General features: G+C 47.3%; 2 protein-coding genes and 1 long non-coding RNA gene across 8 annotated transcripts; 2 read left to right on the top strand and 1 right to left on the bottom strand.

Annotated features, from left to right (window-relative positions):
* Positions 1-25,609: 25,609 nt before the first annotated feature.
* dnah6 (dynein, axonemal, heavy chain 6) lies at positions 25,610-547,812 on the bottom strand. The gene is made up of 77 exons (XM_072517256.1): positions 547,672-547,812; positions 512,475-512,723; positions 502,709-502,903; positions 475,820-476,079; positions 462,754-463,021; positions 461,869-462,003; positions 447,373-447,496; positions 446,897-447,014; positions 445,832-446,006; positions 442,878-443,057; positions 438,960-439,160; positions 431,089-431,209; positions 425,081-425,232; positions 417,715-417,867; positions 417,044-417,295; positions 413,190-413,318; positions 409,189-409,302; positions 406,273-406,416; positions 401,891-402,103; positions 397,659-397,751; positions 395,002-395,121; positions 393,231-393,411; positions 387,682-387,778; positions 384,855-385,068; positions 384,111-384,275; positions 372,302-372,412; positions 368,060-368,185; positions 364,560-364,715; positions 363,418-363,579; positions 362,855-362,992; positions 361,329-361,496; positions 359,220-359,368; positions 342,926-343,033; positions 341,841-342,396; positions 340,161-340,283; positions 329,252-329,434; positions 320,661-320,804; positions 319,512-319,733; positions 317,344-317,491; positions 309,945-310,102; positions 292,503-292,634; positions 291,673-291,844; positions 289,479-289,625; positions 281,893-281,966; positions 280,231-280,385; positions 278,116-278,347; positions 274,223-274,375; positions 261,684-261,824; positions 259,045-259,287; positions 239,025-239,192; positions 231,796-232,031; positions 226,901-227,162; positions 221,560-221,683; positions 215,859-216,055; positions 208,730-208,933; positions 193,960-194,085; positions 184,570-184,734; positions 181,602-181,669; positions 174,452-174,632; positions 172,650-172,829; positions 171,943-172,176; positions 167,845-167,980; positions 166,662-166,846; positions 165,042-165,232; positions 157,486-157,646; positions 147,760-147,848; positions 145,401-145,547; positions 144,174-144,312; positions 140,010-140,129; positions 127,973-128,094; positions 125,553-125,682; positions 113,171-113,298; positions 75,557-75,742; positions 66,764-66,836; positions 55,851-56,002; positions 37,436-37,658; positions 25,610-26,226 (listed from the first exon to the last, which is right to left on the bottom strand). The coding sequence occupies exons 1-77, from the start codon at positions 547,693-547,695 to the stop codon at positions 26,123-26,125; spliced, it is 12,609 nt and encodes a 4,202-aa protein (XP_072373357.1). The 5' UTR covers positions 547,696-547,812; the 3' UTR covers positions 25,610-26,122.
* LOC140429809 (uncharacterized) lies at positions 426,767-512,481 on the top strand. Of its 2 annotated transcripts, none has more exons than XR_011949209.1 (3): positions 426,767-426,871; positions 499,789-499,932; positions 505,671-512,481. It is a non-coding gene; the product is annotated as an uncharacterized lncRNA (long non-coding RNA). The 2 variants fall into 2 exon arrangements; XR_011949210.1 differs by lacking the exon at positions 426,767-426,871 and adding an exon at positions 433,300-433,318.
* Positions 547,813-620,452: 72,640 nt separating the features above from the next.
* LOC140429806 (tyrosine-protein kinase JAK2-like) lies at positions 620,453-917,842 on the top strand. Of its 5 annotated transcripts, XM_072517251.1 has the most exons (25): positions 620,453-620,904; positions 701,189-701,244; positions 765,400-765,647; positions 801,308-801,431; positions 806,019-806,136; positions 810,390-810,535; positions 819,743-820,064; positions 856,176-856,295; positions 857,844-858,001; positions 866,715-866,826; positions 868,024-868,210; positions 873,785-873,909; positions 878,543-878,677; positions 881,245-881,332; positions 882,800-882,927; positions 895,679-895,817; positions 896,706-896,857; positions 897,416-897,566; positions 898,030-898,166; positions 898,655-898,844; positions 901,453-901,577; positions 906,102-906,274; positions 907,854-907,971; positions 908,507-908,620; positions 910,261-917,842. In XM_072517251.1, exons 3-25 carry the CDS (start codon positions 765,431-765,433, stop codon positions 910,366-910,368), a joined length of 3,387 nt encoding a protein of 1,128 aa, XP_072373352.1. In that variant the 5' UTR covers positions 620,453-620,904; positions 701,189-701,244; positions 765,400-765,430; the 3' UTR covers positions 910,369-917,842. The 5 variants fall into 5 exon arrangements, with proteins under 5 accessions (XP_072373352.1, XP_072373354.1, XP_072373356.1 ...); XM_072517253.1 differs by lacking the exon at positions 701,189-701,244; XM_072517255.1 differs by lacking the exon at positions 765,400-765,647.
* The last annotated feature ends 1,230 nt before the right edge of the window (positions 917,843-919,072 follow it).

Genomic DNA, 919,072 nt, shown 5'->3' with positions numbered 1-919,072 from the left:
CAGGCCAGACCAGGTGAGGATGGCAGATTCCCTTCCCAAAAGTACATTAGTGAACCAGATGGGGTGTTATGACATTCAATGACAGTTTCGCATGCACCATTACTGAGACCAGCTTTCAATTTCAGATTCTTTTTTAATGAGTCCCTGGGGAATATCTTTGTTTTATTAGACACCAGGCACAAAATGACAATTTTTTCTTGATTTTATGAGATGGAGAGATAGCACGGTAGTAGCACAGTGGCACGGTAGCACAGTGGTTAGCACTGTTGCTTCACAGCACCAGAAACCTGAATTCAATTCCTGGCTTGAGTCACTGTCTGTGCGGAGTCTGCACGTTCTCCTCATGTCTGAGTGGGTTTCCTCCGGGTGCTTCGTTTTCCTCCCACAAGTCCGGAAAGATGTGCAGGTTAGGTGAATTGGACATTCTGAATTCTCCGTCTGTGCACCCGAACAGGTGCTGGAGTGTGGAACTAGGGGATTTTCACAGTAACTTCATTGTCGTGTTAATGTAAGCCTACTTATGACACTGATAAAGATTATTATAAAAAAGAAAGAGAGTTGAAGAGAGTTCCACTAAATACCATTTCTTATGAGCTCTAATGTCTCTGAAAGAAATAGACATGCACATAGAAATCTTTTGGAAGTCTTCACATACATGTGTGTTGAATTTTGGAATCTTCCAGCTGCACAATTTATGGACCTTGTCAATGCTGATGGTCCACAGGTAAGATCCACAGGCCGTTCTAGTGTTACATTAACACATAGTTATCTGCAAAGAATGAACTCCAACATTTTTAATTTACCAAAATTCACTAGACTATGGGGTGATCCCGGCGGATTGGAAATTAGCAAACCTGAAACCGCTGTTTAAAAATTGAGGCAGGCAGACAGCAGGTAATTATAGGCCAGTTAGCTTAACTTCGGTAGTAGGGAAGATGCTGGAATCCATCATCAAGGAAGAAATAGCGAGGCATCTAGATGGAAATTGTCCCATTGAACAGATGCAGCATGGGTTCATAAAGGGCAGGGCATTCCTAACTAATGTAGTGGAATTTTTTGAGGACATTAGCGGTGCGGTAGACAACGGGGAGCCAATGGATGTGGTATATCTGGATTTCCAGAAAGCTTTTGACAAGGTGCCACACAAAAGGTTGTTGTATAAGATAAAGATGCATGGCGTTAAGGGTAAAGTAGTAGCATGGATCGAGGATTGGTTAATTCATAGAAAGCAAAGAGTGGGGGTTAATGGGTGTTTCTCTGGTTGGCAATCAGTAGCTAGTGGTGTCCCTCAGGGATCAGTGTTGGGCCCACAATTGTTCTCAATTTACATAGGTGATTTGGAGTTGGGGACCAAGGGCAATGTGTCCAAGTTTGCAGACAACACTAAGATAAATGGCAAAGCAAAAAGTGCAGAGGATACTGGAAGTCTGCAGAGGGATTTGGATAGTTTCTGGCAGGTGGAATACAATGTTGACAAATGTGAGGTTATCCATTTTGGTAGGAATAACAGCAAAAGGGATTATTATTTACATGATAAAATATTAAAACATTCTGCTGTGCAGAGAGACCTGGGTGCCCTACTGCATGAGTTGCAAAAAGTTGGTTTACAGGTGCAACAGATGATTAAGAAGGAAAATGGAGTTTTCTGCTTCATTGCCAGAGGGATGGAATTTAATACTAGGGAGGTTATGCTGCAACTGTATAAGGTGCATTCAAAATTTGCATGGCAAGAGATAGTGAATCACCTCTGGGCTCCGCTCCCTGCGCGAGCTTAAATCAGAGGCGATTTATCTCTCGTGGGAGAACAACAAATGCAGAATCCAACCCCAGAACTCCAGGACCTAAGCCATTAGACAGATTCAGTTTGCTGAATCTAACACATATATTACTACAACATCTCCACAACACACATCAATATTTCCTTCATTTTGCATTTGTCATAGGCTTGCCACCCTCCCATTGATTCTGTCTACATCTCCCACTGTCTCAGGAAGGCAGACAGCATTGCCAGTGACACCTCACACCCAGCCTTTGCCCTCTTCCAGACACTTCCATCAGCAGAAGATACAGAAGTATGAAGACCCACACATCCAGACATAGGAACAGCTCCTTCCCCACAGCTACTAGACTCCTCAACGACTCTCCCTTGGACTGATCTGTTCCCTGTAAGAACACTATTCACGATGCCCTATGCTGCTCTTGCTCATGTATTTGCTTTGTTTGGCCCTTGTTCCGCGCTATAATCAATCACTGTTTGTTCATGTACTCTGTCGATTATTCTTTTTGTCTACTGTGTACATACTGTGTACGTTCCCTTGGCCATAGAAAAATACTTTTCACTGTACTTCGGTAAATGTGACAATAAATCAATCGAGTAAAATACTTGGAGCCATATTTGCAGTTGTAGATAATACAATGATTCAGCACAGAAGGAAGCCATTTGTCCCATTAAGTCCATGTCGACTCTCTGGAGAGCAATCCATCAGTCCGATTCGCTGCTCTAACCCTTTTGTCCTGCAAGTTTATTTCCAACAAGTGTCCATTCAATTTTCTTTTGAAATCATTCATTATCTTCATTTCCACACTTCTTGGGGGCCGTGAGTTCCAGGTCATTACCACTTTTACCAGTTCTTTCTCACATCCTGCCTGCCCAATCTGTGCCTCCTAGCTATTGTACAATCAGCTAATGGAAACTGCTTTTCTTTATCAACCCTACCTTCTTCTTGAGTTCTCTGCCCAAAGCAAGGTCCAGCCCATAGTGCCACAATCATGCAAAGTCCCACAATCTACCCCAGCTGGAATGGGGATTGAACCCCTGACTGTAGGCACCAATCTGATCCCCCCTCCCCACACGAGTCTACGTTGCCCTGGCACTTTTATACGCATGATTTAGCGTGGAGCTATGTACAGTGATAGCAGAGACTTACATTTCTTTCCACCACATGGATGTGAAATCCATGTCACATCCTGGTCACCAGGCTGACCAAGAATCTCTCCCACTCTTACTGTTGGCCTGTGGCATGTTTTGGAAGGATTTGCAAGTTGATCGCCAACCTGTTTGGCCATGTTACAAACTCACCTTCCTTGGCCATCGAGTCCTGGAATGGGATTTGAGCCCAGAGCTTCTGGCTCAAAGGCAGGGATATTACTTTGCCCCTTCAACAGAAGTCTCCTTCTACCCTATCTGAACCTGTCATAATTTTGTATACCTCCATCAAATGTCCCTTCAACCTCCTTTCCTTCAAGAACAACAACCTCGGAATCTCTAATCCAACTTTGTGATTAAAATCCCTCATCCTTGGAACCACTCTGGGAAATCTCCACATCTTCTCGAAGACTTTCACCCACTAATATATATCCTGTTGCTCTGACTTTGGTTAAATGTAGGCAGTAATGATTGTCAAATGTATGAGGACCTGCTGCATGTGGCAGTCTTCCATGTTATGTCATTGGGAACTTAATGGAGAGGTGATTTTGAAGCAGGCTTTCCTACAGGTTACGGTCTGAGGCACACCTCACTGTCCATTCAGCAGGTTGCTGTTTGAGTCATCAATCTACCTTGGGTCCATGCAGCAAAGGAAATGAAAAATTGTCCAGATTGCTGAAATTGTACTCAGCCAAACCCTCGAGGTAAAAATTCCACTTCTGTTCTCACTCGCACAAGCTGGAAGCTCGAATCACAATTGTGCACACATCTAATCATTTTAACAAATGGAAGCCTATTGACTGGGTTTATACCTTTTCAGCTTGCAAGTTTATTGCGAAGCATGTTTTCAGTCATTTACACCTCATTTCATGTGAAGTGAGGCATCATTGCTGAAAGCAGAAATATAACTCATCATAAAAGGGGCATAAAACAAAATGTCAAAGAAGATAAGCAACAAATGCACAAATCTGTAGACTTGGCAAAATCAGAGAGAGAGAAACGTCTCAATCAACCCCTTATTTGCTGGTCATGAATAGGTTTCTATTTATTTCATAGTATTCAAATGTTACCTTCAGCTATATTAACACAGTTTGCATACAATGTTTTGAAGTGATGTATTAACAAAGAAAATCCATTCTTTTGTAGGACAATTGTCCAACAAGAACCATTTGGCACAGTTTGTTCGCTTTTGCTTACAAACCCATTACTACGTGATCATAAGTTATAGTGATTCCAAGTCTCGATCATACATAGACACAAACACACACAGAAATTATCAGTGGTAGTTCGCTAATAACATCTTCTGTAGGTGACTGTTGTTCTGCGTCTTTCCTCATCCTTCTCAATCTGTCTACTGTCTTTGACACTATTGATCATTAATCCTCTTCCAAGGTTCTCTTCAGCAGTGGTGCTGGTTCCATCTATACTTATCCCAAATGATAACATTACCTACCTTTCATTGGCTTTTCCTCCGATGGTCATCACCGATGAAATCTAGTTTCATCTTTGTTCCCAGCTGTTCACGAGAATGATCCCACGAATGAAGAGCTTGTCATGTGAGGAACAGTTGAGGTCTCTGGGTCTGCTATAGGTGGAGTTTCGAAAGATGAGGGGAGAATCTCAATTGAAACTTACAGAATACTGAGAAGTTTAGATAGAGGGGATGTGGAGAAGATGTTTCTACTAGTACGAGACACACAAACCCCAAGGCACAGCCTCAGACTGAAGGGACGATCCTTTAAAATTGAGATAAGGACGAATTTCTTCAGCCAGCGGATGGTGAATCTCTGGAACCCCTTGCCACAGAAGGCTGTGGAGGCCAAATCATTGAGTATCTTTAAGTCAGAGATTGATTAGTAAGGGGATCAGGGGTTACAGGGAGAAGGAAGGAGAATAACAATGAGAAATAAATCAGCCATGGTCGAAGGGTTGAGCAGACATGATGGGCTGAATGGCCTAATTCTGCTCCTATATCTTATGGTCTTATGTTCATTGTCCAGAAGAACAGGATCAGATTACATATATACACCACTGAGAGCCAGCTGTACCTTCCAAACTATGTTTAGATTCCAACGCCATTGCTTCACTCTCTACTCTTTACTCAAGTCTTGAGTTAATTAAATTTAGAATTTAGTTTTCTTCCCTATGTGTTGTCATGAAGATTTATTTCTTTTAACTTCAAAATAGCACCAGCTTCTATCTCTAGCAGCCACCCAGTGCTGTTGGTATTCTAATTCATACCTTTACGGGGGACCTGTTCACAGACGGAACTTTTCCCAGCTTGAAAGTGCTGGAGGAGAAATTTAATTTGCCCCCTGGAAATACCTTCAGATACCTTCAGGTACGCGCCTTTCTTAAAAAACAGGTGGTGACATTTCCGTTGCTACCCCCGCGTAGGATACAAGATTGGGTGGTCTCGGCACCTGGGTAGGGGAGGGGAAGGTGTTGGACATCTACCAAGAACTACAGGAGGTGGAGGAAGCCCCAGTGGTGGAACTTAAGGGCAAGTGGGAGGAGGAGCTAGGCAGGGAGCTGGATGCGGGCCTGTGGGCAGATGCCCTAAACAGGGTTAATTCCTCTTCATCATGTGCCAGGCTTAGCTTAATCCAGTTTAAGGTGGTCCACCGGGCACACATGACGGCAACGAGAATGAGCAAGTTCTTTGGGGTTGAGGATAGATGTGCGAGGTGTGCGGGAAGCCCAGCGAACCATGTCCATATGTTCTGGGCATGTCCGGCTCTTAAAGGATTCTGGCAGGGATTCGCGAAGGCAATGTCCAAGATCCTAGACACGCGGGTGGTGCCGAGTCCAGAGATAGCGATCTTTGGTGTGTCAGATGATCCGGGAGTTCAGGGGGCAAAAGAGGCCGAGGTCTTGGCCTTTGCCTCCCTGGTAACCCGGAGACGGATCCTTTTAATGTGGAGGGACTTGAAACGCCCGAGTGTGGAGACTTGGATTGGTGACATGGCTGGGTTTCACAGTCTCGAGAAAATAAAGTTCGCCTTGAGAGGGTCCATGACGGGGTTCTCTCCAAGGTGGCAGCCGTTCCTCGACTTTCTAGGAGAGCACTAAAACGTCAGCAGCAGCAATCGGGAGGGGGGGGGGGGGGGAATGTTGCGTATTCTTGTTCTTTTTCTTTATATAATGTTAACGTTCACCTTGTTTTGTTAAATGTTATTGATGGCTATGCAAAAATTATGTTTTCATAAAAATCTGAATAAAAATAATTTAAAAAAGAAAATTCATTCCTTCACCACTCTGACAGACAAGTTCTCCAATGTTTCCTTAGCAAGCCTTCTAGCTTTCACGCTGCATAAATTGCAACTCTTTCATAATGCTGGCATTTCAATTCAGAACTTTAATTGACAGCCTTCACTCCATTTCTCACCAATCTGCACTGCCGCTCTTCCTGTGCCTCTTGGTATCCATTGTAAATCCCTCCCTCTGTGACCTTACACCATCCTTTGTTTTGCTTTCCTTCTGCTTCACTGATTTGCAGGAAGGATAAAGATGGAAATTGTCACTGAGGCCATCCAGTTCTGATAGTGAATTAAGATACTTGAACTACTTTTTTGGTGATGCATGCTATCAAACCAAACCCTCTATTCTTGCATGTTTACTTTCCAGCTGGAATCACTGGACAACATCCCATAAGAAATAGGAGCAGGAGTTGTCCATTCAACCTGTTGTAGACAGAGGCAAAAACGTCATAAGAGGCCCAGCTGACAGGATGTAACTCACTTTATTCTCACACAAGATACAGCAATCACTTCTCTGTACACCCCGCAGGTTCATCATCCCCGAACTGCTCCCAGGTCGGGATTTATATCCTGTGGTGAGGACCTCCAATTAGGAGGAAGCTCTGCCCCCTAGTCACCTGGATAGCTCGCACTCTGAGGTGTAGGAGGGAAATCAGATGCAGTTCTGTTCCCGTAGGGGATCATAACCCGCCCCCCCCCCCCCCCCCCCCACCCCAAGTCCAGAGAAATGTCCATGTCCTCAGGTGGAGGGTCTTGTGGCTGCTTGGGTTGTGGGTAGAGGTCCAGGGTTGGTACTGCCAGCCTGGGAGGTGTGTAGCGCACCAGTGATCGCCACTTCCGCGAGGATCATCATAGCTCGCACGGCTCAGCCCCCAAGACTGTCGGTACAATCGGTACCGGCGTATCATCGCTGGGCGGTCCAATATCTATCTCAGAATCTGCGTTGCTGTCTATGCCATTGCTGGCTGGATCCACGGACGCCTCAGGTCCCCCGGCGCCCTGACATTCAACAGGAGGCGGAACGGGCGAGTGGGGCCATGGTTCCCCTCTGGCATCAGGGCTCCTCTTCGTCCATATGGGGGATGGAATCTGAGTCCTGCGCGGGTGGTTCCTGGTTCCGTCGTATGTAACGGTGTGTTTCTGCGCCCTGTACCTGGACCGCATAAGAGACTGGTCCCATCGAATGGGTAACTGCGCCAAGAGTCCCCAAGTTTCTCACATAAACCGTGTCACCTGTCGTGATGGTGCACACTTGTGGGCGTCAGGGAGAGTCTGTCTCCGGACAGTCCTGGCTCTGGTGCACCCGCGACACGGAGCCGGGAGGCTGAGACGTGACCGGAATCGTTGCCCCATGAGCAACTCTGCCGGCCGGACCTCGGTTATGGTGTGAGGCGTTGTACAGTAACTAAAGAACAATCGTGCTAACCGCATCTCCCAAGACCCCAAGATTATCTTCGTCATGGCCCGCTTGAATGTTTGTGCCGCCCTTTCGGCCAGTCCGTTGGAGGCTGGGTGGTACGGCGCTGTCCGAACGTGCCTGACGCCATTCATGGCCATGATTGATGCAAACTCCTGCCTTAGAAATGCCGCCCCATTGTCGGACACCAGGGGCGAAATTCTCCTACCCGCCCCGCCACATTTCTGCCCCGACCGGCCGGCAGGAGTCTCCGTAACACCGGCCGGTCAATGGGGTTTCCCATTGTGGGGCAGCCCCACGCCGTCGGGAAACCCCCGGGTGCCGGCAAAACGGAGACTCCCGCCGGCGGAGAATGACGCCCCAGGACTTTGGGCAGACCGTGAGTGCTAAAAAGGTCTGTCCATGGTTGCTCATGTGGTCACCATGAGGACGCTGTATACTTCAAGCCACTTCGAATGGGCGTCCACTATTGTGAGGAATGTGGGGCCTGAAACGAGCCTGAAAAGTTGATGTGTTTGTGGGACCATGGCTTCCTGGGCCAGTCCCAGGAGCGCATCGGGGCCGCCGGTGGGGCTTTCTGGTGTTGCTCTGGTCCTTTGTACTTCCTAACCTCCTACATTCATTGTATATTCCCTTGCCTTGTTCGTTCTGCCAAAATGCATCACGTCACACATTTCAGGACTAAATTCCATTTGACAGTTCTGCCCATCTGACCAGCCCGTCTATACCATCCTGTGATCTAAGGCTTTCCTCTTCACTATTTACCACATTGATGCAACCATCAATTCACATGAGACAAAGAGTTGAAGTGAACAGTGGCTTTAATCAACTAGAACAGTGTCTGCCTGCGACTGCTCTGCAGTGAGAGCCGCCTACAGGGCAGCTGCTCTATCTACCTCCCCTCAATGGGCGGAGCCAGGGACGGAGCCCACCAAGGGCACCAACATGATACAAGCAGTGTAATACAGTACAATGGTCCATCGGTAGAGCCCACAAGGGCACAACATAGAACAATCCAATACAGTGGTGAATGGTTAAAACAATACGTTCACCACATTCACCTCCTGTTAAAAAATTGAAGTCCGGCAGGGGTAAAGGGCTCACAGGTTGAGTCGGTCTGGTGCCCTGATCGTGCGCTGTGATCGCCTGAGCTCTGGTTTCGCAGCGGGCATGGGTGTCAAACTCGTTGGAGTGGGCATGGGTGTTGAACTCGTCGACGCGGGCACAGGTGTGGATTCCGGGAGCGTGTCTTCTGGAGCTTCGGCCCTGTAGGCCGGCGATGGGGGGAGGGAGTATAGGAGGGAGTGTGGAGGCCATGTAGGGGCGGGGGCGCTGTGCGGTGTAGGTTGGGGGTGGTCGTAGGAGATCCTGCGGGTGCCAGGTCCCGGAGGGAGACCATATCTTGTCGGGGTGCGCCACATATGCATACTGGGGGTTGGTGTGAAGGAGCTGGACCCTCTCGACCAGGGGGTCAGACTTATGGCTCCTCATGTGTTTCCGGAGGAGAATGGGTCCCGGGGTCTTCAGCCAGACTGAGACCCCGGAGGTGGATTTCCTAGGAAACCAAATAGGCGGTCATGAGGGGTCTCCTTCGTGGCCGTGCAAAGAAGTGACCTAATGGAGTGAAGCACGTCAGGGAGGACCTCCTGCCAATGGGAAACTGGGCGATTTCTCTCTCTCCACCTTTCCGTTTCCCCGGGGGTTGTAACTGGTAGTCCTGCTCGAAGCGATGCCCTTACCGAGCAGGTACTGATGCAGCTCATCGCTCATAAACGAAGAGCCCTGGTCACTGTGGACATAAGTGGGGAAACTGAACAGGGTGAAGATACTATGTAGGGCCTTAATGACAGTGGCCACGGTCATGTTGGGGCAAGGGATTGCAAAGGGGAAACGGGAGTACTCGTCAACGACTTTGAGGAAATATGCCTTGCGGCTGGTAGAGCGGAGGGGCCCTTTGAAGTCGATACTGAAGCGCTCAAAGGGCCGGGATGCCTTCACCAGTTGGGCCTTATCCAGTCGATAGAAGTGCGGCTCACACTCCGCGCAGATTTGGCAGTCCCTGGTCATGGCCCTGACCTCCTCGGTGGAGTAGGGCAGGTTACGGGCCTTGGTGTAGTGGGTAGGCCGGGTGACCCCGGGTGGCAGAGGTCATTGTGGATGGCCTAGAGTCGGTCATCTTGCGAGCTGCCGCATGTGCCGTGGGATAGGACATCTGGGGGCTCGTTGAGCTTCCCAGGACGATACACTATATCGTAATTATAGGTGGAGAGTTCGATCCTCCACCTCAAGATTTTATCGTTCTTGATCTTTCCCCGCTGTGTATTGTCGAACATGAAGGCTACCGACGGTTGGTCGGTGATGAGGTAAAACCTCCTACCAGCGAGGTAGTGCCTTCAGTGCCGTACAGCTTCCACGATGGCTTGAGCTTCTTTTTCGACTGAGGAGTGTCGAATCTCGGAGGCGTTGAGGGTTCGGGAGAAAAATGCTCCGGGCCTACCTGCCTGGTTAAGGGTAGCGGCGAGGGCGACCTCAGACACGTCGCACTCCACCTGGAAGGGGATGGACTCGTCTACTGCGCGCATCGCGGCTTTGGCAATAACCGCCTTGATGCGGCTGAAGACCTGGCGGGTCTCAGCTGCCAGTGGGAAGATGGTAGCTTTGATCAGTGGGCAGGCCTTGTCCGCATAGTTGGGGACACACTGGGCATAATAGGAAAAGAACCCAAGGCATCTTTTCAGGGCCTTGGGGCAGTGAGGGAGGGGGCGCATAAAGTCGGGGAAGGGCCCTAGGACACCGTTTTCCACGACATAGCCAAGGATAGCCAGTCGGGTTGTGCGGAAAACGCATTTCTCCTTGTTATAAGTGAGGTTGAGGGCTTGGGCGGTTTGGAGAAACTTCTGAAGATTGGTGTCGTGGTCCTGCTGGTCGTGGCCGCAAATGGTGACGTTGTCCAAGTACGGAAACGTGGCCCGCAGCACGTACTGGTCCACCATTCGGTCCATCGTTCTTTGGAAGACCGAGACCCCGTTGGTGACGCCGAAGGGGACCCGGAGGAAGTGGAAGAGGCGGCCGTCTGCCTCAAAAGCCATGTAGTGGTGGTCCTCCGGGCGGATTGGGAGCTGGTGGTATGCGGACTTCAGATCCACCGTGGAGAACACCCGGTAGCGTGCGATCTGATTTACCATGTCCGCTATCCGGGGGAGGGGGTACGCATCGAGGTGCATCTACCGGTTTATGGTTTGGCTGTAGTCTACAACTATCCGGTTCTTTTCCCCGGTCCTGACGACCACCACCTGAGCTCTCCAGGGGCTATTACTGGCCTCGATGATCCCTTCCCGCAAGAGTTGTTGGACCTCGGACCTGATAAAAGTCCTGTCCTGGATACTGTACAGTCTGCTCCTGGTGGCGATGGGTTTACAGTCGGCAGTGAGATTTGCGAATAACGAGGGAGGGTCGACCTTCAGGGTCATGAGGCTACAAACGGTGAGGAGGGGCGGGGGGGTAGGGGCCCGCCGAACTTCAGGGTCAGACTCCTGAGGTTGCACTGGTCCCAACAGGAGAGGAGCGCAGAGATCGGGGAGGACATTCGGTTTAAAATTGGTATACTCGGCGCCCTGTATTGCGAGGTTCGCGACAGTGTACCCCCGGATCTGCACTGAGTGCGATCCGGAAGCGAGGGAGATTGTTTGGGATGCGGGGGAAACTCGGAGAGAACAGCGCCTTACCGTGTCTGGGTGGACGAAGCTCTCCGTGCTCCCGGAGTCAAACAGGCAAGGTGTTTCGTGCCCATTGACCCGGTCGTCATCATGGAGTTCCGGAGGTACTTTGGGTGTGTCTGGTCGAGGGTGACTGCGTCGAGTTGCGGGTAGCCAGCGTGGTCGGAGGTAGCGGGGTGGTCGCATGTGTCGGGCGGCGTTGAAGATGGCGGGCAAGATGGCGGCCCCTGTCGGTCGCACGTGTCGGGCGGCGATGAAGATGGCGGGCAAGATGGCGGCCCCCATGAGTTGCACATGGCGGGCCACGTGGGAGACGCCGGCCAAGATGGTGGCCCCTGTGAGTCGCTGGATATCTTTCCTTATGTAAAGAGATCAAAACTGCAGTAAGGCACCTTAACTCCAATACCCAACTCCTTTAGTAATAAAAGCTAAAGTACCATTTGTCTTTTTAATTGCTGGCTGTGCCTGCATGTTTGTTTTCAGTGACTCATAAACAAGGACACCAATGTCCTTTTGAAGTTCACCACATTCCAGCTACTTGTCATGTAAGAAGTACTCTGTACTTCTATTTTCCCCATCAAGTGGATAACTTCACATTTCTTCACCTAGCATTCCATCTGCCAAATCTTTGCCCAATCACTCATCCTCTCCAAATGCCCCTGAAGTGTCTTTGCATCCTCCTCACAACTCACACTTTCATCTAGTTTTGTGTCATCGTCAAACTTGGAAATATTATATTTCATCCCCACATCCAAATAATTGATATAGAACGTGAATAGTTGGGACCCATGCACTGATCCGTGCAGTACCCCACTAGTCACTGACTACCAACCTGACTATTATCCGTTAATTTCTCAATCCGTGCCAGCAAATTCCTCCCAATCCCATGTGCTCTAATTTTGCTTGCTAACCTCTCCTGTGGAACCTTATCAAAAGCTTTCTGAAAATCTAAATGTGCCTCATCGACCTTATCTATTCTCCTAGTTACATCCTCAAACTTACATCTCCAAAAACTCTTTGCAGGTTTGCCAAATATGATTTCCCTTTCTTACATCCATGTTGACTCTTTCCAACCCTCCCAGTATTTTCTAAGTGCCCTGTTGTCACACCCCTTTTTATAGACTCCGGCATTTTCCCTTTGGGCGGCACGGTAGCACAGTGGTTAGCACTCTTGCTTTACAGCACCAGGGACCCGGGTTCGATTCCTGGCTTGGGTTACTGTCTGTGCGGAGTCTGCATGTTCTCCCCGTGTCTGCATGGGTTTCCTCCGGTTTCCTCCCACAAGTCCCGAAAGATGTGCTTGTTAGGTGAACTGGACATTCTCTTGTGTGGAATTTTCCGTCAGTGTACCCGAACGGGAGCAGGGGTGTGGCGACTAGGGGATTTTCACATTAACTTCATTGCAGTGTTATTATAAGCCTCCATATGATAAAGATTATTATTATTACAACTAATGTTAACAATGATCAGGAGCAGAAGCCATGAATATATTTTCATTTCCCCTTTCTCAGAGTGCTAATATCATGAAAACAATTGAAGTAAGTAATCATTATAAATTTGCTGCTTGTGTGAGTTTACTATGTGCAAATTGGCAGCTGCATTTCCTATATCCCAACAGTGATTGGACCTCAAAAGGTATTTAATTGACTGTAAAGCACGTGTGCGTGTACTGTGGTCAGGAAAGGCATTATATCAATGCATTTTTTTTTCTTTTTGATACCTGATGTGTTGGGTGTTCTGGATCACAAACAGGTCACCAACACTGGAAGTGGTGCAACTCTATTTTATTATAAGGTTAACTATATTAACATACTTGAACTGTGGGTAAATACAATACCAGCTTTAACTGTTGACCCTTGCCTAGTCCTAACCTGGTGATGCACTCAGCACATGGTGAATGTCTGTGTTGCAGGCTGTGAGCTCTGTGCTCCGAGCTGGCTGCTACTTGAATGAGCGGGAACTCTCCTGTCCCCTGTCTTTATAGTGCGTGCGCTCTCACTGGTGATTGGCTGCGGTGTTGTGTCTGCTGATTGGTCCCACTGCATGTCCATATGTGATTGTGTGTGTGTCTGCACCATAATATACTAGATCATAGATCATAGAATTTACAGTGCAGAAGGAGGCCATTCGGCCCATCGAGTCTGCACCAGCTCTTGGAACGAGCACCCTACCCAAGGTCAACACCCCCACCCTATCCCCATAACCCAGTAACCCCACCCAACACTAAGGGCAATTTTGGACACTAAGGGCAATTTATCATGGCCAATCCACCTAACCTGCACATCTTTGGACTGTGGGAGGAAACCGGAGCACCCGGAGGAAACCCACGCACACACGGGGAGGATATGCAGACTTCGCACAGACAGTGACCCAAGCCGGAATCGAACCTGGGACCCTGGAGCTGTGAAGCAGTTGTGCTATCCACAATGCTACCCTGGTGCCTTGGTAATATACTGGTGTATATTATGACATCCCCCCTTTTATATAAAGAACTTGTGCCTGCTTGACAATACATATCATGTAGTGAATGTACCTGACTATGTGTATGCGTGTTATTTACATGACTATGTACATGAGGCTAATCTATTTACACGGGAAGGTGCCTGGTGCCGAGAAATAGGGTGTATCACCAAGAATGAAATGAACATTATATACAAACTACTGGAACGATGAAACAGGATAACAGAACAGATCAAAGAGTCCAACATTGTAAAACTCATAAGTCAAGTCTCTGAGGTGGGCGACGAATTCTGGTTGACCGCCTCAAGGATGGGTCAGGAGCCACCGGCTGAGGAACGGGCTGGGCCACGGCAGAGTGAGGAGGATGCAGAGTATTCGGAATCTTCACATAGTCCAGGTTGGGGACAACAGGAGGGTGTGGCACCGGTGGAGGATCACGTAGCGAGCGTGGAGCGAGACGAAGGGCACGCCGATTGCGGTAGCGAATGGAACCATCTGGCAGACGAACCAGGAACGAGCGGGGAGACACCTGCCGAAGAATCACAGCAGTTGCAGACCAGCCACCCTCCGGAAGATGGATGCGGATGTTGTCATCCGGAGCCAGAGCAGGGAGATCAGTCACCCGAGCGTCATGCGCCGCCTTGTGTTGTGCACGAGACTGTTGCATCCGCTGAAGGACCGGAACGTGGTCGAGGTCTGGGACATGAATCGACGGCACCGTGATCCTGAGGGTGCGACCCATGAGCATCTGGACTGGCGACAGGCCCGTGGAGAGTGGGGCCGAACGATAGGCTAACAAGGCGAGGTAGAAATCGGAGCCAGCATCGGCAGCCTTGCAGAGGAGCCGTTTGACGATGTGGACGCCCTTTTCCGCTTTGCCATTGGATTGGGGTTGCAGGGGACTGGATGTCACATGCACAAAGTTGTACCTGCTGGCAAAGTTGAACCATTCCTGGCTCGCGAAGCAGGGGCCATTGTCCGACATCACAGTGAGTGGGATGCCGTGACGAGCAAAGGTTTCCTTGCAGGCACGGATGACCTCCAATGATGTGATGTCGTGCAGGCGTACGACCTCCAGGTATTTCGAAAAATAGTCTACAATCAGAACATAGTCCCTGCCGAACGCATGGAACAGGTCAACGCCTACCTTCGACCAAACAGGACGTGACCAACCCATGGGGCTGTAGGGTCTCACGTGGTTGGGCTGGCTGGAACCGCTGACAGGTGAGGCAGTTGAGCACTGTGTGTTGGTGATGTCCGCATTGATGCCGGGCCAGTACACAGCCTCTCGGGCCCTCCGTCGGCATTTCTCCACGCTAAGATGGCCCTCATGTAGCTGTTCCAAAACGATCTGGCGCATGCTGTGCGGGATCACGATGCGGTCCAGCTTCAGGAGGACACCATCGACTACTGCCAGATTGTCTCTGATATTGTAGAACTGCGGGCATTGTCCTTGAGCCACCCGTCCGTCATGTGGCGCATGGCACGCTGTAGTAGGGGGTCAGCCGCAGTCTCGCGGCGAATGTGGATAAGGCGTTCATCCGTGGCTGGCAGATTGGAGGCCGTGAAGGCCACATGGGCGTCAATCTGGCAGACGAACCCCTCTGGGTCACACAGGGTGTTGACTGCCCTGGACAGAGCGTCGACTATGATCAGGTCCTTGCCCGGGGTGTATAAGAGCTGGAAATCGTACCGCTGGAGTTTAAGCAGAATGCGCTGGAGGCGAGGGGTCATATCATTCAGGTCTTTTTGTATAATGTTGACCAGCGGGCGATGGTCGGTCTCGACCGTGAATTGGGGAGGCCGTACATGTAATCATGAAATTTGTCAACCCTAGTCAACAGGCCCAGGCACTCCTATTCGATCTGCGCGTAGCGCTGTTCCGTGGGGGTCATGGCACGTGACGCATATGCAATGGGGCCCATGATGAGGCCTCATCGCGTTGCAGGAGCACCGCCCCAATGCCGGATTGGCCGGCATCCGTTGAAATTTTTGTTTCCTTCATGGGATCAAAAAATGCCAATACCGGGGCTGTGGTAAGCTTGGTTTTAAGCTCCTCCCATTTGCGCTCGTGGACGGGAAGCCATTGGAAGTCTGTCGTCTTCCTGACCAGGTTCCGGAGAGCTGTGGTATGGGCGGCGAGGTTGGGGATGAACTTCCCCAGGACGTTGACCATGCCCAGAAATCGGAGGACCGCCTTCTTATCCGCTGGCTTCTGCATGGGCGTGATGGCTGCCACCTTGACCGCATCCGGCCGCACACCCAACCGGGAGATGTGGTCCCCTAGGAACTTGAGTTCCGTCTGGCCGAAGGAACATTTGGCTCTGTTGAGGCGAAGGCCTTGGTCCCGTATTAGTTTGAAAACGCGCTGGAGGCGACTGATATGCTCTTGCGGTGGACCAAATGATGATGTCGTCAACATAGATGCGCACACCCTCAATGCCCTCCATCATTTGCTCCATGATCCGGTGGAATACTTCTGATGCCGATATAATCCCAAACGGCATCCTGTTGTAGCAGTATCTGCCAAACGGGGTATTAAAGGTACACAACTTTCTGCTGGACCTGTCTAGTTGAATTTGCCAGAATCCTTTCGAGGCATCAAGTTTGGTGAAGATGTTGGCCCGAGCCATCTCGCACTTGATCTCCTCGCGCTTGGGGATAAGGTAATGCTCCCTCATTATGTTGCGATTCAGATCCTTTGGGTCAATGCAGATCCGGAGTTCGCCGGAAGGTTTCTTTACGCACACCATGGAACTGACCCAGTCGGTTGGTTCCGTCACTCTGGAGAGCACTCCTTGGTCCTGGAGGTCCTGCAGCTGCTGCTTGAGGCGGTCCTTGAGGGGTGCTGGGACTCTGCGAGGTGCATGAACCACAGGGGTGGCGTCTTGTTTGAGCAGGATTTTGTAAGTGTATGGAAGCGTGCCCATGCCTTCGAAAACGTCGCGGTGCTGGTCGATTATGGCATTGAGTTGCGCCCTGAAGTCCGCATCCTGGAAGGCAGACGTGTCCTCCGGAGAGAGAGAGTGTACTCATTGAACGAGTTTTAGGAGTTTGCACGCCTGTGCGCCTAGCAGAGAGTCCTTCGGGGAGCCCACGATCTCGAAGGGAAGGATGGCTTTTCGCGAGTTGTGCGTCACTTCGAGTTGGCATGAACCGGTAGCAGGAATGACGTTGCCATTGTAGTCCACTAGTTGGCAGGTCGACGGAAGAATGGTTGGTTTAACCCCAAGGGTCTGAAGGTCTGACCACGCTAGGAGATTAGCGGAAGAACCAGTGTCCAGGCGGAATTGTATCTGGGGTCGGTTGACCGTCAGGGTGGCACACCACTCGTCGTCTGGATCAATGCTGTGCACCGACAGCGGCTGGTGGTTTTGATTCGGGGACAGCCTGTTCTTTGTTATAACAGCGACTCGAAAAGGCTCCCTCTGGTCCTCGGTGTCATTGATCAGCGGGAAGTCGGAATCGGACTCGGTGAACGTGGGTTGAATTGCCCGAACGTTCCTGCAAGGCTGGCTGAAGCGAGGCTAATTGGCAGGCTGAGCTGCTCGACAGCAGGCAGCATAGTGGCCACGTCTGCCACATCGTAGGCATTGTCACGATTTTGCAGGACATTGCTGCTTTAAATGGGCGGAGCCACAGTTGCCACACGTCGTGACGTCAGTATGCTTGTTGCGCCACCGCACATGCGCGGTGCGGTCCTGCATGGTGCGCGGGGCCGCACGTTCCTCCACATCACCGTCCCCTCGTTTGGCGCGTACGAGCGCGGGAGGCCGCGAAAAGCGCGCAAAATGGCCGCCCTCGTCCAGGTTGCAGCCTTGGAGGTGTTCAATTGTTTGGACCTGTCCCGCCTCGTGGGGACCTTGCCACGCCGTTTCAGCCGCCTGTATGTGGGAGCACCGGCTGGTGGCATTTTCATGCAGGACACAGGTCTCGATGGCAGTCGCTAGGGTGAGTTGCTTAATTCTGAGGAGCTGCTGACGCAGGGGGTCCGACAGAACACCAAATACGATCTGGTCGCGTATCATGGAGCCAAAGGTGGGCCCGTAGCCACAGGACTGCACAAGGATGCGGAGGTGTATTAAAAAGGATTGGAAAGGTTCGTCCTTACCCTGCAAGCGCTGCCGGAACAGGTATTTTTCGAAGCTTTCATTGACCTCTATGCTGAACTGGGTATCGAATTTGAGGAGAACCGTCTTGTACTTTGTCTTGTCCTCGCCGTCTGCGAATGTGAGGGAGTTGAAGATGTGGATGGCGTGTTGCCCGGCCGTGGAGAGGAGCAGAGCAATCTTCCTGGTGTCCGAGGCGTTCTCCCTGTCTGTGGATTCGAGGAAGAGCTGGAAGCGCTGTTTAAAAATCTTCCAATTGACCCCGAGATTGCCGGCGATGCGGAGCGGCGGCGGGTTGATGTTCTCCATACTTCAGGATGCCGGAATGCTGATTAGTTGCAGGGGGGTCTCAGAAGTGCTAGTATGCAACCACTCCTTGTACCATGATGTGTTGGGTGTTCTGGATCACAAACAGGTCACCAACACTGGAAGTGGTGCAACTCTATTTTATTATAAGGTTAACTATATTAACATACTTGAACTGTGGGTAAATGCAATACCAGCTTTAACTGTTGCCCCTTGCCTAGGCCTAACGAGGTGATGCACTCAGCACATGGTGAATGTCTATGTTGCAGGCTGTGAGCTCTATGCACCGAGCTGGTTGCTACTAGAATGAGCGGGAACTCTCCTGTCCCGTCTTTATAGTGCGTGTGCTCTCACTGGTGATTGGCTGTGGTGTTGTGTCTGCTGATTGGTCCCACTTCATGTCCATCAGTGTGTGTGTGTGTGTCTGGTGTATATTATAACAATACCAATGTATCACAGAGCATAAATTCAACCTCCAAGCAGGTCCGCATTTGTTTGTTCAACCAGAGTCCACAGTAGCTCCCCAAATCATTTATTCATCCAGATTACTGGAAACACATTGAAAAATAAGATCCAGTTCTTTGGTACACCGGTTTAAGTATTGACCCTCCTGATATTCTCTCTTAATATTTTTTAGCCTTTGATAGCGTACGTTTGTGAAAGAATAATGAGGCCACCCTCACCAGTGTAACATCCTGTACCCACTGCATTTTCTTCCTAGTCACTTTTAGTTAGTTACTTTTAAGGGCAATGTCATTTTTAAGTAGATTATTTGAGTGAAATGAAATCTGCAGCTGGTTTCAAGTGCTTAAGTAGAAGCTTAACAAATACGGAGACAGGACTGACAGCTGTTACGCAACCAATTTAATATTCTGTTAAAAAATAGCTATGCGATGCCAGTATGTGTGACCTGCAATTATTTTGTGTCCACGGATGGCCTAGTGAGAATTTGATAAATGTGTTGTAACTAATTTGCTGTGAAATGTTCTGCTTGGATTAAAATTGTCCTCAGATGGCAATTTCTATAAAATGAAGAAAATGTGGAGTGGTACATTAAAATGTCATGCTTGTGGAGGAATGATGCTCAGTCACATAAGGTCCGCATTTATCTGGACTCCACTGTACAGCCCAGTGCAACAGACAGGTCTGTTTCCAAAATGGCTGGTGAATGTTAAATTGTGGGGGAAAAAATTGTTTGTGTTACTGTTTCAGGGCAGTCAGAACATTGTAAGAAGACTGCTTCCAAGATGCTCTGGGGTAGACCCACCCGGACTGTTGCTATGTCCTGGTGCTACCAGAGGCAGCGGTAGGAATGCAAAAGTGGAAAGATATGGTGGAACGTACAGGTCGGCCAGTACAGGTGACCAGGACAGTCAGAAATGTGTAAGTTGAAATGTTTCCTGTTGCTGTAACCTCAATGGGATGAATTCTACAGATAGCTAAAGTATAAATGATTTGGAAGAAAATGCAGCTGGTCTGACTGGTAAGTTCGCAGCCAACACAAAAATTGATGGAGTTGCGGATAGTGAAGAGGGGTGCGATTCTCCGACCCCCCCACCGGGTCGGAGAATCGCCAGGGGCTGGCGTGAATCCCGCCCCCGCCGTGTCCCGAATTCTCCGCCACCGGAGATTCGGCGGGGCCGGGAATCGCGCCGCGCCAGTCGCCAGAAATCGCGTCGGTCGGCGGGCCCACCCCCGGCGATCCTCCGGTGCGCGATGGGCCGTAGTCCCGCCGCTGTCAACCCACGCCAGCCGGCGTAGATTGAACCACCTTTCGAACGGCGGGACAAAGCGGCACGGGCGGGCTCCGGGGTCCTGGGGGGGACGCGGGGCAATCTGGCCCCGGGGGGTGGCCCCACGGTGGCCTGGCCCGCGATCGGGGCCCACCGATCCACGGGCGGGCCTGTGCCGTGGGGGCACTCTTTTCCTTCCGCCTTCGCCATGGTCTTCACTATGGCGGAGGCGGAAGAGACCCCCTCCACTGCGCATGTGCGGAGATGCCGTGAGCGGCCGCTGACGCTCCCGCGCATGCGTTGCACGGCAAAGTTTTTTCCGCGCCAGCTGGCGGGGCGCCAAAGGCCTTTCCCGTCAGCCGGCAGGGCGGAAATCAGTCCGGCGCGGGCCAACCCCTCAAGGTGAGGGCTCGGCCCCTCAAGATGCGGAGAATTCCGCACCTTTGGGGCGGCGCGATGCCGGACTGATTCGCGTCATTTTTGGCACCTGTCGGCGGACATCGCGCTGATTGCGGAAAATCCCACCTCAGGATTCTCAGAGGATACAGCAGGATATAAACTGGTTGGAGTCTTGGGCGGAGAAATGGCAGATGGAGTTTAATCAGGACAAGTGTGAGGTAATGCACTTTGGAAGGTCAAATACATGTAGGAATTGCTCAATAAATGGTAGAACTCTTGCGCGTATTGACAGGCAGTGATCTGGGCGTGCATGTCCACCGATCAATGAAAGTGGCAACGCATGTGGATATGGTAGTCAAGAAGGCATAAGGCATACTGGCCTTCAATGGTGGGTGCATTGAATATAAAAATTGGCAAGTCATGTTGCATTTGTACAGGATATTAGTTAGGCCTCATTTGGAATATGGTGTACAATTTTGGTCGCCACACTACCGGAAGGATGTGGATGCTTTGGAGAGGGTTCAGAAGCGGTTTAATAGGATGTTGCCTGGTATGGAGGGCATTAGCTATGAGGAGAGGTTAGATAAACTCGGTCTGTTCTCACTGGAACGACGGTGGTTGAGAGGCGACCTGATAGAGGCCTACAAGATTATGAGTGGTAGGGACGAGGGGCCAGTCAGATACTCTTTCCTAGGATAGGAGAGTCAAGTACTAGGGGACATAAGTTTAAAGTGCGTGGGGAAAAGTTTAGAACAGATGTGTAAGTTAAATCTTTTACACAGAGGGTGGTAAATATATGGAATGTGCTGCCTGGGGAAGTGGTGGGAGCAGGTACGATAGTGGCATTTAAGGGACATCTAGACAAATATTTGAATAGGGTGGGAATGGAAGGATACGGACTCCGTAAGTGCATACGGCTTTAGTTTAGGCAGGTACCATGGTCGACGCAGGCTTGGAGGGCCGAAGGGACTGTTCCTGTGCTGTATTGTTCTTTGTTCTCTGTTCTTTGTTATCAGGGAAACACAGACACATTTTAAGATTAAATGTTCGTTCAAAGGATGGTGACTTGATCAAAAAATGAATAAGATTGACAAAGTGAGCAGGAGAGAGATGACACTGACGAGTAAAATAGATAGAATTATGGAAGCTTACTCACAGAGTTGAGGCCTATACTGGCTCTTTAAAATAGCTACTGAATTAGCTCCTCTCCTTTTCTCTTTCCCCACAGACCTGCAATTGTCTCCTCTTTTCAAGTATTTATCCAATACTTAAATGTGAGACTGGGCCCACCCTTATCAACATGGGTGGATGAGGAACAGAGAGCGGTTCTCACATGCGGGGCACAGGGATGGGAAATTACCACGAGCAGTGGGAGGAGGGGGCTACTGCCCAATTTTCTCAATTTAAGTTGCTAGCCTGTGGTATACTGGAAGAAAGTCTCGTCTGTCATCTCTTTGTGTCACATTAGACACTGATTACCAACCCACAAAAGAAAATTGCGAGGATTTTATCGAATTCAGCGAGAAGTGTTCCATTAAACCCCAGGAGGAAGGAATCAAATTGTTATATTTAATGGAAGGTTATTTAACAAATACGTAAAATGGAGTGGTGTTCTGCAATGCAGCAAGATTCACAACACTCTAGAATCTTGCCTCTTTTACATTGCCAATGGATTTCACTGCACCAGAAGCTCCATTGAATCCACCAAGTAGTCATGGCTGCACAGCTAACTCTCTGGAATTGGGCTGGACCAAGAATTGAGGAAAATGCATTGCAAGCCAGTTTTGCAAAAATATCGGGCAAGGTGGACATTCAGCTATGATGACTAGAAAAATGTCACCCTGCTCTCGCAGTGGCATACAATGATATTTAACTCTAGTGGAGTTTTGCCTCTGTTTGACAAAGGGGGAATGACTGTTTTAGATGCCACTCCATACCTTGGGGGTGCTGGAACTTCCTCTTAAATAATACGTGGCTATTGCTTGGGGAAAAGTGGTTCAGCCAGCACGCAGTAATATAACTGCGGTATCAATTCAAATGCAACTTTTTGAGGCAGTCCTTCATTTGCTCGAAGGGCTGGTCTTGAGGTTTATCATTTGCATTTCAATAAGGACAATAGTTCCTCGACCTGAAACATGGGCGGATGTTCTCCAGGCCAGGGGAAGCAGGATTATGCATGCGGGGAGCTAAATCCCCTGAAATTGATGTTGGTTTGGGATCTCAGAATCATCTGCCCTCTTTGGGGTTTCTGAGGGGCGGGATTGAAGGCAAATGAGGAATCTCCTCGGATCTTTCAACTACTAAGGTAGTTAAGAAGCAAATTAAGAACCCTTAATCCTGGATTACCCAGCCAGGGGAGCGATTTTCCAACTTGTCAGCAAATCGTCAGGGTTACCAAAGGTAAATATTCTACAAAAAGAGCTTCATCGATGAAACAGACAAGCTAGGAAGGCTTTGACCAGTTACAATGAAGAGTATAGCCATGTGAGAGGCTTCTGTTTGAAGTATATCTTCTCTAAGGGAGTGTGATTTCACTGCCTGACAGGTGATTGACAACATCTGGGAAGGCATTTTACCTGTCTAGCACTTCACACACTTTCAATTGCACTCACCTACTGCTAGCATTCACCTTGGCCGGGGAGTAGCTTATGCAGCTCCAGCTTACACCTCTGATGGGGGACAAGGGCAGAAGCAAGATCACCAGCATCAGCAGCAGAAGAATTCACTAGCACCAGCCAGCCACCTTCTCCTCAGCTGCACACCTTTCCACGGGGCTGTGGGGATGGTTATTGAGATCCAGCTGTGAGGAGACATAAGGGGTTCTGGTCTCTCCAGATGTCTAAGCAGCAGTGCCTCAGCCTCTCACGGCAGGAGACTGCTGACGGCAGCCTCCTGGAACAAGACCTCCCTCCTGGTGGAACAGCCAGGAACGCATTACCAGTGGCTGATCTGGAGGGTCAATCTCCACCCTCTGTCACCCCACCCCCTCTGCCGTATCACCTTTCAATGCACACTATCCCCTCCAACCATCCTACCCCCGCCCCCCCCCCCCCCCTCCTCAGCACATGTCTCCACCTCCCACTAAGTTATGCACTCTTCTTTCCTGCAAGGGTACGAGAAGCATGGGTGTGAAAGGGCAATAGTATGAAGGTGAGTGCCAATGTTGGCTGCTCAGAAGGGGATGTGAGGTACCTGCAGAGATGGGAATGAGGGGAACTGCAACAATGTTGTGAAAGTCAGTATCTGGGCCACGGCACTCACAAGGTCCTGGATTCTCTTAGTGCACTTTCTCCAGTTTTGATGGGCTATACTTCCATTGCTGACTTTCTTGGCCATTTTCATCCATGCCTGCTTGTTTGGAGAGACTATCCTCTTCCGCTGACCTTGGGAGAGCTCACCTCACTGCAGATCTTCAGGTGCCACAGCAGGGCCTCCAGATACAAGTGGGAGTTCTGGGGGCCAGTCTTTCCCTCCTCCGCAGTTCTACCTCTCAATTCCTGTGTTTGCTAAAGCCTCAAAAATCCAAGTAGCAGTGAACCATTGTAACCCATATCCATGGCTCTTTCAATTAGAAATGCTTCCTTTCATGTCAACCTCCTGACCTCACTCATTGGCCAAGGAATCCAGTGGTGGGGAATGTTAACGCCAAAGCTCAAGGGAAGAGCCTCAGCAAAGTTTCCCAATTAGTTCCTGAGCCGCAAACGGTCCTGCCGCTGCAATGGGAACAAAGTGCGGAAGATTATGTCTGTTAGTTCCTTTTTTCTGTCCACAGATGTTGCCAGGCCCTGCCGGATCCGGCATTTTTGCTTTTGTTTCCTGCTTCTGAAAGGCATTGTATTGAAGGTTGAGTTTTGTTTCACAATTGGTGCTATTCATCATTATTAATTACGATAAAAGCAAATTACTGCGGATGCTGGAATCTGAAACAGAAACATAAAATACTGGACAATTGCAGCAGGTCCGACAGCATCTGAAGAGAGAGGAGGGAGGTAATGTTTCTAGTCTGGACAACTCTTTGCCAAAGCTGGAGGGGACTGGAAATAGATTAATGTTGTTGTGGGAGGGGGAATGGAGCAGTGGGGCTGAAAAGAGGGCCAGTGATAGGTGGAGTTTGACAATGATTCATCGACAGAAAGACAAAGGGGATGTAAATGGGATGATTAAGGCTAAGATGGGAGCTGACAGTGACGCATAAAGAGATTAGAATGTGTGAATGGCAGAGCAAAGGTGAGCAGTGTGGCGGGACAATGGTGAGGGAAAAACAGATCGATGGAAGAAATGAAAATAAATACAAATGGAGTAAAGGTGGAGGAGAGAGTTCACGGTCTGAAGCTGTTGAACTCAATGTTAGTCCAGAAGGCTGTAACATGCCTAATCGGAAGACGAGGTGCTGTTCCTCCAGTTTGCACTGGGCGTCACTGGAATATTGCAGCAGGCCAAGGACACACATGTGGATATGCAGGATGGTGGGTTGAAATGGCAAGCATCAGGAAGGCCAGGTCCTGCTTGCGGGCAGACCGAAGGTGCTCTGCAAAGCGGTCACCCAGTCTGCATTCAGTCTCTCCAATGTCGAGTAGACCACATTGGGAGCATCAAAGGCAATAGACCAAATTGAAGGAGGGGCACGTGTAGCACTCCCTTGCTTGAAAAGAGTGTTTAGGCCCTGGGATGGTGAGCAGGGAGGAGGCAAAGGGGCAGGTGTTACACCTTTAGCGATCGCATGGGAAGGTGCTGCGGGAAGAGGGTGAGGTATTGCGGGTGATGGAGCAGGGTATACTGGAGGGAACAGTCCCTGCAGAATGCTGACAGGGGTAAGGAGGGGAATATATGTTTGGTGGTGGCATTATGCTGGACTTGGCGGAACTGGCAGAGGATGGTTCTTTGAATGCGGAGGCTGATGGGGGTGAAAAGTGAGGACAAGGGGGACCTTATCCTGGTTCTGGGAGGGAGGGGAAGGGGTGACAGCAGAGGTGTGGGAGATCGGTTCTGATGAAGAGCAGCAGGAAAGAGTCTGAGGGACTCCCAGTCCAAGCAGCCAACTTTTAGAAAATTGAGGGCAAACAGTCCTTGCTACTTGCTGTCTGCAGTGATAAAATCTGTGTATGACAGCTGGCAAGGTAGTGGAAACCTCAAAAACAATCCAGCAGATCTCCAGAAGGCAGATATCTTAAGGCAATTCATAATGAAATAGGCTAATTAGTGAGCCTTTCAAATTACAGTGAACGGGAGTACGTGAATCTACTCCAAATCAGGCTACAATTCATGAAATGGATAATATTGGGAGAAGGGGACAACATAAACATATTTTATTTGAAATAAAATAGAAAATCTAGGTGCAATTTTACATTTCAACAAAGTCTGTTTAAAATGAAACATCTTGATCAAAATCATTTATTTGTTTATTGAAATTTCATGAATAAGGCACAATCAGATTATTGAAGTATTTGGCCTCATATTTTTAACCAAAGAAAAATGTATTTCAGGAAATTATACTAATATTCATATAGCAAATTAAAAGTTTAGATAATTGAACTAATATTCAGGTACAAAGATGTAATGATAAATTTAAAAAAATAAATCAGTCACATATGAAAACTCAAGTAGGTACATTTGAAGTAGATGAATAAAAGTAAAATAGAAGCTTAGGTTTATGCAAAAGTTTATCCAAAATAATGATGCAGTTCAAAATTCAGTCAAAGACTCCAGTCCCTCAGCTTCTTTGCCATTTTTCAGACTTCTGTACACGGAAATAAATCCTCAAATAAGTGACGTGGCCTGCACAAATTGCGGCACGATTTACTCGTTCAGTTGGCAAAGCAGAGCAGCTCCTTTCGAGATCCAATAGTCGCTATCTCTTTTTGACGGCAATAGCATTGTCACGACAAAATTTGTAGAATGGCCTGCAATCACATAAGCAGGAATACTTGTTTTGTTAGATTGATTTGCAATCAGCCAAACTCTTGCCAGCTCAGGATGTAGAAAATATTGTAGTTCTGCCAGTGATTTCAAGAATGTAATCTAATCTGACAGTCAGCCACACGAGCTGAAAAACACTTTCAAATTGTCAACTACAAGTAGATTACATTTTTAAAAGCACCTTTGAAGAACAGCATGCAAAATTGGGAACAGAAAGTGAAAAATGCTGGAAATCTTGAAATAAAAATGTTTGGCTAATGTTCCAGTTTGATGGCCTTTCATCAGAGCTGGTTGGGGTTACAAATGAGCATTTTATAAGGACCAGAGCCAGAAGAAAAATGATTAGGAGAACAAATGAATGCTTTGCGATTGAGTGGAGAACAGGAGATGATTCCACGGTGCAAAAGAGGAAGGCGCTACTGAGAGATATTAGAGGAAAATAAGATGCATCGGAGAACCAGAGTTGTCCTCAAATGTGGGATGGGTGGAAAAAATGCAAATATCCCAAAACTTCAATAACCACATTCCCGTGATTAAACCAAGCTCTAGCTGGTTTAACATTCAATGGTATCTGCCAGTGTTGACCCTGATGGAGTTTCCAAGGTCAGTAAGAGGGCAGCTCATCTACACAGGGCGGGTGGGAACCCATCCCACAGCAGTCACCACACTGACCCCTGCTCAGGCAGCCAGAAGATCTTACCTTCCACTGGGGAAGGCTCTGTGTTGCTGCCACCACTGGGTGCCCAACCCCAACCCCACCGCAATTCTGTCCAGATTGAATACCCAAGGTGAGGTGAGAGTGATTTCCCTCAACATCAAGACAGCGTTTGAACAAGTATGACATCAAGAACCTCGAGTTAAACATAGGAGCAGGAGTAGGCCATTCAGCCCCTCGAGCCTGCTCTGCCATTAAATGAGATAATGGTTGACCTGTGGCTTAATGCCATATACCTACCTGCCTTTGGCCCATATCCCTTAATACCTTTGCTGAACAAAATTTGGAATCAATGAGAATGGGGGGGAAATCTCTCAGATGGTCGAATTCATACCTCGCATCGGGGTAGGTGGCTGGTGGTTGTTGGAGATCAATCATCTCAGTTCCAGGACATCACTGCAGATGTTCCTCAAGATAGTGTCCCAGGTAGTGTCCTGGGCCCAACCATCTTCAACAGCTTCATCATAATGTCAGAAGTGGGTTTGTGCGCTGATGATTACATAATGTTTGTGACTCATCAGATGCTAAAGCAGTCCCATGTCCCAATACGGCAAGACCTGCACAATATCCAGGCTTGGGTTGGCAAGTGGCAAGTAACATTCAGGTCACACAAGTGCCAGGCAATGACCATCTCCAATAAAGGAGAATTTAACCATTACTCCTTGACATTCAATGGCATTAACAATGCTGAATTCCCCCACTATCAACATCCTGGGGGTTACCACTGACCAGAAACTGAACTGGATGAGCAATATATATTTTCTGGCTATAAGAGCAGGTCAGAGGCTAGGAATTCTGTGGCAGGTAACTCACCTCCTGACTCCCCCAAAGCCTGTCCATCAGCTACAAGGCACAAATCATTTGTGTGGTGTAATACTCTCGAGCTGTCTGGATGAGTGCAGCTACAACAACACTCAGGAAGCTTAACAGCATCCAAGACAAAGCAGCCTGCTTGATTGTCACCCCTTCCACAAACATTCATTCCCTTCACCACCGATGCACAGTGGCAGTAGTGTGCACCATCTCCAAGATGCACTGCAAGAACTCACCAAGCCTCCTTCAAAAGCACCTTCCAAACCCATGCCCTCCTCTCAAAAGACAAAGGCAGCAGACACATGATAGCACAGTGGTTAGCACTGTTGCTTCACAGCGCTTGGGTCCTGGGTTCAATTCCTGCTTGGGTCACTGTCTGTGCGGAGTCTGCACATTCTCCCAGTGACTGCATGGGGTTCCTCCGGGTGTTCCGGTTTCCTCCCACAAGTCCCGAAAGATGTGCTTGTTAGGTGAATTGGACATTCCCAATTCTCCCTCTGTGTACCTGAATAGGCGCCGGAATGTGGCGACCAGGAGATTTTCACAGTAATCTCATTGCAATGTTAATGTAAGCCTATTTGTGACACTAATAAAGATTATTATTATTACTTGGGAACACCACCATCTGCAAGTTCCCTTCCAATACCTACGAGTAATATCTACTTGTCCCTAAACTCACCTTTACCCATGGTGTCTCGATAATTATTTCACCTTACTAACCACACCGTTACATCTAGGTGTCTCTCCAGGATCCACAGCTGAGGTTGAGGTGGCCTTGAGGGATCCCTGATGCCATGGGGCGTTTAAAGCTACGTGAGCACAGTCAATCGTCCCCTGTACCTGTAACAACCAACTATGGTCCTCTCGTTCTGCTGTTCTTGGTCCAGGTCGAAATGGATGAAGTCCGAGGCCCTTGCATAGAGTGCATCTGTGACCCCAGAAGCATTTATGAGCGAATGATTGCTAAATGCCACATAGGCCACCCGTGGAGCCCTGGAACGAACCTGTCGCGTAGATGTTGAGGGCTGCCATGACCTTCACAACCACAGAGAGGGGGTGCCCTCCGCCTCCACATGACAGCAAGTTGGACAGAATGAGGCACAGGTGCCTCACTGTCTCCCTGGTGAGGCAAAGCCTCCTATGGTACATATTGTCTGACAGCTCCATGAAGGGCATCTGGGTCCTGTTTAGCCTCAGTCTACTTCTTCACCTTCATGTCCCCATTCGGCTGTTGCTGCTTCCGGCCCTCGTGTCTGCTCTGTGGCCCCCTGTTCTCCTGGCACTGGTTGTAACCTGGGTGCTGTTGCTTGTTTCTGCTGCTCCAGCATTGTAACCAGCAGAGCTGTCAGCTCCAATGGCTCCATATTGATCTCAATCAGTAAACTTTGTGATGAATTTGATAAATCGTAATTTTATATTTTTTGCAGAATGTTATTAAAACCATGATTAAGATCCATACCACAGTATGACTGCTAGAGCAGTGATTAAGATGCCATAAAAGTGAGGTAATCATTGATTTTCAGGTGAAGTGTTCTGCTAATAGATCTTGAGATCCATTTACTTGTTTGGAAATAGCTAGCTGATGGAATATTGTTTCGGCTTGAAGAACCTTTTTCTGCTAAATGTGGTTCCATCTCTATTGCTTGACTGACCCCGGTCAATGCCCTCACCCCTTCAGAGTTGCATCAGGCCTTCTGTCTGGTTGTCCCTTCCTTTAATCTCTACATCACTGGGGGTTCTGACAGGACATTTCAATGGTGACCCATACCTCATGGGCAGGGTCAACTGGGCGGTTGTGTCCACCTCGAGGGCTAGGGATCCTCAATAGCAGGTGCTGGGGTCTGGCACCTTGTTTCACTCGATCCCATGCCGCCAAGAATTTATCCTTGAATCATGAGCTATCACCTCTCTCCTTGAGAATGTGGACAGCTGCATTGTTAAGTGATAACTCATGAAGGCCAATTAGTTTGATTAGAATGAGTCTCAGAAATGTTGGATGGCACAATTAATTTTTGCACAAGGGATAGGCAGGACTAATAGGCACTCTTCTTACTCAGGCTGCATCATCCCAAGAAGTTCATTGTTGTCAGGCCTTTACAAGTAAGACTACTGGGGAGCCACTCCATTAATTTTTGATGATTGCCACCCCCCACCACCCCAAGGCTGGGCACAGTCTTACCTTCTCCTTCGGGGTCTCATCTACTCAGCCCGTTAGGTCCACCTTCTTCAGTGTCATCACACCCTTCCCCCTACCTCATGAGCCCTGCACACACAGGCGCCACATACTCCCATGCCACTAACAGCTAACTAGCTCAACACTCGTTAAGCTTCACTTACAACACGGGCAGGAGACTGACACAATGCTCTAAACAATGTTTAACCAATGCAGGCAGCAGGTTTCTGGGCTACACACTCAATCTGCAACCCCACCCTGGTCACCGCCGGCCTCCACACCCCCCATCCAAGCCCTCCCTCCCCCCAACACCCTTGAGCTGCCCCTCCCTTCTGGAGCTGGGCAGCTGGCTCTGTCCCCTTGGGCCTCCTGGTTCTAAGTAGAGAGTGGTGCTCATCGCCTTCCTCCGTCTCGGAGGTCATGGCGCCTGCTTCCCATTTTTAAAAAGCAGCAGTAATTCACGCCCACATGACATCATGCCTGGTGGGTGGGAAGATTCAATGAGGTCTGAAGTTAACTAATTCGACTGTACATTATAATGCATTCAAACTGATGCAAATTAGGTTTGCACCCTTCCCGAAGATGAACTTGATCACATCATTGGAAAGGGCCCGGGAAGATTGTGATCGGAAATCCCGTCGGTGCAAATCCCGTTTTTGTCCTTGTAGCGCACAAAGACTCCGAGCGACGAATAGAGTGAAGTCGATGAGGCTTTATTAAGCATGACTGTTCCCCCGCAGTTCAGTAGTAGACTGCCTGCGGGGGAGGACTCCTGGTTCTTATACTCCGCCTTCAGGGCGGAGCTAGAGGTCAACGGCCAACCAGGACCCGGGATCTGTCAGCCAATGACATCACGGCTTCACAGTCCCACATGACCCCTAATGCATAGTACCACATTCACCCCTTGTTAAAAATGAACCCGGCGGGGTGATGCTTCGCATGGTGGTAAGGGTTTACAAGGCTGGTCCTGGGAGGAAAACTTTCGCATGTTATTACAGTATGTACAAGGTTTTTTTTTGTTTCGAACTATTTACAGTAATCGTCAGGAGAAAAAGACAAAATGTTCTCGTTAAAAGTCCACATATTGTAGTGTTAGATCGACGCCACGAGTCGGTCAGGCGGTCTGGTCATCTGTGTCGATCGCCTCGGCCCCGGTGGTGGTGGTGGTGCTTGTTCCGGTGTTGTCGTCTCCGGGAGCCTTACGGTTTCAGTTTGGGCTTCACTCCTGGTCGGGCCTGGGAGGTGGACCGATCCTCCTGGGAAGGGGGCGGTCGCGGGGTGCGGCGGTGGCAGGAAGGGGGTGATTGGTGTCGGGAGGGTGTGTGTGTTGCCGGCGGGCGCCAGATCTCGCAGGGAGACCGTGTCCTGTCGGCCGTCGGGGTACTCCACGTAAGCGTACTGCGGGTTCGCGTGAAGGAGGTGAACCCTTTCGACCAACGGGTCCGACTTGTGCGCCCGCACATGTTTTCGGAGCAAGATGGGTCCTGGGGCCGCCAGCCAGGTCGGCAGCGACGTTCCAGAGGAGGACTTCCTGGGGAAGACAAGGAGGCGCTCATGAGGCGTTTGGTTAGTGCTAGTACACAGTAGTGACCGGATGGAGTGGAGGGCGTCCGGGAGGACCTCCTGCCACCGTGAAACCGGGAGGTCCCTGGACCGTACGGCCAGTAGGAAGGTCTTCCAGACCGTGCCGTTCTCCCTCTCTACTTGCCCGTTCCCCCGGGGGTTGTAGCTGGTCGTCCTGCTCGAGGCTATACCGTTGCTGAGCAGGAACTGGCGCAGCTCGTCACTCATGAAGGAGGACCCCCTGTCGCTGTGGACGTATGCGGGGCAACCGAACAGTGTGAATATGGTGTTCAGGGCTTTAATGACTGTGGCCGCGGTTATGTCAGGGCAGGGGATGGCGAATGGGAAGCGGGAGTACTCGTCCACCACATTAAGGAAGTATGTGTTGCGGTCGGTGGAGGGGAGAGGTCCTTTGAAATCCAGACTAAGGCGTTCAAAGGGGCGGGAAGCCTTAATCAGGTGCGCACCATCCGGCCTGAAAAAATGCAGTTTGCACTCTGCGCAGATGTGGCAGTTCCTTGTGACTGTACGGACCTCCTCCAAAGAGTATGGGAGGTTGCGGGACTTAATAAAGTGGTAGAACCGAGTGACCCCCGGGTGGCAGAGGTCCTCGTGGAGGGTTTGGAGGCGGTTAATTTGTGCGTTGGCACATGTGCCGCGGGATAGGGCATCGGACGGCTCGTTCAGCTTTCCGGGACAATACAGGATCTCGTAGTTGAAGGTGGAGAGCTTGATACTCCACCTTAAGATCTTGTCGTTTTTGATTTTGCCCCGCTGTGCATTATCGAACATGAAGGCTACCGACTGTTGGTCCGTGAGGAGAGTGAATCTCCTGCCGGCCAGGTAATGCCTCCAATGTCGCACCGCTTCCACTATGGCTTGGGCTTCCTTTTCCACTGAGGAGTGGCGGATTTCTGAAGCGTGGAGGGTTCGGGAGAAAAAGGCCACGGGTCTGCCCGCTTGATTAAGGGTGGCCGCTAGAGCTACGTCGGAGGCGTCGCTCTCGACCTGGAAGGGGAGGGACTCGTCGATGGCGCGCATCGTGGCCTTTGCGATATCCGCTTTGATGCGGCTGAAGGCCTGGCAAGCCTCTGTCGACAGAGGGAAGGTCGTGGTCTGTATTAGGGGGCGGGCCTTGTCTGCATACTGGGGGACCCACTGGGCGTAGTATGAAAAGTACCCCAGGCAGCGTTTTAGGGCTTTTGAGCAGTGCGGGAGGGGAAATTCCATGAGGGAGCGCATACGTTCGGGGTCGGGGCCTATTATCCCATTGCGCACTACGTAGCCCAAGATGGCTAGCCGGTTGGTGCTAAAAACGCACTTGTCCTCGTTGTACGTGAGGTTCAAGGCTTTAGCGGTCTGGAGGAATTTTTGGAGGTTGACGTCGTGGTCCTGCTGATCGTGGCCGCAGATGGTTACATTGTCGAGATACGGGAACGTGGCCCGCAACCCGTGTTGATCAACCATTCGGTCCATCTCTCGTTGGAAGACCGAGACCCCGTTTGTGACGCCAAATGGGACCCTTAGGAAACGGTATAATCGCCCGTCTGCCTCGAAGGCTGTGTACTTGCGGTCACTTGGGCGGATGGGGAGCTGATGGTAGGCGGACTTGAGGTCCACGGTGGAGAAGACCTTACATTGGGCAATCCGATTGACCATGTTGGATATGCGGGGGAGAGGGTACGCGTCTAGTTGTGTGTACCTGTTGATGGTCTGGCTATAGTCTATGACCATCCTTTGCTTCTCCCCTGTCTTTACTACTAACACCTGTGCTCTCCAGGGACTATTGCTGGCCTGGATTATGCCTTCCTTCAGTAGCCGCTGGACTTCCGTCTGAATGAAGGTCCGGTCCTGGGCGCTGTATCGTCTGCTCCTAGTGGCGACGGGTTTGCAATCCGGGGTGAGGTTTGCAAACAAGGATGGGGGCTGAACCTTGAGGGTTGCGAGGCCGCAGATAGTGAGTGGGGGTATTGGGCCGCCAAATTTGAAGGTTAGGCTCTGTAGATTGCACTGGAAGTCTAATCCCAGTAATGTGGGGGCGCAGAGTTGGGGAAGGACGTAGAGCCTGTAGTTTTTGAACTCCCTCCCTTGCACCGTTAGGGTAACTATGCAGAAGCCTTTGATCTGTACGGAGTGGGATCCTGCAGCTAGGGAAATCTTTTGTGCGCTGGGACGGATGGTCAAAGAACAGCGTCTTACCGGGTCAGGGTGGATAAAGCTCTCCGTGCTCCCGGAGTCGACCAGGCATGGTGCCTCGTGCCCGTTTATCAGCACCGTTGTCGTCGTCGTCTGGAGCGTCTGGGGCCGTGCTTGGTCCAGCGTCATTGAAGCCAGCCGTGGTTGTAATGGTTGAGCGTCTTCTTCGAACCCGTGGAGCCGTCGACACTGGGGTCCGTTGTTGCCGTCCAAGATGGCGTCGGGGGTGAACAAGATGGCTGCCCCCATGCATCGCACATGGCTGGGGGGTCACAAGATGGCGGCGGGGGTGGACCAAATGGCTGCCCCCATGCGTCGTACAGGTCCGGGGTGGTCCAAGATGGCGGCCCCAGCGGGTCGCACATGGGGCGCTGGGGGGGCTGGGGAGCGTTAGGAACACGCAGGACTCCCTCTTCTCTGGGGACAGCGGTGGCCGGGACCCAAAGTGGTAGCGCCGGCGGGTCATACATGGGGCGCGGGGGGGGGGGGGGGGGGGGGGGGGTTGGGGAGCGTAAAAGGCGTGCAGGGCTCCCTGTTCTCCGGGGAGAGCGGTGGTCGGGACCCAAGGTGGTTGCGCCTGCGGGTCGTACATGGGGCGCTGGGGGGGTTGGGGAGCGTAAAAGGCGTGCAGGGCTCCCTGTTCTCCTGGGACCGCGGCGGCCTCCCGGGACCGGCACACAGCCGCGAAATGGCCCTTTTTCCCGCAGCTCTTACAGATCGCTGCGCGGGCCGGGCAGCGCTGCCGGGGGTGTTTCGCCTGGCCGCAGAAATAGCAGCGGGCTCCCCCGGTGCAACTTGGCGTTTGAACCGCGCAAGCCTGTGGGGTGTCCGGGGGGGGGGGGGTTTGTCGCGACGGGTGCGTACGGAGCCCAATGGGCTGCCATGCGGTCGGGGCCGTAGGCGCGGGTGTTTTGCGCGGCCACGTCTAGGGAGGCTGCTAGGGCCCGTGCCTCTGAGAGTCCTAGCGACTCTTTTACTAAACGTCTTTGGCGGATTTGGGAGGAGTTCATACCTGCCACAAAAGCATCACGCATTAACATGTCCGTGTGTTCATTTGCGTTCACCGGCGGGCAGCTGCAGGCACGTCCCAAAATTAGTAGCGCGGCGTAGAATTCATCTATCGATTCTCCGGGACTTTGCCGTCTCGTTGCGAGTTGATAGCGAGCATAGATCTGGTTTACTGGACGAACATAGAGACTTTTTAGTGCTGCGAACGCCGTCTGGAAATCCTCTGCGTCTTCGATGAGAGAGAAAATCTCCGTGCTTAACCTCGAGTGCAGGACCTGTAGTTTTTGGTCTTCTGTGACCCGGCCGGGGGCCGTTCTGAGGTAGGCCTCGAAACAAGTCTGCCAGTGCATGAAAGCTGCTGCTGCGTTCACTGCGTGGGGGCTGATCCTCAGGCATTCCGGGATGATCCTGAGCTCCATAGTCCTTTAGTCACGCTTAATAAATTGTAGCGCACAAAGACTCCGAGAGACGAATAGAGTGAAGTTGATGAGGCTTTATTAAGCGTGACTGTTCCCCCGCAGTTCAGTAGTAGACTGCCTGCGGGGGAAGACTCCTGGTTCTTATACTCCGCCTTCAGGGCGGAGCTAGATGTCAACGGCCAACCAGGACCCGGGATCTGTCAGCCAATGACATCACGGCTTCACAGTCCCACATGACCCCTAATGCATACTACCACAGTCCTCTGGTGGCATTTTGCGGTCACGGCCGGATTTGCGCCCAGGGCTAACGGGCCCCCTAAATTCACAGCCAATGACTTTGGAGGGGTATTGATTTTTTTTTAAAGTAGCAAAAGCAAAAAAAAGAATATCAAAGAAACCTGGCAATAAATGATTCAGTTTTCAATACCAAACTGAGCAAATTTCGATCAGCACATTTTCCCTGTCATTACACATAATGATGCAAAAGCCAACTTTTTTCCACCTTTCCACATCATCCAATAAGAACAGCCAGATCATGCATGGCACTCTGAGATAGACAGTGGAGTTCCTTTTAACACATTGTTATTGGCATATTTTAATTATCCCCACAGAAACTATCCCATTAGTCCTCCAGATGCGGTTGTCAATTTAATGTAACATTGGGTATAGTTTAGCCCGATCAGTACAAGCCCACCAACATTTCCCCAAAATTGTTTCATTCAATAGACACTGATCTGGATTGGATTAAAACTCACAGGATACTACGAGGCCTGGATAGAGTGGAGGTGGTGAGGACGTTTCCTCTGGTAGGATAAACTAGAACCCGAGGGCACAATCTCAAACCTTTAAAACAGAAATGAGGGGGAATTTCTTCAGCCAGAGGCTGATGAATCTGTGGAACTCATTGCCGCAAGAAGGCTGTAAAGGCTAATTCACTGAGTGTCTTTAAGAGAGTGAATGATCGGTTCTTCATTAATAAGGGGTTCAGGGGTTATGGGGAGAAGGCAGGAGATTGGAGATGAAAAACATATCCGCCATGATTGAATGGCAGAGCAGACCCGATGGGCCAAATAGCCTAATTATGTTCCTCCATCTTATAGACTTATGAATTTAAGATGAAAGGCCTTTGTGCTGCTTGACCCGATCTGTCATCCAGTTCCCTAGCAATTAGGGTTAAAACAGACGTACGTGGCCAGATTTCAAAGCAGAGTCAGCAACGCAACAGCTGGATGACTCCTGGATCCTTACCCCCTTTCCCCAACTGTGTTGTGCTCACAACATTATTTTTGAATGTCGATACTCTAATTGGCATCCAATTGGACGGGTCAAGTGCCTCCAGGAAGCAGGAGCCACTCGCCTATCACCAGAAGCAAAGGCAGTGGTAGCCCTGTTGAGGGCTACCACTGCCTTGCTGAGGACAGAAAAGACCAGTGGAACTTGAGATGGGGAAAAATGGCCATGAACTCAACCTAAAAGGTGCAGCAATGGTCCTAGTGCCCCTGAAGCTTCTCTTCTCCACAAATGAAAATAAACATTTTGATGTCCAATGAACCCAACAGCTATGCACTGTGGTGATATGCACATGTGCATATCTGTATATAACTGTTTATAAATGTTCAAATGTATAAAGCTTATCATTAGTACATGTGCTGGCAGTTATGACCTCCTGCCAGTAGGTGGAACCAGATATACATGGAGCCAGCTATACATCGGGTGACTGATGAGACACCTCAGTTGGTAGCAGGATGGAGAACAGGTCAGTCGCATCTCACAGTAGCTCAAGCAACTTAATTATCATCGTCTGTACATAATAAATACTTATTATAGGTAAACACACATGTTCTATGCGTGTCTTCATGATCGGGAAGCCATAGAACACAACATGCATGTGTGTTTTGGTTCAGCGAGTAAAGATTTAAAAATTGAAATCCTGATTATGCTGGGCCCTAACAGGCTCCTAATTTACAGCGTCATGGTTCCTATTCCCTCTCCCAACACCAGCCCTTTAAAAATTAGATCAAGGCCCAGAGGCATCGGAAGAACCTGACTTCGGGGACTGCGATTTTGAAATCATGTATGCACTGACCCCCAGGCATTTGGAAATCCAGTTCCTCGGGAGAGAAGCTTTGTTCACATAATGTGGCTTCTAGCAATGCGGTACAGAATTACCTCAATTCCCTCAGGTAAGGCAACGTTGCCAGCTACTATTTGCGCAGTCCCTGTGACATTCCTCGTTGATATCATATGCTCAACAAATTTCTCCCCCTTGATGTTTATTTCCCTTTGAGCTAACTTGAGTACAATACCTGTTGTTGATAGGGTTCCTGCTCGGGCCGATGTTTTGTAAAGCGGTGCGTGATACAGCGTTGGACTTGGTTCATAGTTCTGTGCAGGCTCAAAGTGCACAACCGGTAAAACAGAATTCATCACTTTGGGAATGGCATCTTCCAGCACCCTTTCCTTATTATCCCAGCGACAAGCATCCATAAACATTCCATGGACCAGTACACCATCTCGAGGGGAAGGTAACTGGTGGAAAGAGAAAACAGAAATGCACAATGAATAAATGATTAGAGAGAACATGCAGAGAAATCAACAAATATTTTAGATGCAGTTATGTTTCTTTGTCACAAAATAGGGCTTTTTCATCAAATTCTGCTTTTTAAAAAAAATCACAGATTATATTTATAGATATGGAGAAAACTTCCTGAGTTTTTTTTGCATTGTGGGCTATTCTCCAATGAATAAATCGTTATAGTTGCTTTGCAAGGAAACATGTAACGAACTTTACAATGTCACCATTGTACTCGGTCTCACAAGAGATTTTACGATGCTTGTGAGTGGAGAAGCAATGTCATCACTGTGTTAGCAACAAGCTTAATCTGCTGTTAATTTGAAACAAAAAATGCAAAGTGAAAATGTAGTAATTTCATTTTTATAAAACTTTCCACAAACAGACTCTTCTGCAGGATGACAAACAATGTTACATTCTACAAACAGCCATGAGTTGCTTGACCAACTAATATTTTGGTAATTTTAGTTAAGAGAGGACCATTGGTAGGATATCGGGAAATAGTCACTCTTCTTCAAAAAAACATGATGGGATCATTAGTGTCCACCTAGGCTCGCCACTTTATAAGAAAATCAGGATTTAGGTCCAATGTTTCATTCAAAGGATAGTGTAGCTACCTAAAGTGGCCAACTCCCGATTTAAAATGGCAAACAGCAAAGGCTGATGGGAAAGTCAGCCAACAAGACAAAAACCAGCAACTGCAGGTTTGCTGTGTATTTACCTCTGCAAAACCCAGACAACATCGATACTAGCGACCATTAGCATAACAAAGTAAACAGCCATCGGCATACTGATGAGCAATCCCCGAGAACAATAAGTAACATTTTGACACACAAAGCAAAGCCAGACTCCTTGGCACCAGCAGGAGCCAAAACAAAGGAGGTGAACGAGCACCTCAAGACCGCCCATCGATCAGGGAACTGCTCCAGTATTGGAGAAAATCGAAGGGGTGTGAGCACGGGAGCAATAGGTCAGAAGGTGAGAGCATTGAGGGAGAACTAGGGAATAGGGACAGTGTGGCTCTGAGGCAGAGCAGACAGGGAGAAGTTGGTGAACACAGCGGGTCTGGTGGCCTGAAGCGCATATGTTTTAATGCAAGAAGTATTACGGGTAAGGCAGATGAACTTAGAGCTTGGATTAGTACTTGGAACTATGATGTTGTTGCCATTACAGAGACCTGGTTGAGGGAAGGGCAGATTGGCAGCTAAACGTTCCAGGATTTAGATGTTTCAGGCAGGATAGAGGGGGATGTAAAAGGGGAGGCGGAGTTGCGCTACTGGTTCGGGAGAATATCACAGCTGTACTGTGGGAGGACACCTCAGAGGGCAGTGAGGCTATATGGGTAGAGATCAGGAATAAGAAGGTTGCAGTCACAATGTTGGGGGTTTACTACAGGCCTCCCAACAGCCAGCGGGAGATAGAGGAGCAGATAGGTAGACAGATTTTGGAAAAGAGTAAAAACAACAGGGTTGTGGTGATGGGAGACTTCAACTTCCCCAATATTGACTGGGACTCACTTAGTGCCAGGGGCTTAGACGGGGCGGAGTTTGTAAGGAGCACCCAGGAGGGCTTCTTAAAACAATATGTAGACAGTCCAACGAGGGAAGGGGCGGTACTGGACCTGGTATTGGGGAATGAGCCCGGCCAGGTGGTAGATGTTTCAGTAGGGGAGCATTTCGGTAACAGTGACCACAATTCAGTAAGTTTTAAAGTACTGGTGGACAAGGATAAGAGTGGTCCTAGGATGAATGTGCTAAATTGGGGGAAGGCTAATTATAACAACATTAGGCGGGAACTGAAGAACATAGATTGGGGGCGGATGTTTGAGGGCAAATCAACATCTGACATGTGGGACGCTTTCAAGTGGCAGTTGAAAGGAATTCAGGACCGGCATGTTCCTGTGAGGAAGAAGGATAAATACGGCAATTTTCGGGGACCTTGGATGACGAGAGATATTGTAGGCCTCGTCAAAAAGAAAAAGGAGGCATTTGTCAGGGCTAAAAGGCTGGGAACAGACGAGGCCTGCGTGGAATATAAGGAAAGTAGGAAGGAACTTAAGCAAGGAGTCAGGAGGGCTAGAAGGGGTCACATAAAGTCATTGGCAAATAGGGTTAAGGAAAATCTCAAGGCTTTTTACACGTACATAAAAAGCAAGAGGGTAGCCAGGGAAAGGGTTGGCCCACTGAAGGATAGGCAAGGGAATCTATGTGTGGAGCCAGAGGAAATGGGTGAGGTACTAAATGAATACTTTGCATCAGTATTCACCAAAGAGAAGAAATTGGTAGATGTTGAGTCTGGAGAAGGGTGTGTAGATAGCCTGGGTCACATTGAGATCCAAAAAGACGAGGTGTTGGGTGTCTTAAAAAATATTAAGGTAGATAAGTCCCCAGGGCCTGATGGGATCTACCCCAGAATACTGAAGGAGGCTGGAGAGGAAATTGCTGAGGCCTTGACAGAAATCTTTGGATCCTCGCTGTCTTCAGGGGATCTCCCGGAGGACTGGAGAATAGCCAATGTTGTTCCTCTGTTTAAGAAGGGTAGCAAGGATAATCCCGGGAACTACAGGCCGGTGAGCCTTACTTCAGTGGTAGGGAAATTACTGGAGAGAATTCTTCGAGACAGGATCTACTCCCATTTGGAAGCAAATGGACGTATCAGTGAGAGGCAGCACGGTTTTGTGATGGGAAGGTCGTGTCTCACTAACTTGATAGAGTTTTTCGAGGAGGTCACTAAGATGATTGATGCAGGTAGGGCAGTGGATGTTGTCTATATGGACTTCAGTAAGGCCTTTGACAAGGTCCCTCATGGTAGACTAGTACAAAAGGTGAAGTCACACGGGATCAGGGGTGAGCTGGCAAGGTGGATACAGAACTGGCGAGGCCATAGAAGGCAGAGAGTAGCAATGGAAGGATGCTTTTCTAATTGGAGGGCTGTGACCAGTGGTGTTCCACAGGGATCAGTGCTGCGACCTTTGCTCTTTGTAGTATATATAAATGATTTGGAGGAAAATGTAACTGGTCTGATTAGTAAGTTTGCAGACGACACAAAGGTTGGTGGAATTGCGGATAGCGATGAGGACTGTCGGAGGATACAGCAGGATTTAGATTGTTTGGAGACTTGGGCAGAGAGATGGCAGATGGAGTTTAATCCGGACAAATGTGAGGTAATGCATTTTGGAAGGTCTAATGCAGGTAGGGAATATACAGTGAATGGTAGAACCCTCAAGAGTATTGAAAGTCAAAGAGATCTAGGAGTACAGGTCCACAGGTCATTGAAAGGGGCAACACAGGTGGAGAAGGTAGTCAAGAAGGCATACGGCATGCTTGCCTTCATTGGCCGGGGCATTGAGTATAAGAATTGGCAAGTCATGTTGCAGCTGTATAGAACCTTAGTTAGGCCGCACTTGGAGTATGGTGTTCAATTCTGGTCGCCACACTACCAGAAGGATGTGGAGGCTTTAGAGAGGGTGCAGAAGAGATTCACCAGAATGTTGCCTGGTATGGAAGGCATTAGCTATGAGGAGCGGTTGAATAAACTCGGTTTGTTCTCACTGGAACGAAGTAGGTTGAGGGGAGACCTGATAGATGTATACAAAATTATGAGGGGCATAGACAGAGTGGATAGTCAGAGGCTTTTCCCCAGGGTAGAGGGGTCAATTACTAGGGGGCATAGGTTTAAGGTGAGAGGGGCAAGGTTTAGAGTAGATGTACGAGGCAAGTTTTTTACGCAGAGGGTAGTGGGTGCCTGGAACTCGCTACCGGAGGAGGTGGTGGAAGCAGGGACGATAGTGACATTTAAGGGGCATCTTGACAAATACATGAATAGGATGGGAATAGAGGGATACGGACCCAGGAAGTGTAGAAGATTGTAGTTTAGTTGGGCAGCATGGTCGGCACGGGCTTGGAGGGCCGAAGGGCCTGTTCCTGTGCTGTACATTTCTTTGTTCTTTGTTCTTTAAACCAAGTGATTGGGACAAAGTACAATCACTTGGGATCAGGTATAGGGTCCGCCCTGAAAGGCGGGAAGCCCCTGGGGACTATAAGAGTTGAGCCCCAAGTTCAAATCGCTCTCTCTTCACCGCTCTCTTCTTCCTGCCCGGGTCACCCAGCAAAAAGGAACCAGCATTGACCGTGAATGGCGCAGTGACTCCAGTGATCATCGAAATCGTAAGTCTTAATTCAACGCTTGCGATGAGATAGGCGCTCCTAGCTACCAATCCGTACCAACTTCGAATCCCACAGACTCAGAACCCGAACGAAAGGCCATTTGTTCCCCTGACCTGGTGGGCCAGTCCAAAGTTAAGTATAGGCCTGTTAGTTGTAGAAGTAGCTTAGACGTAGAATTTGTGCATGAGCAGCGATTACTGTGTATAATAAATGTGCTTTGATTTCAATCTTACTAATCGGTGTATTTGATTATTGATCATTACTCGGACTCGAACCTCGTGGCGGTATCATAAAGATACCTGGTGACTCGAGAGCAAAGGTAATAAAACAGAGCAATTGAACCAAGGAGAAAATTAGCAACATTATTTGGCGACTCCGCCGGGACCCGATCTAGAAGTGGAAAACCACTCCAGGAAAACCCAGAATTTGAATTAGAGATCCAATCGGAAACAGAAAACCACAAGTGTTTAAGCAGTTCTGGTCAATACTCATAAATTCGGAAGTGTGTGTATGCATGCGTAACTAACAGGGCGATCAGGTAAAACTGATAGATTTTTTTGTTGCGACAAAACTGTCGGAAGTTTGTATATTGGAAAGTAGCGAAAGCCGTACCTGTATTTACAGCACCGCCTTAATACCCCTGTCCCAAATTTGAAGAGCAGCATTCGGATTAATACCCCTGTCTCAAAATTTGAAGAGCAGCATTCGGATAGGAAAGATGGCAATGCAGGCAATGCAGCGCCTCATGAACCCAGAGGAATTTGCGGTCGCAGCGACCAGCAGCAGTAGAGTAGGACAATGTCCCATTTGGGAGGGAGAGATCAGGAAATATCTCAAAGGGAAAGGATGGCTCCTTTGGAATGGATTCTGTGACAACGAGGAATAAGGTCCCAGGAGTATAGGACATACTTGGTGGGAGAACCTGAGCGAGATTTACAAAAAGAGCGTAGGGGAAGCTCGCAAGCCGATGGCAATCGTGTCCTGCTTGGCACAATTGCGAGGCACAGAGGAGGTTGTTAGGACGCTCCGGAAGGAAGTTGAGGGCATACACCGAATGAGTAAGGTCGATGTAAGCGAGGTAGAAAAGGAGAATTTGGAATTGAGAAGGAAGTTGGCAGCAAAAGATGGAGAGGTGGAGGGTGCCAAAAGGGCACACCAGTCTTGTCTTAAGCAGCTTCCAGTCTCAATATGAAAAGGCCTATCAGGACACGCAGCATGCAGTCCTGGTATGTGAAGAAACAGAAAAGCAGGTAGAAGCATTACAGAGGCAGTATAGTGATCTAAAGGCAGCATTAAGAGCACTCCATGCTGCCACCACAGAACAAAGACAAAGCACGCTAGATCACGCAAAGTGCCGGAAGCAGATTGCAGAGCTGCAATCGCTGCTTTCAGTTCAGAAAGGCTTCCAGGAAACCTTTGGAACGAAATTAGATCAGGAAGATGGCCCTGATTGGGAAGAATTGAATGAAACAGCGCAGAGATATGTTTAGGGAACATGTGCGCAGGGAAACCCACAAAAAAGGAAAGCGCCCCAACCCCCCACAGAGCAGATAGTTCACGCTCTAATGAACCCAGTCACCACCTGCCGCACAGCCATAGTGGACGCGCTTATCTTCCATGCCACAGAAACAGGACAGAAAGCCTGTGCGAGTTATGATCCCTCAGAGGAGGCCCATAACGAGAAGTGGGTAGTGAAAAGATTGTCCCGCACTTGGGAGCAATCTATACAAAGTAAACCCGCAGTCAAAAATCCCGAGGAAAAGCAGGCAGGAGCAGATATGCAGGCAGTAAAAACACACCAGAACCCCGCATGGGTGAATGAAGGAAAGAATAGCCCCCCACCCAAGTCACAGGAGTGTTACAACTGCGGACAGTTGGGACACTTCGCAAGAGAGTGCAATGCCCCTAAAAAGCCACAGAGAGCCCAGCAGACGGGCACTCTGAGTAAGAAAAAGACAGAGCCCATTCATAGTGTTAGCGCCCGTTCAGGTCAGACGGACTTGACCGGAATGGACTGTCCCAGAATGGTGTACGGGATCCCCCAGTTGGGTCTGCGACACCCTTTGGGATAGGTCCAGACGACCGGTAGTGGCAGCGAAAATTCGGGGACAGCCCATCAAATTTCTCTGGGACACAGGAGGGTCCCGCACCATGATTAATTCCTCCACCCTGTTTCAAAAAGACACGTGGCCCATTACAGCCACTATCACCCTCAGCGGCTTTACATGCCACTCACAGCAGAGACACATCACAGCCTCTGTCCCCATTCAAATCGGCACCATCACCACCAAGCACCCCGTAGTTTTAGTTGACCTGCTCCACACAGCAGAACACATTCTGGGAATCGATTTCATGAATTCCCATAACCTTTCATTCGATCCAGTCAACCAGTGTGTCTGGAAGATGGCAAAATCCGCAAGAGCCCCCGCAACGCTCAACATAGGAGAGTACGCGAACAAAATTAGCGCAGTAGGCGAATTTTGGTTCAACCCGACCACGCTTAGGACGGACAAGCAGGTTAGGGCAGTCCTGCAAAAGAACAGGGCAGCATTCACGACCCACAAGCATGACTATGGACGGATGACTGGCTCCGTACAAATAACAGGACCTGACCCTAGACCCCTAAAACAGTATGGATTTCCCCAAGAGGCAGAGGGAGAAATCTCAAAGGTAATAGAAAGCTTATTAGAGCAGGGCGTACTTAGATCAGTAGCCTCCACTAATAATGCCCCGATTTGGCCAGTGAGAAAGCCCGATGGATCATGGCGACTGACCATTGATTACCGGGAACTCAACAAAGTCACCCCTGCAGCAGCCCCCACAGTAGCAACAAGTATCGAGACCATGCTCAAGCAGGGACTCAATTCCCGATTCTTTACAGTTTTGGATGTCAGTAATGGATTCTCGTCCATTCCATTGGCAAAGGCGTGCCAGTACAAATTTGCCTTCACCTTTAAAGCACAGCATTACACGTGGACATGCCTTCCACAAGGCTTCCACAACTCCCTCTCCATTTTCCACCGACAGCTGGCAAATGGTTTAGCCAAATTCTCTCGCCCCGAATGTCTGGTTCAGTACGTAGACGACCTACTACTGCAGACAGACACCAAAGAAGAGCACATTGAGCTTCTGTCTGAACTCCTGGAAATCTTACAATCAATCGGTTGTAAAGTCAAAAAAGGCCCAGATTTTGGAAGAAAAGGTGATATATTTGGGATCAATGGTAAACGCGAGATCGAGCATAAAAGGATTGACTCGATTGTCAAATTGCCTCTTCCCCAGAACGTTTCAGCCCTCCGGTCATTTTCAGGACTGGTTGGCTACTGCCGAAACTACATTGACGGTTTCGCCAGCAAGGCAGCAACCCTCTCAGACCTCCTAAAGAAAGGAACCCCTGGGAATGGCTTCCGCAGCATACGGATGCTGTGGACTCTTTAAAACAGGCACTCATAGCAGCCCCCGCACTACAAGTTCCAGACCCGCTTTCCCCTTACGCCATACAGGTAGCGACCACAGACCCTTTCAGCCGTGCTCCTCCAGGAACGGCACGACCAATTAAGGCCCGTAGCTTACGCCTCTAGAGATTTAGATGCTGTGGCGCAGGGATTTTCAGCCTGTGAGAGGCAGCTGCTCGCAGTATTTTGGGCAGTACAGTATTTTGCATATATTACCGGACTGAACCCCATTACAATTCTCACCGGACACACCCCCACCCAACTTTTACTGGACGGACGACTCAAGGACGGTACAGTAAGCCTGATTAGAGCAGCTAGATGGACCCTTCTCTTGCAGGGACGGGACATCACTGTTAAAAGGACAAAGACGCACACCTTTTTAGCCGACAACGTACAGTACCCCGGAACCCCCCATGAATGTGAGATTATCTCTCCACACCACGACAATAACACCCCCCAGAAAGATAGGTAGTTCAACCCAGAGCCCCCAGCACACAGACACGTGTGAGCCCATAAAGATCTATGTGGATGGATCTTCCACAATCTTGGATGGGAAGCGCATTACAAGTTGCGGTATATTTGTCGAGGATGCGCAGGGACGCGCCCTCGAGGAAATATTGTTAAATCTTCCAGGCCACTTAGGCGCGCAGGCAGCAGAGCTCACGGCCATCGCATATATAGTGGACCACCCAGATTCCTTCCCCAGCCCAGCAGACATATACTTGGACAGCCTCTGTGTCTGCAACAGCCTCACGGAATTCCTGCCCCTGTGGAAAGCAAGAGGATTTGTTTCCGCAGACGGGAAACCCCTCCCCTCAGCCCCATTTCTCCGTCACATTTTAGAGAGAGCCCAGACAAGGACTTTTGGGATAATCAAAGTTCGCAGTCACCATCGTTCCTCCCCCCCTGGAAATGTGAAAGCCGACGCACTGGCTAAAGCAGGTTCCAGACATGGATACCTTTGGACACCCCCCGAAAGCGCACCAGTGAGTGCAGTTCAGGTCTCACAGACAAAGATCGAGGATCTAGTGGAGGCCCAGAAGCAGGACAGCAATCTCAGGGAGATTGTAAAAGGAAAATATCCAGCTCCCTATGAGAGGTTTAAAAATGCACTGACCACACATGACGGTGTGGTGTTAAAAGACACCCTTTGTGGTTCCTGAACAGGACAGGATTCAACGGATTTGTTTGTTCCATGACGGTCATGGACATCAGGGAATCGATCCCACTACAGCCCATCTCAAGCACCTTTGTTGGTGGCCGAATTTAAAGGATGATTTAAATCACTACATCGAGAATTGTCTTATCTGTGCCCAGAATAATCCGGACAGATATGCCAAAAAGGCTCAAGTCAGCCACACCCGACCCGTTAATGGCCCCTGGACTAACCTCCAGATTGATTTCATAGGACCATTGCCCCCTTGCAGGAATGGCTATAAATATGTACTTGTGGTAATTGACACATTTACGAAATGGGTGGAAGCATTCCCAGCCCGCACAAACACTGCAAGAACCACAGCCAAGATTTTGACCCACCACATCTTTACAAGATGGGGACTCCCCCGCAGCATTGAATCTGACCAAGGTTCCCATTTTACGGGACGTGTCATGCAGAACGTCCTCACGATATTTGGCATCACCCAAAAATTCCACATGGCATACCACCCACAGTCGAGTGGTATCGTGGAGCGCATGAATCGGACCCTAAAATCCACCCTCAGGAAAATGGTCCAGCAGAACAACACCACTTGGGACTCAGTCCTCCCTTTCGCGCTGATGTTTTTGCATAATACAATTTCTACTTCCACAGGTTACACCCCACACACCCTCATGACCGGACGCCCCATGAAAGGCACAGAATATTTATTAGGTTTAGACTTGACCAGCCCCGAGGTGACGGCCCTCACACACAAGAAAGCAGTACAGCAATTAGTTGAAAATGTTAAAACGGCTCAGCTAGCAGCCGCAGTAAAATTGGGCACCAGAAAGAAACAGAGCAAGGCTTGTTTCGACAAGACAGTGCATGCGACTGAGTACAGTATAGGACAGCAAGTCATGCTCTCCGTATATAACCCCAGCACATTCCTGTCACCAAAATACTCGGGTCCGTACTCCATTGCGGACAAAGTAAGCCCTTCTGTATATAAAATAAAGTATCCCAACGGTAAGACTGCGTGGTTCCATATCAACCAGCTGAAGGCATATGGAACACAGTCTAACCACACACACCACGTCATGCTCAACGCAGCACACCATGCCCCGCCCACAGCCAACGTAACCCTACCATCCCCCAACACTTCCAGCCCAGCCACGGACTCGACCTCGACTCCACCCCCGAAATATACACTCCGCCCCGGAACGCCCACAGACTGCAGCAGCAGAGACAATGACTGTGACTCGGACAATAGCCACAGCACGCCTCCCTACTATCCCCATGCAACAGGACCCACACCCAGCGAATCCGACTACGATCCGAGTGATCCCTTCATGATCACTTTCCTGAACAAACCCCACCACCGACCACCGAACCACAGTGATGACCCCGATTCTGTCCCCACACAACTAGACACCAACTATTGGCACCGAGATAACTCGTTCCAACCCGTCCGCAACGACGAGAGCGACCCCACCTCACATCATGCAGCTCTTTCAGCCCTGATACACTCAAGAATTTGGCACCCGGGAGAAGATGACGACCTTGGGTCTGAATCCCATACCGAGAACCCCTTTGCGACCCTGTTCGCAACCGAGAACTGAGGTGTCCAGATGATGTTTTAAAAGGAATCGCTTGGGAGAAGTGGTGTCCTTTCTGATGGAACCTGCAGCATGTTTTATGTTGTTTGTAGTGTTTTGTTAAATGTTGTATGTCAGACAGGAAATTTTTTTTTCACGGCCCCACGCCTTTTCGGCTGAAACCTCTGAGGACTTGCCCACAGAGACTCACTATTGCCAGACACTAGTTCAGCGGAACTAGCTTGTCTGCAGAGACTTGTTAAGGTCCCAGACGCCAGTTCAGTGGAACTCGTCTGTCGACGGAAACCCAGACCCCCGTTCGTAACTGCTCTTCTGGTTCAAGGAAAGAACCACTACGGTAGCCCCACCACGATGACTACATTTCTTGCCCGTTCTTGTCGGTTGCTCAGGCAGTGGAGAAACGGCTTGGGACCCGCCCTGCCTGGGAACCCCCCCTCTGGTCAACTACGCTCGGGTAGGAGAGACACGGCATTGGTAGCCGTCCTACCCGGGGACTCCATCCAACTCTTACCCGTCGCGGCCCGTACGCACCTCATTTTGGAAATTTTAGTTCAAAACGTTTTGTTTTGTTTCAGGTTGCCAAACACATGCTATTTACATCCTGAAACATTTGGATGGTAAATTGCACAGTCTGTGAGACGGCTCGCACTGGTTCAGTACTTGAAAGTGTGTCTTGTCCTAAAACTCGATTTTTGAAAAGAAAATGAGGGAGTCACACATGGTGACCAATTATAAAGGGAGTAATTGGCACTACAGGACAGACAGACTATCGTACGAGATGTTAAACCAAGATAGTTACAGACACCATGCTTGTTCCCGCAGAACTCCAAAAGCTCCAGGACCGGAAAAGAGAAGAAAGAAAAGGAAAGAGAAGAGCCATGAAGACTTCCTTCACATGGATCAGCATCATATTTATGGACATTTGGTTGCGCGCGAACGCGAACCCCATGACCTCAAGCCTCCCAGCCGTTAATGTTTCACTTCCCCACAGTACCCAGAGCCCAGTCACCAGCGACACCACACCATCTTCGTGTGCCAGGTTTATAACCTAGTACTCTGTCATATGTAATAGAAACCTTACTAGTATTAGCGATACTCTGCTGCATCGTGCAGACTATGCGTCTAAGGAAATGGAGAAGGAGAGCCTACCGCGTTCGAACCCCGGTATATAGGATCAGATCCCCTATTTTCGTGTACGACCAGACCCCGACCCCCGCAATCTATAATAAAGAGCATTCACTTGTGGTTTTATTGTAAATAAAATGTAAAGAACTGTTAATGAGCAAATTGTATGATTCTGAGCTTGACTGCCAAGCCAGGAAAAATGTGTATAAACTGCTATGATTTAGTTTGTATGGTTGAGGAAGGTACAATGATGAAATGTTTAAGTCAGTGTAGTGTATTAAGAATAGTTAGAGGTTCCCAGTTTATTGTTTTGTAATGCATGTCCCTGTTTGACATAGCGCCCCTTAGAACTGTCAGATAAACATTTTTTGCATAGTTATGGTCAGTGTAGAGGCCATGAAGGAAGTGCCCCCCCAGGTCAGGGAATGGAAAGCAACATAGTTATGTGATCCTTCACGCTTCGCGTTAGGATCACAAGGAGGGTCTGTAGCCACCTAAAGTGGCCAACTCCCGATTTAAAATGGCGAACGGCAAAGGGAAAGTCAGCCAACAAGACAAAGACCAGCAGCTGCAGGTTTGCAGTGTATTTACCTCTGCAAAACCCAGACAACATCGATACCAGTGACCATCAGCATAACAAAGTAAACAGCCATCTGCATACTGATGAGCAATCCCCGGGAACAATAAGTAACATTTTGACACACAAAGTAAAGCCAGACTCCTCGGCGCCAGCAGGAGCCAAAAAAAAGGAGGTGAACGAGCCCCTCAAGACCGCCCATCGATCAGAGAACCGCTCCAGTATTGGAGAAAATCGAACCAAGCGATTGGGACAAAGTCCAATCACTTGGGATCAGGTACAGGGTCCGCCCAGAAAGGCGGGAAGCCCCTGGGGACTATAAGAGTTGAGCCCTAAGTTCAAATCGCTCTCTCTTCACCGCTCTCTTCTTCCTGCCCGGGTCACCCAACAGAAAGGAACCAACATTGACCGTGACCGGCGCAGTGACTCCAGTGATCATCGAAATCGTAAGTCTTAATTCAACGCTCGCTACGAGATAGGCACTCCTAGCTACCAATCCGTACCAACTTCGAATCCCACAGACTCAGAATCCGAACGAAAGGCCATTTGTTCCCCTGACCTGGTGGGCCAGTCCAAGGTTAAGTATAGGCCTGTTAGTTGTAGAAGTAGCTTAGACGTAGAATTTGTGCATGAGCGGCGATTACTGTGTATAATAAATGTGCTTTGATTTAAATCTTACTAATCGGTGTATTGGATTATTGATCATTACTCGGACTTGAACCTCGTGAAGGTATCATAAAGATACCTGGCAACTCGAGAGCAAAGGTAATAAAACAGAGCAATTGAACCAAGGAGAAAATTAGCAACAATAGCATCTCTGACACAATAGCACTCCGTCAGAATTGTATGGGAGAGGCAGCTAAGGTGAAGTGGTCACGTTCTGCTGTGGCCCTCAATCGTGTAATTTCTCCAGAAACTGACCTTTTATGGAAACTCCATAATGTGACAAAAGCTTCTTTAAGCTCCCTGAAAAGGATGCCATTTTATTTGCATGATGCAAAATATTTCTGCATTCTGGTACAGACTCAATTTTTTCCACAAGTTTTAAATTTAAATTAATATTTATACATTTCTAAAATTGGCCTCTATATTATGACTTTCTATTGATCTTTTTAACTTGCTATTACAAATTTGCTTTTGGAAATAGAGAAGAAGGTCTGACAGAAACGGGTCCTGTCCGATAAGTGCAACAGACGTGCTGCATATGGGGGTAATCCACAAACGGCGGAGTGGGCAGTCAGAATGTGAACCAAGGCACTGTGGAGCAGAAGGCAGAGTAAGGAGGGGGAAGAGCAGAATAAAAAGGTAACAATCGCGACTGTTTCAATAATTAGTCCAATATATAACATTATCTGCAGTCACAAGAAAGAGTACGGAGTGTGTGTTGCCCATCTGGTGCAAAGGTAAAAGATATCTCGGAAAACCTTGGGAAGGGGAAGATTTAGTTGTTGTGATCGATGTTGGGAAAAAGGACAGAGGGAAGAAAATTAGAGGATGACCTACTAAGGGAATATCACAAACTAAATTACAAAGCAGGGCATCAAAGATATGCAGGTTAGGTGGAGCTGTGAGTATAAGGTGGGGGAGTGGACCTGGGTTGGGTGCTCTTTCAGACGGTCAGTGTAGACTCGATGGGTCAAATGGTCTCCTTCTGCACTGTAGGGATTCTATGGATTCTGTGGACCTCACTGGATTATTATCCAAACCATGTGCTAACTGGCAGATCAGGGCGGTGAACATGTGGCTGAAACAGGTGTCGGAAGGAGGGCCTCCATTTCAAGGAAATCTGGCACCATACTGGCACAGGAAGGAGCTGTGCAACTGCGGCAGACTCACATATTGCTGTTCAGTGGGATTGGCATCCATGGGAGAGGGATCTGGTGAAAATAATGCAAATCTAAAGGTAAAAGAAATAGGAAAACATAATTCTTGATGGGGTAAGACCGTACACTGTGGGCATGATCCAACGGCCTCACTGTGTCTGAAAGGCAGATTACCGCAGCGTGGCCGTTGAAAGCTGGGATACCCCGCTCCCGTAATCTACCTGGCACGCCAAACTTTGCAAGATGCAATGTGATCTTGCGAGACATTGTGATGTGAATCCCGTTCACAATTGGCGGGATCACTTTTTGGCAAATTTGCATATTAGAGCAAGGCAGTAAGCCTCACCCTAATGTGCAGATACTCGAGGCACATGAGGCTTTGGGATTCCATCCTATACCTTGGAGACCTCAGGTGAGTGCTGTTCAGCACTAGTTCCCACTAACGGGGAACAGGCAGAACGGCACGCGTGGGCGTCTGTCAGGGGGTCAGAGGCCCCCAGATGCATACCCTGGGTGCCAGCCTGGCACTGCAAAGGAGCCCAAATAGCACTGCCAGCTGACATGGACACTGCCAACATGCCAAGCTGCCATTTTATGCGCACACGTGATCGGGCTGGGGTTGCTCGGTGTGGGTGTTGGGAGGGTGTAGGGTGTGGGTGGGGAGGGGGCTCCCAAAGTGCATTCAGACTGGGGGGTGGTCGTGGATTGCTTCGGGGGCCTCTGAGATCGGGACGCCATTTAAAAATGACGTCCCAGTCTCTTGTTACAACGGGGAGTTCTGGCAAGCGGAGCTCCCCACTGTACAAAACGGGATATTCAGGCTCCTTATTCAATGCAAGTCGTGTTGAATAGTCATGTATTTCTCGGCACTGCAAGTGCCAGGAAATAGAGGGCTAAATAAACTCGTTAGGGGACTTGGTTCCCTTTTGGGAGAATCCACCCTATATATTTTCTCCTGGCCTATTTATTTTTTGAATAATGAATAAAGACACTTTTTAAATGCTAAAGCTATGCCTGTTTGTGGCCCTGAACAAAAGGGCTTATTTCAGAGTGTCAAAGAGGTTTGCACCCTGTTATCTCTGAAGAGACCCTAATAACCCCACTGAGGCCTGCAGAGACCAAATTCAAAGAGAGCTATACAAAGGACATCTATGTTCCATAAGGGAGGCCTGACCAACTAAAGCTCATGGGCACGATTCTCTGAGCCCCACGTTGGGCTGGAGAAGCGCCGCAACCACGCCATGCCGCCCCGACGGCGGCGCGCGATTCTCCGAGGTGCGGAGAATCGGTGCCATTTGCGCCAGTGCATTGACGCAGCGCCGCTCGCGGGCTGCTGTATGCGGTGGGGCCACCGATTCTCCGGCCCGGATGGGCCGAGCGGCCGCGCGGGAAAAGCGGAGACCCGCCGGCTCCGTCCACACCTGGTTGCTGCCGACGGGATCTGCGCGAAGGGTCGGGGGCTGCCTATGGGGGGGGGGGGAAGAGAGGGTCTCTGTCCCCGGGAGGGGGGCCTCCAATGGGGTCTGGCCCACCATCGGGGCCCACCGATCGGCGGGCCGGCCTCCCCCCCCCCCCCCCGGGTCTACTTTGTTGCACGGCCGGCCCCTGAACCCCCACGCCATGTTGCGTCAGGGCCAGCGCCCCTGCGCATGCGCGGGTTGGCGCGGCCTAACTGCGCATGTGCAGGTTGGCGCCGGGAAGGGAGGCTGGAGCGGCGTAAACCGCTCCAGCGCTGTGCTGGCCCTGTGAGTGCCAGAATCGGTAGTCCCCATGACCGTTTTGTGCCGTCGTGAAACGCGACGGCGTTCACAACGGCGCGAACACTGTCTCCATTTCGGAGAATTGCACCCCCTTGTCTGCTTGGCCAAATGATCCCACAGCCTCCCTTTAAAATACAGTGGTTGGAACATTAGCAACCCAGGGACCCAGACAAAAGGATACACATCCTTTTTATAATGCCAGGAGTGGAAAAGTGGGAGTGATGTTACATGAACCATCCCTTCCACCACCCCCACCCCCCCACCCCCTGTCTAGCGTAACCAATAACACTGTCTTCCCAAGTGCTTTACAGAAGTGTTACCAAACAAAATTAATCACTGAACCATATAAGGAGCTACTAAGCCAGGTGACTAATAGTTTCTTCAGAAAGATTGGTTTTTAAGAGCATCTTAAAGGAGGACAGAGAGACTCGAAATATGGAGAAGGAATTCCAGGCCGCAGGTCCATGGCAGCCAGAGGACCCAGCAGTGGATCTGTTAAACCTGGAAATGCTAAAAAAAAAGGGACAGAATTTGAAGCAAAGGTATCTTTCAAGGTTCAAGGCTGAAGGAGATCACAGATTCATTCAGGGGAGCAGGACACAGAGGGATTTGAAAACAAAGATGAGAATTGTAAAATTGAGGCATTGCTAAACCAGGAGCCAATTCAGGTCAGACAGCACGGGGAAGATGGGAGAGAGGGACTTGGAGCGAGTTACAAAATGGGCAGTTTGTAATGACCTCAAGTTCGTGACGTGTCAAATAAGGGAGATTATCCAGTAGTGTGTTGGCACAGTCAAGTCTAATGGTAACAAAGGCATGGCTGATGGTTTCAGCAGGTGCTGCAACAGTGGTGGAAATAGATCTTCTTGCTTCTGGTGTGAATACACCTTGGGTACAAATATAACACCAAGGTTATTAACAGTCTGCTTCAGCTTCATAATGTTGTCAGGGAGAGGATGGAGTCAGTGCGAGGGAACAGAGTTTGTGAAGACGACCTAAATCTTTCCAATGTGTAATTGAAGGACATTTTTGCTCATCCAATACTGGATGTCAGACTATCCGACTGACAATTTAGAGACAATGGGCAGTCGAGGGATGGTGAAGTAATGAGGTGGAACTGGATGCCATCACCATACATGCAGAAACTGCTTACATTGCTGAGGAGCAGTACATAGATGCCAAAAAAGGAGGTGGCCAACGATAGATACTTGGGGACAACGGAGGTAAAGGTGCAGGATCTGGAAGAGAAGCCTTTGCAGATGATTCTCCGGCTGTGAATGGATCAATAAAGTGAATACAATCCCACACAGCCGGATTACCAGAAAGGGGATTGAGCAGAATTTCAAGCTCAAGTGTAGCAACGACTGCAGACAGATTGAGAAGGATGGAGAGAGATAGTTTGCCTTTGTCTAGGCCTACTGGAATGTCATATCGATGCAGATAAGTACAAGGTTGTACATTTCAGTACGAAGTATATGGCGGTCACATATTCCTTGGAAAATAAGTATCGAAAAGAGGTGGAGAGCAGAAAACATTTTTAAAAGACTGTGAGTGCGATTTAACGAAATGGGAGCAAAGTCCCAAAGCGGGCGCGAGAAACGTTCACCCATAGTCAGCGCAGAGAAACACAAGGCTAGAAAACACGACTCGTATTTGATAAGGGCCCCCAACGGGGAATGACCAGCCGCACATAGCCCCCTTTTGTATACTGAAGAGGTCCGCTCTCCAGAACTCCTGTGTAGTGAGGCTCCCAGAGCGACCCCCAACCTCCCCTAACACCCACGAGGGGCACCTCCAACCTGATCGCATCCACACAAAAATGTCAGGTTGGTACCTTGGCAGTGCCACCTGGACACCTTGGCAGTGCCACTACCAACTGGCAGTGCCACCTGGACACCTTGGCAGTGCCAGGCTGGCACCCAGGTATTGATTCTATTAAACCTGCAGGTGAGGCTGTGCTGCCGGTGGGAAAAGAGAATCCCAAGAGCTGGAGAATTCCGGCCATGAATACTTTACAGGACTAGTTCAATGAGGTTGCAATAACTGACACAGATGGAAAAGGAAGTGGAAGATGTAGCTTTGATTAATTATTATCCTTGGTGTGGAAACATTAACTGTTGAGGTTATTAAGCTTCCTCATGATTTTTTTGTCACCAGCATCTCAGAACCTATTTCATCATAATCCCATCCCTAACATAACCCACATCTAATTCTGATTTTGGCAAGATGTAATAATCCAGAATCCTATCAATTCTACTTTTTTTTGGTGATACTTATTACTGTAATTTAATAGATTTTAAAAATATATTTTTCTTGATGACCCAACTCCATATAATTCTAAAAGATTTAAGTTTTATTTTTATTGCTAGCTGCCAACAAGAGATTGAACAGCAATATCACATCAGTGATCTGGAGGAGCTGCCCTCTGTTATTCGATAGGTTCAATGATACAAGGCTGAAACATTTTTAGACTGAGAAGCTGAAATTACCAAACTATCCATCGGGAGAACTTCCCCATGTTTCAAGGCTTTCATAGCTTCTGCTATTTCCGTTGCATTCCGATACACAGGAATAATATTATAACGAAATTGAAGTTCATCAATTGGTAGGTTGTATTTCCTGGCGTGGTTCTGGAGTGTGCCTGAAAGAGAGAATGAAAGAAGCTGTAACAATTGGGTGGGGGTTGAAAGTCGGCAGCCTGCAGCTCCTCAAGGGGAGTTTACTTCTGTGATGAGTGAATAAATAATTTATGTGGAATGAGGCAGAATGACAACTTCCAAGACATCTCACTTTTCCAATAAAATCCCCATCATTTATTGCTGGCTTGTTCGTGCAAAGGTTATTTTCTTTTTGTACCAAAGGCCAGAATAATGGCCAAAGGAATTTCTCTCCTGCTCCCTGTAGCTAATTGCCCGCAGCATTGGTCTTCTTTCAAACTTGTTAGTTTACTATTTTTTTATCAGGACACATCGAGTCACTTGTAGTTGTGGAAGCTTTATACTAACGCCTGATCCATTCCCACTGAAGATGCGTGAAGTTAGGAAACGGTGGGGAGATTGTTACAGAGAGAAAGGGAGCTATCTTTTGCCATTGTGCTGGCGATTTTGATACATCAGTCTATTTATCCACTACCTCTTTCTTTATGAAATAAAAGCTTATGGATACTGGAGGAACAGAAATTGGAACAACCCTTGCAGAAACAAGCTGTGGCTTTTTCAGCGCCAATGACTGGTAGCATAGAATCAGAAGGAAATTGGGATTTAGATCAGGATGCAATACTCTGAAGTATGCCAAATTGATAAAGAAGCTTAATGAGACAAACACTAGTGTGCATTCCAGCCATTTCTGCTCAAAATAAAGAGAATACTTAAAATTCTATTTTGAGCAACTTTGAAATTGGCATTAATGCAAGTGGAAGTCATTTTGGGGGTGAATTTATGAAAAAACATTTGAGATGTGGGCATGTATGGAAGCTCAGGGATGAGGAGGCAGTGACATAGTGGCATTGTCATTGGACTGGTAATGCAGACACCCAGGGTAATGCTCTGGGCACCTGGGTTGGAATCCCACCATGGCAGATGGTGGAAATTTGATTCAATAAAAAAAGCAAAAACTGGAATTAAATAAGTCTATTGATGACCATGAAACCACTGTTGGAAAAACCGGATTCATTAAATCTGCTGTCCTTATCTGGCTTGTGTGTGACTCATGATTCCAGGTGTGGCTGACTCTTAATTAGCCTTGTGTCATGGATTTGCCTAGTAGCAGCAGTAACATGGATTTAACAAAGAAATAATGGGATGCGATATGCCCAGCAACAGGTAAAAATCTGCCAAGCGACAGCAATGGCCAGCCTACAAAAGGCAGGATGAGCTTTGTATTTCCCAGTCACTAAATTAGCAGATCAAACCAGGTGTGAGTAGAAACATGTTTTCTGTAGAAACATACGATCTAGTCGATTAGAAAATCAGTGAGACACTTCCGGGTGCGGCGATGACCAGCTGAGTCGCACGTTTCGGCAGCTCCCTGTGAAACGGACTTTTGGGCTCTTGATAGGAGCCCCAACGGCAATTTTGACGGCTAAAAACACTGTGCGGTAAACCAGAAGGGAATCCCCCCTGGATACGGATGGAAAAAGGAGGAGAGAGTGGCCAGATTGCAGTGGATCCTTTAGAACAGCGGCAAGGAAGGCAAGCAAAAACCAAGATGGCGTCGGAAGGTGGCAGTTTAACATGGGGCCCTGAACAACAAGAGTTCTTGAAATGCTGTGTGGAAGAGATCAAAAAGAAAATGAAGAAAGAGCTGTTGGCCCCGATACTACAGGCGATCGAAGGGCTAAAGGAGGAACAAAAGACCCAGGAGCGGGAGCTTCGGGTCGTGAAGGCAAAGGCAGCCGAGAATGAGGACGATATACAGGGCCTGGTGGTGAAGACAGAGACGCAGGAGGCACATCAGAAACGATGTGTGGAAAGGTTGGAGGCACTGGAAAACAACGCAAGGAGGAACAACCTGAGGATTCTTGGTCTTCCTGAAGGTGTGGAGGTAGCGGACGTCGGGGCAGATATGAGCACGATGCTGCACTCGTTAATGGGAGCGGAGGCCCCGGCGGGTCCGTTGGAGGTGGAGGGAGCATACCGAGTGATGGCGCGAGGACCGAGAGCAGGAGAAATTCCCAGAGCCATAGTGGTGAGATTCCTCCGTTTTAAGGATAGAGAAATGGTCCTTAGATGGGCGAAGAAAACTCGGAGCAGTAAATGGGAGAACGCGGTGATCCGCGTTTATCAAGACTGGAGTGCGGAGGTGGCGAGAAGGAGGGCGAGCTTTAATCGGGCCAAGGCGGTGCTTCATAAAAAGAAGATAAAATTTGGAATGCTGCAACCGGCAAGACTGTGGGTCACATATCGAGGGAGGCACCACTACTTTGAGACGGAGGATGAAGCGTGGACTTTTATTGTGGAAGAAAAACTGTAATGAGCGGGTTATTAAAAAGAACGTTCGAACAAAGTGGTGGGGCGAATGTGGGGGGCAAAGAGGGGTTTTATGTACTAATACTGCGATGTGGTAACTTTTCTCTCTCCCACAGGTGGTGATGGGGGGAGGAGGGGAGGTGGAGGAGATGGGGCGTTGGCCATTGGGGGCGGGGCCAAGGGAGAAGCGCGGGCTTGGTTCCCGCGCTATGATAATCATGGCGGGAATAGAGAAGCAGGAAGGAGGGGGCGTCGCACGGTGTGAGCCGAGGTCACGGGGGGAAGCCGAGGTCAGCCAGAGTTTGCTGACTTCTGGGAGCAACGTGGGGGGAGTAATTACGCTAGCGGGGGATCTAGCGGGGGGGGGTGGGAGGGGGGAATTACTGGGTTGCTGCTGCTGGGGAGAGAGGGGAGCTGGTATGGGAGAGGATGGGCGGGGGGGCACCGCCTGGGGGAGATACAGCTGCGTGGGAACCGGGTGAGGAGCTGGAAAAAGGTGATGGCTAATCGACAAGGGGGGGGGGGTAGGAAGCCCCCCAACTCGGCTGATCACGTGGAACGTGAGAGGGCTGAACGGGCCGATAAAGAGGGCACGGGTACTCGCACACCTTAAGAAACTTAAGGCAGATGTGGTTATGTTACAGGAAACGCACCTGAAACTGATAAACCAGGTTAGGCTACGCAAAGGATGGGTGGGGCAGGTGTTCCATTCGGGGCTAGATGCGAAAAACAGGGGGGTGGCTATATTAGTGGGGAAGCGGGTAATGTTCGAGGCAAAGACTATAGTGGCGGATAACGGGGGCAGATACGTGATGGTGAGTGGCAAACTACAGGGGGAGATGGTGGTTTTGGTAAACGTATATGCCCCGAACTGGGATGATGCCAATTTTATGAGGCGGATGCTAGGACGCATTCCGGACCTAGAGATGGGAAAGCTGATAATGGGGGGAGATTTTAATACGGTGTTGGAACCAGGGCTGGATAGGTCGAAGTCCAGGACTGGAAGGAGGCCGGCAGCAGCCAAGGTACTTAAAGATTTTATGGAGCAGATGGGAGGTGTAGACCCGTGGAGATTTAGCAGACCTAGGAGTAAGGAGTTCTCGTTTTTCTCCTATGTCCATAAAGTCTACTCGCGAATAGACTTTTTTGTGCTGGGTAGGGCATTGATCCCGAAGGTGAGGGGAACGGAGTATACGGCTATAGCCATTTCGGATCACGCTCCACACTGGGTGGACTTGGAGATAGGGGAGGAAACAGGAGGGCGCCCACCCTGGAGAATGGACATGGGACTAATGGCAGATGAGGGGGTGTGTCTAAGGGTGAGGGGGTGCATTGAAAAGTACTTGGAACTCAATGATAATGGGGAGGTCCAGGTGGGAGTGGTCTGGGAGGCGTTGAAGGCGGTGGTTAGAGGGGAGCTGATATCAATAAGGGCACATAAAGGGAAGCAGGAGAGTAAGGAACGGGAGCGGTTGCTGCAAGAACTTTTGAGGGTGGACAGACAATATGCGGAAGCACCGGAGGAGGGACTGTACAGGGAAAGGCAAAGGCTACATGTAGAATTTGACTTGCTGACTACAGGCACTGCAGAGGCACAATGGAGGAAGGCACAGGGTGTACAGTACGAATATGGGGAGAAGGCGAGCAGGTTGCTGGCACACCAATTGAGGAAAAAGGGAGCAGCGAGGGAAATAGGGGGAGTGAGGGATGAGGAAGGAGAGATGGAGCAGGGAGCGGAGAGAGTGAATGGAGTGTTCAAGACATTTTATAAAAAATTATATGAAGCTCCCGGATGGGAGGGAGAGAATGATGGGCTTCTTGGATCGGCTGGAATTTCCCAAGGTGGAAGAGCAGGAAAGAGTGGGACTGGGAGCACAGATCGAGGTAGAAGAAGTGGTGAAAGGAATTAGGAGCATGCAGGCGGGAAAGGCCCCGGGACCAGATGGATTCCCAGTCGAATTCTACAGAAAATATGTGGACTTGCTCGCCCCGGTACTGACGAGGACCTTTAATGAGGCAAAGGAAAGGGGACAACTGCCCCCGACTATGTCTGAAGCAACGATATCGCTTCTCTTAAAGAAGGAAAAGGACCCGCTACAATGCGGGTCCTATAGACCTATTTCCCTCCTAAATGTAGATGCCAAGGTCCTGGCCAAGGTAATGGCAATGAGAATAGAGGAATGTGTCCCGGGGGTGGTCCACGAGGACCAAACTGGGTTTGTGAAGGGGAGACAGCTGAACACGAATATACGGAGGTTGTTAGGGGTAATGATGATGGCCCCACCAGAGGGAGAAACGGAGATAGTAGTGGCGATGGATGCCGAGAAAGCATTTGATAGAGTGGAGTGGGATTATTTGTGGGAGGTGTTGAGGAGATTTGGTTTTGGAGAGGGGTATGTTAGATGGGTGCAGCTGTTGTATAGGGCCCCGGTGGCGAGCGTGGTCACGAATGGACGGGGATCTGCATATTTTCGGCTCCATAGAGGGACAAGGCAGGGATGCCCTCTGTCCCCATTATTGTTTGCACTGGCGATTGAGCCCCTGGCGATAGCGTTGAGGGGTTCCAAGAAGTGGAGGGGAGTACTTAGGGAGGAGAAGAGCACCGGGTATCTTTGTATGCGGACGATTTGCTACTATACGTGGCGGACCCGGCGGAGGGGATGCCAGAAATAATGCGGATACTTGGGGAGTTTGGGGATTTTTCAGGGTATAAATTGAACATGGGGAAAAGTGAGTTGTTTGTGGTGCATCCAGGGGAGCAGAGTAGAGAAATAGAGGACCTACCGTTGAGGAAGGTAACAAGGGACTTTCGTTACCTGGGGATCCAGATAGCTAAGAATTGGGGCACATTGCATAGGTTAAATTTAACGCGGTTGGTGGAACAGATGGAGGAGGATTTCAAGAGATGGGATATGGTATCCCTGTCAATGGCAGGGAGGGTGCAGGCGGTTAAGATGGTGGTCCTCCCGAGATTCCTCTTTGTGTTTCAGTGCCTCCCGGTGGTGATCACGAAGGCTTTTTTAAAAAGGATTGAAAAGAGCATCATGGGTTTTGTGTGGGCCGGGAAGACCCCGAGAGTGAGGAAGGGATTCTTACAGCGTAGCAGGGATAGGGGGGGGCTGGCACTACCGAGCCTAAGTGAGTATTATTGGGCCGCTAATATTTCAATGGTGAGTAAGTGGATGGGAGAGGAGGAGGGAGCGGCGTGGAAGAGATTAGAGAGGGCGTCCTGTAGGGGGACTAGCCTACAGGCTATGGTGACAGCCCCATTGCCGTTCTCACCGAGGAACTACACCACAAGCCCGGTGGTGGTGGCTATACTGAAGATTTGGGGACAGTGGAGACGGCATAGGGGAAAGACTGGAGCCTTGGGGGGGTCCCCGATAAGAAATAATCATAGGTTTGCCCCGGGGGGAATGGATGGGGGATATGGAATGTGGCAAAGAGCAGGAATAACGCAACTGAAAGATCTGTTTGTGGATGGGAAGTTCGCGAGTCTGGGAGCGCTGACCGAGAAATATGGGTTGCCCCAAGGGAATGCATTCAGGTATATGCAACTGAGGGCTTTTGCGAGGCAACAGGTGAGGGAATTCCCGCAGCTCCCGACACAAGAGGTGCAGGACAGAGTGATCTCAAAGACATGGGTGGGGGATGGTAAGGTGTCAGATATATATAGGGAAATGAGGGACGAAGGGGAGACTATGGTAGGTGAACTAAAAGGGAAATGGGAAGAAAAGCTAGGGGAGGAGATCGAGGAGGGGCTGTGGGCAGATGCCCTAAGCAGGGTAAACTCGTCGTCCTCGTGTGCCAGGCTAAGCTTGATTCAGTTTAAGGTATTACACAGGGCACATATGACTGGAGCACGGCTCAGTAATTTTTTTGGGGTGGAGGATAGGTGTGCGAGGTGCTCGAGAAGCCCAGCGAATCATACCCATATGTTTTGGTCATGCCCGGCACTACAGAGGTTTTGGATGGGGGTGACAAAGGTGCTTTCAAAAGTAGTAGGAGTCCGGGTCGAACCAAGCTGGGGGTTGGCTATATTTGGGGTTGCACAAGAGCCGGGAGTGCAGGAGGCGAGAGAGGCCGATGTTTTGGCCTTTGCGTCCCTAGTAGCCCGGCGCAGGATATTGCTAATGTGGAAAGAAGCCAAGCCCCCGGGGGTGGAGACCTGGATAAATGACATGGCGGGGTTTATAAAGCTAGAGCGGATTAAGTTCGTCCTAAGGGGGTCGGCTCAAGGGTTCACCAGGCGGTGGCAACCGTTCGTCGAATACCTCGCAGAAAGATAGACGGAATGGGAAAAAGAAGGCAGCAGCAGCAGCCCAGGATCGGGGGGGGGGGGGGGGAGGGGGGGGTGGGGGGGGGGGGAGGAGGAACCAGAAGGACTCTCAGGGTTGTTAATATATACTGTATAGTATGTATAGGTCGTTGCTACAGATAATTATATATTGGACTGTTAAATTATATTTTTGGAGAGTGTTACTTGTGACAAGGCAGTTGCCAATTAGGGCTAGTTTTCATTTTTGTTATTTATTATTTACTCATTTTTTGTTTATAAAATAGGTCATTGTTATTTGTGTTGTTATAATATTGTGTAAAGGATGCACAATGTACTGTGTTGGTTGACCAAAAATTTTCAATAAAATATTTAATAAAAAAAAAAGAAAATCAGTGAGACATACACATGCTAATTTATGGAGTCAAGGAATTTGAGGGAGGCAGCCACCAAATATACAGAACGCAGAATCAAAGGGAAATAATTGCCAGGACCCTCAGAAGCAAGGGAGGTTTACAGTTTACATCTAACAGCTGCAGAAGCAGAGAAGCCAGTTTCCATCTAGCACCCTAGATTTCCACATCTAACAGTTCCTATGTCTTAGAGCTAAGGCGGTGCAGAAATCATCATAAAGAGAGTTTAAATATCTTCACTGGACCATTCTTGATCATCAGCCCTGTATTGTGTGGTAATTGTAAGGTGGATTTAACTGACAGATCTATTTAATATGAATGTTGTTTGGGGGACAACGGAAATCTTAAGGAGTTCAGGAATCATATATATATTTTGGAACAAGGGATACATTCTACGTAAAGTGTGGGTGTTTAATGGTTTATATACTTAATGTCTTAGAGTAGTGTAGTCCTGTTTGTGTATATTTGTCCTTAATTTAATCAATAATCCTTAATAATTTTTACACAATGACTGGATCGCTTATTCTCATTGGCGTTTCACTTGATTCCTCACATCATTCTAAAAACAAATGTATACTCCCCCACAAACTGGTGTTTCAAGTTGGGATACATTCGCAGGTAACATCAGCGTGATTCATGGCACTAGCATGCACTCAGTTGTATCAAACCGCTAAAAGGTCAATTTAAAAAATGAAAACAGCACTATGGGTGTGACTACACCATAGGTACTGCAGCGGTTCAAAAAGGTAACTCACCAGCACCCTTATCAAGTGCAATTAGGGATGGGCAACAAATGCTGGCCTAGCCAGCGACTCCTACATTCTGTAAATGAATAAAAACAAGTCCAGGAAGGAAACTTCTCTCTCCTATGGATGAGAAATAGGTGACAAGTCACATCTGTCAACAGGCAAAGAAAACAATGGCTGTTGATCACCTCAAGGATAGAATGGTTGCGGTACCCACAAAGACCATGCAGTGTCACTCCTACGGGTGTATCTGTGAAAGGGAGATTGGTGAGAACCAATTTAAATTGCTTAATGTTATGTCTCTTACTACCTGCTGCAAGTCCGATCTGACAGCTGTGCCTTCGGGTCTTGCTCAGAGTTGGTAGTGTCAACTCTTCATGATGGACATTGAGGTCCCCTACCTCGATGATATCCTGTGCCCTAATTATCCTCAGTGCTTCTTTCAAGTGTGTTTCACATGGTGAAATACTAGTTCATTAGTTGAGAGAGAACGGAGGCAGCAATTAGCCTGCAGTTTCCTTTCCCATCTTTGATCTGAAGCCACATAAACTTTTGGGTTTCAGAGTCAGAAACGTTTGGGTTTCAGAATATCAAAGGCCACCCCGCCCTCTGCTGACTCTCCCCTTTCCCTGACCACCCTTCCCCCTTCTTCCAGTTGCTGACTGGTGGGTTTCTCCTCCTGTGATAGAATACTCTCTCCAGTTGCCTGGAAGCGTATAGTTATAACAACATTTGCGAAACACAACATGATCCAGAACAAAGCAGCCAACCTGATTAGCATCTCATCCACTCACCCAACTCTTCACCATCAATTTTCCAGTACTATCTCCAGAATTCTTCCCAGCAATTTTCCAAGGCTTCTTCCACAGCACTTCCCAAACCTGTGACTTCCACTACCTAGCCAAGCATGGGCAGCAGATTCAGGGGACTGCCAAGCCCCACATCATTCAGACTTGGGTATATGTCACCGCCCCTTCAATATAACCTGGAACTCCCGACCCAGCAGCATTGTGGAATTACCAACAACACATGGATTACAATGATGCGAGAAGGCAGGTCACCATCATCTTCTCAGGACAACTGGGGATGTGGAATAAACATAGTCCTTGCCAGTGATACCCACAACCCAATAATTAACTTTTAAAAAGGCAGACTAAAGTCGATACAGTGAACCAGCAATAGTTTCCAGCAGGTTGAGAATGGGTTAGTTAGTTTCGGTTGAGCCAGTCCATGTGAAGAAGGCTTTTTGAATCATACGGAGCTCTCAAGGCTTTACTTAGTATATACTAAGGAGTACAGACATCATCTCCGCTCCCGTGCCGGTTTGGAGAATCGGCTGGGTCGCCAAATTTTCCCGCGACGCCGGTCCGACGCCCTCCCGCGATTCACGGAAGCGGCCAGATCGGCACAATCGCGTTTTGTGCGGCGCGGTCCAGTGAATCGCCCAAGACAGCCAAAATGGCGATTCACCGGTACCCCCGCGATTCTCAGTGCCGGATGGGCCGAGCAGCCTGCCTAAATCGGCAGGTTCCCCCCGCCGCCGTCCACACCTGGTCGCTGCCGGCGGGAACAGCACGGGAAAGCTGGGGGGGGTCGGCCTGCGGGGGGTTGAGGGGAGATCCTGCACCGGGGGGGGGGGGGCCTCAAATGGGGTCTGGCCCGCGATCGGTGCCCAGTGATCGTCGGGCAGTCCTCTCTGAAGGAGGACCTCCTTTCTTCCACAGCCCCGCAAGATCCGTCTGACATCTTCTTGCGGGCGGACTCGGGGAGGACGGCAACCACGCATGCGCGGGTTGACGCTGGCCAACCCGCGCATGCACGGGTGATGCCAGTTATGCGGCACTGGCCGCGTCATGTATGCAGATCCGCCTTTACGCAGCGCCAAGGCCTGGCGCGCGTAAATGACGCGGCGCCACTCCTAGACCATTTTCGGGCCCTGAATCGGTCGGGATAGGGGCCGTTTCGCGCCGTCGTGAACTTCGACGACGTTCACGACGGCGCGAACACTCTGTTTCCATTTCAGAGAATCACGCCCCAGATTCAATGGCCAACTTGAACCCTAGGCCCCTGACAAAGATTCAGCTTCTTAGACCAAGTCTTAATGGATACACGTCAAACACAAGTTGGGAAGTTTTATGGGTAAATGAAAAAATAATCCAAATCATTTATCTTGTGACATTTCTGTAGCATAAATTGCATTTTTACCCTATGTGTATTCAGCTGCAAAAAAAAGAGCAATTTGATGGATTGTTCTGTTATACTTTCAACTACAACAGAATTACAAAGTCTAATTAATAACTGCTAAGTAAAACACTAGGTGAGGTCACAATTTCATTACTCTTCAGGTTGAAGAGCTTAACATTTTTCCTTTTGTTTGAAAGTATGAAACAGGAATATGTCGTGTGCCAAATGGAAAATGTCATCTTCTTTATCAATATTTTAAAAAGCATAGAGCCTATTTCTCTTGATTAACAAATCAAATTATTTATCTGAACTTGGATTATTTGATTCAACACCATTCTGCAATATTTCCTTCAAACGTGGGGGGGGGAAGGGATGACGATAGCACAGTGGTTAGCACCGTGGCTTCACAGGTCCAGGGTCCCAGGTTTGTTTCCCAGCTAGGGTCACTGTCTGTGTGGAGTCTGCACGTTCTTCCACGTGTCTGCGTGGGTTTCCTCTGTACGCTCTGGTTTCCTCCCACAATCCAAAGATTTGCAGGTTAGGTGGATTGGCCATGCTAAATTGCCCTTAGTGTTCGAAAGGTTAGGTGGGGTTACTGGGTTATGGGAATAGGGTGGAGGTGTGAGCTTAGGTAGGGTGCTCTTTAAAAGGGCCGGTGCAGACTCGATGTGCCAAATGGCCTCCTTCTGCACTGTAAATTCTATGATTCTATGAACAGCCCAAGAATGGTCACTGGGTGATAAACATGGAACCGAGTTCAAAGTTAACATATATGCTAAGTAAAATTATTTTCAATAAATTCTATCTGATGATTACCAGTCAGAAATCCCTGAGGAAAGAAGAATCCAGAAATCCAGAAAGACTTTGGTTGGCCTCCTTTGATCCAGGACTAAAATTGAAACAAAGAAAATCAGTACTGAACAATCATTTCTGTACATTATAAAACTTGACAACCCACATTAACCCACTTAACTGAATATATAAATCCATAATATTATTTTTTTAATACTACCAGTTAGTCAATCCAATTTGAAACTTCTGTATGTTGTGTTTCTATTTTTAATAATTAAAGAAGAATGCTTTTAACGTTGCCTGGCATGTTAAAAAACGGGGTTAGTTTAGTACAGGGCTAAATTGCTGGCTTTGAAAGCAGACCAAGGCAGGCCAGCAGCACGGTTCATTTCCCGTACCAGCCTCCCCAAACAGGTGCTGGAATGTGGCGACTGGGGGCTTTTCACAGTAACTTAATTTGATGCCTACTTGTGACAATAAGCGATTTTCTTTTTTTTTTCAAATGAAATTGGGGCAAATATTTATTTATAGTTGTTCCTCTAGACCAATCCAGATCAACCGAATAGGCAAATAACCTGTCCCTAACGTTTTGTACAGGCCATGTTTTTCGCCAACTGCTCTGAGGTGACCAGGATGGTATGTCTCTCAAATAACAGAATGACAGGGAGTGGGATAGCTTGATCTTGGTTTCGGACAATGCTCGGCACAACATCGAGGGCCGAAGGGCCGGTTCTGTGCTGTACTGTTCTATGTTCTATTATTCTACCTCCTTTTAGCATGGTGCATGTTTTGAAATGCTATCATTCAATGCCTTGTCAGCAAACATATTTGAGTTGAGACATGTTCTTTGGCACTCAGTTGTACTTGTAGCAGGTAATCCTCAGACTGAATTATAAGGTAGACTTGAATAATTTGACGTCTGACTGGCATTTTCAAATCACGCCCCAATCTCTGAACCCCCCCACCACCACCACCATAGCCTCAGGACTCACCCAATGCCACAACCTACTAATGAGGGGGTCCTCAAGCACCCCCCCCCCCGCATCCCATCCTCATAACAGTAGGGCACACCCAGGCCCGAACCCCAGCATGGGTAACATGCCAACCAGAAAAAGACCCACTTATCCTGAATCTGTCTTCTGTCTGTCAGCCAGTCTTTTATCGAAGCTAATAAATTACTCCTATATCCTTGAGATCTAACCTTGTGAATTAACCTTTTGTGCAGAACCTTTTTAAACGCCTTCCGGAAGTCCAGATATTTGGATTTAATTTGGATTGGATTTGATTTATTTCCGAGTGTACTGAGGTACAGTGAAAAGTATTGGTCTGTGTACAGTCCAGACAGATCGTTACATACATGAAAAAACATAGGTAAAAAAACATAGGACATACGATAAATACACAATGTAAATACATAGACAGAGACATCGAGTGAAGCATACGGAGTGTAGTGCTACTCAGTACAGAAGATGCATGGAGAGATCAGTTCAGTCCATAAGAGGGTCATTCAGGAGTCTAGAAACAGAGGGATAGAAGCTGTTTTTGAATCTGTTAGTGCTTGTTCTCAGACTTTTATATCTCCTGCCCGATGGAGGAGGTTTCAAGAGAGAATAACTCGGATCGGAGGGGTCGTTCATTATGCTACCGCTTTCCCAAGGCAGCGGGAGGTGTAGATGGAGTCAATGGATGGGAGGTGGGTTCGTGTGATGGAATGGGTTGTGTTCACAACTCTCTGTAGTTTCTTACGGTCCTGGGCTGAGCAGTTGCCATACCAGGCTGTGATGCAGACAGATAGGATGCTTTCTATGGTGCATCTGTAAAAATTGGTCAGAGTCAATGTGGACATGCCGAATATTCTTAGTTTCCTGAGGAAGTATAGGCGCTGTTGTGCTTTCTTGGTCATAGCATCGACATGGGTGGACTATGACAGATTGTTGGTGACGTGCACATCTAAGAATTTGAAGATGAAACCATCTCCACCCCAGCACCATTGATGCAGACAGGGGGGTGTATGATTCTCCGCTTCCTGAAGTCAATGACCAGCTCCTTAGTTTTACTGACATTGAGGGATAGATTGTTGTTGTTACACCACTCCATTGGGTTCTCTATCTCGCTCTTGTACTCTGACTCATCGTTGTTCGAGATCTGACCCACTACTGTCATGTCATCAGCAAACGTGGAGATGGAGTTGGAGCCAAATTTTGCCACACAGACGTGTGTATAAGAAATATAGTAGGGGTCTAAGTACTACATCTACTGGATCCCCATTATCCACTTTGCTTGTTACATCTTCGAAGAACTCTAGCCAATTAGTCAAACATGATTTGCCTTTCATAAAACAATATTGACTCTGATGGATTGCTTTTTGACTTTCCAAATGACCTGATAAGTAATTGATTCCTTAGTAATTGATTCTAACAATTTCTTGACAACAGATGTTGAACTAATTGGTCTGTAATTTCCCACATTCTGCCTCCATCTCTTTTTGAATAAGGGTGTTACGTTAGCATTTTTCCAATCCACTGGAACCTTTCCCAGGCCCAGGGAATCTTGGAATATAATAACCAATGGATCCACTGTCTCCACTGCCACTTCCTTCAACACTCTAGGATGTAGACCAGCAAGCCCAGTGAATTTGTTTTTCCTCACTTCCAAAAGTTTATTGAGTACCTTTTCCCTATTGATGTTGATTGTTCTCAGTTCCTCCCTTCCTATTACCTCTGAATTGCCCGTTCCTATAGGAATGGTACTAGTGTCCTCCACTGGGAAAACTGAGGCAAAGTATAGAAGCTTTTGCGATCCTTTTTGATATTTTGGGCTGGTTTTCTAGTGTAATTTATGTTAGCTCTTTTGTTACTCTTTTAGTGTCCCTTTGTTTATGTTTGAAAGTTTCCCAATCTTCCAGCCTTCCACTGGCTTTTGCAATATGACGTACCGTAGATTTTGTCTTTATATTGTCTTTGAACTCCTTGTTTAGCCATGAATATCTTTTACCCCTCTTCCCATCTTTCTTCCTCACTGGGATATATTTTAGTTGTGAGGAATTGAGGATCTCCTGAAACAACTGCTACTGCTCATCAGCTGTCCTACCTTTTAGCCTTCCTGCCCAGTCTATACGGGCCAAATGTGTCCTCAAGCCTTTGTTTAAATCCAGAACGCAAGTGGGACTCCACTTCGCCTCCAAACTGAATTTTGAATTCTACCATGCTATGGTCACTATTCCCAAGAGGATCCTTAACTTTAAGGTAATTAATTAATCCCTCCTCATTTCAGAATACCAAATCCAGAGTAGCCTGCTCTCTGGTTGGTTCCCCAACATACTGTTCCAAGAATGTATATGGCCCGTTAAATTACATAAGAACACAAGAACTAGGAGCAGGAGCAGGCAATTCATTCCTCGAGCCCACTCTGTCATTCAATACGATCATGGCTGATCTCCTCTTGGCCACAACTCCATTTTCCAGCCCATTCTCCATAACCCTTCAACCCATTGCTAATTAAAAATCTGTCCATCTCTGATGTGTTAGGCAGGTTGGTTCGATGTGGACTGCACTCGATGCAGGGAAGTTAGAAACAGACGTCTAGCACAGGAGAAGATCTAACACTGTTTTATTCAACGAGATGAACTGCTGTACATATTCAGCTGTGGGTCGACACTATGCTGATCTGACTAGTGACCTTGTAGTAGCCTGACCAGACTTACTAGCTACCGCATGGTGTTTGTGCTTGCTAGCTCGTGGACTCTGACTGTCTCAGTAGCTGGGTCCCGAGAGAGCGGGAAACCTAGTGCCCTCTGGCTTTATAGTGGTAGTGTCCTGTCTGGTGATTGGCTGTGCTGTGTTGTATGCTTACTGGTCATCCTATGTGTCAATCACTGCCTGTCTGCATCTCATTATATACATGAATGGATATTATGACAATCTCTTCCTTAAATCTCAATGTCCTGACATCCGCCACACTCTGGGGTAGTGATTTCACAGCCGTTTGAGAGAAATAATTTCTCCTCATATCTGTTTTAAATCTGTTCCACCTTGTCCTAAAACTGTGACGTCTCGTTCTAGATTGCCCCACAAGAGGAAGCATCTGCTCTACGTCTACTTTGTCAATACCTTTTATCATCTTATATACATCAATTAGATCTCCTCTCATTCTTCTAAACTCGAGAGAGTATTGGCCTAAGCTGCTCAATTTCTCTTCATACGACAAAGCCCTCATCTCTGGAATCAATCTAGTCTCTGAAATGCCTCTACTGCAATTACATCCTTCCTCAAATAAGGGGATCAAAACTGTGCACAATACTCCAGGTGCGGTCTCGCCAATGCCTTGTACAGTCGCAGCAACACTTCCCTACTTTTATACATTATTCCTTTAGCTATAAAAGCCAAAATTCCATTTGCCTTCCTTATTACCTGCTGTACCTGCATATTAGCTTTCTGCGTTTCATGCACAAGGACACCCATGTCGCTCTGCACCAAAGCAATCTTAAGTTTCTCTTATTATTTAGATAATGGGCACGATTTAATTAAATAGGAACAAAGTCTCATAACGAGCAGGTTTAGCGCTCGCAACACCAAGAAACACAACGCTATTAAACGGCACTCACGTTTGATAGGGGGCCTGAGTGGGGAACGCGTAGCCATGGCCGCATATAGCCCATTTTCTGCACTGAGGAGCTCTACTGTGTCCTGATCTGTGATGCCTCCGACGCGACCCCCAAATCCCAATGCACTATGGGAGGGTCCCCCCACTACCCCCCACCCCGTCCAACACCCGCATAGGGTAGCCCTGGCCTGATCGCTACGGCGCAAAAAATGCCAATTTGGCACCTCGACAGTGCCAGCCTGGTACCTTGGCAGTGCCCCTGCCAGCTGGAAGTGCCACCCTAGCACTTTGACAGTGCCAGGCTAGCACCAAGGTGGCACTGCCAGTCTGCTAGTGTCAGGGTCCCTGGGTGGCACCAGCAGTGTGAGACCTCCAAGAGTGCCGTTCCAGGTGGTCCCCGTTTGTGGAGACCAGTACTGAAGCCCGCTCGCCCGAGGTCTCTGAGGCAAAAGGGATAGATCCTAACGCCTTGAGTACCTCAGAAAACTGCATATTAAATTGAGACTAGCGCTCTTGCTTTAATATGTAGATTTGCTAAAAGGTGATCCTGCCCACAATGGGTGGGATTTACATCGCAATATCTCGAGAGATCGCATTCGATCTTGCGAGGGGTTGCGAGCGAGGTAGATCCCGGGAGCGGGGTCTCTCGCTTCCATCGGCCATGCTGCCCCGAAAAGCAGCTCACCTCGGCCCTGTGTAGCTGCTCGATCACACCCAATAAGTTGCCTTTCCATTTTTCTGACCAAAATGGATAACCTCACACTCATCCACTCACCTTACCCATCCATATCCATTTGTAAATTTCTTCTTTCCTCACTGCAAATTAACCTACCTATTTTAGTGTCATCTGCAACTTTGGCTAGAGTACCTCCTACCCTACATCCATGTCATTAGTATATATTTTAAATAGTTTAAGCCCAAGGATTAGTGACACTCCATTAGTTACACCGAATCACAGAATTCCTACAGTGCAGAAGGAGACCATTCAGGGCTGGTTTAGCACAGGGCTAAATAGCTGGCTTTTAAAGCAGACCAAGGCAAGCCAGCAGCACGGTTCAATTCCCGTACCAGCCTCCCCGAACAGGCGCCGGAATGTGGCGACTAGGGGCTTTTCACAGTAACTTCATTTGAAGCCTACTTGTGACAATAAGCGATTTTCATTTCATTTTTTCATTTCATCAAGTCTGCACCGACCCTCTGAAAGAGCACTCCATCCAAGCCCACTTCCCTGCCCTATCCCAAAAGCCACTTAATCTAACCTGCACATCCCTGGACACTAAGGGGCAATTTAGTATAGCCAATCCCCCTAACCTGCACATCTTTGGACTGTGGGAGGAAACTGGAGCACCTGGAGGAAACCCACACAGCCACAGGGAGAAAGTGCAAACTTTAAGGACATTCAAATGGTCATTGGATAGACATATGGACGATAAGGGAATAGTGTAGATGGGCTTTAGAGTGGTTTCACAGGTCGGCGCAACATCGAGGGCCGAAGGGCCTGGACTGCGCCGTAATGTTCTATGTTCTATGTACACACAGTCACCCAAGGCTGGAATTGAACCCGGGTCCCTGAAGCTGTGAGGCCATGTTAATGACCCATTTATCCTGACTCTCTGCCTTCTGTCAGTTAGCCAGTCTTCTGTCGAAGCTAATTATTTACCTCTAATTCCATGTGATCTAACCTTGTGTTTTAACCTTTTGTGCAGCACCTTATCAATTGCCTTCTGGACGTTCAGATATATTACATCTACAGGATGCTCATTATTCACTTGGCTCGTTACATCTTCAAAGAACTATAGCAAATTAGTCAAACATGATTTGTCCTTCATAAAACCATGCTCTGATGGATTGCATTTTGACTTTCTAAATGTCCTGTTATTACTCCCTTAATAATGGATTCTAACAACTTCCCAATGACAGATGTCAAACTAACCAGTCTATAGTTTCCGACTTTCTGCTTCCTTCCCTTTTTGAACAAAGGTGCTACATTAGCATTTTTCCAATCCACTACAAGCTTTCCCATATCCAAAAAAAACACTTTGGAATATTATAACCAATGGATCCACTATTTCTGCTGCCACCTCCTTTCAGTCCCTAGGATGTCGGCTATCAGGCCCTTGGGACTTGTCAGCATTCAACCCCACTAGTTTGTTAAGTATTTTTCCCCATTGATGATTGTTCTAGGTTTCTCCCTTTCTAGTACCTCTATAATATAATGATATAATAATCTTTATTGTCACAAGTCGGCTTCATTAACAGTGCAATGAAGTTACTGTGAAAAGCCCCTACTCACCACATTCCAGCACCTGTTCGGGGACACAGAGGGAGAATTCAGAATGTACAAATAACCTAACAGCACGTCTTTCAGGACTTGTGGGAGGAAACCGGAGCACCCAGCGGAAACCCACGCAGACACGGGCAGACTGTGCAGACTCCCCACAAACAGTGTCCCAAGCCGGGAATTGAACCTGAGACCCTGGCGCTGTGAAGCAACAGTGCTAACCACTGTGCTACCGTGCTGCCTGTTATATTGGGATGTTACCCGTTACTGTGCCACCTGTTACTATTGGGATGGTACTAGTGTCTTCCACCGTAATAACAGGCAAAGCATTTCTGCTTTCTGTGTTCCCCACTATTAACTAACCGGTCTCATCCGCCAAGGTACCAACATTCACTTTAGCTACTCTCTTCCCTTTTACATACTTATAGAAGCTTTGGCCTTCCTATTACATACTTATACAAGCTTTTGCCATCCTTTTTTATTTTTTGTGCTGGTTTTCTTTCAGAATTTACCTTTGTTCTCTTTATTACATTTTTAGTAACCCTTTGTTCATCTTTAAACATTTCCCAATTTTCCAGCTTGCCACTGGCCTTTGCAATGTGGTATGTCTTAGTTTTTGTCTTTATGTTATTTTTTACTTCTTTATTTAGCCATAGATGTCCCCCCCCCCCCACCCCCCTTACAATCTTTCTTCCTCCCTGCAATACATTTCAGTGTGAACTCCCTGGAGTTTATCACTGAGGCTTTTTTGGACATTGAGAAGTTTGCCTTGGCTAACTCTTTTGTGGGTGGAAAATGTAATTGTCATATGAACTCCTTGATGGATAAACTCCGAGTTATTAGAAATCCCCCTACTCTGCAGGATAGAGCGTTGACCTTGGTGTGTGAGGAAATGACATATCTGGACATGTGGAGGACCTTGCATTCTGGAGATTGGGATTTTTTTTCTTTTTCTCGGGACCTCACCAATGTCACACTAGAATCAACTATTTCTTTGTGCCTAGGACTATCCTAAAATTCATGTCCTCTTGCCCTATGGGAAGCATTGCAATACCCGACGATACTCCTGTCTTTCTGGAATTTTTACTTGAGGGTTCTCCACCCCAGTTTAGGTCATGTCACTTTGACACCTCCCTGCTTAGGTCGTTGTCAAATATTTTATTATATTTTAAGAAGGAGTTTGAGTTTTTTTGCTTGTCAATTCCGTTCCTAATGTCACCCCTTCCACTTTGTGGTAGCCTGAAAGGACTTCCCCTAGGGGGTTGGTTATTTCTTGCACAACTAATAAAAGGCGGGGAATACTGGAGAGCCAGCACCGATCGGACATTTGTTTGGCTAAGGTAGAGGAGAAGTACCGAACAAACAATTGCTGTGAGAGGTTAACGTAGCCAGGGTGGCTCTTGATTATTTATTGGTGCAGTATTAGGGTTTAAGTACCTGGGTATTACAATTACCCTTTCTTTTAGGCAGGTATATCGGGATAATCTGGTGTCCCGGAGTCATTTTGTGTGACCGCGCCTTTTGAAAGTCATTTTGAAAGACACAATTCCACAGAAGCTTGGATCCAAGTCAAGTTCTTGTGCCATTCTTTGTGTCCAAGTATCTCAACTGTATAGTGAGTACAAACACTCAAGTGAAGGGCAGAGAAACGTAATAAAATGTGATAATGTTGACACCAATACTTTCAATGCGTAAGTTAATTATCCACATGCAAAGTCAAATATATTTCATGATGAGAAAAATTGACGCAAGTGCCTAATTATCACAGAATGTGAAAGAAAATGCAGCATATTGCTCTCATTTCCATAGCCTAGTAAGTTCTCGGAGGTTCCAGATATCAGCCACCATATGGACACAAGCTATAAATTGTGCCTGATATTCAAAACCATTAGGATAGCGAGTTGTTTCAGGATTCATGTTCTAATTTGCCTCACCGCAATAAACTCCGTTCTCAATATGAAGTCTTTCACCCATGCTCCCAGGGGCTTGAGTGATGGATAAGCTGCATCGGCCCAAATAGTTGGAACCTGGTTGTTTAAGAAACTGGTGTATGTCTTTTCCACCTCCTCAGACATTACCACAAGTCCAGCAATGGCCTTATCCAGTGTCGTTAAAGAATCCTGCACAGATAGGAAAATAAAAGGTCAAACATTTTTTTAAATGTTCCAATCAGAATTGTGTCGATTACTTTGAAGACAATATTGTTAAAAATATACTGGCACAGATATTGAAGATGATATTGTTAAAAATATACTGGCACAGATATTGAAGATGATATTGTTAAAAATATACTGGCACAGATCTTTCGTTGCCTGGGTTCAGGAAAGGTGGAGTGCATCAGAAGTATGGTCCACAATATGCGCCCGTGTTTGGTGGATGGACATTAGCATGGCCAGGATGTGCCCAAGTGCAGGAGAAATTTTGAAAATGGCCACCGTAACCAGCTACAATATCAAATCAGCAAAAAGTGATGAATGTAGTGAAATCAGGATAACATAAGCTACCAAACTGATTTGTTATTGTTTCTCTTCCAGCACTTAGTGGTCACAGGGCTGACTTTCGTCTGACTCCAGGGCTAGCTTTTTCCTGGATCAAGATGTTAATCTATCGCCAGATGCTTATAACTTGAAAGGTATCACACCACATCAAGCATGGTTGACGAGGAGTTGATCCCTCTCTTACTGCCTGCCACTGGCATGTGTTGGAAAGATTTTGAAGGTTTATACTCCACCTGTTTGGCCATCAAGTTCTGGGGTGGGACTCAAACACAGAGCTTCTAGCTCAGAGGCAGCAATGCTGTGCACTCTGACATAAGATCACCTAAACAAACATATTTACTGCTCCCTAATTTTCCCAGTCACAACTTTAACATTAATACTTTTCTTTATAGTTCCTTCTTTTTTTTCCCCACGTTTACTGGTATAAAATGCAATGTTTTGGGTGAAAAAAAAATGTACATTATTATTCTTTACAAAAATACTTATTGTCAATTGTATCAAATAGCCAGACTGTGCTTTTTGAAATAAAGACTAAATAGAATCAAACTAAAGAAATCATACATTAGTATTTTTCTTTCTTTCTCCAAAAGCCCTGCTGAAAACTTGTGTTTAGAAAAACGTCTTTTTAAAGTTTAGAATTTCTATTGAGATCTTGCCTCGACACTTGAATAATGGCAATCTTTGACAAAAATTGCCATTCTGCCATTGTTACATTATCTCAGAGAAACAAAAGAAGAACAATTGTTCCAAACGTTTAGAATACACAGGAAATCATCGACCAAATTTCCATTGTCAAACTTTGAAAGGAACGTAATTTGTCACACTTGTAATGTGCTGCATTTTCTGAGAGCAAAAAACAGTTTCAATATAACAATTTATATTAAATTACTAGGAAACTTACTTAAGATCCAATGTCAGAGTTGTTTTTAATGTTTTGTCAATGGTTTTATGCAAAAACAAATTATGCGACCATGACTTCTGATAGCGATTTTTATCCAGATTGATATTGCAGAGGTCATCTATGATAGTAGGTTAGTTGTACCTGAAGCATAAGAACTCGGCGCTGTGATGGCTTTGACTGTCACTAAGGCTTCCAATAGTGGAGCCTATTTGTAAGTCAGCTTCACAAATACAATATGACCCTGTCACTGTCTCCCAAGTTAAACCCAGCTTATGAAGACAGATTTCTTCAGATGTTTCTGAGTTAATACACATTGCTCTGTTCGTAATGATAGGTGGAGACAGGTTATCCCTGGTACAATCACACTAGCCTTCAACCCCTTTTTTATCCACTTTTCCTCTTCCTACTAACACCAGTTTAGGGGAATTCACATCTCCAGCATGTTGATCAAAGCATTGATAAATCTTGCAGGCAGAAGTGCAGAGCAACATCTTAAGCAAAATTCCAAAGAGAATATTAATTTAACAATCCAGCTGTTCCAAACCCAAACCCAAATATCAAACCACTTTGATATATTCACCAACTCAGCTCCAGCTTCATGCAGAGACTTTGTATTCCTAGAGCATGTCTGACTGTGTTTGTCTATTTTGTATGGATGGTCTGAATGCACAAAACATGAGAGCACTGGGAAATCGTGCCTGTCCTCACTTTAACATAGTTTGTATGGATTGTAGTATTAATGTGGCTACCTTGTCTTTCATAGGGCATGCATCGCTGCTATCTTCTGGGAGGGCACCTGAGAGGTAGCCATCATACCCACCAGAAATACATATTCAAGGAATGATTTTAGCCTTGTACTCTCAGTAGAAACCAGGCAGCCAGTTAAAATTGCTATTGGAACTCATTCATGACTACCCCACAGCATCCCGCAGGCTAGGATTTTAACCTACTCCTCTGAGCAAGAATGTAGGACACCAAGGGCTGGAATTTCAAAATGAGATTAGTAACATGTCATCCAGGAGAATTCCGGATTTCAACAATGTTATTCAACTGTGCGAATCACGTGATGCTGATTTTCAATGCAAGATCCCTAATTGAACAGGAGGCGAGCTTGGTGCCTATTCCGTGGCATAGGCACCTCCAGGGGGTGGGAGCCGCCTGCCTGGATGCTAGAGGCAAGGGCAGGAGGCAGCCACAACGGGGCCTGCTGCTGGCTTAATGAAAGAGTAAGCAGCTCCTCAGAGGTCCAGCAGTTTAAAGCCACACAATTAATTGAGACTGGACAAAGCTGATGTATTCTGCATGTTAAGGTGCAGAATACACAAGGCCCCTGGAATTGTGAGCGTTTTACTTTTTAAATGTCAATTTATTGGAATTTTCAATTTTTTAACAAAGAAATCACGTGAAACAAACAAAACCAACAAGGTAACTATAGGTGTTTATACACAGCAGATACAGCACAAAACACTAATAATTACATAGTTGGGAACAAATATGACCAGATGAATCAAGGACAAAATCCCCAACATGGTCCTTCCACGAATAAAATACTCTGTCTGCACACAAACAGGATACAGGAAGCATTTAGACCTACATCCGCCCAGAGTTTCAAGACAAAATGACAGAAGAAGAACACAATACCCAAAGAACCCCAGTGCTAAGGGGAATACCAGCAACCCCTAGAGGCAATTTGAATTCTTTCCAGATCCAGGCAGGAATGGCAGCCATCCTATACCTTCGAGATGGCAAAAAACACTGATGAAGACAAAGAGAGGACCGGGCACACAAACTTTTCTTTTCAGCCCAGGGTCTCCCACAGAATATGTAAAAAAGAGAGCAAGAGCCAAGAGCAAGAATCCAATGCTCCACAACCCAAGGCCAGCCTCAGATCAAAGGATAAAACAGATCATCAAACTATCAACACCAGCCCCGCTGTCAAAAGGACAACAGGATACCAAGAACAAAAAGGAATTTTGTCCGGTCCCAGTCCAAAAAATAAAGGGAAAACCCACGCCAGGACAGGAGTGCCATCAGAATGACACCTAGACTGGAAAACACCCTAGGAGGGAGGGAGGCCGCCCCATTCCCCCCACCCCGGCCTAACTCCCCATCCCCCCCCAATTGTGGGACCACATCCCACTGAAAATCAATACGTTCAAAAGGAGAGAGGATTAGGCACCCAAAAGCCAACATAGTCTGTATCAGTTTGTCCATGTTTCCAAAACCACCACCGCTAGCCCTCAAGGGCACCCAGACCAAGAGAAGTAAAAGCAATGCCCCTAACATCTCTCAATGTCAAAAGAAGAGTGACGAAAAGGGCAAGAACTATCAGAACTAACCACTCGGATCCACAAACCGCCTCCTAAGAAACTGAAACTAGATGAGAACCGGCCAACCAACTGCCAAGTGGGCCCCATCCAGCTTCCAAGAGGAAAAGACCAAGGATAATTGCTGGACACTACCTTTGGAACATCCCCTAATCCTCACTTCTCGAGATGTGGATCCACCCACGTCAGGCTCTCCTACGGCACCCCCAAGGGAGATGCCACTGTCCAAGGAGCAACAGGAGACTGACCACGATGGGGGTGTGTGGCCTAGCCCAGCACCGCCACAAGGAAAATAGAAAGATCAGAGAACTGGCACCAAGGGTTATCATGACACCCCTATTCTTACGCCCCTTTGAAGCTGAGCCAGTTCAGTCCCGTACAGGACATGACACCTAAAGAAACCATCCTGAGAGGGACCAACCCACCAGACAAACCACCCACCACCAAATATAAAGTATACTTAGACCATCCTCACTCACAGAAGCTTTGACAGCAACCAGACCAGCCAAAGAGGGAGACGCGCATCAGAGAAAATGACTTAACTCCCGCCTTAATCGGGAGCCCAACAAACCCCAGTCCTCTACAGGAATATACACAGTCCGCCTGAAGAAAAAAAAGGCGTAGCCAAAAAATAAATATTACGGAGGACTTTCTTCGAACAGAGCAAGGACAGAACTAACCTTACCACCCACACCCTCCAGCCTCACCCCTTTCTGGCTCTGTTCATCCGCCCCCCCCCCCCAAGGATATATTAGGATAAAGTAACTGTGCACAAATCCCGCAATTAAAATTCAATCTCACATGATAAAACCTTATTAAATCAGATTAACCAATGTTGAAGGACATCAGGGGCAAAATTCTCCGACCCCCCGCCGGGTCGGAGAATCGCCGGGGGCTGGCGTGAATCCTGCCCCCGCCGGTTGCCGAAGTCTCCGGCACCGGATATTCGGCGGGGGCGGGAATCGCGCCGCACCGGTTGGCGGGCCCCCCCGCTCGATTCTCCGGCCCGGATGGGCCGAAGTCCCGCCGCTAAAATGCCTGTCCCGCCGGCGTAAATTAAACCACCTACCTTACCAGCGGGACAAGGCGGCGCGGGTGGGCTCCGGGGTCCTGGGGGGGGGCGCGGGGCGATCTGGCCCCGGGGGCGTGCCCCCACGGTGGCCTGGCCCGCGATCGGGGGGGCACTCTTTCCCTTCCGCCTCCGCCACGGTCTCCACCATGGCAGAGGCAGAAGAGACTCCCTCCACTGCGCATGCGCGGGAATGCCGTCAGCGGCCGCTAACGCTCCCGCGCATGCGCCGCCCGGAGATGTCATTTCCGCGCCAGCTGGCGGGGCACCAAAGGCCTTTCCTGCCAGCTGGCGGGGCGGAAATTCGTCCGGCGCCGACCTAGCCCCTTAAGGTTGGGGCTCGGCCCCCAAAGATACGGAGCATTCCGCACCTTTGGGGCGGCGCGATGCCCGTCAGATTTGCGCCGTTTTGGGCGCCAGTCGGCGGACATCGCGCCGTTTCCGGAGAATATCGCCCCAGACCTGAAATATTTACTTCACTGCAACCAGATCATTGACAACATCACAGACAACAACATAATTATCAGGGAATAAAGTCCAGGATGAGAACTTAGGAGTGAGGTAGCCATCAGGATAAAGACCACTCCACTGGCGCACTAAGAATGTAGACATCGAGGACAAAGCAAGATTTGAAAACGTGAGCACTCCTCAGGATCTTCTAAGGATTTCAGCGATTGTTTGAACATGAACCTCATCACATTCAACATGCTGGCTCGACTGAGCCCAGGTGGTTAACTGTCTACCCTCCAGCGGGGGAGTGGGCGACTCCACAACCCCAACCCCTCCTGACTGACATCAGGAAAAGGACCACACAGAGCCAGAGGTTGGAAGGCCAAACCAACCCCAAGCCTTGGAGATAGGATTAAATGTGCTCCATCGAAATTGAGCTGCCAGGTCGAGATTCCTAAAACATGGCAGCCAGTTCTCAAACTCATCAGAGACAACAGACTCAGCAGGGCTCCTCACCGGTTCCTCTCATCCTCACCTGAACTCCCCAAGATGGACGACAGGCCATGCAAAAGGAATTCAACTATGTGGAGGTGGGCTTCTGCCAGAGACGGTGCTCTCTCTGCTACAAGAACCTCCTCATGCACCACTGCCACCTCCATAAATATGCCTTGCAACGCTTGCAATTGGGCTTTAACATCTTGCACCGCAGAGCCATGACTATCAGATGGATTAACTTCATCACTAGCAGCATCATCCGCCAACGAGTACTGTACCATCAGGGTAGTGCTGGAGTCCTGGGCCAGACTCTAAACTGGCATTTGAAAATCCGTCTCCCAAAAGTCAGCTCATTATTCTCAGTCCTGTTTAGTGGGGTTTTATGGTCTAAAAGCCTATTGCAAAATCCTAGAAATTTGGCAAAATGTTTCATCAGAACAGTTTGGGAGGGGAATGCTGCTAGATTCTAAATCCCATATGGTATATCCACTCCTACATTTGTCATGACACACTGAATATACCACCCACAAAGGGAGAGTGAAAACAGCGTGAGAGGAGAGACAGCCGGGACATTGAAAACAGCGCGAGAGGAGTGACAGCCAGGACATTGAAAACAACGCGAGAGGAGAGATAGCCGGGACAGTGAAAACAGCGCGAGAGGAGAGACAGCCGGGACATTGAAAACAGCGCGAGAGGAGAGATAGCCGGGACATTGAAAACAGCGCGAGAGGAGAGACAGCCAGTGTCGTGTTGGGTGTCCTGATACACAAATAAGCCAACACGGCTGTAGATGGTACAACTTGATTTTATTATGTTAACTAACAGATGCAACTAACTATAGACTAGGGTACGTTCGCTACCAGCTAACCTATGGACCTAGCCCTATCACTAATGTTGGTGAGGCACTCAGCACATGGTCTATGTCTGAGTGTCACGCTGCAAGCTCTGTGTCCCGAGCTGTCTCCGACCAGAATGAGCGGGACCTCTCGTGTTCCCCCTTTAAAAGTGTGTGTGCTCTCACTAGTGATTGGCTGCGATGTTGTATGTGTGCTGGTTGGTCCAAATGCCTGTCCATCAGTGTGTGTGTGATTGCACCATGATATGCTGATCTGGATATCATGACAGCCGGGACATTGAAAACAGCGCGAGATGAGAGACAGCCGGGACATTGAAAAGCGGGAGAGGAGGTGATGATTTAAAAGTGCGGGACAGGAGCCAGTGATTTAAAAGCAGGAGAGGAGCCAGAGAGTTAAAAGCGCAGGAGAGGAGCCAGAGAGTTAAAAGCGCAGGAGAGGAGCCGGAGATTTAAAAGCAGGAGAGGAGCCGGAGATGTAAAAGCGGGAGAGGAGCCGGAGATTTAAAAGTGCGGGAGAGGAGCCGGAGATTTAAAAGCAGGAGAGGGGCCGGAGATTTAAAACGTGGGAGAGGAGCCGGAGATTTAAAAGCACGGGAAAGGAGCGGAGATTTTAAAGCGGGAGAGGAGCCAGGGATTTAAAAGCGTGGGATAGGAGCCCGAGATTTAAAAGCGGGAGAAGAGCCGGGGATTTAAAAGCGTGGGAGAGGAGCGGAGATTTAAAAGCAGGAGAGGGGCCGGAGATTTAAAACGTGGGAGAGGAGCCGGAGATTTAAAAGCGGGAGAGGAGCCGGAGATTTAAAAGTGCGGGAGAGGAGCCGGAGATTTAAAAGCAGGAGAGGGGCCGGAGATTTAAAACGTGGGAGAGGAGCCGGAGATTTAAAAGCACGGGAAAGGAGCGGAGATTTTAAAGCGGGAGAGGAGCCAGGGATTTAAAAGCGTGGGATAGGAGCCCGAGATTTAAAAGCGGGAGAAGAGCCGGGGATTTAAAAGCGTGGGAGAGGAGCGGAGATTTAAAAGCAGGAGAGGGGCCGGAGATTTAAAACGTGGGAGAGGAGCCGGAGATTTAAAAGCACGGGAAAGGAGCGGAGATTTTAAAGCGGGAGAGGAGCCAGGGATTTAAAAGCGTGGGATAGGAGCCCGAGATTTAAAAGCGGGAGAAGAGCCGGGGATTTAAAAGCGTGGGAGAGGAGCGGAGATTTAAAAGCGGGAGAGGTGCCGGGGATTTAAAAGCATGGGAGAGGAGCCGGAGATTTAAAAGCGCAGCAGAGGAGCCACCTCCTCTAACCTAAGGGGTTGAGTGAATATCAGGTTAGCTCTTTCTTTCTTTCTTTCGTTTTCTTGTTTTATCCATAAGTTATCCAGAGGGGATGGCAGGGAAGGCAGTGTAATGTTCCTCCTGCAGAATGTTTGAGGTGAGGGACGCTGTCAGTGTCCCTGCTGATTTTACATGTGGGAAGTGCACCCATCTCCAGCTCCTCAAAAACCGCGTTACGTAACTGGAGCTGGAGCTGGATGAACTTCGGATCATTCGGGACGCAGAGGTGGTCATAGATAGAAGCTTCAGGGATGTAGTTCTGCCTAAGAATGAAGATAGATGGGTGACAGTGAGAGGGGCTGTGAGGAAGCAGTCGGTACAGGGGTCCTCTGTGGTCGTTCCCCTTAGTAACAAGTATACCGCTTTGGATACTGGTGGATGGGGGACTTACCAGGGGTAAGCCATGGGGTACAGGTCTCTGGCACAGAGTCTGTCCCTGTTGCTCAGAAGGGAAGGGGGGAGAGGAGTAGAGCATTAGTCATTGGGGACTCCATAGTTAGGGGGATAGATGGGAGATTCTGTGGGAACGAGAGAGACTCGCGGTTGGTGTGTTGCCTCCCAGGTGCCAGGGTCCGTGATGTCTCGGATCGTGTTTTTGAGATCCTTAAGGGAGAGGGGGAGCAGCCCCAAGTCATGGTCCACATAGGCACCAACGACATAGGTAGGAAAAGGGATGGGGATGTAAGGCAGGTATTCACGGAGCTAGGGTGGAATCTTAGAGCTAGAACAAACAGAGTTATTATCTCTGGGTTGTTACCCGTGCCACGTGTTAGTGAGACGAGGAATAGGGAGAGACAACAGTTGAACACGTGGCTATAGGGATGGTGCAGGAGGCTGGGATTCAGATACCTGGATAATTGGGGCTCATTCTGGGGTAGGTGGGACCTCTACAAACGGGATGGTCTCCACCTGAACCAGAGGGGTAGCAATATCCTGGGGGGGAAATTTGCCAATGCTCTTCGGGAGGATTTAAACTAATTCAGCAGGGGGATGGGAACCTGAATTGTAGCTCCAGTGTACAGGAGGTTGAGAGTAGTGAGGCCATGAGTAAGGTTTCAAGGTCGCAGGAGTGTACCGGCAGGCAGGAAGGTGGTTTGAAGTGTGTCTACTTCAACGCCAGGAGCATCCGGAATAAGGTGGGTGAACTTGCAGCATGGGTTGGTACCTGGGACTTCGATGTTGTGGCCATTTCGGAAACATGGATAGAGCAGGGACAGGAATGGTCGTTGCAGGTTCCGGGGTTTAGATGTTTCAGTAAGCTCAGGGAAGGTGGTAAAAGAGGGGGAGGTGCGACGTTGTTAGTCAAGGACAGTATTACGGTGGCAGAAAGGACGTTTGATGAGGACTCGTCTACTGAGGTAGTATGGGCTGAGGTTAGAAATAGGAAAGGAGAGGTCACCCTGTTAGGGGTTTTCTATAGGCCTCCGAAAAGTTCCAGAGATGTAGAGGAAAGGATTGCAAAGATGATTCTGGATAGGAGCGAAAGTAACAGGGTAGTTGTTATGGGGGACTTTAACTTTCCAAATATTGACTGGAAACGCTATAGTTCAAGTAATTTAGATGGGTCCGTTTTTGTCCAATGTGTGCAGGAGGGTTTCCTGACACAGTATGTAGATAGGCCAACAAGAGGCGAGCCACATTGGATTTAGTACTGGGTAATGAACCAGGCCAGGTGTTAGATTTGGAGGTAGGTGAGCACTTTGGTGATAGTGACCACAATTCGGTTACGTTTACTTCAGCGATGGAAAGGGATAGGTATATACCGCAAGGCAAGAGTTATAGCTGGGGGAAAGGCAATTATGATGTGATTAGGCAAGATGTAGGATGCATAGGATGGGGAAGGAAACTGCAGGGGATTGGCACAATTGAAATGTGGAGCTTGTTCAAGGAACAGCTACTGCGTGTCCTTGATAAGTATGTACCTGTCAGGCAGGGAGGAAGTGGTCGGGCGAGGGTCGAGTTCTGGTCGCCGCATTATAGGAAGGATGTGGAAGCATTGGAAAGGGTGCAGAGGAGATATACCAGGATGTTGCCTGGTTTGGAGGGAAGATCTTATGAGGAAAGGCTGAGGGACGTGAGGCTGTTTTCGTTAGAGAGAAGGTTAAGAGGTGACTTAATAGAGGCATACAAGATGATCAGAAGATTAGATAGGGTGGAGTGTGAGAGCCTTTTTCCTCGGATGGTGATGGCTAGCACGAGGGGACATAGCTTTAAATTGAGGGGAGATAGATATAGGACAGATGTCAGAGGTAGGTTCTTTACTCAGAGAGTAGTAACGGCATGGAAAGCCCTGCCTTCAACAGTAGTGGACTCGCCAACACTAAGGGCATTTAAATGGTCCATTGGATAAACATATGGATGATAATGGAATAGTGTAGATGGGCTTTAGATTGGTTTCACAGGTCGGCGCAACATCGAGGGCTGAAGGGCCTGTACTGCGCTGTAATGTTCTCTTGTTCTATACCACCTGTCAGCATTCTGTCCTCCTCTTTACAGGTGGGCAGCTGCATGTCAGCTACACAGAGTAAAGGAAACAATGATGCATTTTTAAACTGAACATGGAGCTCGATATTCTACAATGAAACATTTATAAGCGCCAGTCAAAACTTTCAATCAATGTCTTTTAACCTTCAGATTACCATTTTAACAAGTCCGCATTTTTTTTTTACAAATCCATTGTTCTATAAAAATAATTGCTTTCCCTGTTGATTTTATTTCTAAATTGCCCAAAGCTGCTTCCCCACGATCCTAACCATCATCCTGCAGTGTACGATGATTCTTTTCAATGTCATGAGATATTGTTAGACTGGTATATTGTCTCCGAGGGACTTCAGTATTTTCTCTGACAAATGTCAGCTTGAAATCAATCCAAATATTCGTATCGACAGATCATTCCCTCCAGCAAATACTGAGCCTAATAAGATAGAATTTTAAAAAAGATTAAAGAAGCAAGCAAATCAAAATAATTCCTGTTGAATGTTGCGGGTTCCTTAAAACACTGACATCAAGAACTTCAAACAAAGGTAATGTATTCCTAAGCTCAACAGCTATATACGATACTTGTGCTCTGCCCGAGATCCCGGAGATAACTCCCATATGTAGCCGCGTCATCACGTTCTCACCTGATCGCGTGATCTACGTCGTCCCCATTTAGTTGAGACACCTGGTAGCTTGAGACGTAGCAGTGTGCGCCATCAGAAACTAAGTACAGGTTATGTGCCTCACACAATTAAACAATCTGATAATGCATAACTATCGACATATGTATTGTGGTGATCCACTGTAATAGGAGATGTAAGGTAGGACCTGCACTACAGGTTCGCCGGTAGCTCCTGCCGGCTGGCTCCGCCCAGGGAGAGCTGTATAAATATGCATGACCTCCAGTGCCCTGCCATTTCGCCAGCTGCAGCAGGAGGCCTCGCATCTGACTGTAATAAAGCCACAGTTGTACACTGATGCACGATCAATTACACTCAAGACGAAGTGAGTTCATAACTGAAGGCTTTAATCGACTAGAACTTGTTCCCCAGCAGCTTCGGTACAGAAAGTGAAGGCTGCTGGGATGGCACCGGTTCTTATACTTCGCCTGTCAGGGTGGAGCTACGTATCAACAGCCAATGGTAAACTCCTAGGTTTAACCAATGGTCATCAGCCTCTTAGGTACAGCAATACCTGATAATACCACATTCACCCCCTGTTAAAAAAAGAGTTTGGCGGGGCCAGTGGTAACAGTCGCCTTTAACATGGTATGATCAGATATGGAGGTACCGTGATACCACCTTACAGGGCTGTCGAGAATATTTACAAAGTGTTCGTTCACGGTGAAAGTCACAGCGAAGCAATCAGTGAATCGGGTGGCCTGGTCGTCCTTCTGGATCGTCTGGGCTTTGGTGGTGATTCTGGTGGGGGTCCAGGTGGTTGCGACTCCGGGAGCGTGGTTTCGGCCTCCCTGGCAGCTTCGCCACCCCTAGGCGGCGCTGTTGGGGCAAACGGTTGACACGGGGGGGGGGGGGGCGCCTGTAGGGGGCATCGGTGGGTGGGCGGGCCTAGGCAGGAGCGGCGGGAGTACTGACCCTCCAGTGAGGTGCTGTGGGGGGCTGGGGGTGGGGGTAATGGTTCGGGTGCGCATGGGGTTCCGGCGGGCGCCAGGTCCCGAAGGGAGACTGTATCTTGCCGGCCGTCAGGGAACGCCACGTAGGCGTACTGGGGGTTAGCGTGCAGCAGGTGGATCCTCTCGACCAACGGGCCCGACTTGTGCGCCCGCACATGCTTCCGAGCAGGATGGGTCCGGGTGTCGCTAGCCAGGTTGGGAGCGAGTCCCGGAGGAGGACTTCCTGGGGAAAACAAGGAGATGTTCATGAGGTGTCTGATTGGTAGTTGTACAGAGCAGCAAACAGATGGCGTGGAGGGCCTCCAGGAGGACTTCTTGCCAGCGAGAGACTGGGAGATTCCTGGACCGTAGGGGCAGTGGAACAATCTTCCAGACTGTTCCGTTCTTCCTCTCCACCTGTCCGTTTCCCCGGGGGTTGTAACTGGTCGTTCTGCTTGAGGCATTGCCCCTGCTGAGCAGGAATTGACGCAGTTCGTCGCTCATAAAGGAGGACCCCCTATCACTGTGTATGTATGCGGGGAAACCGAACAATGTAAAGACACCCTGGAGGGCCTTGATGACGGTGGTTGCGGTCATGTCGGTGCAGGGGATGGCGAATGGGAACTGGGAGTACTCGTCAATCACGTTCAGAAAATACGTGTTGCGGCCCGTGGAGGGGAGGGGGCCTTTGAAATCCATGCTGAGGCGTTCAAAGGGACGGGAAGCCTTTATCAGGTGCACCCTCTCTGGTCGGTAGAAGTGCGGTTTGCACTCTGTGCAGATTTGGCAGTCCCTGGTGACTGTCCTGACATCCTCGATGGAGTAGGGCAGGTTGCGGGTCTTGATGAAGTGGAAGAAACGAGTGACTCCCGGGTGGCAGAGGTCCTCGTGGAGGGCTCGGAGGCGGTCCACTTGTGCAGTGGCACAAGTGCTGCGGGACAGTGCACCAGGACGCTCGTTTAGCTTCCCCGGATGGTACAAGATCTCGTAGTTGAAGGTGGAGAGTTCTATCCTCCACCGCAGGATCTTGTTGTTTTTAATCTTGCCCCGCTGTGCATTATAGAACATGAAAGCAACCGACCGTTGGTCCGTGAGGAGAGTGAATCTCCTGCCGGCCAGGTAATGCCTCCAATGTCTCACAGCTTCAACTATGGCTTGTGCCTCTTTTTCGACCAAGGAATGGCGAATTTCGGAAGCATGGAGGGTACGGGAGAAGAAGGCCACGGGCCTGCCCACTTGGTTGAGGGTAGCTGCCAGAGCTACGACGGACGCATCGCTCTCGATCTGGAAGGGGAGGGACTCGTCGATGGCGCGCATCGTGGCCTTTGCAATGTCTGCTTTGATGTGGCTGAAGGCCTGGCAGGCGTCCGTCGACAGGGGGAAGGCTGTGGACTGGATTGGGTTGGGCTTTGTCTGCGTAGTTAGGGACCCACTGGACGTAGTAACTGAAAAACCTTAGGCAGCGCTTCAGGGCCTTGGGGCAGTGAGGGAGGGGGAACTCCATAAGGGAGCGCATGCGCTCAGGGTTGGGGCCTATAACTCCATTTCGCACTACATAGCCTAGAATGGCTAGACGGTCGGTGCTAAATACGCATTTATCCTTATTGTACGTTAAGTTAAGGATTTTCGCGGTCTGGAGAAATTTGCGGAAATTTGTGGAGGTTGGTCCTGCTGGTCCTGGCCGCAGATGGTGACATTATCCAGATACGGGAACGTTGCGCGTAAGCCGTACCGGTCAACCATTCGGTCCATCTCTCGCTGGAAGACCGAGACCCCATTAGTAACACCAAAGGGAACTCTTAAAAATTGATAGAGCCGCCCATCTGCTTCGAAGGCAGTGTACTTGCGGTCACTATTACGGAGGGGTAGCTGGTGGTAGGCGGACTTGAGATCCACCGTGGAGAAGACCTTGTATTCCGCGATCCTGTTTACCAGGTCGGCTATATGGGGGAGAGGGTACGCGTCCAGCTGCGTAAACCTGTTGATGGTCTGACTGTAGTCAATGACCATCCTCTGTTTCTCCCCGGTCTTTACCACCACTACTTGAGCTCTCCAGGGACTGTTGCTCGCTTCGATGACCCCTTCCCTCAGCAGCCTTTGGACCTCTGACCTGACGAAGTTCCGGTCCTGGGCACTGTACCGTCTGCTCCTGGTGGCGATGGGTTTGCAATCCGGGGTGAGGTTCGCAAACAGGGAGGGCGGGTCAACCTTAAGGGTCGCGAGGCCGCAGACAATAAGGGGGGGATATAGGGCCGCCGAATTTAAAGGTCAGGCTTTGCAAGTTACATTGGAAGTCCAACCCCAGGAGTGTAGCCGCGCAGAGGTGCGGCAGGACATAAAGGCGGAAATTGTTGAATCTCCTGCCTTGGACAGTGAGGTTCGCTAGGCAGAACCCCTTTATCTCCACCGAGTGTGACCCGGAGGCCAGGGAGATCCTTTGGTTTATAGGGTGGGTAACAAGTGAACAGCGCCTTACCGTGTCGGGGTGAACAAAGCTTTCCGTGCCCCCAGAGTCAATCAGGCAAGACGTCTCGTGGCCGTTGATGAAGACCGTCGTTGTTGCTGTAGCGAGGTCGACTTTGGTCCAGTGTCACCGAGGCCAGATGAAGCAGATGCGAGTTCTGATTGGGCAGTGTGTAGTCGGCCGTGCTGGGGGCCTGGGGCCCCATCCAAGATGGCGTCTCCCATGGGTCGCACATAGTGGCCGGGGATGGACAGGATGGTGGCGGGGATGGACAAAATGGCGGCGCCCACCCGTCCAGCGTGGTGTCCGGGGGGCAAGTGACCACGCCCGCGGGTCGCACGGGGCCCTAGGATAGGGGGGGTGGCGGTGAGCGCTGGCCGGTCGGGGCCTGAAGGGGGGGTTGCCGCGGCGGTCCGGAGTTGCTGGAGACCGCGGCCACGGCGCGGGCCTGGCAGACCCCCACAAAGTGGCCCTTCTTGCCGCACCCTTTGAAGGTGGCGGTGCGGGCCGGGCAGCGCGGGGGGGGATGATTCGCCTGCCCGCAGAAGAAACAGCAGGGCCCGGCGGCGTTAGCGTGCCGTCTCGCAGTGCAGGCCTGCGGGGTCAGGGGGAAGGTCTGTGGAGCTGCCGCTGCGGGGTGCCACGCAGCCCAGGGGGCCGCCGCGTGGTCGGGCGCATAGGACTGTGCGTTTTGGGAGGCTATGTCCACGAACCCTGCCAGGGCCCGTGCCTCTCTAAGACCCAGGGTGTCCTTTTTTAGGAGTCTTTAGCAGATCTCTGAGGAGCTCATACCTGCTACGAAGGCATGCAAGCAGGTGACGTGCGTAGACCTGATTTACAGGGCGGATATAAGACCATAAGACCATAAGACATAGGAGCGGAAGTAAGGCCATTCGGCCCATCGAGTCCACTCCACCATTCAATTATGGCTAATTTCAACTCCATTTACCCGCTCTCTCTCCATAGCCCTTAATTCCTCGAGAAATCAAGAATTTATCAACTTCTGTCTGAAAGACACTCAACGTCCCAGCCTCCACCGCCCTCTGTGGCAATGAATTCCACAGACCCACCACTCTCTGGCTGAAGAAATTTCTCCTCAACTCTGTTCTAAAGTGACTCCCTGTTATTCTAAGGCTGTGCCCCCGGGTCCTAGTCTCCCCTGCTAATGGAAACAACTTCCCTTCGTCCACCCTATCTAAGCCATTCATTATCTTGTAAGTTTCTATTAGATCTCCCCTCAACCTCCTAAACTCCAATGAATATAATCCCAGGATCCTCAGACGTTCATCGTATGTTAGGCCTACCATTCCTGGGATCATCCGTGTGAATCTCCGCTGGACCCGCTCCAGTGCCAGTATGTCCTTCCTGAGGTGTGGGGCGCAAAATTGCTCACAGTATTCTAAATGGGGCCTAACTAATGCTTTATAAAGCTTCAGAAGTACATCCCTGCTTTTATATTCCAAGCCTCTTGAGATAAATGACAACATTGCATTTACTTTCTTAATTACGGACTCAACCTGCAAGTTTACCTTTAGAGAATCCTGGACTAGGACTCCCAAGTCTCTTTGCACTTCAGCATTATGAATTTTGTCACCGTTTAGAAAATAGTCCATGCCTCTATTCTTTTTTCCAAAGTGCAAGACCTCGCACTTGCCCACGTTGAATTTCATCATTCATTTCTTGGACCACTCTCCAAAACTGTCTAAATCTTTCTGCAGCCTCCCCACCTCCTCCATACTACCTGCCCCATCACCTACCTTTGTATCATCGGCAAACTTAGCCAGAATGCCCCCAGTCCCGTCATCTAGATCGTTAATATATAAAGAGAACAGCTGTGGCCCCAACACTGAACCCTGCGGGACACCACTCGTCACCTGTTGCAATTCCGAAAAAGAACCTTTTATCCCAACTCTCTGCCTTCTGCCTGACAGCCAATCATCAATCCATGTTTGTACCTTGCCTCGAATACCATGGGCCCTTATTTTACTCAGCAGTCTCCCGTGAGGCACCTTATCAAAGGCCTTTTGGAATTCAAGATAGATAACATCCATTGGCTCTCCTTGGTCTAACCTATTGGTTATCTCTTCAAAGAACTCTAACAGGTTTGTCAGGCACGACCTCCCCTTACTAAATCCATGCTGACTTGTCCTAATCCAACCCTGCACTTCCAAGAATTTAGAAATCTCATCCTTAACAATGGATTCTAGAATCTTGCCAACAACCGAGGTTAGGCTAATTGGCCTATAATTTTCCATCTTTTTCCTTGTTCCCTTCTTGAACAGGGGGGTTACAACAGCGATTTTCCAATCCTCTGGGACTTTCCCTGACTCCAGTTACTTTTGAAAGATCACAACTAACGCCTCCACTATTTCTTCAGCTATCTCCTTTAGAACTTTAGGATGTAGCCCATCTGGGCCCGGAGATTTATCAATTTTTAGACCTCTTAGTTTCTCTAGCACTTTCTCCTTTGTGATGGCTACCATATTCAACTCTGCCCCCTGACTTTCCTGAATTGTTGGGATATTACTCATGTCTTCTACTGTGAAGACTGACACAAAGTACTTATTTAGTTCCTCAGCTATTTCCTTGTCTCCCATCACTAGATTACCAGCGTCATTTTGGAGCGGCCCAATGTCTACTTTTGCCTCCCGTTTGTTTTTAATGTATTTAAAGAAACTTTTACTATCATCCCTCATGTCACTGGCTAGCCTACCTTCATATTTGATCCTCTCTTTCCTTATTTCTCTCTTTGTTATCCTCTGTTTGTTTTTGTAGCCTTCCCAATCTTCTGACTTCCCACTACTCTTTGCCACATTATAGGCTTTCTCTTTTGCTTTGATGCATTCCCTAACTTCCTTTGTCAGCCATGGCTGCCTAATCCCCCCTCTGATAACCTTTATTTTCTTTGGGATGAACCTCTGTACTGTGTCCTCAATTACTCCCAGAAACTCCTGCCATTGCTGTTCTACTATCTTTCCCACTAGGCTCTGCTCCCAGTCGATTTTCATCAGTTCCTCCCTCATGCCCCTGTAGTTACCTTTATTTAACTGTAACACCTATACATCTGATTCTACCTTCTTTCTTTCAAGTTGGAGATTGAATTCTACCATATTATGATCACTGCCTCCTAAGTGTTCCCTTACTTTAAGATCTTTAATCAAGTCTGGCTCATTACATAACACTAAGTCCAGAATAGCCTGTTCCCTCGTGGGCTCCATCACAAGCTGTTCCAAAAAGCCCTTCTGTAAACATTCAATGAATTCCCTTTCCTTGGGTCCACTGGCAGCATTATTTACCCAGTCCATCTGCATATTAAAGTCCCCCATGATCACTGTGACCTTGCCTTTCTGACATGCACTTTCTATTTCGTGGTGCATTTTGTGCCCCTGGTCCTGACCACTGTTAGGAGGCCTGTGCATAACTCCCATTATGTTTTTTTTGCCTTTGTGGTTCCTCAACTCTACCCACACAGACTCCACATCATCTGACCCTATGCCGTTTAGTGTGATTGATTTAATTTCATTCCAAATTAACAAGGCAACCCCCCCCACTCTGCCCACCTCTCTGTCTTTTGATAGGTTGTGAATCCCTGTATGTTTAAATGCCAGTCCTGAACCCCCTGCAACCACGTCTCTGTGATGCCTACCACATCATACCTGCCAGTCACAATCTGGGCCACAAGCTCATCTCCCTTGTTCCGTACACTGCGCGCATTTAAATATAGCACCTTTAATTCTCTATTGACCGTCCCTTTTTCTTTTCTTAGTGTGGTGGCCCTTGGTTTACTGAGCCTTTCCTTTTAATGTCCTTTTAACAGTTTGATCGCGGCATCATAGTCCTCCGCCTCCGCGGTAAGGGTGTAGATCCCAGGGCTGACCCTTGAGCGCAGGAAATGCATTTTCTATCCTTCTGAGGGGGCCCCTCCGGCCGTCTCGAGGTAGCCTTTAAAGCACGCCAGCCAGTGTTTAAATATTGCAGCCGAGTTCTCCGCATGGGGGCTGAGGTGTAGGCACTCCGGTTTGATTCGGAGATCCATCCTTCCAGCTTAAGTCTAGTCGATTAAATTGATGCACGATCAATTACACTCAAGACAAAGTGATTTCATAACTGAAGGCTTTAATCGACCAGAACTTGTTCCCCAGCAGCTTCGGTACAGAAAGTGAAGGCTGCTGGGATGGCACTGGTTCTTATACTCCGCCTGTCAGGGTGGAGCAACGTATCAACAGCCAATGGTAAACTCCTAGGTTCAACCAATGGTCATCAGCCTCTTAGGTACAGCAATACCTGATCATACCACATACGCAACTTTAGTCTTTGTGCAATTGATCGTGTATCAATTTAGTACAGTCAGATTTTCCACAGAATGGATATCTGAATTAAACCCGATCGCCTACAGTTGGATCCTCACTCGCCCGACGCCAGGAAAGACTTTACTCACTGGCTAGCATGTTTCGAGGCCTACATCAAGGCTGCGGACCCCGCGCCAATGGAGGCTCAGAAGATAAACGTCCTGTACTCCAGACTGAGCTCCAGCATATTCCCGTTGATCCAAGACGCCACGAATTACACAAAAGCGATGGAACTCCTCAAAGAACACTACACATAGAAGGCGAACACGCTCTTCGCCAGGCATGTACTTGCCACCCGCTCGCAGTTACCTGGTGAGTCCATCGAAGACTTCAGGCGGGCCCTAATTCCACTTGTCCGGGACTGTGACTGTCAGGCCGTTATGGCTGCCGGACACGCGAATCTCCTCATGCGCGATGCCTTCGTGACGAGGATTGCGTCGGACCGCATCCGAGAACGATTGCTGGAAGGGGCCACGCTCAAACTGGTGGAGACGAAAACCTTGGCGCTCTCCATGACGGTCGCATCCCGTAATGTACAATCATACCTCTCCCGCCGCGCTGCCCACCCTTCTACCCCTTCCTACCCCTCCTGGACCCCGCCGACGACCTCCTCAGCCGGGGCCCTGCCTTCACAATATGCCTGCGCCGCACACCGATCCGCGCACCGCGGGGGTCCCCTCTGCTACTTCTGTGGTCAGCAGAAGCACCCCCGCCAACACTGCCCGGCCCGCACTGCAGTTTGTAAAGCCTGCACTAAAAAGGGCCACTTCACGGCTGTGTGCCAGGCCCGCGCAGTCGCTGCAATCGTGCCTGCTATCGCCCCCTCCCCCACGCCAGACGCACAATGGGAGCCGCCATCTTCTCCTCCCATGTACATGTGCGACCAATGGGCACGGCCATCTTGGCCCGACCCCGCAATGTGCGCACCATGGGCGCCGCCATCTTGTTCCCCACAGTGTCCCCGGACATTGCGACATCGGAACCGCACCCGCTCGCCACCCGAAGCATTCGATGGCTACCCGCAGCTCGCTTTGATGACGCTGGACCAATCTCGCCAGCACAACCTGGCCACCGCGTCGACGACGGTTAAAATCAACGGCCACGCGACCTCGTGCCTGCTGGACTCCGGGAGCACTGAAAGCTTCGTTCACCCAGATAAGGTAAGGCACTGCTCCCTCGCGGTCCACTCCGCCAATCAAAGGATCTCCCTAGCCTCCGGCTCCCACTCCGTCCCGATCCGAGGCTTTTGTACAGTCACCCTCATGGTCCAGGGCGTAGAATTTAGTAACTTCCGCCTCGATGTCCTTCCTAATCTCTGCGCTGCACTCCTGTTGGGCCTGGACTTCCAGTGCAACCTCCAGAGCCTCACCCTCATATTCGGCGGGACCTTACCCCCCCCCTTACCGTTTGCGGCCTCGCAACCCTCAAGGTCGATCCCCCCTCCCTTTTTGCCAATCTAACTGCGGAGTGCAAGCCCATTGCCACTAGGAGCAGACGGTACAGCACCCAGAACAAGACCTTCATCCGGTCCGAAGTCCAGCGGCTGCTTAAGGAGGGTATTATTGAGGCCAGCAACAGCCCCTGGAGAGCCCAAGTGGTAGTGGTTAAAACTGGGGAGAAACACAGGATGGCCGTGGACTACAGCCAGACCATCAATCGGTACACGCAGCTCGACGCGAACCCCCTCCCACGCATATCTGATATGGTAAATCAGATTGCGGAGTACCGGGTCTTCCCAACAATTGACCTGAAATCCGCCTACCACCAGCTCCCCATCCGGAAGTCGGACCAGCCACAGACTGTCTTCGAGGCGGACGGTCGCCTCTACCACTTCCTTAGGGTCCCTTTCGGTGCACAAATGGGGTCTCGATCTTCCAAAGAGAGATGGACCGAATGCTCGACCAGTACGGTTTACGGGCCACCTTTCCGTACTTATATAATGTCACCATCTGCGGCCATGACCAGCAGGACCATGATGCCAACTTCGATAAATTCCTCCGCACTGCCACCCTTCTCAACCTGACCTACAACAAAGAGAAGTGTGTGTTCAGCACGGCCCAGTTAGCCATTCTCGGCTATGTAATCCAAAATGGTCTTCGCAGGTCTGACCCCGAGCGCATGCGCCCCCTCATGGAACTTCACAACCCCCACTGCCCCAAGGCCCTTAAACGCTGCCAGGGGTTCTTTTCCTACTACGCTCAGTGGGTCCCAAACTATGTGGACAAGGCCCGCCCACTCATTCAGTCCACCCAATTCCCCCTTGCGGCCGAGGCACAACATGCTTTCGCCCGCATCAGAGCAGATATCGCCAAGGCTGGGATGCGCGCAGTGGACGAATCACTGCCTTTCCAAGTAGAAAGTGATGCGTCAGACGTCGCCCTTGCCGCCACCCTAAACCAGGCAGGCAGACCCGTGGCATTCTTTTCCCGCACCCTTCATGCCTCTGAAATTCAACACTTATCCGTCGAGAAGGAGGCTCAAGCTATCGTTGAAGCTGTGCGACAGTGGAGGCATTACCTGGCCGGTAAGAGATTCACTCTCCTTACGGACCAATGGTCGGTAGCCTTCATGTTCAATAACACACAGCGCGGCAAGATCAAAAATGATAAAATCTTGTGGTGGAGAATCGAGCTCTCCACCTATACCACCTATAATTATGAGATCTTGTATCACCCCGGTAAACTCAACGAGCCCCCAGACGCCCTCTCCCGAGGTACATGTGCCAGCGCACAAGTGGACCAACTCCGGGCCCTACACGACAGCCTTTGTCACCCGATTGTACCATCTGGTCAAAGCTCGCAATCTGCCCTACTCCGTCGAGGAAGTAAGGACAGTCACCAGGGACTGCCAGGTCTGTGCAGAGTGCAAGCCGCACTTCTACCGGCCAGACCGTGTGCGCCGGGTGAAGGCTTCCCACCCCTTTGAACGCCTCAGCGTGGATTTCAAAGGGCCCCTCCCCTCCACCAACCGTAACACGTATATTCTGAGTGTGGTCGATGAGTGCTCCAGATTCCCCTTCGCCATCCCCCGATATGACGTCTGCCACCGTCATCAAGGCCCTCAGTACCATCTTCGCTCTGTTCGGTTTCTCCGCCTACATCCACAGTGACAGGGGATCCTCATTCATGAGCGATGCGCTGCGTCAGTTTCTGCTCAGCAGGGGTATAGCCTCCAGCAGGACGACCAGCTACAACCCCCGGGGAAACGGGCAAGTAGAACGGGAGAATGGGACGGTTTGGAGGGCCATCCAGCTGGCCCTACGGTCCAGGACCCTCCCAGCCTCTCGCTGGCAGTCGGTCCTCCCTGACGCTCTGCACTCCATTTGGTCACTATTGTGCACCACCACTAATAACGCACCCCATGAACGTGTTTTTACCTTCCCCAGGAAGTCCACATCCGGTGTGTCACTCCCGACTTGGCTCGCTGCTCCAGGACCGGTCCTTCTCCATAGGCACGTCTGACTCCACAAGGCGGACCGCTTGGTGGACAGGGTTCACCTGCTCCACGCCAACCCCCAATATGCCTACGTTGAGTCCCCCGATGGCCGCCAAGATACGGTCTCACTCAGAGACCTGGCACCGTCAGGTTCCACCCCAACACACCCCCCCACCAATGCGCCCCCCCCCCCCACCTCCCACCGCGCCGCCAATATTGACCCCACCAGACCACCCTCCCTCCCCTTTTCCACACAAGAGGACGAAGAGGGCTTTTGCACGCTCCCGGAGTTCCCCGATGACTGGCCAGCATCAGCACCACCACCGCCGCCACCTCCACCACCGCCAGCACCGACTTCGCCGCCACCGTTACGCCGATCCCAACAAAGCACCAAAGCACCGGACCGGCTGAACCTTTGACGGACTCCGGACCGTCAACATGGACTTTTCTTTCCCTACCACTGTACATAATTCCACTAATTGTATTGAGTTTCACGTCACCCCCGCCGGACTCATTTTTAACAGGGGGTGAATGTGGCGATCCACTGTAATAGGAGATGTAAGGTAGGACCTGCACTACAGGTTCGCCGGTAGCTCCTGCCGGCTGGCTCCACCCAGGGAGAACTGTATAAATATGCATGACCTCCAGTGCCCTGCCATTTCACCAGCTGCAGCAGGAGGCCTCGCATCTGACTGTAATAAAGCCACAGTTGTACCCAACTTTAGTCTTTGTGCAATTGATCGTGCATCATGTATATTGATGCACGGATTAGGCTGTAGTAGCTGGTGTATAGCCCATCACATCTCTCCACCCCACTAATCCGTTGGAAATAAAGCTGAGCTTCAAAAGTCAGTTCTATGCTAAATGGTAATAAAGTCCAGGAATCTTGTGTTCGGCCTGCTCAGGTACCCTAAGCACATGATTACACTGGTTGGTGGTGTTGTAGTCTTTCTGTGACCAGTTGAGAACGTTTCTCAAGACCACTGGTAGCAAGATGGGACATTTCATCTATATGTTCATCAGGTGCAGGATTGGTTGCGCCGGCTGCTGTGGGAGTCTCCATGTCTGCTGGTGCAGGCGCCTCGTGCAATTAGTGGATGATTGAAGTGGTGTGTTAACTGTGGGTGCTGGTTCTGTTACATGCAGAAGGTGACAGCGAATGCACACACACTGGCCACTGTCTGAGGTTACCATGTAGCTGTTTGGTTCAGGCCATTACTGTGTACCACCGGCAGCTAGTCCTGGCCATGTGCCATCTGAATCTTGAGCATCTGACCTGGTGCTAGAGGGCTGGGCCTGTGGGCACCTCGTCCATAGGGCATTTTGTTTTTCAATCAGCGTTGCACGAGGGCCTCATTCAAGTTGGTTTCAAGTTTAGGATCTAGCTGAACTATGGCAGCAAGAATCATGGTCCTGTTGTGCCTGGAGAAAGGTTATTGTGCTGACGAGGATACACCCTGCCGTGATAGATTTTGCAGGCTAAGGAACGCAGCAGCGTTGTCTATGCGATCCCGTGAACATTTCTCAAAACGATGATTGACTGAGTGGATCGCCTGTTCTGCCAAACCCTTGGACTGTGGATTTGGGGGACTGCTCGTCATATGCTCGAAGTTCCGTGTGCATGCAAAGTTGCAAAATTCAGCAAAGAAGAATTGGTGGCCATTGTCTGTCATGAGCCTCTGTAGGATGCCGTGTGTTGCAAGGTGTCTCTTAAGCTTGTTGGTTACAGTTTTACTTGTCATGTTTGACAGGTAGTCGAGTTCAAACCACCCGGGATATGAATGAACGCAGACTAAGGGGGAATTTTCTGGCTGTTCTCACCAGTGGGATCTTCCTGTCCCTCCACTGTCGAACCCCCACCTGGTGGTGGAGTGTGGATTCGATGGGAAATCCCATTGACAGCGGTGGAACCAGAATATCCTGCTGCCAGCCTATGGCAAGCCATCTCCTGCCACCCAGAAACACACTGAGGGGGGCATGGGAAATTCCACCATTTTAAGATGTCAGCCACTGTGAATGATCGTGGGAGTTCCGGGACCTTACGTAAATGCAACAGTTCCTTTCCTTGATGCAGCTTGAGTCCATTGCAAGCGCCCCCAACGGGAATGCGAAGCTCATGCAATTCAGTCCCGGCGTCAACAGTTAGTCTCTCAAATGGAGAACCCCATCCGTCCTCTGTTTCTTGCTCCACAGATGCTGCCAGAGTTTATCAAGCATTTTCTGTTTTTATTATAAACAATAATTTGATGGTTCTGCCAATTATATTAAATTAGGCACTTCTTCCAACATGTTTGAGAGAGAGACTTTTCTCTGACCTCTTTCCACCCTGCATGGTTGACTTGCCATTATACCCTTCCCTGCTCCTGGTATTGAGCTGCAAAAAGCAGTAGGCAGCAATATTGGACAGAGTAACTTCCTCAGGGTGGCAACCTCTGGTGGATTGTTACTCGTGACAGACTTAACCCACGCTGGTATCCCAAAGCGCCTGTTTTGCCCATAGATCCACATTCAGGGTGACTGAGACAGGAACAGCTAAGTACTCCCCCTTGCTGCATCAGCGAGGAGAAACTAGAGCAAAGAGAGATAAGAAATGCCCCCTTTTTATGGTACTAGCTACTGTAAAGCAGGTGTTTAGAGGGACATAGAACATACAGTGCAGAAGGAGGCCATTCGGCCCACCGAGTCTGCACCGACCCACTTAAGCCCTCACTTCCACCCGATTCCCATAACCCAATAACCCCTCCTAACCTTTTTGGTCACGAAGGGCAATTTATCATGGCCAATCCACCTGACCTGCACGTCTTTGGACTGTGGGAGGAAACCGGAGCACCCGGAGGAAACCCACGCAGACATGGGCAGACTCCGCACAGACAGTCACCCAGCGGGGACAATTAAAAGGTATGTGGTCCCAGAATTGTGGAGGGGGGGGGGGGGGGTGGCAGGGGCGGGAGAGGGGAGATCGGGCAGGAACGGAGAGGGGCGGTCAGTCGGGGGGGGGGGGGGGGGGAGAGTGGAGAGAGGGGGTCAATCAGGAGCTCAAAAAGTCACATATTGATTCATTGAAATTCAAATCAACTATACTCGTGGAGAAATTAAATTCTCTGTTACAGCTCTGTTCAGCTGTTACAAAGTTCACTGTCTGGACTGCATTCTTCAATTTTAATTGTGATTAAAAGTTGTGGTAAAATTAATTAAAATGCCACAAGGCACAAACTAATTTGATAAAAACTGTGTCTGGACAAAAGTAATTTCCAGCATGTACTTAAAGTCATAAAAACGTCTAAGCCAAGACATTCAACAACAGGTACAACATGGGAACCAAAGCGTCCAATATGGTGGGGTGTTTGCGCATGCACATTCTGCACCACACTACCCACCAGCTCAGTATGGGTATCAAAAGAGGTGTCGAGGATCCACTCCAAATGCAGGCAGTATTCCCTTTGCATACTAAAGTAAGCAACCTACCACTTGTTTGATGGCCCATTTAACAAATTCCTTTTCCCTGAAAGTTGATGGCACTGTATCGACTGCGTTAAGAAGATCTGGGTCCACATGCAACCTAAACAACGATCCTTAAAAGGATCACCCCAGGCTGCCATCAAGGTAGGTTTTTCAAAAAAAAGAATACACCTCAATGTGAAGCTGAGATCACAAAGAATTTGAAAACTAGCTTCTCTGGAAATGTGACATTTTACATGTTGTCTTTTAAAGGCCTTGGGTTCAAAATTCTGATCAGACATCATGACAAAAACAGAAGTGTCACCAGGGAATCATTTTACTTCAAAGGCCTCAGATGCTATCAATTCAATATCTTTTCTAGTCTTTTGAAAAACTCAAGAGACTGCTTTTGTAGAAGATATGATGTGAAGTTCAGAAACTAAAAGTTTTCCTCAGTTAGAATAATGGAGGTGCCAACATGTATGAATGTCATGTGTGAAGGTTGAACCATACCCCCCAAAATGACTTAACTATATTATATTCTAATTTTCTTTTAAATCTTCAGTCATCGTCCCTCTCCTGGGAACGGAAGGTCTGATGTTGGCCATTTAAGTGCTTGATGGGATCTTAATTCTCGTGGACCATCTGCAACAAAAGTGACACAGAACTCCCATCAGTTCTCTAGCCAGTGGGAGAGACTAGCGTTGCGAACCTTAACTATGCCCACAGTGTCTGCTTTCATGTGTGCAGTGAGAATACTCTGCTCCACCTCACTTCTGCCTTTAATCCTCCACCATTGTTAAATTATCCAACTATGTATCCAACTATGTATCCACTATCCAGTACTCAATAAGCAAAAATATCCTCCAGTTAAATATTGGGAAGACCAAAAACATTGGCCGAGATTTTCCTGCAAATCGGCAAAGGCTAATGATGGGCGGAAGAGCATTGAAGCAGTCAGCAGCAGTGGATGTAAAGTCCAGCACTTTGGAAAAAAAAAAGTTCAAGGAGCAGGGGCGGGATTCTCCGCCGGGTCGGAGAATCACCGGGGGCTGGCGTGAATCCCGCTCCCGCCGGTTGCCGAATTCTCTGGCACTGGATATTCGGCAGGGGCGGGAATCGCACCGCGCCGGTAGGCGAGCCCCCCCCCCCCGGCGATTTTCCGGCCCGCGATGGGCCGAAGTCCCGCTGCTGGAATGCCTATCCCGCCGGCGAGGATCAAACCACCACTCTTCCCGGCGGGACTAGGCAGCGCGGGCGCACTCTGGGGTCCTGGGGGGGGAGCGCGGGGCGATCTGGCCCCGGGAGGGTGTCCCCACGGTGGCCTGGCCCGCGATCGGGGCCCACCAATCCGCGGGCGGGCCTGTGCCGTGGGCGCATTTATTTCCCTCCGCCTCAGCCACAGTCTTCACCATGGCCGACGCGGAAGAGACACCCGTCCCTGCGCATGCGCGGGGATTACGCCAGCAGCCGCTGACACTCCGACGCATGCGCGGACTTCTGCCGGCCTGCGAAGTCCTTTCGGCCCCGGCTGGTGTGGCGCCAAAGGCCTTTCCCGCCGGCTGGCGGCGCGCCAACCACTCCGGTGCGGGGCTAGCCCCTCAAGGTGAGGGCTTGGCCCCTAAAGGTGCGGACCCGACGCCGGAGTGGTTCACGCCACTCCATCCCGCCGGGACCCCCCGCCCCGCCGGGTAGGGGTGAATCCCGCCCCAGGTATTCAAATAAGGTTCCTAACATTGAACTTTGCGAAATGCGCTCTGTCACTGTCGAGGAAGTGGACAATTGCATCATGCCTTTACGCTGATGTAAAAGGCAACTTTGCTGTTATTGCAATAATTTGTGTTCCTCTTGGCGAACCCGCTCGACGCAAAGGGGAGTGGAAAATCTGGCCATTGTCTTCATTGTCTGCCTAAGACCTCACTGAATGTTTTTAAGGCAAAGATAGATAGACTTTTGGACAGTAAAGGAATTAAGGGTTATGGTGAGCAGGTGGGTACGTGGAGCTGAGTCCACAAAAAGATCAGCCATGATTTCACTGAATGGCGGAGCAGGCTCGAGGGGCCAGCTGGCATAGTCCTGCTCCTAGTTCTTATGTCAGGGTCCTTCCTGTTTGTTCTTGCTTATTCCCTGTTTTTATTTTTGCCGTTACATTTTTGATCCATGAATGTTTAATAGACCTGTGACTTTAAGGCAAAGCAGCACATAAGCAGCCTTTAATTTAAAAAAAACAGATTCCCATAGGCTGTGCTGTTTTAGATAGGTGATTGTCGATTGGTTGGCCTCATTGATGACTCAGTTTGATTGAGTGGCTGGTGGCCAATGAATTGGCCCAAAAGGTTGTGCTCTATCTCGCAACAGGTGGCGATTGGATGTTATCCAACTGGAGCCATGAGGTTTATCTTAGTTTCACCTCTGGTTCTGGCAGTGGCGGGAAAGATCCAGCAAAATCCTGTCCAGAAAATGGCTGCTAAACCTCTCCAAAAAAGATCCAGTTGACACCCTCTCTCTCTCTCCAATAAGCCTGTGAATGTTGGATTCCTGAAAACAGGAGCTGAAGGCAGGCCACGAGCGAAGAGCAAAGCCTGATGACACAGGGACTCTGTCTCACCAGGAAAACTGTGAGTATGGGCTGCAAAACAAGGTTCTGTGATTCCCAAGCCTGCAAGGACCCATGAATGAAGCAAAGACTCTTTTCTCATTCATCCTTATTACTTTCACCCCCCCCCCCACCCTCTGTTTTTGTCTGTCCTGTGGTGTGAATAGAGGGTGGGACAGTTAAAGGGGGGTAGTAGGTTAGCTTGGTTGTTATCCAAGTGTATTTCCTGCAGAATTTATCTATATTATTGTTGTAAACAAACAGCAGCTATGTTTCAACTTACAAACCTGGTGACTGTAATAATTGGACCGCCGAACGGCAAAAAGAGTTCAGGAATCTTTATAAGAATTATTGATTAAGTCACGTGTGTTGTGACTCCGGGGCATGTGAGGCTGGAATTGACCGGGCACTTGCCCAAGGTGGCGTAACACCACAAACTCAGTGTCCCAGCCAAATGGTTGCTGGGGAATGTCTGAGGCTCAATCAGACCAATCATTGGCTTGATGTCATATTTGATGAATTTTGGATTACAAAACCATGCCTTTATTAAAACTGCCGAAGGCTTTAAGGTTTAGTATCCCAAATTTAAATACTGTACACATCATTAAAAAAATCTCTTTTGAATTTAAGCCGGCATATAAATAGCAGTCTAAATTTTCATTATACCCTAAAGTATACATAATTCTAATGACATGCTGCATTAATGTATCAGAGGTTTGAGAATGTTGACCCCGTCAAAATAAATGTGAGAAACTAAAATCCTCGAGTAGTGCAAAACCGGGTGTTGACTCACTATCACCTGCATTATTACTCTTGTAAAGTTTGGGAATGAAATCCTTATTGCTTAAAGGAAAGGTTTATAAATGTATATTCCATTCTAGGTTCACCCCATCCTGCACCATTCTGTTTAAAAACTAGCAGAATGTGGTCACACTGAGTAACAATCATTTATCTGTGTGGAGGATTCACAATCATCCAATTTAAATTTAGAAAAAAATCCATTGAAATCCCAGAGAGGGTTTCTTTTTTACCATAAAGGGCCTTTATAGAAACCCAATCCTCTGGCTGAAGTGCTTCCAGAAATGATTTCTCTCGGGATTCTGCTGCCGCAGGTTTTTCTTTGTGGTTGGAGTTTCTTTTTATTAGCTACATTTTTCCCCTGTTTCTCTCACATTTCAACCAACTTTAAAATTTTAAAAAGCTACGAGTTACACATTTATACAGTACAAACATAATACAATATCAAATCAAACCTGAAGGGGTAAGCTGTATAGAACAAAGAACAAAGAAAAGTACAGCACAGGAACAGGCCCTTCAGCCCTCCAAGCCTGCGCCGACCATGCTGCCCATCTAAACTAAAACCTTCTCCACTTCCGGGGTCCGTATCCCTCTATTCCTATCTTAGTCATGTAGTTGTCAAGACACCCCTTAAGCGTCACTGTCTTCCCTGCTTCCACCACCTCCTCTGGCAGCGAGTTCCAGACACCCACTACCCTCTGTGTAAAAAAACTTGCCTTGTACATCTCCTCTAAACCTTGCCCCTCGCACCTAAAACCTATGCCCCCTAGTAATTGACCCCTCTACACTAGGAAAAAGTCTCTGACTATCCACCCCGTCTATGTCCCTCATAATTTTGTAGATCTCTATCAGGTTGCCCCTCAACCTCTGTCGTTCCAGTGAGAACAAACCAAATTTATTCAACCTCTCCTTATAGCTAATGCCCTCCATACCAGGCAACATCCTGGTAAATCTCTTCTGCACCCTCTCACACCCTTCTTGTAGTATGGCGAACAGAATTGAACATTATACTCCAACTATGGCCTCACTAAGGTTCTAGACAGCTGCAACATGGCTTGCCAATTTTTATACTCAAATATAAAATGTATATTCACAGTGTACAACACAATTGCGACAGTTACTGCCGGAAGGGAAAACAATTTGGTTCTTGCGTTAAGGCAGCACCAAATTTTTATGCAATATATAATTTGTCTCTGAAAAATTCAGATCAATAATTCAATATACATTTTTCCTCAATTTCTGGGACATGAAAGATTGACAAATCATGGGGACAGTGTTATTAGCGTAAAAAGAAGACACCCTTTATTATATATTGTACAAAGTTAAATTGTTTTGTAAATATAGTCATTTCTTTGTAGCCATTTTCCTAACATCAGTTGAGTGCTCTGTGATTAATTATCCTTAAGAGTGTCAGCACTGGTCCTCCCTTTGCATCATTGTTACAGTCAATCTGCCTAATGCATGCTGGTCTAATTAGAGAACCACAAAACCTTAATTTATACAGCACCTTTCACAATGTCCCAGCTCGCTTCACAACCAATTACGTCCTGAGGAGTTAGTTGTGACTAGTATAATGTTGGCAATGCCATCAAATGGTGGAGCAGGCTTTAGGGGCTGAATAGCTTACTCATACACCTGATGCATATATTCATATGATATTCCAGATGGATCAGATGAGTTGGGCTCAATGGCCATTGTCATCCATAATTATCTTGCCAACAGAGGCTGGAGTACCGTTCATTCAGCTGTTCATGGAATTTCACTGTGAGCAGGCTTTATGGGGGATAATTACCAGGACAGGAGTTCTTAATGGGCATACAATGAATCAGGAACCTGTTTTACACTACACACAACACTTATGGGTTTTTACCATTAACATCAATCTTGTTCTTTTGTATACTTACCTATTATCCCACTAAATCTTCATGCTTTTATGACTTTTTGAGGTATTGAAATATTGTGATAAGGCGGTCTTGCATTGTAGATATTGAAAATATATTGTAGTGAGCATCAGCAATCAACAGAGTCGTCAGACTTGCTGATAAAGAAAACATAGATGCAGTTGTGAACCATTCTGTTTTTGGACTCTGGCCTCTTAAAATGCGTGTCGCACAGAGATACCCGAGGGCACCAATGCTTCTCACTGATAGTGAAGACCTGTATTGTTTAATAGTTTAACTTTGATGTTTAGGAGTCATTTAATCTACTTTGTGAGATTACAGACAAAATAAAAACCAATGACATCCCTTGTACAAAATAATTATATTAAATAAGACCATGGTCTTCTGCTGCTGCTATAGAATTGAAAGGATTGAAAAGAAATTGTGCAATTTATCTGGGTTGCAAGTATTGAATCCTTCCCAAAAATATATTTGTGTCCACATGGTGCAATGTGTAAAAGCCATTAATAGTGACTGAGACAGTCACTCTAAGCTTTGCCATCATTGACACAATGTTATAAATAACTACTGGAATATTTTCCTGTCAAATTAACAGTGGGAGTGATTATGAGCCCTCATCAGCTGTCAGTGAGTAAGCTCAAAATACAGCAGGCTCAAAATTCAGACACTGTTTTTCAATTCTCTCTGGCGTGATTGGGACTGGCAATTTGTATCTCCCCCCCGCAGTGGAGTAATGGGAATTACACTGCGGGAGCCCTTGAACCTCATTTAATACACTAGCATGTCATTAGTGAACACTCACTCTGGACCATCCCCCCCCACCAATGGAATAAATATTCACCAGGCGCCAATTCATCACCTCTGCATAAACGTGAACCCGGTGACCTTACCTCCGAGGGGGAATACGGAGGTGAGCGCTCAGGCAGCCATGATTCTCCAGGGTCTTCAATGCTCAGGGTGCACTTGACAGGATGTGGGGAACACAGATAAGTTCAACTTGGGGCCAAGGTTGGAGGCCAGTCTCTCAATCGTGGGGGAGGGATCGCTGGCAGGCCTTCCCTTGCCTTCACTTGAGGACACCCTTGCTTTAAGGAGGTCTGAAGGCTGGCATACAGGCATCGCATCCTTTGCCCTCTTTGCTGTGCTTGTGTTCAAATCGCCACTGAGGGAGTGCCCGTCCTTTGTGAGAGATTCAAAGTTGGAACTGGGCGAATACAGAGGTTCAGCACTGGGTGCAGCTATGAGGTTCTTCAGTGGGGCTCGATAAGAGGCCAGGTTGCAACGGCAGGATGGGACTCAGAAATGGGCTGCATCCCTGCCTCATAAGGAAAGAAGACCCTCTCACTTGGGGAAGCACAAGTGCCGTATGAGTAGAACCCCACCCTCAGGCAGCTCTGTGAGGACAAATGGGTTAAGCTGTATGAATTTCAATTCCACTTCTCTGGGAAGTTTTACTTTCAGGAATTAGTGTGTTGGGCTGTGAAGTGGGAGAATGAGGGTGCCATCTAGGTATGTGCTTGTCATGTTGATTGCAGGCTTTACTCTAATCAGCCATGCCTCGTCTACCACAAGAGGCTGTGATTTTCCTGATATGCTACCTCACCGTTCATTGACTAGTCAATTGTGCCATTGAAATCTGAAGAGCTAAACAGCAGTGCCACTGATTAGAGTCCCACGCATTCAACTCTAAGGCTCATACAAGAGTTAGCCTCACACAGATCACAATGACGTGTTCTGAAAGTGCAAGGTTTCATGTTTAAGTCTATCCTCACTCACCCTGTACTAGGTCATGATGAGAGATGTCATGAGAGGCCCCAAGGGGAGGCAGAGACTTGCCTCCACTCAACTGCCCTTTCACCTAACACAAGGTTTGGAGGAGGGGGTGGGGTTGGGGAAATGTGCCTCTGAGACTCTCAGGTGCCTAATCCTGGTGCATTTGAGAGGGACAGCTGTAGGGATTTTCCAGGGTGAGTGGATGGGGTGTGGTGGAGATGCACTTACTAACAGGGAAGCCCATGGGTGGAAGTCCCAGAAGAGTGGAGGGATGAGGGGGGGCTCTATCAGGAATACTCACCGCTGGGGCAGCACGGTGGCACAGTGGTTAGCATTGCTGCCTCATGGTGCCGAGGTCCCAGGTTCGATCCCGGCTCTGGGTCACTGTCCGTGTGGAGTTTGCACATTCTCCCCGTGTTTGCGTGGGATTCACCCCGACAACCCAAAAGATGTGCAGGCTAGGTGGATTGGCCACGCTAAATTGCCCTTAATTGGAAACAATGAATTGGGTACGCTAAATTTATTTTATAAAAGGAATACTCACCACTCACTTTGGTGTTCTTCTCTTTTCAGTGCTTGATTCTGCAGAATCATGGAACCTGTCGAGTTGGCTTTTCTGCTAATAGCAATTGAACATCAGCAGAGACACAGACATGTCACTGCACACGGCCAAGACCAGTGCCCTGCAGAGGGCAGGGGAAGCTGGGCCCATAGCCGATCTGGGAGTAGCACCACAGAGAGTGGAGCCCCTTAGGAGACATTACTGGAAAAAGATTTTCCGACTTCGGACATTCTACCAACAGGTGTTAGAGCTGCAGTGCCGGAGAAGACTGCGCCTGTTCCGGAGGACGGTGGACCACCTTTGCCCTATCCTGCAAGAACTGGCACCACATGGAATGCGAGAACACCCACTGCCCACGATCCTTAAAGTAATCGTTGTTCTGAACTTCTATGCAAACAGCTCATTTCTGGGCAGGACCAGGGATGTGTGCTATCTCCTAGTCAGCCACATACACATGCATTAGGGTGGTAACAGGTGCCCTTCATGAGAGGGCCCACATGTATTTAAACTTGGACTGGGAGCTGCAGAGCCCAGGTGCAAGGGCCATGGGCTCCGCCTGCTCAGCAGGGATACCGCATGTGCAAGGTGTGATAGACCGCACCCATGTGGCCCTGCGGTCTACATTATGTCATGCAGCACCATTCATGAATGACAAGGGATCCCACTCCCTCACTACACGATGTGACTACATGATGTGAACCCTACAGGTGTGCACCCACTTCCCGGGGAGCGTCCATGATAGTTACATCTTAGGGCACTTTCAGATCCCTGAAATTCCTGAAGAACAGCAGTAGCTGGAGGGATGACTCCTCGAGGAGAGCGGGTATTCAATAGGAGGTGGCTGATGACACCACTGCAGAGGTTAAATACCTGCAGAGACACTCTATCACGAGTCTCATGCTTTAACGCGAGTGCTGGATGAGAAGGCAATTGAACTGCTCAAGGTGCGATTCCGGTGCCTGGATCAGTCGGGGGGAGCCCTCCAATACAGCCCGCAAAGAATGTCCCATATAATTTTGGTCTTCTACATCCTCCACAACTTGCTTCTGCAGAGGGGAGACAAGCTGGACCAGGAGGAGATGGTGGAGTGCATAATTATGGGGCGAGGGTTAAAGGAGGCACAATAATGGGCCCAGAAACAGGAGAAGCACCAATTGCTTTGGTGCCCCCTAAAGCCTATCTGTTTAACCAAGCTTTTGGTCATTATTCCCTTATATAGCTTGTTGTTAAATTTTGTTTGAAAACATTCCTGTCTTGGGACATTTTACGATGTTACGACCCCCTGGGATGGCGATAGTCAATTCCAACCCTCCTTGACCCGGAAATTGAAATTAATAAATAATTCTTAGAAAAACAACCAAAGTCTTTGACCCTGAGCTTTCCTTTGTCCCAAGAACTACAGTCACCAAGTTTGTAAAGTAAACATAATTAATGTTATGAATAAAAGTAACTATAATTAAGTATGCAGCAAATACAACAGGTTACCTAATATCTAATTCCTAACCCCCACTCTAGAAATCATCCCACTCAGGCAGGATCCAATCACCACCTGTTACTGGGCAAAATATGGTCTTCTAGCTAATTAAGTGGCCACCAGCCACCCTGTCGAACCCCATCTCTCGGGTGCCACAAAGCCTGAGTCTCGCTGTTCATAAACTAGCACCATATACTGCATTGAAAATATTGAATTCCTCATTGTCTCTGCTGCTTGACTTAAAAATTGAGATCCATTGATCGAAATGATAACGGCAAAAAATAAAGAGGAAATAAGGGAATCACGCAAGAACATTACAACCATATTAAAGCTACTATATAAAAAGAGGTTTTTGTTGCTGTAACCTTTGTTGAATATTTCTACTCATCCAAGGAACTCCATTATTTGCTGTTTATACTTTTCTCAATGTTCAACCTCTGTCCTGCCAATTATTATTTCAATTGATCCAGCCAAGTCCCTTTTCATTTCACAGAAAGCATCAGCTCATTGTACCAATAAACTTTTAATGAGAAGAATATTTTGAAAGGCCCTTTTTCAGATTTGATTTCGAAGCTTCAAGCCACAAAAGTAAGGTTATGTTACTTGCGTTTTTGGTCCCCACATTACTTTTTTCTCGGTACTGCAATGACGTGCTTAAGGAAGTAGGTTGAAGATGTAATAAAACGACCCACTATTCACCTGTGAACTTTTACTTTCTTTCATACAACCAACACAACAAACTTTGAACTAATCTTTAGGCACTAATGCAGTGCTGCTTTTAGAAATAAGTTCGTATTTCAGACTGCTAAGCATTTGCAAGTGTTAGCAGCAATCATTTATTATCATTTTTATCATAAAATATGCAGACTAGAAATACTCTAGAAAATTTAAATGCAAAACATTAGTCAGGCAAAAGGATAGATAGACCACATTAAATATTAATCAATGATATTCACAGATTAAAATTAAAATCGTAACTGATTGATATTTTATGATCAGTTACACATTGAACTATGTTACAGCCTTAACAAGGTTGAAACGATTGGTGAAGATAAAATCAAATCTAATTTGAACCAGTTATGATGACTGAATCAATTTTGGCAAGCAATTTTCTCTGATGACAATACAGGTAACAAAATTACACATTTCAAAGAAAGGAGAGCACAGTAAGAAGTCTTACAACACCAGGTTAAAGTCCAACAGGTTTGTTTCGATGTCACTAGCTTTCGGAGCACTGCTCCTTCCTCAGGTGAATGAAGAGGTATGTTCCAGAAACATATATATATATAGACAGATTCAAAGATGCCAGACAATGCTTGGAATGCGAGCATTAGCAGGTGATTAAATCTTTACAGATCTTTACAGATTTTAATCACCTGCTAATGCTCGTATTCCAAGCATTGTCTGGCATCTTTGAATCTGTCTATATATATGTTTCTGGAACATACCTCTTCATTCACCTGAGGAAGGAGCAGCGCTCCGAAAGCTAGTGACATCTAAACAAACCTGTTGGACTTTAACCTGGTGTTGTAAGACCTCTTACTGTGCTCAGCCCAGTCCAACGCCGGCATCTCCACATCAAAGAAAGGAGAGGAATAGGATTTTTTTAAAGAAAGGTAGGGATATTTAGATACTACTTAAATGAGATGGGAGTGCCATTATAACACATCCCTTTTGATTTTTTGCAAAGAATACAGGCCCTCCCAAAAACCACTATGGACTTTACATTATCCTATTCAAAAGGAGTCCGCAAGAGAGGTAAAGCAAATGCAATTAAAATCTGGAGGAACAGTTAATGTAGGGCTATGGGCAAACTCCCATGTTCTGCTTTCAAATAATGCCACAGGATGTTTTACTCTACGAGGACAGACATGACTGGTTTAATGTCTCACCTGAAAGACAGCATATCCACTGGTGGAGCATTCCCTCAGTGTTGCACACAAGTGTCAGTCTGGATTATGTGCTCAGGATTCCGGAGTGACCTATTACCCCTGACTCATAGAAGGGTTGTACCACCGCCTAATTGGTGTCCTACAGGTTGCTCCTGCCCAAAATGTTTTGTACCTATTTTTGCACTGGCAAAGAAGATGCCAAAGCTGTTGAAAAGGGCTCTTGGAAGTGGTAACTCGGCACCCACCAATTTCAGGTGAGCATATCAGATGGCTAACAAAAAATCCTATCCAGAATAATTAAGGGCACTAAATATGGCATGAGAGATCATGACCCAACCTTCATTGCCACAATGCTCATTTTATTAGATTTAAATATACATTCCCAAGCTAAATTTTGCTCTCTTATAACCTTACTTAGAGGTCATTGCAGCAGATTATCTCATTGATTCTGGAGGTGAGCTTGATAGTCTTTGCTTATCTTTTTTTTTCATATGGCAATATGTCTCTGAATATCATGACTAACATGCTAAATACAATTTAAAAAATAAGAGTACAGCAGAATTGTCGCAGTAAATACCACTTTCATGCATTTTTGATGTGCAAATAAATGTTTCCCATGCAATGCTAGAGAATAATAGCAATTACTTACCTTTGGGAAATACGTAAGGCTGATTACAAATTTTTTAATTTGTAAAATTAATGGACACAATGAACTCAAGTTAGGAAAGCAAAAAAAAAACGAATAAATTAATCCAGTCTTCAGTTAAATGCGAGAAGGGCCGCAATTGACCATCGCGTGCTGTTTTGTCATTGAAAATGTGAGAACAGTACTGTTTGAATTATTATTTATAAATCTGTTACTTACTTTTAGCACGACCAGGAGACCATTAAAACGGTCAACCTCTTGACCAAGTACGGTGGTTAACGAATTCAAGCGTCCTTTCCTGTCTCTAACAAATAGGGTTTCGATTGCAACCTCAAGGTCAAGTTTTTCTGAAATAATATTTGAAAAACTATTGAGCACGTTCTTTCCACAGTCTCACATTGAAATAATAGTACGGAGGAATTACTTTTTTAGGGGTTGCATTCAGCAATTAGGTTTTTGCAGGCATCTAGGGTTTCCAGTTTTTCCAGACTGTTCTGAAGTCTACAAATTGAAGACTGATCTCTTGGACATGGTTGTGGGCAAGATGAGGAACCAGGGAGAAAAATCGCTCAACCAGTTCATTGATGCATTCAGTGTTGGTCATGCGAGCATGACCAATGGCAACACTAGCCTCAAGTCAGCCTGATTGACATTACAATAGCAATCAAACCAACCAAACCTACATTTGACTTGCAGCTTTTTGCAATAATATGGTTTCAATGATAAATCTCAAAGACTTCTTAAAACGTAAAATTTGACTGCTCCTGTTTTCAGACACGGGTGTTCATGACTCATGATTAGCTTGCACCCGGTCCCCTTGAGGCAGGCAGCAAGCACATGTTGTCCTTTTTCCTCATTTCAACGATTTCAAGATGCAATCCAGTCCCACTTCTGGCTGGTTGCATGTTAATCAGCGGCCCCGGCTGCCTGCATGGTTAGCATGTGTTTCAGATAACCTGCCCTTCTTAAAGGAAGCCTTCCAATCTTAAAGGGAAGCTGCACAGATTATTCAGAAGCTGCTGCTGACTGTGTAGAAAGTAGCTAGAAAGGAGTAAGAGAGGACTCCCTGGCTTTACGATACAGTTCTAGAGGTTTCCATACAAGAAGTAGAAAGGAGGAGAAAAACAATGGGTTGGATTCCATGGAGAGGGTGGACATTCCACGGCCAGAGCCAGAAGTGGGATTATGATCTGGTTTTGGCAGACAAAGGGACCCAGGGCAGCATTTTGCTGACGATGGACAATTAAATGTCTGTCGCCGATACCTCCATCCAATTAAAGACGATGGCCTACATACAAGAGCTGCTGGTCCAATCAGAGGACTGGCATCTCAGCAGCCTAATAGAACATACAGTGCAGAAGGAGGCAACTCGGCCCATCGAGTCTGCATCAACCCCATTTAAGCACTCATTTCCACCCTCCCCCTGTAATCCAATAACCCCATCTAACCTTTTTGGACACTAATTTAGCACGGCCAATCCACCTAACCTGCATGTCTTTGGACTGTGGGAGGAAACCGGAGCACCCGGCGGAAACCCAAGCAGACATTGGAAGAATGTGCAGACTCTACACAGACAGTGACCCAGTGGGGAATCGAACCTGGGACCCTGGCGCTGTGAAGCCACTGCGCTATAGTGCTGCCTCAGCAGCATCAATGACAGTGGTGCCCATTACTGAGGCCACAGCTGTAAGGGGAGAGCACCTCAATAGCTGATCACCCTCAAAGACAGGTAAGTGAGGTTGTTCAGGACCCCCCCACCTCCATTACCATTTATATAAAAGGGATTCCATTAAACTTGCAGATCCACATGTTCAGATGCGAGTGATTCGGAGAGGGGCATTAACTTGATACGAGTGACCCGGACTGATGGAACAAACGAGGAATCCGTCTGACTGGTTGTCAGTGTCACAATCTGGATCTTGACGTGGAAACAATGAATAGGCAGAGATATAATTCCAACTCAGGGTAGTGGGTGAACTGGAGGAAATGGTTGCAGGTGGTGGCAGTCCCACATGTCTGTTGCCCTTGTCCTTCTAGATGGTGAACGTCACAAGTTTGGAAGGGATGAACAAAGGAGTCTTGGCAAGTTGCAGCGGTGCGTCTAGTGTATGGTGCTCTTTGTTGTCACTGTGTGCCCGTGGTGGAATGAGTGCTTGTTTAAGATTGTGGATGGGGTGCCAATTTTTTGGGATAGCAGTATGGTTCTTGAATGTTGTTGAAGCTGCACTCATCCAGGCGAATGAAGAATATTCCATCACTGCTGGCTTGTGCCTTGTTGATAGTCAACAAGTCTGAAGGGCCGAATGGCCTCCTCTTGCTCTTATTTTCTGTCAAGCTTTGGGAAGGCACGAGGTGAATTACGTAGCTAGCTCTGGCTTGCTCTTGGAGCCACAGTATTTATTTGGCTGGTCCAGTTAGTTTTCTGGTCAATAGTAACCAACATGTTAAAGACGGGGGGGAGGGGGGGGGGGGAATTCAGCATTGGTAATGCTATAGAACACCATGAGAAGTTCCCCTTTTTTTTGGAGATGGTCATCGCCTGGCACTTGCGTGGTGTGAATGTTACTTGCCACTTATCAGTTCAAACCTGAATGCTATCCAGGTCTTGTTGTGGGAATGTCTTAAATAAGGAAGAGGTCCCCATCTATAACAAACACAGGTTCACACTGGCGAGGGTAGCTACCACATTTGGGATGTGGAGGGAGAACAGAGGGGCACTGAGAGTGACGGACATGTATATGGACAATAGACTGGCAACCCTGGGGGAACTCTCAGAGACGATCCAACGCCTGAAAGGGAACAAACTCAGACTTTCTCCGCAAGGAAACATAAATGTTCCCTCAGAGGCCCAGACATACATTTCTGATCACAATGGTAGGGCTGGACTGATTAGGGAGCAACAAATGTGGCGACATCGACGGACGGCTCATAGAAAAAGTCAGGACTCCGCTAGACGAGACTAGACGGAAATGGGAGGAGAAGCTGGACATGGAGGTAGGGAGAGGACTCTGGATTGAGGCACTGCACAGGATTAACTCCACCTTTTCTTGTGTCGGCTAAGCCTGACGCAGCTCAAGGTGGTGCATAGAATGCAGCTTACTAAAACACGCATGTGCGAGTTCTTCCCAGATGTGGAGGATAAGTGTGAGCCGTGTCATAAGAACATAAGAACTGGGAGCAGGAGTAGGCCATCTGGCCCCTCGAGCCTGCTCCGCCATTCAATGAGATCATGGCTGATCTTTTGTGGACTCAACTCCACTTTCCGGCCCGAACACCAGACCCCTTAATCCCTTTATTCTTCAAAAAACTATCTATCTTTATCTTAAAAACATTTAATGAAGGAACCTCAACTGCTTCACTGAGCAAGGAATTCCATAGATTCACAACTCTTTGGGTGAAGAAGTTCCTCCTAAGCTCAGTCCTAAATCTACTTCCCCTTATTTTGAGGCTATGCCCCTTAGTCCTGCTTTCGCCCGCTAGTGGAAACAACCTGCCCGCATCTATCCTATCTATTCCCTTCATAATTTTATATGTTTCTATAAGATCCCCACTCATCCTTCTAAATTCCAACAAGGACAGTCCCAGTCTACTCAACCTCTCCTCGTAATCCAACCCCTTCAGCTCTGGGATTAACGTGGTGAATCTCCTCTGCACACCCTCCAGCGCCAGTACGTCCTTTCTCAGGTAAGGAGACCAAAACTGAACACAATACTCCAGGTGTGGCCTCATTAAGACCTTATGCAATTGCAGCATAACCTCCCTAGTCTTAAACTCCATCCCTCCAGCAATGAAGGACAAAACTCCATTTGCCTCCTTAATCACCTGTTGCATCTGTAAACCAACTTTTTGAGACTCATGCACTAGCACACCCAGGTCTCCCTGCACAGCAGCATGTTTTAATATTTTATCATTTAAATAATAATTCCTTTTGCTGTTATTCCTACCACAATGGATAACCTCACATTTGTCAACATTGTATTCCATCTGCCAGACCCTAGCCCATTCACTTAACCTATCCAAATCCCTCTGCAGACTTCCGGTATCCTCTGCACTTTTTGCTTTACCACTCATCTTTGTGTCGTCTGCAAACCTGGACACATTGCACTTGGTCCCCAACTCTAAATCATCTGTGTAAATTGTGAACAATTGTGGGCCCAACACTGATCCCTGAGGGACACCACTAGCTATTGATTGCCAACCAGAGAAACACCCATTAATCCCCACTCTTTGCTTTCTATTAATTAACTAATCCTCTATCCATGCTACTACTTTACCCTTAATGCCATGCATCTTTATCTTATGCAGCAACCTTTTGTGTGGCACCTTGTCAAAAGCTTTCTGGAAATCCAGATATACCACACCCATTGGCTCCCCGTTATCTACCGTACTGGTAATCTCCTCAAAAAAATTCCACTAAATTAGTTAGGCATGACCTGCCCTTTATGAATCCATGCTGCGTCTGCCCAATGGGACAATTTCCATCCAGATGCCTCGCTATTTCTTCCTTGTTGATAGATTCCAGCACCTTCCCTACCACTGTCCGGGTGGCCCAGCCAACTACACCCACATGTTCTGGTCCTGCCCCAGACTCAGGGAGTTCTGGATGCCTGTTTTCGAGGCTACGTCCAGGGTTGTAGGGGATCGCGATGGAGCCGGCCCACCTGTGGCGGTCTTTGGGGTGTCAGAGCATTCAGTGCTCTGGACAGGGCAAGGGCCGGATGTCCTGGCCTTCACATCACTGACCGTCAGGGAGAGACTTCTGCTAGGCTGGAAGTCGGCAGCCCCACCAAAGGCCTCGGAGTGGCTCTCAGACTTGGCCAAGTTCCTGAAACTTGAAAAAAATAAAATTCTCGATAAGGGGGTCTGAGGAGAGATTCCACAACACGTGGAAGAAGTTCACAAACCTCTTCACAGACCTGTCCGCAACCAGTAACTAACTGGGGCTGGGGGTGTGGGTGGTGGTGGGGGCGCAAATAGGAAAAAGGGAGGGTGGGGGGAGGGATAGGAGTGGGGGGGGGGGTAGGATGTGGGAGCTCGTGTACAGCAGAGAAGAAATGGGGAGGAAGACAACTCGCAGGAGTGGACACGGATCCCCCCACACCTGTCAAACTGGGGAGGCGGACCATCCTAACCTCCCTCAAGAACTCAAGGAGGGTGGAATCAGGACCACCCCCAGAAAAACAAAAGTAGTCATAAACAACATAAAGAGTCCTGACAGTAACTGTGAATGTGTGTGTAAAATCCTGGCTAATTCTTATTATTAAACGTTAAAAGTTCCAATAGGAACACCTTTAAAAAAACTGGATAATAAACACTAATGAAATAATACTGGAAATGATAGTACTGGGACTAATGTCACAGACACGGTGGCAGTGTGTGATACCTGTGTTGGTTGTGTTATTGTTTTGGTTACTATTATTGTTTTTATATTGTTCTGCAAAGTTTTGATATTAAATGCAAAATTCCAATAAAAATATTTTCCCAAAAAATTAAATACAGAAGAGAAGTAGTCAGGATAAATGGTTGAGGGAGAGGATTCCAGAACGTAAGGTCTGAGCAGCTGAAGGTGCAGAAGCCAATGCTGGAATGATTATTTTCAGGTAACGTAAGAGATCAAAATTGAGGGAATGCGAGACTTCCGGTGGTGGCTATGAAGGAGTAAGTCACACATTTGGTGGCTCCCGCTTGGGTCGGACTTTTGGACTTTCTCCCCCAATTTTTTACCGGACTTGAACTGTAAAACTGATGACAGAGGCAATTGTGTACTGAACTCCCACATCAGTGCATGGAGAGAATCACTAGAAGTGCTCGTAAAGGCAGAAATAGAAAGACAGAGAAGGCTTGGGTTGAAGCTGCAGCAGGAGACAGCATGGTGGAGGACCGGACCTCTGGTTTGTCGACCCAGCAGTCAACGGAGCAGCTGATGCATGTCATTCAGGAAGGCTTTGCTAAGCAGAAACGTGACTGCTTGGACCCGATAAAAGAGTCGATTGAGTGGCTGGAGCTTAGATTGGACGCCCAAGATCGAGCGATCCAGAAGGTGGAGAAGGCGCTGGCTGAGCAGGAGGAACATCAAACTACGGTGGAGTTGGAGGTGGGGATGCTGAGAGACCAGCAGAAGAAGCTCCTGGAGAAGGTGAAGGACCTAGACAATAGGTCCCGCTGGCAGAACTTGAGAATCGTTGGGCTCCCGGAGGGGTCCGAAGCAGTGGACGCTGGGGTATACATCCCAGATATGTTTCAGAAGCTGCTGGGGGATGGGGCATTCTCCCGATCCTTGGAGGTGGACAGGGCTCACAGAGCACTCGCGAGGAAGCCGCGAACGGGAGACACCCCCCCCCCCCCCCCCCCCCGACTGCAATGGTGGTGAGATTCCACAGGTAATCAGATAAGGAGCACATTCTACAGTGGGCCAAGAAGTCACAGAGCTGTAAGTGGGACAATAGTACCCTGTGGGTCTATCAGGACCTGAGTGTAGAGGTGGCCAGGAGAAAATGAAATGAAATAAAAATTGCTTATTGTCACAAGTAGGCTTCAAATGAAGTTACTGTGAAACGCTCCTAGTCGCCACATTCCGGCGCATGTTCGGGGAGGCTGGTACGGGAATTGAACCGTGCTGCTGGCCTGCCTTGGTCTGCTTTCAAAGCCAGCAATTTAGCCCTGTGCTAAACCAGCCCCTCGAGAAGAGCAGGCTTCAACCAGATTAGGTTGATCCTTTTTAAGAAAAAGGTGAAGTTCGGACTGTTGTATCCGGACCGTCTCTGGGTCACGTACGGGGAACAGTACTTTTACTTCGAGTCACCTGAGGAAGCGCTGCTTCATGCAAGGGGGGGCGTTGGGGAAACAGTTTGGGGGCGTTGGTAACTACGCCTCTGCCGTTTCCGCCGGCACAGTACTCGACCAGCCCCGTGGTGGTGGCGGCCCTGAGAGTCTGGGGGCAATGGAGGAGACATGTAGGAGCAGAGGGAGCATCGGTCTGGTCCCCAATCTGTAATAATCACCGGTTTGCCCCGCGAAGTATGGATGGGGGGTTCTGGATATGGCGGAGAGCAGTGATTGAGAGGCTGGGGGATATGTTTATAGAGGGGAGCTTTCCGAGTACGAGGGCTCTGGAGGAGAAGTTTGGGTTGGCGTGGGGAAACAAATTCAGGTATCTGCCGATGCGGGACTTCCTGCATAAAGAGGTGTCAACCTTCCCACTCCTACCGCTAAGGGGAATTCAGGACAAGGTAGTTTCCAGAGGGTGGGTAGGAGAAGGGAGCGTCTCGGACATTTACAAGAACTTATGGGGTCAGAGGAGACGCATACCGAGGAGCTGAAGCGCAAGTGGGAGGAGGAGCTGGGAGGAGAGATAGAGGATAGTCTATGGGCGGACGCGTTGAGTAGAGTCAACGCGCCCGCAACCTGTGCCAGGCTCAGCCTTATACAATTTAAGGTCGTTCACCGGGCTCACATGACAGTGGCCCGGATGAGCAGATTCTTTGGGGTGGAAGACAGGTGTGCAAAATGTGTGGGAGGGGCAGCGAACCATGACCACATGTTCTGGGCATGTCTGAAGCTTAGGGGATTTTGGCAGAAGTTTGCAGATGTCATGTCCACGGTGTTAAAAACAAGGGTGGCGCTGAGTCAAGAGGTGGCGATTTTCGGGGTGTGGAGGACCCAGGAATCCAGGAGGAGAAAGAGGCAGACGTTCTGGCCTTTGCTTCCCTGGTAGCCCGGAGACGGATATTATTAGCTTGGAGGGACTCAAAGCCCAGGTTGGAGACCTGGCTATCGGACATGGCTAGCTTTCTCTGTTTGGAGAAAGTCGCTCGCCTTGAGAGGGTCACTGTTAGGGTACGCCCGAAGGTGGCAACCGTTCGTCGACTTCTTCGTGGAAACTTAATCGTCAGCAGAAAGGGGGGGGGGGGTTAGTTTAGCTTAGAGTAGGGGGTTAATAAAGATGGGACCTGTAAGGGAGGGAGACGGCTTTTGCGCTATGTTTATATTTTCATGTACATTGTATATTGTGTTGTTGTTATGATACCAAAAAATACCTCAATAAAATGTTTATTTTTTTTTTAAATTGGAGGAATGCAGACATCCTGGAGGGTTGTAGGGCTGGAAAATATTACACAGACCTGGCTGGAGAGACCATTGTGGAATCTGAAAACAAGGGTGAGAACTTTAAAATCAAAATATATTTCAATCAGGGGCCAATGCAAGTTAGCGAGCGTAGAGGTGATGGGTGAATGTGATTTAATCAGTTAGGACAGCTTGGATGACCTCAGGTTTACAGAGTGTGAATGATGGAAGGCACGGTGGCACAGTGGTTAGAACTCATAGTTATCATAGAATTTACAGTGCAGAAGGAGGCCATTCGGCCCATCGAGTCTGCACCGGCTCTTGGAAAGAGCACCCTACCCAAGGTCAACACCGCCACCCTATCCCCACAACCCAGTAACCCCACCCAACACTAAGGGCAATTTTGGACACTAAGGGCAATTTATCATGGCCAATCCACCTAACCCGCACATCTTTGGACTGTGGGAGGAAACCGGAGCACCCGGAGGAAACCCACGCACACACGGGGAGGATGTGCAGACTCCGCACAGACAGTGACCCAAGCCGGAATCGAACCTGGGACCCTGGAGCTGTGAAGCAATTGTGCTATCCACAAGGCTACCGTGCTGCCTCAGGGCCAGGGACCCGACTTCAATTCCGGCCTTGGATCACTGTCCTCTCCTTGTGTCTGCATGGGTTTCCTCCGGGTGTTCTGGTTTCCTCCCACAGTCCAAAGATGTAAGGTTGGTGGATTGGCTGTGACTGCCCCTTAGTGTCCAGGATTGTGCAGGTTAGGTTATAGGGTTGCAAGGATAGGGCAGGGTGTGCCGGGTAGACACGGGTGGAATGCTCATTTGAAGGGGCGGTGCAGACTCGATGGGCCGAATGACCTCCTTCTGCACTGTAGGGATTCTATTCTTTTTTTTTAAAAAAAATTTAGAGTACCGAATTAATTTTTTCCAATTAAGGGGCAATTTAGCGTGGCCAATCCACCTATCCTGCACATCTTTGGGTTGTGGGGGTGAAACCCACGCAAACACGGGGAGAACGTGCAAACTCCACACAGACAGTGACGCAGAGCCGGGATCGAACCTGGGACCTCGGCGCCGTGAGGCAGTAGTGCTGACCACTGTGCCACCGTGCTGTCCAAGGATTCTATTCTATTCTATTCTAGCCAGGTGCATAGTGAAATAGGCAAGTCGGGGGATCAGAAAAACATGGATGAGGGTTTCAGCAGCAGGTCAGGTCTTAGAGATGGCATGGCTATGTGGTCCTCTCAGGGTCAAACAAGCCACCAAGACTGAGGCACTTACCAGGGAGATGGGTGGAATCAATGGCTAAGCAACAGAGTTACAGATGAGGACCAAAACACCAAAGGTTCTAATTTTTCTAATATTTAGGTGGAGGAAATTTCTACTCATCCAGCACCAGATGCCAGAGATCAGTCAGACAACTGAGAGATAGTGGAGGGCTGAGAAAGGTATTGGTCAATTAGAGCTGGGTGTCATCGGTGTACAAATGGAAAGTGATGCTGTGTTTCAGATGTTTCAAGGTGTGAATCACTTTTATACATGATTTAAATCATTCAACCAATTGCAGGGATGTATTTTGCCCACAAGGATTCATGAACTGGCAATTGATGATAATGTGGAACAAACATTGGATACCACCAGTCAGTTTTAAATGTAAAACATTCATTCAACAAGATGAAAAGACCTCATTAATTTAAGATTAATTTTTTAACATAGAAATTACACTTAAAACCATTCGCCATTACATGTAACATTGGTGGATACAATAGGCCACAGGAGCAAATAGCCATTTGAAAACCAACCCATAACTTTCCATCTATAAATTTTGAGCATGCAATTAAAAATATGCCTTAATCAAAATTACTGCAATTTTAGTTGTTAAATGAGCTGTTGCTCCTCAACGAGAGAAATAATATTTCAGTTAATTTGGCACAAAAAAACTATTTAGCTTCCAATATAATATAGTGTATTTAGTTGAGTTCACTGGGGGGGGCTAGATTACTGAGGATATGAATACAGCCCAGGCTATACCCAGGACTGCAAACAATTTTGGGGATTACTTGATGAGTTTTATGCCTGACAAGGTACTGTTATGCATAATGGGAAAATATGAAATAAAGGTAAAATAAAAATTGGGATTGATGTCGAATGGGATGCCCAATTCACTCTCACCTTCTTACACTATTTCACAATCAGAAATATGCCCAATGTATTTTCCATCTTGCATAATGCAAACTCATGACATAACGTGAGAGTGAAGTTGCCGAACTGATGGTGCACCGTACTTAGAAGATGATGTGAGGCCACCTGGACGGAGGTGCATCATAATGCTTCCAACTTTTTAGTGGCTGTAGTGAAACTACAACCAATGTGAAGCAAACTACAAGAAGTGTCCAGCAACCCAACCTTTCAATGTACTTTTTTGAGTTACCAACTGTTGGCAAAGAGCAAATGCATCTTTCGGCGCATTGCTAAGAGAACAGTGCATGTGTGCAAGTGCATATGCACAGATTGCTGCTTTTTGATTAGAGAGTGGTGCACATGGAAGAATATAATGCAGCAGTGTTACCCCTACTGATTAAGGGAAAATCTCAAACAACACCTTCAGTATAATAATGCCATAAAGGTGAAAGTATCTGTGTGTGCGTGTATAATATCCAAAGCGCTTCAGAAAATAGTTATCAAACAAAATTACGAGTAGAGATTATGCAATTTAGGGTTGTATTCCCTGGAATTTAGAAGGTTAACGGATGATATGATCAACGTTTCAAAGATATAAAGGGGAACAGATAGGGCAGAGTCGAGGAGTAAGGGATAGAGCATAAAATTTAGAACCAGACCTTTTAAGTGTGAAATTGGGAAAGACAAAGGGTGGTAGAAATTTGGAATTTACTTGACACCAGATCAGTTATTAGCTTTAAATCACTGTTAAGTAAAGATATTAAGAGATATGGGACCACACCGGGTTTATGGAGTTAGATCACAGATCAATCATGATAAAATTGAATGGCAGAACAGGTACATGGGGTTAAATGGCCTACTTCTATTCCAACGTTCCTGAAATCTGACACTGGGCCACAGAGAGGCATTAGCTGGACAGGATTTGGTAGAGTGGTGGAATTTAAGGGGGGTCTTAAAAGAGGAGAGAGAAAGATAAGGAAGGCAGTAATGTGGTGGTATTGTCACTGGATTAGTAATCCAACGGCCTTGGGCAAGAACTGGGAGGGGCTGGTTTAGCACACTGGGCTAAATCGCTGGCTTTTAAAGCAGACCAAGGCAGGCCAGCAGCACGGTTCGATTCCCGTACCAGCCTCCCAGAACAGGTGCCGGAATGTGGTGACTAGGGGCTTTTCACAGTAACTTCATTTGTAGCCTACTTGTGACAATAAGCGATTTTCATTTCATTTCAAATCTTACCGTGGCAGATGGTGAGATTTGAATTTTTTTAAAAATCCAACATTATCCATGAAACCATTGTTGATTGTCGTAAAGACCCATCTGGTTCACTAATGTCCTATAGGCAAGGAAATCTGCCACCCTTACCTGGTCTGGCCTACATGTGACTCCAATGCATTTGACTTTCAAATGCCCTCTGAAATGGAGGCCAGTTGAGATGAGCAATAATTGCTGGCCTGGCCAGCGACACCTACAGCCCACAAATCAATTTTTAAAAAGATACAGAGTTGAGAAGGGATTTCCAGGGCTTAGCGCCTAGGGAGCTGAAGGCATAGTCATCAGAGTTGGAGTGTGAAAGAAAAAACAAATTGGGGTTGGGCAGGAGACCAGAAATGGAGGAACACATTTTTCTTTCAGGATTGTACGGTTGGAGGAGATTACAAAAATATGGAGGAGCGAGGTCGTGAATGGATTTGAAAAGATGAATGAGCAATAAAATGCATGCAAAGGTCCCTTTTCACAATTCAACATTATTTTAAAATAATGTTAGAGAATTCTAATTGCCCCTCGGGGTGTAAGAACTTTACAGAAATTACTATTTACCATGTCGCATTTCTTCCACAAACCTATTGGATTAGATAGGATATTGTGGTGGAAGCTATTCGCTTGTATATTATTTCTTTTCTTTTAAAGACAGTTAGTTGGTAGATTTCATCAAAGATGCTTTTGAACGGGTGGCATGGTAGCACAGTGGTTAGCACTGCTGCCTCATGGCACCAAGGACCCAGGTTCGATCCGGGCCCCAGGTCACTGTCCGTGTGGAGTTTGCATGTTCTCCCTGTGTCTGCGTGAGTTTTGCCCTCAAACCCAAAGATGTGCAGGTTAGGCAGATTGGCCACGCTAAATTGCCCCTTAATTGGGGGGAAAAAAATTGGATACTCTAAATTATATTTTAAAAAATAGATGCTTTTGAAGTTATTCTGAGTGAAAAGTTATTTACAAAACGCAAACACATTGTTAAGTCCATTCAAAACCATCTTCGAAAGTTAGGGCATCAGCTAACAGTTTCAGGAGAAAAAGTTACTTTCCGTGGCTGATGCACGAGTTTGAGCAAATATTTGTGCATTTACCTGGAATTTTCAAGAGGATGGAATCTGCTAATTCCTTTACAATTTCGTCACTGCTTTTGCCAGTTCCACGTGCCATAATATTGGGCTGTACTACAAGGACTGTCCCTATCATGGTGTTGGTTTCTTTCCTCTATAATAAGGAGTGATGAATTAATATATTGTACATCATTTCAGATATTTACATTCAGAAAAGAGCTTTATTGCACTTTATTGTATCGTGAAGTAAATTTGAAGGCATCCAGCATGAACTGCTCTAAATGATAATCATAAATTTCACCACTATTTAACATTCTCTCCCAGTAATAACTCCACCACCTATTCCAATCTTACCAACTTTCTGTGCCCTTTTCTCTTTTCTCCTCAATTGTTTATTTACGTCCTTCTTGAATAAGATTGCTGGCTCAGCTTCGAAAGCTATTTATAGTAATGCAGTCCCTATTTTAATAACCATTCACTGAAGTGACTTTTCTAACCCTTTTCTCTATTTATGCTTTTAATATTATTCCTAAATTTATACACCTAAGTTACCAATTTTCTGACTGGTTAAGATCACCACTTATCTTTGCAAATTCTATTGAAACTTTACACAGTCCAATTAAACCTCTGCAACCTATCTCTAATGAATAGGTTTTCCAAGTCATCTCAGGTCCTCTCACCCTCATAGCATTTTAGGATATCTATACTGCAATTTTTCCAAATTATTTCTTCTGAATGGGGTGCCAAATCAGTACTCAATGCTCAAATTGCAGCCAAACTAATCTCGTATCTATTTAACATTGCCTTCTTTGTATTGAGCCCCTATATAAAACACAGGATTGTATTTTTATGACATAACATAAGAATAACATAAGAACTAGGAGCAGGAATAGGCAATTCAGTCCCTCGAACCATCTCCGCCATTCAATATGATCATGGCTGATCTCACCTCAGCCTCAACTCCATTTTCCCACCCGTTCTCCATAACCCTTCAACCCATTACTAATTAAAAATCTGTCTATCTCCTCCTGAAATTTACTAAATGTCCTGGCATCCACCACATTCTGGGGCAGTAAATTCCAGAGATTCACGACCCTTTGAGAGAAGTAATTTCTCTTCATCTCTGTTTTAAATTTGCTACCCCTTATCCCCAAACTATAACCTCTCATTTGAGATTGCCTCACAAGAGGAAGCATCTGCTCTATGTCTACCTCCAACTCCAACCTTTTTTCAAAGGTCTGTGTAACCAAACCCCTAAACTTGCTTCTTCTAGTCCAAATTTACAATTTAAGTTAATTTCCATTCTCTGTCTTTTGCCCCCCAAAATGTACATGCCTTTATCAAGATAACAGCAAAGACATGTTCTAAGAAGATGTGTCTTATTGCACTTTCAACTGCTTCTGATTTTACACTTCCACTGATAATAGTTTTGTTAATCTTGGCCAGTTTTCTTCCTTCCCGCACGGTGGTAGTTCCAAAGGTTTTGAAACCTCTTTGCTTATTCCTCATACATGGAGTGAGTGCTGTCAGGGTGACACCTGTAAATAACCTTTATCTCACCCAACACTTCCCCATGCACGTTTTCAGCTAATGATCAGAAAAAGCTCAACTTTCTGCAGATTCGGTGGATTGGCCATGATAAAATTACCCCTTTGTGTCCAGGGACGTGCAGGTTAGGTCCTGGGATAACCTGGCTGGGGTGGACAAGGGAATGTAAATGGGTAGAGTGTAGATACGATGGGCTAAATGGCCTCATGCACTGGAGGGATTCTGTGTTCTGTTCCTTCAACCACGTGCCAATCAGGTAGTGGTGTGAAACCGAGAATCCAGGGTGGTAGTCTCGCCTACCGAGAGCTGCCGGCCAGTCAGAATCCGGCGGCTATTATGCTCAGCAGAACTTCTGGGGAGGTCATGTCTTCTGCCAGAGGGACTGGACATAAGAGTATGCAGAGAGACCTAAAGTTCAATGACACAAACATAGTTTATGAAATATAAATGATTGATTAATCATATTTTGTTGATTAGTCGCAGGCTAAAATGTATAAATCTTATGAGATTAGTGGTCTTTGTTAAGAATTTTAATTTAATTATGGTGTTTGATTTTAGAGACCACATCCATCCATAAGATCTGAAACAAATGCTTCCGAGTACCTCTCCAACACTTGTCAGTTTGGATAGTGCAAGTGCTCACTTTGTAACTTTGTAATAAGTTGTGCAAAAATAAATAATGGACCCAAAAATTGCTGAAGGATTTCATCAATCGTGTCAGCAAAAAATCTATCTTCATTAAACTGACAACATATTATAGTGACTATGATAATTGGCCTATGACTTGGCAGCATTATATCACATTGACAAACATATCATCATTTCACACAACATCAACTTTTCATTAGGAAAGAGTACTGAGATTATCTCATTAGCACAACGCACTAAATACAAACCTGGAAAGCTAAATTGGCATTTTCATGCATCCCGAATATTTCTGGGTCATCAACCAGGGGAAGACTTTCAATGTACTCTTTGTATGCCAACAGGCTGTCTGCCTCAGGACTGAAGTAGATTCCTGAAATGCAGAACATTGGATCATTGCATTACAACAGAAATAGTTAATCTCATCATTGCGCAGGTTTAAATACTTGATTTCTCCAATAATCATAAAACTTATATACATCATGAAATCAGGCATTATGTAAATCAAAGAAATGCCCTATAACACAAAAGATAACAGATGCTGGAAATCTGTGTAAAAACAGAAATGCTGGAAAGACTTAGCAGATCAGGCAGCAACTGTGGAGAGAAAATATCAGCTCTCGTTTCACGTCTGTAATTTCTACTTTTACGGTTTACAGTTTGCATAGAAGGGGGTTTGCCTGCTCCTAGTTTGGCCTCAGATGAAGTATTGCATCCAGTTCTGGGCGCTACACTTGAGGAAAGATGTGGAGGCATTGGAAAGAATACAGAAAAGATTCACAAGAAATTTTCCAGGGATGCGGAACTTCCGTTATGAAGATGATTTGGAGAACCTGGGGCCATTTTCCTTGGAGAAGTGAACATGGAAAGGAGATCTGATAGAGGTGTTCAAAAACTTGACAGCCCTGGACAGCATGGATGGGGAGAAACATTCATAAAAGGATAGACAACACGAGGATTGGCAAAAGAAGCAAAAGTGATATGAGGAAAAACATTTTAATGCAGCGACTGGTTAAGATCTGGAATGCACTGCCTCAGAGTGTGGTGGAGGCAGGGTCAATTGAGGCATTCCACAGGGAATTAAATTGCGAATTGAAAATGGGGGTTAACTATTCATTCGGAGAGCCGGAGCAGGCACACTGGGCCGAATGGCCTCCCCATTCTCTGCCTGCTTCCTCTCTCCTGTAAAGTGTTGCTTTATTTTACTGCCCAAGCAGAAGAATTGAGCAATTGTTAAGATGGCAGATATTAAGCAAAAGTAGCAAAATGCACTCAATGACAAACATGATGGCTTGTGCATAAAACATTGAGGTGAATGGAATAACAATGTTCTTTCAGGCTGAACGGCTGTGACTGGAGAAATACTTGTCGATGAAGGTTTGGTACTCCAAATGCATCCCCCTACAACCATTTCAAGGTGTGAAAGTAGTTTATAACATTGTGAGAGGGCTAACTCTAAGAATGGATGTTTATGGTGGGTTCTCCTATCCTGGTTGATATGGTATGAATTTAAACTCGTGGTACTTCTGAAGACACTGGGCAGGATTTTACATTGCGCTGTGGTTCCTTCAATCCTCGTGAAAAAGTTGATGGCGAGCCTGCCCCTGCTCCAGCAGGTTTCCCGACTGCCATTTAATGCTTGGCGGGGCATTAATTGCCTCAGATAGAGATTTTGTCCCCATCTTGGGAAGAAGTCTCATTTTTGAGAGCTGTCCGACAATCAAATGACCAGCAGCTCTCTGGTCTTCAGTGCACCATTGGGTACTATGGTCAGTGCAGCCAACTGGAAAAGGGAGGTAATGGGGCTGGTTTAGCACAGTGGGCTAAACAGCTGGCTTGTAATGCAGAACAAGGCCAGCAGCGCGGGTTCAATTCCTGTACCGGCCTCCCCGAACAGGCGCCGGAATGTGGTGACTAGGGGCTTTTCACAGTAACATCATTGAAGCCTACTCGTGACAATAAGCAATTATTGTTATTATTATTATTAGTTGGTGGGAGATTCTGCATGGCCAGCTTAGGTGGCTCCAGCGAACGGAGCGAGGTTGGTTAGGGCTGGAGGTTGGGGGGGGGGAGTTGATGAGAACCAGATGGGGACCAGGCCTCGAGGGAAGGAATCTCTGATGGAACCAGGGGACCGTGAAGGAATGAACCCAGAATCTCCCTCACTTTCCCTCTAATAGTCTGAGGAATCGACTGGTGATCTTCAAACTTGGCTGTGGTCACTCTGGAGGTAAAAAGTGCTGCGGGGCATGAAGCCCTTACTTGCTAAATAATTGGCCACTTAAGCACCTCAATTAGTCGAAGGATGGAAGGGCAATCCAATGCCTCTTCCATCACACATAAAATTGTGTTGGGGTTTAGAGCAGGCACCCAAGACATCCCATCTAATTTTACATCCCCGCCTGCCTGCCAATCCACCCTTGAGTGAGTGTAAAACTTTGCCCACTGTTTGTTGGACATCACACATGTTCTCATTCTCCATGGCTTGCTTTGTTTGTGAAGCTGCTGAGCTCATCTCTCCGCATCTCCTTTCCAGCAGAATGTCTGCATTTCCATCTTTACCTTCATTTCAGACACCTTTTCTTGCACCAAGTTTGCTGACTTGCAAATTTCAAAAATCTTGACGCCTGCTTATCAGATAATGGTCTGACCCAATATTGGGTTGAGCATCTTGTCACCTTCCATTAGTTCCCGAAATTGCATCTATTCCATTGGTTTCAAAGAAAACTAAAACGTATTCAGCCATGGACTGCCAATCACATTGGGGTAGAACTGGATGGCATTGCTCCCACTTCAGAGATGCAGGCCAATTTCTGTGGGACCAATGTCCCACATTCAAAAGGCAATTATACGACAGCCAACCTAATATGTCCGTATGTATGTAAATGATTAGTTATGAGCTTAATACTGATATTGCAGAGCCAATTAGACTCCAGTCAAATTTGTATGATATTTAGAGAAGTTCAAAACAGGTACCAATGCCATTGGTTTAACTATTATGTGATATTCTATGGTTACTTTGTCGAGCAACTCGCCAAGGCTCCTCCACCAACACCATTCAAACGGATGACAGTCACCTAGCAGGACAAGAATTAGGTAAGATTAAGGTGGGAGATTCTGCAGGACCAGCTTTGGTGAGACACACGTGAATCCCTCCACCGACAACTTTCATTACAAGTCATTCAAAAACCTAGAATTGCCTTTCTAACAGTACTCTGGGTGTGCTGCCTCGGTTCAAGAAGGCGACTCATCGCCCTCTTCTTGAGGACAATTAGAGATGGACAAAAAAAGCTGGCCTTGCCAGCAACACTCACAATCCAACACAATAGGAAGTAAATCCCAAAGTGCTACTAATCTCAAGAGAGAAAAGTTTTGTTTAGGTCACAGCATTTTAAATAGTTATGTTTATAATCTGGTAAATGCATAACTTAATAATATATTGGGCCTATGATCACAGAGTCATAACAGCAATGGAGGCTGCCATTCAGCCCACCAGGTCAATGCCGATTCTCTGTTGAGCAATTCCAGCCACATTTTTTCAAATTCATTTTTACCGTACACAGGCTTCACTGGCGATGTTGCCCATCACCAATTGCCCCTGACAAGGTGGTGGCGAGTTCCATTCTTGAACCGCTGCAGTCCATGAGGTGTAGGTACACCCACAGCGCTATTGGGAGGGAGTGTCAGGATTGTGACCCAGCGACAGTGAAGGAACGGCAATATATTTCCAAGTCAGGGTGGTGAGTAACTTGAAGGGGAATTTTCTTATGGTGGTGTTCCCATGTATCTGCTGCCCTTATCCTTCTAGATAGTACTGGTCGTGGGTGTGAAGGTGCTGCCTACGGAACATTAGAAAATTCCTGCAGTTTATTTTGTAGATGGCACACAATGTTGCTACTGTGCATCGGTGATGGAGGAGTGAATGTTTTTGGAAGGGATGCCAATCAAGCGAGCTGCTTTGCCCTGGATGGCATCCAGCTTCTTGAATATTGTTGGAGCTGCAGTCATCCAGGTAAGTGAGGAGTATTTCACCACACTCCTGACTTGTGCCTTGTAGATGGTGGACAGGCTTTGGGGAGTCAGGAGGTGAGTTACTCACTGCAGGATTCCTAGACTTTGATCTGCTCTGGGAGTCCCACTAGTATATGGTGAGTCCAGCTCAGTTTCTGTTCAATGGTAACCCCCAGGATGTTGACTGTGAGGATTCAGTAATCGTAATGTCACTGGATGTCAAGGGGCAATGGTTTGATTCTCTCTTATTGGAGATGCCGCTTGTGTGGCGTGAATGTTACTTTCCATTTGTCACCCCAAGCCTGGATATTGTCCAGGTCTTGCTCCATTTGCAGGTGGACTGCTTCAGTGCCTGAGGAACCGTGAATGATGCCGAACATTGTGCAATCATCATTGAACGTCCCCACATCTGACCTTGGAATGTCATTAATAAAGCATCTGAAGATGGTTGGGCCTAGTACGATACCCTGAGGAACTCCTGCAGTGATGACCCGGGACTGAGATGGCTGGATTACTAACCTCCAACCACCACAACCATCTTCCTTTGTGCTAGGTATGACTCCAACCAGTGGAGAGCTTTCCTCTGATTCCCACTGACTCCAGTTTTGCTAAGGCTGCTTGATGCCATACTCAATCAAAAGCTACCTTGATGCCAAGGACAGTCACTCTCATCCCACCTCTGGAGTTAAGTTCTTTTGCCCATATTTGACCCAAGGCCGTAATGAGGTCAGGAGCTGAGTGACTCTGACGGAATCCAAACAGAACGGCAGTCAGAAAGTTATTGCTAAGTAAGTGCTACTTGATAGCACTGTTGATAATCCATTCCATCTCTTTACTGATGATTGAGAGTAGACCAGGGCGATAATCAGTCAGTTTGGATTTGTCCTGTTTGTGTGTACAGGGCATACCAGGGCAATTTTCCACTTTGCCAGGTAGATACCAGCATTGTAGCTGCATAAGAAGTTTGGCTAGGGGGTGCGTGGCAAGTTCTGGAGCACCAGTCTTCAATACTATTGCAGGAATATTGTCAGGGCCCATAGCCTTTGCAGTATCCAGTGCCTTTAGCTGTTTCTTGATATCATGTGGAGTGAATCAAATTGGCTGAAAACTTGCATCTGTGATGCTGCGGACTTCTGGAAGAGAACAAGACTTGGCGCTTCTGGCTGAAGATTGTTGCGAATGCTTCAGCCTTGTCTTTTGCACGGATGTGCTGGGCTCCTCCATCATTGAGGATGCGGATATTTGTGGAGCCTCCACTCTCGTGAGTTGTTTATTTATCTACCACGGCTGGATGTGGCAGGACTGCAGAGTTTAGATCTGACCTGTTGGCTGTGGGATCGCTTAGCTCTGTCTATTATTTGCTGCTTATGTTGTTTGGCATGCAAGTAGTCCTCTGTTGTAGCCTCCCTAGTGTGGCCATCTGGGATGGCCACTTCCAGAGTACAAAATGGATGCACGCAATGAATGTAGGGAACTATGGACAATGCTAAGAAAGCAAGCAGGCACAGAGCCTGTATGCATATTGAAGAAACATTTACTGGCGATATCTGACGGGACTCGACCTAGGAGTGGTCTGATCAAATCTCCAAGATTCGGATGTGTGTTATTTGCATGCATACAAACAGGGATATAAGGTAAACCTGAGGGATTTTGTTTGATTAAAACTGTCTGGGGTTTTGTAGGCTGGAAATTAGCGTAAGCCGTACCCGTGTTTACATCACCACTTTATCACCCCCTGTTCCCAATTTGTTAGAGACCCCGGAGATAGTGAGAAAAATGGCAATAAAGGCAATGGAATGCCTTATGAACCCCCAAGAATTCATACAGTGTCCAGTATGGGAAGAGGAGATCAGAAAGTACCTCAAAGGGAAAGGTTGGCCCCTTTGGAGTGAATTCTGCGCGAATGATGAAACAGGTCCTGGAAGTATAGGCCATACTTGGTGGGAGAACCTGACAGAGATCCATAGGAAGAGCTTAGGGAAACCTCGCAAGCCGATGGCAATCGTGTCCTGCTTGGCACAATTGCGAGCCACAGAGGAGGTCGTTAGAACGCTCCGTAGGGAGATTGAGGAGAGAGACAAGAGTAGCGAAGGAGATGTGAGTAGATATGAGAGAGAGAACAGGGAACTGAGAGAGCAGTTAGCGGCGAGGGACAAGGAGATGGCGGATGCCAAGCGGGCACACCAATCTTATCTCGCTCTTTTGAGCAGCTTTCAGTCCCAATATGACAAAGCCTACCAAGACATGCAACGAACGGTGTTGGTAAGACAGGAAACAGAACAACAAGTTGAGCAGTTGCAGAAACAGTGTAACGACTTAAAAGCAGCCCTACGAGCACGCCACACTTCCACGACGGAACAAAGGCAGAGCTCGGTAGATCACACAAAGTGCCAGAAGCAAATTGCAGAATTGCAATCTCTGCTTTCTGTTCAGAATGGGTTTCAGAGCATGTTTGGACCCAATTAGACCAAGAAAATGGCCCTGATTGGCAGGAGTTAAATGAGACTGCCCACAGATATGTGCATGGCACATGCACACAGGACAGATCCCAACCCCCGACTGCACAGGCAGAACACACCCCTATGAACCCTGTAACCACACAGCGCAGGACCAGAGCAGAAGGAGACCCAGATTTCCTATACACTACCCCGTTAACCGTCACCCAATTACGGGCCGTGTGTGATAAAATAACACCGTTCCTACCCACATCGGACCCCCACCAGTTCTTTGCAAGGGTAAAACAGCAGGCGACCATGTACGGCCTGGATGAAAAGGAGCAAGTGAAGCTCACAGTTTTGAGCCTCGACCCTTCAGTCGTGGCAGCCCTTCCCGACCCACAAAATGTAGGAGGAGGCACACTCCAAGAAATGCTTACAGCGATCCTAGATGCGATCGGCTATAACAAAGAAGATCCCGTAGAGGGCCTAAACAAGTGTAGGCAAAAGAAGACAGAGAACCTCACAGCGTTTGCTGGACGCTTGTGGATACATTTTACAGCGGTGTTTGGAGAGTTAGCCCGCGTCTATTTGTCCCCAGCTAATATGGCCAAATGGACCCGCATCCTAGTCTCTCATGCAACAGAGGCAGGACAGAGAGCTTGCGCAAATTACGACCCCTCAGACGAGGCCCACAACGAGAAATGGGTTTTGAAAAGATTGTCCCGCTCTTGGGAACAGTCCATTCAAGGTACAACAGCTTATGGTAAAGCGGAGGAAGAGCAGGTAGACATGCATCCATTTAGGACGCTCCAGAACCCCACATGAGTAAATTAGGGAAGAAACAGCCCACGGCAGCCTATATCCCAAGAATGTTAGAATTGCGGACAATTAGGACATTACGCCCGAGAATGTCAAGCGCCCCCGAACCAGCAACGACACCAACAGCCCAACCCCCACCCAGGGAACCATACCCAAGGAAACAATGCACCAGAGAGCCTGCTCCACCTTACGTGCCCCAGGGGTCATGTTACAACTGTGGGCAGTCAGGACACTTTGCCCGAGATTGCAGGAGACCCCCACCACCAGCCAGAATAGCCCCCAGATATGAAGGAGAACACCACTCACAGCAGCTGCAAGGTCCCAGCTGCCCCATGCAAACTGTGAGCGCTTACCCACCACTTCTCATGGCAGGGACACCTCAGCAATGCTACTTCATTTTTGTTTCTCTCCTCCTTCCACTCTTCTTCGGTCACACTACACTGATTCCATAAGCTAGTTACACCCCAAGCCAAATGTGATTTACGGTATCCTTCTTTCTGATGGAACCTGCATGATTTTTGTTATGTTTGTGTGTTACGTGAAATGTTTGTTACTGTAAATGTTGAATGTTGTTTGTCCACTTCAAGTTTTTCATGGCCCCACGCCACCATTCTTTTAACGCCCACTGGCAGTTAAAGGAACTAGTTTGCCCGCAGACAACCGATCATAGCTACCCTTGTGTTTTGAAGGTAGCCACAAAAGTCAACCCCCACGACAATCACAAATTCTTACCGTTCTTGCCCGGTCACTCAGGCAGTGGAGTAACGGCACTAATCCCCGCCCTGCCTGAGGACCCCCATCTGTTCAGCTACGCTCGGGTAGAGCACAAATGGCACTGGTCACCGTCCTACCCGGGGATTCCACCCATTCTTGCCCCGCCACAGCCCATACGCGCCCCATTTGGCACTTTTAGTTCAAAACTTATCTGTTTGTTTACGGCGACCCTTAGGTTGCTTCCAAATGCTATTTACATCCTCAAACACTGGGATGCTAGATTGCACAGGCTGCGAGATGGCTCGCGCTGTGTCAGTATTTTTCTCGGATGTCTTGTCCCAAATATTTGGTTTTTAAAAAAAAAATGAGGGAGTCACAGATGGTGACCAATTATAATGGGTCATTGGTAATAAAGGACAGACAGATATATGAGATCTTAAACAAGATAACAGAAATTATGCTTGTGTCCATAGAACTCCGGAACCACAGAAGCCTCAAGAAGACGAAAGAAGAAGAAAAGATGAAGACAACCATCATGCTCTACAGTTGGATCTTAGCGGGATCCCTCCAGTTGCGCACGGATGCTAACCCCCTGACCCCTACCACACAGGCCGTGAATGTTTCCCACCCCATCCATACACTACACCCTGAGATAGTAACCGATACACAGACCTAGTGTGATAAGTTCATAACTTGGTATTCCCTGTCCTATGTTGTGGAAGCACTATTTGTAATTGCGATACTCTGCAGTGTCGTTCAGACCCTAAGACTCAGGAAATGGCGGAGGAAAGCCTCCCGCACTCCGGTATACACATTCAGATCCCCTATTTTCGGACTTCAACAAACCCTCAACCCCTTTAAGTGAATTAAAGTACATCCGTTTTCTTGTGTGTTTGTTGTTCTCATAAAAGAAATGTAAAACTCTGTGCTTGACTGCCAAGCCAGAGAAACCTGTGTTGCTCCTATTGTAAAGTTTAAAATGTTGTAAATTCTTTTGATCGATTAAGGATAGTTTAGTTAAGGACAGTTAGAGGTTCCAGTTTTTTTATTTTGTAATGCATGCCTGAATGTCATTGCACCCCATAGAATTTTATAATGATGTGTGTACATAAAGTAATTTAGGTAAAAGTTTCAATCCATAGGACAGAGTAGTGTAGTGCCTGTCCTTGCTTATGGGTGCCCGACTTAGGAGAAGAACAAAGAAGATGCAGTAATTTGATCCTTCACTCTTCACATTGAGGATCACAAGGAGGGAGTGTGGCCATCTGGGATGGCCACTTCCAGAGTACAAAATGGATGCTCGCAATGAATGTAGGGAACTATGGACAATGCTAAGAAAGCAAGCAGGCACAGAGCCTGTATGCATATTGAAGAAACAGCTCCCAGACGGGACAGAAATTGTAGGTCAATTAGCATATTGATGGCCCATCTCTGGGAACAAAGGAAAGACATTCAAGCAACCGATCTAGCTCCAGACATTGCGGCGCCAGTTCCCCAAGCCGAAAGTGTAAACAAAGCAAGGCCAACAGCCACATAGGACCCGCCCAGCCATCAGGGCACCCACCCCTTTATTGGTCAAGATCAATACGAGTGACCAAGATACGGCCCAATTAATTGGGGCCAAGTTCAAGGTCCGCCCAAAAGCGCGCAAAACCCCTTAGGGTATAAGAAGAAGGCCCCGAGAGAGAATCGCTCTCTTGGACTCGGCTCTCAAGGCGGAGAGACCCATCCACCAGCTGCATCAGAGGCAGGTGGGTCCAGGGTCAATGCTCGCCACCAGACGGACGACCTTGGCTGTTCTCCTGTACCTCTTCGAACCCAACAACCTCAGATCCGAACAACGGCCATTGTTCCTCTGACTGAGTGGGCACCCGAAGCTAAGTCTAGGCGTTAGCGTTAGAGATAGTTTAGTCTGTAGTATTTTGCGCATGTGTAGATCTTACTGTGTGTGTACATAAATAGTATTGACTTTGAATTAACTAACTGGTGTATTGGCTCTTTGATCAGTTAGCGGGTTTGAACCTTGTGGCGGTATTGAGAGATACCTGGCGACTCTAAAGCAAACATAATTAGGATTAAAGAAGGCGACCATATTGACCACCATATTTAGAACCAAATAAAGATAGCAACATTAGGTTGACAGTTGATTATTTTTGTATGCCTGATGCTGCTCCAACACTCTTCATTGAACCAGTGTTGAATCCTTGGCATGGTGGTGATGGTAGAGTGGGAGATATGATGGGTCATGAGGTTACAGATTGTGACCAAGTACAATTTTGCTGCTGCTGATGACCCACAACGCCTCATGGATGCCCATTCTTGAGTTGCTGGATCTGTTCTGAATCTATCCCATTTAGCACGGTGGTACTGCCACATAACACGATGGAGGGTATCCTCAATGTGAAGACGGGTCTTCGTCTCCACATGGACTGTGCGGCGGTCACTCCTGCCGATACCATCATGGAAATGCATCTGCAGCAGGCAGGTTGGTGAGGATGAGGTCTAGTATGTTTTTCCCTATTGTTGGTTCCTCACCACCTGTCGCAGGCCTAGTATAGCAGCTATGTCCTTTAAAACTTGGCCAGCTCGGTCAATAGTGATGCTACTGAGCCACTCTTGGTGATGGACATTGAAGTCTCCTATCCAAAATGCATTCTGTGCCCTTGTCCCACTCAGTGCTTCTTCCAAATGGTGTTCAACATGGAAGACTACAGATTCATCAGCTGATGGTGGCTGGTACGTGCTAATTATCAGGAGGTTTCCTTGCCATGTTTAACCTGAAGGGTCCGGAGTTGATGCTGAGGACTCCCAGGGCAACTCCCTCCTGACTGTATATCACTGTGCCACCACCTCTGCTGGGTCTGCTCTGCCAGTGGGACAGGACATACTCAGGGTTGGTGACAGTGGTGTCTGGGACATTATGTTTCTAAGAGAATGATTGTGTCAGGCTGTTGCTTGACCAATCTATGAGACAGCTCTCCCAATTCTGGCACAAGCCCCCAAATGTTAGTCAGGAGGACTTTGCCGGGATGACAGGGCTGAGGTTTGCCGTTGTTATTTCCAGTGACTCGGCCAATGCTAGCTGATTCTCTGATTCCTTTCCTTCTTATTGACTTTGTAGCGGTTTTGATACAATCTTTGTGAGTCAACCACATTGTTGTGGATCTGGAGTCACATGTCGGCCAGAACAGGACATTATGGACATTAGTGAACCATTTATTTTTCAACGACAATCGGCAATGCTTTCATTGTTATCCATGTTCATTGTTATCGTTCAACTTTTATTTCCAGATATTTATTGGATTCAATTTCCATAATGTGCCCTGGTGGGATTCGAACCCGGTACCCAGAGTATTACCTTGGGTCTCTGGATCACCAGTCAAGTGACAAAGAGCGCATTTTAATGACCTTGTCACTCCAGATTTGGTGACGTGTCAAGGCTGATGAATCTTGGGAGAGGCCTCGCGCGAGATTTGCGATGCTCGAAATGCCTTGCGAGATTTTACAAGACCTGCAAGGCGTTGCAAACTGGATGTCGCCCATGTTGGGTGAGATCCAGGTTAAGATATTTAAGCGCGCCATTAGGCTCATTAAAATATGTCTGCACTGGATTCTCCTGGCGCACGGGAATTAACGGCCTTGCCTGGGAGACCTCATCATGACACAGTTTTTAGAAGTGGTTTCCAAAAACGTGGACCAGGCGGTAACAGCACCCCAGGGGGAGGGGCCTGGGGGGGGGGGGTCTCCCAGACCTTTAGTGACCCACGGGTGGTTTGGCTCTGGGTATGGTGGGACCCTGGCACTCCAGGACACCTTGGTACATCCAGCTTGGCACCTTGGCACTTCCACCCAAGCACCCTTGGCACTTTCACCCTAGCACTAAGTTGGGTATAGTGGGGGGGGGGTCCAGAGGCAGGCAGCATGGTGGCTGAGGGGGTCGAAGGAAAGATGCCCCGATCCACGAATATTCTTCCTGCATTGGCGAGTTGAGCTCGCTAGTACAGGAAATGAAGTAAGTGTGGCCTCAGTGGGCCGTTCCTCGCCAAGGCTAAAAAAAAAAGCAAAATCCCGTTCAACAGCGGTGTCATTCTCTGCAGCAGGTGTAGAAAGAGGCCCCTAAATGTTCCCAAAACTGGACTCTGTTTTTGTCCAGTTAAATTGCGCCCAATACCCCGACTACCTTGATCAATAATTTTTTTAAAGCTGACTAAGCAGATTTTGTGAAAAATAAATGGTTAAAAATAAATGTTTCCAGAAAACTGTTAAAAATGAAGAATCTGCATCATTAGAATGAATCTTCACTTGCCTGATGCTGAAAACTTATATCCATCTGCCAAGATACCAGGTGAGAAGAATCGCTTTAAGATGGTGCGAAGACATCTTTGGTCCCAAGCATCTGTAACTCGACCTCCATAGGTGATCTCACCTATACAGTATAATTAAAGCAAATAAATGTTATGACCATGCATTCACTCCAAATAAAGCTCAAAAAATGAGTGTACCCTATCATAATCCATCGCTGTGTGTTCCAGATTCCTTGGAGTGCTGCAGGATGTAACAACTGGGGCGAATAGAAATGAACTAGTAGATATGGTGTGTTTGTATCCCCAAAAGGCATTGGAGGCAGTTCAGAGGAGGTACAAGAGGCTGATTCCTGGGATGAAGGGCTGTCTTTGAGCAGCTTTGCCCTGCATTCACTGGAGTTTGGACAAATAAAATTTGATGTTATTGAAACATATGGGTGGTACAGTGGCACAGTGGTTAGCACTCTGCCTCACAGCTTTCAGGGACCCGGGTTCAATTCCAGCCTCAGATGACTGTCTGTGAGGAGTTTGCACTTTCTCCTCATCTCTGCGTGGGTTTTCTCCGGGTGCTCAGGTTTCCTCCCACAGTCCAAAGGTGGGCAGGTTAGGTGGATTGGCCATGCTAAAATTGCCCCTTCGTGTCCAAAAGGTTAGGTTACTGGGTTAGGGTAGAGGGGTGGGCTAAAGTAGGGAGTTCTTTCCAAGGACTGGTGCAGACCCACTGTAAATTCTATGATTCGAAATGGAATTCTCAGAGGACTTGACAAGATAGATGCTGAGAAAACGTTTCCCTCCATAGGGGAATCTAGAACCGGGGGCACAGTTTAAAATAAGGGGTTTCCCATTTAGAACAAAGATGAGAGAGGATTTCTTCTCTCACACGGTTAATAATCTTGGGAATTCTCCACCCCAATGAACAGTGGACGTTGGATCACCGAATATATTCAAGATTGAATGAGAGATTTTTGCGCAACAAGGGAGTCAAGGGTCATGGGAGCAGAGAGGGAAGTGTAGTTGAAGCCACAATCAGAGCAACCATAATGCTATTGATGGTGGTGCAGGTTGGATGGGCTTAAAGGTCTTTGTTGCTCCTATTTCTTATGTCCCTATATTCTAACGCAGAGAAACAACTGTCACCGTTGCATATCAAACAGCATTTAAATATATGTGGCAATATTTTCTCCATTGCCTTCATGCTGTTGACAACAGTGAGTTAAAAGATACTCAGAAAAAATTGCCTCAACATTCTTTCATATTCTTCTTTTAAAAAAGGACAGAAAGTTCTGATAGCAACACTCAGTGACTAAGATTCAAATGGATGATTGGATGAATATCAACAAAACAAATTTAGCTTAACGGATAATGATGTCTGTTTGTTATCCAGGAAATAGTAGTGCAATTTGAAGGTCAGTAAAAGAGCTTGACAGAACTTTATTCTGCTCCAATCAACCAACCACAAAAATTGAGCATTAACCAAAGTATTATTGTATAAGTATTGGGGAACTGTGTTAGACCCAGAATGTATGGGTGGAATTTTAGGCTCCCAGCACAGTGGTAGCTAGGCCGGAAAATGCACCTGTATGAAATGAAATGAAATGAAATGAAAATCGCTTATTGTCACATGTAGGCTTCAAATGTGAAGAGCCCTGTGAAAAGCCCCTAGTCGCCACATTCCGGCGCCTGTTCGGGGAGGCTGTTACGGGAATCGAACCGTGCGGCTGGCCTGCCTCGGTCTGCTTTCAAAGCCAGCGATTTAGCCTTGTGCTAAACAGCCCGAGTATTGCACTATGATCTAAGAAAGTGTATACAAACTGGAGTGCTCATAAAACAAACAATTACTGCTTCGATCATTACATTCGGATCCTTTCTGAGGAAGCGAGTCTGACTCTCATCGGAGGCAAACAGTGTACTGTAAAACACTAGAACAAAACCATAATATCATCATTTGTTTTTTTCATTCATTTATAGGATGTTAACGTCAGTGGCAAGGACAGTTTTTGTGGCTGATCCCTAACCCCATCAGAGAATGGTTGTGACCTGCTTCATGAGCTGCTACAGACCATGTGCTGTAGGTACTGACGCACAGTGCTGTTTGGAAGGAAGTTCCAGTCTTTTGACCCAGCAATAGTCAAGGAGCGGTATCGCTCCAAGTCAGAACGGCATCGAGGTCAGAGGGGAATTTTCAGGCGGTGGTGTTCCGGTGTGCATGATGTCTTTGTCTTTCTCGCAAGTTTAGAAGGTGCTGTCGAAGGAGCATTGATCAGTTGCTGCAGTTCACCTTGGAAATGGTATACAGTCCTGTGCCACTGGTGGAGCAAATAGCCATTTGGAGTGGTAGATGGGGTGCCGGTCAAGTGGCTTGCTTTGTCATAGATGATATCGAGCTGCTTGAATACTGTTGGAGCTGCATTCATCCAGGCAAATGGAGAGAATTCCATCATACTATTGACTTGTGCCTTATAGATGGTGAACAGGCTTTGGGGAGTCAAGAGGTGAGTCACTTGCTGCAGAATTCACAGTCTTTGACCTGCTCTTGTTGCTACAGTATTTATATGGCTGGTCCAGTTCAGGTTCTAGTTAATGGTAAACCCCCAAGATGTTGATATTGGGGATTCAGTGATAGTATTATTGTTGAAAGTCAAGGAGAGATGGTCAGATTCCCTCTTGCTTGATACTTGTTTGGCACAAATGTTACTTCTCCTTCAGTATCTGAAGAGTTACGAATGGTGCTGAGCACTGTGCAATCACAGCAAGCATTCTCACTTCTGACCTTATGTTGGAGGAAAGGTCATTATAGAAGCAACTGCAAATGGCTGGACCTAGGACAAGACCTTGATGAACTCCTATAGCACTGGAGTTCAGATGAGTGCCGTCCAACAGTGACAACCACCTTGCTTTTTGCCAGATATGGCTCCAACCAGTGGAGAGCTTTCCTTTTGAATCCCACTGGTTTTAATCTTGCTGGTCTCCTTGATGCTACACTTGGTCAAATGCTGCATTGATGTCAAGTGCGGTCACTTTCACCTCAGCACTTTTGTCCATGTTTAGACATAGGCGAGGTCTGGAGCAGAGTTGCCTTGACGGACTCCAAACTGATTGGTGAGCAGCTTATTGCTAACTAAGTGCCACTTGATAAAACTGATGATCACATCTTGCACCATTTTGCTGATGATTGGGTGCTAATAATTGGCCAGACTGGATTTGCCCTGCCTTTTGTGGACAGGACATACTTGGGAAATATTTCCCATTGTTGATTGGATGCCAATGTGGCAGCTGAATTGCTGGAAATCTGAAATAGAAACATAAAATGATGGACCACACTCAGCAGGCCAGATAGCACCTTTGTAGAGAGAAACAGAATTAACCTTTCAGGTTGATGATCCCTCATCAGAACCCTTCAATCCATTCTGTTGAAGGGTCATCACACCATGGAATTCTTAGGGAAAATCAAAAGAAATAGATTTACTAAAAGGCATTGTAACTAACATCCCAGACTGAGACACCACTAGTTGAATGCTTACGTGGACAGGAAAACTTACACCAGTGAACCTTTACACCCCAGGGGTCTATATCAATAGGATGAGTTGCCTAATGAACCTTATGTTCCTTGAGGGCCTGAATGGCAGAAAGACAAGCATTGAGTCAAAACAGATCAGAACAGCAGGAGGACACACATGGAGTCAGAACAGATTAAGTTAGCCTCTGGGAGATGAGGGAAAATATCAATAACGTCCAGTTGAGTGGATTCTGTACCTGGAAAAAGGAGATCCGATTAATGTAAACCTGTATGTAGACACAATTAAAATGTTCTGTATATGTGATAGATAGTGTATAAATATAGTGGAAATCTGAGGCTTGACAGAGTGCTGTTTCGGAGGTCTCTCAGAGATAGTCTTCCTGCATGCTGGAAGAATAAAATGATCCTAACCTGTTCCTAAGTCTCCTGTGTTCAGTTCATAGAACATCACCACAATAGAATAATAACTGTTTCTCTCTCCACAGATGCTGTCCGTGCTGCTGAGTGTTTCACAGTGTTTTCTGTTTTTCTTTCTATTGTTAAGTACCATGAATAACTCTATGCATATGGTAAAAATACATTTCAATCTTTGCACAATGCTTATTTTAAGCTCATATTCACACAACAAAAGTAAAGTATGGGGGCTTACCAGTAATGTAAACTAAAGCATCCCATGGAACATTTCCTGCTTGACAGTAGAGGTTCAAATTGAGAAGAGCACATTCTCGATCACTATCACTGAACTCATAACAGATGTTCCAACCCAGTGGACCAAACTTCTTCCTTTCCTGAAGTAACACATCACAACTTCACACCACGCACAAAGAGGCATCTTATTAACAGAGTATTCAAACTATTCTTCAATCATATTTTGCCACAAAGTTTAAACCAGGTCATAATAGCAAGCATAAACATCGAACCGTTCTTATTGAATAACTTCAATGTAAAATAATCTTGCTTTTGAAATGTGGGTAAAGGTGTTTTTGTTTAGCTTGTAAACAAAAGTGGCTGAAAGACAGTTGTTGGGCATGTGAACCCATTGGTCATATTTGTACAGCATATGAATGTGTACTTGTTAATCTTTTTATACGTTTGTTGATAAAATGGGAAGATGGAAAAGTCAAGAGCTTTTGCTTATCAAGCTTTACATTCTGAATGGCTGCTTATTGCATAAATGGTCTCTAACATGGTGAAACCTCGAAAACACCAGCAATATTTTACAGGGAGGTAATTTGCGATCTGTTTGACCAGTTGGAATACCAGTGCGAGTTCCTATTTGCCTGAACTAACAGAAGGCTGACAGATTATCAGCAGTTGGTAAAGCATGTTTACATTTGGAGACCCCTGATGCCTCCTGTGCAGAGCCTCCAATACTAAATGCTTATTGTCACTGAAATTCTAGGTCCCTCGTGTTGGGGCAGAGCAGAGAGGTTTCTGGTGCTGTCAGATGGGGTGGCAGGACAACTGGCAACTTGCATCAATGTATGTGGTCTCCGGCAGAAGCAAGATGTAACTCTCTTTCCTCACCGTTCATACAATGATTTTAAGGTCTTCACCGACTCCACAAACTTTGGTTGTGTAAGCATTAGATTTCCCAGGCAGGTACATCCCAATACTTACTCCTGAGTGCACCCTTGGTGGATTGCTGACCTCAAAATTGCTTTGTCTATGTTTAAGTGAAGAGAATCTTCAGTATTTTTATGTGTTCCCAATAATATTCCAGGTATGAAGAAAACTGATTTTTCGCTTCTCAACCCATTCACCACCATTCAACAGGAGCAGTGCAACCAACGAGTTTTGCACAAGTTCAGGACGAGGAATGCTGATTCTTGGAGCGTACATTCCAGTTACTGCTTGTCAATTAAACTCGGCTTACCTGAATCACGGCATGGAAGAAACAAACGCCAAAGATTAGCTTCCTCCACTTCCTGCCCAAGGCATTCTCCTCAAAGAAAGAGGGTGTAATCTCTGTGAAAGCTCGTCGGATATTTGCACGGAGTCCCTTTGGAGGTTCATTGGTGACCTGAAGGAGAATATTTTCTACTCATTTTTTTGCTTCATTCTACAGAAATCATGAATGCCCGCTTGAAATACATTTAAAATTCTGTGAACCAAGCTATTTCTCTGCAGAAAATACAATATATATATTTTTTTAAATTTGGTTCCCTTCCTGTCCACCAGATCAACTATTACTGTTAATGGTTCTCTCACCTCAGGTACCATCCACTTCTCCTTCAATTCAATCATCATCACTGCCCTCCTCAAAGAAATCAACCCCTGAACCGCTCCATCTTTGCAAATTACCACCGCATTTCCAACCTCCCATTGCTCTGCAAAGCCCAACAACATATTGTTGCTTCCATCCCAATCTTTTCAGGAAGACAATGTTTGAATCCACCCCTATCCCTCCCCTGCACACGCACACACACACAAAACAAAATCACAGTACCAAAATAGCTCTTACCAAAGTTACAAATGACAACTCATTTGTTGTCTGCAGCCTTTGACAAAGTTGATCAACCATCCTCCTCTAACACCTCTTTAACTTCGTCCAGCAAGGTGGGGCTGCATTGGACTGGTTTGGTCCTTATCTATCCAGTTGTGGTCAGAGGATCACCTGCAATGGTGGTTTCTCTTCTCATCCTAACACTGTTATCTCTGGTGTTCTCCAGGATCTATCCTTGCTTTTCATCTGCACGATGTCCTTCAGCAACATCATCCAGAAACATGTCTGTTTCTACCTCACTAATACCTCTTTCAACCCCTCCACTGTCCCTAAACTGTTGCACTGGTTGTCTGACTTCCAGTATAGGACGAGTAGAAATCTCCTCCAAGGAAACATTTGGAAGACTAAAGCCATCGCCTTCAGTCCTTGCAAAATACTCCATTCCTGAACCATCGACTCCATCCTTCTCCCGAGTGACAGTGTCGGGTTGAACCAGCCTTGGTGTCAAGGCGACGTTCCAACCAGATATCTGCAGCATCAAAAAGATTGCCTATTTGCCCCGTTATAACATTACCTACCTCCGCACACACCAGCCACAGCTTAATTTCTGCTGAAAACCTCATCCATGCCTTTAGTCTCAGCTCGACTATTCCAGTGTACTTCTTCCCAGCCTCCCACTTTCTACCCTCGATAATCTTAAAGTCATCCAAAATTATTTGTCCGTTGCCTTACTCACATCAAGTTCTGTTCACCTGTGCTCTCTGACCGATACTGGTTCTTGGTTAGGCAATGTCTCCTCTTTAAATTATTGTTTCTTTTTTCTAATCTGGCCATGAGGCCTCGTCCCTCCCTTCTGCTGTATTCTTCTCTCGCCATACAACTCTGAGATGGTCCAATGATCCTATATCTGTGGTCCTCTATTGCTGGCCTCTTGAGTACCTCAGTTTAGTCGCACCAGCACTGGGGGGGCTGTGCCTTTGCCTGACATGACCCTATGGTCTGAAATTCCCTTCCTAAACCTCTCCAACTCTCTGTCACTCCTTCCTCCTTTAGGACATTCCAAAAAACCTATTTCTTTAATCACTCTTTTGGTCATCTTTCCAAATCTCTCCTGTTGTGGCTTGGTGTCAACCATCTTCAAAAACAATCCTGTGAAGCGACTTGAGATATTTTGCAATACTGAAGGCACTACATAAAAACAATTTGTTATTACTGTTGTGAATTCTACATGGGGATCCATACTATTTTTATATTTTATTTGTGGTGAGATGCCCCACCTAGTGGTCCAAAAACAACCAGCGAAATGCTGACCAATTCACTGGGAATTATAACCTTAAGCTTAATGCAACAGTAATTTTCCTTTATTGCCACAGCAAATAAAATGTCAGGTAACAGATAAGTGCCTGTGGATGTGAAAAGTGGCTCTATTACCAGAACAGCATTTAATAATCCAAACCTGCTCTAATCTATGCATTTATATTTTCCACTATAATATGCCGTGTGCAGATGTGGAATGAAATACAGTGAGTGATCTGAAATACGCTGCCTGAGATTGTGGTGAAGGCAGATTCAATCATGGCTTTCAAATGGGATATGGATAAAGGCCTGAACTGGGAATATTTACCGAACCACAGGGAGAAGGCGCGTGATTGGGATGTGGTGAATTGTTCTTCCGCGAGAGTTGGCAGAGACGCAATGGGACAAATGGCTTCCTTCTGGACTGTAACCATTCTATAATTCTAAGACTCCATAAAACAGTACAGGTCCTGGAAATTTCTGACAGCATTACCTTGACGGAGTTTTGCAAAACTGTCACAGGAAAGGTGTTGGCCGGCATGGAGCTCAGGAACAGTCTGAAGTTCTCATGAATAATAGCATCTAGGGAAACACATTTTTCAATCATGGGCTAAGTTCTATCTTTGCAAACAGTAAGAAATAAAACATTGTGCATGTTGGCTTCTAAAAACACTGCAATTGCCAAAGCAGTGGAGGATACCTTCATCCTTTTTGTCATGGGCTAATTTTTGACTTTTGCAAATTGTTCTTCTTATACAGGAAGACATAAAGGAAAAATAATAGCTAAACCTGAGAAAACACATCACTGCAAATAGTGCCAAACTTCAAGGCTCTGCCCCGGTGTTTGCAAAACACAGGTGTCACTGTGTAATTCTATTAAACGCTTCATCCCAGCCCCCCATGTTGGTAAATTAGTGGACCCTGCTTCCCCAGAGATGCCTGCTTCATAATAATAACACTAATCTTTATTGTCACAAGTAGTCTTACATTAACACTGCAATGAAGTTACTGTGAAAATCCCCTCGTCGCCACACTTCGTCCGGCAACTGTTCGGCTACACTGAGGGAGAATTAAGAATGTTCAATTCACCTAACAAGCACGTCTTTCGGAACTTGTGGGAGGAAACTGGAGCACCCAGAGGAAACCCATGCAGGGGAGAATGTGCAGACTCCGCACAGCCCATGATCCAAGCTGGGAATCAAACCCGGGTCCATGGTGCTGTGAAGTAACCGACCGTGCCAGCCATTGTGCTACCATGCTGTCCAGGAAATGCATTGTAAATTAATGGGCTTCATGTTATTACACTGAGGCACAAATTATCTTCGGCAGTTGTACTAACCAGGTGGTGTAACAACAGTTGCCCAGCATATGCCTCTCTTCGTAATATCAGACCATAAGACATAGGAGCAGAATTAGGCCACTCGGCCCATCGAGTCCGCTCTGCCATTCAATCATGGCTGATATTTTTCTCATCCCCATTCTCCTGCCTTCTCCCCATAATCCCTGATCCCCTTATTACTCAGGAACCTATCTATCCTTGTCTCAAAGACACTCAGTGAATTGGCCTCCACAGCCTTCTGCGGCAAAGAGTTCCACAGATTCACCACCCTCTGGCTGAAGAAATTCCTCCTCATCTTTGTTTTAAAGGAGCGTCCCTTTAGTCTGAGATGGTGTCCTCTAGTTCTAGTTTTTCCTACAAGTCGAAACATCCTCTCCACATCCACTCTATCCAGGCCTGGCAATATCCTGTAAGTTTCATTAAGATCCCCCTCATCCTTCTAAACTCCAACAAGTACAGACCCAGAGTCCTCAACTGTTATTCATACGACATATTGAAGTAATAGAAATAAATATCAATGGGGGCAGGATGGGGTGTTGTATAACTGGCAGTTGATTCATTTCAGACATGGGCAAATGCATCTGAGAGTTGAGCAGCATAAAAGATGACTCCAGAGCCCTGTGAACACTGAGCCCACAGTCCTGAATTTTAGCAGTACTTTACAGTGGACGGGTGTCCTTGGGTTTAGCAGCGCTCCAAAACCAGGACCGGATTTTGGCCACCAAGATAGGCAAGTTCGAGCTGGAAAATTTCCCAACTCACTGGACCCACCTTGATAATAAGAATGCTGATATGTGTGGCTTTTGCTTCAAAGAGTTGGGTATGGATTGGAGTGAGGCCTACCTTCCCCAGAAGCAGAGTGAGGTCAAGGCTGGCTGGTTAAAAAATTCAGACTTGGTTCTCTGGGATTTTGATCCAACTGTTGCAGAAACACACAGGCCCTCAAACCCTCACTCTTCATGATCCGAGACCACTAGCCGCCCCACACCACGCCCCCCCATTCATTTCTCATGGCCCCTCATATCCTCTATATCACCTCTATCACCACTCTCATAGTATTCACTATGGATAGATCTCAAGAGCCATGTGAAGATCATGTTTCAAAAATCTAACACACCTCTCACTCTTACCCACTTGGTAGTGAAACAACACCCAAACATCAAACCCATTCAAAGCTTTAAAATCTCCTCAAGTGGTTAATCTGTTATGAAAACACACACCAATTCACTTGCTACATCAAAGACAGTTAATCATTTAATAGCCTCTTTAAACTGTCAATCAAACTCTGAGCTCAGAAATCTCCTGCTGAGATGGGGTACTCCTACTAATAGCTATAGTTTGTGTTTTTTAAGTTTAAAGAGCAGGACATTAAAAAAAACTTCAGATCATGACAGTAATGCAGACTTTGTCCACTCCTCAAGAACATTTAGATCTACCCCATCAATTTGTGACTCCCATACTGCATATTAATATTTTGCAAAAGTCAAAATGGTGTCTGTTTCAACTTAGCCTTAAATTCAAATATCCCTGCTGAATTTTGGTTTCCCTCCTGTGTGAATAACGGCCCACCCCCATTGGATCTATTGGAAATTGGGGCAAGACTAATGCATCTTGGTCGCGCCGTCATTTAAAAAACTTTAATTTAAAGGATCTTTGAGTCTTGGCAACTCTGTGAAAATCTGTCCCGTTGTGTTTACCAGAACTGTAAGTGGAGTGTGGAATGGGATTTGGCACTGTCGGGAATGATTTTGCTGCATTTAGCGGCAAAGAGGCGGGTTTCAATAAAGGCTGTGTCCAAGGTGAGGTTTTATAGTCTTGGAGCACTGCAGAGGTCTTAGGAAGCAGTTGATTGTCATTTTAACACCAATATGTTAGTCAAAAAATGTTACTTTCTGCTAGGTGTTTCATAAGATCATAAGACATAGGAGCAAAATTAGGCCATTCAGCCCACTGAGTCTACTCCGCCATTCAATCATGGCCGATTTGTTTCTTATCCTCATTTTCCTGCCTTCTCCCCATAACCCCTGGTTCCCTTATTGATCAGGAACCTTGGTCTTAAAGACACTCAGTGATTTGGCCTCCACAGCCTTCTGCAGTTAGATATCTAATTTGATAAATGTTTCTATAGACAACACTCGACTCTCTGGTGTGCAACTTTGTCCTTGGAAACCCTAACTGCGAAAATCCTTCAAAATTGATCTTGCACCATTTTTAAATCATTAAAAGAAGAAACTGATACTCAATAAGAAATGAAAAACCTTTTAAACTTAAACAAAGTAAATTTGCTGCAAACAATCATTCCTGTCAAACACTAAGGGCCGGATCTTCGTTCCCAAGGTGGGTAGCTTGAGTCAGGAAATTCCCCAACTCGCACCAGGCTCAGTAAAAAGTCACCCGAATCGTGCAATTTTCTCACCTGCTGGCATGGCTGCAGGCTGGAGTCGGACCCGCTTACCCTGGAAGCAGTGAGTCAGCGTTCATGGAGGTGGGCGAGTGCCCGGAGTTAGCTGGCTAACAGGCCTGCCTGGTTTTCTGGGACTTGGCCGTGATTGTTTCAGAAACTGTTAGACCCTATAGCCCTTACCCCTCACATCCCCTCCACACACCCTTCCATCCCACGCGCCTCATACCCTCCATGCCAAATCATGCCCCTCGCTATGGCTATGGCCGCAGTGTGGCTCTTCATATTTTCTCAGTGACAGCTGCAGCCTGTTTTTTTTAGTTTACAGAGCAGGAGATATTAGAAAAAACTTCAGGTCATAACACAAACAGATCTTAACTGCCCTTCAAGAGCATTTGCATCTCCTCTGATGTGTTAAGCGAGTTGGTTCAACGTTGACTGCAACTGGATGCAGTGAAACTAGAAACAGGCTTCTGACACAGGAGATGGTCCAATACTGTTTTATTGAACTTGCTGATTGCTGTACATAATCTGCTGTGGGTTGACACTCTATTAATCTAACTGATAACCTCCTACTGGCTTGACCAGACTAGCTCTCTACCACATGGTGAAAGTGCTCACTGGCTTGTGCACTCTTACTATCTCAGTAGCTGTGTCCTGTGAGAGAGCGAGAGTCTTAATGCCCTGTGGGCTTTCTAGTAGTGGTGTCCTGTCTGGTGATTGGTTGTTCTGTGTCTTGTGTGTTCATTGGTTATCCTGTGTGTCAATCACTGCCTGTCTGCATCTCATTATATACATGAGTGGATATTATGACATCTACCCTTTTTAAAATAAATTTTGGAACGCGGCGGTATATACATGCATGACTATGTACAAGTGGTGAATGAATGGACATATGTACATGGGAAGGTGTCTATCGTGCAGATACAGAGCAAACTGAACAAAATTTACAAGATTTAAGTCTATAGATTCAGTCTTTGTGGCGGGCGATGAATTCTTGTCGATCGCCTCAGAGGTGGAGGGGGGGACGCCGGCACCTGGACAGGCGGGACTGTTGCCATTTCGGTGGACAGGCGGGATCGCTGCCAGATCGGTGGCCACGTGGGGCGAGATGTCCTGAGGCGGCATGATGACATGCGGAGAAGTGCGGTCAGGTGGTGGGCAGGGAACTTTGCGCAGTGCCCTCCTGTTGCGCCGTAGAATGGAGCCATCAGCCATTTGAACAATGAAAGACCTGGGGGCAGCCTGCCTGACGGCAATAGCTGGGGCTGACCAACCTCCCTCAGGCAACTGGACGCGAACAACATCTTCAGGAGCCAGCACAGGCAGATCCGTGGCATGAGCATCATACGTGATCTTCTGCTGGTCCCTGGATCGCTGCACTTTCTGCAGCACCATGAGGTGGTCAAGATCTGGAACATGGATGGCTGGAACAGTCGTCCTCAGGTTGCGGTTCATGAACAGCTGCGCCAGAGACAAACCAGTTGACAGAGGGGTTGCCCTGTATGCCAACAGCGCCATGTTGAAATCTGAGGCTGAGTCTGCAGCCTTGCACAGCAACCGCTTGACAATATGGACCTCTTTTTCGGCCTTCCCGTTTGATTGCGGGTAATGGGGACTGGATGTGATAAGCCTGAAGTGGTAGGATCGTGCAAAGTCGGACCACTCTTGGCTGAAGAAACAGGGACCGCTGTCACTCATTACTGTGAGTGGTATCCCGTGCCTGGCAAACATCTCTTTGCAGGCTTTGATGACTGACTTGGACGTGAGGTCTGACAGTTTCACCACTTCCGGGTAGCTGGAGAAGTAGTCGACCAAGAGCACGTAATCACGCCCATTTGCGTGAAAGAGGTCTATCCCCACCTTGGACCACGGAGAAGTCACAATCCCGTGCTGTTGCAGTGTCTCCTTGGGCTGAGCTGGTTGAAATTTCTGGCATGTTCTGCAGTTGAGGACCGTGTTAGCAATGTCCTGGCTGATGCCAGGCCAGTAAACTGCCTGCCGAGCTCTGCGTCGACATTTCCCGACCCCAAGGTGACCCTCATGGATCTGTCTGAGCACCATGGTTTGCATGCTTTGGGGAATGACAATTCTATCTAGTTTAAGAAGGATCCCCTCAACAACTGTTAACTCATCCTTAACGTTGAAGAACTGGGGGCACTGCCCCTTTTGCCAGCCATGGGCGAGGTGTTGCATCACACGCTGCAGTAGAGGTTCTTTGGCAGTTTCTTCGCGCATCTGGACAACTCGTTGATCAGTGGCTGGGAGGTTGCTGGCACACAACTACACCTGTGCCTCAATGTCTCGAATGAAGTCGCCCTGTTCACACGGCGTGGTGATGGATCGGGATAGGGCATCCGCGATGATCAGCTCCTTACCCGGTGTGTAGATGAGTTTGAAGTGATATCGGCGGAGACGAAAAAGAATTCACTGCAGCCGAGGTGTCATGTCATTTAAATCCTTCTGGATTATGTGGACTAAAGGCCTGTGGTCTGTTTCCACCGTGAACTTTTGGTCATGAAACTTGACTATTCCTGTCAGGAGACCCAAGCATTCCTTTTCGATCTGGGCATACCGTTGTTCGGTCGGAGTCATGGCCCTGGATGCATATGCCACTGGAGCCCAGGACGAGGAATCATCTCTCTGGAGGAGCACCGCCCCAATACCATCCTGGCTTGAGTCTGTGGATATCTGGTATCCTTGGTTGGGTCAAAGAACACCAGTACTGGGGCTGTGATGAGCTTCGCCTTCAGCTCAAGCCACTCCGCTTGATGTGCGGGAAGCCACTGGAACACTGTCGACTTTTTAACGAGATGCCAGAGGGCCGTGGTGTGGGATGCCATGTTGGGAATGAATTTTCCGAGAAAATTTACCATCCCGAGGAAACGGAGGACCGCCTTTTTGTCCTCTGGGGTCTTCATGGCATTGGTTGGCAGCACCTTATCAGCGTCAGGTTGCACACCCGGCTGTGAAATGTGGTCACCCAGAAACTTGATAGCGAACCGACCAAATGAGCATTTGGCCCTGTTGAGCTGGAGGCCATTTTCATGAATCCTCTGGAAGACCTGTTTGAGGGGAGCGATGTGATCCTCGGGCGTCGTGGACCAGGTGATCAAGTCATCCACATAGACTCGCACCCCCTCGATGCCCTCCATCATTTGCTCCATTATGCTATGAAATACTTCGGAAGCTGAGATGATACCAAAAGGCATGCGGTTGTAGCAATACCTGCTGAACAGAGTTTTAAACGTGCACAGCTTCCGACTGGACTCGTCCAGCTGTATCTGCCAGAAATCGCGGGAGGCGCCCAGCTTGGTAAAGAATTTGGCGTGAGCCATCTCACAGGTTAATTCTTCACGCTTCGGGATCGGGTAGTGCTCTCGCATTATGTTGCAATTCAGGTCTTTGGGATCGATGCAAATGCGGAGTTCACCAGAGGGATCCTTGACGCAGACCATGGAGCTGACCCAGTCTGTTGGTTCCATGATCTTTGAGATGATGCCCTGGTCTTGGAGCTCTCGTAGCTACATTTTAAGATGATTCTTGAGGGGAGCCGGCACCCGGCGTGGTGCATGGATGACTGGGGTGGCATTCGGCTTGAGCAATATCTTGTAGCGATATGGGAGCGTGCCCATCACATCAAACACATTGTGGTATTGCAGGAAAATGTTGTCTATCTCAGCCTGGAAATTCGCATTGGACGAGGCAGTCGCCGGTGTCGAGGACATGGCATGGACTCGCTGGACCAGATTTAGGAGTTTGCATGCGCGAGCACCGAGCAGGGATGACTTGTCAGGCCGGACGATCTCGAATCCTAACATCGCCTTGATTGCCTTGTGAGAGACACCTAGCTGACACAACCCACTGGCAGCTATGGTATTACCAGTGTAGTCAAGGAGCTGGCAGGCTGGTGGAAGAATGCTAAGTTGGTCTCGGATGCTGTCGAGGTCCGACTGTGATATGAGGTTTGCAGACACGCAAGTGTCCAATTTAAATCGGATGCGAGACTGGTTGACCGTGATGACAGCACACCACTTGTCGTCAGGATCCACACTCAGGATTGAAAAGCGGTTTGCAGGCGCGGTGGAGACCAACTCGCGTGTGGTGATGATGCCCACCCGATATGGAGACTCAAGGCAGTCAGCATTGGGTCCGTTGGGCTGTCGGGATCAGAATCCTGCATGCCTTGTTGTATGCAGCGGACACGTCTGCGCTGCAGCTGGGATCGCTGGCTGTTGCTCGGTGGAGCAGACATGGAGAAGGCCGCGTAATGCCCAGGCTTTCCACACTGTAGACATCGCCTTCCTTTGGCTGGACATTGCCGCTTTAAATGGGCGGAGCCACAATTTGAACACGTCATGACGCTGATGTCAGCGCGTTCTGTGCGCCATCGCGCATGCACAGTGCGGTCGGCTGACGTTCGCAAATACACATTAGGGTCTTCGGCCTCATCGTCCACCCGGTCGTGGCGCGCATGTGTAGGGACCCGGGAAAAGCACGCGAAACGGCCACTCACCTGGATGCTCAGGCCTTGCATTTTTGCGATGGCCTGCACCCTTTATGCCTCGTGGGAGGCCAGTTTTGCAGTTTCTGCCGCCCTGATGCGGGAGTAACGATTTCTGGCATGCTCATGGACAACGCACGTTTCGATGGTGACGGAGAGGGTCAACTGTTTGATTTTGAGGAGCTGCTCCCGCAGGGAGTCGGACTGAACCCCGTAAACGATCTGATCCTGGATCATGGAATCAGCCGTCAGTCGAGTCATAATTACATGACTGCGCTATGATGCGGAGATGGGTCAAGAAGGACTGAAAAGGTTCATCCTTACCCTGAAGCCTCTGATGGAAGACTTACCGTTCAAAGCTCTCATTCATCTCAATTTCGCAGTGGCTGTCGAATTTCAGTAGAACTGTCTTGAACTTCGTCTTGTCTTCGCCATCGGCAAACGTGCGCGAGTTATAGATTTGGATGGCTTGATCCCCCACAGTCGACAGGAACAGCGTGAGCTTTCTGGCATCCGATGCTGCCTCAAGGTTGTAGGCCTCGATATACAGGAGGAACTTCTGTTTGAAGACTTTCCAATTGGCGCCGAGGTTGCCGGAGATCCGGAGTTGCGGAGGAGGCAGGATCTTTTCCATACCGCTGGATGGCTGCTTGCTGATCGTTGCAGATTCACTCGATGTAGGTTCATTAGAATTATTAGCTCCCTGGTACCATGATGTGTTAAATGAGTTGGTTCAATGTTGACTGCAACTGGATGCAGTGAAACTAGAAACAGGCTTCCGACACAGGAGATGGCCCAACACTGTTTTATTGAACTTGCTGATTGCTATACATAATCTGCTGTGGGTTGAAACTCTATTAATCTAACTGATAACCTCCTACTGGCTTGACCAGTCTAGCTCTCTACCACATGTAGATGGTGCTCACTGGCTTGTGCACGCTAACTATCTCAGTAGCTATGTCCTGTGAGAGAGCAAGAGTCTTAATGCCTTGTGGGCTTTATAGTGGTGGTGTCCTGTCTGGTGATTGGTTGTTCTGTGTCGTGTGTGTTCACTGATTATTCTGTGTGTCAATCACTGCCTGTCTGCATCTCATTATATAATGAGTGGATATCATGCCATCCTCCATCAATTTGTGACTCCCACACTGTGCAATAGGTTTCCTGCCCATGTGAATCAGACCCTGCCATTTTTCCCCTACTGGCAAAAAATATCTATTGGAAAAGGGTCTTACACATCCATATCCCAGCCGCCATTTTCAAAGGTACAGTTTACATGACTCCACAAAAGTTTGGCTCCAAGTATTTTTCAAGGAACAATAATTGCTCTAAATGGTATTTATGAAAATAACACAGGCCCTGTTTGTCGTGTACTTTAAGTGCCTATCAAACTCTTCCTCAAAGTTACAATGAACTTGTGTGAAACATTTACCTCATAAAGAGTTTAAAAAGTCCAAATTTTCTAGCAATCATTTTCAGTGACAAACAGAAAAATACGCAGATAAATTTGATGCGTGGAGTTGGACTTTGTGAATCAAACAAATGTATTCCGCAATATTCCCCTCTTTCCCTGTTTTCAGACAATCACATTCTGTGAATTGCAAACACCGTTCTAACAACTTTCCTTTTAAAAAGAATTCCCATATCAAAGGAGCAGGAATGCTCAGAACTTGGCTAAACACAGCCCATAAATCCACAGAGCTTATTCTACAATACTTCATCACTCTTTACTTCATTACCCATGTCTACTTTTTTATAAATAGTAACTCAGAAGAATAATTGGGCTGCTGGATAACAGCCTTGAACACATAAATAAATGATGATCTAGTAACAATAAGTAATTTGGCCATATGTTGAAATTCAAGGAAAGTGGACAAGCAATCTGAAACAAAATCCTTTAGCTGGTACACTTCCTAATATAACCTACGTTCCTGCCAATGGATTTCACACATAAGGATAATTTAATACTTGCACATACTTGGCTCAGTGAAGGACTTAACTAATTCCTCCATTGTTAACATCCAAGAAACTGCAAGATGACAATTTTGAAGAAAAATCCAGTTTCCTGTCTTCAGAGCTTCTTTAATCAGTTTTTCAGCGATGGGCCCTTGCCCTTGCCCCAAGGAAATGGATAATACCCTGCATTATGAAAGCAAGTAAGAGTGAATACGAGTTAGTCAGAAGGAATAACATTGATCTAGACAGGAATACAGTGAAAATTAGGATATGTTAAACTGACATCAGATAAAACATCAGTGATCCATGACATCATATCACGTGGTGAATGAACATTTTCTGATGTTCACCAACAATGAAACTGAACTGCCCCAAGTAGCTCTGTTTTTATGTGTCGGGAAGATGAATAAAGATTCATGGTGTCTGATGCAAGAAAATAACAAAGTACATCTGAACTTCTGAGCAAGTGAAAAACGCTGCCATTCCTGCTTCTATTGGTCCACAAGGAAATGGAGAACCATTTGACATATTTTTGTGGGACACTTCTTGCCCCTTTGCCGCTTGCCGCCAACTTCCACTGGCTGCGCTATCATGGATGTCAACAGTTAAAATTGTGCTGTGGTTCAAGTAATGCCATTAGACACTGACATTTAAATGGTAGCAAGACACTGACCTGTTTATACAGACCTGACACTGTCAAAAGTCTGCAGTTAACCTGCAATTAAAATAGCAGTGAGTGTGAGCATAGTGAGAAACCCCTGACTATTATTTTGACCACCTCTGCTGACAGTATTAAAATTGACCCTTCTGTATGTCCACCGCTTTTACAAAACTTACTTGTGTATGTCTACTTTTAGGAAATAGTAGGAATTTGCAACTCACTTACTCCGCCATGAGGGCTGTTAAGTAATGGGTATTGCAATTAGTTGTCTCATTTATGTTAAGTATCCATTAATTGACACTGATATGTAAAGCGGCTTCAGGTGGCCTCTGAGAGGTGATGTGTAGTTAGAGTTTTGTGCAAAGTCTGTTGGAATGAAATAAATGTGTGTTGGTGAAAAAGGAACAGAACTTTAGACTCTTCATATCTCAGCAACTAAAATGTCTAACAATTGGTAGCAGAGGATGGTTGCTGTGTAAATGTGAAGGGTTGAAAGATACAACTTTTCCAGGTCAAACGAAGGAGTGAGTGAGAAAAGAAAAAAAGGGATATATGGCTGAACGGAGGATAAAGATGGCTGGATATGACTATCCTCCCATATTTTCTGAAAGGGAATCGGAGAAGTGCAGTAGTTATGTGGACTAAGAGAAATTATTTGGGAAAGAGAAAACAGGGTATGGCATTGGCTCTTTCTCTACCATATGGCAGTAAAATCCGAAATAAAGTGCTTTCTGAGCTGGAATTGGAAGTGTTAGACTCAGAAGAAGGTCTGGAGGCTTTATTACATTATATGGATAAGATTTATAAGAAAGATGGCTTGTTAAGTGCATATGAAACATGGTCGGATTTTGATACGTTCCGGAAAATGGAGGATATCTCCATGGAAGACTGTATAATGGAATTTGGCAGACTATATAAAAGGTTGCAGAAACACAACCTGGAATTTCCACAGTCTGTGTTGGCCTTTAAATTACTTGACTGTGCTAGAGTGAGCAACATGGATAGGCTCCTGGTTTTTACAGGAGTTCAGTTTACTGATAAGGATACCTTATTCGAACAGATAACAAAGCTTTACAAAAGTTTCTGGGAAAACATTCGATTCCAATGGCTCTGATGACCCAAATAGGTCAGCCTGCAATAAAGCAGAATATGGAAGATACACTACTAACAGGATGGTGAAATTGTATGGCTACGAACAGGGCTCAAGACTATAGAAGGAGACCGAGACAAGGAAATTATGAAGACAGAAACCCAGTTAGAACCTACAATAAGAAGATGAACCCCAGAAATGCACGGGGCATGATAAATCGATGTTTTCGATGTGACTCTCAATACCATTATGCTTTCAACTGTCCAACTCGTTATGATAGAGTGTTTGAAGCGACACATGACATGGAAGAGTCAGAAGAGGAAAAAGATAGTGACCACAAAGAAGGCATTGTCCTATTGACAAGCAGTTTTACGCCAGTAATGAGGGTGTAGGTTGCAGAATCCTTCAACTGTGCTGTATTGGACAATGGCTGCACATCTACTGTGTGTTGAATTGACTGGTTAAAATGTTATCTGGACTCCTTGAATGCTGAAAATCGTAACAAGATTAAGGAATTTGAAAGTTCCACAAGTTTCAGGTTTGGGGATGATAATACTCTGAAGTCGCTGAAAAGAGTGGTGATCCCTTGCAATATTGCCAGAGTGAATCATTTCATTAGCACGGATGTTGTATCAAATGAAATACCTTTGCTTCTGAGCAGAACGTCGATGAAGAAAGCACACATGAAACTGGATGTGGAACAGGATAAGGCAACAGTTTTTGGAAAGATGGTGGATTTACAATTTACACAGTCGGGACACTATTGTATTCCATTACTGACAAATAATATTTCAAGTAGAGTAGTTAAGGATGTGTTAATGGCAGTTTAAAATGGGACTTTAGCTGATAAAAAAGCTTCTGGTATTAAAACTGCATAGGCAATTTGCACATCCGTCTCCTCGGAGGCTGAAAAATGTATTAAAGGATGCAGGGGTAAGGGATGACGATTATACTAAACTGATAGAACAGGTTAGTGGCCGCTGTGAAGTTTGTAGGAAGTACAGAAGGACACCAGCACAACCCTACCATTGGCCAGGGATTTTAACAACATTGTGGCCATGGACCTTAAGATCTAGGATAAAGCAAATAATATATTTATTTTGCATTTTGTAGATTTAGCAACAAGATTTAGTCAATCAACATTTGTACGAAGTAATGAAAAGAGAGCAATTCTGGGTCAAATCATGGAAAAATGGATAGGGACAGGAATGGGTCCACCGGCAAAATTCCTTACAGACAATGTGGGAGAATTTGCTAATGATGAGTTTAGGGATATGTGTGAAAACGTGAATATCAGTTATGAATACGGCTGCAGAAAGCCCATTTAGTAATGGTGTCTGTGAAAGAAATCATGCTGTCATCGATGACATGCTTCGGAAAATTTTGGCGGATCGACCAAATTGCAGGCTAAATTCAGCTTTAGCATGGGCGGTGCATGCAAAGAATTCATTGCAGATGGTTGGGGGCAATAGTCCTTATCAATTAGTGTTTGGTAGAAATCCTAAAATTCCGTCCATTTTGGATGACCAGCCTCCAGCTTGGGAGGGGACTACAGTTAGCTCTGGTTTTGCTGAACATTTAAATGCATTACATAGCAGTAGAAAAGCTTTTTTGGAAGCAGAAGTCTCTGAAAGAATTTGCAGAGCTTTATGACATAACGTACGGCCATCAGATGCCGTTTTTCAGCAAGGAGGTATGATATACTATATGAGAGACAATTCTAATGAATGGAAAGGCCCAGGGAAGATCATAGGCATAGATGGCAAAACAATTATTTTGCAACATGGTAATCAAACTGTTAGGGTACATTCATCAAGGATAATGGGTACAGATTACAAATTTTCAAATTTAGACAGAGCAGACAGACATGAGGAACCAGAGTCATCCGGTACGCATGTGTTACAGAACTGTGGACCATTTAACTGATATAGACAGGGTTTCTGTGGAGGAACACAACACTTCTGATGAATTAGAACAGGCCATTTTTCCGAAGGGACAACTGCCAAAAGTGGGTACAAAAGTGACATACTTGCCTGAAGGGTCTAGTCAATGGAAGGATGCAACTGTTATTAGTAGAGCAGGGAAGGCCACTGGAAAGTATAAACATTGGTTGAATGTACAGCATTCAGGGGAAGGAGTCAAAACAATGGATTTGGAAAACGAAGTTCAAAAATGGAGGGCACAGAAATTCAGTGCCAGTTCAGATTGTACATCAGATAGTGAACAGGTCCGCAGGAAAAGGTCAAGAACTATTGAAAGGACATCCCACAGCAGAAGGGAAAGATCAAGCAGTAGCAGTACAGAACGAGATACCAGGCGGGAGAGGGGACGTAGTTTATCAAGATCTCGGAACATGAGTAAGACTACGAATACTAATAGGAGTAGAAGCCCACATGCACGTGAGATTTTGGTGGCTTCAAATAAATTAGGTGAAAAAGTTATCAAAGATGCTAAACAGCAAGAATTGCACAGTTGAAGTCAATTTGGGGTATACACGGAAGTACCGGATAGGGGACAAAGAGCTCTATCCCACAGATGGATTTGCACGGAAAAGGTTTTTCCGGATGGAACTTATAAGGCAAAGGCTTGGCTTGTGGCCAGGGGATTTGAAGAAAACTTAGAAGATCAGGATTTAAGGGTAGATTCACCTACAGCAGGAAAGGTTATTTTAAAGATCTTCTTGGCTCTATTAGCCACAATGGCATGGGAATGCAAATCTATAGATATAAAAGCTGCCTTTTTGCAGGGGCATCAGCTCCAGAGAGACATTTTTCTCCATCCTCCTAAAGAAGCAGCTAACACAGAAGGGGTACTCTGGAAGTTGAACAAATGTGTATATGGATTAAATGATGCATCTAGAGTCTGGTATTTTTCGGTCAGGTCAGTTTTGTTAAAGTTAGGCTGTTGCCAGTTGAAAGCAGATCCTGCAATGTTTTACTGGCACTATAAAGGAAATCTTTCTGGCATCTTTATGATGCATGTCGATTACTTTTTGTGGGGTGGGACTAGTGATTTTGAAGCTATTGTAATCTCTGGTTTGAGGAAAGAGTTGGAAGTCAGGCTTCCGGTGCATTTAAATATATTGGACTGGAAATTGGACAGACTAAGTTAGGAGCAACTTTACGTCAGCAATCTTATTTGTAAAGCATCAACCCAATAGCAATTAGCCGTGGCCGAGTTTCACAAAAAGATGCAATGGTTTCAAAGATAGAAAAAGAGCAGCTGCGATGTTTAATTGGGCAACTGAAGTGGTTAGGTAGACAGACTAGATCGGACGTGAGTTTTGATGTCTTAAGAGTTGAGTACAAAAATGAATGATCCCAAAGTGGAAGACATAATAAGAGCAAATAAAGCGTTGGCCAAACTAAAAATGCAGGAGTGTGTTTTGAAGTTCCTGGTTTTAGGTGACCTTAGGCACTTGAAACTCATAGTTTATAGTGATGCCTCCTACGCAAATTTATGTGATGGGGTTTCAAGCACAGGAGGTTTTATAATTTTCCTTTTGGGGAACAACGGTAAATGTTGCCCGATTGTGTGGGAAACAAAGAAAATAAGGAGAGTGGTAAAAAGCACTTTGGCCGCTGAGACATTAAGCCTTGTAGTTTGTAGCCTTTGTAGGTGGATATGGCCTTTTATATACGTCAGATATTGACACAAATTTTGGGATTAAGGGATTTGGGTAATATACCTATTGACTGTCACATTGACAATAAATCCCTGTGGGAAAATATGCACTCTACAAAAGGTGTCAATGAAAAGAGGTTACGGATAGGCATCGCAAATTTGAAGCAGATGTTGGACAGAGGGGAAATAACAAAAATTAAATGGGTCGACAGTAGCTATCAACTGTCAGACTGTTTTACGAAAAGAGGGGCGAGTTCACAGAAACTTTTGGATATTGTTAATGAAGGGCGCTTGTTTCTGTGACAGTTTTTTTTTTCTTTCTCGTACAAACAACAAAAAAAACCTGGAAAAAAAGGAGGGGGGGAATCATGTGTGTGTTTGAGTTTCTTGAAATTTTGTCTTCACCTAATTATTTTTTTTCTCCAAGGAAGGGGAGACTGTTAAGTAATGGGTTAAGAGACATTGCAATTAGTTGTCCCATTTATGTTAAGTATCCATTAATTGACACTGATATGTAAAGGGACTTCAGGTGGCCTCTGAGAGGTGATGTGTAGTTAGAGTTCTGTGCAAAGTCTGTTGGAATGAAATAAATGTGTGTTGGTGAAAAAGGAACAGAACTTTAGACTCTTCATATCACAGCAACTAAAACGTCTAACAAGGGCCACCACTTTGACCGTTTAAAGCCAGCCCAAAAACATAGCTTGCTCTTGAAGCACAGAGTGCATCCCACAGCTGCTACGTTGGTTTACCATGTCAATGTTTTGGGCCGACATGAATTGGAACCTAGAGACAAGGCGTGCAGTGGTGAAATGTGATGTAAGGCATGCTGGAAAAGTTCCTTAAATGAAATAGAAGTCTACACTTCCTGGGACTGATTTGGTGCTACATCTCACAGGAAGAGTACTGCGACCACATTATCCTGTAGAAGCCACTAAATCTTTCTGGCTGATCACATTCTCACACAATCACATTGGCAACCATGCAGGTCTGAAGTGGTGATAGGTCAATGAGGTTGAACACCTCACGATGTGGAAATCTGGAAACCAAAAGCCCCTGAAAATAAGAACATTTTTGGCTAAAATATGGGCTAATGTCTACGCAGGAGACAGAAGGAGAGATCGCTGGGTTTTAGGAGACAATGCCAGACAGATCAAGGGAATTCTTGTTGCAACAGCATGCCAGAATATGCCAGGGATGTACTTCAGAGGCGATATAAGGCTCTGGTCAGACCCCATTTGGAGTATTGTGAGCAGTTTTGGGCCCCGTATCGAAGGAAGGATGTGCTGGCCTTCGAAAGGGTCCAGAAGAGGTTGACAAGAATGATCGCTGGAATGAAGAGCTTGTCATATGAGGAACAGTTGAGGACTCTGAGTCTGTTCTCGTTGGAGTTTAGAAGGATGAGGGGGGATCTTATTGAAACTTACAGGATACTGCGAGGCCTGGATATAGTGGACGTGGAGAGGATGTTTCCACTTGTAGGAAAAACTTAGAAGCAGAGGACAGAATCTCAGACTAAAGGGGCAATCCTTTAAAACAGAAATGAGGAGGAATTTCTTCAGCCAGAGGGTGGTGAATCTATGGAACCCTTTGCCGCAGAAGGCTGTGGAGGCCAACTCACTGAGTGTCTTTAAGACAGAGATAGATAAGTTCTTGATTAATAAAGGGGTCAGGGGTTATGGGGAGAAGGCAGCAGAATGGGGATGAGAAAAATATCAGCCTTGGTTGAATGGCGGAGCAGACTCGATGGACCGAGTAGACTAATGCTGCTTCTATGTCTTATGGTCTTACGGTCCAAAACACGGCCAGAGGTATGAGTGCCTCGGCGCCTCATGCAAAGCTCTCTTTCACTAATCCTTCAAACTGGACCACCATGATTGCGACCCACAATTATTCTAAATCATTTCCTTTACCAGCAAGTGTTGGTTAGTTGTAGAAAAAGGGTGTGGTAAACACCACTAGTAACACATTGCATGTATTATGGTACTGCCCATGTATTGCAGGTACCATGGTAAATCCCAGCCTGCTGGCTCCGCCATATAAAAGTATGTGCTTTCCTGCACTGCTCCCATTCTGGTTCCAGCTGCAGGAGGCACAACATCTTGTGCAATAAGGCCTCGATTGTTTCACCATTCTCGTTTTGTGGTAATTGACGGTACAACAAAGGGCATTTGTAATACCTCAGCCAAGTGAACATGGAGCTCACCTTTCAATGTAGTCCTTTTCTTTTGCAAATCTTAGGAAGGCTCCCATAGGATCTGAACCAGTACTTAATATGAAGATGAGGGGAACGTTATTTGACATATCCTGATAAAGTGTAGCTAGATCCACAGGAGGGTTCTCCACAAACTCCTTCCCAAGAGTTTCAATGACAAAATCTGTGATTGCAAAGACTACCTGGAAATAGAGAGAAAAAAATCGAATTATCAAAATGTCTTACAATCTATTTCTTGCCTTTGTGAAATGTTTTCCGACTTTGCCGACTTTTGAAACAATGGGGTAGAAATTGCTCTGAGTAGGTTTTCATGGGATGGCAGGGAGATTTTCGAGCAGGTTGCAGCTATGAATGGAAGAGTGCGGCAATGTAAGGAATATTGCCCCCCCCCCCCCCCCCCCCCACCCCCCGGACAATGAAATGAAATGAAAATTGCTTATTGTCACAAGTTGGCTTCAAATGAAGCTACTGTGAAAAGCCCCTAGTCGCCACATCCCGGAGCCAGTTCGGGGAGGCTGGTATGGGAATTGAACCAGCGCTGCTGGCCTTGTTCTGCTTTACAAGCCAGCTGTTTAGCCCACTGTGCAAAACCAGCCCCTTGTAACGGAGTTGTCTCATTACTTTAGATTTGCACCAACTGTTGCTCCAGCATCGTGAGTAGTGAATAGAGTATGTTAAATATGAAGAAATCTGAGCACTCACTGTTTCACCCAGAAGGGGAGATGCCAGCCCTCCACAGTGGGAAGGAAAGAGGTGAAAGGTCAGGTGTTGAAACAACGACTTACAAACTTAGATTGGGTGATAGCTTTGTTGAATAGCCCTGCTCAATTTTCCCTAAGGCTAACCCTAAGCCTCCAGTCAAGTGCAACTTTAATTCTCCATCAAACCCACACTCTAATTACTCAGCATCCCGCACTGTGCCAATGATGCTCAATACAAGCTCAAGCAAAAGCTTTCTTCAAGGCACTTTATGGTCTTCCAGCTGTAACAATGAGTTTAATCACATTAGATCTTAATCACTGCTCCAATTACCTCTGTAACCATTTAAAGGTAAAATCGCCATAGTTCCAAATGATCATAGGTGGCTTTCCCCTTTAATAATTTCTAATCTTCATTATATTATGGAGCTTCCCTTTCATTTTTTTCACCCACCTCCTATCCCTTTTCCCTACCTCTGTATTTGCTTAAAATGTGTTCATCACCAACATCTTCCACTCCTGATGAAAGGTCATCGGCTTAAAATGTAGGCCGGACTTTTACCGGCATATTAGCGAAGGGTTGGTCACCAAACCAAAAATAGAAGCTGATTGCTCCCATGAAGCTGGTGGCCTCCCCACAGAGATGGCTCACTGCCATCAGCAAAATCCCAAATTTAATAGCCCCTCCATTGAGCGGGCTGCTGATTTGCCATGGCACCAAGCTGTCCCAACACTGCTCTCTGCAATTTTACTGCAACCTGCACCCCCACTCCCTCACCCCCCACCCCCACCCGACATTAGCCCAGCACTACCTGGAAGCTGGTAAAATTTTAACCAGCAATTTACTGGATCACAACTAAACATTGTTCAGGTATACCTTTGGTTAAACAACCAGATGAAATTAATAACGTACCTTTTCTTCCATAAAACTTTTAATTAAAATGAGTTTCTGAAACAAGCTCAACCTCTCATCCCAGTGGCCTGTGATAACATATGCCTGGTCTTCAGCTTCAGTGTCTGGTGGCTTTGGTGAATATGGTGGCAAATCTGTCAAATATCCTTCATACGATGGTGGGTTGATGCCAAGGTCAAGACGTCCTGAAAGAATGGTTGAGAAAGATTATCAAAATTTCTGGCCCCACGCCTTGATCAGGAACTCTTCATAGGATTTACAGTGCCGAAGGAGGCCATTCGGCCCATCGAGTCTGCACCGGCTCTAGGAAAGAGCACCCTATCCAAGCCCACACCTCCACCCTACCCCCATAACCCAGCAACCCGACCCAACACTAAGGGAAATTTTTGGACACTACGGGCAATTTAGCATGGCCAATCCACCTAACCTGCACATCTTTGGACTGTGGGAGAAAACCGGAGCACCCGGAGGAAACCCACGCACACACGGGGAGTACGTGCAGACTCCGCACAGACAGTGACCCAAGCCGGGAATCGAACTTGGGACCCTGGAGCTGTGAAGCAATTGTGCTAACCACTATGCTGCCGTGCTGCTTCAGTTACCTTCACCTGCTAACAAAACTACCAAGCTTCTGTGCTATGAAAGCTCCAGATTGCTTCTCAATCTCCCACCTCTGAATTAGGATGGCCTGATGAATAGGCAGTTCAAAATTCAAGTCATTGAAAACAAAACGAACAATATGTTTAAAACAGCGACAGTAAAGGCATAGTTTACTGTCAAAACCAGATGCACAATGGCATTAAATCCTGGAACTTTCCAGCACCGCAGCCCCAGGCAATGGTTAAGCAACTTGGCACCTCCAGAGAGTCACAACAGTTTCCGGCAGATGAGCACATGGGGGAGGGTAATGAGACCTTGAATGGAAGAAATGCCATCAAATGTTGGATGATGTACTCCTTGAATGAGCCAACAGGATCCACACTCTGCAAGGTGTGATGCAGCTTCAGTTTATGACAAGTGACTGAAAGCACCATGACAGACAGTCTGACACATGACATCAGAGTTTAAGTTCCGAACTTAAAGTGGAGGTTAGATTCAGGATCTCTGATGAGAGTCGACAATTGATGTTGGGGGAAGTGTTGAGAAAATGCGGGAAATAAAAATTAATGCATTTGAGATTTACCTAATTTGATCTTTATGTGAGTTGCAGCGATTTCCTCTGAAATGCCCTTGAAGCATGGCAAATGGTCTTCAAGGTTACAGCATGTATCCCACATTGTAATTCTCAACCAACTGATTGGAGGTTTTGGAGGACGTTCCTGTGTGAAGGAAAAACTAGAAGTCAGCATCATATCTGCCATTTCAATTAAACAGCCCATCGCTGAGAATTAGTTTTGCGTGTTAGAGAGAAAAGACATTGAAAATCCTAAGGTACAGTATTTGCCATCTACTTTCCCGCTTTCCCTCCTCCTTATCTGGAGGTGGGGGCTATGTCTGTCTTTCATTCTATGGGCCAGACAACAGCTATCTTGTCTAAATGGCCACAGGTGAATCTAGACTATGTCAGTAAGTTACTTAATCTAAAGAGGAGAATGGACATTGCAGTTATGGTATATAATACTATCTGTAGCGGCAGCACGGTGGCACAGTGGATAGCACTGCTGCCTCACGGCGTTGAGGTCCCAGGTTCGATCCCGGCCCTGGGTCACTGTCCGTGTGGAGTTTGCACATTCTCCCCGTGTTTGCGTGGGTTTTGTTCCCACAACCCAAAAGATGAGCAGGGTGGGTGGATTGGCCACGCTAAATTGACCCTTAATTGTAAAAAATGAATTGGGTACTCTAAATTTATAAAGAAAAAATAATACTATCTGTAGCTACATGATTTAGCAAATTGTTTGGAAGAGTTTAGTTGAAATTGAATGGTACTTAATGTTAGTAGAAATAACAGGATGGTTGAGTTTTCATAAAAGATTATTCCCTTTCAATGGTCTCCCATTAGTTTTCTTTAGGGAGCTTTATCCTTTATGACCTACAAAAGGTGCCTTCTCTATTTTGTGTCCTTGGGGAGATGAGGATTAGCAAGATTGGCAGTGGCTCTACTTGCAGTCACTTGATCATTGGATTTAACATCTACTTCCTGCAAAAACTTCAAACCTCCTTCAAAACGATGGGTATAATTTGTGAGAAAATTAATTATATGAAGCTCCTAGATTCAATAACGTCAAGGTACCTGGTATAGTGAATGCACAAAACTATCGGAATTGAATTATATATTAGTACATGAATAGAAAGCAATTGCAAGCTATCTTAAGCCTGAGGGAAACAAAAGTCATTTCAGGCACACCCAAATCAACTACTGCATCAGTAAAATGAAACAGATAGATCGCTCTCGGCTATGAGCAATAGGCATTGAACCAGGACATGACAAAGGCACAAAGTGCCCCGCTGACCTTTTAAAGTCCTCCTCATCAACATCGGGAGACCTCTGCAAAAATTGGAAGAGCTGTCTCACAAACTAGTCAATGCAATCATACTCACAGAATGATACCTATTAGCCAACACCCTAAATCCTCCAGCAGCATTCTGAGGTATGCCATAAATCAGCAGGACAGACTCGCTAAAGGGTCAGCTTTCAATGTTAGACAATTGGAAGGAAGTGGCTCATGGAGTCCTGAACACTGACTTTGCTCCCTCCCTCCCCCCATGTAAGTCCAAGGGTTTCAGGTCAATTACAGATAAGGAACTATCCTATTGATCACCACCTACCTCCTTCCCTCCGCTGATGAATCGGCGTTCCACCTCTTTGATTAGCAAGGGCAAGGTATGGACTTCAAACAGGGTCTTTAACACTAAAGGTGCAGCTCCAAAATACAACCATTGACTCAACTGGCTGAATCTTAAATCCCAAATGACACAACTGCCAGAAAAGCTTTGCGATAAGTGTTGAGTTAACCAACACAAAGGGACAACCATCTTGACCTCATCCACACTAATCAAACTGCCGCAGATTTGTCTTGCCATGACAGTAATGACAGCAAGTATTACCATCATGTCCTTATGGAGACCGAGTCCCCGTGTTCACCAGGAGTACCCCTCCATTGTGTCATGTGCTACTGCCACCAAGCTAAGTGGGATAGATTAAGAACAGAGCTTACTGCTGAAAACTTGGCAGCCATGAGGCACTGCAAGCTGTAAGCAGCGGAACTGTATTCCACCACAATCTGTGACCCCCATGTCCTATTGCCATCAAGCCAATGTCAAATCTGATTCAGCGAAGAAATAGAAGAGGATTCCAAAAGCAATAGTAGGCAAGCCTGAAAATGAGCACCAACATGAAGTTCTATCAAGGGGGCGTTGCATTTAAACAGCTTCACAGCACTTGACTTCAGTCATTCCAGGAGAATGGCAGCAAAGAAGGCAGCTCCCCACTTCGTGTCCTCCTCCATCTGTCGGATGCCGTGGAGGAGGGAAGGGCACAAATCTACCCGGAGGATAGCAGGAGACCCTCCAGCGAGGTCACAAACCCAGGTGGGAGACGGTAGCCGCGCTAAGTGCCAGCATTCGCCACAAGAGGATGGGGTTGCAATGCCGCAAAATGATTAATGATCTCCTTCGTACTGCCAGGGTAAGTACTTCCTGTCTCTCCCCACTCCCCCTTTCAGTCACCCCTTCCCATGCTACTTGGATCCAACATACTGCCACTTAGCAGGTCACCACCACCACCCGATCTTCCACAAGAGTCGCCTATCCCCTGATACACCCCTCCTCACAACTCATCCCTGCTCACACACAGTGCCCACACATGCCAGGTATCATCGCCATCTGACCGGGCAGGCGGCCTGTTCACATCACCCCCATTTGTCTTCCCGAAGGATAAGCTCGCTCCAACAACTGTGAGTGAGCAAAGACAGGCGGTGGCATGTTGGAGCGGCGGATCCTGACTCCTTTTGAGGAGCGAGCCCTGGAGCTCACAGTGGAGGAGAAGGGGTCTGGTTGTGCAGAGGGCGAGGTTGGCCTGACAGAGAAAAGTTAGGAGCCTCTGTAGACGATGCACGGTGCCTTGTGAATGACAAAGCTGATGGATACATTCTGAAGGGTAACCGGCCATCCTCTTTGTTCCCTTCAGACTGAAATTGCTCCCTCACACACTCTGTGTGTTAAAGTGGTATTGCTTTGAGCAGCCGTTCATCTCTTTCCGCTACCCACTTGTCGCTAACAACTCTTGTTCCCTCACTTGCCAGGTCCCATCAGGAGTATAGGGCCCAGATATAGGAGAGGAAGGGCAGAACAGCTCTCCAGAGCATGCACCATCACACGACTTTACCCTTGCAGGCACCTGCTGCTATATACGAATTCTGCGCAGTTTAGAGGTTTACTTAAATAGTGTAAAAGTGATTTAATTGTTACACTTGCTGCTGAAGTGCATGTGAAGCACCTTAATGGAGTGGTGCAGAGAAAGCAAGGGGCTCAGGATATCTGTTGGTGCCAGAAAGGTCATTTGGGTGTGGACTTTGAGATCAAAGGCATCGAGAGTGCAATGCACTGTTGATCAGTATGGCAGGGGTCCACAGGACAGCCAATGGATCCCTGCTGAGACTCACATCATTTTCAATTTTGGTACAGTTGGAAAACTGGCGATTGTGGATTAACCTGAATTGCCAGATTTGGCCCACACTTAAAACAGAAAGCGATCCTAAGTCTTTCCACGCACGGATCTGGTTGCTGCATCTAAAACCGAGGGTAGTTTTTCTGCAAACAGGATGCCTTTGCACCCTTTGTGCTTTTATGCTGTCTCATCCAATCCTTCCATAACCATAATGTACCACGTCACTGTATCTGTATTTCAATCTTTTGTGTGTGCTTCAAAATCTTGCCCATCATTGACGACAGCTGCAGTCCGAAGTTGAATATCCATTTATGACTTTACCCCATGTAAAATGTTCATGGTTTGCCTTAAATCAGATTGTCTTTGAAATTCCCATCCCATTAAACTTTGTAAATCCATTTGTGCAGAGTTAGGAATACTCAGGGAACATGGACAACATTTCAGTACCTGTACCCACGTCTAATTTCTTGCTAGAATTAGTAAAAATAATAAAATTCTCAGCATCAAATGGAAACCTTATTAAATATTAATAACAAAATTACTGCACTGTAATAACTGGTCATATGTCAAAAGGTTTAAATACTTAAGATAATGCTTTGACCGAACATTTGCCTTCGCCAACATTCCAAATTACACGATCTGCTTTGTATTTGGATCCATGAAGCTGAAACATACCTGATCCAAGACTACAGCCCCCCTGAGGAAGAAATTCCATTCAGCATCTGAGATTTCTTCATTCTGCCGCAGAATCTCAGTACAGAGCAAGAAACTGTAAACAAGTTTGTGTTGTTCGAAGAGACCTCGGGAAACATTGGTGTATACAGCAAATAGCGTCGTATTTAACAGAATTTTCAGACGCTTCTGCAGATTATAAGTCTTGTCAGATGTTTCAATGGTTTGATTAAAGAGCTATCAAAAGAAAAATTGAGCACTGAATAATGATTCCTTAACAATTGTGCATATTTCACATTTCTTTCAAAGCAGATACCATTTAACGTTAAAGAGTGAGGCTTAAAAAATGGGTGACAAACACATCTACACTGTAACCTCTCAAGTCCAGAATGCTTAAGACCAAGTCATTTCTGGATATTGGAATTTTCTGGTTTATAGAGTGATGTTAGAATACCCAACCTCAAGTGCGTGAACTGGAATACACCGTAATATAGATAAGTACCTGAAACATGGGACAGTGCTGAAACAATATAAAGCATTAATAAAAATCGTTTTACTTATCCAAATATCTTCCATGTTCCCGCTCACAAAGTACTGGACTAAAATTATTCCGGGATAATTTCTGGACAATGGTAATTCCAAATAGTAGATTTCTCGACTGGAGAGGTCACAGTGTAATTTGTGCATGTTACGTATTAAAAATGTCAAACCTGTTTGAAGTATTTTAAAGAAAATTGGTACATTGGGTCTATTTCAGACAAACTAGCAACAACAAAGTACATAACGGATCCACGAGTAGCCACAGGGCGATATTTCTCACGAGCAGAATTAATTTTCTGTTCTGTGGCCTCAGCTTCTTCTAACCGGACTTTGATAGCACCCGAGGTAACCTGTATGAAAGCAAAATTAAATGAATATCCTGGAATAATAATGCACAATAATTTAAATTATATTGCTATTTCCTTTGGAGTCCCTGATACTGTAAAAGGAAGGGATAATTTTCCGAGTCCACACGGCTCGTGATCTAATTAGTCATCATCTAACTGAATCATAGAGAAAGCTATTCCTAATGCTTCTATATTCCTGTGGGGCACCCACCTGCCAGCAGTACATATCAGAAAATTAGCCTGTAGTTTTCAGACTAATAAAATGAATGCTGTTATCAATTTAACAGTTTCTGATATAAGCTTCCAGTGGGTGTAGGTCCCCACTAGCAGGACAAATTCATAAGTTTCCTTCTAATTGCCAGATCATCATAATATCTAAGATCAAAGCTGCCTTATGACTTCCCTGATTACTCTTCCCCCAACTTGCACCAATACTTCTAAATATATTGGCCTCGGATTCTGCCTCTGTCCCTTTGATTATTAATTTCTTGGCATATTTTGGTGGGTACAGATGCAAAGCAAAACATCCACTCGTTGGGAAGAAGCAATATGTCCATGCTTCATGATAAAATAGCCTTGTATATATGGTCCTTCTAGCGCATTAAGGGGGATTTTCTTCTGCCTCTGACAGTGCCATGACAGAGAAAAAGTGTCAGTGACTAATTTCATCAGGTCTCTGCCCCAGAATTTCCCATGAGACAAAATGGAGCCTGTCTATCCAGTACAAATGTTTTTAAGTGGTAGAAGGTTGCATTCCAAGGGTCCTGTCACTTTTTATTTTCAATTGTCCATTGAGTGTTGCAGTACAGAAGCCCCTCAAAGAAGCTTGTCTACCATAGAATCATACTGATCGAGGGTCAGCATAAATCCTAGGAGCAGGACAATGAAACAAAGGTAAATATTCTGACCATCAACCCAAAACGTTAATTCTGTCACTCTTGCCACAGAGGCTCCCAGACCTGCTGAGTAATTCAAGAACTTCCTATTCGTATTTCAGATTGGCAGCATCTCTGATATTTTGCTTTTGTATTGATCTTTATTGTTAGCCACCATCCACACCCACAACCCTGCCAGGGTGATTTAAGCCACAGCTCAAGGTCTTTAAATTGTTTAGGTGCAAGGTCCAAGGAAGGACTGTTCTGCATCTGGAGTTTATTAAATTATATTTGGGGTGAATGGTGGAGAGCTGTTTTTTTCCTAGCTGCTGTCATCCTGACCTAATTCCATTTCAAGCCAAGTCTCCTTGCACTCTATCTCCTTTGACATGAAGTAATCGACAAAGAGAGCAATGAGGAGGTTGAGTCTATTCCTTGATCAGCTGATCAGCCCTATGACACTCAAAACTCTCATTTCCTTTGGTACAGATCAACAGTGGAAAACCATGATTTTCGGGAAGGGGAATCACTTAATAATAGGGAATCCTTAAGATCACAGACGCGTGCACAAGGTGAAGCAAGTCATATTCTCACTGTGAGCACAAATCACTGGAATGTGGAGGTATCGGCATAACTGAGATCCAGGGAGTCAATATTTTTGGGAAGTGCCCCAGTTTTTTCTTTCACTTTTATGAGAATTCTTGGACATTTTTCATCAGCTAACAAAACATACCGTATATGTCAAATTACCTTCGACTGTTGAAGAGTATTTATTAATTCTTCATTATCCAAAATGTTGCCTTCTGAAGTAAAAAGCAGCTTCAAGATTCGATCTTCAATGGCTTTCAGTTGATTTTTGTCTGCATTGATTTGAACAATCAACTGATTTCTTTGTTCCTCAAGTTCAGGTTTCTCAATTCTCACAACATCACTGTAAAGGATCACACCGTCACAACTAAACAACAGCATACTCTCTTTGCACCACAGCGCTGTTTAAATGAAATGGACCAGCTTGTTTGTGAAGTGTCATCAGACTGACGGGGCTATACTTGTCGTAAGCTATTTGTCATAAACCCCGCATGAGAGAGATAACTACTTGACATCTCTACAACGAGGAAAGGGGCAGTTCACAAGAAATAATGGACATAATTGCGCTGGAGAAAAGTACAGAAGAGGCTTACAAGAATGTTGCCAGGGCTTGAGAATTGAGTTCTGAGGAACGGTTGGATGGACTGGGTTATTTTCCTTAGAAGAGGAGGCTGAGGGGTGACCTAATCGAGGTGTACAAAATTACTAGATAGGGTAGACAGGAAAGACCTGTTTCCACGAGCTACGGGATCAATTACCAGTGGGCATAGATTTAATGATGATTGGTAGATGGATTTGAGGAGATATGAGGGAAACCTTTTTCATCCAGGTAGTGGCAGCTTGGAATTCACTGTCTGAATTGGTGGCTGAGGTTGTAATGCTCATCTCATTTAAAAGGTAGCTGGGTCTGCATCTGAAGTGCTGTAACCTGCAATGGCTAGTTTCTTTTCTTCTCTTTTTTGGCTGGCACAGTCACAATGGGCTGAGTAGCCTTGTTCTGCACTGTAATCTTTCCATGGTTCTAATATTAACAAGTTCTCCTTCCTAACACTAATTTTCCTTCTCAATATAATTACTGAAAATACAGTCCATCAAGAGTGGCATAAGTCAACATGGCACAAAGTTGTTTCTTTAATACTTAGTTTTAAACAATTAAGAATTGTTTCCATAAAATCGCTCTCATTGAAAGCCGCAGTCCCTTAATTTGATGCTGAAAGGGATTATACAAAGTTGAGACATCATACTCAAATCTCTAGATCTGCTCTTTACATAATAATCTTCCCTGGGAGGTGGTGGCAAAGTGGTGTCATCATTGGACTAGTAATCCAGAGACCCAGATTAATGCTCTAGGGCTCCCAGGTTCAAATCCTGCCACTGCAGATGATGACATTTGAATTCACTAAAAATCTGGAATTAAAAGACTAATGATGACCATGAAACCATGGGCAATTTTTGTAAAAACCCATTTGCTTCACGAATGTCCTTTAGGGAAGGGAATCAGCTGTCATACCTGGCCTGCCCTACATGTGACTCCAGAACCACAGCAATGTGGTTGATTCTTAACTGTCCCTTCAGGGCAATTAGGGATGAGCACTAAATGCTCAGCCAACGAAACCCATGTCCCACAAACCAATTTTTTTTAAAATAGGAAAACAGGATTTCCATAAAGCTTTTCTCTATTATTCCTATTTGTTCAACCCGGCAAAAAGATAGCAGCAAATGTTCACAACTGTTCTCTCAGAAGGGGAAATATTTTGGGTTACTATGAATCTTTAAAGCTTTGTCTCTCCCCAACTCCTTGAAAATTACAGCAAAGTCTGGGAGCAAACATAATATGCTTAAAAGATGAAAAATTCATATCCCTCAACATTAGAGCTCAATAATAGCTTGGTGCATCACAGCTCTGGGACATACAAACTGGATGAACAGTATATTAAAATTTATTTGATGTTTTGTTAACTGAGAAATTTAAGGACAAAGTCTTCATTTCAGGACAAGGAACCCCTGCACACGTGTTCCTCTAACCACACTTGTCACGTTCCATAAGGCAAATAACATTTGAGGGGAAAACATAAAACTGACTTGACAGTGCCTTCAGTATCACAGTATAGTTATGATCTCATAGAACTAGACAATCCGCTGGCATGTAGCTTAAAGCAATTGAAAGAATGCCACAAACGATATTCATCATCCCAGACCGCAGGGAAATATTATGGAAGAAATCAGGAGTGATTAAAAAACCTGACATCTCACAACCTGTCATTTCAGATTTGCCAATTTTCAAAATAAAATCCTAAAAGTAGCATGCTAATCTTCTAATAAGAGGAAATATTCTTAATTTTGTACAATTTAACTAGATAAACGACTAACGATGACAACTAAGTGCATTTGCTCTGCTTTGCAACCAGCAGCTTCCAAAGAGGAATCAGACCACAGCAATTTTGTAACTAAGTACTGTGCAGGGGAACGTTTTGCCTGCGTCCTGTTTTCGGTCTACAATCAGTATTGTGCAAGCAGCATCTAATATTACATTGCTCAAGGCTTGTTCAGGTACACTGAGGGAGAATTCAGAATGTCCAATTCACCTAACAGCACATCTTTCAGGATTTGTCGGAGGAAACTGGAGCACCCGGAGGAAACCCACGCAGACACGGGGAGAACATGAAGACTCCACACACAGTGACCCAAGCCGGGAATCGTACCCGTGTCCCTGGCGTTGTGAGGCAACAGTGCTAACCAATCTGCTACCGTGCCGCCCATGTGCAGGGTAGGTGAATTGGCCATGCTAAATTTACCCTTAATTGGAAAAATAATTAATCCTCTGAGGAGCATTAATTGACTAGAGGTGAGTCTTCTGACCTTCACTCAGGCAGAAGTGCTGCCTCAGAGCTGTTGGCCAATCTGATTGGCTGGCAGTTCTGCCATCTCACTGCCAACTGGAGTGATTGTGACTCCCAGGACTACAAGTCACCCCTCACCAATCAACGTGCCAGAGTCCCCGGATGGCAGTAGGGAGAAGAAGGGAGACTTGTGGAGGTGGGGAGACAGGGGTGGGGCTCATGATTTGATGTCCAGGTGGGGGGAGAACAGGTGCTCCCCACCTTGGGCATAGGTTGCATGATTGACAAAGTAATGGAAACTTCCTCTACTGTCCCCCTTTTCTACCCGAGAAGGATCACATGCTGGACTATGTCCCCTTCCCTGAACACATTTTGTCGGCCTCAAAATTACAGAGAGGGCAAGAAATGGCCCTTAAGTGGCCATTATTTAGTAATCTAAAGGCTTCAATTAGGGCAAAGGCAGATGGGCTGCATTATGCATGCTTGGCTGAGCTCCAAGCTTCATTAATGGATTAGCTCAGTAGGGGTCTGTATACTCAGGTTGAAGTGGGATGTTACCATTGATTTATTGACATCTTTGTGATGTAATAATAAGTTATTCTTTCTTTTATCAGTTTTTTTTTCAATGTCTGCATGTTATATGGACATGATTGAGAGTCAGCTAAAGTTTCTGTTATTGAAGTTATGAATGACACTTATGAATGAAGTTTCTGAGTGACACTTTATAAGATTGTAAGTGCAGCATTTTTTTTCAAAACAGATTTCTGATTGGGCAATTTCTTCATGAGCATTTCAAGACTTACCATTGTTATTATATGCCCCATTGGTTCTATACGCAGAGCATAGTACATGCGTGGCCATGGAAGGAGCATAGGAGAATGAAGGTGGCTTGGGGTGCATGGAGAGAGCGTGGTGAGTGGGTGCGTGGGTTAGGGGATGTGAGGTCAGGATGCCTATCAGCCTTTAATACAACAGGGGCAATGTTCCAGAAAATAGAGGTGGGCGTTCTAACCAACCCGCCTTAGTACTCATCGAACTCTGTGGCCTCATCCGAACTGCTTCTATGTTGGTGGTCCTGAAATGATCCTGCCTCCCCACAGCAAAAATAATGCCTGAGGGGGCCGTTTATGTGGAGACGGGTCTGCCAAGTCAGGATATTTCCTGGCTAAAACATGCTGCCTTGTTAATGAAAATCTAGCCTGTCAAAATACAGCTGCAGCCTCCGCTATTTTGGATAATCATAGAATTTACAGAGCAGAAGGAGGCCATTCGGCCCATCGAGTCTGCACCGGCTCTTGGAAAGAGCTCCCTACCCAAGGTCAACACCGCCACCCTATCCCCATAACCCCGTAACCCAGTAACCCCACTAAGGGCAATTTTGGACACTAAGGGCAATTTATCACGGCCAATCCACCTAACCTGCACATCTTTTGACTGTGGGAGGAAACCGGAGCACTCGGAGGAAACCCACGCACACACGGGGAGGATGTGCAGACTCCGCACAGACAGTGACCCAAGCCAGAATCGAACCTGGGACCCTGGAGCTGTGGAGCAATTGTGCTATCCACAAGGCTACCGTGCTGCCCTAAATGTGATAAATGTGAGGTTATCCACTTTGGTGACAGAAATGGAAGGCATATTATCTGAACACCCATAAATTAGGAGAGGGGAATGTGTAACGCGACCTGGTGTCCTCATAAACCAGTCGCTGAAGATAAACATGCAGGTGCAGCAGCAAGGAAGGCAAATTATATGTTGGCCTTCATAGCGAGAGGATTATAGTACAGGAGCAGGGAGGTCTTGCTGCAATTATACAGAGCCTCGATGAAGCCACACCTGGAATATTGTGTGTGGTTTTGGTCTCCTTATCTCAGAAGAATGTTTTTGCTCTAGAGCGAATGCAGAGAGTGTTTACCAGATTGATTCCTCAGATGACGGGACTGACGTATGAGGAGAGCTTGAGTTTGTTAGGATTGTACTCGCTGGAGTTCAGAAGAATGAATGGATCTCAGAGAAACTTGGAAAATTCTAACAGGTCTAGACAGGATAGATGCAGGAAGGATGTTCTCGATGGTCATGGTGTCCAGAACCAGGCGTCACAGTCTGAGGGGTAGACCGTTTAGGACAGAGATGAGGAGAAATATCTTCACCCAGAGAGCATTGAGCCTGTTGAACCCAAAACGTTGTCTGTTTCCAAGAAGCAGTTCGATATCGCGTTTGGGGCAAAGGGGATCAAAGAATATGAAGAGAAGGCTGGATCAGGCTATTGAGTTAGACTATCAGACATGATCATAATGAATGGCGGAGCTGGCTCCAAGAGCCTCCTGCTCATATTTCCTATGTTTCTATGTTTTTGATCCTTTTATTTCTGGTAACCATCCATCACTTCGCTAACCTGCACTCCTACCTCCTCCTTTAATTTTAGTTCTCTCATTTTTCCTGCAACTGAACCTCCGCTTAGTTTGAAGCCCTGTCTACAGTCCTAGTTATGCGATTTGCCAGGACTCTGGGCCCAGCATGGTTCAGACGAAGACTGTCCCATCGGAACAGGTCCTTCCTTCCCTCGTACTGGTACCATTGTCCATCAATTCAAACCCAGGTATTGGATGTGTTGCTTCAACATTCAACAAGAATTTAACTGGAAGCATAAGCCTCATTATTTTCTGGACTATTGTCAGTGGAAGGAGACTTATCTCTAGTCTAGCCCCCATCCACCCTTCTTACCTGCTTTGTCCAATTTTTTGGCACCATTAACTATTTCAAGATCAAAGAGTCAAGGTGACTGTGACATTTTATTTGGCATCATTATATTCAACCACTCCTGCACATTGGTCAAATTAAATTCAAGTCAGTTTATACACACCATTAAATGGATTTTTGGTGTCTTAATGGTAAGATGCATATCATCATTGAGGGCCTATATTTATTAAAATAAATCTTGGAGAATTTCCGGGTCCTTTCCAATTGTTCCCTCCTTTCCATTGGTAAAGTGACAAATGTATTGGTTCTGGCAGATAAGGCTGAAGTGACCTCTTTTGTGTATCAATGTACAGATGACTGACCCTGAGGATATAAGCCAGTAGCATAAAAGTGCAATTCAGTGATAACTAACTGTAACAGACAAAACTGACCCGTAGTTGGATGTTGTCTGAAAGTCAGCAAATGGCACAACTTCTCTACCGAGCGGACAATGGCAAAGACAACGGTTTTCCGACATGCCCGAAAAGTCTGTCTGAGCCACATAATGTAATTCTTGGCTCCTCGTGTGGGTGCAAACCACCAACTGTGGAAACACAGTAGCCTCTTCTCCTTCTGCAAGAATTCCTTTTCTTCCTTTGAAATCTAGGACACACCCTCCCCATCTCACTGTTACACCAGCAGTGGCAGAAGGCGGCCCTTAAATGGCCATTAATTGACCACTTAAGGGCATCAATTGTCTCAAGGGCAGGTAGGCCATCTGAAATCTCACCCTGCTCCTGGTATAGTTCCAGCGGAGGAGGGAAGGCAATATGGACATGGTATCACAGTCATTAGCACTGCTACAGGGTCCCAGGTTCGATTCCGGCTTGGGTCACTGTGCGGAGTCCGCACGTTCTCCCCGTGTCTGCGTGGGTTTCCTCCAGGTGCTCCAGATTCCTCCCACAGTGCAAAAATGTGCAGATTAGGTGGATTGGCTATGCCAAATTGTCCCTTACTGTCCAAAGGTTACTGGGTTACGGGGATGGGGTGGAGGCTTGGGCTTAATTAGAGTATTCTTTTCAAGGGCTGGTGCAGACTCGATGGGCCAAAAGCCCCCCTTCTGCACTGTGAATGATTCTATGATCCAATGCTACGTGATCGCGTAATGTTGCACAGCACACTTGTATCACAAGTCCACTTCCAAGTGTAAAAGTATTGAAGGTGTAAATTGATATTTTTAAAATTGAAAACTCTTTAAAGAATGTTGACCTAGGGGCTAGTCATAACTTTTTGGAGCAATGCCTATCTACATTTTATGAGAAACTATAGATACATGATACACAGGAGTGAATTATATTGATACATTACTTTGTATTATTGGAATACGAAGTAATATTTTTTCAGGTAATGTTTCTCAACAGGGCACTCTAAATCACTTTACACAATGAAATCTGCTTTCATAATTCACCCTCTGCTTGCAATCAATTTTTGCTCTAACGCTGCTAAAATTAATCCAAAATTCTTAAAAGGCCAAATGCAGCTCACAGTCAAATACGCCTTTCTGAAAATCATCCTGCCAGCTTCTAATATTACTTTATTCATACAACACAGTATGAGTTTTATATTACAGTGCACACTTCATTGTGAACTCAGTCAGTGAAAGAATTGGAAAGCATACCAGCTATTGATGATTGAAAGGTACATTACAATAAAATGATTCAGGTGCATTCCAATGATGGAAAATATGTGTAGGATAGAAAAGTGTTGGATCACAAAAAAACAAGAAACCTTACCTTAACACCTGATCTTCCAGGCCAGATTTGGTCACAGTGAAGTTGATAATGGTAACCTTTATACATACCTGATGAAAAATGATGATATTATATGATAAATTATAAAATATCAGAACATATTTTCAACAAATAGGGCACGATCCAATGGTCACGCTGCACCGGAAGCTCGCTGCGGCGCCACACAGCCGATAAAAGTCGGGAGACCATGCTCCCCGGATCTACCTGGCTCGCAACACCTCACAGGATCCAATTCGATCTCGCAAGTCATGTGATCACGTTTTGGCAAATCTGCATATTAGAACGAGACAGCTATTCTGACTCTCATGTGCAAATTCCCGAGGCTTTGTGATTCATCCCCTTCACCTCAGAGACCTCGGATGAGCGCCATTCAGCACTGCTATGCAAAAACTAGGGGCCAGATGGAACAACATTTGTATGGGTCTGCCAGGGGCTCAGAGGCCCTCAGCCGCATGCTCTTTGGGCATGATGCTGCACTGGCTCTGCTGGTGCCATCTGGACACTTTGGCAGTGATAACTGGGTGCCAGCCTGGCACTGCCAAGGTGCCCAAATGGCACTTCCAGCTAGCAGTGCCAAGCTGGCACTTTTCCATGCGCACAATCGGGACAAGGGGTGCCCTGCGTGGGTATTGGTGGGGTGTAGGAAGTCAGGGATTGTTTTAGGGGTCTCGGAGATCGGGACGCCATTTAAAAACGGCGTCCCAATCTCTCGGCTGCACTGGGGAGTTCCAATGAACAGAGCTTCCCGCTGTACAAAACAGTGCTATGTGTGACCTTGGCCGTGCGATCCCCATTCAGGCCCCTTATACAATGTGAGTTGAGTAGAATATCCATGTGTTTCTTGGCACTGCGAGTGCCGGGAAACAGGCAGCTAAACATGATCGCTATGGGACTTTGTTCGCTTTTGGGCAAATCGCACCCATAGACTCCAGAATGAAAGATTCCAGTCTAACAGAATGAAAGATTCCTGTCTAACAGAATGAAAGATTCCTGTCTAACAGAATGAAAGATTCCAGTCTAACAGAATGAAAGATTCCCGTCTAACAGAATGAAAGATTCCTGTCTAACAGAATGAAAGATTCCAGTCTAAGTTCGGTGGTGGGAGCAGAACTCAGGGTGATTTCCGCTGGGGAATGAAATGGCTAACCACATGTGAGCTAGCGCTGGTCAGCTTATTACTTCTGCATTCACTGCAGTGAACATTGTGGTGGGGATTTGCTGGAAGTCACTGACTCTGCTGTTACCTCATGGGGTTGGAGGCCCGGTGGGAACCTGGGCAGCTGACACTAAACCTTCTGCCTTTGTGCAGCCACTACTCTGCCCTTCCCACGAACCTCCCTTCATTGCTCACTCACCACACAACTTTCACTCCCACCATCTGGTCTCAAGCATCGGCTGGCATTTACAGACACTCCCTAAAGAGATCAGTGCAGTGGTAACTCACCATTAATCATGGAAGAAGTGTACCTTGCCAGTTGCATGACACTTATGTACCGTTATAAAAATTAACTTTCTCATTTTCCACTGGCAGGGAACATAATTTGGTGGGGGAACCTAATTCTGGCAAGGTGGCCTTTTAAAAAGAATGTATGACCGGCTAATGCATGCAAACAAGCTGCCTGACATTGTCCGTCAACTTGCTTGAGGACTTTCATGTGGCAAGAACATAATTGCTGAAGTTCATCTTGCCGCAGGAGACTGATTTTTGGCCTCATGCCAAATTAAGATCCCCCATCGGCCAAAGTTCCTTCTGCTGCAGAACCGGAATGTTCCACCAAAATGTAGGCTTTTCATTTTCCCTCACTTCAGAAAATTGTGACATGTATTCCTTGAGTTTATGAAATGTCTGAAAGATGTTTGTATAGAAAATCAACAAGTGATTATCTGTGATAAGAACAGATTTACAGCAATAGATATTAATTATATCCAATCATGTACACCAAGCAAACTGTCGCTTCCGAGAATGCAACCTTATCTAAAATTATAGTCAATCCTCAATAGGAACGAATCCACAATCCAAGGCTCTCGAGAAGCATAACTCGGATATCACAGACATAAAGCTCATGATCTTTTTGTCCATTCATTTTAATGGGCAGAAAATCATGGCAGTACATCAGCGATTTCACCAGATGTGCTGCCTGCAATGGCCTGAATTGTGGAATCATCCCAAGTATTCTAAAATCTTGTGAAGAGGTATAAGAGAGTGACTGAGTCTCTGTAAATTTATTTGCACACACAAAACGATAATTTACCTATTGGAGCTATGGTATTAAATTCAATTTTCTCAGACAGTATGATATTTCCAGTACAAATCGAGAGAAAATATTTAAGGACACCACCTTAAAGCGCAAGCTGTGCAAACTCAGATGGCCAACCCCCTTCTGCTGTATTTGAAAACAGACCATGCTTTGCAATCTGAATTTTTAAAATAGAGCAGAAATTGGTGGTAGAATACAAATATTACAGGTGTGTGGAAGGAAAGAATATAACTCCTGGCAAATAAATGCAAATCACAGGTTAAGCCAAAACGGTCTTAAAAGGACCTCTTCCCATGTTGGTCCAAGAGGAGATCATTACATAAGTACAAAGAACTTGACCTTATAATCCAGGTGTTATTACTCAATTCACTATTATCTGTTTTGTAGTAGTTTTGCCTAATGGCTTATAATCAAGTTACCATGACACCTGCCATCGGTAATCCTTGCTGAAAAGGATGAGCACTTGACGTGGACAGGGTCAGGGTTAGCCGAATGGTGTCTTTTCGGGGCAAATACCTATCAATGCACATTGTCTGGCTTCACCTGTGAAGATTAGGCGCTTGAGTAAAAATCCAGAGGCCTACGAATGCTCAAAACCATACTTTCAAATGATAACAGCAACTTTGCGTATGCCAGAAGTAAAAGTGGGGGATGATGGAACAAAAGTTAAAAAATAAAACTATCAGAAATACCTCTGGTAGATAGTGCGGATTGGACATTTTGGTTGTCATGTAAAATTTGAAGTTTTTGTCGTAATCAATGTCTGTATCTCCCAGCCGCATGAGCAATCTGCCACCTGCCAAAAATGTCTGATTGAGAAGAATAGGCTCCAGGGATGGATCCAAGCTCTCCCTCAGCTATAATTTAAAAGCAAAATATTGAGTCAACATAACAAATGATGGTTGTTTTAGTGTGAAGATAGAAAAGCACAAGACAGTAGCAGGTATACAAAGGTCTTCCTCACAGTGAGTTGGAAGATGTGCTATTTTATCATAACAGAACTATTTAACAATTTAGACCAACTTCCAGCCTGAAATAGATGTAAAATGGGTACAATGTGATTTGATTTCTACCCGCAATAATAATGTAGTAATTCTCATGAAGTATTCCTCACATGCAGAGTATTGCATATCACTTCTAACTACCTCAGTGTTCTCTCACTGTTTTTGTCTCAGTCTTCCCTTCTCTCTCTTTCTATTTATCGATATGTCTCCAATAGGCTGGATTCTCCATCTGGAGACGAAGTGCTCCCACCGGAATATAATCGCTTCTGGTCTCCACACGACACCGGGCGATGGCCTCTCCTTTCTCATGTAAATTTATGCACGGAGGAGAGCTCGCAGGATTCTGTCGGAATCCCAGTATTGGACTGCCATTTTGAGTGGGTAGCCCGGTACAGAGGTCTGGCAGCATGCCCCCCTCCCCCCGACAATGCAAATCCTGCACCTCCCATCCCCTCCGCTGACAAGCAGGGGCGTTCTTCCCCACCCTCCAGCCCCTACCACCACCATGAAAATACCTGGTCACGGGGTGGCACGTGGCGCAGTGGTTAGCACTTCAAATCCCGGACCTGGGTCACTGTCCGTGTGGAGTTTGCACATTCTCCCCATGTCTGCGTGGGTTTCACTCCCATAACCCAAAGATTGCAGGTTCGGTGGATTGACCACACTAAATTGCCCCTTAATTGGAAAACAAAATAATTGGGTACTCTAAATGTATTTAAAAAAAGAAATAACAGGTCACCCCCTATAGCACATACGCATGAGAGTGATCTGAACCCCCCACTGACCCCCCCCCCCCCCCCAATCAGACCCCCCCAACAGAGACCATCCCATCAGGCCCCCATCAGAGATGCCCCATCAGAGATCCCTGTCTGCAGTCGAGGAAGTAGGGTGAAAAACCACTTACCCTTTCCTAACATCTGCTACCTCAGATAAAAGTGTTTAAAGCGGCAGCTGCTCGAAGTGTCAGAGGCTTTCTCGAAAGCCATGTACACTTCAAAAAGCTTTAAATGCCTTTGACAGCATTTGAAATTCAGATCTTCCATTTAATTTCCCACAGCAATACATTCATTAGCCAGTAACTGACAAGTTTTATTACTCCAGAGACTGCTGCTTGGTGTTTTAATCACAGGTGGGGGCAGGGAGAGAGATAAGTAGCAGAGGCTCACTGTTTTATATTGGAAATAGCGGCTCATAGAATCATAGATTTATGCAAAAAGAGGCGGTTCCAGTCCATCGAGTCTGCATATTCAAAAGACCACCTTACCTGAGCCCAATCCCCCTCCTGTAACCCCAGCCTAAGGGGTAATTTAGAACAAAGAACAAAGAAAAGTGCAGCACAGGAACAGGCCCTTCGGCCCTCCAAGCCCATGCCGACCATGCTGCCGGTCTAAACTAAAATTCCGTATCCCTCTATTCCCATCCTATTCATGTATTTGTCAAGATGCCCCTTAAATGTCACTCATCTGGCCGTCTAGTATGGGGCCCTGACCAACAAGAGTTCCTGCGGCGCTGTGTGGAAGAACTTAAAAAGGAGATGAAGAAGGAGCTGCTGGCCCCGATATTACAGGCGATTGAAGAGCTAAAGGAGGAGCAAAAGACCCAGGAGCAGGAGCTTCGGGTCGTGAAGGCAAAGGCCGCTGAAAATGAAGACGAAATACAGGGCTTGGTGGTGAAGACAGAGATGCACGAGGCACAACACAAAAAGGTGTGTGGTAAGGCTGGAGGTGCTGGAGAATAATGCGAGGAGGAAGAATTTAAGGATTCTTGGTCTTCCCGAAGGTGCAGAAGGGGCGGACGTCAGGGCATATGTGAGCACGATGCTTCACTCGTTAATGGGATCGGAGGCCCCGATGGGCCCGTTGGAGGTGGAGGGAGCTTATCGAGTTATGACGCGAAGACCGAGGGCTGGAGAAATACCTCGAGCCATAGTGGTGAGATTTCTCCGATATAATGACAGAGAGATGGTCCTCAGATGGGCGAAGAAAACTCGGAACAGTAGGTGGGAGAACGCGGTGATCCGCGTATATCAAGATTGGAGTGCGGAGGTGGCGAGAAGGAGGGCAAGTTTTAATCGGGCCAAGGCGGTGCTTCACAAAAGGAAGGTCAAATTTGGAATGTTGCAACCGGCAAGACTGTGGGTCACACACCAAGGAAGCACCACTACTTTGAGACGGCAGAAGAGGCATGGACATTCATTGTGGGGGAGCAGCTGGAATAGGCGGGCCAGAAAAAGAACGTTTGGGACAAAGTGGTGGGGTGATTACGTGGGGTGAAGGGGGGGAAAAAGGGGGAAGGGATGATCTCTCAAGTTGTTAATCTTGCGACCCTGTAACTTTTCTCTCTTCCCCATGTCGTGCGGAGCGGGGGGGGGGGGGGAGGGAGGATGAGGAATTGTGGGCGTCGGCCATTAGGGGTGGGGCCAAGTGGGAAACGCGGGCTTTGTTCCCGCGCTATGGTAATCATGGCGGGAACAGGGAAGCAGGAAGGAGGGGGCCTCGCACAGTGGGGGCCGAGGTCACGGGGGGAAGCCGAGGTCAGCCAGAGTTTGCTGACTTCTGGGAGCAACATGGGGGGTGCAATTACGCTAGAAAAGGATCTAGCGGGGGGGGGGGGGGGGGTTAACTGGGTTGCTGCTGCTGGGGAGAAGGGGGAGCTGGTACGGGGTGGGGTGGTCGAGGCGGGAGGGCGCCGTCGGGGGGAGATACGGCTACGTGGGAACCGGGTGAGGAGCTGGATTAAAAAAGGGGATGGCTAGTCGACAAGGGGGTGGGGGGTAAAGAGCCCCCCAACCAGGCTGATCACGTGGAATGTGAGAGGGCTGAACGGGCCGATTAAAAGGGCACGGGTACTCGCACACCTAAAGAAATTAAAGGCAGATGTGGTTATGTTGCAGGAGACGCATCTGAAACTGATAGACCAGGTCAGACTACGCAAAGGATGGGTGGGGCAGGTGTTTCATTCGGGGTTAGGCGCAAAGAACAGGGGGGTGGCTATATTAGTGGGGAAACGGGTACTGTTTGAGGCAAAGACCATAGTGGCGGATAGTGGGGGTAGATATGTGATGGTGAGTGGCAGATTGCAATGGGAGGCGGTGGTTCTAGTGAACGTACATGCCCCGAACTGGGATGATGCCAATTTTATGAGGCGTATGTTGGGACGTATCCCGGACCTAGAGGCGGGAAAGTTGGTAATGGGGGGAGACTTCAATACGGTGCTGGACCCTGGGCTGGACAGATCGAGGTCCAGGACCGGGAGGAGGCCGGCTGCAGCTAGGGTGCTCAAGGACTTTATGGAGCAGATGGGAGGAGTAGACCCCTGGAGATTTAGCAGGCCTAGGAGTAAGGAGTTCTCGTTTTTCTCCTATGTCCATAAAGTATATTCACGGATAGACTTTTTTGTTTTGGGTAGGGCGCTGATCCCGAAGGTGACAGGGACGGAGTACACGGCTATAGCTATCTCGGACCACGCTCCACATTGGGTGGACCTCGAGATAGGGGAGGAAAAAGAACAGCACCCGCCCTGGAGAATGGACATGGGACTATTGGCAGATGAGGGGGTATGTTTAAGGGTGAGGGGGTGTATTGAAAGGTACTTGGAGTTTAATGACAATGGGGAGGTTCAGGTGGGAGTGGTCTGGGAGGCGTTGAAGGCAGTGGTTAGAGGGGAGCTGATATCTATCAGGGCACATAAAGGAAAGCAGGAGGGTAGGGAAAGGGAGCGGTTGTTGAAAGAACTTCTGAGGGTGGACAGACAATATGCGGAGGCACCGGAGGAGGGACTAGACAGGGAAAGGCAAAGGCTACATGTAGAATTTGACTTGTTGACTACGGGTAATGCAGAGGCACAATGGAGGAAGGCACAAGGTGTACAGTATGAATATGGGGAGAAGGCGAGCCGGTTGCTGGCCCACCAACTGAGGAAGAGGAGAGCAGCGAGGGAGATGGGGGGGTGAGAGACGAGGAGGGAGAGATGGAGCGGGGAGCGGAGAGAGTGAATGGGGTGTTCAAGGCATTCTACGAAAGATTATATAAAGCTCAGCCCCCGGAAGGGAAGGAGAGAATGATGTGCTTTCTGGATTCAGCTGGAATTCCGTAAGGTGGAGGAGCAGGAGAGGGCGGGACTGGGAGCACAGATTGAGATGGAGGAGGTAGTGAAAGGGATTGGGAACATGCAGGCGGGGAAGGCCCTGGGACCAGACGGATTCCCAGTGGAATTTTATAGGAAGTATATGGACTTGCTGGCCCCGCTTCTGACGAGAACCTTTAATGAGGCTAGGGAAAGGGGGCAGTTGTCCCCGACTATGTCAGAGGCAACGATATCGCTCCTCCTAAAGAAGGAAAAAGACCCGCTGCAATGCGGGTCCTACAGGCCCATTTCTCTTTTAAATGTGGATGCTAAGATTCTGGCCAAGGTAATGGCGACGAGGATAGAGGACTGTGTCCCGGGGGTGGTTCATGAGGACCAAACTGGGTTTGTGAAGGGGAAACAGCTGAACACGAACATACGGAGGTTGCTAGGGGTAATGATGATGCCCCCGCCAAAGGGGGAAGTGGAGATAGTGGTGGCGATGGATGCCGAGAAAGCATTTGATAGAGTGGAGTGGGATTATCTGTGGGAGGTGCTGAGGAGATTTGCCTTTGGAGCTGGGTATATTGGATGGGTACAGTTGCTGCATAGGGCACCGATGGCGAGTGTGGTTACGAATGGACGGGGGTCTGATTATTTCCGGCTTTACAGAGGGACGAGGCAGGGGTGTCCCCTGTCTCCGTTATTGTTTGCACTGGCGATTGAGCACCTGGCCATGGCACTGAGGGGTTCCAGGAAGTGGAGGGGAGTGTTTAGGGGAGGAGAAGAACACCGGGTATCTTTGTATGCGGATGATTTGTTGTTGTATGTGGCGGACCCGGTGGAGGGGATGCCAGAGATAATGCGGATACTTGGGGAGTTTGGGGATTTTTCGGGGTATAAATTGAACATGGGGAAAAGTGAGTTGTTTGTGGTGCATCCGGGGGAGCAGAGCAGGGAAATAGAGGATTTACTGCTGAGGAAGGTAACAAGAGACTTCCGGTACTTGGGGATTCAGATAGCCAAGAATTGGGGAACCTTACACCGGCTTAATTTAACACGATTGGTGGAACAGATGGAGGAGGACTTCAAGAGATGGGACATGGTGTCCCTGTCACTGGCGGGTAGGGTGCAGGCGGTTAAAATGGTGGTTTTCCCGAGATTCCTCTTTGTGTTTCAGTGCCTCCCGGTGATGGTCACGAAGGCTTTTTTTAAGAGAATCGAGAAAAGCATTATGAGTTTTGTGTGGGCCGGGAAGACCCCGAGAGTGAGGAGGGGGTTCTTGCAGCGTAGTAGGGATAGGGGGGGGGGTTGGCACTACCGAGCCTAAATGATTATTACTGGGCCGCCAATATTTCAATGGTGTGTAAGTGGATGGGAGAAGGGGAGGGAGCGGCGTGGAAGAGATTGGAGAGGGCGTCCTGCAAGGGGACCAGCTTACACGCAATGGTGACGGCACCGTTGCCGTTCTCACCGAAGAAATATACTACAAGCCCGGTGGTGGTGGCAACATTAAAAATTTGGGGGCAGTGGAGACGGCATGGGGGAAGGACGAGAGCCTCGGTGCGGTCCCCGATAAGAAATAACCATAGGTTTGTTCCGGAGAGAATGGATGGGGGATTTGGAGCATGGCAAAGAGCTGGGGTAGTACAATTGAGAGATCTGTTCGTAGATGGGACATTTGCGAGTCTGGGAGCGCTGACGGAGAAATATGGGTTGCCCCAAGGGAATGCATTTCGGTATATGCAACTGAGGGCTTTTGTGAGGCAACAGGTGAGGGAATTCCCGCAGCTCCCGACGCAGGAGGTGCAGGATAGAGTGATCTCAGAGACATGGGTGGGGGATGGTAAGGTGTCGGACATATATAGAGAAATGAGGGACGAGGGGGAGATCATGGTAGATGAGCTGAAAGGGAAATGGGAAGAAGAGCTGGGGGAGGAGATTGAGGAGGGGCTGTGGGCTGATGCCCTACGTAGGGTAAACTCGTCGTCCTCGTGTGCCAGGCTAAGCCTGATACAATTCAAGGTTCTACACAGGGCGCATATGACTGGAGCACGGCTCAGTACATTTTTCGGGGTAGAGGATAGGTGTGGGAGATGCTCAAGAAGCCCAGCGAATCACACCCACATGTTCTGGTCATGCCCGGCACTACAGGGGTTCTGGGTGGGGGTGGCAAAGGTGCTTTCGAAGGTGGTGGGGGTCCGGGTCGAGCCAGGCTGGGGGTTGGCTATATTCGGGGTTGCAGAAGAGCCGGGAGTGCAGGAGGCGAGAGAGGCTGATGTTTTGGCCTTTGCGTCCCTAGTAGCCCGGCGCAGGATATTGCTTATGTGGAAGGAAGCCAAACCCCCGGGCGTGGAGACCTGGATAAACGACATGGCAGGGTTTATAAAGTTAGAACGGATCAAGTTCGTATAAAGGGGTTCGGCTAAAGGGTTCACCAGGCAGTGGCAACCGTTTGTCAACTACCTCACAGAACGATAGAGGGAATGAAAAAGAAGGAAAACAACAGCAGCAACCCAGGGGGGAGGGGGGGAGGGGGGCGGGGGGAGGATCCGGGCGGGCTCTTAGGGATGTCATTGTCTATGTATAGACATCTGTTATAGGTAATGTATATTGGACTGTTGGATTGTATCTTTGGAGAGTAACTATTTTTGACAAGGCAGTTGCCATTTAGTTTTGTTTTTGTTTCTGTTTATATATTATTTATTTACTTGTTTAAAACTGGCCACTGTTATTTATATTGCTTTATTGTTGTTTAAAAGAAAAACTATGTACTGTTATGTTTGGCCAAAAAATCTTGAATAAAATATATATATTTTTTTTAAATGTCACTCATCGTCCCTGCTTCCACCACCTCTTCCGGTAGCGAGTTCCAGGCACCCACTACCCTCTGTGTAAAAAAACTTGCCTCGTACATCTCCTCTAAACCTTGCCCCTCACACCTTAAACCTATGCCCCCTAGTAATTGACCCCTTTACCCTGGGGAAAAGCCTCTGACTATCCACTCTGTCTATGCTCTGCATAATTTTGTAGAGCTCAACCTCCGTCGTTCCAGTGAGAACAAACCAAATTTATTCAACCGCTCCTCATAGCTAATGGCCTCCATACCAGGCAACATCCTGGTAAATCCCTTCTGCACCCTCTCTAAACCCTCCACATCCTTCTGGTAGTGTGGCGACCAGAATTGAACACTATACTCCAGGTGTGGCCTAAATAAGGTTCTATACGACTGCAACATGACTTGCCAATTCTTATACTCAATGCCCCGGCCAATGAAGGCAAGCATGCCGTATGTCTTCTTGACTACCTTCTCCACCTGTGTTGCCCCTTTCAGTGACCTGTGGACCTGTACACCTAGATCTCTCTGACTTTCAATACTCTTGAGGGTTCTACCATTCACTGTATATTCCCTACCTGCATTAGACCTTCCAAAATGCATTACCTCAATTTAGCATGGTCGATCCACTTAACCTGCACATCTTTAAACTGTGGGAGGAAACCAAAGCATCTGGAGAAAACTAATGCAGACATGGGCAGAATGTGCAAACTCCACACAGACTGTCACCCAAGTTTGGCATCGGACCCGGATCCCTGGCACGGAGGCAGCAGTGCTAACCCTATGCCGCCGTGCTGCTCCACATTCACATTTTCTTAAACCTTGCTTTTCGGTGGGAGTCCTTTCATGGGCCCTTTAAGGACTACCAAATAGACCAGATGTCAAAACTCATTCTCTTGAATGCAGCTGGCACAGAACTCTTCTAGCAGGTGTTAAGCATCTATTTGCGTATACAGAGGGTCTAACATGCACGCTAGATGCCCATTTCTTGTCTATACAACTCTGGCAACTGGTGTGCTTCCTACTCATCATATTGGAAGCTTTGGTATCCATTTAGCATTTGGAGGCTATGTGCAGCACCATTAATGTTGAAGTCTGATAGATGCACCTTTCTCGTGTATGAGTATTTATAATTAAATGGTATATTAATAAATATACAGATATAAATAAATAGAAACAGCTAGTTATATGTAAGTATGTTAATATGGATGCCCAATGGCCTTGCTCAAGCTAAGTAGGATCATGCACTCTTTGTAAGGTTGGAAGTGTGGTCTCATGTAAAACATGGTCTTTTAGTTCATAAATTAGTGTGTTTGTATCTCCTTAAGGCTATAACATATTAATTTTATGCGATCAGAACCTCAGATCAATTGCTATAAATTTTCTTCGTTGAGAGAAATTTGCAAATTGCAAAATGTTTGTTCGGGTTCAGATTTGAGGTCAGATGACAATCTTGCGAACGTAGATTGGCCAGAAGCTCCTTTTTCTGACTCTGAATAAACTACGCTGAACAGTCTCCTTGGCTCTGGCACAACTGAAGACGAATTCTAAACCTCTGCTCTAGCTCAGTCTTTGGTTTGCTGTACTTTTTAACTATATTGCACGTTGTTTGCTGTTGATTCTCTTTCCACCCCTAGTGGAGTACAAGGCAGCTTCCATCTGTTCCCTCAGCTAGTTTTCAGCTGGAGCAGATCGCTAGCCTGTCACCAGGGGCTTATAGTTTGAGGAGCACAACTCAACATCAAGCATGGCTGGCCAAGAGTTTTTCCCCCTCTTACCACTCGCCACTGGCATGTTGAAAGGAGTTTTCAGGCTCACACTTAAACCGTTTAGCCACATTTTAAAGGCCATCCAGTCCCAGGGAGTGCCTGGAACCTGGAGCTTCTGGCTCAGAGGAAGGGATGCTACCCACTGGGCCATGAGACACCCTAAATTACGCACATATCTCCTTGTAGATGTAAGCATGTAACTTCTTACTGTTGATTTGCATCTACAAAGTGTGGTGTCTGATGGGTGAAATCTGAAGTACAATAACCAAATATCTTTAGTCATTTTTACATGGGTTTACGATGCATGCTTTAGCGATCGTATACTTGGTGACATGACTTGAATAATGCTTGGCTGCTGAGTTATTTATTTGGGTGAGATTAAAAACACATTGAGCAGAATATATTTACCTCTTCCAACAGTATCGGCATGCCAAGCCGAATACCATTTTCTAATGTGCGTAAGAAGCCAGTGTCTGTGAGCTTAATTATTTTCAAGCCATTTTTAGTTTCCATGTTTCTTATCCAGCGATTTGCCTATGTAGAAAAATCATAATAGTGAATGCATTATCAAAGATTTGACATAAAATGTAAACATAAATATTTTTTAAAACAAATGTGTTGAGGTTTGCTACTCTTTCACTAGCAATTATTCCCAATTGGAGTTTGATTTTCAAAGAATAGTGTGTAGAATCAGAGCCCGCACAGATTGATAGTTTGAGAATTATCACTTGGATTTCACTAACATCCATAAGGTTACCATCACAATGTATTTTGCGGCTGATCAATTTTTACACCCGGCCAGCAGGAAGCCACTGTTTGCATCACTGCATCAGTTAATCAGATGCACTTTAATATCTGCCTCAACATGAGAGCTGACGAATTGTCAGAAAAGACTGTTGCGTTGTTTGAAAGGGGAAGAAAAGACAGGAATATGTTTTTCCTACGTGCGGTTCCATTGACCATGTGAAAAAATAATATGTATAAATATGTATGCTATCTAACAAATAAATAAATAAACATGTGCCTGTCCAATAGTGTCCATTTATTTTCTATACCCTTTCTTCCAGAGCCAGTCTAGTGCGCTCAGTGGGAAATACATCCAAATCTGATAATGGTACAGTGAATCATAAAAGGAATAGAAATTTGCAGTACGACGAGACAAACAAAATATGAGATAGTCCAAATTGTAAGAATGACGAAGAGTCCAATCTAAAGAGGAACGCATTATGAGGGTGGATAAATGGAGATGAGATGTTAGTGAGTCATTAAAAGCTAGCTCATCGATACAGAAGACGATTAAACATGGTATTACGATCCCTGTGGAGCAATGTTAAACCAGACTTTACCAAACAACTCTCAAATGAAGAAATTAACAACAGTGTTTCACTTTTTTCAATCATTTAGAACCAATACAAATTAAACATGAATTACCATACAAATTGTACTTCAAATAAAAAGGTAGATTTCACTCCAGAGTCAAGACAACAAAGACACATTTTCCACAACCATGAGCATCTGCACAGAATTGTGACATCACACATTCCAAAGATCACCACTTGGGCTTCATGTACATGAGCTCACTGTCACACTCAATCGATTTGGCCCTCAGTTTGCATTCACCAGCAGCTGTACTCCAGGTGAGGTTCCCAGAGAGGATTGTCACCGGAATGGCATATTCCCGCAAGACTTCTGTCACTAGTTTCATGACAGTCTTGATGACACATTCCCCGCTGCATGGGATGGACATTCCCAATTCACCGGAATGGACATTCTCAATGCCTGGGGATGGACATTCTCAATGCAAAGAGAATGGACATTCTCAATGCACGGGGAACGGACATTCTCAATGCACGGGGAAACATAGAATTTACAGTGCAGAAGGAGGCCATTTGGCCCATCGAGTCTGCATCGGCTCTTGGAAAGAGCACCCTACCCAAGGTCAACACCTGCACCCTATCCCCATAACCCAGTGAACCCCACACAACACTAAGGGCAAATTTGGACACTAAGGGCAATTTATCGTGGCCAATCCACCTAATCTGCACATCTTTGGACTGTGGGAGGAAACCGGAGCATCCGGAGGAAACCCACGCACACACGAGGAGGATGTGCAGACTCCGCACAGACAGTGACCCAAGCCGGAATTTAACCTGGGACCCTGGAGCTGTGAAGCAATTGTGCTATCCACAATGCTACCGTGCTGCCCACTATGGGCATTCTCAATGCACGGGGAATGGACATTGTTAATGCACGGGGAATGGACATTTTCAATGCACGGGGATGGACATTCTCAATGCACGGGGATGCACATTCTCAATGCACGGGAAATGGACATTTTCAATGCATGGGGAATGGACATTCTCAATGCACGGGGATGGACATTCTCAATGCACGGGGATGGACATTCTCAATGCACAGGGAATGGACATTCTCAATGCACGGGGAATGGATATTCTCAATGCACGGGGATGGACATTTTCAATGCACGGGGAATAGACATTCTCAATTCACATTGATGGACATTCTCAATGCACATGGATTGACATTCTCAATGCACGGAGATTGACATTCTCAATGCACGGGATGGACATTCTCAATGCACGGAGATGAACATTCTCAATGCATGTGGATGGACATTCTCAATGCACGGGGAATGGACATTCTCAATCCACGGGGAATGGTCATTTTCAATGCATGGGGATGGACAATCTCAATGCACGGGGAATGGACATTCTCAATGAACGGGGAATGGACATTTTCAATGCACGTGGATGGACATTCTCAATGCACGGAGATGGACATTCTCAATGGACGTGAATGGGAATTCTCAATGCACAGGCAATGGACATTCTCAATGCACGGGGAATGCACATTCTCAATGCACAGGGATAGACATTCTCAATGCATGGGGATTGACATTCTCAATGCACGGGATTGGACATTCACAATGCACGGAGAATGGACATTCTCAATGCACGGGGATGGACATTCTCAATGCAAGGGGAATGAACATTCTCAATTCACGGGGATGGACATTCTCAATGCACCTGGATGAACATTCTCAATGCACCTGAATGGGCATCCTCAATGCACAGGGAATGGACATTCTCAATGCACGGGGAATGGACATTTTCAATGCACGGGGATGCACATTCTCAATGCACGGGAAATGGACATTTTCAATGCATGGGGAATGGACAGTCACAATGCAAGGGGATGGACATTCTCAATGCACGGGGATGGACGTTCTCAATGCACAGGGAATGGACATTCTCAATGCACAGGGAATGGACATTCTCAATGCACGGGGAAGGACATTTTCAATGCACAGGGAATGGACATTCTCAATTCATGTTGATGGACATTCTCAATGCACGGGGATTGACATTCTCGATACACGGGAATGGACATTCTCAATTCACGTTGATGGACATTCTCAATGCACGGAGATTGGCATTCTCAATGCACGGGATGGACATTCTCAATGCACGGAGAATGGACATTCTCAATGCAAGGGGAATGAACATTCTCAATCCACGGGGAATGGCCATTTTCAATGCACGGGGATGGACAATCAAAATGCATGGGGAATGGACATTCTCAATGCACGGAGATGGACATTCTTAATGCACCAGGATGAACATTCTCAATGCACGTGAATAGGCATTCTCAATGCACAGGGAATGGACATTCTCAATGCACGGGGAATGCACATTCTCAATGCACGGGGATGGACATTCTCAATGCACGGGGATTGACATTCTCAATGCACGGGATTGGTCATTCACAATGCACGGAGAATGGACATTCTCAATGCACGGGGATGGACATTCTCAATGCAAGGGGAATGAACATTCTCAATTCACGGGGATGGACATTCTCAATGCACCTGGATGAACATTCTCAATGCACCTGAATGGGCATTCTCAATGCACGGGAAATGCACGTTCTCAATGCACGGGGATGGACATTCTCAATGCACGGGAATGGACATTCTCAATTCACAGTGATGGACATTCTCAATGCACGGGGAATGCACATTCTCAATTCACGGAGATGGACATTCTCAATGCACGGGGATTGACATTCTCAATGCAGGGGATTGGACATTCACAATGCACGAAGAATGGACATTCTCAATGCACGGGGATGGACATTCTCAATGCACGGGGATGGACATTCTCAATGCAGGGGAATGGACATTCTCAATGCACGGGAATGGACATTTTCACTGTACAGAGGATGGACATTCTCAATGCTCGGGGAATGGACATTCTCAGTGCACGGGCATGGACATTCTCAATGCACGGGAAATGGACATTCTCAATGCACGGGGATGACATTTTCAATGCACGGGCATGGACATTCTCAATGCACGGAGAATGGACATTCTCAATGCACGGGGATGGACATTTTCAATACACAGGGAATGGACATTCTCAATGCACTGGGATGGACATTCTCAAATCACGGAAAATGGAAATTCTCAATGCAGGGGCAATGGACATTTTCAATGCACGGGAATGGACATTCTCAATGCACGGGGAATGGACATTCTCAATGCACGGAGAATGGACATTCTCAATGCATGGTGATGGACATTCTCAATGCACGGGGATGGACATTCTCAATGCACGGAGAATGGACATTCTCAATGCACAGGGATGGACATTCTCAATTCACAGGGATTGGAAATTCTCAATGCACGGGAAGTGGACATTCTCAATGCATGGGGATTGGACATTCTCAATGCACGGGTATGCACATTCTCAATGCAAGGGGATTGAACATTCTCAATTCACGGGGATGGACATTCTCAATGCACCTGGATGAACATTCTCAATGCACCTGAATGGGCATCCTCAATGCACAGGGAATGGACATTCTCAATGCACGGGGAATGGACATTTTCAATGCACGGGGATGCACATTCTCAATGCACGGGAAATGGACATTTTCAATGCATGGGGAATGGACAGTCACAATGCAAGGGGATGGACATTCTCAATGCACGGGGATGGACGTTCTCAATGCACAGGGAATGGACATTCTCAATGCACAGGGAATGGACATTCTCAATGCACGGGGAAGGACATTTTCAATGCACAGGGAATGGACATTCTCAATTCACGTTGATGGACATTCTCAATGCACGGGGATTGACATTCTCGATACACGGGAATGGACATTCTCAATTCACGTTGATGGACATTCTCAATGCACGGAGATTGGCATTCTCAATGCACGGGATGGACATTCTCAATGCATGGAGATGAACATTCTAAATGCATGTGGATGGACGTTATCAATGCACGGGGAATGGACATTCTCAATCCACGGGGAATGGCCATTTTCAATGCACGGGGATGGACAATCAAAATGCATGGGGAATGGACATTCTCAATGCACGGAGATGGACATTCTTAATGCACCAGGATGAACATTCTCAATGCACGTGAATAGGCATTCTCAATGCACAGGGAATGGACATTCTCAATGCACGGGGAATGCACATTCTCAATGCACGGGGATGGACATTCTCAATGCACGGGGATTGACATTCTCAATGCACGGGATTGGACATTCACAATGCACGGAGAATGGACATTCTTAATGCACGGGGATGGACATTCTCAATGCAAGGGGAATGAACATTCTCAATTCACGGGGATGGACATTCTCAATGCACCTGGATGAACATTCTCAATGCACCTGAATGGGCATTCTCAATGCACGGGAAATGCACGTTCTCAATGCACGGGGATGGACATTCTCAATGCACGGGAATGGACATTCTCAATTCACAGTGATGGACATTCTCAATGCACGGGGAATGCACATTCTCAATTCACGGAGATGGACATTCTCAATGCACGGGGATTGACATTCTCAATGCAGGGGATTGGACATTCACAATGCACGAAGAATGGACATTCTCAATGCACGGGGATGGACATTCTCAATGCACGGGGATGGACATTCTCAATGCAGGGGAATGGACATTCTCAATGCACGGGAATGGACATTTTCACTGTACAGAGGATGGACATTCTCAATGCTCGGGGAATGGACATTCTCAGTGCACGGGCATGGACATTCTCAATGCACGGGAAATGGACATTCTCAATGCACGGGGATGACATTTTCAATGCACGGGCATGGACATTCTCAATGCACGGAGAATGGACATTCTCAATGCACGGGGATGGACATTTTCAATACACAGGGAATGGACATTCTCAATGCACTGGGATGGACATTCTCAAATCACGGAAAATGGAAATTCTCAATGCAGGGGCAATGGACATTTTCAATGCACGGGAATGGACATTCTCAATGCACGGGGAATGGACATTCTCAATGCACGGAGAATGGACATTCTCAATGCATGGTGATGGACATTCTCAATGCACGGGGATGGACATTCTCAATGCACGGAGAATGGACATTCTCAATGCACAGGGATGGACATTCTCAATTCACAGGGATTGGAAATTCTCAATGCACGGGAAGTGGACATTCTCAATGCATGGGGATTGGACATTCTCAATGCACGGGTATGCACATTCTCAATGCAAGGGGATTGAACATTCTCAATTCACGGGGATGGACATTCTCAATGCACCTGGATGAACATTCTCAATGCACCTGAATGGGCATCCTCAATGCACAGGGAATGGACATTCTCAATGCACGGGGAATGGACATTTTCAATGCACGGGGATGCACATTCTCAATGCACGGGAAATGGACATTTTCAATGCATGGGGAATGGACAGTCACAATGCAAGGGGATGGACATTCTCAATGCACGGGGATGGACGTTCTCAATGCACAGGGAATGGACATTCTCAATGCACAGGGAATGGACATTCTCAATGCACGGGGAAGGACATTTTCAATGCACAGGGAATGGACATTCTCAATTCACGTTGATGGACATTCTCAATGCACGGGGATTGACATTCTCGATACACGGGAATGGACATTCTCAATTCACGTTGATGGACATTCTCAATGCACGGAGATTGGCATTCTCAATGCACGGGATGGACATTCTCAATGCATGGAGATGAACATTCTAAATGCATGTGGATGGACGTTATCAATGCACGGGGAATGGACATTCTCAATCCACGGGGAATGGCCATTTTCAATGCACGGGGATGGACAATCAAAATGCATGGGGAATGGACATTCTCAATGCACGGAGATGGACATTCTTAATGCACCAGGATGAACATTCTCAATGCACGTGAATAGGCATTCTCAATGCACAGGGAATGGACATTCTCAATGCACGGGGAATGCACATTCTCAATGCACGGGGATGGACATTCTCAATGCACGGGGATTGACATTCTCAATGCACGGGATTGGACATTCACAATGCACGGAGAATGGACATTCTTAATGCACGGGGATGGACATTCTCAATGCAAGGGGAATGAACATTCTCAATTCACGGGGATGGACATTCTCAATGCACCTGGATGAACATTCTCAATGCACCTGAATGGGCATTCTCAATGCACGGGAAATGCACGTTCTCAATGCACGGGGAATGCACATTCTCAATGCACGAGAATGGACATTCTCAATGCACGGGGATTGACATTCTCAATGCAGGGGATTGGACATTCACAATGCACGAAGAATGGACATTCTCAATGCACGGGGATGGACATTCTCAATGCACGGGGAATGAACATTCTCAATTCACGGGGAATGAACATTCTCAATTCACGGGGATGGACATTCTCACTGTACAGAGAATGGACATTCTCAATGCAGGGGAATGGACATTGTCAATGCACGGGAATGGACATTTTCACTGTACAGAGGATGGACATTCTCAATGCTCGGGGAATGGACATTCTCAGTGCACGGGCATGGACATTCTCAATGCACGGGGAATGGACATTCACAATGCACGGGGATGACATTTTCAATGCACGGGCATGGACATTCTCAATGCACGGAGAATGGACATTCTCAATGCACGGGGATGGACATTTTCAATACACAGGGAATGGACATTCTCAATGCACTGGGATGGACATTCACAAATCACGGAAAATGGACATTCTCAATGCAGGGGCAATGGACATTTTCAATGCACGGGAATGGACATTCTCACTGTACAGGCAATGGACATTCTCAATGCACGGAGAATGGACATTCTCAATGCACGGGGATGGACATTCTCAATGCACGGAGAATGGACATTCTCAATGCACAGGGATGGACATTCTCAATGCACATGGAATGCACATTCTCAATGCACGGGGATGAGCATTTCACTGCACAGGGATGGACATTCTCAAATCACGGAGATGGACATTCTCAATTCAGAGGGATTGGAAATTCTCAATGCACGGGAAATGGACATTCTCAATGCACGGGGAATGGACATTCTCAATGCACGGGGAATGCACGTTCTCAATGCCAGGGGGTGCACATTCTCAATGCACGGGGAATGGACATTCTCAATGCACGGGGACTGGACATTCTCAATGCATGGGGGTGGATATTCTCAATGCATGGGGAATGGACAGTCTCATTGCACGGGGATGGGCATTCTTAATGCACTGGGATGGGCATTCTCAATGCACGGGATTGACATTCTCAATGCACGGGGAATGGACATTCTCAATCCACAGGGAATGGACATTCTCAATGCACGGGGAATGGACATTCTCAATGCACGGGGATGGACATTCTCAATGCATGGAGAATGGACATTCTCAATGCACGGGAAAGGACATTTTCAATGCTCGGGGATGGACATTCTCAATGCACGGAGAATGGACATTCTCAATGCACTGGGATGGACATTTTCAATACACAGGGAATAGACATTCTCAATGCACGGGGATGGACATTCTCAATGCACGGAAAATGGACATTCTCAATGCACGGGATTGGACATTCTCAATGCACGGGGTATGGACATTCTCAATGCACGGAGAATGGACATTCTCAATTCAGAGGGATTGGAAATTCTCAATGCACGGGAAATGGACATTCTCAATGCACGGGGAATGCACGTTCTCAATGCACGGGAATTGGACATTCTCAATGCATGGAGAATGGACATTCTCAATGCACGGGGATGGACATTTTCAATGCACAGGGATGGACATTCTCAATGCATGGAGAATGGACATTCTCAATGCACGGTGATGGCCATTCTCAATGCACGGGGAATGGACATTCTCAATGCACAGGGAATGGACATTCTCAATGCACGGGGACTGGACATTCTCAATGCATGGGATGGATATTCTCAATGCACGGGGAATGGACAGTCTCATTGCACGGGGATGGACATTCTCAATGCACTGGGATGGGCATTCTCAATGCACGGGGATGGACATTCTCAATGCACGGGATTGACATTCTCAATGCACGGGGAATGGACATTCTCAATCCACAGGGAATGGACATTCTCAATGCATGGGGAATGGACATTCTCAATGCACGGGGATGGACATTCTCAATGCATGGGGAATGGACATTCTCAATGCACGGGAAAGGACATTTTCAATGCTCGGGGATGGACATTCTCAATGCACGGAGAATGGACATTCTCAATGCACTGGGATGGACATTTTCAATACACAGGGAATGGACATTCTCAATGCACGGGGATGGACATTCTCAATGCACGGGGAATGGACATTCTCAATGCACGGAGAATGGACATTCTCAATGCACAGGGATGGACATTCTCAATGCACGGGGAATGGACATTCTCAATGCACAGGGAATGGACATTCTCAATGCACGGGAAATGGACATTCTCAATGCACGTGGATGGACATTCTCAATGCACGGTGATGGACATTCTCAATACAGAGGGAATGGACATTCTCAATGCATGGGGATGGACATTCTCAATGCACGGGGAATGGACATTCTCAATGCACAGTGAATGGACATTCTCAATGCACGGGGATGGACATTCTCAATGCACGGGGATGGATATTCTCAATGCACAGGGATGGACATTCTCAATGCACAGAGATGGACATTTTCAATACACAGGGAATGGACATTCTCAATGCACAGTGAATGGACATTCTCAATGCACGGGGATGGACATTCTCAATGCACGGAGAATGGACATTCTCAATGCACAGAGATGGATATTCTCAATGCACAGAGATGGACATTTTCAATACACAGGGAATGGACATTCTCAATGCACAGTGAATGGACATTCTCAATGCACGGAGAATGGACATTCTCAATGCACGGGGATGGACATTCTCGATACACAGGGAATGGACATTCTCAATGCACAGGGAATGGACATTCTCTTTTTTTAAATTATTTTTTGAAAATAATTTTTATTAAAGTTTTCACAAAATATCAACAACAAAATATAAAAGGAACCCAACAGAATTAAATACCAAACAAATCAAAACAACCCAGTGCCCCCTCCCCCTATACATAAATAATAAATTAACTCCCGCCGAAACACACAGCAAACATAGCAAATATCTACGCCCCCTCAGATCCCCCAGTATAGACAAACAAAAATAAAATGCCCAGAACCTATGGATGTGGTTTGCTGGGCTCCCTGAGCACCTAACACACCTGTCCTCATCCCCCAAAAAACGGATCATCCTTGTCCCGGTCATGTGTGCCCTGTGCAGCACCTTAAACTGTATGAGGCTGAGCCTCGCGCACAAAGAGCCAGAGTTCACCGTCCCTAGGGCATCTGTCCACGTCCCCTCCTCGATCTCCTCCCCCAACTCCTCCTCCCACTTACCTTTCAGCTCCTCCACCGAGGCCTCCACCTCCTCCTGCATCAACTGGTATGTTGCCGAGATCTTCCCCTTTCCAACCCACACCCCCCGAGAGCACCCTGTCCTGCACCATGCGTGGCGGCAGCCGCAGGAATTCCACCACTTGCCGCAAGGCAAACGCCCTTTCCTGTAGACACCTAAAGGTGTTTCCTGGGGGGATCCCGTACTCCTCCAGCTCACCCAGGCTCGTGAACTTCCCATCCACAAACAGGTCCCCCAACCTTCTTATCCCTGCCCTGTGCCATCCCGAAAACCCTCCATCTATTCTCCCCGGCACAAACCGGTGGTTCCCCCGTATCGGGTTCCACACCGAGGCCCCCACTTCCCCCCTGTGCCGCCTCCATTGCCCCCACATTTTGAGGGTAGCTGCCACCACCGGGCTCGTCATATACCTCATTTGGGGGGAGCGGCAGGGATGGACATTCTCAATGCACGTGGATGGACATTCTCAATGCACGGAGATAGAGATTTTCAATGCACTGGATGGGAATTCTCAATGCAGAGGGAATGGACATTCTCTATGCACAGGGAATGGACATTTTCAATGCACAGGAATGGACATTCTCAATGCACATGGATGGACATTCTCAATGCACAGGGATGGACATTCTCAATTCACGGGGATGGACATTCTCAATTCACGGGGATGGACACTCTCAATGCACGGAGATGGACATTCTCAATGCACGGAGATGGACATTCTCAATGCACTGGATGGGAATTCTCAATGCAGAGGGAATGGACATTCTCTATGCACGGGGAATGGACATTCACTATGCACGGGGAATTGACATTCTCAGTGCACAGTGATGGACATTCTCAATGCACGGGGTTGGACATCCTCAATGCACGGGGATGGACATTCTCAATGCACGGGGATGGACATACTCAATGCACAGAGATGGACATTCTCAATGCACGGGGATGGACATTCCCAATGCACGGGGATGGACATTCTCAATGCACGGGGATGGACATTCTCAATGCACGGGGAATGGGCATTCGCAATGCACGAGGATGGACGTTCCAAAACACGGGAATGGACTTTCTCGATACCACACAGTGCCAGAAATCCGGGGACCAATTCCGGCCTTGGGTAACTGCCTGCGCGGAATGGGCATTTTCTACCCATGTCTTTGTGGGTTTCTCCGACAGTCCAAGATGTGCAATTTAGGTGGATTGGTCATGCTAAATTGCCTCTTAGTGTCCATGGATGTGCAAGTCAAGTTAAGTTATCGGGTTATAGGGATATGGTGTGGTGGATGGGGGTATACATGGATAGGATGGGGGAGTGGGCCTAGGTAGAGTGCCATTTTGGAGGGGTGCTCCAGATTCAATGGGCCAAATGGCCTCTGTAAGGATTCTATGGATTTTGTGGATTCTAAGTGTCCAATTAATGGCCATTTTAGGGCTTCATCCCACCCCAGCCTGTACCTGACTCGAGGTGAGAGGGGCTTAGCCATACAGGAAGCCCACAGTTCTAGCTCTTCAGGCTAATGTTGGGCAAGGAGGATGGAAAACCTTCTTTGGGGCTCCGTGGGCACGTTAGAGTTCCTCTCCCCCGAACAAAATGTCCAACCTTGCACACTTCTGGGTCTCCTTGGTGTGGTAGGACTGACTGTTCCAGCAGTGGCCACTTTTCCCAGCTGGCACTGCTGCGATTGCAGAGCGACTGGCCATCGATTGGCCTGCGGCTCTCTCAGTCAGGATTTCCTTGCAAGAACGGAGCAGAAGTATCGCCTTAAAACAATCAACAATGCTCCCAGTGTTGAATGGTTGTCAGACAGCCGTCAGCATAGTAGGTGGGATCCCCAATGACCTCCTTTTATCCAAGGGAGGTGGTGTGGGGGAAACTGCAGCATCCTGCAAAATCCAGCCCTCTGTCTTTTCCAGGAAGGTCTTCTGCCTCCGACCTCAGATCAATACATCTTACAAGCCCAGTCATTCCTCTCCCTGCAAACACGTTCACAAATCCATCTGGACATCCAACACTCACATTCAAGAGGCAGCTGGATACAGCACTTGGGGAGAATGGGATCAAAGGCTATGGGAAGAAAGCAAGATTAGGCTATTGAGTTAGATGATCAGCCATGATCGTGATGCATGGCGGAGCAGTCTCGAAGGGCCAAAAGGCCTCCTCCTGCTCCTATATTCTATGTATCTATGTATTGATCCTCAGTCTAGTCCCTTCTTGGACCCATACCTCACAGTCACAGTCCACAAATGGTTTCCTTTCCTCCCCTCCATAGAATCTATCACAAACACTTTCTCTGCTTTCTCTCAACACAGTAGAGTGCACACGGCTAGGTGAAAGGTCAACCCTGGAAAAGCAGGGTGGAGGTGGAAGGTCAAATAAAGTGGGGTCGTTTTCCAGTTACTGACACCTTGACAACCACTGGCATCTTGTCCACTTGGAGGGAGGACTTGTTCCAGGAGGCTGCAGATGTCAGCAACAACCTACCATGAAAACTTTACCTTCCTGAGGTGTTGCTACTTGGATATGTCCAGAGAGTCGGTCCCCTGCCTGTGTTGAGGGGCTCACCATTTTCCAACTGGACCTTAGTGTCCATCCCCCCTGCCCTGTGTAGAAGCATGCAAGGAGGAGAAAGCGGCTGGTACTGCTGGAGCAGCGCAGTTGCTGCTCTTAACCATTACGAGAAGTGCAATGTTTTGTTGCATGAGCTGCTCCCATGGTATGGTGAAGACTTGGGCCAGGAAAGTGGAATTGAAGGTGTGTGAAGCTAGACAGGTAAAGTGCCTTCCAATAAGTTGATAATCACCTTGCAAACAGAGAAAGCACTCTCTGGGAGAAGAGGTGCATTGGACTGCAGTCTCACAATGGATATGGCTAAAGCTCTTTAGTGCTATTGACTAAAGCTTTCCCTGCATGTCAGTTTTGCTGAAGACGCTCTCAGTGCTGGGCACTCACCTTTTCCCCGCACCCCTGCACATTGTTTCTATTTTAATGCCCCCTTGAATGCTTCGATTCCACCACACTTCCAGGCAGTGCATTCAACACCTGAACCACTCGGTGTGTGAATTTATTTTTCTCACATCACATTTGCTTCTCTGTTAAATCACTTTTAATCTATGTCCTCTCGTTCTTAATCCTTTTATGAGCAGGGACAGTTTCTCCCCATCTACTTTGTCCAAGCCCCTCATGATTTTGAACATCTCATAAATTTTGCTCTTAGCCTTCTCCTCTCCAAGTAAAACAGTGCCAACGTCTCCAAATTATCCTCATAACTGAAGTTTCTCATCCCTGGAACCATTCTTATAAATCTCTTCTGCACTCTCTCCAATGTATTCACACCCTTCCTAAAGCATGATACCCACAATTTTCCAGCTGAGGTCTAACTAGTGTCTTGTATAATTCAGCATAACCTCCTTGCTCTTGTACTCTATGCCCCTATAAAGGCCAAGATACAATATGCTTTATGAACTGCTCTCTCACCTATGACCTCTGCACATTTACACCCTGGTCTCTCTGCTCCTGCACACTTTTTAAGTATTTTGCCCCTTATTTTATATTGTCTCTCCAAGTTCTTCCTACCAAAATGTATCACCTCACATTTCTCCACATTGAACTGCATCTGCCACCTGTCTGCCCACGCCACCAACTTTGTCAAAAACAGAATACTCAGACAGAACACTTTTTTTTCAAGCTTTTCTGTTGGAGAAATGTCCAAAATGGTCCAATCCCATTAACAGTACACATCTGCTGTTATGATAGTTGGGGTGGTCTTTGACAAAGTGTCATCCAGACTCGGAACGTTAGCTCCCTTCTCCCTCCACAGGTGCTGTCAGACCTGCTGAGACTGTCCAGTATTTTCTGCTTTTGTCTGCGACAATTAGCCTGTTCTTCACTTGCTGATTCCGACTGTATTTTCAGCATTCACACAAATGAATGTGTTCGTGAAAGTTTATTTGAAAGTTACATCACATTACAGATTCCCGGCCCGCGTGGCATTGCGAACACAATCACATCTTTTTTGCAGCTGAAGAGAGCGGCTAGACAATTTATAGAATTGATACTCCGCTACATGTGCCCCTCAATAGTTAGAGCAGGTTGAATGAGAAAACATTATTAAATCTTTCTACAATCCACTAAGTTGCCTGTACATTTCATTGAAAACAATAATGAAAATAAAAGAATACACTAAATTTATACAAATTTATAAAAATATAAAGTTATACAATGCAATCAAGTTATGATTTTAGCTACAAGTATTCACTATCGATGACTTTAAAAAGGGACATTTTGAAAACTGCTTTTGAAAAGTAATTCTATGGTGAGCGATGTACCAAACCCTGAATGGGATGCCATTTGTTACCACAAGTTTTTTAAGCTGTATAGTTACCTGATCCTGTGGATCGATCATCAAGGGCCACCTATGGCCTCGCTTCACAAGGATGCCATTCTCAGTGGAAACATTATCACGGGGCAGACCGTCAGTGTTCCACTGCCGAATCTCAAATGCGTCACCTAAGATGTTGATGAGACTGAAGTCTCCGCTGATAGGAATTCCCAGTTCTGTGCAACCTTCAATCCAGTCATCTATTAACTGTTTGTTTTTTTTTTAAAAATCAACAACGGTAATTGATAATTGTAAAGTGCACGCACAATTTGTTTTAGTTTTACAATGAAGGCAGATATATTCTACTTATTCAACAACAATAAAAGTGAAAAATAAAATGCAACAGGATTAAATTCATAAAGTGCTTCATTGACCTCTTTAGTGTAACAAAAGTCAGTTTAGAATATGGAGTCTGTGAATTACACAGTGAGCAAACCGTAAAATCTGAATATAAGATGAAAACATGTAAGTTGTCCAGTATGTATCTACATGTTAAATAGAATTACAAGAGACAGGTGATGTGGCTCATTCATGCTGCATCCTGGACTTCTCCTAATTAACTGAATACAACTATTACAGCTGGAGGAGAGAGAGAGACAGACTGAAATCCTCTGGGCAGAATCGTCTTCAATATTGGCAAAGTCCGATCTTGGGCACAAAAAGCGGCCTCTGGGCAGCACAGTAGCACAAGTGGCTAGCACTGTGGCTTCACAGCGTCAGGGACCCAGGTTCGATTTCCCGCTGGGTCACTGTCTGTGCGAAGTGCAAACTCCCCACAGACAGTCACCCAAGGCCGGAATTGAACCCGGGCCCCTGGAGCTTTGAGGCAGTAGTGCTAACCAATGTGCCACTGTGACACAGGAAAGGTGCAGCGAATGAAATAAGTTTCACTTTTTTTAAATATTAAAGCTCAAACAGAATAGTTAAGTCGATCTGTTTGTAGTCGAGTCTGGGGCGTTTTTCAACTCAGGAGCTGCAGTTCAGATGAGTTTTGAAACTCGGGGTCCATTGGAAACACCTTTAAAGAAGGCTTTGAAACTTCAACCTTTATGGCTTGATAGAAGGCTAGGTGTTACAGCTTGATTCTGCTGCTACTCCTGCATTCCAAGTCTGCTGCGAAAAGCAAGCAGGGCTTATAATACAAGGCTTTTAAAAATCAAAGAATTTCAGTCATGCAACAACTTGCCATTTGTACATAAGAAAATAAGAACCAGGAGAAGGCGTCGGCCATCTGGTCCCTCGAGCCTGCTCCGCCATTCAATAAAATCATGGTTGATCTTTTTGTGGACTCAGCTCCACTTATCCGCCCACTCACCATAACCCTTAATTACTTTACTGTTCAAAAATCTATCCAGCTTTGCCTTAAAAACATCCAATGAGGTAGCCTCAACTACTTCACTGGGCAGGGAGTTCCACAGATTTACAACTCTTTGGGTGAAGAAGTTCCTCCTCAACTCAGTCCTAAATCTACTCCCCCCTATTTTGAGGCTATGCCCTCTAGTTCTAGTTTAACCTGCCAGTGGAAACAAATCTTCTGCTTCTATCTTAATTATTTCCTTTATAATTTTATATATTTCTATGAGATCCCCCCTCATTCTTCTAAATTCCAATGAACATAGTCCCAGTCTACTCAGTCGTTCATCATAAGCCAATCCTCTCAACTCTAGAATCAACCTTGTGAATCTCCTCTGCATCCCTCCAGTGCCAGTACATCCTCTCTCAAGTAAGGAGACCAAAACTGTACATCGTACTCCAGGTGTGGCCTCACCAGCATCCTATACAGCTGCACCATAACCTCCCTGTTTTTAAACTCCACCCCTCGAGCAATGAAGGACAATATTCGATTTGCCTTCTTAATTATCTGTTGCACCTGCAAACCAACTTTTTGTGATTCATGCACAAGGACACGCAGGTCCCTCTGCACAGCAGAATGCTGCAATTTTTTACCATTTAAATAACAGTCCATTTCACTGTTATGCCTACCAAAATGGATGACCTCACATTTACCAACATTATACTCCATCTGCCAGACCCTTGCCCACTCACTTAAACTATCTATATGCCTCTGCAAACTTTCAGTGTCCTCTGCACATTTTACGCTACGACTCATCTTAGTGTCATCTGCGAACTTTGACACATTACACTTGGTCTCCAAATCTAAATCAGCTATGTAAATTGTAAACAATTGCGGTCCCAAAACTGATTCCTGAGGCACACCAGTAGCCATGGATCACCAACCAGAAAAACACCCACTTATCCCCACTCTTTGCTTTATGGTAGTTAGTGTCAACCTGATGAAGCTACAACACAGGACTACTTGTGTGTCAAATAAGCAGCAAGTAATAGACAGAGTTAAGCGATTCCACATCGAGCACATCAGATCTAAGCTCTGCAGTCCTACCACATCCAGCCGTGAATGGTGGTGGACAATTAAAAAAACTCACTGGAAGAGAAGGCTCTACAAATATCCCCATCCTCAATGATGGAGGAGTCCAGCACTTTTGTGCAAAAGACAAGGCTGAGGCATTCGGAGCAAACTTCAGCCAGAAGTGCCGAGTGGATGATCTCCTCCAGAGGTCCCCAGCATCACAGATGCCAGTCTTGAGCCAATACGATTCACTCCACATGATATTAAAAAATGGCTGAAGACACTGGATACTGCACAGGATATGGGCCCTGACAATATCCCAGCAATAGTACTGAAGACTTGTGCTCCAGAACTTGCTACACCCCTAGCCAAGCTGTTGCAGTACAGCTACAACACTGGCATAAACCCAGCAATGCAGAAGGTTGCCCTGGTGTGTCCTGTGCACAAGAAACAGAACAAATCCAATTGGCTAAACTGATAGCCAATTATCACCCTATCAGTCTACTCTCCATTATCAGCAAAGTGATGGAAGGAGTCATCAGCAGTGTTATCAAGCGGCACTTATCCAGCAATAACCTGCTCACGGATGCTCAGTTTGGGTTCCGCCAGGGTCACCCAGCTCCTGACCTCATTACAGCCTTGGTTCAAACATGGACAAAAGAGCTGAATGCCAGAGGTGAGGTGAGAGTGACTGCCCTTGACATCAAGGCAGAATTTGACCGAGTATGGTATCAAGGAGCCCTAGCTAAACTAGAGTCAATGGGCATTGGGGGGAAACTCTTCGCTGGTTGGAATCATACCTGGCACAAAAGAAGATGGTTTTGGTGATTGGAGGTCAATCATCTCAGCTCCAGGCCATCACTGCAGGAGTTCCTCAGGGTAGTGTCCTAGGCGCAACCATCTTCAGCTGCTTCATTACTGACCTCCCTTCCATCATAAGGTCGGAAGTGAAGATGTTTGCGGATGACTGCACAATGTTCAGCATCATTCGCAACTCCTCAGATAATGAAGTAGTCCATTTTATTTCAAATGAGTTTTGATGGATTTTGACACACATAAATTGTGTCCCATTTTAAATGAAGACGTACACTGCAATTTGAGAGACGATGACCGTGGTATTATAATTGAATTGACTTACCAATTAATTTTAGATACAACAGAAAATTTACATCTACGCAGATTGCATGTGATGACTGATCAAATCCCCAATGGCTTCCTTCCTCTTAATTTAACAACCAGCCGAAGACTGGGCAATTTATAGAACGCATTAAAAATAATTGCAAAAGCTAGTGTAGAAGTACTTTTAAATGTGACATCTTAAAAATATACAATTTGTTGGAATTCAGATATTGTCCAGTTAAGTGCTTTAATTTTAATTAGTCAATTTTTAAAAAATTTGTTCGTGGGATTTGGGCGTTGCAGGCTGTGCCAGCATTTATTGCCTGAGTCTAATTGCCCATGAGGAGGTAGTTAAGAGTCAACCACATTGCTATGGGTCTGGAGTCACATGTAGGCCAGTTCAGGTAAGGATGGCAGATTTCCTTCCCTAAAGGACATTAGTGAACCAGATGGGTTTTTACGACAATCGACAATGGTTTCGTGGTCATCGTTAGACTTTTAATTCCATATTTCTTTTTAATTGAATTCAAATTTCATCATCTGCAGTGGTGGGATTTGAACCTGGATCTCCAGAGCATTACTCTGGGCCTCTGGTTTACTAGTTCAGCGATAATACCACGACGCCACCGCCTCCCCAGACGGGAAACAGTGATAGCAACCGTCAGTGCTTCAATGGGTCAAACTATCCATTTATTTGCTCCCTGTTGCATCAAGATACTGGAATTCCTTTAATTGAAGTTAGTGATGTTCTGAATAAGCCTAATTGAGTAACCCCCTGGTGGAGGTACAGTCCGGATGTTCAGTCTTAGAGAACAGGTCCGTCAGATCCACTGGAGTAACCCACCATCCGGGATTGACTCTCCATTGTACATTTTCAATTCCAACATTTGCTTGTGATGTCAGTGACTGGTTCCCTGCCCTGAGTCACAGTTTGATTGGCAGCCAGGCCATCATTGGGCAGGGAGCCGATCACTAATGGCCACAGCAGCAGGTAAGTCTGTGTTCCTGCCAGGAACAGGGGGAAGACCGGGGCAGAAAGGGTCAACTTGAGTTTGGGGGGGGGGGGGGGGGTGCAGTTTGCAATCCAAGTGGGGAGGAGTTTATGGTGAGGGCAAGGGTCAACTTCAGTGGGGGGCCCGATCAGAGGGGGCAGACAATGGAGGGGCCTGACAATCCGAGTGGGTGAAGTTTCCAGATTTCCATTGGGGATTGGAGACTCGGATTTGGGGATATCGGGATCTGGTGGTGGTGGGAGGGAATATCAGGATCTGGTGGTGGTGGGGGGGGAAGTCAGATGCCCCTGGGGGAAGCTTGCTGGTGTGGAACGGACGGCACCTCGGGCAGGCACCTGGATACTAGGGGTAGGTGTGAAGGCACTTTGCTCCTGAATCCACCCATCTTGAGGGGCTGTTGGATGGAAAAAAAATGACAATCGCTTATTGTCACAAGTAGGCTTCAAATGAAGTTACTGTGAAAAGCCCCTAGTCGCCACATTCCGGCGCCTGTTCGGGGAGGCTGGTACGGGAATTGAACCGTGCTGCTGGCCTCCCTTGGTCTGCTTTAAAAGCCAGCTCTTTAGCCCTGTGCTAAACCAGCCCCTGGTTTCCCGTCGCTTGGAAAACCTGACCATCAGCAGTTAAATTTCAAAAGTTGAATGACAATGAGGCTGGCGACCTGATGCCTGGCTTCAGTTAAAACTGGAAATAAGAAGCTCCGAGACAGAGATTTGTTTCGGAAGCAAGTTTCTGACACTTTAACCATCCCCCACCACACCCCATCCGACCGAAAGATTGGTTTCCCAGTTAAAATTCAGTTCTAGTTATCAAACCAACACTTCCTTTACTCAAGAGGGTTACTCAATTAGGCTTGTTCAGAGCATTACTAACATCAATTAAAGGAATTACAGAAATCCAGTTTCTTGATGCATCAGGGAGCAATTTAACTGCGAGGAAGAGGAGCCCAGTTGGGGGGTTGCAGCATTCCAGGCAGGCTTGGAGGACCTTCTTGCCTGCCAGCATGTAAAAGTAGCCATTGACCGCCCTGTTAGAGGGTTTCCTTGCTCTCCACGCTCTGACCTCCCACAGTGGAAGTCTGGCTGCGGGACCAATATTTAATTAAAAGTTTCAAAAAGGTTGGTGAGAGGATGTCTGCCGATTGAAGTATGTTCTCTATTACTTTTGCCATCACAGCTGTGCCTTTCAAATGAGTCTCTGACTCACCTGAGGAAGGAGCTGCGCTCCGAAAGCTAGTGATTTCAAACAAACCTTTCGGACTTTAACCTGGTGTTGTAAGATTTCTTACTGTGCCCACCCCAGTCCAACGCCGGCATCTCCACATCATGCCTTTCAAGCAGGAAGGCCTTTGATTGGTCCTCCAGATTCAAGAGCCCACCCACCTCCATTAATTGGACAGAGAAAATGTCTCTGAGCCAATTATGTGAAAATACCAATGAGCACTCCCCGCATCCCCACCATCTCCGTGGATGCGTTCTGAACCTGAAAACTGTCACGTTTCCAGTTTTCCACCAGCAGGCTGCTCAGGATTATCATTCAATCAGATATATCCTGAATTTATTTATAGTTACATGTGAAACAAGTAGTGTGGTGCATCGAACAATCTGCAAGAAACCACAATTTACCTCCTCACCCCCACTCCCCCAAGAGGTGACCCGATCAATAGTTCACTTTTTGATGTCACTGTTGGAATATCTCTATAGCTATACTGCATTACTGAAATATTATAACGTCCATGAGGTTGCTCTCTGAAGTTATTAAACCAATACTTCCTTTATTGCAAATAAAATTAATAATTCTATATTTATATATAATTAACAGTATCCCTACAAACCACAAATCAATCACAGCAAAATCCGCATCAAGTTATTACTTTCAGAAATAAACCAAAGGCAGATAATTGCTGAAATCAGAAATGTAATATTGAACTCCGACAATGTTCATCATAATAATGCTAATTTAAACAGCTGCCAACTTCATCTCATGCGATATCTGCAGTTTAGAACTGATCGGCCTATTTGCTGTAAACATATTATGCAATCTCTGCAAGTGAAAATAAGTTAGCACCATTGCCCACTGTCATAACCTGGGGTTAAGCAGGTCATGGGACACTTATGAAACTGGGGGGAGATTGATATTCCCAACTATGGGGAATACACATTCCCCCACTGAGGGGCACGGCGCCCCCTTTTACATCCAGTATAAAACTGGAGGGCCATGAACTGTGAGGGTCTCCTGTAGTAGAGTAACAGCTCGGAACTCTTGTTCTAATGCGTTAAACCTTTTTCCTTTGCTTCAACTTGTTTGGCCTGGTGTGGACTCCTTTGCTGACCTTGTAATGCCCACCATCATAAAACATAGAGAACTAATCCATTGCTATGTCCATAGGTGGCAATGTTGCACCTTGGCCAGCAACTAACCAGGATGTGGGAAGTCTTGCCACCCCTCGGATAGTCTGGTTGACAATAACAGACTTGTCCTCCAGCGGAACGCCAAAAACATGTTAAAAAATTTCATGGCCATTTAACACATTTGAAAAGAAAATTTACAATTTAGCTCCCATCATGATGGGTAGATTCAGGATTTTCAGCACTTTCAGTGATTAAATTACATTGACAGGACCATGACATACCGACTGTCGGTACTTAGAAGTAAAGGCGCCATAATATGCAACACAAGCTGCTGCGATGAAAACATTTCCAATTATATTTGATATTTCCTGCTCAAACAGAACTATGCTTTCTTGCCAGCGAATTTGTTCATCTCCAAGAGCGGCCGTAAGTTTCCCGGCACGCACTAATCGAGCTTGTGTTAGTTCCATTGTTTGTGCTAAAGAGAGAAAGAGAAGACAATACAGTTATGCAGAGTTGCAGTTGAAGTTATTGAAAATATTTAAGAAACAATTGGTTTAGCTGAGCAAATTGCACATCTCCTGAATGCAGTTTTGGTTAAAAAAAATGGAAAAGAGTTCACAATTATTTTATACAGTATAATTAAAGGTGCATTTGCATGCAGTGCCACAATGTGAAAATGAAAACTAACAATTTTTCAGTGAAGAAGCATTAGATCTTTTCCCGCTTCCATCTTGGAAGAACCGCAAAGGCTGAAGGGAAATTCAGCCAACACAGGCAAAGACTAGCAAGTGCAGAAATCATGTATATTGAAACCTGCAAAACAACCAGACAGCACTGAAACCAGCAGCCATCTGCATAGTAATGCAGCAGCCATCTGCATAATAATGAGCGATGCCAAGGCACAATGGCAACAGTTAAAGTGAATAAAGCCAAGCCAGAGTCCTCGGCGCCAGCAGTAGCCAAGACAAAGGAAGGCCAACGGACATTTAGGAACCGCCCAGCGATCAGGTTATTGGATAAATCGATCCAAGTGATCGGAACGCAGTCCAATCACTTGGAACCAGGTATGGGGTCCGCCCCAAAGGGCGGGAAGCCCGTGGGGACTATAAAGTAAAGCCCCCAAGTTCAAATCGTCTTTCTTTGGCAGGGTCACTCAGCAGCTCGAACCAACACTTGACAGTGACCTGCCTCGCTGCCGCCAACCAAGTAAGTCTCAAGTCAACGCTCGCTACGAGATAGGCGCTCCTAGCTACCAGTCCATACCAGCTTTGAATCCTGCAGACTCAGGACCTGAACGAAAGGCCATTTGTTCCCTTGACCTGGTAGACCAGTCCGAAACTAAGTATAGGCCTTTTAGTGATAGGAATAGTCTAGAATGTAGAGTTTATGCATGAGTAGTGATTTACTGTGTATAATAAATGTGTTTTGATTTGAATCTTACTAATTGGTGTGTTGAGTTATTGATCATTACTTGAACTTGAACCTCGTGGCGGTATCATAAAGATACCTGGCGACTCGAGAGCAAAGGTTATACAAACAGAGCAAATTACGAATTAAGAGCCAACCAAAAGTTAGCAACATATTCCTGGCGACTCTGGTGGGACCCGACTTAGAGGGGCTCTTGCGGATTTTGCCATTCTCCAAACACATTGGTTTACCTGATCAAATGAAAGGTCAAATCAAATCATAAAGTCAATTCCCAAAATGTGTTCTGCTGTGTGGGGTAGATCGACTAAAACTATGGGGTGCTTTGTCGTTATATTGCCAATCTGAATGGGTACAGGGGTTGTGATGTGTCCCTGCTGTGAGTGGCCTATGAAACCGCTGAGGGTGATGGTGGCTGTTGTGGGCCACGTGTCTTTCTGGAATATGGTGGAGGAATTGATTGTGGTGCGGGACCCTCCTGTCTCCCAGAGAAATTCGATGGGCTGTCCCCGTATCTTTGCTGCAACTACTGGTCGGCCGGACCTATCCCAAAGGGTGTCGCAGACCTAACTGGGGGAGCCCGAACACCGTCAGTCCATTCCGTTCAGGTCCGGCTGGTCTGAACGGGTGCTCACACTATGTATGGGCTCTGTCCTATTCTTATTCAGAGTGCCCGCCTGCGGGGCTCTCTGTGGCTTTCGTGGGGCATTGCATTATCGTTCAAAGTGTCCTAACTGTCCACAGTTGTAACACTCCTGTGGCTTTTATGGGGGGCTGTTCCTGCCTTCGTTCACCCATGCGGGGTTCTGTGCGTTTTCACCGCTTGGATGTCTGCTTCTGCCTGCTGTTCCTCGGGTTTCCTAACTGCGGGTTTGTTTTGTACAGACTGCTCCCAGGCGCGGGACAATCTCTTTAAAACCCATTTCTCATTGTGGGCTTCCACTGAGGGGTCATAATTCGTACAGGCTTTTTGTCCTGTTTCTGTGGCATGGGAGATAAGGGTGCGGGTCCATTTGCCCATACCGTCTTGGGACAAATGGGCACGGTCTAAATTGCTGAAAACGGCTGTGAAATGGATCCACAGGCATCCAGCAAACGCTGTGGGGTGTTCTGTCTTTTTGTGCTGCACTTATTCAGGCCTTCTACGGGGTCACCTCTGTTGTAGCCAATCGCGTCTAGGATTGCTGTGTGCATTTCTGCAAGGGTGCCTCCTCCTACATTCTGTGGGTCGGGAAGGGCTGCTACGACCGAAGGGTCTAAGCTCAAAACTGTGAGCTTCACTTGCTCACGCCCGTCCAGGCCGTACATGGTCGCCTGCTGCTTCACTCTGGCAAAGAAGTGGTGGGGGTCTGAGGTGGGGAGGAACGGTGTGATTTTTTCGCACGCATCCCGTAATTGGGTCACGGTTAAGGGGGTGGTGTAAAGGAATTCCGTGTCTCCTTCCGATGTGACTGTGCGGTGGATGGTTACTGGGTCATTGGTGCCTGAGCTATCTGCTCTGTGGGGGGTTGGGGCGTTTTTCTCTTCTGGGACCTTCCTTGCGCACATGTTCCCTGAACATATCTATGCGCGGTCTCATTTAATTCTTCCCAATCCGGGCTGTCTTCTGCATCTAACTGGGATCCAAAGGTGCTCTGCAATCCATTCTGAACTGAAAGCAAAGACTGCAGTTCTGCAATCTGCTTCCGGCACTTTGCGTGCTCTAATGAGCTTTGTCTGTGCTCCGTGGTGGTAGCATGGAGTGCTCGTAATGCTGCTTTCAGGTCGCTACACTGCCTTTGCAATGCCTCTACCTGTTTCTCAGTTTCCTCTCTTACCAGGACTGCACTTTGCGTGTCCTGATAGGCCTTTTCGTACTGTGTCTGGAAGCTGCTTTGGTGCGCCAGACAAGATTGGTGTGCCCACCTGGCATCATCCACCTCTCCGTCCTTTGCTGCTAATTTGCTTCTTAATTCTAGATTTTCTTTCTCAACCTCACTTACATCGACCTTGCTCATTCGATGTACTCCTTCTATCTCTTTACGGAGTGTCCGAACGACCTCCTCTGTGCCTCGCAATTGTGCCAGACAGGACACGATTGCCATCGGCTTGCGAGCTTTTCCCAAGCTTTTCTTATGAATCTCTGACAGGTTTTCCCACCAAGTATGTCCTATACTCCTGGGTCCTGCTTTCTCATTGTCACAGAATTCGCTCCAAAGGGGCCATCCTTTCCCTTTGAGGTACTTTCCGATTTCCTCTTCCCAAACGGGACACTGTCCTACTCTACTGCTGGTCGCTGCGACCACAAATTCTTCGGGGTTCATGAGGCATTGCGTTGCCTGCATTGCCATCTTTCCTCTCTGAATACTTCTCTTAAAATTTGGAACGAGGGGTATTAAGGCGGTGCTGTAATTACGGGTACGGCTTTCGCTATTTTCCGGAATACAAACTCCCGACAGTTTTCACAACAAAAATCTATCAGTATTACCTTATAGCCCTGTTAGTTACGCATGCATTAACACACTTCCGAATTATGAGGATTGATCAGAACTGCTTGAACACTTGTGGTTTTTCTGGTCCCAATTGGATTTCTAATTCAAAATGTTTGGGTTCTCCCGGAGCGGTTAAGCCGGGTCCGGTCAGGATGTCGCCAGTAATATGTTGCTAACTTTTGGTTGGCTCTTAATTCGTAATTTGCTCTGTTTGTTTAACCTTTGATCTCGAGTCGCCAGGTATCTTTATGATACCGCCACGAGGTTCAAGTTCAAGTCATGATCAATAACTCAACACACCAATTAGTAAGATTCAAATCAAATCAAATCAAAAATCACTACTCATGCATAAACTCTACTTTCTAGACTATTCCTATCACTGAAAGGCCTATACTTAGTTTCGGACTGGCCCACCAGGTCAGGGGAACAAATGGCCTTTCGTTCAGGTCCTGAGTCTGCAGGATTCAAAGCTGGTATGGAATGGTAGCTAGGAGCGCCTATCTCGTAGCGAGCGTTGACTTGAGACTTACTTGGTTGGCGGCAGCGAGGCAGGTCACTGTCAAGGGTTGGTTCGAGCTGCTGAGTGATCCTGTCAAAGAAAGACGATTTGAACTTGGGGGCTTTACTTTATAGTCCCCACGGGCTTCCCGCCCTTCGGGGCGGACCCCATACGTGGTTCCAAGTGATTGGACTGCGTTCCGATCACTTGGATCGATTTCTCCAATACTGGAGTTGTTCCCTGATCGCTGGGCGGTCCCTAAATGTCCATTGGCCTTCCTTTGTCTTGGCTCCTGCTGGCGCCGAGGAGTCTGGTTTGGCTTTATTCACCTTAACTGTTGCCATTGTGCCTTGGAATCTCTCATTACTATGCGGATGGCTGCTGCTTTATTATGCAGATGGCTGCTGGTTTCAGTGCTGTCTGGTTGTTTTGCAGGTTTCAATATACATGATTTCTGCACTTGCTAGTCTTTGCCTGTGTTGGCTGAATTTCCCTTCAGCCTTTGCGGTTCTCCATTTTAAGTCGGGAAGTGGCCATCCCAGGTGGCTACAAAACTAAAGGTATTTATTAAGAAGAATTGATATGGCTGCAGCTAGATTCTTGGGGCCTGGATTCTCCATTCTCCCCAACCCCCCGGTCGTGCTCCATTGCAGGGTTTCAAAGCAACGGGAAGTTCTAAAATTGCATGGACGGGATTCCCTCCAGGTTCCCACCCACACTAACTTGGATACGGTTTTCCGGTGGGCAGAGCCTTGGACAGGAAGCCAACCTTGCCTATTCAGGCCTTTGCAGCATTGTGCTTGGATTGGCTTGAGACCTGTCTACCAATCTGTTTGGCCATCTGCAATTGGAAGAAAATCTCGCTTGTTGCCAATCAATACATATTTGAGCGTGAAATGGCAGCGGTCCTATCAGCATCGGAGGGCATGTGCTCCCCTCTGACTCTCCGGATGGGGGGTTGGGGGGGCATCAAGCCCCTGCCATTTGAAAAATTCAGGCCTGGATCTCATTGTGCACAAATTGGTTGTCATGTTTCCATTTGTAAGAGCACACTTCAGTAGTACTTAATGAATTGTGAAGAGCTTTGGGACATCCAGAAGATGTTTTAATACAATCTATAAATATAAATTGTGGGCTGGATTTTCTCAGTTCAGGGCCAGGCCGGAGAATCCCACGAACGGCACGAGTCGCTCCACGCCGCCCCGACGCCGGCACGCGATTCTCCGCAGGGCGGAGAAGCACCATTGGCGCAGTGTGGTTGGCGTGTCGGGGGCCCTCTATGCGGCCGGCCCACCGATTCTCGGCCCGGGATGAGCTGAGCGGCCGTCGTGAAAACGGCGAGTCCTGCCGGCGCCGTCCACCTGCTCTCAGCCAGCGGGAAGTCTGTGTGGAAGGGTCGGGGGGGGGGGGTGGCCTGTGGGGGCGGCAGGGGGGTCCGACCCCTGGGGGGGCCCTCCGATGTGGCTTGGCCCTCGATCGGGACCCACCGAAAGGCAGGACGGCCTCTCTGGATGGGGGCTTATTGATCTCCTATCAAAAATGAAATTTGAACATTATGGTGCAATATTTCCAACAAGATCTCACCAAGTTCCTCTTTTTCTCCCACACTGCTATCATACATTTCTTGAAGCTCCTCAAGTCTTTGATCAAGTTGTCTCAGTTTATTCTGTTTCTCTTTAAGTGTTGCCAAGGTGGCATCGAGTTCAGCCTATTAATTAAAGGGATGCTTGCCTGGTTAATGGGTTTTGGGACAAACATAATGGACGGGATTCTCCACTCCCGCGCCGAAGTGCCCACTCCGTCGTGAACGCCGTCGAGGTTCACGACAGCGCGAAACGGCCCCCATCCCGACCGATTCAGGGCCCGATAATGGGCTAGGAGCAGGGCCGCGTCATTTACACGCGGCAGGCCTTGTCGCCACGTAAAGGCGGCGCCGCATACATGACGCGGCCGGCGCCGCATAACTGGCGTCAACCGCGCATGCGTGGTTGCCGTCCTCTCCGAGTCCGCCCCACAAGAAGATGTCAGACGGATCTTGCGGGGCTGTGGAAGAAAGGAAGTCCTCCTTCAGAGAAGACGGCCCAACGATCGGTGGGCACCGATTGCGGGCCAGACCCCATTTGAGGCCACCCCCCGATGCGGGATCCCCCCTCCCTCACCCGCAGCCCGCCCCCCCAGCGTTCCCGCTCTGTTCCCGCCGGCAGCGACCAGGTGTGGACGACGCCGGGGGGAAACCACCGTATTGGCCTGGCCACTCAGCCCATCCGGGCCGGAGAATAGCAGGGGTGCCGGAGAATCGCCATTTTGGGTGTCTCGGGCGATTCTCCGGCCTGCGCCGCGCGGAACTCGACGGGGCCGATCTCGCCGCTTGGGAGAATCGCGGGAGGGCGTCGGGCCGGCATCGTGGGAAATTTTGGCGACCCAGGCGATTCTCCCCACCGGCGCGGCAGTGGAGAATCCCGCCCAGGGGACGCGATTCTCCACTCCCGCGCCGGTTGGGAGAAGATGCGCTTCAGATGCCTGGACCAATCAGGAGGGGCCCTGCAGTACCAACCCGACAGGGTCGGTCGCATGGTTGTGGTCTGCTGTGCGCTGCACAACATTGCCATGCAGAGGGGAGATGACCTGGTGGAGGAGTCGGAGGGAGGACCCGACGGCACCGGAGCCAACGCAAACGAGGGGGATGGGGAAGAGGAGGATGAGGATGATGGGGCGCATCAGGGTGGGGGGAGCGGCGCAGGACACAGACACTGCCCGGCTGCTCGTGACGTCCAGGAGGCTGCGCGACGGCACCGCCGGGGACAGCGGGCACGCGACGCGGTGGTGGCCGCACGGTTCACGCACTGTGGGGGTGGGATTCGCTGATCACTGCCACTTGCACTGTCACTCCTGTACACGAGCACCACACAGCACCCACCACCACCACACCCCCTCCCCACCCACACCCCCCAGCCCCCGCACCGCGTTCACGGCACCAATTCCACATCACCTTACCATTGCGGCACTACGGGATTGCACAACATTGATGATTGTGTAAGCGGGTGTGAACAGTGCCATGTTGAATGATGACAGCCCGCTCTGCTATGGGCTGTGTGCTCAGATTCGCCAGCCGAGGTCTGACTCATGGCTATAGCTGAACCATGCACTCCGGTGGTCACAGCCTTCGTGACGGATATTTCACCACATGCCCGTGGGGTGGCTGGCGTCGGTGTACCGAGGACAATGGTGTCCGATTATGGGAGGCAGGGGGGGAAAGGGTCAGCACATCCGGAACAGACCTTGAACGGCTCGTATACCACAATGCCAATTGGGCACCCTCACGAGCCCCCTGGCACCGGACATAGCACACAGTCTTACAAGTCAAATTCAACAGTGAGTTTATTCGTGTGGTTAACATAAGTGCCCTACCCACTACAACTAGACTGTGCTCTGCACCCGTGCCAACTTCTTACGTGCCTAACATCTTTGCCTTAGGAGCCCTACCACTACGTCTAGGTGTGTTCTCAGATGGTACAGCAGGAGTGGAGGCGGACTGCTGAGAATCACGCCCTTCGACATGGCTCCCGGTCGGCACACGTTTCCTGGGGCGGCCCGGCTTCGATGGGCCAGGCTGCTTGGTGGGCGTGCTGGATGGCGTGGTGCCACCCTGACCTGCCCGCTCCCCACCAGATGCGCCAGGGACAGAACGGGGGGAGGCCGAGTGTACCGGGCCCCAGAACCTCCTCCTCCCTCGGGGAGCCCGGTGGCCTCCGGGCCTCACTGTGGGATGGAGATGCGCTCGGAGACATGCCCCATCGCACCACAGACACCTGGCGCTGCCAGTCCTGGAGGCCTGCAGCAGTATTGACAACAGTCCGAATGTTCGCCGAGACGGAGCACAGGGAGTGCCACATTCCTGCCAACGACTGTGCGATCTCGACCTGTGAGTGCGCGACGCCATCCATCACGTGCGCCAGGCGGTCTATGCTCTCCGCGACCGACTGCTGGGACTGTGCCATCGCTTGCTGGGACCGGGCCATGGCATGGTGAGACTCAGCCAGGGCCCCGAGAGCGGCGGCAATGTCCTGTTAGCTCTGAGATGGCTGCCTGTGAGAGGGCAGCCCTCTCCTGGGCCATGGATGATGCGTGCACGTGAAGCCCAACGCCTTGTAAAACCTGACCCATGGCCAAAACCCCTTCACCCATTGCCTCCACCGCGGACGCCACCCGTGCGGTGTCGGCCTTGGTGGCTGCGATGAGCGGCACCACTCCCTGCTCCTGGACGCGGATAGACTCCTCCAACTGCATGTGCAGGTTCTGGAAGATGGCCCTCATCCCGTTACTCAGTCCCTGAGTGTCCATACGCATCGGTTGTCCGGGTGAAGGGGTTCCAGGAACATCCAGGAACCCGGGAACCGTCTGGGTGGCAGCTGGTTGCTGGGCCTGGGCTGCCCTCCGACCATCCAGCCCCTTGGCTGCTCCAAACTCCACCTGCTGTACCGGCTCGGCTGTGGGGTGCGCACCAGACAGTGACCCGGGAGCCTCATTGCTTCTTTGCCCAACCGAGGTGAATGTCTCTGTGATGGTGAATGGTGTGGGAGACAGCAGTGCCGCAAGCTCGAGGTCATCGTCCGTCAGGAAGTCTGGTGTGTACTGGTCCCCCTCATGGCCCGGCGCAAGCTCCATGTGGGCCATGTCGTCTTGACCTCCAGGTGAATCCAGCGGGTGTGTGGCCGTGATGTGCGCTTCGCCATGAATGTCCACCCTGTGTCCCTCACTATTGTCTGTCTCGGTGGTCAGAGCGTCCCAGTCCTACGTCCCAGACTGAGAGGTCTGCCCTCCAGTCCGACTGACTGCCAACCTCTGCCGTGCGTCCCTGGGTGCAGTTGCAGTTGCCAATGTTCCGCTGTTTCCTGGGCGAGACATCCTGGAGGTTTGGCGGGTGCCCTGGGGAGCATAAAGATTTGTGGTTCGTTAGACACGGTGGCCCGGGTGTATGGTGGTGGTGGGTGCACAGTGTGAGGGGGGAGGGGATAGAGGGTGCAATGGCCAGAGTGTGAGGGGGGATGGGATCGGGGGTGCAGTGGCCAGAGTGTGAGGGGGGATGGGATCGAGGGTGCAGTGGCCAGAGTGTGAGGGGGGCGATGACGGGTTGGGGGTGGGGAGGACATGCAGGGTTCTCTCACTCGCTTCTGCGCCTCCGACCTGGCATGGCGCGACCTCCTGGGCGGCGGATCCCCCAGCGAGGGGGAACGGTTAGGGGGTGCAGGACAGGAGAACCCCCTCCGGTTCTCATGCGCTCACGCTGGTTGTGAGCTGTCTTGTCCTGGGGGTGGGGGGTTGGATAAAGCATCACTATTAGGCGGGTCTCATCAGGGCATACATTATTGCTGGTTCAGGAGACAGCACGCCATGGCATCGCTCCAGGGGGGGTCCCGGGGCTCATGTGGGTCGAGTAGATAGTTGGGCACCATGACCCCCCCCAACCCCCCTGACCCGCCACCACCTCCCCTTATGCCCCAATCCCCCCAACACTCCCAACCCCCCCTGACCCCCCCCACCACCGCCCCTGATGCCCCAACCCCCCCAACACTCCCAACCCCCCCCCCCACCACTGCCCCTGATGCCCCAATCCCCCCAACACTCCCAACCCCCCATGACCCCCCCCCCACCACCGCCCCTGATGCTCCAATCCCCCCCCAACACTCCCAACCCCCCCCCCCACCACCGCCCCTGATGCCCCAATCCCCCCAACTCCCAACCCCCCCTGACCGCCCCCCCCCCCACCACCGCCCCTGATGCCCCAATCCCCCCCAACCCCCCCTGACCCACGTCCACCAGGGTGTCCAGGTCCGTGTCTCGGAACCTCGGTGAGGCTCTTCGGGTCTCAGCCATCTCCTCTCTTCTCCTCCGGGTCCTCTGTGCACGGATCGCGCCATTTATGACGCAGCGCCGCGTCATTCGGGCGTCGCGCGGTGACGACGTGGCCTTCGCGACACGCCCCCCGGGTTTCTCGCAGCCCCGATCTTAGCCCATTTTCGGGCCCTGAATCGGTCGGGATCGGGGCAGTTTCGCGCCGTCGTGAACCTCGACGGCGTACACGACGGCATGGGCACTTCGGCGCGGGAGTGGAGAATCCCGCCCAATTTCTTTCCAAAACAAATAAACTTTAAAAGATACTTTCAGTAAACGACACCATACCTACTGTTTTCGCGAGTTGATCAGCTCAAAGTTCTGCTGGTTTTAAACCAAGTTGTGATCTGACATTTATCAATGCATACCGACGCTTGTTAATGAAAATTGGCAGGGTGCCAGTGGGGCTTTAATCACCAGGCAGCCAACAGGAACATGTGGATGAGCCATCTGAGGCTGGTGGCAGGAGACCCAGGCCTGATTTATATATATCCAGCAAGCTGCACAGCCCAAACGCATTTCCTACGACAACTTGTCAGATTTGGGCCCGTCCAAATTAGGGAGCCTAGAGGCCAACCCAGCAAGGAGAAATGTATTCCTGGGGGAGGGCAGGGTGGCAGGGGTGGTGAGGAAGTGAGATTGCAGGGCAGCGACAGACTCATCATTCTTGTACAGCTCAGATGAGTCCTCATGGTCCCACATAAACAATTCGCACATTAACATTATTAGGCTTCTTCCACTTGCTCGCTGGGTTTACTGAGCAGAGCATCTGTCCATTTTGTCATTGGATCCTTCTTTACATGGATTCAGGAAACTTTCCACTTGATTAAAACAGGTATCTGGGCAACCCAGCAGAAGGCTGAAACTAAGATGACAGCAGAGACGGAACAGTGGCAGGTAAGCCAGCCACATTGATTTAGGTTCTATCACAGCCCAATTTCCGCAGGGTGGGGGGAGTTAAAGTTATCCCCGATTATCTTTAAATTATAACAATGTATTACCTATAACAGCTCAAGTCAAATTTCTAACTTACCTGAGCCCCAGATAGTTTCATCCGTTTTGGCTCTACCTCTTTAGAAACTCGAGAATACAGATCCATAGCTCTCACCCACATACACATGGATTTACAGGCTTTGGACACCTTCTCTACTTTTTCTGGCACAAAATCAGGGTTATTAATGTACTTCTGAAGCCGTTGCAGAATCTGGGGTCTAATATTGTCTTTGTCATAATCCATGAGCTTCTTCAAGAAATTTGAGTCCCCAAGAACTTGTTTAGCTGAAGCCCAGTCAGTTCTACAACATGAATAGAAAACGTGGTTTCATTAGTCTTCAAATTCAATGGTCCAATCCAAAAACAAATGATTCAAAGCATCATCGACAAAGTAACTTAATTCAGTAGCAGAGAAGTCTGCTGCTCCAAGAGTTCATTGACTGGTATCTCACAATACAGCACATGCAGTAGGAGGAGACAATAGTCACATGGCACACAACATACAGAAGATATTATCCCAGACAGTGGTTAATATCATAATGGAACCAAGTACACATGATGACACAGGAATAGGGAACGAGTTCAATCAGGATTAGCGGCAAGGCTGAAGGCGAGATGTGCACCTTATCGAAGTAGGCAGGGAAAATTAGCTGTATCCCTAACTTTAAACGTCACTGGGATTTGCCAATTACTCATTATTATTATCTCAGTAATTTTCATTTTGCATGAACTGCTCTAGTGAAGATGTAACTTCATGAGGCCCTGTTTCACTGCACATAGTGCAGGCTCCATAAACTTGAGCATTAACTAATGCATTAAAATCTTACCAAATCAATCACTTTCCAAGGTTCCGATTTAACTGACTACGTGGACACATACGGCCCTTTGTGCTCTCGTCATCAATCATGTGGCATATAAAATAGGAATAATTATTATTGTATTAGCAGTTAGTTTGTTACCTATGCAAGAAAAGACGGCATATGTCCTGCTCATGTTTCACTTTCAGCAAAAAGTAAAAAATGACAGATGGTAAGAATTTTTCAGAGTGAATTAATGTTTGCGTTTCTTTGTTTATTATAAAAATATGTTTTAACGATGCTTAATGTATGACCCACTTTGTGTAGCGGGAACTTATTAACTTCGGTTGCTACTTTATTTTACTGCCATATGTTCCTTGACTTAAAACAGTTCTGATGGTAGATGTGTGCATACCGATCAGCTGTAGAGAAAGCAGCCCCTTTATCTCCAAACACCGAGATACGCTGGTGCTTTCAGATATTGGCCCTGAAAATCCCAGGCAGATGTGAGGGGTCAGGTTTCAATCCAGAGAGTGCCAGGAATTTGGGTTAGAATCCCAGTTACATCAGAATTTCATATGTGAGTCACTGGAAGGGCCCCGGGCACAGCGTCTATCAAAGGGATGTGCACGGGTACACTCTTGCGCTTCCCTGGGAAACTTTACCCAATTCATCTTGGAAAGGCCTCAGCAGAACCCACACCTGAATATTGCTGCCATGAGAAGCAAGAAATAAATTAACAGGAAATATTTCGGCTCAGGAAGCACTGGGAGTGATTTCGAAATTATGGGTGGGTATTTTTGACCTCAACTTGCAGGCACAATGGAATTGTGCTCGTCATATAAATAACAATATTTCCATCATTTGGAATGGATTGTTCAACATCTGCTCCAGTTGGACGAACGTTCAACGCTTGTGCAAGGAGCCTCAGTGAGTTTCAGGATTGTAGTTTTTGTTTTATGATGGGCACTATAGAAAGGCAAGTTTGGTTGTTACCAAAGATCTACTCTTTGTCCCAGACCCCAACTGCAACTGTAGAAGAAACCTCAATACACACATAGTTGCATGCTCTAAATCTCCTGTTCAAAACGGCCCATTCAGGCATGTTGCCCAACAATGAAAAGGCAAACTGTTTTTGTTTTTAAATACCCGTTGCTTTGAATAAATAATGAATACTAAGTATCCTGGAAGCTGACTGACGTCAACCCTTCATAGCTGTCTATTTTCTTTTTAACATTTAAAAAAAATTAATTTACGAGATGTGGGTTTGCTGATTCTAGGCCAGCATCTATTGCCCATCCCTAGTTGCCCTTCAGAAGGTGATGATGAGTTGCCTTTTTGAACTGCTGCAGTCCCTGAGGCGTAGGTCCACCCGCTGTGCTGTTAGGGAGGAATTTCCAAGATGTTGCCCCAGCGACAGTGAAGGAACTGCGATCTTTTTCCAAGTCAGGGTGGTGAGTGGCTTGGAGGGGAACCTCCAGATGGTGGGGTTCCCAGGTATCTGCTGCTCTTGTCCTTCTTGATGGTAGTGGCTGCGGGCTTGTAAGGTGCTGTCTAAGGAACCTTGGTGAGTTACTGAAGTGCATCATATAGATGGTACACACGGCTGCCGCTGTTCGTCAGTGGTGGAGAGTTTGAATGTTTGTGGAAGGGAGAGCATCAAGCAGTTGCTTTGTCCTGGTTGGTGTCGAGCTTCTTGAGTGCTGTTGGAGCTGCACTCATCCAGGCAAGTGGAGAGTATTCCATTGCACTCCTGATTTGTGCCTTGCTGCCAGGCTTAGGGGAGGGGTCAGGAGGTGAGTTTCTTGCCGTAGGATTTCTAGCCTTTGACCAGCCCTGATAGCGACAGTATTAATGTGGCTAGTCCAGTTCAGTTTCTGATCAATGGTCACCCCCAGAATGTTGATTGCGGGGGATTCAGCAATGGTAATGCCACTGAATGTCAAGGGGTGGTGGTTCGATCCTCTGAGTAAGTTAACGGAGTTAGGATCCCAATCCTCCAGCAGCAGTGGAGCATTGATTTAAAAAAAATAAATTTAGAGTAGCCAATTCTTTTTTTCCAATTAAGGGGCAATTTAGCGTGGCCAATCCACCTAACCTGCACATCTTTGGGGGTGAAACCCACACAGACACAGGGAGAATGTGCAAACTCCACATGGACAGCGACCCAGGGCTGGGATTTGAACCCGGGTCCTCAGCGCCGGAGTCCCAGTGCTAACTACTGTGTCACTTGCAACCCAGCAGTGGAGCATTGATGAGATATGCTCCTCTCTGCCGTTATGACCAAGTGAGGAAGGAAGGAACTGGCTCCACTCCATTCAGCCTCCTCCGCATGATCACAACAAAGGTTCATATTTCTTTTGGATATGCCTTCGCCAAATCCAAATGTTCTTCAGATTCAATACGAAACCAATCAATCAAGGTTTTCTGGAGTCAAAGAAAGAGTGCTTTTCAGGAGGGCAAGCTTGGGTCTGCACCCCACCCTGGGGAAGAGATTTTCCATCTCCTCATTGGCATGCAGAAATAGGTCCACTTCAGACTCCCAAAATCAGGGGGCAGGTCTTCTCTGAGACAGCTCTTTGGCTGGAATGAATGTGTGGTGAATGGAACGCTTATTAGCAGCTCCAGCTTCTCAACTCTTTAGCGCGAATTCCGGCCCCAGCAGTTACATCGCCTGCTGGGCTGGGAATTGCTTCCACTTTACGCCGGCAGAGGGCTGACCTATTTGCATGTCCTGAATTCTGGAACAATAAATGCACCAGCAGGAATGCGAATTGCACGCTAGTCAGTCTCAGCGGGAACACTTAGGGTGCGATTATCCTAAAAGATAACAAAGCCCCCTTGCGAGCACGTTTAGGGGTGTGTTTCCTGGCACCCGCAGTGTGACTCACATTGAATAAGGGGCCTGAACGGGGAACACGCGGCCGAGGTCACACATAGCCCCATTTTGTACAGTGGAAGCTACGCGCGCCGGTTTTCCCCATTGCAGCAAGCGATGGGACGCCATTTAAAAATGGTGTCCCGATCGCCAAGGCCCCCGAAACAATCCCCGACCTCCTCCCAAGCCCGAACGCACTATAGTAGGGTCCCCGCCCCCCAACCCCCTCCTACCCACAAGTCCCCACCCATACTCCCTCCCACCCACACCCTCTCCAACACCCCCCTCAACACCCACACCTCCTCAACATCCACCCTCTCCAACACCCCCCTCAACACCCACACCCCCTCAACATCCACCCTCTCCAACACCCCCCTCAACACCCACACCCCCTCAACATCCACCCTCTCCAACACCCCCCTCAACACCCACACCCCCTCAACATCCACCCTCTCCAACACCCCCCTCAACACCCACACCCCCTCAACATCCCCTCCAACATCCACATCAGGCAACTCCGGCCCGACCGCACACACGCAAAAAAATGCCAGTTTGGCACCCTGCTAGTGCCCATGCCAGCTAGCAGTGCCACCTGGGCACCTTGGCAGTGCCAGGCTGGCACCCAGGTGCCACTGTCAGGGTGTTAGACGAGCACTGTGAGGGTACCCAGGTGGCACCAGCAGTGCCAGAGCACTACCCTGCCTAAAGGGCATGCAGCTGCGGGCTTCTGATCCCCTGGGAGGCCCCCTCAAGTGCCATTCTGTCTGGTCCCCGTTTGTTGGGATCAGTGCTGAACGGTGCTCACCCAAGGTCTCTGAAGCGAAGGGGTTGAATCCCAAAGCCTCAGGTACTTTGGGAATCTGTGCATTAGAGGGAGATGAGAATTGTTCATAGGTCGAGTGGATGAACATTGTCAGAGGGTGAGGAGAGAGGATTAACATTATCGGACAGGTAAGAAGAGCGGTTGAACAATGTTTGGGGGTGAGGGTGAGCATCATAGAGGGTGACATTGTGACGTGTTGAGGCTAACAGCTCCATTTAAGTACTAGCAATGGGCCAAGTTTCTGATAATAATTATATCGTTCCTATGATCGAATGCAGACGTTTTGGCAAAATCGTGCATTCCTAAAGTCTCATGAGAGTGCCTCAAGGTTATCTTTTCAGTTAGACAAATTGATTGTGAAGATAGATACATATACAGATAATAACAAGAAAGTACAGATTAACTATGCATCAACATCTTAGTACAATAATACTCACTTTGCAGAAAGCAAGATGCAAATGGCTTCCATGACAGTCATAACCAGATCTGGAGGCTTGGTGAACACCCTGATTTCAGATATATCTGCTTTGTCCAAAGAGTCAAGAGCTTTATTTGCTGCATCCAAGGCAGGCATAGCTTCATCAAGATCCCGCTGTGCATCATCAGCTATAGCTTGGGTGTCTGCAGCTTTTGACTTGGCTAAAACCTCATCTTCCTGTACAACTTTACGAATCTAATGCAACCAAAAGAAAATTGGCATTATAAATCCCACATCTATATTTGAGCATCATTCAGTTTAAACGTCATCAACTGAACAATGTGACATATTGGCTGACATAACGGAAATGTTTTGAGAAACTATCAAGTGAATTTCATAATCCACAGCAAATAATGCAGAAAAAGAATCAAGCTGTAAAGTAACTTTAAAAACATTGTAACCAGAACATTATTGCAAATGGTTCCTACAAATAGACTGTAAGGAAACTCACTTTCATATTATCACCAGTAAGTCTCCAATGGCATTATTATCAGGTGTTCGAGAGATCAAGAACGTAAGTAGGATTTTGTTCTGGTGAGGTGGTGGGTGGTGACCCCAAATATCTTGTACTGGTACACAATTTATGCAGTGCATGTGAGACAGAATTTATGTACCTGGTTGAATCATTTATCTCTTATGCAAAATCTAAAACTACAAAGTTTATTGGAAGAAAAAAAAAATTGTGCAGTCGACCTGGGGAAGGGAGCAGGAAGAAAGAGCAGGAAGAAAGTGAGCCTGAGGTTTTGGTGCATGTCAGTACTAATGCCATACAGAGCAGGTATTGAAATCCAATGGTCATATTTTCAGGAACTAGGGAATGAAGTTAAGAAGTAGGACCTCGGGCAGTACGGTGGGGCAGTGGTTAGCCTGCTGCCTCACGGCGCCGAGGTCCCAGGTTCGATCCCGGCTCTGGGTCATTGTCCGTGTGGAGTTTGCACATTCTCCCCGTGTTTGCATGGGTTTCGCCCCCACAACCCAAAAATGTGCAGGGTAGGTGGATTGGCCACGCTAAATTGCCCCTGAATTGGAAAAAAATGAATTTGGCACTCTAAATTTAAAAAGAAAGAAGTAGGACCTCCAAAGGTAGTGATCTAGATGCAACAAGAGCAGAAAAATTGAGTTAGTGAAGAGTGATGCGCAGCTTGAGGCATGGTTCAGGAGGGAGGGTTTCAGATTCTTGTGGCATTGAGGCAGGAGACATTTATTCAAAAGGGATGGGTTACACCTCAACAAGTCTGGGTCCAATGTCCTTGTGACAAGTTAGGGAGACTAAATTGGCTGGGGAACGGGCACCACGAAATAGAAGTAGAAAAGAGGGATGGGAGTGAGAGTGTTGAATTGTACTAGAGAAGGAAATAGTACCATTTTAGATAGGAACAGATTGTGAAGAACTGTGAGGAATACAAAGACAGGTTTAGAATGCAGGTATGTAAATATACAAAATGTGATGAATAAGATTGCTGAGCTACAATTACACATACCTGTGCAGATGGCTTAAGAATTGTGAGGACTGAGTACTCAATACTCAAGGAATATTCAGAAAAAGTAGGGAAGGGGAAGAAAATGGAGATGGAGTGGCGGTACTGATTCTGGAAGACATGGTAGCGTTGGGAAAAGAGAATGTCCATGAAGGGGCAAAGATAGAAACCATTTGGTTAGAATTAAGAAGGAAAAATGGGGTGATCATGCTTCTGGGACATTCTTTTGATCTCCAAATAGTGAGAGAGAGAGATGGAGAAGCAAATCTGCAGGGAAAAGTGATGGTATTAGAGGACATTAATTACCCAAATAATGATAGGGATAATGCGAGAGTAAAGGATAAGGGAGGAATTTCTGAAATATGTCCAGAAGAGATTCCTTTAGCAGTAGGTAACCAGTCCAACTAGGAATGAGGCGTTGCCGAATCTGGTACTGTGGAATGAGCTGGGCCAAATGAACCAGTTATCTGTGACAGAACACTCGGGTAAGATTGATCATTGTATAATCAGGTTCAGGTTGTCAATGAAGAGCAAGGAACAATCTAAAGTAGAACTTTTAAATTTTTCAGGTACAGGCTAGGTGCATTCCAACACGGGTGAAAGGTAAGGGAATTAAAGCCAGGACTCCTTGGATGACAAGGAAGGTAAAGAATATGATTAAACAAAATGATGCATGTCATTTTTTAAAATTCAGTTACGCGATGTGGGCATCGCTGGAAAGGCCAGCATTTGTTGCCCATCCCTAGTTGCCCTTCAGAAGTTGGTGGTGAGTTGCTGTCTTGAACCACTGCTGTTCTTGAGGTGTAAGTACACCCATTAGGGAGAGAGTTCCAGGATGTTTACCAGCGACAGTGAAGGAACGACAATATATATTTCCAAGTCAGGATGGTCAGTGACTTGGAGGAAACCTCCAGAAGGCGGGGTTCCCAGGTCTCTGCTGCTGTTGTCCTTCTAGATGGTAGTGGTCATTGGTTTGGAACCTTGGTGAGTTACTGCAATGCATCCTGTGGAGGGTTTGAATGCTTGTGGAAGGGGGTGTAATCAAGTGGGCTGCTTTGTCCTGGATAGTGTCGAGCTTCTTGAGTGTTGTTGGAGCTGCACTCATCCAGGCAATTGGAGAGTATTCCATTACACTCCTGACTTGTGCCTTGCAGATGGTGGACAGGCTTTGGGGGGGTCAGGAGGTGAGTTACTTGCCATAGGATTCCTGGTCTTTAACCTGCCAGAGTAGCCACAGTATTAATGTGGCTATTCCAGTTCAGTTTCTGATCAATGGTAGCCCCCAGAATGTTGATCATGGGGGATTCAGCGCTGGTAATGCCATTGAATGTCAAGGGGCGGTGATTAGATCCTCTCTTGTGAGAGATGCTCATTGCCTGGCACTTGCGTGGCACGAATGTAACTTGCCACTTGTCAGCCCAAGCCTGGATATTGTCCAGGTGTTGCTTCATTTGGACATGGACTGCTTCATTATCTGTTTATATTCTTCAATGTGAAAAAAGCAAAATACAATAAATTGAGAGGAGGAAGTGAGGAGGAAAATAGACTGGCAAAAAGAAAAGATGTGAAAACGATGGCAGTTAATGGAAAAGAGTTCCTAAAACAATAATAAGTAGGTAGGAAGAGATGGTGTGGTGCCTCGCCACAGTCAAGGCCAGCAGCAGATGGGAATGCCTGGGGTGAGAGGAGCAGACTGGAGCCACCTGGGTTGGCCACTTCCTGACTTAAAATGGAGATCAGCAAAGAATGCAGGGAAATTCAGTCAAGCCAGGAAAAACTAGCAGGTGCAAAGTTTCCTGTGTATTAGAACTTGCAGAAACCCAGACAGCACTGAAATTAGCAACCATCCGCATATTAATGAGTGATCCCCGGGAACAATTGAAACATGTAAGGTGAATAAGGCCAAGCCAGATTCCTCGGCGCCAGCAGGAGCCAAGACAAAGGAAGGCCAACGGACACTTAGGAACCGCCCAGCGATCAGGGAACGGCTCCAGTATTGGAGAAATCGATCCAAGTGATCGGAACCTAGTCCAATCACTTGGAACCAGATACGGGATCCGCCCCAAACGGCGCAAAGCTCCTCGGGACTATAAAGTAGAGTCCCCAAGTTCAATTCGTCCTTCTTGGCAGGGTCACTCAGCAGCTCGGAACAACCCTTGACAGTGACCTGCCTAGCTGCCGCATCAACCAAGTAAGTCTTCAGTCAACGCACGCTACGAGATAGGCGCACCTAGCTACCAGTCTATACCAGCTTTTGAATCCTGCAGACCCAGAATCGAACGAAAGGCCATTTGTTCCCCTGACCTGGTGGGCCAGTTCCAAGCTAAGTATAGGCCTTTTAGTGTTAGAAATAGTCTAGTAAGTAGAGTTTTATGCATGAGTAGTGATTGACTGTGTATAATAAATGTGTTTTGATTTGAATCTTACTAATTGGTGTGTTGAGTTATTGATCAGCACTTGAACCTGAACCTCGTGGCAGTATCATAAAGATACCTGGCGACTCTAGAGCAAAGGTTAGACAAACAGAGCAAATTAAGTAAAGACACAACGGGCAACAAATTAAGAGTCAACCAAAGTCAGCAACAAGACGAGGAAGCCTGCAGTTGGAAACAGGTAATGCTCAATTAGGTTGCTCCATGCACGGATTGCACTTTCATTTGTGATACGGAGATCCCTGGGGAAAATGTTCGGAAAAGAAAAACGATGAAAGAAAAATACACAGTGCAAAAGGATAAAACATATTGCGGTAAATTGGTGGAGTGGATTGTCTATTCTTTATGCCACCTTCCGCATTTTCAGTGCATTCAGTCAAGGTAGTGAAATCAAATATCAAACCCATTTTGGCATACGTGTTGAATGGATACTTTCTAATACCCTGGCTAGCTCCAATTCACTTGGAGAGCAGTCACTGACAACTAGGAGGAGAGATTCCAAGCCCACATATATGTTTGCTGTTCTACCCTCTGACAGAAGAGCGTACATTATGAGGTATCCTCCAGCAGATGAAAGAGAGAGCACTGTAATGCACGTATAACAGATCAATGGATTTCATATGTAGAGAAAGGAGGAAGAATAAACAACATGAACAAGTATTTTTTTCATCAGTTGAAGCAGTAATACATGCACATTCTTAAGACAACCTGCAGGTGCTAGCCTTGGCTCAGTGGTAACAGTCTCACCCCAAGGATGGGGAAATAACTACCATTCCTGAAACTTGTGCACATAATTTAGGCTGATGCTTTAGTGGGAGTAATGCAATTTTGAAGCTGCCACAATCTGGATGAGACTTAAACCAATATAAAAGATCCCATGGCAGAATTCAAAGAACTACAGAAGAGGGCAGCATGGTGGCACAGTGGTTAGCACTGCTGCCTTGCAGCGACAGAGACCGGCAGTGGGATTCTCCGACCCCCTGCCGGGTTGGAAAATCCCAAGGAGGGTGGCGCGAATCCCGCCCCGACGCCGGCTGCCGTATTCTCTGGTGCCGGTTTTCGGGTGGGGGCGGGGTTCACACCACACCAGTCGGGGGCCGTTGGCAGCGGCCCCCCCAGGCAATTCTCCGGGCCCCGATGTGCCGAGCAGCCGTCCGTTTTTGGCCAGTCCCGCCGGCGTGGGTTAGGCATGGTTCCACACGGCGGGACCTGGCAGGTAAGTTGGCTGGGGCAGTCCTCGGGGGGGCGCGGGGGGATCCGACCCCGGGGGCCCCCCACGGTGGCCTGGCCCACGATCGGGGCCCACCGATCTGCGGGCGGGCCTGTGCTGTGGGGGCACACCTTCCTTCCGCTCCGGCCCCTGGAGGGCTCTGCCATGGTCAGCGCGGAGAAGACAACCCCCTGCGCATGCGCCAGGATACACCGGCCGGTCTGCGCATGCACAGAACCACGCTGGCAGTTCCGTGCATGCGCAAGATCATGCCGGTCCTTTGGCGCCGGTTGTACCAGCGTCAACCCCTCCGCCGTCCACCTAGTTGACGCCGGAGTGGTTGTCGCGGTTCTCCCGCCAGCATGGGGACTTATTCCCCGGAAAGAGAATCCCGCCCCAGAGTTCAACTTTGGCCTTGGGTCTCTGTCTGTGTGGAGTTTTGTCATTCTCCCCATGTCTGCGTGGGTTTCCTCTGAGTGCTCCGGTTTCCTTCCACGGTCTAAAGAAGTGCAGATTAGGTGGATTGGCCATGCTAAATTGTCCCTTAGTGTCCAACTATGTAGGTTAGGTGCGGACACGGGGTTACGGAGGTAGGGCCGGGGTGTGGGCCTCGGTAGGGCGCTCTTTCAAAGAGTCTGTCCAGACTAGATGGGCCGAATAACTTCTATTTGCACCATCGGAATTCTAGTAGTCCCGAGAGAGAACGGTGCTAACGTTTCGAGTCTGGGTGACTCTTTGTCAAAGCTTCTGAGATTGTCCAGCAGTTTCAGTTCTTGTTTTAGATTCCAGCACCCACAGTAATTTGCTTTTACTACAGGAGAGTAGTCCCCTTTGTCCTCGCTTACAGCGCTAAAACTGATTATTTCATTGTTGTTCATTGAACCTTGATTAATGAGGTTCTTGATTAATAAGGGGATCAGGGGTTATGGGGAGAAGGCAGGAGAATGGGGATGAGAAAAGTATCAGCCATGATTGAATGGCGGAGCAGACTCAATGGGCCGAGTGGCCTAATTCTGCTCCTATGTCTCATGGTACCTTGCTGCATGCAAATAGTCTGCCACATCTCCTACATTACAATAATGGCAACATTTCAAAGGTAACTTCATTACTTGTAAAGTGTTTTGGGACATCCTATGGTCATGAAGAGTGCTATATAAATGCAAGGTGTTTTTTAGTACTTTAAAAGGTTTATGTTTACACTGTACTGGAAGTGTAGCAGTGTCAACAATCATTGTTAAGCAGTTTTCCAGAAGCCTCGTGAAAGTCTGATCTTATCTTGCAATGACACTCAAACTCTGGATAGTGCTATCTGGAGTACATAAAGTAGAGCATTCAGCCTCTCAAGCTTGTTCCACCATTCCGCTAGGTCCTAGCTAATCTGTACCTAAAATTCACTTACCAAAATTTGATAGTTCTTGGAAAATTCCATGGAAAATAGTTCATTTCATTTTCAAATTTTCAGAGGACCGAGTATCCGCACCCTTTGAGGGGATGTGGGACATGGGCCAGTTGGGCTGAATATGATGTTTCTGCACTGTAAATGCGATGCAATTCTAACTTACATTCCAAGTGAGTGGGGCAATCTTTCATTACATTTTGCTGATGAGCTGTACGCTAGTGGCTGCAGCTCACAAGCTCAATGACAATGAGAGCCAAAACTCAATATTGGGTGTGCCTTGGTCCTCACCATCAGATGCATGTCCCACATGTATCCAAAAATGGCTCATTGGGGGGGGCTACTAATTTTACTACATTACAGACTACTTCAATACAATCAGAGCTACAATTGCAAGACTCATATTCCATTTGAAATGTTAGCTCTGTCTTTCGCTCCACAGATACCTCCAAACCTACCGAGTATTTTCAGTATTCCAGATTACTAGCACCCAGGGTATTTTGCTCTTAATTTAGTGAAGCTCCAAAGGTGTTCCTTGAAAGAATTAGAATGCTCAAAAGAATCTTCTCGGGAAGGTGCGAGAGGGAAGCTTAATTACCAGAAAGGGAAATTCAACAGTACGGAGCTAATAATCATGGACTTCCTGAAAATGATTGTGTTTTCATTGCTTACCTGGTCTGCCTCTTCATGGTCCACACTTAATGTCTCCATTAAAGCATTTACATCAATCGATTTCTGCTGAAGAATTGGCTCCAGAGCGGAAAGGTCAATTTGCATTTTGTCTACCAACACATTAGTCTCTAGCAACTTGGTAAGACCATTCTTCACACGATCCCGAGCCTGTTATTATACCAGAAATATAAAAATTAATTGAGTTATCATTCATATTGACACTTTCAGCCACTCAGATCACACCTAATGCAGAAGGATTACATAATGAGTGCAGGCACGTGCAAAAAAGGATGCATATTTATGAGCAAGAAAATGAAATAATCATCTACATGAAACATCAGCACGGTAGTGCAAGTGGATAGCACTGTGGCTTCACAGCGCCAGGGTCCCAGGTTCGATTCCCCGCTGGGTAACAATCTGTGCATCGTTTGCACATTCTCCCCATGTCTGCGTGGGTTTTCTCCGGGTGCGCCGTTTTCCTCCCACAGTCCAAAGACGTGCAGGTTAGGTGGATTGGCCATGATAAATTGCCCTTAGTGACCAAAAAAGGTGAGGAGGGGTTATTGGGTTACGGGGATAGAACATAGAACATAACAGCGCAGTACAGGCCCATTGGCCCTCGATGTTGCGCCGACCTGTGAAACCGCTCTAAAGCCCATCTACACTATTCCCTTATCATCCATATGTCTATCCAATGACCATTTGAATGCCCTTAGTGTTGGCGAGTCCACTACTGTTGCAGGCAGGGCATTCCACGCCCTTACTACTCTCTGAGTAAAGAACCTACCTCTGACATCTGTCCTATATCTATCTCCCCTCAATTTAAAGCTATGTCCCTCGTGCTAGACATCACCATCCGAGGAAAAAGGCTCTCACTGATAGGGTAGAATTGAGGGCTTAAGTGGGTCAGTGCAGACTCAATGGGCCGAATGGCCTCCTTCTGCACTGTATGTTCTTTCAATTAATTATTTTAAATGAACTATAATCAAAGATTATAAAGATCCCTTAGCAAATCCTCAATGATATCCACATTGAAAATGCTGAAACCCTTCTCAGGTATCTCACAAATATAATCAGAGTAAGTAGAATTTACTAAGTGACTGAATATTTTTGTGGCTGAAAGGGCATAAAATCCATAGAATCTCTACAGTGCAGAATGAATGTGGTAAAATGGACAGCAGCCTGAATTTTAGGCCCGATATAAAATTGGACACTTTAAATTAAGAATTGGAAATTTTAAATTAAACCGTAGTCAGTTCCAGGCAGGCCTGATAGGAATTTGAACAGCCAAGTTTGAATCCATTGAACACAGACAGTTGGAACAAGTCTGGGCCCGCCCTGTCAAAAAGACACCAGAAGATAATGGGTCCCATTCAAATGGATTGTTTGTTGGGGATTGCCCAGATAAAGCTAGACTTCCTGGCATCCAGTTTTCCTGCCATTACCACATATGGAGTAAGGTTACGTGCAGAAAATATACCGAGAGATGGACCCCAGGGGGTGGGTTCCTGGTGTCCTACAGAGTTGCAATCGGCAACTCCATTGGGTGTTGCGTACCCCGCCCACAAGACCACATTGGCTGAGGGGCAGAGAACTTTCTGGAAAGGCACAAAGAGGGCTAGAAAGATCAACCACCCAGGACCCTAATCCTAGCAAATATGCGGAGCCAAGATAGCAGAGAAGATTTGACGACAGACCAGAGGATGGAAGGAAACAGCGTGAAAGACCCACCTTCGCGTGCGAAGGTCTTGAGACAAGCGGGACTCAGGAAATTGGACCCGCAGCTCAGCTGAGTTCACCGGCATGGGTAAAATGAAGATTCTTGGGATTAATATTAGTTAGGATAATAAAGTTTTACCATCTTTAATAATAAATTTGGTTGAATCACAAACTTGTATTTATCCTTTGTTCAGCTCACAAATAAGGGCACCTGGGTTAACGTGTGAGTAATAAACTGGTCGAAGTACCTGAGGTTTACAGACAAGAAAGGCCATTCGGCCCATCGAGTCTGCACCGACTACCCAAAACAGTATCTCACCTAGGCCCATTCCCCCACCCCATCCCTGCAACCCCACTTAACCTGGACACTACGGGATAATTTAGCATGGACAATTCCACTTAACCTGCACATCTTTGGACGACAATCAAGGCCGGCTCCATGGAGATCAGGATGCCATCTTCAAAGGCCGCCCCTGAAAGGGGGGGGTTCAACGATGATACCTTTTAAAACTGCCCACTCAGCGCTGAGGTTATACTCCCTCCAGCTTTCTTCCCAGCAATCCCCCCACCCCACCCAATGACACAATTACCAGGGGCTTGCTCCCCACCCCTGCACAATTATCAGATGCTCTGCTCCCCCCACCCCTACCATAACCACCATGACAGTATCGCCACCATTCCCCCTGCTCAATGCCTGTTGCCCCCTCCCCCAATCACTGCAAGGCTCCCTCTCAATGGATGCTCCCCCGTCCCTGCCAATCCTACCCCCCTTAATGGTTATGAAATAAAAAATGAAAATCACGTGTCACAAATAGGCTTCAAATAAAGTTACTGTGAAAAGCCCCTAGTCGCCACATTCCGGCGCCTGTTTGGGGAGGCTGGTATGGGAATTGAACCGTGCTGCTGGCCTGCCTTGGTCTGCTTTCAAAGCCAGCGAATTAGCCCTGTGCTAAACCAGCTCCGCCACCTCCCTGCTCCTCCCCTCTACCCACCGCCACCACTACACATAAGGGAATCCCCCCTTAAATTGGGCTTCCCAGAGAGCCCACCCTTGTCACAGGCTGGCACTACCCAGGCATATCCCTCTTTTCCCCCCCCTCCGCCGCTCTCCAGCGATTATAGTAACCTTGGCACCCCTGGTGGGATCCTTTGACTGTTTCCGAGGTTCATAAGCTATTGTGAACCTCACCAGCTTGACGTCAGGTCGGTGAGGTTTGAATATTCAGTTGGGGGAAGGGGTGGCACAGAGAGATCAGGCCTTTTAATGATTTGTAAGTCCATTGAAATGTATTTAAATGAGGTTTGGGAACTTGGCTACGTCACCGGTGAGGGGCGGAGAAAATCGGGAAATGAGATCTCGCCGGCGAGAATCCCATTTCGTGACTCTCCCAAGGTTGAGGGCCTGCGTCACCGTTCTTATTGGCGCTAATCACGGGCGCAAAATTGCCCTTCTGAAAATAACGGTAAACAATAAAAATCTTTCAGCAGTCACCAACTTTCTGTTTGCACCATTTGTGAACGTATACTAAATCTGACAGAAGCTGAAGAGGCTATTGGCACTACAGGGGCACTGAGCAACAGGTTAGCTCCACAATGACTGTTCATATCTTCCTCTGCTTATTTGACAAACTGAGTGATTTGCACATGAAAATGGCAGGATGAAGTTGTGCGGTCTCGAAGCAAGCACATTGGGATATTTGACAAAAATCATGCCTGGATGGTCCCTGCGACCTGGCGACTGAGGACATTGGTAGAATTCTGGTAACACAGATGTTATGAGGATTGTCTTTTCAGACCAGAACCCCTCGGTGCCCGCCAACCACTCAATTTCATGCAGCACAAGTAAAAGGCAAGAAATAGATCATGAACAACCACCGAATGGGATGACAAAATGTAATCTTTGGGAACCACCTGTTTTCAGGAGACATTTTACTCTGTCAAATGCAATTAAAACTAAAAATGATATTTAGTTCAACATGGATACGCTATAAGTATCCCTTTGTTAACCAAGGCAAAAGTATGATTATATAATTCACAGCAGTCCACATAAACCAATTCACCCACACTTCATAAATCATTAAAGGCAACAACCCATTATTATCTGGGGAAACAATTCTCATCATGTAAAAATCATAAATAATGTAAACATTTTACTATAAATGTTTTATGTTGTTCCCACAGAGTGGAAAGAAGCACAATTCCAACTTTATTGCCATCTGGTTGTCAATCTACACAATAATCTATAATGGCCAATATATTCTGGTCAGGGTCAGAACTTTATTTTTGACCCTGATCATTCAGAAAAACCACCCACCCCGACCCACTTTCCTCACCCACCCACAACTATACATTCATCATCCACTAATACATTCATTCACCAACACACTGAGAATCTTTGGCACAGTTACGTACCAGAATATGACAACTGATGCGAGGACTGCGTTTACTGCAGCAGTGAGAGACACAGGCTTCCAACACTTGAAGAAATGCAACTCGATTTTATTGAACTCTTAACCATCATACATACTTTAACTGTGGGTTGACACTATGCTGAGTTGACTGGAGACCTGAGGCTAACCTGATCAGACTATCTTACTACCACATGGTGTATGTTCTAGTTGCTGCTCACGGGCTCTGACTGTATCAGAGGCTGGATCCCAAGAGAGCGGGAAAACTAGTGCCCTCTGGCTTTATAGTGATCGTGTCCTGTCTGGTGATTGGCTGCTGTGTTCTGTGTGTTCACTGGTCATCCGTTGTATCAATCACTGCCTGTCTGTGCACCATCATATACCTGTGTGTATATTATGACATCTCCCCTTTTTTTTTTACTTATTAAAAAAAAATGTGTAGGTCAATAAATAGTGAGTGTATGTGTGTACAGACTATATACAAAGTATGTTAACGTATTCACATGGGAAGGTGTCTAGTGAAAATAGAGGGCAGATATCAAATTAGGAAGAAACAATATGTACAGATGTGTAAACGGATCACAAGGTAATGCAACATTCAGTCTATAAATTAAGTCTCTGTGGCGGGCGACAAATTCTGGTTGACCACCTCAAGGGTGGGTTAGGGGCCACCTGCACTTGAACGGGTGGAACTGCCTCCAATGTAGAGGTCAGTAAAAGAACTGGCAGATCGGTGGACTCGTGGAAGGGCGCGTCCTGAGGAACCAGCATGCGAGGCGGGACATCACGTTCAGGTGGCGGGTGTGGAAGTAGCCGCAGTGCCCGCCTATTACGCCGAAGAAAGGAGCCATCATACATGCGAACGAGGATCGATCTCGGGGCCACTTGCCTAACCACAACAGCCATGGCAGACCAGCCACCGTCAGGTAGCTGAACACGAACTCGGTCAGCAGAGCCAGAGCAGGGAGATCTGTGGCGTGGGCGTCGTACGCTGACTTGCATTGATCCCGAGACTGTTGTATCCTCTGCAGGACCGGAAAATTGTCAAGGTCCGGGATGTGGATAGCCGGCACCGTCGTCCGTAGTGTGCAGTTCATCAGCAGCTGTGCAGGGGACAGGCCAGTGGACAAAGGAGTCGCCAGGTAGGCAAACAGGGCCAGGTTAAAATCCGAACCCGAGTCAGCAGCTTTGCACAACATTCTTTTAACAATGTGGGCCCCCTTTTCAGCATTCCCATTCGACTGGGGGTAATGGGGGCTTGAAGTGACGTGCGTAAAATTGTACCACCGGGCAAAAGCCGACCACGCCTGGCTGAAGAAACAAGGGCTATTATAAGTCATAACTGTAAGTGGAATGCCATGATGCCCGTTGCTGATGTGAGGTCAGTCAGTCTGACCACCTATTGGTAGTTGGAAAAGTAGTCCACGAGGAGGACATAGTCTCGGCCCTTTGCATGAAGGAGGTCAATACCAACCATGAGGAGGTCACCAGTTCATGCGGCTGTAGAGTCTCTTTGGGCTGAGTCGGCTGGAACCTTTGACACGTTGGGCAATTGAGGGCCGTGTTGGCGATATCCTGACTGATGCCTGGTCAATATACTGCCTCTCGGGCTCAACGGCGACACCTTTTGACCCCCAGGTGACCCTTGTGGATTTGGCCGAGGACCAGCTCTCGCATGCTCTGTGGGATTACTATCCTTCCAGCTCCATTAATATGCCGTTCACTACCGCTAGATCGTCCTTTATATTATAAAACTGGGGGCACTGCCCCTTTTGCCAACCATCCGTGAGATGTCGCATTTCCCGCTGGCGTAAAGGATCCCTGGCCATCTCCTGACGAATTTGCACGACCCTTTCATCAGTGGCTGGAACGTTGGATGCACAAAACTTCACCTGAGCATCTATCTGACAGATAAAGTCCGACTGCTCACACGGCGATGGATCTAGATAGTGCGTCGGCCACAATGACCTTTTTGCCCGGGGTGTAGACCAGGCCGAAATCGTAGCGGCGGAGTTTGAGGAGGATACGTTGTAGCCATGGTGTCATATCATTGAGGCCTTTTTGGATGATGTGAATCAATGGCCTGTGATCTGTCTCGACCGTGAATTTGGGGAGTCCATATAAGTAATCATGGAATTTGTCACCTCCTGTGAGGAGGCCCAGGCATTCTTTTTCAATTTGAGCATATCGTTGCTCAGTAGGTGTCATGGCTCTAGAGGCATATGCGACTGGGGCCCAGGAGGAGGATTTGTCGCGCTGGAGGAGTACTGCCCCAATGCCAGCCTGACTCGCGTCGGTGGAGATCTTTGTCTCCTTGGCGGAGTCAAAAAATGGCAGTACCGGGGCCTTGGTGAGTTTCGCCCTGAGCTCACTCCACGCTTGCTCATGAGCGGGGAGCCACTGGAAGTCCGTAATTTTTTTGACAAGATTGCGGAGAGCTGTGGTGTGTGATGCAAGGTTGGGGATAAACTTCCCAAGGAAATTGACCATCCCTAGGAAGCGGAGGACCGCCTTATTGTCCTCGGGGGTCTTCATGGCGTTGATCGCCGACACCTTATCTGCATCTGGCTGCACACCGAACTGCGAAATATGGTCGCCAAGTAACTTTATTTCTGCTTGACCGAACGAGCATTTGGCTCTATTGAGTCGGAGGCCATGCTCGTGGACCCTGTGGAACACTCGCTTGAGGCGATCGATGTGCTCCTGAGGATTTGTGGACCAGATAATAATATCATCGACATGCACTCGCACCCCCTCGATGCCCTCCATCATTTGCTCCATTATGCGGTGGAACACCTCCGAGGCGGAGATGATGCCAAAGGGCATTCAGTTGTAACAGTAGCGACCGAATGGGGTGTTAAATGTACACAACTTTCGACTGGACGCGTCCAGCTGTATTTGCCAAAACCCCTTGGAGGCATCCAGCTTCGTAAAACGCTTGGCGGGAGCCATTTCGCTGGTGAGCTCTTATCGTTTAGGTAAAGGTAGTGTTCCCTCATGATGTTATGGTTCAAATCTTTGGGGTTGATGCAAATGTGAAGTTCCCCTAACGGCTTTTTGACACAGGCCATGGAGCTAACCCAGTCCGTGGGTTCAGTGACCTTAGAAATGACGCCCCGGTCCTGGGGTCTTGCAGCTGCTGCTTGAGGCGGTCCTTAAGGGGTGCCGGCACCCGACGCGGTGCATGGACCACAGGTGTGACATTCGGCTTGAGCATATTTTCTATCGGTAAGGTAGTGTACCCAGACCTTCAAAGACGCTGTGGTATTGTGTTATGATGTCATCTAATTGGGCTTGGAAGTTGACATCTGGCGAGGCCGTTGCCTCTGCGGACAACATGGTGTGAACCCGCTGCACAAGATTCAGGATTTTGCAGGCCCGAGCACCGAGCAGGGAAGCTCTGTTGGTTCCTACGGTGGGATACCGCAAGCTGGCATGAGCCACTGGCAGCAATAGCATTGCCATTGTAGTCAAGGAGCTGGCAGGCCGGTGGAAGAATGCTTGACTTGACACGGATAGTGTCAAGGTCAGACTTTGAAATGAGGTTTGCTGAAGCGCCGATGTCCAGCCTGAAGCATATGCGAGCCTTGTTGACCGTAAGGTTGGCACACCACTCATCGTCCGGATCAATGCTTATCACTGGGAGTTGTTTCACCTTCTTCGCTGAAAGCATCGTATGCTTGGTGATGATGCCCACCCGGAACGGGGATGTGAGGCCCTCGGTGTCAGAATCTGGAACCATGTCGGAATCGGAGTCTGCAACGGGTTGCTGTACTGACTGGACATTCCTGCGCTGCGACTGGGATCGCTGTGTATTGGGCAGCTGAGCAGATCTGCACAGGGCTGCGTAGTGGCCAAGCTTGCCAGACTGGAGACAACTTTGAGATTTCGCGGGACATTGCCGCTTTAAATGGGCGGAGCCACAGTTGTTGCACATCATGGCGCCGACGTCAGGGCGCTCCATGCGCCACCGCACATGCATGGTGCAGTCGAACGATGTGCACACCTGCGCAGTTCGGTTGTCGGTCTCGCTGTCCCCTTGGTCGTGCCGCGCATGCGCAGGAGCCCGGGAAAAGCGCGCGAAATGGCCACCCTCATCCAGACTCAGGCCCTGGAGATGTTCTAAGGCCTGCACCCGCTCCGCATCGTGGGGGCCTTGCCGCGCCATCTCTGCCGCCTTGATATGGGAGTACCGGTTGTTAGCGTGCTCGTGGAGGATGCAGGTTTCGATGGCGATGGTAAGGGTGAGCTGCTTAACTTTAAGGAGCTGCTGGTGAAGGGGATCGGAGTGGACACCGAAAATGATCTGGTCGCGGATCATGGAGTCGGAAGTGGAGCCGTAGTTGCAGAACTGCGCGAGGATACGGAGATGGGTTAAGAAGGACTGAAAAGGTTCATCCTCACCCTGAAGCCTCTGCAGGAACACATAGCGTTCAAAGCTCTCGTTGACTTTGATGTCACAGTGGCTGTCGACCTTCAGCAAGACTATTTTAAACTTTGTCTTGTCCTCGCCTTCAGCAAAGGTGAGGGAGTTGAAGATGTGGATAGCGTGGTCCCCGGCTGTAGAGAGGAAGAGAGCGATCTTCCTGGAATCCGATGCGGTTTCGAGGTCGGTGGCGTCAAGATCTGCTGGAACTTCTGCTTGAAAATCTTCCAATTAGCACCGAGGTTGCCGGCGATGCGGAGCTGCGGGGGGGGTGGGGGGGGGGGGTGATGTCCATGTTACCGGATGGCTGATTGCTGGTCAAAGGCAGACTATCACAAGGTAGGTCCATCAAACTCTCACTGGTACCATGATGATGTGTTGGGTATGCCGGGTCTGCGAGGACTGCGTTTACTGCAGCAGTGAGTGAGACAGGCTTCCAACACTTGAAGAAATGCAACTCGATTTTATTGAACTCTTTTTTTTTTTTAATAAATATTTTATTGAAAATTTTTGGTCAACTAACACAGTACATTGTGCATCCTTTACACAACATTATAACAATACAGATAATAATGACCTTTTTTATATAAACAAAAAACAACAAATAAATAAATATTAAATAACAAAAATGAAAACTAGCCCGAATTGGCAACTGCCTTGTCACAGGCTATACCCCCCCACCCACCCCCCCCCCACCCCTCCCCCCCCCCCCCACCCACCCCCCCCCCCCCCCCACCCCAAGTCCTGGGCTGCTGCTGCTGCCTTCTTTTTTCCCCCATCTATCTTTCCGCAAGATATTCGACGAACGGTTGCCACCGCCTGGTGAACCCTTGAGCCGACCCCCTTAGGACGAACTTAATCCGCTCTAACTTTATGAACCCCGCCATATCATTTATCCAGGTCTCCACCCCCAGGGGCTTGGCTTCTTTCCACATTAGCAATATCCTGCGCCGGGCTACTAGGGACGCAAAGGCCAAAACATCGGCCTCTCTCGCCTCCTGCACTCCCGGCTCTTGTGCAACCCCAAATATAGCCAACCCCCAGCTTGGTTCGACCCGGACTCCTACTACTTTCGAAAGCACCTTTGTCACCCCCATCCAAAACCCCTGTAGTGCCGGGCATGACCAGAACATATGGGTATGATTCGCTGGGCTTCTCGAGCACCTATCCTCCACCCCAAAAAATTTACTGAGCCGTGTTCCAGTCATGTGTGCCCTGTGTAATACCTTAAACTGAATCAGGCTTAGCCTGGCGCACGAGGACGACGAGTTTACCCTGTTTAGGGCATCTGCCCACAGCCCCTCCTCAATCTCCTCCCCTAGCTCTTCTTCCCATTTCCCTTTTAGTTCGTCCACCATATTCTCCCCTTCGTCCCTCATTTCCCTATATATATCCGACACCTTACCATCCCCCACCCATTTCTTTGAGATGACTCTGTCCTGCACCTCTTGTGTCGGGAGCTGCGGGAATTCCCTCACCTGTTGCCTCGCAAAAGCCCTCAATTGAATGTACCTAAATGCATTCCCTTGGGGCAACCCATATTTCTCAGTCAGCGCTCCCAGACTCGCAAACTTCCCATCCACAAATAGATCTTTCAATTGCGTTATTCCTGCTCTTTGCCACATTCCATATCCCCCATCCATTCCCCCCGGGGCAAACCTATGGTTGTTTCTTATCGGGGACCCCCCCAATGCTCCGGTCTTTCCCCTATGTCGTCTCCACTGTCCCCAAATCTTCAGTGTAGCTACCACCACCGGACTCGTGGTATAGTTCCTTGGTGAGAACGGCAATGGGGCTGTCACCATAGCCTGCAGGCTGGTCCCCCTACAGGACGCCCTCTCTAATCTCTTCCACGCCGCTCCTTCCTCCTCCCCCATCCACTTACTCACCATTGAAATATTAGCGGCCCAATAATACTCACTTAGGCTCGGTAGTGCCAGCCCCCCCCTATCCCTACTACGCTGTAAGAATCCCTTCTTCACTCTCGGAGTCTTCCCGGCCCAAACAAAACCCATGATACTCTTTTCTATCCTTTTGAAAAAAGCCTTCGTGATCACCACCGGGAGGCACTGAAACACAAAGAGGAATCTCGGGAGGACCACCACCTTAACCGCCTGCACCCTCCCTGCCATTGACAATGCTACCATATCCCATCTCTTGAAATCTTCCTCCATCTGTTCCACCAACCGCGTCAAATTTAGCCTGTGCAATGTGCCCCAATTCTTAGCTATCTGGATCCCCAGGTAACGAAAGTCTCTTGTTACCTTCCTCAACGGTAGGTCTTCTATTTCTCTACTCTGCTCCCCTGGATGCACCACAAACAGCTCATTCTTCCCCATGTTCAATTTATACCCTGAAAAATCCCCAAACTCCCCAAGTATCCGCATTATTTCTGGCATCCCCTCCGCTGGATCCGCCACATATAGTAGCAGATCATCCGCATATAAAGATACCCGGTGTTCTTCTCCTCCCCTAAGTATTCCCCTCCATCTCCTGGAACCTCTCAGCGCTATCGCCAGGGGCTCAATCGCCAGTGCAAACAGTAATGGGGACAGAGGACATCCCTGCCTTGTCCCTCTATGGAGCCGAAAATATGCCGATCCCCGTCCATTCGTGACCACACTCGCCACTGGGGCCCTATACAACAGCTGCACCCATCTAACATACCCCTCTCCAAACCCGAATCTCCTCAACACCTCCCACAGATAATCTCATTCCACTCTATCAAATGCTTTCTCGGCATCCATCGCCACTACTATCTCCGTTTCACCCTCTGGTGGGGCCATCATCATTACCCCTAACAGCCTCCGTATATTCGTGTTCAGCTGTCTCCCCTTCACAAACCCAGTTTGGTCCTCATGAACCACCCCCGGGACACATTCCTCTATTCTCATTGCCATTACCTTGGCCAGGACCTTGGCATCCACATTTAGGAGGGAAATTGGTCTGTAGGACCCGCATTGTAGCGGATCCTTTTCCTTCTTTAAGAGAAGCGATATCGTTGCTTCTGACATAGTCGGGGGCAGTTGTCCCCTTTCCTTTGCCTCGTTAAAGGTCCTCGTCAGTAGCGGGGCGAGCAAGTCCAAATATTTTCTATAAAATTCAACTGGGAATCCATCCGGTCCCGGGGCCTTTCCCGTCTGCATGTTCCTAATTCCTTTCACCACTTCTTCTACCGTGATCTGTGCTCCCAGTCCCGCCCTTTCCTGCTCTTCCACCTTGGGAATTTCCAGCCGATCCAAAAAATCCATCATTCTCTCCCTCCCATCCGGGGGTTGAGCTTCATACAATTTTTTATAAAATGTCTTGAACACTTCATTCACTCTCTCCGCTCCCCGCTCCGTCTCTCCTTCCTCGTCCCTCATCCCCCCTATTTCCCTCGCTGCTCCCCTTTTCCTCAATTGGTGTGCCAGCAATCTGCTCGCCTTCTCTCCATATTCATACTGTACACCCTGCGCCTTCCTCTGCAGTGCCTGTAGTCAGCAAGTCAAATTCCACATGCAGCCTTTGCCTTTCCCTGTACAGTCCCTCCTCCGGTGCTTCCGCATATTGTCTGTCCACCCTTAAAAGTTCTTGCAGCAACCGCTCCCGTTCCTTACTCTCCTGCTTCCCTTTATGTGTCCTTATTGATATCAGCTCCCCCCTCACTACCGCCTTCAACGCCTCCCAGACCACTCCCACCTGAACCTCCCCATTGTCATTGAGTTCCAAGTACTTTTCAATGCATCCCCTCACCCTTCGGCACACCCCCTCATCTGCCATTAGTCCCATGTCCATTCTCCAGGGTGGGCGCCCTCTTGTTTCCTCCCCTATCTCCAAGTCTACCCAGTGTGGGGCATGATCCGAAATGGCTATAGCCGTATATTCCGTTCCCCTCACCCTCGGGATCAATGCCCTACCCAACACAAAAAAGTCTATGCGTGAATAGACTTTATGGACATAGGAGAAAAACGAGAACTCCTTACTCCTCGGTCTACTGAATCTCCACGGGTCCACCCCTCCCATCTGCTCCATAAAATCCTTAAGCACCTTGGCTGCTGCCAGCCTCCTACCAGTCCTGGACTTCGACCTATCCAGCCTTGGTTCCAACACCGTGTTAAAATCTCCCCCCATTATCAGCTTTCCCGTCTCTAGGTCCGGGATGCGTCCTAGCATTCGCCTCATAAAGTTGGCATCGTCCCAGTTCGGGGCATACACGTTTGCCAAAACCACCATCTCTCCCTGTAATTTGCCACTCACCATCACGTATCTGCCCCCGTTATCCGCCACTATAGTCTTTGCCTCGAACATTGCCCGCTTCCCCACTAATATAGCCACCCCCCTGTTTTTCGCATCCAGCCCCGAATGGAACACCTGCCCCACCTATCCTTTGCGCAGCCTAACTTGGTCTATCAGTTTCAGGTGCGTTTCCTGTAAGATAACCACATCTGCTTTAAGTTTCTTAAGGTGTGCGAGTACTCGTGCCCTCTTTATCGGCCCGTTAAGCCCCCTCACGTTCCACGTGATCAGCCGTGTTGGGGGGCTTCCCACCCCCCCCCCTTGCCGATTAGCCATCATCTTTTTCCAGCTTCTCACCCAGTTCCCACGCAGCTGTATCTCTCCCAGACGGTGCCCCCCCGCCCATCCTTTCCCGTACCCACTCCCCCCTTTCCCCGGCAGCAGCAACCCAGTAATTCCCCCCTCCCCCCCCCCCCCCCCCCCACCGCTAGACCCCCCGCTAGCGTAATTACTCCCCCCATGTTGCTCCCAGAAGTCAGCAAACTCTGGCTGACCTCGGCTTCCCCCCGTGATCACGGCTCGCACCGTGCGACGCCCCCTCCTTCCTGCTTCTCTATTCCCGCCATAATTATCCTAGCGCGGGAACCAAGCCCGCGCCTCTCCCTCGGCCCCACCTCCCATGGCCAACGCCCCATCTCCTCTCCCTCCCCACCTCCCCCCATCACCACCTGTGGGAGAGAGAAAAGTTACCATACCGCAGGATTAAAACATAAAACCCCTCTTCGCCCCCCCCCCATTCGCCCCACCACTTTGTCCAAACGTTCATTTTCATAATCCACTCATTCCAATTTTTCTTCTACAATAAAAGTCCACGCTTCATCCGCCGTCTCAAAGTAGTGGTGCCTCCCTTGATATGTGACCCACAGTCTTGCCGGTTGCAGCATTCCAAATTTTATCTTCTTTTTGTGAAGTACCGCTTTGGCCCGATTAAAGCTCGCCCTCCTTCTCGCCACCTCCGCACTCCAATCTTGATAAACGCGGATCACCGCGTTCTCCCATTTACTACACCGAGTTTTCTTCGCCCATCTAAGGACCATTTCTCTATCCTTAAAACGGAGGAATCTCACCACTATGGCTCTGGGAGTTTCTCCTGCTCTCGATCCTCGCACCATAACTCGGTATGCTCCCTCCACCTCCAACGGACCCGTCGGGGCCTCCGCTCCCATTAACGAGTGCAGCATCGTGCTCACATATGCCCCGACGTCCGCCCCCTCCACACCTTCAGGAAGGCCAAGAATCCTCAAGTTGTTCCTCCTTGCGTTATTTTCCAGTGCCTCCAACCTCTCCACAGATCGTTTCTGGTGTGCCTCCTGTATCTCCGACTTCACCACCAGGCCCTGTATATCGTTCTCATTCTCTGCTGCTTTCGCCTTCACGACCCGAAGCTCCTGCTCCTGGGTCTTTTGTTCCTCTTTCAGCCCTTCAATCGCCTGTAATATCGGGGCCAACAACTCTTTCTTCATTTCCTTTTTTATCTCCTCCACGCAGCGTTTCAAGAACTCTTGTTGTTCAGGGCCCCATATGAGACTGCCACCTTCCGACGCCATCTTGGTTTCTGCTTGCCTTCCTTGCCGTTGTTCCAAAGGATCCGCTGCAATCCGGCCACTTTCCTCTCCTTTTTCCATCCGTGTCCAGGGGGAACACCCTTCTGGTTTACCGCACGGTGTTTTTAGCCGTTAAAATTGCCGTTGGGCTCCTATCAAGAGCGCGAAAGTCCGTTCCACCGGGAGCTGCCGAAACGTGCGACTTAGCTGGTCATCGCCGCACCCGGAAGCCATTTTATTGAACTCTTAACTATCATACACACTTTAACTGTGAGTTGACACTATGCTGACTTGACTGGAGACCTGAGGCTAATCTGACCAGACTATCTTACTACCACATGGTATATGTTCTAGGTGCTGCTCACAGGCTCTGACTGTCTCAGTGGCTGGATCCCAATAGAGCGGGAAAACTAGTGCCCTCTGGCTTTATAGTGGTCGTGTGCTGTCTTGTGATTGGCTGCTGTGTTCTGTGTGTTCACTGGTCATCCTGTGTGTCAATCACTGCCTGTCTGTGCACCATCATATACCTGTGTGTATATTATGACAGCAACTAGCGTCAAAAAGGGGTGTGATTTCACAGAAAAAAACTGTGGATGGACAGCTAAAGAGAGGAGGGACAGCATAAAACTCAAAGAAAGGGCTTAAAAAATGCAAAGAACAGCACAGATCCTACCAAATGGGAGAGATACAAAGAATAGCCAAGGGCTACAAAGCAGCTTGTAAGGGCTACTAAAAGGGATTATGAAAGGAAACTTGAAAGGGACATCAATATCAATAAGAGGTTTTATAGTTACATAAAGGGAAAGCTGATGGTCAGGTGCAATGTTGGCTCACTAAATACTGATAGCGGGGATAACAACAAATTACTGCAGATGCTGGAATCTGAAACAGAAACAGAAAATACTGGACAATCTCAGCAGGTCTGACAGCATCTATGGAGAGAGAAGGGAGCTAACGTTTCCAGTCTGAATGACTCTTTGTTAAAGCTCGAGAGAACTGGAAATAGGGTCAGATTTATACTGTAGTAGTGGGGGGGCGGGGGGGGGGGGGGGGGGGGGGGGGGAGCGTGGAGCGGTGGGGCAGTAGAGGGGCAGCAATCGGTGGAGATTGACAAAGATGTTGAGGACAGAAGACAAAAGGAATGTAAATGGGGGTGATTAAGGCTAAGAAGTGAGCTGATAGGGGAACATAAAGTGATTAGAATGTGTGAATGGCAGAACAAAGGTGAGCAGTGTGTCAAAGGGCCACTAGGAACAGTTGGCCCAAGTGGAGTGGGGGGAGGAGGAACAATGGTCAGGTGAAAACAAATCAATGGAAGAAATTAAAATAAATTGATAGAAATAAAAATGGGGTGAAGGTGGAGGAGAGAGTTCACAGTCTGAAGTTGTTGAACTCAACGTTAATTCCGGAAAGCTGTATTGTGCCTAATCAGAAGATGAGGTGCTGTTCCTTTAGTTTGCACTGGGCTTTACTGAAACATTGCAGCAGGCCAAGGAGGGTCGCACTGCCACACAGCACGTCCCCAAAAGCAGACTTGGGCCCTCTAAGTCACAGCCTTCCAGAGAACACCCACCAAGGTCATCATAGACAACAGGATATGGCAGACAGCAGGCTGCCTCCACGTCCACTGTGGATGTTGGGGTTGGCGGCAGGGTTAGAAAGGTTAAGAAGCTCTAGTTGCACAGCGTGAACATGGGTGTTAAGTACTGTAGCCACCTAAAATGGCTGATTCCCTATTAATTTGGCCAAAACCCGATTTAAAATGGCTAACCGGAAAGGCTGATGGGAAAAGCAGCCAACAGGACACAAACGGACAGCTGCAGACAGAATAGCATATTCAGCTCTGGGGATGTCGGCCCAGATCGATACTCAAGACCATTAGCAGCATATCAACGCAGACATCTGCAGTTTAATCGGCTATCCCCGGGAACAATTGGAACATATTAGCAATTGAATGCCAGGCCAGACCTGTCGGCGCCTGCAGTGGCCGAAACAAAGACAGGTGAACGACCACCCCCCGATCGGGGAATCGCCCCGTTATTGGATATATCGAACCCAGTGATCAGGGAACAAATCCAATCACTTGGGACTCAGGGTCAAGGGCCGCCCCAAGAGGCGGGAAGCCCCTGGGCCCTATAAAGTGAGGTGCCAAGTTCAGATCTCTCTCTCTCTCCCTTCTTCTCCTGCTCAAGACCTTCGCAAGAACATCAACCAGAAACAGTAAGTTTGACTCCAGCGATCGCTACCCGATAAAGACTCCTAGCCATCGACCTGTATCAGCCTTTTTGAATCCCGCGGGCCAGATCCGATTCGATAAGCCATTCGTTTCCCTGACCTGGTGGGCCCTTCCTAAAGTTAAGTATTGGCTAGTAGTGATAGGTTTCTATATAGATAGTAGGATTATTGAATAAGTATTTATTGCTGTATATATAATAAATGACCGTTGATTTCAATCTTACTAAGTGGTGTGTTGTATTATTAATCATAACTCGAGCTTGAACCACGTGGCGGTATCAGAAAGATACCTGGTGACTCGTGAGCAAAGGTGACATAATCAGAGCTAATAAACTAAGGCTAAAAAGAGCAACAGTACTTGTACATAACTTTCACCTCTGTAAATAAACTACTAATTGCACACTTTCTATTGCTCCTGGTACTGATGAGCTGTGTTCTTGTAGTCCTGACCTGAAAACTGGATTCCTGCACCAGAAAAAGGCAGGATTCTCAGTCCAAGGCTTCCTCCATGGACTTTGTGGAAGATTGGCAGCACATTGGTGGTGTCCCTTCGCAGTGACTGAACAGATCAGTCATGCCTATCTCTTGTAGGGAATGAGGATGTCCGCCACAATGTGCAGGGCTAGCGTCACCCATTCCAATCATTGTCCATGTGTGCTCTCTGCACCGTTTGAGGTGTGGCTGGCTCCCCATCCCATTTGTTTCAGATGTCAGTGACACGGAACCCCAAGGGGACAGCTCACAAAGGATGGCTTAAGATCAGGAGAGGTGAAACTTTCCCCGCTGCATCACCCATGATATGACACTAGACATTGGGAGCAAGAAGCTGCCATCAGCCAGATAGGAGTCAGACATTCATAAAAGCTCTGTGAGGATCTATGCACTGTCCCCACTGCAAGTTGTCATCATCCTGCTGCAATGTAGGATCTAAGGACAACCACTATGTCCCCATGACAGGAGCCTTATCATAGAGGGTGTGCGCTGCCAGCAGTCACACGTTGTCATCAGAGCAATACTCACAGAAGGCATATGAAGATAATAGGATATCTACACTGGATCTCATAATCCTCCATAAATCTCGCAGCAATGAGCACACCCCCAGTTCATCTGCCTTGTCTGGAGATCACCATTGCCTCCTGGTTGGCATCCTCTCCCTCATGGGCCCTCAATGGAGAGTTTTCCCCTAATTGCCATTGACTCCAGTTTTGGTCAGGCTCCTTGATGCCACACTTGATCAAATGCTGCCTTGATGTCAAAGGTTAGCACTCTCTTTTAATGTAATGGTTATCACATTAGTCTCACACGCGAAAGGACCCTTGTATAAAACCAGGCTAAGCCATCATTGAATGGGTGGTGGAGTTGTGGCATTGTCACTGGACTAGTAAACTACAGACCCAGTGTAATGCCCAGGGAACCCAGGTTCAAATCCCACCATGGTAGATGGTGAAATTTGAATTGAATAGAAATCTGGAATCAAAAGTCGAAAGATGACCATGAAACTATTGTCGATTGTCGTAAAAACTCATCTGGTTTACTCTATCCTTCAGGGAAGGAAACCTGTGATCCTTACCTGGTCTGGCCTACACGTTACTCCAGATCCACAGCAATGTGGTTGATTCTGAAATGCCCCCTCAAGCACAATTAGGGATTAGCAGTGACGCCCACACCGCATGAAACAATATCGAATTCTCACCTCACCTCTGGAGTTCAGCTCTTTGTCCATGTTTGAACCAAGGCTGTAATGAGGTCAAGAACTGAGTGAACATGGCAGAAAACAAACTGAGCATCAGTGAGCAGGTTACTGCTGAGTAAATGCTGCTTGATGGCAATGTTGGTGGCCCCTTCAATTACTTCACTGATGATCAAGACTAGATTGATCGGGCGGTAATTGGTCAGGTTGGATTTGTCCTGTTTATTGTGTACAGGACATACCTGGACAATTTTACACATTAATGTGTAGGTGCCAGTGTTGTAGCTGTACTGGAACAGCTCGGCTAGAGGCGTGGCAAGTTCTGGAGCAGAAGTCTTCTATTCAAGAGTACTATTGCCGTTATCAGCGGGTGTTCCACAGGGATCAGTGCTGGATCCTCTGCTATTTGTGATTTTTATCAATGACTTGGAGGAGGGGGCTGAAGGGTGGGTCAGTAAATTTGCTGATGACACCAAGATTGGTGGAGTAGTGGATGAGGTGGAGGGCTTTGCAGGCTGCAAAGAGACATTGATAGGATGCAGAGCTGGGCCGAAAAATAGATGGAGTTTAACCCTGATAAGTGCGAGGTGATTCATTTTGGTAGGAAAAATTTGAATGTGGATTACAGGGTCAACGGTAGGGTTCTGAAGAATGTGGAGGAACAGAGAGATCTTGGGGTTCATGTCCATAGATCTCTGAAGGTTGCCACTCAAGTGGACAGAGCCGTGAAGAAGGCCTATAGTGTGTTAGCGTTTATTAACAGGGTGCTTGAGTTTAAGAGCCACGGGGTTATGCTGCAACTGCACATGACCCTGGTGAGACCACATTTGGAGTATTGTGTGCAGTTCTGGTCACCTCACTATAGGAAGGATGTGGAAGCATTGGAAAGGGTGCAAAGGAGATTTACCAGGATGCTGCTTGGTTTGCAGGATAGGTCTTATGAGGAAAGGTTGAGGGAGCTAGGGCTTTTCTCTTTGGAGTGGAGGAGGATAAGAGGCGACTTAATAGAGGTTTATAAGATGATGAGGGGAATAGATAGAGTGGACGTTCAGAGACTATTTCCTTGGGTGGATGTAGCTGTTACAAGGGGGCATAACCATAAGGTTCAGGGTGGGAGATATAGGAGGGATGTCCAAGGTAGGTTCTTTACTCAGAGAGTGGTTAGAGTGTGGAATGGATTGCCTGCTGTGAGAGTGGAGTTGGACACTTCAGGAACTTTCAAGCGGTTATTGGATAGGCACATGGAGCACACCAGAATGACAGGGAGTGGGATAGCTTGATCTTAGTTTCGAACAAGGCTCGGCACAACATCGAGGGCCGAAGGGCCTGTTCTGTGCTGTACTGTTCTATGTTCTGTGGTCAGGGTCCACATCCTTTGCAGTATCCATTGCCTTCAGCCGTTTCTTGATATCGTGTGGAGTGAATCAAATTGGCTGAAGGCTGACATTTGCGATGCTGGGGAACTGCGGACGAGGCCTTTCTTTGGACTTTAACTTGTTCTGTATTCATTTCTCATATTTCTTACCTCTGTAAGGAGCAATGCTGGTCTGACTATGTTGCTTGAACATTTCAAATGGACGTTCAAGAAATCAAACAACTCCTGAATTGCTGTCTATCGTATTTTAAAGACTGATTTTATGTTTTTACTTAAATGACAGTTGAAAAAAGGTGTGACATCACCAGAACCTTTGTGGAGTAACTTCAAAGACTGCAGCTTTACCGAAATGAGTTCCTTCCGTTTCTCCTCTAGCATGGCCAAGTACAGGTTAATCAGCTCGAGGTAAGATGTGGGTGTCGTATAGTACCTCCGTCGCAGCTCAGCATAATATTGTTCTGCCTTATCATTCACACTTGTGTGGACTTGTACACACATTTCAGAAAACTTCTCCTTCATTTCATCACTGCCAAGGTCAATGTTTGCAAAGAAGTTCTTTGACACAGAAAGAAGAGCTTCTCGCGGCCACTGAGAGAAAAAGGATAAGTTGAATTACTTCTCCATCACTTTATTGACAAAAACATATTAATAGCATTTTTCAATTCACTGTTTATTCATGATGAGTCGAATCTCACAGCACACCACACTTGAAATTTTAACAGATTGGAACAATCTATATGAGACAAGCTCAGGGTGGATCTAGAAAGGTGGGCAGATACAATCATCACTAACCATTGAAAACGGAGTTCATTATTGTTGTATACCTGGAATTGCATGTTAAAGAATTTGCAGTCAGGGAGGTTTTCTTTCATTGCTTAATTTAAGTTAAACCATAACATTTCATAAATATAAACAAAAAATATAAAGCTGATCTCAATGTGTGTAAATTTTTAAAAATCTACTTAAAATACTATAATTAAAGGACCAGAAAAATGGGGAGAGATCATCCAGCAGTCCACGTCCGCGGGATCTTCCTGTCTCTGCCACGGCTCACTCTCATCGTGGGTTTCCCGGCGATGTGGGGTGGGCTCAATGGGAACTCCAGTTGCAATGATGAGAAACCCTCTTGACCGTGTGCAATGTGAGTGTACTGCTACAATCCCTCTGGGGAAACCGTAAACCAAAATAACCAAATTTTCTGCTTTTCCTCCAACAAGATTTCACTTTTTGTAACTTTTACTTCAACACGATTCAAAACCAATGCAAATTAAACATGAATCAGCAACCAAATGATGCTGTAAATAAAAGGTCAGTACAAAGTCAGTACAACAAAGATACACCTTTGATAACCACAAACATTCCCCTTCAGCATTTGTGGAATGACATAGCTATACAATTCCACAATATATGGTTCTTCATCCACTCAGCATAGGTCAGGAATTCTGCCTGACAACAGCTTCACCTCGGAAAATTCACTGGGGTTCGCAACCAAGACTCTTGGGAGTCAGTGCTCAGCCTAAGTGCCTGGACCACTGGTCGGTGGATTTTTGTCGCCAAAAATCACCATTATCTTAAACAGGAGTACTGGAAATCAGAGGAAGGGTCACCATGGACTATTTTCACATGGCTCTCAATAACGTTTCTCAGTTACGCACAGCTACTTATCCATCTTCTTGAGTATAAGTGGTGAGATATGTGGAGGCCAATGTTCAGGGCCAAGAACATAAATTCCCCGAGAAATTGTTTCACTCTTAAGTAATATATTTTTGAAACCAGATTATCACCAGAGGTTGCATCTAAACCTAAGCGACTAGAGCATTACATTTCTTCAATGTTATTTCAACGTGCACGGGCTGATTATCGTACACAAGTGGACAATGGGGGCGTTGATTTGCACTATCAGCTGAATGGATTGTCAAGAGCCCTGAAGCCGGGTATTCAGAGGGAAATGGAGTGTGCAGGCATGGGTGGAGAAATTAGGGGCGGAATTCTCCATCGACCGATGCCAAAATCAGGATTGGCGATCGGCGGAGAATGGCTTCCAACGCCGGATTCGTGACAGGCGCCAGTTCGCGATGCTCCACCCCCTCCAAATCGGCATCATTGGGACCCGTGCTGCACGCCGTCGCAACGCCATTGCACGTCATCGGCCAGCCCACCAGCGATGCTCTGCCCCCGATGGGCCGAGTTCACGACTGCGCGGGCCACGTGTGATCTCAGCAGTCTGAACTTGGCATGCCGGTGGACAGTGTCCAGCGCCGCTACACTGCTCCGAGATCCGTGCTGCTGGCCGGGAGGTGGGCTTCTGTTAGGGCCGGGGTGAGTGGTGGGGGATGGCCAGGGGGTGGGTTGTGGGGTCAGGGTGGACAGGTTAGGGTTCCAACATGGCCAGTGCCATGTTTTCTGGCACGACTGGTGCAGCTCGTCAGACGTGCATGCACAGCCCGAAACCTGGCGACTCTCCGGCCATATTCCACACGATCCACGGGTGGCGCCGGTGCTAGCCTCCCACAGGTACCGGAATTGGTGAGGAGTTCATGCCGTTTTTCCCGTCATGAATCACCCGTGGATTCTCCGTTGGCGCCGGCACATAGCCTCAGTAATGGAGAATTCTGCCCCAGAAAGACCACAATTTGTGTCCAATTTTGAAGTGGCCTGCAATGGTCGCTTTCAGGACTACTAGAAATGCCGCTCAAGGTCCAGCTTCGGGGTCAACGATGGACCTTCATCTTAAATAATTAAATAAAATTCTATTTTGGGGTAGAAGCACTGTTTGCCCATTGAGAATTAAGAGGGCTTTGGGCGACCAGTGCGTTTTTAGATACAAATTTTACTTGCCTACTTTCCTGCTTTTCAGTGTGCACGAGGCAATGGTGCCCTTGTAAGCTTTTTAAACGCTGTGTTTTCTATTCCCCTTTAAAAATGAAACAGTTAAATATGAGAAATGCTGGAGGTTAGTAATGTTTTAGCAAGTTACCACATACCTGCACAAACCAGTCAATGGTACAACAGTTTACAAGGGATGGAAACATTCGACACCGAGCTCGAAATGCGTCACCAACAGGACTCATGCACAGCACAATGTGCAGCTTCTGCCGAACACGGTTGATAAAAAATTGAAAGACCTGAAAAAAAGGACAAACAATTAATGGATGCATATGTCTTTCCTACACACTGAATTTTCTTCATTATATAATGACTGCATAATGACAAATCAGCAAGGACTTGTTGAAGAAAGATCTCGAGTGAAAAATTTAATGAATTGGTCAAAATGAATGACATAATTGCGACAATGGATGGCATGGTAGCACAGTGGTTATCACTTCTGCCTCACAGAGCCTGGGACCCGGGTTCAATTCCGACCAGGGGGCACTGTCTGTGGGAAATATTAGGATTCATTAACGGAATGTAATAGTGTCCAGGCTGTGTAAATTGTAAGTTCACAGTTTTCTAAAATACGGTGGCTTAGTTGTTTCCATGTCAAGTTTCACATGACAGTCACCTCAACAGTAAAGGTATTTCACTGGATACGACATCCATGCTAATAAAATAATTTTTTTCAGCGATTTTACAAGGAACGACTATTTTTCAGTGATTTAAGGGTATTATCATCCCCCAAATCTGAAACATGTGGAACTTCCAAAATCCTTAACCTTATTCCGATCTTTGTTACTTAAATAATCCAGGTAACATTTCAAACAATCTATTCCACACACTGTAAATGCACATCCGTCATCTAATATGGTACAACTGAAGAACTCTGTGACCAGCACATTCATCACCAGACTGAAACTTTTCATTCCTCAAACAATAATGGAAGTGAATGAGGTTTGATTTAGTCTAAAGAAATTCGATACAGGGTGAGTATTTGAGGAACAATTGGACCTATTGAAATCTTTTATAATGGAAATGTTGGGGAAATAACTTGGTTAATTGTAATTCTGTGTAATAGAAATGAAGACTAAGTGATCATTGGAATTTTTTTCACTATTGTATATTTATTCTTGGGACATGGACATCATAGACATGGCCAGCATCCCAAGTTACCTTTGAGACAGTGGTGTTGGCTGTCTTCATGAACCTCTGGCATCTCCATGATGACGGTGTTGCTTTTAGTTAGGGGGTTCCAGGATTTCGAGCTGGTGGCGATTAAGGAACAGCGATATATGTCTAAGGAGTGATAGTGTACGAGGGACTTGGACGGAAACTTGGAGTTGGTTATGTTCTCATCTACCTACCGCCCATGTCAGTCTATGCAGTGGAGATTGTGGGCTTGGAATTATAATAAGAAATCTGGTTGTTTTTCTGATATTCAAATCAAAGAATATGTTAGAATCTTGACAAGTCAAAATGTCTCTGTCATTTACAAGTAAATGAAAAAAGTTATAGTTTGTTATAACATATTTTCCGCTATGCCACTTTTAAATATTGGCATTGTGCCTAATGGGGATTTCCGTGTCGCTCTGAGCCACGTAACACAAAGAATAGGCTTTTTACACAAAGCTGTCAGCACTGGGCAAATCCTATGTGTGAGATTTATAGCCACATACCCAAGGCAAAAAAACATCATTTTCATTAAACATGACAGCCTCAAAATTCCCACGCATTTGTTATTGGACATCTGGGTAATCTGGGCACAAACAAGTTAAGAAGCCGAACAGATCATTGAATTTCAGGCATGAGTGAGTTGTGTATTTAACTACAATATGCCTGGGATTCACCAACCTTCAGCAATATTCCATCAAACTCTGCATCCGAGTGAATCTCCACCCACAGAACTGGGCATGCCTCTGACTCTCCAAAGCAAGTATTCTCTAATTGTGCTTGTTCATTGGTCCCTCAACATTGACTGTAGATTTTCAGATGCAGCAGGGAGCAAAAGTATATTAATTACAATTTTTTGATAATTTTTAAGTAAATTATCCTGACTGAGACTTGCTTTCTGTAATTTGCCTCTTTAAATGCAATTTTTGACAAAATATGTCACGTTAAAATTTGAAAGGCTACCTCAATTGTAGGTTCTTAGACAAGCTATGCCTGGCGTGCATGAATGATGGTTAAATAAGTTGGAAGTCAAAAGAAGAAATGTGCTGGTGAGGGTTTGGTGTTTCCTTGGCCTCTGATGATTTTCACTTGCTTGTGCCAATTTTCACTCATTTTTGAGTCTGGGAGCATTCTACTGAATTTGGGAGAACTTTTGAGCCCGTTGTGACATCAGCACAATGGGTGCGGCTTCAAATAAATCTCAAGTGAAACGTTTGGGTTGCACTTACGGAATGGAGTCTAGGTCAACAAGTGTTTTTCCGAGAAAGGCTTAGTTATCTGGGGCGTCATTCTTCGACCCCCCAGAGGGTCGGAGAATGGCCGTTGGCCGCCGTGAATCCCGCCCCGCCGGTTGCCGAAGTCTCCGAAGGGAGAAAAGTCGGCGGGGCGTTAATGGCGCCGCTGCCGTCGGAGAATGGCACGGGTCTGCGCAAGGCAGCCGATTTTCGGCCTGCCGATATTCTCCCTTCCGGATGGGCCGAAGTCCCGTCGACGTGATCACCGTTCACGTCGACGTAAATTAAACCTCCTTTTCATCGGCGTGACCCTGTGCTCCAGGTTCACGCCGACCAGCATGGAGCTGAGTGACGGCCTGGGGGGTTGGCTCTGGGCAGGCGATGGCGTGGCCGCAGTCTGAATGTGTGGGGAGAGGTGTGTCTCGGGATGTGTGTGTGTGTCTGCGGCGGGGGGGGGGGGTGGTTAGAGTGGGCTGGGCTCCGGGGGAGTGCCGGGAGGGGGGTCCGTGCCGGGGAGGAGGATGGGGGGTCCGTGCCGGGGAGGAGGTTGGGGGGGGGTCCATGCCGGGGAGTGGGATGGGGGCTCCGTGCCGGGGAGGAGGTTGGGGGGGTCCGTGCCGGGGAGGAGGTTGGGGGGGTCCGTGCCGGGGAGGGGGATGGGGGCTCCGTGCCGGGGAGGAGGTTGGGGGGGTCCGTGCCGGGGAGGGGGATGGGGGGTCCTTGCCGGGGAGGAGGTTGGGGGGGTCCGTGCCGGGGAGGAGGTTGGGGGGGGGGTCCGTGCCGGGGAGGGGGATGGGGGTCCGTGCCAGGGAGGGGGATGGGGGGGTCCGTGCCGGGGAGGAGGTTGGGGGGGTCCGTGCCGGGGAGGGGGATGGGGGGTCCGTGCTGGGGAGGGGGATGGGGGGGGGTCCGTGCCGGGGAGGAGGTTGGGGGGGTCCGTGCCGGGGATGGGGGGGTCCGTGCCGGGGAGGAGGATGCGGGGGGTCTGTGCCGGGGAGACGGTTGGGGGGGTCCGTGCCGGGGAGGAGGTTGGGGGGGGTCTGTGCCGGGGAGGGGGATGGGGGGGTCCGTGTCGGGGAGGGGGATGGAGGGGTCCGTGCCGGGGAGGAGGTTGGGGGGGTCCGTGCCGGGGAGGGGGATGGGGGGTCCGTGCCGGGGAGGGGGATGGGGGGGGTCCGTGCCGGGGAGGAGGTTGGGGGGGGTCCGTGCCGGGGAGGGGGATGGGAGGTCCGTGCCGGGGAGGGGGATGGGGGGTCCGTGCTGGGGAGGGGGATGGGGGGGGGGTCCGTGCCGGGGAGGAGGTTGGGGGGGTCCGTGCCGGGGAGGGGGATGGGAGGTCCGTGCTGGGGAGGGGGATGCGAGGGCAAGTGAGTTGGTCCACCTGGCCAGGTGCCAGCCTCCAACAGTTGGACCCATGCGGTCCATGCCACCTGGCTGCGGGGAGGAGGGGATATGGGCAATGATGACATGTCGTCGTTCCCCTCCCTCCCACCAGGCCGTCATGTTTTCCGATCATCCAGCGATGTTGGCCGCCGTGGCGGCAGCCGCTAATGTCTATGTTGCCCTAGATGAGGAGGAGGAGGAGGAGCGTGCCAGAGAGGCAGCGCAGGCTGCCGCAGAGGGACAGGCGGCAGCCGCCCAGGCTGGAGGGACACCTGACCGACAGGACGAGAAGGGGGAGGAGGAGGTCGCGGCCCCATGGCAACGGAGGCACCCGAGGGCGCCCCGTGTATACCGGCCCCGGCAGTCATACCAGGACCTCACAGACCGGGAATGCAGGAGGAGACTCCGGATGAGGCGGGAAACCGTGGCACACATCTGCCACCTGCTGGCACACCTGTCACCGCGTGGCACTGGCGGGGGACACCCTCTCCCCGTGTCCGTCAAGGTTACGGTGGCCCTGAACTTTTATGCAACGGGGTCATTCCAGACACCGAGTGGGGACCTGTCCGGCATATCGCAGACATCGGTGCATCGGTGCATCCGGGCAGTGACAGATGCCCTATATGCCATGGCGCACCGCTACATCCGCTTCCCCGTGGACCGGGCCAGCCAAGATGCCCGGGCCGTGGGCTTCTCTGCCGTGGCCGGGTTCCCCATGGTCCAGGGCGCGATTGATGGGATGCACGTCGCCGTGCGGCCACCTGCAGATAACAGGGCCGTGTTCACCAATAGGAAGGGGACCTATTCGATGAACATACAGGTGGTCTGCGACCACCGCATGATGGTCCTGCACGTCTGCGCCCGTTACCCAGGCAGTGTACACGACTCATACGTGTTGTCGCGGTCATCCATCCCCGGCATGTACGAGGGACGCCATCTCCGGCTGAGGGGCTGGTTGCTGGGCGACAGGGGCTACCCATTGTGATCGTGGCTGATGACGCCTATACGGAGGCCACGCAATGAGGCGGAGAACCGCTACAATGATGCCCATGTAGCGACAAGGGGAGTGATCGAGGGGTGCTTTGGCGTGCTGAAGATGCGTTTCAGGTGCCTGGACCTCTCTGGGGGCGCCCTCCAGTATCGGTCAGATAGGGTCGGCCGCATCATTGTGGTGTGCTGCGTCCTGCACAACATAGCCCAGCAGAGGGGCGATGTGCCGCAGGCAGAGGAGGGCGGAGTGGAGGAGCAGCAGGAAGAGGCGCAGTCCTCCCAGATGAGGGGGATGGGGGTAATGGTCAGGGCAGACAGGGTAGACACAGGCGGGTGACTGTCCACCGTTACCGGCTGATAGCTGCCCGCTTCACTGACTAGATGGGCGTGGGAATCGGGTAGTATGGCCACAGACCGCACACCATGGCAACAGCCGACCACCCACACCCCCCACCCATCCACCCACCCAGCACCCTCACCCCCCTCCCCAACCCCACCCACCCCACCCGCATGCACACACCCCCCCCCCATTGCCGATCCACCTGCGGCACAACGGGCCGGGGTCACACAGTTGCGGGTGGACGCGTGTCTATTGCAGGCCATGGAGGATGATGACAACCCGCCCTGCGGTGAGCTCCTGGCTCCACATCGTTAGACTATGTCTGACCCATGGTCACAGCACCACCATCCACCCGGACCATCCCTGCATGCGGCTGTGACACTGCAGCGCACGGTCCCGTCCTCTGCCCGGGGGGATGTTGATGGCAGCCCAGGGGGAACGGGGCAGACTCATCTGGGGCTGAGGTAACACCACCCCTCACACACACACTTGCGCTCAACGTACATGACACCCCCGCACGCTTTGGACAGAGCACAAAGGCAGCTTCTGTAGGTGTAACATTGACTTTAATAACCAAAGGAGTTCATGCACGTGCCCTAGCCCCTAAAACTCATCTGTGCCCTGCACCCATGCCAACTTAATCAGTGTCTAATTGTTTGGCCTTACGGGCCCTTTGACTACGTCTACGTGGTTCTCCAGACGGTACAGCAGAACTGGAGGTGGACTCCTGTGATTCCTGCCCTCTGACACTGGATCACTTTGGCGGCCGTTTCCTGGGGCGTCCTGGCCTAGATGGGCCAGGCTGCGGCCCGGGCGACTGGGATGGTGAGCTGCCAGCCTGTCCTGCCCGTTGCCCACCCGATGCGCCTGGGACGGAAGGGGCGGGGAGTCCGAGGTGTCGCGGTGTTCCCGGACCTACCCTACAGGGGGACCCGGGACGGACCACACCACCTCCTCCTCCCTCGGGGTGCCCGATGGCCCCCAGGCCTCCTCATGGGTGGGGGATGCGAACGGACTGGCCATCCGACGCCCCTCCGGCATCTGGCGCTGCCAGTCCTGGAGGCCCATGCTGGTATCGACAGGGCTCTGCAGGTTTGCAGCCATGGAGCCCAGGGGGTTGGCAAACCCTGTCTGTGACAGTGCGACGCCGGCTCACACATGGCCACTGGCGCCGATGCCCTCAGCGATGGCCTGCAGAGACTGGGCCATGGTCTGCAGAGACTGGGCCATGGCCTGCTGAGACTGGGCTATGGCCTGCTGAGACTGGGCTATGGTATTGAGCGCCTCTGCCATCTGGCGCTGGCACTGGCTCATGGCCTCCTGTGAGAGGGCAGCCATGTCCTGGGCCACAGACGCCGCCTGCACGGAAAGCCCCAGGCCTCGCAAACCGTTCCCCATATCTGACACCGTCGCACCCATTGCCTCCACCGCGGATGCCACCCGTGCGGTGTCGGCCTGGGTGGCACGTATGACCGGCACCACTTCCAGCTCCTGGATGCGGGTGGACTCCTCCACCTGTGACTGCAGCCGCCGCAAGCCGGCCGTCACCCTCTTCGCTCGTCTCCGGGTCGGTGGTTGCATCGGATCTATGTGTGGGTGTGGTAACTCCAGGAACCCGGTATCCATCTGGGCGGCAGATGTTCGCTTGGGCTGGGCTGCCCTCCGACTGCCCGGCCCCTCTGCTGCTCCTACCTCCACCTGCTGTACCGGGACGGCTGTGTTGTGCGCACCAGTGAGTGTACCGGACGCCTCATCACTAAAGTGCCAAACCAAGGTGAGTGTTTCTGCGATGGTGGAGGGTGTTGGTGACAGCAGTGGCGTTGTGTCGTGCTCTTCGTCCCACTCTGAGTCCATGGCACTTTGGGGTGGGGGTTCGTCTCCACCCATCCACTCTGAGTCACTGTCCGGTATTTCGTCTTCCTGGGTAGTGCTGTCCCGGGTAGGGGTGTCCTGGGCAGTGCTCTCCCGGATAGTGGTGTCCTGGGTAGTGGTATCCTGGGTAGTGGTGTCCTGGGTAGTGGTGTCCTGGCTCGGATGTGACGGGGGCCTGTGGCTGCCCCCCTCGTCGCTGGGTGGTCGCTCCCGCACGTGATGGGGGTGTCGTCTCCCTGTTGCTCCAGGTCTCTCCGTCTCCCGTGGTGTGCGAGGGGCATCCTGCGGGCGTTGCATGCTGGAGGGTCCGGGTCTCTCTGTCTCCCGTGGCCTCCGAGGGGCATCCTGCGGGCGTCGCATGCTGGAGGGTCTGGGTCTCTCTGTCTCTCGTGGCCTCCGAGGGGCATCCTGCGGGCGTCGCATGCTGGAGGGTCCGGGTCTCTCTGTCTCCCGTGGCCTCCCGTGGGAGGGGGGATATGGGGGAGGGGGGATATGGGGAGGGGGGATATGGGGGAGGGGGGATATGGGGGATATGGGGGAGGGGGGATATGGGGAGGGGGGATATGGGGGAGGGGGGATATGGGGGAGGGGGGATATGCGGGAGGGGGGATATGGGGGGGGGATATGGGGGATATGGGGGAGGGGGATATGGGGGATATGGGGGAGGGGGGATATGGGGGATATGGGGGAGGGGGGATATGGGGGAGGCTCACCCTGCCTGCTCTGACGAGGTCGTTCACCTTCTTGTGGCACTGGGTGCCTGTCCGTGGTGTCAGGGCCGCAGCGGTGACAGCCTCTGCCACTTCCCTCCACAGACGCCGGCTGTGGCGTGGGGCAACTCTGCCGCCGTGCCCGGGATACAGCGCGTCCCTCCTCTGCTCCACTGGGTCCAGGAGCGCCTCCACATCCTGTGACTCGAACCTCGGGGCTGAGCGGCGGCCAGCCATCCAGTCGGGTGTTCCGGTCGGGTGTTCCGGTCGTGTGGGGGGAGCAGCGCGGCCTTATGAGCCGTCACGCTGTGCGGCGCGTATGACGCTGCATGGCGTGAACCACGTGCGCAAGCGCGGATCCAGTTACGTCGCTGCTAGCCCATTTCGGGCCGGAGACTTTCGACCCATTTTTCCGACGTGACGCAAGTCGGATTTGCGCCGTTTTTTGCGCCGATCGGCGGACTTTGCGCCGATAACCGAGAATTTCGCCGCTGATGACAACAAAAAACAGCTAACATTTTATCAGGAGGGGGGCTGGCGCCAATGGTGGGAAATCCCCAGCTGGGTTTTATGTCCACCCAGCAGTTGATGTCCCGCTGCCAGAGCTTTCACCCTTTTATGGAATGCGAGCTGCCTCTAAAATTGGTAGGATCATCAGAGTGCCAGCAGCTCTTCAGGCCCAACAGTGGGAGTGGTGGATACTGTAGCACTGCACCCATTTGAGAGATGCAGCGATTGCCGCCTCTCTCCCAGCAAGCTCAGTGGTGTCAGATGACGATGGGGCCAGTCAGATGGGGAGGGGGATAGTTTGTTGGTGAAAGCCGGAGAGATGTTGTCAGAGAGGAGGCCAGTGCTGCTGGATGCCCTTCGAGTGGGCCAAAGAGTGCCTGATTAGGAGGACCCCCCCTCCCAACCCAAAGGGGTGGACACCAGGGCTGACCCGGCAGCCTCTTAACGCAGCAGAGTGCCCATCTGCTGCTGGTAAAATGCCAACAGTAGCAGGGATTGGCCCATAATTGGCTTCTGGGTGAGAGGGCCATCCTCCATGTTCCCCACTGCTGGCAGAATGACCTGGTGGTGGGAAGGCGACGGGAACGCAAGCCTCCAACTCTCTGATGTGATTTTCACGCTCCTCCCCCTTGACTACATTTCCTAACTGGGCAGCACGGTAGCATAGTGGTTAGCATTGTGGCTTCACAGCGCCAGGGTCCCAGGTTCAATTCCCTGCTGGGTCACTGTCTGTGCGGAGTCTGCACGTTCTCTTCATGTCTGCGTGGGTTTTCTCTGAGTGCTCCGGTTTCCTCCCACAGTCCAAAGACGTGCAGGTTAGGTGGATTGGCCATGCTAAATTGCCCTTAGTGTCCAAAAAGGTTAGGAGGGGTTATTGGGTTAAGGGGATAAGAACAAATAAAAGTACAGCACAGGAACAGGCCCTTCGGCCCTCCAAGCCCATGCCGACCATGCTGCCCGACTAAACTAAAATCTTCTACACTTCCTGGGTCCATATCCCTCTATTCCCATCCTGTTCATGTATTTGTCAAGACGCCCCTTAAACGTCACTATCATCTCTGCTTCCACCACCTCCTCCGTCAGCGAGTTCCAGGCACCCACTACCCTCTGTGTAAAGAACTTGCCTCGTACATCTCCTCTAAACCTTGCCCCTCGCACCTTAAACCTATGCCCCCTAGTAATTGACCCATCTACCCTGGGGAAAAGCCTCTGACTATCCACTCTGTCTATGCCCCTCATAATTTTGCAGACCTCTATCAGGTCGCCCCTCAACCTCCGTTGTTCCAGTGAGAACAAACCGAGTTTATTCAACCGCTCCTCATAAGCTAATGCCCTCCATACCAGGCAACATCCTAGTAAATCTCTTCTGCACCCTCTCTAAAGCCTCCACATCCTTCTGGTAATGTGGCGACCAGAATTGAACACTATACTCCAAGTGTGGCCTAACTAAGGTTCTATACAGCTGCAACATGACTTGCCAATTCTTATACTCAATGCCCCGGTCAATGAAGGCAAGCATGCCGTATGCCTTATTGACTACCTTCTCCACCTGTGTTGTCCCTTTCAGTGACCTGTGGACCTGTACACCAAGATCTCTCTGACTGTCAATACTTTTGAGGGTTCTACCATTCACTGTATATTCCCTACCTGCATTAGACCTTCCAAAATGCATTACCTCACATTTGTCCAGATTAAACTCCATCTGCCATCTCTCCGCCCAAGTCTCCAAACGATCTATATCCTGCTGTATCCTCGGACAGTCCTCATCGCTATCCGCAATTCCACCAACCTTTGTGTCATCTGCAAACTTACTAATCATAGGGATAGGGTTGAAGTGAGGGCTTAAGTGGGTCGGTGCAGACTCAATGGGCCGAATGGCCTCCTTCTCCACTGTATGTTCTATGTTCTAATATATTTTCTTTGATAAATATCTTCCACTTCTTTTCTGAGACTTCGGTCTCGTGTTTAGTTTCAATTACCCTATTATATCTCTTCGGACAGTTTATTGCAAAGTGGAATTTCAAATCCCACCTAAAACACCAATTGACCACACCCGGGCATTTCTGGGTTCATTTTTCTGTTGAAATTTCCCAATTCATTCCTCCTGCCATAATTGTTAAAGATGTTGCTGTCCTCATCGTTTTCAATTACAAATCTTCTTTTGTATTGACATTTGCGGCCTGTTTCTCGACCACCTCGCCATCCCGTTAACATTGAGTCTTCCATCGTCTGTCTTATTGGCAATCAGCCCATTTGTTTCATGACTGTTGCGGGAAGGAATGTTTGCCCAGGAAGATTTTTAGAGCCTCTGACATTCGTTCTAACAGGCTGTATCTTTCTACAAATTTAATTCCCGTCAAACCAGAAACCTATCCATGTTTGTAACTTTAGTACACTCTAACAGCTTGAACACCAGCAAGGACTAAGGACTAAGGAATTTCTAGGTTGAATTTCTGCAGTCTGGTATGCAGTCTGCTAAATTCCATTACGTACTCTTCTATGGAGGTATTCTCTGATTTTTGACCAGGACTCATAAGCACTTAATAAGTCATTCTTTTTGTAAATCTTATCCATGAAAGTTAGTAATGTATCCAAACTGACATCGGAGTTCAAATGCGCTGGATCTAATTCACAGAATGCCTTGCATCTTATTTTGCTTTTGTACAGTAGCAATAGTGCCAGGGCCATTTCTTGCTTTTCCTTGGGCAAGAACGTAACCGTTGTCCACACGGCAACTTCATTCTTCCATTGGTCATAGGGTTGGTGCTCAGAAATTAATGGTGGGTAGTCATACCCTGACACTCTACCCTTGGATTCAGCCATTTGTTTTCCGAGTTAATCTAAATCACTCTTCAAGCTTGGAATTTAGAATTCAGTCTTTTGTCTGAAGAAATCGTAAATTTGCCCGAGACACCCAAAATGGTGATTCTCCGGCACCCCTGCTATTCTCAGGCCCGGATGGGCTGAGCGGCCAGGCCAAAACGGCGGGTTGCCCCCGGCGCCGTCCACACCTGGTCGCTGCCGGCAGGAACAGCGTGGGAACGCTGGGGGGGGGGGGGGGTGGCCTGCGGGGAGGGGGGATGCGTGGGCGACGCCAGTTATGCGGCGCCGGCCGCGTCATGTATGCGGCACCGCCTTTACGTGCCGACAAGGCCTGGCGCGTGTAAATGACGCGGCTCCGCTCCTAGCCCATTATCGGGCCCTGAATCGGTCGGGATAGGGGCCGTTTCGCGCCGTCGTGAACCTCGACAGCGTTCACGATGGCATGGGCACTTTGGCGTGGGAGTGGAGAGTCCCGCCCATGAACTCTTTCCTAACAACACCCATATGCATGAAGTGAATTTACGGATAGTTGGACCCATTGGCCTTCGTTGGTTTTTAACTGGGGGTATGGGCAGCACGGTAGTGCAGTGGTTAGCACTGTTGCCTCACAGCACCAGGGACCCGGGTTTAATTCCAGCCTTGGGTCACTGTCTGTGTGGAGTTTGTACGTTCCCCCCGGGTAGGTGGATTGGTCATGCTAAATTGCCCCTTAGTGTCCAGAGATGTTAAGGTTAGGTTATGGGGTTGCAGGGATAGGGTGGGTCATGGATCGGTGCAGACACGATTGGTTGAATGGCCTCCTTCTGCACTGTAGAGATTCGATGTACCAGGGTTTCAGGGGGAATGGGGAGCGGGGATTGTGGTGGTCATATGTTCAAAAGAGTGTGGCCATTGTCCAGGGCAGGGACATTCTAAACCTTTCGTGTGCACCTGGCGTAATGTCTCATAGTCTCTCAAACTAAAGTAAGTTACTTGGCTTGAATGGCTTCTTCTGCTTTTGGTATTATCCTACTTGACTTTGCCTGGCAGGGTGCCAGAGTGACGTTGTTAGATCAGGGTACATTGATATCAACAGGCCCTGTGTTGCATGTTAAAAGAATGACCCAACCAGATTCGAGTGGGCATCTTTTCAAGCTGCTCAGAAGAGCAGCTTAAAATAAAAGACATTGGGATCCAGGGAAGACATTGGCAGGTAAAGGTACCCAACTAATTTTAACCATCTACCTGCCACATGGTTGGGCAAGATTAAAATCAACCCCCATTTGTGACAATGCAACAGTATTCCTCCCATTCCAGCTACCACCCTTTGAAAGCACCAGTGTTCAGGTCAGATCATATTGTCACAAAATGCCCCACACCAACTTCATATGTGAGGTATCCAATTCCATTTCTGTGCCTCGAGGGGGAAGCATTGGACAAGCAGTGATCTAAACCTTTTTGTGAGGCAACTACACATTGTCGCCCAGTTAACAGAAACTTACCAATAGAGGGAAAGTAAATATTCAATCAACCATTCTGGGCCACAAGACAAAACCCCACGTTTCCGCCGCCTACCAAATGTTATGAATAAACCAAAGTGACTCTACTCCAACATCAGTGTTTTTTAAAACTCTTACTTCATCTCTGTTTCCTTCTGATACTCCAGCATCCTTAGCTTTTGGACGAGTGGCAGCAAGGACCTGCTCGAGCTCATCCTTCTCAAACAAGTTGGGAACTTCTCCTGAGTTGAGGATGTTATTGATGTCTTCTAGAAACTCTTCTGCCACTATCTGTTGGGAAACAATGTATGTTAGCACAATCTCAAGTGTGTTGGTAATTATACCGATCAAACAATCAAAAGCAGGAAATATACTTAACAGCTGACATAGCACAAATCATTCTAGGTAACTACGTCCAAAGTGTTTGAATCTTGAGTTTTTTACTTGTACTATATGTACTGTGACTGGCTATGTCTCACTATTATTCATTGAAGATGTGATTAAGAGATGTGGCTAAATACGACGGCCTTGAAATTCAGCTGCCCAACACCCATTTTTTCTTGGTTGTTGAATAATCTCCTAATCTTCCAATTTGGTGGGCAGGAAGATTTCTGGCCAGAAGTGAGCCATCTGGAATTTCAGAAAAGGCACATGTATTCAAGGCAAGGTAACGCATGGAAATTATTTTATCTAACGGGTATCGGCAGGATAATTCTTGCTCAAAAAAATCTAGAAAGACCTGTCCCAGCAAAACCTGCAATGTTACGTTGTGGTTGAAGATAGATATCATAGATAGAATTTACAATGCAGAAGGAGGCCATTCGGCCCATCGAGTCTGCACCGGCTCTTGGAAAGAGCACCCCACCCAAGGTCCACACCTCCACCCTATCCACCTAACCCAGCAACCCCACCCAACACTAAGGGCAATTTTGGACACTAAGGGCAATTTATCATGGCCAATCCACCTAACCTGCATATCATTGGACTGTGGGAGGAAACCGGAGCACCCGGAGGAAACCCACGCACACACGGGGAGGATGTGCAGACTCCACACAGACAGTGACCCAAGCCGGAATCGAACCTGGGACCCTGGAGCTGTGAAGCAATTGTGCTAACCACCATGCTACCGTGCTGCACCTTATCTTGCATAGATGTGCAAGACCAAAGGGAAGGGCAGCACAACCATGCTTTGAAAGTCGTTTCTTTGATTCCAGGCTGCCAAACCTGGTTGGAAAGGCTGACGTAAATTCAGCAATTAGAAAGCGTAAGTTGAGGAAAAACAATTTGAGTAATTCTTATGCCCTTGTGTAGAAGCCAGGTATTTCTAATACAACTAATATAGGTAAAGGATAGCTGTTTAAGCATAAATATTAAGCCCCAGTTTTAAATACCCATTTTAAATTCACTTATAACCTCAGGTCATCTCTGAACATACAGAGACACAAAACAGCATAATTCCATCATAGATTAAAACAGCACAGTTGCAGGACAGTTTGACATGATACTTGTGCTGTCAGATCAAGGGCAGAGCTACACCATAGCAACGCCACAGTGATATGAAGGCACCATTGTTCACAATGCAGATAACAGCTAAGTCAGCAGAAGACCAGTTTAAGCTGGTAAAGATAATAGCACAGAATTGCATTCCATAACATGCACAAGTATTCAGACATGAAACAATTAAAACTAATGTTGCACATTAAAGATGGACAGCTTGCTGTCAAATCAAATGTGTTTGAGTCTAACCCAAACCAATTAGGATTATATTGGGGTGTGATTAGATGACTTAAGACAGATATGAAAGGGTATAACTGAAGAAGTTTCGGCCCGCCATTTTGTGTGTGTTTTTGTGTGTTTGTGAGTGTGTTTTTGGTGTTTTAGTTTAGTTGGAATTTAGTTTTAGATTAGTTTTTGATTAGCTCTCTCTCTCTCTCTTTTTCATATTTCATTTTCAGACTTTGACTTTTAAAAGTTATTGTTAAGCTGTTTGCCTAAGCAAGAAGATAATGTCTGTGATTCTTTTAAAAGCTTCAAATTGTCTACGAATTGCCTTTTAAATGACTTTCAAATTGTAATCAATAGAAGACAAATAAAACAATTCTTATTGGCACCTGAGAAGTTTTAACTTAAATTTCTACTGAGTTCCAGTAATCGCAAAGTGCTGCTGGAAATCCTTCAACTTGGCATAGTCGAATACTAGAAATCTTTCACCTTGTGAAAAAATAAAAGACCGTATCACTTTTTGTACTGTTTTATTTTGTTCAGAGTGATGTGGAGATGCCGGTGTTGGACTGGGGTGGGCACAGTAAGAAGTCTTACAACACCAGGTTAAAGCCCAACAGGTTTATTTCGAATCACTTGCTTTCGGATTTACCTGAGGAAGGAACTGCGCTCCGAAAGTTAGTGATTCGAAACAAACCTGTTATACTTTAACCTGGTGTTTCAAGACTTCTTACTTTGTTTAGAGTAACGTCAGTCCATTTACCTTGAAACTCTAGTTGTACACATCGGAATTAATCTTTCCTTGGGTTCCTTCCAGGTACCATTGAGATCAGTCAGTCTGCAACTGGTCATTGCACAAAACAAGTAACTAATGCAGCAAGCAACATCAATTTCCCCTTGGACACTGGGAAAGGCCAAACCTTCAATTTCCTATCAAATAATAGGAACCCAAAGTCCAGGCATCCATTCCAGCACTGCAGACGCCCTTGAGACAGCCACTCACTTCAAGACTGACTGCAAGCTTTTGGTACATGAGCGGCCTTTACATACAGATTGTGGAATACTACACACCAGCCATCACGTTGTGGAAGCTGCTTGGCTCATTTCAATTACTTCAAAGGTTGCTTGTGCTCTGAAAGCATCAGGATCCTGGGACTCGTGTGTAGAAATTAAGGTGAGCTTCAGTACTGTATCTTGCAGTATATAAGTTAGGAATGCGCCAAGGTGGCACACAAAGATTCCATGCTAAAATGTACAGTCATAAATTGTCCTTGCCCCATTCCAACATACGAAGGAATGTTTTTGAATGGTTGATGTAGATGGCCGAATAAAAGAGCATGTCAGGAAGCTGGCTCCAATTGACTGACTTCTAGCTTTTATTTAGGTGAGGCAAGAGACGGGATCACCACCCCATCACTTGGGTCAATAATCGGACTTAAATGGTCATGTGGTCTCATCCGGAGCATTCTCACCCAAGCAGAAGCACACGCCTCTCAATTCAGGCTGGTTTCTGGACAAGGAACCGGTCAGTGACATAAGGTACACATTGTGCTGTCATATTACATGCATGCCAACGCAGACAGTGGCATCACTATGGCACCACTGTGTGTAAGGCTGGAGATTAAAAGTTACAGCCACCATGTTAGATGTCCACTATTGCCTGTGATCCCTCCTGTAGATATCCATTACTGTCTTATCACTCTGTATCAGTAAGACTGCAAGTATACCTTATGAGTCAGGCACAAGGTCAAATAATCAACCTTGTGTGTAGAGCTGTATATAGTTGTTGCTAGTAATAAACATGTAACTGTGTTCAACCAGAACCTTCATCATTCCCAATACTTTGTTTGGCAAAGGTACCATACAGAGAGATCCCTTGAGGCCTATATTGAGATCCTCAACATAGATGGTGGCTGCGGACTGTGAGAGACCATGACATATTGTAGACTTAACCTCCAAAACTTGAGTGGAAACTCAGAATTCCACCTGATGCCGGGCCTCCACTCCTGAAAAATCAAAACGTTAACACACCCCTCAGAGTATCCTCCTCCAGCTTAATATTGACAGACTATTGTAGTGACAAACTGTGAAATATTTAGCTATCATTGTTAAAAATGTAATGTTGTTAAATTGATATAAAATCTTGGGGTCAAGATTGAATATTTACGGGGTGACATTTCATTTCCTATCAGAGGGGTTTCCAGATTGATAGATATTATAAACAAAGCTAAGAGTAGAGATATGTATCACATGTTGCAAGTTGCACCAGTTGCGAGAAACAGAAGTTACTGATTTTTCAAAAGCTGTACCTGTGTGTCAGTGAAGAGAAAGACCGTATCTTTGTCTTCAACCCCGGCCAATTTATATAGTTTCCTCAGGTCCTCATGGAACGAGTCATAGTTATAACCACGGCTGAGTTCAATCTGAAAGCACTTGTAGTTGCAGATGTGGGCAGCCAGTCGTGTGAGGGACTGTTTGCCCGTACCGCCAACACCCACTAGAAGCGCATTTCCTCGTTCCTGGCGAATCATACGAGCAATTCTGTAAGATCATTGTAAAATCGTCTTAGATGGCATCCTGAGTTTCAACCAATAATTTCTTCAAACTATCATGGTGATATCACGCCTGCAGCAAGTTGCTATCGCAACCTCCAATCAGTGATGCAGTACATGTGGTTGACCAACACCTTCTTATCCTCAGTTGTTTATTTTAACAGTTGTCCCTATGTTTTAGTCCTTAAGAACCATTTGAAAGTTGATGAACAAGCACATATTTACAATATTCGAGTTTTAACTTAGTCCTCGTGTTTCAGGAATGGTTTCTTCATTATCTCCTAAATTAAGAATCCCATGAAGAAAGCCAGAGTATGAGTAACTCCTGATCTCCTCAGTTCCAAGCCACAACCCCCAACTGTCCCCACTTCCAGCCTTCATTCCCTGATTTCCCTCCCTTATCCTAGGCCTTGAAGTTCACCTGCTCATAATCCCAGGACCCTTCACTCCATGATTCCTGACCATCAAGATCTAAGTTCCCTCTCAGCTGCGCACCGGCACAGACACTGAGCACCTTTATGAATAGCTGCCTGAACTGGATGGGGTTGCAGAATTGTGGGAGGCTAGCACAGGTTCAAACTGGACTGCACTACTTAAAATCAGCCTGCCCTGTTAAAGAGCAAGGGCATTTTAACTGGAGTGGTTGCTAAACGTAACTGGGGAAATGTGTGACATGCAAGAAGAGTTACTATGGTTCAACAAGGGAGAGAGGCGTCTCCAAGGATACTGATGTAGAACTGTAGACCTTGGTTCAGGACAGGGCTCTATCCACAGGGGACCAGAAAATCCTCCAGATAGACACTGCAAAAACAGTGCGAACAGACAGCCATCACAGTCAATGTCAGTAATCCTGTACCGAGGAGGTGGTTACAGTGTCACTAGAGGTTCAATGATCTCACGCAATTGGTCAGTGAATGCATCTTCAAACACCATAGCGCATCAACAGTACCACTCATCTCAAATTATTTTCCCCTCCATAATTCACCTACCAACAATCTTGATGTATCACTACTCATTCCACACATCATAGCCTCACCTCACATTCATACACTGAGCAATGCAGGGTAAGGTCACACACAATTACAAGCAATGGGGACTAAACAGCAAAGGGACAGGAACAGCTCCATGTCTTTACCTGTACTGATTAAATCCTTACAGATCCAGAGATGGGGTAACCCCATCGCTAATGGTCGCATTCCTAGCATTGTTTGGCATCTTTGAATTTGTCTATATATGTGTTTCTGGAACAGACCTCTTCATTCACCTGAGGAAGGAGCAGCGCTCCGAAAGCTAGTGACATCGAAACAAACCTGTTGGACTTTAACCTGGTGTTGTAAGACTTCGTACTATATTTAAATGGAGAGAGACTGCAGAAAGCTGGAGCACAAAGGGACTTGAGGGTCCTTGTTGAGGCCAAAACGTAATTTCAAGATGAATTAGATATAGCTCTTGGGGATAAAGGATCAAGGAATACAGGGGGAAGGCAGGATCAGGGTATTGAACTTGATAATCAGCCATGATCATAATGAAAGGCGGAGCAGGTTCGAAGGGTCGAATGACCTCCTCGTGCTTCTATTTTCTCTGTTTTTATGTTTCAGTGCCTTTCCCTGAATTTTCAGCTTTTCATGAAGATGGGATCTTACAGTCCAGCAGATGGCATACCCCTGCTGTGGGTTTCCCGGCGACAAGGGTGAATTCAACGGGAAAACCTGTTCACAACGCCGGGACCAGAAGATCCTGCCTCCAGCCAATGGCTGGCCACCTCCACCACTGCGAAACACATGCCGGGTTACGTGGAAAATCCCGCCCATGGTGTATGTATTTAGTTATTCTTAAAACAAGAAGGACTTAGTGCGAAAGAAAAGGCAGTACCTAGAAACATGTTCAATAGCATCTTGAAAGAAAACCAGTTTCATCTCTTTGGGACTTGTCATATTATAGTCATCCATGTAGTCTTGTAGAGTAGATTTTAATTTCTGATAATTCAGCAAATCTTCATAAAGCCGGTCTGCTTTATCCGCTCCAATCTGAAGAATAATTGTGGACTTTATAATTTATCTTTATCAAAGTATATTTATATTTATCCAACAGTACCATTTTGACCTCCTCAATCCAGCAAACCTCCTCTTATGATATTGCGCAGCTGAACATGCATCAACAGCAGGAAGGACCCCTCTCACCCCACCAGCCATATTTAGTGAGATCATGAACCATTTTCAGATTAGCCACTGATTTTGATTGGTGTCTGTTCTGAGTTGGTAGATGTCTTTTGATGTTTGCGCTGTTATGTGAAATAAGCGTTTCCTTGACTTGACTGTATGTACTATAATGGGAAAGCAGTAATGAACTACACAGAGAGCAGATATCTGAAAATGAGTATATCGGGAACAATAAATACCTGGATTAATCGCATAGACAATAAAAATACCTCGCAATGACAAGAATAGGCAGAATGTTTACGAGTTTAGAATCAAATCAATGACTTCAAATGACAATTAAATGAGATTAGCTGCCTTTTGAATCAAACCGAGCGCAGCTTTGATATTACTCCTTGTTACAAGCTCATGATTGAACTATAAATTATTTGCTTTTATTATTCAATGGATTTCTATTCAGTTGCAGTACATTTATGTATTATCATCTTTCAATGTGAGCAACATCTTTTATGTGTGACGATTACACATAAAATGATTATCAAGAAATTTATGCACGCTTATGAAGAAGAAAAACGGGACAATACACAAAAATTCTAATCACAGAAGAATGAGGGGAGGCAATGTGAATGAAATGGTATATTAAAGGGGTGCAGGAACGGTGAGATCTGGGTATGTATGTGTACAAATCTCTGAAGATGGCAGGACAAGTTGAGAAGGTTGTTAAAAATGTATATGGGATCCTTGGCTTGACCAACCTCTTAAAATTCTGACTGCCGCTCAGCTGGAATATTTTGTACTGTGTTCAATTCTGCGCACCACACTTTAGGAATGATACCAAAGCCTTGGTGGGTGCAGAAGAGGTTTACTAGTTTGAATTGAAGATGATGGATTTCAATTATGCAAAGGGGTTGGGTTGTTTGCCTTAGAAAAGAAACATTTAAGATGAGATTTGATAAAGGTGTGAATAAAAAAAAGGAAGAATTTTGATAGAGTAAATAAGAAAAAAAAAACTGTTCCCAGTGACAGAATGGTCAGTAACGAGAGGGCACAGATTGATGATGACTGGCAAAATAACCACAAAGATTTAGTTCCCACCAGTGAGATAATGTGCTCTGGAATTCACTGCCTGAAATGCTGATGGAATCAGATTCAATAGTAACATTCAAAAGAGAATTGGATAAATATTCAATGAGAAAATAATTTTACACACTCTGGATATAGCAGGGAAAGGGATTTTTTGATCAGTCTACTAACTAGCACAGGCATGATACATGAAGTGACACCCTTATATGCTGTATAAGCTTATGATTCTATAATAATGAAGCTGTGAATCCAGTAAGATGTATTCCACAACAGAAAGTAGAAAATGACTTTTCACCTTCATGAAATCTCCAAAAATAATCGGACTGGTCAGAAAATAACTTGGCTCCAGCTGGGCTGAAAAGTGCTTGCCTTTAAAACAACGGAAAGGAATATTTACAAAATGAAAATACAGTCAATACCAATTAAAGATTTCATATATCCTTGGAATGGCATCATAAAACTTTCGAAGTAAATGTGTTACCAACAGAAGTAAGGTCTGAATTTATGCTCGCCACCCCAGGAAGGTTTTGAGGTTGCGCGGGGGGTGGGGTGGTGGAGCATGAAATTGCGTGCATGGGATTCCCATCGGGACCCCATCCACCCTGACCTCGTTGGAATTTTATGGGGAGGAAGGGCCTCAATTAAAGCCCTTCAATGGTTACAATGGCCTGGATCATATCTATCTCCTTGGTAAAGACAGATTCCTACTCCTCCTATTACCACCCTTTTACTACTTATTGGCCTGTAGTAGACTTTGGGATTCCCTTTATGTTGGCTGTCAGTCTTTTCTCATAATCTCTCTTCACTTCTGTAATGTGCTTCAATAGACTTCACTGTACAAAAAACACTCATTTGTGAAAGCTCATTTAACATGCTTCCACTCCCTCAACTACGTAAATGCTTATAAAAACAAACATTTGTATTCATAACTCAAAAAAACCCCAAATCTTTTAGTAATCCATTTCAGCTGTCAAACTGTGAACTGTTGCCCACTATGATAATGATAGGCTATAGAAAACAGTCATGCAGTAATAATGCTATAATAAAACATAGAGGTCGGGATTTTCTGGCCTATCTGTGGTGTGTTTTCCCGTGGCAGAGACAAGTCAGAATCGGCACTGACGGGATCATTGAGTCCTGCTGAAGTCTCTGGTGTTTAATATGACTCGCCTGTCACGTAAACAGGTAAACACCCCGGGGGGTTGCCTACAGCGGAACCAGAATATCCTTCCGGTGCGAAGAGCTGGAAAATACCACCTAGCTTCAACTAATAGAGAGAGACAGGCTGCATTTTTTCTCCCTCCATTTTTAAGGGCAAAATATTTAAATAATTTGACAGCATGAAACCTCTACTGACCTCATCTTCCCTTCAGGAGTATTGACGTCTACTCAAAGATGTATAATCCACAAACTATGGGTAAGGGGTTTCCCCCAACAAATAGGGATCTATCTGTACTCAGCACTGAGTTCAAATTGCCCTGCTGGGGTTGGGTTTCCCCTACGCGGGAGTCATGTTTCATTCCCATTCTCCTACAAAAATAGAATCTGTTGGAAATTGAGGTGGGACTTCTGGGGCGCGATTCTCTGACCCCCCACTGGGTTGGAGAATCGCCGGGGGCTGGCGTGAATCCCGCCCCCGCCGTGTCCCGAAATCTCCGCCACCAGAGATTTGGCGGGGGTGGGAATCGCGTCGCTCCGGTCAGCGGGCCCACCCCCGGCGATTCTCCGGCCCGCGATGGGCGGAAGTCCCGCGCTGTCAACCCTCTCCCGCCGGCGTGGATTAAACCACCTTTTGAACGGCGGGACAAGGCAGTGCGGGCAGGCTCTGGGCTCCTGGGGGGGGGGGGGGCGCGGGGTGATCCGGCCCCAGGGGGGTGCCCCCACGGTGGCCTGGCCCGCGATCTTTTTCTTCCGCCTTCGCCATGGTCTTCACTATGGCCGAAGCAGAAGAGACCCCCTCCCCTGCGCATGTGCGGGGATGACATCAGCAGTCGCAGACGCTCCCGCGCATGCATCGCCTGGCGAACACCTTTCTGCGCCGGCTGGCGTGGCACCAAAGGCCTTTCCTGCCAACCAGCGGAGCGGAAACCAATCCGGTGGGGGCCTAGCCTCTCAAGGTGAGGGCTTGGCCCCTAAAGGTGCAGAGACCTCCTCACCTTTGGGGTGGCCCGACGCCGGAGTAGTTCCCCCCACTCCATTACGCCGGAACCCCCCGCCCCGCCGGGTAGGGGAGAATCTCGCCCCTGGTTTGGAACCCGCCCAACATTTTTAAAGGTCTATGGAGTCTCCGCAACACTGCAAAAAATATAGGCATTTATTTTCCAAGTAGCACATGCCCTCCTCATTGTCCCTTTCAAAATACCTCATGTGCATCCCTATTGAAATTATTTGGGTGTTTACATTGTCATGTGAGAGTACCTTTAAGAAATGGGTGTTTATCAGTGATGTCAGAGTGTGGGTGGAGCTGGGCTGTCTGTCAGATTTTTACTTTCGTTTTAGGCTGTTTGCTGCAGGGTGTGTTTTAGTTTCATTTTCAGTGTTGGAGCTGAAGCCAGACCAAGCAGGTGTACTGCTCTTCTCTCTGCCATCAAAACACTATCTCTTGATCATTTGGTGAATTCAGAATTATAAATGTTTTCAGTAGTGACTTTAACCTGATGTACTTCTGATAAAGGTTTTTTTTAAAAGTCTTCTGTATATTAAAAGGACAGCTTACGGATTACTTAGTGTTGTATTCCTTGGGGGTTATATTTGAATTAATGGTTGCTAAGATGTTCGCTGTTTGTTTCAAAAAGGTTAACTTGAGTTCATAGAATAAACATTGTTTTGCTTTAAAAAATACCTTTCCATTTCTGCTGTACCACCCCTGTAGAGTGGGCCGTGTGCTCCCCATACCACAATCTAGTAAAAGTTGTGGGTCAGGTGAACTCCATGATACACTTTGGGGTTCTCTAAACCCTGGCCCATAACAACATCAACAACATCTCCACATCCACTGACATCTTCTTGGATTTAAGGTTGGGTAATGCAATATGGACCAAAGATTAGCTTACTTGGACATTGTATACATTTTAAACATGAACGGCAAGTTATAATCAAGCTCTCTGATGTGCATATGCTAGTGAACGAGCTACAAGATTTTATTTCCACTGACATCAATCACCTGTTAAGATTTTGAACATACTTCTTACATAATTAATGGAACTCAATCTGTTTTACAAAGACAAGTGTTGAAATTCTGATCTGCGACTCAGGTGGTGCTGGTGAATGTGTATGCCCCAAATTGGGACGATGCAGGATTCATGGAGCGCATGCTGAGTCGGTTCCCGGATCTGGAAGCGGGGAGCCTGATAATGGGGGGGGGGCGGGGGGGGGGGGGGGGGGGGGGACTTTAATACGGTACTGGACCCGGCGCTGGACCGGTCCAGGTCGAGGTCGGGCAAGAGGCCAGCTGCGGCCAAGGTTCTCAGGGGGTTTATGGATCAGATGGGGGGAGTGGATCCGTGGAGGTTTGCTAGGCCGGCGGCCAGAGAGTTCTCTTTTTTCTCCCACATGCTATTCACAGATAGACTTCTTTGTGGTGAGCAGAGAACTGATTCCAAGAGTGGAGGGAATGGAATATTTGGCCATAGCGATTTCAGACCACGTCCCGCACTGGGTGGAGTTGGAGTTGGGGGAGGAAAGGGACCAGCGCCCGTTGTGGAGCTTGGATGTGGGACTGTTGGCAGATGAGGAGGTTTGTGGGCGGGTCCGGGGGTGCATTCAGAGATACATAGAGGCCAATGATAATGGGGAAGTATCGGTTGGTGTGGTGTGGGAGGCTCTGAAAGCGGTGGTTAGGGGAGAGTTAATCTCAATTAGGGCTCACAGGGAGAAGAGAGAGAGGATGGAGAGGGAGAGGTTGGTGGGGGAGATATTAAGGGTGAATAAGAGGTATGCGGATTCCCCTGAAGAGGGGCTGCTGAAGGAGCGCCGAATTTGACTTGTTGGCCACGGGGAAAGCTGAGACCCAGTGGAGGAAGGTGCAGGGGGCAGTATACGAATATGGGGAGAAGGCGAGCCGGATGCTGGCGCATCAGCTACGCAAGAGGGAAGCGGCGAGGGAAATTGGAGGAATCAGGGACGGAGGGGGGAACACGGTGCGAAGTTCGGCTAAAATAAAAAAAGTATTCAGGGATTTTTATGGCGGGGGGCGGGGGGGGATGTGGCGGTTGCTGGACCAGTTGAGGTTCCCGAGAGTGGAGGAGGGGCAAGTGGAAGGCCTGGGGTCCCCGATTGGGATAGGGGAGCTGGTTACGGGGTTGGGGAGTATGCAGGCGGGCAAGGCCCCGGGGCCTGATGGGTTCCCGGTCGAATTCTATAGGAAGTTTGTGGATCTGCTGGGTCCGCTGCTGGTGAGAACCTTCAACGAGGCGAGGGAGGACGGGATTTTCCCGCCGACAATGTCTCGGGCGCTGATCTCGCTGATTCTCAAGCGGGACAAGGACCCGCTGCAGTGTGGCTCATATAGGCCGATCTCGCTCCTTAATGTAGATGCCAAGTTGCTGGCAAAGGTCCTAGCCACAAGGATTGAGGGTTGTGTCCTTGGAGTGATACACGAGGACCAGACGGGGTTCGTGAAGGGCAGGCAGCTAAATGCAAATGTGCGGAGGCTCCTGAATGTGATTATGATGCCCTCGGAGGGTGGGAGACAGAAGTGGTGGCGGCAATGGATGCGGAGAAGGCCTTTGGTCGGGTGGCGTGGGAGTACCTATGGGAAGTGCTTGGTAGGTTTGGGTTCAGGGAGGGGTTCATAGGGTGGGTCAAATTGTTATATCAGGCCCCGGTGGCGAGCGTGTCTACGAACCGGCGGAGATCAGACTATTTTAGGTTGTACCGTGGGACGAGACTGGGGTGCCCCCTGTCCCCTCTGTTGTTTGCTTTGGCAATTGAGCCGCTGGCCATGGCGTTGAGGGAATTGAGAAACTGGAGGGGGTTGGTCCGGGGAGGGGAGGAACATCGGGTCTCGTTGTATGCTGATGACCTGCTTTTGTACATCGCAGATCCAGTGGAGGGGATGGTAGAGGTCATGCGGATCCTTAGGGAGTTTGGGGACTTCTCAGGTTACAAGCTTAACGTGGGGAAGAGTGAGCTCTTTGTGGTGCATGCGAGGGGCCAGGAAAGGGGGCTGGAGGAGCTGCCGCTTAAGAGGGCGGAGAGGAGTTTCCGGTATTTGGGTATCCACGTGGCCAGGAGTTGGGGGGCCCTGCATAAGCTTAACTTGCCATGGTTGGTAGACCAGGTGGAGGAAGACTTTAGGAGATGGGACGTGTTGCCACTCTCCCTGGCAGGCAGGGTGCAGTCCGTTAAGATCTAATCTTTTTTTTTTTGGACACTAAGGGTAATTTAGCATGGCCAATCCACCTAACCTGCACGTCTTTGGACTGTGGGAGGAAACCGGAGCACACAGAGGAAACCCTCTCCCCGTGTCTGCGTGGGTTTCCTCCGTGTGCTCCGGTTTCCTCCCACAGTCCAAAGACGTGCAGGTTAGGTGGATTGGCCATGCTAAATTACCCTTAGTGTCCAAAAAAAAAAAGATTAGGATGGGTTATTGGGTTACGGGGACAGGGTGGAAGTTGTGAAAGTTGAGGAGTATTTATCTAAGATCTGCCTGAGTAGTCAAGGTCTTGTGAATATCTAAAGTAAGACTCGCTATATGGGAGATCTAATTATAGTATACACAATGTGCCTTGCGTTCACTACCTTCAGTGTACAGGAGAGACCGTGCCTTAGATGACTATCTTATTGGGCAGCACGGTAGCATTGTGGATAGCACAATTGCTTCACAGCTCCAGGGTCCCAGGTTCGATTCCGGCTTGGGTCACTGTCTGTGCGGAGTCTGCACATCCTCCCCGTGTGTGCGTGGGTTTCCTCCGGGTGCTCCGGTTTCCTCCCACAGTCCAAAGATGTGCCGGTTAGGTGGATTGGTCATGATGAATTGCCCTTAGTGTCCAAAATTGCCCTTAGTGTTGGGTAGGGTTACTGGGTTATGGGGATAGGGTGGAGGTGCTGAACTTGGGTAGGGTGCTCTTTCCAAGAGCCGGTGCAGACTCGATGGGCCGAATGGCCTCCTTCTGCACTGTAAATTCTATGATTCTATGATTCTATGACGGTCCTCCCTAGGTTCCTGTGTGTTCCAGTGCCTGCTCATCCTCATCCCCAAGGCCTTTTCTAAGCGAGTAAGCAGGAGCATTATGGGGTTTGTATGGGCAAGTAAGACCCCGAGGGTCAAGAGGCTGTTTCTGGAGCGTAGTCGGGACAGGGGTGGGCTGGCGCTACTGAACCTGTGTAGTTATTACTGGGCAGCCAATGTGGCAATGATTCAGAAATGGGTAATGAGGGAGAGGGGGTGGCGTGGAAAAGATTAGAGGCGGCGTCATGCGTGGGCACTAGCTTGGGAGCGTTGGTGATGGCACCTTTGCCGCTACCGCCGACACGGTACACCACGAGCCCGGTGGTGACGGCGACTCTGAGGATCTGGGGGCAGTGGAGACGGCACAGGGGTGAGTGGGGGCCTCAATTTGGTCCCCAATACGGAACAATCATAGGTTTGCACCGGGCAGGATAGATGGCGGATTCCTGAGCTGGCATCGGGTGGGAATTAAAAGGATGGGGGACCTATTTATTGACGGGGCTTTTGCTAGCCTGGGGGCGCTGGAGGAGAAATTTGGGTTACCCCCCGGAAACGCTTTTAGGTACATGCAGGTGAGGGCGTTTATGAGAAGGCAGGTAAGGGAATTTCCACTGCTTCCCGCACGGAGGATTCAGAACAGGGTGACCTCGTGCGTATGCGTGGGAGAGGGCAAGGTCTCGGCGATCTATCAGGAGTTGCAGGAGGCGGAGGAAGCCTCAGTGGAGGAGCTGAAGGGCAAGTGGGAGGAGGAGCTGGGTGAGGAACTGGATGAGGGCTTGTGGGTGGAGGCCCTGGGTAAGGTTAACTCCTCCTCGTCTTGTGCCAGGCTCAGCCTGATCCAGTTCAAAGTGGTTCACAGGGCACATATGACAGGGGCGAGGGTGTGCTAGTTTTTTGGGGTGGAGGACAGATGCGTGAGGTGCTCGGGGACCCCAGCGAATCACGCCCATATGCTCTGGGCGTGCCCAGCGCTAGAGGGGTTCTGGAGGGGCTTCGCAAAGGCTATGTCCCAAGTCTTGGATACTCGGGTAAAACCGAGCTGGGGGATAGCAATATTCGGGGTATTAGATGAGCCGCGAGTACAGGAACCGAAAGAGGCCGGAGTTCTGGCCTTTGCGTCCTTGGTAGCCCGGAGGAGGATCCTACTAATGTGGAGGGATGCAAAACCCCCAAGCGTGGAGGCTTGGATTAATGACATGGCAGGGTTCATCAAGTTGGAGAGGATAAAGTTTGCCTCGCGAGGGTCTGTGCAGGGGTTCTCCAGGCGGTGGCAACCGTTCCTAGACTTTCTCGCTGAACGTTAGGTGGAGGTCAAGAGTAGCAGCAACCCAGGGGGGAGAAGGGGGGGGTTGGCTTGTTTTTGTTATTGTAAGGGACGTTTGCCCCATTTTTTCTCTCTGTTAGATAGTTTAGTTTAGTGGGTTAAGTTGTTGGAGGGGATGGCATGAGGCCTCCCTTTTTACTTTTCTTTTCTTATGTATATTTTTTTTCCTTTTTGGAGTGTTTTGTAAACATTTATTGAAAAACTTGAATAAACATATTTGAAAAAAAAAAGAAATTCTGATCTGGGCATTAGGAAGTATGTATAGTATCTATTCTGCATTCTAATGATAGTCACAAAATAAACTCCATGATACAGCTACACTTCACAACAGTTAACATATTGCATCTGAGCATTTTGAAACAGTGGCTAGGGTAGAATTCCTTACCGGACAATTCACACAACATATTGATGAAATAATGTTTGTCTTCATTGTTTATTAGCCGATCGTGGAAGACTCGTTGACATTCATGGCAAAAAAGCCGAAATATTTGTTGATCAGTTCTTACTGTCCCAGGGTTACACTGAAGAATGCCTGAAAGGAAAAATAAATATGTAAAGGAAAAACAAAGCTCAAATGCCAGAAATTTGCAGGGGATGCAAAATAATGGAAATATACAGCAGTCTGATTGGCATTTAAAAGACAAAGAGAGGCCAGTGCGTAATGTGTAATCAGATCTAGACATAATGTCGCAACAAAGGTGTAAAATGTTCTCGGTCTAATTTAGGTGTTTGATTATTTTAAATATAAAACATGCAATCACAATATCTACAAGAGTCCATAACTTCTGGGCTCCAGGGCTGTGTAATTGGGAAGTACACCAAAGATGTGCGAGGGAAACGGTCTCCGGAAATCTCCAAGTAAGGATTGCATGGCAATTGCCCAGCAAGTTCAAACTTCCGTTGGGCATGGTTCTGTCATGGGAATCACCCAAAAGTATGACATAAATGGTCATTTTTAAAAAAATGTTTTAAAATAAATTTAGCGTACCCAATTCATTTTTTCCAATTAAGGGGCAATTTAGCGTGGCCAATCTACCTATCCTGCACATCTTTGGGTTGTGGGGGCGAAACCTACGCAAACATGGGGAGAATGTGCAAACTCCACACGGAGAGTGACCCAGAGCCGGGATTGAACATGGGACCTCGGCGCCATGAGGCAGCAGTGCTAACCACTGCGCCACCGTGCTGAACCATAAATGGTAAATTTTGAATGGTGCTGACTGTCTTATAGTAATAGTCACACAAGAAAAGTTAGGATTAAAGACACTTCTAACTTCTGGGTAACTATCGCGTTGACTGCCCAGCCCCAAATCCCCATGGGACCCCCCCACCCTCCCAACCCCCACAAGTCCTCCCTCCAACCCCTACTAACTACTCCTGCCATGGGACTCCCTCCACATTCTTAACTCCCCACAGGACACCCAACGATCCACTAACCCCAACTAAAACCATTTTCACTATTTCCGACAGGTAATCTGGTATCTAAGGTGTCGCCCGATCCAACACGGCGGGTGGAGGATTTCTGGTGTGCACGTACATTGTTTGCCATATGGGACCACTAGTTGCCCATTTCATGCCTGTAATCTTAACGCAATGCAATCAAATTTCTAGGCCAAATGGTACTCATTATGAATTATGTTGAGTGGGGACTCAACACACTGAGTGATGTACTGCAAGGGATAGTGTTGGAGCCACTATTGTTTCTACTCACATAAATGACCTTGATGCAGAAACTCATTGCAAAATAGTCAATTTTGTGAACGATACTAATTGTAAGGGGCAATGCAGTTCGAGTAAGCAGCTTCAGACATAACCAGCTATTATGCTGATATGGCAAAGACACATAGGCACCACTAGCTGGATGCCTACGTGATTAAACAGCCAGCTAGTATCAGTAGACATCGGATGTCTTCAGGCTCCTATCAGTGACTTGATTGCCTGGTGACTTCTGTACACCTCAAAGACCAGACCTCAAAGACCTGACCTGACAAGATCAAGCGTGGTAGCAACAGGCACCTGGGAGTGATTAGGAGGAATCTCTGAGAGATAGGGAAGACAGATAATGCTTGGGGTAGCAGATGCCCTGCCTCGTGAAAATTTGCAAACAGAAATATTTATTTAATGTAAACCTAAAACAGGCAATGTTGAAATCTAAGCAATGAATTGCCCATGTGATTCTCAATGTATAAATGTCCGATGATTTCTCAGTTGGGCAGGGTCCTGCTTCAGATACATTCTCTGAGGTAGTGCTCTCCCAACGTGTTGGCAAATAACCAATCGTTCTGTACGTGAGACTCCTGAGATTCATTTGTATAATAATCTGTTCCACAACAGGCTCAAAACGTCAATTGTGTTTTTCTCTTCACAGATGCATCCAGACCTGCCGAGGTTAGCCAGGATATTCTGTTTTATTTCAGATTTCCAGCATCCGCAGTATTTTGCTTTTTATCAGAATTGAAGCCTGCGGACTGTGCAATGGTGCAGAATATTCAATGGAGGCGAGTGCAAAATACCGTGAACAGTGCTGAAAAATTAGCAGCCAATGAGGAGATGAGACAGCAGGACAGGTGACGTCTTACCTTGTATGCATTTTGATAAATCCCGTAGGTTGAAAACATAATGAGACTTGGCAGGTGTAGGCAGTAGGTCAACACTCATTCGATGGTAAATCTCAACAGCAGCTTCCACAATACTTATGGAACATTGTTTCACGCCAAGAGTAAATTCTGCCAGAAATCCATTCAAAATAGCCTGAATTGCAGAAAGGAACAGAAAAAGCTGAAGAAACATGTAGAGAGTGATGTAGACTGGATTTTAGAAATACTGCTTCACCTTTTCAACAATTGTTGTACAAATTGGTTACAAATATAAAATACTTCATAAGATTAGGAATCGAAATGGAGCCAGGTACAGGTGATCTGAATGATTGCATTGGTTCACTCGGAGACCTCCTCAATTAAGCTTGCAAGGTTGGCTTTTGGTTCACCTCGCATAGTTGTGTTAGAAATGGATTAACAGACCTTCCAATTAAATACTAATTTGATGTGAATTATCCAATAGAAGTCACTGGTATATAAAAGGGGTTACAGGCGGCACTATTTGTTGGTGGAGATTTGTGTGTGAAGTTGGATCAAAGTAATAAAGGTGTTTTGTGGAGAAGCAGAACTCATGTCTCCTTTACTCTATAGCAACCCAGAAGCTTAAACAAGTTGCAGCACCAACTATACAGATCAATGCAAGCCAAGTTGCTCATCTGTCTCTGCTGTGCCACTGTGAATAGTTAGTTCATGTTTTTGCATGGCAGGCTCCTTGCCGGCAGCAACAAACTCAGAAAACCAGCCTTCCAAAAAAAAAAGAGTACAAAATGAATCAGATTTCTTAACACGGCCATGCAAGGGAAATTACTAACCTGAAAAATTTGCTTCAGGCTGTGCTCAGAGGGGGTTGGAAGGCACAACATGCTGAAGTGTCTTATGAAACGGGGAGTCACAGGATTTCGTCCGCCACCAGGGGGGGCACAGGCAGCAGCGATCGTAACTTCCTAAAATACAAATAAATTGAAGAGCGATTCAAGAGGGTGGATTTGGAGAAGATGTTACCACTTGTGGGGGCGTCTAAACCCAGGGGTCATAATTATGAGATAGGCATGAATATATTTAATGCAAAATTCAGAACATCTTTAGAGTATGGTGAAAACGTGGACGTCGTCAACACATGAAGTGGCTGGGATGATGAATATAAGGAGAATCTAGATAAGAGCGCGAGCAATAAAGGAGTAGGTGGCATTGTGTCCGCTGGATTGATGCTAGGAGGCACGGAGACTGACAAACTAAAGGAGTTTTATTAATGAGGTGTGTTCAGTACGGGTCGCTTCCTCACTCTGCACAGTTACCCCTGCTAGCGATCGGTGATGTCACTTAAGGTGACGTCACGCCATCATACATCTTTCGTTATACTCAGTGCCGCTTCAGTGTAGCTTCTCAGAAATCAATATAAATGCATAACATTCCCTGCCCCTTTAAATCGAACATCTCCAACAAATTTAAACAAGTGTAACATGAATAATAATCAAACAACAATAATCAGTAAATCAGAAAGTTCGTCGTCGTCTTTCTCTGAATTGTTGTTGACGAGCCTCAGGCATCTGCTTCTTGGCACTAGTAGTAACCTTTGGTGCCTGTGACTTTGTATGAATGTCATCAGATGTTGTTGTTTTAAGCAGTGTCAACGTTGGAAACAGAGATCGACTCTGTGCTTGGTCTGAAATTCAGGAGTTGTTTTTCCTCGGCCTTCAGGACGTGCGACAACGCAGAATCGCCGAGCAGAAGCTTATAGCCAAGTTCCGCACACATGAGTGCGGCCTCAACTGGGACCTGGGATTCATGTCGCATTACATTCATCTCCCACCATCTGGCCTGCGAAATCCTACCAACTGTCCTTGACACAATTCACACCTCTTTAACCTGGGGTTACCCCATCTCTGGATCTGTAAAGATTTAATCACCTGCTAATGCTCGCATTCCAAGCATTGTCTGGCATCTTTGAATCTGTCTATATATATATGTTTCTGGAACATACCTCTTCATTCACCTGAGGAAGGAGCAGCGCTCCGAAAGCTAGTGACATCGAAACAAACCTGTTGGACTTTAACCTGGTGTTGTAAGACTTCTTACTTTCCTCAGTAGGTTCTGTTGGTGTCTGGGTTTCATGAAGGTTCAGATCAGAACTTTGCAAAGTTGAATTCAGATTCATTGCAGGTGCCATTTCTGACGTTTCGTTCTCCCCGTCAACAGTTGGTCCATATGCCTCCAGAAAATGACATCATCCCAGGTCTGGATGGTATACGAGACAGGTCCGGTCTGTGAAATAAAAATGTGTGATGATCATAGTGTGATGATCATAGCAAGAATCCTTTTTTTTTTCCTGCAGAGTAGCTCGTAGCCATAACTTCTTGTTCTTGGCGGAAGATACAATATTTTACTTTGTTTTCCTGCCATTCGACCTGACCTTGTTGTTTCTTTTGAACAATTTATTTTGTATTTGGAGGCTTCAATACGTTGAATGCTGAGTAATTGTCGTTTCATCATCAGTAACGCTGGAGAAATTTTCATTGTTGAATGAGCTGTATTCCTATACACAAGTAGGAATTGATTTATGTTTGGTCAACGAACCTTGTTCCCTGTTTGCCCTTAATGTGTGCTTCATGTTTTGTACAAAACCTTCTCTTCGTGCATTCATAACAAGTTGGTACTGTGTCGACCTAATATGTTGTATACCGTTCAGTTTCAAGAAACTTTCAAATTCTTGAGAGACTAACTGTAAACAGATCTGTTATCACTCACTAAGTGTTCAGGAAATCCAAATCTATGAAAGACGTCTCCTAACCTCTCAATAGTCTTTTCTGATTAAGTTCATTATGGTGACTTCTGGCCTCTTTGAATGAGCATTGACCGTGAGTAGGAGCATTTGTCCATCAAAAGGTCTTGCATAGTCGATGTGCACCCATTCCCAGCCTTCTCCGGCTATTTCCAAGGATGTAGCGGTGCTAACAGTGGTTGGTTTTGTCCCTTCACCCGTGAAGAAAATGTTCCACCCTTCTTCTCTATTCCTGCAACCAATCCAGGCCACATGAAATAGCAGTGCACTGTCTCTTTCGTTTTCATAATTCCACAATGGTCCCCGTGTAATTTGTCCAACACTAATCTTCTCAGTGGTAGTGGAATGATTACTCTGAGCCCCCAAGTCATCCTGACAGTACAGGGAACTCCAATCTTCTAGCTGAGTAAGGTTTCAGGTCAGATTTTGGTTTTCAGGTCTTGCCTCTTAGCACCATCTCCATTACTTGGATCACTCCAAGTACACATCTTTACTTGTCCTGAAGTGACAGGTGTACTGTTTACCTGTTCAAAATAGAAATACCTCTGCTCGAACCACTTGCTGATAAACTATTTGGTAGTGGTAAACAAGAAAGCCCATCTGCATTACACTGAAAACTTAATTGTTGATACTTGATGGCGTAAGTGCGTGCAGACAAAAACTGTGCATTTTGCTTGCTGCCAAATAACGTATTGCTGTAGGTGATCCAAAAATTGTCATTAATGGACGATGGTCCTTTAATAATGTGAACTTTCTTCCATACAAGAATTGGTGGAATCCCTTTACACGGCGGCACGGTGGCAAAGTGGTTAGAACTGTTGCCTCACAGCACTAGGGACCTGGGTTCATTTCCGGCCTTGGGTGACTGTCTGTGTGGAGTTTGCATATTCTCTCTGTGTCTGCATGGGTTTCCTCCGGGTGTTCCGGTTTCCTCCCACAGTCCAAAGATGTGGAGGTTAGGTGGATTGGCCAAGCTAAATTGCCCCTTAGTATCCAAAGATGTTCAGGTGAGGTGGGGTTATGGGATTACGGATATAGAGTGGGAGAGCGGGCCTAGGTAGGTTGCCCTTTCGGAGAGGCAGGGCATATTGGAGGGCCAAATGGCCTCCTTCTGCACTGTAGGGATTCTATGGATTGAAAGATAATTCCTAAGACTCCTCTTTCGATTTGTGCACATTTACTTTCAGCTTTTCTCAATGTCTGGATGCAAAAGCAATGGGTTTCTCTTCACCCAACAAGATGATGTGGGATATCACCACTCCAACACCATAGGGAGATGTGCCACACACTAACTGTGGAGGTAGGTTTGAATCAAAATGTGTCAGAATTTCAGATTTAAGCAATGCCTCCCTGACTTGCACAAAGGCATTGTTGCACTAATCTGACAACTTCCACTGTGTGTTTTGGTACAGCAGGTTATGCAGCAGTTTTTAAATAGTCGCCGAATTTGGAACAAATCTGCTGCAGTAGTTAAACTATCCCAAGAAGGATCGCAACTGGTTTCCATTTCTGAGGTACAGGACCCTCTGTAATCACCTTAACCTTCAAAGGAGATTCATGAAGGCCCATGGCATCCATTACATTTCCCAAATATTTGATGAAGACTGGAAGAATTTGCACTTGTCCTTGCCGACTCTCAATCCATAGTCTTCCAATCTTTGAAGAGTTGCATCCAGATTCTGAAGATGTTCTTCTTCGTCTTTACCAGTAACCAGAATGCCATCCAGGTAACACTGGACTCCACTTAGCCAACTTAGGATTTGGTCCATTGCTCTTTGGGATAATGCCAGAGCTGATGTGATATCGAACCACAATCTTCGGTACCCAAACAAACCTTTGTGTGTCACAATCGTCAGAAGTTCTTGGGAATTCTGATCTAAATTCATTTGCAGATATTCCTGGTTTAGATCGATTTTGACAAAATGTTGGTCTCCTGCTAACTCTGTAAACAGGTCATCGATATGGGGTAGAGGCTATAGTTCGGCACATAATATTGGATTTAGAGTGACTTTGAATCTCCGCAAATCCGCACAGATCTGCCCTTCTTAATAACTGGTACGATTGATCATAGAATTTACAGTGCAGAAGGAGGCCATTCGGCCCATCGAGTCTGCGCCGGCTCTTGGAAAGAGCACCCTATCCAAGGTCTACACCTCCACCCTATCCCCATAACCCAGTAACCCCACCCAACACTAAGGGCAATTTCGGACACTATGGGCAATTTAGCATGGCCAATCCACCTAACCCGCACATCTTTGGACTGTGGGAGGAAACCGGAGCACCAGGAGGAAACCCACGCACACACGGGGAGGATGTGCAGACTCCGCACAGACAGTGACCCAAGCCGGAATCGAACCTGGGACCCTGGAGCTGTGAAGCATTTGTGCTATCCACAATGCTACCGTGCTGCCCATTCACTAATGTTGACAGATTCCAAGACTCCAGTCTTCACCAGTCTTTCCAAGTCAGCTACTGCTTTTGGTCTGATAGCATAGGCTACCAATCATGCCTACAAGCATTTCTCTTGGCAGCCTTCTTTAATCTTCAATTTAATGATGTCTTTCATATTTCCCAGTTCTCCATAAAAATGCCGTTGTGTTTCATGAGAACTTTTGTCAGGCTTGATTCTGCATTAGTCGTCAGGTTGTCTTCGGTCCAATTTAGTTAAATCTTTTCCAACCATTTTTGACCAATTATTGCCAAATAATTGCCCTTTACAATAGGTAAAGGCAAATCTGCTGTCTGTACGATCTGTTGTACAGCTACATTAATTCGGACCTTCAATGGAACCACTTCACTTGTGTATGTTTTTTAAAATATTCATGCAGGTTTCATGGGAATATGTCTGAGTTTTCCCTTACAGTCTCTGGCACCAGCATGACTGCTGCCCCAGTGTCAACCTGCATCCTTACTGGCTGTCCATCCAACAGTGGAGTGACCCAGTATCTATTTGTAGCACCAGCAATGGAAAGCACATTCAGTGAAAATTTGTCCTTTGTCTATGAAACGTCTCATTCCCCTTGACTCTTTTGCACGTGTGAACACATCTTCTTGTGTTCTGGTTCCAAGCTGTTTTGTTCTGCTCTTGCTTATTATTAATTTTGCTTATAGCTTCCTCTTTCTTCCAGCATGTATGCTCATTGTGGCCTCTTTTTCCCCAGCTTCTGCACATACGCTATAGTTAAGAAATCCTGCCAACGACTCTACTTTCTGTACTCACTAAGGAAATTTGGCATGACAGCTAAGACTCTCACCAACTTTTACAGATGCGCCATAGAAAGCATTGTTTCTGGTTGTATCACAGCTCTGAATGAATCCTGCTCTGCCCAAGACCGCAAGAAACTACAAAAGGTTGTGAATGTCGCCCAGTCCATCACGCAAACCAGCCTCCCATCCTGTCTACATTTCCCTGCCTCGGAAAGGCAGCCAGCATAATTAAGGACTCCACGCACCCTGGACATACTCTCTTCCACCTTCTTCCGTCATGAAAAAGATACAAAAGTTTGAGGTCACGTACCAACCGACTCAAGAACTTCTTCCCTGCTGCCATCAGACTTTTGAATGGACCTCCCTTGTATTAAGTTGATCTTTTCTCTACACCCTAGCTATGACTGTAACATTACATTCTGTAGTCTCTCCTTCCTTCCCTATGTACAGTATGCGTTGTCTGTATAGCATGCAAGAAACAATACTTTTCACTGTATACTAATACATGTGACAATAATCAATCAAATCAAATCAAAATCAAATTACAATATCCTTGCACCAGCACTCCACAGCTGAATGTCCTGTCTTCTCACACCAGTGGCACGTACGAGTTCGAGTTTCGAAACTCTAGGTGTCGAGTCAGCTGAAATTTTGTGTACCCGAGTACTCAAACTCAGTCACCGCCAGCTCCATAAATACAGCAATTTCAATGGTCTTTTTCAGAGTAAGGTTACTCTCGGATAGCAACGGTTTCTGTATTGCCTCACTTCTCAGACCAGACCTGTCTGTCCCAAATTGCACCATTTAATTCATTACCAAACTGACTGTATGCCACAAATTGTGCAATTGATTCTCCCTCTTCGTGATTATGTTTGCCAAATGGCCTAATTCTGCTCTTATATATCTTCTGAACTAAAGGCTTTGGTGAATTGTGTGCTTTCAGAATCTCTTGTGATTTCTTCATATGTCTTAGTGTCTGGCTTTTCTGGCTGCTCTAACCTTCAAAGGAGAATAAACATTCTCCACCCCCCCCCCCCCCCCCCCCCATTGTGCTTAGGAACGTGGGAAACCTAATATCTTCTGCTATTTTGATTGTTTGCACCAGGTAGTCAAACCGTTCCATACAAGGGGCGTCATTCTCCGCCGGCGGGAGCCTCCGTTCTGCCGGCACCCGGGGGTTTCCCGACGGCGTGGGGGTGCCCCACAATGGGAAACCCCATTGACCGGCCGGTGTTACGGAGACTCCCGCCGGCCGGTCGGCGCAGAAATGTGGCGGGGCGGGTAGGAGAATTTCGCCCAAGAGCTCAATCGCTCCACATTTTGGCCGAAGGGTCACACAGCATCAAAAACCCCGGGCATTTTCTTCCTAATGGAGCTTCCCTGTATGCACACTTTGCAACATGCTTTCTTGCAGCTTCCTTGCTTTTCCCTTGGGAAACAAGACACAATCTGAGTATCAGCCTGTTTTCTTAACCACCCCCACTCTACATATGCTTCTGCAATTGTTCTGTAATCACCTCTCAGGGTGATGATTATGTCCACCGAACGTGTTCTGTCCAGAGCACGTGGAGAGCTTTTCTTTGAAGTCCTTTTTCCCGACTATTTGTTTCTCCTCCTGGTGGCTAGCAAGTTCTGCTTGACATCCTTGTGGCCAGTTTGTGTGTTGTGTCCAAGGATTGATGCTAGGAAGCACGGAGGTTGGCAAACTAAAGAAGCTTTATGATGGCAGAGCCAGCAGGCAGGGATTTACCGTCGTACCTGTAATATATGGGCAGTGCCCTAATACATACAATATACCATTAGTGATGTCTACAACATTCACCCCCTGTTAAAAAAAAGTCCGGTGGGGTGACAAAAACATTACAAATTAAGCCTGTCGGGGGCTCAGACCCTCCGCCGCGATCGCCTCAGCCCTGGTGGTGGTGTGGGCGCCGACGTGGTCACCTGCGACTCCGGGAGCGTGTTGTCCTCGTCTTCGTCACCCCTGAGTGAATCCAGTGGGAGGACGGATCCCGCTGGGGTGGGGGCTGCGGTGAGATTTTCTGGTGAGAAGGTGGGTGGCGCAGGGGTGAATGAGGCAACCGGGGGAGGTGTCAGGTCGGGAGTCATGGGTGGGGACCCAGCGGGTGCCAAGTCCCGGAGCGGAGGGAGACTGTGTCTTGGCACCCATTGGGGTGTGCTACGTAGGGGTACTGCGGGTTTGCATGTAGTAGGTGGACTTTCTCGACAAAGGGTCCGATTTATGGCTCCACAGTTGCTTCCGGAGGAGGACGGGTCCAGAAACTGTCAGCCATGTTGGGAGTGAGACCCAGGAGGTGGACTTCCAGGGAAAGGCGTTTGTGAGGGTCTCATTAGTGGCGGTGCAGAGGAGCGACCGGATGAAGTGGAGCGTGTCGGGGAGGACCTCCTGCCAGCGGGAGAACGGGAGATTTTTAGACCACAGGGCCAGCAGGACGGCCTTCCAGACCGTCCCTTTCTCCCTCTCCACCTGCCCGTTTCCCCGGGGGTTGTAGCTGGTCGTCCTGCTCGAGGCGATGCTCTTGCTGAGCAGGAACTGACGCAGCTCATGGCTCATGAACGAGGATCCCCGATCGCTGTGGATGTAGGTGGGGAAACCGAACAGAGTGAAAATGCTGTGCAGGGATTTGATTACCGTGGCAGAAGTCATGCCGGGGCACGCGATGGCGAAAGGTAACCAGGAGTACTCGTCAATTATGTTGGTGAAGTACACGTTGCGGTCGGTGGAGGGGAGGGGCCGTTTGAAGTCCATACTGAGGCGTTCAAAGGGGTGGGAGGCTTCACCAGATGCGCTCTATCTGGCCGGTAGAAGTGCAGCTTGCACTCTGCGCAGACTTGGCAGTCTCTGGTAACGGTCCTGACCTCCTCAATGGAGTAAGGCAGGTTGTGGGCCTTGACAAAATGGAAGAACCGGGTGACCCCCGGGTGGCAGAGGACATAGTGGAGAGCCCGGAGTCGGTCCACTTGTGCGCTGGCACAGGTACCGCGGGATACTGCATCAGGGGGCTCGTTGAGTTTCCCCGAACGATACAAGATCTCATAATTATAGGTGGAGAGCTTGATCCTCCACCTCAAAATCTTGTCATTTTTGATCATGCCCCGCTGTGTATTATTAAATATTAAGGCAACTGACCGTTGGTCAGTGAGGAGAGGGAATCTCCTGCCGGCCAGGTAATGCCTCCAATGTCGCACAGCTTCCACAATGGCTTGGGCCTCCGTTTTGACAGAGGAGTGCCGAATTTTGGAGGCATGGAGGGTGCAGGAAAAGAAGGCCATGCGTCTGCCCGCCTGGTTGAGGGTGGCGGCCAGAGCCACGTCTGATGTATCGCTCTCCACCTGAAAGGGGAGGGTCTCGTCGACCGCGTGCATCGTGACCTTGACGATGTCTGCCTTGATGTGGCTGAACGCCTGGTGGGCCTCAGCCATCAGGGGAAAAACTGTGGACTTGATGAGTGGGCGGGCCTTGTCCGCATAATTAGGGACCCACTGGGCGTAATACAAGAAAAACCCCAGGCATCATTTCAGGGCCTTGGGGCAGTGGGGGAGAGGGTGCTCCAGGAGGGGGCGCATGCGGTCGGGGTTGGGCCCTAGGACTCTATTTTCCACTAGTAGCCAAGGGTGGCTAAGCGGTTGATACGGAACATGCATTTCCCCTTATTGTATGTGAGGTTAAGGAGTTTGGCGGTATGGAGGAATTTTTGGAGGTTTGCGTCGTGGTCCTGCTGATCGTGGCCACAGATGGTGACATTATCTAGGTACGGGAAGGTGCCCCGCAGGCCGTACTGGTCAACCATTCGGTCCATCCCGCCCTGGAAGACTGAGACCCCATTGGTGATGCCGACGAGAACTCTGAGGAAGTGATAGAGGCGGCCATCTGCTTCGAATGCAATGTATTGGCGGTCCTCCGGGCGGATGGGGAGTTGGTGGCAGACGGACTTCAAGTCAACTGTAGAGAAGACTCGATACTACGCAATCTGATTGACCATGTCAGATATGCGTGGGAGGGGGTACGCACCGAGCTGCGTATACTGGTTCATGGTCTGACTGTAGTCAATGACCATCCTGTGCTTCTCCCCAGTCTTCACCACCACTACTTGAGCTCTCCAGGGGCTATTGCTGGCCTCAATGATCCCCTCCCGCAGAAGCCGTTAGGACCACCGACCTGATGAAGGTCCTATCTTGGGCACTGTACCGTCTGCTCCTAGTGCCGACGGGTTTGCAGTCCGGGGTGAGGTTCGCAAACAGAGAAGGTGAATCGACCTTAAGGGTCGTGAGGCAGCAGACGGTGAAGGGGGGGGGGGGGGGGGGGGGGTGGTTCGCGAATTTCAAAGTAAGGCTTTGGAGATGGCATTGAAAATCCAGGCCAAGCAACAGGGCAGCGCAGAGGTAGGGGAGGACGTAGAGCCTGAAGTTGCTGAACTCTACGCCCTGGATGGCGAGGGCCGCGTTCCAGTACCCCCGGATTTCAACGGAATGGGATCCGGAGGCCAGGGAGATTTTCTGGGTGACTGGGTATACCAGGAGGGAGCAGCGCCTTACCGTAGTGGGGTGGATGAAACTCTCTGTGCTCCCGGAGTCAAAGAGGCAGGTCGTCTCATGTCCGTTGATCTTCATCATTGTCGTAGCGGTCGCATGGTTACAGGGCCGAGACTGATCCAGGGTGATGGAGGCGAGCTGCGGAAGATGTTGGGAGGTCTCAGGCTGATCAGCAGTGGCGGAGATAGCAGTAGGCGGCAAACGGCCAGACGAGCCGGGGTCCTGAGGCACGGTCCAAAATGGCGCTGAAGATGGCGGAGCCTACGGGCCGCACATGGTGGGCGGCATCATAGATGGCGGCGCCCACGGGCCGCACGTGGATTGTGGTGGGGAAGATGGCGGCGCCCATGGGCCGCACGTGGTTTGCGGAGGAGAAGATGGCGACGCCCCTGGGTCGCACATGGGGGGTGGAGAAATGCTGGGCCTGGAAACAGCGGCGACCGACCGGGCCTGGCAAACAGAAACAAAGTGTCCTTTCTTCCCACACCCGGTGCAGGTCGCGCTCCGCGCCGGGCAGCGCTGTCTTGGGTGTTTGCTTTGTCCACAAAAATAACACTTGGGCCCCCCAGAGTTGGCTGGCTGCCACGCGGCGCAGGCTTGCGGTGAGCTGGAGTTGGCAGCTGGTGGGACCCACGAGGTTGACGCGCGGTCGGGGGTGTAGGACTCCAGGTTACGGGAAGCCATTTCTAGTGAATTTGCAAGCTGCCTACTCCCCGCAAGATCGAGCTTACCCCCTTCCAGTAGTCACTGGCGAACGTACGTAGACTGCATGCATCTCTGATTAAAAGTTTGGTGTGTTGGACTGCCGAAATTGCCTGGCAGTCAAAGTTCCTACCGAGGATCTGGAGGGCCCGCAAGAAATCATCCAGAGTCTCCCCTGGGAGTTGCCGTCTCGTGGCCAGGAGGTGCCTGACGTACACTTGGTTCACCGGTTTAACGTAATGTCCCTTTAGGAGCGTCATCGCTTCTGAGTAAGTGGGCGCATCCTGGATGAGGGGGGAAATTTCAGGGCTCACCCGCAAGTAAAGGACTTAGAATTCTGTGAGTCTGAGGGTTCTTCAGTGGCTGCTCTGAGGTAGCCTTCGAAGCAGGCTAGCCAGTGTCGAAGGTAGACGTGGCATTGGCTGCGTGAGGGCTCAGCTGCAGGCGATCAGGCTTGATTAGAAGATCCATCTTTTAAAACCTTGTGCAATAAATTGATGTACTGTCAATTACCACGAGACGAGAATGGTGAAACAATCGAGGCTTTATTGCACAAGGTGTTGTGCCTCCCGCAGCTGGAAGCAGAATGGAATCAACGCAGGAGAGCATACACTTTTATACGCCGCCTGCTGGGCGGAGCCAGCAGGCAGGTGTCATAATATACATCTATGTATATAATGGAGTGCAGACAGGCAGTGATTGACACACAGGATGACCAGTAAGCACACACAACAGAGCAGCCAATCATCAGACAGGACACAAACACTATAAAGCCAGAGGGCACCAGTTTTCCCGCTCTCTCGGGACCCAGCCTCTGAGACAGTCAGAGTTAGTGAGCTGGCCAGTGCAAACACCATGTGGTAGCTAATAAGTCTGGTTAGGCTTGTATCAGGTCTCCAGTCAAGTCAGCATAGTGTCAACCCACAGTTAAACATGTATAATAGTTTAGATGTTAAATAAAATCGTGTTGCATCTTATCAAGTGTTGGAGGTCTGTCTCTCGCTACACTGCATCAAGTGCAGTCCACATCGATCCAGCTTACCCAACACATCAGCAAGGATTTACCATCGTACCTGTAATATATGGGCAGTGCCGTAATACATACAGTATACCACTAGTGGTGTCTACCACACTTTATTAGCCACACTTTATTAACAAGGTGTGCAGTACAGGCTGCTTCTTTACTCTGCACGGTTACCTGCACCAGCGATCGGCGACGTTTGTCATGCATAAGTCATTATACAGTGCTCAATGCAGCTTCAGTGCTGCTTTGCAGAAATCAGTATAAACACATAACAGAAGGATACGCTGATAGGGTAAAATGAAGTTGGGCAAGAGGCTAACAAATAGCACAAAGGCAGGCACAGGCCTGTTGGGCTGAATGTCCTATTCCGGTAAAATGCTGTAATACATGACTAATATTCTACACGTGGTAACATATCATCACTTTCTTCCTCCAAGTTTATTTTATCAAAGGCAATGCAATTATCTTTTTTCATTCATTCACAGGATGTGGGCATCATTGGCAAAGCCAACATTTACTGCCCCACCCTAATTACCTTTGAGAAGCTCGTGTTGAGCTGCCTTCTTGAACGTGGCTGGGTAGGCCTTTTCAGAGAATAATTATGAGTCAACTACATTGCAGTGAGCCTGGAGTCAGGTATGTATGGTAATACCAGGTAAGAATAGTGGATTTCCTTCCCTCAAGGGCATTAATGAATCAGACAAGTTTTTACAACAACCCAATAGTAAATTCCTTCCAGATTTAATTAATTAACTAAATTTAATTTTGCAGACTGCCGTGGTGGAATTTGAACTCGTGTCTCCAGGTCATTCATCCAGGCCTCTGGATTAGTAGTCCCATAGCCGAACCACAATGTTACAGTTCTGTGTATGTATCAATCCTCATTCGTCATCATGAGTTACCATTGATCAATAACTAATGACATAAAATCACAACCTTAATTATCAACGCAAAATTGTTTAGGGAGATTTGTCATGTTTGTGCATTTAGACCAAAAATTGTTTAAATCAATTCTGAAAAGCTGCAGCATTAAAGTAATCAAGATCACCAGTGGACACAATTCAGAGGGTCGCCTTTTATTTTGCCACAAGTGACTGACTGCACCTATCCATTTTTCCAAATATCATAACCCAATTTCTTTTTCTTCTTTATCTATTTTTACATGAAAATGTAGATTGATATATAAAATGTTAGCTAACTCTCCTATAAGGATATTGCTACAATTTTAGATCTATGTTTAATCGCGTTCTCCTGCCAGTGATTTGACAGTCATTCCCATGAGCAGATGTTCTCTCCTGATCATCCAGAAGCAACACGTTTTGGGTCATCTCCACGAGGGGCTAAACAGGTAACGTCCTTTGAGTAATCAGCATACTAAATTAAACATGAATTGGGATTTTCCTTGAAGATGTCTCTGCTTCTCCTCAGCCACCACAGTGGGAAGGATGGAATAAACATGTTGCTGCGGGAGTCCGAAAGACTGCAGCAAATTAAAATGAGAGCAGCTGTGTGAAGCAAAAGGGGCCAAGTCACTTCTCTTGCGGCATTTGGCATAAATCTAAAGATCCACTGGATACTCATCTTACTTTTCTGATGGAAGAGAATGCACAGAATGTGGCATTTCACGCGGCATCCTCTTCCACGAGTACCAGAAGCCAAATTTTGGCCAAATGAAATACCCATGAGCAAAGACTGTGGGCGGAAACCTATCAGAACTCGGTAAAGCCTGATTTCGGGTGGAGAAGGAAGCGTGTAGCCCGCCAACAGTAATGGCAGCTTTTTCCATCGTATTGCGCGGCACTTGGGGAAAAGAATGAACAAGCACAGGTTACACGTCGGATCACTGGCGGGCAGGCCTCTGAATCGACCACACCAAGGTCTCATTGCACATTCCCCTCTCCTAATTTATGACCATTCAGATAATAATCTGCATTCTCGTTTTTGCTACCAAAGTAGATAACCTCACATTTATCCAAATTATATTGCCATTCATTTGCCCACTCTCTCAACTTGTCTAAATCACACAGAAAAATCTCAACATTGTCACCGCAACTCACCCTCCCATCCAACTTTGTGTCCTCTGCACAGTTAGAGAATTACATTTCATTCCCTCATCTAAATCATAAATCGATATTGAGAATAGCTGGGGTTCCAGCACAGATCCCTATGGTCCCCCACTAATCACTGCCTGCCATTTGGAAAAGGACCCATTTATTCCTACACTTTGTTTCTGTCTGACAACCAGTTTTCTATCCAACTCAATACACTACCCCTAATCCCATGCACTTCAATTTTACTTTAATCTCTTTTGTGGGTCTCGGTTGAAAGTCTTCTGAAAGTCCAAATATATCAAAACCACTGACTCCCCCTCATCACTTCTACGAGGTACATCCTCAAAGAATTCCAGTAGATTTGTCAAGCAGGATTTCCCTTTTGCAAATTCATGCCGACTCTGTCCAATCCTGCCAATGTTTTACAAGTGCTCTGCTATTAAATCTTTTATAATGGACTCTAACAGTTCACCGCTACCAACATCAGGCTGACTGGTCTGTTTTCTCTCTAGTCATCCTGAAATCACTACCTTTGAGGTCCGACTTCTCAACTTTCTTCCTAACTTCCTATGATCGGCTTTTAGGACCTCATCACTTTTTTTTACCTATGCCATTTGTACCAATATGTACCATGAAGACTGGCTTTTCACCCTTCCCCCTGCAGACTATCTTGTAACTGCTCCGAGACATCCTTAACCCGAGCAGCAGGGAGGCAATGCAGCATCCTAGTTTCTCGCTTTAGGCCACAGAAACATCTATTTATGCTGCTTACAATTGAATCCCTGAGAACATTTGCATTCCCACACTTTTTACTCCTCCCCTTTGCAACAGAACCAACCGTGGTGCAACAGATTTTCCTGTTGCTACTTTTCCCTGAGAGGTCATTCCCCTCAACAGTATCCAAAGCGGTATATCTGTTTTGCAGAGAAATGGCCTCAGGAGATTCCTGGACTGCCTGCCCAACCCTCTTGCCCTGTCTGGTAGTCATCCATTCCCTTCATGCCTGTGGAGTCTGCCTGACTGCGGTGTGGCCACCTCTAAACATGCTATCCACAATGCTCCCTGCCCCATGGATGTTCCACAGTGTCCCCAGCCATTGCTCCACTTATGAAACCTGGCCTTCCAGGAGCTGCAGCTGGAGACACCTCCTGCATACATGCTGGTCCCAGGCACTGGAAAAGTTCCCAGCTTCCCACTTGGAGCATGAAGAGCAACCTACGGCTTTGAGCTCTCCTGCTTTTAAATTAAACCTTTGGAAGGTGTTTGATATCAGATTATATCTAATTCTCTAGGCCCCTTCTTTCCTGGTCCTCATTACTACCAAATATAGCCCTTAGGGCGGTATGCTAGCACAGAGAGCACCAGGGACCCGGGCTTGATTGGCGGCTTGGGTCACTGTCTGTGTAGAGCCTACACGTTCTCCCGGTGTCTGCATGGGTTTCCACCAGGTGCTTCAGTTTCCTCCCACAAGTCAGAAAAGACATGCTTGTTTGGTGAATCGGACATTCTGAATTCTCCCTCAGTATACCCAAACAGCTGCCGGAGTGTGGCGACAAGGGGATTTTCACAGTAACTTCATTGCAGTGTTAATGTAAGCCTACTTGTGACATGAATAAAGATTATTATTACAAACTATAAACCACAAAAAGAGCTTTCAAACTAGAAGCGAGAACAGTAGCAAAGACTTTCCCAACATTATATATTACTTGCCAACCAACACTCTCTCTTGTAGCCTTTACTGCTGCTGCTGCAGCAGGGCAAGACCACTCTCTGAAGATTGAAAAAGTTAGAAAGCAAGGAGAAAAAGCAAAAAGCACCTCTTTCAACTCTGCACCGAATTCTCACTCTGTTCCAAATTCCCGATACCCACACACTGTGCCTCACTCCGAGTGTGGATGTGCTCTCTCTCCCACTGGTTATGTGCAAAGTTCACTGTATTGTACTTGACATACGGTACTTGAATTTCCAAAAGGCATTTGATAAAGTGCCACATCAAAGGTTATTGCAGAAAATAATAGCATGGATAAAAGCTTTGCTGACTGGCAGAAAAAAATGGGTCTTTTTTCTGAGATACGATGTGATGAGTGTAATCCTGCAAGGGTTTGTGCTGGAGCCTCAACTTTTGACAACTTATATCAATGACGGAGATGAGAGGAGCAAAGGCATGGTAGCTCAATTTGCAGATGACACATGAATAGGTGGGAAAGTATGTTGCAAAGAGGACATAAAGAGGTTGCAGATGAATATAAATGGATTGAGTGAGAGGGCACAAATCTGGCAGGTGGAGTATAATGTGGAAAAATGTGAAGTGGAGTATTATTTTAAGCGGAGAACAACTGCAGAATTCCAAGGTGCAGAGACATCTAGGGGTTGTAATGCCTGAGTCAAAAAATGTTAGTAAGCAGGCACAGCAAGTAATTAAGAAGGCTAATGGAATGCTACCCTTTATTATAACAGGAATTTAAATTATAAGTAAGGATGTTATGCTTCAGTTATACAGGACATCGGTGAGACCTGGGGCGAGATTCTCCGACCCCCCGCCGTGTCGGAGAATCGCCGGGGGCTGGCGTGAATCCCGCGCCCACCGGTTGCCGAAGTTTCCGGCACCTGAGATTCGGCGGGGGCGGGAATCGCCCCCCCCCGCGCGATTCTCTGGCCCGGATGGGCCGAAGTCCCGCCGCTAAAATGCCTGTCCCGCCGGCGTAAATTAAACCACCTACCTTACCGGCGGGACAAGGCGGCGCGGGCGGGCTCCGGGGTCCTGGGGGGGGCGCGGGGCGATCTGGCCCCGGGGGGTACCCCCACGGTGGCCTGGCCCGCGATCGGGGCCCACCGATCCGCGGGCGGGCCTGTTTCGTGGGGGCACTCTTTCCCTTCCGCCTTCGCCACGGTCTCCACCATGGTGGAGGCAGAAGAGACTCCCTCCACTGCGCATGCGTGGGAAGCTGTCAGCGGCCGCTGACGCTCCCGCGCATGTGCCGCCCGGAGATGTAATTTCCGCGCCAGCTGGCGGGGCACCAAAGGCCTTTTCCGCCAGCTGGCGGGGCGGAAATTTGTCCGGTGCCGACCTAGCCCCTCAAGGTTGGGGCTCGGCCCCCAAAGATGCGGAGCATTCCGCACCTTTGGGGCGGCGCGATGCACGTCTGATTTGCGCCGTTTTGGGCGCCAGTCGGCGGACATCGCGCCATTTCCGGAGAATTTTGCCCCATATCATGAATATTGTGTGCAGTTTTAGCCTTCTTATTAAAGAAAGATGTAAATGCATTGGAGGCGGTTCAGAGGAAATTTATGAGATTGATACCTGGAATGAGTGGGTTGTCTTATGAGGATAGGTTGGACAGACTGGGCTTGTTTCCACTGGAGATAAGAAGGTGAGGGGTGACTTGATCAATGCGTGTAAGATCCTGAATGATCTTGACGAGGTGGAAATGGAATGGGTGTTTCCTCTTGTGGGCGAGTCTGAAACTAGGGAGCACTGCTTTAAAATTAGGGGTTGCCCTTTTAGGTCAGAGAGGAGCAGAATTTCTTTTCTGCGGGTTGTACGGTTTTGGAACTCTGCCTCAGAACGCAGTGGAGGTGGGGTCACTGAATGTTTTTAAGACGGAGGTTATCAGGCCTAGATGGGTAATGTGTAATTCAAAACATACACAGATCAGCCATGATCTTAATGTTTCCTTTGGTTGTTGAATTCAACTTTGTTTGAACTTACCTTTTAGGGCCTCCTGCGCTTTTGTAGTTCATTAATTAATAACATACATCACTAAATGAGAAACAAAATACGTTAATGCACAAAAAATAAAAATTTAACAAGTGCGAGCCGGCATTGTTAAAATAAATGTACAAGTTTGTACCAGTTAAAACTTACATAAGTAAAATCAAATTGGGCTGTGAGTTTTATTGTAACCTTACAAAGCTAAAGTATGTTTTCGTGCATCACCTGTATTTCCTTCCAAAAGAGTTTCTCTCTGTCATAGAATCCCCCAAAGTCCTGGTATTGCCGAAGAAGCTCAATAGGTGACTGAGATCCATAACGGTCCAATTTGGGCATGTTAAGATCATCCACAAAAATGATGACTCTCTTATTCCATGGAGCACCTGTTCAAAAAAATAGCCATTCTAATTAAACTTTTGTGGGTCAGTATATTCATGCTATCAAACAGGATAGCTGAAATAACAAGCTTTTTTTTTGTTTTATAAATTTAGAGTACCCAATTCATTTTTTTCCCAATTAAGGGTCAATTTAGCGTGGCCAATTCACCAAGCGTGCCTAACATTTTGGGTTGTGAGGGTGAGACCCACACAGACACGGAGAGAATGTGAAAACTCTGGACAGTGACCCAGGGTCGGGATCGCCCCCGGGTCTTCAGCGCTGGGAGGCAGCAGTGCTAACCACTGCATCACTGTGCTGCCCTGAAATAACAAACTTATCTCCAAATCAAGATCACGGCTGAAATTCTCCGGCTGTTCGCTGGTGGGGAGATTCTTTGGTCCTGCGGGCAGCGCACCCCCGCTCGCAGGTTTCTTGGTGGCATGGGGTGACTTCGATTGAAATTCCCATTGATAACAATGGTGCGCCACCTCCCACTGCCAAGGAACATGCCAATTCACATTTTCCATTGGCTTGTATGGGCTTACACAATTTCAACATTCATTGTTTTAAAGTGTTTTGTTTGGTAATTATGGAATGTATGAAAAAGATTACAATCTATTGTTGTGTGTAATGTGGCATGTTTCTTGACTTCCAACAAATTCCTTCATCCAATCTTTCCATAGGATTTTTATGCTTCTGTGACCTATGAATCTTTACTGCATAAAACTAAATTTAATATCTATGTATAATAATAGCTTATTTAATGTGAAATTTGTTATTGGTGCTAAGAAAAAACTTTGTCAAAGTGTAGAGATCTAAACTCGTAGAAAATCTGTTGAAGAATCAATTTGCTTTCTTTACCACATCCCATGACCAAGTTACGAGGCAAATTTTGCAAACTTGTTTCACAGAGGGAAGACTTTGGGTAAAAGCAATCATCAGGAAGAAGAATCAGTCCCAAGAAGCGAATAACTTTGCTAAATCCTCTGACATGGAATAATCGATTTACAGTGTTGTTGTCAGCCTGATCGATGACGCTGGGTTTATATCACGAGAACATCAAGGTGGCTGACATTGGCCTATGGACCCTCACTGACAACGCTGAGCCAATGACACCATCCTATAGCCGAAATGGAAACTCGGAGACTTAAGGGGATGGCCACTGATGGCATTATAGTTGGAGACAAAATCACTTCAGTGCTTTGTATTGGATATCTTCCCCGGTGCCCTGGGCACTGTGTAAAATTCTGAGTCGTCATTGTACAAATGATCTGACAATGGTTTCTGGTTCTGTGGCGGAAAGCATTCTGTTCTTTGGGTATTGAATATCTGAAAAACGCTAGGAGCTGATTTTTTAGTGCATTGCCAGTCAGGTTTCTTTGCAAAAATAAAATGCAGGCCTCCCAGTGCACAGGCAAGGAGCAAATTGTGCAACATCTGATGCCAGCTGCTCTTAAAAGCATACTGGTCACCTTAGCATTTTGGTATGGTTAACACAATGCATTTACCACACATAAACAGGCCATTCGATTCCACTAGTCTGTGCTGTTGTTCCATCTCTGCAAAATGCCTCCTCCCACCCTCCTACATCTAACCCTATCAGCATATCCTGCTATTCCTTCTTCCCTCAAGTACTTGTTGAGCTTCACCTTAAATGACTCCATCTGGCAGAAAGTTTGACAATCTAATCACTCCCTGCCTAAAGAAATTGCTCCTAAATTCCTTTTGCATTTATTAGTGACCACCTTACAATCATGACTCTTAGTTTTTGATGGCTGCATCATAGAAAACATTTTCTACACACCTATCCCATCAAATCTGCTAATGCTTTTACAGGCATTTATCAAGTGACATTTCAACTTTCTCCTTTCTTGGGAAAAGTGTCCCAGGCTGCTCCGTCTTTCCTTGGAGCTGCAGCTTCACGGTTCTGGTATCATTCTTGATCCTTGGGCAGTTTGGCCTGTTTGGGAGATTCCTTGCTGAGGGTAGCATCTCTATCTCCTTCGTCATCCCTTCCCTCTCCTCAGTGATGAAGTCACGCATGTTCCTGCCCAACTGCCTGGAGAGTCAGTCTCCCTCAGTTATGGTTTTTTTCTCATCCCTGGAACAATTCTGATGAATCTTCTCTCTACCTTCTCAAGGGCCCATGCTGCAAAATTGCCCATATAAGATGATACAGTCAGAAACACTGGCCTGTGGTTACTATGTATGTCCTTATACCCTTTCTTGAATAAGGGCTAACATTTGCCAACTCTCCAATCCTCTGGGACCCCCTCTGAATTTAGGGAAGACTGAAAGATTCTGGACAAAGGCTACAAGGACATCAACCAATAAAATGCAGTTGGAAGTGGAAGCAAGAACGTGAAGAAAGGAACTCTCGGCATCATGAGGCCAGAGGATTGGACAAATGCAATGGGGAAGGAGATACTACCTACAGTATAAAATCTACTGGAACAGGTGAAACAAAGTGGGCATGATGGGAAACAAATGCTGGAGGAGACTGCGAATCAACAGGCTGCAGGAGATATGCTTTCGTCAGAGAGCAGCTCACATCTTGCTCCAATCAGGGACAAATAATTATAACACAATACATCTGAAATTCTGCCATTGAAAACACATCCCCCCCCCTCAAAATCAAATGAGCCAGTAGCAGTCAAGGTTACTGTGGGCTTGAATTTCTTCACCACTGGAACCTTTCAAGGATCAGACGTTTGCGACATCTCAGTCGGCTGCGTACTCCTGCATCAGTCAGCTGACAGTCGCCCACTTCGTCAAAGCTGGAGATAACATTACATTCCCGACCAATGGGGCCTCACTGGCTCAGAGGGCACACGGTTTTGCCACCATCACCAGAGTTTCCATAGTGTGAGAAATATTGACGGCACGTGTGTGGCCATTAAGACACTGACTGAATGACTGGAAAGGTTTATTAACAGGAAGACGTTCCACTCCCTGAATGTGCTGCTGATCTGTGACCATAAGGAGAGCTTTTTCACCTGTGTGCATGCTATCCTGGTAGCTGCCATGATGCTTCAATCCATCAGTAAAACGTTCCACAGCTGTTCCATCCCAAACCCCAAATCCATTGATAGATTTTAGGGGACAAGGGCGATCATTTGAGGAACAATACAAAAGTACTAATGCTACAGATGCTGGAAATCAGAAATAAAAACATCAAAATATCTTGAAATGTTCAGCAGGTTATGCAGCATTTGTGGAGAGAAAAATCATCTACCTGAAACATGGGGCGGGATTCTCCGACCCCCCCGCTGGGTCAGAGAATCGCTGGGGGCTAGCGTGAATCCCGCCCCCGCCGGTTGCCAAATTCTCCGGCGTGGCTATTCAGCGGGGGCGGGAATCGCGCCGCGGTGGTCGGCGGGCCCCCCCCCCCCGGCGATTCTCAGGCCCGCAATGTGCCAAAGTTACGCTGCTGGAATGCCTGTCTCGCCGGCGAGGATCAAACCACCTCTCTTCCCGGCCAGACTAGGCGGCACGGGTGGGCTCCGGGGTCCTGGGGTGGGGTGGGGTGGGGGTGGGGGGGCACGGGTCGATCTGGCCCCGGGGGGTGTCCCCACGGTGGCCTGGCCCGCGATCGGGGCCCACCGATCCGCGGGCGGGCCTGTGCCGTGGGGGCACACTTTTCCCTCCGCCTCGGCCACAGTCTTCACCATGGCCGACGCGGAAGAGACTCCCCTCCTGCGCATGTGCGGGGATGACGGCAGCAGCCACTGACGCTCCCGCGCATGCGCGGACTTCCATCGCCCAACGAAGTCCTTTCGGCCCCGGCTGGCGTGGCGCCAAAGGCCTTACCCGCCGGCTGGCCAACCACTCCGGCGCGGGGCTAGCCCCTCAAGGTGAGGGCTTGGCCCCTAAAGGTGCTGATTTGGGGCGGCCCGACGCCGGAGTGGTTCATGCCGCTCCATCCCGCCGGACCCCCTGCCCCGCTGGGTAGGGGAGAATCCCACCCATGATCTTTGTTTCTATTTCTTGAGTTCTCAGTCCTCTAAAAACAGAGAAGGCTCAGGTAGTCTGCTCACTCTTCTGGCTTTGCTATTGTGAAGGATGTGGTGGTTTCCACATCTTGGAAGATGCTGTTAGGGCCTCTCCTGGCTGTATCTCTGAAGGAGCAGCCCTCGTCATCAGGCCCTGCTGTACAGACGCACTCTCTGTCAGAAGGGCAGAGAGAGTTGAGGATTACAAGGGTGCCCTGACAGGTGTTAGACCTTCATCCTCTTCTGGCACATCCTCCACCATTGGTTGGTATTACAGCTGGCTTGAGGAAAGCTGCCACTGGGGTGCAACTGACATCCCATCCAGACACCTTTGGGGCAATGTGTGACTGACTTGTCCAGGATGCAGAGATTCATGTAATCCATAGATAGGGAGGAGGTGTGGGCTGGAGTAGGGTGCTCTTTCCAAGGGCCGGTGCATACTCGATGGGCCAAATGGCCTCCTTCTGCACTCACTGTAAATTCTATGATAAATATGGCTCTCCATGAGATTGACCACCCTCTCATTGAAAGGGCTTGTGCGCTCAAAGTTGAAGTCCTGAGACATTGTAGGGTTCAGTTGCTCCATGGACTCCTCCATTCACAGACCATGAGTCTGTGCGGCCTCAGAAAATTCTGACAGATGAGATCACGTAACTGTGACTCTATCGCTGCCCAGATGAGTGTCACGATACTCCTCCCCAGGGGAACTGATCACAGAAACCTCTGTTTCAGACACTTTCTCCTGCAAATTCGTGCAATGCTCCACCTAGCCAGTTAAAAGGAGGTGCACCAGATTGATTCCAGGGATGAAAGGGTTGACGTACGAGGAGAGATTAAACAGTTTGGACTTATACTTGATGGAAGGGAATCTGATTGAGGTGCATCAAATACTAAATGGGATTAATAAAGTAAACGTAGACCAAATGTTCTCCCTTGTGGGGTTATCTGGAACGAGAGGTCACAGGTAGAGGTTGAGAGGTGGTAGATTTCGAACTGAAATGAGGAGGAACTACTTCTCGCAGCGGGTGGTGAATTTGGGGAACTCACTGCCCCATAGTGCGGTGGAATCTGAGTCATTAAATGGTTTCATGAAATAGATAGATGTGTGTTTGATTAGAAAATGGGTTAAATTGATATGGGCAACAGGTGGAGAGGTGGTTTTGAGACCAGGAAGAGATCAGCCATGATCTGATTGAATGGCGCAGCAGGCTCGAAGGCTGAGTTGCAAACTTCTGCTCCTAATTACTATGTTCCTATGTTCCACACCCCAGTACCAATATCTCTAACTGTATGGAAGTGGGGGGGGGGGGGGGGGGTGTACAGTGACACTGCTGCCTCATAGCACCAGGCAATCGGGTTCAATTCCGGCTTCTGGTGACTATCTGTGTGAAGTTTGCACATTCTCCCCGTACCTGCGTGGGTTTCCTCCGGGTGCTCCAGTTTTCTCCCACAGTCCAAAGATGTGCAGGTTAGGTTGGGTTACGGGGGTAGGGTGGGCTTAGGCAGTGTGCTCATTCAGAGGGCTGGTGCAGACTCAATGGGCTGAATGGCCACCTTGTGCACTGTAAGGATAATATAAATCGTGGCCAAAGGACCCACTTGCACCCATGGATGGTGCACTAAACGGCAGTGACTCTGTTCCTCAGACATTTCTCCCTCCTGCTTCAGTCCGTGGGAAGACTGAGGAAGGGCATCTTGGGATTACACTGGAACTTGCATGAGACACAAGAGTAGCAAATATGAGTTAGCCTTCACAGCTCTGAAGGCTCTGCATTGTTAATGCCTTTCACACATCTGTGCTCGGCAGATTTTCGGACAAGGTGTTGCATGAACCTCATCAGCCACCTGCAACCAAACAATGACCATGCGCATCCAGAATGCAGTCTCCCAGTATCATACTTCCTCCAGCTGCATCAGCTTGTGATGTCTATGGTTGCCTTCTCTGATGCACACGAATTATCATACGAACGTACGCATTAAGACGAGTAGGTCAAATTATGAGGGACATACCTCCACGGATTTGGCTATTTTACGGGTGTTTTGAGCCCATTTTTCTTGCAAGAACAGGTCAGTGAGGGAAATATGGCCTGCCTGGAGAAGTACAGCTGTTCCATGTGAGGAGCCTCCATGACATAGTCACATGCCCCCAGAAGCCCTATGCCTGAGAATCTCTCCATAGACTGAGTGAGTGACCTGAGCACAAACTACTCCAGATTTGAGCAGCTGCAGTGAGAGTTGCAGAGTCTGTGCCTAAGGGGCTGTCCCATCTGGTGGAAGTCTCACTCACATTTCCAGCTCACATAATTTCATTAAAGTGCTTACTGTGCTGTATCCAGGTTTGCCAAACAGCTCCAGTGATGGTCATCATGTTGGCTTCCTCTTGTTCATTCACAGGCTCCAAATCTTCACAATGTTCACATAGAGTTGTTGAGAAAGGCCATTTAATTCAGAAACATATGTCCAGTAATCCCACTCAAAACAGCAAGTAAATTCAAATTCATTACTTTGCTGTCACTTGCATCATTTCCGCATTACAATCTGTACCCAAGTGCTAAAGAAAATAGAACGAACGAGGAGCTGCACTCCGTCATTTAGGCATGGTGTTTGAAAGCGACACTCAGCAAGCAAGGTGAAGTCAAAACCAATGATTTTGCAAAGGCTTTTTCTTTGAATTCTTAGCTTATTAAGAGAGGGAACTTTCCAGAGAGTCAAACAAGCAAATCCCAGCTATGAGAGGCAGCAGAATATTATTTTTAAAATATCTTCCTCAGCCAGCACTTTGAGCAAGGTTCTAAGCAGCAGTTATAATAAAAGCCATCAAGGAGGGCCCTTTATCCTGTCTTCCCCGGGCAGAAACATCTCTGCTCCTGCCTCTTGTGCCTGCCCGTTTTGGTGGCAGACCCATTCCTGACCTTGTTAGGAACCCGAGCATGTGAAAATCCCATCTGATTCGTATTCCTGACAAGAGGCGGGTTCGCAATTGAGGATTGAACCTGCCTCCCTTTCCCCTTCTTCAACTGGAAAATCCAAGCCCCTAGAATGTAGGATCCCAAGAACTTTTAGGCTGGACATTGCAAATGCAGTCAGCAGCAATAAAAGCAGATCAACAAGCAGTCATTAAATCTCTTCATTGATTGTGAGAGTTATGAGCCAAGCATGTTGAGAATTAGCACTTTGACATTTTTCTTCAACTTAACAAGTTCATCATTATATGACACTGACGGATTTTGAACATGTATGGAATTGCATCCTACCAATAATATTCTTCCTTTTCTTTTCCAGTTTGGATTCAATTATCTCTTGTGTCCTTAATGATGATGTCTGAGCGGAAAAGTTGATGTAAAGGGGTACATAGCTAGCTTCATCTTGGATTTGATTCAGCAAACTTCGTGCAACAACAGACTGTAATAAGAATTTTTTTAAGTTTATGAAAACATCTACTAAATCTTTCAAACTGCAGACATTACTCACTTTGTAACCAAAGTGTCTATTGCGAAATCAGGGGTTTTCAACTGGGGAGCTTACAAGAAGGTGCCATGGGGGTCTTTCAAAGAAGCCTAGGGATGGATTTTTGGGGAGCAAGAGGGGTGGGATCAGGATGCAGATCCTTCCTCCATTTTGGACAGATCTAATTTTTGTTGGCAGGGGTAAGGGTGTGGGACCTTGCACAAGACGGAGATCACCCCATTGGGCAGGGCTTTTTGTAATCAGTGCTGAGTTCAAGACAACCTCATTTTGACCGGTCTAAGCACCTTAACGCGCAGTGTGACAGTCACGTGTTTAAGCAGTAGACATAAATACTCTTGAAGGGCAGATAAGGTCTGTAATAACAGTCATGAGCTAAAGTTATTTTTAAAATCCCATACTCTTATAATTTAAAAAAATAAATAAACCGCCACTGAAAGTTAAAAAACAAACCTTTGCTGGATTGCTTTGATTGACAGGTCATTAGTTGCGGGTTAGGAAAAAAAGATTTTAATAGAGTTCTTTGTTGACATTGTCACAAAAGCTATCATTATGTCATTAATGATTGGTTAGGTTTTACATGCTAAAATTATCTCAGCAAGAGACTCTGAGTTCACAATACAATTGACACCTTAAAGAAGCTATTCAAGAATTACTTGTCTTTGATGTGGGGATATGAATAAAAGTTTGTTTTTATCACAGATTAGACATTTGAGACAATTTAAAAGTTTTGAAGTGACTTTGCATCCTCCTCACAATTTACTTATCCACCTAACTTATGCAGACTCAAAGGCTGTTAGACATAGAATAGAACATACAGTGCAGATGGAGGCCATTCAGCCCATCGAGTCTGCACCAACCCAATTAAACCCTCACTTCCACCCTAACCCCGTAACCCAATAACCCCTCCTCACCATTTTTGGTCACGAAGGGCAATTAGTCATGGCCAATCCACCTAACCTGCACGTCTTTGGACTGTGGGAGGAAACCGGAGCACCCGGAGGAAACCCACGCAGACACGGGGAGAATGTGCAGACTCCGCACAGACAGTGACCCAGTGGAGAATCGAACCTGGGACCCTGGCGCTGTGAAGCCACAGTGCTATCCACTTGTGCTACCGTGCTGCCCCTATGTGTTATGAAACCACATAGAAGACCTAAGTGACAGATGATTCGATTAATCAGCCATATTTTTTTCACTTTGATGGTGGCCTTGGGTATACTCCTGCAGCTGCTGGGGAAGTGTATCTCCCTCATTGGCCTGACCTTGTACACCAGAACTCACCAAGGGAGTTACCGGAAAAGCAAAGGGCAGACCTTCTACTTGGTTAATACATATCTTGCAGCCATTCAATGATAAATCAAAGCAACATCACTTCCAAATGCACATCTCCACTTTCAGGAGTCCTTTGGAGTCACAACAGAAGTTGTGCACAATTGGTAGATAGGCTGCCTAGCTCCTGGTGTGATTGGGAAGGTGGCCCATCAAACAAATGAAAATATAGGCTTGATAATTAAAATCATCTGGATAAAATGCCTACATCACTGGGCCTATCCAACAACTGACATTATACGTTAACATGGGGGCGTATACTGCACATCGACTACACTTCCAAAGTACTATACTAGCTGTGAAATGTTTTGGGATGGCCTGAGATAGTCAAAGACAGCATAAGTGACATGTTCTTTCTCTCTATGATTCCTCTGAACTTTAGATATAACTGATTACGTGAAGGTAATAGCATTAATGCTCTAATGAGCTCTACCACTGTTGTGAAAAAAACACCTTTAGCGAAGAATAATCTTGTACTACACAAATGTAGATAAGATAAATAATTTTGCTTTATCGATAGCTTTTCTTTACTGAGGCTAAATTTCAAATTTTAAAAACAAACTGTGGCTTTGACTTGAGCTTCTAATACAATTAATGCAGAAAAGATGCTCGGACAGCATTATACCTTGCCGACTCCAGTTATTCCCGTGAACAGAACGGAATGCTTAACAGCAAGAAGTTTTTCCAACAGATAGCCAAATCGCACAGTGTCTGTTGTGGGAACAAGCATCTCAAAAAATGGAATTTCGCTGTCATACTTAAAACTGGGAATAATTCTGTCCCACGGGTCTAGTCGGTTGTTGTGAAAGTCCATGTAGTAGCTCCACAGGTCACCAGACGTTGGTATCTAAGGTAACATAATGCAGGCTTTCAGTACAATTCAAAAGCTGTGAACGTCATTGTTAAAAATAGCAAATAATTACTTCACAGAAAGTTCAGCAAAATCATCTCCGTAAACCAGCCTCCGTTAGCTGGCTAGATGAGAAACTTCACATTTTAAGCATTCGGGGGGGGGGAAGGGGGTCAGATGCTGGTGATGGGGTGGGGGGGGGTAGTGGACAATGCTAGCGATGATGCGGATTTGAAATCGGGGGCACCCTTTAAAAAGAATCATAGAATTTACAGTACAGAAGGAGGCCAATCAGCCCATCGAGCCTGCCTTAGCCCTTGGAACGAGCACCCCACTTAAGCCCACACCGCCACCCTTTCTCCGTAACCTAGCAACCCTACCTAACCTAAGGACACTAAGGGCAATTTAGCATGGCCAATCTACCTAACCTGCATATTTTTGGACTGTGGGAGGAAACCGGAGCACCACACAGACAGTGACCCAAGCCAAAATCGAACCTGGGACCCTGGAGCTGTGAAGCAACAGTGCTAACCACTGTGCTACCGTGTCGCCCCTCAATCTCTGTGGAGCTGGACTTGCTGGCACCTTTAGGCCTCACCCCTCACAATGACAGCGTGAAACATGTCACCTTTGTAAAAAAAATGGCAAAGTGTGGTGAGGTCTCGAAAGAAAACCTGTCAGTTTCTCTGGGGAGAAACACGTCAGTTTTCAGCCAGAACCGCCCAATGTTTTTCCAGTTTGTGTAGCCAAGACATGCACGGCAAAGTTATGAAAAGCAATGGATTCATTTGAATTAAAAGCAAACAGTGCTCGGAAAGCTCAACAGCATCTGGCAGCAGCTGTGGAGAGGGAAGCAGGATTAACATTTCAAATCCAATGTGTCTCTTCGCCAGAACTGTATTTATTTGTCCACTTGGTGGTTACCTTGGCCTCCGGATGATCCTCAAACTGATGTCGCACAAATGAATCAAAGCCATCCCAATGGTTTTCAGTCAAGTTTCCTCCAATGGACCACATATAGCAGAAGGCAAATGTCTGACAAAGAACACTATTCAATTGGGTTGGGTCCTATAAAACAAAACCAGATCATATAGCTGGTTTGAAAAGGGGAAATTAAAAGTGAAACAGGCGAATGCATTTCATTCAAATTCTGATTCTTTTCTAGATCTTGAAGCATGAAGCTTGTGGCACATTTGAAGTTCCTCATTTTTATCAATTACAATAGCTATTAAATTATTGTATGTTTAGTGACATGATTCTAAAATAGAATACAAAGTGTTCAGTTAGTTTACTATCAAAATTAATCTTCTGACAAAGACAACAGCAGTTACCAGATTTTGGAATTTATGTCCAAAAGACATTTTAGAAAACAAATTGAGATCCAATGAGGAGTGCAGAAGAGCATGCCAGAAGCTGACAAGGTGTAAAACACAGGATTGATGTGTTGGGTACTCTGCTACACAGACGAACCAAAACGGTTGCGAATGGTACAACTCAGTTTTATTGCTTACATTTATTTACAGTGGTAAACTGGTTACTGAGGTTCGATCATAACCCTAGAATCTGTGGACCTATTCCTAATACTATCTTGTAGTGGCACTCAGCACATGGTGGATGTCTGAATGGCTTGCTATGAGCTCTGTGCCCTGAGCTGTCTCCTGCTGGAATGCTCAGGAAGTGTCGTGTTCCCTGTTTTGTACTGTGTATGCTCTTGCCTGTGATTGGCTGTGATGTTGTGTGTGTGTTGATTGGTCCGTTGATCTGTCCATCAGTATGTATGTGCTATGATGTTTACCTGAATATCATGACATCCTCCCTTTTGCACAAGAACATGTGCCCATCGAGCCTGCCTTAGCCCTTGGAAAGAGCACCCCACTTAAGCCCACACCGCCACCCTTTCTCCGTAACCCAGCAACCCTATAAATAGAGATGTGTACTAAGTGCATCTGAATGTGTGTGTGTGTGCAATATCTACAGCATGTACATGGGGCTAAACTATATACAAGGGGCGATGTCGAGTGCGACATAACAACGAGGTTGTACCATAAACAAAGAATGGGGAAATGTTGAACGACAAAAACGAACTCCTATAACGACAAAGAAGAACAGAAACATATTAACACAGTGGTATTATGAGTTCAATGTACAAACAGGCTCATAGATCCAGTCTAGTAGGTGGGCGACGAATTCGGGTTGACCGCCTCAAGGGTGGGTCCGGATCCACCGGCTGAGGAATGGGCCTGGCCACGGGTGACGACGGAAGGGGCATGGTGGCAGGAAGCTCCACAAAGTCGATATCAGGAACAACAGGAGGGCGCAGTGTCAGTGTAAGTTCCCGTAGCGAGCGTGGAAGTAGGCGAAGAGCCCGGCGATTGCGCCTACGAATGGATCCATCAGGCATGCGAACCAGGAACGAGCGGGGAGCCACGCGTCGGAGAACGTCGGCAGGTGCTGACCAGCCACCTTCTGGTAGGTGGATGTGGACGTTGTCTCCAGGCGCCAGGGCGGGAAGATCAGTTGCCCATGTGTCATATGCCATCTTCTGGCGAATGCGCTGCTGTTTCATTCTGTGCAGTACCGGAGCATGGTTGGTTGTGGGTACCAGAATGGATGGCACAGTGGTCCTGAGGGCACGCCCCATCAACAGCTGGGTTGGTGAGAGGCCAGTGGCTAGTGGGGCCAAGCGATAGGCCAGCAGGGCTAGACAGAAATCCGATCCGGCAGCAGCAGCCTTGCAGAGGAGCCGCTTGACGATGTGAATGCCCTTTTCCGCCTTCCCATTGGACTGGGGATGCAGAGGGCTGGACGTCACGTGTGTGAAGCCATACGAAGCAGCAAAGGACGACCATTCCTGGCTGGCAAAACAGGGCCCATTGTCCGACATGACAGTAATCGGAATGCCGTGGCGAGCGAAGGTGTCTTTGCAGGCCCTTATGACAGCGGACGATGTCAAATCATGCAGGCGTATGACCTCTGGATAGTTTGAAAAGTAATCAATGACGATTACATAGTCCCTGCCGAGCGCGTGAAAAAGGTCAACACCCACCTTCGCCCAGGGGGACGTCACCAGCTCATGGGGCTGAAGCGTCCCAGGAGGCTGCGCCGGTTGAAACCTTTGGCAGGTGGGGCAGTTGAGCACCATATTGGCAATGTCATCACTGATGCCCGGCCAGTATACCGTCTCTCGGGCCCTCCGTCTGCACTTCTCGACCCCTAGATGGCCTTCGTGTAGTTGGTCGAGGACCAGCTTGTGCATGCTGTGCGGAATCACAATCCGGTCCGGCTTTAGAAGGACACCATCAATCACGGCCAAGTCGTATCGGACATTGTAGAACAGCGGGCACTGTCCTTTGAGCCACCCACCCTTCATGTGGCACATCACCCGTTGTAGAAGGGGGTCAGCAGCAGTTTCACGGCGAATACGGGCCAGACTGGAGTCGTCAGCTGGCAGATTTGCCAATGTGAAGGCCACCTGCGCTTCGACCTGACAGGCGAACCCCTCCGAATCGGGCGGTGTGCTCACTGCTCTGGATAGGGCATCCGCAATGATAAGGTTCTTTCCCGGGGTGTAGACCAGTTGGAAGTCATACCTCCTGAGTTTAAGTAGGATGCGTTGGAGGCGAGGGGTCATCTCGTTCAGGGGGCGATGGTCAGTTTCAACAGTAAACTGGGGGAGACCATACACGTAGTCATGGAACTTGTCTATTCCGGTCAGCAAACCCAGGCACTCCTTTACGATCTGCGCGTAGCGCTGTTCTGTTGGGGTCATGGCCCGCGAGGCATAGGCGACCGGGGCCCATGATGCAGTGTCATCTCGCTGTAGGAGTACCGCCCCAATGCCGAACTGGCTGGCATCAGTCGAAATTTTAGTGTCACGAGATGTGTCGAAAAACGCCAATACCGGGGCTGTGGTAAGCTTAATTTTGAGCTCATCCCATTCCTTCTGGTGTGTGGGCAGACACTGGAACTCCGTGGACTTCTTGCCGAGGTGGCGCAGAGCTGTCGTGTGGGAGGCAAGGTTGGGAATGAACTTCCCCAGGAAGTTGACCATGCCTAGGAAGCGTAGCACTGCTTTCTTGTCTGCCGGCTGCGGCATGGCTGTAATGGCGCTCACCTTGTCTGCATCTGGATGGACCCCTGACCGGGAAATGTGGTCCCCCGGGAACTTCAGCTCGGATTGGCCGAAAGAACACTTGGCTCGGTTGAGGCGCAGGCCGTTTTCCCGTATGCGTGCAAAGACGCGCTGGAGACGACTGATGTGCTCCTGTGGTGTGGTGGACCAGATGATGCCGTCGTCCACGTAGACGCGCACCCCTTCGATGCCCTCCATTATCTGCTCCATGATCCTGTGAAAGACCTCGGATGCCGAGATGATGCCAAATGGCATTCAGTTATAGCAGAACCTGCCGAAAGGGGTGTTGAAGGTGCACAGCTTTTGGCTGGACTGATCCAGTTGGATCTGCCAAAAACCCTTCGAGGCATCCAGTTTTAGCCTGGGCCATTTCGCCCATGATCTCTTCCCGTTTGGGTATGGGGTAGTGTTCCCTCATTATGTTGTTGTTGAGGTCTTTTGGATCAATGCAGATCCAGAGCTCGCCAGAGGGCTTCTTAACACACACCATGGAGCTGACCCATGGCGTGGGCTCCGTGACCCGGGATAGCACCCCTTGGTCCTGGAGATCCTGCAGCTGCTGCCTGAGGCGGTCTTTGAGTGGCGCTGGGACCCTGCGAGGTGCGTGAATGACCGGGGTGGTGTCCGGTTTGAACCGAATTCTGTAGGTGTAGGGCAGTGTTCCCATGCCCTCGAATGCTTCCTGGGTGTGGGCAAGGACAGAGCGTGGACTCGTTGCACGAGGTGGAGAACCTTGCATGCCTGTGCGTCTAGCAGGGAGTCCTTTGATGACCCGACTATCTCGAATGTGAGTGTGGCCGTGTGTGTGTGTTGTGTGTCACCTGGAGCTGGCAGAATCCCATAGCCGGGATAACGTTCCCATTGTAGTCGACCATCTTGCAACGGGATGGCTGAATTGGTGGTCTGACCTTCATGGCGTAGAAGGCTGACCATGCTATGAGGTTGGCGGAGGCGCCAGTGTCCAGACGGAATGTTATCGGTGATCGGTTGACCGTTAGGGTGGCACACCATTCATCACCCGGATTGACAGTGTTCACTTGCAATGGCTGGTGGGTCCTGGCTGGAGACATCCGGTTCCCATCAATGACCGCAACACTTAACCGGGAGTCCCGGTCGTCTGTGTTACTGGTCTGGATATCGTGTGGGCACGACTCGTAGTAAGGAGGCTGAATGGCCTGCACGTCCCTGCGAGGTTGTCGGAATTGGGGAACATTGGCAGGCAGGTTGAGCTGCTCGACAGCAGGCAGCGTAGTGGCCCATCTTGCCACAGCGGAGGCATTGTCGGTTTCTTGCCGTACATTGCCGCTTTAAATGTGCGGCTCCGCAGTTGCCGCACGTCGTGATATCATGGCGTTCGTCGCGCCACCGCGCATGCGCAGTTCAGTCTTACGTCGAGCTCGCCGGCGCATCACGTCCCTCTGTGTCGACGACGTTTTTGGCACGCACAAACGCGGGAGGCCTCGAAAAGCGCGCGAAATGGCCGCCCTCGTCCAGGCCGCGGGCCAGGAGGAACTCGATCGCCTGGACCCGTTCGGCCTCGTAGGACACCTGTCTCCGCCGATCCGGCCGCGTAGGACCCCTGCCGCGCCGATTCGGCTGCCTGAAATTGGGTATAGCGGCTAGTCGCGTTTTCATGCAGGACACAGGCTTCGATTGCGGAGGCTAGGGTGAGGCCTTTTATTTTTAAGAGCTGCTGGCGTAGGGTGCCCGAGGTGACCCCAAAATCGATCTGGTCCCGAATCATGGAATCGGAGGTGGTGTCGTAACCTCAGGACTGTGCGAGGATACGGAGGTGCGTAAGGAAGGATTGAAAGGGCTCATCCTTACCCTGCAGGCGCTGCTGGAAGAGATACCTCTCGAAACTCTCGTTGACCTCGACGTTGAAGTGTTGGTCGAGTTTGAGAAGGACCGTCTTGTACTTGGTCTTGTCCTCACCTTCCGCGAACACCAGGGAGTTGTAGACATGGATGGCGTGTTGACCTGTTGTGGAGAGGAGGATGGCGATCATTCTGGTGTCCGAAGCGCTCTCCTTTTCGTTGGCTTCCAGGAAGAGCTGGAAGCGCTGTTCGAACAGCTTCCAATTAACGCCGAGGTTTCCAGCGACTTGTAGCGGCTGCGGTGTGCTGACGGTGTCCATGGCGCAGGATGGCAGATTCCGGAGGATCCGTAGGTAGGTCCCACAGTTACTCCTGGTACTATGATGTGTTGGGTACTCTGCTACACAGACGAACCAACACGGTTGCGAATGGTACAACTCAGTTTTATTGCTAACATTTATTTACAATGGTAAACTGGATTCTGAGGTTCGATCATAACCCTAGAATCTGTGGACCTATTCCTAATACTATCTTGTAGTGGCACTCAGCACATGGTGGATGTCTGAGTGGCTTGCTATGAGCTCTGTGCCCTGAGCTGTCTCCTGCTGGAATGCTCAGGAAGTGACGTGTTCCCGGTTTTGTACTGTGTATGCTCTTGCCTGTGATTGGCTGTGGTGTTGTGTGTGTGTTGATTGGTCTGTTGGTCTGTCCATCAGTATGTATGTGCTATGATGTTTATCTGAATATCATGACAAGGATGACATGAATACTAAACACCGTGTGCAATAGGCAGCTACTCAATTCCACATCAAATAGATTAGATAAAAGTTCTGCAATCCTGTCACCTACAGTCGTGAATGGCAGTGGACAATTAAACAACAAAGAGGAGGAAGTTGCACAAACATCCCTATCCTCACTGATTTGGGAACCCAGCCTAACAGTGCCAAAGACAAGGCTGAAGCATTTTCAACTATCTTCAGCCAGAAGTGACAAATGGATTATCCATCTCAGCCTCCTCCCAAAGTCTTCAACTTTACAACTGTCAACAATGGCCATTTCCAAGAGAAATTCCAACCACCTCCCTCTGATCATCAATAACATTACCATCACTGAATTCATTAGCACCCTGGGGATTAGTATTGACCAGAAACTCAACTGGACAAGCTATAGAAATACCGCAGCTGAAAGACTAGGTCAGAGGCTGGGAATTCTGTGGAAAATCACTCACCTCTTGACTACCAAAATCCTGTCCATTATGTACAAAGCACAGGTCAGAAGTTCAATGGAATACTCTCCATTTGCCTGGATGAGTGCAGCTCCAAGAACACTCAAGAAGCTTGATTCCATCCAGGACAAAGCATTCCACTTATTTGGCACCCCATGTACTATCTTAAGCATTCACTTCTTCCATCCTGACACATGGTGGCAGCGGTGTGTACCATCTTCAAAATGCACTGCAGCAACTCACTAAGTCTCCTTCAACAGCTCCTTCTGGTTTGACCTCTTCCACCTAGAAGGAGAAGCTAGGGCAGTGTGGGAACACCACCATTTGAAAGTTCCCATCCTAGTCACACATAATTATTCTTATTAAAATCACTGTTCCTGTCACTGGGTCAAAACCTGGAACTTCCTCCTTACAATACTGAGGGTGTACCGACAACACATGGACTGCAGCCCTTCAAGAAGGCTGCTCAAAAATTCCCCGAATCGCACTCCCGCAAATCTCTTTGGGGACATTCTGAGCCCGGGTTACACAGGAATGTGTGGTGCAGTACCCAGCGAGAAGGAGAGTAGAGTTAGGGAAAGACAGAACAGACCCTAGCTGTTGATGCGACCATCAATTCACTCTAGACAAGAATAGAAATAAACTGTGGCTTTAATCAACTAGAACAGTGCCTGCCGACGACTGATCTAACACTGAGAACCGCCTACAGGTCGACTGCTCTTTATACCTCCCTTCAAGGGGAAGAGCCATGGGTGGAGCCCATACAGGCCCCAACATGTTCCCTTATGGATAATGCCATACAATGGCCCATAGGTGGAGCCCACAAGGGCAACAGCATAGCTCAGATACAAATACAAGGGCAACAGCATAGCACAGATACAATGGTGGAGTATTGATATAATACAATCACCACAGCTGTATTCTAAGTTTAAATGTCTGGTCTGAATGTTAGTGAATGGATGAGTGAATGGGTGATTGGATGAATGGGTGAGTGAGTGAATGAGCTGGTGAGTAAGAAAATAGGTTGGTACATGCATAGGATGGATAACAAGTGAAGTGGCAAAGTGTGTAAATGAATAGATACGTAAATGGGTGAGGTGGATGAATGGTATTATGTGAGATGAGGTTGGTGATGTGAGTAAGTGGGTAAGGTGGTAGGTGGGTGAGGTGATGTCAGGACAGGGGATAGTCGTATCACGTCAGTGAGTGGTCTGGTCAAGGGGATAGTCAGGTCTAATCATGGGGTGTAGTCAGGTGCTCAGGGGTAGTCTATGTGGAGGGTAATTGGGTCAGGATGGTTGCTGGGGATTTGAGGAGGGGGCAGTCGGGTCTGACCAGAGTGTTGTCAGAACGGAGGGATAGTCTGGGGGTCACGGGAGTCATTGAATCACGTTCTGCAGGGTAGCTGGGAGGGGAGGGGTGATTGAGGGGTCAGTTGTGTAGTTGCCCAGATGTTAGATTAGGTTTCAGTTGATCCGCCATATCCTAGGTAACTACCCAGATAAGTATTGCAGAACTGTCCTAACTCTCCCACTTTAGCTCAGAGTCTGACACCGTCGGGAGGGTCCCGCAGAGGGAGGAGGGAAATTGCCCATTAGAAGCAGGAATTTCCAAGCAATTCCCAGGTAAACACAACAGGACTTCGACATGGTTCCAACATACATTTACAATCGTACATCCAGTCTCCGACAATCCGGAGACTGGAAGATTTGGTCTGTAGACTCCTTACTGTGTTAACTAGATATTATCATCTTTCATATACTATTAGTATACCTTCCTGTATTTATGAAAGATGAAAAGACTAATTGTGAATCAGCATTTTGGTTTATGTCACATGAAATACATGAATAAATAGTTGATCAGTGAGAAACAACAATTCCTCCTATTCGTGTACCATACAATAGCGAATCATGTTTGTCACCTTTCTGGGCAGAAATCTGCTTTGAAGTTAACTGCACACATTTTAGAGTTCAAACAGTATTGATCCACTCTGTCATAGTCAAGTCCTTCTCAAAGCCATCACCTTCAATAAATCCATCCCACTGGTGTGGAAAACTTTGGCATCTGTTTTACCAAGCCTCCTGCTGGGCATAATGAATGAAAACCATGCCTGTGCCACAGTAAAGTTCTATGAGATGTCTGCAATTCAACCATCTCCTGTCAAATTACATCCCAAATGGTTTGAAAAGTAAGGTTAAAGAAGTACCCTCGGGAGTTGACCCTTTGTAATAGGAATCTAATCATAGTCAGCATCCTTCTTGCCTCAGAAGATGAAGGGGGTGAAGCTTTACAGCCTCGTTAAGTTACTTGTAGAGTATATTTCTGACATTAATTTACATACCATGTGGAGGTCTGGTCCGTCTTTTGCCAGCAGCAAAGATTCAAGGAGACAGCAGAGAGTAGTGACCTTACTGATGTCGACTTGAGAGATGGCCTGTGTGCATTTCTTGTTAACGTAGTGCAGCCCATTTTCAACACAGCTTGTAAACAGTCTCATGAGATACTGCTGTGGTTCATAAGGTAGCTAAACAGACATTAAATATTTATTTGGAATGTCAATGATTTATTTTCAGTCCAGAAACATTAATGATGCTTATTATCCAGAGACATTAGATTTAATTCTACATTACACTGTGCTACTTTATAACGACAGAACACTCACTTAACACAGTAAGATAAGTAGTCAAAATAAACACTAATAACTAGATATGTTTGATCAATAGTCATTCAGTGTTGATTTGTTAAGGAAGTTATTGGTGCATAGGCCCATTTCCAAAAAAAAGCAAAATAATATTAACTACCACCACATTTTTAAGACCCTGGGCGGGATTCTCCAATAATGGGGCTATGTCCCCACGCCGATGTGAAAACCGGCGCCAACCACTCCGGTGTCAACGGCCCCCGAAAGTGAGGAATTCTCCACTTTCTAGGGGGCTAGGTTGCCGCCGGAGTGATTCCCGCAGCTCCAGCTGGCGCCGAAGGGCCAGCGTGAGTTCGCGCATGCACGGAATGGGTGGCGTATTTCTGCGCATGGGCGGAGGTTCCCTTCTCCGCGCCACCCCCCGGCGCGCAGGAAAGAAGGCCTCCATGGAACCAGCCCGCCCGCCGATCGGTAGGCCCCGATCACAGGCCAGGCCACCATGGGGGCCCCCCAGGGTCGGATCCCTTCCCCCCTCCCCCGCCCCAGGACAGACCCTGCACACTTACCTGTCAGGTCCCACCTTGTGTGAGGTGAGTAATTCACGCCGGCGGGACTCGGCAAAACGTGTCGGCCACTCGGCCCACTGGGGCCCGGAGAATCACCAGGGGGGGCTGCTGTCAACGGCCCCCGACCGGCGTGGCGGGAATCCCGCCGGCACCCGAAAAACGGCGCCGGAGAACAGGGAAGCCGGTGTCGGGGCGGGATTCGGGCCACCGCCGGGGCAGGGTTGGAGAATCCCAGCCCCTGTCTCCAGTCGTTGTGACGAACTCCAATGCCTAACTGTGACTCCATTTCCTTCCCTTGTCCACTAAACTGGACTGTTCACTAGCTCAGCATTCTAGTTTTCCCTGAGATGAACTTCCAACTCAATATCCTCTCCTTCATCAAGACTACTTACTTCTACCTCCACAACACAGCCAATCTCCGGCACTGCCTCAGCTCATTTGCTGTTGAAACCTTCATCCACGCTTTGGTTACTTATAAATTCAATTTTCCCAATGTTCCTCTGGCCAACCTCCCATCTTCCAACCTCCGTAAGCTGCAGCTCATCCCAAACTCGGTTGCCTATATTCTAACTCGTACCGAGTCTCGTTTCCCCAGGCTTGTTGACCAATATTTTTCAGCAGCTCAATTCTGAAATTCTCATCCTTATGTTCAAATCCCTCCATGGCCTTGCCTCTCCCCATCTCAGTAACCTCCTCCAGCCCTACTACCCTCAAGAACTCCTCCAATTCTGACCTCTTGCCAGATTTTCACCACTCTAACATTCAAAGCTGTGTCATAGATTCATAGAATTTACAGTGCAGAAGGAGGCCATTCGGCCCATCGAGTCTGCACCGGCTCTTGGAAAGAGCACCCTACCCAAGGTCCACACCTCCACCCTATCCCCATAACCCAGTAACCCCACCCAACTCAGTAACCCCACCCAACACTAAGGGCAATTTTGGACACTAAGGGCAATGTATCATGGCCCATCCACCTAACCTGCACATCTTTGGACTGCTTGGGCCCTGAACTCTGAACTTCCCTCCATAAATCTCTCTACTTCTATCAATCCATTTTAGTCACTTCTTAAAACCTAGCTCTTCAACCAGACTTTTGATTATCTGCCTTAATGTGACAGTGTCAAATTTTGCCTGATAACGCGGCTGTGAAGCAGCTTGGGATATTTCCACTATTTTAGGTTAAACTTGCAATCCTGCCCCATAAAGAAATTTAGGCTTGAATATCAGATTTAAAACGGGACCTTCCAGGGACTGTTCTGCATTACTGTTGAAATCAGAAGGTTAAAATCCAATTCCACAAGGTAGCTAGATTCCAATAAGTCATTGTCCTCATCTTAACTACCCCTTTCTCAGTCTCTCTTTTTATCTTTCTCTCCTCCAATTTCGCTCTCAGGACACGAGGTTTCTCACCAATTTCCGTTGGCCCCAATGCCACCATCCTCACAATCAGAAAGAAATACAGAACTGTGTTGCAAAAGCAAAGAAGCCAGTGGGGCTTAGCAAACATTATCTGGTCACAAGCCATGACAGCTGAGCACTGCACATAAGCAAATTGCACATACCTGTAATGATATAACATAGAACATAGAAAATACAGCACAGAACAGGCCCTTCGGCCCACGATGTTGTGCCGAACCTTTGTCCTAGATTAATCATAGATTATCATTGAATTTACAGTGCAGAAGGAGGCCATTCGGCCCCCTGAGTCTGCACCGGCTCTTGGAAAGAGCACCCCACACAAACTCAACACCTCCACCCAACACCAAGGGCAATTTTGGACACTAAGGGCAATTTATCATGGCCAATCCACCTACCCTGCACCTCTTTGGACTGTGGGAGGAAACCGGAGCACCCGGAGGAAACCCACGCAGACACGGGGAGGACGTGCAGACTCCGCACAGACAGTGACCCAAGCCGGAATCGAACCTGGGACCCTAGAGCTGTGAAGCAATTGTGCTATCCACAATGCTACCGTGCTGCCCTTAAGAATAAATAAATCTACACTATATCATTTTACCGTAATCCATGTACCTATCCAATAGCTGCTTGAAGGTCCCTAATGTTTCCGACTCAACTACTTCCACAGGCAGTGCATTCCATGCCCCCACTACTCTCTGGGTAAAGAACCTACCTCTGATATCCCTCCTATATCTTCCACCGTTCACCTTAAATTTATGTCCCCTTGTAATGGTTTGTTCCATCCGGGGAAAAAGTCTCTGACTGTCTACTCTATCTATTCCCCTGATCATCTTATAAACCTCTATCAAGTCGCCCCTCATCCTTCTCCGTTCTAATGAGAAAAGGCCGAGCACCCTCAACCTTTCCTCGTAAGACCTACTCTCCATTCCAGGTAACATCCTGGTAAATCTTCTTTGCACCTTTTCCAAAGCTTCCACATCCTTCCTAAAATGAGGTGACCAGAACTGTACACAGTACTCCAAATGTGGCCTTACCAAAGTTTTGTACAGCTGCATCATCACCTCACGGCTCTTAAATTCAATCCCTCTGTTAATGAACGCGAGCAGACCATAGGCCTTCTTCACAGCTCTATCCACTTGAGTGGCAACTTTCAAAGATGTATGAACGTAGACCCCAAGATCTCTCTGCTCCTCCACGTTGCCAAGAACTCTACCGTTAACCCTGTATTCCGCATTCATATTTGTCCTTCCAAAATGGACAACCTCACACTTTTCAGGGTTAAACTCCATCTGCCACTTCTCAGCCCAGCTCTGCATCCTATCTATGTCTCTTTGCAGCCGACAACAGCCCTCCTTACTATCCACAACTCCACCAATCTTCGTATCGTCTGCAAATTTACTGACCCACCCTTCAACTCCCTCATCCAAGTCATTAATGAAAATCACAAACAGCAGAGGACCCAGAACTGATCCCTGCGGTACGCCACTGGTAACTGGGATCCAGGCTGAATAGTTGCCATCCACCACCACTCTCTGACTTCTATCGGTTAGCCAGTTCGTTATCCAACTGGCCAAATTTCCCACTATCCCATGCCTCCTTACTTTGTGCAGAAGCCTACCATGGGGAACCTTATCAAATGCCTTACTAAAATCCATGTACACTACATCCACTGCTTTACCTTCACCCACATGCTTGGTCACCTCCTCAAAGAATTCAATAAGATTTGTAAGGCAAGACCTACCCCTCACAAATCCGTGCTGACTATCCCTAATCAAGCAGTGTCTTTCCAGATGCTCAGAAATCCTATCCTTCAGTACCCTTATGTAGAATATAATTTGTGTATACAACATAATAACCAAACTGTATGTAAACATTAGTGCCTGCATGCATAGATGTATTCTAGCATCCCACCACAGGTGGCGTGGCAACAGGCAGACGTCATTGGAAGACACCCACATGTCAGACACAGAACCTGGATAGCACAGAGACAAAAGCTGGGCAGCAGCCACAGACAGCAGTAACAGATCGAGCAGCTCCTGATTCAACAGTAATTAATAATAGTTAATCATAGTTTATGGTATTTAGCCGTCGTATTCAAAGAACAAAGAAAAATACAGCACAGGAACAGGCCCTTCGGCACTCCAAGCCTGTGCCGACCATGCTGCCCGTCTAAACTAAAATCTTCTACACTTCCTGGGTCCATATCCCTCTATTCCCATCCTATTCATGTATTTGTCAAGATGCCCCTTAAATGTCACTATCATCTTTGCTTCCACCACCTCCTCCGGTAGCGAGTTCCAGGCACCCACTACCCTCTATGTGAAAAACTTGCCTCGTACATCTCCTCTAAACCTTGCTCCTCGCACCTTAAACCTATGTCCTCAAGTAATTGACCCCTCTACCCTGGGAAAGCCCTTTGGATTTCGGCGGCAGCGGTGCGCAGGGGCCTTCTGGGAGGTGAGTAGTGAGTTTAAAAAGCCTTGCCTGGTCCCGTGTCTGTTCTTCTTTTCTGTTTTATTTGTTTTTATATAAGGCGGGAACCGGAAGTTCGACCTCTGGCAAGTTCCCCCCCCCCCCCCCCCCCCCCCCCCCCAACCAATAAATTCTGGTGGAGAGGAAACCCGAGACACTACACGTGTAGTGTCTCCCACCCGCCCTCCTCCTCTAACCTAATAATAAGACCCATTGGTGTAAGGTAAGTGCCATATTATATTATTAGCATTGTGCAGGTCAAGGATCGGAGGTGGAGGAGCAGTCTTTGTCAGCGAGAGAACCTGAGAACATCTCAGACACTCAGAAGGTAAGTAAGTGATTTTAACTTTTATACCTTTTTTCAAATTGTGTGTGTCGGGGGGAAACTGAAGTGACATCACAGAAAAGCTGTGACCTGAGTGGCTGGTTGGGATTCTAACCTAAATTTTAAAAAAATTTGAGTATTTGGGAACTAATTAAACATAATAACTTAATTATAATTTAGAGGATATCTAAGCCAGAGATCGGAGAGTATTATAGTTAGCTATCGCATTTCTATTAGAAATCTAGTGCTAGGAAACAGATAGTTGACAGTAACTTTGCAATTTAAAAAAAAGTATTTATAAAAAAAAAAGACAAATTTTAATTTTAATTAATTGACGCAATGTCAGTTAGAGGGGTGCTGTGCTCTGACTGTGAGATGTGGCAGGTCCGGGAGGCTTCCAGCGTCCCGGATGGCTTCATCTGCAGAAAGTGCACCCAACTGCAGCTCCTCACAGACCGCATGGTTCGGTTGGAGCAGCAATTGGATGCACTTAGGAGCATGCAGGTGGCGGAAAGCGTCATAGATCGCAGTTATGTAAATGTGGTCACACCCAGGGTGCAGGCAGAGAAATGGGTGACCACCAGAAAGGGCAGGCAGTCAGTGCAGGAATCCCCTGTGGTTGTCCCCCTCTCGAACAGATATACCCCTTTGGATACTGTCGGGGGGGATAGCCTATCAGGGGAAAACAGCAGCAGCCAGAGCAGTGGCACCACGGCTGGCTCTGATGTTCAGAAGGGAGGGTCAAAGCGCAGAAGAGTAATAGTAATAGGGGACTCTATAGTCAGGGGCACAGATAGGCGCTTCTGTGGACGTGAAAGAGACTCCAGAATGGTATGTTGCCTCCCTGGTGCCAGGGTCCAGGATGTCTCCGAACGGGTAGAGGGAATCCTGAAGGGGGAGGGCAAACAGGCAAAGGTCGTTGTACATATTGGTACTAACGACATAGGCAGGAAGGGGCATGAGGTCCTGCAGCAGGAGTTCAGGGAGCTAGGCAGAAAGTTAAAAGACAGGACCTCGAGGGTTGTGATCTCGGGATTACTCCCTGTGCCACGTGCCAGTGAGGCTAAAAATAGGAAGATAGAGCAGACAAACACGTGGCTAAACAGCTGGTGTAGGAGGGAGGGTTTCCGTTATCTGGACCACTGGGAGCTCTTCCGGGGCAGGTGTGACCTGTATAAGATGGACGGGTTGCATCTAAACCGGAGAGGCATAAATATCCTGGCCGCGAGGTTTGCTAGTGTCACACGGGAGGGTTTAAACTAGTATGGCAGGGGGGTGGGCGCGGGAGCAATAGGTCAGAAGGTGAGAGCATTGAGGGAGAACTAGGGAATAGGGACAGTGTGGCTCTGAGGCAGAGCAGACGGGGAGAAGTTGCTGAACACAGCGGGTCTGGTGGCCTGAAGTGCATATGTTTTAATGCAAGGAGCATTACGGGTAAGGCAGATGAACTTAGAGCTTGGATTACTACTTGGAACTATGATGTTGTTGCCATTACAGAGACCTGGTTGAGGGAAGGGCAGGATTGGCAGCTAAACGTTCCAGGATTTAGATGTTTCAGGCGGGATAGAGGGGGATGTAAAAGGGGAGGCGGAGTTGCGCTACTTGTTCGGGAGAATATCACAGCTATACTGCAAGAGGACACCTCAGAGGGCAGTGAGGCTATATGGGTAGAGATCAGGAATAAGAAGGGTGCAGTCACAATGTTGGGGGTATACTACAGGCCTCCCAACAGCCAGCGGGAGATAGAGGAGCAGATAGGTAGACAGATTTTGGAAAAGAGTAAAAACAACAGGGTTGTGGTGATGGGAGACTTCAACTTCCCCAATATTGACTGGGACTCACTTAGTGCCAGGGGCTTAGACGGGGCGGAGTTTGTAAGGAGCATCCAGGAGGGCTTCTTAAAACAATATGTAAACAGTCCAACTAGGGAAGGGGCGGTACTGGACCTGGTATTGGGGAATGAGCCCGGCCAGGTGGTAAATGTTTCAGTAGGGGAACATTTCGGTAACAGTGACCACAATTCAGTAAGTTTTAAAGTACTGGTGGACAAGGATAAGAGTGGTCCGAGGATGAATGTGCTAAATTGGGGGAAGGCTAATTATAACAATATTAGGCGGGAACTGAAGAACATAGATTGGGGGCGGATGTTTGAGGGCAAATCAACATCTGACATGTGGGAGGCTTTCAAGTGTCAGTTGAAAGGAATACAGGACAGGCATGTTCCTGTGAGGAAGAAAGATAAATACGGCAATTTTCGGGAACCTTGGATGACGAGTGATATTGTAGGCCTCGTCAAAAAGAAAAAGGAGGCATTTGTCAGGGCTAAAAGGCTGGGAACAGACGAAGCCTGTGTGGCATATAAGGAAAGTAGGAAGGAACTTAAGCAAGGAGTCAGGAGGGCTAGAAGGGGTCATGAAAAGTCATTGGCAAATAGGGTTAAGGAAAATCCCAAGGCTTTTTACACGTACATAAAAAGCAAGAGGGTAGCCAGGGAAAGGGTTGGCCCACTGAAGGATAGGCAAGGGAATCTATGTGTGGAGCCAGAGGAAATGGGCGAGGTACTAAATGAATACTTTGCATCAGTATTCACCAAAGAGAAGGAATTGGTAGATGTTGAGTCTGGAGAAGGGGGTGTAGATAGCCTGGGTCACATTGTGATCCAAAAAGACGAGGTGTTGGGTGTCTTAAAAAATATTAAGGTAGATAAGTCCCCAGGGCCTGATGGGATCTACCCCAGAATACTGAAGGAGGCTGGAGAGGAAATTGCTGAGGCCTTGACAGAAATCTTTGGATCCTCGCTGTCTTCAGGGGATGTCCCGGAGGACTGGAGAATAGCCAATGTTGTTCCTCTGTTTAAGAAGGGTAGCAAGGATAATCCCGGGAACTACAGGCCGGTGAGCCTTACTTCAGTGGTAGGGAAATTACTGGAGAGAATTCTTCGAGACAGGATCTACTCCCATTTGGAAGCAAATGGACGTATTAGTGAGAGGCAGCACGGTTTTGAGAAGGGGAGGTCGTGTCTCACTAACTTGATAGAGTTTTTCGAGGAGGTCACTAAGATGATTGATGCAGGTAGGGCAGTAGATGTTGTCTATATGGACTTCAGTAAGGCCTTTGACAAGGTCCCTCATGGTAGACTAGTACAAAAGGTGAAGTCACACGGGATCAGGGGTGAACTGGCAAGGTGGATACAGAACTGGCTAGGCCATAGAAGGCAGAGGGTAGCAATGGAGGGATGCTTTTCTAATTGGAGGGCTGTGACCAGTGGTGTTCCACAGGGATCAGTGTTGGGACCTTTGCTGTTTGTAGTATATATAAATGATTTGGAGGAAAATGTAACTGGTCTGATTAGTAAGTTTGCAGACGACACAAAGGTTGGTGGAATTGCGGATAGCGATGAGGACTGTCAGAGGATACAGCAGGATTTAGATTGTCTGGAGACTTGGGCGGAGAGATGGCAGATGGAGTTTAATCCGGACAAATGTGAGGTAATGCATTTTGGAAGGGCTAATGCAGGTAGGGAATATACAGTGAATGGTAGAACCCTCAAGAGTATTGAAAGTCAAAGAGATCTAGGAGTACAGGTCCACAGGTCATTGAAAGGGGCAACACAGGTGGAGAAGGTAGTCAAGAAGGCATACGGCATGCTTGCCTTCATTGGCCGGGGCATTGAGTATAAGAATTGGCAAGTCATGTTGCAGCTGTATAGAACCTTAGTTAGGCCACACTTGGAGTATAGTGTTCAATTCTGGTCGCCACACTACCAGAAGGATGTGGAGGCTTTAGAGAGGGTGCAGAAGAGATTTACCAGAATGTTGCCTGGTATGGAGGGCATAAGCTATGAGGAGCGATTGAATAAACTCGGTTTGTTCTCACTGGAACAAAGGAGGTTGAGGGGCGACCTGATAGAGGTATACAAAATTATGAGGGGCATAGACAGAGTGGATAGTCAGAGGCTTTTCCCCAGGGTAGAGGGGTCAATTACTAGGGGGCATAGGTTTAAGGTGAGAGGGGCAAGGTTTAGAGTAGATGTACGAGGCAAGTTTTTTACGCAGAGGGTAGTGGGTGCCTGGAACTCACTACCGGAGGAGGTAGTGGAAGCAGGGACGATAGGGACATTTAAGGGGCATCTTGACAAATATATGAATAGGATGGGAATAGAAGGATACGGACCCAGGAAGTGTAGAAGATTGTAGTTTAGTCGGGCAGTATGGTCGGCACGGGCTTGGAGGGCCGAAGGGCCTGTTCCTGTGCTGTACATTTCTTTGTTCTTTGTTCTTTGTTCTTGAAAAAGCCTCTGACTATCCACTCTGTCTATGCCCCTCATAATTTTGTAGACCTCTATCAGGTTGCCCCTCAACCTCCGTCGTTCCAGTGAGAACAAACCGAGTTTATTCAACCGCTCCTCATAGCTAATGCCCTCCATATCAGGCAACATCCTGGCAAATCTCATCTGCACCCTCTCTAAAGCCTCCACACCCTTCTAGTAGTGTGGCGACCAGAATTGAACACTATACTCCAAGTGTCGCCTAACTAAGGTTCTACACAGCTGCAACATGACTTGCCAATTCTTATACTCAATGCCCCGGCCAATGAAGGCAAGCATGCCGTATGCCTTCTTGACTACCTTCTCCACCTGTGTTGCCCCTCTCAGTGACCTGTGGACCTAGATCTCTCTGACTTTCAATACTCTTGAGGGTTCTACCATTCTACACCACGCCGCCCCGACGCCGGCTCTCCGATTCCCCGGCGCTGATTCTCAGGCGCCTACGGAATCACCGCCGCGCTGGTCGGGGACCCCGGCGATTCTCCAGGTCTCGACCAGCCGAGTACCCGCTGCGTTCGGCAGAGTCCCACCAGCGTGGGTTACGTATGGTCCCACATGGCGGGACCTGGATGTTCTGTCTGCGGGGGCAGTCCTGGTGGGGGGGCGGGGGGATCCGTTCCCGGGGGGGGGGGGGGGTGGGGGGCCTCCACGGGCCTGGCCCGCGATCGGTGCCTACTTATAGGCGTGCGGGCTGGTTCCGTGGGGGCCTATGTTCCTCCGCGCCGGGCCCCTGTAGGGCTCCGCCATATTGCCCGGGGGCCGCATGCGTGAACGTGCGCCGGCCGTGGGATGCCGGATGGAGCAGTGGAGTCCACTCTGGCGCCGACCTAGCCCCCTAGGTAGGGGTTCATACCTACAATTGAGGAGTGTTGACGCCGGAGTGGTTCACGCCGCTTTTCACGCCGGCGTCAGAACGTGGCCGCAGGATTGGAGAAGCCCGGCCCAGGTATCTAACCACAAGAAACAATTTCAATGAGGGATCCTCAATTCCAGGGAACCAGTTCTCCATCGTAGTCAAGGATGGAGAGAAGTAACCAAGATTTTCCCATAAAATGTGGATTGTAGAAGTGAGGGAATAAAACCCTGAAAACCTCAAAAGAATGAAATAAATAAAGAAATACCTTCCGGCAGGATTTAGCAGAAGAATAGGAACTCCTGTAGGATTATATTTATCAGATCAACTGTTGGTTAAATTAATTTGTGTCTGTTCCTTGTCTTCTTGCACAGATTCAGAGGAACTAAAATGGTTCTTGTATATCTAAATGACTTTTAAAGAATCCACCTGATTCAGCTGATTATAACTGGAGCACAAAGGGACTATGATGACACTGAGAAGTGACAGGAATGAGACAGCATTTCCATTCAACATAACCGACATTGCCTGCGTATTGCAGGCAAAGACACTACGTTCTGGGTAAGTTAAGCAAAAACATAACGTAGGATTTTTTTGTTTCAAAGACCAACTTCATTGAATCATAATTTACAAATATTGTAGCTTACACGATCTGCATGGCCAGCCATCCATGTTTGTACATATGGCATCCATTTGAGTTCATCTGCATCAATGTAAACCATTCCACACCTGCTAACAGTGGCAGGAGAGGCCACCTTCAAATCTTGTACCTGCACAAAAAGATTTTGTAACAAAAATAATTGTTCCTAAATTGGCAATACATTTCCGCTACTAATTGCACCGCTGTTACACAACAATCAGAATTAATTGACAGCACTGTGACTGTAACCACTAAAGAATTTTAGGGATTTAAATACTTTCAAATAGTCACATGCTTGTCACAGCAAAGTGCATCCTTCTACTGGTCATTTTAATAAGGCCATATGCAGACTGAAAAAGACACACTTAAAATAAAATTAATGGGTTATATCTCCATTAAAAGTGAGACAGTGAGAGATGCATCTGCTCGGAAGATGCTGCCTTCCATACTGGCACTTGTGACATTTAACCCCAAAATGCCACAATCTTTCTCAGATTGGAGGACAGTAACCTGCGGAGAGCCGCAGGAATCAGCCCTGAATCTGCAGCTCTTCATAATATATATTAATGATTTGGAAGAAGGAACAAAAGGTGCAATAAGACCTGGGTGTCCTTGTACACCAGCCACTGAAGGTAAGCATGCAGGTACAACAGGCAGTAAAGAAGGCAAAATGGTATGCTGGCCTTCATTGTGAAAGGATTTGAGTACAGGTTCAGGGATGTCTTGTTGCAATTATACAGGTCCTTGGTGAGACCACACCTGGAATATTGTGTGCAGTTTTGGTCTCCTTACCTGAGGAAGGAAGTTCTTGCTCTGGAGGGAATGTAGTGAAGGTTTACCAGACTGATTCTTGGGATGGCGGGACTGACATATGAGGAGAGATTAAATTGGTTAGGATTATATTCTCTGGAGATCAGAAGAATGAGGAGGGATCTCATAGAAACCTATAAAATTCTAACAGGACTGGACAGGGTAGATGCAGGAAGGATGTTCCCGATGGTGGGTGTCTCCAGAACCAGGGGTCACAGTCTAAGGAGAGCGGGTAGACCATTTAGGACAGAGATGAGGAGAAATGTCTTCATCCAGAAAGTGGTGAGCCTGTGGAATTCATTATGACAGTAGTTAAGGCCAAAACATTGTATGCTTTCAAGAAGCAGTTAGATTAGCACTTAGGGTGAAGGGGATCAAAGGATTTGAGGGAAAGCGCGATTAGGATATTGAGTTGGATGATCAGCCATGATCACAATGAAAGGCGGAGCAGGTTCAAAGAACCGAATGACCTCCTTCTGCTCCTATTTTCTACGTTTCTATTTATTGTGGCCAAATTTGCAGATGACACAAAGGTGGGATGGAAGGCAAGTTATAAGGAGAATATAAATAGTTTATAGACCAATAATGACAGGTTAAGTGAGTGGGCAGGAAATTGACAAATGGGATTCAATGTGGGGAAAATGTGAGGTTGTTCATTTTGGAAGAAATAATAAGAAGGCATGTTATTATTTAAATGGAGAGAGACTGCAGAAAGCTGGAGCACAAAGAGCGTTGGGGTCCTTGTTCATGACATCCAGAAAGCAAACATACAGATGCAGATGGTAAAAGGAAATGGAATGCTGGCTTTTAATTCAAGGGGACTGGAGTATAAGGAAATATATATTATCACTGGAGGTCCCTGCTTAGAATCGCCTACCTCAAAGACCATGTGAATATATGGCGTAAGTTTAATCCGTTCACTGTTTGCAAGGCACAGCATTTTGTTATCATCAAGGACTGTGTTCATGTTCTCAATCCAGAGTGCATCAACTGGACCATCACAGACAATCCATTTGTGTTCTTTACTTTCATCATTCACAGCTGCACGGACACTAATTGCCATGAGGCCATCATTCCATTCTAGTGTCACGGTATTTACTTCACCATACAGTTCGCCCATTGTGATTGATTTCGGGTTCAGCACGTATGTCTTCACTATCTGATAGTTTGGGTCTTTCTCACCAGCATTATACAAAGTTCCGAGAGTTTCTGCCAAAATCTGGTAAACAGTAGTTTTGCCACTTCCTGTGGGCCCAACCAGCATAACACCGTGCCGCACAATCATGGTTTCATACAACTGTATGACCTTTGAAATCATAGTAGGGATAGCTTGCAGGCCACGGTTCAACATGACATCAATAGTTGTTTGCTGGAATGAACCATAGTCATGATCTGGAATAATAACTCCTGGAAATAAATCTGAAAGGATCCCACTGAAGGAAGAAAATAAAAACATCACCATTGTCCATAGTCAAACCATTCCAAAGCAAAGTACCATTCAAACCTTAAAATACCATATTTTATTAATGTATCTCAAAATCATGTGAATATAGCAAGTTGGCATTTCTACATTTTAAATGAAATTACAGCAATATTTCAAAAGCATATGGACAGACTAAAGAGAATAATTGGAAGGGCTATGGAGAACGGGCAGGACAGTGGAGCTAAGGCCATGATGGGATCAGCCATCATCACATTGAAGGCGTTTCGGCTTTGGAGGCTAAATTACCTACTCCTGCTCCTAGTTCATGTGTTCTCGGGAGGAGATGCACTGGCTGATTTTGCAACCTAGCTCTTGGTCTGTAGCATTGTAGGTAACAGATGAGGAACATATCAGCCATGATCGAATGGCAGAGCAGACTCGATGGGCTGAATGGCCTAATTCGGCTCCAATATCTTATGAACTAATTCATAATATTGCATTACTTATTATGATTCTTTAAAAAAAAATCTGCTATTTACCCGAAAAGCAGTGCATCATCTGTCAGAAACTTTGGTAGGTTAGAATCTCTTAAGGCTCTAATCAACACAACATCCTCATTCAAATCTGGGTTTTCCCTCTTCAGAGACCTAAACAGAAGAAATGTGACGGAATATTAAATTGTCTTCAAAACTAGTACATGCAACTAACTGTACATCAACAAAAATTATATTTTAGGCAAATAATCATTTTCATTCCAATGGAGTCATAGAGACAGATATGTATCAGTGAAACCCACTAAAAAGAAACTAATATCTACAGTATATCACATTTCCACATCAACACAATGAAGGTAAGGTATTACTGAGAGTGAGCAGCCTTCTGCATCCTGGAATGGTTACCATCGCCGCAACAGAGATTAGACCAACACAAGGCTAAATCCAGGAAAAACACACTCCACAACGTTAAATTCTGCTTATTTGACATCCATCACCTTTCCTGCCTTTCTAACAATTTCACACAGTGGGAGGCAGTGGCGTTGTGGCATTGTCACTGGACTAGTAACCCAGAAACCCAGGGTAATTCTCTGGTTCAAATCCCACCATGGCAGATGGTGAAATTTAAATTCAATAAAATCTGGAATTAAAGTCTAATGATGACCATGAAATAATTGCCACTTGTCGGTAAAACCCATCTGGTTCATTCGGGAAGGAAATCGGTCATCCTTACCTGGTCTGGCATACATGTGACTCCAGACCCACAGCAAAGTGGTTGACTCTTAAATGGCCTCAGGGATGGACAATAAATGTTGGCCCAGCCTGCAATGCCCACATCTCGAATAAAAAAAAACACTCTCGTGCTCTCCTTCTTGGATCCCACCACTGCAATGTTTTCTTCATTTGGGGTGCACATCTAACCCAACATCATTTAGCAAAGTTCTTTGCCCAACTCTTCACTCACTACAATCAACTATTCCAAACAATAACAATTACAACTATTCTCCTTGTGATTCCTATATAAGGTATGTTAGTTTTCCACAAATTCAAAAAAATAAGTCAAAAAATAAGCTCAATACTTGAACAGTTCCATTTATTTAACAGAGCTGAAGAGCACAATGTTTTGACCATTGCTTTACAGACTTTAAATTGGATAAAGTTTGTAAATATTCATCCCATAGGCATACCACAGATACCAGTTGAGAGGAGCAGTAAGAAGTCTCACAACACTAGGTTAAAGTCCAACAGATTTATTTGGAATCACTAGCTTTCAGAGCGCAGCTCCTTCATCAGTTGAGAGCAGAACCTGGATTGAGCTTAATTTTATTTAGTTACAAAATCAGCATTCATTGCCTATCCCTAACTGCTCTTGTGAAGTAATTGCAAACCATTGCCTTGAATTGCCAGTCTATTTTGGCATGGGAGCTCCCATTGTGTTCTTAGGTTGGAAGTTTCAGGATTTTGAGCCAGCAGTGGTGGAGGAACAGCAATATATTTCTAAGTCAAGAGAGAAACATACATGTGGTGTGTCTCACATGCCTGCTGCCCTTGTTCTAGGTGGTAGAGATTTGGAAGGTGCAGTTGAAGAAGGCTTGGCCAGCTGCTTACAGATGATGTGTACTGTTGCCAATGTACATCTGTGGTGAAGCAACTGAATATTTCAGATGGTGGACAGGGTGCCAATCAAGCGGGCTTGTTGAGTGTTGTGGGAGTTGTACTCACCCAGGCAAGTGGATGGTATTCCATCACACTCCAGAGGCGAAATTCTCCGTTATCGGCGGAAAGTGCGCCAATCGGCGCAAAAAACGGCGCAAATCCCACTTGCGTCACGTCATAAAAATGGATCGATAGTCTCTGGCCCGAAATGGGCTAGCAGCGACGTAACGGGATCCGCGCTTGCGCAGTGGTTCACGCCGTGCAGCGTCATACGCGCTGCACGGCGTGACGGCTCATAAGGCCGCGCAGCTCCAGCCCACCCGACCGGAACACCCGAACGCAACACCCGACTGGATGGCTGGCAGTCGCTCAGTCCCGAGGTTCGAGTCACGCGATGTGGAGGCACTCCTGGACGCGGTGGAGCAGAGGAGGGACGCCCTGTATCCCGGGCACGGCCGCAGAGTTACCCCACGCCACAGCCGGCATCTGTGGAGGGAAGTGGCAGAGGCCGTCACCGCTGTGGCCCTGACACCACGGACAAGCACCCAGTGCCACAAGAAGGTGAATGACCTCGTCAGAGCAGGCAGGGTGAGCCTCCCCATATCCCCCCCTCCCCATATCCCCCCTCCCCCATATCCCCCCTCCCCCATATCCCCCCTCCCCCATATCCCCCCTCCCCCATATCCCCCATATCCCCCTCCCCCATATCCCCCCTCCCCATATCCCCCCTCCCCATATCCCCCATATCCCCCCCTCCCCCATATCCCCCCTCCCCCATATCCCCCATACCCCCTCCCCCATATCCCCCCTCCCCATATCCCCCCTCCCCCATATCCCCCCATATCCCCCATATCCCCCCTCCTCCATATCCCCCATATCCCCCCTCTCCCATATCCCCCCTCCCCCATATCCCCCCTCCCCCATATCCCCCCTCCCCCATATCCCCCATATTCCCCCTCCCCCATATCCACCATATCCCCCCTCCCCCATATCCCCCCTCCCCCATATCCCCCCTCCCCCATATCCCCCCTCCCCGATATCCCCCATATCCCCCCTCCCCATATCCCCCCTCCCCCATATCCCCCATATCCCCCCTCCCCCATATCCCCCATACCCCATATCCCCCCTCCCCATATCCCCCCTCCCCCATATCCCCCCTCCCCCATATCCCCAAGTGAATCCAGCCCTAACCTTAACCTCTGCAATGCACGCGCAACCGATGGCGTGCATTCATATACCTGCCTAACACTGTTGCCTTTTACCCCTGCCACCACCCCCACCCCCCACCCCCCCACAGGAGAAGCGCGCACACAACAATAGGGAGCATGTGAGGACTGGAGGAGGGCCCGCTGATGAGAGGCCACTGACCGTACACGAGGAAAGGGCCCTGGAACTGGCTGGCGGACCTGAGGACCGGGAGGTTGCTGATGCAGAGGTCGGGGGCCCACCAGCAAGTGAGCCACCGACAGCCCGTCCCCATATCCCCCCTCCCCTATATCCCCCTCCCCCGTATCACCTGATCACTGCCTGATGTCTAACCATGCATGCTTCATTGTGTATCGTAGGACCAAACATCCAGGCACCCATCCCCGCAGATGCAACCGCCCGCAGGATGCCCCTCAGAGACCACGGGAGACGGAGAGACCCGGACCCTCCAGCATGCGACGCCCGCAGGATGCCCCTCGGAGACCACGGGAGACGGAGAGATCCGGACCCTCCAGCATGCGACGCCCGCGGGATGCCCCTCGGAGACCACGGGAGACGGAGAGACCCGGACCCTCCAGCATGCGACGCCCGCAGAATGCCCCACGGAGACCACGGGAGACGGAGAGACCCGGACCCTCCAGCATGTGACGCCCGCAGGATGCCCCTCGGACACCACGGGAGACGGAGAGACCCGGACCCTCCAGCATGCGACGCCCGCAGGATGCCCCTCGCACACCACGGGAGACAGAGAGACCTGGAGCAACAGGGAGACGACACCCCGTCACATCCGAGCCAGGATACCACTACCCAGGACACCACTACCCAGGACACCACTACCCAGGACACCACTACCCAGGACACCACTACCCGGGACACCCCTACCCGGGACAGCACTACCCGGGAAGACGAAATACCGGACAGTGATTCAGAGTGGATGGGTGGAGACGAACCCTCACCCCAAAGTGCCATGGACTCAGAGTGGGACGAAGAGCACGACACAACGCCACTGCTGTCACCAACACCCTCCACCATCGCAGAAACACTCACCACGGCTGGGCACTTTAGTGATGAGGCGTCTGGTACACTCACTGGTGCGCACAACACAGCCATCCCGGTACAGCAGGTGGAGGTAGGAGCAGCAGAGGGACCGGGCGGTCGGAGGGCAGCCCAGGCCAAGCGAACATCTGCCGCCCAGATGGATCCCGGGTTCCTGCAGTTACCACACCCACACATAGATCCGATGCAACCACCGACCCGGAGACGAGTGAAGAGGGTGACGGGCGGCTTGCGGCGGCTGCGGTCGCAGGTGGAGGAGTCCACCCACGTCCAGGAGCTGGGAGTGGTCCCGGTCATGCGTGCCACCCAGGCTGACACCGCACGGGTGGCGTCCGCGGTGGAGGCAATGGTTGCGACGGTGTCAGACATGGGGAACGGTTTGCGAGGCCTGGGGCCTTCCGTGCAGGCGGCGTCTGTGGCCCAGGAAATGGCTGCCCTCTCCCAGGAGGCCATGAGCCAGTGCCAGCGCCAGATGGCAGAGGCGCTCAACGCCATAGCCCAGTCTCTGCAGGCCATGGCCCAGTCTCAGCAGGCCATGGCCCAGTCTCAGCAGGCCATGGCCCAGTCTCAGCAGGCCATGGCCCAGTCTCTGCAGGCCATGGCCCAGTCTCAGCAGGCCATCGCTGAGGGCATCGGGGCCAGTGGCCATATGCGAACCGGCGTCGCACTGTCACAGACAGGGTTTGCCAACACCCTGGGCTCCAGCAGACCCCTGTCGATACCAGCACGGGCCTCCAGGACTGGCAGCGCCAGATGTCGGGGGGGGCGTCGGATGGCCAGCCCGTTCGCATCCCCCATCCATGTAGAGGCCTGGGGGCCATCGGGCACCCCGAGGGAGGAGGAGGTGGTGTGGTCCGTCCCGGCTCCCTCTGTAGGGGAGGTCCCGGTACACCGCGACACCTCGGACTCCCCCCCTTCCGTCCCAGGTGCATCGGGTGGGCAATGGGCAGGACAGGCTGGCAGCTCGCCATCCCAGTCGCCCGGGCCGCAGCCTGGCCCATCTAGACAAGGACGCCCCAGGAGACGGCCGCCAAAGGGATCCAGTGTCAGAGGGCAGGAATCACAGGAGTCCACCTCCAGTTCTGCTGTACCGTCTGGGGAACCACGTAGACGTAGTCAAAGGGCCCGTAAGGCCAAACAATTAGACACTGAGTAAGTTGGCACGGGTGCAGGGCACAGATGAGTTTTAGGGGCTAGGGCACGTGCATGAACTCCTTTGGTTATTAAAGTCAATGTTACACCTACCGAAGCTGCCTTTGTGCTCTGTCCAAAGTGTGCGGGTGTGTCATGTACGTTGAGCGCAAGTGTGTGTGTGAGGGGTGGTCTTACCTCAGCCCCAGGTGAGTCTGCCCCCTTCCCCCTGGGCCGCCATCAACATCCCCCGGGCAGAGGACGGGACCGTGCGCTGCAGTGTCACAGCCGCATGCAGGGATGGTCTGGGTGGATGGTGGTACTGTGGCCATGGGTCAGACATAGTCCAACGATGTAGAGCCAGGAGCTCATCGCAGGGCGGGTTGTCATCATCCTCCATGGCCTGCGATAGACACGCGTCCACCCGCAACTGTGTGAGCCCGGCCCGTTGTGCCGCCGGTGGATCGGCAATGGGGGGGGGGGGGGGTGGTGTGCATGCGGGTGGGGTGGGTGGGGTTGCGGAGGGGGGTGAGGGTGCTGGGTGGGTGGATGGGTGGGGGGTGTGGGTGGTCGGCTGTTGCCATGGTGTGCGGTCTGTGGCCATACTACCTGATTCCCACGCCCATCTAGTCAGTGAAGCGGGCGTCTATCAGTCTGTCCCGTGCCCGCTGGGCCAGCCGGTAACGGTGGACAGCCACCCGCCTGTGTCTACCCCGTCTGCCCTGACCATTGCCCCCATCCCCCTCATCTGGGGAGGACTGTGCCTCTTCCTGCTGCTCCTCCACTCCGCCCTCCTCTGCCTGCGGCACATCGCCCCTCTGCTGGGCTATGTTGTGCAGGACGCAGCACACCACAATGATGCGGCCGACCCTATCTGACCGATACTGGAGGGCGCCCCCAGAGAGGTCCAGGCACCTGAAACGCATCTTCAGCACGCCAAAGCACCTCTCGATCACTCCCCTTGTCGCTACATGGGCATCATTGTAGCGGTTCTCCGCCTCATTGCGTGGCCTCCGTATAGGCGTCATCAGCCACAATCGCAATGGGTAGCCCCTGTCGCCCAGCAACCAGCCCCTCAGCCGAGGATGGCGTCCCTCGTACATGCCGGGGATGGATGACCGTGACAACACGAATGAGTCGTGTACACTGCCTGGGTGACGGGTGCAGACGTGCAGGATCATCATGCGGTGGTCGCAGACCACCTGTACGTTCATCGAATAGGTCCCCTTCCTATTAGTGAACACGGCCCTGTTATCTGCAGGTGGCCGCACGGCGACGTGCATCCCATCGATCGCGCCCTGGACCATGGGGAACCCGGCCACGGCAGAGAAGCCCACGGCCCGGGCATCTTGGCTGGCCCGGTCCACGGGGAAGCGGATGTAGCGGTGCGCCATGGCATAAAGGGCATCTGTCACTGCCCGGATGCACCGGTGCACCGATGTCTGCGATATGCCGGACAAGTCCCCACTCGGTGCCTGGAATGACCCCGTTGCATAAAAGTTCAGGGCCACCGTAACCTTGACGGACACGGGGAGAGGGTGTCCCCCGCCAGTGCCATGCGGTGACAGGTGTGCCAGCAGGTGGCAGATGTTTGCCACGGTTTCCCGGCTCATCCGGAGTCTCCTCCTGCATTCCCGGTCCGTGAGGTCCTGGTATGACTGCCGGGGCCGGTACACACGGGGCGCCCTCGGGTGCCTCCGTTGCCGTGGGGCCGCGACGTGCTCCTCCCCCTCCTCGTCCTGTCGGTCAGGTGTCCCTCCAGCCTGGGCGGCTGCCGCCTGCCCCTCTGCGGCAGCCTGCGCCGCCTCTCTGGCACGCTCCTCCTCCTCCTCCTCATCCAGGGCAACATAGACATGAGCGGCCAACATCGCTGGATGATCTGAAAACATGACGGCCTGGTGGGGGGGAGGGGAACGACGACATGTCATCATTGCCCATATCCCCTCCTCCCCCCAGCCAGGTGGCATGGACCGCATGGGTCCAACTGTTGGAGGCTGGCACCTGACCAGGTGGACAAACTCACTTGCCCTCCCATCACCCTCCTCGGCACGGACCCCCCGCCAACCTCCACCCCGGCACGGACCCCCCCCCCCAACCTCCACCCGGCACGGATCGCCCTCCCCAACCTCCACCCCGGCACGGACCCCCCCCCCCAACCCCCACCCCAGCACGGACCCCCCCCAACCCCCAACCTCCACCCCGGCACGGACCCCCTCCCGGCACTCCCCTGGAGCCCAGCCTACTCTAACCACCCCCCCCCCCGCCGCACACACACACACACAAGCCGAGACACACCTCTCCTCACGCAATCAGTCTGCGGCCTGTGCTGGAGCACCGGGTCACGCCGATGAAAAGGAGGTTTGATTCACGTCGACGTGAACGGTCATCACGTCGACGGGACTTCGGCCCATCCGGAAGGGAGAATATCGGCAGGCCGAAAATCGGCTGCCTTGCGCAGACCCGTGACATTCTCCGCGGCAGCGGCGCCATTAACGCCCCGCCGACATTTCTCCCTTCGGAGACTTCGGCGGGGACGGGGGCGGGATTCACGGCGGCCAACGGGCATTCTCCGGCCCTCTCGGGGGTCGGAAAATGACGCCCCTGAATTATGCCTTGATAAAAGTGGATAGACTTTGAATTCCAAGCCTCGGACCTGGGGCGAAATTCTCCGGTATCGGTGAGATGTCCGCCGATCGGCGCCAAAAACGGTGCAAATCAGTCGGGCATCGTGCTGCTCCAAAGGTGCGGAATCCGCCGCATCTTCGGGGCCGAGCCCTAACCTTGAGGGGCTAGGCCCGCGCCGGACTGATTTCCGCCCCGCCGGCTGGCGCAAGTGCCCCGCCAGCTGGCGCGGAAATGACATTGCTGGGCGACGCATGCGCGGGAGCGTTAGCGGCCGCTCACGGCATCCCCGCGCATGCGCTGTGGAGGAAGTCTCTTCCGCCTCTGCCATGGTGGAGACCGTGGCGAAGGCGGAAGGAAAAGAGTGCCCCCACGGCACAGGCCCGCCCGCGGATCGGTGGGCCCCGATCCGGGCCAGGCCACCGTGGGGGCACCCACCTGGGGCCAGATTGCCCCGCGCCCCCCCCCAGGACCCCGGAGCCCGCCCGCGCCGCCTTGTCCCGCCGGTAAGGTAGTTGGTTTAATCTACGCCGGCGGGACACGCATTCTAGCAGCGGGACTTCGGCCCATCCGGGCCGGAGAATCGCGGGGGGGCGGGGTGTGGCCGGCGCGGCGCGATTCCCGCCCCCGCCGAATATCCAGTGCCGGAGAATTCGGCAACCGGCGGGGGCGGGATTCACGCCAGCCCCCGGCGATTCTCCGACCCGGCGGGGGGGGGGGGGTCGGAGAATCTCGCCCCTGATCATGTAACCATAATATTTACGTGGCTGGTACAGCTAAATTTCTCATCAATGATATTAATTGAATCCAAGACAGTTGGTGAAGTCAAAACCAAAAGAAAGCACTTTTCTTTACTGAACGGGTTTAGTGACTTTGTTCAATCTCATAACACTCCCCTCACACCCAGTGCGCCTATTTATTTGTGCTCAAAGTACTAAATTAAACATTGTCCATCACCTGTGTATCTTAACAATATAATTAACATACCATTAACAAATGGTAACCCCTCCAGGATATTGATAACAGGGGAATTCAGCAGTGGTAATGTCATTGATTGCCAAGGGGAGATGGTTAGATTCTGCTTTGTTGGAGAAGGCATTGCCTGGCACTTAAATGGCATGAATGTTACATGCAATTGATCGACCCAAGACTGAAAGTTGTCCGGGTCTTGCTAAATGTTGGCACAGACTGCTTCAGTATCCAAAGGGATGTGAATGATACTGAGCACTGAACCATTATCCATAAGCATCCCCGATTCTGAATATAACAGATTGGCGTTAATTCATTCGGCAGCTGAAGATAGTTAGGCCCAGGACAGTACTATATTATTTCAACAAGCGCTGAGCTGCACCTGATATTTGATGATCAGGGACAAATTAACAATAAAAGCAAAAAAAAAAATTTGGAATCTGTTAAAATTACTTTTGTGGGGTTGGGTATTTTAATTTAGTCACGTTTTAAATGTCAATACATTCTGAGCATATTAATGTCAAATATTCTTATGTGTTAAAAGATAAAGAGAAAACAAACATTTGTGCTGCATCAATAATTGTTGGTCAAAAAGAGCACAACTTCTGTATAATGTATTATTACAGTAGTTGTGATGAACGGTTACTGCCTTATCATCATGTAAGGTGATGTCCCCTTTAAGACCGGGCATGGAACCCTGGGGAATCCGCCTCTGGCTCCACCCATCTGGGAGCAATACGTAAAGGGCTGCCTCATGGTCTGTGCAACAGTCAGCTCTCGTCTCTAGCTCTAGCATAGTTATTAGTTTAATAAAGCCTTCTTTACAGTTTAATCTCGAAGCATCATTATTGAGGGTACCTCAATTTATTAGACTAAACTAGATTCAGGATGGACGCAGGCCTAAAACCAGAGAAGCTCATTCTGGAAGCACGGACACCGGAGGCAAAGGAAATTTTTAAATATTGGCTGCGGTGCTTCGAGGCCTACCTGGACTCCGCAGAGACTTCCGTCCTGGGGCCACGCAAGCTGCGTCTACTCCACGCCCGGGTGTGTCACAGAATCTCCGCCACGCTCGAAAAGGCGACGACTTATGATGAGGCGATCGAGTTGCTCCGTAAGCGGTTTGTCAAACCCATCAATGAGGTGCACGCCCGGCATCTGCTCTCTACCTGCCAGCAGCGCTCGGGGGAATCGCTCGACGTGTTACAGGCCTGCGCCACGCGGCGACCCGCTCACCATGGGGGCACACCGTGCTACTTCTGCAGGCAGGGCCAGCACCCATGCCCACGCTGCCCAGCCCGCTCCGCGATCTGCAGCGACTGCGGGAAGAAAGGGCACTTTGCGAGGGTCTGCCTGGCCAGACCCAGGGGCCAGAAAAACAAAGAACAGCCGGCCAGAAAATCAGGCTCTCGGGCCCGCAGGCCTCGCAATGCTGCTGCGCACCGACCCGACACGCCCTCTTCTGACGCGTCATCAGCCTCGTGCGAATCATGGGAGCGGCCATCTTGTCAGCGGCCATCTTCTTGACCCGACACGCGCAGCCTGCAGCGGCGGCCATTTTACGAGTCCGACTCGGCTGAGGACTCCGACTACCCGCGACTGGGTGCGATCACCCTCGATCAAACTCGGCCAAAACACCTGCAGAACTCCATGATGCAGGTCCAGGTCAACGGGCACAACACTGCATGCCTCTTCAACTCCGGGAGCACGGAGAGCTCCCTACGCACCCACCCCGCATCCCAAACCATAGCCCTCGCATCTGGATCCCACTCGGTACAAATCACAGGGTACTGTATTGTGGATCTCTCAATCCAGGACACCAAATACACCCGTTTCAAATTTTATATCCTCCCTCACCTCTGTGCCGCCCTGCTGCTCGGACTGGATTTCCAGTGCAGCCACCGAAGCCTGACACGGAAGTTCGGCGGACCCTTGCCCCCCCCTCACGGTGTGCTGCCTTGTGACACTGAAAGTCGCACCCCCCTCGCTATTCGCGAACCTCACTCCTGACTGTAAGCCTGTCGCCACCAGGAGCCGGCGCTACAGTGCCCAAGATATGGCTTTTATCAAGTCAGAGGTCCAGCGTTTACTGGGAGAGGGGGTCATCGAGGCTAGCAACAGCCCTTGGAGAGCGCAAGTGGTGGTAGTCCAGTCCGGGGAGAAGAAACGGATGGTCGTGGATTATAGACAGACCATAAACCGATTCACGCAGCTTGACCCCCTTCCTCGCATCGCAGAAATGGTAAATCGGATCGCCCAATACCGAGTCTTTTCCACGGTCGACCTCAAATCCGCCTACCACCAGCTCCCCATCCGACCAAAAGACCGCCCCTATACTGCCTTCAAAGCAGCCGGCCGGCTCTTCCACTTCATCAGGGTCCCCTTTGGTGTCACAAATGAGGTCTCCGCCTTTTACAGGGCGATGGACCAAATGGTGGACCAGTACGGTTTGCGGGCGACATACCCGTACTTGGACAATGACACCATCTGCGGCCATGATCAGCAGGACCATGACGCTAACCTCAAAAAGTTCCTCCAGACCGCCCGAGCCCATAACCTGACCTATAACGAGGGCAAATGCGTTTTCCACACCCCCCGGCTGGCCATCCTCGGCTATGTCGTGGAAGACGGGGTCCTAGGTCCCGACCCCGACCGCATGCGCCCCCTTAAGGAACTCCCTCTCCTCCGCAGCCTCAAGGCCCTCAAACGGTGCTTGGGGCTTTTCTCCTATTATGTCCAGTGGGTCCCCAAGTATGCGGACAAAGCCCGCACACTCCTAAAGACCACCACTTTTCCCCTCTCGGCTGAGGCTCAATTGGCCTTCAACCGCATCAAGGCCTACATCATCAAGGCCGCCAGGCACGCGGTGGACGAAACCATCCCTTTCCAGGTAGAGAGCGATGCATCAGACATCGCCCTGGCTGCTACCCTCAATCAAGGAGGCAGACCAGTAGCGTTCTTCTCCCGAACCCTCACCGCCTCCGAGGTTCGACACTCCGCAGTCGAAAAGGAGGCACAAGCCATTGTGGAGGCTGTACGGCGCTGGAGACACTACCTAGCCAGTAGGAGGTTTACCCTTGTCACCGACCAACGGTCGGTCGCCTATATGTTCGATAACACTCAACGGGGCAAAATAAAAAACGATAAAATTTTGAGGTGGAGGATCGAACTCTCCACCTACTCGTACGATATCAAGTATCGTCCAGGGGAGCTCAACGAGCCCCCAGATGCCCTGTCCCGCGGCACATGCGCCAACGCGCAGGAGGCCCGCCTGCAAGCCATCCACAATGACCTCTGCCACCCGGAGGTTACCCGGCTCATCCATTTCATCAAGTCCCGCAACCTACCTTACTCAACCAAGGAGGTCAAGGCCATGGTCAGGGCCTGCCAAGTCTGTGCGGAGTGCAAACCGCACTTCTATCGCCAGACATGGTTCGGCTTGTGAAGGCCTCGGGCCCCTTTGAGCGACTGAGCGTGGACTTCAAGGGGCCCCACCCGTCCACCAACCGTTATGCCTATTTCCTCACCGTGATCGATGAGTTCTCCCATTTCCCATTCGCCATTCCCTGCCCCGACATGACCTCAGCCACGGTGATTAAGGCATAGCACAGCATCTTCACCCTGTTAGGTTACCCCGCTTATATCCACAGCGACCGGGGTACATCGTTCATGAGCGATGAACTGCGTCAATATCTGCTCAGCAAAGGCATCGCCTCCAGCAGAACGACCAGTTATAACCCGCGGGGAAACGGGCAGGTGGAGAGGGAGAACGCGACAGTGTGGAAGGCTGTCCTTCTGGCCCTGCGGTCGAGAAATCTCCCAACCACCCGCTGGCAGGAGGTCCTACCCCATGCCCTACACTCCATTAGGTCCTCCTCTGCACGGCCACAAATGAGACCCCTCACAACCGATTGTTTCTCTTCCCCAGGAAGTCTACCTCCGGGGTCTCGCTTCCATCTTGGCTGATGGCTCCGGGACCTGTTCTTCTCTGGACGCACGCGAGGAGCCATAAAACGGACCCCCTAGTTGAAAAGGTCCGACTGCTCCACGCCAACCCCAGTTACGCCTACGTGGAGTACTCCGACGGCAGGCAAGATACGGTTTCCCTCCGGGATCTGGCACCCGCTGGATCCTCCACCACAGGCGCCCCCTTCCCGCGCCGCTCCCCTGCAGGACCCGTCACCCCCTACAACACCCCCTTCAGGCCCTACCACCCGTTGGTGAGCCCCTACCATGCGCCCCCCCCTTTACACACCCCGCCGGTGCCGGCACTGCTACCCCAGGCCCTGCCTACTTCCCCTGCCCCGACCCGGACCGAAGCTCCGACCGCTGTTCTCCCGGATGTGCCCTCAACCGGGACGTCCGTGCCCGCCGCACCACCGCCCGCATTGAGGAGGTTGAGGAGGACGATCCAGCCACCGAGACAGATGGACCTATGATGGCACTTCACCCCCGCCGGACTCTTTTTAAACAGGGGGTGAATGTGATGAACGGTTACTGCCTTATCATCGTGTAAGGTGATGTCCCCTTTAAGACCGGGCTTGGAACCCTGGGGACTCCGCCTCTGGCTCCGCCCATCTGGGAGCCATACGTAAAGGGCTGCCTTATGGTCTGTGCAACAGTCAGCTCTCGTCTCTAGCTCTAGCATAGTTATTAGTCTAATAAAGCCTTCTTTACAGTTTAATCTCGAAGCATCATTATTTAGGGTACCTCAGTAGTCATACATAATATATAATTGTTATAACCTACCTGCTTACCATTGGCTGGGGACTAATGACAATCCCACAATCCTGTGGGAGTATGAGCTTCCCCAATGAGGGGGGCGGAGAAATCATTAGCAGTCTCCCTGTATACATAAAGCTGGCCAGTTTGGAACTAGCAGGAGGGAGTAAGCAGCAAGTGAGGTTGCTGCTGTTATGTGTATATACGTTATTGTAAATAAATGTTATTTCTTGTATCGTTGAAACTCGTGCTGGATTTTTTGTGGCCCTCACAAAAGTAATGTAATAATAATTACCAATACAATAACAGTAAATTAGCAATATTACATAGTATAATATTGGATAGCATTTATATCACAGAAACAGGCAATTTGGTCCAATTGGTCCATGCCAGTGTTTATACATGTGTAACTTGTCTCATCTTTCTTCATCTGACCCCATCAACAAATTATGCTATTCCTTTCTCCCTCAAGCACTTATCTAGCTTTCCCTTAAATGAATCTATGATATTGTCCTTAACTACTCTGTCTGGCTGCAAGCTCCATACTCTATCCAGTTTTGAAGGAAAAGTTCCTGTTGAATGCCTCCTTGGATTTATTAGTGACTATCCCATATTTATCCACCTTTATTCTAGTCTCCCCCGCAAATGGAAACATCTTCTCAGCACCTGTCCCAAATAATGCTTCCATAATCTTAAAGACTACTGGATCACCCTTCTGCTTTTTCTTTCTGTATGGAAAGAGTCCTCAGTCTATTCAATCTCTCCTGATAGTTATATCCAGAGTCGGGGAGAGAAATCATGAGCCCTGGTACTTCTCCTGTTTATGGGCCCTTTATTTCCACCATCCTAACCCGTCACTTTGACTCTCCCAGTCAGTCATTTTAATCATTTGGAATGTAGACTGTTCATAGTGCTCCAAGGGTGGTCTAACTAATGTACCACACATGTTTACTATAATTTCTCTGCTATTCAGTATTATATTTTTCTGGAAATTAACCAAAGTATTTTGTGTTTGACAGCCTAATGATGTGCATTATTATTTTTGGTAATCTATGTGTCTGTATCATTTGATTTCTTGGATTCTTTATTCCAACTGTCTGTGCGGAGTCTGCACGTTCTCCCCGAGCCTGCGTGGGTTTCCTCCGGATGCTCTGGTTTCCTCCCACAGTCCAAAGAGGTACAGGTTAGGCGGATTGGCCATGCTAAATTGCCCTTAGTGTCCAAAAGGTTAGGTGGGGTTACTAAGTTACAGGGAAGCTTAAGTAGGGTGCTCTTTCCAAGGCCTGTGCAGGCTTGATGGGCCGAATGGCCTCCTTCTGCACTGTAAATTCTGTGATTCTATGATTAAGACACTTCGGACTGGATTTTGTGCAAGAAGTGGAAGTCCTGCCACTGGAGGTGAAAGCAGGAAGTGACCCCGATTCATACTCTGGTGAGGCCTATTCTTAGCAACAGCCAATTAAAACAGTGGCCTTCCCCCAGGAACTGCCCATCCAATTAAAGGGCAGGCAACTCAACAATGCCACCATTCATGACGGACATTACTGAGGCAGTAGCTTAAAGGAGTGGATCCCTCAATACCCAGGCACCCTCGAAGTGGGGGTAAGTAGGTTTGGGGAACAAGGCGGCCAGGTAGACGATCGGGAATGGAGATCATGAGACACAAGTGATGCCATTGCTGAAGAGGCAGACATTGCCACTAGGTAGCCCTTTATGGATCATGGAGTGCCCAAAAAAGAGGGTACCCCTCTCCTGGAGCCTGCTGGGATACTGCCAGGTTCCACAGAGATGGCAAGTGGCCCTTAATTGGCCACTTGAGTTTAATGGAGTCCTGGTGGACCACCTGCCTGCTGATAGCAATATGGTGTGTAAGCAGGAAGATGCGAGCATTGTGCCCAATGCTTCATGTGCCATTTTGCCAGCATTCCCGCCTCCCAGGTCATGGCCAAATTCCCACCTTCTTTTCCAAGGAATGTGTGACCTCTTATTCTCCGTCATTAATTGTACTTGCTCACATTTGCCACATTGGATATATTTGGTAAGTGTACACTCATTGTACAAGTCTATGAATTGCTTTCTGTCCTGATTATACCCTCAATTTAGTGACATCCACAATTTTGAAAAGTGTGCTTCTGATTGCCAGGTCCAGATTCCTTATGTGAATACCTGTACCAGCACAAACCTGTGTGGAACACCAATTCTCAATGTTTGCCAGTCTGTGCAACTACTGTTAACCACTATCTCCATTTTATATTTTGTAACAAGCTTTCTATCCGTTCTGTTGTTTGTCCTGACTCCACATTATCTGGCCTTAGTCACAAGACCACAAGGTGGTGTCTTACCAAAAGCTTTTGGAAAATCAAAAAACAACAGCTGCATTGCCCTTGTTCACCCTTTCTGTTACTTCAATAATACTAATCAGCATGATCTTCCACTTTGAAATCCGATTTCTAGATGTTTTCTATTATAACTTAGAGTGAAAATTCCATCAGCTTTTCTACAAGCTATGTTAAGATAATTCATCCATTGCTCTCGGAAAATAGTCTTTCTCCATTTTTCAATATCGGAATTACATTAGCTGTTTGCCAGTCCTTTGGCACCATGCCCCATTCTCATGATATATATCTAATACTGCCTCTGCTATCTCTTCTTGAACTTAACCATCTGTCCATCATGACTAATATTTTCACATTGACTTAATTTATCGCACTTCAATTAACCCAAACTTTGCTTCATCTGAAAGGCTATGAGGTAGAGTTTTAAAGAGGAGCCCAGGGTGTAAAAACTCCTGGAGGGTCCATCCAGGATCGAACAGCCCAAATTTAATTTCTATTGATTTCACTCAATGGTTCCTTTAATGCCTAAACGCACTGCCACCAGCTTGCTACCTGAGCAATTGGTAGAAAATCTACCCCAAATAAGTTTATTTTCCGTTTTTTTCAAAGCCAAAGTTAAACATGTCAATTTGTTTGCTTACCCAGCCATGACCAGCACGGACTTCACTGCTCTCATACCAAAGTCATAGTGATCCTGCTGGGACAGTTGTTCACTACATAGTTTGTACATCTGGGTCATCTTTCTGGCCAAAACCTTACTAGATTCGAAACCCTCCGAATACAGGATGACCTATAACACACAGAAACAAATAAATAGCTGGAAAGCTGGGATCATGGGAGCTTTAGATCATGCCTGGAATTCTCCGGGATTTGAAATACTCTTATCCCACCAGCAGTGCAACCCACTGCGGGTTTCCCAGCGGGGTGGGATGCCTTCAATGGGAAATCCCATTGACAAGCAGCAGGAGTAGAGAATCCCGCCACCAGCTAACGACACGGCGCAAAGAACCATCCTGGGGGACCAGAGAATCCAACCCATATTTATTAATAATTTACCCAAAGGAATAGAGAGCAACATACCCAATTTGCTGGCAACATTGCGTTAGGTGATGCATTAAGTGGTGTAGATGGGAGCTGGCAGTTGCAAGGTTGATATATTAAGTGAATGGGTAAAGCTGTGGCAGATAGTTTTATAGTTTTAATGTGGAGAGGGATGAGATCATCCAGTTTAATCTAAGGAAGGTGGATCAAGGCTTTAAATGATGAGCAGCTAGGAACTGTACAAGAAGAGAGAGAATAAGAAGTCTATGTAAAGAAGCTGCTAAAAACTAGCAGACAGGTTCAAAAATAATTATAAAGGTGATTAGAATGTTGGGCTTTATCTCGAGGGGCTGGAATACAAAGAGTAGAAGTTATGCTGTTGTTCAGTTTGGATCCCATTTGGAGTACTGCATTCCCTTCTGGGAACTGAACCTCAGGAAGGATTTACTAGTCTTGGAATAGATGGAGCACAGTCACCAGGATAACACTGGAACTGAGAGAGTTAAATTATCAGGACAAGTTGCAAAGACTGTACTTTTGTTCCCTTCAGTATAGAAGATTAAAGGTGGATCTAATTTGGGTGGTAACGTTTATTAATGGGATAAAAATAATAAAGATTTAGATGTGTATAGTGCCTTTCACAACCACACAATGTAGTGTCAATGAAGCAGTTTTGAAGTGTAGGAAATGGGGCAGCCAATTTGTGCACAGCAAGCTCCCACATACAGAAATGTGATAAAGACCAGGGCCCGATTTAACCACTGCGTTGTGCCTGGCATGGATCTGGATGCACCAGTTAAAGAGCAGGAAAGGCCAAAATCGAGATTCGCGCCACGCGCAAAACAGTTTGCCATCTAACTGGCCCACTCCCAATGACAAGTTCTGGATATCGCCCAAATATGGTGAGAATATCATTAACCTGAATTTGCATTAATTTCTATCTCATTAGTGAGATTGAAGTTGAATGCAACGGCCTCCTTGCGAATTAACCGGCTCCCCAACAAGAAATCTTGTGGGCGCCGTTTAGTACTCCTTTTTAAAAACGGGAAGCGGGTGCAAAGGCTGCTCAGGGGAGCTGAGTAGCCATTTCCATATTTGTGCATGCAGCTCAAGGGCACTGGTGTTGCTGCTCCAGTGTTGGTAGGGAAGGTGGGGCAGATGGACATTTTATGGAGGTTGGGCTTGGCTGGGGGGCTGAAGCATTTTACGTTGGAGGGGGATGGGGATGTTGGCGGTGTCTATGAGGCCTTCAAGTCATCTTTGAATTTGTGGATACCCATAAAGTGTTTCTTTAATCTAAAAAAAATTTTGTTTGGCAAGGGAATGAAGATATTTTGTATCAGACAGCCAAACTGAGTTGTTATACAGATCAGCCATTATTTAATTGAATGGTGAAACTTGATGAGGCCTAATTTTACTCCTTATGAACCAACAAATGATCAAACAATAGCACAAGATTTTTTTTATTCAAAGGTGAGTTGAGAGCGTATTTTGCCCATTTCTAATTGACCTCGAGAAAGTTTTGGTCAGTCACCTTCTTGAACCACTTCAAATAATTTGGGGGAAAAAAACAATTGAGCAGCAACTGCTTGAGGTTAAGGGGAAAGGTTCCATCAGTCCAGGTGACTGAATGTTGTGGATCCACTTATATCACTGATACAGACCAACATAAAAGGAACAGAAGAAAACAAAAGCATCAGTTCAATTACCTCAGCAATGAGGGCATAGTTCGGAACCATCATTGCAATAGGTCGAAAAAGAGCCTTTAAATTGTCTGGTAGTTCCGTTCTCCCGGCATAACCAGGGTTCATGGTGATGAATGCTGCGCATGACATGACTAACTTGATTTCTCTACCTTCAAACATGAAACGGGTGAGCTGCACAAAATGAAAACAAACAACAATGACATTACTCATGATTTTCTCTTGATTCAATCATTATCTATTAGTTGGCAACTAAAGGTTGGTTGCATATAGAATCATAGAATCCCTACAGCGCAGAAGGAGGCCATTCAGCCCATCAAGTCTGCACCGACCCTCCGAAAGAGCACCCACCGAGGCCCAATTCCCTGCCCTATCCACATAAACCCATCGTAGCTTTAGACACTAAGGGACAATTTAGCGTGGCCAATCTACCTAACCTGCACATCTTTGGACTGTGAGAGGAAACTGGAGCACCCAGAGGAAACCCACACAGAGCCAGGGAAAAAATGCAAACTCCACATAGACAGTCGCCCAAGGTCACAACTGAACCCAGGCCCCTGGCACTGTGAGGCAGCAGTGCTAACCACTATGCCACCATGCCGCCCTATCAAATGGCCCGAGCAATGTGGTAAATCCACATCTCTGAACCTTTCCTTGAAGTACTGGCAGTCTATAGTACATCACAATCAAGGGCAATTATTTCCTTAGCCAATATTCACACAGTGGGCCACTTACATAAAATTACACAGAATATGCAGTATTGAAAGGACCATTCAGCCCAGCACACCTACGTTGATGATTTTGCCACATACTTCCCACTTGAGTCATCTTGTCCTGTTAATATATCTTTTCTAATAAGGATCAATGGACAGAAATCAAGAAAGGGGCAAAAAGAAAAAGATCTTGCATTTCCATAGTGCTTTTAACATCCTTGGAATGTCCCACAGCACATCAGAGACAATTGCGTACTTTTGAAATGCGGTCAATGCAGTAATAAAGGGAAATGCAGTAGCCAAGCTGAGCACAGCCAGATTCCGCAAACAGCACTGAAGTAAATTATTAATTGAGGGATCAATGTTGGCCAGATACCAGAGGAAATTGCCTACGCTACTTCGTATGATGCCATGAGACTTTTTATGTCAAACTAAGACCAAAATTTAACATGCACCCAAAGGTCTGGCAGTGCAGCGGTGAAATGTCAGCCCAGATTATGAGCTCATGTCTCTGAAGTGGTGCTTGACCCATGAACGTCTGACTCATAAGGTAAGACATGTCACTATTGAGCCGCAGCCGTGACAACAGTGGAGTTGGACTATCATTTCACTCATTCCTTCACTATAAGAGCGGCAAAAAATAGCACAAATCCTAATTACATTGCTTTGCAAAGCTTCCACTTCTCTTCTACCAAAATGATGGTCACTGATCAGGGGAAGGCCCTCCCCTCACCCCAGTGGAAATTCATCCCCATGTTTTAATGCTAAATGATGACGTGCTCATTATTAAGCTTGATTAGTATCAGAATAATATGGTACCTTGGCTGCTTTAGCATTTCTGATGGTGATGAGCTGCTGGGCTATGACAGAAAGTACTTCAATATCAATCCGGTTGAACTCATCAAAGCAGCACCAGGCTCCTGACTGAGCTAAACCACTGAAGAAACGTCCCATCATCTGCAGGAGAACATAGTCATTGTGTCCATCAAAAAATAATTTTGCTCTTGAAAATCTTGTTCCTTGCTACATACAATATTTGAGTAGTTTAGCTCACTCGGCTGGACAGCTGGTTCGTGATGCAGAGCAAGGCCAGCAGCGAGGGTTCAACTCCCGTACAGACTGAGGTTATTCATGAAGGCCCCATTTCTCAACCTTGCCTCCCCCCCCCCCCCCCCCCCCACACACACACACACACCTCCCCTACCCCCCACGACTTGAGATGTGGTGATCCTCAGGTTAAATTACCCCCAGACAGCTCACCCCCCTCAAAGGGGAAAGCAACCTCTGGTCACCTGGGACGATGGTGAATTACCTTTACATATAATACCCCCTATTAAATGTATAATGATGGATTCCGAAAAAGATTCAGAATTTTAACTTACCTTATAATCTAAGCCTTCAGAGCAATTGAAAACAACACACTGGATGGCCAAGGCCTTCGCAAGGTCTTTGGTAGTTTCTGTTTTACCAGTACCAGCAGGGCCAGCTGGAGCTCCTCCTAGATCTAGCTGCAGGGCTCCCATTAGGCAGAGGTAACACCGGTCCTAAGACAACCAAGACGACATAATCAGCTACATTTCTGAGAGTATTAAAATGCAATCATAAAATCACTACAGTGCAGAAAGAGGTCACCTGGCCCATCGAGTCTGCACCAACCCTCTGAAAGGGCATCCCACCGAGGGTCAGGCCCCCACCCCATCCCCGTAACCCAGTAACCCCACCTAACCTTTTAGATACTAAGGGGCAATTTAGCATGGCCAATCCACCTAACTTGCACATTTGGACTGTGGGAGGGAACCAGAGAACCTGGAGGAAACCAACGCAACCACGGGGAGAAAGTGCAAATTCCATACAGTCACCCGAGGCCGGAATCGAACCCGGGTCTCTGGTGCTGTGAGGTAGCAGTGCTAACCACTGTTCAAACATTACAAAAATTGCTAGAAAGATTAACATCGAATTAATGTTTTCCCTACATACAAGACTAGATTGGATATCATCCTATTAGACTCCAAGCATTCTACAGGTAAACAATCTTTTCACCCAGTTTTGTTACTCTTCCCGGCAGGCTGCAATTTTCTTGTTCAAATATGCAAATAACGTCAGGTTATTTTTCCAAGTCAACATTAGCAAAATGGAGTACATAATAAATCCTGGCCAATCATTATGGACAATTTCAGAATTTTAGAATGAACTCCCAGTCTTGTCTCGCTGTGAATAGGCCTAAGACTTTCCTGATAGAAGAGGCTTTGTGCATTTTTTAAAAATTGGGTCAGGGTATGATAAACCTACCACCATCTCCTTGGCAAAGTCCATATTACGCGATGGAGCCAAAAATCTTGCTCACACATCAACATTACCTTTTTGCCACCACTGCCAGAGGCGTAAACTAAAATGGGCTGAATGTTCACACTGTTCTCACCATTGCCAGCAGAAGTATCAAGGCATTCTACCAGTATTGTCCTTACTATTATTGTCTCCCTATTTTCAATGTCAGATCACTTCCACCTTCAGTGAATGTACTTACAGTAAGTGGTGTAATGACCAGCCGAGGGGACGCTCCCAGGTACTCATAGCCATATGTGTAATTAGATAAGGCCATCATAGCCACACAGTTATCCGCATCAAGATCCCAGTAATAGCGTAGCTGTCTCTGCCACTCAAAATTATTTACTGTATCCACCTACGACAGAGTGAAACACTAGTTATCGTCAACAGAACAATTAGCAACTTTAAAAAGCTTGTTTCACATTGTTAAAAATCTTGGTCTCCCATTTTCAATTGACACTAAATGTAAACCAAAATATGTGGGTATTTTAGCTGCCATCTGCTGACCAGATGGTTATATCAACCAGATTTACATCCAACATCAGCAGAATAGGCCATAGTAATTTTAACTGCTGGGCTTCACTCTTCCAACCTATAATCTAACATTGAAAGTACAGACTTCCATAGATAGGGTACATATTAAGAATGAAGGGCCTAAAATGTGTTACCTAATAGATTCCTGGCAGATTTCATTCTGTCAGAAATCTTTGTTTGACATCTAATTTTGCTTTAGTTTCTCCACTTATCCATGAAGCTCTCAACCTTTTCAATTCATCCCCTTTAGTGGTGGTTAGAAAGTGTTTCACATGCACTCCTGGTATCTCAAACTTCTATACTCTTCAAGGCTAGTTCATGGTTTGACCTCCCACTGCATCAGCAATTAAACTGGCTTAGTTGCCTCATCATTCAACTCAAAATGGCAAATATTCCATCCAACACCTTTACCTTGGGCTGCTTATTTATTTCCAATGTGGCCCAGATTTGTTTACGGTCACTATTTGACAAATGTTCCTGAGCTTGTCAGTGCAGGAAATCAGGTAAGTGCAGCCTTGGAGGGGCGTTCCCGACCGAGGCCAAACAAATGGCAGAGTCGCATTAGATAGCATGGTCGTTCTGGCTGCTGTAGGTGCTGAGAAACACCCCACTATATGAACCCGAAACAAGATTCTGTTTTAGACTGTAAAATCAGGTCCTATATTTTGAGTCAGCAACTTTAAATTTAGGGTAAATGAAGTGGGTCATGTGATCTATTTTGCAATCTGTCTCACAGTAAGCCTGGGTGGTTTGATTGAGATCAAAGGAAGGCTTAGATTGCTTGTTGAGAAGAAGGTGCAAGATGCTTGGAGACAATGGCAACAGTCTCTGAGTTTCCATGAGTACGCTCGGAGTCTCCCGAAGTCACAGAGAGGAGTTTGAAGATACCGGGTTGTAAACAGCAGCTATAAATGTCCATTTACTTCTGAGATGAAAAGGAGTGGGATCAATGATAGCTAATTGTCATTTCTATATTGATGCAGATATATGTTTCACCTCATAATGGGGAAGAGGGCAGAGGAAGCCATTTCTGAGATCAGGTTACAGGCTTCCCTAAAAGCCAATGAATATCACAGACCAACAGCAATTTCTCTGTGTGGTCAGCAAAGAGAAAAACATGCTTGACTGTGCATGGTGCCACAGCTCGATGCTAGTCAAAGAGATGAATCCTGCACTCATCTAAGGGTTCCAAGAGATTTATCCTGGCACGGCCAGGGGAAGAAGAATCATCCAAACAGGATTTACTGCTGAAGGTGGCTTTAAGAAACTCACTGGAAACTGAGGAAAGTGCCCCAGACAGTCACTTGACATTCTACTCAGCGAAACAGGGAGACAGGAATAAATTGGAAGATAAGAGCAGCTGTGGATTGTTTGCTGAGGACTGTGATTCCCTGGCGTGTGTGTGGGGTGATAAGTAAACAAGGGGAACATCACTTCCTGTAGTTTAAAATATAAGTTGCCAAGGAAAAGAAAATAGTGTGCAGTCAATAGTACTTTCTTAGCCATTTATTAGTGTGCAGTAAACATTTTAAAAACATGAAATCTCATCATGTTATTCTTTCAGCTAGTAACTCGAAGTTCAAACCTCTTCTTAAAGTTATCAGTCTCTATGAAGTTCGGAGCAACTCTCAAGTTGACAACAGGTTCATTACTTAGTCACAACTTCACCCAGATAGATTCCATCTGAGCCCACCATTAATAAAAAAATGCTCTCTCTATGGTATGGATTGGATTTGTTTATTGTCACGTGTACCGAGGTACAGTGAAAAGTATTTTTCTGCGAGCAGCTCAACAGATCATTAAGTACATGGGAAGAAAAGGGAAGAAAAGAAAATACATAATAGGGCAACACAAGGTATACAATGTAAAAGATTAGAACGAGTATAAGTTAAGTAAAAAGTGGATCTGTTGGGGAGAGCTCGCAGAGAGTCGCCTCGCTCCAGCGCCATCTTGGTATATCCTTAACAAGACTAGTGTTCCTCCTTCTCTATCCCTACTGAAAATGCCACAGTGAAGATTATTTAGTTTTAGTTCTATCCCAGCCATGATTCCACTAATGGTACATCATTTCAGAGCAGAGATGTGCTTGTGAGGCTGGATAAGGCTTTGGTCAGACCCCACTTCGAATATTGTGAGCAGTTTTGGGCCCGTATCTAAGGAAAGATGTGCTGACATTGGAGAGGGCCTAGACGGGGGATAACAAGAATGATCCCTGGAATGAAGAGCTTGTCATATGAGGAGCAGTTGAGGACTCTGGGTCTATACTCATTGGAGTTTAGAAGGATGTGGGGATTTTATTGAAATTTACAAGGCCTGGAGAGAGTGGATGTGGAGAGGATGTTTCCACTCATAGGAAAAACTAGAACCAGAGGGCACAGCCTCAGGCTGAAGGGACGATGCTTTAAAACTGAGATAAGGAGGAATTTCTTCAGCCAGAGGGTGGTGAAACTGTGGAAATCTTTGCCGCCGCAGAAGGCGGGAGGCCAAATCACTGAGTGTCTTTATGGCAGAGATAGATAGGTTCTTGGTTAATGGTGTATTAGGGGTTATGGGAGAAGGCAGGGGAATGGGGATGAGAAATATCTCAGCCATGATTGAATGGCGGAGCAGACGCGATGGGCTTAGAGGCCTAATTCTGCTCTTATGTCTTATGGCCTTATGTCCTTCTACTCCAAATAGTCACTTAGTTCTCCTGAATTTATTTGTAATGTTTTGTACGTTCAGATATGGTGATGTCAATTTTTATCAAAGCCATCTTCGATTTAGATCATCAGATTCATGAGCCTTCTTGACCTGCATTTTATATCACAAAGTGAGCAAAGCACACAACAGTAAGAACAATGATCATGCACAGCATTTACTAGGTGACATATATTATCAATAAGGCATGTTTAAAAGTTGAAACAGACAGCGATGTAATACTTGGGCATTAAATGACAAATATACTTTTATGAGCTTGCGGCTGTAAATTACTTGCAGGTCATGATATTATCTGTGTTCGTAAATGTTATAAATTGAAATGTATATGTTGCTCAATCTCTTTTTTTTAAATTAGCATTCAATATTACTTTGGGAACTGGAACCAAAGACCAGAACGAGCAACTATATTACTTTCAACAACAGGGCACAGGTCATGCCAACAAGAGTTCTGGCAATGCAAAATACCTTTTCTATCACCAGTTCAGTGACAATGTCTCTGGCGTGAACATCAACGGTTATGAGGGCAGTCACAATACTTCGGTGAAGGCTTAAGAGCTTGCCTCGAACCAAAGCAGCTAGAGCATTAAGTCTCTATAAAATAGATATAACACCATTATATACCAGCCAAAAATTCTTACCAGTGGTACAAAATATTGAAATCTTTCACAATAGTACATATTTAATGGATATGCAAACAAAATTATTCCTTCACAATAATGTACTCTCATTTGCATTTATGCGGAAAATAAAAGTCATCTTTTAAAAATGAAGTGGTATTAGTCACATGATTTACCACTTAAAATCTGTCGCCATTTAAAGTTACTGAATATATTTTCTTTAGAATGACCCCCCAACCACTCTCCCCATCCCTCAATGTAGCACACTAGGCCACAGACAAACCCCAGGGAATTACTGGGCAGTCTCCCCCACATAGTGATCCTCCCACCCACCCGTAACTGAATACCAGCAGCAACAGGATGAGACCCTTAAGGGGGTTTCTTAAGCACCTCAGTTGGTCTCCGGGTTGAAAGCCTGGGAAGACAGCAGGGTCTCCACTCTGCACACTCTCGCCGATAAAATGGTATTCCCCCCCACCACCACTGCCAAACTCGCCTCTGGGGTAGGGCATTAACTATTGTTTCTTTCTCCACAAATGTTGCAGGCCTGCAGACTGCTACCAGCATTTTCTGTTTGTATTTTGGGTCCAAACATGGAGCTCTAGGAAAGATGGGCATGGATTTATGTGGCAACAACAAACTTAGCCATAACTTCCTGGCTCCCCAGCGTCGTATTTTGGGGGTTACTCCATTGATGCACTGGGGATGTTCCAACGGAAGGGTTTACTCAGCAATTATCCAGAGGGACTAACTTTCCCTGGACAATTTCACTGATCTGGAAACCATCCGACAGAGCGATTTAAATCACTAACTCTGGATGGGTTCTGTCAGTTTTACCCTCATAGTTACTCTGAAAGTGGGGCTGGTTTAGCACACTGGGCTAAATCGCTGGCTTTGAAACCAGACCAAGGCAGGCCAGCAGCACGGTTCAATTCCCGTACCAACCTCCCCGAACAGGTGCCGGAATGTGGCGACTAGGGGTTTTTCACAGTAACTTCATTTGAAGCCTATTTGTGACAATAAGCGGTTTTCATTTTCATTTTCATTTCATTTAGGTGGAAAAAAGTACTTCAAACTCCAGAGTAACTATTTTCAAGACCCAGAGTGAGAGAGAACCCACACACCAAACCCTCCCCCCCCGCCCCCCCACACCATTATCACCCTTCACATCTCAAGAGGACCTCCCCCCACCACCTCCCCCCCCACCCACCCACCCACCCAATCAAACACCCACACCCGGCCTGACCCGACCCGACTCTGGACATGGCCCACATTCAGCCTGTCACCCGTCATTCCTGTCCAACACCAAAACACTCCTGTCTCATCCGGCCTGAGTGAGGAAGATCACGCGAGACAGGGGCTTTGGAATTACAACATCCAGTGATTGATTGCCACTCCGAGTTAGTGACGGGCATTTGTCATATGAAAGGATGCTCAACTCAATACATGAGGGGAGAGAACCATTTACAAGAACAATCCGCATGGGGCAGAAAGGAGGGTTGGGCGCTCAGCAGTTTCACGAACATAGGAATAAAAAGAGGCCATTCGGCCCATTGATCCTGCTTCACCATTTCGATCATGCTGATCATCTACCACAATGCCACTTTCCCTGGCTGATTATTTAGCTCAATGCCGCTTTTCTGCACTATCTCCATATCCCTTCAGGTTACTGATCTCCAGAAATCTACATATCTGTCTTGAACATGCTCAATGATTGAGCTTCACAGTCCTCAGTGGTAGAAAGTACCAAAGATTCACCACCCTCGTGAGTGAAGAAATTCCTCCTCATCTCAGTCTTAAATGGCCTACCCTTACCTGAGATTATTTCTTCTGGTTTTCAACTCACCAACCGGAGTAACATCTGATCTACATCTACCCTGCCACGCCCTGTAGAAATGCTTTAAGTTTCAATGAGGTCATCCCTCATTCTTCAGAACTCTAGGGATCACAGTCGCAGTCTCCTCATTAGCCAATCCCGCCATCTCAAGGATTAGTCTAAAGAACCTCTGTTGCACTCCTTCTTTGGCAAATATATCCCTCCTTACATCAGGGGAACAAACTGTGCACAATATTCCAGATGAGGTCTCACCAAAGCTCTATATAACTACAACAAGACATCCTTACACCTATACTGAAATCCTCTTGCAATGAGGTCCAACATTCTGTTTGCCTTCTTAATTGTTTGCTGTATCTGCGTGCTAGCTTTTAGTGACTCATGAACAAGGACACCCAGGTCCCTTTGGACACCCACACTTCCTAAGCTCTCACCATTTACAAATACTCTGTTTTTTGATTTTTTTTCTACCGAATTGAATAACTTCACACTTATTCATATTATATTCCATCAGCCATGTTCTGACCCATTCACTTAGACTTCCCAAATGCTTTTGAAGTCTCTTTCCAAATTCCTCACGACTTGCATTGCTACCCAGTTTGGTGTCATCAGAAAATTTGAAAATATTACAATTGGTCTCCACATCCAATTAATTTACATAGATTGTGAATGGCTGAGGGCCTAGCACTGATCTTCGTGGTAACAGCCTGCCATCTTGAGGGATGATCGGTTTATTCCTACTCCCTGCTTTCTGTCTGATAACCAATTCTCTATTCATAATCGTATGGTAATCCCAATCCCATACAATTTAATTTTATTTACTAACCTCCCATGTAAGAACTTATCAAAAACCTTCTGAAAATCTAAATACACCACATCCTCTGCTTCTTCTATATCTTTGCTACAGTATCCTCAAAAAATTACAAAGTTTGTCAAACATGGGGCGAAATTCTCCCCCAACGGCGCGATGTCCGCCGACTGGCGCCAAAAACGGCGCTAATCAGACGGGCATCGAGCCGGCCCAAAGGTGCGGAATGCTCCGCATCTTTGGCGGCCTAGCCCCGACATTGAGGGGCTAGGCCGACGCCGGAGAGATTTCCGCCCCGCCAGCTGGCGGAAATGGCGTTTGTTGCCCCGCCAGCTGGCGCGGAAATGCGGCGCATGCGCGGTAGCGTCAGCGGCCGCTGTCAGTTTCCCGCGCATGCGCAGTGGGGAGAGTCTCTTCCGCCTCCGCCATGGTGGAGGCCGTGGCGGAGGCGGAAGGGAAAGAGTGCCCCCACGGCACAGGCCCGCCCGCGGATCGGTGGGCCCCGATCGTGGGCCAGGCCACCGTGGGGGCACCCCCCAGGGTCAGATCGCCCCACGCCCCCCCCAGGACCCCGGAGCCCGCCCACGCCGCCTGGTCCTGCCGGTAAATACCAGGTTTGATTTACGCCGGCGGGACAGGCAATTTCTGGGCGGGACTTCGGCCCATCCAGGCCGGAGAATCCAGCGGGGGGTCCCGCCAACCGGCGCGGCCCGATTCCCGCCCCCGCCCAATTTCCGGTACCGGAGACTTCGGCGGGGGCGGGGGCGGGATTCACGGCGGCCAACGGCCATTCTCCGACCCAGCGGGGGGTGGGAGAATGATGCCCATGATTTTCCTTTCTTGAATTCGAGTTGACTCTACCCAATTTTACCATTCTTTTTGAAATGTCCAGTTATCACATCCTTAATTAGAGATTCTAACATTTTCCCTACCACTGACATCAAACCAACAGGTCTATAGTTCTCCATTCTGTGTCTTGGGGATAGAGTGGGAGGTTGGTCTTATGGACAAATGAGCTTAGAAAGGGCTCGAGGTAGATCAGGACAAAAGTAGAGAGAAAAAAAGAGTCAAGTGAACTTGAGTAAGATTGGTGCGGGGGTGCTTTATAAATTCAAGCTTGCGATTGTTGAATGTAGGAAAGGCTGCAACTGAATATAAAGAAAAGAACTTCGGACACATGACCTTGAACAAAATCTTATACAACAAAAATTACTTGATCAAGTTAACAATTAATGTTATAAAGCTTGTCAAGTGACAGTGCTTTTGAGCGATTTTACCACCTTCTGTAATTCCTATTACATGGTGAACAAATAACATGGCAAATCTCAGAATTTGAAGCAATTGTAACAAAAAGATTTGGAAGTGTAATTTCTTGTAAATGCAACTTGCAAGCAGAAACTATTGCCTTCTCTATTTAAAAAAAAAGCATAAATGCAGCCAAAAGTCACCTCAAAGTTTGTTTTTTCAAATTCAGCCGTGACTGTAATGCGATTGTGGTCACCCTCCAAACAATGGTGTAAATCACGACACCACATTAGCTGTGCAATGGTCAAGATAACCTGAGAATTCAGAAACAAAGAGAAGTTAAATAACCTGAAAACTGAAGCCTTGGCCTCAACTCAACTCATTCAGAACAAAATCGGAAAAAGTCCTTTAAAAAAAATCAGGAGCAAGTTAGCACTGGAATCACAGTACCAGATGCTTTACTGCTAAAACCTCCATTCTTAGTTCTTTTACCATTTATGGGAAAGAATAAATTCCACTGGAAATTTTATCTGCGAGGTTTCCTTGCTTCTGAAACTGCACCACGCACCCAGCTACCCTCCAATTATTCCAGCATTGATAATCTGTCTGGACCTTTTCTAATGTACACTTATATTCCAGTATTACAATTCTCAAAAACTTCCTAAAATGCTTCACATTCAATTAATTATTTTGAAGTGCAGTTACTGTAACCATATAAACAAACATGCCCATCATTTTGCATAGGATTGCATAAACAGCAATGTGATTAATGACAAGTGAATTTGATTCTGGTGGCATTACTTCAGGGAGGACTGGTGGCTTAGGCATGGGGCAAACTCCTAGGGCAGTATTCTCCGTTTCGGAGACTAAGACAGAATCAGTGAATATCTATGACAGAAAAATTGGCAAAGATCCCAGAGTAATTCCGGAATTGTTAACGTGCTAGCACTGGCACCACGTGAAACACGAGCGATTCCAATGAAAGATGGTGTCCTATTTGCCGGGATTGGCACTCGAGAGGCTGACAGGCTGTAGTCGCATATTAGCACTCCACTCCCCACACACACTCATTCCAGGTGGCACTGGTTGTGCTGGAGTGTGCTCATCCCATTGATGGGTCGGCTGGAGCCAAAAGATACCGAGGGGGATGGCCTTGGGGGAACACTCATATGATCTGTGGCACTATGTTCACAGTGTGCATCCAGACCCCACGGCCTACCTCCAGGCCGCTCCCTGCTCCTCCTCCAAGCCTGGCAGAAGCTCCCCCGGCCAGCGGCACAACTGTCAGAACATGACAGCAATGTTGGACTCTTTTCGTACCCCCCTCTCTCCTTCAACAGCCTGTTTACCGATTTTTAAAACCGCAAATGAAACTCTCCATCGGTAATTTCTCCTGGCCGGCGTGGAGCATCGCGGGAGCACCGGAGAATACCGAGGTCAAGCCCGTTAGTGGTATGTCAATGGAGTTTATTGTATGTGTGGTGTAGTACGCATTGACGCCACTGTCGAGGGACCGGAGCATGACATTCTGTCAGGCGCCCGGCGCCGGCCACGATTTTCGCCTCATATGCGATTCTCCATCCAATCACGTTTTCAAATTCCGGCGTCGGCCGACAGAGAATCTCGCCCCTGTTCTTTTATGAATAGTTAACATGTTATCCAAGAGGTTCAAATGTGAACACTACATTTTAGTGAATGCAGATATTTATCATTAACTCAGTCAACTCCTGTAATAACAATACATACAAAATATGGTTAAGCATCCAACTCAGAATCCTTCCATGAGAAACCTACCATGTTCACTAGAACTGTTATGGTGGCCACGAAGAACATGGGCAATTATAATAGATCTCCCCCTGTGCGGCACGGTAGCACAGTGGTGAGCACAGTTGCTTCACAGCTCCAGGTTCGATTCCCGGCTTGGCTCACAGTCTGCACGGAGACTGCAAATTTTCCCCGTGTCTGCGTGGGTTTCCTCCAGGTGCCCCGGTTTCCTCCCACTCTCCAAGGATGTGCAGATTAGATGGATTGGCCATGCTCAATTGCCCTTAGTATCCAAAAAGGTTGCGTTGGGTGGTGTTGCTGGGTAACGGGGCTAGGGCGGAGGTGTGGGCTTAGGTAGGGTGCTCTTTCCAAGGGCCGGTGCGGGCTTGATGGGCCGAATGGCCTCCTTCTGCACTGTAAATTCTGTAAATTCTATGAACTTCCCTGCTGAGCGGGCGGGAGCTTGGGAAATAGGAACTTCCCAACGGAAGTTTAAAACCCGCTGTTTCAACCTGAACCTGTATTTTGTAGGTGATCCTGAGTTTGGACTTGTATGCTGTAGGCTGCAACTGTAGCCTTTTCCATTCTGTAAATAAAATGGTGGGCTGTTGGTAGACTGGCCTTGGCAAGATTATTACATTTGCGATGAGGAGTAAACAAGTATTTCTCTGAGCACATTCATTGTGAAGAACAAGCAGTTTGTCCGGTAAGAAAAAAAACTGCCTCTCTTCAGTAAACTTGAACCTTATCATATAAGCAGAGAATACTGGGCCCAGTACATGGAGCACATGCGTAACTTCTTCTGGTCGAATAATATTGAGGTAGACGAAAAACAGAAAGTGATCTCACTGAAAGTATGCAGGACCCCAATATTCAGCACAATAAAAAAGGTCTGACTTAGCCAGATGCCCCTGACTTGACTTTTCATGAGTCAGCAGACTTTGTAAAAAAACACTATGATCCGAAGCCCTCTGTTATATTCAAAAGATACCATTTTAACTCAGCAGGGAGAACCACATGGGAACCTGTCACTGCACCTTTGGCCAAATTGGGACAACATTGTGAATTCGGACCATCCCTCCAGAAATGCTGTGAGACAGATTGGTATGTGGAACAAACAACTTGACAACCCAAACAAATTTGGCAGAACCCAACCTGAATTTTTGAAAAAATCTTGAAATATGCACTCACTGGAAAATGAAGAAATAAGTGGCTCAGGAGCTACAAGGGGTGTCAGACAGCAGTGTCCCCTGGTTAGAGGGAAGGGTCTTTTGTAACAGTGACCACTCCTCAACTGAGGGAGCTTGAGTAGGTAAGATGTCAGATAGTCCATTGCAATATTGGAGCTTAACTTGCATCAGCGAGGAGTCAGAGAAACGTAATGACAGCCCCAAGAATGCTAGGGAACAATGGACTATTGCAAACACTGCAAAAGGGCACATGCGAGACAAAGTTATCGGAATAGACACAACGTGTGCTGTTCAGGGAAAAACCAAGGCCAGTACTGGCCTACACCATGCAGGTATGCCCACTACCACTGCTTGGATGACATCCTGAACATGGGGGCTTCAGACTAAGAGCACATGGCGAACCTAGGAGAGATCTTGTGAAGATTCCCAAGAGATTGGGTAGACCTGAAGAGGGAAAAATGCATTTTTCAAGCAAATTCCATGACCTACGTGGGCTATCAGATGGTTAAAAAAGCTTTACATGTGGTAGAAGACAATGTGAAGGCCATCAGTGAAGCACCAACACCAAGAAACACCTTGGAGTTAAAATCTTTCCTGTGATTAGTAAATTATTACAGAAATGTTATCCCAAATATGGCCTCCTTGCTTATCCTACTATGGAAGTATCAAAGATGTTCTTGGGAGGCACCACAGCTTGAGGCTTTCAATAAAGTTAAACAACAATTGCTGTCATCCAACCTATTGGTCAATTGTGACCCTGAGAAGAGACTCATTTTGACAAGTCTTCCTTTATGTGGTTGGGGCCCTATTTTCACACCGCTGGAAAGACGGAACGGAAAGCCTATCATATATGCCTCCAGGACCCTTTTGAATGCCAATCAGAGGTACTCTCAAATCGAGAAAGAGGGTTTGGTGGTTGTGTTTGGTGCAAAAATGTTTCACCTTTACATCTACTGTAGGCATTTCATAATAATATCCAATCACAAGCTCTATTGGGACTTTATAAAGAGAATAAGGCAATTCCTACTATTGCCTCTGCCCGGATAAAGCATTTGTCCCTGTTACTTGCATCTTATGAATATCTTTTTCAGAACTGCCCTGAACATGGATAAATAACGCCGATGTATTGAGTCGCCTCCTGCTGCCCACAAGCCCAGTTGCTTTACCAGCATTGGAAGTGGTGGCGATGATCCAAAATATTTTGGAGATTTTCCTGGTGTCCATAAAGCAAATTAAGACCCGGACACCTTGTCGAAACGGATCTTGAATGATGGATTCTAAAGACAACCCTCAGAAGAAATTGAACCCTATCTGACTAAGAAAGACAACCTCAGTGTTGAGGATGGTATCATTCTCATAGGTCCCGAATAGTTATCCCTCACCCAGGATGGCGCCTGATACTTATGGAACTAAATAATGGTCACCCTGGGGTATCGAAAATGAAAATGCTCGCCAGGAGCTTCATCTGGTGGTCCTGCATCGACTCAGACATCACGGACTTGGTGAGATGGTGCAATTTATGCCAGGAGAATCAAACTCCCACCCTTAGCATCCTTACATCCTTACATGGGAGTAGTCTGGCAGGCCATGGGTGTGAGCTTGCAGGGCCTTTCATGGGGTCTATGTTCTTGATCCTGGTAGATGCACACTCCAAATAGCTGGAGATACACCACATAAGCTCCAAGACCTCCCTCGCTACATTGAGGAATTATGACAGAGTTTCTGCATGCACGGAATACCTAAAGTCCTGGTTTCCAATAACCGCACTGCCTTCACCACGAGTAAGTTCCAAAACGTCAAGCTATCCAATGGCATCAGACAAATCAGAACAGCATCTTACCATCCATTGTCAAAAGGGCTGGCGGAACGGGACAGACTTCTAAAACTGGCATGAAGAAACAAGCTGCGGCATCCATTGAGACCAAATGGGCACGATTTGTATTCGATTGTAGGACCACTTCTCACACGACAACAGGAATTGCCCCGCTAGACCTTTTAATGGGATGAGATGAAGTCTACCATTCCCAAACCTGGTGGGGAGGGTGGAGTCCCAACAAGAGAACCGGAAAAGAAATTGGAACTCTGCAAGAACTAAAAAACATTCAAAAAGGTGATTAGGTTTATGTGAGGAACTTCGTAAATGGTATCAGCTGGGTTCCTGGAATTATAATGGATAAAACAGGACCAGTGTCATACAAAGTGAAGGTCCATGGTAAGATCCTAGAATTTATAGTGCAGAAGGAGGCCATTCAACCCATCAAGTCTGCACCAGCCCTTGGAAAGAGCACCTCAACCAAGCCCATGGCTCCATCCTATTCCCGTAACCCAGTAACCCCACATAACCAAATCTTTTGTGGACACTACGGGCAATTTAGCATGGCCAATCCACCTAACCTGCACATTTTTGGACTGTGGGAGGAAACCGGAGCACCCGGAAGAAACCCACGCAGACACGGGGAGAACGTGCAGACTCTGTATAGACAGTGACCCAGCAGGGAATCCAACCTGGGATCCTGGAGCTGTGAAGCATGCTGCCCGTAAAGACCGTAAAGAAATACCTGGACCATCTCAGGAGCAAGGAGTCTGACCCGAGCAAACCTTCTGACTGGCCATGGAGGTGGCCACCGCCAGTACCGGGGCAACAGCTCGAAGCCACCCCAGCGCCCGTCCCTCCGGATAACGGGGAAACGGACTCTGAGATGGAAGAAGAAGAAGCTGGTGCCCTGACTGAAACAGACTCCAAAGAGGAACCCACGTCAGTAGCTGTTCAGCACTTCCTCCAGAAACGAAGGTCCCCAATTTAGTTCACATCCCAAGTCCAGTCCCACCCTCAACTGGCCTCTGACCAATTGCCAAGCGGCAGAAGGGACTTTCGCGCAGCAAGCGAACTTCAGGAGAAACGGACATAATGGGGAGGGATGTTCTGGTGGCCACAAAGGACACGGGGATCATCAATAAATCACTGCATGGGTTTTGGGGAATATAAACTTCTCTACTGAGCGGGTGGGAGCTCACCCAATGGGAAACGAACAGAGGGAGTTAAAATCAGGTGACTCAACCCAGGCAAGTATTTTGTAGGTCCACGAGCTTAGACTTGTGTGATGTAAGCCACGGCTGTGGCCTCCTTCCGGTATGCAAATAATAGAGTTTGGTGTCGGAAGACTGGCTTTGGCGAGGTTATTACAAGAACTAAAAGAACAGACAGACATGGGGTAGCATTTTACATTCCATCTCAGGTGGCTTTGTAAGTGGGGAGGTGGGTAAGCATTGTACTCCTCGGATGGCCTTCCCACTGGGTTACCATCCACCCTGACCTCTCTACAATATCCACTGGGGCACGCAAGGCCTCGGATGGCCCACCCATCCTTGCCCCAATTAAGGTCCTTAAGTGACCAACTGTTCAACACTTAAGGGCTGTTTCCCAACCAGCAACAATTTCTAGGCTGGCAGAATATGGGGGACACCCAAAATTAATCTAACTCTCTACCGACAATCCAATTCACCACTGTCCATCCATTTTCCCCCTCTCCTATGCTTCATGCCCTGGGCCCCTGAGACTGACCTCTTCCTGGAATTCCTGGACGAAGGCTCCAGGGACAGCTTGCAGTTCCAGTCCTGTCCACTGCAGATTCTAGCGCTGCAGGGACCAGAGACATTCCAGCCAATTAGATTAAGGCAGCTCCCCAAGGCCGCATTTCCTCCCGAGTGAGGGGCAGAATGTGTTCTCCACTGACTCTTCAGATGACGGGAAACCCTGTCATCCTAAAAATACTGGCCATGATTTTCTTCCAAATGGGCACAAGCTGGTGGAGCAGGCACATCCAAGCATGTAGCATAACTCCCATGTGAACTCCAGGCTGAAAGTGATTTAAATCCAGCTGGTGAGTTTTGTGTTTGTCAAACGGAGGCGGTTCGCTGAAAATAGATGCAAATCAGAGGAGGTGGGGAATGGGATCTTCGCAGCAGTGAAATAAGGAAATGTGAGCATTTTGGTAGCAAGAATAAAGAATATTGTCTGTGGCTAATGTTATATTATTGGTAATATGTTTGCAGACGACACAAAGGTTGGTGGAATTGCAGATAGCGATGAGGACTGTCAGAGGATACAGCAGGATTTAGATTGTTTGGACAGTTGGGCGGCGAGATGGCAGATGGAGTTTAATCCGGACAAATGTGAGGTAATGCATTTTGGAAGGTCTAATACAGGTAGGGGATATACAGTGAATGGTAGAACCCTCAAGAGTATTGACAGTCAGAGAGATCTTGGTGTACAGGTCCACAGGTCACTGAAAGGGACAACACAGGTGGAGAAGGTAGTCAAGAAGGCATACGGCAGGCTTGCCTTCATTGGCCAGGGCATTGAGTATAAAAATTGGCTTTTCATGTTGCAACTGAATAGAACCTTAGTTAGGCCATACATGGGGTATAGTGTTCAATTCTGGTCGCCACACTACCAGAAGGATGTGGAGGCTTTAGAGAGGGTGCAAAAGAGATTTACCAGGATGTTGCCTGGTATGGAGGGCATTAGCTATGAGGAGAGATTGAATAAACTCGCTTTGTTCTCACTGGAACGAAGGAGGTTGAGGGGCGACCTGATAGAGGTCTACAAAATTATGTGGGACATAGACAGAGTGGACAGTCAGAGACTTTTTCCCAGGGTAGAGGGGTCAATTACTAGGGGGCATAGGATTAAGCTGCGAGAGGCAAGGTTTAGAGGAGATGTATGAAGTAAGTATTTCACACAGAGGGTAGTGGGTGCCTGGAACTCGCTGCCGGAGGAGGTGGTGGAATCAGGGACGATAGTGACGTTTCAGGGGCATCTTGACAAATACATGAATAGGATGGGAATAGAGGGATACGGACCCCGGAAGTGTAGAACATTTTAGTTTAGGTGGGCAGCATGGTCGGCGCAGGCTTGGACGGCCGAATGGCCTGTTCCTAGTGCGGTTCTTTTCTTTGTTCTTTGTTCTATGTTGTATTCTTTGTCTTTTCTTCCAGAATGACTCGCTGTAGTGTTGACAAAGAATATATAAATCATAGGGCAGCACGGTGGCGCAGTGGATAGCACTGTTGCCTCACGGCGACGAGGTCCCAGGTTCGATCCCGGCTCTGGGTCACTGTCCGTGTGGAGTTTGCACATTCTTCCCATGTTTGCGTGGGTTTCGCCCCCACAACCCAAAAGATGTGCAGGGTACATCATTTGGCCACGCTAAATTGCCCCTTAATTGGAAAAAATGAATTGAGTACTCTAAATTTAAAAAAAAAAGAATATACCAATCAAAAGATTGAAACAAAACTAATTTATTATTACGCTACTAATTTAATGAAGTTCGAATACTCTATTGAGCTACAGATGATAATTAAATGATATTGAATCTGTCTTACAGTATTCAATAATCTATCCACTCATTAACTACACTATGATCTAACCTCATGCTATCTCCAATTAACATTCACTCTGCTCAAAGTGCTTTCACCATGCTTCTCCTTACGCTATTTCCATAATTCCCGGAGAGGCTGTCTTAAATACAGAGAAGTAGCAACACCCTCTCGTGTTTGATTTATGCAGAGATGTAATTATTATCCCTTCACTAACGTGACTATATACATATCATTACAGCTAATAAGAGTCTAAATGAGGCAGAGGATAAAAGAAACCTAGAGGTAGAGATACATCATCATTATCATTGTGTGTGCTCTGCCTGAAGGTGGGTCTTGCTTCATAGTTTTCTCCGTGACTCTCTGTTGTGTTCCAGTCTTTTCATTGTTTTCAATAGCCTGCTTCCAGTTTTCAAGCCATGCAGCATCAATGCTCTCGTCCTTTCTTTTCCTCTTTTCCTTGAAATCTTCTCTCCATTACGTATCTTACTGATTTGCTTTTTCTTAACCTGTGTCCTGTCGGGTTTCTCTGCCTTTTCCCAATTCCATCCAGCCAATTTCTTAGTTCATTCACTCTCCTCAGCACCTTATAATTTGTTTCTTCTTCTGTCCAGCTGATCTATTCCATTCTCCTCCAAAACCGACATTTCAAAGTCATTTAGCCAGTTGGCCTCCTCTTTCAGTAAGGTCAAGTCTCACATCCATACAAAACTACACTCAATTACAGTTCTTTACAGGTCGTTTCTCAAGTTGTTTACTCAGTATTCCTGTGAGCAGCTGTTTCTTCTTTCTAAATACAGCCTCTCTCATTGGTATCCCTGTTCTTACTTCTTTGTTGTATCTTACATCTGCAGATATTGGGTTGGATCTTCCAGCCCCTCCCACCGGCGAGATCCTCCGTTTCTGCTGCAATCGAGTGTGGGGGGGAACCCAGCTATTATGTTTCATGTAACACAATGGTTAGCACTGTTTCCTCACAGCGCCAAGGACCCGGCTTCAATTCTGACCTTGGATCACTGTCTCTGTGGAGTTTGCACATTCTCCCCGTGTCTGTGTGGGCTTCCTCCCCACAGTCCAAAGATTCGCAGGTTAGGTAGATTGGCCATGCTAAATTGCCCCTTAGTGTCCAAAGATATGTAGAGGTTAGAGTGGTGGGGGAGTGGGCCTAGGTAGACCGCTCTTTTGTAGGGTCAGTGCAGACTCAATGGGTTGAATGGCCTCCTTCTGCACTGTAGGGATTCTATTAAAAAGAATTCTTGAATTCTTGCACCTTCTTTTCCTTCTATAAATATATGAATATTTCTTGGGGATTTTAAGATATCTATCACTTTGGTTTTGTCAATGTTCCCTCATTCGAAGGTTCATGCCTACTTTTGCAAATCTATCTACTGTACAGATACATAAAAGTAGCAATGCTAATATGGGAGGCCATAATAAAGCCAAATTATGCACTGGATTCATTTGTACACCGATATAATTTAAAAACACATAAGGTACTTGAAACATGTACAGGACCTTGTTTAGGCTACACTTAGCAGACCATGTTCAGTTTATAGTCAAGATATTATAAAAGTAAACAAAATGGCAGAGAAGGGCAAGATAGATTCGCAAGGTTAATATCAAAATTGAGAGTACATACCTGTTATGGTGCAGAGTAACAACGCAGCAGTGAAGAGTGGTATTTGAGACAAAATGGAGTGGAAGGAGTTGTATTACAGGAGTTAGATAAAGACAAGGCCGGGGGAAAGGAAATTATGAGTGCCAGCTCCCCAGAAGGCGAGGCCATACACAAATACAACAGTAGCGAACATTGATGCAGAATTTTCATAGATTTCATAGAATTTACAGTGCGGAAGGAGGCCATTCGGCCCATCGAGTCTGCACCGGCTCTTGGAAAGAGCACCCCACCCAAGCCCACACCCCTACCCTATCCCCATAACCCAGTAATCCCACCCAATGCTAAGGACAATTTTTGCACACTAAGGGCAATTTAGCATGGCCAATCCACCTAACCTGCACATCTTTGGACTGTGGGAGGAAACCGGAGCGCCCGGAGGAAACCCACGTACACACGGGGAGAACGTGCAGACTCCGCACAGACAGTGACCCAAGCCGGAATCGAACCAGAAGTATATAGAATAAAGCTGAAATAAGCACAAATGATTGGTACTGTGGAAGGCCTGTCAGAAAGCCTATTGTCTCTGTCACTGTCAAAAATCATGGAGAGGTCTGGCTCCAACTTGGCATAGGACTTTGCATAGAACTTGGAGCTCACCTTTTGCAGCATGGAAGTGGTGGCAATCTGCAAGGCTGCCATTAGAAGGAGGGATGGAAGAAAATGCTCAACTTAAGAATCCTTGGAGTTACAAACAATGCCTTTCCTACTTTATTGCGGACTTCATAGAACATACAGTGCAGATGCAGGCCATTCAGCCCATCGAGTCTGCACCCGACCCACTTAAGCCCTCACTTTCACCCTATCCCGTAACCGAATAATCCTTCCTAACCTTTTTTTGGTCACTAAGGGCAATTTATCATGGCCAATCCACCTAACCTGCACGTCTTTGGACTGTGGGAGGAAACCGGAGCACCCGGTGGAAACCCACGCAGACACGGGGAGAACGTGCGGACTCCGCACAGACAGTGACCCAGCGGGGAATCGAACCTGGGACCCTGGTGCTGTGAAGCCTCAGTGCTATCCACTTGGGCTACCGTGCTGCCCACTTCAACTGTCAATTCCTCAAAACACTCATGACTCAAACAGAGCATGTAGAAAGTAATCAGCAACTAACTCACAGGTTGTTGGTGATTCCATTAAATAGGACAGATGGGGTTCCTTCATGGCACTCAACTGTGTATGTTTAAGAGAGGACACTAACATGAGTAGCGAGCAGCATCTAAAATGGTACGGCTGGCGAAAATCATTGTGACATGCTGATCGATGCCCTACTCTGCATACTTCGAGCACATACGTGTAACACCCATGATAATACCCACATCAAGGCTGCATTCATTATGTGGTGGCCTTTGCCACGTTGATCGACCAGATGCAAATTTTTTTGTAATGGATGTTGGAGAAGCCACCAAAGGTGTTGCATAGTTGGGGGATGTTTTGGACTTCCGTAAACTGGAGAAGATTAAGCTTGCCCTTCGGGGCTCGGAGAGGGAGTTCTGGACAAGGTGGAGGCTGTTCTTGTCTCTGTTTACGGACCTGTTTGTTTCCAGCAGGTAGGGGAAGGGGTGCTTGGGGGCGGGGGGGGGGGAGGTTTAGGGAGAAAAAGGGAAAGTGTCAAATTAAGGTGATTGTATTTTGTTATTAAATAATTGTTTGTTTGTTATGTATGCCCTAACTTGAATAAAAATATTATTAAACATGATTGGGTTCAGTATGGAGCATGCCAGAAGTAGGTGGAAGAATCATGAAGACCATTTTGCTACCAAACCGGAACAAATAGCACTAAAACTGCTGGCTCTATGGTGCCAGATTTTGCAGCGATGGTGTGAGGAAAGCATAAGGATTAGCTGTGGCTGCCTAGATAGGCAAAGAATTTGCTTCCATTCATTATAAGCAGACTGGTACATGAACATTGACCACTTGAACAAAATATCAATCATGGAATCATATGTTCAAATAGGCCACCATCTTCCTGTAAGGTGAAAAGAGGAAGTTATCATATACCTGAGAAGGATGTCCTGATATCACCCACTGCACTCTGGGTTGGGTTTGATAATCAGCAATTGAAACTTTGCATAAACGGCGGAGTGATGAGAACATAGCTTCCTCTACCTTTCCAAGCCAATCTTCTACATTTCCTCTTGCCTTAAGCCCCTTTCCCAAACTGACCTGCGGAGCAGAAACAATATGGTTATTTGATTAAACAGTGATAATGCTAATTGTATATATCAACCAAGACTTTGTTCTTTCTAAAGAAATTGTCAGTAAAATAATCACTTCTAGCCCACTGATTTATTATGTCATTTCTCTTCAATAGGTACCAGTTATTTTCATTAGGATTTACTGGTTTCTATATTTTCTAATTATTAGATCTTTTAAAAAGTTCTTCGTATTCTCGCACTTTCCAATTTTAAATATCTCCACGACAGTCAATGTTCTCCCCAGAAGACTCTCCCCAGCTCTCTAATGAGTTGCTGAAAGATGTTAAGGTATTGCACATATCCAATTACCCTACTTCTCTCTCGAGAAACAAATGACTTATTTCATTGCAATGCCCCAGTACGTATAAAGATTAAGACGTTGCATGTGGTAAATCAAATGGACAGGCTCAATTCTACCACTCTGTGGCACAGACTATCTTGTCATGAATAAGGCTTAGTGCACATTGAGGAGCTTGTTAAAAATCAAGTTAACAAAATTCTAAATTGTCCTTCACAGCGCCACCAACTCCAATAAAAGCATCCTCACCTTTTCTCCTTCAGGAGAGAGCATAGCCAAGATATCATTGGTGTACACCTTCTCAGGTTCCCCTTCAGTTGTTTTCTCCTCAGTTTGGGAAGCAAGAGCGAACTCCAGCCTTGCAATTGCATCAAAGCACTTGCGCAGATGTGGCTGGACAGCCTGTGGGTTGCGGGTCTGAGCCAGAATCTCCAACAGCTCATCATTAGACAGGAAGTAGAACCTAAGAGGCAGATTCAGAGAGAGGGAATCAGATATTAACCTGCCAAGAAGTTAACATCAAAAGCATCTTGATGTAAAACCTTCACGATGGCGGCCATTTGAACAAAGCATCAGGTCAGTGTCAAAATGGAGGGAAGTTCACCTCACAAAGAACAACTCCCATCGAGAGTTGTTCAGATTGAGTGTTAATCAAATCAGGTTATGCTAATCAGAAAATTAAAAAAACAATATGGTAGTAATATTCAAGGTTTTACAATTCAACTAATGGAGCTGAGCTCTAACTCAGTTTAAGACTTTACTATTTTAAAACAATTGTGTCCTTGAATGAGATTATCTGGCCTTCCCGTGACATGTTTCTCGGCGGCGGTGGCAGGGTCTCCCAGTCCTGCCTCTGTCAATGGGATTTTCCAATGAATCCACCACATGCTGCCAGGAAACCCATGGCAGGGATGCGCGTTAGCGGGGCCTGAAGATTCCTCGGGCATGAACAGCCAGAAGTTGCTGTCCACTATCATAGTCTATTTAAAGAATAAAATAATAAGGAACTGCAAACATTCTTTTTATTTGCTTCTCAAAGTCTATTGAATTTAATAAATATTGAATGTGAATTTCTAATGGGGCTCTCCCAATCATCATCTGTTGTAACTCTTGGGGAAGAGCGACAGAAACGCTTGAGAAATGCACATTTTATCTGCTTCCTTAATTGAGATAACCGGCAAGTACATGTACAGGGTTCAGTAGGCAGGAACTACACATTTAATTATAACTCTTATATTTAAAAAAAAGGCATACTTAGAAATTAAGACTTCATGGTTTAACCTCAACAATCAGAAAATTAATGAAATCACCAATCGGAATCAAAGTAAAACAGAAACAAGGGGTGGGAATTTCTGGTCCCGCCCTCGGTTGGAATTATCACGGGCGGGACGGAAAATTTGATGAACCAACAAAAGAGCCGTTGACTTCAGGTGGGAATGTCCAGCCCCGCGGTGGGCAGGGCTGGAAAATCCCACCCCAAGTGTGGGGGAAAATAACTTGTCTGGCATATTTTTTAAAGTGGAATTTGGATGCAAACATAAATAATATCGGGATGTTTAGAGGTTTTTGAATGATGAGGGAGAGGCAAGGCCAGAGAGAAGAAACACTGTGCGACAGCAATATGAGTTCCAGCAGGGCCGAGGATTTTTGATGAAGCTTTGGAGATATTGGTGGAGCAACTTGTGGTTGTTGCTATTGGTGAAACAATGCTGGCCGAGAACCTGTTTTCTTCATTTAATTCCGTGTCTCAGAAAAATAGTGTTAAGTAACAGCTTGTAAACAAGGAAATAAGGGGCCAAGTGTGTAGCCTTGAGGCACACCCAGTATTGCCTTGTTGAATGAAGTGAGAGGAGAAACCATCACAGAATTGCCAACTCAGCTATACAAAGGACATGGCAGGATGGTCCGTTTGGGAGACTATGTTCTGCCGCCGGAGCTGAAATGCCTCTGGTTTGCGCTGCCGCTAGAAGCAGTATCAACAAGCGAGTCGCTATCACTTGCCATGCAAATAAATTCATGGTGGGGATGGTGAGGGATTTCATCACAAATCCCACTATCGGGCCGCTATTTTGAACTGGCGGATATCCTCCCCTGTCTCCCGCAATGCAAATCCTGTTCACACACACCCACTGACAAGGGCATCCTCCCTCCCCCACAGTACCCTTGGATGAGAGTGACTCAACCCCCACACCAGACCCCCCAATCACACCCCCACTAAAGACCCCCACCAGACCCCCCGCCAGATCCTCTCACCAGACCCGCCACCAGATCCCCCACTAGAGATCCCCACCAGAGTCCCCCCACATAACCCCCACCAGAGACCCCCCATTTCAGAGAATCCCTGACAACAGAGAATCCTCCCCAATAACAGAGACTCAACCATCAATCACCCCTGCTTGGAAGCTAAAGAGCAGTTCAGGCAAAAACAGTGAAAAAAATCATTGCTTTTTCACTCACCGGTCCCTTACAGCTGCTGCCTCAGGGTGATGTCTAGAAAGCAGCAAGGCCAGAGAATCATGGAGGTGTGGAGGATCGGTGAACATCGGGTGAACAGAATGGTCATTTTGATGCATTTGCATCCTCACACTGGCACAGGGCACGAATCTCGATGCTGCCAGCAGTGGGGACTGGAGCATCGGAAATAGATTGGTGCCCTATTTCTTTCCCTCATGCTGAATCCTCCGTCGTATTGGGATCTCCGCTACCGGAGGCGGGGGCCGGAGAATCTAACACTTTGTTTAAACAACCGTATAAACCTTTGAGGAGGTGATATGGCCGAGAAGGAAGGTAGCACAACCTAGTAAAAGTCACCAGTTCTCAGTCGAGATGGGGTAAAAATGAAAGGGAAAATAAACTTCCCCCGTGCACTTCCCCAGGGCTGCTTACCGAGCAGCAAGGACGCCATATTGTGAATAGATTTACTCATGCTCATTGTTGGTATGACAGGACATAAATAACTTGTGAGGAACATTTTGAAAAATAAATTAATTTTATTTTCTTCTTCAAAAAAAAACCCTGTTGCTTTCTATCATAAATGAGGTACAATAAATTGCACCAATATACAGAGAACACAAACCTGGGGAAGATCACTCGTTTCGATTCAAGATAGGCCTCCAGACACTTTAGAATTTGGTCTAATAATTCATTGTTATTCAGGAAAATCTCCAACAAACCTATTTATGAAATAAAAATTAGACAATAAGGCCACACACAATAAGCATACATAAAATAAAGAAATAAAATCGCTGGAGGTACTGAGATGTCACTCATCCTCTGTAGAGGGAGCAGACCTCCAGTGTTACTGTACATTAAAAGGTAGATTCAGCACTGATGTACATTGGGAGAGCAGATGTCTAAATTGTGCTGAAGGGAACCATCATATTCATAGGACACGATTTAATGGCCTCGTCGCGTCCGACTTGGTGAAGCGACAAGGCCGTTGAACGTCACGAGAGACCTCTTGTGAGATTCGCGGCGCTCAAAATGTTTCATGAGATTTCATGGAATTGTGCGTGATGTCGTGTTCTAGATCTCTCCCTCGCTGGGAGAGATCCAGATTAACATATTTAATGGCTCATTTAAGTATATCTGCACCGTATTCTCCTGAGGTCTGGGAACTAATAGCCGCACCTGGGAGACTTGGACAAGGCGCTGTTTAGCACTGGTTTCCACAAACGTGGACCATGCGTAATGCCACCTAGAGGGAGTCTACCAGGCCATTAGTGACTCCTGAGTGGTCGGGCTCTGTGAGGGTGGTACCCTCAAACTCCTGATGGGGACCTTGGTACTGCCATCCTGCCAGCCTGGAAATGCAACCTGGGCATCCTGGCTATACCTACCTGTCGGTGCCAAGGTGCCAGATGGCAATGTCAGGTTGTCAGTCTGGCAATGTCAAGGTGATTGGGTGCCAGGTTGCCTGTGCCAGGCCAGGGGTCGGGCCCGGGGTATCTTACCCGTAAGAGGTGAGGTGAGGGGGGGGGGGGGTGCTCGAGGACTCCGTAAGAGGCTAGTTGGGTGCAGTGGGGGGAGGGGGGTCTGGAGGCTGTGGTGGGGTGGCTGAGGGGGTCAAAAGAACGGTGCCTGATCCGCGAATACTCTTCCTGCCCTGGTGAGCTGAGCTCCTGAGCTCGTCAGTGCAGGAAATGATGTAAATGCTGCCTTGATGGACATTTCTCGCCAAAGCCAAAAAATAAGGCAAAGTGCCGTTAAATAGCGGAGTCGTTCTCGGAGCTGCAGGTGCTAAGTAACACCTCCCTAAATGCGCCCGAAAATGGTCTCTGTTTTTGTCCCATTAAATCTCTCCCATTGTCTCGACACCTACTTCCTACTTCAGCAGCTTTTTGTATTTTGTCAATTAATGTTCTTGTGCTCATTTCTGTGCCTTGACATCATTAATACTTCAAACTAATACAAAAATATTTTTTAAAAACAAGCATAATTCGGCACCATTCACACTATGTTGGCTCTTACTCCTTATCTGCCATTCTCTAGAATATTGGAAAGGATCACCAGCATACGTTGATGGAACTCTGAAATTGACAAACTTAAATGGTACTTGCAATATCTGTACCTTTTTTTTACTGTGTTAATTTTTCAGTGATTTATTTCCCTAATTTCTGACATTACTATCAATAATGTGCATTGTCAGAATAATTTTTGTGCCCAATTTTGTCTTAATTTGTTGTTTTTGAAATACAGCATATTACAAGCATTTGAAAATGAAGGAGGGCATACTGGGGACATCAGGTACCATGCAATACCTGTCGATCTTAGGTCACACACCTACTGAGGACATCTGTCAACCTAACCTGCTGCAGAAGAGAGACAAAGCGCAGTGCTGTGTTACCTTTGAAGGGCAACTCCAGCCACCTTGTAACATGCTACTGTCATGCAAATAATTTCCATCCTCTGTGGAAGGATGTATGTTGAGTTTAATGTCATTTAAGACGTACAACTGCACCAGTCACATTAAGGGAAGGTTTTGTTCTTCAAAAGAATTCAAGGCTTTCGAAACTACAGAGCTTGCATTTTGGAGTTAACTCTTACATTTGGTAGTTATTTTTCCAGCCCAGCAAATAGATGCTGGCTTGCTGTCATAACAATAATAATAATCTTTATTAGTAGGCTTACATTAACGCTGCAATGGAGTTACTGTGAAAATCCCCTAGTCTCCACATTCCGGCGCCTGTTCAGGTATACAGAGGGAGAATACAGAATGTCCAATTCACCTAATAGCACGTCTTCACTCTTTCGGGACTTGTGGGAGGAAACCGGAGCACCCGGAAGAAACCCACACAGACACGGGGAGAACGTACACAGTACACAGACAGTGAACCAAGCTGGGAATCAAACCCGTGTCCCTGGCGCTGTGAAGCAACAGTGCTAACTACTATAGTCGTGAGATCAGGTACCAATACCTCTCTCTTAGACTTCAGGAGGTGCTGGGTGTGGAAGTACTGGAAATACAGTGGGTGGTGGGATGACTGGATTGCACTAAGAGTGCCTGAGGAAGAAGATGGATTCTGGAAATGAGAATATAGGGAAGCATTAAGCAGTGTCGTGGGGCCAGACAAAGGAAAAGCTCCAGAGTAATCTATCCTGTGGACTGACTGCAACCATGAGAGAAGCACAACAGGGCAAACAGATAAAAAAATATTGAATTATTGGATTTCTGGTCATTAAAATAGCATCATTAATAGTACTGACAATGCAAACATTTTGTCATTTTGCTAAATTATTTTAAATCAGAATGATGCCGAAAATGAAGACTGCACAAAATCAAGAGACTGGAAATCTGAAATAAGAACAGAAAATGCTAGAAACACTCAGCAGGTCAGGCAGCATCAAATGCGAGGTCATCAACCTGAAATGTTAACTCCGTTTCTCACTCCACTCATGCGACCTAACCTGATGAGTAATTCCAGCATTTCTTTGAAGACTGCACACGCGGCAGTCTTCAACTTTCCGATGTTCAAATTACGATGAACGCCACTTAAAACATTTATAAATGAGCATTCTGTTTTCAATTTATGACATTGGTTTCGACTTTATGATCGTGCGCCAGTGAACAAGTTCAACCCTTCATACGTGCGCATCGACATTCTGTGCTGCCCACCTCTCTGACTCAAGTCTCTCAGTTGCCTCTCTGAGCATTTTTACTCGGTGAATCTTTGTGTTTCCAGAGTTTTTATTAAGATTTACAATATTAATTTATGGCTTTATTACTTTTTGATAATTGATTGAGTACGAAATTTTGGGTTATTTTGGCGATAATTGTGTGTCAGTCCTTGTTTAAAAAATCCCCAATTTATAACATTGCTCTTTTGGGAAAATCTATTCCGAGTTAGAAAGTCTTAATTTAAGACGCGTGGGGCGAGATTCTTCGACCCCCCGCCGGGTCGGAGAATCGCCGGGGGCTGGCGTGAATCCCGCCCCTGCCGATTGCCGAATTCTCCGGCACCAGATATTCGGCGGGGGCGGGAATCGCGCCACGCCGGTTGGCGGGCCCCGCCCCCACGATTCTCCGGCCCGGGTGGGCCGAATTCCCGCTGCTAGAATGCCTGTCCCACCGGCGTAGATGAAACCACCTACCTTACTGGCGGGACAAGGCGGCGTGGGCGGGCTCCGGGATCCTGGGGGGGGGAGCGGGGCGATCTGGCCCCGGGGGGTGCCCCCACGGTGGCCTGGCCCGGGATCGGGGCCCACCGATCCGCGGGCGGGCCTGTGCCGTGGGGGCACTCTTATCCTTTCGCCTTCGCCACGGTCTCCACCATGGCGGAGGCGGAAGAGACTCCCTCCACAGTGCATGCGTGGGGATGCCGTGAGCGGCCGCTGACGCTCCCGCGCATGCGCCGGCCGGAGATGTAATTTCCGCGCCAGCTGGCGGGGCACCAAAGGCCTTTTCCGCCAGCTGGCGGGGCGGAAATTAGTCCGGCGCGGGCCTAGCCCCTTAAGGTTGGGGCTTGGCCCCCCAAGATGCGGAGGATTCCGCACCTTGGACATCGCGCCGATACCGGAGAATTTCGCCCGTGGTTTTCATAAACCAGTTGTACCACTGTATCCATGACAGCAAGCATCTGAAAACAAAGCAAAACAGCAAACAAACCCGTCACAGACAGGATGTGCAAAGTTTCAGCCAAAAAGATCCAGTATGAAAGCCCCCAAAATGCAAGCGCTGATTCAAGAAAAAGCCTTTCTCTTCATGCAACAAACTGGAATGTAGGAACATTGGGCGGAATTCTCCCCCCTCACGTCGGGTGGGAGAATCACCCGGGCGCCGCGCGAGTCCCGCCACGCCGTCCTGACGCCCGTACGCGACTCTCCCACCCCCCCAAACCGGTGCGGCACGAATCACGGCTGGCCACTGGGAGAATCGCCGCTTGCCGTTGGTAATGGGCGAGTGGCGATTCTCCGGCCTGCTCAAAACGACAGTTTCCCGCCGGCGCCATCCACAACTGGGGCGAAATTCTCCGGTATCGGCACGATGTCCGCCGACCGGCGCCAAAAATGGCACAAACCAGTCGGGCATCGCGCCGCCCCAAAGGTGCGGAATCCTCCGCATCTTGGGGGGCCGAGCCGTAACGTTCAGGGGCTAGGCCCGCGCCGGACTGATTTCCGCCCCGCCAGCTAGCGGAAGTGCCCCGCCAGCTGGCGCGGAAATGACATTGCCGGGCGGCGCATGCGCGGGAGTGTCAGCGGTCGCTCACGGCACCCCGCGCATGCGCAGTGGAGAGAGCCTCTTCCGCCTCCGCCATGGTGGAGACCGTGGCGAAGGCGGAAGGAAATTAGTGCCCCCACGGCACAGGCCCGCCTGCGGATCGGTGGGCCCCGATCGCGGGCCAGGCCACCGTGGGGGCACCCCCCGGGGCCAGATCACCCCACGCACCCCCCAGGACCCCGGAGCCCGCCCGCGCCGCCTTGTCCCGCCGGTAAGAGAGGTGGTTTAATCCACGCCAGCGGGAGAGGCAACCTAGCGGCGGGACTTCGGCCCATCCGGGCCGGAGAATCGAGGGGGGGTGGGGGGCCCGCCAACCGGCGCGGTGCGATTCCCGCCACCGCCGAATATCCGATGCCGGAGAATTCGGCAACCGGCAGGGGCGGGATTCACGCCAGCCCCCGGCGATTCTCCGACCCGGCGGGGGGTCGGAGAATCTCGCCCCAACCTGGTCGCGGCCGGCGGGAACAGCACGGGTTCGCTGGGGAGGGCGGCCTGTGGGGGAGGGCGAGGGAGGTTCCTGCACCCGGGGGGGGGGGGGGCTCATAAGGGGTCTGGCCCACGATAGGTGCCAACCGATCGGCGGGTCGGCCTCTCTGATGGAGGACCTCCTTTCCTCCGCTGCCCCGCAAGATCGATCCGCCATTTTCTTGCGCGGCGGCCGCGTGGAGGACGGCAACCGCGCATGCGCGGGTGACGTAACTTATGCGGCGCCGCTTTTATGCGGCGCCAAGGCCCGGAGCACGTAAATGACACAGCGCCGTTCCTAGCCCCCTGGGGGTGGGAGAATAAGGGGCTGGGAACGGCCTCCAACGCCGGAGTGAAACACTCCGGTTTTCACTCCAGCGTCGGGACTTAGTCTCCCGATGGGAGAATTGCGCCCATTATTGATGTTCACATATTTTACTTACCGGGTTGTGTAGCTGCTCTCAGAGCATTTGGTAGGCGATTTATTTTTCGCATGACTTCCTTCCAGGCTTTATCCACTTGAGTGAACATCCTGGCCTCTGCAGGTAACTGACGCTGAATGTCTGGAGCACAAAAGATACTCTCCAGGTACAACCAGTTTCGCTGGCATGTCAGCCATTGTTCCTGTGACAGGAGAAGAAATATACAATATGAAAGGTTTTGGTCAAGCCTATTTCACGAAGCAAATTATTGGTGTCATAGACAGACCCACCAGGAAGGAGTTTCCCCGAGTGTTCTCAACATTGACTGTGGACCCCATGTAATCTCATGGCATCAGGTTCAATATAAGCAAGGAAATCTTCTCCTGATTGCCAACTACCACGCGCCCTCAGCTGATGAATCAGTACTCCTCCATGTTGAACACCACTTGGAGGAAACACTGAGGGTGGAAAGGGCACAGAATGTACTCTGGGTAGGGGACTTCAATGTCCATCACGAAGGACCACTAATGTGGACGTAAGCCTCTTTGTGACACTAATAAAGATTATCATTATTATTACTGACCGAGTTGGCTGAGTCCTAAAGGACATAGCTGCTGGACTGGATCTGCGGCAAGTGGTGACAGAAACAAACAAGAGGTACAATCCTACTTGACCTTGTCCTCAACAGAAGTTAGAAGAATTAAAACTTCTTCTAACGTCCAGATAACTATCATAAAGACCTAGGGCGAAATTCTACCCCCCACGCCGGGTGGGAGAATCGCCGGGGCGCCGCGCGAGTCCCTCCATGTCGCCCCGGCACCCGCACTCGATTCTCCCATCCCCCCAAACCAGCACGGCGAGAATCACGGCTGGCCGCTGGGAGAATCGCCGCTCGCCGTTTGTAACGGGCGAGCGGCGATTCTCCGGCCCGGATGGACCGAGCTGCCTGCCCAACACGACGGCTTCCTGCCAGCGCCGTGCACACCTGGTTGCTGCTGGTGGGAACAGCGCGGGAATGCTGGGGGGACAGCCTGTGGGGGGGAGGGAGGGGGTTCCTGCACCAGGGGCGGCCTCAAAAGGGGTCTGGCCCGCGATCAGTGCCCACCGATCGGCGGGCCGGCCTCTCTGAAGGAGGACCTCCTTTCTCCGCCGCCCCGCAAGATCCAACCAACATCTTCTTGCGGGGCGGCCTCGGGAAGGACGGCAACCGTGCATGCGCGGGTGACGTCATTTACGCGGCGCCGGCCGCCTCATTTACGTGGCACCGCTTTTATGCGGCGCCAATGCCCAGCGCGCGTAAATGACGCGACGCCGCTCCTAGCCCCCCGGGGGCGGGAGAATAGGGGAATGGGAGCGGCCTCCCACACCAGAGTGAAACACTCCGGTTTTCACCACGGCGTCAGGACTTAGTCTCCCGATGGGAGAATTGCGCCCCTAGCCTTTTGTTGACTAATTCCTGGTACTCTGCCGGCACCATCCAAAGTTTTCAATTTAAATCACCTTTTTTGCTGGTTCACAGTGCAGGGCAATTGTCCAGAGGAAGTTTGCACTCCCCCACCCCCAGTGCCCTGCTCACAATCTGTAATTGGGGAGCTCGGAGGATATGGCCAATGTTACAAATACACATGGTGCACAATACAATCCAGTCTAAAAAATACTCCTTCACATATTGTGCATTATTGATACATAGGCACTTCAAAAGATTTAGAATTCTTAATCTGAAACATCAAGGCACAACATAGTATAAAGTTAAAACTTTTGTTGCTATAACTATTAAAAGTGTAACACTCACCAAGGTTTCATTGAACAGTGAAAGAAGCCTTTGCCACTCATCAACACGATGTTTTATAGGTCCAACATAGCGTGAGGAGGCAATGGTTGATACATTAATGATGCTGTCATCCAGCAAAGCCTGTAACAAACATTTTTTATAAATTACTCCACTCAGACATAGAATACTTAGATTTAATGGGCCTTGATGCATGATTGCTACAGGGTTACATACCTCCAACCAACACGGCTTGATTAACATCTTCAGCCCAAATCATCAGTGAGCACTGGAAATATAACATTTTAGAAAGCTTTGACAAAGAGTCATCCGGACTCGACAGGTTAGCTCCCTTCTCTCTCCACAGATGCTGTCCGACCTGCTGAGATTGTCCGGTATTTTCTGTTTATGTTTCAGATTCCAGCATCCGCAGTAATTTGCTTTTATCAATATCATCCTACTCTGTTGTAATGACATCGGTTGAGGCTTAACTATTGGCCAGAACACCACTGTGATGTTCCTTGTAGAGTTTCTCAGGATGGATTAAAGTTGTTGTGTAGCCAAAGAACATCAAGCTATGTTATTAAACAAAGCTAGTTTATTTACACTACACAAATTGTGATTCAAACACGTTACAAGGTATTAACTAATAAATAAGGCGACACTACATCTATGCTACTGAACTCTACACTATTGATCTATTTTAACTCACACCTGCTCCAAGCTTCTCCTTACTTCTTCTTACTCCTTCCCCCAGAAGTCTGAAAGGCGTTCCCTTTTATAGAACATTACAGCGCAATACAGGCCCTTCGGCCCTCCATGTTGCTCCGACCTGTGAAACCACCCTAAAGCCCATCTACACTATTCCCTTATCATCCATATGTCTATCCAATGACCATTTGAATGCCCTTAGTGTTGGTGAGTCCACTACTGTTGCAGGCAGGGCATTCCACGCCCTTACTACTCTCTGAGTAAAGAACCTACCTCTGACATCTGTCTTATATCTATCTCCCCTCAATTTAAAGCTATGTCCCCTCGTGCTAGACATCACCATCTGAGGAAAAAGGCACTCACTGCCCACCCTACCCAATCCTCTGATCACCCTGTATGCCTCAATTAAGTCACCTCTTAACCTTCTTCTCTCCAATGAAAACAGCCTCAAGTCCCTCAGCTTTTCCTCATAAGATCTCCCTCCATACCAGGCAACATTCTGGTAAATCTCCTCTGCACCCTTTCCAATGCTTCCACATCCTTCCTATAATGCGGCGACCAGAATTGCACGCAATATTCCAAATGCGGCCACACCAGAGTTTTGTATAGCTGCAGCATGACCTCATGGCTCCGAAACTCAATCCCTCTACCAATAAATGCTAACACACCGTACGCCTTCTTAACAACCCTCTCAACCTGAGTGGCAACTTTCAGGGATCTATGTACATGGACACTGAGATCTCTCTGCTCATCCACACTGCCAAGAATCTTACCATTAGCCCAGTACTCTGTCTTCCTGTTATTCCTTCCAAAATGAATCACCTCACACTTTTCTGCATTAAACTCCATTTTCCACCTCTCAGCCCAGCGCTGCAGCTTATCTATATCCCTCTGTAACTTGTAACATCCTTCCTCACTGTCCACAACGCCACCGACTTTAGTGTCATCTGCAAATTTACTCACCCATCCTTCTACGACCTCCTCCAGGTCATTTATAAAAATGACAAACAGCAGTGGCCCCAAAATAGATCCTTGTGGCACACCACTAGTAACTGGACTCCAGTCTGAACACTTCCCATCAACTGCCACCCTTTGTCTTCTTCCAGCTCGCCAATTTCTGATCCAAACCGCTGAATCTCCCCGAATCCCTTATAGGTCTGCTCCCCAGCTCTATCTGGTGGTAGACTATAGTATCACATTAATTCTTAATGTGCCAGACATTACACATAATGTCACAACCATATCCACAAGAAAGGTCAGACAGAGCCTTGGATTGATACAAGAGCAAAATATTACGGGTGCTAGAAATCTGAAATAAAATCAGAAAATGTGGGAAATATTCAGTAGGTTGTGGAGAGAGAAGTTCAGAGCTGACATCTCAGGTCGATGACCTTTCATCCTTTTTTTTAAAAAGCAGCTGACAAAAGTTCTGCGGAATCAGCACCACTGAGTGGGGAAAAGCAAGTTTGTCCTCATAGTTTCTCATACATGGGTTTACAAATGTTCCGCACCCAGTAAAACAAGTACAACTTTCACACTATCCTCAATCTTCCAGGAAGCACATAACATTCATGCCTGTCCACAATCATCATTCAAGCACACACCTAGCACGACCTTCATTATTGGTTGTTTGCACATTTCTATGGGGGCTGGATATTGGGCTTCTCTGAGGACAGCACTTATTGGAAGGAGAGATGCACTCTGGCAAAAGGAAGGAAACGTGCAGAAGGACAGATATGGCTGCAGAAGACACTGGGCGATCACCCAGGTTTTCTGACAATGCCATTTCTCTGTCCTTGTGCAGGCAGCGGGCAGGACAAAGGAGATCTTTTATCCTTCCAGAGAACACCTTCATTGGTATTAGGAAGAGATGGCAAAGGAAATGAGTGCCAGTGATCACCAATGTTGGTTTAGCTGATAAAAATAGGAAGGTCTAAAGACTGGATATTACTTCACTGGATAATTATTACCTGAATTTCATCAGTACCACCAAGAATGAAAATATCCTTGGCTTCACGATGAGGAAGGACCACAAACTCAGTCATTTTCCATCCATCTTCCACCTAAAAATAAAACATTTATAAAACACCATGAATTAAAATAATAACATTAGATCACAGACATTACATCAAATAAAAGTGTTATCTCAGAATAGGCTTTTGCATTTATCCTCATTAAAACAGGCCTGCTATTTGAAAACGTACCTACTAGGGCATAAATTAATACTCGCTAATATATTTGAAATTACAACAGTACAGATTGACCGCTAGCTCAAGAAAATGTTGTGATGCTCTTAACAAAGGGTAGAAGCTATTCAAGTTTATATTGGATATATAGTAAGATACCCAGTGCATTTTATTTGGGAAACGTGCTTAGGTTAAGCCATTCCGGTTTAGATACAGAACAACCATTTTCAATTACAGATACTGTTGAGACCAAACGGCCAGTGGCAGCCTGCAGACAAACTCCATTGGCTGTTTGCACTCAACTTTCCGGTGTCAGATCGTCAGGGGCAAGGAGCAGAGCACTGCGGGTGAATGAAATTTCAAAACAAAGGAAATATCAAAGCAGACTCCTGGAATAGGGAGACAAAAAGTCAGAAAACAAAATCCACAGACAAAAACAGAGAGAAAGAAAATCTAAGGTGGAGGCATAAGTCTGTGGTCACACAGTGACTCAGCATCCAACCTTCTGGCTGCAGTGGAACTGGCTTGTGCAACCAAATAGGATGCATTGCATTGTTAACTACCCTGACGTTCTATCCTTCATGCAGCACTATTCTTTTTTTAGCTAACCTTCACACATGTACTTTTTTTCCCTTTGGGGAATAGTGGGGAAGTGGTTGAAGAATTCTCGAGCTGATTATCAGCCTGTTGAACCATGTTATGAAAATTCCTTGCGTGGTCAACAGATCCTGGCAATGGACTTGAACCTGGAGCCTCTGGTCCAGAGGTAGGAACACTAGCACAAGAGCTCCTTGGCAGTGTCTTTGAAAGCATGACATACTGAGGTGCTGATGAGGAAGAAAATAATGCTACAGTTAGTCAGACATTCTTTTTGATGCCACCAAATCCACTGTCCTACTTTCCTTTGGAGACAAGAATTTCCACATAAAATAGACCTTCCGTGTCTGTAGATTAGGTTTGAGGATATCACTTTGACAAAGTTCTCAAACAATTTGATCGGCATTACTCTCCGCAACAAAATTAAAACTTTGAGCGCTATATATTTTGCATGCGCACCCAGAAAGCAGGCAAGGATTTGATAATAATGATGTTTATTATTGTCACAAATATGCTTACATTAACACTGCAATGAAGTTACTGTGAAAAGCCCTGAGTCGCCACACTCCGGCGCCTGTTCGGGTACAGTGAGGGAGAATTCAGAATGTCCAATTCACCTAACAAGCACGTCTTTCGGGACTTGTGGGCGGAAACTGGAGCACCCGGAGGAAACCCACACAGACACAGGACATGGGGAGAATGGGCAGACTGCATAGACTGTGACCCAAGCCTGGTATCAAACTTGGGTCCCTGGCGCTGTGGAGCAATGGTGCTAACCACTGCGCTACTGTGACGCCCAATTTTCACACTGACTTGCGATTGAACGTGCAGTAGTGAAATTTTAGTACCCTCCAGTCATCAATGATCCGTGATCAGAACATGTTCAGGATCTCCAACAATAAGGTATGTGAGAGGTATCTTAGAGAAACTGAGCTTCAACTTGATGATGCTATCAAAATACGTCACGCTAGCGAGCTTGCAGCAAAGCTGATCAGCACATTGAATCTCCAGCATTTTGGCACAAAGGTAGAAGAGGCGGCTGATGCCATTAGTGTAGGGACGCACTCAAATAAAAAACGTGCTTCCAGCACAAGCGGCCATTTTGAGCAGCCGACCCGATCCTCCATTTCATGTCCACGACGCGGCAAACAGAATTTGCCATGGCAATATCTAGCGTTTGGAAAGATATGCTCCAATTGTAACGGCAGAAATCATTTCTCGACACCATGCTTTTCCAGGAAAAAAGCAGAACAAACAAAAGTTATCAACACTGTTGATGAAGTGTGCTTGAGGCCACATTTTTGTCCACCTGATTTCCAGTGAAGACAAGGATATTCAAGGCATGCTACATGACAATGCGTTCTTGACAATTTGCAGCAATTGTGAATTAAATACAAATACTCAAAAAGACAAATGGACAGTGCCATTAATCATTAGTGACAGATTAATAACATTCAAACTCGTCACAGGTGCGAGGGCCAACCTTATCAATTGATCAGATTTAAAAGAGCTGAGAATGAAACCGCAAGTAGTAAACAAAGCAGTATCAGTATTGTTAAGAGACTACAACGGAAATTAAATTATGACATTAGGAGCATGCGAGCTCGATGTCAATGTGAAAAACAGAGTTTACGCTATTAGATTTTCCATTGTAGCGGTGGAACGCAAATCTCTGCTAGGAGTAGAAGCGTGTGACGGACTTTGGCAAGTTACAGTGCAGACACCACTGCAACCAGACAATATGCATCGGTAGATTCCATATTGAAAGAATTTCCTGAAATATTTCAAGGCTTTGACACTTTACTGCACAAGTAGAACATCCAATTAAAGGAGAAAGTGAAGCCAGTGATTCACACACCGAGACTTGTACCAGCTCCATTGAGAGATAAATTGAAGGCAGAGCTGGAAAGGATGACAGCTTTAGGCATAATTAAACACATAGAAGAACCCACAGACTGGGTAAACTCTATCGGTTATGTCAGGATAAAAGAAGAAACCACCAAAGACACAGACTTACAAAAAGTGAGAACATATCTCCACGAAGGATGGCCCAAAGGATCCTGCTCAAGTTTTTATAATGTGAGAGCAGAGTTTAGTGATGCAAATGGATTGTTGCTGCGAAAACAATGAACAGTAATTCCGCATGCATTAAGGTCGGTTGTTCTTCCATGAAGGGAACACGGGAAGAAAAAGCGCAAGTAAAGATCTGAAGACACAGTCTATTGTCTGGGCGTTATCTGAGATATTGACGCAATGGTAAAAAACTGCACATAGTGCAGGAGATTGAACAGCTGCATACAGTGCGGGAAGCCAAAAAAACTGCACACGATGTAGGAAGCTTTGGTTCAAACTGCTGAAAGACTCCAAATGTAGAGAGGCAACCGTTCTTTCAGAAAAGGAGGCAGAGGAGGTTTGAGGGCAAATCTACAAAGAGGTTTGATGATAAATCCGCGAAAAGACTTCAATCATAGCAGCCAGATGACACAGTCAGACTGGAAGATTCTAAAGGGAATAGATGGTCAAGGTATGTGAAAGTACTGTGACAAGCAAGTCCAAATTTGTATACAATCATCACTGATGAAGGCGTTGTCTTAAGGAGAAACAGAAGAGCTCTGCTGAAAGTTCAGCAACCTTCTGTGATGCAACCACAAGAAGAAGTGCTTCGTCGTGCTGAGCAAGCTCAAGAAGATACAGTCCAGCATACAGGGGCACAACAACAAGATACAAACACAATGATACACGAACAACAAGTAGCATCCACAACTTCAAAGGAAGATGAAGTAACTTCACAAGTTCATCTGCCACTCAGAAGATCAACAAGGCTAAGACGTAAACCTGAAAGACTGAATTTGTAACAGACTGTAACAGGTGTAAATATTTATGCATATTATACTGAATTGTAAAAATGATCTAATTAATGTAACATTTCCAAATGAAAGGGGGTGTGATGTTATGCATAAGCAATCTTATATATAATAATGTGCACAACCTCCGACCACCAGGTGGCAGTATACCACATGACTGTGCCTAGGGAGTTAGGAGTAAGTCGTGTTGGTGGATAGGCATATTTTGCAGTAGCTCTAGTATAGTTAGTTAGTGTTAGTAGTTTGTTATATATTTATACCAGTTATCTTTAGCACGCAGTTGTTTCATAATAAATTATTTTAACTAGTCAAGAACTAAATGTTCTGAAGTGCATCATTTACACCGGTCAGTCAACAGAATATGAATACCAGTAACCTATACACAATACATGAAAACCCTAGTGAGATGGCAAACTGATATTTTCTGGTAGTAAAGTTGTGTCATGACTTAATTGAGAAATAAACTACGATCGGATTACTAGTTGTGATGCGGTGAACAAATCCGATGGCCTACATTTATTAGCTGTAAAGTCTTTAAATAGACAAATCTCTCACCTTTTTCAAAATAGTTTCCAATGCAGCTTCACCAGAGGCCTGCCCTGACAAATTCTGAATTTCCTCAGCATGATCAAAAGCATTAAGTTCTATTAGTCGAGCCAGAGTTACAGGTTCGAGTACATCGATCAGTTTAGCACCAACGGTGTGTTCTATTAATTCCCAGTGCCTGTGCTTCAGGAATGGGTTCCTTAGATCAGTGATTACAGGAAGCTGTAACATGACAGTAAAGTAAAATGTTGAATATATTTCAGATAGAATTCAACTAGTCTATGCTATTGTTTAATGCCACATGAGCCTCCTCCCATCCAATTTCACCTTAACCTATTAGAGCAGCCTTTTATTCCTTTCTCCCTCATGTATATATTTACATTTCCCTCAAATTCATCCATGTCATATACCTCTGCTACTCCAGTTGGTAGCAAGCTCCATATCCTAACCAAAGAGAGTCAAGACCTTCTCCTAAATCCCTTCTGCGGAAGAAAAAATCGGAAATCTTGGGACAGTGGCAAACATACCGGCGGAGATTATGCATCTGCCATCCACCATCAGCAAGAACAGTGATGCGGGTGGAAAATCGCGCAAGAATCCAGAAAAAAGATTCTCGCCAGCGGGGTCCCGTTTCCTGATTTTTCACACCCCTCACCGGTGATATAACGAGGCTCACACCCACAAAGAGCATGGACCTCGTTTTAATTGATTTACAGACAATTTAATCCCATTACCGAGCCCCCCCCCCCCCCCCCCCCCCCCGCCCACTACATGATTCCCCCCTCACCTCATGTTCAAATCTCACTGACATTACGTTTGCAATGGGTTTGGAAAAACGGGAATCAGTCTGGGGATCCCCCTGGGGTCGCAAAGGTAAGTATAGTTCCTGGGGGAGAGGGAGGGGAGGGGGATTAAGGGAAATGCCTGGGCAGTGCCAATCTGGCAGTGCCAATCTGTGCCGGGCAGTGCATGGCAAATCCTCTGTGAAGGAGCCCCAGATGCTTCTGGTGGGAGTGGGGTGGTGAGAGCCCCGAAGGCGGTGATGGCGGGGGTGGAGGGGAAAGGATGCTTGTGGATGTAGTTCCCCCATATCCGGGAGGGGGGTGCTATTTTCTGTGCAGCTCAGAGCGCCATTTTTAAAGGGCAGACCGATCTCTGTGGAGACGGCCTTGCTGGCCCTATCAGGCCCCGTCCCGCTGCAGTAATGGCGTCAGCCACGCCCCCTGAATTTTTATTTTCAGAGAGTCTCAAGACCTGGACTACAAACTCAGCTGTGCCGTTGGAGAGCCACACCCTGGGTTCCAGTCAGAGCCTGACACTTTGACAAAATATGGGAAGATTTCGCCCACTCGACATAACTTCCAGGCTCCCCAGCATCGGATTTAGAGGGTACTGCAAAGCTGCACAGGGGAATCCTTTTCGGAACGTCCCAGGTAAGCATCTACACAGCAATTGTCCAGAAGGAACTTCCCCTGGACCATTGTGGTGCTCTGGGAACCATCCGATAAAGCAATTTAAATTGTTAACTTTGGATTGTTCCGCCAGGGCTGTGTTAATTGTTAATAATAATAATCTTTATTGTCACAAGTAGGCTTACATTAACACTTCAATGAAGTTACTGTGAAAAGCTCCTAGTAGCCACATTACGGCGCATGTACGGCTACACAAGGGGAGAATTCAGAATATCCAAATTACCTAACAGCACGTCTTTGGACTGTGGGAGGAAACCGGAGCACCCGGAGGAAACCCACGCAGACACAGGGAGAACGTGCAGACTTCGCACAGACAGTGACCCAAGCCGGGAATCGAACCCGGGACCCTGGTGCTGTGAGCAACAGTGCTAACCGCTGTGCTAAGTTGAAAGAAATAAAACCTCTTCTAACTTCTGCACAACTATTTTAAATACCCAGATCAATCCCTGCACAAGCCAAGCTCCCCACACCCCCAACTCCCGAGGGCCACTCTTTCAACCTCCTGACTAACCACCCACTCCATGATATTTTCCACCTCCTGACTGCCCCCTCCATGGGATTTCCCCCCACCCCATAACCCCCAGTGGCACAGGACTCCCCCAACCCATGGCTCTGACTCTCATCCCCTACCTGACCCAACCCAAACCAATCTGACCAGCGTCCCATCTGGACCAAACCACCCGGCCCTAACACAATGCCCCAACCTGGATGGACTACCCAACTTAACTGGATCTCACTCCCCTTGATCAAGCTGGAACCCCTCTATGATTCTTCCCTGAGATGCTCTCTGACCTAGCTGGGCCTCCATCAACCCCCACACCCTACCCTCCGACCCGACCCGACACCCACCACAGCTGGACCCACCAACCCAGATCAACCCCAACCCCAACCCAACTCCCTGACCCAGCTGGAGCCCTTTGCCTATCCCCTGACCTAACCTCCTGCCTGGCTCGACCCTGTCCCCAACATGATCTGACCCCATCCCAGACCCACCCCATCCCCATCCCCCTGTTTCCACCCTCCATCCCCTAATATCCAACCCCTCCAGCTCCCTCCAATGTCCAACCACCCCCGCTGATTCCCAAACCCCCATATCCCTACCCAATGTCCAACCAGGACATCAATTCAAACCAGGAACATTGACGATTGGTCAAGACATTTCCATAGGGAATAAATCAAGGGATGGTTGTCCCCTAAGCTTTTGTTTGGTTGAAAAAGGCACAACATGGACAAGTTCCTTTGGTCTTCAAAGGACAGGACCCTTGTGTGAATATGTACCATTCAGGCATGCTTACATGAGCCATATTGTGAGCCTGACTGATTCAATTTTTAAATTTGAATAAAAGATTGGCAGTTAACCGTTCCCTGGTGCATTCTCCAAGACAACACCACTACCAATCAGAGTCTATTTGCCAAACAACCAGCACTCTCGTCTCATACAGTGTAAACCTTTGTTCGCTTTATGAGTGAACTATCCTGATGAGTCCATAATGAAAAGCTTCAACAGTATGTCTATTTTTTCAGCAACACGTAATCTATTTTCTTGAGCCGCTGGTCCCCATGCATACACAGTAAGAAGTCTTACAACACCAAGTTAAAGTCCAACAGGTTTGTTTCAAATCACTAGCTTTCAGAGCACTGCTCTTTCCTCAGGTGGGTTCCAGAAACATATATACAGACAGAGTCAAAGATGCAATACGATACTTTGAATGCAAGTCTTTGCAGATAATTAAGCCTACCAGGTCCAGCCAGAGCAACTGGAGAGAAGGATAGTCGCAGGTTAAAGAGGTGTGAATTGTCTCAAGCCAGGGCAGTTGGTAGGATTTTGCAAGCCCAGGCCAGATGATGGGGGGTGAATGTAATGCACCATAAATCCAAGGTCCCGGTTGAGGCTGTACTCATGTGAGCGGAACTTGGCTATAAGTTTCTGCTCGGCGATTCTGCGTCGTCGCGCGTCTTGAAGGCCGCCTTGGAGAACGCTTACCCGAAGATCAGAGACTGAACGCCCTTGACTGCTGAAGTGTTCCCCGACTGGAAGAGAACATTCCTTCCTGGTAATTGTCACGCGATGTCCGTTCATCTGTTGTCGCAGCGTCTGCATGGTCTCGCCAATGTACCACGCTTCGGGACATCCTTTCTTACAGCGTATGAGTAGACAACGTTGGCCGAGTTGCACAAGTATGTACCACGTACCTGGTGGGTGGTGTTCTCACGTGTACCCATGTCGATGATCTGGCACATCTTGCAGGGATTGCCATGGCAGGGTTGTGTGTTGTCGTGGTCGCTGTTCTGAAGGCTGGGTAGTTTGCTGCAAACAATGGTTTGTTTGAGGTTGCGCGGTTGTTTGAAGGCAAGTAGTTGGGGTATGGGAATGACCTTGGCAAGATGTTCGTCTTCATCGATTACATGTTGAAGGCTGCAAAAAAGATGTCCACCCCATGCATACAGAGTGAGTTCCCATCACCAAATGTCCGCATTAAGTAAAATGAGGGCACAGAGAAAAAAATAATCTTCATTTTTAGGTCTTGGCTTCTTTTCTGAAACTATTGAGGAAAATGAAGTTACGGCTGGGTCTTCTTTTTTCTTTTACAGAGTTTAGAGGTTACGATTACCATTAGTTGAGGGTTTACTGCCACCCTTCTCCTGGGCATCAACAGGGATGGTGGAAACAGTGACAGTACATGGGCATGTCCCCGCCATCATCTATCTACTGCACAGAGGTAAGAGGCAACCAACTACATTTCCAGGAGGAGTGAGGCAGCCGTACTTCTTGACTTTGCCTCCTCTTTGCTTCCATCCTACTTGACAGCAGATGGCATAGTGGAGCAAAATTAAAGCCAAGATTTCACTTCATGCTGAAAATACACAATAAATTTTCAGTACGTAACGTTCCACAAACGTTTGGGGAAAACAAAGTACCTTTTGTCTCATCTGCTCCACATTATCTTTCAGTGTCGCCGCCACAGTATTTGAGGGGAGACCTTTTTCTAATTGATTCACAAATTTGCTGTATTTTGCGACTTCGCCTGTTAATTCTTCTGCATCTATGGTTTCAAATTTAAGCTGTGGGGAAAATAGAAGGATAAAAAAGACAACAGGATGTCAGTATTGTTTTCTTTTCTGTGTCAACCTGTAGAAGGAATCACACCCCATTAACGTTTCAACAATTAGCTTCTTTACATAAGTGCAGACATTGAGCATAAAGGCAATCTGTTATTTCAAAATGACCAGGATTTTGTTCCTGTTTGATATTTTGAAATGTACAATTCAACAACTCCTTTTCAATTTCCAACTGGAACAGGCTGGTACTGTTTAAATTGGGCGTGATCGAACCAAAAACAAACAGAGTGCATTCTGGGCAGGGTTAGAGGGGTCGTTCCTGGTAGTGGTAGTACTGGGAATGCCCACGCTATCTAACGGGACTCTATTGTTTTTTTCGGGCCTCGACAGGGAACGCCCCACGAAGGCTGCACTCTGCCGCATTGCCTGCGCTGAGGAGCTCCACAGACTCCTCCAATACCCCAGCTCACCTGTTGAGGGGTCCTCGAGCCCTCCGCACCCTACCTCACATGGGCAGGCCACCCCTGGGCCGGGGCCCGATCCCAGGTGTTGGCAAAATGTCACCCTGGGGGTGTCAGGCTGGCACCCGGGTGACACTGCCAGTGTGTCAAGATTGCACTGCCAGGGTGCCAGACTGGCAGTGCCAGGTACCTGGGTGGTATCAGCAGTGTCAGGGTGCCACCCTGTCCAGATACCCGCCACCTGGGTGCCTCTGATCGCCTGGGAGGCCCACCCTCCCCCCAAGTACCGGTACGCCTGGTCCCCGTTTATGGGGACCAGTACTAATTGACGCTTGGCTGGGGTCTCCTCACTGAGGCAGGTAGATCTGGGAGCTGGTTCTCTCTGGCGAAGGCAGAGTTAAGTGGGTTTTAAACCTTTAAAAAGGTTGTGTGTGTGTGTGGAGCTGTGTGGTGGGTCCCCTGGTTGGGGGGGGGGGGGTCATATGTGTGGGGGGGGTCTTGTGCAAGGCTGGGTCTGTTTTTTTTAAATAGTTACTCTGGAATTAGAAGAGAGATTTTTTCCTCTAACTCTTTCAGAGTAACTTCCAGGATAAAACTGACAGAACTGAAGTTAGCAATTTAAATGACAAATGTGATACAATGCATTTTGGTGGGCCTAACATAGAGGGGACATATACAGTGAATGGCAAAACTCCTAGGAATATAGAAAGTCAGAGAGATCTGGGCATGCAGGTCCACAGATCCTTGAAAGTGGCAACACAAGTGGACAAGGTAGTTAAGAAAATATATGGATTACTTGCCTACATTGGACGGGACAGCGAGTATAAAAATGGGCAAGTCATGCTACAGTTGTATAGAACCTTGGTAAGGCCGCACTTGGAATATTGTGCACATTTCTGGTCGCCACACCACCAGAAGGATGTGGAGGCTTTGGAGAGGGTGCAGAGGCGGTTACCAGCTTGTTGCCTGGTCCGGAGGGTGTTAGCAATGCGGAGAGGCTGAATAGACTCGGGCTGTTTTCATTAGAAAGTCGGAGGTTGAGGGGCAACCTGATAGAGATCTGCAAGATGATGAGGGGCATGGATAGAGTGGATGGGCAGGCACTCTTTCCCAGGGGAGAGGGGTCAATCACTAGGGGCTTGGTTTAAGGTTCGTGGGACAAAGTTAGAGGAGATGTGCGAGGCAGGTTTTTTATACAGAGGGTGGTGAGTGCCTGGAATGCACTACCAGAGGAGGTTGTGGGATCAGATACAAAAGGCATCTCAACAAATACATGGATAGGATGGGTATAGAGGGATACGGCACTAGGAAGTGCTGAGGGTTTTGGCCAAGGGTGGTATCATGGTGGGAAGACTGAGGCGTGGGGGGTAACATCTAGTTAATTGCTATTGTATATTCTCTTTTTGCACTATGTTAATGTTCACTCTATTTTGTTATGTTAGGATTATTACTATTTATTATGAAAAATTTTGCAAAACTTTAATTAAAATATTTTATTTTTAAAAAGGGTAGTATCATGACCAGCATAGGCTTGGAAAGCTGAAGGGCCCGTTTCTGTGTTGCATTGTTCTTTGACTTCTGTCAGATGGATCCCAGCCCAGAGGAAGTTAGCACTTTTGGGCAATTGCCAGGGAAACTCTTACGTGTAAAGTACCTCAGGGGATTCCCCAGCACAGCATTGGGTTACTCCCTAAATGTAACCCTCGGGCACAGACAAGTTATGAGTTGATATTTCATCAAAGAAGTCTGTCCCTTTGAGAGCCACAAAGAATCCAGCACAAGTGTGTAGAGTCAAACAGAAAGTAACTTTATTTACAACAGTACGTACACAGTACCAGGAGTTCACTACTGGTTCCATCTCTAGTCAGTGCCACACTGGCCAACTCTATTTATACAGCTGCACTGCTAATGATTGCCCCCCTCCCCACCCCACCCCTCACTCGGGGAGGTCATATTCCCCAAGAAACATGGGGAAACCAATTGTCCCCATCCAATAAGATCGGGGTAGGTTATAACAGTCCTCATAAATATAAACGCAACAACACATTGGTCTTCTGATGGTTTCCACAAACATGATCAACTTATTTCCGTTCATGAAGTGATGCACTTCATCAAAACTTGCAAGGTACCTTCAGTAAAACAGTACAGTCAACAAAAGCTGCGGAATATAAAACACATTTGGTCTGCAGGAACTACTTAACATATTTGCTCATGATGATGCAATTTTGTAATTATCAATTTAAAGAGATTTCCTCCAGGGATCCTGCGCATCTATAATTAGACACGAGGCATGAACTAAAAGTAATGAAACTACCTGAAGCCATTCATCCACACGGACATCCCAGTCATTGAGAGAATTCCAAAGGAGCTGCTTTAGCTTCACATCAGCATGCACTTCTTCCAGCAAATCAAATTTAGATATCTCGACCTGTTTGCAATAAAGGTCAGATGATAGCACAACAAAAATAAAGCTATAAATTAGAACTGATGCCACAAAATAAGTGCCCTCAATAAACATAATTGGCAGATGAATTACATTTTTCTTCATTCCTCAGTGTCATAAAATCACTGCAACTAACAGTAGTAATGAAACACCAATAATTACTGGGCAGCAGCGATACTGTGCTCACCATTCTGCTGCAGAATAATTAGCTCATAATAATAATAATAATAATCTTTATTGTCACAAGTAGGCTTACAATCACACTGCAATGAAGTTACTGTGAAAAGCCCCTAGTTGCCACATTCCAGCGCCTGTTCAGGTACACAGAGGGAGAATTCAGGGTGTCCAATTCATCTAACAGCCTGTCTTTCGGGACTTGTGGGAAGAAACCGGAGCATCTGGAGGAACCCACGCAGACACAGGAAGAATGTGCAGACTCCACACAGACAGTGAACCAAGCTGGGAATCGAACCTGGGACCCTGGCGCTGTGAAGCAACAGTGTTAGCCACTGTGCTACCGTGCCGCCCATACAGCTACTAACCATTGCTATATATTAAAGTCTTGGATCATTGTGACATAAGTTAATTCAGGAAAAATATCCCCAATAGTTCATGGTGTTTGATAATATTGGAGTTTGTTTTGGTTTCTCTTCCCGTACCTAGTGGTGCACTTTAATCTGTTCCCATGGTGAGGATTTTCTGGGAACAGGTTGCTAGCCTGTCACAACGAGTTTATAGATTGAGGGGTGTCACTCCACAACACGAGTGGCTGACCAGGTGTCTCTCACACTCTTCCTGTCTGCCATTGGAGTGTGGAAAGGATTTTGCAGTTGATATTCAACCTGCTGCTCGCGTTATGGCCATCAGGTCTTGGGGCGGTACTCAAACTCGGAGCTTCTGGCTCAGAGGCAAAGACGCTAGCCACTGCGCTACAAGACCTATATTGGAGTTTACAAAAATACAAATATAAAGCATTTTGCTGATTATTTCAAAGCATTATCAAAAAGGTAAGGGTCATGTTGACTTTGTATGGAAACATAAAAGTGGTGAACAATGCGGCAGATTTCTAAGTTGTCATTCAGACAGCTGTCGCAGATTATCCACCCACGAGAGAAACTACCTCATTTTAATTGACAATTAGGAAACTGGGGCTGGATTCTCCATTATTGGGACTATGTCCCCAAGCCAGCAACAAAACTGTGGAGTTTCACTGTCATGAAAGGGCCACAAATTCCTAGCCCTGCAGGGGGCTAGCAGGGACCCGGCGTAGATCTTGCAGCTTTTGTTGCAGATACTGGTTCCAGCACTTCTGGGTCAGAGACCGCACATGGTGGTGGCTTCCAGCGGCCACAGCGTGCTCCATGGTGGACTCGGATAGCGGAGTTGGACCCGAAAAATAAAACCCAGATGGGCCACGCGGCCAAACCTGTCCGCTCGCACAAACATTCCCCTGCCGCCTGTAAAGTCCTCCTGCCATCCCATCCGCCGCCCCCCAATCAGGGCGGCCGCGGACTGAGTCCGCAGCCATCACGCGGGTGTCCCGACCGGCTGGACCATATTAGATCCACGCCATCGGTATATCGGCTGGTTGGGGAAGGAAAATGGCAGAGTGGGCCTCTGGCAATGACCCCAGGTAGGCCCTAGGCATGCGACATACTCCCTGAGTACGCCGCTTTTCAGGGCCCGCAGAATCGAGGAACCGGCGACGGTCCCAATTCCTTGCGGGAAAATGGATTCTCCTCCCCCGCGCCAGCCACGATTTCGGCGTCGGGGTGCGGAGAATCCAACCCGATACATAACATCAGTTATTGCCTGGGTAGCAAGTCATATCTCCATCCCATACCCTGACATCTAATTTATCAATAGCAGAATAAAAAATCTGTCATAGGAATCTGTCTCACTGTAGCTTTCAACCTAATTTGTTCTGAAAGTTTTTCTCCTGGTTTTGTACAGGCATATCCTATGTGGCATTGGTAGCCTAAAGCCTTTATTCTAATGCCTTTCAGTGTTTTTCTTTGAAGTTGTTGACTATGTTTATTGCTCAGTGAAGGTTTCAATCACCTAATATTGCTCAGTAAAGTTAATAACCACAAATGTCTGGTGGCACGGTGGCGCAGTGGTTAGCACTGCTGCCTCACGGCACTGAGGACCTGGGTTTGATCCCAGCCCCAGGTCACTGTCCGTGAGAAGTTTGCACATTCTCCCCGTGTCTGCGTGGGTCTCGCCCCACAACCCAAACATGTGCAGGTTTGGTGGGTTGGCCATATCTTTTTATTAAAACAGTAAAAAATATATACAGGGCAAATGGTACAAACACTAATTTTGTGTTGGAGAAACAGGGTACTCTCCCCTCAGTACCATGCTAAATTGCTCCTTAATTGGAAATGTCGCTCAGGGAAGTCTACCCATGAAATTCAATAAAGGCTTGTGTTCACGAATACTGACCAGTGAAAGCTATTGCTAGATGACTTTGCTGACTGAAGCATTGGCTGAGATTACTCCACGAGGAGTAGATGGGCTGTGCTTCATTATTTTACAGCAGCATGCTACCCTGGTCAAGTTTTCCATGATATACCAACATTGGACTGTTATAACTACAGAGATCACATTTTGCAAATGACTTGGCAATAGGTTGTGCACACGCAGGATCCAGAAGAATGATTCCCATGAGATTGGATGCTGCTCCAATTCATTTGAACATATTTACAAATGATGTACATCCAACAATCTGTAGGTCATTCAAGTCTGCAGCGGACTTCTTGCTGGCTTCATGGGACTTCAAAAAAGATTGAGGACAAGTTGAACCAAGTCATGGCGACCATTGATGACGATTATAAAATGTGACAACTTAAGTGCAGTCAGCCAAAGGCAAAATCAGCACGCCTCCATGTTAATCATATTAATTCATCCACAAGAACTCAAATATTCTTGGGTAGAGAATAGCTGTCCCCTGACCCACAGCCTGTGTGTCTTTGGAGTAACATTAGATAGTATACTTACTTACGAACATATGTAGAAACTTACTAACATATGAAATAGGAGCAGAAGTAGGCCATTCAGCCCTTTCAGCCTGCGCTGTCATTCAATAAGATCGTGGCTGATCTGTCTGTATTGAGCTCCACATTCCCATCTACCCCTGATTCCCCTGCCGAACAATAATCCCTCCCTCTGCATAAAAAACATTCAGTGACCCCACTTCCACAGCCTTCTGAGGCAGAATTCTAAAGTTGCAGAACACTCAGAGAAAAGGTTTCTTCTTATTCCTGTCGTATAAACCCAACCTCTAACTTTAAGATAGTGGCCCCTAGTTTTTGACTCACCCAAAAGGGGAAGAATCCTTTCCACATCCACATCAATGCTATTCAGGATCTGATATACTTCAATCAAATGAAATGAAATGAAAAATGAAAATCGCTTATTGTCACAAGTAGGCTTCAAATGAAGTTACTGTGAAAAGCCCCTAGTCGCCACATTCCGGCGCCTGTTCGGGGAGGCTGTTACGAGAATCGAACCATGCTGCTGGCCTGCCTTGGTCTGCTTTCAAAGCCAGCGATTTAGTCCTGTGCTAAACAGCCCCATAATCATCCCTCACTTTTCTAAACTCCGGTGGAACAGGCCCAGCCTATCTACCCTATACTTTTAAGACAGCCCCACTCATTCCAGGGTATCAATCTAGTAAATCCCTTGCCAGGTGAAATAATCTTTCCTATTCACTGAATTGAAACTGGTCGTCATTTTAACAATCTGTATACTCTGCTCTCTGGTGGAAACAGATGGAGTGCCTCATCTCTCCCCATAAATATGGTTTATTTTCACTGGCAATTATTGAAAATATGTCATGAAATCATTGGAATGCAGCTAAAACCAATTACCTTGAAGTTCTTCTGGTAAGATTTATACTGAAATGCACGTTTCTGTAACTCATCCATCACAGTCTGCATATCCGCCAGTGTAGTTTTCACTTTTTCTCTGTCAGTATTGATGTCTAGCAGCTGAGGATCCTATAAAACACAACGGTAATGAATACAGATTAATAAAATGGCATGCATTATCCATAGCCAGTGAAGGAAACAACCATCACAAAGTAAAATTAATGTTGTACTATTAATTCCTGGAGTGGAGATCTGTTGGCTCACATTTTTCTTTTCATTTTGTTCTATTTATTCTATACTTCTATTACATTGCTCTTCCTCATCATATCCATATTCCTGAGATGATTGTGACACAGTTCCAATCCTTTGCCAACAATTTATTTGCGAGCAAGAGCGTGTGAGTAGTGCATGATGAAGGAAGAGGTTCATAATCGACATTTGAGAGAGAACGTACAAGTCAGGCCATGGCAGAAAGAACTTGGGGAAGATTGCAGTCAGGAACAATGGAGAAGAATCAATTTGCATTCATACAATTCCCTTCATAACTTCAGAATGTGGCTAACTGCTTCGCAGCCAATGAAAGAGGAAGCAAGGAGTTAAGACAAGGCCATGAGAGCAGACAAAATGGGCCAAATGTGGGAGGGAGTGGGGCAGGAGGGAGATGGGTGTTAGTCATGTGGGCTTAGGTGTGGCAACACTGGCATGTGGCTATATTTGATGAGATTACAGTCTAGGACTTTTAAGGACTTTGGAGGTTGAGGTCTGACAGTCTAATGGGCGTGGGAGTCTGACAGTGGGATGAAAAATAAATGGTGGGCCTTGGATAAGAGGTAACATGAGAAAGGTTGAACTGAATAGGTTGTGAGGATATTTTTAGATGGCGAGTAGGTCAGAGGTGCTAAGGGGATAAAAGGAGTCAAGTGACGTGCCCACATGTGGCAATAAATATCATCACTAAGTTCATTAGTTCTTCAGCTTATTGAAGCTGACATTACCAAACTTTCTCAGCCTCTCATAACTTTGCAGCCAAGGATATCATTATTAGTGAATCTGCAAAGAAGTCTCTCCTACTTCTTTATAGTCCTTCCCTTGTTTCTTAATCACCTCCACTTTTGTGTTCTCTGCATCCTCCTCAGGTCAGGAAGCACCTGACCGGGTCAGGCGGGTGAAAAGCCCAGTTGGCATGAACTTAGGTCAGATTGAACAGACATCTGGGTCGGCCGGAACTCTGGACAAGCGAGAGAGCAGGCTGGGTGGGAATAACCTGGATTAGGCAGCAAGAAGGCACACCAGGTCGCTTCAGATTTGGGGCGCCGTTCCTCTAGGACATTGTGGAGCTCAGCCCTCCATCCACCTTTCCCCCCGCCCCCTCCACACCAAGCTGAAACCTCCCTCCCTCCTAACCACCAGGGCATCCTTTAGCCTCATGCCCCAGAACCTCTGGGTCTTACCGTACAATGGTTCTGGGACTCCATTTGGTGCTTCCGGCTCTCCTTCAGCAATGCCTCCTCAGGCACCACCAAATATCTCCGGTCCACCATCAGAATGGCCTCCACCAACCTCAGCCTCCCCCCCCACTCCGCCCTCACCTTAGGCGTCCTAATCAAAATAAATTCCCCTCTAACCACTGCCTTTGACGCCTCCCGCATCGTAGCCACAGAAACCTTCCCCATCTTCTTATGCTCCATATAGTTCCGGATCGCCACCCCTACCTTCTTACAGACCTCCTTATCGACCAATAACCCCACATCCAACCTCCACTGTGGCCTCTGGTGGCTAGCCCCCTCCACCCCTAAGTCTACCCAGTGCCACACCAACTCTGTCCACCTCAGAAACCTCTCCATACCACCCCCAGCCACCACCCTCCAACATCCCTAACAGAGAGAAAGAGAACAAAAACCAAGCCCCCAACCCACCAACCCCCTCCCTGCCCACAACAGGTCTATCCCCCACTTCCTGTTAACTAGCCTATCCGCTGGAATGGTGGCGCCCACTCGAGCCAACTGCCTTCCCCAAACCCCCCAATCCCTCGTATCACTCCTCCATATTCCCACTTATACCCACAACCCCAATAACCCACATGTCCATGTAGAATTCCTAGTTCTGGTATGTGACCCACAGCCGGCCTGGGTAAAGCAGCCCAAACTTCACTCCTTTCTTGAACAGGACCGGTTTGATCCTGTTGAACCCAACCTGACGGTTCACCAGCTCTGCACCCAGATCCTAGTAGACACGAATAACATTCCATTCCTAGGTGCACTTCCTCATCTCTTTGCCCACCGCAGAATCTTCTCCTTGTCCAGATATTTGTGCAATCATACCACCATCTCCCTCGGCTGCTACCTTACCTTTGGCCTCCTCCGCAGCAACCTGTGCACTCGATCCACCTCGGGGGAGGTCGGCCGAAGACCCCCTCCAGCACTAGCTTCCCAAGCATGCTCGCTACATACTTCATGGCTTGCGTTCTCTCAATGCTTTCGGGCAACCCCACAATCTAGAGATTCTGCCTCTTCGACCGATTCTTCAAACTGTCTACTTTCTCCCTTCGTTTCCTTTGGCCCTCCGCCACCAGTGTAATCTCTGCCTCCAACGAGACCAACCAGTCCTCATGGTCTGCCACCGACTCATCCACTTTTTGGAGCAGGACACTCTGTGCCTCCAACCTCTGCTGCACTCTCTCGTTGGCCACACAAATCGGGCCTGCCACCTTAGCCAGGTCCTCTGTGGCCTCCTGCCTTTGTTACCGGAACTTGGCCATCAAAAACTCCACCAACTGTTCCGTGGACCACTGAGTAGACCACGGCGCCACAGAACTCTCCGCCATCTTTCCTTCTGTCGCACTTTGCGAAAGTTCTTGGTCTGATTGCTGCCCCGTTACAGTTGCACTCCTTGTTTGATAGGGCTGAGACATGCCCACCCGAAGGAGAATCCTTAGCTCTATCTGTTCCTGTACTTTGTACCAGCAAACAACCCCATGGATAGGTAACAAGGACCAAACAATTCTACCTCAAGCAGAAGCCACCAAATGTGTGACCACTCACTCCATGGCCGCCACTGGAAGTCATCAAATGTTTGACTGTTATCAGAGGGCTCATGAGTTTGGTCCCTCGTGGATACTGGGTAAGGGCACATGGAGGAAGGATGGAGAAGGATGCGGGTTGTGTGTGGGGGGTGGGGGGTGGGGGGGGGGGGCAGTGATAGTTGAGGGGTAGGATGCCAAAAGCACATAGGAAGAACTGTCCCAATGTCCAAGTGAACGGAAGGTGACCTTCTAACCTATCAGTCTAAGCATCGCCTGCCTCTATTTTCACCTCAGGCCTGCTACAAAAGGCAGGGACCTCAAATTCAGCCCGTCCCTACCACCCAACCAAGAAGATAGTGGGTGAGCAGTGCCAGTCAGGAGGCAATGTTGGGAAAGTCTCTACTCACAATTGCTGCTTCAAATAGGAAAATCCGGCCCATATATTGGTCTGTGATCTAAATTGCAAAACCAACCCAATACTTTGCTTAGTTTGCAAAACCCACCATAATCACGAACTGGAAAGTTGGATAAGGAAACCGCTTCAAATTGTATAATTTTGGCCACTTTATGTGGCTGCACTGGCATAGGGAGGCTCTCCCACCAGTTGTGTATGTTAGAAAATTGGGTTCATTGACTAAATGATCAGCAAACCAAGAGCACCATTGACCATCATGGACACCTACATTTTTGAATTCCACAATGGTGTGCAAGGCGAACCAGTGCAGAAGGAGGAAAAGTTTAAACTCTTTACATTTGTTACCAATGTATAATTAAAAGAAACCTGGAAAAGCAAAATATGAGCTGATGATGAAGATAACAATTATTGACCTACCTGTTCTTTGATCCTCACTGCTCGGACTTCTTCATTCAGCACGTCTATGTCTTTGTCCATGCAGCGACATAATTTGACAACATTGCTGTCTCTTTCACTTACAGCCCTGTCAATTACAGTGCGAACTGTATTTATCGAAGGTTTCAGAGTTGCAAATACAGCAAGGTCCTCAGGAGGTGTGCCAATCTTGTACTTCTCGACCAGCTGGTACATCATTACAACAATGTTCGATTCTTCCTCTAAGACTTCAATCTACAAAAACAGTCAGCATCTGTGTTACTCAAGTTATTAAGCCTCCTAAGTTATTTGTTTAACGCGTGGGCTAACTTGCACCCTCGTGAACACTTTCTCCTTAAGTGTATCCAGTTGCGTCCCATGTTTTATGCTTTACAAACAGTTAAACAATCCAAGTTCCCACTATCTTGCAGCACATCCTGTGATTCAAATATGGAAGCACATAATGATATCCTTCACTAGCAGTGCCAGAACATTGGGAATGGTTAAAAACCTAACCCCAGTCTCAGCTGAACAATTGCAAAATGCAGTACGAACTTCCTCTTCAGTTGGTGGAAGAAAGATATGCGATAGTAAAGAGGAAAAGCTGGGAGTGAGGGGGGTTGGAACTATACTAACTTTACAATATACATTATGAGAAAAAACCTGCAGCGTACCCTGTCCTGCATCTCATCAAGGAACAGCAAGTTATTCACATATTCCATGGTGGCAGTTGGAATAATTTCGAGTTTATATTCAGCATCCTGTACTTCGTGAAGAATAGCATCGGTCTTCATCTTGGCAAGAACTGGAAGAATCTCATTAATAGCCTAACCAAAATAAATCAAAACAGTGTAATAAGGATTATCAACAAGAATATTACATATCCTTCCTGTATGTTGGAACTATTGAGCTGTTGTCCTATTATAAATAATCAGATTAACATTTATTTCAGGCTTTTTTAATTATATATAATATAGGATCATACAAATTAGGTGCAAGAGTATGGCCACTCGGCCCCTCAAGCCTGTTGCACCATTCAATAAGATCATGGCTGATCTGATTTAACTTTAACCCCACATTCCTACCTACTTCCAATAACCTACCACCTCCTTGTTGATCAAGAATTTCTCCAGCTCTGTCTTACAAACATTCAAATACTCTGCTTCCACTGCCCTTTGAGGTCGAGAGTTCCAGAGACTCACAAATCTCCTGTGAGAAAACAAATTTGCCTCATCTGGATGTAAATGGGAAGGATATAGACGGATTCGGGAGACATGGCTGCAGGGTGACCAGGGATGGGAATTAAACATCCAGGGGTATTCAGTATTTAAGAAGGACAGGCAAAAAGAGAAATTAGAGATAGTATTAGACCCAAGGAAGAGGCAAACAAATTATCCAGAAAGAACAGCAGACCTGAGGATTGGGAGCGGTTTAAAATTCAGCAAAGGAGGGCAAAGGGATTGATGAGGAAGGGGAAAATAGGGTACAAGGGTAAGCTTGCGTGGAACACAAAAACTGTAAAAACCTGTATTTCTGAAGAGAAAAAGATTGGCGAAGACAAACGTAGATCCCTTCCAGTCAGAAACTGGGGAATTTATAATGGGGAACAAAGAAATGGCTGACCAACCAAAATACATACTTTGGTTCTGTCTTCACAAAGGAGGACACAAATATCAGACCAAAAATATTGGGGAACACAGGGTTTAGTGAAAGGGAGGAACTGATTAGTAGGGAAATTATATTGGGGAAATTGATGGAATTGAAGGCCGACAAATCCACAAAGCCAGATAATCTACATCCCAGAATACTTGAGGAAGTGGCCCAAGAAATAGTGGATATATTGGTGGCTATCTTCCAAGGTTTTATAGACTCTGGAAATTTTCATAAGATTGGAATATAGCGAATGTAACCCCACTATTTAAAAAGTGAGGTGAAGGGAAACAGACCAGTCAGCCTGGCGTTGGTAGTGGGGAAAATGCTGGAATCCATTATAAAAGGTTTAATAGTCGAGCACTTGGAAAAGAGTGGCAGGATCGGACAGAGTCAGCACGGATTTGCGAAAAGAAAGTCATGCTTGACAAATCTACTGGAATTCTTGGAGGATGTAACTCATAGAGTTGATGAGGGGTGTTGCCAAATCGGCACCGGAGTAACCAATAATGTTGCTCTTTTTAATGAGTGGAATACTATCCCGCCAATCGGCACCAATAATATTGCCAAATTAACTAGATATGGCAGTTATTAATGATAATATTGCTTTTCAGCGTCGTCAGGTATCAAATGACACCACCACAAGGCTTTACCGGATATCGATCACAGACCAAACAACCAGTTCATCAGTTAAAGTTCAAAGATAGTTTATTTACACACAAGGATTACTTCAACATACAACATAAAACACTACAAGTTAAACTACACCTAACAACTACAATAACCTATACTCAACGTCAGGGCAACCGGCTCTTTGCAGATGAACAAGGCCTTTGTCTGGATCTTGCGTGGCTTACCCTTTGTTTCTGCTGGGCTCATCCATCTGGTAGCGGTCGTTGGTCTTGAACTTGTCTTCTGGTCGTAATGCTACACTTGATTTTAGGCGTAGGCCGGGGCCAAGAGAGACCAAACACATGGCTGTGTCTCTTTTTATCCCCCTGGGATTCTGCGCTCTTTGGGGCGGTCCTTAGCTTTGGACTCAATAATTCGACAGGCTTCGATCACTGCCTTCGATTTTGGCCAATAAAGGGGCGGGTGCCTTGATGGCTAGGCGTGTCCTGAGCGGTCATTGACCTTGGCTGTTTGGGCTTTCTTAGCAAAGGGAGTGGTGCCGGTTAGTCTGCATCTGTATCGGTTATCTGAGTACAGTCCTTTTGTTCTGGGGAAATGGACCATTAGAATGCAAACAAGCGGGGGTTTCGATCGTGTCTAGCTATCTGGGTTGCAAATACACACACAAGCTCTGAGTGTGTCTGAGTCCTGGTTGGCCATAATTCCCATGGACCTTTGCAGGTGGCCATCCCAGATGGCGACAGGGGGAGCCAGTGGACATGATTTATTTGGACTTTCAGATGGCTTTTGACAAGGTCCCACATAAAAAATAAGTGTGTAAAATTAAAGGATATGGGATTAGGGGTATTGGACAGAGATGGATAGAAAACTGGCTGGCAGACAGGACGCAAAGAGTAGGAATAAACGGTCTTTTTTCGAATGGCAGGCAGTGACTAGTGGAGTGCTGCAGGGATTGGTGCTAGGACCCAGCTAATAACAAAATATATATATTTTTTATTTTAAAGTATCCAATTATTTTTTTCCCCCCAATTAAGGAGCCAACCCATCTACCCTGCACATCTTTGGGTTGTGGGGTTGAGACCCATGTAAACACAGGGAGAATGTGCAAACTTCACACGGATAGTGATCCGAGTCCTCGGCGTGGTGAGGCAGCAGTGCTAACCATTGCGCTACTTTGCCACTCAAATCACAATATATATTAATGATTTAGATGAGGGAACTAAATGTTATATTTCCAAAACTGCAGATAACACAAAGTTGGGTGGGAGGGTGAGCTGCAAGGAGGATGAAGAGATGCTTCAGTGTGATTCGGACAAGCTGAGTGAACAAATGCATGGCATACGCAGTATAACGTGGATAAGTGTGAAGTTATCCACTTTGGTAGCAAAAACAGGAAGGCAGATTATCTGAATGGTTTTAGACTAAGAGAGGGGAACATGCAACGAGACCTGGGTATCCTTCAAGGGCTTGGTAAATTCAAGTATGAATTTCACGTTACATTGCTTCAAGACGCTAAGCCTGTATGCCTATGCACCACCAGGAGGGTGTCAGACCCATTGCTGGCAAAAGTTAAAGAAGAGCTTGGCAGAATGTTAGTATAGATGTCATATCACCCGCAACCGAACTAACCAGGTGGTGTTTAGGGTGTGTGTCAGTACCCGAGCTAAATGGCCAGTTCAAGCTTTGGTAGTCCTCATGCAATTAATCAAAGCAGAGAACAACCGTAATGTAAGAGGCCGGGGTGTCCTCGTACATCAGTCTCTTAAAGTAAACATACAAGTGCAGCAGGCGGTAAAGAAGGCAAATGGTATGGTGGTCTTCATAGCGAGAGGATTAGAGTACAGGAGGAGTAATGTCTTGCTACAATTACACCCTGGTGAGGCCACGCCTAGAGTATTGTTTTCAGTTTTGGTCTCCTTGTCTAATGAAGGATGTTCTTGCTTTTGAGGGAGTCCAACAAAGGCTTACCAGGCTGATTCCTGGGATGGCAGTGCTGACGTATGAGGAGAGATTGAGTTAGTTCAGATTATATTTGTTGGAGTGTAGAAGAATGAGGAGGCATCTCACAGAAACTTATAAAATTCTAACAGGATTAGCCAGGGCGTATGCAGGAAGGATGTTCTTAATGGTGGGGGAGTCCAGAAACAGGGGTCACAGTATGAGGATACGGGATAGACCATTTTGGCCTGACCTGAGCGGACGTTTGTTCACCCAGAGAATGGTGAGCCTGTAGAATTCTCTGCCACAGAAAGCAATTGAGGCCACAACATTGCATGTTTTCAAGAAGGAGTTAGATCTTGTGGCTAAAGGGATAAAAGGATATGGGCAGAAAGCGTGAACAGGTTGCAGAGCGAGATGGTCAGCCATGATCATAATGAACGACGGAGCTGACACGAAGGGCCAAATGGCCAATGCCTGCTCCTATTTTCTGTGTTTCTAAGTCATTGACTCTACCCATAAACCCATCTACCCACCCTAACCTCTCACCCACCTTATCCCCCTCTCCATTCCTCTTCAAAAAAACTTTGGCACATTTGAACTCTACTTACTAGAACACAGCAGCTGGTGCCATAAAAAAGGGGGCATGGCTAATGAATGGATTCTCTCTATTGTTTCCTCCAAAGTTTCCTGCGCTGGATCTGCCATGAGAAGATCGGCCAAAAAATCTGAGGAAGGTAAGTGGGTATTCTTTTGTCTGATTGGGATGAAAAATAGAGGTTTTGATCATGATCAGGTGATTTGGGTCCTAGACTTGGATGTGCAGGGCATGGTACTGACATGATTTGTAAAGAGGATAATGATAGACTTCAAGAGAACACGGATAGGCTGGTGGAATGCGCAGACACACAGCAGATGAAATTTAATGCAGAGATGTGTGAAATGATACATTGAGTAGGAATTAGAAGATGAAATTTAAAATGAAGAGTACAACACTAAAGAAGGTACAAGAACAGATAGATCGGAAGTACATGAGCACAAATCATTGAAGGCAAATGAACAAGTTGAGAAGGTGGCTAAAAAGGCATATGAGATCCTCGGCTTCACAAATATTGGCAGAGAGTGCAACAGCCCATAAAATGATGTTGAATCCTTATAAAAATTGGTTGGGCCTCAGCTAGAGTATCATTTCCAATTCTGCACATCACATTTTAGGGAGGATGTGAAGGTTTTTACGAGGGTGCAGAAACAATTGACGAGGATAATTCTAGGGATGAGGGACTTCGATCCTGTGGGTAGATTGGAGAAGCTGGGGTTGTTATACTAAGAAAAGAGGGGTTTTGATAGGGGTATTCAAAAAACTTGAGGGGTCTAGACAGAGTGGATAGCGAGAAATTGTTCCCATTGGCAAAAGGGACGAGAACCTGAAGACATCTGCTGAAGGAGAATGGAGGGGAAATAAACAGAAACATGAGGAAGAATTTCTTTAAGTAGCGAGTGGTTACGATCTGGAATATACTGCCTGAGAGTATAGTTGTGACAGATTCAACTGTGATTTTCAAAGGCGAATTGGATTACTATCTGAAACAAAATCATTTTCAGGGCTATGGGGAAAGGGTGGGACAATGGGACTAGATGAATTGTTCTTCCAGAGAGAGGGCATGTACAAGATGGGCTGATGGCCTCCTTCTGTGCTGGAAACATTTTATGATTCTAAAAGTGTGCAAGTTTACAAAAGCAGGTTTCATTTTGAGGACGACACAGAAAACTGATAATGGGAATATAAAAATAAGAATGAATAGATGCTTTTGTACCAGGAACTGAATCATATCTCTGTGCACTGCTCCAATTATCCCCTGCCTTCTCATCTAATTTTAATCAAAAGACGATATATTTAGACTCAATTTCACAAGTAAGCACTACCAATGTTTCCTTTGAGCACCTGAAAGTTCCCACACAGGCCACACACAAGTCATCCTATTTAAGTTACTTTCCGTGAAATGCTCATGCAAACGATATTTAGAAGGGCCCTTGGTGTGAACAAATCACTTGCACATTCCAAAGAAAAGGTTAGTATTATGTTGATCATCATCTGCCAAACTGAACAGTGCACATTGCCAGTCAACCTTTTCCATTATAAAAATTTACATCTGTGAGAAAAACTATATTAATTGACATTGTGTTTGGGTTACGTTTTGTGCCGAGGACTCTATTTTGTGATTCGAAAACAGTGGGCAGAATTCTCCCAAAGAATTTCTAATTTTGGTCTCCAGCGGGAAACGAGGTGTGGTTCGCGCCGGGTGGTTGGGCCCCAAACAAGATCGCAATCCACCAACAATTAGAGTGTTTTTTTTTGGGGGGGGGGGGGGGGAGTTTTGCACCGGCACTGAAAGGCCTGAGAGGAGTGGGGCCTAAATACATTTGTGAAGGGTTCCCCAATCTCAAAGTGACAGGAAAGAACCCCCCTCTAGCCCCACAACATCACCAGCATCAGGGCTTCAGTGTCCAGCACCGCCCCCCCCCATCTCGGTGGCATCAACCCCTTCTACACCCCCACCCAAAGGATTGTTGGCATTGGTGCATTAAGGCCCTCCCCATTGGGTTTCCCTTCAGACCTCGCCCCCTCGTCAGCATCAGCCCCTCCCCCCCCCTGCCAGTACCAGTGCCCCACCACAGGTGAGCGACATCCCACTATGGGGTCACCAATACCCCACCTCCTTCATGGCCCCCTCATGCTCCACCTCCTTTCAGGCCTCCCACCCTTTCAGGCCACATTCCCTTGCACGCTTCATTCTCTTGGCAGTACCAACCTGGCACTGTCCCAGAATCGTTGAGAGCCATCCTATCAGTGCCAGTTTGGGACTGGCAGAGTGCCAAGGCCATATCCCCGACGACGCATTTAGGGGCTCTCCCGTTATTCTCCCAGCATTGCGGGATGTGCGTTGGATGCAATGCACCTGGCGAATCATTCCCCCAACTTTAGCACAAAACTGCTGAAATAGTTAGCACTTGAAGCAGCTCAAATCCTCAAGGTCCCTTGCTGGAGTCACAAAGATAGTTATTTTACCTTATCCCCAGGTGCAGTTAGACAAGCATTTTAAAGAATGAAGGTAATGGATCTCTACCATTCTGGCTGTGAGCTCTAGTATGTTGAGTTAATGGAAATGAATGTAAATAAAATCTGGAGCTGAGGATATAAAAACTGGACCAGTGTAACATAAAGTTGAAAAACAATTAAGTGTTGACCCAGCAGCCACTGAGGTCAGGATTTGCAGTGAGGTTTCCCTCATATTTCATGTGTCCACACATGTTATCTGTTGTAATTTCTTCTGATAAATTAAAGAGCAAAAAGATTTTACATCAATAACGCTCATTCCTGACAGAGTGACTACTCCAAGCCTCTCTCTCCAGAATTTCTAACATGTTGAAATTTGTACGTGAACTGCCCATGTAAACTTGGCATGCTGTAATTATATTGCAATGCCACCATATGACAGATTTACATAAGCAGTTTCCATTCCAAGTTGAGAGAAAGCATTTTAAAAATTGAAATATATCTTCAGTGAAAGCATTGAGCAGAGGCCAGCAGTTGCCCCAAAGTAAACATGAAAAGCGAAAGGGAGAAAATTCACTAAAAACACAAAGTTGTGGATTTGTCCACCCTACTCTTTGATCAAGGGATTCTTTTCACTTCACAATTTAGATACCAAACTGCTGCTAGTTTCACAGCATAAGTACACCACAACTTAAATCTTTTTGTTTCAGAAGTTACGTATAACGGACATGGAAAAGGATAACTGACAAATGAACAATATTTACCTCCAGACAGCGCAGAGGTGAAGGTATTAGCAATTTCTTGAGAGCTGTATTATCGATCAGCAGCAGTCCTAAGTTTTTAGTTTGCTTGATACTGACTGTGTCAGTGTGTTGTTTGTGATATTTCTCCAGCCAACTCACAAAGAAAAAAATATCTGCATTAAAAGTAAACACCAGATTTAACATTTTGGCACTTACCAACGTATTTACAGTTGAAGTATTAATGCTAATATTCTTGTTTTTAAAAAAATACAATTTTAAATTAAAGCAATATTTCCATATTTCCAGATATTAACTGTGTGTTTAGTCTGAAGATTAAAGTACCAGCAATAAATGGAAGGGTAGTAAAATAATCAATATCAAAGCCTTAGTCTGTGTGGAGTTTGCACTTTCTTTCCATGTCTGCGTGGGTTTCCTCCGGCTGCTCCCGTTTCCTCCCACTGTCTAAAGGTGTGCGGGTTAGGCGGATTAGTCATGCTAAATTTCCCCACAGTGACCAAAGATGTGCAGGTTAGGGTGGGGGTATAGGCCTAGGTAGGGTGCTCTTTCAGAGGGTCAGTGCAGACTCGATGGGCCCAATGGACTCCTTCTGCACTGTCGAAATTCTATGGTTTTTAGTATGTGCAGAGGCTGAGAGATTCCAGTTTTGTGCAATGATAAGGGTATCAGAGCAGTGAAGATGAAGGGAAGATTTAATGAAAGTGTTCAAGACATTGAGGAGTTTTGTACAGCACATAAAAAGAAACTGTTTCTGCTGGTAGGAGGGTTGGTGACTAGATGACACATCTTTTAGGCAATCAGTGCAAGAACCAAAAGAGACATGAAGTGAAATGTTTTTACTCAGTGGATGATAATGAGCTGGAACACTGCCTTAAAGGGCGCTACAAGTAAATTCAAAGCGGCCTTTAAATGGGAATTAGATAAATACTTGAGGAGGAAAAAAATTGCAGGGCTTTGGATAAAGAGTAGAGGAACAGAATTAACTATATGGGCTCTTTCAAAGAGCTGTCAACTGGTGTTATGGGTGGAATGCCCTCCTTCTGTACAACATTATTCTCTGAAATATGAAAGAATTAAATATTAAAATTTGTTCGGGCATGATAAAATGAACCAGACAGAGATAATTTGGAAAACGCTGTCCAATTTACATTGCTCTCAGAGAATTTACAACCTGAGAACCAGAAAATTAAAGACCCACCTCATATCAATCTTCACATTAGAGGATAAAATGCCAGGGATATAAGGGAAACTATAAATAAATCAAGTGGAGGACCTAACTATATTCAACAGAAGTAGAAACATGATGATGGAGAAACTAATATTCTTAAAGAAAGACAAATCTTCAGGACCAATGCTTTCGATCGTAAGGTATTAAAAGAAGGGGCGATGAAATTATTGCTACATTATGCATGGTCTTCCAAAACCTTCTGGATTGCGCCCATGGGTTGGAAAACTACAAATGTTAATATGTCAATTATTTTAATAGAATAAGATATGCAAACTAGGAAAATATAGAGTACGATTCTCCGAAACGGGCACAGGGACAACCGATTCTGTCCCCCACAGGGGGCCAGCATGGCGTTCACGCCGCTCCAGCCTCCCTTCCCGGCACCGCGCCAACCCGCGCATGCGCAGTTGGGCCACGCCAACCTGCGCATGCGTGGGGGACTTCTTCAGCGCGCCGGCCCCGTCACAACATGGCGTTGGGGTTCAGGGGCCGGCCGCACAACAAAGTAGGCCCCGGGGCGGGGAGGCCGGCCCGCCGATCGGCTGAAGCGGAATGCTCGTGGTTATGTAAGATGTATATTTATTGCATTGACTATTTAGAGACTATTTACCTTGAACTGTCATTTGCCTGTTAATTCACTGGTTCTGATTTGTGTTCAAGTAAAAGTTACAAAAAGTTAAATCTTGTTGGTTATCTCTTCATTTGGGAGTCATTTGGTTAATTTGGTTTATGGCACTTACATGGAGTTTGTAACATGGAAAAGCTGCCAACTTAATTCAATGTCTTTTACAGCATTGGAGTAGCGAATGAACCACAGGGCATTGTGATCATGTTTATATAAAACATCTGGCGGAGGAACTGTTCATGGGTAGTTTTGAAGTGTGATTTCACAAACTTTAAACTCCATAGATGGATCTCATTTTGGTACTGGGAATAATATTCATGGAATGGTTTTGAAATTATATGAAATAGCTTGTTAATAGTATTTTCCTTCAACCCTATATTCACTTGGAGGTTTTATTTTCATGAGAACATTAGAAAGAGGAGCAGAGACTTCCGGTTGCGGCGATGCACTGCTAAGCCGCACATTTCGGCAGCTCCCGTTCTAACGGACTTTTGGGCTCTTTTCGGGAGCCCCAAAGGAAATTATTTCAGACCAAACCCAGTGTGGGGTGACGAAGGAAGGTCCCCCCCGCCCCGGGTGTGTATGGAAAAGACCAGTGGCAGTGGCCAGATTGCGAAGGATCCTTTGGAGCAGCGGCAGAGAAGAGAAGGAAGAAGCAAGATGGCGGCGGATGGAGCCCAGACGACATGGGGCCCGGACCAGCAGGAATTCCTCCAACGGTGTGTGGAGGAACTAAAGAACGAGGTGCTGGCGCCGATGTTATTGGCAATCGATGGGCTGAAGGAAACACAAAAGGCCCAGGCGATAGAGCTCCGTGGAGTGAAGGCAAAGGCAGCCGAAAACGAGGATGAGATACAGGGCCTGGTGGTAAAAACGGAGACGCATGAGGCGCTACATAAGAGATGTATCGAAAGGCTGGAAGCCCTGGAAAACAGCTCGAGGAGGAAGAACTTCCGGAGTCTAGGTCTCCCCGAAGGAACGGAGGGAGCTGACGTTGGGGCTTATGTGAGCACGATGCTCCATACGCTAATGGGAGCAGAGGCCCCCTGGAGGTGGAAGGGGCTCACCGGGTCCTTGTGAGAAGACCAAAGGCGGGAGAACTACCAAGGGCGATAGTGGTGAGATTTCACCGCTTCACGGACAGAGAGGCTGTTTTGAGCTGGGCCAAGGAGGTACGGAGTAGCAGGTGGGAGAATGCGGTGATACGAGTGTATCAGGACTGGAGCGCGGAGGTGGCGAGAAGGAGGGCGAGCTTCAATCGGGCCAAGGCGGTGCTTCACAGGAAGAAAATAAAATTTGGGATGCTGCAACTGAGAGTCCGATGTTAGGGGGGAAACAACGAGGTTGTTGTACAGAAGTGTAAATTGGGGAATGGGAGGTTTATAGTACTGAAACGATAGACGGGGAATTTTTCTCCTCTAGACGGGGGGACACGGATAAATGTGGGCGCCGGTGGGGAAAAAGGGACTGAGAGGGGGGATGGGGAATGAGGGAGCTGCGCCATAGGGGGCAGGCCCCAATCGCGGGCCAGACCCCATCAGAGGCCCCACAGGCCGCCCCCCCCCGACCCTTCGCACAGAGTTCCCGCCGGCAGCGACTAGGGGTGAACAGCGCCGGCAGGACTCTGCTTGTTCCGCGCGACCGCGCGGCCCATCTGGGCCGTAGAATTGGCGGCCCCGCTGATTCCAGCGGTCCGCGGCTGGCGCTGCGTCAAATGCGCCGGCGCAAATGACGCCGATTCTCCGCACCTCGGAGAATCACGCGCCGGCGTCAGGGCGCGGTTGCGGCGATTTTCCGGCCCGGTGCGTGGCTCGGAGAATCGCCCCCATAGGCTCATTAGTCAAGTGTCAGTTGTAGGGAAGCTACGAAGCTCATTCTTATGGCCAGAGTGCTTACTCATTTGGATAAATATGACCAGATGAGAGAGAGGCAGCGTGCATTTGTAAAGGGTAACTCATGTCTTGGGAGATAAGGGATTGTTTATAGACGTTATTTGAATTGACCTCCAGAATGCACTCAACGAGATTCCTGTCAGGGATTGTTATCAGGAATGAGAGTGCATGGAATTGGAGGCATCCTATTTGCGTGGATAGAAAACTGGTTCTAACATGTAAGGCACAGAGAATACAGTTAAAAGGTACACACTCAAAATTAGCAGGACATGACTATGTGTGTTTGGAGAGCTCTGTAATGGGCCCACAGCTTTTCACTACACTTATAAATGCCTTGGATGAGGAAAGAGCATTACATCTAACTTTGTTGACAAATTGAAATTAGATACCTCAGGGAATAGTGTAGAATTAGCAAAGTTGCATGGATCATTGATAAATTAGATGAGTTGTCAAAACTCTGGCAGATGGAGATCAATGTGGGGAAGTCTATCGTGGTCCTATCAAAGGCAGACCAGACCATTTTTTTAAATGGGAAGAAGCTAGGAACTATGGATGAGCAGAACAATTTGGGGGTTTAAGAGTTAAAACGCCTGCGCGTGACCTATGTTCTGAGGCATTTTCCATATCTGGTTAAAGAATATCCTGCATGCCACAAGTATAGACATTTACAACATTTCATAAATTACCCTACAACATGTCATCCACAAATCTGTACAAATGTAACAATTAGGTCTGATTTCCGCCTCCACAGTTGTGGAGCAGCCCATTCATCTCCTAGAGTCTGTTCTTCTATTCAGTCAGATCATGATTGATCTGTATCTTAACTCCAGCTGCCTGCCTTGATTACGTAACTTTTAGCACCCTTGCCTCACAAATATCCACCAAATTCAGTTTTTAAATTTTAAATTGACCCCTACGTAGTTTTTGGGCAGAGAGCGTGACACCTTCTGGGCTAGTTCGTGGTCAACTCCAGCCCACTTGACCCAGATTCACAACACAATTGAAATTAATACCCACGGGGATGTGGGATTGATCAGCCATTTGCTCGGTGTCATTTCACAGCAACTGCTGTCCTCATCCTGAATAGCTGATGCCATGCTATTATGTATATTTTCCTTCAAGACAGGCATACTCTGGGAAATATTTGTACTTAAAGTGGATGGCAATGGGTTTACTACAAAAGGCTGTAACAAGTTGCTTTTTGGCAAGTCCAATTCACTGTAATGATCTTCACTGCAGATTATTTCAAGTCTCTGCAGCTTCAGAAATACTGCAACGATACAGCTTTTCTGGAGAAAGAGAGACTCACACCGCTCCTTTCCTCTGTGTGTGCAGGACTCAACTATCGTTCCTTGGTTCTCTGAAAAATCATCCCACATGAGCAGGATTCAATCACCGCCTGTTACCGGGCAGAATAAGGCCTTTTGGCCAACTCATTGGCCACCAGCCAAACAATCGAACCGAGTCCCACCTGATCTCTCGGGTGCCGAAACGTCTGAGTTCTATTGTCCGAAAGCTAAGAGTGTTCCTCTTGTTGGACATGGTCATTTTCTGGCACTTGATGGCACAAGTGTTGGTTGCTATTTAGCAGCCTAAGCCTGGAATGTTGTCTGGGAACTCCTGCAATTTAGCAATCTAACCACCATGATAGTGCCCCTCCCAATGCTGCTAAAGTGCAGTCAGGGCATGAGCTGATCCTTAATTCGCTCAGTTGATGACTGAGCTTCAACCACTGGTAATATGATGCCATGGTGTCCCTCCCAACACCTTCTGTTACCAGCCTCCCACTTCCCAGCCGGTCTTCAAGGGACTGGAAAAATTCAGTCTTATGTCCCAGGGCTGAGGTAATTGGCCTTAACAACCACAAATACATTCCTTTGCCTTAGGTATACCTCCAGCCTGTGGAGAGAAATGCCCCTGGTTCTCATTGGTCTGAAATGTGTTAGGCTCATTGGTGTCACACTCAATTAAAATGCTGCCTTTATGTCATCACACAGTGCCACTAAGGAAAACAATAACAGCACAGAGAATAGCTTGTTTGGTAAGCTCGACAGAAAGTCTTACTCCTTCCTTAAGCACTGATCCACATTCTATATTTTAATAGAAGTCTGTATAGTTAACGTGAAGAGATTCACGCGGATATATTACCAAGGCATTGATGAGTGGTTACTTTTATGCAGTTGCGCGAGAACAATGTTAAACAAAACCAGATCAAGTTAGTTTTATACCAAAATTTTCCTGAATATTTGCATATTGACAATCATACCATGTTCCTGTTTCTTGATAGCATCCAAATCCAGGCTTTCGTTTTCCAGAAAATTTACCCGAAACATTTCAAACATTTCTGCAAATATAATTGCTGCATGAAATCCTGACTCAAGAGAATCCTAAAAAGGAAAAGCATCGGAGAAATATTTAGAATCAAGTCACAGTAAAATGGAAGTGGGGGTGGGGATCCTTAAAACAAAAGTCACAATTATTTGTCATCAGTAAAAGCAGCACACGCTGGATGTATAATTGGCCTTGAGTTTAACTCCCACGCTCGCAAGAATGCAGGCGGTTGGGGCTTAACCACTTCTTTCTCGCCCGACCTGCTGGACATAATTTTGAATTGCAGGCAGCAGGGACATCCACCCCAAGCCAATGGGTCCTCTTTAAATGCACAAATGTTATCATCCGGACCCGTTCCATGATTTTAACCTGAGAACTGAAGTGGGAGCAATGATTGTTTCCTCACAAGGCCAAACCCCAACTTGTGAGGAAAGGGAGCCAGGGCGGAAGAGGCCAAGCAAGTCAAGTCCATATTTTTTTAGTTCTCTCGCTGTCGAACAAGAAACAGCAGGTGCATTAAATTATGCTTTAAAAATATACAACTGCTATTTTGTCGATCGTGTTCAACTGCTTATTTAAATATATTGACGTACGTAACTGGTTTATTGGTTCAGAATTTTAGTCTTTGGGATTGTTTGCTGTAACATTTTGATCATAAGTCAGACTCTTGAGTGTAACAGTCTTTTATATTGCTCATATGCCACTGGGACAGCAGTATTATATTCTCACGTCTGATGGTATGCAACGAGATAAAGACGATGAACTCTACAGGTGATTCTGAATCTCACATATCAAAGGAATGTCAAGCAAGCATCCAATGCCCCAAGAAAGGACATCCACCCTGCTGACCGCTTAATGGGCTCAGTGGCATTGTTAGCATACCGTCAAAGGACCAACCAATCAATAACTCCCCAGATCATGGTTGGACCACTTCTGGGAAAACATCCACATCTTTGCATTGAAAATCTCCATCCTCGTTCACGGCTGGTGAACCACTTTGGACATCCTAACTCTAATATAAAATAACTTCAACTCAAACCTGCTAAACTCCCACTGGTCTGGTGCACTGAACCACAGAAACAGCAGCTTTTAAGTTACTTGGTCATCTTTTCAATTATTTTTGTTTGTAAATACCAAGCCAATCCAAAAATATGCGTGTGTGTTTAGATAGTGTAATGATATTATGCATTGTCTAATTGATTTATTCGCTAGTAATTCCAATGGGACTTGGAACGGTTTCTGCTTACACGATTACATAAAGGGGAGACTGTTGTGACAGGCTTTGACCTGGAAGCAGTACAATAAAGAAAATTAGAAATGTCTTTGTTAGGTATGTGGAATCTGTGATTGTTTTTACAAATGTTTGAAAAGGACTTCTATGAGTTTGTATAAATTGTAAAGGGATCAATTGTAATTTTCTTGGATAATAAGAAATAAGACCTATGTGACCTTCTGACCCTTGGCTGGAAGAAGTATCAATGGGAAGGAGGTTAATAAACTGTCCGACACAAAGGAGATCTGCAGATAGAAAGAAGAGCTGCAGGGAAATGAGCTGGAGGGTGAAGATGATCAGCGCACAGATGCAGAGATAAAGATAAGGTAGAAGGAGATACAAAGAGGAACATCGAATTCTTGTGGGGAGGAGAAGCTGACCACTCTCAGGAAGAGGTCAGTTTTTCTGCTCAGCAGAAAAGGAGGCAGGAGTTCTCGGAGAAACTGTACAAGCTGGCTAAAAAAGAATAAAACATGGAAAGCAGTGTGAATGGCTCGGAGGTACTAAGGGTGAGATTCTCCAATCTCGTCCGTGTCCACCCCATTGCAAGTGAGAACGGAGAACTTGGCGCTCCAGCCAAAATTCCACTCACGTTCAGCAGAACCGAAAGATACCCAGCCATGAACGAGGATGGAGATTTTCAATGCAAAGATGTGGATGTTTTCCCAGAAGTGGTCCAACCATGATCTGGGGAGTTATTGATTGGTTGGTTGAAAAGGAACACTGGAAAGCTACATTACCGAAAGGTGTGTGGGGGGGGGGGGGGGGGGGGGGGTAATAGCTGCTGTCTCCTTGCATTCCTGACCTCCCCTGCATAAATAAATAAGAGTATATTGTGGAACTGTGGAACTATGTCATGACAAACATGCTGAAGCGGAATGCTCGTGGTTATGTAAGATGTATATTTATTGCATTGACTATTTAGAGACTATTTACCTTGAACTGTCATTTGCCTGTTAATTCACTGGTTCTGATTTGTGTTCAAGTAAAAGTTACAAAAAGTTAAATCTTGTTGGTTATCTCTTCATTTGGGAGTCATTTGGTTAATTTGGTTTATGGCACTTACATGGAGTTTGTAACATGGAAAAGCTGCCAACTTAATTCAATGTCTTTTACAGCATTGGAGTAGCGAATGAACCACAGGGCATTGTGATCATGTTTATATAAAACATCTGGCGGAGGAACTGTTCATGGGTAGTTTTGAAGTGTGATTTCACAAACTTTAAACTCCATAGATGGATCTCATTTTGTTACTGGGAATAATATTCATGGAATGGTTTTGAAATTATATGAAATAGCTTGTTAATAGTATTTTCCTTCAACCCTATATTCACTTGGAGGTTTTATTTTCATGAGAACATTAGAAAGAGGAGCAGAGACGTCCGTTTGCGGCGATGCACTGCTAAGCCGCACGTTTCAGCAGCTCCCGTTCTAACGGACTTTTGGGCTCTTTTCGGGAGCCCCAACAGAAATTATTTCAGACCAAACCCAGTGTGGGGTGACGAAGGAAGGTTCCCCCCCCCGGGTGTGTACGGAAAGGACCAGTGGCAATGGCCAGATTGCGAAGGATCCTTTGGAGCAGCGGCAGAGAAGAGAAGGAAGAAGCAAGATGGCGGCGGATGGAGCCCAGGCGACATGGGGCCCGGACCAGCAGGAATTCCTCCAACGTTGTGTGGAGGAACTAAAGAAGGAGGTGCTGGCGCCGGACGAAGGACTATATAGAGAGAGGTGAAGACTTCAGACAGCGTTTGACCTGCTGACCACAGGAAAGGCAGAGGCACAGTGGAGGAAGGCACAGAGGATGAGATATGAGTCTGGGGAAAAGGCGAGCCGGCTGCTGGCCCACCAACTTCGCAAGAGGATAACGGCGAGGGAGATTGGGGGAGTTAGGGATGAAACGGGAACTACGGAGCGGAGAGCAGGGAAGGTAAATGAGGTGTTTATGACCTTTTATGAGAGGCTATATAAGTCCCAACCCCTGGAAGGAAAAGAGGGAATGCAACAGTTTCTGGACCAACTAAGGTTCCCGAGGGTGGAGGAGCAGGAGGTGGCAGGTCTGGGGGTGCCAATTGAGGTGGATAAGGTGACTAAAGGACTGGGGGAATATGCAAGCAGGGAAGGCCCCGGGACCAGACGGCTTCCCGGTGGAATGCTACAGGAAATATGTGGACTTGCTGGCCCCGCTGCTGGCGAGAACCTTTAACGAGGTCAGAGAAGGGGGGATTCTACCCCCGACAATGTCGGAGGCGACGATATCACTAATCCTGAAGCGGGATAAAGATCCGCTGCAATGCGGGTCATATAGGCCTATCTCACTCCTAAATGTAGACACCAAGCTGCTGGCAAAAGTGCTGGCGACGAGGATAGAGGATTGTGTCCCGGGGGTGGTGCATGAAGACCAGACAGGGTTTATAAAGGGGAGACAACTGAATGTCAACGTTCGACGGCTGCTGGGGGTGATAATGATGCCCCCAACGGAGGGGGAGGCAGAGATAGTGGTGGCGATGGATGCGGAGAAGGCATTTGATAGGGTAGAGTGGGAGTATTTATGGGAAGTGTTGAGGAGGTTTGGGTTCGGGGAGGGATTTATCAGTTGGGTCAGACTCCTATATGGGGCCCCAGTGGCAAGTGTAGTCACAAACCGGCAAAGATTGGAGTATTTTCAGCTACACAGGGGAACAAGGCAGGGGTGTCCCCTGTCCCCATTACTGTTCGAGTTGGCAATTGAACCACTGGCCATAGCTTTGAGAGACACTAAGAAATGGAGGGAGGTGGTTAGAGGGGGAGAGGAACATCGAGTGTCACTCTACGCAGATGTCCTATTGCTATATGTTGCGGACCCTGTAGAGGGGATGACAGAGGTTTTGCAGATATTGAGGGAGTTTGGAGATTTTTCGGGATACAGGCTAAATATGGGGAAGAGTGAGCTTTTTGTAATACACCCCGGGGGCCAGGGAAGAGGAATAGACGCCCTGCCGTTAAGGAGAGTGGAAAGGAGCTTCCGATATTTGGGGATCCAGGTAGCTAGGAGCTGGGGTACTCTACACAAACTTAATCTGACGCGGCTGGTGGAGCAGATGGAGGAGGATTTCAAGAGGTGGGATATGCTGCCGCTCTCATTGGCGGGCAGAGTGCAGGCGGTAAAAATGATGGTTCTCCCGAGGTTTCTTTTCGTGTTTCAATGTCTCCCCATTCTGATCACGAAGGCCTTTTTCAAGAAAATAGACAGGAGCATTATGAGTTTTGTGTGGGCAGGGAAGACCCCGAGGGTAAGGAGGGGGTTCCTGCAGCGTAGCAGGGACAGAGGGGGACTGGTGTTGCCGAACCTGGACGACTACTACTGGGCCGCCAATGTGGCGATGGTTTGTAAGTGGATGAGGGAGGGAGAGCGGACGGCGTGGAAGAGGCTGGAGATGGTGTCCTGTAAAGGAATGAGCCTAAAGGCGCTGGTGACGGCACCGCTGCCGCTCTCCCCGAAAAGGTATACCACAGACTCAGTGGTGGTGGCAACCTTAAGGATCTGGAGGCAGTGGAGGCGACACAGGGGGGTGACGGGTGCCTCGGTGTGGTCCCCGATCAGGAACAACCATAGGTTTGTCCCAGGAAGGATGGACAGAGGGTTCCAGAGCTGGCAACGAGCAGGAATTAGGAAACTGAGAGATTTGTTTATAGACGGGACGTTTGCGAGCCTGGGAGTGCTGGAGGAAAAGTATGAGTTGCCCCCGGGGAACAATTTCAGATATATGCAAGTGAGGGCGTTTACGAGACAACAGGTGAGGGAATTTCCGCTGCTCCCGACACAGGGGATGCAAGATAGAGTGATTTCCGGGGTATGGGTCGGGGAGGGCAAAGTGTCCGAAATATATCAGGAAATGAGAGACGAGGGGGAGGCGATGATAGAGGAGCTGAAGGGAAAATGGGAAGAAGAGCTGGGAGAGGAGATTGAGGAGGGGCTGTGGGCTGATGCCCTAAGTAGGGTAAATTTCTCGTCTTCGTGTGCCAGGCTTAGCCTGATTCAATTTAAGGTTCTACACAGAGCACATATGACGGGAGCAAGACTGAGCAGGTTCTTCGGAATGGAGGACAAGTGCGGGAGGTGCTTGGGAAGCCCGGCGAACCACACACACATGTTCTGGTCGTGTCCGGCACTGGATGAGTACTGGAGGGGAGTGGCAAAGGTGATCTCAAAGGTGGTGAAGGTCCGGGTCAAGCCAGGCTGGGGGTTAGCGATATTTGGGGTAGCGGAAGAGCCGGGAGTGCAGGAGGCGAAAGAGGCCGGTAATTTGGCCTTTGCGTCCGTGATAGCCCGTCGAAGGATCTTACTCATGTGGAAGGAAGCGAAACCCCCCGGCGTGGAGGCCTGGATAAACGACATGGCAGGGTTCATAAAACTAGAACGAATGAAATTTGCGCTGAGAGGATCGGCTCAGGGGTTCTCCAGGCGGTGGCAACCGTTCCTTGACTATCTCGCGGAACGTTAAGGGAAAATAGATCGTCAGCAGCAGCAGCCCAGGGAGCACTATTTTTTGTTATTTTGTTAGTTCACTATATTATTTGAATAATAATGTTATTTATCAGTTACTGTGTTATTTTTTTATGTTGATTTGTAAAGTGGAAGAATTCTGTATGAAAACTTTAATAAAATTTTTTTTTTTTTAAAAGAAAGAGGAGCAGAAGTACACCATTAAACCTCTGCATCATTCTCTCTGAACACGGTGCCACCGCTATCTTACTGCCCATTCCCCATGTCCTTCAATTGCTTGTGAGACCAAACATCACAACAACCTTAATTTTATTCATTGATGGAACATCCAGGACCCTCTGGGGTAGTGGAAATTTACAATCCTTTGAACTGAGTAATGTCTCATCTCAGTTTTAAATGATTGTCCTCTTATCCTGAGACTGTGTCTCCAAGTCAAACAACCTTTCGGCATCTATCCTGTGAAGTACCTTCAGAATCATGTACATTTCAATGAGATCACCTCTTGTTCTTTTAAATCCGAAAGAATATAGACCCAATTTATACAGCTTCTCATCATAAGTCAACCCTCTCATCCCAGGGACCAAACTAATGATCTTTGTTGGACTGCCTCCAATGCAAGCATATCCTTCTTTGCAAATGGAAGCCAAAACTGCACACAGTATTCCAGCTTTGGTCTCACCTAAATCATGTACAACTGTAGTAAGACATCCTTATTCCTGCACTCCAATCCCCTTGCAATAGTGGCCATCATGCCATTTGCCTCTCTAATTGCTTGCCGTGCCTGCATGCTAATTTTGAGTTCCTTGTACGAGTACACTCAAGTCCTTCTAAACATCAACATTTACACTTCCCCACTCTTACTACCAAAATGAATAAACCTCACTCTTCCCCATGTTATACTACATGTGCCATATTGTTACCCACCCAATGTCTAATAATAATCTTCGAAGAATAATCTTTATTGTCACAAGTAGGCTTACATTAATACTGAAATTAGGGGGTAATTTAGCACAGTGGGCTAAAGAGCTGGCTTGTAAAGCAGAACCAGGCCAGCAGCGCAGGTTCAATTCCCATGCCAGCCTCCCTGAACAGGCGCCAGAATGTGGTGACTAGGGGCTTTTCACAGTAACTTCATTTGTGACAATAAGCGATTTTCATTTTCATTTTTTATTTCAATGAAGTTACTGTGAAAAGTCCCTAGTCGCCACATTCCGGCGCCTGTTCGGATACACAGAGAAAGACTTGAGAATGTCCGAATTATCTAACAATATGTCTTTCTGGACTTGTGGGAGAAAGCCGGAGCACCCAAAGGAAACCCACGCCGACACGGGGAGAATATGCAGACTCCACACAGACAGTGACGCAAGCCGGGAATCGAACCTGGGACCCTGGAGCTGTGAAACAACGGTGCTAATCACTGTGCTAATGTGCTTCTCTGTGTCCTACTCACAGCTTGCATCCTCAGCTAGTTTTGTATCGGCCGCAAACTCAAATACATTATTTTATGTCATTAGTATACATTGTAAATAGCTGAGCCCAGCATTGATCCTTGCAGCTCTCCGCGACTCGCAAGCTGCCAACTTGACACTGCCCCATTTATCCCTACTCTTTGCTTCCTATCTTTTAGCCAAATCTTATCCCTGCTAATATGTTATCCCAACTCCACAAGTCCTTACCTTGCACATTAACCCTTTCCCTGTTACTGACCAATGTTGACAATTCTAGTCTCTGCCAGCCAATAGCAAGATGCATTCCAACAGGGACAGCTTATTCCAAATTCTCAGCAAATGCTGCCACAATTAGTTAGTGGGAAGCGTGCAAGTGTCTCCCTTCATTAGCCAACATGGTGTACAGAACATCAAAAGCCCTCTGCATTCAATGGGACATTACTGAAACGCATAGCATCAAGGATTCAAATCCTTAAGCGTTAGGACAATAAGAAGTAATTACTGTGCTTTCAATTATATTTTTCTTCGCGAAAGGTGGAGTTTCTAGGAAGTAATTTCCACTGTTTAACTACTAAATCTTTTAATGTTCAAGGTAATCATACCAATATTTTCTGGATGGTTTCCACCAAATACATGTCATCTTCAAGGATGGCTGCCAGGCTTGGCCCTTCACCACAGGTTTTATCTTCAATTTTTCTGTTGATAAGGGGACTTGTGAAGGCATTGAAGTATGAATCCGACACAAGATTGGCTACTGAGAGAACAATTCCCTGCATTTGTAGAACAAAATCGGAAATCCCAGACTGGCAAAGAAATCACAAAAGAAGTGTTAAATCATCCTTACTCGAGTCAAAGTCCAGGTTTTCCGATAATACATTTTAGATTATTTCTGAAATGTTACGTTGGTTTCTTTTCTGAGGTGTTTGTAAATGTTTCCTCCATAATATCCCAATATCCAATAGACATTTGCTACTGATACACACTTGAACTGCTTTTGGCAATTCACCAGCTGCAGAGTCAATCTTCATTAATTACATGCATTCAATTTGGAATTATATACAGGGCTGGATTTTGAAACCCTGATGTGTGCTTTGAGAATGGTGGATGGGACCCATTCATCTTCCAAGCTCGTGACCTCTATCAGTTGAAGCACAAGGGCAGAGGTCGTATGGGAATGCTATCGTGTGCAAATTCCCCTCCAAGCCAGACACCATCCCGACTTGGAAATTTTCCACTGTCCCTTCACTGTCACTGGGTCAAAATCCTGAAGCTCCCTCCCTAACAGCACTGTGGGTGTGTCTACATTATCTGGACTGCAACGGTTCACGAGGGCGGCTCATCGCCACCTTCTGAAGAACAATTAGTGACGGCAACAAATTCTGGCCTAGCCAGCGATCCCCACAATACGTTGAAATTCCCACCACCAGCAACTTTGAACAGCGGCGGGTCTCAAGCCCACATGGAGCTGTTCCAACGGTGCCAGCTCCATCATAGAAGTAGACATTTCAGATCCCTGCAATTATCATGGAATCGGGTCAGGTCGGGTTTTGAAGATACTGATTCAAAGCTAAAGTGAACTGTGGAGGAAACCTGGTCTGGAATCAGAATCCGTTTGACTAGCGTTTTCAAAAATGTTGCTGACTTCGCATTTCATTATGGTAGTTTAGATATGGGGCAGCACGGTGGCGCAGTGATAGCACTGCAGTCTCACGGCGCCGAGGTCCCAGGTTCGATCCCGGCTCTGGGTCACTGTCCGTGTGGAGTTTGCATGATTTCCCCGTGTTTGCACGGGTTTCGCCCCAACCCATAGATGTGCAGGTTAGGTGGATTGAACACACTAAATTGACCCTTAATTGGAAAAAATGAAATGGGTACTCTAAATTTATTTTTAAAAAATAGTAGTTTAGATATGTTTCTAATACAGTGATTGATAGGCCTTTTTTTAAGATCATTACATTGAAATGTACTATGAAAATGAAGAGGTTTTCAGGTCTATTATCAACTTGAAAAAGTGTTCTCTACATTAAAAATAATTGAAATTCAGATATGACTGTGTCAATTGTCCCTTTGTTTTAATCTATTTGTGGTATTATAGGTATTACGGTACCTGATAGGCTGGAGCGCCATTGGTGGAAACTGTATGCTTTCTATTGGCTAGGATGTATGGTAGCTCTGCCCTGCTAGGCGGGGTATAAGAGCCCGTGCTGCCCCAGCAGCCATCATTCTGTACCTGAGCTGCTGGGGGAAACATCTAGCTTATTAAAGCCTTCAGTTGGACTACAACCTCGCTTTAGTGGTCAATGATTGTGCATCACTATTCAATGAATTTCAGTCCAGACATCTCTTTCCCCATTTCAAAGCTTGGAAAAAGCCCTTTGAATAAATCCAAAGACTTTAATGTGAGCTTTAGAGATTTTGTTGACATAACTGGAATTACATTACAAATGTTTGGCTGAGTTCCAAGCCCATTGTCAGAATCCTCCTGTTAATCCCAGATTGTCTCTTGTTTTTTCCCTTTTAATGTCTGTTATTTTGCTGTTCAATTTTTGTACAAGGATAATTAATGTGCTCTTTAAGATTGACTTCACCTTTAATTTGAGCAGCTGGTAAACTGAGGGTTGACCTATGGCCCCAAGGCAAGGCAGGTTGCAAGAAGTTGTTTACGTTTCAGATCAGCAGATGTCAGCGAGATCAGTGCTGAGGCATCTGGATGGACGTGACTGTTGACCAATAGGCTGTTTTGAATTGCCGGGCCTTGTCAATGGACCCTACCAATTGGTCGGAATTTTTTTTTTCTGTGTAACTGTGTTTTCTTTTTTACTATTGTTTTGGGCTAGAAGACTGGAGGACGCAGCACTGATCTTTCTCTCGTCTAATGGATTACTTCTAAAGATCCAGGGTGGAAACATCGCACTCTGAACAACCAGACTGAACTGCAAGAAATTCCAGTCACCAGCTGAAGGCAGGGTTCAGATATTTAAAACAGTTTTAAAATTTCATGTCAGTAAGGCTGTTGGTCATTCTGGTGGAGTTGGAACCAAGTAAGAATTAAACAGGCCTGGGGCTATTCCTTTGAATGAAACTCCTCAATAATAAAAGTTAAAGTGCCTCTCCAGAGTAAACCCTATTGCCTGGTAGTACTGACTGAATGCCACCACCAGAAGACCATCTCTAACACTACATCAGTGGCTTCGATCCCCATGCATCCTGGGGGGTTAGCTTGCTGCAGTTACTTCAACATCAGAAGCAAGAACACTTACCTTTCATTTCATATTAATTCCCTTTTTTTTAACACCCTTTTCCCTCCCTCTGTGTGTGCCTGTCTTGTGTGTGGTTAGGTAGAGGGTGGGATGGTAAAAGGGGGGGATAGTAGATTAGCTGACCGTTATTCCATTATTATTATTGCATATTTCAACTTTGTTTCGATTATAAATAAACAGTTTTGGTGTTCAACTTACAAACCTGGTGGCTATAACACATTGAGTAGTCAAAGGGCCAAAGATTCTGCAAATGTTACACAAATTATGGGTTGATTCATTCAAGTTGGGACTCTGGGGCTGTGGGGCTGGAATCGACAGCGCACTAGCCCAGGATGTCATAACACCATTAATGGTTTCAGCTCAGCTGGGATTATTTACACAGCCGTAAAGCAGACTTTGCAATTATTTACCATGGCAGTTTTAAGAGCTCTTTGACAAGATTATATTTTTTATTGAGTTTTTAAGACTGTTTGTTTTGAGCATTTATGAGCATCCCAAAGACATTTCAATTTTATTATAGGGATCGTAAGTTCGGTATGCAATGGATACTGAGTGAGTGGGCATGGGAGGAAGATGGGACAGTGAGGGAGGTGAAGGGGTGAGGATATATTGGGATAAAGGGTGATCTTGGGGGATATGAGGAGGCATGGGGGTATAAACGAGGTATGATGGTGAAGTGGGTAGGGTATGAGGACTAGGGAGCCTCATCACTCATCTCCAGGAGTGGCCCGGTGGCTCAATGACCCTTTTAATCTGCCCACCACAGCATCTGCCCACCTCCCATCTTTACATTAGGCCTGCTTCCAGAGGTAACAACTCCAACCCCATCCCAGTCTATAACAGACCATCATGAAAGTAGCATTGGAAATCACTGCTTTTCTGAATAGTTCATCTTTCTAATTAATTTGCCATTTCACTGTGTTCCTTTGCTGATTTTTAAAATCCTATTTCAACTTTGAGGACCGTTACAACTTCAAAGTATGGAATGGCCTAACTCCCCAAACCAAGAGAAAAACCTGGCTTATAAAAACGTCATTCTGTTTCGTTTCTGAGTTTGTCCCTTTACTACTTTGAAGTTGTAACGGTCTTCAAAGTTGAAATAGGATTTTAAAAATCAGCAAAGGAACAAAGTGAAATGGCAAATTAATTAGAAAGATGAACTATTCAGGAAAGATTTTTGTTTCTCAGGTAACTAAAAATAGTAACATTCGAAAAATGTAACTGAGAATAAAAACACAAAATTAAATATTCTGTACAAACCTCAAAGTCTCCAAATGGAGGACGAAACAACAAATCCTGATAACTTAGTATCATGTCTACAAGAAACATTGGTACAAACACTTGTTCATTCTGGCGACCTTCATTCTCAAGATCTTCATCATCAAGATCTTCATCCTGGATATCTTCAACAGCGGGAATGCTGACCACTTGTGCAACCGACTAAGGAAGAAAAATACATAAATATAAAACAATTTTATCATCAAAATACTTTACAAAATGTTACAACACCCTGGGAAGTGCGCTGTCAGCTCCAGCCATATCGGTACCAGAATCACAACCCAAGTGAATTAACCAATAATTCTTACAAAAATACCCAGGTCTTTGGCCCCTTGCTGCCCAATTGTTGCAGTCACCAGGTTTGTAGGTTTAAACACAATTACTATTTACTTATAACAAGGACCCTAATGAATTATGTAGCAAATACAACTGGTTAACTGTTAACTAATTCCTAACTCACCACTTTAACTTGCCCCAACCCTTTACACCTGCACAAGACAGACAAACACAGAGGAAAGGAAAGGGACAAAAAATAACAATCAAAAGGAAAAAGCGTCTTTGTTTTGGATGATGTTTTTTTTAGCACAGCTTCCTTCACAGCAAGCCTGTAGGTTAAAGTCTTTGCTTTCCGTGTATACATGTCTTCTCTGTAAAATCATTAATTCATTCAGGTTCTCTATAGTTTAGGAATGCAGTACCCATAGCTTTTCAGGAGATGCATCTTACGTCCCTTCAAACTTTTCTGTCAGTTCATGATTTGTATTCAGGCCTCTGTAGTTTCAGAAATACAGCACTCTGGAGGCTTTCTGGAGAGGGATAGCACTCACAGCAGCCTTTCAAGAGAGAGATAGCACTCAATGCAGACTTTCTGGAGAGGGATAGCACTCACAGCAGGCTTTCTGGAGAGAGATAGCACTCAGAGCAGGCTTTCTGGAGAGGGATAGCCCTCAGAGCAGGCTTTCCAGAGAGGGATAGCACTCACAGCAGGCGTTTTGGAGAGGGATTGCACTCAGAGCAGGCTTTCTGGAAAGGGATAGGACTTAGAGCAGGCTTTCTGTAAAGAGATAGCATGCACAGCAAGCTTTCTGGAGAGGGACATCACTCAGAGCAGGCTTTCGGGAAAGGGATAGCACTCACAGCAGGCTTTCTGGAGAGGGATAGCACTCACAGTAGCGTTTCTGGAGAGTGATAGCACTCATAGCAGACTTTCAAGAGAGAGATAGCACTTAGAGCAGGCTTTCTGGAGAGGGACAACACTCACAGCAGCCTTTCTGGAGAGTGATAGCACTCAGAGCAGGCTTTCTGTAAAGGGATAGCACTTAGAGCAGGCTTTCTGGAGAGAGATAGCACTCACAGCAGGCTTTCTGGAGAGGGATAGCACTCACAGCATGATTTCTGGTGAGGGATAGCCCTCACAGCAGGCTTTCTGGAGAGGGATAGCACTCACAGCAGGCTTTCTGGACAGGGATAGCACTCACAGTAGGCTTTCTGGAGAGGGATAGCACTCACAGCAGGCTTTCTGGAGGGGGATAGCACTCACAGCAGGCTTTCTGGAGAGGGATTTAGTCAGTTCTGCCTCTGTCTTTCTTGAGAGAGAGAGATAGAACTCACATCAGCTTTTCTGTGGAGTGTATGTGGGTTCTTACCCCTGGGCTTCTAGATTGAAAACTGAAACTCTTTGGGACTCTGGAAAATATTCCACCGGGATATAATCCAATTACCACCTGTTATCACGCAGGGTACGGCCTGTTAGGCCAATTCATTGGCCACCAACCAATCAATCAAACCAAGTCCCAGTCCATCTCTCTCACTGGTGCCAACAGGTCTGTGATCTTCTATTCAAACCAGCACAGGCTAGCAAAGTGATCTCTCCTGTAACTTCTGGATTCTTCTGCTTGAATTACAGATACAGGCTGCTTGCCTTAAAAAGACATGTCCATTAATGATCCATGGATCAAAATAAGGATGGCAAAATAAAATAAAGGGGAAAAAAGGAGAATAAACAGGAAGGACCCTTACAACAATTAGATCTGATCCAACAATCTGTTAAGAATTATTTGGCTATAAATGTAATTAAAGTGTGTGGCTGTTAAAGCACTTGGATCTCATGATGTGACATCTTTCCTGTGACTGAAATTAACGATGATGTGCATCACAATGGTTTGTGAAAACCTGGCAGTCACTTGATGTGGTTCCCAGCTCTGATGCATGTCATACAAAACAGCATGAATTCAAATTTCAGCAAGCTCATGTGCAATTACATCAGCTGCACATAGGACAATATTTTTAAAAATATTGGGCTAGTCAGTGTAGGAGAGCATCCATCGGACATGCACTGCAATTTGAACTGCCCACTTAACATTTACACTGGAGCCTTTGCACTTGGCATTGTTGGCTCCAGGCGGGGTGTGGAGTCAACGCAGTCGGGAAGCAAATTCTCGATGTAATGTCAGTGCAGCCACACCCGTTTTCTCACCATGCACTAAAGACATACCCCTTAAGGTCTGTCTTCGATTCATTGACTTAATGCTTTTAAGTGAAGCTACCAACTTTCTGAAGCTGCACACCCATTGGCCTTGAGAACCATCTACCTTCTCCAATGTTCACCCCTCCCTCACCCCCCCCCCCCGAAAATACTAAAACGCAAACCCTGCCAATGATAAAATGCTGCTTTGCCCCCCCCCACACGTTCACTCTCCATCAACCCTTGCCAATGTTTACCTGCCGACAATGTTCAACCCCCAATCATGGTCAGTGGGAGGAGAGAATGGTTGAACATTGTTCAGCGTCCCCTCCTGGCATTTTCCAGAGAGCGGTGTGAACGCGCGGAGAGAGCGGTGTGAACATGCGGAGAGAGCGGTGTGAACGTGCGGAGAGAGCGGTGTGAACGTTGAGGGGAGAGCCGAGCGAGTATTCCAAATATTTTGAACATCTACCTTTTTTTCCAACTCAGCTTCCCTTTCGGCATCCATTGTGCTCCAAATTCTAATGAGCTCTTCCTCTGGCTTTTGCCTTAGCTTTTCCATCAGGTGATTGACCAAGAGTGTGATGGAATTCACTGTGAGGACATGCAATGTATTGACTATGAGGTAATCAGTAAGGCGAATGAAGCTGTACAGGAAAAACAGAAGAGGTATTAAAAGTTTGCTTGATTCACTTACCACATCCCAAATCCTCTGATCAGCGTTGGGAATGAGTCCGATGCTGGTCAGAAAGATATGAACCCATTTGCCCGGAGAGGTCTAAAAAGTCAGATTTCTGATCCACAATGCAGAAGATCTCCCCCAAGGCGGGGATCCATGCAGAGAGCAGAGAAGAGAATCGGCGCAGAAGACAGGCCATTTTTACAGCATGAGGTGCTGTTAGGTAGGTTTAAACGTGCAGTGTGCATGCTAGTGAATGGGTGAATAGATGATTGAGTGAATGGGTAGGCGGGTAGCGCGCATAAGTGGGTGTGGTCAGTGAGGTGGTCGGGTGGATGTGGGGCCAGTTGGTAGGGTGACAGGCGGATGAGGTGGGTAGATGGGTGAGTGCTAGTCAGGTCAGATCAAGAGAGGAGGTAGTCAGGGGGTGGGGCCAATACAGATCGGTTGGGGGGGGGGCAGTTTGGTCAGGGGAGAAGTTGGGGAGTCAGGGTGGATTGTGGGTAGTGACAGAAAGGGTAGTTCGGTGGTCAAGGGGGTACTTTTGGGGTTCAATTGTATAGTTACACAAGACTAGGATTTTTCTATCCAACGTTTCCTGGGAAACTACCCATGGAAGCAAGTCAGAGCTGTCCGAAACCTGACTCCATCTCTGAGTCAGAGACTTTTGCAGAGGATCCCATGGAGCAAGAGAATTGCCCATCAGAAGTTCGAACTTCCCAGGAGATCCCCACAGAGTCAGCATGTTGCGATATCCATGCAATCCCAATGTGCATCGCAAGTTGTATGTCTGACAATCTGAAGAGCAAAAGATTTGGGCTGAGAACTCAAACAGGGCTTTGAGAAGTTATCACTAACCATGTTAACCTCCTGCAGTGGGACCTCTTGTTTGCTTGTCCTGTATAGTTTATTTTGTCTGATGACTCCGTAAGGATCTCAGTGGCAATAGTGGAATGCACATTAACATCACCAATACCTGTAAGTCAATAAAATGTTTACTCTGCAGCAATATGCATTATCAGAAAATGCAAAGTAAGCTACAATTTTCAAAATTATGTAAACAGAGAAACATTCATCCTAAAATTAGCAGCAAATTTTCCAAGTGGATTTTCGTATAAAAATGCAAACTAGTTTATTCATGGAACAGATGTAGAGTCCAAATCGTAGTCTTTAAAAACATAGTTAAAACTTGACAAAAATATTCATTGCCAATGTACGCTCGTACGTTTATAACCGCAGACATGAGAATCACAATGTAAATGGGCTGTGGACTTGTATAACACATATTCAGTTGGCCAAACAAGCACATTTGCACATTACGTTCCAGTCAGTACCTGCACTCTGCATCTCGAACAAATAGTCATCTGGTATAAATCCAGCTTCCAGTAAAGCTGTGCAGCAGGCAATCTTAACCGTTTGTTGTGCAATTTTCCTGAACTGGGCCAAACGCTCAGCGCCCTGTAGAACCAAGGCAACACATGCTTGAATGAGTTCCAAGATTACTTGTATGGATAGTCAAACTTGGCCTGAAATAGCTAAGCCTCAAACTTTCAACACCAGCAAACCATCTTGTACACTTTAACTTACATAAGAATTACAACATGAAAACAGACTTCCACACAAGCAGTAGTGTTTTCCAATCAAGACATTTTGAGAGGACAGCAAAACATGTGGGATCTTTAAGTCCACAAATAGAGATATTGAGTACAAAAGAAGGGAAGTTTTACTGAATTTGTAAAGTATAACAGGTTTGTTTGCAATCACTAGCTTTCAGAATGTTGCTCCTTCATCCACGCTCCAGAAGCTAGTGTTTCCAAACAAACCTGTTGGACTTTAACCTGGTGTTGTGAGACTTCTTACTGTGCCCACTCCAGGCCAACGCCGACATCTCCACATCATGAATCTGTAAAGCCCTGGCTAGGCCTCAATTAAAGTATTGCATTCAGGTCTCGTCACATAAAGCAGCGGGAGTTCACAGAGAGTCCATAGTTTCGGGAGTTCACGGAGAGAGAGTCCATAAAGCAGCGGGAGTTCACGGAGAGAGAGTCCATAAGGCAGCGGGAGTTCACAGAGAGTCCATAAAGCAGCGGGAGTTCACAGAGAGTCCATAATTTCGGGAGTTCACGGAGAGAGAGTCCATAAAGCAGCGGGAGTTCACGGAGAGAGAGTCCATAAGGCAGCGGGAGTTCACAGAGAGAGAGTCCATAAAGCAGCGGGAGTTCACAGAGAGTCCATAGTTTCGGGAGTTCACGGAGAGAGAGTCCATAAAGCAGCGGGAGTTAACGGAGAGAGAGTCCATAAGGCAGCGGGAGTTCACAGAGAGAGAGTCCATAAAGCTGCGGGAGTTCACAGAGAGTCCATAGTTTCGGGAGTTCAGTTCCGGGAGCAGGCCTATTGGCTGACTGAAAATCAGGAAGGATACAAAAGGTGTGGCTGAAGAGACTTTAGAAACGGAGTGCTGGAAGCAAACAGAGTGTATCTGAGTTTGGGTAAGGCTGAGTTCAGGTAAGAGGTGAGTGAGGGCTGTGTTTTTTTGGAGTTTGGTGTTTGGGGTTGAGTTTCCAAAAAAAAAAACCCAATTGATTAGGTAAATTAATTAACTAGTTAAGGGAATTTGGTGCTCATCTTAAGGAGGTGCAGAGAAGCAGACCTGTGAGGGAGTCTCGGGAGCAATACATCACAGCCAGCAGGTAAGTGATTGGCTTGTGACTATTAAGTGATTTTACTATTCTCTCTTTGACTTTCTCTTAGCTGTGTAGTGTAGTTCAAATTTAACTTCAGGTTTAAGTCATGGCAGGAGAGCTCAGACCCGTGTCATGCTCCTCTTGTGAGATGTGGCAATTCAGGGACCCTTCTGGTGTCCCTGACTCCTTCATCTGCAAGAAGTGTGTCCAACTGCAGCTCCTGTTAGACCGCTTGACGGCTCTGGAGCTGCGGATGGATTCACTTTGGAGCATCCGCGATGCTGAGGAAGTTGTGGATAGCACATTCAGTGAGTTGGTCACACCGCAGATTAAAATTACTGAGGCAGATAGGGAATGGGTGACCAACAGACAGAGGAAGAGTAGGAAGGCAGTGCAGGGATCCCCTGCGGTCATCTCCCTCCAAAACAGATTTACCGTTTTGGAAACTGTTGGGGGAGATGGCTCACCAGGGGAAGGTGGCAGCAGCCAGGTTCATGGCACCGTGGCTGGCTCTGCTGCACAGAAGGGCGGGAAAAAGAGTGGCAGAGCTATAGTGATAGGGGAATCAATTGTAAGGGGAATAGACAGGCGTTTCTGCGGGCGCAAACGAGAATCCAGGTTGGTATGTTGCCTCCCTGGTGCAAGGGTCAAGGATGTCTCAGAGCGGCTGCAGGGCATTCTGGAGGGAGAGGGTGAACAGCCAGCTGTCGTGGTGCATATAGGCACCAACGATATAGGTAAAAAACGGGATGAGGTCCTACAAGCTGAATTTAGGGAGTTAGGAGTTAAACTAAAAAGTAGGACCTCAAAGGCAGTAATCTCAGGATTGCTACCAGTGCCACATGATAGTCAGAGTAGGAATGACAGGATAGCTAGGATGAATACATGGCTTGAGAGATGGTGCAAGAGGGAGGGTTTCAAATTCCTGGGACATTGGGACCGGTTCTGGGGGAGGTGGGACCTGTACAAATCAGACGGTCTGCATCTGAGTGGGACCGGAACCAATGTTCTCGGGGGTGTGTTTGCTAGTGCAGTTGGGGAGGGTTTAAACTAATGTGGCAGGGGGATGGGAACCGATGTAGGAAGTCAGTGGGGACGGAAACAAAAGGCAGGAAGGGAGAGTGTGTAAAGCATGACCAGAGAAAGCAGGGCAGAGAGCAAGGAAAGTCTACATTAAACTGCATTTATTTCAATGCAAGGGGCCTGACGGGCAAAGCGGATGAACTCAGGGCATGGATGGGCACATGGGACTGGGATATTATAGCTATGACTGAAACATGGCTAAGGGAAGGGCAGGACTGGCAGCTCAATGTTCCAGGGTACAGATGCTATAGAAAGGATAGAACAGGACGTAAGAGAGGAGAGGGAGTGGCGTTTTTGATTAGGGAGAACATCACGGCAGTACTTAGAGGGGATATATCCGAGGGTTCGCCCACTGAGTCTATATGGGTGGAACTGAAAAATAAGAAGGGAGAGGTCACCTTGATAGGACTGTACTACAGGCCCCCAAATAGTCAGCGGGAAATTGAGGAGCAAATATGTAAGGAGATTACAGATAGCTGCAAGAAAAATAGGGTGGTAATAGTAGGGGACTTTAACTTTCCCAACATTGACTGGGACAGCCATAGCATTAGGGGCTTGGATGGAGGGAAATTTGTTGAGTGTATTCAGGAGGAATTTCTCATTCAGTATGTGGATGGACCGACTAGAGAGGGGGCAAAACTTGACCTCGTCTTGGGAAATAAGGAAGGGCAAGTGACAGAAGTATTAGTGAGGGATCACTTTGGGACAAGTGACCATAACTCCATTAGTTTTAAGATAGCTATGGAGAATGATAGGTCTGGCCCAAGAGTTAAAATTCTTAATTGGGGTAAGGCCAATTTTGATGGTATCAGACAGGAACTTTCAGAGGTAGATTGGGGGAGACTGTTGGCAGGCAAAGGGACGGCTGGTAAATGGGAGGCTTTAAAAATGTGTTAACCAGGGTTCAGGGTAAGCACATTGCCTTTAGAGTGAAGGGCAAGGCTGGTAGAAGTAGGGAACCCTGGATGACTCGAGATATTGAGACTCTGGTCAAAAAGAAGAAGGAGGCATATGACGTACATAAACAACTGGGATCAAGTGGATCCCTTGAAGAGTATAGAGATTGTCGAAATAGAGTTAAGAGGGAAATCAGGAGGGCAAAAAGGGGACATGAAATTGCTTTGGCAAATAATGCAAAGGAGAATCCAAAGAGCTTCTACAGATACATAAAGGGAAAAAGAGTAACTAGGGACAAAGTAGGGCCTCTTAAGGATCAACAAGGACATCTATGTGCAGAGCCACAAGAGTTGGGTGAGATCCTGAATGAATATTTCTCATCGGTATTCACGGTGGTGAAAGGCATGGATGTTAGGAAACTAAGGGAAATAAATAGTGATGTCTTGAGAAGTGTGCATATTACAGAGGAGGAGGTGCTGGAAGTCTTAAAGCGCATCAAGGTAGATAAATCCCCGGGACCTGATGAAATGTATCCCAGGATGTTGTGGGAGGCTAGGGAGGAAATTGCGGGTCCCCTAACAGAGATATTTGAATCATCGGCAGCCACAGGTGAGGTGCCTGAAGATTGGAGAGTAGCGAACGTTGTGCCCTTGTTTAAGAAGGGCAGCAGGGAAAAGCCTGGGAACTACAGACCGGTGAGCCTAACGTTGGTAGTAGGTAAGTTGCTGGAAGGTATTCTGAGAGACAGGATCTACAAGCATTTAGAGAGGCAAGGACTGATTCGGGGCAGTTAGCATGGCTTTGTGCGTGGAAAATCATGTCTCACAAATTTGATTGAGTTTTTTGAGGGGGTGACCAAGAAGGTAGATGAGGGCAGTGCAGTAGACGTTGTCTACATGGACTTTAGCAAAGCCTTTGACAAGGTACCGCATGGTAGGTTGTTGCAGAAGGTTAAAGCTCACGGGATCCAGGGTGAGGTTGCCAATTGGATTCAAAATTGGCTGGATGACAGAAGACAGAGGGTTGTTGTAGAGGGTTGTTTTTCAAACTGGAGGCCTGTGACCAGTGGTGTGCCTCAGGGATCGGTGCTGGGTCCACTGTTATTTGTGATTTATATTAATGATTTGGATGAGAATTTAGGAGGCATGGTTAGTAAGTTTGCAGATGACACCAAGATTGGTGGCACAGTGGATAGTGAAGAAGGTTATCTAGGATTGCAACGGGATCTTGATCAATTAGGCCAGTGGGCCGACGAATGGCAGATGGAGTTTAATTTAGATAAATGTGAGGTGATGCATTTTGGCAGATCGAATCAGGCCAGGACCTACTCAGCTAATGGTATGGCGTTGGGGAGAGTTATAGAACAAAGAGATCTAGGAGTACAGGTTCAAAGCTCCTTGAAGGTGGAGTCGCAGGTGGACAGGGTGGTGAAGAAGGCATTCGGCATGCTTGGTTTCATTGGTCAGAACATTGAATACAGGAGTTGGGACGTCTTGTTGAAGTTGTACAAGACATTGGTATGGCCACACTTGGAATACTGTGTGCAGTTCTGGTCACCCTATTATAGAAAGGATATTATTAAACTAGAAAGAGTGCAGAAAAGATTTACTAGGATGTTACCGGGACTTGATGGTTTGAGTTATATGGAGAGACTGGATAGACTGGGACTTTTTTCCCTGGAGCGTAGGAGGCTTAGGGGGTGATCTTATAGAGGTCTATAAAATAATGAGGGGCATAGATAAGGTAGATAGTCAACATCTTTTCCCAAAGGTAGGGGGGTCTAAAACTAGAGGGCATAGGTTTAAGGTGAGAGGGGGGAGATTCAGAAGGGCCCAGAGGGGCAATTTCTTCACTCAGAGGGTAGTGAGTGTCTGGAATGTGCTGCCAGAGGTAGTAGTAGAGGCGGGTACAATTGTGTCTTTGAAAAAGCATTCAGATAGTTACATGGGTAAGATGGGTATAGAGGGTTATGGGCCAAGTGCGGGCAACTGGGACTAGCTTAATGGTAAAAACTGGGCGGCATGGACTGGTTGGGCCGAAGGGCCTTTTTCCATGCTGTAAACTTCTATGATTCTACCACGCTTCAGGGAGAACGTGAGGGTCCTTCAGAGGGGTGCAGAGGATATTTGAGAATGAAAGATTTTAGCCACAAGGTCAGGTTGGAGAAGTTGGGGTTCTTCTCCTTGGAGCAAAAATGTTTGAGGAGAGATATATTAGAGGTGTAGAAAATAATGACAGGTTTACATGAAGTACACAAAAAAAACAGTACGCATGATCTGATGGTACAAAGATTTATGGACGCGGATTTGAAGTATTGAGCAGATGATACAGAGAGGGTATGTGGGAGGCCTGTGCAATAATGTGGGAGGCCTGTGCAATAAGTGCTATGGCCGTGGAACTCACTGCTTACAACAGTCATGGAAGCAGAGATGGCCAATGCTTTCAAAATTAAATTGGAAGTGTGTATAGGCCACGTAGACTTGCAGGGTGAAGAGGGGCTGAATGAATTATTCTACAAAGAGACAACAAGGATAAAATGGGTTAAATGACATCCTCCTGTGCTGTTGCGACTCCATATATTGAACCAATCCTTAACTCCTTAACTGTTAACATGGGGCACGATCAAACGGAAATGTTTCCAAAGGTCATTTGTGGCTGGTTTTACTGGGAGTTTCTCCCCAGTTCCCCATCTCTATCTAACCACATGTAATCACCTTTTTGGGCCGTGGGGACTATCTCACCGGCTTAGCCCACACTAAGAACTATTTTCACCACTGTGGAGCTGAACTCACTTGCCAGATCGACACATCAGAGATGAGGCCACCATTTTGAAAGGATGCCCCGATCTCTAGTGGGCTTGAGGATCCCCCGCATCCTCCACCCACGGGCAACGTCACCCCCACACACATGGGCACCGTCCCACATCCCCCCAAGTGATGTCAGTCTGCTGTGGGGTCGCTGAGGGGCCCCCTTTTTCAGGCCTTCCTGCGTTCCCTTTCAGGCCCCCCCTTTCAGGACCCCCACTCTTCACGCCCCCCCCCAACCTTCTGGAGGCCCCTTCATACCTGCCCTACACACCCACCCCCACTCTTCATACCCCCTCCACCCTCCTTTCTTGGGCATGGCCACCCTCCTTTCATGGGCATGGCCCCCCTCATGGACTTCCCTTGGCACACAAGCACCCTGACACTGCCACGCTGGCACTGCTCCTTCCAGTTTGGCAGTGCTACCCAGGCCACTTAACAGTGACAGGGTGACAGGAGCAAGGTGCCACGGTGGAGGGACCAAGGCACCTGCCTTCAAAGGGGAGGTCAGAGAGGTACCCTGCCCTGTCCCTGACCACCCAGGAGCGTTTGAAGGCCCGGGCGACCCCCCCGAGTGCCTTTCGTGGACCAATACTGAATGGCGCCTGGCTGGGGTTCCCCGAGGAGGCCCGATTGATGCCAGGAATTTGACAGATCCCTGGTCAGCCTGTCTAAGCGGGTTTTAAACCTACTCTGCGAGGCTTGGTCCCGCCAATTGTGGGTGAATCCTGATCACAACGCCTCGTGAGCCCTAGGTAGATCTCGCGAGTCATACTGGCAGTCGGGAAGCGGCTGGTAGAGCACGCCCATGATCTCTGCTCCCATCGCTAACTTTGTGCAAACAAACTTCTTGCTCGCTGTCCTAAATCACTTACATTTATTCTTTAATTTATAGGATCTAATAATAGGTTGGAGAAACTGGGATTGTTATCCAGAGGGAGGCTTGAGACAAAATTTGATGGAGCTGCTGAAAATCATGAGGGGTGTGGACAGGTTAGATGGAGAAAAATAGTTCCCATTGGCAGACGTGTACCAGAGGAAATAGATTTAAGGTGATTGGCAGAAGAACAAATGGTGACATGAGGAAAACATGGTTTATACAGTTTGTGACCAACATCTGGAATGCAGTGCATGAAAGGGCAGTGGAGGCAGATTCAATAACTGCTGTCAGGGGGATAAGCAACTAAAAGGAAAAAATAACTGAAGTGCTGGGGCAGTGGGCTAAATTGTCCTTGCAGAGAGCTAGCATGGGCTGGATGGGTTGAGTGGCCTCCTTTGGTATTGTGCATACAGTCAACCAGCAACGCAAGCTTCATGAGCTGTACTTTGCAGTCACTCAAATGAGGTGGTATTCTATGATTCTATGATTTAATTCCATGTCACTTAAACATAGATTACTAAAAAATCATTGACATGCATTTTCATGTGCAATTTTTATTTTTAACATTTTTAAAAATAAATTTAGAGCACCAGATAATTTATTCCAATTAAGGGGCAATTTAGTGTGACCAATCCACCTACCTTGCACATCTTTGGGTTGTGGGGGTGAGCCCACGCAGACACGGGGAGAATGTGCAAACTCCACACTGACAGTGACCCGGGACCAGGATTGAACCCCTGTCCTCGGCACCGTGAGGCAGCAGTGCTAACCACTGTTACACCTTGCCAGCCCAGGGATCATGATTTCCAATCTATCCCTGCCCATTCCTGTTCAGGCAGAGAGCAAGTAAACATCATGAAGCTTGCGTTGCTGGCTGGCTGCATGAACAATAGAGGGCTTAACAGTATGGCAAACTAGCACATGTCCCAGCTAATTCATTACTCCTAAAGCAGTTGCACTGAAAGACATGTTGCTGCTGGCTATCTCTGCTGTAACTGAAGAGAAGACAAATTTATCACTAAGGAAAGAGAGGCTTCATGGAGGTGAACAGGAGGAGGAATGACTTGTTTCCTCAGGGGCCAAGAGGTCTTAAGACAAAGCTCCAGAAGGGAATGAAAACAGATCAACAGAGAAGGTAAACATCTGGGGCGGAAGTGTTGCGGCGGACGGAAAAAGTGGCCCGTCACATAAGTGGATTGGCCATGCTGAAAAATTGGCCCTTTGTGTCATAAAGATGTGGTTAGGAGAGTGTATGGGCTAACAGGGATAGGGTGGGGGGAGTGGGCATAGGTAGGGTGCTCTTTCAGAGGGTCATGCAGACTCGATGGGCTGATCGGCCTCCTTCTACACTGTAGGATTTCTAGGATTCTATCACCATGGCCGGAATGGCGGGTTTGTATCCAGATTGTCCACTTTTCAGCTCATTATAGATGCTTGAATGTGATCCATGTCAGATCTAAGAACAGCACAGGGGAGACAGAAAGTCCCGCCCAATGTGTGCCCTCTAATATCAATAATTTGGGTCTTGAATGGCTAGATGGGGCATTTTCAGGTTAACAAAAGTGATGGCTAGGCAGCGCGGGATATTGGGAGACTGAAAACAGAGGAATGTTCATGTGTGCCTCATATATATCAGATTTCCTGAACCTGCTGTGATCTGCTGAGAGGTGAGTTGAACTGCTGTGTTCCATCCATCACTGAAAGTTAGAATTGACTGAATCGCGAGAATGTACGCCACGCTGGGAACCAAGTAGAATGAAGAGGCCTGAACACTAGACTTGCAGGAGCGAGTGTCTGTGCAGATAAACTGCAGGGCGGATTTACAATGTATCTGAAACCTGAATTAGTTAACTAAAGAGTGATGGCAGACATCCCTGGGGCGCCTTGTATGAATGCACGGATAGTGTCACAAAAGCAGTGAGGATTGCAGTGCTCCTCTTGCTTCTTGAGGGTTGCCGTAGGCAATGTCGCCAGAAGCTGCACTACCCGAGGTCTGCTCACCAAACACCCTGTTGCAGCATTATCCCATGACAGAAAGAATGCTCCTGAGGCTGCCTTGCCTTCCAAGGATGAGACCATCATGATGTTAGTGTAAATACTCATTCAGAGACTGATGTTTCGCATTCTGATTTGGGCTGACTCCATCTGATATCAAAACTCATATTTCATGGAATCATAGAATCCCTACAGTGCAGAATCACTGCACCGATCCTCTGAAAGAGCACCCTCACCAGCAGCCCCCCCCCCCCATTCTTGCAACCGTATAACCCCACCTAACCTGCACATCCATGGATACAAAGGGACAATTTAGCATGCCCAATCCACCTAACCTGCACATCCTTAGGCTGTGGGAGGAAACTGTAGCCAGGTCAAATGGCTAACTCCCGATTTAAAATGGCGAACGGCAAAGGCTGATGGGAAAGTCAGCCAACCAGACACACAGCTGCAGGTTGAGTGTGTATTTACCTCTGGAAAGGCCTGACAAGATCGATACCAGCAACCATCAGCACAACAAAACACCAGCCACCTGCATATTAATGAGCAATCCCCGGGAACAATGAGCAACATTTAGACACATAAAGCCAAACCAGACTCTTCGGCGCCAGCAGAAGCCTACACAATGGGAGGTGAACGACCACCTCAAGACCGCCCATCGATCAGGGAACCGCTCCAGCATTGGAGAAAATCGAACCAAGTGATTGGGACAAAGTCCAATCACTTGGAACCAGGTACAGGGTCCGCCCCGAAAGGCGGGAAGCCCCTGGGGACTATAAGAATCAAGCCCAAGTTCAAATCGCCCCTCTGCTTCTCTGCTTGACCGGGTCACTCAGCAACGCGAACCAACCCTTGACAGTGACCGGTCCAGCCGCTGCTGATATCCAGCAAGTCTTACTTCAACGCTCACTACGAGATAGGCGCTCCTCGCTACCAATCTGTACCAACTTCGAATCCCGCAGGCTCAGAACCCGAACAAAAGGCCATTCGTTTCCCTGACCTGGTGGGCCAGTTCCAAGTTAAGTATAGGTCTGTTAGTTGTAAGAAGTAGCTTAGACGTAGAATTTATGCATGAGTAGTGATTACTGTGTATAATCATAGATTATCATAGAATTTACAGTGCAGAAGGAGGCCATTCGGCCCATCGAGTCTTCACCGGCTCTTGGAAAGAGCACCCTACCCAAGGTCAACACCGCCACCCTATCCCCATAACCCAGTAACTCCACACAACACTAAGGGCAATTTTGGACACTAAGGGCAATTTTATCATTGCCACTCCACCTAACCTGCACATCTTTGGACTGTGGGAGGAAACCGGAGCACCCGGAGGAAACCCACGCACACACGGGGAGGATGTGCAGACTCCACACAGACAGTGACCCAAGCCAGAATCAAACCTGGGATCCTGGAGCTGTGAAGCAATTGTGCTATCCACAATGCTACTGTGCTGCCCACATTGGATTATTGATCATTACTCGGACTTGAACCACGTGGCGGTGTCATAAAGATACCTGGCGACTCAAGAGCAAAGGTGATAAAACAGAGCAATTAAACTGAGGCAAAATGTAGCAACAAAACCATGGCACCCTGAGGAAACCCACACAGACACAGGGAGAATGTGCAAACTCCACACGGACAATCACCCGAGGCCGGAATTGAACCCGGGTCCCTGGCTCTGTGATTCAGCAGTGCTAGCCATTGTGCATTTTAGATGTTCATTTAAATATGCATTTTATAGCTTTGAAAATAGGCGAGTGTAGTTTAAACAGCCATCGTTTAAAGTCAGCAATGAGAGGCTTTCAGGAATTATGGGAATGTTAGTCGGCACGTATGCGCGATGGGTAAGCTGTGGCATACCATGGAACCCACCTAAACACTCACAGATTGTAAAAGTCTAATGTCTCTCACAGTTTTGTGCGAACAAAATAATAAAGACATAGCAAACAACAGGGAGGTATCCTGCCGTGAGCCAGGAACGTCACACGATAATGATAAGGGGCCTTCTGTCCTGCATCCTCTGTCTCTAATTTAGTGATGCATCTGTAAGACATTGTGTTTATGCTTTAACTGCTTTAATGATGTGTGTGTGAGGCTCGGTGTTTTTTCTATAATCTAAAGATATAAATTGTGCTACAAATCTTTGTACTGAGTGAGGAGCCCTTGGAAGGGCAGCATATGGTGAATAAAGGTCTTGATCACTGGAACTCGCACACCCAAGTGCTTTCATCTTTAAAACCACAACAATCCACATGACGAGGAGGATCGCAACGAAGGTGGTTATGTAGACCCAGGATGGAAGGCAGACATCAAAGAGCGAACTTGTCATCCTCCTACTGGAACCTGATAGATATAAGTATGTGCACACCTGCCTTGCCTGGTCCATGCTGTAACGTCTTCCACTGGAGACACCATATCCTCACCTTCATCCAGATTAGCCCTCCAGGCATCGTCCTCATCCAAGATGTACAGCTCCTCCATCTCTCTTTCTGGTGATACACCTACCTTTTGCAGGTTATGTAAAGCACAGCAAACCATTATAATGCATGAGACCAACTGGGAAACGTGCTGTAGTGCACCGCCAGAGCTGGTCTAGATGTCAGAAACACATCTTCAGGATGCCAATGGTCTGCTCAATCAATGAGCCTGTTGCAATGTCAGTAGAACTTTACTTCTCCTCAGAGGCACTTTGTGGGTGTCGAACGGGTATCGTCAGCCACACCTTTTGCAGGTAGCATTTGTCACTGAGGAGCCAACCCTGCATTCTTCGAGGGTCCTAGAATATCTGTGGCAGCTGGGAATGAAGCAAGATGGTCGAGTCTTGGGAGTTTCCACGGTATCTCACACATACTTGCACAACCTGCTTCAGTGGTTACTGACCAGCTGCACATTGAGAGGGTGGAACTCCATCCCATTAATAAATTGAAGTGGCTACTACCATGGAGCTCTTAAAGCCACATGAGTTCTTCGGTGGCATCCTGCACCTTTGGGAATCCTGAGATCGCTTCAAATCCTGCTGCTCTCACAGCCTGACTGTCCGCATCTAGGGAGAACTGGAGAATTGTGTGCTTTCCTAAAGAGGTCTGTAACCTCTCAGACACATATATGAGCAGACGCTTGTGAAATCCTCCAGTGGTCTTCATTGGAGCCCTGTAATGTGGCACTCACAAAGACGTTCAGACATGGTTGGCCTGGAAGGCCTTTGTCTTTGAATTGAGCATGACTGGGAAAAGGAAAAGATGTCACACAGAGTAGGACAAGCTGTTCGGAGGTGGAGTGGAAGAAAAGGGCTTTCAGGAGGAGGCCATCGCCACTAAAGGTTTTCATGGCTCAATTCTCTTACAGCAACCTCAGCAATGACCTATAATTGAGATATCACTTCACAAAACAGCTTCACTTCAGAGGTCATGAATGAAACATGCCAATGCTGCAGCCACAGATACAACTTCAAAGAACATCAAAAACGACATTCCCAGAGGATGCCAAGGTGACTGTGATTCTGGACTTTAATGCATTTGGTTCCTTCCAGGTTGCTGCAAAGAGAAGCAACATTTCACTGTTTGCAGTGCTCAGATTCTGCAGGCCTAGTGTGTTTGAGAGGCATTTCCCCAATGGATGGAGCACAAGTGGTGGAAGACTGCTGACCCGCAAAGGAAGAGTTTGCAGGAAGCCTTCGGTAGGCAACTTCAAACAGCTTTGGGTCGAAGAAGCCCAATTTCCACTGCAATTTCCCCATCCACCATATCTGTCAACTACTGAAAGAGCTGTGTAAGATCTAACAAGCGTGGTCTTCTTTTCAAAACTCTCAATTATTGTTCTTGATTATGATAATTAGCCATTTGTTCCCATATAACTCCTACCCTAGTCCTACTAAGTGTTGAATGCCATGGGATTGTTTTTGCTACCTAAGAAAACCTTGGGACTTGGCTGTAGTGCATCTGATAGATAGTATATAGTAGGCTAGTGATCCAGTGAATGGATGTTCAACTAATGGATGTGGGACCAATCATAAAGAATGCGTTGGTCTGAATGGTGTCATGCAGTAGTCATTCAGGAAAGTGGAGAATAATCTATCACATTTCTAACTTGTGCCTTTTGGATAGTAGAAAGGCTTTGGAAAATATTTCAAGATACTTCATAGAAGCATAATTGAAGGAATGGATTGCAGATCAATCAAGGAGACATTAAAAAGAGTAACAAAATATTTCCAAATGGATTTGTTTTAATGAGGGACTTAAAGGAGAAGAGGAAGATGCAGAGGTGGAAAACAAAAGGGAAAGAATTCTAAAGCACATCCCCAATTTGACTTGATGAAATTGCTGCTCATCTAAGCCAGTCAAGGGCCCTGCATTAATCTCAGCACTATTAATGTTCAATATTGCTGTCTATAAATCAGCAGCCTAGGTTTCATTGAACCTTCTTTCTACCGATACTTGCACTTTCAAATGCTGCAACTATCATTGCAAAAACCCCTCCCTCGACCTCATTTGCTGTTTCTGCCTGTCAGCACTTGCAGTGTGGTAGGGTTCCCCATTGGTGTTCAAAGTTCTTGCTAATAGAATGCATCAACCTGCTTCTATTCTTCTTGCACTCAGGTGTCAAGCAGAGGGAGGGTGGCATCAGGAGAAGACAATCAATACAAGAGGAAATAAATCTTGCCACTCTGCAACCACTGCCATTTACAAAGGTCCACGGCATCATTGGGCAAATAATGTCACTGGACCAGTAATTCAGCAGTTCCAGTTAAAGCTTTGGATACATGGGTTCAAATCCCCATAACAGCTTTGAAATTCGAATTCAATTTCAAACAAAATCTGGAATTGTATGTTGGCCTCAATAATGGTGATCATGAAATATGATCAATTATTATAAAAACCCAACCGGTTCAACTGATGCCTTTCAGGGAAGGAAATCAGCCATTCTTAACTGCTCTGGCCAACATGTGACTCTGACCCCACAGCAATATGGTTGACCCCTAAATTCCCTCTGATATGCCCTAGCATGTCACACAGTTCAAGGGTAATAAGGGATGGGCAACAAATGCTGACCTAGCCAGAGACACGCACATCCCATGGACAAACATTTTCTTTTTAAATCCTGGAAGAACAGCTCTCATATTCCCCAGGAATTAAATCTACACCAGACAATGTGGATGCCCTCTTCTGGCACCACCTCGCCATCTCTGCATTTCTTTCAACAATATCGCTATCCTGCCCAACCTTACCATGTGATTGGGGAATAATTCACAAATTACCGCAGTGGAAATCCTGGCCCAATATCCTCAGCACTTTCCTTTTTACATTTTGATACTAAATGACGGACGGTGCCCCCTCCCTTTCCGTAATATTTTCTAGTCTTTCCAAAACGGCCCCTACTCAAGTAGCTGGGATGCAAAAATGCATTTAGGATGCTTGGTCTGAACTTCAGAAGATACCTGGCTTAGCATCAGCTATTTTCGAAATAACGCACTTCAAATGTGTTGCACATTACCTCTTCAAGTTGTTGGAACTGAACCGTCTTGAACTCCTCCAGGGTGTATGTATGTCCTCTTTCAATATTACAAAGAGCCATGTCGCCAATGCGGTGACACATGTCGCTGATGTTGAGAAGAGCAGGCCTCAATGACTTTAAGGAAGAAAAGCAGAAGATACATTATTAGAAGGCCATAATGAAATCAGCAACCACTGTTTTAAGGTTTTACTGGACCCGCTTAATGAGGTTGTTTTGCTGGGCATTTAGCAAGATTTATTTCACTTATTTTCAACATAGTAAATGAACTAAACAATCCAGTGAAAGGTATCAAGCAATTAATTTTATACACTGCTAGAAAAATATAGGGCCGTATTTTCCAGCCCTCCTGCGACATATATTCTGACAACGGAAGTGGCCCACCATTGGCAAGTGGTGGAATTTTCTAGTTCTGTCGATATCTATGGGGTTTTGTGTGTCCAGCACCCTCCTCCACCGGGGAACGTGCCATAGGAAGCCGCCATTGGCGGAGCCAGAAGATCACACTGGTGGGAAGGGCCAGGAATCGAGCCTGGGGGAGCCATAAACACAAAATAGTCACTACTGAATACAATAAAGAATTCAGCGGAAACCTCTGTACTCAGAGAGTGGGAATGAGGCACGGTAGCACAGTGGGTAGCACTGCTGCTTCACAACGTCAGGGTCCCAGGTTCGATTCCCAGCTTGGATCACTGTCTGTGCGGAATCTGTATGTTGTCCGTGTGTCTGCGTGGGTTTCCTCCGGGTGTTCGGGTTTCCACCCACAAGTCCCAAAGGACGTGCTTGTTAGGTGAATTGGACATACAAAAACGTAGAAAAGGAAATGAATTAGATGACACTGTATAAACAGCTTGATTTGATACTCACTGAGTTCACTATGAACAGGTTGTCCTGCAATGCTCTGCGACAGTTGGTGATCTTCTTGGAACGTACATTTTTTCGCCAGACTGTAAAAGCCTTCCACTTGCGAAAAAGTGCAAACACTGGAATCCGAATAAGTTGCTTATGATACAAATATTCTTGTTCCCAGCGGTCCAGTTCTATAAAGTCAATGTCTTCATTATTCATGTGGAGAACACCATCCTGGCTGATGGTATAATAGTCATTCTGGTTGATCTCCTCAAAGGCAACAACACTTAAAAAAATATATATATGTATTAGGTTCAGCATGATAATATTAGCAGTTGACTCTTCGTTTCACGTTGCAGAGCTCAGTAATTATTATTTACATTGGTCATAGTAAAAAGCAAAACTCATGCTGTGGAGTAAATACAAATTTGCCAGTGTGCAGTAACTCCATCGACACTGAAGAAGGGTAGGGTAAATTTTCTGAGGGAACTCTGAATCAGAACTCTAAAACATTCATCTGTACTTCACGTCTGCGTAGTGATCAACCTGCTGTGCACCTTGAGGATGTTTAGCCTTCTTTGACATTCTGTTCAGAACTATTCTCGTGTTTTTACAAATTTATATTTCCTGCCTTTAAGGTGCCGTTCTGGAACAAGTTCATAAGATATAGGAACAGAATTAGGCCATTCTGCCCATCTGTTCCGCCATTCTATCATGGCTGATATGTTCCTCATCTGCCACCTACAATGTTACAGGTCAAGAGCTGGATTGCGAAATCATTCAGAGCATCTCCTCCCCACATAGTTGTCTCTTGGGCCTCTGACATTACTGGTTCTCGGGGGATACAGAAAAGTCCATGACAGATACTCTTTTCAATGGAACACACTTGACCTAACGTTCCTGACAGGATAGCTGCAGTATATGGACAGTGTTAGTTCTCTATTCTTAAAAGTCCTTCACAATTTGGATGAGAGTTTAGAATAAGTTCAGAAATATAATGAAACTCAGCCAAATCATGAGTAAAATAACGATTCGTTAAAACCTATTTTTTCTGATGCAGCTGTTTATGACAGTGTTGCAAAGCCCAAATTCAACTTACAAATGCCCATTTTGTCCCTACATAGTAAGCCTTGAGACTTCTGAATTTTGCATCATGATCTGGACCAGCAGTGCGCAGATGACCTATACTGTCTTGGGACATGTCTGAAAAAATGATTCAGCTCCCTTTTATAAGGATTTAAAATCTATCCCAGTTAAGCACCTCAAATGCAAAATCCAGGTGCAAATGCATTACACATACGCAGCCTAGCTGTATTAGTTCTTGAGTGATCTAATTAACAGTCTTCAAGGGAGTGCAGGAGGCTTCTCAAAAACATGATGGCAAGATGTTTTTGGTACTTTGTGAGTCTAGGAGAAAGCTGGACTTCTCTTCCCGCACATGTAAAAAGCTCCAGTCCATTGTCGCACTGGTGCCTTAGGTCACTCCCTACTCGTTTGCTTTTTGTGAAAGCTGGTCAATTTCCCACCCTCCCTGGCCAGTGAGTTGCACCGGGGCAATCTGGCACCCATAGCTCACCAGTGGTATTTCATTGCGCTATTACTGTCCCAGAGCAGACCTAGAATACTGGACCAAAACCCCAATATTTTAGTTTATTTGAATGACTGTGTGGAAAGAATGATTCGCTCCAGGAGTGATTGCATGAAGAAATAGTGTGTGATTATTTTAAAAACAAAACTTATGAGAACTTCAATATTAAACATTTTAACTTCAGACTCAAAAACAATTTACACCTTAAACACTCTACTCAATTTCCCATTAAACAACAAGAAAAGAAACATGCAGCTCTCAATGTATCTTTTGGTGGGAGAATTGAGGACTCAGCGTCAGGCAGATCAGAATTCAACTCCTCTCTCCACAGCTTTCTCCAAAAAGCTGCCTCCCTCCACAGCTTCTCAAAATGTCCCTCTGCCTTCCTTGGCTCCACTCAGCAATAACCTCATCTCCCCTAGCTGCAAAGCACAACATCTCCCAAGGGACTTGCCCAGGCAAACAATGGTCCATGAGCCTAGACTGAAAAACACAACCTTCTGGCTGCTAAAAACACCCAGGCCATGCAAAAAAAGTCCTTTTAAAAAAAAACATGACCATTGCAGTCAATCACATTCGAACCCAAGGTTTTTTAAACCTTAATAACCCCAATACGTTAATAATCCAATTTTCCTAAAATCTTCCAATTGTCATATTGTCCAGGGCCAGATGTGAGACTGACATGGACTATTGAAATTACCAAATTTGATGGCAGCATTTTTAAATTTTTTGACTAAGTATCAACTTAGGTAGGAAAAGCAGGGTGTAGCCCTTGGCTTCACTGACAGATGTTCATTCCAGGGACTCGTTTAGCACAGGGCTAAATAACTGGCTTTTAAAGCAGACCAAGGCAGGCCAGCAGCATGGGTTCAATTCCCGTACCAGCCTCCCCGAACAGGCACCCGAATGTAGCGACTAGGGGCTTTTCACAGTATCTTCATTTGAAGTCTACTTGTGACAATAAGCGATTTTCATATTTTTTGATAGAGTCAAAACAAAATCAAGGGGCAAGTCCTACGATGTCACGCTGGGGCCACCAGTAACCTCGGCTCTTGACAGATTGGGTCTCCATTTTTAAAGGATGTCCCAAGGTCAAAAAGATAATGGACATGATTTCATGACCGCAGTACGCTTAAGCAAGAGACGAAGCCGTTAGATCGCAGGAGAGGCTAAAACGAGAACTGCGCTGGGCGCTGATTGGTTAGCGATCTAACCAGCCCACCCCATTGGTGGAATCAGGAACCCGCCATAGCATGGCAAGATGCCAGTAACCACCTCTTAAGCCCAATCTCCACACAATTAACAGGAGCGACCCCCTATCTAACAGCCTACCGTGATCTAATCACCTCCCCAGCAAGTGGCCATGCAGGTGCCGATTAGTACACCTTTTTTAAAAAGTGAAGCTGGCTGCATGGCTGCTGTGGGGAGCAAAGGAGGTGAGTTGCCAACCTCTCTCCCAGGCAACGAGACCAGGGACATTGTGATTGCTGCCCCGGTGCTCGGAGGGGTGTAAGGGAGTCCCCCAGGGGGCCAATTTTGGTCGTCGTGGCCCTCCATCAGTTGAAGGGGGGCACATGGCCTGGATGGAGTTGGAAGAAATGGGTGTCTCGGCGCCCACAAATGTGCCATGCCAACCCCTGGATTGTGTGTTCCCGTTCCGGGGGGGGACCCTAGCCTATGCCTGTCTGCCCCACCAACCACCATAACTCCCACTGACTGTGGAGGCCTCTGATCCGTGGCTGAATCCTATTGCTAATTCGGAATTAGCAATAGTAGGTAAGTGATCGCTTCACAGCTCCCATGTGGATTTCCATGGGTAGGCGTGCCATGTAGCATGTGGGAGTTATTGCCTAGCATACCAATCAGACCGTGATGCCTGGACACTGGGCCTCAGCACTGTGGGAGGGAACACCACGGATGCAGCAACCAACAGCCGAACACTCAGGGGCTGGGCCCCAGCACCAGGGACACATTGCCGACCAGAGGGTGAGTGTGTGCAGCTGGGAGGGGACCAGCACCCGGTCCATATAACATTAGGTGCAGGTATCTGGGTATAGGGTGTGGGGTCTGGTTAGCAGGGGCTGTGGTTGCATGGGCAGGGTGGATTGGATGACAGGGGATATTTGGGTGGGTGTAGCAATGGGAGAATGGAAGATCCCGAGGTGGAAGACACCACTGGTTGTCTGACTTATACTCGCTCCAATTCCTTACAGATATTACCCGGGATGGATGATATCTTGGACCCCGCGGAAGCTGCCCTCATGGTGTTGCTAGCAGGCCAGGTGGACAGACGCCGGAGAAGGCGGCAGCAGCAGCGTCGACAGAGTCTCGAGGCAGCGGCCCATGTGCGGTGCCCCGCCCCAAACTCTGAGGACCCAGCACCCATCAGGCCAGGGAGGGACCCAGAGGGGGAGGCCAGCGACGGCCCAGAATGTACAGGCGTTGCTGGTCTTTCAAGCAAATGATGGACTGCGTGTGGTACAGGAGGCTCCGGCTCATCGAGGAGACGGTGCAGCACCTGATGTCCTTGCGGACTTGGCACCACGCAGAGAAGGAAGATACCCGCTCCCGGTGGCTCTGAAAGTCTAGGCCTCAGGATCATTCCAGGGCTCGATGGGGATATGTATGGCATCTAACAAGCTACAGCTCACAATGCGTGAGGTCACGGATGCCCTATTTGCCGGGCAGGAACTATGTAAACTTTGACATGTACCAGGCCCAACAGGATGCTCTTGCAGCAGGTTTCTCCGCCATCCCCAGGACACCCCAGATCCAGGGGGTAGTAGATGGCACGCATGCCACCTTGGCACTCACCGGGCCATCAGGGAGTGCCTTACATCATTAGGAGAGAGTTACACTCCCTGAATGTTCAGCTCATGTGCGACCACCACACGAGGATCATGCACGTGTGTGCACACTTCCCAGGGAGTGTGCATGACAGCTACATCCTGGGACAGTTGATATCCCCGGCCTCTTCGAGGACCACCCCAGGGTGGCCGGTTGGCTCTTGGGGGTATGGACCTGGCTAACGATGCCAACACTGAGACCGGACACCGATGCAGAGACCGATATAACAAGGCCCATGTGGCCACACAGGCTGTCACTGAGCGGTGCATCAGCATCCTCAGTCCGATGCCTTGACCGCTCTGGTGGTGCTCTGCAGTACACCCCACAGAGGGTCGCCCGCTTTGTAGTGGTCTGTTGTCCCCTCCACAACTTGGCACAGCAACGGGGCGACGTGCTGGAAGTGGAGGGGAGGAAGATGGAGGGGAGGAACATGTGGCAACCTCCGAGAAGTCTCCAGACCAGGAAGGGCTGGAAGACGAGACCGGGGAGGACCCACAGGGCTAACTGGAGGATGGAGGACAGGCGGCAAAGGTGAGGGACCGGCCAGCGTGGAGGGTCAGGGTGGCCCTCATCTTCATAAATGACATGGTCTCATCCGTCATTCCACCTTCCCTTCCCACCCCCATCCCTCAGCCTTCCCCCTCCTCCTCCCTTCCACTTCCATCTCCCTTCCCCCTCCCTCCCCCATCCCTCAGGCTTCCCTCTCCCCACACTCTCCATTCCCCCTTCCCCTCTTGCTTACTCCTCCCCTACTACCCCAGTACCACCCCCCCACCCACACTGTTCCATCTTCCAAGGCCCTGTGTAACATCACTCCAGGGCGAAGGGACTGTGTCGGCATTGTCAGCGGGTCACTGTGAAGGGCAATGGGGTGATTATAACTCACTGAGAGCCGAGGGCTGGTGCTCCTCAATCAGTCTGACTCCTGCCTGACTGCTCGCTCAGACCCATCACCTGCGGTATGCTTGGGTAGTTGGGGGGAGGGGGGGGAGGGGGGGAGGGGTGAAGAGAGACATCCAGAACTTCCATGTCTAGGGGGTTGGGGATGGGGATCGGTGCTCAGCTTGCATTGCAGAATAAAGTGCCAGAGGCTTCATAGTTCTCAAGTGCAACAATTTGAAATGCTATACATATGTGTCCCCGAATCCCGTGATGGTGCCGCCCACTCTTCCCATCCCTCCCGATCCCCCTCATTGCCCGTGTCATTAGTGAGGGTGACCATCTTGAACCAGTTCACTTACTGGGTCATCATTATCATAGAATCATAGAATTTACGTGTGAAGAGGCCATTTGGCCCATCGAGTCTGCACCGGCCCTTGTAAAGAGCACCCTACCCAAGTCCACACCTCCACCCTCCCATTACCCAGTAACCCCACCCAACCTTTTTTTAAAATAAATTTAGTATACCCAATTCATTTTTTCCAAATAAGGGGCAATTTAGTGTAGCCAATCCACCTAGCCTGCACATCTTTGGGTTGTGGGGGTGAAACCCACGCAGACACGGGGAGAATGTGCAAACTCCACACTGACAGTGACCCAGGGCCGGGATTCGAACCCGGGTCCTCAGCGCCGCAGTCCCAGTGCTAACCACTGCGCCACATGCCGTGCACCCAACCTTTTCTTGAACACTAAGGGCAATTTATCATGTCCAATCCACCTAACCTGCACATCTTTGGACTGTGATGGAAACCGGAGCACCCGGAGGAAACCCACGCAGACACGGGGAGAATGTGCAGACTCCGCACAGACAGTGACCCAAGCCGGGATTCGAACCTGGGACCCTGGAGATACGAAGCAACTGTGCTAACCACTATGCTACCGTGCTGCCCTTCATTCTGAAGGTGATGAATATAATCTTCGGATCATCAATCCAGTGCTTGTGATAATCAAACTCATTTGTTCTTGCCATCCCGAGCTTCCCTATTTCTCCTGAATGTTTCAAATGGAGTTTGGACGAGTTAGGAACACGGTTGTTCCGTTGAAGGACTTCAGACTTTTGATGTCAAATGCAGAGTTTCTAACCTGGTAGTGATGGTGCTGAAATCTTCACTCTATGCCTGGAATTATATTAGTTCTTCTGTTATTTCAGTTATTTACGTCGGCCATTCTCCATATTTCCCACAGTTCTCTGGTTGTCAAATATAACATTCGGTTGTAAGTTCCGCTTCAACAAAGACATTTGTATTTTCAGCTGTTGGCTGCTGAGCAGCTCTGCTGGCGAAAATCTGTCACCTAAGGGTGTAGCTCTAATAATTCAGCAAGGCTAAATTCCACTTTTCTTAGTCATCGGTATCTTTTTTTCCACTTAAGGGACAATTTGGCATTGGCCAATCCACCTATCCTGCACATGTTTGGGTTGTGGGGGTGAGAACCGCGCAGACACAAGGAGAATGTGCAAACTCCACACCGGGGTCCTCGGCGCAGTGAGGCAGAAGTGCTAACTAGTGCGTCACCATGCCGCCTAGTCATCAGCATATTAATGGTTTTCACCGTTCTTTCAGCCGCTCCATTGGCCTGTGAGTGAAGAGGAGGATAACAGAAGTGAGCCCATATTCTTCAGTAAATTTTCTGAAGCATTCGTTCATGAACTGAGGTCCAGGGCGGTATTTGCTGCATCCTGCCACCGTGTGTTTCGCTGCGGTGGAGTGGCCCGCCATTAAGAGGGTTTCCCGTTGTATGAATTCCCCCCCCACCCCGCCTTCTGCTGGGCGGGACCAGAAAACCTATCCCGACATCTGCCTTTTACTTTTCCCAGAATTTCCTGTCGTTTTCTTTTCCTCAGAGGCTGGTAGGGAGTTTGTTATGACTGATGAGAATGCTTCCACATACTAAGTCTTGGTCAGCCATAACTCTACATAATGTGTCAACCATGGCCTACGTTTTCCCTGTCCCCATGCAAAGTTGTACAATGGCAACACATCAGCTGAAGTCTGAAACATTGCATGCATGGAGGCATTTTAACAATCTCGGTGGAATTCCAAAGGGTAATCAATGATTTATGGTGTGTCTCAATTTGAAATGGTAATCCCATCAAATAACCAGAGAATTTCCAAGGCCCGGATGACTACCGATGCTTCTTTCTCCATAGTTTATGTAGTTCTCTATAGTATCTGGCTCTCTCAATGCCCTGGAAGCAAAGTAGGCTGGCTTTCTGTTACCATCATTCTGGACCTGAATGAGTATGGCTCCAAGGCCTGATGGGATGCATCAACGGTCATCACCGAGGACAATAAGAACATAAGAACTAGGAGCAGGAGTAGGTCATCTGGCACTTCGAGCCTGCTCTGCCATTCAATGAGATCATGGCTGATCTTTTGTGGACTCAGCTCCACGTTCCCATAACCCATAACCCTTTATTCTTCAAAAAACTATCTATCTTTATCTTGAAAACATTTAACAAAGGAGCCTCAACTGCTTCACTGGGCAGGGAATTCCATAGATTCACAACCCTTTGTGTGAAGAAGTTCCTTCTAAACTCAGTCCTAAGTGTAATTCCCCTTATTTTGAGGCTATGCCCCCTAGTTCTGCTTTCACCCACCAGTGGAAACAACCTCCCCGCATCTATCCTATCTATTCCCTTTATGATTTGATATGTTTCTATAAGATTCCCCCCCCCGCATCCTTCTAAATTCCAGCGAGTACAGTCTCAGTCTACTCAACCTCTCCTCATAATCCAACCCCTCAACTCTGGGATTAACCAAATGAATCTCCTCTGCACACCCTCTAGCGCCAGTACGTCCTTTCTCAGGTAAGGAGACCAAAATTGAACACAATACTCCAGGTGTGGCCTCAGTAACACCTTATACAGTTGCAGCATAACCTCCCTAGTCTTAAACTCCGTCCCTCTAGCAATGAAGGACAAAACTCCATTTGCCTTCTTAATCACACGTTGCACCTGTAAACCAACTTTTTGCGACTCATGCACTAGGACACCCAGGTCCCTCTGCACAGCAGCATATTTTAGTATTTTATCATTTAAATAATAATCCCTTTTGCTGTTATTCCTACCAAAATGGATGACCTCACATTTGTCAACATTATATTCCATCTGCCAGACCCTAGCCCATTCACTTAAACTATCCAAATCCCTCTGCAGACTTCCAGTATCCTCTGCACTTTTTGCTTTACCACTCATCTTAGTGTCGTCTGCAAATTTGGACACATTGCACTTGATCCCCAACTCCAAATCATCTATGTAAATTATGAACAATTGTGGACTCAACACTAATCCCTGAGGGACACCACTAGCTACTGATTGTCAACCAGAGAAACACCCATTAATCCCCACTCTTTGCTTTCTATTAATTAACCAATCCTCTATCCATGCTACTACTTTACCCTTAACGCCTTGCATTTTTATCTTATGCAGCAACCTTTTGTTTGGCACCTTGTCAAAAGTTTTCTGGAAATCCAGATATACCACATCCATTGGCTCCTCATCTGGGATTATAACGCACCAACAGGTCTGAAGACATGAGTCTTCCCTTTATTCTCTGAAATGTATTGGTCTGCCAATCCCCCAAAACCAATGTTGGCCTTTTCGTAATAGGTCTCCCAAAGGTTCAGTAATTGTAGCTAATTCCACAATGAATTTATCAAACTGATTGACCATTCTGAGGAATTGTCGGACATCAGTAACCCACTTTGGCTGTGGAAAGTCATTGATGGCATTCGCTTTTTGAGGGTCCAACATTCTGCTCGTTCGTTGTATGGTGTGTCTGAAGAATTTAATGATAATTTTTGCAGGTTCACATTTGTTGTTTAAGGTGAGACCTGCCATTTGCAACGCTTCCAGAACTTCACATACTCTGCGGTCTTGTTCCTTTTTTGTGACTCCATGGATAAGCATGTCATCCATCTGATAAATCACTCCCCGTGGTCCTTCCAGAATATTTCACATGGTTCGCACGAATATCTCCAGAGCTGAGGATATCCCGACGAGAAGGCAGTTCAAACAGAATTGTCGAAATGGGTAATAAATGTTGCAAACAGCCTGGCAGAGATACCTTTACCAAAATCTGCTATTAGCGTTGAGTTTAGTGAACTTGAAGCTGTTCGCAAATTTTGCCAAGCTGTCATACACTGAGGGCATAAGAGAAACATTTGGGACTGCTCCGCTATTCATTATGGTCATGGCTGAGATCTTCCAATTCAGTAACCTGTCCCCACTTTCCCCCATATCCTTCGATTCTTTTGCCCCAAAAGCTATATCTAACTCCTTGAAAACACACAATTTTTTGGTCTCCATTAATTTCTGTGGTAACGGGTTTAACAGGCTCACCACTCTCTGACCGAAAAAATTCCTCCTCATCTCTGTCCTAAATCTACCTCGTATCCTCAGACTGTGACCCCTGATTATGGACACTCCCACCATTTGGAACATCCTTCTTGCAGCTACTCTGTCCAGTCCTGTTAAAATTGTATAGGTTACTATGAAATCCCACCTCATTTTTCTAAACACCAGAGAATATAATCCTAACCAACTCAATCTCTCCTCATACACAGGTCCAGCCATCCCACAAATCAGTCTGGTAAACCTTCACTGACTTCCCCTATAGCAAGAACATCCTTTCGCAGGAGGCCAAAACTACACCCAATACTCTAGGTGTGGTCTCACCAAGGCCCTGTATAATTGCAGCAAAGCATTCCTGCTCCTGTACTCTAATCCCCTCACTATGAAGACCAACATACCGTTTGCCTTCTTTACCGTCTGCTGCACCTGCATGCTTACCTTCAGGGACTAATGTACGAGGGCACCCAGATCTCGTTGCACACAAGATGGATTTCTCTCTGATTTTTTTAATTACATGAGGTCTACGAAAGCCTGAGCTCGGGAACTGTCACAAGCCCCAAATACAATCTGTTTAGTTCCTTTGCAGGTGATATGACATCTCTATTGAACATTCTGTCAAGCACTTCTTTAACTTTTGCCAGCAATGGGTGTGGCACCCTACTGGGAGTGTATAGACATACACACATAGCATCTTGAAGCAATGTAATGTGATATTCATGCTTGAATTTATGAAGCCCCTAGAAGAGCTGTGGGAATTCTTTGCAGAAATCTGTCCTGTTGTCTTATAGGACTTCATCCATATTTTTCAGAATCCTAGTTGTATACATGCATTTCTTTTTAGTGAAGAAATGCTTAGATTTTGCAGAATATAAAGGGTATCTGTAACCTCTCACCCCTTGTGGCGAAAGTGTAGCAATTACTTGATCTTTTACTTAAAGGTCTGTACCACCTGGACTTTGCAATTTAATGCCCAATTGTTGTATGTTTACTACTTCGAGCCATTGCAAATGATCAGCCAGTATTGTAATGCGGTCTCCAGTGTCAAGTTTGAAGTTAGGTTAAAGTCTTTAACTTCCAACATAACTGACCAAAGTTCTTGTTCGTGACTTTTTACTTCTGCTAGGAAATCTGGAATCTCATTGCCTTCCTTATTGCCAATTTCTTGAATTGTCTGCATTTCGTAGACATTTGCTTGCTTTCTTCCTTTAAATTATTTTTTTTAGACTTACGGAACTGCTTGAAGTGTCCTGCCTTTACACATTGGAAACATTCTGAATCCCTTGCTGGCTAATCTTGACTTCTGTACTGCTTTTTAGCACTGTAGCATAAACATTTCAAGATGGCTGCTGTAGGGCTTCTGGCCCTTCGGCCATTTGGGAAGATTTTTGAGTCGGTGCATATGCCGCCTTCGGGCCTACCCACCTGACAGACTCGTCCAAAGCTTTGGCATTTTTATAGATTATAGCCTTATTTTTCTCTCCAAGTTTGATGATCGCGGACTCCGACGACAATGCAATTGCAAATAAGTTCACCATTCAATGCATCATACCTGCAACAATTGGCTAGCATAGACAGAGTCTGTAAGAAACAATCTAAAGGAATCCCCTGGCTTTTGGATTCTCTGATTTAATCACACTCGCTCCGATTATGAGGTTTCACTTTGGATTCAAATGTGCATCGAATACTTTTAGGATGGTTTCAACATTGGTCAAGGGTCTTCTATCCCTGTCTCAGGAGTGCATCATCGGCAAAAGACCCTACTGTATAGAGGAATTAACTAACCTGGTGCTTCTGCAATTTGTGTGCAAACCTGATGATGCTCAATACCTCAGAGAATGTTTTTTGTTCTCCCCACAATTCCCAAGACTGGTCTGTCTGAGGACCTTCAAGGTTTCTGAACAGGCACTTGAAACTAAGTCTTGCTGTGCCACTCATCAATGTAAGTCTCCTGATTCTTCCTTTGAAGAAGTCTTTCTCTCGTGAGTCTTCTATTGACAACACCAAATCATTTTTAGATAGGTGTCACCGACGCTGCTACCATGTTTTGTGGCTCTCTTTTGGGTAATTTGTGACCTAATCAGCATTATGAAGGTTTCTCTCTACTCATGAGTGACTTAGCTCTGACTCAGGTAGGTTTCTTCAAAACTACTTTATTTACACTACATACATGATAAGCTTCTAGGTACTTCTTGTGTACAAATGCAGATTATTCCATCTTCTCTACCAAGTTTCTAGCACATAACTGTTGATGTCACATCATAACACACATCTCAAAACCACAACTGTTAGCCTTTTACGCTCCCCTGCCCTGATCGTGCCAGCTTTTATTTGTTCCGACCCGGTGCACTATCACTCAAACAAGAAACAGTCAGATTGGTCATGTAATTAATTAACTGCTAGAAAGTGACACATGCAGAATTGTCATGCGATTATGATGGAAAAAAAGAAGAGGTACGCATTTCCTTATTCAATCTCTCAAAAATGTCTAAAGGCATTTAAACATTGTGTGCTCAAGCCCCAGTCCAGGTCTTGGGCACATAATCTCAGCTGACAGTTGAGTACAAAACTGATGGAGTGCCATATTAGCACAATTTTCAGTTGGGAAGGTGAAACTGAGGCCCGATTGCCTGTTTAGGTGGATGTAAAAGATCCCATTCCATAACCACAATTTTGAAGAACAGAAGGCAGTCCCATTCAGCACAGTTTTCCATATTCCTTCCATCGACCCACAGCACCTGAAATTGGATTTACGAGTCATTCATCACATTATGCTGAGTGGGACTTCAAGTGCAAAAGAAGGCTGTTTCCAATCTCATGTCTTATCCAAACAAAAAGAGAGCCTCATCAATACAGTATTCGTCTAAGTTTGCACTGAAGCATCAATGTGGATGATATGCTCCTATCCTTATCCAGGGACTGCAACTCTCATCTTCCAATTCAAAAAAGGACAATGCTGCAAAGTGAAGATTCTGGACATTTGTTCAAAATTGGAAAGATTGTGCAAACAGCTCGCACCCACTATTTTTGCATACAGTCACATCAAAATATAGATAGATTTACAGAAAAGCAAAATTCTGCAGATGCTGGAAATCTGAAATAAAAACAGAAAATGCTGGATAAACTCAGCAGGTCTGGCAGCATCTGTGGAGGGAGAAACAGAGTTAAGATTCCAAGTCCATTTGACCTTTCTACAGCTCTGAAGAAGTCATATGGACTTGAAATGTTAACTCTGTTCCTCGCTCCACAGATGCTGTCAAACCCGATGAGTTTATCCAGCGGTTACCGTTTTTATTATAGATATATTTAGCTACTAAAAATATACATAAGAACCATCAATGTTAAAAATGAAAGTGTACCTCAAGTTATAAAAATCATATTTAATGGAATACTTGGGAGCACGATAGTTCATGTACAAAAATCCCAGATGTTTGTTCTTCCGAATGATTGAAATAATTTTTAAAGGATCTTCAATGTTTTCGCGGATGACATCTTCCGTTGAACTATACGTCAGTTCTGGAGGCAATATCATTTTCATGCAGGAACTTGTCCGACACAGGGCAATACTGCGTTGTTTCACTTGTCGTGCAGGTGGCAACATACATGTATCCAGGTCAATCTGTGCAATGTAAATAATGTGGTTAAAATTAAAATAGTTACATACAACAGCAAGCTGAATATAAATACATTAATCTCATTCTGTATTTTTAGGCCATCCTCAAATTGATATGGTTTACAAAAGAGCAAATCACTTCCAAAATTAGAAGTTTGGTTACATTTTTATTGAAGCCAAAGATCTTTGGATGCATTTTGTGAGAGCCTCACTACAAATTGAAATAATTCGTCCTTGTTCAGATTGCCAACAGGGTCATATTAAGGGCAGATCCATGTAGCTCACCTTCCATCACTGGAGGGGATTTAAAGGACAGCAGCAAGGTAAACTCTTGTGCTCAGGGCTCAATGTTCGTCAGGATCTTTAGCTCTTTGTGCAGAAAAGATATGGTATGAGGAATGTGATCAAGGCCTTTAAATGCTGACAGTACGAAGTCTTACAACACCAGGTTAAAGTCCAACAGGTTTGTTTCGATGTCACTAGCTTTCAGAGTGCTGCTCCTTCCTCAGGTGAAATGCTGAGAAACACAGATAATGTGGATGGAATCAGGTTATTTAATTGCATAATCTGCATTCACCGCTAGCCCAAATCAAAATAGAATAAAAAGGATAAAGGTTCTGGTTCTAGTTCAGGCCTCGTCCAACACGTGGGCCACTATCCAGCATGCCAGGCCACTCTATCGAGCCTGCAGACACAATGTTGAAAAAGTCAGAAAGTGAATTCTGAGATGCTTCAAAATAACTGCCCCTCCAATCACAGGCCATTTCTCACCCATGCGTTCTATTGCTTGGATTAGTAGTGAACCAATCAGCAGCAAATGTGGGGGAGAACCACTCTCTGATTGTACGGGCAGCATTCTTCAGCTTGAGGCCTAAAAATGTCGCTCAATGGCAGCTGCCGGTTTTTTGGAGAGGGGAAAGAGTCAGAACGGCCACTGGCCCCAGGCCGGGCCCAGGGCGAGCGGTTTCCATCCTGGGGCCAGGCCGGGGCTAGCGGCTGCCAGCCCGGGGTCGGGCTGGGTTGAGCAGCTGCCAGCCCGGGGAGGGATAGTGGCAGCCGGGCGGGTAAGCGAGGCAGTAAGTGGCTGCCGAAGTTGGGGAGAGGGGGGGGGGGGGGAACATTGTCTGCCGGTAGGATGGCAGCAGGGCAGGAGGTGGGTAAATGGCTGCCAGGCGGTGGAGGGGGTGGCTGTCAGGCCCTGGGGGCGGGGGAGCCGGCCGGATATTTGCAGAGTAGCAGCAGGGCAGGGTAGCTGTGCGTGCCGGGCAAAAGGAATGTGGTTGCGAGGCACAGGCTAAGTGGGTGCCAGGCAAGATGAGAGTGGCTACCGGGTGGAGACAGTGTCTGTTGAGCAGGGGAATTTGGAGATCGTCAGCACTGAGTGACTGCCCAGCATGGGGAAAGTGGCTGCTGGGTGGGTGGGAGAAGCTGCTGGTGGGTGCTGTGTTGGGTACTCTGCTACACAGACGAACCAACACGGTTGCGAATGGTACAACTCAGTTTTATTACTGACATTTATTTACAGTGGAAAACTGGTTACTGAGGTTCGATCATAACCCTAGAATCTGTGGACCTATTCCTAATACTATCTTGGAGTGGCACTCAGCACATGGTGGATGTCTGAGTGGCTTGCTGTGAGCTCTGTGCCCTGAGCTGTCTCCTGCTGGAATGCCCGGGAAGGGTCGTGTTCCCTGTTTTGTACTGTGTATGCTCTTGCCTATGATTGGCTGTGGTGTTGTGTGTGTGTTGATTGGTCCGTTGATCTGTCCATCAGTATGTATGTATGTTTGTACCATGATGTTTACCTGAATATCATGACATCCTGCCTTTTTTACAAGAACATGTGCCTATGTGGTTATAAATAGAGATGTGTACTGAGTGCAGCTGAATGTGTGTGTGTGCAATATCTACAGCATGTACATGGGGCTAAACTATACACAAGGGGCGATGTCGAGTGCGACATAACAACGAGGCTGTACCATAAACAAAGAACGGGGAAATGTTGAACGACAAAACGAACTCCTGTAACGACAAGGAAGAACAGAAACATATCAACAGTGGTATTATGAGTTCAATGTACAAACAGGCTCAGAAGTCCAGTCTAGTAGGTGGGCGACGAATTTGGGTTGACCGCCTCAAGGGTGGGTCTGGATGCACCGGCTGAGGAATGGGCCTGGCCACGGGTGACGACGGAAGGGGCATGGTGGCAGGAAGCTCCACAAAGTCGATATCAGGAACAACAGGAGGGCGCGGTGCCGGTGTAAGTTCCCATTGCGAGCATGGAAGTAGGCGAAGAGCCTGCCGATTGCACCTACGAATGGATCCATCAGGCATGTGAACCAGAAACTAGCGGGGAGCCACGCGTCGGAGAACTTCGGCAGGTGCTGACCAGCCACCTTCTGGTAGGTGGATGCAGACGTAGTCTCCAGGCGCCAGGGCGGGAAGATCAGTTGCCCGTGTGTCATATGCCTTCTTCTGGCGAACGCGCTGCTGTTGCATTCTGTGTAGTACCGGAGCATGGTTGGTTGTGGGTACCAGAATGGTGGCACAGTGGTCCTGAGGGCGCGACCCATCAACAGCTGGGCTGGTGAGAGGCCAGTGGCTAGTGGGGCCAAGCGATAGGCCAGCATGGCTAGGCAGAAATCCGATCCGGCAGCAGCAGCCTTGCAGAGGAGCCGCTTGACGATGTGAACGCCCTTCTCCGCCTTTCCATTGGACTGGGGATGCAGAGGGCTGGACGTCACGTGTGTGAAGCCATACGAAGCAGCAAAGGACGAGCATTCCTGGCTGGCAAAACAGGGCCCATTTTCCAACATGACAGTAATCGGAATGCCGTGGCGAGCGAAGGCGTCTTTGCAGGCCCTTATGACAGCGGAGGATGTCAAATCGTGCAGGCATATGACCTCTGGATAGTTTGAAAAGTAATCAATGACGATTACATAGTCCCTGCCAAGCGCGTGAAAAAGGTCCACACCCACCTTCGCCCAGGGGGACGTCACCAGCTCATGGGGCTGAAGCGTCTCAGGAGGTTGCGCCGGTTGAAACCTTTGGCAGGTGAGGCAGTTGAGCACCATATTGGCAATGTCATCACTGATGCCCGGCCAGTATACTGCCATTGGGCACTCCATCTGCACTTCTCGACCCCCAGATGGCCTTCGTGTAGTTGGTCGAGGACCAGCTTGTGCATGCTGTGCGGAATCACAATCTGGTCCAGCTTTAGGAGGACACCATCAATGACGGCCAAGTCGTCTCGGACATTGTAGAACTGCAGGCACTGTCCTTTGAGCTACCCTCCTGTCATTTGGCGCAACACCCGTTGTAGAAGGGGGTCAGCCGCAGTCTCCCGGCGAATACGGGCCAGACTGGAGTCGTCAGATTTGCCGATGTGAAGGCCACCTGCGCTTCGACCTGACAGACGAACCCCTCCGAATCGGGCGGTGTGCTCACTGCTCTGGATAGGGCATCCGCAATGATAAGGTTCTTTCCCGGGGTGTAGACCAGTTGGAAGTCATACCTCCTGAGTTTCAGTAGGATGCGTTGGAGGCGAGGGGTCATCTCGTTCAGGTCCTTATTTATGATGCTGACCAGGGGCAATGGTCAGTTTCAACGGTAAACTGGGGGAGACCATACACGTAGTCATGGAACTTGTCTATGCCGGTCAGCAAACCCAGGCACTCCTTTTCGATCTGCGCGTAGCGCTGTTCTGTGGGGGTCATGGCCCGCAAGGCAAAGGCGACCGGGGCCCATGATGCAGTGTCATCCCGCTGTAGGAGTACCGCCCCATTGCCGGACTGGCTGGCATCAGTCAAAATTTTAGTGTCACGAGATGTGTCGAAAAACGCCAATACTGGGGCTGTGGTGAGCTTAATTTTGAGCTCCTCCCATTCCTTCTGGTGTGTGGGCAGACACTGGAACTCCGTGGACTTCTTGCCGAGGTGGCGCAGAGCTGTCGTGTGGGAGGCAATGTTGGGAATGAACTTCCCCAGGAAGTTCACCATGCCTAAGAAGCGTAGCACTGCTTTCTTGTCTGCTAGCTGCGGCATGGCTGTAATGGCGCTCACCTTGTATGCACCCGGACGGACTCCTGACTGGGAAATGTGGTCCCCCAGGAACTTCAGCTCGGTTTGGCCGAAAGAACACTTGGGTCGGTTGAGGCGCAGGCCGTTTTCCCGTATGCGCGCAAAGACGCGTTGGAGACGATTGATGTGCTCCTGTGGTGTGGTGGACCAGATGATGACATCGTCCATGTAGATGCGCACCCCTTTGATGCCCTCCATCATCTGCTCCATGATTCTGTGAAAGACCTCGGATGCCGAGATGATGCCAAATGGCATTCAGTTATAGCAGAACCTGCCGAAAGGGGTGATGAAGGTGCACAGCTTTCGGCTGGACTGATCCAGTTGGATCTGCCAAAAACCCTTCGAGGCATCCAGTTTTGTAAAGATTTTAGCCCGGGCCATTTCGCTCGTGATCTCTTCCCGTTTGGGTATGGGGTAGTGTTCCCTCATTATGTTGTTGTTGAGGTCTTTTGGATCAATGCAGATCCGGAGCACTCCGGAGGGCTTCTTAACACACACCATGGAGCTGACCCATGGCGTGGGCTCCGTGACCCGGGATAGCACCCCTTGGTCCTGGAGATCCTGCAGCTGCTGCTTGAGGCGGTCTTTGAGTGGCGCTGGGACCCTGCGAGGTGCGTGAATGACCAGGATGGCGTCCGGTTTGAGCCAAATTCTGTAGGTGTAGGGCAGTGTTCCCATGCCCTCGAATGCCTCCTGGTTGTGGGCGAGGAGCGATTGGAGCTGTGCCCTGAATTCTGCACCCGGGAAGTCAGATGTGCCTTCTGGAGACAGAGCGTGGACTTGTTGCACGAGGTGGAGAACCTTGCATGCCTGTGCGCCTAGCAGTGAGTCCTTTGATGATCCGACTATTTCGAATGAGAGTGTGGCCGTGTGTGTGTTGTGTGTCACCTGGAGCTCGCAGGATCCCATAGCCGGGATAACGTTTCCATTGTAGTCGACCATCTTGCAACGGGATGGCCGAATTGGTGGTCTGACCTTCATGGCGTAGAAGGCTGACCATGCTATGAGGTTGGCGGAGGCGCCAGTGTCCAGACGGAATGTTATCGGTGATCGGTTGACCGTTAGGGTGGCACACCATTCATCACCCGGATTGACAGTGTTCACTTGCAACGGCTGGTGGGCCCTGGCTGGAGACATCCGGTTCCCATCAATGACCGCAACACGGAAGCCTCGCCGATCCGGCTGCGTAGGACCCCTGCCGCGCCGATTCGGCCGCTTGAAATTGGGAGTGGCGGCTAGTCGCGTTTTCATGCAGGACACAGGCTTCGATTGCGGAGGCTAGGGTGAGGCCTTTAATTTTTAAGAGCTGCTGGCGTAGGGTGCCCGAGGTGACCCCAAAAACGATCTGGTCCCGAATCATTGAATCGGAGGTGGTGTTGTAACCTCAGTACTGCGCGAGGATACGGAGATGCGTAAGGAAGCATTGAAAGGGCTCATCCTTACCCTGCAGGCGCTGCTGGAAGAGATACCTCTCGAAACTCTCGTTGACCTCGACGTGGAAGTGTTGGTCGAGTTTGAGAAGGACCGTCTTGTACTTGGTCTTGTCCTCACCTTCCGCGAACACCAGGGAGTTGTAGACATGGATGGCGTGTTGACCTGCCGTGGAGAGGAGGATGGCGATCTTTCTGGTGTCCGAAGCGCTCTCCTTGTCGTTGGCTTCCAGGAAGAGCTGGAAGCGCTGTTTGAACAGCTTCCAATTGACGCCAAGGTTTCCAGCGACTTGTAGTGGCTGCGGTGTGCTGATGGTGTCCATGGCGCAGGATGGCAGATTCCGGAGGATCCGTATGTAGGTCCCACAGTTACTCCTGGTACTATGATGTGTTGGGTACTCTGCTACACAGACGAACCAACACGGTTGCGAATGGTACAACTCAGTTTTATTGCTAACATTTATTTACAGTGGTAAACTGGTTACTGAGGTTCGATCATAACCCTAGAATCTGTGGACCTATTCCTAATACTATCTTGGAGTGGCACTCAGCACATGGTGGATGTCTGAGTGGCTTGCTGTGAGCTCTGAGCCCTGAGCTGTCTCCTGCTGGAATGCCCGGGAAGTGTCATGTTGCCTGTTTTGTACTGTGTATGCTCTTGCCTGTGATTGGCTGTGGTGTTGTGTGTGTGTTGATTGGTCCGTTGATCTGTCCATCAGTATGTATGTATGTTTGTACCATGATGTCTACCTGAATATCATGACAGTGGGTATGCGAATGAGAGAGCGAAAGATATAAAGAGAGGGAGAGTGAGGTGTGAGTGCGTGCCCGTGAGCGCAAGAGAGAGAGTGCGTGCGCTGGAGCGTGAGAGTATGCAAGAGAGCGTGAGCGCGCAAGGAAGAGCGTGAGAGCACAAGTGAGAGCATGAGCATGCGAGGGAGAGCATCAGCGTGCAAGGGAGAGCATGAGAAAGAGGGAATGAGTGCGTGAGAGAGCGTCAGTATGCGAGAGAGCATGAGCGTGAGCATGAGAGAATGTGTGATAGCGCGATGTGTGCGAGCGCGAGAGTGTGTGAGCATGAGAGTGTGCGAGCGCGAGAGTATGTGCAAGCGCGAGAGTGTGTATGAGCGCGAGTGTGTGTGAGCGTGAGTGTGTGAGCACGAGAGTATTTGTGAGCGTGTGAGCACATGTGTGGATGAGCAAGTGTGTGGGTGAGCAAGCGTCTGGATGAACGAGCGTGTGGGTGCGCAAGCCTGTGGATGAGTGAGCGTGTGGATGAGCGAGCGTGTGGATGAGTGAGCGTGAGGATGAGCGAGCCTATGCATGAGCGAGAGTGTGGATGAGCGAGCGCGTGGGTGCGCGAACATGTGTGTGTGTGTGAGCGACAGAAAGTATGAGTGAAAGTGAGTGTGTATGATTGAGTGTGTGTATGCGAGCAAGTGTGTATTTGTGTGTGCGAGCGAGTGCGTGTGTGCGAGCCAGAGAAAGTGTGTGAGCAAGAGTAAGTGTATGCGTGTGAGCAAAAGAGTGTGCATGTGAGAGAAAGAGTGTGCGTGTGAGTGAGTGTGTGGGTGCTTGAGCAAGAGTGTGTGCATGGGTGAGTGTGTGTGAGCAAGAGTCTGTGAGCGCGAGAATGTTTGTGAGCATGAGAATGTATGTGAGCATGAGTGTGTGCGAGCACGAGAGTGTGTATGAGTACGAAAGTGTGTGCGAGCGCGAAAGTGTGTGTGAGCGCGAGAGTTTGAGTGACCGCAAGAGTTTGCGTGACCACGAGAGTGTGTGTGAGCGCGAGATTGTGTGTGAGTGCGAGATTGTGTGTGAGCGCAAGAGTATGTGTGAACACAATCGTATGTGTGAACGCCAAGTGCGTGTGAGTCTGAGAAAGCGTGTGAGAACAAAGAACAAAGAAAATTACAGCACAGGAACAGGGTCTTCGGCCCTCCCAGCCTGCCCCGATCCAGATACTTTATCTAAACCTGTCTTCTATTTTCCAAAGATCTACTTACCTCTGTTCCCCGCCCATTCATATATCTGTCTAGATGCATCTTAAATGATGCTATCGTGCCCGCCTCTACCACCTCCGCTGGCAAGGCGTTCCAGGCACCCACCACCCTCTGCGTAAACCATTTTCCACGCATATCTCCCTTAAACTTTCCCCCTCTCACCTTGAAATCATGACCCCCTTGTAATTGACACCCCCACTCTTGGAAAAAGCTTGTTGCCATCCACCCTGTCCATACCTCTCGTAATTTTGTAGACCTCAATCAGATCCCCCCTCAACCTCCGTCTTTCCAACGAAAACAATCCTAATCTACTCAACCTTTCTTCATAGCTAGCACCCTCCATACCAGGCAACATCCTGGTGAACCTCCTCTGCACCCTCTCTAAAGCATGCACATCCTTCTGGTAATGTGGCGACCAGAACTGCACGCAGTATTCCAAATGTGGCATGATGTATGCCTTCTTGACCACTCTATCGACCTGCGTTGCCACCTTCAGGGTACAATGGACCTGAACTCCCAGATCTCTCTGTACATCAATTTTCCCCAGGACTCTTCCATTGACTGTATAGTCCGCTCTTGAATTAGATCTTCCAAAATGCATCACCTCGCATTTGCCTGTATTGAACTCCATCTGCCATTTCTCTGCCCAACTCTCCAATCTATTTATATTTTGCTGTATTCTCTGACAGTCCTCCTCGCTATCTGCAACTCCACCAATCTTAGTATCATCTGCAAACTTGCTAATCGGACCACCTATACCTTTGTCCCGATCATTTATGTATATCACAAACAACAGTGGTCCGAGCACGGATCCCTGTGAAACACCACTAGTCACCTTTCCCCATTTTGAGACACTCCCTTCCACCACCACTCTCTGTCTCCTGTTGCCCAGCCAGTTCTTTATCCATCTAGCTAGTACACCCTGAAACCCATACGACTTCACTTTTTCCATCAACCTGCCATGGGAAACTTTATCAAACGCCTTACTGAAGTCCATGTATATGACATCTGCAGCCCTTCCCTCATCAATTTACTTTGTCACTTCCTCAAAGAATTCTATTAGGTTTGTAAGACATGACCTTCCCTGCACAAAACCATGCTGCCTATCACTGATGAGTCTATTTTCTTCCAAATGTGAATAGATCCTATCCCTCAGTATCTTCTCCAACAGTTTGCCTACCACTGACGTCAAGCTCACAGGTCTATACGTCCCTGGATTATCCCTGCTACCCTTCTTAAACAAAGGGACAACATTAGAAATTCTCCAGTCCTCCAGGACCTCACCCGTGCTCAAGGATGCTGCAAAGATATCTGTTAAGGCCCCAGCTATTTCGTCCCTCGCTTCCCTCAGTAACCTGGGATAGATCCCATCCGGCCCTGGGGACCTGTCCACCTTAATGCCTTTTAGAATACCCAAAACTTCCCCCTTCCTTATGCCGACTTGACCTAGAGTATTTAAACATCCATCCCTAGCCTCAACATCCGTCATGTCCCTCTCCTTGGTGAATACCGATGCAAAGTACTCATTAAGAATCTCACCCATTTCCTCTGACTCCACGCATAAATTCCCTCTTTTGTCTTTGAGTGGGCCAATCCTTTCTCTAGTTACTCTCTTGCTCCTTATATACGAATAAAAGGCTTTGGGATTTTCCTTAACCCTGTTAGCCAAAGATATTTCATGACCCCTTTTAGCCCTCTTAATTGCGTTTTTGAGATTTGTCCTACTTTCCAGATATTCCTCCAAAGCTTCATCAGTTTTAAGTCACCTAGATCTTATGTATGCTTCCTTTTTCATCTTAGCAAGTCTCATAATTCCACCCGTCATCCATGGTTCCCTAATCTTGCCATTTCTATCCCTCATTTTCACAGGGACATGTCTGTCCTGCACTCGAATCAACCTTTCCTTAAAAGACTCCCACATTTCAAATGTGGATTTACCCTTAAACAGCTGCCCCCAATCCACATTCCCAAGCTCCTGCTGAATTTTGTTACACTTGGCCTTTCCCCAATTTAGCACTGTTCCTTTAGGACCACTCTCGTCTTTGTCCCTGTGTATTAAAACTTAGGGAATTGTGATCGCTATTCCCAAAGTAATCACCGACTGAAACTTCAACCACCTGGCCAGGATCATTCCCCAATACCAGGTCCAGTATGGCCCCTTCCCGTGTTGGACTATTTACATACTGCTCTAAAAAACTCTCCTGGATGCTCCTTACAAATTCTGCTCCATCTACGCCTCCAACACTACATGAGTCCCATTCAATGTTGGGGAAGTTAAAATCTCCCATCATGACCACCCTATTGCTCCTACATTTTTCTATAATCTGTCTATATATTTGTATCTCTACCTCACGCTCGCTTTTGGGAGGCCTGTAGTAAAGTCCCAACAATGTTACTGCACCCTTCCTATTTCTTAGCTCTACCCATATTGCCTCAGTGCTCGAATCCTCCTTAATCACAGCTGTGATATCACCTCTGACCAGTAATGCAACTCCTCCACCCCTTTTACCTCCCTCTCTACCCCTCCTGAAGCATCTATACCCTGAGATATTTAGTTGCCAGTCTTGCCCTTCCCTCAACCAAGTCTCAGTAATACCAATAACATCATATTCCCAGGTACTAATCCAAGCCCTAAGTTCATCTGCCTTACCTGCTACACTTCTCGCATTGAAACACATGCACCTCAGTCCACCTGTCCCTTTGTGTTCATCATCTCTTCCCTGTCTACTCTTCCCCTTAGTCACATTGAGTTTATTATCTAGTACCTTACTGGCTTTAGTTGCTGCCTCTTTACTGACCTCTGACTTCCTAATCTGGTTCCCATCCCCCTCCACATTAGTTTAAAACCTCCCCAACAGTGTTAGCAAAAGCGTGAGCGTGAGAGAGTGTTTATGAGCGTGAGAGAGTGTGTGTGAGCATGAGGGAGTGTGTGTGTCAGCGCAAGATATGTGTGTGTGAGCAAAAAATTGTGTCAGTGTGTGTGTGAGCGAGTGTGTGTGTGAGCGCGAATGTGCATGGGTGAGCGAGCTGTGTGTGGGTGAGCAAGCATTATGTGTGTGAGCGAACGTTGTGTGTGTGAGTGAGCATTGTGTATGTGAGCGATCACGAGCTGTGTGTGGGTGAGCGAGCTGTGTTCATGAGTGAGCTGTGCCTGAGCGAGCTGTGTGTGCGTGAGCGAGAGTGTGCACGAGTGAGAGTGTCCATGAGCGAGAATGTGCACGAGCAAGAGTGTGCGCGAGCAAGAGTGTGCACGAGCAAGAGTGTGCGCGAGCAAGAGTGTGCACGAGCAAGAGTGTGCGAGCAAGAGTGTGCGTGAAAGAGTGTGTGCAAGCGAGTATTTGTTAGCAAGGGTGTGTGCGCAAGCTGTGTGTGTGAGCGAGCATTGTGTGTGTGTATGTGAGTGAGCGTTGTGTGTGTGAGCAAGTGTTGTGTGGGTGAGCGATCATAAGCAAGAGTGTGCCTGTGTGCGAGCGAGAGAATGTGTTTGTGTGTGTATGTGAGTGACTGTTTGAGCGCGGGATTGTGTGAGTGCGAGAGTGTGTGTGAGCGTGAGTGTGTGTGAGCGCGAGAGTGTGTGTGAGCATGAGAGTGTGTGTGTGAGCACGAGAGTGTGTGTGAGCATGAGTGTGACCACGAGAGTGTGTGAGCGAGAAATTGTTTGTATGTGAGCGAGTGTGTGTGTGAGCAAGTGTGTGCGTGCAAGCTAGAGAGTGTGGGTGTGTGCAAGCGAGAGAGTGTGAACGTGTGCGATCGAGAGTGTGTGGGCGTGTGCGAGAGAGAGTGTGAACGTGTGAGAGAGTGGGGGCATGTGCGAGCGAGAGAGCGTGGGCGTGTGCAAGCAAGAGAGTGTGGGCATGTGCAAGGAGAGAGTGTGGGCATGTGTGAGCGAGTCTGGGCATGTGCCAGCGAGAGAGAGTTTGTGTGTGTGCGAGCAAGAGAGTATGGGCGTGTGCGAGAGAGAGATTATGGGCGTGTGCGAGCAAGAGTGCGGGCGTGTGCGAGCGAGACACTGTGGCGTGTGCGAGTGAGAGACTGTGGGCATGTGCGAGCGAGAGACTGTGGGCGTTTGCGAGCGAGAGTGTGTGGGCGTGTGCAAGTGAGAGACTGTGGGCGTGTGCGAACGAGAGACTGTGGGCATGTGCGAGCGAGAGTGTGTGGGCGTGTGCGAGTGAGAGACTGTGGGTGTGTGCGAGTGAGAGAGTGTGGGCGTGTGCGAGTGAGAGAGTGTGGGCGTGTGCGAGTGAGAGACTGTGGGCATGTGCGAGTGAGAGACTGTGGGCGTGTGCGAGTGAGAGACTGTGGGCGTGTGCGAGCGAGAGAGTGTGGGCGTGTGCGAGCGAGAGAGTGTGGGCGTGTGCGAGCGAGAGAGTGTGAGCGTGTGCGAGCGAGAGAGTGTGGGCGTGTGCGAGCGACAGACTGGGGCCATATGCATGAGCAAGAGACTGTGTGTGTGTGAGCAAGAGAGAATGGGAGTGTGTGTGTGAGCAATAGTGAGAGTCTGGCTCACACCTAGTCTCAGAATTCTCACTCACCCTCATCCCAACACACTCACACCAACTCACACAGTGGGTGAGGGTGTGTAAGAACCCTGAAACTGAGACCAGAAAAACAGAATTTGACCCTCGCACCTTTATGAATTACTAATAATTTTAAATTATTAATTTATAGCTTTGACACTGCTTTATTTTTACTCAGCAAGTTGTTTCTTTGCATATAAAAATGTTGTTGAAATTCATGTTTAATGTTGTGCCAAAGCTTATTTATACAAAATCAGCTGATCCCTTGACTGAGGAAAAAAAAGGTTAAGTGTGGCCCCTCGCACGAACAGGTTGGACAAGCCTGTACTGGATGAATGCCTTTTCAGCTTAGAATGGGGAATTTGGGTGCATCAAAGTTCACAATAAAATACATTACACTTAATGTGTGAACAGGAGTTTCCAGAATGAATTTTCTAATCCCATAGTTTATGTAGTTGCTGTTACTTTGGTTTTCCTCCTTCAAATAAACTTCTCATCAGCTGTTTTTGCCTTTGCTTTGTGTCATATTTCCATTTTATAGATGCATGACTTGCCAGAGAGTAATGTTCTCAAATGATTTCTGATGGATAACTACAAATTGTGGTTTGTTCTGCCCAGAGAAATTCCAGTCCCTTCACCTTTTACCTAACATTTTGCTTATTCCACATTCTGTGCTAAAACACTGACCAATGATGCAAAATGATGATGCACTGAAGTGATTTCAGTATTTACCAGTTACATTTGCTCCTTAAACTGATGTTTTTGGCATAGGAATCCCCCAAAACATACATTCAAAAGAGTGAATTATGCAGTGAAAATATCATTTTAAATCAGATTATCCCAATGTAAAAATTTGCGTTTCTTCAAGCATTCAGAGATTTGTGCCTCATCGGGAAATGATTAGGACGTAAAATAGTAAAATTATTTGCTTCTGAAGGCCCAATCATTTAGACATTTGATTTTCCTTTACTCAACCACAAACTACTGTGGGATAAGGTCAAAAATATACTTTCTCTCAGAACTGTGCAATGCACTGAAGCATGGAATGAGGGCAACTGTAGATTCAATTATTATTCTACCCAGTTCGCAAGGAGAGTTATGCAAAAGGTGTCATGGTATACATCAGCATATCATGGTGCAATCACACACACACTGACAGACTGATGGACATACAGTAGGACCAACCAGCATACACGACATCGCAGGCAATCACCAGTGAGAGCACACGCACTATAAAGACAGGGGACACCAGAGTTCCCGCTCATTCTAGCAGCAGCCAGCTCAGAGCACAGAGCTCACAGCCTGCCTCTCAGACATTCACCATGTGCTGAGTGCCTCACCTAGATAGTGATAGGACAGGGTCCACAGATAAGCTGGTAATGCATGTACCCAAGCTAAACAGTTATTACAGTTGAGTTGTTAATAAAATAGAGTTACACTATCTCCAGCCGTGTTGACCTGTTTGTAGACCAGAACACCCAACACGACATGGTTCCAGGAGTGGACGCATACTAGCCCCTGTGAGACCGACCTGCAACTTATCAGCAATCCGCCATCCTGCAGCATGGAGAACATCAACCCGCCGCCGCCGCTGCGCATCGCTGGCAATCTCGGGGTGAATTGGAAGCTTTTTAAACAGCGCTTCCAGGTCTTCCTAGAGCCCACAGACAGGGAGAATGCATTGGACACCAGGAAGATTGCCCTTCTTCTCTCCACGGCAGGGCAACACGCCATCCACATCTTTATCTCCCCTACATTCGCGGACGGCGAGGACAAAACCAAATACAAGACGGTGCTCCTAAAAGTTGATGAACACTTCAGCATTGAAGTTAACGAAAGATTCGAAAGGTACCTGTTCCAGCAGCGCCTGCAGGGTAAGGACGAGCCTTTCCAGTCTTATTTAACGCACCTCCGCATCCTTGCGCAGTCCTGCGGCTATGCGCCCACCTCTGACTCCATGATACGCGACCAGATAGTTTTCGGGGTCATGTCGGACACCCTGCGCCAGCAGTTCCTTAAAATCAAGCAAATCAAGCGATGACCATCGAGACCTGCGTCCTGCATGAGAACGCCACCAGCCAGTACTCACACATCCAGGTGGCTGAAATGGCGCGGCAGGGGCCCCACGAGGCGGAGCGGGTCCAGATGATCAAGTACCTCCCGGCCCGCGGCCCAGAGGAGGGCGGCCGTTTCGCGCGCTTTCCGAGGCCTCCCGCGCTTGTACGCTCCAAAAGAGTGGACGTTGACACGGAGGAACGCGATGCGCCGGCGCGCACTACGCAAGACCGCACCGCGCATGCGCAGTGGCGCAACGAACGCACTGACATCATGACATGCGGCAACTGTGGCTCCACCCATTTAAAGCGGCAATGTCCGACCAAAGCACGACAATGCCTACGCTGTGGCAGGCTTGGCCACTATGCTGCCTGCTGTCGAGCACCTCAGCCTGCCAACTCGCAACAGTTTAACCAGCCTCGCAGAAATGTTCGGGCAATTCTACCCACGTTCACCGAGTCCGATCCTGACATCATACAGACCAGTGACACTGAGGACAGGGAGCCTTTCCGCATTGCTGTCCTCAACAAGAACAAGCTGTCCCCGAGTCGAACGCACCAGCCGCTGTCGGTGCACAGCATTGATCCGGACGACGAGTGGTGTGCCACTCTGACGGTCAACCGATCCCAGATCATGTTCCGCCTGGACATGGGTGCTTCTGCAAATCTCCTCGCATGGTCAGCACTTCAAACCCTGAGGGTCAAGCCAGCACTTCTTCCATCCATCTGTCAACTGGTCGACTATAATGGAAACGTCATCCCCGCCACGGGGTCGTGCCAACTCGAAGTGACGCACAACTCGCGTAAAGCCATCCTACCCTTCGAGATTGTGGGCTCTTAAAAGAACTCTCTGCTAGGCGCACAGGCGTGCAAACTCCTCCAACTCGTTCAGCGAGTACACTCTCTCTCTCCAGAAGGCACATCTGACTTCCAAGATGCGGAATTCAGGGCGCAACTAAACTCAATACTCTCTCACAACCGGGATGCTTTCGAGGGCATGGGTACACTGCCCTACACATACAAAATCCTGCTCAAACAGGATGCCATCCCGATAGTTCATGCATCGCGCAGAGTCCCAGCACCTCTGAAGGACTGCCTCAAGCAGCAGCTGCAGGACCTTCAGGACCAAGGAGTGCTTTCCCAGGTGACGGAGCCAACTGCATGGGTAAGCTCCATGGTGTGCGACAAGAAGCCTTCCGGCGAGCTCCAGATCTGTATTGACCCAAAAGACTTAAATCGCAATATAATGAGGGAACATTACCCTATACCCAAACGTGAGGAGATCACGTGCGAGATGGCTCGGGCAAAAATATTCACCAAGCTTGATGCCTCAAAAGGGCTTCTGGCAGGTTCAATTGGATCAGTCCAGCAGGAAGCTGTGTACCTTCAACACTCCATTTGGCAGATACTGCTACAATAGAATGCCATTTGGAATCATATCGGCCTCTGAAGTTTTCCATTGCATCATGGAACAGATGATGGAGGGCATCGAAGGCGTGCGCGTCTATGTGGACGATATCATTATTTGGTCTACCACACCGCAGGAGCATATCAGTCGCCTCCAACGCGTCTTTCAACGGATACGGGACCAGGGCCTGCACCTTAACAGGGCCAAATGTTCTTTTGGCCAAACTGAGCTCAAGTTCTTGGGGAACCACATCTCCCGGTTGGGTGTGCGGCCGGATGCCGTCAAGGTGGCAGCCATCACGATTATGCAGAAACCGACAGACAAGAAGGCGGTGCTACGCTTCCTAGGAATGGTCAACTTCCTAGGAAAATTCATCCCTAACCTCGCTTCCCACACCACAGCTCCCGGCACCTTGTCAGGAAGACAACTGAATTCCAGTGGCTTCCCACCCACCAGCGTGAATGGGAGGAGCTCAAGGTCAAGCTTACCACCGCCCCGGTACTGGCGTTCTTCGATCCTGCAAGGGAGACGAAGATCTCGACTGACGCCAGCCAATCCGGCATTGGGGCGGTCCTCCTGCAACGAGATGACGCCTCATCATGGGCCCCTGTCGCCTATGCGTCATGTGCCATGACCCCCACAGAGCAGCGCTATGCGCAAATTGAGAAGGAGTGCCTAGGCCTGTTGACTGGCGTTGACAAGTTCCACGACTATGTGTATGGCCTTCCCCAGTTCACTGTGGAGACCGACCATCGCCCGCTGGTTGGCATCATCCAAAAGGACCTTAATGACATGACCCCTCGCCTCCAGCGCATTCTGCTCAAACTCCGGAGGTACGACTTCCAACTTGTATACACCCCGGGTAAGGACCTCATCATAGCAGACGCTCTGTCCAGGGCAGTCGACACTCCCTCCGACCCAGAGCGGTTCGTTGGCCAAGTCGACGGACATGAAATTAAAATCGCTTATAGTCACAAGTAGGCTTCAAATGAAGTTACTGTGAAAAGCCCCTAGTCACCACATTCCGGCACCTGTTCGGGGAGGCTGGTACGGGAATTGAACCGTGCTGCTGGCCTACCTTGATCTGCATTAAAAGCCAGTGATTTAGCCCAGTGTGCTAGACCAGCCCCTAACCTGGGACCTTTTGATTTATCCACAGTCATGGACGTGAATTGGCAGCCATTTCTCCCAACGCAAGATCCCACACATGGCAACGGGATGGTCAGTTCATCTATCTTTTTTTTTATAGAGTTTCCGGGTGCGGCGATGACCAGCTAAGTCGCACGTTTCGGCAGCTCCCAGTGGAACGGACTTCTGGGCTCTTAATAGGAGGCCCATCGGCAATTTTAACGGCAAATAACACTGTGCGGTAATCCAGAAGGGAATCCCCCCTGGACACGGATGGAAAAAAGAGAGGAAAGTAGCCGGATTGCGGTGGATCCTCAAGAGCAGCGGCCAGGAAGGCAGGCACAAAGCAAGATGGCGTCGGAAGGAGGCAGTTTAATATGGGGCCCTGGCCAACAAGAGTTCCTGCGGCGTTGCGTAGATGAACTCAAAAAGGAGATGAAGAAGGAGCTGTTGGCCCCGATATTACAAGCGATTGAGGGGCTAAAGGAGGAGCAAAAGACCCAGGAACAGGAGCTTCGGGTCGTGAAGGCAAAGGCTGCTGAAAATGAGGACGACATACAGGGCCTGGTGGTGAAAACGGAGATCCACGAGGCACAACACAAAAGATGTGTGGAAAGGCTGGAGGTGCTGGAGAATAATGCGAGGAGGAAGAACTTAAGGATTCTTGGTCTTCCCGAAGGTGCAGGAGGGGCGGACGTCGGGGCATATGTGAGCACGATGCTGCATTCGTTAATGGGATCGGAGGCCCCGACGGGTTCGCTGGAGGTGGAGGGTACCTATCGGGTTATGGCGCGAAGACCGAGGGCTGGAGAAATTCCTCGAGCAATAGTTGTGAGATTTCTCCGATACAAGGACAGAGAGATGGTCCTCAGATGGGCCAAGAAAACTCGGAACAGTAGGTGGGAGAATGCGGTGATCCGCGTGTATCAAGATTGGCGTGCGGAGGTGGCGAGAAGGAGGGCAAGCTTTAATCGGGCCAAGGCGGTGTTGCATAAAAGGAAGGTCAAATTCGGAATGTTGCAACCGGCAAGACTGTGGGTCACACATCTAGAGAAACACCACTATTTCGAAATGGCAGACGAGGCGTGGACATTTATTGTCGAGGAGAAGCTGGAGTGAGCGGGCCAGAAAAAGAACGTTTGGGACAAAAATGGGGGGGTGAATTTGTGGGATGAAGGGGGGAAAAGGGGGAAGCGAGGACTTCCCAGATTGTTAAACCTGTGACCCTGTAACTTCTCTCTCTTCCCCATGTCGTGGGGGAGGGGGTGAGGGAGAATGAGGAGCTGTGGGCGCCGGCCATTGGGGCCGGGGCCAAAAGGGGAAGCGCGGGCTTTGTTCCCGCGCTATGGTAATCATGGCGGGAACAGGGAAGCAGGAAGGAGGGGGCCTTGCACAGTGTGAGCTGAGGTCACGGGGGGAAGCCGAGGTCGGCCAGAGTTTGCTGACTTCTGGGAGCAACATGGGGGGTGCAATTACGCTAGCTTGGGATCTAGCGGGGGGGGGGGGTTAACTGGGTTGCTGCTGCTGGGGAGAAGGGGGAGCTGGTATGGGAGGGAGGGGTCGGGGCGGGGGGGGAGCCGCCTGGGGGGGATACAGCTACGTGGGAACCGGGTGAGGAGCTGGATTGAAAAAGGAAATGGCTAGTCGTCAAGGGGGGGGGGGGGGGGGGGGGGGTAAAGAGCCCCCCAACCCGGTTGATCACGTGGAATGTGAGAGGGCTGAACGGGCCGATTAAGAGGGCACGGGTACTCGCACACCTAAAGAAACTTAAGGCAGATGTGGTTATGATTCAGGAGACGCATCTGAAGCTGACAGACCAGGTTAGACTTCGCAAAGGATGGGTGGGGCAGGTGTTTCATTCGGGGCTAGATGCAAAAAACAGGGGGGTGGCCATACTAGTGGGGAAGCGGGTTATGTTTGAGGCAAAGACTATAGTGGCGGATAGTGGGGGCAGATACGTGATGGTGAGTGGCAAACTGCAAGGGGAGGCGGTGGTATTAGTGAACGTGTATGCCCCGAACTGGGATGATGCCAATTTTATGAGGCGTATGTTAGGACGAATCCCGGACCTAGAAGTGGGGAAGTTGGTAATGGGTGGAGACTTTAATACGGTGCTGGACCCAGGGCTGGACAGATCGAGGTCCAGGACCGGAAGGAGGCCGGCTGCAGCTAGGGTGCTTAAGGATTTTATGGTGCAGATGGGAGGAGTAGATCCCTGGAGATTTAGTAGACCTAGGAGTAAGGAGTTTTCGTTTTTCTCCTATGTACATAAAGTATTTTCACGAATAGATTTTTTTGTTTTGGGAATGGCACTGATCCCAAAGGTGACGGGGACGGAGTACACGGCTATAGCCATCTCAGATCATGCTCCACACTGGGTAGACCTGGAGATAGGGGAAGAAAAACAACAGCTTCCACCCTGGAGAATGGACATGGGATTATTGGCAGATGAGGGGGGTTGTTTAAGGGTGAGGGGGTGTATTGAAAGGTACTTGGAAATTAATGATAATGGGGAGGTACAGGTGGGAGTGGTCTGGGAGGCACTGAAGGCAGTGGTTAGAGGGGAGCTGATATCTATTAGGGCACATAAAGGAAAGCAGGAGGGTAGGGAAAGGGAGCGGTTGTTGAAAGAACTGCTGAGGGTGGACAGACAATACACGGAGGCACCGGAGGAGGGACTATACAGGGAAAGGCAAAGGCTACATATAGAATTTGACTTGTTGACTACGGGTAAGGCAGAGGCACAATGGAGGAAGGCACAGGGTGTACAGTACGAATATGGGGAGAAGGCGAGCAGGTTGTTGGCCCACCAACTGAGGAAAAGGGGAGCAGCGAGGGAGATAGGGGGGGTGAGAGATGAGGAGGGAGAGATGGAGCGGGGAGCGGAGAGAGTGAATGGAGTGTTCAAGGCATTTTATGAAAGATTATATGAAGCGCAGCCCCCGGTTGGGAAGGAGAGAATGATGTGCTTTCTGGATCAGCTGGAATTTCCTAAGGTGGAGGAACAGGAGAGAGTGGGGCTGGGAGCACAGATTGAGACGGAGGAAGTAGTGAAAGGGATTGGAAGAATGCAGGCGGGGAAGGCCCCGGGACCAGACGGATTCCCAGTTGAATTCTATAAGAAATATTTGGACTTGCTGGCCCCGCTACTGATGAGACCCTTTAATGAGGCGAGGGAAAGGGGGCAGCTGCCCCCGACTATGTCAGAGGCAACGATATCGCTCCTCCTAAAGAAGGAAAAAGACCCGCTGCAATGCGGGTCATACAGACCGATTTCCCTCCTGAATGTGGATGCTAAGATTCTGGCCAAGATAATGGCAATGAGGATAGAGGATTGTGTCCCGGGGGTGGTCCATGAGGACCAAACTGGGTTTGTGAAGGGGAGACAGCTAAATACAAATATACGGAGGCTGCTAGGGGTAATGATGATGCCCCCACCAGAGTGGGAAGCGGAGATAGTGGTGGCGATGGATGCCGAGAAAGCATTTGATAGAGTGGAGTGGGATTATTTGTGGGAGGTGTTGAGGAGATTTGGCTTTGGGGTCGGGTATATCAGGTGGGTACAGTTGCTGTATAGAGCCCCGATGGCGAGCGTGGTCACGAATGGATGGGGGTCTGACTATTTTCGGCTCCATAGAGGGACGAGGCAGGGATGCCCTCTGTCCCCGTTATTGTTTGCATTGGCGATTGAACCCCTGGCCATGGCACTGAGCGGTTCCAGGAAGTGGAGGGGAGTACTTAGGGGGGGAGAAGAACACCGGGTGTCTCTGTATGCGGATGATTTGTTGCTATATGTGGCGGACCCGGCGGAGGGGATGCCAGAGATAATGCGGATACTTGGGGAGTTTGGGGATTTTTCAGGGTATAAATTGAACATGGGGAAAAGTGAGCTATTTGTGGTGCATCCGGGGGGGCAGAGCAGAGAGATAGAGGATTTACCGTTGAGAAAGGTAACAAGGGACTTCCGGTACCTGGGGATCCAGATAGCCAAGAATTGGGGTACATTACACAGGCTTAATTTAACACGGTTGGTGGAACAGATGGAGGAGGATTTCAAGAGATGGGGCATGGTGTCCCTGTCGTTGGCAGGTAGGGTGCAGGCGGTTAAAATGGTGGTCCTCCCGAGATTCCTTTTTGTGTTCCAGTGCCTCCCGGTGGTGATCGCGAAGGCTTTTTTCAAAAGAATTGAGAAGAGCATTATGAGTTTTGTGTGGGCTGGGAAGACCCTGAGAGTGAGGCGGGGATTCTTACAGTGTAGTAGGGACAGGGGGGAGCTGGCACTACCGAGCCTAAGTGAGTACTACTGGGCCGCCAATGTTTCAATGGTGTGTAAGTGGATGGGAGAAGGGGAGGAAGTGGCGTGGAAGAGATTGGAGAGGGCGTCCTGCAGGGGGACTAGCCTGCAAGCAATGGTGACGGCGCCGTTGCCGTTCTCACCAAAGAAATTCACCACAAGTCCGGTGGTGATGGCTACATTGAGAATTTGGGGGCAGTGGAGACGACATAGGGGAGGGACGGGAGCTTCGGTGCGGTCCCCGATAAGAAACAATCATAGGTTCGTTCCGGGGAGAATGGATGGGGGATTTGGAGCATGGCAAAGAGCTGGGGTAGTACAATTAAGAGATCTATTTGTAGATGGGACGTTTGCGAGTCTGGGAGCGCTGACGGAGAAATATGGGTTGCCCCAAGGGAATGCATTTCGGTATATGCAATTGAGAGCTTTTGCGAGGCAACAGGTGAGGGAATTCCCGCAGCTCCCGATGCAGGAAGTGCAGGATAGAGTGATCTCAGAGACATGGGTGGGAGACGGTAAGGTGGCGGACATATACAGGGAGATGAGGGACGAGGGCGAGATCATGGTAGATGAGCTGAAAGGGAAATGGGAAGAAGAACTGGGGGAGGAAATTGAGGAGGGGCTGTGGGCTGATGCCCTAAGTAGGGTAAACTCATTGTCCTCGTGTGCCAGGCTAAGTCTGATACAATTTAAGGTGCTACACAGGGCGCATATGACTGGAGCACGGCTTAGTAAATTTTTTGGGGTAGAGGATAGGTGTGCGAGATGCTCGAGAGGCCCAGCGAATCACACCCACATGTTCTGGTCATGCCCGGCACTACAGGGGTTTTGGGTGGGGGTGGCAAAGGTGCTTTCGAAGGTGGTGGGGGTCCGGGTCGAACCAAGCTGGGGGTTGGCTATATTTGGGGTTGCAGAAGAGCCGGGAGTGCAGGAGGCGAGAGAGGCTGACGTGTTGGCCTTTGCGTCCCTTGTAGCCCGGCGCAGGATATTGTTAATGTGGAAGGAAGCCAAACCCCCGGGGGTGGAGACCTGGATAAACGATATGGCAGGGTTCATAAAGTTAGAACGGATTAAGTTCGTGTTAAGGGGTTCGGCTCAGGGGTTCACCAGGCGGTGGCAACCGTTCGTCGACTAGCTCACAGAAAGATAGAGGGAATGGAAAAGAAGTAGATAACAGCAGCAACCCAGGGGGGAGGGGGTGGGGGGGGGGAGGAATCGGACGGACTCTCAGGGATGTTATTGTATATTTATAGGTATTTGGTATATGTAATTGTATATTGGATTGCTGGACTGTATTTTTGGAGAGTATTTATTTTGGACAAGGCAGTTGCCATTTAGTTTTGTTTTTTGTTTTTGTTTATATATTACTTATTTATTTGTTTAAAACTGGCCACGGTTATTTATATTGCTTTATTGTTGTGTAAAAGAAACACTACGTATTGTTATGTTTGGCCAAAAAACGTGAATAAAATATATATTTTTTTAAAAATCTATCTTTTTATAAAGTCAAATTTTCGAGAGAGGAATGCCGGCCAAGAAGAGCATTTAACAATTGCATGGCTGGACTTGCCTGCAACCCATAGGGATTGAACACCACAAATTTTGAAAACTACTTGAACTAGATTGAGGGAAAAACACAGTTGTCGATAAAATGTTAATGCTTTTGCTGAATAAATAGCAATCTAACGAATGTATAAATTGTAGTTAATTTGCTCATTGGGATGAAATAGGGCCATTAACTGTGTCTGCAAAAGACAGCTTCTTGTAAATAGTTTCAGAATTACAACAATTTGATCTATGAATAAACAAAGGAAGTGACATCTTCACGCCGGCATGGAATTGACCGTGTCACTTTCTGTAATGAAAGCAGAAACAGGATTTACCTTTTGTGGAAACAGTGTAGTTTTGACTCCAAACACCAAATAAGGCTTCAGCCCAATGATCCCAACACATTAGCCAAAACCTTGCTCCCAGCGTTTTACGCCACAATTAAATGGACAGATTACTATCACTCAAAACATTCCCAGATGCTACAAAACACTGGGAAAGTCTGGCGAGCAGGGAGAGGGAGGACAGTCAAACAACAAGGGCAAATGACCTTCAGCATAAAAAGCTGCCCCCAGCTTGGGTTGTCCTTGCCTGGCATGAGCTGCAGTAGCAGTACCACAGTGAACCGTAAGGCAAGCAGTGCACCACTAGCAGTGTCACAGAGTGCAGAGGACACAAGGAGCCCTCAGCCTGACCCAGGACATCAGAACTCAGCATGGTCATGGTCAGTAGAGTTGAAGTTTCAACTGCACACCTCTGGGTAGCACATGAGTGCTTTTTAAAAATAAATGTAAAGTTCCCGATTCTTTTTTCCCCCCCAATTAATGGGCAATTTAGCGTGTGCAATCCTCTCACCCTGCACATCTTTGGGTTGTGGGGGTGAGAGCCACGCCGAGACGGGGGAGAAGCTGCAAACTCCACACCGACGGAGGCGGCACGGTGGCGCAGTGGTTAGCATTGCTGCCTACAGCACCGAGGACCCGGGTTTGATCCTGGCCCTGGGTCACTGTCCGTGTGGAGTTTGCACATTCTCCCGTATCTGCGTGAGTTTCACCCCCACAACCCAAAGATGTGCAGGGTAGGTGGATTGGTCACACTAAATTGTCCCTTAATTGGAAAAAAAAAGAATTGGGTACTGTAAAAAAATTTTTTTTTTTTAACTCCACACGGACAGTGACCCGGGGTCGGGATCGAACCCGGGTCCTTGGCGCAGTGAGGCAGCAGTGCTAACCCTTGCATACGTGCTTTCTACAGTGTCAGCGAACAACGTTCCTACCTTCGGGTCACAAGCCCAAGCATACAAGTCCTACAGTGGAGACCAGAGTACAAATCCAGGACAACACTCGTGGGAATGGTGCGCCATGAGACGTTCAACCAAGAGCCCACCTACCCCGTCAGGTGGGTGAAAACAATTCTAAAGTGCTATCGGAATTAAATCAGCGGCATGCCCCTGGCGCCCTGGCCAACATTCAGCCCTCAAAACAACATTAATTACAAACACTAATATCTAATGTCTACATGTGGGAGCTTGCTGTGCACACTCCTGTATTTGCCTTCCCAACATTGCAACAGTGAGTACGCTTCACAAAGTGGCTGTGAAATGCTTTGGAATATCCTGGAGTTGTTAAAGGCACCACAGAATTGCAAGACATCCTTCCACGTCACAGGAGTGTTTTACAGAAACTAGCATTCCTCTGGCACCCGAGGAAAAGTTCCCACTTTCTAAAACTGGATTATTCAACTCAGTAGACAGAATACGCCAGAGCTCTCGCTCCTGTTCACCTGATGTCCAGTTAAGGGGAAGTGGACAGGCAACAGTCAATACATGAGAACAATCAGTGCCAGATATTTTCCCCGCACTCTAGCCCAGTGATACTGAGCCACCTATTTTTATATCTTCAAAGTCATCGGCGTGTTGTGTGTGTGTGGCGGGGGTAGGGCGGGGGGGGAGGGGGGAGGAGGTGGTGGTGGGTGGAGAGCATGTATTTAGCTCTTTGTAGAATAGAAAGGAAACGGTAGTGTTTAGGAATTAGCTGCAAAATAATATGCATGCTTTGCTTTTTAAAAGAAATGTGCACAGACCATCCAAATGTATTTCAGTCTCACTCTGGCACTTCCTCTTCTGTCAATATATGCCTCTATTAATGTGGCATCATTTTCATAGCTCAAACTACTCCAGATCAATTGCTACCGAACAACTGTTCTTATTCCAGCTCGCAGTCCACCCAATAACTAATGGTTTCCTCTATGCACTTTGACAACAGAGTTAGATCAGTTCCTTAAATAGTGCTGCAAAACAGTCATCTCACGTTGAGAAGTGCCGACGGAGGGCCCGAGAGGCTGTATACTGGCGGGGAATAAATGAGCACATTGCCAACACTGTGCTCAACTGCCCCACCTGTCAGCGGTTCCAGCCGGCACAACCACGTGAGACCCTTCAGCTCCATGAGTTGGTCACGTCCCCCTGGTCGAAGGTGGGCGTGGACTACATCATCATCATCGACTACTTTTCCAGCTATCCTGAGGTCATACGCCTGCACTTATCCGGGCCTGTAAGGAGACCTTTGCTCGCCACGGCATTCCGCTCACCGTGATGTCAGACAATGGCCCCTGCTTCGTGGGTCAGGAATGGTCTTCCTTCGCTAGTGCATACAACTTTGCACATGTGACGTCCAGTCCCCTGCACCCTCAGTCAAATGACAAAGCAGAGAAGGGTGTCCACATTGTAAAAAGGCTCCTCTGCAAGGCTGCTGATGCAGGATCTGACTTCTGCCTTGCCTTGCTGGCCTATCGCTCGGCCCCACTGTCCACGGGCCTATCGCCGGCCCAACTGCTTATGGGTCGCACCCTCAGGACCACTGTGCCGTCCATTCACGTCCCAGACATCGACCATGCTCCGGTACTTCGGCGGATGCAACAAGAGGGTGAGGAGCACAAGGCGGCTCATGATGCTTGGGCGACTGATCTTCCTGCCCTGGTGCCTGGAGATCATGTCCGCATACATTTTCCGGAGGGTGGCTGGTCGGCAACCGCTGAGGTTGTTAGACAGGTGGCTCCCCGCTCGTTTCTGGTTCATTTGCCTGATGGCTCCATTCGCCACCACAATCGGCGTGCCCTTCGTGTGGCTCCACGCTCGCTACAAAATTCTGCACCGGTGCCACGCCCTCCTGTTGTCCCTGACATGGACTTTGTTGAGCTTCCGGATACCCTGCCTCCTCCTCACTCAACCGTGGCCCGGCCCATTCCTCAGCCGGTGGATCTTGAACCACCCTTGAGATGGTCAACCCGAATTCGTCGCCCACCCCAAAGACTTGATTTATAAACCTTGCACTATTGGACTCACTGACTTGTTCTGCCAAACTGTTTGAGAGTTTTTCATCGTTAGTTAATAGCATTTGTTTCGTTCTTGGTGTAACATAGTTTTCCTCTGCACCTGGCACCTTCCCGTGTATATAGCATAGCCACATGTACATATTGATGTAAATAATGCACACACATGATCAGACACACTCACTACACTTTATTTATTCTCATGTCGGCACATATTCTTTGCGAAAAAGGGGGATGTCATGATATACATCAGAATATCATGGTGCAATCACACACACTCACACTCACACACTGATGGACATACAGTAGGACCAACCAGCATACACAACATCACAGCCGATCACCAGTGAGAGCACACGCACTATAAAGACAGGGGCCACCAGAGTTCCCGCTCATTCTAGCAGCAGCCAGCTCAGAGCACAGAGCTCACAGCCTGCCTCTCAGACATTCACCATGTGCTGAGTGCCTCACCTAGATAGTGATAGGACAGGGTCCACAGATAAGCTGGTAATGCACGTACCCAAGCTTACAGTATGTTATTACAGTTGAGTTGTTAATAAAATAGTTACACCATTTCCAGCCGTGTTGACCTGTTTGTAGATCAGAACACCCAACACGACAAAAGGGAAGCGCTAAATGAAGGTTTTAGTGTTTTCCCAAATGATTGGGAAAAGTATATACCGTCCTCAGCATCTATTGACAAATCATGAGGCCGCATTTCAGAAACATAAGCGCAAAACAAGTGCTGTGCTGACAGCAGGAATATTGAGGTCAGCTACATCAATGAATTTATCAGAAGAAAAAATGGAACAAAAGATACATTTTTTTAACAATTTGTTCAAACCTGTTTCTTTGGTAAGTCAGTTGTGAGTTTCGGTAGCCGTTGTTGGACAGGCTGGCTGGTTAAGTCTAAAGAGTCAGCCCGGGGACGCTTTGTTGGTACACTGGGTGGCTTCCATCCAGATTTGATCAGTTGCTCTCTATTCTTTGCAAAGATGTATTCTGGCTGTTTTTTATCTTGGTACTTCTTGAGTATAGGCTGTAGTTGCAAAACAATTGCATTTAGGGAGTTTTCGCTTGTGTGATAGGCACTGACAAAATCAGTGTCAAAGCAGCTACAGTAAATAAGGAAGTAGACTGCATGGAATCATATTGACACGTATATCTTCAAAAGCACAATATATCTGATCGATCAGAAATAACTTGGCATTTAAATCTCATCTTTCACATTCTCCAAAGCACTTCACGTTAATCAATCATTTTTATAGAATTATAGAATCAAAGAATCTCTACAGTGCAGAACGAGGCCATTTGGCCCATCGGGTCTGCACCAACCGTCTGAGAGCACCTTACCTCGGCCACACCCCCGCCCTATCCCTGTAACCCAACCTAACCTGTACATCCCTGGACTCTAAGGGGTAATTTAGTGTGGCCAATCCACCTAACCAGCATATCTTTGGACTGTGGGAGGAAACCGGAGCACCCGGAAGAAACCCACGTAGACACGGGAGAAAGTGCAAACATCACACAGACAGTCACCCAAGGGTGGAATTGAACCCAGATTGCTGACGCCAAGAGGTAGCAGTGCCACCCTCTCTTGGTGTGTATTTGTTTTTCTTTTGTAGTCAAAAGGAGCAAACAATTTCTACTAAACCCAGTCCCATATATCACAGCAAGCTCTCTACCTTCTAACAATATTGCTGTGGGACCTTCTATGTCCACCTGAATAGGCAGCGGAGGCCAATTCCAAAGCTGCAGCTACCTCACTCCCCCACCAGGTTATGTAGTCCCAGAAAGCAGGACTTAATACAAAGCTCTGAAATGCAATGAATTAATTAAAACCAAGTGTGAATTAAATTAAAATGTCAAATATGGTTTGTTAATCCATCGCTGGAAAGACTGATTACGACACACCTTGGGCAAGTGCGCAGTCAACTCGAGCCCCACTCATCCCAGAGTCACAACACAGGTGAATTAACCAATTATTCTTGTAAAAGTTCCCAAAGTCTTTGGTCCTTGGCTGCCCAATGAGTACAATTGCTAGGTTTGTAAATGTAAACACAGCTACTGTTTATTTACACCAAGAACTATCATGAAATATGCAGTAAGTAATAATAATCTTTATTGTCACAAGTAGGCTTACATTAACGCTGCAATGAGGTTACTATGAAAATCCCCTAGACGCCATACTACGGCGCCTGTTCGGGTACACAGAGGGAGAATTCAGAATGTCCAATTCACCAAACAGCACGTCTTTCAGGACTTGTGAGAGGAAACCGGAGCACCCGGAGGAAACCCACGCAGACACAGGGAGAATGTGCAGACTCCACACAGACAGTGACCCAAACCGGGAATCGAACTTGGGATCCTGGTGCTGTGAAGCAACAGTGCTAACCACTGTGCTACCGTGCTGACCAATACAACTTGATAACAAGATAATACCTTCTCCCCACGTTATTTGTCCCACCCTCTACCCACACACACAAGACAGACAAACACAGAGGGGATGAAAGGGGGAAAAATAATAAGGATGAACGTCAAAAGATAAGAGACTTTGCTTCAAATGGTGATTATTTTGCACATTTTACTCACAGAAAGCATGCTGATTAAAGAATCTGCTTTACAACCAGTAATGGACTTCTTTGCAGAGGCATTCATTCAGGTTCCCTACAGGTTAGAAAATGCAGTACTCACAGGCAGCAGGCTTTCTGGAGAGACCCTTTATTTCTCATCAAACTGGACCTTCAGTTGAAGTTTCATTTTCAGGCCTATATCTTTCTGCAAAGCCACTATATTTCACAGCAAACCTGCTTTCAGCTTGTGGTTTGATGTCAGGTTTGACTTTGTGGTTTGACCTTGTTTTGTCTGCAGTCTCAAGAGAACGGCATCCAGACTTGCTGGAGAGAGCCAGCCATCACAGTGGCCTCGGGAGAGAATTGGTTGGATCTTCTTTGGAGAGGATTTAATTGTATCTCTTCATCAGGCTTCCATAATTAAAAATTAAACCCAACCAGAACCTCAGGACTGCGAAAAATCTTCCAGTGGAAGGGGCTGGTTTAGCACAGTGGGCTAAAACAGCTGGCTTGTAATGCAGAACACCAGCAGTGCGGGTTCAATTCCCGTACCGGCCTCCCCGAACAGGCGCCGGAATGTGGCGACTAGGGGCTTTTCACAGTAACTTCATTGAAGCCTACTTGTGATAATAAGCGATTATTATTATGATTATTATTAATATCCTATCACCACCGTTACCAGATAGAGCGCAGCCTTTTGGAACAATTCAGTGGCCATCAGCCAAATCAATCAAACCGAGTTCCAGCCAATCTTTGTCATAAGTGCTGGTCAGTCCACAGCTCCAGTTTGAACCAGCACAGACTAACACAGTGATCTCTTCTGCTGCTGAAAGCCTCTGCTTGAATTAAAGTGTCAGGCTGCCTTAAAGACATGTCCATAAATTATCCATGGATCAAAGATGTAGCGACAAAAACAAAAGAAAGGGGAACTAAGGGAACAAACAGAAAGGACCCTTACACTACAATGTGGTTTAGATGTATAACATTTAAAGAATACCATGCCCTTTTGACTCTGGATTTATTATCCATCTTCATTTCGCCCTGCCATACCTGCAGCATAATAGCAAAAGCTAAATTTTCTTAGATAAAGCTGAGTATTGAAGAGTTTCCACTTTGGCCATAATCGACCAATGATGCAAATTGCGCTGATTTACTAATCTGGATGAGCTATTAATAGTTCATTCACGTTACCATATTAATTTAATCACTACCTTTCCTTTTCTTTTGCTTAAGGGCCAATTTGACAGAAGCACATGACCAGCGAAGAACATCGGCCAGCTATACATCTCCAGAAGTGCAGACATGCCGGATGCTTGGAATTTCTTGATATTGTGAGGGACCTTCCTGTTTATTCCCTTATTTCTCCTTCCTTTTATTTTGCCGTTATCATTTTTGATCCATGTGTAATCAATGGACATGTATCTTTAAGTCAAGCAGCGGAGAAAACGAGGAATTCAGAAGTTACAGGAGGGAGGAGCTTCAGCCTTGTCGGCACCAGAGAGAGAGAGAATTGGGCTGGGACTCGGTTTGAATGATTGGATGGCCGCCAATGAATTGGCTTAAAAGGCTGTACTCTGCCCAGTAGTAGGTGGTGATTCAATCATGTCCCAGTGGAATGGTTTTCAGTTTCATGTTTGACTCCTGGATCAGAAAGGCAAGGATCTGTATTTTTTCTCCTTCTCCGGGAAGGCTGAGAGTGCTGTATTCCTAAGGCTGCAGAGACCCTGAATGAATGAATCTACAGGAAAACTATTACAGGCTGGAGGCAAATACCTGGACACGCTCTATACAAAAAGGCTGCTAGTGCTGTATTCCTGAAACTACGAGGCCCAAATGAATCCACAGTTAAAACCTCAAGGTTTGAAGAGGAGCATGGTACTGGAAAGAAAACATCTGAAACAAAGACTCTTTTTCTCTTTTACTTGTTTTGTTTAACCCCTTTCTTCCCCTCTGTGTTTGTCTGTCTGGTGTACATGTGTGTAGTGGATGGGGGCAAGTTAAAGCAATCATTTAGGAATTAGATAATAGTTAATCAATTTTATTTGCTGAAGATTTCCTGATAGTTCATTATAAATTAACAATAATTGTGTTTTGTTACGACACATTGGGAGAGTGCATGGTCAATTCCACCCGCATAGGCCCCGGAGTCCCAACACAAATGACTTAACCAATAATTCATATAAGGTTTCTGCGATCTTTGGCCTTTGACTGCTCCAATGATTTACAGGCACCAGGTTTGTAAGTGAAACAGAACTGTTTATTTATAACAAAAATAGAGATAAGACATATAATAATGGCCAGCTAATCTACTACTTCCCCCTTTTACCATCCCACCCTCTACCCAAACACATACAAGACAGACACACACATAGGGGAGGAGCAGGGGTAAAAATAATAAGAAGATTAATTTGAAATGGAGTATGAGTGTCCTTGCTTCGATTGTTGAAGTCGTTGCAGTAGCTGGCTGTCCTCGGAGTCGAAGTGATTAAAATCACCGGTTCATGAGGTTATTCTGGCAATAGCATTTAGTCACAACTCCCAGACTGTTGAATTTCCTCTGGGCAGTCACTTTAACTTTTACTGACCTGGCCTTCACTCCAAAAGAACAGCCTCAAGCCTGTGCGATTCTTATTTGGTTCCAATTTCACCAGAATGACTAACTGAGATAAGAACACACAAGATTGTTTTAAAGTGTTTTTGAACCAATGACCCTGCTTTCAGCTGGTGGCTTGACTGAACTTCAAGATTTTCTTTGACTCCCCTCAAACCCAGTTCGTATTCTGGGTTTTGCTCTTAATTGGTTTCCAGTTTCACAGCTTTGCTGATGAGAAAAAAGATTCTCCAACTGTGGGTTTGAGAGAGGTGTACCCTTTTAGAAAGAGAGAAACTCAAAGAGCCTCCTTCAGCTCTTGAGTTCAAAATGAAACTAAAACTGTAAACAGAGTCTCACAGAGAAAGAAACATTCCAGCGAAAGATCTGACCAATCAGCACGATCCATTGATCAGGCCTGACAATTCAAAATAGTCTACTGGCCGACAGCCAAGTCCATCAAGATGAGTCATCACTGATGTCACACCAAACAGCACACCCAGTTGGAGTTTCCTGTTTTTAAATTAAACGTCAAGTCCATATTAAAGACACAGGTCCCATTAATTGTCGAGGTACACTTTTACAATACAGAACAGAAATTAAAAGGAACAAAACAGGGACATAGAGAGATTAACAGGAGGATCCTTACAGTTTAAACTTACACACCTGGTGACTGTAATTATTGGACAGCCAATGGCCAAAGACTTCGGGATTTTTTCTAAGAATTATTAGTTAATTCATTTGTGTTGTGATTCAAGGTTGAGTAGGGCTGGAATTGACAATGCACTAGCCCAGGGCGCCGTAACAGTATTCAACTGACAGGGATATCTCCCTTCTGGTAATTTGCACATGATAAATGTACATTTGGTGTCAATTGATGAGTGACACACAATTCATATAATTTCAAGCAATCCTGATTTGAACAGATTTCTGAAAATCTTCCCTCAGATGTGGACATTTAAGTGGATAGCTTGTTTCTGGAGGTGCTCACCCCACAGGGAAGGGTAGAAAGGGAAAGGATGGCTCAGACAATCAAGGAAGAATAAATGTAGGAGTCCTCAGAGTACTTCGCTCTTCAACAAGTATTCCGTTCCGAATATGGGTAAGAATGGCGGTTCCTCTGGGGAGTGCAGCCAGAACAAAGTCCACAGCTCTGCAGGTGGCTTAGCTGTGTAGGACGAAGGGGGAAAGGTTTGGGAAAACAATCATGATAGGGCGGATTCTATCGTTAGGCAAAATGACTGGTGATTATGCAGGAATTCAGGGTGTTCTGTTGCCTCCTTGGTGCCAGGATCCAAGCTATCACTGAGCAGCTGCAGAACCTTCTAAGGGGGAAAGGTGAACAACCAGAGGTCATAATCCATAACTACATCGGTAGAATTTTTAAAAATTCATTTTTGTGGGATGTTTTTGCCCACCCTTAGTTGCCCTCAAGAAGGCAGTGATGAACTGCCTTGTTGAACTGTTGCAGTTCCTGTGGTGCAGGTACACAGGCAGTGCTGTTCGGCTTTTTCAGGATTTTGACCCAGTGACAGTGAAGGGACACTGATACATTTCCAAGTTTGAATGGTGAGTGGTTTGGAGGGCAACTTCCAGTTGGTGGTGTTCCCATGTATCTGATGCCCTTGTCCCTCTGGATGGCAGTGGTCGTGGGCTTGGAAGGTATGAGTAGAGAAGAGGGAACAGTGATTATAGTGTCGGAAGGTTTAGATTAGCTACAGAGAAGAACAGGAGAAATTAAGAGTAAAAGTATTTGATCGGAGGGCAGCCAGTTTCAGAGGAGTGAGAACAAATATGTCCCGGATAATCTGGAATGTAAGATTAGCAGGCAAAACTGTAATGGAAAAATGGACTGCATTTAAAGAGGTGATGGTTTGGGTAGAATGGAAGTATAATCCCGACAGGAGAAAGGGTAAGGCAGCCAAAGTCCAAGGTCCATGGATGATGAATGAGATAAAGAATAAGATGAAGCATAAAAGGCTGTGATGAACAGATGTTAAATTAATAATACAAGTGAGGACAACTGAAAATATTTAAATTCAGATGAGAAGTGGAAAAAGAAATAAGATATTGCAAAAGAGAGAGGCAGAGAGAGAGAAAAACAGAGAGAGAGAGAGAGAGAGTAGGAAAAAGAATAACAGCCAACATAAAATGGAATCCAAATGTCTTTGATAAGCATATAAATAGTAAAAAGGCAGTAAGAGGAGGTGATGGGATCAAAAAGGGAACCTTTGATTGGAGGCAGAGGGCAAAAAAGAAAATGCCGCTGGGGTTACAGTGAATGAGGAGATGGCTGAGATGATGGATTGGCTAAAATTAGATTTAAAAGAGGGATTAGAAAGGTCAGCTGTATTTAAAATTGGTAAATTACCAGGACGAGATGGGATGCATTTTTGGGTACTCAAGGAAAAAGGGTGGAAATTATGTAGGCGCTGGACATAATCCTCCAATCCTCCTGAGATACTGGGGTGGTGTCAAAGGACTGGAGAACTACAAATGTTACACCCTTGTTCATAAAAGGTGCTGGAATAAACCCAGCAAATACAAGTTAATTGGTTAAACTTTGGTGGTTGGAAAGCTTTTAGAACTAATCGTGCAGGAAAAAATTAACAGCCACTTGAACAGGTGTTGACAAATTAAGGAAAGCCAGGCTGGAATTCATAGAATCACAGAATCTACAGTGCAGAAGGAGGTCCTTCCTGCCCACTGAGTCTGCATCGGCCCTTAGAAAGAGTACCCTACTTAAGCCCACGCCTTCATCCCATTCCCATAACCCAGTAACCCCACCTAACCATTTGGACAATCCACCTAATCTTTGGACTGTGAGAGGAAACTGGAGCACCCGGAGGAAACCCACGCAGACAAGGAGAGAAAGTGAAAACTCCACACAGACAGTCACCGAAGGCCGGAATTGAACCCAAGACCCTGGAGCTGAGGCAGCAGTGCTAACAACTGTGCCACCATGCCACCCATATTTGATTACCTAATATGGGATTGAGTTTTTTTAAGGCGCAACGAGAGAGGCAGATGTAGTGAATGTACTGTACATGGGATTGTAAAAGTGCCCTATAATAGGACTGCCAGCAAAGTTGAAGCCCATGGAATAAAAGGGACACTGGCAGCATGGATTTAAAGTTGCCTGAGTGACAGAAAGCATGGAGTAGTGGTTAATGGTAGTTTTTCAGATTGGAACAAAGTGCACAAGTGGGTTTCCCCAGGAGTCCATACTCAGCCAAGGGCTTTTGTTGACATATATTTATGACACAGACTTGGGCGGTACAGGGCATAATTTCTAATGGAATGGGAGGGCATACAGTACGTGAAATGTGATGCTGCATAGTGTGAAGTGGTACATTTTGACAGGAAAAATGATGAGAGGCAATATAAAGTAAAGGATGCAACTCTAAAGGGGCGGCAGGAACAGAGACCCCAGAAGGCATATGTGCAGAAATCATTGCAAGTGGCAGGGGAAACTGAGAAACTGATTAAGAAAGCATAAAAAAACCCTGCCTTAAAGAGACAGTAAAAAACCAGTACGAAGTCTTACAACACCAGGTTAAAGTCCAACAGGTTTGTTTCGATGTCACTAGCTTTCGGAGCGCTGCTCCTTCCTCAGGTGAATGAAGAGGTATGTTCCAGAAACATATATATAGACAAATTCAAAGATGCCACATCCTGGTGTTGTAAGATTTCGTACTGTGCTCACCCCAGCCAACGCCGGCATCTCCACATCGTAAAAAACCAAGGGAGTAGTGATGGAAATTTATGAAACACTGGTTCAACTTCAACTGGAGTAATGCCCAATACTGGGCATCATATATTAGGACGAGTGTGAAGAATTTGGAGATAGTGCAGGAAAGATGTTATAGAGCGGTTTAAGGGATGAAGCACCTCAATTTCATGAACAGATTGGAGAACCTGGTGTTGTTGCCTTCAGAGAAAAGAAGATCGGAAGGAGTTTTGATAGAAATGTTCTGAATCATGAGGGGTCAAGACAGAGTAGTTAGAAATAAGTTGTTCCGATTGGCAGAAAGGTCAAGGAGAGATTTAATGTGTCAATGTGATTAGCAAAAGAGGTAAAGGTGACATGCAGCGTGTGTTTAGGATGTGGAAAGCCCTGCCAGAGTGTGTGGTAGAAGCAGATTCAATTGGATAACTATGCGAAGTGGAACGATTTGCAGGGCTATAGGAAAATGACAGGGGAGTGGGACTAATTACGTTGCCCTTACAGAGAGTCAACACAACGCGACAGACAGAATTAGCCTCCTTTTGTGCTGTAACTATTCCATGTTTCGATGATTTTATGGCAGAATCGTCTGTTGACCGCAAGGGTCCCACCTGCTGGCTGGGGAGCTAACAAGAGAACTGTGCTGCTGCTGCTGCTTTTTTGGAGGGACCACCGGATAGTATCAGGTAGATCTGGGATTACCAATGGCCCTTCCTCCAGAATTAGGACAGCAGAGGAGGAAGCACTGCCCACCCAGAGCTGACAGCCAATCATGGAGAAGACTCTGGCAGCTGTCAAACTGCATTTCCAAGACTCCCAGGAAACAGGTGAAAGAGAAGTGATGTGGAGGGGAGGGGTTTCTCAGGGTGGGGGTCAAAGGGAGAGAGGGGCAAGGGATTAGAAGCAAGGACAGTGGTATGACTCTCAGTGCTCCCCCTGTCCGATGCCCATGTTATCGATCAGGCAATGGGTCCTTTTGATGGCGGCAACCCCCTGCCCTACACCCCGGAACCCCCCCTCAACTATTTTACCAGCCATGCAAGCCAACCTGGAACCAGCAGCGGCAGAAAGAAGCCCTTAAGTGGTCATTAACTGGCCACCCAAAAGGCTTAATTGGCAAAGAGGTAGGAAAGTCAACCATGGGCCTCCCCACTTGATGCGGGAAGGCAGTGGGATTTAAGTACGCTAACACCAAGCCTAATTAAGTGTCCCTTCCGCCTCCAAGCTCACCACCTCCTGGAGCAGAAAATTCCACCCTACACTTTTGTATTATGTCTGTTTTTTTACCAAAAAATGAAGACTAACTGCAAGAAAAGGAAATCAACTCCTATTACATCCGGTAGTACACGTGCAGTTTGTCCTACCACCCACATCTCTAATGTGGGTCTGTAGATTGCCGTTCTTCCTGAACCTTCCCATTCTAGCCTCTTACCAGTCCCTCCAGCTGTCCTCTACTCATTTCCATTGCCCCCACTGTCTGCTCCTTCCCACTGTCTGATGCCTGCTCCCATTGGAGCTAGAACACTGTTGTGTATTATTTTCTGTGCTTGTTCAATCTGCACCACCTTTAATGCAGATAACTGCCCTCGGGGACATTGCCGTCAATGACATTGACAGGCACTTGCAGTATATGTACAGATAGAATTTTTTCTGCAGTTGCACCATTTGGGATTGCAGGGATTGCACTTGTAGAAGTAACAGATAATACATTAGCACCTACCAATGGTTGCAGTTTGATAGGCTGCTCCCTTGCAATTCTTTTTTCCCGAGCCTTTGTGTTCTGGCTAAACTTCAAAGCTCGAGGATTTGGATTTATCTGTTTCGGTGCTGTGGAGATTAGTCTAGCTTGCAGCTCTGAAGGATCGATGTCGAGAATTGGAGGGTTAAGGCTTTCCCCGATTTTCCTTCTTTTCTTTGTAATATGCTGTGGCAGACATGCTGATGTATCAGGAATTTCAAACATTTTGGACTGCAAAAGTAAATTTGAGAAGATTGTAAAACAAATGCACGAAATATCAGAACATTTAAAGATTTTGCATGCTTCATTGTCTTTCCTAATGTGAAAATAAAAATGTTTTCGGGGAAATGCTTTAAATGTACATTTATTTTATACTCCGAACAATTAGGCACTTGATTTTCACTGTGGACAGTCCTTCCCCTTAATAAGCAGAAACAAGGATGAAAAACAATAAAAAGTCTTGTGTTTGTTGGAAGTACACATTACATCAAATCCACATTGCAAATAGGATGGGAAAAAAAACAGCGACAGTCTGCTCAGTCAGAAGTAATGGCAAGAGTGTTGAAGCAGCAACACATCTCTACATATGAACCATAAGTACAACTGAAGTAATCACCCGTTCAACACTTCAATGAAGTTATTGCCCCTGGATTACTTCACCAATGTTAATTTTTAGTAAAGGTCTGCTGACAAGAGACTTCCCTTGCTTGCCCTATCTGAAGGTTGATATGGCTGGTGGTTGAAAATATCTGTAGACTCCATCGAGAAGAGCTCTTATAACTGGATCTCATGCATTGCCTGTTGCATCAAAGTCATCACTACCCTCAATAACTTTGTCTCTGGCTCCTCCTTACCAATGGAGACATCTCAAGGGTTTTCTCAGTTGGCTGCTCATAAATGTATAAAGCAGGTCATGGATAGGTTGTTTGTCAACTAATGTCAGCTAATGCAATGATGAGAAACAGAATGAGCGAGCACTTACATTTGCTTCTTTGGCTCACTTACAGTGGGTACAGGGTGCCGTCGATTGTAGACATATGGCAAACCAAGGATCCCCACATCAACAGTAATGGAATGTATTCAATCAACGTATGGTTGGTGTGCAATAATAAGAATGGATCATACAGTAGTTTTTACACTGCAGTAATCCAAGATTCAAGCACTTATTTATCCAGACGCTACACTTCAGGGTTGGCTTATGGAAAACAAAAGATACCTTCAAACTTGGCTCGTGATATCTGTGAAAAATCCCACAGCCTGCAAGATCTCCATTACCACCATGTATCATTGAGTAAGCCGCCAGAATGCTGAAGGTTTGTTTCACATGGGTGGGTCTAAAGGTGCCCTTTAGTACATGCAGCAGAGGGGGTAACTGGAATTGTGTTTTCGGTGTCCTGCAGAGCGTCGTGAAGCAGAGAGGAGTACAGGTGGAGGATGAATAAACTTCTCTCAGGCATCAGTTGATGAGGGAAAACATTGAAGGAGGAGGAGGAATATGAAGCTGGAAAACACATCACTGGACCAGAGGCACATACTACTGCCCGTGGTGGCCACCATAACCCGATGGTTCAATTTTGATCGGAACAAAGAACAAATGAATGCCACTGGCAACACCATGACACAAGACCTCTCCTCTCCCATGCACAAAACAACACATCCATTCAGTCTTGAATTTCATCATTGTTATGCGAGGGAGATATGAGGAATTTGGGTCCAGAAATGAGATCGGGTAGCCGGCAACTTAGGGGTTAAACAGTCGGACGGGGAAAAAAAATCTGCTAATGCGGAATCAAAGGGATATGCCCAAACCTGGCCGAGCTACATTGTCCTCGCCAAACTTAAACTGATTGGTGGGAATACACAGGATGCTCCAGATCCATTGTCCTTTGGGACACTCCTGTCTAACCAGCTATTACCATAGAACATTACAGCGCAGTATAGGCCCTTCGGCCTCAATGTTGCGCCGACCTGTGAAACCACTCTAAAGCCCATCTACACTATTCCCTTATCATCCATATGTTTATCCAATGACCATTTAAATGTCCTTAATGTTGGCGAGTCCACTACTGTTGCAGGCAGGGCATTCCACACCCTTACTACTCTGAGTAAAGAACCTACCTCTGACATCTGTCCTATATCTATCTCCCCTCAATTTAAAGCTATGTCCCCTCGTGCTAGCCATCACCATCTGAGGAAAAAGGCTCTCACTGTCCACCCTATCCAATCCTCTGATCATCTTGTATGCCTCAATTAAGTCACCTCTTAACCGTCTTCTCTCTAACGAAAACAGCCTTAAGTCCCTCAGCCTTTCCTCATTAGATCTTCCCTCCATACCAGGCAACATCCTGGTAAATCTCCTCTGCACCCTTTCCAATGCTTCCACATCCTTCCTATAGTGCGGCGACCAGAATTGCACGCAATGCTCCAAATGCGGCCGCACCAGAGTTTTCTACAGCTGCAACATGACCTCTTGGCTCCGAAACTCAATCGCTCTACCGATAAAAGCCAACACACCGTACGCCTTCTTAACAACCCTGGGTGGCAACTTTCAGGGATCTATATACATGGACACCGAGATCTCTCTGCTCATCCACACTACCAAGAATCTTACCATTAGCCCAGTACTCTGTATTCCTGTTACTCCTTCCAAAATGAATCACCTCACACTTTTCTGCATTAAACTCCATTTGCCACCTCTCAGCCCAGCTCTGCAGCTTATCTATGCCCCTCTGTAACCTGCACCATCCTTCCGCACTGTCCACAACGCCACCGACTTTAGTGTCATCTGCAAATTTACTCACCCATCCTTCTACGCCCTCCTCCAGGTCATTTACAAAAATGACAACCAGCAGTGGCCCCAAAACAGATCCTTGTTGTACACCACTAGTAACTGAACTTCAGGCTGAACATTTCCCATCAACCACCACCCTCTGTCTTCTTACAGCTAGCCAAATTTTGATCCAAACTGCTAAATCACCCTGAATCCCATGCCTCTGAATTTTCTGCAATAGCCGACCATAGGGAACCTGATTAAACGCTTTACTGAAATCCATATATACCACATCAACTGCTTTAGCCTCGTCCACCTATTTGGTCACCTTCTCAAAGAACTCAATAAGGTTTGTGAGGCACGACCTACACTTCACAAAACCGTGTTGACTATCCCTAATCAAATTATTCCTTTCTTGATGATTTCTCAATCCTATCTCTTCTAAGCCAACACGACGATCAACTGATTATGCCCACAACAAAAGTAAGGCTCACTGGTCTATAGTTACCGGGGTTGGCTCTACTCCCCTTCTTGAACAAGGGGACAACATTTGCTATCCTCCAGTCTTCTGGCACTATTCCTATAGACAATGATGACATAAAGATCAAAGCCAAAGGCTCAGCAATCTCCTCCCTAGCTTCCCAGAGAATCTTAGGATAAATCCCATCCAGCCCAGGGGACTTATCTATTAGCCCATTACAGAGTCTGCTGACCTCTTTGTCCATCAATGGGAAGTTAGTTGCATATCAATAGCATGGTTCTGTTCTTTTGTATAAACGGGAGTGGGCAATCAAACAGCCAAGATAACTATGATAGGTTCACGTCTGGAAACTCAAAAGAACCTTTGTTCGAGGCGAGGGGCAGAGGTTTGAGAGAGCGAGCAAAAGAAAGCTATTTTAGAAAATAGAAGCAGGAGGAGGCTATTCCATCCTTCAAGCCTGCTCCACCATTCATTATGATCATGGTTGATCATCGAGTTTAATACCCTGATCCCGCCTTCCTCTTGTATCCTTTGATGCTTTAGCCCCAAGAGCTACATCTAATTTCTTCTTGAAATTACACAACATTTTGGCCTCAATTTCTTTCTACTCTTTTGAAGAAATTTCTCCTCACCTCAGTACTAAAAGCTTCTCAAACTATGATACCGGGGGGGAAATTCTCCGGAAACGGAGCGATGTCCGCCGACTGGCGCCCATAACGGCGCAAATCAGTCGGGCATTGCGGCGCCCCAAAGGTGCGGAATCCTCCGCATCTTGGGGGGCCGAGCCCCAACCTTAAGGGGCTAGGCCCGCGCCGGACTAATTTCCGCCCCGCCAGCTGGCGGAAAAGGCCTTTGGTGCCCCGCCAGCTGGCGCGGAAATGACATCTCCGGGCGGCGCATGTGCGGGAGCGTCAGCGGCCGCTGACGGCATTCCCACGCATGCGCAGTGGAGGGAGTCTCTTCCGCCTCCGCCATGGTGGAGACCGTGGCGAAGGCGGAAGGGAAAGAGTGCCCCCACGGCACAGGCCTGCCCGCGGATCGGTGGGCCCCGATCGCGAGCTAGGCCACCGTGGGGGCACCCCCCCGGGGCCAGATCGCCCCGCGCCCCCCCCCACGACCCCGGAGCCCACCCACACCGCCTTGTCCCGCCGGTAAGGTAGGTGGTTTAATCTACGCCGGCGGGACAGGCATTTTAGCGGCGGGACTTCGGCCCATCCGGGCTGAAGAATTGCGGGGGGGGGGCCGCCAACCGGCGCGGCGTGATTCCCGCCCCCGCCGAATATCCGGTGGTGGAGAATTCGGCAACCGGCGGGGGCGGGTTTCACGTCTCGCCCCTGGTTCTGGACTCCGCCACCATCAGGAACATTCTTTCTGAATCTACCCTGCATAATTCTGTCAGAATCTTGTAAGTTTCTATGAGATCCCCTCTCACTCTTCTCAACTCCAAAGAATATAATCCTAACTGATTTAGTCTCTCCTCATATGACAGTCCCGCCATCCCAGGATCAGCCTGGTAAACTTTTGCTGCACTCCCTCCATAGCAAGAACATTCCTCCTCAGTTAAGGACACCAAAACTGCACACAATACTTCAGATGCGGCCTCACAAATGCCCTATATAATTTCAGTAAAACATCTTTATTCCTATACTCACATCCTCTCATTTTGAACAGGTATAGAGGAGAAGGCTTTTGAAATTGGCCAAGAGAGACATAGTGACATAGCTAAGAAAAGGGATGAGGATCTAAAAAGTGATTTTAGGGAGTTAGGTTGGAAGCTAAAGAGCAGGACAAGCAGAGTAGTGATCTCAGGATTGCTACCGGTGCCATGTGCAAGTGAGGCAAAGAACAGAGAGCGAGTGCAGCTGAACACGTGGCTACAGGGCTGGTGCAGGAGGGAAGGCTTCAGATATGTGGATCATTGGGATATCTTCTGGGGAAGGTGGGACCTCTACATGAAGGACGGATTGCACCTAAACTGGAGGGGCACCAATATCCTGGGTGGGAGGTTTGCTAGAGATCTTCTGGAGGGTTTAAACTAGTTTGGCAGGGGGATGGGAACCAGAGCTATAGATCAGAGGATAGGGTAGCTGTTGAACAGGCAGACATAGTATGCAGCAAGTCTGTGAGGAAGGATAGGCAGTTGATGGGGCAAAGTTGCACTGAGTGGAATGGGTTCAAATGTGTCTGTTTCAATGCAAGTAGTGTCAGGAATAAGGGAAATTAACTTAGAGCATGGATCAGTACTTGGAACTACGATGTTATGGCCATTACGGAGACATGGATTTCACAGGGGCAGGAATGGTTGTTAGATGTTCCGGGGTTTAGATGTTTTAAGAAGAATAGGGAGGGAGGTAAAAGAGGAGGGGGAGTGGCACTGTTAATTAGAGAGTGCACCACAGCTGCAGAAAAGGAGGTAGTTGAGGGGGGTTTGTCTACTGAGTCAGTATGGGTGGAAGTCAGAAACAAGAAAGGAGCTGTCACTTTATTGGGAGTTTTCATTAGACCCCCCAATAGCAGCAGAGAGATAGGGGAACAGATTGGGCGGCAGATCTTGGAAAAGTGCAGAAGTAACAGAGTTGTTATCATGGGTGACTTCAACTTCCCTAATATTGACTGGAACCTCCTTAGTGCAAATGGTTTGGATAGAGCAGTTTTTGTCAGGTGTGTACAGGAAGGATTCCTGACTCAATATGTAGATAGGCCGACTAGGGGGGAGGCCAAATTGGACTTGGTACTCGGCAACGAACCAGGCCAGGTGTCAGATGTCTCACTGGGAGAGCATTTTGGTGACAGTGACCACAACTCCTTGGCCTTTACCATAGTCATGGAGAGGGATAGGAACACACAGTATGAGAAGGTATTTAATTGTGGGAGAGTCTGAAGCGATGGGGGAGGCCCTAAATGAATGCTTTGCTTCAGTATTCACTCGAGAGAGGGACCTTGTTGCCTATGAGAACAGTGTGAACCAGGTTAATAGACTCAAACAGGTTGATATTAAGAAGCAGGATGTGCTGGAAATTTTGAAAATTATCAGGATAGATAAGTCCCCTGGGCCTGACGGGATAGACTCAAGGTTACTACGGGAAGCGAGGGAGGAGATTGCTGCGCCGTTGGCAATGATCTTTGCGCCCTCACTCTCCACTGAGTAGTACCGGATAATTGGAGGGAGGCGAATGTTGTTCCCCTATTCAAGAAAGGGAATAGGGAAATCCCTGGGAATTACAGACCCATCAGTCTTACGTCTGTGGTGAGCAAAATATTGGAAAGGATTCTGGGAGAAATGATTTATGATTATTTAGAAAAACATAGTTTGATTAAAGATAGTCAGCATGGCTTTGTGAGGGGCAGGTCATGCCTCACAAGCCTCATTGAATTCTTTGAGGATGTGACGAGACACATTGATGAAGGTCGGGCAGTGGATGAGGTGTATATGGATTTCAGTAAGGCATTTGATAAGGTTCCCCATGGTAGGCTCATTCAAAACGTTAGGGGGCATGGGATACAGAGAAATTTGGCTGTCTGGATACAGAATTGGCTGGCCGAAAGAAGACAGCGAGTGGTAGTGGATGGAAAGTATTCCGCCTGGAGGATGGTGACCAGTGGTGTCCCGCAAGGATCTGTTCTGGGACCTCTGCTCTTTGTGGTTTTTATAAATGACTTGGATGAGGAAGTGGAAGGGTGGGTTAGTAAGTTTGCCGATGACACAAAGGTTGGTGGAGGTGTAGATAGTGTTGAGGGTTGTTGCATGTTACAACAGGACATCGACAGGATGCAGAGCTGGGCTGAGAAGTGGCAGATGGAGTTCAACTTTGATAAATGTGAAGTGATTCATTTTGGAAGGTCGAATTTGAATGCTGAATACAGGGTTAAAGGCAGGATTCTTGGAAGTGTGGAGGAACAGAGGGATTTTGGGGTCCACGTACATAGATCCCTCAAAGTTGCCACCCAGGTTGATAGGGTTGTTAAGAAGGCGTATGGTGTGTTGGCTTTCATTAACAGGGGGATTGAGTTTAAGAGCCGCGAGGTTTTGTGTCCAGTTCTGGTTGCCTCATTATAGGAAGGATGTGGATGCTTTGGAGAGGGTACAGAGGAGATTTACCAGGATGCTACCTGGACTGGAGGGCATGTCTTATGAAGAAAGGTTGAGGGAGCTAGGGCTTTTCTCACTGGAGCGAAGAAGGCAGAGAGGTGACTTGATAGAGGTGTACAAGGTGATGAGAGGCATGGATAGAGTGGATAGCCAGAGACTTTTTCCCCAGGGTGGAAATGGCTGTCACGAGGGGACATAATTTTAAGTTAATTGGAGGAAGGTATAGGGGAGATGTCAGAGATAGGTTCTTTACACAGAGAGTGGTGGGTGTGTGGAATGCACTGCCAGCAGAGGTGGTGGAGTCAGAGTCATTAGGGACATTTAGCACAGGGCTAAATCGCTGGCTTTGAAAGCAGACCAAGGCAAGCCAGCAGCACGGTTCGATTCCCGTAACAGCCTCCCCGAACAGGCGCCGGAATGTGGCGACTAGGGGCTTTTCACAGTAACTTCATTTGAAGCCTACTTGTGACAATAGGCGATTTTCTTTTCATTTCATTTCATTTTCATTTTCATTTCATTTCATAAGCGACTCTTAGACAGGCACATGGACAGCAGTAAATTGAAGGGGTGTAGGTTAGGTTCATCTTAGATTAGGATAAATGGTTGACACAACATTGTGGGCTGAAGGGCCTGTACTGTGCTGTACTGTTCTATGTTCTATGTTCCAGACGTCATGAAAGTTGCCACCGAAGCAGACTTTGGATAAGGGTTCTGAACAAGTGTCCCTAACTGAAGAAAAATTGCTTTGTAAATGCTTCCTGTGTCAGTGCCATGAGAGCTGCATATTCTGTTGAAGTGCTGTTTAATGGGAACTATGTGTTAAGGTTAGGAAACAGCATGGGGTTGGGGTACTGTTGGGGTAGAAGTTTAAATACTGTTTTCTTTCCTTTTCTTTTAATAAGGTTGGTTTACAAAATAAACAAGTGCTATTTCTTATCTTATCACTCCTGGAATGAATCGATCTTTCCGCGCTGTCTTAAAACTTAAAAAGATTATGGTTCTGATCCAATCTCTTAGCCACTGTTGAGAGCTGACCAGGCATCCATAACACTGATGCGTTAGCGAGTTAGTACTCAGGATAATAATAACGGGCAGGATGTAGAAGTGATGCTAATCATTTATTGATTATGTGGTGTTAGAAAATATAAAAATGTAAGAACATAATATTTTATCAAATATTCTCAATGAATTACAATGCTCTAACTTACACTCAAAGAACAAACAATACAGAAAAGTACAGCACAGGAACAGGTCCTTTGGCCCTCCAAACCGGCACCGACCTTCTACACTCCCGGGGTTTGTATCCCTCTGTTCACATCCTATTCATGTATTTTTCAAGACACCCTTTAAACGTCACTATCGTACCAGCTTCCACCACCTCCTCTGTCAGCGAGTTCCAGTCACCCACTACCCAGTGTGTAAAAAACCTTCCCTCGCACATCTCCTCTGGTTCAAACCAGTTCCCATTGTGATTTGAAAACGATATAAACAGACGCTTCCCAGTGCTGCTCGTCTGCACTGGGAATGCTGCCTTGGCTGAATGAGATTGTATTTTGGAGTTGGGTGAAAACTGGGAATTAGGTGGAACTGGAAGAAGGTGAAACTGGCAGCTGAGGCTACAAGAGAGAGAAGTGACTGGTAAGTCTCCAGGGAGCAGATTCGGAGAGAGGAGTTCCAGACACTGCAGCGGAGAGGAGAACAGCTGACCGGTAATTAAACAGATTGCAACTCGGGAATGTAAGGAAGTACGGTCTCGCTCACTGAAACTGACAGAATTCCAACTGGGGAATAAAAACAAAGGACATCACAGTCAGGCCGTGATTTAATTGGCTCATAGGGAAACTATGTTAAACTTGAAAACCCACTTTATTACAGTTTATAAATTGCTTTCAGACAGAGATAATAAGGAAAGATTTTTTTTTGAAAGTTTATAAAATAAATAATTAGGGCTTAAAAACAAAATTTCAAACTAATTAAATAAAATACATATGGAGAGTCCGGTTATGTGTTGTTTCTGCATGATGTGGGAGCTGGTGGACCCTATTGCGGCTCCCAGTGAGCACGTCTGTAGTAAATGTTGGTTGCTTGAGGAAATCCGGCTCAGAGTTGATGAGCTGGAGTCTGAGCTTCGGACACTGCGACACATCAGGAGGGGGAGAGGTACCTGGACACCGTGTTCCAGGAGACTGTCACACCCCTTAGAATCACTGACTTAAACTCAGCCAGTGGTCAGGGACAGGAGGGTGTGACTGTAAGTGAGGCAGGTAGAGGGATCCAGAAGGTAGGGTTGCAGGAGCCTCAGCCTTTATCCCTGTCCAACAGGTTTGAGATTTTGCTCCCTGTGTGGACGGGAATGGAGACTGTAGGGAGGATGAGCAAACTGACCACAGCATCATGGTACAGGGAGCCATTCAAGTGGGGGGGGAGAGAAAAGAAATGTAGTCGTAACTGGGGATAGTATAATTAGGAGTATTGACACTGTTCTCTGTAACCAAGATAGAGAATCCCAAAGGTTGTGTTGCCTACCTGGTGCCCGGGTTCAGGATATCTCTAGGCTGCAGAGGAACCTGGAGTGGGAGGGTTAAGATCCAGTTGTCGCGGTCCACGTAGGTACCAATGACATAGGTAGAACAAGGTCAGAGGTTCTGCTAAGCGGGTATGAACAGCGAGGAGCTAAATTGAAAGGCAGAACCCAAAAGGTAAGAATCTCGGGATTACGAACTGAGCCACGAGCTAATTGGGGTCAATAGGATTAAGGAGGTAAATGAGTAGCTTAAAAATTGGTGTGGGAGAAATGGGTTTGAATTCATGGGACATTGCCACCAGAACTGAGGAAGAGGAGACCTGTTCCAAAGGGACGGTCTTTATCTGAATCATGCTGGGACCAGAGTTGCGAATCGCATATCTAGGGCTGTAGATAGGGCTTTAAACTAAATAGAGGAGTGCGTGCGTGTGCGTGTGTGGTGGTGGTGGTGGTGGGGGGGGGGGGGGGGGGGGGGCTTCAGTTATAGGGGAACCTAGAAAACCCAATTTAAAGGAGGAGGTAAGAGTGCAGGTTAGCAATGTGATAGATGGTTACCAGAAAATGCACCAATGAATTATAGAAGAGTAGGGAAATCTAACATTAAAGTAAATTTAAAAGCTTTGTATCCAAATGCAAGAAGCATTCATTACACACTTAATGAGCTAACGGTGCAAATGGAAACCAAAGGTTATGACTTGGTGGGGATTACTGAAACGTGGTTACAGGGAGACCAGGTCTGAGAATTGAATATCCAAGGGTATGCAGTATTTTGGAAAGATAGGGTGAAAGGAGAAGGAGGTGGCGTAGCCCTGCTGGGGAGGAAAGGGATCAGCGCTGTAATGAGAAATTACGTAAGCACTGGAGATCAAAATGTCGAATCAGTCTGGGTAGAAATAAGAAATAGCAAAGGGAAAAGCCCTTGGTTGGAGTAATCTATAGGTCCCCAAAACATGGATCTACAGTGGGGCACAGTATAAACCAGGAAATACTGGGGGCTTGCAGGAAAGGTATGACAATAATAATAGGTGACTTTAATATGCACATAGACTGGAGGAATCAAATTGGCAAGGGTAGCCTGGAGGCAGAGTTCATTGAATGTATTAGAGATTGTATTAGAGATTGTTTCCTGGAACTGTATTCTGGGGAACCAACCAGAGAGCAAGCTACTCTCGATTTTGTATTCTGTAATGAGGAGGGATTAATTAATGACCTCCTAGGTAAGGAACCACGCGGGAGAAGTGACTATAGTATGGTAGAATCCAAAATTGAGTTTGGGGGTGAGAAAGTGGAGTCCCACGCTAGTGTTCTGGAATTAAACAAAGCAAATTAGATAGGCTTGAGGGTGGATTTGGCCCCTGTAGACTGGGCAGGAAGGTTGAATGGTAGGACAGCTGATGGAACAGTGGCAGATGTTTAAGGAGATACACAATTCCTCACAACTAAGATATGTCCCAGAGAGGAAGAAAGATGGGAAGAGAGGTAAAAAAACACCATGGCTAAACAAGGAGGTCAAGGACAATATAATGACAAAAACTAAGTTATACCATATTGCAAAGGCCAGAGGCAAGCTGGAAGATTGGAAAACTTTCAAACATAAACAAAGGGATGCTAAAAAAGTAATAAAAAGAACTAAGGTAAATTACAAAAAAAAAACTTGCAAAGAATATCAAAAAGGATAGCAAAAGCTTCTGCAGGTACATAAAAGGGAAGAGAGTCACTATGGTGAATGTTGGCCCCTTGAAGATGAAACTGGTCAGTTAATAGTGGGGGGACACAGAACTGGCAGAGATGCTAAATCAATATTTTGCCTCAGTTTTCACGGGGAGGACACTAATACCGTTCCTAGGGGAAAGGGCAATTCAAAGGTAATAGAAAGGTTGGAACTTGGAACAATCAGCATCAATAGTTTTAGCAGCTCTTGATGGGAAGGTCAAGAGCTGAATGGTTAACTTTGTATCTGTAATTTTTTTTTAAAAACCTCTTCGAAATATTCAGCAATATCTGAACCCATGCGTGACATCTGGTTATCTGCAGTTAAATTGTGAAACGTGTCATCTTGGCTCAATTCAGTGATATGCTTTAGTTTCAGATGGGAGTTTTGAACATGTAAAAAGAGGTTTATTGCCATTTCATTCCTGGAGGGGGAAAAAAATGAGTCATCTTTAACCTGACCAAAAACTTGTTTTTATTGTGGTTGTTTTACATTGGTTTAAAGTCCACTTTTATAGCTTAATGTTTAGTTGGATGTTCATTATAAAAATTACATTTATGGTTGTCACTAAGCGGGATTGCTACGAAGTGAGGTTATGTTGTTGTTACGAGTTATGAGTTAAAGAACAGCAATGACAAAATCCCTCTTTGTTGAATCTGATTGCAACTTAAGTCTCCCTGCTCCTTGACTTCCAAAAAGTGACTGTGGTTCACAGTTGTCATTCTGAAACTACCTGTAAGCCCATTCATGAATTCAGGAAAGGAAATAAAGCAAATAAAAGATTGTAATCTCTGCTATCTGCAGTATGAGTGGTTATCCATATTAATACAGATGTCTCTGTAGATGTAGCGGCAGCACGATGGCACAGTGACTAGCACTGCTGCCTCACAACTCCAGGGTGCCGGGTTCAATTCCGGCCTCTGGTGACTGTGGGGGGGGGAGTTTCTCACTTTCTCCCCGTGTCTGCATGGGTTTCCTCCGGGTGCTCCAGTTTCCTCCCACAGTCCAAAGATGTGCAGGTTAAGTGGATTGGCCATGTTAAAATTGTCCGTCTTCCTTGGGCAGCACGGTGGCGCAGTGCTTAGCACTGCTGCCTCATAACGCCGAGAACCCAGATTTGAATCCCGGCCTCGGGTCACTGTCCGTGTGGAATTTGCAAATTCTCCCCTGATCTGCATGGGTCTCACCCCCACATCCCAAAAAAATGCGCAGGGTAGGTGAATTAGCCACGCTAAATTGCCCCTTAATTGGATAAAAATTAATTGGGTACTCTAAATTTATTTATTTTTTAAATTTTCCATCTTCCGAAGCTCGCTTTTTTTTCATATGCGCTTGCGCAAACTGGCCTTCTTCTGCAGCGCGCTGAATTTCTAGCTGTGCCACAGCTTCAACGGAGGTGAGAGCCTTCATGCCACATTGCCGATTCAACAGTTCGGAACATCTATTTTTAGTTGCTTTACTCGCACAGCACATTTTAATAGAATCCAGCATCACATTTTGTTGACTTTGCAGTCATTCTCGCAGCTTTTCATTTCTTTTAAGCTCACAATAGCTATCAAATTTATCAATGACCACATCAAACTTATTTTTCTCAAATTCATTCTCAAAGTGGAATGAGTAATACAATTCTACAGCCAGCGGTACAGCCAAATTTAGTAACAGCATAATCTTCAGCTTCTCACTGGCCGCTTTGAGGTTTAAGGCTGAGAGGTACAGTTCACACTCTTGTTTGAAAATTTTCCAGTTCACATCTACTTTACCCAATGTCCTGAATGGCTTTGGAGTCTGTAGACCCTCCATGAAGCTTCGACTGGGTATTTATTTTTCGATGCTACTGGTTGTTGCTGCTGGAGTCTAGTTGAGATTTATTTTTTCTCACGTTTTTTTTTTTCTTTCTTCGAACCGAGATTTTTTCTTTCTCGCTAAACCTGACTATTCTACTTCAGGAAGCACTCCTGGTACCATGTGGTGATGTGGTACCTTAGTATTTCCACTCATGGCATCAATTGGTGTTTTCTGCTTTGCTTTACCTGGATGGCTTGGACGCGTAGTGTTGAACAAAGAACACCAAGCTTTGTTAACAAACAAAACTCATTTATTAACACTACTAAATAAGATTTGTACGTATTCCTAAAGTACAAGGTTACTATAATAAACCATGCTATCTCTAACGACTGAACTCTCAAATACACAACTGCTCTCTCATGCCTCATCATCGTCTCCTACCAAGAATCCCAGAAATCACATAATATATATATATATATATATATATATGATTGTTATGTGGTTCCCTCTAGTGTTAAGGAGCATTATCATTAACTTGTTAACTCTTTACATCGTAGTCAATATACATATCATGACACTCACTACCCTATGTCAGTTTCCAGTTTCATTAACAGTTCCATTGTTAAATTCTCATCCTTGGTTTCAAACCCCTCCATAACCTTGGATTTTTCCAATCTGCACTTCCTCTGGTTCTATAACTTCTGAGACAAGTGCACTCCTCCAATTCTGACCTCTTGCACCTTGTGATTTCAATCATTCCACCATTGACATTCAGTTATCAAGTTCCTAAGCTCTGGAATTCCCTCCCTCAACCTCTTTATCTCTCTTCCCACTTTTAAGATGTTCCTCAATATAGCTCTTTGTTAAGCTTTAAGTCATTTATTCTCACATCTCCTTGTGTGGCTATATGTGTCAGATTTTGTGTGACTGCCAATCTGTGAAGTATCTTGGGAAATTTAACTATGTTAAAAGTGTTCTATGCATGCAAGTTGCTGTTGTTGTTGAAGGACACCACAGAGTGTAGGTACTTACTTTTCGTAACCCGGTTAGGTGACTAAACTACTTCCTACACAGCGTCAGAGAGTGGGGCACAAAACTCCTGCTGCTCACCGCCATAGCCAGTTTCAATCTTGCCTCTTTGTTGACAACAGAAGGTTTTGTCCTCCACTGTTAGAGGAAAAGTATGTCCCTTTTGATCAATCTTTTGCCTTAACCCTTTAATAAGTTAAGGGAAGCATAATTGTAGCTGGGTGCTGCCCTTGCTTTTTGTGCGCACACCTTATCTCCTGGCTGCTCGGGATACCGGTTTTGCATTAAAGGATGGACAACTGGAAGACACAAACCTGGATGGAATCTAAAGCCAAAAATCTGAATACTACCTTTACTTTGGGTTTTGCACACTCATTTGCCTCCTGCTTGGAACTTAATATCAGTTTATGTAAAATCAACGAATGACAACAAAAAAAAATCTTGGCTAGAAATGGCTAAATAATCTTTGCAAGTTCATGAATGATTATTTACCATCAAGTGCCAATAGACATTGGCCAAATGCCAAAACGTTCCACATGCTGTTGGAATTTTCAGCATTGTTTGTGATGCTATGTCCTGTTCAGACCACCCTTACTCATGTTCTCAATGCAGGCTGTAGTTCGAATAGGAATAATTGTGAGAAAACATGGAGATTAATTGCGGTTACTTAGCGGCTTTTCTCTACCTGCTTATAAACTACCAGCTTTCCCATTACAGTGAGGCTTGGTTATCAGCGGCAAAAGAAATCATGAAGAAATGACAGGCTTGCTTCCTAATTTATACCTTTTCAATAATTACTAGATGTGAATATAGCCATTTTATGAACACAGCACTCGAGGCAATGAAGTACAATAACGCACTGTGGATAAATTTTGAAATTGGAGAATAAAATATTCTTGGTGGAAGAATTATGGGCGGCACGGTCGCACAGTTTAGTTGCATCACAGCTCCAGGGTCCTAGTTTCAATTACTGGCTTGGGTCACTGTCTGTGCATGTTCTCCCCGTGTCTGCGTGGGTTTCCTCGGGGTGCTCTGGTTTCCTCCCACAGTCCAAAGATGTGCAGGTTAGGTGGATTGGCCACGCTAAATTGCCCTTAGTGTCCAAAACGATTGGGTGGGGTTACTGGGTTACATGGATAGGGTGGAGGTGTGGGCTTAGGGAGGGTGCTCTTTCCAAGGGCGGTGCAGACTCGATGGGTCGAATGGCCTCCTGTACTGTAAATTCTATGATTCTATAAATATGACAGAATGGTACCAAGATGGGTGCCAATTCATGGGGTCATAACATTCTCCAATTAACATCAATAACTTGGAATGTTAATTTAACCAATCTCACCCAGTGGGAAATTAACCAGATTGATTTAAGTCGCTGGAACGTTACATTCGGTGTGGTGGCAAATGTGCAGCCGATGTATTCCTGGTTGTGTCCCACCAGATAGGTCAGATTAAAATGATCTCCATGGATTCAAAATTTCAATGCAAATTGACCAGATTTTCATTTAGTGTCACAACCTGGAGGGGCAGGCTGCTCAGAAATTATGCAATAAATTGGTCAAATCTTTCAGAATGAAGGACATAAAATTTAATATGGTAAAAAAATGTGAAGTACTGCAGGCAAAACCGGCAGCACTCAGATTTAATGAATTAAAATAACTTTATGATTAAGTTGAAAGAAACCTAGAAATGGTAGTAGAATAGATACTCAGCACATTCAACCAGTGTTGAATAAGGCAATTGGAAAAACCAAAATAACTGAATATAAGCCATCAGAGGTCATATAGTGCTCCGGTCAGACCAGCGTGAATAGTGTGCCCAGTTATGGTCACCAAGACTCAAGGAAAACATTCACATGCTGGAGGCGATGAAGGGAAGTACCCCATGTCAGAGATCTGAGCTACGATGAAAAATGAGGAAAACGTGGGCTTTTCAGCCTTGAATTATAGGCCAGTTAGCTTAACTTCGGTAGTAGGGAAGATTCTGGCATCTATTATCAAGGAGAAGAAATAGCGAGGCATCTGGATGGAAATTGTCCCATTGGACAGACGCAGCATGGGTTCATAAAGGGCACATCATGCCTAACTAATGTAGTGGAATATTCTGAGGACATTACCAGTGCGGCAGACAATGGGGAGCCAATGGATGTGGTATATCTGGATTTCCAGAAAGCTTTTGACAAGGTGCCACACAAAAGGTTGCTGCATAAGATGGCGTTAAGGGTAAAGTAGTAGCATGGATAGAGGATTGGTTAATTAATAGAAAGCAAAGAGTGGGAATTAATGGGTGTTTCTCTGGTTGGCAATCAGTGGCTAGTGGTGTCCCTCAGGGATCAGTGTTGGGCCCACAATTGTTCACAATTTACATAGATGATTTGGAGTTGGGGATCAAGTGCAATGTGTCCAAGTTTACAGACGACACTAAGATGAGTGGTAAAGCATAAAGTGCAGAGGATACTGGAAGCCTGCAGAGGCATTTAGATAGTTTAAGTGAATGGGCTAGGGTCTGGCAGATGGAATGCAACATTGAAAAATGTGAGTTCATTCATTTTGGTAGAAATAACAGCAAAAGGGACCTGGGTGTGCTAGTGCAGGAGTTGCAAAAAGTTGGTTTACAGGTGCAACAGGTGATTAAGAAGACGAATGGAGTTTTGTTCTTCATTGCGAGAGGGATGGAGTTTAAGACTAGGGAGGTTATATTGCAACTGGATAAGGTGTTAGTGAGGCCACACCTGGAGTATTGTGTTCAGTTTTGGTCTCCTTACCTTAATCCCAGAGTTGAGGAGGTTAGATTACAAGGAGAGGTTGAGTAGACTGGGACTGTACTCATTGGAATTTGGAAGGATGCGGGGGGGTGGGGGGGAGATCTTATAGAAACATATAAAATTATGAAGGGAATAGATAGGATAGATGCGGGGAGGTTGTTTCCACTGGCAGGCAAAGCCTCAAAATAAGGGGAAGAAGATTTAGGACTGACCTTAGGAGGAACTTCTTCACCCAAAGGGTTGTGCATCTTGCCCAGTGAAGCAGTTCAGGCTCCTTCATTAAATGTTTTCAAGATAAAGATAGATCGTTTTTTGAAGAATAAAGGGTTATGGTGTTCGGGCAGGAAAGTGGAGCTGATTCCACAAAAGATCAGCCATGATCTCATTGAATGGCAGAGCAGGCTCGAAGGACCAGATGGCCTACTCCTGCTCCTAGTTCTTATGTTCTTATGAATGGAGAGATTTGAGGGGTTTGTAAAATGGTTAACCATATAGAAACCCCCAAAACTACTTGAAACTAAATTACAAGAGAAGAACATGTAGAGGCAAACTCAGGGGTTGTGAAAAAAAACATTCTTCTTCACATGATCCAAACGTGGAATTGATTCTGGATAGAGCAATGGAAGCACTCAACCTGGAATAAGTTCAGAAATAATTAGATGCTTTCTGGATGATAAACTAAAATAGGTGGCTTTGGCCTTCATCATCCATTTAGTTTGTGATCTTCTGAAATGTGACCAACTTTATTTTTAGATTCTAAATGATGCATAAAAACCACATGTGCTAAGATAATCCACCTTTCTCTTCAACTGTCTAAGATAGTTGAAGTAAAATTTAATGTGAATATAATAGATAATGTAATAATCTTTATTGTCACAAGTAGGCTTACATTAACACTGCATTGAAGTTACTGTGAAAAGCCCATAGTCGCCACATTCCAGAGCCTGTTTGGGTTCACAGAGGGAGAATTCAGAAGGTCCAATTCACCTAACACGCACATCTTTCAGGACTTATGGGAGGAAACTGGAGCACCCAGAGGAAACCCACGCAGACACCGGGAGAACGCAAAGACTCCACACAGACAGCGACCCAAGCCGGGAATCGAACCAGGGACCTCGGCGCTGTGAAGCAACTATGCCAACCACTGTGCCACCGTGCCACCCAGGTAAAACTGCTGTATTATTCCTCTGAGATATATCAACATTTAACATCAACATCTAACACTGAATTCTAGAGTTTGTACCAAAGATCAATTGAATAAAATTATTTAAAAAGTAATATTCCAGGTGGTAACAAAAGAACTGAGAAATCATTTTAATTCATAAAGGCATACACACTGAAATTTGCAAAAAATAAATCAAGCAAAGTGGGAAACACAGCACATGTTTAGAATAAGGGCTGTAAGTAATTGGAATATTTGCGAGAAGAACTGCTGGACTTTTGAGAGAAGCTGAGGCCTTCAGGTGCAAGCAGAAGAATGGTGTGAGAAGAGACCGAAGACAATTTCCTTGGTAAGGTTAATCGCTTTGTGAAATATTATGGTGGAAACCTTATTTTTGGTTGCAGAGAAAAATATGATGGACCAGAATATTTTCAAGAGTAGTTTGAGCAACTTGATTGATTTGTTTTATGTTATAACCTGCCTGCTTACCACTGGCTGGGGACTAATGGAAATCCCACAATCCTTTGGGAGTATTAGCTTCCCCAATGAGGGGGGGCGGAGAAATCATTAGCAGATTCCCTGCATAAATAAAGCTGGCCAGTTTGGAACCGGCTGGAGGAGAGTGAGCAGCAAGGAAGTTGCTGCTGCTGCTGTACATATATGTTATTGTAAATAAATGTTATTCCTTTCTATCCTTCAACTCGTGCTGGATTCTTCGTGGCCCTCACAAAATCTTCCTTTAATAAATAAATTAGCATGTCAACAAATTAAATTTAATAAATTTGTATCACAAGTAAATTTGTCTTTCAACAAATTGGCAGGAATAAATCTGCACTGGACTGGAAAAAATACAGATCAGCTGGTTAACAATGTGATGCAAAGGTGCGATAGGGAAATATGTCAATTTCAGCCAATTACATTGAAGTAATTAAGTATGATAGAATATGGCTATAATTTTGCTTATAATTAAACACATATTTATTTTCCTTTCTTTTATAGGGAACCTCCTGACATGAGCTTCCAAACATATATCCATTTCATTACCAGGCTCACGTACTTCATTACATCGCCTGTCCCTGCCCCTGTCTCAGCTCATTTGCTGCTGAAACTTCCACCCCTGCCTTTGTAACATCTAGTCTATCTATTCCAGTGTTCTCCTGGCTGGCCTCCGGTCTTCTACCTTCCATAACCTTGTGTCGGGATTTTCCAGCCCCACCACAGTAGATGCGGCGAGCCAGCCAAAGGTATGCTCACTACAGCAGGATCGTGCAGGCACGATTGGAAAATCCTAGCCTTGAGGTCATCCAACACGCTGCTGCCCTTATCCTAACGCAAGGACCTGTACATCCTATGCTCACACACTTAAATTGGCTTCTGAACCGGCTCTATAACGAAGTTCACATCCTTGTTTTCAAGTCCATCCATGATTTCACCCTAACTTCATCCAGAGTTACAACTATCCTCCAATTCTGGCCCTTTGAACATCCCAGTTTTAATCGCTTCACCAATGGAAGCCATGCCTTCAGCTGTCTGAATCTAACTTTGTGATTCCCTTAATCCTCTTAAGATGTTGTTATGATCCCAGGTCATGTTACTATTGGATGAGAAGGTTCCAAAGTGGAACCCTGGCACAGAAGACCATAACTTTTACTTTTTTTTAGTAAATGTAGATGAACAGAGTCACAAGACTGCCGATTAGCTTACAACAAAAAAACATTCATTAAACATGAACAGTTTGACTGTAACACAATACTCCATCACTCCCACTGATCTTCACAAATGTATGCAGATTTTACAGATAAGGTTACAAGCTGGGACCAATGTTCTGGCGAAAAGAGTAAATAGGGTGGTCAATAGGACTTTAAACTAAAGATTGGGGGGAAGGGAAAGTCAGGGAACCAAGAGGTGAAGTAATCAGTGGGAAGCGTAGCTGCTTAGGAATACAAAAAAGCACGAAAAGACAAAACTCAGGAGAGGTTACGATAGTCCCCATCCCACAAAATATGACACAGTGTATGGAAAGGCTCAGTAAACCAAGGTCCACCACACTAAGAAAACAAAAAGGGACGGTCAATAGAGAATTAAAGGTGCTATATTTAAATGCGCGCGGTGTACGGAACAAGGTAGATGAGCTTGTGGCCCAGATTGTGACTGGCAGGTATGATGTGGTAGGCATCACAGAGACATGGTTGCAGGGGGTTCAGGACTGGCATTTAAACATCCAGGGATTCACAACCTATCGAAAAGACAGAGAGGTGGGCAGAGGGGGCGGGGTTGCCTTGTTAATTAGGAATGAAATTAAATCAATAGCACTAAACGACATATGGTCAGATGATGTGGAGTCTGTGTGGGTAGAGTTGAGGAACCACAAAGACAAAAAAACCATAATGGGAGTTATGTACAGGCCTCCTAACAGTGGTCAGGACCGAGGGCACAAAATGCACCACAAAATAGAAAGTGCATGTCAGAAAGGCAAGGTCACAGTGATCGTGGGGGACTTCAATATGCAGGTGGACTGGGTAAATAATGCTACCAGTGGACCAAAGGAAAGGGAATTCATTGAATGTTTACAGGAGGGCTTTTTGGAACAGCTTGTGATGGAGCCCACGAGGGAACAGGCCTTTCTGGACTTAGTGTTATGTAATGAGCCAGACTTGATTAAAGATCTTAAAGTAAGGGAGCACTTAGGAGGCAGTGATCATAATATGGTAGAATTCAATCTCCAATTTGAAAGAAAGAAGGTAGAGTCAGATGTAAAGGTGTTACAGTTAAATAAAGGTAACTACAGGGGCATGAGGGAGGAACTGACGAAAATCGACTGGGAGCAGAGCCTAGTGGGAAAGACAGTAGAACAGCAATGGCAGGAGTTTCTGGGAGTAATTGAGGACACAATACAGAGGTTCATCCCAAAGAAAAGAAAGGTTATCAGAGGGGGGATTAGGCAGCCATGGCTGACAAAGGAAGTTAAGGAATGCATCAAAGCAAAAGAGAACGCCTATAATGTGGCAAAGAGTAGTGGGAAGTCAGAAGATTGGGAAGGCTACAAAAACAAACAGAGGATAACAAAGAGAGAAATAAGGAAAGAGAGGATCCAATATGATGGTAGGCTAGCCAGTAACATTAGGAATGATAGTAAAAGTTTCTTTAAATACATTAAAAACAAACGGGAGGCAAAAGTAGACATTGGGCCACTCCAAAATGACGCTGGTAATCTAGTGATGGGAGACAAGGAAATAGCTGAGGAACTAAATAAGTACTTTGCGTCAGTCTTCACAGTAGAAGACATGAGTAATATCCCAACAATTCCGGAGAGTCAGGGGGCAGAGTTGAATATGGTAGCCATTCACAAAGGAGAAAGTGCTAGAGAAACTAAGAGGTCTAAAAATTGATAAATCTCCGGGCCCAGATGGACTACATCCTAGCGTTCTAAAGGAGATAGCTGAAGAAATAGTGGAGGCGTTAGTTATGATCTTTCAAAAGTCACTGGAGTCAGGGAAATTCCCAGAGGATTGGAAAATCGCTGTTGTAACCCCCCTGTTCAAGAAGGGAACAAGGAAAAAGATGGAAAATTATAGGCCAATTAGCCTGACCTCGGTTGTTGGCAAGATTCTAGAATCCATTGTTAAGGATGAGATTTCTAAATTCTTGGAAGTGCAGGGTCGGATTAGGACAAGTCAGCATGGATTTAGTAAGGGGAGGTCGTGCCTGACAAACCTGTTAGAGTTCTTTGAAGAGATAACAAATAGGTTAGACCAAGGAGAGCCAATGGATGTTATCTATCTTGACTTCCAAAAGGCCTTTGATAAGGTGCCTCACGGGAGACTGCTGAGTAAAATAAGGGCCCATGGTATTCGAGGCAAGGTACTAACATGGATTGACGATTGGCTGTCAGGCAGAAGGCAGAGAGTTGGGATAAAAGGTTCTTTTTCGGAATGACAACCAGTGACGAGTGGTGTCCCGCAGGGTTCAGTGTTGGGGCCACAGCTGTTCTCTTTATATATTAACGATCTAGATGACGGGACTGGGGGCATTCTGGCTAAGTTTGCCGATGATACAAAGATAGGTGGAGGGGCAGGTAGTATGGAGGAGGTGGGGAGGCTGCAGAAAGATTTAGACAGTTTAGGAGAGTGGTCCAAGAAATGGCTGATGAAATTCAACGTGGGCAAGTGCGAGGTCTTGCACTTTGGAAAAAAGAATAGCGGCATAGACTATTTTCTAAACGGTGACAAAATTCATTATGCTGAAGTGCAAAGGGACTTGGGAGTCCTAGTCCAGGATTCTCTAAAGGTAAACTTGCAGGTTGAGTCCGTAATTAAGAAAGCAAATGCAATGTTGTCATTCATCTCAAGAGGCTTGGAATATAAAAGAGCAGGGATGTACTTCTGAAGCTTTATAAAGCATTAGTTAGGCCCCATTTAGAATACTGTGAGCAATTTTGGGCCCCACACCTCAGGAAGGACATACTGGCACTGGAGCGGGTCCAGCGGAGATTCACACGGATGATCCCAGGAATGGTAGGCCTAACATACGATGAACATCTGAGGATCCTGGGATTATATTCATTGGAGTTTAGGCGGTTGAGGGGAGATCTAATAGAAACTTACAAGATAATGAATGGCTTAGATAGGGTGGATGTAGGGAAGTTGTTTCCATTAGCAGGGGAGACTAGGACCCGGGGGCACAGCCTTCGAATAAAAGGGAGTCACTTTAGAACAGAGATGAGGAGAAATGTCTTGAGCCAGAGAGTGGTGGGTCTGTGGAATTCATTGCCACAGAGGGCGGTGGAGGCTGGGACATTGAGTGTCTTTAAGACAGAAGTTGATAAATTCTTGATTTCTCGAGGAATTAAGGGCTATGGAGAGCGGGTAAATGGAGTTGAAATCAGCCATGATTGAATGGTGGAGTGGACTCGATGGGCCGAATGGCCTTACTTCCGCTCCTATGTCTTATGGTCTTATGGTCTTATATCTTATGCTATCATGTTCTCATAAATACGCAGTCCCTGTAAACCAATCGGCCAACTGTGGTCAGACACCCCATTCTGAAACTAAGTGGCAGTTGCCACCGAATCGAACTGTGGATTCCCCCTGCCCCCCCCCAGATGATTATCACATGAATGTTTCAAAACTCCTTGGAATTTTCTTACAAACAACGCCTTCTCTGAGCTGTTTTCAGCACGGATCCACTTCCAGGATTTCCAATTCCCCTTTAAGTATTCCTTTACCTTGAATTGCCATGTGCATCTAGCTTCCACACAGTCGCTCAGGTGCCCAGTTCCATCAATAGTACACTGCAGCTTCACCAGCTGTAGTACGGTCACCAACCTTAGGATTGCGTTGGATCCCTGGCTTCTTGCTAGCCAACTTCAGGAGGTTTACACTTGTCAGCTCTGTCCTTCATTTCAATGAACTATATCTTGTTCAAATTCCAGCTCCTATTGTCCCTTTGACGTCAATCTTCCTGGGACTTCTCTTTTCATTCCCTGGTTTCTAGAACTAACTCTTCCTTAGTTCCTGGAAAGTGCATCCTTGCCATTACCCCATTGTCCTGCTTTTCCTCTACTTCTGCTTTTGGCAGAGCTGTTTCCTCTCCAGCTGCAAAGCACCGACTGCCTTAGGTCCAGTTATAAACTGAACTCAAAAGGTATTTCTAACTAAAAGGTGGCTCCGAATAACAGCTCAGTCTTTCTTTGCACTTGTTTGCTTTTCACGTCGTAAACTCTCAAATCACAATGCAGACACAGTTTGAAATGAAAAGCAAGCCCCATACATGCAAACGCCTTTCTTTAACATGAATCTAACTAAAGTTTTAACACCTTCTTACACACAAACAAAATAAAACGCACTTAAATCTATACCTTATTTTTTATATCCAACAGTGCAAATATAGATTATTTAAAACTATCTGTTTCCTGACAATGTTCCTTCCAACCTACATTTTTGACCAATTTTCTATTCACCTATCCTACTATCTCTTTACGTGACTCGGAGTCAAAGTTTGTTTGATAAAGCTCCAGTGAAATGCCGAGGGGCATTTTACTATGGTAAAGGCACTATACAAATGCGAATTGTTAATGTCGAACTCACAGTAACACCCAAAACTGGTTATATTATGGTTGCGGACACCAAAATCACTTTCGGCGAACGGCCGGAGAATCCAAGTTTCCGAACAAATCGGGGGCAGCGCTGCTTTCGCGATGCACCGCCCCCTCCAAAGCAGCGTACTAACAGAAGGGGGGGTACTATTTCACGGGCCGCGACCGCGGGCTGGGTACACCATGTAGCACAGCACGGCCGCGCCCCCACCGTGCGCATGCACGGCCACGGACCCGACAATTCTCCGGGTCGTATCAGCAGCTAGAGCCGGGGTGCTCTACCCTGCTAGCCCCCCAGCTAAATGGGGAATCAGTGGCCATTTTGTGCCAACACGCCTCCCTTCCCATGCCAGCGTGGAGACATAGCCCCAGAATCGGAGAATCCAGCCCAGTGTCTTTATAGCAAAAATGGCCCACGGTGCCTGTCATGTGAGAGTGCCTTTAAGAAATGGATGTTTAAGCAATGTACCTATAAGAAATGCAATGATGTCAGAGTGTGGGTGGAGCTGAGCTTTAGCTCAGCCATTTTGAAGTTTTTAGTTTCAGTTTTGGGAGAGAGCAGCGAAAAGGTGCCTGACTGGTTTGCTGTGAGATGCTTGAAAGGAGAAAGCCAGCTTGAGGGGAAAGCTGGGAGTGGCTGTGTGCTGCTTGAAAGGAGAAAGCCAGTTTGAGGAGAAAGATGGGAGCGTCGGTGTGTTTTGCTGAGAGCTGCAAGAAGAAAACACAGAACTGGTCTGTGGATGTCTGCAAATCCAAAGACTATAATTATATTGAATGTAACCTAATGTCTGTTGTTACAGGTGAAGTCTTTTGGATGTTTGAAGGAACATTTTGAGGGATTATTTAGTGTTGTATTATTTTCGGGGTTATCTTTGAAATAACGGGTGTTAAGTGATCCAATGTTTATTTAAAAGGTTAAGGTGAGTTCATGAAATAAACATTGTTTTGTGTCAAAAACCACGTGTCCATAATTGTAATACCACACCTGGGGGACAAGCCATGTGCTTCAAAAGCAACAACCCATGAAAGGGGGGGGGGTTGGTTCAACTCCATGATACATTTTGGGGTTCTGAAAACACCTCTCCCGTAACAATTGGGGGCTCGAGGGGGATAAACGTCTATCTATTGGATTGGCTTTTGTGAACTTAAAGACAGTGAAGGATTGTTGCTTTTCCGGTGTGGTATTTTAGTTTAAGTAGGGAGGGTGTTGTGAACAATGGCTCTTTCGGAGGCTCAGAAGTTTTTGGGGGTGGACGCGGTAACGTGATACCTTACGGACAGAGGCTAAAAACAGACTGTTAGGTTTGGCAAAAGCATTGCAGTTAACCTAGCCTAGCAAAATACGAAACGATGAGGTACTGAACACGGTATCTGCGCATTTACGTTTGCCTGTGATACATTCTGACTCATTAGATATGGCAAAGCTCCAGTTGCAGATTAAGCAATTTGAACATGAAAAAGAATTAAAGCAACTTGAACATGAAAAAGAATTAAAGCGGCTTGAATATGCAATGAAAGAAAGAGATAGAGATAGAGAGGAAAAAGAAAAGAAGAGAGAAGAAAGAAACAAAGAAAGAGATAGAGAGGAAAGGGAAAAAGAGAGAGAGTTTGAACTTCGGAAAATGGCTCTGAAACATGAAAATCAGTTAAAATTGGCAGACGCAAAGGGACACGTACAGTTGACGGAGATGGATGAGGATAATGAGATAGAGCGTCATAGTCGAAGACGTGGTGGGGATCTATTTAAATATGTCCAAGCATTGCCAAGGTTTGACGAGAAGGAGGTAGAAGCCTTTTTCATTTCATTTGAGAAGGTAGCTAAACAAATGCAATGGCCACAGGACATGTGGATATTAATGAATCAAACAAAGCTGGTAGGTAGGGCTAGTGAAGTGTTCGCATCACTACCGGAGGAGGTATCTAGAACATATGAGGAGGTGAAGAAATCCATCTGAAGTGTATATGAGCTAGTGCCTGAAGCTTACAGACAAAGGTTTAGAAATTTAAGGAAAGAATTTGGTCAAACATACATGGAATTTGAAAGGCTCAAACAGAGTAATTTTGATAGGTGGATAAGGGCTTTGAAAATAGACCAAACGTATGAAGCTCTCAGAGGAATTATACTTTCGGAGGAGTTTAAAAATTCAATTCCTGATGTAGTGAGAACTCATGTGGAAGAACAGAGGGTTAAAACTGTGAGATTAGCAGCAGAAATGGCAGATGATTATGAATTAGTTCATAAATCAAAGATTGGTTTCCGACATCAGTTTCAGCCGGTGAGGGATAGAAACTGGGGACATGAGAAATACTCAAGTGGTAAAAGTAAAGGTGATCTGATGGGAGACAATAAAGAGAGTGTACCTCAGATTAAAAACGAAATCCAGGAGCGTGGAAAAGAAATGAAACGTTTCAAATGTTTTCACTGTAATAAACTAGGCAATGTAAAGTCACAGTGTTGGTGGTTGAAGAAAAGCACTGGGAAGGCTGATGTGGTAAAACAGGATAAGACGGTGGGATTTGTTAGAGTGGTAAAGGAACGCCCAAGGGAAGGGAAGGAGGTGCAAAAGATTGTACAGCCTGATCAAGAGGTGATTGATAAGAAGGTGCCAGATGTCTTTAAAGAATTTACTTATGTGGGTAACGTTTACTCATGTGTATCAGGAGTAGGTAAAAAAGTCACAATTTTAAGAGATACAGGAGCTAGTCAATCTTTAATGGTAAGAGATGATGAATTATGTAGTTTGGGAAGAATGTTGCCAGAAAAGGTGGTAATATGTGGAATTCAGGGTGAGAGGAATAGCGTTCCATTATATAAGGTAAGGTTGGAAAGTCCAGTGAAGAGTGGTGAAGTGGTAGTAGGAGGAATAGATAAACTATCTTGTCCAGGAATACAGTTTATCTTGAGTAATGATATAGCTGGATCGCAGGTGGGAGTGATGCCTACTGTGGTTGATAAGCCAGTGGAAAATCTGAAAACTGAAGGGTTGAAGGACGAATATCCTGGGATTCTTCCGGATTGTGTAGTAACAAGGTCGCAAAGTCACAGGTTGAGACAAGAGGAGAAATCAAAGAGTGAAGATGAAGTTGAAGTGCAATTATCAGAAACGATTTTTGATCAGATGGTTGAAAAAGAACAAGAACAGGTGGAGGATGAGGTGGATATTTTTAGTTCAGGAAAATTGGAGGAGTTACAACAGAAAGATATAGAAATAAATGGATCTCTCAGAAAGCATATACGGAAGAGGAATCTGAGAGTAGACCAGTGTGTTATTACCGTAAAAGTGATGTCTTGATGAGAAAATGGAGACCTGTACATATGCAGGCGGATGAAAAGTGGGCAGAAGTTCATCAAGTAGTATTGCCGGTGGGGTATAGAAAGGAGGTGTTGCGAGTTGCACATGAGGTACCAGTGGAAGGTCATTTGGGAATAAGGAAAACTCAAGCTAAAATCCAGAAACATTTTTATTGGCCTGGACTACATAAAGATGTAGTTAAATTTTGTCAATCATGTCACACATGTCAAGTGATAGGGAAACCTCAAGGAGTGACAAAACCAGCACCCTTAATACCCATTCCAGCATTTGAGGAACCTTTTACAAGGGTCCTAATTGATTGTGTAGGACTGCTTCCTAAAACAAAAAGTGGGAATCAATATCTTTTGACTATAATGGTTTCCAGAGGCCATTCCAGTACGTAATATTACAGCTAAAAGAATTGTGGAGGAGTTACTTAAATTCTTTACTAAATATGGACTATCCACAGAAATTCAATTAGATCAAGGATCAAATTTTACTTCAAAGTTATTCAAAGAAGTTATAGATAGCTTAGGAATAAAACAATTTAAATCACCTGCGCACCATCCAGAATTGCAGGGAGCGTTAGCAAGGTGACATCAGACATTAAAGACAATGTTGAGGGCTTATTGTCAAGATTATCCAGAGGATTGGGATAAAGGAATCCCATTCGTATTGTTTGCAATTAGGGATGCACCTAATGAGTCTACCAAATTTAGTCCTTTTTAACTAATTTTTGGTCATGAGGTAAGAGGACCACTTAAATTGATTCAGGAAAAATTGATGGGTGAGAAATCGGAAATTACACTATTGGATTACGTTTAAATTTTAGGGAACAATTAAATAGAGCAGGTGAATTGGCAAGACAACATTTGAAAGTTGCACAAAATGTGATGAAACGGGTAGCGGACAAGAAATCCAAAGTTCGTAGTTTTGCCAGTGGGGATAAAGTTTTAGTGTTGTTACCAGTGGTAGGTGAGCCTTTAAAAGCTAGGTTTTGTGGACCATATCAGATTGAAAAGAAATTAAGTGAGGTGACTTATGTGGTAAAAACACCAGACAGAAGGAAGACTCACCGAGTGTGTCATGTGAATATGCTTAAACGGTAAGGGGGTTTTAATGATTCTAACTCAAAGTGGCGAACCAAATCCAGATGACTGTGAATTTGACATACCTCAAATTAAATTGGAAAATGAGGATATTCTTAAAAATTGGGATGAATTGTTAAGTTACCTTCCAGAGGAAAAACAAACTGACCTGAAAGAGTTATTGATATCACATGGGCAAGTTTGGAGAGATAAATTGGGAAGTACTAAAATGGCTATACATGATGTAGATGTGGGAAATGCTGTTCCTATCAAACAACATCCATATAGACTTAATCCTTTAAAATTGGCACCGGTTAACAAAGAGATTGAGAGTATGCTTAAAAATGGCAGAATTGAAGTGGGTTGCAGCCAATGGAGCTCACCCATAGTGATGGTACCTAAACCAGACTGTACCCAATGGTTGTGTGTGGACTATATAAAGGTGAATGCAGTTACAAGAACGGGACTTTTAACCTATCCCACATTTGAAGGATTGCATTGAGAAAGTGGGATAATCTGCTTTTATTTCCAACTTCCAGACATGGAAAGAATATTTAAAACATCGTATGGAGTTCTTCGATCGACTTCAGGCATTGGGTTTGGTGATGAACCTAGCCGAAAGTGAATTTGGAGAAGCCCGAATCACTTTCCTTGAGGGTTTCCGATACCCTCAAAACGAAGGGAAATAATGGGATTTCTTAGCATGAGTGGATTTGATCGAACATTTGTGCAAACGTTTTGTGGCATGATTACTCCACTGATGGACTTGCTAAAGAAACGGCAAAAATTTCAATGGACAGCGGACTTTCAACAGGCATTTGACTGCCTGAAAGCTGTGGTAACCAATGATCCTGTATTGGAGAATTGCAAGGGACTCTGTGGTCAGATTGAACTAAAGTATCTGATTCTAAAGAGAAATGCCGAGGCATAGAGGAATGGATGGAACTTGCAGAGACTTTCTTGTTCAAAGCGGTTGTCAATCGAGAAGGTTTTCGGTTGGAGGAAGAAGAACAAAGAAAAATGGATTATATCATTATACCTGTTTGCGTGTGTTGTTTTTTTTTAGAAAAACCAAAAGGTATATTTACTGTGTACATTTCTTAGTGCATGGTGCAAAAGTGAAAAATGAAACCAGCTTGAAGTTGATGGTTTATTTTTTTTTCTTGGGGGGAGGTGTCATGTGAGAGTGCCTTTAAGAAATGGATGTTTAAGCAATGTACCTTTAAGAAATGCAGTGATGTCAGAGTGTGGGTGGAGCTGAGCTTTAGCTCAGTCATTTTGAAGTTTTTAGTTTCAGTTTTGGGAGAGAGCTGCCAAAAGGTGCCTGGCTGGTTTGCTGTGAGATGCTTGAAAGGAGAAAGCCAGTTTGAGGAGAAAAATGGGAGTGTCTGTGTGTTTTGCTGAGAGCTGCAAGAAGAAAACACAGAACTGGTCTGTGGATGTCTGCAAATCCAAAGACTAAATATATTGAATGTAACCTAATGTCTGTTATTACAGGTGAAATTTTTTGGATGTTTGAAGGAACATTTTGAGGGATTATTTAGTGTTGTATTATTTTCAGGGTTATCTTTGAAGTAAGGGGTGTTAAGAGATCCAATGTTTATTTAAAAGGTTAAGTTGAGTTCATGGAATAAACATTGTTTTGTGTTAAAAACCAGGTGTCCATAATTGTAATACCACACCTGGGGAACAAGCCGAGTGCTTCAAAAGCAACAATCCATTAAAGGGATTGGTTGGTTGAACTCCATGATACATTTTGGGGGTCTGAAAACACCTCTCCCATAACGTGCCTCACAGAAATTAAATCTGATGTAATTTCACACAGAGAGGGATAAGGAGAAGTGATCACAAGCTTGGTTAAAGAGGCAAGTTCTAAGGAACATCTTAAAGGAAGAGAATTCCTGAGTTCAGGGTCGAGATAGCTGCTGGCACGGTTGCCAATGGTGTAAGAGGGGAAACTGGGGAAGAGAAGAAGACCGGTTGGAGAAAGGGAGAGTTCTCTGAAACTAATAGGGATGGAGGAGTTTACAGAGATGGAGATGGGCAAGATTCTGCAGAAATTTGACTCTCATCCCCACTTCTCCTCCACACAGTTCCCTGCCCCACCACGCTCCACCCTCCCCCACCCTGCTCCTCCGTCCACTCCCGTCCCCATCCTGCTCCTCCACATTCCTCCCCCCATCCTGCACCTCCACACTCCTCCCACTATCCTGCTCCTCCACACTCCTCCCCCTCCTGCTCCTCCACACTCCTCCCCCTCCTGCTCCTCCACACTCCTCCCCCATCCTGCTCCTCCACGCTCCTCCCCATCCTGCTCCTCCACACTCCTCCCCCTATCCTGCTCCCCCACACTCCTCCCCCATCCTGCTCCTCCACACTCCTCCCCCAATCCTGCTCCTCCCCATCCTGCTCCTCCACACTCCACCCCCCTCCATCCTGCACCTCCACATTCCTCCCGCCATCCTGCTCCTCCACACACCTCCCGCCATCCTGCTCCTCCACACTCCTCCCCCCTCCATCCTGCACCTCCACATTCCTCCCCCATCCTGCTCCTCCACACTCTTCCCCCCATCCTGCTCCTCCACACTCCTCCCCCATCCTGCTCCTCCACATTCCTCCCCCCCCATCCTTCTCCTCCACACTCCTCCCCCATCCTGCTCCTCCACACTCTTCCCCCCCATCCTGCTCCTCCACACTCCTCCCCCATCCTTCTCCTCCACACTCCTCCCCTCCATCCTGCTCCTCCACACTCCTCCCCCATCCTGCTCCTCCACACTCCTGCCCCCATCCTGCTTCTCCACACTCCTGCCCCCATCCTGCTTCTCCACACTCCTCCCCCACATCCTGCTGTCCTGCTCCTCCCACCCCATCCTGCTCCTCCACACTCCTCCCCCATCCTGCTGCTCCACACTCCTCCCCATCCTGCTCCTCCACACTCCTCCCACCCCATCCTGCTCCTCCACACTCCTCCCCCATCCTGCTGCTCCACACTCCTCCCCATCCTGCTCCTCCACACTCTTCCCCCCCCCATTCTGCTCCTCCCCCCTCCTCCCCCCATCCTCCTCCTCCACACTGCTCTCCCCAACCTGATCCTCCACACTCCTCCCTCCCATCCTGCTCCTCCACACATCTCCCGCCATCCTGCTCCTCCACACTCCTCCCCCATCCTGCCCCTCCACACTCCTCCCCCCCACCCTGCTCCTCCACACTCCTCCCCCATCCTGCTGCTCCACACTCCTCCCCATCCTGCTCCTCCACACTCTTCCCCCCCCCATTCTGCTCCTCCCCCCTCCTCCCCCCATCCTCCTCCTCCACACTGCTCTCCCCAACCTGATCCTCCACACTCCTCCCTCCCATCCTGCTCCTCCACACATCTCCCGCCATCCTGCTCCTCCACACTCCTCCCCCATCCTGCCCCTCCACACTCCTCCCCCCCACCCTGCTCCTCCACACTCCTCCCCCCCATCCTGCTCCTCCATACTCCTCCCCCCATCCTGCTGCTCCACATTCCTCCCCATCCTGCTCCTCCACACTCCTCCCACCCCATCCTGTTCCTCCACACTCCTCCCCCATCCTGCTGCTCCACACTCCTCCCCCAACCTGCTCATCCACACTCTTCCCTCCCATTCTGCTCCTGCCCCCTCCTCCCCATCCTCCTCCTCCACACTGCTCTCCCCAACCTGCTCCTCCACACTCCTCCCTCCCATCCTGCTCCTCCACACACCTCCCGCCATCCTGCTCCTCCCCCCACCCTGCTCCTCCCCACTCCTCCCCCCCATCCTGCTCCGCCACACTCCTCCCGCCATGCTGCTCCTCCACACTCCTCCCCCATCCTGCTCCTCCACACGCCTCCCCATCCTTCTCCTCCACACTCCTCCCCATCCTGCTCCTCCGCACTCCTCCTCCCCCACTCTTCTGTCCCCTTCCTCGATTGCCCCTCTCCTACACCCCCAGACCTCCTCCACATTCCTCCCTCCCCACACCACTCCTCCACATTTCTCCCTCTCCCATCCATCCCTTCCCCACCCTCTCTCCACACTCCTCTCCCTCCTGCCACTATTCCACCTCCACACTCCTCTCCCCCTCTCCAAGCCTCATCCTCCAATCACTATCCCCCCTCCTATGCACCCACCTCTCCCCTCCCCCAGCCCTCTCCTTTCTCCTCTCTCCCCATCCCACCCCTCTCTCTCCCTCCCTTCCCTCTCCTCTGTACCCCTCCCACCCCTCTCATTTCTCCCCCTCCCACCCCTCTCCTCTCTCCCCCTCCCACCCCTCTCCTCTCTCCCCCCACCCCTCTCTCCCCCCCACCCCTATCCTCTCTGCCCCCAACCCCTCTCCTCTCTGTCCCCACCCTCTCCCCTTACCATCCCCTCTCCTCTCTCCCCCCTCTCTGCCTTCCCACCCCACCCCTCTCTTCCCTCCTGCATCCAACCCTCTCTCTCCCCCTCCCACCACCTTCCCCCCTCCAACCCTCTCCCCCTCCCACTCCTCCCCTTCCCTCCCCCTCCTCCCCTTCCCTCCCCATCCAATAACCTCCTGTGATGAATGGTTACTGTACCCTTAACATCATGTAGGTGATGCCTCTTTAAGACCGGGTTTGAAACCCTGGGGGACTCCACCTGCAGCTCCGCCCACCAGTGAGCCGTATATAAGTTGACGCCCTGTAGGTGGTACTCAGTGAGCACTCATCTCTGTAGCTGGCTAGTTCTCTGCTTATTAAAGCCTTCATTTATGATTCCACACTCTTGTGTCGTTATTGAGGGTACTACACCTCCTAACCCCCATTCCATCCCCCCTCCCTCCTCCTCCCTCCCTCCCACCCCTCCCCTCTCCCCCCGTATCCCTCCCACCCCTCCCCTCCCACCCTCTCCTTCCCACCCCTCTCCCTGTCCTCCCACCCCTCTTCCCCCTCCCACTCTCTCTCTCTGCCCCCTTCTCTCCCTGCCCACTTCTCTCCCTTTCTCTCTCCCTGCTCCCTTTCCCTCCCTCTCTCTCGCCCTCCCCCTCTCTCTGCCCCCACTCTCTCCCTGCCCCTCTCTCCCTGCCCTCCGTCCACCATTCTGTCTCTCTCTGCCCCTCTCTCTCTGCCCCCCGCTCACTCTCTGCCCTCTCCGCTCTCGCACTGTCCCCCCGCTCTCTCTGCCCCCCTGCTCTCTCTCTGCCCCCCTGCTCTCTCTCTGCCCCCTGCTCTCTCTGACCCCCTCTCTGTCTCTCTGCCCCCTCTTTGTCTTTCTGACCCCCTCTCTCACTCTGACCCCCTCTCTCTCTGACGCCCCTCTCTCTCTGATCCCTCTCTCTCTCTGACCACCCCCGTCTCTCTCTGATCCCTCTCTCTCTCAGACCCCTCTCTCTCCCTGACCCCCTCTTCTCTCTGAGCCCCCCCTCTCTCTCTGATCCCTCTCTCTCTCTGGCCCCTCTCTCTCTCGCTCTGACCCTCCTCTTCTCTCTGACCCCCCTCTCTCTCTGACCCCCCCACTCTCTGACCCCCCCACTCTCTGACCCCCCCACTCTCTGACCCCCCCTCTCTGACCCCCCCTCTCTCTCTGACTCCCCTCTCTCTGACCCCTCTCTCTCTGACCCCCTCTCTCTCTGACCACCCCTCTCTCTCTTCCCCTCTCTCTCTGACCCCCCTCTCTCTCTGACCCCCCCTCTCTCTGACCCCCCTCTCTCTGACCCCCCTCTCTCTCTGACCCCCCTCTCTCTCTGACCACCCCTCTCTCTCTTCCCCTCTCTCTCTGACCCCCCCTCTCTCTGACCCCCCTCTCTCTGACCCCCCTCTCTCTCTGACCCCCCTCTCTCTCTGACCCCCCTCTCTCTCTGATCCCCTCTCTCTCTGACCCCCCCTCTCTCTGACCCCCCCTCTCTCTGACCCCCCCCTCTCTGACACCCCCTCTCTCTGACCCCCCCTCTCTCAGACCCCCCCCTCTCTGACCCCCCCTCTCTCTGACCCCCCTCTCTCTGACCCCCCCCTCTCTCTGTCCCCCCCCCCTCTCTCTGTCCCCCCCCTCTCTCTCTGACCCCCCCCTCTCTCTGACCCCCCCCTCTCTCTGACCCCCCCTCTCTCTGTCCCCCCCCTCTCTCTCTGACCCCCCCCTCTCTCTCTGACCCCCCCCTCTCTCTCTGACCCCCCCTCTCTCTCTGACCCCCCCCCCCTCGCTCACCCCCCCCCCCCCCTCGCTCACCCCCCTGCCCTCCCTCTCTGACTTTCTCTCTCTCTCTCTCTCACGTTCTCATCTCCCTCTCCAGCCGCACTCAGAATTGTTATTGGGCGGCAGTATAAGTGATCAGATAGGTCGCTGCAGCCGCTCTCCCCAATGGGTCACAGGGGCTCCGCACAGCCTCCTGTCTGTCTGTGTGTGTGTGTCGTGTTGTTGCCGGTTTAAAGCTCACTCACACTAGCCGCTGTCTGACTTGCCATGCCTTGCGGCTTTGGTCCGGGTCCCCCACTCCTGGCGGCTGCTTCCCCGTTTCCAGGCAACAGGGACGCGGCTCCAAACCTTCCCGGCGCGCCCCGCGCCAGCCCAGTCAGGGGAGCGCGGCCGGGAGGCGGGGCCAGGACCGTGTGGGCAAGCCAGGCCTGTTTGGGCGTGACCATGCCCGTGTGGGCGGGGCCAGGCCCGTGTGGGCGAGGTAATCCGCGAGTCGGGCGCCGGCCTGCTGGTGACGCAATGAGCTTTGCGTGTGCGTGTAACACAATGCGTCAATTGGAACGTCATCCCACGTGTGACGCGTGCTCGGTATCGACGCCAATAGTTTTTGACGCAAACGCGCGGTACCATTGTGACTACTTCGCAGCTGCAACCCACAGACCACGTGCGCTGGAGGTGACAAAGTTGCTAATTTGTGTTCTCTCAGTCGTGAGGAATTCCCTCATAGGACAAACCCAGGCTACATGGGGTACGTGGAGGTGAATGTTCCCATAACGTTTTCCTGAACTGGTCTTGCGTTGCTCAAAATGGAACTCCAGTATTACTGATCTTTATTGGGATTTCAACATTTTAAACTGTTATTTGCTAGTGCTGGACTACTTTTTTTCCTATCGGTGTTAATTTGTCGTACATGTGTGGCACATCACAGAATCTTTACAGTGCCGAAAGAGGCCATTCGGCCCACTGAGTCTGCATGACAAACTGAAAGATTCCCCCGCCCTACCACCGTAACCCCACCTGCACATCTTTGGATTGTGGGAGGAAACCGGAGCAGCCGGTGGAAACCCACGCAGGTGCAAGGAGAACTTGCAAACTCCACACAAGACAGTCACGCAAGGCCGCAATCGAATCAGGGTCCCTGGCGGTGTGAGGCAACAGCGCTAACCACTGTGCCACCCTTTGAGTCTGTACCGACTCACTGAAAAATCTTTCTACCTATTCCCACTCTCCAGCCTTCTCCACATAACCTTGCACACTATTTATTTTCAGATAGCAATCCAATTTCCTTTTGAACATCTCAATCGAACCCGCCTCCACCACGCTCTCAGGACGTTTTCCCGAGATTCCAACAACTCTCGGCGAAAAAAAAATTAATCACATCATTTCCACTTCTTTTTCCCATTAGAACAAAGAACAAAGAAAAGTACAGCACAGGAACAGGCCCTTCGGCCCTCTGTCATGTGAGAGAACCTTTAAGAACTGGGTGTTTATTAAATAGTTTTAGTGGATGTACCTTTAAGAAATGGGTGTTATAGCTGCAGTGATGTCAGAGTGTGGGTGAAGCTGGACTGGCTGTCTTTCACTTTCGCTTTGAACAAAAGCTGGTGTGCGTCTGTGGGTTTTTAGTTTCGTTTTGAGAGCTGGATAGCTGCAGGAAAAGCAAGCAGCTGTAGGATCTCTGCAATCTAAAGACTCTCCAGATCATTTGAGGATTTCAAAGTGCAGACTGCTCTCAGTAGAGAATTTAAACCTGATCTCTGTGTTAAAAAGGGTCTTTTGGCTCATTGATGTTGCAAGGAAAGATTAAGGGTTACTTATAGAATATTGTATCTGTAGGGATGATTGGTGTTGATAGTTGTTAAGATGTTTACTGTGGGTTTATAAAGTGACATGTGAGACTCTCACCTCTGGCACATCTCTCCCTGAAAGACAAAGCAAGTTGAATCCTTGTCAAGTATGGGCGGAGGAGTTGTCCTCCATCCCAAACACAAAATCCAGCCATTGCACAGTAATAAGCTACCTTGTTCTTCCCCCAGTCCCTTCTCTATACAAACTGGTGCCTTAGTGCATTGAGCGCATGCTGCCCCCTCTGCCAAGTAAACAGAAAGTTGTGGTGGATCTGCTCAAATTCCCACCTGAGTGAACACATCATGGTTGGTGACATCACACAAATACCACTCTCCCTGACATTCTTCCCTGTAATTGCCTTCTGCCTCTCCCTCACCCTTGTCACCCTCTAAAATCGCTTGGCTGAAATATTTTCTATTCAATAATTTCCCTCCCTAACAGCACTCTGGCTGTACCGCCACCACGTGGACTTCAGCAGTTCAAAAAGGCAACACACCACTACCATCTCAAGGGCAATTAGGAATGGGCAATAAGGGGACCACATCTTGCAGGTGTGAGAATAGCAGTTTTTCTGGTGGTACTCTGGCGCTCCTCTTTTTGTAATCATTCTTTTAGCCTGTCTATGCAGCACATGCTTGCCTCATCCAGGAGTTACTACTCCGTAGTATGTCCCAAAAAGATTTTTGGATGAGTGTTGGAGAGGAATGCTGAAGAATTCTCAGAAATCTGACAATAAAAGGGAGCAGTTGATGCAACGAGGGTGGGGCCGCCTTCTCAATACGGCGACCTGATCCTCGAGCAGGCTCCAGACCCGGTGCTTGCAAATGATGACTGCGAACATTATCAGAGTATTTGACGACAAACTCAGCTTGTTGACATACGATCTAAGGGCACATGAGTCGGAGCTGCAGAGTACTAATAAAATGTTCGATGAAACGGAGGAAAGATGCTGAATATCAAAAATGTTTCTTTCTTGGCTGAAGCTCAATCCTTAGAAAACAAGCTATGTTGTATGTCAGAAATCCTGGAAGATTTGGAGAACCGAGGCCAGAGGAAGAATGTCCGGGTCTTCGGTCTGCCAGAAGTAGTGCAGGGTACTTCATGGACTTTGCAGAGCTGGCTTCAACTAATTATTTAGTGGGTGGTAACTTTAATTATCATTTGAATACCTTAATGGATAAGCTCCCATTAACTAGAATTCCCCCCCCACCCTCCAGGCATGTATGAGGAGGCTGGATACCGAGATGTATGGAGCACTTTCCATCCTAGAGATAATGAATTCACATTTTTCTCAGCTCCTCATTAATGTCACACCAGAATTTATTATTTTTTTATGCCTAGTGATCTCTGACCATGCTCTTGTCTTCCTTGAGTTTTTACTTGAAAGCCTGTGCCTTACCTTCCCTGATCCAGATCATGGCACTTCGATGCATCTCTGCTTAGGGCTAAATCCCTTACTAAATATTTTAAGAAAGAGTTCAAGCTTTTTTACTCCGTCAATTCCCCTTTGGATGTGACTCCCTCTAAACCCTCTTGTGGGAGCCAAAAGTTTCCAGGTGCTGAGAACAAAAAGACAGCCTCTTTAAAAAAAACTGCGATTAGAAAAACAGCAGCTCCTCTGAGTTAATGGACCCCTGTAGAGTTGCATAAATAAACCTTAATTATCCCTCTGAAACTGCCTGACTTGTCACTCAAAAAGCTTGTAAAAGGCAATGGTCCATGAAATTGCATGTAAACAATGCAGTTCAAAGCTTTGAGGCTTCTAGGAATATAGGGTAGAAAACGTTAAGGGCAATGAAACTGACTGTGATAAAAAAAAACACTTCAAAGGTTTCCACCACTAAAGCAAGTACTTTCACCTTCATCTCGCAGATTTTTGAACTTGGCGCACTAACAGACAGTCTAAAGGATTTAAGTCTGCAGGTGGGAAAACTTTCATTTTATTGTCAGAGAACTTTAATTTTGATATACTGACAGACAGTTTGAAAGGTTTAAGGCTCAGATGGGTAGACCAGCCAAACGACCACAATCCCAGGAAAGACCCCAGACCTGAGCCCCTCCAGCCCAGCACCAGCCCTCCTGACCCCCACCTCCCATGAAGGATCCCATCCAACACCCTGGAGGCAATTGGATGGAGGGCACTCATTCCCGTGCCATCCCTCGGAATGCAATTCACCAGGTGTCATGTTTACATGGCCTTATTCCACCACCCCCCCCCCCCCCCCCCCCGGATTGATTTGGCCTACAAATGGAGGCACTAGTTCTTAAAAACTGTCGTTCAGAATTTATCCTGTCATTCTCTGATCCTGTGTTTGCAGGAATATTTGTTCCTCACAGTACCAGTTGTGTTTTGAAAATGTGTTGCATTACCAGTAAAAATGATAAAACTCGAATAAAAAAAGGAATGGGTAATAAATGTTGGCCAAGCCAGCAGTGTCCACATCTCCTGAGAGCAAAATAATTAAAAGAGGAGATTAGGTTTGACACCTTTCCAATCCACAATTTCAACCTATGATTATATCAGAAGATTAGAAGGTCGGAGACATTGTACCTTTATTCACAAAAAAGAGGATTACAACTAAGTCCATGTGAGCCATTGTGTCTATCATCCATAATGTAAAACATTGCTGCAATTCATCATCAGGAACAAAAGTAAGCACTTGGAAAGATATAAGCTAATTTGGAAGAATTAGCATGGTTTTGTGAAAGTAGGTTACATATAACCAATCTTGTTAGGGTTCTTTGACGGTCAGTGAGATAGTGATTAGACGGAGATAATGGATATTGTTCCCCTAGGTTTTCAGAAAGATAGGATCCTGCACATGAGAATGGTGGTTAACATTAAGGTACAGGAAGTGGAGGAAGTTTGATGACCAAGGTGGGAAACAATTTGGGAGGTAAGAGGAACATCTGAAATAAAACAGATAGTATCAGATTGAAAAGCCAGGACAAGTGATGTCCCTTGGAGAGGCTTGATTGAGGAAATATATTTGGATTGATTACTTGGTCAGAGAAATTGATTTTAAGGGCCCAAGCAACATTATATAGATGAGAAAATGTTGTGGTGGGGTGAGACCCAAATAGGACGTTATGTGTCTGCATTCGCCTTGAGTGCCAATGGCGACTTGAGCGCAAACTTTCCCGAGAAGCGGAAATTGAGAATCTGGTCGGTGAGATCTTGTTATCCTTTTCCTATTTTCCACGCCCCTCGTCGCTTCCTGCAATCCCTGGATGGGAACCTCATTTCAATAAATTGTCATCAACTTAAATATAATTAAAGGGCCTCCCCGCAATATGTTTCCCCCCTCACTGACTTGTCATACTTTGGCGAGATTTACAACTGGGGTTTTAAAACGTGAAGCAGTCGACGGGAACTGACTGGGGGTGGAAGCGGTACGTACATACCCCCCCCCCCCCCAGGAGGAGAGGGATATGCCCGAGCAGTGCCTTTGGTATTGTCCCCCAACCCCTGGCAGTGCCAACCCAGAAGGAAAAAAAAGGTAAAAAGGACATAATTCTCGTCTCAACTGGTTTTGCATAGTTTAAAATGGAACACCAGTAAAACAGGGAAATAAGAATGTTGACCCGAACTGTCTTTTCCTTTTGTGAACCTGGTGCTTATGGAGAGGGGGGATCCCCTTATGTGTTGCGGGAGGTTGCCCCGCTGTGTGCTGGGGGGCTTCCTCTTATCCATAGGGGGAAAGGGTTGCCCCGTGTGTGGGGGTGGGGTATTCCCCGTATCTGTCTGGGGGGGGGGGGGGGGGAAGAATTTATTTTGCAGCTTGCTGATTGGGTGCTCTTTACAAAGGGTGACTCGGTTTCTGTAGAGTCGGAGTTTCTGGCTCTATGTGGCCCTGTCCTGCCAGGGGCGCCTGGAGGTTTTTTTTCCTGCTCTAAGTGCCGGAATATCTTGACAAAAGCCCAGCTGAGCAGTCTTCCAATACGGGAATCCAGGGGCATATTCTGAGCAATAAAGTTGAACAATTAACAGGAAGAGCAGCTTTAAACAATGAGTTGTGTGAATTTGATCCAAAGTTCATTCCGGTCCGCCGATCCCAGCGCGCCCCGCTGGCAACGAGGACGGACACTTCCATTCATTGCAGCGGGACGGGAGAATCCCGCTGGCTACCAGCGAAGACAGAAATTTCCATTCACTGCAGCGGGACGGGAGAATCTCACTGGCTACCAGCGAGGACGGAAACTTCCATTCTCTGCAGGGGGACAGGAGAATCCCGCTGGCACGAGCGGACAGAGAATCCCGCCACCCAGCTAGTCCCTATGTAACTCCAGTCCCACCTCAACAGGATGGACTCTGAAGCACCCTAGCAAAGCCACTGTATCGCAACTCCACAAAGAATAGACAGGCATTTATGTTTTTTATATATAAATTTAGAGTACCCAATTCATTTTTTCCAATTAAGGGGCAATTTAGTGTGGCCAATCCACCTACCCTGCACATCTTTGGGTTGTGCGGGCGAAACCCACGCAAACACGGGGAGAATGTGCAAACTCCACACGGACAGTGACCCAGAGCCGGGATCAAATCTAGGACCTCGGCGTCGTGAAGCAGCAGCGCTAACCACTGCGCCACCGTGCTGCCATAGACAGGCATTTCTGAAGAAGACCACCCACCAGCATAGATCATAGAATTTATAGTGCAGAAGGAGGCCATTCGGCCCATCGAGTCTGCACCGGCTCTTGGAAAGAGCACCCAACCCAAGCCCACACCCAGTAACCCCACCCAACACGAAGGGCAATTTTGGACACTAAGGGCAATTTAGCATGGCCAATCCACCTAACCTGCACATCTTTGGACTGTGGGAGGAAACCGGAGCACCCGGAGGAAACCCGCGCACACACGGGGGAAACGTGCAGACTCCGCACAGACAGTGACCCAAGCCAGGAATCGAACCTGGGACCCTGGAGCTGTGAAGCAACTGTGCTATCCACTGTGCTACCGTGCTGCCCCTGTCTTCTCACGGCGACTAGAAATTTGCAAGAAATGCCAGACTTGCCAACAATGCCTACATCCCAAGAAATAATTTTTAAAGTGAAAAGAGCTGAGTATTAAAATTAATACCATCGAGAAGTTAGAAGTGTGTGTGAATACAAAATATGTTGCAAGGTGAGACAAAAGGTTTAAAGAAAAACGTACCTGCTTCTGGCAGCAGGTGGAGCTCTTTCATACCGATGGCATTGGACAAAATCTGTGGAGAAAAGTTTGAACCAAGTGACAGCAGGTGGAACCAAAGGCAGAAAATGACAGGCAGAATCTAGGGAGAGAAACAAAGTTGATATTTCAAGTCAGTACTGAAAAGAATTAGGGGTGCAACAGGTTTTAAGCAAAGGATGAAGGAATTAACAAAAAGGAAGATCTGAGAGAGGATGGATGGAAGGCAGGAGAGATTAAATCATAGATGGAATCCCTACAGTGTGGAAGGAGGCCATTCGGCCCATCGAGTCTGCGCCGACCCTCTGAAAGAGCACCGTAACCACGCCCAGTCCTCCGCTCTATCCCAACGACCCCTTAGCCTAACCTACACATCTCTGGACACTGAGGGGCAATTTATCATGGCCAATCCACCTAACTTGCATATCTTTGGACAGCAGGTTGAAACTGGAGCACCCGGAGGGAACCCACGCAGACACGGGGAAAACGTGCAAACTCCACACAGACAAACACCCAAGGTGGGAATCGAATCTGGGTCCCTGGCTCTGTCAGGCAGCAGTACTAACCACAGTGCTGCCATGTTACACAAGGGGTGCTGGTGAAAGGCAAAAAGAGATGGTAATGGACCAAGTAAAGCAACTAAAGACGGAGCGAGGGGAGGTGCAAAGCAGAATCATCACCAACAATCATTGCACAAAAAGGAATGGGGGCAGAGGGAATGATCCCGAAATGTTGAACTCAATGCTGAGCCCAGAAAGCTATAAGGTGTCCAGTTGAACGGCGGGATGCTGTTCCTCGAGTTACTTTGCGCTGCTATTTCCGGCGCTACCCCCCTGGCGGGAACGTCCGGTCCTGCCGAAGGCGAGCCCCCCACGTCGGGTTCCCAGTGGCAGGACAGACAACCCACATAAAACACTGTGGACACCTGCGGGACCAGAAGATTTTGCTGGAGGCCAATGGCAGTCTGCAACTGCTGGGGCGGGGGAGGACGGAAATTCCAACCTGTTAAGTTTCATTGGAACAAAGCAGGAAGCCGAGGATGGAGAGGTCAGTGTGGGGATGGAGCAGGGAGTTCAAGTCGACAGCTTGGGGACATGCCTGTGGACTAAATTTGCACTTAGTCTCTCAAATGTAGGGTAGACTGCATTGTGAGCGGTGAATACACCATATTCATTTGAAAGGTGCACAAGTAAATCACTATTTTACCTGGAAGGATTGCACGGTGGGAAGAGGGGAGCTAAAAGCAAGGCCTTGCATTTCTTGCACTTACATGGGAATGTCCTGTGGGAAAACGGGGGTGGGGGTGAGGAGGGTCGGGGGGGGGGGGGGGGGGGGGGCTACGAGTGATTGAGGAGTGGACCGGGTTATCTCAGAGGGAAAACTGAATACAGAGGAGGGGAAGCCCGTGGTGTCATGGATTGCGGGGGGAGGGGGTTGTACAAATGACCTTGGATGATCCTTTGAATGTGAAGGCTGGTGAGGTGAAAGGTGAGGACAGGGGAACCCTATTGTGTTTCTGGAAGAGAGAAGAATGAGTGAGAGCAATAGTGCATGACAAAGTTGAGAACTCTGTCAACTACGGTTAGAGGATCGGGTATGGTCAGTTGAGGAAAGAGGAAGATGGGTATCGAAGGTTGCATCATCAGAACAGATGCAACTGAGACAGAGAAACTGAGAGAACAGAATAAAGCGCTTACAGGAGACAAAGTGGAGGAATTGTCATGGATTTTGTGGGAGACAGCGGACCTATTGTGGAAGTTGGACATACAAACATATGAATTAAGAGCAGGACTTGGTTACCCTCGAGCCTGCTCCGCCTGATTGTAACCACTTCACCACATACCTGCCTACCCCAGATAACCTTTCACCCCCTTGGTAGCCACAAATCTCTCTAGCTCTGTCTGAAAAATGTTCAAAGACTCTACTTCCACTGCCTTTCGAGGAAGGGAGTTCCAGAGACTCACAACCCTCCTCATCTCTGTCTTAAATAAGTGACCTCTTACTTTGAAAATAGTAGTCAGTAGCTTCTCGCCAGAAAAATAGGCAGCGAGGTCAAGGAATGGAATGGGACAATTGGATATGGAATTGGATTGTATATGGGCCATGTGAAAACAAGGGAAGAATGGAAATTGAAAGTGAAGTTGATGAAGTCCAATTTGGAGTGAGAGCAGGGAATTGGCATCAGTACATTTATAAATGTACTGGAAAAGTAGGTGAAGGACAGGGCCTGAGTAAGACTGGGACAAAGAATGTTTCATATATCCTACAAAAAGACAGGCATAGCAAGGGCCCATATAGGTTCTGCATAGCAACATGTTTTACTTGGAGGAAGTGAGCAGATTCAAAGCAGAAGTTTCTCAGTGTGAGAACAAGTTCAGCTGGGTGGAAGAGGGTGATCGTGCATTAGGAACTTGTTGGGCCTCCATACAAGGGAGACGTTGATAGCCTTCTGCCTACCCCAGTGGGGGGATGGAGATGTACAGGGATTGAACAGTCCATGGTGAAATGAAAACATTTGGGGCTAGGAAACTGGAATCTGTTTGGATTCCCCGCTGGGTCACTGTCTGTGCGGAGTCTGCACATTCTCCTCTTGTCTGCGTGGGTTTCCTCCGGGTGCTCCAGTTTCCTCCCACAGTCCAAAGACGCGCAGGTTAGGTGGATTGGCCACGATAAATTGCCCTTAGTGACCAAAAAGGTTAGGAGGGGTTATTGGGTTATGGGGATAGGGTGGAAGTGAGGGCTTTAGTGGGTCGGTGCAGACTCAATGGGCCAAATGGCCTCCTTCTGCACTGTATGTTCTAAAACGCAACAATAAAATGGAGTTAAGATAGGGGGCAATCTATTCTGTGGGGGAAGAAATAAAATGGAACACCTTATTACGCTGGCACCCATGACAACAAAAAAGTATCTAATGCCTGTCATGATATTCAGGTAAACATCATAGCACAAACATACATACATACTGATGGACAGATGAACGGACCAATCAACACACACACAACACCACAGCCAATCACAGACAAGATCATACACAGGACAAAACAGGGAACACGACACTTCCTGGGCATTCCAGCAGGAGACAGCTCAAGGCACGGAGCTCAGAGCAAGCCACTCAGACATCCACCATGTGCTGAGTGCCACTACAAGATAGTATTCGGAATAGGTCCACAGATTCTAGGGTTATGATCGAACCTCAGTAACCAGTTTACCATTGTAAATAACTGTTAGTAATAAAACTGAGTTGTACCATCCGCAACCGTGTTGGTTCGTCTGTGTAGCAGAGTACCCAACACATCATAGTACCAGGAGTAACTGTGGGACCTACCTATGAATCCTCCAGAATCTGCAATCCTGCGCCATGGATACCGCCAGCACACCGCAGCCGCTACAAGTCGCTGGAAACCTCGGCGTTAATTGGAAGCTGTTCAAACAGCGCTTCCAGCTCTTCCTGGAAGCCAACGAAAAGGAGAGCGCTTCGGACACCAGAAAGATCGCCATCCTCCTCTCCACGGCAGGTCAACACGCCATCCATGTCTACAACTCCCTGGTGTTCGCGGAAGGTGAGGACAAGACCAAGTACAAGACGGTCCTTCTCAAACTCGACCAACACTTCAACGTCGAGGTCAACGAGAGTTTCGAGAGGTTTCTCTTCCAGCAGCGCCTGCAGGGTAAAGATGAGCCCTTTCAATCCTTATGCATCTCCGTATCCTCGCGCAGTCCTGCGGTTACGACACCACCTCCGATTCCATGATTCGGGACCAGATCGTTTTTGGGGTCACCTCGGGCACCCTACGCCAGCAGCTCTTAAAAATAAAAGGCCTCACCCTGGCCTCCGCAATCGAAGCCTGTGTCCTGCATGAAAACACGACTAGCCGCTACTCACCATTTCAGGCAGCCGAATCGGCGCGGCAGGAGTCCCACGCGGCCGGATCGGCGAGGCAGGCGTCCTACGAGACCGAACGGGTCCATGCAAGCGAGTTCCTCCCGGCCAGCGGCTCGGACGAGGGCGGCCATTTTGCGCGCTTTTCGAGGCCTCCCGCGTTTGTGCGCGCCAAAAACGACGTCGACACAGAGGGACGTGATGCGCAGGCGCGCTCGACGCAAGACCGAACTGTGCGTGCGCGGTGGCGCAACAAACGGCATGACGTCACGACGTGCGGCAACTGCGGAGTCGCACATTTAAAGCGGCAATGTCCTGCATGAAACCGACAATGCCTCCGCTGTGGCAAGATGGGCCACTACGCTGCCTGCTGTCGAGCAGCTCAACCTGCCAATGTTCCCCAATTCCGACAACCTCGCAGGGACGTAGCCTCCTTACTACGAGTCGTGCCCAGACGATATCCAGACCAGTGACACAGACGACCGGGATGCCTTCTGTGTTGCGGTCATTGATGGGAACCGGATGTCTCCAGCCGGGACCCACCAGCCGATGCCAGTGAACACTGTCAATCCGGGTGATGAATGGTGTGCCACCCTAACGGTCAACCGATCACCAATAACATTCCGCCTGGACACTGGCGCCTCCGCCAACCTCATAGCATGGTCAGCCTTCTACGCCATGAAGGTCAGACCACCAATTCGGCCATCCCGTTGCAAGATGGTCGACTACAATGGGAACATTATCCCGGCTATGGGATCCTGCCAGCTCCAGGTGAGACACAACACACACACACGGCCACACTCTCATTCGAGATAGTCGGATCATCAAAGGACTCCTTGCTAGGCGCACAGGCATGCAAGGTTCTCCACCTCGTGCAACGAGTCCACGCTCTGTCTCCAGAAGGCACATCTGACTTCCCGGATGCAGAATTCAGGGCACAGCCCCAATCGTCCCTCGCCCACAACCAGGAGGCAATCGAGGGCATGGGAACACTGCCCTATACCTACAGAATTCGGCTCAAACCGGATGCTACCCTGGTCATTCACGCACCTCGCAGGGTCCCAGCGCCACTCAAAGACCGCCTCAAGCAGCAGCTGCAGGATCTCCAGGACCAAGGGGTGCTATCCCGGGTCACGGAGCCCACGCCATGGGTCAGCTCCATGGTGTGTGTTAAGAAGCCCTCCGGCGAGCTCCGGATCTGCATTGATCCAAAAGACCTCAACAACAACATAATGAGGGAACACTACCCCATACCCAAACGGGAAGAGATCACGAGCGAAATGGCCCGGGCTAAAACCTTCACAAAACTGGATGCCTCGAAGGGTTTTTGGCAGATCCAACTGGATCAGTCCAGCCGAAAGCTGTGCACCTTCAACACCCCTTTCGGCAGGTTCTGCTACAACAGAATGCCATTTGGCATCATCTCGGCATCCGAGGTATTTCACAGGATCATGGAGCAGATGATGGAGGGCATCGAAGGGGTGCGCGTCTACGTGCACGACGTCATCATCTGGTCCACCACACCACAGGAGCACATCAATCGTCTCCAGCGCGTCTTTGCGCGCATACGGGAAAACGGCCTGCGCCTCAACCAAGCCAAGTGTTCTTTCGGCCAAACGGAGCTGAAGTTCCTGGGGGACCGCATTTCCCGGTCAGGGGTCCGTCCGGATGCAGACAAGGTGAGCGCCATTACAGCCATGCCGCAGCCGGCAGACAAGAAAGCAGTGCTACGCTTCCTAGGCATGGTCAACTTCCAGGGGAAGTTCATTCCCAACCTTGCCTCCCACACGACGGCTCTGCACCACCTCGTCAAGAAGTCCACGGAGTTCCAGTGGCTGGCCACACACCAGAAGGAATTGGAGTAGCTCAAAATTAAGCTCACCTGAGCCCCGGTACTGGCGTTTTTCGACACATCTCGTGACACTAAAATGTCGACTGATGCCAGCCAGTCCGGCATTGGGGCGGTACTCCTACAGCGGGATGACACTGCGTCATGGGCCCCGGTCGCCTATGCCTCGCGGGCCATGACCCCCACAGAACAGCGCTACGCGCAGATCGTAAAGGAGTGCCTGGGTTTGCTGACCGGAATAGACAAGTTCCATGACTACGTGTATGGTCTCCCCCAGTTTACCGTTGAAACTGACCATCGCCCCCTGGTCAGCATCATAAATAAGGACCTGAACGAGATGACCCCTCGCCTCCAACGCATCCTACTGAAACTCAGGAGGTATGACTTCCAACTCGTCTACATCCCGGGAAAGAACCTTATCATTGCGGATGCCCTATCCAGAGCAGTGAGCACACCGCCCGATTCGGAGGGGTTCGTCTGTCAGCTCGAAGCGCAGATGACCTTCACATCGGCAAATCTGCCAGCTGACGACTCCAGTCTGGCCCGTATTTGCCGGGAAACTGCGGCTGACCCCCTTCTACAACGGGTGATGCGCCGCCACATGATGGGTGGGTGGCTCAAAGGACAGTGCCCACAGTTCTACAATGTCCGAGACGACTTGGCCGTCATTGATGGTGTCCTTCTAAAGCCGGACCGGATTGTGATTCCGCACAGCATGCACAAGCTGGTCCTCGACCAACTACACAAAGGCCATCTGGGGGTCGGGAAGTGCAGACAGAGGGCCCGAAAGGCGGTATACTGGCCGGGCATCAGTGATGACATTGCCAATATGGTGCTCACTGTCCCACCTGCCAAAGGTTTCAACCGGCGCAACCTCCTGAGACGCTTCAGCCCCATGAGCTGGTGACGTCCCCCTGGGCGAAGGTGGGTGTGGACCTTTTTCACGCGCTTGGCAGGACTATGTAATCGTCATTGCTTACTTTTCAAACTATCCAGAGGTCATACGCCTGCACGATTTGACATCGTCCGCTGTCATAAGGGCCTGCAAAGACACCTTCGCTCGCCACGGCATTCCGATTACTGTCATGTCGGACAATGGGCCATGTTTGGCCAGCCAGGAATGCGCGTCCTTTGCTGCTTCGTATGGCTTCACACATGTGACGTCCAGCCCTCTGCACCCCCAGTCCAAAGGAAAGGCGGAGAAGGGCGTTCACATCGTCAAGCGGCTCTTCTGCAAGGCTGCTGCTGCCAGATCGGATTTCTGCCTAGCCCTGCTGGCCTATCGCTCGGCCCCACTAGCCACTGGCCTCTCACCAGCCCAGCTGTTGATGGGTCGCGCCCTCAGGACCACTGTGCCATCCATTCTGGTACCCACAACCATCCATGCTCCGGTACTACACAGAATGCAACAGCAGCGCGTTCGCCAGAAGATGGCGTATGACACATGGGCAACTGATCTTCCCGCCCTGGCGCCTGGAGATGACGTCCGCATCCACCTACCAGACGGTGGCTGGTCAGCACCTGCCGAAGTTCTCCGACGCGTGGCTCCCCGCTCGTTCCTGGTTCGCATGCCTGATGGCTCCATTCGTAGGTGCAATCCCCGGGCTCTTTGCCTACTTCCACGCTCGCTACGGGAACATACACCGACACCGCGCCCTCCTGTTGTTCCTGATAACGACTTTGTGGAGCTTCCTGCCACCATGCCCATTCCGTCGTTGCCCGTGGCCAGGCTCATTCCTCAGCCGGTGGATCCAGACCCACCATTGAGGCGGTCAACCCGTATTCGTCGCCCACCTACTAGACTGGACCTATGAGCCTGTTTGTACATTGAACTCATAATGCCACTGTGCTAATATGTTTCTGTTCTTCCTTGTCGTTACAGGAGTTCATTTTTGTCGTTCAACATTTCCCCGTTCTTTGTTTATGGTACAGCCTCGTTGTTATGTCGCACCCGACATCGCCCCTTGTATATAGTTTAGCCCCATGTACATGCTGTAGATATTGCACACATACACATTCAGCTGCACTCAGTACACATCTCTATTTATTTTTTTTAAATAAATATTTTATTGAAAATTTTTGGTCAACCAACACAGTACATTGTGCATCCTTTACACAATATTATAACAACACAAATAACAATGACCTATTTTATAAACAAAAAATGAATAAATAATAAATAACAAAAATGAAAACTAACCCTAATTGGCAACTGCCTTATCACAAGTAACACTCTCCAAAAATATAATTTAACAGTCCAATATATAATTATCTGTCGCAACGACCTATACATATTATACAGTATATATTAACAACCCTGAGAGTCCTTCTGGTTCCTCCCCCCCCCCCCCGATCCTGGGCTGCTGCTGCTGCCTTCTTTTTTCCATTCCATCTATCTTTCTGCGAGGTATTCGACGAACGGTTGCCACCGCCTGGTGAACCCTTGAGCCGACCCCCTTAGAACGAACTTAATCCGCTCTAGCTTTATAAACCCTGCCATGTCATTTATCCAGGTCTCCACCCCCGGGGGCTTGGCTTCTTTCCACATTAACAATATCCTGCGCCGGGCTACTAGGGACGCAAAGGCCAAAACATCGGCCTCTCTCGCCTCCTGCACTCCCGGCTCTTGTGCAACCCCAAATATAGCCAACCCCCAGCTTGGTTCGACCCGGACCCCCACTACTTTTGAAAGCACCTTTGTCACCCCCATCCAAAACCCCTGTAGGGCCGGGCATGACCAAAACATATGGGTATGATTCGCTGGGCTTCTCGAGCACCTTGCACATCTATCCTCCACCCCAAAAAATTTACTGAGCCGTGCTCCAGTCATATGCGCCCTGTGTAATACCTTAAACTGAATCAGGCTTAGCCTGGCACACGAGGACGACGAGTTTACCCTGCTTAGGGCATCTGCCCACAGCCCCTCCTTGATCTCCTCCCCCAGCTCTTCCCATTTCCCTTTTAGTTCATCTACCATAGTCTCCCCTTCGTCCCTCATTTCCCTATATATATCTGACACCTTACCATCCCCCACCCATGTCTTTGAGATCACTCTGTCCTGCACCTCTTGTGTCGGGAGCTGCGGGAATTCCCTCACCTGTTGCCTCGCAAAAGCCCTCAGTTGCATATACCTGAATGCATTCCCTTGGGGCAACCCATATTTCTCGGTCAGCGCTCCCAGACTCGCAAACTTCCCATCCACAAACAGATCTTTCAGTTGCGTTATTCCTGCTCTTTGCCACATTCCATATCCCCCATCCATTCCCCCCGGGGCAAACCTATGGTTGTTTCTTATCGGGGACCCCCCCCAAGGCTCCAGTCTTTCCCCTATGCCGTCTCCACTGTCCCCAAATCTTCAGTGTAGCCACCACCACCGGGCTTGTGGTGTAGTTCCTCGGTGAGAACGGCAATGGGGCTGTCACCATAGCCTGTAGGCTAGTCCCCCTACAGGACGCCCTCTCTAATCTCTTCCATGCCGCTACCGCCTCCTCTCCCATCCACTTACTCACCATTGAAATATTAGCAGCCCAATAATACTCACTTAGGCTCGGTAGTGCCAGCACCCCCCTATCCCTGCTACGCTGTAAGAATCCCTTCCTCACTCTCGGGGTCTTCCCGGCCCACACAAAACCCATGATGCTCTTTTCAATCCTTTTAAAAAAAGCCTTCGTGATCACCACCGGGAGGCACTGAAACACAAAGAGGAATCTTGGGAGGACCACCATCTTAACCGCCTGCACCCTCCCTGCCAGTGACAGGGATACCATATCCCATCTCTTGAAATCCTCCAACCGCGTTAAATTTAACCTATGCAATGTGCCCCAATTCTTGGCTATCTGGATCCCCAGGTAACGAAAGTCCCTTGTTACCTTCCTCAACGGTAGGTCCTCTATTTCTCTACTCTGCTCCCCTGGATGCACCACAAACAACTCACTTTTCCCCATGTTCAATTTATACCCTGAAAACTCCCCAAACTCCCCAAGTATCCGCATTATTTCTGGCATCCCCTCCGCCGGGTCTGCCACGTATAGTAGCAAATCGTCCGCAGACAAAGATACCCGGTGTTCTTCTCCTCCTCTACGTACTCCCCTCCACTTCTTGGAACCCCTCAACGCTATCGCCAGGGGCTCAATCGCCAGTGCAAACAATAATGGGGACAGAGGGCATCCCTGCCTTGTCCCTCTATGGAGCCGAAAATATGCAGATCCCCGTCCATTCGTGACCACGCTCGCCATCGGGGCCCTATACAAGAGCTGCACCCATCTAACATACCCCTCTCCAAAACCAAATCTCCTCAACACCTCCCACAAATAATCCCACTCCACTCTATCAAATGCTTTCTCGGCATCCATCGCCACTACTATCTCCGTTTCCCCCTCTGGTGGGGCCATCATCATTACCCCTAACAGCCTCCGTATATTCGTGTTCAGCTGTCTCCCCTTCACAAACCCAGTTTGGTCCTCGTGGACCACCCCCGGGACACATTCCTCTATTCTCATTGCCATTACCTTGGCCAGGATCTTGGCATCTACATTTAGGAGGGAAATAGGTCTATAGGACCCGCATTGTAGCGGGTCCTTTTCCTTCTTTAAGAGAAGCGATATCGTTGCTTCAGACATAATCGGGGGCAGTTGTCCCCTTTCTTTTGCCTCATTCAAGGTCCTCGTCAATACCGGGGCGAGCAAGTCCACATATTTTCTATAGAATTCGACTGGGAATCCATCCGGTCCCGGGGCCTTTCCCGCCTGCATGCTCCTAATTCCTTTCACCACTTCTTCTACCTCGATCTGTGCTCCCAGTCCCACCCTTTCCTGCTCTTCCACCTTGGGAAATTCCAGCAGATCCAAGAAGCCCATCATTCTCTCCCTCCCATCCGGGGGTTGAGCTTCATATAATTTTTTATAAAATGTCTTGAACACTCCATTCACTCTCTCCGCTCCCCGCTCCATCTCTCCTTCCTCATCCCTCACTCCCCCTATTTCCCTCGCTGCTCCCCTTTTCCTCAATTGGTGTGCCAGCAACCTGCTCGCCTTCTCCCCATATTCGTACTGTACACCCTGTGCCTTCCTCCATTGTGCCTCTGCAGTGCTCGTAGTCAGCAAGTCAAATTCTACATGTAGCCTTTGCCTTTCCCTGTACAGTCCCTCCTCCGGTGCTTCCGCATATTGTCTGTCCACCCTCAAAAGTTCTTGCAGCAACCGCTCCCGTTCCTTACTCTCCTGCTTCCCTTTATGTGCCCTTATTGATATCAGCTCCCCTCTAACCACCGCCTTCAGCGCCTCCCAGACCACTCCCACCTGGACCTCCCCATTATCATTGAGTTCCAAGTACTTTTCAATGCACCCCCTCACCCTTAGACACACCCCCTCATCTGCCATTAGTCCCATGTCCATTCTCCAGGGTGGGCGCCCTCCTGTTTCCTCTCCTATCTCCAAGTCTACCCAGTGTGGAGCGTGATCCGAAATGGCTATAGCCGTATACTCCGTTCCCCTCACCTTCGGGATCAACGCCCTTCCCAGCACAAAAAAGTCTATTCGCGAGTAGACTTTATGGACATAGGAGAAAAACGTGAACTCCTTACTCCTAGGTCTGCTAAATCTCCACGGGTCTACACCTCCCATCTGCTCCATAAAATCTTTAAGTACCTTGGCTGCTGCCGGCCTCCTTCCAGTCCTGGACTTCGACCTATCCAGCCCTGGTTCCAACACCGTATTAAAATCTCCCCCCATTATCAGCTTTCCCATCTCTAGGTCCGGAATGCATCCTAGCATCCGCCTCATAAAATTGGCATCATCCCAGTTTACCAAAACCACCGTCTCCCCCTGTAGTTTGCCACTCACCATCACGTATCTGCCCCCGTTATCCGCCACTATAGTCTTTGCCTCGAACATTACCCGCTTCCCCACTAATATATCGACCCCCCTGTTTTTCGCATCTAGCCCCGAATGGAATACCTGCCCCACCCATCCTTTGCGTAGCCTAACCTGGTCTATCAGTTTCAGGTGCGTTTCCTGTAACATAACCACATCTGCCTTAAGTTTCTTAAGGTGTGCGAGTACCCGTGCCCTCTTTATCGGCCCGTTCAGCCCTCTCACGTTCCACGTGATCAGCCGGGTTGGGGGGCTTCCTACCCCCCCCTTGTCGATTAGCCATCCCCTTTTTCCAGCTCCTCACCCGGTTCCCACGCAGCTGTATCTCCCCAAGGCGGTGCCCCCCCCGCCCATCCCCTCCCATACCAGCTCCCCCCTCTCCCCAGCAGCAGCAACCCAGTAATTCCCCCCTCCCTCCCCCCCCCCGCTAGATCCCCCGCTAGCGTAATTACTCCCCCCATGTTGCTCCCAGAAGTCAGCAAACTCTGGCCGACCTCGGCTTCCCCCCGTGACCTCGGCTCGCACCGTGCGACGCCCCCTCCTTCCTGCTTCTCTATTCCCGCCATGATTATCATAGCGCGGGAACCAAGCCCGCACTTCTCCCTTGGCCCCGCCCCCCAATGGCCAACGCCCCATCTCCTCCAGCTCCCCTCCTCCCCCAATCACCACCTGTGGAAGAGAGAAAAGTTACCACATCGCAGGATTAGTACATAAAACTCCTCTTTCCCCCCTTTTTAACCCCCCTCTTCGCCCCCCACATTCGCCCCACCACTTTGTTCAAACGTTCTTTTTAATAACCCGCTCATTCCAGTTTTTCTTCCACAATAAAGGTCCACGTTCATCCGCCGTCTCAAAGTAGTGGTGCCTCCCTCGATATGTGACCCACAGTCTTGCCGGTTGCAGCATTCCAAATTTTATCTTCTTTTTATGAAGCACCGCCTTGGCCCGATTAAAGCTCGCCCTCCTTCTCGCCACCTCCGCACTCCAGTCTTGATAAACGCGGATCACCGCGTTCTCCCATTTACTGCTCCGAGTTTTCTTTGCCCATCTAAGGACCATTTCTCTATCCTTAAAACGGAGGAATCTCACCACTATGGCTCTGGGAATTTCTCCTGCTCTCGGTCCTCGCGCCATCACTCGGTATGCTCCCTCCACCTCCAACGGACCCGCCGGGGCCTCCGCTCCCATTAACGAGTGCAGCATCGTGCTCACATATGCCCCGACGTCCGCTCCCTCCGCACCTTCAGGAAGACCAAGAATCCTCAGGTTGTTCCTCCTTGCGTTGTTCTCCAGTGCCTCCAACCTTTCCACACATCGTTTCTGATGTGCCTCATGCGTCTCCGTCTTCACCACCAGGCCCTGTATGTCGTCCTCATTCTCGGCTGCCTTTGCCTTCACGACCCGAAGCTCCCGCTCCTGGGTCTTTTGTTCCTCCTTTAGCCCTTCGATCGCCTGTAGTATCGGGGCCAACAGCTCTTTCTTCATTTCCTTTTTGAGCTCTTCCACACAGCATTTCAAGAACTCTTGTTGTTCAGGGCCCCATGTTAAACTGCCACCTTCCGACGCCATCTTGGTTTTTGCTTGCCTTCCTTGCCGCTGTTCTAAAGGATCCACTGCAATCCGGCCACTTTCCCCTTTTTTCATCCGTATCCAGGGGGGATTCCCTTCTGGTTTACCGCACAGTGTTTTTAGCCGTCAAAATTGCCGTTGGGGCTCCTATCAAGAGCCCAAAAGTCCGTTTCACCGGGAGCTGCCGAAACGTGCGACTCAGCTGGTCATCGCCGCACCCGGAAGTCCGTCCACATCTCTATTTATAACCACATAGGCACATGTTCTTGTAAAAAAAGGGGGATGTCATGATATTCAGGTAAACATCATAGCACAAACATACATACATACTGATGGACAGATCAACGGACCAATCAACGCACACACAACACCACAGCCAATCACAGGCAAGAGCATACACAGTACAAAACAGGGAACACAACACTTCCTGAGCATTCTAGCAGGAGACAGCTCAGGGCACAGAGCTCATAGCAAGCCACTCAGACATCCACCATGTGCTGAGTGCCACTACAAGATAGTATTAGGAATAGGTCCACAGATTCTAGGGTTATGATCAAACCTCAGTAACCAGTTTACCACTGTAAATAAATGTTAGCAATAAAACTGAGTTGTACCATTCGCAACCGTGTTGATTCATCTGTGTAGCAGAGTACCCAACACATCAATGCCTTTACATAATACAATGCCCCAAGGCACTTCAGAGGAGCATTATAAAACAAAATATCACACCAAGCCTCATCAGGAGATGTTTTGTCAGATGAACAAAAGTTTGGACAATGAGAAAGGCTTTGAAGGAGCAAAGTAGATAGGTGGAGAGGTATAAGGAGGGAATTCCAGAACTTTGTGCCTAGGAACGTCATGGACATCATAGGGAAACATAAACGGTCACTGTAAAATCTTTAACGTGATATCTTTTTTCATAATAATTTTTATTAGTGTCACAAGTAGGCTTACATTAACACTTCAATGAAGTTGCTGTGAAAAGTGTTTTAGCTGTGGTTTTGTTAGTTGCGGTCTTGCGTCTTGGTTAAATGATTGTGCGTTCAAAACTTGAGCATGCCCCCCCCCCCCCCCCCGCGCTCCACACACACACAAACAAAAATCCGTCTGACACAGTGCAGTACTGTGTGAGTGCTGCACTAATTGACGGTGCAGTATTTATAATAATAATCTTTATTGTCACAGGTAGGCTTACATTAACACCAATGAAGTTACTGTGAAAAGCCCCTAGTCACCACATTCAGATGAGATATTAGGACGAGGGCCTGTCTACCCTGTCAAGTGGAGGTAAATGATCCTGTGACAATATTTCAAAGGGCAGAGGATTATTCCTACTGTCCTGGACAAAATTAATCCCTGAATCAACATCACAAAAACAGATTACCTGGTCATTATTGCATTGCTTTCTGAGAGCATGCTGTTCAAAGATTGGCTGCAGCATGGCTACACTTCAAAGGCACTTCATTGTCTGTAAAATGCTTTGGGACATCCTGAGGTTGTGAAAAAGGCTACCTAAATGGAAGTCTTTCTTTCAGAAGTATCTTCAATGGCGTGAGCACCCTTGTACCGATTTTAGAATATTATGGAATTACTCTATTTAATGGGACAAATGTTGTGTTTTCTTTTCCTTTCGATTGCATCCTGACAGACTTATGGGGTTTCGCAATTCTAAATAAACTATTTGAAATGATTCTCGTGGAATGCTGACGAGAGGAAAAGGTAACACGATTTTGTGATCATTTTTATCTCTACCTACGTGGAGTAAGTATTTTACGTTGAAAGTAATAACATGCTTTAAAATCGAAGTTCAGCTTTTAAACAAAAGCAAAATATTTCCAAGTTTGATAATGTCACACTGACAGTAGCCATTAGATGTTGCTGTAAACATTTGCATCCTCAGTACAGGAACTAAGCTAGGTCACCGAAACAGAACTTTGGAAGCTGGTAAAACTCTTGCAATATTTCTCAGTCTTGCACACACTCCCATGGAGCTGAAAGCCATGAAACATATTTTAGTCATGTTGAATTCACTTCCTTAAATTTAGATTCATTTTCAAATTAAATCAGCTTACTTCAATTTACTTATCATTACACGTGAAAAGTACTGATCTCAAATTCCTACCTACACTGCTGTTATGCCAGTGGAAAAATAATTAAGTCCACTAATGGTTTGGAGAGAAAGATCACGCTCGGCATTCTTGGCCGAGATCATTTTCACATTCATCGCAGTATTGGTTGGCAGGAGCCAGCTGCCATGAGAAGAGAACCATGCCATTCCCATGATCCTTTGAGGGAGCATGGACAACCAACCACTTTTGCTGACGCTGGCATGGTAGCACAGTGGTTAGCACTGATGCTTCACAGCTCCGAGGTCCCAGGTTCGATTCCCGGCTTGGGTCACTGTCTGTGCGGAGTCTGCACGTTCTCGTGAATCTGCATGGGTTTCCTCCGGGTGCTCCGGTTTCCTCCCACAGTCCAAAGATGTGCAGGTTAGGTGGATTGGCCATGCTAAATTGCCCTTAGTGTCCAAAAAGGTTAGATTGGGTTACTGGGTTACGGGATAGGGTGGAGATGTGGGCTTGGGTGGGGTGCTTTTTCCAAGGTCCGATGCAGGCTCGATGGGCTGAATGGCTTTCTTCTGCACTATAAATTCTATGATAATCTATGGCTTTAAACATGCATCTAAGAGAAATCCTAGAAAGAGAGGTATGTGTAGCCACCTTGGACTTCAACTGTAACAAATTAACATATCCACTTTTGTCGTATTTTCTATTCATTGAAGCCTGCAGACATAGAGGACAGAGTTAATTTACTCGGTGCTTACTTACGTAATCAGGTGATGATTATTAGCATAGTCAAGGTGCAGCAAAAAGGACTGATGTGTTGTCATGTTCTAGGATAAGTATTAAAGTGAGGAAATGTTTCGTTTAAAATGGAGGTGAAGGAATTAAGGCATTGGGTACAAAGAACAGACCATTCAATGGCCCAAAATCTTATTTAATACGTTTTTGGCAGAATAATCCCAATCCTACCTAATTAGTTTTCTCAGCCACGTCCTAATCTTTAATTAAATGTAGCTAGAATAGCTATGATCTTTGATTTTTTTTTCCATAATAGCCCCAAACTTTGTCTAATTGAGACCTCCAGCTCCAGTGAAGTTCCAATTATTATTTAATCAATTTTCCAACAATATCTCCAACTTTAAAGTGTTTTGGACACAATGATGTCCCAATCTTCCATTAGTTTCGCTGACTGGTTTCAATCTTTAATTAATTTCCAAATATGTTATTTAACAACCCAAGATCTTTATGTCATTAACTTTATTCCTAATTTATTTAATTAACTTATAGTCACCACTGTTGTGTTAGGTACACTGGTCTAACACTGGCTGCAACTGGATGCAGTTTAGATCAGAAAGATACTCCAGACCTTGAAGTTAGTTCAATCAGGTTTATTGAACTTGTAGCACAGTTAGCACAGTTTTCTGTGAGTTCGACTCTCTGCTAACTTAAGTGTGCTTACTCTGTCTGACTGAACCAGACTAGCTCTTAGCCACGTGGTGGAGGTGTGAGATTGTAACAACACCCTTGACTGACTCTCTAGATGTTCATCAGTGGAAAGAGGCGGAGTGTGAGTGCCTCGTGTCTTTTATAGTCAGATCCCACCCCTGAGTGTCCTGCCTGCTTATTGGTCATGTCCTGTTCTCTGTGTCCATTAGCTGCTTGTCTGTATATCATTATGTGTGTGTGTGTGCCTACATATCATGACAACCACTGCCAACAGAAAAGGAGGGATAATGTTGAGGACAGAGATGAATTTTGATTCAAAGTCACCCATAAGTTCCTGCAGAAACCTGCCTTGTTTTCCTCTGCGCTACTTTTCTCAAACTCACACCTTGCACCACTTGTTTCTTCACTTCAGGTACTCTCACCCAGAGGAATTGAGCATTCATGGAGATTAAGGGAATTTAAGGAGTGCAGAATGAATAAGGCTGCAGCATTCCAATCTCGCAGTAGTGCCTGAACAGAAGGCTGTTCAAGGAGCAGCATACCTGCCTGCAGTCTCCGGTATGTGCATGAACTGACAGGTGTCACTCAGGGGTCTGCGGGCCTCACTTATGGCAACATCGGGAAACCTTTTCCTCTATTGCACACATCAACGGGATGAGTGGCGCCTTCAGTGGAAACTGCAGCAGTCACGGTAGCACAGTGGTGAGCACAGTTGCTTTACAGCGCCAGGGCCCCAGGTTCGATTCCCGGCTTGGGTCACTGCCTGTGTGGCGTCTGCACTTTCTCCCGGTGTCTGCGTGGCTTTCCTCCAGGTGCTCCGGTTTCCTCCTACAATCCAAAGGTGCGCGGGTCAGGTGGAATGGCCATTCTAAATTGCCAAAATGGTTACCTGGGGTTACTGGGTTACGGGGATAAGGAGGAGGTGTGGGCTTAAGTAGGGTGTTCTTTCCGAGGGCCAGTGCAGACTCGATGGGCCAAATGGCCTCCTTCTGCACTGTGAATTCTATGTTCGTAAGACAACCAGAGCCCAGTCAGAGTTTTTCCCTGCACAGAAATACAGACTGCAGTTGTATGGTGGTAGAGGGGAGAATAGACAGAACCCTGCAAACAAATTTCATGGCAAGGCGGCCATCATGCATACTACTTATCTTAGATTTTTCCAGGATCTGATTGTGACGTCCAGAAGAGCCATTACGCTCATCAGCGGAACACAATCCCGAGGTGAGTGGAATGGTGAAGGCTGGAGTCAAGCTGTGTGATTCTGAACTGAGGATTCCCAGTTTCCCCTCCATACCACACCAGTCGGCAGCACCAGGACAAGTTCCAGAGATGAAGCCAACTGCAACTTCCTTCCAGAAGCTATCTGTCAATAAAAAGAGTGTCCCCAGCCCCATGATCATCCTGTAGAAATTGCACAATAGCACAGTGGTTAACACTATTGCTTCAGAGCACCCAGGGTCCCAGGTTCGATTCCCAGCTTGGGTCACTGTCTGTGCGGAGTCTGCACGTTCTCCCCGTGTCTACGTAGGTTGGGCTGCACGTGGCGCACTGGTTAGCATGGCTGGCTACGGCGTTGAGGATCCGGGTTCGAATCCTGGCCCTGGGTCACTGGCCGTGTGGAGTTTGCACATTCTCCCAGTGTCTGCATGGGTTTCAATCCCACAACCCAAAGATGTACAGGGTAGGTGGATTGGCCCGCTAAATTGCCCCTTAACTGAAAAAAAATAATTGGGTACTCTAAATTTATTAAAAACAAGTGTCTGCGTGGGTTTCCTCCAGTTGCTCCGGTTTCCTCCCACAAGTCCCGAAAGACATGCTGTTAGGTAATTTGGGCATTCTGAATTCTCCCTCAGTGTACCTGAATAGGCGCCGGAGTGTGGCGACGAGGGACTTTTCACAGTAACTTCATTGCAGCGTTAATGTAAGCCTTCTTGTGACAATGAAGATTATTATTATTAATTGAGCAGCCAACTACTTCCTATGATACAGTTCCTGGACTTGCAATTAAGAGAAATGCTAAAATAGGGAAAGAAAGTACATCGAACTGCAGTAGAGGAAGAGGATTCATGGAATGCACAGCGGGCTGGATAAGAACAAGGTTTATTTACACTACACACAATAACCACAAGTACAAGTCCTCACCCTGAAGGGACACTCCCCTCGACCTGCACCCAGGCCATAGTTTACATACTGTGAAGTGCCACCCAGTCAGGGGTATAGGCTCCACCCCCTCAATTACTGAGGGAGTTCACAATTCATGATGTCGGAGGGGAATCAGGGACAAAATAGTGTTTGGCCCCTGAGGGGGTGGTAACATTAACCATCCACTCTATTTGAATCTTCTCTGAATCTAAGGATTTTTTGTAAATTTTGTAAATCTACTAGTCGGGCCAGATTTAATTTATGCAGCCGGTCCAATTCCCGCGCCACTTGAATGCCGAGGTACCTAAAGCTTCCCCCTACTAATCTAAACGGCAGCTCCCACAATCGCCTCTCCTGTCCCCTCGCCTGGACCGCAAACATCTCACATTTCCCCATATTTAGCTTATACCCTGAAAACCAGCCAAATTCCCCTAGAATCCTCATGATTTCTTCCATCCCCTCTATTGGGTCCGATACATACAGAAGCAGGTCGTCTGCATAGAACGAGACTCTGTGCTCCACTCCCCCCCCCGGACCAGCCCCTTGGGGCTCTCAGAGCAATTGCCAACGGCTCTATAGTTAGCGCGAACAACAGTGGGGAGAGGGGGCATCCCTGTCTCGTCCCCCGGCGCAGTCTAAAATAGTCCGATGTTGTCCAATTCGTCTGTACACTTGCCACAGGAACCTGATACAGCAACCTGACGCAGTCAATAAAGCCCCGCCCAAATCCGAACCATCCCAGTACCTCCCACAGATAGTCCCATTCTACCCGATCAAAAGCCTTTTCTGCATCCATTGCGATCACTACCTCCACCTCCCTACCTTCCGGGGGCATCATGATCAAGTTTAACAACCTTCTTATATGGACCACCAACTGCCTACCCTTAACAAACCCCGTCTCGTCCTCCCCAATAACGTCCGGAACACAATCCTCAATTCTGGAGGACAAAATTTTGGCCAGCAATATAACATCCACATTCAACAGGAATATCGGCCTGTAGGACCCACACAGCTCCGGGTTCTTGTCCCGCTTCAGAATCAGCGAAATCGTGGCCTGTGACATCGACGGGGGCAGCACCCCTCTTTCCCTTGCCTCATTGTACATCCTCATCAACATTGGCCCCAATATCCCAGAGAACTTTTTATAAAACTCCACTGGGTACCCATCCGGCCCGGGGCTTTACCCGCCTGCATGGCCTTCAGACCCTGCACTATCTCTTCCAACCCGATCGGAGCCCCCAGCCCTTCTACCAGCTCCTCGTTCACCTTTGGGAAATTCAGCCCTCCAAGAATTGCCTCATCCCCTCCGGCCCCGTAGTGGTTTCCGACCTGTAGAGCCTACTGTTGAAATCCCTAAGCGCCTTATTCACCCCTGCTGAATCTCCAACCAGGTTCCCATCTCCGTCATTTACTTTCCCGATATCCCTGGCTGCCTCCCTCTTTCTAAGTCCCTCTGGTCTTTGAGTCTAGTCCTGAGTGAAAGACCTGACTGACCCAACCTTTCCTCAATCTAATCTGGTCAGTTACTCTAAGGTGCGTCTCCTGCAACATTACCACGTCCGCCTTCAGTCCCCTAAGATGTGTTTAACCCTCGAACATTTCAGGTGATCAACCTAGTTGGGAGGCTCATTGCACCCCCCCCCCCCCCCCCCCCCCCCCCTTCGCCGATCAGCCATCCCCTTTTTTGGGCCTGCCTCCAGCCCATGCTCCGCCGCGCCTCCACCGGTCCGACCAAGACAGCCTCCGCCCCCAACCTCCTCTCTGTCCCTTAGCCCAAGTGCCTCCGTCGTCAGCAGAACATTTACCCCCTCCCCCCCTAGTAACAACACTCTGTAACCTAACCCCTTTAATAAACCGAACATATGCACACCCCCCACTGCACTTCCGTGAGCTAGCCCGCCCAGCCAGCTTGGTAGCCCCCATCCCTGGTGCCGGATAGTCACTCACACAAACATGCTCCAACATCAAACAATCCTCACACAATTGCCCGACAGAAAAACACCAAGATCTACACACCTCCATCCCCCAACAGTGCAAATGAAAACCTTAACTCACTCAGCTCTACCGCTGGTCCCAAATCAATGCAAAAGGCATGACAAACAGCTTACAGAAAACAAAAAACAGGAAACTTTTTTTTTAGAACAGAAAAACAAAAAAAACAAAACAAGAACGTTGCAGCAAAGTTCAAAAGTTCTCAGTCCACCACCAGTCCTTTCCTTTTCGCGAAGTCTAGTGCGTCCTCAGGTGATTCGAAATAAAAGTTCCTCATGCGTGACCCAGAGACGGGCTGGATACAACAGTCCGAACTTCATCTTTTTCCTAAAAAGGATCGACCTAATCTGGTTGAAGCCTGCTCTTCTCCTGGCCACCTCTGCACTCAGGTCTTGGTAAACCCGCAGGATACTGTTGTCCCACTTACAGCTCCGTGTCTGCTTGGCCCACTGTAGAATGCGCTCCTTATCCAATTACCTGTGGAATCTCACCACCATTGCCCTCGGGGGGGGGGGGGGGGGGGGGTCTCCCATTCACGGCTTCCTCGCAAGTGCTCTGTGAGCCCTGTCCACCTCCAAGGGCCAGGAGAATGCTCCATCCCCCAGCAGCTTCTCAAACATGTCCGCGATGTATGCCCCAGCGTCCGCTCCTTCGGACCCCTCCGGGAGCCCAACGATTCTCAAGTTCTGCTGGCGGGACCTATTCTCTAGGTCCTTCACCTTCTCCAGGAGCTTCTTCTGCTGGTCTCTCAGCATCCCCACCTCCAACTCCACCGTAGTTTGATGTTCCTCCTGCTCAGCCAGCGCCTTCTCTACTTTCTGGATCGCCCGATCTTGGATGTCCAATCTAAGCTCCAGCCGCTCAATTGACTCTTTTATCGGGTCCAAGCAGTCCCGTTTCTGCTTAGCAAAGCCTTCCTGAATAACTTGCATCAGCTGCTCCGTTGACCACTGGGTCGACAAACCAGAGGTCCGGTCCTCCACCATGCTGTCTCCCGCTGCAGCTTCAGCCCAAGCCTTCTCTGTCTTTCTGTTTCTGCCTTTACGAGCACTTCTCGTCCTTCTCTCCATGCACCGATGTGGGAATTCAGTACACAATTGCCTCTGTCATCAGTTTTACAATTCAAGTCCGGTAGAAAATGGGGGGAAAAGGTCCAAAAGTCCAGCCAGAGCGGGACCCACCAAATATACAACTTACTCCTTCATAGCCGCCACCGGAAGTCCACTCTTTCAACTCTGGCCACTTGTGCATTCCTGATACTAATCACCAGCCTTTGCGGCCATGCTTTCTAATCCCATGGCCATATGTCTGGACGTTCCTTCCGAAGCCTCGCTACCTCCCTCCAATCTTTTATGTTGTTTTCTGGAACTTACTTCTTTTATCAAGCTTTTGGTCACCTGCACCGATACCTCCATCTGTAGTTCAGTGTTTGATTAGTTATGCTTCTTTTGATATCGCTCCTGTTGAGAATCTTACAACATTTTACTGTGATAAATGTGCTGTAGAAATGCAAGCTGTTGTTTTTGCCAGCGAGTACAAACCTTCTGGTGACCTCAAGGAAGCAAATCTGTGTGAGGAGAATGGCATCAGACAAAATCACTGCAAGAAGTCATTCACAGCATGGGGCGGCGTAAACCCACAATCAAATCTCCCCACACGTTTCAGGCTCATCATCTCTTCGCTTTCATCATTCTCAAATCATCCTGGCAACATTGCAGCTTATAATTCTTGTTCTCAGTCACCCTGATGCATTACAAACAGAAAAGCAATGAACCTAGAATTGTGTGATTCCATTAGTCCTTTTTTTAATATGTGTACATTGGCTCACTTGGGACTTCGGACACAGGGTTGGGGTCAGAAATGCGTCGGAGTATATGGCAGAAAAATGATTTTAGGTGCATAGACATTTACAGCACGGTCGAGAGGTTGGGGAGAAGCCTTTAGGAGGCTCTGGGGAGGCAGTGGCGTAGTGGTATTGTCCGCACAGTGGTTAGCACTGTTGCTTCACAGAGCCAGGGTCCCAGGTTCGATTCCCGCTTGGGTCACTGTCTGCGCGGAGTCTGCACATTCTCCCCATGTCTGCGTGGGCTTCCTCCGGGTGCTCCGGTTTCCTCCCACAAGTCCCGAAAGAGGTGCTGTTAGGTGAATTGGACATTCTGAATTCCCCCTCTGTGTACCCGAACAAGCACCGTAGTGTGGTGACTGGGGGATTTTCACAGTAACCTCATTGCAGTGTTAATGTAAGCCAACTTGTGACAGTAATAATGATTATTATTATTATTGTGGGTTGCCTGAACAGTTTTACTACTCAGTTCAGTGCGTAGTGCTTAACAAATGGCCTACAAAGGTGAGTGGAGTATGACTTACAGTCAAAGCATGTGTCTTGGAATAAGAATTGAACACTCTTATTAAAGTAATGCTTTCAAAAGTCTGACAATTCAGTGGGGCCTCTGAGTATCTACAGAACACAAATAGTGCAAGCACTGGAAGGTATTAATGACAACACAAGAGTTCATCATTAGATGTGTCAGTGTGGTTTATTATTATTGTGAACTAATATTCAAAGACTCATGGTAATGCTCTGGGGACCCGGGTTCGAAACCCACCAGGGCAGATGGTGTAATTTGAATTCAACAAAAAAATCTGGAATTAAAGGTCTCATGACCATGAAACCTGTGTCGATTGTCATAAAAGCCCTTCAGAGAAAAAAGTCCGTAATCCTTACCTGGTCTGGCCTTTACGTGACTCCAGACCCACAGCAATGTGGTTGACTCATAAATGCACTCTGGGATGGACACTCAACGCTCACCCAGCCAGTGACGCCGACATCCCGTGAACGAATAAAAAAAACATATATCAGCTTTGGAGATACTTCACCTTAATGAAGTCCATTGTTTCAGCTATGGAAACAATATCAGTGCGACATGAGTCTGTCTGTATCAGGGCATATTACAAACTAAAAAAGATTGAAAGGCACATCCCACAGGATGGCTTGCGAAAAAGTGTTTACAATACTCTGCTAAGAATCATTATAAAAAGGACAAAATCCTGGCACTGCAGTCAAGAAGGAGGGTCAAGAATGGTCAGCCTGGCTGACGGGCCTACAGTTTCACATGGAAAGGTAAACCGTGTGGGAATTTGTAACTTGTCAGCCAAACCCAAAGGATATTGGGGCTGAGGTTTTTAAAGTAACTGAAGGGTCGCAACCAAATCCTGCTGGGGTGGGGGGGGGGGGGGGGGGGGGTTGGCGTTGCAAGATCAGGGCACAAATTGAGGAAGGTTTGGCCTGAAACGTGGGATATTGCCGATGGATTTTACATAGAGGCTTTCTAATAAGTCTTGTTGACTTTTGTATTTAATTGAAAGCCGTGGTTAAATTGTGAAGGGATTTAAATTGGTCTACCCAATTAGGTCCTGTGTAGTGTCACTTACACTAGTTTCGAGCTCTTTGTATTCGGGCCTTCAGAGTTTATTTAATAAACAACAAGTTTGTGGTTGAGCCAAACTCAATGACTATGTAATTTTGTCCTTTATGAAATCCAAAGGGCTGTTGCTAACTTTCCGGTTGGTTCAATTGCTCTGTTTTATTACCTTTGCTCTCGAGTCGCCAGGTATCTTTATGATACCGCCACGAGGTTCAAGTGCAAGTAATGATCAATAACTCAATACACCGATTAGTAAGATTCAAATCAAAGCACATTTATTATACACAGTAATCGCTACTCATGCACAAATTCTACGTCTAAGCTACTTCTATAACTAACAGGCCTATACTTAACTTCGGACTGGCCCACCAGGTCAGGGGAACAAATGGCCTTTCGACCGGGTTCTGAGTCTGCGGGATTCGAAGTTGGTACGGATTGGTAGCTAGGAGCGCCTATCTTGTAGCGAGCGTTGAATTAAGACTTACTTCTTTCGGTGGTCACTGCACCGGTCACGGTCAAGGTTGGTTCGAAGTTGCTGGGTGACCGGGGCAGGACGAAGAGAGCAAGTTGAACTTGGGGGCTTAATTTTACAGTCCCCAGGGGCTTCCCACCTTACGGGGCGGACCCTGTACCTGGTTCTAGGTGATTGGACTCCGCTCCAATCGCTTGGTTAGATTTCTCCAATACTGGAGCGGTTCCCTGATCGATGGGCGGTCTTGAGGTATTCGTTAACCTCTTTTGTGTTGGCTCCTGCTGGCGCTGGGGAGTCTGGCTTAGTTTTGTGTGTCCCAAATGTTGCTATTGTTCCCAGCGATTGCTCATTAGTATGTAGATGGCTGCTACATTATTATGCTGATGGTCGCTGGTATCGATGCTGTCTGGGCTTTTGCAGAGTTAAATACACAGCAAACCTGCACCTGCTGGTTTCTGCCTGTGTTGGCTGAATTTCCCTTCAACCTTTGCCGTTCGCCATTTTAAATCGGGAGTTGGCCAATTTAGATGGCTACACACCCTCCTTGTGATCCTAATGCGAAGCGTGAAGGATCACAGAACTGCGTTGCTTTCCATTCCCTGACCCAGTGAGCACTTCTTTCATGGCCTCTACACTGACCATAACTATGCAAAAAAATTTTAACTGACAATTCTAAGGGGCGCTATGTCAAACAGGAACATGCATTACAAAACAAAAAAATGGGAACCTCTAACTATCCTTAGTACACTACTCTCACTTAAACATTTCATCACTCTAACTTCCTCAACCATACAAACAAAATCATAGCAGTTTATACGCATTTTTCCTGGCTTGGCAGTCAAGCTCAGGATCGTACAATTGCTCATGAACAGTTCTTTATTTACAACAAAAACGCAAACGATGCTCTTATAGATCGCGGGGGTCGGGGGTCTGGTCTTATCCAAAAATAGGGGATCTGATCCTATATACCGGGGTGCGAGCGCGGTAGGCTCTCCTTCTCCATTTTCTCAGACGCATAGTCTGCACGATGCAGCAGAGTATCGCCAATACCAATAGGGATTCTATCACGTAGGACAGGGAGTACCAGGTTATAAACCTGGCACACCAAGATGGTGTGGTGGCGCTGGTGACTGGGCTCTGGGTACTGTGGGGAAGTGAATCATTAACGGCTGGGGGGGCTTGAGGTCATGGGGTTCGCATTCGCGCGCAACCAAATGTCCATTATAACGATGAACCACGCGGAGGATGTCGTCATGGTTCTTCTTCTTTCCCTTCTCTTCTCTTTTCTGCCCTGGAGCTTCTGGAGTTCTGTGGAAACAAGCATAGTATCCGTTACTATCTTGGTTTAACATCTCGTATGATAGCCTGTCTGTCCTTTAGTGCCAATTACTCCCTTTATAATTGGTCACTATGTGTGACTCCCTCATTTGTTTTTTCAAAAATCGAATTTCAGGACAAGACGCACTTACAAATAATGAACCAGTGCGAGCCGTTTCGCAGACTGTGCGGTTTACCATCCAAATGTTTGAGGATGTAAATAGCATATGGTTGGCAACCTAAGGGTGACCTGAAACAAAACAAAACTTTTTGAACTAAAACTTTCCGAAATGAGGTGCGTATGGGCCGCGACAGGTAAGAGTTGGATGGAGTCCCCGGGTAGGACGGCAACCAATGCCGTGTGTCCCCTAAACGAGCGTAGCTGATCAGAGGGGGTTCCCAGGCAGGGCGGGTCCCAAGCCGTTTCTCCACTGCCTGAGCAACCGACAAGAACGGGCAAGAAATGTAGTTATCGTGGGGGGTTGCCGTATTGGTTCTACCTTCGAACCAGAAGGGCAGTTATGAACGGGCGTGTGGTATCTGTCGACAGACTAGTTCCGCTGAACTGGCGTCTGGGACATTTAGAAGTCTCTGTGGGCAAGCCCTCAGAGGTTTCGGCCGAAAATGCGTGGGGCCGTGAAAAAACATATCCGGTCTGACATACAACATTTAACAATACACTACAAACAACATAAAACATGCTGCAGGTTCCATCAGAAAGGACACCGTTTCTCCCAAGCGGTTCCTCTTAAAACATCATCTGGACACCTCAGTTATCGGTTGCGAACAGGGTCGCAAAGGGGTTCTCGTTTTGGGAGTCAGACTCAAGGTCATCATCTTCTCCCGGATGTATCAGGGCTGATAGGGCTGCTTGGTATGATTTTGGATCGCTCTCGTCATTCCGGACGAGCCTGTACAAATTGTCTCTGTGCCAATAGGTGGTGTCTAATTGTGTGGGGACGGAATCGGGGTTGTCATTGTGGGTCGGTGGTGGGGTTTGTTTAGGAAAGTGATCATGAAGGGATCACTCGCATCGTGGTCAGGGCTGTGGCTATCGTCCGAGTCACAGTCGCTGTCTCTGCTGTTGCAGTCTGTGGGCATTCCGGGGCGGAGTGCATATTTCGGGGGTGGAGTCGAGGTTGAGTCCGTGGCTGGGCTGGACGTGTTGGGGGAGGGTAGGGTTACGTTGGCTGTGGGCGGGACGTGGTCTGCTGCGTCGAGCATGACGTGATGTGCGTGGTTAGACTGTGTTCCATATACCTTCAGCTAGTTGATATGGAACCACGCAGTCTTTCCATTGGGGTACTTTATCTTGCAGACGGAAGGGCTTACTTTGTCCGCAATGGAGTACGGACCCAAGTACTTAGGTGACAGGAATGTGCTGGGGTTGTATACGGAAAACATGACTTGCTGTCCTACACTGTACTCAGTCACATGCACTGTCTTGTCGAAACAGGCCTTGCTCTGTTTCTTTCTTGTGCCGAATTTCACTGCGGCTGCTAGCTGAGCCATTTTAACATTATCCACTAATTGTTCTACTGCTTTGTCGTGTGTGAGGGCCGTCACTTCGGGGCTGGTCAAGTCTAAACCTAATAAAAATTCTGTGCCTTTCATGGGGCGTCCGGTCATGAGGGTGTGTGGGGTGTAACCTGTAGAAGTTGAAACTGTATTTCGCAAAAACATCAGCGCAAAAGGGAGGACTGAGTCCCAAGTGGTGTTGTTTTGCTGGACCATTTTTCTGAGGGTGGATTTTAGGGTCCGATTCATGCGCTCCACGATACCACTTGACTGGGGGTGGTATGCAATGTGGAATTTTTGGGTAATGCCAAATATCGTGAGGACGTTCTTCATGACACGTCCCGTAAAATGGGAACCTTGGTCAGATTCAATGCTGTGGGGGAGTCCCCATCTCGTAAAGATGTGGTGGGTCAAAATCTTGGCTGTGGTCTTTGTAGTGTTTGTTCTGGCTGGGAATGCTTCCACCCATTTGTTAAACGTATCTATCACCATGAGTACATATTTATAACCATTGCTGCAAGGGGGCCATGTTCCTATAAAATCAATCTGGAGGTTAGTCCAGGGGCCATTAACAGGTCGGGTGTGACTGAGTTGAGCCTTTTTGGCATATCTGTCCGGATTATTCTGGGCACAGATAAGACAATTCTCAACGTAGTGAGTAACATCTTCTTTTAAACTCGGCCACCAGCAGAGCTGCCTGAGGTGGGCTGTAGTGGGATCGATTCCCTAATGTCCATGACTGTCATGGAATAAACAAATCAGTTGATACCTGTCCTGTTCAGGAACCACATAAAGGGTCTCTTTTAACACCACACCGTCATGTGTGGTCAGTGTATTCTTAAACCTCTCGTAGGGTGCTGGATAGTTTCCTTTTAAAATCTCCCTGAGATTGCTGTCCTGCTTCTGGGCCTGCACTAAATCCTCGATCTTAGTCTGCGAGACTTGAACTGCATTCACTGGTGCGCTTTCGGGGGGTGTCCAAAAATATCCGTGCCTGGAACCTGCTTTAGCCAGTGCGTCGGCTTTTACATTTCCAGGGGGGGAGGGACGATGGTGACTTCGAACTTTGACTATACCAAAAGTCCTGTTCTGTGCTCTCTCTAAGATGTGACGGAGCAATGGGGCTGAAGGGAGGGGTTTTCCGTCTGCGGAAACAAATCCTCTTGCTTTCCACAGGGGCAGGAATTCCGTAAGGCTATTGCAGACATATGTCTGCTGGGCTGGGGAAGGAATCTGGGTGTTCCACTATGTATGCGATGGCCGCAAGTTCTGCTCCCTCGCGCCTAAGTGTCCTGGAAGTTTTATTGCTATTTCTTCTAGGGCGCGTCCCTGCGCGTCCTCTACATAAATACCGCAACCTGTTATGCGCTTCCCATCCAATATTGTGGAAGATCCATCCACATATATCTTTATGGGCTCGCACGTGTCTGTGTGCTGGGGGCTCTGGGTTGAACTACCTATCTTTCTGGAGGGTGTTCTCATAATAAAGGGGCCTGTGTTGTGGTGTGGAGAGATAATTTCACATTCATGGAGGGTTCCGGGGTACAGTAAGTTGTCGGCTAAAAAGGTGTGCGTCTTTGTCCTTTTAACCGTGATGTCCCGTCCCTGCAAAAGAAGGGTCCATCTGGCTGCTCTTATTTGCCTGACTGTACCGTCCTTGAGTCGTCCGTCCAGTAAAAGTTGGGTGGGGGGTTCTGTGAGGATTGTGATGGGGTTCAGTCCGGTAATGTACGAAAAATACTGAACTGCCCAGAATACTGCGAGCAGGTGCCTCTCACAGGCTGAAAATCCCTGCTCCACAGCATCTAAAATTCTGGAGGCGTAAGCTACGGGCCTTAACTGTTCGTGCCGTTCCTGGAGGAGCATGGCCGAAAGGGTGCGGTCTGTGCTTGCTACCTCTATAGCGTAAGGGGAAAGTGGGCCTGGAACTTGTAGTGCGGGGGCTGCTATGAGTGCCTGTTTTAAGGAGTCCACAGCATCCGTATGCTGCGGAAGCCATTCCCAGGGGGCTCCTTTCTTTAAGAGGTCTGAGAGGGTTGCTGCCTCACTTGCGAAACCGTCAATGTGGTTTCGGCAGTAGCCAACCAGTCCTAAAAACGACCGGAGGGCTGAAACGTTCTGGGGAAGGGGCAATTTAGTAATCGAGTCAATTCTTTTATGCTCGATCTCGCGTTTACCGTGCGTGATAATTGTTCCCAAATATATCACCTTGTCTTCCAAAATCTGGGCCTTTTGGGGGTTAGCTTTACAACCAATTGAGTGTAAGAGTTCCAGGAGTTCGGGCAGAAGCTCGATGTGCTCTTCCTTGGTGTCTGTCTGCAGTAGTAGGTCTACGTACTGGACGAGACATTCGGGGCGAGAAAATTTGGTTAAACCATGTTAAGTAATGAGTTAAGAGACATTGCAATTAGTTGTCTCATTTATGTTAAGTATCCATTAATTGACACTGATATGTGAAGGGGCTTCAGGTGGCCTCTGTCAGGTGGTGTGTTGTTAAGAGTTTTGTGCAGAGGCTGTGGAAGTGAAATAAAGGGTGTTTGGTGAAAAGGAACAAGAACTTTAGACTCTTCATTTCACAGCAACTAAAACGTCTAACAATGGAAGCAGAGGATGGTTGCTGTGCAAATGTGAAGGTTTGAAAGATACAACTTTTCCTGATCAAACCAAGGAGTGAGTGAGAAGAAAAAAAAAAGATAAATGGCTGAACCCAGGATAAAGATGGCTGGATATGACTATCCTCCCTTATTTTCTGAAAGGCAATCGTACGACCAATGGAGAAGTGCAGAAGTTATGTGGACTAAAGTAACTGCTTTGGGAAAAAGAAAACAAGGTATGGCATTGGCTCTTTCTCTACCAACTGGCAGTAAAATCCGAAACAAAGTGCTTTCTGAGCTGGAATTGGAAGAGTTAGACTCAGGAGAAGGTCTGGAGACTCTATTACATTATATGCATAAGATTTATAAGAAAGATGACTTGTTAAGTGCGTATGAAGCAGGGTCGGATTTTGATAAGTTCCGGAAAATGGAGGATATCTCCATGGAAGACTATATAATGTAATTTGGCAGACTATATAAAAGGCTGCAGAAACACAATCTGGAATTTCCACAGTCTGTATTGGCCTTTAAATTACTTGACTGTGCTAGAGTGAGCAACATGGATAGGCTCCTGGTTTTGACAGGAGTTCAGTTTACTGATAAGGATACCTTATTCGAACAGATGACAAAAGCTTTACAAAAGTTTCTGGGGAAACATTCGATTCCGATGGCTCTGATGACCCAAATAGGTCAGCCTGCAATCAGGCAGAATATGGAAGATACACTAGTAACAGGATGGCGAAATCGTCTGGCTACGAACAGGGCTCAAGACTATAGACGGAGACCGAGACAAGGAAATTATGAAGACAGAAACCCAGTTAGAACCTACAATAGAAAGATGAACCCCAGAAATGCACGGGGCATGTTAAATCGATGTTTTCGATGTGACTCTCAATTCCATTATGCTTTCAAATGTCCAACTCGTTATGATAGAGTGTTTGAAGCGACACATGACACGGAAGAGTCAGAAGAGGAAAAAGATAGTGACCAGAAAGAAGTAATTGTCCTATTGACAAGCAGTTTTACGCCGGTAATTAGGGTGTTGGTTTCAGAATCCTTCAACTGTGCTGTATTGGACAGTGGCTGCACATCTACTGTGTGTGGAATTGACTGGTTAAAATGTTACCTGGACTCTTTGAATGCTGAAAATCGTAACAAGATTAAGGAATTTGAAAGTTCCACAAGTTTCAGGTTTGGGGATGATAATACTCTGAAGTCGCTGAAAAGAGTGGTGATCCCTTGCAATATTGCCGGAGTGAATAATTTCATTAGCACGGATGTTGTATCAAGTGAGATACCTTTGCTTCTGAGCAGACCATCGATGAAGAAAGCACACATGAAACTGGATATGGAACAGGATAAGGCAACAGTTTTTGGAAAGACTGTGGACTTACAATTTACACAGTCAGGACACTATGTATTCCATTACTGACAAATAATTTTTCAAGTAGAGTGGTTAAGGATGTGAAAATGGGACTTTAGCTGATAAAAAGCTTGTGGTATTAAAACTGCAGAGGCAATTTGCACATCCGTCTCCTCGGAGGCTGAAAAATGTATTAATGGATGCAGGGGTAAGGGATGACGACTATACTAAACTGATAGAACAGGTTAGTGACCGCTGTGAAGTTTGTAGGAAGTACAGAAGGACACCAGCACGACCGATAGTAACCCTACCTTTGGCCAGGGATTTTAACGACATTGTGGCCATGGACCTTAAGATCTGGGTTAAAGCAAATAATATATTTATTTTGCATTTTGTAGATTTAGCAACCAGATTTAGTCAATCAACGATTGTACGAAGTAAAGAAAAGAGAGTAATTCTGGATCAAATCGTGGAAAACTGGATAGGGACAGGAATGGGTCCACCGGCAAAATTCCTTACGGACAATGGGGGAGAATTTGCTAATGATGAGTTTAGTGTTATGTGTGAAAACATGAATATCAGAGTTATGAATACGGTTGCAGAAAGCCCATTTAGTAATGGTGTCTATGAAAGAAATCATGCTGTCATCGATGACATGCTTTGGAAAATTTTGGCAGATCGACCAAATTGCAGGCTAAATTCAGCTTTAGCATGGGCAGTACATGCAAAGAAGTCATTGCAGATGGTTGAGGGCTATAGTCCTTATCAATTAGTGTTTGGTAGAAATCCTAAAATTCTATCCATTTTGGATGACCAGCCTCCAGCATGGGAGGGGACTACAATTAGCTCTGGTTTTGCTGAACATTTAAATGCATTACATAGCAGTAGAAAAGCTTTTTTGGAAGCAGAAGTCTCTGAAAGAATTCGCAGAGCTTTAACGTACTGCCATCAGATGCCATTTTTCAGCAAGGAGACATGGTATACTATAAGAGAGACAATTCTAATGAATGGAAAGGCCCAGGGAAGATCGGCATAGATGGCAAAACAATTATTTTGCAACATGGTAATCAAACTGTTAGGGTCCATTCATCAAGGATAATGGGTACAGATTACAAATTTTCAAATTTAGACAGAGCAGACAGACATGACGAGGAACACTGCATGTGTTACAGAACTATGAGGACCAATTAACTGATATAGACAGGGTTTCTGTGGAGGAACACAACACTTCTGGTGAATTAAAACAGACCATTTTTTCAAAAGGGAAACTGCCAAAAGTTGGTACAAAAGTGACATACTTGCCTGATGGGTCTAGTCAATGGAAGGATGCAACTGTTATTAGTGGAGCAGGGAAGGCCACTGGAAAGTATAAACATTGGTTGAATGTACAGCATTCAGGGGAAGGAGTCAGGACAATGGATTGGGAAAACGATGTTCAAAAATGGAAGGCACAGAAATGCAGTGCCAGTTCAGATAGTACATCGGATAGTGAGCTGCAGGAAAAGGTCGAGAACTATTGAAAGGTCATCCCACAGCAGAAGGGAAAGATCAAGCAGTAGCAGTACAGAACGAGTTACCAGGCGGGAGAGGGAGATCTTTGTCAAGATCTCGGAACATGAGTAAGACTACGAATACTAATAGGAGTTGAAGCCCACATGCTCGTGAGATTTTGGTGGCTTCAAATAAATTAGATGAAAAAGTTATTAAAGAAGCTAAACAGCAAGAATTGCATAGTTGGTGTGAATTTGGGGTATACACGGAAGTACCGGATAGGGGACAAAGAGCTCTATCCCACAGATGGATTTGCACGGAAAAGGTTCTTCCGGATGGAACTTATAAGGCAAAGGCCAGGCTCATGGCAAGGGGATTTGAAGAAAACTTAGACGATCAGGATTTAAGGGTAGATTCACCTACAGCAGGAAAGGTTATTTTAGAGATCTTCTTGGCTCTATTAGCCACAAAGGCATGGGAATGCAAATCCATAGATATAAAAGCTGCCTTTTTGCAGGGGAATCAGCTCCAGAGAGACATTTTTCTCCGTCCTCCTAAAGAAGCAGCTAACACAGAAAGGGTACTCTGGAAGTTGAACAAATGTGTTTATGGATTAAATGATGCATCTAGAGTCTGGTATTTTTCGGTAAGGTCAGTTTTGTTAAAGTTAGGTTGTTGCCAGTTGAAAGCAGATCCTACAATGTTTTACTGGCACTATAAAGGAAATCGTTCTGGCATTTTTATGATGCATGTCGATGATTTTTTGTGGGGTGGGACTAGTGATTTTGAAGCTATTGTAATCTCTGGTTTGAGGAAAGAATTCAGGGTTGGAAGTCAGGCTTCCGGTGCATTTAAATATATTGGACTGGAAATTGGACAGACTAAGTTAGGGGCAACTTTACGTCAGCAATCTTATTTGGAAAGCATCACCCCAATAGCAATTAGTCGTGGACGAGTTTCACAAAAAGACGCAATGGTTTCAATGATAGAAAAAGAGCAACTGCGAAGTTTAATTGGGCAACTGAACTGGTTAGGTAGACAGACTAGAACGGACGTGAACTTTGATGTCTTAGAATTGAGTACAAAAATGAATGATCCCAAACTGGAAGACATAATAAGAGCAAATAAAGTGTTAGCCAAACTAAAAATGCAGGAGTGTGTTTTCAAGTTCCCGGTTTTAGGTGACCGTAAGCACTTGAAACTCATAGTTCATAGTGATACGTCCTACGCAAATTTATGTGATGGGGTTTCAAGTGCAGGAGGTTTTATAATTTTCCTTTTGGGGAACAATGGTAAATGTTGCCCACTTGTGTGGGAAACAAAGAAAATAAGGAGAGTGGTAAAAAGCACTTTGGCTGCTGAGACGTTAAGCCTTGTAGAGGCAGTGGATATGGCTTTTTATATAAGTATGATATTGACAGAAATTTTGGGATTAGGGGTTTGGGTAATATACCTATTGACTATCACATTGACAAATCCCTGTGGGAAAATGTGCACTCTACAAAAAGTGTCACTGAAAAGATGTTACGGATAGACATCGACAGAGTGGAAATAACAAAAATTAAATGGGTCGACAGGAGCTATCAACTGTCAGACTGTTTTACGAAAAGAGGGGCGAGTTCACAGAAACTTTTGGATATTGTTAATGAAGGGCGCTTGTTTCTGTGACTGTTTTGGTTTCTTTCACGTCCAAACAGAAAAAAAAAAGAAAAGGCGGGGACATCATGTGTGTGTTTTTCAGTTTCTTGAAATTTTGTTTTCACCTAATTTTTTTATTTCTCCAAGGAAGGGGAGACTGTTAAGTAATGGGTTAAGAGACATTGCAATTAGTTGTCTCATTTATATTAAGTATCCATTAATTGACACTGATATGTAAAGGGGCTTCAGGGGCCTCTGTCAGGTGGTGTGTTCAGAGTTTTGTGCAGAGGCTGTGGAAGTTAAATAAATGGTGTTTGGTGAAAAGGAACAAGAACTTTAGACTCTTCATTTCACAGCAACTAAAATGTCTACCATATATATATGGGTTTTACGGTAAGGCCCCTGTACTACAGATACGGGGGTAGATCCCTGCCTGCTGGCTCCACCCAGTAGGCGGAGTATAAATATGTGTATTCTCCATACAGTAGCCATTTTGTCAGCTGCTGTAGGAGGCCACACATCCCTGTGCAATAAAGCCTCGATTACATTCTACTCTCATCTCGTCATATTTGATAGTGCATCATGTGTCAAAATAGAAGTTTGACAGAAGTCTTTGGTGGACTCTGAAGTTCAATGCAGACGAATGCAAAGTTCTGGATGTTAGAAGCAAACAAAAGACCCTGGGGTGGGAGAGTGAAGAAGTTGTGGGAGACCTATAGGTGCCATAAAGAAACAAAAGTTGCATACCAGCCGTCACACCAAGATATCCTTTGATTCATTCCTCATCGTATCTCAGCAATGGAAGGTGTGTAGGTCAATTTAACATGGTATTGCGAAATATAATTTGGAATTAGGTTGCATTGATCAAATCAGTTTTTATGAATTGAAACTCCCAACTATTCCAGCAAAACACAGAATACGGACCATACATGCAGAACAAGACTATGAGGCGAACTTAGCTTACAGGATATAGGGCTGAATTTTAGAGTTCTGCCAAGGTCAGAAATAGAGGCGACAGGGCCCGAGAATGCCGGTGCCAGCTGGCGTGCTGATCTCCCAACTCCCTGCATGGCACCAGCCACTTTTGTTGACGTGGTATCAGAGCTGGCAGGGCAACCCACCCCGGTGAGGTGAGCAGCCAACGAGGTTCACAATGTGCCTTGTCAACCACACTGAAATCAGGACGACTGGGATTTTCCAGTCAGCCTCCAAATTCTCAAACCACTGAAGGGCAGTTTAACTACCTGGTGGTGGGGACCCAGCAGCAAGTCGGGGAAGTGGGGTTGGGGAGGGGGTAGAATGGGGGGGGTGGGGCGTTGGTGGCTGACAGGCCTAGAGGCCCTCACTGCCTACGTGCAGCCAGAATGGTGGGGGGAAGGGGGTTGGTGGCTGACAGGCCTAGAGACCCTCACTGCGCAAGTGCAGCCAGAGGCCTCGAGAGGGGCTAATTCCCCACGCCGGTGGCATTATTACGGCATCTGCTTTTATTTAGAATTTTTAAAACGTTGGTGGCGGGGCGCCTCCAAGTGAGGTGCCTAATCATTCACTTGCTATCCATTTCAGGCTGCCTCTCATCTCAAACTGGAAGGCCTCTCAGTTTATCTTCCAGCTTTGTGAGCCTGCCGCTATCCTTAATCATCACGCTGATTAAGTTGGCGCCTCTGTGGAAAATCCCAAGGAGTGACTGCAACCCCGTGGGGGCTCCTGTTCTCCACCCCCGATGTGAACATCAAGTTCAGAGTATCTAAGAAGCCAAAATGTCTTCCTCTCTGTGGGGGATTGAATGCAGCTCGCTGCCTGAAAATAGTCCCTCTCACTATGTACCCTTTCTCATCACATCTACGTATTGGTAATTCCCCGGCTGCTACCTCGACTTTTCATGCACCTTATTACATTTGTCTGACTGAACGGGACCTGGCTGCTGAATTAACCCGAATTAACCCTCTTGTGTTGTAACAACTGAATTAAGTAAATGCCAGCTATCTTATCATTCAACCCATTCTTTCCAAACCGATCATTCTTAGGAGTCTGTTATTTTCCAGGCCTCCTAACCTCAACGCTTACCACAGGCATATTTATACACCATCCTGTGTGTTCTCACAGATTTTGCTTCCTTATCCATTTCCCATACCCTGGCCATCTGCTAAAAGATTCCCCAGCCACCTCCGCACGCTGTTACATAACGCTAACTAGACATTAATCAGCTATTTCAAAACATTTGCGATCTCAAGACCATATCATCATGTTTCGCAGGAAAAGAAAGTTGAAATTTCTCACAACTTCATTCTGCTCAATCGCCTTATTTATAGGCAAAGCGAGGAGATTCAAACCAACTCATCAAATTAACAGCAGAATACCGATGGCTGTTTCAGTTGTATCCTTCTCATTTTGATGCAGAGGTGTAATCCATGAAATAGAAGATCCCTGTTTTGTAGAGTTCAATCTCCTAGAGGTCATGCTGAACTGCCAAATGCCTTGGGAAGACTCAACACTTAGACCGCTGAGAATTCCTTTCATTCTCATGACTTAAAGTGTCATACAGAATTTGGAGGCAATGCGGAAGATGTAATAATGTTTATCCTGATGTCAGCGGTAAGTATTAGGAGAATTAACCGGAAAGCTATATCCCTCAATCCCTCAGAATTGTTTCAGAGAGCACTTTATGGAGTTATATAAGAGAGTTCTGTGGTGATATGCACATATGCATATCTATATATAACTGTATATAATCGTACCAATGTATAAAGCTGGTCATCAGTAAATGTGATGTGGAGATGCCGGCGTTGGACTGGGGTGAGCACAGTAAGAAGTCTAACAACACCAGGTTAAAGTCCAGCAGGTTTGTTTCGAATCACTAGCTTTCGGGGCACTGCTCCTTCCTCCGGTGAATGAAGAGGTATGTTCCAGAAACATATATATATACAAAGTCAAAGATGCAAGACAATGCTTTGAATGCGAGCATTTGCAATGTTGTCTACCTCATATGCTGCAGGAAAGGATGTCCCCGAAGCGTGGTACATTGGCGAAACCATGCAGACGCTGCGACAACAGATGAACGGACATCGCGCAACAATCACCAGGCAGGAATGTCCCCTTCCAGTCGGGGAACACTTCAGCAGTGAAGGGCATTCAGCCTCTGATCTTCGGGTAAGCGTTCTCCAAGGCGGCCTTCAGGATGCGCGACAACGCAGAATCGCCGAGCAGAAACTTCTTGCCAAGTTCCGCACACATGAGTACGGCCTCAACCAGGACCTTGGATTCATGTCGCATTACATTCACCCCCCACCATCTGGCCTGGGCTTGCAAAATACTACCAACTGTCCTGGCTTGAGACAATTCACACCTTTTTAACCTGTGATTATCCCTTTCTCCAGTTGCTCCATCTGGACCTGTGGGCTTAATTACCTGCAAAGACCTGCATTCAAAGTATCGTATTGCATCTTTGACTTTGTCTATGTAAATGTTTCTGGAACCCACCTCTCCATCCACCTGAGGAAGGAGCAGTGCTCCGAAAGCTAGTGATTCGAAACAAACCTGTTGGACTTTAACCTGGTATCAATACATGTAGTGACAGTTATGACCTCCTGCCAGTCGGTGGAGCCAGACACATATGGAGCCAGATATACATCAGGTGACTGATGGGATGTGGCAGGTGGTACCAGGATGGACAACAGGACAGTCGGATCTCACGGTAGCTCTCCAGGGAGCTACAGAACACAACAAGTTCCAGAAAACAAATAAATCTGGAGAACTTTTAAAACATGAAGGAAGTAAGAGAAGAGGAAACAAGTTCAGGTTTGTGATTTATGGCCAAATGTCACACCCTACATTTCAAAATTATCTGACTAAATCCCACAACCTTACCATATTTCTCCTCACCTCCCAAAGTCTTGACGTTGGCCATTGCCCTACCTGAATTTTTTCATATCATTTGACATAATTTCCTTTCAACAGCTTTCATTTGTCATAATTTGATATCACTTGCACTCACAAGCAATCATCTGACTGTCATCTTGTTTCACTTTCTGTCAGAGCTGAACATTGAGCGATCATTTTCCCACAGAACCAGTCTTACAATGTCAAATGATAGTTGCCAACGGACTTCTTTGTCATCAATTTGCTGAGCTGCAGTAATACCAGAAGAATGGGTCTATATAAAGCCAAAATCTTCCTAGGCCTCAGCTGATTATGTGGGCAGTGTGTAGGTCACACTTTCCCCCCAAACCTGCACCTAAATGTTCTCTGTCATTCCTCTCCCTCTCCCCTACCTCCCATCATGCTTCTTATTCTCCGCAAACATATTTTACTCCTCTTCCTCTTCACCTGCCCCTTTCCCTCCTCTCTTCTTCCCTCTGACCTCTGCCTTCCTTTCCTCCACTCCCCCACTCTTTCCCTCCACCCCTCCTCTCCTCACCTCCTCCTCTCCTCTCCTCCCATTGCTCCTCTGCTCTGTAACCGATGATCCCTGGTAACAGAGCTTGCCAGAAATGGGAACTGACATTTTCCGGGGCAGCCCTGCGAAGATTTGAAATCGGAATGGGAGCAGCAGCATGCGGCAAGTGTCGGGGAAGTCGGAGGCTTGCACTTGAGTTCAGATGAGAGGCCTGGAACTCGGATTCGGACGAGAGGCCCGGCACTCGAGTTCGTACAAGAGGCCCAGTGCCCGGCTTCAAAGCAGAGGCCCAATGCTTGGGTTCGGAGAATAGGCTCAGTGCTCGGGTTCAAAGGAGAGGCTCAATGCTCGGGTTCGGAGGAGAGGCCCAATGCTTGGGTTCGGAGAATAGGCTCAGTGCTCGGGTTCAGAGGAAAGACCCAGTGCTCGGGTTCGGAGGAGAGGCCCAATGCTCGGGTTCGGAGGAGAGGCCCAATGCTCGGGTTCAGAGGAGAGGCCCAGTGCTCGGGTTCAGAGGAGAGGCCCAGTGCTCGGGTTCAGAGGAGAGGCCCAGTGCTCGGATTCAGAGGGGTGGCTTTTCATGACTTTGGATGTCTGGAGATTGGAAGGAGGGAAGGGCTGGGGGAGAGTACCTAATTGGGTGGAAGGGCATATGGCTGGAGGTGGGGTGTGAGAGAGACTGAAGTGTGGGGAGAATGAGAGTGTGGAGACGGGAAACTGGAGCCGGGGTTGGTTGTGTGTGGAAGGGCAGTTTAGACCATGATACCTGGTCAGTGGCAACTAAAGGCCCTGAAGCTAAAATAAATTAGAAACTGATAGCGATCAGGTGCTGCTCTAAAGTGGAGCAATTGTTATGGACTGAATGAAAAACTGAATAAATTCAGATATTATTTAAGTAATTAATTATTATGATTCCAGACCAGACCCCAACAGTTGCTAGGATACCAGACAGAAACTCCAGTATTTTATTTCATTTGTAATCTGTGTAGAAAGGATACTTGATTCCAGGAGTGATTCCACACACAAATATATATGTGTATGATATATTAAAACAAACTTTAGAACTAACTCAGTATTAATAACTTTAACATCATAAAGACAAATAGCTTAAAATTACTAGTTAAACAATGCTTATCAATACAATTACATAAAACCCATAAAGTCCACAGATGTGCAGGTTAAGTGGATTGGACATGCCAAATTGGCCCTTAGTGTTCAAAGGTTAGATGACGTTATGGGGTTAGGGTGGGGAAGTGAGCCAAGCTTAGGGTCCTCTTTCAGAGGGTCGGTGTAGACTTGATGGGCCGAATGGCCTCCTTCTGCACTGTAGAGATTCTATGAGATTCTATTTTATGCTATGTTTATTTCCACTCAAACAACACCCATCTCAGGTCAAAATCCATTTTTAAATACAGTTAGCAGACTCGGGAATGCTTGCTATAAAGAGGAGTCTTGGATAAACCTCTTTGAGAAAGTGATATCCTTCAGGGTCCAGCTTGAGAATTCTTGCCTATCTAAACGACTGTTTGAACTGCCAGCCTGAAACACTGCTTATGACCTGTACACAGGCAAGTCTTTAAGTCACTGTCTGGGGAGAAGAAGCTAACTTTTCATGTACAGATAGAAACTGTATTGAGAGCACAGCTTCTGGTCTGTTCACATCCCAATCTAAATTTAAACTCAAACTGCAGAAATTGTTTCATTCCCTGGCTCCTCCCATTAACTACATCATCTTACTAAGCTGAACACGTTCCCCTAAATATTTAGCCCCTGGGAAACCCTCTTTGTATAAAAAATCCATTCGCCCAAAATTTTACGATGTTTTAATTACACCTCTGTTTCCAAAAGTTCTAGCTGCCCTTCAAACCAGGACTCCTCAAAACATGACTGCAGCAGTCACATACTAACCCATGCTTTTCACCCTAACTACACTAAATACATCTAATACAATATATCTGAAAACCCTACATTCATCACATAATTTCCGTGTATTTTTCAATGCAGGTTTCTGGGCGCAAGTGAATATCTTTGAGCACTGGGATAGCTTTGAACGCATGGGTATAGCTTTGAGCATGAGGGAATTGCATTGAGCCTGTGGAGATAGCTTTAAGCACTTGGGTAATACTTTGAACATGAGAGGATAGCTTTGAGCGTGTGGAGATAGCTTTCATAGAATTTACAGTGCAGAAGAAGGCCACCCGGCCCATCGAGTCTGCACCGGCTCTTGGAAAGAGCACCCTACCCAAGGTCAACACCTCCACCCTATCCCTACAAACCAGCCACCCCACCCAACACTAAGGGCAATTTATCTCGCCAATGCACCTAACCTGCACATCTTTGGACTGTGGGAGGAAAACGGAGCACCCGGAGGAAACCGACGCACACACGGGGAGGACGTGCAGACTCCGCACTGACCGTGACCCAGCGGGGAATCAAACCTGGGACCCTGGTGCTGTGAAACCACAGTGCTAGCCACGTGTGCTACCGTGCTGCCCAGAGGACACAGGTAAGATGAAATTTAACGCAGAGAAGTGTGAAGTGATACATTTTAGGAGGAAGCATCAGTAGAAATAAAGGATCTAAAGGAGACGCAGGAAGGGAGGATTCTGTGGGTATATATGTGCACAATGTGTTGATGGTGGCAGGGGAGGTTAAGAAAGTGGCCAACAGTGCTTTGTAAATAGGGACAAAGAGAACAAAAGTGAGGAGGTTATGGTGCATCTTTATAAAACAATGGTTCAGCCTCAGTGGGGATAAGGTGTTCAATTCCGATTACCACAGTTTTGGAAGGAAGTTATGGTGAGAGGGTGTGGAAAAGGTTCAGGAGAACCTTCCAGGGATGGGCGACTTCAGGTAAATAGACAGATTGGAGAAGCAGGGGCTGTTCTCTTTCGTGACAGACAGTGACCCAAGCCGGAATCGAACCAGGGACCCTGGAGCTGTGACGCAATTGTGCTATCCACAATGCTACCGTGCATGCCCTTTGAGCATGTGGGGACAGCTTTGAGCATGAGGGGATAGCTTTGAGCATGAGGGGATAGCTTTGAGCATGGGGGGACAGCTTTGAGCACAAGGGGACTGCTTTGAGCATGTGGGGACAGCTTTAAGCATGTGGGGCCAGCTTTGAGCATGTGGGGACAGCTTTGAGCATGTGGGGACAGCTTTGAGCATGAGGGGATAGCTTTGAGCATGTGGGGACAGCTTTGAGCGCAAGCGGATAGCTTTGAGCATGAGGGGATAGCTTTGAGCATGAGGGGACAGCTTTGAGCATGTGGGGACAGCTTTGAGCGCAAGCGCATAGCTTTGAGCATGAGGGGATAGCTTTGAGCATGAGGGGATAGCTTTGAGCATGTGGGGACAGCTTTGAGCATGAGGGCATAGCTTTGCGCATGTGGGGACAGCTTTGAGCGCAAGCGGATAGCTTTGAGCATGAGGGGATAGCTTTGAGCATGTGCGGACAGCTTTGAGCATGAGGGGATAGCTTTGAGCATGTGGGGACAGCTTTGAGCATGAGGGGATAGCTTTCAGCATGAGGGGATAACTTTGAGCATGAGGGGATACCATTGAGCATGAGGGGATGGCTTTGAGCATGTGGGGACAGCTTTGAGCATGTGGGGACAGCTTTGAGCATGAGGGGATAGATTTGAGCATGTGGGGACAGCTTTGAGCATGAGGGGATAGCTTTGAGCATGTGGGGACAGCTTTGAGCGCAAGCGGATAGCTTTGAGCATGAGGGGATAGCTTTCAGCATGTGGGGACAGCTTTGAGCGCAAGCACATAGCTTTGAGCATGAGGGGATAGCTTTGAGCATGTGGGGACAGCTTTGAGCATGAGGGCATAGCTTTGCGCATGTGGGGACAGCTTTGAGCGCAAGCGGATAGCTTTGAGCATGAGGGGATAGCTTTGAGCATGTGCGGACAGCTTTGAGCATGAGGGGATAGCTTTGAGCATGTGGGGACAGCTTTGAGCATGAGGCGATAGCTTTCAGAATGAGGGGATAGCTTTGAGCATGAGGGGATACCATTGAGCATGAGGGGATGGCTTTGAGCATGTGGGGACAGCTTTGAGCATGTGGGGACAGCTTTGAGCGCAAGCGGATAGCTTTGAGCATGTGGGGACAGATTTGAGCATGAGGGGATAGCTTTGAGCATGAGGGGATACCTTTGAGCATGAGGGGATGGCTTTGAGCATGTGGGGACAGCTTTGAGCATGTGGGGACAGCTTTGAGCATGTGGGGACAGCTTTGAGAATGAGGGGATCGCTTTGAGCATGAGGGGATAGCTTTGAGTATGAGGGGATCGCTTTGAGCATGAGGGGATAGCTTTGAGCATGAGGGGATAGATTTGAGCATGTGGAGACAGCTTTCAGAATGAGGGGATCGCTTTGAGCATGAGGGGATAGCTTTGAGCATGTGGGGACAGCTTTGAGCGCAAGCGCATAGCTTAGAGCATGTGGGGATAGCTTTAAGCATGTGGGGACAGCTTTGAGCATGTGGGGACAGCTTTGAGCATGTGGGGACAGCTTTGAGCATGAGGGCATAGCTTTATGCATGTGGGGACAGCTTTGAGCGCAAGCGGATAGCTTTGAGCATGAGGGGATAGCTTTGAGCATGTGTGGACAGCTTTGAGCATGAGGGGATAGCTTTGAGCATGAGGGGATACCATTGAGCATGAGGGGATGGCTTTGAGCATGTGGGGACAGCTTGGAGCATGTGGGGACAGCTTTGAGCATGAGGGGATAGATTTGAGCATGTGGGGACAGCTTTGAGCATGAGGGGATAGCTTTGAGCATGTGGGGACAGCTTTGCGCGCAAGCGGATAGCTTTGAGCATGAGGGGATAGCTTTGAGCATGTGGGGACAGCTTTGAGCGCAAGCACATAGCTTTGAGCATGAGGGGATAGCTTTGAGCATGAGGGGATAGCTTTGAGCATGTGGGGACAGCTTTGAGCATGAGGGCACAGCTTTGCGCATGTGGGGACAGCTTTGAGCGCAAGCGGATAGCTTTGAGCATGTGCGGACAGCTTTGAGCATGAGGGGACAGCTTTGAGCATGTGGGGACAGCTTTGAGCATGAGGCGATAGCTTTCAGAATGAGGGGATAGCTTTGAGCATGAGGAGATACCATTGAGCATGAGGGGATGGCTTTGAGCATGTGGGGACAGCTTTGAGCATGTAGGGACAGCTTTGAGCGCAAGCGGATAGCTTTGAGCATGAGGGGATAGCTTTGAGCATGTGGGGACAGATTTGAGCATGAGGGGATAGCTTTGAGCATGAGGGGATAGCTTTGAGCATGAGGGGATACCTTTGAGCATGAGGGGATGGCTTTGAGCATGTGGGGACAGCTTTGAGCACGTGGGGACAGCTTTGAGCATGTGGGGACAGCTTTGAGAATGAGGGGATCGCTTTGAGCATGAGGGGATAACTTTGAGTATGAGGGGATCGCTTTGAGCATGAGGGGATAGCTTTGAGCATGAGGGGATAGATTTGAGCATGTGGGGACAGCTTTCAGAATGAGGTGATAGCTTTGAGCATGAGGAGATAGCTTTGAGCATGTGGGGACAGCTTTGAGCGCAAGCGCATAGCTTAGAGCATGTGGGGATAGCTTTAAGCATGTGGGGACAGCTTTGAGCATGTGGGGACAGCTTTGAGCATGTGGGGACAGCTTTGAGCGCACGCGCATAGCTTAGAGCATGTGGGGATAGCTTTAAGCATGTGGGGACAACTTTGAGCATGTGGGGACAGCTTTGAGCATGTGGGGAAAGCTTTGAGCATGAGGGGATAGCTTTGAGCATGTGGGGACAGCTTTGAGCATGAGGGGCTAGATTTGAGCATGTGGGGACAGCTTTGAGCGCAAGTGGATAGCTTTGAGCATGAGGGGATAGCTTTGAGCATGTGGGGACAGCTTTGAGCATGAGGCGATAGCTTTGAGCATGTGGGGACAGCTTTGAGCATGAGGGCATAGCTTTGAGCATGTGGGGACAGCTTTGAGCGCAAGTGGATAGCTTTGAGCATTAGGGGATAGCTTTGAGCATGTGGGGACAGCTTTGAGCATGAGGTGATATCTTTGAGTGCAAGCGGATAGCTTTGAGCATGAGTGGATAGCTTTGAGCGCAAGCGGATAGCTTTGAGCATGAGGGGATAGCTTTGAGCGCAAGCGGATAGCATTGAGCACAAGGGGATAGCTTTGAGTGCAAGCGGATAGCTTTGAGCATGAGGGGATAGCTTTGAGCGCAAGCGGATAGCTTTGAGCATGAGGGGATAGCTTTGAGATGTGGGGACAGCTTTGAGTGCAAGCGGATAGCTTTGAGCATGTGGGGACTGCTTTGAGCATGTGGGGACAGCTTTGAGCGCAAGCGGATAGCTTTGAGCATGTGGGGACAGCTTTGAGCATGAGGGGATAGCTTTTAGCATGAGGTGATATCTTTGAGTGCAAGCGGATAGCTTTGAGCATGAGTGGATAGCTTTGAGCGCAAGCGGATAGCTTTGAGCATGAGGGGATAGCTTTGAGCGCAAGCGGATAGCACTGAGCACAAGGGGATAGCTTTGAGTGCAAGCGGATAGCTTTGAGCAGGAGGGGATAGCTTTGAGCGCAAGCGGATAGCTTTGAGCATGAGGGGATAGCTTTGAGATGTGGGGACAGCTTTGAGTGCAAGCGGATAGCTTTGAGCATGTGGGGACAGCTTTGAACGCAAGCGGATAGCTTTGAGCATGTGGGGACTGCTTTGAGCATGTGGGGACAGCTTTGAGCATGTGGGGATAGCTTTGAGCATGTGGGGACAGCTTTGAGCATGAGGGGATAGCTTTGAGCATGTGGGGACAGCTTTGAGCACAAGCGGATAGCTTTGAGCATGAGGGGATAGCTTTGAGCATGAGGGGATAGCTTTGAACATGTGGGGACAGCTTTGAGCGCAAGCGGATAGCTTTGAGCATGAGGGGATAGCTTTGAGCATGAGGGGACAGCTTTGAGCGCAAGCGGATAGCTTTGAGCATGAGGGGATAGTTTTAAGCATGTGGGGACAGCTTTGAGCATGTGGGGACAGCTTTGAGCATGTGGGGACAGCTTTGAGCATGTGGGGACAGCTTTGAGCGCAAGCGCATAGCTTAGAGCATGTGGGGATAGCTTTAAGCATGTGGGGACAGCTTTGAGCATGTGGGGACAGCTTTGAGCATGTGGGGACAGCTTTGAGCATGAAGGGATAGCTTTGAGCATGTGGGGACAGCTTTGAGCATGAGGGCATAGCTTTGAGCATGTGGGGACAGCTTTGAGCGCAAGTGTATAGCTTTGAGCATGAGGGGATCGCTTTGAGCATGTGGGGACAGCTTTGAGCATGTGGGGCTAGATTTGAGCATGTGGGGACAGCTGTGAGCGCAAGCGGATAGCTTTGAGCATGAGGAGATAGCTTTGAGCATGTGGGGATAGCTTTGAGCATGAGGGGATAGCTTTGAGCATGTGGGGACAGCTTTGAGCATGAGGGGATAGCTTTGAGCATGAGGTGATATCTTTGAGTGCAAGCGGATAGCTTTGAGCATGAGTGGATAGCTTTGAGCGCAAGCGGATAGCTTTGAGCATGAGGGGATAGCTTTGAGCGCAAGCGGATAGCTTTGAGCATGAGTGGATAGCTTTGAGTGCAAGCGGATAGCTTTGAGCATGTGGGGACTGCTTTGAGCATGTGGGGACAGCTTTGAGCACAAGCGGATAGCTTTGAGCATGTGGGGACAGCTTTGAGCATGTGGGGACTGCTTTGAGCATGTAGGGACAGCTTTGAGCATGTGGGGATAGCTTTGAGCATGTGGGGACAGCTTTGAGCATGTGGGGACAGCTTTGAGCATGTGGGGATATCTTTGAGCATGTGGGGACAGCTTTGAGCACAAGCGGATAGCTTTGAGCATGTGGGGACAGCTTTGAACATGTGGGGACAGCTTTGAGCGCAAGCGGATAGCTTTGAGCATGAGTGGATAGCTTTGAGCGCAAGCGGATAGCTTTGAGCATGAGGGGATAACTTTGAGCGCAAGCGGATAGCTTTGAGCATGAGTGGATAGCTTTGAGTGCAAGCGGATAGCTTTGAGCATGAGTGGATAGCTTTGAGCGCAAGCGGATAGCTTTGAGCATGAGGGGATAGCTTTGAGATGTGGGGACAGCTTTGAGCACAAGCGGATAGCTTTGAGCATGTGGGGACTGCTTTGAGCATGTGGGGACAGCTTTGAGCACAAGCGGATAGCTTTGAGCATGTGGGGACAGCTTTGAGCATGTGGGGACTGCTTTGAGCATGTAGGGACAGCTTTGAGCATGTGGGGATAGCTTTGAGCATGTGGGGACAGCTTTGAGCATGTGGGGACAGCTTTGAGCATGTGGGGATATCTTTGAGCATGTGGGGACAGCTTTGAGCACAAGCGGATAGCTTTGAGCATGAGGGGATAGCTTTGAGCATGTGGGGACAGCTTTGAACATGTGGGGACAGCTTTGAGCGCAAGCGGATAGCTTTGAGCATGAGGGGATAGCTTTGAGATGTGGGGACAGCTTTGAGTGCAAGCGGATAGCTTTGAGCATGTGGGGACTGCTTTGAGCATGTGGGGACAGCTTTGAGCGCAAGCGGATAGCTTTGAGCATGTGGGGACAGCTTTGAGCATGTGGGGACTGCTTTGAGCATGTGGGGACAGCTTTGAGCATGTGGGGATAGCTTTGAGCATGTGGGGACAGCTTTGAGCATGAGGGGATAGCTTTGAGCATGTGGGGACAGCTTTGAGCACAAGCGGATAGCTTTGAGCATGAGGGGATAGCTTTGAGCATGAGGGGATAGCTTTGAACATGTGGGGACAGCTTTGAGCGCAAGCGGATAGCTTTGAGCATGAGGGGATAGCTTTGTGCATGTGGGGACAGCTTTGAGCGCAAGCGGATAGCTTTGAGCATGAGGGGATAGCTTTAAGCATGTGGGGACAGCTTTGAGCATGTGGGGACAGCTTTTGAGCATGTGGGGACAGCTTTGAGCATGTGGGGACAGCTTTGAGCGCAAGCGCATAGCTTAGAGCATGTGGGGATAGCTTTAAGCATGTGGGGACAGCTTTGAGCATGAGGGGATAGCTTTGAGCATGTGGGGACAGCTTTGAGCATGTGGGGACAGCTTTGAGCATGTGGGGCTAGATTTGAGCATGTGGGGACAGCTTTGAGCGCAAGCGGATAGCTTTGAGCATGAGGAGATAGCTTTGAGCATGTGGGGACAGCTTTGAGCATGAGGGAATAGCTTTGAGCATGTGGGGACAGCTTTGAGCATGAGGGGATAGCTTTGAGCATGAGGTGATATCTTTGAGTGCAAGCGGATAGCTTTGAGCATGAGTGGATAGCTTTGAGCGCAAGCGGATAGCTTTGAGCATGAGGGGATAGCTTTGAGCGCAAGCGGATAGCTTTGAGCATGAGTGGATAGCTTTGAGTGCAAGCGAATAGCTTTGAGCATGAGTGGATAGCTTTGAGCGCAAGCGGATAGCTTTGAGCATGAGGGGATAGCTTTGAGATGTGGGGACAGCTTTGAGCCCAAGCGGATAGCTTTGAGCATGTGGGGACTGCTTTGAGCATGTGGGGACAGCTTTGAGCACAAGCGGATAGCTTTGAGCATGTGGGGACAGCTTTGAGCATGTGGGGACTGCTTTGAGCATGTAGGGACAGCTTTGAGCATGTGGGGATAGCTTTGAGCATGTGGGGACAGCTTTGAGCATGTGGGGACAGCTTTGAGCATGTGGGGATATCTTTGAGCATGTGGGGACAGCTTTGAGCACAAGCGGATAGCTTTGAGCATGAGGGGATAGCTTTGAGCATGTGGGGACAGCTTTGAACATGTGGGGACAGCTTTGAGCGCAAGCGGATAGCTTTGAGCATGAGTGGATAGCTTTGAGCGCAAGCGGATAGCTTTGAGCATGAGGGGATAGCTTTGAGCGCAAGCGGATAGCTTTGAGCATGAGTGGATAGCTTTGAGTACAAGCCGATAGCTTTGAGCATGAGTGGATAGCTTTGAGCGCAAGCGGATAGCTTTGAGCATGAGGGGATAGCTTTGAGATGTGGGGACAGCTTTGAGCGCAAGCGGATAGCTTTGAGCATGTGGGGACTGCTTTGAGCATGTGGGGACAGCTTTGAGCACAAGCGGATAGCTTTGAGCATGTGGGGACAGCTTTGAGCATGTGGGGACTGCTTTGAGCATGTAGGGACAGCTTTGAGCATGTGGGGATAGCTTTGAGCATGTGGGGACAGCTTTGAGCATGTGGGGACAGCTTTGAGCATGTGGGAATATCTTTGAACATGTGGGGACAGCTTTGAGCACAAGCGGATAGCTTTGAGCATGAGGGGATAGCTTTGAGCATGTGGGGACAGCTTTGAACATGTGGGGACAGCTTTGAGCGCAAGCGGATAGCTTTGAGCATGAGGGGATAGCTTTGAGCATGAGGAGATAGCTTTGAGCATGTGGGGACAGCTTTGAGCATGAGGGGATAGCTTTGAGCATGAGGGGATAGCTTTGAGCATGAGGGGATATCTTTGAGCATGTGGGGATAGCTTTGAGCATGAGGGGATAGCTTTGAGCATGAGCGGATAGCTTTGAGCATGAGGAGATAGCTTTGAGCATGTGGGGACAGCTTTGAGCATGAGGGGATAGCTTTGAGCATGTGGGGACAGCTTTGAGCATGAGGGGATAGCTTTGAGCATGAGGTGATATCTTTGAGTGCAAGCGGATAGCTTTGAGCATGAGTGGATAGCTTTGAGCGCAAGCGGATAGCTTTGAGCATGAGGGGATAGCTTTGAGCGCAAGCGGATAGCTTTGAGCATGAGTGGATAGCTTTGAGTGCAAGCGAATAGCTTTGAGCATGAGTGGATAGCTTTGAGCGCAAGCGGATAGCTTTGAGCATGAGGGGATAGCTTTGAGATGTGGGGACAGCTTTGAGCCCAAGCGGATAGCTTTGAGCATGTGGGGACTGCTTTGAGCATGTGGGGACAGCTTTGAGCACAAGCGGATAGCTTTGAGCATGTGGGGACAGCTTTGAGCATGTGGGGACTGCTTTGAGCATGTAGGGACAGCTTTGAGCATGTGGGGATAGCTTTGAGCATGTGGGGACAGCTTTGAGCATGTGGGGACAGCTTTGAGCATGTGGGGATATCTTTGAGCATGTGGGGACAGCTTTGAGCACAAGCGGATAGCTTTGAGCATGAGGGGATAGCTTTGAGCATGTGGGGACAGCTTTGAACATGTGGGGACAGCTTTGAGCGCAAGCGGATAGCTTTGAGCATGAGTGGATAGCTTTGAGCGCAAGCGGATAGCTTTGAGCATGAGGGGATAGCTTTGAGCGCAAGCGGATAGCTTTGAGCATGAGTGGATAGCTTTGAGTACAAGCCGATAGCTTTGAGCATGAGTGGATAGCTTTGAGCGCAAGCGGATAGCTTTGAGCATGAGGGGATAGCTTTGAGATGTGGGGACAGCTTTGAGCGCAAGCGGATAGCTTTGAGCATGTGGGGACTGCTTTGAGCATGTGGGGACAGCTTTGAGCACAAGCGGATAGCTTTGAGCATGTGGGGACAGCTTTGAGCATGTGGGGACTGCTTTGAGCATGTAGGGACAGCTTTGAGCATGTGGGGATAGCTTTGAGCATGTGGGGACAGCTTTGAGCATGTGGGGACAGCTTTGAGCATGTGGGAATATCTTTGAACATGTGGGGACAGCTTTGAGCACAAGCGGATAGCTTTGAGCATGAGGGGATAGCTTTGAGCATGTGGGGACAGCTTTGAACATGTGGGGACAGCTTTGAGCGCAAGCGGATAGCTTTGAGCATGAGGGGATAGCTTTGAGCATGAGGAGATAGCTTTGAGCATGTGGGGACAGCTTTGAGCATGAGGGGATAGCTTTGAGCATGAGGGGATAGCTTTGAGCATGAGGGGATATCTTTGAGCATGTGGGGATAGCTTTGAGCATGAGGGGATAGCTTTGAGCATGAGCGGATAGCTTTGAGCATGAGGGGATAGCTTTGAGCATGAGGGATAGCTTTGAGCATGAGGGGATAGCTTTGAGCACAAGGTGATAGCTTTGAGCATGAGGGGATAGCTTTGAGCACAAGGAGACAGCTTTGAGCATGTGGGGACAGCTTTGTGCGCAAGCGGATAGCTTTGAGCATGAGGGGATAGCTTTAAGCATGAGGGGATAGCTTTGAGCATGAGGGGATAGCTTTGAGCATGAGGGGATAGCTTTGAGCATGAGGGGATATCTTTGAGCATGTGGGGATAGCTTTGAGCATGAGGGGATAGCTTTGAGCATGAGGGGATATCTTTGAGCATGAGGGGATAGCTTTGAGCATGAGGGGATATCTTTGAACATGAGGGGATAGCTTTGAGCATGAGGGGATATCTTTGAACATGAGGGGATAGCTTTGAGCACAAGGGGATAGCTTTGAGCATGAGGGGATAGCTTTGAGCATGGGGGGATAGCTTTGAGCATGAGGGGATAGCTTTGCGCACAAGGAGACAGCTTTTAGCATGTGGGGACAGCTTTGAGCGCAAGCGAATAGCTTTGAGCATGAGGGGATAGCTTTGAGCATGAGGGGATAGCTTTGAGCATGAGGGGATAGCTTTGAGCACAAGCGGATCGCTTTGAGCATGCAGTGATAGCTTTGAGCACAAGGGGATAGCTTTGAGCGCAAGCGGATAGCTTTGAGCATGAGGGGATAGCTTTGAGCATGAGGGGATAGCTTTGAGCATGTGGGGACAGCTTTGAGCGCAAGCGGATAGCTTTGTGCATGAGGGGATAGCTTTGAGCATGAGGGGATAGCTTTGAGCATGAGGGGATAGCTTTGAGCACAAGCGGATAGCTTCGAACATGCAGTGATAGCTTTGAGCACAAGGGGATAGCTTTGAGCGCAAGCGGATAGCTTTGAGCATGAGGGGATAGCTTTGAGCATGAGGGGATAGCTTTGAACATGAGGGGATAGCTTTGAGCATGAGCGGATAGCTTTGAGCATGAGGGGATAGCTTTGAGCACAAGCGGATAGCTTTGAGCATGCAGTGATAGCTTTGAGCACAAGGGGATAGCTTTGAGCGCAAGCGGATAGCTTTGAGCATGAGGGGATAGCTTTGAGCGCAAGCGGATAGCTTTGAGCATGCAGGGATAGCTTTCAGTGTGTGCGGATAGCTTTGAGCATGCAATCAAATTTGATATCTGTGGTAACACGGCCTCATTATGGGGGCGGGCCTGGCAGGCTACGTGAATAGCTCAGGGACAATCGGGTGAGAGCACTCAAACCCTGGCCAGTAACGAATAAGCGCAGGGCCCTGGGAGCAGGGGCTCAGAAAGTGTGGACGCTGGAGCTGAAGTGAAAGGCACATGTTATTGTGTTCTGTCCTTGGATATATATGAGTCTTTGCTTTTTGTTAATAAACACTTTGTTATACTGCAAGTCTTCAAAGTGTTGTCTCGAACCATCACATTGGCAATGATATAAAGGTTTGATCTCAGACTGCCATTTGAGGGGGGAAGGAAGAAGCAATTCAGAAATAAGAAAGACCGACAAGAGTCAAGAGCCATAAAAACAGAAGTGAAAATGTCTATTATTGGTAAACTAGACTCGCTTGACCAAGGGGCTGAAGATTGGACGCTATCCATCGAATGGCTCTGCTATTTCTTCACCATGAAAAAGATCAGAGGGAATTCAAGCAGAAGGTGATACTTCTGACAGTTTGTGTGGATCCCAAACTTATAATTTGATAAAGAACTTCATACCCTGGAGGCATCCAACTGAAAGACCTTTGATCAGACAGTTAAATTAGTCAAGGAACATTTTAACCACAGGCCTTTGGTCATCCTCCAGCGATATAAATTTAATTCCGCTGTCAGGAACCCTGAAGAATCTATCTTATCTTTCATGGCCAGGTGTTGTCAGCTTGCTGAGCACTGCAAATTCAGAACTGCACTAAACAATATGCTGCGTGACTGGTTAGTTCGTGGAATCAATAATCTCAACAAAAGAAACTCCTGGCTGAAACTACTGTAACATTGGAAAAGGTGATCGAGACTGCTCAGGAAATGGAGTGCTCCGAAATATTCGGCATTGAGCTCCAAAGCTTGGCCGAAGTAGAGGTCAATCAAGTATGGGCAGTACGGCGGTGTGCGGCAGGATCAACAGGCATAGCAGAGAACTAGATATGGTCCTCTGTGTCAAGGAAAAAAAAAAGACGTGAACCTCAGACAGAGGTGGACTGCGTCAATATGGGGGGATCATCCCAAGAAATTTGCCATTGTCGCAAGCTCATGTGCTTCTGTTATAATCGTAGAGGCCATATTGAAGCATGTTGCCATGCACGAGAGAGAGACAATGCAAAAATAAGCCGGAGTCCATATTGCCACTGAACAAAGCGGAGAGGAGCTCTGAGGAGGAGAAAGAAATGTACCCCTTGAACGTATTGCAAGTAAACAAGACAGCGCCCACGGAAATAATCTTAAGGGTGAATGGTAAACTTGAAAATGGAAATCAACACCAGGCCCCCAGAGACAGTGGTGGGGGAGTAGACCTACAAGTATATTCGTGATGGAGCTCAAACATGAATATTGAACAGCACCACAGCCAAGCATTCCACTTACACTGGGGACACCTTGAATATCTCTGGGGCCACCAACACACCAGAGCAAGAGGCCCATGTACCGCTGGTTGTCTTGGACGGGCAGAGACCCAGCCTAGTGGGAAGGGATTGGTTACAGCTAATCAAACACAATTAGCTGGAAAATTTTGAAATTTACAACAGTGCCCCTCAAGGCATTCTGAGAAGATGCCAAGATGTTTTTCAGAGCAAACTAGGCCGGATCAAAGTCGTGAACGCCAAAATTTATGTCAATCTGGATTTGTCACCCAAATTTGCATAGAGTCAAACCAGCTAGCTCTGCCCTGCACCAGGAGGTCAAAACGGTGCATAAGAGATTCAAAGAACTGAGCATAACCAGACTGGTTCAGTTTTCCAAGTCCCCATAATACCTGTCTTCAAGCCAGATAGGTCCATAAGAATCTGTGGGTCTTCAAATTAACCATAAATCAGGCATATATACAATTGAATTGGATGAAGCGTCCCAAAAGTTCACCACAATAAATACAAATAAGGGCCTATTTCAGTACACAAGGTTGCCTTTCGGAATAGCGTCAGCCTTCACTATTTTCACGTGTACGATGGAAAACCTCTTTCAAGGGATTCCCAAAGTAATAATCTACCTTGATGATGTTTTAGTCACTGGGACTACTCATGAAAAATCTTTATTCATGTCACAAGTAGGCTGACATTAACGCTGCAATTAAGTCCCCTAGTCGCCACACTCCGGCGCCTGTTCGGGTACACTGAGGGAGAATTCAGAATGTCCAATTCACCCAACAAACACGTCTTTCAGGACTTGTGGGAGGAAACCAGAACCCATGTCTAGCATAGAGGAGATGCTAAAAAAGGTTTCTGGGATGTGGGTGACCACCTCAAACATGAAAAATGTACATTACTGGCCTTAGAAGTGATGTAGGATTCCGTGTAGAGGCAACGGGGTTACATTCCCTCAAGGAGAAAGCCAAGGCTATGGTGTCCCAGCACCCAAGAATGTAACAGCTGAAATCCTTCCTTGGCATGGTAAATTCTTATGGCAGTTCCATTGCGAATTTAGCCACAACATTGGCACCATTACACCAGCTACCAGATGGATGCAATGGAGGGAGCCAGAAGAAGAGGTTTTCACTTGGTGAAGCAAGCTATGCAACCTTTGAAGCTTTTAGTTCACTTTGACCCTGGGAAACCGATTGTTCTCACATGCGAAGCATCTCCTTGCAATGGTGCAGTAAGATCCCACAAGATGGGGGCTGGTTCTGAGTGGCCCATTGCTTTTGTCTCGAGGACCCTTTCAGAAGTGGAACAAAACTATGCTCAAATCAAGAAAGAGTGTTCAGCAGTCATATAGAGTGAAGAAATTCCACCAAAATGTGTACGGACGGCGATTCATTATAATCACCGATCATAAGTCACTTTTGGGCCTCTTAGGAGAGGACAAATCAATACCACCAATAGCCTCTGAAAGGGTGCAGCTGCTGGTAGCCTACAACTATGCCCTCCAGTACAGACCTGGCACCCAGATTGCCAATGCAGAATCATTGAGCTAACTCCACCTACCAAAAAGTGAGCTACCTTCACCAGTACTACCGGAGATCATAATTGGCCATGAATTTCCTGGACATCTTGCCAATGTTGGAAATCTGAGCACCTCAGGCCCTATTTAACCCACTGGAATGAATTGACCTGTGAGGATGGTGAGATCCTGTGGGGCTCAGGAGTTGTCACTCCACCACCAGTCGGAGGACCTCTATTAGAGGAGTTGCATAGTGTCCACCCAGGGCAAACAACAATGAAGATGCTAGCACACAGAGATATATGGTGACCAGGAATTGATAAAGCCATCGAAGCAATGTCACCCCTGTCTGACTCAACAATCACTGTCCCCTTCGGCCAGTCTCCAGTCCTGGGAGTGGCCGGGTCGCCCATGGACCAGGGTCCACGTTGACTGCGTGGGCTCTTTCTTGGGCAGGATGTTCTTAGTTTTATGGATGCCCGCTCCAAGTGACTGTCTATGCAGGAGATGGGGATCACGACCTTGTGCGATACGGGGGACACGTTAGGTCGAGTATCCGCGATACACGGATTGCCAGAATCCATTGTATCTGACAATGGCATCCCATTTACAGGGGACAACTTCCAGAATTTTGTTCAAACGGGCGGCATTGGCTGGCCCCATACCAGCCTATGTCCAATAGGTTGGCCGAGAGTGCCGTACAGCCTTTTAAAAACGCCATGAAGAAAAGATGAGACAGACCGCTATGCCATTGGCTTGCTAATTTTCTGTTATCCTACAAATTGACCCCCCCACCCCCCCACCCCCCGCCCACCATGGAGATCACACCTGCCGAATGCTGACGGGCCATCGCCTCAGAACTCATTTGGATTTAGTACTTCCCCATTTGACGGGGAGGGTGGAGGCACGTCCACATCCCAGAGAAGTCGACTGGCTACATAGAGGGGTGACAGATTTGTCCTGGTGGGCAACCTGGTCTGAGTTCGGAACTCTGCCTTGGACCCACTGTGATGGCGGATTGGGTACCAGTTGGGCCCGTGCCATACGTGGTGAATGTAAATGGCAGAACCGCCAAATAGCACATTAACCACGTGAGGAGCCGGTTGGTGGTGACCCCCATTTCAGAGCAGTCGGGTCCCACTGGTGTTGTCGAATGTTCCTGAGCAGAGGGAGCTGAGAACTCGCGAGGCAATTCCGGCAGCTATGTTGTTGGACGCCTGTAAGACCAGTTCCCCTAACGAGGAGGCGGCGCCTCCAGAAATGCCACCGGCAGCTGACAGCACGACTATTTTGCAGGTTCTCGAGCTGTGGCAGGACTACGGAGGTCCAGGAGGACTTGAAGGTCCCCAGACTGGCTGACTCTTTGATGGGTTCTCTCTCACCCCTAATTTTTTGGGCCACATATATGTAGAACCTATATATAGTTATTGTGTAAAATGTAATAAGGGGGAGGAGTGAGGTAAAGTGGCCCCTTTAAGGGGGTGGGCCGTCACGCCACGTGACCGGCTCAGGCACACTCGCGCACGAGTGTGCGAACTGTGGCCAATAGCAAGTAAGCGTGGGGCACTGGGAGCAGGGGTCTGGACCCTGGAGCCAGGGAGCTAAGATTAATCCCTATTGTGTCCTGTGCGTGTATAATTACCAGCCTTTGCCTTTCCTTAATAAGCCTCTTTGTTACTAATGGAAGTCTCCAAAGTGTTGCCTCGAGCCACCGCAATATCAAATTCATTCCAAATTACAACCATTGATGCAAATTGTAATTGAGTGCATTGACTACAAATGAAAGCAAAAATGATGTCAAAGCTTTCGAGTAGATTATTTTGTCACCTCACTTAACTTAGTACAGTGGTTAGCACTGTTGCTTCACAGTGCCAGGGTCCCAGGTTCGATTCCCTGCTTAGGTCACTGTTTATGCGGAGTCTGCACGTTCTCCCCGTGTCTGCGTGGGTTTCCTCCGGGTGCTCCGGTTCCCTCCCACGAGTCCCGAAAGACGTACTGTTAGATGAATTGGACATTCTGAATTCTCCCTCAGTGTACCCAAACAGCCGCCGGAGTGTGGCGACGAGGGTTTTTTCACATTAACTTCATTGCAGTGTTAATGTAAGCCTACTTGTGACACTAATAAAGATTATTATTATAACTTTTCTCCCATTTCCCGCTTAGTGCTCTATCAGCTATGTGCAAAGTACCTTGAGATGTTTTGATTCTTTAAACACGCTTTGTTAGCATAAGCTGTTAGAGATCAGAAAGTATTTTTCTCTACACGGAGTGCTCAACAGCTGAAACTAGTTTGCAGGAGGATTTGCTGGCAGCACACTGGACTCGATAACTGCAGCAATAGGACAGGCAGTGGATGTTCCTGAAAGAATGAGACAAAGAGCGGAATTTTATTTTGACAGACCCCTTTGCAGCAGCGGGGAGAGAGAGGCAAGCAGTGTGTCAGGAACCTGCGTGCTTCAGCTGCGGGCTTTGCTGTGTTTTTTTTTACTTAACCCCCGCGTGAGCATCTCACGTTGTGTTTTCCAACAAAGCACAGAATTTCAGCGTGGTAACAAGTAGTGCCTGGCAATGGAAGAGTCTCAGTTTAAAGAGGCCCAGCAAGGTTCAGAAGGGATGCATGCTATGTTGCTTTTGAAGGCTGTGGGAAGAACAATATGGGGAAGATGTGGGAAGGCTGACTCCTGGTCTCTGACTCCTGGAAGTAATGGTAGAGGCCGTGATGGTGAGAAGAGAAATTCTGTTTCCTGCGGACAGAAGGAGGAGATTATCCACCCAAACCAACCATGCATGGCAGGAGGCATCAGAAGTAGTGAGCATCAGGTGCATGTTCACTCACAACTGGATTCTATGCAGCCAGAGGTATAATGATCTGCGTGCAGGAAAAGTAAATGACATGACACTTTCAGCTTCCAATGTCTACACTTTTCACTTTCCCCAGCATAATTCCGACACTAGGAAGTTCTGAGTTCCGAGAAACAAAGGGACCTTGGCATGTTTGTCCATAGATCTCTGAAGGCAGAAGGGCAGATTAATAGGGTGGTGAAAAAAAGCATATGGGACACGTGTGTTTATCAATTGAGGCATAGATTACAAAAGTAGGCAGGTCATGTTGGAGTTGCATAGAACTTTGATGAGGCTCTAACTGGAGTACTGTGCACAGTTCTGGTTGCCACATTACAGGAAGGATGTGATTGCACTGGAGGGGGTGCAGGGGAGATTCACCAGGATGTTGCCTAGAATGGAATACTTAAGTTATGAAGACAGGCTGGATAGGCTTGGGTTGTTTTCATTGGAGCAGAGAAGACTGAGGGGCGACCTGATCGAGGTGTACAAGATCATGAGGGACATGGGCAGGGTGGATAGGGAACAGCTGTTCCTCTTATTTGATTATTATGTCAATCACCAGTGGACATAGGTTCAAAGTGAGGTGCGGGAGGTTTGGGGGGATTTGATGGAAAATGTTTTTACCCAGAGTGAAGTGACGGTCTGGAATGCACTGCCTGGGAGGGTGGTAGAGGCGGGTTGCCTCACATCCTTTAAAAGGTAAATGGATGAGCACATCATAACATTCAAGGCTATGGGGCAAGTGCTGGTAGGTGGGATTAGGTAGATAGGTCAGGTGCTTTTCACATCTCGGTGCAGACTTGCTGGGCTGAAGTGCCTCTTCTGAACTGTGTGATTCTGTGATAATCCTGCAAAGCATTCCTCAAAACAACACACCTCACTATTTCCACTTATGGCTCTCGCTCAAGATACATTTTCGCATCCACATCTGTACACCCAACTCTCATACTCCCCCTCATCATTTTGACATCTCAAACCCATCCCTCACAGCCATACTCCGCAAATATTATTATTTGATCCCCACCATACATTCCACTACTCCCACTCATAACTCTGTTTTCCCTCATAGCAGGAGGAGGGTGTACATCTCCAGGGAGAGAAAGAGACCGAGACTGAGGGCAATATATCCGCAATGTTAGTCACATTGACCCCTCTGGAGGTGGTTGAGATTGCAATGATATGTATATATGTAGACAATTAAAGGGTTAATTATTACATCTCAGGGTAACACAACCACTAGAGGGCACCACTAGTTTCCACTATAAATGTAAGAACTCAGAGGATCATGGGTACTTCTTTTTAAAAAATAAATGTAGAGTACCCAATTCTTTTTTCCAATTAAGGGGCAATTTAGCGTGGCCAATCCACCTACCGTGTACATCTTTGGGTAGTGGGGCCGAAACCCACGCAAACACGGGGAGAATGTGCAAACGCCACACGGACAATGACCCAAGCCGGAATCGAACCTGGGACCTCGGCGTGTGAGGTTGCAGTGCTACTCACTGCGCCACCATGCTGCCCCGATCTTGGGTACGTCTAACTAGGAGATGCTAGACAGTAGAGTGTAAGAGAGGTAGCTCACAGCATAGTTAATATTAGATACAAGCAGCACGTGTAATTTAAATTAGTTATTACTTTAATATAGGTTACTTGATTACTAGTTATAGTTCTGTGGAGTGTGCAAACTCAAGATGGTGAAAGGGCAGGTGACAGTGGGGTGCCCTCTCAAAGGTGCTCCCTCTTTCCATCCCTTGACCCTTCTGCCTCGTCCGAGCCCCACAATTTGCCTCATGTTCCAATGCCTAAGTATGCCCATATGCAGGTGCAGGTGAGGCAGTCTTTGGCGGGGCCTTTAAGGACTCCAAAACACAAAGGACATCCATCGTGGGCATCTCATGTGTCATGGCCACAAATAAGCTCTGCTGAAGGCATAGGATTGGCCACACACACTAGCAGTAAGAGGAAGTAGATGAGAAAGTCCCATTTGCTGCAATTATGTCTGTATAATGATGTTCATCTCTTTTTGTATATCTTAATTTAAATAAATCAAACATTTTATTTGAATTCTTCACTGTCTTGCTACTGCAGGCACCCTGGATGCACCTGTCTCCTCAGAGGAGGGTGTGGCGTGCTCTGCACCTTCCTCCTCCTTCAGTTCCTTCCCTCTCAGTGCCGTGTTGTGCAAAGTACAGCAGACCACAATTATTTTGGAGACCCTCATTGGTGCATACTGAAGGGTGATCTCAGGTCGATCCAGGCATCTGAATTGTAATCCAGTGATTTGTTCAATGGCCCATATAAACATGTGGCTCTTGTATGTCTCCCCTGCATCAGTGGTAGGACTCAGTCACACCCTCAGAGGGTAGTCCTTGTTGCCCAGGAGCCACTCACCCATTCTGTGTGGAGGTATGAAGACCTGTGGGGGATGTGACCATTGCAGAATGAAAATAAATCATGGCAGCTTTCAGGTTATACTGCGGTCACACTCTGGCTGAATATTGAGAAACTGGAATCCATTCCGATTGAGGAATACTGCAGGCTACTTTGAGGGTGGCATGATTGCTGCATGTGCGAACAGTCCATGACCCATTTACCTGCGGAAATCCATCCACTGCTGCCACCAAGGGCCCTCTCCTTCTGTTGAGAAAGAAGGGAGTTAACGTTTCGAGTCTGGATGACTTGTCAAAGCTTCGACGACAAGTCATCCAGACTCGAAATGTTAGCTCCCTTCTCTCTCCACTGATGCTGTCAGACCTGCTGAGATTGTCCAACATTTTTTGTTTTTGATTCAGATTTCAGCATCCGCAATCATTTGCTCTTTCTTGCCCCTCTTCTTCTGACTGGTGTCATCTGACTGGCCTTGTCAAAATGGACATAATTGGTGACCCTGGAAAACATGGCATCGGTCACCTGGGAGATACAACTGCACGCACCAGTTTGTAAAATCCTGCAGCTATCATCTGCAGATCCAGAGATGGAGCTGGAGAACAGGCAGTTCAGGACAACAGTGACCTGGATGTCTACTAGCAATGTGTGTTCGCTTAGTCCGCTTGAAAGGCGATCTTGCTTCAGGGGGCTTCGGGTTGTCAGAAAAACCTACTACAATGTCTGAGATACTTGAGACACTGTTGCTGCCTCATGTTGAATCAGGCAGCTGATTCTCTGTCTGTAGACCCTGTCCTTTGAGGTGTTGGGAGGACACTGAAGTTATGGCACCAATGGCCAAAGTGCCCTTGGTCAATTGCACCTCAGGTAAAATTGGATTTTATTTAAAATACCTGAGGTCCCTGGCTGAGCCCAATCAACTACCCCCACTCTCAACACACACAAACAATGCAGAGAGAAAGGGTTGTGGAAAGGTAAAAAAGATATTAATAAAATAAAAGTATAAAAATCTTTGGTGAACGGGATGATTTCTGGTTAGTGTCTCTCCAAAGTTCAACTTTTGTTTTGATACTTCTTCTTTCTAGGCTTGAGATGGTTTTCTCTAGCAGGGTTGTCTATCTTCTCTGCAGACTCCGCATCATTTCATGTTCACAGCAAAGGTTGTGCCAGGCACTTACTGCTTTCAGAACAATAAAGCAGTTTTTTCACTTCAGTCAGCAGGAGGGAGAGAGAGAGAGCTTTGACAAAGAGTCATCCAGATTCTAAATGATAGTTCCATTCTCTCTCCACGAATGCTGTCAGGCCTGCTGAGATTATTAAGTATTTTCTGCTTTTGTGTGAGAGAGAGTGTACCTTTCACTTCCAAGGTCTAAACGCTTCTGCCCAGTTCTCAGAAAGCATCACACAGGAACCAATCACTGTCCATTGTCAGGCAGAACACTGTCCCTGGCCAACCCTCTGGTTGCGAGCCAACCAATCAATCTGACTCCCTCCAAACCTGGTTTCTAAGATCCACTCAGTCGCGAGAAGTCTAACTTCTCCTTTCCAAAAATGAAACCTGGGAACACAGCGTTCTGAGAAGCAGGCTGCTTTAACCGCTTAAAGGCACATTCTGATTATGGTTCCATGGACCAAAATAATAAAATAAAATTTTTAAAACAGTAACAAAGGAAATAAAAAGGAAGGACTCTTCCCCTGGGCAGACCCATGGTTGGTGAATTTTAATGCAGCAAAGTGTGAGGTAATATAATTTAGTAGAAAGAAAAAAGGAGAGACAATTGATAAGACCAGGTTAGGAGGCGTGAACTGGTGTTCCTCTATTCAGCCTCCTTGGTTGGTCACAAAGAAATGTTTTAAAATTTCCTTGCCACTTTGATGCCGTTTCGTAATCCAAGATGTATTTTTTTTACTCCCCACACAGTGAACAATAAGGGACCAGTCTAACAAGGCTTTCTTACATCAAACATAGAGCAAATTTATCAGCCACTCAACCTGAATAATAACAAAATAATAAAAGACGCACAGGTATCAGAAGTAAAGAAAGTTAGAATTTAAATATAAAGTCAAAGAATATAAAGTGTCCTTTGTTTGACCTTGAGACATAGATTTGTAAGCGTGGCGGCTGATTTAAGTCTGCTGATTTGTTGGATGTGGTCACCTGTAGAAGGCAATGCAATTCTTATGAGATCTCAGTTGATTGGCAGATTTTGGTACGCTGAATTCGTAAACCAAGTTCTGCACTTGTTCCAGGTGGGAGAGAGTAAGATGCCTTCAATCTGTTTCTCTGCTGAAGTACTTTCAACGATCTCTCTGATGATGCCTTTTCCTCCAGCTCAGCAAAACCAGTTCTTAAAGCCCTGCTGGCTGTATATTCAAGAGGGATTTGATTGCCGTGCCTGCTGTAGTCATTGTTGTGGAATGGGTAATCATATCTTATTATGTTTCATCTCAGGAACCTTTGATGCATTTCAAAATTGTAAAAGCCAACAGTAGATGGGGTCTTCCATACTCTACAGGGAAGTTTGAGTGTCTATTTCCACTTGAATAGAGTGCAAGTTGTGTATCCTGGCTGACTGGCAGTTCCCCATTGTCTTAATAAGATTGCAGGTGATTAAAATCCAGCACTTCGCATTTTTAATATCTTCCTTAGATAGCGTTGAGTTTCAAAATCAGTAGATTACCAAAAATGTATCTTTCTCTCTCTTCATACTCTCTTCATAATATATTGTAAATGGTACATTTTGAAAGGGGTTGCAAAAAAGGTGTTGGTTCACAAGCCATTGGCGGTTACAGGACAGGTTAATAAAACAGATAATAAAGCTTATGGGGAACTGGTCGCTATAAACAGAGGCATAGAGTACAAGAACTAAAAAGCTATACGAAATCTTTATAAAACCTAAGCTAAGCCCCCAGCTGAAATCTTGTATTTAATTCCACCATTATACTTCAGGAATGACTTGAAGGTGAGGGAACAGAACTTGATGGGATGCTTCAGGAATGAGGGGATGCTTCAGGAATGAGGGGTTCCAGTTATATGCAGAGCCTGCCGGAGCTGGGCTTGTTCTTCTTAGAGTGGCGAGGTTTAAGATTAGATTTGATATAAGTGTTTAAAATTATGAAGGGTTCAGACAGAAATAAATAGATTTGTGCACCGTAAACATGTTTCCATTCTATTTTATTTTCCTTCTTTATAGGAGGGATTGTATCCATAAAAACAATGTTTATTACCTATCTTTAGTTAGACAGTCAGTTGAGATTCACCACCTCTATTATCATTATACTGTGGCTGCAGTGAGTAGGATCAATTGGGTGCATTGTTGCAACTCACCAAGAGTACTTCAACTGCACCTGTTTGCCACTGACAAGAACAGCAATGTTATACCAGCATCATTACCTCCTGGTTCTTGTTCAAATCAAGCACCATTTTGTTCTGGACATGCATTTTTGTTCAGTATCATTGCTGGGCCACTATCCTGGAATTCCCTCCTTAATGCCATCATTGGAACACCACAAGAAATGCAGGGACTCAATGTGTAGATCAGATGCATGTCTGATCAAATATATGAATTAGAAGCAGGAATAGTCCATAGGGCCCTTCGAGCCTGCACCACTATTTTGCTTATGGCCTCAATTTTCTGCCTACCCCAATACACTTTGACTCGCTTGTTAGTCAAGAATCTATCAGCTTCTAGCTACCTGCCTCCACTCCTCTCTGGAAAAGAGAGTTTCACAGATTTGTGACCCTCTGCGAGAAAGTGATTCTTAGCATCTCCGTCTTAAATGGGAGACCACTTATTTTAAACTGTGTCCCCTAGTTCTAGTTTCTCCCAACAAGGGGAAATATCCTTTCAGCTTCCAACCTGTGAAGACCGTCACGATCTTATATGTTTCAATAAGATCACCTCTCATTCTTCGAAACACCAATGTATAAAGGACCAACCTTCCCTCATAAGGCAACCCACCACCAACCCAGGTATCAGTCATAGAATCCCTACAGTGCAGAAGGACCATTCGGCCTATTGAGTCTGCACCGAACCTCCCACTCCCCGCCCTATCCCCGTAACTCCACCTAACCTTTGGACGCTAAGGAGCGATTTAACATGGTCAATCCATATAATCTGCACATCTTTGGAGTGTGGGAGGAAATGGGAGTACCTGGAGGAAACCCACACAGACACGGGGACAACGTACAAACTCCACACAGACAGTCGTCTGAGGTCGCAATTGAACCCGGGACACTGTGAGGCAGTAGTGCCAATCAATGGGCGACATGGTAGCACAGTGGTTAGTATTGTTGCTTCACAGCGCCAGGCTCACAAGTTCGATTCCTGGCTTGGATCACTGTCTGCGTGTTCTCGCTGTGTCTGCGTGGGTTTCCTCTGGGTGCTCCGGTTTCCTCCCACATGTCCCGAAAGACGTGCTTGTTAGGTAAATTGGACATTCTGAATTCTCCCTCAGTGTACCCGAACAGGCGCTGGAATGTGGCGACTAGGGGATGTTCACAGTAACTTCATTGCAGTGTTAATGTAAGCCTACTTGTGACAATAATAAAGACTATTATTACCCCTTGCAAGTAAACAAGAGGGATGAGCAAGTGCAGCCCTTCCAGTCAACCACGTCCCAACAGCAAAATAAGGAAAGAAGAAAACATTGTTATACTCTTGAACAGAAGATTGAAATAGGGAAATAAAACAAAACACTCAAACTTGCCAAAATGCAATGTTAAGTCCTAGTTCTGTGAAGTGCCTTGATCATTTGTTTTTCTGCAGTTGCATCTTTTACGTCAGCCATTGTCAAACTCGGGGGCACGACCCGCAGGAGGGTGTCGGGAACGACGCGAAGCCATCCGTCGCGGCGCTGCCGATCGCACAAATTTGCCCGAAACATCGCAGCAGCCGGCTGTTAATAACGCTGGCTGCAAGCGGCTTTCAAAACGGCCAAGACCATGTAAAAAAAACGCGGCCGCACTGCACATGCATGCCAGATCTTGGGCGCGCATGCGCGCCGATGATCGGGCATTCATGCGCATTATGGCCATTAAAAAAAAAGGCCACCGCTTTTTGCTTTATAAGTTTGCAGGGGGGGGGGGGTTATTCATTTGTTTTATTCATTTAATTTGTTTTTTTTCATTTATTTTATTCATTTTATTTTTATTACAAGTTCGGTGGGATTTTATTTGATTAAATTTTACAGGAAAAGAATGCAGAACTTTAAGACAGATGGAGACTCCGTACTTTCCGACACTGGAAGGCTTCACCTTCATCCAACAGGTTCCATTGGAGGAGCGTGTACGAGGGCCAAAGAGATACAAAACCAGTTCCTCCATTTTTGTCAGCAGCAAACAAGGTCAGAGAAAATGGTGGGCCGCGCGGGTCAGCCGGCGTGGGTCACGAAGGTCAGCCGGCGTGGGTCACGAAGGTCAGCCGGCGTGGGTCACGAAGGTTGGCCGGGTTGGGTACCGAAGCGTGGCAGGTTGGTAAAAATGGGTCCCCGGAAAAAAAGTTTGAAGAACACGGTTTTACGTTCACGCCTGCCATGGTGCGTGTGTGTGACTTGCACAGCTCAGTATTTGTTTGCTGTTCTCCAGTTGCGCCTGTGTTGCTCTGACATCTGCTGGGTGACGATATAAGGGGAATTGTGCTGCTCGTATACGCTTTGGAACTGGGAGCGAGACCAGACACTAAGCATTGATCCGTCTGCTGCTCCTGCAGACTAGTTCCGGGTGAAGGAGAATCTGTTCGGGGTTTTTTTTAATTTCTCTCTCGCCCCCACTCTGGTTCGATTGTAAACTTTGTGGGTGGGTGGGTGTGAGAGAGAGCAATAATTTCTTGGCAGGGCTGGAGGGGCACAAGCGCAGAGAGGGTTGAAGTTGCAGTAAATGTCTGACTTTCTCTCCTGCTCTTAAGGGCTCTCGTTCAGCCCGAGTTTCCCACCCCCTCTTCTGAGCAAAGTGAAGAAGCAGCGGCTCGACAACCAGGAAATACAAGTACAGCAACAAACAGGCAGCATGAGTCCCCGGAGCGGCCGCAACTTCGCCTTTCCGTGACATTGGAGTGCAGGAACTTTCCTAAGCGGCGCGGTACCAAGTACCCAACAACCTGGTAAGCCCCAGTCTTTCCAAATCCACTTTTCTTCACCCATCCCCGGGCTTTCGGATAAAAGGCGAGTCTGGGCGTTCATTAACGAGATGCTTTCCATTTGACTGAAGGATTTTTTTTTACCAGCGAGGCCTAATCAGACATTCTCAACTTTTAAGGCTTAAAAAATATATATGTACTTTAAACAAAAACATACCTACCTAGCTGGTGGCTGAGATACTTAGTGTTTACAATGATTACAATGCTGCATTTTATATAAAATTACAATACTTCACTCTATATAAAATGATTACAATGTTTCATTCTGTATACAATGATTACAATGCTTCATTTTATATATTCATTTTAGTACCAGATCATTATTGTGTTGACGATTGGTGTTTTTATTTTAATGCTGTTGTCCTTTTCAAAATATTGCATTGTCATTTTGTATCTGGTTTTGTCCCCCATTCGATACCGGGGCTTCTTGTAGTTTGTTGAGCGGTTTCTGAGTGAAATGTTCACTAATTTGTGGTGCAGTTTTTGGTTCTGATTCTAATATTTCTGCTTCCGAGGCGGTCCAGGGGCCAGTTTTGTTTCGCAAATTGCGGGCGATTGACTTGACGTGACGCGCGAGTCGGCCGGCCGCTCCCCTGGGGATTTGTTCCGCTGACTGGATTTCTCGCCAGGGATTTTCCAGAGGGATTTTCCAGAGATGTTTGAGGCCTGCCGTGTGCGCCGCAGTGATTTTTATTTTTATCCCTCCAAAGCGTGAGGGGTTGCCTTGAAATCCCTTCAAAAACTTGCCCTCCCTCCCAAAAGTTTTTTTTGTCACCTCTTGGTTTCGCATGTTGGAGCACATGAGAAGACCATTCGGCCCATCATGCCTGCTCCAGCTCTTTGAAAGAGCTGACTAGTTAAGAGCTCTACTGCTCTTTCCTATTAGCCCGGCAGTCTTTTTCCTTTTGCAAGTGTACTCCCAATCCCCATTTGAAAGGGTGGCACAGTGCTTAGCTTGCTGCCTCACCGCACCAGGGAGCTGGGTGACTGGCTGTGTGGAGTTTGCACGTTCTCCCCGTGCCTGTGTGGGTTTCCTCCGGTCGTTCCGGTTTCCTCCCACAGCCCCAAGGTGTGCACTTTAGGTGATTGACCATGCTAAAATTGCCCCTTCATGTCCAAAGATGTGCAGGTTAGGTGGGGTTACGGGGATCGAGTGGGCCTAGGTGAGCGGTTCTTTCGGAGGGTCAGTGCTGACTCGTTGGGCCGAATGGCCTCCTTCTGTACTGTAAGGACGGTGCAAGGATGTGCAGGTTAGGTGGATTGGCCATGCTAAATTGTCCCTTAGTGTCCAAAGGTTTCGTTCCAGGGCTCCAGGGATGGGGCAGAGGAGTGGACCTGGGCGGGGTGCTCATTTGGAGGGCCAGTGCAGACTCGATGGACCAAATGAAAATGAAAATCACTTATTGTCACAAGTAGGCTTCAAATGAAGTTACTGTGAAAAGCCCCTAGTCGCCACATTCCGGCGCCTGTTCGGGGAGACTGTTACAGGAATTGACCTCCTTCTGCACTGTAAGGATTCTATGATTCTATTCTTTGAAAGTTACTGTTGAATTTGCTCATCAGGTAGTGCTTTTTAACTTGTATCAACCTGGGTGGGGGGAGTGGCATTGGTAGAAGAGGTGGAATGATCATTTCTCCTCTGGTTCTTGCCAGTTAATTTTAAATCTGTGCCCTTGGTTTACAAGCTACTCAGCGCAAGAAACCTTCGCTTATTTGGTCAAATCACAGCCCCCCCATAACATTGAAGACTCCCATTCAATCTCCCCTTAACCTTCTGTGCAATCTCAGTGTCTCTGGTCTCCACATCACTGTGGTCAATTATTGCTGGTGCCATTCTGGTAAATCTGCCCTGCACTGCATGCTGACGGCATACAAAATACAGAAATATTGCGGATGAACACAAACATTTGATGACCTCAGACCCCAGTGGTGCAGAGTGCAGCTGTTTGTAAGTTGCATGTTTCAGATAATGTGGGTGGAGTGGAGATGGGGGTCACATAGGATGAACTATTCAGCCGAATGAATAGGAAACATTTGGAAATTTGCGGTGGCCTTGCCCCATCCATGCATTTTCCCCCAAATTCAAAAAAAGGTAAATCGAGTCACGTGCCTGTGGTTCATCTCATTTTAGTGATTCTGATCAATTTTCATGTTGTCAAATTGTATTTGTACCAAATTCCACCTCCCCGCATTATTCTGCAGCCAAATTAACATTTCAAAGAATTAAACTGCAGGGACCTGTGCTCTCGATTTTCCTCTGGTTAAACGTTCATGTGCCAGAAATGAGTGAACACCTTGATTTACCTTGGTGAATCTTAGCGGTTGTTTACAAGGCAAATGGCTGGGAGCAGGTGTAGTAAGAACACAAGAAACAAAAGCAGAAGTAAACCACAGGAGCCTGCTGGGCCATTCACTATGATCCTGGATGGTCTTTGGTCTCAACTCCACCTTCTAGCCCACTCGCCATATCCCTTGATTCCATGTGAGACCAAAAATCTGTCCATATCAGCCTTAAATATATTCAACAATGGGGCATCTGTGGCTCCAAAGGTGCACAAACCTTTTTGAGTGAAGAAATTTCTTCTCGTCTCGGCCTGAAATGACTAGCCGTTGTGTTCCTGATTTCCCCAGCCGAGGGGAAACCAAACCTCAAAGTCCATATTGGATTCATTAACAAGATGTGAGGAATGGCGGGAAATATAGGGACTCCTGAAAAAGTCTCTTAAAACACTTTAATTTTTAAACAACTTGTGCTTTTGCGCACTCACTTTAGCCATCTCTCCACACTGTCTCGTGGGTTAGATAGCATGGTGAGCATTCATAGAATTTACAATGCAGAAGGAGGCCATTCGGCCAATCGAGTCTGCACAGGCCAATGGAAAGATTATCCTATTTAAGCCCACACCTCCACCCTATCCCAGTAACCCCATCTAACCTTCTTGGACACTAACGGCAATTTATCAAGGGCAATCCACCTAACCTGCACATCTTTGGACTGTCCTGCGCCTGTCCGGGTACACTGAGGGAGAATTCAGAATGTCCAATTCACCATGTCTTTCGGGACATATGGGAGGAAACTGGAGCACCCGGAGGAAACCCATGCAGAGTCGGGGAGAACGTGCAGACTCCGCACAGACAGTGACCCAAGCCGGGAATCGATCCGGTTCCTGGTGCTGTGAAGCAATAATGCTAGCCACTGTGCTACCGTGCCGCTGTAAGGGAATGATATCTGTCATCCTTGCTTGGTCTGGCCGACATGTGACTCCAGACCGACAGCAATGTGATTGACTCTTAACTGCTCGCTGAAATATTCCGTTCAGGAGCAATTCCGAATGGGTGACAAATTGCGGGTCTAGCCAGCAATGCCCACATCCCATGAAAGAATTAGTCCCATACTACATGCTGTCTGATAAATGGAGATCAGACACCTTTGGGTGCATTGGACTTTATTTTCATTTCTGTAAATAAAATGTGCTTTTGTAATGTTTCAAGCCTTTCAAGTAAGGCTGAAGAAGTGTTTTGTGTGCTACGTAGATGATTCTGTTTTGCTTTGACAATGGTACAGTGGAAATGGAAACTTTTTAATGTGGGTAATTCTGATTTTTAAAAACTAATTTATGGGATGTTGATGTCGCTGGCGAGGCAAGCATCTATTGCCCATTCCTGGTTGCCATTTAGAAGATGGTTGTGAGTTGCCTTCTTGAACCGCTGCAGTCCCTGAGGTGCAGGCACATCCACAGTGCTGTTAGGGAGGGGGTTCCAGTATTTTGATCCAGTGATCATGAAGAAACGGTGATATATTTCCAAGTCAGGATGGTGAGCAACTTGAAGGGAAACCTCCAGTTGATGGTGTTCCCAGGTATCTGTTGCTCTTGTCACTCCAGGTGGTAGTGGTCCTGGGTTTGGAAGGTGCTGCCTAAGGAACCTTGATTGTACACACGGCTGCCACTGTTCTTTGGTGAAGAGATTTAATGTTTGTGAAAGGTGTAGCAATCAAGTGGGCTTCATTGTTCTCGATGGCGTCAAGCTTCTTGAGTGTTGGAGCTGCACTTATCCAGGCAAGTGGCGAGTATTCCATTACACTCCTGACTTGTGCCTTGAAGATGATGGACAGGTTTTGGGGAGTCAGGAGAGGAGTTACCCGCCATAGGATTCCTAGCCTTAAACCTTCTCTGGTTTAACAGTAGGACAGTATTCATATGGCTAGTCCAGCTCAATTCCTGGTCAATGGCAATCCCCAGGATGTTTATAGTGGGGGATTCAGCGATGGTAATGCCATTGATTGTCATGGGGCGATGGTTAGAACCTCCCTTGTTGAAGATGGTCATTGCCGCCACACATCAGACCAAGCCTGGATATTGTCCCGGTCTAGCTGCATTTGGACATGGACTGCATCAGTATCTGCGGAAGCGCGAATGGTGCTGAACTTTGTGCAGTCATCTGCGAGCATCTCCACTTCTGACCTTATGATAGAAGGAAATTCATCGGTGAAGCAGCTGAAGATAGCTGGCCTAGGACACTACCCTGAAGAATTGCTGCAGTGATGTCTTGAGCTGAGATCATTGACCTTCAACCACCTTCCTTTGTGCCAAGGATGACTCCAGCCAGTGAAGAGTTTCCCCCCCTGATCCACATTGACTCCTGTTTTGTTAGCATCCAAGTTAATGGATAGCGAAATGATGCACTAGCGCTTGACAACAACACCTTAAGAGCTCATGAGTCAGACTCTATACTTGAGAAAGAGCTGCAAATGTTCCTCACCACTCTTATTACCAGTCAGTTCCTGGACGCCTGATGCAAAGTTAGATTTCTACCCCAGTTGACGATACAGAGGTTGAGTCATTCACTTATATTAATGAAAGCTGTTGCCAACTTAAGAACCATGCATCAATAAACTTCATTGCATTAAAAGTACTATAAGTTAAAATGTACCATTATATAAGTAGATAATGGCCCATAATTTCCTCAGAGTAAATTTGCGGTAATTGCCAGCCTCGGTAGCTTTGTTCACCTCGGAATTCCGAAGCCCATCTTGCCCAACCTTCCTCCCTCCAGGTGGATCAGGCTGAAGCACGCCCCCTGCTTCATCGACATGGAGTAACTGGGGCGCAGAAAGGTAAGAAATTACCCCATTCTATGACCTCCAGACTCGGTTGTACCAGGGTGGGTGGGCGCGCTATCAGATCAGGGGGGTGATGTGATAGGTCCCTTGGGGGGGGGGGGGGGGGGATCATGTGCATGGGGATGTCCTGTGCGTGGCTGGGTCTGTGTTTTTAAATAGATACTCTGGAGTTAGAAGTTTCTTTCCCCTCTCTCTTTCAGAGTACTGGTAAAACTGGCCAAACCATCCAAAGTTAGCGTTTTAAATCACTTCCGTCCGATGATTCCAAACCCAATGCTATTGTCCAGAGGAAGTTGGCACTTCTATGTAATTGCCAGGCAAACCCTTCCGTGGAACCCTCCTAGAGGGATTCCCCAGCACTTCATTGGGGCACCCCCTTAATGCGACGTTGGGGAATCAGCAAGTTATGAGCCAATTTCATTGAAACCTTGTGTCCCTTGAATACAGTAATGGCTGCAAAACTCCAATCATTTTAACTAGAACTGCAGTAATGTAACAGATAAAAAGATAACATTTCTGTTGATGATATCTCACTTTTATTAGAAATATTTATCTACTTTGATATGCATACTAATCACAACAAAAATGTACTTGCAGTGAGACCCACTAATCTGTGCAATTTTCGACATGCTTTGTTTTATTAAAAATATTTTTATTGGCATTTGGAATTAGAAAAACAGTTTTGCTATAAATAACAATACAACAACAAAGGTAATGGTAACATGCTTTATTCCTCTTTTCGTAAACCATGTATTCCACTCAGAAGTGCATAAATGTCAGTCAGAGTAGAACTCTTCTTTCACCTATAGTATTGAAGAACAGAACGAAATTGGGATCAGGTCCAAGTGATTGAGTGAATATTGAAATCGGACAAAGAGCAGTGGTCTTGATTTTGGGAAATCCCCAGGTAGTCCGACTTCCATTTCACTCCATTTGTCACCTTCAGTCATAGAATCACAGAATTTACAGTGCAGAAAGAGGCTATTCGACCCATCAAGCCTGCACCGGCCCTTGGAAAGAGCACCCTACCCAAACCCACACCATCACTCTACCCCCATAACCCAGTAACCCCACCCAACCATCTTTTAGATACGGAGGGCAATTTAGCATGGCCAATCCACCTAACCTGCACATCTTTGGATTGTGGGACGAAACCGGAGCACCCGGAGGAAACCCATGCAGACACGGGGAGAACGTGCAGACTCTCCTATTGTGCAGCTCACTTTCACACTAAAAAACATTTATTTAAGTATGATTATTAGAGAACGTTTTCCTTCCCTACTCCATTCCGGAAAATCCAGTTAGGTAGCTCAAAATTTCAGTGTTATTAAGCCTGAACCCCCGCCCCTCCATACACACACACTTGATTATCAAATGAGCAGGCAACTGCAGGTGAATGACCTGATTGAAGAAAAGAATCATGATCAGTATGAGTTAAAAGCCCTAAGTTTTCTAATGGACATTTGGGTGGGAGGGTGGTCATAAACACCGGTGGCACAGTGGTTAGCGCCAGGGAGCCGGGTTCAATTCCGGCCTCGAGTGACTGACTGTGTGGAGTTTGCACTTTCTCCCCTGTCTGCGTGGGTTTCCTTCGGGTGCTCCAGTTTCCTCCCACCATCAAAATATGTGCAGGTTAGGTGGATTGGCCATGCTAAATTGCCCCTTTGGTGTCCAAAGTCATACAGGTTAACTGGGGTTATGTGGTTACGGGGTTAGGGCAGGGGTGTGTGAACCTACCTCTTCAGGAGGGTCGGTCCAGACCCTATTGGCTGAGTGGCCTCCTTCTGCCCTGTAGGGATTCTATGGAAAAATGTAAAGAGCCTTAAAAATAATTAACTTTTTGAAAGTTATTAATATTGTTAATCAATTAATGGTTAGAATGAATGTCCTGCCTTTTTAAAAATGACACTCTGTGCAAATTAAAGCAAAGCTCTGTTGGCTTTGTTTAATGTATAATATAAGACACCATAATCTCCAACAAGGATTTTTGTAGGAGACTGCAATTTTCATTGACTGCCAAAATAATTCAATGATTGGGCTATGCAACTTAACTCTCACCTTTATAGCAAATGTACTGTTGAATATTTCAGTGAGTGCCATCCCACACTTGAGTTTAGTTCATGAGCCTGGAATGCAGTCTGCCAGAATGACTGTTATCTTGCATGCTCTTGACCTGGCAGGCACATCACGTTCCACTGAGAACGGCAGCAAAAGATGTTTTCTGATAAGAATTTGTCAGAAGGTTATGCTGCCCGTTTTACATTTCTTAGTGGAAATGACTATTTTGCATTCTGCGCAACGTAGCTAAAGCTCTATTATCATGAGATTGGGACCCTGCCTTGTCTTCCAGCATTTCTGGTGGAGACAGATTAATTTATCTAAATGACACCAACATAGCCCACTATTTTAATGTGGGAATCCTGTTACAATAAAGTGCATGATTTAGTTTGTAAATGAGAGCAGCTGTTACTAATGAGGGAAAGATTGGTGAATTATTCTTAAGTATATAAGAATTGGTTTACATTGGTGAGGGGGAGGTGAAAGTGCTTTTGTGAATAAGCCCATGTTAAGGAAAAGACGAGCTCCAGGTTTGTTCTTTCTTCCATGTCTGAACAGTGAATTTAACATGGTAGCAGAGAATGAACATTGAGATCCAGTGATTGGAACTTTAATAAGGTGTTTTCTTTTTCAATGAAAGAAATAGAAATATGTTACTATTATTACTAAGTGGCAATCTCTGGTGCAAAATGGCTGACGCTTTGATAACCCACTTTTTTATCCCCCCGTGTCTGAACCAGATGTGAATTGGAAAAAAGAGATGGAAATGTTGACATGGGTTACTTCATTATCCTGGAGGAAATGAGGCATGGCTTTGACTTGTCATTCCCAGGGAAATTTGATATTGGGTATTTTCTGAGTTGGATGAGGGTGACTTGGATATGAAGGAAGGATGAACTCTTTTATTACAATTCACTGGGAAGATGATTTGTTGAGGCCTATGAAGTGTGGTCAACTTTTGTCCAGTGTAAAAGGATAATCAATCTCTGGAAGAGTATATTCTGGACTTTGATAGGTTGTACAAGAGATTGACGAAGTTTCACCTAGAAACCCTGGGGTCAGCAAGAGATTTCACATGTAGATAGACTTCTGGTACTGAGGGGGTTCAGGTGTGTGTGTAGCCAATTTTAGAATTGGGATGGTGACCATAGGGGCTTGTCACTTAAAAATGCACAGGAATGGTTAACAGATGTTAACATTGATTCCAAGTATGATTATGCAATGAATTTTACGAAGTGAAGACTTTGGGTCGGATTCTCCCATACGGCGGCAGTGTCCACGCCGTCGCGTTTTACGACGGCGTGAACGGGCCGCTGCGAGTACTGATTCTGGCCCCTACAGGGGGCCAGCACGGCGCTAGAGCGGTTCACGCCTCTCCAGCCTCCCATCCCAGAGAGAACTGTGCACCGTGGGATCCGGGCATGTGCAGTGGCGCCGGCGCCAACCCGCGCATGCGCGGTGGCCTCCCTCAACGCGCTGGCCTCGACGCAACATGGCGCAGGAGTTCAGGGGCCGGTGTGGAAGAAAATAGGCCCGGGGAGCGAGAGGCCGGCCCGCTGAATGGTGGGCCCCGATCGTGGGCCAGGCAACCCCCCCCCCCCCCCCCCCCCCCCAGACCCTATGTGCAGAGTTCACGCCGGCTGCGACCAGGTGTGGACGGCGCTGGCGGGACTCTGCCTTTTTAGAGCATCTCGGGCCGAGAATCAGATGCCCGGCTACGTACAGCGGGCCACGACTGGCGCGTGCCAATGGCGCTGATTCTCCGCTCGTGCTGGCGGCGTGGCCCGGTTGCGGGGATTCTCCGGCCTGGCCCCGGGCTGGGAGAATCCCGCCCATTGTGTCTTTGAGATAGCACATTAAACAGATAATTCCTATGCTGAGAATGATGACGATGCCTGGCCTGAAAGAATTGTATTGCCCAATGTGAGCTTAAGTCCAGAGATGAGGATTTTGGATGTTGATTCATTCAACTGTGTGGCGGTGTTGGATAGCGGTTGCACCTCCACAGTATGTGGGGTGGTATGAGTGAATTTAAATTATTGATGGGACGAGAACAAATTTAAGGATGAATATCCAGTCTCTGGGGCCTTTGAATACGTTGTGTTGGAAATAAAACTGTACAGGTCTGCTGTTTCTTTACGTCAACAATCTTAGTTACAAAGCATTAAGATGAAAGAAATTGAAGATGGAGAAATGTGTGCTGAAATTACAATGTTTGGGTGACCAATATGAAATTGATTCTTTTTAGCAACACCTCTCATGCAAACACTTTTATGATGGGTTTTCCTGTGTCATGGGTTTGATATTTTTAATGGGTGAAAGTGGGAAATGTTGCCCTGGGAAACCAGGATAAAAGTATCTTTTGTTGCTGAGACTCTTGCATTTGTTGAAGCAGTTGACCTAACGTGCTGGATTCTCCGTCCGTTCACGGCAGTGGGATTTGCTGCAGTGAATGGGAGAACTGGTTGAGGACCAAATTCTCCTACCAGTCCAGCATTCTTTTTATCAAAGGTATGAGGGAATTGCTGAATAAATGATTCCCTTTGGCTTCACGTGTGCTCCACAACATGTGCAAATGAAAAAAGATTGGGGATTGATATGGCAAGTCTTAAACCAGTGGAGTAAAAGGAAATCTCCAAAATCTAACGGCGAGAGACAAGCCATCAATTGTCAGATTGAATTACCAAAAGGAATGTTTCTTGCGTGAAATCACTGGGAGTATTAGAAGGACGGCCCATGATGTGAGGCCTCAAATGTGTGATTTGTTTTTCTTTTTTAAGTGCTCTTGTTAATTTTTTTTAAGAAAAAGGAAATCTGTTGATGTTGCAATTAGTTCATACTTTTGTTTTAAGTGTGAGCAGCTGTTACTAATTGAGGGAAGATTAGGGAATTAACTATAAGAACTGGTGTACAGCAGTGAGGGAAAGGAAAAAAGAGAGGATGTGGTTTTGTAAATAAACCTGTGTTAAAGAAAAGACTGGCCCCGGATTAGTCCTTTTCTCAATACAACTTAAAACACTGGAGCAACTGAATACTTTAAAATCTTGGTAAAGAAGTTAAAAGGAATTCTGCTATTTCCTCTGTGCAATGCGTTGCTTCCCCTGACTCGAGAATGATGCAGAGTTTTCAGCAAAACTCTTGTCATTGGCTTCCTGAAACAAAATATGCTCGCAAAGCGTAACCGCAAAATCAGTGAGTCGAACAAGAAATGGATTTCACACAGGCCGATCCATTGCTCTTCAACTTTCAATAGAATGTATTCAATTTTCAGTCTCGCGGATCAACCAATGAGAACACAAGCCGTCTGCAGGCAAATGACATTCTTCCCCAGCCTGCAAGATAAAATAGAATAAAATTTGAAGCGCAGCATGTAATAGTTCAACTTGCTGCATGGCGCACACTGTATTCCTTTGTGCTAAATAGAACTCTCGACTCATTCGCTTCAAGTATTTTCAATAGCGCGCACCTTGTCATTGCACAACTGTCTTAAAGGATCAGCTGAATATTCAGAATTTACAGTGCAGATGGAGGTTATTCGGCCCATTGAGTCTGCTCCGTCCATTCACCAGGGTTGTTCAGCAAGGTGGCAACATTTTGCCTCGAAGAGCCATGGTCACTAGAATTTTCTATGCGCACTGACTTTGTGGAGGAATGTGCTTTTCATTTTAAAGGTGTTTAGTACTTTAGCATTTATTCTGAAGTTCGAGCATTTTGTTTCAAACAGAAGGCAGTTATGTTACCTTCCCATGTGGGCACAATTCTTGAGGAAAAAGCTCACCAATAGGCTAATTAAGCAGCTTATTTAACAATTGATACTTAATAATTCAAACATCCGAATTAGGAGCAGGAGTTGGCCGCTTGGTGTCATAATATCCACTCGTATATAATGAGATGCAGACAGGCTGTGATTGACCCACATGATAACCAATGAACACACCCGACACAGAACAACCAATCACCAGACAGGACACTACCACTATAAAACACACAAGGCATTAAGACTCTCCCTCTTCTCACAGAATACAGCTACAGAGATAGTTAGAATGCACAAGGCCGTGAGCACCGTCTCCATGTGACAGAGAGCTAGTCTGCTCAAGCCAGTCAGAGATTATCAGTTTAGATTAATAGAGTGTCAACCCACAGCAGATTATGTACAGCAACCAGCAGGTTCAATAAAACCGTATTGGACCATCTCCTGTGGCGGAAGCCTGTTTCTAGTCTCATTGCATCCAGTTGCAGTCAATGTTAAACCAACTCCGAAAACACATCACTTGGTCCCTCGAGCCTGCTCTGCCGTGCCATTCAATAAGACCATGGCTGATCTGATGTAGATGAAGATAATCAAAATGGATACCTCACTAATAGGTTAATTAAGCAGATTCTTTAATGGTCAATAATTAACTAAAATAAACCTCATATTTATGATAATCTGAAGTATGGAAGCACGGTCACCATTGTCTCAGCACCAAGTCTTCACTCTCCCTCATTTCCATTGCTAAGCTATTTAAGAATCTCCAATCATCTGAGTTGGTATTTTAAGTATAAAGTTTTACTACGGGCGGCATGGTGGTGCAGTGGTTAACACTGTTGCCTCACGCCGATGAGGACCCGGGTCCGATCCTGACCCTGGGCCGATGAGGACCCGGGTCCGACCCTGGCCCTGGGTCACCTGTCTGTGTGGAGTTTGCACATTCTCCCCGTGTCGGCGTGGGTTTCACCCCCACAGCCCAAAGATGTGCAGGTTAGGTGGATTAGCCACGCTAAATTGCCCCCTAATTGGGGGGAAAAAATATAATTGGGTACTCTACAAATTTATTTTTTCTGACTTCTGAGAAATTTGATCTGAATTTTAGAGAAGCTTTTGTTATTTAAATTGTGACGATTTGACACGTACGCTGGATTTGAAAGCTGGGTGATGCAGTGGGATTGTCACTGGCCTTTTCCACGAGAGCTTGGATTCAAGACTGAAGCGAGTTTGAACTTGCCTGTGTCTAGTAGCTCCGACATGGAATTGAGTTTGGACAAATGCTTTTTCCTGGAAATCTGAAGGAGAAAATAATGTACAGATAGGTCATTCAGTACCCACTGATAAATGTGCATACTGTTTAATTTTAGATGTAATCCTTTCATCCGAACTGATGACCAAAAGATTTGATAGGTCTGAAGTGGGGGGGAAAAAAGGTCTGAAGTGGGGAAACCAGGGAGGAGAGGGGGTAAATATGCAACAACTACTCCAATCATCGAGAAAGCTAATGGGGTAATTGGATTGGATTGGATTGGATTTGTTTATTGTCACGTGTACTGAGGTACAGTGAAAAGTATTTTTCTGCGAGCAGCTCAACAGATCATTAAGTACATGAGAAGAAAAGGGAATAAAAGAAAATACATAATAGGGCAACACAACATATATACAATGTAACTACATAAGCACTGGCATCGGATGAAGCATACAGGGTGTAGTGTTAATGAAATCAGTCCATAAGAGGGTCATTTAGGAGTCTGGTGACAGTGGGGAAGAAGCTGTTTTTGAGTCTGTTCGTGCGTGTTCTCAGACTTCTGTATCTCCTGCCCGATGGAAGAAGTTGGAAGAGTGAGTAAGCCGGGTGGGAGGGATCTTTGATTATACTGCCCGCTTTCCCCAGGCAGCGGGAGGTGTAGATGGAGTCAATGGATGGGAGGCAGGTTTGTGTGATGGACTGGGCGGTGTTCACGACTCTCTGAAGTTTCTTGCGGTCCTGGGCCGAGCAGTTGCCATACCAGGCTGTGATGCAGCCTGATAGGATGCTTTCTGCTTTCTATGGTGCATCTGTACATGTTGGTAAGAGTTAATGTGGACCTGTTGAATTTCCTTAGTTTCGTGAGGAAGTATAGGCGCTGTTGTGCTTTCTTGGTGGTAGCGTCGACGTGGGTGGACCAGGACAGATTTTTGGAGATGTGCACCCCAAGGAATTTGAAACTGCTAACCATCTCCGCCTCGGCCCTGTTGATGCTGACAGGGGTGTGTACAGTACTTTGCTTCCTGAAGTCAATGACCAGCTCTTTAGTTTTGTTGGCATTGAGGGAGAGATTGTTGTCGCTACACCACTCCACTAGGTTCTCTATCTCCCTCCTGTATTCTGACTCGTCGTTATTCGAGATCTGGCCCACTATGGTCATATCGTCAGCAAACTTGTAGATGGAGTTGGAACCAAGTTTTGCCACGCAGTCGTGTGTGTACAGGGAGTAGAGTAGACCTCCAACTGCTTAATTAAAAGGAAACGTGGCAACAGAATATACTAAAAGAACAAGAGAGCATGAAAATGTTTGCATTGGTTAAAAAAATGATCCGCACGGTACAGTAGAACCTCATTATCTAACATTGGAACTGCAATTAATTGTCACAATAGAATGGATGCTTTATTCTGAATCAAGTTGCATTTTACTTGTTCAGAGGAGGTTTTCTACTGACTTTGGACATTAATTGTATGAGCGGTGGCCATTAACTGTATCCTCACTGAGACCTTTCGATCGACACAAAGTAAAACTGTTAGATTAGGGGGTGCATGCTTGTAATGGGCGGCAAGGTAGCACAGTGGTTAGCACTGTTGCTTCACAGCTCCAGGGTCCCAGGTTCGATTCCCGGCTTGCGTCACTGTAGGGAGTCTGCACGTTCTCCCTGTGTCTGCGTGAGTTTCCTCTGGGTGCTCCGGTTTCCTCCCACAAGTCCCGAAAGATATGCTGTTGGGTGAATTGGATATTTTAAATTCTCCCTCAGTGTACCTGAACAGCTGCCGGAGTGTGGCAACTAGGGGCTTTTCACAGTAACTTCATTGCAGTGTTAATGTAAGCCTACTTGTGACAATAATAAGGATCAGTATTATACAATGTGTGTAAAGTCGATCCTCCACCTTGCTTTTCGGAGTATTACATTGGCTGTCTAAAATGGAAAATAATTTCTGTCTCCTGTGGTAAACTTTAGGACAAAAAAAATTACAGATCAGTGTATCAACCCGGCTGGAGACCTTCTTTACCCCCTTCACCAGCTCTCTATCTCCTCTTTTTGTGCCCCGCCCCCCATAACTCATTAAGTAGCTATCAATTACTTGTGAAGTTTGGCAGTAAATGTCCGTGGCCTATGTCAACCAAGTTTCATTCTGCCCCCTTTCTCGTACAAAGAAGAGGATAGTCTTGCATTTATAAGCGCATTTCATGACCACCACATAGTTTAAACTACTTGGCAGCAAATTGAGTATTTGTTTTTTAAAATAAATTTAGAGTGCCCAATCATTTTTTTTTTTTCAATTAAGGGGCAATTTAGCGTGTTCAATCCACCTACCTTGCACACCTTTGGGTTGTGGGGGCGAAATCCACGCAAACACGGGGAGAATGTGCAATCTCTACACGGACACTGACCCAGAGCCGGGATCGAACCTGGGACTTCGGCGCCGTTTGACTGCAGTGCTACCACTGCGCCACTGTACTGCCCTGCAAATGGAGTACTTATAAAGTGCTACCACTGTTGAAATGCAGCAAATGGGCTACCCAATTTGCAAGCTCCTGCAATCAGATGTGTGATAATGACCAAAGAATGCCTATTGTTCATTGAGGGATAAATATTGGCCAGGTCAAAGGGGATAACTCCTTTGGCCTTTGAAACAATGGGCAGGATTCTGCTATTCGGTGGCAGAGTGTCGCGACGGCGTGAACAGGCCACTGGGAGTACTGATTCTCGCCCCTACATGGGCCAGCACAGCGCTGGAGTGGTTCACGCCACTCCAGCTTCCCATTCCAGCGTTAACTGTGCGCCGTGGGATCCGCACATGCGCAGTGGCGCCGGCGCCAAGCCGGACATGCGCAGTGGCACCAAGCCGGACATGCGCAGTGGCGCCAAGCCGGACATGCGCAGTGGCGCCGGCGCCAAGCCGGACATGCGCAGTGGCGCCAAGCCGGACATGCGCAGTGGCGCCAAGCCGGACATGCGCAGTGGCGCCAAGCCGGACATGCGCAGTGGCGCCAAGCCGGACATGCGCAGTGGCGCCAAGCCGGACATGCGCAGTGGCGCCAAGCCGGACATGCGCAGTGGCGCCAAGCCGGACATGCGCAGTGGCGCCGGCGCCGGCGCCGACCCGCCGGCCCTGACTCAACGTGGCGCGGGGGTTCAGGGGCTGGCGCGTAAGGAAATAGGCCCGGGGAGCGAGGGGCCGACCCGCCGATCAGTGGGCCCCGATCGCGGGCCAGGCCCATCGAAGGGCGCCTCCCGACCCTGCGCGCAGAGTTCCCGCCGGTTGCGATCAGGTGTGGACGGTGCCGGTGGGGCTCTTCCTTTTTTAGAGCGGCCGATCGGCCCATCCGGGCCGGAGAATCGGCAGCGCGCCAAATGCGCGCGGAGAGTCGAGTGCCGGCGACGTGGCGGTTGCGGGGATTCTCAGGCCCGGCGCGGGGATGGGAGAATCCTGCCCAATGTCATCAGATTTTTAAGTCCATCCTGTCAGTAACAATTTGTCTGATGAAACAGCAGTGCTGACAGTGCTGACTTAGTACTGCACTGGAATAACGGCCTGGGTGGTGTTCAAGAATGGAAACCTTACCCAGTGTTTTCTCACTTAAACTCTTAGTTAAGGCCAATTATAATGTCCTGACCACTCAGAGTGAGATCGTGTAACCCAGCACATATCCGAGATCAAAACTGGGAAATTCCTCCTCTTTACATTATTCACTGGATAAACATGTGAGTCATTGGTGAGTTGGCTAAATTCTTTCCAATGCCGTGTTTTTCATTCCCAACTCTTGTCATTTAAAAATAGCTTGGGAAAATAGATGATAGACTTTGTAATGAAAGATAGTGGAAAGCATTTTCAAAATTATCCAGAAGGACCTTGACATTTGTTTCACAGGCAATCTGCTGCGAATATTAAATCCTTTAGGAAGCCTATATGGTAATTTGTCCTGTGCCTGTGCAAATGGTTGTCTGTACTTATGAAAAATATTAGAAGCCCCACATGAAGGAAGCTCCTTTAAAAAGGCATGTAGAGCAGTAAATTATTTTAAATATTCACTCTTGGGATCTGGGTGCCGCTGGGTAAGCCAACATTTGTTGCCCATCCCTAATTGCGCTTCAGAAGATGGTGGTGAGCTGTCTTCTTGAACCGCTGCAGCCCTTGGTGTAGGTACTCCCACAGTGCTGTTGGGGAGGGAGTTCCAGGATTTTGCCCCAGAAGTCAGTGAAGGAATGGCGATATGTTTCCGAGTCAGGATGGGTGAGTGGCATGGAGGGGAACTTCCAGGTCTTGGCATCCCCAGGTATCTCCCGGCGTTGGCTTCCATATGATGGTGGTTGTGAGTTTGGAGTGTGCTGCCGCTGACTTCCTGCAGATGGGTGTTGCCGCTTCTTTTCTACTTTGTCGTTTCTGTGGCTCTGTTCTAATTATGGCAATCAGTGAATTTGCCCTTCTTTTTATGTTATCTAAGTCCTAATGCTTAGAGTCGCCAGGTATCAAATGATACCACCACAAGTTTCAACCGACTATCGATCAAAGAGCCAAACACCAGTTAGTTAGTTCAAGGTCAAAGGTACTTTATTTACACACAATTAGTCATGCAACATAAGCACTACTAGTTAACTGCACCTATCGACTACGGCAACCTGTATGAGCAAACATATGGCAAGCTCTTCTTCTTATACTTAGGGGGTGTTCGCGCTCTTTTGGGCAGTCCTTCGATTTGGGCCTTACTAATTGGGTGATCCCTGATCACTCTGTTCGATTCCTTAACCAATAAGTGGGCGGGGATCTGGATGGCTGGGCGAGTCCCAAGCAGTCACTGACCCTGTTTTTGCGTTTCCCTTGAACAGGGAGTGGTGCCAAAATGCCTGTGACTGTCCCGGTTGTTTGAGTACCAGTCCTTTGTTTTGGTGAAGTTGGGCCATCAAATACTAATCGGCCCCATTAAAATGCTAATTGGACTGAGTTTCGATACCGTCTGGACTTCTTGATTACGAATATGCATTTCCGGCTCTGAGCCTGCCTTGTCCATTTTACCCGCTAGGCTTTGCGAGTTTCCCTGCACCTAGTTGGAAGTGGCCATCACAGATGGCTACATGGGACACAGCTGCCACTGTGCATCAGTGGGGGAGAGGAGTGAATGTTTGTGGCTGCTTTGTCCTGGATGCTTCTTGAGTGTTGTAATGGAATATAAATCCTGATATTGTTGACTTGGAGAAAATAAATTGGATGAGAATAACTCATTTCCATCATGGTCTTCGTGAACTATGATATATTACCTGCTGCCATTGGTTGTTTTACATAACCTACCCTTCATTATGTATTATACTTTCCTGATGAAGGGAACATATATTAATTAACTATAGGGATCAGGGGTGTGTGTAGTGGAGAATGCTTGTATCATGGTCAGGAGTGAGTTACTTCTCAAAAGCATTAACAGTTGTTGTTGGAAAGAAAGTGGCTCTAATGACAGTTTGTAAAGTGCTGAAGGGGTTGTATAGAAAACCCATAGACTATTTCTAAGATCACTGCACTTAAATGAGTGTTTGCCTTTCCTGCTTCCCAGATACGTAATTTTTTTCCACGTGGGACAGGACAGTTCAGGTTCTTGGGAGGCAAGAATCGGGCAGTGTGAGAGGGGCTACTACCCAAACGGATGAGACCATAAGAAGTAGGCCATTCAGCCCATCAAAAATACTGTGCCATTCAATGAGATCATGACTTATGATAATCTCAACTCCACTTTCCCGCCGAAACCTTGATCCCATGACTGATTTAAAAACCTGTCCAGGCCCTGAGCTTACTTAATGACCCAGCCTCTGCTGCCTGAGCAATGTGAACCCATAATAACAACTGTATTTACAAGTTAATTGCTCTAATACAAAGGCACGGGTTTGACTGTTATCTTCTGTTGCCAAAACAAATCCAAGAGTTCATGCTAGTACTGTTATTGAACTTGTGTTACTGTTTAACATTGATTTTTGTTATATGTTTTGAGACAGCACAAAGCCACAGTGGTTTTCACTGATGCCTTTCAGCACCAGGAACTGGGTTCAATACTGGGTTTGGGTGACTGTCTGTGTGGAGTTTGCACTTTCTCCCCGTGTCTGCATCGGTCTCCTCCGGGTGCTCCGGTTTACTCGCATAGTCCAAAGATGTGCAGGTTAGGTGGATTGGCCATTCTAAATTGTCCCTTAGTGTCCAAAGATGTGCAGGTTAGGTGGAGCTGCAGGGTTGGGGGGGGGGGGGGGGGGGTGTGTGTGAGGTGTGAGGTAGGGTACTCTTTCAGAGGGTTGGTGCAGTCTCGATGGGCCAAATGGCCTCCTTCTGCACTGTAGGGATTCTATGGTATTCTACCCCTTAAATCAACAACCTGAAACACTGGGAGTGAATGACTCACTGCAGACCTAGCTTCCTCCCTGGTAGTTCAGTCATCTGTTTGCAGAAAACCAGATGACATAATTTCCTTTGGCAATTTCTTTTTTGAAGGGTTCCCTGAAACTCCCACAAGCCTGTTGCAGTAAGCTGTGTTATTTTAATGCATGCAAAGTAATACGAGGAATTTCTGTGTACTTTTTGAATTTAGATACATGATTAAAGAGCAATACATTTCCTGCCGTCAGTAACTTTTACTTTCACCTATATTAGCAAGGAGATGACTTTGCACACTTTCAAAAAGTAATGCCTTTTTCTTCGTGTATGGTTTGGGGATGGCAGGCAGTGATTATTATTCAACCTGCGAGGAATATGCAGGTTTCAGAGCAAGCGGAGGCAGACTTACACTTCTTGGGGCCCAGGGTTCGCATTGTTTCCTGCCCCCCACCACCACCACCACTATGATGTCACGCCCCTCCTGACCTCTCCCCACAGAACACAAAGGCTCAAGCCACAAAAATACGCACGCTGATCACAGCTTTTTTACTTGTAAAAACATACTTGTATGAATAATTGTTGAATTGAAATTCAAGCTTCACGCTGATAAACGGTCTGGATAAAGTCGACGTGGAGTGGGTGCTTCTTCTTGTGGGGCATTCTAGAACGAGAGGTCATTGTCTCAGGATAAGAGGGAGCAAATTTAAAATGGGAGTTGAGGAGAAAATACTTCTCCCAAAGGGTTGTGAATCTGTGGAATTCGCTACTCCAGAGTGTGGTGGACGCTGGGAAGTGAGTGAATTTAAGGAGGTGTTAGACAGATTTTTAATTGGTAATAATCTTTATTAGTGTCACAAGTAGGCTTACGTTAACACTGAAATGAAGTTACTGCAAAAATCTGGGTTGGAAGGTTATGGAGAATGGGCAGGACGGTGGAGTTAAGGCCAGGGTGCGATCAGCCTTGATTGAATGGTGGAGCAGACCCGATGGGGCAAGTGGCCCAATTCTGCCCCTATATCTTATGAACTTGGCTCATATCAGATTGACAGTAATGATGGTCAATATTGTGATGTGAGCTTTGAGGCGAGCAAACGTGGAACTTGCTGATGAGCAGCTAGAGGGCAAAATCAGTCTATGACTTTGCTGCAGGTCAGGTCAGTGCAGGAACAAATACACCAGTCAACAAGATACATCCGCTGCCGTCGTTATATTTTGGCGCCTCCTTCAGTTTCAAAAGTCTTCAGTTTCAAAAGTTAACTTCCTCTCTCAAAATCAAAAGTTATTGCTGTAAATTCCCGTGAGTGCAGTGCCCAGCAAGTCCAAATCCAATATCAGTGGCTGTGTCTGTAGGACTCCATTCTTGGTCCTAGAAGAGACTTTTTGAAGACCAGACTTGAGAGCAATGACGAGCTGCTGTTATTATATCAAACCAGCAATAGTCCATTTTGAAAAAGCAGTATTTAAACAAGGGACTATACAAGACAGACAAAAACTGTTGCTTTATCCCTTGTTGGCTTGGCAATTTAGATGTAGTTCTCAATTAGATCATCGTAGGTAAAATCTTATAAAGACACTCTCTCTTTTAATAGACAATATTGCTGAACTTGCCAAATGTTCCTGACTCATTGTACTTCTCAAATAATTTTTAATTCCATTCAACACAGGAAAAGAAGGTTCACTAAATATATTTTCAAAATGGTTTCCACATTTGGAAAGGTTGCCTGTAAACCATTGTGTAAAGGTCTGCACAAATCAGCTGGTGACCTTAAAGCACAGAATTCCTAACTATTGATCAAATGAATGAATTATTTCACTTAAGGATTTGTGTCTATGTCCTCCCGGTTGAATTTATTTAATTTCTTACTGCCGTGGCTTTTAGCATTCTCCTCCACTTCTGTTGAAAGGCATACAAAATAAATCAACAGCCTTGTTCATTCACTTCTACTATGCGATTAAACCATTATTGTTTGACAAATAACATTGGCGATCCCAATGATGATTTGCTCCCCATTTTAAATTGATTTAATTGTCTGCAGTTTTGATGATTGGCACCTTGTTCAACGATCTCTCCTGGCTATGGACTGTAATGTTCAGCCCTGGGACGAGATTGAGAAACCTTTTTTTTGCAAAAACGCAGGAGACCTTTGCCTTGATTGCTGCCTCACTCCCTCTCCGCTGAATCACTTTGGAATATTTTTGCACTCTAGTCCAAGTCTGATGTTGCTCTGCATTGCCTGCTGATAGGCTCAACAAGCTTAGCAGCAAATGCAGAGCTATTGGGCTCTAATTGGTGCCCAAGAACTGCTGACGGACAGCACCCAGCATGGGGCCGCCTTATTGGTCTGGGCCTGTGCCTAGGCACAGTGAGTTTCGTTGTAAGTCTGCCTCTGAGAGCAAGCATTAATTTCAACCATCAATAACTCCAGCCAGTTGACAATCGAACTCACTCAGCTCATTTAATCTTCTTGATCCATGTGGCATCTTAATTTTGCTCCTATGTTGACGGGGTCGAGATTGGGATCTTGCAAGAATTCCTGGTTGTTTTACACAGCTCTAAACACACACAGACCAGCTCTCCTTTATACCATAAGAATAAATTGAGGCACACTTTGGTATTTACTCCAAGTGAACTGCCGTCAATCAAAAGCCTTGGGCTGAATTCTCCATTGTTGAGACTATGACCCCATGCCGGCTTCAAAACGGTAGAGTTTTATGCCTGAAAATCTTGGATCAAAGGGACACAAATTCTTAGCCCTGCAGGGTACAGCAGGGACCCGGAGTAGATCTCTCGGCTTTTGCTGCAGATACGGTCCCCCACACTTCGGGTCGGAGGCTGCGCATGCGGAGGCCTCCACGGTGGACTCGCACTGCGGAGCTATACCACAATAAGAGACCCCCTGATTGGCCGCTCGCCCGACCCTCAACCCCCACACAAGCATTCCCCGGCCGCCTATAAGGCCCCCCCCGGCCTCTGATCTGCCCGTCCCCGACCAGGGCAGCCGCAGACTTGGTCTGCATCCGCCATGTGGGTATCCCGACTGGCTGGAGCGCGTTAGTTCCACGCCGTTGGGACTTCGGCCGGCCCGAGGCGGAGAATGGCTGAGCGGGCCTCTGGCAATGGCCCAGGCGGCGTGGGAGTACGCCGCTATTCGGGGCCCGCAGAATTGGTGAACCGGTGCTGGTCCCGATTTCTTGCGGGAGCATGGATTCTCTGCCCCCGCGCCGGCCGCGATTTCGGGCGAGGGTGCGAAGAATCCAGTCCCTTGTATCTCTAAAGCTTCCTAAAAACACATGATGCCACAAATTGTGTTAAGTGATTTACAATGAAAGTCCTATCATGCGTTGCATGTCAAATACAATTTAAAAAAAAAAAAAAAAAAAAATCATAATAATAATTTCATGCATCACCGAAAACCCTTTCAGTGTATTATGTCGCTCATAAATACAGGAGAGGACCATCCCCATGAAACAGCCTTCACACATTTGTGTGCTTGATTAAATCTTGGTGCTTAGCTCCCATCTCTCTCAAAATAGTAAACCAGCTTGATTTCAAAGGGCGTGACTTCGCATCACGATTTCTGCTGTTTTGTCTAACACTGCTATTAACTCGGAGGGCATTGTTCTGTCAGTAGGGCTTCACAGTGCAGGGTACAATTGCTGACCTTGATATCAGAATTCTGTTCTTTCACCTTACTCACGATTCCTTTTGATGTTTTTTCCTGTCATGGAAGCTGCTCCATCAAGACTTGGTCCAGTTAAGATTTGTTTCCCTCCAGAGAAGCAGTTGTGACAGGAAAGATTGCCTCGGTCATGTGGCTGGACAATTCTTTGCAAAAGAAGAAATTCTCTTTGACAGAAACCCTGTCAACATACTTGACAGTGGCTAATGTCTGTGGGAACATCAACCTGCAGGGCAAACAGTCCACTCATTTCTAATTTCTCTTGATGCACCTGTTCAGCATCAACTGACATTTGGTCAATATGTCACTTGTTGGATTATCAGAAAGAGGAACTTTGTTGGTTTCTTTGGTAGCATCAGCTCCCAACATGACTTTCTCAACACTTATTTTTGGTTTGACAGCAGAGTTAAGGTTTTGGCAATGGTGTCCACGTGGCTTCTTTGATTTTTGCTGTGTCCAGCCACCATCCTGCGCATTATTGGAGATCTGCGCGCGCGCACACACCATCATACATTGTTTTTGGTCTTGTTCTCTCAGGCACTTAACTATTATGTATCCTTGCTGATGAGCAAAATGTTTTGTGTTCAAATGGCACCTCAACTAATGTGGTACCCATTGCAGAGTTTCAGAGCTTCTTCCTGCAAATAAGGCATTCTGGGACAGGGCAAGAGGCATCACCAGTCCATGCAAATATGAAGGCCAAGTAGCTGTCGTTATGTTGTCTCTGTACAATCCAGGTATTGAGGCTCTGTTGTTGCCGTCACATTTGAGTCCGAGTAGGGTTTATCACTTCAAGAACTTATCCATGGCTGTGTATATGTCAGCGGTTCATTCTGGGTACTGCTCCAAGGGGTACGCTTGCCCCCTCTTTCCCCCCCCACCCCCACCCCACCCCCCTAACAACCCACAACATGTAGCAACCAACCTTCAGCTGCTTTCTCAGATAGCTATCTGCTTCCCTTACTTGGAACTTTCTTTTGGGGCCTTCGGCTGTTTGGGACCTCTTGCCCACCTCCCTTGTCCATCTCTCTGGGACACCTGCTGCCAATGGCACTTCACGCCAGGTCACCTGGTCCAGGTTTTCACGCTCTTCTTCATTTTATCTCTCTCGCTCTGCACAGGGCTGGTCCCAGGCTTCACAAATGTAAAGAGTCTGAACTGGTCATGGGCAATCTGTTCCTGGATGACAATTGGACAGGAGGCCTGAGGTTCATTGGGATGGCAGACCTGGCCAACTTTCACGGTATACTGGTGGGGAACTGCTGGCATTGGGTCATGATGATTCGAGCCAACCTGCATTCATTATAGTTCTTCGAGCGGGGGGGTGGGGGGCTGCGGCGGGCAGGCAGATTGTAATCATTTTAACCCACCCAATTTCCTATAATGTTGCGATCTGCAACTTGCACACGTCATCTTCCCATTCCAAACTTACCTCAAACATTTATCGGAAAAGTAATTTGCAAATCGGGGAGCTTGGGAAGAATGCAACCAACACCTGTATCAATGAGCTGATTAAGCTGATCAATATTGCCTTGACTTGCCATCGAGTCCTCAATTTCAGAACCTTTGACTGAGCTGAGCCTGATCAGCTGCAGAAAATGGGCATACTGAACTGATGTAAGTTATGGATTTTTTCCAAACGTTTATTTAGAAAGTGACTAAGAATACCTGGAAATCTTTGACTATAAACAAACTAAGAACTAATTGAACCCATTTTTGAAGGTTTTCTTTGGGTGTGAAACCCGGCATAAGGATCCAATTTCACAGGGCTGTGTGCCAACGGTTCCGGAAATATGGCTAGTGCTAGTGTTCAAGCATGGCTGACAGTGGCTTCTAATAGGCTCTTAACCTATCCTAATGAGAACTGCACACACCTCTCTCCAAAATTGGTCTGATTTTCCAGCTTCCTTTTGTAGTCGACTAGAGACCATTCGCGTTAATGCATCTAAGCATCGGGATGCTGAGTCTCCAGGAATTGAGGATCAATCTCCAGGACACTTGTGTGTAATCCTGACATGACATGAAAAATGTTTTTCTCTTTGCCAGATAGAAATATTGAAAATTAGGTGATTTGGGAGGGAGAAGAGGGTGGGTGGGCGGGAGGTAAGCGTGTTGGGCCGGAGGTGGGTGTATTTGGATGGGTGTGATGTTGGCGGGGGGCGGGGGCGGTGCAAAGGCTTTTTGGCTAACTGTTATGTTGGGTTAGGAGTCCTTTTCCCTTTCCAATTGATGTAGAAGGGCAGTGCACCGTGAGGAGATGGATGTGTTGCCTGATGAATGGCTGGAGTGCTGTGGCAAGTCATGTGATGAGGGCACGCAGTGGTTAGCAGTGCTGCCTCATGATGCCGAGATCGCAGGTTCGATCCCGGCCCTGGGTCGCTGTCCGTGTGGCGTTTGTTCATTCTTCACGTATCTGCATGAGTCTCGCCCCCATAACCCAAAGTTGTGCAGGGTAGGTGGATTGGCCATGCTAAATTGTCTCTCAATTGGAAAAGGGGGAGAAAAAGATGAAACCTCCCGGAATACATTAAATTGCAATTGGCAATCACACATTCACACCCTAATTGCCTCTGTTCTACTCTACTGTGGTTTTGATACCCAGATACCCCCAGACTCTGGACAACATGCTCTTGCATTGTAACCAAGCGCCTGAAAAGGAATAAGCAAACTAAACCTACCTTTGTTTAAAAAGATTTAGCTTACATCAGGGATCGAAGTTGCTTTATTCTTTTGGTGGAAGGTATGACAGGTAATTTTTGTCAGGAACCCTGGGCGCAATTCTCCGCTCCTGCGACTAAATGCCCACGCCGTCGTTAACGCCGTCGAGGTTCCTGACGGCGTGAAACGGCCCCGATCTCGACCGATTCAGGGCCCGAAAATGGGCTAGGATCGGGGCCGCGAGAAACTCTGGGAGGGGGGGGTGGTGGAGTGTGTCGCGAAAGCAGCGTCGTCAGCATGTGCCGGGCATTGGCGCCGCATAAAAGCGCCAGCCGGCGCCAACATGCGCATGCGTGGTTGCCATCCTCCCCGAGGCCACCCCGCAAGAAGATGTCGGATGGATCTTGCGGGGCGCGGAGGAATGGAGGTCTTCCTTCAGAGAGGCTGGCCCGCCGATCGGTGGGCACCGATCGCAGGCCAGACCCCATTTGAGCCCCCCCCCCCCCCCGGGTGCAGGAACCCCCCCACAGGCCGTTCCCCCAGCGTTCCTGCGCTGTTCCTGCCAGCAGCGACCAGGTGTGGACGGTGCCGGCGGGAAGCCGTCATATTATGCATGCCGATCGGCCCATCCAGGCCGGAGAATAGCGGGGATAGCAGAGAATCGCCATTTTGGGTGTCTCGGGCGATTCTCCGGCCTGCGCCGCGCAGAACACAACGGGGCCGTTCTCGCCGCTTGGGTGAATCGCGGGAGGGTGTCGGACCGGCGTCGCGTGGAAAAATGGCGCGCCAGGCGATTCTCTCAACCGGCGCGGGAGCGGAGAATCGCGCCCCCTGTTCCTTTTAACTGAAGTAACTTCAGATTAAGCAGGATCCATGGGGCTTGGTTTTTATAAATGCTGTTAACTCCCAGATTTCTGGTAACAGCCAAGCTGCTCTTGATTACTTGTAGAGCTAGGGGCAATCCCTTCCTCCCGCCGAATCTGTCTTCATGCTGCTTTAGCAAAGATTGTGGTATTAGTGTGCAAATCTCCCTGAAAGTCCCGAAAGACCTGCTGTTGGGTGAATTGGACATTCTGAATTCTCCCTCCATGTACCCGAACAGGTGCCGGAATGTGACGACTAGGGGATTTTCACAGCAACTTCATTGCAGTGTTAATGTAAGCCTACTTATGACAATAATAAAGAATATATGATGATTATTATATAGATGGTGTAAGGAAAGTTTCAAGTTTTGGTTTCGAATTAATCACGTCTGCTTTTCAAAGAAGTACTGAATGCACAGAAAACATAGAAAACATAGAAAACATAGAAAATACAGCACAGAACAGGCCCTTCGGCCCACGATGTTGTGCCGAACCTTTGTCCTAGATTAATCATAGATTATCATTGAATCTACAGTGCAGTAGGAGGCCATTCGGCCCCCTGAGTCTGCACCAGCTCTTGGAAAGAGCACCCTACCCAAACTCAACATCTCCACCCAACACCAAGGGCAATTTGGACATTAAGGGCAATTTATCATTGGCCAATTCACCTAACCCGCACATCTTTGGACTGTGGGAGGAAACCGGAGCACCCGGAGGAAACCCACGCAGACACGGGGAGGACGTGCAGACACCACACAGACAATGACCCAAGCCGAAATCGAACCTGGGACCATGGATCTGTGAAGCAATTGTGCTATCCACAATGCTACCGTGCTGCCCTTAAGAACAAATAAATCTACACTATATAATTTTCCCGTAATCCATGTACCTATCCAACAGCTGCTTGAAGGTCACTAATGTTTCTGACTCAACTACTTCCACAGGCAGTGCATTCCATGCCCCCACTACTCTCTGGGTAAAGAACCTACCTCTGATATCCCTCCTATATCTTCCACCTTTCACCTTAAATTTATGTCACCTTGTAATGGTGTGTTCCACCTGGGGAAAAAGTCTCTGACTGTCTACTCTATCTATTCCCCTGATCATCTTATAAACCTCTATCAAGTCGCCCCTCATCCTTCTCCGCTCTAATGAGAAAAGGCCTAGCACCCTCAACCTTTCCTCGTAAGACCTACTCTCCATTCCAGGCAACATCCTGGTAAATCTTCTTTGCACCTTTTCCAGAGCTTCCACATCCTTCCTAAAATGAGGCGACCAGAACTGTACACAGTACTCCAAATGTGGCCTTACCAAAGTTTTGTACAGCTGCATCATCACCTCACGGCTCTTAAATTCAATCCCTCTGTTAATGAACGCGAGCACACCATAGGCCTTCTTCACAGCTCTATCCACTTGAGTGGCAACTTTCAAAGATGTATGAACATAGACCCCAAGGTCTCTCTGCTCCTCCACAATGCCAAGAACTCTACCGTTAACCCTGTATTCCGCATTCATATTTGTCCTTCCAAAATGGACAACCTCACACTTTTCAGGGTTAAACTCCATCTGCCACTTCTCAGCCCAGCTCTGCATCCTATCTATGTCTCTTTGCAGCCGACAACAGCCCTCCTTACTATCCACAACTCCACCAATCTTCGTATCGTCTGCAAATTTACTGACCCACCCTTCAACTCCCTCATCCAAGTCATTAATGAAAATCACAAACAGCAGAGGACCCAGAACTGATCCCTGCGGTACGCCACTGGTAACTGGGATCCAGGCTGAATATTTGCCATCCACCACCACTCTCTGACTTCTATCGGTTAGCCAGTTCGTTATCCAACTGGCCAAATTTCCCACTATCCCATGCCTCCTTACTTTGTGCAGAAGCCTACCATGGGGAACTTTATCAAATGCCTTACTAAAATCCATGTACACTACATCCACTGCTTTACCTTCATCCACATGCTTGGTCACCTCCTCAAAGAATTCAATAAGATTTGTAAGGCAAGACCTACCCCTCACAAATCCGTGCTGACTATCCCTAATCAAGCAGTGTCTTTCCAGATGCTCAGAAATCCTATCCTTCAGTACCCTTTCCATTACTTTGCCTACCACCGAAGTAAGACTAACTGGCCTGTAATTCCCAGGGTTATCCCTAGTTCCTTTTTTGAACAGGGGCACGACATTCGCAATTAATCATTTTTCAATTCCCATTTATCCATGGTAGTTTTGTCTGGAATTTGGGTCGGTTGCATTAAGAAATTAATTGCTTTCGTAGAATACCTGATGGGAATAATTTAACGGTTTCTGATTTTTAGCGGGGTGTTTCTTGACGGCCGGGTTGATGAGACTGTGGCCCATATTGAACAGCACCTAGTGCTGGAAATTAGCCCCCATGAACTTTACGCCATCACTGGTTGTCTCACCGTCAGGTAGAGGCAGGAACATCCAAAGGAATCAGAGGTCTGCTGGATCCCAGGACTCAGCTGGGTCCCAGCCAGATGCCGAGCGCACAATCTGGTCAGCACAATTGCTGATGCACATCAGGCAGAGGCAGGAACATCCAAAGGAATCAGCAGTCCGAGATCTGCTGAATCCCAGGACTCCGATGGGTCCTAGTCAGATGCCAAACGTTTAGATAAGGTTGTCCCAGATCTGATGCAAATGATGGGACACAGCCATGACATGAGATGTCAGCAGACCTCTGACTGTCAGTAGAATCATCTGTTCTACTCTTCTGACAAAGTAGTGGTGTATACTTCAAGCCTGCCCCTTGTACTAAAAGTACAGGACTGTCACATCATGCATCCTCCAATGCAATTTGCAACTTGATGTGCAGGACTGCGGAACTTTGATCTGATTCGACTTTGCGAAAAGAATATCAGTGATGCTATCAGCGCTCACTTATTATGAAGTAAATAGGACAATAACCTCGGAGTGCTGTTAACAGAAATTGGGAGATTGCTGTCTGATTTCCACTGAGACACTGCTATTCATACACCAGTTAGTTATGGCTGGGTACACTGCCACATTGATACACCAGGCAGCTATGGGTGGGTACAGTGACATACTGACACACCAGGTAGTTATGGCTGGTACAGTGACATACTGATACACCTGTTAGTTCTGACTATACTAGTTATAGTTATGGCTGTACAGAGCGATGACACAGTTCTGGCCTGAATGGAGATGATTGGATGTGGCCCTGGTTCAGTCTCGCCTGGAGACTGCACTGCTATATGTGATGTGGATTGACTTTCTACACATTGTTTGCATTAAGTAGCTATCCTCTACTTCTTGCATTTTGATGAATAAATAATCCTATTTTTACTGGGAGACTTTGCCGTTTCGGCTATGATTAAAATTTGAGGAGTCTATTTAAAACATCTGTATGCTGGTTGAATAGACTGCTGTAAGTACTGTCATAAATCACACCCTGTCTCCAACTCATTGGTTGATAGTGGCATCAGTACAGGTGTGCCACATCATTCCTTCAGGATTTAATTGTTGTTAGAGATTTAAATTTGTTTACTTTATATCTGATTTACCTCTTCGAATCCCATTTTGGTTTCTTGATTGTAACGTTCTATACATAACGTAACACTAAAGTATTCTAATTTCTACTTCATGGACTCTGGACTCTGCAAGTATTAGTGAGGATTCTGGTTGTAGTGACACACACACACACATACTGTTTCCATATTTTACCACTTAAGCACCCCGTTGTGGAGATTACCCGACTCTAAAATGATCTCGCGTGTCTGTAAGTTGTTGCTCAATCGCCCATGGAAAAGAAAGTCTGTCAGGAAACCGAGGATGCAATGGACGCTGATCCTTTGCACTAAGTGCAAAATCCAGCCCATCGCTTCAACATTAATAACGTGTCATAGGATGTCTCCTCTTACATAAAGGATCTTCCCCCAGTTGCTGAACTGCAATTAAGAGAAACAACAACTACAGACATTCAAAGTCTGAAACAAAAACAGAACAAGTCATAAAGGATGGAGAAATATTTTAGCCCTTCATTAGACCGAGAAGACATTACCAATTGCATACCTTTTAATAAGGGAAAAACTACGGAAGGAGCAAACCACTACACAAGAAAACTGATTATAGAATCCCTACAGTGCAGAAGGGGAGGCCATTTGGCCCATCGAGTCTGCACCAAACCTCTGGAAGAGCACCCCACCTGGGTCCACTTACCTGCCCTATCTCTGTAAGCCCATTTAACCAGCACATCGTTGGACGCTAAGGGGCAAATAACGTGGCCAATCCACCTCCCCTGCACATCTTTGGACTGTGGGAGCAAACCGGAGCACCCGGAGGAAACCCACGCAGACATGGGGAGAAGGTGCAAACTCCACACCGACCAAGGCCGGAATTGAACCCGGATCCTGATGCTGTGAGGCAGCAGTGCTAACCACTGGGGCGCCAAAATGCTCTTTTGGACAGATTGCAAATTCTCAGCCATTGCTCCAATACCCATGGCAAAGAATGTTGCTTCTGATTATAAAGACCTTCCCTAATCAATAAATTGATACTCCGAATCACACAACGGGAGGCAGGACTACCACATTACCAACGATGAATCATCACTTAAGGCAGTCAGCAAAGATTACATTTATCTATAAATCTTGTTGATTGTTCAACTGCTTAGACATGTACTCTGAAATCTGCTGTTTCAACTCCATGTGGACTGATTTAACCTTTATTGATTTTACTTATTTCTACAGTCAACATCTGGGCTTTTTTTCTGCTGATGTGTAATTCTTATTTGTAAGTACATTTGACTATTGGAATTAGCTTGAATATATAGTTGTCAGGTGGATATTGAAATTTGTTATCTGTGATAGTGTTGCCCCTTTAAGTGGGTGGTTCCACTGACCAAATTACTGACTTGGGGCCAATTGCGCAGGAGCGCACGCATCCCGGCCAATAGGGAGTTTGAGTGCGGCCCTGGGAGCAGGGCCCCGGACAGTGTTGACCAGGAAGCTGAAATGTAAATGCATAATGTACAGTGCCCTGTGCTTGTTCTCTGTGACTTTGCTTTTCATCAATAAACCCCTTCTGTTTACTACTGGAGCCTGCCTTCAGTGCATGTCTCGAGCCACCACATTGGCGACGAGGTAAAAGTTTTTGATCGCTGAATCGAGGGGTGAGGGGTGGGGGGGGGGGGGGGAGGAAGTAAAGAAGCTAAACTCGGTTTAGCCAAAGGAACCCAGGGGCTCTGTTTTTTGTTCAACCTGCTGTGCCCGCTGTCAAGGCCAGTAAGATAGTGGATGCACTGGTAGTAATCGTCCAAGTGTCCTTGAATTCCGGAAAACTGCCAGAGGATTGGAAAGCCTGTCCGAGGATTAGAAAACTGCCGCTGTAACACCTTTGTTCGTAAATAGAATGAGACAAAAAACAGGTAACTATATGCCAATTAGCTTAACATCTGTCATTAATGCATAATATAATCAAGCGGAGTCTGCATGGCTTCATGAAAGGGGAATCATGCCTGACAGATTTATTAGAATCCATTGAGTTGGTGATGAGCAGGATAGATACAAGGGAACCAGTAGATGTAATATACCCAGATTTCCAAAAAGCATTCCATAAGGGACTGCACAAAAGGCTAATAAAATAAGAGCCAAGAGCCCATGGTCTTGGGGGTAGAACATTAGCATGGTTAGCAGATTGGCTAACTAATAGAAGTCTTGCTAATAGAAGACAGGGAGTTGGGTGAGAGGGGTATTTTTCAAGATGGCAACCTGGAACGAATGGAGTGCCACAGGGATCTGTGCTGGGCCACAATTATTTATGATATATTTTAATAACTTGGACGAGGGCAGTGAATATACTATTGCCAAGTTTGAGGGTTATGCAAAGATATGTGGGAAGGCAAGTGGTGAGGCTGACACAAAGAGTCTACAGAGGGATAAAGGCAAGTTAAGTGAGTGCGCAAATGTGAAGTTATGCTCTTTGGTAGGAAGAATAAAGGAGCTGAATATTATTTAACTGTAGAAATACTGCAGAAAGGTGCAGCTCAAGAGGGATTTGGGAGATCCCATGTGTTAATCACAAAACTAGCAAGTTCAGCAGGCAACGGAGGAAGCAAATGGAATGTTGGTACTCTACTGGTTACTGCTTGCCAATCCGATAAAGACCCATTTATCCCTACCTCTTTGCTTCCTGTTCACGAACCAATCCTTTATCCATGTTAATATGTTACACCTTACACCATGTAATCTTACTTTGTGTAGTAACCTTTGATGTGGCACCTTATTAAATGCCTTCTGGAAACCCAAGTACAGGACATCCACTAGTTCCCCTTTATCCACCTTGTCTGTCACTTCCTCAAAAAACTCTAATAAATGAGTTCAGCACAATTTGCCTTTTATGTGTTGACTCCGTCTGATCAAGTTATGAATTTCTAAGCATCTTTCAATCAGTTCCTTAATAATGAATTCTAGCATAAAAAAGCCTGGAAAAGTGGTCCGAGTTTGGTGGTAGACAACGTTCAGCACCAGGGCACAAGCTATAATGGCGACTAAGCCTCAAATTCCTGCCTCCCCAAACACTCTGACAAACCCATCCTAGATGGCTGGCATTTACAACCTGCTGTAATAATCACACATTCTCTGGGCCTTTCACACATTTCTTTTATTTCTCTCAGTGCACCTCCTTTGGTCTTGCATGATCATTTCTGCCCTTGTTCTCTGCATAATTAGTTTCATTCTGTACGTAGTCTTTTCCCCCACACTTTCTCTCCTTGTTCTTTTATATAAGGTGTGTATGATTTATCATTCCAATGAAGGGCTGAAATATGAATAGGTCTCCATTCTTTCTGTATGCTGACTTGTTGCAGAATGTTCTTTGTTTCAGATTTTGAACATCTGCAGTTTTAGTTGAGTGACCAGGGCAGACTCTTTACGTCAGAAGAAATATTCAATGTCAACTGGTATTAGTGTTGAGCAATAGCCTGGATCTTGCAGTCAGTGCAAAGGATCAGCGCTCACTGCGCATTATGTTTGCAGCTGCCAGACAGACTTTGTGGGCTGTTGAGCAACAACTTGCGGTCACTGGAGATCGGTGTTGCTCGCTACAGGGGATCTGTAGTTTACACGAGTAGATCAAGCAACGTTCGGCCAATCAAATTGAAGAATCCTTGCTGAGCCGTGCAGAACTGTTTTTTGTGTTTGCTTTCTATTGAGTGGAAGGACAACAAAGACTATTTGTAAAAGTTGTACAAATTGTTAAATTGCTTGTGCGTTGTACCGGAGTGTTAGGCTTGAGTGTTAAATGTATTCTTGCGCTACACAATTCAATTTCCCTTTAGCTTTCCTTCGTAGACTGTTTTGGGGAGTTTCCAATCTTGGGCTGTGTTCACTCTTGAAACTGATGATATGCAGTTATTAATTGTTGATGCTCATAGCACTTTTTTTGTCGTGAAAAATCACCTGCTTTATGTTTCACCCTTTCCTGAGGGGTTAAGATGGGGTACAATTCAGGAGGCACTGGCAGACTTCTACTGTCTCAACTAGCACTTGCAGCCCACTTCAGACATTGAAAGAAAAGAATTGGATTTATTTGTTTGGCACTTTTCCTGTTAATCTGACTTCTAAAACTATATAACTAATGAAGTACTTTGAAATGTAATGTATGAATAGCTATAGCCAATTTATGTACAGCAATCTCCCAAAAAGAGCATTATGATAATGACTATATGTTTTGTGATGTTGATTGAGAGGTAAATATTTGTCAGAACATCAGAATTCTCGGCTCTTCTCCAAAATAATGTTGTGGGGTCTCTTGCATCCACCCGAAAGGGAAGGTGGGCCCTTGGTCTCCAGTCTCATCTGCAAGACAACACCTCCAACAGTGCACCACATCCTCCGTACTGCACAGGAGTATCTCAATGATTGTTTGTTTACATTAGTTGCTGATGGGTGGGAAATAAAACTCAAATTCAGAAACTATTTATGATATTGTTTCCAGAAAACCAAAAGCATGAGTCAGATATATTTATATATCTTTTTGTTTTATGTAATTTTGCCAAAAATATCCATATTTTTTGAATATGCCAGAATTATATTTTCTGTCACTGTGGTTTTCACCTGTTGGTGAGGTTGGGAATATATCATACTATTTCAGGTACACCTGTGACATACAAATATAGATAATTAGTTCATAATACATATTGGACACATCACAGCCCATTCATTGTGCAGACACCTGAGGCGGGATTCTCCTAGCCCTGGGCCCGGCTGGAGAATCTCTGCAGAGCGGAGAATCGGCGCCATTGGCGCCAGCGTGATTGGTGCTGCGCCGGTCGTGGTCCGCTCTATGCTGCCGGCCCGCCGATTTTTCTCCCCGGATGGGCCGAGTGGCCGTAAGAAAAGGGCCGAGTCCCGCCGGCGCCGTTCTAACCTGCTCTGGGCCGGCGGGACCTCTGCGTGTAAGGGTTGGGTGGCGGCCTTTGTGGCCTGGCCCGCAATCGGGTCCCATTTATCGGGCCGGCCTCTGTGGCTGGGGGCCTCCTTTCCTACGCGCCGGCCCCTGTAGCCCTGCACCATGTTGCGTCGGGGCCGGAGCATTGAAGGCCACTGCGCATGCGCGCGTTGGCTCCGGCGCCATTGTGCATGTCCTCGTTGGCACCGGCGCAACTGCGCATGCGCGGATCCGGCAGCGCACAGTTCGCGCCAGGATCTGCAGCTGGAGCAGCGTGACCCTCTCCAGCACCGTGCTGGCCCCCTGTAGGGGCCAGAATTAGTTGTGGCAGTGGCCCGTTCACGCTAGCGTAAAACGTGACAGCGATTACGATGGCGTGGGCACTCTGCCGCGGGATTGGAGAATCCCGCCCCTGAAATCTGTTCTGCAGATGGCTAATTACACAATCAACGCAGGATTTCATTGAGTAGACAATGGCTAATTTCTCATCAGTTGTGGAGGCAGAGTTAATCCTTTGAAAAGATTTTTGACTTGTAGATTTCTTTTTGGAGTTTCTTCAAGTAGTCAATGGTAATGACCTGAAACTCACTGCCTTATGGGTGTGGTGGAAATAGAGACAGTCAATGATTTCAGAAGGAAAATTGGGTGGGCACTTGAGGGGAATAAAGGGATAAAGTGGGAGAATGGGACTGACTGGATTGCTCCACAGAGAAGCAGCATTGGCCAGATGGACAAGTGGCCTCCTCCTTGCCTTTTGACTCATTGGCTCCATGTTTATACGAGCGTTATGGCCAGAATTATCTGGCTCGACCCATTGGTCTGATCTTCTGGTCCCACCGAAGTGAGTGTACTTTTGGCCAGCTCTCCATTTTGGCCTCATTATGTTTGGTAGTGCAAATTTTAATTTTTGTTTGGGGCTTAGTTCCTGTTGAACAAAAGGGAGTTTACATGCTAATGGCAGTCAAATGGAAAATTATTGGTGAAGCAATGGAGTCCTTGCTTACTGGCTGAATGATGTGCAGTTTGCAATGGCTACCAATTAAAATAAAGTAGCCTTGGTCAAATATCTCCAGCTGTTGAGATCGGTGGGGAGTCCTGGGATGATGATTTTAATTCGCAACTGTTTGTAAAACATTCCAGGTGTAGCCCCTTTAATGAACAACCCATTCTGGATCTTCCAACAATGGGCTTCTGTTGTTTGGTATATGCACTCGGCGCGTTAGGCAGAAGTCTAAGGGTTGTGCGCCATCTGCTTTTTATATTGCAAAGATGATTTTGTTTTTATATTGAGCGGTAGTTCGAAAGAAGCATCATTTTTGGCAGTTTGAAGCAAATAATACTGATTGTAAATTACTTGAAATTAAATGTACTTGGGACTGTCCATTCATTTATTTCATGCTACGTAAATTTACCTCATGATTAAAAACCCAAGCCTTGAACAGAAAATAATTGATCTCCCAACTGCAGGTCACGCATGTGGGGTTATATAAACCAAAGTTCATATAAAGCTTGAAGGCAGGATTTTGCTCCATTTTCCTAGACTTTGGCAGATAAGGACACATTGTTTTTATTAGGGACTTGGCATCTGAATACATTCATTGAATCAGTGTGTAATATCTAGCATAGTAGCCCAAAACATGATCGCTGTCACCCAACATAGTTTTTCCAATTTCTTTTGCAACATTGAGATTCTCGGTACAGTTAGTGGGAGAACAAGGTAGTGGGCTGATGGTATTCCTGAGTCAATAACTCCTTATTGCTGCCTTAGTGTGGTACTCTCAATAATTTAATAAACTAAGAACTAGACTAGTGCCGAGACGTGTGCTAACCGCAGCACTGCCCACAAGGCGGCCCCCCTATATACGGCTCCCAGATGGGCGGAGCCGGAGGCGGAGTTCCCCAGGGTTCCAAGCCCGGTCTTAAAGGGGACATCACCTTACATGATGACAAGGGTACAATGTTACAGCAACCGTTATCACACTTAGGAAGATGCGTTGTTGGATATCTTCGTGTAAGCACATTTTTACTGCCACAGCCAGATGGCAAAGTTGTATTTAAGGCAGCAACAAAACTGCTCCAGGCTGCGATCCAGGACAATCTTTGTGACTCTTCATTTTCTGCTTGTTCTGAATTAATTTGGTTTAGTTCCAATATTTGCGATGCAGAAACAAGAGCGTCTTTCAAGCAGAAAATGCCAATGTGCCTATCGCATTAAAAATGGCACGACATTCATCTTCCTTTAAACACGTGGAGTTTCTCCAATATTTCCCAATATTACTGGGAACGCTATGCATTTGAACGTAGCATTTCTGGGGAAATAATCAGACCCACCAGCCTGCTACCAAGTGATCTAATACCCATCCTAAATGGTTTATCTTTCAGAGAGTGCAATCTCCATGAAGTGGGGGCTAAATTGGTGGTGGCGCAGCCACTTGAGGTCAGAACTGGGGTTTGCCTTGTGATCTCGCACTTCTGCTGAAAGTGCGCTGGTAGCCATCTAGGTAAGGCGTTCAGCATGCGTGAACCTCTGGATTATCAACCGTATGCAGAGCAGGCAGATCATGATGGGAAATCTGTGTGCAATTGCACAAACCTCGCTAAATTGAATACGACGTTCAACTGAATAAGAAATGTGTTTGTGTGAGTCATGCAGTGTGTTTGGATGATAATGGCTGCCATGAATACTCTGCGAGGCTTGCAACAGTGCCAAGTGGAGGCTTGCAACAGTGCCAAGTGTATGAGGATGAGGTGAAGTATATGAATGGTAGTGTTGAGTACTAATTGTTAAGGATTGTTGGTAGGCAACCATCACCTCTTGACATTTCAGTGGTATTACTATCGCTATTGCCTGGATGAGTGCAACTCCAACAATAAAATGCTCGATACCATCCAGGATGAATCAGCCCACTGGATTGGCACCTTTTTCCACAAATATTCACTCCCACCATCACCGACGCGCAGTAGCAGCCGTGTGTACCATCTGCAAGATGCACTGAGAAACTCACCAAGGCTCCTTAGGCAGCATACTCCAAACCCACAACCGCTGCCTTCTAGAAGGACAAGGGCAGCCGATACATGAGAGTACCACCTCCTGGAGGTTTGCCTCCATGACTTAGAAATATATTGCCGTTCCTTCACTGACGCTGGGTCAAAATCCTAGAACTGTCTCCCTAACAACAGCAGGGGTGTACCTGCACACATGGATGGATTGCAGCGGGGAAGGCAGATCACCACCACCTTTAAAAGGGCTGCTTGTGGTGGGCAATAAATGCTGGGCTAGCCAGTGATATCCACATCTCATAAATGAATTTAATAAAGATGGGAGTGCAGTGAGGTTTGTGGTGCAATTGATAGGATATGACAGTCATATATGATATTGTTTGCTTTGACAACCTGTGAGATTGTTAACTTCTTCCTGTCACTTTCCTGGAAATAAATTCCAGGCATTGACCTCCTTCATTCCTTGCTCCCATTGCCTCCTGTGCACTTGTCAAGAGGGGCCCATGACTCCCTGTGGATACAGGATTCCTCTCCTCTCCACACTTTGCACCGCAGCCTCCACGCCACTGCCTGAAAACTCTTGGTGCTCACTCTCTTACATTTTTGGCCACGCTACTACAGCCTGGATTCACTTTTCAAAAAGCTACCATAATTTCCTGTGGCCACAGTGCACCTTGGGGTTGCAGAAGTAGCATATGTGGTCACGAGTCCCCCCCCCCCCCCCCCCCCCCCCCCCCCCCGGCCTCCCACCTTTCTGAGTCTGCATTGGTGGTGTGTGGCCCTGCTCTTGCCAACGCATTTCTCGGTTTCTTTGGCCAATTTGCTGAAACTCTAAACCCGGCCCCAACTGTGAATCAGGTGGTGATACCTCCACGGTTGAATTGCGGCTTGTCCAAGTCCAACCCCATATGAGCTATGGTCTCTGAGCTTAAGTGGCTCAGATGGAGAAATGGTGTACACGAGTAATGAGTACATAAAATAAGTGTTCTTAAACTGATATTCTGTATATTGATCAAAAATGAGCAACCTTTAATAATTATACACTGGATGTTACAATGCTGCTTTATTGCGGTTTTGTCTTTGTTTGCATCTGGGGCCATGTTAATTTTTGAGTGTTAAAATGGGGATGTATTGAGAAAAAGTGCAGGAAATGCTGTCCTAGATATTTGCGATATCAGGCCCGCTGCTGATGAGTTCAGCTAGTGAACACACCAATCATTTAAAACAAAAGGCAGGACAAACTTAACATGCAGTGGAACAAGTGGGGCATGGATTAATTGAGTATCTGGATCACCTTGCCCATTTTCAGGGTTAACCGCTTTAACCCCATAGTTCCAAGCGTGCTAACTCAGTCAGTGAAAAGATATAATTTACCAACCCCTCTCCCTACTAATTTTTTTTTTTTGCATCAGACTTTCTGCTGTGGGTGTGGTGGAAGTGCTGGATGACGAAAATCTAATGGGTTGGCCATTTGTTCTTTGTGAACCTGTTGGTGGAGCCTACACAGTATGTTGACAGATGAAAGCAACCGTAGAAGTGTACGTAAAGGAAGTATTGTGGGTATTTTTTTTTTTAACATTCGAGAAATAAACAGCACTGACCCCATTTGCTAACAAACTGTTTTCTGGTGTAGAGTACTAGCAAACACGAGCTTGAACTGAAATGATAATTTGGAATGAGGAAGTTGCAATGCAGAAGTACATTTATACATTTAAGGGAAGCTTGGTAGGTGAAATGAGGGAGGAAGAAAGAAATGGATATGCAGCTAGGGAGGCCTTGTGTTGTGTATAAACATGGTATAGATTGTACAGCTTGTTCCTGCACTCAGTTCTGTGCGGTTATATGTTGACTAGCTCCATTTGACTTGATTGCGTAATTTGAAAAAACGTTTTGTTTGAAAACCGAGGGCATGATTTACTGGCCACATCCCGCTGTAACCGTGGAGACACCAGCCAAGCACCGTTTAACATTGGTCTCCTCAAACAGGGACCAGACGGAATGGCACTTGGGAGGGGGGACATCAGTTTTCCCAGGCGATCGGAGGCCTCTGGGCAGGGTGGCACCCTGACACTGCTGATGCCGCCTGGGAACCAGAGCACTACCAGCCTGACACCCTGGCAGTGCTGCCTGGCCATGTCAGCCTGGCACTGCCAAGATGCCCAGGTGGCATTTTCCCTGTGCTGGGCATCAGGCCCGTGGTGCCCTGCCTGTGTGAGAGGGGGGCTCAAGCACCCCTCCCCCCATAAACAGGCCAGTTAGGGGGCTCGGATCTGAAGTCGAGAGATCGGGGTGCTATTTAAAAATGCAGGGCGTGGATGCGGACGGGGAGAGGACAACCCCAAGAAGCAATGTTATTAAGTATATGAATGGGGTTATTTTCCAGTCACTACCTGGGGGTTAGTAAATCGATTTAAAGTGACCTTGATTGTGGCTTAATCCTCAACACTTCAATGAGGAGATTGTCTCTGATTATCGCTGTTCATTAGATCAAATGCCACAGCAAAACAGTGGGCCATAAATGGAGTAGAGTTGCTCCCATCATTTTTCCTTTCCATATGTTTGGTACCAAAGCAATAGCCCAATAATGTTGCAGATGACATCAATTACAGAAATGCAACTTGAGAATTTTCCCTTGGTTATCCGAACATTCTGGATGGGGCTCTGACCTTGCCATTGCCAGTATGTGATATTCCTTCTTTAAATAGCCACAATTCATGCACTCTGTGACTGGAAAACCAGGCAGCAAATGTGGGAAACAAATTGCAAAATAACTGTCAGAAAAATCATGTTCAATCAAACCCAGCTAATTTGAATAAACTTGAATAAGAACAGAAAATGTTGCATTGACTCAGCATGCCTGGCAGCATTGGCGGAGAAGGAAACTGACTTAATGGGTGGAATCTTATTGGCATTTGGCAAAGTGTCCGGCTCAGACTGAAAAGTGGCCTGTAACTTTCCAGTTACACAGAACAGCTTTCTTGCCAGATATTGAGCCTCTTAGAGAAAAAATAATTAGTGGGCATGTGTTGTATTGCGAGGCAAGCGTTGAGGCAGTGCTAAATCACAATGGATATTTATTAAACTAAGAAGAACTTTATATACAGAACAGTACAACCACTACACAGGCCTGGTTCCCTCAACTTACAAGGTAACACCGCCCAAACCCTTACACCACCCAAACACCTGATAGGCTAATGTTTGCGCGCTACATCCCCATAGGCTCTAGGCCTGTCATGTGGCCTGCATAGGATCGCCCTTAAAGGTGCCATGCATTCCATCCCCTCGACAACAATGCGGTACTTTAGCTGGCACTCCCTCTACCCTTAGTGCCTGCTCTTTACCCCCACAGCACACCCCAGGATCACCCCACTAGGTCCTGGCACAGTCAAGTTGGTATTGTGCCAGCCTGGTAGTGCCAACCTGAACCAGGGCAGTGCCCAAGGGCAATGCCATCACACTTCTCTGGCATGTGTCGTCTCTTTCTCCACCCACCCCACCCCAAACTTGGGGGCTATACTTGTATCTGTGCCCCTGGAGTGATCCACTCAATTGCTTTATGTCTTGGCCAAATAATCACATCAGCATAGTATGAATATTTAGTGAGGGAGGGATCATGTGGCAGGGGGCTCACTAAACGATGTAAATTGACTGAAATACTTTCAAATGAGGTTCCGAGATGTCACCAGCAAGGGGCGAGGGACAATTGGGACTCATGATCTCTCCGGCGAGGATCGCGTTACCCGATTCCCGCTGGATTATCCGGTCGTGCCGCCGATCTCTCAGGCAGCTATTGTGGGCTCAAAATCGCCCCCATTATTTCGAGACCAGTTGACAGAACTCATTAGTTAAAAGACTTATTTTGAAAAAAAATATATTTTATTAAAGTTTTCAAACACAATTTTTTCCCCCTTACAAATCAACAAAAACGGTAACATGATAACTGATAGATAACATTGTTTAAATAAAATAGTGAACTAACAAAATAACACAAAATAGTGCTCCCCCGCCCCTTCACCCCCTCTAGAACAAAAACAATTTACCTCCCCCGCCCCTCTGGGCTGCTGCTGGCTATCTATTTTCCTCCTAACGTTCCGCTAGATAGTCGCGGAACGGTTGCCACTGCCTGTAGAACCCCTGAGCCGATCCTCTCAACGCAAACTTCATCCGCTCCAGTTTTATGAACCCTGCCATGTCGTTTATCCAGGCCTCCACGCCGGGGGGTTTCGCTTCCTTCCACATGAGTAAAATCCTTCGCCGGGCTACTAGGGACGCAAAGGCCACAATCTCGGCCTCTTTCGCCTCCTGCACTCCCGGCTCATCAGTTACCCCAAATATAGCTAACCCCCAGCTTGGCTTGACCCGGACCTTCACCACCTTCGAGATCACTCCCGCCACTCCTCTCCAATACCCCTCCAGTGCCGGACACGACCAAAACATATGTGTGTGGTTCGCCGGGCTTCCCCCGCACCTCCCGCATCTGTCCTCCACTCCGAAGAACCTGCTCAACCTCGCTCCCGTTATGTGTGCTCTATGTAGCACCTTAAATTGGACCAGGCTAAGCCTGGCACACGAGGAAGAGGAATTTACCCTACTTAGGGCATCAACCCACAAACCCTCCTCAATCTCCTCCCCGAGCTCCTCTTCCCATTTTCCTTTCAGTTCTTCTACCAGCTCCTCCCCCTCTTCTCTCATCTCCCGGTATATTTCGGACACTTTGCCCTCCCCGACCCACACCCCCGAAAACACTCTATCCTGGATCCCCTGTGTCGGGAGCAGCAGAAATTCCCTCACCTGTTGTCTCGTGAACGCCCTCACCTGCATATACCTAAAGATATTCCCCGGAGGCAACTCATACTTTTCCTCTAGCGCTCCCAAGCTCGCAAACGTCCCATCTATAAATAAGTCCCCCCCCCCACTCCTGATTCCTGCCCGGTGCCAGCTCTGGAACCCTCTGTCCAACCTCCCTGGGGCAAACCTATGGTTGTTCCTGATCGGGGACCACACCGAGGCTCCCAGCATACCCCTCTGTCGCCTCCATTGCCCCCAGATACATTGTTGCCGCCACCACTGGGTTTGTGGTAAACCTTTTCGGGGAGAGCGGTAGTGGCGCCGTCACCAGCGCTTTTAAGCTCGTTCCTTTACAGGACGCCATCTCCAGCCTTTTCCACGCCGCCCCCTCTCCCTCTATCATCCACTTACGGATCATCGCCACATTGGCGGCCCAGTAATAGTCGCCCAAATCCGGCAATGCCAGTCCATCTCTGTCCCTGCTACGTTGCAGGAACTCCCTCCTTACCCTCAGGGCCTTCCCTGCCCACACGAAGCTCATGATGCTCCTATCTATTTTCTTGAAAAAGGCCTTAGTGATCAATATAGGGAGACATTGAAACACAAATAGGAACCTCGGGAGGACCATCATCTTAATCGCCTGCACTCTGCCCGCCAGTGACAGCGGCTGCATATCCCACCTTTTGAGATCCTCTTCCATTTGCTCCACCAGCCGAGTCAGATTGAGTCTGTGTAAGGTTCCCCAGCTCCTGGCTATCTGAATCCCCAGGTATCGGAAGTTTCTTTCCACTCTCCTTAGCGGCAGGCCATCTATCCCTCTACTCTGGTCCCCAGGGTGTATCACGAAAAGCTCACTCTGTCCCATGTTAAGCCTATATCCCGAGAAATCTCCAAACTCCCTCAATATCTGCATAACCTCTGTCATCCCCCCCACTGGATCCGCCACATACAGCAGTAGGTCATCTGCGTAGATTGACACTCTGTGTTCCTCTCCCCCTCTAACCACCCCTCTCCATTTCCTGGAGTCAATCAGCGCTATAGCCAGTGGTTCAATTGCTAGCGCGAACAGTAATGGGGACAGAGGGCATCCCTGTCTTGTTCACCTATGTCCCGATCTTTGCCGATTTGTGACTACACTTGCCATTGGGGCCCCATAGAGGAGTTTAACCCAGCTGACAAACACCTCCCCGAACCCGAACCTCCTCAGCACCTCCCATAGATTCTCCCACTCCACCCTATCAAATGCCTTCTCTGCATCCATTGCCGCCACTATCTCTGCCTCCCCCTCTGATGGGGGCATCATTATCACCCCCAATAGCCGTCGCACGTTGACATTCAATTGTCTCCCCTTTACGAACTCTGTCTGATCTTCGTGCAGCACCCCCGGGACACAATCCTCTATCCTCATTGTCAGCACTTTTGCTAACAACTTGGCGTCCACATTCAGGAGCGAGATAGGCCTATAAGACCCGCATTGCAGCGGGTCTTTATCTCGCTTCAGGATTAGTGATATCGTCGCCTCCGACATTGTCGGGGGTAGAGTCCCCCCTTCTTTGGCCCCGTTAAAGGTTCTTGCCAGCAGCGGGGCCAACAAGTCCACGTATTTCCTGTAAAATTCCACCGGGAACCCGTCAGGTCCTGGGGCCTTCCCTGCCTGCATGTTCCCCAGCCCTTTGGTCACCTCGTCCACCCCAATTGGCGCCCCCAGGCTTGCCACCTCCTGCTCCTCCACCCTCGGGAACCTTAGTTGGTCCAGAAACTGCTGCATCCCCTCTTTTCTCTCTCCGGGGGTTGGGACCTATATAACCTCTCATAAAAGGTCTTAAACACCTCATTTACCTTCCCTGCTCTCCGCACCGTAATTCCCGTTTCATCCCTAACGCCCCCTATTTCCCTCGCCGCTGTCCTCTTACGAAGCTGGTGGGCCAACAGGCGACTCGCCTTTTCCCCATATTCATATCTCATCCCCTGTGCCTTCCTCCACTGTGCCTCTGCCTTCCCTGTGGTCAGCAGGTCAAACTCCGTCTGGAGTCTTCGCCTCTCCCTATATAGTCCTTCGTCCGGGGCCTCCGCATATCTTTTATCCACACTCAAGATCTCCCCCAGTAATCTTTCCCTCTCTTTGGCCTCTGTTTTCCCCTTGTGAGCCCGGATGGAGATCAACTCTCCCCTGACCACCGCCTTCAGCGCTTCCCATACTACCCCCACTCGGACTTCCCCATCATCATTGGCCTCCAGGTACCTTTCGATACATCCCCGCACCCTTCCGCAGACTCTCTCATCCGCCAATAATCCCACATCCAGTCGCCAGAGTGGGCGCTGTTCCCTCTCCTCTCCTAGTTCTAGATCCACCCAATGTGGGGTGTGGTCTGAAACAGCTATGGCCGAGTACTCCGTTCCTTCCACCCTCGAAATCAGTGACCTTCCCAGAATGAAGAAATCTATCCGGAGTATACCTTATGGACATGGGAGAAAAAGGAGAACTCTTTGGCCAGCGGCCTGGCAAATCTCCACGGATCCACTCCCCCCATTTGGTCCATAAACCCCCTTAGCACCTTGGCCGCTGCCAGCCTTCTTCCGGTTCTGGATCTGGATCTAGATCTATCTAACCCTGGGTCGAGCACGGTGTTGAAGTTTCCCCCCCCCCCATTACCAGGTTTCCTACCTCCAGGTCTGGGATACGTCCTAGCATCCGCTTCATAAATCCCGCATCATCCCAGTTCGGGGCATATACATTGACCAGCACGACCTCCATTCCCTGCAGTCTGCCACTCACCATCACATACCTGCCCCCGCTGTCCGCTACAATGTTCCTAGCCTCGAACGACACCCGTTTCCCCACCAATATGGCCACCCCTCTATTCTTTGCGTCCAGCCCTGAGTGGAACACCTGTCCCACCCATCCTTTCCTTAACCTAACCTGGTCCGCCACCTTCAGATGCGTCTCTTGAAGCATGGCCACATCTGCCTTCAGTCCTTTTAAGTGCGCGAACACTCGGGCCCTCTTAATCGGCCCATTTAGGCCTCTCGCGTTCCACGTGATCAACCGGACTGGGGGGCTGCCCGCCCCCCTCCCCTGTCGACTAGCTATCACCCTCTCTGGGCCAGTCCCACGTCCTGGTCCCGCGCACCCACCCGTCCCCCAGGCGGCGCATTCCCGCCTCGACCACCTTTTCTCATACCAGCTCCCTTTCGATCTCAGCAGCAGCAACCCAGTTGTACCCCCCCGCTAGATCCCCATCTAGCATGGTTACTCCCCCCATATTGCTTCCGAAAGTCAGCTGACTTCAACTGACCCCTGCTTCTCCTCTCCTTGACCCCCCCGTGTGAGGAACTCCCATCCTCCTATCTTCCTGCCATCATCTCTCTGGCGCGGGAAAAAAAAAGGAAACCCCGCGCTTTCTAGAACCATCTCTCCCCATATGGCACAGCTTCCCCATCCCCCGCCTGTATCTCTTTTTTCCCCCCCACCGGCGCCCACATTTCTCAGTGTCCTCCCCTCCCCAATTTACACCTCTATACATCAGCATTGCCGTTTCCCCTCCCAACATCAGTCCCTCAGTTCTGGTCCAGTTTCTCTTTTTGAATGAAGGTCCATGCTTCTTCCGACATTTCAAAATAGTAATGTCTGTCCTGGTGCGTGACCCATAATCGCACCGGCTGCAACATCCCGAACTTTACTTTCTTCTTATGCAGCACCTCCTTGGCTCGATTGAAACTCTCCCTCCTTCTCGCCACCTCCTCTCTCCAGTCCTGATACACTCGTATCACCGCATTCTCCCGTCTGCTACTTCGTACCTTCTTGGCCCAGCTCAAAACAACCTCTCTGTCGTTGAAGCGGTGAAATCGCACGACCATCGCCCGAGGTGGTTCTCCAGCCTTTGGTCTCCTCGCAGGGACCTGGTGGGTCCCTTCCACTTCCAAGGGGCCCGAGGGGGCCTCAGCTCCCATTAGCGAATGTAGCATCGTGCTCGCATAAGCCCCGCCGTCAGCTCCTTCCACTCCCTCGGGGAGACCCAGGATCCGGAGGTTCTTTCTCCTTGATCTATTTTCCAGGACTTCAATTTTTTCGCTGCACTTCTTATGAAGCGCCTTGTGCGTCTGCATTTTGACCGCTAGGCCCAGGATCTCGTCCTCGTTGTCAGTTACCTTCTGCCCCACCACACGGAGCTCTATCTCCTGGCCCTTTTGTGTCTCTTTAAGCCCCTCGATTGCCTGTAACATCGGGACCAGCACCTCCTTTTTTAGCAGCTCCACACACCGTCTTAAAAATTCATCCTGGTCCGGTCCCCATGTTGCCTGGACTCCCTCCGACGCCATTGTTCCTTTCTTTCCTCTGCTGCTGCCCTCAAGGATCCTCCGTGATCTGGCCGCCGCCGCCGATCTTTTTCTTTCACACTGGGGGGGACTCCCTGTTGCTTCACCCTACACTGGGTTTTGTCGCAAAAATTTCCCGGTGGGGCTCTTTTTTTCTTTTCTCTTTCTTTTTTTTTTCCCCAGTTGGGGCTCTTAAAAGAGCCCGAAGGTCCGTCAAAGCTGGAGCCGCCAAAACGTGCGGCTTAGCTGGTCATCGCCGCAACCGGAAGTCTGCTAGTTAAAAGACTTATAATAATAATCTTTATTATCACAAGTAGACTTGTATTAACACGGCAATGAAGTTACTGTGCGAAGTCCCTAGTCGCCACATTCCGGCGCCTGTTCAAAATATCCAATTCACCTAACAGCACGTCTTTCGGGACTTGTGGAAGGAAACCGGAGCGCCCGGAAAAACCGACGCAGACACTGGGAGAACGTGCAGACTCCGCATAGACAGTGACCCAAGCCGAGAATCGAACCTGGGACCCTGGAGCTGTGAAGCAACACTGCTGTAAGATAGCTATACTTTGAGTCTACTGAAGTGCATTTTCACAAAATATTCCATTTAACAAAGTTCATGGCCGTTTGACAAACCGAACCAGGAATATTAAGTTGTACTTGTCCTTAAGGCCTGACCTCAGAACTGGGTTCTGAGTCATCATCGTTTTACCTAAACTGGCAATTGTGTGCGGGATGCATTTACTGCTGGCCTGTTCCCATTCTGAATCTACCAATGTGTGATACGTTTGTTTAATATGCATGGTTGCTGCCTGTGTCCCTAAGTAATGCTTGACCATGCCTAGCTGCATCTGGGGAAAATAGTCAGTGTCCACTGATCCTTGCAAGGTGACTATTTCCATTTCTTTTATTAATAGAACTTAAAATCACTAATGCAAGTTGTTAGCTGGCATCCTCAAAAGAAACCCCCCAGAAACTTGCTGTGAGTCAACGAGGCAGTCAGGGACCTCTTTCTGGTATAATTCTTGGGTTAGGCCGCACTCTTTAAACCTTTACTGGCATAACACTGTTTCCTGATGGTTGTTGACTTTACGTGCTTTGTATAAATTTAGGAGTTCTGCTTTTTCTCCATCGTCACTTGCCTTTATGGTTTCGTATTAAATGCACTCTTGATAATTTAAATTGTGTTGCTGAGCCTAAGTCATTTGAGCTCAGCTAAGAATAAGGGCTCCATTTATTTTGAGGTGCTAAACTTTGGATTAAAAACCACTTGTTTCTCAAAAATAAACATTGGGAACGTTGTATTTATCTGGAAAATGTTTAAATGGAATTTTTAAATAGTAATTTAAGAAATTTGAATTTTGGAACCAAGGCCTTCTTCGAAAATGAATTGTTTTGTGATGAATATCCCTGGGAATTTTTTCTCAAATTGTTTGAAAATATGGTAACTCGAGCCCAAGCCAGGGAATTTTGCCACTGTAAGAGACATTGAAATAAGAATGTTGTTTTTTGAGTGAGAGTTTACAATGTGACGCATGTCCAGTTGGAACAAATTTGTTTGATTTAATTTTTAAAAAAATGTATTTATATAGGGTGGGATTTCCCCCCCTTGGCAGGCGGTGGGACCCTCTGGTCCAGCCACTGTCGATGGGTTTTCCCATTGTTCGCACCCTCCACCACCAGGGTACCCATAGCGGGGGTCGCCATCGGCAGTACCAGAAGATCCTGCCAGTGAGAATAGCCACAAAAATCACTCCTACAGTGCTTTACACCACCTCCGATGATCCCAAAGTTCTATCCAACCAATGAAGTACTTTGGGGGTGCAGTCACTGTGGCATCAGTTCGCACGAAGCAAGCTGCCACAAACAGCAATGTGATAATGACCACATAATCCATTATTGTGATGATGAATGAGGGATAAATATTGTCCAGGATGCTCTCTTTGAAAGAGTGTTTTTGAATTTTCCACGTCTGCCTGAGAGGGTAGATAGGGCCTCGGTTTTATCATCTCATCCAAAAGATGGCACTTTTGATAGTTCAGTGCAACGGCATTGCTGCACTGTGAGCGCCAGCCTTGACATTTGTGCTCACCTCTTGTAGTGGGTCTAGTACCCACAACCAGTGGGTCAAGTACCCACAACCGTTTAATGGGATGAGAGCACTGCTAAATGAGCACAGTTGACACAAATAACATACTTTGCTTTGAAACATCTGGAAGTGCTTCACACACCAGGTTTGTTTTTTGGTGCAATGGTTAATAGATGTAATGATTAATAGCTGTAAGAAATCTCACAGCAGAAATGGAACGAATAAATAAATCTGCGTTACCTAGCCAAAGAAAGAATGGACAATCTAACTCCTCATTAAGTTGAACCTTCCATCAAACCTTTCTGCAGCAAAACATTCAACGGTGTTTAAAGCCAAGTCTTTTTCTCACTGGTAAACTGTGCCCATCGAGGCGAGGGAAATTGGCCCTTGTTAATGAACCCAATTTCAGTATCCCTATACATAGCATGATTACATGTAGGTAATGAGTCTCCGTGATGTGCCTAAACCCCAACATTAACTGGAGGAGAGCTGCTCATACCGTACTAGTGTAAGTTTTATTCTATTTTCCCGCACCAGCTAGCCTGTGGCCCTTTGAGCAAGATTGCCAAATTTGGTCTTGGTCTGTGGACGATGTACTGGCACATTTTCATATAGACCCCTTGCAGTCAGCAAACAAAGGAGGCTTTCATCCTGTCAGTTCATACGCAAGGCTTTTATTGTAACTGTACAGAACAGTAATTCTTGTTCCCACTAATCATAGTGCTGCACTCGTTGACCTATTTTCAACCGGTTCTTGTATATTGAGGTTATTGCCATTAACTTTGTTAATCGTCACAGGAATGCGGAGCTCTGTGGTGTGCTGTCCTTCACCTTAACCCTATTTCACAAACAGTGGCTGTTCTCTCACCTCCCATGAAATGCAATCTATTATTGATTTATATTAATTTTAAAAAGTGATTTGAAGGACACTGAGCTGCTTTGAGTGTTCTCTTCAGATTAGGTGTCTGCAGGTTTTGAAAGATGAAACTCTAAAATAAACCAGCAGCTTATTGTTAACCTTGAAAGGTTTTACTCTTTGAAATATATCGCTGTTATGATGCCAGCAAACATGGCAGTCAATTTGCAGGATTCCATCAGCAACGTTGTGATAATTGAGCAGTTAATCTATTATTTCATGTTGGTTAAGCAATAACCAGGGCAGCAGAAAACCCCACCTCTTTTTGATAAGCCTTCAGCATTTATCTCGGAAGACAAGAACTTTATTTTATGCCTCATCTGGAAGATGGCACATCCAACAGTGCAGTAACCCTTCAGTACTGCTCTGAAATGATAGCGCAGATTATGTTCTTAACTACTGTGCAATCATTGAGAAAGTTTTGTTGATAGATTTTATTGAAAGTGGCATACATGGACGGTAATCTAAACCGGCCACTTCTGTAATTGTGACAGGTGTTCAGTTTGAATAGTTTTAACGTATTTGGATAAAACTTTTTCCTTGATGGCAATGTTTATTTTGATGCCACATTGGTGTAGCCAGTTAAAATGGCTTACTCCCGATTAGAATGGCCAAACCCCGATTTGAAATGACAAACGGAAGAGGCTGATGGAAAAATCAGCCAACAGGACTCAAATAGGCAGCTGCAGGTAAAACTGTGTATTCGCCTCTGGGGAGGCCAGACAGAATCAATACCTGCAGCCATCAACATAACAACACACCAGCCATCTGAATATAAATTAGCAATCCCCGGGAACAATGCAACAAATTAGACACACAAAGCCAGCCCAGACTTTTCGGCGCCAGCAGGAGCCTACACAAAGAGAGGTGAACGACCACCCCAAAACCGCCCATCGATCAAGGAATCGCTCCAGCATTGGAGAATATCGAACCAAGTGATTGGGATAAAGTCCAATCACTTGGAACCAGGTACAGGGTCCGCCCCGAAAGGCGGGAAGCCCCTGGGGACTATAAGAATAGAGTCCAAGTTCAAATCGGCCCCCCTTCTCCTCTCCGCACCCTTCGAGACCCTTCTCCTGACCTTCTACAACAGCCATGAGAACCGTAAGTCTTACTCCAACGCTTGCTACGAGATAGGCACACCTGACTCGACCTGTACCCGCTTTGAATCCCGCAAGCTCAGAACTCATCCGAAAGGCCATTCGTTTCCCTGACCTGGTGGGCCATTTCCAAAGTTAAGTACTGGCCTGTTAGTTGTAGGAAGTAGCTTAGAAGTAGAATTAATGTATAAGTATTGATTACTGTATATAATAAATGTGCGTTGATTTAACTCTTACTAAGCAGTGTGTGGGATTATTGATCATTACTCGGACTTGAACCACGTGGCGGTATCAGAAAGATACCTGGCGACTCGAGAGCAAAGGTGATAGAACAAGAGCAATTAAACTAAGGCTAAAACGTGCAACACTGGATATTTCCTTGACACAACTTTCTCAACATGGAGTCAGAACAATTTTAGCACTGGCTGAGGCCATGATTATTCCTATCATGGTGCTGGTTGCTCGAGGGAAAACTTTTCTAAATGTAATCCCTCAGCTCTTTATCCCATCCAGGGATAAAGTTTACCATATGCGCACGCTTTAATTTGCTGTTGGCATGTGTCCACTCAACTTTCAGTCAGAGTAGTATAAGCTTGCCATGCCAGATCAAGATTCCAGAATCAGGGCAGTGTCAAAGGAAGGCTTGTCTTTCCCTCCTGCGTGCCTGGAGCTGCTCTTTAAAACTTTTCTTTCTGGCCACTGCAATTGGCGATTCCCCTCAGCCCATTGGACTTTTGGAATTTCGACAACCCCAGTGATTATTCTTGCACATACATAAGCAACCATGTAAATAATTGTAGCATTGCTTTCAATTCAGGATCCCACTTATTTTTTCCTGTGGCTTCCAGCTGTCCAGTCCTCCCAACCTCTAGATTTTGACTTTCAACTTCTCTCAACATCCCTTTTGAACAGCATTACAGTAGTGTGTGTAGGTATGGTTCAGCAGATGAAGATTCTAATATGCATAGCGTGACAATTGGCCTCTGTAAACAGGCCATCATTCTCACACATTGGTTAGTTGTACGTAGTAGATAGTGGTACAATTGGTTGCATAGCAGCAGAGCCTGCGATCCATGCAAGTGAGTTATTTTTTGGTAGATAGGACATGGCCTGGCAATAATGCACCCATATGAAATCCATTGCGATTGATTGCTCTGAAGAGATAAATGCCCATGTTCGTGCTATTTCAGGCAGGCAAAGGAGGTGCTGAGTCAAGATGTGGTTGAACTGGAGGGTTATGAGAGTGCAGTTTCCACTGAGATGACTGTTCCACATCAAACACAAATTACTTTAATTTTTGAAATGTTCCGAAATCTGCTCGCGTTGAAAAGGTGTCTTGTGCTGCTCCTGATTAAATGTATTTGCTGATTCCCCATGTGAGGAAGGTAATAACCTTAAGGTAAGTTCCCAAGTCCAAGTTTGAAGATTGATTTGTTTCTTTTGTTCGTAAAATAAATAGTGGCCAATGTTTTGGACATTTAATGAATGGGAATGAAGCACCTATAGTTAGAAATCAAGGAAACAACACACATTTTGTTCTACACAGCCTGTTCTGTTCTGTGCATTCCACATAATCCAAAGTTTGTTTTATTGAAGGAATGAATTATTCAACTTGGTTAAATATTTGAGGAACATTTCCTATTTCTATTGTAAAAGTTGGTTAGAAATTTTGAGGGACTGTTTTAAAAAAAAAAAAAAAAAAAAATGTCCATGACCTTAAACCGAGTTTTGCAAATCCAAATTTGAAAACCGTGTTTGTTTATTTCCCATAAGTGGTCCCTCTTGAACCAGAAGTAATGAACACTAGGCACCAGGGAACTGCATGGGGTGTTGGCCAGAATTCCAACTGTATTTCAATTGTGCTCCAAGAAGGCTACGGCGTGAAGAATAAATAAAAGGTAGAAGCATGTGAGTGTTGCTCAGCAACTGGGGCCTTGTAAGGTAGAGAAGTTTTTAAGTTTTAGTTCAGCCAACTTGAGTGCAATTTGAAGAGAATTATGAGAGAGAAGACGGCTCTCACAGTTCTACTAGAAGCAGCTGGTTATAGAAGGCAAAACAGGGAACATCTCTCTCTGCTTTGGTAGAAGAAAACCATGGAGTAATGGTTAAGAAAACAAGTGCAGAGATCTGAAGAGCAGCTAGTTAAGGAATCTAAAGAAATAGTAATCTTTATTGTTACAAGTAGGCTTACATTAACACTGCAATGAAGTTACTGTGCAAAGCCATATTGCAGCGCCTGTTCGGGTACACAGAGGGAGAATTCAGAATGTCCAAATGACCCAACAGCACGTCTTTCGGGACATGTGGGAGGAAACCGGAGGAAACCCACGCAGACACTGGGAGAACGTGCATACTCTGCACCGACAGTGACCCAAGCTGGGAATCGAACCTGGGACCCTGGAGCTGTGAAGCAACAGTGCTACCCACTGTGCTGCCCATTAAACCCATGCAAACACGGGGAGAATGTACAAACTCCACACGGACAGTGACCCAGAGCTGGGATCGAACCTGGAACCTCGGCGCCATGGGGCAGCATTGCTAACCACTTCGCCACCGTGCTGCCCAAAAAATGGAAGAGAAGTGTCCAAGAAGCCTGGAGTTGAGTGAACTGAGACCAAGGTATTGTTCAGAAGAAAACATGAAAGAGAAAACAAAGTGTTCTGAGTTAAAAAGACAATTGCAATATACAGATTAAAAACAGGATATCAATCTTCAAAGGTAAATCAAACGTCTGATGCTATTTTAGACCATCTGTAAGCAGTTCGCACAGCAGGGAATAATAAAGGGATTGGTGTGAAATGCTGGCCTAGATTTGCTGTTAAAAGTGGAGTGGAATGCGAGCTTGCAGGAGCTGAGAGCAAAGTTTGGGTTGGCGCGGGGCAAGAAGTTTCAAGTACCTGCAGGTGCAGGACTTTGTGAGGAAGGTCTTCCTGACCTTCCCGATTGCGCCTACCTCCTAATTGTTGGAGGCGGGGCTGTCAGGGGGGTTGGAGAAGGGAACGGTCATCTTGGTGATTTACGGGAGGATTTTGCAAGAGGATGGGGTGTCCATGGAGGGGGTTAAGGCAATGTGGGAGGAAGAGCTGGGGGAGGTGCTGGGGGAGGGATTGTGCTGCAGAGGGTAAACGCCTCGACTTCATGTGCGAGGCTGGGGCTGGTACAGATGAAGGTACTGTACATGGCGCACCTTCCAAAGTCTAGGATGAACCAGCAGCTCTAGCAAGTGGACGATGTCTGTGAGCGATATTTACATATGTTTTGGGCCTCTCCAAAGCCGGAAATGTTTTGGAGGATGATTTTCAGCATCATTTCAGGAGTTCTGCATGTGGATGTGGAGCCCGGTCCCCTGGAAAACGTATTCGGGGTGTCAGACCGGCCGGAGCTGCAGGCGGTTGCGGGGGCAGGTGGCTTGGCCTTCACCTCGCTGATTGCTCGCAGGCGGGTATTGTTGGGATGAAGGTGAGCTTCTCGACCCTGTGCTTCGGCGTAACGGTGGGACCTGAAATTTGCTCTTAAGGGGAGCAAATGATGGGTTCTACAATAGTTGGGGTTTGTTAATTTTGCATTTTGGGGAGTTGGTTACCGTTGACTGCTGAGGCGGGGGGGGGGGGGTGGGGGGCTTAATGTTGTAGAGGTTTTGTTTTGTGTCTTGTGAATTGAAAAAAACGTTAAATGTTGAAATTGGAATGAAAACACTTTATTTGGAAAATTTGGTCTGGATATTGGAATGCAAATCGTTAAGAGAAAGCATTATAATTATGCAAGAAGATATTGGGAATGCATCAAAGCAAAAGAGAAAGCCTATAATGTGGCAAAGAGTAGTGGGAAGTCAGAAGATTGGGAAGGCTACAAAAATAAACAGAGGAGAATAAAGATAGAAATAAGGAAAGTCTCGATCAAATATGAAGGTAGGCTCGCCAGTAACATTAGGAATGATAGCAAAAGTTTCTTTAAATACATTAAAAACAAACAGGAGGCAAAAGTAGACATTGGTCCGCTCCAAAATGACGCTGGTAATCTAGTGATGGGAGACGAGGAAATAGCTGAAGAACTAAATAAGTACTTTGCGTCAGTCTTCACAGCAGAAGACATGAGTAATATCCAAACAATTCAGGAGAGTCAGGGGGCAGAGTTGAATATGGTAGCCATCACAAAGGAGAAAGTGCTAGAGAAACTAAGAGGTCTAAAAATTGATAAATCCCCGGGCCCAGATGGGCTACATCTTAGAGTTCTAAAGGAGATAGCTGAAGAAATAGTGGAGGCGTTAGTTATGATCTTTCAAAAGTCACTGGAGTCAGGGAAAGTCCCAGAGGATTGGAAAATCGTTGTTGTAAGCCCCCTGTTCAAGAAGGGAACAAGGAAAAAGATGGAAAATTATAGGCCAATTAGCCTAACCTCGGTTGTTGGCAAGATTCTAGAATCCATTGTTAAGGATCAGATTTCTAAATTTTTGGAAGTGCAGGGTCGGATTAGGACAAGTCAGCATGGATTTAGTAAGGGGAGGTCATGCCTGACAAACCTGTTCGAGTTCTTTGAAGAGATAACAAATAGGTTAGACCAAGGAGAGCCAATGGATGTTATCTATCTTGACTTCCAAAAGGCCTTTGATAAGGTGCCTCACGGGAGACTGCTGAGTAAAATAAGGGCCCATGGTATTCAAGGCAAGGTACTAACATGGATTGATGATTGGCTGTCAGGCAGAAGGCAGAGAGTTGGGATAAAAGGTTCTTATTCGGAATGGCAACCGGTGACGAGTGGTGTCCCGCAGGGTTCAGTGTTGGGGCCACAGCTGTTCTCTTTATATATTAACAATCTAGATGACGGGACTGGGGGCATTCTGGCTAAGTTTGCCGATGATACAAAGATAGGTGGAGGGGCAGGTAGTATTGAGGAGGTGGGGAGGCTGCAGAAAGATTTAGACAGTTTAGGACAGTGGTCCAAGAAATGGCTGATGAAATTCAACGTGGGCAAGTGCGAGGTCTTGCATTTTGGAAAAAAGAATAGAGGCATGGGCTATTTTTTAAATGGTGACAAAATTCATAATGCTGAAGTGCAAAGGGACTTGGGAGTCCGAGTCCAAGATTCTCTAAAGGTAAACTTGCAGGTTGAGTCTGTAATTAAGAAAGCAAATGCAATGTTGTCATTTATCTCAAGAGGCTTGGAATTTAAAAGCAGGGATGTACTTCTGAAGCTTTACAAAGCATTAGTTAGGGCCCATTTAGAATACTGTGAGTAATTTTGGGCCCCACACCTCAGGAAGGACATACTGGCACTAGAGCGGGTCCAGCGGAGATTCACACGGATGATCCCAGGAATGGTAGGCCTAACATACGATGAACGTCTGAGGATCCTGGGATTATATTCATTGGAGTTTAGGAGGTTGAGGGGAGATCTAATAGAAACTTACAAGATAATGAATGGCTTAGATAGGGTGGACGTAGGGAAGTTGTTTCCATTAGCTGGGGAGACTCGGACCCGGAGGCACAGCCTTAGAATAAAAGGGAGTCACTTTAGAACAGAGATGAGGGGAAATTTCTTCAGCCAGAGAGTGGTGGGTCTGTGGAATTCATTGCCACAGAGGGCGGTGGAGGCCGGGACGTTGAGTGTCTTTAAGACAGAAGTTGATAATTCTTGATTTCTCGAGGAATTAAGGGCTATGGAGAGAGAGCGGGTAAATGGAGTTGAAATCAGCCATGATTGAATGGTGGAGTGGACTCGATGGGCTGAATGGCCTTACTTCCGCTCCTATGCCTTATGTTTTTATGGTCTTAAGATTTTAAAGCGTGTTTTTGGGAGTGGAGTGTGAAAACTCTCACATTACAATCACCTGGCCGGTTTCTGAGGAAACATTCACTTGAGACTCTGAGAGGAGAGTGTATTTGACCACAGTCATCTTGTTGGCTGAAATGGGACTCTGTGTTAATGAGATGATTGTAGATTAAGATGTACTCTGTAATCCATGTTAATCCTAAAACCTGTGTGTAATTGTTAAACTGAGTCAGGGAGTCTGGGAGTAAAGGATTATTGGATAATAATTCACCTTGTCCTGTTTAATGTTTTTTCACTTAACATTAATTAACGGTCCTGTGACACTGCCTCCACATTTTATTTAAAAAAAACATATGTTACTGTCTTTTTGACCCAGAGTTCCAATCTAGGATCTTCCCATCCAGTTATAATACAAACTGGGATCGTAACATTGTGCATTGTTATCTGGAACGTAATGCAGTCATTAATGGTATAATTCACTAATACACACTTCTCAGCAATGCAGCAATTTTGCTGGCAAATTCATCTCTTTGTTTTTTTTTGAACAGTTATTGGCCTCTGCGGGGATTGTAACAATTCCCTATTTGATGTAATCCTGATGATTTGTATTTACATATTGATTGATTGATTGATTCTTGAAACAGTATATCAGAATTAGCAAAAGGATTCTTCAAATAAAAAGTACAGATGGCTTTTTATTTTTCTCATGGTAGTGAGATAGACGACAGGAGAGATGAACTGGAAATAAGAAGGCAAAGACAGCATAAAACCCATATGTAACATGTAAACAAAATAGAAATTTTTGGACTCTAACCCAATCAATAATTCAGCAAAGGTACTAACTGTGTGTGTGTGGGTGAATAATTTAGATATAAAAATTCTCAACCTATTCTAAATTCTCAGCTGCACCCTATCCTATCTCTGCTACCTTTTCCCAGACAATATTTCATCCTATATTTTCCTGTTCAATGGGTGGCATGGTGGCACAATGGGTAGCACTGCTGCCTCGCGATGCCAGGAACCGAGGTTCAATTCCGGTCTTGGATGACCGTCAGTGTGGAGTTTGCATTTGTTTTTCCGTGTCTGCGTGGGTTCCCTCCAAGGATGCTTAGGTTTCCTCCCACAGTCCAAAGTTGTGCAGATTAGGTGGATTGGCGATGTTAAATTGCTCCTTGGTATCCAAAAGGTTAGGTGGGGCTACAGGGATAGGGTAGGGCCTGACGCTAGGTAAGGTGCTCTTGCTGAGGGCTGGTGCAGACTCAATGGGCTGAATGGCCTCCTTCTGCACTGTAGGGATTCAATGTTCTCTACCTCTGACAGTTTATACGTATCCGAATCTCTCATCATTGGTTGCACTTTGCATCACTTCCCTCAAACTAATCCTTTGAAAACGTCCTGCTTTTAACAAATCTACTCAAAATGCATCTTTTCAGAAAAAAACTTTTGATTACCATTTCTAATCGCTTGCTTTAAAACAGTGTCTGTCTCCTTATGATCAACCCACAGTCTCCAGTTTCTGATTCATAGAATTTACAGTGCAGAAGAAGGCTATTCAGCCCATCGAGTTTGCAGTGGCCTTTGGAAAGAGCACCCTGCCTAAGCCCACGCCACCACTCTACCACCGCAACCCAACCCGACCTACCCTTTTGGACACTTGAGGGCAATTTAGCAGTGCCAGTCAACCTAACCTGCACATCTTTGGGCTGTGGGAGGAAACCGGAGCACCCAGAGGAAACTCACGAAGATACTGGGAGAATGTGCAAACTGCACAGGCAGTCACCCAAGGCTGGAATCGAACCAGTGAAATGGAGCTGTGAGGCAGCAGTGCTAACCACTCTGCCACCATGCCAGCCCTGAAAGAGAGCTTCAGTAGTCATGACAACACCATTCCCCCTTTTCCACCTTTATCCATAATCATTTGTCCTGTCACCAACCATTTGAGGCTGGAAACTTCTTCGATAACTCCGGCACTCCACCTCCCTCTTTTATAACATCCTCTGCCTTGATCAAGCTGCTGGCTGCCTAATAACACTCCTTTAGCTAGGTGGAATTTTGTTATTTGATTGCATCTGAAAAGCATACCTTGGATTGCTTAGCTCTGTTAAAGGCACTATGTAACTGAAAATGGAAGTTCTTGGTTGAGCATTAATTGTTTGCACTCCATCCTGCTTCCCCCCCCCCCCCGACTCCTGGTATTGTTTTGCATGCTTGTCTTAGCTGTTGAGTCGAGCAGGAAGGGGACCCAGGTTTGATTTGAATGAATTAATCTCCGCTGGGCACTAACAGCAACATGCATTCAGTACCTTACTGTGTTGAGAGCTCTGAAAGAATGTAGCACAATTGATATGTCCTTTAATCACATGACTGATTCATCTGGTCAACTTTATTGAGAAGGGAAGAGGCTATCCCAAAGGGCTTTACTGTCGTAAACCATCGAGAGTGTAGTTACAATTGTCCCACAGGCAAACGTTCTAGCGCAACTACGTCCAAAACAGACTCGGTAATTGGATACATGATCCAGGCAGCTCCACAGACCACGGTCAATGTTGATGATTTACCAGTAGTTCTGATCACTCTGCATGTCACTTGGGTCCGAGATTCTTCCTAACCAGTTTGTCAGTGATTATTGCTGCTACAGTCACTGCTTTCTCCTCGGACGTTTTACAGAAAACTGTCTGCTATAAACGGCGATATTCCAGTGCGTGTCTATTGAGTGGGTTAGTGTGCCACATTAGTAGCTGTTCCCTTTTTAAATAACACACCAGAAACTGTGGAGCAATCGCCAAGCTCTACAGCCTTTTTTGAAAAAGTTTCTTGTCGCTTTATTGACGTTAAATTCAAATTTAAACCGATTCATAACCGAGCAGAAAGATACAAGACACTAGTGCACAAATGTCTCAAATTGAATTTGAATTTCTCCGTATGGGGGTTAGAATAGAATGTATTTTTTTAACATTCTGATAATCTCTAAGATGTTTCGAAGAAGCTGACTTTCAGAGACTTCTTGATGTGGTCTGTATATGAATAAGTTGATTATTTTACCACTGTATGGGTTTGAGGTATCAATTCCATAATAGGAGCAGTTTATTGCCAAATATAGCACTTTGGATTACATGGATTAATCTTGACATTAATGGCCAGAATTTTCTGTCAATAATAATAATCAATAATAATCTTACATTAACACTGCAATTAAGTTATCGTGAAAGTCCCTTAGTCGCCACATTACGGCACCTGTTCGGGTACACTGAGGGAGAATTCAGAATGTCCAATTCACCTAATAGCATGTCTTTCAGAACTTCTGGGAGGAAACCGGTGCACCGGGATGAAACCCACGCAGACACTGGGGGTACATGCAGACTCCGCACAAACCGAAACCCAAGCCGGAAATTGAACCTGGGACACTGGCGCTGTGAAGTAACAGTGCTACCCACTGTGCTATTGTGCCGCCAGAGTTGTGATTTCACTTTTCCGCTGGCAGCACAGCCCCGCCTGAGGGTTTACCGGTGGTGTGGAATGACTACAATGGGAAATCCCGTTGACGAGCGGCGGGAAGACAGAATCCTGCCACCAGGGAATAGCGCGCCACGAGAAACCTGCAGCTGTGGAGCCAGAGAATCCCGCCCAAGGAATCGGTCTGTCTTTCTTTTCCCAATTTGCAAACGTCACAGCCTTAATTTTGTACTGAGCTTCAGGACCCCAACATCGGAATGAATAGTGAGACTTGAATCTGCACTTGCCAGCAATAGGACTAACTCGATGTTTTCACAGGAGGCAGCCTCCTGTGAATTCCTGTCCCCTAAGAATGGGCGAGCAGATTCTTGATGAGCGTTTGCAGATCTGATGCCTCTGCGGTCCAACCAGGAAATAAAGATACTGCTGAGGCAGGTTGGTAACCCCAGGGCAACTCCATATTGAACGCGCCCTAAAGACAGGGCAAAGGGTGGCAGGCTGCTCCAAACTCAAAGTACACTCCCTCAGGGGAATGGTAGGGTTGGGGAGGGGGGGTGAGGAGGGGGGGTGTTTGCAGGGATTACCTTTCATGTCCACAGCTTGGTCAGTGGGGCATGGAGCCTCTGGAAAAATGTGTAAAATGCCTTAATTATACAAATTGGCTACTGGCATGGTGAAGCGGGCAGCCAATCGTCTCACAGTCCGCCACATATGGACAGCACCGCAGCAGCTGGAGGGCAATGGGAAGATTATTTCGAAGACCCCCGCCACCTCCCTTCCTGCTACCCGGGAGCTAGTAAAACTTTAGCACTCTGATTTCAAAGAATAAGTGGGCTGACTGACCATCAAATAAACTTGCCCATGGTCGGTTCTGATGGGGCGCGGAGCGGCTGTTAGATTTTTACCCATAGGCTTTTGTCATATTTGCATCTGCAGCTGTACTTGCACCTACAGTCAATCTCTCTCTTTTCATAAATATTCAATAATTTGCCAATCGAGGCTCGTGAAAAATCGACAGGTTTTTGGGCTTAATTGTCTTTGACTTTGAAACCAGGAATAATTGAAAATTAATGCTGTCTGTACCATTCTGAGTTGCTTTAGGTGAAAATTAATTTGTCTTTAATGTGTACAGCGGCAAATACCCATCAGTTTTGGAAAAAAATGATCATTGTACCTTTTACAAGAAACTGATCAGCATCTCAACCTTGTAAATCATGAAAAATTGGGGGTTATTCTTCGGCCGTGTTGCGCCCGGCACACATCCCACTATTCTGTGGAGAATAGTGGGAGAGCCCCTAAATTGGGTATGCGACGGGCGCCAAATGAAGCGCGATGCTCCCACCCACGGCACCTGACACAATCTGTTTCATGCCCAGCGAGAGAGCGAACCGCTTGGTGATTTTAAAGCCAGGGACCCCGCCTCCCAGCATTCTCTCTTCCCACCGTCGGCACAGCTGAGGCCAGCGGGAATCACTACTTGTCTCCACCATGTGACAGCCACGCCGGAGGAGGCTCAAAGGCCATTAGAGGCCCGTGTGGTCGGGGACAGTGCCCTGGCCCTGTCACCTGCCACTGGTCGGGTGCCTAGTTGGTGCTAGGGGGTGCTTCCAGTGTGCCTGAAGCACTTCCAGGGTGCCAGGGGACACTGCCAAGGGGCCATGCCTGAAAGGGGTCATGGCCATGAAGGGTGGGATTGGGGAGCATGGGGGGGTTGGAAGAGGAAAAATGTATGCATCGGCAGGCTGGGGGGTGGGGAGGGGGGTGGGGGGAGAGAGAAATTTGGCGACCCTTCGTCACATTTCGCCCGGCTCCAGAAAGGTGACTGTATGGGAGACTTGCGATGGGAATTGTTGTTTCCTGCTCGAAGCGACAGTCATTTTTCAGGAGAATTCCATCTGCTATTTCGCCACCTCTGATGATACGATTCTCTTGCACTGCCCTAAGGGCAGCACTTTTATTTATGTAAACCTAATTTGCATGTGAGATAAAGCGTCATCCTTTCTAGATGGAGGTTAGTGATAATTCCAGTTTGATGTAACATGATAAGCACTTGTGAAAGAAGCCTCATGTACATTGTGACAAAACAAAATCTCCCAAACATTCACCATTTAAAGTGCATCTGTCATGGCTTAGTGTTGGCACTCTTCTTTCTGAGTCAGAAAGTTGCGGGTTCAACTTGTACTCCAGGCTCTCGTGCACAAAAAGACCCCAACATGACACTTCAATGCAGGACTGTAAAAGAGTCCATCCCCCAATTTGGAAGAACAGGAGATCTCCCCCTCCTACCATGCCCTGCCCAATATTTATCGCTTAATCAGAATCTAGTAGTAGATTACCTATTTATTATTCTTTTTTGGTCTCCAAAATTGTAGACGTGGATCTGCACTTCAGATAATGCATGCGGTGCTGATAGCAATCATTTTTTTTTATTGAGCATTATTTTATTGAGCATTTACAAGGTCGACTCTACATGACACTCGACGTAGAGTTATCGCTCTCTACGCTCCACTATCATGTGATCCTTCACCACTGATGTAGACGAATGTTTACCATTAACTTTTATACTATTGTCACATCGGACAGGACATGGGAATGAGCAGCGGAAGTCAGCAATTCAGCCCTTCGAACTGCTATTCAATCTGATCCCGGCCGATCTCTTCCTGGTCTCAAATCCACCTCCCACCTGTTCCCCATATCCCTTTGACACGTTTAAAAAAAGAAAAAAAAAAATCAGATTGCAGTTTGCAGGACCTTGTGTCACGCTTGCCTATGTTTCCCATGTTGAAATAGCGATTACATTAAAAAAAACACTCCATTGCGTGTGCAATGCTTGGGATGCCCTGAGGTCATGAGGGACTATTTATGAATGCACATCTTTCCTGTTGAGGCTGTGCTGGATCTGGCAAATGTTCCCGCACATGTGCATCCTCGCTGTCACAGATGCCCTATGCACCTTGCACCTACATGCATCATCTTCAATCTGCACCAGGTCCAACAGGATGCCTGGGCTGCTGGATTTGCCCCCTTCGCTGGCATGTCCCAGGTCCAGGGGGCAATTAATGGCACATATGTCACCCTCCCAGCACCAATATGGGGTGCTGTTGATCAATAGGAAGGGCTTCCACTCCCATGAATATGCAGTTGGTGTGTGACTACCAGTTGCACATCATGCACGGCTGCGCCTGATACCCAGGCAGCATGCACGATGCATACACCCTGGTGCATTCGTCTGTTCTCAGCACCTTCAGAGGTGCTCCTTGTTGAGGGGTTGGTGAGTAGGCGACGAGGCTTACCCACTGAGGTCATGACTAATGACACCTGTTTTGAGGCCCAGACCAAGGCGGAGAACTGTTATAACGACACTCGCTCAGCAACCAGGAGTGTGATCGAGCGGTCATCGGCATGCTGAAGATGCGCTCCAATATAGCCCCCAGAGGGTCTTGAGCATCATGGTGATCTATTGCGTGCTCCATAATATCGTGCAGCAGCGGGACGACATGCTGCAGGAAGTGGAAGGAGGACAACAATGGTGTCCCAAGAGGATCCGGGTGAGGCTCCACTGCTGGCACAACAGGCCGCCCGATGCAGGACAATCTCTTCACTTCCTGATTTACCAACTAGGAGGCCCAGCCACCAGCTGCCTTCCCCCCCCCCCCCCCCCCCCCCACCCTGTACACCCTATCCCCACTTCAACCACACCTCACAACCCAAAATCCACCTTCCCTTGTGCCCCTAAACCCTTTCTTTTCCCTTAGTCCCTCCCTCCCGAGGGTCATATCAGTATTACCACAAGAGTGTTGGACCTGGGTTGGAAGTATCATGCCCACGGGTCGGAGAAGGATAATGATGGCTCTCTGAGATGACCTGTACTGCTCCCCAGTATCTGACCAAGTCTGACTCCTGTCCTAAAGATAATATATCACTGATGTGGCCCGGTGATTCCTTCTCACAGATCCAATTATATTGTATGGGAAGGGGGGTTGAAGAGAAGAGAAGGAGATTGCGGGGGAGCAGGAGGAGGAGGTCGCAGGAGATGGTGAAAGATTAGGGGTAACTCACTGGGAGATGCTGTAATGCAAGGCTGACTCGCACATCTACCTCCATGCCCTGTCACTTCTCGAGCGTGTAACCATGTGGGATGTTCATGCATGTATCATGGGCATCGTCCACCCGACTGTTGCATAAAACCCAGCCCCAGTCCATCCTTCACACTCATGAAATTGAGGTTAGAGGCAGATCGGACTGGTGGAGAAAGTGTTTAATTGTGAGTATTGCGACATGTGTGCCCTTCCCCCTTATTATCTACTCTCTACTACACCCGTGCCAACTTAAGTGCCACCTATCTTTATTATCTTTTGTGTCCTACCGCTTCTTCTACGTGTTTCCCCAGAGAGCATATCACGTTGTACTTGCAGGCGCTGGAAAGTTGCTGACACTCCCTCCTTTAAATTCTGGCCCTGCTTTGGCATCTACAATGGTATCATCATTTCCAGAAGCATAACATCTGTCTGGGCAACAGCTGTTCCCTTGGATCAGGCAGCCTTCTGACCGTCCACTCCCTCAGGAGACCCTGCCTCCACCTGATGTGCTGCAGCATGTGTGTGGTGCTCACCAGAGGGTGACCCAGGAGCCTGATCACAAACAGACCCACCGAGGAAGCAGTATGGTGGTGCAGTGGTTAACACTGCTGCCTCACGGCGCCGAAGACCCAGTTTCGATCCCGGACCCGGGTCAGTAGCTGTGTGAAGTTTGCTCATTCCCCCTGTGTCTGCATGGGTCTCACCACCACAACCCAAAGATGTGCAGGGTAGGTGGATTGGCCACGCTAAATTGCCCCTTAATTGGAAACAAATAGCATTACCCACCGAGGTGATAGTTTCTGTGATGGTGGAGGGTGCAGATGACAGCAATGTCCGTGTCTTTCCTGGAGGTGTCTCGATGGGGGGGCAGCGACCCCAGATGGCTCAGCATCCTCTGATAGGGATCCTATAAGACAAAAGGCAAGAGCTGAGCATTGGCAAGGACAGGATTATGGGAGAGGGCTGTGTCTCTTGCTATAGGAACATCTGCATTGCATTGGATTCTCGCTTGTTTGTTGTGTGCTGAACTCCATTCCTGCTACTGCCCTCTCTTTGGCCTCCCCAGTGAGCTGCAGGGCCCTTTCCTCCGAGGGGGTGTGGACCTGAATACCTTTCCAGTGCTCATAGTGATTATGCTCGTTTATATTTGGGGACACCAAAGGGCATAATGAGATGCTGGGATGCGAGTTTTATGGGTGTGCGTTTGTAGCTTGTGGCATGTGTGTGCAAGGCTCCTGGCCAAAGAGGGCAATACATGTGTTGGGGTTTGTGGACGCAGCTGGAATGTTGCCCCCTAGGAGATTGGGGGCAGATATGAGGAGCGAGGGCCGGGAGTGATGCCAAGGGCACAGAGATAGTTACTCACCCGAGCTGCTCGAAGGAGGTCGTTCATCTTCTTACAGCATTGCGTGCCGGTCCTCTTGGTGAGGCTGGCAGCACTCCAGCCTCTGCCTCCTCATTCCAAGCCTCCCTCGGGATCACGGGCTTGACTCTGCCCCCTATCCTGGGGAAGAAGGGGGGTCATTCCTCCCCTCAATAGTGTCCAGCATACATTCAGCATCCAGGTACCTTGATGCAGGTCTTTTAGCTGCCACCTTCTTGGCTGGAATGACGGTTTGTGCTGAGTTGAGCGCTTAGAAGCTCCTCCAGCACGTCGGGCTCTGAATGAGATTCCCGACCCCAACGAATCAGATGCCTGCTAGGCCGGGACTTGGGACGGGCTGCCCATGGGTTGCGTTTTGGCCCATTTGCAAGACATGGATTGCTCCTCGCGGTAGTGCGCAGTTACCGCGATTCTCCACCAGCGGCGGAGTCTCCGGAACGGAGAATCCATGCCTAGGTTTCCTCATGAAGTTAAGATAATGTGGCGGTTCTATTAATTTTTGGGGGGTTTGAAGTTAAGTGAGGTGACTCGAACATTAATTTTGACTGTCTGACTTTCTCTGTTCACCAGCCGTCTGCAAAATAAAACAGTTTGACGCCTCGTATTTGACCTAATTTCATTATGTTGTCTGACTTTCAGCATATTAGGGAAGGATATATGAAAGATGATATCCAGTTTAGTTACTCTATATTCTCTCTCATTGTAATAACCTACTTACACCTCCATTGCAGCACCTGTCTCTGCCTAGTACCAGCTTATCCGCTGTGCAACCATCACCCATGCCTACATTACCTCTTAACTCCATTATTCCAATGCTCCCTTATTGCACCCTGTGTAGATATGAGTCTATTCAAAAATCTGCTGTTTGGGACTTAGTCCCATTCACTTGTCACTCTTTAGACTTTCATTGGCTTCTGCTCCAACGATGACTCCATTTTAAAATTCTTCTTCATGCATCTAAATCCCTCCCCCTACTCCACCAATCCCAGGATCTTCAGGTACACATATCATTAAAATATGAACTATTCCATAAAATAATTTAAAAGGCTAATGGGAAAAAGTCTAAAGATGTGCACGTCAGATGGATTGGCCATCCTAAATTCACCCCTTCATGTCCAAAGGTTAGATGGTGTTGTGGGGATAGGTCGGGAGAGTGGGCCTAGGTTAGGATAACGCCTTTGGAGGGTCGATGGGCAAAAAGGCCTCCTTCTGCACTCTAGCGATTGATTCCATGAATGTTAGCCTTTAGGTTAAGAGGATTAGAATGTAATGGGGATGATCTTTTTATAGAATCATAGAATTTACAGTGCAGAAGGACGCCATTCGGTCCATCGAGTCTGCACCGGCCCTTGGAAAGAGCACCACACACAAGCCCACGCCTCCACCCATCCCCGTAACCCAACATTTGGATACTGAAGGGCAATTTAGCATAGCCAATCCACCTAACCTACACATCTTTGGACTGCGGGAGGAAACCGGAGCATGCGGAGGAAACCCACGCAGACACTGGGAGAATGTGCAAACTCCACATAGTCAGTCACCCGAGACAGGAATTGAATCTGGGACCCTGGCGCTGTGAGGTAGCAGTGCTAACCACTATGCCACCGTGCTGCCCCTTTTGTTCCACTGTACAAAATTCTGGTCATATCTGCACTGCTGTGTACAGTTTTGGGTACCCCACCATAGAAAGGAGACATTATCTTGTAAGGACTGAAGCACAGAGAACGCAGAATGTCAGAGCTCCAAGCTCTAAATTATACGGTTCCATTGACTTGTGTTCCATGGGTATCAAAGATTAACGGATGATTGATTGATAGGTTTTTAAATAAGTTCTGAAAGAATTTTAATTTTTTTTTCGAGTATCCAATTCATTTTTTCCAATTGAGGGGCAATTTAGCATGGCCAATCCACCTACCATGCACATCTTTGGGTTGTGGGGGCAAAACCCACGCAAACATGGACAGTGACCCAGAGCCAGGATCGAACCTGGGACCTCGGCGTCATGAGGCAGTGGCGCTAACTACTGCCACACCGTGCTGCCTTAAGTTCTGAAAGAAATTGAAAGAGTTGGGAGAGAGAACCTTTTCTTTCGCTAATGGGAGAGTCCAGAACAAGTTGCCGTAACCTTAAAATCACAGTCAGGCTGCACAGGAGAGAAGCTAAGAAGTGTGGAGTTCTCCCTTTCATAAAAAAAACAGTAGATGCTAACTCAGTTAATAATTTAAATCTGAGATCAATTTTTTTTTTGCTAGCCCCGGGTATTAAGGGATGTCGTATCATCCTGTGCATAAGATACGGATCAGCCATGATTCCAATGAATAAAGGCACCGATTTGAGGCGACTGCAGCCTTACTCCTGTTACTAAGTTCCTTTTGTGACTCTCTGAAGGGGTTATTATCATTGCAGCACAGAGTCTGCACAGAACTGCAGGAACTACAGAAACAGAAGGAACAATGATCATAGAGTCCCTAGAGTGCAGAAGGACGCCATTCGGCCCATCGCGTCACCATTGCCCCTCCGAAGGAGCACCCCACCTAGGCCCACTCACCCACCCTATCCCCGCAACCCCACTTAACCTGCACATCTTGGGACACTAAGGGGCAATGTAGCATGGCCAATCCACCTCACCCTGCGCATCTTTGGACTGTGGGAGGAAACCAGAGCACCAGCAGGAAACCCACGCAGAGACGAGGAGAATGTGCAAACTCCACGCAGTCACGAAAGGCCGGAGTTGAAACTGGTCCCTGCTGCTGTGAGGCAGCAGTGCTAACCACTGTGCCACCATGGACAAAAAGTTGATTCACCACCAGATTCCATAATTAGCTGATAACTAGTCTGGAACTCAGTTGCATCCTGTTTATGTCTGTTACCTGCAGAAACACAAGATACAATGGAACCCCAAACTTCATAATTTAACTGATAATTTGTTAAGGATTCACTTAGTGTGTGTGCCTGAGTCTCGATTACGTCAGAATGATTGCTATATGCAAATAACCTGTAACCAAGCTGAACAGTATAATAACCCTTTTTCGGGAAGTCTGTTAGCCACATGATGGAAACAAGCTTCCCTGCTATAGATTCAGTAAAGATCTGAAACGTGAACTCCGCGTGTGATCTGGTCACTTGAGGTGAACGACTGACATGGTAGCTGTGGAGGTCCCTAACACTCTCAATGCCCATACTTCTCGTGTGTGGACACACTGAAATCATCAGTTTGAGCTCTTCTATTTAGAAAATCCCAGACTCTTGTGTAACAGGTATTAGCTGGCAACGTCTGGGTGAGCTCTGTTCAGCAAAGTGGAGGGGGATTTACGTGTGTGCGAATTAACATTTGATACCTAATTTGATTCTCCAGGTAAGTTCTGATGGAAAGGATTCTGTGGCAGCGTTTGAAGGAGTGGTGGGAAATATTCCTCCCTCGACCAACACCTAAAACTGATTATCCGTATTACACTATTGTTTGCGGGACTCTATGCAATGGTCAAAAAAAGGTACTTTTTTGGCTGTAATGTGCATTAGGTCATGATGGCTATTACGCAAATGCAAGTCTGTTTACTTGCTTGCCTCAACATTAATGGACTTGAGTGACCATGAGTGAAGTGCAGTTTTGACTGAATACTACTTCACTTGTTGCTCATTAGAGATGTACCAAACTGATGTACCTCAAACAATCCTACTTTCTCTACTTTTTCCAGACCGGAGTAATTACATTTCCCAATAATCATTATCATAGTGTTGATTTGTGGTGATATGGCTAGTGGTACGACCTCCAACCAGCAGGTTGCAGTACAGACACATCATGCGGTCTCAAGACAGTGGTCATGTGACAACGCAGTCCAATATAAGTAGGAGCACATCTGGCCATCGGCAGATGGTTATAAGACGTGCAAGAGGACAGACGTGCACTGGGGTAGTTCCAGGGGAGGTACAAAGAAACTCCATGATAACTTGCTCTGTAACAAATAGTTATCTGACCACCTGTGATTCAATGAAGATCCTGGTTTGAACAGGTCTCGAGTCGTTTGGTAGATTCCTTGCTAGACATCGAACACCGAACACAACATTGAAACTTCTCAAAAGCATCCACCATGCTCAGCTTGCTGCGGCATCTCTGTTCAAATTTGTAGATGTTCTGGTCGTGCCCAACCAGAGACTGGAAATTCCCACACGAGGTCAACGGACCTTTGAATGGTCCGTCAAATTGTCTGTCCCACCCGTGACGATTTCCGTGGTAAGTGGGACTGCAAATTTACCCCAGTCTTTGGCAGCATTAAGTGGCTTTACTTGGCTTAGTGGATTCAGTATTGCAGAGAGATTGTTGCATTGTGATAATAGACTCTTAATCCAGAACATGGGTTCAAATTCCATCGCAGCAGCTGGTGGAATTTAAATTCCATGAATAAATCTGGAATATAAAGCTAGTGTCCGTAATGGTGATCATGACGCTATCATCGATTGTTGTAAAGGCCCATCTGATTCATTAATGTCCTTTAGCGAAGGAAATATGACATCCTTTAACTGGTGTGGCCGACATGTGACTCCAGACCTACAAAAATTTGGTTGACTCTTAACTGCCTCTGAAATATTCAGTTCAGGGCAATTAGTAATGGGTGACAAATGATCGCTTTGCCAGTGAAGCGCATGAAGGAGAGTATCTTGTCAAAATAACAAAATAGCAATCTGCAACCTTAAGCTTCCTTTTGAAGTTTTAAATATAAAAATACAATATTGTTTCTCCCATTTAAGAAATTGCAAGATTCAACTAATATAGTCTACTGTTGAACTGTCATTGTGCAGTCTTTTTTGTGATATGAATTAGTTTAAGCCTCAAGACTACGAGTGCAACTGAATGGCTTTGTCGCGCCCGACCCAGTGACGTGATGAGGCCTCTTGCGATATTTGCGATGCTCTGAATGCCTCATGAAATCTCATGACATCGCAACCTGGATCACGACCTCGCTGGGATCCCAACCTCGCTTCCTCCTGACACAATTGGGTTCTTTGACCCTTCTAATTTCACTTTATGTTTACACTTTGTTTGGAGAATATTTATTTCTGAAATGTTTCAGATTACCTTTTTTCTCCTCCTTAGCTGTTTGTTAACTATCTTTTGTGAGGGCCACGAAGAATCCAGCACGGGTTTTAAGGATACAAAGAAATAACATTTATTTACAATAACATATATATATAGACAACAGCAGCAGCAACTTTGCTTGCTGCTCACTCCTTCCTGGCTGGTTCCAAACTGGCCAGCGTTATTTATACAGGGAGTCTGCTAATGATTTCTTTTCCGCAAGCACCGATAGGAATATTATGGGACCATATGGGAGGTCCTCCTATCTGAGAGTTTGGGAGCTACCACAGTCACCGCAGGGGGGTGGTCCGATATGAAAACAAAAAGCGAGCCAGTCTCGTGTCCATTGACCCGGAAGACTGCTTCTTTAGGCCTCGTTTGAATGTCTGCACTGCGCTCTCCGCCAACCCATTTGAAGCCGGGTGGTATGGGGCAGTGCGGATATGGCGTATGCCGTTCATCTTCATGAACCTCGCAAACTCCTCACTTGTGAATGGAGTGCAGTTATTCGTGACCAGCACCTCGGGGAGGCCATGCGGACTGAAAGACAAACGCATCTTCTCAATTGTTGCGCAGGACGTTGTGCCTACCATCTTATGCACCTCTAGCCATTTAGATTGGGCGTTGATTAATAAAAGGAACATGGATCCTTGAAAAGGGCCGGCGAAATCCGCATGCAAGCGCACCCAAGGCCGCCCTGGCCATTCCCAGTGATGTAGGGGCACAGCCGATGGAAACATCTGATGCTCCTGACAAATGGAGCAGTGTTGGGCCACCTTCTCAATGTCGGTGTCGAGGCTTGGCCACCAGACATAACTCCGGGCCAACATTTTCATTTTGGTCACACCTGGATGCCCATTGTGCAAGTCTGATAATATCAGGTCCTGTCCTTTTTCCGGGACAATCACACATGACCCCCAAAAGCGAATTCCGTCTTCCACGCAGAATTCTGACAGCTTGGAGGAAAATGCCCGCAACTCGCCTGGGAGCTGTCTATGCTGCCCACCATACAGGACTATGTGCCGAACCTTTGACAGGACTGGCTCCGTCTGGGTCCACTCACGGATCTGTGATGCCGTGACAGGCAAGGTGTCCATAAAATTTAGGGTTGCAACCACCTCACCGGTCGTGGGGGTCGACATGGGGCCGGTCGATTAAGGCAATCGGCTCAGTGCGTCGGCATTCGCTATCTGCGTTCTTGGTTTGTGCTCCAGAGAATACTCGTATGCAGTGAGCAACAAAGCCCAGCGCTGGATCCGTGCGGAAGCAATGGGCGGTATTGGCTTATCCTCTCGGAAAGGTCCCAGCAGAGGCTTCTGATCAGTCACGATAGTGAAGTGGCGGCCATACACATACTGGTGGAAACGTTTCACTGCAAAGACCACTGCCAGGCCCTTCTTCTCGATCTGCGCGTACTTTTTTTCCGCTGCAGTTAATGTGCGGGAGGCGAAAGCTATCGGTCGCTCGGCCCCGTTCTGATCTTGTGGGACAGGACGGCCCCAATACCATACGGGGATGCATCACATGTGACGAGCAAAGGCTTTCCAGGATCATAGTAGGTTAGTAACCCAGACGACGACAATTGTTGTTTTACCTGTCGGAAAGCGGTTTCTTGCGGCTGACCCCAAACCCAGGAGTGATTTTTCTTTAGCAGAAGGTGCAACGGGGCCAGCGTAGTTGCCAGATTGGGGAGGAACTTCCCGTAATAGTTTACGAGGCCGAGAAAAGAACAAAGATGCAAAGTGTCAGTCGGGGCGGGGGCCTGTTGAATCGCACGCACCTTCTCTGCGATGGGGTGCAAACCTTCACGGCCCACCCGATAACCCAGGTAAACTACTTCCTTCGCCTGAAAGATGCACTTTGTGCGACGTAAACGGACTCCAGCCTCCAAAAAGCGTCTAAGGACAGCCTCCAGATTTTCCAAATGTCCCTGCTCCGACGTCCCTGTGATCAAAACGTCATCCAAGTAGACAGCAACACGCGGTAAACCTCAAAATGCCCTCCATAACACGTTGAACAATAGCGCAGGCAGAGGATACTTAAAGGGCAAACATGTATATTCATACAGGCCCCGGTGTGTATTAATCATTACATATGGTCGGGAGGCAAGGTCCAGCTCCAACTGTAGGTAGGCGTGACTCATATCTAATTTTGTGAACGAGAGTCCACCTGCAAGCTTCACGTAGAGATCCTCTATGCGAGGCATTGGATATCGGTCGAGTCGGGAAGTCGTATTCACTAAGTTTATAGTCGCCGCACAAGCGAACTGTGGCATCTGGCTTGATTACAGGTATAATTGGTGCTGCCCAGTCAGCGAAACGGACGGGCCTGATAATACCCAAAGTCTCCAAACGAGTGAGCTCCCCTTCTACCTTCTCGAGCAAGGCGTAAGGCACCGGGCCGGCTCGGAAATAGCGCGGCGTGGCTCCTGGTTCGACTTGGATACGGGCTACGGCCCTTTTTATTTTCCCCAAACCGGACTGGAATACATCTGGGTATCGTCCTAGCACCTCAGTCAACCCTCCAGAAACTGTTTGGAGGATGTGCTGCCACTGCAACCGCAAATGGCGCAACCAGTCCCGACCCAACAGGCTGGGCCCATGGCCGCGCACCACGATAAGTGGGAAACGCCACACAAGCTGCCACACAATGCAGCTGCAGGCAGTCGTCCTCCGTCTCCACGTCCTCGGGAGTAGTCGCCACAGGTTCATCCACATGGAAGGTACGGCCCCTGGGCTGGCCCCAGTTTCGGTCGGAACGACTGTGCCTCTGGCGCCCCCAGGACCTGCGACGGGGTCGGCGCCTACAAGTCTGACACAGACATCGCTCCTTTTCCATTGGTTCTGGAGAAGGCTCCCTTTGGGGAGGAATGTCTGACGGCCACTGGCGTCGATCCGGACGTCGCCTCGCCCAAGGAACCGCAGGAGTGCGGGGGGGGACGTTTTTGGATGGAAGCAGTTCCGCCCCAAGGCATGCACCTCCATTCCCTGTAGCTCCTGCACTCCTCGTTCTGCGCTCTCTCGGGACAAGACTGTTAAAAAGTCAATGTTGGCTGGGCTAACAACTTTCTCTGGGTGGCCGCATTGTTAATACCGCAAACCAAACATCGCGTAATATTTCTGACAAGGTCTCCCCATAGTCACAGTACTCCACAATCCTGCGTAGCCTGGATAGAAAGTCGGCAAGGGATTCTCCTGGGGTCCTCTCAGCGGTATTAAACCGGTAACGTTGGACTATCGTGGACTGGGTTGGGTTAAAATGTTGCCCCACTAAGTTCACAAGTTCATCAAATGTTTTTGTGTCCGGCGTAGCTGGGTACGTAAGGCTCTTAATCACCCCAAATGTATGCGGCTCGCAGGCGGTGAGCAATATGACCACCTGGCGCTCGTTTTCGGTGATGTTTGCCCGGAAATAGTAACGCATCCGTTGTGCGTACTGGTTCCAGCTCTCCAGCGCAGCATCAAAAACAACCAAATGTCCGTACAGAGGCATGGTGTAATAGAAAACAACTTCCAACCTGCATCTAACAAAAATCCAGGGAGGTGGCTTCAGCAGTGTAGACAGCTATTCACTTTAACCCTCGGCGCCAGTTTTGTGAGGGCCACGAAGAATCCAGCACGAGTTTTAAGGATACAAAGAAATAACATTTAATTACAATAACATGTGTGTGTGTGTGTGTATATATATATATACAACAGCAGCAGCAACTTTGCTTGTTGCTCACTCCTTCCTGGCTGGTTCCAAACTGGCCAGCTTTATTTATACAGGGAGTCTGCTAATGATTTCTCCCCCCACCCCCCACATTGGGGAAGCTCATAATCCCACAGGATTGTGGGATTGTCATTTGTCCCCAGCCAATGGTAAGCAGGCAAGTTATAACACTATCTAATGATCATTCTCCTGAAGGAATGTAAGCAGTTTTCTATTCTGATTTACTCCTGGTCTCTTTACACTTACCCACTTTGTTAAACTTTCACACTTTGTTAAACATTAAGATCAAAAGGTAGTACGGAGCAATCATTCCTTGAGACTAGAATCTATGGTTACATTTACATGGCGGGAGTGAAGCAGTGTTACTTAGTACTGAATCTAAATGAAAACTTATTGTATTTGAGTCCTGACTCCAGATTCGAACTCGTTGTTGTGGACTCCAGAAACTGGTTACATTGCATGAATAGCCAACCTGTGGTATAAATTCACCCTTTGAGATTTAATTGTCTGAAAAGACAGCATCCTGTTAACCCACAACTTCGCTCAATCAAGAATAGGCTGACAACATTCTCTTATTCAGGTTTGCAGGTGAATGATGACGTTTTTCTTAGAATTTCAAAACCACCCAACTTCTGAAAATAACAACAAATTACTATGGATGCTGGAATCTGCAACAAAAACCGAAAATACTGGACGGCAATATCAGCAGGTCTGCCCTCATCTGTGGAGAGAAAAGGGAGCGAGCATTTCTAGTCTGGATGACTCTTTGTCAAAGCTTTTGAACAGCCTGGAGAATAATCATTATAAGATTCTTGCAGCATGTGGCGCAGAGCTGAGCACTGCTGCCTCTCAGCGCCAGGAACCCGGGTTCAATTCTGGCCTTGGGTGACTGTGTGGATTTTGCACGTTCTCCCCGTGTCTGCATCGGTTTCCTCCGGGTGCTCTGGTTTCCTCCCACAGTCCAAAGTTGTGTGAGTTAAATGGGGGTCATGGGGCTAGGGCGGAGGATTGGGTCGAGCTACGGTGCTCTTTCAGAAGTTGGTTGCAGACTCTGGCCGAATCGTCTCTTTCTACACTGTAGGGTTTCTATGGACCTGTCAGTGTGCAGAACTCCATTAGAATCAAATTCCGATGCTTTTGAAAAAGAAACAGAAAATGTTCGAAACTCTCAGCTGGTCAGATAGCATCTGCGGAGTGGGAAACAGTGTTAATGTTTCAGCTTGATGATGCTCTTTCAGAGTATGACGAACTTTAATGGGGGGGGGGGGGGGGATTTCCGGGGCCGTTGTCACCGATGGGATCTTCCGTCCCCGCCGATGGCACACCCGCGGGTTTCCCGGCAGCAGGGGGGCGGATTCAGTGGGAAACCCCATTGACAGCAGCGGGACCAGAAAATCCCCCCCACCTGCTAATAGTGGGCTGCCACCCACCGCTGAGAAACAGGCCATGGGGGCGTGTGGAAAATACCCCCCCCCCCCCCCCCCTCTCCAAAGTGTTAGTTACCTTTCGCTACCCTCTCATGCTCTCTCTCTCTTTCTTGCCAGACCTGCTCTGTATTTCCTGCATTTATCTATTTTTTTATTTCAGATGTCCGCCATCTACAGTACGTTGCTCCTGGTCTTTTTTGACTCACTAAACTGTGAAGAGTTTTGACTCTTATTTTTTGTTTTTTGAATGCGACGTTCAGCTCGTGACTCATTTTTGGACCTGCTGGAGTTGCCCACCTCCAATGGCTTTTGTGGCTAACCTCTTCCTGCTTGGGTTTACTTCAACATCAATGCTCTTGTACGAGAGCACTGCTGACCCTGCATCTTGTCGGTATTATTTATTGGATAGGGTGTGACCAGTTGGCAGGGATAAATGAAATGGACTAGGCAACACGTCAGTCAGCACGTCCCACACATGAATAACATTTTGGTTCCCAATGCTCAATGAAGCCCAGCTTAATCGGGCATTAGAAGTGGGCGTTCAACATATTTGCGGCTGAATTAAAAACGAGAAAATGCTGGAAATCCTCGTTGGGCACATCTGTGGAAAGTGAAACCGAGTTATCTTTTCCATATCCCATCATCATTTGCTGGAATTTGACAATTCTTTTTTAAGTGTTGCCTCGGGTGGGAAATGCAGGGTGCAGGCCCCTTGGCCGCTTTTCCAGCTTGTCAAACACTTTGGGGGGGCGGGGGGGGGGGACATAGAGTACCAGACCCCATGGTGTCATGCAGGTGGGACAAGCTCTGAATGAGCCGCCTCACCAGCAATCTGACAGATTGTGGCGCCACTAAACACGAAAGCAGAAATAAAAATAAAATGGAAGTAGAAACACCCAAGGAATCCCCTCCCCAATGAACAAGGAGCCCCTCTTTCCCCCATGGACATGGGGACCCCCCCCCCTCCCATTCCCCCAGGGAACCCTCAACCCTCCACAGGAGGCAGTGCCAGAGTATTTCCCGGGCATGACCCTCTCCCTCCTGGAGGCTGTATTTACCTGTGCGCCCATGGCAGGGATAGTTCGCCCGGCCTTCATTTATGCAGATCTGTTGTAAAATCTGCCGACATGATGACGGGAGTGGGGGTGGGGTGGCGAGAACTCCTTGCAGGAGGGGATAATGTAGCAGCAATGCCTGTTGATTTTTTTTCAAATGAATGCAAATGAAGTTCCTGAACTTCCATGCCGGGGACGCCATTGCGGCAATGGCAGGGGTGCAGAGACAGGAAATCCTGCTGCTGCAAAAGCTGTCTGGGGACTCTGCCCCCCCCCCCCCCCCGGCTTTCCCACCCGCTGAAAACTGGGGTGGAAAATTCCTCCCCCCGCCCCGCCCCCCCCATTATTTTTGGCCCTGTAATATAATAATCTTTATTGTCACAAGTTGGCTTACAATGAAGTTACTGTGAAAAGCTCCATGTCACCACATTCCAGCGCCTGTTCAGGTTCACAGAGGGAGAATTCGGAATGTCCAAATTACCCAACAGCACATCTTTCAGGACTTGTGGGAGGAAACCAGAGCACCCGGAGGAAACCCACGCAGACACGGGGAGAACGTGCAGACTCCACACAGACAGTGACCCAAGCCGGGAGTCGAACCTCTGTCATTCAATCTCTCCTGACTCCCACCCAATCCCAGACCTTCCTTGGTCCTTGATCCACCCACCCATTGCCCGGAATCTGATGAAATTGCCACAGACTGCTGAGTATTTCCAGCATTTTCTGTTTTTATTTCAGATTTAAACAGTATTCTGCCTTTCAATATTAGTAGCTGGTGTTGATTGGGTGATGCACCTTGCTTTTTGAGGTTTCCAATGATGACGAGATGGGGGAGTGGATCTGAGTGTGGCACATGCTAAAAAGGTTACCGCTGAGCACTCACGGAATTGCATTTGTAGAAAGGCTAAGAGGCGCAGTACCACAGTCAGTCCGGGGGTCTGTGTTAGTCTGCTTCAATTTACAGCATCCGCAGTCATTTGCTTTTACCTTAGATAATTAAAGTTAGTTTAGATGTTGTTGGCTGATGATTCACGACTCCTTTTCAGTTGGCTCCAGAGCATTTACAGATATCTTGAGGTCGTGCAAGAGGCTATTTAAATACCAGCCTCTGTCTCTCTTTCTCGCTCTCTAAGTAAATGAATGTTTTTACTTTCCCTCCATGCTTTTAAGCTTTTGCTTCAGATTTCTGCAGCTGGAGTTTGATCTTTTTGACCTCTGCCTTGTTGCTAGGCACTACAGTCATCGAGTCGTGCAGCACAGAAACAGGCCCTTTGGCCCACCATATCTATGCTGACCCTCAAATACCAATCTATACTAATCCTGTTTACCAGTACTTGATCCATAGCCTACTATGCTGTGGCAATTTAAGTGCTTGTCCAGATTCTTCTTAAATATTCCGCGAGTACCTGCCTCCACCACCTTCACAAGCAGCACGCTCCATATGGTTAAAACTATTTCTTCAGGACCCCTCTAAACCACTTACTCTTCACCTTAAACCTAAGCTTTCTGGCCTTAGACACCTCTGCCAAGGGAAGATTCTTATGATCTACCCTATCGATGCCTCTCATATTTTGTATACCTCCATCAGTCCCCCCTCGGCCTCTTCTGCTCCAGAAAAAACAAATGCAGCCTATCCAGTCTCCACATAGCTGAAACTTTCTATCCCAGGTGACATCCTGGTGAATCTCCTCTGCACCCCTGCTAGTGCAATCACTTGCCCCTATATTCTAAGCCCCAACTAACGAAGGCAAGTATTCCATAAGCCTTCTTCACCACCCAATCTACATGTGCTGCTACCTTCAGGGATCTATGGACTTGTACACCAAGGTCTATTTGTTGCTCAATACTCCCTCGGGACCTCCCATTCATTGCGTATATCCCACCCTTATTAGACCTCCCAAAATGTATCACCTCACACTTATTGGGATTAAATTCCATCTGTCATTGCACTGATCAATATCAAATCATAGAACCCCTACAGTTCAGGAGGAGGCCATTCAACCCATCGAGTCTGCATCGATTCTCCACAAGAGCACTCTATTCAAGTCCACTTCCCTGCCCAGCCCACCCTATTGCCCGTAACCCCACCTAACCTGTACATCCCTTAACACTAAGGGGCAATTTAGCATAGCCAATCCACCTAACCTGCACATGTTTGGACTGTGGGAGAAGGAGGACGATGCCATGGTTGTTACTGAGGGAGAGGAGGCCAAAATTGAGGTGCTCTCTCTCAAACTTTTCAATACCTAAATTGAAAAAAGACATTTGCATCCAGGACTGCATGTGGAGAGGGATCTATTCCACAGGCAATTCCCTGCGGCTCCAGCTGAACACAGGCGGGCAATGAGAGCCTCTAAGCCTGACATGAACACTGGCCCCTCAGTTTGCCTCCAGGTAGTTGCACCGTCCACCTCCATCCTCAGCACTTGAGGAACTGGGGATTGATTGCAAGTCCCAGTCAGCCTTCAACAGTAAGCCTGAATCGACCTTTTAATTACCTCAGTTAGGAGAGAGTCGAATTGGCTGAAGGCTGGTATTTGTGATCCTGCGGACCTCAGGAGGTATGGGTGGCACAATTGATAGCACTGCTCCCTCTCACAGCACCAGGGGCCTGGGTTCAATTCCAGCCTTCGGTGACTGTCTGTGTGGAGTTTGCCTATTCTCCCTGTGTCTGCATGGGTTTCCTCCAGGTGCTCCAGTTGTAGATTTATATTTATTGTCGCGTGTACCGAGGTATAGTGAAAAGTATCGTTCTGTGTATAGTCCAGGCAGATTGTACCATACATGGGAAATGTAGGACATACGATAATTAAACTCAGCACCAAACTCTCAGATAGGAGGACCTCCCATATGGTCCCATAATATTCCTATCGGTGCTTGCGGACCTGTAATGATTGTCAGTCAAGCAATGTCATAGAGTTTTACAGCACCAAAAGAGGCTCTTTGGTCCATGTCTGTGCTGCCCGTTAAACACCTATCTATTCTAATTTCAGTATTTGGTCCATTGCCTTGTATCCTCTGGCATTACAAGTGCTCATCTAAATGCGTCTTAAATGTTGTGAGGGTTCCCACGTCCACCACCTCTTCAGGCACTGAGTTCCAGTTCCCACCACCCTCTGGGTGAAAAAGCTTCTGCATAAATATTCTCTAAATCTTCTGCCCCTTACCTAAAATCAATGTTATACTCGTTCTTGCTTTCAAAGCCCTCCATGGCATCACCCCTAACCCTCAGTGAGTTGGTATGTTGTGTACAGTTAGTATAATGTTCATTAAGAGGTAAAGAGGGGGATTCTCCACCTGGCGACGGAAATTCCTGCCCGAGGTCAATGGGCCTTCACCTGATCAGCGTCCCGCCCCTGGTGATCTTGAGGCAGGCGGAGCGGAAGAATCCAGTGCAGAGTTTATCAACTGCCTTGCCTCCAACAACATCTGTAAGTCCAGATCAATGTCGGCCCTCTTGAAGACCCAAATGCTGATCACAGTGGTAGCAGAAAACCCAATGAAACGAAGAGCCGGTGAAGAGTCCAGCAACTGGAAGAAGCAGCAGGAGAAACGACTGCAGGATAGGGACAGTGTGGGAAAATCTTCAATTGAACTCCAGCGAAGGCAGCAGTGAAAGGAAGCCATGGTGAAACTCCTGCCTTCCTTTACCAGAGTGCTTTGACCACCTGGAAGGCCTGGGTTAGGCCGAGAAGTGGCAAAACTGGCGTCGCGGATTTAGAAGCAGATCAAGTTGTTCATCTCTCTGAAACTTTAAGGTTGTGGTTTAATGGTTGGTTTGCTACCAGATTGAAATTTTAATTCGTGTTATGGTAAGCTGTGTGTTTAATGCAGACCTAGGCAGGTCATGGTCTTGGTCTTTTATTTTTACGATGAGTACAATTCCATTTCAATGAATGTTTACATTTTTTCAAATTTCAGATTTAAGGAGTCGTGAGTCAAATCACCTCGCATGTTCCGTGGATTTGAAGAAACTTGTGAGTTAAATTAAATTACTTTTGTAATTGAGTTTACTTATTTAAAAAAATTGATCAAAATTTTCCATCTGTAAAAGACATCCCAAGTATGTGCAGGCCACTGCTGAGAAGTTATTTTAAAATAATTTATGGCTGGGTTGGGGTGCTTCAACATGGAGCAGGTGAAGGGGAGAAAGTATTATTCAGTGACTTTACAGAGCTGCAGCCCTGCACAACAAGAAGACCTGAGTGCCCCCGGGAATGATAGAGGAGAGACGAGTTTTACAACAAATATTCCGTGTAGCAGCGAATCAGCCACTAATGAAAGTTTGCACAGCTCTCCAAACTAATGTGGGTGGTTGGTAATTCCACCAAACTACCTACACTAATGAACCATTATATTGAATGTGGGCACTAATAAAAACTGAGAAAAAGTTGGTGGGTGCAGAAACTGGATGTTTTTAAACGTGATGGAAAATGGACTAGTAAATTTATCAAGGGCAGGAAAATCCAAGCACTTGTTTTTCTCCATTTGGTGATTTTTAAACAGCAAGTTTTAATTTTTTTTTTGTATGGCTGCGCAGAGAGTGACCCCCCCCACCCAAGGAATCTGAGCTATGGTTTCGTACTAACACTCTTGGTTGAAGTGTGGGAACTGTACTGCTCCAGACTGTAACATGACACCAAGCGTAAGATTTTATTGTGATGAGCGTTTTGTGGAGTGTGTGGGGAGTGAGGGATGTGATGATGCTACTTGCAGTTTCACTTGAACAAATTCATCCCAGTTGTCTTCACATTTTCTGTGGAGGGGTGGGGGTGGCAGAGGTAATTCTGCATAAATGCTCCCTTGGAATTTATTCTGAGTCAGATGTAGATACATCTTCTGGGCAATTTTTGGGAAAGTTCTACAGGCATGTTCAGCATTGAAGTACGTGAACACTTAATGAGGCTAACAATGAATGTAAGACTAATATATTTTGTTTGGATCTATTGCCTTGTGTGATTTAGATTGTAAAGGTAGTTGCTTAAGCATAAATAGTTCCAAACGTTACAGAAAAGCTGTGCTAAACTCGAGTACGATTCTGCCCTTCGTACTACAAGAAGTAGTTGCTCAAGCATAAATACTTACAAACATTACAGGAAAGCTGTGCTAAACCTGTACAGAACTATTCATCAGGCTATGTTTGGAGTGCGATTCTGCCCTCCGTACTACAAGAAGGGTAGCGAGGTACTGGAGAAGATGCAAGAAATATTTTCAAGAATGATACCACACCTGAGGAGTTATAATAACAGATTGGGACTCCTTAGTCTGGAAAAGACAAGGTGGAGTTAAAGTTGTAGAGGTCTTCTACATTGTGAAAGGGTTTAATAGGATAGATATACAGATGTTTCCACTTTTGAGGAGTCCCAAACCAGGGGTCATTGGCTTAAACAAAATCCAGTTAGGAATTCAGGAGAAACTGATTCAAATGTGTAACTTGGACAGAGGAAGTAAATAGCATTGATTATATGTAAGGGAAGCTAGGTAAATACATCAGAGAGGAGACCAGGTACATTGATACAGTGAAATGAAGTAAGGCTTGAAAAGGCTCATATGGACCATGTGTACAGATAGGGACCAGTTGGGCTTGTTTCCATCTTGTAAATACCAAGTAGTGTAATTAGTATATATTTATTAATTACTAAACCTTCCATGGACTTGAAGAAAAACTGTTTTGCTGGCCCTTTGAACATGTGTGCTAAAATAGAAACAGTGGAACACCTTTGTTTAAAGTAGCTAACTCCAATAGCTATCCTGTTTGGAGAATTGAAGGACTATGTAGCTGTGTCGTCTGTATATATGGTGGCTGAGGCCTTTTAAATGTTCTTTTGAATTACATTTTCATAAAAAAATGAAAAATGCTTGAAATTGTCTTCTCTTTGCTGTGGAGTTGGGGACGGTGGGGGACTGGGGACAAGAAAGACTGAAACAAACCAATTTAAATTGAAACAAACTTGTGGGGAATCAGACACTACACAAGAGTTTAGAGGAATGACTCGCTTTTGAACTGTTAACTGCTAGGGATACATCGAAAAGATCACATCTCAAGAGGTTTGTATTAGTGGGGCCAGTGTTGGAATCCATTGGCCAAAGGAATTGTGTCCAGGAGGCAGAACATTTGAAAAGAGTGATATTAAATCAGATGAGACTTACGGGTATTTTATCAGTATAAATTGAGGCTATGATGTGTTACTAATTCATGCTACACTGCCACCTATGATATATCCTGTCCTGGGCCAGTCTCTTTAATGGCATCTGTGCCCTCCCTACCCACTTATTCACTGTCATATCACTGGCCTTTTGCCTGGGAAGTGTTAGCACAGTAATCCCACTTTAAATTATCCACAGTTGTTTCTATTAGTTTGTTGCAAGGTGAATCTAATTTCTGAGCCAACATGGCACATGGTTTGGTCCCTTTACCTTAATCCTTCAAATTCGTATATCACTATGAAATGTATAAAGCCTGCACTTTGCAAATTTTGAAGGCAGTGGAATGTAAATGCCGATGGTGAAAAGCAATCTCAGTGGAGTTTATTTTTATATGCCGGTGTTTTTGTAGCGCTTAAAATGAGACTTTGTAGAAAAACATTGAAGACATTACACCTTCCGAGTTTTCTTTGTTAGTGCTGCATTACCATTAACACGTGAACTGCGGTTTCCTGCTGCTTAACACTTGACCACACTTGTTAAGCAAATATATGGGCGGAAGTCCTGGGGAGGTGAGTGAGAAAGAATCCTTCTGCGTTAAAGAGTTCATAGGTAAAGCCCCAGAAAGTTAACCGTATTTTCCACAGAAGTACTAGTGAGTGCAATTGCAAAATTATGTAACAATTTTGCGCCTTTACTTTGGTAAGCTCCCAACTTCCAGACAAATAGCTTGTGAAAATAATCTCAAGGTTACTAATACAACATGGTGAAATTGTAATGGTTCAAAAAAGTGTGTTTGGTTAAAAATGCACATCACTTTGTGTTTGAGATAGGAACGCCGATTAAGTGATTTAATGGCATGAAGCACTGCTTGTTATTTTTGATATTGAGATGGTGGAGCAGGGAAATATCTGTTCTTCGAGTAGATAAGTAGGAGTATCTAAATGATTGAAATAACATCAGAGCTTTTAGCGTGTGCAGATCTCCTGATGTTTGATTTTATGGTGAACTATTACAGCTGCAAATGAGGAACAAGAAGAGTTGGCCTGTGAAACATTGTTGGCAGGAAGAGCAGAGACTCTTAAATGAGGTTGCAATGGACAGTGACCGACCGGTTATGAATAAATATTGAAATTGTTAACTTAGTATTTGCTTTAAATAGTTCATCGACAGGCTATAAGACTCTCTTGTGTAGCCCTGTTAACTGTCAGCATTTGTGGCACGGTTTTGTGTAGTGGAGCATTTTTCACATGAGATCAAGTCCATCTTTTAAGTTGTACCAAAGTCCTGGGGCAAATTTTTAAATACTTTTGGTTTTACCAGCATCCAAAAATCTCTTTCTAAGCTTCTATGAAAAAATGTTCTCCGTGGCGGGTCAGAAGGGAAGGGGGATTTTCTTTATTGTTGATTAAGCTGTGTTAACTCCACAGCTTGAACATTTCTGCCAAACAGTTAGTTGTTCTTTCAAAACTAAGCAAAGGTCAGGGGCCGGCTGAACAGAGAGTTGAAGATTTGGGAGATCTCTCCGAAGGGAAAACCTTCTACTTTAATTTGGACTCGAATTGCTGACGCTGAACATTGTTTTTTGGAGGTTTCATTCACCTGTATCCAACTGTAGCCTCCACTCCCCTTCCCAAGGTGAAAGTAAAAAATCTCTTCCTTCCTTGCTTATTCCAAACCAGTTGAGGTATGAAACTAATCACGAATGGCTTTTATTGACAGTTGGTTTATCCGCAGAATGCAACATTAAATATATCTGTTTCTTCCTGCCCACCCCGGTGTCCCAGCAGTCTCCCTTTTGAGCTTAATAAACAGATGCGAAAATTAATAGATCAAATGACCGTCCTTAAACGGGCACTGCCACAGAACAAAACTCCAAAGAAAGCTTAGCTAACCAATGGTCTCTTTATATAAGTGCTCTAAGTATTTAATTAAACAACACCCTGTGTGTCATAACAATATAATAAAAACATTAACATTAGTTATCATCTCGGAAGATTTTTGACTGTCAACCTATTTTACCTCATTTATGATATTTACTAACTAATGAGCAGAAATTTAGAAAGCCAATGGGGGGGGGGGCGGGGGGGGGGAAATGCTGCAAAATCTTTTCTCCATAGTTATTTCCCACAATGTCTTGGATGTTACGCTACACTGCCTGGAGACTGGGTCAATCCTGGAGGGTTGGCAACTGCACGTTGACCGCGTGCAGCATAAATCCAGTGTAGTGTCAAGCTGGATTTTCCAGAGTGCTCCGGAGCAACCTCTGCGCCATCACATAGCTTTTAAAAAAAAAACCTACTTGAGATTCATTTGTATTGTTTAGATTTTAGCACAGTGACGGGCAACCTAGGCTAGTGACTGGGCCGCATGAGTGACCCACCTTCATCTCCTTGAGCCACAAGATTGACATCGGGTATGTTCACCAACCATGACCCCAAGAATAAGGTTGAATACATTTGATGTATGCTGAATATTTCATAAGTTATAGAAAATGCATAATCACTCCTGTATTAATAGAACTGTCATGAACTTCAAGTGGTCAAAACAAAGGAAATATTTACACTTGATTGGAAGCAGAGAGAGCGCACCGCTCTCGCAGTTAATGCTGTGTAATCAGCACCCACCTCATGTGTGAGACCTTGCTTTAGGTGCGTCCCGCTTCTGTCATGCCGATAGCAAAAGTGTACACAGCTGGAAACCAGCGGAATATGGTAACTCTACACCTGGGCAACAGTCAACAAAATCTCTTGTGGGCCGCGCTCTGATGGGCCACATATGGCCCCCGGCAACGGGTGTCAGCGGAACATGTTTTCGATGGGATCTGGTGAATATGGATTTGTGGCGGAATTCCAGAACGGATCAGAAATCTCAGCTGCTGCTTAAGTGAATGCAGATGCTTGTTTGTAAAAGACTGAGAATATCCTATTCTGCGACAAATCTGCATCTCTCAATAGTTGATTCACTACCTCTATTAGAATCAACATGGGTAGCACAATTGCTTCACAGCTGCAGGGTCCCAGGTTCGATTCCGGCTTGGGTCACTATCTGTGCGGAGTCTGCACATTCCTCCCCGTGTGTGCGTGGGTTTCCTCCGGGTGCTCCGGCTTCCTCGCACAGTCCAAAGATGTGCAGGTTAGGTGGATTGGCCATGATAAATTGCCCTTAGTGTCCAAAATTGCCCTTCGTGTTGGGTGGGGTTACTGGGTTATGGGGATAGGGTGGAGGTGTTGACCTTGGGTAGGGTGCTTTTTCCAAGAGCCAGTGCAGACTTGATGGGCCGAATAGCCTCCTTCTGCACTGTAAATTCTATGATGATCTGTGAACTTGTCTTCATCAGAGACCTCCTAAACATTTTTTCAAATTCCATGAGCATTTGTTCAAGCACAAACGTGGATGGAAGTGTGAAACAAACGGTTGCCTATCCTGTTGAATTGATCACCATTCTCAATGTGACTTAAGGTGCCATTTTGCGCTTTGATGTGAACAATGCTGGAGATTCTTTGGTGCCAGGTGACTGAGGAACACAAATAAAAAGACAAATGCTGGGTAAACTCAGCAGGTCTAGCAGCATCTGTGGAGAGAGAATCCGAGTTAACGTTTCAAATCCATACGACTCTTCAGAGCTGAAGAGGGACAATCAAATTGGGTATAATATAGAAGATTTTTTGCTTTAATTCTAGCCTCAAAAATGCACCAGTTTGCATTTTTCCAGTCCTCGCTCCAGCTACTCCTGTAGCTCTCCTCAAGTGAGTTCACTGATGCATCGTGATTAGGAGACTTCCATTCAGTTGTGTATTGATTTGGCTCTGAACCTAGTATTCAGGGCTCGATTAGCTCAGTCGGCTAGACAGCTGGTTTGTAATGCAGAACAAGGTCAGCAGTGCGGGTTCAATTCCCGTACTGGCTGAGAATTCTGAATTCTCTCTCTGTGTACCCAAGCAGGCGCCGGAATGTGGCGACTAGGGGCTTTTCACAGTAACTTCATTGCAGTGTTAATGTAAACCTACTTTGTGACAATAAAAAGGTTTACATTAAAAGATTATTATTCATTCTTGGCTGCAGGTGAATAACTTCTGGACATGATTGGGCACAGCACAGAAGGTTTAAGAACTTGAACTTTCTTGATTTATTGCATCTTTACACATCACTGGCGAAATTCTCCGTTATCGGCGCAAAGTCCGCCGATCGGCGCAGAAAACGGCGCAAATCCGACCTGCGTCACACCGCAAAAATCGTCGCGAAGTCTCCGGCCTGAAATGGGCTAGCAGCGACGTGACGGGATCCGCGCTTGCTCACGTGGTTCACGCCGTGCAGCGTCATGCACGCCGCACGGCGTGACGGCTCATAAGGACGCGCTGCTCCCCCCCACCCGACCGGAACACCCGACCGGATGGCCGGCCGCCGCTCAGCCCCGAGGTTACAGTCACGGGATGTGGAGGCGCTCCTGGACGCAGTGGACCAGAGGAGGGACGCCCTGTATCCCGGGCACGGCCGTAGAGTTGCCCCACGCCACAGCCGGCGTCTGTGGAGGTGGCAGAGGCCGTCACCGCTGTGGCCCTGACACCACGGACAGGCACCCAGTGCCACAAGAAGGTGAACGACCTCGTCAGAGCAGGCAGGGTGAGCCTCCTCCCCCCCCCCCCCGCCCGCTATCCATATCCCCCCTCCCCCATATCCTTTCTCCCCCATATCCCCCCCACCCCCATATCCCCCCCCACCCCCATACACCCGCTCCCCCACATCTCCCCTCCCCCACATCTCCCCTCCCCCACATCTCCCCCTCCCCCACATCCCCCCTCCCCCACATCCCCCCTCCCCCATATCCCCCCTCCCCCATATCCCCCCTCCCCCATATCCCCCCTCCCCCATATCCCCCCTCCCCCATATCCCCCCTCCCCCATATCCCCCCTCCCCCATATCCCCCCTCCCCCATATCCCCCCTCCCCCATATCCCCCCTCCCCCATATCCCCCCTCCCCCATATCCCCCCTCCCCCATATCCCCCCTCCCCCATATCCCCCCTCCCCCATATCCCCCCTCCCCGTATCCCCCCTCCCCCGTATCCCCCCTCCCCCGTATCCCCCCCTCCCCCGTATCCCCCCCTCCCCCGTATCCCCCCCTCCCCCGTATCCCCCCTCCCCGTATCCCCCCTCCCCGTATCCCCCCTCCCCCATATCCCCCCTCCCCCATATCCCCCCTCCCCCATATCCCCCCTCCCCCATATCCCCTCCTCCCCCATATCCCCCCTCCCCATATCCCCCTCCCCATATCCCCCTCCCCTATATCCCCATTATCCCCCTCCCCTATATCCCCCATATTCCCCCTCCCCCATATCCCCCTCCCCTATATCCCCCATATCCCCCCTCCCCCATATCCCCCCCTCCCCCATATCCCCCCTACCCCATATCCCCCTCATCCCCCCCTCCCCCATATCCCCCTACCCCATATCCCCCTCCCCATATCCCCCTCCCCATATCCCCCTACCCCATATCCCCCTCATCCCCCCTCCCCCATATCCCCCCTCCCCCATATCCCCATATCCCCCCTCCCCCATATCCCCCCTCCCCTATATCCCCCATATCCCCCATCCCCCATATCCCCCCTACCCCCCCTCCCCCATATCCCCCTACCCCATATCCCCCTCATCCCCCCCTCCCCATATCCCCCTCCCCATATCCCCCCTACCCCATATCCCCCCTACCCCATATCCCCCTCCCCATATCCCCCCTACCCCATATCCCCCTCATCCCCCCCTCCCCCATATCCCCCCTCCCCTATATCCCCCATATCCCCCCTATATCCTCCATATCCCCCCTCCACATATCCCCCTCCCCATATCCCCCCTCCCCCATCCCCCATATCCCCCATATCCCCCATATTCCCCCCGTCCCCCATCCCCCATATTCCCCCCCGTCCCCCATATCCCCAAGTGAATCCAGCCCTAACCTTAACCTCTGCCATACACGCGCAACCGATGGCGTGCATTCATATACCTGTCTAACACTGTTGCCTTTTACCCCTGCCACCCCCCCCCGGCCACAGGAGAAACGCGCACACAACACCAGGGAGCATGTGAGGACTGGAGGAGGCCCCGCTGATGAGAGGCCACTGACCGAACACGAGGAAAGGGCCCTGGAACTGGCTGGCGGACCTTACGACCGGGAGGTTGCTGATGCAGAGGTCGGGGGTGTACAAGCAAGTGAGCCACCGACAGCCCGTCCCCATATCCCCCCTCCCCTATATCCCCCTCCCCCATATCACCTGATCACTGCCTGCGTGTCTAACCATGCATGCTTCATTGTGTATCGCAGGAGCAAACGTCCAGGCACCCATCCCCACAGATGCAGACCGCCCGCAGGATGCCCCTCGCACACCACGGGAGACGGAGAGACCCGGACCCTCCGGCATGCGACGCCCGCACGATGCCCCTCGCACACCACGGGAGATGAAGAGACCCGGACCCTCCGGCATGCGACGCCCGCAGGATGCCCCTCGCACACCACGGGAGACGGAGAGACCCGGACCCTCCGGCATGCGACGCCCGCAGGATGTCCCTTGGAGACCACTGGAGACGGAGAGACCTGGAGCAACAGGGAGACGACGCCCCCGTCACGTGCGGGTGCGACGACGCAGGTGTGTGCCACCCAGCGACGAGAGGGGCAGCCACAGGCCCCCGTCACAGCCGAGCCAGGACATCACTACCCAGGACACCCCTACCCGGGACACCCCTACCCGGGACAGCACTACCCAGGAAGACGAAATACCGGACAGTGACACAGAGTGGATGGGTGGAGACGAACCCCCACCCCAAAGTGCCATGGACTCAGAGTGGGACGAAGAGCACGACACCGCCACTGCTGTCACCAACACCCTCCACCATCGCAGAAACACTCACCTCGGTTGGGCACTTTAGTGATGAGGCGTCTGGTACACTCACTGGTGCGCACAACACAGCCGTCCCGGTACAGCAAGTGGAGGTAGGGGCAGCAGAGGGGCCGGGCAGTCGGAGGGCAGCCCAGCCCAAGCGAACATCTGCCGCGCAGATGGATCCCGGGTTCCTGGAGTTACTACACCCACCCATAGATCTGATGCAACCACCGACCCGGAGACGAGCGAAGAGGGTGACGGCCGGTTTGCGGCAGCTGCAGTCGCAGGTGGAGGAGTCCACCCGCGTCCAGAAGCTGGGAGTGGTGCCGGTCATACGTTCCACCCAGGCCGACACTGCACGGGTGGCGTCCGCGGTGGAGGCAATGGGTGCGACGGTGTCAGACATGGGGAACGGTTTGCGAGGCCTGGGGCTTTCCGTGCAGGCGGTGTCTGTGGCCCAGGACATGGCTGCCCTCTCACAGGAGGCCATGAGCCAGTGCCAGATGGCAGAGGCGCTCAACGCCATGGCCCAGTCTCTGCAGGCCATGGCCCAGTCTCTGCAGGCCATGGCCCAGTCTCAGCAGGCCATAGCCCAGTCTCTGCAGGCCATCGCTGAGGGCATCGGCGCCATTGGCCGTGTGCGAGCCGGCGTCGCACAGTCACAGACAGGGTTAGCCAATCCCCTGGGCTCCATGGCTGCAAACCTGCAGACCCCTGTCGATACCAGCACGGGCCTCCAGGACTGGCAGCGCCAGATGTCGGAGGGGCGTCGGATGGCCAGTCCGTTCGCATCCCCTACCCATGTAGAGGCCTGGGGGCCATCGGGCACCCCGAGGGAGGAGGAGGTGCTGTGGTCCGTCCCGGGTCCCCCTGTAGGGGAGGTCCCGGAACACCGCGACACCTCGGCTTTCCCCCCCCCCCTTCCGTCCCAGGTGCATCGGGTGGGCAACGGGCAGGACAGGCTGGCGACTTCCATCCCAGTCGCCCGGGCCGCAGCCTGGCCTATCTAGGCCAGGACGCCCCAGGAAACGGCCGCCAAGGGGATCCCGTGTCAGAGGGCAGGAATCACAAGAGTCCACCTCCAGTTCTACTGTACCGTCTGGGGAATCACGTAGACGTAGTCAAAGGGCCCGTAAGGCCAAACAATTAGACACTGAGTAAGTTGGCATGGGTGCAGGGCACAGATGAGTTTTAGGGGCTAGGGCACGTGCATGAACTCCTTTGGTTATTAAAGTCAATGTTACACCTACAGAAGCTGCCTTTGTGCTCTGTCCAAAGCATGCGGGGGTGTCATGTACGTTGAGTGCAAGTGTGTGTGTGTGAGGGGTGGTCTTACCTCAGCCCCAGGTGAGTCTGCCCCTTCCCCCTGGGCCGCCATCAACATCCCCCCCGGGCAGAGGACGGGACCGTGCGCTGCAGTGTCACAGCCGCATGCAGGGATGGTCCTGGTGGATGGTGGTACTGTGGCCATGGGTCAGACATAGTCCGACGATGTGGAGCCAGGAGCTCATCGCAGGGCGGGTTGTCATCATCCTCCATGGCCTGCAATAGACACGCGTCCACCGGCACCTGTGTGAGCCCGGCCGTTGAGCCGCAGGTGGATCTGAAATGGGGGGAGTGGTGTGCATGCGGGTGGGGTGGGTGGGGTTGGGGAGGGGGGGGTGAGGGTGCTGGGTGGGTGGATGGGTGGGGGGTGTGGGTGGTCGGCTGTTGCCATGGTATGCGGTCTGTGGCCATACTACCCAATTCCCATGCCCATCTAGTCAGTGAAGCGGGCGGCTATCAGTCTGTCCCGTGCCCGCTGGGCCAGCCGGTAACGGTGGACAGCCACCCGCCTGTGTCTAGCCCGTCTGCCCTGACCATTGCCCCCATCCCCCTCATCTGGGAGGGACTGCGCCTCTTCCTGCTGCTCCTCCACTCCGCCCTCCTCTGCCTGCGGCACATCGCCCCTATGCTGGGCTATGTTGTGTAGGACGCAGCACACCACAATGATGCGGCCGACCCTATCTGACCGATACTGGAGGGCGCCCCCAGAGAGGTCCAGGCACCTGAAACGCATCTTCAGCACGCCAAAGCACCTCTCTATCACTCCCCTTGTCGCTACATGGGCATCATTGTAGCGGTTCTCCGCCTCATTGCTTGGCCTCCGTATAGGCGTCATCAGCCACGATCGCAATGGGTAGCCCCTGTCGCCCAGCAACCAGTCCCTCAGCTGGGGATGGCGTCCCTCGTCCATGCCGGTGATAGATGACCGCGACAATACGTATGAGTCGTGTACACTGTCCGGGTAACGGGCGCAGACGTGCAGGATCATCATGCGGTGGTCGCAGACCACCTGTACGTTCATCAAATAGGTCCCCTTCCTATTGGTGAACACGGCCCTGTTATCTGCAGGTGGCCGCACGGCGACGTGCATCCCATCAATCGCGCCCTGGACCATGGGGAACCCGGCCACGGCAGAGAAGCCCACGGCCCGGGCATCTTGGCTGGCCCGGTCCACAGGGAAGTGGATGTAGCAGTGCGCCATGGCATATAGGGCGTCTGTCACTGCCCGGATGCACCGATGTCTGCGATATGCCGGACAGGTCCCCACTCGGTGCCTGGAATGAGCCCGTTGCATAAAAGTTCAGGGCCACCGTAACCTTGACGGACACTGGGAGAGGGTGTCCCCCGCCAGTGCCACGCGGTGACAGGTGTGCCAGCAGGTGGCAGATGTGTGCCACCGTTTCCCGCCTCACCCGGAGTCGTCTCCTGCATTCCCGGTCCGTGAGGTCCTGGTATGACTGCCGGGGCCGGTACACACGGGGCGCCCTCTAGTGCCTCCGTTGCCGTGGGGCCGCGACGTCCTCCTCCCCCTCGTCGTCCTGTCGGTCAGGTGTCCCTCCAGCCTGGGCATCTGCCGCCTGCCCCTCTGCGGCAGCCTGCGCCGCCTCTCTGGAGCCCGTGCCTCCTCCTCCTCATCCAGGGCAACATAGACATTAGCGGCTGCCGCCACGGCGGCCAACATCGCTGGATGATCGGAAAACATGACGGCCTGGGTGGGGGGGGGGGGGGGGGAACGACGATATGTCATCATTGCCCACACCCCCTCTTCCCCCCCAGCCAGTTGGCTCCAACTGTTGGAGGCTGGCACCTGGCCAGGTGGACCAACTCACTTGCCCTCGCACCCCCCCTCCCCAGCACGGGCCTCCCATCCTCCTCCTCGGCACGGCCCCCTCCACGGCACGGACCCCCCCCCCCCCCATCCTCCTCCCCGGCACGGACCCCATCCTCCTCCCCGGCACGGGCCCCCCATCCTCCTCCCCGGCACGGACCCCATCCTCCTCCCTGGCACTGACCCCATCCTCCTCCCCGGCACGGATCCCCCTCCCCAGCACGGACCCCATTCTCCTCCCCGGCACGGGCCCCCCATCCTCCTCCCCGGCACGGACCTCCCCATCCTCCTCCCTGGCACGGACCCCATCCTCCTCCCCGGCACGGACCCCATCCTCCTCCCCGGCACGGGCCCCCACCCCCCATCCTCCTCCCTGGCACGGGCCCCCCTTCCTCCTCCCCGGCACGGGCCCCCCTTCCTCCTCCCCGGCACGGGCCCCCCATCCTCCTCCCCGGCACGGGCCCCCCATCCTCCTCCCCGGCACGGGCCCCCCATCCTCCTCCCCGGCACGGGCCCCCCATCCTCCTCCCTGGCACGGGCCCCCCATCCTCCTCCCCGGCTTGGACCCCATCCTCCTCCCCGGTACGGATCACCCCATCCCCCTCCCCGGCACGGACCCCATCCTCCTCCCCGGCACGGGTCCCCCATCCTCCTCCCCGGCACGGGTCCCCCATCCTCCTCCACGGCACGGACCCCCCATCCTCCTCCACGGCACGGACCCCCCATCCCCCTCCCCGGCACTGACCCCCCTCCCGGCACTCCCCCGGAGCCCAGCCCACTCTAACCACGCCCCCGGCCGCGCGCGCACACACACAACCCTAGACACACCTCTCCCCACACATTCAGACTGCGGCCACGCCATCGCCTGCCCAGAGCCAACCCCCCAGGCCGTCACCCACCTCCACGCTGGTCGGCGTGAACCTGGAGCACATGTTGACGCCGATTAAAAGGAGGTTTGATTTACGTCGACGTGACCGGTCATCACGTCGACGGGACTTCGGCCCATCCGGACGGGAGAATATCGGCAGGCCCAAAATCGGCTGCCTAGCGCAGACCCGTGCCATTCTCCGACGTCTGCGGCGCCATTAACGCCCCGCCGACGTTTCTCCCTTCGGAGACTTCGGCAACTGGCGGGGGCGGGATTCATGGCGGCCAACGGCCATTCTCCGACCCGCTGAGGGGTCGGAGAATGACGCCCCACATCACCTCTGAAGCAAACTCAGAAGTTTGTCTTCTAATGTTGTGCACTTGACTATAGCTCCATTTTGAACCAACTTGAAACTTTGGGCACTATTCTCTCTTTCCCCCCCCCCCCCCACCCACCACGCCGGGTGGGAGAATTGCCAGGGCGCCGGCCAGGGCGCCGCGCAAATCGCGCCACGCCGCCCCGAATCCCGCACGCGATTCTCCCACCCCCCGGAAACCAGCGGTGCACGATTCGCACCGGGCCGCTCGGAGAAGCGGCGAGCGGCGATTCTCCGGCCTGGATGGGCCGAGCGGCCGCTACGACACGACAGGTTCCCGCCGGCGCTGTCCACCCCTGTTCGCTGCCGGCGGGAACTCTGGGGGGGGGGGGCAGCCTGTGGGGGTGGGGCTCCTTCACCGGCGTGGCCTCCGATGGGGTCTGGCCCGAGATCGGGGCATACCGATCGGCGGGCCGGCCTCGTTCCCCCCCCCCCCCCCCCCCCGGGCCTACCACCTTCCGCGCGCGGCCCCAGAACACCGGCTCCATGTTGGTGGTGCGTAAGACATTCCCCACGCATGCGCAGGATGGCGTGGTCCAACTGCGCATGCGCGGGTTGGTGCTGCGCCCATTTGTCGCTGCATAAGGAAGTTGGAGCGGCGTGAACCGCTCCAGCGCTGTGCTGGCCCCCTGTGGGGGCCAGAATAGGTCGTATCCGGGCCCTGTTTGCGCCGTTGTGAAACGGGATGGCGTTCACTTGACCTCAATATCGGAGAATCGCCCCCTTTGTTTTTCTGCAAACTGCCTCCACCTCCAAAATGGATCATGCAAACTGAAAACGAGGGCATTCCGGATTTAATTTTTGTTTAATATATATATATATATATATATATTTTATTTTTAAAAGAGTTAAAACAGATACAATTCGCTAAGTGGGAGGGAAGAAAATGTGGTTAAATGATAACGGTTGTGAAAATAGGAGGGGAAACATTACATTTAAACGTAAAAATATTTTGCCAGTTATCGTTGTAACTTAGAGTTGATACTGTGTTGAAGCTTCTCCTGACATTTGAGTAGGTGTAGAAAATGCTGCTTCAGTACAAGCTGGAAAGTTTCCCTCCGATAAGCCAAGGCAGCTTGGAATTTCCCTGAATTTGCCAACAATCCCAAGGGCTGCTTTTTTAGTGCGCACCATAGAATTTCCTATGCTATTCCCCGCATGGATCAATCGACCATGCTGTCCACATCCAGGACTATCAGTTGGTATTGAAGCCAAATTCACCCCCTACCCCTGTCGTACTTTAGACATGTAATACTCAACTATTCTTAAACATTAATCAATACTCGAGTGACCTCTGAGAGATTGGCCCTTTGAGTCAAATGCATGGAAATTAGCATTGAGCAACGAGAGCTTGAAGCAGGCAATAATTTTCACTGGGTGGAATTTAATGTTCATCCCCGTTGGGTAGCGGCCAGCCCAGTTAGTCAGACAATAAGGCCAGCGAGTCCGAACCCTTTTGTATCCTTTTCCACCTCCACTCACAGATTACCCACCCAGCTGCCAATTGAGGCCCTTAAATGAACAATTAGTGCCTACTTAAGGACCTCCTCCCACCGCCACTGGTATCCACCCAGCGATTGGGGGTGCAGAGGGGGTGGTCTCGCCGTCTGGAACAGCATGCTGGAATATTTCAATAGGATTGGGCTGGGTGGGTGACAGGGAGATGGGCAAGTTTGGCACAATGTTCAGTGATAGCCTTCGCTCATTAGCAGCACTCTTGCCTCTGCATTTGCATTGAGTGCTTTACTGACGGAGTGCTGCACCATTGATCGTACTATCTTTCAGATAAGATATTAACTAGTTACCTGGTAGTACAGAACTGAAAAAAGGAAGACATCGTCAAAGTTTTTAATCTTTTACTCAGCAGGACAGATTTTCAAGAATACAGCGGGGAAATTTCTACCACCCCCCCCCCTCCCCACACCCTTCCCCCGGTGGTGTGTTTCTCAGCGACGAGAGACAGGCAGCTATTGATCAGGGGCGGGATCTTCAGGTTCTACTGCGTCAATGGAATTTCCCATTGAATCCACGGTGCTTGTTCGCTGACGGATGATCCTGCTGCTGAGAACAGCCGGCGGATACCCCCGACACCATGAGTTTTAATTTTTCATCATAGCCTTTGATGCAAAATTGCCCTATTCAATGCCATCAATCTGATTGCAGTACATCCAATGGTTTCCTCCATCCACAGCAACTAATTAGTTTTCTTTTTCATAAAGTCATGCTGGTTCACTTCATCATCATGAGTGTATCTAAGCGCTCTGTTATAATGTCATTCATTATAGCTTCAAGCATTTTCCCTGTGCTAGGTGTTAAGTTAACTGCCTGATTGTTTCCTTCTTTCTGCCTCCCTCCTTTTTTGAATAAAGGAGGTACATTCGTTATTTTACAATATAATGGAAACTTCCTCAAATCCGAACCAAGCTTTTAGTTAATTACAAACCAGGGAGGTCAACTCTGATTGGTCAAGGCATTGTCATGAGGAATGAGCCAGAGAACAGCTGTGAAGCACTTTGGGATGTCCTGAGATCATGAAAGCCACTTCTTTTATTTATAACAGTACCGTAGGACCAGAATCAAGGGTTTGAAGCGTAGATTGGTGTTCAGAAGAAAACTAAAATTACACACTTTTACCATGAGCTTGAAAAGGATAGGATCAGGATGAAGGTGCGGTGGTTCTGGTGGGTGTTGAATGCGATTGGCTTCAGTCTTGCTAATATTGAGTGGTATAGGTCTGGCTGAGCCATGGTTTGATATTAGTCGGCTTAATAACAGTCCTGAATAGGACAGCACGGTGGCGCAGTGGGTTAGCCCTGCTGCCTCACGGCGCCGAGGTCCCAGGTTTGATGCCAGCTCTGGGCCGCTGTCCGTGTGGAGTTTACACATTCTCCCTGTGTTTGCGTGGGTTTTGCCCCCACAACACAAAGATGTGCAAGGTACGTGGATGGGCCACGCTAAATTGGCCGTTAATTGGAAAAAATGAATTGGTACACTAAATTTTTTTTTAAATTTAAAAAAAAAAATTGACAGTCATGGGCATCAAAGGGGGAGTAGTGGTGGACAGATTACGTTTGACATCGTCAGCACAAAGTTGACTTAATGTTTGGGGATTATGTCCACACGCATACGGTTTAGGAGTAGTGAAGAACCAAAATTGGAGCCCTGGTGCTGACCAGTGTTGGTGATGGGGGTAGAGACAAGGAAGTCAGTGCAAAAAAACTTACCTGGACACATAGGGCGGGAAAAAACAAGCCGGGTCCAGCACTCCATAAATGGATTTCTTGAGGAAAGAATAACTTGGTGGAGATGATACCTTGGACCAAGGGACGTGTCATAGGGGCGTTGACACCTGGCCTGCTGGCAGGAATACCCTCGGCACTACCTACGCTGTCCCTCCTGATATCGTAAATGAGAAACACCTTAATAAACGTTAACTGTAGGTTACATATGATGCGATAAATTGTCATAAATCCCTGACATTCTTTCATATTTTATTTGCTTTTTCTTCTCAAAGAGGAACCAGTGATGCAAGAAAGCCTACACAGAAGCTTTTCATCTCTCGTCCTCCTCATAGTTATGAGTCAGACACAGAATATAATATTGTCAGTGGATCAGAGGTATATGAACATTGTGGTGCCATGACGTGGAAAAAAAGAGCCACCTTAATTATGTTGCTCAAAATAGAAAAGCACGATTGCCACCCTTAAGTAAACCACCTGACTCATTGCGTGTTCTGAGAACAACAACAAATTCAAATCACTTCTTGAAAAACATTAGAAAATATAATAGCTGAGTAGGATCACCATAAAATCTCTTTAATTATTTAATGACCACCTGAGGAATTCTTCTTACCTGAGCCAAGCTATTAGGTGAAACCTGCCCATAATGTGTTAGCCTCTGACCGAAACCCAGCGCGAGGCTCTCCAGCTGCACTGACCAATGTTTGCTCCAGACCATGAGCCTCTCTAAGAAGAAGAAACATCAATGGTCGGCGTTTGCGCACTCAAGTGTGGCAGGTTGGGGCCTGATTGGGGCACCACCTTTAAAGACGCCCCGACCGGCACAGGACCTTAACGTCCCCCAGGGCATGTACACGTTAGGATCCCGCTCACAAGCAGTGGGGACTCCCGCTCACAAGCAGTGGGGACCCCCCCCCCCCATCACTATCGCAGTGTCAGGGGCACTCTTTCTCTCTACCCCCACCCTCTCAAAGACATAATGGGAGCCCCTCCATTGCGGCTGCCTCGGGGGCCCGCCCGCACCAACCCGGCAGTGCCGACCTGTGCCAGAGTTTCATGGCAAAGACACTGCCTCGGCAAGTCTCTTACCACCCCCCACCCCACCTACCCGGGGGGGCAATGGTTAGCTTCATACCCTGGGGGGGGATTACCTCGACTGATTCACATTTTGAAATTGCTGTTTTAAACCTCTGTGACGTGTCATCAGCGAGGTGTGAATATCCAGTGAGGGGGGATCATGTGGCGGGGGCTGGCTAATGATAAAATGTATGTTGGGACATTAAAATGAGATTCTCGCCCTTTTGTGGGTGTGAACCTCGTGACATCATCAGTGAGGGACGCGGAAAATCAGGAAACATGATCTCCCGCCGTAGTTTCCACCCGTGTTGCCATTCTCTCTGGCAGCAAACGGGGACTGAAAATCACCCTAAATGCTTCAAAAATTCAGAGGGTGACACTGAAAATATAAAGAGTGATAATACAGATGTTCAACAGAATTCGCCCACAATTTGTCAGGGTCTGACGGAAAACCAGTGTGCGTCTGCCCACAAACACAACTGAGTTGTCAGGCCATATTTTCTGGCACTTCTGATTTGCAGCTTTAATTCCTATCTTATTCAGTCTGTATGCCCATAAGGTAATATTTCTCAGTGTATGACTTTTATTTTATTGCTGAGAAAAGATTTTTTGTCGAAGCTTTTCATTTTGTACTCATCAGGACAATTGAAGCAATACCACTGACAGGGGAAACAACAATTTTATACTGTATGAGGAAAATGAGCTGATTAGTTGGCAAGTGGACTCTGATTGGTCAGCAATTGCCGTGGACAATGCACCAGTTAATGGTGACTGACCATTAACTGTGAAGCATTGTTTGCAAATTTAAACCAGGCAGCTTGACTCTGGTCCAAGGCGTAGCCCCAAGGAATGGACCAACAAATGGCTATCACTTAATTATTTATTTAGCGGAAATAGGTGCAATGTGAGTACATGTTCCTTCTGTCTGCAAAGAATTGGGCATGTGTATTAATACATGTAACTTCCAGTACATGCAAACGCACCAAACTGCAGACATGACTGACCAACTTAAATTGATTATCACTTGCCGTCCGCGGGATTGGTGGCGGGGGCGAAAAATCTCACGAGACTCGAAACATGATTCTCGCCATTTGGATCCCGTTTTCTAATTTACCTCGTTGGCGATGTCACAAGATTCACTCCCACAAAGGACGTGAACCTCATTTGAATACACATGAATGGATTTAATTGGTATTTGCGGCTCCCCTCGCCGCATGATCTCTCTCTTTCCCCCCCCCCCCAACTTAATGCTCATACCTTGCCCACGTCACAGGTTTGGCCAGGCATGGGGCAGTCGAGGGGATCCCTCCAGGGAAGCAAGGTCAGTACCATTCCCGGGAGGGTAGAGGGACATGCCTGGCACAGGTTGAAACTGCAAATTTTAACTCTGTCCGGCCAGCGGACATTGCGTGTGGCAAGTTGTTAAAAACATCTGAGTGATTTAGCTGCCCATGTCACACTCCATTCTACTACCATATTTTTACCTGCTGTTCTTAGCAGGTTACAAGGCTCTTAATTTGGTAGCTTCCTTCCTTAAAAGTATCGATAAAGAGTTTGATTGTGTCATTTGACTGCAATTTTAACCACCACTGCCCTAGCTGTTGAAGCCCACATCCTTTGAATGAATAAAAGAAAAGAACCGGGAAATAGCTATGGCTTTCCGTCAGATCAATATAGTATGAACAGGAGCTAGGTGTGGCCAGGTTGGGGAGAGGGGCTGAGATGATGGATGAAGCCATGTCCTGTGAAAACCGGGTAAGTATGGGGACCTCACTGGCCCACTGGGCTTGCTGGACCCTCACCGCCTGTCCTCCGTCCTCTGGCTGGTCCCGCGTGTCCTCCCCGGGCCCGTCCTCCAGTCCCTCCTAGTCCTACTCCTCCTCGTCCTTCTGACGTGGCCATATGTTCCTCCACCTCCAAGTCGTCCTGCTACTGTGCCGGGTTGTGGAGAGCAGACCACTACAAAGCGGGTGACCCTCTTGGTGGTGTACTGCAGTCGCAAATGCATTTGCTGCTGAAGACACGCTGGAGAATTCATCAAAGTGACACAGGATGTTCCCAAATGCCTACAGGATGAAGAGAGCACCTACTTGGCTTAAAACACATTACCGACTCTTCAAGTGAGCTCTTTTCCATGGTCAAGCAGGAGTTTGTTTCACTGGAGAAGTGGAGAAGTCAAGTGCAGATTCTCCTGGAGTTCCAGAGGAGACTGCTGGACTTCATATTCCATAATTTGAAAATTCTTCCGCCTCTGCCAGTTTGAGTTGTTCCTGACCCAAAGGGGCCTGAAACTCTGACTGCCGAGGATGCTGAGCTTCCTGCATGCAATCCTTCACATACAGCTGCAACACTGCTTCAGGGCAGCAGCGCTTCTGTCAATGCCAGCCCTGTAAAACCCTCGCGCAGACTGAAGCGTCACAGAAGAGCCGCCGTGTTCGATGATAGTGATTTGTTTGACACCGAGCTGAATAAGAGCAATACCTTTGTGACTATACTGAATGAAATTCCGACCTCTCCTTGTGTTATTGAGAAAGTAGCAGAAAGCTAAGCTAGTGGAGTAAGTAGAGATGGTCCCTCTGGGCACAAAACTGATTCCTCAAGTTGCAAAAAAGAAGCCAAGGACACTAGCAGAACACAAGTGTTGTGAGTCGCTATCTTTGCATCTCTGATCACTAGCCGAGTTCACGGACAGTATCTCATTCTTAGACTGCTGCTTCCACAGAGGTGTGGTTGAGAGAGCGGGTTCATGTGGACAGAGTGGTTATCATTGGGCAGCCGCAGAGATTAGGAATGGCATGCTGGATGAGGGCAGGGCTGAATCGGGAGATTGGTGTTCCTCACATAGCTTTGGGGAGATGAGAGCAACTATGGAAGCCATGAGCTGGAAGTATTGGTTGTAAATTCAGCAAATCATGGAACCATCTGTTACCGAGTGTGAGGAACCAGAGGAGGACGCAATGGAGGAATTCGCCCTTCATATTCCAAATTGGCATAACAGCAAAGCTGTGTTCACACAGTTTTCCCATCATCACACGAGCACTGCATCTAAAAGAATAGAGGTGCTGAAAACTGTAATCTCTAACAAGGCATTTGAAAGTCTGGGTAACAAACGAGCAAGTATTGTGGAATTTCTGCTGGCTCTCCGGACTTATCTGAAGGACAGAGACACTGAAAGAATAAGGCAAACTAAAAGTAGGTTTCTGCACTAAACACATTCTGGAAGCCCAGCTTAACTTGCCAAAAGAATAATGCTGGAACCAGGACACAGGTACCACAGCTGAAGGCTCCTGCACCCCCAGGGCTGTTCCAGCATCTTCAGGTGGACTACACCTCACGACCACCAGGTCAAGGATAGGCCAATGTCCTAGTTATAGTGGACAAATTCTTGGGCAGCACGGTGGCGCAGTGGGTTAGCCATGGTGCTGAGGTCGCAGGTTCGATCCCGACTCTGGGTCACTGTCCGTGTGGAGTTTGCACATTCTCTTCGTGTTTGCGTGGGTCTCGCCCCCACATCCCAAAGATGTGCAGGCTAGGTGGATTGGCCACTCTAAATTTCCCCTCAATTGAGAAAAAATGAATTTTAATTTTAATTGGAAATCTAAATTTAGAAAAAAATCACAGTGAAAAAATTCTCAAGGTGGGTGGAAGCCGTTCCTACCCGTCGTGTCACCGCCACACACACGGCCAAGGTACTGTGCAAAGACTAGGGGCGGGATTCTCCGCCGTCGCGCTTCATGATGGCGTGAACAGGACGCTGGCAGTATCGATTCTGGCCCCTACAGGGGGCCAGCACGGTGCTGGAGCGGTTCATGCCGCTCCAGCCTCCCATCCAGGTGCAAACTGTGTGCCCCGGAACTGCGCATGCGCAGTGGCGCCGGCGCCAACCCGCGCATGCGCGGTGGCCTCCCTCAACGCGCCGGCCCCGATGCAACATGGCGTGGGAGTTCAGGGGCCTGTGCGGAAGAAAATAAGCCCGGGGAGCGAGAGGCTGGCCCGCCGATTGGTGGGCCCTGATTGCGGGCCAAGCCCCATCGGCGCCCCCCCCTGGGGTCGGAGCCTCCCCCCCCCCCCCCCCCCCCCCCCACTCAGGCCGCCCCCGACCCAGCACGCAGAGTTCCCGCCGGCTGCGACCTGGTGTGGACGGCGCCGGCGGGACACTGCCTTTTTAGAGCCGCCATGCAACCCATCCAGGCCGGGAATTGGCGTCCCGCGACCGGCGGCGCCCCAAACCCGCCGCGCCAATGGCGCTGATTCTCCACGGAGCGGAGAATCGAGTGCCGGCGTCGGGGCAGCGTGGCCCGGTTGCAGGGATTCTCCGGCCCGGCGTCGGGCTGGGAGAATCCCACCCTATATACCCCGCTGGGGTTTGCCCGCCTGTATAGATTCGGACCGAGGTCGCCACTTCATTGGAGCTGTATGCCAAGAGGTTTGTCACCTGCTGAACATCACCTGGGATTTCCATTGCCCATTTCATCCAGAATCGTCTGGGCCAAGTGGAAAGGACAATCCGAACAATAAAGGATTGCCTCTCCAAATATCATCAAGAAGATTTTAAATGGCCCCAAGCCCTGCCCATTGTACTGTGTAGTTTTGCGACTCCAAATAAGAGATTATCACTGGCTGACCCATGTCCTTAACAGGAACCATTGACCTTCGAAAAGCGGACTGTCACACAATGAGTGACCCTATAATAACATTTTACTTGCATTAACCAAAGCTGTAGATTCTGCTCCCCAACAGCTTGCTGCTTCCTGAGAGACCCCACCTGAAGGTGAACACAATATCGCTCCAGGACAATGTACGTGCATTAAGAAACCTCTGCTTGAGCCACTCAATGGCCAAGTGGGAAGGTCCCTGTCAAGTGCTGCTCGTGATGCATTCAGCAGTGAAGGTCAAGGGCATAAAGACTTGGGTACACGCGTTCCACATTAAAAGAGTTCCTCCAGGAAAGGATTGAATGTGGACATTGCTACTCAACTGTCAGGATGATCACGCATGTGAGCGTGTCAATATCATGTTGTTCTGTATCTCTTTTTGTCGTTCTTTGTGATTTTGCAACTACTCAAACGTCATTGTAAGCAAGCTATCGGAACTGCTGAGGAAGCAACTAACCTGCTCACTATACAAGCGGAGGGCGAGAAAGGTGAATGAGCATATGTATGAACCTTTGATTCCATAGCATAACATCATAAAAAATCAAAGGGGGGATTGTAGGAGTACATGGTTATTATTGCAGGAGTACCTGCTCAGCAGATGTTGTGGAATTAACTTAACGTGTACGTGACAAATAACACTAGTTCAGTTACTCAGTGATCAACATCACCAAAAACACAATAGGTTGTATGTGATTAAGACATGAACCCAATCAGTGGGGGTAATGTCTCACTGGTGCACATAACAACTAATCCGTGTAAGGAACTGAAACTCTCTCAGCCCTGCCTCTGAAAGGAGTTATAAAAGTTGAAAGTTGAAGAGAGAGAGAGAAAGAAGTGTAAAGTTGAAGACTGACTTAAGTTTTGTACGATGTACCACAACTCCGGCTGAAGGCTTGTGAATATAACACTAGGTATCTTGAAGGGAATGGTCCCTGTGAAATGCAGACAGGGGTAGCGAGGGGAAGACGTGTTTGGGGGTGGCATCATGCTGCAGTTGGTTGTCAACCAAAGATGGGCGTGGAGGAGGTGAAAAGCTGAATCATCAACAGCTGCTGTGCAAAAAGAAAAAGGACCCAATGAAGATGCAGCTCATGACCTGTAATTTGAACTCCATGTTGGAGCAGTACAGGAGGCAGAGGACAGAGGTCAGAGCGGGAGCGGGGCAGGGAATTAAAGTGGCACATGATCGGAAACTGGGGACCAATGGGAGGGTCACATTTGCAGATGAACTGGAGTTACCCTACCAAGTGGTGAACCAATTGATGTTTGGTGTACCCATCATAGAGGAAACTACTGTGAGCAGCAATTGCAGTGTACTAAATGGAAAGTATTGCATGGAAGCTGTGTTGTACTTGGAAGATATGATTGTGACCTTGAATAGTGGAAAGGAAGGAGATTAAATGGACGGATGTTGCTACTCCTATGCTTGTCACGCTATTCGAACTTTCTTTTAGGCAAACTGGATTTGCGCAGTGTTGCTTGGCTTTCTAGCTTCCAGCAGGCCAGTGCACAGCAGGAGGACCCAGCAGCTCTGCATGTGATTGGGAGATGTTGGGAGATAACGGGTCAAGGGCAGGTGGAAGCCTGCCGTTGTCTCCCTTGGAGCTGGCTGCCAGCAAGGGTGCTAGGGTTGAATAGAACTGTTATAACCTGCCTACTGACGATTGGCTGGGGACTAATGACTATCCCACAATCCTATGGGAGTATGAACTTCCCCAATGAGGGGGGCGGAGAAACTCCTACTATAAATAAGCTGGCCAGTCCAGGAACCAGGAGGAAGGAGAAGGTAGCAAGGGAAGTTACTGTTATGTATATATTGTTATAGTAAATAAACGTTATTATTTTGTATCCTTAAAACTCATGCTGGATTCTTCGGGGCCCTTACAAAAAGAACCATTCCAGCATCTTCCTCTCCCTCTCTGCGGTGCTGCCTCAGCATTGCAGCCACTGTCCCTGCAACCCCTTCGAAGCCACAGCGCAGGCTGCTAGCTTCTTTCACATACTGACTCCTGATCGGCCCTTCTGCCTCCAGTGACCATATTCCATAAAAGCAAGCCTGTGGGTGAGCTATTGAAATACATGTGGTTGGGGCCTGGAAATGGTTGCGATGTTGGATTCGCAAAACAGCTGGCAAAATTCAGCCGTTGTCTTGGTGTCCAGAGAAATCCAGGCATTTGGAAGCCAAATTTTGAAGAAGAGAACATGCTTGCTGAGAGGTTGGGAATGAGCAGTGGTGGTTTAAGCCGGCAGTTTACTTACAGTTGGGGCTAAAATATTATTATTAGAGTCAGATGCACATCAAGGATGGACGAGGGGAGATTGGGGGTGAAAGTGCAACCGAAGGATCTGTTGCAGAAAATGTTTTTTAATAAATGCCTTGACTTAAAAAAAAATAAGTTAACCTCAAGATAATAATCAGAATTGTAGTGCAGCCGTGGTAGTTAGACACCATAAGTAAAAAATATGCCACTCTTGTTTCAGTTTGTTTTAATTTTACTTCCATGACAAATAATCTATGGCATCTTGTGACACCTTTTATAACCAATAATCAGAACCTGGTGCCATGAGATTTTGACTCAAAATTGAAGTCGGGAATCCACGAGGCCATTCAGCACATGTATTTGCCTGCTCTGTGCAAGAGTGATTGAAAGCTAATCCCACTGACATACCGTCTCTCAATCACATTTGTCTATTATTTTCTGCCTCTAATGTTTGTCCATTTAACTCATAAAAGATGTCCCTTCGTGAACCATTCCTGTCACAAAACATTGTCATTATAATTTGATGAACCCTCAGCGCTGACTTCCCCAATGAGAAGATACCATCTTCCCCTATTCATCCTTTGAGTCAATCTGAAAAACACATTTCCTTCTGCAAAATCTTAATGTGTATTTTATAATGAACATTGTTCAGAATACGTTAAAAAACAACAATATTTATTATCAAGCCTTGAAGTCGCAAGTATTATGTTTGCTTGTGTATGGATACTTGTTTGATTTTCAGTAAATCGTTGTAAATAATTATGAGCTTTTGTTTTGATGTTGCGGATGTTGTAATAAAGGTTTGCTCAAAGGAAGCAGCTGTTCTTAGCAGGTTATTTGGAGATTTACCAGTTGACTTGCAACTTATAGACTAAATTTATTTTTGAAGAAAGCATTTGGCATTCATTTACAGCTTGACTTCCCCATTAATGTAAACATTCCAATTTTGGGATTCATGAATTTGGTATTTCATTTAAAAAGCCACCTCTTTGCTTCAATTTTGGCAAATGTGCAGCATAGGGGCAAGAACACAGCAGCGAGATTGTTTTAGAAAAGCATTGTACTTTGACAAACCCTAGCTTTCAATCAAACGATTTCTGCTCCGTCTGAACTTGCGTCCCATTCAAACGCAGGTGCATATTCACAAATTTAGATGGGAGTTCCACATGCGTAATACCCTAAAACTTGACCCCCTTAATGATTTGTAGAAGGACTTTGTATCTTTTAAAAGTGTTTATTAATCATTTATTGAATAGTGTTGACATTCTTGCTCTGACTCATTTGTTCAACATCTATGTAATGACATTATCTATATAATCATCTTTGGCGTATAGTGCGTCACATGTTGTATCTGTGGGTAGCATATTAAATCAGCCTGTCAAGAAAAAAAAATGAAATGTCATTCTTTTTTAAAAAATAATCAATTTATTTTGTGACAAATTAGTTGCAATCTAGGTCCCACGGGAAAGCTACCTCTTCTAAGTGCATAGAATTTCAACTAACTAAATACTGAATTGATTGCATTCAGTGTTTACTTTCCTTTTCAACTTAGCTGAATATAGAGCCATTTATAACACAGCACATCAAAATTATAGAATAGCACCAAAAACCTCCTCTGTTTCTGCATTTCTTTGCAAACCCTCTGTCATGATATCCATATTAACATATCATGGTGCAATCACACACACACTGATGGACAGGTAGTTGGACCAACCAACACACACACAACATCGCAGCCAATCACCAGTGAGAGCACACGCACTATAAAACAGGGAACACCACAGTTCCCGCTCATTCTACCAGGAGATAGCTCAGAGCACAGAACTCACAGCGTGCCACTCAGACATACACCATGTGCTGAGTGCCTCACTAAGACAGTGCTAGGGCTGGGTCCACAGGTTAGCTGGTAAAGTACGAACCACAGCCAGAAGTTAATAGTTATTATTGTACAGAATAATAAAACAGAGTTGTACCATCTACAACCGTGTTGGTTCGTTTGTGTATCAGAACACCCAACACGACACCCTCCCTGTGCTTTGTGACTTGGGATTTGTTTTTCCGACTTTCCTGTGCATTTATTTGTGAACTTCGACTTCTCTTCACTGTTTTGTTTCCATTACAATGAAAGTCAGTTGTTTGTACCTAGTGTGGGGCCCTGGATTTGTCCAATTGAATTTTACACAACCATTGCACAATTTTACTTTGCTGCTTTGCTCCTTCAGTTGCCCACCTACTTCCCCCTTCAGCCTGCCACCTCCAGACCCCAATCTGGTTCTTTATGTGACCACACTCCCAATTCCCTCCTTCATAAAGGCAATCAACAACAAAAAAAATCAGTTCAGGAGACGATGGTGGGGAGTGGATCAGAAAAGACGGTGGAAAGGAGAGAACAGTAGGCAATGAGTAAGAGCTTCGCAAAAACAAATTAACCAAAAGAAATCAAGCCAAAATCTATTCTATTCAGTCATTAGAGGTGAAAGCCAGTCACTAAACCCCAATCTCGGCTGTAAACTTCTCAGCCATAAAGCATCAGGTCTTCACAATTAATTTAATGTTTTCAGGATAAATTAAGCTGGGAAGGTGTAAGTGAGGTTGCAAGGGCCCCTTTCTAAGGATTTAGCACCATTCCTGAATCCAGACAAAGAAATGACCTTCTCGTTCACTTCCCCAACCGTACTATAGATGCCACTTTATCCTGCTCGAACACATCTTGCCATGGCAAAGAAAAGCATCAACAATACCCTGAATTTTTAAGATTGCTGGAAGACGCGGCTTCCAAGAATGGTGCAAGAGCAGGGGAAAGTATTAGTGCCCCAGTTAGTGGATTTCGGATTCCGCGGAACATTTTAGGACTGGAGAGGTTTATAGAGATCGGGGGAAGTGAGGTCATGAAGTAGGGTTGCCAATCCTCCTGGATTGACCTGGAGTTTCCATGAATTGGTCAATCTCCAGGACACTGCGTGCATCTCTGGAAAAAATATCATTGTGACTGTTGACTGGTGAATTATCGAACACTTTTTTTCCTGACCAGTTTATTATCAGTAAATTGTTTCACCCAGGTGCCTTTACTTATGAGATGAACAAAGGACATAACAGGTTTGCGGTTTAACCCAATTTTATTCACCGTTCTCCTATTCGGTAACTATTATCTTATTGTAACTCTATTCTATTCGGGTGTTACAATCTTCAACATCACTCACACAAAATATGACTGCGCCTCACAGCTGAGCTCCAGGTATTACCCGTACGTAATGAAGGAGGCTGGTCAAGCTACGTTCACTCGTTGTGGCTATCTTCTCAGTGCTCTGAGCCCAGCGTTCCTTCTTCCTGGCGACGGTTATACCTGGCACCACGCAGGTTATCACTGATTATCTGTTCCGATATTCCTTCTTTTATACTGGTTCTGCGAGCACTGAGCCATAGGTATACGCCCACATCTGGCCTGAGTTCTATTGTCCCATCCAGACTTCAGCTTATTAATGGGAATAAACAGGATGTTCCTGTTCAGCCAGGGTGATTCAATCAAGAGCCATTGCCCTCCGAAACACTTTTGTCTGACCAACCATTAGCCCATTATGGAGTCTGATGGCCTCTTTGTTTGTCGTTCGTCCTGCTGAAAAGTTGGATCATTCCTTACATATTCATAGTATGTTCTTTGTCAGGATACAGGATACCTACCGTGAGTGGATAATCACAAAGTCCACATAGTGATATTGAGTTTCTGTGTTGACTTGTGCCCTTGCAGATGGCTAGCATCAATTCCAGCTAGGGCCTAATTTGGTAGTTTTTGTTTCCGGCCTATGCGTTTTTCCCCTTGTCAGCCTGTTCCCAGTACCACAGGACTTTAAAAATGATTGGATTTCTTTGTAATTTTCTTGTGTTTTTCTCTTTACCAAAAAATATTAAAAATGAGAGAAAAAGACTCTGGCTGTCAAATTAAGCATCATCCCAGTGTAGAACCATAGAATTTACAGTGCAGAAGGAGGCCATTCGGTCCATCGAGTCTGCATCGGCCCTTGGAAAGAGCACCCTACTTAAGCCCATGCATCCACCCTATCCCCGCAACCCAGTAACCCCATCTAACCTTTTGGACACTTAAGGGCAATTTAACGTGGCCAATCCACCTAACCTGCACATCTTTGGACTGTGGGAGGAAACCCACGCAAATACGGGGAGAAAGTGCAAACTCCACATAGATAGTCACCTGAGGCTGGAATTGAACCCGGGACTCTGGAACTGTGAGGCAGCAGTGCTAACCACTGTGCCACCATGCTGCTTTCCAATTGGCGTAGTGAGGCAGTATGTCACAAGGATGAATGTAGGCCGACCAACAGCTGGAGCGTGGGATAAGTCATGTGATGAAGCCTCCAGGCAGGGACGCATTTAATCACAGTTTTTCATCATGAAGGGTTTCAAACACCCCGGATGAGAATTTTAAAGTTGAGGTGGGAGTGGTGTGGGACCCAATTAAAACCAGTGAGAACAGGGGTGACGGGAGAACAGAGTTTAGTGCGAGTTAGGCCGCAGCAACCGACTTTTGGGTGAGTTCCAGTTTACACAAGGTAGAAAATGGGAGGCCAGCCAGCAATGCATTGGAATAGCCAAGTCTGGAGATAACATAGGCATGGCTTAGGGTTTCGACAGCTGATGAGCTGAGATAGGGACATAGTCTGGTGATGTTACGGAGATAACAGCCAGATGACGGCAACTATCATAGTAACTCAGCTTTTTGAAGATGGAGAATTATTTTTAAAATGCGTGGTAGTATCCAGCTGACCAAAAAATAAACCTTTTAAAACTCAAAAACCATGTAGGTTTCATGAGTGTTAGATGGGGTTTCTCAGGGATCTGGGCAAGCGTATTGCTTGAGTTTTAGTCGAAACCTTTAAGGCTAGGTTAGTTGGATTGGCCATGCTAATTTGCACTTCATGTCCAGAGATGTGCAGATTAGGCTACAGAGTTACAGGCATAGGGTGGTGGATGGGAGAGTGGACCTGGACAGAGTGCTCTTTCAGAGGGTTGGTTCAGACTCGATGGGTCGAAGGGCTTCCTTCTGGACTGTAGGGATTCTATGAAGATTTTGCTTTCTGTCACTTGTACTCTGAGCTGATAGCATAACCCAATTGTGTTAATTGATCTTTAGCTGAATCTGTCCGTAGAATCCCTATAGTGCAGAAGGAGGCCATTCAGCCCATCGAGCCTGCACTGACCATCCGAGTTTGAACATAAAAGCATAAAAGCAAAAGAAAAAGCATACAAAGTGGTGAGGATTAGTGGGAAGTCAGAGGATTGAGAAGCCTTTAGAAAAGTGAGCAGCGGACAACTAAAAAAGCAATAAGTGGGGTGAAGATAAAATGAGTGCAAGCTCGCAGGAAGATAGGAAGAGTTTTTTTCAATGTATAAAAGCTAAGAGAGAGGCAAAAATAGACATTGGACCACTCGAAAATGTGGCTGGAGAAGTAATAATAGGAAACAAATAAATGGCAGAGGAACTGGATAGTTACTTTACATCAGTCTTCACGATGGAAGATGCCAGTGGGATGCCAGGTGCCGGGATTCTCCGAGCCTCTGCACTGAAATCGCGCTCGGCGCAGACCGGAGAATCGCCGCCAGTCGGGGTCATTGAAAGAGGCCCCCGCAGCGATTCTCCGCCGGCAGCTGATCGGGTTCCCGCCGACGTGGTTCTAACATGGCTAACATGGGGGAATCGGGGTCCTCCAGGACGGCCAGGGTTCCAATCGGGGCCAACGAATTGGCGGGCGCGTGCAATCTGGGAGGGGCCTATTTTGTGGGGGCTGGTCCGCTGTGTGGGTCCGCCATGTTGCACGGACCCGCGGCCGGAAGTGGAGGGCCCCCTATCAGCAGCCAGAGCTGCGCAGAGCACACCGGCGCCCTGCTGGCCCCCTTCAGGTAAGTGAATAGCTGGGCCAAGGGGTGAAACGCTCCGGTGTTTATACCGGCGTCAACACTTAGCCGCCGTTTTGGAGAATCGTGCCCCAGAGCTCCAGGAAAATCAGGGGGCAGAGGTGAGTGCAGTTACCATTACTAAGTGGAAGGTTCTGGGGAAACTGGAAGGTGTGAAGGTGGATAAATCGCCTGGACCGGGTGGACTACACCCCAGGGTTCTGAAAGAGACAGCTCAGGAGATTGTGGAGGCATTGGTGATGATCTTTCAGGAATCACTGGAGGCAGGAAGGTTCCCAGAGAACTGGAGAGTGGCTAATGTATCACCGCTGTTTAAGAAGGGAGCGAGTCAGAAGACGGGAAATTATAGGCTGATTAGCGTGACTTTGGTCATTGGTAAGATTTTAGAGTCCATTATTAAAGATGAGATTGCAGAGTACTTGGAAGAGCATGATATAATAGGACGAAGTCAGCATGGCTTCATCAAGGGGAGGTCATGTCTGACAAGGATGTAACACGGAAGTTAGACAAAGGCGAACCAGTGGACGTCATTTATTTAGTTTTCCAGAAGGCCTTTGACAAGGTGCTGCATAGAAGACTGTTAAATAAGTTAAGAGCCCATGGTGTTAATGGTAAGATCCTGGAATGGATAGAGTATTGGCTGACTGGCAGAGAGTGGGGATAAAGAGGTCTCTTTCAGGATGGCAGCCGGTGTCTAGTGATGTGCTTCAGGGGCCTGTGCTGGGACCACAACTTTTCACAATATACATTAATGATCTGGTAGAAGGAACTGAAGACAGTGTTGCCAAGTTTTCAGATGATACAAAGATCTGTAGGGGCACAGGTAATATTGAGGAAGCAGGCGGGCTGCTGAAGGATTTGGACAGACTAGGAGAGTGGACAAAGAAGTGGCAGATGGAATACAATGTGGAAAGGTGTGAGGTTATGCACTTTGGAAGGAGGAATGGAGGCATAGACTATTTTCTAAATGGGGCAATGCTTTGGAAAGCAGAAGCACAAAGGGACTTGGGAGTCCTTGTTCATGATTCTCTTAAGGTTAACTTATTAGCATTCATGTCGAGACGGCTGGAATACAAGACCAGGGATGCACTTCTGAGGCTATATAAGGCTCTGGTCAGACCCCATTTGGAGTATTGTGAAGAGTTTTGGGTCCTGTATCTAAGGAAGGATGTGCTGGCCTTGGAAAGGGTCCAGAGGAGGTTCACAAGAATGATCCCTGGAATGAAAAGCTTGTCGTATGAGGAACAGTTGAGGACTCTGGGTCTGTACTCGTTGGAGTTTAGAAGAATGAAGGGGGATCTTATCGAATCTTACAGAATACTGCGAGGCCTGGATAGAGTGGACGTGGAGAGGATGTTTTCACTTGTAGGAAAAACTAGAAGCAAAGGACACCATCTCAGACTAAAGGAGAGATGAGGAGGAATTTCTTCAGCCAGATGGTGGTGAATCTGTGGAACTGTTTGCCGCAGAAAGCTGTGGAGGCCACCTCACTGAGTGTCTCTAAGACAGAGATAGATAGATGGTTGATTAATAAGGGGATCAGGGGTAATGAGGGGAAGGCAGGAGAATGGATGTGAGAAAGATATCAGCCATGATTGAATCGGCGGAGCAGACTTGATGGGCCGAATGGCCTAATTCTGCTCTAATGGTCTTATGAGGCAGTTCGGTTAAAAAAAAACTTGTATATTCGTACTTTATCTTTCAGTTGGTCATTTGAAGCTTTGCTTGCCTTAAAAGGTTTACCCTCCATTTGTATATATGGTAGCACCTTGCAGGACAGCCATAGCGGCCATTCCACCTCCATGGAAGTAAAAATTGCAATCTGGGCCTGATTATCATACCGGCCCGAGATCTGCATATATAACCGAGGACCCACACTAGCTGCCTGTCCAGAAGTGTTGGTGAAGTTCAACAAAGGCGGGTCATTCTCCTGCTGGATTTTAACTGTTCACCTACCCAGATTCTCCCCAGGCAAATGGAGCTCCCATTTCATGGTCTTCTCCTTCAGTTGAGTTCCCTCCTTACCATCTCCCCTGTTTTCTTTCTGATCCAGGACAAATGGAATTTGTTCTTGTGTGCGAGGAGCTTCAGTGCTTTATTGCCTCAATGTTCCTGCTGCTCCAGCCTTTTAAAACAGCTGGGGAAGAATGGAAAGCTGCAATTGTACATCGGTTCATGATGTCCTTGAGACTTTCATGGTGTTTAATTGCCAGTGGGTTACTTGAAAGACTAGTCATCGAAAAACCTAATTTTTAAAGAAAGTATTGCATAGCATCTTTCATGCAGGACAGCCTGAAGTGCTTAACAACCAATGAAGTACGCTTTAGGTGTAGTTAAAGTATTTTGTAAGTTTTATATAGTGCCTTTCCTATAGCATAACATCCCAAGATGCTTTAGAGAATCATGAACAATAAATCAAAGAGGGGGATAGTAGGAAGGGTGACCAAGAGCTTGTCCAGAGAGGTAGGTTTTTGAGGATCTTCTTAACGGTGAGAGGAGAGATGGAGAGGTGTTCTGGGTTTGGGGAATTACAGAGGTAAGGGCCTAACAGACATGAGGCACATCTGCCAGTTGTAGGCAGAGAGTGTGGGGAATGCATGAGAGACCAGTGTTGACAGAATTCTTGGTCTGTGTTCCAGAACTAAAGATGATGAAGGTAGTGGTGCGAGGCCATGGAGGGATTTCAAAACTCTTACTGGCCGGAGCTTTCCGGCAGTATTCTCCAGTGGGATCATCCGGTCCCATCAATGGCAAAGCCCCCGCTGCAGGGGAGGGTTGCATAGAATGGGAAATGCTGTTGACTGTGCCTCCTGCCAATGGCAGTTCACCTCTGCCGCTGTGAAACATGCCCTTGAAAATCCCACCCACTGTTATGTAGGCAATCCTGGTAGCTCATTACTTGAACAAGGTCTTGTATGGCTGAGGGACTGAGGAAAATCAGGTGCCATGCATAGCTTCCACGTGGCACTTAAAGGTAGTTCTCTGATTCCCCACAAGCACAAATACCTTTTTTTAAGATCACAAAACTAAGGAATATAGTTTTCTGTCTCATATTAAAAAGCTGAACCAGTGTACGCAGAGTGCTGATTTGGCTAAACGTGAATGCTTTTGGAGTTGGGTGAAACTGGGACAAGGTGAAGCAAAAAGACTGAGTGCAGAGCTCAGTCTCAGTCTGGGTAGGAGCGGATCACAGCTAAGTTTCATAAACACCAAAGTCGGATTCCTGTTCTCATTGACTTCGAAGTCAGCGTCACAGTGAAGCAGTCATGAGCTTAATAAGTTTTTTTTTTGAGGAAGGGATTGACTGAGAAACGACACAAATAAGTGAAAGTCAGGGTCATTATAATAAAGTATTATAAGTAAACAAAGTAGGGTAAGGGAAATAAAGTTAGCATAAGGGAGGAAAGTTCATAGTATTCTTATGTAGCATAATTTATTTGGCTAAAAGGGGAGTAAATATGAGGCTCAAGGGTAGTCACGTCAGGAGAGCTTGCACCTGTGATATGCTCCTCCTGTGCTATGTGGCAAATCCTGGAAGCTTCAGTTGTCCCTAGTGACCACGCGTACAGGAAGTGTGTCATAGAATTACAGAAAATACAGCCCATCGAGTCTGCACCAATGTCCAACTGCTGCTACTGACTAACCGCATTTTGGAGCTGGAGCTGAGGGTGGATTCACTGCGGAGCATATTTTTTTTAAAATTCATTTATGGGATGTGGCTGTTGCTGGTTAGGCCAGCATTTATTTTCCATCCCTAGTTGCCCTTCAGAAGATGGTGATGAGTTGCCTTCCTGAACCTCTGCAGTCCTTCAGGTGTAGGTTCACCCACCGTGCTGTTAGGGCATACTGGAGGGAAGGCTAAAAGACAAATATTGGCAGAAAAAGGGATGAATTCGTGGAAGCAGAATTTGGGGAGCTACGAAGTAGATTTAAGACAGGAACCCAGAAGTTAGTCATCTCTGGATTACTTCCTGTGTCACGTGCTGGCGAGTATAGAAATAGGTTCACCAGATGAATGTGTGGCTGGAGAAATGGTGCAGGAGGGAAGGCTTTAGATTTCTGGGACGTTGCGACTATTTTTGGGGACGGTGGGACCTATACAAGGTGGACGGTTTGCACCTGAATCGAAATGGGACCAGTGTCTTTGGGGGGAACGTTTGCTATTGCTGTTGGGGAGGGCCTAAACTAACTTGGCAGGGGGCTGGGATCCTGAGAGAAGGTTCAGCAGGGAGAGATGCACATCCGAAATTAGAAGAGACGTCAAATGAGTCAGGAAGGCATAGAATGCCTGGACCAGTTAAGTCACAAGGGAGTTTGGCGAGATTGGATGGTTTTTATTTCAATGCAAGCAGTCTGACGAATAAGGCAGATGAAGTGAGGGCACAAATTAAAACATGATGTCATTGCTGTCACTAAGACATGGCTGAGAGAGGGGCAGGATTTGCAGCTCATTGCAAGATATGGGATGAGGTAAAAGAGGATGCAGTGTCACAATTTTGATCAGGGAATCAATTACAGCAAAAGGAGGGACGGCATCCTAGAAGGCTCTTTAAATGAAGCCATTTGGGTAGAACTTAAAAACCAGAAGGAATAATTACATTGCTGGGCGTGTTCAATATGCCCCCTAACAATCCGAGAGAAATAGAAGAGCAGATATGTGGGCAAATTTCAGAGAAGTGTAAAAGTAATAGGGTAGTGATAGTGGGGGATTTAAATTTCCCCAATATTAACTGTGGTGGCCATAGCGTAAAATGTTTTGAGGGAGTGGAATTCTTAAACTGCATCCAGGAGAACGTTTTGAGCAATTGTTGGACTCAAACTTGTTATGGAAAAGGACAAGGAGGGGCCTGAGATCCAAGGTCTAAACAGGGGGAGGAAGGCTGATTTTAATAAGATCAGATAGGATTTGGCCTCATTAGACTGGGAGTGAACACTTTTAGGCAAATCTGTGACCAACTTGATTGAATGTTTCAAAGGAGTGACCAGGTGTACAGATGAGGGAAATGCATTTGACGGGGTGGCATGGTGGCACAGTGTTTTGCACTGATGCTTCACAGCTCCAGGGACCCGGGTTCAATTCCGACTTGGGTCACTGTTTGTGTGGAGTCTGCACGTTCTGCCCGTGTCTGCGTGGGTTTCCTCCTGGTGCTCCGGTTTCCGCCCACAGTCCAAAGATGTGCAGGTTAGGTGGATTGGCCATGATAAATTGTCCATTAGTGTCCAGGGATGTGCAGGTTAGGGTATGGGAATAGGAGGGATGTGGGTATGAATCTAGAGCTCATTTGAGGGGTCAGTGCAGACTCGATGGGCCGAATGGCCTTCTGCATTGTCTGGATTCTATGATTCTACTTTGACTCCAGCAAGGATTTTGATGAGGTCACAAATGGGAGATGGATAACAATAGGAAGTGCCAATGGAATCCAAGGAAAGTTGGAGATTGGAGCCGGAATTGGCTGTGTGGCAGGAAGCAGAGGGGTGTTTTTCTGACTAGAAGCCTGTGTCCAGGGGTCCCACAGGGAGCAGTGTTGGGGCCCTTGCTCTTTGTGGTTTACATAAATGATTTGAACTTGAATGTAGGAGGGTTGATCAATAAGTTTGCGGATTGTATGCAATTTGGTGAGGTGATAAATAGTGAGGAGGATATAGATGGGTTGTTCAGATGGGCTGATCCGTGGCAAATGGAATTCAATGCTGATAAGTGTAAGGTACAAACAAGGCAAGGGATAAACGGCAGTACCCTGGGAAGCACCAAGGATCAGAGGGACCTTGGTGTGCATGCACACCGGTTCCTTAAGGTAGCAGAGCAGGTGGATACAGTGGTTAAGAAGGCATATGGTATACTTTCCTTTATTAGCCGAGGCATAGAGTTTAAGAGCAGGGAGGTTATGCTGGAACTGTATAAAACCTTGGTTAGGCCACAGGGAGAGTATTGTGTGCAGTTCTAGAATCCACATTTTAGGAGGATGTGATAGCAGTGGAAAGGGTGCAATGAAAATTTACCAGGATGTTGCCTGGGCTGGAGAGTAAGAGAGACTGGTTAGGGACAGTATAGTGGTTGGCACTGCTGTCTCACAGCACCAGGGACCCGGGTTCGATACTGACCTTGGATGACTGTCTGTATGGAGTCTACACTTTCTCCCCGCTTCTGTTTGGGTTTCCTCCAGGTGCTCCGGTTTCCTCCCACAGTCCAAAGGTGTGCATGTTAGGGGGAGTAACCATGCTAAATTGCCCCTTAGTGTCCAATAGTGAGATGGGGTTACGGGGATAGTGTAGGGGGAGTGGGCCTGGGTGGGGTGCTCTTTCGGAGAGTCGGTTCAGACTCAGTGGGCCAAATGGCCTCTTTCTGCACTGTAAGTATTCTCTGATTCTATGATAGATTGGGTTTGTTTTCCTTGAAGATGAGGAGACTGAGGGGATTCATTATTGAGATGTATGAAATAATAAAGGGCATAGTGTAGACAGGAAAAAACCTTTCCCCTCGGTGGAGGGATTCATGACCAAGGGCATAGATTTAAGGTGAGAGGCAGGAGGTTTAGAGGGACACTGCGTGAAAGGGTGGTGGAGGCAGAGACCCTCCTAACATTTCAGAAGTATTTAGATGCGCACTTGCAAGGCTATGGGCCAAGTGCTGGAAAATGTGATGAGAATAGTCGGGTAGTCGTTTTTGACCGGCAATGGGCCGAAGGGCCTTTTCTGTGCTGTAGACCTCCATGACTCTGCGCCTCCATGCAACATGTGCCTTGTGGCACGAACTACAATGTAACCCCGAGTGACTTGGGAGGAGCTTTCATTCTGAAAGTTTCCTGCCAGGATGTTTGTGAAGGGGTAGTCTTCCTGTGAGCAGCAGAGGTTCGTAGCACTTTTGTCTCAACTTGTCAGTACAGCATAAAAGATTGTTCGGAACATTTCTCCAAGTAACTGTTGGGTAACAGCTGAATTCCACCCCCCCCTCCTTTTTAAAAAAAAAAAAGTTTTATTGTATAAAATGTGCGAGCACTCCAGTGATCAACTGCAAATTAATTTGTTGGCATCAGGGGATTAGCGAACAACGTATCAACTTGATTTTTTTGTCAGAGGCAACAAACAATTCAATGCTTCGTGCCTTGGTCCTACAGAAATGAGTAAGTTGAGAAAGGGTACGTAGAGAAGCTTACGTCGGTATTCTCAGGCCCCTCTCCGTTCAGTATCGGGAGCGTTTGCCGTTTCTCTGTTTCAGGAGTGCTGCAAACTCCGCTGAGTATCTGTCTGACCCCTTTTGGGGAGCGGAATAAATGAGCTTTCTGCTTCACCACAGAGCATAGAGGGGGACAGTGAGGGCACCAACTGGTTCATATGCAGCTGCTTTACTGAAAAGAAGTGTTGTTTCACCATCACATTGCAATGACAAATAGGGAAGTTATACATTTCCTGACTGAATCTGCTGAAATGATTTAAAAGAGTGATAGTCGCGGAGCATTGTGCACACTATGCAGCTCCCCTATAATAAATCTGTGCTATGTCAACGGGAATGGTCTGGTGTGTAGAATTGGACGCAGCTTAAGCTTTCAAACGGAGACCTATGGATCTTGTAGTGTTTTTTTGATGTATGGGCAATTCATTTATGTCGCCGGGGTGCATTTCTTTTCTAAAAGAAAGTAAAGCTTTTCCTGGAGTGAGAACAGAGTTTTCATCTGGTGAGTGATGTTTTTCTTTTAAGTTTGGGGTTCTGGAATCTATGCCGGTATTTACATGAGTCCCTTCCTCTTCAACCCCTGCACCATCTTGAAAACCATAGGCCTAAACTTCACTGCTGTTGATCTTAAATTGTTGAACACTTCATAGTTAATGAAGAATGTCTCACGCCTCGGAAACTCTTTTTATGTATGACACAGTAACTTGTAAAAGTGAATATAAAATTTATACTGTGCCATGTCTCTCAAAATGCTGGTGTCAACTTGCAGCATCAATATGTTGCTGTGTCAGTGTCACATGTGGAATGCTTTTTAATGTTGTCAATTGCAAATAGATGCAATAAGAAAGCAGCTATTCAGGATCCTTCAGGCTCACAAAGGGAAGAGAGAGTTTTGGTTATGAGCCATATTTTGAGTATTGGGGTGAAATTGGTGTTTTAAGCCTTGTTTTTATTTTCCAGAAGTGGGCTAGTGTACTGGGATTTTAAAAATGCATGACGTATAATTAATACAATGGATGAATGTTAATTTTGCAGTGTAACCTATTATTTATTCGACGCGGTAAAATGTTGTGATCACTTTCGAAAACCGTGCAAGTTAAATTGTACCTCCTTGTGCACGAGCCCTTGTGCACGAACCCTTGTGCATGCGCATAACCAGTGTGTCCAACTTTTCATCAGATAAATTATTTGCTTTTGAATTTACAAGTGCCTGTCCATAAAATGTAGATTTACCTCTCAACCACCAGACTGTTTACCTACTTGATTCCTTTCAATAGATAAAAAAAGAAGAATGTGCATTTATATAGTGTCTTTCACATCCTCGGGACTTCACAGCCAGTGAAGTACTTGTGAACTGTAGTCAGTGATGTAATGTAGGAAACAGGGCCTGGAATATCCTTCACCCCCCGATTACCATCAAACCAGGGCACCAACCCTGGTTCAATGAGGAGTACAGGAGAGCAGGCTAGGAGTGATGAAAGCCTTTGTCAACAGTGCTATCAAGTGGCACTCGCACAGCAATGACTGATGCTCAGTTTTGCTTCTCCCAGGGCTACTGGGCTCCTGGCCTCAAAGCAATCTTGATCCAAAAATGGACAAAAGAGTTGAATTCAAAGAGGTGAGGCTGGATGCCCTTGACATTAAGATACCATTTTGACCCAATGTGGCATCAAGGTGCTGTAGCAAAATTGAAGTCAACGGGAATCAGGGCAGAAATCTCTACTGATTGAAGTCCTGCTTAGCACAAAGGAGGATAATGGTTGTTGGAGGCCAAACATGTCAGTCCCATGATGTGGTTTCAGGGGTTTCTCAGGGTAGTGTCCTCAGCCCAAAAATCAGCTGCTGATTTGTCAATGGTCTTCCTGTCTATTATAGGGTCAGAAGTAGTTTTTTTCACTGTATTGCATATTTGCAACTCCAATAACTGAAGCAGTACGTGTCATATATAGCAAGACCTGGACCGTATTCAGGCTTGGGCTGAAGTGGCAAGTCACATAGGCATTATACAAGTGCCAGGCAATGACCATCCCAACTAGAGAAAATCTAACCATGTCCCATTGATATTCAACAGCAGTACCATTGCTGACTCCCCACCTCTCATCCTGGGGGTTACCATTGACCAGCAATTTCCCTTGACCAGCCATACAAATACTGTGGCTACAAAAGCAGGTCAGAGGCTGGGAGTCCTGCATTGAGTACCTAATCTCCTGACCACCCAAAGCCCGTCCGCCATTTGCAAGGTACAATTCAGAGTGTGATGGAATACTGTCCACTTGCCTGGATGAGTGCAGTTCCAACAACACAAGAAACTAGGCACAATGGCAACCATGTCTACTATCTACAAGTTGCACTGCAGCAATTCACCAAGCTGCCTTCAACAGCGCCATTTCAAACCTGTCACCACTACCTTGATGTACATGGAACACCACCATCTGTAGGTTCCATTCCCTACCTAACAGCACTGTGGCTGCACCTGCAACACACTGACTGCGGTGGTTCACGAAATGGTTCAACATCACCTTCTCGAGGACTATTGGGGACGGACAACAAATGATGGCCTAGCCAATGACCCTCGTCCAACGAAAGAATAAAAAAATACTGTGCATTCTGCAATGTGAATCTGAAGATGATTTAACCACAACAAAGGTAATTACAATGAACAGTTATCTACGTGTTTGACAGATTTCTAAAATGTAAAGAACACTACAGGATATTGAGGTCTTGCCCTCGAATATTTTGTCTGAAAGCTGTGGCTTTGTAGCTTTTCAAAGATATGTAACAAAGTATTTTAAGGCTTCAAGAAGTGACTGTCCTCCAATGCTTTTTTTATTTGGCTTTGTGATGTGGGTGCCCCTGGCTGGGCCAGCATTTGTTGCCCATCCCTAATTGCCCATGAACTGAGCTGGGACATTTCAGATTTAGCCGCATTACTATGGATCTGGAGCCGCTTGTTGGCCAGACCAGGTGAGGATGGCGGTTTTCCTTGCTGAAAGGGCATTCGTGAACCAGATGGGTCTGATGTCGGAAATGCTCTTTCATCGTTCTGTGTCCTCAACTGAACTGAGGAAAAAGCCAACCCTGATGAGGTTTTAAGGAAACTATGTTATAACACAAAACAAATTGGATGTGATTCTCAGGCCCGTTCGCCACAGGCGCAAATCCTGTGCTGGCTGCTAAGTCTCGTCAGAGATCCATAACGGGATTGGCGGTGGTAAGATCTCGGTTTAAGATTCTCCCCCGATCCCGCCGGCGATATAATCAGGTTCGCACGCCAAAAGGGTGTGAGCCTGATTTCCACCATTTTCAGTTCATCGAGATGTCACACAAGGCTCAATGCCTTTACTTCCCATGTCTTCGCACACTGGCGGGAATTATTAACTGACCTTCAAAAACAAAAATGCCGTTTAATCAGGCGAGAAAATCTGTGAAGACAGCAAATTCACACAGCTTTTCTCACCTGATCCAACGCTCTGTGCAATTTTGGGAAAGTTCCACCCGTTGTCACAACATTGTGGACATCCAGTGATGCACGGTCATCCTTTCTTGTGTTGTATTAATCCCACACCATTTGTCAGTACACCAGTTGGGATTACCCCAGCTTCAGATGTTTTGTTCCTAGTAAAATAAATTCTCGTTGCCAGAGTTTGAGACAAGAATGCAGCTCTCCAAAACAGTAGCTTTGATTATTTATCAGACATTTTATTAGTGTCTCCAAATAATACAACTTTTGCATTTCTTTTTCAAGTTGTTTCTTCGGGGAGGGGTGGGGGGGTGGGGAGGTGTTGTGCATATAGTGGATGCAATAAAAGGTGCAGAAGAAGCAAAATGGATCAAGACGTTGAACGTAAAGTGAAGTGTGTGGGATGTGAGACGAGGAAGGAGTGGCAAAAATGGGTGGTATTTACATTAATGGTGGCATGTGAGGAACGGAAAAGGTGTGCGTGCTTGCAATGAGGAAGTGGTGTTTTAATTATGTTGTGTTTGTCTGTTAAAGGATGTAATGGAGAAGAGATAATGGCGTATAAAGGTTAGAATTAACATGCAATGTGGGCTGGATTTAGAATTTTGCTTTGTTTCATAAGTGTATGTCGGCTGCCCCTCGATTCGAGGATGACGTTTACTCAGTGGTGAGTTTATGCCATGGGGTCTTCATATGACAGAATAGGTCAATTCTTGGCCCACAGATCTTTGGGCACATGGAGCACCGTGTCTCATGAAATACTGGGATCCTGAGTGAAGGAGTTTGCTCCCTTTTCCTTCCCAGCAGCTTCTCTGCCTCATCACACAGACGTCGGGACGAAAAAAGCATGAGGCAACTTGACGGGCAGTTGTTGTCGCTTTGAATGATTGGTAGCAAGCTCTTCACAGCCTTTAATGTGAATGCTGCTACACATCTTGGAGAGCTTCAAAATGTTGTTGAAGCATTTTCTTTATCCCTCCTCAAATGTTGGCCATTTGAGAGAAGAGAAAAACAAGACTTGTTCAGGAGATGCTCTTCGGCCACCTGGAGTGTCCAAGTGTTTGTACTATTAATGTTTCTTCAACAGTCCCTCCCATTGAATCCGAAGAATGCGGTGGCGGCATTGCAGATGGAGTTTCTCTAGCGCTGTTGCATGTCATTAATGGACAGTCCAGGTCTTCACTGCAGTACAGGAGTGTGGTGACGACAACTGCTCTATGCATTAGGACCTCTGTTGATTTGTGGAGGTCTTTGTTGTCACTCACTGCTGTAGTTTGTAGAAGGCTGAGCCGGCATAGCTGATCTAATATTGAATCCCCATCATCAATGGTGGCCTCTTGAGAGAGGAAGTGATTACCAAGGTATAGGAAGTGCTCAAGAAATTCAAGTCTTCAACAAATACAGGAGGTGAAATATTTGGTTGATCAGGTGTGGGTTGATATGAGTTTTTTTACTGCCAACGTTCAAGGATAGGCCAAGTTTCTTGTGTGCAGAATTGAAGAGAGGAAGAGTGGCTTGTAAATTTGGTGCAGAGTGGGAAACAACATTGCAGTCATCCACAAGCAGGAGAACATATATATCTATGGTGGTCAGTTTTGTTCTGGCACAGAGGTGACTGACGTTAAAGAGTTTTTCATCCAGACGATATTTAATACTGACGCCACAAGAGCAGTTGATCTTTCAAGTGAATAACTACTGTCAAGTCGATTGAAGATCGTATGAGGGTGATCACAGAGCCTCGCTGGAGACCAGTCCAGATTTTGAAGGCGCTTGTTTCAGATGATCTACTCATGATGAAGTTTCTTAGACATCTGCATCCTTGGAGCACAATCCACAGAGCCTTGTGATTTACTGATTCAAATGCTTTGGTCCGGTTGATAAGTGCAATGAAAGGTTCCTGCTATTGGTCTCAGCATTTTTCCTGGATTTTCCTGATTGAAAGCTAGACTGTGTCTCTGGGAGGAATTCCTGAGCCTCAGGAAGTAGAAGAATTAGAAGAATGCATATTGGGATGTTCCCTACTGAGGACAAGAGGGAAAAACCTCAGTAATTTCCACAACATGATTTAACTTCCTCCTTAAAGATATTTACAATCATAGCAATTCTGAAGTTGGGGCAGAGGTGGAAAAGTTTGCCGATCACCGCAACGACATACAGCAGAGCTGATTCCCTGGCTCTACAATCAACACTTGAACATCTTGACAGCAAGGACACCTATGTAAGACTGCTGTTCATCGACTACAGCTCTGCCTTCAACACCATTATCCCGACAAGACTAATAACCAAACTCCGCAATCTTGGACTTGACCCCTCATTGTGCAACTGGCTTCTTGACTTCCTCACCAACAGACCGCAATCTGTCAGGATAGGCAACAGCACCACCTTCACAATAGTCCTCAACACCGGGGCCTCTCAAGGATGTGTGCTCAGTCCTCCACTGTACTCCCTATACACACATGGCTGTGTGGCAAGATTTAACTCTAACTCAATCTATAAGTTTGCAGATGATACGACTGTGGTGGGCCGTATCTCAAACAACGGCGAATCAGACTACAGGAGGGAGATAGATCATTTTGTTGCAAGGTGTACCGAAAACAACCTCTATAAATGTCGGAAAGACCAAGAAACTGATCATCGACTTCAGGAAGCGTAGCACGACACACACTCACGTCTGCATCAATGGCTCCAAAGTGAAGATGGTCGATAGCTTTAAGTTTCTTCGGGGGTCACCATCACGAACAGTCTGTCCTGGTCCACTCACGTTGATGCAACAGTCAAGAAAGCCCAACACCGTCTCTACTTCCTACGGAAGCTAAAGAAATTTGGTATGTGTGCATCAAGTTTCACAAACTTCTACAGTTGTGCGATAGAGAACATCCTATCCGGCTGCATCACAGCCTGATATGGCAACTGCTCGGTCCAAGATTGCAAGAAACTGCAGAGTGTGGTGAATTAGCCCAATGCATCACACAAACTTGCCACCCCCACATTGATTCTGTCTACACCTTCCGCTGCCACAGGAAGGCAGACAGTATTGTCAATGACGCCTTACACTCAGGCTTTGCCCTCTTCCAGACCTTCCCATCAGGCAGAAGGTACAGAAGTCTGAAGACCCGCACATCCAGACATAGGAACAGCTTCTTCCCCACAGCTACAAGACTCCTCAACGACTCCCCCCTCGGACTGATCTGTTACCTGTAAGAACACTATTCACGACACCCTATACTGCTCTTGCTCATGTATTTGCTTTGTTTGGCCCCTTGTTCTGCACTGTAACCAATCACTGTTTGTCGATGTACCATTTGTCAATGTTCTCTGTTGATTATTCTTTTTGTTTACTGTGTACGTCCCCTCGGCCGCAGAAAAATACTTTTCACTACAATATATCAAATCAAGTTTTTTTCTCCCAAATCCATAGGTTAAGTGTGGGTAAAAGTCTATTAGCTTTGAAGACCAGTAATGGTGGTTCACCCGTAGATTTTACCACAAAGTAATGGGAGATAGCCTGGAGAGTATCAACTGTCACAGTGGATTTGTGATTGAGGAGTTGTTGAAAATGTTCTTCCCAGCTTTGATGGGTGGCATTGTCATCCTAAAGAAGAGAAACACCATCCAAGAGAAACACCATCCTGTGAGAGAAGGGGATTTTGTCTGTAGATGGCCCAGGTGACTTAAAAAGAAGCTTTACAGGTCATGATGATCAGTAGCTGTTAGGAGCTCGTCCCACCACATTCGTTATCTTCCCTTTTTGTCTTTGGGTGTCAGCCATGAGTTGTTGGAATTTTGCACCTTGACTTGCAACCTTGGGTTGTTCTGCCAGGGAATGAAGGTTGCTCGGTTTTAGCATATTTGAACATAATTCTAATCAAACTAGTCCTGTTCATGATGATGCTCGAAGCCAGTGATCTGGAGGGTACTACTGTGGACTTTAATTTGATCCCATTTTTTCTGGAACTGTGTTGGGTATATGAAGGTTTTCCAGGTTGGTTGTGAGCTGTCCTTCGAAATCTCACTTCAGTCGGGCTGCTTTGGGGCTGAGACATTGACCTTCTCACTTTCTGATATTTGGGCGCAGCAATGTCCTCATCAGAGTGGAGGATCGGAGCATAAGTGCCGATGATGGTGATATAGTGCTAACAGCTGAGTTGTAGGTGAATTGTCCGACATCTTCATTTATACAACTAGGGACTTCTGGCAGCGAATCCAAGATCCTATTCTGGAGTCAAAACGAATTCCACGGACATGAAGGCCGCTGTCAGACTTTCCTTTCTGATAGAAGGTGTAGCTTCCCTGTTTTTTTCCTTCGGATGCCCCTCCCCAGGAAGATGGGTCTTGCTAAGGGCAGCGACCTCAGTTTAGAGTCTTGATGGCTCACTTCTCGAAATGAGAAAACAGTTTGGACCACTATTCTTATTTCCCAGTTTTTACTGTTTTTTTCCCTCGTTATGATTGCATTTATCTTTTCCAGATGGTCAATCTTGAGATTATCTAGGATGTTGGAAACCTGTAATAAAAATAGAAAACACTGGGAAAACTCAGCAGGCCTGGTAGCCTCTAAGGACAGAGAAACGCAGTTAATGTTTCTCTACATGTTTCTCTCGTCAAAATGATGCCACTCCTGCTGAGTTTTTCCAGCAGTTCGGAAGAGACCATGACCGATGAAGTAACAATGTTTTGGATTAAGCAAAGTTTCATTGAAGAGTTCCAAAAGCCTGGAGAACCTGTGGACACCTTCATCAATAAGTTGAATCAGTTGGTTGAAGGTTGTGACTATGATAATTAGTTGGAATAACTAACAATACCCTTTCTGATCTGCTTCAAGCCAACAAAGATTTAACTTTGGTGAAGGCGATACAGATTGTCAGCCAATCTGAGGTCCGTCAGTGGCATTGAGCTATATTGAGAGGGGAAGATGAACCACAGTACAGAACACCCCCAATGACTATACTGCTCATTAAAAAAAAAAATGCTAAAGACACTCCAGGGCAAAGAAGGTTGCATGCAATTAAAACTCAAGATAGTAGTAAACCATGTCAGTGCTGTGGTGCCAAAATGCCTCAGGGACGAACAGTGTCCTGCCAGCATGGTCGAATGCTCCCACTATAAAAGGCTGGGACACTTGGGGAGAATGTGCAGATCAAAAATCTCTAAACATACAGAGGATCACCAGAAAATCTTTGCACAAAAAAACCATCAACGAAATAGAAGAGCCACACCAAGATGAAGAACAACAATGCTTCCTAGGAGTGATCCGTGCCATGCAGCAAGTGTCCTGTTTGATAGAGAACTGTGGCTAGCCAAGCTCTGGCTGTGGACAACAGACACAGCATTTTATGTCCCAGGAAGGATCAGACTACTAGTTATAAGCACACTACTAGAAGTGTTCCAAAATGGGAACAATAGATACTGGAGACGCCTTTGAGACAAAGCTTTATGTGATGAGCAGCCAGGAAATTTGCCCCCTGAGTCGAGATGCCGGTGTTGTCCTCAAACTCAACAAAGGAGTGGAAGATGCCATGGAACAGGCAGCCATTGAGTATGTCAAGTGGGAGACCATCAAACATTTCCACAGTGCTGATGTCCTCGATTGGGCTTTCAATGCAAAACGTTTGACACACTTTTGTGCCTGATGTAGATAACCCAGCTCCTTTCAAAACAGATAAAGGTAACATTCTTCAGCCTGCGAGAGGAAACAAGTCCAGCTGGTTTGCTGAATACCTGAGTGTGACTTCATTATTCGGAGAGGATCAAAGTCGACACCCAGGTGATAGGAGGTGATGGCACCATCCGGCATTTACCTTCAATATGTTGTGTTGCCCTATTATGTATTTTCTTTTATTCCCTTTTCTTCTCATGTACTTAATGATCTGTTGAGCTGCTCGCAGAAAAATACTTTTGACTGTACCTCGGTACACGTGACAATAAACAAATCCAATCCAATATTGGTACCTTAGTAAGTGCACCTACACTGATCCATTCACCAGAACTGGTGGCTCTGGGTGTAAATAACTAAGTGGTTTCAGAATTAGAAACAAAACCCAAACAGGGGAGGTCACCTTGTATACGTTAGTGGTTACTGGTCATACTACCACATTGGGGTTGCTGCAGTTGGAGAGACAGCAAGGCGTTACTCAAATGCCTTCCTCAGCACTATAATGCAGGATTCCTCGATACATCAGGAGTCATTGCTCTGAAGGCTAAGCGCGGCAGACTAAATTGTTAAAAAGAATCAGCATTATTTCAATGAACGAGGATAGGGAACAGAGTCAAGGTGAAGGAAGAGTTAAACCTGTGACGTCCGGCCTCAAAAGGGAAATTGGTCGGAAAAAGTACAACAGCCAAGAGAGGAAGGAAAGGATCACGTGTTGAACCTCAGACAGGCAAAACACCAAGTGCTGCAGCCTGAAGGATAGCTGAAGTCAGAACATGTAAACCAGACTGCCAATCCCCCAAATTTCAAAACAACACCGTCAGGGAGAGGTCGTGAAACCATCAGACCGTTAAAAACCTGTGAAGGCAGAGACTTTGTGGAAGGAAGAGGTAGGATGGAAATATAAATGGGAATATATTTGGAAAAGGACGTGGGAAGAGGTGTAATATTTGGGTGTTCAAGGCTTAAAAAGTCAATGTTCGATGGGGGAAACCATGCCCTCCACATGATGATGATAATGATGTAAAGGGAGCCACACGATTAGTAGTAGGCTGGTGTAGTCTGAATAGTCTTAAGCTGAGGACGTCTACTGTCTTGTATACCTTTTCATAGTTATGTTCTACAATGAATAATTACTGTTCAGACACTTATGGGTGAGATATTCCAGCCGTCCCTGCTGATGGGATTACCCGCTCCCTCGCAGCTGAAGAGGGTGCGAACCGAAAAATAAACCCCATCTTATGCCTCTGAAACTCTTCCTTACTGCAACTTACAAAAAAGTATTGACGGGACCTGCACACAAATGCAAGATGATAGATTATCGATAGGTAACCACTCCAGTAGCTGAAGGCATTTTTCAGTGTATTACTATATGTATGCAGACCTAAAGGTCCCAGGTTCAAATCCTATACTGCCAATACCCAAGGCATCAGGCTTCCGTAGGAATGAGTGAGGGAATGGGAACAATAGGGAAACAAAACTATTGGCAGGGTTGACTTAAATTTACATGGGAGTGTTAAAATCAGAGTGTAAAATGGTTTTGAAACGACAGGTTAAATACCAAGGGAACCAAAAAGCAAATCAAAACCGTATTCTAATAATTAATCTTATCTTGTGCTGTTTTCACTGTTTCTGTGCCTGTGGTCACCCATTTAACATGACGGCCGCACTTACCAAGAAAAGCCTGCCTCCTTGGCCAATTCCAATTTGCCTTGAAGTACTTTTCTTGACCTTGAAATACCTCCCTTAAAGATGTCCTGGGATCTACATTTTCTTTACACCGCTCCTGATGCCAATTGCCCAGGTGGCAGGATCAGTTGCATGTGCCTACTTGGCACACCGGCGCTGCAGCTGGACGGATCCACAGGCTGGACGATGCCCGTGGGCCATTGTTTATCCACATCTTTTCTCAGGCATGAGAGTTTGCTGAAGGAAGCGAGTGAAGGAAGATTAGAGGGCATGTGGACTACAAGGGAGAAAGAGAATTATGATTCTGGACAATTTGAAATTGGACATGGGAGGCTTCGGTGAGCAGCTGACGAGCAAAGTGAAAGAGGGTGAGTAGTGGAGAACTGAGCAGAGTATCTGCCCTTCGGCAGATCACCACTATCATGTTGGAATGGTTTGCAACTTGGGTTAGAGAGTGCTGTAGAAGAAGAAAGCTTACAGCTTAAACCAGAATAGGTCATTTCTTGGTGCCTCCTATGTCTCCCATACCTCCCAACCGACAGAATACCCTTCATCGTCCAGTACTTCCCCGGAGCGGAGAAACTACGACATCTTCTTCAAAGCCTTCAACACATCATCGATGAAGATGAACATCTTGCCAAGGTCATCCCCACACCCCCACTACTTGCCTTCAAACAACCGCGCAACCTCAAACAAACCATTGTTTGCAGCAAACTACCCAGCCTTCAGAACAGTGACCACGACACCACACAACCCTGCCATGGCAATCTCTGCAAGACGTGCCAGATCATCGACATGGATACCACCATTACATGTGAGAACACCACCCATCAGGTACACGGTACATACTCGTGCGACTCGGCCAACGTTGTCTACCTCATACGCTGCAGGAAAGGATGTCCCGAAGCGTGGTACATTGGCGAGACCATGCAAACGCTGCGACAACGAATGAATGGACATCGTGCGACAATCACCAGGCAGGAATGTTCCCTTCCAGTCGGGGAACACTTCAGCAGTCAAGGGCATTCAGCCTCTGATCTCCGGGTAAGCGTTCTCCAAGGCAGCCTTCAGGACGCGCGACAACGCAGAATCGCCGAGCAGAAGCTTATAGCTAAGTTCCGCACACATGAGTGCGGCCTGGGATTCATGTCGCATTACATTCATCCCCCACCATCTGGCCTGCAAAGTCCTACCAATTGTCCTGGCTTGACACAATTCACATCTCTTTAACCTGGCGTTACCCCATCTCTGGATCTGTAAAGATTTAATCACCTGCTAATGCTCGCATTCCAAGCATTGTCTGGCATCTTTGAATCTGTCTATATATATGTTTCTGGAACATACCTCTTCATTCACCTGAGGAAGGAGCAGTGCTCCGAAAGCTAGTGACATAGAAACAAACCTGCTGGACTTTAACCTTGTGTTGTAAAACTTCTTACTGTGCTCAGCCCAGTCCAACGCCGGCATCTCCACATCATCCCATACCTGGTAATTATTAATAATATAACCAGAAAATGCTGGAAAATGTGAACCAGCCAGGAATCATCAGTGGAGAGAGAGAGAAAATCAGAGTTCATGTTTCAGGTTGATCACCTTTCATTAGAAGACCTTGTGACTTGAACTCCCTGTTTCTTGCTCCATATTTCTTTCTCCCATAGAATTATTCCTACAGTACAGAAGGAGGTCATTAGGCCCAATGAGTCTGTACTGGCCCTCCGAAAGAGCAGCCTACCTAGGCACATTCCCCACCCAATCGCCATAACCCCACCAAACCTGCACATCTCTGGACACCAAGGAGCAATTTAGCATGGCCAATCCACCTAAAGTGCACGTTTTTGGGCTGTGGACGGAAACCGGAACACCCGGAGGAAGCCCACACAGACACGGTAAGAAAGTGCAAATGCCACAGACAGTCACCCAAGGTTGGAATTGAACCCGGGTCTCTAGTGCAATGGGGCAACAGTGCTAACCATTGTAATGGGGCAACAGTGCTAACCATTGTATGAGGCAGCAGTGCTAACCACTGTGCCACCCCACAACTGTTGCCTTCGGTTTCCATCATTGCCAATTTTATTTCAGACTGGGGCCTGATGCTAATGCTGTGGGGACACTGGTTCAAATCCCATCACTGCAGCTGGTGGAATTTAAATTCGATGAATCGATCTGGAATATAAAGCTAGTCTCCGTAATGATGACCCATCTGAATCAATGATGTCCTTTAGGGATTAAAATCTGCCTGGACCAGCCTCTTGTGTTATTCCAGCAATGTGATTGACTCTTAATTACCCTGTAATATGGCCGAGCAAGCCAAGGGAAATTCGAGATGGGCAACAAATGCTGCCCTTGCCAGCGACGCTCACATCCCACGAAAGAATAAATAATTTGTTGCACCTGGAGTACGTTGTTGTGTTTGCATGAAGGTAACCGTCTGTTTATCAACCCTATGTTCCAAGGCCTCATTTAACGCGATAAAACTACTCCACATATTTGCCTTTGGAACGGCCGTTCAGTCTAGAATAGATTCTAACTTGTGTTTAAAATAATAACTGTGAATTATTGTGCTTAACGGCATGAGGACTCTTAGTTTTGCCAGAGCTCTTTCTCACTTCAGACAGTCCACATCAAACACCCCCGATATAACAAGTAGCAGTGGATCCATATGCTGGCCTGGCTGTAAGAATACTTTGGAAATATGATGCAGTTTGCAGGACTGAGCCCGGCGAAGCACCTAACACATCTGTAGGTTGGGGAGGGGAGGGGGGCGGGGGGGGGGGGGGGGGAGGGAGGGAGGGGGGGGGGGGAAGAGAAAGAATTTGCATTTATTTAGTGCCTTTCCCATTCACCGAGCACTTCACAGCTAGCGGAGTACTTCTGAAGTGTCATCCCTGTTTTAATGTAGGCAGGAATTAAACAATAGGGTTTTGACACTCAAAGCAGAAGTAAGGTTAAATGGAGGTTAAAAACATACTCGAAGAATGCATTAACCAGTTACCCTTCTGTGGGAGGACGGTTAAAGGAAGGGGAGGAGATCAGCTACTGCTGTTTGAGCTCTCTAATCTCTTCAAGACGAATGTTGTAGGCTGATATGCGGAGAGGGTTGGTTGTTTACCGTGGTTTTAGCACGTGGTGTTTTTCACTAGCATGTTGAAGACATCCTGATCACGGAACCAAATTCTCTTTACGTTTAAATATAAGTCGGTCTGTACATCTCCAACTTGATAGTGGAATGTTTACAACAAATAATAATGGGTGTAAAAGCTAGCCAACAAATTGGCACTTGAATTGGAGTGGAGCAACTTGACTTCGGCCAATGTGAGTGTTGCTCTTTGAGAGCAATCTTTAAAGTAGTTTTTTTTAGCTTTGTATTTCTGGCTTGGACCGTATGGAACATGATAGATAGGTTTATTGTTTTCTGGCAAATCTATTCGGTCAGGTTTTTTTGCCAGTTTTCTTTTTCATTCCTTATTTCCACATCAGACTTCTGACTGCAGTTTGCACCTCTCTTGTTTTTCATTGACCAGATAAGGACTTGGGGATTAAGGGTATTTTTGTTTTAAAAAAAAAAACAAGGGCCACTTAACCAGGTCTGACAGGGAGAAACAGGAACTGGAACTGCACTGTTTCATTAAACGTTGAAACAAGTTGTCTTCTCACTTGCTTTCCACTATGTGGGGTAACCTTTCCTGGTTAATGTCTATCAGATCCAAGGGTCATTGTGACACTGCCTGCCATGTTCAGCGAACCAGTTTCTTGGCCAATATAGGTGAAGGGAGAAGAAAGGGGAAATGCACTGTCTTTTTCCACGTTTTGCTTTGGCTGCCATGTTGCTTCCTCATTTATTTTTGGTAAGTTCTAATGGTTTCACATAAAAGTTAAAGATGTAATCCTTAATTTCAGTAAATCCTTTACAACTCTCCGTAATTGCGGTGAGAGTTTGTGACTAACACTCCGTAGCGTGCCAAATTAAATACTATGGATGGGATTTTCTGGCCCACATGCGGGGAGCCACGCAAAAAGGTGCCAGGCTGGCAGTACCAAGGTGCGCAGCTGGCATTGGGGTTCCAGGGCGCCACCCTGACCTGAGCTCGGCACCGAGGGGCATCCGATCACCAGGGAGACCAAATGCTGTGACTGTGGAAACCTGTGTGAAGCAGTACCACGGCGAGGTCTCCCAGGCGTGGCCGTTCGATCCCAAACCCTGGGAGACTCTGGTGCATTTAAATTTTCAAATATGGATCCTGCCCAAATATGGATCCTGCCCAGTGAGGACGAGATCCAGATCGTGATGTCTTGCTAGATCTTGCGAGGCATCCCAAGCGTTGTAAATCTCGTGAGAGGCCTCTTGAGAGTTTAACGGCCTCATCGCATCACCGAGTTGGGCGCGACGAGGCCGTGCACTCGCAGCCATAGTCTTTGGTGGGGTCAGGAGCTGCACCTGCCGTGGGACCTTCTGATCCCATTGAAGTCTGATCAAAGTGCAGCACTTAGCACATTCTATGCCTTCCTTTCAAGAAAGTTCCCATTTGAAGTGGCCTTGACACCCCTGCAGGTGTGAAACTCCTTGCAACAGGTTGCAGTACAACCCTTAAAGAAACTCTGCGGTAGTGTGGCCCCTTTAAGAGGTGACCTCTTGCAGTCCATGTGACCAGTTAGTAGCCTATTGGACAGGAGTCCTGAATCCCAACCAATGAGGAAAACACACAGGGCCCTGGGAGCAGACTCCTGGGCAGAGTGGACACTGGAGCCAGGGACTGAAGACCTGTCTAGTGACTCTGTGCCTGTGTGTAGATTAATTTTACTTGTTGTCAATAAACCCTTGTTCAATCATACTGGAAGTCTCACTGGTATTGTCTCAAACCACCACATTAGTGACCAGTGTAAACCCGATCAATCGCAGGTCCCAGTTTGTGGGTCCCAGACCTATAGCCTCATAAGGAATTTGCCATCCCCGGAGGCTCCCAACACACCAGTTCGACCAGTTGGTGACGCTGGCCAGGGAACATGTCAATCCCAGACCCTCAAACGTACTGCAGAGGTACAAGTTTAATTTGGCTGTCAAGGACCTAGGAGAGACGATCTCTGCCTTCATCGCCAGACTCTGCCAAATGGCCGAGAGTTCAGCACAGCACTCAGCGACATGCTATGCGCTTGTTTAGTATGCAATATTAACAACATGTACCGTCAATATGATGCAAGGCAGGTTGAAGTAACATTAATTAAAGGCTTTATTGAGCAGAACTTGATCCTCAGCAGCTCAGTTACAGAATGCAGCTGCTGGGGGAAATCCGGGTTCTTATACCGGTATTTCTGGGTGGAGCCCAGTAGGCGGCAGATCCTATCAGGACCCGGTATCCAGCTACCAATAGCCTGTCGGCATCGTGGTGTACCGTATTACCCCTAATACATACCACCACACAACATAATTGTGCAAAAGAAGTTTCTGGCTGAAACAAAGATTACGCCAGGCAGGACGATCAAAATAGGCAACCAAGTATGCCGGGTGGGGCAAATTGGAGCTTCAAAGCATGCAAGGGGGGGTGAGGTGATCCAGCTGTGGGACGGTAGGGCTGCAAAGGCCGCAGCCAGGCCAACAGGCAAAGAGGTAATTCAGCCACGATGCCAAGGACAGGATCGTAGTCGGTGGTCAGCGAAGAAAATGGGTCGTCAGCCCAGAAGTCCAGGTGATTGCTACTGATGTCGTGTTGACCAATGCCAAGAAGTGTGCCACTGCAGAAAGTTTTTTGTTTTCAATGCACTAGTCATTCAGGCACGTTGCCGCGCCAGGCATAACGCGCCAAATCAAAAAACAAGTCATGAATCCAGTGAACAAAGTGAAGAGGAATCCGGATGAAGAACTTAAAACATACAGATTAAACATGGTGAACGTGAGCAAAACAACCCCAATCTCAGAGCAATTGGAGCCAGCAGGCAGCACCAGTGCTCCTGTGGTATTGCCAGAACAGAGGGAATCTAGGAATTCTGAGGAGGTTCCGTCAATGACCCAGGAGGGAATGCCCCTCCTGTGGCGGTCGAATCTCCGAGATAATCGTCCATGGATGACAATGTTGCTCCATCAGTTGGAGGAGCCGGTTGGGGAACGAAGAAGCTCCACGAGACCCAGAAATTCCCACGACCGATTGACATTGTGATGAACTGTCATGGATTCTTCTCAACCTTACTTTTGTACATAGCCACTACATGACCTGTTCTGTAAATAGGTTATTGAGGAACTTGCGGGGGGTGGGAAGTGGTATCTCGTCCCCTTTTAAGGGGCGTGCTGTCATGGACCACGTTACTGGCTTGGGGTGACTGATATCGTGTGGTAGCCCCCCCCCCCCCCCCCCCCCCCCAAACCTTGACCAATGGGGGATAAAGCACCGGGCACTGCTTAATTTTTGAAGGCTGTTGTCTTCATTCCTTGCTCCTTCTGTTAAACAAGATTACATCTATTATTTTAAATTTGTAATCGTGTTGAATGAGCGATCGTGAACAAATTTTGGCAGGCAAGCTGCTGTCTGTTGCTTCCACATCAATTATCCCACTGTTTGCGTACAGTGAATCTTTGTAATATTCTGAAAGAGAACAGAGTTTGATATGTGTGGAAACAATTCTTCACTGTTTATGACAGAATGAATAGTATTTGGCACCCAAATTTGGGAACTTGACAAATTATGCCCACAACTAATGAGTTATGTTGGCTCCATGTCATACAAGGGTGGGATATAAAACAGATTTACCTAAAAGGTGCACAAGTCCATACACAGATAGTCAGCCAATCTCCCACAATAGCTGGAGGGAAAGAAATGAATGAGTGCTCACTAAAACGTGTACATAATGTGAGAGAGATAATGCCAAGACTAAAAAAGTAATGATGGAGTTCAACACAGTCGGCAAAGGGTAGCCAGGCTCAAAGGAAACTGAAGGCAAATTTAAGTAACTGTGGAATCACGCAGTCTACATAAAACACGTTTTGTTAAAAACGAGCAGGTTCCAATCATTTTCAATCATCTGCTATGCTAACCTGTCGGTTAGCATTTTCCTTCAAACGTTGTCCTTCAAAATCCTGGCCACTCTCGGCCTCACCCGAGGTAGGTGTAAGATTTTGGGCTTCCTTAAAGCCTCGCGATCTCATTGGGGTGGTTAGAAATGTCTGATAAAGCAGCAAGGGTCAGCATAGTCTTAACTTCCCCCAATTAGTCTGCAATGTTTCTTACTATGGAGTAATGCTAAATGTCTGCTTTATCAGACATTTCTAACCACCCCAATGAGATCGCGAGGCTTTAAGGAAGCCCAAAATCTTACACCTACCTCGGGTGAGGCCGAGAGTGGCCAAGATTTTGAAGGAAAACGTTTTTTCCGGAAGACTTAAAAAAGAGCTTTTCCACTTGCCTTGATTGGCACAGCAAGTGTGAGCAACAGAGAACCCTGCCCTGGATGTTATTTTCTTTGCTGGCTTCCGACACAGTCTGCATGAGCAGTTTCGATTGCTCTTTTAATATTTGACCTGCACCAGTGAACTTTAATAGTATCGTTGGAATCAGCAAATAAATGGGACTTTTTGACTGCATGAGGGAAACACCAAATAGAATTTGTAAGCTCGTGACGTCTTTGAAGCAAAAATGTAACCACAGGAGGCCAAGAGTGCAGCTGTTTTTTTTAATGACCAAATGTGTAAATGCAGACGACGTTCGTGAAGTGCTGAGTACCCATGTCAAGCAGTAACAAGTTGGCCTGCGTAGCGGAGCCCTATTTCCACAGGAAACCAAAGCTTTCCAGGGGGCTATTCTGTGGATCACTCTGGTAGCTAAACGACCCATGATGGATCTTGCGGACAATGGTGCAAGAACATTGTTCAAAAATGGAGGTAGGTAATCGAATGTTGTATTCAGTTATGTGCTGGATGGCAAAGCGAAGAGTTTAAAATGCCTTAGAACTTGGTGGATGCTTATGGGAAACTTGGCAGTATTGAGGTGAGCCTGGCAAAGACTGGATCCCACAGAATTCAGCATGTTCAGATTGGCTTCATGCAGACATCCGATTTTGACATTGGCCATGAGTCATGGAATCCCGACAGTGCAGAAGGGGGCCATTCGGCCCATCGGGTCTACACCGACCCTCTGGGAGAGCACCCAACCTGCACATTTTTTCAACACTACGGGCCAATTTTACTATGGCCAATCCACCTAACCTGCATATCTTTGGACTGTGGGAGGAAACTGGAGTACCCCAGAGGAAGCCCACACAGACACGGTGAGAAAGTGCAAACTCCAAGGCCAGAATTGAACCCAGGTCCCTGATGCTGTGAAGCAGCAGTACTAACCATTGTGCCGGTGGCCGGTAAGGTGGAAGGACAATCGCCTACCACATTGTTTTCATTTAAGCTAAATTTCAAGTCTTAGGATGTCTGAACTTATGGTCCAAGGATTGCAGCAATGGCTGATCTTGCGAGGAGCAATATGAGCTCACCCTCTGGATTGCTCTGTGTTTGCACCATGCATTACTGGCAAGTTAAAATGATAACGTCAATGTTGACCTTAAGAACTTCATGCCCAATGATCTATCTTCAATCAGTGAAACAAAATGACACAAAGGAACAGAGCAAAGGGTGGAAGAAGAAATTAGGTAAATGAGAGTAAAATTAGAGAGTGACAAAGCAACCTGATTAAGATAAAGAAAATGAAAGTAAGAAAGAAATGAAAAAAGACCTGTTGGAATTAATTGCATTTGGTGGACATGCTGTTTAGCTTCTTGAGAAGTTGAGTGAAGTGTGATAATTGTGTGAAATTTACAAATATCCTTGAGTCATGAAGCATTAAACCAGCATGATATTTATGACTCGGAGCAAGTGGATCATGTAACCGTAGGAAATGTCAGACAAACGAATGCTTGGAGCCACCACCTCTTGTCACCTACCACGCAGGTAGTTGCATGATAAAATGATGGAGTTGTTGATGGATCATTGCAACCATTCTCCTATCAGTTAGTCTACAAAGGATCCAGACGTAGAATCATGAGATGACGATAACCCAAATAGTAGAGCACTTTTGGAACCAAAGTTCCCTTTTTCTTCTAAGCATTGTACACTTACACGACATGTCTCATCGCATCTCTTCAGTGCCAAAGGAGGCCATATGGCCCATTTAGCCTGCACCAACCCTTGGAAAGAACGCCTTACCTAGCCCCAAGCCCCCGTCACCCCACCTAATCTTTGGACACCCAAGGGACAATTTTGCATGGCCAATCCACCTAACCTACACATCTTTGGACTGTGGGAGGAAACCGGAGCACCCGGAGGAAACCCACGCAGACACTGGGAGAAAGTGCAAACTACACACAGACAGTCACCAAAAGTCAGAAATGAATCCGGGACCCTGGTGCTATGAGGCAGCAGTGCTAACCACTGCGCCACCATGTCGCCCCAAATTAATAACACTGTTGACCGCTATGTTTTCTGAAAGAAATCTGTCTCGTATGTATTTTTGAATGTCAAAACAGCTTTGCAGCCTGAAAATAACTTGTCTTTCAACCATTCAGGATGAATTCCCATCCCTGTATGAGCAGAGGGCAATTTATTTTTCCTGTAGCGGGGGGGGGGGGGAGGTGTGCTCTTGAGATTTTCGAGAGTTAATTTAATTTATTTGAGTTAATCAAGGGGCTACTTTTTGTTTTTTGGGGCTCCCTTTCAATTCCCACCAACTCCTTTATCAGGTGATTCAGTATGGTGTGACATTAGCTTTTGTATTTCTGTTGACATACGGGGTAATCTGGACTCACACAGAAGCATAATTTGGATAATTCATTGATATCCTCAATAATCATGACCCTTCCATTAAACTTGAAGCCACAGCACACCAGGAAACACGCATTAGTTTTCTTGACAAATTGGCACAAGATTTAAGCTTGCAAAAGTTTTTTTCAAAGTAACAGGCGCACCCTTCTATACACAAAAAGCCATTAACCTAAACATGCCTGCTGTGGACAGAATTTTTTTTAACCACAAGTGCACAAAACTGGAAGATTTTAACCAAGTAGTTACTATCTTTTTTACTGCACATCAGGTCTTAATCTCAGATTAAATTTGAAATTGAATTAGCATTGGCATATATCTAGCACCAATTTTTGACGGGTTTAAAACCATCCTCTCATCTTCACAGCCTCTTTCCCGCTGCCACTCCCGTTCCAACTGCTCATTACTCCTCCAATCGCAGGCTGTTTCTCTCCTGTGTTTTCTGCTGATAGGCTTACTAGTGAATGACTTTTCTCTCGAATAGTCACCCCCACAATTGATTTTTCCATGCCTTTTTGGGAGCTTTAGAAGGAGAATTTGTCTGTCGGACCCATGTATTTGAGCCCTGGTGTAGAAGCAGGATTAAACAAGATGCATGGGTTCAGGTCTTTTGCAACAATACCCCGAGTGTACATCAAACCAGGTTTTACAAGGCTTGATCCTCTGTCAAGAATGAACACTTTTAAATAGTGAATTTGGAAAGTTTATCAACCATAACCATTTAAAACAAAAAAAATAGGTACCAAGTCAGAAAGATGAAAAGCAAAATGTCACTTAACGGTAATTAGCAATAGTTAACTGCAAGAGGAAAAACTTCACTTTAACCATTGAACAGACTTTTCACCACTTTCCTCGGTTGATCAGGCCAAGACATGAAGTGGGTAACATGTTAACGAAGATAATTTTTCGAGTCCTTCATTTTACACCTGAAAGATGTTGGGCGATATTCTCTGTTTGGGAGACTGAGGAGTGAATTCTCCACCCGGGATTCTCCGTTCCGCTGGCAGCGCACCTACCATGTGTGCGGATTTCCCGGTGGGGTGGCCATAATGGGAGACCCCATTAACCGGCAGTGGGAACTGAGAATCTCGCTGCCAGTGACGGCGTGCCGCCGAGGAACATGCGGCTGGGGGACAATGAAAAAGTGTTGACGCTGGGACTGAATTGCGTGCGATTTGCATTCCACTTGGGGGTGCTATTCGGGGGGCAGTTCAGGATAGCAAATTTTTTCTAATTTTTTATAATCTTTATTGTCACAAGTAGGCTTACATTAACACTGCAATGAAGTTACTGTGAAAAGCCCCTAGTTGCTACAATCCGACGCCTGTTCGGTTACACAGAGGGAGAATTCAGAATGTCCAAATTACCTAACAGCACTTAAATGTAAATTACCTAAATGTGCCTCTGCCAGCCAGGCAGTTCCACTTGGGCAATGTGAATGTGACAGGATGGCAGTGTCAAGATGCCCAGGTGACAGGTTGCTATTCCAGGGATCAGGTGGGGGGGGGGCTCAAGGAACCCCTAAGAGGTAAAAGTTGCAGGGTTCCGGATGGGGACTCCAAGGGGTGATCGAGAGATTGGGGTGACATTTAAAAATGGTGCCCTGATCTCTTCCTGCGCAGACGAGCTCAGCTGAAAATGAGGTTGCGGCCTCAGCGGGGGCGTTCCTCGTTGAGGCCACAAAAAGCAAGAGTTCCAGTTGATAGCGGGGTCGTTCTCAGCACTGCAGGCACCGAGAAACAGTCAATTATACGTGCCCAAAACGAGACTCTGTTTTCTGCGCACTAAATCGTGTCCCTTGATGGCCTTGACTGAATTAATGAATGGGGCTTTTTTTTTTTTTTGTTGCTTGGGGGGTGGGGGTTTATCAGGCTGTCACAATTATTGATTGACAGTTAAGTTAATCACGCTGTCCGAAGAAGCCCATGTGTTAAACGTTGCCATGGCGAGGTGTCTCGGGCATGGACGTTTGTTCCTGGCCTCTGGAGCATCGGGAGCCGACCTATAAATGAGCTTAATGGCTCTCTTAAATATGTAAATTTTGATCTCATCCAGCAAAGGTGAGATCCAGATCACCGATCTCGCGAAGTGTTCCATGCATCGCAAATCCCGTGAAGGGGAGATTCAACGGCCTCATCGCATCACCAAGTTGTCGTTCCAGACTGGCTGGGAAGGCAGCATTTTACAATTCTCATAATTTATGACAAGTGTGCTTGGAATCAATAATTAAATATATATAACTATAAAACATTAAATATTGTAGACTTTGTGTTGCAGATTATATTTACAGCCTTACTAATACATTTGTTAATTAATTGCTTATTATTTAACAGTCTCACAATTAAGGCTCTATATTTAACTGACCTGGCTGGTTTTCAATAATGCAGTAACCAGTTTAGTTTTTAAAAAAAATGTCTTCTAGGTTAGTTCAAACTAGTTTCTGACCATGTTAAGCTTATTATGCTAAATAACACATTGATTCAGGCTTACTGCTGATGTGAAAATTCACCGGTGTCTGCTCACTTGCAGTTTTGCAGGCGCCACAAGTGATGGTTGCCAGTTAAGCAGAAATCAAAGGTGTAAAAATTCCTGTTGGCCTCCAAGTCCCTCCCTGGGGCATTGGGGACTAGCTAAGCTGGTTGCCTTGAGGCCACCATCTGGTAGCAGACCAGGGAGGGTGGGGCTGCAACAGTAATCGAAGCAGGCTTTTGAGGCCCTCCCAGCCTGTGTAATCGCAGTTGCCACAGTGGTTCCCCTCCACATTGGTGGCTGGCCATATTTTGTCAATTAAAAAATTGAAAGCGCTGACGAAAGAGCACCTCAAGATGGAGCCCCCCTCTCTCTCTTACCTGGAATTGCAGGCCGCTGTTTCCCCACCCCGAGCTGCAGGACCTCATCATTTCCCTGCAGCTTCAAGAGTCTGGTCATTGCTCTTTTAACGGGATTACGTGCCTCCCCTACGGCTTCTAATTGGCCAATGCTGGAAAAATCACTAACTGGTGACTGTTTAGCAACAACCCAATATCATAACCCCTATTTACCCCAACAGGGGTCACGACCCAAGTCCCAAGCCCCTGCCCTTGAATGGGGTATTGATGCCAAGACTGACACAAAATTCCTGCTAAGTCAGATGGAAAATTTATTTTTGAAAAAAGGGTCTACAACCTCTCGCACTGGACTGCAGTTTCGTTGTTCCGTTTACACCTCTCAAGTTATGTCGGGACCATACATCTGATCATTAACATTGTCCCCACAGTGTGAATTGCCTGTACAAAATGGCAGCATATGGCATCACCAATGTAAATTAAGGAATTCCGTGGCACAAAATTAATTATGATTGGGAGGCGGGTGGTGAACTAACAATTGTTTTGGTTTTGGCAAGGTTAATGGTAGAGAGCCACAAATTGCCCGGCAGTTTGTGGTGAATAGGAACTCGTGGCATATCTCTACACAACCAGAATATATTTTACAGTTTTAAAGATACATTTTCCAGCACTATCTAGGCTACACATTAGGAAATTGTCATGTGAGAGTACCTTTAAGAAATGGGTGTTGATCAGTGATGTCGGAGTGTGGGTGGAGCTGGGCTGTCTGTCAGCTTTTTACTTTAGTTTTAGGCTGTTGCTGCAGGGTGTGTTTTAGTTTTGTTTTCAGAGCTGGATAGCGGCAGTCACAGCCAGAAGGGGTATTAGTCTCTCTCTGTAATCTAAAGACTGTAAATTGATCCTTTAGTGATTGAAAACTAATAACTGCTCTCAGTAGTGACTTTAACCTGATGTGCTTTAAAGTCTTGTGGATGTTAAAAGGACAGCTTAAGGATTACTTAGTGTTGTATTCTTTGGGGTTTTATTTGACTTGATGGTTGCCAAGATGTTCACTGTCTGTTTTAAAAAGGTTCACTTGAGTTCATAGAATAAACATTGTTTTGCTTTAAGAAATACTTTTCCATTTCTGCTGTATCATCCCTGTAGAGTGGGCCGTGTGCTCCCCATACCACAATCTATTAAAAGTTGTGGGTCAGGTGAACTCCATGATACACTTTGGGGTTCTCTAAACCCTGGCCCATAAATGTAAATGGAGGAATTCCGTGGCACAAAATTCATTATGATGGGGAGGCTAACAATTGTTTTGGTTTTGGTAAGGCTAATGGTAGAGAGCCACAAATTGTCCGACAGTTTGTGGTGAATAGGAACTCGTGGCATATCTCTACACAACCAGAATATATTTTGCAGTTTTAAAGATACTTTTTCAGCACTATCGCTTGATGTTTGAAATACGCAGCAAATATAACCAGTTGCCCAATTATATTCAAAATTATTTGTCATTTCCTAACGGGAAAATGACAAATAATTAGGAAATGACAAATAATTTTGAATATAATTGGGCAACTGGTTATATTTGCTGCGTATTTCAAACATCAAGTGCGGAAATTTTCAGCCCGCATTCACCGTCAGTGAAAATGGCAACATGGGTGAAAAATCTCACTGGGATCGGAAAACGGGATTCTCACCGGCGGTGACAATGAGGTTCATGCCTGGAAAGGGCGGTAACCTAATTTTAATACATTTTAATGTATTGTGTTGCAATTTCTGGACCCGCCCCCATTTTAATTGGGCTCAATGTGTGAGAACAAAGGTGGATTTTCAAATTGTTGGCTGGGCATAACACTGTTATGGGTCAGCCACCCATTACACTATTGCCCTGCTTTGCATTTCAATGGATATACAGTACCAGCTTCCCACTCTGGCAGACAGGCTGCAACATCTGCCTCAGTGTATCTTAAAGTTTAACCCCTTTGTAGGAATCTACCGTGCGGTTTAAGTGTAGTCTCGTATACACCTTAAAACTCAGTAGAATTTAACTTGCACTTCTCGGTTGTGAAATAAAAATATTTTATTGTGTCTATTGATTATAATTGAGAGACTAAGATCTTCTTGTGGTTACAAATCAGATGTTTTCAAAAAGCCCTTGCCAGCAAAAGACTTTAAGAAAAATAATTGGCTTCACGGTTTACAACAGATTTAACTTTCAAAATACAGTAACAGCTCTTTGCTCAAAGCAAAACAGCTTGCGCGAACTTCAAGAGTTAGAGTGGAAATATGAAAATACGAAATAAGGATAGCGAGTAGTTAGGTAAAAGGTATAGAGTGACGAAATAAGGATAGCGAGTAGTTAAGTAAAAGGTTTAGAGTGATCCTGGATGGAAAATGGCTGCCTGGACCTCTATCTTTAAGGAAAATGTGATCAGTCTGACTCCATCTGTCCCTACCCCTGCGATGTGCTGATTGGCTTGGATGGGTTTCAAATGCATTTGGTTGGATGGTTAGTTGTCAATCATCAATGTGCAACATATATTCGGATATGTTGCATTTGTAGATGTTTGTGTGTGTTGAAATGTGATATATCCTTTCAATCAATTCTAGTTTTCACTGGTTTATTGCTGACTGTGCTATTATCTGTATTCTGAACATTGGTGTGTTCATGTAGTCATGGCGACCTTGATCATTTTGTGGTGTGGCTGCATTGCTTTTGCCATTAGAATAATGGTCAGTTTATGATATCATGAAAATGTTGCATAAGCTTTAGCTAGCTTTTGAATGTTTCAGATTCTGTGCTTTGCCACTACAAATTCTGCAAGCTGTGTGTTTTTGTAATGATGAAATCCATTTTAAAATGGATTTTAAACTGGGCTTTAGTATTTACATTAGAATGGCTAAATCAATTACCCTTTTACCTATCAGAAATAGCCAGTTCCCTTCACCCTCATGTTGGTTTTTTATTCGCCTTTATTTATTGTTGCTCCGCAGTTGTGAGGTGAGAAAGAAACTTTGTTACAAAATGATGGCCTGCATTACGGTAACCGATGTGGACGCCGGATCAGTCCCACTCCAAAATGGAGACCTTCATCAAAGCTCAAGAGCGCCCAAGCAGACTGGAATGGGTCTGCGGGTAAAGCTTTATCCCGTCCCTGGCAAACCAGATAACAACTGCCTCACATTTCCACCAGATGATTATGTCGCAGAAGAGATCTGCATAGCAGCTGCCAAAGCCTGTGGTGAGTATATTTTTGATATTTTGACTGCGTGTTCTTGTGTGTTTTGTTTTTATTGTTTTGTCAGATATTTTTTTGGGAGCACCTCAGTATCTTTAGGACCCAAAGGAATTTTCAATTTATGAAGTGTGTTGTAATCAGAATAGTCAAAATTCCATACTCCGTTTTTTCTAAAATATGTAATTCCAAGCAATCATTTATTCAATGTCTACGCCATTCTGTATTTGTGTTGTTACCACTAGGCTTTGCACGGTGCTGTTTTAAAAGTTGTTGTTTCTTAACTAAACTCTTTGGGCTGAATTTTCCTGAAGGGGACTGGTATCTGGAGTCAGGAGGGTTTGTATACCCGTCTCTGTTAAGGAACCCCCTCCTTCAGCACCCATCATGTATTCACTCTGCAGAGAGGAGGCAGAATAGAGTTAGGCCCACCATCTCTGGTGACGGGCTCGAGAAGCAGCAATGAAAGGGGCAGATGGCGAGGCTGGCAGATTAGAATACCTGCCTTTGTTTACTGGGAAATTGGCCCAATTTTAATGATGAATGTCAGGCTCTCAAACGCTCAACCACTCCCCACCAACTCTCCATGCACTCCATGTCCCGCTAACCTCCCCATTCCCCTCAAATGTCCCATTCATGTACCTCCATACCCACTCTCCCAGTATCCACTATTTACAGAACCAATGAGCCACTGTAAACATTGCAGAGCTCTAAGTGTATTAGGCATTCTTGAAGCTCAGCCGGGCATTCGCAATGAGACCATATGGCAACTGTATCAACAAAAGCAGACTGAACAGATGACCTCGTTATGAATCCATGGCTGAGCTCCAAGAATGACAATCACATACGTTTATACAGTTGCAGAGGGGTGTGAAGGTTTTGTTTGATATCTGGCTACTGTTTCATTGAAGTCTTTTCAGTATCTTTGTGTACATTTACACAAGATTAAGAGGCCTGAAGTGGATTAAAACATCTGACATTGATGAATGATTCCTTTTATTTTTTCATAAAGCTGTCAATGTATTTCAAAAAGAAGGTTATTGGCTGTTTTCTTGTGGTTGATGACTCCAGTCTGGCGTTCACCTGTGGTTCATTGTTCCGCTGATAGGCCCTGAACCTTGTCAGCTAATGGAGAAAGCCTCACTACACTAACTTGGTGGGGGTTTGGAACTGTCCAGCTTCGCAAGGGAGCCGACAGGGGCAGGAATGCTGCAAGCTGGCTGGCTACCCTTATCCTGCAGCGATGAAAATTGCTGGAAACCGATTGGCGGCAGGAATCTCAGAATTGGGTCCCACCTCCAGATTTTAAAAGGGATCCTGTGTTGACCCGGACTCGGCTAAAATCTGGGCCGGGATTCTTCCTTACGAGTCCACTCCGCCACCGCTGCTAGCGAGGTTGGAGAGTTTGGCGCTTAGCCAAATCTCCCATTCGCTGCAGCAGGGCCGGAGAATCCCGCAGCCGTGAACGGACGGAGAATCCCGCCCCAGGACCTGTATGTTTGTGGCTTGAATGAGTCCTACTTTGGTGGGACTGAGCAAGCGTCAGTGATTTTCTGACTTAAACCATTCGTGGATGGCTCTGTGTGGGATTGATGGGAGTGGAGGGAGTGAGAAATAAAATCTTGCATTTATTGTTCCTTCTTTCTAAACCAGGGGTGGGAAGCCTGCCCCCCGGGGGCCACATGTGGCCCATCAGGCTTCAGATTGCTGCCCACGAGACATTTTGTTGACCGTTGCCCATGTGTAGAGTTGCCACATTCCTCTGGTTTCCATCTGCGTAGCTTTATTCCTACTGGTACAACTCTAGTGATACGTACGTAGAGCACGGGCAAGTGAGGTGAGGTGTGTGCTGATTGCACTGTGACAGGCGTCCTCTATATCCAGTCAGGCATAAATATTTCCTTTGGTTTTTACCACTTGAGGTTGATGTCAGTTCTATTAATATATTGTTTCGGACACCTCGTCAGACCTCAACATAGGTTGTGACACTGAACAGATGCATAATGTTTTGAAGTTTTAAGACTGTTCAGAAAAGACAGATTCGTTCCGAGATTGAGAATATAAGAATTTGGGCTTTGTTATTTTCTAATCAAAGAAAAGAAAACATTGGGCTGGATTCTTCCGCCTCGCCCACCACAAGAATGCCACGGGCGAGATGCTGACAGTGGAGATGTCCATTGACCTCGGGTGGGATTCTCCGGTCACCAGGCTGACGCAGATGGAGAATCTCGTCCATTATTTAACTTTCAGACTTCACAGTTCTACCATTAACAGATTATATACAGTTTAACTTTAACATAATTTCCCATTAACCAACACTTGGCCTTAAACTCAGCTCCTACAGGAGCTGATTTAGCACTGGGCTAAATAGCTGGCTTTTAATGCAGACCAAGGCAGGCCAGCAGCAGGGTTCAATTCCCGTACCAACCTCCCCGAACAGGCGCCGGAATGTGGCGACTAGGGACTTTCCATAGTAACTTCATTTGAAGCCTACTTGTGACAATAAGCAACTTTTATTTCATTTCATTTCATTACTCATCCAGGCAAAGGCAGCACTTTGATTTGGGAAATGATCTTCCTTCTATTAGGGGCACATCTCTTTTAGAATCCTTTGTCAAAGTTTTCTCTCTGTGGCTCTTCCCATGATCTTTCCATGGCTGCTTCTATCTTTAAGCTTGCAGGTTTGCTGACCAGACTGGCCGCTCTCCTATATGTTTCTCTCCCAACTCTTTTACAACCGAATATTCATGACTTCTGTGGGTCTTTAACATGACCTCGTCCACTGGCTGCTTACCTGCTTCCTGGCCTTTGTTCCCAAAAAAGGATCTCTCCTTCACTCAAAGCTCTGCCCAGCCCTTCACACAAAGCTTCTCCCTTGAGGTGGTCATACCTGATTCTATTCCTATTATTTAGCTGATTGCTCATTCCTGTCTACACAAAGTCTGAAGCTAGTCCATTCATAGGCAACTAGATTTACATTGCTAGACCATTAGGTCCTTGGACTCTGTTGATTTGGAAGATGTCCGGCCCTGCAGGAATGTCCTGAAGAACAATGGGTCTTTGCTGATTATACATTCCTTCACGAGTTTAGGTTTGGACTCTGTGACTCAGCTAGGTCTGGGTGTGTCCCTTTGCCTTGGTTTTCCATTCTGCTTAACCCTTTGAATTGTCTGCTTCATTTTTGGACCCCTTTCCTGAACCCATATTTCTAATATCTCCCTATCGTGACCGTATGAATGATTAAGCATTTTCTATGTTTTCAAAGGCAACTTGAGATGAGGAGGAATTTCTTCAGCCAGAAAGTGGAGAATCTGTGGAACTCTTTGCTGCAGAAGGCTGTGGAGTCCAAGTCATTGAGTGTCTTTAAGTCACAAATAGATAGGTTCTTGATTAATAAGGGGATCAGGGGTTATGGAGAGAAGGCAGGAGAATGGGAATGATAAACATATCAGCCATGGTTGAATGGCGGAACAGACTCGATGGGTCGAATGGCCTAATTCTGCTCCTATGTCTTAATGTCTTATAACTCACCTGTGCACTGAGAATGAATGGAGAAAAAAAACAGTGTCTGCATGACATCTTTAAATTGGACATTACAGATGCACCTAAAATATGCCACAGTCGTTATTCAAAGAAAAGTGGGGAGTTTCCTTCTGAAGAAGATTCACACGGGCTCAAAACACAAACTCAACAGATGGTGGCAGACCTGCTGAGTTAGTTTACAGCAGTTTTGGTTTTGGTTTTAGTTTCAAGTTTCCCAGTGTCCTCGCCAGCAATCTTCCCTCAAGCAACGCCACCAATTCGTAAACCACTAACTCCCCATTCAGTGACTCGCTGTTGCTTGTGGGACACACCGGTATACGGAAACTATAGCTGTCTGAGTGCTCACAAAATAACGAGCATGTCGATTTGTAAGGATGTGAAAGATTCTCTAAAAATGCTAATTCTTTCTTTCGATTCTGAAGTAGAAAAGGAGATTCAGAATGTTGGATATTGAGTCCTTTGAATCACTGAAGAAGGGAGGTACTCCCAGGGGTCAGGGTGTTATGTTCAGCTATAAAATGTGTCACAATAGACAATGCTACGAACCTTCAATCTGTATTGCGTCCTGATTAATATTTATTGTTTTAACTAATTTTACCTGTTTTGTCCTTGAGGTGAGGTGAGGGAGACCCATTCTCCCACTGCCTTGAAAATCTGTTCTCTGTGCAGCTCCCAGGTTAAATGTCTGGTCAAAATAATTTGACTACTAAACTGTCTTAGGTACAGTAGCACCATAGAATGAGAGGAAGGCCATCCGCTCCATCATGATTGTGTCAGCTCTTTGAAAGATCTCTCCCTTTTTTCCCTTTTCAGTGTTTATCCAATTCCTTTATGAAGGTTAGTTTTGATCTGCTTTCATCACCCTCTGACACAGCACATTCCAAATCACCATAACATGCTACCTGATAACAATTCTCCTCCCCTCTCCCGTTATCTTTTTGCCAATTATCTTCAGTGTTCTGTGGCTATTTATTCTGTTGACACCAAAAAATACTCTTTCTCTCTCTCAAAATCCTTCCAAACATTATTAACCCTGAAATAAAAAAGAAATACTGCAGATGCCGGAAACCTGAAATAAAAACAGGAAAGGCTGGAAGAACTCCGGTCTGGCAGCATCTGTGGAGGGACAAATGGAGTTAACGGGCGTTATCTTCCAGAACCGTGACTAAGTGCTCCCTCCAGCAGGAAAAGCAGAGTGATTTCCGCTGGTGCGAGGAGCGACCCCCATACTTGGAATTTCTTATTTGCAGAATTGGCTTTTCCATACTGTTTTGTGGCACATCTGCGCTAGAAATGAGCGGGGTGAGACCTCGTGTCTCTGACGGGTCCCATGCCTCTGAGATTGGAGCATCCTTTAAACCGGGCAGGCAATGGAGTGTGAAATCAAATGTAAACAATCCAGTTCAAAACTTTCAGCCTTCTAGCCATATACACAGACTTCTGTATTTTGAAGGACAATTTAATTTACTGTGTGAAAACCACAGCAAAGGTTTCCACCACTTTAAAGGAATAACTTCTACCTTCATCTCACAGACCTTTTAACTTGGCAGACTTTATTCTGTGAAAACTAATTTTTACAAAATGACTGACAGTTTAATGGGTTTAAAGGCTACAGATGGGGAGAGTAGCAATGCCAGGGAAACACCCCTGCCTGAGCCCCTCCAGTCCAGCACAAATCCCCCTGACCCATGAAGAATCCCCCTTGATACCCTGCAGGCAGTTGTTGGAAGAGTACTTACCACCGTGCAACCCCCTTGGACTGCAAGCTGCCTGGTCTACATTCCTCCGTAGTCGCACCAATTCACGGCCGCAGGACGCTTGTCTGGGGGGACTGGAGCATGCCAGCTGGTTAGTGAATGGTGTGTCCTGCCTGTCAGTGACATGTAAAATAGCTCTGATGAGCTATTTGCATGGTCCCGCTGGGCCGGAGTGGGAAGCCCAGCTGGGACTTCTCCTCAAAATCTGCTATGGCCGATGGGGCAGGCACGGGGACTCACGAAGGTCTGTCGCCTGATGCAAATACCGATTTCAGCCCGACGCTGGAGTACGTGGGCCATCACAAGTCCCGCTTCTGTTGGGTGGACCCAGAGGATCCCAGCCAATGTTTCGAGTCCAATATGTCATTGGAACTGAAGAGGGGTAGAAAACGATGGTATTTTGATTTCACGCTATTGAAAAAGGGGGCAAGGAGATGTGGAACAGAAAGGACAGTCAGAGATAGGTTAGAGAGTCTGAGATAATAAATGACAAAGATATCATAGAACAAAATGCAAATAAGAGTGTTAATGGAACAAAGAAACAAAAGCATTGGTCCAGAATATGGTCCAGAAAATGCTTCGCTTCACACCTTTTGTGTGTTAAGTTGCACCCACCAAGTGTCTTCCCATTTCTTTTGCACACCCATCTCCTCCTGAAATCTCTTAGTATCCTCCTCACTATTAATTATATTCTCGAGTTTTGTATCATCTGCCTATGTTGAAATTACACCTTGTATGCCCAACACCAGAGCATTAATAAAAATAAAAAGAGAGTGGCCCAAATACTATCCCACACCCCCAGGGCATGCCACTGTATACTTGCCTTCAATCTGATAAAACAGCATTCACCAGTACCTTCTGCTTTCTCTCTCTTAACCAATTTTGTATCCACTGCCGCTTAAAGTCATGAAAGCACAAGTCTCTTATATAGTTCTTACTTTTTAAAAGTTCATATTTCCAATATGAATTATACTACACCCTCTGTTTCCTCTTGAAAGAGCATCAGAGTGTATTGGTTTCCTGGCAGGGTTGATTCTGCCCTTTATCGACTGGTTTAATAGCATGATTTGAAGGGTTAACAGGAGCACATTATTGTGACCTGAACCCAATAGCTATTTGAGTCTGTTATACACCTTCAATCTCTCTGAAAGCAAACCTAGCAAACACTTGGTGAGTTGGAGCCAGATATGAATTGTTCAGATGCATTGAGAATGAGACGTGATCTCAGACAAACATGGGCGCGATTCTACTGTTGTAGCGAGCGGGAACTACCACGAGCTTCTTGGCACTTGGCCCAGCGAGCCCGGCAATGCTACTCAACGTTAATTGGTCCAATTGACGAGGCCTCATGGCTGTAGACATATCTACGGAACTGTGTCCCATCTCCTGGGTGTTCGGATGTTGGCTGCTGCGTGCTTGGTGTTGCCTCCTGCAGTGTTCAGGCACAGTGTCCAGGTATTACGGTCTGATTGGGATGCTTGGCAATGACTCCCACATGCTACATGACCCGTCCACCTATGGGAATCCATTTGGGTTGTGTGAAGTGCACACTTAACCACGATTGGTAATTCCATATTTGCAATAGCCTTCAGCCGCACGGCTAGAGGCCTCGGCAGTAGGTGGGCATTATGGAAGGTCGTTGGGGCAAATGGGTAGGGCAGACCCCGGAACGGGTGTGCACGATCCAGGGGTAGGCGTGGTGCTTCCCGGTTGCCCCGCCCTCCATGGCGGCCCACCGCAGCTGAGGCAGTGTGCCCCCGCCCCCCTCCCCTGCTGCACTGGAGTGGCAGCCCAGTGTACCTGGCCTATTTTGCCTGTGAGCGAAGGTGGCTACTCACATCCTCCGCTCCCCCTTCCGCCAGGTTCACATTTTAAAAAAGGAGTACGAATCGGCAGCAGCGTGACCATTTGCTGGGGAGGCCGATGAATGACGGAAGGCCGTTGGATATGGGGTGGCTCCCATTAATTGTATGGAAATAGGGCTTAAGTGGTGGTAATTGGTTTCTCGCCATGCTACGGCGAAATCCCGATTTCTACTGCAGGAATGGGCTGGTTGCATCGCCAACTGTTTGGCGCGTGGCGTGGTTCTCGTTTTTGGCCCCTCTCGCTATTCACCGGCCTCATTGAGCAGGAGTGCAACGAGGCCTGAGGATCGCGCCCTCAGAATTCTTTCAGGGCTCAACAGAGTGGATCCAAAAGGATTTTTCCCCTGCTGTGGGGACAGGGGAGTCTCGAAGCAAGGGGGACAGTCTCCGAATAAGTCCATTTAGAATTGAAATGATGTGAAATTTCTTCACATGCGGGATGGTAAATCTTTGAAATTCTCTGAACCTGTGGAGGTTCAGCCAGTGAGTATGTTCAAGACGGAGATCGATAGATTTCTACATATTAAAAATATCAAAAGGTATCGGGGTCGTTGTGGTAGATCAGCCACATTCGCATTGAATGGTGGGCTCATAGAATTGAATAGCCTTCTCCTGTTATTCCTTATGTTCATTGCCCAATAAGGTGAATATACAAATGGCTAGACTCACTTCATTTGGTCCATAACTTTCCATGACAACATGAAATAAGTACGGAGTCTTACAACACCAGGTTACAGTCCAACAGGTTTGTTTCGATGTCACTAGCCTGTTGGACTTTAACCTGGTGTTGTAAGACTCCGTACTGTGCTCACCCCAGTCCAACGCCGGCATCTCCACAACATGAAATAAAGATGGCACTTTGCCAGTTGATATCAGAAGATTGACTGAAACATGTTGGCTTCTTCTATTTCTTGAGGGTGGCACAGTGGTTAGCACTGCTGCTTCACTGCGCCAGGGACCTGGGTTCGATTCTGGTCTCTGGTGACTGTCTGTGTGGAGTTAGGTGCAGAGGTGATGGGCCAAACGACCTCCTCCTGCACGACAGGGAATCTATGAAGATTCTGCAATCATCAGTATTTTCTGGCATTTCCCAACTTCTTCACCTCGGTGCCCAATCGCATGGTTTTCATTTTCGTGGTGTCTGAATGGACTCGCAGCTTTCCTGTTTCAAAAAGCCCCTCTTGTGTTACCGTTTCTCTTTTTATCTCCCTTCGTTTACAGATTTGTGTTCAAAGGATATTGCAACACAATGGGTGTTCATTTGACTATCTGGCCAAATACTTATTTAGTCTGTGGGGAACGCAAATTCCACTGAGCAGACTAACACCACCTTTCATCTCGGTGCCTTTTTTTTTTACATGGCAATAAAGTTTTGCTGAAAAAAATTATTTAAGGTAACGTTCCCCCCCCCCCCCTCCCCCCCGCAGATCTTGTTTTGTGACCAAATGGTCTGAATGTTGTCATAATATACACCAGTATATCATGGTGCAGACACACACTGATGGACACACAGTGGGACCAATCAACACGCGCAACACCGCAGTCAATCACCAGTTAGAGCACACTCACTATAAAGATGGGGGGCATCAGAGTTCCCGCTCATTCGAGCTGCAGTTAGCTAGTAAGACAGAGCTCACAGCCTGCAGCAGACATTCACCATGTGCTGAGTGCATCGGCTGGTTAGGACAAGGCAAAGGTCTTTAGTTAAAGCTAGTATCGTGTTAACCCATAGTAAGAGTATGTTAAACAGTTAATGATTCAATAAAATAGTGTTGCACTATTTCAAGTGTTGGTGACCTGTAGGTGTTCCATGGATCCAGAGCGCCCAACACAACAAATGTCACTTGGCCAGTTTCACTACTTTGCCCTCTCCCCAAGCAGGTGCACTTAAACAATTGCCGGTGTTTACCAATATGCATTGACCTAGTTGACCACAGAGTGAGGGTTGAAGATTCACGTTCACCCCCCCCTTCTGGGCCGCTGCCAACACAAAAAGCAAAATAGTGCAGGTGCTGGAAATCTGAAATAAATCCAAAAAGAAATGTAAGGTGTGAAAAGCAGCGTTCTGCGGCGCAGTGTGGTTGATTTTAAAAACCGGAACACCCTGCTCCCGGGATCTACCCGGCTCGCAACGCCTCACGAGATCAACATTGCCATGTAAATCCGGCCCATTGTGGGCAGGAACGCTTTTTAGCAAATCTGCTTATTAAAGCGAGGCAGCTGGTCTCACTTTAATGTGCAGATTCCTGAGTTACCCGAGGCGTGGGATCAATCTCCCTCGTCTCTGAGATATTGGGTGAGCATCGTTCAGGACTGGTCTCCACAAACAGGGACCCGACGGAACGGCACTCGGGAGTGGGGTGGGGGAGTCTCCCAGGGGATCGGAGGACCCCAGGTGCATACCCTTTGAGCAGGGTGGTACCCTGGCATTACTGGTGCTATCCGGGCACCCTGGCAGGTTGGCAATGCCAAGCTGGCATTTTTCTGCGTTAGTGCGATCGGGCCAGGGTGCTCTGCGCGGGCGTTGGGAGGGGGCAGGGACCCTTCCATAGTGCATTGGTGCTGGGGGAGTTCCGGGGGCCCTGAGATCGGGACACCATTTTTAATGGCGTCCCGATCTCTCGCTACTCGTTCCAGCAAGCGGAGCTCCTCCGTGCACAAGACGGGGCCATACTCGGCCTCGGCCGCACATTCCCCGCTGCGGACCCTTGCCAAACGCTAGTCACATTTTATAATCTTGTGTTCCTTGGCGCTGCGAGCACTGAGAAACATGTGACTAAGCACGCTCGATGTGGGACTTTGTTCCCATTATATATCTATATATATATATATAGATATATATGGTTCAGTATTCACTGAAGAAAACACTTGATCTGATGTGGTAGCTGCAATCCTCATCCAAAACACACAACATAAGGTCAGCAATTTTGTAATTGTTTGATCAGGTCTACTTAGATCTAAAGAGAACGACCACCGTGAGAGAGCCTGATCCTCAGCTGTTCAGCGTTGCAGCTGGAACATCTGTTCATCATTTCACTAAACATAACCAGAGCGCTCAGTGAGGAAAGGGGCCACTTCTGAGTGCACGTTTAATCCTGGTTAATGTAAACATATGACTAATTAGGTTAAGTGAACCTAAAGATTTGTTCTGAAGAATTTGCCTTTGGACCCAAGCCCTCTGTATCTTGATTTTTTTTTTTGTCTTGCTTTCTGCCAAGTTTCTCCCTCATGTGTTTGTCTTAAAGGTGGTAATATTTTTTAGCTTGCTTCGTCGGTATGAGGGGCAGCCCTTTATGTCCTGCCAATGTAGTCGTTCTTCTTGCTTGAATGCAGAAAGTGAGTGTGAATAAGTTGTGACCATATGAATATTGAAACTGACCCTAAGTTTGGCCTCATTAGGTGGCAGCACCTACCTTTTTTTGGGAACGGTTGCTAATCTACAGGACTTGATTTTTTTTTTAAGCCATTAGCCTCTTTTCCCAGAGTCACATAGGTTGCCAAGGATAACAGGCCTACTTGATTTAAATGACCCAATGCAACACAGACTGGGGTGGAAAGAGGGATCTCCAGGCTTAAATGTCACAGCTACTCACTGCATGAACCAGTGCAGATGTATTTGACCCTCTGATATCTGGTCCTCAAAACTATGGTTAATTCTAATTAACCAATGATTCACAGCACAGATTTGTCAAAAAAAGTACAGTAATGTCCTGGGGGAGAAGAAACTTTCATCCCTAATTGCTATGGTGTACCAGTCACCCCAGTCCCATACCAATAATTGACTCTTTAAATGTCCTCCCCAGTGTTGAAACACACAGACTAAATCCTGCCTAACCAGTCACCTCCACAACTTTTAAAATTCATTCTTGGGATGTGGGTGTCGCTGGCTAGGTTAGCATTTGTTTCCCATCCCCAGTTGCTCTTGAGAAGGTTGTGCTGAGCTACCACCTTGAACTGCTACAGTCCATCCAGTGTAGGTACACCCACAGCGCTGTTGGGGAAAGTCAGGATGGCGAGCGACTTGGAGGGGAATTTGCAGGCGATGATGTTCCCATTCATCCATTGCCCTTGTCCTCTTGACAAGGTTGCAGGTTGAGGTTGCCGGTTTGGAAGTGCTGTCAAAGGAAGCTTGGTAGGCTATTGCAGTGCACCTTGTTGTGTACCAGTGATGCAGGAAATGAACTTTTAAGGTGGTGGATAGGGTACTGCGCAAACAGGTTGCCTTGTCCTGGATGGCGTTCAGCTTCTTGAGCGTTGTTGGAGTAGCACTCATTCTGGCAAGTAGTCCATCACAATCCAGACTTAGGCCTTGTAGATGGTGGACAGGCATTGGGGAGCCAAGAGATGGGCAACTCAACACAGAACCCCCAGCCACTAACCTGTTCTTGTGGCCACACAATCATTAGAGCAGAGGACACCATTCAGTGATGTGAATGACATTGTCAAGGGGAGATGGTTAGATTCTCTCCTTTTTTTGGAGATGGTCATTGCCTGATAATTGTGTGATGTGAATTTCAGGAACACTGGACTTAGAAAGAAGAGTAAGTCTTTGGCCCTTTAATCCTGCTGCACCATTCGATACAATCATGGCCGATCTGGTTGTGGTCACAATTCCACTTTCTTGGCTGCCCCCATAACCCTTGACTTCTTTCTCTATTAAAAATCTATCTAACTCAGCCTTAAATATGTTTATTGACTCTGCTTCCACTGCTTTCTGGGGAAGGGAATTCCACACTCAAACCACCCTCTGAGAGAAATAACCACCTCATCTCCAATTTCATAGATCATAGAATTCACAGTGCAAAAGGAGGCCATTTGGCCCATCGAGTCTGCACCAGCTCTTAGAAAGAGCACCCTACTTAAGCGTACACCTCTACCCTATCCAGGTAACCCAGCAACCCCACCTAACCTTTTTGGACACTAAGGGTAATTTAGCATGGCCAACCCACCTAACCTGCACATCTTTAGACTGTGGGAGGAAATCGGAGCACCCGGAAGAAATCAACGCAGACACTGGGAGGACGTGTAGACTCTGCACAGGCAGTGACTCAAGCTGGGAATCAAACCCGGCCCCTGGAGCTGTGAAACAACAGTGCTAGCCTCTGTGCTACCATGCTGCCGATTTAAAAGGGAGGCTCCTTATTCTTAAACTGTTCCCCTTAGTTCAAGTCTCCTCCACAAGAGGAAGCATCTTCCCAGTGTCTGCTACTTACCAGCCCAAGTATGAATATTATCCAGGTCTTCCTGAACATGGTCATGAATTGCTTCATTATCTGAGGGTCAGAATGGCGCTGAATTTTGTACAGTCATCAGCAAATATCCCTAGTTCTGACCGTGCAAGGAGGGAATGTGATTGATGAAACAACTGAAGATGGTTGGACCTAGGTAAGTATCCTGAGGAACTCCTGCAGAGATGTCCTGGGACTGAGATGATTGACCTCCAGCAATCATAACCATCTAATGTCTGCTGGGTATGACTCCAACCAGAGAAGAGCATTCGCCCTGATTTCCATTGACTCCAGTTTTACTTGGCCTCCTAGATGCCACCTTTGGTCAAATGCATGATGTCAAGGGCAGTCACTTTTCCCGTCATCTCTGGAATTCAGAGGCAGAATTCTCCTTTCCTTTACGCCGGCGGGATTCTCCGGTTCCACTGCAGTGGATGAAGATTTGGCTGAGCGTCAAATTCCCCGGACTGGATTCTCCGTTTTTGGGACTTTGCCCCCACTCCGCCGTAAAAACCATGGCCTTTCACAACAGCAAAACTGGCCACATATTCTTAGCCCTGCAGGGGGCTAGCAGGGGCCCGGAGTGAAACTAGCAGCTTTTGCTGCAGATACGGGTCCCCGCACTTCCAGGTCTGAGGCTGCTCATGCGCGCAGCGGTGGCCTCCAACGGCCGCGCCGTGCTCCCTGGTGGACTCAAACCGCGGAGCTCGACCCTCCCAAGTAGTGCCCCTGAACGGCAGCGCGCCCCAACCTTGACTGCCCGCCCAAAATTAGTCCGGTGCTGTACAAGGTCCCCCCTGCCCTCCGATTGGCCCACCCCCGACCATGGCAGCCGCAGACTGAGTCCGCAGCCGCCACGCTAATATCCCGACCAGCAGGACCACATTAGATCCACGCCGTCGGGACTTCGGCCAGACCGGTGCGGAAAATGGCGGAGCGGGCCTCCAGCAATGGCCGCAGGTAGGTGATAATGCGACGTGGCGTACACCGGAGTACGCCGATTTTCGGGGTCCGGAGAATCGGGGAACCAGCGCTGGTCCCGATTTCGTGGGCCGAAATGGATTCTCCGCCCCAGAGCCGGCCGCGATTTCGGCATCGGGGTGCAGAGAATCCAGCCCCCTGTTCTCGCGAGCAGCAGTAGATCAGAGAATCCCGGCCCATGTTTTGACCAAAGCTACAATGAGATTTGAAACCACTGCTCTGGCAGAACACAACTGAGTATTGGTGAGCAGATTATTGGTAAGTAACGCTTAATCGCGCTGTCACCGATTCCTTCCTTCATTGGATTTGATTTTCTCGTTTTTTTTGTAGACGGGGCACACACAGAATTCTCCACATTTTCCACGCTGCTAGATCAGGTCGACATCCCCGAAGTGTGGAGCAGGTCTCTGTGGTGTCACGACTGCGTGCTGTCTGGAATGTGTTCGGAGCGAGCGGTTCATGTGCTGTTTCCCCTTATTAGCGGAGAGCTGCCAGGTGTGGTCCAGGCCATTTCCACCATAAAGCCTGTGGAGGAATAATTTCTGGCCCTAATTGATGTTCGATACCATCCACGGTCTCGCAGGGTCAGCCGTCGGGAAGCATCCGGGATGTCGTGCCCGCTCCATACTTGGTGCTTCTCCCATTAGATCGCACCCGGTGTTTATTATTAACGGCCCCCTGAAATGGCCTAGCAAGCCACTCCGTTCAAGGGGCAATTAGGGATGGGTGACAAATGCCAGCCCTGTCAGTGAAATAATAAAACAAAACTTTCTATGGCGAGTGTTTGATAAAGGAAAATTGCATTTACGGTAAGAGAACGTCCAAAAACATCTTGAAAAAGCAATGATGGAATGAAAGCACTGAAGAGTGAAGCAAGCCAATTAAGGAAAGTAAATTTCTAGTGAAATATTTTAGTAAAGATATTGAGGCTGATGACCTGTGGTGACCATTCGGCTCAGTTGGTAGGACTCGTGTGTCGGGAGTTAGAGATCCCTTAGTACCAGTCCCACTCTGGGACATGAATCCAGAATCGAGGCTGCAGAGCTGAGGGAGTGACCTCTCACCAGAGCTGCGATCCTCATTTAAATCGAGGCCGAGGCTGCCTGCTTACTTGCCTCCTGTGTCATAACTCCGGGGAAGGTCGGGAGTTGTCCAAACACTCGTCTTCTATTCCTCCCTCAGAGAACTACCTAAAATAGATTGGCTCATCTTTCGTGTCATTGCTGTCTGTGTGGGCAGCACAGTGGCACAGTGGTTACTTTTACTATCTGTTGAGCTTCTGGTCCCGGATTGGCCAGCAATTCTTGGCCTGCAGCACTCCCACCCTCACCTAGCCCTGGATCCGGATCCATGATCCCGAGGATAGATCCACAACTAGCCTCTCAAGTGTCTTGAGTGGTGCAGGAAGCAGTGATCCTTCCCAGAAAGAGGCAATGCAAGCTCTTGCCAGCTCATAAGCCAGCAACCAAGATCCCCCTTGCCTCCATAAGATTTTGACCAATGATTTCCTTTACTTCAGTTTCTGGTGATTTCCCCTGACAAATATATTAGCATAACAAGTTGGTGCACACTAGGGTTTCCCCAGAACCTGACACGCTTGTGTGTTTTTGTAAAAAGGGATTGGAAGGTGCAGATTTCAATAGCTTCAAGGAAATGATTGCGCTGTTTCTCGTGGGAAATGGTTCTAAATGAAACCAGTGGGAGTTGATTATTTTCTTCTGTCTCTCACTAATTTTCTCTCCTTTCCTCTTTCTCTCCCTTCTGACCACCCTGCCATCCCTCCCCCATATATTAAAAAATGGCATTGACACCTTGTGAAGGCATGGTTCCAGAAATTCAAATAGGCGGTTTTCATGTCTGTGGCTAGCCACATGCTAATTGTAGATGAGAATTAAGTCTACAAAATGTATTTACGCCAGGTTCTGCTACACAGCGATGATGGGAAACTCTGAGCAACTTCCACTTGCCTATCACAGACATACACTGAGGCCAATTGGGTTAGATCTGCTGATTGAATGTGGTTGATAGAATTGGGGCCTTCCTAATCTGTGTAGCTCAGGTACGTGCTGAGTAACCTCAGCAGATACCTTTTGCTTCTACGAATAAGGGCAGTGTGGTGGGGTGCAGGGGCGTATTGGGGGAGTCCCAGGGGCGCGTTGGGGTGGGGAGGTGGGGCCGATAGAGCGGGTCACCATTTTAAAAATGGAGCCCCGATCTCTTCCTGCACTGAGGAGCTCCTGCAGGGAATGATGCCAAAGTACGGACTGAAGGGGGGGCCAGAAACAAAACTGTTTGTTGTTTGATAGTGCCGGCAATGACCCCGCTAATCCAACCCAGAATATACTCTTTTTTTTTTTAGTTAAATCACGCTTTTACTTTCATAACATTTTCATCTGTGGCATCTGAATGTTTGCATTTGATGTGCACAATCGTGCTCTTTAAAAAAAAAAAAAGAGTAAATCCTTTATGGGACATGGGCATTGCTGACTGAGCCAACATTTATTGCCCATCTCTAACTGCCCTTCATTTCAGAGAGCATTTGAGAGTCAACCACATTGCTGAGGGTCTGGAGTCACATGCAGGCCAGACGGTGTAAGGAAGGCAGATTTCCTTCCCTAAAGGGAATTAGTGAACCAGATGCGTTGTTATAACAAGCAACAATGGTTTTATGGTCACCATTCGATTTTTAATTCCAGATATTTTATTGAATTCAAATATCACCATCTGCTTTGTTGGGATTTGAATCTGGATCCTCCGATCTTGCCCTGAGGCTGGCAACTAGTTGGTTAAGATTTCCCCCCCACCCCATCCCACCCCACCCCACCCCCAATGTTTCCTAAACAAAATCGTCTGTGTGTAAGAGGGCAATCCCTTTCTGAAAATCTGTATAATTTATTTTCTTATCTCCCCTTCTACAGTATATATTGTCTGTAAATTTCTAATCCAGTTTTATTCCCACCCTCCTTGGTTGAAGCAGAGAGAGCAAACCGAGAAAATCACAATGGCGTTAATATCTTTCAAATTTCACTCTTTCTCTCTTCCTTCTCTTATCATGGTTACACAGAGACAGGAAAGAGGTCCAATGAGGAGCTTACTCACCTCAACCAGCGGTTGAATGCTTGATATTTTTAGCATATGAGATTAGGTACTTTTTTGGTGTTTTCCCTGTTGTGAACATTGCCATGCCAGGTACTTTCTGAAGATGACAAACACCTCCTTTCTGACCTCACCTTATGCTACTCTTTCGGCAACCAACAGTCAGAGATTAACAGTGAGCTGCTTTATAACCTCGACTAACTTATCCTCACCTTTCCATAGAGGAGTGTTTTAAAATTAAGCATTGTGGGGAGTGAATTCCCTCTACTTCGTTGCAAGGACTATGGCTATTTCCTGGTTGAAAATTGATCAGGTTGTTTTCACTCAATAGGTCGAATTTGATGCCGGAGATAAGTTAGGAGACGGGGGCATTTAATCAGGCAGGAGAATGGGGTTAGCTATCCCTCTGCCTTCCCACCTCCGGTCAGTTAAGTCCAGAGCAGAAAGATTTATGGCACGCCTTCCTGCCCGAATGTTAATTAATATCCTTAAATGGGGAATCAATGGTATTCATCAGTGGGCAGTGGAGTCACCATGAGGGGAGTCCAATATCACGGTGGTTAGCACTGTTGCTTCACAGCGCCAGGGTCACGGGTTCGGTTGACGCTTCGGTCACTGTCGGTGCGGTGTCTGCACGTTCTCCCTGGGTCTGTGTGGGTTTCCTCCGGGTGCTCCGGTTTCCTCCCACAAGTCCTGAAAGACATGCTTGTTAGGTGAATTGGACATTCTAAATACTCCCTACCCGAACAGGTGCCGGTGTATGGCGAGTCGGGGCTTTTCACAGCAACTTCATTGCAGTGTTAATGTAAGCCTACTTGTGACACTAATAGAGATTATGTAAGCAAAAACTATTGGGTTTGATTGTGGACTTGTCGGGTGGGTGGGTGTGACCATCAGAAAGGGAGGGGGCTCATTGAGAATCATCCCCTTGGCCTTTCTTCCAAACCTCTATCTGACCAGCTTGCAACCTCCATCCTGTCCTCACTCAGCTGTGGCGTGGATCCCTTGTTGAGCCTGGGCCTCTGGTGGGTGCACCCAAGCAATGGAAATCTGTTGGCTCTAACTCTCGGGAAAGACATGATGCTGACCGGTTAAGTGTCTGATGTGCACTTAATTCCAGCGGGCCTTCCCCAACAGACGGAATGTGAATTTAGGCAACGTGTGTTTTCTGACAATTCTCCAGCGGACAGGTGAGATCCTCGGGCAAAATTCTCCCGAAACGGCGCGATGTCCGCCGACTGGCGCCCAAAACGGCGCCAATCAGACGGGTATCGCGCCGCCCCAAAGGTGCGGAATGTTCCGCATCTTTGGGGGCCGAGCCCCAACATTGAGGGGCTAGGCCGACGCCGGAGGAATTTCCGCCCCGCCAGCTGGCGGAAACGGCCTTTGTTGCCCCGCCAGCTGGCGCGGAAATGACATGTCGGGGCGGCGCATGCGCAGTGGAAGGAGTCTCTTCCGCCTCCGCCATGGTGGAGACTGTGGTGGAGGCGGAAGGGAAAGAGTGTCCCCACGGCACAGGCCCGCCCGCGGATCGGTGGGCCCCGATCGCGGGCCAGGCCACCGTGGGGGCACCCCCCGGGGCCAGATCGCCCCGCACCCCCCCCCAGGACCCCGGAGCCCGCCCACGCCGCCTTGTCCCGCCGGTAAATAGGTGCTTAATTTACGCCGGCGGGACAGGCAATTTATCGGCGGGGCTTCGGCCCATCCAGGCCGGAGAATCGAGCAGGGGGCCCGCCAACCGGCGCGGCGCGATTCCCGCCCCCGCCGAATCTCCGGTGCCGGAGACTTCGGCAACCGGCGGGGGCGAGATTCACGGCAGCCCCCGGCGATTCTCCGACCCGGCGGGGGGTCGGAGAATGACGCCCCTCATTGCCAAAGTTAAATTGTGTCCAGTGATGCTGAGAGCAGCTGAGGACTCGTTGGATTGGGAAATTGTGCTGTGACATATTCCCTTTGCTTGGTTCATTAGTTCATAAACGATGCCCTGGGTGTCGCTGGCAAGGCCAGAATTTGTTTCCCATCCCTAATTGTCGTTGAACTGAGACTTGTGTGCCATTTCAGAGGGCAGTGAAGAGTAAACGGTCAACCACGTTGCTGAGTATTTGGGGTCACCTGTAGGCCAGAGCAGGTAAGGGTGGCAGATTTCCTTCCCTGAGGTATATTAGTGGACCAGATGTGTTTTTACAAAACATGATAGTTTCATGGTCACCATCACTGAGACTTGTTACTGACCAAATTCAAATTGCTACTTTGAAATTTAAACTCATTTCCCAGAGCATTAGCCTGTCCCTCTAGATTACTTGGCCGGGATTCTCCCGGAATTGGCGGGGCAGCCCGTACCGGCGCCAAGAGCGACGTGAACCACTCCGGCGTCGAGCCGCCAGAAGTTGCAGAATCCTGCGCACGTCCGGGGGCTAGGCCGGCTCTAGAGTGGTTGACGCCGCCCCAGCCAGCGCCGAAGGGCCGTACCGGCCGACGCGAGTTGGCGCATGCGCAGAACGGCCGGCGTGTTTCTTATGCATGCGCAGGGGGTTTCTTTCCCGCACCGGCCATCGCGGAGCCTTACAGAGGCCGGTGCGGAGGGAAAGAGTGCCCCCACGGCACATGCCCACCCACAGATCGGTGGGCCCCGATCACGGGCCAGGCCACCATGGCCCCCCCCCCCCCCCCCCCCCCCCCCCCGGTGCCGGATCCCCCGCGCCCCCTCAAGGACCCCGCTAGACGGCCGACAAGCCAGATCCCACCAGGATGGACCATGTCCATTTCATGCCGGCGAGACTAGCCATAAACACACGGCCGCTCGGCCCATAGACGCCTGGAGAATTGCTGGGGGGGGGGGCGCGACGTGATCCCCGCCCCCGCCCGAAAACCAGCGCCGGAGAATTCAGCAGTGGCGGGACGGGATTCACACCGTGCTCTGCAGTGGGGGAGGGCAGCTTGCCAGTGGCCAGAGATGGGACCTTCTGGGTTCCGGGATTTCCTGTTGAACGCACCCCTCACCCCTGCAAAACCCGCAGTTGCTGGGCCCATAAGATCCCACCAACATGAACAGCCAGAGAGTCACATCCCTCGTGGTTTAAATGTGGTGTGCTGCTGAAAGGCATTGATCAATTGGGAAGAATAAAACAGCTCTGTAAACAATTTAGCAATGGTAGAATTTTAGATGATTGTGCGAATTCTTCACAGCTACTGTACTGTTCTGTATGGAGTTCTTGGTAAAGAGTTCAAAGCCAGTTCCTAGAACAGTGCATCATGCAACAAACAAGAGGAGAGAATATTTTTGATCTTGCTTTGTGTAATGAAACAAGGCGAGTTAGTAATCCCATAGTAAATGGTCCTCTGGGAAAGAATGATCATAATATGATGGAATTTAACCTCTAAAGTATTAGAGTGAGGTACACCAGTCCAAAACTATTGACCATGAATAAAGTCAATTGCATTAATATGTGGGGCAAGTTGGTTAAAATAGATTGGATACCTAGGTATGATCGTAGATTAACAACGATGAATGTTTGTAGAAATATTTCAGAATTATCAGTGAATCTACATTAGTTGAGAATAAGAACTAAGCAGGAAAAGTGATGCATCTGTGACTAACTAAAAAAATTTAAGGATAGTAATAATGAAAAGAAAAGGCAGAGTAAACCAGCAAGAAATATAGACCAATAAATTACTCGAGTGGCAATCTCCATCGGATTGCCACTCTCAACGGGTTTACCTTCATTGGGATTCTGTGGATCTGGTGTCACATGTAGGCCAGAGCAGGTATGGGTGGCAGATTTCCTTCCCTCAGTGGACCAGATGAGTTTTTACAAAAATCCATGATAGTTTCATAGTCCACCATCACGGGAGGGGTTTTCCTCCCCCTCTGCGGTGGTGGAGGGATATGGGAAAGGAGAAATTATGATGGAGAATGGATTTTCCGGCCATGCCAGACGGGATACATCGCGGGAGATGCCTTGGTCCAGCCAGAAGTCCACTGACTTTCGGAGGTATTGGAATTTCCCAGTGGCACGCGGGGAAGGGGGAGTTCAGCCTTTGTTTCCGTCTTCCTCACTCAGGCCGCGTGAGACAGGAGCAGCGAAGCCCGGCCTGAGCTGCATCGGTGTGGAGTAACTGAGGGGCACAGAGGTAAGAAACGCCCCCTTTTCATAACACTAACTGCCATAATGGGGATGTTTAAAGGGACAATTAAAAGGTAAGTGGTTCAGACAACAGTGGGGTGGGGGTTTGGGAGGGTTTTCGGGCCAGAGTGAGAGATGTCAGTCTGCGGGGAGGGTGTGTGGGGGGGGGGTCAGTCCGGAAGGGCGGAAGGAGGTCAGTCATGTTATGGGCCAGGGTTTAGAGAACCCCAAAGTGTATCATGGAGTTCACCTGACCCACAACTTTTAATAGATTGTGGTATGGGGAGCACAAGGGGTGGTACAGCAGAAATGGAAAAGTACTTTTTAAAGCAAAACAATGTTTATTCTATGAACTCAAGTTAACCTTTTTAAAACATACAGTGAACATCTTAGCAACCATCAATTCAAATACAACCCCCAAAGAATACAACACTGAGTAATCCTTAATAACTTCCCAAACAACATCCAGAAGACAAAAGAAACACCTTTTAACAGAAGCATATCAGGTTTACATTCACTACTGAGAACATTTATAATTCTGAATTCACCAAATGACAGAGAGAACAGTACACCTGCTTTGTCTGGCTTCAGCTCCAACACTGAAAACAAAAGCCCCCAAAAGCACAGACACACGCAAGCGTTTCTCAAAGTGAAACTAAAAAGCAGAGCCAGAGCTCAGCTCCACCCACACTCTGACATCACTGCAGTAACATGAGCAGCCAAACATTTCATAAAGTGACATTCTCATATCAGTCAGTCAGGAAGTGGGGGGGGGGGTGTCCGTCCAAAAGAAGGGTGGATTGGAACGGAAGGGGCCAACTAGTCGGGGGTGGGGTTTGTGTGGTGGGTCCTCTGGGGGGGGGGGGGGGGGGTCTGTGTGTGTGGGGGTGGGTGGTGTCCCTTTGTGAGGCTGGGTCTAGATTTTTTAAATAGTTACTCCGGAGTTAGAAGTGATATTTTTTCTTCCTCTTTACTCCGAGTAACTGACATGGTGAAACTGGCAGCACCATCTGGAAGTTAATGATTTAAATTGCTTCTGTCGGATGGTTCCCCACGCAGTTGTCAGGAGGAAGTTAGAGCTTCAGGGGTGTGGTTACTGGTTTATGGGGATAGGTTGGAGGTGTCGGCTTAGGGAGGGTTATCTTTCCCGGGGCAGGTGCAGACTCGATGGGCCGAATGGCCTCCTTCTGCACTGTAGATTCTATGAATTGTCGGGTAAACCTTTATATGGGAACCTCCTGGAGGGATTCCCCAGCACATCATTGGGGTACCCCCGCAGTGCGACACCTGGGAACCAGGAAGTTATGGGCCAATAACACAGGTTGTAAGAGCTTTTACATGTCGATAATGAGGAAGAGAGCAGTGAAAGTAGATGTGGTTCCTTCAAATATGGGAAAGGAGAAATTATAATGGAGTATAAGAGAATGGGTTTTCCAGCCTGCCATAATGGGATCTGTCGGAGGGAATGCCTTGGACCAGTCAGAAATCCACTGACTTTCAGAGGTATTGGAATATCCCAGTGACATGCGGGGCTGGGGAATTCAGCCGTTGTTTCAAACTTTATTGAAGAAAACATGAAAAACATGCAGTTCTAAACCACCATCATGCCGGTGCCAAAGATGAAGCAGGCAATGTGCCTCAATGATTACCGTCCGGTGGCCGTGACTTCAGTCGCAATGAAGTGCTTCGAGAGGTTGGTCATGAAGCGCATCGCGTCCATACTTCCAGAATGCCTTGATCCACTGCAATTCGCATGCTGCCGCAACCGGTCCACAGCAGATTTCCCTGGCCCTACACTCATCCCTAGAGCATCTCCTACATCAGACTCCTATTTATTGACTACAGCTCCGCCTTCAACACCATAATCCCAGCCAAGCTCATAATAAAGCTCCAACACCTAGGACTTGGTTTCTCACTCTGCAACTGGATCCTCGACTTTCTGAAACACTGACCACAATCAGTAAGAATAAACAACAGCACCTCCTCCACAATAGTCCTCAATACCGGGACCCTGCAAGTCTGCGTACTTAGCCCCCTACTCCCTGTACACACACGACTGCGTGGCAAAATTTTGTTCCAACTCCATCGACAATTTTTCTGACGATACGACCATAGTGGGCCGGATCTCGAATAACGACAAGTCAGAATGCAGGAGGGAGATAGAGAACCCAGTGGAGTGGTGCAGGGACAACAATCTCTCCCTCAATGCCAGCAAAACTAAAGAACTGGTCATTGACTTCAGGAAGCAAAGTGCTGTACACACCCCTGTCAGCATCAACGGGGCCGAGGTGGAGATGGTTAGCAGTTTCAAATTCCATGGGGTACACATCTCCAAAAATCTGTCCTGGTCCACCCATGTCGACGCTACCACCAAGAAAGCACAACAGCGCCTATATTTCCTCAGGAAACTAAGGAAATTCAGCATGTCCACATTGACTCTTACCAACTTTTACAGATGCACCATAGAAAGCATCCTATCTGGCTGCATCACAGCTTGGTATGGCAACTGCTCGGCCCAGGAGTGCAAGAAACTTTGTGAACACAGCCCAGTCCATCACACAAACATGCCTCCCATCCATTGACTCCATCTACACCTCCCGCTGCCTGGGGAAAGCGGGCAGCATAATCAAAGACCCCTCCCACCTGGCTTACTCACTCTTCCAACTTCTTCCATCGGGCAGGAGATACAGAAGTCTGAGAACACGCACGAACAGACTCAAAAACAGCTTCTTCCCCGCTGTTACCAGACTCCTAAATGACCCTCTCATGGACTGACCTCATTAACACTACACCCCTGTATGCTTCACCCGGTGCCGGTTCTTATGTAGTTACATTGTGTACCTTGTGTTGCCCTGTTATGTATTTTCTTTTATTTCCTTTTCTTTTCATGTACTTAATGATCTGTTGAGTTGCTCGCAGAAAAATACTTTTCACTGTACCTCGGTACACGTGACACTAAACAAATCCAATCCAATAAAGCCAGTGAAGAACTTAAAAAGTATTTACTTTTGGTCAAAAAAAGGTGCTGGTGGAATTAATGGGGTGGAATGCCAGCGAATCTCCTGGACCTAATGGCCATCATTCTAGCATTCTAAATGATGCTGATTTAGTGGATGGACTGAGTGTCATCTTCTAAAACTCCCTCAATCTGGAAGGGCCTCCAGTAGATTGGGAGGCAGGAAATGTGCCACCGCTATTTGAGAAAGGAGGCCAGAAAGGAAGACGGAAATTGGGAACGAGGGGCCAGTTCGCCTCCCATCAGTTATCTGGACAATGCTTGAAACCATAATTGAGAAAGTATTAACAGAGGTACCTCGAAAATTATAATCTGATTAGACAGAATCAGTGCAGTTTTATGCAAGGACAATCGTGTTTGACAAATTCATTTAGAGGTTTTTTTAGTATGCAACTATTGGGTAGATGAACAGGAAATCATTGGTATATTTGGATTTTCAAAAAATAAAGGTCGGGATTCTCTCGCAATTGGCGGGGCTGCCCGTACTGACGCCAAGAGCGGCGCGAACCACTCAGCCGTCGGGTCTCCCGGAAGTTGCGGAATCCTCCGCATTTCTGGGGGCTAGGCTGACGCTGGAGGGGCGCATGCGCACGACTGCCGGCATTTTCTCACGCATGCGCAGAACTGCCGCCGTGTTTCCTGTGCATGCGCAAGGGGTTTCTTCTCCGCGCCGTCCATGGCAGGAGCCTTACAGAGGCTGGCGCGGAGAGAAAGAGTGCCCCCATGGCACAGGCCCGCCCGCAGATCAGTGGGCCCCAATCGCGGGCCAGGCCGGATCCCCCTGCGTCCCCCCCGAGGACTCCGCAAGCCGCCCTCCAAGCCAGGTCCTGCCGGGATGGACCATGTCCATTTCACGCCGGCGGGACTGTCCGAAAACGGGTGGCTGCTTGGCCCATCGGGGCCCGGAGAATTGCCGAAGGGGCCGCTGCCAACGGCCCCCGGCATGCGCGGCGCGATCCCTGCCCGAAAACCGGCGCTGGAGAATTCAGCAGCCGGCGGCGGGGCGGGATTCATGCCACCCACCGGCGATTCTCCGACCCGGCGGGGGGGGGTCGGAGAATCCCTCCCAAGGTTCCATACAGTAAGTTTTTAAAAATTCTTTCATGGGATTTTGCCCTCTCTGGCAAGGACAATGTTTTTTGCCCAGCCCTCCTTGCGCCTGAACTGAGTGGCTTCCTGGACCATTTCAGAAGGTAGTTAAGAATGAAACATATTGCGTGGGTCTGGATTCACATGTGCGCTGGATCACATACAGATTTCCTGAGGAGATTAGGATGGGTTTTTACAACAGTCGATGATGGTTGTCGTGGTCACCATTGCTGCGACTAGCTTTATAATTCAGATTTATTACCTGAATTTTAAATTCCACTTCAAAGGTGGGATTTGAACTCATGTCCCCAGAGCATTTATCTAGTCTACCTGGATTAGTAGTCCAATGACATTGCCACTACACCACCATCTCCTCCAGATGAATCAAGCTCATGGATTGGGGATTTATTATCTGTTAGCATTGATAGAGGGTTGGTTGATACGCTGGGGGTAGGGGGGGGGGGGGGGGGGAACAAAGTAGGAATAAATGGGTCGTTTTCAGGTGGACATGCTGATATTAAGGGGATGCTGTAAAAATATGTGTTGGATACTCAACTGTTTGCAATGTGCAATAATGGTTTAAGTGAAGGGGCTGAGTATAATGTGTGACGGGAATACAAAGACCTACATTTTCCTGGTTAGTTTTTAAACAGGAGGTGGGTCAATCTTTGGGTCCTTAACCTGAAAGTCAGAGAAGCTTGCCTTCTGGCCCAATCTACTGAAGGTATCCCAAATAGAAGCTGCCTCAAACAGATGCAGAGCCTCCAGCTGCGTCTAAAGCAGCCTGGTTGATTCCCCAAGCTGCACAGCGCATTTATCCATGCATCAAAAGTCCTGCATGTGCTGCTGTTATGACGTCATACAGTGGTCCGGACTTCCTAACTTGGATGATGCAGATCCGTTCAACCAATTTGCTTGTCCCTCACCAAAGAACATTGTGTTCAAGTTGCAAGAGGAGCCCATGGAATCATAGAATCCCTACAGTGCAAAAGGAGGCCATTTGGCCCATCGAGTCTGCACCGACCCTTCAAATGAGCACTCCACCCATGACCAATCCTGGCCCTTCCCTATCACTGCAATCCCATATCCTAACCTGCATGTTCCTGGACACTGAGGGGCAATTTAGCAAGCCCATTCCATCTACCCCGTACATCTTTGGAGTGTGGGAGGAAACCGGAGCACCTGGAGGAAACCCACGCAAACACTGGGAGAACGTACAAACTCCACACAAACAGTGACCCAAGGCTGGAATTGAACCTTGGTCCCTGGCGCTGTGATGCAGCAGTGCTAACCACTCTGTCACCATGCCACCCCGCATGAGTATTATTTAGATTATGTACACCCAACTTGTAGGTCAGGGGAATTTACAAAGGATAGGATATTCAACACAGAAACAGTCCTTTTGACTCAATTAGTCAGTGTTGGTGTTTATGAAAATGAAAATTGCTTATTGTCACAAGTAGGCTTCAAATGAAGTTACTGTGAAAAGCCCCTAGTCGCCACATTCCGGCACCTGTTCGGGGAGGCTGGTGCGCTCCCCTCACGCTTCCTCCTATCCTTCCTCATCTCAATTTACCGCTGTAACCATCTATTCCCATCTCCCTCATATGCTCGTATCATTTCTCCGAACTGCATCTATACAGTGGACTTCGGCCGCTCCCTGCGCTAGCGAGTTCCACATTCTCACACTCTTCAGAGTAGCTTCTGCTTTTTGCAACGTCTCTGCAAGTGCATTGTGTTTTTTTTTTAAAAGAGGCTTCTTGTGGCGGGTTCCTGGATTTGGCAAGGAGTTTTTTTTTTTTTTTGCCTCCTCACATGGGAGGACGGGCAACCTGTCCACACAAGGCAGCAACCGGTATGGGATACAGTTGACCTGCGGCATCACCGGGAGATCCAACTGACGGGTGGAGTCTCGGGTGTTTCTACAAAGTTGAATATCTTATCTAAAGAAACTGTGGCCAATATGCAACATTAGGGATCGATGACGGGGCTGCACCGAAGATCAACAATGCAGTTGCATGTACCTCACTGGTTGGATGAGATGAGCGGCCCTGTCCATAAACACCGGGTTTGAATGTCCGGTACTCTGTCCTTTCAGTCACTGCCCCAAAGAGGGGAGGATGTTTGAATTTGTTAATGCCACCGACTGGTAAAATTGAATGTTTTTCTGACTATAGGATGTCAATTTTGCTCACAGCTCTCTTTCTACTCCTCAATTTTAAACCGACAGAAGCCATTAAACTTCCTGTTATGGTGCGAATCAGGTTATTAAATATAGAACCAGAAAACTCCCCCAGAAGAGGTTGAAAACCCCAGACGAATGAAGAAAGGTGATTGACAGATGGCTCTTTGACTGGGTACAAACCTAGATAAATGAATTGCTTGGACCACACACGGGGAGGGGTTCAATGATTAAGTAAACAGTTGGATTTTTGTTGAGTAAAGTCACGCAAGTCCCTCACTTCATTATTAAGAGTCGAGAGGTTCAGATCACAGGTTCAGATCATTCATAAGATCGGAGAACATTTAGCAGATAAAACATTTCTGTAGCAAGTCAGTTTATTTTGGGCTGAAACGGAAGTTCCTAGCATGGTTGATTACTCACACTCTTTTTTATTGTTTGTCCCCCACACACCCCCGCCCTCTACCCGTAGGCAAATTTTACAGAGAGTTCTACTGCACATGAACAGGCCACTTGGCTCAACAGGTGCAGATTAGTCATTGTGCTGCTCAAAAGCTGCCTTGAACCTGCATCTAGGCCTATCCATCTGTACTTCCATTCATTTTTCCTTCATGTACCCACCTTTGTCCTCCAATTCCTCTATGAAAATCAATTCAACCACTCCCATGTGGTATTCGTAGTTCATTCCACATTTTCGCCACCCTCTGGAGTCAAGGGGCTGGATTCTCTACAGCCCCGTGCCGAAATCGCGTTTGGCATGTGGGTGAAGAATCGAATTTGGCGCCGAAATCGGGCCCAGCGCTGCTCTGGCCATTCTCCGGGCCCTGAAAATCGGCGTGTGTGCGTAGTACTCTGCGTGGCTGGAGGGCCATTGCCAGAGGCCCACCCAGCGATCCTCCACTCCATACCGTCCAAGTTCCCGACGGCGTGGAACTAACATGCTTTGGCCTGTCGGGATGCTCGCGTGGGGGGTGGGGGGGGCAGGGGGATCGGGCACTGGCGGGGGCCTTATGGGCGGCCGGTGGAGAGATCGGGCTGGATGGATCTTGGGGCGTGCGGCCGATTGGGGGCCCTACATATTCCAGCTGCCTCCGTGGTCCGAGTCTGCCATGGCGCTCGGCGAGGCCGCTGCCGTGAGCATGAGTGGACCCGGAACCGGAAGTGCGAGAGCCGTATCCGCAGCTAAAGCTGCGTGAAGCACTCCGGGTCTCTGCTAGCCCCCTGAAGGTGAGTGAATCAGCTTGTATTGTTTTGAGGAAACTCGGGAGTGCAACGCCAGCGTTTTTACACTGGCATGGGGACGTAGCCCCATTTTGGGAGAATCCAGCCCAAGAGGTTTTCCTTGAATTCCTGATATGGATTTTTTTGAGGAATTGTCCTATATTTATGCCCCTCAGTTCTGGATTCCCAGGTGAATGGAAACTTGGGGCTAGATTTGTTTTCCCGTGAGACAGGGGAAATAGTAGGTGGGTTTGATCCCAGATTGCGAACTCGCCTCTTGTGGAACCGCCAGCGATTTCCCCGAGCTGGGGGGCTTAATTAGGTAAGGGAACAGCTCTGCCATTCAATTAGGCTGCCAGCCAGCAGGAACAAAGGCAGGCCACCTCTGGAGCAGGCAGGATGAAAGGGCCCCGAAAAAACGGTTCTGTAAATGCTCCTCCGTTAAAAGCCATCAGCCAATCATTAACTTGCACGGCATTCTTGGTAAACTCCCTCATGCCTTTCCCCCAGTACCCCAGAGAACGTTGTGTATCCACAATGTCGGAAATTTAAGACCATCCTTGTGTGTAAGACATCGATATTATACAATAATCTTTCCTGGCGTAATGCTTGGCACCAGATTTTCAGAATTTCCTGGTTTAAATAATGATATTAGAATGCCCAACTGCAAGTGCATGAATTTGGGGGGGAAATGTGCATGTAGGTATTTACCTGAAACATCAAACAGTGATAAAGTTTTATAAAACATTAATAAAAATGATTTTTCTTATCCAAAAACTGTAGCTTCCACATTTCTGCTCCCAAAGTACTGTACTAAAATGAGGCCCTGACCTGCTTGGTCTGCTTAGTGAGGCTCCTCAAATAAATTCCAGACGACTGGTTCTTTTGAACTAGATTTCTGGACTGAAGGGGTTACAGCGTTTCGCTTCATATGTATGCACTCCTGCATGGACCACCACCAGTATGAACCTCCTACCCTTCTTTATTGTGGACTGCTGTTAGTGAGGTAGGTAACTTACCATCTTACACCCTGCTACTACTCTCCACAAGGTTTTCTTCCCTCCTGACTCGCCTCCTCACTGTGCCTAAGGGCTGACAGCTCTTGGAGGCCAACCACCTCCACCAGTGTTCCAAGAATCCTGAACATCTGACTTTTAATAAGACCTTGAGCAGTTTGATTTTATTCTGACCAGACCGGAGATGGGCAAATCTGACCCTTGTTATCTGTGCCTATTTTATTGAAACCCATTAAGACCACGATCAGATCACCTCGCAGCCTTCTCTTTTCCAGCACTTGTTCAATCATTCCTATCGATGGTAATGTTATACTTGCAAATATTCATTTTTTCCAATACTCCTATATCCTTTGTATAACATGGAAATCAAGACTGTACCCAGTGCTGTGTGATCTAACCCGAGTTCTACATGGGCTGAGTATAACCTATCTGCCTTTGAATTCTATTTTCCTAAAAATGCAATCCAGTATTCATCATTCTCATAGAATTGCTAACCTGTGTTGCTGATTTTTAATAATTTGTGAATCTTGACCCCCTAGATTCCTTTTTATTGCTACCCCATTTAGAACTTTATTTTTCAAGGAGCAAGTGACCTCCTTATTCCCCACCTCTAACCAAAATACAGCACCTCACACCTGTCTCTATATCGAAATAGCTTTGCAATTTACATGCGCATTCTGCAAGTGTCTTAATGTTGTCGTGTCTTGTTGTGGTCTCATAGAACATAGAACATAGAACATACAGTGCAGAAGGAGGCCATTCGGCCCATCGAGTCTGCACCGACCCACTTAAGTCCTCACTTCCACCCTATCCCCATAATTAACCAACTTTTCAAAAGCTGTTATGGATGGGCAGTAAATGCTGGCCTCACCAGCTCACATGCCGCGGTTGAATAAATTAAAGAAAGCAACGCAGGTCCCAGGACCAATCCCTATGGAACGCCACAGCTCAGCTGCTGCCAGGAGTAACATCCATTTAAGCACTACACAAGCTCGTTCGCTGTCCATTCTGCTTCTTGTCCTGCGATTCCAACTACTCAGTAGCCTATTATACAGTATTTTTCTCCCCCTCCACAATGTGTTCTTAAGAGGCAGAGGGCAACTTGCCAGTGGCTTGCAGTGGGTCCCGCCATTGTCAACAGAGATTTTTATTGAAAGCACCCATCGCGGGGATGTGCGGCCGGCGGTACCGTAAGATCCCGCCAACGTGATCGGCCAGAAAACTCCCACCCCATATTTATTACATCCATTAGCTTGCCCTTCTCTACTCTCTGTTATTTCTTCAAAAGTCAAAAATGATCTTTCCATTTTAATCCATGCTGACTATTGGTTAGATTTGTGGTTATTGAGCTTTCTGTAACTGTTTGAAGTGGGAAAAACTCTGACTAGTGAATCAATTATATTTATTTTTGTTGTTTAAATTTGTCTGTATTTATTTTGCCGTATTTACAACCCTTACCCTGTTATTTAAATTCTGTCAGTATTGCCCATGCGTGTGATTAATGTATGCTCTTTTTCATATTGTTCCTTTATGAGGTATGTACTCTTCCTTTTACACACACTACGGTTCATTTAAGAAGGCGATGAACAAAGGCCCTGATTTTAAGGGGGTGGGGTGGGAAGAATGGGTACAACTGTGGCAACTCCGAAGCCGGAGGCAAACCTACTGGGCCTGAGGATCTTTACAGCCAGGTCCTGTTGCTATTTATTACCGTCCAGGGGAGGGAATTTGGTGGCAGCAGGCCACAGCCAGTGACCCAGATATGTGATGAAGGGTGGAGCTACAGGGAGGTGGGGAGCCTGAGGCAAAGGAAGGCCAAGGCTGTTTTTTTTTTTTTTTGAGAGGTCCTGGAGAAGTGCTCCTGCCACTCAAGTCCCGTAAAATTAGATTTAATTAGATTTATTGCCACATGTACCGAAGTACAGTGAAAAGTATTTTTCTGCGGCCAAGGGAACGTACACAGTACGTACATAGTAGACAAAAAAGAATAATCAACAGAGAACAGTGACAAATGGTACATCGACAAACAGTGATTGGTTACAGTGCGAAGCAAGGGGCCAAACAAAGCAAATACATGAGCAAGAGCAGCATAGGGCGTTGTGAATAGTGTTCTTACTGGGAACAGATCAGTCCCAGGGAGTCGTTGAGGAGTCTAGTAGCTGTGGGGAAGAAGCTGCCTGATGGAAGGGTCTGGAAGAAGGCAAAGCCTGGGTGGGAGGGGTCTCCGATAATGCTGTCTGCCTTCCTGAGGCAGCGGGAGGTGTATACAGAATCAATGTGAGGGTGGCAAGCTTGTGTGATATGTTGGGCTGAGTTCACCACACTCTGCAGTTTCTTGTGATCTTGGGCCGAGCAGTTGCCACATCAAACTGTTATGCAGCCAGATAGGATGCTCTCTATGGCACAGCTGTAGAAATTTGTGAGAGTCGATGCAGACATGCCAAATTTCTTTAGTTTCCATAGGAAGTAGAGACGTTGTTGAGCTTTCTTGACTGTTGCATCAACGTGAGCGGACCAGGACAGACTGTTGGTGATGGTGACCCCCGGGAACTTAAAGCCATCGGCCATCTCCACTTCGGAGCCATTGATGCAGATGGGGGGGCTGGGGGGCGCGGGTGGGGAGCTGTTCTACGCTTCCTCATGTCGATGATCAGTTTCTTGGTCTTTTTGACATTTAGAGAGAGGTTGTTTTTGGTACACCATGCAACCAACTGATCAATGTAGCTGCTTCGCTGCATGAGCCTCTTGTGCACCATGATGCACCTCTCGGCAGGTCTGGACTGATGGGGAAATCCATCGCTCGGGCTCCCACCTGAAATCATACACCTCAACTTGAAGGTGTCAGGTCCCCACTCTGTCTATTTGAAGAAGTCCCTGCTGCCTTCTTGCCGTTGTCCTGCTCGCCTGCACTAAAGGACAAAATTGGAATAAAGTGGGAAGGCAGCAGGATCAGACAGGTAAATGGCTTGCCTGGATTTGTCTGCCCCTGCATCCCTCCCCCTCCATTCCTTTCACTTATCCCCCAAGTCCAATTTCCGTCGGGCAGAGGGGCCCATACTAACAGCGCGCAATGTTCCCCTGCTCCCTCTTTGGTCCCTTGTTGTTTCCTGCACTCATCTCTTTTCCCCTTGCTAAAACACCCAGCCCTCTACAATATAACCTGAAGGCAGATGAATCCAAGATGACTAACTCGCGAATTCCATGCCCGTGATTGACAATCAACTGTCCCTCACACAATTACTGACACTTTGGAAATTTGTGAACAAAATCACTAAGAGTTTTGCACACTATTCTACCTCTTTCAAGCTTAGAAATGCAGTTTTGTTTTATTATGTTATTGCCTCTTAATAATGCTCCCACAAAAGAAAAAGTCTGTCGAGATACTAAGTTGCGAACAATGACGAGAATTATGACTACCACCCTGAAGGGTCAGAGAGGTCGGGCGGGCGAGACCAGGGCCCAGCGCGAAGGCCATCCGAAGAATTTGAAGACCCCACTCCCCTCTTTCCCACAACAGGGGAATGTAAAATTCTGCCATAATATTCTGCTATCCCACCCAAACCCTAATTTTAACCTGCCCCAACCAATGAAATTGGAGTGGGGTGGTGTCAGATGCACAATTTACACTTCTACGCACTTGAAGCAGAGCTGAAGTTAATAGAGTTTGTCACTAAGCAGGCTGATGTTATCTCCGTGGATATCCCAACTGGGAACATCGGTTTGTGGAGGCGTATTGTTTTATTTGTTTTGGTGTGAGCAGACTAGTGAAACCCCAGTGAGAATAAGCAGCCCAATCATCACGTAATAATTATTGAAGACCATCTATTAAAGTAAAGAGAGGACAAATGCACAGAAACAGGACAAATTTACTTTCATGCAATTTAAAATGGATGACTTCTTAAATACACACAGTTTATATGGAACATACCCTTTTTACACAATATATCTCTGATACCTGAACTCAAAGACTTCTCCTGTTCCCCAAGCAACATCCAAATTGAATAACCAGCTACATTTACCACATACTTAAGGGACGATACTAAAATCTAGGAACCGTCTTTTTCCAGGTCCGGCAAATATATTTTAAAACTGCCATTACGAAGATTTTCTGCACTGCCTTGGCTCTAAGACTTAAAAGCTTGTTTGCTGTAAACTTGACCTTCAGGCTTGGTGTCTGGAAAATGGCCTGCCCCATTTTTGAGACTGCTAGATTTGGGACTGTCTCTCCCTGGCTACTTCGGGTCTGGGCAATTATACCTTTGTTGTTCTTTTATTATGCCTTCTGTGTACTCTGCTGTCTGCCAACCTGAACGTCCTTGACTGTAAATTATCTTGTGTCTATCTCAGGGACCGTCCCAATCATCTATAATCTGTTTCGCCTCCACTAGATGTTCCCACTTGATTATTATCTAAACTGCCGTTGTAAACTCGTTACCAGGAGAGATGCATACTAATTGAGGCCCTTTGAATACTGTCTACTGCTGTCACCAAGTGGATTTATGTCGTGTAAAATTAGCTAGGGTGTAGTTTGTGTACCAGACCCCAAAATTCTCCCTTCTTCCTGGATTCCAATCGGGGTTTGGAGGATTGGGATTTCCCACATACACCGTTTTGGGCAATCTGAACCTGGTGTGATTTTATTTCGCTGGTACTAAAAACAATTTGACAAAGTAAGTGGGCGGGGGGAACTCTCGGCATAACCTCCAATTCATTCTTCAACACAAATTGCCCCTGATATCTCAATTTTGTTTCACAAGCAATGAATTGCAGCCAGTGACTTTCTATGGATGTGCTGATTTCAGCAGGTGTTTCTTGCAAGTGAGTGACCCACATCTTAAACCACATATGTTGAAAGCACAAACTCATCGAGGAAGAAGCAGCTCCTGTACTGCATCAGTTATTTTGACCCCTATATCGAGGACACCGTGGCAGCACTGTGGTTAGCACTGCTGCCTCACAGCACCAGGGATCCGGGTTCGGTTCCAGCCTTGGGTGATTGTGTGGAGTTTGGTGGGGTCACGGGGAAAGAGCGGGGAGTGTGGGCCTAGGTGTAGAGTACTTTTTCAAAGCGTCAGTGCATACTCGATGGGCCAAAAGGCCTGCTTCTGCACTGTAGGGAGTCTACATTCTATTCTGTTCTATGGACATTAGCAGTGTTTCAGGCTTCCAGCCAATGACATACATTCTACTTCCAACACAGTCGTAAAGTCAGAGGATAATACAGCGCATGAGAAGGTGATTAGTCTGATCTGGCTTGATGGGTCAGCTATTTTTATTTCCTGCCTGTTTATTTGAAGTCAAGTTGAAGGCACAACATAAAGTTAAGATGGAGGATTTTATTTAAGCGTATAATTACAGGGAATGTTTAGTATCCAGTTGTGCTGTTTTTCCTGGACCTGGACCTATGTCGAGTAATAGTGTGCTAAGAGGACATTTCTTACCAAAATCTTGCTCATGCAAGTAGGGGGAAGTGTTGTGGTATTTATTTCCTACGGTGAGGCTGCAGGCGGGGTAATTCTTGCTAATAATCATTTGAACAGACCACGGCGAGGAAAATATCTCATTTATATCATTGTGATTCTTTAATTAATGAAAATCCTTTTCTGCTCAAACTAAGCGAACAACATGTCCACCCCTGTAGTGTGCTGCCAGTGTAGTTTGAGGTTTAATTGTTTCGCAATAACTGTGACCACGAGGTCTTGTTTACTTCCTGTCCCTCCACTAACGTTTTACTTTCTTCCACATTCTGTTCGGTACCATATCTGACTGCCTAGCCGACAGCATTTGGAGCTGAACCCAGCTGTGCCTCTGTGCTTTGAGCAGATTGCCATTTTTGTTCATCAGTTTAGAACGACGTTTCAGTATTCACGTTTTAACATGCAAGTATTGGCCCAGAAATGTTTGTTCTTTTTTTCTTTTGGTATGTGGGGGGGGGGGGCACTTGTCAGCCCGTCCACTCCTTCCCCAAATTTCTAACCACTGTTCTTCAAGTGGAGCAGACTTAAAACCCATGTGTGGAAAAAGGCTTAGGTTGGTGTCATCATATCTTTGTGTTTACAAATGCATGAACTACTAATCTGTAGTCTGATTGGCCCTCAATTGGTGTAATTTAGCAACAATAAATGGGACGCCTGTGAGTGGTGTCTGTTCCTGTGAGTGTGTGTGTGCGTGGGTGTGCGGTGCTTGTGTATCCAAGACCCTACCTACTGTGTCGGTAGTTGGTTTGGTGTAAAGCACTTTTTGCGGTAAAACGTTCACCAGACTGGTCATAATTCTATTCACACACCTTTAAAGTTCACTATTGCAAACAGGTCATTCAGTAGATCTTAGATTGGCATAAAATAATCAGGATTGAGGACTTGCACACAACCATAATTAGTGGCAGAAAAATTAGATCACCGATAACAATTACAAAACAATATTCAATGTATCAGCAAATTTACAGTTCTCATACTGGCCAAACATAGCAACAATGAAACCAAAGAACTATTTAAAAGTTGAGGCGCCGATTTCACTTCTGCTCACCTTGTATCCCCTTGGTTCTACAGGTATTCCGCCAGTGCACTACACCCTTTTTGCTCTGATGAATGAGAGAGAACGTTCTTGGTATCCACCAAACCATGTCTTTGATGTGGGCGACTCAGCAGATGAATCCACCGTTTTTCGACTCCGGTAGGTTGAAATGTCCAAGCTGTGAGATGAACAGTCAATAAATCATGTCGCTCTCTGTTTTTTTTTAAAAAAGGTTTACAGCAGCTCTTCTTGTGGAAGCTCTCCCAAGTTTGTCACTGATCTTTGTAACAAGAAACATGTCCAAACACTGACTAAATCATGGAGAAGAACTTGATTGGATAATGCGGGCTACATCTGAGGGAACGCTGATATTTAGCCCAGCATTGTTTATCTAAAACATATTATGTGCTGTACTGTTGATAACAAGTGACCCCATTCCTTCTGCGTGGGTCACTCAGCGACCTTTCACTTGGGAGCCTTGGGAACGGCATATTAAAAACAATGGGATCACTGTCGCATTTGGCACCATTTGCCGGATCTTTCTAAGAGCTATCTAGTTTGTGTTATTACCTTGTTCTTCCCCCATGGTCGAGCACATGTTTCGTCTTTCCAGGGATATTGCCAACTGCCTTTGAAAAATCATTACGAAATCCACTTCCTTTCGGGCACTTTCTTCTATTTCGTGAGAACTTATTGCAGAAAGACTTCTTTTTCTCCTTATCGTGCCTCTTTTGCCAATTAGCCAAAATACTTGTCATCTAATTTTCAAAACCACCTCCCAATGGAATCAGTTTTTCTTTATTAGTTGAATTAAAACCCCCGATAATTTTGAGCATCCTTAACTTTCTTGGCTGTATGAGGAACAATCCAAGCTTCTTCACTCTCTCCACATGACTGAAGCCCTTAATCAAAGGGACCATTCTGAACAGTCCACTTGACACCCTCTCCAAGGCCTTGACACTTCCTAAAGTGTAGTGTCTTGAACTGGGCGTAATGCTCCAGCTGAGGTCCAAATTGGATACTACTTCTTACATTGGGAACATGCTTAGGATGGGGATTATACACTCGGGCTTAATAACTAACCTTGTTTGCAGTGAATTGTTGGTGGAGATTTGTTCTTGTTCACGTAATGTGGGTACCTTTGGTGGGGCCAATGTTTCTTGCCCATCCCTAATTGCCCTTGAGAAGGTGGCAATGGTGGTCGTCTTGAACCGCTACAGTCAGTGTGTGTGGACTCTAGACGGGCCACTCCACTCCCATCAGCAGCTGGTTTAAATCTGGGCAGGAGGGGAAAACATCACGAGTGCAACAGTCAGGAATACATCAGTGTAAAAACACTCTGCTCCAGACTTCAATGGCGGTGGACGTTACCCGCTGAAAATACTATACAGCATTAGGCAACTGGATATAGGTTAAACATTCTGGCCAGATTTGAATACAGATAAAATAATATATAGGGCCATGACTTCCAAGTTCTCCAGTGGGGGTACCCCAAAATTGCAGTGGCGTACCTCTCTCGGAGTTTTTATAGGTGAGGGTCTGCTCGGCAATTGTCTAAAAATGCAAACTCCTCTGGTCAATTGCTCCGAGCTGAGAACCATCCAGAAATGTGATTTAAATGGCAAACTTCAGATAGTTACGGCTCGTGTTAGACAAGTGGTTACCTAGAAAACTAAACACACAGACCGACACGGCCACTGATCTCACCCCCCCCCCCCCCCCCCCCCCCCCCCCAGCTCCCCCTCCATTCACGGGCCCACACGACTCCCCAACCCCTCCCCCAGCCTTTCGATGCAGCTCTCCAGTAGATTCGGCCATCGGATGTTTCAGCGCAGTTTTCAAGAGGCATTCCATTCTTCTAATTCCTGCGAACCATCCGTCCCAAACAGGAGTCGGAGGCTATGGCCCATAGAAGCAAAACGATATTGGGGAAAAATCTGAAAGAGCACAACATGAACTGGAATTGCCCAAGAAGAGCTGGGCACTTCTTTTACCAAACTACCTCTTAAGGGTAGCATGGTGGTTAGCACAATTGCTTCACAGCTCCAGGGTCCCAGGTTCAATTCCCGGCTTGCGTCACTGTCTGTGAGGAGTCTGCACGTTCTCCCCGTGTGTGCGTGGGTTTCCTCCGGGTGCTCCGGTTTCCTCCCACAGTCCAAAGATGTGCAGGTTAAGTGGATTGGCCATGCTAAATTGCCCTTAGTGTTGGGTGGGGTTACTGGGTTATGGGGATAGGGTGGAGGTGTGGGCTTGGGTAGGGTGCTCTTTCAAAGAGCCGATGCGGATTCGATGGGCCAATGGCCTCCTTCTGCACTGTAAATTCTATGATTAAACGGCAATAAAAATGCTGGAAAAACTCAGCAGGTTTTACCAATTTTGCTTCTGCCCTTTAAACTGCCATGGCACACATGTTCCTTTGCATAAAACAGTTAAACCTTGGTTGTCTATATATGGAATGGGTGAGTCATTCGTACTCACAATGCCTGGATGTCATTGATAGAGTGAAAGACAATTGAAAGCAGAAGACCAGGTTAGTTAATGGGGGGTAGGGCGGAGAAGTGGCATCAATTCCTTGCTGAGCAAAGGCAGGACACGGATTATTTCCGCAAAATTAAACATCCAAAAGCAAAATAATTCGAATGCTGGAATTCAAAAGTAAAAACAGAAAATGAACAAAGCAATTTTATTGGCTGCAAATACCTGAAATGTTAACTCTTGTTTGTTTTTCTTTCCACAAAATTAAATGTATTAAAGTTTGAAACAACTTCAAGTATGCAATGTGCATGGGGTAGTTCCTCAGAAAGTTTTTAAAATAATTAATTCAAAGCCTTTCAAAAAGTACCTATTCAAATCCTGGTGCCAAAAGATTCAGCGTGATATTTAGGGCCTCCTCAAAGGCTTAGAAGTGAGCACATTTAGGCAGAACTCCCAATGCTGAAGAATTCAACCGTTGGAAATGTGTGGAGAGTTTTGTGGGCGAGACCTGCTTCGTGCGCAGATCATAGAAAAACGATTTGCACTAAATGCAATTTGTTCTTAAAAATTGGCAATCGACATTATTAGTAGGAGAGGCTGGTACATACGGGGTTAACATGGGACTGAATACAGTAATGCCCACACAGCGATGTAAGCAAGGCACATGACTCAGAGCCAGGGTCAGTCTGGACAGAGTTGGGTAAAGACCTAGGATGGAATCCACTCCACACCTGTACCCTCTAATGTATATATGTACATACTTGTGAGTTGTCAATAAAGACTTGCTGTTAATATTCTCAAGACTATGAAGTCTCCTTCATGATGTCCAAAGAAGGATTCTTCAATTGGAATCATAGAATCCCTACAGTGCAGAAGGAAGCATTCGGTCCAGTGAGTCTGCACCCACTTCTGAAAGAGCATGCAACCTAGGTCCACTTCTCTGCCCTACCCCCATAACCCCATTAACTAACCTGCACATCTTTGGACTGTAGGAGGAAACTGGAGCACCCGGAGGAAACCCACGCAAACACTAGGAAAATGTGCAAACCGCACACAGGTCACCGGAGACCAGAAATGAATCGGGTCCCTGGTGCTGTGAGGCAGCAGTGCTAACCACTGTGCCACCATAGTACCAGTTGTAATGATACAAGGGAAATTACGCGGGAAACAACTCGCACAATCAAGTGGAAACTCCCGCCTTTCAGCTGAGAGATTAAAATGAGGCTTCGTCTGTCATCTCACAAAGGAATCCCCTGGCATTATTCGAAGAAGAGCAGCAGTGGAGTTCTCCCAGTGTTTTGATCAATATTTATCCCTCAACCCCAACCTCACTAAAGTAGATTAACTGGCCATCTATTGCATTCCTGTTTGTGCAGCTTTGCTGATCTTGCCCTCATTACAGCGATGATGCACTTCAAAGCATTTCATTGGTTGCGAATTGATTGGTCCGTGAAGGACATGAAAAGTGTTAGATAAATAAAAGCTCTTCAAATCTTGGACCAAATGTTGTTGCCCGTTTTTGCACAGCACTAGGGCAGAGAGCGTAAGCTCCATATTGAGCTCCTACTAAGTTGCGGCCAGTTAAGTATAGTGGCTGTGGTGAGGGTGGGAGGAGGGGTGCAGGGCAGTTTCAAATCTCCGGCGGCTGGTCAGACGAGCCACGCAAAATACTGGAGATCAGCAGGAATGGACGATCCCACCGCTGGCCAATGACGAGCGTCCGCTGCTGTAAGGCATGCCACTGTGGGCGGGGGGAGGGGGGGGGTAGTTGGCGAGAGGAGGATCCTGCCCGTTGTATAACAGGACAGTGAGTGAATTGGAACCTGAGATTCTTCCTTGATGGATATTGCAGCAATTGGAGTGCTGGGTAATCATTACACCCGCACCTTACTGCAGCTCCATACCTCTACTTCCCTCGGCAGCATCCGTTTTTACAGATCCTTTAGAATGACATTCCTGTTTCTCCTGTCTCGTTGCTATGTGGGAATGCTCGACCATGTTTAACCAGCCAACGGGAGCTGTGAGCAAATCACGTTCACATCACCATGCCTGCTACAAGCAATGAGGACTGTATTACCCACTTTAGAACCATTCTGGTTCTCTTGTTTAGACTTGACATACCCAAATATCAGTCAGAGGCTCAGTAAAGAAAAGAAAAATATCCTTTTGGGCTGAGGGGGTGTTGTTATATTTATTTGACAGTCCAGGGACTAATTTGACTCAGCATTTGATCAACTTGCAAAATTAATCCTTTCTATATTATTTCCACAGATTCTACTTTCCACATTGGTATAGTCCCGGAAGTAATAGAGCCTTTCGCTATGGTGTTACAAAGGGTGCGGAGAGTCCTTTTATCGATGATACAATAATGACATACCTTTTTGCTCAGGTACAATTTGTGACATCTTTTCAGCCAGTCATTTTCACTATAATATGGATTCTTAACTACAAAGGGGGAGTTTTGGTCTTCGATTTACTGCGTTGATCAACCTGGACCCAGTGTTGATTTGTCGTTCATACACAGCCTGTAAATGTTTCAACTCAAGTGAGATAAACCTTTGTATTGAGCCCTTAATTTGGGTCATATCTTTATATTTGTACAACTACACAATGCTACTAAGGAAGGAAATGCCTTTGAATGAAGTGATGGATTCCTATTAGGCCGTAGAGGTGGAAACTATGTACATTACTCAAATTCCTTCCTACCCTGTCATGGAGATAATGTAGTGTAGACGATGTCCAGTTTGAAAGATCATGTAGCGCTGGAGCTACTTGGTTTACAGTCAGGAAATCCTGATATATTGATGAGTATCTGTAATAAAGCCAGGGATGTATATTTGTGCAAATACGATTCTGCACATAGCTGATCCTTTTAACTAAAACATAGTGACCCCAAATTAATAATATAAATTTACAGCTTGGATTCAGCTTATTGTTCTCGGGCATCTCTTTGCTGGAACAATTCAAAGCTGGTTCTACCTTTTTCACACCCTCCTTATAGTCCTATGTCTACTTCAAATATTCATTCAACTTAAATTTCCATGTTTCAACAATCCTTTGCACACTGCGAGCTACCAAATCCATTTCCTCACTCAGTGATGCTGGGTTGGACTTAAAGCTCTCCCGCTGCAGGGTTTGTAGGGCGGGGGTCCACGATCATCAATCCAGTGGCCTGTCTGCCTGCCACCGATCTGCATGTCCCCATACAACCCCCCCCCCCCCCACCGCACATACACACACACACTAACACACACACACTAACACACACACACACACAATTATACCAGTGGCAGGAGTGGCATTGGGCATCAGTGGGCCAACCAAGACCCTTAAGTAGGCAATTTGAGCCCACGTAAGGGCTTCATCCCACCGCCGCTGGCATTCAACCAACCGTAGGAGAGGCCCACATTAAGTAACCGGCTTGGCAGGTTCCCCTGCTCGGGCAGCTTGTGGTGGGCTGAGGAAGGTTTAGCACAGGGCTAAACCAGGGGCTGGTTTAGCACAGTGGGCTAAACAGCTGGCTTGTAATGCAGAACAATGCCAGCAGCGCAGGTTCAATTCCTGTACCGGCCTCCCGAACAGACACCGGAATGTGGCGACTAGAGGCTTTCACAGTAACTTCATTGAAGCCTACTTGTGACAAGCAATTATTATCAGGGCCTGGTTTAGCACAGGGCTAAATAGCTGGCTTTTAAAGCAGACCAAGGTAGGCCAGCAGCGCGGTTCAATTCCCGTACCAGCCTCCCCGAAAAGGCGCCGGAATGTGGTGACTAGGGGCTTTTCACAGTAACTTCATCTGATGCCTACTTGAGACAATAAGCAATTTTCATTTCATTTCCTTTTCCTTTTCCTTAACTGGCTCCCTGGGCGCCTTTTGAGGGCCCATCCTCTCTATAACACCTCTGCACATCAGCACAGCACGAGTGTATTGCGCTGTATTTGATAAGACTAAACAAGAGATGTCCTTTGCCCATCAGAAGCAGCCATTCAACCTTTACGTGTATGTATGTATATAAGGCAATTAATACAAGTGAATGCTGCAAGTTGGCTTTGGCTTCTGGGAAGAACAACTGTAAACATCCCCACTCCCCCCCCCCCCCCCCCCCCCCCCCAATTTAAAACATCATAATTGGCATCCAATTGACATCTACTTCCTCAACTCCCAATCTCCCGCTGCCCCCCTTTACCCCACCCGAATGTCTCCAGCCCAGGCTGAAATGGAGACACGGCAGTGTACATCAGGAATGGCTTATTTTGCTCCAGGGGTATTTCCCTCCCCAGCATTGATTGGTAGATGGTGAAAAGGCTAGTGGAGGTACTGACACCTCGGCCGGGATCCTCCCTTCGGGGGACTAAGTCCCCACGCCGGCGGGAAAACCGGCGGCAACAACTCCGGCATCAACGGCCTCCCAAGGTGAGGAATTCTCACCTTTCTAGGGGGTTAGGTGGACGCCAGAGGGGCTGGCGTCGCTCCAGCCAGCGCCGAAGGGACGGTGCAAGTTTGTGCATGCGTCGAATGGCTGGCATGATTCCGCGCATGTGCGGACTGGTCGGCGTAATTTCACACATGCGCGGGGGGTTCTCTTCTCCGCACTGGCCCCCAGGCAATGTGGCGGAGCCCTCCAGGGGCCCGGCACGGAAGGAAGAAGTGCCCCCATGGAACAAGCCCGCACGCAGATCGGTGCGCCCCGATCGTGGGCCAGGCCACCGTGGGGGCTCCCCCCGGTGTCGGATAACCCCGCGCCCCCCCCCCGAGGAGCGCCCACACATACTCACCTGCCAGGTCCTGCCATGCGTGAGGTGAGTAATGTGCGCCGGTGGGACTGACCAAAAATGGACGGCCGCTCGGCCCATCGGGGCCCAGGAATCGCCAGGGGGGCTGCTGTCAATGGCCCCCGACCGGTGTGGCGGGAATCCCACCGCCACCCAATAAACGGCGCCGGAGAATACGGCGGCGGGGCGGGATTCGCGCCTCCCACCGGGGATTCTCCGACCCGGCGGGGGTTCGGAGAATCCCGCCCCTCGTTCAAGAGAATGTATTATGGATTGAAACAATTGCTTTTGAAATCCCATACCCCCCGCCCCAGTGGAGAGTCCCATACCTCCCCAGTGGAGAGTCATGGGGGTGAATTTTCAATTTTGGGTGTTGGTGGGGGGGGGGGGGGGTAGGAAACTGGAGCTGCAATTGTTTATGGGTCCCAAGCTGCTCCTGCCACCTCCTTTTCCTACCTCAAGGAAAATAGTCACTGGTTGGAATTTTGACTTGGCTGCCCCCTTAATTGGAATGAAGATAAGTTGCCAGTTCAGTTAAGGGCGAACAATGGGCTCTCGAAGCTGTCGGGCTGGTCAGAGTCCTTCTAGCTTCAGAAGAGTACCTGGCTGCAGTGATGGTAAGGAACATAGAGAGTGGCTCAACAAGAAGGTACCCTCTCAGCCAATTTTGAAACAATTTTATTTGAAACATATATATATATATACAGAAAGCAGCCAGGAATTGTTGATGAGACACTGCTGAAAATCATCGGGACATTAAAAAAGACTGGCATTTTTTTCCGTCATGTCCTTTGAACATTTTGAGAGGAATGTTGAAAATGTGGGAGGAACAAAGACTGTATGGCTGACCGTCAAGTGTCATCTGATTGGGTAATGAGTCTTTTTGTTTTCCAAATGACAGCAGGAGTCAGTACGCCACAAAGCTGGATGTGTTGGCCAACTTGCGCGTGGGAGCAAATTATATGATGAAACCTCCAGGGGTACATTTTAATTGCAGTTGGCAACCATATTGGGATTGCAGTGTTGATGTTGAAACATGCTTCATGAGTATTCTCTAATTCTGTATAATTATGGAGCTTGGGTAAAAATGCATCCAAATTAACTTCCCCAGATTTCATGTGGTGAAAGCTGTAGATGGTTGAAAGCTGTGACTGACATTTTTGGAGATGGGAATAAATGAACATAAGTGCATTGTGCTGCAGTGCTAGGATGGAAGTCTGCATGCCGCATTTCACAAGGCAAGCAATCTAGCCCTGCCATCCAGTAAGAGCAGATGTCAATTGGAGGTTGACACTCCTTCACAGAAAATGTTCCTGGTGCATCCTGAAGAGTATGGACAGTGTCAATAGTGAGAAACCGTTCCCACTCGAGTGGGAACATCAAAACTTAAAAGGCACAGATTCTAAATAATTGGCAAAAGGACCAAAAGTGATGAGGCAAATAAAAATAATAATAATTTCACACCAGAGGGTGGTTTGGGAGCCTGGAACGAACTTCCTGAGGGGCTGGCGGAGGCAGGTTCGATCGAGGTATTCAAAAGGAAATTGGATTGCAACCTGAAAAGACATGGGGAAGAATGCTCTTCCAAAGAGGTAGTGCAGATTCTATTGGTTCACCATTGGATTCAGAAGAGTGTGACCAATCAGAGCTGGAGTCTGGCTGTTGCCCCTCAAAGCGCAGTCAATTATTACTGGTAAAGATTGGTAAAGATTAAACTATGGGGGTAAAAGGTGGAGAATTGGGACCAGCCGATTTGCTCTCGCAGAGAGTTGGGCTGAATGGCCTTCTGCCCTGTAAAAACTTTGTGATTCGTTAAAGCCCAACGAAGCAATGAAGAGTGAGTGTCTAATTGCAACTTTCCTTTCACAGTGGCGTGATGACTTTATCAACGGGTGGATAAAAGTACCAGTTACACATGAAACACAAGAGGAGTGTCTTGGTATGGCAGTGCTCGATATAATGAGAATGGCAAAGGAGAAGAACCAATCTCCTTCGGACATCTATCACTCAAACAGGTACGATGGCAGATATTTATAATTGCTTTCCGTTCACATCCCGTGGTAACTCCCATTCCAAAAAACCTTGCAAAGAATTATGGAATTGTAAAATAGAATAGTCACAACACATGCCATTCAGCTCAATTCTCTGCGGCAGCAAATCACCCAGTCCCAATATTCCCCCTCTGCCCCACATCGCTGCAGTTTTCTTGTTTCTCTCCAGGTAATTATATGATTCTCTTTCGAAAGCCACAATTGAATCTGGCACCATCACAATCTCAGTCAGTGATTTCCAGCTCCTCGCCATTCACTGAGCAAAGTAGCTTTTCCCTCAACTCATTTTTCAGCCAGGAGACCGGGGATGATAACTTGTGTTCAGGAAAAAATTGTGATCCCGTGCTGATAAAATTTAGAAGTACACACCACGCGTGAACCATTTGCAATTACTGTGGGCATGTTACCAAAAAGATGGCAATTCGATTTTATTCCCAGTCATCAGAAGATGAATCTGGATAAGGAAAGACCGAATAAACTTTACCATTAATTTGTTATAGACAGGAGAGGGTCAGTCTAAACAGCACTGTTTTCTTCCCACCACCTTGCCATAAACTCAAGATGTTTGAATTAGTTTGCTTTGAAGAATAAGCAGTGGCATACCTTTTCTCAACCCATCAATTTTACTCATAATTTCACAGAAAACCCGAGTTGGATGAACTCCAAAGGTTAGTTTATTTCTCATGTTCAAAATCCTGAACAGGAGTGTCTGCAATGTCCCACTCTGCATTTGCACAGTTAAAGTAGGATGGGGAAAAGTAGGTTTATAGTACAAGGGCTACAGAAAAACTGAACATTGCTTCCCATGAGCCCCAGAATCCCAAACTTGGAGTCCAATGAGGAATTCTTTCACGCGGATGTGTCCAGTTCTGCTGGTTGGAGACCGGGTGTTGTAAGTTTGAAGATTGAGCGGAATTGGGAAATGTAGTAACCAGTGGGGAGAAAGGGCTGGTGGTTGGCACTGCTGCCTCACGGCAGCAAGGGCCCAGGTTCAATCCCGGCCCTGGGTCACTGTCTGTGTGGAGTTTCCAAATTCTCCCAGTGTCTGTGTGGCTCTCACCCCCACAACCCAAAGGTGCGTAGGTTAGGTGAATTGGCCATGCTAAATTGGCCCTTAATTGGAGAAATTTAAAATAAGAAATGTGCAGGCAGACATCTGATGAATTTCAAGTGTAGAATGAGTCATCTGAGTCGGAAGAATATATAAATGGTATGATTTCAAAGGAGATGTGGGAACAGAGAAAGTTGGGGCGCATGTTGTTATGGGCCAGGGTTTAGAGAACCCCAAAGTGTATCATGGAGTTCACCTGACTCACAACTTTTAATAGATTGTGGTTGTGGGGAGCACACGGGCCTACCTTACAGGTGTGATGCACCAGAGAGCCACAGTACTTTTAAATTAAAACAATGTTTATTTATGAAACCAGTTAACACTTTATAAACCCACAGTAAACATCTTAACAACTATCAACACCAATCTTCTCCACAGATACAATATTCTATAAGTAAACCTTAATCTTTCCTTATGAACTTCCATAAGACAAAAGACCCTTTTTAACACTTGAGATCAGGTTTAAATTCACTACTGAGAGCAGTCCGCAGTTTGAAATCACCCAAATGATCTGGAGACGGTCTTTAGTTTGCAGAAAGATCCTTATACAGCTCCTTGTTTTGCCTGCAGCTATCCAGCTCTCGAAACAAAACTAAAACACACCCTGTAGCAAACAGCCTAAAACGAAAGTATAGCAGACAGACAGCCCAGCTCCACCCACACTCTGACATCACTGATAAACACCCATTTCTTACAAGGTACATCCACTACAACTAATTTTATAAACACCCATTTCTTAAACACACATTTCTTAAAGGTACTCTCACCTGACAATATACACAAGTTTTTGACGGTGCCAGATCAAGTTAATAAATCTATTAAAAAGGCATATGGGTTCCTTGTCTTTGTAAATAGAGGCATAGGGCCCAATATTTATGGGGAGACCTGATTGGAGGGGAGGTGGTGGTGGTGGCAAAAGTTTTGGATGAGAAACAAGGAAGTACCAATCTTTCTGAGCACCACTTTTGAACCTTTGTCTGCCGGTTTACTCCACCACCACCACAGCTAACTGGATTGGCAAGCTGTCTGCTTATCAGGTGGGAAAAGCTGCAACATAAAGCAGCGGAGGAACAGGTAGCTGGTAGGGAAGCAAGGAGAAATCACATTGAGAGCGGCGATGTCTTGTGCTCATCACCAGGAGGAAGAGATGGCAGGTGCTCAAATGTTGGTTGGGCGGAAAAAGCACTGGCCGGTATGTGGGGAGTGACGGTGGCCCGCTGGGGTGGGGTAGTTGGTGTTCATTGGTTGGGAAGGGCGTCGCTGAAAAGATGGCAGTTTGTGCAAAAAGTCATGGATTTGGAAGGTGCTGTTGAAGTCGTGATGAGTTTCTGCAGTGCAATTTCTAGATGGTATGCTCTGCAGCCACGGTGCACCAGTGGTAGAGGGAATGGATGTTGAAGGTGGTGGATGGCATGCCAATCAAGCGGGCTGCTTTGTGTTGGTTTAGTGTTGTTGAGCTTCTTGAATTTTGTTGGAGCTACACTCATGGGTTTTCCATCACACCCTGCCTTGTGCCTTGCAGATGATGGGACAGGCTTTGGGGAGTTAGGGGGTGAGTTACTCGCCACAGAACACCTAACTTGGGGTTGGATTTGAAATGTTTAAATTTCAACTTATCATTCTACCTGAACCCACCTGATCTTGGGAATTAGAAGTACCCCCAAAGAGTACAAAAGCAAGGAAGATGTGCTAAAGTTTAAGGAAACACTGGTTAGACTCCAGCTTATACTACAGAGTATCAATTCTGGACACCATGTTGTAAGAAGGAGAGGGTGCTGAGGAGAAAGGTATCCAAAATGAAATTAAACTACATTTATGTGAAGACACTAGAGACTGGAGTTGTTCTCCTTAGAACAGTGAGGGTTAAAGGGAAATTTGAGACAAGCGTGAAAAATATGCATGGAATAAACTAGGAGAAAGCATTTCTAGCAGCAGAAGGGTAGGTAACCAGAAGGCACATACGTCATGTTATTGGTCAAACAAAAAACAGGGATCCAGAGGACTAGAAACGTGTTATTATTGCGACTTGACCTATGTCTCCGCTCATCTGCTGTTGAATCCCTCATACGGGAACGCGACGCAGCTGTAGATGCTGAGAGAGGCCTCTTCCGGGATATACCAGCTTGCCACACCTCGCAAGATCAACGGCATCAGTATTTGGCAAATTTTAATAAAAGAGTGTGTAGATTGTCTCACTCTAATATGCAACTGGCCTGGTCCATCAGAGGCATTGGAATCGAACCTCTTTGCCTCTGAGACCTTAGGCAGGCGCCATTCAGTAGTGGTTCCCACAAACAGGAACCGGACAGAATTGCACTTGAGGGCGGGAATGCCACTGGAGGGAGGGGGGGGCGGGGGAATCTCCCAAGGGATCGCAGGCCCCTGGGTGGTTAGCCTCTGGGCAGGGTGGCACCCTGGCACTGCAGCCCGGTAGGGGCACTGCAAAGGTGCCAGGTTGGCAGTGCCAAGGTACCAGACTGGCATTGTGCCCTTGCCAGGGAACAGGTGCAGTGTGAGGTGGGGTACAGGGAGAAGGGCCAAAGACCCTTTTATAGGTGATATGGGACTTTGGAAGGCAAGGGGGTCGATGGATTGTTGATCTGCTTCTTCACTGAGGAGTTCTGGCCATCAGAACCCCTCAATGCAGGAAACTGGACTAATCATGGCCTTAGCGGGGAATTCCCCGCTGAGGCCCTGGATTACAACAGTGTCCCGTTTGTAGTGCCAAGCAGCACCTGGCTAAACGCGCTCGACACGGGACTCTGTTGCAATTTGGTTGGATCACGCACTATGTTTAGATGTGACTATTCGAGCACACCCAGTTGATCTCCGTCATTCTACCCGCCATTTCATCCAAACCTCTATAGTCCATGACATAACTTGCATCAAATTCTGTTCCCCTATCACCCTTATGCTCACTGACCTACATTAGTTCCCAGTCAGGTAACGTCACAATTTAAAAATTCTCTTCCTTGTTTTCATGCCCCCCCCCCCCCCCTCTATATTTTCCTCCACCCAAAACCCACCCGATATCTTCACTGCTCAAATTCTGTCCTCTTGAGTATTCCTGATTTTAATCGCTCCACCATTGGGAGCCATACTTTTTTACCTAGGCCGCTAGCTTTGGAATTCCACCCTCGGCTGCTCTACCTCACTTTCCTTTATAAGACTCTTTAGTATGACATTCTGCATTGCCCAAATGTCTTGTCATCCAACCTAATCGCTCCTTACGTAGACTGGTGCCATATTTTGTTCTATAATGCTTATGTGAAGTGCCATCATGCGTTTTAGGTTTTAGTTATGATGTTGGTGTTATAATCTGGAATGCACTACCTGAAACTGTAATGGAAACAGATTCACTCATGACTTTGTTAGGATCCCAGATGAGACCCAACTATTTGCAATTTGTAAAACAGTGAGGGAAGGTTATTGCACCAGAGGAGTGATAACACTGACCAACAGGTATCTTTTTTGTTAAAATAAACTTTAATTGAATCACAGAATCAACTGCATTAGCAGTAAAGAAATAGCTTCACAGATAAGTTACAACAGTCCTTAAGTAAAAGCAAAAACCTTAACCTATTCCCTATACCTGTCACTACATATTCCAATTAAGCAAATCAATGTAGTACAAATACCACTTATAAATAAAATTAACAATCAGTTGACTCACTTTCGAAAGAGAAAATGCTGGAAAATCTCAGCAGGTCTGGCAGCGTCTGTAGGGAGAGAAAAGAGCTAACGTTTCGAGTCCGATGACTCTTTGTCAAAGCTAATAGACAGAGAAAGTGGGAAATATTTATACTGTGGAGTGAGAATGAAAGATGAGTCATAGCCACAGAAACCCAGGGAAACCGGGTGCTAATGACCACAGAAACCAAGGGGAAAGAGTGCTAATGGCAGTCCCCACAAAGAACAAAAGATGTGAAAGGTCAAACAACAGGGAAACTAACATCAGAGGATGAACTGTAGATGTGGGGGATGGGGAAGGGGGAAGCAAAGAGGAGACAGGTGAAGGAAAGGTGGATGAGATTGGGGGGGGGAATTAAATGTATATTAAGAAAGAAAGAAATGGTAAAAGACAGTTAAAATTAAATGAAAACAAATGAGTCGGTGTGGGGTAGAGCTGATCATCTGAAGTTGTTGAATTCGATGTTCAGGCCGAGTTGACTCAGGACGCGGGAGTTGACTCACTTTTCTCTGTGCAGAACCCTTGGAGAGAATATTTCAGGAGCAAACTGAAAGACACTTCTTGAGAGACTAAAATCCTATAGCAAACAAAAAGTACCGATAGACCTGGCTCCTCTCTTTAATTACATCATCTGTACAAAGCATTCTTCTGTCTCCTCGCACGACAGGCGTTGTAATATTGTAGTAATACTCTGGGATTTCAACTTCCCCAACATTAACTGGGGTAGTCATAGTGCAAATGGTTTAGAGGGAGTGGAATTCTTGAAATGCATCCGGGAGAACATTTAAGCCAGTGCGCAGAAGGTCCTTGCAAGTGAGGGGGTGGTCCTGGACTTAATTTTAAGTAATGAAGCCGGGCAAATGGGTGAGCATTTTGCAGACAATGATCCTACCTCTGTTAAATTCAAGATTGTTACGGAAAAGGACAAGGATTGGCCTGAAATCAAAGTTCTGAACTGGAGCAGGCCAATTTTAATAAGATCAGATATGATTTGGCCAGAGTGGACTGGGAGCTGACACTTTAGGTAAATCTGTAACAGAACAGTGGGACACATTCAAGAAGGAAACAGGGCAAGTACAGGGCCAACATATTCCAATCAAGAAAAAGGGTAGGAGCAACAAATCCAGTGAACCCTGGATATGGAGGGATATACAGCATTGGATAAAGAGAAAAGGGAGGTTTATGGCAGATATCGAGGACTCAAAACCGCAGATTTCCCAGGAGCGTATAGAATGTGCAAGACAGATCCTAAAAAGGAAATTAGGAAGGCAACAAGGGGACATGAATAGATACTGGCAAGAAAGGAAATAGCACAGGCGCTGACAATAATTTTCAATTCCTCTTTGGCCACAGGAGAGGTGCCGGAGGACTGGAGAATAGCCAATGTGGTACCATTATTCAAGATAGGAGGAAGGGATAAATTGGGAAATTACAGGCCAGTCAGTCTAACCTCAGTGGTAGGGAAACTATCGGAAGCAATTCTGAGAGATAGAATTAATCTGCATTTGGAGAGTTAAGGATTAATTGAGAACAACCAGCATATGGTTTTGTTCAGGAGAGATTATGTCTGACCAACTTAATTGAATTTTTAGAAGAGATGACCAGGCGTGTAGATGAGGGCAATGCATTTGCGTAGTCTACTTGGTCTTCAGCAAGGCTTTTGATAAGGTCCCACATTGGTGGGACATAGGCGGAAGGGTAGCACAGTGGTTAGCACTGCTGCCTCACAGTTCCAGGGATCGGGTGATGTTTTCACTTTTATCCCGTATCTGCGTGGGTTTCCTCCGGGTGCAACGGTGTCCTCCCACAGTCCAAAGAAGTGCAGGTTAGGTGGATTGGCCATGTTAAATTTCCCCTTCAAAAAGGTGTCCAAAAGGTTAGGTGGGGCTACTGGTTTCCGGAGATAGGGTGGAGACGTGGAATTAAGAAGAGTGCTCTTTCAAGGACGGTGTAGACTCGATGGGCTAAACGGCCTAATTCTGCAGTGTAAATTCTAGTCTATGGGTGGCTGATAGTGAAGACAAGAGCCCATGGGATCGAAGGAAATTTTGCAAATTAGATCCAGAATCTGTTGAGTGGCAGGAAGCAAAGGTGATGGCCGAGGGGTGTTTTGCTGGCTGGTAGCCTGTGTCCAGTGGGATCCCACAGGGATCAGTGTTTGTTTGTGGTGTATGTAAATGATTTAGTTGTGAATGAAAGAGGGTTGATCAGTACGTTTGTGGATGATCCAAAAATTGGTAGAGTGGTAAATAGTGAGGAGCCTTAGATATAGTGAGGAGCAGGGTATAGATGGGCTGGCCATATTGGCTGATCAGTGGCCAATGGAACTCAATCTGGATATGTGTGAAGTGATGCACTTGGGCAGGACAAATAAGGCAAGGGAATACATGATAAACGGCAGGACCCTGGGAAGCACAGAGGATCAGAGGGACCTTGGTGTGTGCTTACACCGATCCCCTAAAGTAGCAGGCCAGGTAGATACAGTGGTTAAGAAGACATACGGTCTACTTGCCTTCATTAGCTGAGACATAGTGTTTAAGAGCAGGAAGGTTATGCTGGAACTGTATAAAACACTGGTTAGGCCACAGCTAAATTGTGTGCAGTTCTGGAATCCACTTTACGGGAGGGTTGTGATAGCACTGGGAAGGTTAAGGAGGGGATTTACCAGAATGTTGCCTGGGCTGGAGAGTTTTAGCTTGAAAAAGAGATTGGATAGACTTGGATTGGTTTCCTTGGAGCAGATGAGACTTGGGGGGGGGGACATGATTAAGAGGTGTAAAATTATGAGGGGCATAGACCGCAGACAAGAAGAAACTTTTCTTCTTGGTGGAGGGATCAGTGATCAGGGGGCATATGTTTATGTTGAGGGGCAGGAGGTTTAGAGAGGATGAGAGGAAAAATGATTTCACCAGAGAGTGGTGGGAGTCTGGAACTCACTGCCCAAAGGGTGGTGGAAGCAGAGACCCTCGTAACATTTAAGAAGTATTTGGACGTGCACTTGGCAGTGCCAAGGCATATAAGGCTATGGGCCAAGTGCTAGAAAATGGTATCAGAATAGTTCGGTAGTTTCTGACCGGTGCAGACGCGATGGGCCGAAGGACCTTTTCTGTGCTGTAGACCTCTATGATTATGTCCCATGATTTGGTTAGCCAAGACCCAAATGCACTATCGTAAATGACCTACACCACACGACCTCCAAAACAAAGTAATATTCCATGAGCCATCTATGTGTAAATGGATAAATACTTCTCATCTATAAGCAGAACACTCCCCCTGCAAAATCAAGGATTATCTTACTTTTATGGCTCCTTAATAACAGCTTTAGCAGACATATCATAGAATTTACAGTGCAGAAGGAGGCCAATCGGCCCATCGAGTCTGCACCGGAAAGAGCACCCTACCCAAGGTCAACACCTCCGCCCTATCCCCATAACCCAGTAACCCCACCCAACACTAAGGGCAATCACATATGGGCTGTATGATCTCAAATCCAAGTTGTTTCAATAACATTACTGCAACAAATATAAAATATAACAATGTTGTTACCTTCATCACAACTTTAGGAAGTATTTGGACAAATACTTCAGCTGGGAAAAAGCTAAGAAAACTGTTATAATTTTCCATCTCCCTCATTTAAGGAATATTCAGATACTTGAGAAGAGAAAGGATTTTGTTAAGAAGAATGCATAGTTTTCTCTGAATTTTGCAAGAGTTGTTGACAGTTTAAAAAAAAAAAAAATCTTCTCACCTCGGTAGTCTTGGCGAGGCACTGTCCAAACACACACACACACACTCTCACACACTCTCACACACACTCACACACACTCACACACTCTCACACTCACACACACACTCTATTACACTGATAGTTATTTTGTATCTTTGCACTCTCCCCTTGGAGAGTAGTATGATGGCCTTCCAGCCTTATTAAATCTAGGAGGTCACGATGTGAACAATCCTTCCCTACCCATAACCATCGTAATTGTACAGTTCGTCCCATATAGCTGGCGAGATTCATGGTGAACTCTTATGGTGAGGGACACCCGCCTCCATTTGGTATGAGGGTCCCATGGGATGTCACCCCGGAATTCCGGGGCAGTACGACGATTCAGCCTGTCCTCACCAGGACTCTCCGGCGCAAGGATTGAACTGTGCACCTTCTGTGCAAGCGAAAATGCTACCAATAGGCAAATATTCCTTGCTGGTACAAATCTGCTGAGGTTATAACTTTCACAGTTATGTTCCTACCCCGACATGGTCATGAATTTCTTATGTTGTCCATTAACCGCAACCCAATTTGAAGTTGCAGAAGATGTAGAGCTTGAGCTGGTTCCCATTCATGCCAGTAATTTTGTTGTTTCAATTCTAGTTACAAATCGTTGTTGCCGAAAAACATTCGCCTACAGATCCAAAATTACCACTTTGTGACAAGGAAGCGGATTCGATACAGATTTTACCGATTTATCCGGCAATTCAGCCAGTGCAATGCAAGTGCTCGGGATCTGAAGTTAAAGTACTTGATTAACATGGAAACTCTTCAGCCAGCCTTTTTCTCAGAGTACTTTGAAGTGAAGGAGCCAGTGCGGGGACCCTTGGGCGAGGACATCTTTACAACCATCAGTGTAACTGGAAACGGAGGAATTCAGTGGGTGAAGGGGAAGTGTAAAGACCACAATTTTCAGTCTGATCAGGTAATAGCCACAATCATTTAAATACTCCACCTGCAGCAGTTGCAGCTCTCTTAGTTAAGGCATCAGGAAGAGTAACGTAAAATAAATTGCAATGTCCTGTTTGAAAATTCACTTGTAATCCTGCTTTCTTCGCGTATTTAATTAACTGAGATACCTCACTGAATTTATGGACGTTATGGTGTAAGATAGCACAATTTATCATACACCTGTGCATGGGATTTGGTTGGGTTCATCTGTATTCTTGGAAAGTTGAACTGCAAGATTCATCTGGTTGGAATTTAATCTTGTTTTTGCATAAATTGCTGTGCCTTTCATTTGAACGTATGTCTTCATGGCGTTCTCAAATCCGTTTCCAGCATTGTTACTTTATGTACTCATTGTGTCACACTGAGTACAGCGCACAGAAAAGGGCCGTTTGGCCTAATTGGTTTATGCTTCTCATGGCCTACTCCTACCCTATTTCATTTAACCCTCACAATATATCCTTCTGTTCTGTTCTCCCTTGCATGCTCATCTTGAATGCACCTTTTTTGTTTAATTCATTTTTTACGGGATGTGGGCTTCGCTGACTAGGCCAGCATTTATTGTCCATCCCTAATTTCCCTTGAGAAGACATTGGTGAGCTGCCTTTTGGATACGCTGCAGTCCATGTAGTGTAGGTGCACCCCCTGTGTTGTTGGGGCGTAAGTTCCAGGATTTTGACCCAGTGCCAGTGAAGGAGCGGAGATATATTTCCAAGTCAGGATGGTGAATGACTTGGAGGGGAACTTCCAGGTGGTGATGTTCCCATGTATATGCTGATCTTATCCTTATAGATGGTAGTGGTTGTGGGTTTAGAAGGTGCTGCCTCAGGAGCCTTGGTGAGTTCCTGCAGTGCATCTTCCAGATGGTACACATGGCTGCTACTGTGCGTCGGTGGCAGAGGGAGTGAATGCTTGTGGAAGGGGTGCCAGGCAAGCGGGCTGCTCTGTCCTGGATGGTGTCGAGCTTCTTGAGTTGTTTTGGTGCTGCACTCATCCAAGCAAGTGTAGGTAATACCATCACAATCCTGACTTGTGCCGTGTAGATGGTGGACAGACTGGAAAATCAGGAGGTGAATTACCCGCTGCAGGATTCCTAGCCTCTGATCTGCTCCTTGAGCCACAGTATTTTTCTGGCTAATCCAGTTCAGTTTGTGGTCAATGGTAACCCCAGTATGTTGCTAGCAGGAGATTCAGTGATGATAATGCCATTGAATGTCATGGGGTGATGGTTTGATTCTCTCTTATTGGAGATGATCATTGCCTGGCACTTGTGTGGCACAAATGTTACTTGGCACTTATCGGCCTAAGCCTGGATATTGTCCAGGTCTTGCTGCATTTGCAAGTGGACTGCTTTTTGCCTCAACTACCCCTTATGATAACGACTTTGGATAAAAAGGTTTCTGCTTAGTTCCCTATTGATTTATTACGACATACTTGTATTTACGACCATACTTCCTCTGAGCTACACATGGCCACACAGCAACCCAAAGTCAACCCTACAAATACACTAAGCAGACTTAAAGGAACCACTCACTTTAATAAAGGGCCTGTGCACTCCTCCCCCCTCCCCCCCCCCCCCCAAAAAAAAAAGAGAATTAGGGGAAACATTGCTTATGACCTCTATTTTTGGACTTCCCCACAATTAGAAACATTTCCCCCACATCTAGCCGATCAAATCGTTCAGTCGAGTAGTGCTGAATCGATGTTTCTTAGTTTGAAGAATGGGGTACAGTGAAGTTCCTTCAGGGGTTGGTATTAGGACCACTGCTTTCCTTGACTTATACGAATGGCCTAGACTTGAATGTGCAGGGCACAATTTTTAAAATTTGCAGGTGAAACTAAACTTGGAAGTATTGTGAACAGGCTGCTGATATATTTGTGCAGAGACAGGCTGGTGGAATGGTCAGACAGGTGACAGATGATACATATGCATAGATACATATACATAGAACATACAGTGCAGGAAGAGGCCATTCGGCTCATCGAGTCTGCACCGACCCACTTAAGCCCTTACTTCCACCCTATCCCAATAACCCCCTCCTAACATTTGTGGGCACTAACGGCAATTTAGAATGGCCAATCCACCTAACCTGCACGTCTTTGGACTGTGGGAGGAAACCGGAGCACCCGGAGGAAACCCACGCAGGCATAGGGAGAACGTGCAGACTCCGCACTGACCGTGACCCAAAGGGGAATCAAACCTGGGACCCTGGTGCTGTGAAACCACAGTGCTAGCCACGTGTGCTACCGTGCTGCCCAGAGGACACAGGTAAGATGAAATTTAACGCAGAGAAGTGTGAAGTGATACATTTTAGGAGGAAGCATCAGTAGAAATAAAGGATCTAAAGGAGACGCAGGAAGGGAGGATTCTGTGGGTATATATGTGCACAATGTGTTGATGGTGGCAGGGGAGGTTAAGAAAGTGGCCAACAGTGCTTTGTAAATAGGAACAAAGAGAACAAAAGTGAGGAGGTTATGGTGCATCTTTATAAAACAATGGTTCAGCCTCAGTGGGGATAAGGTGTTCAATTCCGATTACCACAGTTTTGGAAGGAAGTTATGGTGAGAGGGTGTGGAAAAGGTTCAGGAGAACCTTCCAGGGATGGGCGACTTCAGGTGAATAGACAGATTGGAGAAGCAGGGGCTGTTCTCTTTCGCGATGAGAAAGTTTAGGGGAGGTTTGATGGGGATGTTCAAGTCCAGATAGAGTAGGTAAGGAGCAACTTTTCCCATTTCGGGAAAGGGCACAGAAGCAGAGGACACTGAGGTAAGGTGATTGGAAAAAGAGCTTGAGGCAACATGAGGAAAAGCCTTTTTCATGCAGTGAGTGGTTAAAGTCTGGAGCGCACTGCTGTAGAGTGTTTGCAGGCAGATTCAATGTTTTTTCCCTGGTGCCCTGTGATATTTTCCAAAGTGGGGCTAGCTCAGTAGCTGGCACAGTTGTAATGGGCCGAATGTCCTCCTTCTGTGCTGTAACTGCCCTACGTTTATCTCAAAGGCCTCTATTTGGTCTCCTTAAGCCTTCTCCGAAATGAGTCCCAACCTGTTCAGCATTTCCTGATAAATACATCTTTTCAGTTCTGGTATCATCCTTGTAAATCGTGCAATGGTCTCTTCATTTTTTTGTAATGTGGAAACCAAAACTATTTATGTCGTACTCCAACTATCATTTAACTATAATTTGAAACAAATTTTACAATTTCCTTGTTTTTGAATTCTCTTCCTCTAGAAACAAGCCCAAATACTCAGTTCACTTTTTAAAAAAAAGTGATGCATGTATTTGCACTTCCAGATCTTCATTTCTCTAACCCTGCACGGTGGCACAGTGGTTAGCACTGCAGACTCACAGCGCCGGGGACCCGAGTTCGATTCTGACCTCGGGTGACTGTCTGCGTGGGTTTTCTCCGGGTGCTCCAGTTTCCTCACCCAGTCCAAAGAAGTGCCGGTTAGGATGAGTGCCCATGCTAAATTGCCCCTCAGTGAGCAGGTTAGATGGGGTTCTGGGTTACGGGGATAGGGTGGGATGTTCTTTCAGAGGGTCGGTGGAGACCCGATGGGCTGAATGGCCTCCTTCTGCACTTGTAGGGTTCTATGGTTTTATAATCCAAGCAGTGTTACCTCCTTATTATTAAAATGCACTATCTCAAATATCTATATTAAAATTAATTTGCCAACTAGGCACCCATTTTGCAAACTTTTGATGTTTTCCTTTATTTTGTCACCTTCCTCTGTATTACCTACAGCCCCCAAATTGGTGGTGTCATCTGTGAATTTTGAAGTCATCCTTCCAATGTCCGAGTCCCGATCAATAATGCAAATTGTGTTAAGAGATCTTTGTCTGCCGTGGACCCTATTTCTCTGCTTTCCAAAATCGCATCTAAAATGTATATTCTCAAGTATGTTGAAGTTTAACTTACTTAATTTAAACAAAATGGGGTCATCATTTTATCCACCACAGCCGTTGTTGTTATTGGCGTTTGCAAACCTTCCCAGGTGGATGAAATAAAGGACATTCACCAATCTTGGAACTTGTTTGTTGGGTATGTCGAAAGATGTTACAGACTGATCGCTGAACACCATGCTGTGAAATAAGCGTTAGAGCGTAGAGATTGTTATTCCTGAGCTTGTCAAAAATGAGCCGAGAACATTAAATGAGTGTCTGCTTGGGAAACGCCAAGACACTCGGGTTTTCTGTTGATGTTGGTGCTCGTCAATTGTGCTGCGTTATTGATACAGTATCATTGCCTTGATCTGACTGCCGAAACTATCAAGCTTGTGTTCCGGATTCCTCTGAACAATAGAGATCCCTGTCCCCACTTTCTATATTGCAATGAGTTAATTTGCATATGTGAAGTTTAAATACGGAAGTACGGTTAGATCAATTACTGTAACTCGAGTCTCCCTCATTCTTTGGACATAGTTTAGCCTTTGCAAATCTCCCTGATGCCTCCTCAATCTTTTTTCTGAAAGCCAGTTGATGAAGGATAGTACTGGAGCCAATCTTTTACTCCGTCTCGCGTCGATTTACAGAGTTAAACATCATGAGCATAAATCTCCTGACTCAACCACACCCGTCTCGACTTTTGTCTCGTAAGAAAATGGTTGGTGCCGTGGTGTTAAACATTGACTGGTGTGGCTCGGGAGCCCTGCTCTGGCATGGCAGTCTCTGCCCCACTTTCTGCAGATTTTTTAAATATTCATTTTTACGGGATGTGGCCTTCGGTAGCTAGGCCAGCATTTATTGGCCATCCCTAATTGCCCTTGAGAAGGTGGTGGTGAGCTGCCTTTTTGAACCGCTGCAGTCCATGTGGAGTGGGTACATCCACTATTAGGAAGGGAGTTTCAGGATTTTGCCCGAGTGACAATGAAGGGAACAGCGATATGCTTCCAAGTCAGGGTGTTGAGTGACTTGAGGGGGGAATAATAATAATTTTTATTATTGTCACAAGTAGGCTTACATAGAAGGCAGAGGGTAGCAATGGAGGGATGCTTTTCTAATTGGAGGGCTGTGACCAGTGGTGTTCCACAGGGATCAGTGCTGGGACCTTTGCTGTTTGTAGTATATATAAATGATTTGGAGGAAAATGTAACTGGTCTGATTAGTAAGTTTGCAGATGACACAAAGGTTGGTGGAATTGCGGATAGCGATGAGGACTGTCTGAGGATACAGTAGGATTTAGATTGTCTGGAGACTTGAGCGGAGAGATGGCAGATGGAGTTTAATCCGGACAAATGTGAGGTAATGCATTTTGGAAGGGCTAATGCAGGTAGGGAATATACAGTGAATGGTAGAACCCTCGAGTATTGAAAGTCAAAGAGATCTAGGAGTACAGGTCCACAGGTCATTGAAAGGGGCAACACAGGTGGAGAAGGTAGTCAAGAAGGCATACGGCATGCTTGCCTTCATTGGCCGGGGCATTGAGTATAAGAATTGGCAAGTCATGTTGCAGCTGTATAGAACCTTAGTTAGGCCACACTTGGAGTATAGTGTTCAATTCTGGTCGCCACACTACCAGAAGGATGTGGAGGCTTTAGAGAGGGTGCAGAAGAGATTTACCAGAATGTTGCCTGGTCTGGAGGGCATAAGCTATGAGGAGCGATTGAATAAACTCGGTTTGTTCTCACTGGAACGAAGGAGGTTGAGGGGCGACCTGATAGAGGTATACAAAATTATGAGGGGCATAGACAGAGTGGATAGTCAGAGGCTTTTCCCCAGGGTAGAGGGGTCAATTACTAGGGGGCATAGGTTTAAGGTGAGAGGGGCAAGGTTTAGAGTAGATGTACGAGGCAAGTTTTTTACGCAGAGGGTAGTGGGTGCCTGGAACTCACTACCGGAGGAGTTAGTGGAAGCAGGGACGATAGGGACATTTAAGGGGCATCTTGACAAATATATGAATAGGATGGGAATAGAAGGATATGGACCCAGGAAGTGTAGAAGATTGTAGTTTAGTCGGGCAGTATGGTCGGCACGGGCTTGGAGGGCCGAAGGGCCTGTTCCTGTGCTGTACATTTCTTTGTTCTTTGTTCTTTGTTGTACATTAACGCTGCAATGAAGTTACTGTGGAAATCCCCTAGTTGCCACACTCCGGCACCTGTTCGTGTACACTGAGGGAGAATTCAGAATGTCCAATTCACCTAACAAGCACATCTTTCGGGACTTGTGTGAGGAAACCGGAGCGCCCGGAGGAAACCCACTCAGACATGAGGAGAACGTGCAGACTCTGCACAAACAGTGACCCAAGCCAAGAATTGAACCCAAATCCCTGGTGCTGTGAAGCATCAGTGCTAACCACTGTACTACCATGCTGACCTGCAGGTGATGTTCCCATGTAACTGCTGCCCTCGTCCTTCTAGATGGTAGCAGTCGTGGGTTTGGAAGGTGCTGCCTAAGGAGCCTAGGTGAGTCCCTGCAATCCATCCAGTGCCTTTGGCCATTATTTGATGTCACATGGGGTGAATTGAATTGGCTGAAAACTTGCATCTGTAATGCTGGGGACCTCTGGAGGAGACCGAGATGGATCATCCACATGGCACTTTTGGATGAAGATTTTTGAGAGTTCTTCAGCCTTATCATTTGCACAAAGGTGCTGGGCTCCTCCATCATTGAGGATAGGGATATTTGTGGAGCCTCCTTCCCCAGTTAGTTGTTTAATTGACCACCACCATTCATGGCTGGATGTGGCAGGACTGCAGAGCTTAAGATCTGGTAGATAGGCCAACGAGAGGCGAGGCCATTTTGGATTTGGTACTGGGCAATAAACCAGGACAGGTGTTAGATTTGGAGGTAGGTGAGCACTTTGGTGATAGTGACCACAATTCGATTACATTTACTTTAGTGATGGAAAGGGATAGGTATATACCGCAGGGCAAGAGATATATCTGGGGAAAAGCAATTATGATGCGATGAGGCAAGACTTAGGATGCATCGGATGGAGAGGAAAACTGCAGGGGCTGGACACAATGGAAATGTGGAGCTTGTTCAAGGAACAGCTACTGCGTGTCCTTGATAAGTATGTACCTGTCAGGCAGGGAGGAAGTGGTTGAGCAAGGGAACCGTGGTTTACTAAAGCAGTTGAAACACTTGTCAAGAGGAAGAAGGAGGCTTGTGTAAAGATGAGACATGAAGGTTCAGTTAGGGCGCTCGAGAGTTACAAGTTAGCTAAGAAGGACCAAAAGAGAGAGCTAAGAAGAGCCAGGAGGGGACATGAGAAGTCTTTGGCAGGTAGGATCAAGGATAACCCTAAAGCTTTCTATAGATATGTCGGGAATAAAAGAATGACTAGGGTAAGAGTAGGGCCAGTCAAGGACAGTAGTGGGAAGTTGTGCGTGGAGTCCAAGGAGATAGGAGAGGTGGTAAATGAATATTTTTCGTCAGTATTCACACAGGAAAAAGATAGCGTTGTCGAGGAGAATACTGAGATTCAGGCTACTCGACTAGAAGGGCTTGAGGTTCATAAGGAGGAGGTGTTAGCAATTCTGGAAAGTGTGAAAATAGATAAGTCCCCTGGGCCGGATGGGATTTATCTCTGGGAAACTAGGGAGGAGATTGCTGAGACTTTGGCTTTGATCTTTAAGTCATCTTTGTCTACAGGAATAGTGCCAGACGACTGGAGGATAGCAAATGTTGTCCCCTTGTTCAAGAAGGGAAGTAAAGACAACCCCGGTAACTATAGACCAGTGAGCCTGCCTTCTGTTGTGGGCAAAATCTTGGAAAGGTTTATAAGAGATAGGATGTATAATCATCTGGAAAGGAATAATTTGATTAGAGATAGTCAACACGGTTTTGTGAAGGGTAGGCCGTGCCTCACAAACCTTATTGAGTTCTTTGAGAAGGTGACCAAACAGGTGGATGAGGGTAAAGCAGCTGATGTGGTGTATATGGATTTCAGTAAAGCGTTTGATAAGGTTCCCCACTGTAGGCTACTGCAGAAAATACGGAGGCGTGGGATTCAGGGTGATTTGGCAGTTTGGATCAGAAATTGGCTAGCTGGAAGAAGACAAAGGGTGGTGGTTGATGGGAAATGTTCAGACTGGAGTCCAGTTACTAGTGGTGTACCACAAGGATCTGTTTTGGGGCCACTGCTGTTTGTCATTTTTATAAATGACCTGGAGGAGGGCGTAGAAGGCTGGGTGAGTAAATTTGCAGATACACTAAAGTCGGTGGAGTTGTGGACAGTGCGGAAGAATGTTACAAGTTACAGAGGGGCATAGATAAGCTGCAGCGCTGGGCTGAGAGGTGGCAAATGGAGTTTAATGCACAAAAGTGTGAGGTGATTCACTTTGGAAGGAATAACAGGAAGACAGAGTACTGGGCTAATGGTAAGATTCTTGGCAGTGTGGATGAACAGAGAGATCTTGGTGTCCACGTACATAGATCCCTGAAAGTTGCCACCCAGGTTGAGAGGGTTGTTAAGAAGGCGTATGGTGTGTTAGCTTTTATTGGTAGAGCGATTGAGTTTCGGAGCCATGAGGTCATGTTGCAGCTGTACAAAACTCTGGTGCGGCCGCATTTGGAGTATTGCGTGCAATTTTGTCGCCGCATTATAGAAACGATGTGGAAGCATTGGAAAGTGTGCAGAGGAGATTTACCAGAATGTTGCCTGGTATGGAGGGAAGATCTTATGAGGAAAGGCTGAGGGACTTGAGGCTGTTTTCGTTAGAGAGAAGGTTAAGAGGTGACTTAATTGAGGCATACAAGATGATCAGAGGATTGGATAGGGTGGACAGTGAGAGCCTTTTTCCTCGGATGGTGATATCTGGCACGAGGGGACATAGCTATAAATTGAGGGGAGATAGATATAGGACAGATGTCAGAGGTAGGTTCTTTACTCCGAGAGTAGTAAGGGCGTGGAATGCCCTGCTTGCAACAGTAGTGGACTCGCCAACACTAAGGGCATTCAGATGGTCATTGGAAAGACATATGGATGATAAGGGAATAATGTAGATGGGCTTTAGATTGGTTTCACAGGTCGGCGGAACATCGAGGGCCGAAGGGCCTGTACTGCGCTGTAATGTTCTATGTTCTCGATGTTTGTGGAATCGCTTAGCTCTATCACTTGCTGCTTATGTTGTTTGGCATGCAAGAAGTCCTGTGTTATAGCTTCACCAGGTTGACACCTCATTTTTTGGTATGCCTGGTGTTGCTCCTGGCATGCTTTCCTGCATTCTTCATTGCACCAGGATTGATATCCTGGCTTGGTGGTAAAGGTACAGTGGGGGATATGCCAGGCCAGGAGGTTAGATTGTGGCTAAGTACAATTCTGCTGCTGCTGATGGCCCACAGCACCTCAGTGCCAGCCTTGAGTTGCTAGATCTGTTCTGAATCTATTCTTATCCCATTTAGCACGGTGCCACACAATACGATGGACGGTGTCCTCAATGTGAAGACAGGACTTTGCACAAAGACCGTGCGCTGTCGCTCTTACCGATACTGTCATGGACAGATGCGGTAGGCAGGTTGGTGAGGTTGAGATCTAATATGTTTTTCACTCTGGTTCCATCCTCACCATCTGTCACAGACCCAGTCTAGCTATTATGTCCTTTCGGACTCGACCAACTCACCCAGTAGTGGTGCTACCAAGCAACTCTTGGCGATGGACATTAAAGTCTCCTACCCAGAGTATATTCTGTGCCCTTGGCACCCTCAGTGCTTCCTCCAAGTAGTGTTCAACATCGAGAAGTACGGATTCATCAGCTGATTGTGGCCTATACGTGGTAATCGTCAGAAGGCTACCTTGCCCGTGTTTGAGCTGAAGCGATGAGACTTCATCGGTCCAGAATTGATGTTGCGGACTCCCAGGGCAACTCCCTTCCCACTCTATACCACAGTGCTGGCACCTCTGCTGGGTCTGTCCTGCCAGTGGGACAGGATATTCCCAGGAATAGTGGTAGTGGTGTCTGGGACATGATCTGTAAGGTATGATTCCCTGAGTATGACTATGTCAGCCTGTTGCTTGACTAGTCTTTGAGATAGCTCTTTCAATTTTGGCACAAGCCCCAGATGTTAGTAAGGAGGACTTTGCAGGGCTGGGTTTGCGTTGTCATTTCTGGTTTCTTGTGTCGAAACCTGTCAGGTTTCTTTCCTTTTTCTTGACTTTGTAGCAGTTGAGTACAACTGAATGGCTTGCAGTATGTGCTCTGGAGTCACATGTAGGCCAGACCAGGTAAGGATGGCAGATTCCCTTCTCTAAAAGACATTAGTGTACCAACTGTTTACAACAATGGTTTCATGGTTATCGTAGGACTTTTAATTCCAGATATTTATTGGATTCCATTTCCACCACCCGCTGTGGCGGGATTCGAACCCGGGTCCCCGGAGTATTATCCTAGGTCTCTGGATCACCAGTCCAGTGACAACACCACTATGACACTGTCTTCCCTATACGAAAACAGTGGATTCAGAAGATGCCGGATTTGTTTTTTATTTATTCATGGGATGGGATATTGCCCATCCCTAATTGTCCTTGAAATGATTCACTGGCCTCTGTTGTATCTGGGTCCTTTTCTTGGCCAGTGAGATTTCACCTATTCCTAGAGGTCCGCCTCCGGAGGTTATGGCCGCCAGCAGCTGTATTCCAGTTGCTAGTGTTGCTGTCCACCAACTTCACACCTCACTTGCAGTTCACCATACAGAAGGTCTTTGGCTATGCTGACATTGTTCATCCGATAGATATGGTTGAGCTAACGCACCATCACTTAGTAATGGATGACTGCTGAGTTTTAAGCTCTCTTTTCCTATTAGGATTTGTCAGGTTCACATTTATGCTCCTGGTTTGCAGTCTAACCACTGATTCTCTTCATCATTTTCTCAGCATGCTGTTTGTAGGTGGTTTTAGTGACTGAGCACATTTGGAGGTTAGTATGTCAAATTGGAGTTGAATAAACCCGCGACTACAAAGAGCCTGAGGCCAGGGAGTAAGATGAAATTGCCGACCATGGTGCAGAGTTTGATTCAGGGGCTGAAGATGGTGGCCTTGCTGATGCTTAACTGGACGAAATTGTGGCTCACTTGGAACTTGATGTTGGACAAACAAAATCTGACACATGGAGGCATTACGACAGATGATAGTGAGCTCGATTTGGAGGCTATCAGTGTACAGGTGGGATGTCTTTGGATGATGTTGCCAAGGAAAATTGATTGGAGAGAGTCAAACATGAGGTTGTAGGACAGATTGGCATCAATTTTAGAGGGGGTCACTTCCGAGACTTTTGGAGAAGGAAGGAAGGTGAGAGATGACGTGGTAGTTTGCAAGTCAAAAGGATGGAAGGTGAGTTATTTTAAGGATGGTGTGGTGGACATCACCTGATGAGAAGGCAGGATTTACAATGCCAACCAGTTTGATTGCCAGGGACAGCTATTGGGTGGTTATAAGCTGGAACTCCTTTGCAAGATGATTGACCTAAGGAGCCATTAAATAAAATAAAGTTGTCTGTAGACCTATTGAACTGCAGCTGACATGAGGTGTGGAGGGGGTTTCAGAGGAGCGTAACCGATACAAACCTTAAAATGAGTACAGAGATTTTTTTCAACCTAGATTAAAAATCCTGGCCCTGTTATTGTGTTTGTGGTTCATGACAGTGAAGTAAACAATGCACTGTTTTGGCTTTCATTCTAATTGGGATAGTATGTATCTAGCCTGTGGGCAGTTTATGATGTTGGGTCTAATTCCAATAGTAACACCATTCCCACCCATTTCTCCGAAGTGTGTGTTTTTTGTCAATTTTGTATTTTTAGTTCAGAACATTGGGTTGAATATAGTCCAGGCTGCTGGGTTGCTAGACTTTGTAATTTTCCTGCTGCAAATGTCATTTGACGTTGTGCAAATAGGATGGATCAAGATTTTAAAACCTTGAACCAAGGTTTTGTACTGTTGTGGGTGATTCACAATGTTGGATACTGACTAGGCACCCTAAGGTGATGTGAGAAATTGAATCGTAGAATTCACAGTGCAGAAGGAAGCCATTCGACCCATCGAGTCCACACCAGCCCCAGGAAAGACACCCCTCTAAGCCCACGCCTCCGCCCTATCCCAGTAACCCCACCTTATGTTTTGGACACTACGGGAGATAAAACAGAAACAGTAACACAAGAGGGGCTTTTTGAAACAGGAAAGCTGCGAGTCCATTCAGCCGCCGCAAAAATGAAAACCACGCGATCGGGCACGGAGGTGAAGAAGTTGGGAAATGCCAGAAAATACTGATGATCGCAGAATCTTCATAGATTCCCTGTCGTGCAGGAGGAGGTCATTTGGCCCATCAACTCTGTACCTAATGGTTAATTTAGCATGACCAATCCGTCTAATCTGCTCATCTTTGGATTGTGGGAGCACCCGGAGGAAATCCACGCAGACACGGGGAGAAAGTACGAACTCCATTCACAGTCACCCAAGGTTGGAATTGAACCCGGGTCCCTGGAGCTCTGAGGCAGCATTGCTAACCACCGTGCCACAGTGAAGTATGATGCCAGCCTAGTAAGAGTTGCTCTTTAATGGTTAGAGTATAATGCAGCAGAGTAAAGAGCAATTTCTTGTGCATGTAACACATGAGATCTAAAGAGAAACGAACCTGCCTTTTTGGTTTTCATGAACCCAGGATGTCCCAGTACACTTTATACGCAATATGCTATCTTTGAAGTAAAATTTGTAATCAGTTGTGAAAGCAAAGTCCCACAAACGGCAGATAATCTGTTTTATTTGGGGGGTGGGGGGCGATAAATATTGGCTGAGATGTTTTTCAATATTGACAACGGGGCCTTCTCCATCCACCTGCCAGGGTAGTAAAACATCTTAGTTTTACATCTCATTCAAAAGACAGCGCCTCCAACAGTGTGGCATACCCTCAGTACTGCACTGAAGTGTCAGTCCGAAATATATGCTCGAGTCTTCAGAGTGGTCTTTGAACCTATAATCTTCTGGCTCAAGAAGCGAGAGTGCTGACATTGAGTTGAGGTTGTCACAATGCCGTGCCCATCTGTGATTGTAGCTACAAATAGGCGAGGTGGACACACAAGAACAAGAAAATAGTGCTTATGTAAAACCTAATGGACGGGTGAGTGTCAGAGGAATGTTGTACAGGGGTGTTTGGCAGGGCAAGGATTAATGTGGAACTGGAGAAAGGTACTGCCCACATAGTGGTGTAGCGAGCCACATAATTGGAGACTGTAGTCATATAATAGTAGATTGTGCAAAAAAGTCAGGAGGGGCCCGGCACAGAGGCGGCACCCATGCAGAGCAGTGCCTTGGATGTGTACAAAGTTAGGGGTTAATAATAAACGGGTTTATCTTTAACCATACCATCCTCCAGACGAGCCCATGAACACCAAACAACCTTTACAGAAAGGAACATCCTCCTCGTCCCTACATACCATAAATGAAATGTCATTATTTTTAGCCAGTGATACAGTTTTTAACTCCGAGTTTCTCAAAATTTGAGGAGAGTAATAATATTTTTGAGCCTGTATTATCATCAAACCTCTCTTAATAAATCAGAAATTTACTATGCATTTGACATAACCATCCCAATTAATACATGCTTTTATCCAAAATTAACCTATGATAAAATGACACCATTCCTGTGTCCAACTTGGAGCCGCCAATGCTGAATGGGGACAGAAATATTTTTAAAGAACTGTTCGCCGTTGCATTTGCAGTCACTGGCACACACCAGGTTTTTGACGAGGCTGTTCTGACTGCCTATCTCCTTCTGTGGTCTTGTCCATGTCTGGGTGGCCCTGAGAAGGAGCATAGCGGTGTCTGCTGGGACGCTTGAGGACTTCTATGATTGGTGGAAACCTATGATTGGTGGGCTCCTATGTAGAAGGCAGAGTTTTGTGCGCGGTGGGAATAGCATCAGCTTCACAGCTCCAGGGTCCTAGGTTCGATTCCGGCTTGGGTCACTTCCTGTGCGGAGTCTGCACATCCTCCCCGTGTGTGCGTGGGTTTCCTCCGGGTGCTCCAGTTTCCTCCCACAGTCCAAAGATGTGCAGGTTAGGTGGATTGGCCTGCTAAATTGCCCTTAGTGTCCCAAATTGCCCTTAGTGTTGGGTTGGGTGCTCTTTCCAAGAGCTGGTGCAAACTTGATGGGCTGAATGGCCTCCTTCTGTACTGTAAATTCTGTGATGAATAAAATGTGCTATTCTAAAATCTCCATGATTTTCAAAAGTTATTAAAGAGAAAGACCCAGCAGATAGTGTAGAATTTTCACGTTTGAGTACTTGCTGATTTTGTTCAATCCTCGGAAGCAAGAGAATGGCAAAGCTGAAATGACGAAGGACGTTTTCTTGATAAATTTTCCATGCTCAAAAATAACCTAGTAGGGCTGAAAAATTTTAATCTTCATATTACAATCTATGTCTACAGGGCGGCAGGGTGGCCCAGTGATTAGCACTGCTGCCTACGGCGCTGAGGACCCGGGTTCGGTCCCGGCCCTGCGTCACTGTCCATGTGGAGTTTTCACATTCTCCTCGCGTCTGCGTGGGTTTTACCCCCACAACCCATAAATGTGCAGGGTAGGTAGATTGGCCACATTAAATTGCCTCTTAATTGGAAAAATAAATAATTAGGTACTCTGTCTGCTTTGAATGTTATCCCATATACCAATGGCATACTGCAGTGTCCACAGAGAGCAGACACCATCATATTACACCGTTCCTTTTATTATTTGCACCCATATTTATACTTCTGATAGTAAATTGCACTCTTAAACGGATGCTGTTATTGTATCGCTTTTAACATAGGTTTTGTTCAAACAAGTGTCGTTCGAGCACGACCGGCGCCATGTTTTACAGCACGACCGGTGCAGGTCATCAGCCCTGCGCATGCGCGGACCGGGACTCGGCCATTCTCAGGCCGTTTTCGGCGCGGTCCGCGGGAGTTTCACACGGCGCCAGTGCAAGCCCCTCACTGGCACCTGGTTCGTGCTGATTTTCCTGTCGTGAACCTTCCATGGATTCTCCGTTAGCGCTGGCACATAGCCTCAGGAATGGAGAAATCAGCCCCTGATTTAAAAAAAAATCATTTTGGAGACATTTGACAATTTGCAAATATAAAGTTAGCTTGGAGCTAATGGGGGCGTTTAGCAGTAATTATGAAATTAATACATAGGCTAAAAACACAATTACATCTCATCCAACAAGGTGCAACTTTTCAATGATTTTACAGCGAGACTGACGGTGCAAAGAATGCAAGTTTTCATGGTTTCAAGAGAATTTCCATTGATTGCAGTTTGCCTCAACAAAGTACCCTCAGGAGAAGTGTAGAATCACACACAGCAACTCTTGGATTTCCACATTCTTAGCACATGTACAGCCTTGCAAAGTTGCTTGCAGTTTGTGGTGAAGCAATGACGGCAAACGTTGAAAGCTTCACCCACATTACTAATGCAATATCCAGCCCATATGTGACATTACCAACATGTCTTGGATCAAAGTGGAATTTCACCATCAATTCAAATATGCTCAAGGTACCTCCCAGCATGATGTTAACATTGATGCTGACCTTGTGTTGAAAGGACACTTAGTTTTAAGATGTAATCCTTGTTTTAATTAATAATCAAAGTTTTAGTAATCATCAATTATTATCCCCAAATAGTTTTCCTCTTTTGCCAAAAATGCTAAAACAAACTCATTCTTGTTTTCTGTTACCTTATTAGATGATTTGAATATATCTTTGACGGTATGATATTCAAGTTAGTAGTTATGAACTATCCCCTGCGTTAATTTTTCTATCGTCCTATAGGAAGCCAATATGAAGTTACACTTTTCGTGAAGCAGTTTTACACTTTAGTCATATGATTTTCTTGCCAGTTTTGTTTAAAGTTATGGACTGAAAATAATGAAAGAGGGTGTCTGTGATGCACAATCAATTGCACAAAGACTAAAGTTGGGTACAACTGTGGCTTTATTACAGTCAGATGTGTGGCCTCCTGCTGCAGCTGGCGAAATGGCAGGGCACTGGAGGTCATGCATATTTATACAGTTCTCCGTGGGCGGAGCCAGCCGGCAGGAGTCCAGTGGGGCTGACGTGAAACTATATACAGTTATTGCAATTATGCACAGTGGTAGGGAAAGAAAAGTCCATGTTGACGGTCCGGAGTCCGTCAAAGGTTCAGCCGGTCCGGTGCTTTGGTGCTTTGTTGGGAGCGGCGTAACGGTGGCGGCGAAGTTGGTGGTGGAGGTGGCACCGGTGGTGGCGGTGCTGATGCTGGCCAGTCATCTGGGAACTCCGGGAACGTGCAGAAGTCCTCTTCGTCCTCTTGTGGGGAAAAGGGGAGGGGGGTGGGTGGTCTGGTGGGGGCAATATTGGCGGTGGGGGGTGGGGGGTGGGGGGGGGGTGTTGGGGTGGAACCTGACAGTGCCAGGTCCCTGAGTGAGACAGTATCTTGGCAGCCGTCGGGGAACTCAACGTAGGCATATTGAGGGTTGGCGTGGAGCAAGTGAACCCTGTCCACCAAGGGGTCCGCCTTGTGGAGTCGGACGTGCCTACGGAGAAGGACCGGTCCTGGAGCAGCGAGCCAAGTCGGGAGCGACACCCCGGATGTGGACTTCCTGGGGAAGGTAAAAACACGTTCATGGGGTGTGTTATTAGTGGCAGTGCACAATAGTGACAGGATGGAGAGTATAGCGTCAGGGAGGACCTCCTGCCAGCGAGAGGCTGGGAGGTTCCTGGACCCTAGGGCCAGCTGGACGGCCCTCCAAACCGTCCCATTCTCCCGTTCTACTTGCCCGTTTCCCCGGGGGTTGTAGCTGGTCGTCCTGCTGGAGGCTGTACCCCTGCTGAGCAGGAACTGACGCAACTCATCGCTCATGAATGAGGATCCCCTGTCACTGTGGATGTAGGCGGGGAAACCGAACCGAGCGAAGATGGTGCTGAGGGCCTTGATGACGGTGGCAGACGTCATATCGGGGCATGGGATGGCAAAGGGGAATCTGGAGTACTCATCAACCACACTGAGAATGTACATTTAACGGTCGGTGGAGGGGAGGGGCCCTTTGAAATCAACGCTGGGCGCTCAAAGGGGCGGGAAGCCTTCACCAGGCCTGCACGGTCTGGCCGGTAGAAATGCGGTTTGCACCCCGCACAGACCTGGCAGTCCCTGGTGACTGTCCTTACTTACTCGACGGAGTAGGGCAGATTGCAACCTTTGATCGGATTGTACAATCGGGTGACCCCCGGGTGACAAACGTTGTCGTGTAGGGCCCGGAGTTGGTCCACTTGTGCGCTGGCACATGTGCCTCGGGAGAGGGTGTCTGGGGGCTCGTTGAGTTTACCGGGGCGATACAAGATCTCGTAATTATAGGTGGAGAGCTCGATTCTCCACCGCAAGATTTTATCATTTATGATCTTGCCCCGCTGTGTGTTATTGAACATGAAGGCTACCGACCGTTGGTCCGTAAGAGAGTGAAACTCTTACCAACCAGGTAATGCCGCATCGTTTGGGCCTCCTTTTTGACAGATGAGTATCGAATTTCAGAGGCATGAAGGGTGCGGGAAAAGAATGCCATGGGTCTGCCTGCCTGGTTTAGAGTGGCGGCAAGGGCGACGTCTGAAGCGTCGCTTTCTACTTGGAAAGGCAGTGACTCGTCCACTGCGCGCATCCCGGCCTTGGCGATGTCTGCTCTGATGCGGGCGAAAGCATGTTGTGCCTCGGCCACGAGGGGGAATTGGGTGGACTGAATGAGTGGGCAGGCCTTGTCCGCATAGTTTGGAACCCACTGAGCATAGTAGGAAAAGAACCCCAGGCAGCGTTTGAGGGCCTTGGGGCAGTGGGGGAGGGGAAGTTCCATGAGAGGGCACATGCGGTCGGGGTCGGGCCCGAGAAGTCCGTTTTGGACTATATAGCCGAGAATGGCTAACCGGGTCGTGCTGAACACACACTTCTCTTTGTTGTAGGTCAGGTTGAGAAGAGTGGCAGTGCGGAGGAATTTATCGAGGTTGGCATCGTGGTCCTGCTGGTCATGGCCGCAGATGGTGACATTATCTAAATACGGAAAGGTGGCCCGCAAACCGTATTGGTCGACCATTCGGTCCATTCTTCTTTGGAAGAACGAGACCCCATTTGTGACACCAAAAGGGACCCTAAGGAAGTGGTGGAGGCGACCGTCCGCCTCGAAGGCAGTGTATGGCCAGTCCGACCTCCGGATGGGGAGCTGGTGGTAGGCGGATTTCAGGTCAATTGTTGAGAAGACCCGGTACTGCGCATTCTGATTGACCATATCAGATATGCGTGGGAGGGGGTACGCGTCGAGCTGCGTGTACCGATTGATGGTCTGGCTGTAGTCCACGACCATCCTGTTTTTCTCCCCAGTTTTAACCACTACCACTTGGGCTCTCCAGGGGCTGTTGCTGGCCTCGATAATACCTTCCTTAAGCAGCCGCTGGACTTCGGACCTGATGAAGGTCTTGTCCTGGGTGCTGTACCGTCTGCTCCTAGTGGCAACGGGCTTGCAATCCGCACTTAGATTGGCAAAAAGGGAGGGGGGATTGACCTTGAGGGTCGCGAGGCTGCAAACGGTAAGGGCCCGCTGAATTTGAGGGTGAGGCTCTGGAGGTTGCACTAGAAGTCCAGGCCCAACAGGAGTTCAGCGCAGAGATTAGAAAGGACATAAGGCGGAAGTGACTAAATTCTACGCCCTGGACGTGCGGGTGACTGTACAAAAGCCTCGGATCGGGACGGAGTGGGATCCGAATGCTAGGGAGATCCTTTGATTGGCAGGGTGGACCGCGAGGGAGCAGCGCCTTACCGTATCTGGGTAAACGAAGCTTTCGGTGCTCCCGGAGTCCAGCAGGCACGAGGTCGCGTGGCCGTTGATTTTGACCGTCGTCGATGCTGTGGCCAGGTTGTGCGGGTGAGATTGGTCCAGCGTCATCGAAGCGAGCTGCGGGTAGCCATTGGACACTTCGGGTGGCGAGCGTGTGCGATTCCGATGTCGGGATGTCTGGAGACCTTGTGGGGGACAAGATGGCGGCGCCCATGGTGCGCACATTGCGGGGTCGGGACAAGATGGCGGCGCCCATGGGGCGCAAGTGGCCGAAGGGGGACAAGATGGTGGTGCCCATTGGTCGCACATGGACCCGGGAGGAGAATATGGCGGCTCTCATTGTGCGTCTGGCGTGGGGGAGGGGGCAATAGCGGGCGCCATCGCAGCGACTGCACGGGCCTGGCACACCGCCGTGAAGTGGCCCTTTTTACTGCAGGCTTTACAAACTGCAGTGTGGGCTGGGCAGTGTTGGCGGGGGTGCTTCTGCTGACCGCAGAAGTAGCAGCAGAGACCCCCGGGGTGCGCGGATCGGCGTGCGACGCAGGCGTATTGGGTAGGCAGGGCCCCGGCTGAGGAGGTCGTCGGCGGGGTCCAGGAGGGGTAGTAAGGAGTAGAAGGGTGGGCAGCCCGGCGGGAGGGGTAGATTTTACTTTACGGGATGCGACCGTCATGGAGAGCACCAAGGTTTTCGTCTCCGCCATTTCGAGCGTGGCCCCTTCCAGTAATCGTTCTCGGATGCGGTCCGACGCAATCCCCGTCACGAAGGCATCGTACATGAGGAGGTTTGCGTGTTCGGCGGCCGTAACGGCCTGACAGTCACAGTCCCGGACGAGTGGAATTAGGGCCCGCCAGAAGTCTTCGATGGACTCACCAGGTAGCTGCGAGCGGGTGGCGAGTACATGCCTGGCGAAGAGCGTGTTCGCCTTCTGCGCATAATGTTCCTGAAGGAGTTCCATTGCTTTTGTGTAATTCGTGGCGTCTTGGATCAACGGGAACACGCTGGAGCTCAGTCTGGAGCACAGGATGTTTATCTTCTGAGCCTCCGTTGGCTCAGGGTCTGCAGCCTTGATGTAGGTCTCAAAACATGCTAGCCAGTGAGTAAAGTCTTTTCTGGCATCGGGTGAGTGCGGATCCAGCTGCAGGCGATCGAGCTTAATTCTGATATCCATTCTGTGGAAAATCTGATTATAATAAATTGATGCACTATCAATTGCACAAAGACTAAAGTTGGGTACAACTGTGGCTTTATTACAGTCAGGTGCGTGGTCTCCTGCTGCAGCTGGCGAAATGGCAGGGCACTGGAGGTCATGCATATTTATACAGTTCTCTGTGGGCGGAGCCAGCCGGCAGGAGCTACCGGCGCATCTGTAGTGCAGGTCCTACCTTACATCTCCTATTACAGTGGTTCACCACGGTCTGTAAAACAGCAGCATCCTCTGTGCAACTAAATTAACCATGAGATACCATAAACAAGTCATTAATAAATTGAATCATCAAGTCTGGTTCACGAGTTCATGAAGTACCATTTTAAGATGGCCGTCACGAGGTTCCAGATGCACAATATTGTGGTTGATCCTTAATTGTCCTCTGAAATGTCAGTTGAAGGGCATTGAGCAACGGGCAACAAATGTTTGCCTTGCCAGTAACACCCAAAACCCCATGAAAGAATCCATTTTGAAAAAGTTGTGTTAATGCCCATGTATGCAAACATGCCTGATGAACTTTTTCGGATCTGAATTCTGATTAATGAAACCCAGAATCACAAATTGTTATGCTCCAATTACATTGGATGACGAAGAGAATGTTCAAATAGAGCAGTAGTTTTAAGTAGGCATTTGCAGGAAGTTTGAGTATTAAATGGAAGGAATGACATAATTATGCAACTGATCATTTCCCTCTGAAACTGTGTGTCTGTTGAATCAGAGGCATCATAGTTTTTATTTTTTTAGAAGACTGTATTTGGATCTGCCTATTATTTTACGAGGTTGTGGTCTATATCCCCTTGATTAGATGCTCTTGGGCTAAAGTACCTTTCAGAGTCATGAGATATCTATGAAAACCTGCTTGGCAAGCATCTTTATGTTTGTGAAGGAGAAAAGTAGTGCATTGCTTCCATCACAGTGCTATTTTCAAATGTGGATTCACAAAAAGTTGAGAAAAAGGTTAAACACTTCTTGAAGACTGTGCACGGCGTCCTTGAAGCTGCGTAGTTAGTGGTTTCCTTATTTTACAATCTAATCCTCCAGTTTTCGTATCTTGGGTCAGCAGAAGCACCTTCCACCCAACTGGTCACGATGTAACAAACAAGGATGACGTCCCGAGCAGTTTTTGGTTATCTTTCAACGCAGTCTGATGTCCATTCAGCTGAGGTTTTGCCCAGATATGCAGTGGCCAATTCAAGACTAGTTTTTTACAATATACTTACTTCCAAGTATATTATGTTATTCTTTCCCAAACAATCGAGAGTAAATGGGAAAAAGAATTGATGAAGGAAAAATAATTTAGTTTGGACTTTGATATTCAGTGATGCTTTTTTTCTATTTCAACCACAGTGGACTTTTTAGAGGAAGCAATTACTTGGAACTTCTAATGAAGCTTTTCTGGAAAAAGCTGTTGAAGGATTATACTTTGTTTATTTCAGTAATGCATCTGTCAAAACTGAAGAAAATGCAGCGTTGCCATAATTTTGATGGTCAAAAAATATCACATCTCGGGCATCTTGGTGTCCTTGCTGGGCAACATCCACTCATAATTTACCCATTGCTAGGTGCGATTAAATTGTGTCATATTAGTTTCTGGATTAAGTTTAACCAAGCTTCTCGAGGTAAAATTTGAGGAGACGATGGCGTGTTGCGCATCACATTTCACAACAAAAGACTATGGCCAGAATTTACCAGCTGTTCACGCCAATCCAATCCTCTGATCTCACCGACGGCATGCCCCACCCCCCGCGTCGGGTTTCCTGGCAATGAGGGGGTCCATTCAACTGGAAATCCCGTTGACAACGGCGAGACCAGAAAATCTGGCTGGCGGGTTGCGCAGAAAACCCCGACCCTATTAATTGAGTTGAACAATAGTGGAATCGGAGGAGACGGTTGTTTGAACAGAGCTTGCAAGAAGACAAAGCAACGGCAGATTGAATTTACCAGCAGTGTGTACAATTCTGTGCAATTAAATTAAAAGTGAGCAAATACAAAAATTAACCAACGCTGGTGTAAAAGCTAAGAATGAGGTTGAAATTCAGGAGTCTGAGACTCGATGCTTGTCCAATCAATGCAACGCCACAATCAATAAAGTCATTTGAATTTTGAACTATGTAGCCAGGAACAGTACATTAGAAGTCATACAAGGTCAGATGAAACCACACCTTGAGTGCCATGTTTGGTTTTAGTTATTGAAATACCAGAAAGTCGTTTACTTTTACATATTTGATTGAAAGGTCAACTGGGCGTGATTCGGCATGCACAGGAAAATATAATGTGCAATAGAAAGAAGCAAGATTTGAAATAATGTGAAGCGCAATCATGGTGGTGGAAATATAATAATAGATTATGCTGTCATAACATTTGGGTCTAACACTCAAACTAGTTCAAGTTTATGTACTGGTCACGTATCAATATGACAAAACTCCATCAAGCTTGTTTGAAGCGATTAAGCGAGAACACTTTTTCTTCGGTATTTTCTGAGAACTACTTTAAATACAACTCGGTTTCATAAATTCCCTGACAAAGAAGGTTCCGTTCCTTTGAGAGATAGCAAACTGATTTAAATGTTCAATTCAGCCAAATAGGAACAAGTCCCACAGTGAGCGCATTTAGTCGCGTGTTTCCCAGCGCTCGCAGCGCTGAGAACCAAATGGCTTTTCAATGTAACTCACATTGTATGAGGGGTTTCAGTGGGGGACGCACGGCCAAGGCCGGGAACAGCCCTATTTTGTACACTAGGGAGCTCCGCTCGCTGGAATCCCCCGTGTAGCGCGAGATCGGGATGCCATTGTTAAACTCGGGACTTTCTGTACAATTTTGGAGGTAGTGCAAGAAGAGAGATGTGCTGTATCAACAATGCTTAATGTGAATATTCATCAGAGGTGAAATGATTGAAACAAAGAAAGGATAGGGGACTAACTTGTACATGTCTAAAGAATTCTGATACACCAACTGCTTTCACTAAGCCACACTCCCAGTTGGTTTCATGCTCTGAATTATATTTTTTACAGTTGGAAGCAAGTGAACAATATTGAATATTGCACAACAGCCAACTCCGCCACCGCCCTTCATGTAGTGGGTTTAAAATATCCAGCACTGGGAGCATCACGAGTGGCGGTGAATAGGCACTTCTCCATAGTGGTGAGAGGGACTAAGAAAAATACTGAGGACAACTCTGTCATGATATCCACATTAGCATATCATGGTGCAATCACATACACACACTGATGGACAGGGAGTTGGACCAACCAACACACACACAACATCGCAGCCAATCACCAGTGAGAGCACACGCACTATAAAACAGGAAACACCACAGTTCCCGCTCATTCTACCAGGAGATAGCTCAGAGCACAAGAGCTCACAGCGCGCCACTCAGACATACACCATGTGCTGAGTGCCTCACCAAGATAGTGCTAGGGCTGGGTCCATAGGTTAGCTGGTGAAGCACGAACCTCAGCCAGCAGTTATTAGTAATTATTCTACAAGACAATAAAACAGAGTTGTACCATCTACAACCGTGTTGGTTCATTTGTGTATCGGAACACCTAACACGACATGATACCAGGACTGGAAACTAGCCAGCGACTGTGAGACCTACCTGCACCTCTTCAGCAATCCGCCATCCTGCGCCATGGAAACCATCAGCCCGCCGCAGCCGCTCCAAATCGCTGGAAATCTTGGCGTCAACTGGAAGCTGTGCTTCCAGCTCTTCCTAAAAGCCACAGACAGGGAGAATGCATCGGACACCAGGAAGTTCGCCCTCCTCCTCTCCACGGCGGGGCAACACGCCATCCACATCTACAACTCCCTGGCATTCGCAGAAGGCGAGGAAAAGACTAAATACAAGACGGTCCTTCTAAAGTTTGAGGAACACTTCAGCGTGGAAGTTAATGAGAGCTTCGCGAGGTACTTCTTCCATCCAGCAGCGCCTGCAATGTAAGGATGAGCTTTTTCAATCTTATTTGACACACTTCCGTATCCTCACGCAGTCCTGCGGCTATGAGGCCACCTCCGACTCCATGATTCGGGATCAGATAGCTTTTGGGGTCACCTTGGACACCCTACGCCAGCAGCTCCTCAAAATAAAGCGCCTCACCCTAGCGACTGCCATCGAGACCTGCGTCCTCCACAAAAACGCGACCAGCCGGTACTCCCAAATCCAGGCGGCCGAATCGGCACGGCAGGGGCCCTACGAGGCCGAGCGGGTCCAGTCGATCGAGTTCCTCGCGGCCCGGACGAGGGCGGCCATTTCGCGCGCTTTCCGAGGCCTCCCGCGCTTGTACGTGCCAAAAGAGGGGACGTCGACGCAGAGGGACGTGATGCGCAGGTGCGCTCTACGCAGGACCGCGCATGCGCGGTGGTGCAACGAACGCTATGACGTGCGGCAACTATGGATCCGCACACTTAAAGCGACAATGTCCGGCCAAAGCACGACAATGCCTCCGCTGTGGCAGGATGGGCAACTACACTGCCTGCTGTCGAGCAGCTCAACCTGCCAACTCTCCGCAATTCCGCCAGCCTCGCAGGGACGTGCAGGCCATTCAGCCCCCGTACACTGAGTCATATCCTGACAACATGCAGACCTGTGATACCGACGACCGGGAACCCTTCTGCGTTGCGGTAATAAACAAGAACCGGATGTCCCCAAGTCGGAACCACCAGCCGATGCCAGTGCACAGCATTGATCCGGGCGATGAGTGGTGTGCCACCCTAACGGTCAACCGATCACATTCCGCTTGGACACTGGTGCCTCCGCCAATCTCCTTGCATGGTCAGCCTTCCAGACCTTGAAGGGTAAACCACCGATTCTGCTATCACACTGTCAGCTGGTTGACTATAACGGAAACGTTATCCCGGCCACGGGGCCCTGCCAGCTCGAGGTTACACACAACTCACATAAAGCCACATTGTCTTTTGAAATAGTTGGATCCTCGAAGGACTCTCTGTTAGGCACACAGGCGTGCAAGATCATCTACCTCGTTCAGCGGGTACACACTCTGTCTCCAGAAGTCACGTCCGATTTCCCGGATGCAGACTTTAGGGCGCAGCTCCACTCCTCGCACACAACCAGGAGGTTTTCGAGGGCATGGGCACACTGCACTACACATACAGAATATGGCTCAAACCGGATGCCACCCCGGTCATTCACGCCTCTCGTAGAGTCCCAGCACCACTCAAGGACCGCCTCAAGCAGCAGCTGCAGGACCAAGGAATGCTTTCCCGGGTCACGGAGCCAACGCCATGGGTCAGCTCCATGGTGTGCGTCAAGAAGCCCTCCAGCGAGCTCCGGATCTGCATCGACCCAAAAGACCTGAACAACAACATTATGAGGGAACAGTACCCCATACCCAAACGAGAAGAAATCACGAGCGAAATGGCTCGGGCAAAAATATTCACCAAGCTTGATGCCTCAAAGGGTATTTTGGCAGATTCAACTGGATCAGTCCAGCAGGAAGCTGTGCACTTTCAACACTCCATTTGGCAGATACTGCTACAATAGGATGCCGTTTGGTATCATCTCAGCCTCCGAGGTGTTCCATCGCATCATGGAGGGCATCGAAGGGGTACACCTCTATGTAGACAACGTTATCACCTGGTCCACCACACCACAGGAGCACATCAGTCGTCTCCAGCGTGACTTTGCACGGATACGAGATCAGGGCCTGCGCCTCAGCCGAGCCAAGTGTTCTTTTGGCCAGACTGAGCTGCAGTTTTTGGGGACCACATATCCCGGTCAGGGGTGCGGCCGGATGCCGACACAGTGGCAGCCATCGCAGCCATGCCGCAGCCGGCAGACAAGAAGGCAGTGTTGCACTTTCTCGGGATGGTCAACTTCCTGGGGAAGGTTATTCCCAACCTTGCCTCGCACACAACGGCTCTTCGCCACCTGGTCAAGAAGATAACGGAATTCCAGTGGCTTCCCGCACACCAGAGAGAATGGGAGGAGCTCAAGGTCAAACTCACCACCGCCCCGGTACTGCCGTTTTTCGATACCACTCGGGACACAAAGATCTCGACTGACGCCAGCCAGTCCGGCATTGGGGCGGTACTCCTGTCACGAGCCGACACCGCATCATGGGCCCCGGTCGCCTATGCCTCGCGGGCCATGACCCCCACAGAACAGCGCTATGCGCAGATTGAAAAGGAGTGCCTAGGCTTGTTGACCAGCATCAACAAATTCCACGATTATGTGTATGGTCTTCCGCAGTTCACTGTGGAGACCGACCATCGCCCCCTGGTCGGCATCATTCAGAAGGACCTCAACGATATGACCCCTCTCCTCCAGCGCATTCTGCTCAAGCTCTGGAGGTACGACTTCCAACTTGTCTACACCCCGGGAAAGGACCTCATCATCGCGGATGCTCTGTCCAGGGCAGTGAACACACTGCCCGAATCGGAGGGGTCCGTTTGTCAGGCCAATCTGCCGGCTACTGACGCACGTCTGGCCCACATTCGCCGTGAGACTGCGGCTGACCCCCTTCTACAACGTGTGATGCGCCACATGACGGAAGGGTGGCTCAAGGGGCAGTGCCCACAATTCTACAATGTCCGGGACGACTTGGCCGTCATTGATGGTGTCCTCCTGAAGTTGGACCGGATTGTGATACCACACAGCATGCACCGGCTTGTCCTCGAACAACTGCACAAAGGCCATCTTGGAGTTGAAAAGTGCAGGCGGAGGGCCCATGAAGCTGTGCACTGGCCGGGCATCAGTGACGACATCGCTAACATGGTGCTCAACTGCCCCACCTGCCAAAGGTTTCAGCTGGCACAACCCCCTGAGACACTTCAGCCCCATGAGTTGGTCACTTCCCCCTGGGCAAAGGTGGGTACCTCTTTCATGCACTCGGCAGGGACTACGTCATTCTGATTGACTATTTTTCAAATTATCCGGAGGTCATACGCCTGCACGACATGACCTCATCAGCTGTCATCCGGGCATGCGAAGAAACCTTCGCTCGCCATGGAATTCCGCTCACCGTCATGTCTGACAACGGGCCTTGATTTGCGAGCCAAGAATGGTCTTCTTTTGCCACTTCATACAACTTAACACACGTGATGTCCAGTCCTTTGCATCCTCAGTCGAATGGCAAGGTGGAAAAGGGCGTCCACATCGTGAAGCGGCTCCTCTGCAAGGCTGCTGATGCCGGATCTGACTTCTGTTTAGCCCTGCTGGCCTATCGCTCGGCCCCACTGTCCACGGGCCTCTCGCCAGCCCAGCTGTTGATGGGTCGCACCCTCAGGACCACTGTGCCGTCCATTCATGTTCCTAAACCCGACCATGCTCCAGTACTGCGAAGGATGCGACAGCAGTGTGCTCAGCAGAACGTGGCACATGACTCTCGGGCAACTGATCTTCCTGCCCTGGCGCCTGGAGACAACGTCCACATACCGGAGGGTGGCTGGTCGACAACTGCCGAGGTTCTCTGCCGCATGGCTCCCCGCTCGTTCTTGGTTCGCATGCCTGATGGCTCCATTCGCCGACGTAATCGGCGGGCCCTTCGGCTGCTTCCGCACTCACTACGAGATCATGCACCGGTGCCACGCCCTCCTGTTGTCCCTGATGTCGACTTCGTGGAGCTTCCTGCCACTCTGCCTATTCCTCTCTCGCCCGCCGCCAGGCCCATTCGTCAGCCAGTGGATCCTGACCCACCCTTGAGGCGGTCAACCCAAATTCGTCGCCCACCTGATAGACTTGACTTATGAGCCTGTTTGCACATTGGACTCACTGAATTGTTTTACAGTACTGTTAACGTGTTTATTTCTTGTCGTTCCAGAAGTTCTCTCTCGTCGTTTGCTGATTACACTTGTTTTGTTATTGGTACAACCTCGTTGCTCTGTTGCACCTGACACCTTCCTCTGTATATAGTTTAGCCTCATGTACATGTAAATATTGCACACACATACTCAAATGCACTCAGTACACACTAATATTTATTAACATGTAGGCACATATCCTTGTGAAAAGGGGGGATGTCATGATATCCACATCAGCATATCAAGGTGCAATCACACACACACTGATGGACAGGGAGGTGGACCAACCAACACACACAACATCGCAGCCAATCACCAGTGAGAGCACACACACCATAAAACAGGGAACACCACAGTTCCCGCTCATTCTACCAGGAGATAGCTCAGAGCACAGAGCTCACAGCGTGCCACTCAGACATACACCATGTGCTGAGTGCCTCACCAAGATAGTGAAAGGGCTGGGTCCACAGGTTAGCTGGTGAAGCACGAACCTCAGCCAGCAGTTATTAGTAATTATTGTACAAGACAATAAAACAGAGTTGTACCATCTACAACCGTGTTGGTTCATTTGTGTATCGGAACACCCAACACGACAAACTCAGCTCTCACAGTCCTTGTAAATGTGCTGGCAACTGGCTGTGGCTACCCTTCCACAGTGCGGCCATTTTCTATTTCAAACATTTTCCAGGCTTTGACCGGGCACGTCGAAATGGAGGTGCCCTCACTTGCCCTTGCCTGTTCCTTTATTGTCATCCTTTTATTTTGTGTTTTTTTAAAATACATTTTTAGAGTACCCAATTCATTTTTTCCAATTAAGGGGAAATTTAGGGTGACCAATCCACCTACCCTGCACATCTTTGGGTTGTGGGGGCGAGACCCACGCAAACACGGGGAGAATGAGCAGTCTCGACACGGACAGTGACCCAGAGCTGGGATCGAACCTGGGACCTCGGCGCCGTGAGGCAGCAGTGCTAACCCACTGCGCCACCGTGCTGCCCTACTTCATTGTCATCCTTAATTGGGCAGCAAGCCTATCCTCCGGCTACCAACTGGCCAATCCAATCAAAATTGATGTCGGGTGAGGGGCAGGGTCAGACGTTGCATTTGACTCCGACGTCTGTGTCCCCACCCAAAATGGAAAATCCTGCCCCGCTGTTTGATTTAAGCACAACTGAGAGGGATATCCATTCCAGGTTGATCATTTCACTAAAATGACAAAAGCTCTTATCGAACATACATTATTTTGTTCTAGAAAAACATGGAGTATACTTTGAACAGAAAGCATTTCTATCTGACGTGCTTTTATACCATTAGTAAGAACCACAGGATAAATCATCTGTCCAGCATTTTGTTTAAAATGTTCAAAATAACCATGTGCATTATCACGCAACAAGAGCTAAACTGAAAATTGCTTCCTGCATTACGTCTAGTGGCAATAATATATTTTACTGCTGTCCTACTTTATTCTCTTTGTATAGGTGCAGTATTGCTATTTAAATATCTTTTTTTATTGCTATTCAGTAAATAAGTTTTCAGCATGAACAGATATCCCAGGGCACCTTGCTGTACAAGAAATGGAACCTGAATTGCTAGCCAGAAAAACAGAAATTAAGAACAAAAAGCATGTTTTGGAGATGGATCATGAGAACATTTGCAGAGAGAGGCAGAGAATTTTAGGCAGGAGATTCCTGAGAGCAAGGCACGGCAGCATATGGAGAGGATGGCCACAATATGAGGAACAAAATGCTGAGGTAAAAGATAAAGGCTAGAATTTTCAGGGTCAAGAGTCGGTGGGGAATATGTTCCCGCCACCTCCAGCAGGCCCGATGGCATTTCGCACTCTATTGATTGATTGGCAGAAGGCAGAACTTCCATCCGTCACTTGGAGGAAGTCCCATCTTGAAGAGCTGCCCGGTCATTCCAGGAACAGTGTTGCAGTGGCCAGAAGGGGCACTGCAGCCAGTTGCCCAGAACTAAGCACTGGGAGCTAGAGGAAAGGTAAGTAGCAGTGATCGGGTAGATGGGGCGGAGGAGTGGGTTAAGGAAAGCCTAAGGAAAAGCCTGAGAGGGGCAGTCGCTGTTTCGGATGATAGGTCAGGATTGAGGTGGGCGAGGGTCCAGAGGTCGCAGGGTCCTCAGGGGAGGTTGCCTCCAAGTCAGATGGGGGCTTCTGATGGAGGTAACTGTCACAATATGTGGATATTGTAAGGAACATAAAGCGTTAATGTAATGTTACTACTATAGCCACTAGATGGTGCTATAGAGCGACTATATAAATACCATGTGTCGCCTTGACTTCTGGGAGAGCGAGAGACAGGCGAAAGATGGGAGACACAGGAGAGAGTAGAAGGAAGTCAGGCTGAGTAGATGTGAGATAGTTTAGCTGATAGCATAGTTTAGTATTATACAAGTGTAGTGTATTCTTTCGATCATAGAATTTGCAGTGCAGAAGGAGGCCATTCAGCCCATCGAGTCTGCACCGGCCCTTAGAAAGAGCACCCCACTTAAAGCCCACGCCTCCACCCTATTCCCGTAACCCAGTAACCCCACCCACCCTTTTTAGACACCCAAGGGCAATTTATCATGGCCAATCCGCCTAACCTGCACATCTTTGGACTGTGGGAGGAAAGCGGAGCACCCGGAGGAAACCCACGCACACACTGGGAGAACGTGCAGACTCCGCACAGACAGTGACCCAAGCCGAGAATCGAACCTGGGACCCTGGAGCTGTGAAGCAACTGTGCTAACCACTATGCTACCGTGCTGCCCATATTTACTTATCTAATTCCTTAGTAAATGTTTGAATCCAATTAAGTGTAATGTAATAAATTAGCTTTGTTTGTTAATCACTGCTTGCTGTTCTTTGTCAACACTACAACCTTCACTATCCTGAAGAACAAGACAAAGAACACAACAGTAACTCCCTCCTCTTTTCTGCCCGAGATCGAACACAGTTTAATTTCCGATAGATCATCTGTCCACCAAACTAAGAATTTGAGGCTGGGTGGGAAAAGGCCCCTAAGAGGCCACGAACAGCTCTCGAGAAAGTAACTGCGATCAGCAGCTAGTGTGAATGAAACATAATGAAAATTGCACAAAAACAAGTTGGGATTAATGCGCGTGGTGCCATTACACATCTGCTTGCTAGATCCTGCTAACCTGCCTGAGCTTGATCTGAGTGAGCAAACAACCATACTAATCCCTCTGCCACCTACAGTGAGTGCCCTGTCAATTTTCCTGACATTTGCAGGGAGTTAGTCTCACTGTGGGGGGGGGGGGGGGGGGGGGGGGGGGGGGGTGGGGAGAGGGGGGAGATGACCTTTAGTGAATGCGTAATGTCTGAATGATTAAACAGAGATGGGTACCAAGATCGTGACACAAATGTTCCAGAGAAGGTTGGACTTTCCAAACAACACCCTTACAAAAACATGCCAATTGACTAATCTTAGCACATAGATTTAACGTGTGTTTTTAATTTATTTTTCAAATGCTTTGGTTTCTCTCTTCATGCATTTCTGCAACTGACTACTTGGGATGTGAGGCAGCATCTCAAAGTATCTTTCCCCCGCTCTCTTCCTGTGTCTCTGGGGGCTGAGCAGGGGCCCACTTGGCATCTCTTCCTGTTGTGTGCTAATGTCAAGAGTTCACTTGTGTGGAGAGTTGCTGCTGGGAACTTGCATTCTATTGTTCTGTTCCAACTCCGTGTGGTACTGGATAAACCCTTCAGGAAGGGTTGGAGAGAAGCCGAAATGAGTGAACCAACACTTTTGCGATTGGGTGCCTTGGGCTAATTTTCTCCCTGCAGTTTTGCGACTGTACAGCTAACACTGTGTATCATTCAGTCTCCATTCAGTTTGCTATGTAAATTACCTCACAGAATTATTGCATCCTGTTATTATGGAGGGGGTGGGCAATTTGGCTAACCTTTAATGGATTCAATGCTCAACCTATGATGAATCTATTTACTGTGTCTAGTTACTTACCCCCAAATCTAGCTTGAACTACTTTTAAACCTTGATGAGAATCCCAACTAAAGTATTCTGGACAGTTGGTCTCCTTATCTGAGGAAGGATATACTTAGCACAGAGGGAGTGCAACCGAGCTTCACCTGGGATGGTGAGATCGTCGCATGGGGAGAGGATGAGGAAACTGGGCCTGTATTCTCTGGAGTTTTAATGTAAGGTAATCTCATCGAAAATTAAAAATTCTTACACAGTTTGACAAGGTGTAAACAGAATGTTTCACCTGGCTGGTGAGTCTAGAACCAGGGGGCACAGTCTCCGAATAAGAGTTAGGCCATTTAGTGTGCCATTATATAACTATCAGCATTGCAAGGGTTAATGTAGTGCCGAGAGTAGCCACTTGAGGGTGCTACAGTTACAACTATATAAGGCAGTGATGCTAGACCTGAGGGGAGGAGGGTATGTAGGAGATAGCTAATGAAGGTCAGAAGAGCAGATAGTGCAAGTAAGGTTAGATTATAGTTGGGCAACATGGTGGCGCAGTGGGTTAGCCCTGTTGCCTCACGGCGCCGAGGTCCCAGGTTCGATCCCGGCTCTGGGTCACTGTCCGTGTGGAGTTTGCACATTCGCCCCGTGTTTGCGTGGGTTTCACCCCCATAGCCCAAAGATGTGCAAGGTAGGTGGATTGAACACACTAAATTGCCCCGTAATTGGAAAAAAAAATGAATTGGGTACTCTAAATTTATTTTTTAAAAGGTTGGATTATAGTTTATACCAGTAGTGAGATTAGCAGTAGATGAATGTAGTTAAATGTTATTGATCAATTATGTATTCTTAATGACAACATGACGAATCCCAGTTTAGTAGTATAAATAAAATCATAGCTTTGTTTAAGTTCAAGCTATTTTGTGGTATTTGTCAACACTGCGCCAACCATCCCTAATAAGCAACACAAAGAACACCACATTAGCACATTAGGACTGAGCTGAGGCGGAATTTCTTAACTCCGGCATTGAGCGTGATTCACCTGGAAAATTTCAGAGTTCGGTTTTTGGTGGGTTTGGCGAGGGTGTTTCTCGTTGGTGGCAGTGCTGAGAATGACACCTTCATTCAATGGACTTAGCCATTTTGGGGGGGCTTGGGGGAGGTTCTACCCTTCGAGGGCACAGTTAGAGAAATTTCCTGCACAGGGGAGCTGAGCTCACCAGCAAGACTGACTCCTCCGAGAACAGGGCACCATTCTGAACGGCTGCCCCGATTTCTGCAGCAACCCCCAACCTTTCCTCTGCCTCTTCACCCCCCCCCCCCCCTTTCATGGGGCGGAGCATCGGGGGACGGGCTGCAGGCAGTGTCCTGGTTAAATGGCTGTATTCCACAGGATTAGTGTCAGAATTTTACACTCTCCCTCTGGCAAGTCTTTAGGTAGGAAGGTGTGAAATTGAAGGGACAGGATTTCCTCCAGGTTCCCACCCATCCTGCTGCATAACGGTTTTATGTTGGGGTGGGCAAGGTCCCAATTAACGGCCCTTTAAGGGCCATTTCCCACCCAGCCTCTCATTTTAGGCCGGCAGGAAGATTGAACCTCCGTGAGGGAAGCTCAAAAAACAACGACGTTACACCTCGAGTAGTAGGACTGGGAGCATGGAGAGGCGGCATTGGCACCTCCATCAGAATCCTCTTTCTAAAACCGGGCCCCCTCATAAAGGTCTAGTGGCCTCCCTCCCCACAGCCTGACCTCTTCCCCCGTGTCCCCGATCATCCCCCTTATGCTGATCCCCATCCTCACAGAAGGCCTTTATGTCCCCTCTGCCTTGGGACCCGTTGAACTTAAGTGGGCCTCCTGTTCCCAGCCTCACCTCTGGGGTCTTCAGGGACTTCCTCTTCTATCCACTGCGGCGAATGGAGAGCTGCCAGCCAAACAGATTGGCCCGCAGCTCTCTCAGGTGGGACTCCCTCCCGAGTAAAAGGAGGAAATCCTGTCTTCAGCCTGAGGGCATTCATTGGCTGCGGGGCAGAGATGTGTTCCTCGCCGACTCTTCAGATAGTGGGAAACAAGACCTAACTATCCGGAAAATTCAAGCCTAAGGATTTTAGGATTGGGCATAACATATTAGCTTGAGTTGAGAATTGGTTAACAGACAGAAAGCAGTAAGTATAGAAAAAAACAGGTTGCCGATGTGGTTTCAGGTTGTAAGTCGTGCATGGCTCAGTGCCTAGGCCTCGGCTATCTGCAATCTGTATCACTGGCTTAGTCTACTTTCATAGAAAAGCAAAAAACATTTTTTGATGTTGAGAAACTAGTAAATGTTGATATGCAGAGGTATTTGGATATTACTGTACACAAGGTTTAACCTGCGCATACAGCAAATAATTAAGAAGATATGTGAAAGGTTAACCTTGATTGCAAGGGGGTTAGGGGATAAGAATAAGGGGTTGGATTCTCCGATTTTGAGGCTATGTCCCCATTCATGGGAACGGTGGTGTTCTACAACAGAGAAAATGGCGTAAAATGGCCACCGATCCTCCATTTGGCTAGCATCAAGGCAGCGTAGAGCACCCAGCTCTAGCTGTCGATACGGCCCAGAGAATTGCCGGATGCTTGGCCTCTCACGGGCCCAGCTAAATTGGCCTCCCCTTTGGCCAGCTCGCATGCCCCAGACCACCCCCCAACAGTGCCCCCAGCCCCTGGCAAAGTCCCTCCTGCCCGTGGATCGGCCCTTCCCCGACTGTGGCGGCGCTGGACTGAGTCCACAGCCGCCACGCTGAGTTCCCGATGGATGAGATCACACATGACCGATGCCGTCGGGAACTCGGACGGTCGGGGGTGGAGTGTCGGGGGTTGGGCCTGAGGCAATGTCCGAAGGCCGTCGATATGGTGTGCGGCGTACTCTGAGTATGGCGTTTGGAGGGAGCGGAGCATCGTGAAAGCGGCCCCGCCCCCGATTCGGTCGTGCACGGGGATTCTCCAACCGATTGCTAAGCGCGATTTCGGTGTCGGCGACCGGAGAATCCTGCCTAAGGTGTCTTACTGCAATTACGTAGGACTTTGGTGAGACTACAACTGAATTACTATGCACCGCTTTGATCTCCTTACTCAATGAAGGATATGCATGCCTTGGAGGGGTTGCAATTAAGGTTCACTAGAATAATTCCTGGATTGAGAGTGTTGGCGTTATGAGGTCTTCCTAAGTAGAAAGAACCAGCATTCTTTAAAGTTTAGAAGCTGATTGTGTTGAGGTGCATAAAATGTATAGGCGGTTTGACAGGAGAGATGCTGTCAGAAAAGTTCACCTAGCTGAAGAGTCCCATTCAAGAGGTTGTGGTCTCGGTGCAAGCGGTCAACCATTTTGGACTGCGCTGAGATGAAATGCTTTCCCTCAGATGGTTGTGAATCTTTGGGATTCTCCACGCCAGTGGGCTGTGGATGCTAAATTATTGAGTATATGCAAGACTGGTGTTTTTGGACGCCAAGGGAATTGAGAATTGTGGGGATAGGGTAGGAAAGTGGAGCTAAGGCAGAGGGTTAACCATGATGGCAGGGCAGGGCCGAAGGGTTGAGTGGCCTGCATCTGCTCTTATGCCTAATGTTCTTATTCCCTTAGATCATTAGCTGCCACCTGCCAATACAGAATAACCAAATTGTTGACTAACATGTAGGTTCTTTAAATGTTGCATATTTCTCACACAAAATAAATGGAGGTAGAAGGTTATCTTTTGATGTTAAGATCAGTAACATTTATGGATTTATGTTTGGTGATTGTGAATTGTTGATGGAGCTTATGGAGGAAAATAAAGCAAGATCAACTGAGATTGCTCATAGGTACGGTGGCACAGTGGTTAGCACTGCTGCCTCACAGCCCCAGGGACCCGGGTTCAATTCTGGCCTCGGGTGACTGTCTGAGTGGAGGTTGCATGTTCTCCCCGTGTCTGGTGGGTATCCTGGTGCTCCGGTTTACTCCCACAGTCCAAAGATGTGCAGGTTAGGTGGATTGGCCATGCTAAATTGCCCTTAGTGTCCAAATTATGGGGATAGGGTGGAGGTGTGTTCTTAAGTAGAGTGCTCTTTCCAAGGACCGGTGCAGACTCGGTGGGTCGAATGGCCTCCTTCTGCACTGGTAATCCTCTGATTCTATGATACATAGAATGCACAGCACCTAATCTGACCCAGTTGATTGATGGCAGTGTTAAAATTTCACATGAGCCTCCTCTACCCCGCTTAATCTATCCTAATCAGCACATCTTCTATACCTTTCTCGCTCGTGTTTACCTAGCTTCCCTCTTAATTGGAAAATGTGAAAGATCTCGGGTTTTCTTTTCATGGCACGCTAATTCAAGAAAGCTGCTGGATTTCGAGCTGACCAGCTGTAAGGCTCCGCCATCATAATGTTTGTGTCTGTTGACAGGATCTACAACCTTATTGCGATTTTCCTGAAATCATCAACGTCAGCATCAAGCAAGCAAGCAAAGATGGCTCCTCCGAGGGCCGAATAGTCACCATAAACAGACAAGACAACAAGACTTTGGTAAGGGCAACATAATTCAGATTTTACACAACATCAGATGTAATTTGCTCTGTTTGTTTTCTTTCAAACATAAGACTAACAACATACTTAAAATACTTCTAAATTTCCAATGTAATGTCCCGTCTTCGATTTAGTGCAAGTTGAATAAGGCAGAAATATGCTGTAATAGAACAAGGGGACCCATTGTACAAAAAGCACCAGTTCCTTCCTAGTCCTTTCACATAGTTATTTGTCATCATTGGAAGGGGGCAACCTGTAAAAATGGTGGCACCACCTTGCGGCTGGACACTCCACGTCCGCTTCAGCATCGGCAAAGGGCTTGTTGAAATCCCTACACTGCAACCTTTGGAATTTTCCTGGGGCTGGTTAGCTCTGCAGCTCTTTCTGTGCTGTAGGCTATTTTCTTTGTCAGCCTACATGCAGAACAGAGACGCAACTTACGACTGAGCCCTTCTTTCTTAATCTGCCCACCGACCCTTTGGCATTAGCACACGTTTGTACAGTCGTGCAATCAAGAGGCACGTCATTCCTCAACTCAAAGTTGAGTAAGGGGAAACACCATGTAAAGGTGCAGAGCCGTTATGTGATAATGTTTCCATCTCCAGTAGTTTCATGAGAGTGCGTAACCAGAATATGGTGGCATCATGACTCCGCTTTGTACAGTGCACTGTTCAGGCTCTGTTTAAATTTCCCGTGAGTGTCTCACATATTATTTGTTATCTCGAGTAAATTCCTTTCTGAATTCCCGACTGGAATGTGATGAATAAATCTATGGCCGAGATTTTCCAGCCCCACTTGACACCAGGGTCTTCCAGTCCCGCCGAATGTGGACTTTTCCTTGGCTAGATGATCCTGCCTAGGGAGGGCTGGAAATCCTAGTCTAAGTTATTTGATTGATGAGTTTTCTATGGCCGTTTCCTTCCTTGACCTCTACGGACTGTAACATTCTGTTGTATTTCCCTTACCGAGGCGGGTGGCTTGAGTCGGGGACATTTCTGGACCCGCCCAGGTAAGAGGTGCTGCCGATGCACGCAATTTCCCCTCCAGGTTCACTCATGCCCTTTCGGAATGATAATCTGCTGTTCCTAAGCTTAGCTGGCCCACTTGTGGTTCCAGATCCACAGTAATGGTGCTGACTCTGAACTGCCTATCTGCCAACCAAACCACACAGTTCAAGGGCATACCCATGAAAAAAATCAAAAATTCCGATTGAGGGTGGGTGTGAATGGTGTGAGTGACTCCGAGTGTTTTTAAGGCCAAAGTTGTCATGATTTAAAATTCCCCACAATGTCAGGTGGTGGGCTTAAGTGGGGCTATCTGTCCAATATTTCAGGAGTGCGAGCATTTACACTGTTAATTCCCTTTCAATACTTTCCCTTTCTATTTACCTTGGGACTGTTTTTGCTCTGCCCTGTGCATCTCAGGAAAGCAACCTGTTCGGTGGACGTTTAGTAAAAAAGAGCTCATGGAAGGCTGTTTTTCTTCTTGAAAAGTTTTTGTGCCGTGTATCTAATTTCTTATTCAGTTTCCCTTTCTTTCTTTCAATAGGAAGTTGAGTTTCCATCCCTGAAAGAAGGCTTCTCATTCGTCTCGCTAATCGATGGATATTATAGGCTGACTACAGATGCTCATCACTACCTCTGTAAAGAGGTTGCACCTCCTCGGTTGTTGGAGAACATTCAGAGCAACTGTCATGGACCCATTGCGTAAGTGCCGAACTATTTCAAGTAAAAATCTTGCAAGTCAAATATTGCATATCCAAGCTGGAGAGTGTAACCTGTTCTTAAACCCGGTTGCTGACTGTTTGGACTGTGTAAGTGAAAGTATTAACAAGGAACCTCTTACATGAAGCTGACTGGTGTTGACAGTGAAGGGGGACAGTAGCATTATGAGCCAGTTTTGGTTCACACGCCAGCAAAGTGCGTCATTGTAGGGATGTGTTCACACCCACAGTATACAGCAGCAAATTCCCAATGTCAGTTGCAGTGTTCATCCAACAGAGAACAAAGGTCTGCTGCATTTTCCTATCCTTTCTCATCCCCCTCTAACTCTACTTGGGCTTTCAGTCTATTACGATCCCGGACCAGACCCCGACAGTTAGCTCAGGACAGGAATCCCAATCCCCTTTTCTGTAATTTGTAAAACTGCGGGAAAAGGATACTTTGCTCCAGTAGGCCTTCCACACACAAATATTGTGTGTTAAAACTAATTTTATTATTAACACATTATAAACTATTAACAACACAAGAGATGTAGCTTAAAATTACCAGTTAAACAATGCTTAACAATATATTGAAACACTTTTAACACCTTCTTTATCTCTAATCAAGCAAACCCCATCACATGTCAAATCCCACTTTTAAATGAAGTTAGCAAACATAGGTTTACTTGCCAGCATCTGGATAAAGGAATTCCTTTTAAAGACTGCTTTGAGAGAGAGAGAGAGGGAGATCCTGGGCGTCATTCTCCGACCCCCCGCCGGGTTGGAGAATCGCCGGGGGCTGCTGTGAATCCCGCCCCCGCCGGTTGCCGAAGTCTCCGGCACCGGATATTCGGCGGGGGCGGGAATCGGGCCGCGCCGGTTGGCGGGCCCCCCCCGCTCGATTCTCCGGCCCGGATGGGCCGAAGTCCCGCCGATAAATTGCCTGTCCCGCCGGCGTGGATTAAACCACCTTTTGAATGGCGGGACAAGGCGGCGTAGGCGGGCTCCGGGGTCCCGGGGGGGGGGCGCGGGGCGATCTGGCCCTGGGGGGTGCCCCCACGGTGGCCTGGCCTGCGATCGGGGCCCACCGATCCACGGGCGGGCCTGTGCCGTGGGGGCACTCTTTCCCTTCCGCCTCCGCTAAGGTCTCCACCATGGCGGAGGCGGAAGAGACTCCCTCCACTGCGCATGCGTGGAAAACTGTCAGCGGCCGCTGACGCTCCCGCGCATGCGCTGCCCGGGGATGTCATTTCCGCGCCAGCTGGCGGGGCAACAAAGGCCGTTTCCGCCAGCTGGCGGGGTGGAAATTCCTCCGGCGTCGGCCTAGCCCCTCAATGTTGGGGCTCGGCCCCCAAAGATGCGGAGCATTCCGCACCTTTGGGGTGGCGCGATGCCCGTCTGATTGACGCCGCTTTGGGCGCCAGTCGGCGGACATCGCGCCGTTTCGGGAGAATTTCGCCCCCTGTCAGGAAACAGCCTGTAGGTTCTTGTCTGTGCCAGATTACTGCTCAACCTGCCAGCCTTTTGCAGAAGCAGCTGTTCTGTACACAGATAAATTTAAGCTGACTGCTAGGGACCTGCTACAGACCTGGCTACTCCCATTGCTACATCATCTTTATCCCACTCAAATTACTAGAGTTTAAACACATTAGGCGGGATTCTACGTTTCTGAGGTGAAGGGTTGTCGCCGACGCAGGATTTGTGGACTTTCAAGTCAACAAAAACTGGTGCCGAACCTGGACTGATTCAGCAACTGTGGAGGGGCTAGCACCGGCACCACATGGAACCCAATCGATTCCAATGAAAATGGTGATAGATTCGCCAGGTCCGTGATTGACACTCTGGAGGCTGACAAACTGCAGCCGCATATACACATTACACTCCCCGCACACACTCATCCCAGCCAACAAGATGACACTGGTTGTGTTGGAGTGTGCCCAGATAGCTGATGGTTCGACTGGGACAAAAGGGCACCTAGTGGGGGTGGCCTGGGGGAACACCTATATGACCCATGGCCCTAAGTTCACAGTGGACTGTTAGCGGCGTGTTCAGCTGCATGCTGCCTTGCTGGCTGTGGCAATGGTGTTCCATGCCCGTCCACTCCAACCCACACCTGGTCTCCCCCCGGCCCAGGCAGAAGCAGTCCCACCCCGGCCAGCGGCACAACTGTCAGCAAAATACAGAGATGTTGGGCACTTTCCATACCCCCTCTCTCAACAGCCACAATGCCAGTTTCACAATTTTTAAAAACACAAGCGAACCGCGCCTTCGGGAACTCAGCCCATTGGAGGCGGAGCATTGTGGAGAAGAATGCCCCTAATGACATGCAAACGGTGTTTACTGTATGTGCGTTCTGGACCGCATTGACGCCACTGTCGAGGTGTCGGAGAATTGCGATTTGGCGTCAAACTGGTATCCGCCTCATCAGAACATATTCTCCACCCAATCCCGTTTCGCGATTTCGGCGTCCGCCAAAGGAGAATCCCACCTAATTTCTCACTTTTATCTACTCCCCATAAATCATAACAAAAACCCATCTGCCTCTCCTTTTAAACATAAGCATGATTTGTAATAACGATGATCTCACTTTTGCAAAATCTTAATTGCACCTTTTCAGCAACAGTGTCTGTCTTTCTTTTAAACCAGGATTTTTTTTAAATGACTGCAGCAGATATATACATGCTCTAACAAACCCATTTCTGATTCAGATAGTTATAACACAATATATGTACCATTTTCTTGCATTCATCACAAGTCACACGGCTAGAAGTTAAGGCTGCAAATGGACTAGTTAGTGCTGACTCAACACCAGCTTGCATTTCTGGAGTACCGTGAACCTAATATGTTTCAAGCTACTTTACGGGAAGGTGATACCCAGCCACATAGAGGCGTAAGAGGGTAGGTGACCCAAAAACTTGATGCAAGTGGTGGGTTTTAAGGAGCATCTTGAGGAAGCAAGTGAGTGAAGCAGAAAGGTGGAGGTTTAGAGAGGGAGTTTCAAAACTTAGGACATGGACCACTGAAGTCAGGAGCATTGGTGGTAGAGACATTAAAATTGAGGGTGTACAAGCGGCCAGAATTGGAGGAGCGCAGAGATCTCAGAGGGTCAGTGGATGTTCTGGAAATAATGAAGACTGTGGTCGTGGATAATCTGAAAACAAGGGGAGACTTAAATTGCCAGGTAGCCTGTACTGTGCAGCCAGAGGTGAGAGAATGAGGCTGGGAATGAAATGGGGCCAGGGAGGGGGAAAGAAAACTCGGTCAAAGAAATAAGCAAAGATGCGACGCTGTGCAGTTTTCGACAAAAGGTAATTCACCGTGGATAAAAGATGGAACGAAATGACTTTCCGAACTGCAAATTGCTGGCTACTATCATTGAATTTGTTTTCAAATATCAGTTGCAACCTTTGAAGGCATTATTGCTTTTCTGCAGAAAATGCTGGGAAAATGCAGCAGGTCCGGCAGCATCTGTGGCAAGAGAAACAGTTAACGTTTCGAGTTTGTATGACTTCTTCAGAGCTAAACAGAGGGAGAAATATGATTGATTATATACTGTTTAATAGGAGGTGGAACAAAGTAGATCAGAAATAAGTGTGAGCTAGGAGAGATCAGACAAAGATGTTTAGGGCTCGGGGCAAAGTGTTAATGGTCGTGTTAAGGACTAAAGAGGTTGCTGATAGCGGCATGCAGGCAAGGTAGCTGAATGTGTTAATAGATGTGAACTACATCTCTTCAGGTTACCTCAACTTTTAATGCTCTTATTCGCCTGTCAAAATTACTTTATTTGACTCTTCCAAACTCAATTTAAGTCTGCCCAGGCTGTTTTCTCATATTTCAACATTTTTGTCCATGTTCCTCTGGAGCCAACTCCTATGCACTCAGAATTGCCTTCTTCACTGCATCATACTTCTCCAATATTTCTTCTGATATTGATGCATATATCTCATTCGGACTACCTATTCTGTAAGAGCACTGTCCACATTTGTTTTTGGCTTTTCATCTGTTTAGCTATCTTCTCAAATGAGATAAAGAATGTTTCCACATCTCTTTCCTCAAATATTGCAAGAGCTCGAACAAATTTAAACTGGATTCTTATCTGGAAATATGTCCTTCTCCACCTTTTGATGTGCCTTTTTTTAGCTGCCAGCCTTTTTGTGGAATTCTCTCTTTTTATCTTTCCTCCTTTTCTAATTTCATCCTTTCCAATTCGTTTTCTTGTCTTCTTTTGTCTCATTCTCTTGTTTTTTCCCTCTCTCCAGCCTTTCTTCCTGTTCCTGTTAAGTGCTCATCCTCTTTCCTTTTCCTCTCTTCCCCTTTGTCCTTTTTCTATTCCTTCCAATTCAAGTGTTTTTCATTCGTAACCCATTCCAATGACTCACCTTTGGAGAATTCAGTCTCTCAGGTATTCCTTTCAATTTCAAATGCTGTGCAAAACCTCCAATTATGTCTAATTTTCTCATCATTGCAGGTAATCCTAGTTATAACTTCCCTGCTAATGCTATTAACCGTTTTTGTAAACCAGCCAAGGTTATATCTTATAATCCCAGGCAAATCTTAACAATTGTCAAAGCCATTTTGCGATCTCCAACTTCAAAATCTCACAGTACCACTCCTGGTTCAGTATTCCCCTCATTCTCATTGCCTTTAAATTCATCAATTCAAAGCCAATCAAGGAATGCTTATTTTATTATTCTGCAAAGATTCACCAAATGTTATTAAGACCCAGTTGATGAAGCATGTCAAGCTGCCCAAGTCACAAAGGGAAACTTGAAACCATTGCCAAAATGTTCTGAGATTTGGAAAAATTACATTTCCACCTAATTTGTGATAATTTTATAAACGTTTATTAGAAAATGAAGAACATTTTTAAAATTACACTGAAACACAAGAAGGCCTTCACACAGCTTAAAGTACTTTAAAAGAGTTCCAAACGATCTTAACTCAAACTACACTCTGAGCTAACCTGTCCTTTTCCACTTGACAACAATCCTTTTTGATTTTTAGCTCTCTAGAATTCCAGTAATTTTTCCACAAATTCTTAGGGTGCCCTGTGAGGCAGACAACAACTGGTTCTCCAAGTCTGTCCTTGTCCAGAGCTGTCCTTGTCCAGACTCTCTTCTGGGAGATTTGACTAGCTATCATGATCTAAACAGCTAGCCCCTCAGAGGCTTCAGTGTTTTCTTAAATATGTTCCTTCCCTTTGATCTGGCTGTTGTTTTGTCCCATTTCTCAGAAGTGCTCTTTTCCCAGACCTGATCCAATTCATTTTCTTTCTTTAGTTCTTATATTTTGAAAAATAAACTTACATTATCTTTGCATCACTTACTTGCAAACAACTTTTACAACCTGTATATGTCGCCTTTTGAACGAAAATAACCCACTTCAAAACTTATGTTATTACCTTGTGTAAATTACCTGCCTCCTTTCCCTACTCTAGATGGTGGTCATGGTGCTGTGAGTTGGACCTGCCTTTGGGCAGAGAACTCAAAGGAGTTCATTTGGTTCACTGAGAAGTTGCATTGTTTTGCTCTCTGTTTGATTCTTAAATTAGTGCTGCCCCCAAGTGGCCATGCTCACACCTTGTAAGTTCCCATGAGTATTTGGGGGATTTCCAGTGACTCTCGTCTGCTGATGAAATGAAATGAAAATCGCTTATTGTCACAAGTAGGCTGCAAATGAAGTTACTGTGAAAAGCCCCTAGTCGCCACATTCCGGCGCCTGTTTGGGGAGGCTGGTACGGGAATTGAACCGCGCTGCTGGCCTGCCTTGGTCTGCTTTCAAAGTCTACGCCTAATTCAAATTTGTGTGACGCTGTCTCTGATGACCAGATTCTAATGTCTTAGAGAAGAGAAATGAATATAAATGCCAAGCACTGGTCCTAGTGCAAGAATAATTGGTGTTTTTCTTTGGGGTGGAGGACAGATGTGGGAGGTGCTCAGGAAGCCCGGCGAACTATGCCCATATGTTCTGGTCGTGCCCGGCACTGGATGGGTTCTGGAGGGGAGTTGCAAGAACTATATCTAAGGTGGTGAAAGTCCAGGTCAAGCCAAGTTGGGGGCTAGCATTATTTGGAGTAGCGGACGAGCCGGGAGTGCAGGAGGCGAAAGAGGCCGGCAATCTGGCCTTTGCGTCCCTGGTAGCCCGGCGGAGGATCTTGTTAGTGTGGAAAGATGCGAAGCCCCCCAGTGTGGAAGCCTGGATAAATGACAAGGCAGGGTTTATCGAGTTGGAGAGGATAAAGTTTGCCTTGAGAGGGTCTGCGCAGGGGTTCTACAGGCGGTGGCAACCGTTCCTAGACCATCTCGCGGAGCGTTCGATGAAGTTCGGTCAACAGCAGCAGCAACCCAGGGGGGGGGATGTCTGTCTTGGGGGGCGGGGGGTGGGGGGGAAGGGTTTTTTTCCTGGGAGGGATCTGAGCAAGAAAATACATAAATGATCCGGAGAACTGATATGTACGGGAGGAATCCAATGTACAAAGTTCTATATCATATTGACTTGCCATGTTTATGTCTTGCTATGCGAGTTTTCTTTTCTTTTGTTACGGCGGGGGGGAGGGGGGCGGGGGGTTGTTTGTATGGTTGAAAATGTTGTTAAAAAATTCTTAATAAACATATTTTTTTAAAAAAAGAATAATAGGTGTTTCAAACTGACCGTGAGTGGCTAACTATCAGGAAGCTGCAGGGGCAGTAATTGCTGCTTCATCACCATTATCACAAGACCAATTTTCCCATTGTATTTCAAAACAAAAATGGTAAAGGGCAAAACTTTGAATGCTTTGAATACAGCAGAAACATTTAATAAGAACTAGTTGTCTATCATTTTATTTTGCCTTTTCAATCCATGCGCAGTGTCGGTGCTAAAACTGTATGTGACCTTATACCTGCTCCATTTGCTATTTGAGAGATGCACTAAATTAGTCAAACTCAATGTCAATTTTGTCGCTGGCTATAACCTTTTCAGAAGTGTGTAACAGAACGGAACTGCACACTTTTTTGTGTTCCCCCACCCCCAGTCCTTCAGAGAGACACCATTTGCATCTCCGCTCTTGTGGAAAAAAATGTGACTGGTTTAAAAAAAGATTGTGACTACCAATAGCAGTACCCAGTTCGTTTGCGCATTTTTACAGGATTGGAGAGCACTGGGTCAAGGGGCAGCACGGTGTCACAGTGGTTAGCACCGCTGCCTCACAGCGCCAGGGACCCGGGTTCGATTCCGACCTCGGGTGACTGTCTGTGTGGAGTTTGCACTTTCTCCCCGTGTCTGCGTGGGTTTCCTCTAGGTGCTCCGGTTTCCTCCCACAGTCCAAAGATGTGCTGGTTAGGTGGATTGGTCATGTTAAATTGTCCCTTAGTGCCTGTGGGTTTGGGTGGGATTATGGGATATGGCAGGGGATTGGGCCTAAGTAGGGTGCTTTATCGGAGGATCAGTGCAGACTCGATGGGCCGAATGGCCTCCTGCACTAAGGATTCTATGAATTCCCAGACTAGCCCAACCTTCTGAACCCATTAAAATGAATGGAACTACTGATCCTGTGGGGCAGAAGCAGGTGGCCTCTCATTGCACTTGTATGATGTAAGGAATTTCAGACCCAAACCCACCTTCTGGCTCAATGCAATGATAGCACCATCATGGTCTCTTTGTTTGTCCTCCGAGGCGAAGATAACCATGTTCATCATCTGGGGTGTTTGGTAAGGTTCCCATGATAGGTGGATGACTACTGCGGCTGATCTACGCCCTGAATGTTCCGCTGAAGATAGTATGGGATACCGCGGATAATTAAGTTTTGGACCTGTTGCTGGCCTGGAATTCCCTCTCCTTGTGTTTTCACTCTATCTCTTAAAAATGCTTGCTTTTGAAGGATGCCATACTTGTTATCTGGTTGCACTACATGCAGCGATACTGAGTGAATTTCTCCCAGAACTCAAAGTCAACATCATAACTCCTGATATGGCAGGCAGAGAAACCTTCAGTGTGTCCTTGTAGCACTTCCTTTGACCACCGTGAGTGCGCACCCCAGACTCGAGCTCGCCATAGAATATTTGCCTTGGTAGGTGTGTGTCAATGATTTTGGCCACGTTGCCAGCCCAACTCAGTTGTGACTGCCTCAATCTGGTGTGGATGCTTAGCAATGCCAGCTTGGGTCAGCCCCCCGGTGTCTGTTACCTTTGTCCTACTATCTGATCTAAGCTTCAAAAGACAGCTGAAGAGCAAGTTGTTGAAAGCGGCATGATGCTGGCACACAATCAAAGTCCAGAATGCCTGGAGCAGAGTGGCAGGACTATTGCTGTATAGACTTTCAGTTTGGTAGGTAGACTTGCCTACCTTCATTCCCAGACTGACTTTCGAAGTCTGTTGAAGGCTATACTTGGCTTCGGCAATTCACCCATGTGCCTGGTCATCAATATAGACACCTTGAGAAAGTGTGCTGCCGAGATAAGTGAACTTATCTACTGTTGACACGTTTTGGTCATGGACTGAAACCATGAATTCGATATGGGACTTTCCTGGAGTAGGTTGGAAAATGCATATGTCCTTGGAGGCCTCGAATCGGGTGCATACGTGCTGTGCCTTGTCGCTAGACAAGAGTTTGATTGTTTTCTTCATTTCTAACTGAATTCCTGTCTAGCACCTTTCATGATATGCAAATCTTCGAGTGACAAAATACTAAAGGAAGTTGTCTCTTCAGAAATAATTGGATTAATATTTTTCTGCAACAGGATGGACTTTGCTGTGAATAAACTCAGGAAGGCAGGGAATCAGAAAGGCTTTTACATTCTTCGCTGTAGTCCCAAGGAGTTTAATAAGTACTTCCTCACTGTGGCCATCGAGGTAAGTGTGTACATTTGTAATAGTGGTTCATGTTGTTTGTGTGTGGAAAAGTACAGAACGAAAAAAGACCAACCGGCAGGTTAGAATATTTTCCCATCACCCATTCTTCTAAGCATCCATCTAATTTTCCCATCAGTATTTACACACTGTTTGCCTTTACAGTCACCAAAGGCAGTCAGGCCGTGTACGCACTACCACCTTCTTGATGTAGCTAAATCTAGACTGGGTGTTGGTTAGTTCAGTTGGCTGGGTGGCTTGTTCGTGATGCGGAGCAAAGCCAACAGCGAGGGTTCAATTCCCACACCAGTTGAGGTTATCCATGAAGGCCCCACGTTCTCAATCTCGCCCCTTGGGTTAAATCACCACCAGTCAGTTCTCGAAGGCGGAGCAGCCTCTGGGACTGTGGCGCCATTTATATCAAATCTAGACTGTTTACGTACCTTCCACCTTCTGAACCTTCATTCTGGAGTTTGTGGGCATCTCAATTAAATTAATCTATTCTCTCAAGAATCGTGAGTGGCGGCTCACTGAACCTTTTCAGCATCCGAGTAACCAATTTCAGGCTCTTGAAACTCTCCTAATAACTTTCCCCTCCGAGAATTGATAGACTTTGATTGAGAGCTGGACAGATTGCATTTCAACATGCTATGCTGCCCTTTGAATTTAACTCTTGGAAATATTCTGCTTAAGGGGCAGCACAGTGGTTAGCACTGCTGACTCATAGTGCCAGGACCCCGGATTCGATTCCGACCTTGGGTTACTATGTAGAGTTTGCACGTACACCCCGTGTCTGCGTGGGTTTGCCCCTTAGTGTTCAAAAGGTTAGGTGGGGTTATGGGACTAGGGTGTGACATGGGTCTAGGTGGGGTGCTCTTTTGGAAGGTCAGTGCAGACTTGATGGATCGAATGGCCTCCTTCTGCACTGTAGGGATTCTGCGATTTATATTCTTATGATATTTATGATTGTAATTGCCCTGTGTAATCACAATTCAGTGTAATCAATATGATTGTTTCCAAGTGATTGTTTTCTTTTTCTTCCTTCTCTTCCACCTCTTCCTCCTTTCTTTCCTCACTCGCCTCCTCTTAGTTGAACGTTTCCATTGTTTAAAGGAGTCATGAGGAAGAAATGACACCGGCTTCATATTCGCAAGATGACAATCCGTAATTTCTTGAACTGTCCACTTGGTTATTTTTCAGAAGGATAATGTGACTGAATGCAGACACTGCCTAATTACCAAGAATGAGAACAATGAATACAATCTGAATGGAGCAAAGAAGAGTTTCAACAGCCTCAAAGAGTTGCTGAATTGCTACAAAAAGGAGACTGTCCGCTCCGATGGTGTAATCTTCCAGTTTAGCAAATGCTGTCCGCCAAAACCGAAAGGTAAAGTTGTGCAGATAGATGTGAAGGGATATGATATCATTGGGATTATGGAGACATGGCACCAAGGTGACCAAGGATGGGAACTAAACATAGAGTGCTATTCAGTTTTTAGGAAGGACAGGCAGAAAGGAAAAGGTGGTGGAGTTGCATTGTTGATTAAAGAAGATATCGATACATTATTGAAAAAAGATATTAGCACAGACTATGTGGAATCTATATGGTTGAGAAACACCATGGGGCAAAAAACATTCATAAGGGTAATATACAGACCACCAAACTGCAGTGGTGATGTTGGGAATAGCAATAGATAGGAAATCAGAGATGCATGTGCTAAAGGAACATTTGTGATTATGGGTGACTTTAATCTACATATCGATTGGGTGAGTCAGTTAGTTTCAGTACAATAGAGGAGGAATTTCTGGAGTGTGTATGGGATGGTTTTCTGGACCAGTATGTTGAGGAACCAACATGGGAACTGGGTGTTATGCAATGAGAAGCGATTAGTTGACAACCTAGTTGTGAGCGAACCCTTGGGGATGAGTGACCATAATATGATAGAATTCTTTATCAAGGTGGATAGTGAGGTAGTTGATTCTGAGACCAAGGTCCTGAATCTCAATAAAGGGAACTATGATGGTATGAGGCATGACTTGGCTATGATGGACTGGGAAATATTACTGAAAGGAAGGACAGTGCACAGGCAATGGAAGGCATTCAGGGAACAAATAGGTGAACTTCAAAAGTTATTTATTCCTATTTTGTGCAAAGGTAGAAAGGGAACTGTGGCCAAACTATAGCTTACGAGGGAAATTAGAGATAGTATTAGATTCAAAGAAGAAATATACAAATTAGCAAGAAATAGCAATAGACCTGAGGATTGGGAACAGTTTAAAATTCAGCAAAGGTGGACCAAGGGATTGATTTAGTAGGTGAAAATACAATATTGAAAGTAAGCTAACGGGGAACATAAAAACTGACTGTAAAAGTTTCTATAGGTATGCAAAGAGAAAAATTTTGACCTAAACGATTTTTTACAGTCACAGACAGGGGAATTCATAACGGGGAACAAAGAAATAGCTGAGGTTCTAAATTTATACTTTGCTTCTGTCTTCACAAAGGAAGACATGAATAATGTATTGGAAGTTCTGAAAAAGTAAGCAGCTGAAGGAAATCACACAATCAGACAAAGTCAGCATGGATTTATTAAGGGGAAATCATACTTGACAAATCTACCGGAATTCTTTGAAGATATAACTAGTAGAGTTGACATGGGAGAATTTTATTTCGACTTTCAGAAGGCTTTCAACAATGTCTCACGTGGCAGATTATTATGTAAAGTTAAAACGCGTGGGATTACGGGTGGTGTCTTGAGATAGTCGGCAGACAGGAAACAAAGAGTTGGAATAAATGTTTATTTTTTCCTGGTGGCAAGTAGTGACCAGTTGGGTACCACAGGGATCTGGTGCTAGGACTCCAACTGTTCACATTATATATTTGGACGAGGGAACTAAATGTATTATCTCCATGTTTGGAGATGACACAAAGTTGAGTTGGAGGGTGAGCTGTGAGGAGGATGCAAAGATGCTTCTGCATATGATTTAGACAGGCTGAGTGAGTGGGCATATGCATGGCAGAATCAGTATAATGTGGAGGTCATCTACTTCAGTAGCAAAAATAGGAAGGCAGATTATTATTTGAATGAGTGTAAATTGAGAGAGGTGGCTACTCAGCGAGACCTTGGTGTCCTCGTGCATCAGTCGCTGAAAGTAAGTTGCGCAGGTACAGCAGGCAGTAAAGAAGGCAAATGGTATGTTGGCCTTCATAACGAGAGGCTTTGAGTATAGGAATAGAGATGTTTTACTGCAATTATATAGGTCGTTGGTGAGGCACTGTATACCTGGAGTAGTGTGTGCAGTTTTGGTGTACTTACCTGAGGAAGGATGTTCTTGCTACAGAGGGAGCGCAGCGAAGGTTTACCAGGCTGATTCCAGGTTGGCAAGACTAAGTCGGTTAGGATAGTATTCGCTGGAGTTTTGAAGTGGGAGGCAATCTCATAGAAATGTATAAAATTCTAACAAAATTAGAAGGTAGATCCAGAAAGAATATCCCCAGTGGGTGTCCAGACCGAGGGGTCATAGTTGAAGATAAGTCTTTTAGGAGTGAGGTGAGGAGAAATTTCTTTACCAGAGAGTGTTTAATCTGTGGAATTCACTGCCACAGAAAGTAGTTGAGGCCAAAACGTTTTGTAATTTCAAGAAAGAGTTCGATATAGCTTTTGGAGTTAAAGGGATCAAGGGATATGGGGGGAAGGCAGGATCAGGGTGTTGAATTTGATGACCATCATGATCATAATGACTGGTGGAGCAGGCTCAAAGGGCCGAATGGCCTACTCCTATTTTCAGTATATGTTTCTATATAATGCTTCCACTGACAAAGATATTCAGCCATTTCTGAGGTAAATGTAATGGTCAGTCAGTAGTTGTCTGCAAATTCTATGGCGAGATCTTCCTGCTTCTGGTCCTGCTGTAGTTGACCCCCGCCGTGGGTTCCTCGGTGGGATGGGTGAGCCATACGAAGTGCTGTAGTCTTTGGCAGGACTGGATGATCCCCCTGGCGGCCAGTGGCGAGCCAGGCGATTTTTAAACGCTCCTGACCTCAGCAGCTGGATTTTAATCTGGGGGCCACGTCTATGTCCTTGATCAGCAGCACGGTAGCATAGTGGTTAGCACTGGTGCTTCACAGCTCCAGGGTCCCAGGTTCGATTCCCAGCTTGGGTCACTGTCTGTGCGGAGTCTGCACGTTCTCCTTGTGTCTGGGTGGGTTTCCTCTGGGTGCTCCGGTTTCCTCCCACAAGTTCCGAAAGACGTGCTGTTGGGTAATTTGGACATTCTGAATTCTCCCTCAGTGTACCCGAACAGGCGCCGCAGTGTGGCGACTAGGGGCTTTTCATAGTGACTTCATTGCCATGTTAATGTAAGCCTACTTGTGACAATAAAGATTGTTGTTATCATTATAAAAGCTGTCTGCCCAAAACCAGTGAGAAAAGGTAACCAGTCAGTGGGTGGAAATGCATGTTAGGTAGTGTGAGACTGCCAGCCGAGACCAAAGGAATGCTGCCTCGCTTTGGAACAAATCACAAGGAGGGCCTTTCAATAAGGACGTTGGTGTCCTGCATGGACAGGCAATGCCTAAATATTCCTTTTGGGGACTCGGGGGAACACTCTTGCTGTACTCGGCCCTAAAATAAAAGTTTAAATACCAGTCCCTCTGTGGCCGTCTGCTGGCTTCAACCCTTCCCTTCCGCTAATTTGACCATTGGGTGAAAACCACAGTAGATTCCCCAATCAGAACAGTAGTTAAAATAGGAGTTGGGTTCTGATGGCATCCTGAAGAGATCCCCTCAATTGAATTCTGTCAGAAGGCAGTGTGTTATCAGTGGGGAAGAACTTTGGGGCAATTTTAACTGCGCGTTGGCTGGAGTGGGGTTACGATGCTTATGTAATTTTCCCTCCCTCCATGTGATCCAGATGGACCTGTTTGAAATGTTAGCCACGATAGGGTTTCACTACAGTTCTTTCAGTAAGGATTATTTGGTACTGTAGCGAGATCCCAAGGATATTTACAAAGCAGGATAAACCGTCAAGTCAAATTCATATCAGCCGTTAACCACTAGATTAGCAGCAGGGTAAAGTGTACCATGGGATTTTAACGAACATGCGACTGATTGAGGTAAGGAGTTTGAGATCGTGGGAAACAATGAGCGTGGACGAATATGCAGCAAGTCTTGATTTTTCACATTTTAGAGAGGAAGAATAGTGGGTGAGATGGTGTATTTGCCGTTCACAGCAAATGAGAAATGCAAGTTCCGAGGAGTGTGTAAGATTAAAAGAAAGACTTAAAAGCTTCACAAACAGAAAATATATGTCGCAGCGTACACAAATCAAATGAGTAGTATTGGTTGATACGAAGATTTATTCAAAGAGATGTGAATGTTGAAAGGAATGAGATTTTATTTTTAATGTGGAGCTTTTAGAAGCATGCATCATTTTGTCAAGTGTGTTCTGGGCCAGTGCTTAGAAGCTCCAAAGTGTATTATGAAGTTCACCTGATCTATAACTTTATATTGAATTTGGCTAGGATGAGCATAAGAGTCTGCACTTCAGGTGTGATTCATCAGACTTCCGAGGCGCTTTTATCAAAATAAAGTTTATTATAAGAATGAAGTTCACATATATAAAATGCTTATCAAGAATTCGATATCAATTACAAACATGAAAATGCACACAGCAGCTACAGTAATCGATGTATATAGCGTTTAATGAATCCCCCTTAGTAACTGTTCCAATTCAATACAAAATCCAATAAACCAAAACCCCTTTCAAGGGTGCGGCCCAGCACACTGTAATCTCACTTCAATGGGACTGCTCCTTTCCCTGAGATTCTGATCCAGTTCCAACCAGCAGATTCAAAACTCCTTCCGGAACGCAACTCTATCTTTAAAGTTACCAAGGCAGCTTGCCACACCCAATGTGCCTTCAGTTCACTGGAACTTTAAAATAAAAACAGAGAAATTTCCTGCGGTCCCAACCAACAGACCGAAAATGAAACCCAAACACTAAACCCCCTCTCACCTGACAGCCACCCAGCTCCACCCACAAATGACATCACTGAAGCCGTGCTACAAGGTGTGTGGTCAAACAAAACCTTTCCTAAAGGGACACTCGCATGACAAATGACTTTGCTTTTTGACCCTTAATTCAGTGCTTTGCTTGGCATTTTTGGAGTCTGCTCTATATATCATGAATGAGTTTTTAAAAATTAAATAAAATCGTAACTTCTACTCAATATGTCATTTTTAAAGTCTACCGTTTCTGGGAGACTGGTGGCCTGTATGCTGAGAAATATTGGGTTAGCACGTTTACGCGGGAAAATATCCTCTGCCTCGCAGCAGCTTAAAGGAAACAGAACTTCAGAAGATAATGATTGCGCATGCTCCAAAAAGTTTCCTTGAAAAAAATTAGGAAATGTTTAAAAGCTCCAATTAGCCTCTGCATAAAATGTATTTTGGAAGCAGATACTGAGGAAGCTTGCCTGTCCCTGGCTCTGAGAACCCACAGCCCATTTATGTTTGCTGCCCAGTGTTCATGAATGAACAACACCAGGAGAAAGCATGATGGAATCAAGGGTGCAGAAGGAGACCATTCGGCCCTTCATACCTGTGACAGTCCTTTGAAAGTGCTACCTATTAGTCCCACTCACCTGCACTTTCCTCAAAGCCCTGTAATTTTTCTCCATCAAGTATTTATCAATTTTTGTTTTGAATGTTGCTACTGTCCAGCGTTAACATTCGGGAAGAGGTCTCCAAGTGGGAGCCTGGCCACCCTCCCTCTCTCTCGAGAAAGAATAACCAGAGAAGAGGGAGAAAGCTACTTGCGGGATGAAGATGGATACACCTCTTGTCAGCAAGAAGAATAATGATTACAGTTAATGTGTTAAATGGTTGGTGAACCACAAACCTGTAATGCTCACTGCGTTTTATTGAATAGTTTGTTTTTCATTTATGTACACCTACAGATAAATCCAATCTTCTGGTCTTGAGAAGCAACAGTGCTTCTGATATGCCAACATCTCCAACGTTGCAGAGGCACAATGTCAGCCAAATGGTATTTCACAAGATCAGGAAAGAAGATTTGGTGTTTGTAAGTAGTTCAAATATACTGCTGTGCGTGAATAGTTGTGCTTTGCAACTGGCTTGGAACAGAAGCTGGCGAGGATTTATTTAGATTGTTCTATTGTGATAATGTGGAGCGTCCCTTTTTTTTTGTAAAAGCAGCTGTCTTAGATTAAGGTTATGCCGGCCCTTCGGCGCATGCTCGGACCCGCGCAGTCCCTTCAGCGCTCAGCCCCGCCGGCATCCACCTAGCCCCCGGGAGTGCGGAGATTTCCGCTACTTCCGGTCAGTCCGACGGCGGAGTGGTTTGCGCCGTTTTTGACTCCGGCGTCGGGCCATCGCGCCGATTTTGGAGAATCCCACTTCATACGTGTTAAAACCCTGATCATTTTTAAGTGAACTTTTTACTTGTCATTGTGGCTGGAGCCTTGCATTGACCTCCAAGCCTCTGTGCTACAAAGAGGGAAATCAGCTTGCATTTTCATTCTTGATTGCTGTCCAGTGACTCCTGCGAGAACGTATGGCTCACCATTAAGACATTGGGGGAGATGGTAACATAGTGGTCTATGTCAGTAATCCAGAAACCCAGAAGTTAATGCTCTGGGGACACAGGTTCAAATCCCACCATGGCAGCTGATGAAAGTTATATTTAACGAATAAATCTGGAATATAAAGCTAGTCTGAGTAATGGTGACTGGGACAATTACCACCAATTGTTGTAAAATTCCATCTGGTTCACTAATGTCCTTTAGGGAAGGAAATTTGCCATCCTTACCTGGTTTGACCTACATGTGATTCCAGATCCACTCTGAACTGCCATCTGAAAAGGATTTAGAGCAAAGAACAAATAAAAGTACAGCACAGGAACAGGCCCTTCGGCCCTCCAAGCCTGTGCCGACCATGCAGCCTGTCTAAACTAAAATCTTCTACACTTCCGGGGTCTGTATCCCTCTAATCCTATCCTAAAAGATGATTCGTTCTGAAGCAATTAGAGATGGGAGACAAATGCAGGCCGTGCCAGCAATGGTTACATCCCATTAGATAATTTTAAAAAGAAACAAAAAGAAATTAGAAAACAAATGGGGAAATAAAAGAATTTCACATCAGACTGGAATCTTGATAAATCATTGTAACTTGAAGTAGGATTTCACCTTAACTTAACATTGCATTTGTATATAGTTCCTTTTTGAGGATTGAATTATTGTAGTTACTGCCAAGTGCAATGCTTGGTTCTATGCTGGGATGTCCATTAGCAAGAAATGGGAAGGAAATTTTAAATAAAAATAATAATCTTTTCAACTCATGCAAAAGAATTAAACCTGAATAATTGCTGATAATCATTGTTAGCTGGTGTAATAGCACCTTCTTGTAGCCATTTATCTATGTTTGAATAGAAACCAAAACCAGAATAAAACAGTTCAGTTGGGTACTGAACTACATGTGTATGCACCAATGTTTTTGGCCTGCCAAGATATCACTGAATGCTGACAAGAGCGACACTGTAGATTCCCCGAACTGAACAAATTTGAGTTTGAGAAGATGCCAGCCAACCAGCTGAGGAACATTCGGATTTTATTTTGCTGAGAGTAGGCGTAAAAATCCAGTCCTTGAAGAAAAACTAATTGCACACATAGGTAGACTGACCTTCAAAGATGGCTGCATCAGCAGGTATTATTGGGTGACTGGGAGAGTATAAATGTGACAACAGTCAATGTGGCGAAGCTAGAGATAGTTTTTACTGTTAATAATGTCCTCCACATTCCTGATAATCCAGCTGTTAGTCACACAGTGGGGCAAAGGAATACAGCGATGTTTAAAAATGTAAGCTGGCCCTGAACTGTATGGAACGCTTAAGAATTTACTTGCACTGCTAAGCCAAAGAACAGCCATGGCTGGGAATTTTGTGTGAGCTTGAGCAGCACTACATTCCCAAGCCGTCGGTGACTGCAGAATAAAGTCGCCATAGTCCCAGATGACCATTGGCTCCTTTGAGGGTGGTGATTTAACCTGAGGGTCACCACACTCGAGAGAGGGCAAGGTTGAGAAGGCGGGGCCTTCATGAATAATCTCAGCCGGTACGGGGAATCGAACCCGCGCTGTTGGCCTCGCTCTGCATCACGAACCAGCTGTCCAGCCAACTGAGCTAAACCTGTCCTAGATTGGAGAATGCAGAATGTTTGGGACAAGGAATCTGTTGTTCCGTGAGAACATGGACGAGTTTATCATGGTTTTGCAAAAGCTGTCTATCCATTGTACTTTTGGAGAATTTCAAGGGAGAGCATGGTGGGACAGTTGTGTGTGCAGTTTAAAAAGTGAATTCATTTGCGGTAAGTTAACGTCCAACATAGCTTGCCAAACAGCATTGTCCACGAACATGTCAGAATATGACTTTGACAGAAGTTGGAGTCAACAACCACCAGTTGTCTGCTGAAGTAAATCAGCTGCACCTGAGTAAGCTGAAGGCCCTAATGACAGCAGTTAGTAGCAGCAGTGGTACTACAAAGTCTTGCTATCGTTACTTAGGCCAACACTGGGCACAGGATTGTTCATTTTTGAAAGCAGAGACAATGGCTCATCTTGTCAGAAGATGCTAAATGAAGGACACTCTAGCTGAAGGAGATGTGCTGTCACTGCATACGGTTGCCAAACAGCACCAAGTCGATGAGGGATCGGCTGAGACCCTTCCGATCTGAAACACAAGGATGTGTGGTGGGTATTTGCACGACATTATGGTCCAAGTAATGTTGGGTGGAGCTCTGAAAATCATGGAGGATGACACGTGTACATCAGTTTGTGTGTTTCCTGAATTGCTGCACCTGGAAAAGTTGAGTCAACATCAGCTGGAGAAATCAAGCAGAGGTACGAAGCTATGAAGGAGAGAAAATTCTCATAATTGGAGGTGAATCGTTTCCAGTCGTGTACAAGGAGGAAGATGCAAAATTGCCCACCGTTCTGGTGTAGGGTGCAAAATGTTATGAAGAAAATGATTAGCAGCAGTTAAATTGGGAGTGAGCTTATTTGTATCGAAGCACAATTCACATGACACGTTGATGCCCAAGATTTTCCATCATTGGAAACCGTTGACTCCAGATTTAATGAGACTGAACGGGGTGAAACACACTGGAATTCCACCATATCATCCTGAATAAAATGGAGCTGCAGAACACACAGTACAAATTGTTAAGCATGCTGTTGTTAAACCAGGTACAAATTGGAAATAAACTTAACAAACTGATGGGTTTTCTTTTCTTATTTATCATTACACACCTCCCACTACTACTACTGGAAGATGGCCAGCTGAATTGTTTCTTAGAAGTGTGATGTTTTGATTGCTGAAGCCACATGTACCAGAGTCAGTGGAATATCAACAATCGAGGCATTAAGAGAGAGGTGGAGTGAGAGAAAGAACCAGAAGGCTAAGGTGAAAGGATGGCAACATAAGTGGCTGAAATGACTACTTGGAAGAGTTGTGGAAATAAGTGATCCTCGCACATATTTGGTCAAGATGCTTGGTGGTGGAATAGTTAGATTTGCACAAATGGATCATGCTTTATTTTCAGAGACTCATGTAGAAGAAGGGTGTTGGGAAGAATCAATTGAGGCTGATGAATTGGATGGTTCTAATGTCAGTAGACCGATAGTTACTCCAACACCAGATATGCCTGAAATCACTTCAGATCTGATTCAGAAGTCAAATGATCCGTCTGATGAAGTGGAAAATTCAATTCAAGATTGTGTTGGAGAAAACGTCTCCACAAACCCAGGCCAAGGTCAGTCAAGGTGCTTCCCAAGTTTTGAAAGTTTGGGTTGAAGAAGGTGGTGTCCTCTCAGAAATAGAGTAAACCAGTGGTTAAGTAAATAAATTAAAAACAAATGTAATTTAGGGTTTTGTGGTATTTTTACTTTGTGTAACTTTTTCATTAAGGTGGAAGGAATGTAATAGCACCCTCTTGTGGCCATGTATGTGTGTTTGTGTATGAACCGGAATAAACCAATTTAGTTAGATACTCAAACTTCATGGGCGCGATTCTCTGCTCCCGCGCCGTTTCAGAGAATCGCCTGGGTCGCCAAATTTTCCCGCGACGCCGGTCCGACGCCCTCCCGCGATTCACGGAAGCAGCCAGACCGGCACAATCGTGTTTTGCGCGGCGCAGTCCAGTGAATCGCTAGAGACAGCCAAAATGGCGATTCACCGGTACCCCCGTGATTCTCAGTGCCGGATGGGCTGAGCGGCCTGCCGAAATCAGCGGGTTCCCCCCGGCGCCGTCCACACCTGGTCGCTGCCGGTGGGAACAGCGCGGGAACGCTGGGGGGGGAAGCCTGCGGGGGGGGGGATCCGGCATGCGCGGGTGATGCCAGCTATGCAGCGCCGGCCGCGTCATGTATGCGCCGCCGCCTTTACGCGGCACCAAGGCCTGGCGCGCGTAAATGACGCGGCGCGCTCCTAACCCATTTTCGGGCCCTGAATCGGTCGGGATAGGGGCCGTTTCGCGCCGTCATGAACCTCGACGGCGTTCACGACGGCACGAACACTCTGTCTCCATTTCAGAGAATCGCGCCCCATGTGTATGCACCAGTGTTTTTGTCCTGCTAAGTGTCACAGCTGGTATGATTAATAATACACATCCCTAAATAAATTCTTTGTGCTGTTTTGTTCACAGGGTGAAAGTCTGGGGCAAGGAACGTTCACCAAAATCTTCAAAGGAGTAAGGGAAGAATTGGGAGACTATGGTCAAATACACAAGACAGAAGTTCTCCTGAAAGTCCTAGAAAAGGCACACAGAAATTATTCAGAGGTTTGTGTGTCTATGAAGGGATTTCAAACTTTACCAATTTCTTTCAGAAAATATATTATGCAAGTTTATTTTTTGTACAGAAATGCATCTATTTAACATTACATCTATCGATTGCCAGAAGATAGAGGTAGGGATAGATTATTTTGTTGTTGAATAAGGGTATCAAGGAATATGGAGCAATGATGAGTCAATAGAGTTGAGGTGCAGACCAGCCATGATCTATTGGAATGGCCTTCCCTTGCTACTGATGTCCCTAGAAAAGATAAGGGCAGCAGGTGAATGGGAAGACCATCGTATCCAGGTTCCACTCCAAGTCATGCACCATCCTGATTTGGTTAGCTGTTCCTTCATCATTGCTGGGTGAGATTCTAGAGCTCCCTCTCGAACAAGAACTTCACCATGCAGACTTCAGCAGTGTTAAAAACACCCACCACCACCTTCTCAAGAACAACTGGGATGGACAATGAAATATTGGTTTTGCCAGCACCACCCACATCCCAAGACTGAATTAAAACATAAACTGAGACTAGCAAAGATGGCGCTGTGCTGTTGTGACAATGGGGATGTCATCTGCTGGAGCAATTGATTGGATTGATGATTTAGCTTGTAGATCTCTTCCCCTTCCTTCAAGAGGAGAGCAGCATTGAGTCATGTCACTGGAAGCATCTGCACGTTAGACTGTGCTATCCTGCTAACCGAGAGCTACCTTCACAACATTTTGAGTTTGAGACCAAGGGAATTAAAAAAAGAGAACAGCTTTGTTGCTGTCTAATAATTTCATACCTTCTTGGAGTTTATGTTTTCTGAAAGAAGTTCAAGAAAAGTATGTCATAAAAAGCATTCAAAGTCTCCTCCCATCTAGAGTATGACTCAGAATAGGGGGCAGGCCATTTAGAACTGAAATGAAGTGGATTCTCTTCACTCAGTAGGTGGTGAATCTTTGGAATTCTGTGTCTCAGAGAGCTCTTGGCGGGTCAGTTATTGAGTGTGTTCAAAACTGAGATTCATATTACAAGCATCAAGGGATAGTGCAGGAAAATGGCTTTGTAGTGGATTAGCCATGGTCTTGTTGAATGGTGGAGTTGGGTCCGAGGACTGAATGGCCTCGCCCGGTTCCTATTTCTTATGTTCTTACTAGCACACCAGATTTTTTTTTTTAAGCTAATGGGCGCGATCTACCGGTCACGCTGTGCCCGAAACGTTGTGGCGCAACATGGCCAGTAAATGACGGTAGACCCCACTCTAGGGATCTACCCGGCTCGCTATGTCTCGCGAGATCTAACGCCATCTTGCGAGACGTCACAATGTGAAGCCCACCCATTGTGGGTGGGATCACATTTTGGCAAATCTGCATATTAGAGCGAGACAGCTAGTCTCATTCTCCAATGCAGTTCCCTAAGATAACCAACGTATTGGGATCTATCCCCTTCGCCTCGGAGACCTCGGGCGAGTGCCATTTAGTTCTGGTCTCCACGAACAGGATCCAGACAGAACAGCACTTGTGGGGGTATCCCAGAGGATTGGAGGCCCCAAGTGCTTGCCCTCTGGGCAGGGTGGCACCCTGGCACTGCCAGGTGGCAGGGGTATTCCAGGCTGGCAGTGCCAAGCTGGCATTTTGTACAAGGCAATGGTCAGGCCAGGCGGGTGCACTGCTTGTGGGGGGGGGGGGGGGGTGGACCTGGGAACTCCAGTATATTGAATTGGAGCTTGGGGGGGTGGTTGTTTAAAAATGATGTCCCGATCTCTCGCTGTACTGAGGAGTTCCAGCGAGCAGAGCACCTGCAAAAAAACGGGGCGGAGTGCGGCCTCGAGCATGCGATCCCCACTAAGACCTGTAGCCAGCCAGATGGGCGTTAGAAAGCAGTGTGTTTCTTGGTCCTGTAAGTGGCACTATGGCATATAGTTCCCATTTGGTTCGATCGGGCCCATTGCCTTGAGCTCCCTTTGGAGACAAGGACAGGAGCCCTTTTTCTCTATAATTCCACTCTCAGCAGAAAATTGCACACGGTGATTTCACAAAACCTTTTCTGCCTCTTGACCCCTCCCTGACACTTCTTCAAAGGACTAACTTACACTCCTGAATGGGTTTAAAATGCATTTGCTTGCTTAACCTTACTCGTTCCATCCCATCTGGGTAAGCTTTACCACATTACAGAATACAATGATCGAGACTATTATTGCAGTATCTTCCAGTTATTTTCCCTTTCTTTATTTTGGCCACCATTCCTCTCCAGTCAAATCAACAGTAAATCTAACAGCAGGGTTCAAAATTCAGGAAGGTTTTGGCTGTCGCAGGGCACTGACTTTGTGGCTCATTGAGAGGCATAATGTTGCTCAGTAAGTAATGATTACTCGGGTAAAATAACCTGTTCTAACTGTATATAACTGTACAGCAGCCATTAAACAAAAATAAAAGTCATTGTGGAAAATTGCAATCTCGACAACCGATATAGCGCGTTTATCATGTCTCTAATATATGAAGTGCTGGGAAATATTTGCTTGAATTTTAAACTCAGCAATTGTTAATGAAACAAAAGTATTTTATTGTCTCTGACATTCTTTTTCAGTCGTTTTTTGAGGCAGCAAGCATGATGAGCCAACTGTCCTATAAGCACTTGGTGTTGAATTACGGAGTCTGTGTGTGTGGCGAAGGGAGTAAGTAAACCGTTTTTGAAGATTTTACTTGGTGTTGACGCAGCTGCTGAATGTTAGGAACTTCAGTTAACCGTTCCATTCTCACCGTAATTTTTACAGATGTGCACCAGGAACGCCCAAAGGCAAAAAGATGCTTGGGATGTTTTGGATGGTGGGATTTCCTGCCACGCCCACCCAAAGAGTTGGCAGGAAACACATCCCTGCGATCACAACCCCACAGCTGTTTAATGTTCTGAGGGGCATTAATTGGCTGGAGGTGGGGGCTTCTGCCCCTCACTCAGGCACCAGGCCCACCTCGAGCAGCCGCTTTCTGGTCTGGTTGGACGGCAGCTCTATAGTCCCAGTGACAACAGTGGCTAGGAATGTGACAACAAACAATCCCTGGATTTTAAGTCCTGGACTCCAGAACCAGGCCAATGCGGGACGGTGGAGAGGGGAGGTGAGGCCCAAAGGTGGATAAGGGGTGTGATGGGGAGGCCTGTCGAGGGGAAAGAGGGAGGATGCAGCCCCGCAAGTAGACCTTGGAGGGGTATGTGCCCAGTGTGGAAAGGGAGGTGACGCTGCACCCTTCACACCTATGGCCCGAGCAGGATGACCGGTCAGACTTACGTACCTGCCCCTGAACCTCCTCCACTCAGCCTAGAAATTGAAGTTGAGATGAAAAGCCTTAAGTGGATCTCCCTGTGCCTCGCCTGCCACCCCCCCCCCCCCCCCCCCTGAAAAGTTGTGGACAGGTCAGGGCGGATGAGAGGACAGCAGAAAGGCTGTTGAAGGGATTTTATGGCTCCCCTGAATATAGACTCACCAACGGGGAACCATAAAATTCTGCCTTGATGTTTGTTCAATGAAGTCAAGTCACCATTAACTGTTGAAAAAGGCGTTAACCACTGAAACTACCCACCAAAAAAAACAACCAAAAATGGAATATTTACATCTGAGGAAATTAAATTTGAAAAATGTAACTAGTTTCTTAAGATGGAGGATTCTGGAAATAAAGTTCAATCCCAATTTAAGCTCAACATCATCCAGAGTAAAGCCCACTTGATTGGCACTCCATACGCCGACTTAAACATTTAGTCTCTCCAATACCCCCACACTATGGGTGGGATTTTCTGTCCGTTCTCACCTGCCATGGGTCACCCAGCAACAGAAGGTGCGAACAATAGGAAACCCTGTTTACAGCGCCAAGGTCCCAGGTTCGATTCCCGTCTTGGGTCACTGTCTGTGCGGAGTCTGCACGTTATCCCCTGTTGGTGGGATGGGAGAAAAGAGGCATTTGGTCCCACATCCTCTGTCAGTTATGCTTTGTCCTGGAACTAATTACCTCATCACCATGCTTCCTTTTACTATTGAGGATCTCTCAAAATTTAGAAATGATTAAAATGGATGCCTGTCTTTGAACTTTGAGCGAGTTGTGCTTTATAATTTGCATCTTTTCTCTTTCTCCCTCCTTTCTTTTGGGAGCAGATGTCATGGTTCAGGAGTATGTGAAGTTTGGATCATTGGACACGTACCTGAAGCGAAACAAAAATAATGTGAATATCCTATGGAAGTTGGAGGTGGCCAAACAATTGGCTTGGGCAATGCATTTCTTAGTAAGTGAAGTTTTAGAAAAAACATTATTCGGAAAACTGGTTTCAAACCTTTTGTGCCAGTGTGTGTGAAGCACAGGTGCCTAAAATCTGATTTAAAAAAGATGGTTCATAGGATTCTTAGTCAGACAAAGTTTGGCACTGAGGCACACCTGGAGGTAATAAGATGAGTCTTACCCAAATGTAACCATTTTTTTTCTGTTAAGCGTCAGTGGGTGGGATCTTCCAGACCCGCCTAAGGCAAACCCTAAGGCGGGACTGGTGAGACACTCAAAACATCGGAGGGGCTGGAATATCCCGCCAGCGGTCAGTGATGAGCCGCAGGGGTGGAGGCTGGAAATTCCTGCCACATATTTTAAATCGGCATGGGATGCAAGGCTAGCATTTGTCGACCCAATTCGCTTTGAATTAATGGTTGGTCACACCATTTCAGAGTCAACCACATTGCTGTGGGTCTGGAGTCACATGTAGGCCTGATAGGTAAGGGGGGCAGATTTCCTTCCCTGAAGAGAGGACTAGTGAACCAGATGCATTTTTACAACAGTCGGCAATGATTTCCCGTTCATCATTAGACTTTTAATTCCAGGTTTTTACTTCATTAAATTCCACCATCTCACATGGTGGTATTCAAATTCCGGTCCCAAGAGCAAAATCCTGCGTCTCTGCAGTGTTAGTCCAGTCACTAACTCGCCACCACTTCCCCTATTACTCCATCCACATTCATTTTCCTGGCCCTAATGCTTGCATTCTTGCCTCTAGTTTGTCATGGCAAGGTGGTTATTCATCATCAACATTTGTTTTGATTTTGTTTTACAAATGAATTCATTTTTCAAATCAGCACTTTAGTTTCTGCACTTTAGAAACATATCTAAATTAATTTTATTTAAAATGTGCAGTTTTCAAATAAAGGAATTCAATTTCACAGAACATTTTTGGGCATTTTATAGCTGGAGATTATTTAAATAAGTATTTACATTAGCTAATACCTGGCTAAGCTGATATGGCTGTATGAGTTATAAAATACCAGCAGAGGTTTATAGTATTCCTTATCCATGTCATAGAGGTTTACAGCATGAATACAGGCCCTTCGGCCCAACTTGTCCATGCTGCCTAGTTACCACTTAGCTAGTACCAATTGTCTGCATTTGGCCCATATCCCTCTATACATCGTTCCCATATAACTGTCCAAACGCTTTTTTAAATACAAAATTGTACCCGTCTCTACTACTGCCTTATTTATTTATTTCTAAATTAAGTACTGAAGCAGGTCATGAATATTATGAGTTTTTATAAAACTAGCCACCTAGAAATCCTGTTATTTATTTAGCACTTCACATCACGTCACCTGGTAAGTTTATAAGTCTTCAAAGCCATTACTAAAATATGCACATTTCAAAGCCACCACATTTGCCTGACCACTACAAGCCAGCTCTTATTTCTTCACATTCCACATTGCTTTTTATAATTTATTCCTTCAAGGAATATGGGTGTCACTGGCAAGGTCAGCATTTACTACCCATCCAGAATTGCCCTCGAACGGAATAGATTTCTGGGTCATTTCAGAGTGTGGTTAAGAGTCAACCACCTTGCTGTGGGTCTGGAATTCACCTGTAGTTGCAGACCAGGTGAGGAAGACATTAGTGAACCTGATGGGTTTTTCTTTTGCAGCAATCAATGATGGTTTAATGGTCACCATCACTGAGGCTGACTTTCAATTCCAGATTTTATCATTTTGAATTTAAATTCCATCATCTTTCGGGGTGGGAATTGAATCCATGTCCCCAGGCCATTAGCCTGGCAATCTTTGGATTGCCAGACCACACTGCGCCTCTGTCTCCCTTTTTGTTCATTTAATTAGACAAGCCCTCTTAAATGGTCTTTTCCGTTTTAGATTCTTTCAATTCTCCCCTATCCACTTAGCTCCTTAATGGGAACAAGTTAAGGCCCAATGGCTTCTTCCTGGATTGAGCAACAGTATTGAACCACCAGCCAGTTTCCATTATTCAGAACGGGTGAATGAAACACAAACGAGTCCAGAGCTTTATTTCATACTGAAGGATGAAGGAACAATAAAAGAGATGACATTCTTTATTCATCCAAATTCGTTCAAAATACAAAATTATGCGATTCATGGACTGTCTTTAGATTTTGCTCTTGATATGACAAGTTAAGTTTCAGTTGTACTTTATTAGAATCTTAAGAGTGGTTACAACACAGAAGGGGGCCATTCAGGCTGTCAATTTCATGCTGGCTCGATGGCAAAGCTAATTAGCTAGTCCCACTACCCTGTCTTTTCCCTGTAGCCCTGCATTTTGTTTACCTTTTCAGATAATTATCCAATTCCCTATTGAGGGGCACGATTGAATCTGCCTCCACAACACACTCGGGCAGTACATTCCAAATCCTGCATTAAAACAAAGATTTTTCCTCATGTAGCTTCTGGTTATTTAAAAAACAGAGTGGCAAAGAAGGATGAGGTGGCTTTGATACTAAAGTATGGCATAAGGACATTAATGAGAAAGGATCTCGGCTTAGAAAATTGAAGCAGTATGGGTGGAGAATAAGATTGGCAAGAGCCAGCAAATGCTGGTGAGAATAGTCTATCAACCCCCTAATCCTAGTTCAGCTGTTTGGAAGAGCAACACACAAGAAGTTATTGGAACATGTAACTAAGGCAATTGTAATAATTGTGGGGAACTTTAATCTTCATATAGACTGGACCAATCAAATTGGCAAGAATCAACTCTAATATGAGTTTTTAGAATGTTTCTGTGATAGTTCCATGGAGCAATATATTGTGGAACCAACTAGAGATGAAGCTTCTTTGAGATCGAGCATTGTGTTTTTTTTATTTGTTCATGGGACATGCATGTCACAGGCTGTGCCAGTGCCCATCCCTAATTGTCTTTGAGGCAGTCAACCATGCTGCTGGAGGCCAGACCAGGCAAGGACAGCCTAAACGATATGAGTGAACCAGATGGGTTTTTACAACAATCAACAAATGATTCATGGTCATCATAGACTTTTAATTCCAGATTTTAATTGAATTCACAATTCACCATCTTCAGTGGAAGGATTTGAACCTGGGCCCACAGAGCATTACTCTGGGTCTCTAGTTTACTAGTCCAGTGACAATACTACTATGCCACTGCCTCCCCATATAGTTATGAAGGGATTGGGTAAATATTAAATGGTACAGTGGTGATTAAATAGTGGAAAACACTTAACAAAACAATTCAAATTGATCAACAGAATACATTCCACTGAAAAACAAAACTCAACAAGAAAGATGTATACGTTGATTGCTCAGAAAGTTGAAGATGGGATTTGATTTTTAAAAAGAGGCTTCTACTGTTGCAAACTATAGTAGCAGGTTTGAAGAATAGGAATGTTTTAGAAACCAGAAAAAGACCCCAAAAGTTTCTAAATGGGAAAGAAATAGAATGAGAGGAAACGAACCAAGAATCTAAAAGCAGAGTCAGTAAGAGTCAGTACAAAAGAGTAGCTAAACCTATAAATATTGATACCCTAGAAGCACAGGTAGAAATTATTATGGGGAATGAGGCAATGGCAGAAACATTGAAAAAATATCTTGGGCGGGATTCTCCGACCCCCCGCCGGGTCGGAGAATCCCCAGGGGGGCGGCGCGAATCCCACCACGACACCCCGACAGCGGCTGCCGTATTCTCCGGAGCCATTTTTCCAGCGGGGTCGGGATCCCCGCCACGCCGGTCGGCCCCCCACCCGGCGATTCTCCGGACCCCAATGGGCCGAGCAGTCGTCCATTTTTGACCAGACCAGCCGGCATGAATTACTCACCTCACGCATGACGGTGAGTATGCGAGGGCGGTCCGCGGGGGGGGGGGAAGCCCCTGTAGGGCTCCGCCATGACCGGCGCGGAGAAGAGAACCCCCCGCGCATGCGCTAAAATACGCCGGCCGGTCTGCGCATGCGCGGAACCACGCCGTCCGTTCCGTGCATGCGCGAGATCACACCAGCCCTTCGGCGCATGCACAAACTCGCACCGGCCGGAGCGGCGCCAACCACTCCAGCGTCCACCTAGTCTCCGGATGTGCAGAGAATTCCGCACTTTCGGGAGCTGTTGACACCGGAGTGGTTGGCGCCAGTTTTCCTGCCAGCGTTGGGACTTAGTCCCTAGAAGGGAGAATCGCGGCCCTTATGTCTATCTTCACAATAGATTAAAATACGACAAATCCCCAAGAGATGATGGTCTACTATGCCCTCTGGTTTGCAAAGAGATAGCTGCAGAGATAGTGACTATTCTGGAGTTAGTTTTCCAAAATTCCCTTGATTCTGGGATAATCCCAGCAGATTGGGAGGTGGCAAACCTGACACCACTATTCAAGAAAGGAGTGAGAGTGAAAACTGGAAATTACAGGCCGGTTAGTCTGATATCAGTCGTTTGGAAAGTGCTGGGGAATGAGGCAATGGCAGAAACATTGAAAAAATAAGGAATCTTAACTCTACTTGGAAAATCATAAAAATCATCAGACAAAAGGGAAATTGTGTTTAACAATTTTGAGGTGCATAATTAATAGAGTAGATAGAGGGCAATCAGTGAATGTGTAATACCTGAACTTCCAAAAAGCACTTAAAGGTTAACAGGCAAGATAATAGCTCATAGAATTGGGGGGAATATCTTAGCATGGACAGAGGATTGCTCAGTGGACAGGAAGCAAAAGGCATAAATGGGGCATTCTCAAGTTGGGAGACTGTGACTAATGTAATTCTGCATAGATCGATGCTGGGGCTTCAGCTGTTTACGATCTACAATCATGCCTTCTACAAAGAGATAGAGAATAATGAAGTCTTCCTACGACGTACAGGGCTTTGGTGAGGTTAAAACATGGACACACTCTCAGTTAAGGGAGCCAATCATTTGGGACTGAGATTAGGAGAAATTTCTTCACTTAAAAGTGAAGCGTTGGAATGTTCCACCCCAGAGGGTTATGGGTGTCACGTCGTTGATTATATTTAAGGCTGGGATAGACAGACTTTTGGGCAGGATTCACCGTCCTACCCGCCCCATTTTCCTGCACGGCGCGCCCTCGCCGGCAGCGGGATTCTCCATTCCCACGGCTTCTCATTGTGGGCCACCTCACGTCATCAGGGAACCCGGTTGTGCTACCCGGCGGGGCGGTGGATCCAGCCGTTTGTCTCTTAAGGGTGTTAGGAAAGAGTTATTGGGCGCGATTCTCCACTCCCATGCCGGTTGGGAGAATCGCCTGGGCCGCCAAAATTTCCCGCGACGCCGGTCCGACGCCCTCCCGCGATTCTCCTAAGCGGCGGGAACGGCACGGTCGAGTTTCGGAGGCCGGAGAATCGCCCGAGACACCCAAAACGGCGATTCTCCGGCACCCCTGCTATTCTCAGGCCCGGATGGGCCGAAGTCCCGACGGCGTGACCCCAGTTCACGCCGTCGCCGTTCACACCTGCTTTGTAAAGTTGTCAGCCAGTGGTGCTGGCTGACGCTGAGCAGGGAGGAGGTGAGCGGACTGTAGCGCAGCGCCCGGAGACCGGGTTGGCTTCCCTGAGAAGGCTGCGGCCAAAGGGGGGGGGTGCGGGAGAGTGTGCAGGTGGGGGGGAGGTGCGGGAGAGTGTGCAGGTGGGAGGGGGGTGAGGGAGAGTGTGCAGGTGGGGGGGGGGGGGAGGGGGGGGAGGGAGAGTGTGCAGGTGGAGGGGGGGGTGAGGGAGAGTGTGCAGGTGGGGGGGGGTGAGGGAGAGTGTGCAGGTGGGGGGGGGCGGGAGAGTGTGCAGGTGGGGGGGGCGGTGAGGGAGAGTGCAGGTGGGAGGGGGGTGAGGGAGAGTGTGCAGGTGGGAGGGGGGGTGCGGGAGAGTGTTCTGGTGGGAGGGGGCGAGGGAGAGTGTGCAGGCAGGAGGGGGTGTGAGGGAGCGGAGTGCAGGTGGGAGGGGGGCGGGAGAGTGTGCAGGTGGGAGGGGGGTGAGGGAGAGTGTGCAGGTGGGAGGGGGGTGAGGGAGAGTGTGCAGGTGGGAGGGGGGTGAGGGAGAGTGTGCAGGTGGGAGGGGGGTGAGGGAGAGTGTGCAGGTGGGGGGGGGGCGGGAGAGTGTGCAGGTGGGGGGGGGCGGGAGAGTGTGCAGGTGGGGGGGTGCGGGAGAGGGTGCAGGTGGGAGGGGGGTGAGGGAAAGTGTGGATGGTATCGTCCATCCGCGGATGCCACATGTCAGCCGCCCTGATATGGCAGGACGGTGACGAGGTCACGGCCGCAGGGTGCCTGTGGCTGATGGGCACAGGCGAGTGGCACACTGGTGAGCAGTACGGTGTGAAGTGACTGTTGGGCGCAGACAGTGACCAGGTGTTAGGCTGGCTGCGTATCCGCAGCGCGACCAGGCCACCGGGGCACACAGGTATCCCATGCAGCCCGGCTGCCGAGGTGTGGAAGAACCTCCGTGTAACATGTCGTTTCTCTGCCCCCCCCCACCACCCTCCTGCAGGTCACCATGTATGCCAACCAGACAGCGACGTTCACTGCCGTGGTTGGAGCCGCAGCTCTGGAGTTTGCCATCCGGCAGCGTAGAGTCGGATGGCCCACAGTGGCTGCAGATGCAGCGGTTGCTGCTGCAGCAGAGGGGATGGCCGCGGAGTGGCCCGTCATCGACACGCAGGCCGCAGGCGCCTAGGACCCGAATGTACAGGGGGATGCTGAGGGGAACATTGACCGCCAGACGGCGAGGAATGCAGAGGAAGTGCTTGGGGGGGAGCAGGAGGAGGAGCAGGTGGAGCCACTAATGGTGGGGCCAGGGCGCCACAGGCGTCCAGCAAGGCCGAGGGTGTACCGTGACAGAATGTCGTTCGAGGCCCTACCGGACATCACATGCAGGAGGAGACTACGGTTCAGCAGGGAGATGATCGCACATATATGCCAGCTCGTGACGCACCTCACACCACGTGGAATGGGAGGAGGACACGCGATACCAGTCTCCGTCAAGGTGACGGTGGCCCTAAACCTCTATGCGACCGGTTCCTTCCAGGCGCCGAGCGGGGACCTCTCCGGGATATCACAGGCATCGATCCACAGGTGCATCAGGGCCGTCACCGATGCCTTGTACGCCATCGCGGACAGGTACGTTCAATTCCCCGAGGACCGAGCACAGCAGGAAACACGGGCACGTGGATTGGCCAAGGTGGCCGGGATACCGATGGGCCAGGGTGTCATCGATGGTGTGCACGTCCCCATGCGCCCGCCTGCAGACAACAGCGATGTGTTCATGAACAGGAGGGGTGCGTACTCCATGAACGTTCAGGTGGTGTGCGACCCCCACATGAAGATCATGCACGTGTGTACAAGGTACCCTGGGAGTGTGCATGACGCCTACATTCTGGCACAGTCGTTCATCCCCGCAATGTTCGATGGATGCCCCCACCCCCCCCCCCCCGGCTGAGGGGCTGGTTGCTGGGCGACAAGGGCTATCCATTGAGGTCATGGCTGCTGACGCCAATACGGAGGCCTCACACCAACGCGGAGAGCCTATACAACGAGGCACATGCAGCAACCAGGGGTGTGGTGGAGCGGTGCTTCGGGCTGCTGAAGATGCGCTTCAGATGCCTGGACCGATCAGGAGGGGCCCTGCAGTACCGGCCCGACAGGGTCATTCGCATGGTTGTGGTCTGCTGTGCGCTGCACAACATTGCCATGCGGAGGGGAGATGACCTGGTGGAGGAGCCGGAGGGAGGACCCGACGGCACCGGAGCCAACGCAAACGAGGGGGATGGGGAAGAGGAGGATGCGGAGGATGAGGATGATGGCGCGCATCAGGGTGGGGGAGGGGCGCAGGAAGCAGACACTGCCCGGCTGCTCGTTACGCCGAGGAGGCTGCGCGACGGCTCCGCCGGGGGCAGCGGGCACGCGACGCGTTGGTGGCCGCACGGTTCACGCACTGTGGGGGTGGGATTCGCTGAACACTGCCACTTGCACCGTCACTCCTGTACACAGGCACCACACAGCACCCACCACCTTCCCCCCGCACCGCGTTCACGGCAACTATTCCACATCACCTTACCACTGCGGCACTACGGGATTGCACAACATTGATGATTGGGTAAGCGGTTGTGATCAGTGCCATGTTGAATGAAAACAGCCCGCTCTGCGATGAGCTGTGTGCTCAGATTCGCCAGCCAAGGTCTGACTCATGGCTATAGCTGAACCATGCACTCCGGTGGTCACAGCCTTCATGACGGATATTTCACCACATGCCCGTGGGGCGGCTGGCGTCGGGGTACCGAGCACAACGGTGTCCAATTATGGCGGGGGCAGGGGGGGGGAAAGGGTCACCACATCCGGAACAGACCTTGCACAGCTCGTATACCACAACGCCAATCGGGCACCCTCCCGAACCCCTTGGCACCGGACATAGCACACAGTCTTACAAGTCAAATTTAACAGTGCGTTTATTCGTGTGGTGAACATAGGTGCCCTACCCCCTACAACTAAACTGTGCCCTGCACCCGTGCCAACTTCTTACGTGCCTAGCGACTTTGCCTTACGGGCCCAACCACTACGTCTAGGTGTGTTCCCAGATGGTACAGCAGGAGTGGAGGTGGACTGCTGTGAATCACGCCCTTCGACATGGCTCCCCTTCGGCACGCGTTTCCTGGGGCGGCCCGGCTTCGATGGGCCAGGCTGCTCTGCGGGCGTGCTGGATGGCGTGGTGCCACCCTGACCTGCCCGCTCCCCACCAGATGCGCCAGAGACGGAACGGGGGAGGCCGAGTGTACCGGGCCCCAGAACCTCCTCCTCCCTCGGGGAGCCCGGTGGCCCCTGGGCCTCACTGTGGGACGGAGATGGGCTCGGAGACATGCCCCGTCGCACCCCCGACACCTGGCGCTGCCAGTCCTGGAGGCCTGCAGCGGTATCGACCACGGTCCGAATGTTCGCCGAGACAGGGCCCAGGGAGTGCCACATTCCTGCCAAGGTCTGTGCGATCTCGCCCTGTGAGTGCGCAACGCCATCCATCACGTGTGCCAGGCGGTCTATGCTCTCCGCAACCGACTGCTGGGACTGAGCCATCGCTTGCTGGGACCGGGCCATGGCATGGTGAGACTCAGCCAGGGCCCGGAGAGCGGCGGCAAAGTCGTGTTGGCTCTGGCAGTATGGCTACCTGTGAGAGGGCAGCCCGCTCCTGGGCCATGGATGACGTGTGCGTGTGAAGCCCAACGCCTTGCAGAACCTGACCCATGGCCAAAACCCCTTCACCCATTGCCTCCACCGCGGGCGCCACCTGTGCGGTGTCGGCCTGGGTGGCTGCGATGAGCGGCATCACTCCCTGCTCCTGGACGCGGATAGACTCCTCCAGCTGCGTGTGCAGATCCTGGAAGGTGGCTCTCATCCCGTTACTCAGTCCCTGAGTGTCCATACGTATCGGTTGTCCGGGTGGGTCAATTACATCCAGGAACCCGGGAACCGTCTGGGTGGCAGCTGGTTGCTGGGCCTGGGCTGCCCTCCGACCGTCCAGCCCCTCGGCTGCTCCAAACTCCACCTGCTGTACCGGCTCGGCTGTGGGGTGCGTACCAGACTGTGACCCGGGAGCCTCATCACTTATCTACCCAACCGAGGTGAGTGTCTCTGTGATGCTGAATGGTGTGGGAGACAGCAATGCCGCAAGCTCGAGGTCATCATCCGTCAGGAAGTCTGGTGTGTACTGGTCCCCCTCATGGCCCGGCGCAAGCTCCATGCGGGCCATGTCGTCTTGACCTCCAGTTCGATCCAGCGGGTGTGTGGCCGTGATGTGGGCTTCGGCATGACCGTCCACCCTGTGCCCCTGACTAAGGTCTGTCCCGGAGGTCTCAGCGTCCCGGTCCTGTGTCCCAGACTGTGAGGTCAGCCCTCCTGTCCGACCAACTGCCAACCTCTGGCGTGCGTCCCTGGGTGCCGTTGCGGTGGGTGGCGTTGCGCTGCTTCCTGGGCGAGATGTCCCTGAAGGTCCGGCCGATGGCCCTGGGGAACATAAGATTCCAGGTTCGTTAGACACGGTGGCCCGGGTGTGTGGTGGTGGTGGGTGCACAGTGTGAGGGGGGATGGGATCTGGGGTGCAGTGGCCAGAGTGTGAGGGGGGTGGGATCTGGGGTGCAGTGGCCAGAGTGTGAGGGGGGTGGGATCTGGGGTGCAGTGGCCAGAGTGTGAGGGGGGATGGGATCGGGGGTGCAGTGGCCAGAGTGTGAGGGGGGCGATGTCGGGTTGGGGGTGGAGAGGACATGCAGGGTTCTCTCACTTGCTTCTGCGCCTCCGACCTGGCATGGCGCGATCTCCCGGGTGGCGGATCCCCCAGCGAGGTCCAGGGCCCTCTGCTCGTGAACGGTTAGGGGGTGCAGGACCGGAGAACCCCCTCCGGTTCTCATGCGCTCCCGCTGGTTATGCGCTGTCTTGTCCTGGGAGGGGGGGGGTGGGGAGGGGGGCAGATAAAGCATCACCATTAGGCGGGTATCATCAGGGCATGCAGATATTGACAATATTGTTGCTGGTTCAGGAGACAGCACGCCATGGGTTCGCTCCAGGGGGGTCCCGGGGCTCATGTGGGTCGAGTAGATAGTTGGGCACCGTGACCCCCCCCCCCAAACCCCCTGACCCCCCCCAACATCGTCCCTGATGCCCCAGTCCCCCCCAACTCCCACCCAACCCCACTTCCCCCGCCCCCCCGTGCCGGGTTGGGGGGGGGGGGAGCCTGGGGGCACCCTCATGGCACGTACCCTGGCAGCCCGGGTGAGGTCGTGCAGCTTCTTGCGGCACTGCTCCCCCGTCCGGGGGGTCTGCCCCACAGCACTGACTGCAGTGCCCACCTTCCGCCAGCCGTGCCTCACCGCACTGGATGGCTGGCGATGCCCACGACTTGGGCAGAGGGTGTCCCTTCTCCGCTCCACCTCATCCACCAGGGTGTCCAGGTCCGTATCCCGGAACCTCGGTCCGGCTCTTCGGGGCTCAGCCATCTCCTCAGTTCTCCTCCGGGTCCTCTGTGCGCGGTTTGCACAATTTATGACGCAGCGTTGCGTCATTCGGGCGTCGCACGGTGACGACACGGCCTTCGCGGAACGCCCCCCCGAGGTTCTCGCGGCCCCGATCCTAGCCCTTTTTCGAGCCCTGAATCGGTCGGGATCGGGGCCGTTCCGCATCGTCATGAACCTCGACGGCGTTCACGACGGCGCGGCCACTTCGGCGTGGGAGTGGAGAATCGCGCCCAATGTTCCCCAGTGCTTATGTTTGAATTGGAGCTTTAATTGATTAATAGATCACGCCTATTGTTTGATAGGCTGCACATAAATGTAAAGGGGATACAGGTGGTACTGTGCTGTGTTCGAGGCGTGATCATTGAACACACTAATCTTGGAGTCAAAGAAGTGAAGACTTGCTTTTTCATTCTTATTGTAGTGTTACCATCGGAGCTTAGCAAGGGAATCAAAGGATGTGGGGAGCAGGGATGGATTCTCTAATCCCGCGGCAGAGTGTCCCCGCCGTCGTAAACGCCGTCGCGTTTTACAACGGCGTGGACGGGCTGACCCGACGACTAATTCTGGCCCGCAAAAGGGGCCAGCACGGCACTGGAGTGGTTCACGCTGCTCCAGCTGCAGATCTCGGCGCAAACTGGGCACCGCGGGATCCGCGCATGCGCAGTGGCACCATGAGAGAATCCCGCCCCAGGTGTTTGACAATTTTAGTGGGAATGTGGAGGTGAAGCCTGAGATCAGCCATGATTGTACTGAATGGTGGAGCGGTCTTAATGGACCATATGGCCTGCATCTGCTCCAATCTCTTGTGTTTTCTCGTTCTTTATACCAATCACTCTAAATCATTGTCCTTTTGTTTTAGATCCTTCCGTCAATGGGAACAGTTCCCTATTGAATCCCTCCAGATGCATCATAATTTAGAACACCTCTATTAAATCTCCAACCAACTTTTAGAGCCCCAGCTTTGCTAGTCTATTCAAGAGTCTCTGGGCGCGATTCTCCACTCCCACGCCGGTTGGGAAAATCGCCTGGGCCGCCAAAATTTCCGGGGACGCCGGTCCGACGCCCTCCCGCGATTCTCCCAAGCGGCAGGAACGGCCCGGTCGAGTTTCGCAGGCCGGAGAATCGCCGGAGACACCGAAAATGGCGATTCTCCGGCACCCCCGCTATTCTGAGGCCCGGATGGGCCGAGCGGCCAGGCCAAAACGGCGGGTTCCCCCCGGCGCCATCCACACCTGGTCGCTGCAGTCGTGGGCGGTGCGTGAACGCTGGGGGGGGGCGGCCTGTGGGGGGGCAAGGGGGGATCCTGCACTGGGGGGTACCTCAAATGTGGGGTGGCCCGCGATCGGTGCCCACCGATCGTCGGGCCGTCCTCTCTGAAGGAGGACCTCCTTCCTTCCGCGGCCCCGCAGGATCCGTCCGCCATCTTCTTGCGGGGCGGACTTAGAGAGGACGGCAACCACGCCACGTCTGTTATGCGGCGCCGGCCGCGTCATCTATGCGGCGCCGCTTTTACGCGGACGACAAGGTCTGGCACGTGTAGATGACACGGCCCTGATACTGGCCCATTGTCAGGGCCTGAATCGGTCGGGACCGGGGCCGTTCCGCGCCATCGTGAACCTCGACGGCGTTCACGACGGCGCAGCCACTTCGGCGTGGGAGTGGAGAATCCCGCCCTCTGATCCTGGAACCATTCCCATTTATCTTATTATTAAAGCATGAAGGAGACCACTTATTGTGTGGCTTTTGTAGGGATTCTAATTCTTTTTCCTCATGTAGGAAGACCGAAACCTTGTCCATGGAAATGTCTGTGCCAAGAATGTCCTGATGATCAGGGAAGAGGACAGGAAGACTGGAAATCCTCCATTCATAAAGCTTGCTGACCCTGGAGTTGGTATGACCGTTCTACCGAAAGATGGTAAGGCTACCTGACTAAACCGAGGGTTTAATGGATATGTATTCACTGATTTGTGAAGAGTACATATATTTATGGTTTTCTGCTTTGTTTCAATCAAAAGATGCTGCAGTACACTATCCCAAATTTGGCTGTCCAAAAACCAGACATTTTCAGAATGTGCCCTGCATCAATTTTAATTGAGTAAATTGAAAAAAAACGTATCTGCCCTATTCGGTTAGGCGTTGCATTGGTGGGGTGTGATACCTGGCTAATTATCCCCTTCATCACTTGTGCGCCAGCGTATCACCACGCTTGAGTGACCCTTGACCTCATCCGGCATGGCCTTTGTCCCAAAGTTGCTGGTTTTGAGAGACTGAATGGGTGTAATAAACTCCTGCTTTATTTCATTCCAGTTTCCTCTCTACCAATTGATACGATATAGCAGAAATAGTACAATATTCCAGCTGGACTAAAAATACTACTTTGCTGTGAAGTCGACCTAACCTCGGGCTAGCACAATAGTTTATTGATGATTTCAACATTGATTCAGTGCTAACATTGATTCAGCGCTCTTAGTTTCAGGTCTCCACTCTGATTTCCTCATCCTCCACCCCACAAATATACACACATACACTGTTGTGTACTCTGTGGGAAATCAATTTGTATTGCAGAAGTCAAAACAATTCATTTTGTATGTGGGAGATTTTGCTTCATCCAAGTGATAAGATTATCAATAACCCAAGTATTTAAATGTATTCCCCTTTAGCCAGAGAGCCCATGTTTGTTAACGTGTGTCAGAGGTTGTGTTGTACAGTTTTCTGATGAATGCAATTTTAGTTTTATATTCTGTTGCCAGGAAGTATTTGTCAGCTTTCTGTCTATAGTGTGCCAATCTGTTCCATTATGCAGTTCTCGTTGAACGGATTCCCTGGGTACCACCAGAATGCATTGAGGATCCCAAGAACTTGGGCTTGGCAACAGACAAATGGAGTTTTGGAACCACTTTATGGGAGATTTGCAGTGGAGGAGATAAACCACTTGGTCCATTTGACTCCACAAGGGTGAGTTGAACTGGATTTAAATGCCATGCACCTTCCTATAGCGTTAAAAGAGGAGCCAGGCAAACAATGCCTTCTTGCAAGGCCTACGGTGGTGAGGATTTCCCAGTCTCCACTTGTGGAGTTTGTTTGCAATTTCCATTTCACAAATAAAGAGGAAGATAAATGAAAATGTTAGAAATATCCCATAGATCGGGCAGCATCTGTAAAAAGATGGGATAGTATTTAAATATTATGGTTTGTTACGAAGGGAATCTGGATGTGAAACATTTGAAATATTATTTTACGCTGAAGCATACTTTAATGGGGTCATATCTACTGGAAAGCTGGCTGAGCAAGCACTCAATACTTATGGTTGGTATGACTTTTGAGAATGACGGCTTGCTCCGTTTTGCCTTTTAAATTGTCAGCCCTTTGGCAGTTTTTTCATGTATAATTTCTATTTTTCCCTCCTTGAAAATGTGCAGAAGTTCCGGATATTTGACACACCATCTGTTAGCTGGCCATGAATTTTGAATGATCTTTAACGTGTGTTGAAATTTGTGCTTTTTCTTCGGACAGAAACTGCAGTTTTATGAAGATAAGCATCAGCTTCCTGCACCAAAGTGGTTAGAGCTGGCTAATCTCATCAATCAATGCATGAATTATGATCCAGATTTCAGGCCTTCATTTCGTGCCATTATACGTGACCTGAACAGCCTCTTTACCCCAGGTGTGTGACTCCCACCTCCTTCCAATTCCGAAGCAAAGCAAATTGAATGTGACCAAACTGTGCCATCTCCCTTTGTTCATTGCTTGCATCACTGATGCGTTTTACAAACCATGTAGTTTGAGATTGGCTTGACATGTAGGCCGGATTAATGAAAATCCTTCTCTAAAGGACAGCCATGGCCTATTAAAGTATAAGCTTCAGCCAGACCCATTAGGTCTTTTTTTTTTTTACGGATGCATGATTAAGAATTAACCCTACCCTTAGCAAAGTTTGATCCATTATTCAAAGGCACTTAAAGCACTTTGGGATGTCTGGCGGTTGTTGACAAATGCCATCAATGTACAAGTCTCTGTTTTTTGATCACGTATCCATATGAAGATGAAGACAAGAGAAGTCAATTAGATCAGCGGATGTTAATAAAATTGAAAACACTCTCTGAAGCAGATTATTGTTTGTCCTGCAGATTATGAGTTATTGGCCGAGAGTGACCTACTGCCCAATATGCGAGGTGGTGGGCTTGGCTTCCTTGGTGCTTGTGCAACCCAAGATCCTGCGCAGTTTGAGGAACGGCATCTCATATTTTTACAACAGCTGGGCAAGGTAACGATTCATGGAGTTTACCTGGTCTCTGATCTGAATTTCCAGTTTTAAAAATCCCCTGTTATTCGACAATTTTCCCACATGGCTGAGACCTGTAGTTTCAAAACGCAACATCAGCTTTGTAGCCTGACCCAGTAATTGCTCTGCATTGATTTATATCGGTGCAGAAACCTTGCAAGAGCTTTCAGAACATGTCGCTCCAACTTCCCCAGGAGGAATAAACGTTACTCCAAAAGTACGCAAACGTTGATGACACTTGACTTGCTTTAAGCCAGATCATTTCAAAATGAGTAGAATTCTTTTTGGTAAGTGCAACTGTGCACCTGTGAGGTTTTTCTTAACCATGGGGATCCATGATGAGAACCCGGGCAAATGCTCTCTAATCTTCGCGGGTCGTTGCTGGTTTGATATGTTTTGTCCACGGTGGAATTAAGTGCATAACATAACGTCAGCGTTGAGACTAATCCACTGTACCTCCTCGCACGCAGGGTAACTTTGGCAGTGTTGAGCTCTGCCGATATGACCCACTCCAGGACAGCACCGGTGATGTGGTGGCAGTGAAGAAGCTGCAGCAGAGCACTGCAGAACACGTACGTGACTTTGAAAGAGAAATTGAAATCCTCAAGTCCCTGCAGCACGACAACATTGTCAAGTATAAAGGAGTGTGCTACAGCGTTGGTCAGTATAATCCGTCTAAAGTTGAAAGAAAAATAAACTGGGCCTCATAACGCGCGGTGACGCCACACTGAGAGTCGAGCTGTGAATTTTCCACCTTGCTCCAGGTCTCCCACGGAAATAATTCCCTTTGGGCTTCATTTTGTGAGTGATGAGAAATCCCGGTGACGAGGACAAAAGTGGGAGCCAGCCGCACTTTGGCAGCCAATGTGGCCACCCATTGCTCACGGCAGCCAATCAAGAGGTCCGCATTCAATTAAGTAGAACAAACCAAGTCTCTCAATCAGAGTACCGGAAACCCGGCGGCGGCAGGAACGCCATTGCTCACTATGGATGATAGAGGTTTGGCGGAGGGCGGGAATACTCTTCTTGGGCCATAGAGTGACCATAAAAGAGGGCTTCTATTCCCCACGCCCAGAACCCTGACTGCCTCCCCATGTGTCGGTGGACTATCTAACATAATCATGGAGGCTGTAAGTGGCTTGTAATTGGACACATGGCAGCAGGAAGATGTTGGGTACCCTACCCAACCCCAACCACAATGCCCTACCATTGTGTTGCGAGCTTCCTCCAGCCTGTCGCAAAGGGCCTGAAAAATTCAGCCCTATGTCAGGTTTACCCACAAGGTTGCCAGTAACCTGCTACCCAACTCTTTGGGTGGTCGTATTGAATGGAGCTGATGGGGATCGAGAGCCCCACATTGCTTCTTTGAAGAAAGACCAAGCACATCACATGTCACCCAGGCAGTTGCGATGCCACTGGCGGACCTTTCCCCAGGACCAAGGACCCTGGGAGAGGAATTCTCACCCACTAAGAGCTGACAACGCATCAGTGGCCAGCAGCTCTGTTGGACGGCAGTGCCACCAGGGCGGTGGTGTCTGCGGGCGAAACAACACCCACCCGAAGCCTACGATCATCACTGGATCCCAGATTAAATGTGTGATGGTGGGAAAGGGGTCACAGGGTGGGGATTGCTTGAGGATGTGGGTGGGAAATGATAGGAGAGCTACGGCAAGGGGAGCTCGGGGGTTCTTGGTGCCCCCCTCCTCCATCCCTGCCTACATGACTCATTACAATGCTGAGTCCTTGCATCAGGCTCTTTGAGTGCTTTTGAACAAATGTCCCCCACCGCAGGAAGCCCACAAGCAACCCCACACAAGTTTCCATGGTGGTGTCGCGGAAGGCCATCCGCAGTCCTCTTGGCAAGGTCTTAATCAGGGTGGGGGCAGAGCGGTGACAGTGTCCCCGTCTCCAACTTGCCACAGGGGAAGGCGTCACACAGCATCCCATAACTTCCGGAGCAGTTAGGGAAGTTCTGGAAAGTCTGGTTTGTGGGAAATTATCAAATTTGAGGTAGGGGGAAGGGTATGGTCTGGCATGAACAGCTGGAAGATCTCGCCCCTGGGCTAATATTGCTGGGGCATGGTAGAAGCAGCAGCCAGTGGAATTTAAATTCAGTCAATAGATTGATTGACTGATTGATACCGTGGGGCAGCATGGTAGTCTTGTGGATAGCACAATTGCTTCACAGCTCCAGGGTCCCAGGTTCGATTCCAGCGCACAATTGCTTCACAGCTCCAGGGTCCCAGGTTCGATTCCAGCGCACAATTGCTTCACAGCTCCAGGGTCCCAGGTTCAATTCCAGCTTGGGTCACTGTCTGTGCGGAGTCTGCACATCCTCCCCGTGTGTGCGTGGGTTTCCTCCGGGTGCTCCGGTTTCCTCCCACAGTCCAAAGAGGTGCAAAGAGGTGGATTGGCCATGATAAATTGTCCCTTAGTGTCCAAAATTGCCCTTAGTGTTGGGTGTGGTTCCTGGGTTATGGGCATAGGGTGGTGGTGTTGACCTTGGGTAGGGTGCTCTTTCCAAGAGCCGGTGCAGACTCGATGGGCCGAATGGCCTCCTTCTGCACTGTAAATTCTATGATCTGGAATATAAAGCTAATCTTAGTAATGGTGACTATGACCGGTATCACCGATTGTTGTAAGAAAATCCATCTGGTTCACTAATGCCCTTTAGGGAAGGAAATCTGGCACCCTTTCCTGGTCTGGCCTACATGTGACTCCAGACCCACAGCAATGTGATTGACTCTTAATTGCCCTTTGATTGGCCCAACAAGCCATTCAGTTCAAGCACAATTAGGAATGGGCAAGAAATGCTGGCCTTTCCAGCGATACCCACATCCTCGGGCGGCATGGTAGCACAGTGGTTATCACAGTTGCTTCACAGCTCCAGGGTCCTGGCTTGGGTCACTGTCTGTGCTGGGTCTGCACGTTCTCCCCGTGTGTGCGCGGGTTTCCTCCAGGTGCTCTGGTTTCCTCCCACAGTCCAAAGATGAGCAGGTTAGGTGGATTGGTCCTGCTAAATTGCCCTTAGTGTCCAAAAAGATTTAAGTGGGGTTACGGGGAAAGGGTGGAGGTGTGGGCTTAGGTAGGGTGCTCTTTCCAAGGGCCAGTGTAGAGTCAATGGGCAGAATGGCCTCTTTCTGCACTGGAAATTATATATATATATGTACGTATGTGAAAGAAAAAACCCTCAAAACGCAAATTCTATATCTAAATGGGGACACAATGTTGGATCCTTAAGCCAAAGGGTTTTGTTTTGTCTAAACAGGGCGGAGAAATTTGAGATTAATTATGGAGTACCTACCTCACGGAAGCTTGCGTGACTATTTACAGAAGAACAAAGATCGAATTGATCACAAGAAGCTACTTGCTTATTCTTCTCAGATCTGCAAGGTAATCCATTACTATCCCCTACCTGAGTTTCAGTACACACACGGTACAGACTTATAATGCAGTAACAACACAGGCAAAGTCTCCTTGCGTGAGCTCGAACTGACGGTGAGCTTAATTAACGGTTCGCTCATTTATGTTCAACTATTTTGTTGTTCAGGTTTACAGGTCACTGCTAAAATCCTCCAACAAGCATTTTCTTGACCAGAGAGTGGTTAGAATATGGATCTTGCTACCACAAACACTGGTTGAGACAAATAGCGAATGCATTTAAGAGGAATAAAAACAGAAAATGCTCGATAAACTCATCAGGTCTGGCAGCATCTGTGGAGAGAGAAACCAAGTTGAAGTTTTGAGTCTGTATGATTCTTCAGAGACCATTTAAGGGGATGCTAGATACATACCAGGGCAACAGGGTAGGAGGATATGCTAATGGGGTTAGATAATGAAGAGTAGTTGGGGCGCGGGGGGGGGGGGGGGGGGGGCTGCACATATTGGACCTAAACACACACATGACCCTGGTGAACTAAATGAGTTGTTTCTGAGCTCTAAACATTTTGTCAATTGTGTTGTTCCCGTCACTACTTATGACTGGTGTTTAAATAGTTTGCTGAGTTTTACTTATGACTTGAAGCCGAGGTTTCGATTTTGAAGGCCACACGTGATGTTCGAGAATTCACAGGCCTGGATTAACTTTTGAGATGTAGTTGCTGTTGTTTTCATGACAAGCCAGACATCCAGGCAAGGGGAGTTTTCCAGCACACTCCTGACTTGTGCCTTGCAGGTGGTGGACAGGCTTTTGGGGAGTCAGGAAGCGAGCTACTCGCCACAGGATTCCTACCGTTGACCTGCTCTTATAGCCACAGTTTTTATATGGCTGGTCCAGGTCAGTTCCTGGTTAATGGTATCCCCCAGGATGTTGATAGTGGATGATAATGAGGGAGTCGATGATTGTAATGACATTGAATGTCAATGGGGCGTTAATTAGATTCTCTCTTCTTGGAGATGGGCATTGCCTGGCACTTGCGTGGCACAAATGTTACTTGTCATCCCAAGCCTGGATATTGTCCAGGTCTTGCTGCATAGGGACACCAACTGTTTCAGTGTCTGAAGAGTTGCGAATTTTGACTGCCTTGGGGAAGCCCTGTGCCTCTGGCCCTTAGAGGCTGAAAGCCTGTGATCCAGCAGGTCTAAGACTGAGATGGATGAATTTCTGGAAACTAAACGAATTTTGAGATATGGTGATCAGTTGGGAAAATGGAGGTTTCTCCTCTTTTTCTGTGTTACTGAACATTGTGCAGTCATCAGCGAACATCTCCACTTCTGACCTTATGGTGGAAGGAAGGTGATTGATGAAGCTGCTGAAGATGATTGGGCCTAGGACACTACCCTAAGAAAATCTTACATTTATATTCATGGGACTGAGATGATCAGCTTCCAATACCCACAACCGCCTTCCTTTGTGCTAGGCTTGACTCTAACCAGTGGAGCCATTTCCACCTGATTCCCTTTGCCTTCAATCCTTGATGCCACACTCGGTCAGATGCTGCCTTGATGCCAAGTGCAGCGGCCCTCACTTTATCTCATGAGTAAGAAGTCTTACAACACCAGGTTAAAGTCCAACAGGTTTGTTTCGATGTCACTAGCTTTCGGAGCGCTGCTCCTTCCTCACCTGAGGAAGGAGCAGCGCTCCGAAAGCTAGTGACATCGAAACAAACCTGTTGGACTTCAACCTGGTGTTGTAAGACTTCTTACTGTGCTCACCCCAGTCCAATGCCGGCATCTCCACATCATGTTTGAACCAAGGCTGTAATGGAGTTAGGAGCTGAGTGACCCTGGCAGAACCCAAGCTGAGGGTCAGCGAGCAGATTATTGTTAAGAAAGTGCCACTTATGGTTGCAAGTGCAGTCTGAATAATCCCTCTAGAGGGTTTTCAATCTGAACTAGATGTTTCTGAGAATATCAGACTGTACGTGAAAGTGAACATATATAAACTTGGAGAACTCGGAAGTGTCTCAATTTGTGCTTGGTGGCCTCAATGCTTCCGTTTTGCCACAGCAAGACAGCATTCTACATTTTACAGTTGAATTGGAGCTTTTGGTTCAACTTTTTCATGTCCTGCTGGGCAATTCCCTAATTTATAAAGCAAAAGCAAATCTAGTGAATCCGATTAATTGCCATCAAGTCATCATATTATGTTACTTTTTTGGAAACATTTGTGTTAAGAGGGTAGCTGATGTTAAATCTTAGGGCATCTGGTTCCTAACCATATTGCGCAATCTGGTATAATGTGATAAAAGATGTGATGACCAGTAACTTGCGCCCCAAGTGTTTTTGGAATGATTTTAAACTAATTAAATATTTATTAAACAGTAAAACGCACAATGTCAACTAAAAATACACTTAACTGCATTAATGACTATACAGTATCTTAAAGATACCCAGATCCAAATCCCTCTATTTTCCTAATCTCAGAGCTGAACCTCCCCAAGCAACATCCCATTGGTTCTAAAACAATAAGTGAAACCATTGGTTCTGAAACAATAAGTGAAATCCAGCAATAGGTACCATACAAGGCACCTATATGTTTTCAGGGTGTTTCTGACTTAAAAAGAACTGGCTTCCCAAGCGGGCTTTCTCCGGGCACAGCTTGTTGAGAATTAAAATAGCTTCTTATTGCTGTTGGCTGCAGTCTCAAAATTGGCTTCCTTGCATAAATTTGCCTCGTTTTGACCTTCCCTTACCTGAACAAACCTTCCCAGAAGTTACTCTTAGTTACCCTTATTACCTTTACCTTTTAAATGTAAGTGTGTAATCACCCCCATCTTCTCATTTGAACATTCACCATCTATACTTTAACTTTTGATACACTATTCTCCATTTTACCAACTTTCCTTGGTAAACATTTGTTTAGTGTTGCAAGACTAATCAGCATATCAAAAACCTTAGTTCTATCAACTCAACCAACCTGTCTTACAAGTTCCATTTTAAAATAGTTTGTGGGTCTTTAAACATACAGCCACCAGAGCACATTCCCAATTATTAGATTCCTTATTATTTTCATTTTCTTACACTTTCCTAGCAATTAGGAACAGGATTAGGCCATTCAGCCCATTGAGCTTGCTCTTCTACTAAATTACGTTATGACTTATTTACACTTCAATTCCACCTACTCACTTTTGGTCCTTGTCCTTTGATGCATTTACCCAACAAAAACCTATCTACTTCAATCCTGAATGCTTCAAATATTCTGGAAACCACAGCCTTTTGGAGCAGCGAGTCCCAGATTTCTGCTGTCCTTTGTAAGGAGAAATTTGTGCCTGCTTTTGCTTCTGAATAGTCTAGTTCTAATTTTCAGATAATCTCCCTTTGTTCTTTATCTTCTCTGTCTCTACCAAATCCTGTTAACATTTAGTAACCTCAATAAGATGACCCATCAGCTATCATTCCTCGGGGGAATTGTTAAATTCCAGTGCCTGACTTTGTGAACCCAGGAAGGCGCCAGTTTCCCGAGGCTCTTCCATTCTCACAGTTTCTTACCGAAAAAGCAAAGCGCTCCAATTTTGTTTGCCTCATTGAAGTCACCCTTTGAGATGATCGCAGTTGCTCCACTCCCCTTCTGTCAGTTGGATCACCACAGGTACTAAATTTAGTCAAGTTGGTCAAATCAAATTGATCCAGCAATTCAGTTGATCTCTGTCCAATGTGTATCTCTCCAGCTGCACAGCTGTGTTTTCTCTCCAGGTTCTCTGTGCACAGAAAACCTGGGAGCGTGGTTTCCGCCATCACGCTGGCGGGGCCTGATAGAGCCAGCGCCTCTGGCTCCATCGAGAGCGGGCCACCCCTATTAAAGTGTACCCCGATCCACATTAGAGCAAAACTCTTTCCTCCTCCCACCCCCTACTCCCCTTTATGCTCCCAGCGATTTACCCCCCCCCACCCGATTACTTCCCATTTTTCAAAACCTGAAGTAAACCTCGCCGATGTGACGGGGAATTCCTTACCTGGGGAGGGAACATATGGCGGGGAAGCCCTTCAAATACGTTCTGGATAGAAACCTCATTATGTCACCTGTGAGGAGCAGGGAAAATTGGAAAACGAGATCTCGTCAACAAAAATCCCGTTTTCTGATTCTCATAACCTTTTGCGCTCTCCGCGAATGTGGAGGGGGGGGGGCGCAATATCACCCCCATTAACTCATGTTTCCCTCTCCGCTGATGCTGCAAGACTGTAGTTTTTCCAGCATTTCAGATTTCCAGCATCTGCAGTATTTTACTTTTATGCTCCCCTACAATTCGGTTAACTTATTTCAGTCAATTGTGCAGTTTTTCTTTTGTTTGTATGTTGGTGAGGAGAGAGAGAGAGAGAGAAGGGCTAATGAAAGATGATATTTCCTTCAATTCTGGTTGGTAAAGTGAATGGGATATTGTATATAACTTAATGGAATTAGATTGCAGTGTGCTGCTTTTTGCAAGTGGCAGGTTGATTTAACTCTTATCAGGCACTGATATTGTCGGACTGTTGTAGGGAATGGAATATCTGGGAACCAAGCGATACATACACCGAGACCTGGCAACGCGAAACATCCTTGTGGAAAATGAGAACCGGGTGAAAATTGGTGATTTTGGTTTGACCAAGGTCTTGCCGCAAGACAAAGAATATTACAAGGTGAAGGAACCAGGAGAAAGTCCAATCTTTTGGTAAGCGCAATTCTAAATTTATGCACTAGCATTTTTTAAATTAAATTTAGAGTACCCAATTCATTTTTTTCCAATTAAGGGGCAATTTAGCGTGGCCAATTCACCTGACCTGCACATCTTTGGGTTGTGGGGGCAAAACCCACGCCAACACGGGGAGAATGTGCAAACTCCACACGGACAGTGACCCAGAGCCGGGATCGAAACTGGGACCTCTGCGCCGTGAGGCAGCAATGCTAACCACTGCTCCATCATGCTGCCTTTATGTACTAATCTAACAGTAGGACTGCATTGAGTTGAGGAGAAAGTGCTTCATTCAAACTTTGGGCTCTCAGTGCCAGGACTGCGGGCCTTCTGGCCTCAGGTTATTTCACTAAGATGGCTGTTCTCCGTTAAGGGGGAGCCTCTCCCAATAACTTTATTTTGCTCGCTCTTCTACTTGTACAAGTAAATTGTACAAGTAAATTAAGTTACTATTTCAGCTGCTAAGGTAAATTTACTGTTTTCATTGCATTATATCCCCTACCATCTTCAAGCCTCCTTCTGTGCTGTTAAGATTTAGACGCTGGCACTGTGAGGCAGCAGTGTTAACCGCTGTGCCGCCCATAATCAAAGGCACACTTAAACATCTTAAGTGGGCTGTTCACTCTGCATTTACAGGATTTTAATCCCCTGGATACCATGGTGGGATTTGAACTCATGTCTCCAGATCAGAAACCCTGGCCTCTGGATTACTGATCCAGTAACATAATCACTACTCGTGCGTTAACGGGCGGCACAGTGGCGCAGTGGTTAGCACTGCTGCCTCATGGTGCCGAGGACCCGGGTTCACTGTCCCTGTAGAGTTTGCTCATGCTCCTGGTATCTGCGTGGGTCTCACCCCCACAACCCAAAAATATGTGCAGGGTAAGTGGATTGGCCACGCCTAATTGCCTCTTAATTGGGGAAAAAAAGAATTGGGTACTCTAAATTTATTTTAAAAAACCTCGTGCATTAACAATTCAAAAATTAACCTGAAAAAAAGCAACCTTTTTTAGGTCATTATCAAAAATAGGTATTCCCCACTCCAACTTGGTTAATTTATTTGTGCAATTTTGTTTCTGTTTGTGTGTTGGTGAGGGAGAGAACTAGAAGACTCTGTGACTTTGGAATTCTACAGCGCAGAGAGGCTGTATGTAGGTGCTCCATTGCTGAGGATATTCAAGACAAAGGTTGAAAAAATTTTAGACACTAAATAATATGATTGTGCGGAAAGGTCAGGTTGAGGTCGAAGGTCGGCCATGGTCTTCATGCGTAGTGGAGCAGACTTGAAGGATTAAATGGCCTGCACTTGCACCTATTTCTGATGTTCATACGTGCAACTGCAAGTGGGTTGCTTTCACACATGGCGCAGGAAAATGATGGCACTCTTGTGCATCTTGTACCTGAGTTACCTGCCATTATAAGGATTCTGGGAGATTACCTCAGCCTTTAAATGGTGCACAAAGAAAAAATAATTATTTAAATTAAAATGTAATTTTTGGCAGAACTGTTCAATTTGTGATGGTTGAGTACATGATGTTTCTGTTAATATTTGAAACAGGTATGCACTGGAGTCCCTGATGGAGAACAAGTTCTCGGTGGCTTCAGATGTCTGGAGCTTTGGAGTGGTGCTGTACGAGCTTTTCACATACAGCGAAAAGACTAAAAGTCCACCATCGGTGAGTCTCCAACTTCTGCTGAACTAATTAAACTTGCTTCTCTTCCTGCAAACACTACCTATCGTATGAAATGCTGTTCGGAGTTTATGGGCGTTAGTACCCTGAAGGATATTCACTCCAGATTTTGAACTTTTATTATTCATTTGGTGTTTTATTTTGGTAGTTTCCAAGTAAGGTAAAGTTTCCATCATCCCAGGTGACCACAGGCTGCTTTCCCCTCTGAGGTGGGGGAGGGGTGAGAGAGAGAGCTGATTGATGGTAATATGACCGGAGGATCACCGCACCTCGGGCGAGGTCGAGAAGGCAAGGAGGGGGGCTCCCTTTGTGGATAACCTCAGCCGTTAGGGGGACTGAACCCGCGCTGCTGGCCTCGTTCTGCGTCACAAACGAGCTGAGCTAAATCACCCCCACCCACCCCCGCACCGCCCCCTGGCTGGTTTACAAATATTGTTCATTTAAATGTTAATTGGTTTTCTGATATTTCTCCTTTGGTGAATTTGATTTAGTGAAATTTTATTTTTGATTGCGTTTTTAGGAATTCATGCGTATGATCGGCAGTGACAAGCAAGGGCAAATGATTGTCTTCCATTTAATCGAGCTTCTTAAACTGGATAGAAGGCTGCCAAACCCAAACGGGTGTCCTGACATGGTACTGATCGCAAGCCGATTTCTCTTTAACTCGGTCGTCTTGTAGATACTCTCTTTTCATTTGGAAAAAAAGAATTTGCAAAACTGGGTTAAGTGTAGTTCGAAAAAATAGTGTGCAGTGATTGAGAATATTGTTTGAAGTAATTATTTACCAATTTTTTTTTTTAAAAAGCTAGCAAGCATGTTACAGCCCCGAGGCGCTATTTAGTGGAAGTGATGGAATTTTCCCACCCCCGCCCCCTCCCCATCCAGCTTGTGCTTTTGATAGAGATTGCTGATGTGTCAATTTATGGGGGAGGCACATGCTGGGGTCTCAATTTACTAGGAGTTGGGTGTAGATGATCTAAACTCATTGTGCATGATTTACAGCTGGAAAGGGGAGAGGATTTTCCTTGGTATTTGTCCGGGCCAGTTCAACTCAAGGAATATAGGCCTCCTCTGTGGAGAGGTATAATGAGAAATGAGTTTTGGCTGCATTTCAGATTAAATGGAATTTATATTGCACACAGAACCAAGTCATTCCCCTATGGTCACTGATGGTGCCTATGCTCATTACGAACCTCCTCCCACGCCTCTTCATCTTGCCCTAATGGTCTTTAATATGCATGAGTCAACATCATAATATTATTCATAATTCCACAGGAATAGGTACTGTCGTGGAAATTATAATAAAGACAAATTCTTCGAGTTCGATTTCAGGAAATTTATTTGACACAAATATTTGCCGAGAGGGGATTGGTCTGGCTGCACAGCCATTCCACAGCATTCTGAATTATGCAGTTAAAAACCATTATATTTATAGTGTGAAATAAACAACTTTAAAGAGATAAAACCTTAGAACATACACGAGAAAATCCTAATGTTTTGCCCTTGGTTTAAAAACAACTCGAGTCCGCATGTTGTTGTCCTTCGGAAGAACAACTTATTATCATCATAAGGCCGAGTCCAAAATATTAAGCAGTATTTTGTTTATGTTACCTGACCTCCTTGTTTTCATTCAGAAGCAGTGTTAAAATATAGACAATATTCCCAGCATGCTTCTAAGTGGACATCTCATTAATTTCCCTTCCACAGTTACTAAATGGGCAGGTTCATTCAAAAAGAGGCTGGTGTAAAATATATATATATCCCCTGCAAGTACTGTCATGGGCGATCTCCATAGCCTGGTCTTAGAATACAACTAAATTTTTTTAATTTTTCCCCCTTTAACCCTAAACTTGCTCGAACATAAATTCCTTCAAAGAATGGAGAATAATGTCATTGTATTATATAGGATCCATTTACACTTATCGGTGATTTATAGTTTTAGCTCTATTAATTATAAAAGGAAAGGAACAATATCGGGAGCTGAACAGTGAATCTTTGGTTTCGATTCAGTAAAGCAAACCAAATCTCTGATTGCTTTATGGTGCGTAACGAAGGGGTATATAATCATTTTTCCAGCACCTTGGTTGGGCACTAAGGTTGTTTTGAAAAGATTTTTATAGATTTAAACAAACTTCTTTTAGCAAAGTTGTGGTGGTGACATAACAACTGTTCCCAAATTTATTTATTTTCTGATTTCTATCATATTTCATGTTTCTCTCTTTCTCTCCTCCCCCCCCCCCCCCCCCCCCCCCCCCCCCCCCGCCGCCACCTCAGATGTATTCGTTAATGATGGATTGCTGGAACACTGCGTCAAGTCAGCGTCCAACCTTTAAGGAGCTTGCTCAAAAAGTGGACTCGATGCGGGATTCAATGGGAGGATGAGTTTGCGGAAAGTTCAAATCTGCACTTTTGTCCAAGCATCACTGCTGCTTTTTCCAGTCTGTAGCAAGCCACCACCCACGCACTTTGGCACCAAACCAAATCGAGGGGACTGATTGCTAGCCCACCATGGTCAACCGGGCAGGAACACTCTGGACTTATTTTACAGTCCATGGGAAATGATGGTCCTTACGCAGTGGCGTTACAGTTCAGCAGGACCAACTCCCAAAAGCAATCACGTGGGTGTGGTAACTGTGACATGATCTTTCCACTTCGGGCATGGCAACAGGAGGATTTAATATTGCAACTGTTAATTATCGCTGGAGATAGGTTTACAGAGAAGACACTTCCTTTACAACGATGAGGGGAATTTTTCTTTGTGACACACACAAAACGGTCTGTGGCGTTAAATGTAAAACATTCTGGTCTGTGCTGTTTGCACAAGAACTGGCTTTAAAAAAAACAGACTCTGATTTTTAATTTTTCCCCCTTTAACCCTAAACCTGCTCAAACATAAATTCCTTCAAAGAATGGAGAATAATGTCATTGTATTATATAGGATCTCATTTACACTTATCGGTGATTTATAGTTTTAGCTCTATTAATTATAAAAGGAAAGGAACAATAGCGGGAGCTGAACAGTGAATGCTGTGAATGTGAATACATGTGATGCATTAAACAATGACGACTGTAGAAAGTGTGCATTACTGTATAATAAAGTGGATGTTGGGGTGATGGGTTCAGAAAAGATTTGCTAGTGGTGCGCAAATTTGGAAATCGCCACTGTGTAATATCTTGAAGAAACCACATTCATTGAGGAAGAATTTTGTTGTGTGTGATCCGGGATGTATAGCTGTGTATATTTAGTAGCCAGTTTAATCCGCCATATGTGATACTGCGATTTATGTTAAATGTTTCACACTTGGATCAGTAGTGACAGAGAAGGACGATGGCTGCAGCCTTCTTGGGTCAATGATATGAAGGAAAACTCAGGGACATTTTGTATTTTTTTTTTGTTTAAACAAAGAAACTGGATTATCAATGCGGGGTTCATTGTTTGGTCCACAAGTCAGTTGATGTCCTACATTCATTTGGGAGAAGTTCAGCCAACCAGGCTCGCCCACCAGCTTTTCCCCTGGACAACCAGCGGTTGGGAACAAATGGCCGTCTTGTCAGCAAAGCCCCCAGCTCAAGAATAAATGTTTTAAAAAGCCATGCAAACCCTCCCTAGTCCTACTCCTTCTCAGAAAAGCATTTTTTTTTTTTTAGTGAGTCATGAAGTGTAACAAAATGGAAATAAAGAAGGACCAATTCTGAATGTTTTCTTTTTGACTGTAGTAAACAAAGCATTTATTATGTGTGAAGGAGCATGCGTTTTTAGAGTAGATAGATATAATTACATACTTACAATGGAGAGCAAGGAAATTCTTTAGTAATATTGTTTTAGAGCTTGAAATGCAAGATAGTTTTGCTTTTTGTTTTTTATTAAACTTTTTTTTACAGACACTTAAGTTCTCTTCCATTTGCAACCTAGCAGTTTGAACTGAGTTGCTACCAGAAAACTCAGCAGCTGTCAATGATTCAGTGTTTTCAGGCACCGCACTAACGGCAGCTGAAACATGCAACATTTAGGAATAGTGTACATTCTGTAAATGAACCGCATAACGGCAACACACGAAAAAGCATTGAAACCTTCAATTTGTTATCCATCAGAGTTATCCAACTAATAATAACAGCATTGTAAGACACGTGCGCACATTTGCTTCTTCCGCTATGGCGACGAGGCACAGAACGTGGCGAGATGCTGGTGGGTTTGATGTAAAGGATTGGCCAGCTACTGGTTGGCTGTTGGGGAGAGACTGGTTGAATGCAAACGGGGCAGCGTGACATTTTCAAGTCGGCACTGTACATTTAGTGGTCTACTTCCCTACGGCTTTTGTTCTGCGTGACCTTCATGTTTTTTGACTGTGAGCTTTGGAAAGGCCGCCCATGGGAGGCAGTTATCATTGGACTGTGTTTACCACCACATTCTTATCAGCAGGGCCTGATCAGTAATTAGCACTGATTGATTTAATCATCAGCGCTACAGCTAGGATTTCACTAAAATGTATTGTTGTGCTTATGGATGGTTCTTGCAATGTTCACTTGAGGTGATGAGTGAAGAGTAACAGACTAGAAGCATATTGATTGAAGTACTACTTCTGTATTGTGTTACTGCCACATTGCTGAAATAAGACAACAGGCGGCACTGTTGCTCCTTGGAGAACGTCAGGTAATTGTGATGGAGAATGACCAGGGGAAACCAGGAGATATTTCTTATTGGGTTAGGCTAAAGCAAAATTGTAACGCTTCTGTTTATATTGTCTCCGACGCTGGAAGTACAGTATCATCTGGGGTCATGGTCGTCAGAGCTGCTGTCTCCATTAAAGCCATCATACCATATCCTTTTTTAAAAAAAAAAATCATTCATGTGATGCGAACGTTGCTGGCTAGGCCAACACTTGTTGCCATCACTAACTGCCCTTGCGCAGGTGGTGATGAATAGTATGTCTAAAGTACTATTCAGCATTGAAGTATCATGTTGCGATTTGCATTTTAGTTAGGAGTTAGTCATTTTGTATTTGGTGTTTATTCTACGTTGGTGCATGCCAAATTTGGAATGTTTTCCTTATACGCAATGCTTTGTCTTGAAGTGGTTTTTAAAGACTGCATTTACTTTATATAGTGGACACTCTTGCCTTAGACTTGGGCATACAATAACAACTTTCAATGATATGGCACCTTTAATGAAATGAGCAGATCCAGCACTCTTCCTAAGAACGTTATCCAGCAAAATTTGTTATCAGACAACATTTAGTACAAGTGACGAAAAAGAATTGTCCAAAGAGGTAGGGACGGGATTTACCAAGTAACCCACCGCGTTTTTCGGATCTTCTGGTCCCGCATTGCCGTTGAATACACCACTCGTCGTCGGGAAACCCGAGGCGGGGGTGCGCCGTCAGTGGAACCAGAATATCCCTCCGGCGTGAACAGCCAGTAAGTTCCGCCCACAGTGTGTGGGGCATCTGAAAGGAGGAATGTAAGTGAGGGAGGAGGCCCAGAATATTAAAGGCACTGCTGCCTGTAAGTGAACGGATTTTTATAATTGAACCTTCTGAATATGCCTGTGAGAAAACCATTGCCTATATGACCAGATCTCCATAACTCGCATTGAATTAACATCAGTCAATCCAGAGAGTGCACTGCTTTCAGCAGGTTTTACAATCCTGTGATTGAACTTTAATATACCCACAGGAAAAAGTGAAATTTGATGAGATTTATCTTTCAAAGCCCATTTGGAATCTCCGGGGCACTGATTCCATCATCACTCTGATCACTGGAGGCAGAATCAGGTTATTTGCAATTTCAGTGTTCTGAGCTCCAATGGTGCCTTATCTTTACTCATCTACGCCTCTGCCTCCGCCCATCTGCCATTGAAACTCTAATCCATTTTTGTTACCTTCAATTCCAATGATCTCATGGCCGGCAACACCCCCTCTCCCCCAACCCGACATGCAGCTTCTGTAAACTTGAGTTCACATAAAATTCACTTGCACCCTGTACCATTTATCCATCACCCCTGTGCTCGCTGAACTACATTGCCTCCCTGTCAGTCAATGCTTCAGATTTAAAATGCTCATCCACGTTGTTCAGAGCCCTGTGACCCTGTGCTTCCCAATATCTGTTTTTTTCAGCCCTACAACCTTCCAAGAATTAAATGTTTCCCCAAGTCTATCCTATCCATCTCCAATTTGCTTTCGCTCATCTTTCATATCTAACTTCAGCTGTCTAGGCTACAGGTTCAGGAATTTCCTCCATGAGCCTCTCTCTAACTCTAACTCTTCTAAAGCTCCTTAAAACTAACCTCTTTCCATTTGGTTATCTCCACTGATGTCTACTTACGTGACTTGGTGTTAAATGTTGTCCGACAATGTTCCTATCCAGCACCTGGGGTCATTCAACTGGGTTAAAGTGCCGAATAAATGCAGGTTGCAGGTAACTGTTATGTTTGAGGAACTTGTAGCTGTTTGTATGAAGTTGCCATTCATAATTTATTGGCAGTGTTTGCAATGCACCAGAATTCCTAACAGCGAAAATGTGCTAATGTTCACCTTCCATCTTGTAATGTCCTCAAAAAGGCCATGAGTCAGGCAGCACAGTGACGCATTGGTAGCACTGCAGTCTCACGGCGCCAAGGTCCAAGGTTCGATCCCGGCTCTGGGTCACTGTCCGTGTGGAGTTTGCACATTCTCCCCGTGTTTGCGTGGGTTTCGCCCCCACAACCCAAAGATGTGCAAGGTAGATGGATTGAACATACTAAATTGCCCTTTAATTGGAAAAAATTAATTGGGTACTCTAAATTTATTTTTTAAAAGGCCATGAGTAAAACCGGCATTTCTGTTGGTAACATTGATCTGATATGAGGAATGGGATTTCTGCTGGATCACCAGGATTGCTGGGAATAACATTATGTCCTGCTGGTTGTAAACAGCTGGAATTTTATTTTGTAATTGGCCAGCATGAATTGAAAATTTGAGCACCGTTGTAGAAATTTGAAATGCCTCATTTGATCTCTCCAGATGACATGTGATGATGCGATTTCAATCGGCACGAATTCAACCTTCGTTCTAAATTAGCAATCGACCGAGATTTTAGGCATCGTTTAAGATTTCCTGCCTGGTTTCAACATTCACGGTGAACAGCAATCATGTTAGATTGCCGTGGGGGGGGGGGGGGGGGGGGGGATGGTGAAAGGAAAGTCTCTACAGGAACATCTTTTAATGTTCAACATAAATGTTAACAGGTTGTGAATTACTCCGGCAGAAAATAAATGTTTGCTTACTTCAGATACACTGCATTTAGCTACAAGTGTGCTTCGTATCTAAAACAAATTGCCAGCAATGTTTCTTCTTTGATTAATAGAATAGAGTACTGATAAATGTTTATTTACAGTTGGAATTTAGCCCAAGAACCATCCATAATTGCTGAGCAAGCATTAGACAATGTAAATGTACTGCATGGATCCAATAGATTTTTTGTCTCTGTTTATAGATTAAATGGCACCAGACCTATGGTAGTGATCCACAATTCTTGTCATGTTACTAGAAGCTGCATGTCTCAAGATTAAGATTCATTTTTTTGTAATTACCCCTTAAAAGATAGTAGTGCCCTGCATCGGGCACGACTGCCAATTAATAACAGAAATCATGATGCCAAACGTATTTATAGAATGTTGACTAAATGCGTCTAAGGATGGTGAACCCTTTATTTAACCTGCCTTATGATCCTTGAATCGGACGTTGTAAAATGTCATAGTTGAACATTCAAAACTAATTGGTGATTTCTAACATGGCCCTTCTGGTTACCTTGTTGAATAAGTTAAAAATCCATGGAACTTTGCCTTCGGTCTCTCCAAAGTGTTTGAGAGCAATAATTCGCCATGGTAGTTGACAGTGTGACATGGTGTACTGTTGAGGGAAAAGTTCCATCATTTAATCTCAGACCAAACTATGTTGACCGAAACTAGTGTCTCAAATTACTGTCAATGTACAGCAGTTCTGGGTATCTTTCAACTCTCCCAACTTGAGGGTTCTCGGGCTTGCGTGCACTCTTCACGCGCAAGAGCTGCTTCACTTGTTATCCAATTCTGAAATTGGTTCACATGCATACAATCTCTAGTTCCCTGGTAGTTCAGTGGCTGATCTCTTCCATGCTTTTCAATGGCATTAACATTTTTGTTTCATTTGATTGTAACAGCTTAGTAGTTTCTTGTCTCTAACGTGCATTAAATCTCGCCAGTGTGTGTCATCCGGCCATCCTGCTATACTATAAATTTCTAGGATTCTTCTTTGAATAGTTGCTTGGACCAGAATTCTACAGCACCACAGGCTATTGAAATCTCCATTCAAGTTAGCAGTTTGGAGAATGACACCCGTCTTGAAGGGCTGGAAAATTCTGGCCTTAGTCATTCTTTTGATTTCATCATTACACTTTTATCACCTATTCATTTTCTTCATTTCACTGTTTCCTTTGGTCTCAAATGGACCTCCCACTTTTCCATAACACGTTCCTTCAAGAATATCAGTTTGTTGTACATGCCAAATGCTTTTGTCTTTCCTCAACAGCTCTTTAAAAACGATCTCAAGTCCAATTTTATACAGTTATCAGTAATATTCCAATGTGTTAAGAAGATGCTATTAGACTTCAAAATCTCATTATCCAAAGGATTATTTCTTTCTGGTTTCCAGACTCATCCTCCATTGCAGCTTTTATTGTCTGTTTGCATCAATAATACATGTTCAGTGCTCCTCTGAACTTTATTTTCTCAGTCCGAGTGAGCACCAAATATCACACCTTGCATAAGGATGTTTCTTGTGTTGAAATCACATTGATCACCAAACTTCACAGTGCTTAAAGGCGCAAGTTGTGAGGACATGGTTGTATTCTTTAGAGCATAGATGATTTGAGAGGTGATAGAGGGCAGGCTTCTCCAGCCTCCGAGCTGTGTGTTTCTCAGCGGTCGGAGGCAGCGTGGCATTCGCTGGTAAAGGAATTTTCTGCTCCCTCCCGCTGCTGTCAATGGGAATTCTAGTTGAATCCACCCCAAGTCGCCTCCTGCTCCTCCTGTTCCTAATCCTAAATTCCTAACTCAAAATTAAAATCCCTTACCTTAGCTGTTTGATCCTCCTACGATGTTTTTAGCCATCTTGGTGCTTTTGAATAACTTTATCCATGTCCCTGCCTTCTCTTTTTAACCTTGCGTAGGTTACGCGCATCTTGGTCCTGAACTTTTTCTAAAAACTTAACCTTGAGTGGAGCCATTTCTCATGCCAAGGGAACACCTGGAGATAAGACGAAAGTCCATCTTGTCTGCATGATACATCTCCGTTTGATGCATCCACTGATGATGAGCTAAATATCATCACTTACCAAATAATCCTGATGGTGAGCTTTCTGCAGTTGTTCAGTAATCAATCATTAAATTATGGTTTCAAGAATCATTTTATTTGGGATGTGATAAAGGAATTTAATGCATGAAAATGCATTGCTGCCTTTTAGTTTTGAAGGTCGAAATAAAAGTCTTATATATTCATTTGAATAAAAAAAGTACACTTATGTAAATATTTAGTGCTAGTTTACTGGTTAATTGTACTTTCAGAAGAGCATTCATTTTCTTGTTATAGAAGATGTGATAGCTATAGTGCCTTCCTACAAAAATGCATAAATTGTGACAAACAACAGTAAATGCATATATATATTTTGATTAAATGCAACAATTGTCTATTCTGCTGCTAACTCACTAATTTCCTGCAATTTTAAATAATCTCAACAGCTTCAATGCTCAAACTATTGTCCAACATGCATATTTTTACATATGTTTTAATCTGTGCAATTGTTGTTGAGAAAATAAAATCATGATTATTTTTACAACTTGAAATTCAGTTTACTGTTCAACTCTTCTGAAATTAAACATATTTTGATCACTGAACTTCCCGTTATGAGATTTAAGAGTTCTGCCTGGCTTGGTTCAAATGGGGCGAAATGGGATTAAAAATGGATTTGTACTTAGCACAAATACTATATTATGACAAACAATATTTTTTGACTCCTAAACTAAATTGAGGAGGGGGTCTGCATAGGAAAGTCTGCAAAGATAAGCTTGCAATGAGTAATTGAAAAATCACACCCTGAAGTGTGCTGAATTAAAATACATTAAATTATATTACCTTTGCAGGATGCATATGCTATGCACATTTTGTTACATTTCAGCATTGTGTTGTGCTGTATTGTTGGAATTCTATTTGCTAAAACATCATCCATACACTGAGATTTTTCTATTTTATGATGGTCATCAAGATAATTGTTGTGGAACACACTCTATTTCATTCGCATCATACACTTCTAAATAAAGCATATCGATGATGAAGGCAACAGAATTACAAGGACATCTAATCACCTCAAATAGGATTGGGAGTTTCAAGGGTGACACAGCATTGCACCTATGTGTAGATACTGCTCTGTCCATTGATCTCTGTAAGAGTAGCAGTAACGTCCAGAGTCAGTTAATATCTGAACTGGATCGGATGGAGAGAGATGGCACACATACCGATGTGCAGTTCCAACACGTGCGTTGTCAAGGGAGATGGTTCTGGATGCATCTGGTTAGACCCAAGTTATCTGAATGTGGATATAACATGATGTCCTCATAAAGTTCCAGCATTGCAGATCTGAATTGCAAGATTACAAAAGGCAAATTCATCTCCAAACCCACTAATGACATGCAAACGGTGTCTCTTGTACGTGCGTTCCGGAATGCATTGGCGCAGCTGTTGAGGTGATGGAGAAACACGATTTGGCATCAAATCGGCGCCTGCCACGATTTTGGTGTCGGAACCTATTCTCCGCCCAATCGCCTTTCCCGATTTTGGTGTCGGCCAATGGAGAATCCCGCCCCTTTAATTTCAAAAGAAGGGGGATGTGATGTGATGTACCTGTATGTTTAAGTGATCGTACCTTAAACTGCTGTCCACCACTATCCACCATGTGACGGGATGTGGTGTATAATCCCATGGTGCTGTAAACCACACAAAGCAGCAGTCCTCCAGTTCACATGCATCTACATAGTCTCACAGTTATCATTATCTGAATATAGTCATTTCAAATAAAG

This window comes from Scyliorhinus torazame, chromosome 9 (assembly GCF_047496885.1).
Source record: "Scyliorhinus torazame isolate Kashiwa2021f chromosome 9, sScyTor2.1, whole genome shotgun sequence".
Taxonomy (NCBI): Eukaryota; Metazoa; Chordata; class Chondrichthyes; order Carcharhiniformes; family Scyliorhinidae; genus Scyliorhinus; species Scyliorhinus torazame.
The sequence above is the reverse complement of the archived record's forward strand: the minus strand, read 5'-3'. Positions and strand labels throughout refer to the sequence as shown.

Excerpts from the sequence above, each read along its gene's own strand:
- dnah6 (XM_072517256.1), bottom strand. The coding sequence starts at position 547,695 with ATGGCAAGTCAGACAGCGGCTAGT. Across the intron at positions 397,752-401,890 it reads TGGAAACTATTTTGAAAAAG|GTGGAAGATGGATGGAAAAT; the intron begins GTGAGAGATTTG and ends TTTTATTTTTAG. Across the intron at positions 372,413-384,110 it reads TATCAGGACATCCTTCTCAG|GTTATCTTGACCATTGCACA; the intron begins GTATATGATAAC and ends CTGAATTCTCAG.
- LOC140429806 (XM_072517253.1), top strand. The coding sequence starts at position 765,431 with ATGATGGCCTGCATTACGGTAACCGATGTGGACGCCGGATCAGTCCCA. Across the intron at positions 806,137-810,389 it reads TGACATACCTTTTTGCTCAG|TGGCGTGATGACTTTATCAA; the intron begins GTACAATTTGTG and ends TTCCTTTCACAG. Across the intron at positions 868,211-873,784 it reads CTGTCCGCCAAAACCGAAAG|ATAAATCCAATCTTCTGGTC; the intron begins GTAAAGTTGTGC and ends GTACACCTACAG.